The following is a 1,153,433-nucleotide window of genomic DNA, read 5'->3' as shown; positions in this document are numbered from 1 at the left end:
TTTTTCATGTAGCTAAAAGGAAGTCAATAAGCATTTCTCAGAAACTCTGCCCATAGTTTGCTATAGTCATTGAAATGCTTCTTTAGAGCCCATCTGCTTTGACACAGAGACCTTGTGGCATAGTAAATAGCTGGCCTTCAAGCTAGTAAGACTTAGATTCAAATCTCACCTCTGACATTCTGGTTTTGTGACACTGGGTAAATCATTTAACTTCTTATTGTTCAAGGCAAATTTCTAAGACTATACATTATAGACAAGGTACCAAAACATGATAAAGGAAGCTTCCTTAACTAAGAGGTCCCTATATCAATGAAATAACAGTCTTTGTGCCCAATTTTTGTCCCTGTTTTTACAAAAGAAAACAATCCTGAGACTTAAAATTTTTTTTGAACTAGTGTAATTCTTGTGTTTAAAGAAGGGCAGAGCCACCTCACTTGCTATATTTTATTTGTCATAGAATAATAAATTTATAGCTACACGGGGATCCTAGAAGTCATATATTCCAAACCTCATATTTACATTTGAGGAAACTCAGTTCTAGAATGGTCAAAGATGTACAGATAGTAAATAGTAATACAAGGATATTAACTCACATTGTGTGATTCAAACTCTCATCTTCTTTTCACTGCACTATGTCATCTCTAAAAATATGTTATATCATATCCAGGAAAAAAAAAAACCCTGTCTCTTTCGGTATCATACACACCAAAAATCACTTGCTATATACACTTGAATACTTGCATAGTGTTCCATACCTGAGTTGCTGCTGATTTGTGCAAAATTCCTTGACTCTCTGACCCATACAAGTTTGAGGGTGTGAAGATACTTCTCTTTGAGATTATTTGTGGATTTCAGATTCCAAGTTTTTGAAGCAGAGTTTTTAAAAAGAGTGAAATATTCACATTTCAGCTTTTACTTTACTAAATGGTTTGCAATAAGGCTCCTTTTGAATAGGACTCCTGGTGTGTTTGTAATGGGCTTCCATATAAAAATAAATTGATTAACACAGTGATTTTGGGAAAACAATTATTTGATAGAGAGAAATCTACCTTACTACATCTAAAAAAGAGGAGCCATAGATAGAGCATGGACTTCACAGACTTGACCTGCTAATTAAATATACTTTATGCAAAGGAAGAAAATCATCCCCTTCATAACTTACATCATAGAGCATGAATTCATGTTAACTTTCAATTTGGTTGACAACATTACATTGCATATAACCTTGTTAAAAATCAATCATGACTGTGATGAAGCAATTTAAATAAACAAGGCTATTATGGCTGTCACTTCTTGTTAAAGAGAGATAAAAACAGAAAACTAGGGAAGACCACTACATATGGTCAGGAGCTTTAAAAAGCAAGAAACAACTAGGGAAGGCAAAACAGCCTATGGTTTTATATTTCAACCATCTGCTTTTGAAAAATGATTCTCCATCTTCCAATGACTTCCAATCTTAAAAATTAACCATCCATCATCCCATCTTACTAAACTAATATGATGAGCTATGAGAACAGATCATAACTAGAAATTATAAATAAATATATGTATATATAACTTTAAATCCCCAGTTAGACTGATTATGTCTTAAATTTAATCAAGAGCCCTCAAATAGCTTAATATCATGTAATAAAAAAGAAAAAAATATGTTGTGTATATATATATGAATAATTTGTACATACATATAAACATCCATATTTTTCAATTGCTTCAGTCATATATGACTCTTAATAACTCCATCTATGGTTTTCTTGGTAAAGAAACTGTAATAATTTGCTATTTCCTTCTCCAGCTCATTTTTACAGATGAGATGTGTCCAGGTCATATAGCTAGTAAATTCCTGAGGCGAGATTTGAAGTCAAAAAGACTAGTATCGCTAACTCCAGACCTGGCTCTCTATCCACTATGCCACTTAGCTGTAATAAACATGCATACATACATAATTAGATGTGTCCATGTAATATGTATATACTATAAAATGAATTTCCTTTCAAATATTATTCATATTATGCATGTAGACATTATTCTGAAAAGTATTCATAGTCTTCACCAGACGTTTAAATGGTCCATGAAAAAAAAGGAACCACAGAAAGTTCATAAATACAGTGTTTCATTTCCTATATGCTTTTCAATTGAAACTAAGTATCATATTTATGGACAAAAGATCTATCAGTTAATTCAACTGAATTTGCCCAAAGAAAAAAACTTAGCATGAGTTGATTGGGTTTTAATGTTCCTACAGGTAAGTTTTCTTTCCAATGACAAATTTAGTAAGCTTCATATATGCCTTATTTGGGGAGGGGGTATTCTTTCTCTCTCCTATGTTGCTTTCTTCTCTTACATTTTTAATCTAATTGTATTGGGCTGCAAATTCAAGTCCTTTAGTCTTTTGACTTTTGATCAAGTCTTTTGATCCTGAAAAAAAGAAGAAAATGTGAAACATTTTTTATATTCATTTGTCACAGAGAGATTATTTTCACTGTTACAAATAAGCTTCCTAAAAAATAGAAGATTAAACATCTTCATCTAATTTAGGGATAATTATATATTTGACCACTCTCACCTTTAATTAATACCATTTGGGTGTGGAAGGAGATCTCTGGATATTTTTCAAGGGAGAGTTTCATTTCCACCTTTGCAAATAACAAATAAAATGTCAGGTAGGTTAGATACCTTAAGATGTCACACTATCTTATTAGAAATGCCCTGAGTTTCCTTAAAACTACTAATCATAATAATATATAATCTTTTGATTTTCCTTTTCAGTTTGGTCTATCCTGCTTATCATAGCTTCCAGCTGTTTAATTTTGGTCTCTTATTTATCATTTCATTTGATTTCTCAGCTTCTTTCTCCAATTTGGAATTCCTGTCTTTTAGACTATTATTTTATTTTTTTTAACTATTTCCCACTTTTCTTGCCAGATCTTTTCCACCTTTTTCAAAGTCTCAGATTTAAATTCTTCAAGAACTTGTGGCCAATTTCCATTTTTTGGAAGGTTTGGATGGATTAAGTTGTTTGACATCCTTTGCTGTTTCCTCTATAGTCTGGGATTTTTCTCCATAAAAATTATCCAGGGTCAGATTCTACTTCTTATTCTTCTTGGTGGTTGGAAGTTGTACATTCTGGGCATTGTTTGCCATCACTGTGCTGGTTTTTTCTTCTCTTTCTAGTCAGAAGTCTGACTTAGGAGGATAGGCTCACTGTGTATGGAGCTAAGGAATACTGTTTTTGCCTGAGGCCACCTTTCAAGTTTCCGCTGCATCTACGTTGTGCCACCCTCTCTACCTCTGCACTAACTTTGGACCCAAGGTACACATTCTTCAGTCTGCTGGGGTCTCAAGTCTCAAGTCTAGCTTCTCTCAGGGGTAGGTCCCTGGTGTCTTAGTCAGCTGCCAAGGACCTAGAAGTGCCTGTCTCTTGCTTGCTGGTTCTAGTGCTGGCTCTGACTCTGGCTCCATAGGTGGGGTGGAGGAGGGTTGATGAGCTTACGTTTTGGTGGGAGCTATTTCCCCCTTATATCATAGAAATGCCCAAATCTCATATATGTTCAATGCTGTTCCCTGCTATGGAGTCCTTTCATTCATCTGAACTTGATTTTTTGGGTATGTGAAGGTAGTCTATATCAGTAGGTGGTAAGGAGAGGAAGAGTCCTGCTTCTACACTGTAGTCATTTTAACCCAGAAATCCTCAGTATCATTTCTAAAACAAAAGGTAAAAGTTTAAAAATACTGTACATAGACAGCTAAGTAGCTGAATAAAGAGCCAGGCCTGGGTCCAAATCTGATCTGAGACACATTCTAGTAACCCTGTGGCATGTCACTTTAGTGCCTAGTCTTTATGGTCCTTCTGCCTTAGAATCAATAGTTAGTGTTGATTCTAAAACAGGTCAGGTTTTAAAAATATATACAGATATATTTTGTTAATATACATGGGAAATGTTCATATCATGATGTGAATGAGGAAGCATGCTTCTATATTAAAAATGCTATTAAATGCATTTAAATGAGATTTCTAAATATATTCTATTACTAATATCTCTTTAGTACTCCAATATATTGATCCCCACTCTATCTCAGAGAGTAACCCCACACTACAAATATAATTTTTTTCAAAAAGAAAAAGTCAGCAAAAATGGCTAATACATCCCAAAGGTTTGAAAATATGTGTAATATGTACCTCATCTCCAGGAAAGGTTAAGAAATGAGAACAGCTCTTCATTTGAGACTCACATGTTCTTTATGGTTTTGTTATACTTACTTTTGATTTGTGTGTGTGTCATTATTCTTTTCATCAGTTATTGCAATTACTCTTTATAGTGTTTTATTGGCTCTGCTTCCTTCACTATGCATCAGTTCACCTAGATCTCTTCGTGCTTTAGGTTCTTAGCTAGCATGAAAAATGTCGCTAAACCTCTCTCCTTCCCACCACTCTGCAGGGCATTGATGCATATGCCAAATGGAGAGTAACACATCTTTCTCAAGGTTACCTACAACTTGTCGATCTCTGTCTGCAAATGGCTACCTCCCTGTGGCTCATGCATAGAGAGGAAGGGAAATTAGATCTTGCCATTCTGGGTGTGTGAGCAGGTGCACAGAGACCTTACTTTAGTGAACAGAGTCCATGTTAATGGAACCCTCTCCATTCACTGCCCAGGACACTCTTAGGGGACACTATTTGGAGTCAAATTCTGGAGGAAAAGAAATGGAACTTGGTTGTCTTAGAGAAAAGTAGATTCCTGATATTTGGTGCTGGAAATTGTAGTGACAATGCTTATATCCATGACTCATGGTCACTGATCTCCATTTAGGAGTGGTGCTGGCCTGCCAAAGAGCCTCCCAATATGTGTTTGTATCCCCCTGTCACATGGTCACAATAACATTTCAACTGCTGTTTGTCCCACCTCAGTAGCAGTAATTCCAAAGCTTGATTCAGTTTTCCTTTCCATAGCCAGGAGGGGAATGACAAACTGTGAAAATGCCAGCGAGCTATGGCAGAAAGGGTCTAGAAGGATTCAGAAGAACTAAGCTTCAGACTGACTCTGACACTCACTAGCTATATGGTCTTGGACAATTAGTCCGTTCTGTAAAATGTGAATAATCAAAATTATACTACCTGTCTCCAGTGGTGCTTGTGAAGAAACCACTGTGTCAGCTATAAAATGCTACAATTACACAGATTGGCCTGAGCTCTTTAGCTCTTTAGTAGAAATTCTCTTAAATGGTTTCATTAAAATTATTTACCTCTTTGAAAATAAGACACCTTTTGTAAAAAAAAAAACACTTCATTTCTTAGTAATATTCTACAAGATTACCTTAAGCATAGACGTTTCCACGGTTAGCTGCGTGGCTCAAGCATTGAAGGGAAGCATCAGTATCCTGAGGAATACCTTGTCAGTAAAATTACATGAGACCAAGTGAGACCTGAGACACCAAGCTTTGGTTGCCACAAGCCACCAAATGTTAAAAAAATACCTAAGGTAAAGGATAATAACAATTTATTACTAAGAGATTCCCCTTAAGCTGATATTTTAAGTGAATCACTTTGTTGATGCCCTGACTGGCTTTCCCTCTGCATCTGCCTAGGATCAGTCATGTATGTGTCTCATGTGTGCCTAGATGTGTCCATTCTGTGTCCTCCATTAGAATCTAAGTTCCTTCCGGACAGGAACTGACTGGTTGTTGTATTTGTCCCTGGTGCTCAATGCATGGTGCACACAGGGTGTCTGGCAGGTGCCTGCTGACCACTTGTTAAGTGACTGGTATGGGGAAAGGGTAGTGGGAACTCCGAGGAATCAGATGGCATAAACTGGACTTCAGCTAGGTCACTTCTTAGTTGTGAGATCCTGGGCATAGAAATCTCTTAGGTTTTGTGTCCCTTAGGTAACAGAAGTTTGTGCCAACTTCCTCTGGGAATCTGGTCAGGATCAAATGAGAAAATTTGTGTCAAACACATTGTGATTTGGAAAACCAGAAAATGGCCTCATCCTAAGAATGACCTCAGGGTTTGGGGCTTCATCAACTTCTGGCTTGGTGGGAAGGAATATCTACCCCAGTGACATCAGAGGCTGTAAAATAATGAAGAGCATTAAGGCATTCAGTACTACTATCCTAAAGGGCCAGGAAGTGGTGAGTGGACAGCATTGGGCCTGATATCACAAAGACCCGAATTCAAATTTGACCTCAGACACTACCTAGCTGTGTGGCCCTGGGCAAGGCACCTAACCCTGTTTCCTCAGTTTATTCATCTATAAAATGAGCCGGAGAAAGAGATGGCAAACCACTTCAGTATCTCTGCCTAGAAAACTCCAACTGACAACTACAATCACTGCCATTCATGTAAGAGAAGTTTAGTACCTTCATTGCCCATTTTTGCCCAGTAGTGCATTGATTTGCATCCCTGAAATAGATAACAGAAGTATTATTACCACCTTTACTTAAAACAGACTAAGTAATGATTCAGAGAGGATAGTCTTCAGTAATTTATCTAATCACTACCACTATCTAATCACTATCACTATCTAATCTCTACTCAGGGGCCAAATTTTGCTATGTTTACTGTAATCTACCCCAAAAAGAATGGAGAAAGAGGATAGGCTTTGGAGAAAGGCATACAGAGAGAACAGTTTATCAAGGAGATTTCAGAAGGATGTTTAAAAAGCTAAGGAGAGAAGGAAGAGATGAAAAGAGTTCAGAGAGAAAGTTGAAGACCCAAGGTTGGTGGACTATTTCAGATTCATTCCTTTAATCTTAGTTCCAGCAGATAAAGTAGGAGTAGAAAGTTAATAGTAAGTGTGAAAAATGCTTAAACATCATATTACATAGCTTTGAACTGTGGTTTATATCTAGATATTTCTAAGTGACTAACAGTGATATTAGTTCCTTCTAGATAGCCTTGGTTTTAGAGGTAGGTTCAAGAAAGAGTTAATCTTTGCCAAAAAATAAAAAAAACAAAAAGGTAAAAAAATGCAGATATATATGTATATATATATATATATATATATATATATATTTTTTTTTTTTTTGGAGAATATGATTCTCCTTGGTACATTAGGTAGAAGTTTCTAACTGGCTTCTTTGCTGTTGGATTTGTTGCTGTTCTTGAAAGCTGCATTTTTTTAACTCCTAAATTTATATTATTTGAGGTGTTCAAGAAACAAATATTCTTTTTAGGTCTTGTTTTCTTTCTAAAAACATTTCAAACTTTTCCTTCTGATTGAACATATATTTTTGGTTTGGGTTCTGTTTGGTTAAGCTCACATTTGCAGGATAGGTCACCCTAGTCTAGATCCTGAATTTCAATTTGCTTGGAAACACATTATCCATTCCCTTTTCAATGGATACAAAATAGGCTTGCATTATTCAAATGTCCTTTCCTTTGTATTTGAATGTTTTTTTTTCCCCTGATGGCTTATAAAACTTGTTCCTGAATTGAATGAATAAATGTATCTTGGAATTGGGATTCCCTCTCTCTCCCAGGTGATAAGTGAATTCTGTCAATTAGGATTTTAGTTCCAATGTTCAGAAGTTCTATACACTTCTATTATTTCCTTCATTAAAATGCTTTCCCCCCGCCTCATGTTCTGTGAGATTTGGGGTCCTTAGGTTGTCTCTGCATGGTCTGTTTTTGAGGTTAGTATATTTTATTTGTCTAGTGACAACATTTTCTTTGCATGTTATTATGTTTTGATTTTGTTCTTACATTTGTCATTCAGTTCTGTCTGTTTGCATTCTCAGTCTCTTATTCTCTCTTTTGTTTTTTTGGTGAGGCTTGTATTTGCAGTTTTAAATTTTTCTATTCTCTTCATTATTTTTGCTGGGCAGGGAATACTGCTTTTGAAATTCTAATTTCTCTTTTAAATTATTCAAGAATAAAAATTCTGTGTTTCCAAGTTCTCTTCAAATTGAACAAGGTCTTCTCTCTCATCAAGTATTAGATCATATTCCTTAATATTCAAAGCTATTTTTTCTGTTGTTATTGTTGGAGGTGTTTTTTTTTTCCTTGTTGATTCATCTGGTTATGTTCAAGGTCTTTGTGATTTCATTTTTCTTAAATATTTGGTACTTTCATTCTTTTCCACCACCACCTCCTCCTCCTCCTCCTTGTAACTCATCCTTTGAGGGCCCTTTGATGGTGGTTTCTTTGTGGACTAGATCTCAAAGCATATCAGTTTCCTCCAACCCTGGGCAAGTCATGGTACACTAGTACTGATCTCTGCCACAAGTGACTTTTACGTGGTCAGAGCAAGCCCCAGTTAAATGCTATGCCCTTTCCCTCAAGTTTGGTGGAGTTCTTACTACCCAGCATCCCCAACACATGGTGCTCTGCCCTACTGACCTATTCCATTCTCTCTATTTCTCAGTTCTCTGGCCTGGCACAGTTGATTCAGAAACTTCTTTCTCTGTCAGAATTGGTTCTTCTCAACTGGAGCCCCTGGCTTTGCTCTTGAAGGACTGTGGCCAAACTAGCTGTTGAGTCAGGACAAACTTACACAGGCTGAATATAGAGTCTCCATGGTATTAAAAAGAGGGAGGTGGGACAGGGGTATAGGATTGGGTTTTGATGTAAACCTATATTGAGTTCTCAGGTCTACTAATGCAGGCTTGCTGTGAGTATTGTGTAAAGTGGAGGAGAGATGCTGAGTGAGGTCAGGGTCAGTGAGTGTCATGTTGTGTGTGTGTATGTGTGTGTGTGTGTGCGCGCACAGTAACCTTTTTTTCCAATCCTGAGTATCTTAGACAATGGAAACAGCTGAAATTGCTTAAACTCTTTTTTATATTTTCTTCTTTAGAGAGGTCTGAGGGGGTCATAGGGATCAAAGAAAATATCTAGTTTGCCTGCTAGTTGCTCACTTGACCGAAATCCTATACATTGCCTTTTTTTTTGTTTGTTTGTTTTTTTGTTTAGTTTTTAAACATTATTTTATTTAGTCATTTTCATACATTATTCATTGGAAACAGAGATAATTTTCTTTTCCTCCCCCCTTCCTGCCACTCCTGCCCAAGCCAACACGCAATTCCACCGGGTATCACATGTGTCCTTGTTCCAAACCCATTTCCTTGTTGTTGGTATTTGCATCAGGGTGCTCATTTAGCATCTCTCCTCAATCATATCCCCTCCACCCCAATAGTCAAGCAGTTGCCTTTCCTCCATGTTTTTACTCCCACAGTTTGCTTAAGGATAGTATTTTTTTCTCATAGATCCCTGGAGATTGTTCAGGGCCATTGCATTGTCATTAATTGAGAAGTCCATTACATTAGATTGTACTACAGTGTATCAGTCTCTATGTACAATGTTCTCCTGGCTCTGCTCCTTTCACTCTACATTACTTCCTGGAGGTCGTTCCAGTCTCCATGGAATTCCTCCACTTTATTATTCCTTTTAGCACAATAGTGTTCCATCACCAACATATACCACAGTTTGTTCAGCCATTTTCCAATTGAAGGACATCCCCTCATTTTCCAATATTTTGCTACCACAAAGAGCACAGCTATGAATATTCTTGAACAAGTCTATTTCCTTATTATCTCTTTGGGGTACAAACCCAGCAATGCTATGGCTGGATCAAAGGGGAGACAGTTTTTTATTGCCCTTTGGGCATAGTTCCAAATTGCCCTCCAGAATGGTTGGATCAATTCACAACTCCATCAACAATGAATTAGTGTTCCCACTTTGCCACATCCCCTCCAACATTTATTACTTTCCTTTGCTGTCATGTTGGCCAATCTGCTAGGTGTGAGGTGATACCTCAGAATTGTTTTGATTTGCATCTCTCTGACTATGAGAGATTTAGAACACTTTTTCATGTGCTTATTAATATTTTTGATTTCTTTGGCTGAAAACTGCCTATTAATGTTGCTTGCCCATTTTTCAATTGGAGAATGGCTTGATTTTTTTGAACAACTGGTTTAGCTCTTTATAAATTTGAATACTTAGATATTTGTTAGAGGTTTTTGTTATGAAGATTCTTTCCCAATTTGTTGCTTCCCTTCTAATTTTAGTTACATTGGTTTTGTTTCTACAAAAACTCTCCAATTTGATGTAGTCAAAATTATTTATTTTACATTTTGTGACTCTAAGTCTTGCTTTATTTTAAAATCTTTCCCTTCCAGGATGCCCATCAATTGGGGAATAGCTGAACAAATTGTGGTATATGTTGGTGATGGAATACTATTGTGCAAAAAGGAATAATAAAGTGGAGGAATTCCATGGAGACTGGAATGACCTCCAGGAGGTGATGCAGAGCGAGAGGAGCAGAACCAGGAGAACATTGTATACAGAGACTAATACACTGTGGTATAATCGAACGTAATGGACTTCTCCATTAGTGGCGGTGTAATGTCCCTGAACAATCTGCAGGGATCTAGGAGAAAAACACTATCCATAAGCAGAGGACAAACTGTGGGAGTAGAAACACCGAGAAAAAGCAACTGCTTGTGTAAAGAGGTTGAGGGGACATGTCAGAGGAGAGACTCTAAACGAAAACTCTAATGCAAATACTAACAACATGGCAATGGATTCAAATCAAGAACACATGTGATACCCAGTGGAATCACGCGTCGACCTTGGTGGGGAAGGGGAAGGAGGAAAAGAAAATGATCTTTGTCTCTAATGAATAATGCTTGGAAATGATGAAATAAATTTTATTAAAAAAAATCTTTCCCTTCCCAAACGTCTGACATGTATACTATTCTGTGTTCGCCTAATTTACTTATAGTTTCCTTCTTTATATTCAAGTCATTTACCCATTCTGAGGTTATCTTGGTGTAGGGTGTGAGCTGCTGATCCAAACCTACTCTCTCCCACACTGTCTTCCAATTTACCCAGCAGTTTTTATCAAATAGTGGATTTTTGTCCCAAAAGCTAGGTTCTTTGGGTTTGTCTTAGACTGTCTTGCTGAGGTCATTTACCCCAAGTCTATTCCACTGATCCTCCTTTCTGTCTCTTAGCCAGCACCAAATTGTTTTGATGACCACTGCTTTGTAATATAGTTTGAGATCTGGGACTGCAATTCCACCTTCCTTTGCATTTTTTTTTCATTATTTCCCTGGATATCCTTGATCCTTTGTTCTTCCAAATGAACTTTGATATGGTTTTCTCTAATTCAGAAAAAAGTTTTTTTGGTAGTTCAATGAGTATAGCATTAAATAAATAGATAAGTTTGGGTAGGAGGGTCATTTTTATTATGTTTGCTCATCCCACCCATGAGCAATCAATGTTTTAACAATTCTTTAGATCTAGTTTTAATTGTGTGGAGAGTGTTTTGTAGTTGTGTTCATATAGTGCCTGTGTTTGTCTCAGTAGATAGATTCCTGAGTATTTTATATTGTCTCAGGGGATTTTAAATGGAATTTCTCTTTCTAATTCTTGCTGCTCAAATGGGTTGGAGATATATAGGAATGCTGATGACTTATGTGGGTTTATCTTGTATTCTGAAACTTTACCAAAGTTGTTGATTATTTAGACTAACTCTTTGGTTGATTCGCTAGACTTCTTTAAGTAAATCATCATATCATCCTCAAAGAGGGACAGCTTGGTCTCCTCATTGCCAATTTTAATACCTTCAATTTCTTTTTCTTCTCTAATTGCTACTGCTAGTGTTTCTAGTACAATATTAAATAATACAGGTGATAATGGGCATCCTTGTTTTACTCCTGATCTTATTAGGAAGTCTTCGAGTTTATCCCCATTGCAGACGATGTTTGCTGATGGTTTCAGATATATACTGTTTATTATTTTTAGGAAAGGCCCTTCTATTCCTAAACTTTCTAGTGTTCAATAGGAATGAATATTGTATTTTATCAAAGGCTTTTTCTGCATCTATTGATATAATCATGTGTTTTTTGTAAATTTGCTTGATAATATGGTCACCTTTGTAGATGGTTTTCCTAATATTGAACCATCCTTGCATTCCTGGTATGAATCCTAACTGATCATAGTGGATAATCCTTGTGATGACTTGTTGGAGTCTTTTTGCTAGTATCCAATTTAAGATTTTTGCATCTATATTCTTTAGGGAGTTTGGCCTATAGTTTTCTTTCTCTGGTTTTAACCCGCCTGGCTTTGGGATCAGTACCATGTTTGTGTTGTGAAACGAATTTGGTAGAACACCTACTTGGATTATTCTGTCAAATAGTTTGTATAATATTGGGATTAGTTATTATTTGAATATTTGATAGAATTCATTTGTGAATCCATCTGGACCTGGGGATTTTTTCTTAGGGAGTTCTTTGATGGCTTGTTCAATTTCTTTTTCTGATATGGGTTTTTTTAGGTAATTTATTTCTTCCTTTGTTAGTATAGGCAATTCATATTTTTGTAAGTATTCATCCATATCACCTAGATTGCCATATTTGTTGCCATATAATTGAGCATAGTAGTTTTTAATGATTGCCTTAATTTCCTCTCCATTAGAGGTGAGGTCTCCTTTTTCATCTTGAATACAGTCAATTTGGTTTTTTCTTTCCTTTTTTAATTAGACTGACTAGTACTTTATCTATTTTATTTGTTTTTTTCAAAGTACCAGCTTCTAGTCTTATTTAATAAGTCAATAGTTCTTTGACTTTCAATTTTATTGATTTCTCCTTTGATTTTTAGAATCTCTAATTTAGTCTTCATCTTAGGATTTTTAATTTGTTCACTTTCTAGTTTTTTAATTTGTATGCCCAATTCATTGAACTCTGCCCTTCCCCCTGAGTACTGCTTTGGCTGCATCCCATAGGTTTTTAAGGATGTCTCATCATTGTTATTTTCTTCAATGAATTTATTAATTGTTTCTATGATTGTTTCTTTAACTAGCAGGTTTTGGAGAATCATATTGTTTAATTTTCAATTTATTTTTAATTTATCTCTCTATGTACTGTTACTAATTATTATTTTCATTGCATTGTGATCTAAGAAGGTTGTAGTTATTATTTCTGTCCTTTTGCACTTGTTTGCAATGTTTTTGTGCCCCAATAAATGGTCAATTTTTGTGAATGTACCATGCATGTGCTGCTGAAAAGAAAGTGTAATCCTTTTTGTCCCTATTTATTTTTCTCCACATACCTACTAACTCTAATTTTTCTAATATTTCAATCACTACTCTCACCTCTTTATTATTTATTTTTTGGATTGATCTATCTAGTTTGGATAGAGGAAGGTTCAGATCTCCCACTAGTATAGTTTTTCTATATATTTCATCCTTGAGCTCCTCTAGTTTCTCCTTTAGAAATTTCAATACTATGCCATTTGGTGCATACATATTGAGAAAGATATTTCCTTGTTGCCTATACTGCCTTTTATCAGGATGTAATTACCTTCCATATCTCTTTTAATTAGATTTATTTTTACTTTGGCTTTGTCAGATATCATGATTGCAACTCCTGCCTTCTTTTTATCAGTTGATGCCCAGTAGATTTGGCTCCATTCTCTTACTTTCATCCTATGTGTATCTACCTTCCTCACGCATGTTTCTTGCAGACAGCATATGATAGGGTTTTGGATTCTAATCCACTCTGGTATTTGCTTTTGTTTTATGGGTGAGTTCATTCCATTCACATTCAGAGTTATGATTACTAGCTATGTATTTCCCAGCATTTTGATTTCTACTCCTGGTCCTACCTTTTCTTCTTTCACTATTTCCTTCTACACCAATGTTTGTTTATAATCAGTCCCCCTAGTTCCCACCCTTATTTTACTTCCCCTTCTACCCCCTCCCTTCTTATTCCCCCCTTATTTTCCCCTGTAGTCTTTTTAAAATTGCCCCCACACCCTCTCCCTCCCTTATACTGCTTTCCTCCCCATCAGTCTGTTTTTTACCCTTCTACTCCCCTATAGGACACAAATCTATTCTCTGCCTCAATGGATTGGATTGTTCTTCCCTCTTTGGGTCAGTTTCAAAGCACGTAAGAGTTGAGTATATATACACACACTTATATGTATTAATGCATGCATATATCTATATACCTATTTATGTCTTATCCTTTCATCCTATACAGTTTGTCACTGTTCCCTCTAAGTGTAATTCTTCTAGCTGCCCAGGTAATAGAAAAAGTTTTTAAGAGTTACCAATGACCTCTTTTCTTATGGGGATACATATAATTTTATCTTATAGAGTCTCTTAAAATTTGTTGTTGTTGTTTTGTTTTTCTTTTCCCTCTCTTTTTTAATTACCGTTTGATGATTCTCTTGAGTTCTGTGCTTGGACATCAAATTTTCTGTTCAGGTCTGTTCTTTTCTTTATGAATACGTGGAATTCTTCTATTGTGTTGAATGACCATACTTCCCCCTGTAAGAAAATAGTGAGTTTTGATGGGTATTTGATTCCTGGTTGTAGACCTAGTTCCCTTGCTTTCCAAAATATTATATTCCATGCCTTTAAGTCCTTCAGTGTAGATGTAGGCAGATCCTGTGTTATCCTCATGGTTGTTCCTTGGTATCTGAATGACTTCTTGGTAATTTGGTAATTTGTAATATTTTTGTAATTGGTAATTTGTAATATTTTTTCCTTGGTCTGTGCATTCTTGAATTTGTCTATAACATTCCTGGGTGTTGTCAGTTGGAGATTAAGTACAGGAGGTGATCTGTGGATTCTTTCAATTTCTACTTTTCCCTCTTGTTCTACAATACAGGAGAAGTTTTCTTGAATAATTACCTGTAGTATTATGTGCAGGCTTTTTCTTTTGTCATGGTCTTCTGGTAGACCAATGATTCTTAAATTGTCTCTTCTCAAACGATTTTCTAAATCATCTGTTTTATGAATGAGATGCTTCATATTTTCCTCAATTGTTTCATACTTCTCATTTTGTTTTATAGTGTCCTGCTGCCTTGTGAGGTCACTTAATTCCAGTTGTTGTATTCTGGTTCTTAAAGACTGGATTTTCATCCTTTTCCTTCTGGTCTGATTTTCTTTGAAGCTCGTCTTTCATCCTCTTTACCTTGTCTTTCATCTCCTTTGCCTCATTTTCCAGATCCTTGAGCATTGCAAACTGATTTAGAAAATCACAAAATAACATTATTTATGTTGCATTATTCTTTTTTAGGATTTTTGTTAATATTTTTCTAATTACACTTTAATCAATTTGGGCTGCAATCTTGTGGTTACAGGCCTTGAAGTGAGGTGTATAGTTTCCTTTGGCTGGCTCTAATTTTTTAACCATTAATAGAGATGCTTTAAAAAATAGATTTAAAATACATGTTAGATATAGCCTCTTCTTTTTGATTCCTAAATTAATGGTTTTCAGTTATAAATGATGCTTTCTTTTAAGGCTGACACATGGTCTTATCTACCTCAGCATTCATCCTTTTGTAAATGAAGTTTGTGAAGCTATAATATTGTCAGTTTCAAAGAATTATCAGAGAACCAAACCATTCAAGATTTTGGGAAGTCAATACCTCAGGAGTCTAAAAACCTGTAAGTCATCCAGGATTTTTGGAGCTGATTCAGTATCAGCGTTCTGTGGATGGAGAAGTAACCTTTTGTTCTCAGATCAATATTAGCTCAGATGAGCCCTTATTTGCCAGTGATGCTATATTTAAACATGAACATGGTAGCATTGGTGCTATGAAGAAACTGTGTTGAGTATGAGCCCACTCTCACCAGGGCACAAGGTTGATATAAAAGAGTAAGGAAATTTATTCCTATTTTCTCAATAATTTTGTAGTAAAAACCTTTGTAATAATTACATTCATTGCTCAATTAATGTATTCATTGTTCAAATGGAATTGAATTTAAATACATCAGGAAGCTAACAGTTGGGGGAACTTTACCAGAATAGGAGCTTAAGTCAATAGCGATAAAGTAAACAATTTTACCTTTCAGGAATACTCCTAGAACTCTGAGTAGAGATGTTGAAGACTGAGTGTGGGAAAGTGAGTTGACTCATTACATTTTCTTTGTTTAAACTCTTTGCTTCTACTTATTTTAGTATGCATGTCTCCCTCCTCTATATTCTTCATTTATCATTTCATAACAATATATAACCTTCATTTACCCCAATTCTCTAGCCATTACTTAATTACTGGATTTCATTTAAGTGTTCTTTCCTACTACATAAAAGTGCTACTTTAAATATACCCAACTATATAGGAACTTTCTATCTCTGACATCTTATCAGTGAGGCTTTAGTGTCAAAGAATGTTTAGCAATTTAGTTGTTTTTTTAACATAACTCCAAAATGCTTTGCCTAATGGATGGATCAATGTTTCCATATTATACGATTGTATTAGGTTTTCTCTTCACTCCTCTCTCACATATTCATGTGTATAAAGATCTATAAGCATGTATAAACATATCTGTGCACACAAACATACAAATATATGCTTATAATTGTGTACATATATGTATATTTGCATTTATAAATTCATGTATTCACATGCATACATTTATGCCATCATTATGTATATATCTTTAGGATTAGAGTTTATACATTCATACCTATTTTATACACATATATGTAGTGGTAATCTCTCGGTGATTGAGAATGACTATTGTCTTTGTGCAGTTTCATCTACGGTGTACCCTCACATGGCTTTGGAGACCAAAGGCTGAGGCGCAGAGTGTGTGGCACATGGGGCCTGGGACTCCAGTTGTTACGGGAGGTGCGGTTGTGGCTTGGTGTCGGCATTCACACGCAGCAGCAAGACATCGACGTCGCTCATCCTCAAAGGTGGTGGCGGCATGGTGAATGTGAGTTCGCCAACTGCTTCTGTCAGAGGCAGCGAGTTCTAGTTGCTTTGGTGTAAGGCCAGCCCACTTCAAGTTGGACTTTAGCTGATCCTTGAATCTTTTCTTTGGTCAGCCTTTTTCCCTGAGTCCAGCTGACAGTTCACCATAGAATACCTGTCTTGGTATTCGCTGTGGGTCCATGAGGATGACGTGTCCAGACCATCATAGCTGGGTTTTGAGGACCATGACTTCGATGCTGGTGGAGTTGGCTCTGTCAAGGATTTCCTGATTGGTGATTCTGTCCTGCCATCAGATCCTCATGATTGACCGGAGGGAGCTTTGGTGGAATTGCTTCAGCTTGTTTCATGTGCTTCCAGTACAGTGTCCATGTTTCACAACCGTACAGGAGCAAGCTGAGGACTACTGCATTATACATTTTGAGCTTCATCACAGTGCTTACACCTCTGTGTTGGAGGACTTAGCAGCACAGCTGCCCAAGTGCCTGGCTGGCCTTTTGGATCCTGGCATTGATCTCATGGTCTAGGGACCCGTCATTGGCGATGCTGCTGCCCAGGTACTTGAAAGTGTTGACGTTAGAAAGCTGCATGCCATCGATTGTAATGCACGGCTGGTTCGTTGGCCTCCCTGGTGCAGGTTGGAACAGCACCTCTGTTTTGCTGAGGCTGATAGTCAGGCCAAACAGTTTTGTTGCGGTGGAGAACCTGTCCACAATGGTTTGGAGATGATTTTCTTGGTGGGTCCTGAGAGCACGGTCATCTGCAAAGAGAGCTTCCAGGATGAGTCTCTCTGTTGTCTTTGTTTTTGCAGTCAGGCGGCGAAGGTCGAATAGTGAGCCATCCAGTCGGTATTTGATGTAGACGCCTAGGTCTAGATCCATCACAGCATGTCGTAATACTTTGGTGAAAAATAGGTTGAATAGTACTGGAGCAAGGATACAGCCTTGTTTCACGCCATTGGAGATGTTGAAGCGATCGGAAGTCTCTCCACCAGATAGGACTTCCCCTGTCATGTCCACATGGAAGAGCTGGATCAGTTTGATGAATTTTGCTGGGCAACCGAGCTTGCTGAGGATCACCCACAATGCATCCCTGTTCACTGTGTCGAATGCCTTTGTCAGGTCTATGAAGACCATGTAGAGACTCAGGTTCTGCTCAAGGCATTTTTCCTGCATTTGCCTTACTGTGAAGACCATGTCGTTTGGTGCTGCAATCTGGCCGGAAGCCACATTGTGATTCAGGCAGGTTCTGCTCTGAAACAGATGACAGGAGGCTGTTGAGTATAACACGGGCGAGGATCTTTCCAGCAGTGGAGAGTAGTGAGATGCCTCTGTAGTTGTCACAGGCTGCTCGTGAGCCTTTGTTCTTGTATAGGGCTACGATGGAGGCATCTCTGAGTTCTGGGGGCATGTCTTCCTCTTCCCATATGCTGGTCAGCACTATGTGGAATGCCTGGAGCGCCTTTCCATTTAAGGCCTTGTACACCTCGGTTGGGATCCCGTCTTTACCAGGTGCCTTGCCTGCACTCATTTGTTTAATGGCTTTTTGGACTTGCTCTATTGAAGGAGGGATGTCAAGTTGTTCAATGGAGAGGTTTTGGGGGATCTGGTCAAGGGCACTTTGGTCGACTGAAGCGGGTCGGTTGAGAAGCTGATTGAAGTGTTCTTTCCACCTGTTGCTGATGCCTTTTTATCTTTTATGAGAGTGTCACCTTCAGAGGATAGCAATGGAGTGGTGGTGGGTTTTAATGGCCCATAGACAGTTTTGAGGGCACTGAAAAATTCTTTGTAGTTTTTCATATCAGCAAACCACTGGATTTCTTCTGCCTTTTTTTCCCACCATTGGTTTTGCATCTTCCTGATCTCACACTGTGCTGTGGCTTGGAGAGACTTGAATCTGTCCTTTTTAGGAGCAGAGTTTGGGTTATTTTGCCACTCCATAAAGGCTTTGTTCTTCTTGCTCAATAGGTCTTCAATAACCGTGTTGTTCTCGTTGAACCAGTCCTGGTGGTTGCTTTCTTTTGGGCCTAGGACTGCCTTTGATGTTTCCTTCACTGAGTCTCTGAACTGGTTCCATTTCTCGGTTGAGCTTCCAGTGAGTGGTCCCTTGGCAGATAGCTTGTTGTCCAGGCTGGACTGGAATGTTTGCAAATAAGATGTATCTCTAAGATGACTCACTCACGTTGTAAAATGTGTGAACTGTCTGGGCACGTTTTGGATGGCGAGGCGCAATGCACATTTGAAGAGTCGCTCTAACCAATCGGTGGTCTGTCCAGCATTCAGTTCCTCTCATGGCTCTGATGATCTTTACATCCTGGATGTCTCACCGGCATACAACGATGTAGTCAATGAGATGCCATTGTTTTGATCTTGGGTGCATCCATGTTGTTTTATATTTGTTCGCCATTCTGAACACAGTGTTCGTGATGGTGAGTTCAAACTCTGAGAATTTGCTGAGTAGCAGTAAGCCCACAGGGCCAAGCGACCACTGGTCCGTGGCCCTCCTACGTGCAGGATCGTGACTATAACTGCAGTGGTCACCTCCACCTGTTGCGTTGTCACTCCCCCATCGCCGCAGATCTTGAAGAGGTTGGACGGGGTTAGGATAGATGAGTGTACACAAAGATACTTGTGCGTGAAAGAGATTTAAGTGGAAAAGTCAGAGCACAGAGACAGTCCCACTCTCTTGGCGTTGGAAGCCTGGGTCCAGTGGCACGAAAAAAATCGTTAGACCTGGAGACTTCCTCAGCTGCATTGGATGGCTGTGTTGCCCTTTGTGCTCCACCACGCCCTAAGCACTCCACAGTGCTTCGCTGCGTTGCCCTCTCAGCCGTTGAACCTTCTTATTGGTTTCTTCCATCTGTTCAGCTGAAGCAGTCTTCACATGCTGGGTGAGCAAAAGCCCTGGTTCACCGTGGGTCGATGACCCTATGGCTACCCTCCCAAGTTTTAGCCGGCCTGTAGAAGCCGTTGCCTGGGGTGTGGCCTCTGCCTCATGCTAGCAGCTACTAGGAGCCACAAGTAAGAGCTGGGTGTCAGGTGGGGGTCAGAGGCTGGAGAGCTGCCCTAAGAGGGCACGACAAGACCTCCATACCAGTGATACTACCCCTCCCTGAGCACCCCATACACCCCACACATATATGATATATTTATTATATATGCTTATTGTACATTATATATTATATGTACCTGTGTTTATGTATTTCATTTTGTGCAAAGCAAATTTTGAACACAAAAAATACCTATTTGGATGGAAGAATTAGTGGTGGTGGGAAAAAATCCAAGGTGACACTCGCTATTCAGTATGTTGTTTGAGTGCCTCATCAGTAGGGCTACAATCTGTCTTCAGTTTGGTCAATGATGTCAATTGTTTTCACACCATTCTGACTCTACATGGTGGAAATGTCACTATCTGATTAGCTATCACCATTCTCTTGATTTATAATAGCCATTAGTTGGGGCTACTCACTTTTACAGTTTTTCATGTTCCAAAGGAGTGATTCGACCACGGTTGTGTATAATTACAGTCCAATTGGTTCAGGCAGGGGCCAACCAACTACACAAACATTTGCTTTATTATCAACCTTGACTCCAATTTTAATTAACTAATAATATATTCAATCTCAACTTCAAAGAAGCATGTTGCTATTAATACTCATTGATCACCTCAAGTATCTGTGCATATGTGGGTATTTAATAAAAGGGATTGACTGACTGCTTGCCTTAAAATGAAATCCAGTTAAGAAAGCAGAGCAAGAAACAAACATGCAAAGATAGGGACAGAACATTTATAATGGAATTGGTTGTTTTTTCCGTAGTTATTATAGGGACACAGGGAGTCAGTCCTATGACAGGCATCAGTTCAAGCTTTGCAATATATGAAACAGCAGCAACACCTTCAAATGCTTAGCCTTGTGGCTTATTTTCCTTGTCATTTGATCAGTCATGCTCTTTTCTCAAACATGCATGTGTATGAGATAGCATCATTCCTTGGGTGCTGGATGTGTGATGATGTCAGGCTCAAGCTTCACAGACCAGTTCAAGTGCTGAGTGTCTTTTAATTAGCACAGAACTCTGGGGAGGAAACTGGTAGGTGAGTACTGCTATCATTAATAGAATTCCTTTTTTACTTCTGTGGAAAGGAGCAGTGACACATCTGTAAGGAAATGATGTCTTGGGCTCTTAGAGTCCCATCTACACTCAGAAGATAAGAAGGCAAACCCTCAATTATAAATAAAATATACATAAAACAAGTGAAGGTATGTGAATTGACTGCTCATTCAAAAGTGCAAAGTCAAATAGGACTACCCCTTATAATTGAGAAGACCCAAATGCTAAGTAGTGAGTGATGGATGAATATGTATTTGTGGAACACATATAAATTTGATTCTGTCAAATGCTGTCATATTTATATTATAGAAATATAAAAAGATGGGATATCTCTTGAATTTAACCTCTCACTGCTTTCTAAAATGCAGATATCTAACTCGTATTAATGAATTGTGGGCCTTGTTAATGAATGAGTGGGCCTTTTATCTTAACAATGAGCAGTGAGATGCAATCTATAAAAAGAACAATTTTTATTTATTTAGTTGCTAATGACGTCAACAAAATTCTATTTCACTTTCCTCATCTTCCCACACTTTCCATTCCAAACTGGATTGCTAGCAGAACTTTGTATGTCACATTTAAGTTCTCTTCCTGAACCTTTTCAAGTGGCCCTCTTTATCTGGTAGAATGAATTTCATCAGTGCACAGGGATGAGGGTCTCTTTTAATTTAAAATTATTTTCATTTGATCCTCTAATCACTACCAACCACTCTTTTGAAATTATTTTTGCTACTGTGTATACATTTCAATTTAATTATTTTATATGAATCTGGTTCCCTCAGTAGAATATAAGCTCCACAAAGGCAGGAACTATTTTGGGTTGTTGTTACTGTTGCTATTCCTATTGCTATTGTTGCATGGTCATGATCTCCCTAGAGTCTAGTATAGTGTTTTGCACAAAGTAGGTAATGATAATAATAAGTATAATTATGGCAATAATTCTAATAAGGATAATGAGAATACTGATAACCTTAGCTGGTTTTATAAAATGTTTTAAGGTTTGGGAAGCATTTAACAATATACTTTTTTCCTAGCTACTTAATTACTGATTAATTCAATTGAGATTTGGAACCATAACTATTGAGTAGACATGGTGTATGCTGTAGTTTCCAAGAGGGGTCTGCTACTGAAGAAAAATTAGAATCTGCACACAAGAAAGTTTTATAACATTAAGAATGATCAGTTGGACATAGGGAAAGAACAATCTAGACACTTAAAAGTCAAGTTAAGTCATATCCATGAAAAGAAAAATCACTAATAGTTGCCCAAAACAGAGCTAAGGGAAATATAGCTCATAAATATGCTAAACATTTAAGTTCAGAGGATGACATAGATAGGCACTAGGGAATACAGGATTCTATGCTATCTACTCCTTCCCTCTCCATGTCCTTGATTTCCTTTACTTCTACTCCCGACATTTCCAAAACCACAATGATAAGTCCTAGTAGTAGTAGTAGTAGTCTCTCGGTAACCAAGGATGACGATTGTCTTTGTGTGTTTTCATCTATGGTGTATAGATGTGTGTGCACAAAGACACTTGTGGGTGAAGGAGATTTAAGTGGAAAAGTCGGTGCACAGAGACAGTCCCACTCTCTCGGCATTGGAAGCCTGGGTCCAGTGGCACGAAAAGTTGTTACACCTGTTACAAGCCCTCCAAACCAGAGATACTACCCCTCCCTGAGCACCCCATACATCCCAGTCCTAGAACAAATGAAAAGGACTACTAAGCTAAGGGAGTCAATGGCAAATCCATAGCCTCAGTATTATGCCAGTTTATGAAAACCATGTCATAAAGCTCAAATATATAGCAGAACTTTCTAGGAAGCTCCAAATCATGTTGAGCAATTGATAAGTTTCTGTAAAGAAAAATGACTCCCCCCTTTTTTTTTTTTACATTTTACTAAATTAGTCAATATAGAACATTATTCCTTGGTTACAAATATCATATTCTTTCCCTATTCTCCCGCCACCCCTTCACATAGCTGGCACGCAATTCCACTGGGTTTTACATGTGTCCTTGATCAGAAACCATTTTCATGTTTTTCATGTTTGTACTAGGATGATCATTCGGAGTGTACATCCCCCTTGACCCATGCAATTAAGCAGTTGTATTTCTTCTGCATTTCTATCCCGACAGTTTTTCCTCTGAATGTGGATAGTGTTCTTTCTCATAAATCCCTCAAAGTTATACAGTATCACTACATTGTCACTAATGGAGAAGTCCATTACATTTGATTGTACCACAGTGTATCAGTCTCTGTGTACAATGTTCTCCTAATTCTGCTTCTCTCGCTCTGCATCAATTCCTGGAGGTTGTTCCAGGTCACATGGAATTCCTCCAGTTCATTGTTCCTTTCAGCACAATAGTATTCCATCACCAACATATACCATAATTTCTTCAGCCATTCCCCAAATGAAGGGCATTCCCTCATTTTCCAATTTTTTGGCCACCATAAAGAGCGCAGCTATGAATATTCTTGAACAAGCCTTTTTCCTTATTATCTCTTTGGGGTACAAATCCAGCAGTGCAATGGATGGATCAAAGGGCAGACAGTTTTTTATCGCCCTTTGGGCATAGTTCCAAATTGCCCTCCAGAATGGTAAGATCAATTCACAACTCCACTGGCAATGAATTAATGTCCCCACTTTGCCACATCTCCTCCAGCATTCATTACTTTCCTTTGATGTCATGTTAGCCAGTTAGCTAGGTGTGAGGTGACACCTCAGAGTTATTTTGATTTGCATCTCTCTGAGCATAAGAGATTTAGAACACTTTTTCATGTGTTTAATTAATAATTCTGATTTCTTTATCTGAAAGTTACCTATCCATGTACCATGACCATTTATCAATTGGAGAATGGTTTGATTTTTTTTTTGTACAATTGATTTAGCTTTTTATAAATTTGAGTAATTAGACCTTTGTCAAAGGTTTTTGTTATGTAGATTTACCCCCAATTTGTTGTTTCCCTTCTAATTTTGGTTGTATTGGTTTTGTTTGTACAAAAACTTTTTAATTTAATATGATTGAAATTATTTATTTTATATTTTGTTATTTTTTCTAACTCTTGCATAGTCTTAAAATCTTTCCTTTCTCATAGATCTGACATGTATATTTTTCTGTGTTCATCTAATTTGATTAGAGTTTCCTTATTTATATTCAAGTCATTCACCCATTCTGAGTATATCTTGGTGTAGGGTGTGAGATGTTGATCCAAAACTAATCTCCCCCATATTGTCTTCCAATTTTCCCAACAGTTTTTAACAAATACTGGATTTTTGTCCCCAAAGCTGGGATCTTTGGGTTTATCATAGACTGTCTTGCTGAGGTCAGTTACCCTAAGTCTATTCCACTGATCCTCCCTTCTTTCTCTTACCATATTGTTTTGATGACCACTGTGTTATAGTATAGTATGAGATCTGGTATTGCAAGACCACCTTCCTTTGTATGTTTTTCATGATTTCCCTGTGCATCTTTGATCTTTTGTTCTTCCAAATGAACTTTGTTATGTTTTTTTCCTAATTCAGTAAAAAAAGTTTTTGGTAGTTCAATGGTTATAGTTATACATGGTTATGATTCTAAATAAATAAATAAGTTTGGGTAGGATGGTCATTTTTATGGCCTAATAAATAAGCACTAAATAAATAAATAAGTTTGGGTAGGATGGTCATTTTTATTATGTTAGCTCATCCTACTCATGAGCAGTTAATGTTTTTCCAATTGTTTAAATCTAGTTTTAATTGTGTAGAAAGAAGTGTTTTGTAATTGTGTTCATATAGTTACTTTGTCTTGGCAGAAAGACTCCTAAGTATTTTATATTGTCTAGGGTGATTTTAAATGGAATTTCTCTTTCTAATTCTTGCTGCTCAAATGGGTTGGAGATATATAGAAATGCTGATGACTTATGTGAGTTTATTTTGTATCCTGCAACTTTGCTAAAGTTGTTGATTATTTCCACTAGCTTTTTAGTTGATTCTCTAGGATTCTTTAAGTAGACCATCATATCATCTTCAAAGAGCGATAGCCTGGTCTCCTCATTGCCAATTTTAATACCTTCAATTTCTTTTTCTTCTCTAATTGCTACTGTTAGTGTTTATAGTACAATGTCAAATAATAGAGGTGATGATGGGCATCCTTGTTTCACTCCTGATCTTATTGGGAATGCATCTAGTTTATCCCCATTGCAGATGATGTTTGATGATGGTTTAAGATATACACTGCATATAATTTTTAGGAAAGGCCCTTCTATAACTATGCTTATTAGTGTTTTCAATAGAAATTAGTTTTGTATTTTGTCAAAGGCTTTTTCTGCATCTATTGAGTCATGTGATTTTTGTCGGATTGCTTGTTGATATGGTCAATTATGTGGATGCTTTTCCTAATAATGAACCATCCTTGCATTCCTAGTATAAATCCCACCTGATCATAATGAATAACCCTCATGATTTGCTAGAGTCTTTTTGCTAGTATTCTATTTAAGATTTTTGCATCTATATTCATTAAGGAGATTGGTCTACAGTTTTCTTTCTCTGTTTTTGACCTGCCTGGCTTTGGAATCAGTACCATATTTGTGTCATAGAAGGAATTTGGTAGAACTCCTTCTTTGCTTATTATGTCAAATAGTTTGTATAGTTGTTCTTTGAATGTTTGATAGAATTCACTTGTGAATCCATCAGGGCCTGGAGATTTTTTCTTAGGTGATGGCTTATTCAATTTCTTTTTCTGATATGGGATGTTTTAAGAATTCTCCTTCTTGCCTTCCGGTTAAGATGGCGGCTTAGAGAAAGCTAAAGCTCAGATCTCCGGAAAACCCTTCCCAACCGATCTCAAACTATAAGCTCCTAAGGCGCTGAAACTCAAAACGATCAACAGCACAGACCCTGGGAACCCTCCTCCTGGACCTGGACCCGGATCAAAAGGTACGGCTCCCCTCAAAAGCCAGAACCCGAGATCACTCGGACCTCAGGGGTAGGAGCGCAGAGTCCAAGGCTCCCGGAAGCCGCAGCCAGCCGGGCTCAGAGAGTAGGGTCCTCGGAACAACAACCCTCAGGGTCTGGGTGAAAGTTACTGCCTGGGGCTTCCGCTGCAGAGAGCTGGTCTAAACAACAGCAACCCTCAGGGCGGGCAAGACAGCCTCACGGGCTGGATCCTGCTATCCAAGTCTCAGTGAAAGTCCTTGCCCTCAGAGCTTGGGAAAGCTGCAGCCCATCCCCCCGCAGGCCCACGAAACAGCCTCACGGCCAGCGATTCTGAAGGCAACTTCCTGAAAGCGAGCCGGGGGGGAGAGTGTGGCCTCGTGGTCTGACCCTTCCATTCCAGTTCCAGTGAGGCATATTCAGTTTAACCCAGGGAAAGCTCATAGAACCAACATCTGCCCAGGACTAAAGCCTCTGATCACCAGACAGAGATAAGAAAAGCTAATCCTCCACATTCAGAGATGACAAACTCCACAGAAGCACAGAAGCCCCAAAATACCAAGAAAAATAAGAAGAAAGGGGCGACTTTGGACACATTCTATGGAGCCAAAATACAAAATACAGAGCAGATAGAAGAAGATATACAAGAAAATTCTCCAAAATCTTCCAAAGGAAATAGAAACTCTCCACAAACCCATGAAGAATTTGAATCAGAAATGACCAAAAAGATGGAAGCCCTTTGGGAGGAAAAGTGGGAAATAATGCAAAAGAAATTCATGCATCTACAAAACCAGTTTGACCAAACTGTAAAAGAAAACCAGGCTTTAAAGCAAGAACTAATAAAGCAAAGCCAAAACACCAAGAAATTAGAAGAGAACATAAAATATCTCACCGACAAGGTGATAGATCTGGAAAATAGAGGGAGAAGAGAAAATTTAAGAATAATTGGACTCCCAGAAAAGCCAGAAATAAACACCAAACTGGACATGGTGATACAAGATATAATCAAAGAAAATTGCCCAGAGATTCTAGAACAAGGGGGCAATACAGCCACTGACAGAGCTCACAGAACACCTTCTACACTAAACCCCCAAAAGACAACTCCCAGGAATGTAATTGCCAAATTCCAAAGCTATCAAACAAAAGAAAAAATCCTACAGGAAGCCAGAAAAAGACAATTTAGATATAAAGGAATACCAATCAGGGTCACACAAGACCTTGCAAGTTCTACTCTGAATGATCGTAAGGCATGGAACATGATCTTCAGAAAGGCAAGAGAGCTGGGTCTCCAACCAAGAATCAGCTACCCAGCAAAACTGACTATATACTTCCAAGGGAAAGTATGGGCATTCAACAAAATAGAAGACTTCCAACTTTTTGCAAAGAAAAGACCAGAGCTCTGTGGAAAGTTTGATACCGAAAATCAAAGAGCAAGGAATACCTGAAAAGGTAAATATTAAGGAAAGGGGAAAAATGTTATCTTCTTCTTTTACTCAAACTCTCTTCTATAAGGACTACATTTATATCAATCCATGTATACTAACATGTGGGGAAAATGTAATGTATAAATAGGGGGTAAAGAAAGACCAAATAGAATAATGGTTCTCACACAAAGATTCACATGGGAAGGGGAGGGGAAGAAAACTCCTATAAGAAGGAGAGGAAGAGAGGGGGGGGGTTTACTTAAACCTCAATCTCAGAGAAATCAACTCTGAGAGGTAAAAAACATCCAGATCCATTGGGATCTTGAATTCTATCTTACCCAACAAGGGTAAGGAGAAGGGAAAACCAAGGGGGGGAGGGGGAGAGGGAGAACAAAAAGGGAGGGAAAGAGAGGGGGTAGGGGGAGGGAAGAAAAAGGGAGGGACTAAAAAGGGAAACATCAAGGGAGGGGACAAAGGGCACTGATTCAAAGTAAATCACTGGACTAAAAGGTAGAGCCGAAGAAGAAAAGGTTAGAATTAGGGAAGGCAATCAAAATGCCAGGGAGTCCACAAATGACAATCATAACTTTGAACGTGAATGGGATGAACTCACCCATAAAACGTAGACGAATAGCAGAATGGATTAGAATCCAAAACCCTACCATATGTTGTCTTCAAGAAACACACATGAGGCGGGTTGACACCCACAAGGTCAGAATTAAAGGATGGAGTAAGACCTTCTGGGCCTCAAGTGATAGAAAGAAGGCAGGAGTGGTAATCATGATATCTGATAAAGCCAATGCAAAAATAGACCTGATCAAAAGGGATAGGGAAGGTAATTATATTTTGTTAAAAGGGACTCTAGACAACGAGGAAATATCATTAATCAACATGTATGCACCAAATAATATAGCTCCCAAATTTCTAATGGAGAAACTAGGCGAATTGAAGGAAGAAATAGACAATAAAACCATACTAGTGGGAGACTTAAACCAACCATTATCAAATTTAGATAAATCAAATCAAAAAATAAATAAGAAAGAGGTAAAAGAAGTGAATGAAATCTTAGAAAAATTAGAATTAATAGACATATGGAGAAAAATAAATAGGGATAAAAAGGAATACACCTTCTTCTCAGCACCACATGGCACATTCACAAAAATTGACCATACATTAGGTCACAGAAACATAGCACACAAATGCAAAAAAGCAGAAATAATGAATGCAGCCTTCTCAGATCACAAGGCAATAAAAATAATGATTAGTAATGGTACATGGAAAACCAAATCTAAAACCAATTGGAAATTAAACAATATGATACTCCAAAACCATTTAGTTAAAGAAGAAATCATAGAAACAATTAATAATTTCATCAAGAAAAATGACAATGGCGAAACATCCTTTCAAACCTTTTGGGATGCAGCCAAAGCGGTAATCAGAGGCAAATTCATATCCCTGAAAGCTTATATTAACAAACAAGGGAGAGCAGAGATCAATCAATTGGAAATGCAATTGAAAAAACTCGAAAGCGATCAAATTAAAAACCCCCAGCAGAAAACCAAATTAGAAATCCTAAAAATTAAGGGAGAAATTAATAAAATCGAAAGTGATAGAACTATTGATTTAATAAATAAGACAAGAAGCTGGTACTTTGAAAAAACAAACAAAATAGACAAAGTACTGGTCAATCTAATTAAAAAAAGGAAGGAAGAAAAGCAAATTCACAGCATTAAAGATGAAAAGGGGGACAGCACCTCCAATGAGGAGGAAATTAAGGCAATCATTAGGAATTACTTTGCCCAATTATATGGCAATAAATACACCAATTTAGGAGAAATGGATGAATATATACAAAAATACAAACTGCCTAGACTAACAGAAGAGGAAATAGAATTCTTAAATAATCCCATATCAGAAATTGAAATCCATCAAGCCATCAAAGAACTTCCTAAGAAAAAATCCCCAGGGCCTGATGGATTCACAAATGAATTCTATCAAATATTCAAATAATAACTAATCCCAATACTATACAAACTATTTGACATAATAAGCAAAGAGGGAGTTCTACCAAACTCCTTTTACGACACAAACATGGTACTGATTCCAAAACCAGGCAGGTCAAAAACAGAGAAAGAAAACTATAGGCCAATCTCCCTAATGAATATAGATGCAAAAATCTTAAATAGGATACTAGCAAAAAGACTCCAGCAAGTGATCAGAAGGATCATTCACCATGATCAAGTAGGATTCATACCAGGGATGCAGGGCTGGTTCAACATTAGGAAAACCATCCACATAATTGACCACATCAACAAGCAAACTAGCAAGAACCACATGATTATCTCAATAGATGCAGAAAAAGCCTTTGATAAAATACAACACCCATTCCTATTAAAAACACTAGAAAGCATAGGAATAGAAGGGTCATTCCTAAAAATAATAAACAGTATATATCTAAAACCAACAGCTAATATCATCTGCAATGGGGATAAACTAGATGCATTCCCAATAAGATCAGGAGTGAAACAAGGATGCCCATTATCACCACTATTTGACATTGTACTAGAAACACTAGCAGTAGCAATTAGAGAAGATAAAGGAATTGAAGGCATCAAAATAGGCAAGGAGGAGACCAAGTTATCACTCTTTGCGGATGACATGATGGTCTACTTAAAGAATCCTAGAGATTCAACCAAAAAGCTAATTGAAATAATCAACAACTTTAGCAAAGTTGCAGGATACAAAATAAACCCACATAAATCATCAGCTTTTCTATATATCTCCAACACAGCTCAGCAGCAAGAACTAGAAAGAGAAATCCCATTCAAAATCACCTTAGACAAAATAAAATACCTAGGAATCTATCTCCCAAGACAAACACAGGAACTATATGAACACAACTACAAAACACTCGCCACACAACTAAAACTAGACCTGAACAAATGGAAAAACATTAACTGCTCATGGAAAGGACGAGCCAATATAATAAAAATGACCATCCTACCCAAACTTATTTATCTATTTAGTGCCATACCCATTGAACTACCAAAATACTTCTTCACTGATTTAGAAAAAACCATAACAAAGTTCATTTGGAAGAACAAAAGATCAAGGATATCCAGGGAAATAATGAAAAAAAAACACATACGATGGGGGCCTTGCAGTCCCTGACCTAAAACTATATTACAAAGCAGCAGTCATCAAAACAATTTGGTACTGGCTAAGAAACAGAAAGGAAGATCAGTGGAATAGACTGGGGGAAAGCGACCTCAGCAAGACAGTATACGATAAACCCAAAGATCCCAGCTTTTGGGACAAAAATCCACTATTCGATAAAAATTGCTGGGAAAATTGGAAGACAGTGTGGGAGAGACTAGGAATAGATCAACACCTCACACCCTACACCAAGATAAATTCAAAATGGGTGAGTGACTTAAACATAAAGAAGGAAACCATAAGTAAATTGGGTAAACACAGAATAGTATACATGTCAGACCTTTGGGAGGGGAAAGGCTTTAAAACCAAGCAAGATATAGAAAGAATCACAAAATGTAAAATAAATAATTTTGACTACATCAAACTAAAAAGCTTTTGTACAAACAAAACCAATATAACTAAAATCAGAAGGGAAACAACAAATTGGGAAAAAATCTTCATAGAAACCTCTGACAAAGGTTTAATTACTCATATTTATAATGAGCTAAATCAATTGTACAAAAAACCAAGCCATTCTCCAATTGATAAATGGGCAAGGGAAATGGATAGGCAGTTCTCAGATAAAGAAATCAAAACTATTAACAAGCACATGAAGAAGTGCTCTACATCTCTTATAATCAGAGAGATGCAAATCAAAACAACTCTGAGGTATCACCTCACACCTAGCAGATTGGCTAACATTACAGCAAAGGAAAGTAATGAATGCTGGAGGGGATGTGGCAAAGTAGGGACATTAATTCATTGCTGGTGGAGTTGTGAATTGATCCAACCATTCTGGAGGGCAATTTGGAACTATGCCCAAAGGGCGACAAAAGAATATCTACCCTTTGACCCAGCCATAGCACTGCTGGGTCTGTACCCCAAAGAGATAATGGACACAAAGACTTGTACAAAAATATTCATAGCTGCGCTCTTTGTGGTGGCCCAAAACTGGAAAACGAGGGGATGCCCATCAATTGGGGAATGGCTGAACAAACTGTGGTATATGTTGGTGATGGAGTACTATTGTGCTAAAAGGAATAATCAAGTGGAGAAGTTCCATGGAGACTGGAACAACCTCCAGGAAGTGATGCAGAGCGAGAGGAGCAGAACCAGGAGAACATTGTACACAGAGACTAATACACTGTGGTATAATCGAACGTAATGGACTTCTCCATTAGTGGCGGTGTAATGTCCCTGAACAACTTGCAGGGATCCAGGAGAAAAAAACACCATTCATAAGCAAAGGATAAACTATGGGAGTGGAAACACCGAGAAAAAGCAACTGCCTGAATACAGAGGTTGAGGGGACATGACAGAGGATAGACTCTAAATGAACACTCTAATGCAAATACTATCAACAAAGCAATGGGTTCAAATCAAGAAAACATCTAATGCCCAGTGGACTTACGCGTCGACTATGGGGGGTGGGGGGGAGGAAAAGAAAATGATCTATGTCTTTAACGAATAATGCTTGGAAATGATCAAATAAAATATTAAAAAAAAAAAAAAGAATTCTCCTTCTTCTGTTAATCTCCCTTTCTGCCCCTCCCATTTTCCCTTCTTAATTTTTAGGGTCTGTTAAGTTCCCTCCCTGTCTCTTTCCCTCCCTTTTTATGTTCCCCCCTCACTCCCCTTAGTTTTCCCTTCTCACTTTCCGTGTAGGGTAAGATAGAATTTGATATGGATCTAGATGCTCTTCCCTCTCAGGATTCATTTCACTGAGAGTAAGGTTTAATATTACCTACTAGCACTCTCTTCCTCTCCTTCTTATAATAGTGTTCTTCCCCTCCCGTTCCCATGTTCCTCTTTGTGTGATATACATTATCCTATTTATCATATTTCTTCAAGTTTCTCTTTGTGTCATCTTCTATTCTCCCCTTCCTTTTTCTTTTTTTTTGCATATCATCTTATACCACTTATTATCCCAATCTCTTCCTATGAATTATTCTTCTAATTACTATAATAGTGAATTATAATTTTTGAGAGTTACAAATAACATTTTCCCCTATATATTGATATAAACAATTTGATCTTGTTGAAGCCTTTAATGAAGAAAGTTTGACTAAAAAATACCTTTTCCCCTTCCCCTCTCTTTCTTATATACTTTTTCATATTTCTCTTGATTTTTGTGTTTAGATATCAAATTTTCTACTTCATTCTGGACTTTTCTTGACAAATACTTGGAAATATTCTATTTTTTTGAATAATTTCCCTTGGAAGTATATAGTCATTTTTGATGGCTAGGTGATCCTTGGTTAAAGACCCAATTCTCTTGCCTTTCTGAATATCATATTTCAAGCCTTAAGGTCCTTTAGTGTGGAAGCTGCTAGGTCTTTTGTAATCTTGATTGGTGCTCCTTGATATCTGAATTGTCTCTTTTTGACTTATTGTAAAATTTTCTCCTTAGCTTGGAAGCTCTAGAATTTCACAATTATATTCCTGGGAGTTGTCTTTTAAGGATTTAGTGTACAGGGTATTCTATGTACTCTTTCAATGTCTACTTTGCCTCCTTGTTCAAGAACATCAGGGCAGTTTTCTTGGATAATTTCTTGTAATATGATATCAAAATGTCTGTTTATTTTTGGGTTTTCAGGTAGACCAATGATTCTCAGATTGTCTTTTCATGATTGTTTTTCCTGATCCATAATCTTGTTGGTGAGATATTTCATGTTTTCTTCTATTTTGTCAGTCTTTTGACTTTGCTTCATTAATTCTTGCTCTTTTGCAAAATCATTGGCTTACAACTGCCCAATTCTGGTCTTTAAGGCCTGATATTCTGTGATAATCTTTTGATTTTCTGCTATAATCTTTTGATTTTCCTTTTCAGTTTGGTCCATCCTGCTTTTGGGGGCTTCCAGCTGTTTCTCCAATTGAGTGTTCTTGTCCTTTAAACTGTTATTTTCTTTTTGAAATATCTCCCACTTTTCTTCCCAGAAGGCTTCCATTTTTTTATAATCTCCAATTTAAATTCTTCAAGAGTTTGTGGTCAATTTCCATTTTTTGGAGGTTTTGGTGCATTTATTTGTATTTCTGCTTCTATTTCCTCTGTTGTCTAGATTTTTTCCTCCATAAAATTTATCCAGCGTCAACCCCTTCTTCTTGTTTTTCTTGGTGTTGGGAAGTTGTTCCTGGGTACTGTTTGCCATCACTATGGTGTTTTTTCCCTTCCCTTTCAAGTCAGAAATTTGAGTGAGGAGGGCAGGCTTTCTGTGTATGGAGCTAAGGAGCAAAGATTTTGCCTGAAGCCAGGTCTCGAGTCTCTGCAGCTTCTGCTGTTTACTGCCCTTTTCTGTGCTATCTCCCCACAACTGCCCATGGTCTGAGCTCTTCAGCCTGCTGAGTTTTCAGGTTTATCTGCTCTCAGGGGTAGGTCTTTGGTGGTCTTAGTCAGATCCCAAGGACCTAGAGGTGCCCCTCACTCAGTCACTGATTCTAGCACACACTGCTTCTGACTCTGGCTCTGTTGGTGGGTTGGGGAAGGGCAGATCAGCTCACATTTTGGTGGAAACTTTTTCACCCTCTTATAGTGTGGAAGGTTCAAATCCCATGTACCTTAAATTCTGCACCCTACTGTAGAGTCCCTTCATTCATATGAATTTGGGATTTTGGGCCTATTGAGGTGCTGAGGAGAGGAAGACTCCTGCCTCTAGACTGCTGCCATGTTTACCTGGAAGTGAAAAACTTACCCTTTTAATAGTAATCTTAGCACTTTGCCTTTTCAACTTTTCAAATTTGGCCATGTGCTAATTTCAATACATTTGACTGCCCTAATATTTCTTTTGCTTTATTTTCTATGATTATTCCCCCTCATATATCTGTCTGCTCCAACAAGAATTCATTCAAGTCATTCACTATGCTTGTATTAAGCACTGGTTTTGTGATAAAATGTCTTGTGACACTCTGTTAGGATGAAGGAATAAAACAAAAAAAATAGTTCTTGTAATCAACAAGCTTCCATTCTCCTACTGATTGGGTCACATATTTAAAGCTGGAAGAGACTTAGAGGTCATTAACTTCAATTCTCATTTTACAGATAAACAGCTGATATTCAAAGAGGTAAAGTCACTTGCCCAAGGTCAAAAAGTTAATAGGCAGCAGAGTTAGTACGTGAACCCAATTCCTCTGATTGCAAATCCAATTTTTTTCCATTACCACATGGCTACAGGGGCTAGCAACTAATGACAAATGAATACAACATCTAACCACTGAACATCAGAGCCACCATTCAACATTAGGTCTGTTCTATGAGTGGGGAAAAGATGGGGGGAAATGAACAAATGAGTTTTCTACACTGACTTGTTGATTTTCTCCACAAGTTGGATGTGGAGGCCTTTAATAAATTTTATATATCAAGGTTTTAATTCTTCACAATTTTCCTTCTCCCCTGGTAAAATCCTTACTTCAGACTTACATTTTATATTTTTTTCACTCCCATATTCCTTCTCCACTTTTAGCTTTTCTGTAAACCAACTGTTTGATACATCCTCTATCATAATGCTCTTCTATGAAAACAAATTTTCAGAAGCTTTAAGACAGCTTCCCTATCTAGGTAGTATAGTAGATAGAATATTGGGCTTGGAGTCAGGAAGATCTGAATTCAAATCCGAATTCAAATCTGGCCTCAGACACTTATGAACTGTGTAACATTGAGCAAATCACTTTATCTTGTTTGCCTCAGTTTCCTAATCTTTAAAATGATCTAGAGAAGGAAAATTGGCATTTTTGCCAAGAAAAACCCAAAAGGGGTCATGAAGGTACAGAACAGAACTGAAACAACTGAACAACAAAAGATAACTTCTTTAGCTTGGCATCCTTTGAGATCTCAGTGTTCTTTAAGTCCCTCTTTTGGATAACTTTGTTATGTAAAGCTTTTTTTCTGATCACACTAATTCTAAATTACATCTCCATAAAGCATCCTATTTTTGATTATTTGTGTACATACTATAACTTCTTGAGGGCACACAATGTCTGTTTGTTAAATGTCTCTAGCATTTAAAATAATGAATTTTGCAAAGAATTTACTTAATAAAAGTGTATAGAATTAATTTTCTAAATCCAACTTTAATATGTTCTTGATTTCTTCTCAATGCATATAGATGCTGCCATATATTCTGTACCTTCACGATTTGCTGTTATTTTTCTGTACTACATTTGGGTTCTTTTCTAACTCTACTGTTCACTGCCAGTATCAAGATAATTCTCTTTTCAAATGAGATACCTTATGTACTTCTAGAACAAAATCCCCTTAAAAGGAGCCCTGCCTAAGTCTCTCCTACATTGTGTTATATGCTATTTCACTGCTTTTGTTGGTTTGTTTTTTCCAAAATTTACTACTAACAAGACATGGGTTGGAATAGCAGCTCTGTCATTTAATGACTTCTTGATCTTGGGCAAATAGTCTCTTCTTTCTGAATCTCAGTCACCTTGTGCAAAAATGACATTTTGGCCTCAATCATCTCTATGACCCACTGTAGTCTAAGAATAAAAAGTGAAGAAAGCTAACAATTCTGGAAAAAGTACAGGTAGAGACAGGAAATAAATAAATAAAAAGAAATGAAGAGATCCCTGGAAACATTAGGTAGTATAGTTGAAAGGGTATAGATTGCCAGTAAAAAAGACTAGAATAGTTATGTAATTTCAAGCATATTGCTTAGTCTCGGTTTCTTTGTCTATGAAAGTGGGGATAATATACTTACTTTCCATAGTTCTTTTGGGATTCAAATGACATAAAATATGTGAAGTGCTTTACAAATCTTAAAACTAATTAAATATTAGCTGCTATTATTATTCATTAGTAGTATTAATCTTATTGAAAATTTTCATTGATTGCATTTGATTAGGGACCTAGAAAATAAGAAAGGTGAACAAATTCATATTGTAATTAATGCAATGGATAGAATTGGTAGTGTTACCTGTTGACACATATTCCAATCCAATTCAAGCTTGAGGAAACTGCCATTTTTATTTGAAAGAGGGTGAAATGATAAAAAAATGTTTCTTCTAGATATATAATAATCACTAAAGAATTTTAACTGTGCTTAGTAAAAGCTAAAATTCTTGTGTCATTATTAAAAGTGTATTTTTTCTCCTCTGAATATGTTGTTGTAAGACTGAGTGGCAGAAGTTCCCTCAGGTACATTTATTGGATGGCGTAGATTCATTTTTTTTTGTCAGAGATGTCATAATTTTGAAGAATGGTAAGATATAATAAAATATAGATAGAACTAGTCTAATTCTGTCAATGCTGGAATGTTTTTCATGAGCTAAAGCTGTATCCTGGCACTGCTTTAGTTTGAGTTAGTATTGAGAAAACAATGAAATATAGATCTTCTAAGCCTAGGAAAATATTTATTTCAATTATTGATTAGTCAATTTGTAAACATTTATTAGAACCTAGTATGTACCAGGATAGCATCGTAGTGGATAGAGAGTGGCATGAAAGTGAAAGAAGTGAATTCAAGTCCTATCCATATCCATATAGCTATATGACCCTATGACAGTTATTTAATACCTCAATTCTTCAGGCAACTCTTTAACAGAGTAAGTTGCAAAGTAGGTGCTGATATACCTTATTTGTTATGAGATTTTTCCTTATTGGAGTTAATTTCTGTATACGTGTGAAATCAAAGGCCCTGTTCTATTCCTATTTTCCAAGTGCAAAACAATGTACTAAAGTTGGGGACACAAAGATAAAAATAAAGCTATCTCTGCCCACAACATGATTACTCTCTATTCAAGAGTGGGATGTGGGGATAGAGTGAACAAAAATACAAAATCAACACACAATACAATTACAAAATACTAAAGCATGCAATTTAAGGCCCTAGTAACTGGGTGAATTAGGGAAAAGCCTTTATGTACAACCTGATAATTGAGTTGAGCTTTGAGAAGTCCCATTTTTGAGTGGAGCAAGTGAAAATAGTCTGCATTTGAGAAATGGGGAACAACTTTAGCAAAGACACAGAGGTAGGAGAAGAAATACCACATGTGAAGAACAGTTTTTAGTTATATCCTTACTATAGACCAAGGACTATTACAAATGGTATGGATATAAATGTAAAAGTAAGATAGTATAAACCCAAAGGAGCTTAGATTCTAAAAGAGAAGACAGCAAATATAGGGGAGCAATAGATGGGAAAGAGATTTATGGTCTTGAAGATTACAAAGATGGTAAGTGGAGCAATAAACCTATCCTGTGCTTCTATGATTCCTTCTGGTCCTTGGTTTCTCTTTTTTTGCATTAAAAAAACTTATTTAAATGATCCTTTTTTCTTTTAATTTCCTTTATTCTCTTTTTGGCAAACATCCTTACATTTCATATTGAAGAGGATGGATACCTTTACACCTGGAGGGCAATCTAAGTCAGCTATAGAATCTTTGTGATTGCTCTAAATTGAGGAGCAGGGTGCTTACATAATATGCAATATTTCCTTTCCAAAAGCACACTTTCCAATTCCTTCCAGTTAATAGATTTCATCATTACTTCTGTACCCTATTACATAATCATAGCCAAGGCAAAGAAATTCCCACAATAAATGTGTCCAAATGTTTGTCCCTTCTTATAATTTGTGTCTATAAACTTTTTTTAAAGAAAATGAGTGGCATGTTTCATCCTCAATCCCCTGGAAAAATGGTTGGTCATTGCATTGATCAAAGTTGTTGTCTTTTAAAGGAGTTTGTCTTTATACATATAGCTTTGTGAGGAAAAAAAAGAAGAGCAGTTCTTGAGGCAGAGAGAGTCCTTCTAAGAAAATTATTCCAAGGGGCAAGTGATGGGGGATTGAACTGAAGTGCTCATACTCTGATAAGATTCTGATAGAAGAAATCATTTGAAGGTAGAATTGAAAAGATTTGTAGTTGATTACATAGTGTGGTGCTGGTGAAGTATGACAGGGTTATGTTGAAAGGAAGTAAACAGTTAAGAATTATTCTGATATTACAAATCATAGTGGAGGAAATGATGGTGGTGAATTCAGTAGAAGTTAGGATGATGGATGTGCTTTAGGAGAAAGTTAATGAGAATTAGAAAAAAATGACAAAATTCATCTAGAAGCACAAAAGATCAAGAATATCAAGACAAATAATGGAACAAAATGTGAAGGACGGGTGTCTATCAGTACCAGATCTTAAACTGTTCTAAAAAGGAATGGTTATCAAAACAATATGGTACTTGCTAAGAGACAGAATGGTGGATCAATAGAATAGACTAGGGTAAACGACCTCAGCAAGCTGGTGTTTGATAAACCCAAGGATCCCATCTCTTGGGACAAAAACTCACAATTTGACAAAACTTGCGGGAAAATTGGAAAACAGTATGGGAAAAAATCAGGGCTAGATCAACATCTCATACCCTATACCATGATAAATTCAAAATGGGTAAATGATTTAAATATGAAGAATGATATCACAAATAAATTAGATGAACATAGAATAATATATCTATCAGATATGTGGAAAAGGAAGGAATTTAAGACCAAGCAAGGGATGAAAAACATTACAAAATATAAAATGAATGATTTTGATTATGTCAAATTAATAAGATTCTGTATAAACAAAACCAATGCAACCAAAATTGGAAGGGAAGCAACAACCTGGGGAAAATGTTTATGACAAAATCCTCTGATAAAGTTCTAATTTCTCAAATGTATAAGGAGCTAAGTCAATTGTACAAAAATTCAAGCCATTCCTGAGTTGAAAAATGGTCAAAGGACATGAAAAGGCAGTTTTCAGATAAAGAAATCAAAACTATCAGTAAGCACATGAAAAAAAGTTCTAAATCTCTCATAATTTGAGAAATGCACATCAAACCAACTCTGAGGTACCACCTCACACCCAGCAAACAAAAGAAAGTAATAAATGTTGGAGGGGATGGGGCAAAGATACTAATACACTGTTGGGGGAGTAGTGAATTGATCCAACCATTCTGGATGGCAATTTGGAATTATGCTCAAAGGACTTTAAAAGACTGTCTGCTCTTTTATCCAGCCATACCACTGCTGGATTTGTTCCCCAAAGAGATAATAAGGAAAAAGACTTTTACACAAATATTTACAGATATTTTTTTAATAGTGGCAAAAAATTAAAAAATAGGGGTGTCCCTCAGTTTGGGAATGGCTGAACAAACTGTGGTGTCTGATGATGATGGAATACTATTGTGCTATAAGGAATGATGAATTGGGGAATTCCATGTGTACTGGAAAGTCATACAGGAATTGATACAGAGTGAAATGAGAAGAACCAGGTGAACATTGTACACAGAAACTGAAACATTGTGGCACCATTAAAGGTAATGGACTTCTTTATTAGCAGCAATGCAATGATCCAGGGCAACACTGAGGAACTTATGAGAAAGAATGCTATTCAAAACCAGAGAAAGAACTGTGAGAGTAGAAATGCAGAAAAAAAAAAAACTGCTTGATCACATGGCCTTGATGAGGATATGACAGGTTTTGGTGTTAAAAGATTACTTTATTGTCCCGGGAGCCATCAGACCATGACTCCTTGACAGAGTCATGCCTGGTAGCTGGGAAGACCACAGAGTGGTCCCTGACAAGATGGAATTGCCCACCCAATCCCCCTTTACATGGCCTCTTTCATCAATGCCCCTTACCTATAAATTGATATGATTATTATTCCCCCTAGTCTCAAAATAAATAATTCAAGAGCAAAACACCTGTACCCTAATTCTCTAAAACATCACCAAAAGATCAGACCCCTAAACACAATTCTAAAAAGACTATCATGGGTTAACTTTTATTTAGGTACATAATTTCCAGCAAAACCACAGCTACAGGTCAAGCTCCAAAACTTCCACACTCACAGAAACTTATTCTCATGAAGTCAGCACACAAATCAATCATAGAGGCCCAATCAATAAGTACAAGTACATCAAGCTTCAATATGCCTCAGTGACTCGATTACACAAATCAGTAACTCAGGAACTCCCTAGAAAGATTCCTGAGAAATGACAAGTCTAAATCAGAATTATGTTCCCAGTACCCCTCAACCTTAATGATATGGTTATTGAATTGTCTTGTTAAGAACTGCTGATTAATTATTCCATTTTATTAAAAGTAATAAGTAATTTTCCTTGATTGTCTGTAAACTCAAAACTTCTCACAGGGTAATCAATTACAATGCCAAAATATAGAATGTTAATCAAGTGATTTGTTAAAAGTTAATGTATCACTTTTCCAATCTCTTGAATATGTGCATCTGAGTGCCAAGAAAATGGGTATAAAAATAAATCCCAGGCCTCGGAATGGCAGAGCAGCCGTCCGATTCAAAACAGTCCCATGGCCATAATGATTAAGCTGTCTTCCATTTGTTATTTATTTTGACTGATTGTTTGCCATGGGTCGGGTACCCCTGGAGTTGTGAGTGAGGCTGGACCCTGACTGCAGCATTTTGGTGCCCAAACAGGAATATATAAATGTAAATAATATGGATTTAGGTTTTGAACAATGACACATGTATAATCCAGTGGAATTGCTTGTCAACTAGGGGGTGTGGGTGGGAAAAATCATGAATCATGTAACCATGGAGAAATATTCTAAATTAATTAATTAATTTTTAAAAAATAAAAAGAAAGTTAATGAGTCCTGCCATGGACATGGTGAGTATGAGATACATACAGGACATACAGTTGGAAACATCTAATAGGATGGAAATTGTATAGGATGGCTGTCTTGCCAAATAGGAGATATATAAAATGTAGAGGTTAGGAATCTAGGAAAATGATGATCCCAGGTAATCCTTGCTAATTTGATTCTATAAATAAAATCTGACTTAAGCCTGTAATTTCTACCAAAATTGAAAGCAAGAAGTTGTGCATTTGAAGTCAGGAAGGGATCAACATCCTGTCATTATTCCCCTCAGATAAGATTTTGAACCAAAAAATGCATATCTGTGCCCATGGAGAATACTTCACTAAAAATTCCTATACATTATTCCATTACTTTCACATCTGTGATTTCATTTTAATTCTGTGTGAAACCTGTAAAATAGTTCTTTTACCCAGTGGGGGAAATTTAAAAACAGAGAGATAAAGTGACTTGTTTTAACTCACAGAGAAATGAGAGTCAGGATCAGATTCAGATTTCCCAGTTCTCTATTTGCTTGGTACTTTATTTTGCCAGGGAAATTAATAAGAGATCTGAAGCTCTAATGAGTAACCAGGAAAGGATCGTGGAAATCTTACAAAATAATTGTACTGTGGCTACAAAATAGCCACAGAAGGTAGAGAATAAAAGGCAGACAGCTCATCTATTGTAGGGATTCTGTTTTGGATCACAAAATGGGTAGTAAGAATGTAGAAAGACTATGGTTACATTTTTGGGATAACATGTTTTCTTATGACTATCCTTGAGACTATAAATAGAGTTTAAATAGAATTTAATTTAAAAAATTAAAATTTGAGGTTTGCAAAGTACCTGACAATTTATTTGATCCTCATCAAAACCCTGTGATACTCGTTGTTATTCAGTGGCTTTAGTCATTCTGATTCTTCATGACTCATTTGAGATTTTCTTGCCAGTTGAGGAAATTGAGGCAGAAAGAAGATAAATAATTTAGTCTAAGTCACATAGCTATTAAATTGGCATGACAGGGACTGAAGAAAGTATTTTAAACTCCAATTCCCGTGCCTTTTTCACTGTGCCACCTAGATGCCTAAATATTCTTATTTATTGATTTTGGTCAAAGGAAGTCATTTTTTAGATATTAGTTCAGAAAAATCTGCCTAAAAATATGGATGCTATGGATATGGACTAGTGGTAAGAACAATTAAGGAAAGGTAGAGGGGATGATATAGATGGAGCAACATAGATAACAAATTCCAATGCAAATTATAGAATGTTATTCTGTGAAAATGTAGGAAATTTCTTCAGTGCAAACAACATCACAGTCAATGGCAATTCATAGATAAATCAATTCTGTTCTTGCAGTTCTTGAAGTAGGTAGAGTGTGGTATAGTAGATAGATCACTAGATTTGGAGTCAAGAAGACATATTTTAGGATGTGGTGGAGTCAAGGTGATGGAGGAGAGGCAGCAACCTAGCTGCACTCTCCCAATATTCATCTTTGAATTATTTTAAAATATTGCCAAATCACATTTTGTAACATCAAAGTCAACAAAATTTCAAGATGAGACATTTTTTAGCCTAACACAATTTAGGAGGTAACTCTGAGGTAGAGACTGGTTGAAGCACACTAAGCAGTAGCAGCCCCAGGAGCAGCTGCCAGCTTTGAAGTTGGCCACAAAGAGTGTCAGCAACAACTTTAATTCTCTGCTAAGAAATGGTAAGGTTGTCAGACAATTGAGCAGAAAGGGATTATAGGAGACCTTTGCTATCACTGCATGCAGCTGATGGTAACTGGCAACTCTGTTACCCATAAATAATTCGGGATCACAGTTCCAGGAAAAGAGGAGTACTAGTAATTGTGACTACAAAAGATCAGAGGACTTGGTCACAGGCTCAGGACCAAGAGGAGATTGAAGACATGGAGGAGGAGGGACTTCCTGAGTAAGCACCAAAGCAAAGACCAGGAGAGCAGGGATGATACCCCTTCCTGGATCACACCATTTGGAAGCATAGAGAAATTGCAGACCTCCAGCACTAGCTATAACAAGAGCAGTACAAATACGCTTGAAGCATGGAGCAATGTCTACCCACCCCCAGAAGATCAAAGTCCAAAAAAATAGGGTTCAAGTTTAAAAAATATGCTTTAAAATAAACAAGTTACTGGTTTTTCTCATCTCCTATTCCTTTCCCATGCACACTATATGCTTAATAAGCATGGGATATAATTAGATTGGGAATAATTCATATAGATAAGAGTTCATATAAGTATGTAAGTAAAGTAGACATAAGTATAAAGAATATACATATATTTATGTATGTATGTATATTTGCCTGAGATTGAGTAGGTTTAGCTAGAATTAAACCTTGATAACTTCACATGGAATGAAGATAAATTCAAGCTATCCAAGATTGATAATAGATTTGTAGGAATGCAAGATTAACCTCTAGAATAGGGCTGAGAATATTTTTCTTTAGGTAAATTGGGGTAGAAACCAGGCAATCCCAGTCAAGATTAGGTTAACAGAGGGGCTCAACCATATGGTAAGTTGATTTTGAGGCATTTTTCATTTCTACATTTCCCTCTACTCTGATCAGCATTAGCATCAATGATGTGACTGTCCTGTACAAATACTATAATAAGTATGGAGGGGAGGCAGCTCTCAGTGATTCATCACTGGTGTGGAAATAATTTGACTAAAAGATCAACATGCCATCCTTCAGGTTTTTTTGTTAGTATTTTTTTTTAGCTTCTGCCAACTTGGAGGTAGAGAGACACCCTTTTATGAGAAAGCTGACAGAAGGAGTTCATACCTATATCTAACATACTGTTAAAATTTATGGTTAGACTGAATTTTTAATTGGTGGTTACCAGGGATTTAATTTCTAAATCTCAAAATGAATTACTCATGTAAATGAAATTTATGGTAGTTTATTTTACAATAGTGGGAAGTTATTAAGGAATGAGAGAGAGGGGGGAAAAAAAAACAAAACAAAACAAAACTCCAGCTTCCTCTGAGCCAGGTAGAAATTCTAAGGCCCTAATCAGGGAAAAGGAGTCTCAAGATAATGGGCCTTTCTTGGAGGTTCACACCTCCAGAAAGGGCAAGGAACTAAGTCAGCCATTACACTCACCACAGTGACCATCTAAAAAGAAAGCAGTCTTAGATCTCCTGCACAAGCTCCTCTTGGAGTCCATTTCCACAGCCAAGTGTCTTCACTCCAAGTCTGAGCATCTGTCTTACAGTCTCTCCTCAAGTGTCTGTTTTCCCTCCAGCTCCGAGTGACTGTTCTCACTCCAAGTCTCAGTGACTATCTTCCAGTCCAACTCCGTGTGACTAATTGATGAATGATCCATGTGTGTCTCTGTTTTCACTATTTAAAGACATTTTTCTCTTGTGTCACCTCCCCTAAATTTTATGGCTGTATATACCCACCTCAAATTAAGTAAAATTTTAAAACATGTTCCTTTGTGACCAAAAATTACACAATTTCTCATAGTAATGACACTTAAAGTTTGCATATAACAAAGAAGTACACTGAGTAACCGTTTATTACTAGGCATACTAGGCATCTTCTGGTTTATAAGTAATGAGCCCTAAGTATAACCACACAGTTTGAGTTATTGTGTAATACTATTACCCATGTGTCTGATCTGAACTTCTGAGGAATAAAAGAAAGATTTCAGTAGAGTTAAGGAAAGTGTTATTCTTTTTTCCCCCTTATATTACCCAGAGCTAGGGGATTTTGAGTTATTTTAAAGCAGAAAGTCTATTATTTATTTTTGTATGAGCCATAGTAGCTAATATTAAAGTTGGCCATGGTAGCATTTAGCAAACATTTTTGATTGACCAAAAGACATTACATCTAGATCCATAGATCAGAGAGTTAAAAGGAACAGTTGTATCCAAAGCATCCATTTGAAGATTTCAGGTAACAAGAAACTCACTGCCTGTAGAAACAGCCCATTCTATTTCTGGTTACCTTTCAAGCTTAGGAAGTTTTCCCTTATTTCAATTTTGAGTCATTACAATTGATGTATTTATTTGTTAGTTTATTCAGAACTTAGATATTTCCACAATAGTGTCAAATTGATGAACACAGTTAAAAACAATAGACCTGAATTTGATGTGTTTTAGTTTGCACAATGGAAGGCACATAACTTGAGATATTCATGAGAAAAGGCACAAGGAAAGGAACTTGGGATCAAGAGGAAAGCTTTAGGAGCATAATAATTTGAGAAACAAGGATACAGTTGGATCTTTGAGGCAAAATACATCTGGAAACTAGTCACTAATGGAGGAGCACAGGCATGGATACCGAAAGTTGGTTTCTGCGGAAATAACTATTAGAACATACAATGAACAAAAAGGTGATGGATGCTCAGCCAAAGGCAATCCTATAAAGTTGATGCCTAAGAAACATTGTGAATTTTAAAAGTCTCCATCTTGGTCTAGCACCCAAAAATTGTGCACACCCACACTACACGGGCATGCGCTAGTCAATGACAAATCAGAAATAACTAACTGCCCACCTGGGCTGTCCTAAGCCAAGCTAGAGCCAATCATTGGATTTGTGAGACACAGGAAGTGAGGTAGGGAACAGCCTCTGGAATTCGCTGACTTCCTGTGGAGAGAGCTAGGGGAGTTGGTGTTAGGAGCTTGGAGAAGGAGGACGCCCGCAGACAGCTTTCCTTCAGAGCAGTCACGTGAGTTAAGGACTGATTCTTTCCACCTGGGCCCTTTGGGCCTAAAACTCCCCCTGCCTTGGTCAGAGGTTGAGTAGCCCCTTTCCCTTTTCTCCTCTCTCCTTCTCTCCCTCTCCTTTCCCTACTCCCAGTGTGATTAAACCTCCATAAACTCCATTCTGACTTGAGTGCTTCATTTTAGGAATTTCATAAGTAAATTCTTTGGCGGCCATTGTTCAGTATTACATAAATCCTGTAGCCACATTTGTAACCATTACAATATTATAATCTCTCCCAGAAGCCTAAAATTTCTACCATTATAACATAATTCTTCCAAATTTATGTGGGCATGTCTATGATCTATTCTAGAAGTAGGTTTATGCCTTCTTGTAAAAGAGGGCTAGGCATCATATAGGGAGGCATGAGATCTTGCTGTATTTGGTGTCACCTCTAGCACCTTTAACAACTCAGAAGTTGATAAAAGAACTTTACTATCATATAGTATAGTGAGCAGGTAAGCAAATACATATGTACTCACACATTATATAGCAATATATAGAGAAAGAAGTTTGTCCCCAAGGAAGGGTGTTACCCACAGGAAGGGTTGAAAATAAGGAGGTAATGTGGTCAGTTTGTGTGCTAATTAGCAAAATGAGGATGAACTCAATCTAGATCAAGTAAACAATTCCAGATATAGGAGAGGGAATTCCTAATCAGATCGAGATGTTGTAGGAAAGTTATCAGGTCCATTATTAACACCAGCCTTATGTGTAAACCAAAATACAACCATATACAAGAAACACACATGAGGTAGATAGACACACATTGAGTAAAGATAAAAGGCTGGAGAAAAATATATTGGGCCTCAACTGAGAAAATGAAGTCATTATTCTCAATCATGATATCTGACAAAGCCAAAGTAAAATTAGATCTGATCAAAAGAGATAGGGAAGGTAATTACATCCTGATAAATAGCAGTATAGATAATGAGAAAATATCAGTACTCAACACATATGCACCAAATGGTATAGCATTCAAATTTTGAAAGTAGAAACTACTGGAGCTTAAGGAGGAAATAGATAGTATAACTAAAGTATTAGAAGACCTGAAATTTCCTCTATCAAATCTAGATAAATCAAACAAAAAAATAAATAAGAAAGAGGTAAGAGTTGTGAATGAAATCTTAGAAAAAATTAAGAGATAATAGATATATGGAGAAAAATAAATAGGGAGAAAAAGGAATATACCTTCTTTTCAGTAGCACATGGTACATGCACAAGGACTAACCATGTACTAGGGCATAAAAAGTTGGCAAACAAATGCAAAAAAGCAGAAATAACAAATGCAAACTTTTAAAATCATAATATAATAGAACAATAATTAGCAAGTTACATAGAGAGGTAAAACAAAAATTAATTGGAAATTAAATACTATGATTCTCCAAAATCAAAGAACAAATCTTAGAACAAATAATAATTTTATTGAAGAGAATGACAAGTGATGAGACATCCTATCAAAATCTGTGGGATGCAGTCAAAGCAGTACTCCGGTTGGGGGGTAAATATATCCTTGAGTGCATTTATTAACAAATTAGGGAGAACAGAGGTCAATGAATTGGGAATGCAAATTAAAAAAAACTAGAAAGAGAACAAATTAAAAATCCCCTGATGAAAACTAAATTAAAGATCCTAAACATTAAAGGAGAAATTAATAAAATCAAAACTGAAAGAACTATTGAATTAATAAATAAGACTAGAAGCTGGTACTTTGAAATAAAAACAGACAAAATAGACAAAATACTGGTCAATCAAAATTACAAGTAATGAAGAAAACTAAATGAATTGTATGAAAGATGAAATGGGAGACCTCACCTCTATTGAAGAGGAAATCAAGGTAATCATTAAAAACTATTTTGCCCAATTATATGGCAATAAATATTGTAATTTATGTAATATGGATGAATATTTATGAAAATACAAATTGTCTAGATTAACAGATGAAGAAATAGAATATGTAAATAATCCCATATAAGAAAAATAATTTTAAAAAGCCATCAAAGAACTCCCTAAGAAAACATCCCCAGGGCCTGATGGATTCACAAGTGGATTCTATCAACCATTCAATGAACAAATATATCCAATACTATACAATCTATTTGAAATAATAAGGAAAGAAGGAGTTTTACCAAATTCCTTTTATGAAACAATTATGGTACTGATCCCAAATCCAGGCAGGTCAAAAACAGAGAAATTAGACTACAGACCAATCTCCTTAATGAACATAGATGTAAAAATCTTAAATAGAATACTAGCAAAAAGACTCCAACAACTGATCACAAGAGTTATTCATAATGATCAGGTGGGATTTATACCAAGAATGCAAGGATGGTTCAATATTAGGAAAACCATCCACATAATTGACCATATCAACAAGTAAACCAACAAAAATCACATGATTATCTCAATAGATGAAGAAAAATCTTTCACAAAATACAACACTCATTCCTATTGAAAACACTAGAAACTATAGCAATTGAAGGGCCTTTCCTAAAAAGATTAAACATTATATACTTAAAACCATCAGCAAATATCATCTGTAATGGGGATAAATTAGAAGGCTTCCCAATAAGAATAGAAGTGAAACAAGGATGCCCATTATCACCTCTATTATTTAACATGATACTAGAAACATTAGCAGTAGCAATTAGAGAAGAAAAAGAAATTGAACATATTAAAATAGGCAATGAGGAGACCAAGCTATCACTCTTTGCAGATCATATGATGGTCTATTTAGACAATCCTAGAGAATCAAGTAAAAAGCTATTGGAAATAATCAACAACTTTAGAAAAGTTGCTGGATATAAAATAAACACATATAAATCATCAGTACTTTTATATATATATATATATATACATAAATATATATGTATATATGTGTGTGTGTGTGTGTGTGTGTGTGTGTGTGTGTGTGTGTGTATTGTCAACATGGAATCTAGGAATCCCAAACTTGTTACCTAGTGGGATCTGATGAACCCAAATTTTAGATTTAGCTTGTAGATTGGAGACCCCAAAAGCTTGTCCTTGTTCCCTGTTCCCAGGAGAAATCTACCCTGAAGGGAAATGATGACCCTTGGTGAGATAAGCATATGCTAAGGACATTCTTTGTTTTAGGTAGCATCCCCTATTGTATTAGAACCTTTCTCAGGAAGGTCAGACCTGGGCATGAACCATCCTTTAGTATCTATTGTAAGCAGCCCCTTCTCTTACACCCTAGCCTCTAGCTATGAGTCTTTTCCCAAGCTTGATTGTATCCTTTCTGTATAGTTTGGGCACTCCCATTTTCCTTTTAACCATAGTAATGTCAATCATCTCTCCCTGCCCCTGGGTTTCCCAAAGGGTATATAGGTTCCCCAAGTTCTTTTGTTCCTTGGAGTCCATCCTGAGTCAGTGGAGCTCCCAGGGGCTGGTGACCAGGGTGTCTTGACTCTGTGCAGTCTTGGGAAGCAGCTCTGTTGTCGTATTAGTAGCACTAACCCCTTTTCCCTGGATTAAAGAGTGATTTTGACTATTTAGTAGTTCTGTGTTTTTTCTAGTTGACTCTCTCTCTCTCTCTCTCTCTCTCTCTCTCTCTCTCTCTCTCTCTCTATATATATATATATATATATATATATATGTCTATATATATATATTTCCAACACATCATTGCAGCAAGAGTTAGAAAGAGAAATTCCATTTAAAATTAACCCAGACAGGATAAAATACTAAGGAATCTATCTGCCAAGACAAACACAGGAATTATATGAACACAACTGTAAAACACTTTGCACACAATTAAAACTAAATCTAAAGAATTGGGAAAATATTAATTGCTCATATGTAGGATGAGCTAACATAATAAAAATAACATTCATAGCCAAATTAATTTACTTATTTAGTGCCATAGCTATGAAACTACCAAGAAACTTTTGTTACTAAATTAGAAAAAAAAAAAAAACTATAACAAAGTTCATTGGCAGGAACAAAAGATCTAGAATATCAAGGGAAATAATGAAAACAAAAATTTGAAGGAGTGAGGCCTAGCTGTACCAGATCTTAAACTATACGCTAAAACAGTAGTCAGGAAAACAATATGATACTGGTTAAGAAACAGAAGGGATGATCAGTGGAATATATTTGTGGTGAATGACCTCAGCAAGACAGTCTATGTTAAATTCAAAGAGCCTAGCTTTTGGGACAAAAATCCACTATTTAACAAAAACTGCTGGGAAAATTAGAAAAAAAGTAAGAGCATGATTAGGTTTAGATCAACATCTGACACTCTATACCAAGATAAATTCAAAATAGGTGAATGACTTCATTATAAATAAGGAAAGCATAAGTGAATTAGTTGAAATTAGAATATACCTGTCAGATTAATGAGAAAGGGAAAATTGTAAGACAATGCAAGACATAAAAAATATTACAGACTTCCGGTTAAGATGGCGGCTTAGAGAAAGCTAAAGCTCAGATCTCCAGGAAAACCCTTCCCGACCGATCTCAAAATATAAGCTCCTAAGGCGCCGAAATTCAAAACGATCAACAGCACAGACCCTGGGAACCCTCCTCCTGGACCTGGACCAGGTTCAAAAAGTACGGCTCCCCTCAAAAGCCAGAACCCGAGATCACTCGGACCTCAGGGGTAGGAGCACAGAGTCCAAGGCTCCCGGAAGCCGCAGCCCCGCCGGGCTCAGAGAGTAGGGTCCTCGGAACAACAACCCTCAGGGCCTTCTACCCGAGTCCCAGTGAAAGTTACTGCCTGGGGCTTCCGCTGCAGAGAGCTGGTCGAAACAACAGCAACCCTCAGGGCGGGCAAGACAGCCTCACGGGCTGGATCCTGCTATCCAAGTCTCAGTGAAAGTCCTTGCCCTCAAGCTTGGGAAAGCTGCAGCCCATCCCCCTGCAGGCCCACGAAACAGCCTCACGGCCAGCGATTCTGAAGGCAACTTCCTGAAAGCGAGCCGGGGGGGAGAGTGTGGCCTCGTGGTCTGACCCTTCCATTCCAGTTCCAGTGAGGCATATTCAGTTTAACCCAGGGAAAGCTCATAGAACCAACATCTGCCCAGGACTAAAGCCTCTGATCACCAGACAGAGATAAGAAAAGCTAATCCTCCACATTCAGAGATGACAAACTCCACAGAAGCACAGAAGCCCCAAAATACCAAGAAAAATAAGAAGAAAGGGGCGACTTTGGACACATTCTATGGAGCCAAAATACAAAATACAGAGCAGATAGAAGAAGATATACAAGAAAATTCTCCAAAATCTTCCAAAGGAAATAGAAACTCTCCACAAACCCATGAAGAATTTGAATCAGAAATGACCAAAAAGATGGAAGCCCTCTGGGAGGAAAAGTGGGAAATAATGCAAAAGAAATTCATGTATCTACAAAACCAGTTTGACCAAACTGTAAAAGAAAACCAGGCTTTAAAGCAAGAACTAAGAAAGCAAAGCCAAAACACCAAGAAATTAGAAGAGAACATAAAATATCTCACCGACAAGGTGATAGATCTGGAAAATAGAGGGAGAAGAGAAAATTTAAGAATAATTGGACTCCCAGAAAAGCCAGAAATAAACACCAAACTGGACATGGTGATACAAGATATAATCAAAGAAAATTGCCCAGAGATTCTAGAACAAGGGGGCAATACAGCCACTGACAGAGCTCACAGAACACCTTCTACACTAAACCCCCAAAAGACAACTCCCAGGAATGTAATTGCCAAATTCCAAAGCTAACAAACAAAAGAAAAAATCCTACAGGAAGCCAGAAAAAGACAATTTAGATATAAAAGAATACCAATCAGGGTCACACAAGACCTTGCAAGTTCTACTCTGAATGATCGTAAGGCATGGAACATGATCTTCAGAAAGGCAAGAGAGCTGGGTCTCCAACCAAGAATCAGCTACCCAGCAAAACTGACTATATACTTCCAAGGGAAAGTATGGGCATTCAACAAAATAGAAGACTTCCAACTTTTTGCAAAGAAAAGACCAGAGCTCTGTGGAAAGTTTGATACGAAAATCAAAGAGCAAGGAATACGTGAAAAGGTAAATATTAAGGAAAGGGGAAAAATGTTATCTTCTTCTTTTACTCAAACTCTCTTCTATAAGAACTATATTTATATCAATCTATGTATACTAACATGTGGGGAAAATGTAATGTATAAATAGGGGGTAAAGAAAGACCAAATAGAATAATGGTTCTCACACAAAGATTCACATGGGAAGGGGAGGGGAAGAAAACTCCTATAAGTAGGAGAGGAAGAGAGGGGGGGGGGTTACTTAAACCTCAATCTCAGAGAAATCAACTCTGAGAGGGAAAAACATCCAGATCCATTGGGATCTTGAATTCTATCTTACCCAACAAGGGTAAGGAGAAGGGAAAACCAAGGGGGGGAGGGGGAGAGGGAGAACAAAAAGGGAGGGAAAGAAAGGGGGGAGGGGGAGGGAAGAAAAAGGGAGGGACTAAAAAGGGAAACATCAAGGGAGGGGACAAGGGGCACAGATTCAAAGTAAATCACTGGACTAAAAGGTAGAGCCGAAGAAGAAAAGGTTAGAATTAGGGAAGGCAATCAAAATGCCAGGGAGTCCACAAATGACAATCATAACTTTGAACGTGAATGGGATGAACTCACCCATAAAACGTAGACGAATAGCAGAATGGATTAGAATCCAAAACCCTACCATATGTTGTCTTCAAGAAATACATGAGGCGGGTTGACACCCACAAGGTCAGAATTAAAGGATGGAGTAAGACCTTCTGGGCCTCAAGTGATAGAAAGAAGGCAGGAGTGGTAATCATGATATCTGATAAAGCCAATGCAAAAATAGACCTGATCAAAAGGGATAGGGAAGGTAATTATATTTTGTTAAAAGGGACTCTAGACAACGAGGAAATATCATTAATCAACATGTATGCACCAAATAATATAGCACCCAAATTTCTAATGGAGAAACTAGGCAAATTGAAGGAAGAAATAGACAATAAAACCATACTAGTGGGAGACTTAAACCAACCATTATCAAATTTAGATAAATCAAATCAAAAAATAAATAAGAAAGAGGTAAAAGAAGTGAATGAAATCTTAGAAAAATTAGAATTAATAGACATATGGAGAAAAATAAATAGGGATAAAAAGGAATACACCTTCTTCTCAGCACCACATGGCACATTCACAAAAATTGACCATACATTAGGTCACAGAAACATAGCACACAAATTCAAAAAAGCAGAAATAACGAATGCAGCCTTCTCAGATCACAAGGCAATAAAAATAATGATTAGTAATGGTACATGGAAAACCAAATCTAAAACCAATTGGAAATTAAACAATATGATACTCCAAAACCATTTAGTTAAAGAAGAAATCATAGAAACAATTAATAATTTCATCAAGGAAAATGACAATGGCGAAACATCCTTTCAAACCTTTTGGGATGCAGCCAAAGCAGTAATCAGAGGCAAATTCATATCCCTGAAAGCTTATATTAACAAACAAGGGAGAGCAGAGATCAATCAATTGGAAATGCAATTGAAAAAACTCGAAAGCGATCAAATTAAAACCCCCCAGCAGAAAACCAAATTAGAAATCCTAAAAATTAAGGGAGAAATTAATAAAATCGAAAGTGATAGAACTATTGATTTAATAAATAAGACAAGAAGCTGGTACTTTGAAAAAACAAACAAAATAGACAAAGTACTGGTCAATCTAATTAAAAAAAGGAAGGAAGAAAAGCAAATTCACAGCATTAAAGATGAAAAGGGGGACAGCACCTCCAATGAGGAAGAAATTAAGGCAATCATTAGAAATTACTTTGTCCAATTATATGGCAATAAATACACCAATTTAGGAGAAATGGATGAATATATACAAAAATACAAACTGCCTAGACTAACAGAAGAGGAAATAGAATTCTTAAATAATCCCATATCAGAAATTGAAATCCATCAAGCCATCAAAGAACTTCCTAAGAAAAAATCCCCAGGGCCTGATGGATTCACCTGTGAATTCTATCAAACATTCAGAGAACAGTTAATCCCAATACTATACAAACTATTTGACATAATAAGCAAAGAGGGAGTTCTACCAAACTCCTTTTACGACACAAACATGGTACTGATTCCAAAACCAGGCAGGTCAAAAACAGAGAAAGAAAACTATAGGCCAATCTCCCTAATGAATATAGATGCAAAAATCTTAAATAGGATACTAGCAAAAAGACTCCAGCAAGTGATCAGAAGGATCATTCACCATGATCAAGTAGGATTCATACCAGGGATGCAGGGCTGGTTCAACATTAGGAAAACCATCCACATAATTGACCACATCAACAAGCAAACTAGCAAGAACCACATGATTATCTCAATAGATGCAGAAAAAGCCTTTGATAAAATACAACACCCATTCCTATTAAAAACACTAGAAAGCATAGGAATAGAAGGGTCATTCCTAAAAAATAATAAACAGTATATATCTAAAACCATCAGCAAACATCATGTACAATGGGGATAAACTAGATGCATTCCCAATAAGATCAGGAGTGAAACAAGGATGCCCATTATCACCTCTACTATTTGACATTGTACTAGAAACACTAGCAGTAGCAATTAGAGAAGATAAAGGAATTGAAGGCATCAAAATAGGCAAGGAGGAGACCAAGTTATCACTCTTTGCGGATGACATGATGGTCTACTTAAAGAATCCTAGAGATTCAACCAAAAAGCTAATTGAAATAATCAACAACTTTAGCAAAGTTGCAGGATACAAAATAAACCCACATAAATCATCAGCTTTTCTATATATCTCCAACACAGCTCAGCAGCAAGAACTAGAAAGAGAAATCCCATTCAAAATCACCTTAGACAAAATAAAATACCTAGGAATCTATCTCCCAAGACAAACACAGGAACTATATGAACACAACTACAAAACACTCGCCACACAACTAAAACTAGACCTGAACAAATGGAAAAACATTAACTGCTCATGGAAAGGACGAGCCAATATAATAAAAATGACCATCCTACCCAAACTTATTTATCTATTTAGTGCCATACCCATTGAACTACCAAAATACTTCTTCACTGATTTAGAAAAAACCATAACAAAGTTCATTTGGAAGAACAAAAGATCAAGGATATCCAGGGAAATAATGAAAAAAAAACACATACGATGGGGGCCTTGCAGTCCCTGACCTAAAACTATATTACAAAGCAGCAGTCATCAAAACAATTTGGTACTGGCTAAGAAACAGAAAGGAAGATCAGTGGAATAGACTGGGGGAAAGCGACCTCAGCAAGACAGTATACGATAAACCCAAAGATCCCAGCTTTTGGGACAAAAATCCACTATTCGATAAAAACTGCTGGGAAAATTGGAAGACAGTGTGGGAGAGACTAGGAATAGATCAACACCTCACACCCTACACCAAGATAAATTCAAAATGGGTGAGTGACTTAAACATAAAGAAGGAAACCATAAGTAAATTGGGTAAACACAGAATAGTATACATGTCAGACCTTTGGGAGGGGAAAGGCTTTAAAACCAAGCAAGATATAGAAAGAATCACAAAATGTAAAATAAATAATTTTGACTACATCAAACTAAAAAGCTTTTGTACAAACAAAACCAATATAACTAAAATCAGAAGGGAAACAACAAATTGGGAAAAAATCTTCATAGAAACCTCTGACAAAGGTTTAATTACTCATATTTATAATGAGCTAAATCAATTGTACAAAAAACCAAGCCATTCTCCAATTGATAAATGGGCAAGGGAAATGGATAGGCAGTTCTCAGATAAAGAAATCAAAACTATTAACAAGCACATGAAGAAGTGCTCTACATCTCTTATAATCAGAGAGATGCAAATCAAAACAACTCTGAGGTATCACCTCACACCTAGCAGATTGGCTAACATTACAGCAAAGGAAAGTAATGAATGCTGGAGGGGATGTGGCAAAGTAGGGACATTAATTCATTGCTGGTGGAGTTGTGAATTGATCCAACCATTCTGGAGGGAAATTTGGAACTATGCCCAAAGGGCGACAAAAGAATATCTACCCTTTGACCCAGCCATAGCACTGCTGGGTCTGTACCCCAAAGAGATAATGGACACAAAGACTTGTACAAAAATATTCATAGCTGCGCTCTTTGTGGTGGCCCAAAACTGGAAAACGAGGGGATGCCCATCAATTGGGGAATGGCTGAACAAACTGTGGTATATGTTGGTGATGGAGTACTATTGTGCTAAAAGGAATAATCAAGTGGAGAAGTTCCATGGAGACTGGAACAACCTCCAGGAAGTGATGCAGAGCGAGAGGAGCAGAACCAGGAGAACATTGTACACAGAGACTGATACACTGTGGTATAATCGAACGTAATGGACTTCTCCATTAGTGGCGGTGTAATGTCCCTGAACAACTTGCAGGGACCCAGGAGAAAAAAAAACACCATTCATAAGCAAAGGATAAACTATGGGAGTGGAAACACGGAGAAAAAGCAACTGCCTGAATACAGAGGTTGAGGGGACATGACAGAGGATAGACTCTAAATGAACACTCTAATGCAAATACTATCAACAAAGCAATGGGTTCAAATCAAGAAAACATCTAATGCCCAGTGGACTTACGCGTCGACTATGGGGGTTGGGGGGGAGGAAAAGAAAATGATCTATGTCTTTAACGAATAATGCTTGGAAATGATCAAGTAAAATATATTAATAAAAAAAATATTACAAAATTTAATATAAATAATTTTGATTGCAATAAATTTAAATGTTTTGTACAAATAAAATCAATGCAACCAAAATTAGAAGGGAAGTAACAAAAAGGGAAAATCTTTATAACAAAAACCTTTGAAAAATGTTTTATTACTCAAATTTATAAGGAGCTAAAACAGTTGGACAAAAAGAGAAGACATTCCCCAATTGATAAGTGGTCAAGAGATACAAATAGGCAATTTTCAGATAAAGAAACCAAAACTCTCAATAAGCATATGAAAATGTGTTCTAAATCTCTTATAATTAGAGAAATGCAAATCAAAGCAACTCTGAGGTACTAATTCACACCTATCATATTGGCTAACATGAAAGCAAAGGTAAGCAATAAATATTGGAGGGAATGTGGCAAAATTGGGTCATAAATGCATTGCTGGTAGAGTCATGAATTGATCAAACCATTCTGGATGGCAATTTGGAACTATGCCCAAAGGGTTTTAAATATTGTCTGCCCTTTGATCCAGCCATACCACTGTTGGGTTTATACCCCAAATAAATAATAAGGAAAAAGACTTGTAAAAATATTTATAGTCACATTCTTTGTGGTGGCAAAAAATTAGAAAATGAGGGGTTGCCCTCCAATTGGGGAATGGCTGAACAAATTGTGGTATCTTTTGGTGATGGAATATTATTGTGCTAAAAGTAATAATAAACTGGAGGAATTCCACATGAACTGGAATGACCTCCAGGAATTGATGCAGAGTGAAAGGAGCAGAACCAGGAGAACCTCATACAGAGATGGATACACTGTGGGACAATCGATTGTAATGGACTTCTCTACTGCCACCAATGTAATAATCCAGGCCTATTTTGAGGGACCTATGAGAAAGACTGCCTTCCACATCCAGAGAAAGGTCTGTTGGAGTAGAAACACAGAAGAAACACAACTGCCTGATCACATGGGTCGATGGGGATATGATTGAGGATGTAAACTTTAGACTATCACTCTGGTGTAAATATAAATAATATGGAAATGGGTCTTCAATAATACATGTAAAACCTAGTGGAACTGCTTGTTGGCTATGGGATTGGGGTGGGAGGAGGGGAAGGAAAGAACTTGAATCCTGTAACCATGAAAAATATTCTAAATCAATTAATTAAATTAAAATTTTCAAAAAAAAATAAAAATAAATAAAAAGGAATATTTTGAAAAATTAAAAAAAAAAGTCATCCTGACTTTTGTCTTGCCACTACTCTTTGATAATCTCAGGAGACAGAGTGAGTCTGATGACTCTGTTTCACATAAATCTAGTTTGCCCAGAAGTAAGATATCGCTCTTTCAAGTGAACTCAAAGGGAGATGAGCCATTTATTGAGCAGATGGTTTTCACCATGTTATAGCCCATACATGCTTGGTGGGGTTTTTTTAATTTATGATTGTTATCTTTAATTTTCAGAGATTTAACAGTTTTTCATTTCCCTCCATGATTAACTAAGGGCAACTGAATCAGCAGACAGAAAATCAGCAGATATGGTTACCTTCCTGAATTATGATCTTATGATCCCTTTCTGCCCTCTGCTCATAGTTCCTTCCTCTGAGAACTAATGTAATTAATCTAATCCCTTTTCCCAAAATACTTCAGTTACTTAATTGTAGCATTCATATCACTTACCCTTACCCTAAGGAGTGCATACTTTTAACTTTTCTTTTCCGGATATGCTTTTATTTTCTGTGTTCTTTTCAAAAATGGTATCCAGAATTGAAAACAAGGCTGCAGATGTAATTTGATGAAAGAAGTTCAGAGCCAGACTACTACATTTATCATTCTGCTTACTCTTACCTCCTAGGTTATATATGTGCATTTATGAAAAACATATTTCAGTATTAATCATGCTATGGAAGAAAACACAGATAAAAAAGTAAAACAAATAATGAAGTAAAGATAGTATGCTTCCATTAGTGTTCACTAACAATTGATTCTTTCTTTGGAGGTAAATAGTATTTTTTTTCATTAATCCTTCAGAATTCTCCTGAATCTTTGTATTGCATGTAATAGCTGTAATTCACAGTTGATCATTATACAATATTGCTTTTGCTGTGTACACAGTGTTCTCCTGGTTTTGCTCACTTCACTTCACGTTAGCTATTTTGTCTTTATAAGATTTTCTGAAAGCATCTTAGTTATCATTTCTTATACACAGTAGTATTTCATCATAATCATAAACCATCATATATTTAGCTATTGCCCTATTAATTAGCATCTCCCTAATTTCCAGATGTTTGTTAACTTTTGAGTTATATTATTGTCTATAAATATGTTTTAACATATAGGTCCTTTCCCTTTTTAAAACAAATCTCTTTGGTAAAGAGAACTAGTAGTGCTATTGCTCAAAGAATGACTTATTACTGTTGATAAAAGCATCATTCATTCTGGTCACAATTTTCTTCATTTCTAAGTACAAATAAGTCATCACTTTAAAAATAGATTCTAGAATCTTTTCCCAAAGATAAAAGTCTACCTCACTCATTTAGAATTTCAAAATTTTGCTTTATTCTTCTTTATGAAAATTGGTACAACACTTGGAGGAAGAAAATGGAGCCCAAAACTCAGATTGTATACCTTAGGATCATTTTAAGGACGTTTCTCCTGTTAGTTGATTGATTGTTAAGACAATACAGACAGGGTTTAGTGTTTGATGAATATTTAATAAGAATTCAAAATAAGTTAAGAAAACTACTGTTAATAAATTCATAAAAGGGACTTGAAATAAATTCTATCAGAGAAACCATCATGGGAAAGTGCATAGCAAAAAAAGCTGTTGTATTATAATAGAATCAAAAAGAAAGTGAAGAAATAGAATGTTTCACACTTGTTTTGGTAGGTTGGAAAATCACTTTGTTTTATTTTACAGAGTATATTGCTGTGAAGCACAACTCAAGTTATTCCAAGTATATCTCCCCCAATGAGGAAATTGGAATTCAAAGAATGAGAGAATCTCAGTTTTTTAAGGGACCTCAGAATCTTTCTGGATCTGAGAAAAATAGTGTGAAGTAATCTCTAAATGAAGCCTTCTAGAGAGGGGAAGTGTGATCACTATCTATGAGGATAATTTCCATTAAAGTAGAAATATATGAATACTAGCAACTTCCCATGAAATTCCAGAATTCATTTTCTGCTATCTCCTCTTCTATCCCTCACCCTATTTTCTTTTCATTTCCTTTTAATAATTATAACTGGACACTTCCTGTGACAAGATGGTGGAGTCAGGGGAGAACTTACCTGATCTCTCCCAAATCCCCCTACAAAACACTTTGCAACAAAGCCTCTTACCAAATGTTGGAGCATTGAAGCAGTTTTCTAACACATAAAAGCTCAAGAATTAGCAGGAAAAGTTTTGTCTCCCTGAGTTGAAAGGCAAGTTCAGTTTGAAGTAGAAAGCCTGAATTAGAGAAGGCTACACCCCTGCAGGGAAGAGTCAAGGTCCCACTACAATAGTAATGATGCCTCAATATAAAATAGGCCAGCAACAGGTATAGCCCAAGGAAAGGTTAACAAGTGGGCCTTAACACACCTTAGTCTATAATGGGGCTCCCTAGACCCCAAGGCAGGCCATGAGCAAAACCTGTACTGTGCAAACCCCAGCAAAAGACCTCCAACAGTGAGGTCCCCTATATACAAACCAGCAGCTAAGGCCCCACCCCCAGGGCAAGCCAACAGAAAGGCCCTATGCCCATCCCAACAAGGCATCAACCTTGCATGAGCTACCAGTGAGGCTATATTTCCAGTGCAAGCCAGCATACTGTACAAGCAAACATTGTGGTTGCCATCTTTGCAAGTAAGCAGCTAAGACTCCCCAGTGTAGAAGTCAGCACCAAGGACCTCTAAATAGTACAAGGTAATAGTAAAGCCCACCCACCATTTTAAGCCAGTAAGTAAAATTCTAGGTTTACACAAGCTGGACATAAAGCCCTGAGATCAATGAGAAGAATATTGGGACAGTGACTTCTCCAACTAAGGAACAGAACCCAACTTTAATGATAGTAAAAACTTATATAACAAACTGGATAAATAGTCAAAAAGGAAAATAAACCTAGGAGAAGTTGTGGTGACAAAGAAGATGATGACAAAAACCTAGAAGGCAACAACATCAAAGTAGCTACAAGTGAAACCTTAAAGAAAAATGTGAATTTTACTCAGGCACACAAAGAATTTCTGGAAGTGGTTAAGAAAGGACTTTAAAAATGAAATAAGAGATTTAGAAGAAAATTAGGGGGGGATGTGAATAAAAGAAGAACTTCATGAAATAAGTCAACAACTTCAAAAAAGAAGCAAAAAATGAGAAAATGTATAGAAAAATTCACTGAAGAAAACAACTTCTCAAAGTAGAATTGACCAAATGGAAAAGGAGGTATCAAAATCCACTGATGAAATGACCTTCTTAAAAAGTAAAACTGGCCAAATTGAAGAAGTACAGAAGCTAATGGGAAAAGTTAGAATTGGACAAAAAGAAACTAATAACTCCATCAGCCATTAAGAAAAAAATAATTAAATAAAAAAGAAATTAAAAAACATCGACATTTCTCATTGGGAAAATCATCTAATCTGGAAAATAGAAGAGATAATTTAAGAACTATTGGACTATCTGAAAGGTATGATTCAAAACAAAATTAAACCTGGACATTGTATTTCAAGGAATTATCAAAGAAAGTTGCCCTGATAATTTGGAATCAAAGAGAAAAATGAAAATTGAAAGAATCAACCAATCACCTCTAGAAAGCAATCTCCAAATGAAAAAAGAAGGAATATTGTACCCAAATTCCCAAGTTTATAAGTTAAGGAGGAAATACTACAAGAAAGAAGAAACAATTCAAATATCATGCAGCCATAGTCAAGATAACAGAAGATTTAACCATTTCCATCTTAAAGGATCAGAAGGCCTAGAATATGATATTCTAGAGATCAAGGGAAAAGGATTACAGCCAAGAATTACCTACCCTGTGAAAATTAGTATAGTATTTCAGGGTAAAATAGATATTGAATGAACATTCCTAATACAAAGAACAGATTTACATAGACAAGTTAACATTCAAACTGTGAGAGGCTAAATTGGGGGGTGGACAGGAGTTTGATCAAAAGCCAGTATGTAGTTTATTAAATGCAAAGCACTTTGTTTATTATAATTGGGAAATGAGGATAGAAAATAGGAAGGAGGTAAGTGAAAGTAATCTTATAATAGATTATAACGATACTCAAGATCCCAATCCTAACTAAATTTATTCTAAAAAACCCTAAATCTATATGCCTCAGAGGGCAGCATCTTCTGCTAGGCTGAAGCCCTTGCCTATTCTTCTCTACTCTATCTATCTGATAATATATCCACTACCTAACTACCTAACTGCCCAAGTTTTCAATGATCAATAATCCTATTGAGGCATTAATTCAGTTCTCTGTATCCAACCAGAGAGATTGCAAGCAGTACACTCTCTCCCCAGAAGACCCAGAAACAAAAATCCCTTTCCAACTGTCTGCAACTTATAGACCACACTCTTTTAATTGTCACCAATGGACAGTTTTCACAACAGGGGGTCACCAACTGCTGACCTTCACAGCACCACTGACCTTATCTTTTGAGATATTACGCCCTCTTTTGTGCAGTTCCAAAAGAAGATATTTAGTGTCTTGCTGTAATGCTTCTGTGTCTTTTGAAGCCAAGAGTAGATCATCTACATATTTGATTGATTACTGTTTTAAGTTTTATATTATCTGTGTCTTGGCTCAAAATTTGTGTAAATAAAATCAGGCTTTCCATGAACCACTGGGGCAAAAAAGTCCATGTATATTCCAGATGAAAGCAAAGATATGCTTGGAATCCTCATGTATGGGTATGGAAAAGAAGGCTGAACACAAGTCCATGACTAGAAAGTATGTAGCTGTGCTAGGAATAGAAGAAATACTAGTATTCATGTTGGAAACTATGGAGTGTCTCTTTATAACATGATTGTTCACAGTTCTCAAATCCTGTACAAATCTATAGAAGTGCTTGCCATTGGGCCCCAATTTTGTTTTTTAATAGGTAGGATGGGTATATTGTATTCAGATTTACAGGGAATTATGATGCTCCGATTTATTAATGAGTTTATTACCAGGGTATTACCCTCAATTGCCTCTTTTGAGAGAGGGTACTGAGGAAAGGAAGGAGGTGGGCTAGATTTAGTCTTAATCTGCAAAGGACAGCTGACTTAAGTAAGTCTAGATCAGAAGATGTGACCCAAAGGGACTCTGGTATATCTGCAGATATTGCAAAGGTGGGAGGCTCTTTCACCTCCTGGCTCTCTTAGAGAAGTACAGGGAGTAAATTTAAATATTCCTCAGGTACTTCCAATGATAAGGAACCAATTTGGAGAGCAAGTTATTGTGGCTCTGAGTTTGCATAGAAGGTCTCTCCCCAGCAAATATAAAGGGGAGGCAGGCATCAAGAGGAAAGAATATTGTACTTCTAGGAGTCCTACAGACATTATCCTAGGGGAAAGCTTTTTAACTCTTTGGGGTATCCCTGACACCCTCCATTACATTCTCTTAGCCAATGGAATTACAATCTGAACCAAGTGTACTCTTTAATACATACCTGGAAACTCCAGTGTCCAAAAGACAATCATAATAGATGTTAACTACCTTTAAGGTAGCATGGGGCTCATCAGTATGGAGGGGGGGGTCAATAGGGACAACTGGTAATAAGACATCAGGGTATGTAAAATCAAAGGTTGTATCCTCTGATTCCTATACCCTATACCCCGCCCCCCTGGACACCTTCATAATATTTGGGAAGATCCTTGGGCACCCTCCTGCGGGGCATTATCACCCCGAGGACTTTTTGAATGAGCTCCACTTAAGATATACTGTTGTGGAGTCAGTTGGTTTGAGTTATCATTTTCCCAATTTCTATTTCTAGAATTTTCATTCCTAAAGTTGTGATTCTAATGATCATTATTATAGTCATTTCTATAGTTATTATTTCTGTAGATGTTATTAAACTGCATATTATTTCTGATTGCCTTGAATAAATTTCCACACTCCATTATTTTGTAGCCCTTCATCTCACAGAATTGGCAGGTAATGAATGAATAGTTAGATTCTTGGAGAGAGGCAAGTGTCATTGGTTGAGTATCATGACCTTTTTACTGTTTATCAATCTTATCTCTTAAATATTTCAGTTCTTTCTCAATTGTCTCCATGAAATCATTAGTCTCTTCCTCTTATTGTTCGTTTCCTTTTGAAACATATACAGCAGTTTTTTTTTCTCAAATCATAAAGATCCATTTCAGGCCACCTTGGGCAATGAGTTCTAAAATAATCCCTGATCACTTTGCAAATGTTATTGACAAAGTGTCTACTAATTTGTCTTGTGTAATTTTCTTTAGAAAGGTCAAAATCTAGGTATGGACCCCCAAACTCAATAAGCCTATCCATGAATCTGAAGGGTGTCTCATTATCATTTTGCTTAAGTTTTTCAAATTCTGTCCATTTATCTGTGCTTTCAGAGCACTCTCTCAAGGCAGTTAGAATGGGCTCCCTATGATATAGTTGTAAATAATCTTCAGAGTTGTTATAGTCTCATTCGGGATCTTTCAATGGCCAGTGTGCTGCATTGGGCCCCTAGACTTTATTGACATGAGAAATTATTATATTTTATTCCCATTCTGTTAAGAAAGCCTGTAGTAGATTTTGAACATATTTGTAAGATTGATTATACTGAAAAAAATATGTATGCCATTTTTTTTGTAACCGTAAAGGGATCTTGTTCATATGTGGGAACATTTTGTGTAAATTCATTTATTTCTTGGGGAGTAAACAGTATATGATGTGGTAGAGTCACCACACCCCCATTGCATCCTATTTCAGGTACTTCTCTTAGGGGAAAAAAAGTCCTCTAGTTGAATTAAATAAGGGTGAGTCAGTATGTCTAGAAACAGTTTTGTTAGAAGGAAGAGATTTCCTTGGGTCTGGAATTGGTTTTGGGGTGGGAGAAGGAACAGGAGAACCTGGGATTTCAGGATAAGAGTCTTTTAGGGGTAAATTTTTTTATTGAGACTGAATATAATTTTTAGTTGGTCACCAGGGATTTTAATTCTAAATGCCAATGAAATACTCAAGTCCAAATGGAATTTTATGGTGGCTTATTTACAATAGAGAGAAGATATTAAGGAAGAAAGAAAGAGAGAATGGGAGAGAGACAATAGGCAGGAGTTCAGAGGGCCCAGCCAAGGGGTGGGGAGGAGGGCAGAGGATTAAATATAGCTTGACTTCCAGCCAGGAGGCCTCCTCCAAGATGAGGGGCCTCCTTAGAGACGGGTGGCTCCAGAAAAGTCAAGGAAAGGGAAAAAGGCCTTGCACTCTCCATGTGACAGTCTTAGGGAAGCAGTCTGCAGTCTCACGCTCAAGCTCCTCCACAGTCCAGTTATACTGCCAAGACCCTCTCACAGGAAGTGACACAAAATATAAAGGCAGTTCTTTACATCACTTTCTGTGTCTTACATGTACCAATGGAGGCTTAAACTTGGCTTTGGACAGCCCAGGGGGTCAGTCAGTTGTTTCTGATTTGTCACTTGCTAGCAAACATTGGTCACAGACCTTCCTCCCCTACACTTACTTCTTAAGTGGGAGTGTATACATTCCTGGTTGCAAAAATTCTAAAGACTAAGCAGGGTGGAGTAAATCTAAAATTCATATGACTCACATGTGCTATAGTAAGTGACAAATCAGAATCAACCAACTGCTTCCTATGAAGTCCTAAGCAAAGCTATAGCTGAAATTGGTCGACATAAAGTGGAAGGAAGGCACAGGAAGAGATGAAAGGAACAGTCTTTAAAAGTGGCAAGAACTTCCTATGACCAGCTCTTTCTCTTTAGAACTAGACCTTAAAGGAGGTCCAGCTTGGGACTTCAGACTGCTCATGAATTTTCCCCTGAGAACTACCATGTGGGAGAATGAAAGAGGCTGACTACTTTTCCTGGCTTTCTGGAGGTACTAGCCTCCAGAGAGACTCCTCATCTTGGGAGAAGTGACGTGGCTAAAAGCCTTGTTTTATTTACCTCTGGGCCCTGTTTTCTGGGGCCTCTGAAGCCCTGACTAGTTTGGACTGAGCCAGAGTAATTAACTACTCTCTCTCTGATTTTCCTTACTTTCATTCTTTCCCTCTATTTTATAAACAAATTGCTATAAAGTCATTCTGACTTGAGTAATAATTTCTGGCAACCTAGTCTTTATCCTTTAATTTTTAACCCTTAGTTAGAATAGGTCTTCCTGGAAACCCAATTCCCATGCTTCTTATCCCAACTTGATAACCCACAAATGTAAAATAATGAAAGGGAAATGGCTGAATATTTACAAAAATATAAAGTGTCCAAATTAATAGAAGAAATAAAATATTTAAATATTCCCATCTTAAAAAACAAATTGAAAAGGCCATCCATGAACTTGCTCTAAAAATATACCCTGAGCCAAATAGATTAACATGTGAATTTGTCCAGACATTTAAGGAACAATTAATCCCAGGATTACATATACTATTGAGAAATAGAGGCAAAGAAATAATCCTACAAATTTATTTTATGTCACAATATTGTCCTAATACCTAAACCAGGATGGGTGAAAAAATGAAAAGAAGGCTATATCCTGATGTCCCTAATGAATATTGATGGAATTTTTTTTAGTAAAATACTAAGAGGATTACAGAAAAATATCATTTACAAGGCTTATTCACTATGATCAGGTATACCTAAAATCAGGGCTGGTTCAATATTAGGAAAACTATCTATATAATTGACTCCATCAATAACGAAATCAATAGAATTCATATAATTATCTCAATAGATCTAGAGATGGTTTTTGACAAAATATAACATTTCTATTAAAAACACTAGAAAGGTAGAGAAGATGACAGAGTAGGGCATGAAACTTCCTTTATCTCTGAAGTCCCCCACAATAAAAAATAATTTCACAAAATCATTCCTAAAAATGACAAAAACACATGAGTCAAAAGTGAAGCTGAGCAGCCAAGGACAACTAGGGAGGATAGTCAATTACTTCATCAGAGAGCGCAAATGCTTTGGAGCAAACAATCCAGAATCAAAAAGTGAGAAAACCTGGAGGTAGGACTCTCAGTTTCAATTTTTTTGCTAATCCAAAGTGCTAATATCCCAGTGTCATATATGTGTGGATTCAACAATCAACAAGCTCTGGAAGTGGCTTGTGGGCTAAAGATTTGGCCCTAGACATCCCCACACCCACAAAGAAAGGGGTTGACTGTGATCAGAGAAGGACATCAGGCTACCAATTTCACTGACCAGACACTTGCTGGATAACCAGGCTTTGACATTGGGAGAGGAAGAGTGAGGAGGGAATATACACAAGTATTTGTTAAGGGACTGGAGCCATATTAGCTGTGGTCACCAACAGGAGAGTTGAGCCAGTGATTCTTATAGGGGAAGAGAGAGCAGCTGTCTGTTTTCAGTGGCAGAACTTCTGGAGTTCTATTTGGAGGCCTGATGTCAATCATTGATTTGGCTTGAGCAGGGATACCAGAGATTACACCTGAGCTTGGATTGTAGAAATTGGAAGAACTTTATTGATAGGTATTACAGGGAAGGAGAAGATCTGGTTTCAATCTTAGAGGACATTAAAATTAAACACCAACTTCTAAAATAGCAAAGAAAAACACTAAATGGTCCCAAGCTCAAAAAGAACTTTTGGTAAAGCTTTAAAAAGATATCAAAAAAAAATGACTGAGAGATTGAGGAAAACATAGGAAAAAAGTGATGTAAGAAAACCAAGAAAATTATGAAAGATCATTCAAATGGAAAAAGAGATTCAGAATCTCATAGAAGAAATAATTAATTAATGATTTCTTAAAGTATCAAGAAATAGAAAAGCAATTAAAAATGAAATAATAGAAAAAATACAAAATATTTTATTACTAAAACAACTAATCTGGACAATAGATTAAGGAGAGAAAATGTAAAAATAGTTGGACTCCCAGAAAGTTAATATAAAACAAATAGAGTTAAAAGACAATACTTAAAGAAATCATTAAGGAAAATTGCCCAGAAATTCTGGAAATATTGGGGTAAATTAGAAATTCAAAGAGTTCATTGATCATCATTGCAAAATGACTTCAAGGTAAAACTGCACAGGAATATCACTGGTAAATTCGGTTGCTCCCAGGGTAAGGAGAAAATACTAAAAGCAATAAGAAAAACAAACCAGTTTAAATACTGTGGCGCTAGAGTCAGAATGACACAAGACTTGGCAGCTTCAACAATAAAAGAATGAAGGACATGGAACACAAGTTTCAAAGAGCAAAGAAATTGGGATTAAAGCCAAGACTAATATACTCAGCAAAGCTGACAATAATTGCACAAACTAAAAATGGATATTTAATAATCTAAAAGTTATAACCATTCTTAAGGAAAAAAAAAACAGAACTCAGTAAAAAATTTGACCTATAAGAATCATATTTTAAACTTGAAAGACCAATTTTAAGAGACCAAAAAGGTCAAATAGTTTACTTGTTTATGGGAAAAGGTCAACTGTATCCCTTAAGAATGGCATTACCTTGGTACTTTGAAAGAACACACACACATGCACACACACACATATATAGATATAATTTGAGGTTGAATTAAATGTAATGGAATGAACTAAATTAATGATAAAATAAAATAAAAAAGATATTAAACAGAATAACTATCTTATTATAAAAGTGGAATGAGTGGAAGAATTATCACAGAGATGGGGAGAGGGTGTAGAGGGCTAGTTGTGCCAGAAATCTATTCTCGTCAGATATGGGTTAAAGAGGGAAAAATACATACAATTAGAAGGATTAAAATCTGCTTAATATACAAAGAAATGGAAAGCCAAGGGGATAAAATAGGGGACCAAATGAGAACCCCCTTAAAGGAATAAGAGACTTAGAGAATGGAGAGAAGATTAAGAGAAAAGAGGGAACATTGATAAGACATGAAAGCGATACATAGATGAGAGTATATATCAAGAAATAAGAGAGCAGGGTTGGGGGATAAGAAAGAGAATTCTGGAAAGTTGGAAATAATAAGAACTAGAATGTAAGGTAAAGGAAAAAAGGAAGGACATCTAGAAGGGTTGGCTAATTTATAACTATTAGGAAAAAAGGAAAGGATAAGCAAGAATTTAAGAAGACGTGAGAATTAGAGGAATCAACAGAAGAAATTGAATGCCTAAGGTTAGATAGAGCAAAAAAGAGAGGAAGAGAAGAGCAAACTGAGGAAGAACAGAATGGAGGGACATATGTAACTCGTTATTATGATTTTAAATATGAATGGAATAAATTGATCCATTAAATTAAAATGGATAGCAGAATGAATTAAAACCAAAAACTCAACAATATATTGTTTACAAGAAACACACTTAAAACTAAGAGACATACAGAATTAAAATAAAGGGCTAGAGCAGAATATAACACGTCTCAACTGATACAAAAAAAGCAGTGAGTAGTGTTCATGATCAGGCTAAATATAATCAAAATAGATAAACAGGGAAACATCATGGGTAAAGCTATCATAGATAAAGAAGCCTTATAATATTAAGCTTATTTGGACCAAATCTTATAACATCCAAATTTTTTAAAGGAAAAGGTGAGTGAATTATAGTTAGAAATAAATAACAAAACAAATGTAGTCAGATATTTAAATTTTCCCCTCTTTGAACTTGATTAATATAATATCCCCCCAAATAGAAATGAAATTAAAGCAATGAAGAGAATATTTAAGTTAAATCTCATAGATAATAGGAGAAAATTGAACAGAAACATAAAGGGGCATGCCTTCTTCTCAGATGTACATGGCACCTTTGTAAAAATTGAACCACATATTAGTACACAAAAAAAAATTATAGTTAAATGTAGAAAAGCAGAAATATTAAATGTGTTCTTTTTAGACAATAATGTAATAAAATTGTACATAATAAAGAACTATGAAAGAACAAAGTAAAAATTAAATTGTAGACTAGATAACTTAATCCTAAAGAATAAGTGAATTAAAATACAAATCATAGAAACAATAATTTCATTAAAGATAATGAGACAATATAGCTAAACTTATGTGATTCAAAAATAGTAACTAGAGAAATTTTTACATCTCTGAATGCTTATTTTAATAAAATATAATGGAAAAGATCAATTAATTGAGAATATTTTTTTAAAAACTAGAAAAAGAACAGACTTACAATCCTCAACAAAACAACAAATTTAAAATCTGAGAAATTTAAGGTGAGATCAATGAAACTGAAGGTAATAAAAACTATTTAATTAATAAATAAGTCTAGTAGTTGGCTTTGTGAAAACATTAATAAAGTAGATAAGCCACTGATTAATATAATTTTAAAAAGAGAAAATAAATATGAAAACAAATTTAAAGGTATAAGTGAAATGGTTACCAAAAAAAATAATAAACAGCCTAGACTATTAGAGGAGCAAATAGAATACCTAAATAAATCTATTATAGAAAAAGAAATGGAACAGACCATAAATGAACTACATAAGCAAAGAGCATTAGGACAAAATTTATTTGCAAGTGAATTCTACAAAACATTCAAAGATCAATTAATTCAAATATTAAATAAATTATTTGAAATAATAGGTAAAAAAGGAGTTTTACAAAACTTATGTGAATTATACATAGTACTAATTCTTAAATCAGAAAAAAAACAGGGAAAGAAAATTATATAGACTAAATTCATCAATGAATATAGATGCAAATATCTTAAAGTACTAACTAGGACACTACAATAATTTTTATTTTTATTGCATTATTTGCAATTATATATTGCAAAGTTTATACATTGTGACCAAATAGGATTCATACAGGAATACAGATATTATTTAATATAAGAAAAACTATCCACATAATTGATCACAATAACAAAAATAAAAGCCTTACGATTATGCCAATAGATGCAGAAAAAGCCTTCAGCAAAATACAACATCCATTCATACTAAAAACACACACACAGAGACTTCCGGGTAAGCCTGGCTGCAGATTAGATGTGGCTTGCTTCCCCTCCTCAGATAAAATGATACAGACAACCTCAAAAGATGCCCAAAAAACACCCTCGTCAAAATAGAGGAACTCTAAAGTAGGGTGCAGCACTGAAGGTACATGGGATTTGGGTATTTACACACTATAAGGGAACAAAAAAAGCTCCCAACCAATCCTGAGCTAACCTACCCTCCCCCACCACACCTATGGAGCCAGAGTTAAAGTTAGCCTGTGCCAGAAACAAAGAGTGAGGAAAGGGTACCCCAGGACTGAGCAACAGGCAGTTCCAGGTCTGGGGAACTGACTAAGACCACCAAGGACTAACCCCAGAGAGCAGTAACACCAGAGACCCCGGCAGGCAGGCAAGGGGAGCTCACTTCTTGGGCTCTCAGAACTAGCATGCCATAATCAACGAGTGTGCAAAGGGTACCCCTGAAGTGAGCAAGGGGCACCAATAGGTCTTGGGAGTTAACTAAGACCACCATGGACTTATCCCTGAGAGCGGTAACATGTAAAACCCTGACAGGCAGGAGAGGGCAGATGTTGGGCTCCCCCAAGAAGATAGCGCAGCTGCAGAGAATTGAGGGTTTGCCCGAGGCAAAGGCCTTGATCATTAGATCCATACACAGAGAGTCAGCCCTTCTCACTCAGATTTCTGAATGGAAAGGGAAGAAAAAACCATAGAGATGGCAAACAGTGCCCAGGAACAACATCTCAACACCAAGAAAAGCAATAAGAAGGGATTGATTTTGGATAGTTTTTACGGAGGGAAAAATATAGAGTACAGAGGAAATAGCAGAAGAGGAAACACAAATAAATGCTCCAAAACCTTCCAAAAGAAAGGGAAATTGTCCACAAGCTCTTGAAGAATTTAAATTGGATATTATCAAAAAGATGGAAGCCTTCTGGCAAGAAAAATGGGAAATAATTCAAAGGGGATTCAACAATCTGAGGGACAAGAACTCCCAATTTGAGAAATAACTGAAAGCCTCAAAAAGCAGGACAGACCAAACTGAAAAGGAAAACCAGTCCTTAAAGATCAGAATCAGGCAACTGGAAGATAATGATCATGCAAAAAGAACAATAATTAATAAAGCAAAGTCAAAAGACTAAGAAATTAGAAGAAAACATAAAACATCTCACCTACAAGGTGACAGACCTGGAAAACAGAGGAAGGAGAGACAATCTGAGAATCATTGGTCTACCTGAAAAGCCAGAAATAAACAGAAATCTTGATATCATAATACAAGATAACATCCAAGAAAACTGCCCTGAGGTTCTAGAACAACAGGGTAAAATAGAAATTTAAAGAGATCATAGAAAAACCTCTACTCTAAATCCCCAAAAGACAACTCCCAGGAATGTAATTCCCAAATTCCAAAGCTTTTAAGCTAAAGAAAGAATCCTAAAAGAAGCCAAAAAGAGACAATTTAGATATAAAGGAGTACTAATCAGGATCACAGAAGACCTGGCAACTTCCTCACTGAATGAACACAAGGTGTGGAAAATGATATTCAGAAAGGCAAGAGAACTGGGTCTTCAACCAAGAATAACTTATCCATCAAAACTGACTATATTATTGCAGGGGAAAGGATGGGCATTCGACAAAATAGAAGATTAAAAGGTATTTGTAAAGAAAAGACCAGAACTCAGTGGAAAGTTTGACATCCAAACACAAAGAGCAAGAGAAACATGAAAAGGTAAATATGAAAGAAAGGAAAAAGGAGAAAAATGTTTTTTTTCTTTTATTCAAACTATCTTCAATAAGGACTACATTTATACCAAATTATACATATTAATATGTGGGGAAAATGTAATGTGTAACTCTCAAAAACTGTATGCATTATTAGAGTAATTAGAAGAATCACTCATAGGGAAAGATTGGGGCATTAAGACTATATGAAGAAAGGGGAAAAAAGAAAGAAAAATGGAGGGGGGATTGTTGATGGTACTAAGATATACTAGAAGAAATAGAAATAAATTAAATAGAATAATATATCTCACACAAAGATACACATGGGACGAGGAGGTGAAGAATTCTCTAATAAGAAAGAGAGGAAGAGAGTGATAATTGGTATTACTTAAACCTTTCTTTCAGTGAAATCAGCTCTGAGAGGGAAGAGCATCTAGATCCATTGGGATCTTGAATTCTATCTTATACAACAGGGTAAGCTAGAACAGAAAATTAAAGGGGGTAAAGGGAAAGAAGTATAAAAAAGTAGGGAAGGAGAGGGGGGAGGGAAAATAACAGACCCTAAAATTGGAAGGGAACAAAAAGGGAGGGGCAATAAAGGGAAGCATATCAAGGGAGGGGACTAGGGGGACTGATTTAAAGTAAATCACTGGTTTAAAAGTTTACAGCAAAAGAGGAATGGTCAGAATTAGGGTAGGAGATAAAAATGACATGGAATTCACAAGTGACAATCGTAACTTTGAATGTGAATGGGATGAACTCACCCATAAAATGTAGACGTATAGCAGAGTGGAATAGAATCCAAAACACTACCATATTTTGTCTTCAAGAAACACACATGAGGTGGGTAAATACTCACAAGGTCAGAATTAAAGGTTGGAATAAGGCCTATTGGACCTCAACTGATAGAAAGAAGGCAGTAGTTGAAATCATGATATCTGACAAAGCCAAAGCACAAATAGACCTGATTAAAAGGGATAGGGAAGGTAAATATATTCTGCTAAAAGGGAGTATAGACAATGAGCAAATATCAGTAATCATCATATATGCACCAAATGGTATAGCACTCAAATTTCTAATGGAGAAACTAGGAGAATTGAAGGAGGAAATAGATAGTAAAACCATATTAGTGGGAGAACTGAACCAACAACTATCAAATTTAGATAAATCAAATAAAAAATAAATAAGAAAGAGGTAAAAGACGTGAATGAAATCTTAGAAAAATTAGAGTTAATAGATAAATGGACGAAATAAATAGGGACAAAAAGGAATACACCTTCTTTTCAGCAGCACATGGCACATTCACAAAGATTGACCAAACACTAGGTCATAAAAACATGGCATACAAATAAAGAAAAGCAGAAATAAGAAATGCAACATTTTCAGATCATAAGGCAATAAAAAGAATGATCAGTAAGGGTACATGGAGAGCCAAATCAAAAATTAATTGGAAATTAAATAATATGATACTCCTAAATTAGTTAGTTAGAGAACAAATCATACAAACAATTAGTTCTTTCATTGAAGAAAATGACAATGGTGAGACATCCTTTCAAACTTTATGTGATACAGCCAGAACAGTACTCAGAGGAAAATTCATATCCTTGAGTGCATATACTAACAAATTAGGGAGGGCAGAGATCAATGAATTGGACATGCAAATCAAACAAACTTGAAAGTGACCAAATTAAAATCTCCCTGAAGAAAACCAAATTAATAAAATCAAAAGTGATAGAATGATCAAACTAATAAACAAAACTAGAAGCTGGTACTTTGAAAAACAAATAAAATAGACAAAGTACTGGTCAATCTAATTTTAAAAAAAGGAAAGAAGAAAAGCAAATTACAGCATTATAGATGAAAAGGGGGACCTCACCTCCAATGAAGAGGAAATTAAGGCAATCATTAAAAACTACTTTGCCCAATTATATGGCAATAAATATGCCAATCTAGGTGATATGGATGAATATTTACAAAAAAATATAAATTGCCTAGACTAACAGAAGAAGAAATAGAATTCTTAAATAATCCCATATCAGATAAAGAAATCCAACAAGCCATCAAAGAAATGTCTAAGAAAAAATCCGCAGGGCTTGATGGATTCACAAGTTAATTCTATCAAACATTCAAAGAATAGCTAATCCCAATACTATACAAACAATTTGAAATAATAAGCAAAGAGGGAGTTCTACCAAATTCCTTTTATGACACAAACATGGTACTGATTCCAAAGCCAGGCAGGCCAAAAACAGAGAAAGAAAACTACATACCAATCTCTTTAATGAACATAGATAAAAAAAATCTTAAAAAAGACTCTAGTAAAAAGATTACAACAAGTGATTAGGAGTGTCATTCACTTTGATCAAGTAGGATTCATACCAGGAATGCAGGGCTGGTGCAATATTGGGAAAACCATCCACATAATTGACCCCATCAACAAGCAAACCAAGAAGAACCACATAATTATCTCAATAGATGCAGAAAAGGCCTTTGATAAAATACAACATCCATTCCTACTAAGAACATTAAAAAGCATAGGAATAGAAGGGTCTTTCCTAAAAATAATAAACAGTATATATCTAAAACCATCAGCAAACATCATGTACAATGGGGATAAACTAGATGCATTTCCAATAAGATCAGGAGTGAAACAAGGATGCCCATTATCACCTCTACTATTTGACATTGTACTAGAAACACTAGCAGTAGCAATTAGAGAAGAAAAAGAAATTGAAGGTATTAAAATTGACAATGAGGAGACCAAGCTATCACTCTTTGCGGATGACATGATGGTCTACTTAAAGAATCCTAGAGAATCAACCAAAAAGCTAGTGGAAATAATCAGCAACTTTAGCAAAGTAGCAGGATACAAAATAAATCAATATGTCATCAGCATATATATATATACATATATATATGTATATATATATATATGTATATATCTCCAACACATCACAGAAGCAAGAAATTTTAAGAGAAATTATTTTCAAAATCACCTTAGACAATATAAAATACTTAGGAATTTATCTGCCGTGACAAGCACAGGAATTATATGAACACAACTACAAAACACTCTCCACACAAATAAAATTAGACCTCAGAAATTGGACAAACATTAACTGCTTATGGGTGGGATGAGCTAACATAATAAAAATGACCATCCTACCCAAACTTATCTATTTATTTAGTGCCATACCCATTGAACTAACAAAAAAACTTATTTGCGGAATTAGAAAAAAAAAAACATAACAAAGTTCCTTTGGAGGAACAAAAGATCAAGGATATCCAGGGAAATAATGAAAAAAAAATGAGAAGGAAGGTGGCCTTGCAATCCCAGATCTCAAACTATACTATAAAGCAGTGGTCATCAAAACAATTTGGTACTGGCTAAGAGACAGAAAGGAGGATCAGTAGAATAGACTTGGGGTAAGTGACATCAGCATAACAGTCTATGACATATTTAAAGACCCCAGCTTTGGGGACAAAAATCCACTATTTGATAAAAATTGCTGGGAAAATTGGAAGATAGTGTGGGAGAGATTAGGCTTGAACCAACACCTCATACCCTACACTAAGATAAACTCAGAATCGATGAATGACCTGAACATAAAGAAGGAAACTATAAGTAAATTGGGTGAACACAGAATAGTATATATGTCAGTATATATGTAATTAGTGAGGAAAGGAATAAATGGTGCTTTCCTTAAAGTGGTATGTAGTATCTATCTAAAACCATCAGCAAGAATTATCCCTAATGTAGTTGAATTAAAAACTTTCCAAAAAAGAGTGGAAGTGAAACAGGGATGCCCCTTACGAACACTATTATACAGTATTTTACTAGTAATTCTAGTCATAGCAATAAGAGAAAATTGAATGAAGTAATTAGAATAAGCAATGAAGAACCAAAGTATCACTATTTGCAGATGATATGATAGTATATGCAGAAAATCCTGGAAAATCAACTAGAATTAAGTTAAAATAATTAACTTTAGCAAAGTTGCAGGATACAAAATAAACCTACATAAATCATCAGTATTTCTACATGTTAGCAACAAAACTCATTAGCAAATGATAGAGAAAGAAAATCCATTTAAGGTAACACTGGATAATATTTCTTGGTAGACTAACTGCAAAGACAAATTCAGGAACTGTATAAACTCAGTTACAAAACAATTTTCACACCAAAATTCAGATCACAGTAACTGGAAAAATATTAGTGGTTAATGAGTAAGCTGAGCCAATATAATAAAAATGACAATTTAATCTATTCTACTTATTTAGTGCTCTGCCTCTCAAACTACTCAAAATTATGTTATAGAACTTGAAAAATAACAACAAAATTAACCTATAAGAGTTAAACATCAAAGATATCAAGAGAATCAATAAAAATAATGCAAAGGAAGGTGAATGAATAATTCTAGGTCTCAAACTACATTACAAAGCAATTATCATAAGCAATTATCATAAAAACAATCTGGTACTGGTTAAGAAATAGAGTGGTTATAATGATGAATCAGATAAGGTATACAATACCTAGTAATAAATAGTTATATTAATTTAATGTTAGATAAATCAAAAGATCCAAGATTTTGGCACAAGAACAAACTATTTGATGAAAATATTTTGGAAAGTTGAAAATGGTATGACAGATATTGGGGAAATATGAACATCTAACACTGTATACAAAGAAAAGTTCAACATGGGTATATGATTTAAATATAAAGGGTGATACTAGAAACAGATTAGGGCATTCATGGAATTAGTTTGCCTATCAGATCTATACATAAGGAAAAAATTTGGAACCAGACAAGATATATAGAGAATTATAGGATGTAAAAGGGATAATTTTAGTTAAATACAATTAAAAAAAAACTTATAGAAACCAAACCAATGCAAGTAAGATTAGAAGGAAAGCAGAAAACTTGGGTGGGGAATTAGAGCAAGTATCTCTGATAAATATTTCACTTCTCAAATATATAGAAAACTAAGTCAGCTGTATAAAAATGTTATTATCCAATTGTAAATAGTAAAAGGTTATTAACGAACAGATTTAGTTAAAATAAAAGCCATATATAGTCATAAGAAAAAATGGTCTAAATCACTCTCAATTAGAGAAATGCACATTAAAACTGCTCTGAGGTACTACTTATAATATTGGGCAACAGAAAATTGGGACACTAATGACCTGTTGATGGGAATTATGGTCTGATTCAACCTTTCTGGAGAGCAATTTGGACTATGACCAAAGGACTTCAATATGGTGCACATTCTTTGATCCAGTAATGCTACTACTAAGTCTGTATCACAAGAAGATAAAAAAAAAAGAAAAAGAACATATATCATGGCTCCTCTTGTGTTGACAAAGAAATGTAAATTAAGGAATTATCCACCAGTAGGGGAATGTCTGAATCGGTTTCAGTATATTATTTTGAGGGAATACTATTGTGCTATAATATGTGATGAGCAATATGATTTCAGAAAGATATAGAATGACGTACACAAACTGATGCAAAGTTAAGTGAGCAGAACCAGGAAAATATTATAGCCTGTGAAAGCAAGATTTTATTATGAATCACTGAATGACTGAGTTATTCTCTACAATGCAATGATCCAAGACAATACCAGAAACTAATGAAAAAAAATGCCACCTGTCTTCAGAGAAAGAACTGATGGAGTCTGAATGCAAATGGAACATTAAAATTTCACTTTCTTCTTTTTCTTTTTGGCTAATATCTGTTCCACAAAATGACTAATATGGGAAAATGTTTATATGATTGCACATATAAAATCTGTATCATATTGCCTACCATCTCAGGGAGGAGAGGAAATTAAAAAGGGGTAAGGAAAGGTGAGTGGGAAGGAAGGAGAGAATTTGGAACTCAAAATTTTAAAGAAAAGGAATGTTAATTTTCTTTACATATAATTGGGGAAAATAAAATACTATTTAAAATAATTTTACTTTTCTTTTAGCATTCATTTTAAATAATTGATTTCTCAGCTTTATTCCTTCCTCATCACCCACACACAACTATGATGAAGGCAAGTGAGAAGATATCAATTATACATGTGAAATTACATAAAACATTTTCCAAACTAGTCATCTGTCAAAAAAATGAGAAAAAATACAGTGAGATAATATGCTTTATCTACATTCAGAGTTCATTTCTCTCTGGAGGTGGATAGCATTTTTCGTGATGACTCCTTCCAAATTTCTTTGGATCATTGTGTGGGGTAGAGTAGCAAATTCTTTCACAGTTGATCATCCTTACAATATTGCTATTCTGTACAATGTTCTGCTGGTTCTGGTTACTTTACATTTTGTATCATTTGAAATGGTTTTCCAGGTTTTTCTCAAACTATCCTGTTGATTGCTTCTTATAGAACTATAGTATTTTATTATATTCATATATTACAACTCATATACCACAGCCATGAATCAACAATTCTTTGGTGTTCATATATTTTTAGATCCCTAATCAGTATAAGGTGGTATCTCAGATTTGTTTTATTTTCTATTTTAAAATATTTTTGTACAAATATTGATGATGTTAATTTCTTCTTCTGAAAACTGTATCTTTTGATAACACATAATGGGGAATATATGTTATACAAATCCATCACAGTTCTCTCTATATTTGAGAAATGAGACTTCTATCAGAGAAACTTCCTCTTTCTCTCCACTTTCCTGCTGTCTATCTAATTTTTCCAGCCTATATGTTATTTGTGGAGAAAAAAAACATTTTAATATGATGTGACAAAGTTATCCATTATAATTTCCATAATATTCTTTATATCCTATTTGCTCATAAATTTTATCTACAATTCCATAGATCCAATCCATAATTGTATTTAGATGCTACCTTTTTTCCCTTTATGTTTAAATATCACCATTTTTACTTTAAACAGTGTAAGATAGTGGTCTAATCCCAATTTATGCCAAATTGTTATCCAATTTTCTCACTTTACATTTAAAAATTATAATGAACTTTATTTTTTCCAGATGACACACCAATATAATTTTTCAATATTTATTTTCTGATATTTTGCAATCAATGTTATTATTCTATCTTGCACACTTCTCCTCTCCCCATAAAGGCAGGTAATATGATAGAAGTTCTATATATATTATCATATAATACATATTTCCATTTTCATCCTTTTGTTAAAGATGACATTGCTTTCATTTGAGAAAAATTAATAGAAGAAATAAAGTAAACAATGCTCTGTGTCCAATTTCATTCAGATCCTGTCTGTTCCTTCTATGGCAGTGGATATCCTTTTTGGGGAGTCATGAGTTGTCCTCACCCTACTTTTCACAAATATTGAGAAACCATAATCTGTTATTTTTCTTTTGATCCTCCTTCCTTCCCTTTTCCCTCCCTCCCTCCATATTTTCCTTTTCCTTTACCTTTCTCTTTCTTTCTTTCTTTCTTTCTTTCTTTCTTTCTTTCTTTCTTTCTTTCTTTCTTTCTTTCTTTCTTTCTTTCTTTCTTTCTTTCTTTCTTTCTTTCTTTCTTTCTTTCTTTCTTTCTTTCTTTCTTTCTTTCTTTCTTTCTTTCTTTCTTTCTTTCTTTCTTTCTTTCTTTCTTTCTTTCTTTCTTTCTTTCTTTCTTTCTTTCTTTCTTTCTTTCTTTCTTTCTTTCTTTCTTTCTTTCTTCCTACCTTCCTTCCTTCTTTCTTTCTTTCTTTCTTTCTTTCTTTCTTTCTTTCTTTCTTTCTTTCTTTCTTTCTTTCTTTCTTTCTTTCTTTCTTTCTTTCTTTCTTTCTTTCTTTCTTTCTTTCTTTCTTTCTTTCTTTCTTTCTTTCTTTCGTTCTTTCTATAATTAAAATATTTTGACTAAGCTATGTGAATTTCTAGTCAACTTCCTACCAGTAACGTTTGGCTTATAAGACATACCAAGATATATAGCAATGAAATATCACCCCCTTACTCTCAATACACCAGAATTTATTTTCCCTTTCAAATGAACAAATTTCAAACTATTAAATGCCATTTTTATTATTCATTAGCTGTTAATTGATTTGTCCATAATCACACAACTAGTAAATTTCAGATGTAGAATTAGGATCTGGTTCTTAGTGACTTCATTCTTTAGGGAAGGAAGAAAATGTTACCTCCTGCAGTTACATATTAATATTTTCGTGGATGGACACCTGAGAAGGAGATTGGAAACTGAGGGAAAATGGATAGACGAAAGAGAGAGAGAGAGAAAGGAATAAAGACTGAGAGACAAGGAGTTAAAAATATGGGCTCCATCATGCTTGCCCCTCTGATGGAATTGAGAGAGGTCTCTACATGTGTCCTCAAAGGACTTTTTTTTTGAGTGATCAATAACATACCCACAATTTATTCAATTTGAAAGATAGTAAGTAGCTAATAAGATTTTCTTAAAGTACATATATAATCATAAAATATACTGTTATCATTTATCTTTATACTTTTTTGGTAATTCTTTTACATAAATACTTTTAGACAACACAATGTTAGACTTGTTTCCTTTCAAGACCTTTTATTGAAGAATTTAGGAATGTGGATTGTGAGGTAGCTAACGAACATGTGACATGGCAGAGGTTTTAACATTGACTCGATTGACAACCATGTAATCAAAGAGGAGGATGTTAATCAAACACGTGATTAGAAAGGAATGTGGTCTAACAAGAGGGGAGCTAGGACCCTGTGGCAAATAATGTCCTGCTCTGGAATTATTTTGTCCTTTGGACTGATGGAAATACAATAATCAATAAGTAACATGACCATGAGTGTGGTATATGAGCGCATGAGATGCAATATCAATACACCAATCATACTTTCAAGATGCTAATATACCTGGCATGCTATAGAAATGAAGGAAGGGAGGGAGGTAGGGAGGGAGGAAGGAAGGAAGGAAGGAAGGAAGGAAGGAAGGAAAGAAGGAAGGAAGGAAGGAAGGAAGGAATCTTGAATTTTATCTTATCCAACAGGGTAAGGGAGAAGGGAAAACCAAAGGGGGCAGGGGGGGAGGGAACATAAAAAGGGTGGGAAGGAGAGGAGGGGTAGAAAACATAAAGGGAGGGGCTAGAAAGGGAAACATATCAAGGAAGGGGAGTAGGGGAACTGATTTAAAGTAAATCATTGGCTTAAAAGGTTATAACTAAAGAAGAAAGGTCAGAATTAGGGGAGGATTTCAAAATGCCAGGGAGTCCACAAGTGACAATCATAACTTTGAATGTGAATGGGATGAACTCACCCATAAAATGTAGACAAATAGCAGAATGGGTTAGAATCCAAAACCCTACCATATGTTGTCTTCAAGAAACACACATGAGGCGGGTAGACCATTCACAAGGTCAGAATTAAAGGATGGAGTAAGACCTTCTAGGCCTCAACTGATAGAAAGAAGGCAGGAGTTGCAATCATGATATCTGACAAAGCCAAAGCAAAAATAGACCTGATTAAAAGGGATAGGGAAGGTAAATATATTTTGTTAAAAGGGACTTTAGATAATGAGGAAATATCACTAATCAACATGTATGCACCAAATAGTGTAGCATCCAAATTTCTATTGGAGAAACAAGGAGAACTGAAGGAAGAAACAGGTAGTAAAGCCATATTAGTGGGAGATTTGAACCAACCACTATCAAATTTAGATAAATCAAATAAAAAAATAAATAAGAAAGATGTATAAGAAGTGAATGAAATCTTAGAAAAATTAGAATTAATAGACATATGGAGAAAAATAAATAGGGATAAAAAGGAATACACCTTCTTCTCAGCACCACATGGCACATTCAAAAAAATAGATTATACACTAGGTCACAGAAGCATGGCACACAAATGCAGAAAAGCAGAAATAATAAATGCAACCTTTTCAGATCATAAAGAAATAAAAATATTGATCAGTACAGGTACATAGAGAGCCAAATAAAAAATTAATTGGAAATTAAATAATATGATACTCCAAATCAGTTAGATAGATGAGAAATCATAGAAACAATTAATAATTTCATTGAGGAAAATTACAATGGTGAGACATCCTTTCAAACCTTATGGGATGCAGCCAAGGCAGTACTTAGAGGAAAATTCATATCACTGAGTGCATATATTAACAAATTAGGGAGGGCAGAGATCAATGAATTGGATATGCACATCAAAAAACTTGAAAACGAACAAATTAAAAACCCCCAGAAGAAAACCAAACTAGAGATCCTAAAAATTAAGGGAGAAATTAATAAAATTGAAAGTGATAAAACTATTGCACTAATAAACAAGAATAGAAGCTGGTACTTTGAAAAACAAATAAAATAGACAAAGAACTGGTCAATCTAATTTAAAAAAGGAAAGAAGAAAGGCAAATTAATAGCATCAAGGATGAAAAGGGGGACCTCACCTCCAATGAAGAGGAAATTAAAGCAATCATTAAAAACTACTTTGCCCAACTATATGGCAATAAATATACCAACCTAGGTGATATGGATGAATATTTACAAAAATATAAATTGCCTATACTAACAGAAGAAGAAATATATTTCTTAAATAATCCCATATCAGAAAAAGAAATCCAACAGGCTTTTAAAGAACTTCCTAAGAAAAAATCCCCAGGGCCTGATGGATTCACCAGTGAATTCTATTAAACATTCAAAGAACAGCTAACCCCAATACTATACAAACTATTGTGACATAATAAGCAAAGAGAGAGTTCTACCAAATTCCTTTTATGACACAAACATGGTTCTGATCCCAAAGCCAGGCAGGTCAAAAACAGAGAAAGAAAATTATAGACCAATCTCCCTAATGAATATAGATGCAAAAATCTTAAATGGGATACTAGCAAAAAGACTCCAGCAAGTGAACAGAAGGGTCATCCACCATGATCAAGTAGAATTTATACCAGGGATGCAGGGCTGGTTCAGTATTAGGAAAACTATCCACATAACTGACCACATCAACAAGCAAACCAACAAGAACCACAGGATTATTTCAATAGAAGCAGAAAAAGCCTTTGATAAAATAGAAAACCCATTCCTACTGAAAAACACTAGAAAGCATAGGAATAGAAGGATCGTTCCTAAAAATAATAAACAGTATATATCTAAAACCATCAGCTAATATCATCTGCAATGTGGGTAAACTAGATGAATTCCCAATAAGATCAGGAGTGAAACAAGGATGTCCATTATCACCTCTATTATTTGGCATTGTACTAGAAACTCTAGCAGTAGCAATTAGAGAAGAAAAAGAAATTGAAGGCATTAAAATAGGCAAGGAGAAGACCAAGTTATCTCTCTTTGTGGATGACATGATGGCCTACTTAAAGAATTCTAGAGATTCAACCAAAAAGTTAATTGAAATAATCAACAACTTCAGCAAAGTTGCAGGATATAAAATAAACCCGCATAAGTCATCAGCATTTCTATATAATTCCAACACAGCTCCACAGCAAGAACTAGAAAGAGAAATCCCATTCAAAATTACCTTAGACAAAATAAAATACTTAGGAATCTATCTCCCGAGACAAACACAGGAACTATATGAACAGAACTACAAAACACTTTCCACACAACTAAAACTATACTTGAACAATTGGAAAAACATTAACTGCTCATGGGTAGGACGAGCCAATATAATAAAAATGAATATCCTACCCATACTTATTTATCTATTTAGTGCCATACCCATTGAACTTCCAAAATTTTTTTTTACTGATTTAGAAAAAACCATAACAAAGTTCATTTGGAAGAACAAAGGATCAAGGATATCCAGGGAAATAATGAAAAAAAAAATACAAAGGAAGGAGGACTTGCAGTCCCAGATCTCAGACTTTATTATAAAGCAGTGGTCACCAAAACAATTTGGTACTGGCTAAGAGACAGAAAGGAGGATCAGTGAAATAGACTCGGAGTAAGTGAACTCAGCAGGACAGTATATGACAAACCCAAAGATCCCAGCTTTTGGGACAAAACCCCACTATTTCATAAAAACTGCTGGGAAAATTGGAGGACAGTATGGGAAATATTAGGTTTAGATCAACACCTCACACCCTACACCAAGATAAGGTCAAAATGGGTGAATGACTTGAACATAAAGAAGAAAACTATAAGAAAATAAGGCGAACACAGAATAGTATACATGACAGACCTATGGGAAGGGAATAATTTTAAAACCAAGCAAGGCTTAGAAAGAGTCATAAAATGCAAAACAATTAATTTGGACTACATCAAATTAAAAAGGTTTTGTACAAACAAAACCATTGAAACCAAAATGAGAAGGAAAACTACAAATTGGGAAACAATCCTCATAAAAACATCAGACAAAGGTTTAATTACTCAAATTTACAAAGAGCTAAATCAATTGTACAAAAAATCAAGCCATTCTCCATGAATAGGCAGTTTTTAGATAAAGAAATCAAAACTATTAATAGGTACATGAGAAAGTGTTCTCAATCTCTTATAATTAGAGAGATGCAAATTAAAACAACTCTGAGGTATCACCTCACACATAGCAGATTGGCTAACATAACAGCAAGGGAAGGCAATGAATGCTGGAGGGGATGTGGCAAAGTAGGGACACTAATTCACTGCTATTGGGGTTGTGAATTGATCTTACCATTCTGGAGGGCAATTTGGAACTATGCCCAAAGGGCAATAAAAGACTATCTGCCCTTTGATCCAGCCATAACATTGCTGGGCTTGTACCCCAAAGAGATAATAAGAAAAAAGACGTGTACAAGGATATTCATAGCTGTGCTCTTTGTGGTGGCCAAAAATTGGAAAATGAGGGGATGCCCTTCAGTTGGAGAATGGTTAAACAAATTGTGGTATATGTTGGTGATGGAATACTATTGTGCTAAAAGGAATAACAATGTGGAGGAATTCCATGGAGACTGGAACAACTTCCAGGAAGTGATGCAGAGCAAAAGGAGCAGAACCAGGAAAACATTGTACACAGAGACTGACACACTGTGGTACAACTGAACATAAAGGACTTCTCCATTAGTGGCAATGCAATGTCCCTGAACAATCTTCAGGGATCTAGGAGAAAAAACACTATCCACAAGCAGAGGACAAACTGTGGGAGTAAAAACACCAAGAATAACCAACTGCTAGACTACAGGGGTTGAGGGGAAATGACTGAGGAGAGACTGTAAAAGAACACTCTGGTGCAAATACCAACAACATGGAAATGGGTTTGAATCAAGAACACTTGTGATACCCAGTGGAATCGCGTGTCAGCTATGGGATAGGTGGGGGGGGGGGGGGCGGGAGGAGAAAAAGGATCTTTGTCTCCAATTGAATAATGCTTGGAAATGACCAAATAAAATAATGTTTAAAAAAAAAGGAGAAGCCATGTCCCATTATGCCATGATGCATGCTTAAAATATTTTGGGCAAGATGTTCACATCTTTTTTACTGGGAATGTCCTGATGTGAACCTAAATGCTTTATTCTATTATATATTCACTTATTTTAGCTTTATAGGGTTCATCATTCCTCATATTAAGGGGTTTTATATATTTATATTTAGGAACCCATAGCTTAGAGCAGAGAAATTAAATCAAAGTTAATTAAATTCATATGGGAAAAGAGCTAAATGATTACTTATTCATATTACCATCATTTAAGTATAAACATTTGATTTTAACTTCCTAACTGTGCTTATTAATAAGGAAAATTAAGGAACTTTATTGTTTCAAGAACTATAATGGCTAAATAATGTTTACTGCTGTAAGAATTGTAGCAAAAGACAATAATAATCCTTCCTCTTACCTGCTTCAACAAAAAAAAAACTGAAATCAATTTTTATAAGATTATTTGAACTGATTGCTAACCTTCAGATAATAGTTTTATATAACAGAATTTTTTTTTCCTCCACTCTGTTCCAGTAGAAATAAATGCATTTATTCCTAATGCTTCCTTTGGAGAATTTCATTTTTGTTTTACCTTTATTTATTTTTTTTCCCTTGGTCCCTCTTGCAAAGGTACTTCCTTCCTAAATCCCTGACTTCCAGTTTTCTAGGGAACACTTGTGCAACAGTCACTTAGGAAATCAGGCTCATGCCTGAGCACTAAGTAGGTGTATAATCTTTAGGACAGCATGAATAATTTCTTTGGAACCATGCAAAGCCTCTTTAAATAACATTTTTATCCACTTATTTGCTGTTATCCATTGCTAGGAATGTATTAAATGTATATATGTGTAATGAGGGTGGGAGGGACCTCAAATGGTCCTCTAATGAAAGTTGGACTCACACACAAACACAAAATGGTTATTACCAGGTTATATGCCTCGTTAATAACATTTGGAATATTTTGGCTATTATAAATATTATTCTTCCTATACATCCATCACCCTGTAGCAGAATGGACATCTCGGCAGCATGCTGTATTACAAACAGTATGAAAAGGCCCAAATAAACTTGAAGATGTACCAAGGTATATGGAAAACTGATCATCATGGTTTTATGCCAAAGTCATAAATTTCTGGGGGAAATGGAGTAAGAATAAGACATAGTACTGGTGTCCTTAACAGACATATTTATTACAACTTCTTAAGCCTGAAAAGTCATCCAAGAGGTCTTTTTCACAAATTTTTCTGCTTTGAGCTGGGCTACTCTAGCCCACACTATTTGCTAGTCATTTCTAAAAATGTTGAGGAAATCTATTCACTATTTCACTTCAAGTGTGTATATGTATATATGTGTATGCGTGCATGTGCATGCATGTGTGTCCTATCTGTTGAGAAGATTTAATTTGTTTATTTATCCTATTTACAACTAATTGTTTTTGTTCTAAAACTGTCATTTTTTTTCTCTTAACATATTTCACAATTCTGATGGTCCATAATTGATTGTTTAAAAATCCAGCTCTTCTCTTAATTTACACTGATCTATTCTTGTCTCAAGGAATTTTGGTCATGTAGGGAAATATGTGTATAAGTATGTCTAGCTTGCTATCCACAACTCTGGACTACTGTCCTTTATATGGACTCCAATATTTTAGTACTTCTTAGTCTCATAAGAGAAGAAGTATCATTGCTAGCCCCCATTGTCAAACTTGAACCAAACATGTTTTGTAAGCCTCAACTCTATAACGAATCATGATGCCCTAATCTCATGTTGTTATCTACTTTATTCTGTTCTTTATTCTATACTCCCCAAAAGTTATGAAAAGGAACTCTCCTTTTTCTTGGAGTCTTTGGCATACCTGGAGGCAAATTATTCACCCATTTATTGACAGAGACCAAGTACCTACTAACAAATGTTATCTTATTCAATGATCTCTTTCTGTTTACCCTTCTATTTAAATTAAAATACTACAATGTGTGAAACAATGAATAGCACTTCTATTTTTTTTTTACTTAAAGTTAATAAGTAACTTTAAACTACCCAAATACAAGATATTTAATGGTAGGAGAATCCTTTCATCACCATGATATACATGTAAATAGGATTAAATTATGTCATCAAAGAAATGCACAATTGTAAAAGATCACAGTTTGCTCATGTGATGAGAACATGGGACAACCAATATATACCAGATAGGCTCCACTTGTATAACACTTACACAATGTCAGAAGAACATGCATAATGTCCCAAGAATGTTAAACTGGCCTCTTTTGATAGGGATGTTATGGACATTAGTTGTACTGGGTGGACAGATATGGATGGATATGCCTCTTCAGTTAACTATTTCCAATAGACTCCTAATTGCTTTCACTGCCTTTAGATTCATATTTTTCCAAACCATCTTTCAAAGATCTTCCATATTTCTATTCTAAAAACACATGCCTGACCATGTCACTTCTGTTCTCAAGATATTTCAAAGGCTAAGTATTAAGGATGAAATGCAAACTTCTATTTTTGCCATATGAATCCCAGGATGATCTAGCACCAGTCTATGATGATTATACCTTCTTCCTCATTTAACACACTATATTCCTCTCAAACTGTTTTGTTCCTTATGCACAAGGCCTTTGCCCCAATGTCTCCGAATAAAGGCTTTCCCATGCAGGGAATGCCATCAGTGTTCACCTCCATTTTTTAATAACTGGCTTTTATATTATGCTTATTGGATGGTAGGACCTGTTCTAAGCACTTCACTAGTATCTCATTTGATCCTAAGGACAATCCTAGAAGATTGGTTTATTATCCTCCATTTTACAATTGAGAAAACTAAACAAATAAAAAGAAAGAAACTTAACCAAGGAAACACAGCTAGTGCCTGAGGCTACATGTTTTCCTCACCACAGGCTGAGTTCTGTATCCACTGCAGCAACTAGCCTCTTATAAGGTTTACATAGCACCTCCTAAAAGAATCTTTTTACTAATTCTTTCTATCCTCTTTGAATTTTCTTTGTATTATTTTACATCTTTCATTTATCTGTCTCTCTGTCCATCCATCTCTCCATCTATCTTTCTTTCTATCTATCTATCTATCTATCTATCTATCTATCTATCTATCTATCTATCCATCTATCTCTTTCTTTGCTCTTACTCCCTAAAAGTTTGTAAAGGTTTTCACCATATATTTTCCTGTTATCATAGCATTTCTAAGGATAATATAGTGTCTCATGAATAAAGGCACTTAGTGATTGGTGAATTGGAGTGGATTGTATTGAAATTAAATAAACATGAGTCAATAGTATGACAAGCAAGTCACCAAACAAGCTATGATCTTAGCCATACTGAAAAAGGTCTTTCCCCAAAGATATAAATAATATTTTCAATAACTACTTACCAGCTCAGACCAAATCTGTAATAATATATTCAGTACTGGACAAAACCATTTAGGAAAGATACAGTCAAAGTGGAGAACATAGCAAAAGCGTGAAAAGGCTAGTGAACTTAACCATCTAAAATTATATTAATTATTGATATTTTAGGCTGGAGATATGAAGACTAGGTTAGCTAGATTAAACCTATCGAAATAATTATAAAGAAGAAAATACTTAGACTAGATAGAATTCTCTACACAGTGGTTCTCCTCCTTAAATTTTTCAGGACTTCAAAAAGAGGCAGTAACATGGTTTATTTTTTTTTCTCTTTAAAAACTCTATTCAGGGAACCAATAGCATTTGAGTATTAAGGTAAAAATCTTCAACAGCTTTTTTCTTGCATTTGGAGGGACATAAAAGTAGAATTCTAAAACTATGGTTGTAAATACAGTTTGAAAACAATTGAATTTTTTTTTAAACCAATAGCAGAGGAACAAAGAGCTACCCTATCTTTGAAAAAGTCCCACATGGGTGTTTCAAGTAGAAATAGTAGCAACATAAGCAGAAAATAAACTCCTCAATGGAACTGAAAGAGATTTCTGAAGTCTCCTTGCTTTCATAATTCATACCATTCATCCTCCTTCCTTGCAAAATATAACATTTTTATTTCTTTGGTTGCCTTGAAGAGAACTGAATGGACTCAAGGGACATGGTTTAAAGATGAGCTCCTAAAATGACCCAGGGTTTTTTTTTTTTTTATTGCAGACTTTGTATGTAATTTACCAATTAACACAAATTCATAGTAAGCACAGAAAACCTGAAGACTTCCAATGAACATCTTTGAAGCTTTTCACTTCCCAAAGTTTCCCTCCACCCCTTCATAGAATTATCCTCCTTGAAACAAACAATGCAGTTGAGCAAAATTAAGCAACTTATTGGAAACATATCAGAAGATATGCATTGTTCTGCAAAGCTAGACCATCTCCTGTCTTTTAGGAGTAAGAAGATGTGTTTCATTGTTAGTTCTTCAAAATCATGTTTGGTCATTATTTTAAATAGAATTTTCAAAAATCTTTGGGGGTAGTTTCCTCCACCTTATTATATCCTGCTAGATGAACTATCATATATATGTGTTTAAAAATATTTTATTAAATATAGAAAACTCCACAGTATTCAGTTGATATAAAGCTTTTATACATAGAAATATATGTACATATATACACACATATATATGTATAACATGATGTATAATTTCTGTGAATATATAATATGTGGATATATATGTATAATTTCAATAACTAGAAAGAGTCTTGATGTAGTCATTATGGACATTCCCTTCTTAAGTCACCAGCCCTCCACAACTTAATAGATGATGTATATGAACTACTGTGGGAGGAAAAATCATTGACTGATGTCCACAATATGGTAGAGTCAGAAGTTAAATAGAATACTGTAACTTTGGTTTTTAATAACATTTCTCTTTCCTTTTCAGGTCCCTGTCCCAATCAGAGTCTATCTTAGTGCAATTTTCTCCCTATGGAAGAAAATACTTGAACAGTTTCTGATAAAGCCCATGATTTAACTTAGTAACACATGTGAAAATAATAGGTTAAGATGGCAATGTAAATGGAGATGAAGAGGATTCAATTCAGAAATTCTGCACTCAAATGAAAATATGAAAAGTCAATATTTTCACAATACCATTAAAAATGTAACATTAATGAAATACTACCACAGAACTCTACTTGACAGACAGTTAATGAACATTTATGATGCACTTCATATTCCAGGCACTGTGCTAAGTACTAGAGATAGGAAGAAAAAAGAAGAAAAAGCTCCTGTTCTCAAATTCAAAGACCAATAAGAAAAATAACTTGTGCTGTAACAATTAAGAATAGTTTGATAGAAAGCTGATACTTCAAGGTAGCCAGGAGGCAGAAATAAGGAAGGAGAATATTCTAGACAAGGGGAACAGTCATAAAAAATAGGAATCAAAAGATAGCGTGGTGTAATGTTGGAGGAATAGTAAGGAATGACTATGCCACTGGGTTATAGAATACGTATAGAGAATAGAACCTTTATAGAGGAGAGGAAATAGAGCATTCTGGTCATTAGGACAGCTAGGGAAAAATACTCAGACTTGACAAATGGAGTGTCTGTGCAAGGAACAGGAAGAAAGAGAGTGTCACAGTTCACAACTTAAGGCTGGTGGTACATGGAGGAAAATAAACTACAGAGATTGAAAAGGTAGAAAGAGCCAGATTTTAAAGGGTTTAGAGACAAGATCAACACCTTCATAAACCTTTTTTGATTCTATTGAAAATGGTAAACATAAACAAACAAGTTTAAAGTCAGGGAACCTAAGATTTATTCTTATTTTTTGTAACCAATTGATCCAAGTCTTTCTTAATCTTGGTTTCCTTATTTTCCAAATGAGGAATAATAGCTCATTTACTTCACAGTCTTCAGATAACTCAGGTATGCTAAAATTATGTGTGGGAAAATAATCATCATATTTAGAAGAGAACCAAGGATAATAATATTTTTCTCCTTTATACAATCAACAAAGAAATTTTTTCTAAAGTGTGGGTCTTGTCACTACACCCACACCCAATAAAATCTAGCTACTCCTTATTTACTTTAAGACAAGGTATAAACCATTTGATTTTTAAATCTCTTCATAACCTGGCATATGATGATTTATAAGTCCTTGTAGGTTGATCAATGAGATTAGAATGGACCGTGTCTAAAATGTACAACTCTCTCACTTCCACCTCTAAGAGTTTTAAGATTCCTTCAAGATTCAATTTAGGAACCACTTCCTTATTCTGTGTGTAAATACCCCTACCCCTTTCAGTAGAATGTAAGCTTCTTGAGGGCAGAGACTATTTTGTACTGATAGTATTTAATGCACTGTAGTGGTAGCATTTAATGTAATATCTTGCACATAGTAAGTAATAATGTTTGTTGAATTAAAATTAAGATGTGAATAATCACACTTAATCTTTTGATGTTTATAATGATTAGAAAAATCTTCGCTATATAGAACTAGAATCTTCCTGTAAAAACCCATGCAGTGTGTACTTAGTTCAAATAAATAAAGGGGGTGGGGGGTTAAACCTCAGGTACTCAAGTATATCCATTATTTGTTGAAGAAATAAAGAACTAGCAAAATTTTCTGAAAGTATTAATGCCTCACTTTCATTAATCACTCCAATTAAAACTAAATGAACAATAAAAATAGGTTAATGATGCTATTTTTATGACCTATAAGATTTTGCATTGCATAAGAATAACTCATAAAAAATTCTCTGTAAAACATTATCCAAAGATCTCAGGTGGCTTCATGATCATGAATTAATTAGACACTTTAATGTAAACATATAAGGTCTATTAAAATCAATCAAAGGAACTAATCTTAATAGAAGATTTTGGCTCTTAGTAGTTAATAACCACCTGTTTCACAAATACTGAATAAATCCTTAATGACAAGTTTTTTCACTAAGAATCTGAAATCTTGCCAGTTGTATACTGTTATACACCTAGTGAGTCATCATCAGCAAACATTTGTTAAAGGTTTAATATTTGCTAGATAATATGCTGTTCTAGAAATACAAATGCTAACCAAAAAAGACCATCCATGGCCTCAAAAAGCCTAAATTCTAATTTGAGAAGACCATATACAAAAGGAATCTGAAAGTTAAAAAGAGGAAAAAGAAGAAAGATAGAAAGAGCACGGTGGAGGAATGAGGAATCTTGGAGTAGTCATCTTCTGATCAGAAGCAGAGGTACTTATATTTTTTTTTCCATCCCAGGTGGGAAGTGATCTTACATGGTCAAGGTTTTCCTGGATCCTTAGTGGAAGAGTCTGGAATAAAGACTAGTGAGAAGTGAAGATAGATTTAATGTTAAAATAGAATTATTTTCTATTATTTAATTTGAGTTATATGTTTTGGGGCCACTCCTATGAATAAATATTTTCCAAGACATTTTATTAAATCTAGTTAAGTTCTATTCAAATTCCTCAGAATATCCTGAGAGTAATCTAGGTTTGTCCAAAGTTATCCCAAATTCGAAAGTTGAGGAATTTAGTCCTTGCAATAGACTATGATTGCTATCTCAGGATCCACATATCCAAATGCCAAGAAATAAATTAGCAGTAGGTTAACCAATAAATACTTATTTGCCTTCAATAAATATGAAAAAAGGTTCTTCCCACCACCACTCCAGGATTTAGAGACTTATTTCAAGCAATAGTAAAAGAGTAGCAAAAACAAAGGCAAAAAAAAAGAAACAGTTTTTAAAGGAAATAAACTAATTTAACTCATTTTTTACTCACAACATGACCTCTTTGTCCAACTGGTATTACCCTACTACAAGAGCTGAAAAGCACCAGTATTTATAGATTCATTATGAAAGAAAGCAAAAGACAGAAAAGATTAATCTTAGACAATTAAGAAAAAATAAATTGGCCAAATGGCTGTCAATTTTGACTTAAGGAAATAAAAAGTCATTATAAGTCATTTAATTTCCAGGAAATTTAGCTTTTCTCTCTGAGGCATGAAGAAAATTATATGCAATTTAAAATGAAGAAAAATAATTCATATTATAACATCTCAAAGTTTGTTTTGGAGCAGCACATATAATAACTTATATAAAGCAGTTTAACATCAAAGTGTCTCTCAATGCCAGTTTTTTTCCCAAGATTCCTGATGACCATGAGCCAAAATGCCATCATTTACCATATTTGTTTAAATTGATGAAATAGTAGAAAAATTATATGACAAATGAAACAGAAACTCTAAAACAAATCACCACAAACCATGATGCTTTGTTATCTTAATACAAATATTTATAAGAGGAAGCAGATAAAAATGATGGAAAATGCATTGTTTTAAATATGAAAGATACTGAAGAGTTACATATTATCCATACATCTATTGGTTGTATAAAATAAGTACTTCCTCAACAATAGAGTCAAGGGGTTCTGGATTTGAAATCATAGGAGAAAGGAGCCAAGATGATGTAGTAAAGAAAGGAACTTATCTGAACAGCAAATGCTCAGAGTTCGAACTCACCATCACAAACACTGTGTTCAGAATGGCGAACAAATATAAAACAACGTGGATGCACCGAAGATCAAAACAGTGGCATCTCATTAACTACATCATTGTAAGCCGGCGAGACATCCAGGATGTAAAGATCATCAGAGCCATGAGAGGAGCTGAATGCTGAAGGCTCTCTTGCCTTTCTGAAAATCATGTTCAATGCCTTAAAGTCATTCATAGTGGATCTTGCAAGGTCTTGTGTGACCCTGATTGGCATTCCTTTATATCTAAATTGTCTTTTTCTGTCTTCTTGTAAGATTTTTATTTTGCTTGAAAGCTTTGGAATTTGGCAATTACATTCCTGGGAGTTGTCTTTTGGGGATTTAGTGTAGAGGGTGTTCTGTGAGCTCTGTCAGTGGCTGTATTGCCCCCTTGTTCTAGAATCTCTGGGCAATTTTCTTTGATTATCTCTCGTATTACGATGTTGAGTTTGCTCTTTATTTCTGGCTTTTCTGGTAGTCCAATTATTCTTAAATTGTCTTTTCTCCCTCTCTTTTCCAAGTCTATGACCTTGTTGGTGAGATATTTTATGTTCTCTTCTAATTTCTTGGTATTTTGGCTTTGCTTTATTAATTCTTGCTTGTTTTCTTCCAGTAGGCTGATTCTGACTTTTAAAGCCTGGTTTTCCTTTTCAGTTTGGCCAAACTGGTTTCGTAGATGCGTGAATTTCTTTTGCATTATTTCCCACTTTTCCTCCCAGAAGGCTTCCATCTTTTTGATCCTTTCCGATTCAAATTCTTCGTGGGTTTGTGGAGAGTTTCCATTTCCTTTGGAAGGTTTCAGAGCATTTGCTTGTGTTTCCTCTTCTATCTCCTTTGTATTTTGTATTTTTGCTCCATAAAATGTGTCCAAAGTCTCCCCCTTCTTCTTCTTGTTTTTCTTGAAGTGTTGAGGCTTTTCTGTACTGCTTTCCATCTCTATCTGAGTGGGGATGTCTAGCTTTTCTTATCTCTGTCTGGTGTTCAGAGGTTTTATCCCCAGGCAAATTGTCCATTCCTGAGTGTTACTGCTCTCAATTTCCTTCCGATGCTTCTTTGTTGCCTTACTCCCATGCTCTGAGCCTGGCTTTGCACTGTCCCCAAGGTATCTCAGAGCCTTTGTGGTCCAGAGAGGCCTGACTTTGAGCGGGGAGGGGCCAAGGCTTCCAGGAGCTCTGAGGGCTCCTGATAGGATTAACTTCAGTTGGGTTGGATTGAGTGTTTCTTAAAGCAGGGACCTTCCCTGAGACTCTGACTGAAGTACCCAGCCAGGGGGCTACAGGCTCCCCTCTGTCTCTCTCTGTCTCCAGGCTCTCTGGGTGCCCCCGTGACTTGCTCAGGATGTTTTCAGGATGTAGCCTTCTGAATAGCAAGCCCTAAGGGTTACTGTTGTCTCAGAAGACCCTGCACTCTGGGGAGGGAGGGGCCATGACTTCCAGGGGCTCTGGCGGCTCCTGATAGGATTAACTTCCCCTGGGTTGGATTGAGTGTGTCTTAAAGCAGGGACCTTCCCTGAGACTCGGATGGAAGGAACCAGCCAGGGGCCTACAGGCTCCCCTCTGTCTCTCTCTGTTTCCCTGCTGTCTGGGTGCCCCGGCGACTGGCTCAGGTTGTTTTCAGGGTGCAGCCTTCAGAATAGCCGGCCCTGGGGTCCTTTTGCTGGCTCTTAGGTTCCCGCTGCTGTCTTGGACTCAGAGCTCTGGGTTGGGGGGGTATGGGTCTTGGGACCTTCCTTCTGCCTATCCCTTAGAGCCGAGTGATCTCGTTTCTGGCTTTTGGGGGCCTGTACCTTTTGATCCAGGTCCAGGTCCAGGAGGAGGGTTCCCTGGATCTATCCTGTTGTTTGTTTTGAATTTTGGTGTCCTTGGAGCATACAGTTTGAGATCGGTAGGGAAGAGGTTTCCGGAGATCTGAACCCTAGCTCTCTCTAAGCCGCCATCTTGACTGGAACCCCACTATCATTATTTTTAATATACTCTAGGATACTTTGCTCCCAGATGCATGAAATTCTTAACATTTCTTTAGGAGTGATTCAGAGCATCTTTTTAGATAGATGAGTCATATATTCTAGTATCAGAGGTAGGCAAATATGTGGCAGAACATTGAACATTCACCAAATTTCACAAAACCACAGAATATTACATATGGAACTTAGAATTCTTTTAGTTTAAATGTGAGAAAATAAAGATTAATTGACTTGTTTAAGATCATATAGGCATTTACTGCATAGAGTTTAACTGGACACAGTTTTTTGACCCTAAGAAGGCTTGTCTTTCTCCTCACATATATCATTAAACTTTTTGAAAGAATTATAGGAGAAAGGGACACCATCTATCTAATTTCATTTTCTACTATCAAAACATATGTAATATCTATTAAAGTAATTTTTCTCTACTCCCTGTTGCTAACTCTTCTCTATTTCCTTATTTTTGTTCATAATAATTTTGGGGTGTGGAATGTCTTGCTTTCTCCCCTGCTCTTATAATACTCATTTTTCAATGTTCAGTTTAATTACAATTTGCTCCAATAAAACTGCCTTGATTATTTGAGCTGTGGAAATATTCTTATTCTATCAAAGTTCTTTAGTAAGGACACAAATAATCCCATGCTATGGCAAAAATTACAGAATTTAGAATTAGAGACCCCAAAAGGTTACTTGTCTTGTCAAAAGTCACAAAGAGAGTAATTGTAGAGCTAGCATTCAAGCCCATAACTTTTGACTTCTAATAAAAAGGCTTGTGTGCTACATACAGCCTGTACCACTATCAAGTGTGGTGTAAACAAGATTTAAAAAGAATTGGGAAATTTTTAACAAAATAAACAAAATACAAAAATCCCTATATATTACTACATTTTAAAACTAAATAAGTATGTGGCTCATAGAGATCCTTATGAACTGTTTATTATCTCCATTTCTATTATAGTTTGACACCACTATTAAAAATCTAATTCTCCTTTGAATGAACTATTTGTTTTGTATCCATTACATATTCTTCCTTAAATAGAATGGGAATATTAGAAGTTGTAATTCATTGTACAGAAGGGCAATGATTTTATTTTATAATTCTTTTGCATTCTTTAAACATCTAGCTCCTCAAATGCCTATGATCCTTAATGAATAAGAAGGAAATACATAGAAAACAGAAATAATGTTATGGTACTGCCCAGTACCATATATGAAATTTTTAAATGTTACTTTGATTCTACCACTTTTTATTGAAAGTTCATTTAAGTTGGACAAATCTACAACAAGCTTGTTGTGAGACTTAGCTAGACCATAGCATCCTAAAAACATTTCTTTTAAAAAATTGACTATAATGACTAAATCAAAGTTTCAGAATATCTTAAGCCCTTTTCAATGTTATCTCCAGCCTCTCAGAAAAGATTGCTCTACCTACTTAGAAATAAATCTGAATAAATATGAATGCCTATCACACAATCTATGGCATGTAGTTGGATAGGCAGTTTATTGAGATATTTATTAATATTGTTCAGAAAAGAACTTCAGATGGATGAAGATTTGGACCATAATTAAATAGGAACTAAAAAATGATAGAGAGCATTTAGATTTCCAGTTTTTTAATGATAAAAATATACTTACCACTCATGTTTTATTATTCTTTGAATGGTGTTACATGGCAGTGAATGGTTTAATATAGCTAGATCTCCATTATTATGAATAAGGAAACAATTGAAGTGGTTTCTTGTATTCAGATTTGCACTATTTGAAGTCATAATTTTGAAAAAAAATGGCAATTGGATCCAGCCCAATGGAAATATTCACTGTAGAGTCAAAATAATGACACTTCTAGAGATCCATTATTCACATTAATTGGGATGTAGCTATATAGTGCTCTCTACATGTGAGACTCTAATGAGATAACTGATAGGAAGTACTGCATAAATCTTAAAAGTTTTATGTAAATGCCTGTTTGTACTATTGCTGATGATAAATTAGAGTTTTGTATAACCCATGGACATTTTTATGGGGGATTTAATGAACTTGTAGCTTATTATCAACAAGTATTTGTATCTAAGCAGCATAACACATATTATCTAAGAAAAATAGGATTAGAAGTAAAGTTGGGCAAATAATATGGCAATAGTGAAAGATAACAAATTGCCTAACAAAGTGTTGCACAATTGTTCATTTTTAATGATTGTAGCTAAGTTTAACTATGCATTAAATATAGAGGACCCAGAAAAATGCTACAAAATATTTGAATATATATAAGGAGACCTCCAGGTTGTAATTTATGAACTCTACAAGAGTTATAGGAGCATATAGTCAAGGAAAACAACATGAGAATATGTAGATATATTCTCTGCTATGCTATTAAAATGACTTCCCAAAATAATAGGATGAGATATCCAGCAAATTATTGAAGTATATATTCTTAGAATTTATAATTAGAAAACTTGTCAAGGATGTTTCTATATGTTATCCCATAAATAATAAAATCCTTCTGTCAGAGAGAAAAGTAAAAACCAATGTTGTAAAGATAGCAGTGTTCTTTACTTATAATGATGAGCTCTAAAATCCATGTACTCTATCACAATTTAACTTAAATAGGAACTATACCATTGTTAATTGCTGGTGATCCCATCTCCAAACAATTTGTCATTAATGGAGAAAATGTTATAAATTCCATGGAAATCATTAGCAAACCTGGATGAATTCCATATTTTGAAAGAAGCTCAAAGTTTTATCAAAATAAATAAGTTAATACATGATTCTGCTTTTTTCTGCCAAGTAGAATATTTAGACAGAAAAAATAAAGCAAATAAAAATAGCTAATATTTTATTAATACCCAGTGTAAACTGGGTGAAATGAAGGAAGCAGCCAGTTCTCTTGATGAAGAGGAAACATGATAAAGTAGAAAGGGTGCTAGATTTTGAATTGGAATACCTAGTTTCAAATTCTGATTAATTAATATAACCTGTGTGATGGGGTTTAGTCAGGGCCTCAATTTCCTCATTTGTAAAGCAAGAGGCTTGTAGCAAGCTTCCTTTCAACTGTAAATCCATCATTTGTTTTCTGTAAGTTGATCAGAAGTGGACTACTTCCTATGGTTTTGAAAAAGGGGTAGATATGATTACTGAACTATTTGCTCTCAGTGGCTGTTGAAAAAACATGGAAGTTAGAAAAGATATTATAAAATGGACAAAGGGATTATGTGTACGTGCACATACATACATACATAAAACAAAGAACTGAAAATAAAGTGCACTTTCATTAATTGTAAATTGCAAAGAAATTATAGTATAGAAATGGAATATAATATTTTGTCCTGTAAGTCAATGTAATAAGCAATTATGAAGTGTCTACTATGTTCTAGGCCCTGTGAAAAACACTAGGGATACAATTCATAAAAGAAAGACAGATGCTGTATTCAAGAGGGTTACAATCTAAAGTGGGGGAAGTATATAAAAGGGGACAGGATAACAGGGTGGAGTGTGGTAGGAATGGAATCCCAGTGAGTATCTCAAGTGGAGAAGAGTTTGTTCCATAGAGTTGGAACCAGGCAGACAGTTTCTTCTATCAAAGAAAATGTAAGGACTTCCAAACACAGGTGAGAGGAAATGTGGACAAGGCATCAGTTAGCAGGATCATAGTGAGTTTAGAAATGATGATGTTATCATCGGAAAAGCATCTTGTTCTGTGCAGTAGAAACCATGAACAGCAGAAGATGAAAAGTGTATTAAGCAATGATTAGTTAAATATAGAGAAACCTTTTAAAACTTGTATTTCTAATGGAGAATAAAGTGAGTAAAACCTAGAAAAATTACATAATAACTACAGTAATTTATAAGAAAAATATTACATTTTAGAAATCTCATCAAATAATGGCCAATTAGAATTCTAAAGGACTAATGCTGCCCACCTCATCAAAGACAGGCAATTGGTAAGAATTACAGAATGATACTTGCATTTTTAAATGTTGTCAATATGTGAATTTATTTAATTAGGCATTTTTTTTATTAATGTAGGACTTTCATTTGGGGAGGAATACCTGGTAGGGGGATGAGGTATTTAGTGATGTTACTCTTTAAAAAAAAGAATAGAAATGAATGAAAGCATCAATAGAAGATAAAAACACACAGAAGAAACAAGAAGAAAATTCAGAGGATTTTATGTAAAAACAAAGCACTTGGGGTATAATCATATTAACTTAAAGTTATACTTTTAAAAACCAGCTTTATATAAGGAAAGTTCATGGTTTTGCATAAAAAATCAAAATGAATATCAATTATGAAATCTTACCTGCGTTCAAACAATTAACTTCAAAAGTTCAAGATAGAGATGGCATAGCTTAGCCAATAATTCTTCTAAGAAACAGCTGGAGATTTTCATAGTGTACAAGTGCTTTATAAGGTGCTTTCCTTCCAATAGCCAAAAGAGATAAAGATTTGATTTCTATTTAACAGATGAAAAAAATGAGAGTAAGAGACATTATATGACTACTTTATCATATAAGAAGTGACAGAACTGAACCTGAATCTAGGCAATCTATTTTTTTTCTTTTTTTCTTTTCTGGATCATACATGTATTATCTTGGAAAACACATTTCCCTACTGTTCACTGTTGCAAAAATGTACTCATTAAAAAACAAAACCCCAAAATAAAACTGTACATAAACTAATATAAAAAATCCATCCAACTGCAATAGTTCTCTTTCGGGAGATGGGCAGCATTCCCTGACATAAGTCGTTCAGAATGGACCCAGAACATTGTATTACTGAGAATAGACAAGTTTACACTGCTGATCAATTAATATTTTGTTAATTTTGCTTTCTATGACTATTTTACTATTAAACTCAAATCAGAAATACATTTTATTGTTCTTCATTGTAATGTTACATTAATAAACAATCTATGCCTGTATATTTAATTTTCATTGCATATTTTGTTGTGCTGGAATCAATTAATATGTTTTACATGCTTATAATTATTTTAGAAGTTATCTGGAGCCTAGAGATCACAAGAGACTCAACATGTAACTGCTAATCAATTCATCTATACACTGGCAAGTTCCCATAAACACAATTACTGGTTTAGTTAGCTTGATTTAGACAAAGAATGCATGTAATCAATTTAGAAATCTTCATCTAATTCAGCTATACAAGGTTTGCAATTTTCTTAATTGCAATGCCTTTGTGATCAGTAAAGGATGGCCATCTGGTTATTGACTGCTCAATTTGCACCTTTTCATCTGTCCATCAACAGCAATCATATATAAGGGCACAGAACGAGAGTTCTGGGCTCTTGACTATGTTATACATATCACCAAATGCCTTAGCCACCACTTACACTTGCCTATGGGACTGTAGAGTTGAGGACCAGTGTGTTTGTATTTCTCTGATCAATGAAATGCCTGATTTATCTATTATCTTTCACCACTTATATTACTTTTCAGTATTTAACCTAAGTACTCATTTTGAATGGTGTGTATTTCAATAATATGAACACTTCCTGGAACTCATATTTTGTACAAATCAGAACCTAGCTGGTCTCTGTGTGTGTGTGTGTGTGTGTGTGTGTGTGTGTGTGTGTAGGTGAGTGTTTCCCCTATCCTAGACAAGTTTGAATGAAAGCAACATGCAAGTGATTCCTGCTTATAAACTTCTTTCATAGAGTCAATTCTCTCAAGTCATGCCCCTACGGACTATCATTAGCATTATAATAATTTACATAAACACAGGTGGCATGTTTCTCAAATTTGTAAATAGGAATAATTATACCAAATCACTAATCCATTGGTCTATTGCACAGATCCAAAAAAAAAAAATCCTTCAAAGGCTCTAATACTGGGTGAAATAAACATCTTGCAAACTGTAATCAATCAACAACCATTGGTTAGGCTCCTACAATTAAAACAATGTATTCACACTTTATTGAGAGCTGGAAATACATGAAATTAAGAAAAAATTAAAATTTATTTTATTAAAAATCATTTATTAAAAATTACATCTATTTGATAGAGAACATTTATATATATAAACATATATATGCACATGAATAAACTTATATATGTACATATTTTATACATATATTATATATAATGGCAATGCATATTCTATGAGGAGTGCAACAGTAGTTAGAAAAATTTGGAAAGATTTCATTTAGAAAATAGTATTTGGACTGAGTCTCTAAGTAAGAGATTCTGTGAATGAAAGCTCAGAAATTACTTAATTTGAGGCATCAAGGGAAGCCAATTCAAAATTATACTGATCAGAGATGTAGTGCTATATATGAGGCATAATTAGGTCAGTTTGTTTAGCTATAGAATGTAAGGAGAGGGCATTCTATATGTCAAAAAATAGTTTAAAATAGGTTAGGACTAGGCTGCTCATGACTTTAAAAACCAAACTGAAGAGGTCATATTTTAAACTAGAAGCAATATAGGACTAATGGTGTTTATTGAGTGGAAGTGTAACAGTCAAGTCTGTGCTTACTCTAGTAAGGGAATAAAGAATGAAACGGGTTTGGGAGAGACAAGAGGTAGATGAGATGGAATTGAAAATGATAAATGTGAAGTCTTTTATTTGAATTTCTAAATTATTTTCAAAAGTATATAATAAAAGATATCTAGATGACTACATATGGAAGATCTTATTTAAAAGATCCAGAGATTTTAGCATACTGAAAGCTTAATCTTTGTCATCTGTGTGAAATAGAAATCAAGAAAATTCATGGGATTCCAGGTTGCAGCAAAACATAGAAAGCTTTTCAGAATAAGAAAGCAATAGTCTTTTTGTACTCTATCCATGTCAGTCTGCAAGTGGAGTGGGGTGGTCAGTTTTAGTGACCCTAATTTATAAAGTGTATTGACAAACTAGAAGACAACCAGGACGGAAATGGACTTTGGGTTTGTTTCCTATGTGAATCCTTTCAAAGGACTGTCAAAGTTTAGCCTAGAAAAGAGAAGAGTTGGGGAGTAGATTAGGTTCATTATTGATTTGTTATGAAGAAGGGGTATTTGATTTCTTCTACTGGGTCCTAAAGGATAGGTCTGGGAAAAGTATGTAGAGATTTCAAAGAAGCAAATTTAGATTTGTGTAATCAAGTATTTCCTAACAGTTGAATGTATACAAAAGAGAAGTGGGCAGCTTCCAGTGCTGTTTTGTTCTTTCCTATCAGGTTTCTTATGGTAAAGGGTAGATGACCACTTGTGAGGAATATTTTAGAAGGATTCTTGATCTGATATAGTATATTATATTACCTCTGAAATTCCTTTAAACTCTGAAATTCTCTGGTTCTGTGAAGAGTGACTTGTGTAGTGGAAACTATGAAAAATAAATGGCAAAAACAAAGAGTAGGACAACAAAAAATATTTAGAATTTTATTATTCAGACTATGCAGTTAAAGTACTACTTCACCTCACCTATGCTCACCAGACACTATTTTTCACGACATAGAGGCATTTCTGTAGTAAACTGACTGTTTTTTAAATTCTCATTTAGAGAAGCACATGAAGACAATGTTTCTTTTAGAGTCTGGAACCCCAAAGTGATCCTATTTTCAAAGTGCTTGGCTGATACCACAACACTGTGTCTCATTACTGGCAATGCTGGAAGGAAACTTCATCTCTGAGAGATGAGGGAGTGTGATGGAGAGAGATAGAACAAGACAGCCATCCACAAAAGTTTTCTTTTTTTTTTCTTTTCATCTCTCTGCCAAGAATCAGGAAATCTGCATGTCTTTAGAGAAATTATTATACCGCTACACTAGAATAGAATATTATGTTTTGTATTTGGGTATTATCATTAGATTCATTATACAGGGATCATTTTTGAGAGATTTGTTTATTTGTATTGAATTCTGAATTGCTCCTTTTAGTCAATAGGCTTTATAAGTATTTGATCTATTAGGCTGATATGTACACTTTAAAACTAACCACTTATATTACAGTCCCTGTACTTTATAGGTATAGGACATGGCCTCTGAGTTCTTTGGTAAGTAGGACTATAAGGAAATTTTCTGCACCAATATAGAGTTTGCCTTCTCTGAAATATAAAGTTTAAGAGAATTGACTAACGCATTGAAAGAGTAAGTATGTTTTCCTGCATAACATGGACTAAATGTTTCAGAGGCAGTTCTTGTGCACAGGTTTTTCTGACAGCAAGTGCAGTTCTCTATCCACTATACCATACTGTTTAATAGTTCCTTTTAAATATCATTTTCTTTCTTTTGTTCTATTAGTCAATGTTTAAAGCATTCTTTGTATCAGATTAGGTAAGAAATGATTTAGTATATTATTAGATATCCTCTATTAGTCCTTATTCAATAACACTACACTTTAAAAGGAATACTTAATGATATGCTGTGTTGCATTTTCCTTCAATTGTTTCCATGTATTTATGTTTTGAAATCTCTACTTAAACAAATTAGGGATCCTTTACGAATAGGCCTTCTTTCTTCCACTTCTCTTTTATTTCATATCATAGTGCTAGAAGAAGAGTAGGTTTTCAGTAAATATTTTTGATGGACATATTAAAGAAAATGAAATTTTTGTAAATGACTCAACTAAAATAATTTAAGTGGTTTAGTGTATAGCAATAATGGCTAGTTTTTATTTAATGCTTTAAGAGTTATAAAGCACTATTGAGACACTGTTATCTCATTTGCCTTCACAAGAACCCTGGGAGATAAATGCTATTATTATTCCCATTTTACTGCTGTGAAAACTGTCACAAATTGAGATTAAGTGATTTTTCTATGGCCACATGGCTATTAAGGAAATGAAATCAAATATGAACTCAATTTTTCCTGATCCTATTCCTTCAATCCATCTATCATGCCACCTAGATGATTGCATAACTCTCTCCCTGACTCATTTTCATTTTAAGAATAACCTTACAGAGCGAGAGGAGCAGAACCAGGAGAACATTGTACACGGAGACTAATACACTGTGGTATAATCAAACGTAATGGACTTCTCCATTAGTAGCGGTGTAATGTCCCTGAACAATCTACAGGGATCTAGGAGAAAAAAACACTATTCACAAGCAGAGGATAAACTGTGGGAGTAGAAACACCAAGGAAAAGCAACTGCCAGACTACAGCGGTTGAGGGGACATGACAGAGAAGAGACTCTAAAGGAACACTCTAATGCAAATACTAACAGCATGGCAATGGGTTTGAATCAGGAACACATGTGATACCCAGTGGAATCACAAGTCGGCTATGGGGGTTGGGGGGGAGGAAAAGAAAATGATCTTTGTCTTTAATGACTAATGCTTGGAAATGATCAAATAAAATATTATACAATTAAAAAAAAGAAAACCTATTTATAGATGCACAAAAAAAAGAGTAATCTTAGATAGAATTTCAAAATAAGAGGAGTCTACTAAACACAGAAATTCCTAGCAACATTCTGTAGGGTGTTAAGTATACCTCAAGTCAGTCTAAAAGTACAGAGGCAGCACCATGAGGACTAAAATATAGTCTATCTGTTCTACTTCATGTCTTTCTCCATTAGTTGGTACAACAGGAAGCAAAGTATACTGAAGAACAAAGGAAAGAGAAGATAATAAACAACCTGAAACTGCTCTTTCCTAGCTATATGTCTGCATTCCAAGTCCTAAATACTTATATTACCATTACATTTTTTACAAAATTGTTCTGATTTAAAAAAAAAATCTCTTTATCTATATTTATAGATACAGATATAAATATGTATATATGTGTACACATATATGTCATATCATATGTATAGATGTATGACCTAGAAGAGACACACACCTACACACTTCCAAATAACCTTCCAAACAATTTGAAAAATAATGTCTCAAATCAAATTCTGAAATGGAAAAAGAAAGAAAAGTTTGATATAAAACAATTTTCAATCCAAAAACAATTCAGGGATTTGGCAGGAAAGGTCTGTTTCACTGTAGTAGTTTGACCTATAGTACAGAACAGCACTGGTTGAAGCTTGAAGGTAGGTGTGAAAGAGGAAGAAGTTTAGGGAACTATAAGGTCACAAAAGCTGAGGACATCAATCACTTGGTTAAAAGGAACTAATATGCAATAATTTCCTGGAAGTAGAAGCAGGACCTTATTGCATTGCCCATATGTGGTTCAGGATCACAGACCCAGTGTGAAAAGAAATATTGGCACACTTGAACTTGCAACCACAGAGAAACAGAGACACCATTTCAGGGCAGAGAAGAGTACTTGAGATTACACAAAGAAAAGTACAGGCCAAGAGTGCAGAGACCATACTTCTCCTTAGATCATGTTATCTTAGAAGTATTGAAAAACTAGTCTCTCAGAACTAGCTCTGGAAGTAGCAGCATAAAAAATTGAAAAGTTTGGACAGTAGTTTCTATGTCCTGGGAATAGAAAACTTTAACATAAAGTTAAAAGTGAAGATAGAGAATGAAAAAACGGGAAAGCAAAAATAAGTTACATTCATAGAAATTTATAGTCACATAGAAGAAAATCAAGATTCAGAAAAGTTAAATGATGTCAGAACAACTGCATGCAGAGCACTAAAGGGGAAAATGTGAAATAAACGGATGCCTAAAAACAATTCATAGAAGACCTAATTTTTTTTTAAATCGAGCAAGATATGTAGAGGAAAAACTGGGAAAGAAATGAGAGGGATGAAAGAAAATTATGAAAACAGAGTTAAGAGTTTGGTAAAAGAAGTATATATACCCAGAAACTAATGAAGAATTAAAAAAAAAAAACTTGAAGCAGAATTTAAAAACAGACCTGACCAAATGGTAAAACAAAAGGGGGGCACAAAAATACACTAAAAGAAAGTACATTTTAAAAAGTAGTACTGGCCAAATCCAGGAGGGTGGGTGAGGTAGCAGGGGGAGATAAAATAAAGCATAAAATAAAGAATAAAATAACTCCTTAAAAAAGTAGAATAAGCCAAAGAGAAAAAAAATGGAATAAAAACTCACTAAAGGAAATAATATCTTAAAAATTAGAATCTAGCAAATGAAAGCTAATGACTATCTGACATTAAGAAATAATAAAATAAAATCAAAAGAATGGAAAAAAGACCAAGAAAATATGTAATATCTCATTTGAAAAACAATTTACCTCGACAAAAGACCAAGGCTAGATGAATTAAGAATTATTGTATCATCTAAATGCCATGATCAAAAAATAGCCTAGGCTTCATATTACAAGAAGCTTTTTTTTTTTAAAGAAAACTGCCTTAATATCCTAGAACTAGAAGACAAAATAGAAATTTAAATAATCTACCAATAACCTCCTACAAAAGATCCCCAAATGAAAATGACAAATGTTGAAGGGGATGTGGAAAAAAATGAGACACTAATGCAAAATGAGACATTAATGTACGATTGAGAGAATTATAAACTGATCCAAGTGTTCTTGAGAGTAATTTGAAACTATGCCCAGACAGTTACAAAACCATATGTACTCTTTGACTCAGCAATATCACTACTAGGTATATACCCTGGAGAAATAAAAATAAAGAAAAATGATCTATTTATACCAAACACATAACTTTCTTTGTGTATGTTTTGACAAAGAATTAGAAAGTGAAGTTATTCCCAATAATTGGGGAATGACTGAACAAGTAGTGGTATATTATAGTAATAGAATATTATTGTGCTATAACAAATGATCTGCATTTTGATTTGTAATAATTAAAATGTTTGAGGGTCGTAAACTGTAGTGAGTAAAATCGTGGAAGATATAAATTGTGAAAGATATAACAGTGGGTGAGTAAATTGTGACCGCAGAAAATATGTTTTACTACAGTGTCTTGTTTAAAATCAAATATAAGGTGGTTGCCAGGGAAATATTCCCAATTATGAATATACCCAAGTCAACTGGGTTTTATAGAGACTTTAATTAATAATACAATGAGGAATTAAAGAAAGAGAGAAAGAGTAAGAAAGGAATAAGTATGAAGGGCCTTAAGCCAACATGGCCTAGACCTGAGTCTTAAGAGAGAGAGATAGTCGGTCTTTTATGACTCACCATAAGATCTGTTCAAGCGAGGATTCAGGGGGACAGAGTCTCCCCAGAGGGAGTTCCAGCCAGAGTCAGCCTCCCTTGAAAGACCTCCTTAGAGATTGTCTCTCAAGAGCCTGTATATCTTCAGAGCTTGTTCTCCATCTCAAGAGATCTCTCAACAATCTGTCCTTTTTCTTATATAGCGGGTTTTCTCCTGTGTTACCTCCCCTAAGTTCTTCCATCTATCAATCACAGTAGACGTTTTCCAAAGCACTGGCCATTCTTAATTCACATTTTGTTATCACCTTCTTAATTCACATCTTGCTCTCACCTTTTCTGGGTAGACTAAAACTTCTGAGTAATTCACATCAGGAAAGCTTTGATTAAGTTTTCACCTCTTTGCTCCTTGTAAGTTCACAAGTTGCCTGACCTTTATAGGTACTTAGCACCCCTTTCTAAAAATAGGCATGGCTTAAGTATGGGTTTAAGTATTTTCCATTGTTCAGCAAGGAGTTTTCTCCCCTAAAGCAGTCTTAAGTACTGGTGGAGTAGAGGTCCTCCCATTTCTGATCCAAGTAGAGTTCTCACATTTTAAATGGGGAATGTTCCCAGTAGGGAATTGTTCCAATGGAGAATTCCCCAATGGGGAAATTTTTAACATTCACAAGTCTGAGAAATTTCAAGATTTACAGATTTCAGAAAACCCCCAAAAGATTTATATGAAATGCTGCAGAGTTATATGAGCAGAAATTGGAGGACGTTATACATATTTTTTTTAAAACCTTTACCTTTCATCTTGGAATCAATACTGTGTATTGGTTCCAAGGCAGAAGAGTGGTAAGGGCTAGTCAATGGGGGTTAAGTGACTTGCCCAGGATCAAAGGCTTGGAAGTATCTGAGGCCAGATTTGAACCTAGGAACTCTCGTCTCTAGGCCTGGCTCTCAATCCACTGAGCTACCAGGCTTCCCCTGACATTTTACATAATTACAACAGTACTTTAACATGAATAATTGTAAATAACAGTTATTCTCAGCAATTCACTGATCTAAGACAATCCCAAAGAACTCATGATAAAAAAAATACCATCCACCCCAAGATAAAGGAGTCTGAATCCAAAACAAAGTTTATTTTACTATATTTCACTTTATTATTTTTTCTTTGTTTTTCTTATTAGTTTTCTTCCACAAATGGGCTAATGTGAAAAATATTTTGCATATTTGTGAATATTGAGAATCTATGTCATAATGCTTACCATTTTGGGGAGGGGGAGAATTTCAGACTGAAAATTATATTAATAGACTAGTAAAATGATTTTTATTTTATTTATTTATTTTTTTATTTTTATTTGGTCATTTTCAAACATTATTCATTGGAAACAAATATCATTTTCTTTTCTTCCTTCCCCCCCCCCCTCTACCTCTCCCACAGCAGACACACAATTCCACTGGGTATCACATGTGTTCTTGATTCAAACTCATTTCCATGTTGTTGGTATTTGCATTAGAGTGTTCATTTAGAGTCTCTCCTCAGTCATATCCCCTCCACCCCTGTAGTCAAACAGTTGCTTTTCGTCGGTGTTTTTACTCCCACAGTTTATCCTCTGCTTGTGGATAGTGTTTTTTAGATCCCTGCAGATTGTTCAGGGACATTGCATTGAGACTAATGGAGAAGTCCATTACCTTTGATTGTACCACAATGTATCAGTCTCTGTGTGCAAGGTTTTCCTGGTTCTGCTCCTTTCGCTCTGCATCACTTCCTGAAGGTTGTTCCAGTCACCATGGAATTCCTCCACTTTATTATTCCTTTGAGCACAATAGTATTCCATCACCAACATATACCACAATTTGTTAAGCAATTCCCCAAATGAAGGGCATCCCCTCATTTTCCAATTTTTGGCCACCACAAAGAGGGCTGCTCTGAATATCCTTGTACACGTCTTTTTTCTTATTATCTCTTTGGGGTACAAGCCCAGTAGTGCTATGGCTGGATCAAAGGGCAGACAGTCGTTTATCGCCCTTTGGGCATAGTTCCAAATTGCCCTCCAGAATGGTTGGATCAGTTCACAACTCCACCAGCAGTGAATTAATATCCCTACTTTGCCACATCCCCTCCAGCATTCACTACTTTCTGTAGCTGTTATGTTAGCCAATCTGCTAGGTGTGAGGTGATACCTCAGAGTTGTTTTGATTTGCATCTCTCTGATTATAAGAGATTTAGAACACTTTTTCATGTGCCTATTAATAGTTTTGTTTTCTTTGGCTGAGAACTGCCTGTTCATGTCCCTTGCCCATTTATCAATTGGAGAATGGCTTGCTTTTTGTACAATTGATTTAGCTCTTTGTAAATTTGAGTAATTATACCTTTGTCAGAGGTTTTTATGAAGATTGTTTCCCAATTTGTTGCTACCCTTCTGATTTTAGTTACATTGGTTTTGTTTGTACAAAAACTTTTTAATTTGATGTAGTCAAAATTATTTATTTTACATTTTGTGACTCTTTCTAAGTCTTGCTTGGTTTTAAAACCTTTCCCTTCCCGAAGGTCTAAGAGGTATGCTATTCTGTGTTCACCTAATTTATTTATAGTTTCCTTCTTTATGTTCAAGTCATTCACCCATTCTGAATTTATCTTGGTGTAGGGTGTGAGGTGTTGATCCAAACCTAGTCTCTCCCACACTGTCTTCCAATTTTCCCAGCAGATTTTTATCAAATAATGGATTTTTGTCCCAAAAGTTGGGATCTTTGGGTTTGTCATAAACTGTCTTGCTGAGATCATTTACACCAGGTCTATTACACTGATCCTCCTTTCTGTCTGTACCAAATTGTTTTGATAACCACTGCTTTATAGTATAGTTTGAGATCTGTGACTGCAAGTCTTCCTTCCTTTGCATTTTTTTTTCATGATTTCCCTGGATATCCTTGATCTTTTATTCTTCCAATAGAACTTAGTTATGTTTTTTTCTAATTCAGTAAAGAAGTTTTTTGGTAGTTCAATGGATATGGCATTAAATAGGTTAATTAATTTGGGTAGGATTGTCATTTTTATTATGTTAGCTCATCCTACCCATGAGCAATCACTCTTTTTCCAATTGTTTAGATCCAGTTTTAGCTGTTTGGAAAGTGTTTTATAGTTGTGTTCATATAGTTCCTCTGTTTGTCTTGGCAGATAGATTCCTAAGTATTTTATATTGTCTAGGGTGATTTTAAATGGTATTTCTCTCTCTATTTCTTGCTGCTGAGATGTGTTGGAAATATATAGAAATGCTGATGACTTATGCGGGTTTATTTTGTATCCTGCAACTTTGCTAAAGTCGTTGATTATTTCGAATAACTTTTTGGTTGATTCTCTAGGACTCCTTAAGTAAACCATCATATCATCTGCAAAGAGTTATAGCTTGGTATCCTCATTGCCAATTTTAATACCTTCAATTTCTTTTTCTTCTATAATTGCTACTGCTAGTGTTTCTAGTACAATATTAAAAAATAGAGGTGATAATGGGCATCCTTGTTTTATTCCTGATCTTATTGGAAAGGTTTCTAGTTTATACCCATTGCAGATGATGTTTGCTGATGGTTTTAGATATATACTGTTTATTATTTTTAGGAAAGGCCCTTCTATTCCTATACTTTCTAGTGTTTTCAATAGGAATGGGTGTTGTATTTTATCAAAGGCTTTTTCTGCATCTATTGAGATAATCATGTGATTTGTGTCAGTTTGCTTGTTAATATGGTCAATTATGTGGATGGTTTTCCTAATATTGAACCATCCTGGCATTCCTGGTATGAATCTTGCCTGGTCATAGTGGATGACCCTTCTAATCACTTGCTGGAGTCTTTTTGCTAGTATCCTATTTAAGATTTTTGCATCTATATTCATTAGAGAGATTGGTCTATAGTTTTCTTTCTCTGTTTTTGACCTGCCTGGCTTTGGGATCAGTACCATGTTTGTGTCGTAGAATGAATTTGGTAGAACTCCTTCTTGGACTATTCTGTCAAATAGTTTGTTTAATATTGGGATTAGTTGTTCTTTGAATGTTTGATAGAATTCATTTGTGAATCCATCTGGACCTGGGGATTTTTTCTTAGGGAGTTCTTTGATGGCTTGTTCAATTTCTTTTTCTGAAATGGGGTTGTTAAGGTAATGTATTTCTTCCTCTTCTAGTCTAGGCAATTTATATTTTTGTAAGTATTCATCCATATCACCTAGATTGCCATATTTGTTGCCATATAATTGGGCATAGTAGTTTTTAATGATTGCCTTAATTTCCTCTTCATTAGAGATGAGGTCTCCTTTTTCATCTTGGATACTGTCAATTTGGTTTATTTCTTTCCTTTTGTTAATTAGACTGACTAGTACTTTGTCTATTTTATTTGTTTTTTCCAAGTACCAGCCTCTAGTCTTATTTATTAAATCAATAGTTCTTTGACTTTTGATTTTATTAATTTCTCCTTTGAGTTTTAGGATCTCTAATTTAGTCTTCATCTGAGGATTTTTAATTTGTTCACTTTCTAGTTTTTTAATTTGCATGCCCAATTCATTGACCTCTGCCCTTCTTAATTTGTTTATATATGAACTCAAGGATATAAATTTCCCCCTGAGTACTGCTTTGGCTGCATCCCATAGGTTTTGAAAGGATGTCTCACCATTGTCATTTTCTTCAATGAAGTTATTAATTATTTCTATGACTTGTTCTTTAACTAACTGGTTTTGGAGAATCATATTATTTAATTTCCAATTAATTTTTGATTTACCTCTCCATGTTCCCTTACTAATTATTATTTTCATTGCATTGTGATCTAAGAACGTTGCATTTATTATTTCTGCTCTTTTGCACTTGTTTGCAATGTTTTTATGCCCTAATACATGGTCAATTTTTGTGAATGTACCATGTGCTGCAAAAAGAAGGTATATTCCTTTTTGTCCCTATTTATTTTTCTCCACATGTCTACTAACTCTAATTTTTCTAAGGTTTCATTCACTTCTCTTACCTCTTTCTTATTTATTATTTGGTTTGATTTATCTAGTTCGGATAGGGGAAGGTTCAGATCTCCCACTAGTATAGTTTTTCTATCTATTTCATCCTTGAGCTCCTCTAGTTTTTCCTTTAAAATTTGGATGCTCTGCCATTTGGTGCATATATATTGAGTACAGATATTTCCTCATTGTCTATACTGCCTTTTATCAGGATGTAATTACCTTCCCTATCTCTTTTAACTAGATTTATTTTTACTTTGGCTTTGTCAGATATCATGATTGCGACTCCTGCTTTCTTTTTGTCAGTTGATGACCAATAGATTTGGCTCCACTCTCTTACTTTCACCCTATGTGTGTCTACCTTTCTCATATGTGTTTCTTGTAGACAGCATATGGTAGGGTTTTGGATTCTAATCCACTCTGTTATTCGCTTGTGTTTTATGGGTGAGTTCATTCCATTCACATTCAGAGTTATGATTACTAGCTGTGTGTTTCCCAGCATTTTAATTTCTGCTCCTTTTCCTGCCTTTTCTTCTTTCCCTATTTCCTTCTACACCAATATTTCCTTTTAAACAGACCCCCTTATTCCCACCCTTATTTTACTTCCCTTTCTACCCCCCTCCCTATTTATCCCCCCCTTATTTTTCTTATAGTCTTTCTAAAATTAACCAACCACTCCCTCCCTCTCTTGTATAAAATGATTTTTAAATGAGAAAATATCATTAAAAAAAGAACGGAAAATTCTGGCTTCCCTCTGGGCCCACAAGGATCAGCCCACTTCATCCAAGATTGCCTTGGGCTAGAACTCCAGACTTCTTAATAGGTGATTCTGAGGATGATTCAGGGAAGGAACCACTGTTCCCCAAATATAGTAAGCCTTATTAAAGAGTACCAATCACAGGGGAAAAGTTTTGATTTATCTTACTGATTCAAACAAGTTAATGCAGGGCCATTTACATTGAAAATAGTACTCAGAAAAAGAGATCTAGTTTTGCAGAGCAAATAGGAGGTCAAAACCATTGTTTTAAAGGCATTAGTAAGGAAAAGTTATTGCGAACTGTGAGGAAAGAAAGAATCCAGATATCATCAAGCACCAATTAAGATTACTCAGGATCTGGCAGCATCCAAACTGAAGGACCAGAAGTCATGGAATAAGATATTCCCAAAGGCAAGGGAACTGGGTCTACAACTAGGAATTAACTATCCAACAAAACTGACTATATTCTTTCAGTGGAAAGTATGGTCATTTAATAAAATAGAAGATTTTCAAGCATTCCTGAAAAACAGACCAAACCTAAACAGAAAATTTGATGCCCAAAAACAGAATTTAAGAGAAATATAAAAAGGAATGATGAATTGGAGGATTTCTGTGTGAACTAGAAAAACCTCCAGGAATTGATGCAGAGCAAAATGAGCAAAACCAGAGAATACTGTATACAGAGAAGAATACACTGTGGCACAATCGAATGTAATGGACTTTTCTACTAGAGGTAATATGACGATCAAGGACAATTCTGAGGGACTTATGAGAAAGAATGCGATTCACATTCATAGAGAGTAGAAACACAGAAGAAAAACATATAATCGATCACATGGTTCAGTGAGGATATGATTGGGGTTTTGGGCTTCAAAAATCATTCTACTGTAGCAATGATTAATATGGAAATAGGTTTTGAACAATGATACATATATAACCCAGTGGAATTGCCTGTCAGCTCAAGGGAGGGAAGAGGGGTGGGAAAAATCATGAATCAAGTAAAAATGGAAAAAATATTCTAAATTAATTAATTAATTTAAAAAAGAAAGCAAATTTCATCAAAAGAATCTGATTCTGGACAAGAAATGTAATAGTACAGTGCTGAACTAGATAAGCTTCATAATACTGTTTTATAAATTCCAAAGTATAAACTTTTGGGCTAAGAAATAATAGTTTCATGAAAATTATTGGATAAACAAGAAAGTAGTTTGGCAGAAATCAAGCACAGCCTAACATCTCTTACCATGCAATAGGTAAAATCTGAAATAACTGAGGAAACCAAGTTTAGAGCTCACTCTTATTCCCTTCCACTTTGGAGAGTTCATTAGCTTGCCTCTAATAAGACATAAAACTATCTAACTTGATATTGGTTTATATTCTGTTAATTATTTTTTCTTGATGAATGGAAATCTGTCTCCCCCTATATATTTGTGATTCATTGTCAAGGTTGAGGGAGCCTGCAGTATGAAAAATCACTACTGGATCCATAATATCAAAGACATAAATAAAAGGTGGAAAGGATCTTTCCTTTCCACCCACAGAAATATGAGTGAGAAGTTGGAGTGGATGAGTGACATTTGAATTATTTCCTTTCTCATAATTAGGAGACACTGATTAATCATATAACCCTTTATCTTATAAAATGATAAATGACTTATACTAATTTCCCATGAATAATTTGCAAAAAAAAAAAACAAGAATGAGGATGATATATATGCCATCTCAAGATGGGGTCAGTGTTTATAAGATGGAATATGATTGGTATTCTCAATTCTCAAACCAAACAAATTCTTTTTTGCAAATGACCTTCAAAGTATTTAAATTTCAAGATTGAGTCAAAATGTATAAATGATTCAGATATAAATTAGAAGGAAAACATGCAAGAAAAAAATTACAAGTTTCTCTGAAAAAGTCCTACTTTCTCAGTAGGAAACTGAGTCAAATTTATTAAAATAAGAGCCATTCCTCAGTTCATAAATGATCAAATATATAAACAGGCAATTTTCAGAATAAGAAATCAAAACCAGTCATAGTAATTGCAAAAAAAATAATTACTGCTGATTAGAGCAATGCAAAATTAAAACATTTTTTTTAATTCTTTTAACATAGCAAAACTATTAGAATGGCTAACATGACAAAAAAAAAAGCATGATGGCAAATGCTGAAGAAGATGTGGAAAAAATGGAACACAATGACTGTTGGCAGAGTTGTGAACTAATCCAAATATTCTGAAGAGTTTGGAACTATACCCAAAGGGTTATAAAACTGATTAAATATCCTTTGTTCCAATAATGCTACTAAGTCTATGTCCCAAATAAAGAAAAGGAAAAGGAAAAGACCTGCGGGTACAAAATTCTGATAGCAGCTCTTTGTGTGTGTGTGTGTGTGTGTGTGACAAAGATTTAGAAATTTGTAAGATGTTCAATTGAGAAATGGCTCAACAAGTTGTGGTATATGATTTGATAGAATACTATTGTGATGTTAAAAATATGAGTAAGATGATTTCAGAAAAAACTGGAAAGATTTATATGAACTGATATAAAATGAGCTAACAGAGCCAGGAGAACATTGTACAAAGAAACAGAATATTGTAAGGAAGATCAACTGTTTAAAAAAATCCCAAACTTACCTATTGTGATCTAGACAATGATTCAAGACAATTCCAAAGAACATATGGTAAATATGCTATCCATCACCAGAGAGAGAAATGATTTAGTATGACTGGAGATGAAAACTTACTTTTTTGCTTCATTTTTCTAGTTCCTTTTTATGTCCATTTTCTTTTGGAACATGGCTAATATGAAAATAGGTTTTGTGTGATTTTACATCTATAATCTACAAAAAGTCACTTGCCTTTTCAAGCAAAGATGAGGAGGAGGGAGAATTGGGAGGGAATTTAGAAATAAAAAAAAAATTTAAGCTAAAAAAGTGTTTTTTCCTTTAGAGGAAAAAATAAATTATCCCCAGAGTCTGGACACATATGTGTCTACTGTTTGTTATAACCAACTGAAAATATTGAAATTTTATACCACAAAATAAATATGCTCCACAGAGAGCAGGATTTTACTGGAAGCCAAAATTAGTGAAATTTATTTTTAAAAGATCACATTAGAAAGTATGGCTAGGTAGCTTTCTACCTTACTTAGACTTTATTCCTGGACCTTTCTAGTACAACATACCTCTCTTATAGTTGGATAGACTGAGGCATTTACTCAACTGCTGAGCATAAGAACTAGGGCTGAAAAAGAGTATTCCAGACTTCAAGTCTAGCATTATTTACAAACTACTTCACAACACACAGAAACACACATATCTACTTTATAAAAGTAAGAAAGGAGGGAAAAGCTTTTTGGAGACCAAGCTAGATGCTTCAAATTATTATGCTGTATGGACATAATCCAATTAAATTGTAATTTCCTTGGTGGCAGGGGCCTTACCATATCTCTTTTATATCCTTTGCAGTACTTAAAGCAAGTTCTTTAACATAACAGTAAAATATTTATTGGTTGTTCATTGCCTGATATTCAATTAAGAAACAAACAGAATAAACTAAATTTTAATTCTTAAATCAATTACTATCTTTTCCATTATGAATATAGAAGAGCTTTTACATGTGTTTCCGTTTTTCCAGTGATACTGCTATCACAATTTCATCATCTCTTTCCAAGACTATTTCAACAGTCTTTTAATTGGTCTTCCTTTATTTTCTAACTTTTAAACATTATTTTATTTGGTCATTTTCAAACATTATTCATTGGAAACAAAGATCATTTTCTTTTCCTCCCCCCCTTCCACCACCACTCCCATAGCCGACGTGCAATTCCACTGGGTATCACATGTGTCCTTGATCTGAACCCATTTCCATGTAGTTGGTATCTGCATTTGGGTGCTTATTTAGAGTCTTTCCTCAGTCATATTCTCTCAACTCCTGTAGTCAAGCAGTTGCCTTTCCTCGCTGTTTTTACTCCCACAGTTTGTCCTCTGCTTGTGGATAGTGTTTTTTCTTATAGATTCCTGAAGATTGTTCAGGGACATTGCATTGAGACTAATGGAGAAGTCCATTATGTTTGATTGCACCACAGTGTATCAGTCTCTGTGTACAATGTTCTCCTGGTTCTGCTCCTTTCACTCTGCATCACTTCCTGGAATTTGTTCCAGTCTCCATGGAATTCCTCTACTTTATTATCTCTTTTAGCACAATAGTATTCCATCACCAACATATACCACAATTTGTTCAGCCATTCCCCAATTGAAGGGCATCCCCTCATTTTCCAATTTTTGACACCACAAAGAACGCAGCTATGAATATTCTTGTACAAGTCTTTTTCCTTAATATCTCTTTGGGGTACAAACCCAGCAGTGCTATGGCTGGATCAAAGGGCAGGCAGTCTTTTAGCGCCCTTTGGACATAGTTCCAAATTGCCCTCCAGAATGGTTGGATCAGTTCACAACTCCACCAGCAATGAATTAATGTCCTGACTTTGCCACATCCCTTCAACTTTCATTACTTTCCTTTGCTGTCATGTTAGCCAATCTACTAGGAGTGAGGTGATACCTCAGAGTTGTTTAGATTTTCATCTCTCTGTTTATAAAAGAGTTAGAACACTTTTTCATGCACCTATTAATAGTTTTGATTTCTTTATCTGAAAACTGCTGATTCATGTCCCTTGCCCATTTTTTTCAATTGGAGAATAGCTTTATTTTTTTGTACAATTGGTTAAGCTCTTTATAAATTTGAGTAATTAGACCTTTGTCAGAGGTTTTTGTTATGAAGATTGTTTTCCAATTCATTGCTTCCCTTCCAATTTTGGTTACATTGGTTTTGGTTGTACAAAAACTTTTTAATTTGATGTAGTCAAAATTATTTATTTTACATTTTGTGGCTCTTTCTATGTCTTGCTTGGTTTTAAAATCTTTCCCTTCCCAAAAATCTGACATGTATATTATTCTGTGTTCACCTAATTTACTTATAGTGTTCTTCTTTTTATTCAAGTCATTCACCCATTCTGAGTTTACCTTGGTGTAGGGTGTGAGGTGTTGATCCAAACCTAATCTCTCCCACACCTGTCTTCCAATTTACCCAGCAGTTTTTATCAAATAGTGGATTTTTGTCGCAAAAGCTGGGATCTTTGGGTTTGTCATAGACTTTTTACTGAGGTCACTTATTCCAAGTCAATTCCACTGATCCCCCTTTCTGTCTTTTAGCCAGTACCAAATTGCTTTGATGACGACTGCTTTATAAAATAGTTTGAGATCTGGGACTGAGAGGCCACCTTCCTTTGCATTTTTTTCCATTATTTTCCTGGATATCCTTGATCCTTTATTCTTCCACATGAAATTTGTTATGCTCTTTTCTAATTCAGTAAAAATGTTTTTGAAGTTCAATGGGTATGGCACTAAATATATAGATAAATTTGGGTAGGATGGTCATTTTTATTATGTTAGCTGGTCCTACCCATTAGGAATCAGTGTTTTTTCCAGTTGATTAGATCTAGTTTTAATTGTGTGGAGAGTGTTTTATAGTTGTTTTCATATAGGTCCTGTGTTTGTCTTGGCAGATAGATTCCTAAGAATTTTATATTGTCTTGAGAAATTTTAAATGGAATTGTTCTTTCTAATTCTTGCTGCTGCACTGTGTTGGAGATATATAGAAAAGCTAATGACGTGTGCGGGTTTATTTGTATCCTGCAACTTTGCTAAAGTTATTGATTGTTTTGACTAGCTTTTTGGTTGATTCTCTAGGACTCTTTAAGTAAATCATCATATCATCCTCAAAGAGTGTAACTTGGTCTCCTCATTGTTAATTTTAATACCTTAACTTCTTTTTCTTCTCTAATTGCTACTGCTAGTGTTTCTAGAACAATGTTAAATAAGAAAGGTGATAATGGGCATCCTTGTTTTACTCCTGATCTTATTGGAATGCATCTACTTTATCCCAATTACAGATGATATTTGCTGATGGTTTTAGATATACACTGTTTATTATTTTTAGGAATGGACCTTCTATTCCTATATTTTCTAGTGTTTTCAATAGGAATGAGTGATGTATTTTATCAAAGGCTTTTTATGCACCTATTGCAATAATCATGTGATTTTTGTCAGTTTGCTTATTAATATGGTCAATTATGTGCATGGTTTTCCTAATATTGAACCATACTTATTTTCTTGGTATAAATCCTACCTAGTCAAAGTAGATAACCCTTGTGATGACTTGCTGGAGTCTTTTTGCTAGTATCCTATTTAATATTTTTGCATCTTTATTCATTAGGGAGATTGGCCCATAGATTTCTTTCTATGTTTTTGACCTGCCTGGCTTTAGGAACAGTACCATGTTTGTGTCGTAAAAAGAACTTGGTAGAACCCCTTCTTGGCTCATACTGTCAAACAGTTTGTATAATATTGGGATTAGCTGTTCTTTGAATGTTTGATAGAATTCATTTGTGAAACCAATCTGCACCTGGGTATTTTTTCTTAGGGAGTTCTTTGATGGCTTGTTCAATTTCTTTTTCTGATATGCGGTTGTTTAGGTAATTTATTTCTTCCTCTTTTAGTCTAGGCATTTTATATTTTTGTAAGTATTCATCCATATCACCTAGATTATCATATTTGTTGCCATATAATTGGGCAAATTAGTTTTTAATGATTGCCTTAATTTTCTCTTCATTAGATGTGAGGTCTCCCTTTTCATCTTGGATACTGTCAATTTGGATTTTTTCTTTCCTTTTTTTTAATTAGACTGACTAGTACTTTGTCTATTTTATTTGTTTTTTCAAGTACCAGCTTCTCGTCTTATTTATTAAATCTATAGTTCTTTGCCTTTCAATTTTATTGATTTCTCCTTTGGTTTTTAGGATCTCTAATTTAGTCTTCATCTGAGGATTTTTAGTTTGTTCACTTTCTAGTTTTTTAATTTACATGCCCAATTCATTAACCTCTGCCCTTCTCAATTTGTTAATATATGAACTCAAGGATATAAATTTTCCCCTGAGTACTGCTTTGGCTGCATCCCATAGGTTTTGAAAGGATGTCTCACCATTGTCAATTTCTTCAATGAATTTATTGATTGTTTTTATGATTTGTTCTTTTACTTGCAGGTTTTGGAGAATTATATTGTTTAATTTCCAATTAATTTTTTATTTACCTCTCCATGTACCCTTATTCATTATTATTTTCATTGCATTGTGGTCTGAGAAGGTTGCATTTATTATTTCTGCTCTTTTGCACTTGTTTGCAATATTTTTATGTCCTAATACATGGTCAATTTTTGTGAATGCACCATGTGCTACTGAAAAAAAGGTGTATTCCTTTTTGTCCCTATTAATCTTTCTCCACATGTCTACTAACTCTAAGTTTTTTTAGATTTCATTCACTTCTCTTACCTCTTTCTTATTTATTTTTTGGTTTGATTTTTCTAGTTTGGATAGAAGAAGGTTCAGGTCTCCCACTAGTATAGTTTTTCTACCTATTTCATCCTTGAGCTCCACTAGTTTCACCTTTAGAAATTTGGATGCTATGCCATTTGGTGCATACATGCTGAGCACTAATATTTCCTCATTGTCTATACTTCCTTTTTATCAGTATGTAATTACCTTCCCTATCTCTTTTAATTAGATTTATTTTTACTTTGGCTTTGTCAGATATCATGATTGAGACTCCTGTGTTCTTTTTATCAGTTAATGTCCAATAGATTTGGCTCCATCCTCTTACTTTCACCCTGTGCGTATCTCCCTTTCTCATGTGTGTTTCTTACAGACAGCATATGGGAGGGTTTTGGATTCTATTCCACTCTGCTACTTGCTTGCATTTTATGGGTGAGTTCATTCTATTCACACTCAGAGTTATGATTATTAGGTGTGTATTTCCCAGCATTTTGATTTCTACTCCTGAGCCTGTCTTTTTTTCTTTCACTATTTCCTTCTACACCAATGTGTGTGTTTAATCAGTCCCCCTAGTTCCCACCCTTATTTTACTTCCCTTTCTACCCCTTCCCTTCTTATTCCCCCCTTATTTTTCCCTGTAGTCTTTCTAAAATTACCCCCCACCCTCTCTCTCCCTTGTACTGCTTCCCTCCCCACAAGACCGTTTGTTACCCTTCTCCTCCCCTATAGGGCACAAATCTATTCTCTGCCCCAATGGATTGAATTGTTCTTCCCTCTTTGGGTCAATTTCAAAGCATATAAGAGTTGAGCATTTCCTATCTTCAATCTCTTTATCCTTCCAGTGTATTGATGTTTGCCCCACTCCCACCATGCACTTCTTTGTGATGTATAAATTTACCCGATTTGTTTCTTTTCCCATTTCTTTTAGTATTAACATCTTTTTTTCTCTTGTATATATATATATATATATATATATATATATATATACACACACATTTTTGTATGCATATATCTATATACCTATTTCTGCCTTGTCCTTTCATCCTATACAGTTTGTCACTGTTCTCTCTAAGTGTAATTCTTCTAGCTACCCAGTTGTTAATGACAGTTTTTTAGAGTTACCAATGACTTTTTTTAAAGGGATACATATCATTTTATCTTATTGAGTCTCTTAAAATAATTTTTGTGTTGTTTCATTTTGTTTTTCTTTTTTTCCTCTTTTTTATTTACCTTTTGATGATTCTCTTGAGTTCTGTGCTTGGACATCAAAATTTCTGTTCAGGTCTGGTCTTCTCCTTACAAATTCTTGGAATTCTTCTATTTTGTTAAATGTTATTTTCTCGTGCATGAATATAGTCAGTTTTGCTGGGTAGTTGATTCTTGGTTGTAGACTTAGTTCCCTTGCTTACCATAATATCATAATCCATGCTGTTCGGTACTTCAGTGTGGATGCAGCTAGATCCTGTCTTATCCTCACTGTGATTCCGTGGTATCTGAATGACTTCTTCTTGGCAGCTTGTAATATCTTTTTTTTGGTCTGATAGTTCTTGAATTTGGCTATAACATTCCTGGGTATTGTCCATTGGGGATTAAGTACAGGAGGTGATCTGTGGATTCTTTCAATCTCCACTATTCCTTCTTGTTCTAGGATATCAGGGCAGTTTTCTGGAATAATTTCCTGTAGTATTATGTCCAGGTTTTTTCTTTTGTCATGGTCTTCTGGTAGACCAATGATTCTTAAATTGTCTCTCCTCGAATGATTTTCTAAGTCCTCTGTTTTGTGAATGAGCTTCATATTTTCCTCAATTTTTCCATTCTTTTGGTTCTGTTTTATAGTGTCCTGCTGCCTTGAGAGGTCACTTGATTCCAGTTGAAACTGGATTTCATCACTGGCTTTTTGGTCATCCTTTTCCTTCTGGTCTAATTTTCTTTGGGGGTCATTTTTCATCTTCTTTGCCTTATCTTTTGTCTCCCTTGCCTCATTTTCCAGCTGGTTGATTTTGGCTTTCACGACACTATCGTCTCATTTTAGTTCAATTGCCTCTGTTTCCAGATGAGTTATCTTAGTTTTTAAGTTCTTTTCCCAATTGTCTTCAGACTCTCTTAATTGTGTTTTGAATTCTTCCACAATCTGTATCCAATTCGATGGGATTTCTGATTTATCATTTGCTGATCTCTCCCTCTCTGTTCCATTCACTGTATAGAAGCTGTCTATTGTAATTTCTTTCTTCTTTTTTCTGTTTTTTGCTCATATTCACCTGTTCTTTGTTCCCCGTATTTGTCTGTGCTCTTGCTCCTCTCATTTTTTGATTTTGGGGGCTTCTGTCTATCTCCCCTCTTGGAGATTTGATAGAAGATCTCTTAGTGCTGTCTCTGGGGGAAGTTTGTTGGAACTTTGAGATTCCCTGCCCTCTGGAGGCTTTTGATTGAATTAAAGTCCAGTAGTCAATTAGGAGGGGTGTGGAGCCTGGGCTTCTCTGAGTTCTGGAGTGATTAAGTTCAGCTTGGTTGGGCTACATGTGGTCTGAGTCCAAAACCTCCTGGAAGGCTGGAGCAAATATGGAGGATCTACACAGCTCTGGCCAGGCTGCTAGCTCTGTGCTCCCTCTCTAGCTTCTTCCCTGCCTTTTGTGTTGGATGCTCTGAACTTGGCACAGCCTTACCTGCAAGGTACACCCTCCAGACCAGCACCTTTGCCTGCCCAGAAGTTCCCACTGCTGCTGGAGGCTCTGTGCTCTGGGTGGGGGGTTGGGGTCCAGGTTCCTTCTGCCTTTCCCCTAAACCCAAGTGTTCTCATATTATGGCTTTTTGGGGGGTGTACCTTTTGAGTTGAGTCCAGCAGGATGGTTCCTCAGCTCTGCCTTGTTGTTTGATTTGATTTTCAGTCCCCTAGGAGCATTCAGTTTGCAATTGGTAAGGAAGGGTATTCAGAGGTCTGAACTTCTGCTCCTTCTAGGTTGCCATCTTGACTTCACCCCCCTAATTAGTCTTCCTTCTGCCAGTCTTTTTCTTCTCCATTCTATACTATGACAAATTGGAATTCCTGAATCACATTTTTATGCCATCTCTCAATTAAAAATCTTAGGTAATGTCTTATTATGTTTAAAATAAAATGTAAACTCATTCCTTTAATATTAAAAGCCCTCTTGCCTTCATTTCTAGTCTTGCTAACGCTAATTCACCTATACAGTCTCCTTCTCACTGGCCTTCTAAAAGAACCCTTTCATATTCAGTCCCTCCCTTCCACCAGCAGCTACAATATTTTGCTCTTAGCTTATCTTTTTTTCTATTTTTTATACATTTGTATGCACTTGTATATTTGCAGATTTTTCTATAATACTAGAATGTAATTTTTTTAACCATTACCTTCTAAATTAGAGTCAAACTATTGGTTCCAACAAACAAGAGTGGTAAGAACTGGGCAACTCGAGTTAAGTGACTTACTCAGTGACACAGCTAGGAAGGATGTCCTGTTTCTAAACCTAGCATTCTATCTACTTAGCCTTCTTGCTTGCCTTAGAATATAAAATACTTGGGGGAAAGAATTGTTTTCACCTTTATTTTTCTCTCCAGTATAGTGATTGGCACATACCAAGTGTTTAATAAATGTTTGTTGATTTAGTTGAATGCCTTGACTACTTGTTCTCCATTTATGACATTCTCATTCCTATGTACTATTCAGGTTTTTCACTGGACCTAGAATTTTTTCCCCTAACCTAGTATCATAGTATACTTAATTCCTTTTATGAACCAGCTCAAGTGTTAACTCCAACAGAAGGCTTATTTCATTCTCTTTTTATTACTAGTATACTCCTGACCCCAATAAATTACTTGGCATGTATTATAATGTAAACTTCCTAACAGTTGGAATGTTTTGTTTTTGTCATTAATTCCAATACCTAGAATAGTGTCTTGCATTAAACAAATGGTTAATAAAAGATTATTGATCAACTGAATGAATGATATAACAAGAACATAAATTGGCTCAGTGGTAATATTTATACCAATGAAATTGAAAGTAGCATTAAAATAAATACTGAGACATGCCCCAGGCATTTTTTTCAAGTTTTAGGAAAATAGTCAAGCAGTTATAACCAATACCATAGTCTAGGTGTTCTTAGGCCTAGACAATCACTAAAACTCTAGTAGATGGTCTTATGCTAGCATTTCAACCAGTTCTGTCTTTCATAAATGCAACTGACTGAAGCATCCGTAAAATCAAAAGGATGCTGAGGGATAGAGAACCATCATGATTCTATAACTAAAAGTCACCTCAGAGTAAAAAATGCATACCTATCTACAATACAATATTGTTGTTTTTGAGTCATTCAGTTGTTTCTGATTCCTTTTTTTAAAACCTTTATCTTCTACTTCAGAATCAATATTATTTATTAGTTCCAACACAGAAGTGTCAAGGGCTAGGCAATTTGGGACTATTGTAACTTGCCCAGGGTCACAAAGCTAGTAACTGTTTGAAACCAGATTTAAACACAGGATCTCCCAATTTTTAGTCTTGGCTCTCAATACACTGACCCATCTTTGTCTGATTCTTTGTCATCTCATGAACCATAGTGCACGGATACTGTCCATGAGGTTTTCTTGGGAAAAAATGCTGGAGTAGTTTGACATTTCCTTTTCCAGTGTATTAAAATTAAAAAAAAAGAAGATAATTGGATTCCTTAGGGTCACCTAGTGAATGGCTGAGGCCAGATTTGAACTCAGATCTTCTTGAATCTATTCCTAGCACTTAATACACTGAGCTATCGAGCTGCCCTTACACAACTGTATTTATTTATATGTGGAGGGAGTAAGAACTGGATTTAAACTCAGATAGGTCATAACATTATATAATTTATTTAACTATTCTAGGTTTCCTCACATTAAATATCAGGGTATGGAACATCAGGTTAATTGTTATCCATTTCAATTCAAATTCTAAATTGTCTCAACTCCAAAAGGTGAGAATTATAATACTTAAACTATAATGTTTGAACTTCACAGAGTTACGTTACCAAAAAAGAAAGTGTTTGAAAGCTTGTAGAGATGTCATGATAATCTATAAAGAATGATAAATGGAAACAAAATAAAAATGTTTTGATTCCAATCTAGAAAACTTCTTCTGGGGCCTAGGACAAGTCACTTGACCTCACTGTGCTTCAACTTCCTCATTTTTCAAATGGGAACAAATGGCCTATCAATCCCCTTTCAACTCTATATCTTTGATTCTATGATTAAGTTTAAATGATAGTGATTAGCTGCTTACTTTATTCCTTTAAGTATTTTTATGATATAAATATTTGGGGAATTTTGTCTATCATAATAGTTCTTAATATGGTTTGATAAAACGTTGTCCAATTCATTAGCTCATTTCATAGGCATGATGATCTTTGAGGCAGACATTTTATTTTTTATTTAAAAATATTTAATTAAGATAATTTTCCCATGGTTACATGATTTATGTTCCTTCCTTCCCCTTCTTTCAACCCCTCCTATAGACAATGCACAATTCCACTGGGTTTTATATGTGTCATTGATCAAGAACTATTTCCATATTATTGATATTTGCACAGGGTGATCGTTTAGAGTCTACATCTACATATCCCCATCGATCCATGTGATCAATCATATGTTTTTCTTCTGAGTTTCTTGACCATGGCATTGCTGCTTTCATCTGAACCTGCTCCTCTTTTTGAACATCATCTATGTCTCATAGTAGCTCCTGACCATCTAACACTACTCCTTTGCAGAGTTGTCCTCCTCTGTTTAATACAATTGTGTCACCTGAAATCACATAAGGGAAGCCAGAGCTAACAGAATGGAATGGACTTGATCCTGTCTTGGTTTCCCCGTATGTATCTGGGACCTCCTTATGACCTTGTGTGCTGTAATGAAACACATCTGGGGTGCTTTAAGCCAGACCCTATTCTCAGTATACAGACCTCCCTGTCTGTTTCCCTGTGTTGACTTGGAATAGAAAAAATGACTCAATATTGCTTTATCTTGTATTTTCCCAACAGGGTTCAACAGTCTGGTTCATTTTCTAGATCTGCTAGAAGACGTTTTGGTGGGAGCTCATTATAATTCTTCCTGCTACTCTTCCATTTTGGTTCTACCCTGACACTCAATATTTTAATAGTAGTTTAAAGTAAACATCAATAGAAAATTAGGAATGTAAACAAAAAATCATAAAAATAATACTACATTAAGTTTAAAGAGTGTTCATGGAGAATGGAAAAAAATAAACAATTGCATTCCACTAATCTTCTTTGGTAATAATGAGAGTATTATTTAGTTATTATTAAAAATTCTTACTGCATATAGTGCTTTAAAGATAAAAACCTTAAATTAACTAGTTTTGCTATCCATAGGATGATTGTATATAGATAAATCTCAAAATCATCCTTAGTATAAACTGGTGACAAATTCTTCCTTTTCCTCCAAACTAATTCTTCTCTTCCCTAAGTCACTGCCCAGCATTTGATGTTCATCCTTAGACTAGTTTTTACAAAGAATGTATGGTGTTATGACAGCTTTATAGTAAATTCAAGGAAAGTAAAGGTTTAGGATAAGAACCATTGGAATAATTGCTTCATTTCTCATTCTGTCTCTCTGTTTCTCTGTCTCTGTCTCTGTCTCTCTATTTCACCTCTCTTTTACCCCTTTTGGACCTCTTGTGGTTGATTTTACTAAGGATTTTTTTTTTACTAAGGAAATTTTTTGATTTAAGAGTTTCAGCCAAGATATGAAACATGGAGAACACAATGGCTAATGGAGAAGCTCTACAAAGAATAACGAGCTATAAATATCAATCATTGTCAAGCTAATGCTACATTCTTATGCTAGGAACACTAATCAACTTGGAAGAATTCTGTTCCATTCTGTATTTTTTTCAGCAGTTACAAAATTAGTCACTTATAGACTACCAAAGCTCTTGCTCATTATACATGAAGAGTTTTACTTTATTTTGGGATAGAAGGTACTGAATTTAAAGCACAGTGACACACATAGAAACAAGTAGGTTTCCAGTTAATGGATGTTATTAGTTTTATTTTTTTCATTTCTTCATTTCAGTTCCCTTCACTTCCCTTGTATTCTTTACCTCCCTTTCCCAACAAAACCCTTCCAGCAAAATACATTTTGTAGCATAAAATTTTAATTTTCTCTTTGCATATGTTTTCATTCTTATATAGCTCTCTAGTCTTGGAATCATATTTTATTTCTCTGGGAAAATGATAAAACGAGAATCTGATAGCATAAAACTAATTTAATTCTGTACATGTGGTTTCCTCATCTCTGAAAATGAAAATTCCAATATATTCTGTCATTTTTATTTGTATGACTTTTTCCATGATAAATAATAAAAGTTTTTATAGGAGGTTCCAACTGACTCATTCTAAGCCTTCTTCTAACATGATCTTGATATAGCATGTACATATATGGGAGGCAGAATCTGTTCATAAGCTAGTTCTTGTCTCATGGCTAGCTTCTCTTTTTTTGGGTCATACATTTTTTTCAAAGTCTTACAAAAATCCATATTTTATCCTTGAAACAAGTGACCATGTGAATATTAATCAAAATGGAACCCATTCAATTGTTAAATTTCTATTACTGTTTGAGATGGAACTTGCTTTTCTTCTACCCATCAGTACGAATCCTCTCCTTGTGTCCAATTAAAAATAAATCCAATCCACATTCCTCAAAATGGACATTTGAAGATAATGGCCATGAACTCTAATCTTCATCTTCTCCAACATAGGTGGTAATTAATTAATTCAATCACTAGTATTTCATTTGCAAGGTATGACTATAAGGCTACTGAACTACTGAATATGTAGCCAGTTATTTGTTATATATATATATATATATATATATATATATATAAAGTTGTTCCTATCTATTATAAGTATGTAAGCTTCCAGTGTAAAATTGAGGCTCCATAGAGATAATACAGTTAGGGCTCAAGCATCTAATCCTATACATTCATCTTTGTCTAGACTTCTCTTAGAAGAATCAAATATTATATCTATTACATACTAATAAGCATCTATTTTCTTCCATTTTGTCATAAACCATTAAGTTTTCTCTTGAAAACTGGCAGGAACTGTAAAAATACATTGAATTGATATTAAAGGTAGAAGCAAATGAACTTCTAACAATAAAGGGGAGATTAAAGCCAAACATTCTACAAGTGATTTGAGAAAGCATTAGATTAAACAAACATTAGATTAAAAAAGTGTATATTAATTAAAAACAGTCATGTATTCTTCCTTTCCTTTGGCTAGATCAGGACAGAAGAAAGGGCATTCAGAAGATATCAATACATCTATGCAGTTTTTAGATTTTTGTGGAATTCCATTGCTATTTTTAATGTTTACTTGTCCTCTGAATTTGATTTACTAGTATGGGATGTTAGTTACATTTGAGAAAATATCCATTTTCATTTTTTATTTTTTTTATTTTTAAATTTATTTAATTTAGTTTTATTTTTTAAACATTATTTTATTTGGTCATTTCCAAACATTATTCATTGGAGACAAAGATCATTTTCTTTTCTTCCCCCTAACCCCCACCTATCCCATAGCCAATGCATTATTCCACTGGGTATCACATGTATTCTTGATTAGAACCCATTTCCATGTTGTTGGTATTTGCATTAGAATGTTCACTTACAGGCTCTCCTCAGACATGTCCCCTCAACCCCTTTAGTAAAGCAGTTGCTTTTCCTCCGTGGTTTTATTCAAATAGTTTGTATGGTATTGGGATTAGCTGCTCTTTGAACGTTTGATAGAATTCACTTGTGAATCCATCAGGACCTTGGGATTTTTTTCTTAGGAAGTTCTTTGATGGCCTGTTGGATTTTATTTTCTAATATGGAATCATTTAAGAATTCTATTTCTTCTTCTGTTAGTCTATGCAGTTTATATTTTTGTAAATATTCATCCATATTACCTAGATTGGTATAATTATTGCCATATAATTGGGCAAAGTAGTTTTTAATGATTACCTTAATTTCCTCCTCGTTGGAGGTGATGTCCCCCTTTTCATCTTTGATGCTGTTAATTTGCTTTTCTTCTTTCATTTTTTAAATTAGATTGACCAATACTTTGTGGATTTTGCTTGTTTTTTTTCAAAGGACCAGTTTCTAGTCTTATTTATTAGTTTAATAGTTCTATCACTTTCAATTTTATTACTGTCTCCCTTAATTTTTAGGGTCTCTAGTTTGGTTTTCTTCTGGGTGTTTTTAATTTATTTGCTTTCACATTTTTTTTAATTTGCATGCCCAATTCATTAACCTCTGCCCTTGTTAATTTGTTAATAAATGAGATGAAGGATACAAATTTTCCCCTGAATACTGCTTTGGCTACATCCCATAACATTTGAAAGAATATCTCACCATTGTCATTTTCCTTGATGAAATTATTAATTGTTTCTATGATTTGTTCTCTAACCGATTTTGGCGTATCATATTATTTAATTTCCAATTAATTTTTGATTTGGTTCTCCATGTATACTTACTGATCATTATTTTTATTGCCTTATGATCTAAAAAGGCTACATTTTTTATTTCTGGTTTTCTGCATTTGTATGCCATGTTTCTGTGACCTAATGTATGGTCAATCTTTGTGAATGTGCCATGTGGTGCTGAGAAGAAGGTGTATTCCTTTTTGTCCCTATTTATTTTCTCCATATGTATATTATCTCTAATTTTTCTAAGATTTCATTTGCTTCTTTTACCTCTTTCTTATTTATTTTTTTTATTTGATTCATCTAAATTTGATAGTGGTTGGTACAAATCTCCCACTAATATGGTTTTACTGTCTATTTCTTCCTTCAAATCTCCTAGTTTTTCCATTAGAAATTTGGGTGCTATATTATTTGGTGCATATATGTTGATTAGTGATATTTCCTCATTATCTATAGTCCCTTTAAACAAAATATAGTTACCTTCCCTATCCCTTTTAATCAGGTCTAGTTTTGCTTTGGTTTTGTCAGATATCATGATTGCAACTCCTGCCTTCTTTTTATCAGTTCAGGCCCAGAAGGTCTTACTCCATCCTTTAATTCTGACCTTGTGAGTGTCTACTCACCTCATGTGTGTTTCTTGAAGACAACATATGGTAGGGTTTTGGATTCTAATCCATTCTGCTCTTCATCTACGTTTTATGGGTGAATTCATCCCATTCAAGTTCAAAGTCATGATTGTCACTTGTAGACTCCCTGGCATTTTAATATCCTCCCCTTATTCTTACCTTTCTTCTTTAGCTATAACCTTTTAAGCCAGTGATTTACTTTAAATCAGTTCCCCTAGTCCCCTCCTTTGATATATTTCCCTTTCTAGCCCCTCCCTTTTTGTTCCCTTCCCCTCCCCCCTCTCCTTCCCTCCCTTTTTCTGTTCCCCCACACCCCTTCTTTTCCCCTTCTCCCTTATCTTGTTGGATAAGATAAAATTCAAGATACCAATGGATCTGGATGCTCTTCCCTCTCAGAGTTGATTTCACCGAGAGTAAGGTTTAAGTAAAAACTTCCTTCCTCTCCATCTTATAGGAGAATTCTTCCCCTCCCCTTCCTATGTGTATCTTTGTGTGAGAAAGATTATTCTATTTATTTTTTTCCTATTTCTTGGTGTATATCTTAGTACAATCAACGTTTCCCCCCTCCCTTTTTCTTTCTATCCCCACTTTCTCCATATCATCTTGATGCCCCAAACTTTCCCTATGTGTGATTTTTCTTACTACACTAATGATGCATACAAATTTTGAAAGTTACACATTACATTTTCCCCACATATTAATATAAATATACATATATATGTAATTTGATATAAATGTAGTCCTTATAGAAGAGAGTTTGAATAAAAAATAAGATAATATTTTTTTCCTTTTCCCTTTCCTTCATATTTCCCTTTTCATGTTTCTCTTGGTCTTTTTGTTTGGATATCAAACTTTCCACAGAGCTCTGGTCTTTTCTTTACAAAAACTTGGAAATCTAGTATTATGTTGAATGCCCATAGTTTCCCCTGGAAGTATATAGTTGGTTTTGATGGATAGCTGATTCTATGTTGAAGACCCAGCTCTCTTGCTTTTCTGAATATCATGTTCCATGCGTTATGGTCATTTAGAGTGGAAATTGATAGGTCCTATATGACCCTTATTGGTGTTCCTTTATATCTAAATTGTCTTTTTTTCTGGCTTCTTGTAACAATTTTCTTTTGCTTGGAAGCTTTGGAATTTGGCGATTACATTCCTGGGAGTTGTCTTTTAGGGATTTAGTGTAGAGGGTGTTCTGTGGACTCTTTCAATGCATATTTTTCCCTTTTTCTAGAATCTCTAGGCAGTTTTCTTTGATGATATTATGTATTATGATATCAAGATTACTGGTTATTTCTGGCTTTTCTGGTAGACCAATGATTCTCAGATAATCTCCCCTTCCTCCATTTTCCAGGTTTGTCACCTTGTCAGTGAGATAGTTTATGTTATCTTCTAATTCTTTAATCCTTTGACTGTGCTTTATTAATTCTTGGTCTTTTGCTTGATCATTTTCTTCCAGTTGCCTGCTTCTAACCTTTAAAGCCTGTTTTTCCTTTTCAGTTTGGTCTGACCTATTTTTTGAGGCTTTGAGCTATTTCTGCATTTGCATATTTTTGTCTCTCAGATTACTGAATTCCTTATGCATTGTTTCCCATTTTTCCTGCCAGAAGGCTTCCATCTTTTTGATAATTTCTGATTTGAATTCTTCAAGGGTTTGTGAAGAATTTCCATTTCCTTTGGAAGGTTTTGGAGCATTTGTGTGTGTTTCCTCTTCTATCTCCTCTGTATTTTGTATTTTTGTTCCATAAAATATGTCCAAAGTCACCCCCTTCTTCTTGCTTTTCTTGGTGTTTGGAGGCTTTTGCACTTCTGTACCATTTGCCATCTCTATGGTTTTTCTTCCCCTTTCCAGTCAGAAATCTGAGTGAGTGGACTGGTTCTTAGTGTATCTGTCTAATGGTCCAAGGCTTTAACCCTAGGCAAATTGTCTTTTCTCCTCAGCTGAGCTGTCTTCCTGGAGAAGCCCAGGGTCTGCCCTCCCCTGCCTGCTGGCACTTTGGGTGTTACTGCTCTCAGTTACCTCCTGTTGCTTCTCTGCTGCCTTACTTCCACACTCCAAGCCTGGCACAGCACTGTCTGCAAGGTATCTCAGTGTCTTTGCAGGCCCTGAGGTTCCTGTCCTTTCAGAAAGCCCTGCACTCTAAGGGTGTAGGGATGTTGGCCTCCCTGAGCTCTGAGGACTCCTTATGGGATTTGGTTCAGCAGGGTTGGTCTGGATGTGCATAGAGGCAAAAACTTCCAGTGAGACTCCAATGGAAGGACCCAGGCTCCCCCCATCTCTCTCAGGCTGCTTCCCACCATCTGTATTGGATGCCCTGAGACTGGCCCTGGTTGCTTTCAAGGTAGGCCCTTCAAAACAACACCTTTGCAGACCTTGAGATTCTTGCTGCTGCTGCGGGCTCAGCACTCTGGGTTGGGGGAAGGGGTCCTGCGACCTTCCTTCTGCCTTCCCCTTAGACCCGACTGTTCTAGGATTCTGGCTTTTGGGGGGCATAACTTTTGATTTGAGTCCAGAAGGAGGGTTCCCTGCCTCTGTCCTGTTGGTCAGTTTGAATTTCAGTCCCCTAGGAGCATTCAGTTTGTGATCGGTAAGGAAGGGTTTTCAGAGGTCTGAACTTTTTGCTGCTTCTAAGCCACCATCTTGACTGGAAGCTGCATTTGCATTTAAAGATCTTGATTTTGTAAAAATGGCACTGACATTATTTTGGTAATGCCATAGGAAGCAAAAATATGATTCCTAAAGTTCAGAAAATGCTTCAACCTTCTACTACCAACAGAAATAAATCTAAAGGAACAAAATAGAGACTGAATCAAGAAAGCACCATTAAATGAAAGTTATAATGTTCCTGAAAGGAATTTAAGAAACCACTTTCTCCATCTTGTGTAATAAACTCTGGTGAAATTATTTAATATAATACCCCCCTTTTTTTTTTACTTTCTGGTATCCTCTTCATTCTTCATTTCATTCCACCCTAGTCTCCTGTTTGCAACATCCATTTTATTTTTTTCCCTGTAAAAAACTTTTTTTAAAGAAAAATAGATGAAAAAATTAATAAATCTTGAAATATAAATTATTTTCAATACTTGGTGTACTAATTTGCCAGTTAAGTCTCCATACTTCTGCCAGACTGGACTCTATTAATGTATTTGCATTTTCAATGAGTCTAAAAAGAAAATTTGGGTGCTTATGCCAAAAAAATGAACATATGACATTAACATTTCATCTATTGTTAATGCTTGAACTCTTGAAAAAAAATTAGAGTCATAAAACTTTCTATAGTGCCAATGAAATATCAAGTAGGTGGGAGTCACTCTTTCTAGTGGCAAATTTGTTCTTGTGTGTATGTATGAGTGTGTGTGTGTGCGTAGTTACTATGTGGTGATGCAGTAAATTGACTTTGCTTTGTGTTGAGGGGAAACATAGGATGGTGAAGAAGAGGCAGGATGGAGGAAATATCTATATATGTTTATAGATATATCTATAGACATATAGATATAGATATAGATATATGAAACCATAAAAGAAGAAATCAAAAAGAGAAGACACAAAAATATCTGCCAGCAGAAGGGAATGAGGAAATATATGGGCAATAATGAAGATTAAAGCTCAGGCAATAATTGTGAGAGTGCTGAACTGGACAACACAGGAATAAAACAGATCATCAGCACAAGTTGGGGAGTGAGTCTTTGTGAGGAAGAGGGCCATTTTTAAAACTACAAATAGAATTAAGGAGAAACATGTAAGGAGGTGATTATGTTGTTTTTGAGCTGTAGATAAAATTTAAAAAAGTAGAACCCTTTTTCAACAAAACAGATAAAACATAAGAAATTTATTTGTCATTATTTCAATAAGTATCTTCAGGATACCCCATAAATCTTAGTGAGATTTTAAATTCAATACCTTTCAGTCATGCCCAACTCTTCTTGATCCATTTGGGGTTCTTGTGGAAAAGATACTGTAGTAGTTTGCTATTATTTTTCTCCAGTACATTTTACAAATGAAAAATCCAGGCAGCTTTATGTGCTTTATGCAGAGTCACACAGCTTAAGTACCTGAGGTTAGACTTGAACTTGAGAAGATGCCTTCTTGATTCCAGGCCCAGTTATCTAAATACTATGCAATCTAGCTGTCTTTGTAAAAGCTTAAAGCTTTTACATGGAAAAGCTTAGCATGGGAAACCCTGAATTTTGTCAAAATGGAAATACTAAATGTATATCCTAACTTTTACATACACTATAAGGAACTGAAATAATACAACGTAACCAAATTAGGATGAACAGAAAGATCTAATCATACACCAAGGGATATCTGTGATAAATAGCATAGTATTGATAGTAAACAGTTCCATTGGATATGTAAGAAAGGGAAAATATAAAGAAAATGAAATGGGTGCTATAAACTGGACTATACTATTGCCCAAAAAAAGACAATTAAAGAGATGGCTATTAAATATTTGTTGATAACTTTGCCTTTATCTCAGATTTTTGAGAATGCTCCATGCACTTATTGAAGTATAGTATCTGCTGCCTTAGGGATAGAGGAGGAGTGGAAGGGAAGGAGAGGACATAGACTACCAAATTTCAGAATATGATTATTAAAAATTGTATAGACATGCAATCTGGGGAAAAAACATTTAGAAAGCAGGCCATAGTCACTAGACTATCAAAATACCACTCATTCATTTAATGTTTTGATTCTACCAATTTCATCTGTGATTAGGAGGAAAGAACTGAATAGGGTAAAAATAATTCCGGTCTAACTTCATTAAAAATCAATAGTGAGGGAAGGGGATCATTCTTTCCTGATGAGTGAGAGATCATAAGCCATAAGCACCTGGTCTCTCTTCTCATTTTTTGTGAAGTGTATGTCAATAAGTGCAGAGCACATTCTCAGAAATGTGAGAAAAAGGCCAAAGTATCCACAAATAAATTTAATATCCATTTCCTTTATTGTCTTTTTTTTAGTAATAATATAGTCCAGCTTATAGTACCATGTTCATTTTATTTACATTAGCTATAAAGTATCTTATAGGTCAGCTTTCAACTCCTTCATTTTTTAGATGGGGAAACTAATGCCTAAAAATATGATTTTTCCTAGAATCCATTTTATTCAAATCCTTCCTTTTACTCCAAAACTCAAAATCTCCCTCTTCTCCTGTATTTCCTCAGGTTTACAGATTTAAAAAAAAAAAACATGAAAATAATCTATACAAATGAATACAAAATGACCTAGAAACCCACAATTTGAGCTCTAAATTCAGTCTGGAATTTCTAAATAACAAGTTGATGCTTGATTTAACTAATTTTGTAGAACTAGCAGATAATATAGAACTAGACACAGGCTAGAGATATGGCTTTGTAAAGTTGTCAAAATAAAAATGACAGCTGAGTCCAGGAGTTTGAAAAGTTGGGAGCTGGAGTGGAAAAAAATAAGGAATTAGACTTGGATGATTCAATTAAATTATTAAACTGTATCAACTCCTTGACCAACTAATGCCACTATTAGAGCGAAACCTCAATGGGATCAAATAAAGATGAAAATGACCCATTTGTACAAAGAAGTTACTTTTGCTATTGACAAAGAATTGGAAATTAGCAGGGTTCCAATCTGGGGGAGAAGAGGCTGAATAAATTATGGAATGTAATTGTAATTTTGTGGTATTTCATTTCATAAACTTATGAAGGGAACACTTCCAGAGAAAACTAGAAGAGAGTAAGAACCAATGCAGAGCAAAATGATCAGAAGCAGAGTAATAATTTGTATATCAACAGTATATTAAAGATAAATAACTCTTAATAACTTAAGAAATCTAAGTGGCAAGAAGACCCAAAACAAATCTTGAAGATTTATGAGGAAATATACCACCTGTATTCACAAAAAGAAATGATATCCCTTGGGTAAAAATTGAACATACAATTTTTTGATATGAACAATATTTTTGTTTGAAAATTTTTGTTTGAAACCAATTTTTGTTCATAAAAAATATTTGTGACCATTTAAATTTCCTTTCTTTTTAAAGAGAAGGTAGTTGGGAAGAAGAGAAGATATATTTTCCTTGAAAATATAAAAATTACAAACATAAAATATTAAAATAAAGTTATAAATTTAAAGACAAAATTCACACAGCTATTTTCAAATATTGTTTTGAAATAATATCCAAATTATATTTTCATCTGTACTTTTAGGACTAATGTACTTCTCTCCAATTTTCACCACTATGGAATTTGTCCTTCTTATTAATAAAAGTAAATATGTCATATATTTCCTCTTGAATATAAAACTTTGCTCCGAAATTATTGATCCATGTTTTGTTTTGTTTTGTTTTTAACTGAGGGGATGGGGTGATTTTAAAGGCTTTCTAGTTCAGTTCTCTAACTTCTACATTTTACAGATGAGCAAATTGATGTTTGAGGCAGTGAAATGGCTCGGATTAGAATACTGGGCTTGAGATCAGGAAGACGAATTCAAATATGATATCAGATAACTATGTGACTCTGTGCATGTCACTTAATCTTTGTTTGCCTTAATCCACTAGAGAAGGAAATGGCAAATCACTGCAACATCTTTACACAAAACAAACAAACAAATATGGACAAGATGATCCAAAGAGTCTTGAGGAGTAGGATCCAAGTGAATGACTAAAGATCAACAAACTGAAGTAGATAAGGGTTATTTGAGTTGATCAGCTTCATTCAGCCAATAAGTAGTATAGCTAAGGACCTGTTGCTTCATGAGTCCAGGCATTAATTTCTACCTGTACGAAGTAGGTACAATAGATTGCATTAACATTACCATATATATGTGTATATATACATATATACATGTATATATAGCCTTTTTAAGAGATTAAAATGCATAATTGTGGCATTCCAGCATCCCTTATTAACTTTGCATACTTTTTTATTAGCAGCCTTCTTTAATTAGCAGATGTACTGTTATTGGCACATATTGCACTTTCTTAGGTAAGAACATTTGCTTTCAGCATATTTGGCTGACATTCTCTGTTAATTCCTAGTTGAATCTGATTTTACATACTCTCCCTAGTGTAAAAAGCCCTCAAATGCACACTCACATTTATTCTTCATGCAGTAGATGTGATTTTTATTGTACAATTGTTGATTAAAAAACACACATCAAAATCATTAAATCATTTAATCAAAATAAGTTTGGTATAATTATCCTATTTTGATGAAACAAATTCACCTCTAAGTCTATGTTTTACCAGAGACAGAGGTAGGTAGAACAGTGTATAGAGCCTTAGAGCTGGAGTTAGGAGGTTGAGTTCAAATTCTATCTCAATTATTTACTAGTTGTGTAATCCAAGGCAAGTCACTTAAGCCCTGTAATTTAGTGATAATAATATCACCTACTTTGTAAGATTGGTGTAATGATAAATTGAGATACCCATTGGGAAGTGCTTTTGTAAATCTTAATATGCTATGAAAACACTAGCTATTATCTTAACGATTGAGGAAAATCAAAAGTATTAGCCTAAATAAAATGCACCACGTGCCCTGTGCTCACAGTATCCATTGCTCTTGATTTCACTGTATAAATGCAAGGTTGACATTCCTAAGACACTATTTCATCTTATATCCCATAACTCAAAAACCCTCTCCGGTTCCACACGGCTAACTATATTAATGCCCCAAACTAACCTCTAAACCTAATACCTAAGGTCCAAGCTTAGGCTTTTCCTGCTCTTAAGCCTGACACCTAATGCCCTAAGGAACCTCTCCTGTCTTATCTGCTACTCTAATGTAATCTGAACCCTTCACTTAAGCAGGAATATTCTACCTAATCTTCCCAGAACATTATTTACACATTAAAGGCTCATGTACATTTGTTATATCCTCTCCATTGCATGGAATGAGTCATCTCTTCCTCTCTATTAATCAAGACCTTAGTTATCCTGCAAGACAGAACTCTCCATATTCAGAAATACAATAATACTGATTATATTACCATTACCTTTCAAATAGGAGAAACACAAAGTGATAGACTAATTCATATTAACATTTGAATAAATAACTAATAATTTTGATAATGTTATGGCTATTTATCAGTTGAATTTACATGTGGATTTTGTTAATCCACAGTAATTTCTAAGTGATAAATTTTCAGTATAACAAAGGGCAGTGAAGAATTTCAGGCAGTGCCAAGGAGAGATTTTTGGCGGGAGATCTTATATCACCGCATGATTACCTCCTCTACCTATTGAGATACCTGGCCCTGAGTTTATATCATGAGGAAAGCATCTGCTCTGTGCTGAATACTTTTCTGAGCTTTGCAGTGCAAGACAAACAGATGAAATAACCCTTCATTTCCATTGATTTATACTTTACTGGGGTAGACATGGCAAATACATATATATACATATATAAACATATATGTATACATTTATAAGATATAAGGCTGAAAGAGAACACAAGTTCTATATTGATTCATGTGAGCAAGTATAAGAGACTAACTAATGATAATGAAGTGAGTTGCTGTGTGGTAAAGTTGTAACTAGGGTGGGTCGATTGAGATTTTGTGCCTAGGTACAATTTAGAGACATAATTACTCCCCACAGTGATCTAGAAATTATTATCTTTATCTCCTTCCATCCCCACAGTCCTCTGCTGTCCTGTGCCACTTAGTGTAATCTTACTTCTTCACTTGGGCACAGGGTGCTGCTTTGATGTGTTTTACCACTGCAGTACCCATGTTGAGATGTCTGTGTTCCTACTTTCAAACCATTCAGAAGTGATTAACTAGATAGCCAGTGTAGACAAATATTAGTTCCTAGTGAGTCAATTCTAGCTAAATCGACAGCTTGGTTTTTATGCATAATTCCAGACCGAATCTGATGTGCCTGTTTTTTAATGTGTCATGAAAGGAATTCCTGGCCAAGGCCACTTAATTTTAACTTTTATTTGTTTTAAAGTTTTTTTATTTGAACTGGAGGAATTGCATGTGAACTGGAAGGACCTCCAGGAATTGATGCAGAGCGAAAGGAGCAGAACCAGGAGAACATTGTACACAGAGACGGATACATTGTGGTACAATCGAATGTAATGGACTTCTCTACTAGCAGCAATGCAGTGATCCAGGGCAATTCTGAGGAACTTTGAGAAAGAACGCTATTCATATCTAGAGAAAGGACTGAGGGAACAGAAATGCAGAAAAAAAAATATGATCAATCACATAATTCAACATTGATATTATTAGGGTTTTGATGTTCAAATATCACTCTACTGCAAATATGAATAACATGGAAATGGGTTTTGAACAATGATACATGTATAAACCCAGTGGAATTGCTTGTCAGCATCAGGAGTGAGGAGGAAACAGTGAGGAGAAAATAATGAATCATGTAACCATGGAAAAATACGGAAAAAAATAAAGTTCTTCATTTGGAACATAGAGCATACACATGAGGCTTGGTAGTGTTATTTCCCTTTTAAGGTATAAATATCTTGCTTCCCCAGCTAATGTGTAAATTCTAGAAAACAGCACCACTCTTACATGATTGGTTTCAACTATAGTACATACCATAGCCGATGCTCTAGATAAATTTAGAATTTGTTTATCTTTTAAATAAAGTGGCAGTAGGATAGCAGGAAAAAAAATTGATTAGAGGGAATGTAGTCAACATAGGCACACCTAGACCTAAGAGATGGGTGTCCTTGTCAGGCAACAAAGGGACATTTATGAATCATTGGTCTGATATCTTAAGAAAGGCCTTCTTTTCACACATTAAGGTAAGGATCAATGTCTCTACTAGTAGGACACTATATGGGGATCTATACTTGTCAAATAAAGGATATAAGTTTATAGGAAAGAAATACTAGGGCTGTGATGGCAAACCTTTTGGAGGCTGGGTGCCATGCCCTTTCCCATCAATGGGTGCTAGATGTGCCCTGATCCCTCTCTTACACAAATAGGAAAGTGAAGAAACATTCCCATTGGTCTGCTCGGCAAAGGAGTGGGTGAAGTGAAAAATAATATCCTCAGTGCAGGTGAAGAATGGGAGAGGAGTGGACTAAGCACTGTGCTTTCCTCCAGTTTGGCCATCTGTGAGCTTCCTATGTTGACTACATTCTTGGTTTATAATGAAGACTTTGTGTATGATGATCATGTTTCCACTATTTGCTTCATTTGCCTCTAATCAATTAAGAGTGAAGGAGAAATGGAAACAGCAACTTTATGATCAGAAAGGTTTTCATTGTTGCTTTTTAATTTCTATTGCATTCCTTTTGCCGTTCTGAAGCATGACTAAGGAAGAAATGACTTAGGTTCAACGTAAGAGCTGAGTTTGAGAGAGCAGACTTTGGAAAGCACTCATAAGTTGTTGGTCAATTCCCAGATGAAAGATGTGGTAGTCTTGCAAAGCCTAATAACTACAGTTTCCAGGCTCCTTTCATCTCTGAAGCACCCCGACCAGGAATGATTTTTTTTTATTACTTTGGCCTCACTACAACTACAGAGGGAGGGTAGGCCAGAAAATGTAGGTTAGGGCCTGGATGGAAGGATAAATAAAAGGTGAGAAGGTGGGGAAAGGAGATGAAAAGAAAGTAGCAATTCAAAGGTTTCTCTTTAGAGAAAGAATCATGAGGCTCATTGGTTGCCAATGGGCACATTTTTTAATGCATTTGATGCCCTTTTATCTCTTTATTTTGAGAAAGTTGAAAGAGATTGGTTTTTGTTGTTGCTTTTTCCCCCTATTTGGGGAAGGAGAGAAATGCAGCTGCTGGCATGTAACTCTGTGCTCTGTTTATTTTAATAGAATTCAAAGGCTTTTGGCCAGAAGGAGTTAAGGTGAGCTATGTGGCCCACCAAGAGCAAAAGCAAAACCAATTCCCACTTCTTGGGTAATCATCAAATCACTTCCTTCTAATTACTGAAGAAAACAGGACACTTGTGATGAATTGCCAAACATAGTTGGCAATTAGAGAGGATGAGAGACAGAAAGAAGAAAAAAAATAATAGAGAATCATGCCAAAAATAGAGAAAATTGTATAAGGTTAGCTAATAAATTTGAGAAGGTGGAGGTTGGCTTGACATGATGTGTCTTAAAAGCATGCTAAGTAAAAGGGAAAGGGGAATAAGTCACGTCTAGAAAAATTAGCTGGTGCAGGGAATAGTAGGCAATTGCCAATCTTTATTATAGAATTTAAGATAATAGGTATTAGATACACGTGGTAGGAAATTGGACAACAGATAAGAATCCAGGATGGGGAAATTCTGTTTAAGAACATGTAAAAATCTAAGCAAATAACCTAGGTAATACATAAATTATATCAACAAAAAGATTCAACTTGATTTCAAGCCATAGAATCTAGGAGTTAGAACATTAGAGTTTAGTTCCATTGACCATATAAAATTAATCTCATCTATAGCATCCCTTTATAAATGGTCATACAGTCTCTATTTGAAAGCCTCCATTGAAGCCACTACTTTCCAAGATAGTCCATTCCATTTTGGATATTTTTAATTAGGAGTGTATTTTGTTTTTGTTTTCCTTTCTATCAAATAGAAATCTGTCTCTCAGTAACTCCGACTCTGATTCCAATTCTTTCTGATGTCACGTAATTTGAGTTAAATGTCTTTTCTACATTGAAGACTTCTAAAAGTTGAGAAGAGTTATATACTTCTAGTGTTCTGCTTCCACAAACTAAATAGCTTAGTTCCTTTTATTTCAAAACTCAAGGCTACTTATTATATCCTTTCCAAGAACAAAAGCATACTCAGGGTAGGGGTGTATTTGAATTCACCAATGATGGTATACACTCATATAAGCATTCCTGCCAAAAGGGAAAACGAAGAATTGGGGAGATGGGTGGGGAGATTTCTCACAAAGAGAAAGATTAAACAACAAGAATAATTTATTAACAGTTAGACATGATTTTACACCCAGAGCCACATGGACATCCAGATAAATAGATACATAAAGACAGAAACAGTGATTTTAAAAAAGACATGTAAATGTGCCAAAGATTGTGGGCTTCTTTTTATTCTAGCTTCAACTTCACAGCTATAAGAATGCAAATTTTGTGTCAAAGGGTAATTTATTCACTGTTACTGAAGCAGTTAATGATGTTGTAATTTTATTCTTGAATAAGATATACATTTATTATTTCAAATATTTAACAGGCCTTGAAATTAACACAATCTGTAGACCAAGATTCATCCTTGCTACCTTTAATACCCTAGAAGGAACTTCTTCTGACCCACAGTAAAATCATCAATTGCACTGCAGTATTTGCTGAAATTCACCTATTGATACTATCAAAGAATCTTCAAGATGCTAAAGTCATTTTTTAAAAAACAGTTACAATAGTAAGCATTTGCTTAATGGTAAATGGTAAAATGGGATGATTTATGAAATTAGTCTCTTTTGTGGTATTTTATTAGCTTGGATAAAGGCACTATGTCCAGATTACATGTATCTAAAGACTCTTTATCAATATAATCTCTCCATATATCTATAACAATCTATAATTTATCTTTGACTCTGTAATTAACAAATCATTTCCTTGAACTATAGCCATTCTCCCGATTCATGTGGGTCTGAGTCTTAGATCTGCCTCCCCACCCAGAAGGATAAAAGATGGCAGACGCACAAATAGTTGATTATCTAAATGAACTTCATCTATGTGTGATTGATTTACTAGTGTCATCCAACTGGATTTTAGATCTTTGATGGTCCTAAATCCTAAAATCTTATTTCCTCTTTCAATTTTGCTACTTCTCAACTCTTACTATGTAAATGTTATTGACTATTGAAAATCCTTGTCTTCTCATCTAAATTCCTTGTTCACAGATCATTATCTGCTTGTACCAATCCCTCACATCTGTTAAACTTCTCTGTCCTCCCCCAGACTTGGTATCCAACTTCATCAGCACAAACTTATTGTCAATATGGATACAGAACAGTTAAATATTTCCTAGAATGCATTGAGATGTGCAGATGAGATTATTCCTGTACAAACAAAATTTCCATATCTTCCATTGTTTACCTTTCACCCTGTTTCTCTTCATTTATGTAAATTTTTTCTTCTAAATCTTTTAATACTTTGATACTTTCAGATCTCCATCATGCCATTAGTCACTCCAGCAATAGATAATAACCCTCACATCTATGCTCCCATATCCTGCAAGTTGCCTCCTTGTCCTCTCCCATGTCACACATTCACCTGCAGAAAATTCACTGTTTTAACATCTAAGCAGTAGTCAACTTGCATTTACTCAAACCTTTCCAGGAAGGGTGAAATCTGACATCATCCCCACTGAATGTTGTCACCATCAAGCTAAATATCCCCAGTTCCTTTAGTGAACTTTTTTTGTGAAAGGAAGCCAAGACTCACTATCGTGTCTGAAATCCTCTGGATACATTCCCCAGCTTACTGATAGCATTAACCTTTAGTGTCCAAAAACAAAACCCAATACACTTTATGAGGTCCAATGAGGTCACAGTAGACTGGAACTATCATTTCTCTATTCCTGAAAGATAAGTAAATATTACATTTGCTTTTCTACTATCATATTTTACAACATACTTATATTGAGCTTGCATCACCAAAGATTCTTCCTCCTCCCCCCCACCCGGAAATATACTGTTTAATGATGCAACCCACACCTTTTACTCCTTTATTTGATTTTATTTTTTATTCACATTTTTGCAACCAAGTAGCAAAATGAAGAACTAGGTTTGGGTCAGGAAGACCTGAGTTCAAATATGTCCTCAAACTTTTATTAGCTGTAGAGTAAAGACATCAAAAATATAATATTACAAAGTAAATTAATGAAATATAGCTACCAAATATTTTTAAAAGGCCATTCCATAGCAAGACCCTCTGTTTGGGGGCATTGTTACCCAGGGCTTATCTCTTTGCAGTAGAAAGGAGAGAGACAGACCACTGGCTTTAACAGAAGGCTATAGTGGAGGACAAAGAATCATTGAACATTCATTAACTTGAACTTGAATCAGAATTTATGATAATTCCAACAGTCAGAGCTATACTTACCCTTTGCACTGTTAAAAAATGGTTTGCTAAGAAAATGACTAACATAAACCAGATCATAGGGAAGACTAGTCAAACTGCTAGATAGCATATACGTTCAAAGACTTTAGGGTGCTATTTATTTACATGCAAAAAAATGATACACTAATTGAATATCATTCTACCCTATTCAGGGTTAGATCTAGTTAGAGAACTAGTCAGAGACTTTTTTTTCCCCATTTGAATTAGTTTATTTAGTCAATTTAGAACATTATTCCTTGGTTACAATAATCACATTGTTTCACTCTCTCCCTTCCACCCACCCTTCCCACAGCCAATGCGCAATTTCATTGGGTATTACTTGTGTCCTTGTTCAGAACCTATTTCCATGTTATTGTTTGCATTAGGATGTTCATTTAGAGTCTACATCCTCAACCACATCCCTTTGACCCATGTATTTAAGCAGTTGTTTTTCTTTGGTGTTTTTACTCCCACAGTGTTTCCTCCAGATGTGGATAGTGGTTTTTCTTGTAGATTCCTCCAGATTGTTTGGAGTCATTGCATTGCCACTAATGAAGAAGTCCATTACATTTGATTGTACCACAGTGTAGTGGTTTCTGTGTACAATGTTCTCCTGGTTCTGCTCCTCTCACTCTGCATCACTTCCTGGAGGTTGTTCCAGTTCTCATGGAATTCCTCCAGTTCATTATTTCATTGAGTACAATAGTATTCCATCACCATCATATACCACAATTTGTTCATCCATTCCCCAATTGAAGGGCATCCCCTCATTTTCCAATTTTTTGCCACCACAAAGAGCGCAGCTATAAATATTTTTGTACCCAAAGAGATAATAGTCAGTCTTACAAGTTACGTTTTTTCTTTTTGCAATCCTTATTTGAGTTACTGTTGGTCCAATTAGTCACAATTAATTAAACATTACAAATATTCCTGTTAAATGCAGAATTCCATTCTGTTTTCCAGAAGCAAACAGTCCTAACTCAGATTTAAAGAAGTGAACAGTAGAATGATATTCTCAGGGATCCTTACCTATAATCTACAAACTACAGACTCACAGGCACCTTAAACAAAAATTAATGAGGTTTTGAGACCCTTATATGAAAGGTATTTTCTCGAAGAAAATTATTTTCTCTGCCAGGCATATTTTCAACTCAGAGAGCAATAGTTTTCTCATCTAAGTCCCCTTGTCAGGTGATATTTTGAGTGTGGTGATATTTTAATAACATATTTCATTCAAGGATCTCAAAGTGCTTTATAAATAATTACCTTATTAATGCATTGGTGACCCCTATAAGGTAGCTGGGTGGCATGTATTATTTATAGCCACATTACAGAAAGAAAGACCAAGATGAAAAGAAGCTGAAAGGCTTGGATGAGGTCATGAAACAAGTCAGTGATGTAGGTAGGTATTGAATTTTGAGCTCCAAACTTCAGGGTTACTACAGGTACTATAGGGAGCTCTAATTTTATTTGGGTCACCAAGGGGAAGAGGGAAAAATAGTCAAGAAATGAACTTGGTCTTGAGGTTATCAATAGGAAGGTGGGAAAAGAAAGGGTATCAAAATTTGTTTTTATTGTTTTCTTCCCACATCAAAGGGATTAGAGTAATTTATACTTAAAACAGTGCCTGGAATATAATAGGCACGTAATAAAAGTTGTTTAATTGATCTGGGCACTCCATTTTCACCCTATATTTACTATGTATATGACTCCATGGTCTAGAGGGAAGAGCTTTAAAAAAGAAGTTGGAAGATCTGATTTTTCTTTTTTTTTTATTAATTTCGTTTTTTATGACAATACAATTTTACACAGTTGTTTTCTGACATTTTGCAATCCATGTTCTCTCTTTCACTCCCACTCCTTCCCCTTTCCCAAGACGCAGGTAATATGATATAGGTTATACATGCATTATCCTACAATATATATTTCCATGCTCATCATATTACAAAAGAAGATCCATATCACTTACACTGGAGAAAAATTAATGGAAGAAAAAAGTGAAGAATGGTATGCTTCAACATGCATTCAGGTACTAGCAGTTTATTCAGTGGTAGTGAATAGCCATTTTTGTCATGAGTGAAAATTAACATAAGTGTTTTCTAGTGTCCCTTCCAACTCTTAAATTCTATGACATTTAGACTAGTATCTAAAAATAAACAAAACCAGGAAAAACAAAACCATTACAAATATTTTGTTATCGTTCAATCCTTATCAGTCATGTCCAAATCTTTGAGACCATATTTTGTATTTTCATGGAAAAGGTACTGGAATAGTTTACTGTTAACATCTCTAATTAATTTTATAGATAAGGAACCTAAAATAAACAGTGTTAAGTGACTTGTCCAGGATCATATAGCTAGTATCTTAGGTCAGATTTGAATTTGTTAAGGATAAAATTTAGGGTTGAGATTAAATATAATTTTAGTGGTTGCCAGGTATTTAAATTCTAAATCCCAATGAAATACTCCAGTCAGAGTGGAATTTGGTGGTGGTTAATTTATAATAGAAGAAAGAAATTAAGAATGAGGGAGAGAGAGAGAGAGAGAGAGAGAGAGAGAGAGAGAGAGAGAGAGAGAGAGAGAGAGAGAGAGAGAGAGAGAGAGAAGAAAATCTGTTCTAGCTTAGTCTGAGCCAGGGGGAGTTCAGAGGCCTCAGGCAAGGGTCCTTCCCAGAAGATTAAATTTAGCTTGGCTTCCAGCTATGAGGCCTCCTGCAAGATGAGGGGCCTCCTTGGAGGCTAGTGCCTCCAGAAAGAGCCAAGGATAAGGGGAATCAGCCTTATCACTCACCACATGTTCATCTCAGGGAAGCTGTCTGAGCTCCCATGTTCCACCTAATCAAATTCCACCTCAAAAGCCCCTCTCAACGGAAGTGATGCAAAATATAAAGGCAGTTCTTTAGGTCACTTACTGTGTCTTACATGTACCAATGGTAGTTTAAACTTGGCTTTGGACAGCCCAGGGGATCAGTCAGTTGTTTCTGATATGTCACTTGCTAGCACACGTGGATCATCCTCCTCCACACTTTATCCTTAAGGGGGGCGGGGAAGTATACATTCCTGGTTGCTAGAATTCTAAAGACTAAGCAGGGTGGAGTAAATCTAAAATTCACAAATTTCAAAATCCAGGTCTTTGTACTTAATCCTCTAATCCACTTAGTCACCCTATTTTACAAATATGACTAGTGATACAAAAGAAATTCCTGCAAAGTGAAAGGGAGAGAGATAAAGTGATAGATAGACAGAGACAGAGAAAGGGAGGGAGGGAGGGAGGAAGGAAATGTTCTTAATATGACTTTAATCTTTAATTTAAAAGAAACCTTTTTAGGAAGTTCAGTGGTTAAATATGGCTTTTATAATGAGTAGTCTTTGTGAAGATGATGCCACTGGCATAACCAGCCACAGGAGAAGTATACACTACCTTTCTTCCATTCTATTTTGTCCTTCTTTTCTAGGAATGGTGATGAATTGTGTTGATTTTGTTACACTTTGTAAGTAAGTCTCAAATAGCTTGTAAAACCAGTTAAAATTAAGGATCTAGCCTGTGGCTATAGGACATAAATTTACTCAGTGTAAAGCTAATTTTCCTGTAGGTGAAACTCACCTGTGCTAAAGTCTCAGAAAAAGGCACCTATTTCCTTTGCATGATTAAGATCTCACTTATAAATTCTATGGTAAAATAGAAAAGCTTCAGGGAAAAAGAGAGATTCAATTATTCATGTGAAAGTTCTATTCTTTGGTTAAGTAGCAACAGCAGCTAGAAACTAAAAAGGGAAAAACATTTTGATTAAACTGATCCCAAATGTTTTTTTCTTTATTTAATAATTTGGGAACCATATGCTTTTCCTATCAAATCATGGTTTTCTTTTATTTTATGTTTTATCATCAACCTACTAATTACTGCCTACTTTCAGTCATCAGAAGCACTTATCTGTTCTTTCTTAAAGTTATTCAAAATGAGGACAGGCCAAAAAGAATTATTTTTTTTTTCCTTTTCATACTTAAAAAAAAATACAGCCAACAATGAGATATCAAGCAATTGTGTAAATACTACTTACCAAGACTCAAAATAATAAGTTACTCTTAGAATTTAGACTAATCCAATCCTTTCCCAGTAATCACAATAGTGAAAAAATAATTTTCATCATTTCCTTCATTATTCTCTCCCTTAATTTGGTTTTGGAAGTTTCTTCTTCTAGAAAATGAATTGGACTATGCAGCCCCAAAATTCTTTTAGGTTCTTACCATCACTCATTTTTTTCTTATTCTACACTTCCACTTTCACCACCACTCCATTTCCAAGTAAAAAAGATGGATAAAGACAATACTTGATTTGGTCACATTAAATAAGAGTAAGTGTACTGTAATGACAAACCACAGTTTCAAAGGAATCATGGTGAAATACATTTCATCTTTCCTTCCTTCCTTCCTTCCTTCCTTCCTTCCTTCCTTCCTTCCTTCCTTCCTTCCTTCCTTCCTTCCTTCCTTCCTTCCTTCCTTCCTTCCTTCCTTCCTTCCTTCCTTCCTTCCTTCCTTCCTTCCTTCCTTCCTTCCTTCCTTCCTTCTTTCCTTCCTTCCTTCCTTCCTTCCTTCCTTCCTTCCTTCCTTCCTTCCTTCCTTCCTTCCTTCCTTCCTTCCTTCCTTCCTTCCTTTCTTCCTTCCTTCCTTCCTTCCTTCCTTCCTTCCTTCTTTTGTAAACATTCTACCATATATAGACAAAGAGACCTGTCCAGAAAATCTAAGTGCTGTCTGGGTGTGTCCTATCCTTGTGATGTTAAGGCAAAGGAACTTCCTTCTCTTCACTTCTTTTTTTTTAGATTACTAAATAATTTATTTGTTAACTTCTTGATAACTTGTGTGCCTCAGTTGATCCAAACATCAAAATTGAATGAAGAATGCTTGTAATATAGCCACATTCAACTTCTATACTTAGTTGAAGTTTACCTTTCCCCCCCCTTACAACTCACATCTTGGATGGGTTTCACTAGTAGCTATGCACAGTTCAGGATGGGCAGCTTCTTTCTTGAAGCCTATTTTTCTTAGCTATTCCCAAATACCACATGACATATTTTTTTTTAGCATTTCAGTTTCTATATATACTAGTCTTTTTGTTTTTTTTTTTTTTGTCAACTTTTATTGCTCGCCTTAAGGTAGAGTACTCTATCAGGTCATTTTCATAGCCAGAGTTAAAAAAAAAAACAACTGACATATAGTGTATTTAGTGAATGATTGTGCCTTACTCAGGTTAAGTTACAAACTCTACCCTCTTCCCTAAGATCTCTTGGATGACTCATTATTCACCTGCCTACTTTCTTCTTATCATTACTTTTAGGAAAATACTTTTCCAGAATTTGATTTGGTAGAGGCAACATGTCATAAGAGTTAACAGACAATTTCTACCAAAAGAAAGACAGTCATTCCCTAAGATTCTCATATGAAGAGTATGAAGAGCATAGCTTTCCTGCTCATTGATATAATCTTTGAGTGACAGTCAAATAACCAAAGATCCTAGAGAAATTTGAAGTACTACAGATAATTATTGATTTTAATGACTTCATTTAGAATATATATTTATAATTGCTACCTAATAAGATTAGTGCTCAGAAATTATTGAAATTTATAATTATGTATTAAATTATTGAAATCTATACTTATGTATTAAAAGATTTAATAATGTTGTTCATAAGCACCTCTGCCTATACAACAATAAATTTTATATATATATATATATATATATATATTTCCTTGGTTAATTTTATTCATAAGTAGTTTTCTTGAGAACCCTCAGAGATATTTTTTCCTACTATTTCTTCTTCGTGTTCCTTCGAGTTCCTTCTATATTTTGTGTTGTGAAAAGAACACAGGATGAGGCTTGAGAACTATGTTATTTTATGGGTTATATATCACAAAACATCTGTGTGAACTTGGGCACTTCACTTAACTGTTATGCCCTTCAGTTTACCCATCTTTAGAGTAAGAAAGTAATATTAGATGATCTTTTTGGTGTCTTTAAGCTTCTACTGCCCATGTCTTTGATATTGAACTTAGCTGTAGCCCAGATTAAAACCATTTGAGCTGCTGAAAGATAGCAGAATACACACCAACAAACCTCTAGGGAGCTCCATAAAATAGCTCTGCCCTAGTGAGTCACTAAGTAAAATAATTCTCAGATGGAAATTAGTTTACAACAGAGAAATAACTAGGGCAAAGTGTATAGAATTTCCCCCAAGTATTTAGAAATCTAAAGGACTTTGACAATCCTTTGAAGCTTTCCAAAGTCAAACCAACTAAGATTTGTATCTGGTTAGCAAGAATAACTTGTTGAAAGAGGAAGCTACCACATCTAAAACTTCCTTCTCCTAGTGGCTAGAATTCGGGCAAGCACTTCTTTGCCATTCCTAAAATCAGCCTCTCCTCCATCTTCCTAAAAGTATCTCTGCAATTTGGGGAGAACATTCCAGGGTGTCTGACTTAACACCCCAAATGTGTGGTGTCTCGGGTTTCTAAACTAATAGTACCTTGTTTTTCTAAGGTCTAAGGTCCTGTTCCCTCCAAATGAATTTGTCTTAAAAAATAATTTAAAGATACTTTTTGTGCTGCTAGTAGTGAGCAGCAAGATTACTAGTTTTAGTTCTTGTATTTAGGTCTTTTAAAAAAGGTTCCTATTCAGTTTTTAAACTATAGTAACTTTGATTGTAGATACAGAAACAATCTGGAAATAAGTTATAGGTTTTCTTCTCATAGCTCATGAAAGTTTACATTATGTTTGCCAAACATGGCTCGGCAAAGAATCTGAAATCAAAATTTCATTGTATACAAATGTATAATGAAGTTGCCCAACACTTAAATTCACTTGCCCTCAAATAGAAATTGCAGGTTAAAAATATACTTGAATACCTTTTAAAAGGCACAAACAATTTGTAAGACCTGGCACTGTTAATAGTTTCTAAAAGTCTTTCTCTTTAGCATGCATGTAGCCTCCTATCTATACTAAGAGAGTGGGAACCATTTTTATTAGTGATATCGGATCCATCTCTTCTATGTGGCTTTAAATGAATACTGGTAATTCTTTTTGAATGTCTTCTTTGTCTGTTACTGTTATGATTCATAATACTGTGTCTTCTTTGAATACATAAGATAATGGCATGTTAAAAAAAACTATTCTCTATCTAGGTTAGAGGCATCAAAACACTATAAATGGATTTATCTTTATGTGGGCAATTGCCACTGAGAGTAGCACTTCTTGGCTTGGAGTATTTGTGCAGGTGTGTGCATGCATAGATGTATATAGTGAGCATTTTGATGAAATGCATAATGACAACCTATTAAATGAAAAGGTTATTTCTAAATATTGCAAAATTCATGTTGGTTTATATTTTTTCTTTCTTTTGCTTTCTTTTTAAAGAGAGGTGAGAGGTTATATTAGAGTTGGAATTGTGTGTCCTTATAGATTGTCATTTTCACTTAGTTTTTTTAATAGTAAGAACAGAGGCAATTTACCATTTTGTATGTGTGTCATGATGCTTTTTGTCAGTCTAATGAAACCTATGGACTCCTTACTTAGAATAATATTTTAAGTTAATCCAATAAAATGCACAAGATTTCAAAGTAAACAAAGTATATTGTAATGTATTTTTCAAAAATTTACTAACTAGGTTAAGAATCCCTTCTTTAGGGGGCAGCTGGGTGACTCAGTGGATTGAGAGTCAGGCCTAAAGTCAGTAGGTCCTGGGTTCAAATCTGAACTCAGACACTTCCCAGCTGTGTCATACTGGGCAAGTCACTTGACCTCCATTGCCTAACCCTTAACACTGTTCTGCTCTGGAACCAATACAGAGCATTGACTCCAAGAAGGAAGGTAAGAGTTTCAAAAAAAAAAGCATCCCTCTTAATAGAGAAGAAATTGTTTCTCAGGTCCCTTGTAGCTTTGAGAACATATAAATCTGTGAATTTAAATATATTAAAGAAAATTAGCATGAAGGGACAGAATAAGAGAAATATTGATTTAAAAATGTTATTTAAAGTTAATATGATAGAAGTTCAGCCTTGGGAAGTAATCCAAAAGAAGTGTCCAAAAACAAGTGCTCAAGTTCTGTTCAAATATCATTTCTTCTAAAAGCTAGAAGAAACCTCAGAGGAGTGATTGTCTAGCTTCTAGTTGAAAGCCATGATCCCAAGGAGTTGAAACTCATCAGCCCTCTAGGGGTCACGAGCCTGGAGAATGCTGGTTTGGTGGGTAACTGCTATGAAGTTCAGCAGGCGGAAGGGTCCGATGACAGCATGCCTCTGGCCAGCAAAAGCAGTTAAAGCAAAAAATTTAGCAGTGAGAGTGTGTGTGTGGCAAGCTACTCTCTTAAAGAGGCAGAGACAGGAACAGGACGAGAACAGGGAGAGACAGAGAGATAGAGAGACACACAGAGATTATCAGGCAACTGAGTCAGAGATACGTGGGAGCCTAGGAAACTTGTGAATGGACCACAGAATCCAATTGATTGAGCATTAAGTCCAGTATATATACAGTTTTCATAGAATATGATCAAAGAATATAATATATCAATAAGAATGTTACATGTCACAAGCATACATTCTTAAGGGCCAATTAAAGAATGCGGACCAAAGAAAATATGCAGGTGTCCTACCTTAATGAGTGCATACATTCATCAAATACTAATCTTCAAAGTCTTCTTTTGGTCTGCTTATCATTAACATAGGAATTTCTTGGGAAGACAAGGGTACTTTACCATTTTGTGCATATGTGTCATGATCCCTATTGGCAGTATTTTGGCAGAAGAAGGTCATTCTGTCCCTGATAACTGTGATAACTAGTTAGGATGTTCTGAGCCAAATAAGAAAGTCAGTTAAGAAAGAAATGTTTTGTTAGACTTGCGAGTTCAAGACTAGTTCTTGCCAAGGGTCTGAGGCAGATATGCAAATATATCTTTTCTGGCTGCTTTTGCCTCAATTGGTTTAAGATGTCTTTAAGGACTTGTCATCTAGGAAACTTATTTCACTTTTGGATAACATTAATAATTAAGAATGTTTTCACTCGGGGGGGCATCTGGGTAGCTCAGTGGATTAAGAGCCAGGCCTAGAGACGGGAGGTCCTAGGTTCAAATCTGGCCTCAGACACTTCCTAGCTGTGTGACCCTGGGCAAGTCACTTGACCCCCATTGCCTACCCTTACCACTCTTCTGCCTTGGAGCCAATACACAGTATTGACTCCAAGATGGAAGGTAAGGGTTTAAAAAAAAAAGAATGTTTTCACTCATGTATTTTTCTCTGTTCTCACTAACCAGTAAATTCTCAATTTACTTTTTTTAGTATCATGGGCTTTCATATTCTAGTCTGCATTTCATTTATCCACAAACATGATTTATTCTCTTTTAATGAATTGTAAACTCCCTGAAGGGAAGGGTTATCTCTGTTTTTTTAACTTTTTAAAATATATTTAATTGATTAATTTAGAGCAATTTTCCAGGATTACAAAAATCATGTTCTTTCTCTACCTCCCCTAATCCCCCTCCCATATCTGATGCAAAATTCCACTGGGTTTTACATATGTCTTGGTCAAGACCTATTGCCATATTATTGATACTTGCACTAGGGTGATAATTTAGTGTTTATAACCCCAATCATCTGACCATGGACACATGTGATCAAGCAGTTCTTTTTCTTTTTCTTCTGTGTTTCTACTCCTACAGTTCTTTCTCTGGATGTATATACTATTCTTCATGGCTGCTAGGAGAGAAGTCCATTACATTTGATTATGCCACAGTGTATCAGTCTCTGTACAATGTTCTCCTGGTTCTGCTCCTTTCACTCTGCATCAAAACCAGGAGGTCTTTCCAGTCACATGGAATTCCTCCACTTTATTATTCCTTTTAGCACAATAGTATTCCATCACCAACATATACCACAATTTGTTCAGCCATTCCCCAACTGAAGGACATCCCCTCATTTTCCAATTTTTGCCAACACAAATAGTGCAGCTATGAATATTCTTGTACAGGTCTTTTTCTTTATTATCTCTTTGGGGTACAGACCCAGCATTGCTATGGCTGGATCAAAGGGCAGACAGTCTTTTAGTGTTCTTTGGGCATAGTTCCAAATTGCCCTCCAGAATGGTTGGATCAATTAAAAACTCTAACAGCAGTTCATTAATGCCCCAGCTTTGCTACATCCCCTCCAGCATTCATTACTTTCTGTTGCTGTCATGTAAGCCGATCTGCTAGGTGTGATGGTGATACCTCAGAGTTGTTTTGATTTGCATCTCTCTGATTATAAGAGATTTAGAACACTTTGTCATATGAAATGCTTATTATTAGTTTTGATTTCTTTAACTGAAAACTGCCTATTCATGTCCCTAGCCCATTTGTCAATTGAAAAATGGCTTGATTTTTTGTACAATTGATTTAGCTCTTTATAAATTTGAGTAATTAGATCTTTGTAAGAGTTGTTTGTTGAGATTTTTTCCCAATTTCTTGTTTCCATTCTAATTTTGGTTGCATTGGTTTTGTTTGTTCGAAAATGTTTTAATAGAATGTAATCAAAATTATTTATTTCATATTTTGTAATTGTTTTTTCTAACTCTTGCTTTGCCTTAAAATCTTTCCTTTCCCAAAAGGTCTGACAAGAATACTCTTTTGTGTTCACCTAATTTACTTCTAGTTTCATTCTTTATATTCAAATCATTCACCCATCCTGAGTTTATCTTGGTATAGGGTGTGAGTTGTTGATCCAGACCTAGTATCTCCCACACTGTCTTCCAGTTTTCCCAGCAGTTTTTGTCAAATAGTGGATTTTTGTCCCCAAAACTGGGATCTTTGGGTTTATCATAGACTGTCTTGATGAGGTCACTTACCCCAGTCAATTCCACTGATCCTCCCTTCTTTCTCTTAGCCAGTACCTTATTGTTTTGATGACCACTGTTTTATAGTATAGTTTGAAGTCTGGTATGGCTAAGCCATCTTCCTTCAAATTTTTAAACAATATTTCCCTTGATATTCTTGATGGTTTTTTTTTTTGTTGTTGTTGTTTTTCCAAATGAATTTTGCTATAGTTTTGTTTTTTTTTTTTTCTAATTCAGTAAAAGGTTTTTGGTAGTTCAATGGTTATGGCACTAAATAAGTAAATAACATTGGGTAGGATTGTCATTTTTATTATATTAGCTTGCCCTACCCGTGAGCAATTAATGTTTTTTCCAATTATTTAGACCTACTTTTAATTGTGTGGAGAGTGTTTTGTAGTTGTGTTCAAATAGTTCCTGTGTTTGTCTTGGCAGATAGATTCCTAAGTAGTTTATATTGTATAGAGTGATTTTAAATGGAATTTCTCTTTCTAACTGTTGCTGCTGAGGTGTGTTGGAAATATATAGAAATGCTGATGATTTATTTGGGTTTATTTTGTAACCCACAACTTTGCTAGTTGTTGATTGTTTCTAGCTTTTTGGTGGGTTCTCTAGGATTCTCTAAGTAGACCGTCATATCATCTGCAAGGAGTGATAACTGGGCCTCCTCATTACCTATTTTAATATGTTCAATTTCTTTTTCTTCTCTAATTGCTATTGCTAGTGTTTCTAGTACAATGTTAAATAATAGAGGTGATAATGGTCATTATTTCACTAGTGATCTTATTGGGAAGGCTTCTAATTTATCCCCATTGCAGATGAAATGTGCTGATGGTTTTGATATATACTGTTTATTATTCTTAGGAAAGGTGCTTCTATTAAAACTTTCTAGTGTTTTCAATAGGAATGAATGGTGTGTTTTTTCAAAGGCTTTTTCTGCATCTATTGAGATAATCATGTGATTTTTGCCAGTTGGCTTGTTGATATGGTCAATTATGTGGATGGTTTTCCTAATATTTAACCATCCTTGTGTTCCTGGTATATATCCCACCTGATCATAATGAATGACTCTCATGATCACTTGCTAGAGTCTTTTTGTTAATGTTCTATTTAAAATTTTGGCATCTATGTTCATTAAGGAGATTGGTCTATAGTTTCCTTTCTCTGTTTTTGACCTGCCGGGTTTTGGAATCAGTACTATATTTGTGTCATAAAAGGGATTTGGTAGAACTCCCTCTTTGCAAATTATGTCAAATAGTTTGTATACTATTGGTATTAGTTGTTCTTTGAATGTTTGGCAGAATTCACTTGTGAATCCATCAGGCTGTGGGGATTTTTTCTTAGGGAGTTTTTAATGGCTGGTTCAGTTTCTTTTTCTCATTTGGGGTTATTTAAGTATTCTATTTCTTCTTCTGTTAATCTAGGCTATTTATATTTTTGTAAATATTCATCCATATCACCTAGATTGACTTATTTATTGCCATATAATTGGGCAAAATAGTTTTTAATTATTGCCTTAATTTCCTCTTCATTAGATGTGAGGTCTCCATTTTCATCTTGGATACTGTTAATTTGGTTTTCTTCTTTCTTCTTTTTATTAGATTGACCAATGTTTTTTCTATTTTATTTGTTTTTTCTAAGTACCAGCTTCTAGTTTTATTTATTAATTCAATAGTTCTTTTACTTTCAATTTTATTATTTTCTCATTTAGTGTTTAGAATCTCTAAATTTGTTTTCATTTGGGGATTTTTAATTTTTTAAGTTAAAACTTTCAAGTTTTTTGACTTTCATGTCCAATTCATTGACCTCTGTTCTTCCTAATTTGTTAATATATGAACTCAAGGATATAAATTTCCCCCTGAGTACTGCTTTGGCTGCTTCCCATAGATTTTGAAAGGAAGTATCATCATTGTCATTTTTTTCAATGAAATTAGTAATTGTTTCTGTGATTTGTTCTTTAACTAACTGGTTTTGGAGAATCATATTTTGTTTCCAATTAAATTTTATTTCCCTCTCCATGTATCCTTGATGATTATTATTTTTATTACATTATGATCTGAAAAGGTTGCATTTATTATTTCTGTTTTTTTGCACTTGTTTGACATGTTTTATGCCCTAGTACATTTTCAATATTTGTGAATGTACTATGTGCTGCTGAAAAGAAGATATATTACTTTTTTAAATCTATTTATTTTTCTCCACATATCTATTAACTCTAATGTTTCTAAGATTGCATTCGCCTCTTTTATCTTTCTTGTTTAATTTTTGATTTGATTTATCTAAATTTGATAGTTGTAGGTTCAGGTGTCCCACTAGTATAGTTTTACTATCTATTTCCTCCTTCAAATCCACTCGTTTCTCCTTTAGAAATGTGGATGCTATACTATTTAGTGCATACATGTTGAGTACAGATATTTCCTCATTTTCTATACTGCCTTTTATCAGGATGTAATTACCTTCTCTATCTCCTTTACCTATATTTGTTTTTACTTTGGCTTTGTCAGATATCAGGATTGCGACTCCTACCTTCTTTTTCTCATTTGAGACCCAGTAGATCTTTCTCCAGGCTTTGATCTTTATTCTTCTGAGTGTCTACCTCACTCAGTTGTATTTCTTGTAGATACCATATGGCAGGATTTTAGTTTCTAATCCACTCTTTTATTTGCTTTTGTTTTATGGATGAGTTCATTCCATTCACATTCAGTATTATGATAACCACCTCTGTATTCCCAAATCTTTTGATAACCTTTCCTAGATCTGCCCTTTCTTCTTTTGCTATATATTATTTAAACCAGTTGTTTGCTTTTAATCAGTCCCTCTAATCCCCACACTTATTATACTTCCCTTTCTGCCACTTTCCTTTTTGTTACCTTCTTCTTGTTTTTTAGTGTCTATTAAGTTCCTCCCCCCTCTTTACCTCCTTTTTTATACCCCTCATCTGACTCCCCCCTTTAGTTTTTCCCTTCTCACTTTCCCTGTAGGGTAAGATAGAATTCTATGCCTCAATCTATCTAGATGCTCTTCCCTCTCAGAATTGATTTCACTGAGAGTAAGGTTTTTAAGTATTTCCTATTAAGACTCTCTTCCTTTCTTTCTTATAATAATATTCTTCTCCTCCCATTCCCATGTGCCACTTTGTGTGATATAAATTATCCTATTTATCTTATTCCTTCAAGTTTCTCTTGGTGCCATCTTCTTTTCCCCCTCTTTTTTTCTTTTTTCTTTTTGCATATCATCTTAGACCACTTATTACCCCAATCTTTATCTATGAATGATTCTTCTAATTAACATAATAGTGAAAATAATTTTGAGAGTTACAAATAACATTTCCATATATTAATATAAACAATTTGATCTTATTGAAGCCCTTAAAGAAGAAAATTTAAATAAACAAAAACATTTCCCTGATTTTCTCTCTCTTTCTTATTTACCTTTTCATGTTTCTCTTGATCTTCGTGTTTGGATATCCAACTTTCCACTTAGCTGTGGTCTTTTCTTTACAAATACTTGGAAATATTCTATTTTGTTGAATGCACAAACTTTCTCCTGAAAGTAAATAATCAGTTTAGATGGGTAGGTGATCCTTGGTTAAAGACCCAATTCTCTTGCCTTTCTGAATATCATATTCCAAGCCTTGTGGTTCTTTAGTGTGGAACCTGCCAGATCTTGTGTAATCCTGACTGGTGCTCCTTGATATCTGTAATGTCTCTCTTTTACTTCTTGTACAATTTTCTCCTTAGCTTGGATGCTCTTAAATTTGGCAGTTAGATTCCTGGGAGCTGTCTTTTGAGGATTTAATGTAGAGGGTGTTCCATGAACTCTTTCAAAGTCTATTTTGCCCTCTTGGTCAAGAACATCAGGGCAGTTTTCTTGGATAATTTCTTGTAGTATGATGTCAAGGGTTTTCAGGTAGTCCAATGATTCTCAAATTGCCTCTTCTTGACCGTTTTTCTTAGTCTGGTATCTTCTCAGTGAGATAGTTCATGTTTCCTTCTATTTTGTCAATCTTTTGATTTTGCTTTATTAATTCTTGCTATTTTGTGAGATCATTAGCTTCTAATTTCCCAGTTATAGTCTTTAAAGAATGGTTTTCTGCTAAAATCTTTTGATTTTCCATTTCAGTTTGGTCTATCCTACTTTTCATGGCTTCCAGCTGTTTAATTTTGGTCTCTAATTTAGAAATCATTTCATTTGATCTCTGAGCTGCTTTCTCCAATTGGGAGTTCCTGTCTTTTAAACTGTTATTTTCTTTTTGAACTATTTCCCACATTTCATGTCAATACTCTTCCATCTTTTTGATAACCTCTGATTTAAATTGTTCCAGAGCTTGTGGCCAATTTCCATTGTTTTTAGAAGGTTTGGACGCATTTATTTGAAGGTCCTCTTCTGCTCTTTCCTCCATAGTCTGGATTTTTCACAAAAATTTTTATCCATGGTCAAAGCCTTCTTGTTCTTCTTGGTATTGGGAAGTTGATTTTTTTCCCCCATCACTATGCTGGTTTTTCCTTCCCTTTCCAGTCAGAAGTCTGAGTGAGGAGGGAATGCTCTCTGTGTGTATGGAACTAAGGAGCCATTTTTTTGCCCTCAAGACCCGACCCTGCTACTTCTACTGTTTGAAGCCCTTCTCTGCACTCTTTCCACTCCCAAGGTCTGCGTTCTTCCACCTGTTGGGGTCACAAGTCTAGCTGGTCTCAGGGGTAGACCTTTAGTCAGCTGCCAAGGACCTAGAGGTGCCCCTGGCTTGCTCACTGATTCTAGTGTGAACTGACTCTGAATCTAGTGCACTGGCTCTGTAGGCAGAGTGGGGAAGGATAGATCAGCTCATGTTCTGGTGGAAGCTATTTCACCCCCTCTTAGTGTGAAAATGCCCAAATCCCACATACCTTCAATGCTGCACCCTACTGTGGAGTCCCTTCATTCATATGAATTTGATTTTTTTGTCCTTTTGATGTAGTCTATATTGGTAGGCTTTGAGGAGAGGTAGATTCCTGTGTCTAAGCTGCAGTCATGTTTACTCCGAACTCAAGGATTGTCTCATTCACATTTTCATTCTTAGTACCTAGTACAATGTTTTGAGGGTCACAACCAGAATCTTCTCAATTAATTATCAAATTGGTAAAAAAAAATAAACGAAAGCAAAAATTGAAAGCAGTGTTCAACAAGAGGAAATGGTCTTAAAAAATAAGTTGCAAATTCTTCTTACTTCCACATTTGTCATTGTTTAGGAATTCCTCAATTCACTCCCTACTTTTAAAAAGGAACTTCAAGTTCAAAAGTAAATATAACCTTTTTAACATAAAAGAACAAGGTATTTCTTTGACACTGTCCAGGTCAGGTTAGCAATTTGGTTCATCACTCACAGTTGACTCTTTTCAACTTTTCATGCCAATAAAAATAGCTGCATTAGGGGCTATATACTGTCTCCTCTCTTTCTGTCTCTCTTTTTTTCTTCCCTACTGAAAATGAAACTTCAAAGTAGACCAATCTTTCTGATGGAAGAGAAGGGCATGGTAGCAAGAATACCAAGAGCAGAGAGGAGGGAAAATAGGCTGATGTTAGGTGACATGGAAGTTGAACACATCTCAGATGAAGGGAAATATAATTATTCAAGGTTTGGCAAAATACAGAGAAAGTGAGTTCAGGTGACCATTTGTTTTACCCTGGGGAGTAGAAAGTTCTCTTCTCTATTTATGCAAACCTTTCTCATCCTTCATAAATCAGCTTGTGGCCCACCTTCTCTTGGAAGACTTTACTCACCACATTAGTTCATACTGATCTAATGCTTGCTACCTCCTTTCTATACCTGCAGCACTTCAATCTGGACTACTACCTTTTTACACTCAATCACATGTTGTCTTCAATTGTGAGTTAAGCCTTTTATGCCTATGTTTCATCTTCTTGTAAGTCTGGAAGGTCCTGGGTAACTGGCAATGCATCTCTTATGTCTTTTATATTTTCCACTGGAAAGAGCATGATACTGAGGGCATAGTAAGTGTTCACTGAAAATTTATTTTATAGAAAATGAACTAAATGTTTCCATTGATTTTGAATGGTTGAATGGTCCAGAGTAGAGTAAATACTAGTGATATAAAGACATATAAAGACTTTATATAAAGGCAGATTCAAAATGCTTATTCCATAATCACTATACCCAAAGTATTGTTCTAAACAGTGTAAATAAAAAAGCAAATTCAGAAAAGAAAAGTTTCTGCCTTCAAGTGGCTTACATTTTTATGGGCTGGAGGAAGGGAAAATAAGTATTCATAAATATTATCAATTGCAGGAGATCATGAAAAGTGAAATGTACCAACAGTTGGTACCAAAGGTGCCAACTGAGTTGAGCTATCATGGAAACTAATGATTCCAAGAGAAAGAAGAAAAAAAGGTTCTATACTTCTAAGCATGGTGGATAGCCTGTATAGACATACAGACAGCAGAGTGTAACATATCTAATCCATGAAAATTAATATAACAGTTTGACTTGAAAATAAAGTAAATTATGTGATAACCATTGTAGATGTAAGTGGAAGTCAGATTATATAAGAATTCACATGGTATAATAGTGTAATTTTAAGAAGTTTTTATTTTCTGTTAGGGGCAGGAGGGAGGCTATGAAGTCTTTTGAGCAGAAGAAAGAAACAGTGAGAATATTATTTTAGAAATATTCATCTGGCAGCTGTATGGAGTAGAGCCTGAGGGAGAAAATACTGAAAACATAAATGCTATAATACTGTAGAAATAATACTGGGAAATATTGAAATAATTGAAATGAAAGATGATGATGCCTGAACTAGTCTCTATATGAGTAAATAAAAAATAAACATTTTGAAAAATAAATTGAAGAGTAAATTTTTGAGATCCCTCTACTCTAACTACTCTAAATCTCTTTCTATAGGAGAATGAGTTGATATAGGATCATCAATATTTGATGACAATTGGATAAAAGAACTGTGATTTTTAAAAGGGAAGGTTCAAGGATGCCTCGGTTATTGTGACTATGGGTTACTGTGAGGATGGTTAGACTAAGCAAAATAAAGTCAGATATATGTATAATGAAAGCATCCACCACAATGTAGATAATAACACAACAAAGCTAAATTTAAAAAATAATATTGAACAAATTTGGTCCTAGAGAAAAGATGATCAAATGTACTTATCTTCTTTTACTGCAAATTTTGGGGAATTTGTGTGTGAAAAATTGAACTATCAGATCATATTCCATATGTTGATTATATGCAAACTATTTTATCTACTCTTTTTGTTCTTCATTACAAGGGAGGGCTTACTCTGTAGGACAGAAGTGATATATATTTAGAGATGAAGCTGATATGAAAAAAAGAAAAGACTAATAAAATTATAAACATTTTGAAAAATAAATGGAAGTGAAAAATTTAAAATTTTTTTAATCAAAGAATAGGTTAAGCAGGAAATAATTGTTTTTTCTTTGTATTGTTTTACTTGTTTTGAATTGCAACAGGCAGTAAATGGAACATCATTTATTTCACACAAAACTAAATTATTCAACCTCACATCTTAACAATACCTAATCACAATAAATTTGCTTATTTTATAGGGGAAGTAGCCCTGTGGGATATAAATAAGTGACAGATTATCATCAAACTTTGCCACTTACTTTTGCTGAAAAATTTATTCCTTTTCTAAGTCTCACTCTATGTAGAACACTGGATCAAAAGCAGATGGTAAGTCTAGAATCCAGTTCTCCTGACCATACTGCCCCTCCTCTCACAGACCAGACTTCTTTAACAAACACCTTTATATTTCATTTTCTCATTCTAATGTTTTAGCAACCATTGAACATTTGTTTTAAGTATTCTTTATGTTCTAGGCACTGAGTAGGCCCTGGGGATACAGAAATGAAAATGAAACCACCTTTACCCTCAAGGGTATCTGAGAGGAAACAGAACAGAAAAAACAATTTAGATTTGTTTTATTTTCTTGTTGTGAACATATTTTATTGACCTGATTTGTTTTCACTTCTCCATCTTTCCAAGAATAGCTACATCCCCAACCCAATATTGAGATATTCCTTATAAATATAAAATAAAAGGAAAGTAAATATTTAAGCAAAACCACCAGATAGTCGATAAATACTTATTAATTACCTACTATTGTAAATAAATAAATAAACCCACATATATATTTATATATTGTTAGTGATCCCCTCTATTTAACCTTCCTTAAAACCCTCCTTATTACACTATATACCATGTATTGTGCTCCAAAGCTGCCCTACCTTCAAGGAGTTCACAATTTAATGAGAAAGACAACAAGCAAACGGATATCTACAAACAAGCCATATATAGAATAACTAGAAGATAATTAATGAGAAAACATTGAAAATAATGAGTTAGAAAGACTTCCTGTACAAGGTGAATTTTTTTCTGGGACTTAAAGGAAGCCAGAAGTCAGATTGAGATGACTGGGAATAATATTGCAGATATGGGGGACAAGGAGAAAAAATGCCTGGAGTTGAGAGATGGAGAAACTAGTATTGGAAATAACAATGAGGTCAGTGTATTATAGAATCAGAGTATGGTACAGAAAGAAAAGGTCAGGGGAATAAAGACTAAGAAGGATGTGAATTCCAGAGGATTTTATATTTGATCCTGGAGATGAGCATGAGCCAGTTGAATTCATTAAGTTAGAGTGACCTGGTTAGATCTAAATTTTAGGAAAATCACTTTAATGACCAAATGTAAGAAGTAGTGGATGGGGAGAGACTTCCCTGAGGTAGATCCACCAGTAGGCTCTTGCAATAGTCTAGGAATGAGGTGATAAGGGTCTATGCCAGAATGATAACAGTATCAGAGAAGAGAGTGGAGCAAATTTGAGAGTTGTTTCCAAGATAAAATTGGCAGGTCTTGGCAATAGATTGGCTACAGATTGGAGTGAACTAAAGTGAGGAGTCAAGGATTACACCTAGGATTATACCTGGGAAGATAACAGTAATAGGGAATTTTGGAAAAAGATATGGTTTGGGGAAAGTTCAGTTTTGTATGTGTGGAGTTTATGATACCTACTTGATAGAGTGTCCATGCTGTGCATCATTTTGTTTCTATGTCTCTGGCCCCATCTTTTCTGTCAAAAAATGGATGGCATGTATAATTATCTTGAATATGCATTTTAAAACATTTTCTTTTCTGTGTCTTACAAATTGTTCTTATATATGATTAGGTTCTCATTAACATTCAATTCAAAAGTGAAAAATTCATTAAAACAAATAGTGACTGTAACAAATATAGATTTGTCCTTGAAACAAATGGTTTAAGGTGCTGATACTGCACAGAGATACTGGAGCCATAGAGATGATGACTTTCTTAGAGTAATTTCTCTCCCAGTAAGAAAGAGCATCTAAACATAAAAAAGTATTATCAAGAAATATATTGACAGGCACATTTGGAGTTCAGAATCTTCATTAGCTATGGCCCTCTACCATCTTTGTAACTTTGTTTGTTAACCTCAAATTGCACTGTAGCATATTGATAATGGTACAGGAATTTTTTTTCACATTTCTGAAAACCAGTTTTATTTAAATAAGAGCTTAAATACATTACATAACATTTAAACTAATAAAAAAAAACCAAAACCAAACCAGTCTGTTAACTTCACATGGCATTGGGCAGCTGTTGCTATTAAGAGGCAAGCTCCGCAGTTACTACACTGACTGTTTCGATACATTAGTTCAAAATTTGTTCCCTTGTCAAAAGTTTAATTCAGGTAAAGTTGGCCTCACAGTATGGTGTTCTCTCCACTTGTGCATCCCCCAGAGGCAGGGCACTACTACTAAAAGTCTGGTCAAACACTAGACCTTGGTGTGATGTAAGAAAGAAAATGTCCTGCCATTGCCCCCAAATGAAACCCTTCCCTGGATCAGGTGGTGCAAATCACCAGGGGAATCCCTGTTCTGCTACCAAAGGCTATCTTTATCTTGATGGTACAACTGGGTATTGGTGGCCTTACTCTTCTGAGCATCACTAAAAGTAGCTCAGAGGATCAGTTTTCTTAAATGGAAGACAGGGAGCTCTGCAGAGGGAGCACCCAAAGAACCTCTGGACAGACATGGTCTCAGATGCTACTAGGGTTTTGGACTTGGCTGAAACATCAGATTATTTGAGATTATTTCAGATTATTTCAGGCTGAGCACTGACAGGCTAATTTACCTCTTTTTAAATGAGGGACTGCAAGACTAGACGGCATGGCTCTTTTCAGTTTATTACATGAATGAGTTACACTAGTCCAAGTTAAACAGCGGACCCCAAATGGTTACATTATACAAGCTGTGAGGTTTTTAAACTTGTGACAAGGGACAGAAGGGAATTTTTCTACTCATTGCAAGGAAATCCTCACTTAAGCTTCAGTGAGCCACAAGCACTTAAAACCCATGAACCTTCAGCTGGTCGCCCTTAGCCAGTCCAATCTCGACGAGGAACTGGCATATGTTCTTGCGCTGGTCACCCTGTAGCTGAATTACTTCTCCATATTCTGGATGCTCAATTACAGTACCATTGCAGGCAAATTTCTTCTTGAATGCCTTCACTAGTTTCTTTTTATCGTAATCATCAGCGATCCCCTGGACAGTAGTGAGGGTCTTCCTCCCGTTTCTCTGTTGAATTCTTATATGGATATAATCCTCAGTCCCAGCAGGAAGCAGGTCATCACCCTTACTTGCATCAGCAAAGGGGTCGAAAGAGTGGAGGTTCTGGATAGCGGACATACGATATGATTCCTTTTCCTCGGTGGAAACGGCCTGCGGAAGGCGGTGGCGGGAGAAGGCGGGCGGGGGAAGGGGGGGGGGACGGAGCGTGGGGAAGCGAGGGGGCTCGAGGGGGAGGCTGCTGAGTCCTCGGCGGCGGCTCAGTGACTGGGGCCGGTACAGGAATTTTTAAAAATAAAAATGCCCTTATTTTCCAAAAACTCCTTCTCTATGTGCCTGTTATTTAAGGATGTTTATAAGTCATGCACACCTGGTTCTCTTACTTCTGTAGGTAGCATCAGATAGGAGGTAGAAAAATTCAATTCAGAAAAAAAAAAAAAAAACTTAGTTGAAATCACATCTCAAGCATGCATGTACTATGTGACCCCAGGCAAGTCACCTACCATCTCCTAGTTTCCATTTCATCATCTGAAGATAAGGAAAATGCTACATTGATAATTACTGCACAGAGTTGTAACAGTTAACCAACCAAGGGTCATTATTTTTAGGGTGCTCTTTAGTGATCCCTGGCCATCCCCAAGTCTTCCCAGAAAGCTGATTAATACTCTTTTCCCTTGTTGCAATGACATTTTCACCTCTGATATATCTTCCACCAAATGATTTCTTCTCAAAGTGGAACAAAAATCTAAATTATGACTGACATCAATAGCTTTAAAGAGCTAAAAGTTCTACATACATAATTGCATACATACATACATATGTTCATGCAATATTGAACAATATATATTTATGTATCTATAGTGCCTCTTAGGGTTTGCAAAATACTTTATAAGTGTATATTACATAAACATATATGATTGTATAAATGCATGCATATACATATATTGTGAATATATATTCATTACAAATATAATAACACCTATCTGTATAGTTCTGTAGAATTTAAATGTATTTTGGCCCTCAAAGCAATGCTATAAAGTAAGTCCTATATTTTGCATTTTATACAGTAAATATAAGCATATATAATGCATGTGTGTGTATTTATGTTTATATACATGTACCTACATATGTAGGCAGTTTTTTCATCATTCTATCTTATTATTTTACTTGTATTAATACTGGCAAGAAGATCACTAATGTTATGAGTTTCCTAAGTGACACAAGACATATTGTACAAGTGTTAGAGAATTACAGTGGATAGCAATGAGATCCATCATCACCATGGAGATGGAGAAAGATGTTGGACAGACCAAGTAATTGAGGACTAAGCATTGAAGTTGATTTGTAGCCACAGAATCTTGAGTGCCATCAATTGACACAATTCACAATCCTGCTTAATGTCTTGCTACTGTCCTAACTACTGATCGTGGACTACATGTTATCTCTCTTGGATTTTATTTATAACCAAAACTTGACTCTGCTTCTACTCCAGGAATAGTTTTTCTACCTCTAACCTATCTGTATTATTAGACTCAGGTGATACATTTTTTTATGTAAGTATATATTATGTATGAAGAAATTTCCTAAATGTGGAGAACGCATAAGCAGAAAACTTTTAATGTTACACTTAGATAAGTGACGAATTATTCATTATTCTGGCCCTGTGAATAGGAAAAATGAGCATAATATTAAGCAAAGATCACTTCTCCAAGCATCTGTTTCCCTCTTAAAATGAGATTTATCTAAGATCCCTTGTAGCATTATACCCCGTGATAATTTAATATTATACTTAACAGATTTGAATTCAAACTGAAATTCAATCAGTCATTAGCTATGTGACTTTAGATAAATTATAAAATGCATTGGCCTCAGTTTCTTTATTTGGAAGTTGTGAGGGTCTTGGACTCAAAAGTGATAGTTTTTTTCAGCTTCTGGAAATCTATGATTGATTGGATCCTGTCCAGATAGCAAGTTTGGATTAGGGTAGGTAACTAGAAGTACATTGAGGTGCTAAGGAAATTCAATTTGGTTCCAAGATTGAGGGAAAGTGTCTAAAAAGTTAATGCTAGAAATATAGAAAGGCAAACTTTGCTAAGGACCTATATGTTTGACAAATCAAATCAAATTGATTTAGATCCTTATATATGCATCATTCAGAGTTATTTAGGGAATAGAATGAAATAGAAGATATAGATTTTTCCTTCACAGAATTTAAAATTTTGTCATGGAGAGAAAACAAATCTTTATTAGTCCATCTGGGTTTGTTACACATTTAAAAGTAAAATATTAGTAAAATAATAAAATGTAAAACTCCTCTCCTTTCCAGGTCCATAGGTAGCATAGTAGAATGATAAGTGAATTTGCATTCAGAAGAAATGGGCTCATAATTCCTGTTTCAGTATTCATTCTCTGTATGTTATCATTCAACCCACTTTCTCTATTGAGGCCTCAGTTTCTTTGAGTGTCAGATGAAAGAATAAGACTAGATGACCTCTAAGTAAGGACTCTTGCAGAACTAAATGTATACTCTGTGATCTCAAATATTGCTTCCTTTTTAAGACCTTGATGATCTCAAAATGACATATTCTCTTCTTCCTTTGGAACCCTAACAATAACAGTATTTATATTTCTTTTCATACCTTTAAGTTTCTGCCTCACATTGTAGTTGTTTATGTATTTGTCTTGTCTTCACAACTATATCGCTTTGCTCCTTGGTTACATGTACCATGTTTCACTTGTATTTGTAGATCACCTATTATGAACTTGTGAACAGAATCTTGAAGGATGGGTACAGTAAAGGTGTTTAATAGAATTAGTACTCTGGTCTTTAGATTTTTATAAAGTTTATTAGAATTACTTGGCTGGGTAGAAGATGAGAGAGTGATAACTAACTTTGCAATGACTACTCCAGCAGACGCCAGAATGGAAGTTCCTTGGCAAAATGCTAGAGACAGAGACCGACCTTCCTGGTTAGCTCTTTTTATAACCCCGGGCTTCCTTTGTCCTGTCTTTCACCCCTGGGTCAAATTCAGACTCACATAGGCAGGTAGGCTATGTACACAGGTAGACATTATGTGCATGATCCCAGAAAGTGGGACAGGGTAAACTTCCCTCGCAGAAAAAGATAGAACAGTGGATTTGGAGTCAGAAGACCTGGGTTAAAATTCTATCTCTCTGACTGTAAGGATAATTTTAGGGTTGTGACCTAATCTAAATTAATTTTGGTCACCAGGGAATATCCCCCCAAAAAATACCCAAGTCATTTAGTAAATTTACGGTGATTTTATTAATATAGGGGAAAAGGATTAAGGAGAAGGGAGAGGGAAAGGGTGTAGGATTTCTCCTGCCTGGCCTGTCCCAGGGGAAGTTCAAAGTCCTCTGCCACAAGATCTCTGAAGATTAGTGACTTTCTAAGAGAGTAGTGTTTGGAAGGTAAAGGAAAAAGAATCAGCCTAAACTCCGATGGAGCTCAGTAAGATGTCTCACCTGAACTAGGCTACTAAGCTTCTTCCAGTATAGTATCAAGGAAAACTCACTACCAAACTGCACAATAGCTGCCTCCATGCCAAGATGCTGGAATGCTTAGCACTCTCAGCAAGCTGCCACCAGCCGCCTCTCTGCCTCAAAAGAGAGGTTGGAGAGAGGAAGTGATGCAAAATATAAAGACAGTTTTACATCACTTTCCTAAGTCTCACCTGTACCAATGGTAGCTTATGCTTGACTTAGGACAGCCCAGGGGTCTGTCAGCTGTTTCTGATTTGTCATTTGCTAGCTCATGTCTATCATAGGCCATCTTCTTAGATACTCAATCCTTAAGTATGGGTGTAGACATTCCAGATTTTGTTAGACTAAGTAGGGTGGAGTAATCTAAAGTTCATACTACTTATTATCCATGTGCTTATAAGAACTCACTTATCTGCAATTCTTAAATTCCTCATTTGTAAAATGAGGGCATTGGATTGAGGCAGCATGGAGTAGTAAATTAAAAGCTAAACTTGGCCTTCTATCTCAGTGGGAAAACAACAACAACAACAACAACAACAACAACAGCAGCAGCAGCAGCAGCAGCAACAAGAGATATCTCAAATACTTACTGTGTGAACTCCTTTGTGAGAATACTCATATGTGAAATGAGAGATTTAGAGTCACAGATTATTAAGGTTCTTACCAGTTCTAAATCTGATTCGAAGCTATCTAAGCTTCTTTCCAACTTTCTTCTGGAACCCATTCAGAGAATATTCAAATGACTTAAATGAGGCAGACAGGCAAAGAGTGATTCCTGAACAATGAAGAGTCAGCTCATTGACTCCCAACTTGGACATCTTTGACTTAAATGTGGGATTGATAAAGGGGCATGATGGGAAAATTACTTGTTAGATTGAGAGCTAATGTGAAGTTGGAGAACATATATTTCAAGGTCTTCATTGTGCACATTAGGAACCCAAGTTATAGAAATATGAAAATACTTGTTCAAGGTCATAGAGGTTATAATTCTAACAAAAAGTATTTGAACCATATCCTTGTTTTTAAAGGCTTTATGCAACTTATCCCACCATCTCCTGTATGTTCCTTAGAGCAAATTTGCTATAAGGTCTTTCAGTTAAATGATGAAATTTTAATTTTATCCTAAGCTACTGGGATCCCTTTAAGGTTTTGAATTAAAACAGAATTTTAGTAAGCTTACTTTGTCAACTGTCCAGTGTAGGCATTTCAGTTATTATAATTGATGTTATTCAATAAACACTAAGTGAAGAAAATGGCAATGCAATGAACACATATTGATAAAGAATAAGGTTTGGTTTGAGGTAGAACTTTCTGATTGACAAGCACTGAGAGATTCCAGGATTATTAAAAAGAGAGGATCTACTATTAGACTCTTTCCCATTGGGTCAAAAATGCCACTCATCCATCCAGAAAGATATTGGTATGGCCCTTTTTAGAAGAAGGGGGATGGACACTATGACCTTGTAAGTTAGCTCATAGATTTCTCATTCTACTATTGATTGTGAATGTGTAGAATGGCAGATTAGTTGTGAAGATGATATGGCTACCTGGCAGAGAAAACTACCCTGACATTTATCTGATTTGCTGACAAAATTCATTTAACTCCCAATGTTCAAATTAATCTGTTTACATCAATGGAACTGAAGCTCACTGTGGAAGGTGATGCAATTCTGAAGAGTTCCAATCAAAACACCAAGATAAAAAAAGCAAATGATAAAAACAACAAAAAGATATAATATTCTGATTAAATATTGATGTGGAGATTATGTTTACATTTCCTGGCTTCCCTTCATTTTAGCTGTTATTAGTGGTGTTTCTAAATCATCAAACATTAATATTCTATTTTCAGGGCTCAGTCGGTATTTTTCCTCTAGCTTTATGATTTATCAGGTGACTGTATAGCTTTGCATTTGAAGTTTTAACTCCTGAAGGGTAGTGACCAAACTTGATCTTAGTTTATCTTAAAGATGAGAAAACTACAAAGATGAAGTTGAGAAATCCATTTTTATTCTACCTCAGGGGAAAATAAAAGCTAATTGTCCATGTCAGCCAACTCATGCAAATTAGCAAGTAAGTCTCCTCCTGATGCTGCTGAAAGTGGAAACAAAGGATTAACTCCAGAAGTACCAGACCAGTATTAACCTGTATCTTTCTCAATTAGATTTGAAAGGATTTATGAAGAGGCAAATGATGAAAATACCAGGACACAGATATAGTGCTTTTGATTTACATAACAAGTAACTTCATCATTTCCCTGTCTTGCTTTCCTCATCTATAAAATGGGTACAATAACACCTACTTAAGGTTATCATATATATATATAGTTAGTTAGATTTAAATTAATATCCAATAACTTCAAGTAACTATATTTTATAAGATTTATTAGTAATCACTTCAAGTAGAAGAAATAAAAGAACAAAGTACAAAACTAAAGTATGACTACATGAGTAAACCTCTCCTGCCTGGTTCTCACCCAACATACACAACTGCTTTCCTGGGAGCAGAGAGCTAAAGGCATGACCACAAAAAATATATATCTTCCCTACATTAGTACGTAATGTAAATAGTCAGATGTGATGCTGGGAAAGAGAATCCTGGGGAGAAAATACTAATTACACAATCCCCCTGTGATTCCATTGGGAAATGAGCATATAGAAATATTCCAGATTTATGTGCTTAGATTTCCCAGTGAATCAGTAAATATAAACAACTTATATCTCTAAAGATCTTTAACTAGAGGTACATGCAATATTGCACTTTCTAAGGGGAAATTTCAATAATTTGGGCATGATGGAAACAAAAGAGAAAGAGAACAAAACCAATGTTAGGTGGGTGCATTGTCAAAAAGCCAATTAGAAGGTAATCCCCTTTGGCATAAAAGTTTACATTAACAATAAAGTTTCAACCCCCCACAGTTGAATTCACTACATCCCCAAAATTCATTCAGGATCTTGTGGCCCAGTGTGTGTTTTCTTCAGGGTTCTTTATGGTGCCTTCTCCAAACAGTTCACTTTCTTGATTTGGGGAGATAGCAAGTTTTTTATCCTAAAATTACTCTCAAACATGAATTTTTGTATAAATCTAGAATTTAATGCCAATAATGCAATGTTTATGTATATATATATATGTATATATATATATATAATTAGATGATATTTGTAAAAAGTGTTTTTGAAACCTCATCACTATATAAATATCAGTTATTATTATCACCTCTTTGAGTCAGAAAGTCCAAGTTTATTTTTTTTAGAAAGTTACCCCCTGTGTGACCATGGACAAATTAAATAATCTCTGAGACTCATTTTCCTCAGTTATAAAATGGAGAGAAAAAAACCTGTATCACCAACCTTACTATATTTTGGTAAACTCAAATACAATCAATCAACAATCAATGAATACCTGCTTTTCACCAGTTGCCAGTAGGTATTAAGGATAGACATATGAAGTGATTCATCTCTGCTCTCAAGTTATGTTTTACTCTCTTATGGAGAAAGTAGGCATGGTGATATAATGTGTACACAGAACAGTAAATTCAGAATATTTTACAGTTTTACAGTGAATAAAAGTGAGTTATTAGGGGGTGTTAGATTTAAATGAAAAAAAAAACTCTAGCTACTTATTTCCACAATTTATTAATAATCACTTGAAATAGAGAGTAGATACGTAGGGGTTTAAGCCTAATCTAACCTAACTCTGACCACGTGTTTCTGACTCAGCCATGATGCTCTACTGCCTCCTCCCAGGGAATAGAGAGCCTGGGCTTGTCTTGCCCCACTCTTTTATCCTTTCCCTTGAAATCAGACCTGCAGTCTTTAGTTCCAGGTCATGTCCCTAGGGCTTTTCACCTGTGACGTGTTTGGAGCATTCATGTAACATCCAGCCATGCAGCGAGGTGGCAATGAACTGGAGGGAGGGAAGAGAATTCTATCTACACAAGGGAGGGCACTAAAAATGGAGGAGTCCAGAAAGGTCTCTCCAAGAAAATGGTCTTGTGAAGGTAACTATGAGTTCCAAGAGGTTGAAGTGGGGAGGGAGATCGTTCCAGTCATGGCTGATAACCAGTGAAAAGGTGGGGACAATTGTGCTTACAGAACTGAGATAGATGGGTCTATTTGGTTACAACAAACAGTAGAAGGGAAGTCATGGGTAATCTACATGCAAAAGCTAAGTAAGAATCTGAAGATCTTTAAATAGCAGGAAGGGAATTTATGAGTCACTGAAAGCTTCTTGTCAGAGTGATTTTCTGAAAACATAGGCCTGATTTCTCTGTCCTCTTCTCAAACTACAGTGCTTTCCTGTTATTTCCAGGACCAAAATATATGGACATCTATTTGTCATTTAACACTCTGGCCCTATCCTGAGGTCATTTAGACTTTATAATCCTCTATGCATTCTATGATCTAGCTTCTTGGTGATATACTTGATGTTCCTGGCATAAAAGATTCCATGTCCCATCTTCATCTTTATTCTCCTACTTCCATGTTCCTTCAAGAATAACAAAACCTCATCTTCTATACAGAACCTTTAAAATCTACCCTTTCTTCACATATACTAATATCTCCACCTTGAAATTGATTTCTTTCTATTCTATATATGTTGTATAGCTACATAGAAACATGGTATGTTCTCCAGTAGAATGAGTTTCTTGAGAACTGGCATTGTAGTTGTCTTTCTTTGCATCCTCTGCTGTGAGCAGTGTCTAGACCATAGTAAATGCTTCATAAATACTTATTGACTGATTAATAGGGAAATGACAGTCAGACTTGTGCTTTAGAAGTATAAATTTGACTGTTCTGAAGGAGATGGATTTTAGAGGGGAGAAACTATGTTGAAAAAGGCCAATTAAATAACTATTTCAAAATTGAGAGAAGACTGAAATTAGTGATTTGAAGGTAAAAAAATGGAAGATTACACAACTGATTGTATGTCTAACTTTAAATTACTAAATAAATATTAATTATTTTAATTACTCAACCCAAATTTCTTCTGGGAAATAGCTGCCTGCCCCTCACATCTAGTGGATGTTTGCCTTTACAGCATCTTTTCAGTCATCTCTGAAGAGATTAAAAACAGTGGTGGTTTCAGTGTTCGTTTTTTTATTTTGTTTTCTATCTCTTTTAGGGTCCAGTACTTTCCACTGTACATATATAGTAGTAATTTTACACATTTAGTGAATTTGATTCATTGATTTGCAAAATTAGAAGAGGGGAAAGATTTTTTTTAATTGAGATAAATGCTGAGAGATAGCAATCTTTGATTTACTGAGCACAAAGAAACACAGGATAAAAAAGCTAAAAGAAGGGACAATCCAGAAAAGGATAAGGTAACAATTCAAGAGAAGGACTGGTTATAAAGAAATAAAAGTAAGAAAACAGAATCAGAAGAAAAAAGATAAAATTGAATGTACTCCCCTCATACACACACAATTTATACAAAGCATCCAAGTGCTAGAAAAGCTGCTATATAAGCAAATAATTAAATATTAGCAACTTTTCACTGTTGTTGCATTTTATTTGAACTAAATTATTCTGTATGTGGATTCTTACCCTTTTTTTCAATAAAGGGGAGCAGATGGGCTCGGGAAAGGGTGGAGTGGCAGGACAATGGAGATGGAGAAAGGACCAGAAAAGAATGAAAAAAATCTAAGATCATGAGAAGCACATATTCTTGACTTCCATATTTGGTCAACAACCTGTCCTTTTGTGGAGGCTAATTAAGATGCTATGTTGTTTCCAAAGGACTAAAAGTTTTTATTCTCTGTGTATCTTCAGTGAGTAGAAATACTTCAATACTGTCTTTGTTGTAGCAAAATAGAGCTGTGAACATTTTCAAGGCTTCACACAAAAATAATACGTATCATTTCTTTCATAACCCATTGTTCTATGAACAGAAATTAAATCAGCACGAACATTTTTGTAATGGAAAATTTAATCAACTGTCTTGTGGTTCCACTTATCACATCTGTAACTTCTTGGATCCCAACACTCCTTTCTTAAAAGGGTTCTTAAAAACACTTTACTCCTCTTGACTTCTTAGACTATAAGTTCCCTGAAGGCAGAAGTTATCTTAATTTTGCTGTTAGTATCCTCAGCACTTAGTACAGTGACTAGCAGATACTGACTACTTAATAAAGGTGTTTTTTTTTATTTTCATTAATTTGATGGAGGTAATCTTTTTACTATAAACTTAGCAGCCAAATAAATAATTGCTAATGCTAAACTCCCGGGGGAGTAGGAAGTTTGACTAGATAGTTCCTTTGCTTTCCCTTAGCAATTAGGATTATAATTACATAAAGGTACCTGGCAATGGGATGATTGAATATCAATAATGTGATTGCTGTGATGAAAATCTAATATTAATAATCACTTTCTGGCACTAAGGCTGTATAAGGAATGAAGCTCCCAAACAAATGGTTAAACAGGAAAACAAAATGGACTATTTACTAGAAAGGCTTAAAGATCACCAAGGAGCACTTTCATAGACATTTAATCATTAGGAGTCAAATCTATATTCTAGTGTTGATCCTATCCAAAAAGTAGCCTGGTAAACTGAGGCAAATCACTTTAACTCTCCCTGTGTCAGGTTATTTACTTGTCAGAGTAGATAAAAACCCTTACCCTATCAGGACTAGTATGAATATAAAATTAAATGACAAGTAAAAACTTTTTGATAGGAACAAAGTGTTCTAGAAAAGCAAGGCATTATTGGATTTGTATGTGATAAATGCAAAAGCAGTGATAATATCCATAATGTTATATTGTATGAATGGAATAGGCTTTTTTCATGACTCCTCTTATATTGAGATACTTGTTTATCTAAAGCCTGAATGGAAGAGGGGATTTGGAAGGGGAGGAGCTTGTTCTAGTTGAATGAGCACTGGATATTTAGAAAGAAGCAGGAGGATGGCTTTTAGTCCCAATTCTACCACTGATTCATTCTACATTGTTGGGTCGTAGAATATAATACTGTAGAATGATAGATTTGTGACTGAAAGAGATGGCTGAAATAATAAAATTCTGACCCTCATTTTATACATGAGGAAAATTATATCAGAAATATTAAGATCCCTGGCCAAGGAAGCATAGCTTGTGTCATATGTGCTATTCTAATTCAAGGGCTGCCTGTTTCTAAGTTCAATGTGCTCTCCAACATACCACGGACACTTTATCTTCCTTATCTAAAGAATGATACATGGATCTACATCATAGACTTAGAGCTGAAAGGGATCCTCAAAGTCTTAATTTCATTTCAATGATCTCATTTTACAGATGAAAAAAAGTGAGATTCAGCAAAGGTTAAATCAATTTCCCTGGGCCATATAGGTAGTAGAGAGCAAAACAAGGATTTGAATACAGTCACTGTATAAGTGAAAAATTTCTACCTTTGAAGCACGTTCCCCAGAATCCCTTTTGTATTTCCCAGCCTCACACAGAAGAAAAAAGTGCTAGAGAGAGGATCTACAAAATTATATAGACATACATAACAAACACAAATATGAACAGAAGGGAAAAGGATTCTTGGGATGAGAAAAGAATTCTGGGAAATGGAGTTCACATTTTTCGAATTATAGACCACAGAGTGAAAATTAAACTTTCTTTCTCCTAGGGGATACTTCTCCTGGTGGACTGTAAATTCACTGTCAACTCTGAAATTCTTTGGCTTTAAGATAAATCCATGCTGGATGGATATCTGACCTAATTACCCTTCCATTTCTTATTACCCATCTCCCATCTACACTTAACTTTAAAATATATGGAACCAACAATAAGTCCTAGAAATGAAATTTACCTCAAAGCACACATCAGCCATGGAATGCTATTGAGGAAAGTGTTTTTGAAATATTCATAAAAATATGTGTATATCACACAATATGCTGTGGCAAATGCTATTAATCCCATACTGTAGATGAGGAAGCTAAGGAAAGACTTTCCAGGTTCAGAGAGTTGCAACATGCTTAAGACAGGATTTGATTTCAGTTTTTTTTTCTTTGTGTTTTGGCTTAATTTTATTATTTTTGTTTTGTTTCATTTCATTTTGATTTCTGTCCTTTCTTTTTTTTCTTTTAAACATTATTTTATTTGGTCATTTTCAAACATTATTCATTGGAAACAAAGCTCATTTTCTTTTCCTCCCCCACCCCTCCTGCCACCCCTCACAAAGCAGACACCTGATTCCTCTGGGTATCACATGTGTCCTTGATACGAACCCATTTCGATGTTGTTGGTTTTTGCATTAGGGTTTCCATTTAGAGTCTCTCCTCAATCATATCCCCTCAACCCCTGTGGTCAAGCAGTTGTCTTTCCTCGGTGTTTTTACTCCTACCATGTGTCTTCTGCCTGTGGGTAGTGTTTTTTCTCCTAGATCCCTGCACATTGTTCAGGAACATTACATTGACACTAATGGAGAATTCCATTACATTCAATTGTACCACAGTGTATCAGTCTCTGTGTATAATGTTTTACTGGTTCTGCTCCTTTTGCTCTGCATCACTTCCTGGAGGTTGTTCCAGTCTCCATGGAATTTCCCCACTTTATTAATCCTTTGAGCACAATAGTATTCCATCACCAACATATACCACAATTTGTTCAGCCATTCCCCAATTGAAGAGCAGTCCTTCATTTTCCAATTTTTTGCCACAACAAAGAGCTCAGCTACGAATATTCTTGTACAAGCCTTTTTTCCCTTATTATCTCTTTGGGGTACAAACCCAGCAGTGCTAGGGCTGGATCAAAAGGCAGACATTCTTTTATCATCCTTTGGGCATAGTTCCAAATTGCCCTCCAGAATGATTCCTCTTCAATGGAGGTAAGGTCCCCCTTTTCATCTATGATACTATTAATTTGCTTTTTTTCTTTCCTTTTTTAATTAGATTGACTAGTACTTTGTCTATTTTATTTGTTTTTTTTTAAATACCAGCTTCTAGTCTTGTTTATTAGTTCAATAGGTCTATCACTATCAATTTTATTAATTTATCCCTTAATTTTTAGGATCTCTAATTTGGTTTTCTTCTGGGGGGTTTTAATTTGTTCGCTTTAAAGTATTTTTGATTTACATTCCAATTCATTGATCGCTAACCTCCCTAACTTGTTAATATATGCACTCAGGGATATGAATTTTCCTCTGAGTACTGCTGTGGCTGCATCCCATATGGTTTGAAAGGATGTCTCACCATTCTCATTTACTTCAATGAAATTATTAATTATTTCTCTGATTTGTTCTCTAACTAACTGATTTTGGAGTATCATATTATTTAATTTCCAATTGATTTTTAATTTTGCTCTCCATGTACTGTTACTGATCATCCTTTTTATTGCCTTATGATCTGAAAAGGTTGCATTTATTATTTCTGCTTTTCTACATTTGTATGCCATGTTTTTAATGACCTAGTGTATGGTCAGTCTTTGTGAATATGCCATGTGCTGCTGAAAAGAAGGTATATTCCTTTTTGTCCCTATTTTTCTCCTTGTATCTATTAACTCTAATTTTTCTAAGATTTCATTCACATCTTTTGCCTCTTTCTTATTTATTTTTTAATTTGATTTATCTAAATTTGGTGGTGGTTGGTTCATGTCTCCCACTAGTATAGTTTTCCTATTTATTTCCTCCTTCAATTCTCCTAGTTTCTCCATTAGAAATTTGGGTGTTATACCATTTGGTGCATACATGTTGATTAGTGATATTTCCTTGTTGTCGATACTCACTTTTATCAGGATGTATTTACCTTTCCTATCGCTTTTAATCAGGTCTATTTTTCTTTTGGCTTTGTCAGATATAATGATTGCAACTCCTGCCTTATTTCTGTGAGTTGAGGCCCAATAGGTCTTACTCCAACCTTTAATTCTGACCTTGTGAATATATACCTGCCTCATGTGTGTTTCTTGAAGACAAAATATTGTAGGATTTTGGATTCTAATCCAGTCTGCGATTTGTCTATGTTTTATTAGTGAGTTTATCCCATTCACATTCAATGTTATGATTGTCACTTGTGAATTCACCACCATTTTGATATCCTCCCCTAATTCTGACATTTCTTCTTTTGCTATAACCTTTTAAACCAGTAGTTTACTTTAAATCAGTCCCCCTAGTCTCCTCCCTTTCTATGCTTCCCTTTCTGGCCCCTCCCTTTTTGTCCCCTTCTTGTTTTTGGGGGGGTCTGTTAATTTCCATCCCCCCTCTCCTTCCTTCCCTTTTTGTATGCCCTCCCCCTTACTCTCTTATTTTTCCCTTCTCCCTTACTCTGTTGGATAAGATAGAATTCAAGATCCCAATGGATATAGATGTTCTTCCCTCTCAAAGTTGATTTTACTGAGAGCAAGTTTTAAGTAATACCAATTAGCACTCTCTTCCTCTCCTTATAAGGGAATTCTTTCCCTCCCCTTCTCATGTGTATCTTTGTGTGACAAAGATTATTCAATTGAATTTATTTCTATTTCTTCAAGTATATCTTGGTACCATCATAAATTCTCCCCATCCCTTTTTCTTACTTTTTTTTTCTACAAATCATATTAATGCCCCAATCTTTCCCTATGAGTGATTCTTCTTATTACTCTATTGATGAATATAATTTTTGAGAGTTATACATAACATTTTCTCTGTATATTAATATATATCATTTTATCTAATTGTAGCCCTTATAGAAGAGAGTTTGAATAAAAGGGGAAAAAACATTTTTCTCCTTTTCCCTTTCTTTCATATTTACCTTTTCATGTTTCTCTTGCTCTTTGTGTTTGGATGTCAAACTTTCCACTGAGTTCTGGTCTTTTCTTAAAAATACTTTGAAATCTTCTATTTTGTTGAATGCCCATACTTTTCCCTGGACATATATAGTCAGTTTTGATGGACAGATGATTCTTGATTCAAGACCCAGTTCTCTTGCCTTTCTGAATATCGTGTTTCAGGCCTTGAAGTCTTTTAGCATGGAAGTTGCCAAGTCTTGTGTGATCCTGATTGGTCCTCCTTTGGATCTGAATTGTCTCTTTTTGGCTTCTTGTAAGACTTTCTCCTTAGCTTGGAAGCTCTTGAATTTGGCAATTACATTCCTGGGAGTTGTCTTTTGGGGATTTAGTTTAAAGGGTATTCTATGAACCCTTTCAATTTCTATTTTGCCCCCTTCTTCAAGAGCTTCAGGGCAATTTTCTTCAATTATTTCTTGTAGCATGGCATCAAGATTTTTGTTTATCTCTGGTATTTCAGGTAGACCAGTGAGTCTCAAATTGTCTCTCCTTCCTCTGTTTTCCGGGTCTGTCACCTTGTCAGTGAGATATTTTATGTTTTCTTCTAATTCATTAGTTTAGTTTTTTTTTTTTACTTTGCTTAATTAATTCTTTTTGTTTTACAAGTTCATTGTCTTTTGTCTTCTAGTTGCTTAATCCTGGTCTTTAAAGACTGGATTTCATTTTCGGTTTGGTCTGCCCTGCTTTTTGGGGCTTCCAGATGTTTCTCCATTTGGGAGTTCTTGTCTTTCATACTGTTGTTCTCTCTTTGAATTTTCCCCCATTTTTCTTGCCAGAAGGCTGCCATCTTTTGCATAAGCTCCAATTTGAATTCTTTCAGAGCTTGTGGACAATTTCTATTTGTTTGGGAAGGTTTTGATTTTGTTTGAATTGCATCCTCTTTTTCCTCTGTAGCCTGAGTTTTCCCTCCATAAAAGTTTTCAAGAGTTACTTTTTTCCTGTTTTTCTTAGAGGGTTGGTCTTGGGCATGATAAGTCATCCTTTTGGTGGTTTTCCCTTTCCTTTTTAGTCAGAAATCTGAGTGAGATGGGCAGGCTGTCTGTGGAGTTGTGTGACATGGATTTTGCCTCAGGCAGGGTCTGGCCTTCTCCACAGCCCCCGTGGTTTGCAAGAGCACCCGCAGTCTGTACTCTCTAGTGCGCAGGTGTCTCCTGTGTAACCATTCTCAGGGGTAGATCCCTGTCAGTCCTAGTTAGATCCCAAGGAGCCTGGTGTGCCCCCAATTTTAATATATAAAGCAAGCTTCCCTCAAACATCTCATGCCTAAGTTTATCATGATCCTAAATTCTCATTGCCAATACATTCCTCTTTCCAATTCATCCTAGGCACACCTGCCAAAATAGTCATTCTTATACAAAGGTCTGAAGTTGTCATTCACTTGCACACAAATCATTAATGGTTGTTTATTTCCTCTAGGTATAAAATAACTTTCTCACCCTAAGGTTCTAAGGAACAACTTATATTAATATACTTATATTCTATTATTCCATTTCATGTATATAAAATAATTTTTTAATTAATTTGTCTGCTACATCCAAATCCCGAGGCCCTCCTACTCCCCACCCCATTTTAAATTCTATTGAAACTAATTTAATTTCTCTTGTCCATACTTTATTACAAGCTAAATAGATAGCACAGTTTTGGTCATGGTATCAGTAAGAATGGATTTTAAATCTTGCCTCAAACACTTAATAATCATGTCTTGGACAATTTATTTAACCACCCTCAACCTGAATTTTTTTTAAACTAGAAAATAAGGATAATAATGGTATTTACTTCATAAAGCTGTTGTGAACATCATATTATATAAAATATATAAAATGCTTAGCAACTTTAATATGAAAGCATATTGCTGGTTATTATTATTAAAATCTCCAAGTGTATCTTTGTACCAGCTGTGATGTATGAATGAAATACAACCTCTTCTTAAGTTTGCCTCTTGGAAATCCTTCTAAGGCTTAGCTTAGGTTCATATGAAGGAAGGCAGGAGGAAGGAAGGGAGGAAGGAAGGGAAGTAGGAAGAAAGGAGGGAGTGATGGAGGAATGAAGTAAGGAAGAAGGAAGGAAGGGAGGAAGGGAGGGAGGGAGGGAGGGAGGAAAGAAGCAAGGAAGGAAGGGAGGGAGGGAGGAAGGAAAAAAGAAAGGGAGGAGAAAAGGAGGGAAAAAATGATACAAATAAATATTAAGTAAAGAAGAGAGAATGACTGAGAAGAAAAAGAAGGAAGAAAGAAAAGAAATGGGGAGAAAGAGGAAGAGGGAGAGAGAGAGTGATGACAGCATGGGGAGAGAGGGAGGGATGGAGAAAACATTTAAAACTTTACTAAAAACTTCTTGGATAGTTAGTGTCTTCTCCCATTGTTGAAATCTGAGTCAATAGGTCATCTAGATATGCCAAGAAACTGAGATTCTCTTACAAAAGTATTTCAAAAATATAAAATACAGAAAAAGGAAGGAGATTAGAAACTGATTTTTTTCCTTTACAGAGAAAGGTGGAAAATATATGTTATAATCCTTCAACACTCAGTCACTGCAGCAATCTTCTAATTATTGATGGAATGTAAAAATTCCATATTTCACAATTTACATTTCTACAAATGTTGATATTCCCTTATAATAGATGATGTATGTTCTAAGAAATAGTAACTGGAGGTTCTGAGTAGTTGGTCATAGACAGACAGACCAGCAAATTGCCAAGTTATTGATAATTGAGACAGCCATATCTAATTTGTACATCTTTTTTTCACTGTTTTGAGGAAAGATAACATAAACACCAATCTAAAGTTATGTAACTTGTTCTTTCTTGACATTAATTCATTTGAATTTTACCAAGTAACTCAAGCTTATCCTTATTTTTGATTTCCGCAGTGCCTATTTAATGAATACCTGATACCCAATACATATTTAATGAATCTTTTGTTAAGTAAACATAGAACTCACTCCCAGGATGATAAGTATGATTGAACTGAAATTCTCCATGATCTAGAGTGTTTTTCTGAATTGATGCAAGACTGTACGTAACCTGTATACAATAATGATCAAATCTCATAGTTGCAAAGGACTTTAAGAATCTCCTAATTTATAGCCTCATCCAACAAGAAATCTCTTCTAAAGCATCCCTGACAAGTGGCTATCTAATATCTCATTAAATATTTTCAGTGATAAGATGTTCTCTATTGGATGAATAATTCCATTATGGAATAATTCTACATGGTTGGAAGTTCTTCCTGTAATGAAATGAAATCCTCTTCTTTGGAATAGTATAAATACTACTCATTTTTCTAATCAACATGGCTTCAAATAATTGGAAACAATAACAGTCTCTCTATAATTTTCTCTTTTCCCAAAGTAAATATCCCCAATATCTTTATATACCAGATTTTTCATGCTCATTCACTATTTCTTATCATAGCCAGTGGTTCATCTAGACCATATAAACTGTCATTGATGATTTTTTTCCTTCCTTTTCTAAACATCTCTTTCATTTCTCAATAACTCCCTTGAAGGATACATCCTAGAATTAAAATAAAAACTTTCAAGAAAAGAAATTTCTGCATTCCTCTGCACCAATAATCAATTAACTTTCAGCTAACATACAGGAAGCATGCTCCATTATTAGTTCTCCATAGTTATGGCTGGGTAGTGTATTGATCAGAGTTGTTACATGTTAAATATGCATATGCATATTATATATATATATATATATACATGCACATATACTTTTGATAAAAAACATAACAAAATTCAGATATCAAAAATTTTATATATGAAATATAACAGAAAATTGTATAAGAAACCAGAAATTCTAGTGAAGATAGTTTATTCTTCCTCTTAAGTATTTAACAACAATTATAAATTTTAAAATTCTCCTTAACTATGTTTCAATATGGCCTTCCTTCTATGTATTTTTAAACCCTTACTGCTATTTCAAGGCAGCAGAGCAGTAAGGGCTAGGCAATGCACAGCCGGGAAGTGTCTAAGGTCAAAATTGAACCCAGAAACTCTTGTCTTTAGTCCTGCCTCTCAATCTGCTGAGCCCCCTTGCTGCCTATTTTTAAAATGCTCTGACTGCCCTTTTTCTGTTTCTATTTTTTCCAACCCTTTCTCTCTGTTGGACTGTCATCCCTTCATACTCCTACTAAAACTTGGGGGAAAAGAATAAATTTTACATGGTTAAAAAATCAAATTCTCTGGGGCAGCTGGGTGGCTCAGTGGATTGAGAACCAGGCCTAGAGATGGGAGGTCCTAGGTTCAAATCTGGCCTCAGACACTTCCCAGCTGTGTGACCCTGGGCAAGTCACTTGACCCCCATTGCCTAGCCCTTAACACTCTTCTGCCTTGGAGCCAATACACAGATGGAAGGTAAGGCTTTTAAATTTAAAAAAAAAACAAAACTCAAATTCTCATATTACTTTGTTAGAAAATTAATAGCTTCTTCTCTTTCTTGAGCCTGCTGATGTCTCAGTTAGAAGGCAGGTAGAATTCTTCATTGCTGGTGCTCTGGAATTCAGTTATTTATGTTTTTAATCTGAATTCTTAAGACTCACAAAGGTGTTTTTATTTATAATCTGATGTGTCTCACTGCCTCCCTTTTTGGCATTGTGGTCATTTTGTGCATGAACTGTATGAGAAATGTGGCCCACAATATTCTTAAAGGTGATGGAACCAAATTAAAATATAATTGAGAAATATTTAACAAAATTAATAAAATTTAGTAAAAACAGATAATGTGTTCTTCTAAGTCAGCATTTGCTCCCTGGAGTCATTATTTATGGTTTAGTGGTTTTTGTTTCTCCTTAAGTTTGTCACCATTGGTATATACTATAATTCTGTTTCTTCTTACAAAATTTTTCATCATTTTACTTCTTCATTCCTTTTTGGGAAAATAACATCACATTACATTCATATGTCACATTTTGAAACTGATGGAAACCTTGTTAAATATTCTAACCTGACATGTTCATTTTGCTTATGAAGCGGTTTAGAGAAGAACATTCATGTCTCCTGGCTCATGATCCTTATATTTCTTACAGCTGCACTCACTGGTTACCTTCTGCTACAGCATTCCTAGTCATAGAGTTTATGTCTCTTTAATCTACATGTAGTCATCATGGTGACACTTTCTTTGATTAGGGAAGATAATAAAATTGTCAACTGAGGTATCCCCACCTACTACAAGCACTTTTTAACAAAGGAAAAAAAGAAACAATAGGAGGGCTAAAATAAGAAATCTTAGAAACTTGGGAAATATATAGTATTGACTATGAGAAAGGTAGTATCTAGATAAATGTTTAGAAGCATTTTTGACTTGTTCTACCTTACAGTAACAATAACTAGCATTTATATAGCATTTTAAGGCTGTCAAAAACACATTCAAGATATTAACTTTACAAGGGAGGGGTAATGTATCCATTTTACAAAAGAGGAAAATGAAGCAAATTGGGGGTGGGGGTGGTGTCTTGCCCACATTTACACAAGTTGTAAGTGTTTGAAATTACATATGAATTCAAGTCTTCCTGACTTGAGGTCCAAAACTCTACCATCTGCACCATAGCTGCTTCTGAACTTCCAGGCATGGGAGGGTGGAGGTAAGATGGTGGTGTAGCAGCAGGAGCCTTCTGAATCTCTTTCCAACCAATCATTACAAAGCTTCTCAAAGAACAGAAATAAAAATCAGAGCAGCAAAGGGGCTCTCCCATGGGACAAGCCTTAAATGTAGTCAGTGTTTGGGGATTCTCATGCTTTAAGAGGGCGAATTTGCACTTATCAAAGCACAAGTGAGGGTCAGTCAATCTAAATTCTCAGGGGCTGGCTGAAAGCACCACACACAGACATAGCCCTGAGGGCAGGGCAAGGCCTTGGCTGTAAGACTTGAGACCTGAGGATGAAGAGTGTGGAGCCTGGAGCTTAGGCAGAAACAAGGCTGGGCACAGCCTAGGCAGCAGGGGCTGGAAAGATTGCCTCAGGGCAAGATGCTTTAAGGTTCTACACAAAGAGCATCATATTATCTGCCCTCACTCAGGCTTCTGGCTAGGAAGGGAAGACACAACCAAGGCAAAGCCCTGTGAGACAGAAGCTAAGAAAACAATCAACATGCAGGAACTCCAAACAACTAGTGGGGAAAGGCATAAGCAGCAGCAAAAGACCTCTTATCAATGAATAATTTCTATGGAGAAAAAGAACAAAATACAGAAGCAATAGGAGAGAGTGACAAGCAAACACATCTAAACCTTCCCCTCAAAATGGAAACTGGTCACAAGCTCTTAAGGAACTGAATGAACTTCAAGGCATTTTGCTGGTTTGGAATCCATTCTCTTTCTAGCTTTCTCTCTGAACAACCATCACTAACATGATTTTGCATAGTGGTTATGTTTCTCATTTTAATTATCAATGTGACTTCTTGTAGAAATTAATCTTGGATCATTTTTAACAATGGAAACAAGATTTTTTTCCTTTCTTTCAGTGAACTGGTTTGACACTTATGAGAAAGCAGAAGAGATTGAGTGTATGGAGCCTAAACATTTGAGACTTTTTCCAATCTTCTGATAAAATCAAAGAATCACATCACTGGAATTGAGAACTAAAAGAATGAGTCAAAGGAGCATAAATTTGGAACTAAAAAGAATCACATTGCTTACCTACTCCAAATCTTTCATTTGTACAGGTGAGAAAACTGAGGTGAGGCCCAGAGAAGTTAAATGTCTTGTCACAGATAAAAAATAGGAAACCATTAATTTAAACCTATGTCCTTGGGCACTGAATTCAATACATTTATAACTGAACCATTAAAAAATCACCCAATCAGCCATATATTATCCTATGTTATATATAATGTCATTGAGGTTCAGAGAGGAAAATAGATGAGAGTCAGGGAGAATACCAGGTTACTTTACTCTCAGTTCAGAGCTACCTCCAAAGTATTGGTTCTCATTTTTTTTTTCATTTTTAAAACCTAAAACCATTACACCTGACCAGGAATTGGAAAAGAAAAGAATTCTAAAGGGATACATTTCATGAGATGGTTATGCCTGCCTTTCAGCCAATTTTAAAATAGTTTGGAGTCCATTTCATTTTGTAATTTGTAATGTTGAAAAGTGAATTATGGTGGTTCAAGAGGGAAAAAAGCAATCCATCATTAATGATTTTTTTTCAATAGAACTCACGACCACCTCTAATAGAATCTTGGGAAACTCTAGGAAGCATATGAAAAACTACTACACAAAATAAACATGGTAGAAGCACCATAAAGTGACTTTTTTCATCCAGAAAAGTAAAGAATTGCAGTAACATTGCTATAGATTTTTTAAAACGTATTAACTTTAAAGTTATAAACAAATTTACTGCTGTTTCCTTAAATATTTATATTAACATTCAAACTCTTTATCTTCATAAGCTTAAATACTGGAACTTAGAGATAATCTGATCTACTCATCTTTATTTTATAAAGGAAGAACCTTAGGCTTAAAACAGTTTAAGTGATTGCCTCAAGTTACTTAAACATTGCTATCAAGTAAACTAGATATTTTGAATCCAGATCTGCTATTAATTCCACACTGGTTCCCTTTTGTTGTTTTCATTTTAAGATTCTATAAACATCTTCCTAGAGATTCTGGGTCATCAGACTCATTTCATTGCTAAAAACAACTTGTACAAAAGAACTCCTCTCCTATCTCTGGTACTTTTACTTTTTAACTACCCTACTCTTTTGATTGTAATTCTATTACTATTTATCTCTCTAAACTCTTTTATTTTCTCTAACATTCTTATACTATCAAAGCTAGAACATAAAGCATAACTAGTCTAACTCCCCATCATATAAACAAGACAACTGAATTTCAGGGGGGAGAATCTGACTTGTTCAGATTCTAGAGCTGAATCCTGTCAAAATAGAATCACCAGCCCAGACTCCTGACACTCAGTCCTATGAACTTCCTGCTACATTTTGTACCATTCCTCTTTAGTTTCTACATTTCCTTAAAACTATGCCTCCAGAGACATGACCATACCTAGAAAAAAAGAAAGGGAGCTTCTTAATGATCCCAAGGTGTTCCTTTGTCTATTGTTCCTCATTGTTATGGCCTTAAATAGAAATTACAATGGGCCTGTTTTTCTTTTGTTTCCCTTTTCCAATTCTCCTTATATTGTGAACAAGCTTCTTTCCTCAGCATCAATTTCAAAAACAATCAGCCCCAATTGGACAGTTTAAGCAAAAGAAAAAAAAATACTGATGAGAAATAAAATCCTTCTATTTTGTTTCTCTTCAAAAGCCGGCATCTGATGGTGAATGTTGTATCATTCACTATATTCACAGCATACTTTCCCCCAAAAATGTTAACTCTAAAAAGAGCTGGAATAATGAGCATGCCCAGTGGCTTCATGCTTCATGTCTTTGTGCCACCTGGTGGATTGTGTCTACCACTACATTAAGAATCTTGAATAGCTACTTGTTTAAATAAAATAAAATCAATTCTACTCTGCTGGTAACTTGGACTTTTTTCCTTCCTTCCTTCCTTCCTTCCTTCCTTCCTTCCTTCCTTCCTTCCTTCCTTCCTTCCTTCCTTCCTTCCTTCCTTCCTTCCTTCCTTCCTTCCTTCCTTCCTTCCTTCCTTCCTTCCTTCCTTCCTTCCTTCCTTCCTTGTTTCTTTGTTTCTTTGTTTGTTTCTTTGTTTCTTTGTTTCTTTGTTTCTTTCTTTGTTTCTTTGTTTCTTTGTTTCTTTGTTTCTTTCTTTGTTTCTTTCTTTCTTTCTTTCTTTCTTTCTTTCTTTCTTTCTTTCTTTCTTTCTTTCTTTCTTTCTTTCTTTCTTTCTTTCTTTCTTTCTTTCTTTCTTTCTTTCTTTCTTTTTTCTCTCAGAAGAGTAAAGGTGTGATATGGAAAAGATTCAAAATGATGTGTCATTTTATTATTTATATATTGATGGGTGAGAAAATCTATATTCAATAACCAATTAGGTGCTTAGCAGTGACAACATATTAAGCCTCCTTGACAAGAATACCTAAATTGTAACCTATGAATCAATGTCAATAGAACCAGCATCCACTATCATTTTAAATACAATATGTTGGAAATATTACTGATTATGGCTTAATGCTCCAAGTATTATTTCCTGCTCAGTTACCATTCTTTCTCAGTGTCCTTTCAGAAAATATAGTAATTCTACAGGTAAATAGAGAGACATTTGCAAGTTCCCACAGCTCTAGATTTCCCTCACCACCCATAACTTTACTGTTTCTCAGAGTATTCATTTAGCTTTATTCATGGCTGTAAGGGACATTAAATGATGTCTTGGCTACTACCCTGATTTTTCTTATGGGACTTATTATTTGTATTTTTTTAGAGTTTAAATGAGAGGTTTGGATTCAATCCCATCTAAAGTCCCATCTATATCTAAATCTTTATGTCTAAGCATTGGAAGAATTCAGAAGAGAAGACCTCAGTATAGATTGGGCTGGCTAGAAATGGTTCCAAAGAAGTGGGACTTGGGCTGGTCTTTGATAGATCCAGATTGGTGAAAGAAAGTGCAAAGAGGTATAAGATACTAAATAATCCATAACACAGTGAGAAATGACTGCCTTACTCATGTCACCTTGTATAATTATATGTGTAATAGCAAATACCAGTTCCATTTAAAGGTTCAATGCATTAAGGATTATTTGATTGATCACCCAGAATCTGGCAAGAACCCTTGTCAGAATGGTCCAATTTAGGCACCAGGGCAGTTAAAAATATTTTCTTTAGACATCTGTTTCAGCTCTATCTCCAGGATCTGACCATAATCCTTCTCCTAACATCCAAAATATTTAGCAGCTGAAAGTTACTTTGGCTTCCAGCCTATATCTAGAATTTGTACCATAGAAATGGTACCCATAGCAGTAAGCATAATTCAAAAGGAAATAACAGCAAGGAAGTAGCAGGATGACATGGGAAGAAGTTCAACCAGGTGAATAAGTGATCCAACAGTTCATATCCTGTAAGTGAAAGAGGCATTGTAAAGCCTACACTAGACTGTTGTAGGATTTTTTTTTTCTTAGAAAAACCCTAGATAATTTCTAATCACTGGCAGAGAGATTCACATGAAAGAACTTCAACTAATATTGAAGTTCTTTCATGTGAATCTCTCTCTCTCTGTGTATTGCAACCCAATAAGTATTAAATACTTAATGTATGCAGGAATAACAGAAGGATATTATACATTTAACAAAAGAATCTTTTTAAAAATATCCTGGGTATTATGAACTCCTAGATGGGGAAACTTTATGTTAGTTAGCTCCTTTAAAATTAAAATTTTAAATATAAAAAATTTAAAAAATTAAAAAAAAAGAGTTTTAGAGTAACCTAGATGAGGAGACTCATCCAGGTTAATATATCCCCAATAAGGTAAAGACAAGATATTGAAGTAAGTTCTTTTGAGTTGTAAGAACAGATTTCTAACTACTATGCCAGCAATATTCATAATTGATTTTAGGATCCTTTTTTACTCTAAAAATTGTTGAGGACCACAGAAAGATTCTGTTTATGTGTGTTATATCTATTGATATTTTTCATATTAGAAAATTAAAAATATTATTTAAAATAGTTACTTTCCAATTAATTTTATAATAATATAACTAAATCTATACCCATCTTTCCTTTTCAAAAGGAAAGCCTTCAATATTCATTTCAGTATGTTGTTTCTCTTAAAACAAACAAAAGAAAAGATTTGAGAAGCATACTTAGTTTCCTTTTACATTCCATACAAATATTCCCTTTATGCCAATGACAGCCCTTTGATTTAAGTATCCTAATTAACATTTTCCTGGGGAGGGATGTGTTTAGTTTAACCCTTTGCGACCCTTGAGTTTTTTTCTTTTCTTTTCATTCATATGCTTGTGTTGAGGATCAAATTTGATTGTTGAATTTTCTTTTCAACTTTTCAACACTTTTATTAAGAATGCTGAGAAGTCATCCAGTTCATTAAATGTGTATTTCTTTCCTCTTGAATACTATGCTCAATTTCACTAGGTAGATGATTCTTGATTGTAGTCCTAGATCCTTTGCCTTTTGCTTTCAGTCCTTTGCAGGTCTCATATAATCCACACTGTGACTTCATAATATTTGATTTTTTTTCTGACTGCTTCCAGTATTTTTCTACTTAGCCTGGGAATTCTAGAATTTACCTAATATAGTCCTGAGATTCTTCAATTCTTTCATGAAGTGGTTGGTGGATTCTTTCAATTTTAATTTTCTCCTCTTGTTCAAGAACATTTGGACAGTTCTTCCTGATGATTTCTTAAAATATGATGCCCAGGCTCTTTTTTAATAATGGCTTTTAGGCAGTCCCATGATTCTTATGTTACCTCCTCTGGATAAATTTTCTAGGTCAGTTGTTTATCCATTGAGATATTTCAGGTATTATTCTATTTATTTTTCATTTTTTTAAATTCATTTTATTGTTTCCTGTCATCTTATGGATTTGTTCAATTCTAAATTTAGGTGGACATTTTCTTCATTGACACTTTGAACTTCCCTTTCTAGAGAGAGATTTTTCTGTTTGATTTTTTTATTTTCTTTTTCATGGATCTCTTTTCTTCAATGAGATTTTGCTCTATGTTCTTTACAGTTTTCTATCATTTTCTTTTCTATTTTTTATTATTAATTACTATTATTATTAATCTTCTTTTGGAGATCTTTCAGGAATTCATTTGGGGTCTAATATCCTTTCACATTTGCCTCTGAGAGTTCAACCATTCATTCCCCTTTGGGCATTGCTCTCCTCTTCTGGGTCTGCATTTTGGTCTTCCCTTTTGCTGAAATGGCTTTCCAGAGCATTTTCTTTATTTTTTGTTCACTTTTCCCCCATGATTTTGCCTATATATGAGGATAAGTCCCATTTCTGGGGTCCTCTGGATGCCATGTGCAGTGGATTTAAGTGGATTCCACTCTTCAGCTGCCAGCTCCTCCTGGTGTTTTGAATGCCAGGGTTGTTCCTTTTGCTGAGGGTCCTTTCAGGTATACTTATATTGGATTGATCCTCAAACTCCGTAGCATGGACTTGCCCCAGGTCACTTGTCATACTGCTAATTCCACTACTTTCACATCTTACCCCTGTCTTTGTACAATGGCATTCTTCATATTGATGATTCTACTGTTCTCATCTCTTACCACAGGAAAATAGGTCCTTCCTGCTGTCTCCCTTTGGCTGGTTTTCTTTGCCTGAAATTTTACTACTGTTGCTCTAAAATTTGTTCTGAGGCATTTCTTTTCATTTGCAGTTTTTTGGAGGTGGGTTTGGGGGAGGTCAGAACATTTTTGGCCAAATCAACATCTTGGCTCTATGTCATATTGGGGGAAAATTGAGAATAACTGATTTTTTTTTTAATTCTGTAAACTGTAGAGGTGAGGGAAGGTAGAGTAGATGGCTTAGAAGTTAATTTCCATTATTCTCTGATTTTAGGCTTTGATGTCACCATTATAATTTGTTCTAAGCTATCAAAATAAAATTCTAAATAAAAACCAGTATTATTCTGTTTTACTCTTTTAATATTCATCACAGTTGTAAATGAGAACCAGCATGGCATAGCAGAAAGACTCTTGGGCTTGGAATAAGGAAGATCCACATTTAAAGCCTGTCTCTGACACATACTAACTTTGTGATCATGGGGATATCCCTTAAAAACTCAGTACTCCAGGAAATTCTTTAAAACCATGTTAGAAGCCAAGAATTGGAAATTGAGGGGATGTGCGCCAATTGGGGACTGGTTGAATATAGTGTTGTATATGAAAGAAATGGAATACTATTTTGCTTTAATAAATTATGAGCAGTATGATTTCAGAAAGAGCTGCAAGAAAAACTTAGGTGGACTGTTGTAGAGTGAAATAAGCAGAAAGAGTAGGATGTTGTACACAATGACAGCAACTGTGAAAGACTTAGCTACTCTCAGGAATACAGAGATCCAGGACGATTCTGAAGAGCTTATGACAAAGCATGCTATTCATCTCCAGAGAAAGAACTGTAGGAGCCAGAATGTGGATGAAAGCATATGATTTTACTCTTAAGTTTGTGTTTTTTATTTGGGGGTTTTGGTTTATACGAATATTTTCTTACCACAGTGAACAATATGTAAATATATTTAGGAAAATAATGCATGTGTTACCCAGATCACATTGCTTATTATCTTCAGGAGTGGTAGGGAAGGGAGAAAGACAATTTTGATGTTATAACTTCAGAAAATTTAAATGTAAACCTGTTATATGTAATTGGGAAAATAGAAATTCTTAAGGAAAAAAAAAACTGATGTTAGAAAGGAGGTACTATTCTGGTTATTTGAAAAAAAAAAAAACTTCCACACAAGGTTTTCCAATAAGGGAATCACAGTTTAGTAACTGAAAAATTTCAAATATCATCATATTGTGCCCCACCCTGTCAAAAAAAGACCCAAAACAACAGGTTGGACTGGCATATTTCAGTTTTGAATGGATTTCATAAGTGTGGAGAAACTTGAAGAACTTCCTTGGAAGTTTTCTATCCATTTCAGCCACTCCTGTATCAGTAGTCCATAGTCTAGCATTTAATCAGGTACTCTGAGAATTCATGACAATCTGGGATTACCCTAAACTTCCTTCTATTCATGCTTGTCTCCCAATGCCATGCCTTCAGTCCTTTGTCTCCAAACCGCTTCCCTATTCACACCTGATTCCAAAACCGCCTGTCACATTAGAAAGTATTAGATAACCTAATTCACACATGAAGGTGAATGCATATTTTAGGATTTCTCACATATTTACTTTCCCAGGTATATTTATACTGTAATAGATACAGTGCTTTAACTGAAAAGGAATGTTTTTCACATGATCCTAAGATGTAATAGCAGAATTCTATTCTGCAAAGGCATCAGAAAGCTGACAGGGAAATTTTGTCAGGGAAGAAAGTCCCTGAAAAACTTCAAATATCATCATATTTTTCAAAATCACTTTTAATTCACTCCTAGCTACACTAGGGACTTTATCAAGCCTTCTTGCTGTGATTCTTTTTTCTTCTCCCTCTCACCCATTTTTAACTTCTTTTTTTGGGTGTTGTCTTCTCTCAATAAAATATAAGCTATTTGAGGATAGGACACTTTCATTCTACTTGAAATTGTATTCTCCGTGCTTAGCAAAATGTCTGGCACATTGTGACTTTTTTTTTTTTACTGTAACTTCTTAAATTATTGTTGACTAATACTTACACATAGAAGACTGGTGGTGAATATATATATATATATATATATATATATGTACATATATATATATCCATTAATGGAACTTTATTTTCAAAGACTTTGATGCTTTTAAAAGATTTACCTACTAGGCTAAAAATTTCTCTGCTTCATCCACATAAGGAATGGTTTTGAAAATTTAATCAAAAATCCATTTAGCTCCTTCTGATCTTAGAAACCAAGGTGTTTTTTTCACCAGTTATGAGTATTACTGAAGCTTTGCGTTACAGGCAGATCACTCAAAGAGGCTTTCTTGTGGAACTTAAAACTCAGAAAGAATTAGACCTTATTGAATATTAGCATCTGTGAGATGTTTGGTAGAGGAATGTCATTAAGAGTGTAAAAATTCCTGGGAATTATGTTTAGAAATAGCTGAATGCACTTTTTTTCCTGCCAAGTCAAGTGGACACACTTGATTTAATAAATGTTTACAACATTAAAACTAATACCTAAGACTTTGTCATTGAGCATACAGGTTTCTAGGTAAACAATAAGCAGTTCATATTACTTGAACAGAACTAACTTAAAAGAACAAAACATTTGCAGATATTATGAATATCCCAGACTACTTTGATTCATTCTCTCTTTCATTCATGATTTATTCCCTGCATAGTCACAAAGAGGATTTGGGACAGCTTCTGCATTTTTAGTTTATTACTTAAGGGAAGGGCAACACACACCACTGCATCCATGTTCTGCTCTAATCAGGCCTCCATGGAGCACACACTGTTCTTCATAAGATTAAGTTTATCCTGCTTCTATCTGAATGTTTTCCAAATTAAATTGAACATAGTTTTGATCATCCTGTTTTGTTATATCAAATGCCTTTCTATTTTTTTTTGCCTCTATCAATCCTAATCATTTTTCTTTTTCAACATGATTCATCATTATCATACATGTATCAAGTAACACCTATGTGCAAAGTACAATGCTAGGCAAATGGACTACAAAGAAATATAATGTATAGTCCTTGCTCATAAATGAACCTGGAGTCAGGAAGTTGAAGGCTGGTCTGAGTTTAAATGTCTCCTATGACAGTTACTAGCTATGTGACCCTGAGTCATTCATTTAAACTCACTAAATAGCATTTTCCTCAACTGAAAAATAGAAGATGACCAGGACCCTTCTTACTCTAAATCTAGAATATGATGATATTTTTCATCTCTTGTAAGATAATGTTTTGCTCATAATAAGTAAGCAATTAATATTTATTTGATGTACATATGTATATGTATACAAATATATATATGTATATATATATAATTAAGACTGTTAGTACCAGTTTTGCTGCTGGGTTCTTGAGTAATTTTTTACTGCTAGGGGTTGGGGGCAGGTTATGAACTAAATATTCTCCATATTCTTTTCAGGTTATAATTTAAATACATTTCCATAATACACTTAATTTTTCCACTAAAAGATAACCAGTCATTGGGGGAACTGGTGAAGTCACTGAAACCAAAGATCAGTGTGGTTGATGAGTGATTTTTATAACCATGCTACTCATTCTGAAACTTATTCATAAACCAGCAAAATTGGATTTCATAGAATTAGTTCCTCCTTTAGCTTATTTTGTCTCCTAATAAAGGATCCGACTCTAAGATTCTAACTCAATGTTATATACCTTTATATATATTATGTTATATATGTAGATATATATATATATATATATATATATATATATATATATATATAGACATACTCTTTCTTCCTAGTAGAACTGAAACCCTTTGAAGAAAGAGATTGTTTCACTTTTGGATATCATCAATAATTTAGTATACCATCTTGGATTTTTCTTTAAAGAACATGTCTCTGGAACTCCCAAGTCATTCCACCAAATCAGTTCAGTTCAGTGTCCAATCTGTGACTTCTAGCCTTAAAGAGGTGTCTAGGACACTGACAATGTAAGTGATTTCCCAGAGTCACATTTGCTGTTATGTGGCACAGATAAAGTTTCACCTCAGGTCCTTCTGATTCTGTAACCAGGTATCAATCCATTATGTTATGTTGTGTCGCATGTGGTATATTTACATTTTTAAATGCACATTGTCAGTTTCTTCAGTTGTTAAATGAGGGATTTGGGCTAAGTGAGACCTCTAAGAAGACTTCTTCCCCCACCAGATCTAAATCAAGAAAAATAAGGAAAATATGGAAAAAATAAGGAAAAAGGGAAAAAAAGAAGGAAAAATCCTTATTTTCCTATAATGTGAACCTAAGTAACTGAAGTAAAGATCTAAGCTTTATCTCTGATTTCCTAATGAAAGACTTCATCCCCAAATTAATGAAACTATGTTTCTAAGAGCAGTCATAGAAAGATTTTTGATGTCAATGTGGTTCTTCTATTTCTTCAAGATTGCCGTCCTGAGGATGTATGTCTTTGTGTACAAGGAACTCCAACACCTTTCTAGTTCAATTCCTTGATTTTACAAATGAGGAAACTGAAGATCAGAAAAAGAGAAATAACTAAAGTGAATTCACCATAGAATAAATGGGGGAAAAACAGCATTTAAGATCGGAAATTTTTATTTTTTTATTCCAAGGCTGTTCTCTTGAAGCTGTGTTGTACAAAGAAAGGAATATTGACTGCAGTCACATGACTTGGGTTCAAATCCTTTTATGCCTACTATTTACTTAGTCATGTTACTTAATTTTCCTTTGTCTCAGTTTATTCAGATTATCCCTAAAGTCAATCACAGTTTTTAATCTGTAACCTTAGACTGCTTCTTCACTGCATTTTAGCCTCCCTTTGAAAGCCACCAAATATAGGAGGTCTGAGTTTTTTACTGAAATGACTAGTTGCTGACTTCATGAACTCATCTGAGACACAGACCAGTAAAAGCATAGTGACTTAATTTTTGTTTATTACCATTTTCACATATCTATGACTTCAAGCTGTCAGTTAACTTCCACATCCATATCCACTAATAAAAATCAATTACCTCCAATTATGAGTTGTCTCAGGACTCTGGTAAATGTCTCAGTTTAATGTAAAATTGAAGAAAAGTTTGAGCCTTTCATCATTAACCCTGTAGACTGTAGCAAAGGAATGAATCAAAATTGGTAGAGGGGAATGTAATTTCATGAGATGATTGTAGCTCTTAATAAGAGCACCTCGTAACCTGAAATCCTAAATCAGCTCAAAGATAGAAAAAATCTCTTGTAAATTAAATCAAAGTTCTTAAAGATTTTAATTTTCTTTTGGGTAGAAATCCTTTATTAAGAGATTTTATCTTTTTATCTAGCCTACATTTAATCCAATTGTTCTGAACCTACTTTATTTTCTGTTAATAGCAGAACAAATATCAGCATTGAGATATGTACATGATACAAAGATGGAAAACTGCAATAATTAAAATCCTTCCTATGAAAAGCTTGATCAAGATTAAGTCAGATACATATTTTATTCATATACACCCCTTCCCCAGAATCTAATTGAATCCTATCCAATTCCATAAATCTCAAATTGCATGGTAGTAATTCATAGACTCATGCAGAATCTAGTTCTCATTTCCAGAGAATGAAAAATTGCTAGAAAACCAAGACATGGGTTTTGAAATACATTAATCAGGTTTTCTGTCAAACAAGAGGAAAATCAGAAATACTGTTTTATATGGAATTCCAGCTGCACAACAAGCTCATTACCAACAGAGAAACTGAATTCCCCCATCCACTGAGCTCCCATGAATATATCTTCCACAGATTGGGAGATTTGCTTTATCAACAGGACAAATAATTTCATAACAATTTGCTTTTTCAGAGAACTAAAACCTTAGGTCTCTATCAAAGGAGAGAAAAAGGAAGCAATAAGGGGAAGGAGGGAAGGAGGGGAAGAAAGAAGAAACAGAGGAAGGAATAATGAATGTAACAAAGGCATGAAGAAAGCCAGGAGGTCTTTTTACATATGAAAACTCAATGGAAGAATTTGGTGGAGAGAATAATAGAATGAGACAATAAAACTGCTTATAATCTGTAATAAATTTGGCAAGAATCATTAATAAATGAGCTAGAACTTTTGTCTTCCTTGGGTTCTGAAATGTAGTCCTTTGAAAAGTACTTGTTTTGTGTTCATCTATTTTGCTGAAACCTTTAATGTAGGATCATTCATGCCTCCAGCTTCAGGCTTTATTGAAAATTATCTCTTATTGAGGATGGGATACTGCCACTTAGTTTCTGAAACACATTAATGCGTCAGAAATAAGTGATTGCCCTGCCTAAACAAATTGGAAACAATTGTCAAAGGCTTAAAAATTCTGTACTGGCAACTTCCTAGGCCAGAATTGGTTTTCCCTTGGGCTATAATCATTATTTGCGAAAAGGGAAGGGCAGTAAATGTTACCCTCTTTCAACTGCTAAATAGAGGAGAAAGTTAGTGAGGGCTGTGCCCAGTTAAACCATGGAATTGGCTGGATGCTACATTTTAAGTAGGAGGTACACATAGTCCTAGAATCAAATAGTGAATGGTTGAAGATGAAGTTGAACATTAACTTTTCATTTTTCAAAGAAGGCTAGACAGTAGAAAATTTGACAATTGGTCAAATTTTCTTTAACAGTCTGTGATGGGTAAAGGATGAAATGACTGAGGATACAATGGCTTGAGCTTCCAAGCATATTGATTTATTAAACAATTCAATGCCAATTGACCAACAAGTAGCTTTCATCAGCATTGGCATTGGACCCTGAACACAGGAGGAGAAAGCATTTTATATATTAAAACCAATTAATCATTTTGACCAATTAATTAAAAGAAAAGTAACCAGGATACAACATTAAGGAACCTGATTCCTGATTGCAGGAATGATTAGTTTCTTTCTAATTTGGAAGGGTGAAGTAAACAAGTATAATTCCCTGAAATCAGAAAAAGAGCTATCCCACTCCCTGCCCCCTCCCAAATGTCTATATTTAAACAAAAGGCCATAGAAAAAATAATCAATTTAATAGTATGGGGCCAATTTTCTGATAAGACAAATGGATTGCTTGAGATGTACAATTGTGAGAAAAAACCCTTGCATGAGACTTTGGATTGGAATGGGTCTGGTTGATATAACCTAGGTCATTAGTTAAGGGTCATTGAGCAACAAGTAGAGGTGATCCAGCTTTCCAGCCATGCAAGGCTAGATTCAAACAATACAATAAAATTCTCTCCCAATTCCCACAAATAATGTTTTCTCATGAGATAGAAATTGAACTTGTAAGGATAGAGGAATAAGGGATAGGGGGAAATGCAAAGGTTGCCTCTAAAAGGGAGCGAGGAGAATTTAGTCATAAATCCTAGAAAAGATTCTAGAAGGGGAAGCTTTGCAGAGGTGATTGGAGTTAATTGAGAAAAATGGCCACTCCTGAACTGTCCTTTCTCTGAGCTGGAAGGGAGAACAATGGCTTCATCAACCCCTGGGAACTAACTAGTTTTGTGGAAAAAACTAGGTTCTTAGGTTTGGAAGAATTCCTAGGAGGAGATCTATGTTTCTCTGAAGTGCTATGAACAATTTGGCCATGAACGATTTGGCTGTGGCAATTTGGCTGATGTATACCAAAGGTTTTTATATCTGGGACTTTAGGTTTTACCTAAGAAGCCAACTCCAGGATTGGAGAAGGACTCAGTCCACCTGTAAGTCCAGTCTCCTCAGCCTTTTAGAGACAATGGGGGATATTTAGTTTAGCAAGGTAGTCAGATGGTTTTTGGTTTTAGGAAGAGCCGGAAGTGGCTAAGAAGGGTTTAAAGAAGATATGAAGGGCTCTCTCATGGAAGGCGCATAGAAAGTGGGAGGAGATCGAGCCATGTAGAGTTAATGGTAGAGGTATCTACCATTTCCCTAACCTCAATAAATAAAATAAACATGATTTCCTATAGTCTCAAGGGGTTTGTGCTTCACTGTCCCTGAGAAGGTCCCAAGATGGGTTTGTTCATCACCAAACCATCTAGGTCCTTCCCAATCAATACATCTCCTTTGGGAGTGTAACGGGAAGAAAAGAGGTTTTATATAAAAGGTTGGACTAGATTATTTAAGAATAGGGTGACCAGGAATTTAATTAATTCCAAAGAGCTTTATTTATCATTCATTTTGTTTACAAAACATAGAAAGAGTGAAGTAAGAAAACCAGGGAGAGGATAGGGTAAGATATCTAGTCTATTCACTAAGCATTTTGCTCAAATCCCTGGCTCAACCCAGGCAGGGGAGTTTAGTCCTTAACCAAAGAGGCCTCAGCTTTGAGCCAAGGACCTGGGGAGGTAAGAAGCCTCTCTCAAGAGGATAGGTCTTTCCTAAGGCTAGTATCTTCAGAAAATCCAGGAAAGGAGTCAGCTCTTTTCACTCATCACATATCAGTACAAAGGATGAGATTCAAGGACAGTCTCAGGAAGTACAGGGTCTCAGGTCCAGTCAGTAGATTCTTCAACAACCTCCAATTCAAACTCAGAACTCCAAAGAATGAGAGCAGTAAGAAGTCAAAAGCACAAAGAACTCAAGAACTCCCAAAGTAGAAGTAATTTTCATAGGAAGTTGTAACTCCCTTTTGAAGACACTTTCTTTTGCATCACTTCCTGTGTCTTCCTCCACTTTTATGTCTACCAATTACAGTTGAAACTTTGCTTAGGACTGCTTAGGGGACAGTCAGTTTGACTCTGATTTGTTACTCACTATTGCACACGTGGGTCACAGAACTCCCCCAATCAATGATTTAGTGGAATGTTTACACTTTTGGTGATTAAATCTAAAAATGGCAGGGGAGTTAAATTAATAACAATAAGGGTTGAATTAATTTAATCTTTACAGGAGGAACATTTCTTTTTCAGACTACACTCATAATTGAATGGAAAGTAAAGTAAGCTAGATCAAGAAATAAATAACAAAATGGAGTCAGTGTGGTACATTTAATTCCCACTATCATTTGGTATTATAATCTCCTCTGTTATCTCTACCCTACTTACCTTTTTATTTGCAAACTTTTGCAGTATTATACTGTCCACCATGATTTAAGATATACTTAATTTTTTTTGAGTATTGGCATTACTTACATTTATAGTTATGCTCTTTCCATACTTTCTCTTCTCCTTTCCTATTCACATTGAAATTCTAATTCCTGTACATAAGTCCAGTCCTCTTCCTGACAGTCATGGTCATTGAGGCTATAAAAGAATCTCACCTATATTCCTCAGCATGATGTAATAGAAAGAACAACCAAATTTCAGTCAGAAAACTTAAGTTTAAAGTCTGAATTTTACTGTTCATACTACTCACTAAGTGTCCTTAACCAAGAAATAACATATTTGAGCCTTAGATTCCTTTTCCATAAATGAGAGATAATAATTTTTACAATATCTATGTCACAAATTATCAAATGAAATAGTATTTCTAAATTTTTGTGAATATAAAGCATTATTATAAATGTGGTTTATGACTAGTGACATATAAATGTATATACACATTTCCTCTATAAGTATTTATGTATGTTTATGTAAGCATCTGCCTTTTTATGTGCAGATGGAGGTAATGATAGTTTATATTCAGATATATTTATCACTCCACTCTAACAATAACCCACATAATACATAGAAATAGATAGACACATAGGTAGATATATACATAGATACTGAGATGATAGAGATAGGCAGATTTATTGCCCAATTTTCTTCTTTCATTTTCCCACTCACCAGATCTGAATATCTGGGGATTAATTATGTATTTTAATAGGCTGATTATGGGGGACTTCTGGTCAAGATTGCGGCTTAGAGAAAGCTAAAGTCCAGATCTCCTGAAACCTTTCCTTACCGATCTCAAACTGAATGCTCCTAGGGCACTGAAATTCAAAATGTTCAACAGCATAGACCATGGGAGTCCTCCTCCTGGACCTGGACCTGGATCAAAAGGTATGCCCCCTCCCCCAAAAGCCAGAACCCGAGACCACTCGGACCTAAGGGGTAGGCAGAAGGCAGGTCCTAGGACCCATTGCCCCCCACCCAGAGCTCTGAGTCAGAGTCCGAGGCACCAGAGGCAACCTCAGAGCCCCACAGCCTGCTATTTTGAAGGCCGCTTCCTGAAAACAACCTGACCCAGTTGAGGGGGCACCCAGACAGCAGGGAAACAGAGAGGGACGGGGGAGCTCGTAACCCCCTTGGAGGAGCCCTCTTAGCTCCAGGAAGCCGTGGTCCCTCCTCCTCAGAGATCAGGGCCATCTGGAACAACAGCAACCCTCAGGGCTGGCAAAAGGGCCTCAGGAGCCGGCTATTCTGAAGGCCACATCCTGAAAACAACCTAACCCAGTCAAGGGGGCACCCAGACAGCAGGGAAACAGAGAGGGGGGGGGGGGAGCTTGTAACCCCCTGGCTGGATCCTTCCATCATATTCTCAAGAAAAAAGTCCCTGCCTCAAGGCATACTAAATTCAACCCAGGGAAAGCTAATCTCATTAGGAGCCCTCTGAGCTCCAGGAAGCCGTGGCCCCTCCCCCCACAGAATGCTGCCTCTGGACAGCTAAGGCACAGGAACAAGGGCCAAGCCAGGCTTAGAGCATGGAAGTAAGGCAACAAAGAAGCATTAGGAGGGTGCCGAGGAGAGGAGGGCAGTAACAGGGACACACCAGCAATTCCTGGCTTCCTGGGAAGACAGAACAACAACTGCATAGAATGGACAATCTGCCTAGGGCTAAAACCTCTGAACACCAGACAGAGATAAGAAAAGCTAGTCCCCCCCACTCAGATAGAGATGGCAAACTCCACTGAAGCACAAAAGCCCCAAAATTCCAAAAAAAAAAAAAGAAGGGGGCAACTTTGGACATATTTTATGGAGCAAAAATACAAAACACAGAGGAGGTAGAAGAGGAAACACAAGCAAATGCTCCGAAACCTTCCAAAGGAAACGGAAACTCTCCACAAACCCATGAAGAATTTGAATCTGAAATGATCAAAAAGATGGAAGCCTTCTGGGAGAAAAAGTGGGAAATAATGCAAAAGAAATTCACACATCTACAAAACCAGTTTGACCAAACTGTAAAAGAAAACCAGGCTTTAAAGCAAGAACTAATAAAGCAAAGCCAAAAGACGAAGAAATTAGAAGAGGACATAAAATATCTCACTGACAAAGTGACAGATTTGGAAAATAGAGGGAGAAGAGATAATTTAAGAATAATTGGACTTCCAGAAAAGCCAGAAATAAACACCAAACTCGACATCGTATTACAAGAGATAACCAAAGAAAATTGCCGAGAGATTCTAGAACAAGGGGTCAATACAGCCACTGACAGAGCTCACAGAAAACCCTCTACACTAAACCCCCAAAAGACAACTCCCAGGAATGTAATTGCCAAATTCCAAAACTCTCAAATAAAAGAAAAAATCCTACAAGAAGCCAGAAAAAGACAATTTAGATATAAAGGAATGCCAATCAGGGTCACACAAGAATTTACAAATTCTACTCTAAATGATCGTAAGGCATGGAATATTATCTTCAGAAAGGCAAGAGAGCTGGGTCTTCAACCAAGAATCAGCTATCCAGCAAAACTGACTATATACTTCCAAGGGAAAGTATGGGCATTCAACAAAATAGAAGATTTCCAACTTTTTGCAATGAAAAGACCAGAGCTCTGTGGAAAGTTCGATATCGAAAATCAAAGTGCATGGAATACCTGAAAAGGTAAATATGAAGGAAAGGGAAAAGGAGAAAAATGTTATCTTCTTCTTTTACTCAAACTCTCTTCTATAAGGACTATATTTATATCAATCTATGTATACTAACAGGTGGGGAAAATGTAATGTGTAAATAGGGGGAAAAGAAAGACCAAATAGAATAATCTTTCTCACACAAAGATTCACATGGGAAGGGGAGGGGAAGAAAACCCCTATAAGAAGGAGAGGAAGAGAATTTTTACTTAAACCTTACTCTCAGGGAAATCAACTCTGAGAGGGAAAAACATCCAGATCCATTGGGATCTTGAATTCTATCATACCAAACAAGGGTAGGGAGAAGGGAAAACCAAGGGGGGGGGGAAGGGGAAATGGAAAACAAAAGGGGAGGGAAAGAGAGGAGGGAAGGAGAGGGAACAAAAAGGGAGGGACTAAAAAGGGAAACATATCAAGGGAGGGGACAAGGGAGACCAATTTAAAGTAAATCACTGGACTAAAAGGTAGCGCTGAAGAAGAAAAGGTTAGAACCAGGGAAGGATATCAAAATGCCAGGGAGTCCACAAATGACAATCATAGCTTTGAATGTGAATGGGATGAACTCACCCATAAAACGTAGACTAATAGCAGAATGGATTAGAATCCAAAACCCTACCATATGTTGTCTTCAAGAAACACACATGAGGCGGGTTGACACCCACAAGGTCAGAATTAAAGGATGGAGTAAGGCCATCTGGGCCTCAACTGACAGAAAGAAGGCAGGAGTGGTAATCATGATATCTGATAAAGCCAAAGCAAAAATAGACCTGATCAAAAGGGATAGGGAAGGTAATTATATTTTGTTAAAAGGGACTTTAGATAATGAGGAAATATCACTAATCAACATGTATGCACCAAATAATATAGCACCCAAATATCTAATGGAGAAACTAGGAGAATTGAAGGAAGAAATAGACAATAAAACCATATTAGTGGGAGACTTAAACCAACCATTATCAAATTTAGATAAATCAAACCAAAAAGTAAATAAGAAGGAGGTGAAAGAAGTGAATGAAATCTTAGAAAAATTAGAATTAATAGACATATGGAGAAAAATAAATAGGGATAAAAAGGAATACACCTTCTTCTCAGCACCACATGGCACATTCACAAAAATTGACCATACATTAGGTCACAGAAACATAGCACACAAATGCAGAAAAGCAGAAATAATAAATGCATCCTTCTCAGATCACAAGGCAATAAAAATAATGATCAGTAAAGGTACATGGAAAACCAAATAGAAAAATAATTGGAAATTAAACAATATGATACTCCAAAATTATTTAGTTAGAGAAGAAATCATAGAAAGAATTAATAATTTTATTGAGGAAAATGACAATGGCGAGACATCCTTTCAAACCTTTTGGGATGCAGCCAAAGCAGTAATCAGAGGTAAATTCATATCCCTGAGTGCATATATCAACAATCTAGGGAGAGCAGAGATCAATCAATTGGAAATGCAAATAAAAAAACTCGAAAGCTATCAAATTAAAACCCCCCAGCAGAAAACCAAACTAGAAATCCTAAAAATTATGGGAGAAATTAATAATATTGAAAGTGATAGAACTATTGATTTAATAAATAAGACAAGAAGCTGGTACTTTGAAAAAAAAACAAAATAGACAAAGTACTGGTCAATCTAATTAAAAAAAGGAAGAAAGAAATGCAAATTAACAGCATCAAAGATGAAAATGGGGACAGCACCTCCGATGAAGAGGAAATTAAGGCAATCATTAGAAATTACTTTGCCCAATTATATGGCAATAAATACACCAATTTAGGTGATATGGATGAATATATACAAAAATACAAACTGCCTAGACTAACAGAAGAGGAAATAGAATTCTTAAATAATCCCATATCAGAAAATGAAATCCAACGAGCCATCAAGGAACTTCCTAAGAAAAAATCCCCAGGGTCTGATGGATTCACCAGTGAATTCTATCAAACATTCAGAGAACAGTTAATTCCAATACTATACAAACTATTTGACATAATAAGCAAAGAGGGAGTTCTACCAAACTCCTTTTATGACACAAACATGGTACTTATTCCAAAACCAGGCAGGTCAAAAACAGAGAAAGAAAACTATAGACCAATCTCCCTAATGAATATAGATGCAAAAATCTTAAATAGGATACTAGCAAAAAGACTCCAGCAAGTGATCAGAAGGGTCATCCACCATGATCAAGTAGGATTTATACCAGGGATGCAGGGCTGGTTTAATATTAGGAAAACCATCCACATAATTGACCACATCAACAAACAAACCAACAAGAATCACATGATTATCTCAATAGACATAGAAAAAGCCTTTGAATAAATATAACACCCATTCCTATTAAAAACACTAGAAAGCATAGGAATAGAAGGGCCTTTACTAAAAATAATAAACAGTATATATCTAAAACCATCAGCTAATATCATCTGCAATGGGGATAAACTAGATGCATTCCCAATAAGATCAGGAATGAAACAAGGATGCCCATTATCACCTCTACTATTTGACATTGTACTAGAAACACTAGCAGTAGCAATTAGAGAAGAAAAAGAAATTGAAGGCATCAAAATAGGCAAGGAGGAGACCAAGTTATCACTCTTTGCAGATGACATGATGGTCTACTTAAAGAATCCTAGAGATTCAACCAAAAAGCTAATTGAAATAATCAACAACTTTAGCAAAGTTGCAGGATACAAAATAAACCCACATAAGTCATCAGCTTTTCTATATATCTCCTACACAGCTCAGCAGCAAAAACTAGAAAGAGAAATCCCATTCAAAATCACTTTAGACAAAATAAAATACCTAGGAATCTATCTCCCAAGACAAACACAGGAACTATGTGAACACAATTACAAAACACTCTCCACACAACTAAAACTAGACTTGAACAATTGGAAAAACATTAACTGCTCATAGATAGGATGAGCCAATATAATAAAAATGACCATCCTACCCAAACTTATTTATCTATTTAGTGCCATACCGATTGAATTCCCAAAATATTTCTTTACTGATCTAGAAAAAAAACATAACAAAATTCATTTGGAATAACAAAAGATCAAGGATATCCAGGGAAATAATGAAAAATAAAACACACATGATTGGGGCCTTACAGTCCCAGACCTTAAACTATATTACAAAGCAGCAGTCATCAAAACAATTTGGTACTGGCTAAGAAACAGAAAGGAAGATCAGTGGAATAGACTGGGGGAAAGCAACCTCAGCAAGACAGTATAAGATAAACTCAAAGATCCCAGCTCTTGGGACAAAAATCCACTATTTGATAAAAACTGCTGGGAAAATTGGAAGACAGTGTGGAAGAGACTAGGAATAGATCAACACCTCACACCCTACACCAAGATAAATTCAAATGAGTGAATGACTTAAACATAAAGAAGGAAACCATAGGTAAATTGGGTAAACACAGAATAGTATACATGTCAGACCTTTGGGTGGGGAAAGACTTTAAAACCAAGCAAGACATAGAAAGAATCACAAAATGTAAAATAAATAATTTTGACTACATCAAATTAAAAAGCTTTTTTACAAACAAAACCAATGTAACTAAAATCAGAAGGGAAACAACAAATTGGGAAAATATCTCCATAGAAACCTCTAACAAAGGTTTAATTACTCAAATTTATAAAGAGCTAAATCAATTGTACAAAAAATCAAGCCATTCTCCAATTGATAAATGGGCAAGGGACATGGATAGGCAGTTCTCAGATAAAGAAATCAAAACTATTAATAAGCACATGAAGAAGTGTTCTAAATCTCTTATAATCAGAGAGATTCAAATCAAAACAACTCTGAGGTATCACCTCACACCAAGCAGACTGGCTAGCATGATAGCAAAGGAAAGTAATGAATGCTGGAGGGGATATGGAAAAGTAGGGACATTAATTCATTGCTGGTGGAGTTGTGAACTGATCCAACCATTCTGGAGGGCAATTTGGAACTGTGCCCAAAGGGCAACAAAAGAATGTCTACCCTTTGATCCAGCCATAGCACTGCTGGCTCTGTACCCCAAAGAGATAATGGACAAAAAGACTTGTACAAAAATATTCATAGCTGCGCTCTTTGTGGTGGCCAAAAACTGGAAAACGAGGGGATGCCCATCAATAGGGGAATGGCTGAGCAAATTGTGCTATATGTTGGTGATGGAATACTGTTGTGCTAACAGGAATAATAAAGTGGAGGAATTCCATGGAGACTGGAACAACCTCCAGGAAGTGATGCAGAGCGAGAGGAGCAGAAGCACAAGAACATTGTACACAGAGACTGATATACTGTGGTATAATTGAATGTAATGGACTTCTCCATTAGTAGTGGTGTAATATCCCTGAACAATCTGCAGGGATCTAGGAAAAAAAACACTATTCATAAGCAAAAGATAAACTATGGGAATAGAAACACCGAGGAAAAGCAACTGCCTGACTACAGTGGTTGAGGGTACATGACAGAGGAGAGTCTCTAAACGAAACTCTAATACAAATATTAACAACATGGCAATGGGTTCAGATCAAGAACACATGTGACACCCAGTGGAATCAAGCATCGAATATGGGGGTGGGGTGGGGGAGGAAAAGAAAATGATCTTTGTCTTTAATGAATAATGCTTGGAAATGATCAAATAAAATATTATTTAAAATGAAAAAATAGGCTGATTATAATAAACTACTCAAGATACTTCTGATAAAATAGAAATCCAATAAGAAAGGATTGTTTCCCCCTTCATTTTATGGGTCTGGCAAATAAGTCCTATTAATATTCTCAAAGGACAGGAGCTGAGGAGGGGAGAAATGAGGGAGGAAGGGAAAGGAAGGAAAGGGAAGAAAGAGGAACATGATAGAGTAAGAAACTTTGTAAGTTTGCCCAAAACCACTTTCTAGCAACCACAAAAGAAAACAAAAAATCTCAAGAAAGATTTTTGAGTGAGAGAACCAACAGAGTGAAGCAACATTTCCAATGAAAACAAAGAGGGGGCAACAGGAATGACCCTTCTTACTGTAGGAAGAGCTGAGACACGTGACATGCAGAGGAAATCAGGAGCAGCATTCCCTTCAGCCAGAAGTGAGGCTAAGCCTCACATATAGGAAAGATCATTAAAAAAGTCCCTCCAAAATAATAAAATACAAAGAAAATACTTGACTTTGGAAAAATATTTCAGTAAAATGGAAGACTAAAATGCAAACTCAGAAGAGGACAGCAATATCAAAAGGGGAATATTTCATCTCTCAAAAGAAAGTGTGAAAGAATATTAGGTCTAAAATGAATTCCTGGTAGACTTCCAAAACAGGATCAAAGTACAAATAAGAGATTTTGAAGGAAAATTATGAAAATAAAATGATAGAAAATGTCTATAGCTTTGGGTGAAAAATTATTGAAGAAAACAGATTCCTAAAAGGAAATATAAAATCTCAAACAGGATAAAAATTTTCTTAAAATGGAAAAGCCGCAATGAAGAAAATATCTACCTAAAATTAGAATCAGACAAATAGAAGCTAATGACTCCATCAAAATAGCCAGAAACGATAATACAAATTTAAAAAATGAACATCTGAAATACCTAACCAGAAAAGTATCTGACTCAGAAAATATATCCAGGAGAAATAGCCTAAACATCAACAGACTGCTTAAACGCCACTATTAAAAAATTAAAAGATCTTGAACACCATATTACAAGAAATTAAAATGAACAACTGCTCTGATAATCTTGAGCAAGAGGGGAAAATTGAAATGTAAAGAGTTCACCAATCATCTCCTGAAAGAAATCCCAAATTAAATAATCCTGGCACTATTAGAGCCCAATTCCATAATTTTCAGGCAAAGGAGAAGATACTGCAAGCAGCCAGAAAAAAAAAAGTGGAATCACAGCCAGCACCAAACAGCTTCTATAAGATCAAAAGTAGTGAAATATAAAATTATTAATGTTAAGGCATCTAGGACCATAACTGAGAATCATCTACAAAGTGAAATTGATCAAAATATACCAGGGGAAGAAATAACACATTTAATGAAATAGAAGACTTCTAGTTCTTTCTGATTAAATGACCAGAACTGAAAAAAAATTTCAGTAGTCAAATTTGACATCAATAGAAGTATAAAAAGGAAAAACAAAAAGAAAAAAAAAACTCAAAAGGCTCAATGGGGTTTATGGGATGGTTTTAGTTAGGATACTTAAGATATCTAAGAGAAAAGAAATACTTAATATACTTAAGGTAATTAAGGGAGGAAAATGTTCTCTGGACTTCAAATCATATACAGTGGGTCCAAAACACAAGAGAAAGTATGTAAAGAAGGTGACAGACACTTTGAAGAAGAAAGGGAGCCAGTTGATATAGGCAATCATTATGACACCTGGATCATAAAAGAGTCCAGCATTACTAGAGATTTTAGAACAGCTGCTGAAAACAACCTGAAGAGAACCCTGAGTGAAAGGGGAACCCTTTCTATAACAGAAGTAGAGAGCAGCTGACACATGAGCAGAAATCTGAACTTCCTGGAGTTAAACTTCCCAGGCTGTTTGCTTAATTTTTCCATTTGAATAGAATTTTCTTACACTGAAATATATATCTTTGAAGTTTTGTTTTGTATTTTTCCCTTCACTAATTACTTCAGAATGAATATAAATGATGTTAAATGTGTATTCATTATTCTTTTAATGTTATTTGTAAAGAATTAATATTTTAGTCAATTAAATACTTTACTTTTATATGTGCTTTAGTCTTTTAGCTTGGTACAGACTATTTTTGACTATTTCAATCATCCCCATTCAGTTTAGGATGAAGTCTCAAAATGGATGAGATGAAAATATTACCAAAATGTCCCACAATAAGTATAATAATAAAGGAAAATCTAAAAGGTTTTTTAATTCATGTTATCTACATATACCATATAAATAAACATTGAGAAATGATTCTGGAAAATTATCAGTATAATTTTGTCATACTTCTTGTTGCTACTGCTGTTGTTTTTATTGTTTTAATAACTTTAAAATATTTTCCTCAAGAATAACTTAATTGGACTGTTCTACTGTCTATTGGGAGCAGCAAAATGGTACAATGACCTGAAGTCAGGAAGAATCATATCACTGAATTCAAATCTTGATACAGACACTTACAATCTGTGTGATCCTGGGCAAGTCATTTAACTTTGTTTGCCTCTATTTCTCCTCTGTACTCATTACTTATTAGTTCTGAAAAAAAAATAACAAACCACTCCAGCATCTTTGACAAGAAATTCCCAAATGAGGGTCGCAAAGAATTGGACATGACTGAAGAATGACTGAACAATACAATCTAATGTGAAGTGAGCACTCTTAGGTGCTGAGGCTGAAATTTATTCATTCATTCAATGTCAAATAGCAAGGACTTTTTTACAAAGAAAGAAAGAAAAGAGAACAACCCATTAGTTACTGTTTCATGAGACAAAATAAAAAGATTTTTAAAAATAACATTTTTACTCAGTAGAGAAAAGCATAAAAACATATATTTGTTCAAATCAAACAAGTTTAATAACAAGCTGTGCTTTAAGAACTGAAATGTGTAAAAATAAAGTGAAAATTCCTTCAGTCAAGGAACTTATACTCTATTAGAAGAAGGGATAGTAGGTAGTATTATAGACTACTCAACTTGAAGTTTTTTGATTTTTAAAATGGAAAGGAAGTAATGCATATCATTCTGTCATGTTACATAGAATCATCCTGTTCTTATAATGATGCTTTGCTATAGATTCCTTTTTAAAATATTTTATTTGTTTTAATCAGTTAAGATCCTCCTTCACACCTTCCTACCTCAATCCTTTCCACCCCCTCCACCCTCAATTTAAATTAAAATGAAAATAATAATTATTAGAAACATGTTCAGTCAACCAACACAAATTACTATATTGACCATTTACAAAAAAATCTCATTCAACATTCTGAGTCATTTATCTTTTCATCAGGAGGTGAGGACCATATTTTATCATTAGTTCTCTGGAAACTTGGTTGGTTCAACCATAGTTGAGCCAAAAGTTCAACATAATAGTATTCCATTTTATACACACACACACACACACATAAACACGTGCAAATACATTAAATTATATTACATCACATAATTTATTCATTCATTCCCAAATTTAGGGGTACCTCTTCAGAGTACATCCTCTGACACTTCCAGTTGTACATCATGTCTGAATTCTTTCTCTAATTCCTCATTATATTATTAATTAAAAATCTCTATAAAACCCAGTTGACTTGGGTATTTGAATAATTGAGAATATTTCCCTGGCCACCACCTTATATTTGATTTAAAACCAAGACACTGTAGTGAAACATATTTTCTGTGGTCAAATTTACTCACCCTCTCTTATATCTATCACAATTTATATCTTCCACCATTTTAACTCACTACAGTTTAAGACCTCAACCATTTTAAATCTAACACTAGAAAGAAAAGAACATCAAGAGAAGAGCGTAATTAATATCAGTCTGTCAAAGCATTTGAGTAGTTTCATAGATTTTATTAACATATTACTTTTGAGAAAGAAACTTTGAGGGCAGGCAGGTGCCTCTGTGGATTGAAAGTCAGGCCTGGAGACAGGAGGTCATGGGTTTGAATCTGACCTCAGACACTTCCTAGCTGTGTGACCCTGGCCAAGTAATTTATTTCCTGTTGCCTAACTTTCTGTGTGATTCTATAAGCTGTTAGTGATGAAGATTCAGAAGTTCTCACTCCTTCCATTTGCTGTTTGACTTTTGGTTATTGCCATAACTATGCTACTAACAAGAACTGTGATTTTCTGCCAGTCAAACCACTCTCTGAACCTGAATGTTCTATCTTAAAAATGATGGGATGGAAATAGGTCTTTAATGTGTTTCTAATCCTAAGATTTCATGATTCATTCTTCATAATAGCCTGAATTTTTGCAGTTATGAAAACCAAGACTCAAAATATATAGCAGCATTATCTTTACACATCTTTTTAAGGTAAGTTCACAATTTTAGAGTATGAAGGAAACTTCCATATAGTTGAGCATTTTTTTTTGTAAATAGAGTGTTTCAATATTTCCATTTTTCTCCATTTCTGAACATTCAGTCCTCATTCCTTTAGGTCAGACAGCTTGTAATTAGAGCAATAAGTTAACTTAAAGGTTGAATGTCTTCTTCTTGTTGTGTTTTTCCTTCTTCCTAAGTGTGAAGAATTTGGTCAAAATATTCTGTTGCTATTGAAGTAGTTTGTTATATTACATAGATGCAGTTTTCCTTCTACACTTTAAGGTCCAAGCAATGAAATAAAAAGGACAATATTGTCTGTCCTGGAAACTTCTTCTCCAGGAACTTGGTCTCTCACACACACATTCTCTTCTAGTGCTCCCTGTGGATATCATGAATGCCCATGAATCAGAATAAAGGGAGTAAAGGAATAGCCTAAAGAAAATAATCTTTAAATAAAATTGTAGCAGAAATCCAGTTAAAAGGAAACACTAAATGAGATAAGGTTAGAGACTAGACCTGTGATTGAGTTGATATAAGGAATTCCCAAATAAGGAAACTCCCTCTATCAATGAAATGTGGAAATTTATAATCTTAAACCATTATGAGGAGCAATGAGATTTACAGAAGAATGTTTCAGATATGAGACTTGAATTTTTTTCATGCATCAAACTCAGATCCCAGATATCTATTCATTATAAATACCATATAAAAAAGAACGTCTTTTAGTGGAGAAGGAAAGGTATGGAAGACTTCCTTCAGGGGACAAGAAGTAGGAAAGAATTCTATAGTGGATTGAAGAGAACAGATAATAAAAAACATAGAAGGGGTAGGAGATATTTTAAGGTCTACAATTGTAGGAAGCTAAAACTTGTTTGTTTGGCTTGGGATAGGGGGGATGGATAGAGGCAACTATTGTGTATTACCATAGACACTGCAATAGTAAAGTTTCCATAGTCCATGTGAATTTAGAGCTCAAATTTTAAAATTGTATTTTTATTGATCCAATTCAAGTAGCTATAATGATCATAGAATCTAATATTTGAAGACAGCTATTTCTTAGATCATCTGAACTTGAGGACTTACACCATCCTGTTTGCTATCCTTACCCTAAAGTGCAGAAGAATGTGATACCCAGATCTACAGAGCACAGAAAGATAACTACTTCCTGATTCATGGATGCTCAGCTTTCTTAAGTCATCCTAAGCCTCACAACGAGATTGCAATACACTTGAATATGCTCTCTAGTCAAGCCTTCCTCATGTTGTATACTTGTAAAATACAATTTTGACATACATATACTACATATATTCAAATTAAATTTCATTATACTTGATTTGGCTTGTTATTCTGGACAGTGAAGATCATTAGAAATGATGAATCTGCTGTCTCCTCTGAGAACTCTCTCCTCACTTCTCCTTTGTTCACTTTTGAGTTGATATTTGTGGCAGGTTATGTTTACACTTAATAAGTGACCTATGTGATAAGTGGGATACTTTACTAGTCTAAGCAGCCCATAATGGATCATGCCCTTCCATTTGTGGACCTGAAGAGAGACTCATGTCTACTAGATGAAAATATACCTAAGTTACCAAATAGTTTTCATCAGAGTTTATAAAGACGCCTTGCCTCCTCTCTCCACTTTCTTCATGAGCCTATTTAAGGGCTCTAGCACCCCAACTGTACACCAAAGGATTATCAGCCTGCGAATTCTTAGACTATATCTCCATCTTCAGGGGTTCTCCCTGACTAGGTGAGCCATAGTCCTTGATTTCAGTATTTAAATTTGGTTATGAAAGTGAATTAGTATTACATATTATTAGAAACATAAAAGGAAATGTCTGGCTTTAGTTCCCTGTAAAAATATTCTAAATTAATCTATTAAATAAAAATGTTTAAAAAGAGGGTTAAGGATGATTCTGATGTTTCCTTAACACCTTCAATTGACTCTAATGGAGCAGATATAGCTACATTTTACATTCAGGCAAAAATGCATTCTGGGAATGGAGAAGTGAATAGGTTTTTACTTTCTCAGTGATGTTTATTTCACAAATAACAGAGGATAAATGGAACTCTCACTGAATATTTTGATCTGGAGACTGAGAATTTGATCCTATTTCTCTGCTCTTTTTCAAAATCAATTGAGGAAATCATGATAGTCAAAAGTACTTTGTTAGTTTTCTATGTTTCTTGCCTATCAGTTCCTTACCAATGATATTTGATAGACATTTTAATGTCCCCAATTAATAGCTTCCTCTTTTGTTCCAGCTGTATTGATTTCATTTGTGTAAAAGTTTTTGTTGTTTTTGTTTTTCCCATTGAACATAATCAGCATTATATAACTTTGTGATTATATATATCCTTTCTGCTTATATGTTGCACTTAAATCCCAGTATATCCTAATGACATTGCTCAGCAGTAAGGCCCTTTCAAACCATATGTAACATGTGGAAAGTGAAAATGGAATAATTATAGTTTACCTGACTATTTTCAAACCTTGATTTAAGTTTTTGGATACTAAGGCATCTATAAATTTCCTAAATCCTATTCTGTCCCCACCAGGGGGAGGTAGATTTAATTTTATATAGAAGACAGGATTCTGTATTCTATCAATAACTTCTTATAAGAACAGTTTCTGAATTTTAGTTTACTTTTCTTCTCTGCCAATGTTTCTCAAAGTTTTCTATAGTGGTAGAAGTTTTTAGTTACAATAAATCGTTGGATAAAGCCTGGTGGCAAAATGCTTTAAAATTATTATTTAAAGTATATGAATAAGATTAAAAACTTGATTTATTTCAGGGTTTCTTAGAACAGTTCAGAAATTTCATTTCATGAAATCAAAATATAAGAGGATAGACCTCTTAATAGTAAGGAGAATAAATTACAAATTATCCATCTTATTTTTAATCTCACACTTGGGAATGGACTTTGGTCTTTTAATGTTATTGAAGTATAGATTGATCTCTCTATATACAACTCCTACATCAATGATGATATGTATGCCAGAATAGATTATATTTAGTTGTACATCATGTCCTTATCTTATGCTATTTTTGCCTCTAATCAAAAATTGTTTTTCATATAGTAACAGCAAAATAATGAGAGCATGTAAAGGATTTTCAACAACTACCCATTAGTTGATTTGTCCCATTTAGATTATAAAAACTGTGGCCACAAATTATAGGACTTATGAAAAGGTTTTTATACCATTTATGCAACCTTCTTCATTGATGAGAAAACTGAATTCTAAAAAGAAGATGATTTACCTGAGGTCATACTACAGTAAGCATCAGAACTGGATTTTGACATTAGATCCTTTAATGACAAATCCAGTTTTCAGGTTAGTTGTTGTTAAATAAATTATTCTGAACAATTGGAGGGATAGTACAGATTCAAGCACCCCAATGAATGTTACACTGAACGTCTAAAGATGCTCCCTTAAACCATATAACTACCCTTATGCATTAGGGGCTCACAGTAGCAGAAAGTACCATTCAATCACCAAAGAAAATTAAATTATCAGGTTTGCATTTAAAATAAGTTTTAGAAGATCATATTCAAAATAGAGTAGTCTATTAATATCATTTTAGTGGCATATATGGGCTTTTGTAGCATTAAATATTTTAGATACACATGTCATAATGCATGAATGCAACCTTTTCCTATTAATAATTACTATGGGAATACAAGCTCATTGAGAGCAAGAAATCATTTTGTAACATTGGAGCCTTGGAGCCAAGCATAATGCTTATCACCTAGGAGAAATTTAAGTCATGTTTGTTGAAACAATGAGTAAAGGAGGGAGCTTCCTAAGAGCCCATACAGAAGGACAAAGAGCAGTAGCTTAGAGTTGCCCTTTAGCTTAGTTTTCATATTGTGCATGTATTTCTGTTTATGTATATATGCTAGTGCAGACATAGCAAAGAATACATCTATATCATTTTTCTTGATGTGAAATGAGGTAAATCACTGATTTCTACCTGACACCAAAATATGTTGTCAAGTTTAATGAGAAAAGTTAATCAGAGATTGTCTCTGGGCTACAGATAAAGTCACTGAATTAAACACAACATGGAAACAGAGGCAGAAAGTATAGTGAGATTATATAGTTTCCATTATAATCTTCCAAAGGTGAATTTATCAGGCTGAAAGTTTTATGAGATAATTTCTACAGATTAATATCAGTATAGATGAAAAGTTTTAAGAGTGATTTAAATTCCGTTGCTAGTTAAAATTAATTTGCCAGAAAGACACAAAAATATAGCATTAATTATACTATTGTATAAGAGAACAGTTGTTTATCCCTCCATTCCACTTGTAGCCTCAATAGTCTTATAAAAACGTTAATCCATTTTAGACAAATATCTGCTGTTGGTCTGAGGTGCTCTGAGAATAAGTGTTTTATTGAGAAAAAATGTCTAAAAAGACTTTAATATGAAGTTCAATTTCTTTTATGTACATGAATTTGTATATGCACATCTATATACAGTTTCCAAATATTTACCAACTACTTGAAGATCATCTATAATTCTGGGACTAAAAACAGATTTCCTTGATTGCCCCTTCATATTCAAGAGGGCACTTCATTGGTAGTGCTAGAAGTATTTTAAAGTATTCTCCTTGGAAATCAAGCTTATATTCACTATTAATATTATTTAAATTTTATTGGACTGCCACATTGCAAGCTAGCTTACTTTGGAGGATGCAGTGAGGTAGAAAGGAGAAAACAATGGGTGTCAGTTTAACACAACCAATAGTTTTCTCATAAGTAAAAGGCAGATTTAGGGGCTATATGATATCCAAATTCCCTCTAACTTTATTCTACAGTTTCTTCTGCCTGAATTTTACCATATTCTGATCTTGAAGCATCAACTAGATTAATTTTTATCTTTCCACAAAAGTGGCCTGAGCAGTATATTTTTATTTTAAAAATCTCATTTGTTGGTAAAGGATAGGCATTCTTTCATAACTAACAAGAATCTACCTAGTTCTCCCCTTCTGTGTGACTAAAGCTGGATCACTAATGAATTTCTAAACCTCAATATAGTACAGCCAGTTTGGAGTTAAAACATAGACAAACATCAAAGTTAAGCTTCATGAATTCTTCAATTGAAGATCCTACTTGAGGAATACATCACAGCCTACTAATAGCCACACAGTTGGTATTCATGTGCAACACAACCAGTATACACATCTTACAGAGTCTTCAATGGTAAATTTGACATTAAAATATTTTTCTCTGGAGGAGAGGGTTGGAAAAAAATCAATCCTAATTGTGACTCTAAGCCAGAATGGAAAAGTAAGCATAGTATTTTACTTGTTTAGGAATTGTCATAATTCCTTAAAATCAAAATAAGCTCAATCATGACAAAGCCAAAGACATTCTGTGTATAGACTAGAAACCCAAGACTGGACCACACTTTCAAATTTGGACATAAGTGAAAGGATTTTTCTCCTTTTTGTGCCCATGTGGTATAGCCCTCAGATCCTAGCTTTCCAGGCTGTATAATTCCTCTCTTCTAACAAATACTGATTTATACCCTGGGAACAAACTAGAGGCTGGTCTCTGAACCAGGCTACTAATGCATCACCCCTTATCAAGAAGATTAGCAGTGCTCAATTGCAAGTAATATCCGGGGCAACAAAGAAGAGACATAAATAGAAGAACAAATATAATAAAAGACAGGGAGAAAGGTCAATTGGGATGGGTTGGGGAAGTCGAAGTGTGAGTGAGAGAGAAGGGATGGAGGTTAGAAATAAAAAGGAGATAAAATATATATTTTTATTGCCAAATCAGTTTCCTTTGCCATAGGACAAAAATAAATGAAGCTGACAAAAATTGAAATTTTGCACCCACCCCAAGATGCCCCCCAAAGCCATTATCCATGGAAGTCTTTCCTTTACAGTTTCATCTCCCTCCTCCTTTTCTCCGCAAAAAACAAAAACAAAAACAAAAACCAAAAAACAAAAAACAAAAAAAAAACACCTTATCTGCCAAGCTTTGTTTTAAAATATCTTCTACTTCTATGTTTGTGTGTGTGTCTGTGTGTGAGAGAAAGAGAGGGGAGGGAGGAAGAGAAGGGGAAGGGGGAACAGGGTGGAGAGAGAGAGGGAGAGAGAGAGAGAGAGAGAGAGAGAGAGAGAGAGAGAGAGAGAGAGAGAGAGAGAGAGAGAATTCTTTTCTTTTTCTTTCTTTTTCTTCTCTGTCTTCCTAGGAAGCTTATGTACAGCACTGCAACTCCTCTGATGCTGCTGCTACTGCTGCTGTCTGGGCTTCCTCCACCTCCTCTGGTGCTGCCCCTGTCTCAGTCACTGCTGCTGCTGCTGCTGCCTCTTGCTTCTGCTACTGGAGTCACTGCCTCTGCTACTGCTGCTTATCAGGAAGGGCCTGCCTTGTGGGGCAAAGACCCGCCCAGTCAACCTTCTTATAGGCGATCTGGGGGCGGGTCTCCAGGACTAGGAGGCGGTGCAGCGCCACCCTACTTGCCTATAAGGAGCTGTCCACCGCCCGAGTGCTGATTCCAGCCCTCCTTGCAAGGAGGTGGATTCCGCTGCCAGTACATCTCGGCAGCGCTTGTTGCTGCAGTTCGGTTGGGTTTGCACCTTTAAGGAGTGGGGGAAGAGGAAGAAGAGGAAGAAGGACGAACAGCAGTTGCAGCAGAAGCAGCAGTAGCCCTAGGAGGAGGGCAAGGAGGAGGAGGAGAAGCAAGACCCCCAATGACCATTTTGGTCTTGAGTGGCTGGGCTCGGGATGGAGTGAACAAGCTAGTGACTGGAAGAGGGGGGGTGGGTCGGGGTGGGGTGGGGGGGACTGTGCAGAGGCTAGAAAGAGAAAAAGGAGGCTCGACTGGTCCCTGCGAAATTCGGGATTAAATTGGGAGAGATCGCTTGAGGGAAATGGATTCTGTACCCTCACTGGCCAGCGGTTTTACTTTACTATTCTCCGTCTTGTGGCATATAGGATCTACAGCTACAAACTGTAAGTAGCCAGGGTGGAGGGAAGGGTCTGGAAAATGGGGGGAACTTGGCGTTAGGTGGGATAGTAAAGCCACCTTCTGTATATATCTTATTTTTGCTGTTCTCACTCAGCTAGGAGAGAAGCTGTCAATAGGTGTGGATCTCTTACTCAAATCCTTCTAAAAGTTAGCTATGTTTAGAATCACCAGCTTTGTTAGGTCCCTAGTCTTTAATTTCTAAAATGCAAAGTTCTAAGGAAACTGAAGGTCTTTGCCTTTATCCTGAAGATAAAACTACCCTCCCAGTTACTTCCTTAGCTGGGAATCTTTCCTCTGACCGGGCTTCTCCAGAGAACAGCGCTTGGCTCAGACTGTATGACACTTGGGGTTGCTAGCATTAGAAACATTCTGAGGCACCTCTCGCAGTGACAGTGGCTGATTTCTGAATGCTGCTCAGATTTGCAGTATGCTCAAAGCCCTACAATATAAGGCTTTTCTTTTTTTCAAATTTCTGCCTCCTACTTTGGCTAACACTACAGCCAGACCTTTTGGGGGGTCTTTTATAAACATATTGTATCATTCTTTAACAGTGATTTGATTATATCCCTCTTAGGAGAAACATAGCAGCATACGTGAGCTGCACAATCAATGGCTAGCCCCATTTTGGAGGTAGAGACTTAACCCCCCCCCCAGTTGTGACAATACATTCACTATTAGCCAACAGACATATATGCAGGAAATCAAAGATTAACCTCATGAATGTAGAATGTTTTGTGTAATGACAGTGAGGGTTGGACCCCCAGAATTCCCACCACTTGCACTGTGCTTTCCATATATTAAAAAAAAAAAACAGTTCATCAAACTTGAATGAATTATAAATCCTCACCAGGCAGGGGAAGATAGAGTTCAAGTGATCTGGAATCCCTAGATGAAGCTGAACATAATTAAGTCATCTCTGAAGTTTCACAAGATGATCTTAGAATATTTTCCAAAGTTTTCTCACTCTCTCCCCCAATGTTTGGATAGGATTTATTATAATATCATGCATGTTTGTGATCATGCATGTTGAAATGGGTGGAGAGGAATTACTACCAAAGTTACTCCTTTTTTATACTGTCCTTGATGCAGTAGGGAACCAATTATAGGTATAGTCCTGACAGAACACAAACCTAGAAAAAATAGACAGGTATATTTCAAATAAGTGACATAACTCCAGATAGTATCATTACTTCTATTACTAAGTCAGAAGTTCAGAACACTGGAAATCTACAAAGCTTTATTCACAATCTCGTATAAAGAATTCATTGAAGTTTGCAAGCTAAGAAGGAATTGAGAGAGGTCAATTTCTGAAATAGGAAAACTCCAGATGCCCTAGCATAAAAATTAGGTCAGAAAATAGGTAGGGGCAGGATAGCATCTGCTTTGCTTTTTTTTTTTCTTTTCTTTTTGAATTAATCCCATGGTACCTTAGGGGAAAAAAGAATCTTTTGACTCAAACTGGTGTGAAGAAGTGAAGTACCAAGGTAGTTTTTTTTCTATCTTTTAGAACACTAGAGGTCAGTATTGTCTTAATGATGCAAAGGTGTGGTATTAAAGTAGCTGATTTTTCCATATTTCATGTTTTCCTATATGAAGTAACTGACTGCTTTGAATGCAGGATCAAAGTGTGAATAAGGGAGGAGAATGTTTTCAAGAAGTTACTCCAGTAGTAGCTTATTGTTCATATGGGAGAGGCTTTAATAGACAAAAAGAATGTAGATAAAAGCATTATGCTTAAATTATGTGAATTATGACTCATGTTTAATAATGTGCATATTAATACTAACTGGTATGGATTTAAGACTGAAACTTGTCATTACTAATGCATCAATAAAATTAATTTTAAACATTTAAGAGGAAACATTGCAGTAAATGAGTTTTACTATTTCTTCAGTGACAGTTTAATTTGTTTCCAATCAACGTTTCTGTTTAATACACACATCCAGATCCCTAAACATTTTTGAATGAGGATTAAGACATAATGATGAATCTTGCTATAATGTAGACCATTTATTTATATTTGTCTGTGGTTCTCAGTAGTTGTAATGTAGAGCCAATAAGATTGATGATCTACTGGCCCTAACTCCTCTATATTCTAGGATCCACACACTCTCTTCTTGAAATTTAAAGATCTGTGACTTATTATGTACTTATATTCATTTATCACTTTTGTGCCTTGTTATTTAGAAACACAGAGTGACAGGTATCATAGAATGTTAAAAATCCAGAGTTGGAAAAAAAAGTGAAAGGTTTTCTAGGCCAGTAATCTACCTCAAGCATGAAGTTTATCTATAATATTCCCAACAAAGTGATCACCCATATAGCTTCTGCTTGAATATTTCCAGTTATGGGGATATGAATATCTATCAAGGTAGCCCATTGCAATTTATAACAACCCGAATTATTTTAATGGTCTTCTCAAAAAGGAGGAAATCTGCTAAAATTGATTTTCTACTAGAATGAATCAGTATATGAAGCCTATTAAATATTTTGGAAGGGAATTTTTTGCTTCTCACATTTACTTTTTCTACATATCAAAATGATATTTCAAATATCTTTGATAAAATTCCTCATTATGAATTGTTTCACCAAAAGCCCTTAAATCTGATAACAAAGAAAGCCTTCATTTATATAGATGTTATCTTGTATTTGATACTGTCCATATATCTGTACATACATAAAACTCTATTTAAAACTCAAGTCAAAATTTAGTGACATATTCCTTTAAAAAATCTGGCCATTCTTTCCTAGTGAAGGCTTTTATAAGTTTATAAGTAAGAGGAGTTGAAATAAATCAAGCTGGATTTGAAAGCTATATTAAGGATATATTTGGAAACATTTAAAGACAGGTCATAATTAAAAGTCATTAAAACATTTCAAGATTTCAGGAAATTAAATAGTTATAAATCACATCTTTTTCTTTTTCCCTAAGGATATGAGTTAATTTCTTAAATGTATTGATAATTACCCAGGTCTAAATGGAAAATAATTTTATCTAAAATTCTGAGTCTGTGACACTGTGCAAAAAACAGCAACTCCAAAACACTGTGATTTGTTAGTATTCCAGAGCCAAAGAAAATACAGAGTGTAAAGAGTTAGAGTTGCAGTCACAGTTATACGAAAAGCTGTAAGAATGTGGTTTGGTTATGAAATAGCTTTGTGCTTTAATACATTCAGGTATAAAACAGAATTTCATAAGTTCTCAAAGAAGAAAAAAACCTACTGACCTTTAATTCTGAAAGAAAACATTAAATATAACTTTCTATACAAATACCATCTACTGTCACAATAATATCTAACAGGAAATACAAAATAAGGAAATAGTAATAAGAAAAATGGAATAATTGTGTTGATTTTAATCTCATGTATCAATAATTGAAGTCATTTACTGGTTTATTATCTTAAATTTTTCTTAGTCTTCCTAAAATCTCAAGACATTTTTGCTTTTCTTCATTGAAAAACACTTAATGGTAGAAGGAAAAGAGATGCTAAGAAGTCACCCAGCCTAGTCTTTTGGGGAGAAGGAAGGACTCCACTTATTTTGGAAGAACCAATGTAAAACATAATTTTAAATCTTAAAGTACAGAAATCTACAAGTCTTCTGAATATCAACAACCACTGGAAAACAAAATTCCTTGATAGCAAGGAAATGACCACTTTTTTACTCACTAAGTTCTTCATGAATCTTCTCATGACAGTTAAAGACTAAACCAAATGAAGGAAGCGAATATGTGAATGTTTAAGTGGATTTGAAACTTTTTTCCAACATGGCAAGATAAACTTAAATGGCTAAATTTGTATAATCTTCCATCTTAATAGAAAAACTCAACAAAATGAAAACAGTTTAGTATATAGTTAATAATTATGAGAACATTAATTTCCATGTATGTACATTTAAAGATTCAGTATTACTTTCCCTTTGAAGAATGATCACAAATATCACCTATCTTGTTATATTTGTATATGTGTTTATGCACATATGTGTATATATACATGTACAAATATTCTATCACTTTGGTTTTCCTTTGGCAATGCCCAATATCCAAACTCCTTTAAAAAATCAGTCTAACCAAAATGTGATCTCTAGTAATGTAGGTTTGGATCCATTTAAATCCTGTCTAAAAAGGGTCAGTTGCTGGAAAGACGTCAATATAACACAGTCATAATATTATTGCTCCTCGAGCCTGGAGTTGTCAGGATAATCCATTGTAGATATTTAAAATGAAGGATGACCTTCCATCTTGTAAAAAATACACTTTAAGAAAATTGGATTCTCATTTTGCAATTAACTTACTGTGGGATCTTGGACAAGTCATTTTTTCCTCTCTAAACATCATTTTCTTAGGCATAATATGAGGGTGGTTCCCTTAATGTAAAATGTCCTTCCAACTATGGACACATTAAATGTAGATTCTGTCCTTTGAACAAAGACTTCCATTTCACAAATGATCTGATGTAAAAGAGCCTTTCCATTCAAAATTTAAAAAAATATATATAAGTAAAAGTCCTTATAATCCTGCAGGTGGCAGAGTCTTATTTTATACAAAATGGTATTTATTACTTTTAGTGGCCCTAAAAGTACTGAGAGGGCAGCTATTGATGATATTTTATGTCTATAGAGCAGAAAGAGCAATTCATTTGGACTCAGGTATCTGAATTACCATTTATTAGCCATATGACCCTGTCATCTCTTATACTTAATTTCCCTATGTTGTAAAATGACCTCAAAAATCTTGCAAAAAGAGTCTGGTAGTTGTTGTTTACTATAAAGGGTCATGCAAACATGACCTCTTGTTATTTGTATTATCAGAGTTGCTATATTTGAAATACAAAGGGAACAGGATACAAATATTTTCACTTCTACTCTTAGATATTAAGGAATTGCCCATGAAATATTGGAATGTCCAAACTCTACATTCAAAAAACTTCACTTTGTGAGAGCATGCTTGGCTCCTTTCCTTCCAAAAGAGAAATCTTTTTCAACCAACAGATTTCAGTGCCAAGTTTGAGCTAATTTTATTAACTTGCTTTATGAAATTTTAATGAGCATTTACTATGTAGCCTGGAAAATACTGCAGAACTTTGCTGGCGACATAGTTTGTTATGCTGTCCTAGTCAGTGTGAGGTAGCTTTTAATTCCCACCCCATGGGGCATAGTTAGCAAGTACCCTAGGGACCTTGTTATGGAACTGTCCTAGGTCATAGACCCCAGAGATGATAGATCTTCAAAGTTCTATTTTCAAACATTTCTGAGATGTGATTCCATTACCAGTGCTGCATGTGTATGTATATGTATGTATGTGTGTGTATGTGTGAGTGTGTGTATATTACAACAGCAGCTAGATTCCTTGAGACAGTACGATACAAACTCCTGAACTCATTGAAGGCAACATTGTGTTTTTTCAAATTTTTATATGACTGCTTCTATTCATTTTGACAAATGAGGGCCATAGATATGAACAAAGATGCTCTCTTCTCTGAAATGAAGTTCTTCTCTAGGAATACCAAACTACGGTGTTCTCAGTACACTATATTTCACATCTGCATGACATTGTATAGCATATGCTGTCTAGATCCATCATTCTGATGGATCCTCCAGTCCCTAAATTATGCTGGGTTTTGTCAGCAAAGTGAAGACGAGTCATTAAGGACTATGTAATTAAGCCTGAATATTCCCAATCTTATCCCTCTGCTGGCAAGGTAAGTAAGCTTGAGCATCATTATCAGGATCAGAGGCATGCTTGGCAAAAATAGTAACACAAAAAACTGGGGGTACCATGTTGATTTTCTAACATTGATAACCGATTTATTGGCATCAGTTTGGTGTCTTTACCTTTCTAACTGCTTTTGTGCTTATTCTTGGGAGTTGATTAATGCCATCTGTTCACTGGATCATCTGAATTGATTGAGTTTTAAAGGATAACAACAGTAATACAGAAGCTAGAAAGAAAGTGGAAAGAAATTCCAAAAATTGTTCATAATGTACATTATTTTTAACTACCCACACTTGGAAGCAGTAAAATCCCTCAGAAGATACTTCAAGGGAGATACAAATTGAAGAAAATTTTTCTGATGGAAGATGTTAGGTAGATGTTAGTTCTAAGGCATTATTCTCTGAAATATAGATGTGTAGTTCTCTCTCTCTGTCTCTCTGTCTCTGTCTCTCCGTCTCTGTCTCTTTCTCTCTCTCTTTCTCTGCTACTTAATCACCTCTTTCTTTTTCTGTTCCTTCCCTCTTCTCTTTTCTTCTCCCTTTAATTATCTACCCACTCTCATGAAGTTAATAGGCATTTTGCTTGTGTTTGGCAAATAGTTTCTTTGTGAGCTACTAATTATGTTAATTGTATGAAAGCAAAAGAAGGTGACTGAAAAAAGTCTATTTGACTAAAATCCTTAGTTTATGTACACATATGGACAAATGCAATAAAAATGATTTTTCTGGGGCATTGGATTAACAGGCTTGCTTTATGCTTCAATAATGTGTTTTTTTTTGTTGTTGTTGTTGCTTGAGATCATTTACCTCTCCCTCAAAATTGTCTCCCACCAGTTTATATAATACCAGTCATAATGAATTTATATTCTACTCCATATTCACCATGATAACTTACCTTTAAACTAATATGACATATATATCATATTAGAAATATCAATCTTTTAGGGTTTGTTTGAGAAGGGACTCCTGGATTCCATAGATGTGGCAAAGATAACCTATGCTGCATTTTTTATGTAGAAATGTAATACCACCAAAGCATTTACTTCATAACAATCATTCAAGATAGGTAATATAGGATTGCTATCCCCCTTTTATTGTTAAAGAAACTGAGCCCCAGAGAAGTTAGATAATTTCCCTTTATTTGCATAGCTCAGAAATATTAGAAAAAAGGGCTTAAAACCAGGTTTCCCAAGTCTAGTGATCTTATACTACAACTTTCTTGGGAGGAAAAGGGCTAAGAAGAAGGAAAGCAATGGTGCCAAAGTTTGATATTTCCATGCTCTCAGTTTTGCCTATGTGTTATTGTTTAGTCATTTTCTACTATAGCTGATTCTCTGTGATCCCCTTTTTGTTTTTTGGGGGGGAATGATACTAGAATGGCTTGCTATTTTCTTCCCAGCTTACTAATTTATTTATTCATTCATTTATTCACTTAATATTTAAAGAATATTTATTTATTTATTATTTATTCATTATTTTTATATAGGAAGAAATTGAGGCAAATAGGGTGAAGTGACTTGACCAGAATCACACAGCTAGCATCTGAGACTGGATTTGAATTGAGGCCTTTCTTACTGAGGCCTGGCACTCTAATCAAGGAACCATCTAACTGTCCTTTGACTTTGTAGAGACTGGTATTTTACACAATTACAATAAGTTCAAATGGAATTGAGGTCTTCCATTATCAAAGGAATCAGTTACCCTCAGATCTCAAAAGGGTAAGGACCTTCAAAACAAATCATTCCTTAAATGGAGTCAGTGTGATTGCTTCTCTTTTGGAATTCAATTTTCTATTTTTGAAGGAAATAATGAAGAGACCACTATAGCACTTCCCTTTGTATAATTAGAAAGCTGACTAATGGCCAAGAAAAATGGAGGACCAACTTCATTCATTCCGAAAGGGAGAGTGATGAATGGTCTTCAAACCTCAACTCTAGGTAGAGCACCATTAATTGGATTCATTTGAACACATTTTAATTCTTCCTTTGTGCCTAGACTACAGATGAGTACAACACTAGTTGTAAGGTATCAAGAGCATATAATTTAAGATGATATCTAGTAGCAAACTATATCATAAATGATACAATTGTTGAGAAAATTTAAGAAAGCACCTTACTCAGAAAATGAACAATTGAAAAAATAAAAACCTGAAACCACTACTTAAATGAAGATGAAAGCATAATAAAACTGGTACAGAGAAATTAATTTTGAACTTCTTTCTGTTAATAACTGAAACAAATCAGGAGAATTAATGAAGACCTCTCACTGCTTTTAAGAAACTGAGTAATATGGGAGTAGAGAGAGTAGAAAACCAGAGAGGAGAGAGGAGGTGAGAAGACACAAGGAGAGAGAAAGAATATAATTACGTATACAAATACATGTACAAGCATATATATATATGTATATATATATAAATACATATACATATACATAAGTATATAATGAGAAGGCAAAGAGGATTAGGATGGGGAAGTTGAAAGTGTTGATGATGAGATGGGAAAACAGATTAAAAGAAGAGAGGTTAAGAATAAGAAAAATTATTTTGATAAGAATTTTGTTTATAAATGAGGCCATACCCCAAACCAAAGATAGATATAGATTTAAATATATCATACCTGAAAGGAAGAGAGCCTAATGGACACAGTGAAAAGTTATAAGAAGGGTCATTTTATTTGATTCACCTCATTTGATGCAGCCCATTAATATTTTCCTTTTGGAAAGGCAAGTCCAGGAGGTCATTATGAAGTTGACTAAAATTGTCTTTAGGTCTCCTAATTCATCTCTCTTTTCTTCCCTTACAAGATATAGAGTATTCTCTTTTGTATCAAAACATTAGCTGTTAAGGATCTTATAAATTAACTCCCACTTATCTCCCCTGGAGATAAGCATTTTAGCATAACATAATATGTTTATCTCAAACAATGATTTTCTAGTTCTAAATTTTAAGCCATCAAAGATATGAGGGATTGAGGTATAGAGCAGATACACTTGAAATAATACTGCATAAGTGACTACTTGTTCTAGCTATTTGTCAGGACATTTCTGTGTTTTAGCATTATATGTAAGCACTGAAAATAGTACTTTATTAAGTCTAGAATCTTTCCCCCTCATCCCCTTTCCCTCTGGGTCTCTCTCTTACTCCTACACACATACACATATGCACATATATCCTTTGTCACAAAATAATAGTAAAAATATAACAAGCCCACTACTTTCTTCAAGCTAACAGATCTAAATGCAATATTTCAAAATACATGCATAGTCCAGATAAACACACTAATGAAATTCTGAATATGTAAAAATCTGAACATAGCACATCATATCCTTTAAGCCATATCCCACTCTCCTTTTGTCCTCATTCCTTCCCAAATATCACTCAATCATCAGTCCTAGATGCCACTTGCTTCCTCCCTGCAAGGGGATGTCAGTGAACAAAAATTATCTTCAAGAAAGGCCTTAGTCATCCATAGGTTACATCTCAGTCCTGCTGACCTCTATTTCTTGGCAGTAACCATAATTCTTCTTCCAATTTTCTGTTCTCCTTTCCCCATTTCAACTAGTATACTTTAGTTTTCAGTTTATAAAAATGTAGCCATATCTCTCACTAAAGCAGGATTAAGGAATGAACCAAGTAATGACCTTCATAATTTCTCAAATCTTATATTATATATTCAGACTTTGTATCTTTATACATAAATCTGTAGTTGTTATGGAGGCCAACTAAATAAGCATGTGTCTAGGCTTAGACAAGAACTAATCCAGATTATTTTTCATTTGTATCTATCATGTCTTCACCAATTTTTATCTATAATTCCTTAAAAATTTCATGGCACACTATTCTAAGACTTAATAAAATAGTTCTGAGATACTCTTTTGAAATGACAGAAGCACAGGATCAGTCAAAGCAAGTAGAGTCCAGAAGGCAGTTAGCATTAAGCATTATAACACTTTTTTTCCCACTTTCCCTGTTATTAAAGTTGTTGTTATTGTTACTCAGAGAAGTAAAAGTCTCTCCCTTGATATTCTATCCATACTCTTCTATGAATGTCAATAGACCTATAGCCTAATTCAATGAAGAACCTTCACTATTTTCTGTGAGTTAATTGTAGTTGGTAGGAGAGGGAGAATGAGGCAGAGACAGAAATAGACAGAGACAGAGATATAAAGAATAAAGAGACAAAAATACAGGAAGAAAAAAACTTATCTTCTCTATAGAACACTTCCAGAGTCAATAATTTCAAGGTTTCTTCACTAATGCTTATTGAAACACTTATGACTTTCAAGATGAACTTTTATATTTTGTGGTAGGCTAATTCTTGTACACCAAACATATCACCCAATTCTGGGCCCCCATCCAAAGATTTTACAACTCAATATAGAACTTAGTCTTTGAGTCCTTCTGGCAATGACTTTAAGGACCATGGCTTACCTCCACATCACAACAAGCAAGTGGAGAGGGAGGAGTTAGAGTACCAATTCCCTGAGGATAAACTGTGATATGTACTATTATTTCAAAATTAATATTACTGATTGAATTGTGTGTATAGCCTTTGTGTGAAACTCTTATTCTATGGAATGTCAAGATTTATTATACCTCAAGGTCAATATTGACTTGGGTGTCACCTCAGTGAGTATTTATCTTTCAGGATAACAAATTGAAATAGACATTTGGATGGAAATTAATATCTATTCATTTACTGAAATGTAATGTTGTCTGCCAGTGGGATGGATTAATGTTGTCTGAGAGGGAAATAGGAATGTGGTTCTACTGTTTTTATCTCTCCACTGTTGAGCAGTATTAGCAAGAGTACCAGGTGGAAGGACTTATATTCTGATTTAACTCCGTCCCTTAGATTTTATAGCCTGCAAATGCACAACTCTCTCACATTTTTTCTTGTAACAATGGTCTAAAAGCTAAGCTTCAATATCGATAGTTTGACATTTCAGTAAGATAAGAATGTGTGTGTGTACATGTACAGGCATGCACACATTTTTGAATAGGATAGTGGTGGCATGAGCTTATGGATAATAAATTTGCTTTGAATTAATAGGCTTCTTGGTTTAAGGATCTATTTAGGATAGGATAGGTATTGTTACCCCAGAAACAGGGAGTAAATTTAGCAGTTATCTAATTAAAGGAAAATTCAAGAAGAAGCATACAATTATAAGGTGATTCTTTTTGAGAGTAGTTATTTCTGTTTTGAAAAAACTCTATCCAGTGTCAATTGTATGTCCATATTTGTGTGTTTGTGTGTGTACTTTAATAACTATGTCCACTTGTTATATAACAGTAGGCAGAAACAGATATTCATAATTCTTTCATAAATCAAACTAGATTTAAGTTGTTTCTAAAAATGTGATTCTGTAATAGAAATATTTGTTGATTTTCTCCACAGTACTGCAGTTATTTTGGTAATAGACTAGTAATTTATACATTGAAACAAGTTTCAGCATTAACAGAACAGCTAAGTCAATCATGTAATATAATAGTCAAAGTATTTAAATAAAGACACACACACACACACACACATATATATATATATATATATATAAATAATATATTTTTTTCAAAGTGATGTTTTTTGCTATGGAATACTCTCTATTTCTAATAGCAAAAACTTCCCAACACAGTGTGTTCTTGGATTTGTCCTTTACAGAAAAGATGGATTAGTTTTGTTGTCACCTTGGCAAATCCTTCCAAGTCTTTGAGTGTCTGATAAAAGGCCTTGACTTAGGACAGGAGACCATAATTAGGATCAATATGTGGCATCACATTCAGGGGAATAAACCCCTGTGAACATTTATTAGTAAAGTTAATTTAGGGAATAACTAAACAAGTGAAACAAAATCAATTCAGAGGGAAAATGTATAACTCCATTGATGTTTTCATTCTAATCAATATACTGTTTGGGGTAAAGGCTTCTATATTTCCTACATGAATATTAATTTTGGTTGGCAAATACAATTTGATTTATTGAGTGTTTTTATCTCAGTCCAATGCAGTTATGGCATGAAGGTGATGTCACTTCATTTGTGTGGAATGACACTTAATCTTCTGGACTGACTCCAGTTAAAACAATAAAAATCCTGCCTTATAGTTACTATATTCTAATTTACCTCAAAATAGAGAATGATAAGCCAGAAGATGGAAACCTTTCAAAAGTGTGATGCCTAGCAAGTAATCACTCCTCTTCTTCTCTCATGCCTAGGAAGTATGACTTCTAGACATGAGTAAGAACATTGAATAATGCCTACTATCATCATCATCTTCATCATATCAATCATGAAGTCTTTCCCACCAATTATAGCACTAGTCCAACTAACTCCACTTTAGGATCACATTATCTAGAGCTGAAAAAGCTACTATAGGCTATCAAATTTAAACCCCTTATTTTAAATCTGAGGAAACTGAGGCACAAATAAACTAAGTGAATTGTCCATAATTTTACAACCAAGATTCAAACTCAGATTATCTTGAGAACAAATGCTCAGGTCACTAACAAAATGCAAACACCATTGGTAATACTAAACCAAATTAATCTAGACAGAAAGCAAAAAAGGAGGATAAATGAATTAAAATTCAGTATGTCTCCTTTCCAGTTCAAATTTTACTATTAGTAGAATATTGTGACTTTAAATCCTTTCCCTGACCTTTACCATCTTATCCCTTTGGGCAATAGCTTAAACTTCCTTAAGTCAAGTTTCTTTATCTGTAATATTAGGATGCTATACTCAAAGGTCTGTCTTTCCACCCATCTATGAATCCATGTCTTCCTTGTTGCAAATATCATCATCCAAGCAAGTGTCAGCATATTACACTATGATGATTCAAATTAAAACAGATAATTGAAGTGTTTCTCTTCCCTGCCTTCCACCCCCCATTTATTTAACCCTCAAATAGTCTCTAACACTTTCTGGGCAAGAGGAGAGAAATAAAATTAATAAAATGTTGTCATTCCACTCAAGATTAAAATCAAATGTGAAGCAGTAGGTTGAGGGTGGAGTGAAGGGAAGGTAGAAGATATGGTGAAACATAACTAGAATACAATGAAGAGAGGGAAATTGCATGGCATGTATAATGTGCTAAGAGAGTTCCTCAGGCACTGAAAACTGAGGGAAGGAAGATCTGTGGTGTAGTTGAATAAAGATTAGATTTAGAGTCAAAATACTCAGGAAATAGCATTCTGATTCCCAAGTCTTCTACTTAAGGGGTTTGTGATTTGGCAAGTCCTTTCACATCTCTGTACCTCTTTATTCATCTGCAAAATAAGGGGCTTGCATAAGATGACTTTTAGTTTGCTCTAGCTCTAACATTCTGGGTTTTACATTTGTATTTCTCATAGGGAAAATGGCATGAGTTAGGGATCATGGAGTACTTCTTAGGAGGGCAGAGTGGAGTCAAGACACTTGTGTCTTGAAAGTGAAGATCTTTGGGCAGCCAGAGATTAGAAACCAGGAGCTCAATAACAAGTTGAGCTACCTTTGAATTTTTCCACAGAGCTTGATGGCAGAAACTGCCCATTTAGTGCTGTCAAGCAAGACATGTTTCTTTGGCATTCACTTTAAGACTCACAATATTGGAACTAAAGCAATAAATAAAGAATCACAGACATAAATATGTAAATAAATGATTGAAATTGCCAGGTTTTTATGTAGTTGCTTTTTTTCCTATTATTTTCCCTACAAAACTTCCACTATGAATACTAAAGTTGAAAAGCTTAATCTTGCAGGTGTTTTCATATCATGAAATATCTCTAGAAATGTCATGGAACTATCTATTCAGATGTCATTTTCTGATTAAAATAACTCAAAAATTAAAAAAAAAACAAACAAGTAAGACTTCAAGCTTAGTTGGCTATCTCCATTAACACTTTCATCTTTCTTTTTCCTTTTCCTTTTTACAGGAAGTGCTAATTCTTTTTACAGGAAATTTAGTTACTAATTTAATCTTATAGTAAGAAGAAGTCTTGATCTGACTTCTAGTAAATGATTGATAACAGCACTAAAGTATCACCAAATCTCAATCTTTGGAGCAGAAAAAGACTTCAGAGATTATTTAAACCACACTTCTACAAAGTAGAGAACTTGTTTATAATTTCTCTGAAAAAAAATGGTTGTCTACTAGCTTCTACTTCAGTATCTTCAGAGACAGGGAATGAAATACATTATAAATCATCCCTCAATTTTTGTAAAAGTCTAATTTTGTTGAGTTCTTTTGTTTTTTGACATATTATAACTTCAACACACCAATTTTTCTTCAGCTCTATAGAATACTATACAACACTCTTTACTTTCCTACATGGTAGATAATAAAATATTCAAAGAATGTTTTAATTTTCTCTTTTTTAAAAGACATAAGAATTAGAACTATACTTTCATTGGCATAATGAATAAACTCTCTATACCATCATAGGTTATATCTTCTCTGTAACTGATATTCTTATACAATTGACTCATACATTGGGAGACTAAGTGTTTTTTCCCCCAGGCCACACAGCAAATATTTGTCACAGCTGAAACTTGAAACCATGTTTTCTTCATTCTAAGCACATCTCTTATTCACTATACCATCTTAATTTTTCTAGTCTAAATATCTCTACTTTCTCTAACCATTTTTCAAATAACATTTTTCTCTATTCCACCCCCATTGCCCACTCTTGTGTGTATGTCTTCCTTTGTCAATACTTCAGTGTATTTTTCGTATCTTGATTTTGGAATTTTCTTCTATTGATGCAGCTCACAAACCACCCAAACTCTCCCATCTGTTTCATCTTATGATGATAAATAGTATCTTAGAGATCCATTAACCCTCATTTAACAGATAAGGGAAAGAAGGCTATGAGAGGCTGAATGGCATACATACTCAGCTTTACATAGCTAGGAAGTATCTAAGGGAAGGCTTTAACTCAGGTATTCTTGATTCCAAGCTCAGTGTTCTATATCCACTGTGTCACCTATCTATTCTATCCTCCCCAAACTCTCCTGAACAAGCTAGGGTCTTTCCTCTATTCTTTTAACTAGTTTTATGGGTTTTGTTTGTCAGCAACTCTCACAGCATGTTGTGCCCAGAAGAAAACATAACCCTCAGTTTCTTATATTAACACAATAATTCATTCATGAACTGATGATATTTAGATCACACAGAAGTGATGTAATATTTGATTTTTGCTTTATTAAAAATGTATGTATATAAAAATATTTAACATTGGGGTACCTAAGTGGCTTAGTGGACTGAGAGCCAAACCCAGAGACAGTAGGTCCTGACTTCAAATCCGGCTTCAGATATTTCCTGGCTGTGTGATCCTGGGCAAGTCATTTAACTCCCATTGGCTAAGCCTTTCTGCTTTTCTGCCTTGGAACCAGTACACAGTATTGATTCCAAGATAGAAGGTAAGGGTTTAAAAAAATATGTAACATTGCACATTAAAACTGAAACCCATATAAATAAACTTCAATGATACTTCTTGTTTTTCAGGTTCTCGATATTTTAATCCCTTCCTACTCATTAAGCTTTGCCTCTCAGAATTTCCTAATGAGGACTTTGGATCTATTAAACTTATATCCTCAATAACCTGAGCTAACATGCCTTGAATTTTCCTTTTTATGACTTCATTTTTCTCAAACAAAGCTTTTATCATTTTTATCATTTTCATTTTATTATTGATCATTCCTATGAAACCTTTCTCTTCCACTCTCTGACTTGTTCATCTTTTCATCCCCTAAAATACTAAAGTAAATATATACTATACAACATTGCACACTCTAAGATAAATAAGGGAAAATGACACATAGTATAAAATACTCTATAGATTTCAAAAAAAAATTCTGATAGACAGAAATTACATTATAGTGGATAGAAACATGGCATCAAAACCAGAAAAATATATTTTCAAGACAAAGCTCTAAAAATTACTGTTTGATCTTGGGAAAGACACTAAACTGATAATTAATCCTGGAATCTCTTTGAGACTTTAAGTGGGATAAAAGATGCTTACTTTAGTGGTTACAATTGTAAACAGCCACCATTGCCTTATAAATTTATTTATTTATGTACAGGCAAACATACACAAATATGTGCATACATGCCAGTGTTTACAAAATACCAAAAAATAAATAAAGACCTCCCTAAACCAAGGAAATTTGGATGTCAAGAAAATCACAGATCTAGTCCCTATTCTTGCCAGATAAATAGCTTAGGTATGATCACCTGATAAAGAATTTTAGAGGACAAATCAATCTTTGAAGATTGGGTTCTAGAAAGGGGAAAATTGTAAAATCAAAAATAGGAAGATATGATGAAGAAAAGAAAATATTGAGAAATATAAAAAATGACTGATGGAAGCACACAGTACTCACCCTGAATTTTAGATGCAAAGGAAATAGTAGAAAGGAGAAGTTCTTCTGAAAAATGCAAAAGAGCCTCAGAAATCCTTTAAATATATTGACAAGTTTGCTGAAATAAGGAATGGCCTGAGATTGTCAATGAATGTCAAGGGAAACACAAACCCTATCACTAACATGACATTATTTTTACTTGGTTAGGATGAAAAAGGAAAACCAAGGAGAAGATTAAATAATTATTCCCAGATACTGATAAAAGAATGAGAGTTGTTTTTCCTGAACCCTTATTTAGTTTTTGTGTTCAATTTAGTTTTGTGTTCAATACCCAAAAGGATACCATAAAGATGGGGAAAATTAGGATAAAGATGATTTGTAGGTAGGTTTTATTAAAATATATTAAGGTGTTGATGGTGAGAGAAGATATAGATTTAAGTGATAAAGACTAGATGCATTATGCAAGGTATTGATGATTTGCTCTGTAAATATACAATAATTCAGATATCTCATATATTGGATATAAACATTAATGTATTTTTTCTGTATGCATTTTGTATACACTCACATATATGCATATATTTGTGTGTTTGTTTATACATAAGAAAATACATATATGCATATACAAACATTCAAATATCTTACTATACAAGGGAAATAGGATAAATATATCCTTTCTAGAGGTAAGAAAGCATTTTTACATTTTTTGAGAAAATGAAATGAGTCATTTATTTGAACTATAGCTTACTGGGAAGTCTTGCTTTTATTTCTGGAAAATTTTGAAAAGTTTGTGACATCTAAAAAGGAAATACTATGAATAACAATTCAAGTGTCATGAATACTGATAATCAAGATGAATATATCAAGAGTAAGCCATCTTCAAAGTTCCTTATTTGTTTTTGTTTTTGTTTATTTATTTATTGGACACATTTGCCCTATATTACCAGAAAATGAGTAAAAAGTAAAAAGAAAAAGAAAGACATATTATGTGATGTCATTTTTAGTTAATAAGAAGGAATGGTGGCTATATGGCAGTAAAATTGGGTGAGTACAGAGCTAGTTGGATGGTCACATGGTTACTAATATTTTTATAAACACATATAATTGCTAGACTTGTTTCCCACTGAATGTAATCTTTTTTAAAAATAAAACCCTTACCTTCTGCCTTGGAACCAATACTACCTATTGGTTCCAAGGCAGAAGAGCAGTAAGGGCTAGGTAATTAGGGTTAAATGACTTGTCCAGGGTCACACTGCTGAGAAGAGTCTGAACTCATATTTGAATCCAGGACCTCCTGTCTCTAGATCTGACTCTCAATCCACTGAGCCACCCAGTTGCCCCCTGAATATAACTCTTAAGAATAGCAGAACATCTAGGGAGGGAAGAAGATAATAAATTTAGGAAAAACAAACAAGCAATTCCATTTTGGGCCAGTGAGGTGGCTTAGTGGATTTAGAGTGAGGTCTGCAATAGAAGGGATATGGATGGGTAATATGGAAATATAGTTTGCATGACTTCACATGTGTAATCAATATCAAATTTCTTGTATTCTCAAGGAGAGTGGCATGTTGAATTGAAACACAACTTTAAAAAGGATTGTTAAAAATTACATTTAATTGGGAAATATTTAATGAAGTATTTTTAAATCAAGGAAAGAGATATATGTGTGCATATAATGGGTATATGCATATAAAGGGTAGGTAACCTTAGGTTTTGAAGAGATATTTAGGTCCTGGTACATGCTTCAAAATATATCTTTGATATAACATTTGGAAATTTTAACACAAAAGCATGATATGTAACAGAGTAGCCTTCAAGTGTCTCTAGAAAAGATTCATTCAAAATCTATCTTCACCCTGTTATTGGTTTTACATATAGATTTTAGGGACAAAAATATCCTAAAAATGAGTTTTTTTCAGAAATATATATATATATATACATAAATGTATATATACACATGTGTGTATATATTTACAGAGATGACAAAGTACTATCTGCTCCTGTTATTTTTTTCCCTTCAATTTTTTTTGGTATGTGGAAAAGCATTTCTTATCCCAAATTTTGTGACTTCCATAATTGTCACAATTGGTGACTCACTGTGCAAAGGTTTGGGAAATTAGCAAAAAAAATGTTATAAAGTTTTACATGTATATAGGAAGTTATAAAACATTTTACATATATCACCTCAAAGTCATGTTGTCTATTTATGTAAGCCTTTCCACTTTTTCTCCAATTGACAATTTCCATATCCAAAACCTTTAAAAAACAGTTAATAGGGGGCACCTGGGTAGCTCAGTGGATTGAGTGTCAGTCCTAGAGATGGGAGGTCCTAGGTTCAAATCTGGCCTCAGACACTTCCCAGCTGTGTGACCCTGGGCAAGTCACTTGACCCCCATTGCCTAGCCCTTACCACTCTTCTGCCTTTGGCATTGGCACAATGCTGTGCCAATACATACAATACAACAGCATTGACTCCAAGACAGAAGGTAAGGGTTTAAAAAAAAAACAGTTAATATACTTCTTTTACCTAACTATTGTTTTAATTAAATGATAATATGGGAATCATATCCTAATATGTCAAAGGTGGAAGAAATATTACTGTGCACCTAGTCTAAAAATCTCACATTAAATATGAGAATATTGAGGCTACAGAAAGCAAATGATTTGTCCAAGGTCATATAAAGAGCTGGTAGTTGAGAAGGTGGTAGTATAAAAGCCTCTTGCTTTACAAGTGCAGTGTTCTTTTCACTGCACTCCATTTATCTGTCTCTACTTCAAGGTGTCCAATTAGTCTTTTCATATCTTTGGTCAAATTTAATCTTTTCCATACTGCATTTATTTTTTAAAAAAGAACTTTCCTTCCATAACTACTTCCCCATTTCTATTGTCATAGTAATTAAAACACACTCATTTCCAGGAATGATAATGGATACATTTACTTGAGGAAATGGTCAAGTTCCTCAATTTTTAAAGACCTTCAACTACACCCTAACAGAAAAAAACAAAATCCTTCCCAATTTAAGATTAGAATTTCATGCTGTTAGTCTAATGTTTTGATCTCTGTTCAGATGAAAATCTCCTGATAAAGGTCACTCTTTAGCCTATTATACATTTGTACGTAGATAAATGCCTGTTAGAGCCTTCTTTGAGAGTAAATTTGGTCAAAAGAGAGAGAAGGGGAATACTAGGCACTTCTCAAACAGAAGAAGTAGATACCACTGAAAGTAAAATGTTTAAAGACTTAGGAGACTGGAAGCACTGAAGAAAAATTTCAAAGACTATAGTATTGTCAAGAACCAAGTCTTCACATTACAAATAACATAGAATTAATGTGTGAGAAGTCAGTGATTTCTAAGATTAGTGATCCTTTATACCAAACTCTTCAAAGTGGTCAGGGGAATGGAAAGAGACAACTTAAAAATCTTGGTAAGGCTATGCTGGGGCATAGCATTTGAAAATAACCTGCTGTAGAGCTGCAAAGTATGACTCTATTCTTATCTATTTCACTTTAGAAAAATGGCTAAAGAGAGAAATGCCTCCTTTTCTTGAAATGTTTGACAGTAATTAACTAATCCTGACTGGGTAGTGGGATCAGATATATTATATTTAAAGAAATAACATAATTAGATAGAGATAAATGTCAAGGGGAAATTTCAAGAAAAGAAGGAGAGAAAGAAGCTAACAATGGATAAAGAATAGCCATTTGTGTCTTGTCATCTGCCAAGTCTTTCCTTTGAAAGCAATAGAAGCCATTTTTGGATTGGAAAAAAAAGTATTTATGACTTAGTCTAGGTTTTTATTTAAGTTAATGTTTGGCATATCATTTGGAACCTCTGACATGGGAACATTTTATACAACAGAAAGATCCTAAATCTGTCTATGAAAACCTTATCCTTCCTGGATGTTACAATTTTTCGTAGAATTATAATTCATCCCACTCTTCTTTCAACTTTCATGGACCAAGAAACAGAGGACATGGAGACTTATTTGTGCATAATGGAGAATGGTAATCTGACTCTAGAAACTAAACTGCCTCTCAAACTGGAATTTGAGCCATTTAAGAGGAAGGACAAGGGCAATTTGTCTTTTATATATTCTATATCCCCCATCTCCTTCTTGCATCACTTTTAATAGCTTCTAAATTGCAATTGGATATCCCATGATAGGAGTACTACCTCTGGCAATTAATAGTGCTAGCTGTTATCTTTCTGGTGATATTTTAAAGAGGTAATGTTAATATCTGTTTTTATAAATGTGGAAACTGAGGCATATAGAGTTCAAATGACTTAACTAATTTCTCATAGCTAGTGAGAAGCAGAACCAGGATTGGGACACACACCTACTAATTTCTAATCCTGTTTCATTTCACACCATAATGCTGTCCTCATTATGTATGAAGGCAACAATAAATGATGAAATAAAGGTTTGAGTGGTAAAGACAGGAAATAATTAACTCCATTCCCCATCCTACTCCTTGCACCAGAAGACAGAAGAGGAGATCAAAAGATAGAGTGAAAGTAGAGTGAATTTTAGGAAAACCAAATAAAAATGAGAGAAAGGAACTGTAGGAAAAATGCCCCCCACAATGGGGCCTTAAAATATGAGAAATTTAATTAAAACAGATTGTAGAGCTATTCTTTGTTATCCTTTTCCTTAATTTCTCCTTCTAATGACATTCATTTTGATAAATGAGTAAATCTTATATATATATATATATATATATATATATATATGAACTCCATTATATATATATATATGTGTGTGTGTGAACTCAAGATAGAATGCATGAAGTTCATTACCAGAGGCCCTACAATACTGGCTGAATAGTCATTAGTAAAGAAGGGAAGCTACCAGAAAGACAATTTTATCCAAGTGTTATTAATTTTTTAAAAATCATCCAGTCAAATTTATATACAAGCAGCCCTCTACTTTTTAGCCCAACATATTAGTAGCAGTAGCAAAAGGGTGAAAACCTCTTTAGGTCTAAGCAACTTGCCAGCTTGTGCCCTTTTAATCTGTGTATATTTCCAGGATATTTTAATTTGACTTAATGTTTCCTATATAAGGAGGACAATAAAAAGTAAGCATACCATACTTTCCCCTGCATTATCTTAGGGCTATCCTGAGTTCCAAACCACCAAGAGAGAGCTTTAGCTTCAGCCTGAACTCATATTTATTCTAAAAATATTGGTGCTGATTGCCAAAATTATTTTATTGGGCTCAAATTCTGCATCTCTGGGTTTACTAGACCCTTTATTCTTTCCTTTTGTATAATCTTTTAAACGAGGCATCTTTTAATATAGCATTTGTTCATTAGTCTTTGGAGGCTAATAGCAGAAATATTAAGGAATGTACATTATTCTTTGCCTATATCATTCTAGGAAAGCAATGGAGAGACAATTTCAAGTACGATTTTTAGACAATATTTCTTGTGATTTCTTTGGAGATCTTTCTTTTTTTTGACACAAAGGAAGAGGGGGAAGAGATTTTGGTCCTCACTAACTGGAAGCTAGATGTTTGGTGGAAAGTTGTATGTGCCTTTATCATTTGCCTATCTTTACTTGTCTGATGGCTGAACAGAGTCATCACCTACACTATAACACTTCATAATTTTAACGTGGAGACATGGCCATTTTTTCCTGCTCTAATCTGTCTCTCTAGAATCATTCTTCCCAAGGTGTCCTCACACTGGGAAGTCCAATTTCCCAAACAAAGACCACAAGTATGTTATTATATTCCAATTTTCTAATGACCTATGGCCAAGCATATGGTGAAGGAATATATTTCCTCCTGCTCACTAGTCTTGAGTTCCCATTAATTTAAACCAGCAATTAAGAATAAGGAGGTTTTTAGATTTTAAACATAACCACTTACTTAGAAATTAGGCAAAAATAATAACTATAAAAACAAAGGTAGCATATATTAAAGCATATATATATATATACACACACACATATATATATATATATCACAATAAATAAGTTTGGGTAACCTTTAGGAACGTGACATATAAATGAAGTATAAATTGTGCTTAGTATAAATTACAAATTTGGAAGTTTGATTGTGGTACACTTTGAATCTCAGAAATGAACTGTCAATAAAGGCTCCATACGTGATGTAGTAGTTTTTGTGTTGAAAAGATAATTCTACTGCTAAACTAAGTTGTTGAACTCCATGCTTTACTAACCTTTCACTGGCCATAACATTTCATTCTAACTAGCTGATACTCTGGAAGACTTCTGACTCTTTGCTTCTAAATTGTTTCTCTGATAAGCTAGACTTGTTATTCACCAACAACTTTTGGTGCCTTTCAAATATAAACTTAGCTGTTCCCAAATCTGTCATTTCATCACTTTTCTGTTTTTTTAATTCATAATCTTTGTCCTCTCTGTGAACAACACCGTCCTACATTTTCAGTTAATAAGTAAGGTATCATTTTCTGTTTTTAATAAGAGATGTGATATTGTATAAAAGGAAGAAATGAGTTTTGGTAGCTTGGTTCCTGAATATGTGTAGAAGAGTAAAGTATATAATAAGTAGAAAGGTAGGTAGGAGCCAGAATTTGATGAACTTTAAATGCCAGGAAGAGGACTTCATAGTTAATCCTAGAAAAAAACAGGATGCCACAAGAAACAGTTAGATAATACAGTGGATAGAGCAAAGGAAGTCTCAAGTTTAAGTTCAGCTCCAGATACTTCTTAGCTATATGACCTTGGGTAATTCACTTAACCACTATTTGCCTTAGTTTCCTTGATCACAAAATAGGGATAATAATAGTATCTATTGCCTTGGGCTATCTCTTTCAAGGTCTGAGGTCAGCTGACTTGTCTTTACTGAGCCTTAAAAATGAAACAGGATCTACTTTTAAATAACTTACAAACTATTGGAAAGAATTTAAAAAATAAGTATATATAAAAATATACAAAAATGATAAAATCTGGCAAAGAGAGGTCCTACCAGCTGATGGACATTTAGAAAAACAATTTAGAAATATATTTTATTCCATCAAAGATTTTACAATCTTATTAAAGTACTACTTAATCCTGAATAGGATTTAAGACAAACAAGAATTATATAGCATAGGAAATAATTAAGAGATAAAATGCTCTTTATTTATTATATAATATATATATACATATAATATCATATATATATAATTATATGACATGATGCTGTATTATTCCTGAAGAATGAAAGGACACAGAAATTGGGATATACTAGAATGAATTCATTAGAGAAGTGGGATTGGAACTTTCTTGAAGTATGTGTATGACTTTGGCAAGAGAAGAAGAGAAGACATTCTAATTAAGAGTCACATCGTGAGCAAATTTGTTGAAGTCAGAAAGAAAAATGTTACTGTAGCTCAATGTAGTTCCTGGCATGTAGTAAGGAAGACTTGAGGTTAAATTCTGCTTCAAACATTTATAGTTGTGTGACCTTGGGCAAGTGATTTAATCTCTGCTTTCCATTGTTTCCTTATTTATAAAATAGGGAAAATAATAGCATCTAAATGAAATGAAATATTACATGTAAAGTACTTAAAGTATTTAAACTTAAAGTACTATAGAAATGTTTTTCTCTTTACCCTTTTCCCAATTATGTTTTTAAATATGTTAACATGTTTTTAAAATTATTTTATTTATTTTTATATAAATAATAATTTAATAATTTTGATAACCATTTTTGACATTTTGGGTCCATATTTTCCCTTCTATTTTCTCCTTCCTTCCAGAGGCATCAGGTAATGTAATATATTATACATGTCCTGTCATACAGTGCATCCCTCCATGATCATCATGATCTGAAAGAACATATATATCATGTATGCAAGAAAAAAAAAAACTCCGGAAGAAAATAAAATTGAAAATATTTGTTTTATTCTACATTTCGACAGTGTCAGTTCCTTCTTTGACAGTCAATAGTCTTTTTCTTCATGAATTTCTTGGAGTTGCCTTGGACCCTTATATTGCTGATAATAGTTATGTCCTTCACAGTTGAACATTGTACATTATTGCTGTTAATGTATACATTATTTTCCTGGTTGTAATGATTAAAATTTTCTGGAGACTGTATATTTATTAGTAAAAGTTAGCAAGTGAGAGAGAGAGAGAGATCACCAAGCCACCCTAACAACAAAATAAATAAATATTTATACACTTTCTAGGCCAGATCTCAAATGGAGTGTTAAACATTCCAGAAAAAGGAGCAAGTTGAGTGTCCAGCCAGAGAGTCTCAAGCAAAAGAGCATGAGCTACTATTCCTTTCCTTTTTTTTTTAAGTCCAATGATTTCTCTCCTTATGCATCTTTGATTGGCCAGACTAAACTTCATTCTGGGCCAGAAGTCTTTACTTTCAAACATGTCACCCATTGTGAGGAAACTTCCACTAGCCTCCTTTGGATGTCAGGACCTCAGGTACCCATGTGGCACGTTAGGTGCATGACTGTAGTCCTTCTATTATACACCTGCATGAATAAGGGGTTTTCAAATGGAATACAGAAGTATATTTTATATTAAATTCACCCATGCTTCTGCTCAATTCATTTTGCAATACTTCATATAAGTATTTCCATGTTTGTTTGTTTTTTTAAGATCATCCTTTTCATTTCTATCTTATAGCATAATCATGCTCCATCACAACCATATACCAGAACCCATCAATTGAGGAATAGCTAAACTAGTTCTGGTATATGATTGTGATGGAGCACTATTGTGCTATAATAAAGAAATGAACAGAATGATCTTAAAAAAACAAACAAACGTGGAAATACTTATATGAAGTGATTATTCATGTATTTGTATATCCCAAAGAGATAATTAAAGGAAGGGGAAAGGACCTACTTGTACAAAAATATTTATAACTGCTCTTTTTGTAGAGACAAAGAATTGGAAAATGAGGGGGGTGTCCATTGGTTGGGGAATGGCTGAACAAATTGTGGTGCAAGTTGGTGATGGGATACTATTGTGTTATCAGAAATGATAAGCAAGATAATTCCAGAAAAAGCTGGTGAGAGAAATATAAGCTGATGCAGAGTCAAATAACCAGAAGTGAGAGAACATTGTACACAGTAACAGAAATATTCTATAATGATCAACTGTGAAAACTTGGCTACTCCCAGCAATGCAATCATCTGGGACATTTCTGAAAGACCTATGACTGAATGCTGTCCACCTCCACAGAAAGAACTGTTGGAGTTGGATGGATGTGGATCAAAGAATACTATCTTTCACATCATTGTATTTATGGTTTTATTTTGGGGTTTCACTTTTGTATGAGTGTCCTCTTACAAAAATGACCAATATTAAAGTTTATTTTGTGTGATAATACATGTAAGGCCCAGATCAAATTGCTTATCATCTCCATCTCTGAGTCAGGGGAGGGAAGGAAGTAAAGGAGATGGTTTGGATCTTATAATTCCCAAAAATGTATATTAAAATTATTATTATATGTAACTGGGAAAATAAAATATCTCTGAATTAAAAAATAGGGAACCACTGAGGTTTGGGAGGAGAAATTTTAAGTTAAATGTTTATTTTAAAGTTTTTACACAGTTTTCTTAGATCCACTCTCTTTAAAGTCAGGTTTTTGTAGCCATCTCACCATCACTCCTATAAAAGGACTACTGAAGAGAAGTAGTATTCCACTGCATACTAGATAGGACCATTACCCTTCCCAGATTTGCCGATTTGAAATTAATGATTCAACAGAACACAGACTGAAAGTCAAGGGTGAGAAGAGTCCATATCCACTCTTGCTGCTGCCCCAAATTCATCTACTATAAAGACATCTGACATGATTATTCAGTCTCAGCAGTTCTGAATGAGGGAAGCATGACTGAGTTGGTTTTTCTGTACAGGTCTGTCCCAATCCTATTAATTTGAATGGCAGCTGGAGGTGGGGACTTACCAACTGGAAAGAGATTGGAAAACAGATGAAATTATTCAGAGGCATATGGGCAGCTACTCCTGTAATCCCCAGAAAAACTCATGCTTACATCTAAGCTTCAGGGTTTTAGAAAGGGCCTGAACAAAAACTTTAAATGCAAGTAGCCAGAGGGAAGCATTGTTTCAGTTCTATACAGGAGTACATCTATGTGCCTTGCCTATTGTTATTAGTTCTCCAAAAGCATAAAGAGATTAGAATAGATAATATCAGAGCAACTCTTAACTCTCTAAACATGATTCCAGGAACCTTAAGAATAAGACAGGAGAAATTTCAATAGAAACAATTTATTTGAGCAGTGATATTTTCATTTTTTATCCAACAACTAGGTTATATAAGCATAAAATTGATATCATGTTGGGAAATTATATAATATCCATAAATGAGATGTAGAATGTCCTAGAGACTAAAACTCTGACCTCAGATTTCCCTTACCCAGTACCCAGAATGGGGTGTGTGTGAAAAGAAGCCATTTTCATGGTAGTCCTCATAAAGGCAAAGGTATTTAGGAAATTTTAATTATTTCCATGGGTTCTTACATCCTCAATGGAGTGCAAGATCCTTGAGGGCAGGACATGGTTTATGTTTACCATTGTATCTATAGTGTCTAGCAGAATCTCTTCCACTTGGCAGTTCCTTTATAAATGTTTATGAAATGGAATTGCATATTGAAGATAACTTTCAATAACTTTCATGGTAAGCAAAACCTATTATGAAAATTTAGATTTTAACAAGATAAAAATTGGATGGGGGTAATTAATCATTTGACAGAAATGATTCATCAGAGGATTTATTTAAATCGTGAATTTAAAGGAATTGGCGCACCCTTGGATCTCATCTTTAAGATTCTTTTTATTTTGCTCATATAGGCAGATCAGAGATGAATTTTTCCCTAGTGGTATTCTGGGCAAAATCAGCAAGAAGGAAGTTGACCCAGCAATTGATGGATTGCCTCCTTGGTATTTCTAGGAGTATAGAAGTGCCTTGGGTGAGGGATTTTAGTATGCTAACTCACTTCTTTTTGATCACTTTCAGGAGTCAAAGTGGTGAGGACTGAAAAGATTTCCTTTTCTGCTTTAAAAAAAAGAAATTCTGAATTCTTTCCAGTCAATGCATTTAGGAAACTCATGCCTTTCAAATACCAGGGAAGCCTGGATTAGTGTAATGTTGGTAGCGATTCATCCTGAAATCCTTTTTGACAGTGCTGGATGGAGCAAAGCTTTATTATTCACTCCATTACTACATTTTTTTTCTTTTCAAAGAGTAAAAACTATTTTCTAAGGCAGAAAAGCTTAAGTATTATGCTTAATCTGTCACATAATACAATTTTGACCCACATAAATCATTAAAAATTTGATTTCATCTTTAACTGAAGGGTTGTTAATCCTTTTAGAAGATATTCAATCTCTGACTATTTGTATTCATCATTTTACATTCAGTTAAAGGATATTCTTTGTCTTCATACCCTCAAGAAAGAAAATGAGGTGATGAGTAAAAATAAATTACATTTAATAAAGAACCTGTTAACCCCTTATCAATTAGTATATTGCTAGCTGTTTTTGGTTGGTGACAGGACCTCAGGCAAAATAAGTATAGAGATCATATAATGTTCAATATAGAAAGGACAAGATCAAAGGATTTAAGGGAAGAAAATTTCATCTAAACATAATATCATAGATTTAGAACTAGAAGAAATCTCAGAGGTTACTGAGTTTAATTCCCTCATTTCATATATGATGCCTAGAAGTAGTGGACTCTCCAATGAGGTAAGATTTGAACACAGGTTTTCTTGAGTCCAGGTCAAGAATTCTATCTTATATATTAAAATGTATCTCTAGAAAACTTCATTTTGCAGATGAGGAAACTGAGGCTTATTGAATAGAAATGACTTGTTCAAAATCATTCAAGTACTAAGTAGCTAATTTTGGATTTGAACCTAGGGCCTCTGATGATGAATCCATTTCTTTTACTATTAATCTCTGCACTGCTAGTTCTACTTTAAATATTGCCTAGTGGAAACTTTTCACTCATGGAAGATACCTTTAACTTCTGAAGCAGTCACATCTGAGGGAATAAGAAAGACTCAGAATGTGATGTCAATAAAACAATAGATACTTATTTGGAAATATGGAGGTCAAAATTAGGATTTGGACATTTATAATATTCTCTTGTATTCTTGACATCGTGAGCTGTTCATATCCCATCTTGGCCTGGCATGTAACACTACCAGGGGACATGGCACATGACAGGAAAAACCACTCAGGAATAAAAGGCTCCCCATGATGTTTGCACTGCTACACAGAGGTTTCATCTTACTCTCTTCTTTGGTCAGTAATAAGCTTCTCTTCCCCAGTGGCCTAGGAATGACATGAAAGTAGTTACATTTACCTATTCTTATACTCACAGCATTTAGGATAAAAAGATTAGTGCCCATTTTATGACTATTTTGAGCATTTTCTGTTTTCCTTCCCCATAGTCCAGTGATCCTGATTTACTAAGAATGGTATTGGGTCTATATCCAAAAGAGATCAAAGATAGGGGAAAAGAGCCAAGGTGTATGAAAGCATACATAGCAGCTCTTTTTGTGGTGGCAAAGAACTAGAAATTGAAGGGATATCCCTCAGTTGGAGAATGGCTGAACAACTTGTAGTATATGGTTTTGATGGAATATTATAGCCTATATTTGTAACAAATAGGATGATCAAAAAACAACTTGGAAAGGCTTTTATGAAGTGATGCAAAATGAAGTGAGCAGAAACAGGAAAATATTGTATGCAGTAACAATAAAAATATAATGACCAACTGTGAATGACAACTCAACAAGACAAGGATCCAGGGCAACTCCAAGGGATCATAACAAAAAAGAAGATCCACCACCATAGAAGGAAGAAAGTCTGAATGCAGATTGAAACATACCAATCTTCATTTTATTTCTTCCACAAATTTTTCTCTTGTGTAAGCAATATGTTTCTTGTTTCACAGCACAGCAAACATGGAAATATGTATTACATGATAATACATGTGCAATCATATTATATATGACATATTGCATTATCTGCCTTCTTGGAGTGAAGGGTGAGAGTGACAGAATGTGAACTTCAAATGTCAGAACACAGATATTAAAATTGTATCTGAATTGACAGCCAGGTATAGAGGTGGGAAGTCATGGGTTCAAATCTGGAAGATCTTAACCCCTATTGCCTAGGACTTACCATTCTCCTGCTTTGAAAGCAATACACAGTATTAATTCTAAAACAGATGGTAAGAGTCTTAAAAGACAACACCATTAAAAAATATAGCAACATGTAATCTGAGAAAAAATAATTTAAAAATAGAATAAAATTAATCCACATAAATTATCAACATTTCTTTATATTACCAATAAAGTCTAATTGCAAGAGAAAAAGAAAGAATGGCAACAGCAGGACACCTAACTAAGGACATGCTCAATTCTCCACCAGCCTTTTGAAAAGGTATTTTAGAAAGCTTTCTTGTTACCCTTCCTTCCATCTACTTGGTACAATGTAGGGATAGAATGTTATTTTCTCTTTTAGACAGTCAAATTTTCTTATCTTACACAACCAAATGTTTTAAGAAAATATTCAAAATTTACTGTCTCCACTTCCCCTCCTCCCACTAATGTTTTAACCATTTGAAAGTTGTTTTTTATTCCTACCACTCCAGTTAAACTCTCTTTTGTCAAGCCACTAGTTATCTCCTAAATACCAAACTGAAGGGCCATATGTTCTCCTCATTCTTCCTGATTCTTGAGCATTATGTAATAATTCTGAACACCCTTCCTCTTCTCCAGATTTTTGACTCTTGATTTCAAAGAATACTCACACTGCTCAATTATCCTGCCCATTCCTGAATGTGACAAGTTTGATAGAAGAAACACAGAGGTTCAAATCATTTTTTAAGTTTGAATTTTCAAGTTAGTGGTACATCTTCAAATAAAATCACCTGATATCATTGGCCAAAATTTGTTTCAAAATGTCATTTTTGAAATCAACAATGTTTATTCTCCAACTACATCACAAAATCAAATCTAAAGACATTTAAGCATAAATACCAAATCATTCAATCATTTGATAACTGTTCCTTAAGTATTTAGTATATGCTAAATACCAAGGAATTCTAAGAAAGGCAAATGATTGAGTCTCCTCTCAGGAAGCACACAGTCTAATGGAAGCAACAACATAAAAAACAACTTATTAATTAAATGTCAGTTAAGTGGTACAGTAGATAGAGCACCAGACCTGGAATCAGGATGATCTCTATTCAAAACTGGTCTCAGACACTTCCTAGCTGTGTGATCCTGGATTTACTCACTCTTCCCTGGTTATCTAGCCCTTGCTGCTCTTCTGTCTTAGAATTTATATTAAGACAGAAGGAAATAGTTTTTCAAAACAAACTATGTACAAACAAGACTGACATAGGAAAAATAGCCCACACAAGAAAAGGCTCTAGAATTAAGAGGCATTGGGAAAGAACTCTTGTAAAAGACAGGATTTCAGTTAGGAAGTGAAGAAAGACAAGTAAGCAAAGAGGTATAATATTCCAGACATGGCACATATCAAATGAAAACACCCTGGGTCAGATGGCCATTACTACTAATAGTAAGTACATCAGTGTCACTGGTCATAAAATTGATGGGGACATATATGACATAAGAAAAATTGAAAGATGGGGGTGTGTTCCAGAAGGTTATGTAGGGCTTAGAATGCCAAAGAACTTGATATTTGATCAACAAGATGATAATGTAGTAATAATAGCTAACATTTATATAACACTTACTATTTACAAGCCATTGTTCTAAACCCTTGACAATTATTATCTCATTTGATTTTTTTCTCAACAACCCTGTGAGGTTGGTATTTTATTAACTCCATTTTGCAGATGAAAAACTCAGGGCAATTTAGCTAGTAAGTATATGAGGTTGAATTTGAATTCAGGTCTTCTTCATTCCAAGTCTGCCACTTTATCAACTCTGCCACCAATTTGTCGATTTTGAGTGAAGATATGATCAATTTTAGGAAGATCAATTTGACAGCCTAATGGGTGAGGATGAACTAGAATGGGGAGATATTTCTGACTTATACAAATCAGGAGACTGCAGCAAATAGTGCAGGCATGAAATGATGATAGTCTGTACCAGGGTGGGACAAGACACAGGAAAGAAGAATCACATGAAAGAGATATTATGAAAATAAACAATGTCTAGACTGGGTAATGGATTGGATATGGTGTGGGCAAGAGGAAGATTGAGGAGTCCAATAGGATACTTAATTTGTAAGCCTGGGTCACTCAGCCAATGATTTGTACTTTCAATAGTAATCAGTAATTTAGGAAGAAATTAGCATTCTTGGGGGGAGATAATGAGCTAGTTTAGACACATTGAGTTTAAGATGTCTATAAGACAACCAGTCAAGATGGCAAGAGGCAGTTGGAGGTGGGAGATAAAAGGTCATGAATAATGTGGTGATTGCCAGTACCAAAGGCTTCAGAGAAGTCCAGGATGAAGATTGAGAAAAGGCCATTAAATGCAGCAATCAAGTGATTATTAGTAACATTGGAGAAAGCAGTGTTGGTTGAATCATGAAGTTAAAAGCCAGACTTTAGAAAGTTCAGAAGAGAGGAAGAGGAAAGAAAGTGGGGGGAATCTCTTATTAACAGCCTTCTTATGGAGTTTGAGCCAAAAAAATTGAGAAGAGATGAAATAATAATTAGCAGTGATGGATGTATTAAGAGCATGTTGTGTTTTTTTATTGTTTTTTTTAGGGGGAAACATGAGCATGTTTGAAAACAGTAGGAAGGTAGCTAGCTGTCAAAGAGAGACTGAAGATAAATAAGAAAGTGAGCATGATAGACCATCTGCCCATCATCCACATCTTCCCTTCCTGGTCAGCCCTCTATGAAAAAAAAGTTACCTTTCCTTTTATGTCCATTAAAACTTTAATTTCATCCATATCCTATACCAAAGTAGGGAAAAACTAATTCAAAATAATATTATAATAATGGCTAGCAAAAGATGAATGTACAACTTCTGTCTGGCATATTTTTAAGAGAAAATGAGATAGCAGTACCTAAACTGATAAAATTGATAGGAGCATATTTCAATTCATGGAATTTCAGATATTGTGGAAGGCCAGTGGAGGAAGAATTTTGAAGGAGGGTGATTTTTCTGACCATATATATTTCATAAAAATTGAATTATAACTTGTGTCATGTATAACTGTCCCTGTTTTTGGCCATCATCATTTGCTTAGTGAATTATAGCTTAACAAACAGTCTCAGAGATGTTTGTGTGACTTGTTCAAGGTCATAAAACTTTTTAGTGGACAAGTTTAGGATAGAATCCAAGTGTCTTGTTTGCTATACCAATACTCTTTCAGCCATACTTTGATGTTTCTCATGGCATGTGGCTTTTTCACAAGATGGAAACCACAGAATTGGAGCTGGCAAGTGAGAGAACTGGAGAGTAAATGTCTTCCATCAGTAGTGGAAACATGTCAAAATCAATCAGTTCCTGCTGTTTAACATGATACAGAGATGGAAGAGGAATATATAATGTAGAAAGTTTTGCCTTTTGTTCTTGTTGTTCTCAGGCAATTGAGTGTTACTGTCTTCTGCTGGTAAAAATCAGCCATTAGGATTGCCCCCTGTTACTCTTCTTTTTATGAGTGGAGAGTATTCTTAGAACACATTTTTAACAGTATTAACAAAACATTCAACAGTAATCATATTTTAAAATTGGCTTCTGAATCTATGACATGGTTCTATCATGTTCCTCCTTTATTCAAGACTATTTCATTTAGATGAATGTGTTGTTGGAAGAAATGCTCAACACATGCTGAAATCATGAGTCTTTCAATTTGCTAAAATAAATATCAATCTATGCATGAATAAATTAAATTTTATTGCATGAAATTCACTTTATTGTAGCAATGTCTGCATGTTCCATCTACTTTTAAGTCATCCTTTACCTTTTCTACCCATTTTATAGCACTCAACTCATATACTACTACCTCTGTAAATTCTTTCTTGACCTCATTATGATGAGTGATGTCTTCCCCAACAGGAGTACTATTAACCAAATTTTTCCATACAAATCACTAGTTTTGTATTCAGACGACTTGGGTTCAAAAACTACCTTTGACACTGTCTGTGTGACCTTGAGCAAATCACAAAATCTGTGGGCCTCAATTTCCTTATCTGTAAAATGAGGTAGTTGAACTAGATGGCATCTAAGGTCTCATCTAACTATATGTCTATTATGTCACTAGCAAGATGAACCTCTGGTGTGGATATTATTTCTGCTGAAACAAATTGCCCAAATCTCAGTAATTTATAATGTTAGAGATTTAAGACTCTGAGGCATTAAGGGATTTGTCCATGATGCTTACCTCCTCCTCTCCTCCCCCACTCTCTCTTCATCAGAATCAGAATATGTATATATATATAAAATATCAGGATATATAAATTGATATATATATATATATAAAAATTAGTATTATTTTTATCTTGGAATCAGGACTTGAATTCAAATCCTCTGGCTCCCAAAGTAAAATATTAGGTTCTCTCTACTCATGCAGTTATCACACAGTGTGTATTACAGCTATTTGTATTAATATTGCACATACCTACAAAACTAAGATGACAGGGCTAATATCTAGCACATCCCTTTGGAGATAGTTGGTGCTGAATAAAAGTTTGTTGGTTTTAATCAAATGCATTTTTGCCTGTATTCATATTCATAGAATCTTAAGCAGTTTTTAAAACTTTTTAGGATTAAAAATTTTTTGCAACATTAATAGCCACAAATAACACATTGAACAACATTTAAAAGCCAATATAGACTACCTGCCAAGTTTCATTTTCCAAGGAGTCTAAACCAATATTATATTATATAAAATTATGTAATATAGTTTTTCTGAACTGGAATTAATTCTCATTAAAGTGATATTTTTCCACTTGGTATCTGCTGCTCTATCTGGTATCAACTCCATAGTACAAGATGGCATTTCCAGAATAAGTTCATCACTTCTAAACTCACCACCATGCTGCTCACTCAAGCCTTGATTGATACCACCATTCTCCATATTCTTGCCTCCCTTATTAGAGTGCTGGAGGGTGGAGTACCAAACTTCTCCCAATGCCTTCCTATAAAGATGGTAGAAATTGAGCTCAGTTCCTTCTACTTTGCCTGAATGTATCCAAGCTAAGTTGGATTCCCTCTGGGGTGTCTCTCTCCTTTCTGTCTTTTTGATATGTTGTCTTTCTTCAATAGATTGCAATCTCCTTGAGTGAAGGGGCTATCTTTTTTTTTATCAGTTGTATCACCAGTGCCTAGCAGAGTACCTGTGAGATAGTGTGTATTTGATAAATGTTTATTGGGTTGGGTATTAGATTTCCTTTCATCCATTCTTTCAACTTCAGTTAATATTATTTAAAATTATACAACTAAATTATGTTCAATTTAACATATATATATGATAACTATATACTTTATTTAAAACAATGATCTCTAAAGTGTCCAGCATGATCCCAGCCTCATTATACATAGTGCCCATTCCAGGCCTTTGAATTTTTGGTTACTTCTTTTTGTCAGTTTTCTCTTGCTACCTTGAAGTTGCTCTTGGTTGTTCTGACAAGAGAAGAATGTTAAAGGGTATCAAGTTCATGGTGCTTTTTAACATCTAACTTTCTAAATTCTTGGTAAGGGACAACTTTGTCCTGTTTTTGTCCTGTTTTTCAAGGAGGGTCAGACTTAAGATAAGAGATACAAAGGGAATGATGTGGTCAAGCAATTATCCACAAATCTAAATAAAGGACCAGACCAAGTTCTGATGAATCCTTTGTCCAGCCTAGCTTGGAATAGGGAGACAGACAAGCATTTTGCTTGCGTTGAAGAGGAGACTGGAGCAAGAACACACTGACACTTTGCCCAGAGAAAGGTTTTGCAACTGTGGAAGAGAAGGTCTTAAGCTTATATGTGGATTATCACTAGACATAGACTGAAGCATGATGACGGGAACAGGTACCAATTGACAGCATTAGTGAGCACTAGCCAGTTTGTTTTTTTTTTTCACAAATCCAGTTCAGGGATCTGCACATGAGGAGGAAAGAGAATGGATAATTATTTTGCTTAGCATAGACTATCCTGGGAGGGGTCCTTGGTCTGAAAGTTGAATAGACTTTGGATTTTTTTTTATTTGACTTTCATTATCTGAATGCCTCGATTTCACTACCGTTAATTTCATGAACTTGTCTAACAAAAATCTATCCTGCACTTTCTCAGCATTGTTGTATCTAATGAAGGGGCATATAAAAGATTCAGGTCCTGTTTTCAAGGAGGTTACACTCTAGCTAGTAAGACAAAGTACATAGAAATATGCATACAACAAATAACACATTGCAGGAATCATATTGAAAAGGAGGAAGCAGAAATTTCTCCGTTTTTCCAGACTCTAGGGAAGACATCACAAGGAGGTAAATCTTAAACATGGCCTTGAACAAGGGAAAATTTTTAAAAGGAGGGAGGTGAGAGATACCGTTTGAGACAGGTAGAAATCACATGATTAAAGCTATGAAATCTGTCTTCTTTCTAATAAAGGTCATTTGATTTATCTGCTTACATAGTTTTGCAACCAACTTTTCAAAAATAGGGTCAATTAATATACTTCATTTTTCTTGTTATTATTCAATCATGCACAACTCCTTGTGATCCCATTTAGGGTCACAAAGATACTGGGGTGGTTTGCCATTTCCTTCTCCAGCTCATTTTACAGATGAGGGAAATGAGGTGAACAGGGTTTGGCAACTTGTCAAGGGTCTCACAGCTAGTAAGTGTTTGAGGCCAGTTTGAACTCGGGACTTCCTGAGTTCGGTCGTGGCACTCTATTTACTCTTCTACCTTTGCTGCTCATATACTTTGTATGCAACCCGTATTATGTTAAAGTGATGATTCATTGGCTATTTTAATGGTTAAACAAACAACAATCAAGGATTTCTTAAACACCTGTTATGTACAAATAAATCCAAGTAGTACAGTTGGTGATATGAAGGGGGAAAAATTAAGTCACTGCTCTCAAGGATCTTATTTTCTAGGGGAGGATATAATATGTCCATATAAATTGTGCTAACAATTCAAGAACGTCAGAAAAAAGCATCATTTATTAAAGTAGAAATTGAATGAAGTATAAAAAATAGATTCTATGAGTTATGGGTGACAGAGGTATATTTTGGAGGAATGGAAATGAGCCAATAAAGATACATATGGACCTGGGAGATGAAATAGTATATGTGAGTAAGAGTAAGAAGTCTAATCAGGATGCATCTGAGTTTGAAGAGGGGAGAAAGGTGTAGGAAAAGGAAGTTGAGGCCAAGTTGTAAAGTGCTTGAAAAACCATACAAAAGGTATTTATATTTGCTCTTAATGGTAAGAGGGAGTCAATAGAGTTTCTTGAGCATGGGAATAACTAGATATGTATTACTATGATATAGAATAAGATCACATTAAAAAATAAAAGCTTTTCTGGTGGAAAGACCGGGGTCAGTAGATAGATTCTAGACTCTGTCCTGTGGAATGATAATACCATTCTATAAATTACTTCTGCCTCTTCAATGTTTCAATTTCAGTGAAGCAGGAGTAAGGTCTTTCCCACTCCATTACTCCAGAGATGTTGAATAAAGTGTTTATGCAAGGCAAATATTTCTGAATGAAGTAAAGTATTTCATTCCGAATGTTTTATACATAGATGAGCTTAATTGTAATGAATTTTCAGTATATTCTTATTAATAACTAAGCACAAGGATAATTACAGCTTTTTCACCAATAATTTAATAATTAATAAAAGAAGTTTTATTTAGAAGTGACCATTTCCTAAGGTTCATTTAACAAAAATGTATTCTATCAGGAAAGGTGCTTATCCTATCTTAGACTCAGTTCCCATATCTACGGATAATTATAACTAGAATACTAACTTTATAGGGTTGCGCTGAGAATCAAAAATATCATGAATGTAAATAACTTTGAAAACAGAAAGTATCACCAAATATCTCAATCATTGCAAGGGAAGGATAAAACCAACAATGACAGAGATACCAAGATTACAGCAGGAAATAATGAGGAAATAATAATGATATTAGCAACTTTCATATTTAAATGATGTGCAATATTTAAGTGAGAGGCTTCTCCCTCTGATAAAGATCACAACTTAGAAGAAAGTTTTCTAAAACTTCTGTGGCAGAAAAGTTAATCACACTGTAACCTATTTAATGATGTGTTGAACTTCTTGGGATATAATTCAGACAATATTCTTTCTTGGTAGAGGAGATTGTCAGAGATTAAATTTCATAAGCAAAGCTTTCAACATTCCAGAATTATCTGCAGAGTGCATGAGAAGTCCTTAAAGGAATAATCCTAGTTTCCATTTATTTTGTGCTTAATGGTACCATTTTAATACTCAATCATCTTAACAATTTTGCGAGGTATGTAGGAGAGACATTATGATGCCTTGCTATGAATGAAGAAACAGTCTCATAAAGATCAAGTGACTAAAGGTCTAATGTCTACTAAATGACAAAGGTGAGACTAGAACTCAATTTTGGAGTTCACTCCATAATAATATGTTGTCTTGACGTGTAATCTGAGGGTAAAATGGGGAGAGGGTGAGGAAAAAAATGTTTGGAGCAAGCAAAACAGCATGTATAAAGAGTGGGGAATCCCAACCTGGGGCAGAAATACAAGATACAGGATTGAATTCTAAGAGATGAAGTCGTAGTGTCAAACAACTATTACCTGTGAAATTTCTAAATATCCCCCTACACTCTTAAATTGACTTTTAATTTAAAGGTCCCTTTGACTAGGCATGGACTCCAACCCTGTTCTCTCCCAAGTGTCCACTAAGAATAATTAAGGTAGGTTCCAATTAGTGTGAATAATAAATCTCTTGTACTGGTCATATATTTTTAAATTTGCATTATTCTGACATAATTTTGAAAAAAACAGGGTCTTTGGCTGCAGCTCAATGGAAATGTGCAGAGCATAACTGAATCTACTGCTTTAGTAGATTCATTATTTGTATTAGTCTGGACCTAGCACTATTCTCAGTTGCTATTTTAAAACTGTCACTTTCAGGGCTGGGTTCACTATGTTCATGTAATAAAATTTTCTTGAATGATAGGACTGCTGCTTAGTGAAGAAGTATATCTTTTGAGAATATGTATTCTCAAAAGTCAATGAACCAATCAACAAACATTTACTAAATGTTTTATGTCAGTCACAGTGTGATTTATTGAGAATAAAGACAGGATAGAAAGTGGAAGCAACTAATTATAGATGGCCCTTTCACGGACTTTAGCCACAAAAGGAAGGAGAAATATTAAACTATATAAGATTAATGGTGGATGGCTGGCTGGATGGATGGATGGATGGATCAAGTGAGAGATTTATGAAGATGAGGAAAACCTAGGTAAGATTATGGGAAATTTGCAAATAGAAAATAGAAAAAGAGATATTGAAAATAAGGGAAGATATGTTGACAATATGTGTGGAAAATGGAAGGGACTATCTGATGGAGAAGATGGGACAGAAAGGGATCACTTGTGCATATAGAGGCTTGTCCTGTCAAATAAGCCTACCTCTTCATATGAGAAAGTAATGCAAAAATCACCATTATTACACTTAAAAATAATTTCATTTCAATTTCTTCATTTGATATAAGAGAAAAAATAATGGGAAAGGTTAAGTGATTGGTCCAAAGAAACAAGATTTTTTAGAAACAGATCTGGAACTTGATACTGAACCTTACATTCCAATTTTCTTTCTGCACACTACTCACAGTCTTTTTCCAGGAGGAAAAAAAGACATTGGGGATACTGGCTTATTGCTTCCGCTTGAGGAGGGTTATGAAGATATTATATATTCAGGGTATTCAAAAGAAATATATTGATTAAAATTATATGTGACATCACAAAGGCTATTAACATGTATTTAGCACTATATTAGCTATTGGAGAGGTAAAGTGGTTTAGATAAGGCCAGAGTTCTTGCCCTTTCAGTGTTTATAGCCTAATAGATAGTTAAAACATATGCACAGATAAAGTAAATAAAATAATAAAAGGTAGAGAAATATAAAACATTTTTGAAGGCTGAAGGAAGTAAATAGTCCTTGCCAATGGTGGTAGGCAGGATTGGGAAAGGCTTTATGAAAGATGGTTGCATTTGGTTGTTTTTTAAAAGTTGGATAGTATTTTACAAGGAAACTGAAGGAGGAAAGATTTTCTAGCATCAAGAAAGTGTGCAGTATGGGCACAGAAATGAGACAAGAAAGGAAATGTGTGTGGGACAAAAAAGTGATCTATTTAGACTTGTCTATAATATATAGAAAGGAAAGTAACATGAGAGACCTAGAAAGATAGAACATCAAACCAGAGATAAGGACCTAAAATAACAGACTAATTGAATGCCAGTGATGGGGAGTGAGGCTGATGAAAACCCTTTTTAAATTCTGAAAAAGTATTTCATGGCATGATATACTCTATGAATTAAATCTAGTTATTTACAGGTATTGACTGTTGTTCTTTTCCTGCCATATATCCTGAAATACACAAAACAAACACTCCACATTAACAAGGAACAGATTTAAATTTCAAATTGAAAGCGGAATACTTGCCTTATTGTTTCTAAGTTTTCAATTAGAGAATTTTTGTGCCTCAACTGTACAACAGTGCTGGTGTTAAGTGAAATCGATACATATAAATTATAATTTTTTGCCTTCAAACACCTTAACTCTCCACTAAGAGACTTCTATCAGTTAATCTTCCCTACCAGCATTGTTCATATATATTTATCTACACAGACATACAGCCTCTAGATATAGATGGATCATCTAGGTATTTCTACAAATGTGTAAATCTATATCAACATAAGTTATAGATATACATAAAATAGATATGTGTGTTATTCTGTGTTCTCTTATCTAAAAATATCTTATTATTTTTAATGTCTATAAATATAAATATAATTATAGAAATATATAAAGTGTATATTATATATCTTAGCTATAAAGATCTACCTCTAGGAGAATGTAAGCTTCTTGAGGATTCTCTTGCTTTTGTACATGAATCTTCAACTCCCAAAAATGATATGCACTTAATTTGTGCTTTTTTGATTGATTTAGCAGACACAAATAACATATAACAGTTTAATAACATATTAGTATGTGGATAGATAGATATGTAAAGCTCTGTTTTACATAAGAATAACCCCACAAGGCTGCATGGAGGAGGCAGAAATCAAGCTAGACCTTGAAATCTAGACAGGGATTAAACAAAGAAATGAGCATTGGCTATTGGCTAACAGAATAAGAGTAATATAACAGAGGTGAGTAGGATTCAAAGTTATATGGGACAGTGGAGAAGTAGAGGTCTGATAAATGGCACATACTGAGATGTCACATTGGGTAATAAGGTTGAATAGGTAGACTAGGATGATATACAAAGCCTTGATAATTATAAACATGGGTTTTAAATTAATGTAATAGTAAATAAGGATGAAATGTAATTTTTTAAAATTTTATGGTAAAATTATTTTTCCCAGAGCTGCTTTTTCGCATTTGTTATTTTCATTTTTTGGCAGTGAGGTAGTTTTTAAGAATTGTTTTAATATCTATTGCTATAATTATTGGTGATTTAGAGATTTTTATCTTATTTTTTTTCACATGGCTATTATCCCTTAAATTCCATTACTTGAGAACGATGTGTATATCCTTTGATTTTAGAATAGGATTGAACAAAGATTCAGAAGATAAATTTAGTAAAGTTTGTATTAATATTACTTATATGATTAGGAGAACAGTGGCAGTGGAGAAGATGAGATAGATGAGAATGGCAATGATTAGTAACCGGGTAGAGAAGGAAGACAGTATTTTTCTTTTGTTTATTCACTTATTTTTCTAATATCATATTCATTTTAGCTATATTCTCTTCCTCTGCCTGTGTAAAAAGTAAAAAAAAATAATATTTAAGTAAAATAAATTTCCATTGACTATATCCAGGAACCTTTGAATCATTCCATATATGTTGGCCTCATCTTCCTATGGAAAGAAGAAAGATACATTTTAGTATATATTTTATTTATTTATTATTAACAGAGAAATTTGCTAGTAGCTCTAAGGTTTCAGCCTACAGAACAGTGTGAAGTAAATTCAGATTCAAAGTTGATAGAGAAAAAATTGTTTGAATGAGAAGAGTTATGTGATATAAAGCAAGTCAATTCTGTGACTATTTTTTTGTTATTTTAAAAAAGGAATTAGAAAAAAGCATTTACTATGTGCTTTCTGTCTATACCAAGTCTGTCTATACCAAGACAGAAGCTTTCTGTCTATACCAAGACAGAAGCTTCTGTCTATACCCAAAGTCATCTTCTTCAAAACTAAATTTGTTCCCATGCATGGAATTTATATTCTTCACACTGTATTTACCCAGAGTAGTTTGTAGTTTCCAAATTGTAATTTCTTGGGGAGCAGTGTTTATTTTATTCTTGTCTTTGTGGTCCTATCACTTATCAAAATGCCTAGTAGGTTCTTAATTAACATCCATTCATTGACTGATCAATTTAAATGTAATTAATGCAAACATTGCCCCTTTCTCCTTCTCCTTGGTATCCATTCTCACATTCCCAAGACTAAACACCCTATCTGGATTATTCCTTCATCTTGGAAAAAGCACTGATTCCAAAGACATAAGATTTGGGATTAGATTTTATCTCTAATGTTTATTATCTGGATTAACTTGGGCAGATTATTATCCCCCGAGCTCTAATTTATTTCTCTATAAAATCAGGTTAGATTGAGCAGTCTCTGAGGACCCTTTAAACTAAACCTATGATACTCTGTCTTCACATTTGTCAGCACTCATGACCAGACCTTCCTTTGAATTATTCCAACAGTCTTCTAGTTGGTTGTCCTGACTACACTGCCTTCTTTCTAATTCAGTCTTCCAATAACAGACTGATCAAAATTCCTTAACCCCATTTTCTTCATGTCAATTTCCTATTAAAAATAACTTTTCAATAGTGACACTGTGCCATTTTGTATTTTGTTAGATTTAATTGCTTCCAAGACAGTAAGACAGGGCTGTGCACAAAGTCAATATTCAATATTCCTTTTTTATGAATAAGATTAAATGTAGTCCTGACACAGTGCCCCCTGAAGAAAAGGAGGTAGATTGCATGATATGAGAACTTTTCATGTGGAAAACTTAGTGAACTTTTGAAACCCTAGCCAAATAGATAAAATAAGGATATATAATCACAACTTTCTCTTCCTGTGCCCAGCATTTTAAGTATACAATAGTTTTTTGGCCTCAGTCCCTATCTATTCTGCTTGCTATCATTCATTTCTACTTCATTGTGAATTTTAGTCATTATACTGTCATAACTCAGGAGTCTCAGGAGTATGTACATTCCAAGAATTATCTATACAACTAAAATAAAATAAAAGGTTTGGTCTTTGTCAAAAGAACTTTATGAATAGGTAAGAAAATGAGAGAAACTGTTATGGTACTACATGACCTTCAATAAGTGATTTTATCCTTCTAGAGTTCAGGTTTCTCATCTGTAAAAAGATCGTTCCTTCCCAGCTCTAAGGGTCTGACAGGTTTTTTCACTTCCACATAAAGTCAAAAGTGATTGCATTTAATGGATCAAATCTTATTGTTCAGTTTCACAATTGTTATTTGAAGTCAATTGATATTGGAGAGTATAAAGAAATGCCAAAAGTCAAAGCTTAAAAGGGGGAAAATAGGTGCATTGTTTCACTTATAAAAAACTTATTAAGTACAATGTAGGATTCTTAGTCTAAGTATTAGGGTAAATACAAAATGACACATACATTTACTTTGATCTCATGGAATTTATAATAGAATCAAGAGGAGAATACATTCACAACTAATTATTATGGAAATTGAATAAAATAAGGCACTTTTATGGGTCTCCTTAAATGTTAACACATATTATTTAAAGTAACATGAATTAAATTACTGCAATAATATAAATGGAACAACAAAACAATTTAAAATGAACATTGTAAAATTATAAAGAACAAACTTGGATTCAAATAAGAGATAGATATAAGTAGACATCTTCCCCAATCTTTGTCAGAGGTGAGGATTCAAAAGGTATGGGTCATTGTATAAGATGGCAGAGTTTTCATTTATTTTTCATTTCTGATGTAATTGTTTTTATTGTTTCTCTTTTTCTTTACAGAAATCTGGTATAAGTGATAGCTCTCTGAAAGAGGCCAAGGGAAGAGATATAATTGGGTAATCTAGTTGATATAAAAACAAAAGGCATCAATAAAACTAATCAAAATATGCTCTGGATTGGGGAGAATATTTTTTTTAGTTTTGAGGTTTATTAACTTTTAATTTAATCTTAGTAAAATATGAGATGTAATATTTTAGTGATTCTTTTTTAAAAAGAACCAAGGCAGTATAGAGAATTTATATTACAGATCTCTACTAAGAACTTGGTATCTTGTCATACTATTTTTAAATTCTTTAATCAGCCAGAAAATAGTTGAAAATATCTTATGTAATAGGACTCCAATAATAATAGCATCATATTTGCATGTCAGCTTGATAAGGGTGAAAATAGAGCTGCTTATTTTACTCATATTTCCCTGCCAGATTTGTATGACTGATATAAATGACTTCACTGTTCAAAGCCAGACTTGGAAATGTACAGATGTGACTATGTTATGGGGAACAACAAATAATGAGGCATAATGTGGACAGAGAGGGAAAATTGCCTTATTGAAAATCTTAAGACTAATAGATAGTTAATGGATGGTAAATACATTTGGGGACAGATAAATGTTGAATAATGAGTTTCAAAGCAAAAAAGTATAAAGAACAAAATGTTTGATGAATGGAAAATGTTTTACACAATGAGATAGAAGGGCTTGCCATGTTATTTAAAAAATACCTGCAAACTTCAATGTGCTTGTACCTTGGTGATAGCAAGAAGAAATAAATGAGATGATACACTATCAGCTCTTAGTTGTAATCCCTATGTAATAATCCCATTCTTAAAATGAATATTTCCCCTTTAAATATACAGGGTATTTAATCTAGTAATGATTCAAAAATGTGATTATTTCATTTTAGCACACTAAAAACATAGCCTTTTTCACAAGTGTGATCTATATTTTTATACACTTGAATTGAACAGCATCTCAAAACTAGTCAGAAGAAGACACTTGGTAATTGGTCTGGAGGAAATTGTTGCCCCACCATTAATAATACTTGTGCTTTTCATTGTTTTCCCCATAGTCAGGGAGGGAGCAGTAATTGGAATTCTGTGTAATCAGGAACATTTTCTAGACCATCTCCTTTTTATACAAAATGGTAGGTTTGGTCAGATGATGACTGTAGAACTAGGCTTTTGGAGGGCTCTGCACTAAATTTATCACAGTTAAGTCAATGTTCACCTTGAATTTCAGCTCTTACCATCTAAGACAGCACATCTTCCTTCATTTAATCATAGAACTGTGCACCAAAAAAAGCATCTGTTCCAACCTCCTCATTCTACTTATAAGCAACAAAGAACCAGAGTGGTTAAGTGGTTTACCTACAACTACACAAGTAGATAAAGGGGAGAAGTAACATTAGAACACAAGGCACTTGACCTTGTTCAGCATATTTTACCTGCATGATAATACAGGGCTCCTGATGCATTTTCTTCCTATTTGGTAATAGCAGTTTGGCTCCCAGCCCAGCACCAGTAAGCAAGGCCATTCATAGTTGCTCCTTCATTCTAGTTAAGGCATAATACATTGTGAATGGTACCCATAATGAGCACTGTTGTTCCAAGGATAGCCAATAGTAGTTAATGGTCACTACTTCTTGGTCTACTCTTCTCATCTTTAAAAATAGGTTTTGGGGTTTTTTTACGTTTCAAAATTTCATTTGTTGCTGCTCTAATTCCCTTAAAATTGTTCCTTATGAAGATAGATTTATTTTCCTTAGCAGTCGTTCTGTTTACCCATCGTGACAACAAATTAGAAACATTTAACATGGCCCTTCATCCATTGCAGAGTTTGAAACCTTTGCTCATTTGTCAGTGATTCCTCTATATGCTCAAATTTTTCAGCTGAAAGTCCTTGATTGAATAAAAGCAAGGTTCTCTGCCTAGGGGAGTATAGAACTTATATTGCTGTATGCTTGTTCAGGCCTGACCATCTCTTTATGACCCCAGATAGGACTTTCTTGGAAAAGATATTCGAGTGATGTGCTATTTCCTTCTCCACTGGATTAAGGCAAATGTGAGTTTATGTCTTGCCCAGGATCTCATAGGCAGTGAGTATTTAAAGGTATTTAAATTTAAATAAAAGTATTTAAAGTCAGTATTTAAATTTGAACCCAGGTCTTTTTGACTCCAGACAGAGCATGATGTCCAAGGCAAACAGAGGTTAGGTGACTTGCCTAGGATCACATAGCTGGTAAGTTTCTATGACTGGATTTGGCCTCAGGTTTTCCTGATTCCAGGCCCAGGGCTCTATCCATTGACCTATGTAGCTGCCTCTATATGTCACTGTTACTTCCTTCCAAACCCATCTTACATTTGACAGGAGTATTTCAGGAAGATTCATCTAACTTTTCTAACATGATGCCTAAGATACAATCATAATTTCTATCACTTTGCTACTTTAAAACCTTTAATGGTTTCATCTATTGAATAACCTCCAAACTCTAGCCTGGCAAGTCCTCTAACATCTGGTGATGAGCTACTTTAACTTTTCCTGATTCCTTACAGAAACCCTCAGAGAGAAAATGACTTTTAGGACTGACATTTATTAGCTGACCATCACTCTTCCCACATTTATACCATAGAAACCTAGATACCAGCTACTAGCATCTCAGGTCTCAATCAAGAAGGCAAAGAATATTTATAGGAAACTATTTCCGAGAGGCACACATACCTAAAAATACTAGTCTTTCAAATTTTGTCTTTAATTTTAAATGTGACTCTAAATCCTCTCTCAGTCATATTGTGTCAAGTATGTAGGACTTTTCAAACCTAGTATTCAATTTATACAGATTTTGGAAAATCTCTAACTTACTCCCTATTCCAATCCTCCCTAGTGTGGTGCAGGCACATTCCAATCCAACTCATACATTGCCCAGTCTATTCTGGTATCCTTTGGAAATATTGTACTATATTTGAGATATTCTGTATCTTTAAATATTTTCTTCTACATCCAAATTCTGAGTGTAATCTGCCTCTTTCAAGAAATACTACAGTAGTTGTTATGTACCATTGATGGCTATTCCTTTTGTTTTCTTTCACTCACAGGGTCTGTAATAAGAATGAACTTTCTTTTTTTTTTTTTGTTCCCCACTGCTGCCTAGAGACCATTTTTCTAATTATTTTTCTAATTTAAATTTTTTTATTTAAATAATTAATTGAGAATATTTTTCCATGGTTATATGATTCATATTCTTTCCCTCCCTAGCCCCCTCCCCCATAGCCAACAAACAATTCCTTTGAGTGGTTTTTTTTTAAACCCTCCTTACTTTCTGTCTTGAAATCAATACTGTGTATTGATTCCAAGGCAGAAGAGTAGAAGAGTTGTAAGGGTTAGGCAATGGGGGTCAAGTGACTTGCCCAGGGTCACACAGCTGGGAAGCATCTGAGGCCAGATTTGAACCTAGGATCTCCAGTTTCTAGTCCTGGCTCTCAATTCACTGATCTATCCAGCCTCCCCCTCCATTGGGTTTTACATGTGTCATTGATTAAGACCTATTTCCATATTATTAATATCGGCATTAGGGTGATTGCTTAGACATTGTTTTTTTTAACCCACTAGTCCTCAAAGACTTTCTTCCAGTGAGTTCCATATAATCTGCATATGCCACTCTCTTCCTATCACTGTAGCTATTTTAATTAACTTCACTGATGACTCATAATCTTTCTTTCTACTCTATTCCTAGTCATCTTACTTAGTGATTTCAATAGTTAGGCTAAAACCCTTCCATAACCTCATCACATAATTCTTACCCTGCTTAATCATAAATACCTTCCTCCAACCCCATAGTATAATGTATTAAACAGAAATTAATTAATCAGTCAAGAAATATTTATTAATCACTTATATGTAAGAAAATGTGGTAAACACTGAGGATTGGAGACACTAATTGGAGATAAAATTTAAATAACAATGGAAGTACAAAATACTCTATTGTTTTGTTATATTACATTTTACCAAAAAGCAACATAATATAAGATACATTTAGACTTACATGAAGAAAACATGAATTTACTGACAATAGACATGTAATGTTGAATAACTCTCCTCATCAATCAACCCATGGGTATTTTTTAAAACAAATTTTTAAATTTATTCATTATATTAATATACTCAGGTATCTACCCACTCTTTCTTATTCCCCCATTAGAGAAAATATGATTTGAAAAAAGAAATATATGTATAATAAAATCATTATCTTATGTATTTCTATTTATCAGTTCTTTCTATGGAAGTATATATATACAAGTCATCTTCAAAAAATATTTCTGTTACTATATATTCTTGTTTCTCCTTGTTTCACTGCATAATTTTGTGTTAAGTTTTTCTATATGTAAGTGTTTTTTTTTAATTAACCCATTTGCCATTTCAGAGTACAGTAGTGTTCCTTCACAATAACATACCATAACTTGGTTAACCATGACCCACTTGATTGGAATGCCTTTAATTTTCACTTCTTTGCCACCATAAAGGGAATACTATCAAAAATTAAATATTTAAATACATTTTAAACATTTAATTTTAGAATCAATATTGGTTGTAAGGCAGAAGAACAGTATGGGCCAGGCAGTGGGGGTTAAGTGATTTGCTCAGGGTGATTCAACTGGGAGGTATTTAAGACCACATTTGAACCTAGAACCTCCTGTCTCTAGGCCTGGCTCCCAAACCACTGAGCCACTTAACTGCCCTCCTTTTCATATATTTTGATCATTTGTTAGTATTTATTAAGTAGTATAAAAAGGAATTCTCTAATTTCTTTAATTTAATGGGGGACCTAGAGATTCTTTTACCATAGGGATATGTAGGGATTAACCAGCTCACAGTGACAAGTAGGAACTCACGAGCTCCCTGCTGGGCGAGCATCAGTTGCAGTCTGGGAGTTGATGATGGTTAGGAGGATCAGTTGCTGGATATCAGTTGGTCATTGGAGGTTGGTTGCTAGTAGAGTAGGTTGGTGTTTAGTTGCTGGTATATAAAGGCGGGCCTGAATTTACTGAGAGGGCTTTTGCCTTTAAAGGGCTTTATGCCTTTGAGATCTCTAGAGAGCAGGAGGTCTGTCTCTGAGCCAAGGATCTGTTGGCAGTTGGTTACTGATAGTTGGGCTGCTATAGAAAACTGATCAAAGGAGGGGGTGAATAGTGGCTATCCATTATTTTAGGGAGTTAGGGAGTTAGTGAATAATTTATAGATAGTGTAGGTTAGATAGATGTGGTGTTTGCCAGGCAAGATGAAGCTATTCTTGGAAGACAGAGATAGTTATTAGGAATTTGAGGTATAATTATAGGGCATAAGACTAGTAATCTCTTTTTCCTCTTTTCTATCTTTTCCTCCTTTACTATATTCTTTTACTATTTCTAGTTTAATTAAACTAAACTGCTAATTATTAAAAGTTTCTAAAAGTTTTCTTTTCTCTGGCTTAAGGGGTTAATATTAATTTACAACTCTACTATGTTCTCATTAAACTTAAATTATTAAAAGTTGCTCTCTTATCTTGTCAAAACTGCTATTTTAACCCTTACAGTAACTACTATGTTGCAGGCACTATGCTAGAGAATGGGATTAGAAGGAAAGAGATGAAATAATCCCTGTACTAAAGAAGTTTACATTTTACTAGGCAAATAGTATATTTATAAAACACACATATACACATCTTCAAAGAACTGGTGTCTTTGTGTCTTTGTGTATTATACACCCAAATACAATTATGAATTATGTGTCTTTGTGTATTATATACCCAAATACAATAAATACAAAGTAATGTAAGGTGTTGTTTAGGGGCAGTTTTACTGTGTAGGAGGACCAAGTAGGTAGTAGTTAAGTGGAACTTAAAAGAAACTCTGAGAAAATATATTCTAGGTATAGGAGACAGTTTGTTCAAAAAATGATAGGAGTGTCATATGTGACAGTTTGGGTGTGAAAACTAGTAATGTATAATGAAAAGATTTAAATAAATCTCAAATGTTAACTTGGAAGTGCTTATGAAGGGGTTTAAATGCAACACAGGAAGTTTTCTTTGATCCTGGAGGTAATAGGGAGCCTTTGGATTTTATTGAACACAAAAATGACCTTGACTTTAGGAAAATTTCTTGGCTATTAAACTCTCAAAACTCAGTTTGATCTTATACAAATTGACACTAATGGGATTTATTCTATTGACTTTTCAAAATTTTTATAAGAAAAACATTTAGAAAACCTTAAACTACTTTATAAATGTGAATTCTCATTTAATACATCTTATTCTATCACATGATTCAGTTAATAATAATAATAATGACAACTCATTTTTACAGTGCCTTATTTTTTATCAAGTATTTTTCCTTATGCTAATCCTCTAAGGCTCAGTTAATATTTTCATTGACTAAGATCTTATATATATATATATATATATATATATATATAAGATCTTAGTCATAGTAAGATCTTAGTCATATATATATATATATATATATTTATATATATATATATATATATCAGGCCCAGGAATCAAATCCAGATCTCCTGTTTCCAAGCCACACTTCATTTTATAATGTAAAGAATTTTCTTTGTAGTTTCTACCATTTCTTCATCTGAAATCTCCTCCTCCTCCTCCTCCTCCTCCTCACTTTCTAGGTATCCAAATCATACTTCTGCATGGTACTAAGAATTCAGAATTTTATTCTTATTTTTGTTTTGATTCCATTTCAGAATAAAACTGATTCATACACTACTTAGCAAAAGCTGTTTTATAAAATCTAAGAATATTTCATCCCATAATGAATACATTTTTAAAAGATTAAATACTTATATTTTCTAAATACTGTAGTAATAGCTAAAGAAAACAAAATTAAAAAGAAAATCTTTGACAGCTCTTTTCCTCAAGGAGATCATATTTTAATGGAGTAGCTAAAATATATAAGGGAATAGTGGACAGGGAGGAGAAAAGAGGAGGGAAGAAGAGCAGAGTGGGGAAAAGGGAAGGAAAGGGAAGGGAAGGAAAGAGAAGGGAAGGAAAGAGAAGGGAAGGGAAGGAAAAGGGAAGGGAACAGAAAAAGGGAAGGGAAGAAGGGAAGGGAAGGGAAGGGAAGAAGGGAAGGGAAGGGAAGGAAGGGTAGGGAAGGGAAGAAAAGGGAAGGGAAGGGAACAAATATCCATATAGTGACTACTTTGTGCCAAATACTGTGCTGTTCATTCTTTGTTAAACCTTTATTTTCCATCTTATATTCTATATTTCATTGGAGCCAGGGCAAAAGAGAAATAAGGGTCAGGCAAAGCATGTTCAATGATGTGCCTAGGTTCACACAGCTAGGAAGTGTCTGAGGTTGGATTTAAACTCAGGTCTTCCTGACCCCAGGCTTAGTATTCTACTGCTTTGCTATTAGCTACCAAAATCTCTTTTGCATAAAGAATAAGCAGGTTGGATACAACTTTTCCAATTGCATATAATGTATTAAATACTATGTCTCCTTTAATATTTAGGCATGTATATTTAGAAGGCATTATGTTTCATGTCAATATTTCAAAATTCTTATTTCATTGGCATAGCCACTCTCTCTGTGGTATATATTGTGATTCCTCTAGTCTTGTAGACTGCATGAATTTCTTTTATGGAAAAAAGTACTCTAATGGTCAACTTTCCAATGATATATATTCATAATCATAGCTGGTCTTTAATGGGCTAAAAGTCCATCACCAGCACTTACATGAAATGTCTCTAAATTCTCAAGATTTGTCAGAACTTTGCAAACCTTCCAAAATCAAGAGTTAGCTCTACCCCCTTGATAAATCAAGAGTAGGATTTTAATGAAAGAAAAGGGCCTTAACAAATAAATGTACATTGACTTGGAAATTTTTATCTCCAAACCCAAGAAACGGAATTAACAAATGCATTCTTTGAATGGAGGATTAGCAAGGAAAAGGGAAGGTATTAGACCTATGCTTTTATTACTATAGGACAGTGTTTCCTAACATTATTTATTTCATAAACCCCTTTCAACTACAGCAACCACAACAACAATAATGAAAACAACAAAAGGTATTTTCAAGATTAGAGTGATTTAAAGAATGAAGCAATTTTGTTATGAGAAAGATCATAACTCCTTGCTATGTTACCACAGAAGGGAGGGATGGGAGGGGGATAAAGAATTGTGTTATTTTTTTCTCTCGACTTTTTCACAACTACTAGAAATTTCTTAATAAAAAAAAAAGTTTCATCACATATTACACTTCTAATCTCTGGCTTTCCCTTAAAAGATTTGTAGATGAACTTGTAGACCATATCTATACTTTAGACCCTCATATTTCAGTTCTATGTCTATCAGGTTTAAGGGGAAGGATATTATATCCCTTTAAAGAGCAGAGAGGAAAGAAAAGAGAGAAACTGAAGAAATTCTGTCCTCCTTTAAATAAAGTTATTTTAATGCAATCATAGCACCAAGTATTCACTTCTTAAGCCTTTTTCTCCATGTGGGCCCCCAAGGGAACTCCACTAATCAGACAGAATTAGAAAAGGTAATAACTAGTTTACTCATTGCTACACTTGATTACCTTAGCAATCTGGCTGCCAACAAACCTGGAGTTGAAAAATTGAATGAGCTTTCCTAGAATGGCTTAGGTAGTCATTCTTCTTAGAGAAAGAAAAAAGACTTTAACTTTGAGAAGTAGCTTATAGGACTATGCACTTATGAACTAGATAGTCCAAAAGTATAAATCATATCAGTACACTACTACTAATAATAATAATTATTATTTTTATTATAGTTACAATTATATAGTGCATCAAGGTTTACTTGATAGATATTGACCTGAAAAAAATCTAGAATGTTAGTATGATTGCCCTTGGCCTAAAGTGATGCTTCTCAATACGTTCAAAGCAATCTTTGTCTTATTAATATACCAACTACATTCTTTACACATGAAATGTATGCACATATAGGTGTAAACTGTGTGGTGCATGAAATTTGCAATAAATGAGATAAGAAGGGTCCAATCTTCTAAACATTTTGATTCATTATCTAAGTGCACAGTTGCACCATAAATTGGGACCAAACACATCAACAGGAAATGGGCCCTGAATACAGATTTTGCACAAATTGTACATATCATAAAAAAATAAACAGGACATAAAATCAGGATGTTAGGATAGGTAATCTAATTTCTTATTGGAGGATGGATTAGATATATTGAAAGTTGGGAGGGAGAGAGTAAATTTTAGGATCTTCCCAGGTATAAAACAGAATGTCATTCAGGTCCCACACTTGGGATGAGGAAAGAAGAAATTTAAACCTAAATCTTAAAATCGAATCAGTTTTACAAGATGGAGTCAGATTGGCCCTCTTTGATACTTTAGAGGCCCTAGTCTACCCCCTTATGGATCACATATTTAGGCCATATTAATAAAGTTTTTCTTTTCATTCTTAATCAGAATTACTATGCCAAGAAAAGACTACTGATAATCAGCTTCTTAACACAACAGCTACAATAATTACCATCAGTATTGAATAACATTGTCTCTTTGTATCCTAGTAATCCTTTCACACTATCCATTTAATCTGCTTATTTCTTCTTTTTTTTTCATTTTTCTATTGTCATGAAAAATAAACTTCCATATTGGTCATTGTATGAGCACACTCATATATAACCAAAACTCTAAAATAAAACCAAAGATACACTGATATGAATGACGACTCCAACAATTCTTTCTCTGGAGGTGGATAGCATTCCCATCATAAGTCAAGGATTATCCCAGATCAGTGCATTACTGAGAGTAGCCAAGTTTTCATAGTTGATCATTATCCAATATTGCTGTTATTGTGTACAATGTTCTTCCAGTTCTGCTTATTTAACTGTACATCATTTCCCACAGATCTTTCCAGTCTTTTTTCTTAAATCAGCTTTCTTATCATTTTTTATGGCATTCCTTTACCAATATGTGCCACAATTTGTGAAGCCATTATCCAATTGATGGATATCCCTTCAATTTCCCATTCTTTGCCACCACAAAAAGAGCAGGAGTAAATATTTTTTTACAAAAATGTCCTTTCTCCTTTTTCATTATATCTAGGATACGGACTGAGTAGTGGTATTACCAGATCAAAGGATGTGCATAGTTTCGTAGGCCTTTGGGTATAGTTCCAAATTGCAGTCCATAATGATTGGATCAGTTCAAAACTCCACCAACAATGCACCAGTGTCCCAATTTTGCCACATCCCCTTCAACATTTACCACTTTACTTTATTTCCATATTGGCCAGTCTGATAAGAGTGTGAGATGGTACCTCAGCATCGTTTTAATTTGCATTTCTCTTATCAAAAGTTATTTAGAGCATTTTATATGATTTTTGACAGTTTTTATTTCTTCATCTGAAAATTTATTGTTCATATCCTTTGACCATTTTTCAATTGGGGAATGACATATATTCTTATAAATTTGACTTAGTTCTTTATAAATTAAAGAAAAATTTGACCTTTATCAAAGACATTTATTTTAAAATTTTTCCCAGCAGATTTCATCTTTAGTCCCCAGATGTCTCGTGTAATTGTCTGGTCCTTGGTAATACCTTCTTCTGGATATTCTGGAAGAGGCCTCAGGAAAGACTTGAAGGGGACTCTGATTCTCTGCTTCCAAGTCATTTGTAAAAATTCCTAGGTAATTATAATCAAGGAATAATGTTTGAAATTGACCAAATAAAATTAAATCACATAAAAAAATTCCTAGATAATTCAGCTAAAATCCGCTAGTTACAAGACTCAATACAATTTACTACAACATCCTAAATTTGGTAATAACTAACTCAAGATTTATGATCCTAAACATACAAAGCTAGAGGAACATAAAATTAGGAACCTACAAATCATCTGAAACTATAGAGAATTTAATGTTTTACATACCATTTGCTGGTTCAATCTTGACCTAAACCCAGTACCTAATATGGATAATGCTATCAATAAGCTGGAAAAGATTCTAATAAAAATTTCATGAGGGTCAGACTAGGAAAAAAATGCCCTTCTGTCTCTTAAAACTGATACTTCAAAATTGGAAATAATTTCACATTCTTTACAATTAGCAATGCAATTTTGTAAGTAAAATGCTAATCCAATTTTGAGAACTTATTTCTCAAACAGACTAAACACTTGAATTTCCTATTAATAACATTGGGAAACTAATAGTATACATATGCACATATTCTAGTTTTTGGAGAAAATAGTGTGATCTTTTCTTGAAATTTGTTCTTGCATTTAATTGGAAAATATTTACATTACATCTTTGTCATCACTTTATCTAATTCTCCCTTCTCATCTTGGATCTCCTCTCCTATTAGCGGTACAGTGGTAAAATGTCTAATCTGAAATCAAGATGTCTTACTGAGTTCAAATTTGCACTCAGACACTTATTATGTGTGTTATTGGCCCAGCTACTTAACTCTGTTTGCCTCAGTTTCCTTATCTATAAAAGGAACTGAAGAAAAGTCAAATATTCCAGTATCTTTGTCAAGAAAAATCCAAATGGGTTCACAGAGTTGGATATGACTTAAAAATGACTGAACAATTCTCCCCTTGGAGAATATCATTCTTTTATTATAATTTGAACTCAAATGTTGTAGTATTACTTTTTGTATCTAATAGAATCAGTACCATAACAACAATTTTCTCATGTTGCAATACTAAATCTATAACTCAACAAATTTTTGCATTTCATCTCAATTTTTCAGGGGATAGATATCCTTCTATAGCAGTTATCAAATTATAATAACATATTTTCTCCTTGGATGATGGACTTTTGGTTTAATGTTCATTTCAAACAATAATATCTGAAATCAAATTTAGAACAAAATTAAATTATAATCCCAAGAAATTGTAAGATTGAAAATTATGAGACTGGACAGGGCAACATCCAGGGTATAAATTCCCTCCACACAAGATTTTACCACCAACAACAGAATTTCAGTAATCACAACCTAATGCTGTATTATTATTTTTCTTAAATTCAAATAATAGTTACCAAGGAACAAAAATATAAAAATAGTTCATTTCTTTATTGAGAAAGTGAGAATAATCAATTCCTGAAGTTTCTCACTTACAGTAAATACATGATAGTTGACTCAAAATCTCTAAAAGATTGCTTGTATTACCCAATCATCCCTAAGGTAAGATCAAAATCTTTGAATTGTAAGTCTATTGTTAGTAAGTTGGCTCAAAAATGCAACTTCAACACATACCATTAATTAATGTATCAAATTTACATCTTTAAACCACTCCATATATTTGAATAGACTGGAAGAAATTACATTTTTAAAACACTATATATTTTCATAATTTTATAAGTAATAGCCAAATATTTCCAGATAAAAATGCATTCATTATTATAGTAAACTTGTAAATTCCCCCTTTTGAAAAGGAATGGGATAGGGGAGTCATTTTTTCTCAATTCTACTTTCTTAAACTTCAATAATTTAGAATTTTATGTATCAAGGCTGATAATATCATATGATTTTGCCTAAATACAAATTATTGAAGGACTTCATGAATAAGGATATCTTAAAAGTATTTATTCAACTTTTTCCTCAAAGTAAATTATCTTTTATTATTATAATTTGTATTATCAGAAAAAGCCCATTAAATATTGAGAGTTTTCAAATATCTATTTTTATCACATTCTTTTAACAGTAAAATTCCTAAATCAACAGAATCCAGACCAAATAGAAACTACATCTCTAATAGCACTTTTGATATAGTAAAGTGATAATATTTTAACAAATTTGACAAGGAACTTTAAAAACACAATAATAAAAAAAAAAACATGCTAAATGACATCAGTTCAGTGTAACACATTTCCAAATTATCTTACACAGAAAAACATGCATTTTACCACCATTAAAATTTTAATTTTAATACTGATTAAATGTAGAACCTGATATAAAACCTCCCTCCTGTCTCTCTTCACAAGGGATATTTTAACAGACTATATCCTTTGAGCACTAAAGTGGGCACAAGCTGAAGGGAAAGGTGTCTGCTTCCCTGACAGCTGTTTCAGAGCAGGGTTTGTAGCCAACCTTCATCTCTGGAGATTGTGACAGACTAGACTAGTCTAACCACAGACAGGCATCCTGTCCTCAATTGCCCAACAGCCCTTTTCTCATAAAGATAGGCCAAAACCCAGATCTGCCCTAAGGATTTTATTTGAAATGAAAGGGTAACTGTGTTGAAGGAAAATGGGTGCAGGATGCCCTGTCAAGCTGAAACCCCCAGCAGTCAGATCAAGAGGCAGGACTCAGCCCCCTTTTTTCCAGATGCCTGTGCTCTTTATCACTATGCTAATATATCTTGTCTCTAAGTCTAAGTCAATTTAAGGAAGGCAAGGAGAGACCCAGAAAGAAGTAAGAAGGCTGGCTCAGTTTTGAATGAGTCTAAGCAAAAAACTTCTGCATCAGTGGTTCTTGCTGGCAGATGGAGGAAAGCAGTTGAAGGTTTCCTTGATGAAAACAGCTTCAAGGATAGTGTATTGATTTAGAATCTTGTATATTTGTATATACCTCTAGTTCAAGTTATAAGTTAGTTATGTTTTCATGATCCATTGGGGCGACTGGTCTCCCAAAGGATCACAGGGGGTTTGTAATGATTTAGAATCTTGAACCCTAGAGACTACATTTCCCATAATCCCCTTTTCCTTTTCCTGTTTGTGCATCTCCTTACATAGATGGAGTTTTGAGTTTCCATTTCCACCCACTTGCTCTCCTTGGCAGATACAATTAGTAAAGAAGGAGCATTTAGGGTGCTTGCTGGAGTTTTTTTTTTTCCAATTCCTCTTTGCTCTAAGTCAATTTTAATAAATAGTATTAAAATAAAACTTGGAATATTGAATATTAATTTTAATATTTACATTTTGCAGGTAAATATGGGTCTTCTCTCTTGTGGCTTCTGGGTGTCCCTCAGCCACTCAGATAAAGAACTAGTTAGCTTCCAGTCCTGGGCTTGAAGACCTAGGGCTCCCCAGAATCCACAGCTAACAGTTCTCTTCCCATAATTCTTTGGTCTCCCAAACTGTCACCTCAGTTCCTGTTGGTCAAAATCCAGGGTTCTGCCAAGATCTCTTGTCATCCTTACAATATATAGTAATCACTTTCAACTAAAGAAATAATAATAACAATAGTCAATATTGACATAGTGTTTACTATATGACAGGCACCGTTTTAAATAAATTCATAAACATCATATTGTTTGCTCTTCCCAACATAAAACTCTGATTTATAAATTGCTGAATTCTGAGGTATAAATACTCAAACTAAAAAAAAATAATAATTCGTCTGGCAAGCTGGTTAGAGCCCCTACTGTGTAATCTTAACAAAATTTGGCAACATTTTGGATATATGGTAAGGTAGAAGTGTTAGAGTAGAAAGAAAAATGGATTTGGATTCAAAGGATTTTCTCTAACTCAGTCATCTGCTTTCTACCTGTATGACCTTAGATAAGACACTTCCCCTCTGAATTTCAGTTTCCTCATTTAAAAAATGAGAGGTGTAGTACTTATTGGACTCAAGTGTTTATCCCAGCTCCAAATCTATTATCCATTTTTAAAAAAGGAATATCTGTAAAATAAGGTAAAATTATTATACCATTTTACAGATGATGACATTCAAGCTTCATGAGCTTTTGTCAAGATCACACAGCTGGCAAGTGGGAAAGCTAGGGGGTAAATCCAATTATTGTCATTCCAAATTCAGTGAATGATCTTTGTATTTTACCACACAGACTCTTTATATACAGCCTTTCTTATTTACTATTTCATGTTTTTATGTTTATTCAATGCTTTTCATTTTCCAAATTACTTCCATATCAGTATCAGCATTTTCTGATTCTCACAACATCACTAAAAGTAGATACTATCCTAGTGGTTATTCTTAACAAAGTAGCTAAGCACCTATCTTCAGGGGCCAGAAAGTCCTAAGTTAATCATGCATCCCCATTTTTGGCTTCCATGATCTCCAGTGATCTTTACTTCTCCAGTAAATGAATGGACTGAAAAATGACTGTATAATCAAAGTGCGATTTGTCCAGGGTGATACTGCATGAATAATTTATGTAGCATAAATACTGCTGGATGGAGCACTTAACTAAACCCTTGATCAGATGCCTGTTATTATCTGGCTGGCAGACAATCAAAAAATGAAATGAAATTTGGGCAAGCTCCTACACACTTGGGAAAGGCCACAGAGAGCAAAGGAAAAACAAGAAAAAGAGAGGCAACTTTGGTGGACTTAGCTTGAATGTAGCTCTCTGCCTGCAAGGGGCCATTGAGGTAAAAAGGCTTGCATGTCCATGTTGAATCCTTGACTGAAATTATTTGACACTTTTGTGATCCCAATCACATTTAAGGCTATGTTGTGTGTGTGAAATGGGAAATCACTTGTTGCAAACCTTCTAAACTAGTATGAGCTGATTCTGACACTGTTTGATGGCATTTCTTTGGTATTAATAAATATGAGTTAGTTACAGTTCCTACTTGAAAATGCATGGCACATGGAATTACTGACCTCACCAAAAAAGGCAACTTATTATAGCCTGGCTTCAAGCTCCATTAGCAGTGTGGAAAATTGAAAATGGTTCCTGAGAAAGAACATGGAGAAGGTTGAAAAAATATGGGAGTAGATAAACAAAGTGGAAATACAAAGGATTCAGAAACCTAAAGGGATGTATGAATGAATGATATTTTGTGTATTTCTTAAAATTCTATGACATTGCAATAGTTTCACATGTACCTTGTTTATTGGATTAAAAAACAAAACAGACTTGTCCTTTGCTTCTCAAAATAATGTTTTGTTACTCTTGACTTCCCCTTCTTAGCAGTAATAGTCTCCCACACTCAAAACCTTTGAGAAGTTTTTGAGTCATCCCTTTTCCTGGAACCTGATAAGCCAATAATCCAAGAAACAATTATTTCTAATGTATCTTATCTCTCTCTCTCCTTGCTTTTGTCCTGAGAGCTGAAACCTCTGTTAACTTAGGACTCAAATTCCAACAGATCTCTGTTAACACTGAACCCATAAGGATTTCTCTTTTTCCTCAACTAGTTCACACTAGTTCATATTCTCTGCCTTATTAATTGAGTACTACCATGTTTTATTTTTCTGAACATTTTCCTTATCTGTAAAATTAGGATGTTGGATTTAATGACTCCTAAGCTTCTTTCCAATTCTAAAGCTATGATCCTATGAATTATTGTCTTATAATTTAAGTTTTTAAATTATTCAATATTGAATTCTAAATTCAATTAAATTACTCAATATTCCAATAATTCAACAATAATTGAAGAAACTTTAGAGATCACCTAAATCAACTCCCTTTTTTTTTTTAAAATAATCAACAGTCCTTATTAAGGACACATTATGTATCAGCCGTCACATTTTGGATTGGAAGAACATAAAGAAACAAAACAAGCACTATTTTTAAGGATAGTTAGATGATGTAGTTGATAAATTTCTGGACCTATAATCAAGAAGACCTATAATCAAGAGTTCAAATCCAATCTCAGATACTTACTTGTGTGACTCTAAAAAAGTCACTTAAACTTTAACTTCCTCTTAAACTGGGGGAAAAAAAAATAAGAGCACTTGCATCCTAGGGTTATTGTGAAGATGAACTAATATTTGTAAAGCACTTTGACAACATTAATTCCCTAGACAGACAAATAGAGATATATAAATGCTACTTCAAGGCTCTTATTCTCCATCATGAATGAAGAAACAATCTTAGAGAAGTTATTTACCCAAATTACCTCTTATAACAATAATAAATTACAGCACCAAAATAATATCAAAGTCCTCTCACTTCAAATTAAGTAAACTATTTACTCTAAGATTCTACTTCATTTTATTTCTGTTTTTCTTAGTTCTTCTTAACTAGGGGACTAGCTCTTTGAGCATATGGAAGCCTGAGCATTATTTTTGTCTCTATAAGCTAGAGTCAAGTAATTCTTAAACCCTCCAAATATGTTTGCAGCATATTTTCCCATTCATTTTCTTTAGCTATTGCTAGTTGCTGCTATTTACTAAGTCTTGGTGTCCTTGGAGGTCTGTAAGCCTCTTTACTACAAGGCATTTCTGGATGGGCCTCTTTAGTTTAGTTGTTAGCTATTTTGACTCTCTACCTTGCTTGGCAGAAGGAATTTGTGGCTGGGAGCATAGTAAATTTCCTGGGCAATCTGTTTTTAACAAATCTAGGCCAGATCAAATATCCCATGCCCAGCACAAATGAATCTCTAAAGACCATTTAAGCAATCTTCTTCTTTCTAGGCATGACTGCACCCAAAATAACTGAGAAATTTCATGTAAAATGTGGGCAGGAAAGGGCAAAAATTTTAGATTGAATATCTGTGATCTGAATATTTTCAAATCTGTTCCTCTAATGAAGACAGAATTCAGATCCCTTGCTTATCACATGACAACTATTCAGCATACAGCCAGTTCTTACTTTACAGAAGTGGACAGGAAGATTTTTACATAATGCAAATTTGCCCAAGGACTTGGGGAAGAGAGGGAAGGCAGAATGAGGGGAGCTTCTAGTCCATGGAGGGAGGGGATTGACACACAGTTCAAGGACACTGGGATGAAGATCAGATTAATGAGATCCAGAGGAGAATTTTGCATTGGACTGGTGCCAATCATGTTGGGGCTGCCTATTACCAAGAGGAAAAATGCTTTGGTGGGGGCAGGGTGGAGGGAGCTAGGATGGGACATGGTCTAAGGCTAAAATTTTTGCCTTCTCAGTTCTAGATTTTACATGAAATTTCTAGATTATTATCTAGATATAGATATAGATTATATAGATTATAATACAGTCGTGCCTAAAACACACACACACACACACACACACAGGGCGGATAGCATAAATGGCCAGGGACAGACAAGTAGTACCTTAGCACAGATTGGCTGCAAACAGAAATGCTGGCTGAAGAGTAAAAATTTCCTTTCTGGGTGCCAGAGGGTTCCAGTCAAATCCTCATCCAGTGGTGGCACGCCCCAAGCTTCTGTTCATCTGATTTCTATTGAAAGGTTTTATGTTTATTTGGTGGTGGGATGGTAGGCCACTGAGGACTTATTGGAGGGCAAGGAGCAGATATAGAGAATAGTTACTTTAAATAAACATAGATATTTTAAAAATATATATTTATTTCAGAATTATTTATATGAAGACTTTTTTAGGTAACATATTAACTTAAAGCATGATCTGTTTTTATTATATAACTCTAAAAATATAAAGGGACCTGACTAGAAGAATCACTTCCACTCAATTCAGCTTATAAATATGCAGTGATTATTTAGATGGTATGACCATGGACAAGTCAGTAGAAAGTGTAGGGCAGTGATGGCAAACATTTTGGAGACAGAGTAGGAGGCCTTGTCCCCATCCCCACCCCTCCCAGAGGGAGTGCTGTGTCCCCACCCAGAGAAGGAATGCCCTGCCCTGCCCCCCTCCTTACCCCACACAGGGAGGGAGGAAGAGCTCCCATTGGTCTGCTGGGCAGAGGGGCAGGTGAAGTGAGGAATGTCCTCAGCTAGTATAGAGAGGAGGAGCAGAGCACTCTGGTGACTCTCCTCCCCCTCTACTTGAAGTCCAGAGTGCTCTGCTCCTCTTCAGCTCTGCCACCTATGGGCCACACACCTTACCTCCCATGGGCTCTCATTGGACTGCTGGGCAAAGGGGAGGGGGATGCAAAACAATGTCCTCAGGCATGGTGGAGAGGGGAGGGGAGCAACTCTGCCCCACTCTCTCTGCCTTTCTAGCAAAGAACTGGGGGCAGGGTGCATGGCCTTGTGCCTGCAGAGAGCTCTCTGCATGCTATCTTTGGCACTTGTGCCAGAGGTTCATCATCACTGGTCTAGGCATTCAGGGGATGGTCTCTTCAATATGGACCCCTAGAGAGACCTTAGCCTGAGATAGATGAAGCTACTGCAGTAACTAATCCCAGGATCCTGCATCTTTCCATTATTATTAACTTCTACTATGATTTCCCTTTTCTCTCAGAAAGCCCAGAGGTTTCAACATTAAAAGGAAGAACTTAAATGTGTAGCTTACTGACACTACCTTTATAAGCTCAGGAGTCACTTAAATCTTTTGGTTTTAGTTGGACTAGATGACTTCTAAAACCCCTTCTAGTTCTAAATCTATATCTTTGTTAATTTAACTTTACTAATTTTTCCTTTTGTGATGAAGATTTCAAAGCTGTTGCTTTTTATCTTTGTCTTTTAACTTTAGTCTCAACCTTTCGACTATACCTCCATTTTCTTCACAACATGTTGATATATATATTTGTTATGGACTACTCCTTCAATCTATCATTATTTACAAAATCCAAAATGCTTTGAATTTAATAACAACCATGGGAAAATGTATCTGTCACTTTTTTCTTTTTTTTTTAATTTTATTTCATCAGAATTCCAAATCCTGATCTCCAGCTCATCTAATCAAAAGCTTTCTAATCCCTCTTAAAAGTTGTTCATGTCAGCACTTGTTCATTAGACCTGTTCACTATAGTCAGCTTCAGAGTTTTTATGTCTATTCATAGGTTCTTCTGATTTGCTTACACTCTACCATGATTAGAGGATTTGTATAATGTATTTTAATTAATCTCAGCTGAACTCGCCAAATCTTCTAAATTGATGTCATGTTTTTAGAGTAAAATGAAGATAGAAACAAAGCAAAATATAACAAAAGATGTAGCCATACTTCCATAATAAAACTTAACATTTAATGATTGAAAAATCCTTGACTCTAAATCCAAAGCAGTTGCAAAAGTTAATCAACAAAAAGTACAAGAGCTATAGATATACAGAATAAACTAACAGGATTTGAAATGTAGCCAATTTCATTTTGCAAGGAAAATAAAGATCTTAATCAGATTTTGTTTTCCTTATATTTGGTACAGGGAAGAGTTGGTAGCATATATTCAAGCTGTAATCAATGAGGCAGAAAAAGCTGATTGTGTCTATGCTCACCAGGAAATCAGACATATAAAAAGAGGGGAAAAAAAGCTTCAACCCACCTTCCTCCCCCAATTTTCAGAAAAATATTTGTTGTTATTTTGATCAATGTTAAGCCCTGAAAGCCATATTGAAGAAAATCTTGTGGAGAAGAGGTTTAAGATTCAAGGTTAATATCTGGTTCAACTTTTTTAAACTTTATTATTTCCTTAAGGAGAGGGTTTTTGGTGATTGAAATTTTCTCAGAAAAATGTTTATTTCTTTACCAATGAATTCACATTTGCTGCCTAGAAAATGCTGGATTTTTTGAATACTTCCATAATTCAAGCATTAGTTTTTTGACACTATGGATTTTCCTGAAAACAGTCAAACCAAATTCTTTCTCTTAATTCTGAAGGCCATTAGTACCTTTTTCTCTTTTCCTAGCATGTTATAACTTTTTTTGTTTATCTTTTTCTTTAGTTATGACCAAGCTGTAGGCAAAGAGCAAGGTTTTCAGGGTACTATTGCTTCTGTTTTATTACTCTGTTCTTGGCAAGTGTGAGAAGTGGATTAAACAAAATAAAACAAATAGTAATGCAAATTTCTTAATACCGAAGTTTCCCAATGCTTCTTTCTTCCTCAACCTAATTTATTATCAGTGGTCATTTGAATCCCAATTTACTAGAAATTTCATCTTTCACCTTCCTTTTGCCTAGAAATATATTAGTCTGGAGGCTTAAAATTTTCCTCATTAGCTTTATTTTTCAAATTCTTATTTTAAAGATTTTAGTGCCTAATAACTTTTCATTTATATATCAATCAATGGTAAAGCACTTATTGAGAGTTGTGTATTAGTTGCTATTGATATTCCAAAATCAACATCTTGGTCTTACAGAGCTTATCCTCTAGTTGTTGAGAAAAAGTGTAAGTCACTAAAGAATTAGGGAACTATTGCCAGCTAGAGATATGTTTTTTCCATTATTTCTGTTTTTTTTTCCTTTTTTCTTTCCTTTCTATATCCCTCCCTTCCTGACTTCCTATCTGACTTTCTTCTTTCATCCCTTTTCTTCTTCCCCTTCCTTTGCTGTCTCCTTTCCTTCCTTCTTTACTTCCCTCCCTCCTCTTCTTCAGTCCCTTCTTCCTCTCTTCTTTCTTTCTTTCCTTCTTTCCTTCCTTCCTTCTTTTCTTTTTATCTGCCTGCCTATTATTTCTTTTCTTCCTATCTGCCTATCTATTTGCCTGACTGAATCACTAAATGCTTACATAAAGAAAACCCTGAGGGGCATTGGTGAGGATATTAAGGCAGATAATAATTGATAACTTACCTTTAGCAGCATAATTCATAGAGATCTGAAAACAAACACCTAGAACTAGAGAATTATTGCTGAAATGAAAAGTATCAGAACTTTCTTGCTACTTCCTGTTACATGATATAATTTTTCTTTCATTCATCCCACATCTATTAAGCAAATAAAATATATGTGTAAAAGGAAGATAAGTTAACTCTTCTTAGCCTTTTTCCCTCATTCTATCAATCAATATTGAGAATTGTGGAAAATAATGACATTCAATTACATTCAATAGAACTGTATTAATGGATTGCCTTCTATATACATAGCATTATATTATATGTAAGAATAATATATTACTTTGTATTGCAGTGCTGAATTTAATATAATAGCCCTGGTTCATATCTATGGAGCACTTAACAGAATTCAAAGCACTTTCCTAATAAAAATAACCTTCTAAGCTAGGTAATATATACATTATTATTCCTATTTTTTCATGTAAATGAACTAAGTCTCAGAGAAGCAAATTTAGTTTTCCAGTTTTACAGCTAGTAAGTAAGAGAGAATGTATTCTAAGCCTGGGATTTTGCTTCCCAGCCCTGTGATCTTTCCTTTGTATCCCTTGGCCTTTTGTGACCATGTCTCCCAAATGTATTGCACAGATAACAAATAAAATGTTCAAGTATTAATATATGAAATTATTTTTGGATAGACTTATGCAGAGAATACTTTTGGAGATCAAGAATACTATGAAAAATGAATAGGATATAGGTGAGGTGGAAGAAATTTTACTCAAGACAGGGTAAATATCACCAAAAAGGCAAAAATGATCAATATATATATATAACTGACACAATAAGGAAACTGACCTGCATGTAACATAGATACATCATATGGAGGGGTTCGTGTGGGTGTGAGGCAAGGCGGAATATGGTGGAGATTCAAAGAAGCTGTCTAATTATATACTTGTCTATTTACAAGACATTTTCCCCTAGGAAAAATGTAAATACCTTGAAGGCAAGAACGGTTCCATTTTTGTGTACATAAAAACAATACCACAAATGACTCCTAACAGATAGTAGGCATGCCACATATGTCTATTAAATTAAATTCAAAGAGAATGTGGCACAGTTGGAAGGGCAATGGATCTAGATTCGAAAACAGGCTGGAATCCCACTTCACTATCTCACCAATAGCTTTGGACAAATTACTTCCTCTCTGGACTTTGGTTTCCACATTTGTATAATGAAGGGATTAGTTTGGATGCCCTGAAAATCCTATCCATTGCTAAAATCTATGATCCCATTATTTATGAATTAAAGATCCAAACTTGAAGCCTTTCATTTAAAAATCTTTATAAAACCAATGGATATGAATACAGATGGTAGAGTTGGCCAGTTATAACTGGATTCTTACTGTTCCCTCTTTGCGGTGGGATAGGAACAGGAATAAGTTATACTCATACTCTTCCTTTCCCATATACTCAGGGGATAGGGAAATGTTACGGTTTGACCTTTTATCCATTTACCATCCTTTCCTTTTCTAAATGAATATTTAATGAGGAACACCCTATTAAAACAATTAGCTCACTTTTTATCCCACATATAAAATAATACCCCTTAGTTCCATGTGGTCCCTTTCTCTTTTTTATGGAGTTTACAAAAATGAAAATCATAAATCCAAACACAGTAACTCACAGCCCCCAGTTAGAGAAAATTCTCAATACTCAGATATTAGGCTCTCTGCCCAAATTTTATATCTCTGCTAACCCTGTTCTCTTTATTTTTGAAGCCAAAAAAATCATAATGCAATAAGCATTTATTTTAGAAATATGGACATAATATATTATGGTGCCTTTTACTGAACAGGTATAGAAAGAAAAGTTGAAAAAAATAAGACTTCTTTTTTTTTTATCTTTTCAGTTCTTGAACTGCTTTTTTGAGTCTGACTTCTTTTCCCTGGGATGCCTGTGGGTACTTAATGACCTTCTTCAAATATTTTATTCTACTGATCAGTTCTTCTTTCCTTCTCATTTTTCAGTCTTTTTTGTTGTTGTTGTTGTTGTTGATGTTATTGCCCTTGCCTTGGTAATTCCTTTTAGCTCAATCAATTTGTAAAGAAACAGGAAAATCTAAGTCTTTTCCCTACTACTGATCAGTCCTCACATTCTCCACTTTTTTCCCTCTCTGTTTACTTTTTAGAACTCCCAGTAGTGACTTAAGTTCACTTTCAGTCTAAAAGATCACAAAAGTCCCAAGGTTTCAGTTAGAAGAGATAATACTTATTCCTTTGAACATCCAGGGTTCTAGTAAGTTCTAAAATTCCTGTTATATATTGTTGCAAAACATGATCTTTGTGAAAAAAGGCAAAAGAAGAAAAAATGTAAAGGTGTTGAGGTTACTCAATTATGAATTTGAGGCTTGACTCCTCACATTAACACCATGGAAAATATATCTGATCTGCCTTTGCATCATGGACCAGGCACAGTTTCCTAATGTCCATCTAACTTCTCATTTTTGAAATCTGAGCATAATTCTTAAAACTTAGAAAGCTATGCTCTCCTTTCTCAGAGTGCTGGCTTTTCTTGATGCACCAACCAGTCACAACTTTTACCCTTTGTGGTAAATGAAACTTTTTTCAAAAAGCTCTGTATGATTATTTTTTTACTGATTGTATGTGTGACTGTATACATCAAAAGACCATGGAAGTGTAACAACACCAAGAGAAATTCCTGTCAGAAAATAGCATCTGGTTCCTCCTCAACTGATCGCCTGTGCACATTTTTCACTGTTGTGCTTATTATCCTTCCTGAAATATTTCAGAGAAATGTTTCCTTTCACTTATTTTGGTTTCATTGAAGTAAGCATTGCCAAAGCAATCTAGTGGCAGAATGGAAAAGCTGTGTCTGATTTGGATTTCTCATGAACACAAAGTGTCAGTTATATTTGGCTTCCAAGATTTTTAACACTGGCAATGATAGATGCTGAGTGGGAAAAGCTTTACACTGGTTTCAGATACCAGCCTGGCCTTGTGGAGAAACCCACTAATTAGGCAAACTGTTTTGGCTTCTAAGATGAAATGCAGAGTAGAATAATACATATAGAATAGTGTCCTACCTCCTCACCTCTATTCATCAACAATTTTTTACTATGATTTAGATAGTATAGGATTGAAATTGGAATTGGAAGATGTTAGGTTACAGTGCTGATGGCCTTACCCTAGTGAGGTCACAAAGTTGTCTAAACTTCTATCTACCATCAATTTAGACATCTGCAAAACAGAAATAATAATTCTTACTCACCTCACCTCACCTCATAGGAATAGTTGGAAGAAGAGTGTCATTTTTATTGTCATCTTTCAAGACCTAACCAACTTGTTCTCTGTGAAACCTCCACTAGACTTCCATAGATTTCTTTTCTGAAATTTTGTTGTAATATGAATTATTAGTGTAAACTTTTTAGCACTTAATTGTTAATTAAAGTAATTGATTATTCTTAAAATGTATTATTAGTAACTTCTGTTTAATCTGGACAAGTCAGTTAACCTCTTTATTCCATAGGAATGTCCATGTTGTGTCTAAGGTGCAGCTTTTGACTATTTCAAAATGACCTTATCAGCCTCCGTAGTAGACTTCACTGCCTGAGTGAAGGTAGTTCATTCACTTGAAGATCTTTATGCTGATGAAATAAGAGATATGAATTCATGTAATGTTTTTTAATATTTTAATTCTATCTTTTCATATACACTATAAATACTATAACTATGATTCCTCAATATTTTCTACAGTGGTGAACACAATATTTTTTCCTAGGTAGGCTTTGAATCTGGAAACAGAGAAATTGTCACTTATGTAACTGAGGGAAAGTCATTTGACTTTCTTGGCTTCATTTTCCTGATTTATATATGAGGGATTTGAACATGTTTGCCTCTGAGGTCCTTTTTATCTCAAAACCTAAAATTTTACTCTTTTAGCATTGGAGATACAATTTTAGGATGTCTCTGAGTAATTTTTCTATCCTTTACCTGAAAACTATCTGTCATCCCTTATTCATGGGAATGATACTCTGTTGTAATCTCAGTAAGAAACATACAAAACGGATTAATTGGTGGATATATCTCCACCAGATAGTAACAAAAAGTTAAAGTGAAATATCTGTCTAGGACAATTCCCATGCTCAAATAATCCAGGTATTCCTTCTATAACCCCCAAAGACTTCTATGAGTCTGTAGATCTCTTAGAGGAAATCAAGTCAGCTGCTATTTAATAGCCATGTATACTCACAAATAATCCTTCTAACAATGGCTTGTCATTCTGGTAGTGGTAGAGCTAGGAAGTCTAGATATGACTGACTCATCTAATTTTATATTCTTTTTATTAAATTAAATTGTATTTTTAATTGAACAAAACTATTTTTCTTTCTCCCAGTCTACTATTAAAGAAAGAGAAAAGCTAGCATCAAAAATGTATGTTCCCACCAAACATCACCCCATAATTTGTGTCCAAAAAATACATATGCTTCATTCTGCTTATTGAATCCACCACCCTCTGTCAGGTGATATAAACATTCTTTATATTTAGTCCTCTAGAATTCTGGTTTGTCAACACATTGATTAAGAGTTTTGAAGATATCTTTTTATAGTTTTAGTATTATTTTTAAATGATCTTGTTATACTCACTTCACCCTGCATGAGTTCATACAAGTCTCTCTAGATTACACCAAAACCATCCTTCTTAATTTCTTTGAGCACAATTATGTCCTATTACATGTACATATCCTAATTTGTTTATACATTTCCCAATTGATAGATATTTCCTTCTTTTCAGTTCTTTTCTTGAAAAATATTTCCCTACCTTTAATGTCCTTAGAACTTAATAAATGAGCTGCTATAAGGTCCTGAAAATAGTCACTATATTGAAAGACAAGCTAAGTGCTCAAGAAATATTGGTTGAGAAAAAAAAAAGATTGCATAATTGTTTTTATGCCAGAAAATATGTTTTTGAGTAAGGTTGATCTGATAGTTTTGTGGTTAACATTTTTTCTTTCAATAGCCCCACTCATCACTGGAAGGGGAGCAATGCTGAAACCCCATCTGGCTATTTTTAGGATGGTAGAATGGAAAGTAACTGCAGTATGATTGATAAGCCAAAGCCCTGGGAAATGATATTACTAATTAAATCATGAAACATTAGGCAGGCTGTCAAGCACAGAAATATTTAATGTTGTAACAGCATTTGCTTATTCTTTAAATGTTTGCATATAGACATGTTCTTACAAAGTTATTCCCATCTATCAGTCTTTTTAGAAGGCACTTGTCATCATATAAAATCAGGAAATGTGTGTCTAATATGGACCACAGATGTCATCTAGTCTAACCCTATCATTTTACTGAAGCTACACAAATGATCTGCAGAATCTTCCTGATAATAAGACTTAGAGGAATGCAGTGCTTAGTGGGGAATGGTGGCTAGAGTGTCAGTCTCTTAATCAGAGGTTCAAGTCCAGCCCCTGATGCCTTCTAGCTATGTACACACATGCATACCACTCAATCTCTCACTTCCTAGTCATCTCCCTATGAAAATAAATTATATACAATATAACAATAATATACAGTATGTGCAATATTGTATATTATTGTAATACTATAATATATAATGTAATAACAATATATACAAAATAAGTTTTATACAAGTAGCCATGTGTCATATGGACGCAGTTTCCAAAGCAAACTGAAAGCCAGTAAGAATTAGACAATTGTATTGACTCCCAAATGAAGCCTTTTCATAAAATTAACTGGGATTATCCAGCCAAAGATGATTTTTTTTCCTTTTTGACTTGATTATAATGCATCAGTTTCACTGATGAAATCATGTGTCTTTTGTAAAGGAAAAAAGGAAAAATCAGAAGATGATGATGATGATGATGATGAAGATGATTATGATGATGATGATGATGATATATAGTAATTACTATGTTCCAGGCACTATTCTAAGTGCTTTGCAGATATCTTATTCAATTCTCACAAAAACCCTGTAATGTAGGTTCAAATATTATCCACATTTTAAAGAAGGGAAAACTGAAGCAGAGGTGAAATTACTTGTTCATAATCATACAGTTATATAAGGCTTGATTTGAACTAATTTCATCCTGACTCCAATCTAGCATTCTATGTTTTGGGCTAAGTCTTTTCTATATGAATGTATGAACAGGATTAGGTCTCGAAGTGAGATGAAGGAAGAAAAGAATGCAAGCTATGGCAATAAAAAATATATGAAGATGATGATACCAACATTAAACTTTTACATTGAGTTATTCCTCTAGAACAACTTCCCTCTCCCTAAAAGTAGACATGAGTTTGCAATAAATCATCCTTTATTTTGGCTTAATGATAATCCAGTGATTCTTCTCAAATTTTAAAATCAAAAGTCTGAAATAGGCAAACATTTATTCAATAGTACCATCCTCCAAATTCTATACTCACCTTATTAAGAGGTCCCTTGCCTATCACAAAGAAGTATAAGGCTTTAACTAGTTCAATTCATTTCTTTCTTTAGAAAAATGTCCTCAAGAACAGATATAGAATTTAATCTGAAAGAAATCTCAATGTATGATAATGTCATAAAATATAACCCTTCTCAAAGGATTTAAAGTGATGAAACTCTTAGGTGTACATAGATAAAACTGTCTCTGCTTGATAATGGAGGATAGGGAGGATGTTACCATATGTATATGCCCTGTCAATCTAGCATTTCCAAAATGTGATAGAAGATGATATTAAATAGTAAAACTACACATTTTAGGAAGCCTTATATACTATACATGTATATACACACATATGCACATGTAACATATATGTGAGCATATATAAATAATCCTAAAGACAAATTAGATCCACTGATGAAAAGCAGCCAAAAAGACATGCTTATAAGTTAGCCTGTGAATTCAAAATATCAACTCATAAAGTATTGTCTTGCTATAACCAAAATAAGACATCTCCTGAAAGCTTCCTTCATAATAATCCTTGAATTGATCATTATTTTGGTGACCAAAGAGGCTTCTATAGTGTCATGACCAAATGACTTAGACTCTCTTTTTACCTAGATTCCTTTAAATCACCATGTTATTGTCAATATTCCTCACTTTCTTGGGTTTGTGTAAAGGCCATAGAAATGTTTTGGTTAAAGTTTTTCATAAAAAATTTCATGTAAGAAAGTTACACCCTTGAGAATGATGTAATGCATTTGTTCTACTTTCTATAAAACCTTTTCTCTTTCTCATAATAAATGAAGATCATACCCATCAGTCTGGTGCTAAGTTTCTTCCACTTTGTCCTTCTCAAACATTCTGGCCTTTTTCTTTCCTGTCCTTCTTATCTCACATAAAAGACAATGAATAAACATAAATCCAGATAATTATTACTTTAAAATCTTTTTATTTTATTGGATTTTGGAATGAAGTTTGGGGCAATTGGCCTGCCATTCTTTATAAAGGCTTTCTGTCAGCATTTTAAAGGTGCAAAATGGTGCTACTTCTCAATCCCATGGCTCTCTAGGAATCCTAATATATTCCATTTTAAAATAAAAAATAAGTGTCATTCAACTTTAACTGAGACTTAGATATCATCTCCATTTCAGTTGTACACCAACCTTCCCAAATTCAAGACCACCAGATACCATTTAAATTATAATTGGGAAAAAATGGTACAGATTTGCTGCTCAAAACTGTAAATCACACAAACGTAGATAATATCTGTAGTGTAGTTTTTCCCTCCCACTGCATTTCAAGTTATTATCTGTGGATTCAGTTTTAAACTGGCTTTCCTTAAAGTACTAGTTCTGTGAAATTATTGAACATTGGGTTGGTAAGTCTTGTTGAAAAGGAGTCAGGAAATAAGGCCTCTCTAATTTCAGGATCATGGCCTTGAAAATTGTTATATGAAAATGATTCCTTAATTAATACTAAGGAATGTCATTAAGGAAGAAACTTGTCTCTTCAGCAACCCCTCTGGATCTGCATTGCTTATGAAATGAAGTCTAAATTCCTCAGCCTGTCATTCAAGTATTTCATAAATAGGCATTTTATTCAAATAATCATAATGCCCACAACTTCCCACTGGAACTTGCTATTATAGCTTGAGCAGTAACATAGGATCTCATTATTTCCACTATAACTTATATCATGCATCCCACTATCTGACCCCTATACTTCTCATCTATATTTTTCCCATCTTTGAAGGACCAGGTCACATACCATTGGTCCATGAACAGTGGCTTACTCAGTCTTCAACTTTACCACTTTACTTACTCTCCAACCCATCTTGATCATCTTATATCATGACCTTCTAAAATATTCCTTGTCTTATCATTAATATCATTTCATCAAAACCCATAATATGATTGATGTTTTAAACCAATAGATGTCTTTTATTTTTAAATTGTATAAGTTCCTTCAGCAAATAGACTTTGGCTTTTTTAAAACCTCTAAAATGCCTACTGAAGAAGTAAGAAAGTAGTTGTTACAATGCATACTTGTTGAATTAAAGAATGATTTATTTCAATCAATTAGTTCCTGCTCCATTTCCTTATATTACATTCTTCTGTCTTTTTCTCATAAATATATTATCACTTAACAAGTGGATAAAAAGACAGAATTGTGGTGATATTACTCTAATAACAATATTGTACCAACATTGGTTTAGGTAATATTATTGCTCAGAACATATTGTTCTAATAATTAGTAATAGTGGCATTGGCCTTCAAAATGGATCTTCTGAAGGCCTAATGTGAACATCTAAATAGGTTTGCAAATGAATGATAACAATCATTTATTAAGTGCTCATTATATGTCAAGCACTATGATAGGCCTTGGGAATACAAATAGAAAATCTACTGTGAGACAGCAGATAAAGTAGAGTACTAGTATAGTCTCAGAAGCCCTAAATCATAGAAGTTGGGTAAATGTCAAGGCTCTGAGGCCGTTAGAGATCATATGACAGTCCCCATAGTTCTGGGATGGGGAAGATGGCAAGGCGTTGAGAACTTTTGGATTCAGTTCTTTTCTGTTAAATATCAGTGTCAGTAGTGGCATAATGAAAAGACCAACATGTGATGAATTAAGAGACTTTTGAGATGTCACAAAAAAAAAACCAACCCTGTCAACTGAAATTAGTCATGGAGCCTCTAAAAATCTAATTTTTCTTACCTACATACAAGGAGATAATACTTCATCTTGGTGCTATTAGCCATGAAGTTTAGAGCTAAAAGAGAGGTTAAAAAACATCTAAATATATCACATTTTTCTCAGTGAGGATGCTGAGTCTCAGGAGAGGGAAATGGGTCACACTATGTACAGTAAGTAGTATCAAGGTTTAAATCTGATTCTAAAAAAAGAGCTTTTTCCATGACTCCATGCTAAATGAACACAAAGCAAGAAGGCTTGGAGAATTCTAGGAATCTTCATAATCATTTGACTAAAATGACTGAACAAAGACATAAACCTTACAAATATCTGGGGAAAATATATGTGTGTGGGGTGTCTTATTGTAAAGTAATTTCTATTTTCTTCTGAGAAATCTGTTCAAGTCATGCTTTTTTTTCTGTTTCCAAAGGTCATAGACTAAGAACTCATAGACAATTTGGAGATCATCTCATTCAACCTTCCTATTTTACAGATGAGAGAACAGAGGTCCAAAGGGTCAATGAGTCAAAAAGTATTGATTAAGCACCTATTATGTGTCAGCCATTGCACAAAAGAGCTGAGGATAAAAAGAAAGACAAAAGAAAGTTCCTGACATTGAAGAGTTCACAGTCTGATGGGGACACAATGTACAATGAACTATGGGGGGGGGGGGGAAACTACATGCAGAAGAAATTGAATATAATCAGTATAGGGATGGTGCCATAATTAAGGAAATCAAGAAAGGTTTTTTGTATAGAGGACAAGATTTTAAGTGAGACTTGAAAAGAGCCAAGGAAGTCAAAATGTGAAAATGAGGAGGGAGAACATTCAAGATATGGAGGATAATGGCAATACATTGAATAAGGTGATAGATAAATTTTGAGAGGAACAGGCAAGAGGCCATTATCACTGTATTGAATAATACAGGAATATAGGAATGGGTGAAGTACAAGAAGTTTGGAAACAGATGGAGCCAGGTTATGAATGCTAGAGGTTTTACAATTTCAACTTAAAGATGATAGGGAGCCATAATAATGTATTGAATGAGGGGGTGGGAGAGTGACATGGGCAGACTTATACTTTAGGGTGAAAAATTTGATAGCTGAGTAGAAGATGAACTGGAGTGAGCAGAGACTTAAGGAAGTCAAACAAATCCACAATCTACTTCAGTAGTCCAGGAGTGACATGATGAGAGGTCTTCAACAGGTTGGTGAGAATGTTAGAGATTTGGCAAAATATTAGATATGAAGGGGCTTGAGAATGAATGAAGACGGTATAACACCTATGTTTCGAACCTGGGTGAATTGAAGGAGGCAGATATCCTCAACAATAATAGAGTAGTTAGTCAGAAGCTTGTTAAAAAAAAAAAAGCAAATGAGTTCAGTTTTGGATATGCTGGGTTCAAGATATCTTTAGAACATCCAGTAGTTGGAGATTTGAGACAGGAAGTCAAGAGAAGTAAGTGCTAGATATCTAGCTTAGAGAATCAGTAATGATTGAATCTACAGTAGCTGAGCAAAATAAAATATGAGACAGAAGTGAAGAAGTATGAAATGATACTTAGGGGGACACTCATTATTAGAAATCATGATCAAGAAAATGATCTAGCAAAAGAAATTGTGGAGCAGTCAGATAGTAGGAGGCAAGTGTTTAAATAAAAAAAAAACCTAGCTAAAAGAAAGTATGAAGGGGTCAATGATGATTGACAGCATCAGTCATAAGAATGAACAAGAAAGGTGAGGTTTAAGAAAATGCCATTAATATGGGCAAATAAAAGACATTGATAACATTCATGGTAGCAATTTTGGTTGAATGATGAAGTCCCTAAGCAGGAGAGAGCATTAAGAAGCCAAGGAGGGAAGGAGAGGTGAAATTATTTGTCAAAGATTAGTTAACTAGTAAATGACAAAACCTGTTCAAAATAAGACTGGTTGAGTCCAAGACCAAAGCACTTTCTTTTACTCAACCCAGGCGAAACATAAATTGGGAACAGTTTGGTGACATTCTTGTAAGCCTCATATTCATTTAACTAGAATACTTGAACAAAGATGCAAACTTTCCAAATATCTGAGGGATATGTATAAAGACTTCTTATTGACAAATGTTGTTTTTTTCTTCATTTGAACTCAGGTCCTCTGACTTCAATTACTGTACTTTTAAAAAGAATCTTTCCAAAGTGAAAAGCCCGTCTGCTTAGAGCTAGACTAGAGGATGAGAGAAAATGGGTGCTTACACCTTGGGAAGGTAACATAATAATGTTAGCTTTTATTTGTAATGTTGAGGTTTGCAGTATGTGATAACATATCTCAGGAGAACCTCAGATATTGTTATATGTCCAGTAGTTTGTCTGTTGTCACATAACTAGTAAATATTAGAAATGGGATTCAAATGCAGGTATCTTCAGATGTCCAACTTTAATTCTCTTTTTACTATATCATGCTGCCTCACAATTTGAAGACAGACAAAATCACAGAGGTTTGAAATTCTTAGATTAGTTACCGCTCTGTCTGTGTGTATCTCTTTCTGTTTCTGTGTCTCTCTCTCTCTGAACATCCTTTACATGTGTAAGTCACATGGGCTTTAGTTCAAAAGGGTCATCTCATTTAGGGTAAAAATCTAGCCATTTTCTTCTCCACATGCTCTACTTCAATTTTCCAATAATATAAAACATATGAAATTATTATTATTCTCATTTTATTCTCCACATCAGTCCCATTCCAATCCTGTTTTTTTAACATGAAAATGACTAGAATTTCAAAGACTGTGCCACTGTAGCACCAGTTATGGAAGGCATTTTGGAAAGGTTTTGAATGTAGACACAGAAACGAGTTGTGACTGCTGCCTAAGGACCATCCCTACCTAAGGATGCAGAAGCACTTTCCCAGAAGGTTGGTCAGTAAGTCATGCTTCTTTTAGCTTGTTCAGCATCTTAAGAAAAGACAATTTATAAAAATGAATCCTATTGGTCTCCTTGGCTCCAGACTCATTGCTTTCCAATCCATCCTTTAGAAAGCCTTGATAGTCCTAAAATATAAGTCTGGCCATCCTACTCCTCTACTTAAAAGTTTTATTGGCCCTTCACTGCTTTTAAAATAAAATGCAAGTTCCTCTGTTTGGAATTTTCAAGACTTTCAAATGTGGCTCTAGATTATTTTTCCAAACTTATTTTATATTGCCCTTCTATGACTCTCTACATTTTATATTTTTTTAAAAAAATTATAAAGTTAAGATGGTGCTGAGAATATAATGTTGAACTTCATGTAAGGATGACCTGAATTCCAATCCTCTATATCCTTGGACAAGTCACTTAGATTCTCTCAGACTGTGTTCTTGTCAATGAAATAGGAAAAATAATAATCAGTGCTTTCCTCAGAGGGTGTGGATAAAATAAGACAACATATGCCAAGTGTTTTACAAATCCTAAAGTGCTTTATAAATTCTATTGTGATTATTGTTACTATTATATCATCAACTTATCATTGATTAAATTTCAACTAAAAACAAAATCTTATGACTCCCAGCTCTTTACTCTTTCCCTGTCACACTGCTACATAAAATACCAACATGACTCTTTCTTTTTAAAGAATTTTATTTTATGCCTGTACTAAAAGCTAAGTTTCTTGCAATTACACTACCAGAACACATTTCTCTTGAACTTCTAAGTTGTTGCCAAGTAAAAGTGAATCATAACATACAGTTGCAATCTATTGCTTCCCACTCATTTATGCATTAGTAAAACATTTGTTTGGTCCAAGCAAATAAACAATTCCAATTACAGTAACTACTAGTTACTCAATAATTAGGAGTTCCTTCTTTTAGTAGTGCTTTCAAAAATGTTCTTGTCAAATCCAATTCCAAGAATCTCAGATTTGGAAGCTTCCTTTGACCTTGAGCACACTTTCATCATTTAGCACCCATCCCTTAGATTTTTTCTCAACTGGCAGTCTTGAATAATTGCACTTTTTTCCCTTTAAAGTTGATGTAAACTTCCTCCTTAAGGGTCTTTGGGCTTTTAGCTTATCTATCCTTGGCATTTATTTCTTTCTGACAATGGAATGAAATATTCTTTCCCTTCTTGTGTGTTATAGCAAATAATGTGAGAGATGAGTACTTTCATCTCTGAGTAGCCCTTCATAAGTTAAAGATAAAGAGAGTTAATGTATCAGAGTTGGCTCCTGTTCCAGAGAACTCACAAAGAAATATCACCTAGGTATCTCTGTTGAATCATAAGAACTATAAGCTCCAAGAAGGCAACTATATCTTATATCTTGTCGAAACCCTGTATCTTTCCCCAATGCTTAATATTATGCTCTAAAGACAGTGTTTATTTAATAAAAATGTTTTTTAATGAATGAATGAATTGTAGCATTTACACATAAAACTTAAGTGTCTCTCTGTATAGCTATTACAGTGCTTCAAACTAACTCACTTATTGGCTGTTACTCAGCCACCTCCTTTGACTTTTCTCAGACATATTATTTCATTGATCTCTTTGCAGGCAAGTCTTACCCTCCCCACCCCTTAGAACCTACACACACACACACACACACACACACACACACACACACACACACACAAACTTCCCACCTCCCCATCATTAAGCTATTACTCTCATCTGCCTGAATTTGCTTCTTTCCTGTAGCTTAACAGGCAGCTTCTGAAATTTCATCTCCCACAAAACTTCCAGCAGTAATCAGAGAAGAACTGATGGATTCTTCCCAGTCACTGTGGATGGGTTACTCCCACAACTATTCTCCCTGATTTCCACTCAATTACACTTGCCTCCCACCCCAAAACACTGCATTTCTATATTTTCTTATCTTGGCTTGTTGTTTTAATTCAGCTCTGAAGAATGTCTATATCCTATCATCTGTACATTCCCATAAGGCAGCAACCATATTGGTTTGGTGCTCTTGCATAGTATTTTTAGAGTGTAAGCACATGCCAGGTAAATTATATTGGATGAGTATATAAGAGTCCCATGGGTGGTGAGAAGGAAGGGGATCAGGTGTTATTGGCTTTGTAATTTATTATCATGAATTTTTATTGCATATAAAATCTACTTCAATAACAATTTGTTAAGCACCCACTATCTGCAATCTAGTAGAAAAGAAAATCATTGTATGTAGTAAGAATACACAGGAAGTAAAGTCAGATTCTGGCTCTACTTCCTGTCTGAACTTGGACAAAGTATGTGGCCTCTCTCTCTAGGTTTCTGTTTCTTAATTTTGTATAATATTTGGACTAAATTTCCTCCATGATTCCCTTTTAGATCCAACTGAATGATCCCATGTGATATAGGGTGGGGAGAGGAATTGGGACAGAATGACATTTGTTGGCACCTTCTGGTGAAGAAATTCCTCTAACAGTGCAGATGAACTTCAACTAAGTAATGTCATTTTAGAGAGTTGCCTGCAGAAGTCAAGTTGTCCAAGTCACAATGGAAGTAGGAATTCAATCCTAGTCTTCTTGGCTCAATGAGTGGTGAGCTTTAAAAATGTGTCCAATTTTACACAGCTTGTATAAACATGAAGGATACAAATTCAAGATCTCATGATTCCATACTACCTCTAGGAACTTAAAAAGGGATTAAGATGTCTTTATTTTCAAGGGTCTCACAGTCTAGAGAGTAAATAGATTATATAAACATATGCAAAAGCTTCAACGATTACATACCTAGAAAGAATCTACTCATTCTTTTTCATTTCTTACCACATATTCATTTTACAACCCCTTAACATCTGACTTTGAAACCTACCAATCTATTGTAGCTCTTCTCTGACGTGTTAACAATCTTTTAATTGCTAAAACCCATGGCCTTTTTTCCTATCAGTCCTTTCTACCTTTCTGCAGTGTTTGTCATGTTTGGGTATGTCTCCTTCTGGAGACTTTCTTATCTTGTTTCCTGCCATACTATTCTTTCCAGGTTCTCCAAGCCAAGCAACTACTCTATCTCCATTTCATTTACTAGATCACATCTATCTCAAGGCTCCTATGCCTAAAGGATCCCTAACTAATTTGTGACCTGTTCCTCTTCTCTTTCTAATAGTTTTGTCTTAGGTTTCTTACTGGCTCCCATGAGTACAAACACCTCTAAATAAATGATTGCAATAACTATATCATGAATTAATTTTTGCACATCTCCACTTAATGTCTAATTGGCATCGCATTTGTAACAAAATTAAAAGTGTTCTAGGAAAAAAAAAACAACATCTAACCAAGCAAAGTTATTTTCCCTGGAAGAGTACTGAGGCAATTGCAGATAACCTGCCTTTAAATGAATATAATTCAAACAGACTGAAGAGGTCATTTAGTTTATCCTACTGTGTTCAGTTAGAGCTTTACATTGATATCTTTAGACATCTAAAAATCATGGTTTTTGGTGATCTTCAAAGGAGATTCTACAATTCTTCTTACTAATATATTCTAGCATTCAATAAGTCTGGCAAACTTTATTTTGTTGAGGGAGAATAAGTATTAGTCTATGGGTCAGAAGAGTGACCTAAACATAGGTATGTCATTACTATTCAGGTAAATTTAGATCATTCAAATTAGGCTCAAGTTTTTTTAGATGTAAAATGGAAATAATGATGTTTTGCAAATTCCCCTAATAAGACCACTGTGAGAGTTAAGTGAGGTACCAGAAATGTAGAAATCATTTGTATATTGTAAGGCATTATATACATGTAAGATGTTAGTACCATTACCATATATTTTTGCCCTTTGAATATTATATTTTCATTGCTATAATGAATTTCCAATGTAAAAAGCCCTTCCACAAGTACAAATAAGAAATTCTTCTGTAATTTATAGCCTTAAAATGTTGCTTGGGTGCCTTGACATGGTAAAAGTTGGTAAAAAGTGGTTAAATTTGATCTTAAATTGTTTTGACTCCAAAGCTAGCCTCATATTTTATAGGATCTGCTGCCACTTTGTACAATATTTAATATTTATAATATGTAATAAATCTAAATTGTAGGCTAATAAAACTATCAATAGTGGTCAATTTCCCAAAATTTATGGAATGACACCATAATTTTAGTCTTTGAACAGATTTTCTATTGGAGGCAGGAAAAGAGGTTGAAAATTAGGTTGTCTTAAATCTTGGCAAGACAAAATTTGCAATGTGTGTGCAAAGTATGCTTGCTTTTAAAAGGCCCCCTAAAAGATACTAAATAAAAATAGAAAGCTATGTTGATTTTTTAAAGAAACAAAGAAAAGAAAAGAAAAGAAAGGTAGGAAACTTTTTTATTTAGTCACATATTAGCTGGTCAGAATTCTTTGAATCCCAGAATATTGAGAGGACCTAAAGAAAACAAGAAGTACACTGTTCATGTGAACCCGTTAGTTTTACTTCAATGGAAGTTGAAATGCATGAAGCAGTGGTCTTTTCACATATATGAGATAATAATTGAGTTTCTTTGCTGAAACATTACCAATGTAATATATTATTTCCAATATATTCCCCAATCACATCTTATAAGTATATATGAATAAATTCATTTGTCAAGGCCAATTCTGAAGTTTTAGATATTTCTTACCGTGATGCATCAATAAATTTGTAAGGGGGTTCAATTGAAAGGTTCATTAGTTATTTAATCTATGTTTCATGTTCCTATTGCAGTCAGATGTAAAATTATAAGGGCAATGAGGTTTCCTCCATTTAAGGAAGGAAAAGTTAAACACAATTAAAAGGTGATCTCCAACCTAATTTGTTCCATCAAAAAATAGTTGGGGACTTTTCTATCACTTCAATTAATATACATGTGTTCTGGATAGAAATAATGATTGCATTAACAGAAATCACTTCTGAAGCTAATTTTAAATAGAGTGTATCATGTAATAATCCCTCTATAATTTATTTATTTATATGGCTCTTCTTTTTATAAAGTATTTCCTGTTAGAGAGAACAACTATACTTCTATTAATGAAGTACCCACTGTTTACTTCTAATTACAAAAATTGCACTAACACAACTCAGTTTTTCATAGTCCTTGGCAAAGGATATATAGCATGTATGATCAAAAGGCACATGGAAGACAACACCATCCCATTAGCCAATAATTAAAGCCTTATTAATGAAGGCATTGTCTTCCATGTGCCTTTCAGTAATACATACTATATTCTTTGCCAAGGACTATGCACAACTGAGTTGTGTTAGCACATTTTTTTTATAGTTAGATGTAGACAACAACACAGATACCACAATTTGTTCAGCCATTCCCCAATTGAAGGGCATACCCTCATTTTCTAGTTTTTTGCCACCACAAAGAATGCACCTATGAATATTCTTGTACAAGTCTTTTTCCTTATTATCTCTTTGGGAGATAAACTCAGCAGTGATATGGCTGGATCAAAGAGCAGAGAGTCTTTTAGCGCTCTTTGGGCATAGTTCCAAATTCCCCATTAGAATGGTTGGATCAATTCACAACTCCACCAGCAGTGCATTAATGTCCCAACTTTGGCACATCCCCTCCAACATTCATTACTTTCCTTTGCTGTCATGTTAGCCAATCTGCTAGGTGTGAGGTGATACCTCAGAGTTGTTTTGATTTGCTCTCTCTGATTATAAGAGATTTAGAACACTTTTTCATGAGATTATTTATAGTTTTAATTTCTTTATCTGAAAATTGCCTATTCATGTCCTTTGCCCATTTATCAATTGGAGAATGGCTTGATTATTTGTACAATTGATTTAGCTTTTTATAAATTTGAGTAATTAGACCTTTGTCAGAGGTTTTTGTTTTGAAGATTGTTTCCCAATTTGTTGCTTCCCTTCTAATTTTGGTTGCATTGTTTTTTATTTTTTTGGACAGAAACTTTTTAATTTAATGTAATAAAATTATTTATTACATAATTTGTGATTTTTTCTTACTCTTGCTTGATCTTAAAATCTTTTCCTTTCCCAAAGATCTAACAGGTATACTATTCTATGTTTACCTAATTTACTTATAGTTAGGGGATGGATATTTTTTATGTGAAAGTAATCTCTAGTTCCAGGTTTGGCATTAAGTAAGAGTCATTTTCAGCAACTAGTCAACTACCTGAGGAATTACTTTTCCTCAACTCTAAGAAGACATTCTATATTTCTTCTGGTTCTAAACATCTATAAAGATATTATTAACATATGTGTTGCTCTCAGAGGCAGAGTATATAGTGACCAATGTCAGCCTTGGAGTAAATAAGACTTAGTTTAGGTCAGTCAGTCAATGAACATGTATTAATTTCCAACTATGTACCAAATACAGTGCTAAGAGCTTGATATGGAAAAGTATTACTTTTGACTCATTACTTCTTAACATTCCCAGTAAATTCTTAGTTCTTAGGGGTTGTGTGCTTCACAGAGAAAAGCAAAGAAAATCAAGTTTAGAGAAAACCTAGATAGAAACAAAAAAAAGTATCAGTAAGTATATTGTAAAAATCTTAAAACAGAGTAAAATAGGTAATATATCTTTTTTCAGTGTTTTTTTTTTTCAGTAAAACAACTGGGTGGTACAAAGTGGATAGATTTGTTCCTGGAGTAAGATCTGAGTTCAAATCTAGCCTTGGACACTTAATAGTTATGTCACCATAGTCAAGTCTCTTAACTTCTAACTTTCTCTATTTCCTCAATGAAGATAATTGTAACACCTAATTCAAAGGATTGTTGTGAATTTCAAATGAGATAATACATGTGAAACACTTAATATAGTACTTGTCAAATAATAGGTGCTTATAAATGTTCATACTCTTCCCTCCCTCTCCCCCCTCCTTTAATATTTGACAGAAGAATACCCTATGAACATTAATTCCTACATGAAGTCTTAAAGTCAATCTTACAATTTAGCCAGGTTACTTTGTTGTTCTTTGTGCACAATATATTAATTCCTGCCTCTGTAACTTTGCTAGATATCTTCTTTTTCAGCTGAAATTCTGCCTTTTCTCTCCCAAGGCCTTTTTCTTAAATCTTTCTCAAACTAATTCATTTATTTATAAGACAAAAAAAAGACAGTTCTTGTGATGCAATTAGCACAAAAGAGGGGAAAACTCTCAATGACTACCTGTAAGAACAATTCAAACGAAAAATGAGCTGAAGTATTCTTCTCAATATGGGAGATCTTCAGACATAGCTTAGGTGACCACTGATGGGGGTGGTTGTGGAATGGGCCTTTCTTTGGTCTTTGTCTCTGAAGTTGCATTCAGCTCTTATATTCAGTGATTCTTGTGCTATTCCACATTCCATCAATCTTTTTAAATATCCTATATCTATAAACATAATGATTTTAATTTTAGTGAACATGATAGCTGACCTTTGCATTTTAATGTGCACAAAGTGCTTTGCATTCATTTTCTCACAAGCCTTTCATTAATGTTGCAAGGTATCTTTACTACACCTATTTCTGAAATGAGGAAACTGTGGCCTAGAAAGGTTAAGCTCACAGATCAATCAGAAAGCATTTATTAAGTACTTACTACAGAAAAGGAAACTGGGTTAATTCTTGGGTACAGAAAGAAAAGGTGAAAGAGAAAATAATACTGCCTTCAAGGATCGTGTTTTCAAAGTGTGTGGTTTGGGAATAATTCTAGTGGTCTTGCTTGAAGGCCTACTGATGGCACACTTTCCGATGATTTTTAATTTCTTAGTGCTCAGTATTCTTTAGAGAGTGGCAAAGAAGAAGACTGTCTATAATTATCTACTTCCTTGGGTCACTCATTAGTGAATTCTGTTGCTGAATAGAGATAAATCTATTTCAGAGAATTAGATACCCAATTATTATTATTAATTATGGGGGGAGATTAGATGTTTCAAAGTAATAGGTAATAGGATTCTGAGCTTTGGATTCTACTGTAAGTAGCTCAGATCATTAATTGTCAGTGTAAATAATGTGCAGCTGAAACATATCCAATTGCTTATGAATTGAGTTAATACTTTATATTTATACAGTGATTTTGATTTTCAAGTGATTTAATGTCTTTCTCTACGTATGCATATATATATATATACATATATTAATCTTCAAAATAAGTCAATTGCTTTGAGAAGGATCATGATCACAGTTAAAAGATAAAGAACCCAAAGCATAGAGAAGATAATACATTTCTTCAAAGCCACACAGCAAATCAGTAATAGACTTTTAGGTCTCTAGATCACTGATAATTTGCCAGCCAATCAAGCAATAAGCATTTATTAGTACACTTTGCTTAATGTTGTGGATACAAAGAAAGGCAAAGGAATTTATGGTGTAATAGAAGAGAAACTATGGTTTGCAGAATGACACAACAATTCAATAAGAACATTCCCTTCCTGTTTTCTTAATATGGGGAAATGATCTATCACACTGTGAGAACAGATTTTTAAAAAAAAAATTCTTTCCTTAGGTGTTTTTCTGGCAAGTGGAGGGATTTTTTCTTTGTATTTTTAAACTATTTTTGCTACTTTGGGGTCCAGAGCTTATTTGAATGTGGGTGGGTTCTCAAATGCTTATATCTAGATAGGAATATTGTTCCTGTATCTGAATGAATGAATGAAATTCTCCAACACCCATCAAGGTAGCAGGGATCCATATTTTTTCATCCTTGTATTTAAATAGATTGGAACTTCAACAATCTAGAAAAATGTAGTAGTTGGCTGCTATTATGCAAAGTCCTTTGTTGATTCATATAATATAAACTGTTTTTTAGTCATGCTATAAAATATGGTCTATGGTAAGGTGTTGTGGGAAATAAGTAAAACAAAATCTCTATTGCAAAACTCCTTCAATAAGAGGAAGACAGAGCTATGAAATAAGTTAGGGACAAAGGAAGGTTTCATAGATCAGTTGGTGTTTGAGCTAGATAGAAAAAAAAATCTTTCTTTCCTCCACTCAGAATTCAAATTGAGCAAATTAATAATGATAATGATGATGATGATGATGATGATGATGATTATATAAGGTGATTACAAATGTTAACTCATTCATTTGAATGATATTGCAATCCTTGGAGTTAGGTGTTATTATCACTGATTTTACATATGTGTAAACTGGACCAGGTAGAGGTTGAATAACTTGCCCAAGGTCACACTGCTACTTAAGTAACTGAGACAGGATCCATACGCAGTAATGGCAGTAAGGACTAAATTATGATTAATATAGGAGGTCCAGAAATGTGAGGAATCAATAAGAGCTTGTCTAGGAACAATTCATGCTTATTTATCCAAATTTCTTGAAGTATGGATTGATGCAGGGAAGTAAGAGAGAAGCATTCTGAGGAAGAAGACTACCATTATCAAGGGATCACATCTTGCCATGCAACAATAGTTATTTTGACTAGAACAACAGAGATGTACTGGGGGACATTTTTGGATGCCTCAGAAAATCTAGGATCTTCCTTTATACTACATAGTCAATATTCACAAACAAGATTTTTTGTCTTGCTTAACCAAAATTCTGTTAAATACAAATAAACAGTCTTTTTATTTTAATTTTGTAATTAATCTCTCACTTTTAGAAATGGAAGTTCAGGAAGATATGGTAAAATTTCCATATAAAGTTGCAAATTTCCTTTAATTGAAGATAATCAAAGAAAGAATACAAGAGCACCTACAGAGAAGTTTGTCAGGAAGATTCCTCTCTCGAGTGGGTGATACAAAGAGATGACCACCAATATCTCTTTAACCTCTGAGATTCTGTGATGCTCTGTATCACATTCTGAAGTATTTTAACATCTTTGGGTCCTAATTATGAATGTCAGATAGAACTAAATATTACTACAGCTGGATAGAATTTTCTCCAAATCTCTAATGATTTAAGCCTTTAATCTGGAAAAGTAAACTGAGCTTATTTACTTGGCATTTCTCCTGATCTCAAAAAAATCTCAAGGATATGAGATGTGCATTTCAAAAATAAAAAATAAAATAAAACAATGACAACAAAAAGAATCAAGATTTTTAAAATGATTTCTTATTGTTTGAATTCTATACAAATGGGAATGCTAATTGTTAGCATAAATTTAGCATTAGTTTTTCAAAAGTTTCTCTGATTCCAGACTAAACATAAATTCCATTTCCAAATTTCTCTCAGATTCTGTTTTTAATTCAACAAAATATTAGCTGGGTTCTATGGCTAAGGGAGAATGCTAGGTCTTCCTTTGCAGCACTTCAATTAATATTGATTCTATTTTTTTCTCTGGATATTCTAAGTTTTCTTTGGTTCTCTAAGTTTCGGGGTCTAAAACTTTATGTAAAAAGATTAAAGAGAAGAAGGTGGCAAGTTTTGACCCTGCCAGCGCCAGTGATAGTTATCATCATGAAAGGAACTTAGAAAAGGAACTTGAGGGTGACATGGACATTGGAAACTATTAGATTTCTCCGGAGGAAGCAAGAAAAGACTTATTTAATTTGTCCTGTTTTGTGGAAGCTTGCTCTCCTGTGCTCAAAATCACAGAGAGAATAAGAAAAATGGACTTGATTCTATATGTGGGTAGAAGAAGATAAAATAACAAAGGCAAGTTGGTCAGTCTCCCTGGGTAGTCCTGTTTCAGAAAGCTTGGAAAGATCAGTAATAAGTGTAAAAAGCATGCTTCCCTGCTCTGCTCATGTGTTGCTGGGAAACTTTCCAGCGAATGGAAAAACTTCTTAACTGCCTATTACTAGTCCTGAGTGCCAGCATGAAAGAAAAATGTGAATCCAAGGGAGAAATAACATCAGCCAGGCCTCTAGTGCTTCCTATTCCTCCTTCCCACTGTGCAGACTATAAAAATAAAATTCCTGGAGCTTTTATAGAGCCAGCAAACACTAAATAATGTGCAGCTGCCTAGGCCACCTGTGCATCTTCTGTTCCAGCCAAAACAATCTCTTTCTGATCATGGGCAGCTCACAGCTCACAATATGGCCGGGTCAGGTCCAGAGGGAAAGCCTGTCGTTCATATGCTGCTGTTTCCATGGACATCTCAGGGTAAGCCAGTGCATCTCCCTTCTTTACCCTCAACCCATTTTGTACCAACTCCCCCAGTGCTTTTATAAGGTTTGAGGTATCAGCCAACATTGTGATGCCATTTGTCTTGCTGAGAAATTTGAATCAATTCCTCCATGCTGTGGAAATGGGGGACTTGGGCAATAGGATGTGAATAGTGTTTGGAGCTTTTACCAGGAGACCCTAGTGAGAGAAGGGTTCAGGGATCAGCCCTTTACAAAAAAATATAAGGGGAGGGGAAATAACATTCACAGCCTGTGGGATTGTTTTGAATCATCCAACACATACTTTTCATTCATCAGAAGATAGTATCTACATTTGGCAATTACTATTATACAATAAAGAAAATCACAAATACCTATCAATACTCAGTATGTATAGGATTCAGATCTCCAAATTACCGATTACTGTTCATCTCTCCTTGCCTTTAGAATCAGAGAATCAGATGGCCTCAGAACTGGAGGGGCTTCAGTAGTCATCTGGTGCAAAATAATTGTGCTATACAGGAATTTCCCCTACGAGATCTGTAGGAAATGGCATAAAGCAAAACAAAACAGAACAAAAATACTCAACAAAGGGATTTGTCACAATTATGAAGGATAAACTTCCTATCTTTTACTCCACCTCTAATTCTTGTACTCATTAATGGCAAAAGGGAGGAATTCAATAAAGGTAGAAAAGACCCAATAGTAGACCTGACAAGAGTCAGGAAGACAAATTTAAATCTGTCCCACATACCTGTATGTTGTTGTTTTTTGTTTGTGTCATTAACATTCCCAGGTATGGCCCTCTTTCCTTTTAATAAAGAAGGCATCGTTTGATTAATATATGTGTTTATCTATCTATCTATCTATCTATCTGTACATATATATGTAAAACTATCTTGTTCATTACTACTTATCAATTCTTTCTCTGGAGAGAGATATCCACAAGCTATCCTACAAAAATATTTATATTTATGTTGCTGTAATATGATTTTCTCTTGCTTCTACTCATTTTGTTCTTAATTTCATGCAGGTCTTTCCATGTTTTTTAAAGTGTAGTCATATTAGTCCATCACAATCACATGCTATGGCTTGTTTGGCAGAACTATTATGAAGATCAAATGATATATACAGACATATGTGTGTATATATAGCCTATATATAATATATAACATTTGTAAACTTTAAAGAACTGCATAAATATCAGCCATATTTCAGAGGTAGAATTAATAGAATGTAAACATCTGAGATTATGGTGGCATCAACAGAAATAAAATAATAAAATTATAGCTGTCATTTGTATAGCACTATGCAAAATAGTTTACAAATATGACTTCATTTAATTTCTACAACTATCCTGGGAGGGAAGAAGATGATATTATCATCCTTATTTTATATATATGGAAGGAAGGGAACAGGCTTTTATCGAATTCTTACTATCTTTGAGACACTGTGTAAAGAACTTTATAAATATTATCTTATTTAATCCTCACAACTGTGAGAACTAGGCACTACCATTATCTCTATTTTATAGCTAAGGAAATTAAGGCAGGTAGAGGTTAACCAATATGACCAGGGTCACATAGGTATTGAATGTCTGGAGTTTAATTTGTACTCTGACCAGTTCCACCAGTATTGTGTCTAAAGGTAAATTTGAACTCAGGTCTTCCTGACCTGGATCTGGGCCCAATGATTTATCCCCTGTACCACCTAGCTGCCTGGGTAGGAAAAATCTTCAGAGGGAAAGATAACTTCAAATTTAAATATGTACACTGATTTTTGAAAAAGGGAATCTAGGAAGACATATGTTCAACAGATAGTTGGTACTAGAGTGGTAGGTCCTAAAGAAATCTGCTTTGGAATCATTCAAAGGGGCAAGAATATTAATTGAAGTAATAAGAGCTTGTTAACCAAAGGAGAAAATGTCCAGAGGGAAGAGAAATAGTAAAAGGAGATAACCTAGAAAGAGGAGTCAAAAAAGGGACAGAAAAAAATTAATTCTCCATTATAATATTTTAAAAATACCTACATTATTTCTAACTATATACAATCCAGCCATCAACAAGAAAGTTTCTGGGGCCCTGTTTTAAGGAATAGATAATATTTTTGTAATTAAGCACATGAAGAGAGAATATAAATGAATGCTTCTAATCTGTTTAAAAGCAATCTACTCTTTAAAGTTATGGGTGTCCCCTCCCAGCTACCCCCAAGAGTTTTTTGCATTATTCATTTGCATAGTGAATCTTCTCCTTATAGATAGTGATAAGTAACCAACCATCTACTTGAAAAAAATGTAAACCTCAGTGGAATTCTGTGAAATTTCTCATAAATTTAAAAATATTTGGGTCCAAATTAGGAAGTTTGACCATCAACCTTTTCATAGTCACATACCTTTCTGTTAAACCCCAAAACATGACATTGGTTCTTCTTTGATTGAATTTCTAAATAGGAAGAACAATTAGATTTCTTCTCTTTTTCAGTTATCTCATGCATTTCAATTAAATGTTTAAATTTACTACTCTTTATCCCTGAGGCAATTTGCCCAGAAAAATGCAACTGAGGTTTTATTTTATGGGAGATTTTTTGGTAAAAGAATTGTTTTAAGATCTGTTCCTCTGGAGATAATTTAGAAATTGGATCTTGCAGAGCATTCCCTGTATAATAGAGAAAAGGCCTGTATTCTTATCTCATCTTCCTGAAAGCTTTGTATAGTGAGTGGATAGAGAAACAACTAGCCTGGTAAGATCTGGTTCTAGTCTTCTGACTCTGTAACTCTGATCAAGGCAATTAACCTCTCTCTGCTCTAGGAAACTCTAAGACTAAAAGTTACTGAGAAAGAGCCAAGATGCATTGATACAGTGAAATGCCTCACCCAGAGTTCCCTGTACCAATAAAATCACAGATCTGTTCCTTATCCCGCTATCCTGGGTTGTGGGTACATTTTCAGGTTTTAAGTGCTTTTGGAGAATTCATACCATCTTTTCCAGGACATGTAGGAGATGCATGTTTATGTAAAATGTGCAAATTTGCTTCAGTGTATACATAGTTGTATTGTAAAGATCCATAATTTCATCAGTGTCAGTATTCCAGCCATGAGTGAAAAGTGTGATACATTCATGTTTTAGTAGTAAGTCTGCATGATTTGCCCTGACTGCAAAGGAAAACAACAACAAAAAATTCATTTGCTGGTCAGCATAGATCAACATGTAGGAGTTATGCTTAACATTGTTGAAAGGAATACCCACATTAATGAGATCATGGACCCATTGTAGTAAATGGAACATTTGGGGGATGATCAATGGTTAACTTGTGACATTATAGACTATAACTGTATCATTCAGAGAAGATCACATCAATGAAGGCTGAGGTGGCCAGGGAAGGATTTGTGTAGGATGTGGGGATACTTGGGCTTCTTGGAAGGATGGTTAGGAAGAGAGTCGGTGGATGGGAAATAGGAAGGCAATTTAAGCTGAGGAAAGAACATGAGGAAAGGAATATAGACCCCAAATCATACAGTATTCATAAGACAAGGAGGAGCCCAGCCTGATTTAAGCTTCAACAAGTCCCTCCTGATTAATTTAGAAATTGAAGAAATAGACCTTTGAGGTCCCTTCCAATTGTAAGATATTAAAATTAAATAATGTTGAAACTTTTTTAACAACCAAAATATAGGACAACCAACTGTGAATGACTTTATTATCAACAAGGCAAGGATTCAGGAGAACTCCAAAATACCCTTTAAAAAAAGACTATCTGCCATCACAAAAGAACAGTCTAAATGCAGAATGAAACAACCTTCTTCATTTACATTCCTTTATGAATTTATCTCTAGCATCAGAAGAGTGTCTTGTTACACATTGTGACAAACATGGAAAATTCTATTATATGATAATATATACATATGTGTATAAATATATATAAACTCTATCATCATATAATTTGCCTTCTTGAGGAGGGGGTAGGACTGAGAGACAGGAGAAAAAAGAATGAAATGGATTGTGGGGCATAGCTAAAATGAGAATTTGTTTCTCTTGGGAAAGCATATTATTCAAAATGCATTTCAATTTTATAACAAATCATAGGCATTATTGTTATGTTACATATTACATTGTTATATATATGTGGTATAAAAAAGTAAATTAAGAAAATAAATTGATACTTCTAAAGTAGGAATTCTTCCATTAAGTCCCTTATTCCTGGAGTCCCCTGAAAGAAATGTACACATCTAGTGAAAAAAGAAAAGTTCAATACCTCTCTCTTCCTTAAAAACAAATGACCATATGTTAGTCTGGAAAGTGAAGCACATGTACTAAAATGACAATTTAGAACTACCAACAGTAGAATCTCTTTATTACCTTCCTAATAGTTAGCCATGCAGGAATTCTTTTCATCAATGCTTCTAGGAATTCAAGTCCCTTTTTTGGCACAGGTGTGTGCACATATACATGCTCCTTTCAATGATTGGATTATCTAATTGTTGGAAAATACTTCTGCTTCCTTATAAGACCCATCCCCTGGTACTTGATCTATTTTCTGATAAATAAGTTAAATCTCTCTTCTACCCCTCAAATATTTAAAGATAAATATCATGTCTCCCACTAACATCAATTAATATTCTCTAGGAGATAAAGATTCTTAACTTGTTTCCTAATGTGACATGAGTTTAAGCCGTTTCCTCATTCTAGTTCTCCTCTTGTAGCAATATAATTCGACAAAATATCTCTTAAAATATGGCAGCCAAAACTCAATATAATACTCTATATTAGGGATTCCTCCTCTTTTTTTCGTGTCATGGTTAACCACTGATAGCCTGCTTGAATTTCTCAGAATAATGTTTTGAAACATATAAAATACAATATAAGATTATAAAGGAAACCAATGATATTTTAATACAGCTATCAAAATATTTTTTAAATGTTGAGTTAAGAACTCCTGCTCTAAAGACACCTAGTTTGACACATTTGAAAACCATGGTTAAATGAATGAATGAGTGTGATAAGTGTGTGGTTGTGTGTGTGTGTGTGTGTGATACAGAAATCAACCTATGACTAGGATAACTACAAATTCACCTATGTTATCAAGAAAAATGTTTTTCAAATTAGTTTTTAAAATTCTAAATGTTCCTGTTTTTAATCATATTTCTGTATTATTCTTATTTAGATGATTGGCACATCCTCAAGACCCAGTTTTCCCTGACAGGTTACTGAGCATCTTTAAAACTGATGTATGCTTAGAATTATTACTATTTAATTTACTTTAATTTTTAATTTTAATAATCTATAACCCTTTGATGTGCAAAGTACACTAAGAAATAAAAAACAGACTTTGAGGGAGCAAGTTGAATCACTGCATTATTCTAACAAAAGTGATTCTTATAACAACACTTGTGACACCTATTAACCTTTGAAAGAAAAGCAGAAGGAGTGCCTTTCATAAAGCTGGTTCATCCAAAGACTTTTTGACACATTTGAGATTGTAATCTTAAAAGATCATCCCAATATAAAAGAAGGGTGTTTATGGGTCTTTCATGCTTCAGCTTCTATTGTTAATTGAAAATAAGTTATTAAAGATAAGGCAGATTTGTGCAGAGTTAATTTGAGACCATCATGAAAATACTTGAGCAAATAAAAGTCACAAGTAAAATACAATCAGAAGCCTCAATTCTAAAAAGGGATAAATGTTTGAAAGGCCAAAGCTGAACGAATTTAGACCAGTAGAGATTTTCTTTGCAATGCAATAGCTGCTGTAAAATGGAACAAGTATCAGGCTATTTGAGCTAAGGAGTCAGGAGCATACAGGAAGAATGAATATCCCTTCATTGCTACATCTTCTTTCTGGACCTCAGAGTTTTCATTTATAAATTAGGAGGCTGGGTGGCTTCTAAAGTTTGTCCTAGCACTAAATTGGTGATTCTTTCTTGACTCACATTCAACAAAAGGCAGCAACCAGAGACAGAGACAGCATATATTGGTTATTTAAAGGATGAATGAAGCTAGACTGAACTTACATGGAAGGCACTTCCCATTTCTAGGGGAAGGGTAACAGAAAAAGAAATATTCCAATGACCCCCCAAGAGAAAGAAATTCCAGACAGCTGTACTTCATATATGATTACAATTCTCTTCCCCCACCCCAGTTCTAACTACTTTACTCACATCCATTTATTGCACTTTTTTCCCATTTTTTACTTTTTATTTTTTCAATCTGGGTTATACATGCATTTATCACACAAAGCATGTTTCCATATTATTCATTTTTGTAAGTAAATAATCTTAAAGAACCAAAACCGCAAAACACATAACCAAATAACAAGTGAAAAATCATATTTTCATCTGCATTTCTATTCCAACAGTTCTTTCTTTGGAGGTAGATAGAATCCTTTTTTATAAGTCCTCATAATTGTCCTAGATCTTAGTATCATTGTTAGTAGCAAAGTCTATCACATCTGATCATTCTATAACATTATAGCTACTATGTATAATGATCTCCTGTTTCTGTTTACTTTTCTGCATCAGCTCACATATATCTTTAGAGCTTTTTTGAAATTATCTTGTTCATCATTTCTTATAGCACAATAGAATTCCATCACCATCATATATTACAATCCATTCCACCATTCCCCCATTTATTGCATTATTATATCAATGGCTTTGCCTGTTTATGATGTGGTCAAACATGGATTCTCACTAGAATCTTGAAACATATTGAATATAAAAGAACACCGTATGAAAATTTTAATGAGTTGCACATGGAAAGAACACTTTTTCCTGCAGGAAAGCCAAGGGTTACACATGGGGAGAAAAGGAAAAGAAGAAGTACAATATGTGTCTCTAATCAACTAGAAACTAAAAGAGAAAAGTTGTATATTTCAAAATGTTTGGCAGAAATAGCTAGATATAGTTTAATTCCCTTGTAACTGTTTAGTTTTGCTTGACTACTTTTTTTATTTTTCTCCATACTCCCCTTCATTTGGTAGTTTGTACATCATAGATTTGCATGATGCACAATGGCAAGGGGACATATCACATTTAACTGCTTAATTCTTGCAGTTTCAGCCACTTAGTGTCCTTGCATAATACAGTTGACTTCTCTAAATCTCAGCTTTCTCTCTTGTAAAAATTGGAAAATATGTACTCTTTTTCTTCTGGTGAATCCCAAACTTGAACCACCATCTCTCCAGGTTCACAGGTGATACTTCACTCTTAGATCCAATCCTCTCCTCACTCTCCAGACTTCTGCAGCAAGGGAACTTGTCCCCTCTCCCTTTATATTTTGTCTCTCCCATTGGAATTTAAATTCCTTGAGAGAAGTATCTATCTTTTGTCCTTTTATTTCCATCTCAATAGTTATCAAAAAGGTTATCACATAGGAAATGATCAACTCTCTTTTTCTTTCTGACTCTGTCTCTGTCTCTGTCTTTTTCTGCTGTCATTTTTTATTTTTATCTATCTCAAATCTTTTTTATCATAAAGTTGAATCTCAAATGTCAATGTATATGAAAGTTCTTTCATAAAAGCCTGTAGAAATGTGAGGCGTGCATATCATTCTTAATAAAAAAGTGCTCTCTATAGGTTATTTGGATATTTTTCAGGTGAGAAGAATTGTAGTTAGTTTTTACAATGTTCAATACTGTCTCATCATCAAGGAAAGAGATATTCCACAGAGATGAATTAGATTATAAACTAAAGTTTGAGTAGCGACATGGTAATTATAGATTCACTTTGGAGTCAGGGAGACCTGAGTTTGAATGATAGCTCTTTTAGCTCTGTTATTAATTCTATGTCTTTTAATCTATCCATGCCGACAGGTAATTCTGTCAGGTTTTCTAATCACTCTCCATATACTGATAATGAAATATTTTGCTCCCTCCTCAAAATAATTTAAGTTGGCTTTCTTTGGATATTCATCTTTCCTTGAATTTCCTTCCTTCCTTTTATTTGGTTTTGATATCTGGGAATCATTTTTATTTTATCCTCCCTCCATCTTCTAGCCAAAGTATCTGTTTTTTCTCTCTGTTTTCTGGTTTTAGTGGAAGTTTAAAAATGAAAATTACAAGGGGGAAAAAAGGAACAAATGATTGCATAAAAATTCAAACTGATTCACTATCCCTTAGAAGAACAGTAGAGGGTAGGGCCATGGTTCTTAAATAAAGCAAAGTACTTGGAATTTTGGACAATTATTTTGTTGACTAGGAAGACTCTATACATATTACTGAGTTGATGGCACTTTGAAAGGTTAAGCTGTGTGACTTTGATTCCTTAAGTGGTAAAAGATGGGGGTGTAACTATATTTTGCCATGAGATCATAAGAGTTTATACATTCAGCATTTCCTCCTGTTATTAGGATGAAACTGGAATTTTATTTAATCACTATGGGATAGGTGATTTGGAGATGTGATATGTATATAAATATAGATATACACATGTGTGTATACATACACAGTTGAACATATATTACTCATATATGGGTGTATATATTAGTATATCTATGAGTAAATATACACACATATGCTTTTAATTATGCATATATATGTGTATATGCACCCACATATTTATATGCATATATAGAAATCTTACATGCAGACAATATATTATCTCCAAGAAGTTGAGATAGATAAAATTATAGAAATATATATAGCTATATCATATAGCTATCTAGATATTGTTATTGTTTTAAGGGAAAGAGACAAGAGGGAAACATCTAAATATTCTTAGTTTATTGATGGGAGAGGAAAGAGGGTAACAAAGATGAAGGAAAAATTCTTAATCTTATCCCCAAACCTAAATTCCTTAATACTATCCTAATGACTAGCTTATCTAGGCTAAATAAGTTATGTCCCCCCCAAACAAAACCTCACATAGAATAGTCCAGTAAACATGCCAAGACCCAAGAGGTAATGTCCAAGGTAAGTCCAGCAGAGAAGTGATGATTGGGTTCTTTGTCCAGCTGCCAGCAGCCAGTAAAAGCAGTTTTTCTCTTCTCAAGGTGCTATCTCATAAAGGACCAGAAATCTCATAGAAAGATGGATCACAGCTAACTCCCAAAGCTTCTCCCAGAAGTCTATTTTTTTCATTTGGGACCTTAGAATCTTGACCCAGGCTCCCATGTGAGTCTCTGTCAAATGTCCTTGTCAATCAAATGCAGTTCATTTTGCAGAATCATTTTGCAATTTTTCTTTGCTTTTTACAATATATAACTGTCTCTATCTATATATGTATTTCAACTCCTCAGAGATAATATATTTTGTCTGCATATAAGAACTAAGGAGAAAGCTGTCTCCACTATCAGAGATAATTCTATACTTAAGTTTCCAGTACTGTCCTATTAAAAGTTAATTCTTAGAGTAACCACACATACTGAGATGGGGGGCCAATATATCTCTTTGCAGATGTGGGAGATCCATAATTATAGGTTTTCTTGGAGTGGTTTTCCATTTCTATCTTCAGTAGATTAAAGCAAACAGAGACTTACAGCTAAAAACTGTCTAATTCAAACTCAGGTCTTCCAGAGTTCCAGAGCAACCCATTTGCTCCTTGGCTTTTGTTTACCCAACTGTGAAATGGAGATAATAAAAGATCCTCTCTCAGTAGAGCTCTTGTGAGGGTCAAATGAGAATATTTGCAAACACTGCTTTGTCTAGAATCTGGCACATTAACCCATTATATGAATGCTTATTCTCTTCCTTCTCCTAGTTTCTTCCAGACTTAGTTTTGAATGCTTTGGTGACCACCTATAGTACTCACTATCCAAATTCAGTAGTACTCTCATCTGCAAATCAATCTGTATATGGCTGATCCTTCCCAACCACCTCCTACTTTTTACCTTCTCTGTTGCCCTGATTTAATTTGTACCAAACACAGATGACTTGATCTCATAGTCCTTTGTATGGTAAAATAGCATCATGAATGACTGTGTGGGGTTTTTGGCCTTAGACATAAAAATAACTCTGTAAAGAGTTTAGCAGAGGCTGCCTTTTTGGTTTCCTTTGAAGCCATCTATCACATGATCAAAGGTCATTAGAATATTCTCTTTGTTGTGGATAATCACTGTGTTCTCTTAGTGGTCCCTGTTGTGCCTCATGCTCAAGTGAAAAAAGACCATCTCACTCCATCCCCAGCCCAAATTCTTGTTTTAATGACAAATTTTATCAAAATGCCATTAGGTAGGCTATTATCCTTATGGATGAATATCTGATGTAGTAGAGGGAAGGAGCTTTGGACTTATCAATTGAAGTGAATGGGGTTTGTGTCTGAGTACCATTACATCCAGGCATTCACAGCTGGTGAACTGAGCTTTGAGTTAGAGTCAGGAAGACTTTAGTTCAAATTTAAACTCAGATTCTTCCTACCTGTGTGTCCCTGATCAATTCACTTAACCTCATTATGCCTCAGTTTCCTTAGCTATAAAATAGCACTTATTTTTCAGAGTTGTGATGACACCTAACCTAACACCTAATAGCCATGGTCATGTGACTTTTCCTCTGCTTTATCCTCGGGAAAATAAAGATGATAATACTTGCCATATAATTTATCATTAAAAAAAATAAATATCGTAAACAATAAATCAATTGAAAAAAAACTTATTAAGTAACTGCTATTTGCCAGGTTCTGTTCCAAGGGTTGTAGACACAGAGTTAAAAGTGATACATATATTCCATACCCTTGAGGAACTTACTTTCTAATAAAAGTGATAGGAAGTTTATAAATGTGTCATGTATTTATAGTAGTAGTCTCGGTAATCGAGGATGACAATTGTCTTTGTGTGTTTTCATCTATGGTGTATAGATGAGTGTGCACAAAGACACTTGTGCGTGAAGGAGATTTAAGTGGAAAAGTTGCACAGAGACAGTTTATACTTTTCTTCTATCTACTATTCCCTCTTTTTTAAATTGTAAGTTATAGTAGAGGAGCACCAATTATGAAGACTGAACATGCCTGTATAGAGTTTACTGTTGTAATCAAATATAAGTTACAACAAAGTTAATCTGACATATATTTAATGATCCACAAACCCAAATTTGATGAATGGTAATTAAGCATGAATGGTAAACAGTTCACATAAATGACTGTAATCAGTTCTACTTTTACACAGTCAAAACAAATGTTTAGTTTTTCATTTCTCACTTTGTTGGTTCACTATTATCTATAAACAGCATCAATATTGGGTTTCCATAATCACCATCATCATCATCATGATCTACATATACAAACATCCATACACATTGAAAAACAAATATGCTCGTTCAGATTTCCTAAAAGCCAGGACACCTTTCTTTGGATTCTATTCTCATGTGGCCAAGTTGGCTTTCCTGGGTTCTACTCCTTCAATATCACTATAGCAGTGTTCTCCCTTTTCTTGAGCTTATCAATGCTATCTCCCACACACCTGCGGGGTTCATGAGCAGTATATCCATACAGTCCCTTCTCATTCATTTAATTCTGGTGAATCTTCTCTTTTCTGAAATTACTGTCTACTTATGTATATTTATTTATGTGTGTCTATACACACACAAACACACTAACATAGGTGCCTACATATAGATATGTATGTATGTAATAAGTAAATGGAGAAGTAGTATGCTTCAATGTATGTACATATACACAAACATGCCATAATTTCTTATGTGGGCCCATGTATCTTCCCAAGAAAGTACTTAAGAACATAGAGGGGCTATTTCATTTTTATCTTTGTATTTCAGTGGTTAGTTTAGCATCCAGAATGCAGATGGGACTAAAAATGTTAGGTGAATCAAATTCACGATATCAAAGGATCGTTCACTTGGAGCTGGAAGAGACATCAGAGAAAATCTAATCTAACTGTCCCATTTGACTGATGAGAAACTGAGACCTAATATGTTAAATGATTCAATGGGGTCACATTGGAAGCAGAACCAAGATCCAAACCCAGATACTCTCACTCCAAAGTCCTACAGTGCCTTTTCTTTTTTAAAATTTTTTTCTGTTACATGTAGATACACTTTTTGACAATTGTTATTGATGTGTTAAAATTCAGATTTTCTCCCTCCCTTCTACCTCTCCTCAGGCAACAAATAATCCTATATAGGTCATGCCTATACTTTCATGTCACACACATTTTCATATTGCTCACTGAAGTATCCTATATTTCCCTAAAAGTAATAATAAATCTAGTCTCGATTTAAAATATATTCTCATATGTATAAGATTTTTTCTTTTCATTTTGATTACATCTTGAACATTTTGAATATTGGTAAACATTTCTATTGTTATATGTTTGAGTTAAATAGCCACAAAGCACAAACTATTCACTGTACTATTTATTAGGAAAAACTCAAAAATAAATTAAAAAAATACTTTTCCCTTTAAAGTAGTGTAATAGAGAGTTAGTCTGGTGGTAAAAAGTGCAAGAAAGAACGAAGACCTCCCCTCTCAAGGCAGGGTCCAGGAGAGACAGCTGCTCTTTAACTTGGGCAAGGGAGAAAAGAGGGGAGTGAGTCTGTAGTTCCCCCCTTCAGCCTCCCCTCAGCTATGTCTGCTTACCCAAACTGCCTCTTGACTTCCCTCTAATACTATGATATATAGAACTTCTCTTCTCAGAGAGAGAGAGAGAAGTTACTCTCTCTTTCAAGTTGGAACTGTATCCCCACTCACACTAGAATCATTCGGGAAAGACAACAAGCTTTATTCTAATTAATCAATTGGGAATAACACAAGGAAATGGCTGCAGGAGAGGATTGTGAAGAAAGAGGGAAAAAGGTGTCCCTATTCTAGCAATCCCTTCCTCCTCCTCAAGTTGGAGAACCCAGACCTTGGCAGCCTTGGGCCCCTGAGAGATTCAGGCTTGGATGGCCCTGGTCTTGGCCCCACTGGGCACAGTTCAGACCCAGGGCACCAGGAACTATGAGATGATCTTGTCAGCTGCTTTGTATCTTCTCAAGCTGTCCACTTCAGTTGGGAATTGGTGGGATGGGGGGGGGGGAGATTGTCCAGTCACCAGGAGAGAGATGTAAGTCTTTTCTCAGGAGCAAGTCTTGACCAGACCTTTTCCTCAGGTTATCTCAGGATTGAGAGAGCTACCTGCCTCTCCCACAGAATTTCCTGTTCTCTTAAGATTCCAGAATCTCTCCTGGGGCCCCTCACCCATTGTGGCTGAGGCTCCAGCAATTTCCCAGACTGTAACTCCAGTTCTTGGGTTTGAAACCTCTATCACAGGAGTTCCTTCTCCTAGCCCTTAGCTTCTGATTTCCTGCATGCTAAAGTAGGGGCACAATTCTGAACAACAATCCTATGGAATGCCTGCTGCCGTGAAATGATGTGATCAATATATAAAGGAGACAGGAAGGAACTCTGGGAGAACTAAGACTCTGCATTCCTATTATCCATAGGATTTGGAAGAGGGATGGGAGGAAGGAGGCAGAGTACTGTATAGACCATGTATATAAAGAACCGTGTTTATAAAGAACTATGCCTTCATCTCCAGAATTTAACGCAATACTTTGCATGTAGTAAATACTTTATAAATATTGATTGATTGATTGATTGATTAGCTAACTAAAGATTCTAAGAGTATTGAATAGAAATACTCTGTGCATTTCTTTGAATTCAGGAATTTCTGGGCAACAGGAGAGAGAGCTGTTCTTGAAAGCAAAACAAATACCTAGGCTTGTTTTATGAGTGTTTTATGGGATATAGTAGTAAAGCAGTACTGGAAGGAGGTCAGATACCAATAGAGAATATCACAATTGTACTTTCTCCCTGACTCAATAAGGACTTGTTGGGAATTCTGAGTAAAAGTCAGAAGTCACTCAGAATTCAAACTAGAGTTTCTAGAAGAAAAAGTGGGATAGGATACTAAAAAGAGCTTGCCCTTCCTTGACACTGATGAGGAAAGGCAATGGAATTGATTGGACAACTGAAATGAGGGTATTATTTGTTTCCTAATAAAGAAAGAGGAATGAGAGTAGGGATCCAGGAAATTTAACGCTGTGCTACAGCAAGCATGCAGCTGTGAAATGGGGCAATGGCTGGTTTGGCAGTAGTATGCATTCATTATGGAGGTTGAGTTCCTATCAATCTAAATAATTTCCACATGCGTATAGAAATATTTATAATTGTAAGGGTGGTAGCAAACTAAAAAGAGAAACTTAGTGACAACAAAAATTATCATGTGAATAGATATTTAAGAACTATCTCCTGGAATTATGTGTATATAATATTCACATTTACTATTATTTTATTGCTACTTGGTAATGGTTTGAGAACCTACTATCTACATTTCAAAATAAAATATTAATAATCACAATAATAATAAAACTCATGATGATCATAGTAACAATAGTATTTACACAGCACTTTAGTTTGTAAGACATTTAAAAATATCTCACTTTATCTTCATAACCACTTTGTAAAACAGATATGATCATTATCCCCATTTTATAGATGAAGAAAATAAGGTAAGGAAGCTATGTGGCTTGACTAGGATTAATTAACCAAGTATCTGAGGTGGGATTTGAAATCAGGTCTTCCTAACTCCAGATACCACATGGTACTACATCTACTGTACTACTTTGCTATCACCTGAATGTAGGGAAAAAACTAGACATCTCTTCTCAGAAACTTCAAAATTAAGGGAAGAAATCCCAAAGCTCACTCTTTCATTTGGAATTGACAGAAGTATTCAAGGAAAACTTCATTTGGTTGAAGCTCACAAATTTAGTTGGTCCTTGTAGCATGTGTAGAACTGTCACATATGAGAACAGGGAAAAGGAAGACATTCCAAGTAAAGGATAAGATGAACAGACATAAGAATGAGAGGAAATTATAAGGATTATTCAAAACATAGTAGTTAAGACTGTCCGGAACATTAGAAATCTATTAGAAAGAAGTAGGAAATGCAACTACAAATACAAGTTGAAATCAGGCAATAGTGTTTTGAGCGCCTGTTTTCCATATACAAATTCAGTTTCCTTTCCTCTCCCTTTTATCTTGTGTCAAAACATTTTTGAAAGTCCGAACTTCTGATTTTGTTTAATCTTTAGTATCAATGGTAAATGGGCTAATAGTTTGGACAAGGCTTTAATTATGTAGAAAGGGAAGAGTCATGATGGTGAGGAAAGAAAATATGTGGGTAGTGAGTTTCACATCAAAGAGTTTGGAAGATGACATGGTCCTGTTGCAGATAGGATGCAGAGTCATCTTAGGTGTAGTAAATGGACTTTTAAGAATCTAGGTTCATCTACTGCTTGAGTCACATTCTAGTTTTGTGCACATAAACACTTAACCACTAATGGCCCAAGGTATCTAAGAATACAGATATGTTATACATATATATATGCATATATAATAGATTTATTTGCATTGTATGAGGAAATTTCTACACTGGAATAAAATGAAAAAAACAGGTAGGGGACAGAGAACAAGAGAGAGTGAGGTATTGGGGAAGGGAGACAGACAGACAGACAGAGACAGTAGGCAGGAGAGAGAATTCTAAATTTGGCATATTTTAATGAATTCCCAATCAATAATTATGCAAGAAATGTACAGAATGCCTAGAGTATTTTTTGCATATTTGCCTCCACTCACCACCAAAACTTATCTGAGGCTTCACAAACTTGTAAATCTCTCTAGAATTTTCCTGCCTTTAACCAGTTTCCAAGAAGTCAAACTATTACTCTAAGGTTGCACTTCTAAAGGATGTTTTCCATCTTAACTCATTCCTTTGCTCCTCCTATTTTTTTCCTTTGAAAAGTTAACATTTGCTTCAAATGTTTTAAGAGGACAAAGTATATAATGATATTGGTTTTAGAAAAAGTGGTTATCTAAGCCATGCATGAATCTGATTAATATTCACTTTTTCAAAATCAAAATCTGAAATCTGAAAATCTGAAAATACCCAAGAAGGAACCAACTTACTTATCTGCTGACAGAAGTTCTTTCATTTAGTGCAAATGTCAGCATGGGATTATCTAGCATGCCTTAAAAGTGGATGGCATGGAGATTTGAGTCTGATTTACATGAACCTACTCTTAAATAGTGAGAGAAATTTAGACTTTCAGGGTCTTGTCATTCTGCACCAAATCAAACAGGCAAAACTAAGCCTCCCTTCTTGCTTCCTTAAATGTCAATGATAACGGTATGCACTCTCTTTGAAACTCACAATTTGAATATCAACATGGGTCATTTCATCATAAACTTGCCCCTGTAAAAACTCCACAGGCACTCAAGTTTATCCTCTAATGTAACTGAAAATTCTGCACTTCTATTTCCTTTCACCTTGGTGTGTCCTCTCCACTTTTCAGACTTCTTTCTAACTGACAATAAAACTCATTTTATTTTCCCCCATTAAACACATTCATTTGCCTTTTCCTCCCTAATTTCAAAATATTGTCTTAGGTCAAAGAATCCAACTGTTTCTAGAACTAAATTTGAAACTTAATGATTTTCATTTTCAATGGAAGCCAATGTCCTTTCAATTTGCTTAACTAAATCTCGTCAAAATATTCCCTTTCCTGCCTTTCCATGTGTGAGACTGTCTTTGGTTCTCATTTCAAAACTGAATTTACAGCTTTACTGTTTTCTCAACTCTTAGGTTCTTGCATAGACTAAAATGAATTGGAATTTCAGAAAAGACCACATATAAATTCTTTTGAAATCAGCTGGTTCTAATTGGCTTGGGATTTTAAAGGGCCATGTTTTAAGCTTCTTACACATTCTTATGTCCCTTTTTTTACTTTTATTTTGTCAACTGAAGACAGAAATAAAGAGGTAGTGATATAGAGACATTACCTAAAATTTAACCATTTCATTACTCGAAATATTTCATAAAGGCATCCTCAGAAACAACAACAAATGAATACTTGTTCAGAGTTTCCTAGTGGTTTGAAGTATAATTGCAACAAATAGGCCAAACAACCTATTTCAGATGTAGAGAAAAGATTAAATAAATTGAATAAGTATATAAATGAATGAAAGGAAAATAATTTATTAAACCCTTATCATGTACAACAAGGGAAATACAAATGGAAAAGCATGACATCCTTTGCTCTCAAGGAGCTCACATTCAAAATGAGGGGGACAAAATATCTAGGGTTTTTTAACCTTACATCAGAAGGAAAAGTCTGTTGGGTCTTAGGAGTCAGAATGCAAGCAATTGAAAATGTTTCTTCTTTAATATCTTTCCACTGATTAAAACATCCATTTCTGATATTAAACAATGGAAAGATTTAAATGGTGTAAAAGTTCTTTTCCAGGTCTTTAGAAGTTGTGACTGTTAGGACTATCATTTATTAATATTTGTCTCCAAAAGACTTGATTCTCTGCTGTAGATTATGGCCATGGCAGGCAGAATTGAAACACCTGGTGTGCTATTAGGTATTTTTATTCTTGGGACTCTTTGGATCATGGTTCTAGGAGTGTCTCTATATATCAGGATATCAAGAGAAATCATAGTTCAGATAGTGATGTGGTTAGACTTTGCCTGGTACATGCTTTCTCATATCTCCAATGGGATTCTTTATCTTAGCTATAATAAATTGTCTTTTTGGTGGGTTTCATTTTATGTGGATATGTGACTCTAGTTATACCAGAACGGATCCACTGGATGATAACTCTGTGGGCTGGGCTGGAAGCAAAGCCAGGGGTTTAGAAATTGCTTTTATTACTGGGATTCTTGAATTTGCCTGCTCATCAATGGCATGTGTTATTATAGTGAGAATAGTGGAACCATTCCTAATGGATGTCAGGCTAGAAGCAGATTCAGAAGTCTGAAGAACATTGCTATTCCCCAGGATCTTGAGGTTAGTATTCTAGTGTAGAATTTAAATTAATGTCCAATACTTCAGGTATTATTTTTATAAAGTTTATTGTCTGACAAAATAGAACCACGTGACTAAGTTTTCTGCCTTTTCATTTAACCCTGCTCCACCAAAGCCAACACAGGAAGTAAAAAGAGGCCAAGAGAATGAACTCCATTGAATTTATTGCCTGTCTATGTCAGCACGTAAGGACAGAATGTGAGTATAGTGCTGAAAATCATGGCTTTGCTGGGGCTAGTAATTTTGCTGGGGATCATAGTTTTTAGGGTAACAGATTCAAATTATATACCAGGCTATTTCCACTGGGGTCTGAAGGAAGGGAGTAGCATGGTTTGACTTGCTTGGTACATGCTATTTTTTGCCTTTTTCTCTCTTATGGGTTAGTTGCTGCTTTACTAAGCTTCTCTTGCCAGTCCTATGGATATCTTAAGATAGTAAATACTATAATTCAATTAAGACTAGTAAGTCTGAGCAATACAAAGAAATTTAGAAAGATTTAGGAAATGAAAAACATTTTAATAAAAGGAATTAAACACATAGCATACAACATCCACATGAAAAGAAAAATAAGTGAAAATGAATATCCTAAAAGGGAGTGACTAAAAAAATGGTTGTACTTTATGCTTTAAAATGAATTAATTTAAATGTAAATAGTTACTAAGCATATTTAGTTATTTGTATTAGTTACCAGTGTTATTTTTTGTAATAAATATATTTTATTGGAGGAAAGGGAAAAAAAAAACGTCAATCTAAAAGTCAAGAGAAATGGGTTTTTAGCTTCCCTTTGTCTAACTGGATAACATGATCTTGGGCAAGTCTCTTTCTTCTCTTATTCAAATCATATCCATTTAAGCTTAAGCTTTGTCCAACACTTTGTTGTTATCTTTTGACTCTTCTCTGTCTAAGTTAGTGAGTTAAACAGCTCTTATAGGTTCAATTATTCAATTATTTCTACAGAGACAATTTCCAGACCTAGACATCCATCCCTGTCTATGGTCCTGAGTTCTGGTGTCATTTCTCACCAAATACCTTTGAATATCTCAAATTATATATATTACATAAACGTTTCAAACTTAACATGGTAAAAACAAAAATCATTTTCTTCCTGTACACTAATCCTTCACTCTTTCCTATTTCCTGATTGTTTTTAAGGGTGCCATCATCCTCCCAGTCATCTAGACTGGATACCTCAGTGTTATCCATAACTCCTCATTTTCACTCATTCTGTTGCCGACTCTTATCATTTTTATCTTCATAATAACTCTGTCATTTGACCCCTCCTCTCCACTCACAATGCTACCACTCTGGACTACTTCAATGAACTTTTAATTGGTCCTCTTCTGTTTTTTCCTCCATTTCATTCATCTACCATTGGACTGCCAAAGTAATTTTCCTAAAGAACCATTCTGACCATATCACCTGTACTCTGCAAATAAATTCCAGGGACTAAACTCCTTCACTGTCCATTTAAAATCCTTCACATCTTGGCAAAATTGGGACATTAATACATTACTGGTTCAGTTCTGAATTGATCCAACCATTCGGGATGACAATTTAGAACTATGCCCAAAGGGCATTAAAAGACTGCCTGCCCTTTGATCCAGCCATACCGCTGCTGGGTTTATACTCCAAAGAGATCATAAGGAAAAAGACTTGTACCATAATATTTATAGCCACACTCTTTGTGGTGGCAAATAATTGGAAAATGAGGAGATACCTTTCCATTGGGGAACGACTGAACAAATTGTAGTATACGCTGGTGATGGAATACTATTGTGCTCAAAGGAATAATGAACTGGAGGGATTCCATGTGAACTGGAGGGATTCCATGTGAACTGGAATGACCTCCAGGAATTGATGCAGAGTGAAAGGAGCAGAACCAGATTTTACACAGAGATTGATACACTGTGGTACAATTGAATGTAATAGACATCTCTAATAGCAGTAATGCAATGATACAGGACAATTCTGAGGGACTTATGAGAAAGAACACTATCTACATTCAGAAGAAGAACTGTGGGAATAGAAACACAGAAGAAAAACAACTGCTTGATCCCATGGGTTGATGGAATATGATTGGGGATGTAGACTAAATGATCACTATAGTGTAAATATTAATAGTATGGAAATAGGTCTTGATCAATACATGTAAAACCCATTGGAACTGCTCATCATCTACAGGAGGGAATGGAGAAAGCAGGGAAAGAACATGGATCTTGTAACCATAGAAAAATATTCTAAATTAGTTAATTCAATAAAATTCTCCAAATCAAATTAATTAATTAATTAATTGATGTGGTGGCAAAAAAAAAATCCTTCACATCTAAGATCCTTCCTCCTTTCCCTAGTCTTCTTTTGGTTTCCTACCCCATATCCCACCCCAATCTCATAGATATGTCCTACAGTCCAGCAACACTGCCTTACATGCTATTCATGACCTTGATCTCTGGAGTCTTACTAATTATCCTCTATAATGGGAAGGCCATCCTTCATCAAGCTGATTTCCTAGTTCATTTGACTTTTTTCAAGAAGTCTCTTTTCCAGTATCATCTATGATTGGGCCTTCCCACTGAGATTAACTCCCACTTATTTGCATGATGTTTACTCCATTGAAATGTGATCCATTTGTTGGGAGGGGCCAGGTTTTTGTCTTTCCTTGTCACCCCAGTACTTAGGAAGTATAAGCTTATAATAAATGAATATTAATGAGTTTGAGTCTTCTATTTTACAAAGTGAAGGTGTTGGATTAGATGATCTCTGAGGTCTTTAAATTTCCATAATTGATCTTTGGGGTTGGGACATATTCATATTAATAACTAACGAAAAAGCTGAAAGCAGCCAATTGTTTGGACTCACATTTGTCAGTATGTTGCATTACCATCCATCTTCCCCACAGCTTAACAGCTGCGCTTTTGTAAACAGGACATGGATTGAATTACACGGACTGTTGTTTTGTTTAAAACTGATGTGCTATAATCCTGATTAAAGTATCATGTGGGAGATTTCATAATGATGATTATATGCAGTTCTCATTAAATCCAGTAAGAGTCTAAATCACATTTAATAATCTAATACTTTTTACTAAATTCACATACTTAAATTAGGATTTAAATAGAGCAAGGTAATTCACTTTGACAAACAATTAAAGTGGCCATTATTAATTGTTCTAAATGCTAAGAATGCAAAGGCAAAACCAAAATAATTCCTGTCCTCAAGGAGCTTTTTTATATTCTACTGGAGCAATGTAAGTAAATATTTTTGTCTTTATATAAATATCTTTATATTTAATATTAACAATAATTTTCCTAGTATCTACCCTTTTCCCCCTCCAGAGTCATTACTCACATGTAAGATTTGTTAGAAATATGTAATAAAGCATAATAAATAGGGTTAACCAAGAGAAACAGATCCTCACATTAACTATGTAAATTATTCTCATTTTTTTCATTGCCTTCCTTATTTCTCCCCCCTCCCTAAGAAGACAGGCAATAGGATATGTATATGTATAATTATATAATACACATTTCCATGTTTGTCATTTTGTGAAACAAGATACATACTGCTTAAACTAGAGAAAAATTCATGGAGGAAATAAAGTGAAGAATGGTATGTTGTAATCTTCATTCCAACTCCATATATTCAATCATTTGAAATGAATAACCTTTTTGTGATGAGTCCCTTGGACTTGTCCTGGATTCTTCGCTTTGTTGAAAATAGATGACATTCACAGTTGATCATCATATTATTTGTTGTTACTGTGGACAAAGTTCCCATGGTTCTGCTAATTCACTTTCATCACTTAACACTAGTCATTCCAAGGATTTTTGTGGTTATCTTGTTTGTCATTTCTTATTGCACAATAATAATAGTTTATTATAATCACATATCACAACTTATTCAACCATTTCTTTGCCACCACAATAAGAACTCCTATAAATATTTTAGAAGATAGTTTTTTTTTTCCTTTTTCCTTGATCACCTTAGGAAATAAGCCTAATCATAGTATTGCAGAGTCAAAAGGTATATGCATTTTATGACTCTTTGAGTATAATTCCAGAATGCTCTCCAAAGTGACTAGAACAGTTTACAACAAAAATGTACTAGTGTCCCTATTTTTCTACATCCACTCCAACACATTTTTTATCTTTTTATAATTTTAAACAATATGATAGGTGTGAGATAATATCTCTCAGCTATATTGATTCACATTTTTTCTAATGAATTAGAACTATTTTTCAAACACTTCTACATAGCTTTGATTTCTTCCTCCAAAACCTATACATTCATATATTTTTACTATTCATCTCATGGGGAATGATTTGCTTATATATTTGAAAAATTTCTCTATATTAGATCTTAGACCACTACCTGAGAAATTGTCTGCAATTTTCCCAGCTTATTGCTTTCCTTCTAATTTTGGCTACATTCATTTTACTTTAACTAAAATTCTTCAATATAATAAGATTATATTTTAAATAAAAATCAGCAAAAATAATTAATACATTCAAAAAATCTGAAATATGTGGTATGTACTGTAAAGAGTAAAAAGTGAGATTACAAAGCATTCTGGGGAAGTGGAGCAAGGACTTCTGGGGATTGAAGACCTGGATTCAAGTCTATTTTTACAGTACCACACCTGTGAAATCCCCATCTATCCACCTTTGCAATGGGGTGAAGGAGGGGTGTCTTTTCAGAGTGCTTCTTTGGAACTTTGTTTATTCTTTTCAATTTTGCAACATACATTTTGGATTGTTTTGTGATTATTTCAGTTTTTATAGTCAAGACAGAGAGAAAGGGAAAGATAGGTAGATAGATAGATAGACAGGTAGAAATAGAAATATTTTTCTTGGTTCTGCTTAATTAATTCACTCTGCATATTATACTGCATGTATCTTTTCATGCTTCTCTGTATTTGGCATATTTGATATGGTTTATGGCACAGTAATATTCTGTGATATTTATGCACCATAATTTGTTTAATTTTTCCCCAGTGGAAGGCTACTTTGTTTCTAGTTCTTTGCTATTATAGAAAGTGGTGCTATAAATATGTGTGTATAGAAAGATTTTCTTCTTATCAATTACTTATTTGAAGGAATAAACATAGCATAAGAATCACTGATTCAAATAGTATGGATATTTTAATCCCTTTATTTGAATGATGCTATGATTGTACCAAAAATTCTTGAGCTGGTTTCTTTAAAACCCTCCAATTTTGACTATTTCTACATTTTTTATCCTTGCCAATTTACATGGCATTTCTCTTAGTAATAATAATTCATGTCATTCTTTTAAATAGTTATTAATAGTTTGTAGTTCTTTTACCTTTTATGAATGATTTTTGCATATGTTTATATCTACATGCTAATATCTATAAAGATGTAGGTATATATATTTACACACATCTATCTCCTTACTGTGATGGAATGCTATATTTATTATATCATATCATATCATATCATATCGTGTTATGTTATATTATATTATTTTGTTATGTTATATCATATACTGGTATAATCCAATATAATCATATAATATAATACTATGACATATTTAACATATATTTGATCATGTATTTTCTGTATCTAGTTATATATGTTGAAGCTTTTCATTTTCAGGAAATATAACTATAAGGTACATATAATAGAAAATCAAAATAATAAGAATGATAAGAAGAATTTATATGTGCCTTTTATAGTATTTTTGTTATATGTGCCTTTGTACAGTATTTTCATTTTTCAAAGTGCTTTACATCTCATTTGATCCTCATAAAAATTCTGGGAGGTGCATATTATTATTATTATTATTCCTATTTCCTAGGATCACATAACTGAGGTTGAAAGAGATTAAGTAATATAAATTAGTAGATCTTTCTAATTAACAGGCTAATTTGAGTATAATAGAAATTGTGTGAAAAGAAGTAATTTAATGAAGAAAATTTTGACTCTGCTTATCATTTCCCAAGGATTGTAAAAATACTTCTCTAAATCAGTTGCTAATACTATACAATCCTCTCTGCCACTTTCTTTATCCCTACCTACCCTCAATAATTACCCAGAATTCCAGATTGGGATGAATACTGTTGACAATGTAGTTATCTAGTCCTGATCCTCTAAAGTAAGTGTCAAACTCAAATAGAAATGAATCCATGTTTGTCCTAAATGAACATTATCTACATTACAATGATTTTTCAAATTTATATTATCAAACACAACCCAATTACATATTAATATGATTTTTCTATACTCCAGTGTTGCCAGTTTAGGTACAAAGAAATTTATTGTCATTGGAGTTTATTTCCACCCTAAGATGATCTCAAGATTTTAGGGAGAAAATAGGTTATACTCAGAAAAAAATTAGGGAATCCATCCTGAAACTTTCCATATTGTCAAGATCATTTTCTAAGGAAATTGATTTTTTAATTTAAATATCCTGTTGTTAAAATTGTTCTATTCAAATTGTTGAGTAATATTTCATAAATGAAAACCTGGGTAGTTTTCAGGAATATTCAGGAATGTCACCTGTAGAGTGAGCGTGTGTGTGCATATACACATATAAATATACAATAAATATATAAACAAATATTATATGAGACATGTGTATATCCATATACATAATAGGATATTATACAAATATATAATTTGTGCCCAGATATACACATAAACTCACGTACATACTATCTCATGTCCAGACCACTACCTTGCTTTGTAAAGTTCCCAAAGTATATTGTTTCTTCCCATATTTTAGAACAAATGGAAATAGTAGGTTTTGTTTAGAAATCTTATTTCTTTTTGCCTCATTTTACTAAAAATCTGATTAAAACAATTATGGATCAAAGAAAATAATTTTTTTGCTATTCAGTTGGGAGAAATGCTCTCTGTAGTTCCAAGGAGGCTATAAGGGCTACATAGAAGTTTGGAAAATAATTTTTATTAAAGGTTGACTATGCATAGGGTTTTTTGCTAAGTACTTGGAATTTATAAAAAAGGAAGAAACAATCCTTGCCCTAAAAATGAGTAGGCAGAAGATGGTATTTGAGAATATATTTTTAAAGGAATCTAGAAAAATTAAGAAGTAGAGAAAGGAGGGAGAACACCCCAAGTAAAGGGGATACCTAAAGTGAAGTAGGAAATCCCTTCAATGATATGATTATGGGAGCCCTGGGCAGAACCCCAGATTGCCCCCAAATATAGCCCCTGCCCCCTCTATGAGGCCTAAAATCTGTTTTTGTTTGATTCATTCAATTGATTCAATTTTATTCAATTCATTGATGAAGTTCTGATGATGTAGTAGCCCTGTTCCTCAAAAAGCTTATATTCTACCATAAGTTATAGCAGTGATGGCAAACCTTTTAGAGATAGAGTGCTGTGCCCTGCCCTACTCTTACCCCACAGAGGAGAGGGAGAAAGAGCTACCATTGTGATTTTGGGCAGAGGGTCAGAGGATGTAAAAAATGTCATCAGCACATGTGAAGAGGGGCAGGGAAGTGACCAGAGCACTCCCCTCCCTCAAGCTCTGCTACCTGTGAGCCTTTCATCTTACCCACTATAAGCTCCCAGTGGGCTGCTGGGCAGTCCAGTGGGAGATGTGAAAAAAGGCACAGTGAAGAGGGAGAGGGGAGCATCTCAGCCCAAGACCTTCCACCTTTCTAGTAATGAACTCTGGGGGAGGTGGGGAGGAAGGCAGCATGCCCACAGAGAGAGGTGTGCATGGCATCATTGGCACTCATGCCATAGGTTTGCCATCATTGGGATATAGAGTAACCACAACATACACACAAGATGAATGTATAAAAAAATAATGTAATCCATGACCCAGTGTTCTCTCTATCCTTGCCCCATTCCTAAATACTCTGAGTTCATACAAATTAGGAATGATCCAAACAACCTTTCATTTCACCCTCTATTTTTAGCTCATCATGCCTCTGACTAGAGTTATTCCAGGAAAAATTCCAAAAATAGACCAAGCCCTGCTTCTTTCTTATTTCCCTTAAAATGGATGGTCATGTATCTAGGTCCCACACAAGCTTTTAAGGCATCAACACATAAGCACAGGGCAGCCTTTATTTTGCCTCATATTATATAAAGAAGCAATGAAAGAATCCCAGGAGCACAAACATAGATAAAAATATATACAACACTCAAATTATTAATAATCTTTCCTTGAAAGGGAACTAAACTTTGGTTTTCCAAAGTGAGTCTTTTTTTATTACTGTATTCCACATTCACCCTCCTACTCGACTCCTAATTCATAACACTATCTAAAATTTTGACTCTCCTTAGAATCAGGGCTTAATTTGTGAGGCTACTAAATAAGTAATACATTTTCCATTGGAACTGCTCTCTTAAAATCATCCATTTTTATGAAATGGGGTATTTGTGACCACATCAAATCACAAATGACCTAAAAATTTTCCTTTAGCCCTTCTATCACTGTGTCCTGGTACCTAGACTTCTTTCTCCAAAGTTGAACATGCTTGGGAACTAAGCTGATATTAACTTAGAACAACTCAAATGATATTTTTGGATGCTTAAACAAAATCTCTCTCCTCTGGCTAGAAATCTGGATCCTAGAACCAAGCTTTATATTTAAGGAGCATTGTTCATAAACTTCTCTCTTGGACAAAGTGATCATACCTTTGAATATTTTTGCAGTGTCCTTCTGCTGGAAATCTTTGAGTAACTTGCCATCTGAAACCTCTTGAACTGGAGAAGTACCATTCATTTACTCTCTTTTCAGTTTAAGTAAACCATGGTCTACCTCTGACATACTTCCATAGCAAGCTGCCAACAACCACATGAAAGATACAAAACCTTTCATTTTTTCAATGAGAGATATGGCTTAGTATACCAATCTTTGTGGGAAAAGTGAAAAATTAACATAAATTAATTAAGAATGCCATACATTAACACTAAGGATTAAATGATTGAAAAAGAGAAATTTCTGTTGGGGGGTCAAAGTATAAAAAAGTAAGAAGACAAAGATATTGGAATCCTGAAGGAGGAAGCATGAGGAAATATAAGTGCTAAATAAAGAAGTGGATGATACAGAAAGGAAAAATGATCATAGCAGGGATTTAGGATTATAGACAGAGTTGGAAGGGGCCATGGAAGATATCTATGGGAAATGCCATGCATGGGTCACATAGCTAGTATCTCAGTGCAGATTTTTTAATGCTTATCTTCTGTCTTAGAATCAATACTAGGTATCAGTTTTAAGGCAGAAGAGTAGTAAGGGCTAAGTAATTGGGGTTAAGTGATTTTCCTAGTATCAATAGCTAAGAAGTGTCTGAGGTTAAATTTGAATCCAGGTCAGTGCCAGTGCCTTTGTCTACTAATCCACCTAGCTACTATGGAAGATATCTAGTTCAACTTCTTCATTACTCAAATGAGGAAGCTGAAGCTTCCTTGAAGGTAAATGATTTGTGTAAAGTCGCACATACAGTAAATGCCACAGCCATCATTCAGTGAGGGGTTTGTTTTGTTTTCTAAAACACCGTACTGTAGCATGTTATAGCTAGCTTTAGCATTACTCATAGACCTAACCACCAAGCCTTCTGCTAATAGAAATGAGGACTAAATAAACACTCTGCTTTGTGTCAGATTTAAATGAGAAAATCATTTGAAAAAAGAGAATTCTAAATTGTGTGTGGACAAACTGTGACACACTGGATAAGTTGTTTTTTAATCAGTCAGACAATATTTAACAAGTGCCTACTATGTGCATAGAGTATTGCAACCACCAGAGGAAGAATGAATAATATACATAGTGTGGGATCCCTAGCTTTAAAGAGTACAATTCAATAGACAAGATGAAATATTGGGTCTCACATATAATCCAAGGAAGAGTGTGATAATTTCCTGAAAGAAGCAGAGTTGAAGGTCTTATAATGGGTAACTAAGAAGTCTGAAATTTACTCCTTCAGCCACAAAAGCAATTATGTATTGCTGAGCTGAAGAAGAGTAAACATTACTTTGCTGACAAAGTGCAGAAGGGATTCAGAGTAGGAGAGTTGCCATTGCATAATAGTTGTAATGCTGGGCTCAAAATTAGGAGAACTTGGTTCATATCATGCCTCTGGAATTTAAGAACTGTGAAATCTTAGTTGAGTCATATTTCTGGTCAGTCTTCTATAAAGAGTATGTCATATATATGGAGAGGAAAGAGAGAGAGGAATAGGGAGAGAGAGAGATTTGATACTTTCTCTAGGTTTTCCAGGGGAAATGGACAAAATAAAACATTTAGTAAAATGGTGATTAAACAATATTCTCAGCAAGACACAGAAATCACACATCAAAATCTAAACAGGAGAAAATTTCATCTTCCTGACATGCAAGGAAGTGTGCTTGTCAAAATCACAATGTTGATTTTTTCCTTTGACAACAATGGCATAATTCATGCGGAATTTATACCATAAGATCAAAGAGACTTTAACAAGTTGCAATGGAAGTGAATTATGGCCTCATGCTTGACTTCATCATTAAAATACATGAGCTTATAGCTTGTGAACAACAGGAATACTCACTTTTATCGTCTAATTTATTCACCACATTGGTCCTGAGTGACTTTTTGGCTCAGTCACACAAAGTGACATTCTCTGATAATCAATACTTTACTGGTCTTGCACATTCAAGAAAAAACTTTTAAAAGGTTTTGAGAGCCACCTTAGAATAAATATACAATTGGATGTATATGACACCTAATATATTTGTTTAAAAATATCAATTGCATGATTTTATCATACTGGTTTTATGGAAAGGAGCCTCTGATAGATATCCAAAAGTTGAATTGTTGTGGTCTGCTTAGCATGGTTCCAAACTTTCTGAAGAAACACTGCATTCATAATTTATCTTATCTACCTTAACTATCCAACTTTAGGTCCCATTTCTTGCCCCACTTGTAGAAGAAAAAGCCTGAAGGCAGGAATATCAATTAGTCAAATATTGTAGTAATTTAATGAGAGAGGATAAGGATCTGAACATGGGGAGATACTAAATTCTAGAATCCTCCAATCTAAAATTACAGATTGAAAACTAAATGAGACCACAGAAATCATCTAGTTCCACTCCTTCCTTTTACAGATAAGGCACAAAGACATGAAAAGACTTGCCAAAGGTCACAAAGATAGTAAATCCTACAGGATTTGAGTTTGTTTTAAAAAGAATTAAGCTTGAGTTGCTAAATTTGGAATCAAGAGATCTGAGTAACAATCCTACTCTATCATTTAATTACTTGCCTAGTCTTGGGTGTGCTATTTAGTTTCCTCATCTGTAAAAAGAAGAAGTTGGACTAGATGTCTAAGATCCCTTCTAACCATAGATCTAACATCCCATACTTTCCACTAGATCATGTTCCAAAAGTAGTATCAACAAATGATTAGAATTGAAATGAAAAGAAAAGTGATGAGGATACTTATGACCTTCATTGACTAATGACTACAAGAACAAGAACAGTGTTAGGAGGAAAGGAAATATGGTTTGTTGGGTTACATTGATTTGAAATTGCCTATCTGATATACAAGAAAAGCTGTCCAATAAAGACATAGTGATAAAGAAGTCAAACTCAGAAGAGACATGTTGGCTAGTCATTGGGAATTCATCTGCATTAAGATGATATCTGAAACCATGAGAAAAGAAATCTCTCTCTCTCCCCCAACACTCTCCCAAACCATACTCATCATGACCTGTTGCATCATGCTGGCACAAAGTGGTTTTAGTCTTCTTTGTCTCAAATACATGGGAAAGGACACTGGATCCAGAGTGAGACCATCTAGGTTAAAATCTTACCCCAGACACTACAATTGTTGTGATGCTTGATTAATCATTTAATCTCTTTGGGGCTCAATTTCCTCACCTGTAAAATTGTATTAGTCCAGATAATAGAGGCCCCTCCTGCATGAATAAAAACCTGTGATTTCAAAGTGAAAAAATGGTGCCAAATAAAGAATTTCCCTTTTCACTGTTAATAACATGACATCTGATCTAGTGTTAATATATATTATAAAAAATATGACCTTCCATTTTAGAATCAATACTGTATTTTGGTTCTAAGTCAGAAGTGTGGTAAGAGCTAAGCAATTGGGGTTAAGTGACTTTCCCAGAGTCACAGAGCTAGGATATGTCTGAAGTCAGGATCTTAAGTTTCTACCTAGAATTCTCTATCCACTGAGGCATCTAGCTTCCCCCTTCATGTATATTCTTAATCTCAGATACCTCAATGGATCTGCTACTTTCTTCTCAACTCCTTTCATTTAGGTGTTCCAAAAATCCCTGAATTGGATCTGATCTTGCTTTTTGTGTTACATTTGCTTGGTTTACTATTCAGATTTTATCGATGTTCTCAAAACTGATTTTTCATTCATTATTTTCCTAACCAAAGACTACTCACAACTTGAAGATTCAACTTAAGTTCCATTTCCCATATGATGACTTTTCTAACTTTCTAACTTCTTTCCTTTTTTTCTGAATTCTAGAACTAATATGACACAGCTGAAAGGTTGTAAGTTCTCTTATTATTTCAATGCTTTACGTTGCTTTATTTTTTTAATTGTAAATCCATGGAGAATATTAACTTGGAAATAACACAGAACTATTAAAGTTGTCAGCAAAAACCAAATCTTTAATCAGGAAAGTGATATGTCCAAATCAGCCACTATCACAGAGCCAGGCACCAAGATATTTCACAGAGTTGGAACCCTGGGGCTCTGGGGACAGTATAACTGGCAGGATTTCCAATCCAGGTGATTCTCCAAAGATAACAGAACTTGGGAATCTTTTATACCCTGAAGGGAAGTGGGGGTTGCACTGTGTCCAAATGAACAGTTCCTGTAAAAACTGCAAGGCCACAGTTGAGACAGACTTAAGGCCACAGCAATTGAGATCCTCCCTTTAAGCTGCTCCCTATATATTCACTCCTGGTCTTGCCCCTGAGCCATTTCCCTTGGATGGCCACCCTAGCACCCTAGGAATAAACCTCTCCCTTTTGTCTTTACATTGTCTCTGCATGTTCCTTTGCGGGGTTCTTCCACTCGGGCCCTAACAACCCTTTGGGGAACTAAGTACAGCAAATATACATTGACAGGATGCAAGCAGGCTTGGGAAAGAGGTTGTAGCCAGCAGCTGGGGTATTAGGGAGGAGTCTACAACAATGAATCAAAAAGAATGGGTCAATCCAAGTGCTGGACTTCCTTCTGGTGAGAGGACTTTACTACCATGGGAGAAGCTACTAAGAGCGAAAAGGATATTTAACACTTGACTATGTCCACTAGTCCCACCCAAACTGGGGTCCCCAAACTCTTCAAGGTCTATTGTTCAGTCTGAAACAGGTCAGTCTGGGACTTCCCTCAGGGTGAGTTCTCAGGGGGGCAGGGGCAAACTTGAAACTTGCAAAAAAAAAAAAACAGTTGACAAGAGCAGGGACTGTTTCTTAAGATTCACTATGAGATATTTCTTATCATTCTTTGTATCTCTCTGCTGGGCACATAGTAAGGAATAATCAAAGAACTGATTCAGCATATAGTTTATTTTCCAACTAAAACTAAAGCACTCTAAACCCCGTGGTAAAGCAAATAGTATCAATTTGTTGCTATTGCTGTGTTTTTTTACAAACTGGATCTATATGTCAGGAGCAGTGGGGCATATAAACCAATGAGAGAGAACCCCAAAGAGGTAGATATTTATACTTTTGTGAAATCCTCCAACTGTATTGGTCTGAAAAAAAATTCTCACAGATGGAGAACCTTTTAGATCATTTATTTCAAATCCACTTCGCTACAGAGAAGGAACTGAGGGCCCAGAAATGTTATGGGACTTGCTTAAAGTCAAACAGGTTACAGTAATTAGAAGAGTTAGTTTTGAAAGAAGGTCCTCTGATTCTACCCCTTTACTCCTTCTCCTCCCCCTTCCCCAGCTCCTCCATTTCTCTTTCTGCTCTCTGGCTTTTTCCAATCTCTTCATGCTGACCATGTACTCCTGCTTTATTCTTTACATTTAAGGGGGCTTTGTAACATTTTGTTACTGTGTTGTTCTTGGAAGTCAATAAATACTTTGGCTAGAAATTGTCTTTGAAACACTTTATTCACCCAGTTTACCAGGAACTAAATACTTTGCCTTTGAAGAAACCAAAGGAGTCATCCAGCACTCTGCTTAAACACAAACACACACACAATTGACCAGAAATATACTCACCAATAAAATAAAAGCTAAAGACTTAGATTTTTAACAAAGAGTTAAAAGGCAATCTAGATGCTCAGATCTACTGAAGGTTATTTGACACCTGTAGATGCTCAGCAATCACTTTAAGGCTGCTACAGCTTTGAAGGTTGCAAATTCTCCAAATGCTCCTGCTGGGGTCCCTTTAGGAATGTAGTCATAATCCAATGTCCTGAAAGCACTAGCTGAGCCTACTGCCTTCCTTTCTCATTTTGTTTTATTCATAAACAGGAAAATGGGAAGGACATGCATAACTAAGACTGCTATGAGCTAAGCATTTTATGCCAATATGAATTGTTGCCAATACTACCATCATTATTAAATCCAAATAGATAAAATCAGGGATAAATTAATGCATTAAGTTTTAGCACTAGGGAAATGCGAAGGTGTTTGTGAAACATATTCTGAAATAAGATTTTAACTATACCCAGTGAATAGATTTTACAAAGATACTAATTTAGGTTTGAGAAAATGAAAGAAATAAAGAATTCCCTAATAATTACAGCTATTTAATCATGAAAAAGGTTGACCTAGGAGGTGGTAGGTTTCCTCTTATTTAGAGAAATTTAGCTCAAGTTCTGATGGTCATTTGTTTGTAATAGAGATTTTTTGCCAAGTATTTGTTGGCTGAGATGGTTTTCAACAGCCCTTTACCTCTAAAATTCTTTTGAGATGAGGGATCTCAAGCCTGAAGGAATGAAAGAAAGTAGGACGTTGTCAAAGGCTATTAGCTGAGTATTTTAGAATTATGCTCATTATCTAAGTCCTTCTTATAAGATTTGGGCAGATTTTAGTATGCCTATAGATGGCAAATTGGAAACTAGTGTCCTATAAACTTGGACCATTGGATGTGAAGGCTAACTGAAAGCAAAGAAATGCTATAGGGATTTTATGAAAAGGGACAGAAAGGGCTTTTCAGGCCAGGCCACTCTGTTTTAGTGTTTAGAAGGATATAAACCATCTTGTCAATCTAGAGTTAGATATGAAAAAGAAAAATGGAAGAATTCTCTTTGCATTTCCTTTAACAGTTGTTTTCTGTACCCCAAAGGGCATTGTGTTGACTTCTCCTTTAGCTACCAGAATAACCTTTAGATTTCTGTCTCAAAGAGTTACCTTGGGAGAAGCCTGATAAGAATTTTACTCATTTACTTGGCATGATTTAGTACCTGACTTAGCTTTTCAGAAATCTTGCCAATATTAGTATTGCATACAGACGCTTCTCAAATTAGCGGTGTCTTGGGATATCAGCAGAGACAGAGCTATTAAATCACAAGGCAGTTGTCCTCTGCCACTGTGTGAAAGGCACTGGATGGTTCTTTGGCATTCCTATGTCCTCTTCAGGGTGAATTATTAAACCACTACCTAGTATATGGTAGGTACCTGAATAAGTATTGATCTCTATTATTCAAGGGCTCACCAATGGGTAGTTTACTTTTTCCATTAACAATGGCAAGTCAGTTGACTATTTTAATTCCCTTACTATATGTTTTACCTTCATTCTTGCTTCCTGCTTTTCCTTATGCTGCTTCATGCCTACTGGAGAGTTCTTTGTCATTTTCTTCACTTTTCCTTGGAGGTCCACTGCAATGTATTCCATGAAGTCTCCTCATTCTGACCTCAAGCCATGATCATTTTTCTCCCACTGGATTCCAACAGCACTTCTCTATCTGTACTGCAAATCTGACAGTACTATTTTCTCACTGGATCATGTATGCTAATCCTTATTAGGCAACTAGACTTGTGATGAAATAGAAAGAACATTAGATTTGGAATCAATTGATATGGATTCAATACCTATCTTTACAAGGAATATCTTTGGTCAAATCATTGAACATTAATTCTTTCATATGTGAAATGAAGGGGTTAAATTAGATGATCTCTATGATTCTTTCTAGATCTAAAGCTCTCATCCTTTGATCCTTACATTGCTATAATAATGCATTTTGTTTTCATTGTATCCTGAATGCATTGCAGGAGCTGCTACCCTGTGTCTTAATATCAATATTGATCCTATGAATTATATGCCTTAATTCAGACATATCTGTTTGTATGCCTTTGCTTTTCTGGTTTCTTGACTTATTTAAGTAGGTGGAAAGGAATGTAGGAGAAACAGACCAGTGAGATTCAAAACTCATTGACTATTTCCTATCATCAGAAATATTTCACCTCATAGTAGATTCCAGAGGCAAGGCTAGAAGCCAGCTCTTGCTTATTCCAAGATTGAATTTCTATCCACTTCACCATATGGTCTTTAATAAGGAAGGACACAAGTCTAACAAAAACATAAATGATGATAAATAATAGATTGGTGTCCACCATCAATGACACAGGAAAATATTTCTGTCTTCTTTCTGTAACAATTTCACTAATTCCTTTAAAATGATAGGAAATAAAATATATCTTTTATACAGGTTTAGCAACTATTTTGTTTCAATTAGGTAAAATGCAAGTAAAAATCAAGATCTCTCAATATACTTGAAGAATAGCTAAATCTGGCAAAGTCATACAAACAAATAATGGTCAACTTGAATCAAAGAAGCACTTTTTAAAATTACTTTGTCACAAACAGAACTTGGGCAGGAGTTAGAAAGGGTAAAGATTCCCCCATTTTGACCAGGGACAGTTGGATGGCTCAGTGAATTGAGAGCCAGGTCTAGATATGGGAGGTCCTGAGTTCAAATTTGGCCTCAGATACTTCCTAGCTGTGTGACCTGGGCAAGTCACTTAAGCCCCATTGTATAGCCCTTACCACTCTTCTACATTAGAACCAATAAACAGTATTGATTCTAATATGGAAGGTAAGGGTTTAAAAAAAAGAATATAGGACTGATAGATCTGGGAATGGGCTATTATTGTAGATATAATGTACATTCAAGAGACCATTCATCCAAAGGGGGAATATGAATTAAAGAAGGAGATCTGAGGAGAGAATTATCTGTGCATAAAAGGCATGTTGAAAACAAGGATCAAAAAAGGAGAAACAGTATACAAACTCTAGAAGATAATCAGATTTTGGTGCTGTGATGGATTCATGATCTCATCAAAATGTGTATTCCCTGCATTTTATGTGTTTCATTTCTGTATCCTTCCACAAATAGTGCATAAGAAAATCTATTCAACATGTTGCAGTCTTTCTTCCAAGCCTGTTAAGATTTCATAGGTACCAGAGCATCCCTTGTTCTTACACATTACTAGCCCACTGACTTTTCTGACCATACATAGCCTTAATAATTAAGAAATATTGCTCTGACATTGGTGAAGCCAAGATAAAGTCACTCTGACAGAGCAGTCATGGAGTCTCAGAATACCTGTTCCCGCAGAGTGGATCTCTTAATGTTTGGTAAAAGCAATTGAAATTTGAACATAGAATATCAATTTTATCTACTTTCCTCAGTCCAAGTTAGACTATATACAGCTCACATCTCTTCAGTTGTTCTCATGAGTCTACAGAGGATCACGATTGCTACAGCTCAGGAAGAAGATACCTATGTACATACATGCATAGGTGCACACATACATGTATCTGTAATGCATGTACAAACATGTGCATACATATATATATATATATATATATATATATATATATATTGGTTCCCCTTATTTACTGTGGATTTGTTCCAAAACTTACACAGAGGGCTAAAACTGCAGGCATAAGCGAACACCTGCTAACATCATATATAGCATGATTTTCTTGTACATGCACATATGTATATGTTTTAACTCCTGTGTTAACTTTACTGTATCTAGTGCTCTCTCCCTCTCTCCTTCTTTCTTTCTCTGCTTGCTCCTGCCATTTGTCTCAGCACTCTGTGACCACTCTGCCCCCTGTCATGCCAAAATAAAAAATAAAAAAATCTCCAAGTGAAAGCAGAACTGCTATAGAGCCCTGTGTAGAAGGACCTTCAATGGGAAGAGAGGGTCATTTTACCCCACTTCTCCATTCAGTCCTCCTCTGGCCTTCCTTCCCATCTGTCTTTCTTCTGTCTGAACTCAGGTCCTGGCTCACTTGGTTCTTGAACCAAGTGCTTACCCCCTGCCCTTATCTAGGCTTCTTCCTACCTCCCTCCTTCCCCTGGAATTCATGGTTAATGACTGGTAACTGAAACTACTGAAAATGAAACAGAGAATAAGGAAAGGATTATTGTCCTGTTTATGTCTGTGCATATATTTGTGGGTATAATATATTTCTTCCAAAATTAGTTTTCAAAACTAGAGAAGTTGGTGATGCATTTAGAGGGGAATGTTAAAATTATGTTGTCATTTTATGAGGATGTCACTGTTAAATTTCTTGTTAAATAGTAAACTAATGAAGAAAAATATTTTTCTCCTAAATTTATTGAAAAACTCTTTAAAATAATGTGTATTTTTCCTATTCCAACTTCTCATTAATCCTTCTACTATGTTCATTTGTTGTCTATACATTCCTATGATTCTCCACATTTTTAGACTCAAAAAACAAATGTGTTTGATAAAAATACCTTCTCAGAACTTCCTTAGAACCACCTTTATCTGAAGACCCAATAGATGGGAAATGAAAGGATATTTAATAAATGTCATTAACAGGTATATTTGATTTAATGTCTACTTAACAAAATTTCTAAAAATTTCCAAAATAAATAAATATCTTGAGTAGACAGTTTGGTAGCTCAGTAGATTGAGAGTCAGACTTAGATACCTCCTAGCTGTGTGACGACCCTGGGCAAGTCACTTAATCTCCATTGTCTAACCAATACTCCTCTTCTTTCTTGGAATCAATGCACTGGGTTGATTCTATGACAGAAGGTAAATATTTTTTATGAGAGAGAGAGAGAGAGAGACAGAGTGATTTGAGGGCCTGATTTCAGTTCCATTCAACAAGTATTAATTAACCACTTATTAGGTATTTGTTACTGAAAATATGAATATTAAAACAGCAAATCGTCCTTGTCCTCAAGGAGTTTACATTCTATTAGGGTGATGTGTCATAAGCATGAATAATTCAAAGAGAGCAAAGTCAGAAGAGAGATTAAACCAAAATGCTCATTTCTTTTAGCAAATAAGAGAACATTCTCAGCTAGGTCAAAGAAGAAAGTGGCTCCTGACCTGAAAACTGAAGGAAGAGAGGAGACTTAAAAGAAAAGAAGAGAGGAAAAAGTATATTCTAGCCATAAGGCAAGGTCATCAGAAGAATATATAGATAAATATGGATTCTATAGCTAGAGTTCAAAATTGTCCAGAATGTTATACCTATAAATGGGGAGTGTAAAGGAATTAATCTGGAAGTTTAGGTTGAAATATGATTGTTGAGGATGATAAGTGTCTAGGAGAGAAGCTTATATTTTGGCCTCAGAGCAATATAGAATCATTACAGGTTTTTGGGCAATGGAATTACATGGTAAGGCCTATGTATCAGAAAGATGGTTTTATTTACTATATGAAGGATGATTGGGAGAAGGGAATGTCCTGAAGCCATCACAATGGTCAGAAGTGATGAGGCCCTGAATTGAGGCAGTGGTACTAAGTGAGTAGGGAGAAGGTGATAGATAAAATAAATTAAGTAGACATAAGGAAACTAGACTTTGCAAACTGATTGGATTTTTAGGGGATATGAATTAGGACAAAAAAAAACAGTAAAATATATCTCTGAGGCTTTGAACTTTCATGAGGAGGAAATGAATGTTGGCTCTGTAATCAACAGAAATAGGAAGTAGAGAGGAGAAGCTGGCTAAGCAGTATAGGAGAGAGATTCTATTTCAAATACTGTATTTGAATTAAAAGAGTACCAAATATAAACACTTTGTCCATTGTTGATTTGGAATAATATATAATTTAATTGGCATTTGTTATTGTTCAGTCTTTTCTGCTGGGTTCGACTCTTCATGATTCTCCTTGGGATTTTCTTGGCAAAATACTGGATCAATTTCCCATTTTTCAGGGTTAAAACTTGCCCTGGATCACACAGCTAGTGACTAAGGCCAGATTTGGACTCAGATCTTCCTGATTCCAGGGCCAACATTCCTATGCATTGCACCATCTAGAAGCCCTTGACTGGCAGAAGAAAGAGACTACTCCCTCTAAGGATATAGGTCAGTATTTGCACTGCAATTTATAGTTTTATAATTTTCTGAGGCACAGAGAGGTAAAAAGACAATTTTTCTCAGAAGCAGGACTTGAATCAAGGACTTCACTTCTGAGGCCAGTTATCTTTCCATTAAGAGATGCTACCACTTCTGCAGAGCCCCCTAAAAGGTTTCTTAATTAAAACATGAAGCATTAAACTCTCATAAGATTTTGTTCTCTTTCATCCTGGAAAGAAACACAAATGACATTTTTTTTTGTCGTACCTTGGGCAGCTTGCTTTTCAACATTTTGAGAATTGATTTCTAACTTACATCCTTCTTCTTAGCACTCAATCAATTCCCACATTGTTTTGCCTACTTCAGAAACTGAGAGGTCAGCTACTCCCTGCTAGCAGGATTACTGTAGTCAATTCAACTCCCTTTTACCATGCCTTTAGCACTGTGAAGGATATCTGATATGGTCTCTCTTGTCAAGCAGATTATAACATAGCCTATTATATACTTATGGATCATTAGTAAATATCTTCCCCCTCCAGTTATCTCTTTTCAAGGTTATAACCTCATTTTCAATATCTATTTATTTTAAAACGTCAACGGAGTTTTCACTTATATGTGTGATATTTAATGTGCAAAGAAAGCTGTCATTCAAATTGGTGGAAATGATACCTAAAGAGGTACGATCCCAATACTGTATCAGGTCACCAGTGAAAGAAAGGATGAAACGCCTATATTTGTCAGACCAGGCACCCTGGCTTCTCTGAAGCGTGTATGCTCCGCAATGTTTAGCAACTTGTTCTACCCATTGGAGGTGTTTAATAAATCTTTGTTGAAAGGATGAAGAAATAGAAGCACCAAGGAAGATATCATAGATGTGGCAGGTTCCCTCTAATTGATGAAGAGAATTTCAAAAGACTATGATAGTGTGTGTGTGTGTGTGTGTGTGTGTTTTTGTTTCTGTGTATGTGTGTGTTTCTATGTGTGTGTGTTGGGGGGAAAGAAGGAGGAAGGTCATTCAAAGCATTGGAAATAATGTGATGAAAGACAGGTTAATGAGAGAATAGGATATACATGAGGGCAGAGTTCAGTTGGGCTACATAACTAAAAAAGGGAGGTTTTTTTTTAATTGGAAAAGTAAAATTCTTTAATCTTTTCTTAGAGATCTGCTTTCCTAACCCTTTAACCATGTCAAATGTAAGGAACAAGGGAGTACAGGGATTTGTTGAATGAATAGAAATGTCATGTCTATAGATCATAATTCCCTGTAAAAAAACTGGGAGGTATTGACATGGTTAGCACCAAATAATATTCCAGCGTACTAAATAAATTGATTATGTTTTAGAAATAAATAACCAAAAAATACATTCTTGACATTGTAGTCATTATTGAATTATCTACCTCTGGAAAATCAGACCACCTACTTTTCAAGCAAAGATAAAACTTAGTAAAATTTTTTTCAATAATTAAAATGAGAAAAATGACATGACTTACAAGTGGAATGATTAAATTCAAAACTAATCTGTTAATCCATTGAGAATCAATCTTAGTAATAGAAGAGAATGGAGAAAAGAATGAATACAGGCACTCTAGCAATTTTATTCAGAAGTTTAATTGTAAATATATATTAATAGCTAATATTATACAGATAATATGGATTAATGTTTAGGTATAAAGGAGTTGTTATAAGGATAATTAAAAAGCCCCCCATAAAGCACTTGAATCAATAAAGACTTGAATTATGTACTGATCAGATGTGTCAGGAAAGGCAAGATTAGATTATAAATGTGTTTTTAAATATAATAGAGTTGGTGGCACCAAGATTGCTCAGTGGTTGAGATCCAGGCCTAGAGATGGGAGGTTGTAGGTTCAAATTTGGCCTCAGACTCTTTCTAGCTGTGTGACTCTGGGTAAGTCACTTAACCCCCAATGCCAAGTCCTTATCACTTTTATGCCTTAGAACCAATACACAGTTTTGATTCTAATATGGAAGGTAAGGGTTTTAAAAAAAAAAAGCTAAATTTAATGGAGCAGAACAAGGAGAGGCAATGAATAATACTACATGTAAATGCAGTAAGAAAATGTAAAGTCATTTTAAAGAAAACTTGACAGTAGGAAAAGTCATCCTGAGTTCATTCAGAGATCAACAAAATAGTACAATAAACAGAAGAAAAAAATTTAAATATCTGTAAAGTTTTTTTATATAAACATCATCATTAAAGATAATATGACTGTCATACTTAAACACTAATATCATAGTCTTCCTTCTACTTATTTAGGAATTTCTTAAAAAGGTCTTAAAAAGGATAAAGATGAAGAAAGCCTGATGAATTAGATAAAGATTACATAGAAGATTTTTGCTATGCTATATTTATGCTACATAGAAGATGGTTGCTCTGTTCTTTTTTGACAACAATGGCAAACTTATAAAGATGTACAAAATATAGACAATATGAAAAGGCATGAGTGACTTGTGCTCTGTATCATTGAAAGGAACATCTATTATTAGGTAATCATGACCATCATTTTCTATTTTCCTCTGACTAACTTATATCTTGATTCAGGTATAAGACATCCCATTGAAAAGAGGATTCTAATTATTTGTCCAATGGCAAACAATTTGGGAGTAAATTAATTTTTACATGATTTGTGGTAGATCCATATTCCAATAATGGATATGATTTTCTGGCTAATGTACTTTAATGATAAAAATCTTTGAGTCTATTTTTCCACCTCTACTCAGAGTCAGTTCTTCATATTGTGTTTGGAGAAATTATTTTCTCTTATACTATGAAGGTACAGCTCTGAACTTTTAATATTTTTCTCACAATGGTAAATTCAGGGATCTCCTTTATCAATTTTTGTCAAAATAATAATTACAATAGCAATCACAACAGTATTAGTAACTAGTATTTATTAAGGTTTAAGTTTTTGATTCTAGTATTTCATTGGACTTTCATAACAACCTCAAAAAGGAGTTTCTATTTTTACCATTTTACATATTGAGGAAACTGAGACACAAAAAGGTTAAGTTACTTGGTAAGGGACACCCAACTGAAAAATTCCAAGCTAAATGGAAACTCCCATCTTCCTGACTCCAACTTTCAATTCAATGTACAACATTAACATATTGGATCAATAGCTATTAAAGAAAATAGGTTAAATTGCTACAGGAAATTCTCTGAAATGCTGGTTGAATTTGAGAGCACTTTGGGGAAAGACCTCATCAAGATGATTAACAATAGATCTCATTTCAATGACAAAGGTGTTCCACACAGTGAACAGGGACTCATTGTGGGTGATCCTCAGCAAGCTTGGTTGCCCAGCAAAATTCGTCAAAATGATCCAGCTCTTTCATGTCGACATGACAGGGGAAGTCCTATCTGGTGGAGAGACTTCCGATCACTTTAACATCTCCAATGGCGTGACACAAGGCTGTGTCCTCGCTCCGGTACTATTCAACCTATTTTTCACGCAAGTATTACGACATGCTGTGATGGATCTAGACCTGGGCGTCTACATCAAATACCAACTGGATGGCTCACTATTCGACCTTCGCCGCCTGACTGCAAAAACAAAGACAACAGAGAGACTCATCCTGGAAGCTCTCTTTGAAGATGACTGTGCTCTCATGGCCCACCAAGAACATCATCTCCAAACCATTGTGGACAGGTTCTCCACCACGACAAAACTGTTTGGCCTGACTATCAGCCTCAGCAAAACAGAGGTGCTGTTCCAACCTGCACCAGGGAGGCTAAAGAACCAGCTGTGCATTACAATCGACGGCATGCAGCTTTCTAACGTCAACACTTTCAAGTACCTGGGCAGCACCATTGCCAACGACGGGTCCCTAGACCACGAGATTAATGCCAGGATCCAAAAGGCCAGCCAGGCACTCGGGCGGCTGCGCTGCAAAGTCCTCCAACACAGCGGTGTAAGCACTGCGACGAAGCTCAAAGTGTACAACACAGGGGTCCTCAGCTTGCTCCTGTACGGTTGTGAGACATGGACACTGTACCGGAAGCACATGAAACAGCTGGAGCAATTCCACCAACGCTCCCTCCGGTCAATCATGAGGATCCGATGGCAGGACCAAATCACCAACCAGGAAGTCCTCGACAGAGCCAACTCCACCAGCATCGAAGTCCTGGTCCTCAAAGCCCAGCTACGATGGTCTGGACACGTCATCCGCATGGACCCACAGCGAATACCAAGACAGGTATTCTATGGTGAACTGTCAGCTGGACTCAGGAAACAAGGCCGACCAAAGAAAAGATTCAAGGATCAGCTAAAGTCCAACGTGAAGTGGGCTGGCATTACACCAAAGCAACTAGAACTGGCTGCCTCTGACAGAAGCAGCTGGTGAACCCACCTTCACCATGACGCCATCACCTTTGAAGATGAGTGACGTCGACGTCTTGCCGCTGCGCGTGAACGCCGACACCAGGCCACACCCGCACCTCCTGTAACAACTGGCGTCCCAGGCCCCGTGTGCCACAGACTCTGCGCCTCAGCCTTTGGACTCCAAAGCCACGTGAGGGGACACCGGAGATGAAACTGCACAAAGACAATCGTCATTCTCGGTCACTGAGAGACTACCACTACTACTACTTTTCAATTGCCCTTCAATGTTTACAAGTCACTTTCTTCAAACAGTCCCTTGAGATTAGCCATTTAAGTAACATAAATTCTAATTTATAGATGAGTAATTTGAGACTCAGAAGTGAGGTGACTGGAGGTCACACACCAAGTTAAATGTCAGGCACAGGGTTAGAAACCATATTCATAGACACCTCACATAGATTTTTCCATTATACCATTCTAATCCCTTCTTTTATTAATATTACTTCAATTAGATGCTGCATCTTATAACCCCAAGGGGTCACCTAGTTAATGTTAAGAACACATAAATTTACAGTGTTTTGATAAGAAATGACAATGAATGGGGAATGGCTACTGTATTATGAAGTGCCTTACTCAAATCAGGAGTGATCAGCATTCCAAATGAAGATGCTATCTTTAATTAAACAAAATGCTGGAATATCAGTCATGGAGCAGAGGAGGAAGTGTGATTCCATTTTACTCAAAGACAAATAAACTTCCAAGTTCCCTAGATTAAAATCCAAACCCTTTGGCTTCTGCAGAATTAATAGGATTTCAATGTACCCATGATAGATTTGCCTTTTAGATTTCCAAAGTGGGCATAATGCCAGACTGTGCTCCACTGTTCCCTGAGGCCAAGTCCATTACAGAATATTCATTTTATATTTCCATTAAAACCAGGTAGGGAATGAATGAAAAATAAACTCATATTTGTGTTTCCTTCTCAATACAGTTTGGATGATTTCATAATGAATGGAAAAGATCATGAGGCATGATTTGGAGAATAGAAAATCTGAAAAAATGATGAAGTTTAACTTCACAGGCTTCTATCCAATAATTAATTATATAGATAGGAAAGTGTGCTGATAGCTTGCAAAAATGCATGAAAATTCACAATGGTATTTGACAGAACTTCAAAGCTCTTGCATGGTTGAGATAAACCACCTGACAAAAAATCAATTTCCAGCACATGTTGAAATAGCAACAATTTTAGGAGAATAAAATCTTGATTTTTGAGTTATTTTCTGCTTGTTTTAGCACAGATATCCTCCTGTTTAGTTCAACTTTTCAAAAGGGAGTGTTTGTAGGAAGTCATCAGATCACAGACTTAAAGATGGAAGTGGTCCTGGAGGACATTTTTTTCTGACTTCTTCATTTTGTGTATGAGGAAACTGATATTCACAGAAGGTTAAATAACTTGCCCAATGATAAATAGGTAGTAAGTATAAGGTTTGAATCTAGGTCTTCTGAACAGAACTCTTAATTGAACCGTACACTTTCAGTTCTCTGTTATAAAAATTATTGGACCTTTTCTATGTATTATAAGGATGATATTAGAAATTGGGTCTTGTTATATCAGTTTATTATTTTTACAGTATAAGACTGATAACAAAGTAGGACTTCTAACAAATTAAGAATTCTAACTAAAAAGGTGGAGAATTACATAATCATGACATATGATTATTTAACCCTAACCTAACCCTAACCCTTGTCCTAAAGCAAGGATTTTTAGCCTTAATGAATGTTTGTCACAGGCTGGTGATCTATTAATCCATTCTCAGAATAATATATTTAGATGTATAAAATAAAATACATAGCCATAGACTTAAAAAAAATAAATTAGATTTAAATAGTTATGGCAGAGCATAGTAGCCCATCCCTAAAATGAATTTTACTAAGATTTATTAAGCATCAAGGGCTTAATTGTCTCTATTAAATATAGCATTAATATGGGGAGTCATTAAGAGTAGGTTTCAGGAGGCTTAAAGGAAACTGCTTAAGAAAATGAAAACAAGTGAAAACATCAGAAAAAGAGCAGATCAATACTCTCATATCAATGATCAGCTGATGCATTTCTAGCTTGTGAGAGATAAGGAGACAGATAAGGAGTAAAAAAAAAAAAGGTACAAAAAATATTTTAAAAACAAGTGCATGAACCCAACTTTAAAATTCCCTGTCCTAATGCATACTACAAACTACAATTGAACACAATCTTCTTGGTTGTCTTTTTAGTACTATGTTAAATAACAATAGTAATAACAGTTAATATAATGCCATGTTATTAGCAAACATTATTGTCTATTATTGCAACTAGTGGTAGTCATATTTATAGAATATTGTATGCCTTACAAAGGTTATTCATTATAAGCATGAACTAATATTGTGTTCTGGGAAAAAAGAAAATCACCAGATTGAAAGTCATGAGACTTGAGTGCCTTCTACTAAACAACTAACAAGCTGTGAGTCACCCTTTGAAGATTGAATTTCCTCATATATAAAATGAATGGACTGGACTAAATTATGTCTAAGGTCAGTCAATAACCATTTTTTGAATGCTAAGTATAGTAGTAACTACTATGTTCAAGGTATTGTGCTAGATAATAAGATTCCTTCTGACTTCAAAACATTGAGTAATTTATTGAGTGAATATATTTTGAAATCAGTAAAGGAGACATACAATCAGAAGGCATTAATATTAACATTCATCATTATGAATAATCCCAATAAATAAAAGTCTACCTAGTAGAGTTTTTAATATATAAGTATTTTATTTAGCAATACATTTTATAAAAAACTTGTCTGTGAATATTCAAGGCTTCTTAGATAGGTGTTTGGGTCAATATAGTCCCCTTGAAAATTATTTCCTACTTTCTTGCAAGATCATTCCTTCTCTCTCTCTGACATTTTGAAGGCACTTCTTACACATGTTTCTTAGCTTATATAGGCACTATGACTAAGTGATTAAATTATTTCCCTAACATTATTCAGATAGGCAAGGAAATATGCAACATTAGACCCTTAAATTTCTTGAATCAATGTTCTTTCCATAAGATATGACACCCCAAACCCCAAAGAACCTCTAAGGAGAGTTGTTTTTTTTCTGTCTACTAGAGCCTTTTTATAAAACTTGTCTCCTCCAAAGCAGGAACAGGAATTATGAGATGAAAGGGGGAGGGATTTCTCAATCTAGAGTATTCTATTCAGTTAAAGTATTGTTATTCCATCAAACAAAAAAAGTCACTTTCTGCATTATTTTAAACCCCTTATTTCTTTTATGAATCCAGTAATACTTCTTTAAATGTGAGATTTATAATGTTTTCATACATTCCCAGCCATGATTTTATGTTCTACTCACCTTATGTAATCACATTCATAGGAAAATGGAATTCAAATTGTGTGATTAATTATTGGCATATTTTAGGACCATAACTCTAACATGTATAGAGGGTTATTTATTGGTATATCCTCTGTGGCTTAGTTTTGTAACAGAGACAGAAGCAACTTTGGATCATATACAAAAACTGAAGAAACGTTGTCTATAGAATATAGTTGGGTTAAATTGAAAGAATACTAGTTTAAGATTTCTTGTTTTTAGTCAGTGACTAGCTCTTTGACTGACTAGACAAGTCTTTAGTCACTGACTTGACAGTCCTTTTTAGTTCTTTCATATTATCATGTTAGATATGGAAGGAATCTTAGAGATTCCTTAATTCAATTTACTTTTGTTTTTCAGGAGAGATAACATATTTAGAAGGGTTAAGTACTTTGTTGAAAGTGGAACAGTTATACTTTGTAAAGCTTAAATGAGAAAAGAAAATATTTAAAAATACTTGGAATATTATAAAATGTGACAGTATGTGTTTGCAGAGCACTTTCTTCTCTTTGCAACCCTTTGAGGTAGATAGTTCAACTTCCACCAGCAGATGGCACTGCTAACCACTCACCTGATCCATTGAAGTAAATTATTTTGGTTTTCAGAAGTTTGATTGCATTCAGTCTTCCTGTGTTCAAGTGCTGGAAAAATACTAAGTTCTCTATTGTTGTCAGAGCTGGTAAATATCTATTATTCAGCTCCACTATTCTCTAAGGGATAACACTAATTTGTTATTTGGGTTGGATGAATTTTAGGTATATCCAATTAAATGAATCTAATTAAATTAAAATAGCCATCATATATTCTCCAAACACCATCCCTTGATCTGGATATTTTTTTAGAGAGTATTAGTTAGGTAATCTTTGTCAATGGAATGGAATTTAACACTTCAAAGAAGCATGGAAATGTATGATAAAGAATAATTCTTTTAGTTTTGGCACCAATATTATTAACAAATATATTAGCAAGTATATATATATGCATATATATATATATATAACAATGGGAAATAATGCATAAGACATCTATTGAGTGTCTGTGTGCATTTTTCAGGTCCTTGATAATCCTCGGTTACATAAGTTGTTCTGGATCCTTAAATGTATGATAATACCTAAGCCATTCCCAGTTAATCATCACACTTTCTTGCTGTTGCAGTATACAAAGTTCTCCTAGTTCTCTTTACTTCACTTTATATCTCTTCATATGTCTTTCCAGGTTTGTTTTTGGTTTTGTTTTATTGTGCTCATCTTAGTTGTCATTTCTCATGCCAAAATAGTATTCTTTTAAAATCATATACCACAATGAATTCAGCTATTCTCTAATAAAAAAAAATCCCTTCAGTTTCTAGTTCTTTGCTACCACAAAAGAGATAGTATAAGTACATTTTTTTTATCAGTAGGACCTCTTTCCCATATCTTTGATCTCTTTAGTTGGTCTTATTTTAAGGTGACACAGGCTAACAATTAAATCATACTGTCTTTACAATAGATATACATTTCCACTGAAAAATCTTAGGTACTGGTCCCCTATTCATATTTGTCCAAGATTATATTAGATATATTTGGGGGCTCTGTGAATTGGCCCCAGTTAAAATTACAATCATATAATCTCTGGTGTTTTTACCATAAATCTCTAATATTATTTTCATTGATATTAAACTCCTAGAGACCTGAGTCTTCTCTTATTCCCTGGATTCCATTTTCTCATTTACTACTAGTGTGCACCCTTACCTAGAACCATTACTAACTATTCTTTAACCTAGAGCAAGGAACCAGAAATATTTCTGAGACAATAAGAACAAAACATTTCTTCTAACATTTTTAGAGCTGGCTACATCAATGTGTTTTTTTAATGGCAAAAGAATAGATCATCCATTCTATAAACACCCAGTGTCATCTGGTAGCATTCTATTGCCTCTAAGCTAAAATATAGCTGCTCTGGACATTACTGTCTCTACTACACTGTAATAGTGTCAAACTATCTTTTTGTGTGTACTTCCTATGTAGCACTCTATCTTCCTTACCCAAGCCTTTGAAGTGTGGAGGGGGAAGCACTCCCTCCACTTTGTAATCCTTTCCCTCCTTTAAAATGTAACCTCAAGTAACAGGTTCATTTTAAACCTTTCTTAATTACCCCAAATGCTATTGTTCTTCCTGTAATGGAACTGAAGCCCTAAGAACCAGTATTCACCCAAGATTCTCAATCAGAGATAGTAATAGTCAAAAGAAGTCAGAGTGAAGCAAAGAGTTTTTATTCAGCCTAAAAGGTAGACACCAAGATAGAAGATACAGGGGTTCAGTTTTTATACATAATTTTCAGGCAGCTTTTTTGCACTTGCTCAATACAAACCAGTCCCTGGTTAGGTAAGCCATTGAAGGAGATTTGTTTTAGGGAAGCAGAGAAAAATGATACATTTTGATGAAATTTGCTTCTAAAAAAAAATAAAGAGGTTTTTGTAGCAGAGTGTGCTCAAGAATTTGAACAAGGAGGCAAGAGGGTAGAAGGTTCTTGATTCAGTTACTCTAGAGACTATCAGGCCTGGAGTAACGTTATATCACATAATCAGTGTCTCACTATTTAAAGCACAAGGTATTTCCTTGTTTTTTGTTTTTTTTTTACTTTATCTTCAAAATTTTCCTTATACATTCATTTATTACCTTTATGCTTATATTATACTATGCTATAATCACATGTATAAATATAAATATATGTGTGTATGTGTGTTTGAGTGTACTATATGTACTTGTTTCCACAATGTTGAATATAAGGTCATTTGAGAATTATTTCATTCTTGTACTGGTATCTCTGCTACCTTTCAAGGTGTTAGTCCATAGTAGGCATTTAATAAATGTGTGTAAATAAATGTTAAACTAATTATTCTTGCTTACTTCATACTAAGGCTAGTTGTTTCTATTTGTTTTAGTGTTTTAAGTGCTGTCAGGGTTCTCTATATTTTGGCTGCATGAAGGAAATCTTAAATCTGGTACCCAGATGGTGATTATTGCTCTTCCTATTCAGAATTCTGTGATGTGGTAAACCTGAGGAGGCAGGATTGTCATTTACAGTGTTTATTTTGGTTCTGTTGTGGTGTTGTTGTTAAATGTAAAGGCACCATCCGTATACATTTGGTTGGGCATGTAAAAGTTGGGTTAGAGTGCAATGTAATTAAATACAGAGTATGACCAATGCAACCAATATTAGAAATGAAATAACAAAATGGAAGTGGATTTTACATCAAGTTACTCTAATGAAAGACTCATTTCTCAAATATATAAAGAATTGAGTCAAATGTATAAGAATACAAGTCATTCCTCAATTCATAAATGGATACAAATAGGCAGTTTTCAGATGCAGAAATCAAAGCTATCTATAATTACATGAAAAATGTTCTAAATCACTATTAATTAGAGCAATGCAAATTAAAACATCTTTAAGGTACCAACTAATACATATCAGATTGGCAAGTATGACAGTAAAGGAAAATAATAAAAATGTTGGAGGGAATGTGGCAAATTGGGACACTTATGCATTGTTGATGGAGTTGTGAACTGATCCAACCATTCTGGAGAACAATTTCAAACTATGCCCAAAGGGCTATAAAACTATACATACTCTTAGATCCAGTAATACCACTTCTTGGTCTGTTTCCTGAAGAGATGAAAAAGGGGGAAATGATGTATTTGTACAAAAAATAGTAGTAATTTTTATGGTGGCAAACAATTTGAAATGGAGGGAATGCCCATTAATTGAGGAATGACTTAGCAAATGTGTGTGTGTGTGTGTGTGTGTATTATGCTATAAGACATTATGGACAGGATGATTTCAGAAATACCTGGAAAGACTTCCACAAACTGATGGAAAGTGAGCAGAACCAGAAGAATTCAGTACATAGTAATAGCAATATGATAGGGCGAACAACTGTGAAAGACAGCTAGCAATACAATGATTCAAGACAACTTTGAAGGAGACATGAGGAAAAATGCTATCACTGCAAGAAACAGAACTGTTGGAGTCTGAATTCAAATTAAAACATACTATTTTAATTTTTTTTACTTGTTTGTTTCTTTTGGAGGAGTTTTGATTCTATATGGGTATTCTTTCACAGCATGACCACTGTGGAAATATATATTTTGTGATCATACATGTATAGTCCAAAAGAGGTTGCCTGTCATCGTGTGGAGGGAGGAAGGAAAGGGAGGATAATTTGAATCTCAAAATTTGGAAAATGTATGTTGAAAATTGTTACTCATGTAACTGGGAAGGAAAAGAATTAAAACTAACAAATAAATGCAGAGATTGGGGACCCTATTTGTAAAAAATATACAGGTAGCAACTAATAAATTCATAGCACCTAGTTAGATTTTTCCTCTCACTACATAGAATCCTCAGGAAGTTGTTCTTTGGTATAACCTCTGGTGGATTCTAGCATCAAAAACTTTTCAAGAGATCTAAAATTAATTTGCCCAGCATATCATTCATGTATATAGCAGCTCTCAGTGGAGATGGCTCCAGGGATCCTGCTATAGACTTAATTTCTGATCTTTTGAAGTTTAGAAGGTCATTACTTGGTAAATGGGCAATGTGCAGGAGTTTAACACTGTTCTAACCTTAGTATATTTCCTCCCTTTACAACTGCAAAACTGAAACAATGAGCGGGATCAGCTTCATCTAGTGCTCTTGGGCCTGGAATTTATTGCAGCTTGATTGAGTTGAATATCTGATTCCAAAATGCCTTGCTTTGTTATATATTTGTCCCACTTGGGCACAACTGATTCTCCTATTACACAATATTTTTCCATATGATTTCATATACATTTAGCCAACAGTGAACATTTCCTCCCAGAGTAAGACTTTACTTACCTTTGATTGATATGATGGGATAAAGTATACCTGACGATTATACTAAAATTATATCTTTCTGCTTTCTACTGATAAAGTTATGTGACTTAAAGGATTTCCTCTATCATTTTCTGTGAAAAGAAGGACTTTGATAAAATATTTGTCTGTTATTTTGGCCTTAGTTAAATATAAATTCTTTTAAATATCTGTTTCATGACCTTGTGTTAGTCTAAAAAAAATTATATCAACTATATATCTAGGCGTATGGTATTGAATAAATTTATGTTTTTCATTCAAATAAATAGAAATTCTATAGAAAACACATAATACAATGTATATATATAGTTCATTGTACACCAGTAAAATCAATGGATATTGAACTCCATATTATGAAGATTGTACCCTGTTGAATACTTTTGTTTCATCAAATATCACTTAATATATAAATCAATTCAATTTAGTAGGAAGTTAACTTGTTTCTTTCTGGTTGAACAAACACATGAGAACATTGTTTAATTGCCAATTCAATAAAGATTCTGTGGTGTTCCCCATTTGGGTTTTACTGGTAGAGCTTGTAATGAATAGCAATAACAGAAATTCAGCACGGATATTGATGGCCAGCTCAGACGTCCAAATTATGACCAAGAAATTCCCTTTTTGACATGTTTGACAAATGATCATACAACTTTTGAAAAGCTTCTGATGTCAAACCTAAATTTGCTATAACATCTATCCTTGTTCCAACTCATTTTTTCCAACTAAAATATTAATTTTTCTTACTTCAACATTGCCTCTAATTGAATGATAGCAACAAAAAAGGGAAACTAAGCCCTCATGAAAAATATAGTCAAACAAAATGAATTCCTATATTGCCCATGTCCAAAGAAATTATGTCTCATTATACATTTTAAGGTCCTTACTCCTAGATTAGGAGGTCATCTTTGGCCCTCTAGAATTGTGGTTTGTCATTTTTCATTGCTTTGATTCTTTTTCATTCATTTCCTTATACGTATCTTCTTGCTGTTCAATGCTGCTCTCCTCCTTCTACCTGATTGATATCTTTAGACTAAGGCTTATTCTTCCTTTACTAAGCTCCTCATTCCTATTTCATCCAATTTTGCTTATTGTTATCTCCTTTAAAAAGTTCATGTTTATTTCATTATAAGTTCCCCATACTCTATTTATTGGTATATAAATAGTTGGAATCATAATGGAGACCTTGAAGACAAGCATTTATTTAGGGCCTAATATGTGTTTATCACTCTGCTAAATGCTTTGAAAAAAAATGCATTTGATCCTCAAAATAACCCTGAGACATAGGTGTTATGATTTTCCCCATTTTACACTCAAGGAAACTGAAAATGACAAAAATCAAGTGATTTGCTCAGGGTCACACAGTTAATAATATCTGAGGCTGGCTGACAGATTTAATGTAGATTTAATGTTAGATCCATACCATCACTTAGCTGTCACACGTAGATGTCACAGTGACTGTAAAGAACTCTGGATTTGAACCAGAAGACCTGAATTTGAATCTCAGATCTTCCGCTTCTTTTCCAGGCAAGCCATTTCTCCCTAGACTCTGTGACCACTAAGGACCCTTCCAGGGATAAAGGTCGTACAGAGGATAGAAAGCCAGGCCTGGAGTCAGCAAGAACTCAGTCTGAATTTACCCTCAGATACCTATTAGCTGTGTGACCCTGGGAAAGATACTTAGCCTGTTTGCCTCATCTATTAAATGATCTAGAGAAAGAAATGGCAAAACGCTCAAGTATCTTTGCTAAGAAAACTACAAATAAGATTTCATGACTAAAACTCAACAAGCACAATAATAAAAGTCCTCCTCCAACCTATATTCCCCCCACCCCCAGGCCTCTTTCCTGTCACTCTTGCCTATGGCTTTCTTTGCCATTCTAGCATTATTTTTCTTTCTATGTTATTCTAATGTTTTCCACAGTTGCCTGCGTTTTTCTATTTTTTTTTCTGAAAGTTCACTTTAAAATATTTATTTGATAGGTTAGGAAGTCATTTGCCAGGTGTATCTTTTCTCTTACTTGGGATCTGTAAAATGAAGGCGTTGTGCCCAGTGATCTCTCTGGCCCTTTATGATACTTCATGAGTTTATGATAGTGGCATCTTCAGATCTGACCCACAAGCCAAATCCTCTTTTTCTGTAATATGCATCTAACTGTCTTCCTATGATCTTCTGACTCGTCTAGACTACAATCATGAGTGCAAGAAGAGATGATGGCCCATAGCTGTTGCTTGTTTTTTTAGCAGGGCTTCAAAGGCAATAGAGATTTCTTCTGGTTAATATCCTTTGTTTCCACAGCAGAGTCAGTGAATCTGATGAGCCTTGGCAGGCTCTCTATCACGTCTCAAGAATACACTCCTGGTGCAAAGCATACTTCCCAATTAGCTATGTCAGGTCTATGTACAGCTCTCCCTACCACTCAGCAAGGTGTCATCCACTACCACTGTATATCTTCTCTTTTTTAAATTTCATCAGAATACCTCATACCTGCTAGTGCCTGTAAATACTCTATTTTCCAGTATTTGGTACAAAAGCTCACCTGGTGCTTCTTTGAGAGGTCCAAATTCTCATTGTATCTGGAAGAAGAAAGCAAAGCAAAAACAAAAGCATTAACAAGACAAAATCCTCATATCTGTTGCATAACTCCAGTGTCCAACTTCCTCTTCACATTGTTTCATTTGTCATTTATATTATCATTTATTTAAGTTCCCTCTCATCTTTTTCTGTGAGTTTATGAATATAATGAAATATTATTTTAGCAATAAGAGACAATATTGAGAGATGCCTGGAACAGTTTATATGAATTGATCAGAGTTAAGGAGAACAATATGCACAATGATATACAGAAGTATAAGTTGGAAAAAAAGAGTGAATTTAAACACTATATAATTATAATGTCTAAGAGGAGTTGTTTCCTAAGTTATAAAAGCAGTTTTAACTCTGGAGAGGAGTTTAAAATAATGAATGTCTTTCCCTTCATTGCAGAGGTGGGGAACTATTGATGTGAAATATTATACATATGGTCAGATATATTAAATGCTTTGGTTAGTTTTGCTCAAAAAGGTTTTTTTCTGCTTTCTTTTTGATATTTCCCCCCCTTTTAAAACCACTTTGTTACACAGGAAAAGATAAAGTAAATAAAACCAAAAAAATCTGAATAAGGTAAAACTTTTTTAAATGATAAAAAAAATTTTAAAAACCAAGTCTATTTTTAAATGAAAGTACTAGACTAGATGATCACTAAGTTTCTTTCCACTTTTAAGATTCTACAATAGTTAAAAATCCCCTGTTTAAAAAAAAAATGATTCAGGTATATCTCCTGACTTTGCTCCATGAGAAGCTTATAGTCCTTTAGAGTCCCCTTCCCACCACACAGCATCTAGATCTGATCTGGGGACATATTAAGCACCCCCAAATACCTGATGGTTGACTGATTAAATGATTTCTGGCTATAAAAGTACATCAAGAGCTAGTACAATCAAGAAAGCAAGATAATTGATCCATGGAACAGGAAGGCAGCTGCTGCCAAAAATGCTGATGAAGATACCGCCTTTTCCCCTTTTAAGACTTCCTGGGGCCAGTTTCTAAAGGAAGAACTACCCCAGTCTTCTGAATTGGATTTCTAAACTGGCTTTTGCCATCAACCACATTATCAGGAGGGAGACCCAACTGAAAATCTTTTGTGGCAATTGCATATTGGGGGTACCAGTCTTTGCATTCCTCTGTACAAAATGTGTCCCTAGATAGTAGTTTAATTAAGTGGACAAGACTGCAATCTAAAGGAGGTCTTGTGATTCAGAATATACTTGCCTCTGAGGCAGAGATTATTCTGTCACAAAGACAGTAGTCATTACAGCCCTGTAGACTGTCTGACTGACTTGATATAGAAGCAATATCTATTAAGATCCCTGCCACATAGGCTAATCTAGCTTTTCCTCTAAAAGGCAATGAAACTATCCTTGTGACTTGAGACAGAACACAAAAACTTGGACAGTTCTTGTAGCTACCTGGCTGCCTACCCTTTAAAGCAAAGCCTAAACTCCTTAAACTTGATAAATATTTTTGATCACATCCCTCACATGGCAAAAGAGAAGGGCCCTTTCTTCTTCTAAAAGTTTTTTTTTTTCTCTGCCACTTTCCTAAACAATTTTATCTTTATTCAGCCCAGGAACCCTGCTGCATCTCCAGTAATCTAGAAAAACAGAGAGATATTACCCAAATCCTTTTGCAACCAGGAAGACATTTATTGGTGGTGTGCTAGAGCTGGCTCAGACCAGATAATCAACTGTTAAATGTCATGTGAGCATTTACAACTCAGAAATCTGTAAATGCTATAAACCAGGTCGTAGTTTGTTGATTTTTTTTTTATGGTCAAGGCTTAAGAAAGTTTTAACAAAAGAAAATAAACTTAAATTTATATGGTACAGACATCCTCTCCACATCTCCCCCACAGAATGATTTCACTTACAGCATAAATGATGAATGCAGCAGACAAGAACATAAATGTTGCTCATATATTTTCAGTCACTAGAAAATGTTTCTTGATATCTAAATCTCCTCTCTTTTTTAATAGCAATAAGACCTTTGTGTTTTACCCTAGAGACATCCCCTGCAATATGGCAAGCTATTCTTGTTTCTCTCTGGACTTACTGATTTAGGGTGAGGTGGCTATTTAAAATATTGTTTCTAAATCAACTTTCCTCCCCTCATATTGTTCCCCAACATGCTCTCTTAATATAATAAGATGTTAAGACTTAATTAGTTCCCCCATTGGGATGCCAATTGGTGATCAATAAGTCTCCTTTCAGATCTGACATTCTATATATGACTCTAGACCTCAAAAAGTCTTAAGCAGTGGTCCAATGTATTTTTTGTTCTCTCAGAATAAACAGGGACCTTATGTCTTGAATCTTCCAAAATATCTCTCCTATTTCCTTCATATAGCTTTTTCCCAGAGAGAGAATCAATAGCTAAATTTCATAATTGAATAAAAAACTATTATATTTGAGTGTCACATATTTGGTTGACCTAAATCAAGAATATATTTAATGGGATTTCAGTACTTCATTGTTCAAGCAAATCATTTGTCAGGTCATAGTTTTTCTTCTTTATAGTTAATCCTCCAGAGTTAACTGGAATTATTGTTAGAACTTTTTTTCTCAATTGAATTATCGCAGGGAGGAGAAATTAGCCTGAGAATACTTAATATTTTATTTTTAATTATTGTCTTTGAAAAATCTTTAAAATATCAGAATTTGCTTTCTTCCTTTATTATATAGAGTTTAATGACCCTAATTAAACCTTTCTTTAATAAGAGATCTTGTCTTGCCCCCAAGGGTCACCATTCTGGACATCAGGTCTCACTGTACAAGCTTGAGGAGAAAAATATAGATTATAACACAGGAAAATATACTGAAGTTTATCTAGTTTCTCCCCTTCACCAGACCTTAACATCAAGATTAATAAAGACAATTAATTGATCATGAGAAATGATTTAATATTTTTGTTGTCCATTTGTTCAAATCATATCTGACTTTTTTTCTACTTGGGGGTTTTCTTGGCAAAGTTATTGGAATGGTTTGACATTTCCTTCTACAGATCATTTATAGATGAGGAAACTGAGGCAAACTATGTTAAATAACTTGCCCAGGGTCACAACTCTTAAGTGTCTGATACTAGATTTGAACTCAGATCTTTCTGACCACAGGCTTGGCACTTTATATAATATAATATAGATAGATAGGTAGAGAGAGAGAGAGAGAGAGAGAGAGAGAGAGAGAGAGAGAGAGAGAGAGAGAGAGAGAGAGAGAGTCCTGAACTAATGTACATCCTTTATTAATGTCATAGTTGGGATTTATGTAGTGCTTTACTTTTTGCTAAACACTTTGTAATAACCTTCTAGAGTAGGTATAAGAGTTCCTATTATCCTTCATATGCAAATGAGACTAAAGTTAAATATTTACCCATAGTTATGAAGCTAGAAAGTGCTAGGGGTAGGAGTCAAACTCAGATCTGCCAGTCTTAAAGTTGAGGACTCTCTCTACCAAGTCAAACTTGGCACCTCAGGCATGAATATTACAAGATTTGACTGTATTCAAAGTCTGACTTTGAATTTACTACTTGTACTTCCTACCTGTATGACTTTAGTTGTTGTATGAAATTAGTTTGGGCCATGGTTTCTTTTCTGTAAACTGAAGAGATATGATTAGATTATCTCTTTATGTCCCAGCCAGCTCTAAATCTATGGTACTATAATCAGTGTGTCATACTGCCATTCTGAAAAACCTCTGCCATAGGGCCCTTCTCACTTCACTGGTGACTCCCTTCTGAGGATTTCCATTTTAGTGTATCATATACTCTAAATAATAGTATAACATATCCATCTAATTGCCATGGGACTAAGCCTGTTACTTCTCTACCCTCCAGGGTTCTTAAGTACCCTGAGAGGTTTGGGAGAAGCAGTGGTATGGTATTTTTGCCTCAACTCAAGTCCTATTTTATGGAAATATCTTGGCACATGTTCCAGAACCCCATGTCTTTAGGAAGGACATCCATCCATACTATATATTCTAAATTGGACTCTAGAATTCATTCTCTTTCCTTCACCTTCTACATCATCCTGCTCTATCAAGTCAGTTTGCATCTCAAGTAAGAATGTAAGCTCTTGAGGGCAGACACTGCTTTCTTTAAATCACTTCCCACCTGACTGCTTCATTGGACTTCTCTATTATCTTCAGAAACTTAGAGGGTAAAATGGATTCAAACTTTAGCATTCTTTTCTTCTTGGACTTCTCTCTTTGGTTGGAGAGGTTAGAAGTTAGACTTTGGAGAGTTCCTACACCCAGATGGACAATTCATCCTTCTTTACCTGACTGCAAAATCATCCTTATGTAGAGGACTTTCTCTCTTTTCTCCCCTCTTTATACCTTCCTCCACTAGATTGTAAAGTCCTACAAGGTAGGGACTATCTTTTGCCTAATGAATATTTTTTTTGTATTTGTATTTTCAGAGATGAGTATTGTTCCTCATATATAGTAAGCTCCTAGTGCCTTATCTGTTTCTCTATTTATTGATTCTTTGACAGATGGTTACTGGAACCCCATTTCCCATCTCAATGCCACTATTTGAATTTCTTTCCTTTATTCTCTCTCTTTCACCACTTTCCAGTGTATGGATAGAGGTTTTGGTATAAAAGTCTATTTTTAATTACATTTTATTTTTTCATTAATGATGCAGTTATTTTCCTCACTCACTGTAACCTTTTCCCATCTAAGGCCCTACAGTTCAGAATCATAGAACTGTCTCAAATCAGAGAGCTATGTCTGGCCCTTTGAGCTAGGGTTGCTGTTGGAGCCCCCTGTTAAAGTCAAGGATTCTGGCTGAGTTCTGAGCAAGATACCTTTCTAAAGGTACATGTCTGTACCTGCATCATTCTTGACCATTGAAGTTGACTCTTTCCGACCCAGAACTATTTGAGGTAGGTTATACCTTCTCACCTCAAACCTTTACCTAATCAGAAGTCAAGCTTTACTTTTCAACCATTGCTTATATCTTCTGCTGATCTCTTATAAAGAGCAAGCCATTGCCTTCGTATTGATTTTCTTTGATATAAAGATGAATTTTAATTCTTTAGCATTAACACATGTGTGCGTATTCATCTTTTCATACAATGCTTGTGAATGAGTGAAGTAGGGAGGAGGAGGAAGATGGGAGGGTTAGCCTGAGAAATAAGAAACAATCTTTTTTTAAAAATATTCTATTTGTTTATCATTGTTATTAACCATAAACATCCTTAAAGAATCTCAGTAGTACCATGTGCTTGCTTCAAAGTCTAAAACATCAGAGAGAAGCTTTGAAGTAGCATTCTGGTCAATAATGATACATGCTGGAGAAATCTGTTGGAAGCTAGAGGCAAGATGACTGAAGAGATTGTATTTCCACTGCCTCTCTCCACAAGCTGACTGCAGGACTTCACCTTGCTCCAAAGTCATATATCCTTCCTCCCTTCCTTTGAATGCCCCACTTCCCCTATTTAAAATGTGAGCTCCTTGAGGGCAGGGTCATTTGACTTTCTTTGGATATCCAGTGCTTGGCTCATAATAAGCACTTAAAAAAATCTATACAGTGACTGACTGACTGATAAGATTTAGGAGTTTGTTCTGAGCAGGAGTAAGGTAGTGCCTACTCTGTATTTGGAGTCAGAAAACCTGAGTGAGAAGCCCAGAAAGGCAAACCTCTTTTTAGAGCCTAAAATCTAAGAAAAAAAGGAAAGTGAAAGTGATAGAGCCAGCAAAATTGGAAATATTCCTAGCAGTTTAGACCAACTGAAAGTCCTAAATAACTTCTATTTTCAGTTCCTAGTCTGACCTCTCCTAAATATCTAATTCTCAATTTCCCAATATAGCAGATATCTTTCAGTGATTTGATTTGATGAAGGCTTGAACATATCATTTTACCTCTTTGGTATTCAGTCTTTCATTGATAAAAAAAAAAAGGTATTATGTTACATTATGTCTTAGATTCCTTCTAAGTATAATTGTATTATATACTAAAATACTTGAAAAAAGTCATTCAAAACTCAGTATCCACTTAAGCTATTCCTGTGCAGAGGTGGTTAGTGGGTGGTAACATTAATACACAGGATGAAGGTCTAGAGCCTCTTAGGGTTTAAATATATAGAGAGTTTTGTTTTGTTTTTAAGAATGAGTAAGTATGATTCCAATGAGAGATTTCCCTGTAATCTTTAGGGCCATTAAAGTTATATTTGAATCTGCCAAATAAAGAGAACAGAGACATAAGGAACTTAACATTAATGGTATTATTTCAACAAGGAACTTAAAAGGGTCTATGCTCAATCTTTGGGTTTGTTACATTTGGCATATGTGTTTTCTGAGAGTATATGACCATATCTTTCAAACCAATTCTTGAAAGAATCACAAATCATAAATGTATGTGGTAGGATAGAAACTTTAAGGTCATCTCATTTAATCTCTTTGCTCTAAAGATGAATAAAATGAAGCCCAGATAACTTATTTCTCCAAGAAAGCATATGTAGTGGGAGAATTAAAATTAATATACAGTAACTCAAGAATTATATTTATAAGATTTATTAAAACAAAAAAACTAGAGTTAAAAGAAAACTAACTCACTTAAGCCATGAGAAAGAACAGAGGAAAAAGGGAGGAGTTCCAGCAAACTTATAACTGTTAATTTTATGGTTGTACTGATTATTTAATGGGTCACCAGGGATTTAATTTCTAAATCCCAAAATTCAATTACTAAAGTCAAATGGAAATTATGGTGGTTTATTTTACAAAAGAGGGAAGATATTAAAGAAGAGAGAAAAGAGGGGGAAGGGAGAGAGAGAGAGAGAGAGAAACAGAGAGACAGAGAGAGATAGAGAGAGACAGAGAGAGAGAGAGCGAGCTCCAGCTTCCTCTGACCCAGGTAGCAATTCTAAGGCCCCAGCCAGGGGAAAGGAGTGTCAAGACAATAGGACTTTCCTGGAGGCTCACACCTCCAGGAAGGGCAAGGAAGGAAGTCAGCCTTTACACTCACCACAGTGAGAGAATGTCTAAAAAGAAAGCAGTCTGAGATCTCCCGCACAAGCTCCTGCAGGATCCAGTTCTACAGCAAAGTCTGATTCTATGTGTCCAAGTGTCTCTGTTTCCACTTTTAAAGACGTTTTTCTCTTGTGTCACTTCCCCTAAATTTTACATCTACCAATACAGCTGATGCTCCACTCCAGGACTGCCCACTCTTTCACAGGTGGGTCACAGACTTCCAACTCAATGTATGAAATGGTTGGTGAAAATCCAAACTGGGGAGATCTTCATACTCAACTTTAAGCACTGTGTTTACCCTTTGGGGATTAAAATAAAAAAATAGAGGATTACAATTTAATCTTCACAATCAAGGAAGAGCTAAGTACCTTCATTGTTACAATCAGAAGAGAGTCAAATCCAGTCTTCACATAACCAATCACATAACATTGTAAATATGAGCATGCAGAGAAAGGGACGCTGGGAGATAAAATAGGAATTTTGGGAAAAGTAGTCCTGGGGTTCAAGATTTTCCAATGATACATCCCCTCTGTGATCCTATTAGTATATCACTCTCACCAAAAAGATCATGGAAATATAACTAACATAAACTTCAATATTTGTGAATAAAAGGAAAAAAAAGAACAAAGCCAATGATTGCCACATGAACAAAAGGCCAATTAGGGGGCAATCCTCTTTGACAGAAGAGTATACATTCAAAACAAATACATTCAACCCCCCAAAGTTCAAATTCACCATATCTCAAAGTTCAACTCTGTATACTCTGGTGCAGCATGTGGTCTCTGTAGGCATCTTTATGGTACCTTTTCCAAAAAGTTTGCCTTCTGCATTTGGGGAGGTCGTCTCTTGTTTCTTATCCTAAAATTACTCTCAAAAGAATTTAAACTTTGCATTATAGGATAATAATAAAGATCCCCCTGAGGAGGATGGTAACAAACAGTAATCACTCAGGAATGCATGACTGTTATGAGGTATATAAATCAATTGGCAAAAGAAATAAAAAACATCAAAAAATATAAATAAAAGAGAAAAAAATAACTTTCAGATGAAATATGAAATATCAAAGTCTTATGTCTAAAAATATAAGTAAAGGAAAAACAAATCTATAACAAGTCCTTGAATCAGGACCTGATTAAAATGATTTAGCAATTATGCACTTATCCAATTAGTAGCCAGGACTACATAAAGTTTGCCACACTATGAAAGACAGAAAAGAGACCAGATTATGGGAGCCAGGTAGGAGCCAAAGGGAGATGCTTGATATAATGTGGGGCTCAAGGAAAGGGATGCTGGTCTATACAATAGGAATTCTGGGAAATGTAGTCCTAGGGTTCAAGATTTTCTAGCTATACAGTACTAAAGGAAAGAATTAGGAATTGTGATTAACTGCCATGACTCTAATCCAGAATTCTTCCCACAAAGCCATGATAGGATTTATGTTCTCTAGATCTACTTCTCAACAGGATATTAAACTTCAAAGTACATTAGAAGTTAAAGTAGGCTTTTGTGGATATAGGAACCCATTGTTATTTAAAAATTGTTTCTCTGAGAAATGACAGCTATCCTATCTTTTCCTTAAGTGGTAGTGTTGTGGGATACAGAGGTACACCCATAGGGTCCAGGAAGGATACCTTTTGCAAGAATTCAAGACTCCAAAACTTAACTTAAAAGTAAAGAGAAATTTATTAGTAATGTTGAATTTTTGGCAAGCAAGACAGCATGAGTGGAGCTCATGAGGTTGCTCCAGGAATGCCTCAATTCTGGGGTTTTTATATTCAATGAGGACTTGACTCTGGGACAAGAGGTTGGGGAGGAGTTTTCCCTGAAGGCATGGGGGTGGTTCTCATGATTTGGAAGACAGAGGGATGAGGTGTGTCTCTTTGTCCATCTCAAATCAAATGGGACAATCAAAGTAGGATAATCCTCTAAGGGTCATATGTTTTGGGGTGGGAGTCAGAGGGTGTAAGGGAACAAAGGAATTTTCCTGATAATAGTTTGTATGAGTTTTTTGGGGGGTACAGTGCCCATGACAGTAGATTTAATAGCATCTCCATGAAAATTTTATATATATATATATATATATATTAAAAAAACAGTCTATGAAAATTATGTAAATTCTGTATCTGAAAGAATAATTTGGAATTAAGAAACTTTAATATACTCCAGTGGAAGAAGTACTAACTGTAGAATGAGAGGTTCTGGATTTTCATCCTACCTATGATTACTTAATATCTCTATAATCTTGGTCTAGTCACTTAACCTCATTGGGACTCAGGTTTTAGAACTATATGATAATAATAGCTAATAATACCTAACATCTACATAGCACCTACTATATGCCATGTTTCTTAACAAATAGTATCTCATTTGATCGTTAGGTACTATTATTATTCCCCACATTACAGATGAGGAAATTGACACAGAGATTTAAATGACTTGTCCATGGTCATGCAGCTAGTAAGTGTCTGAAACCAGATTTGAACTTGGGTTTCTTCCAACTCTAGATCCAGTATTCTAACCATTCTATGACCTAAGGGCCCCCAAAATGATGGGATAGACTACAACAGAACTGTCAGAATGCAATGTGCCTCAAGCAACCTCAACAAGGCTACTGAGTATGGCCCATACAGTTTGATATGTAATTGGGAAACATTTAATAAAATAAGTATAACTATAATAAAACATGGATAGCATTACATTTTTAAACACTAAGTCAATATACAGCCCATCAGGATCCTTATGATTATGATTATGATATGAAAATCCCCTGATTTTACTTGAATTTAACATCACTGGACACAAAGATTTCTGTCATTTCTTATTAATCTTTCAGTTTTCTAACCATGATTTGGTCCATTCCATGTTTTTAATTGCTCTTATGTTTTTTTCTTTCTATAATATTTCAAGTTTTATTTTCCTTGTTAAACAGATCTAATCCTAAAAACAGAAAAAATGATGAATAATTGGTGTATTTAGCCCAACTTTGATTAAAATATTATTATATTCATATTAAAAACATATTGAAACTATTCTTTTGAACAACCAATTTAACCTCTGTGCTATTGGTATGAGCAAGACTTTATGTCTATTCTAATATACTAGAGAACCTCTAGTGCCACAGATTTAAATGGGAACTAGCAACTGACTTACATTTAAATTTTATTATTTTTAAGTACCACATCAAACTAACTTGTCATTTCATTTTTTGTGTGGCATCAAAATTCAAAACCATTCACATCCAATAGGGACATTAAAAAGATCCTCTAATCAGATCACTCAATATTGTAGATGAAGAAATAGAGCACCAGAGAGGCTGATTAACTTGACCAAATTCAAAGAGTAATAGAACCAGGAATAAATTGGAATCCAAATTCCCCCCACCCCAACCAATGCTTTTCCCATTCACCAATTTCCTGTTACACACACACACACACACACACACACACACACATACACACACACACTCACACACACACACACACACACACACACACAACCCAACTAAAAGAGGTAGATTTTATCCAAGAGAATTTGTATTTAGGTGCTTCTTTCAAAAGCTATATTTCCCAAAAGTTGATGTATACTGAAATAGATAATTGGGGAAAACATGTTTTGATTTAATAATGTGAATAACATAATTACAGGAAAGATGGTTTTATGAATACTGAAGCACAGATGCTATCCCCTTGATAGTAAGTTTTTTTTTTGTTGATCAGTTGTGTCTGACTCTTCATGACCACATTTGGGATTTTCTTAGCAAAGATATCAGAGTGGTTTGCCATTTCCTTCTCCAGTTAATTTTACATATAAAGAAGTAAGGCAAACATGGTTAAGTGACTTGCAAGGGTCACACAGCTAGGATGAATCAGAAGCCAGATTTGAACTTGTCAATCTTGCTGAATTCAGACTCAGCACTGTGTCTACTCTGCCACTTAACTGCTGCATCTAGTTCTTTCATGTTTTTTAAACCAGGACTCAGGTATGGAGAAGCATACCATAATCTTCTCATTTATTCTGCTCACTTCGCTTTGCATTACTTCATATAGATCTTTCCAGATTGATTATTTTTGTGATACTCCTGTTTATCATTTCTTATGACACAAAGTATTCCATGTTATATACCACAACTTGTTCAGCCATACCCCAATTATTGAACATCTCTTCAATTTTCAATTATTTGCCACCTCAAAAAGATAAGCTATGAATATTTTTCCATAAGTATCTACTTTCTATATGCCTTCATTTTCTTTGGTATGCAGAACCAGTAGTAGTAGTAAGGGTCAATCAAAAAGTATGAACAGTTATATGGCCCTTTTGATATGATTCTAAAATATTTTTCCAGAATTGTTATATCATTTTACAGTTCCATCAATAGTATATTTGTGTCACAAATTTTCTACAACCTCTCGAACATGTATCATTTTCTTTTTGTGTCATATTAGCCAGTCTGATAGGTGTGAAGTGGTACCTCAGTTATTTTGATTTGCATTTCTCTAATTAATAATAGCAATTTGGAATATTTTTTCATAGGACTAAGGATAGTTTTGATTTCTTCATCTGAATACCCCCTATTCATATTTTTTTTACCTCTTTCCATTAGGAAATGTCTTATATTCTATGAAATTTGACTCAGTTCTACACATATTTGAGAAATAAGAGATATCAGAGATACTTGCTATAAATATATTCCCAGTTTATTGTTTCCTTTCTAATCTTGGTTGCATTGATTTTGTTTGTGCAAAGGCTTTTAAAAAAATTTAATGTAGTCAAAGTTATCTATTTTACATGTCATAATATTCCCTATACGTTGTTTGATGATCAATTCTTCTCTTATCTATAGATCTTACAGGAGAACAATTTTGTTCTCCCCCAATTTATCACCCTTTATTTCTAAATTATTTGTTCATTATTACTTTATCTTAGAATATGGTGTGATGTATTGTTCTACACTTAATTTCTATCACAATGCTTTCTGGTTTTCTCAGCAGTTTTTGTCCAACAATGAGTTCTTCCAAAAGGATGGATCTTCAGATTTGTCAATCATTAGGTTAATATGGTTATTTACTATGGAGTGTTGATTATCTAATCTTTCATTAATTCACTATTCTGTTTCTGACTCAGTACCAGATTATTTTGATTGCTCTTACTTTATAATACAGTTTTGAGATCTAATAGAGCTAGGTCATATTCCTTCATATTTTTTTCATGAATTGCTTTGACATTTTTGACCATTTTTTCTTCCAGATGAATTGTATTATTATTTTTTTAGCTCTATGAAATAATTTTGGGTAGTTTTTTTGGTATGGCACTAAATAGATAAATTAATGGGTAGAATTTTCATTTTTACTATATTAGTTTGGCCTACTCATGTGCATTTAGAGGCTTTCCAATTATTTAGACCTTATTTTATTTATTTGGAAAATGTCAATATAGTCGTTGGGTTTTTCTTGCCAGATAGATTCCCTGATATTTTATGTTGACTATAGTTATCTTGAATGAGATTTCTCTATCTCTTGCTGATGGACTTTTTTATAGTATAGACAAATGCTGGAATGAGTGGGTTTGTTTTATATCCTACAACTTTGCTAAAATTGTTAATTGTTTCAATTAATTTTTGGTTGATTCTCTAAGTATAGCATCATATCATCTGCAAAGAGTTATATATCTGTAGCATTTTATTAAATTTGGCATAAAAGTTTACTTTAAAGATCCAAACCAACAACATCATGAATAGAAAAATAAGCTCCTTTTTGAAGATAAAAAATTCAGAGTACCCCTAAACTTTTCATCAAAGAGCAATCTCTAAATGAAAATTTGGGGGATTTGCATTTAATCCCAATGATTTTTCCCTTATTCTGCAGTCTGCTCATGATTTAAAAAAAAGTTTATTTTTAAACTAATTCCAATTAAATCTTCCAAATTTCAGAGCTGAGGCTCTGGCTCTTTAGCAGATGGTTGATATGCACAGTGGGGAAGACAGGGATAGGAGTGGGGGTAGAGAAAGAAGTGAGGGCTGCCAAACCAGAGCCCTGAACAGACTTCAGAAAATAAACAGAAGTAAGACCCAGCAGGAAGGTTTTTGAAATTGGCTTTATTATTGTCCAGCCGCTTTGGGTCATGAGTGACCTAATCAACCTTAGCCTCACGCATCTCTCTCAATTAGCTTGAGCTTATTCCATTGTCTATGGACCCACCTCCACCTCAATCCTGTCCTTTCTTGACAAGCTCAGATCCCTTTACAGTCTCTAGGACACAGCTGTTGCAATCATTCCTCATCTCATTTTGCTTTCCAATTTCCCCCCCTTTATTCTCTCCTCTGGGCTACTGAACCATTCCAACTCTAGGTATGCTAGTAATCTCCATGCTCTGGCTTACAACCCAGTTTGCCTCTGAATAGGTAGTCCTTATTTTACATCAGGGAAGAAGAGTACTGAAGAAATGTATGTGAGGTATGAGAGAGCAACAAATGACTTCATTTTTTATAAAGCCAGGATTGTACATACTTAGAATAAAAATTCTGATCTGGGTAATACAGGATTGCCCCCCCCCCCCCAACAACTGTGAGAAAGTCTGATGAAGCCAAATCGCATTAATTAATATTCATTTATTTTGTAATACATTACAATTTACTTAGGGTAGAATTTAGACTGCCTTCCTTTTGTAAAAATGCAGTTAATGGTATAAACAGTATTGGAGAGGGATGAAGGAAGGCTCAAAATTTTTTTTAAATGTTTTTAAGAATGTTGAATGCATCATTTATCTACAAAAATAATGTACTAATTATAACTCATTCTCACTTTTTTTAAATAGATGCTATTATGACAGAGGAAGATCTATGGTACAACAATTAAAAGATACATATCTCATGGAACCCCAACCCCACCCAAAACCTCTATTTGTAGAATCTTTAGCCTACTTTAATTTATACACTAAGGTGATAAATGATCCCAAAACTTAAAATAAAAAACAAGAAATTTTTAAATGATCCCAAACTTAAAAGATTCATTAACTCAGGCTAGCCACTTAATTCCAATGCATACACATATATGTATATGTGTTTATATATATATATATATATAATTATCTTCTAACATAACCTGTTATGTGTGTATGTACATATATACAAAAATTATCCTGTACATAAAAAGTTAACACTTGAATGTGGTTTGATTTATGAAACCTAACTTTATATACACAACTTAAAAAAAAAAAGCTATTGGGATGGTGCCTCTCCTTAGAAGTTAAGATGACATTTTGCCCATGGCTTGATGGTGTATATGATTGTTTCTGAAGAATATGGTTCTTGTAAAAAGTCATTTTGCAGTCATCTTCCTTCGAGAAAAAGAACTATCAGTTAAAATTAGGATCATTTCTTCCTCACCAAAGAATAATGGTATAAAAATGCTTAAGCAAGAAATACCATACTACATGTACAGTTATTTGGGATCCCAGTTCAAATAATTTTTCCTTGGCACACAGAAGCAAAAAGAATTGAAAAATAGGTATCCTTCTCCTCTGGAAAGGAAAACCCATTTTAAGTCCAGGTTTAAACGGGAAGTGTGACCAAGAAAACCTTTCCAATAGTTCTCAGAAGGAGTTACAGTTATCCCTCACTGTATCACAGTTCACTTATTGCAGCTTCACTGTATTGCAAGTTTTTTTTTTTAATATATCTAATTCTGTATTGTGGAGTTTTTGCTATTTCATGGCATTTTGCAGATGAATATCATACTGTATACAATGGAAATGCAGTACGCCACTACTGCTTGTACAAGTTTGCCAACATGAGGTTGTACAAGCACACTATTGGCTGATAGAATGAAAGGTGATCCATCATAGTTCTGTGTTCTGTAGCCTTGGCACTGATTGGTCTATTTGCTCTCCCACCCTATGCCCATATACTTAGAAAGTGTTTAAGAGAGCATATGAAGTATTTATCAGAGGGTAGTAAAGGTTAATAAGAGTGTGGGAAAGGTTTATAGTAGAGTGGAAAGGATTATATAAAGTCTTTATATATATATATATTAATATTTATATATATACTTAGCTCCTACTCTTACTGCTCCTCATAGTTTAGACAAATGAAAAACACTCATATTCTTATAAGAAATGAGATTATAAGGGGAAAAAAGGAATCATATATAGTTTCTTTTTAGGCCTGGCCATAGGTATGTGAGCTAATTCTAATTTTCATGATTATGCTCTCATTCCTGTGCCTTCATGATTATTATTACAAAAAGTATTATATGAAGTAACCAGTGCTATATAGTGAAGAACAAAAAGTTTCTTCCCATGAAGAGGAGAAACTTTTTGGCTCTTTCTAAGTAGAGATAAAAGACTCATTTGTGAGAAATATGGAAAGCTACAACAGGTGTATTTTGTTGACATTAGTAGTCATCTTTGTTTCTCCCCTCTCCTTTTTGCCCTATAACAAACAAATCACCAAGAATTAAATCCTCTTGACTCTTCCTTTGGCATGTCAGTCAAATCACTACATTTTTAAAGCACTATCTATGTTCCAGGCACAGTATTAATTAAGTAAATAAAAATGAGTAGTTCAGTCCCTAACATCACAAACCTACATCTTAATTGCAAAAATAATATATAAAAAGAAATTGAAAAGAGGAGGAAGAACACAAAGATACTTGATTTAGGGGTATTGTGGGAAAAGTTAGGAGTAGAGCCTGGAGAAGAATGAAGGAATATCTCTCCTTTTGCCCCCTTCCTTCCCATCTCTATTGTCATTATCCTAATCTGTTGCTTTTCATCTGAAACTTTAATTATTGCAGTAAATTTTAAACTGCTCTCAATTACACTGGTTTCTCTACTCATCACATTATCTCATATACTGATGCTTGAATGATCTTACTAAGATCACCATATCGTGTCTTTTCTCCAAAAACCTCTAGTAGTAAAATTTTGCTTAGGGAGTGAAATCTGACCACCTAAGCCTAATAATATTCAAGGTCCTTTATAATTGAGTCCTGCTCCTTCCAACTAACTTATTTTGCAGTATTTCCCAACATGGAATCTCTGCTTTATCAAAAAAAAAATTCCCTAATTAGCACCAACTCTGCTCTAGAATGTTCTTCTCATCTCTGTCTTTCAGCAGTCTACCATTCTTCAATTCAATTTCATTCAAAGTCCCATCTATTCTTTGGGCCTTTCCTTACAGAATCTACATTTGTTTCCTCCTCAATGACTATTTCATTTCCTGCTGATATCATTTTAGAAGTTGGTGATATGCTGTTTTTTGGGACCTGCCTCAAATGTCCCTCCACCTAGATTATGAGCATAATTATAGTTCACATTTACATAGTACTTTATCTACAATATTTATATGGATTTTGATCACATGACTCTGAGGCATGCAAATCTATAGTATATGAAGAAATAAAAATGCTTAGCATCTGGCCAGTGATGGGAAAATATATAATGAATTTCCAATGCTACATATTATATTTTAAAAAGAAGACTAAATAATATCATCAAAAGAATTCATGAGAGAATAAGATGTTCTGTGTATGTAGTAAAAGCAAGAGAAATAACTGAATGACAATAGACCTATTGCATTGAAATCTTTACCACGTTAAGAAAAAATAAAGAAGGCCTACAAAGTGTTTGGACTCTGATATGGACAAGAGCCATCCCAAAGACTTTCAAAGAGAAACATGGATAGTTGGCCCATTAGTAGGAAGAGAGTTGGGGATATCTTGTTCAGTCATGTCCTATCCTTTGTGACCTCTTTGGGTTTTTTTGTTTTTTTTGACAAAGAAACTGCAATAGTTGGTCATTTCTTTCTGTAGCACAATTTATAGATAAGGCAAACTTGTCTAGAGTCACATAGCTAGTAAATATCTGAGGCTGGATTTGAACTCACAAAAATCAGTCTTTCTTACTCTGTATTTGGCACTCCATCCATTGGTTGCTAATGGATCTTGGGAATATGCCCATTTTAATTTTAAATATTTTAGTTTTATAAAACACTTTCCTACCAACCACTTTCAGAGGCAAGTAATAGAAGTATGATTATTTTTCCATTTTATAAATGGCAAAACAAATGTGTTGATAGTTAAGGCATGATTTTCTAAGGATTTCATAGCTCAATAGCATCTGAGCCAGAAATCAAAACTAGGAATCCTAAATACAGTTTCAATCCTCTTAAAGTATTATAAATCCTAGAATGTTGAGATTATATTCTTCCATCACTGGAAGCCTACTTAATAATGACATATTGAATAACTATTGAATGTATAAGTGAAAATGTTCCAATTTTACCCTTGACCAAAATTTAATGTGATAAATAAGCCCAAGCAGCTGTGGTATATATATATATATATATATATATATATATATATATATATATATGTGTGTGCTTTGTTTTCCCATCTCTAAAATGAAGGGGCATGACTAAGTGATCATCAAGATTCATTTTGAATTCTGTGATTTGGGGACCTTAAATCTATAATGGATAATGAGAATGCATATCAATCAATAGTAACTCAGTTTCTGACATGGATAAAATGATTCATAGAATCATACAATAATAAACATTTTTGAGCACTAGGTCACACATTTATTGAGGGAGCCAGGTAGTGAAGCACTTAGAATGCCAGTCTTGGAGTCAGGAAGATCTGAATTTAAACCTGGCCTCTAACACTTGGTAGTTGTGTGAATCTGAGCCATTCACCTGACTTATATTTTCCTCAATTTTTTACCTATAAAATGAGCATCATAGCAATTTCCCCATGGTTATTGTGAAGATAAAATGAGATTATAATTATACAGTGCTTAGCCTGGTGCCTGACATAGAGTAAGTGCTGTATAAATGTTACTTGATTGTTATTATTACTTAGCACTTATTTCCTCTAAAACATTTTGTTAGCTGTTATAAGAGAAATGTGACTTAACTATTACCAGCAATGCAAGGATCCATGACAACTCCAAAGAATCGTGATAAAAAAGGCTATCCACCACCATGGAAGGAACTGATGGAGTCTGAATGCAGATTGAAGCAAACCAATGTGCACTTTATTTCCTCCACTTTTTCCTAATGTAAATGATAGGTGTCTTCCTTCTTAACATTATAAACTTGGAATATTTGTTTTATGATAAAAACATATACATCCTATGTCATATTATCTGCTGTTTGGGGAGAGGAGAAGGATGGAATGGAGAGAAAGAACATGGTTTGAAAATGGTCAGAAAAGAATTATTAAAAAATTATCAAGAAATGTTAAATTTAAAAACTGGAAGAGGGGGAGAAATGAGATATAAACAGAAAAATACTTATATTATTCATAAACTAATTACAAAGTAATTAGGTGGCATCTGGGGGATTTACCACACAATCAAAAAGAGCATTTTATAGCATCATTATGTGCATGGGAATTAGGGATTACAAGAGATGTGGAAGGAACACCAACCATTTTTCAGCAACTGGGATGAAGAAACCCAGATTTTGGTCCCACTCTTGACATTAACTCACTAGATTGATAAGGTATTATGTCAGTTAGATCTGAGTTTTCTCATCTTTAAAGTGAGATAATTGATCTAGATGAAGGATAATTAATTTGGGGTCTGAGAATTTGTTCTTTGTGTATATTAGGAGAACTTTTTTTCTGGCAGTTTAATTGGGCAGAGTGAATACAACAGTGCCTGGAGTTGGAAACAAGAGGACTTATCTCCCTGAATTCAGATCTGGCTTAGGAAACTTCACTAGCTGTGTGATCCTGGTCAAGTCATTTAACCCAGTTTAGTTCCTCATCTGTAAAATGAATTGGAGAAAGAAATAGCAAATCTTTCCAGTATCTTTCTTTTGCAAGAAAACCCTAAAAATGGTATCATGAAGTGTTGAACATGACTAAAAGGACTGAACTACCACAACAAACCATATTTCTACATAATTGGTTTCCATTGTAATTCTATGTATTTTATTTTATGGACTTAAAATTATTATTTGGAGAAGGGCTCCATAGGTTTCACCAGAGTGCCAATATTATCCAGAACAGGGGAAAAAAAGAACATAAATGCTGATCACAATGATTTTAATACACCATTCAACTCTAAGATAGCATTTCTATTTTTAAAGAATTAGGACCTGGGGGGGGTAGATTTAGAAGAGTATGCATAATCCTTGCTTTTTTGTCTAGTCTAAGTTTCAGTTGTTGATTGCTTCTAATTATACTTTACTATTTATTTCATAAAAAGGAAGTGAAACAGAATTTAGAAAAATACATTTTAAGCAAACTGTTTTGTTTTGTGTTTTTTTTCCCCTTCATTCCTTTCTGGTGTTTAAAAGTAAAAGATGTACAGTTGATGTTATGATCAATAGAGAAATGTGTTCAACATATAACCTATGAGGTTGATTGACTCCTTTCTTTAATAATCATTAAGCGCTCATTCCAGCAAAACTACATCACAATCAAAATTCACTTGATTTTTTTCTTCAATGTTCTACTTTTTATCATGGACTCTTAAAAAGAAAATTTGGCTCAATTTCATGTGTTGGCTTCAGCAAAATAGGCCTCCGTTTTCTTCAATAGCAATATCCTCTTGGGTTCTTGTGAAATAGAAAAATGAAAGATTCCATTTCTGGGCAAATTGATTTTATCCAAAAGGAAGCAGGTCTTGTTATAAGTATTCTCTTCCTACTTGCCCCAGTTTTGTCTCAGAAACACAGGAAAACTTGAGAGGTCATTAAATTTACTTTATACATTTTAGAAGTTATCATTGTTATCATTGTTTGTAATTCAGTTCTTCCTGGCTGGCCTAGGGCTCACAGAGCTAGGAGAGTCTATGCATGTTGAACTTCTTTTCATAATATCAGAAGTCTAAAGCTGAAAGGGAATCTCATTTCCAATCTAGTTTAATCTTTTTTATTTTATAAATGAGAAAACTGATTCTCAAGGAGGTTACAGAAAAATTATTTAAGGTCACACAGATAGTGTACATCAGTTCTAGCTCATCTGATTCCAGTCAGGGACAGATCTGCAATATTCCAGAGCTTCCTCCCCTCTCCTCCAGTTTGAAACTCTGAATTCAAATTACACTTGTTTTTCTTTTCTTTCTTTTTTTTTTAACCAGAGGGTGTGCCTGGCCTTGGATCTTTGCCTTATTATTTAATCTTAGTGCTTCTTTGGAGAAGCTATTTGATCTCTTGATCTCAGTTTCTTCATTTATGAAATAAATATTAGAGAAGATCATCTCTGAGGCAGAGCCATGATTAATTTCAGCTCTCACAGAAATGCACCAAAAACACCTTGAAAAGCAGTTGGAACCATATTATTCTATCAAATTCTTTTAAGAAATTCAGCTGCTTTTTTTGTTCCTTTGTTTGTTTTTGGTGGTGGTGGGAGAATCCTAGGATGCAAAGCCCATTGGATATAGCCCTCAGGAGACCCTGGCTGAGGAAGCATTTCTATGCTGATGATGACCAAAAAGAACTCAGCACAGTGTCTGGCACATAGGCAGTGTGTGGTAAATGTTTATTAACTACCATCTCTATGAACTTGTGCAAGGCATACTAGATCCCTATGCTTTAGTTTCCTCATGTGTACAATGATGGGGATGTACAAGTTAATCTCTAAGGGCACATTCCAGCCCTAAATCCTATGATTTGGTGATTCCATGGAACCCTCAGCTGGACTGAGTTTAGAAAGGTTTATGAAATGTACATGACAACATGCACTTAGGCTTATCGAATAAATACAAATATATTCGATTTCAGGCATGGTATTCATTTTTTTTTCATTTCATAGTAACATAAGAATATATCAGATTCTAGATACAGTCACTCAGACAAAATATTAACATTTAATATCCCATTATCTATATATACCTTTACTCCTCAAATGATATCTCAATAGCTGAAATCTGTAACAATGTATATATAGAAAGCTCTGGGCTTTCCTTTTTATGAACAGAAATATATAGGAATTATTTAAAGCCTTAATATTGAAATAACCAGAAGCATATTAGACAGTAGTCTTTGACCTATATTTTCCTGTAGATTCTTTGTGAAGAATATAAGCAAGGTCATGCTGAGCTTTTTCTAAAGTCAAAGCAGAAGGGCTGAATTTTGCAATTTGGATATGTTTCCTGGGGTTCCAGCAACTCATCTCTTCCATACCTGTTCTGAATAGTTAGTTTCAATGATAATTCAGAACTGTTGCTATTGCTAGTAAGAAAAATGGCAGTCAGTTTAGAACATTTAGGATTGTACAGCTCAATTGGCATGGAAATAACCCAGTACCAGTATTGTCTGTTTTTTTATTTTTTTTGCTTCCATAATTTTTTCCCCTTTGATGTTGATATCTTCCATGAAGTTGTGTCAGTATGGGTAGTAAAGAAATCCTGCCCCCCCTAGGGCATGGAGAATTGGCACAATGGGGTGAATTGGACCGAAGCCAAGCTTGGGAGTCAGATGAGTGTTCAAGTCCAGGTCTAGCATGTGAGAAATCAGCAGTCTCACAGGTCCAGAGGCCACAAAACAAAAGAAGTTTAAAGCCAGGTGATTGATATAGAAGCCTGGACATTAGAATTAACCATGTTCCACTTCTCTGGGCAAGTCACTTAACCCCCACTGCCTAACCCTTACCACTCTTCTGCTTTGGAACCAATACACAATATTGATTCTAAGATGGAAGGTAAAGGTTTTAAAAATAAAATTTTAAAATAAAAAAAAGAATTAACCATGGTTGAGGGGAGAGGCAAACATCTAGGATATGGGATTTTGGGACGTATGAAGGGTAAGAAGTTCTTTAAAATCTGTGAAAGAAATAATCCAGAAATTAAAAAGTTTAAATAAACCACATACATTTGCAAACATAGGGATATGCATGGGACTTTGACCTGATAAAAGGACCTATATGTCCACTGGACCCTTTAATATATACTTCTGGGCGTTGAAATCTATGAATCTCTGTTGTTTATTCTAGAAGTAAATAAAATTTGGAAAACTTCACTTGACATGCTGGCATAGGAATTGATAAAATAACTGAGGTAACAAAGACATTCTCAAATACCTATATGTAAATTCTAAAGGCCCAGGGAAAGAGAACTCAGTTGAAATTTAAGGTAACAAGTAGTAGTATGAAATTTAATCACACTTTGCTGATGTTCCTCCAGTGTCAATTTTTTAAAAAGTCAGGTTTAATTGTTTTTTAAATTCTTAATAAATATTGGCACAATGATTATAACTTTCATTTCTCTTACCTCTGATCCTGGTGACCATTTCAAGTTACCTCAAGAAAAAGTTAATCACTACAAAGGATGAATAAAATAGGTATGAGATGACAAACTTTTCTGAATCAATTTCCCTAAACATTACCCACAGCCTCCAATATCTCAGGAATGTATAAAGAAAATACCTTTTTTGAAGAATATCCAGATTATATCAATATTATGTCAATACAGCTAATTAAAAAATCAGTAATAAAGGCCACAAAACTGATTGTTTGGTGCCACATAGACAAAAATATTTGTTGACTAACAGCCTTTTTGTGATTTTCAACCATCATATTGTATAGATGAAAACAACATATAGATGATGGAAAACATTAATTCAGTTGAGTGCTTTCTATGTACATTTTTCACAGGTCTTAGATTCACTCCTGTTGTAGGAGTTAGCAGCAGTTATGAGACTTAGAGGGAGTTTCACAAAAGAATCAGACCAAGAGCGCACAGAGCAATAGGTAGTTCTGATGGAGCCTTTTAACTCACCAAAGGGGAGACTCAAAGAGTGAAATAAATCATATGTGGAGAGTAGCCTGAAGTATCAGGAAAAACAAGGACATAAGAGCTTAAGGCACAGGATATCACTGGCCCTCAGTTGCCAGAGAGTAATGAATCTACAGTGAGAAAGTCTTCAGCTCATGACAGGAATATGAAGGGAAAACCTGATGGTTCTTTGAAGAAACTGAGCTCATAGTTTACATTATCACCTTCTTTGAGCTCTCCAGAGTTCTCCTACTTCAAGATAGGAAATAGCAAGTCTATATCAGAACAATGCAGCACTGGAACAGCTGAAGGTCTTGGTTTTACAGGAAAGGGAATGAATTCTCATTCCAGTGCATTTGGTTTCCTATCTTGTCTGTCAAACAGGTGATACTAGGTAGTGGCTAAGGAATCAAATAGGGAGTAATTGATTATGCAACTTTATGTAATAGGGAACAGATGTTATGCAAGTTAATGGAAGATGGAAGTGTAGGAGTACTTAGGAAGGGCCTGAGGCCATGCCTAGTCCACAGAGCAAAGGTAACATGCATAACAAATGAGATTTCTGAATTCGATAATCTTCAGGATTTTTTGGTACTATTTTAGTGTATATGTCTCTGATTCAGGGGCCATCTTTGACATACTCTGACACTGAATAACTTTGTGGCAGTCACTTAACCTTTCTTTGACTCACTTTCCTAAAAAATAAAGCAAGGGATTTGAACTTCGTAGCTTGTAAAGAGCTTTCCATCTCTAAATTCATTTTCCTATGATGGGTCAAATACACACAGACACGTGCAAATAAAAGTTGGGATTGGTTATAACTGAGTTTAGGCTCTGAACAACTAGCTCCTGTAACCAAATTTAAGAAAATGCACTTAAACATTTCTTTGGGGGATTTTGAAATCAGTGATACACATTATAGGTTTTATTTTCCTCATTCTGTCTTTCCTCTTCCAAGTCTTGACTCATATCCCCACTTGAGATGGCTCTAAAGCTGACAGAGACAGTGAAAATCCTCTGCCTTCTTGCCTGGAGGAAATTCTTGGCAGGCAGTTTTCATTTTTTATTGTCATCAAAGCCAAGTTAACCTTGTTCAGAAAAAGAACCTTTAACTTTTAAGCCTGCTTCTTGCTTGGACCTTTCCCATGTAAACGACAATGTTAAAAAAATGAGAAGAGAAAAATGGCAAGGGATGCATTTTTGTTTGAGGTTATTGAAACCTGAAATGATTACTTTCTCCTGCTTTGAAATGACATTAAATTTAAATGTCTTGGTTCATGGGTACTTACCACTCCCTTCATCTCCATTAATCCTTGCTCACAGTTTTGAAATATACCACTTTCTGTCTTCAGCATGAAAGGAAATTTTCCCTGGGTTATAATTGCTTTTCAGTGTGTCTATTCTCATGTTATTTGATTGCTAAAGATTTCCTTCAAAATGGAAGATATTTAGTGAACGTACTACAATGTATTTCCCTGCTATTTTTAATCTGTTCATGCATAATTTGAAGGGTTTGGTGAGGAAAAAAATGGAAATTGAACTCATCTGACCGTGACAGATTTGCAAACTCCCAACACAGCTCAAACTTTATTGATGCTTTTAAATTACAGCACCGATTACCTGGACATGTCCAGATAATATTTATGGCATTTTATATCTTCATAGTTATCACCAACATTTGCTTAAGAATCAGAATTATAATTTAGGAGGAGGAAGAAAAGCATTTCACAAGGAAACGTTGAACATGCTGAAGCATTTTGCCTAGAACTAGCATTTATTTTTAACCCGTCTCCCCCCCAAAATCATTATTTGGAACTCTGAAATGTTTTAGAAAAATCATTATATTTGCATCTCTGGAAGGTCATTTCATAAAGTATTATAGAATTCAGATTGAGATCAAATGCATAGTCAGCCTAGACTGGAGAACCAATGGATGATATAGCTCATTAGTTGATATTGTACTAAACCACCATGCAAGCATACTTCTAAAAAGGATGATATTTCTTTAACAGGTGAAATGTAAAAGTTATACTCATTATATAAGCCTGGGGACACTATTGGATCAGGTAGGGCTGGGATAAAGTACATAATTACTGAACCTAAAGGGTCCCTCTAACCTTTATCTATACATTCAACTTAGACTGGGTTCAGAGATGGACCAGGCTCCCTTTCCTCAGACCCTTGGGCACATTAAAGCCCCAACCCAGAGATGAGAGATCAAATTATTTAAAACTTAAATTGTGGTTCACATCTAGGGGTGTGGTTCATGACTTTGATTATGGTTATTGTTCAATTAACCTAAAAGCCGGGAAAGAGAGAGAAAAATATATTCAGTATATAATGTGAGCTGATGTCAGACAGGTACTTATTCTCTATACAAAAAAATAGAAAAGCTAACTACAGAATCCTCAACAATTTGAAGTTGACAGAGACAGCCTTAACAATGACAACATACCCTACTCATTCTTCAGCAGGGATTTCATACTTAAAACACTAAATATGAAAGTTTACAGGAATAATAACTGAACATTCTATATTTCAACTTGTTTCTGCATTGTTCAAACAATTTTTTGTCTATGTCTCTTGTAAAATAGCCTAGGCTTGGATCTAACCATATGTTAGTATCTTTTATAAGATTTCTCATGTAGTTGTCTGAGTTTTCCCCTGATGAAAAACCATCCTTGCAAAAGAATCAAGTGATTTTCTAAGGTCACCTCCAAGCCTGAATATGTCCATTTTGTGAAAAATAATCCTCCTACAATTAGCAAATATTGAACATGAGAGACAGTCCAAAAGCAAAGCTCAAGCTTGCCTGGGTAGGTCTTCTTATGGCTACAAGGATGCTACCTTCCCTGAACCCTCATGGGAAATAGCTCAAAGCACTCCTGACATAATGTATAGCAGAAGGGAAGAGACCCTTAACAGGGTTGTCACTCTCTTGTGTGTCACTCAATGATTCTTCCTGTTTGGTGATCAATAAGGAAATGTTTCATAATCTTGATAGACAAGAATCCTTCTGAGTCACCATTGACTAGAGGCACACTAGTGATGAAGGACTGAATCACAGGTATGGGTAAACATTCTTAATATGTTTAGTATAAAGAAAGACCTTATATACAGCTACAATTATGTGTGTCTATGATTCTTACTGTTTCCATGTTTAGCAAAGGTAGCATTTCCAAAATCACATTTTGAAATTGTGAAATTATGTTTTCCATTGACTTCCTCTAAATCAAAAGGACAAGACTTTTCTGGCATATTCATTTGGGGCTACTATTGAAGGTTATGGAGCACAGAAAAATCCTTAGAGCAGGAAGATTGGATTTGGCCTCAAGGCATCATGCTTGCTCTCTTCCAATGTGGAAAAATGATTTTTCAAATAAGAGAAACTGTTAAGTGGATTCATCCATCACTGGTACAAATCAACTATCTGATTTTGAGAGAATTTCTGCATTTGTTCTCTCACCATTCCAGTATAAATGACTTAATAGAGTACAAATACAGAAAAGGATGATTTTTAACTTACTTATTCTTTGGCCAATAGTAATCAGAAGTATATTAGAGGCATAATTTATAGGTTTTTTTAAACATACTCCCCAGTAATATGTGGAGGGCTGCAGGTGTAGAGTAGGTGGAATAATCTGAAAAGTCCAAATTCTCCCCTATATAAAGAAAGACATTTGGAGGACGTAGGTAGTTTCCCCTCCAGCCCTCCAATCAGAGGGGAAAGAAGAATAAAGGAGTTATTGTAATTCAAGGCTTGAGTTAGTGACATGGTAGTGAGATTAGAGGGAGCAGGGGAGTCTTGTTTACAGAATTGAAAAAAAATAGGCAATATTGCAGACTAAGTGGAAAATGGAAAGATATTTGATCTCCTTGACAGAGCTATTAGTATGTTATATCAGTTTATAGGACACTGTGCTTCAACATTTGGAAAATGCTTCTTAATCCTTCCATACACCCATCCATTCATCCATCCATCTATCTATCCATGCTTTACCAAAAGTCTAACCACTGCAAGTATGATGGCCTAGGAAAAATCTGTGGATTAGAGGAATGGAGGTCATGGTGAGTATAAAGAACAGAGCTAAGGGTTATAAGATATAGGGAGAGTTGGAAGGATAAAACATTTTGAACTTATAAAGGAATTTAAGAATTTATGAACATGAAAGTAAAATACTTATGAGTGATAGCAAGATCCTGAGTATATGTATCCCTATGTATACATGAGTAGAGCAAAGACCTAGTTCCTGTGAATTTAGTAGATTGAGAAATTGGAAAGATACATTATTTGAGAAAGCATCAATATATTTGTTGACGTGTTTTAGAAAGAAGGCAAGAGTTATGGAAAGACTGAACCAGACATTGAATGCTTTCAGAAAAGGAAATGATAATTATATCCTTGAAGTTGATATGTGGTATTTCCCAAATTTGTTAATGGTGGTATTTTAATTTAAAACTGAACATTTTAAAATTTAAAGCTAAAACAAAATAATATTAAATGTTTTGAGATATTATACTTAAGAAAAGTTATTAAATCTGAAAATAACTAAAGTAACTTCTGAAAAATAAAGCTGTTAAAATTTAAAACTACAATAAAAGTTTTAGAGGCACCCTGTATATTAGTCAAGAATCTGGATAGGGTGATGAATTTGAAAAGCATAACTCTGAAACTAGGGTTGGGAGAGGTAAAAGTGGAAGGAATATAACAATTTAGGAGTGAATTTTGACAGAGGATCAGTGGCTAGAGAGAAATGAATGAACAGTTGAAGATATTCCCTTAATAAACATATTCATGTCAGGTGGTGATATTATATACTATGAGACTAAAAATCCTTATATTCATTAGTGAAGAGGAGGAGGAAATGCATGAACATAGTCAGGAAGCATGCAAGTAGTGACAGAATTGGATAAGAACTTAAACATCAATAAAGCTGGTAATTTTGTGAGAATTTTGTGTCTAGATCTAATCTATGGCTGACTAATTAGATCCTTCATTAGAAAAGGTCCTAGAGGCAATGGGAGCTGGGAGGTGAATGCAAAGTCTTTTCTTGGTGGGCACCCTGGTCCTAGAGTTGGAAAAGTCCCCAAGGCAAAGCAAAAGGAGAATCATGAATGCTGAAAAAATTTGAACATAGGTTAGATGATTGGTACAATAGTAGATTTAAAGTATTACTTTGGGGGGAGGGGGAGGTAATAATTTCAGCTTTTACATAAGTCTGAGGTCTCAATAGTAAAGCAAGATTGAAGTTTTAAGTAGGCCACTAGAAATGTAGTTTAGCAACTCCAGAGATAATTTGAGATAGTAAATAGAAATTTTGGAATCATATTCACATAGGTCATAACTGAAGCTCTGGAAATGAAAAAGATCACCAAAGGATAATATTCAAAGACAAAAAAAGTTGTTGAAAACATATTCCTTAACTATGTCCATATCGAGGTTTCAGGAGCAAAATAAGTCTGAAAGTCAGAAATATGAAAGAAGAATAGGAGAAATCACTGTTACCACAGTCTAGAAACGGAGAATATGAAGGCAGGGGTGATCACTGTCAAGTACAGAACTGAAATTAAAAGCCCTAGCAAAATTATATAACACAATAATTATTTAAGCTCAGATTTGTGAGCAATAGGTACTATGAACTAGCATGTCCATATCAAAAAGAAATGACGTTGGTTGGTTGGTCAGGATAATATCATAGACATAGAAGAAGAAAAAATCCTGAATTTAAGCAAAGAATTGACAAGGTCCACAATGATATCTTTGATAACAAGATGGAGCCATGTGTCCTAGACTCTCCTGATTGAATTAGAAATAATCAAATAATATAACATTATGGGACACATCATTGCTGATTTCAATGAATGAATGCATGAAAAATTTGACTAGTTTTTCTCAGATGAAGAAGAAAAGACTATAAGTAGAGGAGATGACAGTGAGGGTGCATAAAAAAATAGGTTTGGGCTCTTGAATCATGGAATTGTAGAAAAATCATTGGACAAGGAATCGAAAATCTAGGGTTTACTATGGTGTTGCTGCTTACTACAAATTTAACCTTGTAGTCAGCTTTTCAACTCCTAATACTTAAAATGTGGACAGTAACATATATCTAGTGTTCTTTAGGGAGTTGTAAAGAAAAGTCTTTGTAAATCTTTCGCTCATTGTTCTTTACCATAACAAACACTACTATCATTGTAGCTCATGGTGTTACAATGATAGAAAGTTGTTTTTATTGATGGACATGTGAAGATTTTTGTAGTGAAAGAAGGAAAGAGACTCTCATTCTTTGAAATTATCAGAGATCTCTGCAATCAGTTTGTCAATCACACCTGTTTGGTGACTGACTGGCTGATAGACCTATCATTTTTTTAATGATATGGGAAACATTGCCTACTGGTTGACAGATAATATAGCTTAGTAACTTGAAGTTTTGAGGGCAAGTAGGCAATTTAAAAGGTCTATAAGGCTTTAACTCCTTGGTATTCTCTCCTGCCCAACAAAAAGATGATTTGGGTTTTAGGCACCTTGGAAATAATCTGTTGAAACCTCCTCATTTGATTGACAGATGGAGGTACAAAAATTAACAGCTCAGTAAATAACTTCAGATGATCTTTGGCAGGGAGTCATTCTGTCTGTATAAGGGAAACAATAGCCATTTTAGCCTTCTCAACCTCTTCAACTTTTATGCATATCCTGGGAAGAGCCAGTAGTGGATAGGTGTTATGAGTAAGGTTCTTTCTCTAGATACCCTGACCTGAACCAGAGTAGCACTTGCAGTGTCTAACATCCTTCACTTTTATTTATTATTTCTTAAAGTCACAAGACATAGTCTGTATACACCCATTTCTCCATTATCTTTTGGCTGAACTGGATTTGCTTCCACAGAGAAAAACTAGATAAAAAGAGTTGTTATTGATAACAAGTATTCAGACTTGAAAGTCAACTTGGAGAGAAGTCTTTAATGTAGTGTCTCAGACTAGAGTGTCTAGGATAAGGTTATAAGATGGGATATTTATAAAATGTATAGATGACATGAAGCTGAGGATAGATATCGTACTCCTTGACATAATAAGGATCCAAAATGATCTTGGCAGCATAGAAAGTTGGACGACATCAAATGTCATGAAATTTGACAGGAAAAAATGAAAAGTTTTACACAAATGTTCTAAAACTCTCTTTCACAAGAAGAAGATAAGAAAAATATAATTAGACAACATTTTGTCCAAACCATAATATCTAGGGATTCTGATGAACATCAAGCTCAATGTGAGTAGAATGTAATATGGCAACTAAAACAAATAAATATGTCTAAATTCCTAATATCATTTTGATCTAGATTATGAGAAACAGTTTTATAAGAAAGGTAAGCAATGACATTTAAAAACTAACACTCAAGAGGGAGATAATAAAAAAGGAAAGGGTGTCAAGAACCTGCCATAGAAAGACCATTTGGAGGACATGCATAATAGTTGAACAGGGTGAGAAAACTGAATGGACTGATTAGTGATTTCAGATTTCATTGATGGAACTAAAGAGGATGTTTTCAAGTTCAAGGGAAGAGCTAACAATCCCAAAAAGATTTAAAGTGAATAAGAAGTAGATGATGAAGAGAATTCTATTGATGGAAATCCTGGAGAGCTTTCTTATAAAAACAATGTCTAGAGGAAGAATATAGGAGAAGAAAATTATGTTCACTTTATATCTTTTTTTAATAAATTGAATACAAATTGAGAAGCCCTTTACTTGGAGTTAAAAGACTGAGAATAGGTCATGTAAATTACTGGGGATGTAAACTGTTTAAAGCCCACTTTATTTCCTTAAAATGAGAATAACATTTTTTTGTTGTTCTACATAGTTTAGGTTGATTTTCATTGTAAATGTGGTACAAATGGAGAGATAAAACATTTTATGCATGTTATTTTTCCATGAATTATTTAAAATTAGGATTGCCTTTCAAATTAATAATTTTTCAAGTAGAACTATTTTATCACTATCTAAATAGGAAGATACTTGTGGAGAGAAGCCATATTTTATTTCTATTTATATTCCTGTATTATCAAGTGTCTTCAATAAAGTAGGTACTAAATTTGTGCTAATTCTTTGCAATTGTTTCCCATATTAAAAGGTCACTGATGAATGTGGAAAATGTGTTGTTGTTCTTGCTATTATTGTTAAAACCCTAAATAGTTTTTGTATATTAATTTAGCATAAAATCTGTCTTCGGGTTTTTACTTATTTTTTGTAATAAATGTCTATATTTTTCTAGATTACGTCAATACCAATTTTTAATATTCACTTTCTGATATTTTACAATTCATTTTTCACTCTCTCTCTCTCCCTCTTCCTCCTCTCCCTTCCTCAATAGAAAAGATAACATGAGATAGGTTGAACATATATTCTCATAATACATATTTCCATTTTCATCAAGATGTGGAAGGTGACATATATTGCTTTAACTAGAGAAAAATCCATAGAGAAAATTTAAAATGGTATATTTTAATTTGCATCCAGACTCTGTTTTTTCCTCCTAAGGAGATGGAAATTCTTTTGTTTTCATGAGTCTCTTTGAGTTCTCCTGGATACTTGCCTTATTAATAATAGTTGAATTATTCACAGTTGATCATCACACAATATTATTGTTACTGCATATAATATTCCTCTGGTTTTGCTTACATCACTTGCATCACTTCATTTAACTCTTTCCATGTTTTTTTTTATCATTTTCTTTGTCATTATTATATTACAAGAATATACCACAACTTGTTCAGCTATTCCTCTGTTGATGAACATCCCTTGATTTTCCAGTTTTTTGCCACCACTAAAAGAGCTTTAATGCATATTTTTATACATTTGGATGCTTTTTCCCATTTGCTTTCTTTGGGATATGACCTTTATAGTAATATTAATAGTTCATAGTGTAGACATAGTTTTATAGCCCTTAGGCCATAGTTCCAAATCACTATCCAAAATCTATCAATTCATAGTTCCCCTAGCAGTGAATAAGTGTCACTGTTTAGCCTCATCTCCAACAGCACTGAACTAGTGTCCCTATTTTTCTTCCTCCTCTCCAACATTTATCATTTTCCTTACTTGAAGATTTTTATTAATGTTTTCATAATTTTTTGTTTTTTTACTGTAAGATAATATGTCTATCCTGTTCTCTGGGCAATTTTTACATATTCTTACATATCTTACATAATTCTTACATATCTGTGTGCCTTTCTGGATTTTCTTTTGTACTTCCATTGACAACAACCTAGTAGTAAAGTTAAGGCTAGCCCTGTGTTCTCCTGCTTTGCAATCTAAGGTCTTTCCAGGATTCTAAGCTTTTTAACATATATTTTTCTTTAGCCTAAACATGCAAGCTTTAGCTTTGGGTAAGAGCAAAAAAATGGAGTTATATTTTATGTCAAGGAGGCCCATATTGATTGTGTTAGGAACATTTCAGAACCAATATTGCTTTAATCCTTTACATCAAAGATAAGCATTATCTACCCAAAAGGTAGAATCCTGTATTTCTCTAGGAATGGCAGGTTGTTCTCCTCATTATGTCCCTCTTTACTTTTTTTTTCAATCACTCCTAATTCTTTTTTCATCTTTAACTACTAGTCTACCATACAAATTATCATACAAGACACCACTTTTAGTCTCTTTGAATAAGATTAAAGAAATAAAGTTCTATTATGTTCATACCTGTTCATCAACTTGTCTTTTAATGTAGATTTTCTAGTTTCATCTCCAGAAATTTAGACAAATTCTAAATTACAATAGGTTTGAAGGAAATGTTTACTTCTGTTAATGAATAATGGGCCATCAATCTGAAATTTAGAAATATATTCTTAGTCAGGCATTTTCCTCTATTCCAATGGTTTTGACTGATGACATATCAAGAATTGGTTATTTCCACTAAGAAATGATGGCTAGAAGCATGTGATATTAAGTGTGCTCTTGCAAAACTCATTGATTGAGCTACACTTCAGGATTATGGTTTCCAGAGTAACCAGGGCAGTCTGTATAATTTAGAATCACTCCAGGAAAGTTCATGATTAGCTATTGGAAGTCTAGTTCCACTGTATTAAGAAAATGTGAATATTATATTGATAGAGAGATACATAATAAAATATTTTCTTCATATGATTATATTGTATCATGAAAAGAATGGTAATGTGATAAGAATGAAATGGCCATAAAGAAAGATTCTGAGATGGGCACAGAATTGACATAATAGGCTCAGTGTACCCCCAAATTTTCCTATTTTTTACATTTTAATATATTTTGATAATTCCTTTGGACAACTTAAGAAGTGATGTATACTTTTTTAAAGCATCTGCATCCTAAAGATGTAAATTTTTTCCTTTTTCTCCTTATTACTATGTATTATTCTCTTTATCTTCATGGATCCTGTTATTTATATTTCATCTATAATTATTTTATACTTATTTTATATTTACAATTATTAACATTTATTCAGCTTCTCCTTCCAGATTTCTACAATGAAGACCTCTTGTTTGTAGTCTCACTTTCTTGTTTGTCTCATTTGTTTCCACCATTCAGATATCACCTCTCTGCAAATGCACTCCTTCATGTATACATATCTCCATCTATAATCTTTTTGCTTAACTCCAAACTCATGTATTTTTATTTTTTAAAATCACTTCCCCTCCCCCTTGGAATCAATAACTAATTATCAGTTTCAATGTAAAACAGTGGTAAAGTCTAGGCAATGGAGGTTCAGTGATTTGCCCAGTGTCAAAAATTTAGAAAGTCTCTGTGGCCAGATTTGAACACAGTATCTCCTGTCTCCAGGCCTGGGTCTCTATTCACTAAGTCACTTAGCTACCCCATAATTATACTGAAGATAGAAATAGAATTATAAAAGATTTAGAGGCAAGAATAAATATAAAGGGGATGGTAAATAAGTATAGTCTGATCAGAATGGAAGATATATTTGGGAAGTTGTAGGAAAAAGGCTTCAAAAATAAGATAGGAGGGATATATTACAATGAAACCTGAAAGCTATAGAAAGGAGTCTAAATTTGATACAATAGACAAAAGATAACTATTATAGTTTCTTGATTGGAACAATGTTTGAGGGTATAAATTAACATGGTAGAAATTAAATAATCTTTGTTTATCAAAGACCTTTTACATTCCAGACACTATGCTAGTACAAAATAATGGGAAAATGTAAAAGAAAGGGTAAAATGGCAGGAAATTTTAAAAGAAGAAATACCTAGAATGAGTAGTACATTAGATACCAATGATAAAAAGCAAGGAAAACTTCAGATCAGAACTTCTGGTCTGAGAGACAGTTAAATAGATGGCATGAAATTTGAATTGAATGAGAGATATCCATTGAGTGAGTATATTTCACTTTGGAGGAAGCTGAATTCTGGCCAAGGGAAATAATTAAGTATAGATAATGGTTAGAAACCTGTAAATGAGAGACTATAGTTTGGCTCAAAACCCCAATTCATACTAACTGGGCAAAGGAATAACAGATTCAGTCTATTTACATGTATGTGGTCATTTGAAACATCTCTGTCAGGGAAATTTGATAATTTTTGCTAGTTCAAGGTCTTTGGAAAGAAAGTTGAATGCAGTTTTGTGCCAAATTGTGACAAAGCATTTGCAAGAGAGTGTTTGAACTTCAAATTGAATCTTCCCTGTGATCCTTAATTAGAATCATATAATATTAATGGACCTTAGTGGTCATCTAGTCGAATCTTTCATATTATTGATGAGAACTAAATTCCAAAACAGTATAGAATTACTCAAGGTCAATTCAATTCAACAAATATCTATTAAACAACTATTGTAATCATGACACTGTTCAATCTAAAGGATACAATTATGAAACTAAGCTTAATCTGTATGGTTTATATACATATAAAGGAGCAATAATCAAAATCAAAATCATTATAATGAATAGGTTCATTTGAAATTTGATAAGAAATATAGGGAAGGAAAAGTTACATCTATATAGGAAGGCTTCATGTGGGGTGTAAGACCTGACTTATGCCTTTAAAGAAGGGGATAACTTCCAGAGAAAAAGGATTGTGATATGATAGTGAGGGATGGGGATAGAAGCCCATTCTGGGCATTGTTAATAACATGTGAAAAAGCATGGGCATACAGGAAAATAGTATAAGGAAGTAAGCCTCACCTCGTAAGTAGCCCAGTTTGACTAACCCATAGATGGAAGAATAAGAGTAGCATACAAAAAACTTTGGGAAAAGTCTGTCTTGAGCGTTGTTGGATGAAATTAAGGAGGTGATTGGATATTGATTGTCAACATAAAGTTACTCAATGAACAATGAGGAAGCTGTGAAGATTTCTGAACTGAGAAATGACATGATCATAGTAGCATATTAATGAGTCGGAAAATAATATAAAAAGTGGATTTAAGTCTTGCTTTAGGAAAGAAGAAAATTTCACAAGCTCTAGTTCTCAAAGGGACAGATATTTTAGGGTCTGATCTACTGGTCTAGTTTGTTTTCAGTAGAAACCAGGGTAGAGATTATGGGAGAAATGATTTGACGTAATAAAGTTAAGGTCAATAGACATGTATTACACATTAGTTATATTTAAAGCACTGTACTTGGCTATTGAGATACAAACATGAAATAAAATGTGGAAGATCTTCATTAAGATTGTAGGGTATTGATTGGACAAAATTATGTTAGGGGATCTACCTCCCTGAGACCAGTAATGAAAAAGCAGAAGGAAGGAAATTACTATACTAAAATGTAAAACAAATCCATTCCCATTGAAAATGAAACATAACACACCTTAAAAAAAAGGTCTTAGCCTTGAAGGCACTGTAAAAGGTCATCAATACAATGATTTTTCCCCAGGGCAGAAACTGATTAAGTACCTTTTATCTCCCCACATATCTATATAAGACCTCCAAAAAATCTTGGAAGTGTACTGGAGGGGTCATCATAAATAAGGCAACATCATTCATGGATGAGATTCATCTACAAACCAGGAAATATTGTCGAACAAAAGAAATTTCCAGATTAGATTTCTCTCTCCTCCTACATGACTGCAACAAACCTCAGAGTCATGTTTTGAGAGGAGTCAGAAAGGAGAGACTTTTTCCATTTTAGGCTACGTTATTGCTTTTGCTTTAAAGATCAATATAAGATTTATCTAAGATGGAGGGTAAAGAAGGTAAGGACTAGAGCTGCCCACTGAAGAGTTTGTCCTAGGATTCCACTGGATCAAACTTCTAGCAGAGATTTCATGTCATAATAAGAGATTACATATAACAACTGAGCCTAAGACAAAGCTAGTGTGTCAGCCAAACGGTGTGGCCAGGAAAAACTCTAGCTAAGAGTAGGGGCACCTCATCCATCACAGCTGCAACACTCCCCAATCTTAATGAAGACCTTCTCATAAAGAAAGGACATTGATGCTTCATTATTCTGGAGTTCCAGATTTCTCTGCTTACATGTGTCTCTTTCCCATTTGCTTCATTACTATCATAATTCAAATTCATGCCACTATTTTCCCAACAGTCTCTTTGTATGTTTGTCTGAATGTGAACCCCCACGTATTAGAGGGGAAAAGGCTTTGGGCTTTGAAACTAACACTCTCACTATACCATTTGAGTAAAAGCTTTTGCTAAAGGACAAATGTATTCCACTGGATGTTTGTTTAGAGAAAGAACACTCATGGGGGCTCGTAAGCTACAATATTATAGTCAGGCATGTGAGAAAAAATAATTCCACACCCCCCATGACACCCACAACAGCCTGGTGTCCCTGATGTCCTCCACATCACCCTGAACATCAGCATGCAATGTTGGAATGGAGGGAGGAACAAATTGAACTTAAAAAGGGAAGGGAAGCTCTCTCAAACTGAAAAGGGATGCACTCTGCTGGCAGCTTAACAGAGATGCTAGATCAGGGTAGTCTTTCTTAAAGAATGATATGTTTCTCTTCTCATTCATCACCCTTTCCTTTATATTAATAAATCATTAAAATCTTTGGCCAGACTCCCCATTTTTAATCTTAACTCAAGACACCCATAAAGGTACTCTTGTAACTCTGAGAAAGGCAGCTGGCACCCTTCTGGACTCAACATGCTATTATTGTTGAGATTTGAAGGAGTGATCTCTGAAGTGATATAACATATACAGGTAGTAGGGTGAGATGGAAGAATTTACAGGGAGGGAATGTGAACAGGGAGACAAGAGGGAAAGATGACACCAACCTTCTGAATCTTGATGGTTGAAAGGATGGTGGTATCATTAATAAATCATTAATATCAAAGCTAGGTTCATATCCAGGTATTCTGTGTCTCAGTACCGTGCTCTTTCTTTCTCCTTCCAAGCTGAATTCAGTATATGTGTCAACATTAGGGAAGAGTCACCATTTTCTAAACTAGACTTTATACTTCTTAACACTACAACCCATTTCTTCTTTTTTCATTTCTCATAGAGGGCTCAAAAAACCTCTCCGTCAAACTGAATTAAATGGGATGCCAATGGCATAATAGAAAGAGTCCTGGATCTGAAGTCAAATAATCTGGGCATCTCTGATGCTTATTGATTGTGTGACCCTGAGTAAACCATGCCTTCCCCCTAGACCTTAGTTTCCTTATCTTGTTGTGAACTAGTTGATCTCAGTGGATCCTTTCAGTACTAAAATTCATGATGTCTGGATTTAGAGGTGACAAAAGGGGGAAAGTTTGGAATTCTCTTTCTGTCTTGTGCTCAGAGAAGATGCCTCTTTGGTTTATACATTATGAAAACAGTTTTTCTTACTGTGTTTAACAGAGGGAAAGAGTAATATTATAAAATTTGTTTGTTGTTTACAATGTGGAATTATGGTTATCAGGAGAAAAATACAAATGAAGCTAAAAGCATGAGTTGTCACTTTTAAGTACCATTTTAGACACTGCACAAAATGCATGCTTTATGTCTTTTAAATAAAGTAGGCTATTAAGTGCAAGATGCTAAAAGGAATTTTTATCTCACATATAAATACAAGTGAATCTTTTAAATTTCAAATCCCTAAACACAGACAATTCTTGGCGGCAATCAAGGCAGTTGCACAAAATTTAACTTTTGCACCACCTGTATCTCTATTGGTATTTTAATAATAATGAATAGAAATATATGTTACAACAAACACGTTGTTCATAGTATAAACATCTTTAAAAGTTAATGTTAACTTCTAGGTGCTTTGAGGCAGAGTCTGATTTACTCAAATGTCTTTTTTACATTTTCATTTTTAATCAACATAAAAGAAGACCTCTAAACTTTACTTTAATGTGACTGCTGAAAAAAAATTCCCTTCTTGCACCAGATGGAATGCTTCAAAGAAAAATGCTTGACTGCAGATTAATAAAAATATTAATACATAATTTTGTCAAAGAAAGTAGATGCTATTTATTGGTTTTCTTGGAAGTTGGTAGTGATGGTAGTGGGATAGGAAGTATTCAAGTCATTTCTACATTTAGAAACTATTCTCTGAATATTTTTAATATATTCCTGTTCTTATTTTAAAAAATAACTCTTTTGTTAAAAATACGTATTTCAGAAACAAATTCTTTATGTTCAAGGCAATTCTCTAAAATTATATGACAAGTGCTTTTCTGAAGGGATTTTCACGCTGGCAATTCCTAAACTGATGAAATCATAGATCCTCACCAAAATAAAAAAAAAAAAGAAAGCTAAGAGATCTGGGGATTTTTACAAAACTGTACAGGAATATATTGTTACAGAAGGACAGAAGCAACAAATAATCTGTGCCTCATGGATGCAAATAAGATGTTTGGGGGCCTTAGGTTTTTTCAACTTCTAAATCTGATACTTTCTTATTGTATGAATTTGAGGGAGTCACTTCCTCTCCCTAAATCTGCCTGCATTTCCTTATCTATGAAATAATGGAGTTTGGACTAAATGATTGTTACATAAAAGAGGACTTGTGTTAGACTTGGAAGTCAGGAAAATCTGGATTCAAATATGGGCCTGAATTTTCTTATCCATAAAATAAAGGTATTAGACTTGACTTATAAGGTCCTTTTTATTTCTAAACCTTATGATCCTGTGATCTCTGAGAACTCTTCTTGTTCTTCTGTTCTGTGACTTGATAACGTAGATATCTCCTTGGCAGGAATCAGAAAAATAGTCTATTAAAGCAGATGCTCCAGGATTATTTTAGTTATATTTCTCAAACGTCAGTTTTTTAAAAAAAATGTTTCAGGCCCACATATAGAGTTGATTCCCATTAATGACATTATCTTTAAGATTTATGTCTGCCTAACTGTATTTCCCATTAGAAATATTTATGTTAAAAAAGTACTATTAATAAGACATTTCTATGCATTTTTGAAGTAGCCTTCATATATGTTTTCATCTTTGGGGAAGTAATTAAGGCTCATATCATTATCATTGTTTTATTGAACGACACCAGAAAGTACTAAAATGTATCACATAAAGTAATGGTATAGCAGTAAATATTCAACAACCAGATCTCTGTGAGGAAGCTTTACAAATGTCTTTTTTTTTGGGGGGGGTTAGTCTGCATTGTTGACATTTTCTCCATTATTTTCATAAGTCTAGATATCAGCATAATTAAACAAAAATCAAGCCCTGATTTGTCATATTTGCCAATTTTCAAAGTATAAATGATCATATGGAAAATGTAGCAATCAGCTTTTCTGAATCAGTTCAAGATAGCACCAGCACATCCTTTATGAGTGAATTGAATCAAATAACAAGACAAATTATGAGAAGGATCTGAGTTCACACTCAGATCTCCTGATTCTAGGGCCTGTGCTTTTGCCAATAAATCATGTTCAGCCAGCTTTTACTGGGTAACAAATGGATCATTTACTAAATCATTCCCAGATAGCACAAACAGAACATAAGATATCTGTGACATCTGTGGGTTTGAGGGTCTCAAGTGAGATCTGGCAATCACTCAGGGGGCACAGAGCTTTCCTCAGATTGGAGGACATTAGTGGCACTTGAGAGACTGATAAACCAAATAAAAATAGTATTTTTAAGATCATGCATAATTAAATCAAGTTAGCAGTTTATAGTAGAGATAAGGCCTAGGAATTAGGTGGGTGTAGGTTCCAGTTCAACTTCTAATACACAGAAATAAGTCATCTAATGTCTCAGTACCTCAGGCAACTTTCTAAAACTATAAATTGTTTGTGTTTCATAACTCCATAACATCTCTCTCATCTATTCCTTTCTCTCTGTATATAGTCTCACCATCCTACCTTCTCTCCACATTATTTCTTCTTTTGCTATGGAATTTCAATATGCATGTAGCATTCATCTTAATTCTCACTCAGGCAACCTAAATTCTTGGGTTCTCAGGATGCTAAATTATTTTAATTTTTGGTTTTAGAAAATTTTATTTAATTAATTTAGAATATTTTTCCATGGTTACAAGATTCATGTTCTTTCCCTACCCTTCTTCAATACTCCTCCCATAGCCAATGCACAATTCCACTGGTTTTACATGTGTCATTGATCAAGACCTATTTCCATATTATTGATATTTACACTAGGGTAATCATTTAGACACTATATCCCCAATCATACCCCCTTGATCCATGTGATCAAGCAGTTGTTTTTCTTCTGTGTTTCTACTCCCACAGTTCTTTCTCTGGATGCGGATAGTGTTCTTTCTCATAAGTACCTCAGGATTGTCCTGGGTCATTGTATTGCTACTAGTAGAGAAGTCCATTATATTTGATTGTGTCACAGTGTATCAGTGTATGGTATAATGTTCTCCTGGTTCTAGGATGCTAAATTTTCAAGACCTTTCAAACTCAACCTCAACTGAAGACAGAAATTCTTATACCCTTGATTTTGTCATTAACCACAAGTCTTCAACTTTCATGTTCACAAACTATGAAATTCCTTTATCTGATCATAGTTTCTTGTTTGCTTTTATCAATCAATCTATCCCTCTTCCTTATTACCCCTAACAGTTCTTCAACCTCACCATGAATTCAAATACTTCTACCCCTTAGTTCTTTCCCAGGACATCACACTCACACAGTCTACAGTACCCTTCCTTCCCTCCATCCACTCCTTGGTGAAATGATAACACTCTACATGCAGATGTACTTTACCTATCACCAGTTATGCTTGTCCAAATTCAAACTTGAATTTCCTCCTGCTTTTCAATTTTTCTCTCCTATTCAAGTAGTAGATAGAGAAAATAAACTAGAGATATAGAATCTCTGAAAAGAGATTTGGTCCACTCTAGGTGGACCAAAAATACAGTTATGGAATCTCAAAATGGACCCTTTCTGAAGCAAGGCAATCACTTTACATCTCCCTAATAAATTAAATATCTCACTCACCACAAGGTCTCTTCAAACTGTTTTTATACTCTCTCAACCCTCCTGGGATATCTATTCCCCAAACTTTTCAGCTGAAGATCTAGCTTCACAATTCACTGTAAAGCTTGAAGTCATTTGTCAAAAAATCCCTGTTATCTCCCCATGTATGTCTCTTCACTCAGAAATTTTCCCTAACTATCCCCTCCTTCACCTGGTTCCCTTTGAAGTGATGCTGCTGAAGTTACTCTGATTTTTATTTCTTTTAAAATCACTAGAGTACCAAAATCTACTTTCTAACCTTTTTGCAAACACACACACACACACACACACACACACACACACACACACACACACACACACAAGAAAACCCCAAACCAAATTATTTTCCCGCTAAATTTTTCATAGGAGTGACTCCCTATTTTGAATTATGAATATATAATATTAGCAGGCTGGCTCTAATTTAAGTAAATGTGAAAATAAAACAATAATAGGATTGTTTCAGTTTAGAGTCCCCAAAGAGATTTTCTCTATACATTTTTAAATACCACCATTCTCCTCTTCTCCCAACTTCTAATTCTCTTGCTCTATCTTGTTCTTTCCTTCTTTGGCGCAATCTCTCCATCTCCATTCTGATACTTAAGCTCTTCAAAAGATCCTGTCAATGGAAAAAAATCCTTCCATGTCTCTAGAATACAATTTACATAATTTCACCTTTCCCTCATTCCCTAGTTAAAAAATCAAACAAACAAACAAACAAACAAACAACCCTGTGTAGTCAGTTTCCTGGTGATGAGCCCCTCTTATCCTATAAAGGCTATTTCTCAGAAAATAGACACAAGGCCTATGACATTCTGTTAACTGGAGAACTTACACTTTGGTAGACTGTGCCGGTTGGGCTCTTCTAGCCTTAGTACTTAAAAACCTAGAGTCAACTCCACATGACTATGAGCTATCAAATTAAGATATTGTGGATGAGTTAATAAATCTCAAGTTTGACTATAAGTAATGGCAGGGTTTCTTGTTGCTCTTTTAGTGAGAGAAATGATTTAAAATACATAAGGCTATTAATCTTATTACTCTTAGAAAACTCAAGTAAAAATCACTTAAAATTTATTTTTTTAAATGATTCATAATTTCCAATGCACTTTCAATGTTTTCCTCATTTTATGTTCAGAGCAACCCTATAGTGAAAGTAGAGCAGACATTGTTTTTTTTAGCTTTGAAAATAAGGAAACTGACAGTCAGAAAGAATGACCAATTTTTCTAAAATAATGCAGCTAAACAATCATTCAGTGTCAGAGCTTGGGTATTCTGGCTTCTGGATCACTGATATTTCTTCATACAATTTGTTTAAAGTTAAAATAATATAATTGATAAGACAAGCTCATTAGTCTATTATACATATACATATATACATATGTATGTGCATAGATGTGTGCATACACACATAATGACTAATGTCAATTAGTCCATAAATAGTTAAGGCATCTACTATGTCCAGGTACTGTTCTAAGTTCAGGGAACATAAAGAGAAAAATGAAGCTCATGCTCAGAAACACCTCACAATTAAATGGTAGAAAATAACACTTACAAAGGAGTATAGTGGTATTTCCAAAGCAGTGCAGTCAGGTGAAAAAGGAGGAATTATTCTGAACTCTCTCCATAAATGGAGCTTTTTGGAGTTCATACTCCACCTTCTAATCAGAGGGACAGAGGAGATGATGATGTAGAATGCAAAGGTTGTTGGGATCTGGCAAAATGAGTTTCCCTAAAATGAGATTCCTATGACATTCATCTATATTAATGCTCAATGGAATTTTCCTCTTTTATTTTAATCAAGGGGAGATGTATTTTTTTATTTTTTAAATGAGTGGATAAATATTTATATTCTCAATTCCCATTATCTAGCAGCTGATAAGTTGAATACTCTATCTCCCTAGTGGGTGAACAGGAAGCTATTTGCCTATTGTGATTTGAAACAACAAAATAGTCATCTGCCTCAATTTATCTTTTCTTACTGACTAGTCATGGCTGTGAATAATTTTTCTTCTGTAGCTTGAAAATTCCCATTTTACTGTTAGGTCTTTGGGTTAAGCAAACAAAAAGGGGATACTATCCTCAAAAATGGTCTTGTTTCAAAGTCTTGTTCAACATACTTGTATGTTGCCCAGAAGGAAAGAGAGTTCAGGGCAGATCTAGTCTTTTGGAAGAAGATATTAATGATAGCAATAATTAATAATAATAATTTTATTATTATCATCTCCTATTAGGTAGTTGCCATCTTAGAAGTCTGGCCTTAAGGTAACAAAATATTGAATAGGGACATTTCAATGGTGGCAGAGAAATAAAAGTTAGGAAAATGGCAATCAGAAGCCCTGGAATATCATTAAGAACACTGAATCATGGGAATCATCCTGAAATATGGCAGCAATTCCTTGAGAAATGATCTGGGAAAGGAGATACCCATTAAAAAAGTTAACTTAGTTAACATTTTGTCTGGGCATCAGCCCTACATACCTGTATAATACATTTAACACTTTTTAAAAAGTATCTTGGAGGAGATGGGATCTGAGTTGAGCTTTAAATCGCTTTTCATATCATAAGTGATGATCCTACCATAAAAACTATCAGAAGGGATGTCCAGAAGCAAAAGCAAACAAACAAAAACATAATTTGCTATCATTTACTTCTCAAAGACCACTGTTATTGTGACTTTATTCACTTTCATTTGTAGTTTCAAGCTCCTTAGTAAGGACATGGTTGTTTTATATTTGTAGAATCCCTCATAATATTTTTCAAACATTTTGTTTGTAAAATCCCAAAATATACTTTGCCAAGCTGATTTTTATCACATTTCAACTAACAAGCATTTAATCCTTATGTCTCTCATTAATTTTCCTTGAAATGGACCAAAGTTCCTTTCAAAAGTTACCAGATAAGGAAGAATCACTATAACCATATTTTCTTTCTAAAAATTCTCCATGGTTTTTTTTCCAGTATATATAATTAATTTAATCTTTACTGTTTAATTCAGGGTTGAAAGTTAGTGTTGAACTAGGTTAAAATGGCTCAGACTTCCCTAGTTGCTATACAGAAATTATAAACTCTTATAGACAGCATGCATGTTATAGATGGTGGAATTTAGGCCCAGAGTGGGAAGTATGTACAACATCACATAAATAGTAGGAAATCATTTTTTTTAATTTTTATTGTCATGCAAAACACACTTTTATTGGTCATTGTAAGAGCAAAGTCATATAGAACCAATAACCCAATATAACACCATAAACATACTAATGTGAAAGATAACTTCAACAGTTCTTTCTCTGGAGGTGGATAGCATTCTCCATCATAAGTCTTTTAGGGATTATCCCAGATCATTTCATTGATGAGAATAGATAGGTTTTCACAGATGATCATCATCCAGTATTGCTAATGTTGTATACAATGTTCTTCCAGTTCTGCTTATTTCTCTCTGCAACAGTTTCCACAGATCTTTCCAGTCTTTTTTCTGAAATTATCTTGCTTATTATTTCTTATAGCACAATAGTATTCCACCACTAACATGTACTATAATTTGTTCAGCCATTTCCCCCATTGAGGACATCACCTCAATTTCCAATTCTTTAACATTACAAAAAGAACTGCTACAAATATTTTTGTACAAGTAGGTCTTTTCCCCTCTTTACTTATCTTTTGGGGATACAGATCAAGTAGTGGTATCAAAGGGTATGCACAGTTTTATAGCCCTTTGGGCATAGTTCCAAATTGCTCTCCAGAATGGTTAGATAAGTTCACAACTCTACCAAAAATGCATTAGTGTCCCAATTTTGCTACATTCCCTCCAACACTGACCACTTTCCATTACTACCACATTGACCAATCTGATAGGTGTGAGGTGGTACTTCAATGTTGTTTTAATTTGCATTTCTCTAACCAAGAGAGATTTAGAACATTTTTCCATATGATTATTTATGATTTTGATTTTTTTCCCTTGACCATTTGTTAACTGGGGAATGGCTTGTGAAATCCGTTTTTAAATGTGAAGATTTATGACTTCCATTTCTAGATGTTTGCTACTTCAACATACTGGTCATTAACTTCATAAGAAGTGAGTTTATGTGTTTCTATGACTCATAAAAAAATTCACTGTCTAGAACATAATGAAAAATTTAATCCATACTATAAATAGAATTATCCAGAATTCTAGTATCTACTCTCCACTTTCAGTCGAAAAATAAGGGAAAAAGCCATTCAAAAGGAAAAAAATAACAACTAAGTTGGACAATGTAAGACGAAAGATTCTTGAGAGTAAACATTAACTTTTCTTGTGATTTCAGGATCTAGTACATACCTGCCTCATATGCTGAAGCTCTTATTGAACCTTTTTGATTTTTTAAACAATAAATGAAATCTGAGAGTTGAATCCTCTAGAAAATATACATTCAGACCAATCTCTGAGTCTCAAGGTTTGTTCTTGTTATTTAACCAAGTTCAACTTCAAATGTATAATAAGTAAGATTGGGTTTATACGATCATTAAATTTATCCTTAAATCTATTTAATAATAATTTTTCTCCATTTCCAGTTCAGAAAAATGATAAATGATGCTTTATTATTGTGGCATCAGATCTGCACAAGAAGCCCAGTCCATAAATTGATTCAGTTGATTCAGTATTGATTCAGTACTACTCCTTTCATACTAGGACTAGAAAGTGAATTCTAATGGAATTTGAAAGATTTCCAAAAAGGTTCAATCAGAGCTAGGTTTAAGTCAGCCCTCCACAAAAACTGCACTGTAATATCAACTACATATAGTTCAATTATATTTGTCATTTATCTTTGGTTTTTTGTTTTCCTCAATTTAGCTTATTCACTAGAATGATGATAGGTCATTTATATATACCAATTCCTTTCCCTATCTTCAAAATTACTCTCAAAATTCTTAAGGTCTGGCCAACTAAAATATTTATCTAACACAATTATTGCTTTCTTTTTAGCAGTGATTCTAGAAGAAAATTATTTTAAATTCCTCCTTTGGGAAATATGAAAGTGAAAATAGAACTGGACATGATAAAAAAAAAGACCAAGGTTCAAATCTCAGAAATCTCACTAGCCATTTCACTGTTACTTAATATCTCTTGAACTTGATTTCCTCATGTGTAAAGTGAAGAAAATATTCTTTATACTTTCTCCCTCACAAATTTATTATTAAGAAAATGATGTGAAAACTTTAATGGCTAAATAAATGTAAGTTGCTATTAATAATGTCTGAGAGTATTTCAATTTGTTTATTGTAAGTGTAGAGAGTTTTGATGGACTTTCTGTATGTTTCTTCTCTTGCTTTTAGACAACTGTGATAATCCTTTATCAGCCCTGCTGCCTCAAACAGCCTTTTCCAGTTCATCAGAACTCTTTGGCTCGCCCAGCCCAGCCCAACTCAACAGAAGAATTGGTAAGTGAGGTGACTGAAGCAAGGATAAGTCTATAAAGAAAAGTGCCAATGAATAATGGATGAGGCTGCATGTTGGAAGAGAATTCACATTTTAGTGGATGTGAATCTTTCCTTCATGTACCAAACATAATATTCAGGCAGTTTATTTCTTGCTGATTATTATAAGAGCCTTTCATGAAAATAAAAAGGTTATATTTTATATTGCTTTTGGATTATAATATTAACCCCAAATATGTGTACAAACTTGTCATGTGGCTGAATAAATACTGTTGATTATATATATAAATATATATATATATTACAGTAGAAATGAGTGAGGAAAAATAATTGAGGAAAGATTTTTCAATTTTTTTTTCTAGTTAAGTAGGAAATGGGTTTATAGGAAAAGATATGTCAAAGACTATTGAACTGGAATTCAGGACACGTAGACTATTATTTCATTCCTTCTACTAACTGTTTCTTTTTTAAAAAACCCTTACCTTCTGTCTTAGAATCACTACTAGGTATTGGTTCCAAGGCAGAAGAGTGGTAAGGACTAGGCAAAGGAGGCTAAATGACTTGCCGAGGGTCACACAGCTAGGAAGTGTCTGAGGCCAGTTTTGAACACAGACCCTCCTGTCTCTGGACCTGGCTCTCAATCCACTGAGCTACCCAGCTGCCCCCTCACTACAAATTGTTTCTGAAACCATGAAGAAGTCATTTCACTCCTTTGGGATTTAGTGTTCTCATCCCAAAATCATCTTCCAACATACAAAGACTATCATTGTGGAAGGTATCCTCAATAGATCCCAGGAAAATATCTAACTTATTTCAATAAGATGAATATAAGGGGACCTATTTGTTAGTGAAGACTTCCATATGAATTCTAAAGTTGAAACACTTTTCCAGAAAATAAGTAGCTTCAGAGATATTAAATGTCAACAAGTAAAGGACACAAATCTGCTACTACCACTGATGATGTAACAAAGCAAAACGGGGGGAGGGTTATATAGAGACAACAAATTTTAAAAAATGATAAAATTTTATTGAGGTTGCCATTGACTTAGAATTTTTTTTTTGTGATTAACAAAAGATCTAGTGGATGGTCTTTTGTCCTTGAGGAATTTAAACTTTACCTTGGAAAGCATGTCCTTAAGTATATCAAATAAAAAGTAATAATACAATTATTAAGATATTTATCCCAGTTAACTATTCAAGTGACATATGCCAGAAAGCCTCACCCAATTCATTGGCAAATTCAATTAAACAAACATTGATTCAACACCTACTATGTGCAAAGTTCTGGGCTAGGTTCTGGAACTGCAAAGACACAAGTGTAACAATCAATCCCTTTTAGAATCTTACATTCTTTTGGTGAGATTATCATGAAGACAAGTCAATCGTTACTAAGTTTATGAAAAGGGATTTCATGAGAGAGAAAATACTAACAAATAGGAAGCTTAGGAATCTTCATTGTTTAGGAAGTGGCATCTGACTGCCTTTTGTGGTGTGGTAGGGATTCTGCAAGGTTGAGGTGAATATTGAATATGTTGTTCTAAGCATAGCATTTGGAAAACAGCAAGACAACCTGTTTAATTGGAATGGAGAGTATACTAAAAGGGGGAAAATAAATAAAGCTGGAGTGCTAAACAGAAGGTAGATTTAGAAGGGTTTTATTGGAGATATTGTATCTTACCATAGTGGCAACAGAAAGCTATTGAGGATGTTGTAAACATTGACAGAGGAAAGGGAGAGGAGAAAGCATTTACAACATGCATTGTGCTAAGTGCATTATTATCATTATCTTATTTGATCTCCACCACAATCTTTGAAGGTAGATGCTATTATCCACATCTTACAGTTTCATTTTATCCTTTATACCACTTAAGAGTTATGTTTTATGAATATCAATTTAACTGATTTATAGAGAATTGATTGGACAAGGGAGAGTCTATAAGCATGGAGACAATTGGAAGATTATTGGAATATCTGGGTCAGACATGATAATGAACTAAATTATGGTATGTATTTTGTGAGAAGAGAAGTGGATGATGAAACAAGAAATGTGAATGGAAAAGACATAGGCTAAGGTTCCTCATGGAAGCTGAGACAGAGAGAAGATGATTTCAAGGTTGCAAACTGAACTGATTAGGAATATGGAGATTCTTTCAACAAGAGTAGAGAAATTTTAACTTTGGAAAATGCAATGAGAGCTGTTTTGGACATATAAAATATGATTTGTATTATAGATTCAGAGGAAGAAAAAATAATTACATCTTGGTCCTATAAGGAATGCCTCTATTGAAATTAGATATAAGGAATAACTTCCTATTTTTGTTTTTCCCAAGAATTGTCAGTATAGTACATGCTGTTTAGTGATTTTCATTTCCTAGGCTATCTCTGTTCATGTTGTCCCTCATGCTTAAAGAGTTAACTTCCCCATATCCATGTGACCTCGTGAAGTCTTTCCCCTCTCCACATCCCAGGTCAGTTGCCAATTCTTTTCTGAAGTATCTCTGATGAAATTGATAGTTCTTCTTCCTCAAATTTCTCATGGTAATTTTTGGTTACATTTTTCCTTGACCTTTATTTATCACACTAAAACCCTTTATGAGTCTATATATCTTTTCTTCTTGTTAGCCTATAATCTACTTGAGACCAAGAGTTGTGTTCAATTTATCTTTGTATCTCTGGCACCATCCCACAGTGCCTTGCAATATTGTAATAGTTTCTTAATAAAAGTTTTCTCTGTTAAATTGGTGGAAACTAGTGCAATATTTTAAGGAAGAGGAATGACTTGTTCTGAAGCTTCAGCAGAGACAAACATGCCAGTTTGATTTCCTTAATTAAGAAAGAATAATCCTTGGGACTGAGATGAAGAGAACAGTGTAGAAAAGAAATTTTATAGCAAAATCTCAACCAGGATCCTATCAGAGCCAGTTCATCAATTTAAATCCAGTAAAAGTCAGTACTGACAGAAAGTCATTATTGAATGATGACACTCCAGCAATTTCTGAGGAAGCAACATGTATGATTTGAGTCCAGTTTCTTTCCTAATGGACAGATGTCGACATATCACAGATGGCATTGCCCCAATTTGTTCTAATTGCCAGGAATGTTTGGCAGCCTCAGAGATATAAAAGACTAGAGCAAATATGGAAAGCATATTGTCTTAACTTCATGATTCATACTTCATAGATTTAGAGATGGAAGGGTCTTAAGTAATTTGATCTAATCTCTACAATTTATTGATGAGGAAACTGAAGTCCAGACTTGCTTAGTCAAATCTGTAGTAAGTAGCAGAGCTATGATTCAAATCTCAGTCTCTGATTACACATCTAGCATCCCCTCCCTTTCAACAGGCTTCTCTACATTTATTTGGCCATTTTAGGAAAGTATAGCTAAGAGTTTATGAAAGAGGCAAAATAAATGGAGTTAGAAATTGGTTTGGTTCCTATTCTCTATCCCACCTCCATATTACTATTCAGGTTAATTTCTCCTTTTTCTTTCTTTTTTTTTCACAACACTTGAGTTGAAAATGTAATTAAGGTCATGAAGGTTTTAGATGAAGTATAAAAGTTTACAATTTAACATGAGTATTTACATTTCAAAAACATTGGCAAATCAGGATGTGATTTATTGTTTTGTTGATTGACTAGACTTAAGAATGTGACAGAAAAAGGTGAATGATATAGATCAAATTTAAAAGTGTATCACATATTTCTTTCTCCCACAGAGCTGGTTCTTTAGCAATTTCCAAAATATTTCTATATTAATCCATGACAGCAAAGATTGAGACATATTAAAACATATCTTCCTCCATAGACAACACAGAACTCCATACAAAGTAATCACTAAAGAAATATTTATTGAATAGAAGAAAAAATGAATGAATAACAAATGGGCAAGTGATCATCAAGGAGGGCAATTATGCCCTCACATAAATTGTTCCAGAGATATACTGTTTAGCTGAGAGATTATGGCTCTGATCCAGCATGTTATTTATCATTTTTAATGCATCCAGGGAGTATGTATTTTCCCTCCACTTAGCACCTTCATCTACCTGTCTGTTTTCTATTCTTTTTTAATCCACTTTCATTTTTGGCAAGCCTTTACTTCATCTAAGAATGGCTAGAGATTTTAAAGTACCAGTAGAAAGAATTCTTAAAGATCTTCTAACTCAGTGCCTTTATTTTGGACATAAGATCCAAAGATATTAAGGAACTCACCCAAGGTCAGGAGGGGGAGTAAGTGACAGAAGTAGGATTAAATCCAAGGTCTTATGAATTGAAATCCAATTCTCTTTCCATGTATACACATATTTATCCAAAAATAGAAGAAAAATTTAAGTGTATTTTGTGAGGAACCAATTGAACATCTGTGTTGCTTTTAGATTTGGCAGAATAAATGTCCAACAGCAGAGATAACTTTTATCTTATGTTTAATTCCTACTTCATGTCAACAACACTATGTCAGGTAAAAGTTTAATACTCATCCTAGTCATTACCAAGATCTGAAACATTCTCTAAATTGCATTTTAACCTTTAGTGAATAGATACAGTTATATTCACATGGATCCTTTATAAGCTTTGACTCTAATACTTACAGGACATACCCTAGAATGTGGCAGTTGTAATAGATAATATTGGAGGGGGTATATTTGATGGGTACTTGACAACTAATAGATCATTTAGCTATCTTCCTTTTGTCTTACCCTCCTCCGTCTAAACCTCCCTTCCTCCCTCTTCCAGTCTCCCTTCCTCCCCTCTGCTTCCACTCCCCCTTTCTTCTTCAGCCTCCTTCTAAGTCACTCAGGGTGAGTTATGATGTTTCAGAGGAAATACTCTTTTCTCTTCTTTATCTCAATTAAGGGTTTATTGGGGAAAACAGGAAAGATAGAGGTTAAGGTAAGAGGGTTGGAGGTTTCCCTGTTATCTATAGTGAGTCTTAGGTTGGAGGATATTGAGAAAAATGGCAATTCAGTCACTACCATGAAACAGAACCAGTCAGAGAAAGATATAAGGACTATTGTCCTTGTTCTTCTGCCTTCAAATCAGCAAGGCCACCTCTAGCTTCATTATCCCAAATTCCAGAGATAAATCCAGCTTCTTCCTTCAAAGTCACCACCATCAGCCAAGAAACCCAGAAATCAGTCAGCAGTTGGCTCTTGCCTTCAACTGTTTCTCCGTAACATTCCAAATGGAATCTTCCTTTGATTGACAGTTCATCAACCTCCAACCATTGCTACTTGTCTTGCTGCATGCCTTATAATTTCTCTCTTTTCCACACAATTCAGGATTGTTGGGCTGATTCTGCATTTTGCAAATCAGATAACCTGTGGCAGGGGAGGTAACACCAACTCCTGCAAAAAAAAAAAAGAAATAGAATTCATATATCTTCTATCAACACATGCATTTTCACCCCAAATCCTTGCACACCCTTGCCTCAACTAATGATTTCCTTCCCACAATTCCTTTAAGCTATATTTATTGCCGATTTTAACATGATAAAACTGATATGAACATGAAAGAGAAGAGGACATATCAGGAAATAGACCTCAAGCAAGGAGACTCTAAGGTAGATACAATCCCACCTGGAGTTTTCCTTATTTTATCTCTTCTTTCATTTGTTCCTTTATGCTATCTCTGTCTCTCTGTGTCTCTGTGTCAGTGTCTCCGTCTTTTCACAAGGACACATTTTTATTGGTCCCTCTTCCATTAGGAATTATGTTTATTCATAATGATGATGTGAATAGATTTAAAAATTTGAATTGATATTAAAATGTGAATTGATATTAAAACTAATTTAAAATAGAATCATTATGCATGAGTAATTAACAGAGACAATGTAATAATAGGTAGACAGTAGGTTTTTAACAAATGTGAATTCACTGCTTAATTGGTTAATGAACAAAATAGGAATAACTCAGTTTTAGGAAGCTGGCAAGTATAATAAAAGGGAAATTAAACACCTATTATATTCTAATTTGTCAAGAAAGGATTTATGGAACAAGTAGAATTTCAGAAACTTTTTGAAAAACAAAAGAAGAAGCATGGTAATGATACATGCTAGATTGGAAATTCCCCCAAAACAAATTATATCTCTGGCTCTTAATATTTAGCATAATTCTAGATCCTTACTAAGTACTTGATAGGAACTTAGTAAATGAATTCTAGGCACATCAAAAACAGTCAAAGGAAGTATAAATCACTTATCTATCATAAAATTAAGCGTTCTTTGATAATAGAGAATGGATACACTGACATTCTTACAACCCAACATTATTCCCTTTGTCAGGTGCATGTAGTTCTATACCAGTTTTCTAGTAAAATCTCCAAGAATTAAGTTCCTTGGCAACAGGATAAATTCAATTTCACATTTATCAAATGCTTACTCTTTGTACTATTTATCCTATGTACCATGGAAGGGACAAAATGACACAAATGCAAAATTCTCTTCCACAAGAAAAGTATATGAGAGGTACACAAATGAACATATTACAGCATTATTGGAGGAAGAATAGAACATGAATTGGGTGTAATCATAGAAACCTTCACAGAAGAGATGACACATCAGCTGAGTCTTTGAGTTGTGGAAATGAAAAACTGGTTCATAATAGTCACATGGTACAACTTGTATAAATGCATAGAATTGAGAGAGTGCCAAATAGGGAGACAGTTTGGCTTGAATATAAAAGTTGTAAGGAAGAGGGTACTCTGAAATAAAACTGGCAAAAGTAAATGGCCATAGAATGAGAGAGGAATTTAATAGTTAGATGAAGAAAATGGTCATTAATTCAATATGCAATGGGGAGCTTATGATTTTGTTTTTTGTTTTGTTTTTAATTTTGTTTTGAGTGGGATAGCAGACAATAAATGGGTATGTAGGGCATAGTCAATGCCACACTATAGGAAATATGTTTTGTTAGCTATATAGGAAATGGATTGGAAAGTAACAAAAATGGAATTAGAGAGATCAATGAAGAGATTTTTACAGTATTTCAGGCAAGAGGTGATGATGGACTGCAAAAACTTACAGGCTTTTTGAGTAGAAAAAAGGAGTTCTGTGATGACAGAGTATTATGTTGGCAGAATACTTCCTATAGAAGTTTTGGAGAAGTGAGGGACATGGCTATAGGGTGGGTCCTTCCTCAGAGAATGGAATGGTGTCACAAGTGTTACCAGATCATTGTCTGTAGTCCAAGATGGCAGAGGTGAGACATCCCTAGAAGATATCTCAGAGAGAGCATAAAAAGCCTGACATCCAAGGACCTGGTCCTTCTGGCATGGTCTGAAGAGCAAGTCAGGATGGAACTTGGTTTTTGCCCAAGTTCCCAGTCTTTTGGGATTTAAGTGTGGGGTCTGATCTCTGACTCCACATATTTTCTCATGGGTGACTATCATGTCATACTCTGCTTGGTCTCAATATTCAAAATAGTTGCCCCTGAAAATTCTGTCCAGGAAATAATACCACCACTGCTGCTGCACACCACCTTGTTAGAAACATTTTAATTTTGGCAGATTGGAGAGAGTTAGGGAAAATGGTTTTACTTGAGAAACCTTTGACCTAGAACTTTATAATAGAAGCAAGTGAGTCACTGACTTCATAAACCTTACTAGCAACAAATTAATGGCATCTTAGAAAAGATATGCCCTTGAACTCAGCTGTGGATACAGAGCTTAGCTGGGCATCCATAGGCAGGTGATGTGCAATGCAGCCTAGAGGAAGTGTGATAATGTGGTTGACTCCCAATAGCAGGAATCTTAATGCTGCTACCTCATGCCCTGAAGGGATTTACCAAATGGAATTTCTAACTCAACTCTTAAACAAATGCAAAAAAGAAAGAAAGAAAAGAAAACATACATGTATACTCACAGAGATAAAAGCAAACAGATGTAGTTACTTAAAAAAATAAAAGAATACAGAAATACAGAGAATGGAGGAGTTCACACTGTTATAAATGGCTGCCAAGTATATCTGAGACTACAAGTGTGTATAAAAACATATGTGTATATGTCTATACACATATACTTATATGCATAGGCTCAAATATACATATAAATTGATAGTTGGTTTAATGATGGTTTTATCTTTTCCAAGTCTACTTTTTTTTTTTAATTATTTGATCTAGACATCATGTAAGCTGGGCAGAAGGGAAGCATTTATTGTCATTAGGAGTAGTCTGGGCTGGGTACTTGGGATGTCACCGTGCTGTGAGTACTGCCAGCTTGAAAGTAAGGAGAAGGATTTATGTTCCTTTATCAGATAAAGGCATTAGAGAAACAGTTGCCTTTCTTCCCATGAGAGAAGGGAGTTATTCAGGCTTGTGCTTCCCTAAATACAGCTTGGAAAGCAATTACTTCAACCAAATTCCTTGAAATCTTAGTCTTCTGTCCCCACCCAACATATTTCTTAAATGCTTGTCTGGGTGTTTTGAGATTGTGTGCATCAAGCATGACAATTTGGTTGCCATGGTGAATTTGATTTCTTATGTCAAGGCATTTTCAGCTTCCGAAGATTCAGAGACACATTAAGAGAGTATCAAATCCAAGCTTCTCTTTTGCCCCAATAACAGACATTGATTGTTATTCCTAGGAATGATAAAGATATCCAGGAAATATCATGTTCTTTTGAAAATTTTATTTCAGAGTAATATATTGAAGGGAGATGGATTTGTAGTCATAGGACCTGGGTACAATTTTCAGATGTGAGAGAATCATAACGAAAAAGGGTAACCACCTTTGAAGAAGGAATTGATGAAGTCTGAATGCAGATTCAAGTATATTATTCTTTATTTAATTTCCTTTATGAATTTTTCACTAGTAGAAGCAATGTGTCTTGCTTCATAACATGGCAAACATAGAAATATGTATTGAATGATAACATTCATAGAATTTATATCATATTACCTGCCTTCTTGAGGATGGCAAGGGGTGGGAGGGAGAGAACAATGTTTACAGAAAGTCAGAAAATGATTACTAACAATTGTATTGACTGATAATCTGAAAAATTAATTAATATATTTCAGGCCATTCATTAATTCTATAACCTTAAGCAAGTCATTTAACCTTGGCCTAACAATTGTAGCCACTTAAGCACTTGTTAGATGATAGATTTAGCCTTTCTATGTTTAAGTTTTTCCATTTTTAAGGTTAAATGAAATTGGTTGACTACTAAAGTGACTTCTAACTTTAGAGTTATGATCACACAAGCCTTTGATCATCACTCTCTTGGACACTGGGGAATAGAACTTGGTATGATTAGAGTGAAACTTGATGCCTTGGAGAGTTAGCCTACTACAGTAGAAATATTAATAGATTTAGAATCCTGATTCAAATTTCAGCTCTGCCACTTAACTTTGTAACCTTGGGCAAATTACCTAACCTCTTGACTTCTCAGTTTCCTCATCTGAAAGACAAAAGACAAAAAAAAATATTATCAAACCACAAAGGTCCCTTTCAGTTCTCTATCAATGATACTAGTATCTTGTAATTAACATTCTGTTCTGTATGAATGCTGGGAACCAGATTTTGCAGAATATTTCCCAGAGCCTTTGCTCACTGTCATACAATATAATCTCTTATCTGGATTAACGAGGGCTAGTAAAGCTGTATAAAAAACCCAAAACAACAAAACCACAAGGTAGGCAAGATGAACTTCCTTTTAATAATATATTCCTCTTTCCTTCCTGCCATCAAAAAGGTTCATGCCTATCCAATATGACTGTTTCTCCATACCCACCTTCCTAACAGCTCCATATTTCAGGTCTTACACCATGGATCTCTTCCTCAGAAGTTTAACAATAGTTTCTGAGCATAGTGTAACAGTTATATTAGTGAGAACTCCAGAGGCTATTCTCTACCTCACTTCCTGCATCTCACATGTGCCAATGGTGGCTCAAGCTTGGCTTAAGACAGCCCAGGGGGGCAGTTAGTTGTTTCTGATTTGTCATTAGCTATAGCCCTGTAGTGTGGGTGTGTATATTCCTGGGTGCTAGACCAAGTAAGATGGAGAGAATTTAAAAATCACAATAGATATTAAAAAATGAAAGAGTCCTGATACTCAAGGAATATTCATACATTCTGTTGGGAAGAAAAAATATGTACATACTTTGGAAGAAAGACTGGACCCATGATTTTATTAATATAGGAAGTTCCTAGATGAAGGAACTACATTTACCAATGCTAGTTGACCTCTGAAAAATGTAGGCTTACAGCATCATATAGTGCACTGAGTAAGTAGGTGACTTGAATTTTGTCTAACAGTCACTCATACTACATAGGACTCAATTCTGCTTCTTCTTTCCTTCATGGTTGGGATCTCCATCAAGTATGCCATATTACTTCTCTATGTATATTTAAAAAATAAATACAGGGCAGCTGGGTGTCTCAGTGGATAGAGAGGAGGACTTGGAGATGAGAGGTCCTGGATTTAAATCTGGTCTCAAGACACGTCTTGGCTGTGCATCCTTGGCAAGTCCTTAAATCCAAATGCCTAGCCCTTACTGTTCTGCCTTAGGACTGATTCTAAGATAGAACATGAGTTAAAAAAAAAAAGTAAATACAAAGTAATATGGTTATAGTTGGGGCATGTTAACAATTCAGGAGATCAGTGAAGTCCTCCAATAGGAGGTGCAACATGATAGAAACTTTATAATAGGTCATCATAAGAGCAACATTAGCTAAATTGATCATAGCCTTGTGGATGTTTCACATCTACATCTAGTGTCCCATCAAAAGTGAGATTTTGTAAACAAGTTTGACTTAAGAAACACCCTATTGTTTTTTTTTTTGTTTGTTTTCTATGCATGAGAAGAGGAAAAGTGTGGCTTTTTCTTCTTAAGCCCTATAGCATCCAGGACAGAGTCTTTCACACAATAGGTTCTCAAATAAATAATGGCTCATTAATTAAAATGAGGTGACATCCCAGAACATGCATGTGTTTTCCTGAAGCCTGTTTCTAAAATAGCTTAGGCTTATACATTTGCATTTGATCTTTGCATAGAAATAGGCTGCCCATTAGAATGTGCTCTGATTATGACTATGAGGATTGTTATTGCTGTTTAAAATTGTACACATCTTTAAAATATTTATGGAATGTCTTCTTTCTCTTGTTCACATAACCTATACTATGCAGAATCTTCCCCTTAAAACCCCCGGTCTTTAGCATCACTGGTGCCCACAATTAATAATTGAAGATGCTGATGATAATATAAGAAAACTAATAAATGGTTGTTGAAGTGTTTGTGGCTTTATTGGGCTAGGCATTAGTACTACTGAGGAACATGCTCAGGAAACTTCTTCCCCCTGATGCTTATTTTAGCATTTTGGAAAGCATTCAGACTGGATACTCAGCTCAGGGAGGGTATTGAAAGTATTAGGGTTTTATTTGTGTGTATTTTGTTCCTCTTGTCATCAACTGGTCCTAATTTAATACTATTCTCTTTTTAAGGAGAGAATTTAAAAAGAAAGTCACAAAATATTTGCCCTTTATTCTGTTTTTAATCTGTTCTCTATTTTCCATAGTACATACTTCATACTGTATACTCAAACTTCATTTTCTAGAGTTTGGAGAACTTGCATATTCCTAAAAATCAAACCATTGTTGTTAGGTAAAAGTGGGTTTAAAAGTAAAATTCCAAGAAAAGTTAATTTTCCTTTCAAGGTAATATTCCAATGAAAGTTAATTTCCAAACTAAGATTCATGAAACCAAGTAGAGGTCTATCAAAATTGTGACTGAATAAATAGGTTTACATATGAGGGATAGGAATATTGATCTAATTGGTGTAATTTCAAGGGTTCCATTGGTATCCCAAAGTTCCCACAAAGGCTTTCTTCCCCTATGGCTAATATCTGAAATACTGTGGTAGATAAAATATTAAGTCACAGGCTTAGAGAATCACTAAATCTAAATCAGAAAGGATCTTGCTAATAAAATATGTGCCTGAATGAGAATAATAATAGTTATTGATGTTACCCAGCATTTATGTAGTACTTAGGTTTACAAAGCATTTCACTTTTTTAATATATATTTTATTCTCACAACCACTATGTGAGATATGTGATAGCATTATCCCATTTTAGAGTTGAGAAAAGTCAAGCCAAGAGAGATTAAGGTACACTCCTTGAGTTGCACAATAAATATCTGAGAGTATTTGAAATCAGCTCTTCTTGACTTCACATACAACTTTCTATCTACTGTATCACCAAAAATCCAAGCTTCAGAAGACCTGGCTAATTTGTCATACACACTTTATTTTAAAATCTCCAATGATGTAAAACCCACTACCTCCTGGGATAACAACTTCTACATTTTTAAATGAATTTTATTGATATAGAGATATAGATAAATAGATATCCCAGACCTCCCCTTCCTATAATCACTTTCATAACAGGCATATTTAAATGGGGAAAAAGAAAAGGAGAAAATCAGTAAATTTGATCAATACTTTAGAAAACATGTAACATTTTATTCAATATGATATCTCATGACCAGCCCATTTCAATATTGACTAGATTGAATTGTTAGGAAGTTTTTTCATAATCTTAAATCCAAAACTGTCTCTCAGAAACTCCTACTTAAATTCTTTCTACTTTCTACCATAGATCCATTCTTTATAAGAAATATTTTAAAAGAAAGAAGAGAAAATCCATAAAAATGAATCAATACAACAAAAATTTAAGATTATATTTAATTTTCATACTCATATTTTTACATCCTCTCCATTCTGAAACAGTAGAGCAAGGTGACCCCTCATATCTCTTCTTGGGGCCATATTTGTTCTACTAAACTTCCCAACATTTATTTTTTTAAATTGTTTTGTAGTTGATATTCTTTTCATTTATAATGCTTGAAGTCATTGTATATTTTTTTCGTTGCTGTGCTTACTAGATTTTACATCAGTTCACTTAAGTCTTTCAATGTTTCTTGGTAGTAATTTTCTTTGTTGTTATTTACATCACAGCAAAATTATATTCTGTTCATCTAGCATATTTGGCCATCTACAAACTAATGAGTGATCCACTTCATTTCACGAATTTATTTTTATTTTTTGTCTTTGGATATATGCCTAACAGTGAAATCTCTATGTCAATGGTCAGTGACATTATAAGTATTTTATTTTCATAATTCTAAATTGCTTTCCAAAAAAATTTTTGTTTTTACAATTCACAGCTCCACCAACAATTTGCCAGTGTTCCTGTCTTTCTACAATACCTACAACATTCCCACTCTTTGTCATCTTTGCAAATTGCTAGTAGGTGGGGTGAAATTTTAGGGTTATTTAATTTCTATTTTTCTTATTATTAGTAATGTGGAAAATTATTTCATATAGTTGTAATAGTTTTCAATTGCCTTTTAGTGAAGGTACTTCTGAGATTATCTATGCTTGCTCTGTCAGGTCCCTTTCTTGCTAAGTCATAGTAACTTTTGTTAAATCCAAAAGTTATAAAGACTCAACTTTTATAATGTTGAACATTTCTTTGGACTCTTTATTCTTCAATGTCATATCAAAAGATGAAGGAAATGAATATTAGAGTAGAATCAAGAAACCTGAAACCTATCACTCATTTTACTAGCTAACTTTGAGCTTCCATTTGGATATATTGGAAGAAAAACAATAACAACCTATATTTCAAATTGTTTCAGTTCTTATCTCTATTATTTATTATGCTGAATAAGCTTTGAAAATAATTTCACCTTAGAGATATCTGTCTCCTTATCTTTGGAATAAATATAGAAGTATAAAAAGTATATAAGCATTAAAAAATTGCAATACAATTATAAGATAGGATTTTTATTTGATGGACTTCATTTTTCATTGAAATCATGTGCTCCATAGAAATTAAGAGAGTCAATATATGATTAAAGAGAATATATGGAAGTTGTCAAAATATGGAAATGATTATTAGCTCTGCTATATTCTAACTATTTGACAATAAACAAGTCATTTCCCATTCACATATCTGTGGATCAGTTTCTTTATCTGTAAAATGAGGAAGTTTTATTAACTGATTTCTAAAACCAACTCTGTTTATAAATCCTATGGAGTTTCTTGAAATTTTATTATTGTTCATTTTCAGTGTAAGAAAGTATTTTGGATGACAAAATCTTAGTTAAAATCTTAGCTGTCTTTTGTGCTTATTTATGATACATTTTAAATATAATACTGAAATGGGAAGAAGATATATATCTGAAAAACAGATGCCAAATAATCTTATGACCATTCTCATCATTTGTGGAAAGACATTTACTGTTTGGTGAAGGAAGAAAATGCTTGCCATGGCAACTACAGATAGCAAAATAGTGTGGGCAACCTATTAACTGAAATGTGAGGAATGAACTTTTTTCTTCTACCACAGGGCAAGGCTCTCTGGCAATTATTAATCATATTTTGATTCCTCTTTTTGAGGGCTGTAGGCTGATGTTCTTGGACTCAGAGAATTCTCAACATGATTTGCTAATGGCTTCTATGCAGCTGCTAGTGGAATAAAGTAGTAGTCAATACATTTGGTTGGATTCAAAGGCATTAATAACCTTTATTTTAACGATTATGCACATTAATGTAATATTTTGAGCACTAATTCCTTTGACCTTTGTTGGTCTTTTGGAGGAATCTGATGTAAGTTCTTTGTTTACTTTGTCTTTTTCTTTCTCTTTCTCCCTACTTAATTAATTACTTCTTTATGTTAGAAAGAATGAATATGAGAGCAAAAGGTGACAAATTTTCTCAAGAATTGCTTCAAGTTATTCCTGACTTGTTGGAGACAATAAAATGTTATTAGATCCCTGAAGATTTTAACTTATGAAATGATATGCTTGTATAAAGTATTCTCTTAGTCTATCATCTAACAAAAGCTGATTTATCTAACACTTTTCCAATAAGTAATATAGCATTTTATTATTTTAAAAATTGACAAACCAATTCTCCAAAGCCTTTTTCAATGCAAGGATGAAGATACTTTTTTAATTGACATCCTGTTTATGATGCATTGGTAATAAAAATATTAGTAATAATATAGTTTCTACATTCCTCCCCTTCGCCTCAGAGCCAGAAATGACTTGTATGAATTCTAGTAAATCTTTGAATCAATCAATGTAATTTGTAATTGAAAAAAAAATAGAAATATACATAAACTGCTAAGTATTTATGGATATGCTATGCTTTTAAAAAATTCTAAGACTACATGGTATAATGAGAAGAACACTGAATTTTGAGTCAGAATTCACTGATATATCTACAAGTGTTTATTAAATATTTACTATGTGCTAGACACTATGCTAAGCACAAATGATACCAAGAAAAAGTCAATTAAAAAAAGTTCCTGCCCTGAAGGAGTTTATTTACATTTTTTATTAGAAAATTATCCTCAGAGGAGCAACCCTTAAGCTAATTTTCTTTTCTTTTATTAAATCCTTGCCTTCTATCATAGAATCAATGCTAAGTATCAGTTCCAAGGCAGATGAGCAGTACAACCTAAGCAATTGGGGTTGTGACTTGTCCAGGGTCACACAGCCAGGATGTGTCTGAGGCCAGATTTAAACACATGACATCCCTTCTCTAGGCCTGGTCCTTTATAGAGCTGAGTCTTCAAGGAATCTAGAGATTCTAAGAAGCTCAGGTAAATAGAAATAGTATTCCAATCATGAAGTACAGACAGTGCAAAGGTATAGAGATGGGAGATAATGTCCTATGTGAGAAACAGAAAGTAGGAAATGTGGCAAGATGTGAGATTGTGTTTTATAGATTAATTTGTTAAAAAACAAAACAAAGAACAGTAAGAAAGGATGAAATTTGAACCTGAGAGTTTAAATCTTATCCTAACTCTGTCTAATGACCATTGGCATTATTTGAGTGTGTATGTGGGGGGGTATGATCAAACCTATACTTTAGGCAAAGTCTCTTTGGCAGGTGTGTCAATGCTGGATTGCAGACTAGAAAGATACAAGGAAGAGATTCCAATTAAAAGAGTATTGAAATAGTACAGGAGAGAAGTGATAAAGGTGACTGTGAACTGAGCAAAGGGGTCATATAGAAAAAAGAAATTATAAAATTGGCAACTGATGTAATATTCGGTTCACAAGTATAACAACAGTTAAGAGAATTTATTGACATAGACGTTTGGAAAAGTTTTTTGTTGTTGTTGGAAAGATGACTTCTTTTTTTACTTTGCTGAATTTTAAATGTGTACATATAACACATTTCAAATTTGCCAACATATTTCTGGTGATAAGGGATTATACCTCAGGAGAGGAATGTAAGATGGATTTCATGGACTCATCTGATTGGGGATGATTATTGCACCCATTGGATCTGAGGAACTTACCTTGAGAAAAGGGGATCCATGACAGATCCTTGAAAGGCATCCATATTTTATGTACATGACATGTCTTGAGGACCCACAAAATAACTAAGAATAAGCAGTTTTATGTGTAAGAGGAAAACAATAAGAGAAAAGAGTTGGAACCACAGAGAAGAGAAAATATACAGGAGAAGGTGGTCATCAGTGCCAAATACTGAAGAGACATCATAAAAAGATGAAATAAATAAGAAACCATTAATATTTAGAAATGAAGAAATCATTAGTAACACTGAGGGGACAAGTTGCACTTGAATGGTAAAGTCTGAAACTGACAGCAGAAGGCTTATTAGAGAATGTAAATGAAATAGAAACAGTCATAAAGATTTGTTTTTCAAAGAGATTCACTGGAATTGAGAAGTGAAATGTGCAGCAATAGCTGAAGATCAAGGTAGACAGGATCTAGTGACTTAAAAAAATGATGGTAGATTTAGTTTATATGTTTTTATTATGAGATTTTGGTTTTATGTGAGTATTCTCTCACAAAAATGATGAACTTGGAAGTAAATTTTGGATGATAATACATGTATAACACATATCAAATTGCTTACCATTACTTGGAGAGGGGAAGGAATAGAGGGAGGGAAGATAATTTGGATGATATAATTTCAGAAAATGTCTGTTGAAAATTGTTATACATGTAATAGGGAAAATAAAATAAAATAAATGATGTGGTTATTTGAGTATATTTATAGACAGAAAAGAAAAAAAACACTAGATAAAAAGATACTGAATATTACAAAAAGAGTAGATGTGATGATAGGGGAAATCTGCTGGAGAGGGAGGATAAGAGGTTCATGTGAAGGGCCAGCTCTGACAAGAAGACTAAATTCATCTTGGATGTGCTAATTACTAACCTTGTGATATTGGATAAATTATTTAATCTTTCTAAATCTTAATTTCTTATTTAAAATGCAACCTGTAGTCTAATCAGAGATGCCTGCAAAACTTCCCAGTCCAACCTGATTAAAACATATTTAGGCAATGTTTAACAAAATGTATAAGAATACAATACATCATGAACAATATTAATTTATAGTTTTCTAAATCAATATACAGCAAACAGGGATCAGTTTCTATTTGAGTTTGACACCAGTAGCCTAGATAACCTTTAAAATCTCTTAGCTCCATATCGTATTGCACAATATTTGATATCATTTTAGGAGAGTAGCCTTCATTCAGGGCCAAAATGTGAGAAAGGTTAATTTCACTGTAGGGAATGAGTTCTGAAGCTCCAGTTTTTCTTGTTCTTGTTGTTCCTTTGTTTTTGTTTATTTTTCTTTCCTTCTTTACCACATGTGAGACATAATTCTTTCTCACTTTTGTCCTTTATCAGGACCTGGTGGTTGGTCCCCAGTGAATTCTAATGCTCAACAATGGCTCCAGATTGATCTAGGAAATAGAGTGGAGATTACTGCAGTGGCTACCCAAGGAAGATATGGAAGCTCTGACTGGGTAACAAGTTATATACTGATGTTTAGTGATACCGGACGTAACTGGAAGCAATATAAGCAAGAAGACAATATCTGGGTAGGTCATTTCATTACTTTTCCTCAGATAAATAAATAAATGTGGATGGTAATCACATAAGAATCCCTCTTGGTGCCATGTGTCTTAATTTTTTTGTGGGATTATGTCTATTCAGATCTGCATATATATTTCTAAACTGAATTATATGATTACAAAATATGATCCTATTGAGATAGACACTGTGTTAAAAGTAAATATTTTACACCTTGTGAATTGTAGCTGGTTCTTGATTAAATATAATAATAAATGGGACTTGTGTGATAGGAATAATCCAAATTAGTATAAGTACATATACTATATATGTATATTTATGGCATGGATGAAGAACCAACAAAGAGACTGAGAATGAGCCGAAAGTGAGATTATATATACATATTATATTTATATAACACTATGTAATATACTATTTATTCACTTTCAGTAGAATACTATTTATTCACTATCAGTAGAAAGCTTTCCCAGTCTCTGATACTTATCAAAATCTGAGTCTTTCTCCAATGTTGGCTTTTAATAAGTAAACTATTAATGCCAGTATTTGTTTTTTCTTCTGTAAAATAGAGTTTAGATCCTTATTCTAATTTCCAAACAGGTTTATTTTGAAAGTTAAATAAATTTCAGAACTCTAACTAGTGTGGGACAATCAGCACTTTAAACTAGGACATAAACTTCTGAAGATACCAAGAGAAGTATCTCAATTTTGCTCAACCTTCTTTTGGTCCATTGGAGTACCAGGATGGACATTATCACAGGACTCCCCTGGGTTTTCATAACTATGCTATGGAAACTTAATGGCTAAGAAGACTTTCTGCTCCTTCATCAGCTTATTATCCTTTGCCGAACCTCATTAGTGTAACAATCCACTCTAGTTGGTCCAGGATCAAAAGTTGCTATTTAGACATAGAAATAACTTATACAGTTTGAAAGAAATAGAAGTTAATACTACTTAACCATTGAAAAAGGATCCAAATTATTACTTGAACATATGCTGACTTGGATTATAGGAAGATATAGGAAATATAGGCATGGAGAATAGTGATATATTGGGTGATAAAATTATTTACTTGGGAAGAAACATGTGAAAAGTAATCTGAAGAATGGATAATATTCCTATAGATATTCATGAATTAAAATGTATTTATTAATTATTTCTCCAAATATCTTTCAAAAAGTTTGGATACCATTTTTCCAGATCTGTCTCACCCACACTGATATGAAAGATAAGGTTTTACCAATGAGCTCTCCATCTATCTCTGAATTTAAAGGGAAAAAAGCATTATCAGTTAAGATTCTGAATTGTCATGAACCACAGATGTGTTGTTCAAGAGCTGTCATGAATTGCTGTGGAAATTTACTTCTACTTTGTATTTATTAGTATTTGGTAATTATCCATATGTCACAGTAGTGCAGCAAATACAAAAATTCTGGAAATTATGACAATTTTCCAATAGAAAATAACAAAATTGGTTATATTTTTGAATCTGAAGTGCCAGATGATTGTGTTTATATTTTCTGACCATTACAAAAAGTATTGTTAAATCCTTATAAAGATTTTGAGAGTTTTGGTGTTCTTTTGTTAATTTGAAAGTTGGTTCATGAGAGTAAAATAGAAAAATTGTTTTTAGATTTCCTTTTATTGATTTTTAATCCTTACTAATATCTGATGTTTTTAAGAATTTTAAAATGGAAATATACTTTCTGGTTTTTAATAACCATATTAACAGTTATATTTTGCCTGGAGGAGCAAAAATCCAGTGTTTGTTCATTAATATTGTGTCTCAGGTTCCATTTAGATGAATTGTTGTTTAGATTGAATGTTAAATTTAGGGCATTATGTGTAGAATATATTGAGCCCTCAAGTAACATTTTATTTAGCTCCAAATATATGAATTCAATGAATTTATAGTTTTTTACATACCTTTCTAGTGGGTGATATTTCTCATTGGTACAACTAAATAAATAGCATATTTGTGTGTATATGTATATATCGTACATATACAAGATTTAAAAATGTTTATATATGCAAACATTTTAATATTTTGATTTTTTAAATTTTCCTTCCCTCTCACAATTATTTTTAAAAGGCAAACAATATATCAATTATATTTATGAAGTTATAGAAAAGTTCTATATTAGCCATGTAACAAAAAAAAAAAAGAAAAATCAAGAAACATAAGAAAGGATGCTTCAATCTATACTGAGTTCATCAGATCATTCTCTGTAGGCAGATGCCATTTTTCATCATGGTTCTTTTAAAAAAAATTGTGTTGGGTCATTTTATTGAGCAGAGCAGCTAAGTTTTTCACAGTTGATCATTCTTACGATATTGCTGTTACCATGTACCATATTTTCTCAGCTTTACTCATTTCACTTTGCATCATCAGAATCATATACTACAAGTTGTTTAGCCATTCCCCAATTGAGTGTGATCCCCTTAATTTCCAGTTCTTTGCATCTACAAAAATTCATGAGATATTCTTTAGAACATGTCTCCAACTATCTGAAATGAAAAACTACTTTTAAATGCTGTGTGTGTGTGTGTGTGTGTGTGTGTGTGTGTGTGTGTGTGTGTGTGTGTGTGTTGTATTTGTAGTGGGGAGGGCAGAAGGGAATGCTAATATCTTGGCAAATTCTGTGGAGTAGATAGCATTCACTACATTGCCTTTCACAACTAGAAATTTCTTTAAGCCTCAGGAAGGAAGGTATGGTAACAGATTTCTGGGATTCACCATCTTGTGTCTAATTAGCCGATAAAGAGACTCCTTCATTCTTCTCTATATATAGATAGGAACCAGCAAGGGTTAGTAGGGGAAAAAATTAATATATCACCTTTAGGCACCAGGTTCATATCTAGGTAAAAGATGCAGCCTACAGTTAAGTGAGTACAGATTCATGCAATTATATTAGATTATGGAATAATAGCTGATAGATATTTAATATCTATATTTTTAAATGGACTCTACCCAGAGGTCCAAGATCAAATCTCCATACTATTATTATTCCTATTATATTTATGCTATATACATTTTATGTTGTATTTTTTCATTTTATATTAATGATGCTTATATTTTTATATGTACTTGGTAAGAAAGGGTCATTTCATTTTTTTTTTACTTGGATCCAAAGTGGCTGGCTGTGGCATGATTACCAAAAAAATAAATAAATATATAAATAATTACTTTTTGATTGATAAGCATAAATATGTTAAAATGTAAAACTATACAAGTTTCATTATTTTCTTATCCTTATTAAAAAAGAATATCAGTTTATATACACCAATTTGCAAGTGCTTCCATCAAGCATGAACTTAGGTGAGGTTAACTGAATCCTTTACTTGAATTTATAAAACAAGTCTCAGGGTTTTATTTGTTTGTTCATTTGGTATGTCTGTATTTTGCTGATTCTTGGATGATGGCAAATGAAATAATTACATACTTGGGGATCTTTTCACATTATTCACATCTTATTTAAACTTTCAATTCTACATAAGATGTAAGTAAAATTAGTTCAGTGCCTTACAGAGCAAGTTGAGAGAAACAGGTGAAAAAAGTGTGTGTGTGTGTGTTTTTATGATTCCTCTAATTGTTCTAATGTTGGTTTTCTGAAATAAAGTCACAACCTAAAAATGATGACTTGAATATTAACTAAATGGGGTCAGTGTTAAAAAAAATAAGATAAGTTTTACAAAGGAAAATTCCATGTGGCCTCATCCAAGTCTTCAAGTGTTCTTTTTGAAGATGAAGTATTTTAATGCAAGAAGCAAAGGGGAGGAAATACCAGTTGATTGAGTTGTTGGGATTTCAATGCCCTTCCTTGAAGGGATTTATTTTTCTTTTTTTAAAGTTTATTTCAGATTAAGAATCCAGAAAGGATGCTTTTCAAATGTACAGTAGCAAATCTTCATGTGCTGAGGATCCAATTTGGAGAATTTCTGATCTACATAGCCCAGAATGTTCAACAAAAAGAATGTGCCCATCAGGGTTTTAGTTGTGGATCATGAGTGATGAAGAAGTCAGAGCCTCCTGCTGTACTGAATGATGAGGCACAGAAAGTATTTCAGGGAAGGTCGTCATAGATATCTTTAGGAGCCTCAATAGGTCCAAACTATCTATACCAGAATAGCAGCCTTTTAAGTATGGTGTTTAAGTATTCAGGTAACAAAGAATGGGATTTGATTTCCATTATTCATTGATATAAATGAGTACACTCATTATGAAAACAGAAATTCTCCTTCTGTCTCAGACTTTTAGCTGGCCCAGCAAAAGATTCTTTTGCCGACAAAGCTTCAAGTGACATGACCTGGTATTGCATAACTTAGCATAGATGATAGAAAACTGGACTAAATGATAGGAAGACATGTTAACATTCTGCCTCAAAATGACACTGAGTTGTATCTACAAATCTAATTTACCTGACAGGCAATTGGAGAGAAAAGGAATAAGAGAAATAGGACAGTGATAGGTAGAGTGTACTGGGGGAAGGAGGGATAATCAGAAGTCAATCACTTTTGAGGAGAGACAGAGTGAAAAGACAGAGGAGAAAAGGGAGTGGGGGCAGCATAAAAGCAGGGTGGAATGGAATGCATTATAATCAAAACTGTGAACAAATGTTAAAGCAAATTTCTCTGATGAATGCCATATTTCATAAATACATAGAGAACTGAGTAAAAGTTACACAAATACAGGTCATCCTCCCAATTCATAAATCATCAAAGGATATTAACTGACACTTTTTAGAAGAAGAAATTAAAGCTATCTAGTGCCATATAAAAAGTGTTCTAAATCACTATTGATTAGATAAATGTAAATTAAAACAACTGAGGTACCACCTTGTACTGATCAGACTGACATGACAGATATGATCAGATTAATGTGACAGAAGAAAAATGACAAATATTGGCAGGGACATGGGAAAATTAGATGATGAGAGCATTGTTATAGAAGTTGGGAATTGATCTAGCCATTCTAGAAAGCAATGTGGAACTATACTTAAAGGGCTATGAAATCATGCGTGCTGTTTGACCTAATGATACTACTATTAGTTCTATATCACAAAGAAATAAAAGAAAATTGAAAAGAACCTAAATATTCAAAAATATTTATAGCAGGTCTTGGCAAAAACTAAAAAATTGAGGGGATGTTCATCAATTTTGCAATGGCTGAATTAAGTTGTGGTATATGATTGTGATGGAATACTATGTACTAAAAGAAATAATCATCACAGTGCTTTCAAAAAAAACAAAAACCTGGAAAGACACAAATGAATTGATACAAAGTGAAGCGAGTAGAACTAGGAGAATATTGTACACAGTAACAGCAATATTGTATCATGATCAATGTGAATGACTTAGTTATTCTCAGTAATGCAGTCATCCATAACAATTCCAAAGGACTTATGATGAAAAATGCTGGCTACCTGCAAAGAAAAGTGATGGGGTCTGAATACAGACCAAAGCATACTGTTTTGTTTAACTTTTCTTGTGATGCATTTTACAACATAAGTAATATAGAAATATGCTTTGAAATGACTGCATATATATGATCTATATCAAATTATTTATTTAATGGAGAAAGGGAAGGAAAGAGAATTTGAAACAAAAATTAAAACAAAATTTTAAAAAGAATTTAAAAATTATTTTACATGTAATTGGAGAAAATAAAATATTTATAATGTAAAATAAAATAAATTCTGTCTCAAAGCTTTATGAATTGGCCTCAGAGAAAAATCAAACCTTTATCTCTCTCAGCCTCATTTTCTCATTTGTAAAAAGGTAATAATAGTAAGTACTCAATGAGACTATTTTGAAGATCAAAAGAGAATGGAGAGATACAAAATGATTCACCAAAAATAAATCAGTATGTAAATGTTGAATAATAATAGCAGTAGTAACACTAGTAGCAAGAAGAATACTGGTAGCACCAGTAGTAATATTTCAATAGGAGCCATAATAGTAGTCGCAGTAACAGCAACAGTAATGGTCATAGTTGTAGTAGTAGTAGTAGTAGTAGTAGTAGTAGTAGTAGTAGTAGTAGTAGTAGTAGTAGTGGTAGTAGCAGCAGCAGCAGCAGTAGTAGCAGGAATCATAACAAAGGAGGATCCATAAAGAATCAAAAGGATTGTAGAGGCTAATCCCCTTTATTTTAGAAATGAGGAATCTTAGAATATAGATCTTCTTGACTTCTAGTCCAGTGCCTAATTCACTATAACCACATCTGACTTTTCTAAATATTTTTTTATTATTTTGTCATTCATAAAAACACTCCTCCTGGCTCCAGGAATTCTTTCACTCTTTAAATCTATCTACCTTTTGAGTTCCCTAGCTTCTTTCAAGGATCAGCTAAAATCCAACCCTTTATAATCACTCTTTCCCTATCTTCCTTAAATCTTATCTGTTGATTATCTCCAACCATCCTATAAATAGATTTTCTTCATACAAAGTTATTTACCTGTTTTCCCTGTCTAGGAAAAGGGGTTATCAGTGAAACATTAGTAGATTGGTAAACTTGTACAACTACTCTGGAGAATAATTTGGAACTAGACCTGAAGGACTATAAAACTGTGCATACCCTTTGATCCAGCAATACTACTACTAGGTCTGTCTCATAAAGGGATTTAAAAAAAGAAAAAGAACTTATAAATATAAAATATTTATAGAAGCTCTTTTTGTGCTGGCAAAGCCTTGGAAATTCCAGGGATGCTCATCAGTTGGGAAATGGTTGAACAAATTATGCCATATGAGTCTGATGGAGTATTTTTATGAAGTAGAAAATGACAAGAGAGGTGATTTCTGAAAAAAAAAAACAAAAAAACCTGGCAACCTCCATAAACTGATAAATGAGTTAAATGAGAAGAATCAGGAGATCCCCAATCACATTAACAACAATGTTATATTGATGATCAACTATGAAAGAATCGACTACTCTAATCCAACAACGATCTAAGGCAATTCCAAAGGACTCATGATGAAAAAATGCTATTTCCCTCCAGAGGGAGGACTGATTAATTCTGAGTGCAACTTAAAGTATTATTTTCTCACTTTATTTTCTTGCCTTTTAAAACTATATAGCTAATATGGAAAAAATTACATAATCTCACATGTATAATTGATATTGAGTGGGATGGGGTGTGAAGGAGAGGGAGTATTGGGAATTCAAAAATTTTAAATGAAAAGAATGTTTAAAAACAAATTAATAAAAAAGTAAAATTTTGAAAGAAAAAAGGATATCTTTCCTCTTTCATTGTATCCACAGTACTTAGCACAATGGTGAGCACTAAGTAAATAAGTGCATAATAACTGGTTGTTGACTACTTTTCTAGCCTGAATTCCTGGTTTAGAGGCACAAAAATTATCCACTGTGTGACTTTTATATGCTTAAATTGACTTCATGTCCTTGTATTTGTGGTTTGAGTGAACAACTTTATGTACCCTAAATTCACTATGTTCATAGATTTCAATTACATCCTCCCCCTTAGCTTGTACTCCACATCATGGTTTATACCAAACTGACCTATTTATTGTTTTCTCTAAATTAATTTCTCCTCCTACCACTGAACCTTTGTTTATGATGTCCCCTTGGCTTTCCTTCTCTCATATGCTTCTTAGAAGTCCCCTAAACTTCTGGACAGAGAAATGGGCCAATTAGGAAACTCTGAGTTCATATTTGGCATCAAACACTTAATGGCTGCATGATCCTGAGCAAAGCTGCTTCATTCAGTTCAATCAACTGTAAAATTCAGTAATAATAGCACTTCCTTCAAGGGTAACTGTGAGGGTTGAATGAGCACTTAGCACAGTGCATGTAATTTAATTAAGTAATTTAAACATGATTATTTCCAGCCCTGGAGATGACAGGTCCCAGGTTCAAATTGGACCTAAGATTCTCTAGCGGTTTGAGTCTGGGCCAGTCACTTAACTCCAATTGCCTAGCCCTTACTGCTTTTCTGCCTTTATAACTGGTATCAATGCTAATAAAGAAGGTAAAGTCTTGTTTCACAAAATGATGAACATGGAAATATGTATTACATGATAATATACAACAACTTATGTCATATTTCCTGCTTTCTTGGGGAGAAGAGGGAGTGGAAAGGAGGGAGAACATGGACTGCAAAGTGTCAGAAAATATTAAAAATTGTATTGACATGTAATCTGGAAAAGAATAAATATTATAATTTTTAAAAGACAGAAGGGAAGGGGTTTAAAAATGATAAATTCCCTCCTTTCCTTCCTTTTTTTTTTAATTCCTTCCTTCCTTCCTTTAATGGTTAACTCATCCCCTCCAAAATACTCTTGATTCTTCCAGGTGTTGGTATTCATCCTGGATCATCACCCTTTTCCTATTATTATTACCTTGTGTGCATTTTATATTTATTTTTCTCTCTTCTTTCTAAGCAGTAGAATTTATAGTCAATGAGAACAGAGACTACCATTTTATCCTCATTGTTTACCTCAGTGCCTCTTCCATAATAGGTATTTAATACATGCTTGATGAATTGAATTCAATTCTATGCATTTCTGATCATTTTTACTATCTTTCTCTGGAACTTCTCTAATTGTATCTGTCAGATTAAAATTAATATCTAATAGCTCCAAATATTGTATTTTATAAGATTTAATAATCACTTGAAGTAGAGGAAAAGTAAAGAACCTGAGAAAAGAGCAGTTTCCCAGACTGCAAAAGTGGGAGAAGAAAAGAGAGGGTAGGGTTACACAAAACTTTATCTAAAAAATGTAAGGACATAATGTGAAGATGAAAGTAGGAGTCTGGGGAATAAAATGCAGGGGTACAAAATTCTAATTACATAATCCCTGGTGATCCTTTGGGAGATAAGTAACCCTAATGGATCATTTAAACATAACCAGCTTAAAACTAAAGATTTTTAACTAAAAGTGTATGCAATAATGCAGTTTCTAAATGGAAATTACAATAACTTGGAGATAAGTGGGAAATAAAAGAGAAAAAGAGCAAAGCCAATTATTGCTACATTGACAAAAACCCAATTTGGGGGAAGTCCCCTTTTGCATAAGAGTGTACATTCAAAATAAATATGTTCAACCTCCCACAGTTCAAATCACCACATCCCAAAGTTCACTCTGGATCTTTTGATGCAGTGTTTGATCTCTGCAGGCATCTTCATGGCACCTTCTCCAAACAGTTCACTTTCTGGATTCAGGGAGGTAGCAAGATTCTTATTCTAAAATTACTCTCAAAAGAATTTAAACTTTGCATTATAGGATAATAATATAACCCCCCCTGAGGAGGGTGTTGAAAAGCACATGGATCACCCAGGGATACATGGCTGAGTTATGAGGTATATGAATCAATTGACAAAAGAAAATTTAAAAAAAATCAAAAATCTAAATAAAAGATAAAAAATAACTTCTGAATGAAATATGAAATATCAAAGTCTCATGGGTAAAAATTCTAAGGAAGGAAAAAGAAACCTATAATAGGTCTTTAAATTAGGGCCCAATTAAAGTGATTTGTGTACCACAAGCCTGTAGTAGCAATTACACACTTACTCAATCAGCAACCAGGACTACAGAAAATTTGCGACACTATGAAAGAAATAAAAGAGACTAGATTTCATCAGCAAATGGGAAATAACATTCTCTGGTCTGATTTTACCTTTTCTCTCAAGGATAGGAGAGTAAGGATGGTAGCCAAACTTTGGTACTTGGTAGAATGTGGCATGGGGAAGACCTGCACCTGACATATCAAACAGCAGCAAACTCAAACCTCAAACAAGTTCAAGTCCCCTGTCTTGCTGCAGAATCTCATCAATCTCACTAGGATTAGTTGGTCTCTTTGACCTTGCGCTCATTGACACTATGAAGGTTAACTTTTTGATTCTTTGGCACTGTGCATTCGCTCTATTTGTGGTTCCATGCCCTGGAATCAGATACAATCATTTAAAAAAGTCTCATAATTTTTAAACAATGAATGGAAGATTTCCATAGTCTAAAGCTTTTAGGTATACATTGACATTAGGACTAATGGACATTTTAAACTTACCTTAGTGCAAAATAAAAAAAACTATTAATACTGGAGTGCTTCAGGTACAAAAATGAGAGAAAAAAGAAAATTCAAATACTGTATTACACATACAAGGGAAACAATAATAGTAAAGATATTTTAGAAATAAAAAAAAATATATGGCTCACAATCAGTGACACACTGTGTCAGCCAAGGAGAGGTAGAATACAAAGGTTTCTCACCAAAAAATGAGATCCATTTCCTTTTTAACTTGGCCATGGACCACAGTGTAAATGAAAATTATTTTCACCAAGTAACAGGTTTATAAAACAGTAATACAAAAGGTAATGCACATTCAAAGAAATACAAAAATTCCCCAAAATCATAATATCCCATTTAATGACAATAGCAAACAAACCCACTATTATTAGTATTCACATGAGTTGGTGTGACATTAAAAAAAAAAAAACTTTGATGCTTATGGATACTTGTCATAAGTTCTCCAGATCTAGCCAATCTTTCAACCTTGGCTGAGATATTTTTAACAAAGTGTATTACTGCCATCATTCCAAAAATTTGGCAGGAGAGTCCATAAAAACACAAACAAACAAACAAAATTATGTACTGCTGATGAAAACCTTTTGGGTCTAAAATATCACCAAGAATCTAGATCATTCTGGTGGAAGGGTAGAGTAAGCTGAAGAGTTACAAATATTTTTTTTTTAAAAAGCATTCAGGAGCCACTAAACCCCCTAGGAAAATCCCTTCTACCTTCCCGGTGAGATTATAACCTATCACAGAATAACCAAGCCCCTTTTGGGGAATCTTCCTCCCTCTATTAAGAGACTGTAACAGTATAAAAGATCTGTTTCCAATATGTCCCGTCCTTTTCAATGTGGAGCCAAGGACTACAACAGTGAAAATCACTTCAGATGTCTCATCTATTACATTTTTAATAAATGCAGAGGTGAAAAGCACAATAGTGCTATTGCACTTCACTTCAGCTACTAAATGGACCCTTAACTCTTGTTACAAGCAACTCAAAGGCAGGCAAATTATCATTCAGAGGTACTAGTGTTATTAGATATCTGAAAGTCACTTCTATAGACCCCTTAAAATCAATTTAAAATTTTAGGTCATTAAATTCTCTAAAGGTGGTACATAGTCCAGTCATCATCATCTATGTGACAATTAACAAAGGCAAAAAGGAACAAAATGCCATTTGGCAACATGTGATTTCAATGGATATGGTAAGAAAATCAGAATCCATAAAAACCTTTGGTTTTGCCATGGAAAAGGGTCTGAACTTGTAAGCTTTTCCAAAAATTGTTCCTTCAGAGTTTCAACCATGCTTTGTAACAGCATTAATCAAAAACTCCTCAAATAAAGTTCAATGGGTTTTGATTACAGGGAAAACAAGACAATTACATGAAGGTTTAATTAAAAAAAAACTACCAGGAGTAGTTTGCTAAGAGTCTTGGAAAAATATAAGTATTGTTCCTTCCCCTCCTCCCTAGGGGCAGAAACACCAGGGAGAACAATATAGGGTATTTGAATATGGGATATTGGCTACCTGTGATGTTTTGGGTAAGGAGACCAGAGCCTAATTTAAAAAAAAAATCCTGGCTTGAAATCCAGTGACTTGCTACATCCCCCCACCCACCTGCGTTATGCTGGGTTCTTAGGATGGAGAGCAGGGGTCCCCAAACTACATCTTGCGGTTCATATTAGACCCCCCCAGGCCATGTATCTGGCCCCCACCACACTTCCAGAAAGAGCATATTTTTCATTGGTGGTCAGTGAGAGGAGCAATATATGTGGCAGCACCACAAAGTGCAGTGATGCTTACTTAGAGTACTACTTCCAGTGACATAATACTTTGCATGGCACCTTAGAATGAGACGCCTCCCAAAGGATTATGTGGCTGCAACAATGGAAGACTTCAGCATGGTGAGTGGTGATCTGGGGAAGGGGATTCTGCACTGTATATACTGCTGCCTGGTTAGGGTTAGGGTTAAGGTTAGGTTTTTATAGTTTGGCCCTCCCGTGGTCTGAGGGACAGTGAACTGGCCCCCTGTGTAACAAGTTAGGGGATACCCTGTAGAGGGTGGCAGAGGAGACCCCACTCAGGTTAGCCAAACTGGGGTTTAGTTGGATAGCATAGATTTGCTGCTCCATGCTGTGTTCCCCTGCTGAATAATGGTTAGCATAGGCTTGAAAACCTATGTGGGTTATGGCGGGGTAGGCCAATGGGATTGGGATATCACCCTTCCAGCAGGAAAAAGAAGGGGCTTCCAAAAAGCTCTCAGACCTTCAGGCAAACAAGCAGTGGTAGGGAGGCTGCTGCGGGAGCAAGGGAAGCGATGGCACAAACTGCAGTTGCTTTTGAACAACAGAAAAGGCAAGGACCCAGCACAGTATCCAGTCAAACCTGGGAGGCAGAGGCAGGAGAATCAGCAATAGCAGCTGGAGAAGTGGAAGCAACAGTGGTGGGAGGCAGCATGGGAGCCAGGAGAGGTCAAGGTATACAGAGAGATGCCGCTACCTGGCTTTTGTGGTGGGAGGAGCCCCACTACTGGGAAAACTCCTTATCTTTACTCAAAAGCCTATCTTAAAAAAAATGAGAATTCTTTCTCTAACCTCCCAGGTTGCCATAAATGTAAGATTAAAATGAATAACTCCAATAACTCCCAAGTAGTATATTTTATAGGATTTATTAATAATCATTTGAAGCAAAGGAAAAGTAAAGAACTTGAGTAAAGAGCAGCTTCCTGTACCATGAAAGAGGGAGAAGAGAAAAGAGGGCGGGGTTACACAAAACTTTATGTACAAAACATAAGGACATGACATGAGGATGAAAGCAGGATTCTGGGAAATGAAGTCAAAGGGTACAAAATTCTAATTACCCATATCATATTCCTCCTTGGATGAGGGGAATAGAGATGCACTCAGTGCCTTAGAATTAATCATAGGGTCAAAGAATTAGAAGGTACCTTCAATATAACCTAATTCGACTCTCTCATTTTAGAGGAAACTGAGGCTTTCAGGGTTCAAATGATTTTTCCAGGGACACACAGGTGACAGTATAAGGGATCAATCATAACTTTCTTTCTGTATTATAACATATGTCTATATTATAGATCTATATTTATACGTGTATATCTATCTATTCAAACATATAGACATAAATGTATGTCTATAAATACACATAAATATAGACAGACACACTTACATATATTAATATATTTTATACACACAAGTTTTACAGCTCTCTTATTATACCTTCATATGAATTAAAATGATTTATTTGCATTATCTTCCTTCCAAATTATAGTTTTTTGCTTTTATTGTTGTTGACTTTTCATGACCCTGTGGACCAAAAATATTGTCCATGGGGTTTTCTTGGCAGAGATAAAGAAGTGGTTTGTCATTTCCTTCTTCAGTAAATTAGGACAAACAGAGGTTAAGTGACTTGTGCAGGGTCACACATCTAACAGGGTTCTGAGACTGAATTTGAACTCTGGTCTTCCTGATTCAAGTCTCTGCTTTATTTACTGAGCAAACTAGCTGTCTCAAATATAGTTTATATGAGGGTAAAAGAAAAATTAAAACTTTGTCCATCTTCTAGCACCTTGCTATCTGCTACTTGCCAGCCAGATGTCATTTAACATTCAGTATGACAATAATGTATTCTTTTGCCTACTTTGGAAAATTCTTTCTATAATATTCCCCATAAGTTTGGTTTTTCAAAATGTTGACTATGGAACAGTTATTTCATAAATGTGTCAATTGATTCTAATGCTTACCTCTCATTGTCAATACACTTATTTTAAGCTTGGAGACAACCTATTCTGTAACGTGAAAAACAAACAAACTCTCTAAACAAAGTTAGAGAAATTAGGGTGAAATTGGAGCTTTTGTTCTTTCCTAGCTGCATGACAGCAAATCACTAAACCTTTTAGAACTTTAGTCTCCTTATTTTCAGAATGAGAGGTTTTGACCAGCTTAACTCTAAGGTCTGTCCTCTCAGCTCTAAGCGCAATGATTCTTTGCTTCTTTCCAATCAGAACTGGTAGTATATTTTACCCCCTGCAGGAACTTCAGTGTCAGCTATTGTCTTAATCTCTTAGGAGCTCAAGACTTTGTTAGCAGAATGTGATCTGTAGTGGCTTCTAGGTCTCTTTCCTATATTATGATTTTTTTTTTCAGAATTCTACATGTTTACAAGGGGAGTGGAAAAAGGGAGAAATATACAGAGAGATACAGAAATACAAAAACAGGGATTAGGTATTTTATCAGCAAATGTATTAATTTGTCTTTATGTTTTTTGAAGACTTATTTGTTGGGGCAATGACATAACTCATTGGATAGAGAACCAGACATGGAAATGGGAGGTCCTAGGTTTAAATCTTGCCCCATATGCTTCCTAGTTGTGTGACCTTAGGCAAGTCACTATTAACCCCAATTACCCTAGTCCAGTGATGGGGAACCTTTTAGAGACTGAGTGCCCAAACTACAACCTTCACTCTACATGTGAGTCCTCCTCTTCTGCCTTAGCCCAGACAGGGAAGGGAGGAAGCCTCCCATTGGGCTGCTGGGCAGAGGGGTGGGGCATATGAGAAATGTCCTCAGGCTCAGTGAAAAGGGGGAGAGAAGCAGCCCCCTCTGACATGCATGCCATAAGTTTGCCAATATGGCCCTAGCAATTACCATTCTTCTGCTCTGGAACCAATAGTTAGTATTGATTCTAATACAGAAGATAAGGGTTAAAAAAAAAAGACATTTGTTACCTTGAGGTCCATTTATACTGCTTTTAATTTAATTAGATTCAATAAATAGTGAGTATTATATAGGTATTTAAGAGATTGATTTTCCCCTTTAATCTATCCCTATTATTTTTACTTTTCTCTATCAAGAAAACAATAATTCATGGTGTTTCAAGATTGCCTGGACCAGGAAGATCTGTATTCAAATGTCTTCTCTGACACATACTTACTGAGTATTGGTATGAGGATAGATCCTAAATGCACAACAAGGAACTTATCTGCATTATTAACATGGTTCTATCATCTTCTTGTCTAAAAAGATCAATAAAACAGCAAATCTTGATTTCATATTTCTGATGTAAATGATCATTATAAAAATGTTATAATCAGCTAACATAAGACATTTGTATCTGACTCAACCACACCCTTATGTGTAATCTTGGCCAAGTCATTTAACTTTCCCAAGTTTTAGGAAATTCTCTAATGCTACGTGGTTACAAGTAAAGTGCTTACCAGCATTAGGAGAAGTTTCCTCATTCAAGAAATCTCTCTTTTACTGACATCACAGGTCTAATCTCCATATTATCCAAAAGACTTTATTATCATCTCTAAAGTGTAAGAAGTCACTATTCAGTTCTTCTTTTTGATTATTTACAAAGGTTAAAAATAAAACCATCAGGTATTCTGAAACCTGAGGAGCCATACTCAATTTTTTTTTCATTCGACAGTACTGTCCATTTATTCTTGCCATTTGCTTTTTCCTTAACAAGCTCCCAGTGGCAAAATCTGCATTCTATTTAATGAGAATTAAAAAAAATTAATAGCATTTAACATGGACCTTTAACAAAGAATGTGAAAAGTCTTAATTGGTGACAATCTACATTGTTATATTTTGAATACAAAATGTTCTCTTCAGTTAAAATTATTACAAAGAATTCATTTAGTCTTTTAGTCATTTTATGTGAACATTATTTTAAAGTAATATATACTCCATGTATTGAGCATTTTCCAAATAGATATGCTCTATTTTATCTCTTTTTATGCTCATGCTTTATACATTGTTATATAGTTATATATATAAATATATATACATTGTTATAGTTATACATATATTAATACATAAGGTTTTATTTCTAGAAATATGTCCTATACCTAAACTAGAATTGCAATACAAAAATAGATTATTTCAAAATCCTTAATTAACAGGACTGGCTTAATAATAGATTCAAATGAGCTACAAATGATAAGGATGATGACAACAATACAATAAACTATGTTAATAATGATTCCATCATAAAGAAAAGGGGTCAAGCATCTGTTGCAGACAACACTTGATTTATTTCAATGTTCCAATGTAAGTGTTGATATTTAAGAAAAAAGGAAAAGCACTCTATTGGCTTTGAATAACAGTAACTCATATTAATATTTGATATTTTTTAGAAACATGGTTTAAAAGTTTTCTGTTTTTTTTTTAATAACATTGAGTTATCTAGCACATGGATCATTATCTTCATTTTGCAGATGAGGAAAATGATGGTCATTAAAGTGAAATGATAGACATAGTCCAGAAGTTTGGAAACTTAGTCATAAAAATAGGTTTCATGATTCCTTTCCATCTTTCCATTATTCCACCCTTGCTGAAATAGGGTCACTCCCTTTTCTGAACCTCATTTTCCCCAATTGATAGAAGGGGTTAAAAAAAAGCTATAACTTTTGGGTTGCATTCTCCTGAATTCTCTGAAGGCACTCTTAAATGATAAAGCCCACATAAGATATTGTACCAACTTCAGGAACAGATTAGTGGGGCCTAAGAGGCTTGCCAGGACTCTTTTCAACTTCAGGAACTTTGCTAGAGTTAACTATGCCATAAGACTTCCCTGGCCATGATTCTGATTCTCCTTGATTGCATTTTCCTGGTTCTTGTTTGACTGTCACTCAGCTGATGCCTTGACCCTTGGTTTTATCATCTTTTACCTCTTCCAGTTTGATTTCTCAATACCATAGAATGCTCTGGTTTTTCTTACTTGTTCCCTACATGATTCAGATGATGAGTTTCCTTTCTACTTTCTCTATTATAGCCTGCATTATTTTCCCATACCACCATAGAGCAAATAGTTGTCAGCCTCCAAGCAGTTGTCTACTTGCATAGAACGTCCCAAAATCCAGTGGGGTGTTGTGACATTAAGAAAGGATTTTCTGAGGAAGTAAGTATTTTAAAAGATCTCAAAGATTGTAGCAGATTTGAATCATCAGAAAAACTTAAGGAGCCCATTAGAAGGACTTGAAATAAGAGGATTAACGGAATGAAGATGGCCATTAGCAAGCTATGTGTGGGAGTGGTGGATCATCTCCTAATTAATCCTAATTGGTTGGACCAGAAGTGCCATTTAAATCACAGTTTCCTCTTTTATAAAGTGAGAGGGTGGACTGGATGGTCTTTGAGGTCTCTTCCATTTATAGATCTTTGATCCTAGGATCAATGATAAATGTTCCAATTTAAGTACAAAGTAACAACACATATTTGTGAGCTGTGTGATTGTCTGGCTATTTATTCTTTTCATGAATTCCACTGGTTCAGAACTTAGTCAGCTACCCTTAGAGCACTCTGCAACAGAGCTTGGCACTAGAGAAAAAGCACCAGGCTGAGGAGTATGTGGAATTGATCTCCTCGACGGGGGAGGGGTCCCGGAGTTGGGAATCTTGAGGAGGAAAAGTCTCTGGCTGGGGGGTTTTTGGTCTTGAGAAGTCAAAGATAGAAGGTGGGAAAATAATTTCTCCTGAGGGTTACCTACTTTCCCTGCTGGTGACTGGAAATCCTTCCCCTCCCCCACCCCCACACTTCCCAATTGAAGGGACTTTCTGAAGAGAAACCAGAGCAGACTTTACCTCAGCTCCTGTTGACCAGGGGTGAGTCAACTTGACTTTCTCTCAGGGGGCTCAGGGTGCCAAGGCCCAAGTTCCCCCCAAACTCGAGGAGGGAAGGGAAAGGATTTAGATAGAGACGGGGGCCCCTTTCCCCACCTTTCTTTTCCCATTCTTCCCTACCTGTTATTCCTTTTGTATTATCTGATTGAGTTAACATTAAAAGTTATCTGTTCCCCAAGCTGAGTGTGAGTGAACAGATCAAGGGGAGACCTTTTGGTCTCGAGTAGTGGAGGGGGACAAGAGGGACCAGAGTGATTTGGGGAGAGCAGCTTTAGCAAAGGAGGCAAGGCAGAAGGGGGAAAATCTTCAAACCCACTCTCCTCTCTCTGAGCCAAACCTAAACATCAGTTGTCTCCTCTGTACCCCACTTTGTGGAAGGGTGTTCTCCTCTCTTTCCCCCTCTCTATACTGAAAGTCTTAATTTTTTTTTTAATACAACTCTGAGGTAAGCTAAACAATTGTCACCTTCTTGCCTCAATCTCCCATTTGCTTTTAATCTTTTTAATCCTTTTAAACTGAGAACTGATAGATCTACTGCTCACATTTTGCCTGGTGCATCTCCCTATGCTGTTTAATGTCTTTAATGAGCAAGTGCTAATCTGTACGTGCTCATATGGCAATTTAGCAGGTAGAACAAACAGGGAGGAGGCAAAGACTCTTGAAGATTAATATTCACATGGAAGCCTTCTAGGAGAGAACAGATGTGTTCAATCTACCCGACAAACTGGTCATATTTATAACAGGATGGAATTCAGCACCTGGCACTGAAGACAGAAAAAAAGACTGTGTTCAAAGCCAATTCTCCCAAATCTATTTGTATTTAAATGATCTTATTGTGAATTACTTAGTGATGCACAGGAAACTGGGCTTATCATTGTATTTTCAATATGAATAAATATACCCAGAGTGTTACATGCACTGGCTATTGATTAGAAAGCATGCAAATTAAACAAAACCATTTTCACCTGCAGCCACACTTAAGTTTCTAAAGGGCCTTGTAACAATAGCTGCATTAATAATTAGTTTCAAATACCACACAGATCTGACCACTGTAGAGGTCAACTGTTCAATTTCCTCAGAAGAAAGAGGGAAGCAGGGGGGTGGCAAGGCTCCAATAAGTGGCTCTATTATGATTTATCTTGAACCTTTAGATACTCTTTAATTTCTGTTACTTCACTTCTCCTTTACGGTTGTCTTTTCATCTGCTAACCTCTCATCTGTCTCTGATCATCTCCCTCTCTCCTCCATATTCACTGGTTTTCCACTTAACTTTTTTCCTTTTCCATCTTTTTCAACCTTGCCTCTTTCCTTTCTCCTTACTCTTTCAATTCCCATACCTCTTCTATCCCTCTCTCTTTCCCCTTTCACTCAGTCTCTACTTAACTTCTCTTCCTCCACAACCTACCTCCTTCCTTCTTACCACTCTCAATCTCCCTTCTTGTTTTCTCTTTTAAATGCAAAATAGTAAGGAGAGAGATATGAAGATAAGAAGGGCTCATTCTGATTACATATTGTTATTACTATTCTAAACTTAAAAACAAAATTAGTTCTTATATTTAGGTATATTTAACTAAAGACTAGAAAAATTAGGGGGGTAGTTCTGTTTCCCTTGAGATCCTTGGAATAGATCCATCCCTCCATCCAGAAACAACCACCACCACCACCAAACCAATTAGTTTTGAATCTCTAGTTATAAAATGTCCTTGCATTTTCTAGGTTATTAGTAGCTACACTTGTGAAATGGGCAAGCAAAAATAACCATGAGGGGAACAAGATAGGAAAGTAGATATAGATCTACCTAAAAGTTAAGGATCCTGGGATTGGAGGAAGAGACAGTTTAGTGAAGTTAGTAGCAAGCTGATTTCTTGCTTCTTCCATTTAGATCCATATGGGAAAGTAAGCCCCAAAAGAAAAGCAGCACTATTTAAAACCATGAAGCCTCAAAGGAGAAAATGCTAACATCCCCTTACAAATGCTGGCCAAGAAAGTTAGACAATTAAACTAATTAAAAGCAGTTATCAGCTGGGACTAGCAGTAGACAAAGTGGCTAGAGGATGAGCCTGGGGATTTTCTGACTTGGAAAGTGGTAGCTTTTATGCCAGACTTCAATGTTCCAATCTCTAAAGGTCTAGTAATCAGAAAGGAAGAGAAGAGAGATATTGCCAGGAACTTCTGTCAGGTTAAAAGCTCTCAGGCATTTCAAGATAAGTTTAGGGGAATATATATATTTACAGAAATTTACATTTACAGTATGTTTTTATTTACATTTATTTACAGAAACACATTTCTATTTACAGAATTTATTTACAGAAACACATTTCTACATGTTAAATTCAGAAACATAGTAAATATATGGAAATATAGTAAACGTATATGTACCTATATATGTATATATATATACATATATACATAACATATACATCGTTATAAGCTCAGAGGACACCAGGCTTGATTACATTAATTAGTATAAAAGTGAATCAAGAGATTGCAGGAATCATTAGTAGACTGAGAGCTGACCTCATAGTCTTGCAAGAAGACAAAGTCCCACTCAGAGGTATACTGATTATGTGATTTTGAGCAAGTCCCTTACCCTCTCTTTCAGTGACATCTATGCAACTCTAAATGTATAAATTGCAGAGCAAATTTCAATCTGCATTGATAGAGGAAATTCCTTACTGTCAAATTCATACACCATGAAATCCCAAATCTATTTAAAAATATCAAAACCTTTCATCATAGAAAATCATTGGTGGGTACCTCTATTGTCCTTTTTCTTTGAGACTTTAAATTCTATGGGCTTTCAATTTCCCTAATGAATATTTAATCAATTTTAAAGTAGAATGTTTTAAATTTGAGTAATATACAAGTGGCAAATATGTGGGTTAAATCTCTGACCAATTTTATTGGTCTACTCTCAGGAAAGAAGATCACCTCCTAGATACATAACTTTAACAATGTCATTGCCAACCTAATAGGGTCTACCTTTATAAGACTGTGGTCCTTTGAACAAAGAGGGGTGGAGTTATCTTCATCCCTCCAATTCATCTGAACTCTAGCTACACAAAATTATCAACAACTACAATTCCTAGGAACGTTTCTCTATCAGTTGTTGACTCCATCTCTTCCTTACAATAAAGTCATTGTTAGAGTCAGTAAACATTTTTTTAAGTACCTACTAGGAGCAAACAGCAGAACTAAGTGCTGAGAATGCAAAGAAAGGCATAAAGACCATTCCTCCTCTCAAGGAACTTATAACTTAATAGAGGAATAAAATTATGCAGTGATATATAACTGTTAAGTATCATCAGAATAACCATTTATAACACTCTCCTAGATGATGAGCGCAATGGAAAAGCCTTCTAAGACAATTGGTGGGATCAAAGGATTTCTATGTTTTAAAGTTAATTGGCAGAGATAAGACTTACAGCCATTGAACATTTGGAGAACCACTGTGAAGGCAGATAGGTGGCACAGTAGATAGAATACTGGGTCTTGAGTCAGGAACATCTGAGTTCAAATCCAGCCCCTGACCCTTATTAGCTGTGTGACACTGGGTAAGCCATTTCACCCTATTTGCTTTAGTTTACTTATTTATAAAGGATCTGGAGAAGGAAATGACAGAACTACTCCAGTATTTTTGCCAAGGAAACCACAGATGTATCAAGAAAAGTCTGAAAACTCTGAACAACCATATGAATACAGCATATAATAAAATATCCTTGGTCATCTGTAATTTACCTACTAAGTTGCTAGGTAATATTTTCTATTCATCATTAATAGAATATGTGCTGAATTAGTTTTAAAATGATGAGAAGACACTTGTGTGTATTCATTTTTTTTCTTGCCTGAATTCCTAGGTGTGGTTTATGGTATATAACAACAACAACAAAATGCTAATAGATAACTAACATTTCTATAGTGCTTTAAAGGTTTTCACAGTGTTTTACAAATATTAATACATTTTATCCTCACAGAAAGTCTGGGGGTGGGGTTATTGGTCATATTATTATCCCCATTTTAAAGATGAGAAAACAGAAGCAGAGAGAGACTAAATAACTATGTCCAGCCTCATTCAAATAGTAAGTGACTGAGGAAAAATTTGATTCTAGGACTAGTGTTCAATCTGCTTCTTCACCTGGCTTCCTATAGCATATTTGTACAAGAGAGATGGCCAGGGATAATCTTTGATATGAAAAACAGAGAAGCTGGTCTGCATGGTAAGTAGTAACCCTATAACTATTTTTGATAATGGCAACAATAAATCTCATTACCTTCACACTAAGCAATATACAATGCCCCTAGGTTTATATTTGTTTCTTATATACATAATGATGCTACGCATGAATACTTGTGTAGCATTTTGAGCCTTTACAAAAATGATGTTGCATGTTTGTTGCATGTAACAAATTGTGTTTTTGTCTTTATTCTCTGTATTGATGAAATTGTTAGAGAGATGGTCTTAAATTCAGGGTGACCTGGGTTCAAGTCTTACCTTTGACAAATATTTGTTGTGCAAGGAATATAAGTAATTTTTTTCAAATTTCAAGATGCAGAAATTGTACTGACCAAATTGTAAAAGGTACTTTCCTCACTAGAAATTTCCTTATACAAGTAAAATCACAGGTCATTTCTTGTTCCCATTTACATGTCTGTCGATTGGAATCAGCTTTAACATAATGATATGCTAACCAGAAATACACACATATGTTTGTATGTATGTGTATATTATGTATATATTATATACATATATTATATGTTACATGTTATGTGGATATAAAACATATACATATACTGTTAGTGTCTATTTCTGGATAATATTCTAGAATCTATTCCTATATTTCAATTTTAATTAGTAAGTTCAAGAGAATATGCAGAACATACAGGTGTCTATATCAATAAGCCTACATGACTTTTATAAAATTGTTTTTTCAAAGAGGAGACATCAGTATGCCTTCATCCTTTCTACTTTTCTTTAAGAATTGCCTTCAGTCTTTGGCATTATCAATGTGTAAAAGTAGGAGATACTTTAAAAAAAATCCATTTCTCACTTTTTCAGAGAGGAGATAAAGACTATCACTTTTATAGTAGGACTGTTTCATCCTTGTTAGTTATTCTCTTCTTTTCCAAAATTTTCCTCAGATTTCAGTTATAATTGGTGGAGGTATAGTCTCTGAGACTATGAACTACCAGATCAATAATTCTCTTTTTTATTTTTTTAAAAATCTTTACCTTCAGTTTTAGTATAAGTTCCAAGAGAGAAGAGTGGCAAGGGACAAGCAATGGGAATTAAATAACTTTCACAGGTCACAGGTGTAGGAAATGTCTGAGACCATATTTGAACCCAGGTCCTCCCAACTCCAACTCCAACTCTGGTGTTCTACTGACTGTGCTATGTAACTACTCCCAGATTAATAAGGCTTGAAATAATATAAATACAATGTATGTCATAGACAGAAAAAATTATTAAACATGAATTATTTCATTTTATTAGAACAGTAGAATACTGTTTAAATGTTTATGGTCGTATGGACCTTGAAGAATCTGAGCTTGTAAATATGTTGGAACTTGTAAAATTTTTACTAGGAAACATGGAACTAGGAAACTAGGAACTTGGCAGAACTCCCACTTCTAATTCAGTGTTTTTAATGTAGAAGCATTTTTACTGTTTTTATTTTCTAGCTTGTCCTTCCTTTATATAAGCTGGAGCTGAAATTTTAGCTTAACCTGCTTACCAAAAAATCACAGTTCCCTAATTCCTTACCAATTCCATCTCTTGTCCTCTCCACATTCTCAGGATGTTTCTCAAATCATCCACATGACCCATAGCATTTTGCGTGATATCTAAGTCAATGGAAGATCACAATCCTGATATGAGTCATATCAGGTAGTAACTTTCTAAATTATCTTAGATTCTCCTTTCTCCAGGCTCAGTCCTATCCACTTTGTCACCTAAGATACCCAAATAAATTATTTACAAGCAATAAAATAAAGTAAGTAATATTTTCTGTGCTTTGGCCACAATGTGCTATACTTTGAGTTGTGTAGATTTTGACTAGATATTAGGATGGGTGAATTAACTGATTTCTCATTCAGAGCCACATTATATACTATAACCCTATAATAAATGTTATTGCTATTAGCAGAATGAGGGATATGCACATCAGGATGTATTTGATATTGGAAAACTATTTGAGATGGATAATGTGATAGAAATTGAATGAATAATAGGTAGATATTTTTAGATAGATAGATTTTGGTTCTTTAAAGATTCAAAACACAATAAAAACTTGTTGAAAAGAAATTCACTAGAAAAATGCATTTGGTTACATCACTTTAAATGGTGTTGCCTGTGTATATGGATTAATAGAAGGAGATCTCTGTCATTAAAAATATGGATTGAATCTTTGCCAATTAGGATCAGCATCAACATAGTGACTTTCTACCACATATAATCACTAGTTATTTCCTCTCTTATTGATGCTGCTACATTAGTAAAAGTTTTGATCACCTCTTACTTAGCTCCCTTATATAGCTTTCTAGCTGGTCTCCCTGTTTATCATTTTTCTCTTACACAATCTATATTGAATTTGGTTGACAGATGAATCTTTCTTATGTACTAATTTCTTCTCATCACTTTTGCTCAAAATCTTCCAATAGCTCCTTATTGCCTAAAGTCTAAACTTGTTTTCTCAACTTCAAGGCCCTACCTAATTTTATTTCCTGATATTCCCCAACATATGTTCTTTTCTCTAATTATGCTTGAATCTGGCATAGTCTGCTATGCTCACTCCTTACATTTATTCTTATTTCATTTAATTATATTAGATTCAGACTATCGTTTTAGTCTTTTGAGGTTTTATTGTATCATATTTCTGTCATCTAAACTCTAAACTTTCTTACCTTAATGTCATTTGCAAGTATAATTATACTAATCCAAACCAATTCAATAAACATTTATTAAGCAGCAGTACTTAAGACCGATCTGGGTCTCTACAGGCTAACTGTTGTAACCCATCATGACTACATTATATCCTTGAAATTAAGAACATGAGTAATCTCAAGAGACCTTCTCACTCAGGTCTACAGCACATTCAGTTTGCAATGAGACAGTAGCATTCTAAAATCAGTGAAGTGGTCGTGTAAAATTCCAAATGTCTGTGAGGATAAGTAGGGGGAAAAGGTTGTAAAGGCTGAGCACTCTACTGAGTCCATTGCCAGTAGTGACATTGCCTGAAATTGTTCCTAGGATGAATAAAGGTGTCCCCTATTTTTCTGGGGTAGACATGGGTCATTTAGCAACACAATGGGAAATGTAAGCATGACTGGGAACAAGATAAACAAACAAGAGGACCAAGAACTTAAAATCTGTAGGTCTTAAGCTGTTGGCATTTTGTATAGATAAGCACTTGGCAAAATCATTTGGGCATAGTCTCATAACAAAAGCAGAAGTGCTTGGTTAGAGAACAAGATGCTCTTTATCTCACATCTTACTAGAGGCAGAGAATATCAGAAAGCATTCAAGAGAGTGTATCTTTGCAAGCTTAGGTGATGCCTCTGAGCAATGGCAAGTGCTGTTCTGAGCTCACTTTAAGAAAGATAAAATAGCTAGTCAAAATCATTCTGCCAAAATACTGACTTTTGTCTAAATTACGGGAACCAGAGAAAATCATGTGACCTCCCCCACTCAGATCCATTGAAATATATTGATATTCCCATTGCTTTGTAAAAAAAAAAAGTTGTTGTAGTGGTATATCCAATCTGAGGAATATCACAGAATCTCTGGATACAGGGGGTCACATTCTATTGATACAAGGTGAGAAGTCAGGGTCTAGAGTTGAAAGAAGCTGCACCATGGAGTATGAAATGATTAAAGCAGGCCAGGCATAGAAAAGGGTCCAAAAGTAGACAGTCAAAGTGGAACCAGGAGTTTAGAGGTACCTGAAAATATTCATTTGATTTTTATACCTCCTTTTCCATATGGGTTATTTTGTCTTTTAAGCTGTTATTTTCTTTTTTTATTACTTTCATTTCTTTTTCCCACTTTTCTGCCCATTTTCCCTCTATCTTTGTTACCTGGTTCTTGAACTCCTTTTTGAGTTCCTCAAGATCTTGTGACCAATTTCTATTTTTTTTTGAAAGTCTGGATGTGCTTGCTTGTTTGTCACTCTCTGCTGTTGCTTCTGTATTTTGGTCTTTTTTGCCATAGAAATTATTCAGGATCAGAGCTTATTTTGCAGATACTTATTCCTTTTGCCACTAGTGGGCTGGGGTTCCTGCATGTTGGTGGACATTGCTTTCTTACTGTTTCACAGGGTTTTGCCTTGGCAGTATCTTCCCTTCCCAGTCAGAAGCCTTAGTGAGGGCAGGTAGAGCTGAGATGTTCTTTGTGTAGTGGACTTTAAAGTGTTTTGCCCTGAGGCTCTCTTTCCAACCCCTGCTGCTACAGCTATGGTCAGCCTTGTTTCTGCCCAAGCTCTGCACTCTGCTGCCCAGGCTCTGCCCTCTTCAGCCTTGAGTCTCAAGGCTCATTGCCAAGGCCTTGCATTACCCTCAGGGCTAAGTCTGTGGTGCTTTCAGGCAGTTCCCAAGAGTTTAGAGATTGCCTGGCCCTTGCTCTGACTCTGGTGCAGTAGGTGGTGTTGAGAGGGGTGATCAGCTTGCACTTTGATTAGTGCAGTTTCACCCCCTTAAGCCTCCATCCACTGGAAGAGCCCTTTACTAGTCTGGTTTTGACCTCTGTCCTTTTGAGACACTATGTAATGACTGGTTGGAAGGAAATTCGGAAAGCTCCTGCTACCATGCCACCATCTTGGCTCCCTCTAAAACTAATTAAATAATAGAAATTGGGCACATATATTCATAATAAAAGTTAGAGAAGTCAGCAAGTCATGGGTTTAGGATATATACAAATTTTGAAGAACCAAGCAGGAACAGTCTGTGTAGGTAGAATTCACTCCCCAAGGCTCATCCAACCTATCTCATCTTACCCAGCATCCCATTTATCCAGCGTTCACACAACATAAGCATGCAAATGGAATGCTGGGTGACACAAGCTAGGTCGGACAAGCCCTGAGGAGTGAATTCTATCAATAACTCCAGGTTCTTATTTTTCCATAGAGTTTTATTAATAATCACTAAAGATAGAGAGAGCAGATTAAAGCCTATTCTAACCTAAGTGACCACAAGCCACATTCAAGGAAGAAGAGAGTGAGGATGGTGCCACACCTAAACAATTATCCTCCATCCCCCCACACACATGCCTTGATGTCCATTTATGTAGTGTTCACACAGTATAAGCACACAAATGGGATGCTGGGTATCTACACAATCCCCTCCCCTTTGATTCATTCTAAATGTGTAGATAGAATTCACTCTCCAAGGCTTGTCCAACCCAGCTTTTCTTACTCAGCATCTTACTCATCCTTATACACCGATAACATGTCATAATGTATAAATGTACAGTATTTATATTTTTTGTATTACATGATAAAATATGCATTGTTTTCCATATCATGCTGACTTTATAAAATGAGCTATAAAATACACTTTGCTAAAAACTCAGTAAGTCCTCTGATAAAGACATTCAAGTATTTTGACATCTTTCAAAGATATGATGACAACATGAAATGTGCAACTTCCACAAAGGATTTGTTTGTAATATAGAAAGGAACAGAATATTTTACAAATTGGTTTTATATTCTGAATTATCTCTGCAACTTATTTGTTCTGCACTTAAAATGAGAAAATTCAGCTATATTTCTGTCATTATATCCAAACTCGGTGTCCTAAAATTCAGTAGCTAGAAAAGCAAAACAATGTATTTTTTAAAAGTTCAAAATGAAAAAAATGTTCCTATAGAAATGCTTTTTTTTTGATAAATTTTAAAATGATGGCTTTACCACATGGGAGAATGAAATACAAAGTCAATGAGCTCTTTTCCATCTTTTATCCAGTTCAAGGCATCCTTGGTGGGAAAGCTTCCCTTACCTCTTCAGTCCACACTGATTTTTGCATATTCTGAATTCCTTCAGCACTGATTCCCTGGTCAGACATAATTTAACATTTAATTATGTAGTCTTGTAGTCTTCCCTGCTGTTTCATGAATATTATTCTTGTCTTTCCAAATAGAGCATATCCTCCTGAAGGCAAGGACCATGTCCTGTATTTCTTTGTAAACATCTCCCAAGATGACCAAAACAGTGTCAGATCCATAGTAGTAATTCAATGAATATTTATTATTTTTTACTAAAATCATTGTTAGTCATAATGACACTTAATGATAAGAATTGGGTTATTTTCTAAAGTTATTTTTCCATAATAAAATTTACTTCAAATCCAAACTATTGATACATTTCCAAGGGATTACCTTTTATGCGTGGTTTGGTTAATGTTCTCATACACAACACATGCTCATGGGAGTAGTTAAATGTTGAATATGTCCAATGAGCAAATGACTCTATGCAATTGGATGGAAATGAGAAAAGTATACACAGTGATAAAGATTGTAAAAAGTATTTTTTCTATGAGTGGAGAATAGATGATAGGTTAGGGAGAGTATAAAGAAGGGGAGTGAGATGGATTATTTCCTTTATTGGTTCCCAGGAAATGATATGAATTTACTATGTACCAAATGTGTACTTTAAATTTGCACTTTGTAAATTACTAAATTTGATTTGAACACAGCTGATAGGCATATGAAACATGTACTTTTGGACTAAAAAACGCTGTCATATTGCTACCTTATTGGGTAGTTCACTATATTTTCTTTTTTTAGAGTTGCCTCATTGGGAAAGGAGAATCTATAAAATACTCACAGATTACTTTCTATTAGTTCTTTTAGACATATACATAGAGCACTTTTTCTAACATTCAAGTCTATGAATATGGCATGCTCCTTCAAAAGTACTGAGTCAAATTTGGGGCAGCTTCATACTACTGTAAATTTAAAAAAAATTAATATCCAATACTCCAAGTATTATGTTTAATAATGCTTATTAAATATTTTACTTGAAGCAAAGGGAAAGTAAAAAGGCTAGAGCACCTGAGAGAGCTCCCCCAGCCTCCACATGGAACAGAGAGATAGGAGGGGCTGAGAAAAAGGAAACTAAAAAACAATAAACAATTTAATGACACATGTTCATGAAAGGGAAAAGGGAATTGTGGGAAATGTAGTCCTGGCCATAACATTCTAATTAATACCTTACATTAGAATATAAATAATGTGAAAAATCTATGATTATGCCCCAAATTAGGAAAGGAGAAAGGGAAAGAGAAAAGCATTTATTAAGCTCTTACTATTCATTAAATATTATGTTAAGCACTTTATAATTATTATCTCATTTGATCTGCCAGATTAAAAGCATAGAACTTGAATTTGCCATTGGCCAGCAGAGAAGAAACCAAAAAGATTAATAGCAAGTTTGTAAAAATAATTACTTAAGACAGGAAACCATCAAGAGATCTCTTTTCCTTCCTTGCTCTGGCATACCCCATACTTCATTTGAAAGTGTTCTGCCCCAAACACAAAATCCTAGAGGCAATTTTATGTGTTTTGGAATATGACATCTAGATGGTACAATGGAATGATCAGTAAGCCAGAATCACAGCATCTACTTCAATTTTTTTCTTATCACTTAATATAAAGTCATATGACCTTTGCTAAGGCACTTAAACTTTCTGGAAGGATTGTAATAGATGACTTCTGCTCTTTCTTCTAATTCTAAATATTTGATCCTACCTGCTTTCTTGAATACACAATGTACATGTGCATGACTTAAGAGTGAAACCAGTATTTAGAAAGCTATCCTTAAGAAAAAAATGACAATTAACTGTTACAAGTGTCTTTTTAAGAACAGCTGATGCCTGATACCCTACTGCTACAAACCAAATCAGTTTTCACTTTAAATATATCCCAAAGTATGAAAAATAAATACATGGATGGGTGTTAACTGTTCTCAATTTAACTTATAAAAATATTCCCTAAGGGAAAATTCTTCAAATAAGACATGGTCAAAGTACATATTTATCTTGGCTTAGCAAAAGAAACACAGAGAAAGATTTAAAGACCAGACTAGAATATTGAGGAAATCAAAAGATTTGAACTTTGAATCTGATTTGCCCAATTTTGTGATCTTGGACAAATCATTTAATCATTATGGGATTGTTTTCTTTTTTATAGAATTAAGAACTTAGATTGTTGTTGTCGTTGCTTTTTCACACTTGTGTTAATTTAAAATTGTACCCACTTACTGTAATTAAAAATTGTACCCACCCATTTGAAAGGTCCAGTCCCACCCTTTGACTGGCCTCCATATAGCTATGTGGCATTGTTGTGGGAGAGCTTTGAGGTAAAACCCTGGATCTTGACAGGTTGCCCTTGTCAAGAATGACAGACTCTGATAGCTAGCTTAAAAATAAAAGAGATGTATTAATTTGAATGTAAGCCAAATGGGATGGCTGAGGGAGGCAGAACAGGTGGAATGTTGCCTCCTAGAGGAAATGTATTTTGGGCTCTTTATACCCTTTCAGCTACAGGGCCTACATGACTAGAGACAGGATGATGAAGGCATGTTACTGGGTCTCTGGAACCCGACATCGGTTGTGTGGTTATGCCGTATGCCTCAAAGTCAAAAGAGGGTGAACTGTTCAGTTTAGAGTATAAGATATCTGGGATATAAAATTGATGCTTATCAGGAGTAAAATAGGAGGAGCCTATCTGTGCTCATTAAAAATGAGAGGAGAGTCTGGATGGGATCTACTTATTAGCTCAAAGCCACCTTCTCTTAGAATTGTAGAAATGCAAGGAAAAATGAGGACACAATCTGGGGTTTGAGGCATCTAGGGGAAGTCTGTGCTCCCATGTCTGCTTGAGACTGGTACAAAGTCCCCATGCAAGAGGTGGTGTGTCCAGAAGTTAGAACTTGGGACCCAGACTGAGATTTTGGCCTGTCTAATCAGAAGGTTCCAGTGGGATTGGAGAAAATGTACTATATAAGTGAATGGAGGAAAATCACTGCTTTCTCTCTCTCTCTCTCTCTCTCTCTCTCTCTCTCTCTCTCTCTCTCTCTCTCTCTCTCTCTCTCTCTCTCTCTCTTTCTCATTCTCTCTCTCTCTCTTGTTCTCTCTCTCTATCTCTCTGTCTTTTTGTCTCTCTGTCTCTGTCTCTCTCTTTGTGGGTGTGTCTCTCTCCCCCTTTCTCCCTTTCTCTCTCTCTCCCCCTTTCTCTTTCTCTCTCTCTCTCTTCCTCTCTCTCTCTCTCTCCCTCCCTCCATCCCTCCCTCCTTCCCTCCTTCCCTCTCTCTCTGTCTCTCTCTCTCTCTCTCTCTTCTTGGACACTAGTGAGCTCTCTCTCCTTGTTCTGCATCATTTAATGCTTGGTAGGCACCGTCTTTCTCAAGTTGAGGAAGAGAAGAGTGGTTTTTAGTTTAGGGTGGTCAGGTGATCATGTGGTCTTTTCTCTTTGTTTCTCTCTTTTACTAATAAATAATTATAAATTAATATACAATCTCCTGAGAATTTTAGTCATTACACTTGAAGAGGACCAGTGATATGATGTTGGGATCATGATATGTGTTTGGCTGTGGTTGACTAGATTATGTTGCTCTTTTCCAGTTATAAATCTTATTACATATCAATTGACTATCTTTGATCCTTAATTCAATAGCTGAAACACAAGTCATTTGATATACTATGATGAAGTTATACTAGAGGACCTCTATAATTCCTTCCTACTTTCAATCTCTGATCCTGAGTTGCAGTTTAGACACAAGGAAAGCCTCAAAAAATAAAGTAAAGGATGAGTAAGTCTTGGTAAATAAATAATTGGAGACAATGGCATGATATCCATAGGAAATCCCTCTAAAATAAGTACCCCCATAGCTAAGGGAATTTAAATTTAGTTTTCAGGTCAAAGTGTGCTTTTAAGTATATTGGACAGACCTCTTCCTACATTCTTCTTCCTGAATGATCACTTAGTATTCATTCAATAAACTTTTATTTGGTAACTATTATCTATAAAACTGGATTGGTGGTGAGAAAAAATACTCTTCAGTCTTGTTCTTCCAACTGTGCTCTGACTCTTTCAACCTTTGTCATCATGCCACACAATAGCTACTGTCCTCCACACTCTCCTTTTAAACTTCCTTTAATTCATTATCTTACCCTCTTACCCAACAGAATTTCTTCGAGGGCACATATTCTTTCTTTTTTTGCCTGTAATTATATCCCCAGTGCTTAGTTAGCATCATACCTGGGACATATTAAACACTTAATAAATGTTTGTCTTTTTAACTTCCAGCCACTTTGTGTCAATGCTACAAAGACCAACTATTACCCAGTCTTCAGGTTTATGGTGCCTAGAAACTAGTAAATGTGGAGGGATTAGATAAATACAAAAATAACCAACGGGATCCCCAACACATATAGGACAAACGTATATAAATAAATAAGCAAGAAAACAAAATAAAGAAATAAAAATAAGTGAGTGTATAAATAAGTAAAAGAATGAAAAAGTAATCAAATAATTAAATATGAATTATATAGGATTCTAGAAGGAATCCAGCTCATTCCCAGTTGACCCTACTAGAAAAGATTCCATAGAATGATCCTTGAAACAAACTTATCACTCAGTTCAAATGGATATTCTTTCTTTTCCCTTCATCTAATTACATAAAAGATCACTAATAGGCATTTCAAAGACATCTTTTCATCTACATTTTTTTCTAAAGGAAGAAAGCATATTTCTAGAGGACAAGATATCATTGTGTAATTAGACTGGTTTTTCTCTAAACTCAGAGGTGTTGATCTTCCATGTCCATTTAGCTCTGTATGGATCAGAGGGTCCCTCAAAACAATTGTTTTCTACTGATAGCTATTCTGCTATTATAATAGGTTCATTAACCCTTTGTGCTAGTCACTGGGTACAAACTGCCACTTTATTATCCATTGCTTCTATACTAATCAGTCACTGCTTTTTATAATAGCAAAGCTTAAGGTTGAAGGCGTTTCATTAAAAATCTAGGAGATCTCATGTCCCTATTTCATTGAAAGCCCTCACAGAAAAAAAAAAGTGAAACATTCTCATAGATGGGAGAAGTTAAAATAAATTATAAAGAATAACTGGCTCTCAAACAGATTTTCAAATATAGAGAATGAATGAAACTAATTTCATCATAAAAGCTTCTGATGAGAAATTGGAACTGGTATTATAGTCTAGATTATTTGAATAACTAAGGATAGATCTAGGCATTTGGGACTTGTCTTCTGATCCAGGAACTCTGGCTGACCTATGCAAAATTAATGTACCTTCACTTTCCAAATTTTAGGAGAATTTTTTAAGCACTATGCAGAATCTCTTTACCTGATTAAGACTGTGTCCACATGGGAATTGAGTAGTTAACAGATGTTGTGTCCTTGGCAAATACCAGCACCACCAAAATAGTGGGTTTCATTGGCTAAGGACTTTTCACAAGAGCTATATAAGAAAATCTAATGGGATGCTTTGATACCTGGGATGAGACTATAATAAATATAATAAATGGTAACATCATTCATGAAGTCTAAAATTACTGATTTAGATGTTTTACTATTCCCAGATTCAATTCCTGTCCCTCTCTCTGCACATGCAAGGTATCTTGTAGCCACTTGAAAAGATATAGAAGTGACTAATTGACTGCCTTCAAAGGACTTATGCATGCCCACCGAATTGTCATTGAATTTCCTAATTTCAAAGACCTTTGTTTCCAAATAATTCATAGCCACAAAAGAATTAATTTGCTCTTACTTAAGTACAAATATTTTTTTCAGTCACCTGCAACTTGATCACATGTTTCTAGAAGGTAAAAAATAGATAATTATAACATGGTCTTAGCTACATTATCTCACCAGGGTAGTTTAGAATTTGCCTTCATCTATTTGAAATCAGTGTAAGTTCTAGATTTATGAAAATTCATTTTCATTTTTTTCAACAATGCATTTAACTCTTTCTCTTTTTTCTTGTAATATTTATTCTTAATGGATGATCTGATGACCCCAAGTAACTTTTTTTTTCCATTTGTAATGAAGTCAATAGTCTAAAGCACAACTTCATACAATCAACAGAATATGAAATATTTTTTAAAATTCCTGGGTTTCAATGTCCTTGTTGACAAAATAAAGAGGTTATATTAGATGACCTCTGAGGTCTTCTTTAAATCTAAATCTAAGAACATATAAAGTCTTCAACAAGTCCTGAAAGGAGTTAAGCAACCAATGCTTTTTGAGGACATCTTGTCAAATTACAGTTTTGACAACTTAAAAATAAAATCAAATCGACAAGTTAATAGAATTTAATGAGTAAACCAAACAATTGTCAGTGGGTAGATAAAATACCCATCTTGCAGGTTTAAGAAACCATCTTAGCTCTGGTTTAGATTTTGAAGAGAGTTAGACTTGTGGAAAAAATTTTAGGCAGCCCTCAGCATGATTTATGAATAGGTCCCTGATGCATAAAATCTCATTTTCTTTAGTGCATTTGTCAAAAGATTGCTCACTGTGTTTCCTGTGTACTACCTGGTCCGTATTACACACTGAGTCTCCTGTGAGGGCAGGGGATTTTTTCTAAAACTTCTGACAGGCCTTGGGATGAGCATATTTGACTGATGCATTTGCTTGTTCTTCTCTTAACTCTTGCACTATGAACTTTATGGCCTGATTTCCTTCTCTGGGTAGTAATGCTTGGGTCTTCGTGTGGAGTTAGAAAGTGGAGTTATAAAACTCAACCCGTCATCCAATTAGGATTCATATGACAGGCGATACTTTGTCTTTTTTTTTGTGCTAACCCAGGAACAGTGAAGAGACAGCATCTTGTTTGCCATTCCAAAAATACGCCTTCATAGAATAAAAATTACATAGACTTTTTGCTGGGTTCAGCATAATATTAATTTAGTATGCAGAAGATAGATGAGTATTTTTCCCCTACCTGGCCAAAAAAACCTTTAAAATTATTTACTATACTTATTATCATTAGGAATCAAACATTATCTGAACTATCTCTTTGCTTTTTTACAGCTAAAAGTCTATTTTAAGATTCACAATTCTTAAACATCATTTATTCTTATGCAAAATATGCATATCATATGAAAAGAAATTTCCAACTGTCTATTGCCTTAGCTAAGAATTGCTAAGAATTGAAAACATGTTTTCTCCTCCAACAGGATACTCATATGGACATTCTGGTAATATTTGAAATCAATCCAGTTCTCAAAATATGTTTCATGAAAGTGCTCCTGAATTTATGTCACATAAGTAGTTAAGTTAAAAATACAATTGCTTACCTTTAGAGTCATTGCTATAATTGACTTTAATCTTAATTTAACATTCTTGTAGATAAGAAATCAAATGAAGATTTCCTGGAACCAACAGCTTTGAGATGTTGGCAGAATTAATAAACCTGTCAACAATGTTACATATTGCCTGGCATATCACTTAATTGTAAAGTTTGAATATGCATTAGAAACATCAGAAAGATGAAATCCGTTAGTCTTGTGAGCTTCATCCCCTGTTTCTTAAACTCATTTTTCAATTTTGAGCAAATTAGGAGAAAAAAAATTCGTTGTACAAATATATATTTATATAGTACTTCTGGAGTAATTTCTTGCATTGTTTATACAATATAAATATCTAGGGGAAATATGTATAAATGTGTACATATATAATTTCTAACATGTAGCTTTGGATTTTATAAAATGTTCTATATATAAGATTATATTCACAACTTGTGAGAGTTTGGGGAAAACTCACCTGGAATGCAAGCTGTTTTGAAGAAGAAAAGCTAGAGGAACTTATGAGCCAGGGGAAAAAAAATAATCCAACTTAGTTCACTGTCACTTTAAAATATATAGCTTCCAATTGATTGCAAATCCTAGAGAGATATTCTTGAAAGAATATTTTCACCTGACACCCCAGAGAGTAATTCTTGATACAGAGAAGTCAATGGAGAAACAAAATTTGAAAGTATATGTAAATTTCAACATTAAGCTCATTTCTCCAAAGTAAAATTTTTTATCATGAGAACAACTTACTTGGAAATTTCTGAAACATGCTTTATGACTGCTATCTGAATCTGGGTTGCCATACACAGAGTGGTGAACTGTATTGTGTAGGCCATTTGAACAGCATATTTTGTGTTCACAGATCTAGTGAAGAAAGGAATCTCAGAAAACATTGTAAACCTGCTAGTTTTTCACATAAGAAAACTGAGTGTTATGAATTTGTGAAAGTTCAAAAAGGGGACCACAAGAGACAGAATTTGAACACAGGTCCTCTGACTCCATAGCAGGTACTTTTCCAACTATACAATACTGATTCATTTCTTATAAAACCAATAACCAATAACCATTTATTAAAATATCAATGTTAAAATTTATTATGCTGGCATTGTTTGGGATCATGACTATTTTTAATGCCCTTCACAACTTCCAGCCAAACTATCTCAAATGATATATGTCAGTGTTGGCAAAGGTTTTCAAGTCCACGTGCCCAAACTGCAACTTCAACCTGCTTGTGAGCCTCTCAAGCATTACTCCAGAGAGTTGTGGGAGGAAATGCTTGCTTTGGGCAGCTAGACAGAGGGGTGGGATGTGTAAAAAATGTCCTTGGGGGGCTTAGAAGAGGGGGAACAGAGTAGCTCCCCTAGTAGGCTCAGCACCAGTGATAATACTTTGCCAATGATGATATATACATATATATGTATATAGATGATAAACTATCAAAATGCTTTTCTAATAAAATAAAAATTTCATAAATGATAGTGGTTGTTAATAATTTTATTTTCATTGACCATTGCCCCACACTGAGATCAAATCAAACTTGGCTTTCTCTTCCTCATACATACAATTTCATCTTCCATTTCCACTTTCTTTCTCTGATTATCACATATGCCTAGCTTTCACTCCCTACTTATCTCTGCCTCAAGCTAAAGGTCTTTCATGTGGAATCTTTCCTAATTTCCTCAAGAACCAATGTCCTTTCTCTCAAACTACATTGAATTTAACTATTATTTATTTATATTTATTCTCCTTATGTACTTATATATATGTACTGTCTTCCAAGTTAGAATATAAGCTTTTTGAAAATGGGGGTTATTTCATTCTTTGTATTTTTCTCTCTAGAACTTAACATAGTTTCTAGAATAAGGCAGATCACTAAACATTGAATGTTTTTTTTTTCTTCCCTCATCCATTGTGTTACGTCAGGGATATGTATGGATTGCATAGCTTAGTATAAATTACTTCTCATAATCAGGAAGTCTCAAGTCCTTGGTGCTTGGAGATTTCACAAGGACTTTTTATAGGGAAGTACTTCCTATCTTTGAATCATACTAAAATTTTAGGTCAGGAGTAGGTTATTTTGTCTCCCTGAGCCTTAGTTTTTTAATCTGTAAAATGAATTTCAATTTCAAATTCAAGGATTCATTAGTTCTAATTTTTCTAATTCTATTTGTTATTTCTTTAGAGATCAATGGTGAACCCCAACAAGGCACTTTTTCTGTTTTAATCACAGATTTCTAGTCAGTTAAACTCTAAAGCTGAGTTGTCTCTATTTCAGGTTTTGAGGGATTTGACTCTGATAACATTCTAGGAGCTCTTATTGATATGAAAAAAAAAATGAGACCAAGGGCTCTGCAGATTTTTCAGCAAGTAGGTAGAGAGAGAAAGCAAGAGAGATAGACAGAAAAAGACATAGACAGACAGAGAGATATACACAGAGATGATCTCTTAGTTTTTGCTTGCAACCAGTTCAAAGTAGGAGAAAAAAAAAGACTTGAAGAAACAACAAAAATCTTATAGGTTAGTGGCTGCTTTTTGTTTACAGCCAATCCAAAGACCAAAATAGGTAAGAAATTATGTGTTCTGACTCAAAGAAAATCCAAAGAAAAAGAAACATTGAATAAAATGATCATTTTCTGAAGATAGCTGTTGTGGGATATCTCCCAAACAGCAGGAATCACACACAGCATTACACAAAAGAGATAAATTCTTCTCCTTTCATGTATCACCAAAAGTCACATGGTATTAGGTCTTTCAATACATGGAAACTAACACGTTCAAAATTTTTGTAAAGTCATACCTTGAATAACTTACAATTTAATTAAAGTCACCCAGTTCTTACTAAATTCTAATTGTACATAAATCTTTGAGAATAAAAAGATGAGAAATTATATTCCCTATTCACGAGTTTAAATTTTACTAATGGAGAAAATGATAGATTTAGTCATATATATATGGTAGAGGGAACTTGAAACAAAGGAGAGATCTATACAGACTTTCCTAGGAAAGTTGCAGGATTAGAGAGATTAAATTCAGGTGGAAGGAGAGGGGACAGTTTTACAGAAGAGGTAGCACCTGAGTAAAATATTTAAGAAAGATGATTCTCAAAGACAGAGTTTAAATGGTCATAATATAGAAAAATTTGCCCAAAGCTTAAACCAACTCTCTAAAGATAGAAACTGTGCTACAGGTGCCATGCAGGATTCAAGCAGAGGTCTTTCTATAAATTTTTGGTCTTATATATAAAAAACATGCATATATACATATGTGTGTATGTGTATATATACTTGTGTATACATGTATACCTAGATATGTATAAACATAGAAAGTTATTAAATACATGTGAGATTTATTAATAGAGGATTTTAAGAATACAGTCCACAGAGAAAAGAGATACTAGGACACCTTCATTGAACAAAGTTCTCCAGAAATCATCTTGGCCCATTTCTTTTTTGCCAAAGAAAGGTACAGAGAAAAGTAAAGTGCTTTTAAAGAATTATTCTCATTTAGACCTTAAAGAAACCACTGTTGATATAGTCTAATGTAATACCTTAATTTTACAAATGGAGAAACTAATGTTCCAATGTGAATGTCTTCCCATGGCCAGGTCCTAGAACATTAACTTTTTTGTTCTCATTTTACTGCACTGTCTTAAAATTATCTCATAACTTTAGATCAATCTGAATGAATGTCTACCTTACCATGCTTGAGGATACAATGGTATATAAGGTTATTGAGCATAAGTACATTGAAGAAATTATATTTTGATGTTCCTTTCTCTTAGTCTTTGTTTTAATTCAAAACTCTTCCAGCAAATTTCTTTAAGACTTTAGACACAATAAATTAGTTCTTTTAAAGGCACTTCTAGGAATGAAAAGAGAAATGTTATCCTGACCCAGTGTTGGCAAACCTCTTAGAGACCACATGCTATGTCCCCCGAAGTACTGGGTGTGCTCCACCTCCCATACTCCACACAGAGGAGGGAGGAAGCTCTCTCACTAAGCTTCTGGGTGAAAGTGCAGGGGATGGGAAAATATGTCCTCAGGCATGTTGGAGAGTGGTAAGGAGCAGCTCCTCCCCAGTCCCTCTCCCTTTCTGATAACAAACTCTTGGGGGAATCATGGGGGAGGGCAGTTTGTATGCCCACAGAGAGTGGTCTGCGTACCACCTTTGGCACACATGCCACACATTCACCATCACTATCCTAATCTATGTAGAATTTAGAATCATAATGTTTTAAAGTCAGATAGGACCTACATTTCAATTTAAGAATAGCTAGCATATTTTAGCACTTTAAGCTTTGCAAAGTGCTTTACAAATAATCTCATTTGAGCCTCACAACAATTGTGAGAAAGTAGCTGTTATTTTTCCCTATTTATAGTTGAGGAAACCGAGGTTAGATAGAAGTTAAGTGATTTGTTTAGGGTTAACCATCTCCTATTATTAAGGGTGAACTTGGATTCAAGTCTTTTTGACTCCAAGCCTACTAATTCACATGTTTACTACATTTTCTTAAGTATTTACTCAGTTTTATTTATCTTTTTATCTCCCTCACTTTCAAATACTGAATAAATCAATGGATAGAGTCCCTTAGTTTTAAGTTGGGAAATTTAGGCCCCTGAATGTTGAAGCAATTTCTCAAGATCATACAAGTAGTGGATACCAGAATAGAATTGGAATCTAGTCCTCCTACCTTCTTGGTAAATGCTTTTTTTTTTCTCTGCCATATTTCTTTTGGCATGACATTTTTCAGGAAGCTATTCTAAATATAAATAATTCACCAGACTTCAGAAGGAACTAGGTCAGCAATGGTGAACCAATGGCACAGGTACCAAAGATGGCATACAGAGAACTCTCTGTGGTCATTGGGTCACCCTCCTTCTCCACTCTACACTGCCAGAGCTTATTACTAGAAAGGCAGGAGACTCTGGCAAAGCTGCACCTCTCCCCCTACCCACCATGCCTGATGGCATTTCTTTTTACATTCAGGCCCCTCTGGGAACTCACAGTGGGTAAGGTGGATGGCTCATAGGCAGAAGAGCTTGAGGGGAGCAGAGTGCTCAGGTCACTCCCCTCCCCCTCTCTACACTCAGTAAGGATATTCCTCATTTCACCTGTCCCTCCACCTAGTAGCCCAATGGGAGTTCTTCTTCCCTCCCCTGTATGGGATAAGAGGGAGCAGGGCATAGGCAGAATGTGAGGATGGGGCAGGCAGGGCTCTTAGTCTCTGGAGCGGAGTGGTGATGGAGCCCGGCACTCTGGCTAAAAGGTTTGCCATAGAATGCTAGGCATAGTGTCAGGACTGTAGTTTAAATCCACCCTCATACATTTATTACCAAAACACATTACTTTACCTTTGTATGCCTCAGTTTCCTCAATTTTAAGATGGTTATAATACTAGTATCTACCATACAGTATTGTTTTGAAGTTCAAATGAGATATTTTTAAAATACTTGGACAGTGACCAACTCATTTTAGGCACTATATAAATGCTCATTAAAATAGTTCATAAACTGCGTGCATTCATTCATCCAGTGTTTTGTTGTCCTGCTGATGTTTTATGTTTAAAGAAAGCAAATGAAAGAAAAAGTTCCTAAAGTAGCCTGTGGATAAGAAAACATGCTTATTTATACACATATACACATATAAGTTTGTGCATCACTCTATTCAGCTTGGGAAAAGTCTTATTTTTATTTGCTAATTAAACAGCAACAAATGAAAAATAATTCCAAGGCAAAAATATTTGAGGGAGTATTTGACTATAAGTAGGAGCTAAGAGAATGAAAGAGAAGACCAGTATCACAATGGGGTGAAACTATTCCCCTTCAATTATAATCAAGACGTATTTATTGAGTATCAAGTATAAAATAAGGAATAATGCTTGTTCCCTGGCCTAATTTCCACGTGTAATTCCACCCTACTCCAGAAATGTATGACCTTGACGATGATATAAAATCATAGACTCATAGATTTAACTGGAAAGGACCTTAGAAGTTGTTAAGTTCATCTCTCTTAATTCATATACTAGGCAGGCAGCTGAGGCCCAGCAAGGCAGACTTGCCAAGATCCCATAGATAAGAGTATGAGGCAGCATTTGAATCTCAATCTTCCTGTCTCCAAGACTAGAACTCAATTTACTTCATCATATTGCCTTTCTTATACATATTCAGTAAGGAATTTGAGAATGATAAAAAAGATAATATTTTTTAAATTGATGAACTAAAAATTAGCAATTGTGCAATGTTACATATAGTAGTCAGGAAACGAATGAGAATGTTGTTGGATAGAGTTAACAGAGAAATCTTCAGGAAGAAGGTGGAATTTTAATTCTGCCTCAAAGAACATAAATAGTATCTAGACAGGCAGAAAGGAATATGAGAAACTAGTTATAGGATATACCAGAGCAAGAAACTGAAAGTGAGCCTAGCATGATTGGCAGAAATACTTTAAAAAAAGTACATAAAACAGAGCATTTATTCCTGGGATCAAGAAACTTATTGTTTCTGGAAATACATAATCTATGTTTTCTCTTTTGACTTTTGCATTCCTTTTAAAAGCACATTATTAACTAACATAGTAACACATAGACTAAAACTTCCCAAAAGCAGTCTCCTCTCTCACCCTCAATCAGGTTTTGGACAGCAGCAAGAATTTGCATGGATATTGCTCCTTCCCCTCACAGATATTTGCTTTGACCAATAGGTGTTATAATTTTACTTATATAGAAAATGCAAGTGTTGGAGAAGAATATGCTTTGCCAAAGTTACAGCATAAAATAATCTAAAAGTCTGACCTATTTCTCAAGAAGTTTGCGTTCCAGCTTCCTCTTACATAGAATCCACATGACAGAAAGAATTTTTAGAAAGCTCTTGGTTCTGACACATTTTCTACGTAACCTTAGTTAAGAAGCAACCCCTCTGAAACTCAGTTCATTTGTTTTTAAAATGGAACTCATTCCTTCCCTGCCTGATATGCAGAGGTAGGAGCAGGTATATAAAAACTTTGTAAACTTTACAGTTTTTTTGCATATTTAATTGATTATTATTAAATTTGTGAGTAATAACACATGCATATATCCTTATGTGAAGTTCTTTTTCACTATGATAATTTTGCATTTCATATCAATGATGTTTTCTGATTAACTAAAGAATTCCATACCCCATTTCTTCACCACTCCCTCAAAAAAAGTGACAGATATAGAAAGTAGAAGTAAGCAAAATAAAGGATATGGGTCAAGACAAGCATTAAATAAACACTCAAATACTTTTCCTTTTACTATGAATGATTCTTAACCTGGAAACAGACTAGCAAGACTACTAAGTTGTCAAAACTGATGTATTAATTAGTCAGTATTTATCTATCCATGTTTGGATTTTTAGAGGTTACTAAAATAATAAGTAAGTAAATGACACTTCTCTACCCTCAAGAAATGTATGTTTTTCACTGGAGAATCATGATTAATGCAAGTGAAACAATCAGGAATGCTAAAACAATATATGTGCAAAATTGTATAAATGCTGTAAAAATGTAGAGAAAAAAGATCAATGAGGGTTAGAGTAGAACTGTTAGAGGTATTTGGTATTTATCTCAGCACATACATGTTTAGATTCCTTCTAGCTCTAAAGTTATAATCCTATTAATAATTGACTCACACTAATGGATTAGTAGAGTTTGTGTAGATAGAAGGACAAAGAAAGCATTCTGAGTAAGGGGGAAACAACATGGTTAAAAGCAAAACGATTGAGACATTTTTAGGACAAGGCAAAGTTGTCTGCATAGAAGATCCACAAAATTACAAAATCTGACTGTAAGAAGGAGGCACAGAGGTCAATCAATTCTGAATAAAAATCTGTTACATTATCCCTAAGAAGTAGCCTATTAGCCTCATCACAAAGACATTTCTTTTATAGGAATTAATCTTATTTCCAAGTGTGCCTATTCTAATTTTATACAGTTGTAAGGTAGAACCTTTTTGAGAACTTTTCTAAGTTATCAGAATTGATCAAAGGAAAGAAAAAATATAACAATGTAATGTGGATGAGAAGTGTTTTTCTTTTTAAACTATTTGGCTCCTGAAGGTAGGTTTTGCAGAGCATAAATTAATGGTTATTGCCAAAAAATGCTATGAGCAGTAACCATAGCTTAAAAATAACATGATCATAGATATTAAGGTACTTAAACTTTGGGTGGACTATTCTTTGACCATCACATGCTTCAAGTTAGCTATATACAGTTTGAATCATGTGTTACAGATATTTCTATCCATCAACAAGCATTTATTAATGCCTACAATAAGCCAGGAACTGGGCTAAGTGCTGGGCATACAAAACCAAAAACAAAACAGTAGCTATCTTCAAGGAGCTTACATTCAAAATGGGAAGACAATACATGTGCATATCCTGAAAGACTATATAGAATCTATGCAAAATAAATGCAAACTATTTTGGGAGGGAGTTCAGTAACTGCTGATGGCTTCAGGAATTAAACAGCATGTATGCCTTATGTAGAAGGACTATTTGCTAGATTGCATGAGAGCAATGTGGAAGATTGGAAAGATGGGGGAAAAACAGATTTGGAAGAGCTGTATAAGACAGAGAGGAGAGTGTTCTACACAGTGGAGTAGTTTTTCTAAAAATAGATTGAGAAAGTTTTCATTCGTCTCTCTTTGCAGTATAGCATACCTGGAATGAGGTAGAATAATGGATAGAGCTTCAGGCATGGAGTCAGGAAGAATTGAAGTCACTTCTCCCATTTGCCATAGTTTCCTTAGCTGTAAAATTAGTTGGAAAAGGACATGACAAACCACATCTTTCCCAGGAAAAGCCCTAAGTCATGAAGAATTAGATACCGCTGAAAAGCAACATCAAATAGATGTAACTAATACAATGTAGGAAAAAAGCTCTGTCTGAAAGTGATGCAGATTCTAGTTCCAAATACTAGTTCACTAAATAGTATTTCCTTCAACAAATCATTATTCTTTTTAAGGATATTTCTCTGTCTCTAAAATTAGGAAGCAGAATGATCTCTAATGTTCCTTCCAAATCTAATATTTTTTCTCATTCTTTGGAGAAAGAAGAATGCCAATGTAATCAGACATTAACAATTAAACATTGTCTTGATTAATGAAGAAAAATATATCTCAACATGAATTTGACTCCTTGGTCAATGAATGAGAATGAGGTGACTATGCTTCCAGATTATCATGTACCTGATAAAACTCTTTTTTTTAATTATTTTTCCTTATTCAAACTGTCAGTGATTCATATTTAATATGACTTAAATACTTTTTTGAAACTGCTATGACTGTTTTTTATCTGGACTATAGAAATTTCTGATCAGGGAAACACCATGATTTCTTTCTTTCTTCAGGGGTCATGCATGGTAACCACAAACTGTTGTTTCTAATTCTGTTCTCACAACCCCCTAGAGTCATTAATTGTGAGGACCCTTGAGTTGTACTTCCCACCTTCATAGCTCTAAGACTGAAATAATCAAGGGAATTCAACATTAGTTGATAGTTTAGGAAGAAGAAATAACATTACTTTTTTTCTCTCTACAAACTAAAGTGAACTCACTAAGACCCTTCTGTCACAATTAAGCTTTACAGATCCATGAATATTTATTCATGTATATTTATATTCATGTATATTTAGTTTATGTTCATGTATATTTAGTTTATGTTCATGTATATTTAGTTTCCTTTGTTAGAATGTGAACTCCTTGAGGACAGGGACAGGTAGCAGAGTTCCTGGTACATATGTTGTGGGAGAACCAGAGATGAAAACCCCAGGCTCAGGAAGGTTGTTCTCTTCCAGAATGACAGGCTCCAATGATACCTAAAAACAGAGAATTATTAAGTTGAATGCAAGTTGAATGACCAGGAGGCAAATGCAGGGGAGACATGGGTTTGGATTCTTCCATTCCTATGACAACAGGGACTTCTTGACTATAGCTGGGTTCATGGCGTAATGCTACTATGTGACCAGGGATGGGTTGATGGGGGAATATGTGTGCCTCAAAGACAGAAGGGGTGACCTATAAAGTTCAGGGGATATTACATATCTTAGATGCTTATCAGAATAGAACTAGGAGGTGTCTATCTGTGCTCATCAAAAAGCTAGGGGAGAGGCCAAAGGGAGGTCTCTCTTAACTCAGTCACCTTCCTTCCATACTTCAGGAATGCAAGGGGAAAATCCCTGGGATACTTCTGGGGTTTGGGGTGTCTAGGAAAAATCCTGACTCCTACACCATCTCCCAGATTTGGGGGTGTCCAGAGGATGTCCTAAATCCCAGGACACATAGACATAATAAATGCTGATTGACTGAATGCTCTGGGTCTTGGTGGGGTTTAACAAAGAACTGGTTGTATATGACTATACATAAAACTTCCCCCTTTCCCCTGTAGGATAGACACCTTTCTTTTTATGCATGGAGAATGTGTGAATATGATCACTTTTAAAATTGATTTTCCTTGATATAATCCTCTTTCGGCTCTCGATCCTTTTATGTTGTATCTTAAGGATTTGCCTTTAAGTACCTTTTCTTCCCTCCTATTTTCAAATTGGATGCAATTAGCTACCTGTTATAACCTGGAGACTATGAACTCCTACACACTACTTTTACATCTTTCTGTAAAAAGCTCACTTAGTAGAAAGCATAAAGGATTTAGACTTGGCAAATGCTCTGCTATTTAACATACTAGTGGCATGGAAAACCAATCCTCTTCTTCAGCATTTAGTTTCTACATCAATAAAATGATGGAGTGGGCTGAGACTCTGAGGACCATTATGGAGGTTAAACAGGCAGTAAATTGGGTGATTTCTTAATTCCGTTCCATCTAAAAACCCTATGATCGGTCATTCAATTCTATCTCTAATCTATTTCTATTATATATTTATACATCTATGTATACATCTATATATCTACACACACACACACACACACACACACACATACAAAAAGGTACATCTATATGGGAAATTTAGACATTTGGGATGGACAAGAGCTTTCCATCAATGTTATCCCACTAACTCCTCCTTAGCGATTACTTGTATTGATATTTACCTATCTTAGACCATATTCTTGACCTTCAACTTTAACCTCTTGGAGCTGTGAGGTTTTTAAGTGTTTTTTTCATTCGTTTAAGCTACTTATAACCAAATTGATACCCCCTCCTCAAGTGAATCCTTCTAGCTTTAAGCATTTTGGCTCCTGCCCACACACACTCATATATGAGATCCACCTTTGTCTTGGTCTCTCTATTGTCAGTATGTTGTAGGATCCTTGCCTGCTCCCCAGGACATGGGCTTTATCATTCCCAACAATCTACCCAACAATGCTGTGGGTGACTCCTAGCCCTTCTATCCTTAGTTTCTAACATTTTCAGATCTATCACCAGTCCTGGAAGTGTGTGAAGATCCTTTGATGTCCAAAACAGGCAATCTGTATTTCTTAATTGGAAAGCACTGCAGAGAAGCTCCTCAGAAATAATTTGAGCTTTAAATCGATCAAGTTTCATGGGTAGGTTATTTAATTATATAAGGAATAACTACAAAATTCTGGAAACGTTCTTAATAATGGAAAATTCCAGAGTTCTAACAGACACACCCTGAACATATCATTTTCCTCAAATGAAATTTTCTTAAAATAAAAAAAAACTTTAAAAAGTCATACTTGAAATATATTGAATAGCTTTATAGCATTTTTAAAATTTCAATTCTAACAAAAATGTTTTATTCATTTGTATTGTCACTACTCTTTTTAGCCTAATCATTTTACTAGTTCCTCATGATCTTCTGTTAAAGTTGTTTTGGCTACCATTCACTGGCATAAGAAGAATGAGTATGTTCTATCCTTCTGGTTTTATACAGAACAAATTTGGGCAGATAGTCATTCCAATGTAAAGTCTAATTAAAATGGAAATTTTCAGTGGTAGAGCTCCATTAATTCAGACTCTGATTATGACAGTCTCAAGTAGGAAAGAATTTGAGAATGAAAGAAAGTGAATATCCCTAATTCTTTCAGTGCCTTGGGCAATGTCAAGTCTGTTTCTGGTTGTATGGAAAACTTTATCAGTAAAAAAGCAATACCCAAAGGGTATGAATTTATCTGAGATTTTGACCTTGTCTATCTAATGATTTCTCTTACACACATGTAATTAGGAGACATGCTTAGATATTACCAGGGTGAAATAGATCTTTTTCTGGATAATTATTAACTTCAGACTGAAAAATAAATGTTAGCAAATGGAAAACCTTCATTAAAAATAAAGAATGAAAAAATTTAACCTGGAGCTTATTTTTCCATAAATAAAAGATAATACATATCTCTTTGCAAAAGCGGGTTGCCCCTTGGTGCCACCTTCTAACCCACATTCTTATCTTTCAAGAGTGGAGAAACTGGGCCCTCTTCTGCCTCAGGCAAACCAACCTTATCGATTGCAACTTGTCAAGTATAATCTCAGGCTAAAGGAGAGAAACCCATAGGAGTCCTATAAAACAACTGTGGCATGGTCCTGCATTCACCACATTTTCAAAATGGATACGACATGAAGAAACTATGCAGACTCATAAACAGCCAATATGTCTACTTCTGGCTTACCACAAACCCTTGTGTTATTTCAAAAATAAAAGATTGGAAAAAAAATCAATTCTCATTAACTTTAATTCATGTAGAGATCTATGAAGAGAGGATTTCCCCCCCTATCTTTTTCTCTTCATGCATCATTTTCAACTTCTAAAGGGTTATGCTATCATTGCATGTGAATACTTCCAAAAAGCTGGAGTAATTATTTTTATTAATTGGGTCCTACTCTTTATGAACCCATAAGTGACTTGCCTAGGGTCACACAACCAGTAAGTGTCTGAGAGCACATTTGAACTTGGGTCTTCTTCACTCCACTCTGCCTCTTAGCTGCCCTGCCACCTGATATTTCACCACAATTTAATAAACATTTATTAAGCTCGAGGTTGTGTTAGGTGTTGAGGAGACAAAGACCAAAAAAAAAATAGTTTCTGCCCTCAAGAATTCACCTTCAATTAATTGGTTGAAGGTGGCTGACAAGAAGTAAAAATAACATTTATACAAAGAAATTTATTATGGACATTATAGCAAGTATGAAAGCACTATTAAATGAGTTGGACAAGATTGGGCCCAATCCATCCCCTGGTCACATACCCCATGGTGACCTGCACTTAGCACAGTGTCTGGCTAGAATCAGTGACTCATAAATGTTTATTACTGATTGTTTGGTTCCACCTCTAAAATCTTATATCATCTTTCTCTACCATTCATTTAGCAATTAACCTAGCACTGTCATGTGAACATTGCTTGCATTGTTTAGAAGTCTTATGTTTAACTTTGGTTCAAAATAATAATTATTAATAATTATGATAATTATTTTGGACTTGGTCTGTGGTTTCAGTGGATTAGTAAATTCCCAATGAGAAAACTTCATCTACCAATGGAAATTAGCAACTTAAAGTCTTAGAACAGGAATCCTCAACCTCTGTGAGTGCGTATGTATTCTTGTGTCATGGAATCTGGTAATCTGATGAGGCTTTTGCAGAATAACATTTTCAAATGAATAAAATGAAATTTATAGGCATACAAAGAAAGGAAATTTAATTGGAATAAGTTAGTTAAAATTTTTAAGAAATAAAACAAATTTGCACATCTAAGTGTAAAAAATCTTCTTAGAGAGTTCTGTGGGACACTGAGAAGTTAATTGATTTGCTCAAGGATACATATTCAATACGTGTCAGACATTTGAACTTGAGTCTTCCTCACTTTGAAAATGGCACACTACAGGATCTACGCCTTATTAAAGTTCTGTTTAAATCAGTGAACCCTTTCAAGTACCCTAATATGGGCCTTAATCACTAGATTAGGCGTCATGCCTGCTTGAACTAAACAGAAGACTAGAAGTCTCTTTAGGTCAGGATGCTTCCTAGTATTCCCCAAAGTACTTAGAAGAATGTTCTTTGCCTGGGGAGTCTCATTTGAAGAATAAATATTTGACTAAAGTTTCTGCTTAAACTGAAAAAGGAGGTCTTTCCAAAGGGATCACTCATGACAAGCAGGTTGTCTCATATTGGCCCCTGTTAGTACAAAGAACGTCTTTACTCAGAGCAGATGTTAGCACATACCCAAGGGACTCTTTCTCATTTACTCTGAGCTTGTTAATGATACCAGTTCAGCCCCTAATGGATTTCAACAATAGTTTAACCGAGAACATTGGCAATGAGGGCTGCGGTTAGAAATAAGAGAGCTAAAAGGGTTTTTAGGCCTGAGGTGGCATATTTTACAAATATAGATGAAGTAACTCCCTGGAGTGATACTGAGGAGTTAATTGTCATTTCTGATTAGGAAAGTTAATCCTTTACAAAAAGTTAGAACTAAGGGATTTTTCTCCATTCCATACCTGCTAGATTCCCCAGATTGTAGTTGTTGTCATGGTTATTGTTTTAAATAATTTGGGCCTTCCACACACTTAATCTCAAACCAATATAGCTCAAAGTTTTCATTGTTGTTGTTTTTAATGGATACTCTGCTATAGGGATATTTACATTTTATTCTAGATTTAAACTATATAATCAGAGGTAGTTTCCTGCTTGGAAAGGATGGGATGGGTTCAATCAACTTGATTAGGGTGGTCTTCAGACATTTTCTGGCAAAATAGGGGTGACATCAGAAATTCTTTGTTGTTATCTCCAAAAAAGCATCAGTCAGGATTCAGGTTTTTTGACTGAATAATTAGAACGGAATCAGGCAGATGTTTGATTAGTGAAATTATGTCAGATAGGTCAGGATGAGGATGAGTCTGGGTCAAGGTGGACAGAAATAGACTACAGATCCCCTATTGGAACAGGAAAACCAGATTTCTCTAGATGATGATAACTATAAGCAAGTATGTGTCCAATAGACAAAGTCAGAAATGGAAAAGCAGAGTAGGAAATAAAGAGCAGCCCTATCAAAAATTTTTTAAAAAAGGAGCCATCCGGTAACTTTAAGGAAGATTAAATGCTGCTTAACAAAAGCTTTTACTGAAAGACTATGTTTCAATAGGAGACTTGGACTTATTGGAATGTCCTTTTCTGGTAGGTTTAGTTTGACCAAATATTAAACAGGTCCAACCATTCAATTCTTCCATTTCCGGAGTGATTTTCTTTGTTATCCATATCTCTTCACTCCAGTTCTTTCTTAAATTCAGTTCTAGTTTCTATTCTCCATACTATTCTCTTTAAGTTGTATGACTTGAAAAAAATAGAGAAAATATTATTGGGAAATACTAGTTTAATATAATTGCATTTTGTGGGATTTTTTCTGGGTCTGACCTTAAAGATGTGACTGACTGGGAAGCTTTAAGCAACATGGCAAAGAAATTAGGAAAGATATTTGTGTGAGAAAGGTCCTGCCCATCATCTTTCAAATGTTATCAACTGCATTCAGAAAAATCTGTATAGAAAACTCCTTGTAGATATGTGTACTTATCATGCAAAAATAACTCAAAATATGATTCCACAATCTTTACTAATAAAACATTGTGGTCCTTTTCTCCTGAATTTCAGTCAACAATATTTTTGTTTCTGATTTTATGATACTAATTTTTCTTGTAACAAATAAAGGAGAAAATAGATGATATAGTGTGACAGAATGCCAAGGTTGGGAAAGAACTTAAGAAGCTACCCAGTAAAATCTCCCACTTAATAATAAAATCTCCTTTATAGTCTCTCTGACTGGAGATAGAATTCCAATTTGAATATACGCATACTATTTCAGTTAAGCCTATTCCATTATTGGTTTGAGGAAATTTGCTTAAAAATTTCTTTTGTAAGTTGAGCTAAATTTACCTTTTTTTCTAATTTCTGCCCATTCTCATTTCTGGATGTTGAAAAAAACATAGAACAGACATTTTTCATCTTCTCGCCCATTACTCTAAACTTTAGAGTCTGAAGTGATCTTCTACTAGAGAGTAAAATAATATTTCAAGTTTCACTATATCCTTGGAGAAAGTGATCCAGAAAGTGTAAAAACCATGAGGTTTTTACAGTCTAAAGTCCTAATAGAGGGAAGAGCCTGTGAGCAGCAGTATTGAGCCATGCATGGTGGCACCCACCTGTAATCCCTGTAATAGCGAAGAAGAGAGTAAGACTGAGGCATCTTCCCTCTTGATTTACAATTTGCCCTCTATTTAACCTGCTTGTTTGCATATCGTCTCTCCCATTTTATTTAGAGCAATCTGAAAGGTGGAGCTGCCTTTTACTTGTCTTTACATCTTCAATATTTAGCACAGAGTCTGGCTGGTAGCAAACACTTGGTAAGTGTTTATTGATGGACCAACTGAATGAGTTGCTCGATTTTGAGGACCATGAGCATTATTTGGGCTAAAGCTGATTTGGTGTCTACACTAAATGGAAAGGGTATACTGATATGAGGACCCCTCATGCTGCCTAAATAGAAGTGCTCCAGACCAGGGGGGAAACAGAACAGGTCAAATGTTTCATAGCAGTCCCTAGTGGGATGAAGTTCATGAGGGTTCACTATACTTCTAGCTTGGGTGAGAGAGGAAAAAAATAAACATGAAACAGAAATAAATAAGAAAAAGCACTTTACAAACCTTCTACTGGTATATAAATATGAGCTGTAATTATTGTGCAAATGAAGACACTGATTCCCAGAGTTTTCATCATTTGCCCAGCATGGTGAGGCTAGTTAGCAGGGGAACTAGTGTTAAAAACATAGGACTCCAGATCAGTTCTGTGCTGTTTTGAGCATATCAGGTTATCTATTGTGAAAGTTTCACTCATGTGGATTTAAAAAAAAAAAAGAAAGAAAATTCAAGCTTATTAGATTTCCTCCATACTGTCTGCTGACTTTTTGGTTGGCCCTGAGCATGAGCTGATTTTCAGGGTTACAAAACTCACCAAGGGTAGTTTAGGTGGTGTATGTTGGGATTCACCATTGTCAGTTCTCTTCTTCCTATGGTTTGGTGTCTTGTTGGACTGGGATGAGGAGTGCTCGCTCTAGCTGCCATCCAATTCACTTTTCTAGTTTTCTATCGCGGAGTCCTTTCACTGAATGCTTTGGTTACCACGCCGTGCTTTTCTTTCTTTTTTTTTCCCTAACCTTTCTCTCTCTTTTTTTTTATGCGGAACTATAGCTCATAAGTGATCACACTGGGGCAGCGGGAGGTGTTGATTGTCAAGAGGTTAAGTAAAAGAGGCTGCAAACATTGCCAGCTCAGAGGAGAGAGAGGTGAACTATCTGACCGTGGTGACTACCCAGGCATCTCGATGTTTTCCGCAGCTGAGAAGAGCTTGGCTCCTTTGGATGTCAGCTGCTCAGCATTCTGAATCATGTGCTCCTGGAAGCACAGCAGGGATTCAGGCCCCAGGCAGGTACTGTAGGTGTAACTTTTATAGTCTGCCAAATGAGAGAAATTCAGGAAAGTGCACTAAGGGATGCCCTGGCTGGCTGTGAAGTATCCGGAGAGTCAGGACAGGATCGTGGAAAGAGTAATGAATTGGGGGGTGAGGGGGTAGCTCAATTTGATTCCAAATTCTCTTTTTTACTATCTGATGATCCCTGGATGAATGTAACCGGTCTGTGTCTCAAGATGCTCATCTGTAAAAGGAGCAGGACAGAGTAATTTACCTCTAAGGTCTCTTTTCTCTTTAAATATTGATTCACTTTTTAATGTGGGATTTTGGATGGTATGAATGTTGGCATTTGTTGATGGTAAATGAAACTGTTTTCTCTGGGTACTTTTGCTAGTTTTACTATTACTAGTACTGATAATAATAATGACAGCATACAAATAGCAGTTTATGGTTAACAAAATACTTTATATATATATATATCATATATATATTCTTCTTAGTCTTCAATACAACTCTGTAAGGGAGGTGATAATATGTGAATGGTATAAATCTTTGTTTCTCTTGTTATTCACCTCTATTTTATTTCTTTTAAACCCTTACCTTCTTTCTTAGAATTGATACTTAGTATTGATTTTGATTCCAAGGCAGAAAAGCAGTAAGGGATAGGCAGTTGGGGTTAAGTGACTTGCCCAGTGTCACACAGCTAGAAAGTATCTGAGGTCAGTCTCCCTATCTACTGAACCACCTACCTGTCCCTCTTCACATATAATTTTGAATCTTTCATTACACAGTCTCAGAATTTTCTGGGATGCTACCAGAAATGAGATGACCTCAATGCCTTCTATCAAAACATCGTCAGTCAACTTTTAAGTCAACTCGTAAGATGACCTAGTTCCTCTAGTGCATTAGTTTTCTTCTTTTTTATGTACATATCTTCCTTTTCTATTTATTGCATAAGCTTTCTGCCCTTTTAACTGCTCACTGGCACAACAGCCAGTCAGACATCCAGAAAGAACTAAACAAAAGACACTGGCAGTATTACATTGTGGTGAGCCACACATATATTCCCAGCACTTCTAAAAATAACATTTGCTTGATCCCTTACCTGTCAATATAGTATGAATCAGGCCTACATTATATTAAAAATTATAACCAGTTATAAAGATGTAGCACAAAAAATATCCACAGATTTAAGTTATAGCCTGAATTTCAATTTAAAGCAACACTGATTAATTAGGGCAGGGAATGGAACAAGCATGTATATAATAGTGATTATGTGCCATGAACTATACTGACCATTTTACCAATATTTTAAATAATTATCTGCAAAATGCAAGACACCTTGATGGATACAGAACATGCATTCAAAGACACAAAATGAAATAATCTATGCCTTCAGGGAACTAAAAATTTCTGGGAAGTAGTGGGCTTACAAAATCTACACTGATAAATACAGGCAAACTGCAAAAGAGAAAGTATATTAAAACTTAGAGACATCAGAAAAGATATCCTTTGGGGGCAAGCTGTTCTTTGAATGTAGATGAGTTGAATACAGCATGGAAATTAGTAGATAGTACATTCCAGAAGGGTGTATTTGGGAGAATCATGTGTGCAAAGTACAGAGGAAGGAGATGGAATGTCACCATAGCTGAAATAGCAAGGGCCTATTGGTCTAGACCAGAGAACACTTGAAGGAGAATCATAATATAAGATTAGCCTAGTAGCTCTTGCAAAAGTGAAACAACAAAACAGAATGACAATTAGTGTTTTATTAACATTGTAAGTAGGAGTTATCATTCTTTATAATCATTTCAGAAAATATTACTTTCAAACTCTTACTGTAGATTTAGGGGACATAGCTTGAACACAGTGGATTGGATTATACATACTTAATTACTAAATCATTTTACTGAGGAGATCAAAATAAAGTCAGTCTGTGCCCCTAAAATTAGATTTCTTTAAGAGGAAATATATATGTATACACACATATATGTGCATATATATACACACAAATGTATATATATATATATATATATATTTTGCCTCTACCCTATATTGATATTTAACCTATATCAATCACATTCATCTAACTTCCCAAGTATGTGGATATGTACATTGTGAAGAGTGAATCAAACTTTTTTTGTCTATCAATCAGCAATTTTAAAATTAATCAGCCCACAATTTATAAACCCCTATTTAATACTAAATAAGGGAGTTCCCAAGTCACTTACTAAAGTGAGTGATGACACCAGAGGCCAAGGACCTTCCCCTGGGCAGAGCTAAGCAAATTGAAAGACTGAAATTGGTTCCTGTAAAGTAAAGGAAGAGAGAGGAAGTTACATGTCAAAAAGAACTATATAAAGTCCTAAATTCCCTGTTGAGGGACTTTGGTAACTTGGCTTTTGAAAGTAGTTTTGGAATGGACATGGATCTTTTCCTTTGGATTTCCTCTTGGGTAAGTAGTAGATGGCCTTCCTTTCCTGGTTTCTGGAGAGATTAGTTCCAGAGAGGCATTCCTTTCCTGGAGGAGGTTGCATAAGTGGAACCCTTTCAAAAGATACCACTGAGTCCTCTAGCTGAGGGTTAATGAGCCCTCCTGGGGCAGAGCTGGACATTGGAACAACACTTAGTGTGATAGGCTATACATTTTCTCTAACCTGCTCTTACATTTCTCTACTTTCACTCTTTCTACCTCTTTGTAAATAAACACTACTAAAAGTCATTTTGATTTGAGTTATAATATTTTAAATTGGTGACCACAATGTTATCTTAGAATTCTCATATTTAGTCAAACCCTAAATTTAATTTCTAACAAAACATACAAAAATATACACATATGTATATATCAATGTATATGTATGTATACATACTTGAAATATGTTTTATATACCTATATGCAGATATACATATGGATGCATGGTTGCCAAATAATGAAATGAATTATCAACTGTATTAAGACTCTATACAAATAAAATTCATATATTTCTGTGTGTGAATATTTATATATATATACATACATGTAAAATTACATATATACATACATTTTAGTACTTTAAGCACTTATAGAAATGCATAGATGGGAGGTAAAGATTTTCAACTTTTGAGGTCAATAGAATGAGGAGAATCTCGTCTCACACAAAACACCACTTTGTGTGACCATCAGGGACAGAATATTCTAGATGGACATTTGTCTGACCCAATGTGGCATTTCTTATATTCTTAAAAGTGAATTGTACAGGTCAAATCTAATGCTGCCTCCATTTTTGTGGCAGTCATTTTTGTGGCAGTCACTGAAATTCAATAGCTAATAAAATGCCATATTTAAATGGCATTGAACTATTTAATGTGTTACCCCCCACCCCCAGTGCTTGGAGTTTGAAAATCATCATATAAGTTATTACTATAATTATTTTCCCTCTCCATCTGCCAAAAAGAAGGGAAATCAATTCAATCCACATTTTGACTGCAAGGCTATTCTGAAAGATCTATGGTCCTGACCAACACTATACATAGAACTTTCAAATTAGAACCAGTGATGCAACGTAATCTTTTTAAAAAATTATATCCTGGAACAAGTTAGGAACTCTGTTTCAACCATGCTATGGGAGAGGTCAATCTCAATTGCAATTACCTGTGACTACTAAATATAATTGTATAGACATAACTAGGTTCTCAGCCTGACTTAAGTACTAGTTGATTATCTTAAGGCAAGAGATCTCACCTTTCATATAAATTGAATTTATTATTTCTATTGAAATTCCAGATGAATGTTTTTAATTGAAGAATTTAATTAATTAATTAGAATATTTTCCCAAGGTTACATTATTCATGTTCTTTCTCTGACCTCCCCCAAATCCCTCCTGTATCCAACACACAATTAAACTGGGTTTTACATGTGTCCTTGGTCAAGAACCATTTCTATACCATTGATATTTGCTACTAGGGTGATTATTTAGAGTCTACATCCCAAATCATATCCCCATCAACCCATGTGATCAAGCAGTTGTTTTCATTCTGTGTTTCTACTTTCACAGTTCCTTCTCATAAATCCCTCATAATTGTCCTGGATCATTGCATTGCTACTTGTAGAGAAGTCCATTATGTTCAGTGTATTAGTCTCTGTGTATAAGGTTCTCCTGGTTCTGTTCCTCTTATACTGCATCAATTCCTGGAGGTCATTCCAGTTCACATGGAGTTCTTCTAGTTCATTATTCCTTTGAACACAATAGTATTCCATTACCAACAGATACCACAATTTGTTCGACCATTTCCCAATTGAAGGGCATCCCCTCATTTTCCAAATTTTTACCACCACAAAGAGCCTGGCTATAAATGCTTTTGTACAAGTCATTTTCCTTATGCTCTCTTTGGGTATAAACCCAGAAATGGTATGGATGGATCAAAAGGCAGATAATCTTTTAAAGCCCTTTGGGCATAGTTCCAAATTGCCATCTAAATCAATTCACAACTCCATCAGCAATGCATTAATGTCCCAATTTTGCCACATCCCTACCAACATTCATTACTTTCCTTTGCTGTCATGTTAGCCAATCTGCTAGGTGTGAGGTGGTACCTCAGAGTTGTTTTGATTTGCATTTCTCTAATTATAAGAGATTTAGAACACTTTTTATGTGCTTATTAATAGTTTTTATTTCTTTAACTGAAAATTGCCTATTCATGTCCCTTGCCCATTGATCAATTGGGGAATGGCTTGATTTTTTATACATTTGATTCAGCTCCTTATACATTTGAGAAATTAGACCTTTGACAGAGTTTTTGTTATGAAGATTTTTTCCCAATTTGTTGCTTCCCTTCTAATTTTGATTGCATTGATTTTGTTTGTACAAAAACTTTTTAATTTAATATAATCAAATTATTTGTTTTATATTTGGTAATTTTTTCTAGCTCTTGCTTGGTCTTAAAATCTTTCATTTCCTATAGGTCTGAAAGGTAAACTCTTCTATGTTCACCTAATTTACTTATAGTTTCCTTCTTTATATTCAAGTCATTCAAACATTCAGAATTTATCTTAGTGTAGGGTGTGAGATGTTGACCTAAAACTAATCTCTCCCATACTGTTTTCCAATTTTCTTAGGAGTTTTTCTTAAGTAGTGGATTTTTGTCCCAAAATGGGCTCTTTGAGTTTATCATATACTGTCTTGCTGAGGTCATTTATTCCAAGTCTATTCCAGTGATCCTATCTTCTGTCTCTTAGCCAGTACCTTATTGTTTTGATGATCACTGCTTTATACTACAGTTTAAGATCTGGTATTGCTAGACCACCTTCCTTCACATTTGTTTTTCATTATGTCCCTTGATATTTTTTATCTTTTTTTCTTCCAAATGAACTTTATTATAGTTTTTTCTTATTCAGTAAAAAAGTTTCTTGGTAGTTTAATAGTTATGGCACTAAATAAGCAAATTAATTTGGGTAGGATTGTCATTTTTACTATGTTAGCTTGTCCTACTCATGAGCAATTAATATTTTTCCAATTGTTTAGATCTAGTTATAATTGTGTGGAAAGTATGTTTTTAAATGTGTTCATGTAATTCTTGGTTTGTCTTGGCAGATAGATTCCTAAGTATTTTATATTGTCTAGGGTTATTTGAAATGGAATTTATCTATCTAACTCCTACTGTCAGGATGTGTTGGGAATATATAGAAATGCTGATGATTTATTTGGGTTTATTTTGTATCCTGCAACTTTGCTAAAGTTGTTGATTATTTCCACTAGCTTTTTAGTTGATTCAATAGGATTCTTTAAGTAGACCATCATATCATATGCAAAGAATGATAGGTTGATCTCCTCACTGCCTATTTTGATACATTAAATTTCTTTTTCTTCTCTGATTGCTACTCCTAGTGATTCTAGTACAATATTAAATGATAGAGGTGATAATGGGCATCCTTGTTTCACTACTGATCTTATTGGGAAGGCTTCTAATTTATCCCTATTGCACATGATGCTTGCTGATGGTTTTAGATATATACTTTTTATTATTTTTAATGAAGGTCCATCTATTCCTATACCTTCTAGTGCTTTCAATAGGAATGAGTGTTGTATTTTGTCAAAGACTTTTTCTGCATCTGTTGAGATAATCATGTCGTTTTCATTGGTTTGCTTGTCGATATGTTCAATTATGTGAATGATTTTCCTAATATTGAACCATCCATGCATTCCTGGTATAAATCCCACCTGATCATCCACATGAAAGTTTTAAATGAGCAGATGGAACATAGTACAAAGAGAAACTCATGTGAATGTAAAGAGAAATAAAATCTATTGATTATGTTTCCAGAAATATTTTATTATATTTTCCCAATTACATGTAGATACAATTTTTAATAATTGTTTGCTGATATTTTATAAATTATATTTTCTTCCTCCCTTCCATTCTCCATGAGATGGGGGGGCATCAAATAAATTATGTATGTGCTATCATGAAATACACATAATTGGGAAAATATAATATAATAGAAATAAAAATTTCAATTTAGACGAAAGGTGAGGGGTCTTGTTTTCAGTTATTTGACTAATAGGTAAGTCAAGCCTATAGCCTAGTGTTTCTTTTATTATAGCTGCCAAAATACATATTTCCAAATATGTATTTCCATGTGTGTCATGTTGTGAAAGAAGATACAGATTACTTATATGAGAAAAAAATAATAAAGGAAATAAAATTCAGAATGGTTTGTATCTATCTGCATTGAAATTCAATCCTATGGTGGTAGAGAGATAGCCTTGTTCATCATGAGTTCCTTGGAATTATATTGGATCCTTGCATACTTGATAATAGATGTCATTCACAGCTGATCTCTGCACATTATTGCTGTTAACATTTACAACATTCTCTTGGTTCCTCTTGCTTCACTTTGTATCACTTCATAAAAATCTTTCTATGTATTTCTGTGATCATCATGTTTGTTATTTTTATGACACAATATGATATAACATGGCAGTCATATATTACAAAGTGTTCAGTCATTACCTGTTTGATTGACATTCCTTCAGTTTCCAGTTCTTTGCCAGCACAAAAAAAGTGGTTAAAATACTTTTTTACAAGTGATTCTTCTTCCCCCTCTTTGATTTCTTTGAGGTACAGAAATAGTATTGGTATTGCTGTGTTAAAGGATATAGACAGTTTAACAGCCCTTTCAGGATGGTTTCAAAATGCTCTTCAGAATAATTATCAATGTATTAGTGTCCCAGTTTTACCATATTCCCTCCAAAATTTATCTTTTTCCCTTTTTGTCATATTAGACAGTCTGATAAATTTGAGGTGGTTTCTCTGTTCAATGATGATTTGGAACATTTTTTCATATGACTAAATTAAGTCTCAATTTTTTCATCTGAAAACTTCCTGTTTATATAAGTTGACCATTTCCAACTGGGGAATGCTTATATTCTAAATTTGATTCAGTTCTCTATATACTTGTGAAATGAGGTGGTTGTCAGATACACCTTGCAATGAATTTTTTCAAAGTTTTTTTTTTAATTTCCCTTTTAATCTTTGTTGCACTGGGTTTATTTGTGCAAAACCTTTTTAACTGAACATAGTCAAAGTTATCTACTTAATATCTCATGATGTTTTCTATAGTTTATTTAGACATAAATTCTTCCTCTATCCATAGGTCTGCAACATAAACTATTTTATATTCACCTAATTTGTTTATGGTATCACCCTTTATTTCTAAATTATTTAACCATTTGGATTTCATTTTGTTATATCATGTGATGTTGATCTTTGCCTCATTTCTGCCATACAGCAGTTTCTGTCAAATAGTAAGTTCTTATTCCAAAAGCTTGGATCTTAGAGTTTGTCAAATGCTAGGTATCTATGGTCATTTACTACTGTGTTGATTGCCTAATCTATCCCATTCATCTATTGTTCTATTTCTTATCCAATATCAGATTGCTTTGAAAGGTGCCTCTTTATAATTTGAGATCTAGTACAGCAGAGTCACCTTCCTTTATGTTTGTTTACTTTTTCATTAATTTCCATTTTATTTTTGGTCTTTAGTTCTTTCAGATGAATTTTATTGTTTTTTTTTCCTAGCTCAGTGAGATAATTTTTGGTTAGTTTGTCATGATCCTGAATGTGCAAATTAACTTAAACAGAATTCTCATTATTATTATATTAGCTCAACCAACCATACATATTTTAAAGAATAATTTATTTCTGCAACAGATGAAGTAATATTTATTCATTCATAGATTTAGAACTGAAAAGAGACCTCAGATAGCATCTAGTTCAACTTCCTTCTTTTTCTATTTGAAGAAACTGAAGCCCAGGGAAGTTAATCCACTTCCAAGTTCACACCAATAAATATCAAAGGAGGGATTCAAATCCAATTCTCAAAATCTAGATCTAGTGCCCTTATTAGCACTTTGGGAGAATACATTTTATGGCTCCAAATACATTTTATGACAGGTTAAATTTATGATACCTTCTGAAGAATAATAAATGTAAGACACAAACTGGGAAGACAGAGAAATACCTAGAACCAAACTTTTTTTCAGAGCATGGAAGTCTGAATTGGGGGTGAGGAGGATTAATCCTGATGTCAGAGAAGCTTGTCATTCAAATTTGCTTCCTGTAGCAGGAGGGAGAAACCTAAAGTTGAGGGAAAGTAAGGAACTGAAATAGCTGTTGCCTCTTTCTTTAATTTTTAAATTGAAACCCTTACTGTCTATCTTAGAATTGATACTAAACATCACTTCCAAGGCAGAAGAATGATAAGGGCTAAGCTCTTGGGGTTAAGTGACTTGCCCAAGGTCACACAGCAAGACATGTATGAGGCCAGATTTATGTGAGGCAAGGCCATCTCCAGACCTGGCTCTCTAAAACTGCTCCCTTGTAAGTATAAAATTGTTATATTTAGAGGTGTGCCACAGAGTTAATATGATTAGACAATCTATAAAATCCATCCCACCTATTCTAATAATGTTATCTCAAAGGTTCTTTACAGTTTTAACATTCCATAGTATATGATCCAAGGGCTCGAAAAGGGGGAAGATAGGAAGGCTAGGAGAAGACAATAAGGATAAACTGTTTTGTATATTTATTGGGTAGATCCAAGCTATTACCTTCTCTTTTATAAAAAAATCTTTTTTTTTTACTTTCACCTAACTCAATAAATGACTTTCTCCTTTTGTTAATGAAGATTTCAAGGGTATTTCTGAATAGCATTGCAGAAACAGGTTGGACCACCAGATGTGTCTTTTGAATGATACTCATCTTTGTAACAGGAGTTCTTTTCTGAGATTTCACAGATCACTTTTCTCTCATAATCCCTATGCTGCAGATGAATTGCAAATCTCCTCTTAATGGGTGGCCTGAATTCTTTCCCTGGCATCATAGATATTTTACATGAGTGTCTTTCCCTATTTATTAGGTTAGCTCCTTGACAACAGGCTCTATACCATATTTCTCTTTATATGTTCAAGGTTCACCAGTTTTGTTTGTTTATAAGTGTATTTATTTGGTATATGTGCTTCCAAAGTGAGTACAACTGTATTTATTTGGAAGAGAGATCTCCTTGTGAGTTCACTGTGTGGGCAACTCACAATATGGAAACTTTTTCCTTTTATTAAGTAACTCATCTGTAACTTTTATTGTTAGAATCCTTCCTAAAACAATGAAACAATGAAAGACGGTTATTTGTCCATGGTCGCATAAATAGTACTGTCAGTGATGGGCTTTGAAGTCAAGTCTTCCTGCCTCCAGTAATTTACCTCTACCTATTATATTAGAATGTACAATGTAAATACTAGATTAGTAATACATATTCTGTTAGTTGTTATACTGTATTAATTGTTCATTAGTTTCCTGGGGAGGGTGGGGATCTTATTATGATAAATGCTTTTAAGTAAATACAAATTGACATTCCTTTTTTCCCAGAGAGAGAGGCTTGGTTTATTTCAATCAAATTTCTGACAGATTCAGTAAATATAAATGAAAACATTTTTATTAAATGTAAATATTTTGTCCACAGTATTCCAAGGTAAGTCATGAGCAAAGGGAAGAGTATGTACACAGAATCAGGATGCCAGGTCAGTTGTGACATGTTGCAGGCAGTTTTGGGCTAAGACAGACAAGTTAGGACTAAAATTTAATGGTGAATTGCCTTGTGACTCTGCATGGCTAAAACTGTTAACATGTAAAGATCATGACCAAAGAAACCAATTAGGAATTTGAATAAGATGGCCTCTGACCCTGGACATGAGATCCAGACCAGAGAAAAAGGAAAGTAGAGAAAGTATTACAAGGGCTAGAATATGGGTTTCTGGTTAGACATTGTTTGAGATGAGACTTGAAAATTGCATCCAAGGATCTGGATAGGTCAAAGGGATCCATATTATATAGTTAAACAAGATCATTTGACCAGTTTTTCAGCAATTTCCACATTTAGTAAGTACAGGTTGTTTCTGCTGAGAAAGGTTATATCCTCTCCTGAGCTAGGATCTTTTAGGAAGCCCACAAAGCATAAACACTGTCAAAAATATAGACATGGTACTAGAAATGTTGTTAGTATTTAGAGAAAGCATAAATATCACAGTGGAATCAGGCACAGAAAGGCTGAATTAGGATGGGCAAGGTCAGAACAGAGTCAAGAGGTTTCAGAACAACACTCAATAGTGTCTGAGAAATTCCTGTGATTGAATGAGCCTCAAGCTGTGACCTAATACAACTGGCTCACATGGTATCTTTTCTCTTGGGTGTCTATCATTCCAAGAGAATCGCTATTTATTTCTGAGGTATTTCATTTAAGAGAACTTAGAATTAAAGCTGGATAGGACCTTAGAGGTCACTAGATCCAACCCCCTCCTTTTACAGAAGAATTACCTAGAGCAAAAAAGTCTAACTGACTTTCAGTCATACAGTTAATAAGTGTGAAAGAGAATGTAAGCTCTGAGTCTTTTTAGCTCCAAGTTCACTGTGAGAACTTACCCAATCTCAAAGATTGATTGTCATTCCTATATCTTTGCTATTGATGTACTTTGACTCCTGTTCCAGGGAAGTATAAAAGTTAAAGCATACCTGTGGCAAATACAAGAATCATTTCCATAGGAAATAAGACCTCATAATTCATATGGTTGGTAAAGTCACATGGTCAGAAAAAAATTTGTTCAGGTCTTTTATATTTTAGAAGCCATTGCCCTCTATTAAATTAAGGGGAGAAAGGCAGCTGGTATTATTCTCATCTTAAAAGTGAGGAAACTTAAACAAACATGGGCAAAGCTCTAAATGGGTCAGAGATATCGAATATCTCTGGTTAAATGGGTCACCTAAGTATTGATTTCCAAAATGTAGTGCTCCGTGTGTATGCAATATACCATAAATGTGTAAGATCAACCAACTGATGACAAGCAAATCTTATCCTCATTGTGTCTCACACAATACTTGAATTATAACCATACCAATTCTTTAATCCATCTTTACCCAACATTCTCTCACTCTTCCACCTTCTATCACTAACATGAAGTACTGACCTGTTATCCAATTCTTTTTTTTTTGTACCAAATATCAGACAACTGTGCTATTAAAACCAAGATCAGTGCACTCAGCAGCTTCACAAACTCTATTAGGAAAAATACCCCTACTTCTACTCCACTTCCTAATATTAAATATTTATATACTCTTTCCTTTAGATTACCTCATGGTACAGAGTTAAAAAGGCAGCCATTTAGCAGCTAAAAAGCTAAAATTTAGCTATCTTAACTCTAAGGTGGATGAGTTGGTTGCATGTGGGCTGATGCACTAGCAAGAGGCAGTCAGAGGTCTGAATTTGGAGTCTTCCAGGAGTTTTCTAAGGTTAAGAACCAGACACTGAATCTGTCTCATTCATGATATCTTTTAGTTTCAGTGATTAATGGATATCCCCCTTTGCTTGTGTGCCTTACATCAAAATAGCCCAAGACTGTCCTCTCAAATTAAATTTGCACTGGCAAAAATAACAAATTTGTAAAAAATAACTAGTATTTTGTAAATTTTCAAGAGACCCTTTACAAGAACATTTGTCTATAATTACTAGAACTATTCCTTCTAGAAATCTCAAAGAAATAAATTTGCATCCAATAGTGGAAAGCAGACAAGTCTTCACAGGTTCTGAAGACCTCAATTTCTTTCTCAGGGCTTATAATAGCTGTATGGCTGTGGAAAAGTCATTTTTTCTTCTCTGCATCTTTTTTTTTGTTACAAACTGCAAAAAATAACTATTTACCTCAATAAGTTAGTGTGAGGATGATGCTTCATAAACCTTAATACAATATATAAATACATACTTCTAGGACTTTGCTTGGGGACTTATCCTACATATAGCTGGACTATGCTAGCAAACAAAGTATATTATTATTTAACATCTATTTTATGCACTTAAAATATAGTAGTATGAGGAATACATAGACTTCAGCAGAAGAGGTCCATGTCAAAGAAAACATTAAATATTCCTTACCCTATACTGTCTCTCCTGATGATATCATCAGTGGAAGCAATTATCATCTCTATTCTCTGTCTCTTTGTCTCTGTCTCTTTGTGTCTCTCATTCTTTGGTGAAAGGCATAGCTCGAATGGTAGTAAAGGTGAATAAAGGATACAATTCAGAAATGTAAGTAAATTCAGAAATAAAAAGAAAGATATCAAAGAAAAATTTAATTAAACTCATATATTAGAAATGATATGAATCTTAGGCCCTCCCTCTCTTAAAGCTCCACAATAACATAATAATGATATAATCATAAAACAATTCTATCATTACTTAAACTGTGAATTACTTCAATACCATACATTCAAGTGTAATATAGAAAGAATTTTTTTTCCTAAAAATAAGCAGTAATGTCTTTTTTTAGATTACTTGCAGTTCTCAATTATCAATGTCACTTTCCCCATTCCAAAGTTAAATCAAGTGTTGATTGATTATGTTTGCTCGTTAAACCTTACTGAATAATACTAATCTTTCATAGTATGATTTCTCAAGTGATAATACTGTCATTTGGGAAGTTATTGGCTTATATGAATATTTGCCATTAATATTAAGATGTTAAATGTTTCTTCTTTTTTCTTCTTTCTTTCTTTCTTTCTTTCTTTCTTTCTTTCTTTCTTTCTTTCTTTCTTTCTTTCTTTCTTTTTTTCTTTCAATAGATCAGTGATTTAGTTGTTTTAGGGAGTTCTCCTTGCAGAAATACTCATTTGCAATGCAAATCTATACCTGATCTCTAACTAATATACTTCTCAGACTTGTTCTGAGTACATAGGGATTGTTCTAGAATTGTTCTGAGTACATAGGGATTAAATGACTAGTAGTCTTAGAGTTGTCTTGAGAATTTACAAGTTCAATGACTTGCTCTAGGACACCTACCTAATATATGCTGAGGCTGGCCTTAAACCTAAACATTCCTAATATCAAGGCTCTATCTCCATCTATTATGCTATGTTGAGGATCCCATTTTACAGATAGAGTTTTGTGGCAATCATAATTGCTATCTTATGATATCCTAGAATAGATAGACTAGAAAGTCTATAGGCTTGGCATTTAACCAGGGGAATAGGAAAGAAATTGTTACTATGGAGGAACTGATATAATTCTATAATTCTTCTATTGATCTACATGTCTCTCTACTGTTTCTTTATGTATCTCTCCTTCTATCCATATATCTGTGTCTTTTGGTCCGTCTGTCTGCCTTTCTACCTCTCTTTGTCTATTTTCCTAATTCTTTCCATGTTATTATATGAACATATGCCCATGAAGCATCAGAACCTGAACAAGAATCCTTGCAAATTTTTTAACATATGATTTTAAGGACATTGAGACAGATGAACTGAATTGAAAAATTCTAGAACATCTAAAAATGCAAGGCAATGTGGGGGAAATTGGAATATTAATGAGAGTTGATGTTCTAAAAGTGTTCATGATCCATTAGTAGAAAGTGATAAACATACACAAAACCAAAACTAAATAAATGAAACAATATATATGCTAAGTACCAAATAAGCAATATAGAAATTGTTATACAACAGGATCTCAAACCTCAAGCTCAAGGCTCCTTGAAGGTTAATGTGACTTTAAAGTAATTTTTAAGGAATGGTGAATTTGTAGTCAGAGGCCTGGGTTTGAATCTCATATCTGCTACTTATAAGATAGGAAACCTTGGGCAAGGCACTTTGTGACTAAGCCTCAGTTATTCATTAATAAAATGAGGGTCTTGGAGTGTATTCCATCTAGGGTTCCATCAAACTGTCATTCTAGGATAATGTGTGTAAGTTTGTGTATTATGTTGAGGATGGGAGAAAAGGAATGGATTTTTGTTAATATAGATTGTTTATTTTAAAATATTTTGATTGTATGATGGGAAAATATATTTCTATTTTCATTAATTTCTAAATCAAATTTAACATTTTCTTCTATTATTTTTTAAAAATCAGCATTTCTATAAAGCTTTAAAGAGTATATGTAATGCATATATTTAAAATATTTTATTTTACATGTAATAACAATTTTCAACACGTTTCCCGAAATTAAAAGATCCAGATTATGTCCCTACCATCCTTCCTTTCCCCATACAGGAGATGGTAAACAAATTGATCTAAGTTATCCATGTTCCAATGCATATCCTAATTGCTTATTTTAACAACTCCAGGAGTTATTGTGTTAAACACCATTTTTAGACCCATTTTAAAGTCAAAGAAAATAGTTCTTAGAGAGGTTAAATGGCTTGCTCCTGGGTTTTTAATGTCTGAATCTAGATCTGAACTTGGGTATTCTTGATCAAATTCAGCTCTGTATATATATTAAATCCCTTAGCTGCCTCATTTAGTGTTTCAAATTTTAATTATAAAAATATTTATACCAAGAAACGGTCCATAAATTTCCAATGATGTCTATATCAAAAAGCAGGTTAAGAATTCTAAATTCAGAAAGATATTCACTTCAGAAATTTTTATTCACTCTTTGAATTGCTAGCATTTCTATATCAGAGTTTCTAAGAAATACTAACAAATGTAAGTAGATTGTACATTCTAAGTATGAATCATCTGAGACTAAAAAAATACTTAAGGCAGTCCAGTGTTCAGAGTAGATCTTTATTCATTGAGAAGTACAATCTTACCTCTCTGAAATGTGATAACATTATTCTATGACTGAAAATGTGGGTTTTTACTCTATATCTCTGTTTTTTAACATATTTTGATGTCAGAAGGGAAGAGAAAGGAAGGAAATAACTTTTTATATAGGTCTTACTAAATTCCAGGCACTGTGTTAAGCATTTAAACTAATATTTTCTCATTTGATCTATCCAACAATCTTGTGAAGTATATTATCCCCATTTTACAGTTGAGGAAACAGACTGGCAATGTTTAAATGATTTGCCTGGTGTCACATAGCTAGTAAGTTTCTGAGGCTGGATTTTATGATGAAAGAAGACTTAACTCTAGGCTCAGGTGTGCCACCACATTATCAGAGTACATATTAAAACTGGGCAATTGTCATCTTGCTTACTTTTGGCATTTTCAAGAATACAGCTTAGTTCAACAAATAATGAAATTTCATGGTCCCCAAGTAAATTAACCTACTAGCTATCCACAGGATATAATATTCCATCTCTCAGGCTCTGCTTTTTTACAATTTATCTGTCAAGAAATAACAAGATACTTCCTTTTCAACTCTACCTACTGAAAACTGCCAAACTTTTCAAACTTCAAATCAGAGGCCATTACATCCTGGGGTCTCTTATTCTTATTTTATACTGCATCAAGGTCAAATGCTTCTTTTAATTTAAGATCACTTTACCAATCCAATCTTACTAGGTATTATTATCCAATGAAAGAATATCCTCAAATCAAGTTAGTTATTTCCTTTCTGGGCCATTGTAAAACTTTATCATCAAAGAATCTGATGACAAGTTGCATTGTTTTTTCACACAATGTACCCTTTGTAAGCTGCCATCCACCTCCCTTCCACTACTCCCAACAACAACAACAAAACATTGAAATGAGGGAATGTAGGAGAGCCTGCAATTTTGGAGCTCTCATATCTGAGAATCTGGCTCATGTAGTTTTTTTCTTGATGAATTCATTCATTTACCAAGAAGGCAGATAACTAGGGGCCAGAGAAATACTATTATTTTAACATAAGGGCCCTGAATAATACTGCCAATTCCAAGTACTGGTTTCCTTCTCTTTGCTTTTGAATTTCTCCTTGAGTATTTTCTACCACCAGCCTTTTGTCTTTCATTTTTTGCTTCCTTATTCTTTTGTTTACATTAAAATGATGGTGTGGTTCCTGAGCTAGAACCAGGCATCCTTGAAAATTAAATCAAGTAGGCCTTAGGAGACATTGTTAACAATAAAGCTAGTTGAGATGACAGAATTCCAGTTATGCTATTTAGAATTCTAAGGATGATATTGTTAAAATACTGCACTCAATATGCTAGCAATTTTGCAAAATTCAACAGTGACCATTGGATCAGAATGGATCAGTTTATTTATTCATTCTAAAGAAGAGTAATACCAAAGGTTGTTCAAACTACCAAACAATTGCACATATTTTACCCAGCAGGGTTTTGCTTACGATTCTGGAAGTTTGGATTAAGTGAACTGAGAATTATCAGAGGAGTAGGATATTTTTCAAAGAGGTAGAAAAATTAGACCCCAGATTTCTAACATATGAAGGATTCTGGAGAAAATAAGGCATTCAAAAAAAAACACTCTACTTCTGTTTCATTGACTAAATTAAAGCCTTTTTGTGGATCACGACAAAACGTGACAAGTCATCAAAGAGATGGGAGTAACATATCATCTTACTTGTCTCTTGAGGAACCTGTATAAAACTCTAGGACCAACAATTAGTACCAATCAGTTAGAACTGATTGGCTTAAGATTGGAGGAGCAGTTTCCTAAACTTAGATACAGAGTATATCATGTGAAATGTCAGGCTGGATGAATTGAAAGCTGGAGTTAAGGTTGCCAACAGAAATATCAACAGTCTCACATATATGGATGACACCATTCTGTTGGAAAAAAGTGAAGAATCAAAAAGCCTTTTGATGAAGGTGAAAAAAGAGAATAAAAACTGGCTTGAAGTTTTATTTAAAAAAATTAACTTCCTGGAATCTGGACTTATCACTTCCTGGCAATTAGAGGGAATAGAAATGGAAGCAGTATCAGATTTTATATTCTCAGGTCAAAGATCACTGCAGATGGTGCTGAAGCCATGAAAATAAAAGACACTTTTTACCTGGAAGGAAATCTTTGGCAGATCTGGACAGTGCACTGAAAAGCAGAGGCATCCCCTTGCTAACAAGGGTCTGTAAAGTAAAAATTACAACTGGAAACTGAAGTGATGCCTATTAAGCAGGGAATAGCTAAACAGGTTTGATATATGTGAAGATAAGATTAACTCTCCCCTTGCCTATTTTTAAATTAATCAACAAAAGCTGAAAACACTAAGTAGGGGAGGTCCACGAGCCACTTACTAAACTGGGTGACCCTTTAGTCAGAAATGACTGACCACCCCCTAGGCAGTGCTAAGCAAATTTAAAGAATGTAATTGGCTCCTGTAAAGTGGAAGAAGGGACAAGAAGGGACTTGGAAAAAGGACTATAAATGTCCTGAACTTCATGTCCAAGGAAGTCTTCAGTCTGAATCTTGGGCTTGGAGTATCTTGGACTGGGACTGTGGCTTGGAGTTACAACTTGGGACTTTGACCTGGTACTCTGGCTCTTGGACTGCTTCTGGATCTTCTCCTTTGGAGCTTCAGTTTGGGTGAGTGAGAAGCTGACCCTCCTTTCCTGGCTTCTGGAGAGATTACTTCCGGAGAGGCCTTCCCCTCTTGGAGGAGGCCACGTGGATGGAACCCCTATTTAATTCACCACCTGATCTTCTGGCTAAAGATTAACAAGCCCTCCTGGGCTGATCTAGGAATGAGAACAACATTTACCATGATAGGCTAGACATCTCCTCTAACCTCTTTTATATTTCTCTACTTTCACTCCTTCTACCTTTTTGTATATAAAACTGCTAAAAGTCATTTTGACTTGAGCTATAATATTTTTAAATTGGTGACCACAGTATTATCTTAAAATTCTCATATTTTTAGTCAAACCCTTAAGTTAATTCCTTACATATATAATTGTAATCGAATACTGTTGTGCCACAAGAAATTACAAACAAGACAAGCACAGAAAATAAAACCCCAACAAAGCAACAACCTGGAAAGAAATAAAATGCAAAGTGAACTCATTAGAAGAACCAGGAAAATGTTGTACACAGTAACAACAATAATCAATTGTGAATGATTTTGCAATTATCAGCAATACAAGAATCTAGGACACACTCAAGGGATTCATGATGAAAAAGATAATCCACTGACATCACAGGACCGGAGGAACTCTGAGTACTGATTGAAGCCTATCATTTTGCATTTTATTTCTTCCATGAATTTTTCTCAAGTAAGTTATATGTGTCTTCTTTGACAATATGATGAATGTGGAAGAATATATTGTATGATAACATATTGCATGATTTCTTGTGGAGAGGGGATAGAGAGAAGGAAGGGAAAGAACATGGATCACAAAATGTCAGGAAATGATTGTGTTTTTAAAAAATGATGAGGACATGTGTTAAAAAAAACATGGGGTTTCTAGTAGTAATGTGTGGCTATGAAAATTACAACGAGCTCGGCATTGAAGAATTGTTGCTTTTAAATTGTGATGCTAGAGATTTTTGAGTCTTGGATAGCAAAGACATCAAATCAATCAGTTCTTAAAGGAATTAATTTAGAGTATTCACTAGAAGGTCAAATACTGAAACTAATGTTTAAATACCTTGGCCATATAATGAAAAAATAGGACTAGTTGGACAAGACCCTGATACTGGGAAAGATTGAAGGCAAGATTAAAAAAGGGAAAGTAGAAGATGGATAGATATTGTCATGGAAACAATAAACATGAACTTGGGCATACTTCAAAAAGATAGTAGGGTATAGAAAGGCCCAGTCCACTATCATCCATGGAGGCAGGAAGAGTTTAATAAAATTGTACAAGTGGACAATGGCAATTGAGAGGAGGGGAAACAAATATTCATGTTCAAGCTAAACAAATTCCTTCACTGGCCATGTGAAAAACTGTATATTTATCTTTCTATCTTCTGAGTTCATAATTTCTCTATCAGCTAGTTAGTTAATAGTTTCTATATAGATCCTTGATGCTGATAACCTTGATTGTCTTAACTCTGTTTGACCTTGTTTATATCTTAGATCAGTTATTTTCTATAACTTCTTTGAACCTCTAGGTCAATATTCACAAAAATTTTGATCAGACATCCTTATTAGTAAAAAAATATTGAACATACTCTTCAAATATATGGACATGTAGATAATTTTACCATTATTCACATGTATTAGTCACCAATTTTATATATAAAAACTTACACAAAATTTAAAAAAGATGAGATTTAACAATTTAAAAAATGTATAGTAATTATAAATTACACAAAAAACTTTTGATTCATACACAAATATATAGAGATATATATGGAGTTCTATCTGTCTTATATGCATATCTATGAATCAAACTCTAGCTCTCTACCGAATGCAAATAAGTTATTAACAAATCTGCCCTAGTCTTCAAAGTTAAAAAAGGAGTCAATTGCACACATATATGTACATGCAGTTAAGAGATTAAATCTACTTGATAACATACATATATAGGTAATACACATATATTCATGTATATATCCATTTATGTCACTCACTAATATATACACAGCATGATATAATACACATGTGTACATATACATGTTGATGCACATGTATGTCTTTAATATCTAACTGTATAAACATAGTTATATATTATACATATATATTTCTGTGCATATATATGGCTAGATAAACTATATACTGATACAAAAACATGTGTACATATGTATATATATATATACATATATATATGTATATATATATACTATATGTTTAATGCAATGGAATCTACCTTTTAATCCACCGATATGTCTTAGAAAATAAGGCAGTTTTTGTAAATAATAATTATTTGTCAGTACTTGATTATTCAGCTAGTGTAATTAAAGTATCTAAACAAGCAGATGGATTTCAATACTGAAAAATAACTTCCTTCCACTGAAAACAAAGCCCAAGTGGGTGAGTCAGCTGCCAAGAAAAGCTAAGACAGATAAAAGGTCCCCCTCTATCTTCCTATGAGGAAGTAATATAAAGAGAACAATAAACAAATATTGAAAACTAGAAGATGGAGTAGAAATGGGGGTATTTTTCCTAATAGAATCACTGAAACTGCTGTGGGGGCACAGATCATGGTTTCAGTAGCTCAGCAGTCTGATGTTTGGTACAATGAAAGGACAGATTGTGAGTTCAGTGCTTCATGCTATTATTGGAAGGAGGTAAAGTAAGAGAATCTTGAGTGATAAGTGATTAATGAATTAGTATGGTTATAACTGAAGTCTGCTGGAAGACAGTGAGGAAGAGATTTGTCTTGTCATTTGACTGGTTGGTCTTACACATTTATGGTATATTGCATACACAGGGGACACTCCACTTTGGAAATCAATGCTTAGGTGACTGCTTTCACCAGAGATATTCTTTATCTCTGACCCTGACTCCTATATTTTCCCTTTGGCTCTTGAGAGATTGCTATATTCCACTCTTATTGAAATTGACATTACATCTTCAGTTTCCATTTTCTTTGAAACTAGGTAGAAATGATTCATGATATTGAGGTCCATATTTGAGCCCCTAGAATGTTCTTTTATAAAATAAGTCAAATCAGTTATGCCTTATATCCAGGTTAGTGGATAATAATAATGAAAAATAAGACTTAAGCCAGACACCATTTATAATGGCTTAAAGTAATGAGAAGAGGAGATTGATAGATTTCTCATTGTGTCTTTAAACAGCAGAAAAATAAAAATGAACTGGAAGGGACAGGAAAAATTTGAAGCCTCGCCAAGGAATTATTGTGGCTTCGGTGTTCTAGAAATCTAAGGTACATCAAATAATATCTCTTTATGGATATATTAAAGTGATGTGTCTCTCAAGAATCTAGTATTTCTGCTTATGTTGGAGGTATTTGCTAGCATAAATTATTTTTAAGGTAATTTTGACAAAATTTTAACCCTTACCTTCCATCTTAGAATCAATACTGTGTATTGGTTCTAAGACAGAAGAGCAGTAAGGGCTAGGCAATGGGGGTTAAATGACTTGACCAGGGTGATACAGCTGGGAAGTATCTGAGGTCAGATTTGAACCAGGACTTCCCATCTCTAGGCCTAGCTCTCAATTCACTGATTCACCTAGCTTCCCCCTTGACTACTATTTCATTATTTCATTATTTTTATAACATTCCTTTAGGAGCATAAAATAAAGTTATTATTAGGCATAATTGACTGATGAGGAAATGAAGACTGAGAGGAATAGTTATAATCATATAAATGGCATTTCAATAGTAAAACAAATGTTAGAACCCAGTTCTAAATCTCATATCCCTAAAATTAAGCTAGATAACAGTTGCCTATCTATGCTGGTAGAGGGAATTTCTTACTGTAGACTGCTCACATAACCACATAATATTAGCATTCAAACACCTGCATATATATATAACTATACTTTATGGATGTTGTTTAAATATTGCTTCTATTTCCTTGCTTCCTAGTGACCTATACCCAGCATTGTTCATTTTTGTAATGAATGTCTAATTAATCAAGCAAATCAGTGAGTTGTCCTGTCTAACAGTACGTGTTTCATTTCATGCCTATAGTCTACCCCATCTCTCTTAGACAAAGGAGGTATTTTGCCATTATTAACAGCAAATTTGACAATGATTTTCTTAACGTGTCTTCCTATTACCTTCCGGAACAAATATAAACTGTTTTGTTTGGAATTCAAAGCCCTTCATAATCTAGCTCTGTTCAACCTTTGCAGCCTTCTTACATCTCACTCCCTCCATCTATTCTTTCTTCTAGGAACAAGACACTCCATATCTTGATTCTAGGCATTTTCTCTACCTGACATGCATGCCTGGAATGCTCTCCCTCCTCTGCTCTGAATATGGATCTCATTGTCTTTCATTAAATCCAAAATAAATCGCACCTTTTACTCGAAGCGCTTTCCAATATCTTTTAATTCTAGTACCTTCCCTCTGTTAAGTACTTCCCATTAGTCCTATATATATATATATAAATATATTGGCATGTATTTATTTGGATGTTGTCTCCCTCATTAAACTCCTTGAGTGCAGAGACTATCTTTTGCCTCATTTTCTATTCCCAGGAATTAGCATTGTGACTAAAATATAGCAAGTACTTAAATATTGAGTAATTTATTATGTCCAGGACTCAGGAGTTAATGCCCCTCCACAGTTAAAAGTTTCTGCCAAGGCAGGACCAAAAGGAAAATAAGAAACAGATGATTTTCACGAAGAAGTAGAAGGTAGGCATCTTAGAGTTACTTTAATTCAGCCAATGATGTGAATTTCATGACTACTAAATGCATCTCATTTCCAGGAGGAGAGGAAAGAAACAGAAGAGAGAGTTTCCTGCTTGGTGATTTTGTAAGCTTTTACAACTCTATTAATAATAACCTTTATCTTTACCTCCCAGAAAGAAAGGTCAAGATTGGCAAGAATCATAATTTTACATTATAGAATTAATTCTCCCTCTCTACTCCCCCCATCCTCTCATAATGAGCCCTCAGAGATAGTGAGGAAAGAAAACAGGCCTCATCAATTTCTCTAATGACTCGTTTTGAAGATTCTTTTTTTAAAAAAATTATTTTTAGATCTTTTGAACAACTTTCCTATTACTGGATTATCAAAAGTCCCATGTAGGGGATTTATGAGATATTATAGTAATAAAAATTAGCTATGATTCAAGGGCAGTGTCTCATATCATATATTAAAGTGATTTTTAAAAATTTGATAAAGGGAAGACATTTCCGTGTATGTGTGTGTGCGTGCATGTGTAGTGGGTTAAATAGTTTAATCAACTCAGCTTTAAAGTTTGAAATTGAATCCTCCTGAACCACATATGCTGATGTTGCCACTCTACCAATTGCTCTTTGTTTCTCTTTCAAGTTTCTGTTGAATAATAATGTTCATGGATGCTTATTTGGCTTTCCTTCAAAAGAATAGGTCATACATAGGTATTGAAATGTATTCTTCCCAATGTACTATGTTCACTTTTCTTTTTTAAAAAGAGGCCTCTATGTAGGGATCATAGACTTCTTAGTGTAGAAATGGACTTTGAGAAGAAAAGTAAGGGCTCATAGATTAATGAATAGGGGAAATAAGTGTAGTACTGGAAAATATGGAAAATAATTATAATAAAGGAAAAATAATGAAATATTATTATACTTTAAGAGACTACAAATGTGAAGATTTCATAGAAATCAGGCAAGATTTATATAACTTAATGTAGAACATGGTCAACCAAAACTGAACAAAGTGAACCCACAGTATACTCATTTTGGTTTTTCTGTTTTCAAATTAATAGCTGATTTTTTAACTAGTATTTAGATTTTACTCATTACACACACATATCTACATATCAACAGATACATACACCAAAAATGATAACTCCTTATTAAGTGCCAAACCAATAAAATGACTCAAAATTTATTTCTTAGAGCTAGAAAAATAATAAAAATCATCTCAATGAACAAAAAAAAAAACATGCCAAATCAAAGGAATTAGTTTTAAAAGTTTCATCAGTTCTCAAATAATAATAGCAATATATAACAGTATACAATATATAACAATATATATAATATATAATAATAGCAAATAATAACAGCAATCATCAAAACAATCTAGTACTGGCTTAGAAATAGAGAGCATTTAATCAAATAGGTTAGGGAATAAAACACAATGGTAAATGGACAGTGTAATTTAGTGTTCAACAAATCTAAAGATCCAAGCTTTTGGAAGAACTCGGTATTTGATAAAAATGACTAAGAAAATTTTAAAAAATTGTAGAAATTAGGCATAGACCAACACCTCATGGCTTAAACCAAAATAAAGCCAAGAGGGCAGCTAAGTGATGCAGTAGATTGAGAGCTAGGACTAGAGATGGGAGGTCTTGGGTTCAAATCTAGTCCTTCATAGCTGTGTGACATTGGCCAAGTCACTTAGCACTCATTGTCTAGCCTTTACCACTCCTCTGCCTTGGAACAAATACATAGAATTGATTCTAAGACAGAAGATAAGGTTGTTTGTTTGTTTGTTTTTAAAGTAAAGTCAAAGTGGATACATAATTTAAGACATAGACAACTACCACTTCATTAAAATAAAAAGTTTCTGCACAAACAAAATTAGGGCAACCAATATCAAAGGGGAACACCAAGTTGGGAAAAATTTTTTATAGCAAGTCTCTCTGATAAAGGTATTATTTTTCAAATGTATAGTGAACTGAATTAAATTTACAAAAAAATCCCCTAATTGTCAAATGGACAAAGGATATGACAGACAGTTCTTACATGAAAAAATTAAAACTATAATTATTCTTATAAAATGCTCGAAATCACTATTAATTAAGAGAAATGCAAATTAAGAAATTCTCAAGAACCACCTAACATCCACCAAACTGGCTTACATTACAAAAAAAAACGAAAGAAAGAAAAGTATTAGTTTTGGAGAGGATATGGAAAAAATGGGAAACTAGTACACTGTTGGTGGAGCTCTGAACTAACATTACGATCTGCAGAGCAGTCTGGCCACAAAACTGAGCTACCCTTTAGCCCAGCAATACTAATACTAGGTCCCAAAGTATATTTCCCAAAGAGATTACATATAGGGGAAAAGAAAATGCCTATTAAAATAACATTTATACAACTGTTTTTATGGTGGCAAAAACTGGAAACTGTTGCAATATCCATCAATTTGGGAATGGCTGAACAAGCTACAGTATATGCTTATAATGCATTGCAATTGTGCCATAAGAAATGACAAACATTATAATCACACCAAAAAAACCTGGAAAGACATATGAAATGATGCAAATTGAAATGAGAAGAACCATGAAAACAGTATTTATATGATGATCAACTATGAATGACTTAAACGCTATTAACAAAGCAAGAATCCAAGACAACTCATAGGGATTCATCATGAAAAAGAATATTCAGCTCCATAGAAGGAATAGACACAATCCAAATCTAGATTGTAAAATAACATTCTTTATTTTATTGTCTCCATGAATTTTTTTTTTGTGTAAGCAATGTGTCTTTTTTCACAACATGATGAACATGGAAATATGCATTATGTGATAATATATATAAGCAAACTCATATTACATGCCTTTTTTGTGGGATGGATGAAGAGAATGTGGATTGCAAAATAATATAAAAATTATTAAAATTGTATCAACATGTAATCTGGAGAAAAAGAAAAAAATTAAAAATAAAAATTTCTAATTTCCCTACTTCTGTGAATATTAGCTTTCTTTTCAGTTGCTTAGATAGAAAATCATGGATCAAACATTGTTATCCCTCCTTTATGATTAGTTCCCAAGAATCCTTTCTCAGTATCTCTCATATTGTTTTCCTAATCCTCCTAATGTTACAGTGGGAAAATAAACACAATACCTGGATTAAAATCCCAGCTTTAATATTTACTACCTGTTGTGGAAGAGGCATGCATGCAAAGGACAAGAAGCTGGAGATTGATCAGCTGTCAATCAAAGGAAAATTCCATTTAGAATGTGATGGAAACTGTTGAAGGCAAAAGCCAACAGTGACTGTTTTTCTGAGACTTGACTGAAGGCTCTTTTGTCTGATGGTGGTGACTCTGAAGGAAGAAGCTGGGCTTATCTCTGGGACTTGTGATAATCAAGTTGGAGGTGGCCTGGCTGGTTTGATGGTAGAAGAACAAGGACAGTAGTCTGTATCTCTCTCTCTGACTTGCTCTGTTTCATGCTAGTAACTGAATTGCCATTTCTTCTCAATATCCTCCAACCTAAGACTCATTTTAGATAATAGGGATATCCCACCCTACTTACCTCCACCCTCCATCTTGCTCTGTTTTCCCCAATAAACCCTTACTTGAGATAAAGAAGAGAAAAGAGTATTTCTTCTGAAACATCATAGCTCACCCTGAGTGACTTAGGAGACTGAAGAAGAAGGGGGAAGGGAAAACTGAAGGGAAGAAGAGGGGAGAAAGAGAGGTATAAAAGGGAGGAGGGTAGGCAAAAGAAGATAACTACCTGATCCATTAGTTATCTAGTACCCATCAAATGTACCCTCTAAGATTGTCTATTACACTGTGTGACTTTGGAATAGAAATTTACTAGTTTTGAGTCTTATTTTTTTCACTTATAAAATGAAGGGCTTGGCTGACCACTGGTCTCTTTTACCTCTAGACTTTAACTTTTGACCTTTCTTTGTATTTCTGCTGTTAAATGCAAAATTGAGGCCGTTTTACTTTTTATTGTACTAGACTTAATGTAGTGGAATCAAACCATATGAATTTTTAATTTAAGGAATTTCGATGGATTAGAATGAAACAGAATCAATGAAATAGTACCAGTTACTCTGGATTCTGCCTGATCTTCTGCTCAATAAGCCTATGCCCTATTAGTATCTCATCTTTTGAGTATAAATCTAGAATGTGTTCTCCTCTACTCTCATAGCACATTAATTAACTTCAAATATAGTTAATGTGGATATTAAGATTTAGCTATATCAGTATTCCTGTTCAAATAATGTATATGTGTTATGCTCCTTTTGACTTCCTTTGGTACTCTTTTTGCCTTCAAGCCAAAATGTGAACAAGAAATATTGGCTAGATATTACAATCACATCTAGGGTTCCCAAAGTCCTTTTTGAGGGTCAGTGAGGCTAAAATACTTCAATAATTATGCTAAAAATTTAAATTTCTAATATGGTAAATAATAGATATAACACACATAAGCAAAATTTCTTTGTGGGAAGGAATTAGCACGAATCATGAATAATTTTTAAGAGCTCATAGGTGTTTTAAGAACAAAAAGTTTAAAAATCACTGCTCTAAAATTATCTTACTTATATGTAAAGCTTTTTGTTACTACATTTCCCAGTAATAAACAATTTTAACACCATCTAAATCTTATTCTTGCTTTTGAAAAATTCAAATAAATGTTATTTCATCTAAATTGAACTCTTCACTTTTCCCTATTTGTTTTCTTCCTTCTCTGATCTGGCTGAATTTATTTATAATATGAGTAACTGGAGTGCTTTAGAAGAAGAAATGAAATGAGAGAGATTTGCCCTTGGACAAATTATATAATCCTTCTGAGCTTCAGTTTCCCCATGTTTAAATTGGAGCAAAAACAAACAAACAAACAAAAAAACAAAACCTGTATTATCCTGCACTCCTCACCCAAAGTTATGCAGTGCTACATGGTATTGTAATTATAATCATCTCCTGTTCCCTTTTTATCTCTTCCTGTGAGAATCCTTTCATTTTTGAGGTCCTATTCTTTTGTGAGCCATCTCTTTTTCCTTTATTAGAAATCATTTCCCCTCATTTTTATAATACTTTCAAAATTGATTTTACATTGTACTTACTGTCTAATCTGTATTAGATACTTAAGTAACTTTATTAATCTTAAGGAAGCCTGATGTAGTGAATGGAATGTTGTCATTATAGTCTTGATGACTAGGATACACATTCTACCTAAGATATTTACTACTTGAATGATTATGAGCAAGGTATTTAATCTCTTCAAATCTTGGTTTCTTCATCTCTAAAATGGGAATCCCCTCTTATAGTACTTGTCAGAGGAGTATGCAGGGCATCAAATGAATTAATATATGTAAAGTGCTTTGTAAAATCATAGAGGAAAAGAGAATATTCATTTAAAGAGTGCCTATATGTTTCAGGTACTATAATAGGCATTTTATTTTAATAAATTGTATCTCATTTAATCCTCATAACCACTCTGTATGGTAGGTACTATTACTGTTCACATTACACAGTCAGGGAAATTAAGGCAAACAAATACTGACTTGCCCAGGTTCACATAATAAGTGCTTGAGATACTGCTTATAATTTTTATTTTCTAATAATTGTAATCATAATATCATCATATCATCTTTCTAAATAGAATTATACCACTTCTTCCCACTCATTTTACTTGTGTGGGAAACTACCACTGCTGTAGTCATAGAGAGTTGGCTAGCCTATTAGAAGTTTAAATAATTTTCCAAGAGTCAGAGGAAGGACTTGAACTTATGTCTTCTTAACTTTGTAGTTGTTCCGCATTCTGCTATATTATTCTGCCTTTTAACATCTTTCCTGAAGTCTGTGAAGGGAAGGATATTGTCAGTTTTCATCACTGTACACCAACACTAAACACAGTTGCCTTCTCAGGAAGTCAGATTAATAAAAATGTAAGCACAAGAAGATTGATATACAATGTACTTAGACGTTATCTACTCCCAAAGAGATAGCCACTTTTGCTTAAGTAAATGTGCTTTGAAGATAGATTATGTCCATAGCAAAATGTATTTATTTGAGAATTATGCTATAAGAATGCCATTATATAAATCACAAATATTCAGTGTATCCCTACTATTTGTAAAAGACTATGCTAGGCATTAGAGGGAAGTGGGTGATTAGTAGGAGAGGCATATTATATAAATAGAGATTGTGAGCCCTTGGACTTCATCCCCCAGAAGTCTTTTAGTATTTCCCAAAATTCCCTTTTCTTGCATACCATGTTTTCTATGATTGTATTTAAGTGGCTGTAACTCCTCTCTCTTCCTCTTTTTTTTTTTGACTTATGTCCAGGCTGAATTCAGACAGTTCTTTTGCTTAGTAGTTATTAATAATAAAACTCCATAAAATATAATATTTAGTTATTGTATATTTATTTTAATCTTTATATACTGTAAAGTTATTCTAAATATGGAATTAATCTGTCATATGGTATAGATACAGAATGCAGTCTTGTCTTTAGGAAATAATAAACTAATTAATTACATCATTTTATTCTCCACAGTCAGATTTTTATATTTTTAAGAATATAAAAGATTTTATTAGATTTAATTATTGAAGCTATTACTAAACCAAGGGGGGAAATAAACTTTAAAATCTAATTTCCTTTTTTTTCCTCTTTAATGGTTCATTTCCTGGCAGATATTTTAAAAAAGACTTTGAATTTTTTATTTTGCAATGGATATGTCTAATCCAGTGTATATAAATACTTTTGAGATGCACATTAAGTATCTCTTTGTTGATCAATTTTGTTCTTTCTTTCCTAGACTTGGTAATTAATAGGTTATTATACTCATTAATGCATGAATTCAGCCTATTTTTACTCATTATTTTAAAAAACTGCTTATTTTATATGTTAGATGGCAACAATGTAAGTATATATATATATTATGTGTGTATATGTATATATGTACACATACAAAAACAAGGTATGTATGCATACATGTATACTTGTATCTATGTGTATCTACCAATCTATGGTAGGTCTAGCCAGATGCATACATATACACACACATCTAAGAAGCAGCACCCAGCAAAAAGGTGAAGCATTTTTTTCTGCATATTCTGTAAATTAAAGCAAAGACTTCATTTTCTTTTTTAACATACAGATTATAATCTTTCTTTCTGAGTTTTGTATTATATGCATGCAAACACATATACACATATAAGCTCAGTTTAGTGTTTATCTACCCTATCCCTATGTTTAATCTCTGGCTTCTACTTCATTCTTTATTCATAATATAAATAAAAAGGGGTAAATAAAACAAAAGAGGAATATGTAATTATAATGGGAGAAAATAAGTGCCTTATTTACTAATGAACCCTAGATACTTAAAATGAGTTAGTTCTATTCTCAATTCATATTTAAATTCTAAAGAAGAAATAGAACCTCTGATAACAAAAAACAAACAAACAAACAAAAAAAACATTCTTCCTGAGAGTTGTTGAAGGAAGGATATTATTGTTATTGTTTTTAAGGAGGTTTTAGTATCATCTAGTGAGATACTTTCTGATCTGGATTCTAAACTAGTGTCTACCACTAACTAATTTGCAGAGACTTGGAAAATTGTTTATTTCTCTGAATCTTTAAAATTGAGGGAAATTTGATTTCATAATTCCTTAAAATTTCTTCATGATCTATCATTCTTTGTTTTAATGATCTCTATTCTATCATTCATCTTCTAGATGCTCTTTATGTTCTTTTCTGTATACTAAGTCCTTTCCAGTACTAACATATCCTTTCTATTACTAGCAGTTTATATTGAAGAAATGTTCTTTATGCCAGAGCTCACCTCAAGAGTAAATTGGTTAGGCAAACAGGATTGAAAATCAACTTTTGAGAAATTTAGGAAAATGTATTTCCATATGGAGTATTGAAGAAACTGCATGGAAATGGTACATAGAGTGCTGATAGTGTCTAGAAGATAAGGGTTCAAATCCTGACTTAAATTAAGCATAATCACTAAGAAAGGTCAAATTTTAAATAGTTTAAATTATTCAAAGTCTAATTCTGAATACTAATAATAGTAATGATTATTATTACCTATCAGAATCAGGATTTGAATAATTTTATTATTACTATGACACATTTATATTTTACATGTGATATTCTATCACCTTCACAAGATTGATATGAATTTTGAATGAGATAATTAAGTAATTCACTCCTTAAACATTAAGGTACTAAGCAAGTGTAAGATATTATTAAGAAAGCTAATAGTGCTATTTGAAGATTTTCTAATTTATCTGTAATGCTTCTGACTTCTAGTTTAGCAATTTCTTTTTTCTTGAACCAAGTTTTATAATTTTGCCACATTAATTCACTGCCTGTTTTTATTGGTTAAAACAGTAATTTCTAAACTTGTTTGTGTATAAGTATTAATTGTAAAAAAATATTTTAGTAGCTTGTGTTGGTTTGTAAATAAAAAGATATTATCATAATTATGTGTGTTATAACAAAAATAGACATTTTAGATGATGAAATATTATTTGATCTTAGAATAGTAGGGAGCCACTGAATTTTGAGTACAAGAATGAAATGGTTAAATCAATTTCACTCCTATGTGAAGGTTGGACTAGAATGAAAAGACAGTTGAGGACAATAATCCCAGAGAATGGTGATAAATTTCTGAACATGTGGGATAGTTCTAGGTAAAGAGGAGGGGATGGATCCAGGATATGTTACTGAGGGAGGTAACTGACCAGATTTAACAATTGATTTGATGTATGGGGTGAAGGAAAAAGAACAGTTAAAATAGGCACCAAAGTTTTGAACCTGAGTTACTAGCAGGATAGGGCTGACCTAGAACAGAGGAATCAAAGATGACAGAGAAAATGCCCAGGACAAGAGATATGTAGTATCTCTTTTGAGGAACAACAAGTAAACCAGAGTCATTAGATCAAAGAACACATAGTAGGGAGAAAAGTGTATGAAGGGAAATGTAGGAAGGATTTTTAGATTAGGAAGGGCTTTGAATTTAAAACAAAGGATTTTGTATTTGATTTTAGAGAAGATGAAGAATCACTGGAGTTTTTTGTTTGTTTGTTTGTTTGAGTTGTGGCAGGGAGTGATAAGGTCAGATCATTGCTTTAGGAAAATCACTTTGGTAACTGAGTCCAGAATATATTGGAATCGGGAGAGACTAGAGACAGACAAATCAATCAGCAGGTTATTGCACAGTTCTAAGCATGAGATGATGAGTATCTAGCAGAGTGAAGGCAGTGTCAATAGAAAGAAAGGGGGTGAATTTGAAAGATGTTGGAGAGTTGAAATCAACAAAACTTGGCAAAAGGTTAGGTATGGAGGATTACAGACAGTGAGGAGGATGACTCCTAGGCTGTGAGTCTGAGTGTCTGGGAGGAAGATATTGCCCTCTATAGAAATAGGGAAGGTAGGATTAGGGTAGGGGAAGGTTTTAGAGGGAAAGACAATGAGATCAGTTTTAGAAATGTTAAGTTTAAGATGTCTACTAGACATCCAGTTCAAGATGTCTGAAAGGCAGTTGGAGATGCAAGATTAGAGCTCAGTCAGTGTAGAGAGAATGGTCATTTCACCATCCCCAGGATATATCTTCTCTGAATATTTATGTAAATTTATAAACAGGAGAGGATTACTCTGTTTCTTTTGATTTCTCCCTGGAGTGAAGCTTATCACAGCAAAATCATTCTATAAAACTACATTTGTAAAACACTTTGCATACACATGGTGTTTCCCTTCTCTTTCCTTCCATGAGATTATTTTCTGCTTTCATTTCCTTGAGTTACAGGAGTAGAGAGAACAAAGGAATCTACCTCTTTGAGCCTCTGAAATATTATATTTTAGAAGAGGTCAGCTATACAATGGCAAAAATCTGTACCTTAGGCTTTTTTGTTCTATTTCTTGCAGACCATGTGTACTTACCTCTTCAATAAAAACATCAATTTCACAAATAACACAAATAGAAACAACTATCCAGTCTTGCCTTGTCAAGGATAATACCCATTTAATGTAATTTTTCATGTTTCAGAGAAGATGAATTATTAGTGGAGAAAGCAGTTCTCTGAGAGTTGGTACCTGTCTTTGAATCCTTGCTATGCACAGACTAGCTGTGTGCTTTCTGTGTTCAGCTTGGGTGTATTCATTTGCCCAAGTTTTCTCCTCTAATGGAGTATAAGATACTCAAAGACAGGGATATCTTTGCTTTTTCTTTGTATATTCAGCATTTAGTATGGTGCATGTCACATATTAATCAATGCTTACAAGCTGACTGATTGTAGACAAATCAACCCATACCCTCAGTTTCATAGGTGACAACATAAAGGAAATTAAATTGTCCCCAAGTTTCATTTTATTGGAAAATCTATATGGAATAGCAACTGAATCTGTAATTTTATTGGCATAAGACATGCCTACTGAGGACTTTCCTCAGTAGTGTGATACTTTCTGTCACCAACAGTCATAGAGGGCTACCTGGAGCATGAAGAGAATAGACAGCATGCCTATGGTCATATGGCCAGCATGCATGTCTTTCGTGGAGACCTTGAATACAGATCTTCTAACCTCTAAGGTCAGTACTCTCTCCATTGTTCCATGGTACTTCTCAAAATTAAACGCTAATGTTTAATGCCTTGGAATGAGCCACAACCATAGCAATAAGCTAACTAGAAGTAGAACTAATGGAAAAGAACTACACAGGATAATAAAAAGTGAAATGAGTAGAAACAAGAGGACACCATACACAACTACAGATTTAATACTTGAAGAATAGATTGTGAATGTGAATATATATATATGTATATCCCACATGATGTCTTCTGTGATGTGGGGATGGAGAGGAAAGACTAACACTTGTAAATAAATTCTGTTAATAAAAAAGGGAAAAAATGAAATAAAAATATTTCTTTACTCCAAGTGAGAGGCAGGTAAAGGTTTTAATTGTTCATTGTAGTTTACTGATCATTGCAGCCATTTGATTGGAAATTCATGAACTAATTGACAAGCTTGGGGGGGGGTTGTAATATTTAATGTCACCTTAAAGATAACTAAGCCAAATGAAACTTTTTTATAATTGCAATAGTTCTTCTTTTGAAGGGATAAACATGGAGAAGAACAAATTAAATCAACCCTTTTGACCCAGTAAAACCTGATACTATTTCTGTGTGCAGGTTTTGAGAACTATTTTATGAAAATGATGTATGACTTGGATAATATAGTGGCTTAAAAAGCTTAACCCCCTTTTTTCTAGTCCTACCCTTCTCTTTCCCTATGGTCATGGATTATAGAAGGATTACAATATTTTACTAGATGTCTTTCAAAACAAGAAGAAAAAATATCTTGTACATAATTTTCTTGTTTCCCACAGTGTTTTTCTCACATTTTATGTTATTTTGTGTATGTTTTTCCAAACAGAAGTTTGGTGATATTATGCAGTGATGGAACATGTATTTCTTATGCTGAATTAAGAATTAACAGTTTTTAGAGATGTGTCACAATTTAAAATTAGTTAGTAGATTTAGTTTATTTCAACAATACCATGACTTGCCATTAAAGATGTTATGTCCAGTGATCAAGAAGAGGGTGCATTTGTAAAGCACCTTTGTAAAGTCTTTAATAGCTACCAAAATACATCTCCAGAGAATATAAAGTGAGAGAGGATGGGTATACATTGCAACAAGAGGAGTCAAGGTGTGATAGGTAGTATTTATTTACATAATCCACTAAGGTTTGCAAAGCAACTTGCATATGTAAATTAATTTGTTCTAATTTAAACTGTTTGTTGTATAATAGGCAGTAGAAGGTATACTGGATAATAAGCTTGATTTAGGGTCAATACAATTTGTCGTCAAATCCCTCTCTTCCTTATAAAAGATCCCAGAGAAGTCACCTACCTTTTTTTTAAAACCCTTACTTTGTCTTAGAATCAATACTGCGTATTGGTTCTAAGGTAGAAGAGCAGTAATGGCTAGGCAAAGGGAGTTAAGTGATTTGTTCAGTCACACAGCTAGGAAGTGTGTGAGGCCACATTTGAACCTAGGAGCTCCCATCTATAGGCCTGGCTCTCTACCCACTGAGTCTCCCAGCTGCTCCCTACCTATCTTCTTTTAGTCTTAGTTTCCTTATCTTTAAAACATGAAAAATAAGAGCACCTAAGTCACAAGGGTTTTCTCTGACAAAAGGACTACACTGTATGCAAAGTATTTTTTCAGACTTTAAAAGCAACATCTAAATGTCTTATTTACTCTTATTTTTGTTATATAAATTTCTGCTAATCTGATTTCATGCTTTTGGATTATGGCCATATTTGAAGAGATATAACAATTATCTTCTAGAAAGAAGGTTGTGCTGATATGATTGTGCATGAGGAGCATTGCTAATTCTAGACTAACTGGGGAGAGATTGCTTTCATGTTCATTTGCTTTCCCATCTATATCTACTATATTTATGAAGATTTTATAGGTTTTCCTTATGGACCTCCAAACTTAGTAACAGTGTATTTTTCCCTTTGTTTGCTAATATTTCCAGACAGGAAGGGAAGACCTCCAAAAGTGGTTGTTCTATGCTACATTCTAGCCTATAAATGAACTCATGTTCAGGGTCTCTGGAGAGATTTGTCAAAATTCTGGCATGGTTTGTAAATATCAGTAAATCAGCAGGTTATAAAATAATGTTTGCTTTACAGGTAATATTACTTGAAGATGATCTTCTGCATCAGTTAAATTTTCTAGAGGAGGTCAAGTGAAGTAAATAGGACTATGATCTGATTGCCACTTCTGCCCTGAACCCATATGGGGAAGATGTCCCACACCACAATTAGCAGATGAGAATCCATACAACTCTCAGATAAAGACTAAGTCCTTTAGTAAAGGTGCATTCATCCCCCATCTAGCCCTGCTAAATTATGCCTGCCAACTTCCTTTCTTCTGGGGATACATTGAGAATTAATGAGACAATGTTTGCCAAGGGCTTTGATATCTTTGGAAGGAAATCATTACCTTGTACTTGGTGCTGGATCATGAGCTCCCTACCTTTCATTATTCAACAGAAGTTTGGAAGAAAAGGAGGATGTAAAATGATAAATATTTCCTTTGGTCAGTGTGCATTTACAGGGAATTATGGAGAAAGAAATAGGTATAAAATTTGAGGAAATGTAACAAAAATCCTTAACCTGGACATTCAAAGGGAATATTAACATTTTTAAATTGATAAGTCTATTTCAATATAATTGATTTTCTCTGTAATCATATGCATCTTTTTTTATGCACTTAAAACATCACTCTGAAAAGCTGCCTAGAAACTGTATCCCAGAGTGCCAAAAGGATCACAATCACAAGAGGTTGAGAATCCTGTTTGTTAGATCATACTAAAACTATATATAGTTCAACACATCCAGAATAGTTTAAGGGAATCGATAACCATAGTTGAATCCTCTCCTTTTACAAATATAGAAACTGCAATCTAAGGAAGTTAAGTTACTCACCCACATCACACAGATAGTAACCATCAGAGGAAGTAATTGAATTGAGGTCTTCTTATATCAGAGTTAGTGAAAAGTTGGGGAGACCAGGGAGAGATCCTGAAGTGAGACCTTTTGGGAGAAGCTTATCAAATGAGATGCAAATTTTCCTGGTAACTAAAATTAACCTAGTTTTAGATTGTGATTCAATAAATACATATAACTCATGAACAAGAGGAGAAAAAGAGTATGAGAATATTTTATGATTACACACTGTTTCTCAAATAAAGAATTATAATGCTGAATTTGGTGGACACAAGAGAAATAGTAGAAATGGAAGATATTCAACAGCTTCAATGGCCAGAGGTGCCAAGATCTGACTGGAGTACTGAATTATAACTAAAGTTTTGGGTTTAGTGTGCCTCCCCAAGGTTATTGTAGAGAATTAAGATCTGGGAATGATAATCATTGATAGATAAAAATCATCTTTAATTGCTTATGATCCTTGCTCAAAATAGAATAGCAGGTGCCAGTCCCAAAGAGTTGAGAGCACCTATTAGTCGTTAAATGCACTTATAGCTCATTGAAAATCATTTAGACTATTTAGGCATTATATATCAAGAATTATGTATGAATTTATATATGGATGAAGATGGAAAAGATCTACAAAATGTGATACATGCTCAATGAACTGAGTATATACACACTAAAATTTGGTTTATTTTTTACTAAATCACTTAAATGACCTTATTTTTTTTTCTTGTGTTTTGCCATTTTTCTTAATAATGAGAACTAGATGAATTCAAGTCTTTGATTTATTATCAATTATGGCATTACTCTATTAAAATGTTGCAATATTTCATAAAATCTAATTTTGTAAGAACACACACACATACACACATGATCAACATAGAAACCTAAAGCATTCTCAGATTTTGACATTGTGGATTTCTTATCCATTGGAGAAGGAATGAATTCATCACTTGTGGGGACATGGGTAGACTGAGTAATTTATGAGTTTTCATCCAACTGGGAATCTGTAATAAAATTAATATAATTAAATTATTCAAAAATGAGAAATGAATTTCTAAAAACTAGAGAGATGCTTAAAAAGCAACTATTCTGAATTGGTTTGCTTGTTGAATTGGGCAATTATATGGATGGTTTTCCTAATATTGAACCATCCTTGCATTCCTGGTATAAATCCTACCTGATCATAATGAATAACCCTTATGATGACTTGCTGTAGTCTTTTTGCTAGTATTCTATTTAAGATTTTTGCATCTATGTTCATTAAGGAGATTGGTCCATAGTTTTCTTTCTCTGTTTTTGACCTGCCTGGCTTTGGAATCAGTACCATATTTGGGTCATAAAAGGAATTTGGTAGAACTCCATCTTTGCTTATTATGTCAAATAATTTGAATAATATTGGTATCAGTTGTTCTTTGAATGTTTGATAGAATTAACTTGTGAATCCACAGTCCCTGGAAATTTTTCTTAGGGAGTTCTTTGATGGCTCGTTCAATTTCATTTTCTGATATGGGATTATTTAAGAATTCTATTTCTTCTTCTGTTAATCTAGGCAATTTATATTTTTGTAAACATTCATCCATAAAACCTAGATTGCCATATTTGTTGCCATATAATTGGGCAAAATAGTTTTTAATGATTGCCTTAATTTCCTCTTCATTTTCATTTTCATCTATGATACTGTTAATTTGGTTTTCTTCTTTCCATTTTTTTATTAGATTGACCAGTACTTTGTCTATTTTGTTTGTTTTTTTCAAAATACCAGCTTCTACTCTTATTTATTAGTTCAATAGTTCTATCACTTTCAATTTTATTAATTTCTCCCTTAATTTTTTGGATTTCTAAATTAGTTTTCATCTGGGGATTTTTGATGTTTGCTTTCAAGTTTTTTGATTTGCATATCCAATTCATTGACCTCTGCCCTCCCTAATTTGTTAATATATGAGCACGAGGATATAAATTTCCTACTGTATTGCAAGAGATCATTGGGAAAGCAGATAAAGTGATGGCCATAGAATCAAGAAAATCTGAGTTCAGGTCCTGATTCATGCACAAAATTGCTCTGCAAGTAGCACACTCTCAGTGACATAAACAGCTTTTAAATTTCAAAAGAGCAATTTATGACAAGTATTAATGGAAGGTATTTCCACATTGAGTGATTCCTATTCTAAAGAATTTACAAACTGATTATTATCTGCCCTACAAAAAATAAACAGAATAATATGTCGTATAATAAAGAGATGGCTTTAAAGACTTTATAGGAAAAGAAGAAACTATACTATTCTATATAGGTTTGAAATCAGAAATTCTATATTCATGATTCAGTGCATCTGAGATTAATATATATTTCCTTTTAGTGAAAATACATACTTTTTGCTGTACTGGTATGTGAATAAAAATTAATATTGAAAATTGGCAAATTGATCAAGAATCTAGTTTGTATTGAGCATAGTTAATTTTCCTAGGCATTATATAGAGATAGAATAGAATTATATAGAGATTTGATTTAGAATATAAATTACAATAAAGATAATCAAGAATACAGAGATTTGAATGCATGCCATATCTGTCCCCTTAATTTGATATGTATATAATTTTAGTGAGACCAAAAAAATGACAGATTTTTCAACATGTATATGTATACCTAAATATATATGTATATAACATATATATGTGTTTGTGTGTGTGTATATATATATATATGTATACATATATATGTATATACACAACCACAGGGTATCAAAATACTTTTTAAAACTACACTAAGATGTTTAGATTTTGGAGATATGATAACTGGTTTGGAAATATTTGCATGTGTACACATATATGTTATTTGTGAATATACACAAACATTGATATAGGGTGTTCTAAAAGTCTTATAGAAGTTTTCAGTAACTAAAACTTTGGGGATTACATACACAAATACACATAAACAAGAGTCTATATATAGATGTAGATAGATAGATAGATAGATAGATAGACAGACAGACAGACAGACAGACAGACAGATAGATAGATAGATAGATAGATAGATAGATAGATAGATATGTACAAAATCACTCAAAGAAAGCTCATTTGTAGACTTTGGCCTAAATTTCCATCAGCACATAGTCAGCATTAAATATTTGCTAAATGTTCAAGCTTGAAATGTAGTCAGAAGAAAGGGAAAAGAGTTTAAGTATAATAGAGTTTCTTTGTTGACAGTTCATGATGAGGCCCTTGTCCCTGGGATATTTTTTTCACAGCACTTAAAAGTCTCTTAGATCTGTTGTATGTATACATACATAAAATAGCAAACTAAAAATGTTCCAATCTTAGTATACTTTCTCAAGGAAAAAATATACATGCATATACACATATGTTATATATATTAAAGCATCATGTCTATTTAGTTAAATCTTGCCCATGGGTAGCTGAGGTTTAAGAGAATGAATGCTACAGATATAATGTCAAATTGATGTTAAAGGGCTCCTAAGCATATAGAGCAAAATACCAATCTGAGATCAGAGAAAGAAATGTGAATCTATATGAAATGTTATAATATAACAAATGAAATGCTATTATTTTCCCCAAAGTAAAAAGGAATTAAGAATTATATGTATGGTTTCTCAATTTCATAGAATTTTATTTGCTCCAAGTGACATATAATATCTCTTATAATTGCAGACCCACATATGCAACTCATTTTACTTGCAAGATATAATTCCACAGGAAAGTTTAGAACAGTTCCCTCCTGAACACAGAAATTCCTTGGAGCAAAAATTGCTTCTTTAAATATTGCTTAGAACTGAAGACTTTTAGTAAATACAGAGATGTTTGATAGTCTTAGAAGTGTAACAGGTACATGGCTAAATAACTTTGACCCCATGATTCTCCAATCCTCATGTAGAATAGTGAATAACAGAGATTATCTTGTTTATAATTGCATGTATTATAATTAAATCCATATAGTATGAGTATTGGTTGAAGGAACAGGGATGTCTAGGGATATTAAGCCTAGAAAAGACAGAGCAATTATACTTGTTTTTTTTTGTCACAAAAGGCAGAACTGGAAGTATTGAAGAAAAGTTGCAAAGGGGAAAACTTATGCTTGAAACAAAGTAAAAACTTTCTTAACAATAAGAGCTGGATTTATTCTCAATAGATGTCTTCCAGAAAAAGACTGGGGGAAGCTGGGTAGCTCAGCGAATTGAGAGCCAGGCCTAGAGATGGGAGGTCCTGGGTTCAAATTTGACCTGTCACACTTACCAGCTGTGTGACCCTGGGCAAGTCACTTAACCCCCATTGTCTAGCCCTTACTGCTCTTCTAACTTGGAACCAATACACAGTATTAATTCTAAGATGGAATATAAGTGCTGAAAAGAAAAGAAAAAGACTGGATAATGACTTGTGAGGTATGTTTTAAGGGGGTTTCCTTTCAGATATAGTTTCATTTAGAGAGTCTCTGTCATCCCTTCTACCTTTGAAATTCTATGATTTAAATATTATTTTAATGTTCTTTTGCAATTATCTAGGCTGAACTGCATTGCCTCTAAAAGTCCAAGGATTTTATGATATTATTAGATGTTTATCCTAAAAATTACTCTAGTCATAAAGATAGGTTTTCTTCTCACATGTCATGGGTCAACTTCTTTTCTCTGTTCTAAACTCTAGAAAATATTAGCACTTCTCTAATTTGTAAAGTGATTAAAGACATTTGTCAAATAAATTTCCTTTATATTCAAATGTTATTATATTTATATATAACATATATGAATATGTTATATTCAAAGGTATATTATAACATTTATAGATTTTCTACTTTTAAAACATCATATCTGGCAATAACTATACCTAAATAAAATGATTGCTTACTTATTGTAGGTATTAGAGTAAATTTGTGTTGTTACTATTTTTTTAAATGCTTGTTATCTGCAAAAAGATTTTCCTTGTCAGAAATACATTATTGTTATAAAATGCACAGTGAAATTGGAAGAGTCAGGCCAATCTCAGGAGAAGCAACTCTCTCCCCTTTTCTTTCATTTTCACATTTTCTTCTATTATTCTGACCCAGATAAAAACTAAGCAGAAGTTAGAGCATTATATTTGTATGCTCATCCCTAGTTGCTTTGGAATGGCAAGGCCTTCTGTCATTAGAATAGGAAAGCACAGATGCTGAATATTCCCTTCTCTGTTCAATTGGATGACAATATTAGTCAAGAGACATATCTAGAATTGATTAGAAAGGGTAAGTAAGCAAAGAAATGAACACAAGTGTGTTTAATATTGGAAACATGAAGCATTAGAGTTGGAAGATCTAGTTGCAATTAGCTCTATCTTGTGTGACGTTAGGCAGATTCATTAACCTCTCAAAACCTCAGTTTCCTTGTTTATAAATGAGATCTTAATTAGATGACCAAATTTATTTTCTAGTGTTAAAGCTATGATCTTATAATTGTAGGGATTTATAAATAAAAAATTAAATTCATTTTATTATTAGCATATATTAATTAAAATGGGATAATACTACATTAGAAACAGATGAATATGATAGCACCATTTTCCATAATATACAGCATTTACTTAAAAATCGCCTTCTACTAATTTTTGGACATTCATTCTTCACAATGACTCTGAGATTAAGAGTCACGATAATATGAAACCGAGACAAAGAAATTAGGTATTAATTCTAGGATTTAATAATAATAGATTCTGGGTTTCCCAATTGTCAGGTATGGAACTCTCTTTTTGTCCACTAATATGTGTTTTGAAATTATGTAAGATTAAAGAAATATACTTTCCTTAATGATTTTATGATAATAATAAAATATTTCATGAGGAATATTATTCTTTTTAATGGAATTATGATTCAGGAAATATATTTTTGAAGAAATAGAAAATACCTACTCTGTTACCTCACTATGCACACTTTTAATCAGAGCAAATTTTTATTGAATACTTACTATATGCAAGATAACTGAGATTCCAGACACAAAGGATTAAAGTGAAGACCAATTCTTAAATTGCAAATCCAAGGAAAACTGTACAATTAAGCCTAGTTAGCTAGAGTGGCCAACTTAATTCTCATTTACAACATGTATTTCATTGCTTTGTGGTTTCAAGATCTAGACATTAGATTTTTTCTTCAATTCCCAGAAGTGGCCAGCACATCACTAGGAATGTTTTTCATAAATACTCCATTTTCCCCAAGCACTTGCAACTCATATGAGTTCCCCTTTTGGCTGTTGTATCTGATGTCTCCTTTAATCCTCTGTACAATGAATAGTCCCTTTGATATTTACATTTTCATTTGGGGGTTAGAGAGAGGCTCTCAGGACATGACAAGCTAAGAAATAGGTTATTTTGGGTGTGGAAAGAAAACAACTTTTTGCCAAAGAGTAAGAGAAGGGGCTCACTAAAGCATCCAACCTAGTCTGCCCTTTTATCTAGCCTTTCAGTACTCTGAGAAATGCCCACAGATAGACTGTATAAAAAATGACAACACAAGCAATCTCAGTTCTACGCCTCTACCAATCCTGAAACAGAGCAATAACTCAAGTGTTAAAACAAGTATCTTAGACATGAATTAATATTTTTAAAAGAAATTCCATTGGTATGCAAACATGAGGTATGCTATTTAAAAAAATTTCCCCAACACTATAACATTTTACTTTAATATTAAAGGGAAACTTTCAACAGTGTTGTAATATATTATTACTCTCTTTGATTTTATACAAAGCTGACTCAAATAAGTAATTTTAAGGAACCAGGAGTGACTTATTGACTAATATCCTTACCTTCTTATCTCATTTCTCCATATCTGTCCAAATACTTGAGCCTACTTTGGTTATTTATATTATAAGAGGAATTTATCATTTCCTTAAAATTTTTTATTATCTTTTGTTTTTATAGCCTAGATTTCCCTTACTTTCAGATAACCATCCTTAATAACATTGTAAGGGGGAAAAAAGGGTTTTTTATTAAAAAAAGTTGGACTGTATTATATTTAAAATAGGGCCACCAGGATTTTAATTTATTCCCAAAAGATTTATTTACAATTTATTTACAATATATAGAAAGAATGGAGTAAGAAAATTAGAGAGAGGATAGGGGAAGATATCTAGCCTAAGCAATAAGTAATTTACTCCCAAACCCTGGTTCAACCCAGGCAAGGAGAGTTAGTCCTTAGCCAGAGAGGCCTCAGCAAAGCCTAGGACCTGGGGAAATCTCTCTCAAGAGGTACGTCCCTCCTGAGGCTAGTCTCTTCAGAAAATCCAGGAAAGGCACCAGCTTTTTACACTCACTATATGTTAGTTCAAAGGAAGAGATTTAAAGACATTCTCACCAGGAACAGGGTCTCAGGTCCAGTCAGCAGATTCTTCTTCAATCTCCACTCCAAAGAATGAAGAACTCCCTCTCACAGGAGATTCAACTCCAAGAAGAACTCCATTCAGGAAGACACTTTCTTTTGCATCTCTTCCTCTGTCTTCCCTTAATTTTACATCTACCAATCACAGCTGAAGCTTTGCTTTAGGACTGCTCAGGGGCAGTCAGTTTAATTCTGATTTGTCACCCACTATTGCACACATGGGTCACAGACCTTAATGATTAAGTGGGATGTTTACATGTTTGGTGATTAAATCTAAAAATGGGCAGGGGAGTTACTTTAATTTTCACAATCAGGGAAGAGTTAAATTTAATCCTCACAACATATTTTAAAAAGAAAAATAAATATAGCCAATTATTACATGAAAACACATGACTTCATATGCATATTTGATACTTATAGACTTCTATGTCCTCCTGCTGAAATCTTTGCAAAGGAAGTGGGCAGGATAATTCTCATCTCTCTTCTTTGGAGCCATGCTTGTTTTCCATAGTTTCACAACATTTAAATTTGATTATTTTGTTATGGCTGGTTATTCCATTTAAGGTATAGATTGGCTGGTTGAAAGATGTTACTTTTTTAAATATAGAAGATGCTACCTATACTATTATACATAATACCAAGAGATAATAATAACCCACATATGCAATATGCCTTACACTTTATTTTGTTCTTTCTGTCTATTGTCATTATAGAATACCATCTCCAGCTTATAGAGGAGGAAAACTGAAGCTCAGAGTGGTTAAGAGAATTACAAATTCAAATTCAAATTCAAAAAAAAAATTCAATTCACATAAAATGACCATAGAATAAAGTAAGGAACCATAGATTCATGTCCATTAATATTTAGAGAATTCAATTATTTTAACTAAATATCCTAAATATCCTAGTTGATTTACCTAGACAATCATTCATTTTTCCTAACATAGATGAACATTGAAATGAAGTAGGTGAGTCTAATTTCTACAGTAATAGTATGGATTTCATAATCATTTTCTATATCAACCTGATCTGTATTATATACTCCTTCCTGACAAAGAAAAGTTACTGAATAAGTAAATTTAATACAAAAAATTTATCTGGTAGTGATTATATTTTTTCCCAATAGTCCCTCACTTCTTTTTTTTAGGACCTTCCATTTTTTTCTTCCTTTTCCATTATTTAAAATTAAACTTCCTTTTAGTGTACATATTCTTATAGTCATTATGCTTATTATTCTCTTTTTCTGCTTATGTTACTTTCCCAAATTAAATAGAAAAAATCCCATATTTTCTCTGAATTATTACTGTTTGTCATTTCTTATTGTACAACAATATCCCATTATATTGGCTTTTTTTTCCAGCCATACTTCAGTCAAAAGAATCCTACCCAGTGTCCTGGACTTTGCTATTTCTCAGAATGTAGCTATGAATATTTGGTACATTTTGAACTTATGTTTCTATCTATGACATCTTTGAGAAATAATCTCGGTAGTACAATTGCTGATGAAAGATAAAGAATACATTACTCATTTTTGCTATAATAGTTAGTGTAACCCCAAACAGTTAGATTACTTTTCAACTCCAACAGTGAAATATTGAGTCTGAATTTTCATGGTCCCTTCAATATTGATTATGTCCCCTTTCCAATTTTTTCTTCTTTTGTAATTTTTATTGTGTGAAGTAAAATCTTAGTGTTGACTTAATTAGCATTTTTCTAAAATTTGAGAAATGTTTTCCTGTTATTTTAAATGTGCAAATCATACTTCAGAAATATTAAGATTTTAATTTTCAATGGAATAATGCTTTATGAGGGATTTGGGATGGTAAGATGGAAGAATGATAATAGGAAAGTTTCCATCCAGTATAAAATTTTTAGTTATTTGGAAGACATTTCATTAAGACTGGAATTTGATTTCTTCTATTGTTATTCCCCCAGAAGGAATGGAGAAAATAAAAATTGAAGGATAAGGCCTGGACAACCATGGAAAAGATCATCTTTCTCCTTAGGCCTCAGTTTCCTTGAATGTAAATTAAGAGTTAGTGACCAAGATGATTTTGAAAGTGTTTTTCTGTTCCAAATCCTGTGAAATACTGAAGAGGAATTCATTCATAATTTAAAGTAAATGTCCCTGAAAGTTAGGCCCACCCTTGTCTTAGCTTCCTATATTATCTGTATCCCATAATCTCATAAATTAAGACTTATAGGTATTCTAGCAATATATTCCAAATACCATTGCTACTGCCAAAGAGAATTCTATTATCCCTATTATCTCAAATTTATTTGTAGTGACATGACATTTGAACAGTAAGGTGATGTCCACTCAGACGGGGAGGACATTTTCAGTATTTGACTTTAATGATACCATTTTTCTATGCACAATTGCTTCTGTTCCAGTCAACATTCCATTCTCCAATTTGAAGAAGGAAAAAAAAAAGATACTTCTAATTATGATTTGCAGCACAATAACAAAGACTACAGGTTCAAGGGGGAAATGAACACTTGACCCTATCTGTTTTTATTATCATTTGGAACATCAACCTTGACAAAGTAAAAAAATGTATATTTTTGGAATAACAATTGACCAGAGAAGGCAAGAACGCTTATTTTCTTCCGATCACAAGGGCTATAAATTTTTTCTACATTTTTTTCTCCTGGGTTTTGAGTGAGAGAACAAATAAATAAGTAATATTCATAGTTGAGATATAGCTAAAGAAATTTCATTTTGTCTAGTCCCTAGCAACAGGATAAATATAATACTGCCATCAGAAACATAGGAGATTATTTCATGCACTGCAATGATATCTTCAGTTTAGCACATCTGCTCTCTGTTTGCATACACATATATACAGACTCTAAACATAACAATTTCTTTAAATGATATAAAAATAAAAGATGGTGTTTGTCTTTTATTAAAATATGTACAAACCTAACAGTTTTAGCACTTTATGTGAAATGTGCTTTGACAGGACTTGGTATGTATAATTCTAACACCTTAAAGATAATTAAGAAGAAAGAATTGAGTTACACTGTAAGAGACAAACCTGATGTGTCTATAAAGCATGGTTAGACTTCAGGATATTAACTTAGTGTTTAGTGCCTTGTCATAATTTTTTCAAATAGCTTTATTCATTTTTCTATAATTTATTACTTATTCCTATGAATAGGTAGGTCCACACTGTGATTCTTCAACCACTGACTAGCTCAGTGGTTTTGAATGAATGCCTCAGCCTTTTTATTTCTTTGCTTGTTTACCATAGGTTGTCCATCTTTTATATAGGATAAGGAATAAAGAATTGCCTTCCACCAGACTGGGATGGTGACAAGTGAATTGCACTAACTGGAGTGTTTTTCCTTTTCTCTATGGATGTAATTTTATCCAGTCCTTCAAAGCCCAGCAGGTCCTGTGGTCCTCTTACACAGGCCTTTGGATTTACAGATAGGCTCCCCACATATTTTATCTCTGGACTACAGTGTCATTTATACTTTGTGCAACAGAATTTGGTACTTTGGGTAGAGAAGAATGAACATTGACAAGGGAGTTGGATGACCTAGTTTTGAATCCTGACTCTGATGTTTACTATCCATGTGACTTTTCACAAATCATTGGCTTTCCCCCCCTCTTTTGTAAAATAAAAGGATTGAACTAGATGAATTCTACATTTTCTTTCTACTCTAGACCTATGATTTCATTGGATTATGTGACCTTAAATTGTCCAAACTGTTAATCTTGCCTTCCAAGTTAATGACTATTTTAAGGTCCTTTGAGTCAGAGTTCATGTGAATCATCTATTATATATTCTATGACAAATTGATACAGAGCAAAACATATGTTAGATATTCATTTAATATCTAATTATCTGTAGATCTCTATAAGCACATACCTCATAAATAATTGTATAGAATCTTCCTCTAGTAACTACTTGGCCTGTTTCACATTTTTTTTCAGAACCACAAAAGGAACAAACTTTGTCCTTATATGCATTAATGATCTTTTCATTGATATAGATGCAAGCCCTAGTTCTAACCCTAGGGAGATCTTTTCTTAATCCTTTCTCAGAAGTTTGGAAAATTGGAATTCATAAGTTTATTAGGAGACATAGAAATTGCAGCCCTGCCTGATGTCTGGTTTTTTTTTTTTTGGTCTCAAGTCTGCATCCCATTTTCTAACCTTGTCCCAAGCTTACCAGTGATTCCTTAGGATTCCTAGTTACTAATGTTAATAACCAATTGCATCAAATTATGCACCATAGTTTCTCCAGAAGGAGACTTTCTAATTTTCAGAAAATTTTGTCATGCCCTGCAGTTTGGAATGGAACAACTGGTAAAGACAGTATTGAAATTCTAAACTTCCCTAAATATGGATTATAATAGATACAATGAAATAATGTGTATTGATATGAGTTGTGGGGCCTAAATCTTCTAACATCTAAATTTTATGGATTTATATGTCTAAATTCTGACAGATTTAAGAAACTATAACTGAAAGGTACAGACTCCTAGTATAAACCAAGAGCAGGAATGGAGACAAGTTCTATGAGTGCCTAAGAAAACTAAGAAAGAAAAAGGAATTTGCTCAGATATTTCTTCTTGTTCAGAGGTAATGAAGACTTGTACATGATAGAAAATGACTATAATGTACAAGTCTTCATTACCTCATTTCTACTTTTCTTGGCAAAGGTAGGGGAATGGTTTGCCATGTCCTTTTCTAGGTCCTTTTTAAAGATGAGAAAATTGAGGCAAATAGGGTTGTGATTTAACCAGTCACATAGATAATAAGTCTGTGATCTCATTCATTTTATAATAGTCTATATAATGTAGAAAACCTTTTCCAAAGAAATATTTATATGCAGGGTAATATGGAACAGAAAAAAGTTTTAGAGTAACAAGTTACCCCACAGTGATGCCTCAAATACAAAAACTGTCATTTTGCATTCTAGTTCTCCTTCCTTCTAAAAAGGGTATACAAAAAGGAGCATTTATTTTTTTTTTACTTTTTAAACATTATTTTATTTGGTTATTTACAAACATTATTCATTGGAAAGAATGATCATTATCTTTTCCTCCCCCCGCTACCCTCCCACCACTTCACCCATAGCAATTCAAGTGGGTTTCACATGTGTTCTTGGTTCGAACCCATTTCCATGTTGTTGGTATTTGCACTAGAGTGTTCATTTAGAGTCTCTCCTCAGTCATTTCCTCTCAGCCCCTGTAGTCAAGCAGTTGCTTTTCATTGGTGTTTTTACTCCCACAGTTTATCCTCTGCTTGTGGATAGTGTTTTTTGGATCCCTGTAGATTGTTCAGAGACTTTGCATTGTCCCTAGTGGAGGAGTCCATTACCTTCGATTGTAACACAGTGTATCAGTCTCTGTGTACAATGTTTTCCTGGTTCTTCTCTTTTTGCTCTGCATCACTTCCTGGAGGTTGTTCCAGTCTCCTTGGAATTCCTCCACTTTATTATTCCTTTTAGCACAATAGTATTCCATCACCAATATATACCACAATTTGTTCAGCCATTCCCCAATTGACGGACATCCCCTCATTTTCCAATTTTTGGCCACCACAAAGAGCGCAGCTATGAATATTCTTGTACAAGTCTTTTTCCTTATTATCACTTTGGGGTACAAACCCAGTAGTGCTATGGCTGGATCAAAGGGCAGAGAGTCTTTTATCGCCCTTTAGGCATAGTTCCAAATTGCCCTCCAGAATGGTTGGATCAGTTCACAACTCCACCAGCAATTAATTAATGTCCCTACTTTGCCACATTCTTCCTCTATTTCCCAAGTCTGTCACCTTGTCAGTGAGATATTTTATGTTCTCTTCTAATTTCTTGATCTTTTGGCTTTGCTTTATTGATTCTTTCTCTTTTACCTGCTCGTCTTCCAGTTGCCTAATTCTGACCTTTAAAGCCTGGTTTTCCTTTTCAGTTTGGTCAAACCAGTTTTGTAGTTGCGTGAAATGCTTTTCCATTAATTCCCACTTTTCCTGCCAGAATGCTTCCATCTTTTTGATCATTTTCTATTCAAATTCTTCAAAAGTTTGTGGAGAGTTTCCTTTTCCTTTGGAAGGTTTCAGCTCATTTGCTTGTGTTTCCTCTTTTATCTCCTCTGTATTTTGTATTTTTGCTCCATAAAATGTGTCCAAAGTTGCCCCTTCTTGTTTTTATTGTTGTTTTGAGGCTTTTTTGCTTCTGTGCTGTTTGACATCTCTATCTGTGTGAGGGGTCTGGCTCTTCTGTTATCTGTCTGGTGTTCAGTGGCTTTAGCCCCAGGCAAATTGTCTGTCTTCTGCAGAAAGCCCGGAATTGCTGGTGTTTTGGTGTTTCAGTGTTATTACCCTCCTCAGTTCCCTCCTGATGCTTCTCTTTTGCCTTACTTCTATGCTCTGTGCCTGGCTTGACACTCTCAGATGTATTTCAATGCCTTTGCTGGCCAGAGGAGCCTTCACTCTGAGGGGGGCGGGGGGGCGTGGCTTCCAGGAGCTCCAAGGGCTGGTGATAGGATTAACCTTAGACTGAGTATGCCCTGAGGCAGGGACCTTTGGTGAGACTCAGATGGAAAGATCTGGTCAGGGGGCTACAGGCTCCCCCTGTCGCTCTCTGTTTCCCTGCTGCCTGGGTGCCCCTGCTACTGGCTCAGGTTGTTTATAGGGTGAGACCTTCAGAATAGCCAGCTCCCCAGGCCCTTTTGCCTGCCCTGAGGTTCCTGCTGCTGCCTGGGATTCAGTGCTCTGGGTTGGGGGGGATGGGTTCTGGGACCTTCCTTTTGCCTACCCCTTAGATCTGAGTGATCTCGGGTTCTGACTTTTGGGGGGCCATACCTTTTGATCCAGGTCCAGGAGGAGTGTTCCCGGGGTCTATTCTGTAGTTTGTTTTGAATTTCGGTGCCCTAGGAGCATTCAGTTTGAGATCAGTAAGGAAGGGTTTCTGGAGCTCTGAACTTTAGCTTTCTCTAAGCTGCCATCTTAACTGGAAGTCTCCATTACATGTTAATGGAATGGAATGATAATTTGTTAGTCATTACCAATTAATGATTCATTATATTCATATTGCTGTATATGAAAGGTTTTTACTAAATGTTGAGGGCAAAAGAAAGAATCAGTTTATGCCCTCTGTAACCATGAAAATGTGAGTTTCAAGACTGAATTGCCAAACTGTAAAGATAACTTTAGTGTCTTGATTTAAAATAAAAAATAAGTGGTTGCCATGGGAAAAATTCCCAAATATGAAAATACCCGTCAGCTGGGTTTTATGGAGATTTTAATTAATACAAATGAAGGAATTAAGGAAAGGGGGAGAGATAGAATAAGAGAAAATAGTATAAAGGGCCTAGGCCAAATGTCCTAGGCCTGAGCCTTATGAGAGACTAGTCAGTCTTTAATCACTCACCACAAGATCGTCTTAAAGCAAAACTCCAGTCCTTCACTGAAATCCTCAACTCCTGAACTGAGTTCAGAGACCCAACTCCTCCAAATAACTCCAAACTCCAACTAAATTCAGAGAGCCAGCTCCTCCAAACTAACTCCAAACTCCCCTCTAAGTTCAGAGAGCTCCTTTTAAAGAGAAATTTATCTTATGTCACCTCCCCTAAATTTTCACATCTACCAATCACAGTAGATGGTTTTTCCCTAGGACTGACCATTCTTAGTTCACATCTTCTTTTGTTATCACCTTCTCTGATTAGATTATATCTTCTGGGTATTTCACATCTCTTTGCTAAGCTTGTCTTTTGTAAGTTGCTTGACCTTTTAGTGATTAATTTAATCTTTTTAGGTACTTAATACCCTTTTGTATTAGATCTAAAAATAGACCTGGCTTAGGGTTTTTGCTTCACTATAAGTATGAGTTGGAGACTTTTTCATTGTTCCACCAGGAGTTTACAACTTTATCTTCCCCTAAAGTATGCCTAAGTATGGGTAGAGTAATGTTAAAATTCCCAATACATTCCTGATCATGTACCTCCATTTGTTACAATAAGGGAATAGCTTAACAAAATCTTCTAAGGTAGAGTCTAAGCAGTTTTAAGTTTCACACCTCAAGGAACTTACATTCTATTGGTGAACTACAGCATAGATCTACGAATGAAATATCATAGGAACATTGTCCTTTACAGTTGGAAAAGTCAGAGGTCAACATCTGGTGCAGTCTTCTTATTTTACAATTCAAGACATTGAAACCCAGAAAAACAGAGGTGACTTGTTGTCCAGTGTTAACACGTGTGGAAAGGAAACAAGACTGACAGTTGGTGGGGGAAGGGGCAACCAGGAGTGGCAGTTGGGTCTTGTGACTAGCACTTCCTTCCTACCTGGAGTGGCAGTTGGATCTTGTGACTAGCACTTCCTTCCTTCAGGCTTTACTTCCTTCCTGGTGTTGGAGGAGGGAGGAGCTATTTCAGCTATTCTGGAGTGGAGTACCTCTACTTTGTTCAGCCTGAAGACACAAGCGTCTGAAGGTTAGAACTGTAATTGTCTGCTTTCTGTCTACTGCTAATATTCTGAAATTGACCAAACTGGCCAGAAGATAGGAGTGGGAGAAAAGCTCCGCCAGCCTGTGGGGCCTGGCCTCAGCTTGAAAAGTTGAAGAAGACTCCAACCTTATTTAGGGACTTCCCTTGCCCCACCTTCCTGATATCTTTCCAATCCCTACGGGTTATTAAACTTTATATTATTTGAATTTGCAGTCAGATAAGTGGACTATCTTTTCTGGCCATAGAGGGAGCTGAACATTAGTTCAGTCATTCCAGGACAAACAGTCCTTATTGGACCCCTGCTGCTTCCTCTCGGCAGGGGGCATCTCTCTCCTTTGCTTCACCAAGCAATATTCCCTCTCTCCCCTCAACTCCTCCATACCCTACTACAGACCTTCCCTTTATCTCCCATTTTTCCTCCCCATCCTTTCCCAATTAATTACAGTTGGGCTTTTTTTTTCAAATAATATAAAGTTTAATAACTCATAGGGATTGGAGAGATATCAGGAAGGTGGGACAAGGGAGGTCCCTAAATAAGGTTGGAGTCTTCTTCCACTTTTCGAGCTGAGGCCAGGTCCCACAGGCTGGTGGAGAGTTTCTCCCACTCCTGTCTTCTGGCCAGTTTTGTCAATTTTAGAATATTAGCAGTAGACAGAAAGCAAACATGACAATTCTAACCTTCAGAAGCCTGTGTCTTCGGGCTGAACAAATTAGAGGTACTCCACTCCAGACTGGCTGAAATAGTTCCTACCTCCTCCAACACCAAGAAGGAACTAAAACCCAGCAGGAAGGAAGTGCTAGTCACAAGACTCAACTGCCACTCCTGGTTGCCCCTTCCCCCACCAACTGTCAGTGTTGTTTCCTTTCCACACAGGTCATAAGTGACACAGCTGAAATAGAATGTCATATTTGGGGAATAGTGGCTATTCTAGTTCAACAGATATGTAAAATATATGAAGTAGAAAATACAAAATTACAGTGGATACCTAGTCTAAGGTCTGCTGGTGAAAGCCTTTAAAGGTTAAACTAAGTAATTTATGTTTTATCCTAGAAGCAATAAGGAACTTAATCAGAAGAGTGACATGGTCAGACCTGGAACCTAAAAATGGTGATTTTAGAGATCTGTTCAAAGATAGATCTGGTAAAAAGCACACCACCTTCTCGTTCTACTTCATAGAGCTTTTATGAAATTAAGCAACATAATGGATATGACTTAACTTGGACAATTTAAATGACATCAGACAAGAAATAGTATTCCTTTATTATTAATTCTTTATTTTTTAATGCCTTTAGCACAGTGAAGTATTGATTAAGTACACATTGGAATATGGCACAGTGTTAATCCATATCATCATTTAAGACAGACAGAAATAAACAAAAAATCCCTCAGAGTGTCAGGAGGTAGAACATTTTCCTAACAACATGAAAACTAAAAAAAAAAAAAATAAGAACCTGACACTTTCATGGAAATCACTTATTTCTCTCACTTTGCACAAGATAATGACTCTGTTGTAGACTCCTTTGATGGGTCTGGATGGTCTGACATTTTTTACACCTAAGCTTAAAAAAGTAATGAGAAATGAATTAGAGTACAGTGAGGGATATTTCTTGCCTCCAGAAAAGTGTTAGGTAAAGAATTATTGATTTATTTTCTTTAGCTCATTTCCTGTATTTAAATGGAAAAGTATTGATAGATGGCGAATAGGTTTCTCAATAGGCTTGCTAAGAAGGAAGTATAGGCTTTTTTTGTATGTCTGACTTTGACTTTTGGGACAGAAGTAAAGAGCTTTGTGAGATTAAAAATAAAAGTTCCTAGAAGGGAAGCAATTTGAGACGTTTTTTGCTAATAACTTCAAAGTACTCTCATAGCAGTGGCTACTTTAAAATGTAATGTGATTTGGGAAAATAAAATTCAAAGCATTCAAACAAAGGTTATTTACATTACAAAAGCATTCTTTTAAAAGATTCTTTTGCCTTTGTTTAAGAGTTTCTCCTAGAGTTCCTTCAAATTTATTTATCCTAGAATATTTAAGCTTTTGTTTATAGATCACTTAATATTTGACTGAAAGAATGAAAGATGTAGAAGGAAGAGGAATTAAGTGCTACAAATGAGGTAGGGCCACTACAAATGTCAGCTCAATTGGCAATGAAAATAATTCATCTGTGGAATAATATGTCATTTGGAGGAAAGGATTTGATTTGGGATGTTTTCATTATTAGTTGAGTTTGAATTGCCTATTTTTTTTTTTAATTTGGGTATCTTTGGCAGTTTTTAATTTACAAAAAGGATTATTTCATTGACAGCAAAGATCCTCTCTTATTTATCTTTGTACTCCTTTCCCCTCCCCATCTTTCTGTAACTTATATAGAAAAGACACAATTACTGTTTGCTGATTGACTTAATAAGAAATTTTATGAAGTCTGGAACTTTCTAAGCAGAGTAAGTACATTGAGAGAGAAAAAGAAATCAGATATTTAGATTTTGCTTAAATCCTTAGCATCATGAATTGATTCCTCCAAAGAAGAAATGTTAAAACTTTTGCTGGAATCAGGTACATAGCACAGTGGCTAGAGTGCCAGGTCTAGAGTCAGGAGGATCTGGGTTCAAATCTGTGCTCAGACACTTTATACCTATGTGACCCTGGGCAACTCATCTAACACTCCTTGCCTAGGGAGGAAAAAACATTTTTTCTTGGATAGATCACTGGACTTAATACAAGGAAGAACTTTGTTTAAATCCCACACTGAACACATTATCTATGTGGCCCTGGGGAAAGTACCTAATATCTCTAGCTTTCAGTTTCTTCTGTAAAATAAGTAATTTGGACTAAATGACATTTAAAGTTCTTTAAATCTTTAAATATGAATTTAAAGATCTTTAAGGGAAGGCTGCTTCATCTTGTACCAGGTATGTTTTGAAGGAAACTGTGGCTTGAACTTGATGACTACAGGATTGATAAAGTAAAATCACAGAATTTCAGAGTTAAAAGAGACCTCAGACATAAACTCAGGTCAAAGAAAAAATTTCTTTGTCAGATTTTACTTTATTACTCTCCTTATCACTACAAGATGATCCAGGCTAATTCTATTTAAGGAGGCTTCCACTAACTTTTCACTCTAAAGCTTTCATATTTCCTTCTTCATTTATTTTATACCCCCAAATGCAACTGATTGGCTTCTTATAATATTTGGATATAAATAAACTCTCCCTCCAAATCTGTGCCCTAAAAAGCTAAGGTAACTAACAGGAATCAGTCAGTCTTAATGAACTAGTAGAATTTATTTTCCTTTCAGCTTGACTACTTATTTTTGAAATCTCAGCCTTCCTGAGCTGGTAGAGGATAAGATTCTTCTAGGGCTCTGAAAGAATCCAGGTTGGGAAACTCTTACTCCACACACCATCCATTTGAAAACATATATGGGAAAAAATCACTTTTGAAATATATATGATTTTCTTCTAACTTTGAAATTCTGTGAATCTACACATATTTAATTTTAGTAAACATCAGAGAAAGTACTGGAGAAAAATCTTAAAAATGTAATGAATATGGCAAGGCCTTCAACTAGAATTTTTCTTTTTGAATATCAAAAATTCTTTTGGAGATAAAAGCAAATGAACTCAATGGTTAGATTGCCCAACTGTGAACTAGAAAAATCAATGCATCAGAATATTCATATTGTAAAGAAACATTTAGAATGTAATGAATGTAACAAAGTTTCCAAAATTCAGTGAACTGATTAAACATCAAGGAATGTATACTTTTAACCAATAATGCAATGTCTATCTTATATTTTTCATAACCCCTCTTCAGTCTTACCTCTCCTATTTCTTCATTCATATATAAGAAATAAAGGAATTTTAGCTCAGATGCTATCAACCTACCGTAAGATCCACTTACCACTGAGTTCTTTATCCCTTTATTGTTAGTATATGTGGATCAGATGAATTGGGTGTTCAGAAGAGGAACAAGAGCATAAAACCTTGCCTATAACGAGATCAGCTGTCATTTTAGTGCTTTGTAAGAGTTTTAGTTGCTTCTTGGAAGGTGACAGACCCAGCTTAGAAGGAACACCTAAGAAGGTCATGGCTCATTGTCTCAAGATCCCATGGAGACTCCTCTGACATAGGCATGACACTCTGAAGTCTCTTCAATGATACTGACTTCTAGGAAAGAATCCAGGAAAGTTCGTTGTGTTCCAGAATTAGGAAATCTATGATAATACCTTTTAAAATGAGTGCATTTCTGACATGGAAACTTCTGCCATATGAAACTATTTCTTGAACTATATGGGAGCAACCGATATACAATACGGAAAAATTTAGCTCTTATTCAAAGATTTTTGTGGAGGATTTATGCTTTGATTGAACTTTCTATTATACTATCATTTGGAACTTTCACAAATATTTTGACTATAGGAGTTGTTTTTTTTTTTTTGTTTGTTTGTTTGTTTTTGTAAGGCATTATAGATAAACCAGAGATAGAGTGGTTCCTTTTTAAAAATTTTTGTTAATATAAATAGAATTACATGCCATACAATTCCCATCATTCATTTATATAATTGAAGCTTCTGTTCCTTTTGCCCTTCATTCCTCAGAATCTGCTCCAATTTTCATAGATTCCTTTGTTACAATGAGGACTTGTTTATTCTGGGATAGATTCATTATTTTCCAAATGTATTGCTTTTCTCAATTTCTTCATGAGATTAAAAGACTTGACAATCCCCCTATAGTTACATATATATGTTAAAGAAATATGGAATATAAAAGGTTCTTGGAAGGTACCTTAGCAATTATTTATTCTAACCTTCAAAGCACATCATGAAGAAATTCACACCTGTAATCTGCAGTGATCACTGAGAAGCTGCTTGGAATTTTTTAGTTATTAGGGCTGACTATCCCTTGAAATAGCATATTTCATTGTTGAGTGATTTCAGATATTTTTTGAGCCCCAAATGGACACGTAATGCCATACTAACTATGATTAGAAGCTTGTCCTGACTGTATGCCATTAACTATTTTATGACTGGGTACGTAAGAAAGTATAGTATAAAATTTCCAAATATTATATACCATTCTAAGCAATCTTTCAACAGCCTCCAACAGCAAGTAAAATTTCTGTCTATTTAATAGTATCACAAATTGATAATAAAATCTTATTATTAAATCATTAGAAGAAAAAAAAACTTTTCACAAAATACAACACACATTTACCATTAAAAATATTGCAAAGGAGGCAGCTAGGTTGTACAATGGATGGAACAGCAGGCCTGGAGATGAGAAGACCCGGATTCCAATCTCGCCTCAGATAATTCCTAGTTATGTGGCCCTGGTCAAGTCACTTAACAGCAATTGCCTATCCCTTCTCACTCTTTTATCTTAAAATTGTTAGATAGACAGAGGATAAGGGATTAGAAAAAAAGACATTAAAATAACAGGAATAAACAAAACTTCCTTTAGTACAATTAGAATTGGCCTGTCTAATAAGAGTAAGGGGAATACAAAGGTCTCTATTATTAACATTAATATTGAACATAGTGCTGACATTAAGACAAGGAAAAATAAATTGAAGAAGTAAGTTTAGGCAAAGAGGAAACAAAATTATCACTTCTTCCAAATGGTAATTTACTTGGAGAATCAACTGAAAGACTTATTGAATCATGAAAGAAATGAAAAGAACTGGGGTAATATTTGAAGTCAAAGATATGATGTTATTTTGTAAGCATATTATATACAAGGTAGAGGACTACAAGCCATACTCAGTTTGAATGGTCTAAGTCATCCAGTTTCCAGATTGCATAGCTATTATAAGCTTAAGCATTGCCTCCACAGAGGTTATGAACAGCGTCAAGCATTCAGAACATATATTTTTAGTGTGCTTAGAACAGAGGTAGAACAGATTGATAAAGCTCTTCCATCATAATAGACTCCAGGAATAAGGGTTTGACCAGGGTATCCTCTTAATTATACACCAAAAGAATAGAATTGGAGTTCAGTTTCCTCATATAACCTCTAGCGTGGGTGGAAACAAGAGGAAGTATATGGGTACTTTCATCATTGAAGAGACTGTTAATACTATAACTGTTTTATCTTATTGAGATTACACAATTATAGTTTATCAAAGTATTAAAAAAGAATTCTTGTAAGTGATTAAAAGCTACTTAATGGAATTTCTTTTCATAATGAATAAACTCAAAAAAATTTAGGATATAAATTAAGTTCACATAAATCATTAGCATTTCACTGTTTTACCAACAAAATCCAGCAGGAAAAGATAGAAAGAAACATTAAATTTAAAATAACCATTGATGGTAAAAAATACCTGCAAGCTATACATTGGATCTATCTAAACACAATAAGAAAACAGTCTTTGCAAAATTAAGGAAGATCTAAATTTTTGGAGGAATAATTATTGTCTCCAAGTAGTAGGAAATATAATTAAAGTGACAATAATACCCAGGCTAACTCATTTACTCAGTGCCATACTAATCAAGCTGCCAAAGATTTATTTTATAGAATTAGGGAAAATAATAATATAATTTATCTGGAGGAACAAAATTCAAGGATATCAACAGCTTTAGTGATAGAAAGTGAGAAGGCAGTGGTATAGTACTAACAAATCTCAAATTATATTGCAATGTCATAATCATCAAACCAATTTTGTACAGAGTAATAAAGAGAATTGGATGAATGGAATACCTTAAATATGCAATAGGTTGCATCAAATAAGTAACCCAGTGGTGGATAAAACCTCAAATCTCAACTATTAGGTCAATAGCTCAATATTTAACAAAAACTCTTGGGAAAACAGAAGGAAAAAAAAAACAGTCTGGCAGAAAATAGATATAGATAAAAATCTTCTACCATATACTAACACAAGTTCAAAATGGGTACATAATTTAGACATAAAGGGAAACATCAGAAATAAATAAGAAGAGCATGGAAAAGATGATACACCTGACTTATAGATAAAAGTTGATGAGAAAACAAGAAGCAGAGAGTTTCATGACAGGTAAATGAAGGAATTTAGATAAAAGTGTAAAAAAGGTAGAAAATTGGTTAAAGTCTTTCATTCAAGTGATCTATTAAAGGTTTCATTTCTAAGACATATTGAGAATCATTGAAAACATATGATATATTCTGCAATTTATATCATCAAAAATATGAATAGTTTTCAAAGGAATAAATTCAAGTTATTAAGAGTCATATAAAAATGATCCAAAACACTAATTATTAGAGAATTCAAATTAGATCAGATCTGAGATACAATCTTAAACCTAAAAGTTTGACAAAGATGAACAAGAAAAAAAAAGACAAATGCTGGAAGGATTCTAAGAAAAGAGGTATATTAATGTACTATTGGGAGAACATTAAAATTGGTTTTTGGAAAGAAAATTGGAAGTGAGTCAAAAATGCTATTAGACAGTGAATACATTTTGATCCAAGCAATCTTACTTCTAGGTCTACATTCCAAAGAGATAAAAAAGAGAAAAATGAACTGTATGTACAAAAATAGGATTCCTATGTACAAAAAATATTTATGGCAGTTTTTTTTAGCATGTGTTTGCAAAGAATTAAAAATTAAAAGAGTATCCATTATTTCAGACATGGCTGAAGAAGTTGTGATATCTGAATGTGATGGAATACTACTGTTCTGTAAAAAATTATAGAGATGGTTTTAGTGACATCTAAGAAGAGTTATATATATATATATATGCAAAGTGATATGAAATGCATTAAGAGAACAATTTTTATACAACAACAAAAATATCAAAAAGCCTAATGACTTCAAAAGAATTAGAAAAATCCCATCACCAAAATGACCACCAATTCCAGAGGGCTTATACTGAAATAAATTGCTCACCTTCAGATGGAGAGATAATGGACTTAGAAGGCAAATTGAGGTTTATAATTCATTCTTCTTATTTATGATCAATATGAAAATTTGCTTTGCTGGAATTTATAGGTTTTAATATAAATGAATGCATATTACATATACACACAGACATCCACATGCACACACACAAACACACATACACACACACACACACACACACACATATATATATATTTACTTTTTCAGTGTGGGGGTATGAAAATCAAATTAACATGCATTTTTAAAACAGAGTTCATTCAATCTAGAACTCTTATTCTTTAAGAGATAGAGGAAATATCTATAAAGATCTATTTAGATTAAAAATAAAGGGGCTCAGGCAGCTAGATTACACAGTTGTTATAGTACCAGACCTGGAATTAGGAGAACCTGGGTTCACATCTGACCTCAGTCACTTCCTAGCTTTGTTACCCTGGGAAAGTGCCTTAATAAGGCATATAACCCCAATTACCTAGCCTTTGCTGTTCTCTGTCTCCCTTAGAAGTAATAGTAAGAGAGAAGGTTAAAAAATAATAATAATTAAGAAAAATAAAGGGATACCTGTTTTGGCTTGTTCCTGCCTTTGATTTCCCTGGTAATAGAATAAATACATAATATCTGATAATTATCTGAATGGCTGGTTGGTGAAAGAAATATCTGTTTCCACATGTAGCTGCTAGAAGAAATGTTCTCCAATGAGTCATGAAATAAATGGGGGGAGCTTCAGTTATCCAATGGGTTTGGATACCATTGGGCCAGAAATGTGTTTTGTGAGATTCAATTTTTCACTCCATGTACTTATTATCAGCATGGTCCTGAGTAAATGATTTAATCTCTGTTTGCCTCAGTTTCTTTAAGCATAAAATAGGAACAGTAACAGCACAAATCTCAGTGTGTTGCTTTGAAGATAAAAAGAAATAACACATGGAGAGTTTTGCCTTCCTTATCATGAGAATTTTCAATATTATTACTTATATGATAATGATGATGATGATGGTAGTATTATGTACTTGGCCCATCATAGGCATTAAAAAGGACAGTGTATGACTAGCCTATGAAATGCCCTTTGATTTATTCTTTTTTGCCAATTTTTAGAAACTAAGTTAAGTTTATCTCTATCACAAAAAAAAGATTCATTAACAGAGATTTAGTGTTCTCCCCATAACTTTTATCTATTTTTCTTTTTTGCCTTTCCTTGTTTCTTTTTTATAACAGCATTTTAAATTTTTTCCAAATTACATATAAGTATATATTTTTAATATTTGGTTTTTTATATTTAGAAAGTCCTATTCTCTCTCTCCCTCTTACTTCTCCCTCTTCCCCAAGAAGGCAGGTAATATGATATAGATTGTACATATGTTATCGTATAATACATATTTCTATGGTTATTGTGTTGTGAAAAAAGACACAGATTCCTTACACTAGAGATAAATTCATGGAGGGAATAAAGTAAATGAAGTAAAAGAATGATGTGTTTCAATTTGCATTTGGACTCCTTTCTGTTCCTTCTATGGTAGTTAATATCATTTTTTTTAGTCATGAGTATTACTTTATTTTTCAAAGTTTTCCTTACCTTGCTCAGATTCTGCGGTTCCTTAAAATGAGATTATATTATGTATTTTGAAATGAAAAATCTTAAAATTATAACATGTTCTTGCAGACAAGCTGCAGATATATGCAGATTTATTTAAAAGTTCTCATCTATGTATTTCTTTTTAAACTACAGGTACTCCATCTCATATCCCACACATTAATTTCTATGAAATCTTCACAATTACTCAAGTAATCATGCTGACACTATATATTCTGTGTTGGCATTTTTCAAATAGTTTTAGTCTTATACAATCATCTCCTGATTAATAATAATGCTTCAAAAACAACCTAACCAAGAACTTTAAGCCTTGAATTCATATTGCTTGTTTATGTTGCTATCTGCCTAGGCAAGCATTACTTTTGAATTTTTACAGACTGAAACTTGGAATTTTTAAAACCAAATACACAATTTTTGTTTCCTTAAACTAGATTGCCTTCTTCCTACCTGCTTATCTAAATTCTTCTTCCTTTCAATTCAATCAGAATTTATTAAGAAACTAAAATGTGTCAGGCAGGCAAGGTCATATTGGAGACAGAGCCAACATCCCTCTGGGAAATACTGACTATCATTTAAACTCTTAAGTGTTCAAGATACATCTTAAAAACCATGACGTGCAAACAGTTTCATCAAATGTAGATTGATAGATAAAGTTTCTTATACCAATGAAATAAGAAGTATGTTTTCTAAGTAAATAAACATTTAATTACTCAGTGCATACCAACCACTATACTATGATTGAAACTACAATAAACTGTAAAATACATAGGGTTTTTGCCCATTAAGGACCTCATATTTCAATGGGGGAGGCAAGTAAACAACCAGGCAAATACATGGTATATAGAGACTAGATGGAAGGTAAAGAGTGTGATAGTGAAATCACTTTTAAAGACTGGTATATATATTAATTTAAGGTTGCCAAGTAATTCAGCTATGTAATTCCTAAATGAAACACTCAAGTCAGCTGCCAACTTTTTATGATGTTTTAATTACAAACAGGAGGAAGAACGTATTAGAGGGAGAGAGAAGGAAACGGGAGAGAAGGAAAGAGGTTTAAATACCCACTCTGCTCAGGCTGAGCCAAAGCTGGCTTTAAGGCCTTGGATAGACAAGGCAAGGAAAAAAATCAGTCCTTATCACTCACATGACCAATCAGGAGAAAAACAGTCTGCGGGGTTCCTCCAACTCCAAGCACCAGCCTTGAACTGACTCTAGCCCTCCTCACAGGAAGTCACGAGAACCCCAGAGGCTGTTCTCTACCTCACTTCCTGTGTCTCACATGTGCCAATGGTGACTCTAGCTTGACCTAGGACCACCCAGAGGTCTGCCCTTTTTGTACATGTCTAATCTTGTTACCCTGAGTAGGGTGGAGATTGTAGTTTCTAAGACCTGATTCTGTTATTCCAAGTATCTCTGTTGTTATTGATCAGGAAATAGCTAAATCCGATCTTCTAAAGAATGGTCTGAATAGGGTGGAGTAGTTTTTGAAATTCACATGAGATGTGAAGACATTAGCAGTTAGAGTGAGCTGAAATGGCATCCTACAGAAGGTAGTGTGTGAGTTGAAATTTGAAGCATGTTAGTAAAAGTAAAAGGTACAAATGAAGAGGTAAAATATATTCCAGGTGTATGGGGCAAAGAAGAAGAACTGCAGTTAGGCTAGAATCACTGAAATATAAAATGCATAGAGAAAAGTATAAGAAGCCTGAAAAAAGGAGGTCATCTTATAAAGTGGTTTAAATACTAAACAAAAAAGCTTATATTTTATCATGAATCAAATCAAAGAGGTTTGAATAATAGAGAACTAATGGAATACACTGAACATTAAAAGTTGGAGTATGTATGTATGTATGTATGTATTTAAGAGTGATTGTATAGGAGAATAGAGATAAAATGAAGAGGACTGTGCTTTAGGAAAATTACTGACCTTGACAAATTTGTAAAGGATATATCAAAGTTTGGAAACCCAAGTTATCAAAATGAGTTTTAAGGCAACTATAAGAATTTTATAGGTAGGACTCAATTAGCATTGTGATATGTAAGTGACAAGAAGCAGATACATATGAAAAATTCTGTATCTGTATGAATGATCATATTTGACAATGAATTAGATTAGTGAAGTGAATAAGATGTCAAAGATGTCAAAGATGACACCAAGATTATTAGTTTGGTTAAGTAGGAGGATACTGGTGCCCTCAAAAAGGACTTTATATTTTTTTCTTGGTTTTCCTCTATCCCCTTTACTTCCTCCCTCAAAGGGGACAGACAGTAGGGGAGGAGTCACTGATGGAAACTAAAGGGTTGAAATTGATGGCAGTCCAATCATGGATAACAGAAAAACTTTGAGGAGTTCAGTTATTTTTTTTAATTCCTCCAGTTACATTCAATTCCCACTGATGTATGACAACATCTCTACCTAGTAAAGATTACTAAGATGAAATGGAGGAACATGAACTTGGATTTGATTGACCTTAATTTGACTACCTGCTTCTCCATTTACAAATATATGTATGACCTAGGTCAAATAACTTAATTGCTACAGGATTTAATTAACTCATGAAAATAGGAAAGATGAATTGTACTATTTTCTTCTCTACCATGCTTGTGAGGCTTTTATAAGCTTCAATCAATCAAGCAGTAAGCATTTATTACATAGTCTGCTTTGGTCTAGTGATATAAAAACATCCCCCTGATCTTAGTGATTACACAATATGAGACAACATGAAGTTATATGGAGGATCCATGGTGGGATGGGGGAAAAGACATTGACACTGGATTTAAAACACCGTCTTTGAAAATCCTAATTTTCTCTCTTAGTAGTTGTGTGATTTTGGACAAGTCTGTGTCTCAATTTCTTGTATATAAAATTATTACTGAATAAATGATGCCTTGGGTCTTTTCCAGATAAAAATTGTATCTTATAATTCTATAACCATAGCTAAATATATATTAACTGCATACAAAATGCATAGTTATGTAGCTACATAGATTTTCATATTGCAAATATATTGTCACAAATGTGTATATGCATATGTTTATGTGTGTATACACAATAAACTTAATGTAATTTAGGCATGGATAGGACATGACTCCATTAGGATGAGATGTGAGTTGAGCCATTAAGAGGCACATGGATTCTAAAAACAGTATATTCAAGTTATAAGAGATAATCCTAAATTCCAGAGACTTGAAATGAAGTACCATATATGATGTAAAGTGAGAAAACCAAATTGATTTGTCTGTGTGGAGGCATATAATATAAATAAGACTTGAAAGTTGGGGTCAGTTGAGAAACTACTGAAATGTTAAACAAGGGAGTTATGTTTGCTTCTAGAAGTAATAGGTAGCTAATAAAATTTATTGATTTTGGGGTTGATATAATCTTGCACTTAAGGAAAATAACTTTGGCAGTTGTGTGGAGGGAGGGTTGGAAAGAAACAAACATTGAGGCAATTGTAATATTTTGAGTGTTATACAGGTGAGGGATGATGAAGGCATGAACTAGGACTGTAGCAGGTGAGCAGAGAGAAGGAAAATAGGATGTCTGTACCAGGAGGTCATTAATTAAATATCAAATGAAAACTGCATGGTAGCAAATTGTAATTTCTTAAGGAAGAACAAAAAAATCTAATAATTTATTTTTTTGTTTGTTTACTGGGGATGTTCTCATTTGGGGATGTGCTCATATAAAGAAGTTACTTCTTATGTTGATGATCAGGTCCATGAACTGTTCTTTCTTTCTCTTCTATGACTCTATCATCTACTGCTTGTGTAATTGTGAACATTTTGTTCACCCAGTTTCCTCTTTTGTAAAATTAGGAGAATAGATCTGGTAGTGCCAACCTCATGAGGTTTGAGGAAGCTAAAATGAGATTATAAATGTAAATCACTTCATAAGCATTAAAATGGATTATATAAATATCGGATATTATGGTGTTATTAATTTGAATTATATTTTGCATTGAGAATGCTTCTAGTTCAAGAATAATTCTTTTTAAACATATTTTATTAAAGTCTTTTATTTTGCATTATAGTAATTTTTAGATGTAGGATGCACATCAAACTGCCTTTCTAACAAAGAAAAGCAATTGAGCAAAATCAACTTGCCCTGTATTCAACGGGTATCTAGAGCATGCTCCTCTTCTTCCTCTCCTTTCAGTAAGAGAAGTGAAGTCTATTTTAACAGTGTCACAGACTAACATTTCTCAGGATAACTACTCAGAACCTCATTTTCTTTTAGTGTTTTCATTTACATTATCAAGGTCATTGTGTAAATTGTTTTCTGCATTCTGCCTATTTTACTCTGCATAAGTTCATGATTCTCCATTTTTTTCTGAATTTTTCATATTCTTCATTCCTTCTTACATGAAAATATTCCTTTATTCTGCATTCCTTCTATGAACACTCACTTTATTCTCAGTTCTTTGTTATCCCTCCTCTAAAATGATGCTAGAAATATTTTTGGCATATTTTGGGCTTTTATTTCTATCTTTGTCCTCACAGGAGACTGTTCCAAAGGGTGGGCAAAAGATATAATTTCATAATTTTTCTCACATAATTTAGTAATTTTTCAAAATAATTGGAGCAATTCAAATTTCCACCAACTGCACAAAAGTGCATAAAGAATTACTTAAAAACCATATCCAGAATGTGCTTGCTGGAGAAGAGCACCCCAAGTTTAGAAATAGTAGTTCTTATGTCAGAATTCCCTCCTTCCTCTTTGCCTCACCCTTCCTCAGTTAACTGTTTTTTTCAGAAAGATTTTACTTTTTCCTTTCAGGGGCCTTCAATAATGAGATTGCAACTATTGAAAATGCTATTTATGTGGAATGCACAATGATGAGTCTTCTTATACAAAGATGACCTTATAGGTCTGACATTACCAGCAGAATTTGTGCTTGAGTTTAATTCTAAAGATGGAATGAAATGCACTAGCTCATCCACACTCTCACTTGCTCTTCCTGTAGATCAATGACGCATGTCCTTGATGGCTGACTAGAGTTTGGATTTATAGCTTGAACCTAAGAAACAAAGAACTTTTCTTTTTTGCAACATGTTATTTTTGGTCAATATGACTTTCAAATTCTAGCATATTTCAATGTACATATCACTTAATGACAAGGTAACTTCTCTTTACTACATCTCTAAAATTCTTTTTTCCTTGCTATTCTATTTCTAAACTGAAAAATTACTGCTATTTACTATCAACTATTCATGCTTCATATTCTTTGATAAAGGTCTCTCCTATTTTATAGATAAGGATACTAATATTTTTATAGATAAGGAATTAAGTAACTTAATTAGAACTTGCTAAAGGCATGATTAAGACCCCATTTTCTTTATACTTGGTTGAATAGGCTTTACACCATATTGTTTCTCAAGTCTGCCAGAAGTCTGTCTTTCTGCATTTCTTCATTAAAGGCAAAGACAGTAGAACCCAACAAATTTAGAAGTTCAGATTTTCTCTTTCCTAACCTCATTAGTATATGGACTTTCTTCAAAATAAAAACAAGGTTAGTAACAAGACTTGCCAAATCTATTCTTTTTTCTTACCCTGTAATATATAATCAAATGACAAGAAGACATTCAGTGTTATATGTTCCTGGAATGAGTTGCAATTTCCAGACAGGAGTCATGTCTTGCATCAAATGCAAAGTGGTGATTAAGGGAAGTAAAGCCAATGTAGTAATTTTATACATCGAAATGGAAAACAAAACAAGATAGAATTAAGTTCTAAAAAGAATCTGGGGAACAAAATCAACTGCTTTTGACATTGTTTCAGTAAAGAAACTTTTCCAAAAGTCTCAGGAGAAAAGTTGTCTGGTAAATATCACTATTTTCTCTGCTTCCCAGGGAAGAGATCTTTAAAATCTATCTTAATTTTATATTTTTTCCATAATACATATCAGTACAATTTTAATAATTTTTCTGACATTTTGTCATCCTTGTTCTCTCAATCTCTCCTTCCCTCTCACCTTTTCCTCCTCCCCAAGATGTCTTGTAATATGGTATGTGTTGTACATGTCCTATCGTTCAATACATATTTCCATGAATATCATGTTATAAAAGAAGACACATGTCATTCATAAAAGAGAAAAGACAAGGAAGGATATAAAGTGAAGAATGGTATGCCTCAATCTGCTTTCAGACACTATCACTTCCTTTGTTAGTGATGGATACACTTTTTCATCTTGTGTCCCTTGGAGTTGTCTTGGATCCTTGTATTCCTGGTAATAGTTAATCCAATCACAGTTGGTCATCTTGCATTATTGCTACCAGAGGAGGGATCTTTTGAATTCCAAGGAGATTGGTTTTTCTTTAAGTATGGTTCCTATGTAAATTTGCTTTTTAAAAATATTTTTGTTAATAGTCAAGTATCTGATGGCTTGAGTTCCATGATCTAGCCAAAACATTCCTTTCACAACATTTGTAAATTGCTTGAAGCCATCATACATATACCTAACCATTTGACAAAGTCATGGCCTGAGGAAGGAAGGTCAGCAAAGCAGACCCCAGAATGAGAGCCCTCTGTTGATTCCCCTTTCTGAATTCTTTCCTCAAATTTTTTCCCACTAGTGGACTTGTTATTATTATTATTCTCTCCCCAATATAGGAGAAATAACATGAGAGCAAATACTTATAGGATCAATAAATATATATCCTACTTTAAGCCCCTTAGGTTATTACCCCCAAAAGATTGCAATTACATAATAAAGGCCCAAAGACTACCACCCATGACCCCTCCTTTCTCAAGCACAAGATACACTCCAAGGCCCTACAACATAATGAATCTTGTCCTACAGTTACCACACTCGAATTAATCTGTTGGAGCAAAAGCCAAGCTGTATGGCTAGGCATCTCAAAGTAACCCAAGAAAAACAGAACTTGTAAATTGAGGAAAAACCCAAAATTGTTCTGCCTAAAGTACTCACACCGAGATACAAATATGTTTTGTTGTTCATCTCCCAAGCAATTATGATGGATAATGAACGCTGACTAAAAGCACAATGATCCTCTCAGTAGGTCAAGGGGTACTAACCTACAAATGGCTTTATTCACATTAATCATATCTATTACATAGTGTTGTAGAAACCTAGTAAATTATCACAGAATTCTTTGTTGAAGCAACATCACAAGAGTGATTTTTAGGTGATTTGATAATATCCAATCAAATTATATGTCACATAGGTAGAGAATTGATTATGTGTGTGTCTACCAAAAACCTATATAATAAACATACCATAATACCATGGCAGAGCACTGTGTGTGATGCCTGGGTATGTGGGCTGAATGCACAATGTGTCTCATCTTATTTATATGACCATGATGTCACACCTGGGCAGGCAACCCTGGTCCTCAGAGAGGCTGCTGGATGGACCACAAGAGTAAATTTTTCATGAAATTACAGAACTGAAAAACTGAAATCAAACTTTGAGATGCCACTTTCTACAGGACCTTATGCTGTCAGAATCCCTCTTTCCTTTCTCTTTATTTTTTTTTCTTCACTAGTATTTTTCTCTCCTTTCCTTGGATAAAAAAAAAAGAACTCAAAAGAAGAATTATGAATAAACAGGAGGGGTAAAATTGACAATTTTTACTGAAGAAATTTTGTACAAATAAAACTAATGGATCCAATATTGGAAGGAAATCAGTAAGTTAGAAAAATCATAGACAATTTCTCAGAAAGGTGTCTCATATCTAAAATATATAGAGAACTTCATCACCTATGTAAGCACAAAAGCTGTGCCTCAGTTGATAAATGATCAAAAGATATTAACATACAATTTTTGGATGAAGAAACCAAAGATATGTGTATATATATATATATATATATATGTATATATATATATATACTTATATAAAAATACTCTTAATCCTTAATAATTAATGAAATTTAAATAGAAACAACTCTGAGATATTTCACATCTATCAGATAGAGTCAAATGATAAAGGGTAAAATGACAAATATTGCAGGTAATGTGGAAAATGGGGACTTTAATACACTGTTGGTAGAACTGTGAACTGATTCAACCATTTTGGAGCCTAATTTGGAATTGTATTCAAAGAGTTATTAAATTGTATGTATCTTTTGATCTAATAATACCACTAAGAAGATTATTTCCTAATGTGGTCAGGGAAAAAAACCTATATGTTCTAAAATGTGTATAGCACTTTGCTTTCTGGTGGCAAAGAACGCAAAATTGAAGGGGTGTCTATCAATTGAGGAATAACTGAACAAGTAACGCAATATGATTATGATGGAATACTATAGTGCCATAAGAAATGGTGAGCAGGTTTTATTATGGAGAGACTTAAATGAAATTATAAAGAGTGAAATATGTAGAACAAAGAGAACATATAGCAACAGATATATTGTTTCAAGAATGACTTATTTATGTCTACTTCCAGAGGAAGAATTGATAAATAGAAATAAGACATAGTTTATATATCTATATCTATAGATATTCAAATTAAGCCTTCTGTACAGAGGAAAGAGTAGAGAGTGATGTATTTCAATATAACAAATAAATAAATGAATTGAAATTTTAAGTAAAAACCCAAAAAACTTAGTACTTCCTCTTAACACCTAGTTACCCCATTATGCCTTATAACTGCTTCTCATTTTGTTAATCACTGAATCTAACAACACTCTCATAAGATGTGAACTCAGGTCTTTTTGATAACAAATTGCTCTTTCTTGCCACTGTCCCAACTAGATACTCATCTCTGATAATCATTGTTTTCACCTTTCTTTCTCTATCTCTCTTCATCTTTCCTTCTCATTTACCTTCATTTCCTTCTTTGCTTTCTTTCCCTTCTTGGCCTCATTTTTTGTTTCTCTTCCTTCTAATTCTCCACTCTCTTATTCATGCTATTTACTAGAAATAGTATATAAAATACAAGAGGTAAGTAAGCCTAAGGAGTTTAAATTCCATCTTAAATAGTATAGTTGATACCTCAGAGTTGTCTATCTGGGTAATCCAAAGTAATATTTTACTACTTCTTTTTTCTCTTCTGTGAATTTTAAAACTGCTCCACCCTACTCAGACCATACTTTAGAAGATCTGATTCAGCTATTTCTTGATTAGTAACAATGGAGATACTTGGTCTAACAGAATCAAGTCTTGGGAACTCTACATTACTCCACCCTACTTAGTTTAACCAGGTCAGCAATGTCTGCACCCTACTCAGGGATTAAGTATCTGAGAAAATGTCTTTCAACATACATGTACAGAAACAGTGGACAGACACCTGGACTGTCCTAAGTCAAGCTAAGCTATCATTGGTACAGATGAGATGCAGGAAAGTGGCGTAAAACCATTTATATAAGGCACATCACTTCCTCTTTTCACCCTCTTTCCCAGGAGAGGCGACTCTGGCTAGCAGCCTGATAAGTGTTTCCGACATATTGGCGGGGTGGCAGCTATTTGCCTGGGATATGGCAGTGAGTTTGCCCTTGAGCTAATTCAGGTTCAGGCATCTTGGCTGAGTGCTCTTGGAGTTCAGGCTGATTCCTTCCTCTTTTACTCTCCAAAACTTTACCTTGTGGAGTCTCTAATCTTTCTGCCCAGCACAAGCCAGGCAGGAGAAATCCTACACCCCTTCCTTCTCCCTTCTTCTTAAATTTCTTTCCACTATATTAATTAAATCACCATATATTTCCAGACTGACTTGGGTGATTTTTTTTTTATTATTTGGGATATCCATGGCGACCAATAATTAATATAGTTTAGGTCACAATGCTAAAATTATACTTTACACATCTATAAAAGATGAGTAGCAGTATGTCTCACAAAGTTGTGGGATAGTACTTTGCAAACTGTAAAGTAAGACATTAGTGAGTTATTATAATATATTTTGTTTTCTTAGTGATACTATAATCTTCTCAAAGTCAATGATCATATTTCTTTGTTTCCACTCATCTGATACAATGAAAGACACATGAGGGAAACTCAAAGTATATTTAGTAACTATTTATACAACTCAATATATGGGTTTTTTGGAACATTTGCTTGCATGCCTTTCAAATATTGAGAGTTAAAGTAAGTAATGTAAAGTCTTGCTAGTTTGTCAAATCATGAGTGTTACATACAGTATTCAAACTAATAAAGTAATAATAATTGTTTATACAAAAAGGATACTATATATGTGTATTTGTGCATATGGATGTGTTTTTCATTCTTTTCTTATTACACCAATTTTATGCAAATCCTATTTCCATATTAGGCTTAGTGTCAAAAAATTAAAAAAAAAACAAGAAATATATGCTTAAATCTACACTCAGAGTTGATCAGTAGTCTCTGCAAGTAGGTAGCATGTTCATTATAGTCCTTTTGTAAATGTATTGAGTTATTGTATTGATCAGAGTAAGCAGTCTTCCACAATTAATCATCTTTGTTACCAAGTTTAATGTTCTTGTGATTCTGCACACTTCACTTTGCATCAGTTTATGTCTTCCCAGGTTTTTCTTAGAGCACAATAGTACTACCATCACAATCATAGAGTGAAATTTATTCAGACATTTCCCAATTTATGAACATCTCAATTTCTAATTCTTTGCTGATACAAAAATAGCTCCAATAAATATTTTTATACAAATAGTCCTTTTTTCCTTTTATTTAAATTCTTTTAGATTCAGAACTAGTCGTGATATCGCTGAGTCAAAGAGCATGCACAGTTTTACAATTCTTTGTGTATATACCTAAATTATTCTCAAGGATTAGTGAACTGATTTATTATACCACAAACAGTATATTAGTGTATCTATTTTTTCACAACCTTTCTGATACTTATTTTACTTTTTTGTCATGTCAGTCACTCTGATAAGTATAGTTGATACCTCAGAGTTGTCATAATTTGCTTTTCCCTAATAGTGTTCTAGAGTATTTTTATATGACTATTGATAATATATTTTTTAAAAAGATACAATATAAATTCAGTCTTTACTTCATTACCATTCTGGGCCCCAACTTTGATCTACTTAAAGGAAATGGATCCATATATGTGAGTACCCACATCACAGGCAGTCAGCTCTTTCTAGGCAACTGGTTTATTCTAGATTGCCTACAAATATTGGGAGAATAGTCATGGGAATCAATGGTTAAATGTAAGGTAAAAATACCCCAGTTCTTATGGAATACTGAAGTCATTAATGGGTCAGGTAACCTTAAAGACAACAATTGATATATTTTCTTAAAATCAGATCTGCAATCATGGATCTTCATTAGTCATTCTACTTTTTTACATATTTGTCTCTATTCATTGAGATAAATAACATGAGCTAACTGACCTTCAATTGAAAGATTATTGTTATTTAGTTGTTTCAGTCCTAACTCCTTTAGGCACCTTTGGGGGTTTTCTTGGCTGGATATAGGAGTGTTTTGCCACTTCCTTCTCCAACTCATTTTACAGAAGAGGCAAACAGGGTTAAGTGACTTTTCTAGGGTCACACAGTTAATGAAGCCAGATTCGTATTCAGTAAGATGATGTTCCCTGCTTCCAGGCCTGGGACTCTATCTACTTTGCCACCTAGTGGCCCTCAAAAGAGATACCTTAATGTAATTTGCATGTTTGAATTTGATTTACCCACCAAGAATTTATTCATTTTTGCCAAATCATTACCTCCATTTGGAGTGGAAAGGGTATGCACAGATGGTTTCTGTAAGCTAATTGTATCATCTCCATTTTACAAACTGATTTGCTAGATTCATTAGGATCCCTTGTTTATATTTCTCACATTTTGCCATTTCTATCAAAGTTTCATTCAGTCCAAAAATATTCCAGGTTCCTAGTTTATCTTCCTTTGTTCCAGTTGAAATTAAAAAAAAAAACTGTCAGTCAATGAGTAAGGACTTTTAAGGACAATGATTTGTTCTTCTATGCTTAGTACTATAGCAGAATCCAAGTATTATAAAACACATTTCCCATCCTCACAGAATGCTCCTTTCAATTGTTTATGTTGTGTTAACTACAATATCTCATTTGTGTTTTCTATATATTATTGACATTACTTTCCCCTGCTACATTTCCTCCAAATTGATGCTTAACCTTATTTAAGGATTTACTACTACTTACACCTAGAATCTTTGTTTGACAACTTTCTTATTTTATACCATCTGCCATATAGCAAAAATTTGTGTTAGGGTTAGCTTCCCTACATATGATCCATTCTAAATATTGGCACTGGAAATGTAATAATTATCAAATTACTACCCAACATATATTTCAAAGTCCCCTATTTAAACTAGTTCCCAGATGTTTTAACATGGAAATTTTGTATCTAATCATATAGTTATACCTAAATGGGAATGATTGGCAACTTATCAATACTACTGATATTTATCATGGAGTTCTATGATTTTGTTACTATCCTAGCAAATTATTTTATAATTCAGTTCAATTACAGGAATGTATTATGCACATTCTAAAGCAAAGCAAAAAGTCAGACCATTTCTTGATCATTAAAAGTGGGAAAATAAGATGATAAAATGGAAATGAAATCATGATGGGAGAGATTTAGGCTTGACTCATAGAAAAACTTCTAAGAGTGACCTTGTAAAAATCATTTGATTTCTTTGGGCCTCAGTTCCCTCTTTTGAAAAACTGTGGATGAGAAGTTCTTGCTGATCCAACACTGTAATGAAGTAAGACATGAGATTTCATTCACTCAAAGGTTAAGTACAAATTTTTAAAGGGACTTTTTTTCTCTTCCCTATTTCAAAAAACATGGAACAACTTACAGATTAAAACAGTATAAGATAAAAAATTTTGGAGGAGAAAACTGAATAGAGTCCATCTGTAAGAAAGATCAGCAGTGGTTGTTTTAAAGCACTTTAGTTAAGAAGATTACAACATTTGGGCAATAAATTTGAGGTTGAGCTTTCTGGCAGCTAAAGCAAAAAAAAGTCCAACATATTGGGCTACATAGTGTTTAGTTTCTGCCAATCGAAAGCAATTCATTTGCACAGACAAAATTTTTCCTGGAATAAATTCCTGGAGTCAATCAGAAATTTATTTCCTGGATTCATATATAAGGAACATAATTTGACAAGGGAAAGTCACTTAGCCTATGTTTGCCTCAGTTTCCTGAACAATAGAATGGGGATAATAATATTTGACTGAGTTGTGAATATCAAAAGAATGAACTCTTTAGCATGGTGTCTGGCACATAGAACTACTTGAGAAATGCTTGTTTTTTTTTTTTAATTTTCCCTCCACTCTCTGTCATAACACCTCTCTAACCTTTAATTCCATTTTGAATGCTTAAAGTATGCCTTTGTCATCCTTAAATAAATCTCAGTATATTCTAATATTCCTTTTAGCTAACATTTTAAACTTCCCCTTTCTACAGCCAAACTCCTGAAAAAGCAGTCCATAATTGATGCCTTCCTTCCTCTCTCCTCATTTGATTCTTGTATATACCCTACAATATAACCCCAATATTGTCACTTAACTCCAAATTTAACCATGATCTGTTAATTCCCAACTTAATTTTTCTTCATTCTCATTCTTCTTGACTCCTCTTTCTAGTTTCTCTATATTCTTTTCCTCCATAAGCTTCCTTTAATACTCCTTCTTTTCTTCTCCTGGATAATCATCCATGCTAACCCAGGAGCTGTAGGTATGTCTTAAGACTCTCTTCCCTCTTCTGTATACTATCTCTTTGTAAACTAGCAGATTAAATGGGTTGAATTTTCTTTATGCTGATTCCTTTGGGTCTATATATCTAGCCCTAGTCTCTCATATTCCTGAATTTCAGTCCTATGTCACCAAATGCTTATTTTATATTTAAATGCCATTTCCTGGAGGTATCCAAAATAGCCTATTCAAACAGAATTCATATTTCTATCCAAAGTCATTCACTCTTCTTTTCAACTTTGTTATTACTTTTGAGGCCATTAATACCTTTGTAATAACTCAGGCTCACAACTTCAGTCACATTGTTACTTCATCTCTCCTGCTCACTCCATTAAGTCTATCAGTAGTTATATCTTGCCATTTCTAGTTCTGCAACATCTTTCATGTGCATCTTTTCTCCCATTATTCAGTCATCACTAGTTAAGTATCTTATCACATCTCACCTAGACTATTGTAATAGTTACCTTTTTGGTTTTCCTAACTTAGATCTTTCCCTAATCCAGTCCATCCTTCATATAGTCCCTCAGTGATTTTCCTAAAGTACAGATTTAACAATGTGATCATGTCTATCCATTAAATTCTATTATCTCCAGAATTTCTAGATTTTTCCCTATAGAATCAATCATAGACTCCTCTGTGGCATCAAAACCTATTTCCTTCTTAACTTTCCAACCTACTCATATTGTTCTACTCATGTTGTAGTCTGTACAACATATTCTACAATCTAATGACACTGGCAGTTTTTTCTTCAAACAAGACAATCTATCAACTGTCTTTGTATATTTTTCAGAAGACTGTCTCTCACCTTCACCACTTGAATTTGTGGATATCTCTAACACATATCTCAAGTGCTATTCTCACTTTCCTAAAGGTCTTGTCTCCCAAACAACATATAATTATATATTTATGTCTTTGTCTACATCTATATATATATATATGTGTATGTACACATATGTACTTATACATATATATATGTGTGTGTGTGTGAGAGAGAGAGAGAAAGAGAGAGAGAGAGAGAGAGAGAGAGAGAGAGAGAGAGAGAGAGAGAGAGAGAGAGAGAGAGAGAGAGAGAGAGAGAGAGAGGACTTTCTGAGTCAGAGCTCAAGTACCTTTGTGGAGACAAAGTATATTACTTTTATCTCTTTATCCCTAGCTAACAGCCTAATGGTTGACATGCAGTGGTTCATAATAAATTAGAGTGTACTTATTATTTGATAAACTCTTGTACTTCTAATATCTAGAGAATAGAACATTTAAAAGAGTGAGCAAAAATTAAATAATGAAGATTGCAGCCATGGTAAAATCAGTGTAAAGTCATAATATTTATTTTTTTTATTTGTTTATTTGGTCAATTTCAAACATTATTCCTTGGTTAAACAAATCATATTCTTTTCCTCCCTCCCCTCTTACCACCATCCCATAGTCGATGCACAATTCCACTGGGTGTGACATGTGTCCTTGATCAGAACCCATTTCCATCCTATTTGCACTAGGATGTTCCTTTAATGTCTATATTCCTAATCTTATCCCCTTGACCCATTTAATAAAGCAGTTGTTTTTTCTTCTGTGTTTCTACTCCCACAGTTTCCCCTCTGAATGTGGATAGTGTTCTTTCCCCTAGATCCCTTCGGGTTGTTCAGGAACACTGCATTGCCACTAATGGAGAAGTCCATTACATTTTATTATACTACATGTATCCTTCTTTGTGTACAATGCTCTACTGGTTCTGTTCCTTTCACTCTGCATCAATACCTGGAGATGGTTCCAGGTCCCTTGGAATTCCTCCACTTTATTATTCCTTTTAGCACAATAGTATTCCATAACCAACATATACCACAATTTGTTCAGCCATTCCTCAATTGAAGGGCAGCCCCTCATTTTCCAATTTTTTTTTTTTTTGCCAGCGCAGCTATGAATATTTTTGTACATTTTTTTTTCCTTATTATCTCTTTGGGGTACAAACCAAGCAGTGCTACTGGCTCAAAGGGCAGACAGTCTTTTAGTGCCCTTTGGGTATAGTTCCAAATTGCCCTCCAGAATGGTTGGGTCAATTCCCAACTCCACCAGCAATGCATTAATGTCCATACTTTGCCACATTCCCTCCAGCATTCATTAGTTTCCTTGGCTGTCATGTTATCCAATCTGCTAGGTGTGAGGTGATACCTCAGAGTTGTTTTGATTTGCATTTCTCTGATTATAAGAGATGTAGAGCACATTTTGTGTGCTTATTAATAGTTTTGATTTCTATGACTGAAAATTGCCGATTCATGTCCCTTGCCCATTTATCAATTGGAGAATGGCTTGATTTTTGTACAATTGATTTAGCTCTTTGTAATTTTGAGTAATTAGACCTTTGTTAGAGGTTTTTATTATGAAGATTGTTTCCCAGTTTGATATTTCCCTTCTAATTTTGGTTACATTGGTTTTGTTTTAACAAAAACTTTTTAATTTAATGTAATAAAAATTATTTATTTTACATTTTATGACTCTTTCAAAGTCTTGCTTGGTTTTAAAATCTTTCCCTTCCCAAAGGTCTGACATGTATACTATTCTCTGTTTACCTAATTTACTTATAGTTTCCTTATTTATGTTCAATTCATTCACCCATTCTGAGTTTATTTTGGTGTAGGGTGTGAGGTGTTGATCCAAACCTAATATTTCCCACATAGTCTTTCAATTTTCCCAGCAGTTTTTATGAAATAGTGGATTTTTGTCCCAAAAGCTGGGAACTTTGGGCTTGCCATAGACTGTCTTGCTAAGGTCACTTACCCCAAGTCCAAATTGCTTTGATGACCACTGCTTTATAGTATAGTTTGAGATCTGGTACTGCAAGGCCACCTTCATTTGCATATTTTCATTATTTCCCTGGATATCCTTGATCTTTTGTTCTTCCAAATGAACTTTGTTATGGTTTTTTCTAAATCAGTGAAGAAGTATTTTGGTAGTTCAATGGGTATGGCACTAAATAGATAAATAAGTTTGGGTAGGATGGTCATTTTTATTATATTGGCTCGTCCTATCCATGAGCAGTTAATGTTTTTCCAATTGCTCAAGTCTAGTTTTAGTTGTGTGGAGAGTGTTTTGTAGTTGTGTTCATATAATTCCTGTGTTTGTCTCGGGAGGTAGATTCCTAGGTAAATCAAAAATTAATTAGAAATTAAATAATACAATTCTCCAAAATCAGTTAGAGCTCTCCATGTACCTTTTCAGATCATTATTTTTATTACATTATAATCTGAAAAGGTTGTGTTTATTATTTCTGCTTTTCTGAATTTGTTTGCCATGTTTTTATGCCCTAGTACATGGTCAATTTTTGTGAATGCACCATGTGCTGCTGAAAAGAAGGTGTGTTCCTTTTTATCTTTATTTATTTTTTCCATATATCTATTAACTCTAATTTTTCTAAGAATTAATTGACATCTTTTATCTCTTTCTTATTTATTTTTTTGATTTGATTTATCTAAATTTTCTAGTGGTAGGTTCAGTTCTCCCACCAAAATAGTTTTACTATATATTTCTTCTTTCAATTCTACTAGTTTCTCCTTTAGATATTCGGATTCTATACCATTTGGTTCATACATGTTGATTAGTGATATTTCCTCATTGTCTATACTCCCTTTTATCAGGATATGTTTACCTTCCCTTTCCTTTTTAATCAGAACTATTTTTATTTTGGCTTTGTCAGATATCATGATTGGAATTCTTGCCTTCTTTCTATCAATTGAGGCCCAATAGGTCTTGTTCCAACCTTCAATTCTGACCTTATGAGTATCTATCCCACTCAGTTGTGTTTCTTGTAATCAACATATGGTAGGATTTGGGATTCTAATCCACTCTCCTATTCTTTTACTTTTATGGGTGAGCTCATCCCATTCACATTCAAAGTTATGATTGTCACTTGTGAATTCCCTATCATTTTGATATCCTCTCCTAGTTCGGTCATTTCTCCTTTCACTATATCCTTTTAAACCAGTAGTTTCCTTTTAGTTAATCCTCATAATCCCCTCCCTTAATATGCTTCCCTTTCTGGTCCCTTGCTTTTTGTTCCCTTCTTGCTTTTTGGGGGTCTACTTAGTTCTGTCCCTCCTCTCCTTCCCTCCTTTTTTGTACCCCTCCCCCAACCCCCTTAGTTTTCCCTTCTTACTTACCCTGTAGGATAAGATAGAATTCATGATCCCAATGGATTTAGATGCTCTTCCTTCTCAGAATTGATTTCACTGAGAGTAAGGTTTAAATATTACCTATTAGTACTCACTTCCTCTCCTTCTTATAAGAGTATTCTTCCCCTCCCCTTCCCATGTGTATTATTTGTGTGATAAAGATTATCCTATTCATTTTATTCCTTCAAATATCTTTAGGTGCCATCTTTGATGCCCCCCTCCCTTTAATTTTCATATTATATTATAGCCTTTAATGCTCCAATCTCTTCCTGTCTATGATTCTTCTAATTACAATAATAATGAATATAATTTTTGAGAGTTACAAATAGCATTTCCCCATATATATATGGGGAATATATATAATTTGATCTAATTTTAGCCCTTAATGAAGAGAGTTTGAATAAAGAAAAACATTTTTCTCCTTTTTCTTTCTCTAATTTACCTTTTCATGTTTCTCCTGATTTTTGTATTTGGATATCAAACTTTCCAATTAGTTTTGGTCTTTTCTTTACAAATAGTTGCAAATCTTCTATTTTTTTTTGAATGCCCATACTTTCCCCTGGAGGCATGTAATCAATTGTGATGGATAGGAGATTCTTGGTTGAAGTCCCAATTCTCTTGCATTTCTGAATATCATGTCCCAGAACTTGTGGTCCTTTAGTGTGGAAGCTGCCAGCTCTTTTCTGATCCTAATTGGTGCTCCTTGGTATCTGATTTGTCTCTTTTAGGCTTATTGTAGAATTTTTTCTTTAGCTTGAAAGCTTTGGAATTGGGCAATTTCATTCTTGGGAGTTGTCTTTTGAGGATTTAGTGTAGAGAATGTTCTATGAACTCATTCAATGTCTATTTTGCCCCTTTGTTCAAGTACATTAGGGCAGTTTTCTTGGATGATTTCTTGTAGTATGATGTCAAGATTTCTGTTTAGTTCTGGTTTTTCAGGTAGAACAATGATTCTCAAATTGTCTCATTGTAATCTGTTTTCCTGATCTTTCAGCTTGTCAGTGAGATATTTTATGTTTTCTTCTATTTTGTCAGTCTGTTGAATTTGTGTTATTAATTCTTGTTGTTTTGCAATATCATTGGTTTCCAGTTGCCCAATTCTGGTTCTTAAGTCCTGGTTTTCTGTTTTAATCTTTTGGTTTTCTGCTTTAATCTTTTTGATTTTCTTTTTCAATTTGGTGTCTCCTGCTTTTGGTGGCTTCCAGTTGTTTCTCCAATTGGGAGTTATTGTCCTTCAGACTATTATTTTCTCTTTGAACCATTTCCCACTTCTCTTGCCAGAAGGTTTCCATCTTTTTGATAAGCTCAAATTTGAATTCTTCAAGAGCTTATGACCAATTTCCATGTTTTTGGGAAGATTTTGGCTTCATTTGAATTTCCTCCTGTATTACCTCTGTAGCCTGAGTTTTTCCTCCATAAACATTTTCCAAGTCAATGCCTTTTTCTTGTTTTTTCTGGTGGAGAGATTTTGAGGATCCTGGGCAAAATTTGCCATCTGCGTGGAGGTTTTTCCTTCCCTTTTTAGTCAGAATTCTGAGTGAGATCAGCAGGCTCTCTGTGTATGGAGTTAAGGAACAAGTATTTTGCCTGAAGCAAGCTCTCGAATCTCAGTAGCTTCAGCTATTAGCTGCATTTCCCTGCACCACCTGACTTCTCGGGAGCACCCACAGTCTGCGCTCCCCAGTCTTCTGGGATTTTAAGTTTAGCTGCTCTCAGGGATAGGTCCTTGGTGTTCTTTGTCAGCTCCCAAGACCTAGAGGTGCCCCTTGTTCACTCTAGATGTGCCCCTCGCTCACTCATTGATTCTAGTGTGTGCTGCCTCTGACTCTGTTTCCATAGGTAGGGTGGGGGGGAGTAGATCAGCTCATGTTTTGGTAGGAGCTTTTTCACCCCCTTTTAGTCTGCAAATGTCCAAATCCCATGTACCTTCAATGCTGTGCCCTACAGTAGAATCATTTCGTTCTTATGAAAATGTTTTTTTGGTATCTGTTGAGGTAGTCTAAATCAGTGGGTATTGGGGAGAGGAAGTATCCCACGTCTAGACTTCCACCATGCTTACCTTGCCAAAGTCAAAATATTTAATTGATCATATAAAATTTCACCAGATGAGAGAGACTTTGGTAATAAGATAAGGAGAACTGTATTTCTTCAGTCCTTTTCTTGAGCCAATACTTCTTTGTAATTTGAAAAATGATAGTGCAAGTTCACTTCTGTCTTTTTTTTTTCAGTCTCTATGGTCTTGCAAATGGGTGACCCAAATGCGACAGGTGACAGTGTTACCATGGTAGTGTATCTAAAAGACATCCTTTGCTTCTAAAAAAAATTAGGTATGACTGGAATGGACCAGGGATGATAGGTGAAAAAGGGAAAAGTTGTAAACATGTAATCAAATGATGATTGGAGATGATTTATGGAACAGGATGAAAGATATGAGGGCAAAATAAATTCTCCCTTTCCAACTTCATGGCCAGAAAATTTAACTTGGGAAATAAATATATTTATCATGGGGACCTTTTAAAGGGCCAATTAGCATTTATTATACATCAAGATTGCTTAATATGAAAAAAAAATGTGAGGAGATAGAAAAATCATAAAGCTGACAAGGAAAAGGTCAAATAATCTAAATACCATAAAATGGTATGTATTCAACAATTACCCTGATGCATGAAAGAAATGCCTATGATTGCTTTTATTTCTTTAGTTATTTCTTTATTTGTTCATTTTAGAACTCTTGCCTTCTGTCTTAGAATCAACACTGTGTATGAGTTCCAAGGCAGAAGAGTAGTAAAAGCTAAGCAATGGGGGTTAAATGACTTACCCAAGGTCACACAACTTCGCATTTGAACCTAGGCACTCCCATCTCTAGTCCTGGCTCTCAATCCACTGAACTACCCAGCCACACACCATTTGGTTGCTTTTAAAAGGAAGACAACTAAAAGAATACTAATCATTTGAGCTAGTTGTCTTCAAAATTCTCCAGAAAAAAATGACTGGACATATCTTGGAGAACTGTAGGTAGAAATCTCAAGGGCTTCACTGGTATCCTCACAATGTCAGGGGCAAGTAATAAAGAACTCTAATAATTTTTTTTTTTATTTCCTATCCCCAAATTATGGAAAGACATGGATGATAGTTGCACAATATAGCCAGTAATTGATAAGTTGGAATCTGCATTATCAAAGGGAATATAAGATTTAATTCATCTCAGATTAAATTGACTGCCTACATATTTTTCATCAATACTGTGAGGTAGATTCTATGATTATGACTAGCACTACTTTATGTCTGAGGAAACTAAATATTAGAAAGATTAAGTGACTTTTTCAAAGTTAGCCCTAGGAAATGTGGGGTGGGAAGGAATGAAAAACACAGGAGAATGGAAGATGAAATGGAGATAGATATAGGTGGAAATATATATAATTCCTGCTTTTTTTCCCCTTTTGAAATAGTACCCATATGGTTAAAGAAAGATATTCCTATCTAGCTAAGTCTTATTTTAAAGGGGACCTATATTGAATTTTGTCATTTGAAGACAAGTGATTAAGGACAGTAATAAATTCTAGAGCATCACACTAGGTGTAGGACAGAAGTTTTGTTTTGTTTTTCATCTTTTAAGATGAATTTTTGTTTTTTAATTATTATATAATTGCCTTCATTACTACAAACTGCTTTTCTCATATGTTGGATGGTACTTTGGAGTGATGCCACAATTAAGTTTATCTCTCTCATTGAAAACTGATCAGATTATTTTCAGCCTTATATTCCCAAAACTTTAGGGCTATTTGCTTTTTGGGCCTAATTTCTTTTTATTTTTTTAGGGATATAAGAAATTAATATTTAATTATTTATGTAGTTTATATAGAGTGTATTATATATCATATATGATCAATAATTGAATTAACATTTAATTATTTAATCAATTAATAACTATTTGTTGATGGATTAATTGATCTTCCAAAATCCATAGTTTCCAGCAAGGAGTAAATTCATTTCTTCAACATTTTTAATGGCTAAACTTGGGCATCATAATTAAAGATGCATTAATTAATTAATTGCATTAATTTCATGCATTTAGTTTTTTCCTTTCCATTTACAGTGCTGCTATGGTGGAACTAGCCTTCCTGCTTCTTCTCTTCACTTAATTCTGTATCAGTTATTTATTAAATTTTTCTCATGCTTCTCTGAATTCCTCCTAGTTCTCAATTCTTCCAGCATAGCAACTATCCATTACATTTGGGTACCATGCTTGGTTTAGCCATTTCCGATGTGATATACTCTGTTTCTTTTTCTTTTTCCATTTGAATTGGTTTGTTTAGTCAATTTGGAACATTATTCCTTGGTTACAATAATCACATTATTTCCCTCCCTCCCCTCCACCCACCCTTCCCACAGCCCACATGGAATTTCATTGGGTTTTACTTGTGTCCTTGATCGGAACCTATTTCTATGTTGTTGATGTTTGCACTAGGATGCTCATTTAGTCTACATCCCCAACCATATCCCTTCAATCCATGTATTCAAGCAGTTGCTTTTCTTCAGTGTTTTTACTCCCATAGTGTTTTCTCTGAATGTGGATAGTGGTTTTTCTCATAAATTCCTCCTAGTTGTTCAAGATCACTACATTGCCACTAATGGAGAAGTCCATTACTGTATCAGTCTTTGCGTACAGTGTTTTCCTGGTTCTACTCCTCTCACTCTGCATCAATTCCTGGAGGTTGTTCCAGTTCCCATGTAATTCCTCCACTTTATTATTCCTTTGAGTGAAATAATATTCCACAACCAACATATACCACAATTTGTTCAGCCATTCCCCAATTGAAGGACATCCCCTCATTTTCCAATTTTTTGCTACCACAAAGAGTGAAGCTATGAATATTTTTGTACATGTCTTTTTCCTTAGAAGCTCTTTGTGGTATAAACCCAGCAGTGCTATGGCTGGATCAAAGGGCAGACAGTCTTTTATTGCCCTTTGGGCACAGTTCCAAATTGCCCTTAAGAATGTTTGGAACAATTCACAACTCCACCAGCAATGAATTAATGTCCCAACTTTGCCACATCCTCCCCAACATTCATTACTTTCCTTTGCTGTCATGTTATCCAATCTGCTAGGTGTGAGGTGATACCTCAGAGTTGTTTTGATTTGCATTTCTCTGATTATAAGATATCTAGAAAACTTTTTCATGTGCTTTTTAATACGTTTGATTTCTTTAACTGAAAATTGCCTTTTCATATCCCTTGCCCATTTATCAATTGAAAAATGGCTTGATATTTTGTACAATTGGTTTAGCTCTTTATAAATTTGAGTATTTAGACCTTTGTCAGAGGTTTTTGTAATGAAGATTGTTTCCCAATTTGTTGCTTCCCTTCTAATTTTGGATACGTTAGTTTTGTTTGTACAAAAAAACTTTTAATTTGATTTAATTAAAATTATTGATTTTACATTTTGTGATTTTTTTCTAGCTCTTGTTTGGTTTTAAAGTCTTTCCTTTCCCATAGATCTAACAAGTATACTATTCTGTGTTCACCTAATTTGCTTATAGTTTCCTTATTTATATTCAGGTCATTCACCCATTCTGAGTTTATCTTGGTGTAAGGTGTGATATATTGATCCAAACCTAATCTCTCCCATACTGTCTTCCAATTTTATCAGCAGTTTTTATCAAATAGTGGGTTTTTGTCCCCAAAACTGAGATCTTTGGGTTTATCATAGACTATCTTGCTGAGGTCATTTACCCCAAATCTCTTCCACTGATCCTCCTTTCTGTCTCTTAGCCAGTACCAAATTGTTTTGATGACCACTGCTTTATAGTATAGTTTGAGATTTGGGACTGCAAGTCCTCCTTCCTTTGCATTTTTTCATAATTTCCTTGGATATCCTTTATCTTTTGTTCTTCCTAATGAACTTAATGTTTTTTTTTTCTAATTCAATAAAAATGCTCTTTTGGTAGTTCAATGGATATGGCACTAAATAGGTAAATTAATTTGGGTAGGATTGTCATTTTTATTATGTTAGCTCATCCCACCCATGAGCAATGAATGTTTTCCCAATTGTTTAAATCTAGTTTTCATTGTGTGGACAGTGTCTTGTAGTTGTGTTAATATAGTTCCTGTGTTTGTCTTGGCAGATATGTGTATCTACCTTCCTCATGTGTCTTTCTTGTAGAAAGCACATGGTAGGGTTTTGGATTCTAATCCACTCTGTTATTCACTTGTGTTTTATGAGTGAGTTCATTCCATTCACATTCAGAGTTATGATTACTAGCTGTGCATTTTCTAGCATTTTGATTTCTACTCCTGGTCCTGCCTTTTCTTCCTTCACTATTTCCTCCTACACCAATGGTTGTTTTTAGTCAACCTCCCTAGTTCTCATCCTTATTTTACTTCCCTTTCTACCCCTCTCCCTCCTCATTCTCCCCTTATTTGCCTTTCAGTCTTTCTAAAACTACCCCCACCCTATCCCTCCTTTGTACTGCTTCCCTCACCACCAGTCTATTTGTTACCCTTCTACTCTCCTATGAGGTGCAAATCTATTCTCTGCCCCAATGGATTGCATTGTTCTTCCCTCTTTGGGTCAGTTTCAGTGCACATAAGAGTTGAGGATTTCCTATCTCCAACCTCTTTACCCTTCCAGCGTATTGATGTTCTCCTCCCTCCTGTCATAAGCTTCTTTGTGACATATAAATTTACACCCTTTTGTTTCTTTTCCCATTTCTTTTAGTATTAACCTCTTTTTTAGCTTTAGGTGTATATATATACATGTATATGTATTTATGCATACATATATCTATATACCTATTTATGTCTTGTCATTTAATCCTATACAGTTTGTCATTGTTTCCTCTAAGTGTAATTGCTGCCCAGTTGAAAATAACAATTTTTAAGTGTTACCAATGGTCTCTTTTCTTATAGGGATACATATCATTTTAACTTATTGTGTCTCTTTAAAAAAGTGTTTTTTTGTGTTGTTTTGTTTTGTTTTTCTTTTTTTCCCTCTTTTTTAATGACCTTTTGATTCTCTTGAGTTCTGTTCTTGGGCATCACACTTTCTGTTCCGATCTGGTCTTTTCTTTACATATTCTTATTATTCTTATATTTTGTTGAATGACCATACTTTCCCCTGTAAGAATATAGTCAGTTTTTCTGGGTAGTTGATTCTTGGTTGTAGACCTAGCTTTCTGGAATATAATATTCCATGCCTTTCAGTCCTTCAGTGTGGAAACAGCCAGTTCCTGCATTATCCTCACTGTGGTTCCATGGTATCTGAATGACTTCTTCTTGGCAGCTTGTAATATCTTTTCTTTGGTCTGATAGTTCTTGAATTTGGCTATAATATTCCTGGGTGTTGTAAGTTGGGGATTAAGTACAGGAGGTGATCTGTGGATTCTTTCAATCTCCATTTTTCCCTCTTGTTCTAGAATATCAGGGCAGTTTTCTTGAATAATTTCCTGTAGTATTATGTCCAGGCTTTTTCTTTTGTTGTCGTCTTCTGGTAGACCAATGATTCTTAAAGTGTCTCTCCTTGAAAGATTTTCTAAATCCATTGTTTTGTGAATACTTCATATTTTCCTCAATTTTTTCATTATTTTGATTTTGTTTTATAGTGTGTTGCTGCCTTGTGAGGCCACTTAATTCTAGTTGTTGTATTCTGGTGCTTAAAGACTTGATTTCATCCCTACCTTTTTGGTCATCCTTCTCCTTCTGGTCTGATTTCCTTTGGAGGTCATCTTTCATTCTCTTTACTTCATCTCTCATCTCCTTTGCCTCATCTTTCATCTCCTTTGCCTCATTTTCAAGCTGGTTTATTTTGGCTTTCAACACACTATTTTCTGTTTCCAGATTACTTATCTCAGGTTTTAAATTCTTTTCCCCATTGTCTTCAACCTCTCTTAATTGTATTTTGAATTGCATTTTGAGTTCTTCCAAAGCCTGTATCCAATTTGCTGGGATTTATGTTTTATTACTTGCCTCTTCCTGTGTATTGTTTGTTCATGGTTCCTTGCCTGTGCAGAAGCTGTCAATTGTAATTTCTTTCTTCTTTTTCTGTTGTTTGCTCATATTTACCCTTTCTTTGCTCCCCATATTTGTCTTGCTCTTGTTCCTCTCATTTTTTTTTTTTTGGTTTGGGGGCTTTCTCTCAGTCTCCCCTCTTGGAGGTTTGTCTGATCTCTCAGTGTAGTCTCTAGGGTAGGAGTGTTGGAATTTGAGCTTCCTTTTCCTGTGGAGGATTTTGATTGGATTAAAGTTCAGCAGTCAGTGAGATAGGGGTGTTGGGACTTGGGCTTCCCTGAGCTCTGAAGACTTTTGATGGGATTCAGTTCGAGGCCAAACCTTCCTGGAATACTGGAACAATATGGAGGGTGTCAGCTATTCTTACCAGGCTGCCAACTCTTTTCTCCCTCTCCAGTTGCTTCCCCACTGTCTGTGTTCAATGCTCTGAGCCTGGCACTGCCCTGACTGCAAGGTATACCCTCTAGACCAGAATCTTTGCCTGTCTGGAAGTACATGCTGCTGCTAGAGGAGGCACTCTGGTTGGGGGTGGGGGAGTCCTGGCTTCCCTTAGCTCTGAAGACTTTTGATGGGATTAAATTCAGGTGGGTTGGGCTGGATGTGCTCTTAGGCCAAATCCTCCTGGAAGGTTAGAACAATATGGAGGGTGTCACTCCCTCTCAAGCTCCTTCCCCGCTGCCTGTGTTCTATGCTCTGAGCCTGGCACAGCCCTTCCCACAAGGTACACCCTCCAGATCAGCGCCTTTACCCACCCAGAGGTTCCCTCTGCTGCTGGGGGCTTAGCATTATAGTGTGTGTGGGGGGAATGGGTCCTTGGACCTTCCCTCTGACTTTCCCCTGAGCCTGAGTATTCTTGAGTTCGAGCTTTTTTTGGGGGGGGGGCTTACCTTTTGAATTGAGTCCAGCAGGAGGGTTCCTTGGCTCTAACTTGTTGTTAGGTTTGATTTTCAGTCCCCTAGGAGCATTTAGTTTGGGATCGGTAAGGAAGAATTTTCAGAGGTCTGAACTATTGCTGCTCCTAAGCCGCCATTTAGACTCCACCTCTTGGGCCTTATTTCTTAATTCTCTACCCAAAGCAAATCAAACATTTCCCAATAAAAATACCTAATATTTGTATGGCATATTAAGGTTTTCAGAGAAGTTTCCAAGTATTATTTATTTTTATCCTAACAACAACCTAAGAGGTAGATGTTATTATCCTGATTTTAGAGAATGAAGAAACAAACACAAACAGAGGTCAAGTGAATCACACAGGTGCATCACTGTACTACTAAGCATAGCTAAGGCAAGATTTGAACTCAGATGTTCAGGACTTGATGTCTTACAGGTTAGCCACTTAACTTTCAGATTTTTTTCAATTCTCATGTTTAAATGATTCCATGGGAAATTTAACATTTCAGAAGGACAGATTAAAAAACATAAACTTTTTTTTATCCCTAATGCCTAGCACAATGGCCTGGCATATATTAGAGCCTTACTAAATGTTCATTCAGTTGAATGTAAAGCTTAGTGGTGAAAGGGGCTATACAAGATAGTTTCTAAATTCTTCCCAGCTATAAATTATGAGGAGTCCAGTCTTAAATTCATGTTTTTTTTTTTAAACTTAATCTAATATTCTCTCTACCTAAAGGAAATTTGGATTGGGTTGAGATAATATTTATAAAACACTTCCACATAGTGCTTGACAGGCACTTAATAAATACTTATTCCTTTCCTTATTCCCCTTCTCCATTCTTATCCACAGGATAATGCCTAACAAGATTTATAATTATTGTTATTGTTGTCGTTTTAAAAATGCTTTATTTCTTCTTATTTGTGTGTATTCTTCCACTTTCTTCTAAATTTTGTGGTGCAAAATTGGGTAAATCTGAATAAGTCACAATGTTCTCTTCAGTTGGATTCTCATTAATTATGTTTTATTGTAGTGATTTTAAGATAAACAATTGTGGATATTCTGAATGGCACATGAGCAACAGGCTTGGTATTTTCAAAATTCCTCTTAGCCCATTCTCTTCAATTATTTCATTCAAACATTTATAAACTATTGTCATATCTTTCATGTGTTTTTGTTATTAACTGTAAAGGAATAGAGAAAAAAAAACTATAGGAAAACAGAGGCACATAGAGCTCTTGTGAATTCTCCAGAATCAAGCAGTCTCTGACAGAGCTCTGATTAGAACCCTCTGATGTCTCTTCAGTAGTTTTAACATTTCCTCTTAAATGCCTTAAGGCTTCTTCAGAGTTAGCTTCAGATAGAAATATTGTCAAATTCAAAACCCTGGCCAAATACACTTTATTAATAGTGTCAGATCCTCACATGAAACTGGCCCTAAATAAAATCACTGAGACATCTCTGATGGCATGCTACTTAGTCTAGCAAATTGTCAAAAAGGAGCTTGTCAAGGTTAGAGCAATCCATCCGGAGAGAATCATACATTCCAGGGCTAGAAATGAGCTTACATATATTCTGGTTATAACCTCCTTATTTTACACTTGAGGAAATGAACAGTTAGGGAAGAAAAAGTTGAGATAGTGTGGCGTAGTGGAAAGAGCACAAGAGTTGAATCCTTGAGTGCTGATTTATTCCTGACAGAAGGTTCCTGGTTGCAGGACACCTGAATACTGTTTCACTGTTTTTCTTCTCTCTGTTTGTCTTTGCCTTGCTTTTGAATGTCTGTGTCTCTTACCTGTCTGTCTGTCTCTCAATCTCCCTTGTATATATGCACAAATGGATACATGTATAAAGGCTAATAATGACCTACAGAAATCCAGCTTCACAGTCAGTAATGCATGGCTTAAGATCCATCTCTCAGATACACTTGATCTCCTAGGCAACTCTTTCAGACTCCTAGTTATGGGAAAGCAACCTGTCTCCATCATGTGGAGGGGGTTATCTCCAAATTTATTTTCATCATCATCATCTTCATTGTCATCATCATCATCCTCCATCATCCTTAACAGTTGTCTTCCTTCTCATCACCATCATCCTCTTACCCAACATTACAGAGTCAATTAATGCTGGCTTGTGAACTCGGGTCACCTACTGCCTAGATAGTGTTTTACTACATCAAATCACTATTTGAACTCTTTGAAGTGAAACTAAGTCTGAAAAAGGGCTGAGTGTTCTCTACACAGCTAGGTATAAACACATTCATTGTATCATTAATCCTCTGTATTCAATAGAAGGAATGCAAACCTCCATGATATTTATGCACATGAGCAGCTGGAAGTATGATTAATGTTAGCAGTGGAAGCCATTGTTGCAAACTATTGGACAAGGATTAATCAATTTATAGTTTCAGGGGATTTTTTTTGCTGAGAAAAAAGCATTAATAAATACATTTTTAAAGAGCTGGGCTAGAATGCAGACTAGTAACAATGACTCTTTCTTTTTTTTTAAAAAACAATTTGCCTTTCCAAAACCAATTCACTATTCAGAAAAATAATAAACTGATTTCTGTTTTCAACTTAATCTTTACCTTAATGAATAGGTATAGAGGATATAGGCAATCAGTTGTGAAATGCCATGAAAATGAACTACAAATCAAGAAACTTCCCTACTGGGTAAAATCTACTGAGAATATTTAATTTCCTTCTATCTTAATGTAGAATAGACATCTTTAATTAAAAATTCCAGAGAACTGTATGGAACAGGATTCATTTATTATGTACTTTTCATATAAAAATAATAGTAGAACATAAGAAGGCGGTATTGGTATTTTGTTTGCTATCTAAATATGAAGATTTTTCAGAAAAGGAGACTTATTTAAGGTATACATGGCCAGTGACATCAGGGATCCTGTTTTTCTTCTCTACTTTCTAAGTTTATGCAAGAATGATGATAAGACATGTCTTTTTAAAACTAGGAAATTAGTGATTTTTCAGGTGGAAAGTAATCCAAAAGGTCTGAGATGGCAAATATAGAAAATCCTCCTGGAGGATTGATTGTCTAAGGAAACTTTTTACTTAGATGACAAATAATCATTGCGTTTCAAGTGTGACCAGAATATTTTCTTCCTTCCCACCACCTGCAGAAGTGGTTATAAATTTTAAGGACTATTCTGGACAGGTGAATAGGCCCAAATCAAAGGGACTATGTTATTATGCATGCTGTGATTTGACTGGCTAACAAGAACTGGGTGAATAGGTAGACATCTCTTTTTACACACAAATATATCTATTCTAGAATACAAAATTCTTTCCAGTCCCCAGAAATCCCTTGGATTTGGTAGAGTTATACAGATAGCCTTAGCCTTAGAGAGTCACAATATGACAGTTAGAAACAGTACAGTTCTCACATCCTGATTAAATAAAAAAAGACAAAATTATCTAGCTTTCAATCTTTTATTTTTAATTTTTATTGTAACAAATTCCCATGTCAACAACAAATACAAACATTTTAATATACAAACATTTGAAATGTTTTTAACAATATTAGTTTGTATCTCTACAAACTTTTAAAATTTACAACTTTTCTCACTTCAAAACTGAGAAGTAGATATTTCCAAATAGTTTACCTTCATCCCTCCATTGAAGGAACTGAAACAAAGTTAAAGGAAGTATCTTGTACCAGGTTCACATAAAATTCTAGCTTTGATAATGGTATCCAAATCTACATGTTCTTTTATTTACATCATGCTACCTCTTTCAGTTAGAGACAAATCTAGTTTAGTTGGTTCACAATGACACAAGGCAGATAGGCAGCACACTGGACCTGAAGTAAGGAACACAAATTCAAATTTGGCTTAAGGTACTTCCTACCTGTTAGACCCTGGATTAGTGACTTAACATATCTGTCTCAGTTCCCTCATCCATAAATTGGGGATAATAATAGCACTTATCTCCCAAGGCTGTTGTGAGGATAAATTTAAATTATATTTTTAAGCATGGTGTATACCTTGAAGCATTATATAAATGCTTGTTATAAGTATAACTGTTGTTATCTTCATTATTATAGTTGTTATTATAATTCACCCTTCATCCTGACCAAGCAGTAAGAGAAAGTATGATAGGATCCTAATATCTAGAATTCTGGGATTATAGTTTAAAGTTTGGGATTGTCATAAACATAAAAATAAATATAATTTCAAAATTTCTTTTTTATTTTCCTTCTTCCTTCTTTTTTTTATTTTTAAAACAAGCAAACTGGCATTCTGAAGACATGTTTGTTCTTTTGAAGGGAGGTACAGCCATTATATTTCTTTATGCTTTTATAAAGTGTGAAAAGTTTTAGTTTGCAAAATGTGCATTTCAATCTTTGTCAGGTTTACACCATATGGTCTAACTGCTATCCGGTGTCCATGTTGCAGTTCTCAGCTAAAAGAACGAAATATACAAATGTGACAATGGTGCTAAACAGCAGGAATTACAAGGAAATGAGAACTTAAAAACAAATAAGATAGCCTCAGTAAATTATTTTCAGTGGCATGTGTGTGTATTTAAATCTTGAGCCATCATGGCAAATGGAGAATAGTGGTCAAATGTATAATACAAAATATTAAATAATACAAAAGGCACATCTTCCTGGGTTTGGGATATATTACATGATCTCCACAATATGGAAGATTTAATTGTCAATAATATATATTTTTTCTTATCCAAGTTTAAAAGGATTTATGTGGAGATATATCCAGGCAGAGCCAGGAAGTTTTTGATATTAAACAATTATTGTACCTAAAATATTATGATCTAATTTTTAAAAAATTAATTAATTTTCATTTGAATGGTGAGGATTTCTTTTGATCTAGGAATGGCTTCCAAATTCATCAGACATTATTCTAAGCTGATTATATTTCTACCATGATGAGTAGGAAGACACCTTTATTTTGATTTGAGGTCCCCTCTATCTTGACACAAAAATATTTTCCCTGTCTTTCTGTAAGAGGGACCCCGTTGAAATTATTTGGGATTGTAGTAGGACATGGTTTAAGACACAATCTGCCCAGCATCTCTTAAAATACAATTACTTTGGAGAAGTATTGCAAAGACATAAGAGGTAGGATCAGTATAGCCAATTTCCCTGGGAAACTTCTCTAACATCATTCAAAGAAGAATGTTGGAATGAACAATGAATGAGCAATCAGAAGAAAGAATATAGTGGATCATCTTTCCAGCTTGAAATGAGAAAATTTAACCTATATTCAATTGACCAGGCAGAAAAACTGTGGAGCAGAGATAATGTGATCATTGACCCAGTGTCTGGTATTAAAAAATGGGTAAAAAATGAAAAGAATCACAAAGCTAATCCAGATGTTTCATCAAGAAGGCTAGCAACTTAGGCCAGGAGGAGGAACATAATTGACACTCAGTACTCAGAGCCCCAACCAAAGGATTGCTCAGCACAGATCTTATACTTGGTTTATCACCCACAAAAGCAGTTCAGTTGGATTTCAAAATGTGATGAGAACAGTGATGGAGAACATTTTAGAGATGATGTAGTACTAGGTCCTGCTCCCACCCCCACCAAACCAAATGCTGTGCACAACCCCCAAGAGACTACATGCTGCACACCTCCCCCCTATGCTGGGTATGACCCCCACACACACAGGGGAAGGAAAATCCATTCCCAATGGGCTGCTGGAAAGAGGGGTGAGTGAAGTGAGGAATGTCCTGAGTGAGTGTAGAGAATGGGAAGGGAGTAGACCAAGTAATCTGCTCCCCTCCAGTTCTGCTGCCTATGAGCTCACCACCTTCCCCACTATGAGCTCCCATTGGCCTGCTGGACTCAGGGGTGGGCGATGTGAAAAAATGTCATCAGTTGTGTGGAGAGGGGGAGGGGGGCAGATCCACCCAAGTCATAAACTCTGGGGGTAAGAGTGGGGAGAGTGGCTGAGTGCCCACAAAGAGTGCTCTGTATGCCATCTTTGGCACTTATGCTGTAAATTCACCATCACTGGATAATAATATAGACTAAAATGCACATATGCCAGTAATTGTGGGTTGCCCTGACCAGATTACCAGAACAATGACTTTAAAATCACGGGTAGAGTTATAAGGTCAAGTATGTTCCAGACTCATATGTAGGAACCACTATAAGTAAAACATCTAAAACATGTATAAATAAAGCCTTAAAAAACACAGATTGAACAGAAAATCAGTTAGAATTACTAAAAGGAAATATGGTAAAAGTTTTTCATATGAGCAAAAATTTGTATTTGTATCTGTTATTACAAATTAAATGAGATTAACATAGCTGACTATATTAATAATAGAAGTAATAAAAGCCATATGATTATATCAATAGATGCATAAAAAAACTTTGAAAAATATAACATTCATAAAACTCTTGAAAGCATTAGGTATAAATGTATTTTTTTCTTAAAATGAAATGAAGCATCTACCTAAAACCATCAGAAAATATTCTTTATAATTGGAATAAGCTAAAATCCATTCTCAAAAGATCAGGAGTGAAAGAAGGATGCTCATTGCCACCTATATTATATTAAAATTTTAAAAATGCTAGCAATAGCAATAAAAAGATAAATAAATTGAAGGAATCAGAAAAGACAAAGATATAAGAAAACAATCTCTGCAGATGGCAAGATGGTATATGTGAAAAAGCCTAGAGATTCAATTAAAATTTTAGTTGAAACTATCAATAATTTAGCAAAGTAGCAGGATATAACTTTAACCCACACAAATCATCAGTATTTTCGTATATTACTAACAAAGTCCTGAAAGAAAAGTTAGAAAGATATGCTTCATTTAAAATAACCACAGATAGAATAAAATATCTGAGAGTATATATGCTAAAACAAACTCAAGAATGAGATAAACATAATCATACAATAATTTTTTTACAAGTAAAGTCAAATCTAAATAATTAGAGAAATAGTGGATAGGCAGATCCAATGTAATTAAAATTATGATCCTACCTAAACCCTTCTTATTTAATGTCATCTCAACTAAATTACCCCAAAAATATTGAGATAGAAAAAAATAACAAAAAGATTTCTTTTGAAGAACAAAAGATCAGGAATATAAAAAGAATTAATGAAAAACATAAAGGAAGGAGTTCCAGTAGCACTAGATTTTAAATTTTATTTTAAAGATATAATTATCAAAACTATATGGTACTGACTAAGACAATGGAATAGAACAGACATATCAAATAATAGTAAAATATAATAAAATTGTATTTGAAAAAGGTACAATTTGGGGGATATAAAAATCCCTAGTAGGTAAAAATTGTTGGAACTAGAAAGTAGTTTGGCAGAAACTAAGTATAAACTAAAATCTTACACCTTCACTAAGATAAGATTAAAATGGATAAATGATCTAGACATAAAAATTGAAATAATAAATTAATTAGAACACATTGTTAGGGAATATACTTTGAGAAGTAAGTGAAGTTTATTAATTGATGGCTTGTATTTGCAGCCTTAAGTGAAGTTTGGATCTTGAGCTTGGAATAAGCTCAAGGCTCTCCTGAATTTTCCCCAGAATCTGGGGTAAAGAAATTCAACTGTAAAATATTGTTACTCAAGTGTTTATAGATGTTATAGTTAACATTTACTTTGCAAAAGGATATTCTTTAACAGAAACATCACATACTAACTCTGCAAACAACTCAGGAATCCGATTTCCTAAAGGGATCTATTCCTGTCAGAAGATGATTTCTGAAGAAGTCTGTTGGCTAAGATACCCAAATGCAAATGTGTAATGCCAAATGTTATTGTAGTAATTTTCTTTGTTTCTATCCCTCTAGTCCTGGTTTTCTGCACTTCTATCTTAGGGGCTGACTCTCCCCTTGTGAACTGCCTGCCCCCATCAGGGAAAGTAGTCGCTAGACACATCCTTCACATTCCAAGCAGGTTTCCAGCTACCTAGGACCCAGGCACTCACTGAGGACATGTCCCTAAGACCCTGTGCCCACAGCCTTTCCATACCTGCTATCTTCAATCCCTTTTACTTTAGCCTTTAACTACCTTTAACTATCTATCGGATTTATAGATATGAGAAGAATTTGTGATTCAACAAAAGGTAGACATATTGTGAAATATAAAATCAGTAATTTTGAGTACATTATCTTGAAGAAAATGTTTTGTACAATAAAACAAAGTTTGCCAAGATTAGACAAAAAGTATAAATTTGGGAAAATAATTTATATACAGCCTCTTGGACAGAGGTCTTATATCTAAAATATGTAGAGAATTTTGTCAAATTTATAAGAATAGGAGCCATTCCCTAACTGATAAATTACAAAAGACATTAATAATTTTTAAATAAGAAATCCGGGCCGTATACAATCGTCCCTCACTATAGCACAATTTGCTTATTGTGACTTCACTATATCGCGACTTTTTAAGAAATATAAATCTAGGGGCAGCTGAGTAGCTCAGTGGATAGATAGCCAGGTCTAGAGATGGCAGGTCCTAGGTTCAAATCTTGCCTCAGACACTACCCAGCTGTATGACCTTGAGCAAGCCACTTAACCCCCATTGTCTAGCCCTTACCACTCTTCTGCCTTGGAACCAATACACAGTACTGATTCCAAGATGGAACATAAGGGCTTAAAAAAATAAATAAATAAATAAATATCTAATTCTGTATCATTGGGTTTTTGCTATATCATGGGTTTTTGAAGATGAATACCATATTGTAATTAATGGAAATGTACTACACCACTACCACTTGTGCAAATTTGCCCATGTGAGATTATACATGGCACACTATTGGCTTATGGAATGAAAGGCAACCAACCCTAATGCTGTTCTGTATCCTGGGCGCTGTTTGACTCAGTGACTGTAGCATCAGTCTGTTTTCTTTATGGCTACTTCTTGGATTTTCACCTATCATAGGGGTCTCTGGAATGTAACTCCCACAATAGGTGAGGGATCACTATATAGGTATATGAAAAACATGATCTAAATCCCTATTAATTAAAGAAATGCAAACCAAATCTCACACCCATCAGATTGACTAAAATGACAAAAGGGCAAAATTATAAATGTTGAAGGGTATGTGGAAAAACAAGGACACTAATATGCTGTTGGTGGAGCTATGAACTGATACAACCATTTTGAAGAGCAGTTTGAAATTACATACAGATAATTATAAAATTTTGTATATCCTTAGACCCAGAAATACCACAGATGGATATGTTTCTTAAGGATATCAGAAAGAAAGGAAAAGACCTTTTAAGTTACAATATACAAAGAGAGCTGATATATATCAGCTATATATGATATATATATCATATATATATGATATATCTATATATATCAGCTCTCTTTGTGGTGCTAAAGAACTGAAAATTGAGGGAATGACTATCAAGTGGAGAATGGCTAAACAAATTGTGTTTTATGATTGTGGTAAAGTACTACTATACCATAAGGAATGATGAGCAGACTATCTGAAATTTAGACAAAGCAAAATTGAAATATCCAATAAAGCAATAAGAAATATTAAACAAAGTCAAAGATTTTTTTAAAAATAGGAAAAAAAAACCCTGTAAAGTATCAGAAAAACATGTTGACCTGAAAAACAGATTAGGAGAGCTAACTTAAAAACATTACTGCACTCCCTAGAAGCCATTACTGAAAAAAAGCTTAGAGATCATATTTCAAGATAACATAAAAGAACATAGTCCACTTATATAATACTAAGATGGTAAAGTAGAACTAGAGAATCTACCAGTCACTTACCCAAGAAAGCTCAAAATACCAACTTCCATGAATGGTGCAGTCTAAATCCAACACTTTAAAGAAAAAAAAAACTATAAGTGAACAGAAAGAAAGGAATTATGTACATAAAAAACCAGTCAGGAGTAGATTTAGCATTTACCACAATAAAGCAAAGTATGGAATGAAATATTACAAAAGACAAAAAACTTAGGTCGCAACCCACAACCCAAAAAACTTGGCCAACAGTAGTGTAAAAAGTTAATTTCTTTAATTTAACGGGGGGTCTGGAGGTCCCCTTACCATAGAGATGTGGAGGGATTAACTAATCCACAGTGACAGGAAGTAGGAACTTGGGATCCCCTTGCTGACCTAGCATCAGTTGCAGGTTGTCAGTTGCTGGCCATTAGGAGAGTCAGTTGCTGACAATTGGTCAGTTAGTTATTGACAGGGCTGGCAGTGATGGGGGAAGTTGGCTGCTGGGTGTGAATTGATCATTGGGGATTGGTTGCTGGGAGTATGGGTTGGCATTTAGTTGTGGGAATATAAAGGCAGGCCTGAGCTTACTGAGAAGGCTTTTGGCTTTAACCTTTAAAGGGATTTTTGCCTCTGGAATCTCTAGAGAGCAGGGGGTCTGTCTCTGAGGCAAGGATCTGCTGAGAGTTGGCTACTGACAGTTTGGGCTGCTATAGAAAATTGATTGAGGGAGTCAGTGAGTGGTAACTGTCTATTATTTTAGGGATTTAGGTAGTTAGTGAATATATGCCTTTGCTGGCATACCAGGAAAAAAAATGTTGTGGAGGGAAGTTGTTTTGTTTTAGGAAGAAGTTTGAAGTCAGGAAAATCACCATACAATTTCCAAAAAATAATTCAGTATACTCCTCTTCTCCTTTCCATGTCTGGATCTCACTCTCATTTTCCAGTAGCAATAAAATAAAAGCCCTAGCAATAAAACTAGGGTTAGCTCCATTTCACTTTTGAGTACCAGAAGTTACACAAGGAATTCCACTCCTATCTGGTATAATACTCCTACTCTGGTATACTCTGGTATAATACTCCAAATATTTGAAAAATGGATAGAGATAGATAGATGATAGAACAGCAGAACAGTTCTTTGAATCTTTTACTGCCTGTTCAAGGTTTTACCTAGCTCAATTTATATGTTTACTTTCTGTCAAATGCATGTGCAAAGATAAACCAATTTTATAGATTCCTAGTGCTTTACTCTGTCAAGTTCATCTTGACAGAATTATCTCTCTAAACTTTTAAAGTTTCTGAGAATTAAGCATAAGCTTGGGTAGGTTTGCCATAATATATGCTGTGTGAATAAAGCTCTAACATAGGCTATCTGTTTTCTGAGTATTGAGCTTAGTATGAAACTCAAGCATAGAGGCTCATGGCAAGTAGACTGGTTTTATGAAGATATGTTCTTTGGTCATGGAAATTTGATTCTCATTTGGGATAATTTAATTCACTTGAATAAAACTTTATTATGTATTGCTATATTCTAGGTATCAGAAAATTATGGGAGGGGTAGCTAGGTGGGTAAGTGGATAGTGAACCAGATCTATAGCCAGGAGTTACTAGGTTCAAATCTGGACTCAGATGATTCTCAACTGTGTAACACTGGGCAAGTCACTTAATCCCCAATGTCTAGCACTTGCCTAAATTGATACTAAGTATTGATTCAAGATAGAAGGTAAGATTTTTTTTTAATTAAGATAAACCTGGACTCTACCCTCAAAGGACTTATAATCTAATAGAAAAAGGGCAGGAAAACAAAAAAGAATATCTTCATTAGTTGTATATGTATAAAGGACCTATCTAGCCAAAATGATATGTAAAATTTGAGGATAGGAAAATGATCCTACCAGAGGGCCATAGGGCAGGGGTTGGGAAATATCTGGAAAGGTGTCATATAAAAGTTGCATTTAAGAGGGACCTTGAATGAAGAAAAAAATACTTCAAGAGAGAAAGATAATTGTGAATTGTGTACAGGTTTGTGTATGTTTGGAGGAAGGATATCTAAATTTTAAAGCATGGGAAAATTTGAACAAAGGCATAGAGAAGACTAGGAAGGCAGTTGAATAAAAAGCAACAGAGAATAATCTAGGTTGTTTGGACTATAAGATATTTGAAGGAGAGTAGTATGAGGTAAATTTGGACTAGAAGATTAGAGCCAGATTCTCCAAAGGCTATAAATAGTGGAGTAAACCCACCCATACCTTTATGTTGGAAATACACTGTACATAAAATGATAGACCGACAACTGAATATGAAGGATAAGTCACAGAGAATACACCCACCATTATTTATCCAAAAATACATTGTTTTCAAGGCAATGGAGAGTTACTGAAAGTTTGTTAGTAAAGAAGTGACATGACCATAGCAATATATGAAGAAAGGTTTTTGTTGTTGTTGTTCAACAGTCGAGAAGAGGTGTTAGAGAGGAGAAAACTAGATATGAAGTGAGACTACCTATAAGAAGAGTCTATATGATAATTTGAACTCAAAGGTTGAAATTTCTATTGAGGAGGAGAAAAAGGAGAAAGGGAGGAAAGGGGTAGAGCAGAGAAAGAAAGAGACAACAGAAAGAGAGACAGAGAAGAAACAGAAACATAGAAACAGAAATGTTGGGATTTGCATCCTGGCTCATTGCCAGTAGACCCAAATTTTGTATTTCACTGGACATTGTAGCCTAGAAGTCATTGTGAGGCTAATAACACTGCAATTCTTCCTCACTTAAATCCAATTATGGCAAGAGTCAAGATGTCATTGGGCACCTCTTTGAAATTAAAGACAAGCAATGAATGAGATATATGGCAGGCACTGCATTATATGCTTTACAATTATTATCTCATTTGACATTTACAAACCAATGTTGTAGATGCTATTATTATCCTCATTTTAGAGTTTATAAAACTGAAGCAGGAAAAGATTAACTAGTCCATGGTCACAAAACTAGTAAGTGCCTAAAGCTTGATTTGAAGTCAAATACTCCTAACTCCAGACATGGTTCTCTATCCATGGATAATATCTATCCATGGATCTAGCTATCTTCCAATATAATGAAACCATAGATAAGATACAGTTATTTCATTATGTCTAAATTAGGCTGTTGTGTCAAGGTAAAATTCCATTTAAAACAGGAGTTTGCATATGTTGAAACAGAATTAGTCATATTATTTAATAATAACCACTCAACAGATCTGTTCCTGTAAATTCTATACGAACCCTCAATCCTCTGCTTAACCTTGTATAGAATCATTGAACTGAAAAGAAAATATGGTCACTTAGTCCAACTTTGTCTCCCTTTCCCCTCCTTTTTACAGATAAGGAAACTGGGACCTTTACAGAGAGTATGCTTTGTCCAAAGTCATATGGTACAGGAGTAGCAGGGTAAAGACTAGACTTGCTTTACTTCTAAGCCAGTGTCCTTTCAAATATGTCTTTACCAAACTGTGACCTGCTGCTATCTTTCTGGGGAGTTGCTAGCACTGAACCTGCACTCCACCTTCATAATGGTGACACAGACCATTCTTCTAAACATTTTAGTTGCCCTAGGGTAGGAAATTGTTTCTTCTATGGGTTCCGCTGCCATAATTCATTTTGAATCATTATTTTAAAATTGTGTGGAGTAATATTTGGGAGAACTTAGTTTAGACCATGCCTTTTCTCACCATTTTTGCCTTCCAGAATAATGTATTTAAATTCAAAGGGATTACAAAAGAAACCAGTTTTACAGAGGGAGTTCAGAATTCCTGCTTTAATCTAATTGAACTAGTTTCCCATTCTCAGACATATCCTGTGGCTTACTTTCTCTGAACCTTTTTTCAGACCTCTCCCTATGTTTAGAATTCCTCTACTATAACACCAGCAATACAAATGGTTGAATCTGTGCTCATCTTTTAAAAGGCCACTCCATTATGAATTATTCGGTCTTCCTTGATCCTCCCTACAAGTTTTCCTCCAGTTAGTAATGATCCTCTACCATTGCTATTTTGCTATTTCCCCTAAATCCCATTATTATACTCATGTATTTTGTATTATAATAATTTGTGTATTTGCTATAACTTTTTAATAATATTTCTCTCAACTTAAGAAGAAGAGGTTTAATGTTTTATCTAAACTCTGTGCATCTATTTTATGGTTAGCCATGAGATTCCATCACATTAGTCATAGGAATTTGAACCTGAGGGGAAATTAGAATCTTTTAAGGACAACCTCATCATTTTGCAGATAAAAAAAAATCTAAGATCAAGAAAAGCCAAGTGATTTGCCTAGAATTGCACCATCATTAAAGAATCTGAGGTAGAATCTGAAACCAAGGTTTCCTTATTACAAGTCCTGCCTTCTATATATTATATCATGCTGAGAAAGACCTCCACTCTTATATCATAGGGACTGATCAAAAGTTCTTCATCAATTTTATGAGATCTTCCAATCAACTTATTAAAATTAGAACATATTAAGTTCTTAAGAAATACTTATTTCTTGACTTAGTGATTACAGATGATGCATCTTTTTTTGCAAGCTGATACTCCCTTCCAGTATTCCCCAAATCAAAGATTCATAAGGGCTGAGCTTCATTCTAGAGAGCTGAATGCAAAATGGTGACATCCTCTCTTTTGTTTTTGTCTAACCTCAAGAAAATTATGTATAAATCATTGAGTCCAAGTTTAGGTATGTCCTCTAGATAGATACTTCTAAGTAAGTGATAAGTTTGTTCATTCCAACAAAGGTACTCAATGATTACCATGAGTATCAGGTTTATTTTAGATTCCACACTGAGGAAAATAGCTGGAAATATCATAAAAATATGTTGGGGGCTTAGACTCAAACACTACAAGAGTTATCACTGTCCAAGGTATCTCCAAGGGGCAGAATCCATCCTCAGATAGGAAGGGATCTCAGTGATGAAGGCTGAAGTGGAGTCAAGTGCAAATGGAAAGGCTTGTGAGGTCTTGGAAATCTCCAGTCTCACAAAGTTTATTGAAGCATCCATCATATTGACAGGGGCTCTCTTCATTAAGTTCTGCTACCCTTGCCTTTCCTTCACATCCAGCAGCAATTAGGTAAATTAGAAGCATTCCACAGAGGAAGAAGGCAGTTTTTTCTTTTTTTTAATCTCTTACTCATTTGGATTTCTCACTGTGATTCTGTTGCCACACCATGCTATGTAATAATGATTGACATTCATATAATACCTAAACATTTGCAAAGGTTTTTCTTTATATATATTTGTTCATTCTAGCCTCATAATGACCCAATGAGATAACTGCTGCAGTGTCCCTAATTTTAGAAAGGAAAAAAAAATCAGATGGGATTTATCCATTTTCTTTTATTTAGTGTAAGAGAAAAAATATGAACTTTGTTCTTTTGGGCTCCAAATTCAACATTTTATCCATTATATCAAGATAACTGTAAGCACTTATCATTACTGTTATTTATGACATAAATAATTTTACTTTCTTATTTAGTATATTTAACATTGGCTTAATCTCTCCACTTACAACTGGTGGTGTTGGCACTCTTTACAGTCAGGGTTCATTCTTATCCTATTACCTGCTTAACAAAGTGGGAAGGAAGATATGCATTAGCTCCATTATGATCTCTGGTTCTTTCACTCAGGAAACAAGATATTATATATTTTCATAGAAAAATGCCAAAGGGCAAAAAAGCTTAGTGCTTACTGATGGTCCCTTTCTATTTATTCCCTAAACTCTCTTTTATGCATAAAATCCCTACATGATCTTAGATTGCTTTTCTTCATACAGGTGTAAATATTATTTCTATTCTACTTAGTCAATCTAGAATGGGGAAAGCATTCATTTAAAAGTCAGAAGGCTACTAAGGTCTTGCCCAGGACTAGTCTGAGTAACTATGTTACCTGGGGAAAACACTTAACCTTTCTAGGTTTTGTGGTTCTTTTTCTATAAACAGAAGAAAAGCATTGTCTACTCTGCCTCCATTGTTACTGATACCATGAGAATAAAAATTATTTACATATGTGACAATACATTGACAGTATAAATATTTTTCAAATGTTTTTTTCTAAATATTTGAACTAAACATTTTTTTTTCAAAGTAAGAGTCCTATTAGCAAGTATTTAATTTACAGGAATGAGAGACAGAAGATTCAAATTTCAGAATAATTTGGACAAAAGCTAAGCACCCTATTTTGGACATGTCATTTAACTTTATTAGTTCCTAGACTTCTAAGATAGCTAGATCATCTCTATTAGCAATAAGTTTTTAAAGTAATTTAAGGCATGAAAAAACCCTTTCCTTTGAGCAAATTTGTGAGGTAGATGGTACAGTTTTTATTACCCTAGTTTTACAAGTAAGGAAACTGAGGCAAAGATATTTATGTGTCGTCATATAACTACTGCATGTCAGAGCCAGATTTTGAAACCAGATCAATAAATAAGCCTTTATCAAATGCTTATTATGTGCTTGGTACTGTAAAGGATAATTTTAGCATTGGTACCTAAACTATATTAATTATTGGTTGCCACAAATAACCCAAATAATAAAAAAATTTACCCAAGTCAGTCTGGAAATTTATGGTGATTTAATTAATATAGTGGAAAGAAATTTAAGAAGGGAGATGGAAAGGGCATAGGAAAGGATAGGTATAAGATTAGAGGCTCTACAAGGTAAGGTTTTGAATAGTAAAAGAGGAAGGAATCAGCCTGAACTCCAAGAGGGCTCAGCCAAGATGCCTGAATCTGAATTAGCTCAAGGGCAAACTCACTGCCAAAACCCAGACAAATAGCTGCCACCATGTTAAGATGTCAGAACACTTAGCACGCTGACAGCCAGAGACTCCTCTCTGGGAAAAGAGCCCGAAAAGAGGAAGTGATGTGTCCTATATAGATGGTTTTACATCATTTTCCTGCATCTCATCTGTACCAATATTAGTTTAGCTTGACTTAGGACAGCCCAGGGGTCTGTCCACTGTTTCTGCATATGTCTGTTGAAGGCCATTTTCTCAGATACTTAAGATCCTTGAGTATGATACAGACATTCCTGACCTTGTTAAACTAAGTAAGGTGGAGAAATGTAGATTTCCCAAGACTTGATTCTGTTAGACCAAGTATTTCCATTGTTTCTAATCAGGAAATAGCTGAATCAGATCTTCTAAAGTAAGGTCTGAGTAGGGTGGAGTAGTTTAAAAATTCACAGTACTCTGTTAGATACTGAGAGAAGCCAAGAGTGAAAATATCCCCTGGTTTCAAGCATTTGAAAGTAGACAACATGGTCATATTTAGGTATATTCAAAATATTAACATGATATTATATATATATGTATATATATATACATATATATACATATATATACATATATATATACACATATATATGTAAAAGTGGAGAGGAAAGGCATCATGAGTTATAGGGGATCAAAACTGGCTTCATGTAGAATAAAGGTTCTTAAATTAGGGCCTACAGACTTCTGAGGAATCCATGTATAAAAATTCCAAAGCATGTTTAAAGTAGGATGGGAAAAATGTTTTAATGTTCATGAGCTCCTACCTGAAACTAATTTTTTTTAATTAAAAATAAAAAATAAAATCCAAACTTATTCTGATAGTCAATAGGATTCCCAGAAAAACAAAAAGTTAAGAATATTTGGTGTAAAAGGCATTCCTGATTCTTTTTTCCCCAGATTATCTATCAGAACAATTTTAATAACCAATTTCTCACATTTTTTATCCACATTCTCTCATCCCCTCTAAAACTTCCCCCTCCTCCAAGATGGCAGGCAATGTGAGACAGGTTGTACAAGTTATTATACCATATTTATTATGCTATGTATTATGAAGTTATACTATTTATACATAATTCCATATTCATCATTTTGTGAAAGAAGGCACATTACTTACATTAGAGAAAAATTCATGGAGAATAGTCTCCTAATTCTCTTCCAGTGATCCCATATACCATCCTCTGATTCTAATGCACTAGAATATATAACAACAATTAATTTGAACTTGAAAGCTCTTAAAATAAGACATTTGTTTTATTTCAATTAATTCGTAAGTAACACTCACCCCCCACTTTGTGTTTCAATGTATATAGAGAGAATTTTCTTCTCTACAATCTGTAATTCTGAAAAAAGTTTTTCAATTCAATTCTCATCTTTATTTTCTTTTTTTTTTTCATTCTCACTTTAACCTTGCCTTACCCAGATATCTTGTCTTCTCATATTTGATTTCCCTTAACAAACTATTTACACATATGAAAATAGAGAACTGGAAAGGACCTTAGAAATAACTTAGCCTATTCCCCTCCTTTTGTGGATGAGGGATCTAAAGCTCTTAAAGGATAAATAATTTGCCCAAAGTCCAATAGAAAGTAAACAGTAGAATTCAAATTCCAATCCAAGTTTTCTAGTCCTAAATCTAGTCCTTTTTACTGTATGTAATATAGAGTCATTGACTTTAAAGTATAACTTTCCACTCCAGTTTCCTGTAGCTTTCTTGTGCAAAGATTTTTGAATAGAAGAAGAGGACAAAAACTAAGCCAAATATGTGTCCCTGAAACTTTGGAATTTTAGATAACAAGGAGCAGATGATTTAAAGAAATAATGAAAAATAATTGGACCTTACCAGTGGCAATAAACTCCTGCCATACAAGTGGCTATTTGCTTTACCTATGGGAAAGAATGTCACTGATGGAAAAAAAAATGTTTGAATGTCACTGAGTGTCCTAACTACCAAAACAAGAAGAATTCATTTTCCTCCTCCCTTTAATTTGCTCTTATCCTAAATGTGTTTCTCAGAGCCAAGATCTTAATGATACAGGTGATGGCCTATTAGAACAAGTGACTGGGAATCCACAGCCTGAAATCAAATATTAAAAATAGTGGTATGATTTTCTGAACACATGTTTATTTAATATTGTCTTCTCATCCCATATAATCTCAAATTTGGTAACTGGAGACTATGATGACTATGAATAGTAACTTTAAGTAGAGTTGTAGCTGCTGGAGAAATAGGTCAATATGGAAAGGCTAAATATTTGGAAGTGACAAAATGATTTTCTTAAACTTAGATCTGACCATGTTGCACTTTTGTATAATGCATTACTATTTTCTCTACAACAAAGTATAAACGCCTTGTTTGGATTTTAAAGTCTTTTACAACTTGCTCCTATGTAAATTCCCTCTCCCTCACCTCCAATGAAGAGGGAATTAAGGCAATCATTAAAAACTGTTTTATCCAATTATATGGCAATAAATATGCCAATCTAGGTGATATAGATAAATATTTACAAAAACATAAATTGCCTAGATTAACAGAAGAAGAAATAGAATTCTTAAATAATCCCATATCAGAAAAAGAAATTGAACAAGCCATCAAAGAATTCCCTAAGAAAAATTCCCCAGTTACTGATGGATTCACAAGTGAATTCTATCAAACATTCAAAGAACAGCTAATCCCAATACTATGCAAACTATTTGACATAATAAGCAAAGAAAGAGTTCTACCAAATTCCTTTTATGACACAAATATGGTACTGATCCCAAAGTCAGGCAGGTCAAAAATGGAGAAAGAAAACTATGGACCAATCTCCTTAATGAAAATAGATGCAAATATCATGAATAGAATACTAGCAAAAAGGCACCAGCAAGTCATCATGAGGGTTATTCACTATGATCAGGTGGGATTTATAACAGGAATGCAAGGATGGTTCAATATTAGGAAAACCATCCACATAATTGACCATATCAAAGAGCCAACCAACAAAAGTCACATGATTATCTCAATAGATGGAGAAAAAAACCTTTGACAAAGACACCACGCATTCCTATTGAAAACACTAGAAAGTAAAGGAATAGAAAGGCCTTTCTCAAAAAGAATAAACAGTATATATCTAAAGCCATCATCAAACATCATCTTCAATGGGGATGAACTAGATGCATTCCCAATAAGATCAGGAGTGAAACAAGGATGCCCATTACCACCTCTATTATTTAACATTGTACTAGAAACACTAGCAGTAGCAATTAGAGAAGAAAAGGAAATTGAAGGTATTAAAATTGGCAATGAAGAGACCAAGCTATCACTGTTTGCAGATGATATGATGGTCTACTTAAAGAATCCTAGAGAATCAACTAGTCGAAATAATCAACAACTTTAGCAAAGTTGCAGGATACAAAATAAACCCACATAAGTCATCAATATTTTTATATATGTCTAACACATCTCAGAAGCAGGAATTAGAAAGAGAAATTCCATTCAAAAATCACCTTAGACAATATAAAATACTTAGGAATCTATCTGCTGAACAAAGACAGGAAATATATGAACACAAATACAAAACACTTTCCACACTGAGCAATTGGAAAAAAAAACATTAACTGCTCATGGATAGGATGAGCTAACATAATAAAAATGACCATCCTACCCAAACTTATCTATTTATTTAGTGCCATACCCATTGAACTTACAAACAACTTTTTTACTGAATTAGAAAAAACCATAACAAAGTTCATTTGGAAAAACAAAAGATCAAGGATATCCAGGGAAATAATGAAAAAAAAAAACAATTTTTTTTATCAGCACCACCACTTATAAGGGGAGAGAAGGTTAAGCCAATGTTAAATATACTAAATAAGAAAGTAAAATTATTTACTTTATACATAACAGTAATAATAAGTGCTTATAGTTAGCTTGGTATAATAGATAAAATGTTGAATTTGGAGTCCAAAATATTTAGAAAAAGCTTTTGAAAAAAATACAAAGGAAGTCCAAGATCTCAAACTATTTTATAAAGTAGTTGTCATCAAAACAATTTAGTACTGGCTAAGAGAGAGAAAGGAGAATCAGTGGAATAGACTTGGGGCAAGTGACCTCAGCAAGACAATCTATGACAAGCCCCAAAATCCCAGCTATTGGGACAAACATCCACTATTTAATTAAAAATGCTGGCAAAATTAGAAGACAGTGTGGGAGAGATTAGGTTTGGATCAACACCTCACATGCTATACCAAGATAAACTTAGAATGGGTGAATGACTTGAGCATAAAGAAGGAAACCACAAGTAAATTAGGTGAACACAGAATAGTATACGTCAGACCTTTGGGAAAGGAAAGATTTTAAAACCAAGCAAGACTTAGAAAAAGTCACAAAATGTAAAATAAATAATTTTGATTACATCATATTAAAAAAGTTTTTGTACAAACAAAACCAATATAACCAAAATTATAAGGGAAGTAACAAATTGGGAAACCATCTTTATAACAAAAACCTTTGACAAAGGTCTAATTACTCAAATTTACAAAGAGCTAAATCAATTGTACAAAAAATCAAGCCATTTTCCAATTCATAAATGGGCAAGGGACCTGAATCAACAATTTTCAGTCAAAGAAATGAAAACTATTAATAAGCACATGAAAAGGTGTTCTAAATCTCTTATAATCAGAGAAATGCAAATCAAAACAACTGAGGTATCACCTCACACCTAGCAGATTGGCTAACATGACAGCAAAGGAAAGTAATGAATGCTGGAGGGGGTGTGGCAAAATTGAGACACTAAAACATTGCTGGTGGAGTTGTGAATTGACCCAACCATTCTGGAGGGCAATTTGTAACTATGCCCAAAGGGCGCTAAAAGACTGTCTGCCCCTTTATCCAGCCTTAGCACTGCTGGGTTTGTACCCCAAAGAGATAATAAGGAAAAAGGCATGGACAAGATATTAAGAGCTCTGGTCTTTGTGGTGGCAAAACATTGGAAAACAATGGGATTCCCTTCAATTTGGGGAATCGATGAACAAATTGTGGTGTATGTTGGTGATGGAATACTGTTGTGCTCAAAGGAATAATAAAGTGGAGGAATTCCATGGGAACTGGAACAACCTCCAGGAAGTGATGCAGAGCGAAAGGAGCAGAACCAGGAAAAGCATTGTACCCGGAGACTGATACAATGTGTTCAATCAAATGTAATAGAATTCTCCATTAGTGGCAATGCAGTGATTCTGAACAACCTGAATGGATCTATGAGAAAGAACACTATCCAGATTCAGAGGAAATTCTGTTGGAGTAGAAACACTGAGGAAAAAGCAACTGCTGGATTACATGGGTTGAGGGGGATATGACTGGGGATAAAGATCCTAACTGAACATTCTAGTGCAAACATCAACAGCATTGAAATAGGTTCTGATCAATTGTGTGTCAGCAATGGGAAGGGCAGTGGGAGGGGAGGGAGGAATAGAACATGATTTTTATAATCAAGGAATAATGTTTGAAATTGACCAAATAAAATTTAAAAAAATTAAAAATTAATTCTTTCTCCCTCCCTCTCTCTCTCTCTCTCTCTCTCTCTCTCTCTCTCTCTCTCTCTCTCTCTCTCTCTCTCACTCTCTCTCATCTTTCTCTGTGCCTTACTCCCTCCCTCTCTCTCTTACATATATAAATGCATATACACATATGTATATATGTGTACATGTAATATATCATATAGATATATTTCTCACTTTTTTATACTCTTTGATATAACCTAAGTCACTTTTTTGTCTGTTCCTTATAGTCTCCTCTTCATTCCTTTATACTGTATGTTACCATTCATGAAAGCATTGGAATGACTCTTTCTTCAATACCTTGAAGATACCTTTAGTTTGGGATAGGTTGGGATGAAGGGGAGTAAAGACAGAAAACAAGTAGGAGGGAGATGTGGAGCAGGATAAAATGAGAAAATGGAGTGAGGAAATTTCTTATTGCATCCTGTATTTGTTTTTTCCACTTTTCCCTGACTCATTCTATTGTCCCTACCCCCAACCATCCCATGTGCTCGGAACACAGGTGATGGTAAGCAGATTGTTCAGTGGACCAGAAGGACAAAAGCAGGTGGGGATGGGGGTCTTAAATATAAACACTGATATTTGAGGGTGCAACTAATGCTGATTCCCCCAGCCTATACTTCAGACTGATGGAGATCCTCTGAGGTCACTGATTTAATACAGTAGACACTATTTAAGATATTTTTTCTACTAATAATAAACCAAACAAAAGAGGGAAAATGCAGTTATTTTGTATTTATTCTGTATCAACACAAACATTGTGTAAATGTGTATATATGTATATACATATATCAATATAAATATACATATGTATAGATATTTTGCATATAAATATCCATGTACACATATATAATGTTGCAGAATCTTTCTTCGAAGAACATTAACTCCTTAATATAAAGGATTATTTCATTTTTTGTTTTTATCTTCATTGTCTAACATATAATAAATGCTTAAAGAGTACTTGCTAATGGATTGATCACCCACCCACATTTTTGTTCTCTAATTATCTCTCTTCTGTTGGTTCTCTCTCAACACCAAAGATGTCCTATTCAACACCCCCATTCTACTATTATATTTTATTTGGTGGAATCTTAATATCATAGACTTTGATTTGAAAGAGATCTTAAAGACTTCTAACTACAATTTCCTTACTTTACAAATGAAGAAATTGAGGCACATAGCAATAACTTCATTAGCATCATATAGCTAACAAGTGTGATCTGCATGATTTGAATATAGGAAGTCAATTTGCAATTTTTGCAAATAGCAATGTTTCTCTAATTTCAGGGTTTTGTGGAATAAATGCAGAATTTAAGTAGGACAGATTTCAGGATTTGTGAATTGCTCTCTAGAGTAAGAACATATTGAGTGGGAACTGTTGAGGTAGTGTTGAGAAGTATTATTTCATATATTTAAGGAACTTTGGCCTTGATGTCGGAGGAATTTAACCCTATTTATGGCTCTACTAATTATTAACTTTATTTTCTTTACCAAGTCAATTAATCACTTTGAGTCTCAGTCTCCTTATTTGGAAAATGAGATATCAAGCTCATACTACACAATTCTTGGTTATTCGTCAGTGAATAAAACCAGATGATACATATAAAAGCACTTTTCAAGGAGAAAACACTCGAAATTCAAATTTGTTTTAGAGTTTGAATGGTTTCATGTAGATTTCATGAATTATTTTGGGTTCTCTAAGATAGAATTCTTTTGTCCATTCTGGGAGCATACTACCATTCCATTAGTGGGAAGGTTTTGATTGCTCATTAGTGAACAAATGTTGCATATGAAGAAAAAAATAGTCTGGAAGGAAGGAAAGTTGTGAATAAAATATGAAGCAAAAGAATTAGTCTTCCAGTTGATTAGTGTCCTTGAAGATGACATTTGTGCCTTTGGAATCCATATGTTGATGATGATTTCTTCCCTAGAAATCATTCAAATAAGGTGGTGTGTATTTCTAAAACTCTCAGTGGACCAAATAACAGATCACAGAAATATGTTTCATACTTGATTTTTTCTTTACACAATTCTTTTTATCTTCAGAAACACATTATAGAAATGTTTCCCCCTTGTTCTTTGAGAGTGGAATTGGTAATAAACTGTTAAGAAGTTAATCATCTCATGAAGTGAGGTAGATTTTTTATCTTAAACTGGACCATTGAATATCTGGATAGTTTCCCTCATTTTTCAGATAAGACATTTCCAGGCAACTATGTGACATAGAGGATAGAGCACTAGGTTTGGAATCAGAATCAAGAAGACTTGAGTCAAATGTAGCCTCAGACATTTACTAGCCATATGACCCTGGGCAACATTGCATTTACCATCTGTTTCTTCAGGTCCCTTAAATATCAAAAGAGGATCTGAAGAAAACCTGTCTCACAAGATTGTTGAGGATCAATTGAGATAATGTTTGTAGACTGTTTAGCACAGTACATAGTAGGTGCTTAATAAATGCCTGTTTCCTTCCATTCCCCTCAAATGACACTGGCCCTAACCATGTGTCATGACATAGTGGTTCCTGTTATTGTCATATTTCTTAAAACATTATGGCAGTATTATGGAAACATGATGGATTTTATAACTTATTTGGCTTTCATTTGTGAACCTAGTTCTTTGTGTGACATATGTTTCCCTGTTCACAGTTAAGATTGCTTTATTTACTGAATGCCTTTTCTGCTATTATTCATCATATAATACAAAGAGCATTAATCCAGAAAGCTCAACCTACAGCATAGTGTGCTCTTATTTCCCTTGACTCCATAAACCATAATCAAAGTGCCTTAACTGAATCTGAAATATCTGCTGAATTCTGTCTCTTCTGTGTGGGCCTTAATTGAGTTGCATGACTAGATTGAAGTTATCTGTGCATTTCCATATGTGGAAGATGCTCTTTTCTCTGTCAATAGCTAAATCGTGTAATTTTTTTGATAAGTACATTTTTGAGTGCAATTTTTATGTATTTTTAATGTAAAATTGGTGAGACCCAACTTTAAATGACATAAAAAACAGACTTGGAATCTCAGTAAAATCTCACTCATTAGTGTTAATTGGGAGATGGTGAAGAAAAAGGGTGGCATGAGGCCTGTTAAAATTGTAGACAAATTTTATTATGTGCTTCTCAATTTGAAGTTTTTCCCCAATAAAAATGCACTAACTTACCAAAGTTTTCCTATATCATTCTAGCTATCTTTGGTTCCCCTTTTCTGTGAACTCTTACAGAATTTTATAGTCACATAGCAGAGCACTTAGTTAGCAAAAATGTGTTCATTTTTGCCCTTGTGAAATTATACTCTCCATCAGTATGATCATATAGATAATATGTCCTTCAATAGCACCCCACATAAAGTAGCAGACAATGTCTAGCACTGTTGATACATGTGCTTTTTGACTGAGTGATTTTAAAATAAAATAATTTCTATGCAATTGTAAAATAAATGCAATTTTTGCTTTTGTGACTACAATACTTCAAAGAATTATTCTTTATGATACTTTTTACACACATATATTTGTAATAAGCATAAAGGAAGTACTATGAAGACCTTTGATTTAGTAAGACCTGGATCCAAGTCCCATTTTTGACATATGTTGTCTATATGAATAAAGTCACTTAACACCAAGTGCCTCAGAGCAAAACTCTAAAAGATTATAAATTTCACAGGAGGCACAGATCTGTAATGATATAAAGCATTCACACCCTGAGATTTCTCTATTCCACTGAAATCACAATTCTAGTCTGAGAGATAGATAGATAGATAGATAGATAGATAGATAGATAGATAGATAGATAGATAGATAAAATTGTTTTCATGTAAATGATGTTTTTCAAATGTCAAATAAGAATTTGTTAGAAAGGAAGCAGTGATCAATTTGGAATCAGAAGATTTAAATTCAGATTTTGGCTTTGCCACTTACAATATTGTGTTATCTTGTATAAATACTTAACATTTTGGGGCCTAAATTTCCTAAATGAAACAAAAAGACTAGTCATCTGCTGGTGTTCCTCCTATTTCTAAATTTAGAATATCTGTAAATGATAGAAGGATAAGAATTTCTGATCATTAGACATGAAAACAGACTTTGAGTCCCAACTCTACAACTTGTTACTAACTAGCTCTATAATATTGGGCAAGTTCCTTTTCCTCTATCTAATAAATAATAAATAAACTCAACAAAGCAAATACCTCAAAAGTTTATTGTGAGGAAAGCACTTGGCAAACTATAAAACATAAAATAAATATCACCAATTCTTATTGAGGGATAAATACACTCTACAAAGTTTCATATTCTTTTAGTAAACTATCTAATGAGTTAAAAAACAAATCATGGTCACTGCTAAAGAGTTACAAATTCTAAATTACTATAACCTAATATATTCAACAAATACATATTAAATGCTTATTATGTACACACATTCTATTGGAAGTTGGGAATCTGAGGACAGAAACAAATTCTTATTTTTCTGGAGCCTACGTTCTACAAAGAGAAACCATGAATAAATAATGTTAAAATCTAGCTATAGTATAGTTACAGATACAAAAAGGCAATACAGACATGCTACATGCCTATTTGGACAATAGACCAAAGTAGAGATGTCTCCAACAATTCTGTTAGCTGCCCAAGAATATAGACTATTTCTCATATGATCATATCATTCTTTCCACCTTCTCAGGACCAAGGTTTAGCCTGGTACTGATCTCTTAATATATGTGTTAAATGCTTAATGAATTCAATTAAATTTATTATTTCTAGACCACTTTTTTCTAAACACATTGGTAAGAATCTGAATTACTTAGGCTTCATTCTAGGACAATACAACAGTTCCTTGAGAATTAGAGCTGTTTCCTATATATCTTTAGGTAACCAGATGCTCAATAAATGTATACTGAGTTGAATTAAATCCATTGTTCTCAATAAATATGTTTGTTTAATCCATATGGGAACTATTAACTATTTAATGAAGAAAGGAAAGAAGAGATGGGAGGTCAAATTTATGTGGATTGTGTAAGGAACACTACTTTCATTTTATGCATCTCTCTATAAGTAACAGATGGCAAAGTATAACTAAGCTAATTTGGATTGTTTTTCCTTTTAGACTTTTTCAGGAAATACCAATGCTGACAGTATCGTGCACCACAAATTCTTACACTCAGTGAAAGCCCGGTTCATCCGATTTGTCCCAATGGAATGGAATCCAAATGGAAAGATAGGCATGAGGGTCGAAGTCTATGGATGCTCATATAGTAAGTATCTATTTATAAAATTGTGACATATAATTACAAATGAAAGCTGACTAAATGGTCTGCCTCCATGTAAGCCATGGAATTAGTACTTCTGAAATACACTATGTTTAATAAGATTTTAGTCACTCAGTATTACAATCTTATTTTTTTCTTCTTACATTCATTTAGTTATCAAGTCCTACTGATTCTATCCACAAAATATTTTTCATTTCTATGCTCTTCTTTCTACTTTTGCAAGTATCTACTTCATTCCAGCTCTTATTACCTCTGAACTAGACTATTACAGTAATTTTTACATTGTCCTCCTTATATCTAATCGCTGCCTTACATCCCAAAACCTCATAATTCCAGAAACATATTGTCTTTATTGAATTTAATTAACTCTGTAAAGTTGATTCTCTCTCTCTCTTTTTCTCTGTCTCTGTGTGTGTGTGCACGCACTCATGAATATATGTATGTCTTTATCTCTCTGTCTCACTCTCTGACATTCTTGGATTACCTAAATAATATCATGATTAAAAAGCTGGAGAAAACAAGTTGGGGAAAATTTTACAGAAGAAATCAATGTAAGGAGATAAGAAGTTCTCTAACTAAATCCTGAAGATGGAAAAAAAATAATTTCAGTGAGACTGAAAGTGAGAGACTTTAAAGAAACCTTTGGAAGCACAACAATATCATTGACAAACAGTAGTTTAAAGGACACGGAACAGAAAAGCAAAAGTGGATAATAAGAAAAGAATAAAAGAACATGACAGTATCTTGTGAAAATTGTGTCAGGAGTACTAATGCCTAAATAGGACTAAGGTGGATAATCAGTACTATGGATAAAAAAGCACAATGTAGAGTATGTAACTTTTAAGCTATAATGAAGGAAAGAGAAGATTGAAGAAATGATGGGCAGTCAACTAAAGGTAGATTGAAAGGAAGACTGATGATATAGACATGGTAAAAGTAACTCATTTTGTTTTCTTTTCCAATAAGAATGATTTTTTATGATGGAGAGCACTAAAAATTCTTAGGAGGGAGTTTAGATCTATGATGAAAATGGGAATAATTGGATAGCTCCTCAATAATTACAAGTCAGATGACAATCACAAGGTTCATCACAGTATTAAAAGATGTGGCAATGGAGTAGACATTGCTGGAACAATATAAATGAGATCTAGAAAAAGAAGACAAGAGAGAAAATATTACCTCCCCTTGGGTTTTGTTTAAATGGCAAATGAGTCTGTAGATAATGAGTTAACAAGCTTGACTATAATTTCTAACAAAAATGTAAAATGTTTGTAAAATCTGGAAATTGAGTCAGTGATTGATTACAGAGTAAGAATAGTTTCATCAAGACCATATGAGGCCCTCTTAAACATATTTACTTTTGTGAAAGAATTACTAGCCTAAAAAGTATAATTTATATATATTTTAAGACATTTCACAAAGTCACTTGACAATTCTTGAGAGTAAGAGAAAATGAAGTGGGCTAAACAATAATTCATGTAGATAAGATTCAAAACTATTTGAATGAATAGATCTAAGGAATAATTATTAATGAATTAGCATGAAATTAGAAAAAAAATTAAGTAGAATCCTTCAGAAATCTCTCCTACTCCTTTGCTGTTTAAAATCTTTACTAGAAACTTGGATGAAGGTATAAATGGCTGGCTGTCTTAATGTGGTTGAAGAACTAGCAAGTTTGCTTCCAACTGTTTTATTCTGTGATGTCAAAGTTTTTAAATTGTATTGCTTTGAGCACATGTGTTGCCTTCAGCACAACTCTGTGAGGAGATGATCTGGTCTTTCCATGATTCCCAAGTTCATGTTACTGAGTTCATTTTCACTTCTTCATGTAGCACATCCTGTATTAAGCTATTAGAGTTAAAATGTATCTTATCCACTGTCATTGATGCTGAGAACATATTGTTGGAATATTTGAGTATTCATTCCATTTTAGTAGTCTATTTGTTCTTTTTCCAATTTCATCATAAATTCTCTTACAGAGAGTGACAGTTTAATCTTACAGTAAACTTTCTACAGTATAATTTTCCCTTTCATACTTTTTTCCTAATTTGGTGGTCGGTATTGCTCATAACCTTCCTCACACATTATTTTATAAATCTATGTTGTGCATAATCTTTCATTATCATCTATTACATTTTCTACACGAATTTATAATACAAACCCATTTGGCTGCCATTTCATTCCATTTTGTAAGAACCTCAGCTATTTGTCAGATGACAGAGACTCTTGACCCTTTGGGACTGTGGCCTTTGCTTTACATAGGTTAAACTTCTGTAGGAAATGATGCATTTTTATGTCTTTCCATTTTGATTTTTCATAACTACTACTAATAATTTCTAAAATGTACATAGCACTCTGTACCAGTCACTGTGCTAAGCACTTCACAATTATATTCTCATTTGATCCTCAAAACCAACCCTGGGAGGCAGTTGCTATTATTCCCATTTTATAGATAACAAAACAGAGGCAGAGGTTAAGTGACTTGTCCAGGATCATGCAGTTGGTAAATGTCTAAGACTTGATTTAAAATTGTGTCTTCCTTACATCAGGCCTATCACCAATAGCTGTTTCATAAGCTAGGTGCACCTGGCAGATTATTGGTATAGATGGTGTTGTAACTAAATGTAAATGACTTCTTTTCACCTATATCCTTTCTTCTCCTTTAGTGCTAATTTTCACCTTTAAATTTTAAGTGGTCTGAGCAGAAAGAGAGTTTATTCAGGAATTACTCATCTGTCAGAAATCATACATTTCATATCATTTAAGATATTTTATATGTGTATAGTATATACTTACTATAATTTCATTTTGGTATTGTTGTTCAGTATTCACTACATATAATGTTCTTTGATTCTCTTCTTGAAATTTTCATGTAATATAGGGAGAAGTTATTGGCTTTGGCCTCTATAGATTCTTAAACTGGAACCATATTTTCCAACATAGTTTTCACCACTATCCTTTATCTCCTTGCCTGACTCTTCATATTAGAGTTATAGAAGCCAAGAGGGGTAGTAAATGTTGGAACTGAGATTTTATCCTGGGTCTTCTGATTCTTATTCCAATTCCTTTCTTTATTAAATAGGAGCTGATATCCCAACCTTGATTTTGTTAACTGCATGACCTTGGACAAATTATTTAAACTCTTTGTACCTCAGTTTCTTCGTCTGTAAAATGAGGAGGTTGTACCAGATGATTTCTAAGGTCTTTTTTCATTTTTAAATCCTCTGATCCTACCAATCCCATATAGGATTTCTTCATTTGAATTTACTTATACTTGAAGAGCTAATTAATTTTAAAAAGCATTATAAATTCTGATATGCTATAATGATCTGTCATGCTTCCCAATCTCATTAAGAGTTACAGGCTTCATTTTATACCTCAGGTTACCTCTTCCCACACAGGCCTAGTAATCCTATATGGTGAATTATTAACAAGTCATGTCATTCGGAATTCATCAGCAGTGTTGTTAAAAATCTCGTTTTGGTCTTCCACATAAATCTCCTGTCATTTCATGCTTCTTACTGTCCCTTTTTGTTGTTGTTCTCCTCATCTAGGGTCATTTGTCAAACATTGTTGAGGCCATAGTATCATAAATTCCATCCCTGGTGTGCTGAGGACCATCTGGTCCTGTCATGGAGAACCCAAGAAAGTAGTTTATAGATATGCAAAAACTTGGAGAACTGAGAAACCATGTTGGGCATTTTAAAAGGATGTGAAGATTTCTGAAAAGAACCTGACCTCAGAAAATCATGCTGTAGAATCTGAAAGAAATTAGGCAATAGAGCTGACTACTACTCTCTTGTTTTACAAGTGAGATAAATGAAGCCAAGCAGTTTAAATGATTCACACTATGATTTAATAACAAAATAGGAGTTAAAATGAAAGTATCCATAGTACTTAAATAAAGACTCATTATACTTATTTAACTTCATCACTTTGGTATTAATGTGGTAAATAAATTTCCTAATTCCTTTCAATTTATTTTTATACACAATAGTATAATTACAATCAATATCAAACATTTTAATTTTCTTTTGAATGAGTGAAATAATGAATTCCTTTTCACCTGAACAGCTAATGCTCTTAAGAACCAGGTTAGATTGTAGTAGTAAATGTAAATGAAGAAATTCTACCATTAAATATTATATATGATGAGTTTTTTTTCCATTGGTATCCTTACAATTCCCCGCCATGTCCCTAAGTAAAGAAAATAATGTAGCCCCTACTTTTTTTCTCCACACCATGTAAGCAAACTGTTGTGATTTAACAAAAACTATAACTGATGAAAAATACACCCTAAAGCTAAACATTGTAATGTAGTTGGTCCACACAGATATCAGAGTGTTAAAGACTAGAAGGGGAAAAGGACCTCAAAAGTTACCTAACCCAAAGCCTTTCTTTTTCAAATATTGAATCTGAGCTTAGAGGTGTGTTCAGTGACTTGTCCCAGGTGATATGATTAATAAGGGGCAGAAGGATGCAAACTCATGTTGTGTGTTTCCAAGTTCAGGATTCTTTCCATGGCTTCCTTTGTGTCTTAGAATCTGCATTTTGTTTCAAATTCATTCCTTTTGTAAGAGAGAAGTTGCAAAAGAAGAAAAAAACAGATCCAGCAAGGAAAAGGAACAGCCCAAGAAGGCAAAGGGCAAGGAAAACTCAAGATTCCAAGAAGGAATAGAGGAGCTGAGAGGATTCAAAACTGTCAGTTCACTTCTGATCAGCTCTCTTCTGGAGTGGAGGGTATGAGAGGAGGACCTCTGAGATGGAGGATCCCTCTGGACATTGACTATCTTCCAGCTAATCCCTAAATCTCTCTGGTTCCAGCTAAAGACCAAAGTAGACTGGGACTTTATAGAAAGCCCTCTACTGAGAAGATTTCTCTTTTCCCAAATTGTCCTGAACTTCAACTCATAACCAGATTAGCTTAGGAGGAAGCACAAACCCAACAACTGACCAAAAGGAGAGTCAGGCAGGAAGCCTAACCCCCTCAGGACTTGGGGGGGAGGTCAGTTGCTAATCTATAGGGATTCCTATATCCCATTTTCCTCAACCAAACACCCTCATCCTCCCTTCCCTGTGTGTTCTCAAGAATAAAGTGTTACCCTTTAGATCAGGTCTGCCTGATTTCTGATATCAAAGGAGACTGAAGATTTGGGGGAATCATAATGTTCCCCAAAAGGGAGAATAGTTCAAGCCCAGGGTTCAGGAGTGAACTAAGTTTAAAGGGTAAGGTGGCAGTTGGGATATTGGGAGTGTAATATAACTGTAATATAAGGGCAGAGAGAGGATGGAGTCTTCCCTCCCTGCTGGGTTAGGATCAGAGTGAGGTAAAGATGGAGTAGAGTCAAGGAGAGAGAGGATGGATTGTCTTCCCTCTCCCTGACAAACCCTACTCTGGTTGCCTTTCAAGACTTTAACTTCTGTTCCCTCAGAGACCTTGGCTAAACAGGCTTGATACAGTTAGCTTCTTTCTCCCTGGGGAGAGGAATGTCACACTTCCCTCCCCCCAACTTCAAGTCTCTCTCTAGATGTGTTAGAGTCAGTTACTTGTTCTCATTCAAACTGTTTTACTCTAAAGGAATAAGGCAAGGGATAGGGCACGTGAGTTTAGGAATGAGGCAGAAAGTAAGAGGGAGCATGAGGTCTCTAGAATAACTGAAACCCTTCCTAAAAGTCTGACAGATCAGGCTTTTTTGATCTGACCCCCTGGGGTCAATTAGTGAAGAAGCCCTGGCTCTCTAGCTGCCTTGGCAACTGTAACCAGTTCAGGACTTTAGGAGATCTGGGGGAAATATTTCTTCTAGTGATCACCTTCCAGTTGAAGTCCTATTCACTTAGTTGTCTTCTTAGGGTATTGTGTCAAGCTTTCACAGGAGGAGATGAGTGCTGGTTCAGAGATCTACCCTGTCCACCTTCCTGGTAGCTTCTCAGAGAGAAGAATCTTTCCAACTGTTCAGAACAGCTCACTTCCTCTCCTTTTCTCAGAATTCTATCTCTTTCCTGCCCTTCCCCTGTTCCTACAGAATTCTCCAGCTTACCAGATCTGCTTCTCTGTATTCTGCTGGCAAATTAAGTCCAGTTACTCTCTTACAAGAGGATCCAGAGGCAGGAAGTTTACCCTTTCTCTCAGCAACAGCTAAGATCAAGAAGGGAGGTAGTGGGTCATTTCTCTAAGACCTTCTCCTTCAGTCCTTAACCTCCTAAACCCAATCTCTGAGGAGACATATTCTGTCCCTCATGAAGACAAATAATGCTATATTCCCCAAGGGGAAAAGAGGGGAGGATCAATATTTTCCCTCTCTCCATTTCTTCATGTCGCTCATCCTCCCTCTCCAGTTCCCCAGTGTGTGTTACCTCCTTCTGGTCATATATTACACTTTTCCAAATTTTTACTTTATTGTTCTTACCCTATCACCATCCCAAACAAAGTTCCAATGTAGATTTAGCAAAAAATAATGCACAATTTCCACAAAAGCAATATTTTTATATATGGATTTATTGTTAGTATCTATCTATCTATCTATCTATCTATCTATCTATCTATCTATCTGCAGATTAAAACTAGTTAAAGGAAAAAAATTGGAACTACCAGTTCTAATTTAGTTATTGAAACATTGGTAATAGTGTCAATTAATAAATCATTGAGTTATAAATATAAATAATTAAGCAAACCCTTTACTGATTGATTTGTGATCAACTAGATGAATATCATAATTTTCATTTGGGAATATTGAACACTTTACAGTAATGGTGAAAAAAGGATGGATTTGAGGTGGAGTTAAGGAGTGGATCATAAGGTATAAGCAGACTGAGTAATTAGGAGGTTACAGAATGAGGGAGCATCAAAATAAATGTGGAATTGCCCTAGTTTAGTCATAAGATTTGGAAAGGAATGGAAAATGGTGATACAGGTTTGGAATTATCTTGAGGAATGAAGGAGGATGAGCTAGATATAAATACACGTCAGGCAGTATGAATTGTATGGAATGGAAGATCTGAAATGGATAACTTCAAAGAAGATGTTTCAAAGAGACAGTCGTAAAAGGAGATTCAGGACATGATTGTCTGGAACAAAGAATACCCAAACTCCTTTCCAGAGTCAGTCTCTCTGGGAAATTAATTGAAGGTCTCAATAAAGACAAGTAGATAGAAGTGTAAGGGAAATACCTCTAAATTAATGCCATCTTTAAGAGAAAAATGAATATGTCTGAACTATATCAACAAGTTACTTTCTGAAGAGGGAAAATGCAATTAGCAAATTCAGTCATTATTCTTAGATTTATAGAACTATTTTTAAGGCAACTAATTGGTTATTTAAGAAAAGTCTTAAAAAAAAAGAAAAGTCTTTGACTTCTATGATTATTTTTTGTGTCATTTAAAGTTAACTAAATACTTCCCTTCTCTTAAAAATAACTTATAAATTCAAATTTACTTGTAGAAATGCAGAGGAAATCTTACATTAATTGAAGCAAGAGAAAGCTGTGACAGAATTAAAACACACACATATGATATCATTAAGGAATCTGGATCTAGAACTCATAAGGTTTTTTTTTTTCCCCTATGTCATTTTCTCAGCATTCTCACACCCACCCATCCCCAGTTCCCTTTTCTTCTGGTTATCATCCCATGTCAGAAATAGAAATTGTGAATTTTTAAAAAATGAATGTTCTTAGAAGATTTCCAGGATATCTTTAAAGATATAAGAACTTTGGGCAATTAGTTCATATGCAGACACAGTGAGTTTGTGATCAGATATGGCTGAACATGGACAAATGAATGCGGACAAATGACTGAACTTGTTGAACTCTATCCATATCTAAATTGTACTTGGAAATCTTTGAGGTTTGGCTATTGCTGATTAAAACATAGAAATCTTCTCTAAAAAGTATGGCATAAATAATAATTTTACTTTTTTTCTGCAGTGGAGTAGTTTCCACATGTAATCTTATGGGACAATCTTGCTTCCAATGAATGGGCAAACTGTCGAACTGGGACTAATTGTCTCAGAGCAAGTCAGTCCCTTCTCTTGTCAACTCTGAACACTGGATGCCTACCCTGTAAGAAAACAGACTTGGTGTCATCTGGTGCCCAAACATGAGATTTTCTCAGTTCACTTGGGGATTTCAGCTTTGCATCTTTTATTCAGTGAGGCCCGTTTTTAGCTGGCTTGTTGACAAGCTACCAACATCCATCAAACTTGCCTGAATGTGCCTCCAGAACTCTGTCTTGCTCAAAAAACAAGCAGTGACAGCCAGGTCAGCAATTACAGGGCCCAATGGGAAACAGACAATTTCTAGCAATTTTTAGTCCCTCTCAAATAGAAGGAAAGCTACTTCATTGCTCTTGCTATTCCAGTAGGAGAAGCTGTTTATACTACCTCTATGGATCATGTTGTCTGGAACTATTCAGGAGGGATCTAGGCAAGGAATCAGTCTCATTGTCTCACTTACTTTCTAGGACAAATCAACATAAATATCATAAATTTACAAACTGCCCTGGTAATAAAATGCCCAGAATTAACTTAGAAGGAAGGACAGAAAGAAAGCAAAAAAGAGAGAACTGGAGAGAAGGGAAAGGAAGGAAGGAAAGGGAAATGAGAGACAGAGGGAGGAGGATGAAGATAAACAAGCAGATAATAGAGAGAGAGAAAGAGACTAAAGAAATGACAAAATAAGGATTCAGAGAAATCCATATTCTTCCATTTAAGACATAATTTCAGGAAATTATTTTATATTCTTTGGAATTAGAGGCTACCAACTGACATAGTAAATAACATGCTATACATCTAATAAAAAATATGGCTTCAAGCAAACACAACCTTAAACATTGTTTAATCCTGGGCAAGTCACTTCACCCTTAGACTTGATTTCGTTCTCTGTAAAATGGAGATAATAATAGTACCTTGTTCACAGAGTGGTGAGGATCAAATAGAGAAAAATAAAATCACTTTATCATCTTTAAGGTATTATATAATTATGTGTTGTTGTAGTTTACATACTTTCTTCCTCTATAAAACAATTGAGTTGTTTATTATTTTTTCAGTACCTTCTGGATGTAAGTCTTAAGTGTAAGTGTAAGCAAACTGAGAAATTAGGAGGCTACAGAATGAGGGAGCATCAATATGAATGTTGAATTGTCCTAGTTCAATGGTAAGATTTGGATAGTAATGGAAAATAGTGGTTCAGGTTCCCTTGAGAAGTGAGAGAAAATAAGCAAGATGCTTCTAGATCAGATGATTGCGAAGGACCCTCCTTGCTTGAAATCAATGATCTTTTAATCCTATAAATTGTCCATTTCATGAAGTCTATATCATTAGCTGTGTTATAATATGCCCCATGATATGTGAAATAAGTATGCTTTATAAATTGAATATCATGATGATAAAAGTAAGGTATATTATAGTAGGCATAGATGGCTCAGAAACTACGACCAAGATTAAGGCAAATAAATCATATCATACAAACAGGAGATTAGATTTAAGGTATACATCTAATACTGGTATTGCTGAGGCATATGTTTAAATCTGTTAAGGATTCTGGATCCAAGAGGTCAAGGGACATAAGAAAATGACATTTGCAACAACTGACACTAAAATTGTGCATTGATGAGATATTGTTGGTTGTTTACCTTTTTTATTTTAAATGTCACTTGCTTAATTTATATATCACCTATTGCACAGAGGAAATTGGAAAAGACCTGAAAATAAAACTTGTCTATGATTAGAAAGGAATTATCATTCTGGAATTATTGGGATATCCCTATGTATTTTAATGAAGATATTTTATTTCCCATTTAACATATCCCCTGTTGTGCTTTCACGAGATCTGTTTTTCCAAAAAATTTCTCTATCACCCCATTACCACACTTTATCTCCCTATATATAATATTAGTTATTTCTTCTTTTTTTAATAGTAGGCAGGATATTAACATGATAGAAGCATCACCTTCAGGTTATATTGGGAAATACTGTTTTTAAAGGTTTATCTTAGTAAACAGTGGGATTTTGTCAAGAGAATGATGGAAAAATCAACCCTTCTCACCTAGAAACCCCAAACAGACACTTTAAGGACTTGGGAATGCTACTTTTTCTCAGAAAGGGCAAAGTTCAGTGAAAATTATTATTATCTATTACAGAATGAAAACCAAAGGTTTAAAAAAATCATAGAAACTATTAGTGAGAAGCTAGATTTCAACTGAGATTTTAATGCCTCCAGGCTCAGCCTTCTACTCCTTGCATCATCTATCTGTTTCTCTCATAGCCCCTCACTGAAGAATTGATACACATGGCCAGTCACAGGAGCCCGCCCTCCCCCCAAAAAAACTTCCCTATAATAATTGTCTGAAACCAGGAATGGGAACTCTGCATATACCCCATGGTCCATGCTATACATATAACATGGAACTAAATGCATGTTTTGCCTAATCTGCCATCCCTGAATTACCTTAGTCCATGCTCTAATCTACTCTCATGACTATTACAATAGAATAAGCCCCTCCCTTCTCCAATCCACTCTCCATTCATTTTCCAGAGTGGCATTCCTAAAGCACCTTCTGTCCATTTCACTCCCTTACACAAGAAGTTTCTCTGACTCTATATTGCCTCTACAATGATGTACAAACTCTGTTTGGCACTGAAAGCCCATCAAAATCTGGCTCCAGAACACATTGGAGGCTAATTACCCATTACTCCTAGCATCTTCTCTCTGTCCCAGCCAAGTTAGACTGCCTGGAATTCTCTCCTTTGATGAAGTCTTTCCAAACCTCTAGATCCCTTCAGGGATCACTTAAAATATCCTTTCCTACAAGAGAGAGCCTGATTTCACCAGCTGTTAGCACCCCTTTTGCCATAATGATTCTTGTATTTATTTTGTATTGGATATTCTGTGCCAATGTCATTTCCTACCAGTAGAGGACAAGCAACTTGAGGGGAGGGACTATTGCATATTTTAGTTTTGTATTCTTAGCAATAACTCTGGAACACAGCAGATACTAAGTATTGGTGGTCACTGAAAAAAAAAAGAAATCTTAGAAACTAAATAAAGATTTCATATATGGAAAGGATAATTTAACCTAAACTCTTGGTTTATTGATAATATTGACCAAGAGAAAATGTTAGTGGCAAATTCACAGAATTAGTTGAGATACAATATTAAAATCCTCATTTCATATCTTGATTATAATACTCTACTACATTTTCCTTTAAGATACAACAGCAAAGTATAAAATTAGAAGGAAAAAAGTAGAGAGAAGTGAATGTGTATATGTGTATTTGTGCGACACAGTGAATAAATAACTGGCCTCTTTCAGTATGACGGGTTCAAGTTCTACCTCTCCTTTACCCTTGAAACTAGGCAAAAAATCATAATCTTCTGAAATAGGACTCATTAATCTCCACTACATACTTTCTAATAGTGCCTTCCCTCTATAAGCTTAACTACTTTTTATAATACATATACTTGTATATACATATTTGTTTGCAAAAGAATGTGAACTCCTCTATAGCAGGGATTCTACTTTTGTTTTTATGGATATCTTTATCATGCAATACAATGCCTGGCACAAAGTAGGCCCAAATGAATGGTTATAGATGACGCTAATACTGTGCATCACACATACCTAAGCAACGTTTTAGGAGTGTAGCTTGCAAAACAATTTGTGATCAGATTGTTAATTAAGGAAATTTCAAACACTGATTTAATTGAATGAATTAAAATTATGTTACACAAATACACATAGATAAACAAGTATAAGTTATAAAATTATGTAGATATAATACTAAATAATGGCACTATGCTAAGCACTTTAAATTATGATCTTATGTAGGTACTATAAATATCCCTTTTTTACAGAAAAGATGGTACCATATACAGAGTGCTACACTTAGAGTCAGGAAGAACTGTGTTCACATTTGGCTTCAGTCATTTATTAGCTTTATGGCCTTAAGCAAATCATTTAACAAGATTTGGTGTGTGTATATATTAACATATATACACATAAACACATACATTTTACATATATATCTCATGTAGATATGAATTATAGTGACACCATTCTTAGCATATTATTATTTCCTCTGTCCTTTGGTTTCCTACACATTTTTTTTTCCAAAAGAGAAGCTTCTTTCCAAATCACCACCCCAATCTCTACAAAACATAATTTTGAGTTCTACATCTGGTTCCTTTAAAATAAATGTCCTTCATGACCTCAAATCAAAACTCAATTTCAACAGAATTTTTTTAATAGCAAATGATAAAAAAAAATGTAAGTTCTCCCTCCCTACACAGAGCATGGGCATTTAAAAATATTGTCTATTATTTTTTATCAGATGATATTCAATCAAAACTTGTTTGAATTTAGTGTCTTTCTTTAAATATTTCACTTATCATCAAGTCTGTTTCCAGTTAGCAGCGAAAGTTTTCATTTATTTGTCTATGTCTCTTCCTTTCCTTTTCTGTCTCTGTCTCTGATTGTCCCTCTGTCTTTGTTTCTGTCTCTTCATCCATCCCACTCTCTTTCCCTCTTTTTTCTCTCACTATTTGTCTCCCCCAACCCTCTTTTTCATCTGTAAAATGTCTAATGAATTAGTTGTGTGACTTAATTAATATTATGAAGGTCCTATGATGCCTGGCTGAGTTCTCCTCATCAGCAAAGTGTTACCATCACTAGATCTTGATAGGCTTGGAAGGAATACATTAACTTCTTCTACAGGCTAATTTCCTACTCATCAAAAGGGGATGTGTTAATCTCTGCATTAATGAGCACATATGGATGATATAAGAATTAAGTTTCAAATCTTCCTGAAAATGTTTTTGATTCTCTCTAAGCTACAAATGAATATCTCAACTTATTCCCATCTACGATGGAATTTCAAACCTGCATTACAGACTTATTATTAAAGTCTCATTAAGCATGGAGGTGGCCCTTAGTTCTCAAAGTCTTTTACAGCAGGTGGAAGCTTTAGAAAACTATTTTAAACCAGAAAGATCTGGAGAATGTACCTGGCAATTTTCATGTCCCTTCCCCTCTGAAGTTGCCTTCTAATTCTGCAAATATCTTGAAATACTTTAGCCAGAGACCTTCTTATCATTATTCTCTTTTGCTTATATGAGACAGCATGGTCATGTAGTTATACATTTGGTCACAGAGGCCTAAAATTAAACCCTAACTATGACACATACTAGCTATATGACCTGAGACGAATTATTTAATTTCATGGTTTAAATATTCCATTAGTACCTTGTTATAGAACTTCAAAGTCTTATCATTTTAGTGATTCCTTTAGTGTAGACCATATAAGGCCCCTATTAACATGACAATAAAGGGCAAGTAGGGGAGACAGTAGATAGAGCTCTTTGTCTTGGTCAGAAGGACTGGGGTTCAAATCTGGCTCAAATACTTACTAGCTATGTGACCCTGGGCAAATCACTTAAACCCAATTGTTTAGTCTTTACTACTCTTCTACTTAGAAGTGGATCCTTAGTAAAGGTGAGGTTTTTTAATGTTAGCCAAATTGACCAGCTCTTTACTTTTAGAGTAATAAGGAAGGGAAATAAAAATCAAATCAGTTTTGATAACAGAAGGAGTGTTGTGCATGTATTGAAGAAGTGACTGAGGTAAGATCTTAACACATATCTTCTTGTCTAAATCCAGAAATCTATACAATACGTGGAAGCTCTCCATTTATATATTTCACTCAAACAGATTTTCTTGCCTTTCCTTATATATTGTATTGTTTTTCATATCTGTGCACCTTTGCAGGGAAAATCCTTATTACTTGGAATTCACTTTCTCTTCTACTCTGACTTTTGGGATTTCTAGTTTCCTTCAAAGATCTTCTACAAGAATCCTTTGCTGATCCCCTTCAGATCATTTCCCTGCATTTCATTTCTTTTGCCTGAATGTTTCACATGTCCTACATGTACTTTGTTCAAGGAGGTACCATATGCAAAGAAGAAATTACAAACTGGAGTCAAAGAACCTGGGTTTCAATCTTGCCTTTGTGTTCACTAACCATGAGACCCCTGGGCAAGTCTGTTAATCTCTATATGCCTCCAGAAACTCCTAAGAACAAGTCAACTCAGTCATAAATTGGGATCATAATTGGTTGGTAATTTCCCATACTGGGAATTTCTCCAAGCTGCCTGAAATCAGACAAACATTATGGTGTCTAAATAAACCATTAAGTTCATCTTTCAGAATAAAAATAAAGGATTTATCAAGACAGAAGAGATGGGCCTTTCTGCTAAAAAAAAACACTCCTATTTTTTCTAATTTTGGGCAGTCTTGCTTGTGAGCATAGAATCTTAGAATTGGAAGTCACCTCCAAATTATGTAGACCAACGAGTAGTTGGGAGTTGGAATTTCTCTTTTTTAATGTTAGCACCTTATGGTCATGCTGCTTTGGTAAGAAGCTCTTTAGGGAGATTTGTAGTGTAATTAAAGAGTAAATAGAAAAAGGGAGGAAATGGTCATTTGGGGGAAAGGATTCTTTCCAACAAATGGCTCTGATATGGATTTGCTATGCAAGATATATAGGGAATTAAGCAATACATAAGACTCAAAGCCATTCCTTCTTTGCAATAATAGGAGTCTGGGGGGATGGAACACTGAATATAAAGTTGGACATGATTGATGTGTTGCTTACTTTTATAGATCATTTCCCCCTCCTTTTATTAAGCATTCTTTGTTAAAATGGATTTAAAAGATGTAAGGGGAAGGAACAAAGTGAGAAATAAACACAATATTAAATAAATAATATCAAATTAAAAAATCTCAATCATATTTTATAAGTAAATAATGGTCTAAAAGTCTTTATTATTAGTTCATTTGATAGAATTTCTGATAGGAAATTCTGGGAGAGATTATTGGAAATGGAAAGAAACATTTATCTCTCTAGACATTATAGCTATTTTCATTCAGGGTTTGGAGGTATCCTTTCTCATCTCCTATGGAAGACCTTCAGGAGAGTAATGTATGATATTTTGTTTTCTAAATGAAATGATATGGGAAGTAATTTTTAAAAATTTTAGAATCCTGGTCTCATAAAGACTATTTTATAATCTCTGTACACTTTAATAGTGTGTAGTACACAGACCAAACATTTTAAATTGTCCTGTGAATAAATAAATGTAAGACTGAAGTTTCCAATATATTCACTTACATATAGCTCCCCTCAAGATAGCATAAAAACATTATTTAAAGCCAAATACAAAAAAAATTGATGTTTCTTCTTGCTCATATATCTGCTCCTATAATTCAATAATCTTAAAAGACCATAGAAATAAATATTATATTTTTGTTAGTTAATAGATCAGATCATACCCAGCTTGATATGTAAGGACAGTTTCCTTAATTCATAAATATATGTTTGAGGGATTTTACAAATGCTGCCAATTGATACTTGAATGAATAAAGAATTGTTTATTTAATTCTTGTTATTTGTTCAGCACTATTTTAAGAAATAGGGAATCTTAAAAAGGAGAGTTTGGACTCTCAAGGGCTTACAGTCTATTATGAAATAATGAATCCTACAGTGGAGTGATGGCCAGGGTGAGGTGTTTAGAGATTTCTATACAGTGTCTTTGAATTTAGTGCCAATTAAAAGAAAGTTGCTATTTTTGATTTTTCTTCTTTGCTTTCTCTCCTTCCTCCCATAGAATCAGATGTTGCTGACTTTGATGGCAGAAGCTCCCTTCTGTACAGATTTAATCAGAAGTTAATGAGCACTTTTAAAGATGTGATCTCCCTGAAGTTCAAGAGTATGCAAGGAGATGGAGTCTTGTTCCATGGAGAGGGCCAACATGGAGATTACATAACACTGGAGCTACAGAAGGGGAAACTCTCCTTACATATCAACTTGGGTATGATCTGTCATTTTTTTCCTCCTTCAAAAAGGATTATATTGAAAACAAGCATATTCAACTGTGGTCCTTTAATACTTCCTTGATATAAACAATTGAAGTACAGTATAAACTATTCCCTGTCCTCTACACAACCTAGTAGGGATATAAAATTTCATTTTTAATTTTTAAATTTATTTAGAATATTTTCCCATGGTTACAAGATTGATGTTCTTTCCAAACCCTCTTCCCTCCACCCTCCCAGAGCTGACAGGAAATTCAACTGTGTTATACATATGCCATTGTTCAAAACCTATTTCCATATTATTTATATTTGTAAACATGTTCTTCTAAAGCCATAACCCCAGTCATAGATGCATCAAACCATGTAATCAATCATGTATTTTTCTTTTGTGTTTCTCCTCCCACAGTTTTTTCTCTAGATGCAGTTCTTTCTCATAAGTCCCTCACTGTTGTCCTGGATCATTGCATTGCTGCTAGTAGAGAAGTCATTGCATTCAATTGTGCCACAGTGTATCCATCTCTGTTTTTTAATGTTTTCCTGGTTCTGCTCCTTTCACTCTGAATCAATTCCTGGAGGTCTTTACATTTCATATAGAAATCCTCCAGTTCAGTTATAACATTTCATGAAATTTGAAATCCATTTGGAGAAGGAACTTAACAAGTAGAAATGTGGAAATTTGCAAATTACTCAAAATATACACACCATTCCCACCTCTACTTCCCTTGATGTGTCAAAAGTCATATTAAGAATATAAAAATGTATCATCTATATCTTCATAAAATATCATATTGTATATATTTGGAAATGAATGCCTAGGGAAACTGAGCAGGGTTATGATGAAAATGACTTCTTCAAATTAAAATATATATATATACATATATATATGTGGTGGGGTAGTGGTGAGCAAGGGTCTGGTGTTTGTTCAGGTGACTCAAGTATATAGTGACCATTTACTTTAATTTTTCCTTTCATTTTTTCCAAGATTTTAGTCACTAAAATATATATGTATATATCTACAATTACAAATATGTGTATACATGTACAAGCTCAAGTATCTACAGATATGCAAATATATATGTAAATATATGTTTTTGCATGTGCTTATGGTTTTTATTAAAAATATTGTAGCTGGACTGAAGCAAGATCATCATGACCGATATTAAATGTGGTTACTTGGAGTTCAGCTATAGATTATAGGGCTGTTCTCTCTCAGTTCCTCTGCATTCACTGTATGTCTTCACTTGCCTCTAATTGATCCCCCAAGTTGGGTGACATGGCTGCATGGCACAGACTTCTCCACAGGATCAAAGATCCTTTTGATGGAAAGGAAAACTGAACATTCCCTTTGTAGCACACAGAGAGCAGAGTTCACTGGAATAGAGAAAAATAGCTGATCTGTGGAGGAAGAAACCTGAAAAATAGCCAGGCTGTAGAGGAAAAATAAATCACAATTTGTCATAAGCATGACACCGGCTCCCATTTAGTATTTCATTAAAAATGAGTAGGATGGAAATTTTATTTTAAAAATAGATATTTTGAAGATAGTGAAGTGGAAAAGAGAGAAATTTTCATTTTCTAGCAAATGTTATATGAAAGACAAAGAACTCTAGACAATGTTCTATATCCAATAAGGTAGACATTAGCTTGTGGCTTAATACCAACTAACTCTAAAGTCAGACAACATCAATTTGTCTTGAGACATTTCTATGAACCATTCTTAAGGCAGGACAATCAAAGGAGTGGCAAACTTTGGGAGCATTAACAAATTTTCTCTGTAGATTGAAAAAACTGCTCAGATCATCACTTGTTAGATTAAAAATTTCACAAATTAATAATGCAGTGGATTATTTCCTCCTCATTTGAGTACTTCCCAGATCAACCCCACTCTGCATTCTCTTTAAGTCACAAGCTCCCTTGTACTGAATCCATAAAGATTCATATGTTAGTTTCTGGCTATACAAAGGCAAAAGTGAAAATAGCTCCTGCGTTCAAGAAGCTTATTGTCTAGTCTGAAAATAAAGAATTGTTGGAAAATAAATGCAGAGTGATTTTGTGGGAAAGAAATATAGCCTTTGGGGAAATCTGCCAAAGGCTTCATTTAGAAGGTGACTGCTTGAGCCCCAGACTTTAAGGACAGTCAGTACAAAGGCACAATCTCATAGAAAATCACACTCTCCTAGAAACTCACAATTTTACAGAGAACACTTTCTGGCTTTGGATACAATCAAAGTCTAATCCTTCTCACATAGACCTGACCATCTTTGAAATTTGCAATCATTTCCTTTTGAGCCTTTTCTTTCTAGGGTGAACTTCCACATTATCTTGAAGCAAATCCTCCCCACAGCATGTACTTTACGTTCTTCACTGTTCTCCTTGCCTTCCTCTGAATACTCTCTGAATTATACATATTCCACTTTTTAAAAAGTTTATTTAATTAATTAATTTAGAACATTTTCCATGGTTACCTGATTTATGTTCTTTATTTCCCCTCTTTCCTCCCCCCTCCCATGGCCAAAGAGCAATTCCACTGGGTTTTACAAGAGCTATTTCCATATTATTAATATTTGCATTAGGGGGATTGTTTAGAGTTTACATCCCCAATCATATCCCCATTGAACCATGTGATCAAGCAGTTGTTTTTCTTCTCCGTTTCTACTCCCACAGTATTTTCTCTGGATGTGGATAGTGTTCTTTCCCATAAGTCCCTCAGAATTGTCCTGGATCATTGCATTGTTGCTAGTAGAGAAGTCCATTATATTCAATTGTGCTACAGTGCATCTGTCTCTCTGAACATTGTTCTCCTGGTTCTGCTCCTTTAACTCTGCATTAATTCCTGGAGATCATTCCAGTTCACATGGAATTCCTCTAGTTCATTATTCCTTTTAGCACCAACAGTATTCCATCACCAACGGATACCATAATTTGTTCAGTCATTCCCCAATTGAAGGGCATCCCATCATTATCCAATTTTGGCACCACAAAGAGAACAGCTATAAATTTCTGGAAAAGTCATTTTCCTTATAATCTCTTTGGGGTATAAACCCAGCAGTGGTATGGCTGGATCCAAGGGCAAGAAGTCTTTTAAAGCTCTTTGAGTATAGTTCCAAATTGCCTTCCAGAATGGTTGAATCAATTCACAACTCCACCAGCAATGCATTAGTGTCTCAATTTTGCCATATTCCCTCCAATATTTATTATTTTCCTTTTGCTTTCATATTAGCCAATCTACTAGGTGTGAGGTGGTACCTCAGAGTTGTTTTGATTTGCAATTCTCTAATTATAAGAGATTTTAGAATACTTTTTCATGTGTTTATTAATAGTTTTGATTTCTTTATCTGAAAATTGCCTATTCATGTCCCTTGCACATTTATCAATTGAGCAGTGGCTTGAATTTTTTGTACAATTTATTTAGCTCCTTATAAATTTGAATAATTAGACATTTGTCTGAGGTTTTTGTTATAAAGATGTTTTCCTAATTTATTGCTTCCCTTCTAATTCTGGTTGGATTGGTTTTCTTAAAAACTTCTTAATTTAATGTAATCAAAATTATTCATTTTACATTTTGTAATATACTTTATCTTTTGCTTGGTCTTAACATCTTTCCTTTCCCATGGTTTTGACAGGTATGCTATTCCATGTTCACCTAATTTACTTATAGTTTTCTTCTTTATATTTAAGTCATTCACCTATTCTGAATTTCTCTCCCATACTGACTTCCAATTTTTCCATCACTTTTTCACAAATAGTGGGTTTTTGTACCTAAAGCTGGGATCTTTGGGTTTATTGGACACTATTTTGCTGAGGTCATTTACCCCATTTACCTGATCCTCTTTTCTGTCTCTTAACCAGTACCATATTGTTTTGCTAGGCCCTCATCCTTCACAATTTTTCATTATTTCCTTTCATATTTTTTATTGTTTGTTCTTCCAAATGAACTTTGTCATATTTTTTTCTAATTCGGTGAAAAAAGGTTCTTGGTAGTTTGATAGATATGGTACTGAATAAGTAAATTAATCTGGGTGAGATTGTCATTTTTATTATGTTATCTCATCCTACCCATGAGCAATCATTATTTTTCCAATTGTTTAGATCTAGTTTTAATTGTGTGCAAAGTTTTTTTTAGTTGTGTTCATATAATTCCTTTGTTTGTCTTGGCAGATAGAGTCCCAAGCATTTTATATTGTCTAGAGTGATTTTAAATGGACTTTCTCTTTCTAATTCTTGCTGCTGAGATGTGTTGGAAATATATAGAAATGCTGATGATTTATGTGAGTTTATTTTGTATCCTGAAACTTTATTAAAGTTGTTGGTTATTTCCACTAGCTTTTTAGTTGATTCTTTAGGATTCTTTAAGTAAATCATCATATCATCTTCAAAGAGTAATAGCTTGGTCTCTTTATTTCCCATATTAATACATTCCATTTCTTTTTCTTCTCTAATGGCTACTGATAGTGTTTCTAGTACAATGTTAAATAATAAACGTGATAATGGGTATCCTTGTTTCACTCCTGATCTTATTGAGCTTACTTTCTCATGTTTTTCAATAGGAATGAGTGGTTGTATTTTGTCAAAGGCTTTTTCTGCATATATTGAGATAATCATGTGTATTCTGTTGGTTTGGTTGTTCATATACACAATTATATGGATGTTTTTCCTAATATTGAATCATCCTTGCATTCCTGGTATAAATCCCACCTGATCATAGTGGATAACCCTCGTGATGACTTGCTGGATTCTTTTTGCTAGTATCCTATTTAAGATTTTTGAATCTATGTACAATAAGGAAATTGGTCTATGGTTTTCTTTATGCATTTTTGGTCTGCCTGGCTTTCGAATGAGTATCATATTTGTATCATAAAAGGAATTTGGTAGAACTTCTTGGCTTATTTTGTCAAATAGTTTGCATAGTATAGGGATTAGTTGTTCTTTAAATGTCTTATAGAATTCACTTGTGAATCCATTTGGCCCTGGGGATCTTTGATGGCTTGTTCTATTTATTTCTGACATGGGATTATTTAAGCATTCTATTTCCTCTTCTGTTAATCTAGGCAGTTTATATTTTTTTGTAAATATTCATCCATATCACCTATATTGCCGTTATTTGTTGCCATGTAATTGGACAAAATAGTTCTTAATAATTTCCTTAATTTCCTCTTTGTTAGAGGTGTTATTGCCCTTTTCATCTTTGATACTGTTAATTTGGTTTTATTCTTTCCTTTTTAAAATTATATTAATAAGTACTTGATCTATTTTGTTTTTTCAAAGTACCAGTTCCTAGTCTTATTAATTAATCCAATGGTTCTTTCATTTTCAATTTTATTAATTTCGCCTTTAATTTTTAGGATTTCCAATTTCGTTTTTATCTGGGGATTTTTAATTTGTTCTCTTTGTAGTTTTTTTTTAATTTGCATGCCCAATTCATTGACCTCTTTGCTCTCTGATTTGTTGATATATTCACTCAGAGATATAAATTTTCCCATCAATACTGCTTTGGCTAAATCCCTTAGACTTTGATATGATGTCTCATCATTTTCATTCTCTTCAGTAAAATTACTAATTGTTTTTATGATTTGTTCTTTAACCAACCACTTTTAGAGAATCCATGTACTCTTAATAATTTTATTTTTATTATATTATAATCTTAAAAGGTTGCATTTATTATTTCTGTTTTTTTGCATTTGTTTGCCATGTTTTTATGCCCTAGTACATGGTCAATCTTTGTAATTGTACCATTTGCTACTGAAAAGAAGGTGTATTCCTTTTTGTCCCTTTTTATTTTTCTCCGTATATCTATTAACTCTAATTTTTTCTAAGATTTCATTCCCATCTCTTACCTCTTTCATATTTATTTTTTTGGTTTGATTTATCTAGATCTGATTGAGGCAGGTTCATGTCTCCCAATAATATAGTTTTACTATCTATTTCCTCCTTAAGCTCCAATAGTTTCTCCTTTAAAAATGTGTACATTTTCTACTTTAACTGTCAAGTCCAGAACTGAACAGTCCCCCAGAGATGATTTTATGTGTTCATTCGTTTATGAATCTTTGCCACCCATTTCATCCTAAGATGAACATAAGTATTTTGTGGCTGTCATGTCCCACTAGTGTCTCATATTGAATCTGAATGTCATTATGATTCTTAGTTTTTTTTTTGCATTCAAATTGCCAATTTACCATAATTCTCTTAACTTATACTGTTGAAGTTTGTTCTTTGAATCCAAGTATAAGATTTTAATTAAGATCTTATAAACTTTATCTCATTAGATTCAACCTATAAATCTCAAGATTATTTTAAAAATTTGGATTTTGACACAATCATATCATTTTATATGCCAGGTTTCTTTCACTTGCATATTTGATAACCATACTATCTCTCTTTTTATCCAAATCATTGATAAAAATATCACACACACACACACACACACACACACACCAGACCTCATGGCAATTCACTGGCTACATTCTGCCAATTAATATTGAACTATATAAAAAATCAACACAAAACTACTTTTTGAGTTTTGCCATCCCAACAATTCTGAATATATTTACATTATCTACTAGTCTACATATCTCCATTATTTTTGCTAGTACAGTATCTGAGAAATTCTTGTGTTATATGTGTTGAAAAATTTCTAGTTAATTTATATCAACATTGTCTTATTTTCTGCCAGATTGTTTCCTTTAAAATGTGAAATACATTTAGTGTGTGATGACTTGTTCTTGAAGTTATGCTATCTTCCCATATGCATCGTTTCCTTTTCTAGCCATTGAAATCATGCTCTTTGATTTAGAATTTGCAGATACTATCACATTACTTGTCTTTTTTTAGTCAGAATAATTATTAATATATATGTGTTCTTGTATCTTTGTGTTTATGTATATGCACATACAAATATACTTATCCAAACATATATACTACTTATCCCTATATATATTATATATATATATATCATGTATGCCAATGTACACACACTCTCTTTAAGTATATGATATTAAAGTGAGGAGTTTAATATTTTCATCTATAATTACTGAAAAACAGCACAATGAAAAGGTTATCAAAGATTTTCCAGAATATTTTAGTTATTTCCTGTGAATTATAAGATTTTTAATGGTTTTGGTTGTAGTAGTAGTAAATATATCATTTTAAATTAAATATAATTTGTATCTTGAGAACAAATTTTAAATAAGATAGAGGTTATGATTTAAAATTTAAAAATTTGAACTCTAACATTAGCTTTTAAATACATATATAAGTATGTCTCTCTTCCCCCTTTCCCCAATGGTAAATACATTGTGGGTTTTTTTGGGGGGGGGGGATTGTATTTTGTTTTACCTTGAAAAGTAAAACCAGTGGCTCTACTTCAGTAACAACTATTAATAGTCATGTGCCATTTTTCCAGTTGTGTATTTATAAGCAATTTGGTCTGATATGCTCCCCAGGTCTAAACATTCAGTTTAATTTATGAAAATAAAAATTTCAATGTGGTGGAAAAAGATTATATTTTTTCTATTCTATAACAAATGTCAAGAAGCACACTAAATATCTAACCTGAGATGAAACTAAAATTCCTAGTCTGTCAAATTATCTTACCAACTTAATTTCCCTAAAACTTATTAAAAACAAGACTTCAAACAGAGTTGATGAAATTCTATGACAAATGGAAAGAAACTGTTAATGTTTATTGTTCTGGCAGGTAAAAAGAATAACAAATTAAACAAAACTTCATTCATTTTACTCCACTGATTTTTGATAATTTATATTGACAATAATTTTTGTTCATTTAAATTCATCACTAATGCCTCTACTTACATATCTCTAATGCTTCATTGAAAAAATATAAAATCTATTTGATATGGTTATGACAATAGTGCAAAATTAAACCTACTTCTGCCCAGGGCTTTCTGAATCACTTTTATTTTCATTTAATCTTAGTAGATACAATATCACAAAGAATAAAATTCATATTAAAGTATATAGTCTGTTGTTAAAATTTCTCCTGCCCATAAATAATCTTTGGGATATATTTAAATCAGTGAAGGCCTTCCTCTAGGTTATTTGACATTACAAGAGTACCAGTGCTCTACTCAGGTCATCCATCTCTTATCCTTTGCTTCTACTATATGATTAGCCACCTCTGTTTGCAGGCACACATTTCTTGGATGACATCCCTTAACTGATTCTTGTGTGGAAGCTATAAGTGATTATCAACCATAAGCTATTTATGCCCACTCTGCATCTCATGTTTCCCTTTCAATTCTTGCAATATTAATTTAGAAGGTGCTTAATAATTTCTGGCCAATTGATTCTTCAGAAATTCTAGTAGCCCATGATTCAAAGCAGTATTAGCATCACATCTTGGTAAAAAGTCAGGTTTTTAACTCAGAAAGTTACTTTTCATTATCCAAAACTCTCAAAATTTTAAAATGTATTCCAAATAAATCTCTTTTTTTCTGATTCCCCTCCCCATTTAGAATAGGAACTTCTTGAGAATAAGGACTATTTTTGACTCTGTATTCCCAGCACTTAGCACAGTAACTGTCACAGTAATCACTTAATAAATTCCTTTTTATTGATTGATTGCTTTATTCATTGGAATAAAATATTGATGTGATCCCAATGCAGGGAGGCTTTTCCTTTGATAAATTGTGATTTTTAACGATTATTTTTCCTTTTTAAATTTATTTCTTTCAATTAGCAAATAGTTCTCTTTTCCCCATGTCATTCCTATTAAAAAACTATCTTGAAAACATTTATATAAATATACACAGCCATATATAATAAACTCCCACATTTGCCATGCCTGAAAGCAACATATGTTGCAGTTTTTACTCTAATTCTCTCATCTTTCTATCCTGAGGTAGAGGCATATTTTAAGTCCTCTGATTTGATTAGAGTTCTTAAACATTAAGAGATATTTTTTTGTAAAACTAGAGACTTTTCTTTCCTTAAGAGAGAAAATGTTACAGCTGGGATACAGAGAAGTGAAGCCAAAGACTCTAATCTGAAATGGAAGATAATAAGTCATGACCAATGTATCTGACTTCCTAATCTGGTCTTCTATTCTGATAAATGATCTGGTCACAATATTCCCATTGTCAACCCTTTCTGGAAAAATCTTTCCCTTTTTCTTACTAGGTAAAAATCTACCTAATTTTCAAGGGGTCTTAGAAGTTTTACCTTTGATATGAATAATTTTAGACCATGGAGTCCTGAAGACAAGTCAAAAAGCTAATAGTGAAGTGCCTTCTATATGCTAAGCATTAGACCCCCCCCACACGCAAATTTATCCTTCTTTAAACAATGAAAGTAATTTACACTATCAATTTGAATGTATTGAATACTTTGTTACTTATATGTATGTGTGTATATATATATGTATATATATATACATATATATTGCATGTATATAGGTTTCTTCCATCCAATGGAAATGACTTGGAAAGCATAGGGAGTATCTAATAGTTCTGTTTATTCATCTCAGTATCTTGCATAATAATATTTTCATGATAGGCACCTGATAAATATTTATTTACTAAATATATCTTTGCACCCCTGAATTCCCTGGTATGTTAGCATTGCATTCGGTCTCATTATAAATAATTTTAATTATCTTTTCTATTTTTCACCCTTTCAGGTGACAGTAAACTTCGTTTCAGTAACAGTCAGCCCTCAGTTATTCTAGGCAGTCTTCTGGATGACCAGCACTGGCACTCAGTTCTCATTGAGCGGTTCAATAAACAAGTAAACTTCACGGTGGACAAGCACACTCAACATTTCCGGGCTAAAGGAGATGGTGATTATTTGGACATTGATTATGAGGTGGGTTGGGATTCAAGAATCATTTACTTTAAGTTTGCATGAGGTTTGATGAACTGGAACTCAGCAACACATATAAAGACACTAGCCAACAAGGGTCATGCGTAGGCTTTCTTTCACACAGGGGTGGAAGAAGGAGGAATGAATGAAAAGGGAAGGACAGAGAGAAAAAGATGGACAGACAGACAGAGAGGAAGGGAGGGAGGGAGAGACAGGGAGAGAGGAATTACTAAGAGTTGACAATAGGAAAGGAAAAGGTAATAGGATCCCACACCTGCTTTGTCTTAATAATTTGGTCATTGAATTACTGTTTTCTAATGAATAAAATTAAAGGGTTGAACTAGATATATTCCAATGTGCCTTTCTGTGATTGATGAGTATATATATATATATATATATATATATATATACTCCTCATTTGCATGTGAACATTCAGATATACACAATCATGTGTGTATATAAACATACATACATGCATAATACATCATTTAATTACTTTTTTTGTTTTTTAAAGCACTAGCCTCTGAATTTAATTCTCTCCTGCTGTACCTCCCTGAATTACTGCCAGCCACACAGGACCCTAGAAAGTCAAGAGCTTTTTAGAATTTCCTTATTTTTCATATCCTTAGTGATAATTGCTAGTTATGGTCCTCCTAGCCCTGGAATGAAAAACTGATATAATGGAGACAATATTCATCAAAAATTAAAGTGTTCATTCAAGCAATAGAAATTGTTTTACTATATATTCTCTACACACATATAGATGTAAAAGCATACAAAAATGGACTTTATACATCAGGATATGTAGGTACATATGTGTGTATTATTGTCATTGTGTATATATATGTAGCTATGGCAAAATTGTGAAGGATTCATTAGGAACTTAAATCAACAAAGTATGAGGAATAATCTTAATTTATACATTAATAGATATGTAGATAGCCATATATATATATATAAATATGTATATTACTACATATTATAAGGGAGTATATATATATATATCCACACATAAATAAATATATCTATATGATAAATAAATATAAATTTATATATACATATAAATTGGGTGATATAAATATATACAGGAACTCCCGGGTTAGTATATGAACAAAACTACTAACAAAACATATAAATTTGAATTTTTTCAACTTTTTTTTCATTTGTTTTATTCACCTCTTAGATAAGGGTGCTAATAAGAAGTAAAGATGAAAATGCCTAGGCCTGCCTATTTGATAAGCTTGCCAATCCAGCTCTGACAAATCAAGCATTGATTTTATTTTACAATAGACTTTTTTTTTCCATCACTATGACCAACCTCAAGGTTTGGTCTTTCTACCTTAAGTCTATTTTAACAGAGTATTGACAAGATATGCCATTTGCTATGCTCATGAGAGACCTTGCCAATTTTTGACTGAAAAAATTCAGAACACAGCTAGAATTGCTTAAGTTGTTAGTAATTGGAAGTTTAAAGAAATTGATTACTCTCTAGTGGATATAGTTGAATGATGACATAAAAAAGCTAGTCATATTGTGATTAATGTAAAACTGTGAGGAATCTACTAGAAAAAATAGGGCAATATAGTTTAAGGAATTACATCTTAAATTCAGCAATTTGTCCTAAGCCTTGTTCCTCAAATCAACAATAAAAATATCAACTCTTACTGTATGCAAACTTATGTCCTCAGGAGTTTAGAAATCTTGCTGATTTACCATTTAGTGAAATTTAATGGTCAGGGAAACGAAGAAACATGATGTCATCCATGTGTCTGCACCTGGATTTGAACTTGGGAAGCTAATGTTCCTGAGCCTGGCCTGATACTCTCTCCACACTACCTAGATGCCCCTACCTTTCAGGACCATAATCAAGATGTATTCAGATTGATAGGACATGTGTGAATATATAGATTTACTAATATAGATTTTAATAACACCAAGTCACTGACAGGTTATGATGAGGTGATATGATGGATGGGGTCTTTAAGTATAATGTATCTATTAAATTAGGGCAACTATGTGACACACTGGATAGATTATCATACCTAGAGTCAGGAAAACCCAAGTTCAAATCCAACCTCAAGCATTTAATAGTTCTGTGACCCTGGGCAAGTCACTTAGCCCTCCTTGCCTCAGTTTCCTCATCTGCGAAATTAGCAAAAGAAAGAAATGGCAAATCACTCCAGTATCTTTTCCAAGAAAACGTAAAATGAGGTCACAAAGAGTCAGACATGACAAAAAATGACTGAACAACAACTTATTGAATGGGAATAATGATAGGTTATCTTAATGGAGCCAGATATTTGGATTAGATAAACACTTAAACTCCTTTCTAGTGTTAATAACTATGATATTAGGATCTCTACTATGAATCAAGGAGTATCACTATTAATAAAAGTATTTACATTTCATCTAGTAACTGTGTGAGTAACTCTCTCCTTGATGCTGGTAGAAATAACCATCAGAGATAGGATGTGATCTCAACAATTGCAGGCTGTTAAATTCAGGTCACAGATGTTCTAATGGCACAGTTTCTGAATGGGTCCTAAATACATTTTGCATGTAGATTAATTGAATTCTGATGACCTACATTCCATATTAAAACTCCAGCTGTCTATAAAATATTTTGTAAAGAAAATGAAGGCATCAGTTCTTCCATCTGAGAGTGCTTTATGTTGTATGGTAAGATAGGAAAACATTGGAAAAGAATAAAAGACCTGGATTCAAGTTCTGACTAATTCTCTTAATCCCCATATGTCTACATTTCCACATCTGTTAAATAAATAGAAGAGACTAGGTGTTTCTTGTAGCATCAACATTTTATTATTCTATATGGAAATAAATTGGATGTGTTATAAAATTGCCAATAGATCAGAATCCATCATTACTTAATAGAAAAAGAGACAGAGAGATGAAGAGACAAAGAGAAGAGGCAGGGAGGGAGGAAGGGAAGGAAGGGAAGGAAGGGAAGGAAGGAAGGAAGGAAGGAAGGAAGGAAGGAAGGAAGGAAGGAACGAAGGAACGAAGGAACGAAGGAACGAAGGAACGAAGGAAAACAGAATACATTCCTCCCATCATAATTATTTCTGTTAATAATATCTCTATCCTCCATGATACCAAGGCACAAAAAGTTAGGTTTTTTTTTTTTATTTTTTCTCCTCTCCTTACTCTCTTCCATTTTAACCAATTGACAAGTCTTGTCACCTCTTTGCAACAGTAAGTCTGGTATCCACGTTCTCTTCTACACCACCACAGTTATCTTCTGAACCACTTTTGTTCAGGGCTTTGTTCCCTCTTACCTAGATAGATGTGATGATCACTAGAATGTCATTTGGGTCTATGACAAAAAAAGAAAAAAATATTATGAACTGGAAGAAATCCCCAGAATTGTTGATTTGACCTCCTATAATAGATTTACAGGTGAACACATTGATAAGTGAAGTACATGTTGGGTAGACATGAAGAAGCTATCATCTGAACCCTTAAAAAGAATGCCTATATTGATTACATCACAGATCTTATCACTCTAAGAGTCAACATACTTTCCATATAAAAGATCCTTAATAAATGTTGAATTGAATGTGGTGATGGTGTAATGAGAATGGTTAGAAATCTTGTTTGGCAAGGCTATTATATAATCCAAGTAAAATTGTTATAAACTCTTGTGAGATAATAGAATAGGATATGATTTACTTCCTTTCTCTGAATTTTATGTCTCACTGAGTCTCCTATGAACAGTACCTAATCTTCCACTCCAATAAGACCTTTTTACCTTATGTGCTTTAAAGAGCCTTTTTTTTTCATAGTATATTTAAGGGATTAAAAGAAAATAGGCATAAGACCATTTATTTGGTGATTAAAATAACTACAGATTGCTAAGGAAATTGTTTGCTAGATAATGCAATACTATAATTGATATTGATTCTCCATCTTTTAGACATTCAGTAGCAAAGCTCTAAGTAGAACTCTGAAAAATGAAGGGGAAGGGGTGGAGTAAGGAGTCCCTCTGTGAAAGGAAATCTAGTCAAAGATAAGATTATGAACCTTTGTCATAATCATGGGTCCCATTACTGCTTCTGTTACTGATTTTTGCTTAAATTTGTTACTTCATTGAAAATTATAATTCCTAGAGATCATTAGGTCATATTTTATTCAAAGGCACAGTGCAAAGAACACTAGCTTTTTGCCAAAGAATCTGATTTCAAATTCTAAGTCTTCTCCATACTGTCTGTCTGGTCCTAAACAAGTCTGTTTTCATGTTTCCTTATAAGTAAAATGAAAAGATTAGATGAGATTTCATCTAAAGTCCTATCTACTTCCAAATCTGATATTCTGATCTAGTACAGCTCTCTTATTTTGATGTCAGCAGAGAAATAGTACAATTGATCAGTAGAACAGATTATGTACACAACAAAAGAAAATGTATCTTATACCCTATTATTTGAAAGATCTCAAGTACTGGGGTAAGGACACTTTAAATGGATGAAACTATTGGGAAAATTTTAATAACAATAAGGAAGAAATTAGATTTAGACCAATACTTCACATCTTATACAAAGAAAAGCTCCACATGGACACATGTGACTTTCAAAGGTCACAGAGCTAGCAAGTGTCTGAAGATGGACCTGAACTCAAATCTTCTCACTTCATAATCCAGCATTCTATCCACATATCACTTAGACCAAAAATTCCATGTTTAGCATTGTGCTAGGTACTGTGGCTTCTTGGGTGACAAGAGGATTTAAAAGAAGCATATAACTATATCCTAACTCATAAAGCTCCTATATCCTTTATGACTGTTACTGATGAACCCCTACAAATACTTAACACTGGTTTCATCAGTGGATTAGAGTACATGCTCTATATCTGAACAATTAAAAATATCCTCATCCAATGATTATATCTTAATCTTACTCCATGACAGATCTACTTACTTTTCAAGATAAATGTTTCTCTAATGACATCTAATGACGTTGCTTTTTGACACAGCATATCATTGCTAATGTGTTGTAGGATTCAAATAACCCATATATTAGTTCTTTGAGGATATGTAGCATGAATGAATAAATATTTACTTTAAGATAAGACTTACATACCTTAAATATCTAGTGGATGCAACTATAGATAATGAGATGCCAACTGAATGATATAGAGAGTAAGCTCAAAACATTTTAAAAAGAGAAAGCTCTAAATGGATGATTATTAGGAAAGGCTTCACGGTGTGCATCATGTTGGTCATCAAAAGATGCACAAGATAGATGTCGATGAGGATGGGGAGAACTTATTAGAGGAGGAGAGAATTAAGGATTAGGAATATCCTATTATCTTTGTTTCATAAAGTTTAGCGCTATGTTAGTTATATTATCAATTGACCTGTCACTTAGCTGGAGCTGATAAAACTATTGTTTTTTTTTTTTTTAATACTGAATGTCCCTACTGATACTTGCATGTGAAATAAATGTAAGGACTTGGAGTTTTCTTATTTGTACCTTCTTTCTACCAAATTATTGTTTTATTTACTTTTAACGGGTTCAGAAAGGATGAGAAAAAAGGTTTTGTAAAATCAGCCCCTAAAAAGCCAGCAATTACAGTTATTTTTAAGTGGGCTAATCAGTATCTTTTTCAATGTGTAATCAAGAGGCAGTCTATAATTATTTGAGCCACTTGGCTCACTTATACAATTGGATAAAGCAAAATGTTTTTTTTTTCATTTCCTGCTCCTTTGCAGTTTATAACTGAGGGTTGATTTGTTTTTCCCAAAGCTCAGTTTTGGAGGGATTCCAGTCCCAGGCAAACCAGGAACATTCCTAAAGAAAAACTTTCATGGATGCATTGAAAACCTTTATTATAATGGAGTCAACATAATTGATTTGGCCAAAAGACGAAAACATCAGATCTATACTGTGGTAAGTTAAAAACCACTTCTTTGCACCTGCTTCTTTTTAGCTACTTTTTGGTAAGCATGCCTGATTTTCTCTACTATATACAGTCTGCCAACTAAGATGACACCACTCTGTCAGTGGATATTCACAAGCATAATTGGGTCATTGGAAGAATGTAGAGACTTGTAACATCAATAGAGCTATTGAGGGAAACAAATACATTAGCAGGAATTCAAAGATTTCCATTTCCCTAGTGGAATTGAGTCAGATGTAGTTAGTGGTGCAATCAGGAATTTGTTAACCTGAATCGTTTGCTAATGCCAGCAAGGCAATTGATGGAATCACAAATGTCTTTATCACTACAGACATGTATATTTTGACCCTTGAACTTAATTTATATTGAAATTGATATTTTACTTAAAGAAATTCAATCAATATCTAGTGCTTTTAAAAGAGAATATGTTGTACTCTCAAGATAAGTGTGGGAAATAATATCTATTTTATTTGTGAAAGAGAAATAATAGCCATTTTCTTTGTGAAAGAGTTATCAAAATTTTGAATGAGCAAGTCAAAAAATACAAGACCTTGCCCTAGAGGAAGACATTATTATGATTTCAAGGCATATGGAGAGACTACATGTTTTTAATTTTTTTTTCTCTTCCTGAAAAAAAGTTTAAAAGCCAATGCCAGGAACAGCTAGGAGGCTCAATGGATAGAGAGCCTGCCCTAGAGATGGGAGATCATAAGTACAAATTTGGCTTCAGACATTGCCTAGCTTTGTGATCCTGGGTAGGTCAATTAACCATAGTTATCTGGCTCTTATCTCTCTTCTGCCTTGGAAATGACCAATTCTAAGACAAAAGGCAAAGGTGTTTTTCTTTCTTTTTTTTCTTTTCTTTTTTTTGGGGGGGGTGTTTGTTTTTCTTTAAATGCCAATATGGTGAATAAAAATTTTGGGAAACTGACTTCTGGGTAAGAAATCAATTCATTGATTAGGATAGCAATTACCAAGAAATTAATTGGCCCATTATCTCTCTCACTGATTAAAGACAATTCATTCAGTGTCTTGAGTTCAGTTCAATTAAATTTTAAAAGCTCATTATTCAGTTCTCCTCCAGACAAACCAAGATATCTCTAATAAGTGGATACTTAATCAGGAGGTAGTCTAATATTTTCTAGTCCCTCCCTGATTTCTCCATGATAAATGGGGAAAGTCGCATGTCTGATCACAGATTTCCAATTTCTTTGCTGATCTAGATGGGAAAATAAATTTAAGTATGATTAGGATTGACATCCATTGTTCATCCCAACAGATAAATCAAGAAATCAAGCAATGCTGCCTTCTTAGACAATGTCATATATTGGTTCTAAGGCAGAAGAGCAGTAAGGGCTAGGCACTGGGGGTTTAATACTTTATTATGGTGTAACTAGGTGGCTCAGTGGATTGAGAGCCATGCCTAGAGCCAGGAGTTCCTAGGCAAATCAAACCAACTCCATAACAAAACAGTTTAACTCTCTTCCTATGACTACAGTTTGCAATGTATTAAATGTTTTCAGGGCAGTGAATAATTGTTTTCTTATGTCTCTATCATTGGAGACCATGTATATTCACATTCCGTTGCTCAGGCAATGAAAATGTCATTGCACATGTTGGGAAGATTTTTTTAATAAGAAATATCATAATCAACACCATCCAGTCAATCTACTATTATTTCTGACAGTGGCATGAAGGGAATTTATTATATTATGACATACACATAATGTTAGGGATGTATACTTTAGTATCCATATCTCTCTTAAAATCCATTATCTCTACAGCTACCTTCTTTAATTTGACTCCAACTTATCTATCAGGTCTTATCTTCCACATTGCCACCACACACACACACACTTTCCATGACAGGAATATTGGTCTGCTTATAGTTGACCAAACATACTTCTGCTGTCTGGTGTGTTCTTTCCTTTCTAATAATTCAGTACTACTCTTTTGAATGGAGTCCATAGTAATCCTCCCCTCCTCAGAACTCAGAGTAACTACTGTCTAAACCATTCAGATTAATTTAATCCTATGATGGCTTGTGATTTTATTTTATTTTTTAAAATCCTTATCTCAGAGGGGGCAGCTGGGTGACTCAGTGGATTGAGAGATGCCAAATTTGAATCTAGCCAATACATAGTATTGACTCCAAGACGGAAGGTAAGGGTTTTAAAAAATGAAATAAAATAAAATAAAATAAAATAAAGAGTGATACAAGGGGGTAGCTGGGTATTCCAGTGGATTGAGAGCCAGGCCTAGAGATGGGAGGTCCTGGGTTCAAATCTGGACTCAGACACTTCCCAGCTGTGTGACCCTGGGCAAGTCACTTAACCCTCATTCTCTAGCCCTTATCACTCTTCTGCCTCGGAGGCAATACACAGTATTGACTCCAAGATGGTAGGCAAGGGTTTAAAAAAACAACAACAACAACCCTTACCTTGGTCTTAGAATTAAAAATACTGTTTCTAAGGTTTCTTGAAGAGTGGTAAGGGCTAGGCAGTTTGGGTTAAGTGACTTACCCAGGGTCACACAGCTAAAAAAAGGATCTGATGCCAAATTTGAATCTAGGACCCCTGATCTCTGGGGCTGTCTATCCACTGAGCCACCTAGCTGCCCTGTGATTTTATTTTGTAACATAATCTTGTACTTTTATTTAACTTGTTTTCTTTACCTTTCATGAATTTATTCATAGTCTCTTTAAATAGGTTGTAATCAGGGACAGAAAGGGTAATATACAGTTATTATGTAATTGTATTTGCATGTAATATGTAATATGTATGTATGTAATATGTAAAATGTAACTGTATATTATGTAATATACAGATATTATGCTATAAACTATATATACACTGTAGTACTGTTGTTTAGTTGTAGAATACTCTTCATGACTCCATTTGGGTTATTCTTGGCAAAGATACTGGAGTGGTTTCCATTTATTTCTCTAGCTCATTTTTCAGATGAGGAAATGGAGATGAACAAAGTTAAGTGACTTGACTGTCATTTCATTGTCATATTGATAGTAAGTATCAGAGACTGGATTTTAACTCAAGACTTCCAGACTCTAGGTCCAGCAGTCTATCCACTGCACCACCCACCTATCCCAGGTAGCAGAATATATCAGTACTATACTAAATGTATTACATACATACACATATTTGCATACCATATATTATTTATGATATATTGATTTATCTCAAAATATAGGAACATTAGTGGCATCTAGAACTATACTGTTCACCTAAGAAGTTAAGGGTTAAGTACATAATGTTTATTTTAATTAATCAGATTTCCATGTATTTATTTTCTTGAATCTGTACACGATTCAGTAAGTGCAATGTTTACAAAAAATAATTTCATAATTTAACTTCTTCATATGCTAAACAAGACTTCTATTTGATCTTCCTGGAATAACATTTGAAAAACTAAAAACTCCTTGGAAAGAATTCTGTTCTTTAAAAAATAGTAAATCATGTCCTGTTCCCTTATCAATAATTATTATGACTTTATAAACATTTATGGTTATTGTTTAGTCATTTCAATTATGTCTGACATTTTGTGACACTGTTTTTTTTTTTCCTGACCAAGATCCTAGAGAGGGTTTCCATTTCATTCTTTAATTCATTTTTCATATGAAGAAACTGAGCCTTATAGAATTAAGTGACTTGCCGAGGGTCACGCAGCAAGCAGGTGTGTAAGGCCAGATTTGAACTCAGTTTTTCTGAACTCCAAACCTGGCACTCTATCCACTATGATACCTGACTACCTATTTATGGAGATTATCTTTATTTTAATCTCTTTTATTTCCTCATAAAAATGTCTGGTTTTTATAGGAGTTTCATAATTAATTTATTTTTCTCATGTCTGATATGTTCTGACTTGACATGTCTTTCATATATCAGATATACATTCTCTACTTTGCCTGTATGGTGCCTGAAAGAGATGTCATCTTTTTTATTTGTATATTGAACGGTCACTCATGAAAGTGACTTATTAAAGATCATGTTCACTCATTGGTGCCCCGTACATGATTGCTTGATTAAGAAGTTTATTGAATGAATAGTAATGTTTAAAATGATTGAAAATATGAGCATTCTTTGCTCCTGTAAGGAAAGGTAGTTTGCGAATGATTCTGTAAAAAAGAAAAATAGTCAGGGGAAGAGAAGATCACAATAAAAGTTTGTCATGATTCAAGAACTAAATAGGTGTATTGGGTATGTCTGCATATATATGCATACATATATACATACAAATATTATACATATACATGGAAATGGATGAATTTTTTCCTTTTAATTTGAATATAGAACTTGGAAAAAGGTGTCTCCTTTCTCTTTATAGGAATAGGATATTTTTCCTTTTTATCCATGCATTTTACATTGTACCTGGATATATATTATCATTCCCAATTATTCTCCATGCTTTTCTCTTCCTTATATCAAATGAGTCAGGTAATGTTGTCAATTCTATTTCCACAGTAAATTTCATATCCTCATTATCACTGCTCACACAATTATAACACATTTTAAGGTCTTTGTCAGTTTTTATCTGGAATATTATAATGATATTTCACCCCCTTTGACTCCAGTGTATTTGCTTTCTAGTCTATCCTCCACAGAAGTGACAAATTGATATTCTTAAAGTACAGGTTAGAAAATTATACCCTCTGCTCAAGACATTCTAGAGTGTTTCTATTTTTTCTAGAAGAAAATAAAAATTTATCTGGTTGACTTTTAAAGAATTTCTTTGACAATCTGGCTGTAGTTTTCTTTTCCAGGATTATGGTACATTATTCTTTTTTCATGACATGTACACTCAAGTTCAGTTGCCCAGGTTGTAATATCAGGTTCAATTTCCCATCTCTGTGCCTTTGTACAAGATCTCTCCTTTGTCTGGAATGTACTCCCACTTTACCTTTGCCCTAAAATTTTGTAAAATTTAGCTCATTAGTTACCTCCTGCAAGAAGCTTACCTTGATATCCCCATTTGCTCATATTCTTCTCTCCTTAAATTACATTGTTAGTCAACATGTATTTACTAAGCATATACAATATGTCAGACGCTGTGCTAAGCACTGGAATTCCAAAGAAAGGTAGAAGAGTGGTCCATGTCCTCATGGACCTAAAATTCTAATGGGAGAAAAAAATGCTGTAACCTACAAGCACACACACACATAATCATAAACACTCATTCATATACACATACACATACACATACATAAGTGATATAGTATAAAAGGGAGATCATCTCGGGAGGGAATCATTAGCATTGAGGAGAAATGGGAAAGGAATCTTCCAAAAACTGTGATTTGAGCTAAATCTTGATGATGCCCAAGGAAGCCAAGAAACAGAAGTGAAGATTCCAGGCATGAAGCAAAGCCATTGAAAAGGGAAAGAGTTGAGAGATGAAGCTTTATGTGAAAAAACAACAGCAACCAAATACTTCAGGATATATCTATCTACTTTTCTATGTATATATTGTCACCCCATCTCTTCCTAGACCCCAGTCCAATTTAATTTCCTAAAAGTTGGGGACTACTTTTTAAAAATTTTCATCTACCGTGCCTGGAACATAACAGCTACTTAACAAATGCTTGTAAAATGAATAACATTTTCATTTCATGTCCATTACCCAATTTCAGTCTCTTTATTTTTCTGTAATATTATATTGTTACCATCAGTGCTATAATTATTTAATTATTTAATCATTTAATCATGATTTAAATAAGGGTTCTTAACTTGGCATCCTCAAGGTCTCCAACATGTTGATGGACCAATTTTAAGTTGTCCATCAGCTTGGATGGAAAAAAAATTATTTTTCACTCCCATTTAGTTGCTATTATGATAATATGCCTTCTGTTTTATACATATGAAATATTTTTTTCTGAGAAAAGGGTCATTGACTTCGCCAGACTTCCAAAGAAGTCCATGACACATAAAAGTTAATTATGATTATTTTATAGTAATTAATAATCATGGTCTCCTACATTGTTAAAATCATGGTGTTCATTATTTTTGATATCATAAATACATTTAACAAACTTACTATGACTACTTATAAAAAGTGATGGACAAGATAACACCGGATGGTTAGACATGGATGGATCATTATATGTATTATGTATGCATATGGAGGCAATCAGAGTGATCACAGATACATTACCATATTTGAGAAATATCACTCATATTAATCAGGATCCAATCATATCCAGATTATACTATATAATGAAGATACAATATCTTAACAAGATATAAGCATATTAAAATTGACATTACATAAAGTAATTCCTAAAATAGATATTAAGTATTATATCATAGTTTACAGATATTTCCACATCTGTAGTTTCATTTGGTTCTCACAACACTTTGAGCCTGAAAATAGATATTGTCTACATTTCACAGAGGTCGAATGTGACTCAAGCATACAAGCATGAAATATTCATTAGATGCTACTATGTATCAAGGTTCTAAACCCGAAGAAGACAAATGTAAACAAAAAGAAAAATAGACCTCGCCCTCAAAATGGTTAAATTCTAATGGGATGAAGACAATATATAGTCACTGCAATAAGCAGTACCCACACAGATGCATAGGGCAAAATATAGTGAGACAGAAGCAGAGATAGAAATAGAAGGAACAATGTTGGGTTTGGATCTGTTTCCAAAATTGAGGCTCCAGCTGCAAGTGACCATTAAGAAAAAGGAGAATGGCTTAGGGGAAGGATATTTCAAAGTGAGAAGGCAATAGGCACTGGGAAAGTTACTGAATGGAAAGGCTGCTGAGTAATAGTCATAAAGTCTAAAGTTCCCAAAGCACCATTGGAAGGGAAATATGCCAAACCTTTATTCATATAGTTTGGACATTTTTGAGAAAAGCCAAATAGAATGTGGTATTTGTCTCTTAAAACTACTAAAAATATTCCACCTTTGATCTTCATGATATGATTTTCTCATTAATATCCAGATTAGGATTTTGTTCAGCTCCATGTGAGGAAGATTTGGGATACAGTATGTAATACTGAGCTGATAGGTAGCTTGCTTAAATTATTAAGGTGAAGATTTAAATGATTCCCAAGAAATTATAGGTAAGTTTCAATGCCCCTGAGCTCAAACTAGGGAAATAGTAATTCCTATGATGAAAATATTACCAATGGAATCCATTTATAGCATATGTTACTATAATCAACGTATAACATTTTAAAGCACAATCCTTGGTCTAATATTATCATAATAGTTGACAAAGCACTTTAGAACACATAAAAAAATTTGAGAACAAGCATTTCACTTATTCTGTGTACACTTTTAAATCTCTATGTGTGTTTGTGAAATATATATAAGATTCCTATGGCAACATTTGTACCACAAGGAACTAACTGCATTTTGATATTATGAAATATATTTAACACAAAGATATATTTAAATATGTACAATGAAGTAGAGGAGAGGAAAGAAGATGATGAAAAAAGAAAGTAGGAAAGTCTGCATACTAGTAACCTTCTTTTTCATCTCTTCCCAGTGACACCAAGACCAATAACTTAAAGCACAGTTTTGGTCCCTTCCAAGTTCTAAAGTATTTATCATTTTTATCAATTTGTTTAAAGCTCTTTTGGAATACTTTAACCCTCAGAACTTAATGGACTATATTCTTAATATGAAGCACACTGAATCCATTTAGTGTTAATGTACTTGAAAAGAGAAATCTATGAAGATTACGTTACTATGGTGGTAAAAGACTTTATATCTCAACTTTCATAACTTAAATTGTCATGATTCTTTTTCCAAATGGCCCTCATCATGTTGCTTATGTGAAGAGTCAAGGTATTAAAATATTGTCACCTTTTGGAATGCTATGTCTAACAAAAATGTTTTCGTTGTAAATTGTTGAAGTTAGAAAGCCTTTCTTCCCCCACCCTCCACTCTTTCCTAGGTAATTTTAGTTTTCTCCAAAGGTGTCTTGTCAGCTTCAAACAGTTTTGCTTGAAAATAGTAAGATGAAAACTAAGCCATCTTAAAGGAAATGATAGTTCTGTCATTTGCAAGTGTTTTATATGTGCATCAAAGTTATCATGGATGGGCTCAGCAGGTCCAGGTGGTTTGGGTGGATTTTAGAAGTTATTTATTCAGTCACCAAGGGTGCATCAAATGCTCACCATTTATAAAGAACTATATAAACCTTAAAAGAGATCACATCATCAAACACAGGTGTCGTTTTGCATCCTGACATCAATAGGCATTCCTTTTGTTATTTGTCATTCCCTTCTTGTAGGATCTGCCCATCTCCTTTGAGACTCAACAGCTGTTCCACAGGGATAATTCAATTTAGTCTTTATGGCTCTATTTGACTATAAGACAGTCCTCCACATCCTTAAGTGTAGTAAAGCTAACAGCTTAAACCAGACATTAAAAAAATCTTACTATTTCTTCTCAAATACTCAATCCTTTGCCAATATAGCTTTATATAATAAACAATTGGAAAATAAATTACTTGAGGTATGCATTATTATATCATTAATTCAAGATGTTTATTGCTTGCTTTTGTTTTCCAAAATGATTGATTCCAAGTATTCCAGAGGATTCCTATACAAATTGATAGATTCTGTTAAACTCTTAATGTAGCCTCCGAGCCCACCCAATTTTGGAAATCTGTCCCTAGGTTAAGTTACAGAACACCATAAATATCTGGATGTTGGTTCATGCCTCACTGTTTTATAGGTCTTTTAACAAAGAGTTATACTTAGAGAAATAATAGATAATTTTAAAGATAGATACAGATATTTAGATGTTCATATATATATATATATATATATATAGGTATATAGAAATATATAGAGATAAATATCTGGCTATATGCCTTTATATCAATAATCTATTATATATGATTCTGAATAAACATATACATATATATGACCTGCAATTTGTATTTCCACTTAAATTTTTTAAAAATAGCTCAGGTGGTGTATATTTTCTTATGGCTTTAATTAGAAAAACACTGAGAGAGTGAGGGGTTTTATTTTAATCCCCCCTATTCACTAATATTAAAAAAGGTTTTATTGCTAATTGTGTATCTTTGTACATATTCTTTAGGATTAATTTGTTTCATAAAATGATGCTTTGGTAAATATTATTTCTAAAAAATCTATATTTCTAATAAATCCACTTTCAAAAACTACTTAGTGGATTAAGATCTGAGTCTGGATTGCAAAAGTGGCTCATTCGAGTTAATTGAAAGAAAATGTATTTTTAGACAATGCAGAAATTTCATGAAGTCCCTTATCTTAATTTCTGGAGAGGAGAATTTCAACAACTGGCTCCTACCTATAAGGGGATGACTGATTTATAAAGTAAGCCTTTTGGAATGTAATCCCTTTTAGGGTAAGAAATGCAGTGTTGTTTTTTCTCATCAGACCCATTACTAAATATTCTGTCTCATAGTGAGTACCTAAAACTACTTTTTGAATATATTTTAATTATTTAATTAAGCTGATTCTTAAATATGGAATATTTAAGATAATTCTTACATCCTTAAGTAAATTTAACTCTACTAACATGGTGAAGAGGGAAATGATGTTCCTAGCTTTTTACCATACAATTGCAATTTAAACTGCCACCTTCTATTTACAGTAGTCTAAAGTCCAGAAAACATATAGTGACATGCACAAGTATCATCTTTGTACGTTGTCTTGGCCCATGACCTAGAGATTCATTTGGATTTGTTACAGAAAACCTTTCATTTTGATATAAAATGCTAAATCTCTAAAACTTTTATAAGGGATCATGTGTTATCCTACTGAACATTTTCTTTGATAGCTGATTTTTGTCTTTGTTGAAATACTTTAAAAAATAAAATCACACAACATTCTCTTCCTTTCCCCCAAAGCTTATTTTAGGGAACTTCCACCTAACCCATCTTGTCCATTTTGCTAAATTGCATTCTGTGCTATATAAATATTCTGGAAAATATACTTCTAAATCTCTTGCTTTGTTCCAGTAGCTTTCTTACTCAAATTCCACCAAATAAATGTCAATCAAGGAATTTTATATCTTAGGGTCAGTATTTCATAAACACAGTATAAGACTTTTACTTTCTCTTTTTTGTCCAAGATAGAAACACATCAACATTCAATTATTGATTTAATTTTCTAAAGTAACCAGCTATCAAATAGTTATTTAAGTCATTAAGGGAAAAATAAGCATCAAAAATTTAAAAAGAAGAGAAGAAACAAAATCCAAAAATTTGAGTCTCTCTCTCTCTCTCTCTCTCTCTCTCTCTCTCTCTCTCTCTCTCTCTCTCTCTCTCTCTCTCTCTCTCTCTCTCTCTTTCTTTCTCTCTCTCTCTCTCTCTCTCTCTCTCTCTCTCTCTCTCTCTCTATATATATATATATATATATATATATATATATATATGCTCTGCTTTGGTACAGGACTTTTTTTCTCAAATAAATAGTCAGGCCATTTCACAAGTCATTGTTTTAATGTTATGAAGGGCAGTAAGTAGAGGGATGACATATGGAGTAGTGGTCTTATTAACTGATCCATCCCTGAAACATCTGTGTGAGGCATGCAGGAGGCAGATGTTATAACCCTCATTTTATTCTGAAGGACACTGAGGACCAGAGAAATGAAATGATGTATAGGTAACTATTACATTTACAGTAATGCCTCCATACCCTCTTTTCTTCCTAAATAAAGCACCCCACTGAGATTTTTCTAAGGTTTGGAATGACTTTCACGTGAAAATAGAGAGACATAGGGCTGAACCACATCCCTGAGAAGCAAAGGTACATCTCAAAATAAATGGTCCCAAGTCAGTATTTCAGAAAGAGGCTTCATATTACATGTTAATTGCAAAATAAAAGTATTTCCAGCTCTCTCTAGAGGCAGGTATTATATATAGTCAAAATATATGTTAATGGGAAGAGAAAGTAAAATGCACTTAATAGGGATTGTACCTCTAATCCATTTTCTCACTATCATGCCTGAATTAAGGTCATATGACAAATTCCTTCTTATGCTTCCTGCCTTCAGAATTTTTTATTTCCTAATTCATCCTGCTGATGTCCCCTAAATATGACTATTTTCTCCTCTTGCCAGTTCTAAGAAACCTTTAGTTTCCTAAAGATGTCAATTTGAGGACACTACTAAAGATCTGAGTTTGAGTCCTCTATCATGTTCAACTTTCTTCACATTTGGAAATCACCCCAAGTCTTAGTTTCTTCATACTTACATACTTTCATGAGAAAAGTATTTTTATAAATTTTTACTATATCACTATGTACCTCTACTTTGTTTTAAAGACCCTTACAACTTAGCACCCCTTATTCAGTAATAATAATAAAAATAATAGGTAATTTTATATAGTGTTTTAAATTTGGTAAAACATTGAACTATATTTTACATCATATTATTCTCTTGATAATTACAGAAGGTAAGTACTTTTATTATGTCTAGATTAAACTGAGAGTGAGAGAGATCATCACTTGGTAAGTGTTACATAGATCTTAAATTCCTGAGACAAGATACAAAATTCTTTTTTCCTAATTCTGAGTCCAGTGATCTAGGCACTTTCAACCAATCAGTCAACATTTTAAAGCATCTACTATATCCCAATCACTGTAGTAAATGCTTTGGGTTATTAAGAGGGAAAAGATGGTCCCTATCCTCAAAGACGTTTTCATCTAATGAGGGAGACAGCATGCAAAAAAAAATTAAAGTAAGGTATTTACAGGACAAATACAAAATAGTATAGAGAAGGCACTAGAATTAAGATGGGCTGGCCAAGGCTTCCTACAGAAGATAACATTGTTGCTGGCTATTAAATGAAGCCAGGGAAGTGTAATAATGGGGGGTGGTGAGTTGAGAGGGGGGGAGAGAATGGAGTATTCCTTACCTCAAGGCAAGGACAAAGGAAGAAGAGATGATGTTATAGTTAAGTCAAGAGATAGAAGGAGGGTGAGTCTGTTTTTCCTCCTTCAGTCCTCTCTGGTTATGGCCCCTCACTGTCTGCCTTTTTTCTTTCTATTACCAGGCTCTTCCTAAATGATAAGCTTCTTCCTTCTAGGGAGAGAGAGATCACTTCTCTCCCCCCCACCCCCACCCCCTCAGCTGTGACTGCCCTTCACTTAGGCTTGAGTCAGTTAAAGGGTTCGTTAACAGGTTTCTTCTATGAAACCAAAGATGAAGTACAAAGTTGAAATGGATGGTGGACTGGGGTTAAAAGGAATAGAGAAAGGATGGGGTCCCTATCTAGATACCCTTCTCCCCAAAGTTAGGCAACTCAAGTTTAGTGACCTGAGGCACTGAGGGGTTCAGAGAAGTGAACCCTGGCTTTTGGCAAAGCACAGCAGGTGTCAAGTTCAGGGTAAAGGGAGATTGTGGCAGGTCTTCTTGTGGACTACTTCAGGTCTTTGTCCACTTGTTGATCTGGGAGGATGGAGGTCAGGTTTCAGGGAGAGAAAGATTTCTGGGATCAGAATCTAGTCAAGCAAAGGACCTTCTTAGCAGGTCTCAGTCAAGAGAGCAGAGCCAACTGATTCTCTCAGGGTTTTTTTTTCCTTTCAGAGTTCCAAACCTTCTCTTTTTGCCCAACCCCTGCTGCTGATGGAATCCTTGCAGCTCCACCAGGCTTTCCTTCCAAAAGTCTCTGGATTTTCTCGATCTCACAGAAGCCAGTAGTCAGTGGAGAGGAGGGAAAGCATTCAGGCCATGGAGGATACCACAAAAAAAAGTCCAAAGCCAAGAGTTGCAGTGTCCTGATCATTACACCTCTAGTAGGGTAGTGACACTGGATAAAAGAATATGTGTCAAGGAGTCAGGAGTAAGAAGATTGGAAAGGTAGGAGGGGTCTGGTATGAAAGGTTTTGAATCTATGAGCATTTTAGTTGACCTAGGGGAAATAGGAAGCCAATAGAGTTTATTGAGTGGGGGGTGAGGGTGATATTATCAGAGCTGTGTTTTTGAAAATTCACTTTAGAGGCTGAGTAGAGGATTACTTGGAGTAGGGAAACACTTGAAGCAAGCTAACCCACTAACAGGCTATAGCAGTAATCCAACTGAGAGGTAATGAAAGCTTTCTATGGAATAGCAGTGGTGTCAGAGGAGAGAATGGGGAATATTCAAGAGACATTGCAAAGGTGAGGAGGTAGGAGCAGGATATTAGTTACAGGTGGGGGGAGGTAAGAGCTAGTTAATTTATAATGGGAAGGGATGCTAGAGGTTATCTCCTCTAACCATTTCATGTTTTAATTGGGGAAGCTGAGGCTTAGAAAGATTAAATGATCTGTATCTCTGAATAACCTCCTATAAATATGTTGTTAGAAGATGAACGAAACAAAATATCGAATATTTGAGCTGATAAGAAACTTAGAATTCCTATCTAAAACCCTCATAGATCCTACTTGAGCCATAGAATAAATAAATCTGCTATTAGCTAAATTAACTTTTTGGTTCAAAGAACAAAATTGCATATCTGAAATGGTTAACCCAATGAGCAATGCAACTTGATCCTATTACATGGAAGGAGCATAATCATTACATGAAGATAATCAGTCTTAAAATAAACATATCCAGGATTCTAACTCTTCAACTCATGTTTTTATACAAGACAATGCCAAGTGACTAGGCACATTATTATCCTGTAACATAAAAAGAAGAAATTTTTCTCATAAAGAGTTTCAGTCTTTACTTGAAATGCATTTTTTTATTTCTTGGTTATGAAATTGGAAAAGGGTCTTAGTCATCTCACTTTCAAGTGGCAGAGCCAGGACTACAATCCAGATCATCTGTCTCATTTCACAATCTTTCCATGTTTCTATATTATATCTGGATAGGGATTGGCAATTGAATTTCCATATGGGATTTTCTGCTTCAGTTTCTTTCTTTATATTTTTGAAATTTTTATTTAATAAGTTCATTTAGAACATTTTTCCTTGGTTACAAGAATCATATTATTTCCCTCCTCTCCCTCCAACCCTTCCCGTACCCATTGTGCTATTCCACTGGGTTTTCCCTGAGTCCTTGATCAAAACCTATTTCCATGTTATTTATGTCTGCACTAGGATGATCATTTAGTCTATATCCTCAATCATATCGCTACTAACCCATGTGATCAAGCAGTGTTTCTTCTATGTTTCTGCTCCCACAGTTTTTCCTCTGAATGTGAATAGTGTTCTTGCTCATAAATCCCTCCGAATTGTTCTGGATCATTGCATTGCTAATAATGGAGAAGCCCATTACATTTAATTGTGTCACAGTGTATCAGTCTCTGCATATAATGTTCTGGGTTCTGCTCCTTTTACTCTGCATCAATTCTTAGAGATCTTTCCCTACAGTTCATTATTCCTTTGACCACAATAGTATTCTATCACCAATATATACCATAATTTGTTCAGTCATTCCCCAACTGGAGTAAGTCCTCTCATTTTTAAATTTTTTTGCCACCACAAAGAGCACAGCTATGAATATTCTTGTATAAGTCTTTTTCTTTATTATCCCTTTGGGGTACAAAACCAGCAGTGCTATGGCTGGATCAAAGGGCAGACAGCCTTTTAGCACCCTGTGGGCATAGTTCCAAATTGCTCTCCAGATTGGTTAGATCAATTCACAACTCCACCAGCAATGCATTAATGTCCCTATTTTGCAACATCCCCTCCAACATTCATTTCTTTTCTTTGCTGTCATGATAGCCAATCTGCTAGGTGTGAGGTGATACCTCAGAGTTGTTTTGATTTGCATTTCTCTGATTATAAGAGACTTAGAACACTTTTTCATGTGCTTATTAATAGTTTTGATTTCTTTATCTTCAAATTGCCTATTTATGTCCCTTGCCCATTTTTCAATTGAGGAATGGCTTGATTTTTTTTTTGTACAATTGATTTAGCCCTTTATCAATTTGAGTAATTAGACCTTTGTCAAATGTTTCTGTTATGAAGATTTTTTCCAGATTTGTTGTTTCCTTTCTAATTTTGGTTGTACAGGTTTTGTATGTACAACCCCTTTTTAATTTAATGTAATCATAATTATTTATTTTACATTTTGTAATTTTTTCTGACTCTTATTGGTCTTAAAATCTTTCCTTTCCTAAAGATATGACATGTATACTATTCTGGGTTCACCTAATTTACTTATAGTTTCCTTCTTTATATTCAAGTTATACACCCATTCTGAGTTTATCTTGGTGTAGGGTGTGAGATGGTGAGCCAAACTCTCTCTCCCATACAGTCTTCTGATTTTCCTAGCAGCTTTTATCAAATAGTGGATTTTTGTCCCCAAAGCTGGGATCTTTGGGTTGTTGATGGTGAAAAGGAGGGAAAGGTAGGGAAAGGAAATTAGCGAAAGGTCCCCCACCCCAGGGAAATTGACCAAGCTTTTGTTTTTAGACTATAATTATGCTAGGGATTTAAATTAAATCAAGCCAGACTCTAAGGATAGCTAGATAGGTTTATTTAGGCCAGAAAAAAAAAAGATTTGGGAAAGGCTAAAGAAAATGTGATCTCTAGAGGCTATGCAGAGATCAAAGGCTCTCTCCAAAGAAAAGACTTCTCCATGAAAGGCACTTCTACAAAAAAGGCAAAAAATCCCAGCTTCTCTCTTCTTTTATACTTTCTCAGACACCTCCCACAAAATAAGTGGGAAGTGTCTGAGGAAGTTGGGGTAGAGAACGGGAGATGTGTTTTGCAGGGTTTAGAGCCATTTTAAAACCCACAGGGTTTATCATAGACTGTCTTGCTGAGGTCACTTACCCCAACTCTAGTCATCTGATCCTCCTTTCTGTCTCTTAGCCAGTACCATATTGTTTTGCTGACCACTGCTTTATAGTATAGTTTGAGATCTAGTACTGCTAGGCCCCTTCCTTCACATTTTTTTCATTATTTCCCTGGATATCCTTGATCTATTGATCTAAATGACTTTTTATGACTTTTTCTAAGTCGGTGAAAAAGTTTTTTGGTAGATCCATGGGTATGGCACTAAATTAGTAAACAAGTTTGTGTAGGATTGTCATTTTTATTATGTTAGCTCATCCTACCCATGAGCAATTGCTGTTTTTTAAACTGTTTAGATCCAGTTTTAACTGTGTGGAATGTGTTTTGTAGTTGTGTTCATATAGTTCCTTTGTTTACCTTGGCAGATAGATTCCTAATATTTTATATTGTCTAGGGTGGTTTTAAATGCAATTTCTCTAATTCTTGTTGCTGAGATGTGGTGGAAATATGTAGAAATGCTATTGACTTATGAGGGTTTATTTTGCATCCTGAAGCTTTGCTAAAGTTGTTGATTATTTTGACTAGCTTTTTGGTTGATTCTCTAGAATTCTTTACATAGACAATCATATCATCGGCAAAGAGTGATAGCTTGGTCTCCTCATTGCCTATTTTAATACCTTCAATTTCTTTTTCTTCTCTAATTGCTACTACAATTATTTCTAGTACAATGTTAAATAATAGAGGTAATAATGGGCATCCTTGTTTCAAACCCCAATCTTACTGGGAAAGCTTCTAGTTTATCCCCATTGCAGATAATGTTTGCTGATGGTTTTAGATATCAGTACTTTTTATTAGTCTTAGGAAAGGCCCTTCTATTCCTTTACTTTCTAGTGTTTTTCAATAGGAATGAGTGTTGTATTTTGTCAAAGGCTTTTTCTGCATCTATTGAGATAATAATGTGGTTTTTGTTGGTTTGCTTGTTGATATGGTCTATTATGTGGATGGTTTTCCTAATATTGAACCATCCTTGCATTCCTGGTATTCCTGACCTACCTGGACATAATGAATAACCCTTGTGCTCACTTGCTGGAGTCTTTTTGCTAGTATTCTATTTAAGATTTTTGCATTTATGTTCATTAAGGAGATTGGTCTATAGTTTTCTTTCTCTGTTTTTTACCTGCCTGGCTTTGGAATGAAAAACATATTTGTGTCATAAAAGGAATCTGGTAGAACTCCTTCTTTGCTTTTTCTGTCAAATAGTTTGTATAATATTGGGATTAGATGTTCTTTGAATGTTTGATAGAATTCACTTGTGAATCCATCAGGTCCTGGGGACTTTTTCTTAGGGATATCTTTGATGGATTGTTCAAATTCTTTTTCTGATATGGAGTTATTTAGGTATTCTATTTCTTCATCTCTTAATCTAGACAATTTATAATTTTGTAAATTTTCATCCATATCACCTAGATTGCCATATTTATTGCCATATAATTGGACAAATTAGTTTTTAATAATTGCCTTAATTTCCTCTTCTTAAGAGGTAAGGTCTCCCTTTTCATTTTGGATACTGTTAATTGGAATTTCTTCTTTCCTTTTTTTATTAGGTTGACCAATACTTTGTCTATTTTATTTGTTTGTACTCTGGTACCAACTTCCAGTCTTATTTATTAATTCAATAATTATTTTACTGTCTAATTTATTAATTTCTCCTTTGATGTTTAGGATATCTAATTTAATTTTCATATGGGAATTTAAATTTGTTCACTTTCTAGATTTTTTTTAATTTGCATGTCAAATTCATTGACCTCTGCCCTCCCTAATTTGTTAACATATGAACTCAAGGATATTTCCCAGAGCACTGCTTTGGCTGCATCCCATAGATTTCAAAAAGATGTCTCATCATTGTCATTTTCTTCAATTAAATTATTAATTTTTTCGATGATTTGTTCCTTAACTAACTGGTTTTGGAGAATTATATTATTTAATTTCCAATTAATTTTTGATTTGTCTCTCCATGTACCCTTATTAATTATTGTTTTATTGCATTGTGATCTGACAAAGTAGCATTTACTATGTCTGCTCTTTTGCAGTTGTTTGCCATGTTTTTATGCCCTAGTACATGGTCATTCTTTGTGAATGAACCATGTGCTACTGAAAAGAAGGTGTCTTCCTTTTTGTCCCTATTCGTTTTTCTCCACATATCTATTAGTTCTATTTTTTCTAAGATTATATTCACATCTCTTACCTCTTACTTATTTATTTTTTTGGTTTTAATTATCTAGATCTGATAGAGGATGGTTCAGATCTCCTACTAGTATAGTTTTACTATTAATTTCATCCTTGAGTTCCACTAGTTTCTCATTTAGAAATTTGTATGCTATGCCATTTGGTGCATAAATGTTGAGTACTGATATTTCCTTATTGTCTATATAGATTTTGCTCCAGCCTTTGACCCTCATTTTGATTGTGTCTACCTACCTGTTTCTTGTAGACAACATATGGTAGGTTTTTGGTTTCTAATCCACTCTGCTATTTGCTTTTGTTTTATGGATGCATTCATCCCATTCACATTCAGAGTTATGTTTGCAACCACTATATTCCCCAACATTTTGATATCCTTTCCTAGTTCTGCTCTTTCTACTTTCACTATTTCCTTTTAAACCATTTGTTTGCTTTTAATCTATCCCCCAAATCCCTACCCTTATCATATTTCCCTTTCCATCCCTCCCTTTTTGTTCCCTTCTTCTTATTTTTTTAATGCCTATTAAATTACTCCTCCCCTTTCCCTTTTTTTTTTTTGGAATCCCTGACCCACTTCCCTCCTTAGTTTTTTTTTCCTTCTCACTTTCCCTATTGGGTAAGAGAGAATTTGATATCCCAAGGGATCTATATGCTCTTCCCTCTCAGAATTGATTCCACTGAGAGTAAGGTTTAAGTATTATCTATTAACCTTCTCTTCCTTTTCTTCTAATAATAGTATTCTCCCCCCCCCCCTTTCGATGCTCCTCTCTGTGTGATATACATTGGTCCTATTTATCTCATTCCTTCACGTTTCTCTTGGTGCTATCTTCTTTTCTCCTCCTCCCCTTTTTCTTTTATTTTACCTATCATCTTAGACCACTTATTACCCCTAACTCTACCTATTAATGATTCTTCTAATTAGTATAATAGTGAATATAATTTTGAGAGTTACAAATAACATTTTCCCTATACTAATATAAACAATTTCATCTTATTGAAGCCCTTAAAAAAGAAATTTTAAATAAAAACATTTTTCTTTCCCCTCTCTTTGTTATTTATGTATTTATGTTTCTCTTGATTTTTGTGTTTGGATATCAAATTTTCTGCTTACTTCTGGTCTTTTCTTTACAAATACTTGGAAATCTTCTATTTTGTTGAATGCCTATACTTCCCCATGGAAGTATATAGTCAGTTTTGATGGATCGTAATTCTTGGTTGAAGACAGAATTCTCTTGCTTTTCTGAATCTCATATTCTAAACCTTGCTGTCCTTCAGTGTGGAAGCTGCCAGATATTGGGGCAATCCTGATTGGTGCTCCTTGATATCTGAATTGTCTCTTTCTGGCTTCTTGTAAAAATTTCCCCTTAGCTTGGAAGCTCTTGAATTTTGCAATTACATTCCTGGGGGTTGTCTTTTGAGGATTTAGTGTAGAGGGTGTTCTATAAACACTTTTAGTGTCTATTTTGCCCTCTTGTTCAAGAATATCAGGGCAATTTTCTTGGATAATTTCTTATAGTATGATGTCAAGATTTCTGTTCATTCTGGGTTTTCAGGTAGATCAATGATTCTCAAATTGTCTCTACTAGTCTGGTTTTTATGATCAGTTATCTTCTCATTGAGATATTTCATGCTTCCTTCTATTTTGTCAGGCTTTTGCCTTTGCTTTATTAAATTTTGCTACTTTATGAGATCATTGGTTTTAGCTGCCCAATTCTTGTCTTTAAAGACTGGTTTTCCACTATAATCTTTTGATTTTCTTTTTTTGGTTTGTTCTATCCTGCTTTTCATGGCTTCCAATTGTCTAATCATGTTCTCCAATTTATTTATCATTTCATTTGATTTCTGGGCTTCTTTCTCCAATTGGCAGTTCCTGTCTTTTAGACTGTTATTTTCTTTTTTAACTATTTCCAACTCCTCCATTTTTTTCTCAAAATCTCAGATTTAAATTCTGCAAGAGTTTATAGCCTATTGATGTTTTTTTGTTGTTGTTGTTGAAGGTTTGGATGGATGCATTTCATTGTTTGTTGTCCTCTGCTATTTCCTCTGTAGTCTGGATGTTTTTCTCCATAAAATTTATCCAGGGTTAAAGCCTTCTTTTTGATATTCTCGTTGGTTGGAAGTTGTAATTTCTGGGCATTGTTTGCCATAGCTAAGCTGGTTTTTCCTACCCTTTCCAGTCAGAAGTCTGAGTGAGGGTGGCAGGCTCTCTGTGTATGGAGCTAAGGAGCACAGCTTTTGCCTGAGGCCAATTCTCCAGTCTCTACATCTTCTACTGTTTGCAGCCCTTTTCTACGCTATCTCCTTGTCCAACGTCTTCACTCTTCTTATTGGGGTCTCAAGTCTAGCAGCTCTCAGAGGTAGGTCTTTGGTGGTCTTAGTCTGCTGCCAAGGACCTAGAGGTGTCTCTTGCTTGCTCACTGATTCTATTACATGCTGGCTCTGAGTCTAGCACAATGACTCCATAGATGGGATGGGGGAGTGTAGATCAACTTGCATTTTGGTGGAAGATATTTCACCCCCTTATAGTGTGGAAATGCCCAAACCCCACATACCTTCAATGCTATATCATACTGTGGAGTCCCTTTGTTCATATGAATTTGGTTTTTTGGGCCTTTTGAAATAATCTATATTGGTAAGTGAATAGGAGAGGTAGATTCATGCATCTAAACTGCAACCATGTTTACTTGGAAGTCTGCTTCAGTTTCGTATTGATGTATTTAATCGGGCATTGATTTACAGCTGTAATAATCTTTGTCTCCATGATATCGCTAGCTTCTAGGTCAATCAAATAGCAAGAAATTCTTATTGGGAAAAGTCCCATGCCCTCCAGCCAATTTTGTAAGTCAAACACTTACTAATGATATGATTGCACAAACCTTGAAGAAGGTTCTTGTCTTCCTAATGACATAGCTGAGCTGTAGGCCTCCTGTTCCTAAGATCAATCCACTAAGATATCTCATCTTTCAGGCCTGACACATGCTTCACTTTTCTACCTTCCTAGTACATTAATTATTCTTTAACTGGAAACAAAATTAGCTAATAAGAAAAACATTCAACAGAAATGCAGAATGACAGAGTTTTAGAAGGACATATTTATTTTTTTCCCAAATGCTATTGTATAGATCAAAACCAAACCCACTATAATGAAAATTAGTTTCTCCAAAAAGAAAACCTAGATGGCTATTCAAGCACTATCATAATATTTATCTTCAGTTTTACTTATTTTTAATGGTTCATAAAAATCTCACACCATATTTTGAATGCAAAAGGAACTCTTCCATGTTTGTGCTTCAATTCAATATTGCATCCTTGAAAGCTCTGAGCTTAACATGTTTTTTTCTGGATGTACATTTAAAAAATTGACCCACTACCATCCACATAATTGACCATATCAACAAACAAACCAACAAAAATCACATGATTATTTCAATAGATGAAGAAAAAGCCTTTGATAAAATAAAACACCCATTCCTATTAAAAACACTAGAAAGCATAGGAATAGAAGGGTCGTTCCTAAAAAATAAACAGTATATATCTAAAACCATCAGCTAATATCATCTACAATGCGGATAAACTAGATGCATTCCCATTAAGATCAGGAGTGAAAGAAGGATGCCCATTATCACCTCTACTATTTGACATTGTACTAGAAACACTAGCAGTAGCTATTAGAGAAGAAAAAGAAATTGAAGGCATTAAAATTAGCAATGAGGAGACCAAGTTATCACTCTTTACGGATGACATGATGGTCTACTTAAAGAATCCTAGAGATTCAACCAAAAAGCTAATTGAAATAATCAACAACTTTAGCAAAGTTACAGGATACAAAATAAACCCGCATAAGTCATCAGTATTTCTATATATTTATTTCCAACACAGCTCAGCAGAAAAACCTAGAAAGAGAAATTCCATTCAAAATCACCTTAGACAAAATAAAATACCTAGGAATCTATCTCCTGAAACAAACACAGGAACTATATGAACACAATTACAAAACACTCTCCACACAACTAAAACTAGAATTGAGCATTTGGAAAAACATTAACTGCTCATGGATAGGATGAGCCAATATAATAAAAAATGACCATCCTACCCAAACTTATTTATCTATTTAGTGCCATACCCATTCAACTTCCAAAAAATTTCTTTACTAATTTAGAAAAAAAACATAACAAAGTTCATTTGGAAGAACAAAGGATCAAGGATATCCAGGGAAATAATGAAAAAAAATACAAAGGAAGGTGGCCTTGCAGTCCCAGATCTCAGACTATATTTTAAATCAGCGGTCATCAAAACAATTTGGTACTGGCTAAGAGACAGAAAGGAGGATCAGTGGAATAGACTTAGGGCAAGTGACCTCAGCAAGACAGTATATGATAAACCCAAAAATCCCAGCTTTTGGGACGAAAATCCACTATTTGATAAAAACTGTTGGGAAAATTGGAAGACAGTATGGGAGAAATTAGGTTTTTATCCACATCTCACACCCTACACCAAGATAAACTCAGAAGGGGTGAATGACCTGAATATAAAGAAGGAAACTATAAGCAAATTAGGTGAACACAGAATAGTATTCTTGTCAGATCTTTGTGAAAGGAAAGCCTTTAAAATCAAGCAAGACATATAAAGAGTCACAAAATGTAAAATAAATAATTTTGACTACATCAAATTAAAAAGGTTTTGTATAAACAAAGCCAATGTAACTAAAATCAGAAGGGAAGCAACAAATTGGGAAACAATCTTCATAAAAATCTCTGACAAAGGTTTAATTACTCAAATTTACAAAGAACTAAATCAATTGTACAAAAATCAAGCCATTCTCCAATTGATAAATGGGCAAGGGACATGAATAGTCAGTTCTCAGATAAAGAAATCAAAACTATTAATAAGCACATGAAGAAGTGTTCTAAATCTCTTATAATCAGAGAGATTCAAATCAAAACAACTCTGAGGTATCACCTCACACCAAGCAGATTGGCTAACATGACAGCAGAGGAAAGTAGTGAATGCTGGAGGGGATGTGGCAAAGTAGGGACATTAATTCCAGTGGAGTTGTGAATTGATCCAACCATTCTGGAGGGCAATTTGGAACTATGCCCAAAGGGCGATAAAAGACTGTTTGCCCTTTGATCCAGCCATAGCACTGCTGGGTTTGTCCCCCAAAGAGATAATAAGGAAAAAGACTTGTACAAGAATATTCATAGTTGTGCTCTTTGTGATGGCCAAAAATTGGAAAATGAGGGAATGCCTATCAATTGGGGAATGTCTGAACAAATTGTGGTATATGTTGGTGATGGAATACTATTGTGCTAAAAGGAATAATAAAGTGGAGGAATTCCATGGAGACTGGAACAACCTCCAGGAAGTGATGCAGAGCGAGAGGAGTAGAACCAAGAAAACATTGTACACAGAGACTGATACACTGTAGTACAATTGAATGTAATGGACTTCTCCATTAGTGGCAATGCAATGTCCTTGAACAATCTGCAGGGATCTAGGAGAAAAAACACTATCCACAAGTATAGGACAAACTGTGGGAGTAAAAACACCGAGGAAAAGCAACTGCTTGACTACAGGGGTTGAGGGGACATGTCTGAGGAGAAACTCTAAATGAACACTTTGATGCAAATACCAACAACATGGAAATGGGTTTGAATCAAGAACACATGTGATACCCAGTGGAATTGTGCATCAGCTATGGGAGAGGTGGGGAGTGGGAGGAAAAGAAAATGATCTTTGTCTCCAATGAATAATGTTTGGAAATGATCAAATAAAATATTGTTTAAAAAAATTGACCCACTAAATGGTTTGAAGTGGTTTCCCAAGGTAGGCTGGAAATGAAGCAAATTCAAAAGATGCTCCTCATGTTTAAATAGACCTTGGTTATTGTCATCTAATCACTGTTTTTACATGATCATAAACTTAATACACTCTTGACAGATGAGAAGCTGAATGAATTTAACAGACTATTAATTATGACTGCTCACAGAATATAACATAAAACAATAAGGATTTCATATCTACTTCTCCCCCTTTCCTTGCAAAAGCTTAAATGTATATAGGTACCTGTATTTATCCACTACACTGTAATCTATTTGAATGCAAGAAATGTACCACATCCTATGTTTGTATCCCTAGAACTTAGCACAGTGACTTATATATACTACACATTCAATAAATGTTTGCTGACAAAGTAAATTATAGTGTAATAATCCTTAACTTTTTGTAATAATCCTTAACTATTTGCCTCTCTAAAGAACATCTATGGGCAATCTTTCTATATAACTTCAGCTTCATTACATCTTTTGATTTCATTTTTACAAAGAATAGCAAAATTGATATTATTAAATTCCTCCAGAAGGACATCAATATTCTAGTCCTTAGATAAGGATTTAACATAAGGGAATTATCATAGCTGGTTGTATGATGTGTCCAAAGGCAATGTGAATAATTCATTTTCATGAGTAATTGGTCATATCTCCTAGGCAGTGTTCATGGTGGCCATAAGCAAAAATATCACTGTCAAGGTACCTGTGTCCACATCTGTTGTAAAAGGTTAATATATAAGGAAACTCTATGAAGAACTTTCTGAGCTTCTTTAAAACAAGTTAACATGTACAATAATCCTAGATAAATTCAAAATTACTTGGTCACATGGCTAGTAAGGGTGGGAAGGAAAATAGAAAAACAAATTTCTTGAATATTAAATGAGTTTTCTTTCTAAATATCATGTTGCCTCCCTTTCCACCAGCTTGCAAACTTAACTCAGGAATAAGAATTCATTTGACAAAAGGGACACTATTTACAGTCTTTTCCAATAATAGATTAGATGGAATATCTATATGTTCTTCATTCTCAAAAAAGAGATCTAAGTCAAGAGGCAATAGATTGGATTAGGTAATAAAGTTAGCCATAAGCCATATCAGCATAGTAGACTGCAACATCCTTGGAGACAGGACAGCGTCGTCTATGTCTATACTACTTTCTTGGGCTAATACAATCCTCAAACATAGAAAACATTAAATCAATCATCTGCAACTCTGAATATTTAGTAGAGATGCCCTGTTTCCTAACTTAGAGTACTAGCTCTAAGAATGAGTGATGAAAAAGTCTTTATATTCCAACTCATTAGCATCATATCTTAGACAGTAGCCAGTCTATATGTTCTTCCACTGATTGTTATAATGATTAAGTGAAGGGAAAGACTTCATATAATTAGTTTGATATAAGAAAGACTTTCTTCTTACTAGATTTTGGAACAGGTTGCCTAGTGAGGTTAAAAAATTTCCATAAATATTTTCACTCCTTCAAATGAAATAATATTTATAAAGCATCTAGCACAGTGGCTGGCACAGAGTAGGTGTTATGTAAATCCTTAATCTTTTTCTTTCCCTTCTCTGCTTTCACTTGCCTCAGATATATGCTCCCTTATGTAGGATCACATTAGGGTCATGTAGTGAAACTGAAATAAGCTAACAACAACAAATTTAAACTAACATTTTTTTCTATTTAAAAATATTTACAACTCTGACCTAGATAAAATAATGATGTGACTAACTTATTCTTGATAAATGTACTAATCATATGACTTAGAATTACAATAGAGTGATCAATCTTAAAATTAATACATCTGGGATATCATTCCTGAAAATATGGTCTACACTGTGAGACAAAATCAGTCAATTATTTTAATTTAATTTTTTTTTATATTTGCATTAAATATCCCCCAGTCACTTAGTTGGTGCAGTGGATACTATACTTGGCTTGGAGTCAGGAAGACCCACCTTCAAATATGGCCCCAGATACCCTGGGCACATCATTTAGTCCTGTTTGCCTCGGTTTCTTAATCTATAAAATGACCTGGAGAAGGAAATGGCAAACCACTCCAATTTCCTTATCAAGAAATCACCAAAAATTAAAAAAAGAAGAAAAATAAAACACCAAAAGGGGTCACAAATAATCAGGCATGTGAAGACTGTTTCAGTAGAACAGGCGGAAGAAGCCAATAAGAAGGTTCAACGGCTGAGAGGGCGACACAGCAAAGCACTGTGGAGTGCTTAGGGCGTGATGGAGCACAAAAGACAACACGGCCATCCAATGCAGCTGAGGAAGTCTCCAGGTGTAATGACTTTTCGTGCCACTGGACTCAGGCTTCCAACGCCAAGAGAGTGGGACTGTCTCTGTGCATTGACTTTTCCACTTAAATCTCTTTCACGCACAAGTATCTTTGTGCACACTCATCTATCCTAACCCCGTCCACCCTCTTCAAGACCTGCGGCGATGGGGGAGTGGCGACATAACAGGTGGAGGTGACCACTGGCAGTTGTAGTCATGATCCTGCACTTAGGCAGCCCATGGACCAGTGGTCGCTCGGCCCTGTGGGCAGCAGGGACGTTTGGCAGCATCCTGGGAGACTGAGCAGCCCTCTCTAGGACAGCACTGCTCACCCTAATCAAGGGAGGGGACTAGAAAAGATGTCCCAAACATTGCCTGCCCTACAGAAACTCGATAAGCACTGGCAGGTCATCCCTTTAAGCGGTTGAAACCAAAGAAAACATAATACAAAGAAACTCCTACTAGGAGCATGGAACATCAGGACATTGCTTGATAGAGAGAATACCCCAAGACCTGAGAGAAGAACAGTTCTAATCGGTAAAGAACTGGTGTGATATAACATCGACATCGCAGCCTTAAGGGAAACACGCTTACCAGAAGAGGGATCACTCAGCAAACCCACCACTGGATACACCTTCTTCTGGAAAGGTAGAGCCTCAAATGAAGACAGAATCCAGGGCATTGGCCTGGCTATCAAGACCAGTTTGCTCAAACAGCTGCCAGACTTGCCTGTGGGCATCAGCGAGAGACTCATGAAGATCCGTTTACCTCTCAGCAAAGACTGGTATGCCACAATCATCAGCTCATATGCCCCAACACTGACCAGCACAGAGGAGACCATTGAGCAGTTCTACTATGGCCTGAGTGCCATCCTGAACTCAGTGCCCACAAATGACAAGCTGATACTACTGGGAGACTTCAATGCCTGCGCTGGCCAGGACCATGAAAGATGGAAAGGAGTGCTCGGCAAATGTGGCATGGGCAAAATGAACAACAACGGCCTACTGCTACTCAGCAAATGCTCAGAGTTCAAACTCACCATCACAAACATTGTGTTCAGAATGGCAAACAAATATAAAATAACATGGATGCACCCATGATCAAAACAGTGGCATCTCATTGACTACATCATTGTACGCTGGCGAGACATCCAGGATGTAAAGATCACCAGAGCCATGAGAGGAGCTGAATGCTGGACAGACCACTGATTGGTTAGAGCGACTCTTCAACTGCGCATTGCGCCTCGACATCCAAAATGCGCCCAGACATTTCTTACATTTTACAACGTGAGTCGTCTTAGATATCCATCTTATTTGTAAACATTCCAGTCCTGCCTGGAAGACAAGCTGTCTGCCAAGGGACCACTCACTGGAAGCTCAACCGAGAAATGGAACCAGTTCAGAGACACAGTGAAGGAAACATCAAAGGCAGTCCTAGGCCCAAAACAACGCAACCACCAGGATTGGTTTGACGAGAACAACACTGCTATTGAAGACCTATTGAGCAAAAAGAACAAAGCCTTTATGGAGTGGCAAAATAACCCAAACTCTGCTCCTAAAAATGACAGATTCAAGTATTTCCAAGCCACGGCACAGTGTGAGATCAGGAAGATGCAAGACCAATGGTGGGAAAAAAAGGCAGAAGAAATCCAGACCTTTGCTGATACAAAAAACTACAAACAATTTTTCAGTGGCCTCAAGACTGTCTATGGGCCATTAAAACCCACCACCACTCCCTTGCTATCCTCTGTCAGTGACACATAAAAGATAAAAGATAAAAAAGGCATCAGCAACAGGTGGAAAGAACACTTCAGTCAGCTTCTCAACTGACCCTCTTCAGTAGACCAAAGCTCCCTTGACCAGATCCCCCAAAACCTCACCATTGAACAACTTGATGTCCCTCCTTCAATAAAGGAAGTCCAGAAAGCCATTAAACAAATGAGTGCATGCAAGACACCCGGTAAAGACAAGATTCCAACAGAGGTGTACAAGGCCTTAAAAGGAAAGGCACTCCAGGCATTCCACATAGTGCTGACCATCAAAGCAACTAGAACTGGCTGCTTCTGACAGAAGCAGCTGGCGAACCCACATTAACCATGCCGCCACCACCTTTGAAGATGAGCGACGTCGATGTCTTGCCGCTGCGTGTGAATGCCGACATCAAGCCACAACCTCACCTCCCATAACAACTGGCTTCCCATGCCCCATGTGCCACAAACTCTGCGGCTCAGCCTTTGGACTCCAAAGCCACATGAGGGTACACCGTAGATGAAACTGCACAAAGACAATCGTCATTCTCGGTCACCGAGACTACCACTATACTGGGAAAGGAAATGGCTAAACACTCCAATATCTTTACTAAGAAAATTCTATGAACACTATGGTCCTTTGGGATCACAAAGAGTTGGATACAAGCAAACAACTGAAAAACAGCAATATTTTGCAAAATAAATCTCTGAAAGATGAATATCCAGAATGTAAACTCACAAGTTTCTGGGAAGACTATTATACACTAAAACTAAGAAAAGCCCAGATACATCAATCATTGATACCATAATTAAACTTTTAAAATGTACTAGTTAAAAAAAATTAGAACAATCATCTGCAGACATCTCCACTTGAACCAATGATGCAGGGAAGATACACAGTAATCTTTTTTTTTAAATATTTTATTTGATCATTTCCAAGCATTACTCATTAAAGACATAGATCATTTTCTTTTCCTCCCCCTCACCTCCCCCATAGCCGACGCATAAATCCACTGGGCATTACATATTTTCTTGATTTGAACCCATTGCTATGTTGATAATATTTGCATTAGAGTGTTCATTTAGAGTCTCTCCTCTGTCATGTCTCTTCAACCGCTTTATTCAGGCAGTTGCTTTTCCTCAGTGTTTCTATTCCCACAGTTTATCCTCTGCTTATGAATGGTGTTTTTTTCTCCTAGATCCCTGCAGATTGTTCAGGGACATTACACTGCCACTAATGGAGAAGTCCATTACATTCGATTATACCACAGTGTATTAGTCTCTGTGTACAATGTTCTCCTGGTTCTGCTCCTCTTGCTCTGCATCACTTCCTGGAGGTTATTCCAGTCTCCATGGAATTCCTCCACTTTATTATTCCTTTTAGCACAATAGTATTCCATCACCAACATATACCACAATTTGCTCACCCATTCCCCAATTGATAGGCATCCCCTCGTTTTCCAGTTTTTGGCCACCACAAAGAGCGCAGCTATGAATATTTTTTTACAAGTCTGTTTGTCCATTATCTCTTTGGGGTACAGACCCAGCAGTGCTATGGCTGGATCAAAGGGTAGATATTCTTTTGTCACCCTTTGGGCATAGTTCCAAATTGCCCTCCAGAATGGTTGGATCAGTTCACAACTCCACCAGCAATGAATTAATACCCCTACTTCTCCACATCCCCTCCAGCATTCATTACTTTCCATAACTGTCATGTTAGCCAATCTGCTTGGTGTGAGGTGATACCTCAGAGTTGTTTTGATTTGTATTCTTCTGATTATAAGAGATTTAGAACACTTCTTCATGTGCTTATTAATAGTTTTAATTTCTTTATCTGAGAACTGCCTATCCATGTCCCTTGCCCATTTATCAATGGGAGAATGGCTTGATTTTTTGTACAGTTGATTTAGCTCTTTATAAATTTGGATAATTAAACCTTTGTCAGAGGTTTCTCTGAAGATTTTTTTCCCAGTTTGTTGTTTCCCTTCTGATTTTAGTTATATTGGTTTTGTTTGTGCAAAAGCTTTTTAATTTCATGTAGTCAAAATTATTTATATTACATTTTGTGATTCTTTCTATGTTTACTTGGTTTTAAAGTCTTTCCCCTCCCAAAGGTCTGACAGGTATACTATTCTGTGTTTACCCAATTTACTTATGGTTTCCTTCTTTATGTTTAAGTCACTCACCCATTTTGAATTTATCTTGGTGTAGGGTGTGAGGTATTGATCTATTCCTAGTCTCTCCCACACTGTCTTCCAATTTTCCCAGCAGTTTTTTTTCGAATAGTGGATTTTTGTCCCAAAAGATGGGATCTTTGGGTTTATCGTAAACTGTCTTGCTGAGGTCGCTTTCCCCCAGTCTATTCCACTGATCTTCCTTCTGTTTCTTAGCCAGTACCAAATTGTTTTGATGACTGCTGCTTTGTAATATAGTTTAAGGTCAGGGACTGCAAGGCCCCCATCATATGTGTTTTTTTTTTCATTATTTCCCTGGATATCCTTGATCCTTTGTTCTTCCAAATGAATTTTGTTATGGTTTTTTCTAAATCAGTGAAGAAGTATTTTGGTAGTTCAATGGGTATGGCACTAAATAGATAAATAAATTTGGGTAGGATGGTCATTTTTCTTATATTGGCTCGTCCTATCCATGAGCAGTTAATGTTTTTCCAATTGCTCAAGTCTAGTTTTAGTTGTGTGGCGTGTGTTTTGTAGTTGTGTTCATATAGTTCCTGTGTTTGTCTCGGGAGGTAGATTCCTAGGTATTTTATTTTGTCTAAGGTGATTTTGAATGGGATTTCTCTTTCTAGTTTTTGCTGCTGAGCTTTGTTGGAGATATATAGAAAAGCTGATATTTTATGTGGGTTTATTTTGTATCCTGTAACTTTGCTAAAGTTTTTGATTATTTCAATTAGCTTTTTGGTTGAATCTCTAGGATTCTTTAAGTAGACCATCATGTCATCTGCAAAGAGTGATAACTTGGTCTCCTCCTTGCCTATTTTGATGCCTTCAATTTCTTTTTCTTCTCTAATTGCTACTGCTAGTGTTTCTAGTACAATGTCAAATAGTAGAGGTGATAATGGGCATCCTGGTTTCACTCCTGATCTTATTGGGAATGCGTTTAGTTTATCCCCATTGCAGATGATATTAGCTGATGGTTTTAGATATATGCTGTTTATTATTTTTAGGAATGACCCTTCTATTCCTATGCTTTATAGTGTTTTTAATAGGAATGGGTGTTGTATTTTATCAAATGCTTTTCCTGCGTTTATTGAGATAATCATGTGACTCTTGTTGGTTTGCTTGTTGATGTGGTCAATTATGTGGATGGTTTTCCTAATATTGAACCAGCCCTGCATCCCTGGTATAAATCTTACTTGATCATGGTGGATGATCCTTCTGATCACTTGCTGGAGTCTTTTTGCTAGTATCCTATTTAAGATTTTTGCATCTATATTCATTAGGGAGATTGGTCTATAGTTTTCTTTCTCTGTTTTTGACCTGCCTGGTTTTGGAATCAGTACCATGTTTGTGTGGTAAAAGGAGTTTGGTAGAACTCCCTCTTTGCTTATTATGTCAAATAGTTTGTATAGCATTGGAGTTAGCTGTTCTCTGAATGTTTGGTAGAATTCACTGGTGAATCTATCAGGCCCTGGGGATTTTTTCTTAGGGAGTTCTTTGATGGCTTGTTGGATTTCATTTTCTGATATGGGATTATTTAAGAATTCTATTTCTTCTTCTGTTAGTCTAGGCAGTTTGTATTTTTGTATATATTCATCCATATCACCTAAATTGATGTATTTATTGCCATTTAGTTGGACAAAGTAGTTTTTAATGATTGCCTTAATTTCCTCTTCATCGAAGCTGCTGTCCCCCTTTACACCTTTGATGCTATTCATTTGCTTTTCTTCCTTCCTTTTTTAAATTAGATTGACCAGTACTTTGTATATTTTGTATATTTGATGCTCAAATAGTTTGGGTATATATGGGAGGAGGGATTGTTGACCCTTAAAACAGTAGCAGGAGAAGGGTCTTGTTAAAAATTGACCCTGAGAGTGCCAAAACTCAGTGGTAGGAGCCCTGTCTATGTGTGATGGAAATGAAGGGGAAGAGGGTAGTTGATTGGGGACTGATCCTGAGCTCAGAAGCAGATTGAAAGGGGGCAGCTAGGTGACTCAGTGGATTGAGAGTCAGGCCCAGAGACAAGAAGTTCTGGGTTTGCATCTTGCCTCAGACATTTCCTAGCTATGTGACCTGGGCAAGTCACTTAACCCCCATTGCCTATAGTCTAGGTCCTAGATCTTACAGATCTTCTGCCTTGGAATCAATACATAATATTGATTCAAAGAGAGAAGATAAGGGTTTAAAAAAAGAAGCAGATTGAAAGTTCATCATGGAAAGCAACTTTAGGAAGAGGGTATTAGGAAAACTGGATGAAAGAGAAATCCATACTAAATCCCAGAGTTGAAGCAGTCTCAGAGACCCTCAAAAGTATGAGCTAACTTGTTCCAGCTAGAATCTGCTTGATTTGGTCTATTATTAAATTTTCAGTGTAAGATCTTACACCTAGGTGATTGGCAAATAATATATATCAGATCTTGATTTATCATATTGTTAATCACTTAGGTTTAAGAAAATAATAGAGAAAATATTCATAATGCAGATTAAAATTAAAAGTGCATTGTGAATACATTTTTCACTGGAGACATGCTTTTTTAAATTATTCAGTAGCACATCATATCTTGAATAATGGGTCTTGTTTTGGTGGACAAATTCAGGACCAAACCATTCATGTGTCTAAGGGCACACTTGACTCAATCACAGGCTTTTCAACCTAGACCTTGAGATTTTTTTAGATGAGTAAATCAAGGAATACTTAACAAAATGATGAAATAACCTGAATTGAGAGAAACTTCTGGAATAAATTCTGAGGAAATTAATAGTCAATGGAAAAAAGATTCCTAGGCAGAAGGATTTGTTCTTGGACAAGATAAAAATATGACATAAAATGAAGTAATCAGGAAAGCAAGAATGATAAGGAGAATTGATACCTTAAAACTTTAGGCGAAAATTCCTTGAACATTAGACTATATCCAAAAAAGTGACAATCCAATTAAACAATTTTAATCAAGTTGAAAAAAAGGAAAAGCCAAATATGATATCTTGATATTAATTTCACAAAATCAAATACAATTGACCTGAAAAATGATTAAGGAAAAATAATCTAAGAATGATCAAAAGACCTGAAAATATCAACCTCCCCTCAAAAAATCCCTGTATGTTTCCATAAATTCTAATTTAAAAGTACTTATAATTCTTGGATCTATAGGGTGAAGTTAAAAAAAAAAAAAGAAAGAATTCATTACAACTTTCCTTTTAATATTCTAGCCCAAACACAGAGATTCTGGGTCAAATAAAATATTCAATAAGCACCCAAAAAGAAGGATAAAAATAGTAAGAATCACACAATAATTGCCAACTGACACAATTAAGGGGGTGGGGAATTGGATATAATACACTATTCAAAAGGTTAAGACTTCCCTTACCCCTTTTTTTCTCCTTTCTCTTCCCTCTTCCCTTATTTACTCTTCTATGATTTTCCCTAGAAAAAAGGAATATCTAACACAATAATATCCCTCACCATTTCTGCACCCCTATAAAGATTTTGATAAAGAAACATATTAAACTTAAAAAGGGAATTAGGTAGGATAAAAATAATGGAAGGGAAGAGGTTTAAAAGGGAAGGCAAAATAGGTAAGGAAATAGTCAGGAGCAAAATAAACTTGAATTATGGAAAAAAATGATGGGAAGGTATATGAAAAAAAGAATAAATAAATAAAACCTGGGATAAAGAGTAAGTAAATTTCAATTTGTGTGATGTGAATTTGCATAAAGTGAGAACTGTCAATGCTTGATTTTTTTTAAATTTTTTTGCCATATTCAACAAGGCTTTTGGTTTGATGGCAGAAAATTTTGCATACGTTATGAAGAAAATATATTAATAAGGAAGTAAACTTTCTTCTACTTCTAACAATGAGTTTTCTTTTAAGGCGATATATAACAGAGTATGGTAGATTTAAGATGATAGAGAAATATAGAGATGGAAAAAGCTTCAGAGGCCAGTAAGTTTAGAGGAGGAAACACTGGCTAGCAGTTTAAGTATATTGCCCAAGACCACACAAATTTAACTAAGCTTTAAAGGTAGGATTCAAATCTAGCTTCTCTATCTTTCTACATAGTGTAGCTAAATGTAAACTGATAAAGGCATTATTTAATCACCTAAAAGTAAATCAAAACTACAATTAATTTGAGTTTTGACATTTAGTACCACTTACTATTTACTCAGTACTTAACTTGCTATATTATTTTTAAAAATATCTTTAATAGTAAGTAACCCTACTTATTTAGCCCTTTTAAAATAAAGTCACCATTCCTTAGGAAAGTTCTTAGAATTTATAAGGATGCCAAGTGGTATTAAGTAAAAAAAGAGCATTGGTTCCAAGTCTTTAAATCCCATCTTTAAATCCCATCACTAGTAGTACCTGTGCGATTATTTGGGCAAGTCTTAATGTCCCTAATTCAAGATATTCTTATTTATAAAGGATGCACCTTAGATTCATTAGTATCTGAGAACCTTCTAGCTCAACATTTATAATTGGTACATCCTGGAAGATGGGGCAGTAAATAGATTACTGGGAGATGGGTAGCACAATAGATAGAGTACTGGGTCTAAAGTTATTAAGGTCTGAGTTAAAATCTTTAAATAGCTATGTGAACCTAAGTCAGATAAATGTCTGTCTCAGTTTCCTCAACTCGAAAATGAGAGTTATAATAGCATCTACCCCCTAAGATTATGAAAAAGATCAAAAGAAATGTTTATAAAGCACTTAACCCAAGGCCTCACAAATAGTTGGCACTTAAAAAATGGTATCTCCTCCCTTCTTCACTCCTACCCTTCCATATAAGTTGTCTCCAAGTCCTGTAGATTTCTTCTTCATAACAACTCTTCAATATTTCTCTAGCTTTCCTCTTTGTACCCTCAGCACTTCACTTCTATCTAGAGTAGCTGGTTTCCCTGCTTCATGTCTCTGCACTCATCTATCCTCTATTCAACTGTAATTGATCTTACTAAAGTATAGTTCTTATTACATCAGCCTCTAACCCTTTCATCCCCCATTCAACAAAGCATAGGGGCTCCATTGTTGCCAAAATCAAATGAAAATATTCTCAGTTTGGTGCCCTACTATCTTTTTATTCTTCTTAGAATTTATCCCACTTTCCCTCTCCATATATTCTATGATTCTAAATCTCTGTCCTCTGCTGTTTTTACTTGTTATTGCCCATGCCTGTAATTTTCTTCCTATTCATTTATATCTCTTAGTGTCTTTTACTTCTTCTAAGTGCCGGATAAAACTCTACCTTCTACAAGAGAATGTTTAAACACATACTTTAATATTAGGGATTGCTTCCCCATTATCTTCATTTTAACCTGTTTATTTCTTTTCTATAACTAGGTATTGTAATGGATGGGGTAGAAATGGAATCATCCACTACTTAATGTAGGACTAGAGTGTGGTAGAGATGGAATGGAGCTAAAAGTTGAAGAGGGAGGATAGAATGTTTCTCCTCTCTTTCCCTAGTAAAACCCACATTCGGTGTCCTCAGAGTCACAGACTATTTCTTCAGAGACTGGGTTACGCCCCCCCCCCCCCCCGCCAAGTGTGTGTGTGTGTGTGGGGAACCTGATTTTTGTATTTTTTAGTTTTCCTTTTTCTTTATTTTCAACATTTAGCAGGGTACTTGGGTACTTGTAATATATTTAAGTTTTTAACAAATACTAGTTCACTGACCAAGCTATAATAAGTTTTAACACTTGATATAGGGTATTCTTTCACTGTGTGACTTGCACTAATATATCCACAGTCTTCTGCCCAGACACTACATAACTGGAATACTTGTTTTGAGTCAATCGACCAAGGCATATAGGGTTTAGTATCCAGATGGAGATTCAACAAAAACTGATTGTTTCACATGGGGTGAAGCAGAAGATCTTGGCCTCATTAACACTGTTCTCCAACAATTTTAAATATAAGTCATGTTGAATATTTTAGGGGCTGTAACTGTGAATTCATTTCTATAGGGAAGTCTCAGTAAGGAAACTACTTTTCCAAAATAAGATCTGCAACTAAGAATCTTAGATAGAAATAGGGAGATGTTGAGTTGTCTTGGGGTGGGCAGCTGAGAAGCTCAGTGAATTGAGAGCCAGGCCTAGAAATGTGAGGTCCTAGGTTTAAATCTGGCCTCAAACACTTCCTAGATGTGTGACCTTGGGCAAGTCATTTAACCCCATTTATTAGCCCTTACCACTCTTCTGCCTTGGAACCAATGTGTAGTATTGATTCTAAGGCAGAAGATAAGGGTTTTAAAAAAAATAAAAGGAAGTTGTGTGACTCACCTAAGTAATATAGACAGGACTCAGAACTAAGTCTTTTTGACTCTGAAGCTACTGCTTTATCAAATGTGTGATGTCATCCCTAGATTATAAAGAATTTTTATTTTGGCGAATTATTTTAAAATAGCAAGCAGACCCATAAAATTCTATTTTACATCGAGAAATCACCCCACCTCTGACAAAATCCTCATTTATTTTACAACCTTCATTCTTTCCTCATTTTAAATGCTAATTGGCTACAAATGCATTTCACTCAATTAACAGGTTGGGTTTTTTTGAGAATCTTCTGACAATAAGTAAATATGCTATGAAAGAAATAAATTAGAATGGTGTCTTCCCACATGGAGAAAACAAACCATTTCAAGACATGAAGCATATAGATATGATCTATTAACTAATAATACACAACAGTAAATAATATGATACAAAATAATTTACTGACCAAAATTCAGTAATACTCTTTTGAGGGATAGATGTATATTTAATAAAATTGAGAATTTTCCAGAATTCCAAATGAAAAGACCAAAGCTACTTCTAAAATTTGACATTCCAACATTAAAACTCAAGCGAAACATACAAAGGTAAATAGGAAAGAGAAAATATAAGAGATTCAATAAAGTTAAACTATTTAACTATATATATTCCTATTTGAGAAAGTAATACTTATCACTTACAAACTTTATCAACATGAGGGTAATTAAAAGGAATATATATAGATAAAGGGTGTGGGTTAATTTACCAAAATAAAATAATATTAAAAAAAAACAAAATTAAGAGAGAAGAAAGAGGACTTCACTGAGAAAAAGAATGGAGAGATAGAATGAAGTGAATTTTCTTACATAAAGAAGGCATGAAAGAGCTATTATCATAGAAATTAGTATAGAAGGAGGCAGGCAACACTTGATCCCCACTCTTATCAGATTTGACTCAAAAAGGGAGGCATGTTCACATTGAAGTAGATATAGAAAACTATATTACCCTAAAGAGAAACAAAAAGGAAAAGAGATATGGGAAGGGGCAGGGGAAGGTTATAGTAGAATAGTGGGAGACAGTAGTAAAAAACAAAACAAAACACTTGTAATAAGAGACAGAATGAAAGGAGAGAGGAAAATAAAGAGAGGGAAAGTAGAATGGAATTTATTATCAAAATGGTAAATGTGAATAGAATGTACTCACCCATAAAATGTAAGCATACAGCAAAATATATTAAAAACAGGAAATGTAGAGATACTTACAGAGTTAAAGGTAAAGGGCTAGAGCAGAATTCATTATGCTTCAGCTGAAAAAACAAAAAACAGAAATATCAATCACTATCAGACAAAGCTAAAGTGAAAAATAGATCTAATTTTTAAAAAGATAAAGAAGACAATTTTATCCTACTAAAAGGTACCATAAACAATGGAATAATTTCAGTACTAAAACATATATAAACCAAATAGCAAAGTATGTAAAGATTTAAAGGAGAAGTTAAATGAGTTATAGGAGAAAATAGTAAAACTATACTATTGGGGGACTTCAGCTTTCCCCTCTCTGTACCAGATACATCTAACCAAAAAATAAACAAGAAGGAAGTTTAGGAGCTGAAAAGAATTCTATAAAAATTAAATATAGGGGCAGCTAGGTGTCTCGGTATATTGAGAATCAAGCCTAGAGACAGGGGGTCCTAGGTTCAAATCTGGCCTCAGATACTTCCCAGCTGTGTGACTCTGGGCAAGTCACTTGATCCCCATTGCCTAGCCCTTACCACTCTTCTGCCTTGGAACTAATACACAGTATTGATTCGAAGACAGAAGATAAGGGTTAAAAAAAAGTTATGATAGACTTCTAGAAAAAATCAAATGGGAATAAAAAAGAATATACCTTTTTTCTCAGCAAAGAATGACAGAAATGAACAACATATGCCTATGGATTGTTTTTGTTCCAAGGGAGAAACATATGTATCTGCTTACCTCAGCTGAAGAAGTTTCTTTTTGACCAAATTAATATGATTCCTGGTCCTGGTCATGGTATACATTGAGTCTAACCTCAATATACATATTATTTTTCCTAACTTTTTTATGTAATACTTTTTTTTTCCATTTAGTCTTATACATTAGAGTTCATAAGAGAGAGAAAAAATGGAAATGGGATAAGATACTGTTTTGAAACATTTAAAATGAGTTTGAAGCTTTTCCAAATTTAAAAACATAGACATGCTTCAATGCTGATTTCATTGTAAAGTCTTTGAATCTGCCAGTTTTTGATTATGAAACAGAAATGATACATTGATGTAGGCCCAATATTGAGCAGTACTTATTTGCCAATGTCTGTGTATTATTCCCTTGAGGGATTTCAAAGAAACTTATCATAGTAGCAGAATGCAGAAAAGGAAAGGGCATCATTATGACTCAGCTCTCTTCTAGTTTTAAAGCTTCTTTTATCCCTGAGGAAGAGCTTTTGCTCCTGGACTCTCTTCAAGAAGCCTTTGTAATTGTTACTCATATTTTTACTCTTCTGTACTGTTTACCTTCCTGCCTTGCTCCTGTTTACCTCCATTAAATGTTAAATGAGTTCAAAAATTTTGAGCCAGGCTCTCAAGCCTTTTGCCAGGTGTTTCTGAGTCTGTCCAAAAATGGAGAATGAAATCAGTTCTCTCCAGGTTCTCTGTTCCCTCTGGGAGCCAAATAGTTCCATGTCTGTATGTCAAATGGAAATGCTTAAGATTAGGAGATATCTTTAACTCAAATGAACTTTTGAGTTTACAATCCATGGGAATAGAATTTTTTTTTTCCTTTCTACATTTTCTTTGTTTACTTTTCATCTCCATTATTAAATCCTCTGTCTCCAATCCCCTCTCCCCAATACTCACACTAATTCACATTCATACTATATCTTTCTCTACAAACTCAGATTTTGGTTAGCTTTTTCTGTTTTTCCTAATGTATAGGTAGATGATGTATGTTCCTTTCTATGGAATAAAGAAAAACCATATCATGCCCTACAATACAATATCATTGACAGGCATACTTCTTTTAAATTCACACCTTAGCATACCCATTTCTGGACTTCTATCTCTCTGAATTCTTTATTTTTAAATCCTTATTTATATCTTAGAATAATATACACTGATTCGAAGAGAGAAGAGTGGTAAGGGGTAGGCAATGGGGATTAAGTTACTTTACCAAGATCACACAGTTAGGCAGTGTTTGAGGTAGATCTGAGCCCAATACCTCTAATCTCTGGACCTGGCTCTTAATCCACTGAGCCACCTAGTTGCACCTATCTCACAATTCTTAATTTTCTTTAAAACATTAAGGTGGTAAGTAAGAATGTTTCAAAACAAGAAAAAAAAAAGAAATGTGAAAGAAAGAAAGAAAATATTCCTGAATCCCTTTTTGTATCTTTTATAAAGACCAATTAAATAAAATAGTCCATCTCCAGAGTTGGGAAGACCTCTTTCACATAACTGTGGGAACCTGAGGTAGTCATCTATCATTAGAAATGCCCCAGTGTTTCCTACCCTGAAAATTTCATTTCCTTTTATTATTTACAGTCTTTACCTCTTTTCTCAGCTTTCTTCTGTTTATTCCCATTTACTACCCCTTCTCTTTTTCCCTTCTCAGGAAAATTAGTACAAGTCAAAAAATTCAGTATAATTCATTCAGAACAACATATTGTATTTGTGGCCTTATGAGGACATTAGACTCCATAGTGTAGGGGAAATGAGTCAAAAACCAAAGACATCTTTTCTTCTCTTGAAGAACTTACAAATAAGGATCTTAAGCTCAAAGAAAACCATAAGTATTGAGTGTTATGTTTTCCCCTCTCCATTGTTTTCCTCTTTGGGTTAAATTTAAACTTACATAAGAAAGTTCACTACTACAGACACTTAAAGAACACTAGAGACAAAAACTTCTAGACAGTGTGATAATAAGAACATCAGAAAGAAGGTAGAGTATTTGTGTTCAGGAATCTAAGGAGATGGAATTTGTTAATATGTAGTAGAAGCAATGCATATTTTTTTCAAAGATAAGTTTTATTGACTGTAGCTGTAAAGCTGATTTTGAAAGATGAAAAGCATTTTTTTTTAAAAAGTGTTCTAACCATTTTTAGGTTCTGAGAGCTCAACTAACCTCTTATTCTACAATTCAGTCAGACCTTTGGGGAAAATTAAATTTTAGCAAAATTCATTTTCCTTATCTGTCATTTCAGGCCTAGGAGCTTTTACATGGTATATCACTTTGTTTTTCTTTGCATAACCACTCTTTGATTCCTGGACTGCCTAGGGATATTTGCCCCATTGTTTTCTCCCAAGGGCTATCTTTCTGTATTGGTTAAAAGGTACACTGTATTGCCTATGGGATGGCTTTGTGTATTTTTCAGAGAGAATAGTGAGTTAAATTTACTTGAATAAACATACAGTATTGTTGTGGTGATTAGCATTTAGTATCTAATGGAAATGGAAAATAGGATGTGTGAATACTTATGGCATTTATTTGAAGTTGGAATATTTGCTTATCCAAATTTATTGCTTTTATAGAACAATGAAATCTGTATAATGCATCTGTTTACCTAATTTCATAAGGTTTTCCTGTAGATAATCCCTTAGGAGTGGATTCATTTTGATAGCTTACATTTTTGAGAACTTTTTATGTTAATTACATTTTATCCAGGGTGGTTCACTGGATCAGATTTTCAGCTGGCAACAACATTAGAGGACACTGATTCCAACCCCTTCATTTACATATGAGGAAATTGAAGCAGGAAGAGCAAGTTGGTTTCTGAATCTGAATTTGAACTCAGGTCTTCCAAAATAGAGGTCTAGCTTTCTATCTGATGGACTACTTAGCCTATGTCCATTATGTGTGAGCCTACCCTAATTATCTGTTTTTTAACTGTCAATTCTCAGAGGATTAAGGAGGCTATTAATTATTCCTATATAGCTCTTATTGAAGTAAAATTCATAGTCACTTCATATATGTAAAAATATTCAAGTCATTGGTGACATGTTTTACCTTTAATTATGTAGCAGATAATATTCACAATAATAACTGATATTTTATCACAATTTCATATTTGCAATATATTTTATTGGCATTTTCTCATTTGAAATTCACCACAATCCTGAAGGAGGTAACATGAATTTTATCATCACCATTTTACAGATAAGAAATTGAGACTCTTAGAAGTTTTGACTTGCCTGTGGTTCCACAGCTAAAATCAGAAGTAGGATTTGAAACCAGGCCTTCTTGACTTTAAGTTTTGCAATTTATCCACCAAGTCAAGAGAGCTAATAATGTTTTTGTTTGCTTTGACTTGGTATTTCTGGCCTTAAGTGGCATAATAATGAATATACTGATGATTTTGCAAAGGCAGTGTTGATCCTGTATCTACAACTGTTCCTCTGCCTATAGATTTATTAAGTTCCTCTTTTTGTCATAATGGTTATTTTCTGCTATTCTTATCACAACTGAGTGCTTGTAAAGTAGAATATGTAATTATCCACCTAGTTGTTTTGTCTAAATGATACTTGTTCTGTCTGCTTCTGGTTCAGATTCCAAGGAGGAGACACACATGGTAATGCAATACACAAGAGGTACTTTATTCAAGCTATAGCCTGGGTCCCCATAAGAAGTGAAAGACCTCAAGCATTGTGTGAGCCTGGTTTATATAGAGGGGATAGAGGAAGTGGGTGGGTTGTCCTGACACCCAGGCACCGAAAGGGAAGACACATCATTCTTAGCCTTTGCTACCCAGATGTTTAACATATGGTCATGGTGACCTAGGTTAGGTCAGTGAACCCAGAGATCCTCGTGAGACCTGAAGTTCTGAGATAACATATCCTTGTGAACCTACATAAATAAGGACATGTCACCCTTAGTTCATGGGACAAGGGGCCCATTAGGGGGTCATCTGGAGGGCAAGTTCCCATGACATCAGTCTGTTTCTTCATTCCCCACTTCATTTTAGGGAAATGAGGAATCCTACTCATGGGAATGGAGTCCTCTTGGGGCATTGATGTCCTTTAAGAGAAGATATTGCTGTCTTAGGACCATGAGTTTGACTGTGTTAATCTGGTCTTTCACAAAATGGACCAAGCGATTGGGCATTGTAAAGGCCAAAAGCCAGAAGGAGGATGAGAATGGCAAAGGGTCCTATAAGGGTGGAGATCAGGGTGATGAGCCAGGGGGATCGATTAAGGATTTTCTGGTACCAGGGCTCAGCCTCAATTCATGCCCTCTGGCATTGCTCAAGGCTTTTCTTAAGTTCTGCTAGAGATTCCCTAGCAATCGCTGTGTGGTCTGGTAGAAGAAGCATTCTTCCTTAAGCAAGACACACAGGCCTCCTTCTTGGAGGAATAGAAGATCCAGCCCCCACTGATTCTGAAGCACTACTTCTGTGAGGGAAGTGATGGATTTCCAAGGACTATTCAATGCAGCGGAGGTCAGTATCAACCACAAAATGTAGGGAGCTTAGGTCTGCTTTAAAGGAGAGAATAGAGGCTATCCCCATTCCAAACCCTGCCAAGCCAAAAATAGATGCGAGGGTCACAGCTAGGACTGGTTGATGGTGTCCTTGAAGGTGTGGAGGTTGCCACCAAGCGATTAGGCAGGAGTTCATCATTACTGTGATAGAGGATTCAGGGTAGGACTATAACTAGCATACAGTATTCCTGGGACAAGGAAGCTATTGAAATACAGGCGTAAGGTCCATTCTCGAGTAAGCCCATTGGGTTCCATGGGGTGGAATGAGATACTTAGCTGAGGGCTTAGGTGTATCAGGGATGCAAGTAGAAGGGGCAAGGGTAAGATTCCCAACACAGATGCCAGAACCCGTGATAGACTAGAGGGTAAGGCCAACCTTCCAGTCTCCCCCCAGTCACACTCGGGAGGAGAATCGTTCTGGGAGGAGTTGTAGCTGGCATTTAGGGCCATGGGGTCACAATAGTGGGGGAGGGCTGCTCTCAGGCAAAGCCAGCAATGAGAAGTAAGGTTGGGGAAGGTTCTATTTAGGGAATGATAAGATTCTTCAACTATGGGCCACAGGGGGCTAAGAATAACAGGGGAATACATAGGAAGGTTGGGGGGCTGGGGGTCACATGGTAGGATTTGGTCCAGCAGTGGCTGAGGTCAGATTTGGTCCAGCAGTGGCTGAGGACTGATTTGGTCCAGCAGTATTTGGGGCTCTGGGTATGACCGGGGGCCGCAAGGCAGGGTTCGGTCCAACAGCGGCTGGGGCTCTGGGTATGGGTGATTTTTTGATGAGTAAAAGACCACCTGGGTCAAATCCATCCAAATAGTAACAGAATCCTCAAGTTTTTCCCGTCAACCAGCTATCATGGGTGGGTTGGATTATAGTGAGGTTGAGATACTGGCAGTTCCCCCTGTTGAATGGTCAGGTGTGTCCTGTCGAATCAACCTCACATGTGGTACAGCCATAAGAGTCCCATCTGAGTGTGAGCCATGGGTCAGAAACCCCAGGAACCCAGTTGGTGGCAAGGGTCTCAAAGTCCCAGTAAGCACAATAATAGTGATGGGGTTGGTTTCAATAAGATCTATCGGTATTTGAAGTGGGGCAGAGATAGTATCCACGCTGGTTCAGGCAAGGTTTTATGGGGGCCAAATCACAAGGGTAAGTTGTGAAGGAAGGGGCTCCTGATGTAGTGACGGACTTGATGTCACCCTGGTCTTCCCATCTCTGCAGAGTCCATTGCCAGGGTTGATGGGGATTAGGAGATTCTTGTGCTGAATTATGGGGTTGGCAGAGCAGGAAGTACAGAAACAGCAGGAGCCACATTTCTACAGGTCACTTGGAGCTTGAGTGGATTGGATGGGTGTTTATGGATAGTCTAGGAGTCAGTGTGTGGCAAGTCAGCAGGTGTTGCTTTCCGGATATGGGAATGGTGTATCCAGGGTCCAATCCTGTCCACTTTGAGTCCTGAGGAACAAAGAGAGTTACAAAAGGGTCCATCCACTGGGGCTGTCAGGAGCCTTTCTGATATCTTTTAACTCACACCCAGTTGCCAGGTTGTAAGGATGAGGGTCATAAGGGGCAGGATGAAAGAGGTCCTTGACTCAAGGCCAAAGGTCCTTCTGAAAATGTGCTAGACTCAGCACCATAGGCCGTAGTTCAGGAGGTATGTTTCTTCCTCTTAGGTTTGGGAGTGTGGGAAGAATGGGGGGGTAGGGAATCATAAAGGATTTCATAAGCAAGGTTAAGAATGAGGGTCCCAACAGGAACTATATGAACACAACTACAAAACACTCGCCACACAACTAAAACTAGACTTGAGCAATTGGAAAAACATTAACTGCTCATGGGTAGGACGAGCCAATATAATAAAAATGACCATCCTGCCCAAACTTATTTATCTATTTAGTGCCATACCCATGGAACTCCCAAAAAATTTCTTTACTGATTTGGAAAAAAACCATAACAAAGTTCATTTGGAATAACAAAAGATCAAGGATATCCAGGGAAATAATGAAAAAAAAAAACACTAATGAGGGGGGCCTAGCAGTCCCAGACCTCAAACTATATTACAAAGCAGCAGTCATCAAAACAATTTGGTACTGGCTAAGAGACAGAAAGGAGGATCAGTGGAATAGACTGGGGCAAGTGACCTCAGCCAGATAGTATACGATAAACCCAAAGATCCCAGGTCTTGGGACAAAAATTCACTATTTGATAAGAACTGCTGGGAAAATTGGAAGACAGTGTGGGAGAGATTAGGAATTGATCAACACCTGACACCCTACACCAAGATAAATTCAAAATGGGTGAAAGACTTAAACATAAAGAAGGAAACCATAAGTAAATTGGGTAAACACAGAATAGTATACATGTCAGACCTTTGGGAAGGGAAAGACTTTAAAACCAAGCAAGACATAGAAAGAATCACAAAATGTAAAATAAATAATTTCGACTACATCAAATTAAAAGGCTTTTGTACAAACAAAACCAATGTAACTAAAATCAGAAGGAAACAACAAATTGGGAAAAAATCTTCATAAAAACCTCTGACAAAGGTTTAATTACTCAAATTTATAAAGAGCTAAATCAATTGTACAAAAAATCAAGCCATTCCCCAATTGACAAATGGGCAAGGGACATGGATAGGCAGTTTTCAGATAAAGAAATCAAAACTATTAATAAGCACATGAAGAAGTGCTCCACATCTCTTATAATCAGAGAGATGCAAATCAAAACAACTCTGAGGTATCACCTCACACCTAGCAAATTGGCTAACATGACAGTTATGGAAAGTAATGAATGCTGGAGGGGATGTGGCAAAGTAGGGACATTTATTCATTGCTGGTGGAGTTGTGAATTGATCCAGCCATTCTGGAGGGCAATTTGGAACTATGCCCAAAGGGCGATAAAAGAATGTCTACCCTTTGATCCAGCCATAGCACTGCTGGGTCTGTACCCCAAAGAGATAAGGGACAAAAAGACTTGTACAAAAATATTCATAGCTGCGCTCTTTGTGATGGTCAAAAATTGGAAAATGAGGGGATGCCCATCAATTGCGGAATGGCTGAACAAATTGTGGTATATGTTGGTGATGGAATATTATTTTGCAAAAAGGAATAATAAAGTGGAGGAATTCCATGGAGACTGGAACGACCTCCAGGAAGTGATGCAGAGTGAGAGGAGCAGAACCAGGAGAACATTGTACACAGAGACCGATACACTGTGGTACAATCAAATATAATGAACTTCTCCATTAGTGGCAGTGTAATGTCCCTGCACAATCTGCAGGGATCAAGGAGAAAAAAACACTATCCATAAGCAGAGGACAAACTGAGGGAGTAGAAACACCGAGGAAAAGCAACTGCCTGACTACAATGGCTGAGGGGACATGACAGAGGAGAGACTGTGAGCGAACACTCTGATGCAAATACTAACAACATGGCAATGGGTTCAAGTCAAGAACACATGTGATACCAGTGGAATCACGTGTCAGCCACAGGGTGGGGGTGGGAGGGAGGAAAAGAAAATGATCTTTGTCTTTAATGAAAAATGCATGGAAATGATCAAATAAAATACTATTAAAAAAAAAAAAGAATGAGGGTCCCGGGGTATTCTGGGCTCGGAACAAGGCCAAGGGAAAGAGGGTCACCCAGTTTACACCAGTCTCAAGGACCAATTTGTTTAAAGTCTCCTTAATTGTTCTATTCATCCTCTCTACCTGACCTGAACTCTGGGGATTATATTCACAATGCAACTTCCAATTTGTCCCCAGAGCTGTGACCACCCCTTGTGTAATTTTATTCATGAAAGCCAGACCATTGTCTGAGGCAATGGTCTCAGGTAACCCATACTGAGTGATGATTTCTTTAAGAAGCTTCTTTGTAATTATTAATGCAGTTTCAGTCTTAGTTGGAAACACCTCTGGCCATCCTGAGAAGGTGTCAACTAGAACAAGGAGATAATTAAACCTAAACTTTCCTGGTTTTATTTCAGTAAAGTCAACTTCCCAATGTTGTCAAGGCCTTTGTACCCTTATTCTCTGAGCATTGTGTTTATCAGGTTTGGTTGCATGGAGGAGTTGGCATGCTGTGCAAGAGTCAACCAGCCAGTGAAGGAATTGGCTTCTCTCTCTATAATTGAGTTTGCCTTTGTCCAAGAGTTGGGCGAGTTTTTGGTCTCCTAGGTGGGAGAGGTGGTGCAAATGGGTAGTAAGGAGCTGCCGTAATGCCTCTGGAAGGAGCAGATTCCCTTTGGGGTAACAGTACCAAGCCCCCTCTGCTTGTCCTAGGCAGCTCTTAATCCAAGTAAGGTCTTCCTCAGTATATTGGGGTTTTCCATCCAGTGGTGGTGGGATGGTAGTTGCAGTGATGATCATGACTTGTTCCCGAGCTGCCTGTTTGGCCGCCCAATCTGCCAATCTGTTCCCTTGGGCCTCCAAGGAGTCTCCCTTTTGATGCCCAGGAATATGTGCCACAGACACTGCTTTTGGATCCCAAACTGCCAATAGGAGATCCTGGATTTCAGGAAGATTATGGACTGGGGCTCCACCAGAGGTAACAACCCCCTTTCCCAATATATTGGGGCATGCACATGTAGGGTGACAAAGGCATAGGTGCTGTTGATATATACTGTGGGTCTTTTCCACTCTGCCTTCCTAAGGGCTTGCATTAGGGCAAGCAACTCAGCTTTTTAGGCTGAGGTCCCTTTGGGTAAGGCTGCTGCCCACACAGTCTGCTGCATTCACGATGGCTGCTCCAGTCAAGCAATGCCATTTTCAAGAAAGCTGCTGCCGTCTGTGAATAGGATTAGGTCATTGTTTGGAAGGGGTTTGTCTTGTAACCCAGGTCGAGCAGTGATTGCTTCCGCTAAAACCTCTCCATAATCATGTATAGGGGCCAGACTGATAGGAGATAGTTTGGGCAGTAGGGTAGCTGGGTTGAGTGAAGAGATGATCCTGAACGAGATGCGTGAAGTATCTTTTAACAGTGACTGGTAATGTGCCAGTCTGGTGTGTGAAAACCAGTGGCTCAGTGGCTGTTTCAATACCCCTTCAATAGCATGGGTGGTAGAGAGAATTAGAGATTGTCCATAAGTCAGTTTGTCAGCATCCTTAGTTAACAAGGCAGCTGCGGCTACAGGGCGAAGACAAGGGGGACACCCAGCAGCTACGGGGTCAAGGTGTTTTGAAAGACATGCCACTGGTCTATTCCAGGGCCCTAACCTTTGGGTTAACACCCCTTTTGCAACCCCATGTTTCTCCTAGATAGAGTTAGAAGGGTTTTTTGGGATTTGGAAGTGTTAGAGCTGGAGCCTCAAGCATGGCCCTACAGAGGTGTTGGAAGGCCTTTTCGGCCTGTGAGGTCCATTCCCAGTCTGGCGATTCTCTGGTCAGATTGTATAAAGGCTGCGCAATTTCAGCAAAGATGGGTATCCACAATCTGCAATGCCCCACAGAGCCAAGGAACTCACAGAGCTGCCAAGCTGTGGAGGGACATGGAATGTGCAGAATTGTATCTTTCATGGCTTGAGTTAGACATCTATGGCCACGTTTTAGTTTATACCCAAAGAACTTGACATTCTCACTGGACCAGGGATGCCTTTTTGGCACTCACATGGTAGCCTAAGTTGTCCAAGGTCTTTAAAAGAGATAGGGTGGCTTGCTCGCAATCATCTGAGGTGTGGGCAGCCAAAAGAAGATCGTCCACATATTGGAGGAGGGTGACCTCAGGGTGGGTAGTTCAAAAATCTTGAAAGTCCTGAGCCAGGGCTTCACTGAACAGGGTGGGGCTACTTTTGAATCCCTGGGGTATTCTAATCCAGATGATTTGTCCAGAGATCTGGGTACTCTCATTAAACCATTCAAATGCAAAAATTGGCTGACTGGAGGGTGCCGGGGTAAGGTGAAGGTGATCTAGAGCAGTATACCAGGTCAAGGTGGGAGAGAGGGAGCCGAGTAAGGTGTAGGGGTTAGGCACAGTTGGGTGTTTGTCCTCAACTCTAGCATTCATTTCCCTTAGGTCCTGGACTGGGTGGTATTCTATCCCTCCTGGCTTCCAGATCGGTAGTAAGGGAGTATTCCAGGGGGAGTGAGAAGGTACCAGGATACCCAAGTTTAGGAATCTGTTGATCTGAGGGGTAACACCTCTTTCGGCCTCCTGAGTCATAGGGTATTGTTTAATCTGAATAGGCGTTGCATCTGGTTTTAAGGTGACAATGATGGGGGGTCTGTTTTTGGCTAGACCTACCCCAGAGAGCTCCACCCATACCCCAGGGACCCAATCCACCCATAATATATAGATGGAAGCTGGTGGTTACGAGTAGAGGGGCTCATAAAGGCGGTATTCTTCTGGGAGGGTTAAAGTCAAGATCTCTAAGGGGGTTCCAATATTTTCCATGACAGAAACTGCCGAGTCTGTAAAATGAATGTGGGCCACAATTTTGTGCAAGAGATCCCAGCCCAATAAGGGAGCAGGACTCTCTGGAATAATGAGAAAAGAATGGGATACCAGATAAGATCCTAGATTAATGGAGCGTTTTGTAGTCTAATTATAGCAGTGGTTTCCAGTGGCCCCTTGGACCCAACTAGCCTGTGAAGAAACATGCCCAAGGGGGTTCATAAGGACAGATTTTTCAGCTCCAGTGTCTACAAAAAATTTAACCAGTTTTCCCTCCACTTTAGCAGTTACCTAGGACTCGGGGAGGGATGACAAGTCCTGTCCTCTTCAATCCTCCTCTCCTTGAAGGGCGAGGATATTTTGCTTTCTCTCTTGCCCTCCCCCCCACTCATGACCCCCCGAGGAGTTGAGGGCAATTTTGTGCCCAGTGGCCCTCTTCACCACAGTTAAAGCACCCTTTCCTCTGCCCTGGTAGCCTTTGAGGGACAAGTCTATAGGTTATCCCCTGAGGTTTCAGATTACCCATTAGAGGAGTCTGAGGAGTCTGAACCAGGCTGGTTGCCAGGATGTGGGCCACCTCTCTTTGGCATCTACAGTCTTTCTGCCTCTCTTCCTGCCTGCATTTCTCTTCCCTTTCTTCTCTCCTTTTTTTCTCCTCTTTTTCTTCTAGATTCTTCCTTTTGGCCCTACCCTCCAGAGTTTCTCAGGTATTAAAAACCTTCTCTGCAATTCGTAAGAGGTCAGATATATTCTGTTTCCCTAAACCCTCTGTCTTCTGGAGCTTGCAGTGAATATCTGGTGCCGCTTGGTTAGCAAAGGCTAAAAGGATGGCAGCCTGACTAGTTTTTGCTTGGGGGTCCATGGGGGTATATAGCCAGAATGCCTCTTGCAGATGTTCTAAAAAGGCTGCCAGACTTTCATCCATCCCTTACCTAACTAAATTAGCCTTGGCCAAATTAGTGGGTTTACGGTCCGCCGCTGGGAAACCAGTCATGAGAATCTGGCAATAGACACGGAGATGCTCCCTACCTTCAGGTTGCTCAAAATCCCAATTGGGATGAGTGAGAGGGAAGGCTTCTTCAATGAGGTGTTGCTGGGTCTTGCGATGGCCTTCAACCTCATTAGGCACATTTCTGTGGGCCTCCACAGATGCGTTCATGCTCTTTAAGGATGAAAAGGACCTGTAAAAGCTGCTGACAATCATTCCAAGTGGGACTGTGGGTAGACATAATAGATTCATATAGATCGATAAGTTTGTGAGGCTCCTGGGAAAAAGGAGGGTTTGGGGTCTTCCAATTATAGAGGTCACTAGAGGAAAATGGCCAATATTGGTAAAGACAGGGGGCCTCTGGAACTGAAGGGCCCATGACCTGCACAGGTACGATGACACTAGTAGAAGAAGGTTTCTCAGCCTCGGGGTCTGGGGTTGATGCCCTCCCTCTTCCCCTTGTGTGACTTTTTGGGAGACTAGAGTAGGGGCTAGTAGCTGTGACTGACTTCCCTGGAAGATGATTTAGATCAGGATACAAGGGGGTATAAGGAGGCAGGGAAGGATTGGGGGGAGGGGGGAGTATTGTCTGAATCCTGTAAAACTGGTTTCTTGGGTGAGGAATGGGGAGAAGTGGTTGCCTGTAGTTGTAGGACCAGAACTCGGGGAGAGTCCTGCCTTGTGGGAGGGGTAGGCAAGGGGAAGGTTGCTAAGTTTATAGGAAAGGCTGTAACCACAATGGTGAGTTCAGAGCCAGATCCAGCTAGGTGATTATATATGGGGCCTGATCTGGGTGACTGGAGGGTCCAGGGTCCAGGATACAGGAAGTGAGGCAGAAGATGACCCCCAAGTTAAAGGTGCCTCCCTTTGGCCATCCAAGCTCAAGGGTAGACCAATTCAAATCACAATAGGTGACAAGGTGTCCCTTCTTAACAGTGAGGGAGAGATTCTGGGCTTGCTCCTTAAAGATGGAGAAGTGAGCCAGGACCATATCTAAGGGGGTTGATGTCTATTGTCCCATGAGGACTATTAAAGGCCCAAATATAGAAAGCCACACGAGACAAACAATAAAGGCCAGACAACAAATAGATGTGGAAAACAAACAACAGAGATACAGACTTTCACTAGGTTTCGGGGCAGGCAAAAGTACACTCCCCTGACCCCAGGGGCTTATCTTAAAGATCCTATTCCTCAGCACCTCTGCCAGAATGGAAATTTTTCACACTCACTGTCTAACAGTGCTCCTTAGGACTCATTGGATCCTCAGAGGACTCGAACCTCTGTTGCAGGGACCCAGTCCCTGTCCCAAGTACAACTTGGGCAGGGGGCCTCTAACCACCCCTAAGTTTCTGTCCCAAGACCACCTTGGGTGGGGGGCCTCTAACTACCCCAAAGTTCCTACTGAGCTATCTTAACAAATCCTCTAGAAGAGAAACCTCTCAGTCTCTCTAAACAACACTTCCGCTTCCTGGCCTTTCTGACCCGGCCCCTCGTGGGACTCAGGAACAGCGTACTTGGCAGGTCCTCACTCAGAAACAGATGAAAGGGGGCCTTTATAGATCTGACTTGGCAATAGGCTGTCTCCTTATAATCAGAGGAGCACGGAATCTGTCAGCCATTTAGCCATATGCCACAATCCAGACTCTCCCTTCCCCATACACATTTACACAGATAGACACACTCAGATTTCCCTTCAAGGATACAAATACCTTTTCCACTGTGTGGTCCAAACCTTTGGAATCCCTGAAAAGCCCCCAAATGTTCTGTCTGGTTCTGGTTCAAATTCCAAGGAGGAGACACACACGGTAATGCAATACAAAAGAAGTACTTTATTCAAGCTATAGCCTGGGCCTCCACAAGAAGTGAAAGACCTCGAGCATTGTGTGAGCCTGGTTTATATAGAGGGGATATATAGAAGTGGGGGGGGTTGTCCTGATACCCAGGTGCCAAAAGGGAAGACACATCGATCTTAGCCTTTGCTACCCAGATGTTTAACATATGATCATGGTGACCTAGGTCAGGTCAGTGACCCCAGAGAACCTTGTGAAACCTGAAGTTCTGAGATAACATATCCTTGTGAACCTACATAAATTAGGACATGTCACCCTTAGTTCTTGGGACAAGAGGCCAATTAGGGGGTCATCTGGAGAGCAAGTTCTCATGATATCAGTCTGTTCCTTCACACTGAGCAGATAAGAAGTTACTTTTGGAGTCAGAGGACCTGAGTTCAATTCTGTTCCTGCCCCTTCTTATGGGTTCTCAATCAAAATACTTAAACTTTCTAGTTCTTAACCTTACTAATTCTAATCAAAGAAACCTGTGATCTCTGAACAAATTCCCACCTGACTGCATTCCTTTGGATTTTTCTATCATGCCCTTAAGAACCCCATCCACTTGCAAGATCACATCAGTCTTGGTTCACATACCTCATCAGTACCCTCTGATCCTGTGACCTCTCTGATTGGAGAGTAAAGTAGAGGGAGTTCTTAGAAGCTCCATTAAAGGAGGGTACTTATGTTGTGGGAGGCTTTAGGTGAGCCCCTGGAGTTCAGGACGGGTACCCTTTGCAAGAATGCAAGAATCCAAAACTTAGCTTAAAAATAAAAAAAGAGTTATTAATTTAGAGAGTAACGTTGAAAAGTCAGGAAACAGGCTCAAGTGTGGACTCTGCCTCCCCAAAGGGATGGATTCTGGGTCTTTTTATACCCCATTGGCAATATATGCTATAGAACCAGAGTAGGGTATGAATTCAGGCAGAAGTTGGGTGTTGGTCTCCTGATCAGGTTAAGAGCAGTTTTATGTACTGAAGACATAGGGTTTTGTGAGAATTAAAATTAACATACAATAACAAGTATTATATTTATAATATTTAATAAAATAAAAACTAGAGTTAAAAGAGAGCTAACTAACGCAAGCCACAAGAAAGAAAAGAGGAAGAGAGGGTGGAGACACCAAACCATATACAAATGTGACCCTGTACATTGGTGGAGAGAGGAGAGGAATTCTGGGAAATATTGAAGGACTTCTGGGAGATTAAATCTAAATTATTAAATTAAGTCAAAATTATAATTTACAGTTTGTCCGGGAATAGCTTAGGGGACAAGTCAGTATCCTATATTACAACCTGATGGTTTGGGACATAACCAGAGTATGTAGAGCTGTGTCCATCTCAAAATCTATGGGAAAATTTAAGGGGAATATTTCTCTTAGGGGAATTTTTAATTGTGAGTCTTTGATGTTCAGGGTCACTTTTCCCTCAGCATTAACAAGAATGTAAGGAAGAAGAGGGATTTTCCTATGTACAGTTTGACCTGAAGCACTTCTATAATTTGGTGTGTATAAAGGGAAACCCAGAGTCCCATGTCATTTAGACCAGGTATCTCTTCATTTTCCATCCAGCTGTTTTCCTTTTGACTTGTCTGCCCCACACCCTTAGTAGTACCTTTCTCCTTTCCAGCTTCATTTTGTGGGTTGCCTTCTCAATTAAGCTCCTTAAGGTCATAGACTTTATTTCTTATTCTATTCTCAATACTTAGCACAGTGCCTGGCACATAACAGGTATTTAATAAATGTTTATTGATTGACTATTTATTGATTAAATTTGGCTTTAAATGTACATGGTACTATATACTATATATGTAGACACATGTACATAATATTTACAATTAAAAACATTGGGCTTATCTGTCATTTAGTCATCATGTAGACATAATAATAGTCTTTTAGTGTATGATCTGCCAATTTCTGTTTGAGATGTTTTTATCTACCAAGTATCTTCTTTATTCAGTTCCTTAGAAAAAAATGATAAAGCTCTCTCAAGCTCCCCAGTCGAGCTATCCCAGGATGTCAAATGGCATTGTGACCCTCCAAATAAGAACCTACAACCACCTAGCTTGTGCCTATGAGCCTACTTGACATATTTTCTTTTAATAACTCAAAGCTGAATGTTGAGTGATCCTGAAATTAAGGTCAGCTTCTGGTGGTTGTTTATATCAGCTGTCAGAATGTAGAATAAAAAATGGCTTTTATGGGTTTGCTTTTTATTGTTTTCCAGGGCAATGTCACTTTTTCCTGCTCAGAACCACAAATCGTTCCCATCACGTTTGTCAACTCCAGCAGCAGTTATTTGTTACTGCCCGGCACCCCCCAAATTGATGGGCTCTCGGTGAGTTTCCAGTTTCGAACTTGGAACAGAGATGGTCTGCTCCTGTCAACAGCACTGTCAGAGGATTCTGGAATCCTGCTGCTCTATCTAGAAGATGGCTTGCTGAGGCTTGTTATCCAGAAAATGACAGAACGCTCCATGGAAATCCCCACAGGTATCTTATCCTTCTCATATCCTAGTTAAATGTGTTTTTTAGTCATCAAACTAATCTTACCAAAAAGTTTTGATATGAATTCAAAAGGAGAGCCACCCATCACAGAGACAAATGATTGCTGTCTCTTTTTCAGGCCTTTTTAAATCTGAATTTTAGCCTTTAGGAATGGCAGCCAATCAATCATTCATACATTATTCAGGTACTTTACTACTCTATTTTTAATTAATTCTTTTAGTAATTGCTGGGTGTTTAATATGTCCAGACTCATACTGTATGACATGGCAGTACATTATGGTACAAATTAAAAAAAATAAAAGAAGGAAACTGTAGAATTAAAGGTGAAGCAAATTATAAGGATATTGATAAACAGCTAGTAAGTGAACTATAAATTTGAACAAATCAATAGAAAAGATTTTATCATGACTTGTTATCATAGATCCATAAATCCATGGTCCAAAAACACTATTTTAAAATATTATTTTTATTGTCTTTAGCAGCCTTTCTCTTTGTCCTTTGGGCATGATGAGTTATTTTTTAATTACTTCCTTTCAATTAGCATTTACTTTTTCTCTTTCTCATCATCCCTTACATGTATATTCAGAGACATTTTAGGAATTGTTCATTAGAAACAGAGATGGACAATAACCTACTCAGGGTCATTATAGGATTGTCCTAAGAAATGTGACTTTAACCTTAGTTCCTCTTTTTAATAGCTACATAAACAGCATTGCATCTTTTACTCATGTTTGTACAGTTTACTGGTAGTTAGTGATGGCTCAGAGTGGGGAGGGATTCATCTTTTCTGATATATAGATTTCACCTTGAATTGTGCTTCCTTTAAATAAAGTTTATGATGTTCTCTTAAATTATGGAGGAGGAGGGTAAATTTACTGAAACAGTATCTCTCTGCATGAAGAACAGCAAGTAAAGAGATCTGTTTTTTAATTTAAGTTTCATCTCTGACCATGTGACCTTGGTTATTGTACCTCAGCATTTCCAGAAGAAGAATGTAAATAATAGCTACTTCTATCCAGCAGTAATAAATTGAGAAACAAAGTCAAATAATGCTGAGGGCTAACTAACCAAAGAGACCTTAATAAAGTGAGATTTCCTTTTATTCAACACATTTTAATTGAATGACTCATAATGTTCATCCACTCAAGTTCCCCTTTGATACTTCATTCTAATGTAAAGGTGAAAAAGGATCCTAGAAGTCAATGCTAACTATGGTCTAGCAGGTCATACCAAGGGTAGATAGGCTTTGAATATTTGACCACTGATGGACTGTATTTTTATTTTCTATGAACAAGATTAAAAAAAGGAGTAATTTTTCCCATTTCACAATAGGATGATGAATTTTTCAGCCACAATAATTTTTGATGATGTTTTATTTTTTCCTTATTACATATAAAAGCATTTTTACATGTTTTCTAAAATGTTGAGTTTCAAATTCTCTCCCTACCTCCCTCCCTCTCCCCAGGTGATAACCAATTTTAGGTAGATTTTACACGTTTGAAGCCATGAAAATATATTTCCATATTAATCATATTGAACCAAAATAATTCTTTTTTTAAACCCTTACCTTCTGTCTTAGAATCAATACTATATATGGGTTCCAAGGCAAAAGAGTGCTAAGGGTTAGGCAATGGGGGTTAAGTGACTTGAACATGGTCACAGTCTGAGGACAGATTTAAACCTAGGACCTCCTGTCTCTAGACCACCAAATAATTCTTAAATATAATCTACTAAAAAATACAGATTGTCAAATGCATTGATGAAACGAATGCTGATAAAGGTGAAATTGTGAATCCCTAAAAGTTTTAAAATATTGACATAGCTATTTTTCAAGAGAGATACGAGCAAAATATAAGATATGCCTCCTTTTTTTCTAGAAGCTTCCTGTTGTAGATTGTCTCAAAAAGAGTCATGGGGGCACACAAAATTCAGAAGAAATGAAAATCAATGTAGTGGTGCCCTAAAAAGACCACATAGAGGAGAATAATTCTTGAGACAAAGATAAGATTTAGATTTGTAAAAATAAAGTAGGACATCCTACATGATGGGAAAAGCAAGGCCAAAGCTGGGAGTCTGGAGAGAATTTGGTAGATTTGGGTGAATAGTGGAAGAATTGTCTTATTGAAGGAAAAACTTTGACGTTAGAAAGCAAAAGACCAGATTTTTATCCATTTGGGTGTGACATATAGCCTTGAGCTAAACTATGAAAGTATTTTAAGCTTTACCTAAAAAACCTGAATTTGAATGGGTCTTCCTGTGAGGATTGCTAAGATATAAGAATAATTTCCATGACCCAGAAGAGTATTATGATAAGTTTTCATGTTTTTAATTAGGTTCAGAAATCATTGAGTATTGCAAAAGTTTCCCCTAATAAACCAATCAAACATTTAAGTTCTTTTAGTGTAGCACATGAGTCATTTATCCAGGCACTGCAGATACAGTTATGAACACAAAACTGTATTTGCCAGTAAGGAGCTTGCAATATAGCAGGGAAGGGAACATCAACATATGTGGCTGCATATAAAATGCAGACGAAGCAGATTTAAGCTTTTGGAGTGGAAAAGGATCAGAAAAGGCCTACGGCAAAAGGCAATACTTCAGAGCTTCTTAAAGCATGTTTTTGAAGAGGTAGGGACAGGAAGAGAAACATCACAGTCAATGAAAATTCAGGAAACCAATTTCAGAGTTATACAAGTCTGAGCTCATACTCCCTGGATTAGCAAAGAAAAGTAAAAAAAAAAAGTCTCCAAATTGTTTCTTTCTACTTGGTGAGATTCTTGAACATGGAATCTTGTAGGCCCCAGGTAAAAAATGCACTTTTAATATTATGTGGGACTTAGTGGCACTTTGCTCCAAAACATCCAGGTGCTAGTTGTATTATTAAATGAACCTCTGTCCATTAAAGCAGTTTTATGACTTGGAGAAAAAAACTTGTAAAAGCTGTCATATTCCCCCAGTGTCTGACAAAAAGAAAAAAAAAAGCCATTCACCCCTTCTTATTTGCCTCATGAAAAGTGCTCAAGGAAAAATGATTTTTTTTCCTAATTAGCAATACACTTCAGCTAACATCTGGCAAGGAATATAGCTGAATACTCTTTCCATTGTACCTTTCCTCCATTTGGGAGATGATGAACTTTCTGGTCATTTCTTCTAAATTGCTGAAGGTTTTTTCTTTTACTTCCCATAGCCTAGATTATTGTCAGAGCGATTTACTTGTCAAGAGGGACAGATTCTTCTGTCCAGATTTAAAGAGCCAGTGTATCCTTACTTTCAAGAGATAACTTGAATATAGAAAGCTTGGTAAGCTCTATTTCCATCACTATAAAATGGAAATAATAAGTAACACCTACTTTCCAGAGCTGATGTAAGAATAAAATGATAGGTACAATTTGTATAGCACTTACTGGTCCCTGATATACATTACAGGTACTTATTGCTTATTTCTTTCCTTTCTTCCTTCCATCTATTGATAGAGACTTTGAGGAAGTACCTGAGCAACAATTCTGGATATAGTTTATACTTGAAAAAATTAAAAAAGGAAACCAACTAAGTGGTCTCCTTTATGTGCAGAATATCAGAGAAGGGAGTCCTATGTCTCAATAGGCAATTGGTTGTCCCACTAATTTATGAACCTCACAAGAAGTAAAAATAATTATCAAAATAGAAATGTGGTTGGAATAGGAATCAAGATGCAAAGGACATCTGAGACTTTCCCTGATTTTCACAAAAAAAGAAGAAAGAAATGATAACTAAGAAAATCTTCAATTGCACATTTGTGAGCACTTGATTCCTATTTCCAGCCTTTCAAATATTGTACATGATTTTCCTTATACTGTTTTAGGCTCTTTGCATTAGAAATAAAAAGATAGGCTCAAAGTAAATTCATTCTTAAAATAGTTGCTATCTGAATTTAGTTGTTACAGTGGATGAAGTAAGAACATGATCAAAAGTCCCCTCCCTGCTTTTTCTGTTCAACATTGCAGTTATTCTTCTTTTTCTCTTTTCATCTGTCCCCTTCTTCTAGTACTTATTTATATGTATTTGTATGAGGGTCAGGACATCAACAACATGTATTCCTAGAATCTTATATGTTGTTATTTTTTAAAAATTCATATCTGAGGGAAATCTGCTATATACTTATATCTGGAGGGCTTTATTTACTTATAATTGCATCAAAACATCATAGGCTTAGAGAAGGAAGGGAACTTAGATTTATCTATTTAATCCAGGCCTTCATTTTTTAAATAAGGAAAATGACACACAATATACAACATCAAACAGGCCACAAATGATAGTACTAGAACCCCTAATGTGTTAAGGGAAACTAAGATTTGAAGATGGGTATAATCTTTGAAGCTAACATCAAGCTGCATGTGGGAAATTTGTCACCCTTCACCCCATCCATTAGTAAAAAAATACACTTTGTTGTGATATTATGGGCTCACACTTAAAGATATCAAGTAGCATTTAAATAAGTAGTCCTCACAGCAATATCTGAAAAGTTGCTTCAATGGAGAGGAAATTGAACAAAACACCTTCAAATTCTAAGATTCTGCTGTTCATTGAAATCTAGGACAGAGACCCAATCAGAGCTAAATGAAACCATAAATAAGAGATGAGACAATTTCAGGAAAGAATAGATTAAAAAAGGTTGACATATTCAGATTTTATATTGTAGATAATGAGGAGCCACTGCATCCTTGTCAAAAGGGCAGCCATATTCCAGTATGTCACTTGACAAAATAGGCAAACCTGTTATTTAGTAGGTCACAATACTTGAGGATTTAGAGCTAGAAAGGATTTAAAAAATTATTTATTCCATACTCCTTTTGCTGATGAGTAAACTAAGACTCAGAATGATAAATAATTTGGTCAATGTCACATAGATAAAAAAATAAGGAAACCCAGTTTTCATAACTCCAAAATCTTAAGTATTTTCCTTACTAATATTTACCTTTATAAGGACGGGGAATTAACAATTATAAAAACAGAACTTTATAAAACATGAAGAATAATGGTAAACATCACATGTATACTTTTCCCCCAATATGTTTTTGTTTAATTATTTCTCAATTACATGTAATTTATTATTATTATTAATTTAAATTTTGAATTCCAAATTCTCTCCCCTCCATCTCTTTCACCAATCGATATTATACATGTAAAGAAATACAAAATGTTTTTCTATATTAGTCATGTTGCAAAAAAAAAAAACAGCCAAAAAAAACATAATGCAAAAACTATACTTTGATCTGCATTCAGGACCCATCAGTTCTTTTTCCTTGAGTTAGATGACCTTTTTCATCATAAGACTTTTGTAATCCATAGTTGATCGCTGTAGAATAATGTCATTAGAGTGTACAGTATTCTTCTGGCTGTGCTTATTTAACATTATATAATTTTATTTGAGTCTTCCCAAATTTTTCTGAAACTATCCTGTTCATTATTATTTTTTTCTTTTTTGTTTCTTTTAATTTAATCTGGACACTCATCTATTCTTTTTTTTTAACATCTAAACATAATTTTAATGATTTTTTCTGATATTACGTGATCTATTTTCTCTACCTTCCTCATATCATTCCCTGTTCTCCAAATACAGCAGATGATATGATATAGGCTATGTATGTATTATTATATAATACATAATTCCATGTTTGTCATGTGATGAAAGAAGACACAACGCTTAGAATAGAGAGAGGAAATAAAGTGAAAAATATGATTCTTCAGTCTTCATTCAGTCTCTATCAGTTCCTTCTAATGGCAGTAGAGAGTCTTTTTGATCATGAGTCCCTTGGAGTTTTTCTAGACCTTGTATCATTATTGATAATAGTTCAATAATTCACTATTGATCATTGTATGCTATTGTTTTTATCATGTATAACTAACTTTCTTTTGGCTCTGCTCATGTAAGTCTGTCTAGGATTTTGGTGATTGTCTTGTTCAGCATCTTTGGGTTAACAGTAGTATTCTATTAAAATCATATACCACAACTTATTCAGCCATTCCCCAGTAGAGAGGTATACCATCAATTTTCAAATCTTTGCTAACAAAAAGCTGGTATAAATATAAAAGAGGTCCCAATAATTACTTTCATTTCATCCTCATTGGTGGTGAATTACTCCTTTACATTTTTCCTAGTAATTTGGTTTTCTTCTTTCTTTTGTAAAATCAAATTAATCAAAGGTTTGCTGTTTTATGTTTTTTCCCATAAAACAAGCTCCTATTTTTTATTCATTGGTTCAGTGGTTTTCTTATATGAAATTTTTATTAATTTTCTTTTGATTTTCAGAACTTCATTTTTGATTAATGCTTAATAGAGGCTTTTTGTTTTTTGTTTTTTGTTTTTTTAATTGTATGCACCATTCATTCATTTTTTTCAGAAATCTATCATATCTGCACATTCTAAAATTCTATTCTCCTTGACTTCTGTATTAGTTTTTTATGGATAGATTTATCTGTCTGATAGAGGAAAGCTAAAGTCCCATGCTAGTATTGTTTTATTCTCAGTTTTCTCCTATAACTATTTAATATTTCTTTTAAGAATCTAGATGCTATGCCATTTAGTGCATATATATTTAGTATTTATATTATTTCATTGGTAATAACTTTTAGTAAAATCCCATTTCCCTGATTAAGTCTTTTAAATATGTTTATTTCTGCTTTGCCTTGTCTGTGATCATGAATGCTACCCCTGGTTGTTTATTCTCTCAGCTGCTGATAATAGATTCAGTATATTTCTTAGAAACAATATATTGTAATTTTTTGGTTTTAATACATTCTGTTATTTGTTTCAATTTTATCGGTGAGTTCATCCCATTTACGTTCACAATTATGATGACATTCTCTATTCCCTTCCATCTTGCTTTCCCCTTCTTTTTATCCTTTCCTCTCTTTCTCTGGTCATCCTATGCCTTCTCAAATATTTTTTTTGCTTCTGATCACTTCCTCCCCCAATTTGCTTTCCCTTCTATAAGACCCCCTTGCTCTAATACCCTTTTCTTCCTACTTTCCTTTATGGTAAGATAGATTTATATACCCAAATAAATATCTATGTAATTACATCTTTGAACCAATAGTAGTAATATGCTCTAGCTCCCCATGTTTCCCTCACTGTAATAAACTTTCTTTTATACACTTTATATTATATGAATTTTTTGTTGTTTCTCTTCATCTCCCTTACCCCTGTGCATCACTCTTTCTCATTCCTTAATTTAATTTTTTAATTTAATTTAATTTTTTCCAGTTACATCTAAGAACAGTTTCCAACATTTTTCAAAGAATTTTGATTCTCGAAATCTCTCCCTTCTTCCCTTATCACCTTAAATATCTCCAGTCCACACTGAGATGTTAAGCAATCTCAAAAAATTTTACATGTACAATCATGTAAACCTTTTCCCCATATTAACCATTTTTGTGGAAGAAAGCTCAACCAAAAAAAAAAACAAAAAACAAAAAACAAACAACAGTGAAAAAAGATTGTTTTCATTTAGATTCAGATTCCACCAGCTTTTCTTTTTAAGCAGATTTTTTATTTATTCTGAGCCCTTTGGGATTACTTTGAATCTTTCTATTGCTAAGAATAGCTAAGTTATTCACAGTTGTTCTTGTGCAGTATTCCTATCCTTGTATATATTGTTCTTCTGGTTCTGTATATTTCACTCTGCTTCACTTCATGTAAGACTTTCTGGGTTTTTCTGAGTTTCTCTTGTTTGTCATTTCTTATAATGAAATGATATTCCATTATAATCATATACTATAAATTACTCAACCTTTTCCTAATTGATGGGTATTCCCTCACTTTCCAATTTTTGACCCCACAAAAAGCTACTTTAAATATTTTTGTACATATAGGTTCCCTCCTTTAAAAAGAAAAAAAAAATATATATATATATATAAATATATATATATATTTATATATTTGGGATACAAACCTGGTAATGCTATTGCTGGGCCAAAGTGTATGTACTGTTTAATTGTTCTTAGTGCATAGGTTCAAATTGCTCTCCAGAAAGATTGAATCAGTTCATAAATCCCCAAACATAGCATTAATATCTCAATTTTACCACATCCCCTTCAATTTTTTTCATTTTCCTTTTCTGTCATAATAGTCAATCTGATAGCTGTGGGGTCGTACCTCAGAGTTGTTTTAATTCTATTTCTCTAATTAATAGTGATTTAAAGCTTTTTTTGCATGAGTATCAGGAGCTTTAATTACTTTGTCTGAGAACTGCCTGTTCTTATCCTTTGATAATTTATCATTTAGTGAATGATTTGTATTCTTATACATTTGATTCATTTCTCTAAGTATTTGAGAAATGAGGCCTTTATTAGAGACTTGTAAAAATTATGTGCCATTATAATTATTTTATTTCCTGTTTTATCTCTGATCACCACCTCCCACAATTTGCTCTCTTTTCTAACAGCCCCTTCTCCCTTTTATTCCCTTTCCCTCCCATTTTCCTTTAGGGTAAGATATTTCTATACCCAGATGCTTGTATATATTCTTTCCATATTGAGTCAATTCTAATGAGAATAAGGATCACATGTTCACTTCCCCACCTCTCCTACATTCCCCACTACTATTTTAGCTCTTTCATACCTCTTTTGTTCATTCATTTACTCCATTCTCTTTTTCCCCCTATTTCTCCACCCAATGTTTTGTTTTTTCATGCCTCAATTTTAATTTTTTGTATTATTCAATCGCATTCAACTTACACCCTTGACTTTTGTTTATATGTATTCTTTCTAACTGCCCTAATGATAAAATTCTTAGAATTTAGAAGAATCATATTACCATGAAAACTGTTTATTAACTATTGATGTCTTGATTCTTCTTTCCTGCTCACCTTTTTATGCTTATGCTTCTCTTTAGTCTTGTATTAAAGAGTCATTTTTTTTTTCATTTAGCTTTGGTCTTTTTATCAGGAATATTTGAGAGTCCTTTAGTTCATTGAATAACAATATTTCCACAGAAGTATTATCCTCAGTTTTGCTGGGTAAATGACTCTTATTTTAAGTCCTAACTCCTTTGCTCTCCGGAATATCATATTCTAGGTTCTTCAATCCTTTGATGTAGAATCTGCTGAAACTTTTTTTAGTATTTCTGTGGCTCCATGATATTTGAATTATTTATTTTTTTAGTTGTTTGCAAAACTTTCTCTTTGATTTGAGAGATCTAGAATTTGACTATAATATTCCTAGGAGTCTTTTGGGGGGGGGGATCTCTTTCAGGAGGTGATCAGTGGATTCTTTCAATTTCTATTTTTCTTTCCAGTTCTAGAATATCATGGAACTTTTCTGTAATATTTTCTTGAAGATGATGTCTAAGCTCTTTTTTTGACCAAGACTTTCACTTTTAGGTTGTCCAATAATTCTTAGATTCCCTCTCTTGGATTTGTTTTTCATGTATATATATATATATATATATATATATATATATATATATATATATATATATATATATATATATATATATATATAAATGAATAGTTATTTCTTTAAATATAAGCCTCTACAAATGTAATGCTAAAGGCACTGTTTGGATACATTTTCACAATGCTCCATTAAAATTTTATTGATGAAAATAAAACTTGTAAACATGTTAAAGGTATTAATGGCATGTTTAGCAATTACTGTGAAGTCTGTAATGAGTTTTTTGTAGTTACTATATTATTCAGGTACATAGCAAAAAAAGGGTTATTAGAAAACATTTGGTTTTAAAAGTCTTACAGAGCTTTAAACTTTACTCATATATATTTATTGCAAGAAAAGTTAAAACAGGCCTTTTTTTAGCCATAGTTTACTCAAAGTTCAGTTATGTACTTTCCTACTTTAAACAAAATGGAAAATATTTTGAGTATCAAACAGTATAATATCTACCCTGTAGATGGCATTTTCATCTAACACTAGTGTGTAAGCAACATGAAAATTATTTTTAAACAATATGTAAAGTCAAAGCTGGTTCTAAATAGCCTCTGCTATTGAAGTCTTAACACATTATATAATAAAAATCATGAGATTTGGCACTAGATTGTATCTAGAACCTGAAGCTATGCTAAAATATGAAGATTTGTCTTTCACTTCATACAGCAATCAAAGTAAAACTTGTCATTGGAAACATATATATATGTGTATATATATATATATACACACATATATATATATATATATTCTTTTTTTTTGCTTCCTTTGACTGTTTCTTGATATCTCGTGGAGACATTAGCTTCCACTTTCTCAATTAAAATTTTAATACGTGATTTTCTTGAATGAGCTTTTGTATCTCCTTTTCCATTTGGCCAATTCTACTTTCTAAAGAGTTTTTTTTTCCTCATTGGAATATTTGTACCTCTTTTTCCATTTAGCCAATTCAGCTTTTTAAAGAATTCTTCTCTTCATAGGATGTTTGTTCCTCTTGCAAATTGGTCTATTTTAGTTTTTAAGATTTTAATTTCTTCAGTATGTTTTATGCTTCCTTTACCAAGACATTGGCCTTTTTTAAAAATAATTTTCTTGTATCACTTTCATTTATTATCCCAATTATTTTCTGCATTTCTTATTTGATTTTAAAAATACTTTTAACCTCCTCCATTAATTCTTTTTGGGCTTACTAGAAATTCACATTTTTTTTTGAGGATTTGGATACAACAGTATTGACTTTCCCTGTTGGGTTTCTTTTCTTATTTGCTCCTATTCAAGGCTTCTTCTTTTCTTTTAATTAAACAAACAAACAAACAACTGTTAGAGTTCTATAACTGTGGTGAAGAGAGAATTTTTCTAAGATTTAGGTCTTTGTGTAGCTGCCTTCCATCTGGTTGTGGGAATCACTTTGCTCTCAGTTCTTCCAAGTTGGTACTATATAAGGAAAGGTGTGTTTAATACTCTCTTGCCTTTAGTCTATGAGTAACCAAAAGCAATTTTTTATGCCTTGGAAATGTGACCAGGGTCCTGTGAAGACTAGATTTAGCTATTTCCTGATTTTAACAATAAAGATACTTAGTCTAACAAAATCAGTGGGGATTTTGAATGTTAAATTACTCTACTCTACTTAGACCATATTTTAGGGGAAGATAAAGTTGTAATCTCCTGATTGAATAATGAAGGTACTTAACTCTTACCTTATAGTGAAACTAGAACTTTAAGTTGTCTATTTTAAGATCTTAATACAAAAAAGTAACTCACAAAAGGTGAACTTAACAAAGAAGTGTTAGGTAACTCAAAGATATAATCTAATCAAAGAAGATGAGAACTCTAAAAGAATGGGCATTTAGAGGAGGGGACACCAGGGTGAAAAGTCTATATATTGGCTCATTTCCTCTCTCCAGTACCTTTTGAGGCGGAGAGTTGGCTGATAACAGCGTGCTGGGCCTTTTTGGCATCATAGCATGGCTACAAACTATCATCTGGTTTGGTGGTGAGTTTCTGACTGAGTTTCCCTCCTTTACTTTTCCAACTTTATCCTCTTAGAAGCCTCTAATCTTCTTCAGAGATCTAGAGGTGGGAATTTGAAACTCCCCCTGGCACAGGCCAGGAAGAAGAAATCGTATCTTCACCCCTTCTCCTTAAATTCCTTCCCTCTATATTAATTAAATTACTGTAAATTTCCAGACTGATGTGGGTATTTTATTTGGGATTTCCTCTGGCAGCCAATTAAATCTAGATTTTAAGTCACAACCCTAAAATTATCTTCACAGTCCCCTGCTGTGGTCCAAAGTGATGACATGTACTAATGTTCTTCCTCACCCTGAGACATACCTCAGGACCACATATGGATCTGCATTTTGGGCAATGCACAAATAGCCTTCACCAAGAACCAGTAAAGGGACCCTTGTAAACTCCTTCTGAGCAGTTATTCAAAAAACCCCTTTTACAATTGAGAGCCCCCAAAATCTTTGCTGCTGAGTCAGGTGCTTCTAAGGCATGTTGCCATGGTGGAGCTTGCCTTAGCTTGCTAATTTATGCTCCATTCCCACTCCAGTGTACTAGCTCTTCTGTGTCAGCCTTCTAAGTCATTTTGGATGAAAAAATTACTTTTTTTAGTATTATGTGGCTCCAAAAGTCAGTTTGAGGTGTTCTTTCCTAGGTTTTGTGTAAGGTAACTTAGTAGAAATCAGATGAGTCTGTGTACCTTTCTGGCCATCTTGGATGCACTCCCAATTTATTTTTTAAAAATTATTCTCTCATAATCAACTGACATCCATAGTAGAGCCCTTCTAACTGTCCTCATAATGATAAAGTGCTTAGGAGTTAAAAAGCATTATCTTTCCACATAGGAATATATCCTGTACAATTTCTCTTCCATGTATATCTTTCTATTCAATTCTGTTCTTTTCATTATAAATTTTTATAAGTTCTCTTTTTTATTAAATTTCTATTTTTCCCCTTTAAGGTCTAAAACTTGGCATTTCTGGAAAAGTCATTCTTGATGAAAATCTGACCTTTATTTCTTTACAATACATTATATTCCAGGACTTCCAGTCTTTTAATATTTTAATATGGAAGCCATTGAAACTTGTCATGGCTCCATGATATTGAATTGTTTCTTTCTGGCTGTTTACAATATGGATAAAATATATTATAGTTCCTAAATACTTTTTAATTGACTCAGATTAAACAGTTCATATATTAAAACTAAAGTAAGACTAAAAAATGAGTTTTCTACATTATAAACTCCAAGCTGAAGAGTCTATTAACATAGTATCAATTCCAGGAACCATGTAAGGCATTTAGTTGCAACAGACAATGACATATTTTTAAATGAAACATTTCCAATTTTGTTGGACTCAAAGTCAGCTTAGAGGCTATGCAAAGCAACCTCAGACAAAGTTCTGAAGGACAGAGATCTGATGATGAAGAAAAGTTGTTACTGATTTTTTCACAAATACTTATTAAACACACATGGTTAGCTAGGATTTGGTTCAGGTCATAGAATGAAACATGTATGAGAGAAAGCACTAATTAGAGAAAGGTCAACAGAGATCCCAGTAGTAGTAGTAGTAGATATGGTTGAGCAAGACCCATCGCTATGATGGAAGTACTCACCCTGATTAATACTGGCAGCCAGATGGTTACAGGCTACAACTCTGTAATTAACTTAGCTGCTCCCAAAATGTTACCCTTTTTCATATAAGCCATTTGTATTTAGCTACCATCTGCACATCAAGTAAACATGACTAGTCTATGAACTCTCTCCTCTCCTACAATTAAATTGTCACTAACTAAATGCCTTCTTGTTTTAGCTAAGATAACGTTGATGAGACAATCCCATTAGTGAGGGTAAATAGAGAAGTTCAGGGCTACAACTGTCACAACAGGCTGTTTGACTATATTCAGAGTTGAAAGTTCCAACCTGTATTATTTTATTAAAAGCCTCAAATGTTGTTTCCAACCCCCACCCAAACACAAATTCAATTAGATCCTCAGACTGCAGACTTCAATCCCAAACCAAGTTAAAGCTTTCTAGACATGTAAAGCAATAATAATAAAGGCACTGACAATATTATTATTATTTCATTCACCAAACATGTATTATTTATTTTTCTGGGTACAGAGCATTGTGCTAAGCACTCTGAAAAAAATGTAGATGTTCATGGTGTTTATTCTCCAAGCCTTTAAAGTCTAATAGTGGGATAAGGCAACCACAGATAAGTATAAGAAACAATAATAGACAATAATTAAAGTGATACAACTGGTGATTTCATCAATATAGTGATTTCTCATATAAGGAAATTCCCTCTAAAAGAGAAAACCAGCTCCTTTTGTGAAGTTTATCGTATGACAGAACTGCCTTGAGTACTGAGTAGTTAAGTGACTAGCTGAAGATATGTCATAGAAAAGTCTTGACACCATTTATTTCTGGTTACTTGTCTGGTCTTCTACCCAATAAAGTATGCTGTCATTAAAAACTCACAATTAACAAAATTAAGAAAAATGGCACACGTGAGGAAGTGCCTTGTCAGATGTGACAGGAGAAGATCTTTATCAAACAAGAAAATCAGCAAAGACTCCTTAGGAGAATATTTGATTTGATCTTTAAGGGATGTCTAGGTGAAGAAAGGCCAAAAGGACATTCCAACAACAACATCACTAGAGGCAAGGTTATTAGAAAGCACAGGTTGTGTTCAGGGACAGAATACTGTATTTTAGGAACATAAAAAGAGTGGAAGGTAAAAAAATGATTAAAAAAATTAGAAAAGTGATCAGTGTCTTGAATATCATATCAGAAATGAAAGTTTGATCCTTATTCAGCCAAAGAGAACCACTGATTGACTGATTGATAGAGAGTGATTGATTATATTGTTAAGGACTTCACTAGGAGCACAATTACATATGGTTCAATTTGGTCTTTATATGAAAATGTTCCTATTCCTCACATTTTCAAAAGATTTTTACATAATTATGTCATATGCTGACTTTGTTACACTTTAATTTTTGCTGTGCTGATGATCCATATTCACATTAGAAAAAAAATTGTAGCAATGTCTACTTTTAGTCCCAAACAATAACTTGATATTTGAAACTGTTTGTTAGCATTCCTTCTATAAGCATAAATTGAAATATTCCTCCCAAATAGGTCATATTTCAATTAATTAAGAGGACTTATTATAGTAATTGTTCTTCCTGATTACCTATCACAAACTTGGTTTCATAATTAGGAAGGAAAGTTATCATTTGGTTCTGTGGTTCTGTTTGACCAAAATATTCAGGAAAATTATAAATGATAGTTCAAAAGTCATCATGTTGTTTTATAATATTAAATCTTAAGACTTTTAGAAAACCCTGCATACTTGAGCCAATAAAACAAGCATTTAATGAGTTTCAAGTATAAGCAAAAGTACTGTTAGGTACAGAGGGAATGTAAACTCTAGCTTTTAAGAAATAGAAAAAGGGGGTGACAATATGTTTGTGTGTATGTGTGTGTGTGTGTGTGTGTATGTAAAATGGTTGTGTGATGTCCTTAAAGGCATATTCTCATTGATAACAGAGGAAGCTGTGGAGAATTCTGATCCTGTTTATTATGACTACAGTGACTCCTGGTTATTATTTTTTGTTTTGCTTAACTTAAATGTTTCTTTTGCTATAATTTCATAGTTTCATTTTTTTCCTGATAGGACTTACAAAAACTATATTGGAGTGTCAAAGGAGCCAAAGAGTATCATTTGTGAGAAACTCCTTAGGAGTATACCTGGTTAGGGCAGCCAGGTGGCTTAGTGGATTGAGAGCCATGCCTAGAGATGGGAAATCTTGGATTTATATGTGGCCTTAGACACTTCATAGCTGTGTGCCCTGGGCAAGTCATTTAACACTGATTTCTTAGTCTTTGTCATTCTTCTGTCTTATAACTAATATTAGACAAGAGTATATAAAAAAAAAAGTATTTGACCAGGTCAGGGTAAAATAAGAAGAGATGTTGAACATGAGAGACTTTACTATATGTGCAAACTTATACATAAATTATGTATGCACATAGGTATGAATATATATATGTATACATACACACACAACAGTATCTTTTTCCATATCTTAACCTTCCCTATTGCAATTTCAATAAATCTCAGGATGGCAGAAGGAATTATACAAGAATGTCGGGAGAGTTTTTTGGAAGCTTCCAGTGACACGTGAAGGCTGGCAGACAACAAAGAACAAGTTGAGAAACTCAGAAAAAAATAAAATGTTTATACAGTATTATATGATATCAATATAGTTTATCTTTTAATCCAATAAATATATAAAATTTCTTTTTTAAAGTTAAAGTAAGCAATAAGTTAGTTTCTAAAAAGAACCTGAAAGCCAGCAGGCATTGCACAAAGTCTGCAAATATAGAGATATCTTAACTTTGACCTATATATAGACTATGATCAAATATTAAACCTAAATTTTACAATAATGTACTATAAGCACACCATGAAAGAAAAAGAAAAAAATTCAGATTTTTGTTCTATGAAAGGAGGGCCAAAAATGTTTACAGGGTTTTTCTAGTTTGTGGGGGCATCATACCCCTAGTCCCTGCAGTGTGGCAGAGATACATGTATGTATATTTATACAATCATATGTGTGAATGTATATGTTTATGCTTATGTATACACATATACATAAATTCATGTATGCACATATATACATATAGAGCTAGAAAGGTATATGGTGGTTTCTAGCATATATTTACAAATATATAGAGAGACAACTTAATATACTTGCCTATAGATATAGATGTTTATTATTAAAATGTATAAATATTGTTCTGCAATCTCTTGATCTTTTTAATTTTTGAAATTTATGGAAATTTTCATTATCTGCTGCTCATAGACTAAAAGGAATATACTGTAATCCTAGTCTTCTGATCATCCCAAGAATGAGATTGTGATATACAAATTAAAATTTTGATGTGACTGTTAAAAGAAAAACTCTATTAGGAAAAAGAAATCAGATGACTGAGATAGTTAGCAAAGCAAGAGGACCTCCTCTATTGAATCAATTTCCTCAACTAATAAACAGTAATAATGAGCTCACCCTTTTCACAGGATTGTTGTGAACTCAAATAAGGTGTTTGTGTAGCCTTTAGTACAGTGACTACAACAGAGAAGATGCTTAATAAATGCCTTGCAGCCTTCTGCCTGTCTAAGAAAATGTCATCCAGTAGCTATTGAAAGTATAATGCATAATGATGGGATTGTCCATCTTGTTAAAATTGAAATAGTTATTCAAATTTGACACAACTAAATATCTAAGAAATATATAAAAAAACAAACTTAAAAAAAATACCCTTATTTTCTGCATTAGAATCAGTACTATGTATTGATTCCACATGAGAAGAGCAGTAAGGTCTAGGAAATGGGGATTATGTGACTTATCCAGGGGCACAAAACTAGGAAATATATGCGATCACATTGGAACCCTCCTGGGTTCCAGTTCCTCCTGTTCCAGGTTCCAGGGAATCCTCCTGTTTCTAGGCCTGATTCTCTATCCAGAATTATCTTGCTGCCCCTAAATAAACTTTTACATTATTTTTAAAATGAAACTTTAAAGTTGTATACTTATGAAGTCTCACAAGTTTAACTGCTCTAAGACTCTTGGGGTAATATTTATCATTTTAAATTCAATATATGTTTATTAAGCACCTGCTGTGTGACAGGCACTAGGCTAAGCATTGAGAGCTTGCTATCTAATAGTTAAACGACATTAAAATCTACATACATACATATATACATACATACATAAATACATATATGTGTATGTATGTAATATAAGCTATTAATAGGTAGGAAATAATTAACATAGAGGAGGCATTTTAATTAAGAGTGGTTGGTCAAGGCTTCATGTTGAAAATGGGATTTTAGTTGTGACAAAGGAAACCAAAGAGGCCAGTATTCCGAGTAAAGGAGGGATAGTGTTTCAGTCATGGTGGAGAGTCTGAGAAAATGCATAGAGAAATGAAATGAAATGTCTTGTTCATGTAGTAACTGTGAGGCCATTGTCACTAGTATAGGACAAGGATTAACTTATAAGTATAATGGAAATATAGGAGATGACTAGGTTATGAGTGGCAATATAAATCTATATCTGTTCTTTTATCTATATTTCTCTATCTCCCAATCTATCATCTCTCTAACACATCTTTCTGTCTTCCTATCTGTCTGTATATCTACCTGTCTTATCTATCTTTTTATGTCTGTATATCTATCTGTTTATCTATCTATCATCTCCTTACTAATGTAAAACACATTTCCTGAACTTATGAACCTTACAATTTAATGGGGAGACAACAAGCAAACACATATGTATGATAAAGCTATATACAGGATAAATAGGAAATAATTGAGATAGAAGGTACTAGAATTAGAGGAGTTGGGAAAGCCAACATTTAGAAGACAGGAGTTTATCCTAGACACTTTAAGGAAGCCAGAGAATCTGAGGGGCAGATGTGAAGAGGAAGAGCATGGCAGGCTTGGGGGAGAGTCAGAAAAAAATGCCTGGAGCTACTAGAACCATGTCATGGAAGCAGCAAAAACAATGTCACTTTAGACTTCATTGAGAGAGACAGGCAAGCAGGAGAAGGGTAGTGATAGTGACTTCCAATTTTTTTCTGTCGAAACCACATTTTGATTATTTTTTAAAACTCTGGATTCTTAGTTCAGATACTAACCAACTGTTCCATGTCTATGAGAAACTATATTTCACAGCATACCATCTTCAGTTAAAGATTCTGAAAAAAAATTATTTTGATGATATGAAGACTCAGGAGTACTTCACTGATATCTAGATATTCAAGTATCATAATCTGTCTTCCAAAGGACATCCCATCAACATATTTTTACATAATCCTTAAGGAATTAGAACAATAATCAGAAGCTGCAAAGGAAAATATATAAGTTGAATGTAAAGGGAGGGGGGGAACATCTAGAAATTAGAATTGCACAAATGTGTCAGAGGTTGCCTTTTAAGGTGGTGGATATGATTATTTCCCCTAAAGATTCTCAAACACAGACTGAGTAAGCACTTAACAATATTTTTGGGAAAAAGATAATAGTAGGTATTTTACATTATAACAAAATTGCCTTTCAGTACTTTGAGATTCTATGATTCTGTCTTCTGTACCATCAGTACTCTATTAGAACAAAGACATAGTTCTGGCTGACAGTGGAAAGGAATGGGACATATCATTGCCCTAGAAGGTCATAGGAATCAAATGCTGAATATGACATTAGGAGCTTCTTTAGTTGGAGAGAATGTAAAGACATAGGGAATAATTTTCTGAGAGTTCATTAAAGGGAAAGAAAAATGTGATCAGGCTAACAGATAGTCACAGAACCTTGAGGAGGTAGATGTTCTGCTGGGTTTTAAGAGTTTTACATGGATATGTGTTGGTAGAGAGGAGAAAGGAACTCATTTTCATATGGAGGAATAATATCAACAAATATATCAAGGCAGGATCTAGCAAACGATGGGTAGATGGAAAAGATTATTGATTTTATCCCTAATATGCTTTTTCCATTTTAGCTTAAGCAATGCTATTTTTCCAGGCAATTCCTATAGCCATTTTCTATTATACAAAGAGCTAGTAATATTTTCTAAATTTAATAATAGTTAGTATTAAAAGTAAACAAGAAGGGGCATGTAGGTTGCTCAGGGAGACAGGTGTTTCTGGTTCAAATCTGGCCTCAGACACTTCCTAGCTTTGTGACCTTGGGCAAGTCAGTTAGCCTCACTTGAGCCTTAGTGCTCTTCTGCTTTGGAACTAATACTTAGTATCAACTCTAATACGGAAGGTAAGGGTTTATAAAACAAACAAACAAACAAACAAAAACAACAGGAAATCAACATGATCCGGCAAGTCTTGTAAACAGAATAGTAGTTCAGCAATCTATTGTACTATGTGAATCTTCACATTCTATTTTCAAATTATCAAAAAAACTTGCCACTTGCACCCCAAAATTAAGAAAAAATGTAGTTAACTGATTTGAAGAATGCAAACTTGCATTAAAATTCACTGGGGATGTTCTGTACAACCTGGAAATGAATGAAGAGAGAGCTATCGCAACTTGGTCATTATAGACCCAGTATCACTGTCCCCACCCCTAAATGATATACATTTTTAACTGTTAATGATTTAAGTTTAAAAATTAAGGGAAATTAGGCAGCTTGAAAACAGAGCTATTCCATGCTCCAGATAGGTTTTCAATGAAAACAGAATTGGTTACATTAAAATACCAACATTGTCTTCATCTATCTATGTAGGTTTTAAGTTAATCAGCATACTACAGTATTCTCAGTATTCAAAATAAAAGCATACATATACAGTAGAAAGAATAAAACATGGAATCATAATATTGAAATGCACCCTAAAGATTAGTTAAGTCTCTACTTGAAGCATAAATTCTCTTTTTAGCATCCTTGACAAAATGACATCTAGTTTTCATCAAACTGTAGTTGAGGTTACTCACTTTTTGAAGAGATGATAATGGACATTTTTAATTGTTAGGAAGTTTTTTTTTTCCAATAATAGTCTAGAATCCACAGCCCTTCAATTTCTATTCCTTGGTATAAGGAGAGAATCTAACTTTTCCATGTAAAAACCCTTCATATGGGTTAAGATAATGATCAGGTGTCCCCAAATTTTCTCTTCTCCATTATAAATCTTCCCAGTCACCTTTTGCCATTTAATATGATATGGGATAATTTTCTTCATTATATTAGTAACCCTTCTGAAATGTAATATCCAGAATGAAGTACAACATTCTAAAAATGTTCTGATCAGAATTTATCACCCTTTTTATTCATATGTTACATTGTGTGACCAAAGTTGGCATTTTTCTGGGAAGACATAGGAGACAAATAACACCCAGAATTTGTTGCAACACTGTTGTTGTGAGTGGAGAATTAAAATCTGGCAGCTGTGCAAGTCTTTTGATCATTCCTTAAATTATCATCTGCCTGCCAAATTTGACAACTTGGTTTATCTCTATGACATGGTTTCAATACTTGGAAAATGATGCTTCTTATAGCACTTTTCATCTACTGGACAGTAAGCCAAAATCTTTTAAAGTGACTTTTCACATACCTCTAGTAGCATCACCTTTTCTTCCAATTTTGCCTTAAAGAAAAAAAAATCAGTGAGAGATTAAATTAACAGAATATAAAATAGTTTTTTTCTACTGCAGTTGGCTTGAGATTATAAAGAGATAGAAGATGCCACTTCTTATTTTAAACATTTTAATAATTTTATGGGTTTGGATTTACAGGAGCAGTAATCAAAGAGCTGAATTTTTTCTTTTCTTTTCTACTTTTTGTACAGTTAAGGTTGCATTGGGCCATGAGGTGGATTATGATACCTTAAAGCCATTTGATTTGCATGGCTACACTTTCTTTAGATATGAATGACTAAAAGAAAAACTTAATTTCCTAACAATTAGACTTTTAAGTCAACAAATACAGAACTCTTCAATACAAAAATTAAACATATTAACTAATAAATGATGTATTCAGTTTAATTTAGCAGACAATTGAATATGGTACATATTGTATATAAGATACTGTAATTAGGTGTTAGTGACACAAAGATAAGAAAGAATCAAATGAGTACAATCTCATGCTTTTCTCACTGATTGATAATCTTTATTCAGTTATTCTAACAAGTAAGAAGGTTATGACAGGGATACCAAGAGGTGGGCCATAGGAGACTTTAAAGTCATCTCTGGATTTCTTATTTTCTTGCCAAAAAAATCAAGTGAACAAATATGAAAAGGAGGAATTCTGTTTAGTTGCTAGTAAGAACAAGATAGTCATGCCGAGATTGAATAGACAACCTGAGCTTTCCAGATTCATTGGTACCAGTAGTGTTTGTGCCCATGTCAACTTAATGACTTCTGTGGACCTCTCTTCTTGATTACTATCAAAGACTCCAGAGATTTCTGAAATTTTAATTCATAATACTTCCTTACCTTTTCAGATTGTACCTCTATATCTTATCTCCATGACATTTATTTGCCTCAATATCTGTTTCTTGTTTTTTTGCCCATGAAAACTCTCCATCCCTTTCATCCTCAAGTCATTCCTTTGTGCTTAATCTCTCATGACCAAAATGATTGAATCTAGCCTATTAACTCAGATCAGAAGTAGATTAAACTTGTTAAAATTAAACACAAGACACATTGAGGAGATACATGGTTGAAAGATCTGTTCTGCTTTCCTATTTGATTTCATTGCCAGAATGATTTGACAGCTTGGTATGTTATGAAGGTAATTTTGCTGGATCATGGGATTCTGTTTACTTACTTACCTTTGACTTTTTCCTTCTAATTGGAAGAGGAAACAGTTATCATGTTAGTAAAAAGAGGAATTGTGTGTTATATATATGATGTTTTAATGAAATTATATAAAGTCTTACAAATATATGTTTACATATAAGACTGATCTCTTCAGTAAGTACTTATTAGGCATCTATTTTTTATATAGAATCATTCATGATATTTGTACATTTATTTTTCCATTCAGATATATTCAAATTATTATGCATTTAAGAGTTAGACATGAAAACATGTACTTGGTTGAGTATCAAAATTGTCTGGCATTTATTCTGAATGTCACTGCCTCATTTCTACATCTCTGTAATGAGGTCAGATGCCCTGCCCTTGACTAATGATAGATATTATGTGGCTCATTTATGAAGTACCTTAAGTGGTACCTTTAAAGATGAAGAAACTGAGATTCAGAATATTTCAGTAGTATATACAAGACTATCCAACTAATGAGTGGCAGAAATTAGATTTAGTCTTGGGCTTCTAATTCCTTGTTCAGAGTTCTTTTCAGAGATAGGAGAAAGTTACAGTTATTTATGTCACAAACTGGGGGAAATGATGTGATCTCCTGCTTTACACCCCTCCCAGTATCAATCACAACCTCTTTGTCTCCTGTCTTATTTCTTTTCCAGGAAGCAACCTAAATGATGGCCTGTGGCATTCAGTTAGCATCAATGCCAGAAGGAACCGCATTACTTTGACATTGGATAATGATGCAGCATCCGCTGCTCATGAAACCACTAGGCTCCAGATTTACTCTGGGAATAGCTACTACTTTGGAGGTATGTTGCTGAACTTTCCAGAAGGAACCCAAAGGTGGGAAGCTAGCATTGGGGATTTATTTCACTATTATAACTGTCATTCTTACATTTTCATATGTCCTACTTCCATTCAAAAAATAAACAAGCAATTTCTCACTGGAGAAAATCATCTGAGATCAGAGCAATGTGGAAAGTAGAGTTAGCAATAGCTGTTGTTGTTATCTAATGTTAATAATCACTAAAGTTTTTATAGTGTTTTAAGTTTTGGAAATCACTTCATAAGGGCCAAATAGATGGCTCAGTAGATGGAGAGGCAGGCATAGACATGGGAGGCCCTGAGTTCAAATTTTGTCTCAGGTATTTCCTAGCTATGTAACCCTTGGCAAGACATTTAACTCCCATTGCCTATCCACTACCATTCTTCTGCCTTTGATCAAATACACAGTATTGATTCTAGGATGGAAAGAAAGGGGTTAAAAAAGAAAAGAAAAGCATGTTATATATGTTTTCTAAAATGTGATCCTTACAACCCTAGGAGGTGGTTGCTATTGCCATCTGCATTTTACAGATGAGGAAACTAATACTAAGAAAGGTTAATGGAATAACCAAGAATTTCAAAGCTAGTAAATGTCTGAAGCAGAATTTTAATTCATATCTTTGTCTCCTAGTCTAGTACTCTATCTATTATACCACCTCTATGGGCAAAGCTCATAAAATATTCAGAAGAAGAAACACAGCTTAAAAAATTTAATAAAGTTGACCATGATTCAAGAGGTCATAATATTGATGATACCTTATGCAATATAATCCTCTTAAAGGCATTATCATCTCTACCAACCCATTGTGGTATAAGGGTTTAAATGATAATTATCATCTTATGGGTATATTTGTGATGAGATAAAAAACCTAAACATTCCATAGGGGAAGTAAAATTCTCCCCACACACACTTTCACATCCTTCAGTTACACAGCATTTCTAATCATTTTTCTATTTCACCCAAATCTACAAGTTCATTTCACAAGAAATTTTACAGTTTTAAAATGGACTATTCAAGTTTAATATTGGGTTCCATTCCCAAATTAAGTGATAAATCTGGACCAACCATAATAAAACAAAATCTTTAGCCTATTTCTAAATGATATTTGAAGACAAGATTCCTTTTCATCCCATGGCTAATAGGAAATTTTATTTTAGTTATCTTTTTGACAATTTGTCTACTAATCTGAAGAAGCTATTTTTTGTTTCTTTCTTACCCTGCCCAAAGTAAAACAAGACTATGTACAGTGTTAAATCAAAATTCAGGTAGTGGTGGAGGAAAGAATAGAAAGGTTTTAAATATCATTTATATGTTGTTCTAATGCCTGAAATGTAGATTATTTAAGTTTCAAAGTTGGCAAGGACTTAATGAAAGAATAATCTTAAACATAATCAAAGTAGGCACACTGACCTCGTGTTGCAATTTCAGAGGTAATAAAGATGGTTACCCTATATTCCTATCCCTAATTGAACTTCTGTTAACTATATCCTGAGGAATCTTCATTCCATATTTAGGAATAAGATAATATTTTTATTCTAGAGAAGATTATAATCCAGGTTAAGGTTGATTGAATGTGTATTCCATCCTGACAGTGGGGAGACTGAACAGAAAAGTAGAGAAAAAATGCTTTTACCCTATCGGGCTAGAAAGCAGATCTAGAGAGAAGCTGTAATCCCCCAAAACAGTTTCACAATTTTACTCTACATATAAACATAGATAGAATAAGGTATCTTAGAAGATATTTCAGAGGGAACTGGATTGTTTCTAATTAATTTACATTGTGAAATAACTAATAGGCATCAGCAAAGCCTTGCAGGCAAAATACTTATCCTCCCCTTAGTTTGAATAGGTGCTATTTTTGGTAGGTCTTAATGGCAAAAGGACCTGCACTGGCTCAGATTCATCTCAGAATTGCAGAGTTTGGACAATTATTCCTCATGTATTCTGCAACTCTGAGAAAGGTGAAAAATGAGCTGAGGTACTAATAGTCAACTTACATAAATTCTCTCTGCAGCTGCAATTAGAAACTGTAGCATCCTCCTCCATTTTATAGTATGGCTATGAGCTATTAACCAGCTGTTGGGTTTCAGGCAAGCAGAGCCTATCTATTAGAGGTGGTTGAAATAATTCCCCATTATTTATGGCTTGTTGCTGCCATTTTCAAGGCTGCTCTGCCATATGCTCTGAACTGATTAAAATGATGGAGCCTGGGGTCTGTGACTAACACATGCACTCAAATACCTATGCTATTGTTTACCTGCACTAAGGAGGAAGGTAGTAATATGTCAGTAGGCAGCCTTGCCATGTGAATCAAATGGAAGCTTACATGATTGTGTAGAGGACAGAGTTGGTAGAGAGACACATAAGAATAGGCAAAACTACTTTAAAAGATACATTCAACCTTCCACATGGGCTATAATAACACCACAATTGCATTCATTTACAGTCCTAGTTCTTTTGAAAGTTGTCTTGCATTTTAATATCACTTCATCATTTTAGTAAAATTTCAATGCATACATTCCTTAAGAATGAAGACTGTTAATGTTCACAATTACTCTGCTTCTCTCCTTATCTAAAGCACACTTTCCATGGAAAGTCTATTTCAAAATTAAAACATACATTTAGACTTTTTCAAGGCAGAATTCAAATTTCTATGTAACTTTAATGTAAAACTCTCTCTGGATGAAATACACCATGCATTTGAATCATAATGTTTACCAAATGAACATAAATTGAAATGAGAAATATGTTGCAGTGATGTGAGATTATTTAACACTTTTTTTTCTGTTTGAAATGATTGAATGTGCCCCATTTAGTACTGTTTTTGTCCCATTCCTTGAAAATGTAAGATTTACAACAAAAGCATGCATACTGCCGTGAATGAAAAGTACCAAAGATAATTAGACATCAAGGTCCTCCATCAATAGGTCACCAAAGAAATGACTGATCATTTCAGTATTCTTCTTCATCTTTTTCTCTCTCCCACAGGGTGCCCTGACAATTTCACCGAATCTCAATGTTTAAATCCCATTAAGGCTTTCCAAGGCTGCATGAGGCTCATCTTTATTGATAACCAGCCCAAGGACCTCATTTCAGTTCAGCAAGGTTCCCTGGGGAATTTTAGTGATTTACACATTGATCTGTGTAGCATCAAAGACAGGTAATTATTGTCTCTTCTCCTCCTCCCCCTTCCCATTCTTACTATTCAAAGTCTGAGTTTCTTTAAATACAATTTTAATCCACCAGTGTTATCCATATTAGATATAATCGAGTCACCAAATGGAAAATATTTCTGAAAGGATTCCAAGCCTAAAGAAAAATGCTCTAAATTAGTTGAATCTCTCTTCATGTTGACTTGAAGTAAATATAGTATGCAGATTAAATCACAATATGAATTTATGAGAGGATTAAGATTTTATGCAAAAACAACATTTGATTATGTTGAAGTTAAGAGTGGAGGGGGAAAGGGAGGAGGGGAAATTACTTTTCCCAACAAAACATTTTATTCCTTCTTAAAGGGTATATTTTTGGTAATGGAGAATGGTCATCATTGTCTGTTCGATAATAGATCTGTCTGAAAGCAACATTGCTTTGGTAAAGTGTGGATAAAAAGAATGCCTCCACATGTGTCACTAACTCTAGTTTGCACCTATTGAACCACATAATTACTTTAGAACAAACATTCCTGGGTTCTGGTTAAAGAGACAAGGCATTAATTATTTCACTCTGGACTTAGAAATACCAAACATCAAGAAACACTAATAAGATTTTTAAAAAAATTCAGTTGACCCTTCTTTTTCAATTAAAGTTGGCCTTCTTTTGAAAGAAAAAAAATCTCTAAATTCCAAGTAATGTAACTATAAAGTAAAATCAATTCCTTATCCTCATAGAAATCATCCAAGTTGCTGTTTCTCAAACATCAGTTCCCCAAACCATCCTTCTTGCTGCTCTGAACCCAGGAAATAACACTAATACTTTGAAAATGCAAACTATTTAACCGTGGGAATTTGAAGTATGATTGATATGATTTGGGAGAGTTTTACTTGAATATTTCCTTTTTATGCTGTTTGGCATGTAATTCCAAGCAAATCATACCCTCTTCTTCCTTTTAATCCATTCTTTTCCTTTTCTAAACATTGGAGGAAGAAGGTAATAAATATGTGTGATTGATTGGAATTCATTAATTTTTAGACCACAAGATAAGAAAGAAGTATTGAAATGAATTATTACTACACTGACAGTTCTTATTAATGATAAGAATAGAGAGGTGCATTTCATTAACTACTTGCTTTCTCTAGTAAAGGTGCTAAGTGATATTTATCAATGGGGGTTCTTTCTGATACCTTTATAGCTCCAAGGGACATACACATTATTTCTCATTATACAAAATTCAGTTCCAAGCATGCTCTATTTTTTATAGTTGTGTTTTGCATAATTGTATTATATTTAATTATATTTTCTTTAATTGTATTAAAGAGGGATTACATTTAATGATGTGAACAAAGTAACATTTTTCTTAATTTGACAGAAAATGCACTTCACAGAAAAAGATAGCTGTATATTGAAAGACTTTGTTTAGATAATTCTTTCTGGATACGTATTTAATATCAGTAGGTTTTTTTTTGCTTATTTTTTATCAACTTAATCCACTCAGATTTTGGAAGACAAAAGACATTGAGCAGTAACTATTAAAATAAGCCACCATTATCATGAACTGACTTCTCTATGGCATTATCAATGATGCCTATGATAAGTTTTATCAACTGAATTCAACAAATACTTAACTAGAGCAATAATAAAAAACCCCAGTGGTTTAGTGGGAAAAAAATGTTGGTTTTTAAAGTTAAAAGTTCTGGATTCCAATCCTGTCTGATGTTTACTCATTGTTTGGTTGTAGTCAATTCATTTAATATCCATGAACCTCATTTCCTTATTTATCAAATCTAATGGTGATCTTAGATCATGTGACCTTAGTGAGTCCTCTTCAGTCTAAATCTATGATCCTATTAACCTTTGATTAGGATAGATACCATAAGGAGATAAAAGGAGCATTCAAGATCTTGCCTGTTGTGGCGATAATTTTAGGGTTGTGACTTAAAAATCTAGATTTATTTGGCTGCCAGGGGAAATCCCAGATAAAATACCCAAGTCAGTCTGGAAATTTGCAGTAATTTAATTAATATAGAGGGAAGGAATTTAAGGAGAAGGAGCGAAGAGAATATAGGATTTCTTCTGCCTGGCCTATGCCAAAGGGAGTTTAAAATTCCCTCCTCTGGGTCTCTGAAGAAGACTAGAGGCTTCTAAGAGGATGAAGTTGGAAAAGTAAAGGAGGGAAACTCAGTCAGAAACTCACCACCAAACCAGATGATAGTTTGTAGCCATGCTATGATGCCTAAAAGGCCCAGCACACTGTTATCAGCCAACTCTCCACCTCAAAAGGTACTGGAGAGAGGAAATGAGCCAATATATAGATCTTTCACCCTGGTGTCCCCTCCTCTAAATGCCCATTCTTTTAGAGTTCTCATCTTCTTTGATTAGATCATATCTTTAGAATTACTTAACACTTCTTTGTTAAGTTCACCTTTTGTGAGTTACTTAACCTTTTTGTGATTGATTTAACCTTTATAGTTACTTAACACCTTTTTGTATTAAGATCTTAAAATAGACTTAAATTAAAGTTCTAGCTTCACTATAAAGTAAGAGTTAAGTACCTTCATTGTTCAATCAGGAGATTACAACTTTATCTTTCCCTAAAGTACTGTCTAAGTAGGGTAAAGTAATTTAAGGTTCACAACCCCCCCTGATTTTGTTAGACTAAGTATCTTCATTGTTAAAATCAGGAAATAGCTAAATCCAATCTTCACACTGTCCTCCATTGACCATTTTAGGCAAAGAAAAAACAAACTTTTAATCTATTTAGAAGAGAACCCTGTTTTGAATTCAAAGTTTAATCTGCATTTATTCAAAAATATATAGGCATGTCAACACATATAATATTTATGTTCATGAACTGCCAAGTCAGTTACATCCAACATACAACACTCACAGAAGTTTCTAGGCATTATATTAGAGGATGGGAAAATGAAGACAAAAAATGTAAAAAATCCTTATCCACAATGGAGTAAATAGGTCACTTTTGTTGGAATATAGAATGTTTGAGGAGAAATAATAACAAAACAAGTCTGGGAAATTAGTGATTTTATTGCAAAAGGCTTTAAAAGCCAAAAAAGAAAAGATTATATTTCATTCAGAGGATATGAGGAAAAACTAGAGCTTTTTAGGTAGGCTTAACAACATGGTAAGAGTTATTTTAGCATAATGATTTTAGTAGTGATTACTACTTAATAACATCAACTTTTTCCTATTTTCATTAATTCAACAGATATTTTTGAGTGCTTACTGGTTTTGGATTGGATGCTTTGGAGGATAGGAGAAAAAGGAGACATGGTTGTCATCCTCTAGACACAGATTTTTAACAGAAATGGAATTTAGAATATGGTCGATTGGATCAGTCGTGCACCGAATTAATACATGAATATATGGTATATGGATATTATGTGCATGACGTTCTTAGGCCTTTACATTTAGAGATAATACTAGGATATGTCAGATAACTTTACATTAGATTCTAAGCATTGAGGAGGGAAGTCACTATACTTTGAGAAGCACATGTTTTGGTTAGAAGCATAGAGTTGGAATTGCTCTGACAATCTCAACAGATGAAAGGGAAAATAAGAGAGGCTTTATTTACTAAAATGAAATAATTGTTGTGGACTTTACTATTCCTCAGCCACCTCTAATTTAATTCAATTCAGTTATTCCACAGCCTATATCCTTATCATCATTGCCATTGATGTTCATCTTAACCATATTTCACCTAAATCAAAATGATCTGAAGAAGGGTATGATTTTCCCAATCATGTATTCTCTTAGAAGGAGCCTTGTGTATAATTTGCCATCTTATATTATCTTTCCTTTCCCATGTAACATATCATAAAAATTGGATATTCATTAAACCCCACTAGTGTTTTTTCTGCTTCCTGTCTTAAGAAATCAAGCTAATCTTCCCATATTTTTAATTCTCAGTAACTTTCTCTTCCTATGCTTATACTTAATGCACATTTGAATTCAAAACTTATCCTTCCAAAAATCCAATGGAAATGCCACCCTCCATAGTAGATATGTAGGTTTTGACTGAAGGCACTGATTATTAATTGCCACAAGTTAGTAATTACTTATGGCTGCCAAAATTCACCATATAACCTGTCCTTTTAAATTTGTGCCTATATATTAGGAAAGAGCATATAAACAGGGTATAATAGATAGCTAGATAGACAAATATATAGATAGGTAGGTAGGTAGATGGATGGATGGATGGATAGATGGATGAATGGGTAGACAGACAGACAGACAGACAGATAGATAGATAGATATATGGATGGATAGATAGATAGATAGATAGATAGATAGATACATACATACATACATACATACATACATACATACATACGTGGATGGAGAGATACATGGTTGGATAGATAGATAGATAGATAGATAGATAGATAGATAGATAGATAGACAGACAGATAAAAAATTGTGTTTTAAAATCAGCTTTTGTGAAATGTGGATCCCTGGAATGTGAACCAATAGATTCATTTCAAGCTTTATTTCTAGCACTGATAACTTCCTTATTTCTCTCTCAGTAGCACAATCCTATGTCAATTGGAGCCAACTCCTATATACATTCTTCATGAACCTTATCTCCATAAATTGAAGTGTTCTCTCTTTCCTTTAAATTCCTGTGCCACTTATTATCTGTGTTATAACATAACAAATGGCATTATTAAACACATCACTTATACTGCCTTTAATTGTTATTTGCTTCACCAGGTGTGTATGTCTTACCTTAGCAAGTAGACTATAGGACTCTTTGAAATTAGGGAGTTCCCAAATCTTCTTTAATATATCCTATAGAAATTAGCACAGTGCTTTACAATTAATTATTAGATGTTTTATAAATATGGCAATAATTGAACACTGTTTTTGATGATTCCATAGAGAAATACAAAGTACTTTTTGTGACAGTAATACAGTAGTGAATACATTTAGTATTGAATAATCATCATCAAAAAATACCTTTATTAAGCATAGGGCAATACCTAACTTTGCATTAGGAAACTCCAATAGGACCTCATTTTATGCCATCAATACATTCCAAAACCCATTGTGTGGTTGAAAACTGTGTATAATAGTGAATCCTATTATTCAATAAGTATCTTTAAATCCTTATCTTCTGTCTTAGAATCAATACTGTCTATTGATTGCAAGGCAGAAGAGTGGTAAGGACTAGGCAATGGGGGTTAAGTGACTTGCCCAGGGTCACACAGCTAGTATAAAATTTAAATTAATATCAATAATGATAACTCCAGGTTCTTATTTTTCCATAGTTTTATTAACAATCACTAAAAGTAGAGAAAGAGATTTAAGCCTAATTTAGCCTAACTCTGGCCATGTGGTTCTCCACATGGCTGGTTGACTCAGCCATGGTGCGCCATTGCTGCCTCCATGGGAATAGAGAGACCCTGTGCATCTCTCACCATACCTTTATCCTTTCTCTTGAACCCAGACCCATAACTTTTAGTTTTGGGTCATGTTCCTAGGGCTCTTTACCTGGGACCTCTGTTTGGAGTATTCAGAGGTACACAGTGAGGTGGGACAAGCTGGGGGGGGGGGCAGGGTAGTAGATTCTATCTACACACTAAGAAGTGATTGAGGCAATATTTGAACCCAAGACCTTCCCTCTCTAGGCCTGGCTCTCCATCCACTGAGCTACCTAGCTGTCTCCTCAATAAGTATTTCTCGTACAAATATACCTCGGTTCTTTCGTGGGCTTATCAGAGGTACCCATGTTACTGTTTTTGTACTTTGGGGCCATTACTAATAACTAACTAGACTTAATAAGGCAAAGAGAAGTACTTCTCTGCTGTGGGCATGATGTTACAAAGCAAGCACTCTAGACAAAGACTGATGCCAGTTAATATTTGGCACAAAGCTATGTAATGACACACTGATGCTTCTCAGCCCAAGAATGAGTATGAATGGGCAAATTGTTGTGAGACTTTATACCGCTTCAGAAAATGGTGTGGATTGAATGTATGTTTTTAAATTTCATGCATTTTCTCTACATTTTAAAATTTTCCATTTGCATATATAACTATGTGTTGAGTTTCTGTAAGGCAGAGTTCTGCTGTAGTCTAGAAAATATCTGCTAGCTCATTAATTTGTCATGCAACAACCTTTTAGGCTAATCAAATATTTTAAGCTAAAAGGGCCTAGAAGTTTATTCAATTCAAATTAATAGTGGAACATATTAAAATACTAAGTCCTAAAGAGGAGTGACTTGGCTGTGGTAATAGGATCCTAGGGTTAATGTTAGGAAGGGATTTTTAATGCATTTAGTCTGATATCAATATTTCACAGATGGGGAAACTGAGCTCTAGCAAAAGATAAGGAATTTTTCTCAGATCATCTCATATTTCATATATATTGGAGTTCAGACTTGATCTTCTACCTTAAAATTCTATATTCTTTTTACTAACCAATATATTAGATAATTCAGTTATTTACAAACCTAGCCAACTAGGACCCAAGGGTCTTTTTAGGCAAGTTCTCTTTCCATTATACCTTTTAAAAAGTAATCCTATTAAAAGGTTAACTGAATCATATAAATAATTATCTGGATATAATTCAGAGCAATTTCATTTTACTTTGTGGCAACCAAAGAAGTCAGGAAATGGAATTTCTCCCTAATCACCCCCTTCCCTTTTATTTTACATTGTTTCATAAGAAAGCATCTGGTAAGCACTCTATGGTCAAGCTTCTTTCTTACTTTGTTCAAAGTACTAAGTGTTTTGGGGACTCTGTGTGTGGTAGTGGTGGTGGAGGGGGAGGTGGATATCATCTTGGATAGCCTCCTGTTAAGAAACTAACTAAATTCCACATTGGGTGTAGGAGTATGTTCTCAATAGAGAATATTATTTTAAAAGGTTATAGTAGTAATCCATATGTCTCCTTCATGTTTGCCCAAAGTTGGAAGTTTCTATAGTGTGTTAAAAGAAAGATTTCATCAAGGGCAGATTTTTCTTAATTACAGGATTTCTCCAAAAAGTGAAGAAAGAATTTCCAAAGCATCTGTTAGAGTAGTTGTGGAAAGGAAACTAGAAATAATATATATGTACATATACATATATATATGAATTAGGGAAAACTGTTTTAGTTAACTTAGCAAAAGTAGTATTAGCATTAAGATTCAAATTTCTTGTGATAGTTTTGTTCAAACATTTATTGTACTGAATTTATTGTAAAACCCCAAACTACCCTTACCCAAACTTTCCTACATAGAATTCCTTAGATTAGATTTAGTAAATCGGTAACTATAATATAAATAAGTGACCTTGGGAAGGTCACAACAAGAAAAGGGGACAATCGTGGAAAGGAAACTGGAAATAAGTTCTGAACTTTCTGCCACTGTGTTGGAACAAGCAGCAGTGGGAATATCAAGAGAGAAGAAATTTTCAAGACTGACAATTGGTAGGGGAAGGGGAAACTGGGAGTTGAAGTTTGGTCTTGTGATTAGCACTTCTTTCCTGCCGGTTGTTCTTCCTTCCTGGTTTTGGAAGTGAGAGGAGTGTTGGATTCCTTGTGTCTCTTCTCAGTTCAGCCCAAAGACACAGGCCCAATCAGCTCTTAAAGTTAGAACTTTCTTTGGTTGCTTGCTGTCTACTTCTAAGTTTCTAAATTTGACAAAACTAACACAGATATAGATTAGATGGGCTGGAAGAAATCCTCCACCAGCCTGTAAGTCCGGGCCTCAGCTCCAAGCTGAGGAAGGCTCCAACCTTATTTAGGGACATCCCTCATCCCTCTTTCCTTATACCTCTCCAATCCAAACTGGTCATTAAACTTTATCTTATTTGAATTCGCAGTCATATAAGTGGACTATCTTTTCTGGGGCATAGAGGGAGCTGAACATCAGTTCAGTCATTCAACGGCAAACAGTCCTTATCGGACCCCTGCTGTTGCCTCTTGGCAGGGGGCATCTCTCTCCTTTGCCTCACCAAGCAATATTCCCTCTCTCGCCTCAATTCCTCCATAACCTGCTACAAATCTTTTCTTATTCCCCATTTTTCCAATCCCCCATATTTCCCAATAAATATTACATAGTCAGCCATTTTAGTTTACTTCATAGAATAAAGAAAAATTTAATAAGAGAGATCTCATTGGATAATAACATTAAAAAGTAGAAAAGACCTCAAAAGTCATTAAATCAAACCCCCTAATTTTACACATCAGGAAACTGAGTTTTTCTGATTTAGAGTTGTCTTAGTAACAGAGTAAAGATGAAACTTGACCTTAGTTTTTTTTATTCAAAATTCAGCACTATTTCCATTATATCACACTGATAGCAATTCATTTTTGTCATTCTTTGTATTACATCTATTCTTTAGAAATACTAGAAGCTGTCCAGTTTACAAATCCTCAAAAATATATTTGGAAGATTGAAATGAGAATTAAATAGGTGCTGATATAGCTCTAGTTTCCTATGATTCACGCTTAGATCTAAGAAGGGAGAATTTCCCTCTTGTTAAAACTTTGTAACACTTCACAAAATGCTTTTGATGAATCAAAGAATATTTATTAAGCATATTCTATACAGTTTATGTTTACTCAACATTTTAGAGCTTATAAATGATTTTATTTGTCTTATTCAATTTGTTCCTAACCTGTGATAGATATTATTTTCTGAAAAAAAAAAGATATATTAGCATTCTTATCCTCTGGGAGCTTATAATCTATTTGAGGAAACAAAAAAAAGTGAAAAATTATATAATAACAAAGTTTCTGTGATAAGTGCAAAATGGGTGTCATAAACATTAAGTGATGTAGTTTCAGAAGATACAAGAACTAGATTGGACTGGAGTACCTAATGAAGATTAAGGACTATTTCATAGAAAAAAGTAGACAGAAAGACTTCAAGCCAAAATTAGGCTAAGAGAATTTTATACTAGCAATAGTCCATCTCAAATCTCAGCAACAGTTATTTAGGTGAGTGACTTTTGTTGAATACAAATCTAGAGATTATTTGAATGTCTGACCTTGAGAGAATGTGTGATGCAGTAACAAATCAAATCTGCCCAATGGATTGTTTTCATAAGAAAAGTGGAACATTATCTTACTAAGCTAGTACTCATTTACCTGTGCATGAAGATGGGCAAGCAGAAGCTTCCTCTTTGGTTCATAGATTGCAAGTGAAAACACAAAGTCAACACAAATTAAAATGTTTTGATTCTATAATTTTAGAAGGTCATGACATTCCTCTTTTATACACTTGTTCACCCACCCAGATTAAAGTAATATATTGATACTGGATAGGAAGCCAGGACAATGATCCAGGATAAGCTCACAAAAACATCTGCAAAACTTTGAAATTCACTTTAAGAGAAATGCTGATGATATTGAGGCTAGTAGTGCAGATAGAGAACATTGTATGGAAAAAAGGTGATCAGCATCAGAATGGACTTGAATTTTCTTTTCCTGGTTCCAGTTGATGGAAATGCCTTAAAGATTTGTGGCTAAATTAGACAAGCATCTGGTCTTAGGATCTCTGGGCTTTATGAGGCATTCATACATTGTCTCAATTGGCAGGGTTTTTTTTTCCTACTTAACTCTGATTATACATTGTTAGACACTTAAAATCATAGGAATAATAACTCCAATAGAAATAATTAGAGTGCCTGCTCTGTGGAAGGATGAAAATTGTAAGAGGAATCTAGTAGGTAGTTGGTGCTGTAGGAGTGGAATGTGATGTGAAATTAGTATGGATATATAGATTTGAGAGTAATAGATACAGAACAAATGCTTTAGAGGCAGCATATTATAGTGAACGAATTTTGGATTTAAAGTCAGAGAATCAAAGTTTCAATCAAAAGTCTTGTCATGCTGTACTTTGTGACATTGGACATTTCACTTAACTACAATGGACATTGGTTCTTCATCTGTAAGCTAAGTGATATCTAAGGTTCAATTAAACTTCTTATAATTTTAGGTAAGAATTAAAGAATCATGAAATCCACTAATTTTCTTAAAGGGGTTCACAAATTATTGTCTATGAGGGGGAGGAAATGAGAAGATCATGTGAGATATGAACATAAAGGGTTAAGTAGCAATAGAAAAGCTAAATAACAACTCTAAATAATTATTTAGAGCCAGAAGATGCTCATGTATCATCTATTTCAACTACCTTGTTAACATTGCACAATATCATTTATGATCCAGTTCTGAATGAGTATTATAAATTTTAATATTTTGAGTTCACAAGTCAGAGAACAACTAGGGGTAGTACTCTAGGAGAACTCCTCAGATTGTGTGCGCTTTTACCTGGAACTTTATTAATAAATAAGATATAGATAAATACATTGGAATAATCATTTTAATCCAAGTAGAGGTGGCAACATGTGGTGAGATATACAGATAATATCTGAGAGAAAATGCAGAATTAGGGATCAGGAGTAGTGGAAAATAAGGCTATGATGAAGTAGAGTGGCTCTAGTTGGGTGTTCTTGAATAATAGGTAATAAATTCAAGTTTGTGCTATTAGAAAATGGGAAACTATTGAAGAATTTTTTTTAATCCTTACCTTCTACCTTAAAATTAATACTACATAATGGTTTCAAGGTAGAAGAGTGGTAAGGGATAGACAAGGGGGAAGGGGAGTTTAAGTGACTTGCCCAGGATCAGACAGCTAGGAAGTGTCTGAGGTAAGATTTGAACCCAGGACCTCCTACCTCTAGACCTGGCTCTCAATCCACTGAGCTACCAAGATGCCCCCCTTGAAGATTTTTGAGGAAGGAATGATAATTAGGATAGAGGGCCTACATAGCCTTTTAATATTGAAAAATACATTGTATATCTTAGCTTATGTGATTTCACAATGATTTTATGAGGTAGGTCCTTTAGTATTATTTTCCCCATCATATAACTAAGGAAACTAAACCTCAATTTTTTTAACTGATTTGTCTATAAGTCATGAACTAATAAATAACTGAAGTAAAATTTGAACCAAGGTCTTTCCTAATTATTAGGCTAGTGCTCTTTCTACAATTCACATAATCTGCTACTAGCAATATTTTAGAACTCTAAACCATGTATTTGTAGGGGAAAATATATATATATATATATTTATCTCTGTCTCCAAATAAAAAAACAAAAAAAAATCCTATAAACTCTATATCTTCCCCACCTCCAAATTGAACATAAACCAATGTTAAACTTTTTCATTACTTAGTATTCATTCATGGAATGGTCTTTGCAGTATCTCAGTTTTCCCTTTATGTCTTTTTATGTATTTTCAATTGTTCCTATTTTAAAACCTTTTCTCCTTTCATCTAGAATCTAGTGTAGGTAAGTATTGACATCATTATTCATTCCTATATATGTATATTTTCCTTTCTTTTCTCTCTCTTTTCCCAGGTCTCATGCTTCAATAATTTTTTCTCTTCTACCTCTGCTTTCTTTCTTTTTCTTTTACTCTACTTTTACCATAGTTCCATAGGCAAGGAACCACTGTTTACTTGGTAGTAAAAATGATTCCTTACTTAATAGCTTAAGATCTTCCTGTTCTGGGATTCCCCTTGTTAAATTGACTACAGTGGTAAAAGTAAAAGCTCTCACATCATGATATGGGGCTAGTAGTACTATTAGTTATAGGATTTTCAGGAGTAACTAAATCATAAAGGACCATAACAGAAAATCAATTGCAGGAAATTCAACCTGAAATAACAGCCTGACTACTGGAGAACAAAGTCAGAATGATAGTAGTAGCAAAAGCAATTTGACTACCAGTCACCAAAGTTAGGAATGTATAGATTTATATAACAAAAGAAATGAAGTGTGATAGAAAGAACATGGAGGAGAAAAAAAAAACAAAAAACAAAAAACAAAGTTTGAGTCTTGTTTCTACCACTTTTCTATTTTTTTGACCTTGGACAAGTCCTTTCACCTCCCTATCAGTATTCTCATTTGTGAAATGATGCTATTGAACATAATGACATCTTAGTTCTCTTTCCAATTCAATATGATTATATAGAATTAAATAATGATTCAAGAAAGGTAAAACCTATTTCTGCCTCTGAAATTAGTGGTTGATGTGTCATAGGCATACTTTACATGGCCTCATTCCATTCGTGGCCTCAGTTGCTTCATTAGTAGAAGTAGAGGTTTGAGATATGTAATTTTAAATGTCCGTTTTAGAGAGTAAATGTTATGATCTTGTAATTTATTGCATCTCAGAAAAGCTCCAATCAAGTGTGGGTTCAGAATAACTGCATGAAGGATCAAAGCTGTTTATGAATCAAGAAAATTTAACAAAAATATTGCAATTAATGTGGTGCTCTAGCTAGATGGCTGGCCCTGAAAACATGAAACATGAAAACATAGTCCTGCCATTGACATGTCCTAGTTGTGTCCTAAACCAATAATCTCTTACTGCTCCTAGGAAGCTTTTGACACTATAAGTCACAAAGCAGTTTCTTGATATGAGGGAAGTGTTTCCCTATGAGTGCTCCCTGTTACAATCATAGGTTTGATTTGAATAGACAACTAGATCGATAGATAGATGGATGGATTGATAGACAGACAGATAGAAAGAGAGAAAGAGCAAGAGAGAGAGGGAGAGAAAGAGAGAGAGGGAGAGAGAAAGAGAGGGAGGATAGAGAGAGATTGATGATGTATCTATTTATGTAATATGGGTTATAGTAAAATGTATTGAAGTCCTTAATGGTCTAGGAAAAAGGAAATTTCTGGAGAAATGACTTCTAGTTTCATGATTTTTTCTAAGTAACAAAAAGTAGTTTAATATCTCTGAGCTTCAATTTTCTTAATATATGATGTTAATATTCATAGAGATATAATAATAGGAAAAACACATGTAAAAGATCTTTTAGAAAAGAATGTTATTAAATATGTTGTTATACATATCAAGGCAACAAATAAAGAACTTAAGAGTCAGAAATTCTGCATGTCAAGTCACATTGAAACAATCCCATGAAAGCTAATTGATTGGTTGTTGGCAAAGTTATTCATATTTCACTGAATCACAATCATAATTTGACATCTAAATTGTTAATTTGCCTTAGGCTAAAAGAGTTAATTTAGATGTTCTTTTCCATGTAACTCCATAGACCTTGATTTGCAAATTATAGAATATGCTTACAATAGGACATTGTGATGATTAAAAATGCTACAATGAAGTAATTCTTAGTATGACACTAATTTATTAATTGACTGGTCAATATAAATTAATTTGGTCAAATGATTTTTCCATAATCAAGAGGTATAGGTGTTCTCACCATAGATCTGTAAATAAAATTGACAATATAAATAGGTAGATAATTTAATTTGGAAACTCATTATTCATCTCCTCCCTTGGAGATCCCAAGACATCTCTAATTGGTAAATAGCCAATGAGGAGGTGGTCCATCTGAACTCTCAACACTTCCCTTTTCCCTGGATGATGGTGGACAGTCACATACTGGTCTCATGACCCCCAAATACTAGAGGAGGAATCAGGTCAAGTAAATGAGTTAAGATTGATCTTCTGTAATCTTCTGCATTGTTTTTTAATAAGAAATTGAAAGACTCAATTTTGCTAATATGGAATGCAAGCACATCTGGCATGAGTTTGTTCTCGTTTATGGAGTAGGGCAGATTTCACAATCTTCCTTTCTATCTACAATGATCTAGGATGGGTCATTCCTTCAAGTTCCTAGGAATGAAGGAATGAGTTTAGAGCTTAGGGAAATGCATTGAGCCTACAATTCAAAACTCAGGTCAATATATTAAATGTAAATGCTCCCAATATTGCCTAGTGTATGTCTATTAACCTGTCTAATGATAAGTAAACCACATATGTTATATAGAAGGGAGGATGATATGATGGCAAGATCACTGAAGTTGAAGACACAGGCTCTGCCTTCAAGTTATAGCTCTGTGACTAACTGTTCATACAGATCTCAGAGGTTACCTTACCTCTCTAGGCCTCAGTTCATTCATCAGATAGTTCATTGGCATTTATTAAGCATCTTCTATGAAACAGGCACTATGCTAAGTTTGCTTATATGTAAAACGAGGGGAGTATTTTAGTTGACCTGCAAGGTAATTCTCAACTCCAGTTCAATGGAACTAAGATTCTTGAACTGGCCAATACAAAGAAAAGAAACAGAAAATATGTGTTCATATCATTGATGCAATTCCCTGAATTAGAGAAAGTGTCTCAGCTTACCAATTTTTAGCAATCTACATTTTGTGTTAATCTTCACATAAGGAATGCAGAATAATTATAGGTATGTTCCTTCCCCTTGTTAAATAAACAGAGCACCAAAGGTTAAGAATTACATTGGGGATGACAGTGCAGTCAAGCAAGAGAATCTGGAGGTGACAAGGAAAATATGCATTTTAAAGGTCAGTCCTATTATTAAGGGAAGTAGGACGTTAAGCTCTTTCTCTGGTGCTTATTTGGGAAAATCTACACCCTGGTGAAAAATGAGAGAACATATGACTGACAGGAACATGAGCACATGGCAAAGAGAGTAATACAAATTTAGTCATTTTCAATTACTGCACATGGAAACTTTGACAACCAAGAAGCAGCAGAAACCCAAGAGCTGATTCAGATTTGCACTTATATCAACCTATGTACAAAACATGTTTTCCCTTTCCTTGGCTGTTCTGTGCTGCATGGAGCATAATGTGAATTCCTGCATACAATTGGCTTTTTGGAAGTGCTCACATCTGGTTTAAAGATCTAAGTTTACTTGTCCATTCCCAATCTCTTTGTGTATATATTCTAGTAAATTGTAAGTAGTACCCTCTTCACATTCCCTGTCACACACACACACACACACACACACACACACACACACACACACACATATATCTCCATACATCAATGAAATCACAGGTCCATTCCTTGTCCTTTATTATAAAACTGGACAAACAGATCATACCAAGGAATTTAAGAAATGAAATCTATAAATGATACTCTAAAAGGAATAATGGGGTGTATATTATGTTCATAATCTTATATTTGAAAAGAGGTAGAGGTGCTCTCAGCCTAGTAGAAGGGAATTCTAATAAACTCTTCTGCCAGAGAGGAACTTATAAATTGATGGCAGTGGTGGTTGCAGGATGTCAGGAGTGTCCTGGTAATAAGATCTGGGTAACAAATGCTCCTCTCTGCTTTCAGATATTGTCTGCATAGCACCAGGGGGGTTCAGTTAGAAAAGCTTATGAAGTTGATATTGTTTACTTGTTTGGAGCAGGACACGACAGCACAGGCTGCTGAAGGCTGCCAGTGTGTCTATAATCATTTCAACTGTTTATCGTAAGGAAAACGATAGTGAAGGAAAATAAAGTGTGTTTCATGAGCTTGAGAGACAGACATTAGTATCATATATAACACAAACTCTGTTACTGTCTCATTTTATTTTTTCTTTTCTCTTATTTTGATTAAACTGTGACTTGCAGGGATTTGCATGGTATTGTTCTTATTGAATTGACACTGTGGAGCTTTCTGCTGTCTGCTTTAGTAGAGTACTTTCCAGCTTTTACCATATGCCATTATTAGCTTCCTGGAGAGGAAAGGGATAGTCAGTATTTTGACCTCTTTTTAATTCCAAACAATTTTCTGCTAGATTGAATATATAAGAAAACTCAGTACAATGGAAAAGGAGCACTGACTTTGGAATATAAGTCCCTGTGTTCAATTCCTTCCTCTGGTGCTTACTTTCTGCATGAACTTTGGCAGACTGTATAGTTTCCAAAGGCCTATTTCCTCATCTGCAAAATGACAAAGTTGGACTAGATGTATTCTGAGTTTTCTTCTAGCTTTTAATCTATAATCTGATCATAGTGAAATTTACCAAGTTTAGGATTCAATTCAAGCCAACAAAATTTTATAAAGAATCTTCTAATCTAGGCACCCAGAAGCTAGGTCTCTTAAACTGAACCTTGAATTATTCCTAACTTATAAACTTAGGAATATAATTTATAAATTAGGAATATAAAAATATAAAATCTATATCTGCTAGGTCAAAACTTTACCTTAGGTATAAGTGTCTAATGATATGAAAACAAAAGGATTTCAGAATATCTCCCTTTGACACTGCTATAATTCATCTAGTTTCTGGTATTCTAGGTGTTATATATGTCAAAAGATATAAGAATACAGTTGATTTGTGTAATATTGACCTTAAAGAGTTAGGATATCTATCCTGAAAAAAGTCCCTATTTCTTCTTTGACATTCTATTAAGAATCCTGAAATAACATAATATATTCGACAGGGTCATTCTATTAATCAAATAAAATTCAGATCTTTGGTCCTAAGACCCAAGAATAGAAAGGTACCATATTTTGGTGTTCTCTTGCTTGTGGATAATGAAAACTGACATTTCTAGTACTTTAAGTTTTAGAAATTTTCATAGAAACATTACCTCATTTGATCTTCACACCCCAAAGAATTAAGTGCAAGAGATCTTGTGATCTCCATTATAGAGATAGAAAAAAAAAATCAAAGAAACTAAGTCACTTTCTTAATGTCATAAAACTGAATCTTCCTGATCCTAAACTGAACTCTATCTAATATTCAACAATCTATGGAAATTCTGACAAAATCCAATAAAATAGGCCTTATCTTTAAACAAAGCACAATGGAGAGGAAAAAATAAAAGTTATCTGTTCAGTTGCCACAGGGCAATCTAGCTGCCAAGGCAAGGCCACCACTCAATTTCAGTTCTCATTCTAATCAATGTCCATCAGCAAAATGTGTGGTTTGCTTCTACTTGGATCATCATTCAACACTAGACCATGAAGACAACTAGATTGATTAGAAGTATTTTCTTCTATGCTGACCAAACGTATTCAATATACTGTTTAACAGCAAATACAAGGATGGATGGTTTTTCCTTTGAATCTCCTCATCTTTCCGTATGTTTGCGTGTTTCAGTGATGCATCCCTCTAAGAATATATATGATCTTATTTCCAGTCTTGCTTTATTTTTCATGTAAACAAAAAAAATATTGTCCCAATTTATTTCTCCCTTAATCTTGGTTTCACTTATTATCTTTTGATTCAATATGAATATATTTCACTTGTTCCAAACTTGTAGGATAGCAGGTTAAAGATAAAGTTGAATCAATTCTGCTCTAAAGGTATCATCAAATGCCCTGAGAAGAGGCACAAAATGATACTTTTGTTTGTCTAATGCCATTTGAGAAGAGGCCTATATTAAATAATAGGAGACAGTTGACCATTTATATCATGCGTTAAGCTAAATTGGCCACTTTCCTTTAATCTCTTAAAATCCATCAACCTCTTACACTACAGATAGAGTTAATATTTCCTCAAAAATATGCAAAATCGTTACCTTACTGTGAACTTGTTCTACAAAAATTTAAGGAAATAACTTCTAGTGTTTGTCACTTGAATATTTTAATTCTTTAATGTCAGCTACTTCCATAATTGCAACAAATTGAAAATGTAATGACCAAACAACTGGGGGGGGGTCAAAATGGGATTATGATAATTGTTAAAATGGAGGTACACAGAAATATGTTTCAAAAGCTTTTAGAATGATTATCTGACCAAAGCAAGACAAAACCAACAAGTTGTTAATTAAAGTAAAAATTATTGGTTGAGGACAGAAGGATCAAAATTAGTGTGATTTTTGAAAGTTTGGGCATCATCACACCACTTAAATTAGGTTCTTTGTATTTTGGATATAATTGAAATGTTTTACCTACAAGTATATGTATATATAAATAGAATTAGGTTTGTATGGGGTGATATTATTCAATGTAAATGCATTTAAATCCATTTACCTAAAGCACTAACTGAATAGTATTTTTATATCCAGACTATATACATGTTATTTATTTCAGTGCTTTTGAAAAAATAGATAAAGGAAAAGCTTAACAGTGAATAAGGACTTTCTCAGCACTTTACATCCAAGGAGGAGTTATTTTCTGTAAGAAATTCCTGTGATTGCTGCCAACCATTTTTTAAATTGCTTTTCTATACATTAACACGTAATTGTTTTATTTTATTTTGTTTTTATTCATATGTCTAAACACTGCATTGCAAAAACAGGAATGTCTATATCGATATAGGCTGTTAACTATTGTATTCAATTACATAGACAAAGGATTCTGTTTATTTTTTTACAAGTAACTTTTAAAATTTATTGGATCAATAGACGGTCATAATAAAAAACTGACATTATTGGGTGTTTTTAAGTTGTATTTGATAATAAGGAGTTGCCAAGCTTACTTATTGAGCCTTATTCAGGTATCAGTACCTTTCCTTTTTTTGTTAAGTTTTGAATGTAAAAAACAACCTCAGACACATTACTACAAAAGAAAAAGGATTGTATATTGAACTGTGAATTTTATATGTATTTTGGGTTTATTTAACTATACATTAAATTTAACAAGTTAGTAATAAAATTGCCACTTTTGATTGCCAATGCTTTTGAATTTTTGTTTTGTTCTTTTTAATATTTAATGATTCTCTCCTTCCCTCCTTCCATCCTTCCTTCTTTCCTTCATTTTCCCTTCCTCGTTCCCTCCTTCTTTCCTTTGTTCATTCTTTTATTCATTTGCTCCTTCCTTCCTTCCTTCCTTCCTTCCTTCCTTCCTTCCTTCCTTCCTTCCTTCCTTCCTTCCTTCCTTCCTTCCTTCTTTCTTTCCTTCCTTCCTACTTTCTTTTTCCATGCCCCCTCTCCATTGGCACTTTCTGTCTTTTGATCCCTTTAAGGATATATATCTAATTCTGGTATCATATATCAAAGGGTATGTAGAGTTCATTGACAAAAGGTATAATTCCAAATTGGCCCATTTTTGGCACCTTTTGGGATTATTAGTGTGATAGAGGCTGGCACTAAAGAAAAAGTGCCAGACTGAAGAGTATATGAAATTGATCACCTCCATGGGAGAGGGGCCCCAGTAGTGAATTTCCTGGGGAGAGAGGACTCTGGCTGGGAGAGCTGTGAGGGTCTCTCCATCTTGAGACCTCAAAGAGATAAGGGAAGGGAATGTACCCCGAGGGGAAGTATGGAGAGAGAGGGAAAGAGAGGAGAACCTCCTTTCCACAAAGCGGGGTTCAGGGGAGATAGCAGCTGTAATGGGTTGCCTCAGAAAGGAGAAAGGGGGTTCAAAGATTTTCCCCCTTCTGCCTTCCCTCCTTAGCTAAAGCTGCTCTCCCCAATTTGCTCTTGTCCCTCTTGTCCCCCCTCCACTACTGGAGACCCAAAGGTCTCCCCTAGATCTGTTCACTGACACTCAGCTTGGGGAACAGATAACTTTTAATGTTAACTCAAATCAGGTACTACAAAAGGAAATAACAGGCAGGGAAGAATAGGAAAAGGAATGTGTGAAAAGGGGGTCCTTGTCTCTAAACCCTTTTCCTCCCTCCTCAAGTTTGGGGGGGAACTCAGGCCTTGACCACCTGAGCCCCCTGAGAGAAAGTCAGGTTGACTCACCCCTGGGCAACAGGAGCTGAGGTAAAATCTGCTCAGGTTTCTCTTCAGAAGTCCCTTCAATTGGGAAGTGTTGGGGGGAAAGATTTCCAGTCACCAGCAGGAAAAGTGGGTAACCTTCAGGAGAAAGTCTTTTTCCCACCTTCTCTGGTCGATGTCTCAAGATGGAGAGACCCTCACAGCTCTCCCAGCCAGAGTCCTCTCTCCTAAGGAAATTCACTCCTGGGGCCCCTCCAATTTCATATACTCTTCAGTCTGGCTCTTTTTCTTTACTGCCAACCTCTATCACAAATCCTTCATTTCTTATTTTTGGCACTTTTTGGGATTATTAGTGAACTGCTAAATTTATATTACAGAGATAGAATCATTGAAATTCTATAGTTCCAATTCTAAGTTCTATGGTCTCATAATTTATTTCTAGTGAATAAGTGTTTTTAACATTAAAAAATTCAATTTTAATTGCATATATTTGGGAAAATAATTTCTAATGATTTCTTTATTTTCTTCATTTTTTTTAATTTTCCTTTTTAATTTTTAATTTTGGTGTCCTTTTTCAGATCAAATTTACTAAGATTTTGTTATTTTTCTAGTCTTTCCTAAAATATAGTTCCTAATTTTAATAACACTATTAAAACTATTTTCTCTCTTCTTTGATTTTTAAAATATCTTTTTTGAGGTTTAAAATATTACATTTCTCACTACCTTTTAAAAACGTTGCATGCCTAATTTATAAAATTTATAAAAATCAGTGCCTTATAGAATCATAGATTTTGATATTTTGTGTGTGGAGTACTGCCTTGGCCAGAACTTTTCAGGTAAATACCTTTGAAGCATATCATAACAGAAGCATAGCCTCTGTTTCAACCCAATATCTCATTACTCATATATAATAATTTTCCAGAAACACAAAGTAGTCTACTCATTTTGTCCCTAAACCACACCTGAATGCTATATATTTTTTCTTTTCTCTTCTGTTTTTAAAAACCCTTACCTTCTGTATTAGAATCAATATTGTGCATCAGTTTCAAGGCAGAAGAGCAGTAAAGGCTACACAGTTTGCAATAAATTACTTTCCCAGATTCATACAGCTAGGAAGTATCTAAAGCCAGATATGAACCCAGGACCTTCTGTCATTAGGCCTGGCTCTCCAGCCACTGAACCATATAGCTGCCCCCCATCTCACATTACAAGCTGGTGTTTTTTTATACCTTTTGAGTTAGGGTTCCAATTCCTACTCTTCCCACTATATTTCCAACATCCCCTCTTTCTTTTTCTTTAAACCAAATGTCTTTTAAGGACAGATCAAATATCCTCTTCAATGAAGCCTTCTGATTTAGCTTAACCCCAAGTAAATTTGGCTGTTACTTTACCTTGTGCAGCATTCATTTGTCGATAGCATTGCTTCAGTACTATTTCGTTGCCCTTTTTCCTAGACTAATCAATAACCTTCTTGAGATCAAGACTCATTTCTTTGATTTCTTCGTGTGCATCTCAATAACTGGTGTAATAATTTTTACCCTAAGACAATGTAAACATTTTCAAGTGCTATTATTTGGAGAATCAATATGGTATTGTGCAAAAAAAAAAAAGAATTTGCATTTGAGTCAGAAGACCTTTTTTAAAAATTTTTAGTCTTTACTGTGACTCTTAATTAGCTGAGCCTTTCTTCCTTCATTTAAAAAAAGAGAGATACAATTCAAGGAACACTAAGTGCTTCCATTGTGTCAGCACTATACTGGATACTAGACATACTAATGGGAATATGGGAATAATTCATACCCTCAAAAAGCGTTCATTCTACTTTGGGAAGAGGTTGGCACCAAAATACAAAATATATATGGTTAATTAAATACAATATAGTAGTAGTCTCTCAGTGTCTGAGAATGACAATATAAATACAATATACATAGAGAGTAAATACAAGAGATAATGATACTTGTTCTATCATATATTACATGGATTATAGTGAAGAAAGTGTTTCATAAAGCACAATATACAAAATGAAGCATTAAAAGCACTATATACAACGTAAAGCATTAAATACTATCATCATCAACATTGTCATAATTATTATGAAGATTACTCTTATTGTGAAAGATACTGATCACTTAACAGTAATACCTTCTGGACATTAATATTGGCGCAAGTTCTGACATTTCATGTACCCCCAATGGTGTCAAACGGGGCTATTCTTTCAAAACCCAACTAATTTAATTTAGATATTACAGGCAGCTGATGGTGGAATGGATTGAGAGTTGCACCTTGAGGCAGGAAGATTTGGGTTCATATCAAGACAGATGTTTACTTGATATGTGACCCTGGGCATTTCACTTAACATCTGATTGACTCAGTTTTTTTAACTCTAAAATAGGGATAATAACCAAAAAGGTAGTCGAAACAATCAACAATTGTAGCAAAGTTGCAGGATACAAAATAAACCTGCATAAGTCATCAGCATTTCTATATATCTCCAACCCATTTCAGCAGCAAGAATTAGAAAGAGAAATTCCATTTAAAATCAACCTAGTCAAAATAAAATACTTGGGAATCTATCTGCCGAGACAAACACAGCAACTATATGAACACAACTACAAAATACTCTCCACACAGTTAAAACTAGATCTAAACAACTGGAAAAACATGGATTGCTCATGGGTGGGACAAGCTAACATAATAAAAATGACAATCCTACCCATATTAATTTACTTATTTAGTGCCATACCCATTGAACTACCAAAAACCTTTTTTACTGAATTAGAAAAAAACAACAAATTTCATTTGGAAGAACAAAAGATCAAGGATATCCAGGGAAATCATGAAAAAAAATGCAAAGGAAGGAGGACTTGCAGTCCCAGATCTCAAACTATACTAAAAAGCAATGGTTATCAAAACAATTTGATACTGGCTAAGAGACAGAAAAGAGGATCAGTGGAATACACTTGGGGTAAATGACCTCAGCAAGTCAGTCTATGATAAACCCAAAGATTCCAGCTTTGGGTACCAAAACCCAATTTTTGATAAAAACTGCTGGGAAAATTGGAAGACAGCATGGGAGAGATTAGGTTTGGAGCAACATCTCACACCCTACACCAAGATAAAGTAAGAATGGTTGAATGAGCTGAATATAAAGAAGAAAACTATAAGCAAATTAGGTGAACACAGAATAGTATACTTGTCAGATCTTTGGGAAAGGAAAGACTTTAAAACCAAGCAAGAGCTAGAAAAAACCCAAAAAATCAATAATTTTTATTACATCAAATTAAAAAGGTTTTGTAAAAACAAAACTAATACATCCAAAAATAGAAGGGAAGCAACAAATTGGGAAACAATCTTCATTACAAAAACGTCTGACAAAGGTCTAATTACTCAAATTTATAAAGAACTAAACCAGTTGTACAAAAAATCAAGCCATTCTCCAACTGAAAAATGGGTAAGGGACATAAATAGGCAATTTTCAGTTAAAGAAATAAAAACTATTAATAAGCACATAAAAAAGTGTTGTAAATCTCTTATAATCAGAGAAATGCAAATCAAAACCACTCTGAGGTATCACCTCAAACCTAGCAGATTGGCTAACATGACAGCAAAGGAAAGTAATGAATGATGGAGGGGATGTGGCAAAGTTGGGACATTAATTCATTGCTGGTGGAGTTGTGAATTGATCCAACCATTTTGTAGGGCAATTTGGAACTATGCCCAAAGGGCGATAAAAGGCTGCCCTTTGATCCAGGCATAACACTGCTGGGTTTGTACCCCAAAAAGATAATAAGGAAAAAGACTTGTACAAGAATATTCATAGCTATGTTCTTTGTGGTGGCAAAAAATTAGAAAATGAGGGGATGCCCTTCAATTGGAGAATGGCTGAAAAAATTGTGGTATATGTTGATGATGTAATACTATTGTGCTCAAAGGAATAATGAAGTGTAGGAATTTCATGGGAATTGGAACAACCTCTAGGAACTGATGCAGAGTGAGAGAAGCAGAACCAGGAAAACACTGTACACAGAGACTGATACACTGTGGTGCAATCGAATGTAATGGACTTCTCCATTAGTGGCAATGCAATGACCCTGAACACCTTGGAGCAACCTAAAAGCAAAACCACTATCCACATCCAGATGAAACACTGTGGGAGTAGAAACACCGAAGAAAAACAACTGCTTGATCACATGGGTCGAAGGGATATAGTTGGGGATGTAGACTCTAAATGAACATCCTAGTGCAAACAACAACATGGAAATAGGTCCTGATCAAGAACAGGAGTAATATCCAATGAAATTGCCCATTGACTGAGGGAAGAGTGGGTGGAAGGGAAGGAGGGAAATAATGTGATTATTGTAACCAAGGAATAATGTTCTAAATTGACTAAATAAATATATTCAAATGGATAAAAAAAAAAGAAGGAAAAAAAACACCCTCTAAATGTAACATTCTAGTTGACCAAAACCCACACCTTTATATCTATGATTTACTGTTGAGTCAAATGAGACCTCGCAACACAACTCAGAGCTGTTCATGACTGGGCTTTGTTCATATGTTTATTGGTATCCTGGATTTTTCCCTTAATACCTGCATTTTCATATCATTTAACTATTAATTACTAATCTGTTATGTTCTTATTTTGATTTTTTTAAAAATTGTTTCCTTCATGAATGTTTTTTAACTTCATGCATTCCAAACTGTTAGTATTTCCTGATAACATGCAATCATGTTATCATTTCCTACTTTGTCAAGAACTCTTCCCTTGTCACCTCTTGCAAAAGTATGTCCTTCTTTTCTTTTATATCTAGGTCCTATAGTCATGTCTTATTGTGGTCTTATATATGGTGTGACATGTTGATCTAAATATCATTTCTGCCAGACTGTTTTGCTGTTTTTTAAAAGTTTTTGTTGAATAGTGAGTCCTTTCTCTAGCATTTGAAATCATTAGATTTAAAAAACACTATGATAATATATGTTTTATTCTGTAAAAGAAAATAATAAAATAAAATAGGGATAATAACAGAACCTACCTCACAATCTTTTTGTGTGGGTCAAGTGACATAATCATTGTAAAAGCATTTTGCCTACTGCTATAGTAATGCTTATTCCCTTTTCTCCTTTTCTCCCTTCCATAGATAATTATCTATTTTGAATTAAAAGTATGAGATCATATTCCTGCCAGAGAAGACTTCTTTCTGTTGTCAGTGTGAGAGTAGAAATTCAAATTCATTTTTCACCCTTTTCTCTTTCTTTGCCTCTTCAATTATTACTCTTTGTTCCTTTCCCCATGCAAACAGGGGTTAAACACAGAAGTAAGAGGAATGATCAAGGTTTATATCTATGAACAACTGACCGTTGTTTTGGGCATTCCATTTCTTGAGCCTCTTCAAGCCAATATGTATTGATGGTTGAAGGAGACCTAAAAGGGATGCTTGAAAGGAGATAGTTGATATAATCATGAGTACAGAAATCCAGTTGAATTGAGACATTTTTCTACATTTTTTTGCTGCAAGATTTTAAATGACCAATCCTTTTTTTTTTCCGTTACAGGCTAGAATATGCAACAATGAGTATTTCAGAGACATATATGTAGAATGATGTGATTTACCAACCTCTGGTTTTCAAACAGCACTGGTCCCCCAGACTGTGAAAGCTTTCTGAATCAGATGGGGTGATATTTTCTCCCTTTCTAGTTTTTCTGAAAAGTTTTTACTCCAAAAGACCTTACTGCTTCAGACAAAAACAAACAAACAAAAAATCTTTGGCTCTTGCTCTTGTTTTACTTTTATTATCCCAGACATCCTGTTTGTCCCTATTCCATAATTTGGTAGTCTTCTCTTTACCTAGGTGCACTTAATAAATGAATATCTACTGTAAAATTATGTAAAATTGCTTCCTGACCTCATTTTCTGAACTATCAAGAGCCAAGGCTTTGAGGATTCAAAGGATGAAATGATATGCAACAGAAAATCCAGTCATTTTTACTGATTTTCATTACAGATTGGTTGGAAAAATGAATTAATTGCATTGTACCACAAATAGATGTCCTCTGTTATTCAGTTGATCATTTCTTTCAAGTAGCTATATACTCTCTTCTTTTTCTGTGTGAATATTAGTTCATATTCTCTAGCTGGGGTGAGGGTGGGGGAAGAACTCCAGTTGTAATGGACTGAGTAATGAATATTAAATTAATAATTACAAAATTACCCTATTTGATCAAACACATTAGGGTTATACATTTTTTATTCTGGGTGGCTACAGTACAGATGAATTTTAATAATAACAATATGCTCTGAACTAAAATGAACTAAGCTTTTAGAACAGGGAACTACAAGTTTGATATATTAGAGATTCTCCTTTCCAAATGCTATTTAAAAAAAAAAACACAATAACAACAAAAACATGTCATTGATTTTCTCAGCAATCATAGACAAAGAAATTATCCTGCTTCTATTTCTAGTGTTGATGTTTTATATTAAGTCCTACATAAAAGGAGTTTTTATAGAGATTGATGGAAGATTTTTTTTCAATGTGATTTAAAGTGTATCAATATTTCTTGACCTTCACTCCTGTTAGAGTGATTTGGATATAGTTGAATTGTACAAACACTATTGCATATATTTGTTGAATGTGGCAATTTCATGGGCCCAGAGAGTCAGACAGACCTAGGATCATGTCTTGCTTTAGACATGCCCAGTCTGGGATCCCCTGGTCATATACTTACCTAAGTAAATGCTGCTATGCAACTTTGCAAGACAAGTTGTAGAACAGTTTTTGATCTTCCTTGGTAGACTTTCCTTTGTAAAAGAGGATAAATGAAGGAGAATCTCTCTGATCTCCTATCTTACTAATGGAGAGGGAGGAACAGGGTTTGACCCTCTGTATGGATGTATTTCTCCAGTGAGAGGTTAAAGGGGAATATGAAGAAAAGGGTTGAGGCAAGATGGCATTATCTCTCCCTTCCTCAAGGTTAGCTGACCTCAGAGATTACTTTACTTTACTATAGATTACTTTAAAGAGAGATAGAAGGAATCTGTCTACCTCTCTTCCCAAGGATACTCCACAAAGTATATGATTGAATCTTGAATGTGGACTCAACTGCTAGGAAAGAAATTTTATCCCAGACAGTCCTTTCAAGAGTAAGAATTTTGTTGCTAAACTCTTCCCTATGAAGCTCAGCGACGAGCTGGATCTTTTGTCTGTCACAGATGAAACAAGATTCACTTTTGGTCTTGTTCACAATTCACCCAATCTCTATCTTCTCATGAAAACTCCAACCAATCTCAAAATTGACATAAAATGAAATTTATTTGAAGAGTTGGGGAATAAAAGGGTTGGAGGATTAAGGCAGCAGGATGGAGGGATAAGAATGCCCTGATAACTATATTCTATAGTATGTGGTATCCAAAGGTCCTTGGCCAGAGGCTTTGTGCCTCCAGTCTTTTCCCAACACCCTTTTTCTTATATCTCTACACCACACTAACTTAAACTAATATGTCTATAATCTATCCAAGGAAAGGAAAAAAGGGGGAGACCCAAAAAGGACAGGACAGATTGGCTCTATCCAGAGAGTCCAACTGAACTCCCTCTCAGTCTTGCATAGCTGTAGTCAAGTCAACAGGGGTTGTGCAGGATTTTTGGCTGGAGATAGGTCCTCAGCAAGTAGGAAATTGTGTTCTTTCTACCTCCTATGGTTTCAGATATCCTCTGACCCTCAGGAAAAAGCTCCTTTCAGTTTCCTTCCAAAGCTGGAAGTGAATCTGTTGGTCAGAATCCTCTCAGCTCTCAGTTCCTTTCCCAGAATCCTCAGCTGACTCTTCACTGCCCCCTGGCCTAGTCTGTCTATAAGATGGCAGGATCCTATTAGGGTCTCTTCTCAATCCTTAGACCTTCCTTGTTGCTTCTCTGCATAGGTGACTTCTCAGGACTGATAAAATGCTTTAAAAAGTATTTGTTACAACAAAGAACTATACACTTGGCTTCTTTTTAACTCTTTCATGGTATTCAGATTTAGGCTCTCTAGATTCCAGTATGTGGGAACTCTATTAGTGATACAGCCTCTTTTCTCCTCTTTGTCAATTTATTTCTCATTAAAATGGTAAGCTCTTTGTGACTCCCGCCCCCTCTCTCTCTCTGTCTCTGTCTGTCTGTCTCTCTCTGTCTCTGTCTCTCTCTCTGTCTCTGTCTCTGTCTGTCTGTCTGTCTCTCTCCCAATGTTACTATTATGGTTAAAGGAAACTGGAAACCATTAGACATATCTGAACAGTGTCATATAATTAATATCAGGTCAGAGGAGTAAAATATATTTCTTCATTAGTAATGGAGATGAAAGAAGCTGAAACACTTCCTTATGCAAGTTCCCTTTACAAAATTTCTGTGTTTTCTATAAGGAAGGCAGATAGTACCTGGAAGTTTAAACACTTACTACAGAAAACTGAGCTCCTTCTTGAGGGCAATGGTGTATAACACTGTATTAATTTACTGATGTTGCCTGGACCAGATGAGGCCATAGTGACAAGAGTCCCTAGATCAGATAGTGGCACATATGAGAGACAAGGAATAGAGGAACAATCTAAAGAAATTTGAAGGCCATTAAATTATTATTAATTAGAGAAATGCAGATTAAAACAACTCTGATAGACTACCTCACGCATATCAGTCTGGTTAATAAAACCAAAAAAAGGGAAAAAAAGAAAATGATAAGTATTGGAGGAGACTGCGGAAATCAGGATACGAATACATTGTAGAGCTTTAAACTTATATAACCATTCAGGAGAACCATTGGAACCATGGCCAAAGGACCAAAAATTGTGCATAGCCTTTCATCCATCAATACCTTTACTACATCCGTATCCCAGAAAATGAAAGATAGAGGGAAAGGATCTACTTGTATCAAAATATTTATAACTGCCCTTTTTGTGTTAGCAAACTATTAGAAACTGAAAGGATGTTATTCAATTGAGGAATGGATCAACAAGTTATGGCAAATAATTGTAATTAAAAGGTATTATGCCATAAGAAATGATTAAATAGGGCAATTACACACACATATATAGACAAAACCTGGAAAGACATATGAAATGATACAAAGTGAAGTGAGCAGAAAGAGAACATAGTATACAAAAAAGAGCAATGATTTATGATGAAGTGTGAATTAATTAATATTATCAGCAAGGCAAGGATCTAAGACATGTCCAAAAGATGCAGAATGAAAAAGACTACCCACAGCCATGGAAAGAATTGGTGGAGTCTGAATTCAGATTAAAGCATGTCATTCTTCATTTAATTTACTTCATGAATTTCTCTCTTATACAAGTGATATGCATCTTCTTTTATAATGGGATGAATATATATTATAGTGGGGGGCTGGCCCACAGTCCTCCCACAAAAGGGAAGATAGAAGGTTGACCTTGGGGAAGGACTGAAGCCAAGGAGATGGATAAGAAGCAGGCAGACGCACACGTAATATTTAACAAATGAGCTCCACAGAACAAGCCTCACTACAGAACCCTCACGAGGACCTGAGACCCTTAAGTAGCTATAAATTAACAACACATGGTTACAGGAGTATAGAGATTAGCTGACAGGAAAACCTGGTCCTTTAGAGTAAATACTCCAAATCGAGACCCCTCAGGCTTGAGGTTAGGATGATAATAAGAAAAGGTCTTTAGAGAAAGAAAAAGAGATAGGGAGAGGAAGTTAAAGATAAGCTTGGCCAGAGGCTAAGCTCCAAGAAAGACAGAGACAGGTGAGAGGTGATGCAGTAAGAGGGCTGGGTCTCTGTGGAGCTCCTATTTATTATTATTGAGATGCAAATGTACACAATAAATATTGATGATTGCCATTGGTCAAATGTAAATTACTACAAGGTATAGGTGTGGTTTGTCTCAGCCAGGTGAGCACAAAGAAACCTGATTTCGTGCCTAATCCTGGGGGACCCTGGGAACAAGGGTCAAAGGCTTTACTTGCCATGCACAGGACTGAGCATGCATTCTCCTAAGACAATCTTTACATTTTAACTATTTCCCTTGACCATTGATAGGTGTGGACTGCTACATATATATACAGATATATTGCATAATAGCATATATAAAACCAATATCATATGTCTTACCCTCTCAGGAAATGTGAAAGATAAAAGGAAGAGAGAAAACATGGATCACAGATAACAGAAAATTATTATTAAAAATTTATCTACATGTAATCTGGAAAATACAAAATTTATTTTTTAAAATTTCAATTATTTATTCAAATTAGAATATTTTCCCATGATTACAAAAATAATATTCTTTCCCTCCCCTCCCCCATACCCTCCCATAGCCAACACAAAATTCCACTAGGTTTTACACATGTCCTAGATCAAAATCTACTTCCATATTATTGATGTTTGCACTAGGGTGATCATTTAGAGTCTACATCCTCAATCATATCCCCATCAACCCATGTGATCAAGCAGTTGTTTTTTCTTCGGTGTTTCTACTCCCAGTTTTTCCTCTGAATGTAGATCATGTTCTTTCTCATAAATCCCTCTGAATTGTTCTGGATCATTGCATTTCTGCTAGTAAAGAAGTCCATTACATTCAATTGTGCGACAGTGTATCATTCTCTGTGTACAATATTTTCCTGGTTCTGTTCCTTTCACTCTGCAACAGTTCCTGGAGGTTATTCCCCTTCACATGAAATTCTTCCAGTTCATTATTCCTTTGGGCTAAATAGTATTCCATCATCAACACATGGCACGATTTGTTCAGACATTCCCCAACTAAGGGACATCCCTTCATTTTCAATTTTTTTTTTTGCTACCACAAAGAGCGCAGTTATGAATATTCTTATACAAGTCTTTATCCTTATTATCTCTTTGGGTTACAAACTGAGCAGTGCTATGGCTGGATTAAAGGGCAGGTAGTCTTTTAGCACATTTTGGTCATAGTTCCAAATTGCACTCCAGAATGGTTGGATCAATTCACAACTCCACCAGCAATATATTAATGTCCCAACTTTGCCACATCCCCTCCAACATTCACTACTTTCCTTTGCCCTCATATTAGACAATTTTCTAGGTGCGAGGTGATACCTCAGAGTTATTTGGATTTGCATTTCTCTGAGTATGGGATTTAGAACTTTTTTTCATGTGCTTTTTAATAGTTTTGATTTCTTTATCTGAAAATTTTCTATTCATGTCCCTTGCCCATTTATAAATTGGGGAATGGTTTGATGTTTTGTACAATTGATTTAGCTCTTTATCAATTTGAGTAATTAGACCTTTATCAGGGGTTTTTGTTATAAAGATTTTTTCCCAATTTTTCCCTCCCTTCTAATTTTGGTTCCATTGGTTCAGTTTGTACAAAATCTTTTTAACTTAATGTAATCAAAATTATTTATTTTGCATTTTGTAATTTTTTTCTAAGCTTGCTTGGTCTTAAAATTTTTCCTTTACAAAAAAATATGACAGGTACACTATTCTGAAGTATTTACCTAATTTACTTATTTCTTCATATTCAAGTCATCCACTCATACTAAATTTATCTTGGCATAGTGTGTGAGATATTGATCCAAACACAATCTCTCCCATACCATCTTCTAATTTTCCCAGCAGTTTTTGTCAAATAATGGATTTTTGTCCCAAAAGGTGGGATCTTTGGGTTTATTATAGACTGTCTTTCTGAGGCCACTTACCCTAGGTCTATTCCCCTGATCCTCCTTTCTGTCTCTTAGCCAGTACCATATTGTTTTGATGACCACTGCTTTATAGTATAGTTTCAGGTCTGGTACTGCTAGGCTACCTATCTTCATATTTTTTTCATTATTTCCTTTGAAATCCTTGATCTCTTAATCATCCAAATGAATTGTGTTATGCTTTCTTTTTCTAATTCAGGAAAAAATGTTTCTTGGTAGTTCAATGGGTATGGTACTAAATAAGTAAATACTTTTGGGTAGGATTGTCATTTTTATTATGTTAGCTCATCCTATTCATGAGCAATTAATGTTTTTCCAATTATGTAAATCTAGTTTTAATTGTGTGGATAGTGTTTTGTAGTTGTGTTCAAATAGTTCCACTGTTTGCCTTGGCAGATAGACTCCTAAGTGTTTTATTTTGTCTAGGGTGATTTTAAATGGAATTTCTCTTTCTAATTCTTGCTGCTGAGATGTGTTGGAAATATATAGAAATGCTGATGACTTATGTGTCTTTATTGTGTATCCTGCAATTTTGCTAAAGTTGGTGATTATTTTGACTAGCTTTTTAGTTCATTCTCTAGGATTCTTTAAGTAGACTTATATCATCTTCAAAGAGTGATAGCTTTGTCTCTTCATTGCCAATTTTAATACCTTCAATTTCTTTTTCTACTCTAATTGCTACAGCTAATGTTTCTAGTTTAATGTTAAATAATAGAGGTGATAACGGACATTCTTGTTTCACTCCTGATCTTATTGGAATGCTTCTAGTTTATCCCTTGTGATGGTTTTAGATATTTTTTGTTTATTATTTTTAGGAAAGGCCTTTCTATTCCTCTACTTTCTGGTGTTTTTAATAGGAATGAGTGTTGTATTTTTTTCAAAGGATTTTTCTGCATCTGTTGAGATAATGTGTTTTTTTTTTTGGTTTGCTTGTTGATATGGTCTATTATGTGGATGGTTTTCCTAATATTGAACCATCCTTGCATTCCTGATATAAATTCTACTGGATCATAATAAAAAACCTTCATGATCACTTGCTGGAATCTTTTTGCTCATATTCTATTTAAGATTTTTGCATCTGTGTTCATTAGGGAGATTGGAGTTTTCTTTTTCCGTTTTTGACATGCCTGACTTAGGAATCAGTACCATATTTGTGTTATAGAAGGAATTTGGTATAATTCCTTCTTTACTTATTCTGTCAAATAGTTTGTATTGTATTGGAATTAGTTGTTTTATGGGTAAATTCATCCCATTCACATTCAGAGTTATAATTACCAGCTGTGTAATTCCCAATGTTTTTATTTCTACTCCTAGTCCTACCCTTTTTTCTTTCACTATTTCCTTCTGTACCAGTGTTTTGTTTTTAAACAGACCTCCTAATTCCTACCCTTGTTTTGCTTCCTTTCCCCCACTTCTTATTCCCCTCTTATTTTTCTTTAGGGTCTTTTAAAGATATCCCCCACCCTCTCCCTCCTTTGTATTAATTGCCTCCCCACCAGTCCGTTTGTTGCTCTTCTACTTCTCTAAAGGTAACGAATCAGTTCTCTGCCCCAATGGATATGATTGTTCTTTCCTCTTCGAGTCAATTTCAATGCACGTAAGAATTAAATATTTCCTATCTCCAGTCTCTTTACCCTTGCAGTTTATTGATTTTCCCCCACTCCCACCATGTGCTTATTTATAAAATATAAATTTATCCCATTTTGTTTCTTTTCCCGTTTCTCTTAGTATTAACTCTTTTAAACCTCTGTGTGTGTATATGTGTGTGTGTGCGTATATATATATATATATATATATATATATATATACATATACATATACATATACATATTTGTTTGTTTGTTTATTTATTTATTTATCCTGGCATTTTGACCTATACAACTTGTCATTTTTCCCTCTAAGTGTAATTATTCTAGCTACCCAATTGATAATAACAGTTTTAAGAGTTACCAATATCCTCTTTCCTTATAGGGATACAAATAATTTTAACTTATTGGGTCCCTTAAAAAAGTTTTTTCTCCCCTTTCTTAATAATCTTTTTGTGATTCTGTTGATTTCTGTGTTTGGGCATCAAATTTTCTGTTTAAGTCTGGTCTTTTCTTTATGAATGCTTAGAGGTCTTCTATTTTACTAAATCCTTCCCCTGGAAGAATATAGTCAATTTTGCTGGGTAGTTGATTCCTGGCTATAAACCTAGTTGCCTTGCTTTCCAGAATATCATATTCCATGCCTTTTGGTCCTTCAATGTACATGCAAGCAGATCTTTTGTTATCCTAACTGTGGTTCCATGGCATCTGAATGACTTCTTCTTAGCAGCTTGTAATATTTTTTCATTGGTCTGGTAGTTCTTGAATTTGGCTATAACATTCCTGGGTATTATCAATTCAGAATTAAATATAGGAGATGATCTGTGGATTCTTTCAATCTTCACATTCCTTCTTGCTCTAGAATGTTGGGGCATTATTCTTGGATAATTTCCTCTAGAATGATGTCCAAGGTTTTCTTTTCGTCATGCTCTTCCTGTAGGCCAATAATTCTTAAATTATCTCTCCTACTTCTGTTTTCTAGTTCTGTTGTTTTGTGAATGAGGTGTTTTACATTTTCCTCAAGTTTTTCATTCTTTTGATTTTGTTTTATAGATCCTTGCTGCTTTCTGAAGTCATTTGCTTCTAGTTGTTAGATTCTAGTTTTAAAAGACTGAATTTCTTACCTGCCTTTTTTGTTATCCTTCTCCTTCTGATCTTTCATCTCTCTTGCCTCATTTTAAATCTGGTTAATTTTGGCCTTCAAGACACTATTGTCTCACTTTACTTCAAGTGCCTCTGTTCCCAGATGACTTATCTTGCTTTTTAAGCTCTTTTCCCAGTTGTCTTCAGCCTCTCTTCATTGTTTTTTGAATTGCATTTTGAGTTCTTCCAAAGCTTGTATCCATTTTTCTGGAGTTTCTGTGTTTTTGCATATACCTGCTATTTATTGTTAAAGAAAGCCTTTTTGTTTCTTAAATGTTTATTGAATTATGACTACTTCATTTTTCATAATATCACATCAGAACTTGAGAGAGCTGACTTTAGAGCCATGCTTACAACAACTACTCTCCTTTTTCCTCATTTTGATTTATCTAACATGTACCTCTTTATAGGTAACTACTGCAGGGGTAAACTCTATATTGTAGTATCAATCCTATAATAGTTTTACCTCTTCTGAAGCTAAGAAAAAAATATAATTCTCAAAGTCTTAAAAACTTTAGCCTCTTTTTACAAGTCAATCAGTGATTTCTTTGAGGGCTGCCTTTTGCTGTTGTTGCTATCACCTTGTCTATATTCCTAACACTTAATACAGTGCCTTATATATTGAAGGTAATAGCATTTTTTCACTTGGTTTATTTGTAAAATAGTTGTCTTTTATTAACAAAACATGTGATCACAAATTAAATTTCTCAATACTACCTATTAAGAGGAGGCAGAGTCAACATACTATAATATAGGCAACAACACAACTAACCTCTCCGATCACTTTCCTCTCAACAATTTTGAAAGTTTCTCAAATAAAATTTTGTAGCAGCAGTATCAACAAAATATCTGAGACATTTTTTTTCAGCCAAAGTAACTTAGGATGTCAGTAGCATATGTCTGTGACACCAAAAGGAATGGAGGCTATAGAATCATCAGGAGCTATTAGCCCAGAAACAGTAAGGTCAGTAAAAGATTATTTGATGTATTGGATTTAGCTGATGCCAATTGGAAACTCTGTTGTCCATAAGTAATTGTAGGTAACAGTTTGAAAGCATATAAGAACACTTAATAGAGTAGAAACCCTGCTCAGAGTTCCAATGCAAAGACAAGGACTGTAGCCTGTGGTCAAGAGGAGTGCTAGTGCTTCTGGATGCAGGGGAACAAGGGTCCTTCCTGGGTAAAGGGTTACCGGGTAAAGTAACAACTTAGAAATATGGAAAATTTTCAAATCCTGAGAATTAGTTCTGAAAATAGCAATAAGGAATAGCCTTAGGAATGGAATACCATCCCCACACCCTCAGGAAAGACAAGGCCAAGTTTACTACAAAGTCCGAAGTCAAGAAATTGGCTGGGAAAAAAAGGAGGAAACAAAAAGAATAGAACCTGATGATGAAATCTCTAGTGCTGGGAGGAGGAGAAAATAATATGAAAAATTTAGTACAACAATCAAACAAATCAGTTAATAAATTTACAATGAGAAATAAACTCCTGAAAAAGCTGAATAGACAAAATAGACCAAAAGACAAAAATTCCTTTAAGAAAAACTTATTTAAAAGCAGAATGGGGAAAAACAGAAAAGGTACAGTTACTAAAGAAAATAATTTTCTTTAAAAATTAGAATTGGGTAACAAAGCTAATGGTTCTATCAGATATCAAGACATTTTTTAAAAGGTCAAAATTTTAATAGAAGAAAATTTGAAATATCTCATTGGAAAACCAATTGCCTTAGAAAATAGATCAAGGAAAGATCATTTAAGAATAATTAGAACATCTAAAGCCATGATAAAAAAATAAAGAAATAAAGCTCCAAAGTATTGTACTTCAAGCAATTATCAAAAACATTTCCTTGAAATCTTAGTTCCAGTGGAAAAAATACAAAGAATCCATACTTTTTGAAAGAGATATCAAAGTGCAAGTTCTCATGTTAAAGCAGAAGAGAACTTGGTTCTATGGTAGGAGGTAAAGGAGCTAGGATTATAACCAAGAATATCCTCCCAGGAAAATTGACTATAATCCTTCAGATGAAAACAGATATTTACTGAAATAGAGAACTTTCAAACATTCTTGATGAATATACCAGAGCTGCACAGCAAACCGGAATTCAAACAAAAAATTCAAGAGAAGCATAAAAAGGTAAACATGAAAAAGAAATGATACAGGAATTAACATATTTAAACTGCTTATATATGGGAAGATGACAGTTGTTATTCCTAAGAACTTTGTCATTGGTTAAAATCAATTATGTTGAAATTACAAAAATATGAAAAATTGAGAAAAAGGGGGAAAGGTGTTATTGGGCAATATTTAAATTTCACTTGGAACTGGTTTAAAGAGGGAAGAATATATATATATGTATATATATATATATGATATGTATATACACACATTCATATACTTACTTGGATAAAGAAATATAGAACTCTAGATAACAACATGGAAAAAGGAGGGGAATAAGAGATATGGTGGAGTATAAAATGGAGAAGGTTAAGAGACGCAATGATCAGCAGCAAAAGAAATTTGTGGGGAGGGAGAGGATAAAAAGAGAGAGATGGATAAACTTAAGAAAATAGGATAGAGGCAAATACAGAGTTAGTATTCATAACTGTAAATGTGAATGGAATAAGCTAAGCTATGGAAGTAGATAGCAAAATAGTTTAGAAATCAGAATCCTTTTTTATGTTTACAAGAGACATACTTGATACAGAAAGATATACACAATTAAAATAAAGGGCTAGGACAGAATATATATATGTGTGTGTGTGTGTGTGATATATATATATATATATATATATATATATATATATATATATATATATATATATATCCTTCAATTTAAGTATATCTGTATATGAAGCAGGGGTAGTTAGTAATCATGATCTCGTACAAAACACAAGTAAAAAGAGGCCTAATGAACAAAAGACAATTAGGGAAACTACATTTTGCTGAAAGGTACAATAAATAAGGAAGTATTATTAATAAATTTACAGCAACTCTGGACTACTATCCTATATGCATCAGAAATGACAAATGTTGGAGGTGTTGAGGAAAAATAAGTACCTTAATAAACTGTGGGTGAAATTGTGAACTAATTTAATCATTCTGGATAACAATTTTGAATTCTGCCCAAAGGGCAATAAAACTGTACATACATGATTGCAATGGAGTGTTCTTGTCCTTTAAGAAATTACAAGGTAGGGTGTTCAGAAAAACAAAGGAAGATCTCAATGAACTTATACAAAGTGAAAAAAAAATAAATGAGAATGACCAGGATATCATTGTACACGTTAACATTAATATTGTCATGATCATCAATTGTGAAGGACTTGTCTATTCTGATCAATATAGGAATCTAAGTCAATTTCAACCAAAAATACTACCTCAAGAAAGTGAACTGAGGAAATCTGAGTACAAATTAAAGTATGACTTTCCTGTGCTTTCTTTGGTAATATGGCCAATATGAAAATATATTTTACATGATTTCAATGTATAACTGACAACATTTTCCTTTCCTGCTCAGTGGGTGTGTGGAGGGGGTTTAAGGAAGGAGAGAATTATAATTTCTCAACACTTTAGGAAAGATACTTTAAACAGGCATATTACATTGGATTTATACTCATCAAAACTGCAATCAGTCTAATTATTATTTTACAAAGTAAGAAGTCTACCCTTCTTCATATTTTCCTTTGAAAAGAAGAGGAGAGAAGTAAATTGAATCAATATTTTAGTTGGATTTCTATAATTCAATATAAAATTTAATTCATGTATTCAAAAAATGTTGAACATATCTTAAAGTTGAACTATTGATAATGAAAGAAGCCTCAGGTATCTTAGGCAAGTAATTAGATCTAGGAAGATAAGCTCACGTTCTTAAACAACAGGAAACGGGAAACAAAAATAAGAAAATTGGACATAAGAAGCCAAAAGAGACTGATTGTATTGATTGAATTGTCTAAGTAGGTAGGCTTCAAAAGACGTCAATGGAAAGAAATTATTGAACTTTTTTCCACTAACTTGATCAAAGAGATAGACAAAAACTGAGACAAAGTTAGAGATAGAGATAGAGACATAAAGAGAGGGTTGGTATGGCTGGCATTGCACAATGGAGTCAGTCTTGTACAATGAGAATTGCAATGCTTTAGAAGTCAGAGGATCTGAGTTCACAACCTTGCTCATCTAATCTGTGTAATCCTGGGAACATCACTTAATATTTCTGACCCTGAGCTTTTTCTTCTAAAATACAAGGGAATTACATTATAGACCCATTGAAGTTCCTTCCTGTTCTAAACCATATCCCATCCAGTAAACTTAGTTCTCTTTTATTTCTTTTTGGGACATTTATTTGACACCACTTTGCTGTGGATATATTCATTCCAGAACAATAGCTCACTCAGCACAACTACAGATTTGCTGTGCTGAGCAGAAGCTTTCTAATAATACATCTGAACACATGCAGGGATATTAGTTTCTGTTTTTTAAAACAATCATTGCTGAAAAGTTTTATACATCAATATGCAGGACTCTTAGGGGATAAATTCTGTTCTTACTTCCATTTGCCGTACTCATAACTGACATCACAATGTATACTTTAGCTCTTTCCTACTGATCAACCTTTGACATTTGTTTGGCTTAAAAAAATATTTCGTTTCCAAAACTTTCACAATAGACATGAGTCAAAATCTGTTGAGTTTAAAATGTTTTCCTTTTGTTTTCTTTTCCTTCAGTGTTCATTTAAAATGAGCTTTTGTATAACCCCCCAAAATGGAGGTGGGGGTATAAATTAACTGACTTATCTGTCATTTTCCTGTAGCCCTCCAGAAGTGCCAAAACCTGTTTTAAATTCTACAGAATGTCTTCATTTGTGAACACTAAACCTACTCTATCCTGGCGACCTCATATTAAATTTGATGGAATTGTTCAATACTTTTTTTTTAACAAAATCAGCAATAAGACATCAAGAGTAACTCCACAAGACGTCTACCCACTGTTTGTGTGGACTGTTATGATACTGAACTGAGATCAGCCTTCTCAGGGTTTACTGAGTGACAGACGCCCTTGTGTGGCTAATGGGTTCTGGGAAGATTTCTTTTCTCTTGACACGTATTGCATATCAACTAATATCCTATACAATTAATAGTACTTTTTTCTGTTTGTATTTTTTCTTTGATTAGATGTCTACCGAACTACTGTGAACATGGAGGAACATGTGCTCAGTCCTGGGCAACCTTTTACTGTAACTGCAGTGACACAGGTTATACTGGAGCCACGTGTCATAACTGTAAGTAGACCTGAAAGACATTTAGAACTAAAATTTTGTAAATTTTAGTAGGCGGACATGATGGAAGAAATTTGAAATACACACATTAATAGTATTTATTTAGTTATGGTTTCAATCACAGAGTGTGCATTAAGGACCTGCTATGTGCCCAGCACTGCCACCTTAGCAACTTGGGAAATATTTTTTAGTTCAAAATGTAGTCTTTGCAATCAAAGAAACTACACCATAATGGAAGAGACAAAATTATTGTGTACATAAAACTAGGAGTTTAATTAAGTGCTAAATTACATGATATTCTATTAGCTTTCAGCACAATGAAAGTTCAAAGAAGAGAATAGTCAGGAAAAATGAATCAACCTTCATTAATTAAACACCTGCTATCTCTCAAACACTATATTCAATTAACATTATAAATATAAATAACAGAGTTGGCATTTGAGATGGGTGCTAAAGGGTATATATGATTTGTAAACTTAAAGAAGAGAAAAGATATGACATTGAATGTGGTATGGTGACACTTGTGTTTGAGTCTCTAAATAACTTTCAGTTATGGTGCTAGAAGCTAGTACCTAACACCTAGGTGAAATGGAAAGAGAATAGTTTCAGTTGGATTTTAGAAATAATAAAGTAGAATAATTATATCCTTTCTTTTGGGGGGCAGTATAAAACATCCCACTACCATTTAGAGGACTTGAAATTAGTATATTACTTTTTAATAAAGTGTTGCCTTTGACGAATCATGAAGCATTAATGAAGAAAAATGACTAATAATCAATGTGAGATACTTTAGAAAATTCATATTCAGCACTATTTTGTTAATGTGAGCAGCCACTGCTTTGTCAGCTAAATCTTATGGAATCATAGAATATCAGATCTTGAAGAAATCTTGGAATCCAACCCTTACATTTAAATGAAACCTCTTTTCCACTTGTTTATTTCTCTGATTATATTCACATCCTTTCCTTTCGTGTCCTCAAAATATCCATGGGGCATATAAATATATTGTTTTATTATTTTGAACCTGGTTATTTCTGTAGCATGTAATGTCAGTGATGAAAGATGTGTTTTGTTCGTAGAGTTTGTGTCATACTCTATAACAGAGAGAAATGAAGTTAGCATAGAAAAATAATTCCTTTTAGAGAGTCTTTTACTTGATAGTGTAGAAATGAATGCGCTTTAGTGGAAATGAGTATACTTGGGATCCTGTCTAAGCTCTTTTCATAACTTGCTTTCTGGCTGACCTTGGAAAATTCACTTTCCTTTTCTAGTTCACAGTTTACTTCTCTATAAAATTAAGGAGCTCAACTATATCTTTTCTAAAGTGTTTCTTGCTCTAACATTCTATAATAATTTCTTAGGCCCAGAAAGATTCTTCTAGATCCTGATCTAAAGATTAGGCAGAGATGGTAGCTAAAAATTATAAAAATGAATGTGACCTTATTCAGAAGAGTTTCAGGGCATTTACTAGCATGTATACCCAAAATGCTTTGCTTTTAGCAAACACTATGTATCCTTTTACAGCGGGGATGGGAAGCTTATGGTTTACTATATCTCAAAAATGCCCATGCCCATAAATAAAATATATTTATATTACATTTACTTGCCCCCAAAATAACCCAGCTCGTTTGTCAAGGGTTTGTTCTAATAATGCCATATTCTTTGAATTTTAATCTTTCTAGCAAGCTAAAATGTATCTTCTTCCTGAAACTAAACAACGATCTTCCCTTGCCCTAAGTTGTAAAGTTGAGAATTAAGTGCTGTGAGGTGCTGATTATTTTTAAGTAAAAGACAGTGGATGAAAGGTGAGAAAGTACCTTAAATATTATTTTTTTTAAACTGTCCATTTACTTCCAGGAAAGTTAACAATGCCTAAAAATGTGGGCTACAATAGTATTTAAAATCCAACCCTTGTGATTCACTTGGGATAACAACCTGAAACAAATCCAAAGTATTGTTTTGCTTTGAGGCTTTGTATCAATATCCTTGACTCTCTTGCAAGACATAGATATTCCCTGCTTTTCTTTTTCATTTCCTCACCTCATTTTCTGTGAGAAACTGTTCAAAGGTGCCATGTAAAGTATTTTGTCAAGGATATTTGGTATATCGGCAGATTCCCTGAAGCATAGCTAATTTTTTAACCCTTACTTTCTTTCCTAGTAACAATTATAAAATGGAAGGGCAAAGGCTAGGCAATTGGGGTTAAATGACTTGGCCAGGATCACACAGCTGGGAAGTATTCAAAATCAGATTATGAACCCAGGTACTCTTGCCTAGTGTTTTATCAACTGAACCACCTAGCTGTCCCTTGTAAAATTTATTGGGAAAGGAAATGGTGGGATTGAAAAAATGGGAAATAATGGGAGGTTTGTAGCAGGGTATGGAGGAGTTGAGGGAAGAGAGGGAATATTGCTCCTGATGAAGCAAGAGAGAGAGATGCCCCCTGTCGAGAGGAAGCAGCAGGGGTCCAATAAGGACTGTTTGTTGTTGAATGACTGAACTGATGTTCAGCTCCCTCTATGCCTCAAAATATAGTCCACTTATCTGACTGTGAGTTCAAATAATATAAAGTTTAATAACCAGTTGGGATTGGAGAGATATCGGAAGGAGGGGCAAGGGAGGTCCCTAAATAAGGTTGGAGTCTTCCTCAGCTTTTGGAGCTGAGGCCAGGCCCCACCAGCCGGTGGATGGTTTCTCCCACTCCCTTCATTGGTGCTAGTTTTGTCAATTTCAGAATCTTAGCAGTAGACAGAAAGCAAACAAGAACAGTTCTAACCTTCAGAAATGAATGGGTCCGAATTTTCAGGCTAAACCAAGAAGAGGCACACCACTCTAGACTAGGCTGAACAAGCTCCTCCCTCCTCCAACCCCAGGAAGGAAGAAAAACCCAGCAGGAAAGAAGTGCTAGTCACAAGACCCAACTGCCACACCAGGCAGAAAAGAAGTGCTAGTAACAACATCCAACTGCCACTCCTAGTTGCCCCTTCTCCCACCAACTGTCAGTCTTGTTTCCTTTCCATACCCTGGAGCACAATTATTCAATAGGTATTTGTTGAGTAGGTACTATATACACATTCCATTGTTGGATGCTAAGTGGGATATAGAAGTCAAGTGTAAGATAAGATCCCTTGCCTTCAGAATGGTTCAGAAAGCTTCACTGAAGAGATCAAATACAAGGTTAGCCAAAAAGAAATGGGAAGGATTTGGAAAGGAAGGAAAAAAAATGAGGGAGTTTATTCCATTTTATAGACAGAATCAGTCATCTGGATCATAAGATCATATATAGAAATTGTTTTAGGCATCATCTAGCCTAGCCCTATCATTTAACAGATGAGGAAACTGAGGCTCAAAAAGAATCATTGACTTGCATTGTGTAAAAGGTAGTACTGAGATTTGAGCCCAGGTGCACCACTGGAGAAATGTGACCCACTGGAATGTGTGCTGTATTTTTTGTTTTGTTTTTTTTTTTCCTGTCAGAAGAGCTAGTTCTGAAATCCAGCTCTGCCACTAGCAGATGCTATGATCTTTGGCAAGACACTTAAGCCCCTTGGGCTTCAGTTTCCTAAAGTATAATACTGTGACCTGAAAAGAGGGCTGGTAACTAATGAGATGTTGGAAAGGGTAGGGAGCATCCAGTAGCCAGAAGACTTCTTGAAAGCTTTGCTTATATTGCTTAGCTCAGACAAGTTAATATCCTGAGGTTACAAGATTTTTATCCTTGTGGATACCATGGTTCCCTTTTTTTCAACTAAAGGGAGCTTTGCAACAACCTCTTTAGGAAACAGTTTTGGTTATGGCCTTTTCAATGTGACCTTCAAGATGAGTTTCAGATGAAGAAAATAAGAGTTAATTAGATGACACTCTCCAGAAGAGCGGTGTCTCTTCCTTTTGAATATTCTCTTTTGATCATGTACCTTCTCTCTGCTTAGCACTAAATGTGGCACCTAGCATTTAATGAATGCTTACGCACCAAATGGACCCAATTTGTCAGAGTAAATATGTGCTAATGAACGATTCATTATCATCTTATATTTCCCCGAACATGTGTGAAGTTCCTTGACCTCAATTTTATTCCATTTTAGGATTTTCCAGCTGCCCCTTCTGCAAATGTCTCCATCTTGTTGCCTGTCCTTGTTAATCTCTTTTCATAGTCTAGCTCTTCTGACATGTTAACAGCCTCTTAGCTCACTTTTCAGTAGGGAAAGAGGATGTCAGCTTTCATCCTCTCCTTCCATCATACACAGCCAGATACAGAGCTCCTCCTGTCAGGCGGTCAATAGCTGACTATTGATTGGAAGTCCTATCAGTTGTCTGGCTATGAAACACTATAGTAACTGTCAAAACAGCAAATCATAGTATTTTAACAATGCACGTGTGCTGTCCTAACAGTGTTGCCTTTGGTGTAGGCAGAAATACTGTGACCTGAAAAGAGGGCTGGTAACTAATGAGATGTTGGAGAGGGTAGGGAACATCCAGTAGCCAGAAGACTTCTTGAAAGCTTTGCTTATATTGTTTAGCTCAGACAAGTTAATATCCTGAGGTTACAAGATTTTTATCCTTGTGGATACCATGGTTCCCTTTTTTTTCAACTAAAGGGAGCTTTGCAACAACCTCTTTGGTTCCAAGTTCTACCAACAGAGAATCTCAATTTGCTTAGCATCTAATGTCCCACATAAAGTATTGGCAAGAAGAGAGAGAAAGGGAAAAGAGAATATGATTGAATTAATTGATGAAAAAGAAAATGGAAAATGATGAAACGGGAAAAAATAAAAGATTTTTGCTTGGTACACAGAGGTATTGAACAAAAATTATATTACTTACATATACCTATATCTAGGGTTTACCTAATTTAGACTCTCTAATTCATCCTCCATATAATTACCAGGTAACCTCCTTAAACAAAGTTTATAGATGTCTTTCCTGTGCTTTCAGCCAGTCTAGTGGCTCACTTTTGCATGTAGGATAAAATGCAAACTTCTTTCCTATTTCAAATCCTATATAATTTGTCAGGCCTGGACTCAGGAAAGACTGAGTTCAAATCTAGCTTCAGACACTTAGTAGTTGTGGGACCCTGGACAAATCACCAATTCTGTATTCCTCAGTTTCCCCTTCTGTAAAATGGCTTTGAGATGGAAACGACAAACTCCAGTGTCTTTGCCAAAGAAAACTTCAGATGGGGTCACAGAGAGTCAGATATGACTGCAAACTATTGAAGACTAATGATAACAGCCAGCAATCTTGTTCTAGTTTATTTTTTCAGGTTTACATCGAATTATTCCCCCAAGTTTAATCAGTACTCTCTATGAACTGGTCCCTTATTTCTCTATATATGGCATTCTACCCCAAACCTACATAGTTTGGCATAAGCTGTTCCCTGTTTCTACTGTAATTGCTTGCCTTCCCTCACTCTCTTAAAAACACTGATCCTATCAGCATTTTATCATTCCATTCCAAAATTACTTAGTAATTTACTTTGAAAACACTGTACACATCATTCTGTGATTTTGTAGTATTCCCACAATAAAATAGAAATTCCTTAAAGATGAGAGTCATTTTGCATCTGTCTTATTTTTATAGAGCCTAATTCAGTGATTTTTGCATGAAAGTCTTTCATATATTCTTGTAATTGAACTAAGTTGAATGATTTAATATCAAGTGCACTAAATTTTTGAAGTCAATCAGTCAACAAGTATTTATTGCATAGATTCTATGCATCTGGTACTATGTGAGGTACTGAAATAGTTGAAAAAAAAAAAGCTCTCTGCCCTTGAGGAACTCATAATCAGATTCAAGAGAAAACAGTACAAGCCAACATGTACTCAGTCACTGACCTGTGTGATGTAGAGTATAAATGGTTTTGTCACTAAGGAAAGGAAGAAAACCTTGTGGGTTAGACAAATCAAGCAAACCCTCATGGAAAAGGTGAGCTAGGAGCTTGGCCCGGAAGGATAGTTAAGATTTCACTGAGACATAATTGGCAGGGGAAAGACATTTAACATGTAAGACAAAATAAAAGCCTGGATGCAGTGAGGGGAATGTTATATGAGGGAGACACTATAGATGAGCATGACAGGGTTGGAGAGATCATATCAGAGCATAGGAGAAGCGGGGGCTATACTCTCACCTTCAAGCTACTTTCTATCAAAAGCATTTAGAGAATTTTATATTATCCATTCTCATCTACTTATCTTTTTCTATCAACTAAGATCGCAAAAATCAAATTTAAAATGCTTATATAGTGTTGGAAAACTCTAAGAAATGATAAATGCTGGCTATGTTTCAAGTATCCTAGAAACAACAATGGGTCCCAAATCATGAGATAATAATTAACTGAACATAATTTAATTCTTGATATTGATTTGCTTTGGAGGTCTACTGATATCCTGAGCAGAAACAATAAATATTTTTGTGTACCTCAATCAAGAGAAGGCTAATTGCCATCAAATACAATACCCCAGTATTTCTGAATGTTATATTGATAAAAAATATTCCATATGCCATGGAGGAAAGAGATTGAATATATGAAGACATATTTCCCATCCTTGAAAGCTAAGGCATGACTTGCATTAATAATAATAGATCATTTTTATATAAGGCTTTAGAATTTACAGCATGCTTTCCAATAACAACTCTGTGAAGTGGGACATATGATTATTATATTACTTTGAGTACAGGACCCACAAGAAAACCTTTCAATCAGAAGTGCAAAAAACTGAATGTGCCTTATAATCAATGCTATTTTTCACTGTTCCCAAGTGATCTCATTTTTCAGATGTGGCCTATATTTAGGTATAGGCACTGATCTGTATACAGATCAGTAAAATATTATTCCCAATTTTTTATATAAGGATACAGGTTAAGCATCAAGTTACAAAATGTCAGAGCAAAGACATGAACCCAAGCATTCTGATTTCAAACACATCCTTTAAGTTATACCACACTGTTTCAGAAAAGGCAAGAGATTTATACTTCCTTATTTATATAGTGATAAAATTGAATGACACCCTCATATTTTTTAGAAAGAAAATTATCTGATTCTCTATGTCATAGGAATTCCATAGAGCAACATCATGCAAAATTAGAACTACTAACAATGACCCAGAAGAACACATTAGAAAACTTGATCAATTTTTGTACCAGTGCCCATGATCCAGAGTCCATCCTTAGTAAATAATTTTCACAAAATAATCTTCCTTATTGAAGGAAATTCCTGAAAATATTGACCTGTTCTTTATGGATCATTGAGCTATTGATCCATAAGGCAGCACGAGAATCCTTCTTCATGTTTTCATAATCTGTGTGCTATGGAATTTTAAGTAAAGTATTTTTTCATAACTGTATTTTGCAAATAGGCTTCCCTTATAATACTTTGTATTTTGTTTTATGCATTTAAAAATATTCCAGAAAGGGATCAGTCAGCACTGCTAGAGAAGTTTACAGCACAGAAAAATATTAAGAATCCCCATTATAGCCAAACACCTTTATCTTGTACATGAGAAAATTGAGGAATATTGATTGATATTAAATCCTTTAGTCAAATTCATATAGTTTAAAGCAATAAATTAAAAACTAACACTAAAGCATATTAATTCTAGTTAGATCACTTTCTTATTTCCCCTTGATTTCAAGATAAAAAAAAATGAAGTGAACTGAATAAAATCCCTAGGAAAGAATTGAAGCCCAGTATATATGGGTAGTCAATAAGAATAGAGTTGCTCTTAAAAAAACAAAAAATAAGTTTGTCACCTTTCCCTAAAGTACTAAATTCCAAGATCTAAATAAATAGATGAAAATTTACAGTTGTGATTATTCAGTTCAGCTTTGATTTACTTTGGAGGAAGAAGGGCAATTGGAGGCATGTTGTATGACTAGAGAAAGATAAAGTTCTTCTACTTTTCAGGAAGAGATTCCATAGGTTATGAACTCATGAGTTTGATATGGATTCTTGCAAAATTATATAACATATTATTAAACTGTTTTATGAAAGGACTTATTATTAGAGCTTTATTAAAATAGAAAGTAGTAGTCACTATGGGTATGTATTGATGAGGAGCCCATTATGCCACAATAACCTTATTTCCTTCCTTCTTGTGTTACTAGATGGGTAGATGAGGAAAGGAAACTTCATAAATATGAGATAGTTATATTTCAATGAAGGATTTAGCACAATGTCACTTTTATATCAGAGCAGGCTTAAAATTGATTTTAGTGTTTGAGATCATCCTGCATGCAGGTCGCTAGAAACTTACTTTAGAGCTCTGACTTCATGATCTTTTTAACATTGTTAGCAGTGACTTGGAGAAAAGAATAAATGGTGCACTTATTGATTTTTCAGCTGATATAAACCTGGAAAGTACAGCTAAATTGTGAGATGGTGGAATTGGGATCCAAAAAAGATCTTGACAGGCAGGATATGGCCAAGGGATCAATTAAAATGAAATTTAACATGCACTTCACTTGTTGTTGTTTATTGTATTATTGGGTGGCATGCTCCAAGTACTTCATCCTCCATCATGTTAATGACCAGAAGCAGTATTTTTTAATATGTGTGTGCACACACACAGATAGATAGACAGATAGATAGATAGATAGATAGATAGATAGATAGATAGATAGATAGATAGATAAGGATAGGGTAGAAGAGATATGATTAATTTGCAATTTATATGAAAATGGCCTAGATTGTTATTGGAGAATAATCTAGCCATAAGTCTACTACAATATGGACAACAAAAATAAATTTCTTCTTATGTTGCATTAGTAGCAGTATAGCATACCATGCAATAATGGGAATAGTTCTGTTGGCCTGGTCCTAGTCAGACCACACCTGGATTGCTATGCATCAGGTTCTTAGAGTTATGTTTTTAAGAAGAACTTTGGCAAGTTGGGACTTATCTAAAATATGTGTCAAACTAAAATCAAAATAGGGTCACTTTCATGAACTATATATTGACATTATTTTTGTTCTACTGTATTTTTACATTTTAATTTTTTTTTAATTTTTAATTTAATTTTAATTTAAGTTACATTTTAATCTGATTCCCTCTGTACTGTGGAGTGTTGTGGGGAGCAATTTGACAACTTTGATTTAAAGGAATATTACCAGAATATTCAAGGAATTGGAAACCAAACCCTATTAGGATGCATTCTATGGAACTAAAGGTGATTTGAGACAGAGGATGATTAGAAAGACAGAATGAGAAGAAGTATTAAGTTTCAGGGACTGTTTTTTTTGTCTTAAAATATTATTTCATTCTCTCCTCACAATAACCCTGTGAGGTAGGTGTCATTATCTGAATTTTAGAGTTTTAAAAACTGAACCTGATAGAGATTATATGATTTGTCTAGGATTACATAGTAAGTAGCTGAGGCTGGATTTGAACTCACATATTCCTGATTCTATCCACTAGTTGCCACTGCAGAAAGGATAATATTATGAAGTCTTCTTGTTTGAAGAGAACAGAGGAAGATGACTGTAATAAGAAATTTATTTAGGTGGACTAGGCTACCTTGGGATATTTAGTAAGTTTTCTGTTTCTAGAGATGTTTAAGAATAGAACAGATTACTTACTTGTAAAGGAAATTTGGAAAGCTTTTTTTTCTTTCTATTGCCTCATTAAAGCATTGGACTCGGTGGCCTGTAATAAGGTCCCTTATGACTTCTCAGATTCTATATTTCTGTACCTAATTGAATCTGTGGTCCTCTCTCTGAACCAGTTCATATAGGAATTGATCTTCATCAACTTTCCAGATCAAAAAATTTAATGACTGTGACTCATGTATTAGTTATGAGTCTTTTCAAACTAAAAAAAATCAGATCAATTCCATACTTTGACAGATGTTGAAATCCTAAGTTCATTAACATTAGTAATAACAGTGACATTCTCAAAGTTGATGATAATTTATTATTTTATTATTATTTTAAGATTGCGTCTCCTTTTGTTACTTAAGCTTAAAAAGTAATACTACCTGAAAGGCTCCATTTCCCCGCTAATTGGCACAGAAGTTTTGACCTGTTTTGTTTCAGATCTATAAGGCTCCACTACCACTACCTACTCCAGAAGGTGAACCATAATGGTGCCAGTTTAAATGAATATACTTGGATCAGATTTAATTCAACTGTAGCTCAGAACACTTCAGCTGAAGTGTTCCATTAGTTTCTCCCACAGCAGGAATCATATGGATGTTAAATGGGTGGCATTATTATTTTTAATCATGGAAGGCCATGTGGTATATTTGAAAGAACAATGGGCCAGGAAGCAAGTCTTGCCTAGTCCTGGTTCTGCTCCTAGCTACTTATATGACTGTGGGCAAAGGTTTAACTGTCCAGGGTCTCAGTTTCCTCATCTTTAAAAATTAGTAGTAATGCAAACTGATCTCTGAAGTCCTTTCCAACTCTATTTCTATGAATAGGTATTTGAAAGAATGACTCATAGGATATTGTTATAAATGTCTGACATCTTATCAACTCATCCACACAGAATATTATTGTATATGTCTCAGAGACCATTGCTCAAAGCAGAATTCAGTACTTTCCTGTGCCACACGTCATTTATTCAAGTAACCTTAAAAGTGAGGTAAAAATGTTAAATATGACTAGCATATTGTGGTTGTAGGTAATTAAAGCCCAGGAGGCCTCTCCTTGAAACGCTTTTAGCATTTTATTCCGAATCAGGCAATGTGGGACTCTTTAAGATACATGGTGTTTTCATTCAGAGCATAAAACTGGGTCAGGGACCCTTTGAAGTTCATCATTAAAGCAATGTCTTGTTGTCTTCTTGCTACTCTCTCTGCTTTCTTTATTTCAAGCATAGTTATGAATGAGGGCATAAGGCATATGATGTTATTTTAGCTGGTCATGATGTAAAAATTCATTACCATTCTCAACTTGCTTAGTTTGCAGTCTTTCAAGGTCAGGAATTTTGATACTGTGGTTGAAAGAGAATACAATCAACATTCCTGAATTATTTCTTGCATACAGTGATCTTTACTTTATCAGAAAGACTTTTTCTCAGGATAAGTAAAACTTACTTACTAACCCCAAAAACAATTTACATGATTGATGGTGACCAATTTTTCATCGGGTAGAGAACAATTGATCCCTCCCAAGATCCCCCAATATTCTTTTTAAAAAATTATTTACAATACTTTTCCATAACTACATGATTCATGATCCCCTACCCCTTCCATTTCCCCTCCTGGAGTTGACAAGTAATTCTACTGGTTTATACATGTATCATTATCCAAAAACTATTTCCATCTTATTCATATTTGCAATAGAGCGATCCTGTAACATCAAAACCCTAGTCATATGCCTATCGAATCAGGTGATCAATCATATGTTTTTTTTTTCTGCATGTCTGCTCCCACAGTTCTTTCTCTGCATGTGGATAGTGTTCTTTCTCCTAAGTTCCTCTGGATTGTCCTGGGATCATTCCATTGCTGCTTGTAGAGAAGTTCATTACATTCTATTATGCTACAGTATATCCATCTCTGTGTATAATGTTCTCCTGGTTCTGCTCCTTTCACTCTGCATCAATTCCCAGAGGTTTTTCCAGTTCACATGGAATTCCTCCAGTTTATCATTCCTTTCAGCACAATGGTATTCCATCACCAATAGATACCACAGTTTATTCAGCCATTCCCCAATCATTTTCCAATTTTTTGCCACCACAAAGTGCATGGCAATAAATATTTTTCTTTAACCCAGGAGGGGGAGGGGGTGGGGATAAGATCCCCTTGGCACTGCTTTATAGTAAGGTTTAAGATCTTATATTAAAAATTTTTTTTACCTTGATATTCTTGATCTTTTGTGCTTCCAGATGAGCATTATTATAATTTTCCCTAATTCTATAAAAGCATTTTTTGGTAGTTTGAAAGGTAGGGTACTGAATAAGTAGATTAATTTGGGTATGATTGTTATTTTTATTATATTAGCTCTTCTTACCAAGGAGCAATTAATTTTTTTTCTAATTGTTGAGATCAAGTTTTAACTGTCAAAAGTGTTTTGTAGTTGTGTTCATACGGTTCCTGTCTTTGTCTCAGTAGATAGATTCCTAAATATTTTAGATTATCTAGAATGATTTTAAATGGAGTTTCTCTTTCTAACTCTTGCTACTGAGTTTGCTGGAAATATATAGAAATGCTGATGATTTATGTGGGTTTATCTTGTACCCTGCAACTTTGCTAAAATTGTTAATTAATAGGCTAGCCTTTTAGTTGATCTTCTGAGATTCTTTAAGTATACCATCATATCATAGGCAAAGAGTGATAGTTTAGTATACTCATTGTCTACTTTAATCCCTCCAATTTCTTTTTCTTCTCTAATTGCTAATAGCATTTCTAGTACAATATTAAATAATAGATGTTATAATGGGAATCATTGCCTCGCTCCTGATCTTTTTGGGAAGGCTTCTAACTTGTCTCCATTGCAAATAATACTTACTAATGGTCTTAAATATATACTATTTATTATTTTGAGGAATGGCCCTTATCTTCCTATACTTTCTAGTGTTTTCAATAGGAATCATTTATATATCATCATAATCAGCTTACTTTTCCACCCTCTTTCTGAGTAAATTCCTTCTATTTTCTCTACTATTGAGTAAATTTTGAGAATTAAAGAAATCCTCTTTCCATGTAGACATATAAACATTTTGACCTTAATAAGTCCCTAGGTCCTGTGTAATCCTGATTGTAGCTCCATGATATTTGAATGGTTTCTTTATGAACATTTGAAGTATTTTTTTCTTGGATTGGTGGCTTTCCAATTTTAGCTACAGGTAGTCCAATAATTCTCAAATTGTCTCTCCTATATCTGTTTTTAAGATCAGTTGTTTTTTCAAAATATATTTCATGTTTTCCTCTGTTTTTTTTTCATTCATTTGATTCTTCTTCATTATTTCTTGATTTGTCACAAAATCATTAGTTTCTAGATGGTCAATTTTAAGTTTTAAGACCTGGTTTTCCTATGTCACTTTTTGATTCTCCTCTTTCAGTTGGCCCATTTCTTCTTGTATCACTTTCCTTTCTCCTTGCATCACTTTCATTTCTTCTTTCATCTCTTTAATTTCCTTTCCCAACTTTTCCTCTCCCTTTCTTAATTGGTTTTTGAAGTCTCTTTTTTTTGAGCTCTTCCAGACTTTGTGTCTAATCCATATTTTCTTTTGGACTTTGTGTGTGTCTCCTTTGCTTTCACTGTCTGCTTCTGTATCTGTACCTTTTTCTTTGTCTTCATAAAAAAGCAATGTACAGAGAGCAATTTTCTCAGTCTTACTAGGTTTAAAAATGACATCTATTATAGTGCTGTGGCCAACAAAAGAAGGCTATTCCTAACCACATGGAAAGGGAACAATATTGCCTCAATATTAGGAGATCTAGGTATGTCAAGGTAAGCTCCCTTAGGGATACCTTCAGTTAGGTTTACTTTTCTAAAGGCTCCATGACAGGCATGTAACCAAATTGGAAGGCTATATCTATTTTCATAGATGATATTTAAACTCAGCTTCTAGAGAGTTAGATTTAATGAATTAGAAATTATAATGAACTAGTGCTCAGGAGACCTAGGTTCTAATTCTGGCCCTGCCAGGAACTTCCTTAATATTATTAGACATATTACTTTACCTCTTTGGACCTCATTTTCCTAATTTATCCACTGAGAACAATAATATATGCTTCATCTGCCTCATAATGTTTTTGTGAGTACAACATGAAATAGCCCACACAAAAGCAGTTTGAAAAAATATAAATAATTAAACAGGAACAAAATAGTACAATTCTTATTATATCACACTGATCAATGTCAGTTATAATATTAATATAATTTATATTATTAGTTATTTTTACTAGGTTCTATCCTTGATTTCTACTTGTAGAGTATGCGAACTGGTGGAATCCCAAAAACACAGGGGCCTCAATGATGAATCTCAATGAAGAAAAGAAGGATTTTATTAACTTGGCAATTCTTTTACTTTTCAGTTTTCCACCACTAAAGTAACTTCAACTTCTCATTTCACTGGAACAACAGAAGATTTTAATATACTAAATATTGCACCCCACTACTCAAACACATTCCTCTACTTCCCACTCTCTCTGAATAATGTCCAATGTAACATTCAAGGTACTCCCTGATCTGACCCCAAACAACCTCTCAGACTTAACCTCCTCCTACCTCCCTTCAAACTTATCCTCCTACCTTCTTTGACTAAAACTGTATGTTCTAGCCAAGCTTCATTACTCATCCTCTCTGAGCATGCAATGTTGCCTTTGTTCACAATATTCCATCTGCCTAGAATGCTCCATAGTCAAGCATCCAAATACCTTCCATTCTCTAAGGCCCAGATGAAAGTATACTTCCTCTGTGAAGATTTCTCTTCCCTCCCACCACTTTCAGCACTCTTATTTTTGTAGCATATTCATAATACCTGCCTTATGACACTTTGACCTTGCATTATAGTTCCATAAGTGAGTATTTTATTTAACAACAAAAATAAATACTGTTAACATTTACATAGCATTTCAGAGTTTAGAAAGTGCTTGATATATATATATATATGTATATATATATATATATATATATATTATCATTCATTCATTAAATCATACCCTGTGTGATCCTTACAACAACCGTTTAAGGGCAAGAACTGTATCTTCATTTTCTATTACTTTGTTGCCTATTCCTTCAGCAAGACTTTGCTTTTAGGGTCACATTATTTCTTCATCAACTGAATGAATGGATGAATAGATGGATGCGTGAATGAATAATTGATTTCTAGTGACAATTTATATCCTTTCATGCAAAAGCTATCATTAGTTCCTAATTCAATCTTTCAACTATCCCTTCAGATAGCATTTCTATGCTGTATATATGTTTAAAAAATAACATAGAATTCTTCATATAAGTACATATATGTACATATGAAATATAAAATATATAGCATCATAATGTATGGCATGAAAAGGAAATAATCCTGTCAACAAAGCAGCCCACAGAACTGAGCTTATTAGTCTGTCAGCAGAAGAGTTGTCAAAGTCCATTGTAAGTAGCAAAGATTTCACACTGACAGTTAATGTGATGATGGTAGACCCTGGCAATCATTCCTGCAGTTTATTGTCTCCCATAATCTTGCTGTCTTGCCAGCCTGAAGAGGAGGTGATTATTTCTATCTCCTAACACTTGATTTTTATTGTTGCTGTTGTTTAAACAGATGCTTAATGAAAGAGCCAGTATTTGCTCACATAGAAAAGTGTTTCCTATTGCTTTCAGTCATCCAGCAGATTAAACTGGAACTTTAGATTCTGATAGTATTAGAATCTATATTTCTATGATCTAAATTTATTTGTAAGGCAATGTTACTCCACAGTATAAGATGTCCTGATGGCTAACAGTCTTATAAAAATAGCTTCAGTGAAAATAAACAAATAAACTAAAAAATAACAACCAAGAAAATTATATTCAGAAGACACATAAAAGATAATTCAAAACAATTTAATATATTGAGTAAAATTATTTTCTTGGGCTTCTTGGACCTTTATTTGAACACTTCTATAAGAAATCCCATTTAATCATTGGCCAAATCCAGTAGTTTAGAATTTTTTTTCTTTCAGTGATACATGTCTCTTGGTAATATCCACTCCCTTTGCTCTAATGCATGTATATGAGATACCTAACTACTGTATACTAGTTCTAATCTCACTGACTCATATAAGACTTTAGGGATCTCTCAAAAAAACAAATCCCATTGCACCCCTCATTTTGTATGGTGAATCTTGATAAGAGATGAGTGGGTATTCCATGGAGGCTTTGGTAAAATAATACTGAAAGGCCCATAAATTAATTTTAGGCCACTGTAGCACACCATTTATTTCCATTAATGTCATAAATGTGACTAATAGCACTGAGCATGTTTCAACCCACATTGTATTTTTATTAAGATTTTTAACTTTTGTTCATTTTAAATTCTTTTAAACTATAACCAGACTTTTTGGTTTAGAACACCCAAGTGTTTAAGGAATATTTTTATATTTCTGTCTTTGTTCCTAGTTTAGTAAGGAAATAGAAGAAAAAAATAAGACCTTATTCCTTTCTACAAGATCCTGGAATCCAAATTTTGGGACAAGTCTAATACACATTTTAAATATTAATGAAATTAACACTGAATACAAGATAATCTCTAATAAAGCAAATAAAAACACAGAGACAAAATGTCCATCAGGCAGTAAAGAAAGGGAGAATACTATTTGCTGTGATAGCCAATGAAAACATTATGGAAGAAATGAAATTTACGTTGTGAAATCATAAATGTGAAATTTCCCTCTACAGGTTAAGGCACTGTGTATGTGTGTGTGTGTGTGTGTGTGTGTGTGTGTGTAAGTGTGTGTTTGTGTAGCAAAGAATTTTTACATTTAAGAAAACATTCAGTGGCCTAGAAGGAAGAGCAGGGTGGCTATAAAGAATAATTGGGAAACATGTAGACCAAAGAATATGTATGTAGAGGAAAAGTAGATTAAATACAGCACCTTCCAATCAAATATACTCCATGGTCATTTGTATGTCTAGAACTTTAGGATTCAAAGGTTCTGAGAATACCTGATTTTTATCTTTGAGTTATTTTCTGTTCTGTTCTACCATTCATGACTCCATTTGGAGTCTTGGGAAAGATTATGACTCGCCTGGGACACACAGCTAGTAAATGTCTGGGGCTGGATTTGAACTCATGAGGATGAATTTTACTGATTCCAAACCTAGCCCTTGATCAAATATACCACCTAGCTGTTCCTGATTACAGTCAGTACTCCCCTTAGAAAAATAAGAATTTTATTGACTATTTTAAAATATTATCTCATTAATCTTAACAAAAACCCTGCAAAGTAATTTGTATTTTTCTCTTACAAATAAAAGAGCTGAGAGTTGAAGAAGGACATATGTAAGATAATATAGTAATTCAGGTGTAAATTTTCAAATTTTTATTTTTTTATTTTAATTTTTTTTAGTTTTAAAGTTATTTTTTGTTGTTGCTAACAAAATGAAGTCTCTAATACTTCTTGGATAATATTGCATTTGTTTTTCTATTTTGTATGGATGTAAGATGGAAAAAGTGTGTGAAACCAAATTAATGTCTCTATATTCTATCAACCATAGAGAGTTTACGAAGAAAGTATAAATTTAAGTGATTTGACTACTGTCCCACAGCAAGTATGTGGAAGGACTTAATCACAGATAAGATTGAATTCCAACATTTCCCATAGGCAAGGTTACCTGTCTATCCATTATGCCAAACTATTTATCTGTGTATTTGTCTCTACATATGTATATGCATATACAGACACAAAGGTATAATATATACAGGTAAAATACATTGTATATGAACATGTATACACATCTACATGTACACAATACATACATGTGTAATACAGGGTCTGGACCTATGATTTTATTAACCTAGGAAGCTCCAGAATGAGGAAATTTCCTCTACTAATACATGTCTCCATTTTCCTGCAATTTAGAAGTTACTTAGAACACTAGAAGAGTAAGTGACATTCCTGGAAACAAATAAGTCAGTATGTATCAACAGCATGCCTAGACTCAGGATATTTTCAATGTGAAGTCACTTTCCAGTCTACAATACTGTGTTTCCCTTCATGTATATACAGGTATACATACATAGTGCAGACATGCATAATTTGTAATTATATATAAATAAGCAAGCATATTAAACTATCCTGAATCTAAAATAAAATATATCTTTATCATAATTTTAATAATATCTAACATGAACATGGCACATTATTTTGCAAAAGCACTTTTATTATCTCATTTGTTCCTTAAAACATTCCTTTGAGATAGGTATTAGTAATATTATTGTTCCCATTTTGCAGATGAAGTAACTGAAGTTGAGAAACATTAAGTGGCTTTTCCAGTATGTAAATAGCTAAAAAGGGATTTCAATTCAGGCCTTCCTGACTTCAGTTCAGCTTCTTAATTCTCTCTGCATACTCCTTCAATTTAAACTAAGAGGTTAGCATAAATACCCTAAATTTCTCCCCAAATCTATTTCAGGTGACTGAGAATCTAGTTTAAAGAAAGTTTACTAAAATTTCCTTTTTTTTTTAAATATTTTTTCTATCAGTTTTTCTTCTTAAAGGAAAGAAATATTATTAAAGCTGGAACAAAATTGATCTAAAAGTCAGCCTCACAACCTCATGGCATCCCTTTTTCTGCTTCTCTATGCTAGGGGTCCTAATGATTTGCCCAAGGTACACATGTAATTTATGGTCAAGTTGAAACTTGAACCCAGGTATTTTGAATGCTTGCTGAAAGTTCCTTTTACTAAATGAAGCAGCTTCTGAAGGAAATATAAGACCTATTACTCAGAGAACAAGTTAGACCAGATGATTAGAGCATAGTGTTTTGAAGTCTTTAGGGGATAGAATAGTGAAGTTTGTAAAAATGGAGACTTGAATCCAGGACTTCAATCCCCAGAAGTCCTTGCTCCACTTCCCCAGAATGTTTTGTAATATCACGGAATTCTCACCTGGGCTGAGATCAAGATGGGGTATTTAACCTGATTGGAAAGGCTTTTGGGCTCTCTTTGCTTTTTCCCCTTTGCTGCTTCCATCTCTTTTCATAATGTAGGTGAGGTTGTCTAGGCCCCTGGGCCTAGACATGTGCTTTCTTATTCTGTATTTTCTTTAATCCTTAACCTTTAATAAACCTCTAAAAATATAATATTCCTTGCAGAGAGAAACTAATTTCTACCCTGACTCAATGTTCCTAAATTTTAATCTTTACAGGTTCAAACTATGTTAGAGTGCATATTTATTGCATGTCAAGCTCAGGAATTTTAATTTTATTTTCATCTTGTACCTTATTGTCCTTTAAGTCTCCCATGTGGACAAAGCAACCTCAATCAATATTTTCCCCCTTCTGATAAAAGTGACCATTCTGTATTATCTTAACTACAAATTAAAATAATGTGAGGTGGGAGGAAATGTGGGTGCAAGAAGAAAATAATAGTTGAAATACTGTCCTTGGGATATTCTTCTGTAGTCATATTTCTTATTTTTTTTTTTGGGAAAGAAAGAAGGAATGGAAGAAATCTACTAATTAAAAGATAAATGGAAAGAATTTCATTCAAAGTTTCCTTACAAGATTGTTCTACTCAGAAATCAAATCTCAGTGTCAACTTCGTAACAGAGACATAAAACAATCTCATTAAGAACTTGGTGAATATTGGTAAAAGGTCAGACATAGTTGAAGCAGTACCAACTCTGAGAAGTTTGAAAGTTTATGAGAAAATTGGACAGCTTTAGATTTAAACATTCAAGAACCTCCAACTTAGGAAAGGTTGAAATGTAATGATCAGTCAATGGAATTTTGCCCAAATCAAGGAGAAAACTAGCTGTAAAAATTTGAACTAATACCCTGAAGCCTGAGTTTAATGGGAGAAATGTGATGTTTGATACATGGTAGCTTTCTAGTTATCACATACATCCAAAGACATTTCTACTATATATACATATAATGGGTATAATAGGTCTTGGGAAAGAGAATGAAGTGATTTCATTTCACCTAAACTCTCTTTCCCTTATAGATATGTCAAATATGATATTCTAGAAAAAAGAATAGTGGTTTTAAGCAGTGACTCAGCAGTGAGGGTTGGGAATTGGGTAGGATTTTAAAGAACTTATTGAAACAGAGAGTGAATTCTGCCTAACAGAAAGACATTTTAAACTGGCTTTAACAGGAATCTAAAATGATTGAGATTCCAACAGAATGTGAAAGAATTAGAGATTGAAACAGTTTCTTTCATTTAGTCAGGCGTTGAATATTTCAGTCTTGTGACATGTTTCAGGAGGGCCTAAAAGCTTAAATTAAGTACTTATTGTCAGTGCTTTCACATATGTATATACATATGTATACACAGGCCCACACTCAGTTTGCCATTGAAAAATATCTTTGTATTTACTTTCATAGAGACCTAGTAGATTATTTGCCTACTCTTTTAACTATCACAGCTTAAATGTGTGTGTGTGTACATTTGTGTTTCTCCATTCTTTCAGGAAGGCTCTGTGTTTGAATAGGAAAATGTTTGTTCACAGTTGAAAAGCACGTTAGTTAGGAAGTCTTGCATTCTAATTCAGCTGTTAATACATTCATTATATGATCTTAGGCAAATAACTTAGCCTTAATTAACTGTTATTTTGTTTGACTTTTTATCTGTAGAATGTATTGCCTATTTCAAGGAGTTGATGCGAATCTCAGAAAAAGTTCATTTTTATGAAGCAATTTGCAGAACATAAACATGCTATCTAAAATATTGGTTATTATTTATTTTTTATTAATTTATTATTATTGCCACTCCTAATATGTAATTGAATATTTCAAATATTCCATCTTATTAATCTTCTTAGAACATATTCATCATTTTTAATAAAAAAAAACTATTTTCTGAAGGCCAATCCTCTAAAAAACAGCTTTACCAAAAGTAGGCTGGATTTTAAATGACAAACAATACCATCCATTAGTCTATTGCTGGGTCCGTATCCAAAACCTTTACAGTTTCACACACCAATTACGACTTTGTATTCTCTACATTGTCAAGCAATAGTGCACAAAATGGGTTCATAGATTATAAAACAAATGTCAAGGAGGGGAGGAGAATTATCAAGTTTGCACAAAAAGAATGGAAATTTTTGAGGAGATAGTAGCTTATATGTATGCCAATGGCTGGTTCTTTTTTTTTTCTTCTTCTTATTCGAATCTCTCATTACTATTAGTCCATACCATTACAGTTGCAAACCTGCCATTCTGGAGTTATTTAATGTTCTCTTCCACGAATTTTATTTTTAAACCAAATTGGACTAATCTCCAAACTTTGAATCTTTTATACCTTCCCTCCTTCTTCTTTTTATCTTTTCATTCTCAATTTTTAAAACATCTTTGGTCTCCTCTTCATCATTTAAATTCTGACTAATCTTTGTGATAGTTGGAAAGACTATGGATAAGTTCAATGAATGTTAAATTCAAATCTTCCTTATTTTCTTTCATACTAGTGATGCTATAATTAAAATTAATCTGGGAAACTTTACATTAAATTGAAGGAGAAAGAGAAAGAGAAGAGAGAGAGAGAGAGAGAGAGAGAGAGAGAGAGAGAGAGAGAGAGAGAGAGAGAGAGAGAGAGAGAGAGAGAAAGAATAAACAATATTAAAGTCTCCCAGCTGTGTTGCACTTCATCAGTTTTCAGATTTCCCAACTGGTTCTGGCCCATTTAAAAGCTGCCCCAAGGGGGCTTTGCAAGTCAAATCATCAGGTAATATGTATTAAGGCAAGAAAGGCCAGCCAAAGAGAGAACTTAAATTCAAGAAGGCACAGGAGCCAAAACAAAAAAGAATGAGCTCCTGTTCTGGCAGTCTCTTACATCATCAATGATGTCATTCTACTTAACTTTCTGATTGGGCAATCTGGGTCATGAATCCTGACCCCCAGGCAAGTAGTCAAGCCTTGAAGGTGCTTCTGCTAACCATTCAGGAACTCAGGGCTTCAGCTGGCCATGAAGTCTTCCCTGTCAGGTGACTTGTCATTCTTTCTTAATGTGCATGTGCCCAGTAAGGGATTATGTTTTTATTTTAATTTCACACAGTTGTGTGACTTTAAGAAAACCGCTTAAGATTTCTGGGCTTCAGTTTGCTCATCAGTAAAATGGTCAATTAGGATGAACTCTAATATCTTTTTCACCTTTAAAGCCATTACCCCATTTTAATACTTTAAGGTCTAAATCAAATGCATATTCTTCTGTAATGTCTTTTGTTCTTCACCTTTACCTGCCAATCAGGAAAGAATTCCTGCCTTAGAGCACACATAGAACCCTGCTTTACATTTCCTTTATAAATACCTATTATATAAGTTATCTGTGTATGTAATCGTACCCTCCTTCTAGATTTCTCCCTTTCTACTCTCCAAAGGGAAAGAATCACTTTTTTAATATTTAAGTGAATTTACATTTTTAAGAACCTATTATGTTCCAGGTACTGTATGAAGTACTGGGAAATACAAATAAAGGGAAAAAAAGCAGGTACTACCTTCAAGGAGCTTAAAATCTAATGTGAGAAGACAGTGTACCAAAGGAAGCTGAAAAGGGGAGGGCACCAGGGAGGACTTGTTCTTTGGAATGCTTGTTCTTTGGAATTCAAATCAAGCAGAGCTGCTAAAGGAATATGGAGAATAAGCAGTAAAATTCTGAAAGTTCAGAGCCTTCTATAAAAGAAGGCTTGAGGAAGAATTTGGTTCTTGACCCTTTAGCCCTCAAATTAGGGGGAAAGGCCACTAAGGAGTTAAGGGTCCAAAACTGTGTCAGTCAGCTTGATGATGGTATTTCAAATGATTAGCTGTTCTTGAGTGGTCCAAGATAAATTCTAAACCAAGCAAAACTCCTGATAGAAAGTGGACAGTAATAAAAATTTGGATTCCTTCTTTTCTCTTAACTCCATACACAGTAGGAACTTAATAAATATTCCCTTAATTAAAATGAGTTGAATAATCCAAATGACATGTGTTAGTATATTCAGTTAACTAATGGTATATATCATTTCCTCTTTTCTCTTCAATTAGTACTGTAAGCCTTTTGATTGAAGCTTTCTTTTACTAGATAAATTTTCTCATTAACACTGTGACATTATCTAAGAAGGCCCTCTAAGCTTGCTGGACTTTTGTCTATCAAAGGGGATATGAGAATTACAGCAATAAATACATTTATATCCTTAATCTTATTGCTGAGTTGAATTCATTTTAAATGTTTTCTCCTGCTTGAGCTGAAAACTTCCACTGGCTTTTCTAACATTGTTGTGTGATTAATCGCTTTCAATCTAGGTATTTGTAGTCTTTTGAATTGTTCCAAAATATCAAAGGTTATAATTATTGAAATTATTGTAGATGATGAATTAATTCAGCATGACTGTCTCCTGCTTTATTGGGAAGGAATATTTTCCAGTTCCATGGCAGAGAGCCCTTCCTCCACATTAGTCCCATAATCTATTTTTAACTCACACTTACTCCTTTTATCAATTGTCTTATTATAAGAGAATCACTCATCTTACCCATAGACACATCCATGACAAGTTAGCAATATTGTGGGACAATTCCTATGGGCACATCAAGTTCTTATCTTAAGAATGGCAGCATCTTGAAAAGCTACACAGACTTACATTATTCTTGAGAAGTGGGGGTGAGAGTAGAAAGAAAAAGACTGATAAAACTGTCCAAACATCCCCAGAATTTACAGTTTATATTGTTAAACTGGTTTCAAAACCTAGCTGTAACACTAGCTGGACTATAATAATAAAGTTATTTGCCTTCTCTGAAGCTTGGTCACCTCATCTGTAAAGGGGGACAATAATACAAATAGTACCTTCAATGTCAAATTAAAAACATTTCTGAGACCCTTTGCAAATTTTAAAGTGCTAGTTCATATTACTGATCTTTAGGCAAAGGCAAAAGAAGACATATAAAAGAGTTGCCTGTGAAAGTAAGAGAAGTTCGCATTGCATCTGACTTTATAATCATTGTTATTAAATGTGCTATTTTATTTGCTACTAGACACCAGTGAATGTTATTATACCGATTTTAAAGATGAAAGAAGTATAGTTGAGAAATGATAAGTGAAATAAATGTCCAAAGTCATGTAGATATTAAATGACAGATTCAGATATGAAACAAAATTATTAAAATAATAATTATATTAAATAATGAAATCTGATAGAGATAGGGATAGATATGCAATGTATATATGTTCTGTCAGTATACAGCAGCCTTTATACACATGTATATATGCAGGTATATCATGTAAAATTTATAAAACCTTGAACTATTATAGAAAATGATATTATTGTGAAATTTGAAGGATATATATGAGTTAGATCTAATTGCTGAGCCTGAAAGGCTGTAGGACTTGCCCTTTACTCTCAGTCCCTTTTTTAGGATAGAAATGTCAAAGAAGCTATTTCTATTTTGAGAACTACCTGAGACACCAAGAGACATCCTAGCCTGGCACAGTTTCCAAAGTAATTTCAGGAAAAGTCCCCCTCCTCCTTTTTTAACTTACCTCTTTTTTTACATACATCATACAAAATGTATGCAACTTGCTACACCTCTTCCTCACTAGGGGGTTGTTAAGCTTAATTAAATAACTGTCTATAAAAGCAAAATGCTTTCAAAAGGTTTTACAAGCATTTATTTAATTAATGGAATTAATTTAGTCTTATTTATGTCTGGGATAAGAGAGAGAAACAGAGAGAGACACACACATACAGAGAAAGAGAGACAGAGACAGTGAGACAGAGAGAGACAGAGGGGGGAGGGAAGTAAAGGGAAGGGGAGACAGAGACAGTGAGACAGAGAGAGAGAGAGAGAGAGAGAGAGAGAGAGAGAGAGAGATAAACATAGCATATTCAAGAGTAGTGAAATATTATTTTCTTTTGGCTTAGAAACTGAAACTTGTGAAGCAAGATAGGAAAGAGGATAGAACAGTTTCACTCAGTGATACTTAGATGTTTGTATAGTTTTCTAATAGGAGTACAAATGAATAGACATGGGGAGAAATAAAGTAAAAACAAAAACAAACTCTAAATGTAACCCCGATTCTTAAAAATATGTGGCCTACATGCCACTGAATTGCTGTCTATATACAACCACTGGGGCAACTGAATGGCATAATGGGTAGAGTGCCAGACCTAAAGTCAGCAGTTCAAATCAGGCTTGAGACATTTGTTTGTTGTATTACTTTGAACAAGTCATTTAACCCTGATTGCCTCAGTTCTTTATAAAATGAGCTGGAAAAAAAAATAGCAAACTACCAAGTCACAAAGAGGCAGACTCAACTGAAATGAATGAATAATACTAATCTTATGCCTAAATAGAACCGTAAAGAATCACAACTGAAATGACTAAACAACAACAATGCTATCAATATCCTTAACGGTAATAGACATTGCAAGGGCATTTCAAATTGCAACTTAGGTAATAAATTAGCTGTTGGGTCCAGAATTAGGTGGTTTTCTTCATAAATGAAGACAATAGTTCATTTGCTCTTTTCAGCCAAGATATATACCTGTTTCTATCAAGATAAAATCCTATTCTAAAAATTCTTTCCATAACTGTCATTGTTCTTTACATAGCTAACCTTGAATCTTACATATATTTCTGTACTTATAAAGACACATGTATAACTTTAAAAAGGACTAAATTCCAAACAAGGTTTTATGATAATATCATTATTTTTCAATTCTATATTATACAGTGCAAAAGGCTAACCCCCTGATATTGGCAACCAGAATCTTTATCATTTTAGACTGACTTGAACATTAATGCTACTTATATCTGTCACCTACATATTATCCCTAAATGTTAGCAATGATGTTAATAGATGTAAAACTGTGAAAAATAAGAATATTGTTTCTTAGGTAATATTTCATCTCTCTCAACCTTATTTTCCCAACTGCAAAGTGACCATAGCATTTATATAATACATTTGGTTTCACAAAACATTTTAAATATGCTATCTCATTGGAACCTCAGTACAATCTTATGAGATAGCTGCTAATATTATTGCCATTTTTACAGATAACAAAACAAAAAAAATATATAGTCATCTTGCCTAGAGTTAAATAGCAGATCTGTGAGGCAAGATTTAAACTCAGGTTTTCCTGACAACATCAGTTTACTCATATCAACAACCAACTGCCACAATGATTGTTGAATTGAATGACCTCCACATTTCTTATGTTTCTAACACTGTTTATATTGTTCTCTTCATCCTTTTCTACTTCTACCTTCCTCTTATCTCAACTAAAGGCATGGTGGTTACTCCAGTAGTCCAGGAAAATTTTTGATTTATATTTTATGTGTACAAAGGTTTTAAGCATTTTAATAGGATAATAAATCTTGAGCTGAAAGATATATGAAAAGTCATATAGTCCACTTTCCTTTAAAGTGCAATAGTTAGTCATTTAAATATGAGTTCAAATTGAGCCTCAGATATTTACAAGTCATATGAACCTGGGTAAGTCACTTAACCTTGTTTGCCTCAGTTTCTTCATCTGTAAAATGTGCTGGAGAAGGTAATGGCAAACTACTCTAGTATCTGACAAAAGATCACATATGGGGTCAAAAAGAGTTGCACATTACTGAAGTGTCCAAATAACAACCAGCACACTATAGATGAAGAAACCAAGTGTATGAGACCTGAAGTGACTAAAGTCAAGTAGATAGAAAGGGTAACAAACAGAATTTAAACTCATGCCCCATGATTCTGATTCAGTGGTTTTCCTTCAAAAACATGTTGCTTGTTTGAGTTAATAAATATCTATTGAATGTATTACTATTGAAAGCACTACAGGGAAATGTAAATAATGATGAAGATACTGTGTATATCATTGATGCTAGCTCAATTCAATAAACTATTATTAAGTACTTACTTGATATAGATCACTATACTAAGTACCATGATAGGTATGAAATGGCCAAGAGGTATTGTGGACTGACTGCTGGACTTAGAGCTAGGGAAAACCTGAGTTTAACTGCAGCCTAAGATAATTAGTAGCTGTGTGCCTCTGGGCAACTCACTTAAACTCTCTCATATTCAGTTGCTTCATCTAAAAAATTAATAACAACTACTTCTCAGGCTTATTGTCATGATCAATTGAGATAACACATGTAAAAGTATTTTGCAAAACTTGAGGTACTTTATGAGTTAATTATCATTATGTGAATTACTATTACTAATGTTACTAGGGAAAAATTCCTCAGATATGATAGGGTCATTATCCTTCATGTAGTTCATAACCTGGTAAAGCAGTCACAGAGATAAATATAAGATATAAGGCAATAATTCAGATAGATATAACGGACAGTTTTACATGATAAATTCAGTAAAGAGATAGAAAACAACCACCAAAAAGTAGGTCAGAATGAAGAGATCATTACTAGCAAAGGCTTCATGGAGAAGGTGGTATTTAGTTTGGGCTTTAAAGTATTTATAGAAATCCAGTAAATGAAAAGGGAGAGAAAAATATATTCCAGAGTAAATAGTATGAACAAAGTCATAGAGATAGAAGAGGGCCACCACAGACATTTTCTAATGCTAAGACAATATTTGTTTGAGGTACACCACATACATATCAGAGAGTTATAAGGAGTTCATGTGTTTTTAAGGTATTAATTCAATTTGACTGGAACTTTGGCTCCATTTCCAATTTTCTCTTACCTGTGAAATTTCCCTGAACTACTTTAGCCCATGGCAAGCTCTGTAGTTCTTTAACAATAACAGATATAGTGCATATGTATTAGTTTCACCTTCCCAACATATGTCAGGTTCCTTGAAGGACCATGCTTTATACTGCTTTCTTTTACTTTTAATTGACTAGTATAGTGATATTCCTGGAATTTGTGCTCAGAGAATAGTTAATGGTCAATTTAAAGAGGTCAAAGTCATGAGTTCACTCTCCTGTGGACTAATTATTTCAAGTATCATTAATGTTACCATTTGATTGTTCTAATTTCAGTCATCATGATCTCCTGATGCTTGTGGGTAGCTATTTATATGCCACGTGGCCATTAAAAGTTTCTTGATACAGGAATACTATTGATAGAAGAAGTTTATCATTATACAAAAGCTAAAGAGTTATCTTTGCATAAGAACAGATAACCTTCATGTAAGCTGTTGTTTTTTCACATGTGCCTAGGGGATACTACATTATTATGGTTGTAGTCCATCAGCCAATTTGGGTTTAGGACTGATGGAACAGGATTATTCAGTTAAAAGGGTAAAGATTAAATGCAAATGAGGTTATTGATGTCATAGAAAGTGACTGATCATGTTATAGTCAAGAAAACTACAAGAAAAAAATATACTATTCTCTTCTACTTTCTATGTTTCCCTCTTAGCTATCTATGAGCAGTCGTGTGAAGCCTATCGACACAAGGGAAATACCTCCGGCTTCTTCCACATTGATCCAGATGGCAGTGGGCCACTTGACCCTCTTTATGTTTACTGCAACATAACAGGTAAGAGTTCATTTGTATTTAACAGATTCTTTAAATAATATTCATTAGATAACATCTCATTTTAAAGCACAAAATTTTGGGAAAAACATGAATCTTAAGAGTATTTCTAGAGTAAAAACCTAAACAATTAGGTTATTATCAAGGAGGGATAAAATGAATGGGGAAATCTTGACATTTTTTGTCCAGTACTGTCCCTAAAACTTTTTGCCCTGATTACTTAAATGTTTTATACCCTAGAATTAAAAAAAAAAATTTCTATCATGCCAATGACTGAAATCAGTATAACTTAACTCTTATTTTACAATAACCCATAATCAAATTTAATTACACAATTATCCATCATGATATCAATAGTAAAACAGTTAACATTGTCACTATTCTGGTCACTTTTATCTGTATTGTGGAATTAGCTCTGTATAGCAAAAAGAATAGTTTGGCAACAAATAAATCATGTATATGATCATGACATCATAGGAGTTTTCACTCTATACACTTCATATTTAGCCAGTCCTCCCATACCCATATTACCTCCCCACACACACAGACAGATATACACACGTATATAGACACCCCACTACCAACCACCACCGCCGCCAACAAAAACAAGATGGACAAGGTAACCATATTTTCTATCAATAACAATGGAATATAGGCATTTTGATAATCTTAATAGAGTGCTGGACTTGGAATCAAGATTTGTTTTCAGATACTACACCTGAACCTAATCATATGAATTTGGTCAAGTCTTTTAATTTTTACATAACTCATACAACTCCCGGGGACTTCTCTACTAATCAAACAAATGTATTCATTAAGCATCTTCTATGTACTAAGTGATAGATTGATGGAGATGATCCATACTACAATAAAACTGTAAATGCTTTCATAATTCTGCTATTCCAATTCCAAAACAATTCAATGAATATAATATAAATAATATAAAATAAAAAAATCAATGTAATTTAGCTTCTCAGTAATGAAACAAATATATTAGGTTAAAAGTATGTTTTAAATTAGTATATAAGAACTTAATAATATGTATTAAAACATAAGAATTTTAACTTTTCAATGTTACTATTTATTTAAATCATGATAAACTACATTTTGAATATAACATGGATAAATGAGGTGATGAGAGGAATTATTTTTGACTATGCTTATAATAATAGTGATTAAGATATCTCTTGCTTAGGTGACTTCAAATAGGTTAAATTTATTAAATGGATGGAGGATCCAATGTATATTGTCCATAAAATATGGCATAAATATTCTGGAGTTTCCACAAGTATAACTTTTCCCTGAAAAATTATCATTCGCATTCATAAATATTTATTTTATTCTATATAATACAGAAGTCCAAAACATTCCTTCTCATAGAAACCTTAAAGCACTAGCTAAATATGAGTTTTTATTATCATAATTGCTGTTCTTATTGTTTATTGTCATTCTCAGGTCATGAAATTTGCTAAATTCATCCATAATATGAAATATATCAGATAAAACATTCAATTCCCAGAACAGGGTCTTGTCAGCAGTCAATGCTGGTTGACATGAAGAATGATAGCATTTAATTATTCTATTATGTATTAGTGTCAATTAAGCTTTAAACCAGTCTCACCATGTAACTTGAAGACCTATTTTTATCCTCAAGTTGGGGATAGTGAAAATCTAGATTATATCAAAAACTTGCCCAAAATCAGAGAGATCATTAATAATGGTGTTAAAGGATAGGATGCAAGTTATTTCTTTCTCAGGGAAACAGGGATTAGTGTATGATAATTGGATTAATAGAAAATAAGGAACAGAGAGATTAATAACTGAGGATAACTGAACATGTTTAATGTGGTGAACTTGTGGAACTGTATTTCATGAGACTTGGCCACAAATGGGATAAATGCCAGGAGAAGTCTCCAAATATAATACAATGCAGATCATACTTATATTTCAGAGAGAAAACTAATAAAAGAAACATGAAAAAATAGTTTAGTCCTCTACAAATAGTTGGCCTCGTCAGCAACCCAGTTAGCACTTGTAATAAGCTAATCAGATAGGACATGTCAAGGGCAGCCACCTTAAAACCTTGAATAAAGTGAGCATGTGCCATAAATCATGTGAAACTCTTGGACCTAGAAAAGTATGAACACTAGAACTAGTGAAGAGATAACACTAAAGTTTAGTTCTCTTCCTAGGAGAGAGGCTGTATGAACTCTGCACTATTTTATAGTGATTCTTGTAAAGTCTTGTAAAGGAAGCATAAATGACATTTGTAAACAAATGGCTATAGAAAAATGATGTCGTCATCATCATCATTATTATCATCATCATTAGTAATAGTATAAAATAATTAAAATGTTGTAGTAGAAGTAATTGCTATTGTTGGAGCAGTATTTGCCAATACTTTATATAATGATATAGACAGAGGGAGGCAAGTTATTTGTAGGTAAATCTTATCCCTGACTAGAGCTGGGGCAAAGACTTCACTGGGAGGTCTTTGTAGTCTTTCTATGTATATTAACAGACAAATACATTAGAGAGTTGTCAGACCATTGTTTAACTATATATGGGCAGCTAGGTGGCACAATTGATAGACTGCCAGGCTTAAGTCAGGAAGACTCATCTTTCTGAGTTCAAATTTGGCCTTAGATTTTTACTAGCTTTGGCCAAGTCAATAAACCTTATTTGACTCAGTTTTTTCTCATCTATAAAATGATTTGGAGAAAGAAATGGCAGTGCACTCCAGTATCTTTGCCAAAGAACAAAACAAAACAAACAAACAAACAACAAATGGTATGAGGAAGTGTCAGACAAAACTGAAAATTGACTATGTTCCTTCCACTATCCTCATAATGAAAACCAAAAGATTTTAAATATCATTAATATAATAGTGAATTATATTTATTTATACTTTTGTAGAAAATATTTCATATATTTGTTAAGGTGTACCAAATAATATTTTTGAAAATATACATTAAGATCATAAATATTGAATTATTATATCTGGAAAGAATTTTTAATCTATTCAATTCTGTCATTTTATACATAAAGGAATTGAGACCCAACTTAGTAAAAAAGAAACCTCACATAGTGCCTAAAGTCCTGAATTTGGAATCATATTGCCTGGATTCAAATACAAATTTTTCCATTTACTACTCATATGATCGTACACAAGTTAATACTCTTTTTTGGAGCTCAATTTACTTGGCGATTGATAGAAATAGGCAACAAATAATCACTTTGGTCTCTTCTAACTCTAAATCTGATGGGCTTATTGCATGCTTTAAGTCTTCCCTCTGCTGTTCAGTACATGATGACTTTTAACACTATACATACCTCAGTTTCCCTATATATAAAATATTAAGCAAAACAATATATTAGGCACTGTGCTAAGGGCAAAAGTAAAAATCCTTTGACCTAAAGGTACTTATCATCTAGCCATATATATATATGTATATATATATATACATATATATATATATAGTATGTATGCAAGTATATATATGTATATATGTATGTACAAATAGATTTGAAGTAGATCCTTACTATTCTTATTATCAGCAGCATTTTTTGTGGAAGAAGAACTAGCAGCTTTGAGTTTCTGGAAAGACTTTAAATTAACATTTAAGTCAAGCTTTAAAGGAAATTAAGGATTCTAACAAAAAAAAAAAGTAAAAAGATTTGTTTAGAACCATTGGGGAGAATCATTACAAAGACACAGAAATAATGTAATAAGTCCAGTTTTCATGAATTGTAGTCCTACGAGGCAGTAGAATATAATAATGATAGAAAGGTAGATTGTAGTTTGGTTGTGAAAGTCCTTAAATAGTAAACGGAGAAGTTTAAATAGGAGGCGACTAGAATTTATTGAGTTGGAGTAGTAATGTGATCAAATTCCTGCTTTAGAAAAAAAATGCTGCATGGAGGAAAAATTGGAGTAGAAACTTGGAGCTAAGAGACCAATTAGAAAGCTATTTCAGTATTGTCCAGCCCAGAGATAATGAGGCCTGGCCTAGTGTGGTAGTTGTATGAGTTAAAAGCAAGGGGTAACATATGAAGAGAAGTAATGTTAAAAAGTAGACTGGAGTTTAAACGTGGAGGGATTTGAAATGAGATAAAGGAATGTCATATAGGAAGAATCTGGCCATCATAGAAGATTGCTCAGCACATGAATGGCATTGGCACTGGCAATTGGTGGAGGAGTTGGGAAAGGGAGAGACTGAACAAAAAATAGTATGGAAAATATTTGAATGACCTAAGTGAAAAGTGATACAATTCTTATCTATGATAGGACTATTTACTCAGACATTTTTATAAAGTACTTTCTATAGAGATGAAGACATTTTAGAGAGATATTGTGGCAGGAGAATAGGCATGATTTAATAATAAATTGAATTTAAGGAATTAGGAAGAAGTAAGAGTCAAGCATCACTTCAGGGTTAGAGATTTTATACTGAAGACTAATATATTCTGATATAAAAAAGAGAAGAGGAAGAGTAAATTTGGGGAAGAAGAAAAGAATTTCTACTTAAAATACATTGAATAGAATGGTAAATTATTTTCTTTGGGTCTTTCTCAGTGATTTTAAGATTATTTTATTACTTTAAAATAATAATTATTTTTACTCAGATAGCAATTTGAAGGGATTACATACACATTAGAAGTTTTATCAACAAAGTTTAATAATCTTAAGTATGATTGGGAATTTATTTCTTGTTTCTAATGTGTGTGTGTGTGTGTGTGTGTGTTGAGTAAGTATATATTGTATAAAACCGTTTCTTTCCAACTATCTTGAGGGATAAAAAGTACAATTGAAATCAGAGTCCAATGAACTTAATTCTGAACTGATAGATGGCTTATTAGTAAACATAATATAGAAATCCCTCATTTTACTGTAATTTATTGTGCTTCATAGCTATTGCATTTTTACAAACTGAAAGTTTGTGGCAACCTTGCTTAAAGAAAGTCTAATGGCACCATTTCCCCAACAGCAAGTACACACTTATTGTCTTTGTGTCACAGTAATTTTTTGATAACTCTTACAATACTTTAAACATTTTCATTCTATGTAATTATGGCAATCTGTGATCAGTGATCTCTGATTTTATTTTAAATTTAAGAAGCATTTATTAAGTGTCTGCTATGGGCCAGGTATTGTGCTGAATGGTGGGGATAAAAAGAAAGGCCAAAAAAAAAAATAGAATCCTGATCCCATATACCTATATACAAAACAAGATTATATAGATCTTAAATTATATGTAGTCTCAGAAGGAAGACATTAAGGTTATGGGAAACCAGGAAAAGCATCATACTGAAGGATGGCTATTAGCAGAGACTTGAAGGAAGCCAAGGAAGTCAGGAGGCAGAAATGAGGAGAGTGAGAGCTCTAGGCACAATATAAATTGTTGTGTTCCAGGAATAGTAAAGATGCCATTGTATAGATCAAAAAGTATATTGAAGTGCAGAAGATATAAGAAGATTGGAAAAATGCTTCATAACATGATGAACACTGAAACATGTATTTTATGATAATATATGTTCAACCTATATCATAGAATCTGTCTTCTTGGGGAGGGCCAGGGATGGGTGGGAGGGAAAGGATATGGATTGCAAAATGTCAGAAAATGAATATTTAAAATTCTATTGACTTGTAATCTGGAAAAAAATTAAAATGAGAAAAGATTGGAAAATAAGGAGGAACCATGTTATGAAAAACTTTAAAAGCCAAACAGCAGATTTTATATTTGGGAGTAATTTGAGTTTACTGATTAGAGGAGGAAAATGACATGAGAAGACCTACATTTTTAAGATAATTAATTTGACTCTGAGAAGAGGATAGGCTGAAGTAGAGATTATTATTGTTTTGGGGTGCCACATACATGCCTATAAAAAACTATGAACATAATCAATAATTGTTTTATGTATTCTGAGTGTTCCATTGACCAGCCATTCTCCTTTCTTTCTCTCTCTCCTTGGGTTTCCTTTTGCCGTGACATACAACAATATTGAAATTAGGTCAATTAATAACCCTAAAATGGGTTCCAAGTGTTCAAGTGAAAGGAAAAGTCAACAAATAGGACAAACTTCACTTTATCTTATTTTAAGAAATTAAGATAGCCTACCATAGCCTTCAACAACCACCACCCTGATCAGTCAGTCACCAGCCATCAACATGGAGGCAAGATCCTACACCATCAAAAAAGAATTATGACTGACTGAAATCCCAGATAATGGTTAGGGTTTTTAGTAATAATCATTTTAAAATTAAGGTATGTGCATCTTTTTTAGGCATAACTATTGCATACTTGATTGACTATGGAATATGGTAAATATAACTTTTATATTTGGAAAACCAAAAAACTTCACGTAATTCACTTTATTGTGGTAGTCTAGAATTGAACTTAAAATATCTCAGATGTATGCCTGCACTTAATGCATAAAGAGATATATACATTTTAGGTATTATTAATATTGTTGTTATTATTGTACTTAATGATAGTCAACATGCACACACACACACACACATTCACACACATATATATACCTACATATGCAGTTTTAAAATACTGAAGACATTTAATGTTAATGAGTCAGTGAAACTATTAACAATATGTACATTTAAAGATGGAACATTTTGCTGCTGTCTTTGCCTGAGGAATTTTCCCCCGATAATTATTTTCATTATGTGTAAATCTAAAAATATTCATCACAGTTGCTAGCATAAAAGCAGCTCATGCTTTAATTAGAACTATGAACTAGAGAAATTAAAAAGTGCCTGTGTTGGGTAGAGAAGGTGTATACAGTGAGACAAAGAAATTATAACTAGCATATAGAAATAGAGGAAATAAATTTGACCGGGGTGTCAATGTGATCTATAATCTATAGTTTGTCTCCTATATTCTCACCATGTCTTCCAGGGGAAGGAGTGTGATGGCATATACATCAGTTGGGTGTGCTGCTTTGTACTTCTCCTTTCATAAAACATTAAGCAACTCAATCTACACCCTGAAAAGATAGGGGAATCATAGAATCACCTGAAATTTTCAAGCTGGAATGAACATTAGATCATTCCTCTTATTTGACAACTGAAAAAAAAATTTGGTCTAGAAATGGGCAAGGATTTGTTCAAGTTTACACATAAAGCTATGACAGTGCTGAACTCAAAATCAGGAAGACCTGTTTTTGAATGTTGCCATTAGATACTATCTCTGTGAACTTGGGGAAATCAAATAGACTGTTTCAGCTTTCTCATCTCTAAAATGAGGTTATGAATAATTTTCACCCTCACACCCATGGTTATAAGTGATATTTGTAAAGTGATCTATAAACGTTGAAGTTTTATGTAAATGTTTAAATAATTGTTATCTTATATCTATCTAGTAAGTGGGATAGCTGAGACTAGGACCCAGGTGCCTGGAATCCCAGGCCAAAGCTGTTTCCCTGTCTTGTGTTGCTTTTCTATGTGGGTCTGTGACCATAAAAGGGCCTCCAACAACATCCAGATTAACCCTCTTATTTTAGAGGGTTAGGAAATTAAGTCATTTACCCATTATCATACTTTTTTTTTTTTCCAGAGGTAGGATTTAAATCAAAGTCCTTTGACTCTGGACTGTTATTTCTACTATCTAACATTGTCCATGCTCCTGTATATACTTATGATAATTTTCATTTAGTTACTTATTTGGAATTAATTTTATCTGATTATGGTCACATAGTTAATGATTATGTTGGGATAGTATTCCTCTGTTTAGTTTCTAGAACTATAACAAAAATCTCTGGATATGAGGACTGATGAATGCTTAAGTATATGGCAACATATGAGAGTCAACATATTATTCTGGCAAATCCAGTGAAACAAACCTCAAGATCCTTTATTCTAGTCTTAACTCTGTTACTAAATAGGGTCTAACCTAGATAAATCAATGAAAATCTATGCACTCTATTTTTTTTTCTTTATAAAATAAGCTAGATAATCCCTAAAGTCCTTTCCAACTCTAAGATTTAATCAAGGATAATTTTAAGTAGTGAAAGTGAGGTAAAGGGAAGATTTGAAAAATGTGATGACTTGTTGAAGAATATTATCATTATGGTCCACTTCATTAAAAAGAGTTTCTGAAGGGACTCAGCTTGTTAGATCTGTAAGTCTTGATTTCATATCCTGGGAAGGGGAAAGCTTTCATTATTAAAGAATCACTAAAAACTTAAAAAGGATAGCAAAAAAGAGAAAAATAGAGACTACAAGGCAACATTTTTCTGCAAGTAGAAGTCATCCTTAAAATGACATGTTGAAGTTCATTGACAGACATGTAGATGAATGAATAAAGAGATAAAATTTAGCTTTTCTAAAAATCTTTGCCAGTATTCTATAAGAATATAGTTATTCTAGAAGGTGGTTGGAGGATGGCAGTTAGAGGCACAATTTAATTCTGTTCTCAATTAGAGATAAGAAACAGTTGAAGTAAAAGGGGTAGGTAGCTATGGAACTGTAAGATGGAAAGATAAGGATTTTCTGGGAATCACTAATACTAGGACCATTCTTATTTCATAAGTGGAGGAAGAAGTACATAATGTACATAGAGTACATGAAGTATATAACTTTGGGAAAACATCAACCTCAAGAACCTTAAAAAGATTGACATAAATGGCTTTAGAAGCCATCATGCCTTAATTTTTTAGCTGAAGAAGGAAATCTTGAATATTTAAAAATTTTAACTCAAACTCACAGAGATAGTAAGTTCTAAAGATGAAATTTGAGCCCAGGCATTTTTGACTAAAATTCAAAAATCATATTCTATTAATTACTATATCTTCTTCCTTGGTGTTATCAATTGGGCAGGAGAGGAAATCCTGTTACACCAAAGCAGTTGACAAAAAAAATGTTAAAAAAGAAGGAAAACAAACAAATTTTCCTACTTTTGTAAGAATTGATTTGAATTATTTTAAGTGATTTCCTTATTAATTTTAATTTGTCTTAGAGCTTTTACTGAGTATCTGTAGCAAGTCAGAAAAATGGTAAGTTCTTGGCCATTGAGGTTACCTAATTTTCCCAGGGATACAGAGATAGGAAGTATCTGAGGTTACATATTAAACCAGGACCTTTCATCCTCAAACCCGCTTTTTTTTTAAATGTTATTTAATTAGTCAATTACAAGAATCAAATTCTTTCCTCTCCTCCCTTATCCCTTCCCATAGCCAATGCACAATTCCACTGGGTTTTACATGTCCTTGATCAGAACCTATTTCCATGTTGTTGATGTTTGCACAAGGATGATCATTTATAGTCTACATCCCTCATCATATCCCCCTTGACCCATGTAATCAAGCAGTTGTTTTTCTTCTGTGTTTCTACTCCCCCAGGTTTTCCTCTGAATATGGATAGTGTTCTTTCTTGTAGATCATTCCAAGTTGTTCAGGATTACTTCATTGCCACTAATGGAAAATTCCATTACATTCGATTGTACCACAGTGTATCAGTTTCTGTACAATGTTCTCTTGGTTCTGCTCCTCTCACTCTGCATCAATTCCTGGAGGTCATTCCAGTTCCCATGGAATTCCTCCACTTTATTATACCTTTGAGCACAATAGTATTCCATCACCAACATAGACCACAATTTGTTCAGCCATTCCCAATTGATGGGCATCCCCTCATTTTCCATTTTTTTTTTGCCTCCACAAAGAGCACAGCTATGAATATTCTTGTACGAGTCTTTTTCCTTATTATCTCTTTGGGGTATAAACCCAGTCAAAGTGCAAACATTCTTTTAGCGTTCTTTGGGCATAGTTCCAAATTGCCCTCCAGAATGGCCCAACCCTGGCTTTCTACCCAGTGAGTCACCTATTTGCTTCAAAAATGATGTTATAACAAGATGTCTATAGAAAAAGGTATTTGTATTGTATTATGGCTATAGAAGTGGATAATGATGTGGGTCTGAATAAAGATAGACAAAGGGATAGAAAGAGGGATATGAAGAGGGATCGGGATAAGACTTGTGATTTCACCGATAACATAGAACACCAAAGGAAGAGACTTCCTCTACCAATGCAGGTCAATACCTTCACTGAATTTTATAATCTCCAGGAATTGTCTAGCATTGGGAGATGGGTTACTCAGTCAATACATTTTAATAAGCAATTATTCTATTTTAGGCACTGTATTAAATGATGGAAATAAAAAGAGAAAAGACAGTCTATGCTTTCAAAGAGCTCACATTCTAATGACTTGGTCAGTGTCACGTAATTAATATGTCAGAGGATATATACTTTCATTTACAATGCTACAACCTGACAAAGATATCATGAAATTCAGGGTCTACTCAAGCTTTGTCATATCTTAATAACCAAATAGTCTTTAAATATAAATGCTGATTTGGCATTCAACTTCCTGCTTAGATACATTTATAAAAGCTTATCACTAGTTTGGCCATGGAGTGAAGATGATTTTCATTTTTTTTTTTACTTTTCATAACAATGCATTGTACTATCTACTAAGATGCAAAGGAAGTAGAATTCAAGCCCTTCTGTTGAACACTTAGAATACTTTGGCCAATACAATTGGCATTCAGTCATTCAGTTGTGTCCAATTCTTTGTGGCCTCATAGAACACAGCCATACTCTACTATTTCCTGAAGACTCTTGGTCTTTTTCATAGGGCTTTCTTGACAAGGATACTAGAATAGTTTTCCATTTCCTTTTCCAACAGATTGAATTTTATCAGAACTCTCCATCAAAACTGTCCATTTTGAATAATCTTGCATGGCATAACTCATAGTTTCATTGAGCTACACAAGCCTCTCCACCACCACAAGGCAGGGATCCAGGAGGGGAGACGGTGATCTATGATGGGTCTAACTCATGATCTATCTCCAGCCTATCTTTCCAGGCTGATTTTACAGTGCTTTTCCTTATATACTATGTTATAGTCAAACTGATCTGACTAATAATCTCTCCAGCTGTTAGTATCTTATTCATTGAAAATACTTTACATTTATTTTATTTCTCTTTTTCCATGAGTAGGAACTGGACTCTGTACCTATGACTTCATCAATGTTAAGTACTCCCTATCAGGAAATTCCCTCTGCCAAAGTAGATCAGAAACCATTATGAATTTTATTTTCTGAAAGTTTTGTTTTGCTTTGTTTTAATGAGGGAGAGCATGTTAAGCAATTTATTCAGGGATCCAGAGCTAGTGTGTGTCACAGATGATACTTAATCTCAGTTTCAAATATTGTTATATTTATCTTTTTATTTCTATATATAGATATAAGGTGTCTGTGTAATACATATATACGTATACGTGTGTGTAAAACTATTTGACTATGTCCATCTCTTAATCATCTATATTCATTGTTTCCCTTAAGAAACTATTTTTTTTAATCTCTGTAAAACATTGCCTAGTACAGTGTAAGAAAGTTTAATGAAAACTTAAGAAAAGTTTTCTGAACAGAATGTCTATGAAATATAATATTTGAGTCCAAGGAGTTTTAAATTAATGAGACATTAAAATAAGAAAAGATCTAGAGAACTAAACTAAATTGATTTTTAAAAAAGGAGAGAGTGGTACATTCATTATTAGGGCAGTTTAAAAAAACATAAAGAAAGAAACAAAAGATTCTTTTTTCCTAAAATGTTCAAACTTTAAAAAGGAATAAGTGGGTTAAAATAGAATTGTTGGTAAAGTACTAAAATCCTAACAAAGGGGTTTTTTGGGTTGTTTTTTTCTTTTCTTATTGTTTTTTAAGTTGAATGAATTAGTTTTAGGACAATAGGCTGCACAACTTTTGAAACTAATTCCAATTGGCCAATAGCATATAGTAACTAAAAATGTCAGATGATTGATATGTGACAAAACATATGAGATCACTTAGTTAAACTAGGCTATGGCTAACATTAAAATTTTCATCAGATAAGTAAATGGGTTAGTGGTCTATGAGCTTACTGAGACAGCCTTGTCATATGAGGAAAAAAGCTAGGTGCCCAGGGTTGCATGAAAAAAGGCACAGCTTCTACGAATAAAGATGTTATAGTCTCACTCTATTGTGACCTGGTTAGATTACTTTGGAATATGGTATTCAGTTTTGGGTACTTGGTTTAGGAAGAACATTTATAAAATAGGCCACATCCAGGGAAGGGTTGGTGAATTGAATTCATGTCATATGAGAAGTGGCTAAGGGAACTGATGGGGACAGGAAGGATTAATAAGACTTAGGGGAGATATAGCAGTCTTGAGGGATTTGAACTTCTATCATAAGGAGAAGGAATTAAACTTGTCCTGACTAGCCCACAACAGAGGAAAACATTGAGTACAATGGGTGGACATTTCAAAGATGCCACTTTAGGTTTTAATATAAGGAAAGTCTCCCTTTATAATGATTTCAGTTCAGTGACTTTTCAGTTGTGGCCAACTCTTTGTGACCTCATTTGGAATTTTCTTGGCAAAGATACTGCAGTGTTTTGCCATTTCCTTTTCCAGTTTATATTATAGAGGAAGAAACTGGCAAACAGGGTTGAGTGACATGCCCAGGGTCACATAGCTAGTAAATATCCAAGGTCATATTTGAACTCCAGTCCTCCTGACTCTAAGCCCAGAATTCTATTCACTGTACCATATAAGCATGCTCTTCCCCTTGCTCCAACCCTCACAATTAGAGCCAATAAAGTATGGAATGGTTTCCCCTTAAAGAAAAAAATTTAAGCAGAAATTATGTGACCACATATCAGGTTTGTTTCTGAATTCATTACCCTCTGCCATCCCTTGTCCCTTCCTACTTTGGAATGCTATGATTCTATAACATGTTTCCTATCCTATGGGATATTCATTGTAAAAGTAGTGTATATGTATACATACATATATATATACACATACATACTCCCTATGGTGGAATAGGGATTTCTATAGAAATGATTATCCCTGGGTAGGTCTTTTAAATTAGGGATTTTTTTGCTATTCATTTGTTTTTGTCATGTCTGACCTCTTTTGATCTCATTTGTGTAATTCTTGGTCAAGACACTGGAGTGGTTTCCCATTTCCTTCTCTTTAAGTTAAGGGAAAGGAAGAATAAAAAGGGATGGTAAAGGGGATACTATAATGTAGTAAATTGAGAGCTGGTATACATATGAGGAGAACCTGTGTTTAAATCCTGCCTTTGCCATCTGTTGGATGTGACCCTAGGCAAATTATTTAAGCTTTCAGGGTTCTAGATCAGAGGTATTACACTCAAATAGAAGTAGAGGGGAGAGGGAGGTCAGGATTTGTTAAATCATACATATGTATATGGGCCACAAGTTGCCTAAGAAAATCAGAAAAAAATATTAACAATATCTAAGTCTTACTGTATTTTTCATTATTTTGCTATTTTCCAATTACATTTTGATCTGCTTCCCATGGCACTCAGGAGTGTTGTTGGCCACATACTACCCCAGAACCGTGTGTTTAGTAGTTCTGCTTTAGACAGTTTCTCAATCACTAGGAATTCTCTCTGAATAAAAACAAACAAAAAGGAAATATATAAATATAGAAGAGATAAAAAGTACATTGTAAGGAGATAAACCTTGTAAATGATTGGGATTTTTCTTAAAATAGACTTTCTCCTACTTTTTCTTATCTTTCATTTCTCCCTTCCTGCTCCCATATTTAATATATGCTCAATATAGTACAATTTACAATAATACAATATAGTACAACAGGGCCTACATGACTTACAGATGGGATGATGGGGTGACATGATAGCCCATGACCAGAGATAAGGTCATGGGGATTGCACTATGCCCCAAAGACAGGAGAGGTTGACCTGTGTGGTTCAGGGAGTGATTATATCTGAAGTACAAACAGAAGCAAACTGGGAGATGCCTATCTGTGTTCATCAAAAAGTTGGGAGAGGGGACCACTGGGTGGTTCAGAAGATTCTCAGACACTTCTCATACACTTCTCAACTGTTTTACCCTGGGCAAGTCACTTAACCCCCATTGCCTAGCCCTTACTGCTCTTCTGCCATGGAACCAATATGCAGTATTGATTCTAAGAAAGAAGGTAAGGGTTTAAATTAAAAAAAAAATGTTGGGAGAGGGCTGAGTACCTCTCTCAGCAACCCTTCTTATCATATTCACTTCTGTTGCTTAGGGTCAACTTCCCTCAGCATTGTAGGAATGCAAAGGAAAAAGGAATTCCTTGTGCTTTTTGACCTGGGATACCTTTGGGGTTTGGAGGTGTCTAAGGGAGGTCCATACCCCCATTTCAAAGTCAACTTTAAATTGAAGTCTGAAAGATCCTTTTATAACACAGACTTATTGTCATGGCTCTCTTTTTCTCATCCCATGCAACAATAATGTATTTTCCTTGCACATAGGCACTGTTCCATCAAATCAATAACACTTAGAAGTTTGTGTTACAAGATCAATGTTTAATTTTCACTGGCTTTTGGATTTGTCCATCATTTATTATTTTTTTTTGGCTGGGTGGGGAAATGGGAGGGAGGGAAATTAGCACTTGTCTCTGCCTGATGAACTATTTGTTCCACTCCTCCTTTCTTATCTTGCATGAAATTTTTCTACCTTCCAATCTCAGATTTTCTTCTCATTAATTATGGGTTCCCTGCTGCCACTCTGGAAACTCCTAGAGGGTTTATGTCCTGGGGGAAGGGTGAGGGTTGGGTTCCTGTAGTGGAGATCCTTTGCCTTGTTTTCTTTTAGCTATTGACATTTAAGTTCCTACTTCTTTGATTATGTCTGACCTTTGCAATGCTAACAAAAGAACTTGTCAACAAACTAAAGAAATCCTTCTTAGACAGGCTGTGTTTCTTTTCCTACACATTACAATTAGATATTGAAATGCAAATATTATTTGTCTAAAACCACTGACAAAAAAAAAAAGCTAACTTATGTTTTCAAACACCACACACATTTCTGTGTGTATATGCATGTGGTTATCATACATTTAGAGGGAAGCTGCAGTGAGTGATTTGTCAGACATCTAAAATGAAGCTTGTTATCCATGTGAAAAAGGCCCATAATCCATTTCTAAACCCACTTACAATTTTCCATCTCTTATCATCCTCACTATTGTGTTACTTTTGCTCTCTCTTTTGGCAGTATGCTCTGTTTTCATTAAAACTCATCAAAGCATACATAATGGAGTAGGTAGGGAAGCTGAAATTGAGCTCTTTCCAATATTGCAGTTAGAAGATTCCTAATGTATAATTGTCTGGTATGATTGAAGGTAATAGATTATCCTCTAACTATGAAGTCGATGTGACACGGCCTCTTATGAGTTGGCAGAGAAATATATGTCTATCTAGTTAGCTTTAACACCTGGGGGTCTAGTTTGTGAATATTGAAATAATGTTGTCAACCCCATCTAATGCTTTCAGACTTTTGGTCCAAGAAGTAGAAATACAAAAAAGATGCTATCAAATGGTTGGGGCATCCAAGGAACATATTAGCACATTTTGATTCGCTAGATAACCACTGAGTAAATCAGCACTTTGCTTCATGCCTTAGACAGAACTTCAGAGCTACATGTCTTACTTGCTAAATTGACTTTATACAAACTTAATAGAAGTGCCAGGAAATTGAGCTATTGGTTTTTTAAAAGTTCCCTTAGAATTTGAAAATCAGTTAATCAAATATCTCAATTTTTCCAAATTAGGTGAGAAAGTACTGTGGGAGGCACTCAAAAGGATCCAAATAATTTTGGTAATTTGAAACAACAACCAAAAAAAAGTTCTTTCAAAACAAGACAAAACTCCATTGAGACAAATGCAAAGTAGCACAGGGAGAATGTTTTCTCCTCTTTAGTTCCTGAAATTACCTTGTCACAGACTGCCAAACTGTGAAAGAAGAATTGCTTTCAGTGTGTCCTATCATTTTCCTTATCCCATGTCACTAAATGAATCAATACAACAGGAGGATTACAAAGTGAGTACAGAATCCAAAGAAAAGGAGTTTGTGATCTTTTTGACTCAAGTTGAATCAATTATTACTAAAATGCTATTATAGGGTGAGGAGGGAAGCCTTCATGATACTGGATTGCATTCAAAGGAATGTAAAATCAAGACTGAGATAAACAAATCTTTCTCTATATTCTACATTGTTCAGACCTTTATGATAATAATAGTATATCTAGTTATAGTTGCTGAATTTTCAAGTGAACATGTAAAAAGACTTTTCTAGATATATGATCTGACTAGAAGAAAGATATCTTAAATCTTCCTTCAAAGACATTAAATCATGAGAGTTAAAATCCCAGCTCTGCTACTTATGATATATATTACCTTGGGTAAGTCACTTAATTCTCTAGTGAATTTTCTACATCTGTAAAGTAAAAGGATTGGAATAGATAATGTCTATGTTCCCTATTACCTTGAAAGCAACAGTCTTATCATCTATTCAACTAAGAAGCTACTACTTCGGCTGTGGCTACTACTACTACCTCAAGGTAACATTTATAAAGTCTTTACTATGTTCCCGGTACTGAGCTTAGGAATTTGAAATTATTTTCTCATTAGAGTTCCACCACAAGCCTGTGAAGTAAAATGTTGTTATGATTTCTATTTTACAGAGGAGGAAAATGAGGCAAATAAAGGATTTATATGTAGGATCACACAGCTAATAAGTGTCCGAGACCAAATTTGAATTTAGGAATTCCTAAATCCAAACTGCACCACCTATGTAAATGTCTTAAAAGGAGTTCAATATTAAAACTCAACATCAGCAAAAGGGTTAAATAAGAATTTTAATATAACACTTAAAATATAGTTAGATATAAAACACTAAGAAAATACATTATACTTCCAAAAATAGTTTTTCTATCAACCATGATTATTTCTCAAAACAGAGATGTGAAGTTCATGATGTCCAAAAAATTCTCAGAGGGACCTTTACCAGATTACAATGTAATTGGGAAATGTTTACTAAAAAAAATAAAAAATACAATACAACATATATAATATAAATTTGTAGTTTTGTAAGTCAATTTGTGCCCTTTGGGATTCATTTCTATTTGTGTTTGACAATACTGCTCTAAAGTACTTAATTTTCAAAAACTATCTTAAAGGGTGGGATTGGCCTACAATAAAATAATATCTTATAATATACTTTATGCTTTTCCAAGACTTTTTATAACTATTCCTATTTCACCTTAAAATACACATACATTCAAAAATGTATAAGTATATGTATACAGAAATGTACATATGTATATATATATACCTATATATATACAGAAATGTACATATGTATATATATACCTATATATGTATACAGAAATGTACATATGTATATAAATACCTATATATATATATATATACCTATATATACATATGTATAATATGTATATATAAAAACTCAGAGCAGAATATGTTCATGTCTATAATCTCCATCTTCATCTATATCAAAGCAGAAAGGCCATATACTTACAAAAATATTGACATAATTTTTCTTTTTTATTTTTGTTGGTTTCTTTTAGTTCCTTTGTCTTTCTTTTTTCTTTTTCTTTTTTGTTCCTTCCTTCCTTCCTTCCTTCCTTCCTTCCTTCCTTCCTTCCTTCCTTCCTTCCTTCCTTCCTTCCTTCCTTCCTTCCTTCCTTCCTTCCTTCATCTCTCTCTCTCTCTCTCTCTTTCTTTCTTCCTTTCCTCCTTTTATAATTCTGCAATTATAAAATGTGGATAATATTATCATTCAGTAGTATATGCCCTGGAGACAGCTAGGTGATGAATTGAATAGAGGACTTAGTCTGGAGACAGGAAAGCTCACCTTTTTGAGTTCAAATCTAGCCTCAGATATTTACTAGCTATATGACCCTGGGCAAGTCATTTAACCCTGTTTGCCTCTATAAAATGAACTGGAGAAAGAAATGGCAAACCACTCCAGTATCTTTGCCAAGAGAACCCAAATGAGGTCACAAAAATCCAGGAGTGATTGAAATGACTGAAAAACAACAACAAAAAGTATATACCCTCATGGATGTCAATTGTCAATTGTCAATAAACTTTTATTAATTGTCTATTATATGCCAGACTGTACTAAACTCTGAAGATACAAATTTGAAAAAAGAACATCTCTTCCCTCAAGGACTTTACATTGTAATGTGAGAAAACAACACACTAAAGGAAGCTGAGAAGCAACATGGAGGGATTAAGTTATACAGACACATGTGAAGAAGTTAGAAAAACCTCAAAGTAGTACAGGAAAGTGGGAAATGAAGTGATGAATGCCATGAGCTCCACCCCTTAGAGGGTTTTGCAGTTCATGGCTCTGCCAGGAAATGGATAGTAAAAAAGAGAGACTAGTCACACGAGGAGAGGAAGGATGACCAGTAGATAGCCTTTGTGGTCCAATACCAGTTTCAAAATGTTAAGAGAAAGTGAACAAGTTTCCTCAGTACACTGGGTGATGCCCTTGTAGTGAACCCATGGGAGCACATGAGCCCAAGTTGCTTTGCATTTTAGCAAGAACATCAATTCATAAGCTCACAGATCCATTTGAATACTAAATATTTCATTTAATTCTGAAATAAATCCATGATAAAATAAAAGGGAAAGGAAAGGAGAAAGAGATAAGCATTTCTATAGCTTCCACTATGTGTCAGGCTCTGTGCCAAGACCTTTTTATATTTGTCTCAATTGATCCTTACAACAATGCTTCAAGGTAGGTATTACAATTATTTCCATTTTATAGTTGAAGAAACTGAGGCAAACAGAGTCACACAACTAGTACCTGAGATCAAATCTGAACTCAGGCCTTACTGTTCCTAGGACCAACACTCTATCCATTATGCCACCAGAATAGTGGGTAGGCATTTTTATTCCCATTTCACAGAGGAGGAAATGGGGACCTAGAGAGTTTAACTGACTTTTGAAGCATCACACATCTGGTTAGTAGAAGATTTGAGACAAAAAACTTCTTGGACATTCAAAAGAATGCCATTATCTTCAGCAGAAAGAGCTTAGGCAGATCTAGGGTGGAAACAATTCATTTCCCTTTGGAGCAAATGTATTATGTCCTGACTTGCATGCATTCATGTGTAGCATATATGTTTTGGCTCACTGGCAGTTTAATCAGATGGAATAATACTCTTGTCCTAGGACCAACTGCTTATATTTCAGAGGGCCAATTTGCTTTCTGCAGGTGAAGTGTTTTCCTGAGGTGTATTTCAGACTGAAGAATAAGGAAGAAAATTAGACAGTACAGAACAAGGGGGAAGTTTTCAGCATCTTTCTCCCTGGGCTTAATTTGTTGCACTGTCAAGGGTGCCATGGCCTTGACAAAGGACTTCCGAATAAAAGAGGGAGGTATAAGCCAAGGCAGGGAGGGGAATTTGAATTGAGCTACAGCTGGGAAGTCTTACATAGTTCAGGTCTCTCTGGACTAACTGTAGACAGCATAATCTCATGCTAAATTGGTCCATTAAATAAAACTACTAAGTCATAAAGCTGTAGCATTACCCTGAAATTAGAGCATTGTCACCTTTGCATGGCCAAGTAGTTTAAGAGGTACTTAGGGATGTTCCTTTCACATCTATACAGTGCCAGTTGACTGTAGTCCTGTGGTATGTAGGCTGGTATTGTACCTCTACAGAGGGGAAGAAAGTCTTTGCTTTTTGAGGGTGATTTTTTTTTTGAAGATGTAACAAGAGGCTTATATGCTGCAAATGTGCCTCCCATTTGAACTATACAATAAGCTTACAAATGAGTGTAGTAAAGTGCCTTGGGTCAGGAGTCCTAGAGATCGTGCTACACTTAAGCATTATCTCTTATATGGAAGTATCAGTAAGAGGGTACATAATAAGGTCCAGTGACCTAGAGCAGTGGAGTACAGTTTTCAAGGACATGGCAAGAGGTATAAAAGATATGGTCCTCATTATAATAACCAAAGTAATAAAAAAAAACACATTTAAAAAGATGAATCCAGTGCCACAGTATAAGCCAAACTCAATCTTATAATTAGTCCTTCCTTCTCTCCCCCCAAGCAGATGTCTGTTGATAAAAACAGCAAAAAACAATTGATGAGTACTAGGAATCCTGGCGAAAGTCACATATCCCTTGGCGTATTGGTTATTTTAACCTTGAAGCAAACACAGAGTGTGAAATGAGAAGCAATGCCTGTCTCAACAAGCTCAGGCATGCTGTCTCCTTCTATTGACCTCATTACCAAATATGTACCTCTCCTTCTCCCCCCCACCCCCATCACCCATTTGGTTCAGCAAACAGGGTTATAGTTTTCATCTTTCTAAGTTCCATCTTATCTTATACAGTACACATTTGAAGTTTAGTATTATATCCTTAATTTAAAAATTATTACATTTTAGAATTTTCTGATTCTTCTTCAATATACTGATGACTGAATTTAATGGAAGAGAGAAATAGAAGTCAGTATTCACCATTATGCAAATTAAAGACAAATCATATTCTATAGGAATTATATTCTATAGTAATTCTATAGAATTTTCTATAGGAGAACAGAGGACAAGAAGCCCTTCTTTGGGCTGGGAATAAAGGAAGTATCATATGGAGCAGCTAATGTTAAAAGATCATATATAATTAATTGCTCTATTTTGTAGTTTAAGCTCTAGGTGTTATGGGCTTTGACTTTAGGTCTTAGTATTTTTATATTATCTTTGTTTAACTTATTTTTGTAGATGAATTTTGTATTATATTGCCTTCTTTTTTCAGTTGTCTCTCAACTATTTCCTCTATACAATTAACCACATCTTTTAACAGAGAGGTAGAGAGAGAGAGAGAGAGAGAGAGAGGGAGAAGAAAAAATATAAAACAGATCAGTAAAACCAATCTGTATGGGGCTATAAGATTTAAGAGAATGAGGAAGTCATTGTGGTAAATAAAGGGTTTCTTGGAGGAGGTGTTCTTGACCAGGCCTTGTAGGACACATAGAATTTGTATAGTAAGAAAGGAGAACAAATGAAGGGAATAACATAAGCAAAGATATAGAAGTGGTAATAAAAATGATTCAGTCTGTACTGTTTGTGGGACTGCAAGAAAATTAGTATTAGTATGGAAATAGTTACCAAAGCCTGCACTTGGTATGGTTCAGACTTATACCTAAGAGCCAAACCATGCTGAAATCTTGTCCCGTAGAGCTGTTGCATGTTTACACTTGCCCTCTTATCTTGGTGCCCAGGATTCTCTGGAGAGTTGATGAATGGAAATCAGGATCGAAACTTCCAGATTGTACAAGCAATTTGTGATTCCTATTCTCTCAGAAGGAGAGAAGGGCAGAGAAATCATTCATCCAGGGATCCTTTTTCTCCATTATTATTCTGCTTATTTGTACTCCTGTCACAGGAGCACCAATCAATCTGTTCTCTTCTCTCAGGTCTTTGAATATGTTATATTTATGTCTGTTTTTTTAAAATAAGCTAGAAGATGCTAGGCAGGCAATCATCTGAGATAACTGATTCCAGGCACGCTACATTTCAGTCAAGGTCCATGCAGGTTTCAACATTCTTTGTTCAGTTGGTTAGAGCTCTGTGCTGTTCCCTAGGCCAGGGCCTTCACTTAATTCCCTCAGGAGCCAATTATCTTTGCTCAATGTCAAGATCATAGTCTGCACCCTGCCCACCATTTTGCCAATGAGAGCTTTTGGTCATTGGGAGCATGGGACAACAGAGTAGGGAGTGAATCTGCACCAGCCCATCCCTCCTGCTGGAAGTACAACTCAAAGATTCACTCTACAGATGACGAGTAGGCAGTACTGTCTCTACATAGAAGCTTCCTTCTGTTACTGTGACCTTTGGTCCTGGCAATATGCACTGATTAACTATTAAAAAAGCATTTGTGGTAGATAGAGGGGCAGCCTTTCTCCCCAGAAAACTTTTGTTCCATTTCTGATCCACTCTGACATAAGTGAACTGTATGCCCACAATCAAGATCCTTAAATCTCTGTGTCACCTAGAAACTTTCTTACATTCTGTTACACATGCATTGCTGGTTTGCCTTAGAGGAGGGGATTTCCTTAGTGTAATTGCCTCATTCTGATTCAATCACATTTGTGAAGCACAACAAATACAAATATAAAGTAGCCTCAGATGAAGAAAATTATCCAAAGACAGATTGATAGGTCTATAGTTTGATAAATGACTATATTATTTTTAAACCTAACTATATGAGATACTTATCTATTGACATATCAGTCTTTCTATAGAAAGCTATCTAGAGATATTAATATATCTATCAATATCTATCTATAGATAGCTTACTATTTCTTATGGCAGATATTTTTCTTTAGATTTATTTTTCTGTCTTTTCTGTTTCTTTCTGTTTCTCCGTCTTTGCCTTTGTCTCTCTGTCTCATTCTCTCTGCCTGTCTGTCTGTCTCCTCTCCTAACTGAAATCCCATGGATTTCATCATCCCATCAGCAACCTCATCATTCTGCAACATTGCATCAGACTTTGTACTGAAGATTTCTCAGTACTTTGAATATTCTTTCCCTCCTTAGTTGGAAGGAAGAATTCCTCCCAAAGGAGTCCCTTGCCTTCATTTAAGAAGAGTTTGCAGGTTACCCATCTCTTCATTTACCATCCATCCAACTTCTTTTGGGTATCTCCATCACACCCCTTTCTGAAATAACTTCTCACTATCTCCAAATTTTCAGCTTCTTCTTCTGTATTGTCTTCTCCATTAGATTGTAAGCTTCTTAATGTCAAAGACAATGTCTTCTTTTTATATTTGCATATAATATTTAGCATATCAGGACATAGTAGAGACTTAATAAATGTTTGTTGATTGTTTATGTATTCTTCAGCATTTCAAAATTTATCATTTTATCATTGTTAGTAAGGCCTGCATGGCCTAAATCCCAACTCTTCTATGCTTACCTTAATAGAAAATCTTTGCAATTTGCTCTTTTGGGGAAAATAAGTTTACCCAGTAGTCAACCCTATGAAAATATCCCTTCCAAAACTGGCTCTTGGGTGATAAACACTTAATCTTTTACTAGTTGCATTCCCAGAACTGACATTAGGAATTCTGATCTATGAGACTAATTTAATTGAACACAAAAGGATGGAGGAGAGAACCATTCCTCAGAGTCTGACAAAGAAATGTGAACCTAGGAGAAAAAAATATATAAATATAGATGCTGTTTAGGTTAGGGAAGAGGAAGCCTCAGTTTTCTCCTTTTTTTTTTCTCCTAGCATCTACTATTTATCGAGTGAAATAGAAAAGTAAACTGAGGGAAACTTTTTTTTGCAATGACTGCTGTCCTCTGGCTTTGACTAGAGAGAGCTGCTATAGGAACCTGGAACTGCTTACTTGAAATGGAAGTAGGAATGAGAAATGCTGGGGCATGCTGATACAGGAATGCTGCCACACAAGGATGCTGGTACACAGGGGAACTGCTACACAAGGGAACTGTTCTAGGGTTTACTCTGGGGCTTGCCTACTGATCCCTACTGATGGCTGAGGGATCAGTATATCTTTCTAATCTCCTCCCCCATTTACTCCCTCCCTTCTCAAACCCTCTCCTCCCAGTTCTTTGTGAAGCCTTTGGCTTCTTCCCTCCCCCCTGAGAAAACTATAAAGATATTATTTTCTTTTCCTTTTCCAGTCAGGGAATTTATTGGGATAATAGGATGGGAAACTGTGGTTAGAGGGATGAGGATTTCCCTAAACTACAAGGATAATTTTAGGAGGGTTTGAGTAAGTAGTCTAGTCATAAACTGTGACTCTAAGACAGTTAGGGAGATGGAGGACAACAACTTTTTAAAATCTTCTTTCTTCTTCTTCACAAAGTCAGAAAGGTCTCTCAGTTTCAACCCCAGAGAAAAACAAAGTTCAAAGTCTCTCAGTTTCTCCTGGCCAGCTCAACTCTCAAATAGACCACCAACTCAAAAGCCAAGTTTCTCCTTCTTGTCAACTTCAACTGTCCAAAGCCAGAGAACCCCCAAAACCAAGTCAGACCACCAGGGTCTTTCAGCCAGGTTTCAACCTCCAGAGAGAGTGACTCAAAGTCCAGTCCCCTCCCCCTGGTCAGTTCAACTGCCAACTCCTGGGAACATTCCATTTGGAACCCTGGTTCTTGATTGGCAGGCACTCTACCACACTAGCTTGCACCTCCTTTATTACCTAAGCCCACATTCCTCTACAACCTTGAATGGCTTGTGGTCTTGTAGAGTTGTAGCAGGAATTGGATCAGTTTGATTCCTTTCTTGCCTTTTTGACTTCTGTCACCAATTACTTCACTCCTTCACACTTTTTTGAGTCATCTTACTCAGTCCCCAGGAAGTTACAGGCTGTCAGAGAACTCAGGGATGAGATATAGGGATAGGATTTATCCCATTAAAAAGGAAGCCTTTCCTTCCAGGTGTGGCAAAGTATTAGATCTGCTCCCCCATTTACAGACTGGCTTATATTTGAAACCCTTTTAGCTTCTTAAGACCTGCCAAAACTTAGGTTCTATTGGCATAATTTTTAAGTATTTGAGCCACTTTTACACCATCATCTAGACTTCAAAATAATGCTTAGAGAGACATATTCACTTTGTCTCTTCAATAATTCTTTAAGATCCTTTTGGGTGCTGATCCCACCATATAAATCTTCATATCTTAAATTTCATCCTTCTATACCACCAAATATCGTATACCTACTCAATATGCCTGTGGATGTTATCATCATTAAGGAGTATAGAGAAAGATCTGGGTGAGTGGGAGGGGAGGGAAATAGATTTAGTACATTTCATTTCACTTGTAAGAATATTAAGTATCATGAAATCAACCCCCAAACCACTATGTGGCAACCCAGCCTTATCCAGACAAATCAGGAGGCTTCCCACTTTGTTATTCTGCTGCCTATTTTAAAATAAGGAACAAACCACCTACACCAACACTGTAGGTATATTAAAAAAAAAAGACTCAGCTGAAACACAGCAATAAATCATAGTCAAGCATGTTGTCAGGAAGTCATAAAGTGTAGACCAGGTGGGCAGGTGGAATAGCTGGAATTGATGGGTGAGATGTTCTGTGATAGTTTTTCCCTTGTACACATTTGTCCTGTGGTATGTGAGTGTGTGTTTCTCTGAGTGAGTGAGTGTGTGTATGTGTTTTGTAGCTAATGCAAGTAGATGGTGGTCATAGAAGGAGCTTTAAACCTTAAGCTCTCTGTCTTGAAGTGCAGAAAGAGAGAAATAAAATAAGCAATTTGGACAGCAGTTTTTAACCTGTTTTGGACACTAAGTGGAAGGTCAAATGAACCATCCTGAGTGGATTTGTGGACCAAAGGGAACATAGCCCTTTGGTTAATGTGTTAGTTTAAAGCATAACTCACTAGCAATATATGTACTTTGGAATGGGAAACATGGGAAAGAAGTGGAAAGGGAGATTAGAGAGCTTAGGGTTGCAACTGTATGATATAAACATGAAGCCTCTGAAACTGCTACCATGTATGGAAGATAGTACCCTTTTAATTTCCTGCCCTTGTGCAAAGTCCTGGTTACCTACCTTAGTTATGGCTCTTATTCAAAGCAATTTAAACAAAATCAGTGAGACACTATTGACCCCCTATACCAATGTATAGAAGAGGGTTGCAGGAAGGAAGGAAGTAGATCTGAATCCACAAGATAGCATATGTAGTACATTTAAAGGACCATTTGAAACATTATCTACACAATGTGTGCTATCTTCTTTCCTTATTTTATCTTGCTTTACCTATTTACTTATTTGAATCAAAAAGAATAATGCAAACTCTTTGACAGAAGGGACTGTTTTTAATTTCTCTATGGCCTTTGCCATTTTCACCTAATAGTCATTCATTCAACACTCAATTATAAATATTTACTTTGTACCAGGCACTATACTAAGCATTAAGAATACAAAGAAAAGGAAGGAAGGAAGGAAGGAAAGGAAGGAAGGAAGGAAGGAAGGAAGGAAGGAAGGAAGGAAGGAAGGAAGGAAGGGAGGGAGGAAGGAAGGAAGGAAGGAAGGAAGGGAGGGAGGGAGGAAAGAAGGGAGGGAGGAAGGGAAGGAGAGAGGGAGGAAGGGAAGGAGGAAGGGAACGAGGAAGTGAGGGAGGGAAAAACACAGCCTTTGATCCAAAGGACCATATATTCTAAGGGAGAAGAAATATAAATCTTTATGTCCATAAAATATATATCCAATGTATGCACGTAATGTTGACATAGATGGCCATGAGTAGATAGAGAAATGGAACAGAATAGGAGTGATAGTTTAAAATAATAAGATTGAAATTTGTGTACTAATGTTATTAATAAGTCATAGGAGTGATATTATGGAACAAGTAAACAGAAAAGACAAAGTGTTATGGTAGATAATCCTTGGATGTTCTCTAGTTTCACAATCAATGCAGAGTAGACAGATAAAGTGGAGGGATTTTAAGTCTAGATATCTGCCAGGTTCTTATTAGCAGGTCCTATACATCATTTCAATTCCCTATTGTGCCAATTCAACTCAATTTGCCAAACATATATCAAGCATCCAGTACATGTAGGTTATTGTTTTAGAAGGCCTTTCCTAACTCTTCCATTTGTTAATATTTCCCCCTTTCAAATTAGGATTATCTACCATTGCACTTAGTACCTCTCTGGAATCTTTCAGTATTCTTCATTGGCCTAATAAAGCATATACACTACAAACTTCTTTCTATTTTATCTCATTGTGTTTATGAGTTAATATTTCTATTCCCCTTTAATCAGTTCCTTTTCATATCCTTATGGTATTCAGTGATGATTCTCTTATTTTACCAAAATGAATCCATTTGTATATTTTCCCTAAATTCCCTTCCTCTTATTCTCAAATCTTCTCTTCATTTCCCCCTCCTTCCTTCTCTTATATCACAGAAATATGTGACATTTCTTACTGAAAAACAGATGCTCTTTTGCCTTTGAAACTATCTTTTGCTCTTGATCCTAAGATTTTCTCCAATTATCATCCCTTCTTTCATGCATCTTCAGTCTCTCCTTCTGCATTGGTTCTTTTTCTGGCATAATGTTTGAAAGCTTGACTTGGAATTGGGAAGGTTAATGTTCAATTTCCATTTGTTATATTCACCTTAAGCCAATCACATAAAGTTTCTGAACTCCAATTTCTTTATTGTCAAAATGAGCATAATAAAACCTACAGTATTCCTTGATTTACCAAACCTTTTCAGTTTCACCTCAGCAAAGTTTTTTTCTATCCTTTCCATTCTTATAGCCCCCACTTCAAATAGTTATCAATTCTCACATGCTGTAATAACTTCAGTTATCATTTATATAACAGCTAGGTGGCACTGTGGATAGACTATCTGAAGGGGTCCCATCTAACTGCTCTATTGTAATCTCTTCCTAACTAGTCAGCTTTCTTCATATCCTTTCTAAATACCATTGCCAGAGTAATCTTCTTAAGGAATAGTTTTATTTTTATCATTTCTTGGCTCTAAAATTTTTTGTTGCATCTCACTGTCTGGCTAATAAAAGCCCAAACTCTTAGCCTTGCTTGCATTCATGGCCTTTCATAATTTGATTCTATCTCATTTTTATTCTTTACTTTTCTCCACCAAACTGACCTATACTGTGTCCCTGGAATTTAACCTGTCCTTCTCTACCTCTTGGCATTTCCCTATGCCATACTTCATACCTGAAATGTAACCCTAGTTGAAACTCTTCTAATTTTTCAGGGGTTGCTTCTTGCAAGAAACACCTTATGATTCTGTTATAGTTTCCACAAAAATAAGTACAATCCCCTGCTTTTAAACTGGCATAATCCACTGTTTGTATGAATTTTTTTATGAAAATAATTTGGAGTGTGTGTGTGTGTGTTATGTCAGCTAGTAGCCTATAAAACTCCTATGCACCAATCCATTCCTGTAATAATTGAGAGAGCCTTTTCCATAGGAGGCATTGAATTAATGTTTGTCAAATAGATTTTTAGACATGGTTATACCTTCAGAGAGCTTATAATCTAGATGGAGTGGCAGAGCACAAAAAAGAGTAGTTAAATAATGTAAGAGATAAAATGCAACAAATAAAATAATACAGCAATATTATAAGGCATTTTATGATTAATGCCCAAATGAGTGGCATAGACAGCTAGTGCTATGAGTGCTGGGCTCCTATCACCCCTGGTATAGAAAATTCACAGTTGTCTGCTTAGGTAACTGGATCTGAAAATTACCTCCGGGACCTTGATGTAGACTTGTTTTATTACAATAGGAATATAAGTGGTTTGGCACACTTTTGAAAGGACTCTAAGTGGCTCCCCATGGTGATTTAAGTTCAATTAAACTGGATATTGACAATCTGTAGACTTCCCTTCCATCTAAGCAATGTGATAGAAAAATTGCAGTTTTCAGGCCAGGCAAAGAGACAGATACGTGTGTAGAGTGGAAGTCTTATTCATCAAGCTTTTTTTCTTACATTTTTTTCTCTTCTTTTTTTATTTTCTTCCATTCTTCCTCCCAATTACATATTCTCATGGAAATGGATGGAACAGCTTACAATAGTTGTAATTATAATTATTAATAATAATAATTACCACAATAATAATACCAATCAGAAATGAGGAGGGGAAAGCATGAGGGAAAATTAAATCAGGGTTCTTTATATATAAATAATTACACATTTAGTGCAATTATAGATAGAAAAAGTTGTTAGATCCTCTGGATAGTTCAAGCAAATGTTCCTTTAAAAATATATTTCAAGTTATGCATAGTATGGATTTTGACCTCATAATCCACTTAATAGGATGCTCTTCCATTAAAAGATGTTGCTGACTTTTAGCCTAAACTTCTTATTTTGCCATTTGAATCCAAGGCTATTAAATCTATGTAGTTTGATAATATGGATATAGATCAATGGCTTTGAAAGTGCTGGCACAGAATCTGACAGAACCCAAGTATTCAGAGTTTATTGACCTGTCTTTAGAATAATAAATTGAGTACTTACAATCAGTGTCCTTGAAATCCAAGGTCTGGAAGCACCTAATTAGCATCTACCTTGCAAGGTTGTTGTGAGGATCAAATGTGATATTTTTAACAAGTTTACTACAGTGCTTGGCATAATAGGCACTATATAAATGATTGTCCCTTTTCCCTTTCTTGTGAGACTTTCTTATAACTATATATGTATATAAATAATTGTTGTTATTATTTTTATTATAGCTACAGTAGCTAAACACAGATGTGGTCTGGGTTCCATTCTTGTGTTACAGAAAATTTCCTATTTTTTACTTCAGTTTCTAAGTGTAGATTTCTAGTTTCATAGACTATGTAGTTTGGAAGCTGCAGCACATAACAAAAAATCATTAAAATTTTACTTATAGGAAAACTGAGGACCAGGGAAATAAAACTAATGATTGAAAAGTCATATAAGAAATTGATGACAGAATTGAAAGTCTGACTTTTCTTCTGTTTTACAGGCCTGTGCTTCTTCTGTGACATGATATAATTCACTTGAATAAATATTTATTTAGAAACTATGATGTACTAAAAGCTAGGATAATATTCTCAATTTCATTCATACAATAGACAAGCTAGGAGTAGCTGTTAGCAGAATATAATTAATATCCTTCTCTACAGTCCTTTTCTCTTTCTTGTTTCCTTCCCCCCTCCCCATAACCACATGTCATTCAGGGCACTTCCAGTGTGTTGTTGTTGTTGTTCAGTCATATTGACTTTTATGTGACTCAGTGGACCATAGCATACTACTGCTGTGTCTGGAGTTTTCTTGGCAAAGATACTGGAGAGCTTTGTCATTTCCTTATCCAATGGAATAAGGGAAACAGGAATTATGTGACTTGCCTAGGGTCACACAGCTAGTAAGTGTCCAAGGCCAGATTTGAATTCAGGTCTTCCTGACTTTAGGCTCTGTATTCTATCCACTGAGTCACAAAGTTTCCCCACTCTTTTTAAACAGAGAGCATCATCTCATGCCCTGAACCTCCTCTAAGACTAATCCTCTTCCAAACACTTCTTTCCCAAATCATACTCCCTTTTAGTCTAATATTTGAAATCACTGTGCTAAAAAAGCCTGTAATGGGTTGGTGACTATGATATCATATATTAAGCTTTATATTAGGATTCTAAGGGTTATTGAACCTAATTTCAAAGGAATGAATCCTCATCTGTACATTTCATGTAGTTCCTGGCAAGCCAGTAGATAGAGTTTTTCATTGGAATTGGAGACACAAGATTTCTAAATCATAGTTCATGCTGCTTGAATGAATTTGTACATCATTTATACAGACCCTTTGGCCTATATGGATTTTTTTGGAAACTGCATGGAATGGTGCATAGCATAATAAATAACCTGAAATTATTGGGAAAAGATGGTTGCAGGTTGATATGTAAAGGAGTTGGGTTACCCGACAACCACCCAAATGAAGCTTTAAACATGCATAAGGAAACAATGTTAAAGAAAAAAATGAGAATAATTTATTCATTAAATAAAATGTTATTATACAACTACTATGTGCACTGTGCTAAATACTAGGGATAAACAGAAAAGCATAAAATAATCACTGCCCTCAAGGAGCTAATAATCTAATAACAACACAAAGAAAGAAGCTGAAAAATGGAGAGATAGTTCCACAAGAGGGTTAAGGAGGAAAGGGATCATGTTGACATCTTATAGCCAGTATGGGAAGTGACTCTAGCTGTTGAGAGTTTAAAGGTTAGTTTAATTTTTTAGACTGTTAATTTTTTATATATGATGAAGTTCAGGAAAGCAGCTAGTTAGGAAATGATAAGAATTCCCTAGGAACTCTCCTGAAATGACAAAGGATCAGGAAGGACTTCCCAAATGTCTATTCTTACACTCTCTAGCCAGAGGATGGGAGGGAATCAAGGGGCAAGGGTGTAGAAGAGGAGTGAGAATCAACTCTGAATTCCTTTATTCTCCCGCAGAATTAGTATATGCACACACCCACATATATACAGACATACATGCAGACCTTCTTGCAAAATCTGTCAACAGAGATAAATTAAAGTGACCAAGTACCAAAACAGGATACAGACTCCGAGGCAGCTCAGGGTCTTTGGCCCCATGACCCAAAGCAGTAAACATAGGGAATTTCCACAGCCTTAGCAAGAGACAAGAATGAGTAGCACCAGAGAGCAACCAAGAGCCCAAGTCATAGCAGGAGTTAGACCAGAAACAGCATTCCAGTCTGCCCAGGCTTAGTCCAGCTTCTTGACAACTGTAGAAGGAACTATAGAAGGAAATAGTGACCATTCTTTCAGAAGGTTGAACCTAATTTTAAAGACCAGGAAAATTCTGGTCATACTACCCAGGAATATGGAAATGTAATTTAAGCTAAGCACAAGGTACACAAAGAACATGAAGCTAGAGATAGGAGAAAACAAAACAGTATGCCAAACACACAAGAGATGTCCAAGGAGCAAAGTCAGAAGAAAACAACTATATAAGTCCAAGTGGGGCCTGTAGGGAAAAAAAAAATGCCATAGCCATAAGGAGTGTATAAATACTTGGAATAAATGAAGCAAAAGTTCTGTGATGGAAGACCATCTTTTTCCAAGAAAATTAGACTGAAAAATACTTCAATGGGATAAAAAGAAATATTAAAACAAAATAAAAAGATGAATATATCTTTTAAGTTTATTTTCATAAAACTAATCCGGAAAACATATTCAGAAGAGTTAATTTAAGAATCAGTGAACCATCTGAAAAATCAGATAATATATATAAGGTACCATATTAGATAGGATACTTGTTTTGGAATCAGGAAGACCCAGGTTTACATCCCACCTCTGACACTTACTAATTGTATGGCAATGGGTAAATATCTCATTGATAAAATGAGGCTAATCCAGATAGTATAATGTTTAAAGGACTTTCCAAACTTTTAGACACTATATATAGATAATGTATGTATTGTAAAGAAGGGATTGACTCACCCCTTGCCCATTTTTTAATTAATCAACCAAAGCTTGAACACCCCTATTTGGGGGAGTTCATAAGCCACTTAGAGAACTCCACCCTTTCAATTCAATCAGTCAGAAACTTGTGAATCCTTTGATAAGAGTTTACATACTCATAGGATGAAATATGGAATTGAATCTACAAAATAGCCTCCCTGGGCAATGCTAAGCAAATTTAAAGACTGCAATTGTTCCTTGTAAAGTGGAGAAAGGAACATGAAGAGATGTAAAAAAATGGGCTATAAAAGATGAACTCTATCTATCTATCTATCTATCTATCTATCTATCTATCTATCAATCAAATCTGTCTGCCTGTTTCTCTGATCCAGAAGAATGCTCATTATCACTTGGAGATATAGTATCACTACTTAGAATGATATAGTACATATCTTGGAGATGTAGCAATGAATTCTTCTAATATTGTATATTTGTTTAAAGTCATGAAGCATTGCCATTTGACCACTGAGTAATGTTGGACATCCTCCTATTCCATCATACTTATTTTACATGATTCATTTTTAAGCAAAACATGGGTTGGAGTGGATAATGCAATTCACCATTACTCCTGATTCAGCTATCCTGAATCATAGAGTTCATCACAATAGCTATATGAAGCATGGTTCAAGAAGGAGGATGCAAGATTCAATCAGAGAACTGTCAGTCAGGAAGAGATAGATTGAGGTGATCAAATTATTTTGTTTTGTTAAAATTTTTTTGTGGTTGAGACTGAAATATATTATTAGGTGGTTTTATTAGGTAGTCACCAGGATTTTAATTTCTAAAACCCAAAATGAATTACTAAAGTAAATAAAATTTATAGTAGTTTATTTACAATATTCACAATAGAAGGAAGATATTAAGGAAAGAGAGAGATAGAAAACTCTGGCTTCTTCTGATACCAGTTAGAATCTCTAAGTCCTAGGCAGGGGAAGAGAGTCTCAAGAAAATGGGCCTTATCAGGAGGCTTCACGCCTCCAGAAAGGCAGGGTCACTAAGTCAGCTTTTCACTCACCAAGGGTGACAGTTGAAAAGAAGTTTGGGTATCTGCCTTCTGGTCGCTCCTCCGATTCAGTACCTTAATGTCCGCATGCCCAAATGTCCGAATCTCCAAATGTCCATCTTCCCTTCAGCTCCGAGTGACTGATTCTTCACTCCAAGCCTGGGTGACTGACTGTCCTCTTCAGTCTTTTATTTCCTCTATTTAAAGACTTTTTTCTCTTGTATCACCTCCTCTAAATTTTCATGTCTACCAATCACAGCAGATGCTTTTCTCCAGGACTGCCCATTCTTGAGTTCTCACCTTCTGTTGTTAGATTTTATCTTTTTGGGTTACTTAACATCTCTTTTGTTAAGTTTACCTTTTGTAGTTACTTAACAGCTTTTTGTAGTTAAATCTAAAAATAGATTTTAGCTTACAATTCTAGCTTCACTATAAAAGAAGAGCTAAGTACCTTCATTGATAAAATCAGGAGATTACAATTTTATCTTCACAATAAAGGAAGAGCTAACTATCTTCATTGTTACAATCAGGAGATCTTCACAGTTTCTCTACCTTCTAACAGACTGTCTCCAGAAGACCTAGCAACCAATGTTCTATCAGAATCCATGCTTTTAGGAGAAGGGACATGGAGACCAGGGAAGCAATGTGGGGAAATAAATTAAAAGCATCAATATATGCCCAAGAAAGTTGAGCTCTGTTACTACATTTCTAAAAAGGTACATATGTTTCTAATTTTCTTGACTGTATAAGATCTGACAATTTTCTTTACTAATATCACTACTGTTTTCTGAAAGTTAACTTTTATGTCAAAAGTCAATTCAGAAGTTTACAGGAAATCAAAAGTAAGAGGACCAGTGTCCAAATGAAAATTTATTCATTCACCCAACTTCTTTGATTAATGATTTTCCAGTATCCTTCCAAGATTCTCCCACTGAATCAGATTAAGTAATAAATCAGTTCTACCCAGTATATCTTCACTTCTGGGCAAGAACTGAATGGGCCCTTTGGGTGAATTGAACCTTGAGGATGGTAGATCCATAAACAAGAAATGTTTCCTGATCTACCATAGAAAGTTTCCCAGATTCCCACTGCCAAAAGGCTACTTTCTAGTCCTTCTATATTTAATCCCCAAAAAGATACTCAAAGTTTAAAAAAAATGAATAAACAATGACCATTTATAGATTATGGAGAGCTAATCTGATTTGAACAAGGATCCTCCACATTATGACATATACATTTCCACTTAGACCTTATTCATTAAAGCTCACTCTTCCTATTGAAGACGAAGAGCTAGGGGATACCAGGCAATGTGCCATTGGATGGGGCTTCATTCACATCCATGGAGCACGTTTTTATGCATGCCATAGTTAGCATACTCTACAGTCATCATGGGCTGTATAGAAAGGAGGTCAGAAGAAAATACTATCCAGTTACCTGCTTAGTTTTTTTTTTTTAATCTTTGCACTGGAAGTTTCCATGAGAAAAATAACAGACGATAAGGGATAACTTTGAAAGAGACATCTGTTAAGAGAACTTTGAGATTAAGTCAGTCTTCCCTTGACCCATCTATTGCCTGATGTTTTTGAAAAGAGTTACTTGTGTCTGTAAGGTGAAGTGGAGGGCACTTTATAATATTTAATTGTTGCTTTATATCTTTATATTGCATATATCAAAAAACTTCCAATATTTATAATATTAAAACTCTAATTCATCTTTGGGGTATAGAAGGTATCACTGGCCAACTATCATTAGTTATAAAATGAATGGTGGTTTCTCAGACAAATTTCCCCGTCTCTGTCATTCTAGAAACTCAATGTAATTTCAGCATAATGAACACAAGCATCTTTTTATGCATGAATGATGGATGAAGGAATGGATGAATAATCTACCAGCAAAATCTAGAATCCCTGAAGTTTCTTTCATTTCTAGCAGTTGAAAATGAGGTTAAGAAGTTATCTTTTGGGGTACTAGGTGATGAAATGGTTAGAGAGCTGGACCCGGAGATAGGAGATCTTGGCTTCAAATTTGACCTCAGACCCTTCCTAGCTATGTGACCCTGGGCAAATAACTTAACCCCTTTGCCTAGTTCTTATTCTTCTGCCTTGGCAGTGATACTAAGTGGGTAGGTGTTAAAAAGAAAAAATAATTTTGACTACTCTTTCCTTCATCCCTCATATCCAAATAATTGTCAATTCTCATAAAAATACTTTTTTAGAATCTTTGATATCTGTCTCCTCTCCACTTGTAAGCCTTCACTCTTTTTTATTTGAAAAAAAATTAATTAACTTAGAATGTTTTTTCCTTGGTTACATGATTCATGCTCTTTTCCTCCTCTCACCCCTCCCATAGCCAATAACCAATTCCACTGGGTTTTACACGTGTCATTGATTAAAACCTATTTCCATATTATTAATATTTGTAGTAAAGAGATCATTTAGAGTCTACATCCTCAATCATATCCCCATCAAACCATGTGATCAATCATATGTTTTAATTCTGAGTTTCTATTCCCACAGTTCTTTTGATGAATGTGAATAGCATTTCTCATAAGTCCCTCAGAATTCTGCTAGTAGAGATGTTACTTTACTTTCATTAATGTAATGAAGTTTTCATTATTTTCAATTGTGCCACAGTGTATCCTGTGTATAATGTTCTCCTGGTTCTGCTATTTTCACTCTGCATCAATTCCTAGAGGTCGTTCTAGTTCACATGGAATTCCTCCAGCTAATTATTCCTTTGAGCATAATAGTATTCCATCACTAATATATACCACAATTTGTTCAGTCATTCCCCAATTGAAGGGCATCCCCTCATTTTTCAATTTTTTTACCACCAATAAGCCTATACTCTAAAGCAGGCTGTTCATTACCACTTGGACTGTCAAAAATTCCATCCAAACTGTTTTCCTTACCTCATTTTTCCATGCTGTCCAACTGCACATATTTAAGAAACCTATAACCCTAAAACTGCCATGGTGAGGTTGTTCCCTTATCCCCCTTACTTCAAGGATAAAATTCAAATGCTTCTGCCATCTAAAGCACTTTCCAATTTGAACCCTGGCTACCTTCCAGACATATTGAAAATCTCTTTCCTTCGTAGAATGGCACTGTGGAAATAGTAATTATTTTGGAGTCATGGGACTTCATTTTCTACATAGTTTTAAATGATTATTACCTTCGTGACTTTGGATAAATCACCTAATCTACCTGAGATCAAGTTTTTTATTTAAGATCAATAAGAGAGTTGGGCTAGTTGACCTCTGAAATCCTTTCTAGTTCTAGCTTCATGATTCCAAATCTATGACAAATTAGTTGACACAGCATGCTGAGCCTGGAGTCAAGAAGACTCATCTTCCTGAGTTTAAATCTAGCCTCAAACACTTAGTAGCTATATGTGCCTGATGGTCTTAGGTTCCTTATGTGTAAAATGAGCTGGAAAAGAAATTGGAAAACCAATCCAGTTTCTTTGCCAAGAAAACCCCAAATGGTGTCACAAAGAGTTGGATGCAACTGAAAAATGACTAAACAACAACAGAAATACATGGTTTAGATGAATATTAGGTGCTTAATTAGATGGGACATTTGTAGTTAGTGTAATCAGGTGTTTGAGGTGTGTTTTGAAATATGTAAAGGATTTTATGAGACTGAGTTGAGGAAGTATTTCATTTTAGGCATAAGTAATAATCAGTGAAGAATAGAGAGAAGTCCAATTTGGTTGGATTTTAAGAAGTAGGAAGCAAAGTAATTTATAATGAACTTGGAAAGACAGATTGGGATCAGATTTTGAAGGGATTAAAGTACCATGAAAAAAGGATTTGTGATACAATTGGGAGAAACTGGAATTTTCTAAGTTGGAAAATGACATTGAATAACTAACTTGAAAGAAAATCACTTTGATAGCTATTTGGAGAATGCATTAGAGAAGAAAGAAAATTAAGTTATAGATGCTAAATAGAAGACCATATATGCTTTATTACAAGTATATAACTAATACTTTATATTACACTAATATACACTATATACACTAATATATCTTTAATACAGGTATATCAATGTCCTTCACATTGAGTAGTTGGAACTCATGGTTATGAGCAAGATACAAGAGAACTCTGAATTATACCAGAATATTTCAATTGACCCTTACTGATCTCTTTTCTCTTAAATCTATTCTCTATAAAGCTGGCAAGTGGTAACACCTAAAGTACAGATCTGACCATATTTCTCCTTTGTTCAGAAAATACCAGTAACTTTCTATAATTCATAGCATTTAATATCCTTCCTAGTCTGATTCTAATTTACCTTTAAAGATTCATAATGCATTATTCTCTCTTCAACAGTAAATCTGTTTTCCCTTTTCTTTCAAGAATAACCTCAAATCCAACTATTTGTAAGAAGTCTTTTCTGTTCCATTTTACTTGCCCTGCACCCCTACCCCAGAGGAGGTAGAAATGATTAAGGATTTTTCTTCTACTCTAAATGAATCTTATATCCATCCAATTATTTACCTGTTTCTTCTTATATTATACTTTAAAATCCTTGAGGGCAGAGGCTAACTTTTTTTACTCTAATTTAAGCAATTTGATGGCAGACCTTAGAAAAGTGTATGATATCTATTAAGACTTTCTACCTCTGTTAATTTGTTCCTATAATTCTGTTTTTTTCTTTGGTCTCCAGTTAGGTTCATTTGTGCTATAATTGTATTAGAGTGGATGAACTCTGTAGCCACTTCTATCACTAAAGATCTATCAAGAGTAATGATTAGCATTACTTGGGAATTTCTTTTTACTTGGAAAGTTGGATAAGAAACATAATATTCTTACTAATAGTATCTCCTCTTTATATCTATATTGACTTTTGTTAGAGATTTTTCTGAGAGAAGCAGACCATTTTTTGTTATATGTTTTATTTTGGTGCCCCATAGCAACTGAAGGTCTCCTCTGTCTGTGAGAAAACAGGCAGATTTTCTGAAACAAATAACTAGTCTGTTTGTGGAATTATTTGTGTTGGACTTGATGGATTTTAAGGTTCCTAAGGTATCCAGATCTACATCAGTGATCCTATGACTATTTGTAATAAGGGATTATTTAAATGATAATTGACAACTAAAGATCAGGGCTTCTCCCTTCCTCCCTTCCTCCCTTTCCTCCCTTTCCTCCCTTCCTCCTCCCTTCTTCCCTCCTATTTCCCGTTGATTCTTCAGTTGGTCTCTCTCAATCAACTCAGAGTGATGTATCAAATAAATCACTCTTTTTTTCTTCTTTAAGATTAAGTAAGGGTTAATTGGGGAAGAAGGAAAAAGATAAGGAAATGGAAGGAAAGAGGGTTTGGGGTTTCCATAATGCTAGGATAGTTCCTATGTAGGAGGATGGTGGAATATAGTTCAAATTGGGAAAATGAATTAGCAGGTCTGGAAGTTCAATTGCTATATCACAACAGAGGAATCAGAGAGAGCTGGACTTTTGTCCTTCTTTCTTTCTGTCCCCAAGCCAAGAGACTCCTTCTCTTTTCTGTCTTCAAGGCTAAAGAGACACCTTCCTCCTGTCTCAAAGCCAGAGACACCTTCTCCTTTGTATCTCAAAAGCAAAGAGACCTCCCAGGCTTCAGTTAGTCAGATCTTTTTTCCAACAGTCTTTCCTGGTCACATTCCAGTCAGAATGTTCATCTTTTGAATGACAGCTTAACAGTTCTAGCTATTCCAGCTCCACTGCAAACCATTTCAAATTTATCAACCTCACAAATCACAATATCACATATTCTAAACTAATTCCATTCAGCTAACTGAATGCTTCCCTAATGGAATTGTGTTCCTCAGTCTCTTTCTGAATAGGAAAGAAATTCAGAAATAGGCCATCAGAGAATGACAGTCCAAGAGGTATAAGTAAATGTCAAAAGTCATTTATTAAGAGTTGACAACATTGTGTTCTATGTAGGGGAACTTGCTAGGGAAATAAAGGAAAATAACAGACAATTCCAAATCAATCTCAAATTATTTACAGGCCAAAGGAGAAGGCACCATGCAGATAACTATGTATAAATGTGATAGAAAGGATGAATTGGAAATAATTAACAAAAGACAATAAAATTAAGAGTGATTAGAAAAGACTTCCTAAAGAAGAGAGAATTTTAGATAGTACTTGCAGGAAGCCAGGAAAATCAAGAGATGATAGAGATGAAGAGGGAAACATTCTGTGAATAAAGGAAAATCTTAAAAATACCAAGAGTTGGGAAGTATAATATGTTGCTTGGGACATATGTGAGAGCTTTCAAGAAAGAAAAATCAGCATGCCTTGGCAACAAATTGGATATGAGAGGATGATAGATTGTGAGGAGTTGAGAATGATGCCTGCATTTGGAGCTTGGACTAAGAGCATGATGATGCCTTCCCCCTCCTCCCCATACTCTTACCCTCTGGCTAATTAGGGAGGTTAAAACTTGTTAAGTAGATCTGAGAATCATCAACTTAGAGATGATAATTAAATTCAATTGACAAAAACACGAGGTAAAATAGTAGAGGAAAAAGAGAAGAGGGCACAACACAAAACTCTAGAGGGCTCTCATCATGAGTGGCTAAGATAGGGGTATAGCAAAGGCAATTAAAGAGAAGTCAGAGATGTAGGAGAACCAGGAAAGAGCTGAATCAGAAGTGTCCTCTTGTGGTTCAATTCCTCTTTTCTGCCCTTCATATTTCCCTCTTATTTCACATGTATGAATTTATCCCAAATCCTCAATTTCTTTCCCCTGAAGTATATTCTAACTTGATATTCCCTCTCAACTGAAAGTTGCCAGTATTTTGAATAGCAAAACATGAAAAAAGCATATTTTCAAAATTAAAATGAAAACATGAGAAATAATTTCTAACAAAGTAGATTGCATATCTATCCTGGAGAATGTAAGTGATAAACATTTTACAACACTTGTTTTGAGAGGGGAAATTCATTGCATTTTGTCTTATTTTTTTCTAATTTATCTAGACCCATTATTTCATAATAAATGTTCCACAAATTTGTGTTAAATTATTAAATATACTAGTTCTGAAGGGAAAATGGAGATGTCCATTGCAGATTGCTATAAAGATAGTATTTTCCCCAAGCTCATATGCCAAAAGGTCCCTGAAAAACAATTAAGGCATATGAGCAAATTTAGGAATTCTTATTTCCCAGCTTATAGTTTGACCTTTAGGATAAGACTGAATACAAAATATGAGGAATATAGAGGATACTGAAATTCCTTTGACCTTATTAACAAAATGTCTATCTGACACTAATTTCATTCAACATTGAACCAACTCAAATAAATATTGTCAATTCCAGGCCAGTAATATAAGGATTCATTTTGTGTTGTACACAAAAAATTTTAGTTTGGTAAATATTTTGTCCAAGTTTATTCAACTAAATATGATGAGCTATGAAGTACTACATTTCCCTCATCCTCCTGGTCCTGAGATACTTTAAAAGAAATTATAATATTTTTTCCACAAAACATATATTTTTTTTCCATTAGAATATTGAAAAAACATGTTTTCCATGAAGGGAAGTTAGAAGGCAGTGCAGAAACCACTAGTTTTGAGAAGTTAAAATTCCAGGGTACACATATTGGAATATTAACTATTATAAATTCCATTCATACAGTTTCCCAACTTTAAATAAAAAGAAATTCCAGGCAAAAAATAGCTTGTTTCATGTGTTCTCTATTCTTTGAATGTTGATGGCATAGAATTTATAGTACAGAATGTTGAACTCAAAGTTAAATTGTCTAGTATTTTCTGTGTTAAGAATAAATCTTGCCAATCTCAGAGCACAGTAAGCCTCTGGATGTTTGTATTGTGGAGGGGTGGGGCAGTGGAGACATGTCTTCCTCTTCATATATCCCCACATCCTGGAGCAAAGAGTTAGAGTTAGGAGACAACACAGGCGATTCATGAATAAACACTTATTGAATGCATGATTGATTGCTATTGCTTGGGGCTCTGTGCTGGCTTGCTGTTTTGTTTTGTAACATCCCCTTCTGTTGTGTTGCATTGAACAGAGGATAAGATCTGGACTGCCGTGCAGCACAACAACACAGAGCTCATTCGAGTGAGAGGGGCACATCCCAAGAGGCCCTATGTCATGTACTTTAACTACAGCAGTAGCATGGAGCAGCTAGAGGCGATGATCAACGGGGCAGAGTACTGTGAGCAGGAGACCATTTACCACTGCAAGAAATCTCGACTGCTGAACACCCCCAGTAAGTTCCTTTAACTAAGCTCTATCTTTGGCTGGCCATTGCTGTTTTCCACTGAGATTTTTAGGCCAAGAAGGAGAAATGTTAAACTCAGGAATTACTTTCTTTGTAACCCAAGTCACAGTCATAAAGATAAACAGGAGAATCTGCCATATTAGATATAGGTACCCAGTGTGAAAAGAAGGACCCTGGATTAGGTCAGGAAACCTCCTGGTATTCTTCATATTTCCTGTCACCTTTATGCTATGTTCTTAGAAACAGCAAACTGACTCTGAAGTCAGAGACCCTGGGTTTAAATCTGGACCTCCCTGATTTTGGATAAGACATTTATTGCCTTTGGGCCCAAGTTTCCTCATCCAAAAAATGAAGAGGTCAGTCAAGAGAGCCTCTAAAGTTGTTTTCAGCTTTAAATCTATGACCTTCTGACTTGGGGCACATCATTTACTTTGGTTCGTCATGTTGCTCATTTATTGGATAGAAACAATTATGAGTAGATAATGCCCCTTCAGGCTTTAAATATTTGGGCATCATATTGGATCACATATGATAAGTTCTGTCAAATGTGCTTTGAAGAATATAAAGTTTTCCATAAACAGAAAACGATTGTTGTTTTTCTCATTACAGCTACTCCAAAAGGTTGACAAGCATACACTTAAAGCTTTTAATGTCTCTCTTTCCAAATCAATGCAGGTTTATTTCACTGCTTTTCAATATAGTAATTTCAGAAACCTAAATCTGGGATTCATGACAATGGAATGTGGCATATTTATTTTACCTTAGAAGATTCACTAAAATATTGAGTTACAATGCCTTGATGCTCCTATTAAAATAGTTCTGTATCTCAGTATCCCAATAATGAAATGCATTTCTCTGGCCAAATGAAAATCCAGGAGGGAATGTCAGCATTCCCCACCATGATCTATCCAGCTTACAATTCTATTTCTTCTGGGTTTACTAAAGAATTTATTGTAGATCAGTGGAATAGGACAGATGTATAACAAACAGAACTAAAAGAGTACAATATCCTTATATTTGACAAAAGCATAGATACAGATTTTTTGGATATGAAATAACTATGTGTTAAAATTTTTTTGGGCAACTGGAAAGCAATTTGGTAGAAAATAAGTATAGACCAATATCTTACACCATTCAATAAGAGATTATCAAAATGGATACATGATCGATGCATAAAATACAAGCTTTTTTTTTTTTTACACAAAAGACACATATAAATTAGAACAGGGAATATATTACCAAACAGATTTATGGATAGGAGAGGAATTTTTAAGTTAACATGAGAGGAAAAGCATTGTGAGATGTAAAATGAATAATTTTGAGTACATAAAACTGAAAAGTTTTACACAAATAAAATAAATATTGCCAACATTAGAAGGAAAGCAGAAAACTGGGTTTGGGAGTATTTTATAGACAGCCTCTTGGATAGAGGTCTTATATCTAAACTATATAGATAACTTTCTCAAATTCATAAGAATAAGAGCCATCACCCAAGTAATAAGTGGGAAAAAGAGATGAAGAGACAATTTTTGAACAAAGGAATCAGACATATTTTGATTACTGTATATGCTCTAAATATGCTTTAAATCACTACTGATTAGAGAAATGAAAACCAAAATAATTTTGAGACAGAATCTCATAGTTACCAAATTGGTTAAAATGATAAAAGGGCAAAATGACAAAAGTTGGAGGAAATGTAGAAAAAATGGGGACATTAATACACCATTGGTGGAGCTGTGAAATGATCCAGGCATTTTGGACAGCAATTCAGAATTGTAACCAGAATTCTTAAACGGTATATATCTTTCCATTCAGCAATACTATTGCTGGGTCTGGGTCTATGTCCCAAGGAGATGAGGGAAAAAGAAAAAACCTATGCGCTCCAAAATTTTTATAACAACTCTCTTTATGGAGTCAAAGAAATGGAAACTGAGGGGATGCCTTTGAAATGAGGAATGGCTGAACAAATTGTGGTATATGATTGTGATGGAGTATTACTGTGCCATAAGAAACAAGGAGCAGGCTAATTAAAAAAAAAACCAAAAAAAAAAACTTGGGCAGAACCACATGAGATAATGAAGAACAAAATGAATAGAGCCAAGAAAACATCATACACAGCTACCAATTTACTACTTGAAGAATAATTTGTTTCTGTTATGTCCAAGGAATGATCTGAAAAATGGAAACATGAAAGACATAATTTATATATAAATATCTGTCTTCTGCATGATGCCTTCTATGATGTGGGGAGTTTAGGGATGGGATGAGACACTTGTACATTAATTATATAAATAAATGAATAAAGATGTTTTAAAAAGAGAGTAAAATAGAAAAGAATATATGGGAGATCACAACTATCAATTCTATTGTGTTTAAAGTACACTAGCATTTTTAAGGCATTGTTTGTTGTTTTTTTTAAGGATTCTGGGTTTGCCCAACCCAGTGATAAAAAGGTTCATAAGGATATAATCTCTTCTTTGATGAAATTTACAATACAAAAGGCAGATATGATACAGAGATAAGTATGTAATTACAAAACCTACACTACATGGTAATATATAAAAGGTGCCTAAGGGCAATGCAAATGAATTGCTATTGAGTTCAGAAGAAGAGGAAGATTAATTGCTTATTAAAGTGGATTGTTAAGGCAAAGAAGGAGATTGTTAAGGCAAAGAAGGTTTCTGGAGAAAGTAACATTCCAGTCAAACTTTAAAGATTGAATAGGAATTCAATACATGTTGATGGGTTAAGGAGGAAGAAGTAGAAATAGGAATCAGTGCAAAAAAACAGCAAAGAGGAATGAAAGCACCTGGTTTATATGGAGGGTAGTAGACCAGTTTGTCAAGATTATGCATGGCTATGAGGAGTAGAAGATGAAACTGGAAACATAAACTGATATATAGTTGTAGAGGACCTGAAATGGAAAAGAGAAATGAAAGAAATATTTATTGTTTACTATGTGCTAGTCATTATGGTAAGTACTTTGCAAATATTAATACATTGGATCCTCACAACAACCTTGGGAACCATGTGCTATTATTTGCTTTTTACAATTGAGGAAACTGAGAAAAACAGGACTTAAATGAATTTTCCAGAGTCACACAGCTAGTAAATACCTGAAAAGAAATATATATATATGTATATATATATATATATATATAAATAAATAGAAATTTGACACACCTGAACTACATTTACCCAGCATACTTTTAAGTTATGTACTCAATTTATGGGATGTTTGGGAGATAAATTTTGCTGAAACTCATGCTGCTAGGCTTTTTTGGGGCTTTTGCTCTGGTAAGGCATTGCAGGTGTAGTTATTTGGCTCTGTGCTCTGCTCACATAGCTGAATTAACCCCTTTCTCTCTCACTTTGTTATTATTAAAATCCTATAAATTTAAATACTCTGAGTATTAGTTCATTTTTACTCTCACAAGCTCTTCATGCCTCCAGGTCCAGCATTCTATCCATTATCTTCCATTGTAAAGAACACGAACTTTCTCACACATTTAATAGGGAAACAATGAAGTCTTTTGTGCAAAGGAGAAATATGTTCACATCTATGAATAAGGAAATTTAATCTATTATGATTGAGTGATTAAGTTGAGAGAATAGAAACAAGAGATTCATCAATGTCAGAAGCATTTATTAATTATTTATTATTTATACTTATTATTATTTATTATTATTAATTTATTAATTATTTTTGTTCTAGGAATTACAAAGGCCAAAGTGAATTTATTCCTTGCTTTCATGGAGATTATATTCTATTGGAATATAGCATATACACACATAAGTATATTTAAAATATATCCAAGTAAATACAAGAAAGTTTTTAGTCCTAGCAACTAGGAAAGACTAGGAAACATTCATTTAGAACGTAATACTTGAATGGAATTTTGAGGGAAACCAGAGATTCAAAGAAATAAAAATAATGTGAATATCAAGAATGGGATGGGGCAGGTAATATAAGGTCATAAAGAACATATACGGAATTCTGCAGTGGCAACAGTGAGGTCAGAAATGCTGTATCAGAATTTACAATGGAGCTAAGTAGTAGAAGATTGGAAGGGTATAAAAGGAACAAGGTACAAATAGATTTAAATTTCAAATAGAGGAATTGATCATTGATTCTGAAGGCAACATGGAGTGACTAGAATTTATTGAATAATAAGGTAGTCTCATAATCTGACTTGTTCATGTTTTTAATCCTTACCATCTTGTCAAGACCCAGTTCAGTTATGTAGCATAAATGTATAGTGGATTCAGTCAAAACAGTTGTGTGATTTTTTTTCCACCTTAATTCAATAGCATGTATATAGGAGTGGAATCAATAAATGATGAGAGAGATCCAAAACTGATGCTTGCCAAAATATAATTAGAAATATGATTTAAGGGAATAGAGATTCAGGAGAGGAGGAAAGTGTAGAATTGAATTTGTTCAGCAATGAGTGAAAATGGAAAGAAGAGAAAAAAGCTAGGGTAGGGGAAATTCTCTATGAGAGAAGTAAGGGGCCAAGGGATTGTAGGCTATATAAAATAAGACATCAAGAGATTTGAAAAGTCATTAGCATAAGGTTAGATAAGGAGATTTCACAATTCTTCAACAGGGAGGAAGTACAGGTATGGATGATGTCAAAATGAGAAGTATGACTATCTTTGTGTATGGAACTAAGATGGTGATTGTGTAAATAGTGAAGAGGGGATAAATAGAAAAATACACAAAGCAAAAGAGCAAAAGAAATGATAACATTTGGTAGTTGAAAATATGAGATAAATAAGTGTGAAGGGTTGACTGATAACAGTAAAGTTGTGAATCTATAATGTTTGTGCCCTGAGACACAGGAAAGATTGAGAAATTTCAATGTGCAACTGGAATACAGTGAAAAATTCTATTATATATTATATCTATGTCTATATCTATATCTATATCTATATGATTCCTGCAGGACATCTGGTTAAATAATAGGAAAATATGTAATTTAATATAGTGATATGAGACCAAATTTTAAAGATATTATGAAATACAGATTTAGTAATCATAAACATAGAATTTGAAAATTTAAACCATGGTTGCTTAGAGGTCACCAATATATTAAATAAAGCAAAAGCAAAAAGAGCTCAGGATAGACTCTTGGAGTACACCCATAATTACGAGAAATGACATGGGTTCATTCTTCAAGGTAGACAGACATGAGGAAGGAAAACCAAGAGAAAACAGTGCCATGGAAACTTAGGAGAAAGTATTCAGAAGGACAGAGTAGTCAGTTTTGTTAAATGTAATAAAAGGTCAAAGGATATAAGATCATTTGAGTTGATGATTAAAGAATACTGTTGACTTTTGAAAAAACTCTTTCAATTGAGTGATGAGGTCAGCAGTCTACCTTTAGTAGATTAGAAAGGGAATGAGAGAGGAAAAATTCCATGATGTGATATATATATATATACATATATATATATATGTATGTATGTATATGTTTGTGTACATATTTATAGTCAAGAATATATATAAAGTCAAGAATAACATTAAGTTGAATGTAAGGTAAATGAATTAGGAAGATGAGTTTAAATCAAGCTTCAGACACTTAGTAAGTGTATGACCTTGGGAAACCTCTGTTTGCCTGTTTTCTCAACTTTAAAATGACGATAATAATATCACCTATCTGCCAGGATTATTGCGAAGATTAAATGTTATAATATTCGTAAAATACTTAATACAGACCCTGCCAAGTAAGTGCTATATGAAAAGTAAGTGTTATATGTAAGTGCTAGATGAAAGCTCATTCTCTTTATTACTGATAGAACTAGAGTAAGTTCTTGTTAAATATTATCCATAAGATGTGGAGAAGAGGATGAATAAGTAGTAAGAAAAGGAAGACCAGTAAACTGGAGGCTGTCAAGAGAGTGACAAACAAAAGAGTGAAAGTTCTTGAGTTCATACTTGAGGAGGAAGGATCTAGAAATATTAATCCTAGAGAAGATGGATCAAAGGTGAATGATAACTGTAATAAAGTATATGAAGGACTATCATGTTCAGTGGGAGGAGATGAGAGGCTAGACTAGACTATGAAGCAACAGGTATGCACCACAATCAATGGATGGAAGCTGATGTGAAGAAAATTTTGACGATGTAAGGGAAACAAAAAAATTCAAAACAAAACAAAAATTACTATCAATTAAATTATCAATTTGAAGGAATTGATTTAAAGGTGATATTATTTGAGATAATACTTTTATTGAAGTTGTAGTGTTGGAAATGAGACTACAAGGGAATGAGGAAAAAATAGTAGTAATAAATGGAGATGTCAGATAGAAATATCTCTTTTTTGTATAGCCTGCTTTTAAAATAATTAAAATGTATTTATTTGTTACATTAAAAGACCCTAATTCCTCCCTTCATATATATATATACATACATGTATATGGATATATATTTATATATGTGTGTGTGTGTATACACATACACACACTCACTATTTCTTACTTATTTCTATGAGTTCTTTCTCTGGAGAAGGACATATACAACTCATTGTTCTAAGTATATTTCTGTGGCTGTATGTAAAGTTCTTTTTACACTTCACGATTTCATGTAAGTCTTTCCATGTTTTTTCCCCAAAATTAACTTGTTCATTATTAAAGCACAATATTATTCAATCACAATCATATGGTACAACTTATTTAGTCATTTCCCAGTTGATGGTCATCCCTTTAAATTCTCATTCTTTGTCACCATAGAGAGAACTGCTATAAACTTTTTAGAACACATATTTTTCCCCTTTTTCCCTGATCACCTTACAAAATAAACCTAATACTGGTATTTCTGGGTCAAAAGGTATACACTGATTTATACCGTGTTAAGCATGATTCTAGATTGCTCTTCAAAATGGTTGGATCAATTCACAGTTCCATCAAGAGTACATTAGTGTAACAATTTTTCCTCATTTCCAGCCTTTTTCTTTTTTGCCTTTTATTATTTTAGCCAATCTGAAAGGTGTGAAGTGATATCATAGAATTGTTTTGATTTACATTTCTCTAATTAATAGTGATTTAGAACATTTTTCTCATATTATATATAGTTTTGATTTCTTCATCCACAAATTGTGTTCATATCTTTTACCATTTTATCAATTAGGGAATGGCTCATATTTTTGTATATTTGACAGAGTTCTCTCTATATTTTAGATATGGGACCTCTATCTGAGAAAATGTCTATGCATTTTTCCTAACTTACTTTTTTCCTTCTAATTTTGGCTACATTACATTTATTTGTATAAATCCTTTTAAATTTAATGTACTCATAATCCATTTTATATCTCATAGTGCCTTCTAGTTCTTGATTATTCATAAATTCTTCTCCTATTAATAACTTATAAGCAATGGGTTTTCTATTCTAATTATCTTAATGTAACTCCCTTTATGTCTAGATCATATATTCCATTTGGTCTTTTTCTGCCAAACTGCTCTTCAGTTTACTGAACAATTTTCACAAAATGATGAATTCTTATCTTAAAAACTGGATTCTTTGTTTTTGTCAAAAACAAGGTTACTATAATCTTTAACAACATTTTTTTTGTATATCTGTTCTTATCCACTAATCTGCTTTTCTATTTCTTAGCCAGTACCAGATAGTTTTGATAATTACTGTTTCATAATGAAGTTCAAAATCTGGTATTGACAAACTTTCTTCCTTTATACCTTTTTAATGAATTCCTTTGACATTCTTGGTCTTCTTTTTTCTTTCCAATGAACATTGCTATTATTTTTTCTAGTTCAATAAAATATATATTTTAGTATTTTAAATTGGGATGGCATTGAATAAGTAGATTAGTATAACTTTGACTGACATTTTAAGTATATTGGCTCTGCCTATGTATGAACAATTGATATTTCTTCCATTTTCAAGAAATTTGGTGACAAATGGAAAATGGACCAGTGGCTGAATTAGTTAAATGACTGTTAAAGGATTGAGGAAACTGTACAGTTTTGCAATCAAAAGAGAAGCCAATAGAGAAGTTGAAAATGCAAGAGAGAATGAAAATGTATCTGTGTATCAAGCCTCCAGAAGTCTGATTGTGATTGTGATTGTGTGTGTGTGCACGTACATGCAAAAAGAAGGAAAAGTGGTTGTTATCAAGGCTAGGGTTTTTTCTTCCTTTATTTAAAAATGATACTTATTTTTTCTAATTTTACATAGGAACAATTTTTTAACATCCATTTGAATTTTTTTTGGTTTCACATATTCTTCATCTCTCTTCCTGTCTCCTTGAGAATATAATTTGATATAGATTAATCATGTATAGTAATGCAAACATATTTCCATATAGTCATGATGCAAAAGAAAACAGATTGGAAAGATTAAAATAAAAACAAATAATATAAAATAAAATAATATGCTTTGATTTACATTCAGATTCCACTAATTCTTTTTTTTCTGGAAGATAATAGCATTTTTCATTTTAATTTAATTGAAATTGTATTGGATCTTTGTGTTTCTGAGAATAAGTCATTTACAGTTGATTATCACAAAATATTGCTATTACCATGTTCCATATTGTTGTGGTTCTGCTTACTTTGCTTTCCATCAGTTCATAGAAGTCTTTCAGGATTGTTCTAAAACAACAGGATTCTATCAGAATCATATATAATCTATTTAGCCATTCTCCAATTGATGGGCATACCTCAATTTCTAATTTGCCACCACAAAAGAGCTGCTATGAACATTTCTGTATGAATAAGTCATTTTACTTTTTTCTTTTTATCTCTAGAATAGAGACCCTGTAATTAAATCAACAAAGACCTTAAGTAACTCCTCCCCCTACTCTCCAATCTCAGTTTCTTTTAAACTATTATCAAAATGTCAGGCATGATTTGATTTATTGCCTTTATTTAACTTGTTTGTACAGTCAGCTTGGTTGTGGTGGATAAAATGCTAAGATTCAAGTCAAGAATATCTGAGTTTAAATCTCATTTCAAATATTTACTACCTATTACTACGGCCACCTCCCCCACACACTACTTCTATTATTGAGCCTTTTAAGTTTAACAAAACAAAAAAAAAATTATGTTTTCTCATTTGATCCTCATAGAATTCCTAGGAGATAGTTATTATTATTATCTTTATTTTACAGATGAGGAAATTGAAGTGGAGAGGTATAAAGGCTTGTTCAGGGTCCCATATCTATTAAGTTTCAGGGGCAAGATTTGAACTCAGGTCTTTCTGATTTGAGGCTTAGTCTATAATAAAATGCTACTTACTACATAACAAAATGCTGTAGACCTCAACTGAAAAAAGTTGAATGACTTCTATTTACCTCAAAGAAAATCCGTAGGGATTTATCTACTTAGTCATTGTTTATTTAAGGAAAATTGCCAACATTGGGAATTCTCAAGGTATAGAATTCAGATGCTATTGCTATTTGGGTATAGAATCTATTTAAATTTTCAGCTAGTCCTACCTATTAAGGGTAATCTGCTCTATAAATGTACTACTCCCTGACATTTTACTTATAATTTAATTTGTCCTAAAAATACTCTTCTTCAAGTTTAAGATAATTTCTAACATTCTGATGTTCTTGAATCCTTATTCACCATCTGTTCATCCTTGGTAATTTTGTCAACTTCCATCATATTCTCTTTTAGTCTTCATTTCACGTGAGCATCTTCAGGCATTTGTTTTTGCAAAGAAAATATTTAATTTTATTGTATTGTCTATGATGGACAGTTTAGTCCAGTTGCTCATGTTATTCAGGTTATGATGTGATTGGTGTATTCTAGGAGAATAACATCATTCATGTGATATTCTGGGACAAGATCGTATCACAACTTTTCATTTGGAGATGGAAATTTAGATGGCCCTACTCTGTATTTTCATTCACTTGGGACACTGGAAAATGTTTTTTAAAGACATTTTTCTTTGGACTCTACTTGGCCATGGTTGCTCAATGGTTAGAATGCAGACACCTGAATCAGGAAAACCTGAGTTAAAAATCTACCTTAGATACTTACTAGCTGCATGATAACCCTAGATAAGTCATTTCATCTCTCTGTGACTTAATTGCCTAATTTGTGTAACAGATATAATAGAATTTAGTGTTCTCTCCTCCTTTCTGCTGAGGCTCTCATTGGAGCTAGGGTCATACTACAGTCATTGCCATCCACTGCCCCATAGCCATGGATTCTAAACAAGGTTTACAAAGTCATCAAAAAGGATTCAAAATCACAATATTGACACCACTGTAGGCATATAACCAAGCACACAGAGTTTGTGAGAAATATGATCTCAGAGATGTGTGGGTTTGATTTTTATGAGAGGGGGCCATGGAATTTTAAAAAATCTCTAGGAATGATGGAGCTCTAAAGTTTATCAGAAAAGGATTGGAACTGATGTGATGGCCAAGAGAAACAGAGAGGAACTCAGCAATATTCTAGCTGCCATAAGGAAGTCTGCTTGCTTAAATTGGACCCTACCTCTTCCCCACTTACTCAATAAAGATTTGATCAATAATAATAATAATAATCTCAATTAGCTCATAGTTTTGTTTTGAAAATAAAATGAGTTAAAGTGTAAAAACATTTTAGAAACCTTAAAATGAAAATAAGTTGTAGCTATTATTATTTGGAAGGCAATCAATACCAGTCAAAAAGCATTGAACATATTACTAGGTGAAATGAGTATGGTGAATTTTAAAAGGGAGGTCTGGGGGAACCATGATCTTTGCAGTTAAGAATAATATATTCTAGCTTAATCTATAAAATAGAACATCAGAATGATTTGAACACCACTTAGAAGAAGCCATATCAATATTACCTGAATTTAATCTTTATATCTCTTCATTTATTTAATGTCATGTGGAAAGAAATCTTAATATATGAAATTTTGACCTAACAAGTTTCTTTGAGCACCAAAATTGAGGGGTTGAGGAATGCTTTAAATTTTGTTTTATAAAATAATAGTTTTTTTTTCTTGTTCTGTGGATTACCCATTTCTTAGATATAATCTCTCTCTGTCTCTGTCTCCCTTGCTCTCTGTGTCTGTCTCTGTCTCTCATTAGTGATAGGTCTAGGCTATCATTTTGGACCTCACAAATCAGATATAGCAATAGAGCATAATGGTAAGAGTGCTGAGTCCTGACTCTGACTTTAACCTAAAGTGTACCAGTTAGGTGGGGGGGGGGAAGGGGAGGAGAGACAGACAGACAGACAGAGACATAGAGACAGAGGGAGAAACAGAGAGAGAGATAGACAGAGACAGAGACAGAGTCAGAGAAATGAGATCAAGGCTTCAACTTTAGAGAGGTGAGGAAAGCAAGCAATTTAATGGTTGAGGTAACTTTTTTTAAAACATTATTTTATTTGGTCATTTTCATACATTGTTCATTGGAAACAGATCATTTTCTTTTCCTCCCCCCCAAACCACCACCACCCCTTCCCTAGACGACACGCAATTCGTCTGGGTATCACATGTGTCCTTGCTCTGAACCCATTTCCTAGTTGTTGGTATTTGCATTAGGGCTCTCATTTAATGTCTCTCCCTGATCATGTCCCCTCAACCTCTGTAGTCAAGCAGTTGCTTTTCCTCAGTGTTTTTACTTCCTCAATTTGTCCTCTGCTTGAGGATAGTTTAGTTGTTGTTGTTTTTTTTGTTCTCCTAGATCTCTGCAGGTTGTTCAGGGACATTGTAAAGCCATTACTGGAGAAATCTATTACCTTCTCTTGTACCACAATGTGTCAGTCTCTGTGTACAACATTCTCCTGGTTCTGCTCCTCTCACTCTGCATCACTTCCTGGAGGTTGTTCCAGTCTCCATGGAATTCCTCCACTTTATTATTCCTTTTAGCACAATAGTACTCCATCACCAACATATACCAAAATTTGTTCAGCCATTCTCCAATTGAAGGGCATGCCCTCATTTTCCAATTTTTGGCTACCACAAAGAGTGCAGCTATGAATATTCTTGCACAAGTTTTTTCCTTATTATCTCTTTGGGGTACAAACCCAGCAGTGCTATGGCTGAATCAAAGGGCAGACAGTCTTTTATCACCCTTTGGGCATAGTTCCAAATTGCCCTCCAGAATGGTTGGATCAATTTACAACTCCACCAGCAATGCATTAATGTCCCTACTTTGCCACATCCCCTCCAGCATTCATTACTTTCCTTTGCTGTCATGTTGAACAATCTGCTAGGTGTGAGGTGATACCTCAAAGTTGTTTTGGTTTGCATCTCTCTGATTATAAGAGATCTAGAATAATTTTTCATGTGCTTATTAATAGTCTTGATTTCTTTAACTGAAAATTGCCTATTCATGTCCCTTGCCCATTTTTCAATTGGAGAATGGCTTGATTTTTTGTACAACTGGTTTAGCTCTTTATAAATTTGAGTAATTAGATCTTTGTCAGAGGTTTTTCTTATGAGGATTGTTTCCCAATTTCTTGCTTTCCTTCTAATTTTAGTTACATTGGTTTTGTTTGTACAAAAACTTTTTAATTTGATGAAGTCAAAATTATTTATTTTGCATTTTGTGACTCTTTCTAAGTCTTGCTTGGTTTTAAAATCTTTCCCTTCCCAAAGTTCTGACATGTATACTATTCTGTGTTCACCTAATTTACTTATAGTTTCCTTCTTTATATTCAAGTCATTCGTCCATTCTGAGTTTATCTTGGTGTAGGGTGTGAGGTGTTGATCCAAACCTAATCTCTCCCACACTGTCTTCCAATTTTCCCAGCAGTTTTTATCAAATACTGGATTTTTGTCCCAAAATCTGGGGTCTTTGGGTTTGTCAAAGACTGTCTTACTGAGGTCATTTACCCCAAATCTATTCCACTGATCCTCCTTTCTGTCTCTTAGCCAGTACCAAATTATTTTGATGAACACTGCTTTGTAATATAGTTTGAGATCTGGGACTGCAAGGCCACCTTCCTTTTTTTTTTCATTATTTCCCTGGATATCCTTGATCCTTTGTTCTTCCAAATGAACTTTCTTATGCTTTTCTCTAATTCAGTAAAATAGTTTTTTGGTAGTACAATGGGTATGGCACTAAATAGATAGACAAGTTTGGGTAGAATGGTCATTTTTGTTATGTTAGCTTGTCCCACCCATGAGCAATCAATTTTTTTCCAATTGTTTAGATCTAGTTTTAATTGTGTGAAGATTGTTTTGTAGTTGTGTTCATATAGTTCCTGTGTTTGTCTCGGCAGATAGATTCCTAAGTTTTTATATTGTCTCGGGTGACTTTAAATGGAATTTCTCTTTCTAATTCTTGCTGCTGAACTGGGTTGGAGATATATAGAAATGCTGATGACTTATGTGGGTTTATTTTGTATCCTGCAACATTGCTAAAGTTGTTGATTATTTCTATTAGCTTTTTGGTTGATTCCCTGGGATTCTTTAAGTAAATCATCATATCATCCTCAAAGAGTGACAGCTTGGTCTCCTCATTGCCATTTTTAATACCTTCAATTTCTTTTTCTTCTCTAATTGCTACTGCTAGTGTTTCTAGTACACTATTAAATAATAAAGGTGATAATGGGAATACTTGTTTGACTCCTGATTATACTGGAAGGCTTTGAGTTTTTCCCCATTGCAGATGATGTTAGCTGATGGTTTTAGATATATACTGTTTATTATTTTTAGGAAAGGCCCTTCTATTCCTATACTTTCTAGTGTTTTCAATAGGTATGGGTGTTGTATTTTGTCAAAGGCTTTTTCTGCATCTATTGAAATAATCATGTGATTTTGTCGGTTTGCTTGTTTATATGGTCAATTATGTGGATGGTTTTCCTAATAATGAAGCATCCTTGCATTCCTGGTATGAATCCTACCTGATCGTAGTGTATAACCCTTGTGATGACTTGCTGGATTCTTTTTGCTAGTATCCTATTTAAGATTTTTGCATCTGTATTCATTAGGGAGATTGGCATATAGTTTTCTTTCTCTGTTTTTAACCTGCCTGGCTTTGGGATCAGTACCATGTTTGTGTTGTAAAAAGAATTTGGTAGAACCCCTTCTTGGCTTATTCTGTCAAATAGTTTGTATAATATTGGGGTTAGCTGTTCTTTGAATGTTTGATAGAATTCATTTGTGAATCCATCTGGACCTGGGGATTTTTTCTTAGGAAGTTCTTTGATGGCTTGTTCAATTTCTTTTTTCTGATATGGGGTGGTTTAGGTAATTTATTTCTTCTTCTTTTAGTCTAGGAAATTTATATTATCGTAAGTATTCATCCATATCACTTAGATTGCCATATTTGTTGCCTTATAATTGGGCATAGTAGTTTTTAATGATTGCCTTGATTTCCTCTTCATTAGAGGTGAGGTCTCCCTTTTCAACTTGGATACTGTCAATTTGGTTTTTTTCTTTCCTTTTTTTAATTAGACTGACTAGTACTTTGTCAATTTTATTTGTGTTTTCAAAGTACCAACTTCTAGTCTTATTTATTAAATCAATAGTTCTTTGACTTTCAATTTTATTAATTTCTCCTTTGATTTTTAGGATCTCTAATTTAGTCTTCATCTGAGGATTTTTAATTTGTTCACTTTCTAGTTTTTTAATTTGCATGCCCAATTAATTGACCTCTGCCCTTCTTAATTTGTTTATATATGAACTCAAGGATACAAATTTCCCCCTGAGTACTGCTTTAGCTGCATCCCATAGGTTTTGAAAGGATGTCTCACCATTGTCATTTTCTTCAATGAAGTTATTAATTGTTTCTAAGATTTGTTCTTTAGCTGGTTTTGGAGAATCATATTGTTTAATTTCCAATTAATTTTTGATTTATCTATCCATCTACCCTTACTAATTATTATTTTTATTGCACTGTGGTCTGAGAAGGTTGCATTTATTATTTCTGCCCTTTTGCACTTGTTTGCAATGATTTTGTGCCCTAGTACATGGTTAATCTTTGTGAATGTGCCATGTGGTGCTGAGAAGAAGGTGTGTTCCTTTTTGTCCCTATTTATTTTTCTCCATATGTCTACTAAATCTAATTTTTCTAAGATTTCATTTGCTTCTCTCACCTCTTTCTTATTTATTTTTTGATTTGATTTATCTAGTTCAAATAGGGGAAGGTTCAGATCTCCCACTAGTATAGTTTTTCTATATATTTCATCCTTGAGCTCCTCTAGTTTCTCCTTTAAAAAAATTTGAATGCTCTGCCATTTGGTGCATACATATTGAGTACAGATATTTCCTCGTTGTCTATACTGCCTTTTATCAGGATGTAATTACCTTCCCTATCTCTTTTAACTAGATTTATTTTTACTTTGGCTTTGTCCAATATCATGATTGCTACTCCTGCCTTCTTTTTATCATTTGATGCCCAATAGGTTTGGCTCTATCCTCTTACTTTCACCCTATGCGTATCTACCTTCCTCATGTGTGTTTCTTGCAGACAGCATATGGTAGGGTTTTGGTTTCTAATCCACTCTCCTATTCACTTGCATTTTATGGCTGAGTTCATTCCATTCACATTCAGAGTTGTGATTACTAGCTGTGTATTTCCCAGCATTTTGATTTCTACTCCTGGTCCTACCTTTTCTTTTTTCACTATTTCTTTATATACCAATGTTTGTTCATAGTCAGCCCCCCCCCCCACCATTCCCTCCCTTATTTTACTTCCCTTTCTACCCCCCTCCTTTCTTATTCCCTCCCTTATTTTCCCCTGTAGTCTTTTAAAAATTTCCCCCCACCCTCTCCCTCCCTTGTACTGCTTCCCTCCCCACCAGTCCATTTTTTACCCTTCTACTTACCTATAGGGCGCAGATCTATTCTCTTCCTCAACGGATTGGGTTGTTCTTCCCTCTTTGGGTCAGTTTCAAAGTACATAAGATTTGAGTATTTCCTGTCCCAACCTCTTTACCCTTCCGTGTATCGATCTTCTCCCCCCTCCCGCCATGAGATTTTTTGTGACATATAAATTTACCCCCATTTGTTTCTTTTCCCATTTCTTTTAGTCATAACCGCTTTTCTTTTTTAGCTCTAGTCATGTATATACACATGTATATTTATTTATGTATGCATATATCTATATACCTATTTATGTCTTGTCCTTTCATCCTATACAGTTTGTCACTGTTCCCTCTGAGTGTAATTCTTCTAGCTGCTCAGGTGATAGCAACAATTTTTAAGAGTTATCAATGACCTCTTTTCTTATAGGGATACATATCATTTTAACTTATTGAGTCTCTTATAAAATTTTTGTTGTTGTTGTGTTTGTTTTTTTCCCCTCTTTTTTAATTACCTTTTGATGATTCTCTTGAGTTCTGTGGTTGGACATCAAATTTTCTGTTCAGGTCTGGTCTTTTATTTATCAATGCTTGGAACTCTTCTGTTGTGTTGAATGACTATACTTTCCCCTGTAAGAATATAGTCAGTTTTGATGGGTATTTTATTCTAGGTTGTAGACCTAGTTCCCTTGCTTTCTGGAATATCGTATTCCACGCCTTTCAGTCCTTCAGTGTGGATGCAGCTAGATCCTGTGTTAACCTCACCATGTTTCCATGGTATCTGAATGGCTTCTCCTTGGCAGCTTGTAATATCTTTTCTTTCATCTGATTGTTTTCGAATTTGGCTATAACATTTCTTGGTGTTGTTAGTTGGGGATTAAATACAGGTCTTAATCTGTGGATTCTTTCAATCTCCACTTTCCCCTCTTGTTCTAGGATCTTGGGACAGTTTTCTGGGATAATTTCCTCTAGTATTATATCTAGGCTTTTTCTTTTGTCATGGTCTTCTGGTAGTTCAATTATTCTTAAATTGTCTCTTTTTGAATGATTTTCTCAATCGTCTGTTTTGTGAATGAGATGCTTCACATTTTCCTCAATTTTTTCATTCTTTTTGTTTTGTTTTATAGTGTCCTGCTACCTTGTGAGGTCACTTGATTCTAGTTGTTATATTCTGGTTCTTAAAGATTGGATTTCATCTCTGGCTTTTTGGTCAACTTTTTCCTTCTGGTCTGATTTTCTTTGAAGATCATCTTTCATCCTCTTTACCTCATCTTTCATCTCCTTTGCCTCATATTTCATCTCCTTTGCCTCATTTTCCAGCTGGATGATTTTGGCTTTCAAGACACTATTTTCTTGTTTTAGTTCAAGTGCCTCTGTTTCCAGATGACTTATCTTAATTTTTAAGTTCTTTTCCCAATTGTCTTCAGCCTCTCTTAGTTGTGTTTTGAGTTCTTCCACAGCCTGTATCCAATTTGCTGGGATTTCTGGTTTATCGTTTGCTGATCTCTCCCCCTCTGTTCCTTTGCTGAGTAGTAGCTGTCTATTATAGTTTCTTTCTTCTTTTTCTGTTGTTTGCTCAAATTCACCCCTTCTTTACTCCCCGTATTTGTCTGTGCTCTTGTTCCTCTCATTTTTTGGGGGGTGACTTCTATCAGTCTCCCCTCTTGGAGCTTTAACAGAAGATCTCTTGGTGTAGTCTCTGGTGGAGGGTTGTTGGGGGTTTGAGCTATCCTGTCCTCTGGAGGCTTTTAATTGGCTTAAACTCCAGCAGTCAATGAGGATGGGTGGGGAGCCTGGGCTTCCCTGCGTTCTGGAGACTTTTGATGGGATTAGGTTCAGCTGGTTCTTTCAGAAGACTCTGCTCTCTAAAGGGGGAGGGGTCGTGGCCTCCCTGGGCTCTGAGGGTTTCTGATGGTATTAGGTTCAGCTTGTTTGTACTGAATGAGCCCTAAAACAAAAAAAACCTCCTCCTCCACAATCTGTGTTGAATGCCTGGAGACTGGCCCAGGTTACTTTCAAGGTAAACTCTTTGGAGCAACCCCTTTGTGGGCCGTAAGATTTCTCTCCTTTCAGTAGCTCTGAGGGCTCCTGATGGGATTGGGTTCAGCTGGTGCCCTAAAGCTGGGATCTCCCTTGAGACTCAGTTGGAAGGACCCAGCCAGGGGTCTACAGGCTTCCCCCTTCTCTCTATGTTTCCCTGCCATCTGTGTTGGGCATCCCGGAGACTGGCTCAGGTTGCTTTCAAGGTGAGTCCTTCAGAATAGCCAGCCCGGGGCCCTTTTGCCAACCCTGAAGTTCCCGCTGCTGCCTTGGGCTGAGCCCTCTGGGTTGGGGGGGATGGGTCCTGGGACCTTCCTTCTGCCTGCCCCTTAGATCCGAGTGATCTAGGGTTTTGGCTTTTGGGGGGCTGTACCTTTTGATACAGGTCCGGGAGGAGGGTTCCCCGGGTCTGTCCTGTTGTTCAGCTTGAATTTCAGTGTCCTAGGAGCTCTCAGTTTGTGATCTGTAAGGAAGGGTTTCTGAGGTCTGAACTTTCATAGCTTCTAAGCTGCCATCTTGACCAGAAGTCTGAGGTAACTTTTTATTTAAATTTTTTGTTTTTTAAATATTTTTCCACATTTATATGATTAATTTTCTCTCCCTTCCTTCTTCCCTCCCCACTCCCAGAACTGACAAGCAATTCCACTGGGTTGTATAAATGTTATCATTTGATACCTATTACTACATTATTCATTTTTGTCATAGAACAGTCTTTTAAAGCCAAAACCCCAAATCATATACCCATATAAACAAACGAAAAGTCATGTCATAAGTTTTTCTTTGGTATTTCTACTCCAATAGTTCTTTCCCTCAATGTTGGTAGCATTCTTTCTCATAAATCCCTCAGGAATATGCTGGATTGTTATTGTATTACCACTAGTAGTTCCACAATGTTTCACTTTCAATGTACAATGTTTCTTAGTTCTGCTCATTTCATTTTGCATCAGTTCCTGGAGGTCTTTACAGTTCATCTGGAAATCATGAGGTAAATCTTAATTTTATGAGTTGCATCATCCAAGATGATGACTTCCATTGTAAAAAGAGCTCATTCAGATGAATGAGGGTGTGGAAATCACATGTTTGGTCCCTATTTCTCATAGTAGAAAGAGAATTGAATTTGGAAACAGAAGACCTGATTGTAAATCTATATTCCACTGTTTACTTGCTGTGTAAACTTTTGGCAAATAGTATAGCTTCTCAGGATCTGAATTTACTGATTTGTAAAAGGAGAGTTCATGCCTTCAGTGAAATACCAAGGTAGTGTGGTTTCTTCTTGCATTCCATGGACCTATTATGCTTAAAAAGAAACAAATTCTCCCTTTCTCCCTCTCTCTCTCTCTCTCTCTCTCTCTCTCTCTCTCTCTCTCTCTCTCTCTCTCTCTCTGAGGGAGGGAGGGAGGGAGAGAGAGCAAGAGGAAAGATCTTTAAAAAATATATATGTGTATATATATATATATATATATATATATATATATATATATATTGAAAAATCTTTAAAAATATATATATATTTTTAAAGATCTTTCCCTTTGCTTTTCCCTTACTGTTCCCTGTGTACTATGTATTGTCTAATAACTTCTGTTCCATTTTTATTCCACCTCTCCATCCCTTAAAAAGAAAGAGTTTCACACATTAAAGAATTGTGTGTAACTCGTGACTAAATAGACTCTGAATCTCTTTAGGGATTTAGATGATTTTCTACGTATGAACTTCACTTCATGGATTCTTTCCCCATCAGAAGCCTTTTTCAACCTACATTTGGCCTCTGAACTTTTGTGTCAGACAATTAAAGTTCCTGATTCCTGTATAAAAAGAAAAATCTCTAAATGAGTAAGGAATCCTTTTCTATGCTCTAGGAATATAGCTGATACATGAGTAATCTTTGAATTTTTCAGGTTTGACTTATCATCTTTAAGGTTCCTCCTTATCACAGTTCTTGAAGTATTGTCATCTTTTCACTTGGTTTTCTACTTCTTTAACCTTATACTTTTGCTCAAATCTTACTGTCATTTTGGTGGAAATCAAGATCCTGGGCCAAATGATTCAGTCTGTCAAAGGAATGTAAAACATGACATCTTCACATGAAAAATACAGATCCAAGTATTTTCTTTCTATCTATCTATCTATCTATCTATCTATCTATCTATCTATCTATCTATCTATCTATCTATCTATCTGTCTATCTATCCATATGTGTATCTTGAGATATTCTAGCAAGACATTTTTTGCTTAGTGATTTCAAGATTCGGAGCAGTATAATTTCATGAACTGGAAGGGGTTACCAATCTTTTTTTTTTTTTTAATCTAGTGCCAAAAACCATAGAAAAATAAAAAACAGAAGATAAAAGATGAGAAAGAATTAGAAGGGGAGTCAACATAAAAATGGAAATATTTGTTCATTATTGTTTTAGAAGTCTTATGGATTTCTCTCTCTCTCTCTCTCTCTCTCTCTCTCTCTCTCTCTCTCTTTCTGTCTATCTATACATCTCAAATACTTATATTCATCCCTGCTTTAAAAACTACCTATTGGTCATTTCTACCTGCCTTCCATAAGCATACCAAACTCAATATAGTAAATCCAGAGCAGAACTTAGGATCATTTAAAAATAAAATCTCTTTTGAACTGATTCCATTTGTGAGTACCACCACACATTGATTTCATAACTTTGAAATCATCCACTCACTCTCCATTTCCAATGAGTTGCCATGTCTTATTGATTCTGCCTCCAAAGCATCTAACACATCTATACCATTTTGTCTAGTCACAGAAACACCATCCTAAAGTATGCCCTCATAATCTCTTGCCTAGATTATTGCAATAGCCTGCTAATTGGTCTTCCTGAGTCAATTTTTTTTTTTGCTTTTTGCCAATCTGTTTTCTACACAGCTGACAAAAGAGATCATAGTGACTCTATATTTGAGATAACATCAAAAACATAGTCTTGTTTGTTATCTAAAGACTCTCTTGACGTCATTCAAATCTATCTTTCTAGTCTTAATATACATTACTCACTTTTATATATGTAATAGTCCACCTAAATTGGCCTTCTTGATGTTACTCATATGTATTCCCTTTCTCATCTCTTTTCTTTTGCATAGACTGCCTCCATGCCTTCATCTCCTCATCTCATTTCCATAAAAGCTTACTTTAAATAGAAATTCCTATGTGAAACTTTTCCTGATTCCATCAGTTGTACTGTCATCTCCCTAAAATCAATGTATACATACATGCATATTACACATATGTATGTAAATCACACACACATATATAAATATTTTGTGTGTTTAGATGAATGGCTATATGTATATTACATATGTGTATGGATGCATGGATGCATACTCAAAAATATAGAGATATTTTCACCCCAATAGAATGTAAGTTTCTTGATGGTAAGGAATGTTTTATTTTTGTCTTTTTATTCCCTGTGCCTAATATAGTGCCTGATGCATATTAGATATATAATAAATGCTTAATTAGCTGTTGATTGATTGATTGAACAAGTACAAATATTGGCCCTAATTTTGTCAAGTATTAAAGGGTATAACTGTACCAGAGTTAACGCCATCTTCTATTAGAAATTCAGTAACTAGCCTTCACTTCATTGTACTAATTTGTATTAAGTAACAAAGGATTATTTTGGCCTCTGTTTCTAATTTGGTTCTTCACTTGTAAAGCATTCCCATCGTGATTCCCCATAGAGATACCATGTCTAAGCCCCAGGTGATTACTCTGCAGGGTGTTCTACTCTGGTTTTGATTCTATTCATTTAGCAAGTCTAGAAAAGAAAGAAGAGGAAAGTCAGAAAAGATAAGGTCTTGTATATTGTACAATTCAGTGCTCTGTGTATATATGTGTGTGAATGTGTATTTTATTCAGTTAGGGAAAAGACACTGTCATTTTCTGATAGTTTCCTTTGATATTCTACCCCAGAGCCAATAAGTGCCAGTTCAGCAAAATGTGTCTTTTGTCCCTTTGAGGTTTTCTCTGTGATTCTCAAAGAATGAATAGAGTTCAGGACTGTTGGGTCCATAGGAAAGGATAGACCTTGTGTTATTCCCAACCCATCCCTAGCTTCCTATTCTTATTAATTATATTTGCCACATTTTATCCAGAGCTCTACTCATAGCCTAAGGCAACAGTCTTCCCTGAAATACTCAACTCACACAAAAGACATGACAGATGAATAATCAAAATAGCAGAACTCTATAATATCTTATCACCTTGTCTAGCAGAAAGCATCTGCTGATCCATACCAAGCAATTACCTCACATGGCAGCATAGGAATGAGAACTGTGCCTGAGCCTATGGTCCTGTGGATGACTTCTGTTGAGTCCATGAATGGAAATCAAATTAAATTTGTGCCACACCTAAATTGGTACAGATTTAGAGAATTAAAAAAATCAAAATAGGATCCGGAAGGCATTCATCCAGAAAACCTCTAAGCACTTATATATTAATAGTATTTATATCTGAAAGGGAACTCAGAGATCATCTATTCCAAATTCCTCATTTTATAGAGAAAGTAATTAAGGCCCAGAGTGTTGGAAGAGCCTTGCCCAAAGTTTTCCAGGTAATAATAAGAATAATCATGTCCTCTGAGTACAAATCTAAGATTCTTTTTTACTGTTATTTAGAGTGCTTTTATTTGAACCTTTTTCTTAGTAAGTAGAGAAGCATAAGAAATTAGCCCTATTTGTAGGTAGAGTAGGCTGCCACCTACTGATGGTATTTGTTTTTGTATTTCTAGAAGAATAAAAATAATTAAATGAATATTTGTTTGTTGTTTACACAAAAATTCCCAGATATCTTCCTTTAAATGTCTTAGAGAAGGCATCACTTGACAGTATGTGTATATCTCTCAATATATCTGTATATTTACATAGAACATGATAAATGTTTCCTTTTATCAATTCTTTCTCTAGAAATGGACATTCATAAGTTATTCTTCAAATATTAATTCTTTATCTGTATATATTGTTCTCTTGGTTTTCCTCATTTTTTTGTAATTCAATGTAAATCTTTATATGTTTTTATTTCTGTTTGTTAATTAAGCTGATGATAGTTTCTTATGGTTGTATAATATTCCATCACAATCACAAACCACAATTTGTTCAGCCATTACCCAATTGATGGACATCCTCTCAATTTTCAAATCTTTGCCACGACAAAGTGAATTTCTATAAATATTTTCAAATATATAGGTTCTCCTCCTTTTCCCCTGTACATCTTAGGAAACAGACCTAACAGTACTGGGTCTACAAATATGCACAGTTTTTAATTCTTTGAGTATAATTCAAAATTGCTCTCTAAATTGGTAGGATCAGTTCACATTTCTACCAACAATGTAATAGGGTTCCCATTTTCCCAAAACATCAACAGCATTTGTCATTTTGTCTTTTTATTGTTTTAGCAAATCTGATAGGTGTAAGCTTATATCTCAGAATTATTTTGATTTACATTTCTCTAATCAGTGATGATTTATAACATTTTTATATGACTATCAACTGATGTTGTTTGAAGAAGTATTAAAACATTGCCTGAAAAACATTTCCAAAATCTTTGCCTGCTCTAATAGTCAATAGTCAATAAACATTTATTTAAGCATGTATCATGTTCCAGGCAGTATGCTAAATGTCTAGAATTTCTATCCTCCAGCTCACTCTATTGGGATAAGACATGAAATGTTTTATACACAAATATTTTACTTTGAAATGGTGAAAAAAAATATCTATTATAATTCCATGAAGTCAAAACACAAATTTACTAATTAGATTAGTTTTAGTCAAGATTCATTGCTGTAAAGAAATGGGGAGGAACAAAAAGATATGCTCCATTTAATAGAGAGAAGGGAGTGAAATGACCTAAATATTGACTTTAAGAAGCTAGACCCAGGTAGCTACACAATGAGAGAATAAATCTGCAAGTGATCAGCATAAGACACTGAGGTGGAATAAATATTATCTAGTGATGTGGCATGTGTGGATGTGGATGTTAATCTATTTATCATTTTACTTAGGACTAACACTTTAGATATTTTTTCAATTATATGTCAGGCTTTCAACAAACATTCATTAAGCACATACTAACCACCAGAAACACTGTGCTAAGTCCTTAGGATGCAAAGGTAAAAACAAAATAAAATAAAATAAAACAAAACTGTGTTAATTATCAAGGATCTCACAGATGAAAAGGGGAGGAGAAACTATGGAAACAACCATGTACAAAGAAGACATAGGATGTACATTTTTCTATTTAAAACAATCTCTTTTGTATGGACACAGCTATATAAGCCTCTACATATATATATATATATATATATATATATATATATATATATATTCTACCTATGCACCACTGTATACAAAAACTTAGTAACTGAGGTTCTTTTGCTTTATCTTTTCTGACCTTTCATTCCATTTCTAATGCAAGTATTTGCTGAATGATCAAACCACCAAAAGTGAAAGATGGCATGGCAATGTGGGTAGGCCATTGGCTTCAAAGTCAGGAAGGCCTGGTTTCAAGTCCTACTTTACAAACAGTTTGGCTAATGTAATCCTGGGAATGTCAACTAAGGGTATGGAAGTTTGAGTGACTGTTCATATCCTCCTTGGTAGACAGAATTTACTCACATGGGGGAATTCCCCATGATAGAGAACTCAGAAATATGACCCCAATTCTCCTTATTTACCTACTTGCTGAAGAAATTACCAATATACATATCATTTCCAGAAATATTTAAACTTCTTTAAAATTTTTTTGGAGTTTCTGTAAGCACTTTCAATGTTCCCATTTAGTTGCAAACATTTGCTAAAATATTTTTTTTAATTCTCATTTTTTAACCAAAGCAAATTTTCTAAGGATGTCTACTCAGTAATTTTTCATTCTTTCTAATTATTATACAGCACTTGAAATTGATAAAATTATTTTTTCTTATATATAAATTAAAATTGCTTTTTCTCCAAAGTAGATCTAAATTGGCAATACTCTGGGGACTGTATTTTTTCTCAAAGCAGAGCGAGATAAAAACCAAGTCCCTCCACAATTAAAATAATACAATTACTTTCAACTGCTAATGGCATCCAGGAAGATTTGAATTGTATCAACATCAATGGAGATGACTGGAACAGACTGATTTCATGGATATTTGAAACAGGGGTGGCTGTGTATGGTATAGAGAAATAGTTAAAAGTGTTAGATCCAGTTCTCTCAGTCTTAAATGGGCTATGTAACTGAGCAACTTGCTTAATTTACATGTACCTCAACTTTGTCATCTGTAAAGAGAGTTGGACCAGATAACCATCTTGATGATTCCTTTTAGCTCTAAATAAATTATATCTAAAAACTAATAAGTGTATGTGATCCGTAAGTAGTAATCAGAGTTGTAGTTATACTAATATTGAGATTAATGAAAAACATTAATACTCTTCTTTCTGCTCCTCTAGAATGTAAGTGACCTATGAGCTGAATCTGTTTCATGGCTTTTTGTCTTTGTAGACCACTACCTGCAAATATTTCATAAATGCATGTTGGTTTATTGATTTTACTAGGATCAAAAAAACAAGAGAGAAGAGACCTTAAAGACAATCTAATAAAAAATCCCTAATTTTGCAGATGAGAAAATAAAGAACCAAGACAGGATAAGTGAATGCTTGAACCAAAATTTAAAGCCAAGTTAAATCAGCTCAACACCACTCCATGGACTTTCCCTTCTACCCCACAATATTCATCCTGCTTCTATTTGTTGTATCTTAGTGGGGAGGGAAAAAATGGAAATGTAGTGCTAGGGATAAAATTGTTGAAAAAAATGATGAAAATATGAGTTTGTAAGAAAAAGGTGCATATATATGTATATAATCATGCATATGTTTCTAAATATGCATATGCAGATACATATATCTATTTTTTACTGTGAAAATGTATATCTATGTATATATGTATGTAATGTGTATATGCATATAAATGTATGTCTCTATATATTTAATGCATGTGTATATCCCAGATTCATTGCTGAAAAATGTGTATGTGTGTGCTTGGGTGTAACATTTTCTTCAATTAATCTGGGTTCTTATCAAAATGAATGTGACTACTTCTATTGAGGGAGACCACATTTCCTCTTGCTCTTCTCATTCTGTCTGATTTGTCCATGTTCTCTTGGAAATCTTCTCCAGGGATTCTAGCCAATATGCAGGAGAGGTCTTCCTTTCAGTCTTTAAAATATGATCATTTTTTAATTGATTTGATTATCTAATGATCATTAAAATGATCATTTTCTAATTACTTGAATTTGTATTATCCTTTATAATAATGAGACACTTAATACAACAATAGGATAGATAAATCCCACTCACCCCTGGGACTGTACCACAGTGAAAACACTGTTCTATGTTCAGCATGAAAACAACAGCAGATGAATTCTGCTGAGTGACATGTGGCTGTCTTTTTTCCTCTTCTTTTTCATATCCAGTTTTTTTTTTTTCATCTAGTTCCACCACGGTAAAATTCTTTCAGATCCATGGGGTCCTTGGCAACAGAAAGTATGAAGTATGAGTGGACAGAGTAATGTCAAGAACAGATTAGCTTTAGTGCCTCTATATTTGAAGAGACATTACTTCTGAGGTATTGCCTTCATACTTTTCCCATCCTCCCAACCTAAGCACAATACTCAATGCCTGATGGGAACCAAACATGGCTGAAAGAGTCAAAGATAGGTCAGATTTGTAGCTTTTCATATTCAGCATGAGCACACATGATGCAACTATACATATTTTATCAGACTCTCTTAAATATGTAGGTTTGTAGTATGGGCACTTTGTATAGGGAGGTCTTTTGCAAAGTTTAAGAATATAAGAATTAGCAAAAATGTCAAGATATATTTGGTTTAAAATGTGCAAATAATTACTTCTTTATTTAATATATGCTATACAGGAATGTATCTTACAGGTATATTTCATCCATGAACAGAATTCAAAGCTGATTTGAGTTATTCATTTTAGAAAAAAGTCTTTTCATTACACAATTAGGTATGAAGCCTGTAAGGTACAATGAATAGAATGCTTCTTTAAGAAGAAGGAAGATATGAGTAAAAGTCCCATTTCTGATATGTACTATGTATGTGACCCTTAGTAGCTCACTTAATTTCCCAGCATTCCAGCTACCTCTCTAAGACTAATCTTTGTATGTATTTATGAATGTATCATGTATGTATGGTTATGTATAAATATTCTATTTATGGCCCAAACTAAAAATTTTGTTTGTGTTTATATATATATGTATATATATATATATATAGTATCATGTTAAAGAGAAAACTAAAGTTCAGAGTACATATTATATGTCCAAAACTATACAAAAAATTAGTAACAATGAAAGGATTGAAACTGCAATCTTCTCACTTAGGTTGTTGCTTTTTAAAAATCTTCCCTGTCAAATATATATCTATCTAGTGGAAAGTGGGAAGATAATGATGGATACAGAAGAGACAAAATCAACTTATGTGGCATCTCCCAGTTTGGAAAAAATATTGATACAATAATAATTGATAATGATATGATTATTTTCTCCCTCCATATCAATACCTTTGACAACTGCAGTTTGGAGGATTCTGTAGAAGTATAAACTCCTTAAAGACAGATAATCCATCTTTGCATCTCTTTCATTATTAAGAACCATGATTTATACATAAAAGACACAGTGAATCTTTTTTTTTAATATTACCTAAGAACTTTCTTTTTTCTACATGTTATCATGATAATCATTATAACAAAAACATTTACATATTACCAACTTAGCAACTGTGCTAAATGTTCTACAAATATTACCTCATTTGATCCTCACAAAAATCCTAGGAAGTAGTTTCTATCATTTTCCCCATTTTACAGTTGAGGAAACTGAGGTTAAGGAGTTAATCAACTTGCCCAATGTCAAATTATTTTGTGTCTGAGGATGGATTTGAGCTCAGGTTTTCTCTACTTTAAGCATAGCATTCTATGCAAAACACCTTGGTTTTATTCTCTTATTCATTCATCAGTCATATATAGAAATAAAGAATTAAGCTCAATGGAGAAGGTAATTTATTTTGTATTGTTATTTCTTTGGGGACTGTGGGACAAATTTCTTTCTCTTTCCCTAAAAGACTTCATCTAATGTTGATTGAGTGATTTGGAATCTCTAAATATCAGCTCTAGGTTTGCTAATGGACATTATTTGTGCTTTTGTTTCTGTTTGCTTTGCTTTCTAATCTTTCCTCAGAGTTGGTGGTTTTGTTGGGATAAAGAATTCCAATGGAAGAAAGTACCTCTACCAGTGTAGCTATGCAACTGTTTTGCAAACTTAATTTTAGAGAGAGCTGGAGGAGAAACTTCAGCTGGGTGACAAGCAGTATATGGCAGAAGAAGGACTTTAAGTGGAGTGTTTTCTCACTTAAAAGTCCGCTTTCGGTCCACTACAAAATATTGCTTCTCCTTATGTTATTCCAAATATATTCCTAGTACAGTGTTTCTAAGTTTCTAGGTTTTATACATTTTGCAAATAACTCTCATGTACTATTATATGAATCATTTTACCACCACAATATCATTGGTTATGGTGATTATCTTTTCACGGTATTTCTGTATCTTTTACAACTATACAGTTGGGAAATTTCATAGAAGTATAAACTCCTTAAGGACAAAGATTTCATCTCTGCATCTTTTATTATAAGAATTGTGATTTGCATGTAGAAGGCAGTTAGTGATTTTAAAGAAATCTTACTTGAGAAACTTTCTTTTCTGTAGAATGTCTTTTCAGAGATCAAATAAACAGTTTTCCAATTGGCACACTCAACCTAATCTATAATAAGATCTAATAAATGTTTAAAAAGTATACCTTTTGGACTTTTCTCCACAGACTTACTTGCACTGTAGTCTATTGACAAGCATGATCTCACCCTACTTGGATCTTCTACTTATTTGTCATCTGGACTTACCTATAATTTAGCATCTGAAAGTCATGGGTATGCATATTAGGCATGAAGGAAACCTCTGATGCCCATGCAAGACACAACAGTTTCTTACCCCCTAAACGTCCCCCCCCCAAAATTAACTCGTTTTCTCTCTTTTAAAATCTGATCAATACAATTTGATTGTATACAGTATCACCCTGGAAAGTACTCTTTTGGAACACCAATTATATCATTGTATCTATATGTTGCAGTTGGAATCTCACTGCAGTGATATGTTGAAGCCAGTTTGAACTGATTTGCCAAATCAGATTGTTCAATTTTATATGAAGAATTTATACTTCAGACTATGACAAATTCTACAAATATGAGATTGACTTTTTGTTTGGTTGGTTTGCTAGATGTTAAAAATAGATGGAAAATGTTAATGCAGATTAAACTTAAATGTGTATGGCATATTTTCTCTCTTTGGAAATCTGATTATTAAAAACTGAACAACATATTACTGGATCTCAAAGTTTCTGTTATCTTGTTTCTCCCCTTCATGTTCATCCCATGTAAACTTCTTATTTATAGGACAGATGAAAAATGATCAAATAGTTCTCAAATTTTGAAAAGGAAAAGATCTGAAATATGACTTTCATTGAATCTGGCTCAAGCAATTCTTGCTTTTCTTACCTGATTTAAAATAACAAAAATGATGGCAATAATATAACAAGATGAATGAGATAAAAAAGTAATAGTAATAATAATATTTGTGATGATATTTGCATTTTTATACTGCTTTAAAACTTTCAAAGAACTTGTACATATATACTCTCATTTGATATCTATCTCCCCCAAACAAACAAACAAAAACCCACTAAACTTCATGGGAGAGAAGCTGGCAGATATACTATTCCATTTTTCAGATTAGTAAATTGATAGCAAAAGGATTAACAGGGCTTTCTTAAGGTCTTGTAACAAAGGAATGGACTAGACTCTAGTCCTCAGACTTTTTACACAGGGGACCAGTTCACTGTCCCCCAGGCCGCTGGAGTGCCGAACTGTTATAAAAAACAAAACAAAAACAAAACCAAAAACTATGAACAAATCTACATACCTCTGTCTGGGATAGCAGAGGCTGAAGCACTGGCTGTGATGGGCCTGTCACACCTTGTACAGGCCCATCACGCCACCACTATACTGGGCAGCAGTATACACAGTAAGGAATTCCCTCCCCCAGATTGCTGCTCACCATGCTGACATCTTCCATTGTGCAGCCACATAGTCATATTTGTGGGCACCTTGTTCTCATTCAGTTACTCTCAGAACAAGGCACCATGCAAAGGGTTATGTCACCTGAAGTAGTACTGTACATGAACGCCACCACACTTTGCGGCATTGCCACATATAGTGCTCCTCTCATTGACCACCAATGAAAGAGGTGCCTCTTCCGGAAATGCGGTGGGGGCCAGATAAATGGCCTCAGAGGCTGCATGTGGCCCATAGGCCATAGTTTGGGGACCCCTGGTCTAGAGAAGTGAACCTTGGTCTTTCCCTTCTAAATCTATCTCATTACGATGATTCAAAATAGTTCCATATTGCTTGATTGAAGTCAATGAAACAGGAAGACATTGATTAAATTTGTAATTGGAATGGAATTCACTTAGTGATATACTTGACAACTGAGTTCTGTGAAATGTCAAATGGATACAAAGACCAATGAATGAGTACATTTTATGAAGTCAGAACTATTTCTTAAATAATGACATTAATTTCTAATTATACTTTAGAAGTAGCATATATGTGGCGAAGATGGGAATGCTTTTGTATTGTATGTATAATCTATAAATTTTTCATTTCCTTTGGCAGTTTTAAATAGGAAAAAGGTATCAGATTAGGAAGCTTTAATTATAGCTTATTTCCTTTTAAATGAACCTTATGTGATACACATGTATATTCATTTACTCTGTTCATCAGTCATGCATTAGTACATAGGAAGTATGACATGTTGGAACAACTAGATTCTAGAATATACATGCACATGCATCTATGCAAACATATATGAATACATACCTACATGGTATCCTAAAACTCTTACTGCCACTTTGATTTTAATAGTTTAAGGGTGAAGTATTTTGGGATAGTCTGTAAAGGGGACTCATGCTGAATGTGCTGTGCTGGCTAGAATAGGCATAAAGTTCCCAACCACACTTCCCCTCCCTTCTCTCCATTCTTTTACCTATAGAATCCCTTGATTGTGTATGTACCATGTAACCTATGGAAACCCCCCATCCTTGCCAAATCTACCCTGTAACTTGGCTAGAGAGGTGTATAAGGCGATTGTGTTGAGGGGTATCCACAAGTACAGAAGAGAGAGTCAGTAGGAGATTTAGTAAAATGATCACCAGCATGGAGGAGGGGAGGATTAGTTGATTGGTTGTTAGATTGTGAGCTCCTCCAGTGCACAAGGAAACACCCCATTCCCCTTGAAACTATACTGAAACATGGGCCTTAAAGTCAGCAGGTGCCTTTCAAGTGAGTTTATATCTCAGTTGAAGATGCCCACTTACCATAAGAGTAATAAATTGTCTTGTTGCTTTGTGATGTCAGAATCTCATTTTGTTTTAGTTTGATTCACGTCCCACACATCTATGTATGAATAAATCAAAGTCCCTCCCTTCAAACAGCATCAAATTTTATTGGGAAGATAAAATATATACAGAAAAGTAAGTGCTAGATAATGTATAATAAGATTAATAAGAAAGGTACCTAAAAATGAGGTCCATGGAAATTAGAAGGATCATTGCTATGTGTGGTAATCAGCAAAGGCTTAAAGACAGGATTTCAATTATAATTGAACCATAGAGGAAAACTTAAATTAAAACATTTGGAAAAACAGGGAATAACATTCCAGGCAAAGGAAATGATATGAAGAAAGATCTCAGAGAGGGAAACCACAGGAAGTGTTTGAGGAAAAATAATGTTAATTGTAGTATTCATTCAAGTATAGGAATAATGGCATGTGTGTCTTAATAGGCACATTAAAACTTGATTATGGAGGTCTTGAATTCAAGGTGAAGCAGTTTAACTGTGGACAATGAAAATTCATTAATCATTTTTTAAACATTATTTTATTTGGTCATTTCCAAACATTATTCATTGGAAACAAAAATCATTTTCTCCCCCCCCCCCGCCACCACCTCTCCCATAGCCGGCACATGATTCCACTGGGTATCACATGTGTTCTTGACTTGAACCCATTTCCATGTTGTTGGTATTTGCTCTAGAGTGTTCATTTAGAGTCTCTCCTCAGTCATATCCCCTCCACCCCTGTTGTCAAACATTTTTCTTTTCTTCGGTGTTTTTACTCTCACATTTTATCTTCTGCTTGTGGATAGTGTTTTTTAGATCCCTGCAGATTGTTCAGGGACATTGCATTGTCCCTAATGGAGAAATCCATTACCTTTGATTGTACCACAGTGTATCAGTCTCTGTGTATAATGATTTCCTGGTTCTGCTCTTTTCGCTCTGCATCACTTCCTGGAGGTTGTTCCAGACTTCATGGAATTCCTCCACTTTATTATTCCTTTTAGCACAATAGTATTCCATCACCAACATATACCACAATTTGTTCAGCCATTCCCCAATTGAAGGGCATCCCCTCATTTTCCAATTTTTGGCCACCACAAAGAGCGCAGCTATGAATATTCTTGTACAAGTCTTTTTCCTTATTATCTCTTTGGGGTACAAACCCAGCAGTGCTATGGCTAGATCAAAGGGCAGAGAGTCTCTTATCGCCCTTTGGGCATAATTCCAAATTGCCCTCCGGAATGGTTGGATCAATTCACAACTCCACCAACAATGGATTAGTGTCCCTACCTTGCCACATCCAATCCAGCATTCATTACTTTCCATAACTGTCATTTTAGCCAATCTGCTAGGTGTGAGGTGATACCTCAGAGTTGTTTTGATTTTCATCTCTCTGATTATAAGAGAGGTAGAGCACTTCTTCATGTGCTTATTAATAGTTTTGATTTCTTTGGCTGAGAACTGCCTGTTCATGTCCCTTGCCCATTTATCAATTGGAGAATGGCTTGATTATTTGTACAATTGATTTAGCTCTTTGTAAATTTGAGTAATTAAACCTTTGTCAGAAGTTTTTATGAATATTGCTTCCCAATTTGTTGCTTCCCTTCTGATTTTAGTTATATTGGTTTTGTTTGTACAAAAACTTTTTAATTTGATATATTCCAAATGATTTATTTTGCATTTTGTGACTCTTTTTAAGTCTTGCTTGGTTTTAAAATCTTTCCCTTCCCAAATGTCTGACATGTATGCTATTCTGTGTTCACCTAATTTTCTTATAGTTTCCTTCTTTATGTTCAAGTCAATCACTCATTTTGAATTTATCTTGGTTTGGGTGTGAAGTGTTGATCTAAACCTAATCTTTCCCACACTGTCCTCCGATTTTCCCAGCAGTTTTTTACGAAATAGTGTATTTTTATCCCAAAATCTGGGTTTTCTGGGTTTGTCGTATACTGTCCTACTGAGGTCACTTACCCTGAGTCTATTCCACTGATCCTCCTTTCTGTCTCTTAGCCAGTACCAAATTGTTTTGATGACTGCTGCTTTATAATATAGTCTGAGATCCATTAATCATTTTTAAGGAACTTATGCTTTAGGAAGATTCATCTAGGGAGGGGACATTCAATTCAGTTAATATTGATTAAGTGTGCTTTATCAAGTACAAGAGACTGGGATAGGTAATAGATATAAAAGGAAAACACAAAGATAAAATATCTTGGCCTTCAAGGTGCTAAAATTCCATTGGCTACAAAGAGGGGATAAAACACAAACAAAGAAGTTATTGTGTAATAATGTATATGTTTGTGTGTGGTGAAAGAGAAGAAGAGAGAGACAAAGAGAAAGACAGAGAGATTAGAAGAGATTTAGGTGGATTTAGGGTATTATGGAGACCTTGAAGAAACCTAGAGATTCTTCATGGAAATGAGGAGGAAATGCATGGAAGATAGTAAGGATGCTGGTGGAAGAAAGAAGGCAATTGTACCAGAAGCCCATCATTGGAAGTTGTAGTTTAGGCAAGAGATATCAAAAATACTAGGCTTTTGGCAGTGATAATGATGAGGAGAAAGATGAAATAAATATTTAAGAAGTAATATAGACAACACTTAACTGTTTGGATATATAATTGGAAGAAAAGTTGAGAATTCTTTAACTTTAATCACTTTAACTTTAACTTTTAAAAGATTGTATATTGGATGCTAGGTTGGAGGTTATTGAGGCCTGCTTCTTTATTTTTACAAATGAGAAAACTGATGATGATCAGAGAGGTTAAGTGTTCTACATATAGTCACAAAGTAGGATATTTCTGTGGTACAATTTTAACCCATTTTTTTTCCTGACTCCAAGTCTAATACAATCTTTTGAACTACATTGACTCATTTTAAGCCAATCATGTTATCCTTGTACCTGGATTGGTTTCCTGCCCATATATCTGCCTTTAGACTCAATTTAAGTAACACCTTGGGATATACATGCCATTATTATTCTCATTTTTTCAGTTGGGGAATTTGAGGCAGCTAGTGTCAGAGGCTGGATTTGAGTTCAAGTCTTCCTGATTACAGGCAAAGTATTCTATCCACTGTGACACCTAGCTGCTTTTTAAGTGCATATAAACTAGCTTCATATAATTTAGGTAGTTGTTACATGTGAATGCTTAGTATTAGAGAACATTTTAATACCCTTATCTTTAAAGTGAGGGGCTTTGACTTAATCTCTAAAGTCCAACTGTCATATTTAATTATTCTATGATTCTATGACTTTGTGACTAAGGCAGAAATTAAATACTTTAAAACACTATAGAGAAATCAGTGTTTTTATTTTTTATTTTTTATTTTTTATGAGATTGTTTTGGGGAGGAAGAGGTATAAAAATGAAGGTGAGATGATATGATGGGTTTTATTTTAGTGCTATTATGACTTTAATAGTGTGAATAAATCAGTAGTGGCTAAATGAAGATGGTACACGTCTGCCAACATACAGCTCCACTTTGATGCTATTATATCTCAGATACTCTAGGATTCTTATATGTGGTCATTACCTCGTTTGTCTCTGAGTAAGAGAATGTCATGCAAAATGTTAATATAGTTTCAAAGTCTAAGGAGCTTACTTGTAGTCTGTGTGAACTATGGGGAAAAATGTGGGACTCAAGATGCCTTATTATCATTTGATTCAGTGGTCCATAATGAGCAAATTCACCAAATCCTCACCTAACTTGATAGAGTGTAGACAATGTCAGATACTCATTCCAGATCTATCTTAGTAAGCATTTCAATAAATGTCACATTGAAATGAAAATTAATTTGTACTGTGGAGATGTCACTAAGAGGGAAGGGAGTATAGATAAGGAGAGAACCAGAAATAAAGTCACTGACACTCCTGGGATTTCTCTGTATGCTCAGCAGAATTTCTGGATTAGAAATCAGTAAGAATAGAATATAAGACCAGTTGAAGTAGCAGCAGTAGCCACCTCAGCAAAAAAGAGTAAAAGGCCTTAGGGACACTGTCTCTGCATTAGGCCACTATGTTCAGCCCTGTATGTGTCTTAAGTGAACTCTGAGGGATACTACACCTTGATTTATAAATTTAGGCATGTGTCTATGTATAAACTCTCTGTGGGAATTGCTATCTGATAAAGAAAGACAAGGATAGGTATTGGAGACTACAGTTATGCAAATATGCCCTGGGAAACAAGCAGAACACTTTTAAGGAGAATAGCCTAGCTTAATGGCACAGAAAGAAGAGCCCTAAATTTGCAGATAGACAACTGGGTTCTTATTCTGGTTTTGCTCAGAAAGTCAATTTAGATATGACTCTTTAGAAGCTGATGCCTAAAGATTCTCATACAATGGATAAAGAATTTCAATATCATATAAAGCCATAATCATGTGGAGAGATCATTGCAAATCAGGAGACCTGATTTTGTGTCTTAGTGCCACCATTTACTTATCTTATGTGATCTTGGACAAAGTCAAAACTTTGGATTCATCCTATGGCCAGTGAGGATTTAATGATAGTGATCATTAAATGACTAACTAAGAATTAATGACTAACATATAGGAAAGCATTTTGACAAACGTAAAATAGACTGTATAAATTAATGGTATTACTATCCTTATTATATGTATTCACAAATTTGCATATTCATATAGCTTTGTATATGTAAATATAGTATACATATATGTAGGTAAATAAAATAAAATTTTATGTTGTTCATTTTGTAAAGTCTTCACAAATATCCACCTATTGTCTATAAGACACCGAACTAGGAACAGAAGGAGATAAAAGAGAAAGAAAATGAGAAATACTTCCTACTCTTAAGGTACTTACAATCTATTTGGAAAGTAAGGTATATGCAAAATAATTGTTAAGTAGGCTTGGCTTTCTGGGATGGCTCTCAATCCACTGAGGCACACAGCCACCTCCTCATAAATTTTCAAAGAGAAGGCTCTCCTGGGGAATTCAGAGTATCAGAGAGGGCAAAAAGGCATAGAAGAGGAGCTGACATTCAATTATTATAGTGATAGCTGACATTAATATAGTGTTTTAGGGTTTACAAAACATATTACAGATATCTCCCTTTACTCTCATGACAGCACTTAAAGGTAAGTAGTGGTTATTAATCTTATTTTATAGCTTAGGGAACTGAGGCATGCAGAAATTAAGTGACTTATCCAGGGTCATTTAGCTAGAAAGTATCTGAAGCCATATTTGAGCTCATGTCTTTTTTACTTGAGTTCCTGCCTTTGATTCACTGATCCATCTAATTTCTTTGATGAATAAATACTTACTAAGCACCTACTGTATAACAGGAACTCTGTTAGGCATAGGAAATATAAGCAAAAATGAAACAAGGCCTTGCCTATGAGTATGTTACTATCTAGCCATGGGAGACAACATGATTATAGAGTAGTATATATGTAAACTTGATTCCAAGTAAATACAAGATAATTTTTTTAGGGGAGAAAGCACTACCACCATCTGGGTAGGGGAATCAGGAAAGGCTTTATGTGAAGTATGAAACTGAACCATTGAGATATGGATACCTCTTACACTCATTTCTATTTTTTAATTTTAATTAATTAATTTAGAATATTTTCCCATGGTTACATGATTCATGTTCTTTCCCTCCCCTACTCTTACCCCCTCCCATAGCTGACATGCAATTCCACTGGATTTTACATGTGTCATTGATCAAAAACTATTTCCAGATTATTCATATTTGCACTAGAGTGATCATTTAGAGTCTACATCCACAATCATATCTTCATCAACCCATGTGATCGAGCAGTTCTTTTTCTTCTGTGTTTCTGCTCCCACAGTTCTTCCTCTGGATGTGGGTAGCATTCTTTCTCATAAATTCCTCTGGATTGTCCTAGATCATTGCATTGCTGCTAGTAGAGAAGTCCATTACATTGGATTGTGCCACAGTGTATCCATCTCTGTGTACAATGTTCTCCTGGTTCTGTTCCTTTCACTCTGCATCAATTCCTGGAGTTTGTTCCAGTTCACATGGGATTCTTCCGGTTCAATATTCCTTTCAGAACAACAGTATTCAATCACCAACAAATATCACAATTTGTTTTCAACTATTCCCCAATTGAAGGCCATCCCCTCATTTTCCAATGTTTTTGCCACTACATAGAGCACAGCTATGAATATTTTTATACACGTCTTTTCCCTCATTATCTCTTTGGGGTTTAACCTGGGCCACCCATCTCTATTTGTGAAAGTGTGAAAAATTTTTGTCCATACCACTCAGACCCTTTGGCATACTTGCCCCTTCCGAAATATGGTGAAGTCCTCCTTTGGGGTGATTACTCCAGTGCATACTAAGGAATATCCATTTTTTATCCTTTTTAATGTCCCTTCTCTTAGCCAGAATGAAGCCCTTAAGAATTTTAGACATTTCCATCTATACTGTAGCTTCACTCTCCTTCTATTAGTATAGTGTAAGTTCCATAAATGCAAAAATTGTCTTTTCCCCCATATTGGTACCTCAATTACTTAGCGTAGTGCATAGAAATCCCTTAATAAACACTTATTCAATCATTGATTCACTAATATACTCATTCATTTTTTATTGTTAGTATCCGTACTATTTCAAATTTAGACTTTGAAAATTCAGTATGAGAAATATTAAACATAGAGAGGAGACATATACAATGACTAGCCCCTCCCTGACAACCAACTCATACCCAAAGTAGGTGGAGCAAGGAAGTATGAAGTTGCCCAAATAAACACAAATACAATAGAAGGGAATAATAGTGTATTCATTATTTTTTTAAGGAAACATCTGATGAATGCTTAAAGTGAACCATTAACAAGAAGAATGAGACCACTCTCCTACAAATTATCTTTTATAACACTGACTGTGCAAGTTCTCCTATGGTACATTGGGTGGCAAGTTCATTAATCAGCCACAGTTATAATTATCTCCCTGCCCATATTGTACATAATTTTGGTGGTTTATTAAAGCTTCCATGGAGGTCAGAGGTCTCTTACCTTATAAAATTCAACATATATATTAATGTAGTGAAACATAATTTATTTGGAATTTTTGCTAGGTCACATATAGATTATACCTCTAAACTATTCATAAAATAACATATAAGAATTATAAAAAAATTACTAAAATTGCTAACCAAATTATATATAGAATTTTAAAAGATATTTATGATGAAATTTTATTTTAAAACTTTAGAATTGGGTTTTAATATGAACAATTACTCTGATAATTATAGTCATCATGAGCTATCAAACATGGTATTGAAAAAGTTTTACGAGGCAATACTTTTTTAGTGTAATCACTGACATGAACTTCATTTGTATTCCTCATAATACAGTGATTTAGAGCTTGAAGGAACTTTGTGGATCATCTAGACCACCTCCTCTAAATAAGATATCTTAAAGTCAAAATAAGTTAAGTGATGTACTACAGGTCACATAGGTAATAAATTAGAAAAGCCATAATTTGCTTGCAAGTCCTCTGGCTTCCATCAGGTCTGAGATAAATTCTAATTTTCTATAGAAAGCTATTCCATATCCATCAATTCTAATGCCTTTCTTCTGTTGATTTTTCCAGTTCTTCTTGTATATAACTTATTTATATATACTTGTTACATATGATCTCCTCAACTAGATGGTGAGATTCTCAAAAGCAAAGACTGTTTTTGTTTTGTTTTTCTTTTCTCTGTATTCCCAGAACTTAGCACTGCCCCAGTACATACTAAATATTTATTATCTTACTACATTTGAATACAATACCCCTTCCACTGCTATGCTACCACAATGGCTTTTAAAAGTTATTTTTCATACTTTTCATTAATTCAAAATTGACTTTTAACAATAATATGCAATAAAATGGTTTGTCTTTAAGTAAATAATGACCATTATATGAACCTCATTTGTTTTTCATTCTTGGATATAGTGTCTTCACTTAATATGTAGTATATTCTGAAAGTCTCAGTATGAGTTTGGAACTTTAATAGCTTAAAATTATCCTATATATTTGAGACACTCTGCATAAAGTCCATGTGATTATTTTAGATAACAATAAATATATACCTGGTTCAGCTCTAGCTTCCTGATTAATTAACCTATGTATGTCTTTACTGAAGTTTATTTTTGTTTTCTAAACTGTAATGACAAGAGAATATTGGTGGTTTTGTCCTTGTAAGATGGTATCACAATGATATTACCTAGGTGCGATACTAAATTCTAAAGAAGTAAAGAGTTATACTACAGAGAAGTATAGCTTACTGTATAATTATAGGGGAATACTGAGCTGTATAGAGTAAATAATGATATTTAGAACAGTAAAATATAGTCCATAGCTTTACAGAATAATGAGAAATATAGAAGAAACAGTTATACTAGAGAATTCTATGGTATAGTAAAGTCTATATATAGATATAATAAAGTAGTGAGCTTTAGTAAAGCCTAGTTGTGCTCTGGTCATTACTAGTACATTTAAAAGGTGGGGAAAGAGGTTAGAATATACAGTTAAGCCTCTGAAATGTTTAAAGTTGACACTAAATGGAAGAGGGTTTTACTGCATCAATGAAAGTCTTTTAAAACTAATTAATTAGGTAAGGACTCATGCCTCTGGAGAAGGGAGCAGAATGTGAAATGATATCTTGGACAGTTCGTTTTCCATCTCTGAACAAGATCCTGGAAACTCTTTACTCATATAACACTGAAGAATGTCATATTTTCAAAAGATAAAATTTATCTTCCATGAAACGGACCATTTACAAAATTAATAGATGAATTAGCTAAGTGAAACAGCCCATTAGATTCACTGTCATATTTTAGAAACCAGGTTGTAGAAAGGAAACAGAAGCTAATGTGTAAACATAACCACATTGAGATGACAGGAACTATCAGTCTGTATTGGGCAGTTGTGGTCACTCAAATGAAGCCAGCAAACTGCTATTAGCTCATAGTTCTCCTAGTGTTGTAGCACACATTAAACCAATAGCAAATATCACACACACACACACACACACACACACAAACACACACTAAGGGAGAGAAAGAGAGAAAGGAAAAGGATAATGAAGAGTGGTGTGGGGGGCTTGAGCTGAACCTCCATGGTTCTGGAAGGGTACCTTTTATAAGGATGAGAGACTCTGAAACTTAGCTTAAAAATAAACAAGAGAAATTTATTAATTTACAAGGTAATATTAAATCTGGTCAGGAAGACTGCCTCCTAAGGGGAACAGCATAGATGGAAAGCTGTTCCCAGATGGCATGATTTCTGGGGTCTTTATGCTCTTTACAACAGTGAAGTTGTGACTTTGTGCCACAGTGAAGACATAATTCTAGAGTGGTGTGCACTGAGGCATGAGCAAGGGAAGTTTGGTCATCTGACCAGAGTCTGCTTGAAGACATAATGGGGTGACTCTCATAGTTTAGGGAACATGACAGGTAGAAATCTTAGATACAATCTGATAGCCTCAAGGCATAGCCTGGAGGTCTATCTCTCTGTCCATCTCAGATATAAAGGACTATCCAAGGAGGATAATTCTCTCAGGATTTTATAGGAGTTATCAGATGTTTGGGGTTAGAAGTCACAAGAATGTAAGGGAGCAAAGGATTTCCCTGCTTACAGTTTGCCTGAAACACTTCTATAATTTTGGGAGCACAATGCCCATGTCAGAAAGGAAGGGAAGTGAAGAGAAGTGATATAGGGAAATATCAATAATAAAAAGTCATGTAAAACAAAATTTTAGTACATGAATTTTACTAAATATATTCTATATCTATTATATTGAAAAGAAGGTGATAGATTATATAATTTTGGACATTATGTCCTCAAGAATCACCATTCTCACCCTCTTGTGGAGTTGGCTCATTTGAACAGAATAGAAATTTTGCCCTCCTAATTGGTGGTCAAAGATTTAACACACCCTTCCTATATAGTGGTTACCATTTCCCCTTCCAATAAATGTTCCATTTGTATATCTTCATAGCTGAGCAATAAAATTAATATTTTTATAAATTTTACATTTCATCTTATCTACTGGAATTTATACCCCAAAGTAGATTATCTGGGGAATATAGTGCTTTCAGATGAAAATTCTCCTAGATGCCTCATTTAATTCTTACTGAGGAAATGGATTGATTTTTTCCCACTACACCCATACTGCACATCATCCATAAATTAAAGAAGACACATTATTTTCATTTTCCTATCTCAGATCTTACCTTTGCCACTCTTTTGGAGGCAGTGCAGAATAAATACTGTAAAATGGTTCATTTCTGCTTATACTCTCTTTCTTAGTACCCACATATATCATCTCAATCACCTATAGAAATGTTTGTGTCAAAGGCTAAGGCAGCTGATAAAATTTTTTTCCTTGTAGTTTATGAATGTGAGTATCCCAGCATCTCTGCATTGAAAGAAAAATAGGTACATTTGGTGTTTGTGATGACTCAAAGTAGTGAAAATATTTTTACTGCCAACAGAAGCAGTTTTACGGTTTTCGGTCCTGAATCTCTAAAATCTGGATTTTTAGTACAGAAAATTACCATGCTTACCACTAAAGTTTTCAAAATAGGTGCAATCTATTATGTAGACAGTCTTCATTGGCAAGTTTGACTATATGGCTAATTCCTTAAAATAGCAAAGGAAAGCTAAGGAAAAGAATTTTTTTCCTATGAGAAAGTGAAATGCCTTATAAATTAAAAATTGAACTCTGAACCTCCAGATAAAAAGCCAAGGGACTCAAGTTATGAGACAAAAAAAATGTTCCTTGCCAAATGAAAAAAAATCATTATCCTTAATAACAATAACAAAACCTACTTGTGCATTTACATGAAGGTACATCTCCTCCATTGTTGTTTATGATGTAAGTCCTACATTGTTAACTTTTTAATATATATATATATATATATATATATATATTTCAATTAGGATATGATCTCATAGTTTTAGGATATGGTAACTCTCTTCATCAGTGCTTATTCTCAACTTTTCTCTAAGTTATAGCCCTAACATGCTTCCCAAAACACCAAAAAGGTTTTTTACCCATGATCATATAGTATAAGGCAGAAGAGGACGTGAATGCATGTCTTCTTGATGCTGAATTTTGCTCTCTATGGATGCTGTCACCCCACCCCACACCTCTTCATTAAGATTATATATATTTTTAGAACAGTGCCAGTCTCCTTTGTATTTTAGCTCAAAGCCCTAAGGGCTTATATACTCTTTTTTTAAGTCAAAATATTTCCAAATTTGGCAGAGGCTCTACCCTCCTTTGAAACTCAGAGGTAACCATTCCAATATTTGGCTCAAATACATTTGTTGGCATTCATCTAAATGTCAATGTTCCTTCATCCTTCATTCCCCTCACATACAAATAGGTGGAAAAACCTTTAGGGAGAATAGACACTTTGATGCCTTTGCTTACTATTTATACCTTTACTTCTTGTTTTTTTGTTTTGTTTTGTTTTTGCAGCTGGCAGAACTCAGATTGATGTGATTTTTTTAGCTAGAAGGGACTTCAGTGATGGTTTAGCCCAACACTCACATTTTCCAGATGAAGAAATGAATATCTACAATGGAATAGAATTCTAAGTTATTAGACCGTATCTCATTTAGTACTTCTAAATTATATTTAGTATCATTTAAATGAATAGTATATCCACATTTGAATGGAAGTATTCTGAATATTTTGTCATTTTCTCTGTACCTTCTTTTCAATATTGATTTGAATTTTTCTTAAATATCTTTTTAGATGTTTATAAAATATTTCTGTCAAAAAAAGAAGACAATGACCTGAAGCTATTTCAAGATTAGAAAAGTGATAGTTTTTCTTTCATAAGGAAATAGTAAAAGCTCTTTAATTGATCAATAAAGATTTATTAATTTTTTTTCTATGTACCAGGTATGACTATGAGTGGACAGTGAGAAGGGTTGACAGGCAGGTCAGTGTGAAATTCAGTTTTTATTTTTTTTTGTTGTTACTGTTTCTTTTAGGACTAGGATTTTACATAGGATTTTACTAGGTTATTTGGTAAAATCACTTTGCTTTTTTATTCCTCAATTTACACATTGGTCCTGAGGCTATTAGACTAAATATTCTCCAAGAAGCTTTCTGACTTTAAATTATGATTCTATGATACTACAACTCTACTCTGATTTCTCTTTGTCTCCCAGAGAAAACCCTGAGCTTTAACAATTAACAACAGTCAACCCCAAGCTCTGAAAGATTCTCGCCCCCCATACCAGGGTTAATTGACTTCAAGTATGGTCTTGACAAAGGATTGCTTAAGTTGGGAAAGATCAATGTCTATGTAGGCCGCAAGATTGTGCATTTTATTTTTGGATAACCACATTCGTCAATTCTGTCTTCTAAGATTTAGAGGGGTTGTGAATTGTTTGTTAAAAGAATATATATTCTGATAAAATTACACTTCCAATATAAGTACTGAGGCACAAGTTGTATGACTTAGGGTACTTACCTTAACTAGGAAGTTACTTTTTACTTATTTGGTCAGTAGATTAGTTCTTTTTCTCCCTTCTTACCTATGTATAACTAGTGCCTCCAAGTCAATGAATGTGTAGGTAAATATTTAACAACTGGTTTAAAAAAAGAAAAGAAAAGAAAAAAGAAAAGTTAAGTCTAGGCAATCAGTAAAAAAAAAAAAGCCTTAATTTTTAGTATTTGCCAATTTTTCAAGTTTAATGCTCACATTGAAAATTTGACATTTAAATTTTAAGAGCTGGTCCTTCCTTCAACATGCCCCTTTAAAAACCTTCTAAAACTATGCTTGCTGAATTTAACAATACTTTGAAGAACTAAGCAAAGTTTTGGTCAGTTGATGAACCTGGGCCAAATAAATTTTAAAAAACTGTTTATAAAGTGTTTAAAAAACATGTAAAACACTGTCCTCAGCATCTATTTGTTTTTATTTCTATTGACTTTAGGAAAACATTCTCAAAGGGAATTCAGTCCAACATGTTCCTTTCTATTCTGAATTGTGAATCATAAGCAGTGTTCAAATGAAGTCTATTTATCTATATGGGGCAGTTAGATACCTCCATGAATAGAGTTCTGGGCCTAGAGTCAGGAAGACCCATCTTTCTGAGTTCAGATTTGGCCACAGATACTGACTGTGTGACCCTGGCCAAATCATTTAATCCTATCTGCCTCAGGTTCCTCATTATAAAAAATGACCTGGAGAAGGAAAAGGCAAACCTCTCTAGTATTTTTGCCAACAAAACTCCAAATGTGGTCACAAAGAGTTAGATACAGCAAAAAATGACTGAATAATTGATCTATATTGATGCATAGATAAACAATGAGTTTCATACTAGCATTTATTTAGTTTTATTGTGGTTGCTAAGAAGATAATGACAATCTTGAAATTGAAACTTTCTTAGATATTTTCAGTGGCAAGATCCTTCATTTCTCTGAGTCCATTTTTTCCTCTTTCATAAATAGAAGAGACTGGATTATTAAAGTCTAATTGTATATAATCCCCTGTGTGTGTTTCTCGACCAAAGTATTTACTAGTTCTTTTAGTCTCTGTCCATTCTGTTTTTTGTTTGTTTGTTTGTTTTTGTTTTTTTTAGGGCACTGGACCTTTAAATGTCTCAACCTGCTGGAAATACTAGAAGCAGAGTTTTTCTTTCAAAAAGAAAACACTTCTACTATCTTACTTTTTGATTTATTCTGAGTCTTTATTAAAATTCTTTTTATGTCCTGTTTTTATGCTTAATTAATTATGTCCATATTTCCTTTTTTATACTAATCTTTTTTGGACATGAAATATATTGTGCTGTCTCTTTAAAAAACAAATTTACAAACTCTGGAATTTGGTACATTGCTTGCCAGGACTATGATCCCTTGGCTCCTTGTCCTGTGGCAAGAGACATTTTCCATGTTTCATGTTCTCAATTGTTTAAGCATGGTTGTGTCTTTTACCTCCCTAAAGAATTGCTCCTAGTTAGGAGTCTTGTGAATGAGGCAGATATGCTGGTGCGGGATCCCTGCTGCTTGAGGAGAACCGGGTTTGATCATGACTGTTTTCTGGCTTACTGTCCCTGTTTGGGCACCATATGCTGGAGTTACTATGAGACAAATGCCAGGGTTCTGTCCTTGAGAGAGAAAGGGAGAAAGAGAGAGAGGGGGGAGAGAGAGAGGGTGGGAGAGACAGAGAGAGATAGAGAGAGGGTTTGGAGAAAGAGAGACAGAGAGAGAGAGAGACAGAGAGAGAGTGAAAGGGAAAGAGAGAGAAAGAGAGACAGAGACAGAGACAGAGAGAGAGAGAGAGAGAGAAATAGAGGGAGAAAGACAGAGGTGGAGAGAGAGAGGGTGGGAGAGATAGAGAGAGAGAGAGAGAGAGAGAGAGAGAGAGAGAGAGAGAGAGAGAGAGAGAGAGAGTGAAAGGGAAAGAGAGAGAGAGAGAGAGAGAGAGAGAGAGAGAGAGAGAGAGAGAGAGAGAGAGAGAGAGAGAGAGAGAGAGAGGTGGGCAGACAGACATAGATGAGAGAGAGAGAGAGACGGAGAAATAACAAAATAAGGGCCATATGAGGAGGCATGGTGTTAATGAATTTTGTTTATTATGACAAAAAGAAAGACTTTTCTATAGGGTAAAATACTAAGCACTGCATCATTCTTGGGGGGAGGGATTACTTTCTCACACAATATTATATATGGAATAACTTCAAACAAACAAAAAAATGTTACCAGGCTGGCTATAGAAACATAAGCAAATTGAGAAACAGTGACAGCTAATCTATTCTGTATAACTTATGGAAAGGAAAGTTTGATACTCTCAGTCAGGATAGTACAAAGACTTCTTTGCTCCTCAGAAGAAGGAAAGACCCAACGTTTGATGATGACCATACCTTGGGAATAATTCTTTCTTATCTAAGTTATAACCCAGAGAACAGCTGTAGCTGTGAGACTGGCCTTGCCAAGAATCTTAAATTTAAAGGCATGTCTTTTCTGGTGGCTTTTCCTCAGTGAGGCTGATTTGTCCTAAGTGTCTCTATAAATGGCATTATGATTTTACACGACCCTTTGTCAAATAAATTGATAAATTTTTACATATAAAGCTATATAAGATAGGTGTGTATATATGTATATATATATGGACATATGTATATATGTTTAAACATATACACCTTTACATACATATTCACAAAAATATATGTACCTGACATGATGATATTTTCTGAATAGAAAGATTTCCAAAGTATACTAAATAAAAGAAAAAAAAAACTTAACAAAGCAAGAGTCACATTAAGAATTAATATTCCTATCATTCAGATCCTCTCTTTGGTATTCTCAGTCAGGATATTACAAAGACAGAATTTCAAATCATCTATGATGCCTTCAGAATCACCCCCCCCCCCCCCAAGGATATTGTAGAAAAGATAACTATTAAGGCCTAGATTTTACTTTGTGGCCTCTAATATGCCTACCAAATCTGATATTCTAACACTTTGCTCAATCTTTTAACCAAGAGTTATCATCATCTAATCTTTGGATATGTCTAGGCAAATTCAGACAGTTATAGTAATACATAGCATTTCATTAGGGAAGTTTCCTTAGATACAGATTTGAAAATATCCCTCTTCTTCAGTGACTCCTTATTATCTTTCAAATAGAGTTCAAACTCCTTGGCTTGGTTTTGTGTCCTTCTAGATGGACTTTCTCCTATCTTTCCTGCATGTTTGGTACTGACTTCCACCTCAGATTCTATGCTCCATTTGAACTGAACTACTTTCTATTCTTTTAATAACATCTTCACTTTCCCACTCTATCTTTTCTCACACATTGAGAAACTTGTCAAATGAAATGGAAAGAGCACTGACTTTGGATCAGAGTACTTGAAATGACCACTACCTCTGTGACTGGGCAAAGAATGTGACCTCCCTATAGTTCGTTTTTCAGAAAAATGAGGGGGTTGGACAAAATGGCCACTAAAGTCCCTCCTAATACAATTCTATGTTCCTATTTGCATGGGCCTTGTATCCCCAAATTATAGAAGCATTTCTGGTAAATTATAAGCAGGGAAATTCCTTTGCTCCCTTACATCCTTGTGATTCCTAACCCAAACATCTGAAAACTCCTATAACACCCTGAGAGGATTATCCTCCTTTGATTGTCTTTTAGATTTGAGATGAGCAGAGAGATACACCTCCAGGCCATGCCTTGATATGATGAGGTTGTATCTAAGACATCTATCTATCATGTCCTCTTTTCTGTTGTAGAGTATAAAGACCCCAGAACTGATATCATCTAGGAGGCAGCAGCTTTTCATCTATGCTCTCCCCTCTAGGAAGCAGTTTTCCACCTATGTTGTCCTCCTGGACAGATTCAATATTACCTTCCAAATTAATAAATTTCTCTTTTTTATTTTTAAGCTCTTTCTGAATCATACATCTTTGCAATGGGTGCCCTTCTGGAACCCTGGGGGTTCACCTCAAGCTCCCCACAACTACCAAACAACATGTTTACCATCAGCCTCTTTAAATTCAATCATCCAAAAATATTTTCCAGAAATATCATTGTAATCAACTGCTCATGAATTAGCTAATATCCTCAAGAAGGGATACTAGTAGAGAAAAACTCTCCACAAAGAAGGTACAAGGTACAAGATTTCCTGAAAATAAAGTATAAGTTCTGTGAGGGTAAGTGGCATACCTATATAAATATTCTATCTTCCTTAATACTTAATTAGCATTATGTTCTCATTCCCTGGGCTCAATGAATACTTAATAAATATTCATTTAAATGAATGTTAAAAGATCCACATTTAAAATCCAATTATATGAAATAGAAACTAAAGTAAGTAATGAGGACTTGTCCCTTGATGTTGGGTTGGCTCATTACTTCAGATGACATTTATTGACCTTGATAAGCAACCACAAAAGCATTTTCAGTTTTATACACTTCATCAGATATTTATTAGGCCAACAAGTACTAAATTCATAGGAAAAAATCACAGACCAAATATTCTAAATGTATCATCAGGTGGACTTGTTAAGCAATAAAATATTGGCAACCTAATGTAAAGTCATTACCCTTAAATAATGGACCACATCAGAGAGTTAATTATCTCAGGCAAAACTATGGGTGCTTCATGTAGACAAGGTCAATTATTTTATGCCTAGTAGCCCTGTGTAAAAATGTATTATGAATAATTCACATATAAAAATTAGCTATAAAACACGTTAAAAATAAAAGGTGGTGAAAACATTGAATTCAGTGGTAATGTATTTAAGATAATAGCAAGAGAATAATTACAGTTGGATAATGTTCACACATAGGTTATGAGAAATTATAATTCGTGTGATAGAATTCACATTAAGAAGTCTTTTTAAAATGACCTGCCAACATTTGTCCACTTCCACACCATGAGACATTGAGAGGAATATTTTCCCTTTAATTTCCATTGTGCATTTTAATACTCATACACATTCCCTTTCCTCATATCTAACCCCAGTGGACTTTTCATGCTTTATCCAATTGAATTATTTTGATATATACATGAGAATCTTGCAATGATAGAAGTGTACTATAGTTCAATGAACATATCTGTGGGTTTGTGTGTGTGTGTGTGTGTGTGTGTGTGTGTGTGTGTGTGTGTATCTTTTGTTTTAGCTGGCTTTCTTCCATGTCAGAAAATGTAGCATGACTCATTGTAGGCAGAAATAAGTGAAATCCATTTCCTTTGGCATTTTCCTGTTTTCTTCAAACTTTTCTGCCTCTGGCTCATGAGACCATAAAACTCATATGTAGCACCAAAATGAAATAATTCTTAAGTGGGAAAGGGACCAAAAATGCTTAGAACTCAAAGCTCTTTTGCTAAAAAAAATGCTACATTTATTTTCATAGGCCATTATTGGAAATATAAGCTGTTCACTTTTTTGAAGATCAAGTCTTTATTTTCATTCAAAAGGGTTCATTTAAATACACCCATACAGCAAGACAGTAAGCTTTATGTCAATTATTGTGCTAAGTATACTGTTTCCAAGTATACTGTGTTTTAAACTAAATCAAAGTTTTCTCATCTTTTTTATTCTTTTTCTCTACCTTTTAAAAATGTTGGGGAACCAGCTTTTGGGACAAAAATCCACTATTCGATAAAAACTGCTGGGAAAATTGGAAGACAGTGTGGGAGAGACTAGGAATAGATCAACACCTCACACCCTACACCAAGATAAATTCAAAATGGGTGAGTGACTTAAACATAAAGAAGGAAACCATAAGTAAATTGGGTAAACACAGAATAGTATACATGTCAGACCTTTGGGAGGGGAAAGGCTTTAAAACCAAGCAAGATATAGAAAGAATCACAAAATGTAAAATAAATAATTTTGACTACATCAAACTAAAAAGCTTTTGTACAAACAAAACCAATATAACTAAAATCAGAAGGGAAACAACAAATTGGGAAAAAATCTTCATAGAAACCTCTGACAAAGGTTTAATTACTCATATTTATAATGAGCTAAATCAATTGTACAAAAAATCAAGCCATTCTCCAATTGATAAATGGGCAAGGGAAATGGATAGGCAGTTCTCAGATAAAGAAATCAAAACTATTAACAAGCACATGAAGAAGTGTTCTACATCTCTTATAATCAGAGAGATGCAAATCAAAACAACTCTGAGGTATCACCTCACACCTAGCAGATTGGCTAACATAACAGCAAAGGAAAGTAATGAATGCTGGAGGGGGTGTGGCAAAATAGGGACATTAATTCATTGCTGGTGGAGCTGTGAACTGATCCAACCATTCTGGAGGGCAATTTGGAGCTATGCCCAAAGGGTGCTAAAAGAATATCTACCCTTTGACCCAGCCATAGCACTGCTGGGTCTGTACCCCAAAGAGATAATGGACACAAAGACTTGTACAAAAATATTCATAGCTGCGCTCTTTGTGGTGGCCCAAAACTGGAAAATGAGGGGATGCCCATCAATTGGGGAATGGCTGAACAAACTGTGGTATATGTTGGTGATGGAGTACTATTGTGCTAAAAGGAATAATAAAGTGGAGAAGTTCCATGGAGACTGGAACAACCTCCAGGAAGTGATGCAGAGCGAGAGGAGCAGAACCAGGAGAACATTGTACACAGAGACTAATACACTGTGGTATAATCGAACGTAATGGACTTCTCCATTAGTGGCGGTGTAATGTCCCTGAACAACTTACAGGGATCCAGGAGAAAAAAACACCATTCATAAGCAAAGGATAAACTATGGGAGTGGAAACACCGAGAAAAAGCAACTGCCTGAATACAGAGGTGGAGGGGACATGACAGAGGATAGACTCTAAATGAACACTCTAATGCAAATACTATCAACAAAGCAATGGGTTCAAATCAAGAAAACATCTAATGCCCAGTGGACTTACGCGTCGGCTATGGGGGGTGGGGGGGGGGAGGAAAAGAAAATGATCTATGTCTTTAACGAATAATGCTTGGAAATGATCAAATAAAATATATTTAAAAAAAAATGTTGGGGAACAGCAGTTATAAACAGAAGGCAATGATGGAATGTACTTTTTGACATTGACCTCAGGATTGGTTTTCCAGAATCACCAAACAGTCTCTGAATTTCTCCAGATTTTAAGACCAAATTTTTCTTAACTGGGAGATGGGTAGAGGGGAAGTGAGGAAGTGAGGAAAATCATTCAAATCTATGGGGAAAAAAAGATCAATTTGCTATGTAGGATTTTTGTGCAAAGAAAGCAACTACTTGATCAATGCCATTCCAACCTAATTGTCAAAGAATGTATAGAAGAATCTCAGTTTCTTGATAATGAAATGGAAGATATGGGGTTGGAGAGTTGCATATACTGTGAGATATTAGTTGGTTAGTTTATTAGGTTTGTTAAATTGCTTTTCTTTGTTAAAAAAAGGAAGTTCAAAAGGAAGGAAGGGAAGTTAATGAAATCTGACTTTATTATAAAAGGAAAAAAACATACATAAAAAGTATTTTTGCAGGGTTAAATATAAAGGTAAACTAATAATCCCCAAAATATTAATTTTCAACATCTGCCAAGGAAGGAAACTTTTGTGGTGTTTTCAAGCTGAATAGAGAAATATTTACTTCCTACAAAATGAACTTTCAGAAACCTGTCTGTAATTTTGATTTTTTTCCTGCTATTTTGGACCCAGAACTCTCTACAATAAAATGAAGTAGATAAAAAAAAGAAAATCATAATAATAAACTCTCTCTAACATATTTTCAGTGGTAATATTTTGGTTAAGGAATTCATTCATTATGAAGTATAATATTGTAATGAACTGTTAAGATACTTTGGCAGTGAAAATTCTTCTGGTTACTAGGGATGAGGAAGAATGATGAATCGGTTTTCTGTACTTAGCTTCTTTAGTTTTTCTATACCTCATGTAGAGAATTTCTACTGGATATTTTTGAAAACTAATGGGTGAATTGTCTGTCTTTTATGAAGTTCATTTGAATCCTTTGTGAATATTCAAAAATTTCTCATAGATACATGCATTCTTTTCCTAGCCATATTTTTGAAAGTTAATGATTAAAAGTAATCTTTGGTTGAGATTCTTATTTCTGAAAAGTATTCAGAGATAAACATAATGCTAAATTTAGTGTTGAAATGAAAATTTTAGGAATTTATTATTATTTATTGTCATTAAGAATTGGTATAGGGACTTCCGGGTAAGCATGGTGGCAATCTAGACACGAGTCACTTCTTCTCCCCATCATGCAATGAAATAGACTACCTCAGAAGAACATAAAAAAACATCTTCAGAAGAATGGAGGGACTCTACAGTAGGGCTCAGCATTGAAGGTATGTGGGATTTGAGCATTTCCACCCTATAAGAAGGCAAAAAGCTCACACCCAAAGTGAGCCGATCTTCCCTCCCCCACCTCACCAAGTCAGAACCATTATGCACCAGAAACAATGATTGATCAAAAGACACCTCTAGATTGAGCAAGGGGCACCCCTAGGACTGCTGGGGATATACCCCTGAGAGCAGTTACACAAAAAATCTCTGCACACTGTGGAAAGTGCAGACTGGAGGGAGTGCAGATGGCAGGCACTCTAGTGAACAGTGGAGGCAGCAGAGATTAGAGAGCTTGCCTCAGGCAAAAGTTTTGCTCAACTCCACAAACAGAGAAACTGCCCATCTCATTCAAATTTCTGACTAAAAAATAAAGAGAAAACCACCTAAGGGATGACTCATTGTGCCCAAGACCAGCCCTCCAAGAAAATAAGGAAGAAGACAGAAGAGACTCTTAAAAATATTTACAGAGGGGAAAACCCAGGCTACAGAGGAAAAAGGGGATGAAATTCAAACAAAATCAAAACCTTCACAAAAAAATGGAAATTGTCCACAAACTCTGGAAGAATTCAAATTGGAGCTTATCCAAAAGATGGAAATCTTCTGGCAAGAAAAATGGGAATTAATTCAAAGAGAGATCAACAGTCTGAGAGACAAGAACTCCCCATTGGAGAAACAACTGGAAGACACAAAAAGCAGGGCAAACTGAAAAGAAAAACTAGTCTTTAAAGACCAGAATTAGGCAACTGGAAGAGAATGATCTTGCAAAACAGCAAGAATTAATAAAGCAAAGTCAAAAGACTGACAGATTAGAAGAAAACATAAAATGTCTCACTGACAAGGTGACAGATCAGGAAAACAGAGGAAGGAGAGACAATTTGAGAATCATTGGTCAACCTGAAAAGCCAGAAATAAACAAAGTCCTTGACACCATACTATAAGAGATCATACAAGAAAACTGCCCTGAAGTTCTTGAACAAGGAGGAAAAATAGACATTGAAAGAGTTCATAGAACACCATCTATACTAAATACCCAAAAGACAACTCCCAGGAATGTAATTCCCAAATTCAAGAGCTTCCAAGCTAAGGAGAAAGTTTTAAAAAAAAGCCAAAAAAAGAAAATACAGATATCAAGGAGCACCAATCAGGATCACACAAGACCTGGCAGCTTTCAAACTCAAGGACCACAAGGCCTGTAACACAATATTCAGAAAGACAAGAGAACTGGGACTTCAACCAAGAAATGCCTATCCATCAAAACTGACTATATACTTCCATGGGAAAGTATGGGCATTCAACAAAATAGATTTCCAAGTATTTGTAAAGAAAAGACGAGAACTCAGTGGAAAGTTTGATACCCAAACACAAAGAGCAAGAGAAACATGAAAAGGTAAATATAAAAGAAAGCAAAAAAGAGAAAAATGTTTTTTTTTTATATCCAGGAAAATAATAAAAAAAAAATTCAAAGGAAAGGGGCCTTGCAGTCCCAGATCTCAAACTATACTATAAAGCAGTGGTCATCAAAACAATTTGGTACTGGATAAGAGACAGAAAGGAGGATCAGTTGTATAGACTAGGGGTAAGGGGCCTCAGCAAGACAGTCTATGGCAAATCCAAAAGTCTTAGCTTTTGGGACAAAAATCCACTATTCAATAAAATCTGCTGGGAAAATTGGAAGACAGTGTGAGAAAGATTAGGGTTTGACCAACATCTCACACCCTACACTGAGATAAACTCAGAATGGGTGAATGACCTGAACATAAAGAAGGAAACTATAAATAAATTAGGTGAACACAGAATAGTATACATGTCAGATCTTTGGGAAGGGAAAGATTTTTAAAACCAAGCAGGACTTGGAAAGAGCCACACAATGTAAAATAAATAATTTTGACTACATCAAATTATAAAATTTTTGTGCAAAAAATACCAATGTAACCAAGATCAGAAGGGAAACAATCTTAATAACAAAAGCCTCTGACAAAGTTGTAATTACTCAATTTACAAAGAGCTAAATCAATTGTAAAAAAAAAAAATCAAGTCATTCTCCAATTAATAAATGGGCAAGGGACATGAATAGGCAATTTTCAGTCAAAGAAATCAAAACTATTAATAAGCACATGAAAAAGTGCTCTAAATCTCTTATAATAGGTGAGATGCAAATCAAAACAACCTTGAGGTACCACCTCACACCTAGCAGATTGGCTAACATGACAGCAGAGGAAAGTAATGAATGCTGGAGGGGATGTGGCAAAATTGGGACATTAATGCATTGCTGGTGGAGGTGTGAACTGATCCAACCATACTGGAGGGCAATTTGGAACTATGCCTAATGGGTGATAAAAGACTGTCTGCCCTTTGATCCAAACATAGCAGTGCTGGGTTTGTACCCCAAAGAAGTAATAAGGAAAAAGGCATGTACAAAATATTCATAGCTGTGCTCTTTGTAGTGGCAAAAAATTAGAAAATGAGGGGATGCTCTTCAATTGGGGAATGACTGAACAAATTGTCATATATGTTGCTGATGGAATACTATTGTGCTCAAAGGAATAATAAAGTGGAGGAATTCCATGGGCACTAGAACAACCTCCAGGAAGTGATGCAGAGGGAAAGGAGCAGAACCAGGAGAACAATGTACACAGAGACTGATACACTGTGGTACAATTCAATGTAATGGACTCCCCCATTGGTGGCAATGCAGTGATCCTGAACAACTTGGAGGGATCTATGAGAAAGAATACTATCTACATTCAGAGGAAAAACTGTGGGAGAAAAAATATTGAAGAAAAACAACTGCTTAATGACATCGGTAGAAGTGTATATGATTGGGGACATAGACTCTAAATGGACATCCTAGTGCAAATACCAACAACATGGAAAGGGGTTCTGATCAAGAACACATATGAAACTGTGCGTTGGCTATGGGAGGGGTGGGGAGAGGGGAAGGAGGAACAGAAAATGATTTCTGTAACTAAGGAACAATGTTTGAAATTGAAAAAGAAAAGAATTGGTATAAAGTTATTTAAGGAGAGAAAATATAGATATGAGACAATGACTTATACCCATTTTAACTCTTTATTAAATGTTTTTATAGGTTTTTTTTTCATTTTTTAACATTTCTATCATATCCTAATGACTGTTCACTACCATTGCAATAGGACTCTCCTTTTTAACAAGTAATTGTAGTCAACCAATTCAAATAAACACAATGGCCATATCTGAAAATATATAATTCATTTCAGATTTAGATTAGAACTCTCTTCTGAAGAGAAATAATTCACCAACAGTACTCTTAAGTTATGATGTTGAGTTTTTAATATTATTTTGCCATATATGTGTGTATATATGTAGTAGTAGTAGTAGTAGTAGTAGTAGTAGTAGTAGTAGTAATAGTAGTCTCTCAGTAACCGAGGATTAAGATTGTCTTTGTGCATTTTCATCTATGATAGATGAGTGTACACAAAGACACTTGTGTGTGAAGGAGATTTAAGTAGAAAAGTCAATGCACAGAGACAGTCCCACTATCTCGGCGTTGAAAGCCTAGGTCCAGTGGCACGAATTATTATATATTATACATATATATATATATGTATATATATATATAATTTGATTCTTGCTTATTTCACTTTAAGTTGGTTCATTGAGATCTTCCATAATTTCTCTGAAATATTTCTCTTTCCTAATGGAACACAATTTTTCCATTTATATATATGCACACATACACAGTGTAACCTTTTTTCCCTTTCAGAGATACCAAGTAATGAGCATTTTTTTTTTCCTGGCTCTGTAGGTATTACCTTCTCAGGGTACTGTCAAATTTATTTTCCTAATCTTAATTAGAACTTCCTCTTCTCCCAAAAGAATTATTTGTTTGAGTTACTCTTAGCTTTTAAAAGAAGTGATTTCAACTTATCTCACTGATCTGAATATGTTAACAGACAATAGATATGACTAGAAATTTCCAGGTAATAGGCAGAAATTTGTATATGAAGACACAGATTCTAATCTAGTCTAGATTTCATATAAAATTGATGAAATAGATGTTATTAAAACTTAGTATTTTCAGACTTCCCTCCCTGTACCTCTAACTTCAAAGAACACAGTTGGGTTTTTGTTTTATTAATTTTTAATGGAAAAGAGACAATATAGGTACTTCTGAACTACAAAACACCTGGAATTTGGAACTAAAGAATCATTCTTGAGCCTATTTGCAACCATTACTTTTTCACTTTTGTAAAAGTCATCCCAGACTAAAAAGTCCCTTAATCTTTCTCCTTACTTTCTTCTGTACTCTACAGGCTAAAGGTAATTCCTCGGGATTGAAAGCTTTGGGGTTTTGTTTTGTTTTGTTTTGTTTTGCTTTCTTTCTTTCTTCTTTTCTTTCTCCTCAATGACACAATGAATAGAGTTTGACATTAGTCAGAAAGACTTGAGTTCAAATTCAGCCTCAGATACTCATTAACTATGTGACCCTAGAAAAGTCACTTAACTTCAGTTTATCTCAGTTACCCCAATGTAAAATGAAGATAACAACAGTGTCTCCCTCCCAGCCTTTTGAGGATCAAATGAGATAATTGTTATAGTGTGCACTAAGTCTATGTTAGCTATCCATTCCTATAAACATTTATTAAGCATCTGTTATGTGCCAGCATTTTGCTAAGTAGGACAGAAACAATAACAAGAAAGATAGGTCTTGCCCTCAAAGATCTTTCAATTTAAAAAGTGAGAAAACAAAGAAAAAGATGATACCATAGTGAATTTTTATTGTTGTTGTTCCCTGAAGTTGAAACCAGGTAGAGGAGCAGATGCAAAATAGTGTGAGCTGAGACTCCAGTTTCTGTTCTTTATAAAAGAAGGCACTGGGGGGTAGTATGGTACTCCATCTACCCTCCAGCTTTCTCCAGTCATAGGAGAGAGAAGACAGTGAGATGTCAGGAAAGACTTGAGCAAGTAGCATAGTAGTGAGTTTAGAAGTGATTAGTTTATTTTGGGAGGAGAACTCTCTTCTGTGGAGTTTGAAACAGGAAGGACAGCAGATGTGAAGTGGACAATAATTACCATTATGCATTTTTTCTTTCTTTATTCCATTTGTTTATTCTCCCTCCCTCCCTCCATCACTCTCTCCCTTCCCCCTCTCCCTCCCCTTCCTTCTTTCCTTCCTCCCTTCCTTCTTTCCTTCCTCCCTTCCTCCCTCCCTTCCTCCCTTCCTCCCTCCCTTCCTCCCTGCTTCCCTCCCTTCCTCCCTTCCTTCCTTCCTTCCTTCCTTCCTTCCTTCCTTCCTTCCTTCCTTCCTTCCTTCCTTCCTTCCTTCCTTCCTTCCTTCCTTCCTTCCTTCCTTCCTTCCTTCCTTCCTTCCTTCCTTCCTTCCTTCCTTCCTTCCTTCCTTCCTTCCTTCCTTCCTTCCTTCCTTCCTTCCTTCCTTCCTTCCTTCCTTCCTTCCACCATTGAGGAATAAACTACTGCTTCATTTTATTCCAGGCCCTTTGACTTAACTTACTTTTTCTTCTGTAAAGAGAAAGTTCAGCAGAATTTCTGAAGGAGACAAAGAATTGCATGCCATGTGCTGTTTGCTCTATACCAATTCTGTGCAACAGTGAAGGAAATGAATTAAAATTAATTTTCCAAGATGTAACAGTTGTTTTAAGAGATATAACTGATTCTCCAATGATTGGCTAAGGATTGCAAAGCATTTTCAAGCACTATTAGACAGATCTTCTCAATCCTGTCTTATCATTGGTCTTCACCTCAAAGGCTATCAAAGGAGACTATTGTAAGACTTATATGAGTTTATTGCAACACATCTATGTGAGCAGCTGTTTAAACTATAACATTAAAAGGGACAGCTGTTCTTATATCATAATACACATCTAGATATTTTATTTAGAAGGAAAAGTGTGTTCTTATAGCCTCTTAGCTCACTACTTTAAATAAAAATGTTCAAGACACTCTGTCTCTCCTCAACCACATAGTTAGAATACAGAGATCCCTCTCTGCACTGTATCATGATTTTCTTCTTAATAGCCTTAGGTTTATAAGGTCACTAATGAAATCATTATTGACTTTGATGAAATGAGCGCTTTTTGAGAGAAGGGGCCAAGACAGCATGATATACTTTATTATCATTTCTGTCACTAGTTTTCAGATTGTAGCAAGTAATTTAATACTACATCGCCATTTTACCAACTAAAACATTTTCTGTTACATAATAGAATTCTTTTGAAAAAAAATATATAAAGGTTGATTTTTCTCCTTTTAGCTTCAGTGTTTTCAGTTTGTAGAACAAGTCATTATTTCCCCTTAGAATAAGAATGTTTAAAAATGTAGATTTATATATATATATATATATATATAAATATATATATGGATAGATAGAATCTATATCACAGAAAGTAGGAAATGAAGTCAACATTTACTGACACAATGATTGATAAAACTGTTGAAATTTAGAGTTACCAATCAACAGATTGATACTTAAATTTCTTTATATCTTATTCCAAATTATATATCACTGTCTCAGATATAATTTTAACTTAACATATACATTATATTAATGCATTAAATATATACTATAAAATATATAAATAATAATATAATTTAATTTAATAATTTTAAGGAAATTATTTATTTGTGAATAATAGATTATACCAAAACTTTATAAAATTTACAATTGAGTATTTTCTGAATTTAAAATTCTTAGAACTACTACTTAATTCATTGTATGTAATTTTGTCTGCCTTTTGGATCTGTGCTCATTTTTTGTTTCTGAAAAAGAAACGGAAAATATATAAGAAAGAATAAAATGAGAGAAAGTAAGAAAGGAAGGAATTTGTGTAGGTCTTTAACATTTACAAAATGATTTTTTCCTAACCCTATAAGATAGTCTTCCCACACCCATTTTATATAGATTAGAAAATTGATCCTAGACAGAGTTTGTCATAGAGTTTCTAAAAATGATAAACAGGAATAGGATCCAGAGGAGAGAAAGGGAAGAGAAGGGAAAGGAAACAAAGAAAAAGAAGGGGAAGACAGGAGAAGACAGAGGAAAAAAATAGGAAAGGGATGAAGAGAGGAAAAGGGAAAGAAAGAAGAAAATAAGGAAGCTCATATAAAATTTTAAAGTTTTACAAAATGTAACTAATTTCATATTTTTGTCAGTTTTACATTCAATGAAAATGAATAATTATATATAATTTTATTTTTGAACAATCATATTCTTTTTGAATATATTAAATCAATTCACACATTCATATATGGGTATATATACTGTGAATTTCAAAACTATTTCACCCTAATCAGACCATTCTTTAGAAGATCTGGTTTAGCTATTTCCTGATCAATAACAATTGAGATACTTGGAATAATAAAAGCAGGTCTTGGAAACCCACATTCTCCAACCTACTCAGTGTAATAATATTAGGAAGGGCTGAATCAAACTCAAGATTTAATTATTTGAGAAAATGGCCTTCAACAGACATGTGCAAAAAAAAAAAAAAAAGGACTGGCCTCTGGGCAGTCCTAAGTCAAGCTTGAGCCACCATTGGACATGTGAGATGGAGGAAGTGAGGTAGAGAACAGCCTCTGGAGTTCTCAGGACTGACTGTGAGGAGGGTTAGAGTTCAGTTCAATCCTGGAGCTCGAGCTTGGAGGAGCCCCACAGACAGCTTTCCTTCAGACTGGCCATGTGAGTGATAAGGATTGACTCCTTTTCCCTGCCTTGGCTCTCCAAGGCCTGATTGCCCACGTTGGTTCAGCCTTAGCCAGAGTGGTTCTGAGTTAAACTCCTTTCCTTCTCTCCCTCTTTCTACTTCCTTCTAATATTTTCTTCCTACTGTTGTAATTAAATCACCATAAAAATTTGGCAGCTGACTTGGGTATTTTATTACTTGGGATTTCCCTTGGTGACCATTTAAATTTAGATTTTTTTCAGTCTCAACTATAATTTTAACTGTTACAATACATATGCATATGTACATATGTACCTATATATACACATACATTTTCCCAAAATATTTTATGTTTCCTATCATTCAATAATCCTCAAAATATTTGAGTTAAATGTTAATGCATAAAAATTAAATTATAGATGACATAAAGCAGAAAATCTGATATTCTTTGTATATTGAATTGGAAATTAAATTTAAATTATTTTATTTAGAATATAGATATATAGTCTTAAGAGCTTCTAGTTTTGCCCTGTATGGTAGAGGTAGGCATATATGGAGGTAGGTCAGATATGTTGCCATTCCAAGAAAGAACATTAACACTTTCTTTGCCCTCAAGACCAAAGTCAAAAAGGAAAGTTCCTTTGTGAAAAAGAACATGATGCAAGACATCATGAAAGCTGGTTTCTAAGTTCCAGTCTTCTTTCTGGATCTCAGTAGACCTTAGGCAATTCTCATTACTTCCCTATAATTTAATGGCCTTAAATGTAAAATGAAGAATTCATGAGACAATAGTGAGGATAAAATGAAATATTATATATGAGAGCAGGGTTTTAGGAGGTAAACTACTCAACAAGCATGCTAAGGATATCACCAAGAGCTCCCAACACTGAAAGAGCCCAAAGTCTCCATGAGAGAGCCCGGAGAGATGAAGTTAAGCGAAATATATAGACTGTTCTTTACATCACTTCCTGCATCTCACATATACCAATGGTAGGTTAAGCTTGACTTAGGTTAGCCCAGGGGGTCTATCAATTGTTTCTTATTTGTCACTTGCTAGCACATGTCTGTCATAGGCCATCCTCCTCAACATTTAATCCTTAAGTAGGGATATATATATTCCTGGTTGTTAGGATTTTAAAGACTAATCTGGATGGAGAAAATCTAAAATTCACAGTAGGGGACATACATTTAAGTTTAACTAGGATTAGTTTTTATTACTTTTTAATATGATGACTTTTAGATAGATTTTATGGCAATTATGCTTTTTTGTTGAAGATTTATTTTATAAAATGATTCTTTGTCATCCATTAAAATAAAATAGGAAGTCTTTCATAGTGACAAAGTAAGGGCAGTCTATGATGTTAGTCACAACCTTACTAGTTATAGTAATAGATTCCTGATACAACCTCTGATAGATTATCAATTATTGTGAGGTTCTCTGTGCCAGAATTGTTTCATAATCAACAACCGTGTTAAAATAGGAATTACACTTGTATTGTTTATATTTTTAATTTTTAACTTGGTTAAGTAAAGACTTAATAAAGGATATTATTTCTTTAATGTGTTTCCTCTCATAAAAATTAGATCTAATTTTGAATACACAGTTATAGATTTTCATTTCCATCAACAATGTATAGTATTAATCTTGTCTTGTTTGGAGATTAATAAGTGAGTGAGGGTCACAGCTAACATTTTACAGGACTCTAAAGTATGTAAAACTTGTCTTTATATTTTTCCCATTATTCACAGCCTCTTCTACTCATCCCATCCCATTTATGTCATATTAAAACTATAGCCTACTTATTTCTACTGATCAGTTCTTTCTCTAGAGAAAGACATACACAACTTGTTTTTCAAAGAAAGGAGTACATTCATTCTAATAAAGTTCAAATTCTTTTTTTTTTTAAATATATTTTATTTGATCATTTCCAAGCATTATTCGTTAAAGACATAGATCATTTTCTTTTCCTCCCCCCCACCCCCCATAGCCGACGCGTAAGTCCACTGGGCATTAGATGTTTTCTTGATTTGAACCCATTGCTTTGTTGATAGTATTTGCATTAGAGTGTTCATTTAAAGTCTATCCTCTGTCATGTCCCCTCAACCTCTGTATTCAGGCAGTTGCTTTTTCTCGGTGTTTCCACTCCCATAGTTTATCCTTTGCTTATGAATGGTGTTTTTTTTCTCCTGGATCCCTTAAAGTTGTTCAGGGACATTACACCGCCACTAATGGAGAAGTCCATTACGTTCGATGATACCACAGTGTATTAGTCTCTGTGTACAATGTTCTCCTGGTTCTGCTCCTCTCGCTCTGCATCACTTCCTGGAGGTTGTTCCAGTCTCCATGGAACTTCTCCACTTTATTATTCCTTTGAGCACAATAGTATTCCATCACCAACATATACCACAGTTTGTTCAGCCATTCCCCAATTGATGGGCATCCCCTCGTTTTCCAGTTTTGGGCCACCACAAAGAGCGCAGCTATGAATATTTTTGTACAAGTCTTTGTGTCCATTATCTCTTTGGGGTACAGACCCAGCAGTGCTATGGCTGGGTCAAAGGGTAGATATTCTTTTGTCGCCCTTTGGGCATAGTTCCAAATTGCCCTCCAGAATGGTTGGATCAGTTCACAACTCCACCAGCAATGAATTAATGTCCCTACTTTGCCACATCCCCTCCAGCATTCATTACTTTCCTTTGCTGTTATGTTAGCCAATCTGCTAGGTGTGAGGTGATACCTCAGAGTTGTTTTGATTTGCATCTCTCTGATTATAAGAGATGTAGAACACTTCTTCATGTGCTTGTTAATAGTTTTGATTTCTTTATCTGAGAACTGCCTATCCATTTCCCTTGCCCATTTATCAATTGGAGAATGGCTTGATTTTTTGTACAATTGATTTAGCTCATTATAAATATGAGTAATTAAACCTTTGTCAGAGGTTTCTATGAAGATTTTTTCCCAATTTGTTGTTTCCCTTCTGATTTTAGTTATATTGGTTTTGTTTGTACAAAAGCTTTTTAGTTTGATGTAGTCAAAATTATTTATTTTACATTTTGTGATTCTTTCTATATCTTGCTTGGTTTTAAAGCCTTTCCCCTCCCAAAGGTCTGACATGTATACTATTCTGTGTTTACCCAATTTACTTATGGTTTCCTTCTTTATGTTTAAGTCACTCACCCATTTTGAATTTATCTTGGTGTAGGGTGTGAGGTGTTGATCTATTCCTAGTCTCTCCCACACTGTCTTCCAATTTTCCCAGCAGTTTTTATCGAATAGTGGATTTTTGTCCCAAAAGCTGGGATCTTTGGGTTTATCGTATACTGTCTTGCTGAGGTCGTTTTCCCCCAGTCTATTCCACTGATCTTCCTTTCTGTTTCTTAGCCAGTACCAAATTGTTTTGATGACTGCTGCTTTGTAATATAGTTTGAGGTCTGGGACTGCAAGGCCCCCATCATATGTGTTTTTTTTCATTATTTCCCTGGATATCCTTGATCTTTTGTTCTTCCAAATGAACTTTGTTATGGTTTTTTCTAAATCAGTGAAGAAGTATTTTGGTAGTTCAATGGGTATGGCACTAAATAGATAAATAAGTTTGGGTAGGATGGTCATTTTTATTATATTGGCTCGTCCTATCCATGAGCAGTTAATGTTTTTCCAATTGTTCAAGTCTAGTTTTAGTTGTGTGGCGAGTGTTTTGTAGTTGTGTTCATATAGTTCCTGTGTTTGTCTTGGGAGATAGATTCCTAGGTATTTTATTTTGTCTAAGGTGATTTTGAATGGGATTTCTCTTTCTAGTTCTTGCTGCTGAGCTGTGTTGGAGATATATAGAAAAGCTGATGATTTATGTGGGTTTATTTTGTATCCTGCAACTTTGCTAACGTTGTTGATTATTTCAATTAGCTTTTTGGTTGAATCTCTAGGATTCTTTAAGTAGACCATCATGTCATCCGCAAAGAGTGATAACTTGGTCTCCTCCTTGCCTATTCGGATGCCTTCAATTTCTTTATCTTCTCTAATTGCTACTGCTAGTGTTTCTAGTACAATGTCAAATAGTAGAGGTGATAATGGGCATCCTTGTTTCACTCCTGATCTTATTGGGAATGCATCTAGTTTATCCCCATTGCAGATGATATTAGCTGTTGGTTTTAGATATATACTGTTTATTATTTTTAGGAATGACCCTTCTATTCCTATGCTTTCTAGTGTTTTTAATAGGAATGGGTGTTGTATTTTATCAAAGGCTTTTTCTGCATCTATTGAGATAATCATGTGGTTCTTGCTAGTTTGCTTGTTGATGTGGTCAATTATGTGGATGGTTTTCCTAATGTTGAACCAGCCCTGCATCCCTGGTATGAATCCTACTTGATCATGGTGAATGATCCTTCTGATCACTTGCTGGAGTCTTTTTGCTAGTATCCTATTTAAAATTTTTGCATCTATATTCATTAGGGAGATTGGTCTATAGTTTTCTTTCTCTGTTTTTGACCTGCCTGGTTTTGGAATCAGTACCATGTTTGTGTCGTAAAAGGAGTTTGGTAGAACTCCCTCTTTGCTTATTATGTCAAATAGTTTGTATAGTATTGGGGTTAACTGTTCTCTGAATGTTTGATAGAATTCACAGGTGAATCCATCAGGCCCTGGGGATTTTTTCTTAGGAAGTTCTTTGATGGCTTGATGGATTTCAATTTCTGATATGGGATTATTTAAGAATTCTATTTCCTCTTCTGTTAGTCTAGGCAGTTTGTATTTTTGTATATATTCATCCATTTCTCCTAAATTGGTGTATTTATTGCCATATAATTGGGCAAAGTAATTTCTAATGATTGCCTTAATTTCCTCCTCATTGGAGGTGCTGTCCCCCTTTTCATCTTTAATGCTGTGAATTTGCTTTTCTTCCTTCCTTTTTTTAATTAGATTGACCAGTACTTTGTCTATTTTGTTTGTTTTTTCAAAGTACCAGCTTCTTGTCTTATTTATTAAATCAATAGTTCTATCACTTTTGATTTTATTAATTTCTCCCTTAATTTTTAGGATTTCTAATTTGGTTTTCTGCTGGGGGTTTTTAATTTGATCGCTTTCGAGTTTTTTCAATTGCATTTCCAATTGATTGATCTCTGCTCTCCCTTGTTTGTTAATATAAGCATTCAGGGATATGAATTTACCTCTGATTACCGCTTTGGCTGCATCCCAAAAGGTTTGAAAGGATGTTTCGCCATTGTCATTTTCCTTGATGAAATTATTAATTGTTTCTATGATTTCTTCTTTAGCTAAACAGTTTTGGAGTATCATATTGTTTAATTTCCAATTGGTTTTAGATTTGGTTTTCCATGTACCATTACTAATCATTATTTTTATTGCCTTGTGATCTGAGAAGGCTGCATTCATTATTTCTGCTTTTTTGCATTTGTGTGCTATGTTTCTGTGACCTAATGTATGGTCAATTTTTGTGAATGTGCCATGTGGTGCTGAGAAGAAGGTGTATTCCTTTTTATCCCTATTTATTTTTCTCCATATGTCTATTAATTCTAATTTTTCTAAGATTTCATTCACTTCTTTTACCTCTTTCTTATTTATTTTTTGATTTGATTTATCTAAATTTGATAATGGTTGGTTTAAGTCTCCCACTAGTATGGTTTTATTGTCTATTTCTTCCTTCAATTCTCCTAGTTTCTCCATTAGAAATTTGGGTGCTATATTATTTGGTGCATACATGTTGATTAATGATATTTCCTCATTGTCTAGAGTCCCTTTTAACAAAATATAATTACCTTCCCTATCCCTTTTGATCAGGTCTATTTTTGCATTGGCTTTATCAGATATCATGATTACCACTCCTGCCTTCTTTCTATCAGTTGAGGCCCAGAAGGTCTTACTCCATCCTTTAATTCTGACCTTGTGGGTGTCAACCCGCCTCATGTGTGTTTCTTGAAGACAACATATGGTAGGGTTTTGGATTCTAATCCATTCTGCTATTCGTCTACGTTTTATGGGTGAGTTCATCCCATTCACGTTCAAAGTTATGATTGTCATTTGTGGACTCCCTGGCATTTTGATTGCCTTCCCTAATTCTAACCTTTTCTTCTTCAGCTCTACCTTTTAGTCCAGTGATTTACTTTGAATCAGTCCCCCTTGTCCCCTCCCTTGATGTTTCCCTTTTTAGTCCCTCCCTTTTTGTTCCCTCCCCCTCCCCCCTCTCTTTCCCTCCCTTTTTGTTCTCCCTCTCCCCCTCCCCCCCTTGGTTTTCCCTTCTCCTTACCCTTGTTGGGTAAGATAGAATTCAAGATCCCAATGGATCTGGATGTTTTTCCCTCTCAGAGTTGATTTCCCTGAGATTGAGGTTTAAGTAACCCCCCCCCTCTCTTCCTCTCCTTCTTATAGGAGTTTTCTTCCCCTCCCCTTCCCCTGTGAATCTTTGTGTGAGAACAATTATTCTATTTGGTCTTTCTTTACCCACTATTTATACATTACATTTTCCCCACATATTAGTATACATAGGTTGATATAAATGTAGTCCTTATAGAAGAGAGTTTGAGTAAAAGAAGATAACATTTTTCCCCTTTCCTTAATATTTACCTTTTCAGGTATTCCTTGCTCTTTGATTTTCGGTATCAAACTTTCCACAGAGCTCTGGTCTTTTCTTTGCAAAAAGTTGGAAGTCTTCTATTTTGTTGAATGCCCATACTTTCCCTTGGAAGTATATAGTCAGTTTTGCTGGGTAGCTGATTCTTGGTTGGAGACCCAGCTCTCTTGCCTTTCTGAAGATCATGTTCCATGCCTTACGATCATTCAGCGTAGAACTTGCAAGGTCTTGTGCGACCCTGATTGGCATTCCTTTATATCTAAATTGTCTTTTTCTGGCTTCCTGTAGGATTTTTTCTTTTGTTTGATAGCTTTGGAATTTGGCAATTACATTCCTGGGAGTTGTCTTTTGGGGGTTTAGTGTAGAAGGTGTTCTGTGAGCTCTGTCAGTGGATGCATTGCCCCCTTGTTCTAGAATCTCTGGGCAATTTTCTTTGATTATATCTTGTATCACCATGTCCAGTTTGGTGTTTATTTCTGGCTTTTCTGGGAGTCCAATTATTCTTAAATTTTCTCTTCTCCCCCTGTTTTCCAGATCTATCACCTTGTCGGTGAGATATTTTATGTTCTCTTCTAATTTCTTGGTGTTTTGGCTTTGCTTTATTAGTTCTTGCTTTAAAGCCTGGTTTTCTTTTACAGTTTGGTCAAACTGGTTTTGTAGATGCGTGAATTTCTTTTGCATCATTTCCCACTTTTCCTCCCAGAGGGCTTCCATCTTTTTGGTCCTTTCTGATTCAAATTCTTCATGGGTTTGTGGAGAGTTTCTATTTCCTTTGGAAGATTTTGGAGAATTTTCTTGTATATCTTCTTCTATCTGCTCTGTATTTTGTATTTTGGCTCCATAGAATGTGTCCAGAGTCGCCCCTTTCTTCTTATTTTTCTTGGTATTTTGGGGCTTCTGTGCTTCTGTGGAGTTTGTCATCTCTGAACGTGGAGGATTGGCTTTTCTTGTCTTTGTCTGGTGATCAGAGGCTTTAGTCCTGGGCAGATGTTGGTTCTATGAGCGTTCCCTGGGTTAAACTGAATATGCCTCACTGGAACTGGAATGGAAGGGTCGGACCACGAGGCCACACTCTCCCCCTGGCTCGATTTCCGGAAGTTGCCTTCAGAATCCCTGGCCGTGAGGCTGTTTCGTCGGCCTGCGGGGGGATGGGCTGCCGCTTCCCCAAGCTCCGAGAGCACAGACTTTCACTGAGACTTGGATAGCAGGATCCAGCCCGTGAGGCTGTCTTGCCCGCCCTGAGGGTTGCTGTTGTTTTGACCAGCTCTCTGCAGCGGAGGCCCCAGGCAGTAACTTTCACCCTGACCGACCAGCTCTTTGCAGCGGAAGCCCCAGGCAGTAACTTTCACCCGGACTGGGACTTGGGTAGAAGACCCTGAGGGTTGTTGTTCCTCAGACCCTGCTCTCTGAGCCCGGCGCGGCTGCCGCTTCCGGGAGCCTTGGACTCTGCGCTCCTACCCCTGAGGTCCGAGGGATCTCGGGTTCTGGCTTTTAAGGGGAGCCGTACCTTTTGAACCGGGTCCAGGTCCAGGAGGAGGGTTCCCAGGGTCTGTGCTGTTGATCGTTTTGAATTTCGGCGCCTTAGGAGCTTCTAGTTTGAGATCGGTTGGGAAGGGTTTTCCGGAGATCTGAACTTCAGCTTTCTCTAAGCCGCCATCTTAACCGGAATAAAGTTCAAATTCTTGAATGAATAAAATGAATCTTTCATTAGGGATTTCAAACACAAGTCAGGAAGCAGAATCTGACATGGGTTAGTTTTCCTAAAAGTTGCATCACAGATTTAGAATTGAAAGTGCCTAGAAATCTACTAAGCAAGTTGTCTTAAATTGGTATTTGAATGTCATGTACCCCACTGATGGATTGATAAAGTTAGAATTTTTTTTAAAATATGAAATAAAACACACATAAAAAAGGAAATGAATTATATTTAAAAAGGTTGTCTTTTTTAAAAGCTAAGTTCATGAATTGAGGGTTGCTTCCGGGTAAAACATGGCGACAGTCTAGACATAAAACTCTTCCTCTCCTCAGCACCAACCTATATAGACTAACTCAAAAGACAAAAAAACCCAAAATCATAACAACAAAGGGACTCTACAGTAGGGCATAGCATTGAAGGTATATGGGATTTGGGCATTTCCACACTATAAGGGGGTGAAAAAACTCCCACCAAAATTGAGCTGATCTACCCTCCCGCATCCCACCTATAGAACCAAAGTCAGAGCCAGTGTGCACCAGAATCAGTGAGCGAGGGGCACCTCTAGAGTGAGTAAGGGGCACCTCTAGGTTTTGGGGATCTGATTAAGACCACCAAAGGCCTACCCCTGAGAGCACCTACACCTGAAATCCTAGTAGGCTAAAGAGCTCAGACCATGGGCAGTCATGGGAAAATAGAACAGAGAAAGGCAGTAAAGAGCAGAAGCTGTGGAGATTTGAGATTTTGCCTCAGGCAAAATCCTTGCACCTTAGCTACATAAACAGAGAGCCTGCCAATCTCATTCAGATTTCTGACTAAAAAGGGAAGGAGAAACCTTCACAGTGGTGGCAAATTCTGCCTAGGAGCAATTCTGCCTTCCTCCAAGAAAAACAGGAAGAAGGGGTTGACCCTAGAAAATTTTACAGAGGAAAAACCCAGGCTACAGAGGAAATACAGGAAGAAATTCAAATAAACCCCAAACCTTCCAAAAAATGGAAATTGTCCATAAGCTATTTAAGAATTTAAATTGGAGCTTATCAAAAAGATGGAAGCCTTCTGGCAAGTAAAGAAGTAATTCAAAGAGGAAATAACAGTTTAAAGGACTAGAAATCCCAATTGGAGAAACAGCTGGAAGACACAAAAAGCAGGATAGCCAAAGTGAAAAGGAAAATCAAAAGATTAAAGTGGAAAACCAGTCCTTAAAGACCAGAATTAGGCAACTGGAAGAGAATGATTTTGCAAAACAGCAAGAATTAATAAAGCAAAGTCAAAAGACTGACAAAATAAAAGAAAACATAAAATATCTCACTGACAAGATGACAGATGAGGAAAACAGAGCACAAAGAGTCAATTTAAGAATCGTTGGTCCACTTGAAAAGCCAGAAATAAAGAGAAATCTTGACATCATACTGCAAAAAATCATCGAAGAAAACTACCCTGATGTTCTTGAAGAAGGGGGGAAAATAGACATTGAAAGATTTCATAGAACATCCTCTACACTAAATGCTCAAAAGACAACTCCCAGGAATGTAATTGCCAAATTCCAGAGCTTTCAAGCCAAGGAGAATATTCTACAAGAAGCCAAAAAGAGACAATTCAGATACTAAGAAGCACCAATCAGGATCAGTAAAGGACCTCAAGGCCTGAAACATGATATTTAAAAAGGCAAGAGAATTGGGTCTTCAACCAAGCATCACCTATCAATTAAAACTGACTATATACTTCTAGGGGAAAGTATGGGAATTCAACAAAATAGAAGTTTTCCAAGTATTTGTAAAGAAAAGTCCAGAACTAAGTGGAAAGTTTGATATCCAAAAACAAAGATCAAGAGAAAAATGAAAAATTTAAAAAGAAAGAGAGGGAAAAGAGGAAAAATGTTCTCTTATTTAAATTCTCTTCTTTAAGGGTTACAATTAGATCAAATTATATATATTAACATATGGCAAACATGTTATTTGTAACTCCCAAAGTTATATTCACTATTATAGTAATTAGAAAAATCATCCACAGGAAGAGATTGAGGCATTTAGGGTATAAGATGATATGCAAAAAATAGAAAAAGGGAAGGGGGAATCAAAGATCACATCAAGAGATACATGAAGAAATAAAATAATAGGATAATCTTTATCACACAAAGATACACCTGGGAAGGGGAGGGGAAAATACTCTTATAAGAAGGAGAAGAAGAGAGTGCTAATACTTAAGACTTAAACCTTACTCTCAGTGAAATCAATTCTGAGAGGGAAGAGCATCTAGATCCACTGGGGTCTTGAATTCTATCTTATCCTACAGGGTAAGTGAGAAGGGAAAACTAAGCGTGTTGGGGGGAAAGAAAAAAAAAAGTATGGAAAGAGAGGGGGGAGGGAACTTAATAGACCCTAAAAAAACAAGAAGGGGACAAAAAGGGTGGCTCCAGAAAGGGAAGCATATTAAGGGAGGGGATTAGGGAGTTGGATTAAAAGAAAACCACTGCTTTAAAAGGATATAGCAAAAGTAGAAAGGACAGAACTAGGAGAGGGTATCAAAATGCTGGGGAATGCACAAATGACAATCATAACTTTGAACATGAAAGAGATGAACTCACCCATAAAATGAAAACAAATAAGAGAGTTGATTAGGATCCAAAATCCTACCATATGTTTTCGACAAGAAACACAACTAAGAGGGATAGATGCTCATGAGGTTAGAATTAAAGGTTGGAGCAAAACCTATTGGGCCTCAACTGATAGAAAGAAGCAGGAGTTGCAATCATGATAGCTGACAAAGCTAAAGTAAAAAGAGATCTAATTAAAAGGGATGGTGAAGCTAAATACATCCTGATAAAAGGAAATATCAGTAATCAACATCTATGCACCAAATGGTATAGCATCCAAATTTCTAAAGGAGAAAGAAGTGGAATTGAAGGAGGAAATAGAGAGTAAAACTATACTAGTGTGAGACCTGAACCTACTAATATCAAATTTCTATAAATCAAATAAAAAAATAAATAAGAGGTAAAGGATGTGAATGAAATCTTAGAAAAATTAGAGTTAGTAGATATATGGAGAAAAATGAATACAGACAAAAGGAATACACCTTTTTAGCAGCAAATGGTACATTCACAAAGATTGATTATGTACTAGATAATAAAATCATGGCAAACAAATGCAGAAAAGCAGAAATAATAAATGCAACCTTTTAAGATCATAAGGCAATAAAAATAATTGTTAGTAAGGGTACATGGAGAGCCAAATCAAAAATTAATTGGAAATGAAATAATGATTCTCCAAAATCGGTTAGTTAGAGAACAAATCATAGAAACAATTAATAATTTATTGAAGAAAATGACAATAATGAGGCATCCTTTCAAACCTTATGGGATGCAGCCAAAGCAGTACTCAGGGGAAAATTTATATCCTTGAGTTCATATATTAACAAATTAGGGAGGGCAGAGATCAATGAATTGGACATGCAAATCAAAAAACTTGAAAGCTAACAAATTAAAAATCCCCAGAAGAAAACTAAATTAGAGATCCTAAAAATTAAGGGAGAAATTAATAAAATAAAAAATGAAAGGACTATTGAACTCATAAATAAGACTAGAAGCTGGTATTATGAAAAAATAAACAAAACAAAGTACTGTTCAATTTAATAATAAAAAGGAAAGAAGAAAACCAAATTAACAGTATCATAGATGAAAAGGAAGACCTCACTTCAAATGAGGAGGGAATTAAGGCAATCATTAAAAACTATTTTGTCCAATTATATGACAATAAATATGCCAATCTAGGTGATATGCATGAATATTTACAAAAATATAAATTGCCTACATTAACAGAAGAAAAAATAGAATTCTTAAATAATCCCATATAAGAAAAAGAAATTGAATAAGAACTCCCTAAGAAAAAAAATCCCCCATCTTGATGCATTCACAAGTGAACTCTATCAAACATTCAAAGAACAGCTAATCCTAATACTATACAAACTATTTGACATAATAAGCAAAGAGGGAGTTCTACCAAATTTCTTTTATGACACAAATATAGTAATGATTCCAAAGTCAGGCAGATAAAAAATGGAGAAAGAAAACTACCAACCAATCTCCTTAATATACATAGATGCAAAAACCTTAAATAGGATACTAGCAAAAAGGCACCAGCAAGTCATCACGAGGGTTATTCAATATGATCAGGTGGGATTTATACCAGGAATGGAAGGATGGTTCAATATTAGAAAAACCTTTCACATAATTCATCATGTCAATGAGCAAACCAACAAAAATCACATGATTATCTCAATAGACTCAGAAAAATCCTTTTACAAAATATAATACTCATTCCTATTGAAAACACTAGAAAGTATAGAAATAGCAGAGTCTTTCCTAAAAATAGTAAACAGTAGTAGTAGTAGTAGTAGTAGTCTCTCAGTAACTGAGGATGAAGATTTTCTTTGTGCATTTTCATCTATGGTGTATAGATGTGTGCATAAAGACACTTGTGCATGAAGGAGATTTAAGTGGAAAAGTCGATGCACAGAGACAGTCCCACTCTCTTGGCGTTGGAAGCCTGGGTCCAATGGCATGAAAAATCGTTACACCTGGAGGCTTCCTCAGCTGCATTGGATGGCCGTGTTGTCCTTTGTGCTCCAACACACCCTAAGCACTCCACAGTGCTTTGCTGCGTTGCCATCTCAGCCATTGAACCTTCTTATTGGTTTCTTCAGTCTGTTCAGCCGAAGCAGTCTTCACATGCTGGGTGAGCTAGGCCCTGGTTCACCAGGGGTCTACGACCCTATGGTAAAATAAAATAGTAAATAGTATATATCTAAAACCATCAGCCAATATCATTTGCAATGGGGATAAATTAGATGCATTCCCAATAAAATCAGGAGTGAAACAAGGATGCCCATTATTACCTCTACTATTTAACATTGTACTATAAACTCTAGGAGAAGCAATTAGAAAAGAAAAAGAAATTGAAGGTATGAAAATCGGCAATGAAGAGATCAAGCTATCACTCTTTGCAGATGATATGATGGTCTACTTAAAGAATCCTAGAGAATCAACTAAAAAGCTAGTGGAAATTATCAATTACTTTTAGCAAAGTTGCAGGTTACAAAATAAACCCATGTAAGTCATTAGCATATCTATGTATCTCCAATACATCTCAGCAGCAAGAATTAGAAAGAGAAATTCCATTCCAAATCACCCTAGACAAGATAAAATACTTGGGAATCTATCTGCTGAGACAAACACAGGAAGTATATTAGCACGACTACAAAACACTTTCCACAAAATTAAAACTAGATCTAAACAATTAGAAAAACACTGATTTCTCATGGGTAGCACGAGCTGACATAATAAAAATGAGTATCCTACCCAAACTTATTTACTTATTTAGTGCCATTTCCATCAAACTACCAAAAAACTTTTTTACTGAATTAGGAAAAAAAAAACATGACAAAGTTCATTTGGAAGAACAAAAGATCAGGGATATCCAGGGAAATAATGAAAAAAAAAATGTGAAGGAAGGTGGCTTTGCAGTCCCAGATCTCAAACTATACTATAAAGCAGTGGTCATCAAAAAATTTTGGTACTTGCTAAGAGACAGAAAGGAGGATCAGTAGAATAGACTGAGTAAGTGAACTCAGCAAGACAGTCTATGGCAAACCCAAAGATCCCAGCTTTTGCGATAAAAATCCACTATTTGATAAAAACTGCTGGGAAAATTGGAATACAGTGTGGGAGAGAATAGATTTGGATCAACACCTCACACCCTACACCAAGATAAACTCAGAATGGGTGGTGAATGACTTGAACATAAAGAAGGAAACTATAAATAAATTAGGTGAACACAGAATAGTATAATTATGAGACCTTTGCGAAAGGAAATATTTTAAAAGCATGCAAGACTTAGAGTCACAAAATGTAAAATAAATAATTTTGACTACATCAAATTAAAAAGGTTTTGTTCAAACAAAACCAATGTAACCAAGATCAGAAGGGAAACAATCTTCATAACACAAACCTCTGACAAAGGTCTAATTAGTCAAATTTACAAAGAGATAAATCAATTGTACCAAAAATCCAGCCATTCTCCAATTGATAAATGGGCAAGGGAAATGAATAGGCAATTTTCAGTCAAAGAAATCAAAACTATTAATAAGCACATGAAAAAAATGTTCTAAATCTTATAGTCAGCGAAATGCAAATCAAAATATATCTGAGGTATCATGTTACACCTAGCAGTTTGGCTAACATGACAGCAATGGAAAGTAATGAATGCTGGAGGGGACGTGGCAAAGTAGGAACATTAGTGCACTGTTGGTGGAGTCATGAATTGATCCAACCATTCTGGAAGGCAATTTGGAACTATGCCCAAAGGACACTAAAAGACTGTCTGCCCTTTGATTCAGCCACAGTACTGCTGGCTTTGTACTCCAAAGAGATAATAAGGAAAAATTACATGTACAAGAATATTCATAGCTGGCCTCTTTATGGTGGCAAAACTTGGAAAATGAGGGGATGCCCTTCAATTGGGGAATGTCTGAACAAATTGTGGTATATGTTGGTGATGGAATACTATTGTGCTCAAAGGAATAATAAAGTGGAGGGATTCCATGTCAACTGGAACAACCTCCAGGAAGTGATACAGAGCAAGAGGAGCAAAATCAGGAGAACATTGTGCACAGAGACTGATACACTGTGGTACAATCGATTGTAATGGGCTTCTCCATTAGTGGCAATGTAGTGATCCTGAACCACCCGGAGGGATCTATGAGAAAGACTACTATCCACATTCAGAGGAAAACTGTGGGAGTAGAAACACAGTAGAAAAACAACTGCTTGATTACATGGTTCGAGGGGACAATTTTTGGGGATGCAGACTATAAATGAACATCCTAGTACAAACATCAACAGCATAGAAATAGGTTCTGATCAAGGGCACATGTAATACCCAGTTGAATTGTGCATCGGCTATGGGAGGGGAGGGGTGGATGAGAGGGAGGAAAAAAATGATTTTTGTAACCAAGGAATAATGTATGAAATTGACCAAATTAAAAAAATAAATAAAAATTAAAAAAAAATCTAAATTCACAAACCCTAGGCTCTGTACTCTTGAACTAATCATTTCATAAAAGAAGTAATCTTGACCACTATTCACAAAGCTAGCAATTATTGGGCCAGGATCAGAACCAAATGATGAAAAAATCAGGGCAACAAATGACTAGTCCATTGAAACCAACTCCCACATTTTATAAATGAAGAAAAAGAGAGACAAGTTATTACAGGTTATTACCACACAGCTAGTAAGATTCTGAAGGCATCTTCTTTCTCCAAGTCCTGAGTTCTTTCCATATTAAAGTTTCCCTGTAACAATCAAAGTCTTATTAATCTGAAGATAGTATAGCTTTAACCCATCTTCATACAAGTGGGACTTTTAAATAGACTGACTTATACCAGTCATAAATAGTTTTATCAATAGTTTATTTCTTAGAACTCAAATGTGATATTTTTTTTTGTACTTGCTGAGTTTTCACATGGTACAAAGATATTCCAAGGGCCACTTATAAACTAAAAATAAAATATTTGTATCTCTCCTTCCTCCATTATGCACGTTCCCAATATGTACTTTTAAAGTTTCCTTCCTTTAATATCAGTCCTCTTCTAATTACTTTTAAACATTACATACCTGAGAATTTTATGTGTCTTTTGGATAATCTGATTCTAAATAATTATAGAAAAAAATCCTTCTTCCCTATGCCCAGGTAGGGTCATGCCTAATACATGATATCCATTCATTTCTGCATGCTTTCTATTGGATACTTTTCTAAAACATCTTCCTATTACTAATAAGAATTGTGATATTTGAGGCTTGAGCCATAAGAGTTCTGTGTCCAGCATAAGTTGTAAGGACCATAACATCTTAATAAGTAGACACTTGGCTTTCTTTGGATACATGTAAATGGATTATTTAATTTACAGGATTATTAATAGGAGCTACAAAGTACCTGAGGAACTAGGGAGTCCTATTCCTTTCTTTTACCAAGGAGGAACTTTTGTACAGAGGTGTTAAATGACTTTTTCTTGGTAATTTTGCAATATTTGAGTTAGCCCTTGTACTCTGGTCTTCCATATTCCAAGTCCAACACTCCATCCATCATTCCATGCTAGCTTTTTTGTGGACATCAAATGATTAAATATATGGAAATTATGTTGTAAAACTCTAAATATTTTAGATGTGTGTGTTAGGACAAAGATGATGATTGATATGAGGCCAGTTCTTATATAAAGAATATTTCCTGGGAAAAGATGAAGTACTTTTCATTAGGGTGGGAGGGGTCCATACATTTTTTCAAGGTACAAGGTTTTTGGCATGGCCAGTTAGTCACAAAAACTCCATAGCCCCTCAGTAAATTACTCTTTATCCCAACGAAATGGAAATTTAAAGTATAACTTTACATATAGGTCTATCTAATATAATATGTGATATACTCAAACAAAATATCTCATATCTATGTATCTGTCTGCATTTGTTTCTATCTATCGTCCATGTATATATCTATCTTTCTGTTCTTAGCATACTGGATTTCAAATCATCAAGAAATATTGCTTTCCAAGTTCACCAGGATATGAGTTATAAGCATTAGTCTTTTAGTAACTCTAAATTAACCTCTGAATAATATATATTAAAACCTTTACTAAGGTTCAGAGTTCCCTGTTTAATGTTATATCAAGTTCAGATTTCAGTCAAAGTGTTATTATTTTAAAGGCTAGTGCCTTACATTTCAGGCTCTATAATATCCAACATTTTTGAAAGCTCAGGTTCTTCACAGTAACCCATAATGGCCACTGTTTTCAGTAGGCTATGTGTGGCTCATTATTCCAGTGTCTAAGGAATGTAATTCCAGACCACTGCTGGTACAGAGATGACTCACTTACTCTGAGGTTATTTGCTTAGCCACCTTAAGTTTTCAAAAGAAAACTGAAAACCCAAAAGGAAGCACAGAAAGGCTGCCTGCCAGCAACCAAAACAGAATCTCCGAAGTACATGCACAAAACTCCATACAGTTTTTATTATCTGAGAAGGGGATATTTCATGCCTGTAATGTGAGATTCCAAGATTCTGCTTATTCTCTCTGTCTCTCTTTCTCCATCTCTCTGTCTCTGTCTTTCTTTGTCTCTCTGTCTCAATTTTTATTGATATATTTTGTTTCCTTTTCCTGACACTTCTTAGAGTAATCCTTTATATATATTCTAATATTGCTACTTTGGATCTGTTTATTTAATATAAGTTCAAAGCTCCAATTTCATGTATTTTGTTTCTCCTATTTATACTCTATATTAATTATGTCCATTGTTTTATTGGCTCTGTTTTCTTCACTCTATATCAGTTCCTGCAAGTATTCCTGTATGTCTCTTTGCTTTTATTTTCATTGTTTCTTTTTTAATTAATAATTTTTTATAATATTTAAAATATTAAGGGATTTATTTAATTCCTCTCTTTTCTTCCTCCTCTCCACTCATTAGAAAAGATATCATTTGTCAAAAATATGTATATATATAATGTAATTATGTCTTACTTACTTCTAATTATCAGTTCTTTCTTTGAATGTTGCTATACACAAGTCACTATTCAAATAACATTTCTCTTGTTGTATATAATCTCTTAGCTCTGCTTCTTAATATCATGTAGATGTTTTTATGTTTTTAGAAAATTAACTTGTTTGTCATTTTTTGTGGCAAGTAATATTTCATCACCATCATATACTACAACTAATTTAGACATTGCCCAATTGATGAGCATTCCTTCAATTTTTAATTCATATAGTGAACTTCTATAAATATATAGAATATATAGTTTCTAATAAAACTATTTCTTTTATAGATGACATGATGGTTCAAGTGGAAAAAATACAAGAGATTCAACAAAAATGCTAGTTGAAACTATTACAGTTTTAGTAAGATAGTGGGATATATTTATATACCCACTTAAATTATTAAACTTTTTATATATTACTAACAAAATCCTACAAGAGATAAAAGGAGATATTCCGTTTAAAATAATCATAGATATAAAAATCTGGGGACATACCTATCAAAACTAAACCAGGAACTACATGAACATAATTGTAAAATGCTTTTTACACTAGTAAAGTCAGATTTAAATAATTTTAAATTAATAATGTCATAAGTGAGCAAAGGCAATAAAATTAAAACAATAGTCGTACATTAACTAACCTACTTATTCAATGCCATCTCAATCAAATTACCAAAAGAAAACCTTATTGAATTAGAAAAAAAAATAAAAATTCAATTGGAAGAAAAGATATCAAGAAAGTCAAAATAATTAATGAACAAAAGAATCTAAGCAAAAGATCTAGCAGTAGCAGATTTTAAACTATATTATAAAGCAATTATTATCAAAATTATCTGGTACTGACTAAGAAATACAAAGATAAGTGGAATAGAAAAGATTTACAACAAACTGTAGCAAAAGATTATAGTAATATTGTATTTGACAATAGTATAGATCTATCCTATTGAGATAAGAAATCACTATTTTGTAAAAATTGCCAAAGTAGTTTGTCAATAACTAGATATAGACCAATATCTTATACCATTAAATAAGATAAGATGAAAATGAATATATCATCAAGACATAAAATGAGATATTACAAGCAAATTAGAACAAAGAACATATTGTTAATCAGATATATGGATAGGAGAGATATTTTATGAATCAATAAAAGAGAACATTGTGAAATTAAAATGAATAATTTTGAGTACATCAAATTGAAACTTCTTTTACAAATAAAACAATTTTTTTCCAAGATTAGATGAAAAAAATTGGGAAAATTATAAATGGCCTTTCATATATAGAGGCTTCATATCTAAACTAGACATAAAATTTTGAGAAATTTATAAGTTAAGAGCCATCTCCCAATTGATAAATGAGCAAAAGTCATGAAGAGGCAATTTTCAAATTAAGAAATCAGAGTGATATATAGTTATATGAAAAATGCTATAAATTATTATTGATTAGAGAAATATAAACCAAAATGATTCCAAGGTATCATCTCACATCTATTAATTTGCCTAAAATTACAAAAGGGCAAAATGACAAATGTTGGAATGTGGAAACACACTGACACACTGTTGGAACTGTGAATTTGTCCAATAATTTTGAAGAGCATTTTAAAATTATGTCCAGAGAGTTATAAAATTATGTATACCCCTAGACACAGCTATGATATTGATAGGTCTATTTCCCAAGGAGATCTAAAAAAAAGGAAAATAATCCGTATATTGCAAAATATTTATAGGACCTCTTTATGTGGTGGTAAAGAAATATAAAGCAAGGAGGGTTCATCAATTGGGGAATGCCTAAGCAAATTGTGGTATATAATTGTGATGTAATACTACTGCACTTTAAAAAAACAATAAGCAGATTAATTTTAAAATAAACTTAGAAATAACAAAATAATAAATAGTGAAATGTATATTAGTAAGATAACATTATATATATAGCTACAGTTTTACTATTTAATGAATGACTTGTGCATTGTGCATCAGAGAATAAACTGAAAAATGGAAACACAAAAGACACTACATATTTATCTCTAACTTTATCTATCTATCTGTATTATTTTAGTGGATGATGCCTTCCTGTGTTGTGGGAAGGGTATGGACAGCCTAAGATACATGGAATGAAGCTATATTCATAACATTAAAATTAAAAAATATATATTTTCTTTTCTTTTTTCTTTTATCACTTAGGAAATAAACCTAATAGTGCTAGTGATGCATCAGAAGGTTTACAAAGTTTTATAACTCAGAGTATAATTCAAGATTCCTGTCCAAAACAATTGGATAGGTTCACAATTCTACCAACAGTGTTTTAGTGTCCCTATTTTTCCACCATCCCTTCCATATTTGTCATTTCCCCCTTTTGTCATTTTAGCCTATCTGATCGGTATGAGATATCTCAGTTTTTAAATTTTTATTTCTCTAAGCACTATTGATTTAAAGCATTTAAAATATTTTATATAGTTTTGACTTCTTCATCCCAAAACTAACTGTTCATATATTTTGATAATTTATCAATTGGGGAATTGCTCATGTTCTTATATATTGGACAAAGTTTTCTCTATATGTAAATATGACACTGCTATCTAGAAAATGTTTATAAAAATTTTCCCCAACTTAATGCTTTCCTTCATATCTTGGCTGCATTTAGTTTGAGTTGTACAAAATGGACATTCATTTAAGTTAACATAATTAGTTTATCTATTCTTCAATCATTGTATTTATTTTTAATTATATCCCCCAAAATCAATGTATTAATTTCTAATTATATACCAAAATTATATCCCAAAAAAGATGCTATAAATATTTTATTAAGTGTAGAGCTTTTCATTTTTATCATAAACATCTTAAAATTTATGTATAGTTGTAAACTTTATGGGTGAAATAGTATGACCATTTTAGTTAATTTCTTAGGTATGATAAAAATTGATTTCATGAATGATTAGACTAATTCACAGTTCTGTAAACAGTACTTTTCTTTCTATAGTTAGAACACTGACTATTCCCATTTTTAAAAAAATAGCCTATTTCTTGCATATATAGGAGAAAAAATTATTTTTTTCCATTTTCTGGTGGCTTATTATTCCTGATGCTGCATTATTCCATATAACCTAGTATTTGTTTTTAATAAGCTTACTTTTAAATAATCTCATTGAAATATTTTTATCAAATCTACCACCATATCTCAACCCAACCTATCTCAGAGAGTCATCATTTATTATGAAGAATAAAAAGAAAAAAAGTTTGATAAATCTAAGCAATATGTGAAAAAAAACACAATAGTTTATATAATATTTTCCATGAGAGTTCTCCCACCTCTACAGAGAACTAAGGAATTAACTTCTTACATTTCTTTGTTGGGGTCAAACCTGGTCATTATGGATTAAATCACTTATTTTTAACTGCCTTATTAGTCGTCTTCCATTTGCAATGTTATATTCATCATGTATAATTTTACCATTTCTGTTTATTTTAGTTTTATCAGCTAATATAATGATTCCACTGCTTCCCCATAATAATCATTAGAATAATTTCTTACATCATGGTAATACTCCCTTATTTTCATTTACTGATAAGTGATTAGTCATTCCTCTTTTAATCAAATATGCTTTCTTTCAAATTTATTGCTTCCACAAAATGTGCTTTTATAAAATTTTTGTCCTAGATATATAAATATAGAGGGAATTTATTTTTTCATTAGAAATTTTGGGGGATTTATTCTGTGATGGAATCACTGCTTCAGAAGAAAAAGACATTTCATTCTTCTCATATTTCCAAATTATTTTCCAAAACTGCTTCTGCACCAGTAATGTTTTGACATTCCCAATTTTCCACACTACCACCAACATTGAGAATTCTCATCTTTTGTCATATTTGGAAATTTACTCTCTTGTCATTGCGGGAAAGTTGCTTCACCATTTGAAATTTCATTTTCCCTGCCAATAATATGAAGAAGATAATGCTTTACCCTACCTACTTGACAAGCTTATTGCATAGCAAGTGCTTTGTAGGGAAGGAGGAAGGAAACAATCATTTATTAGGTACATACTATGTACCAGGCACTATGCTAAGTTTTTACAAATATTACCTCATTTCATTCTTTGTAAACTATTAAGCACTCAATACAGTTAAACTATTGTGCTTCCTTTCATCACTTCAAACAACCTGTATTTGAATTGCTTTCTCACTTGGGAAATCATTCTACATTGAAATCAGGCTATATTGGCAATATTTTCCTGGTAGATGATATAAATGTTTTTCTGCCTAATTTTGTCCCATTACTCATAATTGCCCTCTGCCTAAATATGCTGGGTGTTTATACCCTTCAAAACAATTGAAAATTTCTACATGATTATCCTCCTCACTTCATCTGCATTTGGCCAAGCTCCCAATATATAATTATTTTAATCAGAAGTACCATCTACTTTAACCATGATAGTAAATGATGCCATTTCCTGAGTAGGTTGGAAAATTAAAATGGTAAGAGTCCAATTTGATTTGTTGGAGGAAAATAGTTATTCCATAGAGATAGTGAGGTGTCTGGGAGGCCCATGTTGCAGCTTTGTAAAATAATAAGTATGAAATAATTCATCTTGTCAAATTGGTATAATTTCTACCCTGTGTAGAAGTTTAATTTTACGACTGGATCATTCAATTTGCATCAGTTAATTATTTGAAGGGGGATTTAGGAATGTGAAGAAATTAATTGATTTTATATCTCATAAGCTGTAAGCAAACCTTTTGATCATACACAGAGATTACTAATTAAAGGGCAACTGGGTCTCTCAGTTGATTGAGAATGAGACCAAAAGATGGGAGGTCCTGGGTTTAAATCTGCCCTTAGATACTTCCTAGCTGTGTGACCCTGGGCAAGTCACTTAACTGCCATTGTCTAGCCCTTACCACTCTTCTGCCTTGGAACTATTCCAGAGTTGATTCTAAGGCAGAAGGTAAGTGTTTAACAAAAGTAAGTAAAGACATCTTTCTTAGCTAAAACATGCTTTGATATTGAAATCTAAAGATTATATATATGTATGTGTGTCACATATATACTCTATATGTATATATGTATGTATATATACATGCATACATTTATGTAAATATACCTATCTATGGAAAGAGGAACAGTGTAGTGAGTAGCAGATGAATTTGGGGATCAAGAAGCCCAGTATTCATTTTCTGCCTTGGAAACATAACAGTTCTGAGATTCGCAGCAAATTACTCAAATGCTTATTGCTCTAGGGTCTGTCTAAACTATAAGCTTCATGTAATAATGAAATAACAGACTGATTCTCTATTCCTTAATGAGTGTGCTTATGCACACACAGTACAAATATATATGAACATGTATATATCTATTATGTATGTGTATGTGCATAGGCATTATATATATCTTAATTAATATTCCAACAAATACACTCATATATGTCTACACACATAAGCACAAACCTACCTTCCATAAGATCATAGATTTAGAGCTAGAAGACAAGTAGAGGGGTCTTAGAGGACATCTAGTTCAACTTCTTCATTTAAAAATAATTAACCTGAAGCTAGAAATAGATGCTAAATGTCTTACCCAGTTCCAGATTAACATTAAGGGGAGGAGCCAGATTAGGAATTCAGCTTCTCTTATTCCAACATTCCAAGACCAATAGTTCTTTCCACTGTATCATATCTGTAACAATTCTTGAAAGCATCTCAAAACATGTAATTTAAAATAAATTCTGTTTCATATTTTTTCATTAAAATATCATCCTGGGAATTCAAAGACACTCCAAATGATATTTATTCTCTACAAAAATATTCTCCCAAAATGTAAAGGCTTTGGACATAGGACAACAAATTATTTGGTTTATTATTTTATTTTATTTCTACATTATTATACAGGTATCCCTTCCACATGATGAGGGTTTAGTTAGTTGTCAGGCACCCATGCAATCTGGAAAATTCATGTAAAATGTTTTGATTCTCCCTTCATACCAGAAAAAGTTTGAATTTTTTCTTTTTCTCTTATGGGGTATTTACTGAGCCTTATATGCATATATGTGTTACCAAGCTCTTTAAGATAGCTCTACTTTTCTAGCCTTTAGTTGTAGCCTACTGGTTTTCTGGTGTTTTTTCCACAAATTCTAATTTAGTACTTATTCTATTTTTTAAATTGCCTATGTTTTTGGTATTAAGTGATAAAATATACTCATATACAATATTATTACATATACATTTCTTCATTAATACATTTCTAACTTTTTTGTGTCATCTACTGGCTTTTGCATATTTTCTTCAGCTTCTACAGAACTCCCCCAAAATTCCCATTTAAGTTCTTGTGCCAACCAGCAACATACTGAAACTGAGGTGGTGAAGATCATAATGTACAAAGATTACCTATATCTTTATTTCAATATAAAATTATATTTTATTTTAAATATTTATTATTTAATATTTATCATTATTTTTTTATTATCATAGTTCTCATTTGTGGATTTGTATTTTAAACATTCCCTGTAACCACCAGGAAGTTATTTACTATGGTGATGATTTTCATGCCTCATTTTATTACAGAGTAGATCACTTTGAATGGATTTTATTGTGTATGAAGGAAGGATCACGCAACACATCTGGAAAATGATTTTGTGCTAGATTGTAAAGGATAGCAAGTATTAATTGTAAAATAATCTTCCAATTGATTGATGCAAACACTGTATTAGTGGCCTCTGCTTTTATGTTCAACCCAAGTGATTCACCAAGGAAAGCCATTCTCATTTTCCCAACCTAGGTCCCTTGAGAATTCAGGGAGAATTCTCACTAAAATGAGTAGCCCAACTGAAAGAAAAAGTATATTTCTTAATATCCTAAGGAATACTGTTCAAATTGGTTGATGCTTCATTATCCTAGAGTAAAAATTGGATTTTATTGGTTCACTATAATGTATTGGGCCTATCAGCTGGTATTCTGTGGCAAGAAGAAAATTAAGAGGAAGTCTAAATGCTTCTATGTCACATGAATGAATAAAGATCAGGTTTGTTCATGGTCAAAAATGTGTTTCTCTGTGATGAATAATAGAATCAATTTTGTTGTTCCTATTGATGCTAGTAAGGAGATGGATTAAAATATAGCCTGAGAGGAAGTCTCTATTAGGTCAATGCCAAAGTCCTGTTTTTTTGGTGTCAGAAGTTTTTTTGATATGCAGAAAAGTTATTTTCCCCAAAACTCATTGGAATCATGTACCTTTTCCATATTCCATATAGTCAAGAAGAATAAGATCTGGGATAGTCCATGCAATAAAGGCCTTGTCCTGATTCTACCACTCTCTGGGCATGGTCAAGTCATTTTGCCTTAATGATCCTCAGTTTCTCCATGTGTAATTTAAAGATATCAGGTGATGGTTTCCAATATTCCTCCTTTTTCAAAATTTCCAAGATCTGACAATTCTGTGTCTGAGGATACTCTACTAAATATGGGAGAGAGATGATAACATTGAATTTAGAAAAAGTTTTTCACAATGGGTACTTTCTAAACCTGCTTCTCATTCTAAATTCCTAAGGTCTCACAATTCTTAGAATATGAAGGTACTCTGACATTTTTAAATTTAAAATTGGGGACCAGATTAGCTCTGAGCTACCTAAATTCTGGTCCTTAGAAACATAGACCTGGCAATATAGGCCCCTAACTCTGCTTAGGGCTATGAAATAGTCTTATATTTTCAAACTTTCTCTTCAGAATAATCCTATGTGGTAGACATTAGCTATAACACAATTTTACAGATAAGAAAAATAAAGACCAAAGATATGAAAAAAAAAAACATGCCCACTTGGAGAGATTAGGCTATAATTTGGGAAAACATCAAAATAAAAACAAAACAAAGAAAGAAAAATAGTGTACTCCATTCCTGAAAATCACTCCTCCTTATCCCACTCTGCTCTCATTTCCCTCTTACCTAGTTCCAATAAGGCAAAGAATGTCTTCTGGATATTGATATTCGTGTCTCCTTATCTACTAGAGGTATAACAGAACCACACTCCCATTTCACTCTTGAAACCACTCTTCTTTTGGTCTAAGATCACTTTGCCTTCAATTGCTCCCAGAAGACAACAGGGCCATCCTATATTCTTTCATTCTTGCCCTGCCTTAGTCGAAGTATTATGTAGCCTTCTTTCTGCTGTGTAGTCTACAGGAAAATAATGTGTTTTATCTCCAATGAAAATATTACCTCTTTGAGAGCAGGGACGGTCTGGATTTTCTATATGTATCCCTTTTGCTATGTTTCTATGATGCTAGTCAATAATAAAACATTTAAAATAATTTTTAATTCCACTTCCACTTCATTGCCATCCCTCAGAAGCCTAGTTTGCCTTGGTACTCAGGTACCATGGTCTCTTTGAAGCATTCTCTGATCCCTTCTTCCCCAGTTTCCTTATTTGCTGCACTTATTGTGCACATAGTATTTCTTCTTGTATTATCTCAGGGGATGAATTATTTCATGTTTATCTTTTATTTAGAGCATCTCATCTAATTAGAGTATAGTAGGTTACTTATATTTAAAAAAATTCTATTTACGGCTTGCTTGTGATTTTTCTATTTCATCATTTGTCGTATCATATTGTAGTGCTTGAAAAATGTTTTTTTAATGGAAATGTATCATTACCTTTGAAGTATAACTCATTAATATATATAGTAGCCAAAATTATATTGTGAAATTAATCCATTACCATTTATTATATATAGAATAGTCATTTCCATTTATACATACAGACCTGCACTCTCTTTTGTGAAGCCTCCTTGGAGGCATTTGATAAGTATTTTCAAGATAGTTGATCATGGTTCATCACAGAATAAAAGAAAACTTACTTACCAATTACAAGATTGAACTTATTCCCATAGCTATTCATCCTGATATTTATTTAGGACCCACTATTTAGCATTAGTTACCTAAAATCATCATGAAAAGCTGAAAAGTCTATGGAGATCACATATTCCATCTTCAGTTTCACAGATGAAGATACTGAGATGGGGATGAGTTATCAATTAACTAGAAATCATTGGTGTCTACTATGGCAGTCTCTTTGTTATTTTATGGATACAAAGAATGTTCAAAAATAGTTTCTGCTCTCAAGGAGTTATCATCTCATAGGAGAGACAGGATGCCAAAAGCTATGTGCAAATAGAGTCAGACTCAGGGATAAAGGACTTCTTAAAGGAGGTAATACTTTTGCTAAGATTTAAAGGAAGCTAGAAGATAGAAATGAGGAGGAAGAGTATTCCAGGCATGGGGGATAGCCAGTGAAAATATGTAGAACTGGGAAATGGAATATATGTGAGGAAGAGTAAAGAGGCCAGTATCACTAAATCCCAGAATTTGTGGAGGAAAATATGGTTTAGAAGATTTGAAAAAGTGAAAGAAACATATTCAGATTTACACTTTAGGAAAATCACATTGTTAAATGAGTGGAAGATGGAAGGGAATAAGGAGAGTTATTTGGTGGCAACCAATTTAGAAAGCTATGTCTACAGTCTACTTAAAAAGAGATGAGGGCTGGTTTATAGGCTAGTAGAGAGAGGAGGATTATGAAAGAGGTAATATGAAGGCAGAAAGAATACAATTTTATGACAGTTTGTATATAATATACATATATAATTATAATGTGTAATTCAGCTGAGGAGTTCAGAATGACACAGCATCTGTAAGCCTAGTACCTGGGAGGATGTTAATGTCCTCAAGAAAAAAGTTGAGAAGAACAGAAATTTTGGGTGAAAAGATAAGTTTCTCCAGTATAAAAACCAAACTCTAGGTTCTTTATTTTTAAACATATTTACCTAAAAGAATAAAGCAAAAATAATAACAGCAGGATCCTCCTCTTCTTTTACTTGTTTATATATCTATTCCACCTATGTCTCCATAATTCTTTCTGGGTTTCAATGCCTTCTTGGTCAGTTCAAAACCTAGAAATGAGCTTGTAGGGTGACAGAATAATTTTCAGAAGAATATTTAGATATTTGTTTGATCTATATTATAATTTCAGTTGTAAGACATTCCTCTGAGAGACTTGGCTCATAGGTCAGAGTAGTTTTTAGCATCCATGTAGGGTGAATTTTGAGAGAGAAAGATTCACTAAAATTAGGTGGTAAGGTTATCTCTCCAGTTCAAATGATTCATGTTGGCACCACTTTCCATTATCATAGCGAATCAAAAGTGGTCCATATATTAACACTGACTCTCCCACTTCACATCTCTCAATATCCTTAATTCCAATTACTTCCGCTGTGAGATGAAGCTATATACCACCTTGTGGGTGTTCTGATGATTAATTTATTAGTTGTTTGTAGTGAATATTTTTGAAGTTTTTTAACTGTTAAATATTATTACTGAAACTGTTAAGAAACCCAGTGGTTTTTTCCTTCCAATATTTTCAAAAAAATGTGTTCCCATTGCAAAAGCTAAGCCTGGACTCACATCTGGCCATTTCTCTTCTCACAGCACATTCTGTTCTGATTATCATAGTTGTACAATTGGTGAAACCAGAAATAACTCCTCAGCTGATGATATTTGGGGATGAATCTTAAAATACATACATACAGAAAAAATCCAACACACTGAAAAAATGACTCATGAAAAATACTTTTCAGTTTCAGACTATTTCATTCCCTTTAAATTTATAGCTTGGGATAAAAGAGAAAATAATTTTCTAGATCCCTTGAGGTTTTCTTAGTAGAAGGTCTAAGAACTCCATCTAGAGCTCATCAAAACACTGTTAAGGATTTCCCCGTGGAAATTAAGAGCCTGCCATTAGCTTTTTCTGTCATATAACTAAAATTTCTACTATGTTATATTGTAGTTTTTCTACATACTTTCCATATGAAAGTCCACTTTCATTCAATCAGAATATTAATTTTTATCAGGGTTTAATATTTTACTAAATCATTCATACAGAGGATAGTATTATAAAATTAATCTCTAATAATTATACAGTATCCTTGACATGCAACCTCTTCTATTTTTTTGCTTATAATTCTGTAATGAATGGCATAATAAAATAAATAAACAAGCAATCAAACAAATCAATAAATGACTGAATTAGAGGATATTGTTTCCTAACCTCTTCCTTATATTGTATGCATAGACAAAGAACTACCATCATCAATAAGATTAAGTTCTTCTGGGAAATATCTGATTCCAGTGTTATCTTGCTTTCTAAGACCTTCCTTCTGTTTTCCTGGTTCTTTCCAGAGAATTTGGAACAGTGATACACACATGAATTTAACCAAAGAAAGAGAATATTTTCCAACACAAAACTCTTTCCACCCACCTAACTCTCCATATTTTACAGAATGCAAATTGTTTTGCAAAGAGAATTGCTGGACAGCCTCCTACTCAGTTTACTTATATGAACAGAATGCTATGATGATGGGAAAACAGAAATATAGCTGTGACAAAAACCAATGGTTTGTAAAAAAATCATATATATTTCTATATACACACATGTATATATCAGGAGTATATAAGGAAGTTGTTTTAGAACTATGGTTAGAGAGATAATTTAGAATGAAACAAAGTATATAAGAAATCAGAAACGACAAAATAACTTTGATTTTTTAAAATTTTGATTTTTTTTTTTGTGAATAAAAGCCAAACAACTAGAAGGAAAACTGTAAAGTTGAACCAAATCTTTATGCATGCCAATAATCAAGATATGTAGGAAATCATTACAAAGTCATTGTTAAAGTATGGTCAAGGCATATGAAGAGTTTTTAAAAGCATAATTGTTAAACATCATCAACCATGTAAAAGTTTTAAATCATTAATAAATAAATAAAAATGAAAAGATATGTTTTCAACTCATATCTTGCAAATTTGAAAAGATAAAAGAGAAATGGTCAATATTAGTGGTTGTATGAGAAAACTAATACATTGTTGAAAGGAATAATTTGGTCAAACTATTCTGGACAACAATTTGAAATTATATTAAAAAAGCCTTTTCTCCAATTATTGTACAATTAAGATAACATCTAATAAAGGTAAAAAAAAAGAAAGGCAAAAAACAAAAGACCTGTTTGCCCATATTATTTCCTATTACTTCCGCATCCTTTCTGGCTATGCAGAATTCTTTGACTGCAACCAAGAAAACATTTAAGCAAAGGCAATCAACATTGCAACTAAGTCTGTCAATTTATATATTATTTATCATTTTAAATCTCCCCCCCCCAGAGGAGAGCTTATATGAATGAGAAAATCTATCTATTCATGGCTGTTAAAAGAAAACAGAATAAATAAATATGCCTGTACTGAGTTGGTAGGTGGAGTAGTATTTGCATGCCAATTAAGAAAGACTAATATTTTTAAAAAGTAAAAATTCAAATAATTTCGTGGTTGTAGCTAGGTACTGCCTTTCAATTTTCTATATGATCATAGGTTCATAGGATTTAGAAGTGGAAGAGATCTTAAAAAGCATTTGGTCAAATACCTTAACTTCACACATCAGAAAAGTGGTTGTTCCAGGATTATTATTCTCATTAATAGACCAGGAAATGCAGGCCCAGAAAGAATAAGTAAGTGACTTCCTCAATGTTATGTAGATAACAAGTAACAGAACCAAATTTTGAACTTAGATATTCTGATTCCAAAATTTTTTCTATTTAATCAAAATGACAGTATTATTGAATTACCACCTATGTGTATTTTTTATATAAAGATATACACTTAAATATTAGGGCACACTAATAGGCACAAAAAAGTCATAAAGTCTACCTGAAGCTAACCAATAACTATCCTTTACAATAAAAGTATAAATAGTGTAACTTGATTGATGAAGCTAATCAATAAGTATCCTTTACAACAAAAGTATAAAAGGTGTAATTTGATTGATGGATTTTCTAATCATTCATTCCTGCTGCACAGAAGTCTCCCTTGCATTGATATAGGTACAATTTGAAACTCCTCATTCCCTCAGGTATCAAGCAGATGAAGTAGGTAACTAGAAGTTTTACGTCCTCATGGTAAAACTTTGGGTAACATAATGTCCTCTGTTTTGAGTGATTTGCCATTTGTCATCTCCCCAAAGTTTTAAAGTGAGTTTGAATTGTATTTCAAGAAAAAGCTGTTAACACCCAGATATTTTCTAAGTGCTCATTTATCTAATTTGATTCTAGAATTCTGAGAGACATCCAACAATACATTAGCTGCCTGCGTCAACTGGAAAGACCTTTAATTTACTTGTTCCTATTGACTGAGATCCTAGAAGGCTGTTGCTGTTAATGGTGTCTAATTATGGAAGATAAGCAATATGTTTGCCAGTTTAGGAGTTCAGTGTTGGATACAGTATATCATGTTATATGCCCATCATCTAGCTTTTATTCTGGAAGAACAACACATAATCTACTTGAAGACTGTTACAAACCATGTTAGCAAAAAAAAAAATTGTGATGGCCATGAATAATTATGGCCATAAACTCTTAGCAGTCATAGAGTTTCCAAATTTGATATCAAGCAATTTATCTATGGTAGGAAACTTAATGGAATTATTCTATTACCACATTCCAGTACCCTGAAATATTCTCTTTACCTAAATAAACCTTATTAGTGCCTCAAGAACTTGTCTAAATTTAACCTTAGCCATAGATAATAAAAGACATTCTACATTATTTCATCTTTTGCCTGACCTTGGGCTAATATTTCCAGTTTTATTATTACTTAGTTTTTTATGTTTTAATGTCATCCCCCTTACCCCCCTTCAATGTCAATTAGATTATGATCCCCCCTGAGGGCAGAAACTAATACCAATACCAATTGCAATTGACATTTATATAGCTACTTCAAGTTTCCAATGAGCTTTATAAACATTATTTCATTTGTATTACATGCATTTTGCAAATTAGGAAGCTAAGACTCTGAGGACTTAAGGACTTTATCTAATGTCCAAAAATGAGATATATATATATATATATATATATTATAGATCTTTGAATTTTGAGCACTATACAGAATAAAGTCTCACACATAGGCACTTATTTAAAATTTATTGATTTTATTTGATTTTGCTTTCTCTCTTGGGACCCCCATTTATATAGTAAATGAAGATATTTGTGTAATAATTTTCATATTTAGAACAATATAAATAACTTTATATACCATTTAGTAGAACTTATTCAAAACAAAAAAAGATCCTTCCTCCCTTTACCCTCCCCCCAACCTTGCCACCATTATTATAATCCTAAACTCTTAAAGTATATCAAAGGTTCAAGGAATGCTACACTTACCATTCATTAAAAACTATAATTCATAAACCTCTATTAATATTTCTTTTGCTAGTCCAACCACAAGCAGGGAATTCAAAGAAACACCATAGAAAAATCAATGGCAAGAAACACAACCCTCCATTTACAAATTGAGCACACTTTTTAAAATTTCCCATACCATTGGTAACTGCAGAAACCTGCAAGACAGGGTACATGTAAAGGGAACACCACAGAGAAAATCATATCAAGGAATGGGCACAGCTAGAATCCTGCCATTTTTATTACTGTCCTGAAATGACTTTGGTGTCTTCTGATGGTTTCATGACATAATTGAGTTGAGAAATATCATTCTGCAAACTCCTTACTGAGCTATTCTCTCTGGTGTACTGCCTCTCTATATACATACTACTCTATCCCCACAGGACAGCTATTTTCAACTCTGCTTCTCTCTCTTGCCTCTACTTATCTTGTGCTGGTTTTCAGACATGTCCTTGAGAAAATAATTTTATTTTCTTATTTGTATATTATTGGTGGATATTTTTAGGTAATTTTGTGAATCATATCCATAGTTATTATTCTTTCTGGCAGATGGGAGTTGGTCTCTGGCAGTTGGCAGAGATACACTCTCAGAGACTCTCTCTCAGGGCTGGAGTAGGTAACATCTTTGCCTCTCTCTCTGTCCAAGGGAAAGATCTGAAGGAACTCAGTGTTTTCCTTTCCCAACTTGGGAAACACTATTGAATATCTATTGTGGTTTTTATAGATTGTTTAACTCTGAGAAGAACAAAGAAAAACCTGGTCTTTGGTTTGGACTCTGAGTCTGTTAAGACTGGATTCATGGTGAGACTCAATCAGCTAGCCTTTGCTATTTTATAATTTGAAGGTGAAGTTAGGAATTATAAGGATCATAGCAATAGTTTTTATTTAGATAGTATAAATTTTGGGTTAGTTAAATCAGGGAGGATTAGTGTAGCCTGTGAAACACAGAAGAAACAGTTCCTTGCAGAACCTGGGAGTTTTTTTGGGTGGATTTAGAATCCCTTAAAAATAAAAATCCTTTATTTATCCTCATATTTCAATAAACATTTTATGTTAATAATAAGAATCTCTTTAATATCCTTGCACCTGGCCCTGAAGGGAAGTTCACATTTGAGCTTCACTTCATCACAAATGATACTTTTGATTGCCTCTATCAAAAATATCTGAACAATTCGAACCTGATTGGTGAGTTAAACAGTTTTTGAACAGTTTTGAATAGTTTTTTTCATCTAAATATTTTATTTTTATTACTCACCAAATTTTATTTTTACACTATATACCTGGGCTTTAGCCTAATTTTAATTTATTTATTTTTCCATTCATTCATTCATTCATTTATTTGTTTATTTATTTGTTTGTTTATTAAAACCCAATACTAAGTATTGGTTCAAATATAGAAGAATGGTAAGGGCTAGGCAATGGAGGTCAAGTGACTTGCACAGGGTCACACAGCTGGGAAGTGTCTGAGGCCAGAATTGAACTTAGGACATCCCGTCTCTAGACTTGGCTCTCAATCCACTGAGTTACCCAGATACCCCCTCAACCTAACTTTTAAAATGAGTTATTTATGCATACAATTGAAGTTAGAAAAGTGTAATTTAAATTAATTTATTTAATTAAATTTTATTTTCTTAATAAATATAATTTAATTTTCTAAAGAAATTTAGCCAAAGTTGAATAATCAACACTATATGATTAAAAATGAAACAGAAACTATTTTACCAGTACAAATTTGATCCCTTTGCCTAGTGGAGAGATAGAAAAGTTAATAATATTAATTTGAAATATAAACTTGTAAAAATCTTTTTTTAATTAATTAATTTAGAATATTTTTCCATGGTTACATGATTCATGTTTTTCCCTTCCCTTTTCCTTCCCCCTCCCTGAACTGATGAGCAAATTTACTGCATTATACATGTATCATTGTTCAAAACCTATTTTCATATTATTAATATTTACAATATACTGATCACTTAAAGCCAAAATCCACAATCATATACCCATTGAACCATATGATCAATCATACAGTTTTCTTCTGTGTTTCTACTCCCACATTTTTTTTCTGTGGATGTGGATAGCATTCTTTTTTCATAAAAAACTTGTAAAATCTCACAATGGAGAATGATGGTACATTATGAGAATTAACACATCAAAAAATGACAGATATTGTACAGTAAAAATATGTTTATAGAAAACTTAGTGAGAGCCAAGATATCTCAAGAACATTTAAGAATAAAACTAGAAAGCCAAGAAATAAACTAAAAGTAGAAAAGCTCTGTTAAGATTCACAGAATGAACTCTTAGCCATCAGTGATTATGGAACCATTATTATTAAAGTCTTAAATAATGGAAGCTAACATGTGTAATTATATATACAAAGGGTAAATTGGTGATGGAAGCTACATAAGCATTGCAAGCATTTAGAGATAGACATTCAAATGAGCTGAAATATAGTTTTATTATTATTAATAATAACTAACATAATATTGTCAGATTTACAAGTGCTTTTTTTATAGATGTTATCATTGTTAATCCTTTGAACCTCCTTGGTGAATAAGGGAGGTCTAATTTCTTTTCACATATTTTCAGAGACAAATAAACCGATACTGAATGTGTTTAAGTGACTTGTCCAGGACCACACAGTTAATATATATATCTGTTAGAAGTCAAACTTAGATCTTCCTAAGTCCAAGTATAGCATTAGTATGTGCTTCTAGCCATACTGCCATCAATTTAAGAAAATCTTTGATAAATCAATAGAGGTTACCTTTCCTGTTTGTAGGCAAATTGATCCTATGAAATCTTAATGGACAAGGGAATCCATTAATATCGATCTTAACTTTTTTCAGTGTGAAAAAGGAAGAACTGGATTAGTAGACATTGGATTTGACAAGATTCATTTGGAAGTACCTGAACTTTGTATGTAGCCAGACTAGACTCCATCTCTTAATTAGAAATAAATAAAATAGTAGATACATACTACAAAATCCTCATCCCACTTATTTTTAACAGCTCTGTTATCCATGAACTTTTGATAGAAAGCATTATCTCAAGACATAATTGAAGTTATACTAAACCTTACAGAGTGCATCTAGGTACCTAAATGATTTCTTGAGTTAAAGCTAATTCTTATTATCTTCTTTCCCCTTTAAAATACAAATTTCTTTTCTTTCTGTATTGTTTCTTCTTTTAAGGACCTTTAGAAAAACGTAGTGATTCAAGTCTGGGGGCAATCTAAACTAACCACTCTCCCCTTATGTATTATAAGGTATTGATCATTTTGCAACTGAAAATATAATCTAAGTGTTTTAAAGGAAATATTGGTTTTCTTATCTATCTGTAGGATTTAATCAATTTCTCATGATATTTTCATACCTTTTCTCTCATTTGAAAAAAAATTAGGCTACATCTACATGCATAATAACCTCTTTGAGTATTTTAGATGATTACTAGATTTCAAATTGTCTATATATAGTCATAATATTTTATTAATTTATTATTCATCATGTGTTCATTCATTTTTATTTGTCCTTTGGTTCATTTACTTGTTTTAACTGTAGAAGTGACTCTTCAATAACACATTTCTGTATGAGAAACTATGTTCTTTGATCTCTTTTCTGATTGTTGAGATTATTTTTGAATGACAGTAAATACACTGTTGAATATCCTAGAATAAATTAATCTCAAAGTCCAATTATATAGTGTTGTTTCTGCTGGTATTATTAAGGAAACTTGAGGAGTTGCCTGTAGCTGGGCTATGTTTTATAACCATAATTTACATCTCTAAACTAGTATAATTAAGGAGAAGAAATGGTGTATGCCATTATTAACAAGCAAAGGGGGTTTGCTTGTAGATTAAATCGAAAGGAAACTGGCAAACTTTGGTGAACTTTGTTTAACACAAAGTTAAAGGCAAATCCATGTAAGACTTTTTTGTAATATGAAAGTCCAAAATGTATTTTCATGGTTTATATGAAAACTTTCACTGATGCTAGGAATTGGGATTGTCCTGCTGTCAGTACCTTGTTACTTCAGAGGAAATAAACACTCAGTAGTCATTGAACAGTTAGGAAAAGGAAGATAATTTTGCCCAGCACAGAAAGGATTTGCAACAGTAATACATTATCTTATAGTTTTTATATACACAGCACCTCTTATGTTCATCTGAACATGTGTCTGGTCAGCAGAACAAGGTATATGACTTGAGAAATTTTCCAGTATTCATCAAGGGAGAGAGACTTCTCCATGGGAATGGTGCTTTTATTATGTCCTTTGATGAACAGGAAACTAAGCCAAGGGAGATAGTGGCAAATAACAGGGAAATCTGTCTTTTTTTAAGGAAAATTTATCCCTGTTGCAAAAGAGGTGGAGGGACCCTGATACTTACTGGTATTACCACAATGAGTGAGTCTGTATCTTTTCCCTCCTATGGTAACTCAAGAAGAGGCACTCAGGGAGCAGTTAGTGGTGTTGATGTGTGTCTTTCTTAGGTGTCTTTTTTTCTTATGGCAATACTTTGTAATCTACCTGTGATGGTGGTTTGAGTGGCAGGGAAGGTGCAGTTTTCTTGGGAGGCATGAAACTCTAATGAAATTATTCTGATATAGCTTAGGCTGCATATCTGATAAAATACATTATGAATTTTACCATCCTAAATATATAATTGAGAATCCTAAACTCACCATTTGATCTGGAATCCATCACTTTTTTCCTATTCTCTTATGGATCTAGTTAAATGTTTTAAAACACTCTAGGAGCAAATTCAGAAATTTCCAATTTTGAGATTCAAGATCACATTTTAATAAGAGGTGGCAAAGAATTACTGTTTAAGCCCGAGTGACCAAATTTTCCATGTAGCAAGGTGCAAAGTCATTGGTAGAATGAATGGATACTAGAATCTAGAGCCAGGAAGACCTAGTTTTATATCTCCCTTTAGACATTCTCTGTGTGATCTTGCCAAGTCACTTAACTTCTTTCGTCCTCAGTTTCCTAATATGTAAAATTTGGGATTTGGACCATGTAAGTTCTAAGGACCCTTCCAGCTCTAAACCCTGTGATTATATAATCCTTAAAATTCTGTAAGTCAGACATTGGCCTCTCTTGGCCAATATAAAGGAACATTTAAAATGGAACATTTGTGTGCCAAATCTAAACTTTTGCAAGTTTGATGATAATTGGAAAACTAGGAAGGAAGAAAGGTAAACTTCCCATTCTAATGGGAAGTTACTTTGATAGAAAAGGAGGACCTTCTGTTGTGGATTTATAAGAAGTTTACTTCAGTATTTGAACCATTTAGGAGTAAACCTATTTCTGGACTCTGTCTGGGTAGATAATTGTTATTAACCTGTATCAGAGTTCTGCCAAGCAGTAGCCATTTTGACTTGGCATAAGGTATTCTAATGGAAGATTTTTTTTAAACCCTTACTTTCCCTCTTACAGTCAATACAGTGTATTGGTTCCAAAGCAGAAGAGTGGTAAGGGCTAGGCAATGGAGGTTAGTTAAGTGACTTGCCCAGGGTCACAGAGCTGAGAAGTGTCTGAGCCCAGATTTGAACCTAGGACCTCCTGTCTCTAGGCCTGGCTCTCAATCCACTGAGCCACCCAGGTGCCCCCCAATGGAAGTTTTTATTAAGGCCTAAATAAACAATTGCTTTACCAGGTATCAAGTTTTTAGAGATTTTATTTACTTGAATCAAAAGAACTATTTGTATAATAACAATAGTATTATGAAGAAAATTAATATTGAAAAGATTAAAAAATCTAAACAATGCAAGCATTGACTATGATAGTATGCTAACCAGTTCCTGATAGAGTAGCTGCATCTTGCATCTTATATATATATATATATATATATATATATATATATATATATATATATATATATATACAGATATGGTCAATATAGAAATGTGTTTTGCTTGAATAAAGGTATTGTGTTTTACAAGTGCATAAGTTTTCTTTTTATTTTCCAATGAAGGTGGAAGAGAGTGAAAATACATTTTTGTTAAGTAGAAAAAACCTAAATGGAAAACAGTAATAATAAAAATAAAATAACAATATTATTGGTGGACTCAAAAATAAAACTCTTATACCTCCCCCTACATGCCATGTTATCTCCCACACATCTCCCATCCTTAAAAATAGAGACCCTTATTTTTCCTCTTTTTCATCTCCACTACTTAGCATAATGCCTTGCACATGCTAAATGCTTTATAAGTGTTTCTTGACTGATGGAGAGACTAAGTGACATAGTGAGAGACAGAGAGAAAGACAGACAGAGAGAGAAAGACAGACAGACAGACACACACACACACACACACACAGAGAGAGAGAGAGAGAGAGAGAGAGAGAGAGAGAGAGAGAGAGAGAGAGAGAGATTTAAGAGACAGAGACAGAGAGAAAAGGAACAGGCATTTGAATGTATATATAGAAAGAAGACAATGTGGACTAAAATAATTCAGGGATTGATTTCATAAATACTGTCTCTGAGTTATGACTTTATCCAACACTAATAAAATTTTATTTATGCTATAAACAAAATCAGTTTCTCTCACTTATTTGTTCTTTTTAAAACACACACACACAGAAGCACACATCCCCTCCCCTAATATAAATCAAGCAGTAGCCTGTTAGGGCTCAGTGCAATGGTCATTCTTGAGTGCTTCAATAGAAAGGTAATGTTTTTTTTATTTCTAGTGAATGAGGTTAAACAGAAAAGGTTTATTCATATCTTGGCAAAATGTGAGGAGAAAATTAAATCTCTGTCGCTCATCTATCTCATTTTTTTCCCTCACTTGCTGGATCTCCTTAGTAACTCTCTTTTCCCCTTAGAGCACAACATAGGTTAACAAATATATATATATTTTTAAAAAACCCTCCCAACTGTCCATTATAAGCCAATTTTCTGTCTATTTTCACAGTAAGAAATATGTACTGAATCGAATATCTTTGTTTCGAGAGAATGTGTTCATTTTTCTACTCATTGCAATTTTTAGTGAACAGATAACATTTAAGACTTAATAGACACATAGACCTTTATACAGATTTTCCCATTTTGTTCTTATAACAACTCTTAATGGTAGGTAATAATAATAATAAAAATCACCAAAAACATTTAATATTTTTATATAGTTTGTTAAGATTCACAAAGTACTTTGCTCGTAGTGCTCCTGTGTGTTAGAATTTTTTCATAACAAATAAAACAATTAGGAGTAGTTGTCATTACAAGGAAATATTCTGAGAGGAGTGGGTAGAGTGGTTCCTCAGGAGCAATGAAGAGGAGAATTCAGCAATGAATGTCATCTCATAGGCAGAAAGAGTAGACTATCCCACAGACTATCCAGTCTTAATCCTATCTGAGTTAGGAGGAAGGCTTACTTGGGAGAGAGATGCCCTAATTGTGTGACCCTGGGGATTATTTCTGAAGCTAGCACATAGACATAAAGGAGTGAGTATTTCTCTTTAGGGAGAAGTACTCCATTCCATGAAGAATTGTACTATAATCCATTCCTTGCTTTAACCTGCAGCAAAGCTCAACTTATCCATTTTAGCTCTAGGGGTAAGGACTATACGTAGCATTAGCCTCATATTGAATGTGTAGTAACTGAAATGCAGTAAACTTTATTTGTTCATCCACAAAGCTAGTGGAGAGCCAGCATTGGGTTATGCAATGAGACAAAATAATCACCAATTAGAAAATTTTGCTCTGGGGGGACTTTGAACTTGTCCAGGAAGAGAGTTTGGTAGTCTTTGAGAAGTTCTTCTCACAAAGGCATGAGAGACAGAGAAGGCAATGAGTAGCAATGGGTATCATAGAATATATAGATAATGAACTAAAAGCATCAATGAGCAAAATTAATAGTGATCAGTAGAGGGAGTTACCAAAAATACCATATCACAGGCCAGATAAGCAACTCAGATAAGCACAAATACAAGTCTATCTAAATTAAGCATTGTGTATCATTCACCAGCTCAGGGCACAAATTCCCATATTTATGGGTCAATTTTTCCTTTCCCCACTGTTGTCATGGTATTGATACATAAATGCACCCTCAACTCTTGGACTGCTTTTTATCAACAAACAGATGTTTCTGCAGCTATTATATGCCTAAAAATGTGGAAAAGTTTGGTAACTTAAATGATGAATGAGGCAAGTTAGGTACTTAAAACAGGTATTTATCTAAATAGTTATAGCATTGCACATAATACTTTGATAAATGCTAGCATCAACTAAAAGATGTTTTATAAAATTACATATATTCAATGAAGCACTTATTCACTCTACTAAAAATTATTGAATGCCCATGATAGATACTGAAGAATACAAATAGTCTAATTGATGAGAGTTTCAATCCTTAAGAAGAGTCCTTGTATTTATCCTCTACTTTTGTTGCTTTATGGCTTTGGTTTTATTGCTAATCATGATGATGATGATGATGGTGTAATCAATGTTCTGATTTTTTCCTTAAAGAATGTATAGCTTTGTGAAAGTGTTGATAAATTTGTTTTAACAACAGGTATTTCTTAGCCACCATCCAAAGAAACAACTTTAAAACATACCTTCTTTCAAAAAACAGATGGCTAATTATTAATATACTGCCATAGGATATATCTTTAATTTTAGCTGTATTGTAGTAACATTGGCCATTATGTCATGGGTTTTTTATTAATGTATAGGGCATACCTACACAAATTTGTTTATATGTATTTGTCTATATATTTGTGTGCTTGCATGCATGTGTGTGCATATATGTGCACGTGTGTGTGTGTTCTTGGATGGTTTGAACTCCAAAAGAAAATATTTTAAAAAATTAAAAAATAAACACCATCATATAATATTCTCTATTCATATCATATAATCATATCATATAATAATTCTCTAGGGAGAAATATAGATTTTGGGGAAAGAATCACAGAGCATGAGTAAGGATGGGTGAACTATAATCTGCACCAGGATTCAATTACTTATAAAAATGAAATAAAAAAATCCACATAAATACTAAAATATATGAAGTTCTTGTTTTGTGTGTGTGTGTATATGTATGTATGCCTGAAAATATATATAACTTGGAAATAGTGGACCAGGATGCATATGTTAGAAGGAAATAAGTATATGTATATAGATATTAATTGTTAAATATGTTATATGAAATATTTTCATTAATATATAATATTTTCATATATCACATGCTCATATGTTATTATAATGATAAAAATTCTTGAGGAAATATTTCTTAATTTAAGTTACTTTATTAATTGACTACTCAAGACAATCTAAGCTATCCAGTTGAGTTCTTCCATTATCTGAATGGGTACCCAAGTGAATGAGAGCAGGCAAAAGAGAAACTCTTCTCACATAAACCAATTTATACCCCTTATGTTCTCACCACTCTGTCACTCCTCTGGATATCCCAAGACCTCTTTTACTGGTAAACAACCACAGCTTAAATGAGCCACTTATTACTTCAACTCAGAAAAATGTGGGTCTTTGTTCATATGAGACAGATTGCCTTAGGACACCCTTTTCCTTTTTGCCACACGGCTGGGTCACCTCAGTCTATCTTCATGGCTGGAACTTGCTAATTTTTGTTACCTAAGAAAGTTTTTGTTTAGACATATACAGGGAATAATTTTTACCCTGTCTCTAACAAAATCCAGCCCCATGAGATTCCCGGAGGCCTGGAAGTAAATTACTTTAGCTTGGGAGCTGGTTGACCATAACCAGAAGTTTAAGAAAGGTTTCATATAAATTATTACAATTCAGTATTAATTTCCCACATTATACAATATTATATTAAGAGATGAGTGCTCATCTAATTCTTCACAGCCTGAATTTCAGATAGAAACTTTATTTTGCTGGGTATTTTAAAATAATCAATTTTAAGCATTTGTAATGCAAAATTTAAAACCATTTAATAAGAATTCAAGGAAGTGCTTACCTTTTTTTAACTGCCAGACTTAGAATGGTTGATTCAAACTAATAACATTTAGGTATTGGTGTTTGTATTCCCTTAATATGTTTCTAACACTCACACCTTTTCAAAGAGGGTATTTGATTCCCAGGGAAGATAAGTGTTTTGAAATTGAATGGAAATGAAATGTACTGCTGTGGCTCTCAAGAGTCTTGAGACTAATACCCAGATCTGTTACTGGTTTCTGTATAACCTTGAAAAAGTCATTTAACCTTGCTATAGGCCTTAATTACTCCTCTTCAGATAAAAGATGCTATCAAAATGCAAAGTGTTATTATTATCTTTTCCTACAAAACTTAAACAATGCAAATAGAATCATGAAAATTAATCATTTCATCTATTGCTTTTCCTAAGCACAATTGGTCCTTATAGTACATTTGGAGAACTTTGTCTAGGCCAGTTTTAAATGACCCCATCAAAACAACTTTTATTATTTGTTTTTAGTAATGAATTCATTAATTTTCACTCTCTTTGTCTCATTTAGACATAGTTCAAGGAAATAGGCAGGGGAAATTGAATATTAACAACATTATAAAAATGTTGATTCTTAGTGCTACTGCAAAGCTTTTAATCACATTATTAGACATATGCTCTGATTTAATAGTCCTAACCATCAAGCAATAAGCTTGATGACTCTCTGCCTTTATTTCCTAATAAAGAATTTGTTCCTTTCTGAATCAGCAAACTTCCACAAATAATGTTCTTTGAAAATTAATATTAGTAAGAAATAATTTACTCTTCAGAATAGTTTTATATAATTTTTATACAATTATACAATTAATTTTGATATCACATTTTTATTCTTTAGAGAATATGCAGTTAGCTGGATATTTTGAAAATTAAATTTTCTAAGGTCATTTAATTCTTAAATACAGTAAATGAAATTATATATGCCATAATAATATTTATATGTATAAAGACTTATTCATATAAGTGTAGCTATATTTCTGTAGAAATATAGATAGCATAATGTATATATAGACATATGTATTTATATGTGGACAAAGATAGCTATCATAAATAGATATGGAGTAAAAAAAAGCATTATGTTAAGCATAAAAGATAAGTTTTGGAAACTAGGAGACAAAGATTCAAATTTTGTAGCTGATACATACTTGCTTTGTTACACTGAGAATGTCAATGATCTATGCAACTCAGAGAAATAATTGATATGCTTTGATGGTGTTTTTTTTTACTAGTAGATTCCTTTATCAGTGAAGTTACAGATGAAGACAATATAGAAAAAATTATTAAAGGCAGCATCATTTTGGGGAAATTTTTCTGTTCTTGAAATTGAAGGGCCTGGTTTCATATTTTGATTCTTCCATTTACCTCCCTCTGAACCCAGTCAAATTAATCAATTTCTCTGAGACTTGGTTTTAAGATCTTTAATGTAAAAAGTTTGATTATATTATTCTTAAGTCCATTTTTTTCACTAAATTCATGATCCATTTTACGTACCGAAATACCTGAATATGAAAAATAGATGTCTCTAAACAAAGCAAAATTGTTTGGCATTCACTGTATTGAATTCTTTTTACAAGTTGATTTCCATCACAAAATTAGGCCTACTCCAATTTAATGACTTTTCTTTGGCACCTCAATCTTTGTTTTGACATATATGGGATTAATATTCTTCTAGTGAGGTATAACGAACTAGGCAAACCACCACCAGAACTATATGTGAACACCAAAACCCTTCAGTTCTCAATTAACATATTCCACGGCACTCAAACCAGGAGTTTGGGGAATATTTCTAGACCAGTGTCCTTAGTCATCATCCTGGAAAGCAACACTTATGAGTATGCAGTCTAGAATCCACAACTAATGAAGTTCTAAAAGGGGAACTTCTAGTCTTCAAAGTGTTTGACATTTGAGATAGTTCAACATAAAATCCTGATGATTTTTATCAGTAGAATTAATATTGAAGAAGAGTCATTGTATGTGCTTTGCCCCTGTACCTTAATGACTGAGCATTTTTCCCACAGACTTACAGGCAAAACCTTCCCTCTTTCTTGTTTTTTTCTTCAGCTTATATTTCCTGTCTTCCTACTTCTACCTTCCTATGCAGTTCAATCCTCAGATGAAGATGTGACATTGTTCCTGCATTGCCTGGCTCTGACCTATTCTTAGATAATGTGACAACCTCCCTCAAAACTTTTAGAAAATATAAAAGAATACATGTGTTTGGAGACATCTGGCCTGGAGATAAGAAGACAGAGTTCAAATCTGGCTTTAGATACTTATTATCTATTTTATCCATAGGATTATTCACAAGATGTGTTAGAATATCCCCATCTAACCTTTCTTCCTACTTAAGTTATTTGTGATTGGTCACTTGTTTCATCCATGGCTAGCAATTGTTGACTTTATTTGTGATTTACTTGGCAAAGATAATAGAGTGACTTGCCATTTCCTTCTCTAATCCATTTTAAAGATGAAGAAACTGAAGTAAACAGGTTAAGTTACTTGCACTGGGTCACACAACTAGTAAATATCTGCGGCTGGATTTGAATTCGGGTATTCCTGACTCTACACTTGACCACCAGTATATTCTACTTTTTAATTTAGACCCAATACAAATATCTTCTTTTATATGAAGTTTTCCCTAATTTATTCCCACTCCAAATATTTTCTTCTTTGAATAAATATCCATAAAGCATTGCTTATTCCATTTATTTGGAAGTAGATTTTAGGGACAGCTAGGTAATTCAATGGATAAAGAGCCAGGCCTGGGAATGAGAGGTTCTCAGTTTATATTTGACTTCAGACATTTCCTAGCTGCATGATCCTAGGGAAGACGAAGTGTAGATGCAGCCAGATGCTATGTTATCCTAACTGTGGTTCTATGGTATCTGAATGACTTCTTAGCAGCTTGTAATATTTTTTCCTTGGTCTGGTAGTTCTTGAATTTGGTTATAACATTCCTGGGTATTGTCAACTGAGGATTAAGTACAGGAGATGATCTGTGGATTCTTCCAATCTTCTCTTTTTCCCTCTAGCTGAAGAATGTCAGGGCAGTTTTCTTGAGTAATTTCCTATAGGATGATATCCAGGCTTTTTCTTTTGTCATGATCTTCCAGTAGTCCAATGATTCTTAAGTTGTCTCTTCTTGACCTATTATCTAGATCTTCCATTTTTGGTTGAGGTGTTTCATATTTTCCTCAATTTTTATTGTTTTGATTTTGTTTTATAGTTTCCTGCTGCCTTGTGAAGTCGTTTGCTGCTAGTTGTTGGATTCTAGTTTTTAAAGACTGAATTTCATCTCTGGCTTTTTGGTCATCCTTCTCCTTCTGGTCTGATTTTCTTTAGAGGCCATCTTTCATCTCCTTTGCCTCATTTTCAACTCTGTTTTCTGTTTCCAGATAATATATTTTGCTTTTTAAGTTCTTTTCCCAGTTGCCTTGAGCATCTCTTAATTGTTTTTTGAATTGTATTTTGAATTCTTCCAACGCCTGTGTCCAATTTGCTAGAGTTACTTTTTTTTGCTTGGTGTTCCTTGATCCTTCTCTCTTCCATATGCTCTTTGTTCATTGCCTGGATAGAAGTGGTCGATTGTAATTTCTTTTTCTATTGTTTACTCATATTTTCCCCTTCTTTCCCCCCTATGATTGCCTGTAGTCCTGCTCCTCTCATTATGTGCTGGTTCTGTGGGTTTGGGCTGTTCTGTCCTGAAGGGGATTCTTCTCTGTTCTGTTGATTGATTTGATTAGTCAGGTAGTTCCCAGCTGACAGAAGAAGCTGAAAAGGAGCTGGGTTTCCCACCCTGTTATCAAGGTTGTTGCCTGTAGTTTGTTGCAGTCTTTGTCCTAGGAGCTTAGTCAGCAAGGCTCTCAGATCAGTCTATGTGGGAGAGGTGTTGGAACTTGAGCTTCCCTTCCCTCTGAAGGCTTCTTATCTGCCCTATTGATAAAATTAAGCCAGGGCAGAGTTGATCCAAAAGGCTGGCTATGCCCTGAAGCCAAAACCTTCATAAGAGGGGTGGGGCAAGATGGAGCATCTTGGTTGCATCTAGGCTGCCTGCTCTGCACTTCTCCTCCAGCTGTCTCTACTCTGCCTGTGTTCAATGCCCTGAGCTTGGCACAGCTGTGCCAGCAAGTTACTCTCTCCAGAATAGTGTCCTTGTGTGCCTAGAAATTCCAGCCACCACTGGAAGCTCAGCACTGTATGTGGGGAAAAGGTCCTGGGACCTTCTTTTTTCCTTTCCCTTAAACCCACATGTTCTAGAATTCAGGCTTTTTGGTGGGTATACCTTTTAATTTGAGTCCAGCAGGAGGGTTCCCTAGCTCTGTCCTGTTGTTATATTTGGTTTTCAGTCCCCTCAAAGCATTGTGTTTTTGATTCTATGAGGAAGTGTTTGCGGAAGTCTGAACTGTTGCTGTCTCTAAGCTACCATCTTGACTCCACCCTTTAAAGAGATTTTAAACATTCATAGAAAGAATTTTAGGGAACAGCTAGGCAGTGTGATTGAATAATTGACCTGGAAAAAGGAAAATTTGAGTTCTAATCCAGCTTCAGACACTTATTTGCTGTGTAACTTTGGACAAAACATTTAATTTCTGCCTACCTTCATCTATAAAATAGCGTAGTAGTAGTAGTAGTAGCAGCATCAGCAACAATAATAGCAGCAGCAGCAGCAGTAGTAATAATAGTAATGAATAACCCCATTCCTAAAGTTATTAGGATAAAATGAGATAGTAGTTGTAAAAAGTTTTGCCAAAACAAATGCAAGCTAGTACTACTATTATTGTTGTCTCAATTATTTGAAATTCTTTTTTGAATATTTGTATATAACTATTATATATATATATATATATTTAAAGAATATTGAGGAAGAAATAAGATATCATGAATTCAAATTGATCATCATCATTTCACAAGCATGTAATAATCACTTGGAACCTCACAGTTACCACTGGCAAAGTAGAACTAATTATAACAATCTACAGTATTGTAAATAAATCATTTTTAATATGTGAAGCTATCATTATTGCTTGAAAATTTTTATTCTCTTTTCTTCCAAAAGTAAAATCTAACAGTTGGAAATGGCTTTGCAAGTTATTTAGCAAAACCACCCACTCAATTAGGGAATTCCTTCTGCATCAACCCCATCACATGGCCATGTACTACATGAATAACTTAAATTGTCTGCAGCAAATCACTATATTATTTGGAAATAAGAATAAGTATATTGAATGCATTATATCTCGTTAATCTATCTACATTTTTAATTATACTTCCCTTTTTTCATATGAGGTTCTTTAAAACAATACTGAAACTTCACCTCACTGAAAATTCAAGTTGTAAATTGTTCTCCAGTGTCTCCATAGCTTATCATTACTCCTAAAAGTAGAACAAGTTTGTGTATATTTCTTTTTCCAACCCAATGTCTAGCACACTAACTGACCAATTTAGTCTTTTGTAGCTACAAAATTAAAAAGAATACATAATTTACTTTGCTAATCCCTCTATGAGATCATAAATTTAGAGCAAAAAAGCTATGCGGAGTGAATGGAACAGTTTATAGATGAGAAACTGATGTTTTGAACAAATCATGACTTATTTAAACATGAGAGTACTCTCTTCAGCACTGCAGATTATAACTCTTTTATGTCCTTCTTATGGGAGGGAATAATTTCTTCATGTTTTTATCACACATCTTTAAAGGTGGAACTGCCCCCCTTTTTTATTTTGATAACTTAATCCTACCAAGTTAGCCATGAGGGTATAAATCTAGTCATCAACCTTCCATGCTATGAAATTGACTGATATCCTTTTCTAATAAAAAATAACCAAAAATAATCCAGTTTGTATATGTCACTGATGACAATATGTTGTATTTTGCTTATTCTGACTACATGCTTTTCCATTTTTCTTTGGATTATTTGCAACTTCAGCTGTCTATTTGGGACTTTATCATAGCCTACAAAAACTTTAAGCTTTTCATCCTAGATTTTCCCTATCCAACAAGTTAACTATATCCTAGTTGTAGCTTCTTTTTTTGCTTAGTTCCTTCTAATCATGCTTATTTTATGGAATCTCCCATATCTGGAATAATATATACTTGAAATTTTTCAAACTTGAGGTTTCACATTGCTCTTAAAAAGAAAAAAAATAAATTTATCATCAACTGCACTTACGTGTCAATTTAGTATGAACTGACCCTAAAAATCCAATAAGAGTGGGAAAATAATGTTCCTGAACATGAATTTCTATATGACTATCTATATGGCTTATCCTTCCATAGCTTAAGGAAGATAATGTACAAGATGCTATGGTAATAGCCCAGGTTGTATCTATTTTTTGCCTTTCCTCATTCTGCTTTTGAACTCTCACTCCTTTGTAACATTGCTCTAGTTTTGGATATGCTAGGTGACATTCTAGTTTAGGGAAAGAGATAGATGTTGCCCTAGACCCCATCTTTTGTTGTACTTATCTCTCTTGTCATGCTTTGTTTAATGTTTCCTCCTAAACCACCTGACCTTCACTTAAATGCTTGAAATATTAGGCTAAAGATTTGTTATTTATTTAATGTAGGACCACTTTTATTTCACTCCACAAAAAATATACCAAGTGCTCTCAGAAGACAAAAATAGATACAGAAATCATATGAGAGGCCAAAGGACTTACAGAAGCACTTAAGTGATGAAGAAAATACAAAACACTCAATTTTACCTGGAAAAGGAACTAAATTTACATTGTCAGCCTGGAAAATCCATTCTGCTGAATCCCAATTTCCCACAGGATATTTTTACCTCATCCTTTCAAGACTTGTATTTTACCTATGGTTTATATTTCTCATGGTACATGATTGAGAAAATAGCAAGAACAAAAGCATTCTTATAATATGTTAAATGACAGCCAATGAATCCTTATTAATTCGAGTAAATAGGCAACTTCTTTTCATTTTAGAAGAACCTTATCTGAAATATTGATGCTAATAGCAGGAAGCTAAGAGCTAGTCTTTTTTCCTATCTCATGGTATGAAAGCTCTCTTGTTATAGGAGGTACTAGGAGATGTCCTTTTTCTCCTGAGAGGAATGATAGAATGCTATGTCTCTTTTTGTCTGTCTGTCTGTCTCTGCCAGGTTCTATGTACTCTCAAACTTGAAGGCTGCTCTTTAGGCAAGCATCAAACATGACAGAAACAGTAAGTGAGAGAGAGAGAGAGAGAGAGACAGACAGACAGACAGACAAACAGAGACAGACAGACAGACAGAAAGACAGACAGACTGAGGACAGAGAAATGGACAGAGGCAGAGAGACAGAAACAGAAGCAGAGGCAGAGACAGAGACACAGAAAGAGAGAGAATATTAATAGTTAATATGGTACTCTGCTAAGCCCTAAGGATAGGTACAAACATGGTTGTCCCTATACTGAAGGATCTTTTGTTATATTGGAGGAAGATCACACATAAAGAGAAGTTGGAATGGAGGAGGGACATCAGTTTGACAGAAGGAGGTTACTCATGTTGGGCAGGCTACTCATGAGATGCTGGATTATTCTGTAAAGTAAATAGAACCAAGTCTTAGCTGTGGTCTCCCAGCCAGAAACATGGACTACAGGATGGTGAAATACTGGGAAATCAAGATCCTTTTTATAGAGGAGTTTGGGGTTCAGTATTATGTCTATCTCCCTCTAGGCAGAGATTGTCAAATATGTGGCCAAATGCAGTCAGTTGTACCCCCAAATGAAGGCTGAACAGGATAAAATTGTAATTGGATATTTAACAAAATAAAAATACAATAGAATCTAAATTATGATAACACATGTTTTCCTAAGTTAATATTAAGTCCACAAGAACCTTTATATTGGATTTGTTTCATTTTAACACTGCTGCTCTATGGCTATGTGGTAGAACACATAACTTCAAAAGGTTACTTGTGCACAGTTTACCATTGTCCCAGTTGTCTCTTAGGATAAGAATTTACACTGTCATGAACAATTTTTTCAGACAAACACATGGATACATCTGCCATGTGTTTCTGCAGGAAATCAGATCTCTGGTCTAATAACTATCCTCAGAATGCAATGGAGGAGCACATGTGACTACACTGTCCTATCCAAAACGAGTTATTTATGGTTCTTTGGAGGAAAGACTTTGAATACGAACAAAATTTCTTTCATTTAGAACCAGGCACTTTCTGCTATACTCTGGTCTACTTTATGGACAAGGGAAAAGGCAAAAAGAGACAAAAATTGATTTTTGCATTGAATAACTCTACAATTGCCAATACTAGAGCCTAAAGATACAGGTATATTCATCTTCCATGATATTCAAGTCTATAGCATGACAAGGATAAATTGGTGTTAATGAGATTTCTCCCTTCCCTCCAGGATTTTGAAGTTTAAAATATTTGAAAACACTGTAATTTCTCAAAAGCAAACTAGTCTTATTTTTTCCTTATACTCAGATTAGTAGTTTAAGTTAAATTAAAACTAGAAACTCTCCACCTCACTTAGCAATGATGGGAATTTTAAAATCTTTGAAAACATTGTAATATCTGCAATCTAGCTTGATTTTCTCTTTCTACACAATTTGATAGTTTGGGTTTATTTTAAAATAGTATTCTTAGGCATATTTAAGATATGATACCACTTCCATTTTTATTATCCTTAATTATTATTATTTTCCCATCAGTGCTACCTGTGGGAATTGGTTAAGGTGTGTTGGCTGTAATTGAAGGCAATATGAGAATTCTGTTACTCTTGCTATTTTCCTGATTGTCAAGATTTTAATTTAAACAATTGTAAGGTTAGAGATAGAGAGCAGATTTGAATTCTGCTCAACAGCTCACAGTGATTAAGCCTTAAAATGATGCAATTAACCTGCTTCATGAATTCTCCAAAATGACAGCTCTTACTGTAGAAAAATAATGATAGCTCTTGCAAAGTAGCTACTTGATGATCCAATGGTTAATTCTTCTGTAGATTGTACTGTGATTTGTTCCCTTTTTAACAGTTTTCCATGTCTATCATGTGAATATCGAACAAAGATCTTAGGCCCAATTCCATCTGACATATTATCTCATTTTCATCTCTCCTTGGTTTGACTTTCTGCATTGTCTCAAACTCTACCTTAAAAGATTTAATGGATTCATCTTTAGATAATTCATAATTTATATGATCTCAGGTGAAATGAATGGGGAGCATGACATGGTTAGCCAATGTCCTGATCTAGGTCATTTGACTATCCATTTGACCCTATACAATTCATTTTACTTCTTAAGTTCTCAACTGTAAAATTGAGGTAGTTGGGCTAGCTAATCTCTCAGGTGATTTTTATCTCTGTTTAGGATGCTGTGGTTCTAACTTAGTAAGAGCTAACATTAATATAATGCCTACTACATGTGAAGTGCTTGTGCTTTAATGTTTGCTGAGTGCTTTACAAATATTATGTCATTTGGTCCTGACAGCAACTTTGGAAGGTAAGTTCTAATCTCATCTCCATATCCAGCAAAGATTAATAAACTGAGGCTAACAACTTTTAACTTTTCCCAGATCATTCAATTAGTAAGTGGCTAAGACTATATTGAACTTAGGTCTTCCTGACCCTATCCCCTATTACATACCTACTGAATAATAATTTCCCATCATTCACCTTTGTTCCATTTATATTTCCTCCTGTAATTCCTCTCACTTTGCAACAAAGTCTCTCAATAAAGTAGGCAAAGCACATACAGAGGATAGAAATTTTTTTTTGAAGAAAGAATGATCCAAAACTGCCTGTTTTTCAGTCTTTCAACAAATGTTTCCTAAATACTTAAATATTTTATACTAGAGATTATTATCACATTTGGCTAGAGATTATCACTAAATAAACCCCCTTATTGAATGAGTAGAACAATATTATAGAATCAGTATATGTTGTATACCTCCAGGGAGATTTAAGAAAAAAGATGGTCAGGAATCTCAACATATGAGCTAGCATGGATGGACTGTTATTTGTATAATGACTAGTTGGGTTCTCACACCAGTGAGATCACAGATCCATTTTAAGCAAGGAAGTAATAAAATTCAAGTAACAGAAACTGTGCCAAGTTCTAGGGATACAAATAGCAAGGATGAAATTATTCTTGTCTTAAAGGATATAAACATATTAGAGGCTGGGAAGTATCATATCCTAATTTTCTTATTAAACTAAAGTCTAAATATTTGGGAAATGTATTTCTTCTAATGCAGTAATAATATTTTGTGTTGGTGTGATGTTTTATAATTTGTGATGTACCTTCACATAACTAATCTCATTTGATTGTTAAAACAACTCTGAGTTAATTGGCATAGATATTATTTTTCTTATTTAACATATTAACATTGAAAGAGAGTTAAAGTGAGTTGCTTGTGGTTGCACTACTAATAAATATTTGGGTGGGATGTAAAGGAGGAATCAAATATATTTCTCTTAACTTACAATGTTGCCCATGAAAGAAAACCAATAAGGTATCATCCCAGCATGGTGGTATAGTGATGAAAGTTCTTGGCCTGGAATTATCTCTCTGAATTCACTGGCTTCAGACACTTATCTGTGTAATCCTGAATAAGTCACTTAATTTGGTTTGCTTCAGTTCCTCATTTGTAAAATGAGCTGGAAAAGGAAATGGCAAATCACACTAGTATCTCTGCCAAGATCTCTCTAAATGGGTTCATGAAAAGTCTGATACTACTGAAAAGACCGAACAACAAAATCATTATTCCCCACAGTTACAAGAATGAGTAGCAAATCTCCTTAACACCTAAGACTTTTGAAATCTACCCAGCCATATATACTTGATACTACATCACACTATAACTCTGGTCAGAAGTTATATTACATAGGAAACATCAGTGACCTCTGGCTCTTTCCTTGGTTCTAATTTTCATGTATTGTACATTCATTTTTCCTTTTTTCTATTCAGACAAAATTCTGAGTAGTAATAAATACTCAATAAGGGCAAGTCATTAAATGACCCTCAGCATCTTTTAAGCAGCATGGTGGTTGAATGCATCCTCCAGAAAATGAAAAAAAAAAAGGAAAAGACAAATAAAATTCTCATTGAAACACCATTTTCATCTTCTCCCTTTATCTTCATGTCAATTGCCTCTAGGCCATTATTGTATATTACAAATAATAACTGTTTCTTCATTTGTTTTTATCCACATCTTTGATTTCATTCTTGTAGGGAAGTGATGGTGAACCTTTTAGAAATAGAGTGCCAGGCCCTTCTCCTGCCTCACCACCCAGACCAAGTGCCATGCCTAACACTCCCCATAGGAGAGGGAAGAAGCATTTCCATTGGGCTGCTGGGTGGGTGAAGTGAGGAATGTCCTCAGTGAGTGTAGAGAAGGAGAGAAGAGTTGCCTGAGGGTTTTTCTACCTTTCAGGTCTGCCACCTGCTAGGCAGAGAGGCAGATGATGTGAAAAAATGTCCTCAGGCACAGTGGAGATGGGACAGGGAGCAACTCTGCCTGAGTTCCTCTGCTTTTCTAGAAATGAACTCTGGAGGTAAGGGGTGGGAGGCTGTAGTATTCTCCTAGAGAGCAGTCTGCATGCCTTCTTTGGCACCTTTCCCATAGGTTCACCATCACTGCTCTAGGGAATAGCTGGTGTGGGAATTCCCCCCAAATGATGCAGATCAAAAATTATTCTGAAACTTACAGAAAAAGTATTGAGAATTGAACCAACTTGTCATGCTGACAGTTAATATGTGTCATAGTCAGTATTTGAATCTAGATCTCTGTAACACCTAAACTAAGTTTTATTCAGTAGACCAGGTTACTGCTCAAGTCACAATTCTAGGATCATGTATTTAGTAGCTAAATTATTTACCCTTGGTCTCAAGGTAGTGAATAGCAGAATAAGATTTAAACCTAGGCTTCTTCCAGGTGAATCTGCATGCTGCTGTATGTTCTCTCTGAAGGCTCCTGTTCTGGGGCCCAGGTGATTGGCGATAGCTCATTATACCTCACAAGTTCAATCCTCCCCACCATGATATCTTTCTAGCATTACTCCATTCTTGCACAAAGTAACCACTTAAATTTGTTTTCATTCATTCTTCATTCATTCACAGTTTTTCTACAAAATCACTTGGGGAAAAAATGTGAATGACCTGTTTTTTAGCTTCTTGGACTTCTCTTTTCCCCTAAAATTTCTAGTAAATTAAGATCTATCTGGAATTGCTTAGAAGAGAAACAATCCAGCAGCTCTAGATTAAATTTCTACCCAGTCCTATTGCGCAGTTATAAATATGAAGAGTGTTTAGAGAATAACATATTTTCATACCTAAAACTAAAGAAACTTGGTCCTATTCATGCTTCCTAGTAGATTTTTCTCATTGATAAAATGAAGGGGTTCATCTCATTCTTTCTAGTTGATCCCCCCCAAAAGGAAATTGATGATAGAGATGATAAATTGAAAGACAAAAAGACAGAGACAGAGATAACAATGGAGACAGAGACAAAGATATATGCAAGCAGTATCTAACCCCTCTTTAGGTACTTTTCCAATAAGGAAATTCCAATAAATGAAGACCAGAAGATATTCTGAAACTTTTCTTACAAGAGCAGTCTTCAAAACTAAGTAATTTGCACAGGGTCACATAGCAAGTATGTGCAGAAAAAATGACCAGAAACCAGAAACCAGGAACCAGGTCTTCTGAATATAAGGCCAGCTGCCTCTCCACATCTAACACTAACTATGATAAACATATATATACATGCATACATATGCATACTAATATACATGCAGTGATGCATACATACATACCTCTAGTACCTAGTGATTTTTAGGGACAAAGGTATTTCAGAGTTATTTGTGACACTTGCAGGAATCAGAAAAGACTACATTAAGAAAGTAGCACTTTTGTTGAACTTAGAATAAGCCTGGGAGTTCTAAAAGGCAGAGAGGAAGAAGTGTGCTACAGGTAAGAAAGATAACCTGTTCAAAAGAATAGATATGGGAGATGGATTATGATGCTTGAAAAATGCTTCATATGAGGAACAGTTGTATATATGGGGTCAGTTTGGCTCTACAATAGAGTGCATAAAATGGATTAACATACTTCTATCTTTGAAAAGAAGCAGGGGCTAGAATGTGAAGAACTTTAACAGTTAAATAGCAAAGTTTGTATTTTATGGGAAAGTTCTGGAAGTTTTGAACGTGAGTGAAATGACCTAAAATAGGCTTTAGATAGAGATGATAAATAGCATATAGAAGTGAAGATCAAATGAGATATTATTCTAATTCTGCCTCTACTACTTACTGGAGAGGCATAAAAGTTTGGTGGAATATCCACTGATTTTTTAGGTGAGTAAGTGAAGAAATGGCTATAATATTCAGAGAAGCTTTCTAATTATAGTGGCTATGTAGTATGAGTGATTGAATGTTCATCCTGATAAGTTAGACTTAGACTAAGCTTCAAATACTTTCCAGCTATGTGACTCTGGGCAAGTTATAAGAAGCTCTCATTCTCAGCTTCCTTGAGTATAGATAATAATGGATATTACATAGGTACTATAAAATAACGAATGTAAACTGTATTGTAAAGTTTTCTTAAGGTGCTAGGTAAATCTGAGCTATTATAATTTTTCTTCTTTATCCTGTGCTTTCTGTAGTTTATATTATAATTAGCTTTTGTCATTTAAAATATATTTCTTCATATTTTTAAAAGTAGCCAATTTCTTATAAATAAAATATTATTTGTTATTTTGTATTTAGGAGAATTTGAAGAGATATGGCAAATTGGGTGATATGTTCTAATTAAGGGAGAAAAACACAACAATTGCTGGCTAGAAATCAGGAGAACTGTGTCCTAGTCTGAACCACTAACTGTATGATTTGGAACAAATCTTTGAACCTCAGTTTCCATCTCTGTTAAATACTGTTAATAGTGCCACAGTACATGCTTTATGAAAATAACCCAATTAGATTAAATAAATCTTTATTAAATACCTTCTGGATATTTAAAGTAATTAAAGTAATATCCATATGTTGGAATTTATATATTTATAAGATACATTAAGTGTTATTGTAATGACAGAAAAGGAGAAAGGCTAAAAATGGAATTTCCAAATAGATTACTTTGTGCCTTCTCTCTTCTTTTTTCTATCATTTGTTTTAGAGGACTGAAAGTTCTGTTGACAATCAATCTATTGACACACATTTAAAACCATTACTAGGTCATTAGAGGAAAAACATCTTATCCCCCAGGGTGTCACAAAGAATGATGACTTTGAAATAAAATTAAGCCCTAGTTTATTTATTTGATTTCTATCAGGTTGAAACAAAAAGTAAAGTTTGGAAAAAATCATGAAAAGAAAGCAACTTGTGTTCTAGATGTACATTTGTAAATAAACCATTTTTTTTCCTATGGAAAATTTGATCCGATTTCCAATGATTTCAATATGGTTAACTTCCCAGATGAATCTAATTGAACTCGGGAGTCTTTCCCAGTCTACCTAAACCAGATTCTACTGTGTCTCAGAGAACAGTATGGCTAAAGACATTCTCTGTCCAGACCCCATAAAATGTCTCATTTGAACAAAAGCCCTCTTCACTTTTTTCCTTTTTATTCTCAACTGGACACCATCTGCAGCCCTCCCCCATCTCTATCTACATCTCTATCTAAAATATTTTTTTTACTCTTAAACCTCTGGGCTATTGTTTTTTTTTTTCCCTTAGAATCATAGGTCTAAGACTCTCTAGTCTCTGGTTATGGGGTTGACTTGACCACTATATCACAACAGTAAGAGGAAGGATCACTGGGATTACGAGCTGCCCTGTCAATTCTCCCTAAGAACCACTGGAGCTTCCCTTTTTAACAGCTACCCTTTTGAACCCACAAGACCTTTTTCCCTTTGCTGTTCTGAGAACCATTAGATCTTTCCATTCTCCCTGAGGATGGAAATTTAACGGCAGCTAAATCCTCCCATATATGTTATTATTACCTTCAAACTGAATGGGAATTCCTTGAAAATAAGTGCTGTCTTACTTTCCTACTTGTTTCCCCTAGCATTAGCACAGTATTTTGCACATAGTAAGTGCTTTATTTTTTCTCATTCATTGATTAATTAGTTAATGTTTTTCATAATGTGGCTGAAGAATACTAAGCTTAACTATTATGAGGTAGGATATGGCTTGGTCATAAAGGAGAAATGGTGAGGAAAATTTTCCACCCATTTACCTTAGTTTGATATTTGATTCTAAGCAGAATTTAGAAAGGCTTTACATATAATTGTCATACTCTTCTCATAATTTCTAACCCTACCCACATCAAGTGCATCTCTTCTAGAACTCTTGTTACTCCATGTCCTTTACCTCCTCTTCCATCTAAAGTATACCACACCCAAAGTTACTGGCTTCTGCCCTTCCAATCAGAACTCCTATTTCCTCAATAAGGATGATCAAATGTTTGTATTAGGTAGAAACTAACACGATTTAATGGATTCATGTTTAAAAGTGTAAATTTCTGGAAGTACTTTCTATTTAAAGCAGAAGAACCAAACCGTAGAACTTCAGATAGTATAATAAAAATAAATGGAAAAAAATCACGTAGTATCCTTGGAGATACTTTAGGAATAAGGTAGCTATCCTAAAAGCAAGCCAATCCTTTCTGTGTGTCTGCTCTAATGTCATATGATATGCCAATTTCTTTATAAATTCCTTGGCTCTATGTCTAAACTTTTGATCCTCTAAAAGACTGATATTAGCATGTTTGTTTATTTTTTTCCTAAAATGATTCTTCTATCATCCCAGAGAAATGCATATACCCTGATAGTGGTAGTAAAATTGGAACAGGACACATTGGCATTTATTTTATGAAAAGGATTTTCAAAAGTTTCTTATTTATTAGTCAGAAGCTGTTTTCTCCATAAAACCCTGATTATTCAGAAGCCAATGGACCATGATACTTAACCAAATTTCAATTTTCTCTTCCACTTTAGAAAAAAAAGTAAGGCAACTAAGGATTTTTTGAATGATGTTAATACTATTTTTGAAAAGGATAGGGATATATTCAGAAATGAAAGTGAAGATAAAACAAATGTTAACAAAAATATCAAGTGAGGCAAATTTTAAGGAAATATAATCATATTTATGATGTATTATAATCACTTTCTAGAGGAAATCCTATTGTTATTATTCCCACTACCCACTATTCTGTTGTGCTCCTTATCTTAATTTGGAATGTTAGAGAGTACTTAGTAGTCCTCAGAATGATAATAACAAGGTCTTAAAGGATCCTTAAACATACAGAAAAAAAAAAAAACAACTCCGTTGTATTCATTTAATTACTTTTAGTAAGACAAGAAAATGGATTAATGAAATTTTGGAAAAAAATTTAAAAAAGTTTAAATAAGCAAAAGTGTTAAGGCCAAATGTTTTCAGGCTAACCTTGCTTCATTTTGAAATGTAAATTATACACTCTCTGGTCATCCTGATTTTCTAATTATTCTGATATACATGTACCCAAATTCAAAACTGAGATTATAAATTGTAATCTCCTATACTATCTCAACTAGTTTAGGAAAAGAAAATTCTCATTTCAGTTTGTGTGTGTGTGAGAGACAGACAGACAGACATTGGTTCTTCAATCTCTGATCTGTGATCTTCTTTGTCTTCTAGATGGTATGCCATTTACTTGGTGGATTGGAAGAGCCAATGAAAAACACCCTTACTGGGGAGGTTCCCTTCCTGGAGTTCAGCAATGTGCATGTGGGCTGGAAGAGAGTTGCTTGGACATGAGGCACTTTTGCAATTGTGATGCAGACAAAGAAGAATGGTAAGGGGGTTATTTGCTTTTAATTCTAATTTTGGAAGGAGTCATGGTTAGGAAACTTAATATGAGATATTTCTTAGCACTGCTAAAATTTATATTCTGCAACCTAAGTACTCTTTAAAATTTCTGAGAGAATTGCCCGCTCTTTTGCTGGTTCACAATTATTAATGAAGTTTACAACAAAAAGAAAATACATTATAAAAATTAAATATCTTTTCTTGGTATTCTGATGCTTCCCTGTTGTGCAGCATAATATTTGAGCATGGTTCAAAGTAGTTCAAAATGCTATTTATCTCTTTGTGAATTATATCAGCTTTCTTTAGTGTGTTGAGTTTTTGTTTGTTTTTAATTTTTAAAGTAATTGGTATATTTTTCTTTCCAGTCTTCCTCCACCAATGACACAATCATCAGTCAATTCTCCCAAAGTGAGCTATCTATGCTAACAAAAAGAAATGCTAGCCAGTTTTTTATAATGTAGGAATTATGAGTTTTATTTCAGGAGATCTAGTTTTCAATCTGAGCTCTCAAACTAGTTGTAAGACTATGCTTTAGTTACTTTATTGCTCCAATCAAAATGCCATAATCTATAAAATGCAGACTGTAGGTATAATACCTATCTCTAAAGTTTGCTCTGATGAAAGAAATTTGTAAATCTTATTGAATTATGTAATTGCATGTAGTTAATATTATATACATTAGAGATAATTCTTCAAAGGACAAAAGCAAAGCAACCAAAATGGATTTGTTTTGTAATTCCTGGTAAAAACAATGTTGAAATTTTGTAGATCATATTTTAGGAATTGTATTTTAATATTAATAATTTGTGATGAAAATATTTATATGCTATGTCTATAATAAATGTGACAATGTAGTATAAATAGAGTTGTTCTTCATATTAGAAAAAAATTAAGCATGAATTCAGTTTTTCCCCTTCAGTCATCCTAGTTGTGTGATTCCTTGGAAAGTTAAATTTACTCCTGGAGTTCTGGGAAGATTTTTATATTCATTAATTATAGAAACTTGAGGTTCATTAGTATAGACTTTATACAATGTGCTTGCCCTTCACTCATTAAATCACAAGTATTAACCTATTCACATGATCACTCTTCAAAAAATAAACAAAAAAATACCATATTGATAGGGAGGTGAACATTAGTGAAATGAGGTCCTTTATATAATAGCCAACCTCTTAAACACTGCTCAAGCTTCAAAATATTTCTTTAGGGATTGATGTAGTTGTCTTCCCTTTAACATTTTCCCTAGTTCTATTGTTTTGCCCTAAGTCAAATAATTCTAACCCTTGCTCAACACTAAAACTCTAATGATTTAAAGACACATAATATTTCTCTCCATTTCTTCCACGGACTAAATTATACCATTTCTTCAACCAATATTCACAAAATTGTTTCAGTTATTTTCAACATTCTGGATACTCGCCAGTGTTGTTTAGAGTTCCATACAGTATTCTAGATGCACTTTGACCAGGACAAATATCACTGATGCAGACCTGAAAAAAAGTATTAAATGGCTAACCTTGTTTTTTAGAGATGAGGAAGCTGAGGCCTAGAGAGGTTCAGTGACTTGCCCAATGACCCACAGGTCCAACAACTCCAAATTTAATGCTCTTTCCACATGTTATGTTTACTGCCCTTGTGGTCTAGATCCATGTTGGTAAAAATGTGTCACTCTTGCACTGGTACTCTGGAGGAAGCTGCTCAGTTTCTCCTCTCCACTGCACTTAAGGACTGTTCTTGCATGCCTTTCCCTCTGTCCAGCAGACCAAGGTGAGCATTTCTTCCCTCTATTCCCTGGGGTAATCTGGGAGAGGGGGAGAGCTCACAAGCAGCTTAAATGTACAGTTTGGGCAGAAAATCTCTAAAAGTTTTGCCAATGCTGATCTAGATCATATACTTCTCTCAAATAAGCCGAAGATCACATTAAGTTTGTTTGTTTCTTACTGTGATGTCATGATAGTGACTCAAATTAAGGGTTTTTTATTATTATTATTTTTGGTAGTACTGGTTGTGGTGATGATCTAGACCTATAATTTCATTGGTCTAGGGCAGCATTGGTGAACCTTTTAGAGATCATGTGCCCAAACTGTACCTTCAAACTGCCTCTAAGCCCCCCCTGTATTACCTCAGACAGTAGAGGGAGGAAGTGCTCAGATTGGGCTGCTGGGCAGAACAGAGGGGCATGTGAATATTATTCCCAGGTAAGATGGAGAGGGGGAAGAGAGCAGCCCCCTCCGCCATGCTGGGGCATATGTGCCATATGGTCACCAACATGTCCATTTGCTAATGTATGTTGGTACCTAATTTATAATTTATAGTCGTTTTTGACTGAGGACTTCAGAGTTTGAATGTCTTGCCCAAACTCACAAAGTTTATATGTTTAGTTCAGACTAGATTTCAGATCTTCCTATATCTATAGAGAATTCTCTATTGATGACTCCCACCTGTTCCTTATATTAAGTTTATAGTTAACTAGATCCCTTGGTGACATGAATAATTGTCTAGCTATTTCCAACATCCTGTATTTGTACAATTGGTTTTCTGAGATAATCTAAGTATAGAATTTTGTACCTTACCCTATTAAATTTACAATTATACGTATTAAATGTCATTTGTATTAGGTTCAGTCCTTAGTTCTGACCTATCAAAATCTATTTGTATCCAAAGAGTTAGATATTCAGCACAGCATTGTGTCATCTACAAATATGCTGAGCATGCTATCTCAGTCTTCATTCAAAATACTGATAAAAATGTCAAATTGAACAGTACCAGAAGAATAAGGCTTTCTCTGTAACTTGAAGACATTGCTCCATCCTGAAATTCTACATTCCAGCTACCTTAGCAGTCAGTGGCATTGTTTCCAAAATAATATAGGATACTCATCCGTGTGCTCAGAAAAGAAACTAGAGGCATCCTTTCTTGTTATCTGTAATGAGGAAAGGACAACAGATTACTGAGTGATCATATCAATGATATCCATATTTTTCCTTCAAATTCAAGTTGACTTTCTTTCTCGCTTTACTCTGTTTCTCTTTTCTCTCTTTCATTCTAACTCATTTTTCTCTGTCTCTCATTCTTATCTCTGAAAAGATAGAAGAAAAGTGATATTAACATATTATTTTTTCTAAAGGGAGTGTTGTTATTCTCTTATAGAAACATAATTACTAGAGTAATTGTTCTGATATTTTCTAGTACAAAATTTTGGAAATAGAAATCTTTGTGCTGGTTCTTGACTAAGAAAAAATTGCCATGTGTGTATGAGTATATATGGGATGTATTCATGTATATGTGTGTGGAGACAGAGACAGACAAACAGAGAGAGAGAGAGAGAGAGAGAGAGAGAGAGAGAGAGAGAGAGAGAGAGAGAGAGAGACAGAAACAGAGAATTTCTCTGACAATACCCCTCCCCATGGTAGAAGAATAGAAATTAAGAGGCCCTGAATTGACAGCAACAGGAATATAGATTTAATTATAATAATAATAATAGCTATTAATAGCTAAAATGTATATAGCAGTTTAAGAATTCTAAAGTTATCCCTATTTTACAGATAATATAACTGAGGCAGACAAAGGTAAGAGATTTATCCAGGACTATAAACCTATGAAATATTCCTGACTAGATTTGAACCTAGGTCTTCCTGACTCCAGGTCCAGTTCTCTATGCATTATCCCACTATAAGGAGTTCTTGTATACAGGATAACTGGGTATATATTTATTACACATTTTACTCAAGGGTCAAGATGACTATCTAGTTCACTTGGGAAGGTCTGCTCACTCACCAGTTAATGAACTAAATCTAATTTTCAGTATTGCCATTATTTAGGAGACTGACAGTCTGATATATGTGATGACGTGTTGATGATGTATAGGTCTATGCTCTTAGTCACTAAGATCAACAAGGAAGCCCAACAAAGACAAAGGACCATAGAAAAGTATGACAAATCACTTAGGACAAAGGTTCTGTTTATTATCACTTTTTTTCTTTCCTTTTCTTCATTCAAAGAGAAAAATAATAGTTTGCAGATAAATGGGGAAACTGAGGGAAGTTACAATGGCATAATATTATGGAGGACCTTGGATGTCACCCAGGTAAAGGGGTTTATAGTTTATTGTGTAAATAGAAAAGAATCATTGAAGAACTTTGAGCATTGGAGTGACAAGAACAGAGTTGTTTATAAAAAGTTTTTTTAATTGTTTTATGATTAGTGGAATAGTGAACAAAGAGAAGGAAGAATAGATAAGAGGCATTAGAAATACTCCAGTAATTTTATAATGAGCTTTTAACAGAAGACAATTGACTCAGCAAACTGTAAAAAATGACCGCAAATTTAGTAATAGATTCAGAACTAGAACTATGGTCTTATTACTGGTTGTTCTTCCATCATTTATCCTTTTTGTAGGTGTCATTTTTCTAGATATTAACCAAATCCCTATAAAACTGAACATCAGTGATATGAGGGTTTAAAAACCATATCTTATATAATTCATTGTCTTCATTAGCACTCATTCAAATAATCTTTCTAGAAAAATACACAAGATATCTGCATCTCCCTATAATAATGTCTCTTAATCTATAGAACTGTGGAGAGGATGAAGTTATATTTTGAGGTTATATTTTACCAAGTTAGCCACCAATCACTCAACCAGCTATAGAAATTTCCCTTTTCCTCCTTTATTTTCTTGTAGTCTACCGAAATTCTCCATTCACACAAATGTTCTCTGGGATACAGCTAAACCTAGCAGAATAACCTGTTCTAGGTGATAAAGGCAGCCATAGATTTCTGTTTGTCAGTCTCATTAGGGCATTAAGGCTAAACTCCTGTTTTTACTATTCTGTTTTACTTTTCTAAGAGCAAGAAATCATCTCCTGATCTCTGATCTTATGAAAAACAATACTTGACAGAAGCAGGTTATGTATTATATAGGTTGACATTCAGTGAAATGGCTTGGTCCATTCTAGGATTTAAATCCATGATATCAAGAAAGCATTCAGACTATAAACCTGATGGAAATGAATTAAATTTGAAATGTTTGTGGGGTTTTTTTTTGAGAAAATTGTTTGAATGGAAAAGGATTTCACTACAACTTTATTATTGTCTAGGTGTTTTAAGGATTCTTAAAAGCAGGAATACTTCAGTAGTAATCAGATATTTTTTCTTTAGTTCCTATCCACTTTCCGCTCAAAGCCCTTTCCTTAATCTATATATACAAGTACTGTCATGTCAACCCTTGACATCTGCAGTCAAAATCATCATTTCAGCAGCTTTTCAAAATTCTCATTAAATACACATATATCCAGAGTCAACACTTAAACCAATTCTTTAAACTTGTGATAAGCAGGCTTATTTAGACTAATACCTTGTTAATTTATCTTTACTCCCTCTGAAATATTGTCTCTTAAAATGTTAAGCTATTTACAGTCTCTCTAAAGTCTACTTTTCCAGGCTTATTATACATCACCCCCCTTTGCATAAAGTATATTTCATTCACTCTTGCTTTCTAAACCTTCTTCACAAACTTTACTTGGTAATCCAAATTCTGCACAATGGTCAACAATAGCCAGTGCATGCTGAATATAACTTTTTTTTTAACTCTGTCTAGCAGATTTTGGGGACTTGTTCTCTCCGTTCCACTAAGATTCTTAACATATCATCAGATGGATTCATGTTAAATGATGCTGTAGTATTATATCTAGTCATATGATTGCCTCATGCTCCATATTAAGTGAGTCATGATGAGATCTCATCCCAATTAATACTTGTGTTGGATGTAATGCTTATGACTTTTTAAAGCCAGTTCTTTGTAGGTTTAGGCTTGGTGATAAAATTAAATAGACACATATAGGTCCTTAAGTAGTAACAGTTATTTAGCCTCAACATAGAAAAAATATTAAACAAGGAACTACGGCTTTTAGTTTGACCATATCTGACTATCCTTATGTCCATGGGAAAACAAATTTATTCAGCAAGCTAAGTGTGGTAAGTTGTGAAGTCTTGAGATATCCAACTAGAGTTGTAGCTCCCTAGGCTTGCTCAAAGTGAAAAAAAAAATTGAAAATATCAGTGGCAGTATTTGAAACTTTGTTTTCCTAACTTCAAATCTAAAACTCATCCACTATACCATACTTCCTCTTGGCACTTAGAGCTGTGAATGTGGCCTACTTTTCCAGGTTTATCATATAGTAATTTACTCCATAAACTCTTTAAAAATATTTTGCTTGTTATATTTAAATACTCAACTTCACTTCTTCCTCTCTTCCCCCCCCCATTAAATTAAACTTCATTTGACAAAAAGAAAACTATAAACTATTTATTATTGTTGTTTGTTAGTTCTTTATCTGGAGGTATACCTATACTAATAATTCTTCAAATAATATTTCTGTTAATGTACATAATGTTCTCTGCATTTTGCTCATTTCACTCTTTATAATGTCATGTAGGTCTCTCCATATTTTCCCCAAAATAACTAGTTCTTTATTTCTTAGGGCATTTTAATATTCTAATACAATCATATGTCACAACTTGTTTAACCTTTCCCCAACTGATGTGCATCCCTTCAGTTTCTAATTCTTTGTCACTACAAAGAGAGATCCCATAAATATTTTAGGAAGTATTTTTTTCCTATTTTCCCTAATCACCTTAGAATATAAACCTAATTGTGCTATTGCTAGGTCAAAAGGTATATACAGCTTAAAAATTCTGAGTATAATTCTAGATTACTCTCCAAAATGGTTGGATCATTTCACAGTTTCACCAACAATGCATTAGTTTCTGCATTTTTCCACATGCCCTCCAACATTTGTCATATTGCCCTTTTATGATTTCCGCCAATCCGATAGTTGTGAGATATCTTAATATAATTTTTCATCTGTTAAACTGATCTTATTATTCCTCAAACACTATATTTCCCATCTCAGTGTCTTGCTTGTAAAGATAATTTTAGCTTTGTGACTTGAAATCTAAATAATTGCTTGCCAGGGATGATTCCCAAATAATAAAATATACAAGTCAGCTGGCAATTATGCAGATTTTAATTAATATAGAGAGAGGGAATTAAGAAAAGAGAGCGAGAAAAAAATTAATTTAAACTGCTCTGGCTCAGGCTGAGCCAGGCAGTAGTTAAAGACCTTGGCCAAAGTGGCCTTCCTAAGTCTAAAGGAAAGGGAGTCAGCCTTATCACTCACCATGAGACCATATCCAAGGAAGCTCTAGTCCTCCACTGAACTCAATCTCCTGAACTGAGTTCCAAACTGAATTCCCCTCCAAACTGAATTTTAGCCTCCTTTTTTTTTGACTTTTTAAACATTAATTTATTTGGTTATTTACAAACATTTTTCATTGGAAACAATGATCATTATCTTTTCCTCCCCCAGGCCCCCTCCCACCACTTCTCCCATAGCCAGCACATAATTCCAATGGCTTTCAAATGTGTTCTTGGTTCGAAACCATTTCGATGTTGTTTGTATTTGCACTAGAGTGTTCATTTAGTGTCTCTCCTCAGTCATTTCCTCTCAGAGCCTGTAGTCAAGCAGTTGCTTTTCATCAGTGTTTTTATTCCCACAGTTTATCCTCTGCTTGTGGATAGTGTTTTTTAAATCCCTGCAGATTGTTCAGAGACATTGCATTGTCCCTAGTGGAGGAGTCCATTACCTTCGATTTACCACGGTGTATCAGTCTCTGTGTACAATGTTTTTCTGGTTCTGCTCCTTTCGCTCTGCATCACTTCCTGGAGGTTGTTCCAGTTACCATGGAATTACTCCATTTTATTATTCCTTTTAGCACAATAGTATTCCATCACCAACATATACCACAATTTGTTCAGCCATTCCCCAATTGAAGGCCATCCCCTCATTTTCAAATTTTTTGGCCACCACAAAGGGCGCAGCTATGAATATTCTTGTACAAGTCTTTTTCCTTATTATCTCTTTGGGGTACAAGCCCAGTAGTGCTATGGCTGGATCAAAGGGCAGAGAGTCTTTTATCACCCTTTGGGCATAGTTCCAAATTGCCCTCCAGAATGGTTGGATCAGTTCACAACTCCACCAGCAATGAATTAATGTCCCTACCTTGCCACATCCCCTCCAGCATTTATTACTTTCCATAGCTGTCATGTTAGCCAATCTGCTAGGTGTGCTCAGAGTTGTTTTGATTTGCATCTCTTGATTATAAGAGATGTAGAGCAATTTTTTATTGTGCTTTTTAATAGTTTTGATTTCTTTGGCTGAGAACTGCCTGTTCATGTCCCTTGCCCATTTATCAATTGGAAAATTGCTTGATTTTTTGTACACTTGATTTAGCTCTTTGTAAATTTGAGTAACTAAACCTTTGTCAGAGGTTTTTATGAAGATTGCTTCCCAATTTGTTGCTTTTCTTCTGATTTTAGTTATATTGGTTTTGTTTGTACAAAAGCTTTTAATTTGGTGTAGTCAAAATTATTTATTTTACATTTTGTGACTCTTTCTATGTCTTGCTTGGTTTTAAAGTCTTTCCCTTCCCAAAGGTCTGACATGTATACTATTCTGTGTTTACCTAATTTACTTATAGTTTCCTTCCTTATGTTCATGTCAGTCACCCATTTTGAATTTATCTAGTGTAGGGTTTGAGGTGTTGATCTAATCCAAATCTATCCCACACTGTCTTCCAGTTTTCTGAGCAGTTTTTATGGAATAGTGGATTTTTGACCCAAAAGCTGGGATCTTTGTGTTTATCATGTATTGTCTTGCTGAGTTCACTTGCCCCAAGTCTATTCCACTGATCCTCTTTTCTGTCTCTTACCCAGTACCAAATTGTTTTAATGACTGCTGCTGTGTAATATAGTTTGAGATCTGGGACTGCAAGGCCCCCTTCCTTTGTATTTTTTTTCCCATTATTTCCCTGGATATCCTTGATACTTTGTTATTCCAAATGAACTTTGTTATGTTTTATTCTAAATCAGTAAAGAAATTTTTTGGAAGTTCTATGAGTATGGCACTAAATAGATAGATAAGTTTGGACAGGGTGGTCATTTTTAATATATTGGCTCGTCCTACCTATGAGCAGTTAATGTTTTTCCAATTGCTCAAGTCTAGTTTTATTTGTGTGGAGAGTGTTTTGTAGTTGTGTTCATATAGTTCCTGTGTTTGTCTCGGGAGATAGATTCTTAGGTATTTTATTTTGTCTAAGGTGATTTTGAATGGAATTTCTCTTTCTTGTTTTTGCTGCTGAACTATGTTGGAGATGTATAGAAATCCTGATGACTTATACGGGTTTATTTTGTATCCTGCAACTTTGCTAAAGTTGTTGATTATTTCAATTAGTTTTTTGGTTGAATCTCTAGGATTCTTTAAGTAGACCATCATGTCATCTGCAAAGAGCAATAGCTTAGTCTCCTCCTTGCCTATTTTGATGCCTTCAATTTCTTTTTCTTCTCTAATTGCTACTGCTATGTTTCTAGTACAATATCAAATAGTAGAGGTGATAATGAGCATCATTGTTTCACTCCTGATCTTATTGGGAATGCATTTAGTTTATCCCCATTGCAGATGATATTAGCTGATGGTTTTAGATATATACAGTTTATTATTTTTAGGAATGACCCTCTTATTCCTATGCTTTCTAGTGTTTTCAATGGGACTGGATGTTGTATTTTATCAAAGTCTTTTTCTGTGTCTATTGAAATAATCATGTGATTTTTGTTGGTTTGCTTGTTGATATGGTCGATTATGTGAATGGTTTTCCTAAAATTGAACCAGCCCTGCATCACTTGTATAAATCCTACTTGGTCATGGTGGATGGCCCTTCGGATCACTTGCTGGAGTCTTTTTGCCAGTATCCTATTTAAGATTTTTGCATCTATATTCATTAGGGAGATTGGTCTTTAATTTTTTTCTCTGTTTTTGATCTGCCTGGTTTTGGAATCAGTACCATGTTTGTGTCATAAAAGGAGTTTGGTAGAATTTCATCTTTGCTTATTATGTCAAATAGTTTGTATAGTATTGGGATTAACTGTTCCTATGAATGTTTGATAGAATTCACTTGTGAATCCATCAGGCCCTGGGGATTTTTTCTTAGGGAGTTCTTTGATGACCATTTGCATTTCATTTTCTGATATGGGATTATTTAAGAATTCTATTTCTTCTTCTGTTAGTCTACGCAGTTTGTATTTTTGTATATATTCATCCATATCGCCTAGATTGCTGTATTTATTGCCATATATTTGGGCAAAGTAATTTTTAATGATTGCCTTGATTTCCTCTTCATTGGAGGTGATGTCCTCCTTTTATCTCTGATGCTCTTAATTTGCTTTTCTTCTTTCCTTTTTTTAATTAAATTGAACTGTATTTTGTCTATTTTGTTTGTTTTTTCAAATTACCAGCTTCTAGTCTTATTTATTAAATCAATAGTTCTATCACTTTCTATTTTATTAATTTCTCCCTTAATTTTTAGGATTTCTAGTTTGGTTTTGTGCTGGGGGGGTTTTAATTTGATCGCTTTCGAGTTTTTTATTTGCATTTCCTATTGATTGATTTCTGCTCACCTTAGTTTGTTAATATATGCACTCAGGGATATGAATTTACCTCTGATTACTGCTTTGGCTGCATCCCAAAAGGTTTGAAAGGATGTCTCACCATTGTCATTTTCCTTGATGAAATTATTAATTTTTTCTGTGATTTCTTCTCTAACTAAACGATTTTGGAGTATCATATTGTTTAATTTCCAATTAATTTTTGATTTGGTTTTCCATGTACTGTTACTGATCATTATTTTTATTGCCTTGTGATCTAAAAAGGCTGCATTTATTATTTCTGCTTTTCTGCATTTGTATGCCATGTTTCTGTGACCTAGTATATGGTCAATCTTTGTGAATGTGCCATGTGGTGCTGAGAAGAAGGTGTATTCCTTTTTATCCCTATTTATTTTTCTCCATATGTCTATTAACTCTAATTTTTCTAAGATTTCATTCACTTCTTTTATCACTTTCTTATTTATTTTTTGATTTGATTTATCTAAATTTGATAATGGTTGGTTCAAATCTCCCACTAATATGGTTTTACTGTCTATTTCTTCCTTCAATTCTTCTAGTTTCTCCATTAGAAATTTGGGTGCTATATTATTTGGTGCATACATGTTGATTAGTGATATTTCCTCATTATCTAAAGTCCCTTTTAACAAAATATAATTACCTTCCCTATCCCTTTTAATCAGGTCTATTTTTGCTTTGGCTTTATCAGATATCATGATTGCAACTCCTGCATTCTTTCTATCAGTTGAGGCCCAGAAGGTCTTAGTCCATCCTTTAATTCTGATCTTATGGGTGTCTACCCACCTCATGTGTGTTTCTTGAAGACAACATATTTTTAGGGCTTTGGATTCTAACCCATTCTGCGATTCATCTATGTTTTATGGGTGAGTTCATCCCATTCACTTTCAAAGTTATGATTGTGACTTGTGAATTCTCTGGCATTTTGATATCCTTCCCTAATTCTAACCTTTCTTCTTTAGCTCTAACCTTTTAATCCAGTGATTTACTTTAAATCAGTCCCCTTGTCCCCTCCCTTGATATGTTTCCCTTTCTACCTCCTCCCTTTTTGTTCCTTCCCCCTCCCCCCTCTTCTTCCCTCCCCTTTTGTTTTCCCTCCCCCCCACCCCCCTTGGTTTTTCCTTCTCCCTTCCCTTGTTCTGTAAGATAGAATTCAAGACCCCAATGGATCTGGATGTTCTTCCCTCTCAGAGTTAATTTCCCTGAGAGTAAGGTTTAAGTTAAAACTCTCTTCCTCTCCTTCCTATAGGAGTTTTCTTCCCCTCCCCTTCCCGAGTGAATCTTTGTGTGAGAAAGATTATTCTATTTGGTCTTTCTTTTCCCCCTATTTACACATTACATTTTCCCCACATGTTAGTATACATAGGTTGATATAAATGTAGTCCTTATAGAAGAGAGTTTGAGTAAATGAAAAAGATAATATTTTTCTCCTTTTCCCTTTCCTTCATATTTACCTTTTCAGCTATTCCATGCTCTTTGTTTTTCGATATTGAAGTTTCCACAGAGCTCTGGTCTTTTCTTTGCAAAAACTTGGAAATCTTCTATTTTGTTGAATGCCCATACTTTCCCTTGGAAGTATATAGTCAGTTTTGATGGATAGCTGATTCTTGCTTGAAGATCCGGCTCTCTTGCCTTTCTGAAAATCATGTTCCATGCCTTACAGTCATTCAGAGTGGAACTTGCAAGGTCTTGTGTGACCTTGATTGGCATTCCTTTCTATCTAAATTGTCTTTTTCTGGCTTCTTGTAGGATTTTTTCTTTTGTTGAAAGCTTTGGAATTTGGCAATTACATTCCTGGGTGTTGTCTTTTGGCGATTTAGTGTAGAGGGTGTTCTGTGAGCTCTGTCAGTGGCTGTATTGCCCCCTTATTCTAGAATCTCTGGGCAATTTTCTTTGATTATATCTTGCATTACGATATCGAGTTTGTTGTTTATTTATGGCTTTTCTGGAAGTCCAATTATTCTTAAGTTATCTCTTCTTCCTCTATTTTCCGTGTCTGTCACCTTGTCAGTGAGATATTTTATGTTCTCTTCTAATATCTTGATCTTTTGGCTTTGCTTTTTTAATGCTTGCTCATTGTCTTCAAGTTGCCTGATTCTGACTTTTAAAGCCTGGTTTTCCTTTTTATTTTGGTCAAACTGGTTTTGTAGATGAGTGAATTTCTTTTGCATTATTTCCCACTTTTCCTCCCAGAGGGCTTCCATCTTTTTGATCCTTTCCAATTCAAATTCTTCATGGGTTTGTGGAGAGTTTCCATTTCCTTTGGAAGGTTTTGGAGCATTTGCTTGTATTTCCTCTTCTATCTCCTCTGTATTTTGTATTTTTGCTCCATAAAATGTGTCCAAAGTCACCCCCTTCTTCTTGTTTTTCTTGGAATTTTGGGGCTTTTGTGCTTCTGTGGAGTTTGTCATCTCTATCTGAGTGGGGAGGACTAGCTTTTCTTATCTCTGTCTGGTGTTCAGAGGTTTTAGCCCTAGGCAGATTATCCATTCTATGCAGTTGTTTTTCTGTCTTCCAGGGGAAGCCAGGAATTGCTGGTGTTTCCATGTTACTGCCCTCTTCAGTTCCCTCCTGATGCTTCTCTGTTGCCTTAATTCCACGCTCTGAGTCTGGCTCGGCACTCTCTGTGAGGTGTTTGTGGAGGAGGGACCTAGGCTTCCTGGAGCTCTGAGGGCTCCTGATAGGATTAGCTTTCCCTGGGTTGAACTGAGTATGCCCTGAGGCAGGGACCTTCCATGAGACTCAGATGGAAGGATCCAGCCAGGGGGTTACAAGCTCCCCCCGTCTCTCTCTGTTTCCCTGCTGTATGTGTTGGGTGCCCCCTCGACAGGCTCAGGTTGTTTTCAGGAAGCGGTCTTCAGAAAAGCTGGCCCTGAGGCTCTGAGGTTCCCTCTGCTGCCTTGGACTTGGCTCTCTGTGTTGGGGGGGATGGGTCCTGGGACTTTCCTTCTGCCTACCCCTTAGGTCCGAGTGATCTCGGGTTCTGGCTTTTGGGGGGGGGGCGTACCTTTTGATCCAGGTCCAGGAGGAGGATTCCCGGGGTCTATGCTATTGATCATTTTGAATTTTGGTGCCCTAGGAGCATATAGTTGGAGTTCTATAGGGAAGGGTTTCTGGAGATCTAAACTTTAGCTTTCTCTAAGTTGCCATCTTGACTGGAAGTCCTGAGTAGTTTTTAAGATTCACATGCTATAGCTTGTACCCACACCCAGAAAGCACTCTATCCAAAACCTTTTTCTCTTTAGAACTATCAATGTCCTTCATAGCTCTGTTTAAAAGTCACATTCTTTATGAAGTGTTATCTTAAACCTTCCATCTGCTTGTATGGGATGTTCATGGAGGACTAGTCCTTCTGGTGTGAGGACTTCCTGTTTCTTTCTCAAAGTTTGATGTCCACCTCTCACCTAGTTCTTACCTGTGGCTCCAAGTAGCTGTAATATGCCCAGCTTTCATACCCCAGTAAAACCATGTTAATAGATGAGCTAAACTAAGCTGAGAAAAACCAGCAAGCCTCAAAACTATCAGTGAGATAAGTAGAGGTATCTACCCCAAGAATAGGAAGACCTGCTGTCATGGAAGGGGTGGACGAAAACAATTTGTTCCTATGGCCATGGAGGCATCTGAAGCACATGCTGCTTAGAGCTTTGAAGGTACACATAAATGACAAGATTGACACACACACTGATAGAGCTCAGTTTTGGGAGACTCTGGATGTAGTATTAGGGAGAAGAGTTATTAGGCTGCCTATCAAACTGAGGAGCTACACAGCCATTTTGCTGACCTCCTTGTTTTAGGCTTCTGAAACCTGGACAGTATACTGGCACTATGCTGGAAATATAATTGCTTCCATTTGAATTGCCTTAGGAAGATTCTGAAGATCTCCTAGCAAATAAGGTCCTGGATGCTACGGTCCTTTCTCAAAATGAACTGGCCAAACATTCAGACTTTAGGAAGAAATCACAGCTCTGATATGCTGGCCATGTTATTTGAATTCCAGTAAAATACAATTTTATGGAGAGCTTACATAAGGCAGATGCTCACATGGAGGGAGGAAGGAGCCATACAAAGACTTTTTGATGATTTCTCTGAAGAACTTTGGTCTCTATTGTAAGACATGAGACACGGGCACAACAAACCTGGCCCATATGGTGTGGCTGCATCAAAGAAAGTATGGCATTCTATAAACAAAACAGGATTGCATTAGCTCGAAAAACTTACAAGCACATGAGATCCACAAATTTAGGCATCTCCATCCCAAATGTTAACATGGGCTATTTATGCTGGGCCTGAAGTAGAGCCTTTATTTTAATCCACCACAATTATGAAGGACAATAGTGAACCATCCAGAGCTTGGTCAGACACTGAAAATGCTAAGGTTCTCCAGTACCATTGTCAGTCATCTTGACTTTTCCTCTTAGAATGTATTTTGAAAACTCTGGAAAAAGAGCAAGGTGGAAATCTTTGCAAAATTCTGCCTCATTTAAACCCAGTTCTTGAACAACTCAAGACATCAATCTGTGATGTTATTGGTCTTCTTCAAAAATAAATGATGAACAACAGCATATCCTCCTCCATGGAAATGACCATGTATTTTTAACATGTTCTATTTGTGGGAGGTGTGAGTGTGTGTACTTAAATATGTGTACTTTTTGTCATTGGGAGACTATAAGTCCTCAGTGGGGGCAGGACCATTTGTTTCTTTGTTCCAAGTGTTTGCTACTTAGTAATTGTTTATTAAATATGTATGGATTTATTGTTTTATTGATTGGTGAGGAAAGTGAGGCTCAGAGAGTTTAAATGACTTGCTAATGATTTGTACTCTGCCTAGATTCCAGATCTTTTTTTTTTTTTTTAATCTGCTATGCCCCAGAGAAGTGAGTTTGAGAAAATGCAGGAAGGAAAAATAAAAGGAATAACAACTCCAGTCACATCAGAAGCAAATTCACTTCTTCTTGAGCTCTAGTGATTACAAGTAATGCCTAACTCAGCACCTGAGCCAGCTGCTAACTCTGATCTCCTGTTTAGTAGTCTTCTGAGTGGCTGCCATTCCAGCAGAGAGGAAAGGCAAATAGCTACAAAGTTAAGGCTGCATTGAAAACTTCGCCTTTTCCTTTTAATGACTCAGCCTGTCAGCAGCTTTGGAACTGGGTGTTTTCTGACACTACTCTTTTAGACTGATAGGCTGTTGAGTGTGGAAAAAGCCGTGGTGACAACCCTGTTCCATATTCACTGAAAATAGCAAACAAGTGAACTGTTTGTGTGGGAGATGGGCTAAATAGTCATCTCATCACAGCAGAGAGATGCAGGGGGTAGAACAGTGAAAGAAGGAAAGAAAATTCTGTGGCAATAGACAAAGTGAGCCTCCTATTAATGTACCAGAGCTTAAATAAGATGCTCCTAATGCAATCACATTAAAAACCCTTTCCCCTGATAAAAAGTATTATAATAGGGTTTTTTGGCATGGTTTTTCTGTGTTTGGGGGGGGTAGCTGTGGTGGGAGTGAAAGGTATATTAGAAATCAATGCTAATACATTCTGCTCCTGTTACAGATGAGGAAATAGAAGTCCATAGAGGGAATGTTTTGTCCAAGGTCAATAACACATGTTTGTAGATATGTTTGGAGTTGGAATTTGTTCCCAGTCTGGTACATCTTCCCCTAACCCCCTATTTCCTCAGTAATTATGCTGCTACAGAAATAGATATACATTCATTTCATCTTTGATAATGATATTGTCTTCCATTTCTTTTCCATGTACTATCTTATAAAAGTATAGTATATGTATATACAAACATATATACTCATAATCATAAATATATAAATCAATATGTAAATACAGATATATGTACATATAATTTGTATGTATTCACAAAATGAAATTTTACATGTACCCATGCATATAATACATGTAGTATATGATGTGTTTGAATATGAAATTAAAATAACCTATATACCACATACATTTGACATATAATTACATCTCTATATATACCACCATATATATATATATATAAACATACATATGTGTATCTATGTATAATTTCAATGCTCATACTTATGTGATATGAATACATAATAAATATGAAATGAAGTTTGGAACATTTTTAGATAACAGAAAAATATTTTTCCTTAAAGAATTTTTTAAAAGTCACAGCCATTTCTTAGTATTTAGAATCCAAATATTTAATGAAACTTCCACTGACCATAAACAGTCCTCCACCTTTGGGTAGAACTGGCCTGTTTTCATTGTTTGGTGTTACTAGAGGTATGATTTGATTGGTCTAAGAAAGAGAAGAGATAATTCTCTCCAGCAAACCAGTGCCCAGTAACTTGTTTGGATGGTGGTGGCTTTTTTTTTTAACAGAAGTGATTTGATTATTTGGATTGATGTTGGTTAATTAGATAAGTATAAAGAGCTATATCTGCTCCATAATTTATAGTCTAAAAGATACAGCTTGGACACTAAAAGACTGAATGATTTGTCAGGTCACAAAACCATTTTGTGCCAGAAGTAGAATTTTAACCGAGGTCTTCCTGAAACCCAAATCAAGTCTCTATTCACTATTCCAAACAGACTTTCATATCTACATAAATGATAAGTAATGTTTATCCCATTCCATAAATTATCTTTTAACATAGCTAAAGAGATGAACCTTTAGAAAAAAAAATAATTGACCTTTTGGAGAGCACCTAGATAAATATACTAGAATATAATACAGAAGATCTCAACTGAAATCTTAGTTCTTAAGATAATTAGCATTAGGGTCAAGAATAAGTAGCATAATCTCTCAAAGCTTTCTTTTCTCATCTGTAAAATGTGAATAATACTGACAATGCCTATTTAAGAGGATTTTTGTGATACTTAAGTGAGATCACATATATAAAAACTTAAAAGACTGAATAAATGTCAACTGCTACTGGTAGCAAGAATTTAGGTATACTTTGCCCCTCACTTAATATTCACAAGAATAGCGTAGTTGATACAATGGTAGAAACACTTTAATTCCTTGGCAGGAAGGTGCTATATAAATCCTGAGTGGTTTGGGTTTTAGCATTTCCTTACGGATGCCGTTTTTAGGCCTGTTAGCCATCTGGTGTTGTTCTTCCTTCAAACCCTTTCCCATATTCCCTATGTTTTGCTGAAGCTATGAACACTCAAACTGTATATATTTCTATGAAAAAAGCCTGATACAGAACCTTCAAAGTAGAAGGCCAATCACAATTTGTTGGCAAGTCATTCCTCCTCTTTTTAAAGTCAATCAGTTTAAATAATGATAAAAAAAATTCCTTACTAATTACCATTTCATGTCCATATTACCTCAGTTTGCTATATTGATTCTTCCAAAAGAGAGAGGACTGAGAAGTTATTATCACCTAGTGTTATTGGCTCCTCTACTGCTTGTTAAATACAGAGAGCTCCTTGTGATTTATAATGGTCTTTCTTCTAACTCCCTTTTGATCCTAAATAAAATCATTTGAATGACAATAACTCTGATAGTTAATAGATCAAAGAAAATTTTGAAAGAATAGGACTTTTCCCAAAATGTCTAATTAAGAAGAGTATGAACATAAGAAAAATCCTCTTAAATGAAGAAATTAAAAAAATAAAAACGTTACCTGATAAATAAAAGTAGAAAATACCAGCCAAAAAAAAAAAGGAAAAAAAGGTGGTGGGAGAAATGGACGAGGATCAGAAAAAAAGCACTAAATCATATCACTTGGAAGCAAAATAAAATGTCTAGAAGGGAAATGGAACACTGTGTTTAAAAAGTAGGGACACTAAACAAATAGAATGTAGCAAAACAAACTATATAACTTTTAAAAGTAAACAGGAATTATTAGAATAATAGAGAAAGCCTGAAAAATTAGAATATATGATATTAAATTTAAAAAATAATTTGCCTGGAAAACAGGATGAGGAGTAATAATTTAAAAAAATAGATTAACTCTGAAAATCAAGACAAAAAGGAAATGTATGTAATATATCTCGATAAATATTGAAATATAATATTCTAGAACCATTAGAGTAAGAGGTCAACATCACATAATAATTTATGTCACTGACCCCCCCCCAAAATCTAATTGAACAAAAAAAATTTGAATGAACTGATACAAAGTGAAGTGAATTCAACCAGGAGAATCATTTGCACAATAACATTTTAGAAATTGACAGTTTTGAAAGGCTTAAGGAATCTGATCATTATAATAGCCAATTATGATTGAAGAGGACTGCAGATGAAATATATTACTTACATTGTGATATAGAGTGTAGATTGACACACTCTACAAGTATTTCCTTCTCCCTCCTTTTTTTTCTCTTTGAGATACAATCTTAATAGCGATATTATAGAATCAAAGGGTATACAAAGTTTTATTACCATTTGGGCATAGTGATAGGTTTCCTTCCAGAATGCTTGGATTAGTTCATAAATCCAACACAATCCATTGATGATTCAATTTTGCCACATCCTCTCCAATATCCACTTTCCTTTATTAAGATTTTGGCTTATCTAATAGGTATGGGGTTGTACTTCAAAGTGGTTTTAATTTGTATTTTTCTAATGAAGAGTGATTTAAAACATGTTTCTGCATGATTATCAATAGTTTTAATTTCCCAAAACAATGAACATGGAAATATGTATGGCATGATAACATGTTTATAACCTATATCATTATACCTGCCATTACAGAGAGAGGGAAGAGGATGGAGTGAAAGAACATGAATTGAAAAAAAATTGTTATCAAGGAGGAGAATTAAAAATTTTAATGATTGATTCCTGAAACTTATAACTCCCTGCTATCATACTTTTGAGTATTTCCTTCAAAATATTTATATGTTCCAGTTTTGAAAGGCAACCATTCTTTCCTTCTGTAATTTGGTAGGGCCTGGAAGCTCAAATATTTAAAATTAGAAGGTACAAATTTAAATGAGGCTCTGTCAGTCATATACTCATTACTTGGTGTAGAGAACCAGTATTTTATATGAGCAAAATGACAAAGAAGCAATGATGAGGTATAATTCTCTTCTTGAAATCAGGAAGAACTAGGTTCAAACCCCATTTCATATACTTACAAGCTCTAAGTCAATGAATTATCTTTTCCACAGGAAATTCCATAAGACATATATTGAGTTACTGATGATTGTTATATTTGTTGGGAAATAGAATTTCCAGGCATATTTAATCATAGATCCATAAAGCACGTTGGCATAGTAAAAGCTTTAGTTCCCTCTTCACTAATTCTTATCCAAATTAAGTCCAATAGAGTACTTGAGTAACTCTTAGAATTGTGGGGAAAATCTACATGCCTATGGTGCTTTAAAAAAATGTTAAGGTGAATAATAGTCTTTCCCTATATTCTATACTATTAGTATTTTCCCTTAAAAGAAAGGAAAGGTACAATTTTTAAACAATGTCATAGTATAGTAGTAGATTATTCAACAAAGAAAATAAAAATATCCTAAAAATCATTATAGATGATGGAAGTGTTGAGACACCTGCATTACTTTTTTTTTTTTTTTAATATTCATTCAAAGGCAAAAGTGATGTCGCACATTGTCTGAATTCTTTGCTCAATTCTCTCAGATTGGCTATTCTGTTTGTTAAACACGTCCAGTGGATAGATTTGAGAATATAGAGGAAGGGAGGAAAACAAAAGAGGGGACTATCAAATGAAATATAAGACCACAGAATGTAATAAAATAACACTAAATGCAAGAAAATTATTTTATATCTTGTACAGCAGTTCAAGAAATGCTTATTGAGCACTTCCATTGTCAAGGGCAGTGATGTGCTTACAGTTCCTGCCCTCAAGTACAAGGGGGAAAATAGTTACATATATAGTTATTTTATAAGGCAGATTATAATTCTCATAAAGAAATGAAAATATGTAATTGTGGAGACTCAGGCAAAAATAGCATCATGACCACCTGGGAAGATCCCAAAACACTTCATGGAAAAGGTGACATACAAATTGATACTTGAAGAATGGGTGGAGATATGAGAAGAAAATGGGCATTCCAAAATGAAAGAAAAAAATGAGCAAAAAATGAAGCATATTCAGAAAGTGAAAAGCAAAGAGTATTCTCCTAGAAAAGCAAAGTGATTAAGAATGAGAAAGAATAAAGAACCAGAAAGGTAGAAGAATCAGGCCCTTAGAAATAAAGAAAGGGCAGAGTCTGAAATAGGAGACTTTTAGGCATTACTGATCAAAAGATCAGTTAAATAGAAAATATGACTTTCAAATAAAATATTAGAGAGTAGCATATAAAAGGAAACTTTATATTTATATATGGGAAATGATATATTTTCTAATATAAGCATTATTAGGGCAAATAAGGATTCTATATAGAAAGCATTAGTGGGTCTATTACTTGGGATGATATAAAAAAAAAAACAAAAAAAAAACAAAGCATAGATGGGAAAAAAAAAACAGGTATGTCCAAGGAGGAAAATGGGATGTCCAGAGAGAAAGGGGAAGGGGAAGGTAAAAAAATGGTAGAATTTATCTCACATAAAAGGAATAGCTTTTATAGTGGGGTGATAATGGGAGGTGAGCAATGCTTGAATCTCACTTTTGTAAAATCTAAAATTATATCTCAATAATAAAAATATTTTATTTAAATATATTTCTATTTATATTTTATGAGGTTTATTAAATGATCATTAGAAATCAAGGAATAAAGAGGATACAAAATAAAAACCACGTGCTCATGGCTAGTTAGCTATTTTCAGCCATTTCCATTCACCACCATCACTGTTGATTGTTGTATCATGCCTAAAAGAGAGAATGTGGAAAGAGTTATGGCCAGCTAAATACCAATAACTTGATCTCGCCAATGCAGAGACTTATGAGGGATTATAGGGAATTTGGGGAAATACTAAGGACTTCTGGGGAATGAAGTCAAAGGTTCAAAATCTCCATTTATACATTTTATCTAATTTGCTTCAAAGAAGGACATATATGGTGCATGTGTGTGTGTGTGTGTGTGTGTGTGTGTATCAGGAAGTAGTAGGGAAAGGGGTAAGAAAAATATGTGATAAAGGGAAGATGGATAAAGGAAGGTAGTGATCAGAAGTAAAACACGCATTAGGGTAGAATCAAGATAAGACTGAGAAAAGAATTTTAAAAAAAGGATGAAGAGAAATGAACATTTAACAATCATAAATGTAAATGGCAATAACATGCATTCACCCATAAATGGAAGCAGCATGGATATGAAACCAGAATTCAACTATATATTGTTAACAAGAAATGCACTTGAAACATAGAGACATAAAAAGAGAAATAAGGGGCTTGAGCAGATTCTCTTATGCTACAACTGAAGTAAAAGAGGCACAGGTAGCAATCAATAAAGCAAGAGCAAAATGGACCTAATTAAAAGAGATAAGCATGATAACAATATCTTGCTAAAAGACTCCACACCCAATGAGGCAATATTAGAATTAAACACATGTGTACCAAATGGCAGGCATCTGCATTTTCAATAGAAAAGTTAAAAGAATTATAGAAGGAAATAGACAATAAAACTATACTGAAGGGGACCTCAGCTTTCCCCTCTCAGAGCTTGATAAATCTAACCATAGCATAAATAAGAAAGAAGTTAGAGAAATAAATAGAATATTAGAAAATTTAGATGAATAGAATCTTTACGAAGTTAGATGTGATACATCACTGGAGATAATTGAATGATAATAAATTTTTTCTTTACTATGAATGGTACCTTCACAAAAGCTGAACATCAATTAGAGCCTAAAAACCTCACAACAAAATGTAGAGAAGTAAATATATTAAATGCATTTTTTCTCAGACTATAAGGTGATAAAAATTATATTCAATATAGGGCTATTGAAACTTAGATTAAATTTATTGGAAACTCAATAATCTAATCTTAATGAATCAAAAAACAAATCACAGAAACAAACAATAATTTCATTAAAGATACTTATAACTTTTGTACTAGCAGTCATGCAATGGCCCAGGACAATCCAAAGGAACTTATGAGAAAGAATGCAATCCACATCCAGAGAAAGAACTATGGGAACAGAAATGCAGAAGAAAATATATGATCAATCACATAGTTCAATATGGATAAGATTAGAGTTTTGATGTTAAAAGATCACCCTACTGCAAATATGAATAACATGGAAATAGGTTTTGAACAATGATACATGCATAACCAAGTAGAACTGCTTCTCAGCTCCAGGAAGGGGAAGGAAAGATCGGGGTGGGGATCATGAATCATGTAACCATGGAAAATCTTCTAAAATTAAAAAAAAATTTTAAAGATACAACTATGATATAATATACCAAAATTTGTGGGATGCAACCAAAGCAGTACTTATAGAAATATTTATATGTTCAAATGTGTGCATCAATAATAGAGAGAGAGTATATCAATGAATTGGTCAAACTAAAATTCCAAAATAAGGGACAATTTTTAAATTCCCAATTAGTCACTCAAATGGAAAACCTAAAAGTCAAAGGACAGATTAATAACATTTTAAAATAAACAAATAAATTAGAAGCTACTTTTATGGGGGGAAACAATGAGTGCTATCCATTTGTTGATATGGTTTAAAAAACAAGAAAACCCAATTATCAGTATCAAAAAAGAATATAAAACCAATGAAGATGAAATTAAAACAACTATTAAGACCTTGTTTGTCTAATTATGTGCCAGTAAAACTGACAATCTAAATGAAATATATGAATATTTATAAAAATATAAACTGGCCAATTTTAACTGAAGAAGAAATAGAATAAATAATTCTATCTTAGAAAAAATGAACTTGCCATAATTGAGCTAATTAAGAAAAAATGCCCAGGACTACATGTATTTATAAGTGAATTCTACCAAACATTTAAGGAACATTTAATTCTAATAATATATAAAGTATTTTGAAATTTTTAAAGGTAAAAGTATACTATTAAATTGCTCTAGTGGCACAAATATGGTTTTCATACCTAAGCCAGAGGGGGGAAAGTAAGAGAAAAAAATCTATAGACTAATTTCTGAATTGAAGCCAGGGAAACCAAGAGGTAGATGTGATGAGCAAGAGAATATCAGACATGAGGTGTCCATGGTGAAAATGCCACAGCTAGAAGATAGATTGTTTTGACTAAGGAATAACAGTGAGGCTAAGGAAAATCATTTTGGTAGAATTATGAGATCAGAAGTCAGAATCTAGAAAGTTTAGAAGAGAGAGAAAAGGAAATAAAAGAATCAATTGTATATGACATTATCAAGAAGTTTAGTCATAAAACAGAGGGGAGACAGGCTATAACAAGTAGGAATCAATAGACTAAGTGAGAATTTTTTTTAAAGGAGAGAAAATCTGGCACATTCATAGGGAAAAGGCAATAATAAATGGTAGTCAATAAAGTTACTACTTCTAATTAGCCAATGAGACTAATTCATTAGTTCAATTTTTGAACCTTATTCAAAAGAGAGTATCACTTATTTGGCCAACTAACAACTTTTTCAGAATAGACTGAGAACAAATAGTGTGTTTGGTGCATTGGTGATATCAGGTTACATTCAGCATATTAAATTTAGGTACTAACTATATGATCTCTGTCCAATGTCCAGCATTTAACTTGTACAACTTTAATAACCATTTAAAAATACTTGAGGATTGTTCTTACTACTCTCAAGTTAAATTAAATTCATCCATTTCTTGATGTGGCACCTCAGGAGTTTATAAATATTCCTGATAAAGCAGTTGTCCTAATAAAGCAACTGCAAAAATGACTGATTTTCATTTTCAAATGTGTGTTGAATTCACATTAATGAATCTTAGTACAAGGAAATGAAATTGAAGCATATTTTTCTGTCATTTGATAGAGATTCTGATTCTGAGAGCACTTGAGGGTCATCAAATATTTTGACTTAAAAACATCAAATTCATACCAACTAATTAACAAAACATATGAGAAAATAGTTACTATGGATGGAAAAATTCTAGAATACTTGATTTTTTCCTTTTAAATAAGGTCTGAATATTAAAAAATCTGCAGGACTTACAGTTTTCATTCTGACCCTTTGAATTGTGACATTTACTTTTCATGAACATGTTCTCTTGGTGTTCTGCTTGAAAGTTTGAAATTGAATGAATTATCATCAATGGCTACACCTTATTTTTTAAATTATAAAATGAATACAATCTAATATAACAATGGCAGCAATAGTTTATATTTCTTTTGCCTTAAGGTTTACATATTCTTTATATACATTATTATCTCATTTGATCTTCACAATAATACTGTCAGGTAGGTATTATTATTATCTGGCTTTTACAGATGAAAAGGACATTGAGTCTGAGAAAAAAGGAACATTTTCCCCAGGGAAAAGAAACTAGTAGGTACATAGAAATGAGATTCGAGTCCATGTATTCCAGACACTAAGGCCAGCCCCCTATCAACCACCCTGGTTGCCTTTCATATGATGACATGCATTCTTATATTGTTGTTCAGTCATTTTTAGCTGTGTCTGGAACTCTTCATGACACTATTTGGGATTATCTTGGCAATGATACTGGAGTAGTTTGTCATTTCCTTTTCCAGCTCATTTTGAAGATGAGGAAACTGTGTCAAACAGTTTTCAATAATTTGTCCAAGGTAATACATATTTGAGTCCAGGTTGAACTCAACTCTTTAGACCTGGAAATCTATGATTTGTACCACCTAGTCACCCATCATTATATATATAATATATATACAAGCTTGCCATGTGCACACAAACACACATATTTATCTATGCCCTCAGGTTTTTGGGAGAGTTACAAACAGGAATCTTTAAAATTAGTCTGCCTCATTGTTAGATGCAGTGTGAGGAAGTTTGTGTGAATTGCTGTGTGATTGGATGGTTCTTATAGCTTTTGCAGGACAAAAAACTATCACATTTTGTGTTCTCTTCCCCCATGGACTAACTTTTTAAAAAACATGTTTTGGAGGCAAAGGGAGGGACATTTACTGTGGCAATAGAAAATTGCCCTGGTCATTAAAAAAAAAAAAAAACTTCCTTAAAAGCTTATTTTCTACCATCAAGTTTCAAGGTACTTTCTAGCTTTCTACTGAAAAGGGGCAATCCACTCTCAATATCTGTGCCAGCCTTTTCCAAGCTCACTTGAGCTGGCCTCAAGTCCCATGGTGAGCTGAAAGCAATGATTCTGATTATGCCCATTCAGGAAGGCATTTAAATGGAAGTGGAATGAGTCAATATGATAAAGCCGAAGGAGAGCTGCTTTTGGAGTCAGAGTAGTTGGACTGAAATCTCTACTCTGCCCTTCTGGCACTGTGTGCCATCTGGGTTACGGTGAGTGAGTCAATTCATGTCTCTAGGACTCAATGTTGTGGTGATGGTAGCAGTGATTGTGGATGTTGTTGTTGGTCAGTCATTCCAGTCATGTTTAGTTATTCCCCATTTGGGCTTTTCTGGGCAGATATAGGGAAGTGTTTTATTATTCTCTAGTTCATTTTGCAGAAGAGGAAACTGAAGCAAAGAGGATTAAGTGACATGCCCAAGGTCATACAACTTAGTGTCTGAGGCCATTTCAACTCAGGAAGATGAGTCATTCTGACATCAGACCCAGCATACTATTCCCCGGAACCCTGACACAACTCTAAGAAGAGATCTACCCTCTGCTGCACTTTTTTGTAGCCTCCACTCAACCCTATTTTTTTTTTTGCTTAATTGCTAACTCTAGCATATAAAACCAAATAGATCCACCTGAACCCTGCTTTATTATGAACAACTAAGTTTCTTAAAGAAATTAAATATTTTTATAAATGCTATTGCTAACAGTGATCAAATAGAAATTATTTACTTCAGTCAGCATAAACTTGGTGATCAAAGAACTGTGTGAGCTTGGGCAAATCAGAGATACATCATTTTGAAAATGGAAGGAAGCTTAATCTGCTCCAACTCTGATATATAGTTGAAGAGGGCCATACTCATCGAGCTGGTTTCTACCAGAAGCTAGAATTATATCAAAGGTCTTGTAATCCCCTGTCCAGTATGACTTCTACTTCTTCCCACTCAGGTTCTCTATCTACAAACAGAGAAGACTGTATTAGATTTACTCTCATATTATAATTTTAAAATTACATATTTTGAAATCTTGGCATTAGTATTCACTGTCCCCACTTTAATTATTGAAATCTCTCAGGGAGGCAGAATGGATCAGTATATTGGAACTGATTTTTTAGTTTAAGTTCTGCTGAATGATTTCAGATATGTTTCCTAATTTATATATATATACACATATACATATATATATGTATATATATATATATATATATATATATAGAGAGAGAGAGAGAGAGAGAGAATGAGTGAGTACAGTGGCAGAGAGAGAGTGAGTGAGTACAGTGTTCTTATGTCTTAGGTGTAGTTAAGTCATAATCCCTGAAACTTCTCTCTTTCAGAAAATACATTTAGCAAAATTGAAAGGCTCTTTGTATTAGGAAACTAGTCATAAATTTTAAGATTTTAGTTTTTAGTTTTTCTCTTAGGTTGTTAATGAAATGAGGAAGGATTGCTCTTTGTTTCTGCCTTTCCCTTTCTCCTTCTTGTGCTCAGATTCAGAAAACATATTGGAAAAGCAGAATACTGAAAAGTTTCTAGTGTTACCCTTGAAAAGGATTAAAATAAAAGACATGTTCTGTATTTATATTTTTTAGGACAAATGACACTGGCCTTCTTTCCTTCAAAGACCACTTGCCTGTCACCCAGATAGTTATCACTGATACCAACAGATCAAACTCAGAAGCTGCCTGGAGAATTGGTCCATTACGTTGCTATGGCGACCGTGAGTAATAAACCAAACACTTTTGGTCCATGTAGTATGAGAATGAGATGCTTCACAACCTTGGTATAGTCACTCTCCCCTCCTGTCCTATGCTTTCCATAGAACTGAAATATTACTTGTGTTTTTTACTTTCTTGGTTTCCCTCAATCCCCACTTCCATTATAGAGAATCCTGGTGAAGGATATTCTAATTCATTTCATGTAATCACTGCCTTCCATACCAATGAAGGATGTTTGTGTTTTCCCCCCAGGGCATTTTTGGAATGCGGCCTCATTTAATACAGAAGCCTCTTACCTTCACTTCCCCACCTTTCATGCTGAGTTCAGTGCTGATATTTCATTTTTTTTCAAAACCACGGCTTTGTCTGGCATCTTCTTGGAAAATCTGGGCATTAAAGACTTCATTCGACTGGAAATAAGCTGTAAGTGGTTATGTTTAGGAATTTGAAATATGTGACATTCCTGAAGGGAATGGATGACATCCAGACTTGGCTAACTACATCAATGACTTTAGTTAGAAAGCTTAACTCTCTGGACTTTCAATTCTTCATCTGTAGTACAAGAGGGTGGAACTAAAGTACTTCTAAGATCTCCTCTGGTTCTAAAATTCTACAAGTCTATGTTAAACATCTGTAATGAATCACTTTCCATCTAATGATGTTCCACTAGATTATTTCATTCTATGAGATCTCTTGGGAAGTCATTCCAATGTTTAATATTCATTGTCATAGGTGTTGCTTACTTTTTCAAAATGATCTTATAAAGCTATGCTTCATGATGGTACTCCTACTCACACACCTTAATATAGGATGCAGGTAACAGAATTCTTGGAAACTGTCACAGAAGAATGATAGCCTTCAACAATGGCAGTTCCTGCTGAAGAAGAAAAATATATTGAGTACATGCTTGACATCTGACTTTCTGTCTCTTAACTGAGAATCAGGCATAATGACTTCTGAAAGAATATTTTTAAGCCAAAATTACTTGGAGGTTCCCATGAAGTCTTATAGGTGGTGAAATCATCCACTATCACAGAAATATCTCAAATCTTTGTATTAGATATAAAGACTGAGTTTCACTTTTGGGCTTGTGGTCTGATATTTGTCTCAAAAGGAGACTACTTAATATATTTTCCACCACCATGGACATACTACTGCAGGATCAGGGTTGCAGCTTGTGGTCATCACTCCATTAGCTTTGCCTGTTTAGTTGCAGCCTTATCTGCAGGGAGCTTTTGCTGCTTCACCTTTGTACTCTCCTGCTTGTAAATAGATATTCCTTCTATTTCTAGTACCCAGTTTGATACCCTTGTGCAGCCAGATTGAATTAATTGACTGTATTGCATCAATGACCTAATTGCATAAAATACCCTTGACAGTGTAAATAGTGCTTAAGCAACATGCACTTGGAAATTTGAGAGGGCTATCATTCGCCACCAAGAACAGATGGCTAAGGAGACTACTTCCAATGATTCCATAGGTCTCTTTTTAATCACAGAGCTCCTAAGTGGTTCTATTGCAATTCCAATACAATGCAAATAAGGAAAGAGATCTTTTAATTGGTAGCTTTAGACTCCTTTATTCCAGTGATTCCAGGTATTAAGCAAAGGAAACAATTGTGGCTTTGGAAGAGAAATAGGGAACCTTCATTCTCAACTCTGCCAGACATTGAAAATGTGGAATTGATTACCAACCATTTTGTAATATGGTTATAATAACCTTAACATAAAACTTAATAAAATCATGCCCCACAGCCTTTTGATTCATTAACACAGTGGTAAATGTCATGGTGAATTATCACAAGGTAATGAGGTATGATTTAGTGTTAATTGCACATCTAAGTTCAATTTGTTTGTACTTTGTGATGCCATACTTCATTCTTAGTATGATTAACAAAATGCAGGTTAACATTAAATGTGGCAGAATGCTGAAGTCCACTGAGATAATTGTTTAGTGGAAACATTTTAGCAAACCATAGAAAAATACTTTAAAAATAAATATATATGAAAATATTGGGAATTTTCAAGCACCTCTGCTTTCTACTCCATTTCCCCAAAATCTTGGGTTCTTCTTTAATATATCATATTGCATCTTGCAGCCAGATGGAATTTTCTGCCTAAAGAGTTCAGAGCAAAGATGCTCAAAAGACCAGCTGCTTGGGAAGGAAATGGCTTTTGAACAGATGCAAAGACTCAGAATAAATTTTCCCCTTGCCCCTATGGAGTGTTCCCCCCTTAACAATCGCAGCAACACCTTCCCAACTTGATACGTCCAATTTGTTGGACAAGAAACAACAGGTTGATATGAATTTTTCAATCCATTGACTTCTGGATCACTTCCAAGTAGCACATTTAGATTTAACAGTCTTGGGATCATTGAGTATTTTATGAAAAATGAAACACTTCCATACGTCCTCAAGCCTTAATGGATGTTTTTGGAGTAGCAAAGAGAATCTAATTATTTGTAAAAAAAACCAAAAATCTTACCTATTTTGGCAATTTGCTTACTATATTTGTGAATGTAGCAAAGTACTTTCTATTTGACAAGTAAAAAGAATTTGGGACTTTTTAAAAGCAATTGATAAAGTTGTAATTCTGCTTTTGGATGTCCTTGAACTCTCAGAGGATAGATTTAAGTACGAACTATTCCCTTCTTTCTAAGATGCTCTTCAGCATGATGAATGATTTTACCTAAATCTCTCATGTGATATGGGGATATATACATAGAGAATATAAGTAAAGTAAAAAAGGACACACCCACCCAACATCCTATATATCAGTTTATAGATATAGACAGTGACTCATTCAATGAACATTTCTTAAATGAAAGGCACTGTTCTAGGCACCTGAGATAGAACAACAAAAAAAGAAACAGTCCCTGCCCATACTCTATCTGTGGTGGTGGTGGGAGATTGATGTACTTAAACTTCTAGATGTCACAAACAGTGATCTAAGCTAACTCTACTGTATTTGAAGTCAGCCAAGAGATACAATGTCCTACTATAGTCACAGGATAAAGTTTTAGAGCCAGAAGGAGACTTAGATATTATCTAATATAGTATTTTCATTTTCTAGTTCATGAAATCTGAGAATTATTAAATTATAGGACTTTCTTAATCCAAATTTCTAGCTTACAAGTAGATACTTCTTCCACGTTTTACCACAGTGCCTCTTTAAAAACTGGTAGCTATTTTTTTTTTACCATCTCCAAAAAAAATAGAAAATAAAATCCTCCTATTCTTAGATTCAAAGAATATTAATTCTTGAAGAGACTGTAGAGAAGTTTAACCCATCCTAAGATAGAGAACTAGATAGGACTTTAGTGAAAGGGCTTAACCAGGAAGTGCAACTGGATGTTGCTTGAATGGCCATATAGCATTCAGTTGATACACTTATTAAATATCACAATATATAGTTATCTATCTATTTCTATCTATGAATTTATCTATCTAGAGAATTTGAGGTGGTTCTGGGTGGTACAAGTATGTAGGTGGGGATTGTTGAAAAAATAAAACTACTTACATGACAACTATCTTATAAACCTTATCTTAACTACCCCCAAGCCTATAAGTTTCTTAAATTTATGGTTATATCTTATAATCTTACATATTTTTTTCCATTCTCCTCAATACCAACCACAGGAAAATGGATATTAAGGTCATTTAATATAAGATGAGATTTTTATGCTGGGGAATCTTATGTGCTAGTTTCAGAGATAATGGATTCATTATGAATATTTTCATGCTAATAAAGGATAAAGAAAATGCAGAGGATTTGTTGTAAATGTTTGGAGAGGAGAAGGGATGGTGCAGAAGAGAAAACCTACTACTATCAAAACTACCTCTGTAAAGATGTGTTTCGAAAAATCTTGAGCAGCCATCCCACATTTTTCCCATTTGATCCCATATAGAAGTTTCACAGTTAGGAACCACTAGTCCTGTGAACATTCATTACTAATTTTCTAATTGAAGCCTTGAAGTTCAGCATAAGAACCAGCCTTGTGAAAAGCAAAGAGAACCCTCTGGGACACTTGCAGTTTTAGTAAGATCCACACTTGCAAATCATTCATTTTCATTTTCTTTCATTCATTTAATTTCTTACATGCTTGTGTATTTGAGTGTATGATGATTTGCCGGAGTCAATAAGACCATAAGTAGAATTAAAGACATAGTTCACATTTGACAGAAAATTATAACATGTTAATCTCCTGGATAGTAAATACCTGTTGTCCCTGTCACTGTGGACATTAAGAAGTAATCAAGAAATTACAAAATGGTAAGGTTTGGCACCTTTGAAAAGAAGTATACTGAACAATTTTTGCTCCAAGAGTTAGGGAAGGAGAGAGGATGTTGAAATAAGTTTTAGTTTTCCTCCTGATTTAGATACAGGAAATGATATTACCACCAGAACACAAATTTATCTCTGAAGTAATGATGTCTAGGCAGGGACAGGGAAAGAGACCATAGGAAAGGGGAAAGGGCTAACTCAGCACATCTATCTCTTTATTTCTGTCCCTTCTTTCATTCCTTCCTCCCTTCTTTCCTTCTTTTATTTTTCTCTTCCTTCCTCCTTCCCTTGCTCCCTCCCTCCCTCCCTCCCTCCCTTCCTTCCTTCCTTCCTTCCTTCCTTCCTTCCTTCCTTCCTTCCTTCCTTCCTTCCTTCCTTCCTTCCTTCCTTCCTTCCTTCCTTCCTTCCTTCCTTCCTTCCTCCCTTCCTCCCTTCCTTCCTTCCTCCCTCCCTCCCTCCCTCCCTCCCTCCCTTCCTTCCTTCCTCCCTCCCTCCCTCCCTCCCTCCCTCCCTCCCTTCCTTCTTTCCTTCCTTCCTTCCTTCCTACCTTCCTCCCTTCCTCCCACCCTCCCTCCCTCCCTTCCTCCCCCTCTCTCTCTTTGTTTCTTTTTTGTTTGTTTGTTTGTTTGTTTCTTCCTTCCTTTCTTCCTTCCTTCCTTCCTTCCTTCCTTCCTTCCTTCCTTCCTTCCTTCCTTCCTTCCTTCCTTCCTTCCTTCCTTCCTTCCTTCCTTCCTTCCTTCCTTCCTTCCTTCCTTCCTCCCTTCCTCCCACCCTCCCTTCCTCCCCCTCTCTCTCTTTGTTTCTTTTTTGTTTGTTTGTTTGTTTGTTTGTTTCTTCCTTCCTTCCTTCCTTCCTTCCTTCCTTCCTTCCTTCCTTCCTTCCTTCCTTCCTTCCTTCCTTCCTTCCTTCCTTCCTTCCTTCCTTCCTTCCTTCCTTCCTTCCTCTGCCTCTGTCTCTATTTCTCTGCCTCTGTCTCTTTGTCTTTCTCTGTCTCTGTCTGTCTCTGTCTGTCTCTGTCTGTCTCTCTATCTCTGTCTCTCTTTCCTTATTCATTTCACTTCTTTTTAGGCAACCTGATGCTCTCTTTTCCCTGGAATCCTACCATAGAGCTGTTGTATTTACTAGGGACACAATATTTGTTCTAGACCTACACATTCTGAACTCCTGAACTCAAATGATCAACCATTCTTAACCTCCACAGTAGCAGGCACAATAAGCATTCGCTATCTGACTCTACTTAATTTAATTATGATGGGAGTGCTGGGAGATAATCTAACTAATACTATACATAGAAAATTTAGCCTAGAACACACATATACAACCAGATTTTCCTCTTTGTAGCTGATTTTTACTGTAGAAATTATAAATATTTCAGATATTGTAGAAAAAGCAATCAACCTGGACTCAAAAATGCCCACTTTGATTTCCATCTCACCTACTTCCATTTTATCCTTGCATAAGTCCCTTTACCCTCTCCAAATCTCAGGACAGTTATTTCTACAATATTGGTATTGAGCCTCTTGATCACTAAGGTCTCTTCCAATTGTAAGATTCAGTGAGTTTTGTGGGAAAAAAAGCTATAGAAACCTAGAGTATATTCTTTATTATCCAACATCCTTCTTTCCTTTTCTCTTTTCTCTTCTGATTTAGACATAAAGGCCAATTCAATAAAATATTAACCTTGATATATTTGGCTTTTCTTTTCTCTGCAATGAACAATGATATTTTTTCTTTTCTTTTTCTTTTTGGCTTAAAAGGACAGAAAACATTGTTATATAGAAGTTGACATACAAGAAATAGAAGGTCAAAATAAGCTTGCCTATCTCAGGTACTATTCCAGCATCCAAAAGCACAGTAAAAATTGGCAGATGAGATTGCTAATTGATGATATAATTTTTTAAGGTTCAGAATGACAAGAGAGGGATTACAGGATTGAAAAAAGGGGTGCATATCATAATTTGTAATGTTAAAAATTTGAACACATAAAGTGACCCTAGAAAGCCAAAAATCTAATCTCATTTTACAGATAAGAAAACAGATGTCCAAAAAGTTAAGTATTTGACCATGGTCACAATAGTAATAAATGACAGAGGTGGATTTTAATACAACTCTTCTTCAAAACCAGTATATTCCTTTACTATACCATTTTCTCCCTGTGAAGGAAGAGGACAAGATCTAAGAATTATTGAACAATGAGCTTGGCTTCAATTTCTGGTAAAATTCTACAACGTATTACAAGAGGAATGATTGGTGAACATCTAGAAAAGAAAATGGTGACCATAAAAACAAACAAAGCTTCAACAAGAAGACTTTATTTCAAATTAACTTTGCTTTCCTTATGACAGTGTTCTTAAATTGCTAGGTATAGTATACTAAGATTTGACCAAAGCATTTGGTAAAAACTCCCATGCTCTTCTTATGGAAAGTATAATATAAGCACTTTTGAAATGGGTTGAATTTCTGACCATTTTTATCCAATGTTAACATTGAATCAGCTATCCAAATAGAATTCTCTGATGATCTGTCCTTATGCCTATTCTGTTAAACAATTTCTTCAGTGCCTTGGATAAAGGAATAAATTATATCCTTCAAAATTTCAGATTTAAGAAAACCAGGAGGGATAAGCAACATATTGGATGACAGAATCAGAATTCTTTTTAAAACTGCATGTTGATGGATTATAGCACTGAACAAAATGTATGAAGACAAAATTTAATGGGAATGATTATAAAATGTTATATTTGTTTGAAATTTAAAACAAAAACTTTCAAAGATATTAGATAGATGGGTAAAATATGAATAGCCAGCAGTTCAGGTTAAAAGATCTGTGATCCTTAGTGGATAAGAAGCTTACTGTGAGTCACAAATACAAAGTGACCACCACAAAGCTAAAAAGATCTTCAATAAAATAGAGAGGCATGATGATAATCCTACTATATCCTGCCATGGTAAGCCCATATATGAAGCTTGTATTCATCCATAAATCTTGGAAATAACATTATATTCCAGACAGTGTCCAGAGATGAGTGACCAGGATTTTGAACAAATTCCATTTTAAATTGTATAATGATTGGTTGAAAGAACTTAGGAAGTTTAACCTTAGGGCACACAGAGGAGGAGGGATCAGATTTTCCATGCAAAACAATCTCAAGATATACAACAAGAAACAATGGATAAAAGATACAAAAAGGGAAAGTAAGGGAACATATGCTAACCAGTAGTGGTATTCAAAACATAATGAGCTGCCTATGGAAATAGTGGCTTATATGTCACTAGATTTCTTTCAACCAAAGGGTAGATAACATATGTCAAGGACATTGTAAAGGAGCTTTTTCATCCAGTATGAGTATGACTAAATGATCTATGAACTTTCCAGCTCACAGATTTTGTTATTCTGCTGCACAGAGTCTTAAAAGAGACATCACAGTTTTCTTCAATTATTTAAAGGACTACCATGTAGAAAGATTAGACATTCTGCTTAACCCCAGAGAGCAGATCTAAAAGCAGTGGATAGAAGCTACAGAGGTGTATTTCAAAATAATGCAAGGGGAAAAATAACAAAAATAACAACTTTTTTGGGACAAAAAAATTTGACAATCTATGCTAGAGAGTGAAAGGGACTGTTTCTAGAAATAATGGATTCTTCTTCTTTAATGATCTTCAAAGAGATACTATCTGTATGACCACAGAAAAGCCATTAAACTTCTATCAGTCTCAGTTTTTTCTCCAAGAAAATGGAAAAAAAATAATAGCACCTAACTTTCACAGTATTGTTTTAAGGGTCAAATGAGAAACCATCTGCTTAGTACTTCATAAAATCTTAAAAATGCTATATACATGTTGGCAATTAATTATTTGATTCTGGATAACCACTTATTGTTAATACTGTTTATGGAATTTATGTTTAGGAATTGCTTTGAAAAGTTGACATTGAAGTAAGTCTTCATATTATAAAATTCTGATTGTCCCATATTCTTCTTTTCTATTTGATAAACTGATTATTCATTTTCCTATTCATGTATTGATTATTAATATACTCCATTTCCCTCTCTAATGTTTTCCATTTTATTCCAGCCCCCTCAGAAGTCACTTTTGCCCTTGATGTTGGGAATGGTCCAATGGAGCTCACAGTTCTCTCTCCAACTCCCCTGAATGACAACCAGTGGCATTATGTCCAGGCTGAGAGAAACCTCAAGCAGACTTTGCTCCAGGTGGATGACCTTCCAGCAAAGATACTGGAGACACAAGAGGATGGGCATTTTCGATTGCAGTTAAATAGTCAATTATTTGTAGGTAGGGTATTTATTTCAATAAGTCTTAAAATATCATATACATAAAATGTTTGACTTCCCAACTTCATAATTGTAACCATTGAGAATTAATGTCCAAATCAGCAGAACAAGAGTCTGCTACTATATGCAACCAAACTTTTTTTTTTAATTTTATAGTATTTTATTTGATCATTTCCATGCATTTTTCATTAAAGACAAAGATCATTTTCTTTTCCTCCCTCCCACCCCCCATGGCCGACGCGCGATTCCACCGGTATCACATGTGTTCTTGACTTGAACCCATTGCCATGTTGTCAGTATCTGCATCAGAGCGTTCGCTCCGAGTCCTTCTTCTGTCATGTCCCCTCAGCCATTGTAGTCAGGCAGTTGCTTTTCCTTGGTGTTTCTACTCCCTCAGTTTGTCCTCTGCTTTTGGATAGTGTTTTTTTCTCCTTGATCCCTGCAGATTGTGCAGGGACATTACACCACCACTAATGGAGAAGTCCATTACGTTCGATGATACCACAGTGTGTTTGTCTCTGTGTACAATGTTCTCCTGGTTCTGCTCCTCTCGCTCTGCATCACTTCCTGGAGGTTGTTCCAGTTCACATGGAAATCCTCCACTTTGTTATTCCTTTGAGCACAATAGTATTCCATCACCAACATATACCACAATTTGTTCAGCCATTCCCCAATTGATGGGCATCCCCTCATTTTCCAATTTTTGGCCACCACAAAGAGCGCAGCTATGAATATTTTTGTACAAGTCTTTTTGTCCATTATCTCTTTGGGGTACAAACCCAGCAGTGCTATGGCTGGATCAAAGGGTAGACATTCTTTTATCGCCCTTTGTGCATAGTTCCAAATTGCCCTCCAGAATGGCTGGATCAGTTCACAACTCCACCAGCAATGAATTAATGTCCCTACTTTGCCACATCCCCTCCAGCATTCATTACTTTCCATAACTGTCATGTTAGCCAATCTGCTAGGTGTGAGGTGATACCTCAGAGTTGTTTTGATTTGCATCTCTCTGATTATAAGAGATGTGGAGCACTTCTTCATGTGCTTATTAATAGTTTTGATTTCTTTATCTGAAAACTGTCTATCCATGTCCCTTGCCCATTTATCAATTGGGGGATGGCTTGATTTTTTGTACAATTGATTTAGCTCTTTATAAATTTGAGTAATTAAACCTTTGTCAGAGGTTTTTATGAAGATTTTTTCCCAACTTGTTGTTTTCCTTCTGATTTTAGTTACATTGCTTTTGTTTGTACAAAAGCCTTTTAATTTGATGTAGTCGAAATTATTTATTTTACATTTTGTGATTCTCTCTATGTCTTGCTTGGTTTTAAAGTCTTTCCCTTCCCAAAGGTCTGACATGTATACTATTCTGTGTTTACCCAATTTACTTATGGTTTCCTTCTTTATGTTTAAGTCTTTCACCCATTTTGAATTTATCTTGGTGTAGGGTGTGAGATGTTGATCAATTCCTAATCTCTCCCACACTGTCTTCCAATTTTCCCAGCAGTTCTTATCAAATAGTGAATTTTTGTCCCAAGACCTGGGATCTTTGGGTTTATCGTATACTATCTGGCTGAGGTCGCTTTCCCCCAGTCTATTCCACTGATCCTCCTTTCTGTCTCTTAGCCAGTACCAAATTGTTTTGATGACTGCTACTTTGTAATATAGTTTGAGGTCTGGGACTGCTAGGCCCCCCTCATTAGTGTTTTTTTTCATTATTTCCCTGGATATCCTTGATCTTTTGTTATTCCAAATGAACTTTGTTATGCTTTTTTCCAAATCAGTAAAGAAATTTTTTGGGAGTTCCATGGGTATGGCACTAAATAGATAAATAAGTTTGGGCAGGATAGTCATTTTTATTATGTTGGCTCGTCCTACCCATGAGCAGTTAATGTTTTTCCAATTGCTCAAGTCTAGTTTTAGTTGTGTGGTGAGTGTTTTGTAGTTGTGTTCATATAGTTCCTGTGTTTGTCTTGGGAGGTAGATTCCTAGGTATTTTATTTTGTCTATGGTGATTTTGAATGGGATTTCTCTTTCTAGTTTTTGCTGCTGAGCTGTGTTGGAGATATATAGAAAAGCTGATGACTTATGTGGGTTTATTTTGTATCCTGCAACTTTGCTAAAGTTGTTGATTATTTCAATTAGCCTTTTGGTTGAGTCTCTAGGATTCTTTAAGTAGACCATCATGTCATCTGCAAAAAGTGATAACTTGGTCTCCTCCTTGCCTATTTTGATGCCTTCAATTTCTTTTTCTTCTCTAATTGCTACTGCTAGTGTTTCTAGTACGATGTCAAATAATAGAGGTGATAATGGGCATCCTTGTTTCACTCCTGATCTTATTGGGAATGCATCTAGTTTATCCCCATTGCAAATGATATTAGCTGATGGTTTTAGATATATACTGTTTATTATTTTTAGGAATGACCCTTCTATTCCTATGCTTTCTAGTGTTTTTAATAGGAATGGGTGTTGTATTTTATCAAAGGCTTTTTCTGCATCTATTGAGATAATCATGTGGTTCTTGTTGGTTTGCTTGTTAATGTGGTCAATTATGTGGATGGTTTTCCTAATATTGAACCAGCTCTGCATCCCTGGTATAAATCCTACTTGATCATGGTGGATGACCCTTCTGATAACTTGCTGAAGTCTTTTTGCTAGTATCCTATTTAAGATTTTTGCATCTATATTCATTAGGGAGATTGGTCTATAGTTTTCTTTCTCTGTTTTTGACCTGCCTGGTTTTGGAATTAGTACCATGTTTGTGTCATAAAAGGAGTTTGGTAGAACTCCCTCTTTGCTTATTATGTCAAATAGTTTGTATAGTATTGGGATTAACTGTTCTCTGAATGTTTGATAGAATTCACTGGTGAATCCATCAGGCCCTGGGGATTTTTTCTTAGGAAGTTCTTTGATGGCTTGGTGGATTTCATTTTCTGATATGGGATTATTTAAGAATTCTATTTCCTCTTCTGTTAGTCTAGGCAGTTTGTATTTTTGTATATATTCATCCATATCACTTAAATTGGTATATTTATTGCCATATAATTGGGCAAAGTAATTTCTAATGATTGCCTTAATTTCCTCTTCCTCAGAGGTGATGTCCCCCTTTTCATCTTTGATGCTGTTAATTTGCTTTTCTTCCTTCCTTTTTTTAATTAGATTGACCAGTACTTTGTCTATTTTGTTTGTTTTTTCAAAGTACCAGCTTCTTGTCTTATTTATTAAATCAATAGTTCTATCACTTTCAATTTTATTAATTTCTCCCTTAATTTTTAGGATTTCTAGTTTGGTTTTCTGCTGGGGGGTTTTAATTTGGTCACTTTCGAGTTTTTTTAATTGCATTTCCAATTGATTGATCTCTGCTCTCCCTAGTTTGTTAATATATGCACTCAGGGATATGAATTTACCTCTGATTACTGCTTTGGCTGCATCCCAAAAGGTTTGAAAGGATGTCTCGCCATTGTCATTTTCCTCGATGAAATTATTAATTGTTTCTATGATTTCTTCTCTAACTAAACGATTTTGGAGTATCATATTGTTTAGTTTCCAATTAGTTTTTGATTTGGTTTTCCATGTACCATTACTGATCGTTATTTTTATTGCCTTGTGGTCTGAAAAGGCTGCATTTATTATTTCTGCTTTTCTGCATTTGTGTGCCATGTTTCTGTGACCTAATGTATGGTCAATCTTTGTGAATGTGCCATGTGGTGCTGAGAAGAAGGTGTATTCCTTTTTATCCCTATTTATTTTTCTCCATATGTCTATTAATTCTAATTTTTCTAAGATTTCGTTCACTTCTTTTACCTCTTTCTTATTTATTTTTTGATTTGATTTATCTAAATTTGATAATGGTTGGTTTAAGTCTCCCACTAATATGGTTTTACTGTCTATTTCTTCCTTCAATTCTCCTAGTTTCTCCATTAGAAATTTGGGTGCTATATTATTTGGTGCATATATGTTGATTAGTGATATTTCCTCATTATCTAAAGTCCCTTTTAACAAAATATAATAACCTTCCCTATCCCTTTTGATCAGGTCTATTTTTGCTTTGGCTTTATCAGATATCATGATTGTCACTCCTGCCTTCTTTCTGTCACTTGAGGCCCAGAAGGTCTTACTCCATCCTTTAATTCTGACTTTGTGGGTGTCTACCCCCCTCATGTGTGTTTCTTGGAGACAACATATGGTAGGGTTTTGGATTCTAATCCATTCTTCTATTTGTTTACATTTTATGGGTGAGTTCATCCCATTCACGTTCAATGTTATGACTGTCACTTGTGGACTCCCTGGCATTTTGATATCCTTCCCTAATTCTAACCTTTCTTCTTCAGCTCTACCTTTTAGTCCAGTGATTTACTTTAAATCAGTCCCCCTTGTATTTCCCTTTCTACCCCCTCCCTTCTAATTCCCTCCCTTATTTTCCCCTGTAGTCTTTTTAAAAATTCCCCCCCCCACCCTCTCCCTCCCTTGTACTGCTTCCCTCCCCACCAGTCTGTTTTTTACCCTTCTACTCCTCTATAGGGCGCAAATCTATTCTCTTCCCCAATGGATTGGATTGTTCTTCCCTCTTTGGGTCAGTTTCAAAGTACATAAGAGTTGAATATTTCCTATCTCCGACCTCTTTACCCTTCCAGTGTATCGATGTTCTCCCCCCTCCCGCCATGAGCTTCTTTGTGACATATAAATTTACCCCCATTTGTTTCTTTTCCCATTTCTTTTAGTCATAACCTCTTTTCTTTTTTAGCTTTAGTCATGTATATATATATATATATATATATATATATACATACACATGTATATGTATTTATGCATGCATATCTCTATATACCTATTTATGTCTTGTCCTTTCATCCTATACAGTTTGTCCCTTCCCTCTGAGTGTAGTTCTTCTAGCTGCTTAGGTGATAGCAACAGTTTTTAAGAGTTGCCAATGACCTCTTTTCTTATAGGGATACACATCATTTTAACTTATTGAGTTTCTTAAAAAAAACCTTTGTTGTTGTTGTTGTTTTTCCCCTCTTTTTTAATTACCTTTTGATGATTCTCTTGAATTCTGTGGTTGGACTTCACATTTTCTGTTCAGGTCTGGTCTTTTATTTATGAATGCTTGGAATTCCTCTGTTGTGTTAAATGACCATACATTCCCCTGTAAGAATATAGTCAGTTTTGATGGGTATTTTATTCTTGGCTGTAGGCCTAGTTCCCTTGCTTTCCGGAATATCATATTCCATGCCTTTCGGTCCTTCAGTGTGGATGCAGACAGATCCTGTGTTATCCTCACCATGTTTCCATGGTATCTGAATGGTTTCTTTTTGGCAGCTTGTAATACCTGTTCTTTTATCTGATTGTTTTTGAATTTGGCTATAACATTTCTTGGTGTTGTCAGTTGGGGATTAAAAACAGGGGGTGATCTGTGGATTCTTTCAATCTCCACTTTCCCCTCTTGTTCTAGGATTTCGGGACAGTTTTCCTGGATAATTTCCTCTAGTATTATGTCCAGGCTTTTTCTTTTGTCGTGGTCTTCTGGTAGTCCAATTATTCTTAAATTGTCTCTTCTTGAACGATTTTCTAAATCGTCTGTTTTGTGAATGAGATGCTTCACATTTTCCTCAATTTTTTCATTCTTTTTGTTTTGTCTTATAGTGTCCTGCTGCCTTGTGAGGTCACTTGATTCTAGTTGTTTTACTCGGGTTCTTAAGGATTGGATTTCATCTTTGGCTTTTTGGTCGTCTTTTTCCTTCTGGTCTGAGTTTCTTTGAAGATTGTCTTTCATCCTCTTTATCTCGTCTTTCATCTCCTTTGCTTCATCTTTCATCTCCTTTGCCTCATTTTCCAGCTGGATGATATTGGCTTTCAGGACACTATTTTCTTGTTTTAGTTCAAGTGCCTCTGTTTCCAGATGACTTATCTTAATTTTTAAGTTCTTTTCCCAATTGTCTTCAGCCTCTCTTAGCTGTGTTTTGAGTTCTTCCACAGCCTGTATCCAATTCGCTGGGATTTCTGGTTTATCGTTTGCTGATCTCTCCCCCTCTGTTCCATTTGGTGAGTAGTAGCTGTCTATTGTAGTTTCTTTCTTCTGTTTCTGTTGTTTGTTCAAATTCACCCCTTCTTTCCTCCCTGTATTTGTCTGTGCTCTTGTTCCTCTCATTTTTTTGTTTTTTAGGGACTTCTATCAGTCTCCCCTCTTGGAGCTTTAACAGAGGATCTCTTGGTGTAATCTCTGAGGGAGGGTTGTTGGGGGTTTGAGCTTTCCTGTCCTCTGGAGGCTTTTGATTGGCTTAAAGTTCAGCAGTCAGTGAGGATGGATGGGGAGCCTGGGCTTCCCTGTGTTCTGGAGACTTTTGATGGGATTGAGTTCAGCTTATTTGGGATGGGTTTATTCTGAGTTTTAAACTTCCTGGACGGCTGGAGCAGATGTGGAGGATCTCTAAAGCTCCAGCCAGGCTGCCAGGTCTATGCTCCTTCTAGGCTGCCATCTTGACTTCGCCTCTAGGTTTCTGTTTTTTCAGAAGACCCAGCTCTCTAAGGGGGGAGGGGTTGTGGCTTGCCTGGACTCTGAGGGCTCCTGATGAGATTAGGTTCAGGTGGTGTGGGCCGAAAGATCCCAGAGCCAAAAAAGGGAAGGGAAAAAAAAAAAAGCAGCCACCTCCTCTTCCACTGCCTGTGTTGAGTGCCCAGAGACTGGCCGAGTTACTTTCAAGGAAAGCTCTTTGGAGCAACCCCTTTGCCAGCCCTGAGTTTTCTGTCCTTTCAGTAGCTCTGAGGGCTCCTGATGGGATTAGGTTCAGCTGGTTCTTTCAGAAGACCCTGCTCTCTAAGGGGGGAGGGGTCGTGGCTTGCCTGGACTCTAATGGCTCCTGATGGGATTAGGTTCAGGTAGTGTGGGCCAAATGATCCCGGAGCCAAAAAAAAAGAAGAAAGAGAAAAGCAGCAACCTCCTCTTCCACAGTCTGTGTTGAATGCCCGGAAACTGGCCCGGGTTACTTTCAAGGCAAGCTCCCCGGAGCACCCCCCTTGCCAGCCCTGAGTTCTCCGTCCTCTCAGCAGCTCTAAGGGCTCCTGATGGGATTAGGTTCAACTGGTTCTTTCAGAAGACCCTGCTCTCTAAGGGGGGAGGGGTCCTGGCTTGCCTGGACTCTGATGGCTCCTGATGGGATTAGGTTCAGGTAGTGTGGGCTGAATGATCCCGGAGCCAAAAAAAAGAAGAAAGAGAAAAGCAGCAACCTCCTCTTCCTCAGTCTGTGTTGAGTGCCCAGAAACTGGCCCGGGTTACTTTCAAGGTAGGCTCTTCGGAGCACCCCCCTTTGCCAGCCCTGAGCCCTCTGTCCTTTCAGTAGCTCTGAGGGCTCCCAATGGGATTGGGCTCAGCTGGTGCCCCGAAGCTGGGACCTCCCCCGAGACCCAGAGGGAAGAACCCAGCCAGGGGGCCACAGGCTTCCCCCTTCTCTCTATGCTTCCCTGCCGTCTGTGTTGGGCGCTCTGGAGACTGGCTCGGGTTGCTTTCAAGGTGAGTCCTCAGAGCCCTGAGGTTCCCGCTGCTGCCTTGGGCTCAGCACTCTGGGTTGGGGGGGATGGGTCCTGGGACCTTCTTTCTGTCTACCCCTTAGATCTGAGTGATCTAGGGTTCTGGCTTTTGGGGTGCGGTACCTTTTGATCCAGGTCCAGGAGGAGGTTTCCCCAGGTCTATCCTGTTGTTCAGCTTGAATTTCGGTGGCCTAGGAGCACTTTGTTTGCAATCGGTAGGGAAGAGTTTCGGAGGTCTGAACTTTCGCTGCTTCTACACCGCCATCTTGACCGGAAATCGAAAAAATATGCAACCAAACTTCAAAGCATTTAAAAAAATAAATTATGAAATAATCCAGTTCACTTTCCCTATCTTTCACTTCCCCTATCCAAGTATCTTAGTGCATTATCTAATTCTGACCCAAACTCAGGAAGCATTTAACAATATTGTGAAGTTAGTAAAGTGTACGTTCAGAATCCTAAGGCTTTTCTTATACTCATCCTGAGTCTTTTTCATCATTCTTTGCTACCTAAACTTCCCTGCAGGAAAGGATATAGTTATTTATTTATTCTCATCTCTATATAACTAACTTAAGTGAATGTGTTACTTCTACCTAAGGTATCTGTCTTTTTAATTTTTCTTCTTTAATTATGGGGATATGGTAGATAAAGCTTCTTGTATGAAGGTTCAATGGTCCAGTAAAGGAGCAAAATTTTGGCTTCCTTGCCACCAGATGTCTAAAAGTCAGCTTCTGTGAGAGTTAGTAACTGAATATTTTCCCCCAGTATTCCCACTGCCCTATGGGAATGCATTTCTACTCTTACTTATTGCTGTGCTTTTTGAAGTGGTAGAGAGGAACATTGTTTACTTTGGATTGTGTTCTTTTTTAAATTTAGGAATTGTATCATTTTATTTTTTAAAAACCCTTACCTTCTGTCTTGGAATCAATACTGTGTATTGGTTCCCAGGCAGAAGAGTGGTAAGGGCTGTTACAAGGGAATCACTTTAAAAGACTGATATATATTAATTTAAGGTCGCCAAGGAATCAGCTATGTAATTCCTAAATGAAAAACTCAAGTCAGCCGTCAGCCTTTTTTGGAGTTTAATTACAATAGGAGCAAGAAAGGAATTAGAGATATAGAGAGAGAGAGAAAGGGGAGAGAAGGGAATAGGGCTTAAATACCCCTTCTGTTTAGGCTGGGCCAAAAGGCCCAAGCCCTTAGATAGCTGGGGCAAAGAAAAGAGATCAGTCCCTTTCACTCACGTGTCCAAAATGGAGAAACAGTCTCAGAGGCCCCCACCTTCAGCTTCCTTCAGAGCAAGCTTCCTCAGAGCCCAGGAACCACACCGACCAAAAACTCAATCCTCTCTCCTTCAGTCTCAGACCCTCCTATCTTTAAGGACACCATCCAAGTTGCCTCCCCTCAGTCCTCACATCTACCAATCACTCTTCATCAATTTCCCTGTCAATGGAGGCTCTCGCTTAACCCAGGACCGCCCAGAGGTTTCTGGCTTTTGCACATGTCTGTTGAAGGTCATATTTTCAAATGATTAAATCTATACTCCTTTGCTACAGCCCTTTCTAAATCCTGTTAACTTGAGTATGGTAGAGATTGGAATAATTAAATTTTGATCTAGGCTGCAGCCCTTACTCAATCCTATTAGGACTGAATAGGGTGGAGTATCTCCATTGTATCAATTCTAAAATCAATCAAGACTCAAAGAAATTCCTGTTCTATGCTCAAGCATAGGTCAAAGTCCTTTCCATTGTTCAGCAAAGGGTTTCTGTCCTAAAGTAATCTTAAGAAGGGAAGAGAAGGAACCTCCCATGCCAATGGAGTTCCCATTCCAATAGACTATCAGTAAGAAATTTTCCAAGTATGAAATATCCCAATGGTGAAATTTTCAACAATTATAAGTCTAAGGAAATTTGAGGTTTACAATCCCCCCTGATGATCATTGGGAGACTAGTCTCCCCATTGATCATTTAACATAATCATTTTGTAGTTCTAAATTCACTTCTAACTAAAGATATACACAATATTCAATTTTCTAAGAGAAATTAGAATAGTGAGAGAGGAAATAGAAAAGAAAAGAAAGCAAAACCAATGTTTGCTAGGCGCATTGACAGAAAGCCAAATTAGGGGCAGTCCCTTTTGGCATAAATGTTACAATAAATGTTCAATCAAAAGTTCAGTCCAATCAATCACATCCAAAGTTCATTCTTGATCTTCTTGATGAAGTGTAGGTTTTTGGCATCTTTCTGCAACAGTTCATTCTCTGGATATAAAAGTTTCAAGCTTCTTTCTTGAAGATCTTTTCTTGAACAAAATCAAAATCTTTGAAATTTTTATAAAAGTAAAATCTTAAACAAAAGTCTTGGATTTTTATAAAAATAAAATCTCAAACAAAAAAAATTCAAAAATTCTTAGATTTTAAATTAAAATACAATCCCCTCTGAAGTAAGTATTAAAAAAAAATATCAAGTTAAGCTCAGAATGCAATGTTCAGGTATGGGGTTGTATGTGTCAATTATCAAAAAAATAGAAAAATAATCAAAAACATAAGAAAATTTCAAAATAGACCTTGTATAGGTCCAGTTTAAAGTAATTTCTATCCCACAAGTATGTAGGACAGAATGCAGTAATATTTCACTTAGCCATTTGTAGCCAAGACTACAGGAAGTTGCCATAATATAAGAAGAAAAGAATTAGAATTCTATTTTGATGGGGAAATGTCATTCCCTTGTCTGATTTTTTTTTCCTTCAGAGATATAGGGAGCCAGCATGATAGTCAAGCTTTGTACTTGTTTGAGTACTTCGAAAGGAGTGTAGATACAAGGAAGTCCTACGACTTAAACATAAGTTAAGCGTCGCAACCTTGAGTCTCACTTTAATATTTCATGTGTGCTCTATTGGCACTATTCAGGTTTAGTCTGTGCTCCTTGTTTTTATCCCTTTTCCTGGAATCAGACACAAACATTAATCACAGTCCTATAATATTTTATCAATAAATGGCAGGTTCCCATAGTTTAAAGCTTTTAGGCATATATTGATATTATAGCAAGAGTATATATATTAACTTGTATTACTGCAGGGAAAAAAATAATATTAATATTAATTATGTGTACCTTCAGTACAAAAAAATGAGAAAAAAATCAAATATTCTGATCAAAAAATAAAAAGAAATAAGAAAAAATAAGGAAAAAAAATCAGTAATTCAATATATTCTTGAAAAAAAAACATCCATTTGTCTATGGATTATTATCTCCAATTCATATGATAAGATAGAGTCACAATTCATATGATAGGATAGAGTCAATCAGTCTCAGCAGAAGATGCTTTCTTCACATGTGAGCAGTGAATCCAAGAGTCTCTTTCTCCAATCTTTATAGATGTTGGAGTAGTTAATAATATTTGGAATGGTCCTTCCCATGAAGGTTGAGTTGCTCCAGTTCGCTTGAAATTCTTGATATAAACTTTATCTCCTGGGTTCAGGTCATGCAGAGAAAAGTCTAATGGTCCAGCTTGTACTGCAGCTCCGGATTCATGAAGTTCACGTAGTTTGTGCTGTAACTCCTGTATATAGGAAGCAATAGTAATATCTCCCCCTAATAGCGATGTATAAGCCGGGGAGAAAGGCTTAGCCTGTATAGGCGGATGTCCAAAAAGCATCTCAAATGGTGAAATATGTAAGTCTCCTCTAGGCCTGCTTCTAAGATAAAATAGGGCCAGAGGGAGAATTTCAGGCCATTTTAAATGGGTCTCAGTGCATAATTTGCCAATCATAGTCTTAAGTTCTTTATTCATCCTTCCTACTATTTGGAGAGGAGAGAAAAAAAAACTGAAAAAGGTTAATTAATATCAACAAAATCAATACAATCTAAGAAGAATCATCTTTATTATACTGGGAAGTTCCCTGGGCACCCTCCTGAAGGGCACCTCTCTGAGGATCATTAGCACCTCGAGTAATTTTTGGACGAGCGCCATTTCTCATATATTGTTGAGTATTATCATTAAAATTTTCTTCAATTTGAGCATTGTCATTAAATTCCCAATTCCTATTTCTATAATTCTGGTTTCTAAAGTTCTTATTTCTATATTCATTATAGTTATTTCCATAGTCATTATTATAATTTCTAGAATTCTGGTTTCTATAACCATTATCATAATTTCTATAGTTATTATTTCTAAAACCATTATTAAACTGTGTATTCCTTCCAAACATCTTAAGAAAGGTTCTACATTCCATCATTTTGTGGCCCTTCTTCTCACAGAAGTGGCAAGTAATGGATTGATAATTGGATTTCTGGAGAGGGGCAATTGTCGTTGGTTCATTATCATGCCCACTTTCTAATTTAGTTATCCTATCTATTACACATCTCATTTTTTTCTTCATTTCCTCCATGTCATCATTATTCTCTTTCTCCTTTTCTTCGTTTCCCTTAAAAACATATATAGCTGTTTTTCGCAATTCTTCAAGGTCCATATCTGACCATCTTGGGCATTGTGTTTTAAAATAATTTTTAATTACTTTGCAAGAATTGTTTACAAAGATTCTTCTAACTTGTCTTAAACTATTCTCTTTATTTAAGTCCCAATCTAAGTATCTGTCCCCAAACTCGATAATTCTGTCCATAAATCTGGAGGGTGTTTCGTTTTCCTTTTGCTTAATTTTTTCCAGTTCCATCCACTTATCTGTACTGTCCGCACATTCCTTCATGGCCGTGAGGATGGCCTCTCTACAACGGTATAGTTGTAGATAGTCCTCAGGATTATTATAGTCCCATTCGGGATCCTGAGATGGCCAATGTGCTGCATTACGCCCCCGGGTTTTGTTGACATGAGCAATTATTTTATTTTTTTCACGTTCACTTAAAAAAGCCTGTAGTAAGCTCTCAACGTCCTTGTAAGACGGGTTATACTGAAAAAATATGTCTCCCATCTTTTTTGTTACTAGAAAAGGATCTTGTTCATATGTGGGGATATTTCGTGTAAATTCATTTATTTCTTGGGGAGTAAACGGTATCCTATGTCTTAAAGTCACCACATCCCCATTTCGTCCTATTTCAGGTACTTCTCTTAGAGGAAACAGGCCTCTAGTTGAATTTTGCACCTGTGGGTCAGTTTGACAAGGACAGGTTTCTCTAGGAGGACAAGATCTCCCTTGCATTGGAATTTGGTTTTCTGTAGGAGAAGGAACATGAGAAGCTGGGATTGCAGGGGAAGGGTTTTGGGGATTAAATTCAGACAAGATTTGCACTGCACGAGAGAAGCAGTCTGTTAACTGGGCTATAGGGAAGGTGTTTTCCATCTCTATTTCAGGGAAGGAAATTTCCTCATTCAAAGGTTCAGAAACAGGTCTGTTTCTGGTAGAGTGGGTGTTTGCCCATTGATCCTGTAAGAAACATTTTAGATCTTCTAATTGGGCTTGCATTTTTTCCTCAATTTTTCCTATTTTATCTTCCATATCTCCCATTTTATCCTCAATATTTCCTATTTTATTCTCAATATTTCCTATTTTATCCTCAAGTTTTTCTATTTTATTCTCAATATTTCCTATTTTATCCTCAATTTTTTCTATTGTATCCTCAATTTTTTCTATTGTATCCTCAATTTTTTCTATTTTATCCTCAATATTTTCTATTTTATCCTCAATATTTTCTATTTTATCCTCATTTTTTTCTATTTTATCCTCAACATTTTCTATTTTATCCTCAATATTTTCTATTTTATCCTCATTTTGTTTTATTTTATCCTCATTTTGTTTTATTTTATCCTCATTTTGTTTTATTTTATCCTCAATATTTTTTATTTTTTCATCTCTAAATATAGTATTGAGGAGTACAAAAATGACAGTACCTATTAATATAAAAATTTGGAGGTATCCTTCATTCCTCAATGCCCCTACTTCTTCAGCTGCCATATAATTGTCAAAGAATGTAGTACTCATTTTTATATGTATATTTTGTAATTTCACAAAACACGTGGGGAGCAGGGCAAAGCAACAAACTTTCCACAGGGTTTTTTTTTTTCCAGGAAGTTGTTCCTTAAGGGAAAGGATATTTAGAAACAGTTCTTCCAGCCAGGACTTTAGAGTCCTGTTGCTGAGATTTAAAAACAGCTGTTTTCTGTCTATCAGAGTCACACAGCTGGGAAGTATCTGAGGTCCGATTTGAACCCAGGACCTTCTGCCTCTAGGGCTGGCTCTCAATCCGCTGAGCTACCCAGCTGTCCCTTAAGATTAAAGGGAAGAATCCTTTCTAAATCCTGTTAACTTGAGTATGGTAGAGATTGGAATAATTAAATTTTGATCTAGGCTGCAGCCCTTACTCAATCCTATTAGGACTGAATAGGGTGGAGTATCTCCATTGTATCAATTCTAAAATCAATCAAGACTCAAAGAAATTCCTGTTCTATGCTCAAGCATAGGTCAAAGTCCTTTCCATTGTTCAGCAAAGGGTTTCTGTCCTAAAGTAATCTTAAGAAGGGAAGAGAAGGAACCTCCCATGCCAATGGAGTTCCCATTCCAATAGACTATCAGTAAGAAATTTTCCAAGTATGAAATATCCCAATGGTGAAATTTTCAACAATTATAAGTCTAAGGAAATTTGAGGTTTACAGGGCTAGGCAATGGTCATTAAGTTACTTGCCCAGGGTCACACAGCTAGGAAGTGTCTGAAGTCAAATATGAACCCAGGACCTCCCATCTCTAAACCTGGTTCTCAATTCACTGAGCTACCCAGTTGTCCCCAGGAATTGTATCCTTTTTAAATGTTATGCTATACTTTATGGGCCACACCTATGGGTCTCATCTGACTTAAAATCTGATCTTGAATCCCTAGACTAATTTGATCAAATCTTGGCCCAGATTACACAGTGAAATGCTGTGTACCCAATCAACCTTTTATCTATAGTTCTATATTTCTCCTACCTTTTTTAGCTAAACTTCTTAAAAAGACTATTTACAAAAAAGGTCAAAACTTTCCTTTCACTCTCTTTTTAACCCCTTACATTCCAGATTTCAATCTCATGATTCCACTGAAACTCTTATCTCCCAAGTTATCAGTGATCCATTAGAGGCTAAATTGAATGTCTTTTTTTCCCAGTCCTCCCTCTCTTTGGCCTCTCTGCAGCCCTTGACACCATCCTTCTCCCTCTCTTTCTTTGTACTCTTTTCTCTCTAGGTTTTTTAGGATATAATTCTATCCTGATTTTCCTCCTATTCTAACTACTCTTATTCAGTTTCTCTTGTTAGATCTTCATCCAGATCATATCTTTTAACTGTAGGTATTTCACAGGATTCTGTCTTAGGGTCTCTCCTTTCTTCCCTTCTCTTTCACTGAATGTTCAGCGCCCCTAGATTTAATTACCAGTGATATCTTCATGATTCTCAGACCTATCCTGCCTTAGCCTCCCTGCTGACCTGAAATCTCACAACTCCACTGCCTTTCAGACATCTCTAATTGGATACCTCATAGACACTTTAAACTCAATATGTCCAAAATTAAACTCATTTTCTTTTCAACTAAATCCTCTCCCCTCTTCCTAAATTCCCTCTTACTGTCGAGGGCAATGTCGTCGTCCCCATCACCTAGACTCATGTGTCAGCTCATCACTCATTCTCACTTTCTCAGGATCTCATGCCCCACCTCCCCCATCGCCAATCTATTGACAGGGCTTGTCAGTTTCACCGTGTTGATATCTCCTGAATATCTTTTCTGGCATTGTCAGTGCTCAAGTCAGTGCCTGAACTATGGCAAGAGCCAGCGGGCACTTCTGGCTGCCTCAAGTCTCTACCCATTCCAATCTATCCCCATTCAGTCACTAAAGTGATTGAGCTAAAGCACAGGTATGAGCCTGTCACAGCCCCTACTTGAAAAGCTCCAGAGGCTCTTAATTATATCCAGAATTAAGTATAAAATTCTGTTTCCCACATTCAAGGCTCTCCATAACCTAGGCCTTTCCTAGCATATTCTTCCTATGCTCATACCCCACCACACACTCTAATCCAATGACACTGACCTCCTTGCTATTACATGAATTTTATATATGTATTTATATATATGTATATATACATATATATAGCGTGTGAATATATGTATGCATATGTGTGTATATATATACTTACACACATATAAATGTTTGTATGTAACAATGTTTCTACATAATTTATCATATATAATACATATATGTGTATATGTATAAACATATCTATACCTTTATGACTTGTTTGTACATATTTGCTATCTTTTTGTCTCCATTTTGGTTTCTAACTTTTTAAGGGCAGGGACGATTTTTCCATCTTTTAAAAAATAAAACCTTAACCTTCAGCCTTAGGATCAATACTGTGAATTGGATCCAAAAAGCCACGACCTCCCATCTCTAGGCCTGGCTAGCAATCCAGTGAGCCACTTAGCTCCCTCCTTTTTGCATCTTTTTCAGTCTCCATTGCATAGTACAGTTTGTGGTATATAGGAAAGCCTTAATAAATATTTATCAATAGCCTTACAGTCAAGGAAATTTCTGATAACAGTGAGAATGTAGGGGATCTATTGTTTGAAACAATGTACAAATAGGCAACCACTGGTCTTACTGGTAATAATATTACAATGCAAAAAAAAAAAAACAAAAAACTCTCCACTGCCTTGTTTTGATAAGGAGGATGTCATTTTCCCAACTCTGTATTAACCTTTCAAAGCCTTACCTAACTTGTTCTGCCTCTCTGTATTACTATTTATTTTAAGTTTTTACCATGAAGTTTTTAATTTTTTGCTAGTTTTAGTGGTGGTGGTGGTAATGAGGGAAAATAGTCAGATTTTAGAAGGTGCTGATTCTTTATTGACCATATTTTGACTGCTAAGTTAATATATTTATTTGACTGTTTTTCAGATAGTAATAAAATATCCTAAATAGAAAACTAGGCTAGGCAAATCATACTGCATCTTGAATGAAAGTATTTGGAAGTTCTTTAAGCAGCTTCTTTCTAAATGTTTTAATAAAATTCTTAAGTGTAAGGTGAAAATTTAAGCCTTGGAGATAAGGTAAACATTATCACAATCAAAAGATAGACTTTAGAGAAAATCTGAATTTCTAATGCTTAATAAAGACTAGAAAATAAAGACAAGCATTTACCAGCCTACTCAGATAAAAAAAAACAAAAACACACAGACTTCTGCCCCCACACGAACTTATACTAGTAATGATTAAATGCAATCCCTTAGGAATCAATGTTCTCTCATGCCTTCTGGACCTTTCACTCCTCAAGACTGCTTCAGTGCTGTATTTTATATCTAAATTAAATCATTTGTAAAGAACATACCAGCTGAAAGAAAAGGAGTAATAAAATATGAGAATGTCATATTTTCCCAAAGTTAAACCATATTTATCTCTTCATCTGTTACATTTTGCATATCTAACATAAGCTCAGATGAAAGTGATTAAAAGGCCGTTATGATTACAAGGTATTTTCTTAATTAATAACTCATATAAGTAACAGATCTTGCTGTTAAAAATGCATTTTTAAAAATTATGTGGCTATTTTATTCTATTTAAGCAGAGTACTTCATTTCTCTCAAGAAGCATACTAGTCATCAAGATTTAATATCTTTTTCAGTAGAATCAATTCAAGTATTTTGCAATTTTCATAAATTATATTTTATGTCAAAACTTAATTTACCTTCAACCAGTATGTATGGATCCTTCTACCTGAATGGAAGTATATAAATGCAATCAAACTTTCTAAAAATATCATTTCATACAAATTCTGTAGAACTGTGAAATTATCATATGTCCTGGATCTCTGTTAAACTTTTTTTTTCCCTTCTAGTCAGAAGGGGAAAAGAGAAAGCTATGTTTCATGGTGTTTCTCTGCAGAAATTTTAGGTGAAATAGAACAAAAATTCAAGGAAATTTTAGTGTAGTTAATGGCCTTAGAATATATCTTGTTGGAATCACAGTCAAGGTCACATGGTGCCTGCTGTTCTTATAATTAGGAACATGTCATCTTAGCTGTTTCTCAGATTGATATATACACACCTCTCACAGAAATCAGTCTAGTCTATAAAATAATTTTAATTTGATGGCAGTCATTGTAATCTTTAGTAAATGAAAGGTTGCTCCATATAACTTCTAGGAATCTGACAGCAAGTTTAATTCCTAAACATAAGTAAACTGGATTTTATTTACAATTCTCAAGGTTTCTTCTTAGAGAGGAAAACAAAATGAGGTAGTATTGTGCTTTCCCTTTGTAGACAATAGGTTGGAAAACTTGAAGACACTAGTCTTTTATGTCCTCGATTCAGGAAACCTACTATCTTCACAAAGTTGTGCTACAAAATGGGAAGAAAAGCTAAATATAGCATTATACAATCCTGCAAAGAATGCAGAGTGGAACTATTTAGCTATGGTTTTTGTTGTTATATGTTGATGGTGGTGGTAGTACTGTTGGATGTGAAAGTGCTGAGGGCAATGGGCATGGTGGTGATAATACTAGTGTTTTGATCTTGATAGTACTGATGATGATAATGATGATTTTGATGATGAGGATGGTCATGATTATGATAATGATTCAACATCTTAATCTAAGCCTCATGTCTACAGTAATTCAACTAACATACTTTATTTGATGTTCTCCATGAATGATGTTGTCTCCTCTTTTCATGACTTTGTGGAGACTATCTCTCATTCCTGACTCTTTCCATTCTTTCCTCTACCTCTTAAAAGCCTAAGTTTTCCTCAGTGGGAGAAACTTAATGAAGGTAATCATGACACTCCCAGAACCTTTTTATGCAAAGTTTCTCAGAGTTCATGACTAGCAATCCTATTGGTAGTTTCTAGGGATTTAAAAATTATTATTATCACATCATAAAACTTGAGAGGAGGTAGAAATCCCTGAATTAACCAGATGCCTATTAATAACATAGCAAAGCATGAAAAACATCACTGTTTTGTTCCTATTCCCAATTGAATATAACCTACCATTGTGGGAGTAATATTGGCATGCTTCCTTACCTCTCAATATAGATAGGTCTCCCTCAAATCATATGTTAGCTCTTCTAACATATTTGCATATTTAGAAAACAGATGAATTGAGAGATATTTGCAAAGTATCGCAATAATGTTGTGAGTTTTGCTTCCACCTAATTTAGTTTCCCTATTTCCTTCTCTGTTTCAGTGAGTTATTTATTTTAGTCTCAGATTATCTGGTTTGTCTACTATATTCAAAGTAAATTTTGTTTTATTATCAATAACTTTCAGTTACATAAGAGTTCAAAATATAGCATCATTAATAATAAAATTTGGAAGTTAATAATAAAATTTGTAGATCATCTGGTTTAATCTCCTACTTTCAGGTAGGTATGGCCTTATAGTCATATAAATGAGGCAACTCAGAGAGATTTTCATTTGCCCAAAGTTCTTACAGTTAAAACAGTTCAAAGGGAGGAATGGAAAGTATTATCTCCTTTTATCACAATATTTTTTTCACTATACTATGCTGCTATTGAATTTTTCCAACAATCAAAACAAACCCCAAAAATACAAAGTATAATCAATCTGGCTCAGAACCTACTCTTTGCTTGTGAAAATATTTAAAACACTTAGAAATTTTATTCGTTTTAATTTTTTCAAGAGTATCCTCCCTTTGTAACCTATTATAGTAGTTCATTATTCCCCTCTGATGGTCCACCAACTCTATTTCTTTTCAAATTGACTTCTTTCTAACTTTAAGTTCCTTCTTCTTTTGTGCTTCCTCAAAATATCAGCTCATAACCAAGATTAGGGAAATTATAGATCTAGAAGTAGCTGAGTATTCAAAAGACCATCTACTCTTTCCCCATCATTCTATAACTAACAAAACAGTGATTCAGAATGGTTAAGCTATTTAGCATAGTCACACAGACAGGAAGTAGAATTCAGATCCAGAGGCAATATTTGAATCCGTGCCATCTTCCTCCAAAGTCCAGGCTCTTTCCACTGAATCTTAATGTCTTTGAATAGTGAATTTTCTTTTTTGCCTTTGTCAAAATCTACCTTTAGTCAGTCTGCCTTTCAGAATGGAAATTACAAGATGACATTATTTTCTTTTTTAGGCCAGGTCAAGTGTTCCTGAGAGTTTGTCCTCCCTCATAAACTCAGCATAATCAATCAAGTAACATTAATTTTCTCCTTACTGTCAATGTGGAAGCTCCCTGAGTTTTTTTGGGGGATCTATTTTGTGGCACTTTAGGCCTTTCTTTTTATCCTCAGGACTTTAAAATGACAGATACTTATTGCCTGTAAAATATCTGCTGGCTGTCTAACTGGCATATGTCATGATGCTATATACTTCCATGGAGAAGACACTAAAAAATGAGGAAGGGACCCACTATGTCTTGCCTCAAATGCCTATCAAAGGAAGCCAGGAATATAGGAAGATAGAGTATGGGGGCTGAGGGGAAATCAAAGAAACCCTGAATGCTGTAATTTAGAAGCTGCATTGAGAAGCACCAATATGCTATTTTCCTTTCCTAAAGACAGGATGCCATTAAATTAATTTGATCTTGAAATCCATCATGGATACTCAGGCAGCAAAGAAGTCCCAAAATGAAAAATAGGACAATGGGGAGAGACCCATTGATTTTGAAATTTTGCTTCCAGTTCAATGGAATTATTGTGATGTCAACCTGGAGTCTATGGGGCTTGTATAAGAAGCTGATGTTTATATGTGAAGGGTGTGAAAATTCTTGAGAACAGAAACAGATGAGGAAAATGTAATCTGACTATTCAACCAAGTGTTATTGGCAATTTTTTGCAATGTTCTCATTTTGTTAGCACATTTAAAATTGGCACAGGAGTAAAAGACATTAACTTTATTTATTTATTTATTTATTTGTTTGTTTTGCTTAAAACCTTACCTTCTATCTTGGATTGGCTCTAAGGCAAAAGAGTGGTAAGGGCTAGGCAATGGAGGTTAAGTGACTTGCCCAGGGTCACAAAGCTAAAAAGTGTCTCAGGTCACATTTGAACCCAGGACCTCCTATCTCTACGTCTGACTCTCAATCCACTGAGCCAACCAGCTGCCCCCAAAGAGGGTAACTTTAAAGATACTTAGTTGATGTGATTTAACACAAAGGGATGTCAGATTAGGTGATACCCACTTTAAAACTCAGTGTACCCCATTTCCTAATACAAAGAGGCAGCCAGTCCCTCCTGATATTGTAGTGAGCTCCTAATAGTAGTAACTGAACACAAACTACATATTGCAGGCCATTTACAATGGGAAATTATGTGTACTTAACCTGTCCTGTGGGATTATAGCAAGCTTCTTTGTCTGGCTGGGATCAAATGTGCTATTTAAAAGATGCTATAGATCCATGCAACAATCCCACTAGTCTGAAGCCTGAAACACTCATGGTTAAAGATCCCATTCCACAAATATAAGAGAAAACTACGCAGACTAGTAGCAGGGCTGGAGGAAGGAGAAGGGGAGAGTGTCGTCTTTATCATTAGCCTGGGTACAGCATTATTCTAGACATGACCTTAAGACATAAATGATTTCTGATGCTGCGTATCCTAATTACTGAATTCTATGAAATTGCAGCCATTTAACTTTATTGTTATTTTACTACCTCAGATAGCTTAAAATATCGCCTTCCTGACCTGTGCCATGACAGCTCCAGCAACAGAAGTGATAAGACAAAATGGCAAAAAGGGCGGCTCTTTATTATTTTATTGATGTTTATTTTTTTCTATCACAATACTTTCATGATATAGACCCCACAGCAGGCACAGTTAAACGTGCCCTCCTAACATACCAAACCACCACCACATCCCCCTAAAAAAGGAAAATGAAGCAAAACTAACCAGTATAATAACCTCATCTGGCACTGTCCCCTTGAAACTGAGATTATGGATGTATAACTCATCTGTTCTTTGGGTACAAGACTGATTAGTGCTTTCTTCATCAGCAGCTTTTTGGGAAATTTTTGTTTTATTTTTTCCCCTCTTGTGATGCATTTTATCCAGTGTGCATGTGTGCAGGTATGTATGTGTGTGTTTATACACAGAAATAAATACACATACATATATTTTAAGAGAATTTTTTTTTTACCTTTTCTCACTCTTTAAAACATATACAAAATGAACCCACTTTGAATCAAAAGTCTTAGTGTCTTGCTAAGGGTAACTGATTTACATAGAAAAGCTTTGTTATTCATTTGCAATTAAATGGCATAGCCAGTTTCAAGAACCAGGATAAAAGCAGACTGTGGCAATTATTCATATTTTTAAAAAAAAGCCCAACTAGGACTTACCCCTTTCTCTAATGATGGCCGTCATGGAATTCCACTAGTGTGAGCATCCAAAATGCCACATCAGGACAATAATGAGCAATCAGGAAACATTTAAAAAAGTATTACTGAGTTCAATAGTTAGATTTAACCCTAGACATTCACAGGAATTCTATTACAAATAATGTTTTGTCTTTAATCTTCCTGTTACTGAAGAAGTCTTTCAGGGATACTTTGAATCATCCAAATTCTGTCCCACCACTTTATATTGCTTCATATTGGAAATTCAACTCATTGCTACTATGGCCTTATATGGACTTCTTCCACACTTCTGCCTGTGCTCTGACCATCATAACCATTCTACCTCCACCAGAACTTTGAATTCTGATCTTGGGGTACCAAGGTATGACAGTTGAGTCATGCCTTATTTTGCCTAGAGCTGGACCTCCACATCATTTCCCATTCATCTCAACTCACTTTTCTAGGGCACTTTTATATGTTTCTTTTATTAGAAACTAAAGGGAAGATCTTCCTTACTTATATTTATATTCCAAGTGTTTAATACAGTGACTAGCAAACAGCAAATACTTAATATTTTGTTTCTATTACATGTGTTTACAGGATTCCTCAATATATTTTGGGAAAAGATAAAAACAAAACAACTTAAAATTAAAATCAAGAGAATCCTTTATGCGTAATAAATGTCACAAAATGATACAGATAATAAAAGGAGAATTTGGATAGTATTGCATGTCAAAGAACAGAGATAGCATTCCCTTGGTTATGGTGTGAGGTTTACTGGAAATATTGTATATATCTGAAGCTCTGAGATTTTAAATATTCCAATTTGAAAAATCATTTTCATTCTTGTCCAGAATTTTAACTAGGGAGGAACTATTGGGACTTTGTATCAGATTTAAAAATATGAAGGTTTATATCAGCTTTGATGCAGGGCATATTTTCTTCCCTGTCCTCTTGGTACCAATAAAAGCAATAACATCATGAGATACTTTTTTTTTTCCTTCTACTAGTCTAGGGATCTGATTCCTTGAGGCAGTGATGGTGAACCTTTTAGAGACCAAGTGCCCAAGCCACAGCCCTCACAACATATGTGTGCCTCTTCTGCTTACCCCAGGCAGGGGAGGGAGAAAACACTCCCATTGGGCTGCTGGGCAGAGGGGCAGATGATGTGAGAAATGTCTTCAAGTGCAATGGAGAGGAGAAAGGGAGCAGCCCCACTCTGGCACAGGTGCCATAGGGTCACCAATAGCCTTAAGGAATGTATTCTTCACTTGGTCATTGTATGGCTGTACCAGACCCCTACCCATCAACCAATACCACACTCAGTGGTCATTTCTTTAGCAATATATAAATCTCATTAAACTTCTTTCTCCTGAATCACAATCTAGAAGACACAAATACTCTCTTACTCCTACTCAAAAATTCCACTTACTCCTTCCCCTAAGTACAAAAATCATCAATGACGACCCTACTTTGAGATACCTCTACAGTTTATAGACATTCAGGATTTCATAAATGAGTTATTTCCCATAATTTTCCAGCCCTACTGGTTTCTTTTCCAATGCTCAGAATCACTTAATTCTTTTACTTTCATTGCTTTCTCTTTTTCTCTTTGCTGTATGCATTGTTCAACATCTACTTCACTTGTTTCTGTCTTATGTAATTATTTTTCTCTTAACTTGTAATCATGAATTTCAATGTAAAATATAGGAGTTGTAAAATGAAGGAGCTGAATCAGATTATTTCTGATATTGCTTTCATTTCTAATATTTTAGATGAAATAGCATATATGAAATTGCTTTTAAGAAAGACAAAAAATCACTAAAGAATATAAAGTAGAATGTTTCGTTTAATTCTACTCTATCAAAGAAGGACTTGGAAGTGAGAAATCCCTGCTTTGAAAGGGTTTTATTTTTTAAGATTTAGAAACTATAAACAAATAAATGGATAAAACTAGCATTTATATATTCTAGCCAGATCTTGTACCATTGTTAATTTTCATTAAAAATTTAGTTATTGTCACTAATCTCATTTTCCATTATGATGAAACTTGAGTAGCACAAAGCACAAATGTGAAAACAATGAGATAATATCTTCTAATTTAAAAAAAAGATAATTCAAATTAAATGGTAGTAAAAACTAATATGCCTTGGGATATACTAGATAATCTCTAATGTTCCTTCCAAATCCAGAGTATCAATTTCCTTCTTTTTTTTCAATATTGGACACATTAATAAGCCTGAAATTTAAGAATGCCCTTAGCAATCAAACTTGGTGAATTTAGACATTTTATTTTTAAATATGTAAGCCAAAATAGTGATAGGAAGATGAAACAAAAAAAAACTTTGTAACAAAATTAAAAGATTATCTTTGATTTTCAATGCATAATAATATGTTTCTACATATAGAAGGAAATGAAAGGAAATATGTATTTAAATATATTGTCTTGTCAATTGACAAGATTTTTGTCAAGTGAATCTTGCTATGTCTTTTTTGTTATTGTTATTCTGCTTCTTTTAATAAACTAAGCTACTAAGTGGATAGAATACTGGACTTAGGAGCTGGGAAAATCTGAACTAAAATATAGACTCCTTCATTTATTAGTTGTGTGACCATGTATATATCACTTAACCTGTCTTAGACAGATTTTTCTCATCTGTAGAATTGGGTTAATAATAAATGTTACCTCACAGAGAGTTTTTTTAAAAAATGACAAAAGCACTTTGTACACCTTAAAGTCTTCCATTAATGTTACATATTCTTATTTTATTGTTTTTGAATGCATTTTCATTATTATCCGTGAACTTATGAGTTCTAGATCTTAGTTTCTTCTGAATACCTGACTCTGAATTTAACCTTGGGCTAGTGTGGAAGAGTCATGAAGAGAGAAAGGTTTTGAAGGATAAGACAAGATGCGAGAGACTAAACTGGGGACATGTTTTGTCAATCAAGATGAAGATTCTAACATGGAATGTTCCCAGGAGGAGTGGCAGTTGAGCTGACAAAGGGGGAGGGGCTGAGAGTGTGACTCTCTCTGGCAGTTGAGGCTGGCTAAAGACCCTCATTTAAGTTTTAGCTTCTGGTTTCAAATCAGATGATTTTTCTAAGGGTACCTCTGCCATAAAGCTATTTTCAGAAACAACTGAGTTTGGTGGGAGTTCATCTGTGAATGTTTTTAAAGCATTGTCATCTTTAGCAACAGTAACCTTTAGGGAATTGAAATTATGTGTCTCTGTATCGATCACAGACTTTCGTTTGAGTTCTTGTGACTTTTTCTTTCTTTTTCTCTTGCATAATTCAATCCCATTATCCACTCTACACTGGAAAAAATTCTCTAGGAATGATTTGATTTCCTTTACAGACTTTTCCTGTTTAGGTACTGTACAACTCATTTCAAAGGCTTTCATCTCATTTACTATTTGAGATGTCATTTCCTTAATTTCTGCCTCATATTCTTTAATCTTTTTCTGCCTTTTTCTTGATTATTGCAATGGCTATCATTCACAGATTCACATCTTTGTGAATTTTCACTATTTCCCAAGTTTTCACTATTAATTTCAACTGTAGCCTCATAGTCATTATTCCTACTATTTGTCACACTGAATAACTTATGGGCTTGGCATCATAACTTTCTTCTAACAATATCTGAATACTTTGGTTTTGCTTCAATCTCTGAATACCTGAGTAGAGCTTTGCTATATGCACAAAACATCTCATATTTTCCTCCTTTGGCTGTGGTGATTTCCAAGGTTTGGGGGATAAAGGAATCAGTATGGTATTTTGGAAAATGTTCTGGTTTTTAGATACCAAACCTAGATTTACATCCTGTTGTTGTTCAGTCATTTCAATCATGTCCAACTCTTCATGATGCCATTCATGATTTTCCTTGCAAAGGTACTGGAGTGATTATCATTTCCTCCACAGTTAATTTTACAGTTGAGAAAACTGAGGCAAAGAGGGTTTAATAACTTGCCCAGGGTCACACAGTTGATAATTTCCTGACACTGAATTTGAAGTCAAGTATTCCTGACTATAAGCCAAGCATTCTATCCATTGTACCACCTAGATGTTCATTTGAATTCTTTATCTTCTACTTACAAACATTGTGACCACTGATAGATCATTCTTTATCTGTAGTCCTTATATTACTCACTTCTAAAATGGGAAGAATTTGAACTCGGTCATGTCTAAATTCCCTTAAAACTTTCAATCCAAGATGCAATAATTCTGCATATAAAAGTCACAAGATCTAAAGAGAATGATGTTACTCTTTTTATTGTTCTATCATCTGTCCCACATTGATAAAACTGTTAAAAATCTGACTCAATGACCTTCCAGGTAATGCAGTAGAAAACAAGCAGTTAATAAAAGTTCATATTTTCTGACTGTCATTCTCATGGCAGTCCCTTAATCCTTATCTTTTTGTGTTTGTGATAAAAGGTAATTATTCTGCCAAGTAAACATCTGTCATGTGCAGAACCATCCCTAGAGTCCAAATAATCTGTTCTAATGCCCTGGGCCTTGAGCTTTGGGAGGTTCTCACATTGCTAACAGCTGGACAGCAGCTCAGGGAGGCAGCTGGTAAGGGAGAAGGAGACCATTCAACCAGCTGGTTCCAGAAAAGACCTGAAACTGATGTTAATTTCATCAACCCAGGAATATTAGATAGCACTGCCCCCTCTAATCTCACCAAGGTATCAGGTATTTGCCCTCTTCTAAAAAATCTCTTGTCATTTCTTCCACCGAAGGATTTCTTGTAAGTTCGTTTTAAACCAATTGCCTTCTATATTTTGATGACTGTGGGTATAGAGTTGATCAACCAAGTCTGAATGGCTAAACATAGGTGTACTAGACCCCAATGGATACCTGATGGTAAGAAAAACAAAGAGGGAGATCCAGGATGAGTTTATGAATGTTTGTACATGTGTGTATATGTACATATATGCATGCATGCCTTTTTTTGAGCTGTAAATAAAAACAAATTGGATTTTACTTTGGGATAAAAGAAGTACTCAATTTGGGCAAAATGTTCCAGACAGCCAGTCCTCTGCTTAATTGGAGCCTCATATTTGATCTCTGCCTGAAGGCACATGTAGACTGAAAGTAAATCCCTTTATAAGGAAAGAAAATGGCAAATATGGATAATCTGTCAGAAAACTGGGGAAGACAAAATAAGCAAACAGCTAGAGTTACTATTATCATAGCCTAATGCTCTCAACATGATAAAAATGAATGAATGAGTGAGTGAATCATCAGAACAAATTGATTCTTTAAAAACAAAATGCAGAAAATCTCATTTAACTGTAACCTTTTTTTATTTACTACACTGATTAGCAAAATAAAGATGGATATACTAGTTTAACATAATTGATTGTTTTTATACAACATTTATACTTTTTGGTCTATAAGTAAATTATTAACTAATAGAAAAAATTCAAAGAATTATTTCTACAAAGAAAATATCTTTTTTTTCTAGTTTTAGGTATGTTTTTGTCTTATTTTTAACATGTAATATAACATACAAAATAAATAATAGAGTATATATAATTCCTTCTAAATATATATTAAATTATGATAGAAAAACTTTTCCAAGAAAAACAAATTGTCATATTAGCTATAGCTGAAAATCTATGTTTCATTCTTTGTCCCCCCCCCTTTCCAGTCCTCTTCCTTCCCTAAGAAGGCATGTAATATGATATAGATTGCACATATAATAATATTTCCCTGTTTGCCATTTTTCAAAACAAGACATGTGTTGCTTATACTAAAGAAAAATTAATGGAGGAAACAAATAATAGCATTGTTTAATCTGCATTTGTACTCCATCTGTTCTTTCTATGGTAGGGGATATATTTTTTTCCTCATGCGACCCCTGGAGTTGTCCTGGATCCTCGCTATGCTTATATTACTTGTCATTCACATGTGATCATCATATATTATTGTTATTATTGTGTACCACATTCTACTAGTAATACTCATTTCACTTTGGGTTACTTCATATAAGTTTTTTCAGTTATTTTTGTGATCTTGTTTGTCATTTCTTATGGAATAATAGTATTCCATTATAATCATATGCCACATCTTGTTCAGTAATTTCCCAATCGATTCACAACCAAGAAATAACTTTCTAATGAGGAAAGTTTTTTTTTTTTAATATTCCCACTATCTTTAGTACCCAATCCCAATATAATTTAACTCTAAAGGAGAAAGTCAATAGCTCTTTCCCCATAAGAGTTCACAATTAAAGCCCTTTTCCTATCAAAAGTCTGTATTTATGAGTGCCAAGGCAAGATTTAATATTCCCAAAGTTAGAAGCACAATGCACTTTGTGAATCTACTATTCAACAGCAAGCACTGAATTTAAAAAAAAATTTTGTCCTAGAGACTAAATAAAATCAACCACATTCATCAACACTTCCATTGTAGCATGTAGAGACTCTATTGAGTCTTGATTTCACAAAGAATTCTCTTGTCTTCTTCAGGAACAAAGTCTGTAGCTCTACCTTTCTTTCCAAAAGGACCAATTCTACCAATTCGTTGAGTCTAATTTTCAGAATTGGTAGATAGAATGTAATTTACAATCAAAGATACTTGCTGCACATCAATCCTATGAGCCAACAAGTCTGTTGTAGTCAGAACCTGGCTACTGAACTGAAATTTTTTTCCTATCTTACCTTCTGAAATTTAAGGATGAGGAGGAGGCAAATCACAATTAAATGACAAGCTCAATTCAAGTTTTAGAAAAGAGAGGGCATTCTTGAATGGTTATGAGTCTCATTCAGTTTACCTAGCCAATCCTCAATCTTTTCCATCTATAAAATCCTATAGAAAGAAAAGAGATGTTCAAAATGCTGATACTGAAGCCCTAAAAGCAGGTTTACAAAATAAAATAAAAGAATAATTTAGAGTTGAAGTGTACTTAAAAGATCACCTTGTACAACTATGTAAAATAAAAAATAATTTCTAGAACTAGCTCTTTTTTTTCTTTTTAAAAAATATCATATTAAGTACAAAAGCACCATTTCTTTTTTTTTTATTTGAATTAGTTTATTTAGTCAATATAGAACATTATTCCTTGGTTACAATAATCACTTTATTTCCCTCCCTCCCCCCCTTCCCAAAGCCAAAGCCAATTTCATTGGTATTACTTGTGTCCTTGATCAGAACCTATTTCCATGTTGTTGTTTGCACTAGGATGTTCATTTAGAGCAGGGGTTCTCAACCTTTCTAATGCTGTGACCCCGCAATACAGTTTCTCATGTTGCAGTGACCCCAAACCAAAAAATTATTTTGATTGCTACTTCAAAACTGTAATTTTGCTACAGTTATGATTTGGAATGTAAATACCTGATATGCATTATATATTCTCATTGCTATAAATTGAGAAGTTGAGAAATGCTGATTTAGAGTCTGCATGCCCAAACATATCCCTAAGATCAATGTATTCAAGCAGTTGTTTTTCTTTGGTGTTTTTACTCCCACCGTGTTTCCTCTGGATGTAGATAGTGGTTTTTCTCATAAATTCCTCCAAGATGTTCAGGGTCATTGCATTGCCACTAATGGAGAAGACCATAACATTTGATTGTAACAAAGTGTATCAGTCTCTGTACAATGTTTTCCTGGCTCTGATCCTTTTGCTCTGCATCACTTCCTGGAGGTTGCTCCAGTCTCCATGGAATTCCTCCACTTTATTATTCCTTTTAGCACCATAGTATTCCATCACCAACATATAACACAATTTGTTCTGCCATTCCCCAATTGAAGGGCATCCCCTCATTTTCCAAATTTTTGCCACCACAAAGAGCTCAGCTATGAATATTCTTGTACATGTCTTTTTCCTTATTATCTCTTTGGGGTACAAGCCCAGCAGTGTTATGGCTGGGTCAAAATGTAGACAGTCTTTTAGCGCCCTTTGGGCATAGTTCCAAATTGCCCTCCAGAATGTTTGGATCAATTCACAACTCCACCAGCAATGAATTAATGTACCAACATTACCACACCCCCTCCAACATTCATTACTTTCCTTTGTTGTTATGTTAGCCAATCTGCTAGGTGTGAGGTGATACCTCAGAGTTGTTTTGATTTGCATCTCTGATTATAAGAGATTTAGAACACTTTTACATATGCTTATTAATAGTTTTGATTTCTTTAACTGAAAATTGCCTATTCATGTCCCTTGCCCATTTATCAACTGGCAAATGGCATGATTTTTTGTACAACTGGTTTAGCTATTTATAAATTTTAGTAATTAGACCTTTGTCAGAGGTTTTTGTAAAGAAGATTGTTTCCCAATTTGTTGCTTCCCTTCCAATTTTGGATGCATTAGTTTTGTTTGTACAAATCTTTTTAATTTGATGGAATCAAAATTATTGATTTTACATTTTATGATTCTTTCTATGTCTTGCTTGGTTTTAAAATCTTTCTGTTCCCAAAGATCTGACAAGTATACTATCCTGTGTTCGCCTAATGTGCTTATAGTTTCCTTCTTTGTATTCAGGTCATTCACCCATTCTGAGTTTATCTTGGTGTAGGGTGTGAGATGTTGATCCAAACCTAATATCTCCCATTCTGTCTTGAATTTTTCCAGAAGTTTTTTTTTTTAATCAAATAATGGGTTTTGGTTCCAAAAACTGGGATCTTTGGGTTTCTCATAGACTCTCTTGCTGAGGTCATTTACCCTAAGTCTATTCTACTGATCTTCCTTTCTGTCTCTTAGCCAGTACCAAATTGTTTTGATAACCACTGATTTATAGTATAGTTTGAGGTCTGGGACTGCAAGTCCTCCTTCCTTTGCATTTTTTTCATGATTTCCCTGGACATCCTTGATCTTTTGTTCTTCCAAATGAACTTTGTTATGTTTTTTTTTCTGATTCAGTAAAAAAGGTTTTTGGTAGATCAATGGGTATGGCACTATATAAGTAAATTAATTTGGGTAGGATGGTCATTTTTATTATATTAGCTCATCCCACCCATGAGCAATCAATGTTTTTTCAATTGTTTAGAACTAGTTTTAATTGTGTGGAGAGTGTTTTGTAGTTGTGTTCATATAGTTCCTGTGTTTGTCTCAGCAGATAGATTCCTAAGTATTTTATACTGTCTAAGGTGATTTTGAATGGAATTTCTCTTTCTAATTCATGCTGCTGAAATGGGTTGGAGATATATAGAAATGATGATGACTAATGCGGGCTTATTTTGTATCCTGCAATTTTGCTAAAATTGTTGATTCTCTAAGATTCTTCATGTAAACCATATCATCCACAAAAAGTGATAGATAGCTTGGTTTCCTCATTGCCAATTTTAATACCTTCAATTTCTTTTTCTTCTCTAATTGCTTTTGCTAGTGTTTCTAGTACAATGTTAAATAATAGACGTGATAATGGGCATCCTTATTTCACTCCTGATCTTATTGGGAAGACTTCTAGTTTATCCCCATGATAGATGATGTTTGCTGATGGTTTTAGATATATACTGTTTAATATTTTTAGGAAAGGCCCTTCTATTCCTATAATTTCTAGTGTTTTCAATAGGAATGGGTGTTGTATTTTATCAAAGGCTTTTTCTGCATCTATAGTACCAGTTCTTAAATGACATGACAACCAATTATTATATTTAGTAGTTATAGTATGTGAAGAGAAATTTAGGTTTGACATAAGGAAAATTTTCAAAACATTTAAACTTTCAAATACTGCAATGGATGTATCAGGATAAAATTGTTGATCATACATTGGAAGTCTTCAGAAAAGACTTCTAGAATACTTGTAAAATACCCTTTTGGATGGACACATGATAATGTTTGTATTGTTTAGACCAGATTTTCTCTAAGGTAATTTCCAAATGTGAGATACTGTGATTCTAGACTAAAATGTCATAAAAATATTGTCAATATAATTGACTAAAAAGGAACATCTTTGGGCCTTTTAGTTCACAAATGCAAAAGCACTTAGAAGCCCTCATTCCCAGAAGATTCTGATTGGCACAGGATTTTATGTATGATTGTTCTTGTTAAGAATAAGAATCTGTATTTCTCCCCAATACCAATAAGTTTTTTAAAGGAATTTTCTCCATAGTCATTGCCTAGCTCAATATAAAAATCCAGATAATCATTGTCAGTCAATTAATTATTCCCCAATTGATAAATGGTCAAAAGATATGAACAAGCAGTTCTCAGATGATGAATTTAAAACTATCTGTAGCCTCATAAAAAATTCCAAATCACTATTAATTAGAGAAATGCAAATTAAAATAACTCTGAGGTACCACTTCACAACTATAAAACTGGATAATATGACAGAAAAGGAAAATAAAAAAATTTGGAGGCAATGAGGGAAAATTGGTACACTAATATACTGTTAGTGGAGCTGTGAAATGATACAGCTATCTGGAGAGCAATTTCGAACCATGCCCAAAGTCCCATCAAACTATGCATATCCTTTGACCCAGCAATAAGTTGAACAAGTTGTGGTTAATGATTATAATGGAATACTATTATGTCATATGAAATTAAAAAGACTATCACAAAACAACAACAACAAAAACCCACAATGACAGCAATAATCTATGATGCTGAACTGTTAATATTCAAGTATTATCAACAATGCAAGGATCCAGGACAATCATGATGAAAAAGGCTATTCACAACCAGAGAAGGAACTGATGGTGTCATTGTAGATTGAAGCATTACATTCTTTTTATTTGCTCCATTACTTTTTCTCTAATATTAGTCCTATGTGTCTTCTTTTACTACATGACAAACATGGAAATATGTATTACATGATAGCACCTGTACTGTGCTATTTCATATTATCTACCATCTTAGGGAGCAAGTAGGGTTACGAGTGCTGGGGAGAACAATTATCACAAAATGATTATTAACTATGGACATGCAAACTGAAAAAAATATATAAAAAATATAAAATATCAATTAAATAAGTAGTTGTGAAGCACCTGCCAATCCAATTCAAAAAAGTTTAAGTTCTCTTAACAAGCTTATAAAATGCTTCAGAAAATAAATCTTACATTCATGAACTGTGTATTCTTTTACTATCTCTTTAGCTTTGTGGAAAAAAAAAAACATTTAATGTCCTTTTTCCTCACCCATGTAATGAAGAAATTTTATTATATGGGACTATCTCTAGATATTTTGACCCCATGATTCCCTAGCCTGTTGCTAAATCTTACTGTAAACTAGAATAGTCAGAGAAGACTTGATGGAAGGAATGAGATTTTATCCAGTGTTTGATTAATTGCTAAATCTTAGGCTTGATAAGAAGAAGAAAAATAACTGGAAAAATTCATGAGCATAAAAATGTAAGTGAGTCTGAGTTTGGTGAGAGAAGCGAGTAGTATAGAACTTGGAGAGGCATCTTCTCTTATCTTTTCTTTAGAGCCTAGACCAGGTTTTTGAGTTCACATGCCCAGAGAGCAACTTCACACTATCTGTGAGAACTCCATCCACCCACCCATTATCAGATAGTGGAGGAAGGAAGCATTTGCCATTTGCTTTGGGTGGCTGGACAGAGAGGTGTGTGGGGCATGCAAAAAATGTCCTTGTGCCCTGGGAAGAGGGAGAACTAAGCAGCTCCCCATACTGGGACTTGCACACTGCCAATACTTTGCCAGAGCTGGCCTATGCCCTAGGGAATTCCTTGGGGGTTTGTCCTCTTTTTTAAATCTATTTTTGGCAGCAGAATGTAAGGAAAGCAGATGGCTTAGGCTTTGCTTGAGAATAGGAAATCATTTGAAGATTAGACATTTAATCCAATATAAGATATTTAAAGGCCTGGTTTAAAAGCATTTGTGTTAATACAAGGAAAAAGACAGTGTCAAGACTTTGAGAAGGTATGATGAAAATTAAAGAGAAAACAGGCTTCCACTAGGGGGGAACAGTTTGATTGTCATGATATGCACAAATGAGGGTCTCTGGAAGATTAGAATCAAGCTCTGAGATAGCCTGGGGATCAGGAAAGATACCTGAATCTAGCTCAGCAACTGAAAACAAACAAATCTGTGTGTTCTCTTCAAAGTACATCTTGTCATAGAAGGTGAAGGGATGGAGAGGGTGACTGTCCATTACCAATTAAGAATGATTTGGTCCAAGATTGCTTAGGGTTAAACTATATCAGATCAGAGACATGACTTGAACCCAATTTTCCCTGATTCTAAAGCTTCTTCTACTTATATCGCATTGTCTTTCTAGGACATGGTTACCAGAAAAAAAATAATTTACTTAGGAAACAAATTAATAGTCCATTTACATTGAAAGAGTGGCAAACCTGACATCAATTTGGAAATTTGTGTTCCTTACATGATGGAACCACCTTCCCAACACCAAAAAGAAAATTTCTTTATTGTTATTTTCATGTGCCAAGATTTTCAGGGCTTGCTTTGGGTTAAAAAAAATCCTTGTAAGAGCTCAGCATTACAAAAGTACTATTATGAAAAATATCAAATCATAAACATGGGTAGTTAAGAGATCATCGGTATCTCAAAAGAGCTTCCTCTACATAGTTTCAACTTATATAGTACATTACATTTAACAAAGAACTTTGCTAAAAACAATAAAATAAAGTAGATAAAATAAGAATTATTCTGGTTTAACATTCAGAAATAAGCTTATAGAAGATATGTGATCACACTGCCTGGGAATGGTGGAACCTTCTAACTTCAGTGATCATAGTGTCTATACTTTTTCTTATACCATCATCAGTGTCTCTATGTTTTAATTATTAGCAATATTTGTTGAGTTTTATAAAGTGGACAAAAAGCCTTTAGATAGACTTATGGAGAAAAAGAACCTAAAAATATCTCTTTTTACAAAAACAATTTAGGGGTGATTGGGTACTTTGGAGAATGAGCTCTTGCAGTTGTGTGTATTTGTGTTGACCTATATAAACAATATGTATGTGTTTATATGTACATATATATATGTATACATATATATTTATATATATCTGCAAACATCACAGTGCTTTACACAGAGTAGGCATTCAATAAATTTTTATTGAATAAATACATGAATGATTCCTTTAAAAATATTGCTACCTTAGTGCATATAAAGTATTATTTAACTTACAGAAAAATCAATTTATGTCTAACTTTCTACAATAAATTTATTGTGTTAAGTAAAAGATACTTTACAGAAGACATCCACAGTGCTTGTCATTAAGGAAACTGAAAATTAAATTCAGCTTTAGGAGTTTCATGATTGTAGTATTACATATATTTCTTCTGGCCACAATTCAAGAGAAGTCCTTAAAAAAGGGTATATATATATATATATATATATATATATACACATATATATATATGTATATATATATATTATATACATATATATGCATCTCTCTTTCCCTCTATCTATCTATCATCTGTCTATCTATCTCTATCTGTATGCATATATATATGTATTAGGGGGGTTTTATTAAAGGAAAGTTAAAAAAGTCTATTCAACATAGAAAAACTGTCTGAGAAAACAAATGTTTTAAATCTATAAAATCAGAACTGTTGACATGTAAGCTATATTTGAATGTGTTCATCAAATAATGGTATTCTAGATCTAAGGGAACCTTTTTAAATGAATGGGCTAGTTTTAGAAAAAATATTCTCTCTCTCTCATTCTCTCTCTCTCTCTCTCTCTCTCTCTCTCTCTCTCTCTCTCTCTCTCTCTCTCGGCCTAATAATTTCCTACTTGTGGCATAATAGTCTTAGGTTTGATATTGGGGGACATTTTAAGGTGAGAAAAGTAGGATCTAAGGTCTAGAGAATAAACTGTTTATCTGTGAATAAATAGTCAGCAATCATCTGAGGAGGAATTTGAATGCATGGTTTCCTGATTTGGAATTTCACGTTTTGTCCATTTTCTGTATAACTGTCAGTCTCCCAGGTTTAATTTCAAGTTAAATCATTAATTACTTCAAAGTGCCTTCTCTATCTCATTTACCTTTGTCCATAATAGGTGATTGACATATGTTTGTTGGTTTTAATTGAGTATCTTGTAACTATGTCTCTAACTAATATGGAGGAGAACAACTGTGCCTTTCTACAATCCATTCCGTAGTACCAATTATAAAACCCAGCCTATTATGACAAGCCATTGTTTTGATTCAAGGCACTTAAAACATGAGATTCTAGCCCTAATTTTCACATTGCCAACCAAAAAGGAGAAGTTTTTATCTTTAAAAAAAGAATAAAAAATAATCACTGGAAAATGTATCATTCAGTCCATGTTGCTGCTATGTTTAAAAAGTATTTTGTCAGCCTTTAGGTCATTGAAACAATGTGCTTACTTTAGATACTTTCCATCACTTCCTAGTCTGCCTCAGACCACAGAAAATGTATTTCTGTCAGAGACCACCTCAGTGACCTTCTTCCCCATTTATAAAAGTTTCAAACAAGTCACATGCAAGCTGATTTGCAATATATCTTGCCTTCTCCACCCCTGTGAGTGATTTAGCTACTAATGATGTACATACAAAGGTTATCTGAATTCAAAATAGCAAGAGTTTCCAAAGTACTAAATCAACTGACACCCAGACAAGGGCACGCGTTTGTTTAAGGTGAGAAAAGTAGATGTCATAGATATGGATCCTCTACTGCCTACTCAAACGCTTCAGGAATGAAACAATAAACTTCACAATATGCTCTGCTTGGGTTTAACATTGATTTGTTGTGGCTAAAATTTTCTCTCTCCAAATATTAAGATAGACAGGAGAATACAGCTTAGGCTTGACACTGTGCCCTGTGGAAGCTCCACTTAGTGAAAACCTTCAATAGAGTCTCTTAAAGCACTGCCAAGTATCGAATGAGGTCTGGTCCTGCTGGAGTCTTCCCACTTCTATTTCTTTTTGGATATGGCTGAGGTCAGCTATACATGAACATGATAAATAGGCAAGGTATAATAGAAGGAACACTAGACTTGGAGGCTTACATTTATTCCCTGTGTGACTATGAACAGATTCCATTACCTCTCTGTCTCAGTTTCCTCATTTGCAAAATGGCTTTGATGATACCAGGTAACTGCCAGATTCCACAGGTTTTGCTGGTAATTGAAATGATACAGCAGAACTCATAAGCTGATTCTTGCTGGGATATCTTATCAAAGAATCTTGTAGCACTGTAGTCTATAATATAAGTGGTCACTGATGTTGGGGTCCAATTCTACGAAATATGTGTAAGTTATCAATCTCCCCACTCTGATATGGTCATCACCATTTTAAGGAAGGTATAATTTAACAATTACTTGGGCACCTGCAGCAGCTGCTTGGGAGAAGCCATTGGGGATATTTTCTCCCTCCAGGACATTTATCTTCTACCTCCCAGATCACTTCCTGTCTATAACAGGCATCCTATCTGCATCTGGCTTCTTTGCTTTGTAAGAGTAACATTTGAGTAAAGTTCATCTTCCCCTTTTTTATTTTGAGGAGTACTGGATAAATTTATGCTCTTCTTCATATACTCCATTATACTTTCTTCCTGTCAGATGCCTTCTTGCAGAGTTCTCTATTACTGTGGAATGCCATATCATCTTTTCAGGCACTTAAGTTCAAAGCTTCTGTGTCATCTTGAACTCCTCACTCACAATTAGCTCATATAAAGAATCTGTTGTCAAAGCTTTTTTTTATTTCTATCTCCACATCTTTCATATGCATGCTTTTCGTTTTATTTACATAGCCACCACAGGTTTTCTCTTTTAGATCTTTATCCTTTGTCACACTATATTTCTGAATTCTGATTACCACTGCTACAATGATAATGTAGTTATGACATACATTGGAGATACTTCTAGGATTACTGAGGAAGGTCTATCTATGTTCTCTGAACACTCACTCTCCTCCAGATCCATGGATAGTTCCTGAAATTCTTCACTTAGAAATTCATTACTTTGACAATATATGATGTTTAAAATTAAAATCTCACCCAAAGAATGGTCACAGTTAATCCATATCAGCCAGACAAACTGTATTCTCAAAAGAGTATGTTATTAGGAAAATATGACATTGTAAAGTCACTAAATTCCCAAGTGGTGATAAACTATGGGAGATAGAAGACCAAGAGAGTACCACCAAGAATGGAACATTATACAGAAATAGAAACATTATGTGCTCATGATAAACTTTGAAAACTTCTCTCCATTTTATAACTTTCCCCCCACATCTCAGCCTTCTTTCCTTGTTACTTTCTCATATTGAGAAACAACATAAAATAGTGGATAGAGAGCTGGTCTTGAAGCCCAAAAGATCTAAATTCAAATGGTACTTCTGACACATATAAGATGTAACAACTGTAGAAGTCACAATTTAGCCATTCTCTAGGCAGTGCTTTAAGACTATAAATTTCAGAAAAGGTGCTGACCTACACTGACAGAGGGAATTTCCTCCCCAGGGAATTCTCTATGCTAGCAGTTCTCAAGTTTTTGTTTTTGTGTTTATTTGGTTTTATTTCCCCTCAGGATACATTTCAATTATTATTTTCACTATATTTTCACATTCATTTATTTATTTTGAGCTCCAAAATCTCCCCCTCTTTCCTTGTAGCCACCCTACCCATTGAGAAGGCAAGTAATAAAATACCCATTAAATACATGAAGTCATGAAAACATATTTACTAATTAACAATATTGCCTACCAAAAAGAAAGAAAAATAAAATGAAAAAACAAAATTTAATCTGCATTCAGAGTTTTACCAGTTCTCTCTCTGGTGTGCATAGGATTTTTCATCAGATTTTTTTTTTAGAATTGCCATGGATCAATGTATTGATCAGTATAATTAAGTATTTCATAGTTTATTATTATGATAACATTTCTGTTAGTATGTATTATGTTCTCCTGGTTATGCTCATTTCATTTTGCATCATTTCATCCATTTCATCTAAGTGTTCATAGTTTTTTTTTCCCCCTGAATCCATTCTGCTCACCAATCCTCAAGGTGCAGCCATATTCTATCATAATTATATATTATACTTGCTCAGTTAATCCCCCATTAATAGACATCTTCCATTTTTTCCCACCACAAAAAGAACTTTTATAAATATTTTGGTACAGATAGGTCCTTTACCTTTTGTTGACCCCTTTAGGACTATGCCCAAAAAAGATTTGTCTATATGTGGTACATATATTGATATGAACCATTTTGGAAATTAAAATATCTTAGTATTATTATGAAAATTTTACTGAACTTGAGGTAAATCTAAAAGTATTTCAGGGGCTCCCAAAGTTTTCAGGACCATACTTTAAAATTCGTTGCCTATTACCAATGAAATCACAGATCTACTACCTATCCCTAATCTTCTAACCAGGACCTAATCATCTTGTATAACTGACAGTTTGTTTTTTTCTCATTTATTTATTAAGTTAGATTTTCAAGTCAAACTACCAGCTTAAAGTCTAAGATTCTCAAAGGCAATGAGAGTCCTTCAAGTTGTTTGCCATTTCTCTGCATTCAAGAATAAGTTTTACCACATAGCATCATAAATATCTGACCAGGTTTAGTAATAGGTCAGGGAGGGGAACCATGAATTAGGCAAATCAGACTGCCTCCATGAAGTGTTTGAAAGATGCTTAAGGTTTTTTAAACGTTATTATTTATTTAATTTGGTCAATTTCAAACATTATTCCTTGGATACAAAAATCATTTTCTTTTCCTCCCTCCCCTCCTGTCACTCCTCCCATAGCCGATGCGCAATTCCACAGGGTATTACATGTGTCCTTGATCTGAACCCATTTCCAGGTGGTTGTTATTTGCACTAGGATGTTCATTTAGAGTCTATATTCCCAATCATATCCCCGCGACCCCTGTAGTCAAGCAGTTGCTTTTCTTCAGTTCTTTTATTCCCACAGATTTTTCTCTGAATGTGGATAGTGGTTTTTCTCATAGATTCCTCCGGGTTGTTCAGGATCACTCCATTGCCACTAATGAAGAAGTCCATAAAGTTCATTTGTACCACAGTGTATCAGTCTCTGTATACAATGTTCTCCTGGCTCTGCTCCTTTTGCTCTGCATCACTTCCTGGAGGTTGTTCCAGTCTCCATGGAATTCCTCCACTTTATTATTCCTTTGAGCACAATAGTATTCCATCACTAACATATAAGATAATTTGTTCAGCCATTCCCCAATTGAAGGGCATCCCCTCATTTTCCAATTTTTTGCCACCACAAAGAGCTCAGCTATGAATGTTCTTGTACATGTCTTTTTCCTTATTATCTCTTTGGGGTACAAGCCCAGCAGTGTTATGGCTGGGTCAAAATGTAGACAGTCTTTTAGCGCCCTTTGGGCATAGTTCCAAATTGCCCTCCAGAATGTTTGGATGAATTCACAACTCCACCAGCAATGAATTAATGTCCCAACATTACCACATCCCCTCCAGAATTCATTACTTTCCTTTGCTGTCATGTTAGCCAATCTGCTAGGTGTGAGGTGATGTTTCAGAGTTCTTTTGATTTGCATCTCTCTGATTATAAGAGATAATGAACACCTTTTCATGTGCTTATTAATAGTCTTGATTTCTTTGACTAAGAATTGCCTATTCATGTCCCTTGCCCATTTATCAATTGGGGATTGGCTTGATTTTCTGTACAATTGATTAAGATTTGTAAATTTGAGTAATTAGACCTTTGTCAGAGGTTTTTGTTATGAATATTGATTCCCAGTTTGTTATTTATCTTCAGATTTTGGTTACATTGATTTGGCTTGTACAAAACAATTTTAATTTGATATAGTCAAAATTATTTATTTTACATTTTGTGACTTTTTAAATCTTTCTTTGTTTTAAAATCTTTCCCTTCCCAAAGGTCTGTCATGTATACTATTCTGTGTTCAAATAATTTATTTATTGTTTCCTTCTTTACATTCAAGTCATTCACCCATTCTGACTTTATTTTGGTATAGGGTGTGACATGTTGATCCAAACCTAATCTCTCCCATACTGTCTTCCAATTTTCCCAGCAGTTTTTATCAAATAGTGGATTTTTGTCCCCAAAGCTGGGATCTTTGGGTTTGTCAAAGACTGTCTTGCTGAATTCATTTACCTCAAGTCCATTCCACTGATCCTCCTTTCTGTCTCTTAGCCAGTACCAAATTATTTTGATGACCACTGCTTTATAATATATTTTGAGATCTGGTACTGTAAGGCCACATTCCTTTGTATTGTTTTTCATGATTTCCCTGGATATCCTTGATCTTTTGTTCTTCCAAATGGGCTTTCTCATGTTTTTTTTTTTCTAATTCAGTAAAAAAGTATTTTGGAAGTTCAGTGGGTATGGCACTAAATAAGTAAATTACTTTGGGTAGGATGGTTATTTTTATTATGTTAGCTCATCCTACCCATGAGCAGTTAATATTTTTCCAATTGCTCAGATCTAGTTTTAGTTGTGTGGAAAGTATTTTGTAGTCATGTCCTTATAGTTCCTGTATTTGTCTCGGCAGATAGATTCCTAAGTATTTTATATTGTCTATGGTGCTTTTGAATGGAATTTCTCTTTCTAATTCATGTTGCTGAGATGTGTTGGAGATATATGGAAATGTTGATGACTTATGTGAGTTTATTTTGTATCCTGTAACTTTGCTAAAGTTGTTGATTATTTCCACTAGCTTTTTAGTTTATTCTCTAAGATTCTTTACTTAGACCATCATATCATCTGCAAAAAGTGATACCTTGGTCCCTTCATTGCCAATTTTAATACCTTTGATTTCTTTTTCTTCTCTAATTGCTAGTGCTAGTGTTTCTAGTACAATGTTAAATAATAGAGGTGATAATGGGCATCCTTGTTTCACTCCTGATCTCATTCGAATGCATCTAGTTTATCCCCATTGCAGATGATGTTGGCTGATGGTTTTAGAGATACTGTTTATTATTTTAGGAAAGATCCTTCTATTACTATACTTTCTAGTGTTTTCAATAGGAATGAAATGAGCATTGTATTTTGTCAGTCTATTTTCATTAAGAAGATTGGTCTATACTTTTCTTTCTCTATTTTTGGCCTGCCTGGCTTTGGAATCAGTACTGTATTTATGTCATAAAAGGAATTTGGTAGAACTCCCTCTTTGCTTATTATATCAAATAGTTTGTATAGTATTGGGATTAGATGTTCTTTGAATGTTTGATAGAATTCACTTGTGAATCAATCTGGCCCTGGGCACTTTTTCTTAGGGAATTCTTTGATGGCCTGTTCAATTTCTTTTCTAATATGGGATCATTTAAGAATTCTATTTCTTCTTCTGTTAATCTAGGCAATGTATATTTTTGTAAGTATTCATCCATATCACATAGATTGCCATATTTATTGCCATGTAATTGGGGAAAATAGTTTTTAATCATTACCTTAATTACTTCTTCATTGGAGGTGAGTTCTCACTTTCCATCCATAATACTGTTAATTTGGTTTTCTTCTTTCACTTTTTTATTAGATTGACCAATACTTTGTCTATTTTGTTTGTTTTTTTCAAAATACCAGCTTCTAGTCTTATTTATTAGTTCAATAGTTCTATCACTTTAGATTTTATTAATTTCTCCCTTAATTTTTAGGATCTCTAATTTGGTTTTCTTTTGGGGGTTTTTAATTTGTTCTCTTTCAAGTTTTTTTATTTGCATTTCCAATTCATTGATCTCTGCCCTCCCTAATTTGTTAATATATGAACTCAAGTATATAAATTTTCTCCTGAGTACTGCTTTGGCTGCATCCCATAAGGTTTGAATGGATGTCTCACCATTGTCATTTTCTTCAATGAAATTATTAATTGTTTCTATGATTTGTTCTTTAACTAACCGATTTTGGATTATCATATTGTTTAATTTCCAATTAGTTTTTGATTTGGTTTTCCATGTACCCTTATTGATCATTATTTTTATTGTCTTATGTTCTGAAAAGGTTGAATTTATTATTTCTGCTTTTCTGCATTTGTTTGCCATGTTTTTATAACCTAGTATATGGTCAATCTTTGTGAATGTACTATGTGCTGCTGAAAAGTATTCCTTTTTGTCCCTATTTATTTTTCTTCATATATCTATTAACTCTAATTTTTCTAAGATTTCATTCACCTCTTTTACCTCTTTCTTATTTTTATTTATTTATTTAAATTTGATAGTGGTTGGTTCAGGTCTCCTACTACTCCAGTTTTACTATCTATATCCTCCTTCAGTTCTACTAGTTTCTCCATTAGAAATTTGGGTTCTATACCATTTGGTGCATACATGCTGATTACTGATATTTCCTCATTATCTGTATTTTATCAGGTTGTATTTACATTCCCTATCCCTTTTACTGAGGTTTATTTTTACGTTGGCTTTGTCAGATATTGTGATTACAACTCCTGCCTTCTTTCTCTCAGTTGAGGCCCAATAGGTCTTACTCCAACCTTTAATTCTGAACTTGTCAGTATCTATCCACCTCAGGTGTGTTTCTTATAGACAACATATGGTAGGATTCTTGTTTCTAATCCACTCTCCTATTCATCTACTTTTTATGGGTGAGTTCATCCCATTCACGTTCAAAGTTATGATTGTCACTTTTGAATTCCATAGCATTTTAATATCCTCTACTAGTTATGTCCCTTCTTCTTTTGCTACATCTTTTTAAACCAGTGGTTTATTTTAATCAACCCCCCTCATCCCCTCCCTTGATATGCTTCCCTTTCTAGTCTGTCCCTTTTTGTTCCCTTCTTGTTTTTTTAGGGTTTATTAAGTTCCTTTCCCACTCTCCTTCCCTCCTTGTTTTGTACTCCCCCCCCTTACCTCCCGTCCTTAGTTTTCTGTTCTTCCTTACCCTGTTGGATAAGTTAGACTTCAAGATCCAAATGGATCTAGATGCTCTTCCCTCTCAGAATTGATTTCACTGAAAGTAATGTTTGAGTATTACCTATTCGCACTCTCTATACCTCTTATGAGAGTGTTCTTCCCTCTCCCCTTCCCATATGTATCTTTGTGTGAAAAAGATTATTCTATTTTATTTCTTCAAGTATCTCTTGGTACCATCATTAATTCCTCTCCACCTTTTTTCTTTTTTTTGCATATCATTTTAAAATCCTTAATGTTCCAATCTTCTCCTATAAATGATTCTTTTAATTATTATAATAATGAAAACAATTCTTGAGAGTTACAAATAACATTTTCCCCACATAATTATATATATATATATATATATATATATAATTTGATCTAATTATAGCCCTTAAAAAAGAGAGTTTAAATTAAAAACAAAACATTTTTCTCCTTTTCCCTCTCTTTCATATTTTCCTTTTCATATTTCTCTTGATCTTTGTGTTTGGATATCAAACTTTCCACTTAGGTCTGGCCTTTTCTTTAGAAATACTTGGAAATCTTCTATTTTGTTGAATGCCCATCATTTCCACTGGAAGTATACAGTCAGTTTTGATGGATAGGTGATGCTTGGTTGAAGTTCCATTTCTCTTGTCTTTCTGAATATCATGTTCCAGGCCTTGCAGTCCTTTAGTGTGGAAGCTTCCAGGTCTTGTGTGATCCTGATTGGTGCTCCTTGGTATCTGAATTGTCTCTTTTTGGCTTCCTGTAGAATTTTCTCCTTAGCTTGAAAGCACTGGAACTTGGCAATTACATTCCTGAGAGTTGTGTTTGGGGGATTTAATGTAGAGGATGTTCTGTGAACTCTTTCAATTTCTATTTTTCCCCCTTGTTCAAGAACTTCAGGGAAGTTTTCTTGGATGATTTCTTTTAGAATGGTGTCATGGCTTCTGTTTATTTCTGACTTTTCAGGTAGACCAATGATTCTCAAATTGTCTCTCCTTCCTCCATTTTCCCGATCCGTTGCCTTGTCAGTGAGATATATATTTTTTTTGTTTTCTTCTATTTTGTCAGTCTTTTAAATTTGCTTTATTAATTCTTGGTATTTTGCAAAATCATTGGATTCCAGTTGCTCAATTCTGGTCCTGAAGACTTCATTTTCTGCTTTAAACTTTTGGTATTCAGCTATGATTTCTTCATTTTTTTAAATCCATTTCCCACTTCTTTTTCCATAAGGCTTCCATCTTTTTGATAAGCTCCAATTTAAATTCTTCCAGGGCTTGTGGGCAATTTCCATTTTTTTTTTAAAGAAGGTTTTGCCTTTGTTTGATTTTTGTCCTGAATTTCTTCTGTAGCCTGGGTTTTTCTTCCATAAAAATTCTCAAGGGTCACTGTATTTTTTTTTTTTAACAATTTTGAGACTCCTGTGCACAATTAGCCTTCTCCATGGATACTTTCCTTCCCTTTTCAGTCAGAAATCTGAGTGTGCTGGGCAGATTCTCTGTGTATGGAGTTAAAGAGCAAGGATTTTGCCTGAGGCAAGCTCTCAAATCTCCACAGTCCTTTGCAGCTCTTCTCTGTGCTACCTTCCCAGGGGCTCCTAAGGTCTGCGCTCCCCTGCCCATCTGGGTTTCTGGTCTAGCTGCTTTCAGGGGTAGGTCCCTGGACATTCTAGTCAGCTCCCAAGGACCTAGAAATGCCTCCTTGCTCTCTCTAGACGTGCTCCTCACTCACTGGCTGGTTCTGGTGCATACATCCTGGCTCTGAGCACATAAGGTCTGTGCTCCCTCTCGCACACTGGGATTTCCTGTCTAGCTACTTTCAGGGGTAGGTCCCCGGCAGTCCTAGTCAGCTCCCAATGACCTAGAGGTGCCCCTTGCTGACTCTAGAGGTACCCCTCACTCTCTTGCTGGTTCTAGTCTGGTCTGGCTCTGGCTCAGGCTCTGTAGGTGGGGTGAGGAAGAGTAGTTCAGCTTGCATTTGGGTGGAAGCTTTTTCACCCTCTTATAGTGCGGAAATGCCCAAATCCCACGTACCTTCAATGCTGCTCCCTACTGTACAGTTCCTCCATTCTTCTGAAAATAATTTCTAACATCTTTTGAAGTAGTCTTTGTCAGTGTGTGTTGGATAGAGGAAGTGCCCTGCGTCTAGACTGCCGCCATGCTTACCCAGAAGTCAGATGCTTAAGATTTAGATGAACTAAAAAGACATTTTTTCCAGTAGTGGGAGTGAAAACAGAATGTAGGAGAAGCAGAGGCACTAAATGACTAAATTAGAAACCTGTCTTAATAAGACAAAAGATTTTTGTCTATGAATTGTGAGAAACAACATCAACTCTCTGATGGGACAAGATTGTAGAGAGTAGACTATTTTATTTGTTTTACTTTCAATAGAGGGAAATGAGAAATACTCTTCCTTCACTCTGTAAGTCAATGGGAGTAATGGTTTAATTTCAAGTTTTCTGGAGCACATAGGCAACCTAAAAGGATCTTTGGACTTTCATCCAAGAGCTATACCCAGAACATAAAACAAAACAAAACAAAACAAAACAAAACAAAAGAAAAAAAAGAACAACCTTTCTTTTTGAATGATCGAAATGGTACAATTTTGATGAACCTAGTTCCTAGCACCTTTCCCATATTGTCTTTGATCAGTATCTATCTGATTCTTTATTGCTAATTATAAACCTGTACTTTTCATGTAAACTCATTTCAGAAACACAATTTAATTTCTCCACCCTTTCCTTTCTTCTCTATGATCTCTTCCTCTACCCTTCCCTCCCCTCTCCTCTTCTATTTTCCTCTCATTTCTTCTCTCTCTTTTTCAGGTGGCACAGCATCAAGACAGAAAGGATTCCTAGGATGTATTCGCTCCTTACATTTAAATGGGCAGAAACTTGATCTTGAAGAGAAGGCCTTGGTCACACCTGGAGTCAAGCCTGGATGCCCTGGACACTGCAGCAGTTATGGAAACTTTTGTCACAATGGAGGGAAGTGTGTCGAGAAGTATAATGGATACCTCTGTGACTGTACCAACTCCCCATATGAAGGACCCTTTTGTAAAAAAGGTAGGCTTCATTTTTATAATTGATAGGGAATGAGCACGCAGAAGTATAGAACTCATTGGGCCAACATCACAACACATATTCTATAATCCTACCAAATTAGTTGTGTGGCTATAGGCAGCTCACTTATTCTTTCAGTACATTAATAAACATAAATTAATTGAATAAAATATTTTATGAGTAAATAGATAATCAAATTCAGGATATTAACATCTGCCTGTAATTTCGCATACTTTTGACATAATGCAATTTTATAAGGTGAGATCAATATATATAAGTAATAAGAATACTATTGTTACTATTTCTTTTGTTTGTTTGTTTGTTTTTTAGTTTCTGAGTCACCCAGAGCATCTTATTGAATTTCATTTTTATGGCCTATTATTTTCATTTGTTAAACATCTAAAATGACACTTTCGAGACAACAAAATCTAGCAAATCTAGCTTACATAACTAAACTGTGTGATTTTTAGTACCAATTTCTAGAATCATAAATATGCAGTTAGTTGTATAGAAGGAGAGTTGTTTGTTTTTTTTTTAAGAGGTAAATGGTAACTTGGAGAAAAATGAGCCTAAATTTAGTATTTTACAGAATAGGGAAAACCAGAGAAGTTGTGATTACTTTAGTCACATAGATGAACCAATATCAGAAGCCTACCCTGAACTCTGATGCTGTGCTCTGATGCTCTGTCCATCACTCTCAATAATTAAGAGAGTATTGGGGGAAGTATTGGGGTAAAGGAGAACTGTCTTATAGAACCTCCTAAATTTAAACCCCAAGAATTCATGATTTCTCATTACTTGTTGCACAAAGACTGACTTACAATTTATCTTTGTATTTTCATTAAGATAATTGCATTGACAGAAAAAAAGAGAGCTTTATGGATAAAGGATAAACCAGAATTCAAGGGTATTGATTAAGTGAAATAAAGAGCAACTATTTTAATCACTTGAAAGCACCATTTATATATAAACATTTCATATGCTAATTATAACTCTCAGTTCCTCAAAGAAGAACCTCCAAGGTCTCTACTAAACAAATACTTTATTAACCTAACTCCTGTAACTCTTTGAAATTGAAAGTAATAAAACTGCTCCTATTTAACAATACTTTATAATTTATTCCACTGCTGAGAGGCAGCAAGAAGAGAGAATAGGCCTAGAAGTCAGGAAACATGGGCTAAAAATCTAGTCTTGGATACATATAAGCTGTGTCACCCTAGGCAAGTCTCGTAACTACTTGCTCAATAGCCTAGCTTAAGGGTATGAAACATTAAGAGGAAATTTTCTTATCAGAAAATTTTCAATATCAGTGAAATAATTCATTCAGTTTTCCCATCCTATGAAAATGAAATAGAAAGGATAGGAACTAAATTGTACATAAGGAGCACAGGGAAATCTCCATGTCAATCAAAAAATCACATGTTGACATTGCTTATTGCTATATTATTTTGCTTATTTTTTTACTTTGTAAACTATTTCCCAATCATATTTATATTAATTAATTTTAAAACTCTTACTTATTTCCCAATGTAGAAGAGCATTAAGTGGGAAGGCAATTGATGTTAAGTAACTTGCCAAGGATCAAACAACTAAGAAATAACTGAGGCCATATTTGAACCCAGATCCTCCTGTTTCTAGGTATGATTCTCAGTCCACTCAGCCACCTAGCTGCCTCCCCAACCTCAATCACATTTTAACTGGTTCTGTCTCTAGGGATTCTTGGGAACATAAATGCTGAGGTTTTGAAAACTCCCTTCTAGGCAACTGTAAGATTCTGAAATGTAGAGAATTTGCAAGCCTGCCATTTATAGAGGGAATGTTCTGATCAGGAAATTTTCAATATCGTTGAATTCGTTCAGTTCCCATCCTATGTTTTAGAATTTACCTTAATTCTGATTGAATTCTAACTCCTCACTTTGTGAGGAAAAACACCTCCATCCCACAGGGGCTCCCTGACAGTAGATATAACATCATATCTAATGGCCTAGATGGACTGGCATCTCCTGGTGTCCCCTGGTATCAGCCTAGGCATCAAAGTGCAACATTGCCACAGAGGAAGGAGCTAGGGAGATCTATAAAGCCAGCAGAAGAAGCACAAGGTCTCTTTACTTCCACTCTTGAACAGAACGGCTCCCTACATTTCTACAGAAAGAATATGTAGGCCTTAGTCAGCTAAATAGATAATCATAAGTAGGTTAATCTTTCTTTAAGAGAAATGTATCTTTATCTCTTCTCTCTCTCACCTGCTCATTTTATTAATCAATACTTAAAACTGGCAAAACTCAATTTTACTCATAACATCACTCAATCCCCATATAATTTGACTTTGGATGGTATATTAATTTCTGGGAAATATGTAGTAATCCTTAGCAATAATGTAGCAATGTAAGAAAACAATGTATTGGCCATCACATGAAGAAGTCAAATCTTGACACTTCAGACTTATAATCTGAGCTTTGACAGTAAAAACACTGATGCTTGTCCCCTGAAACTTGCCTGTGTATTACTCTCCAAGAAAAATATAGTTTCTGCTCATAGAATGCTCGGATTTTCTACAAATTTGTTTCACACACTGAAGAAATGTTCCACTAAAGTCCTCTCCCCAAGACATACTCTAGCATCATTTCAAATGATATATGCTTAGGTCCATTGCCCAAATAAATAGTACTGTGGACCTTTCTGCATTTCTCTAGCTCCAGTGTTCAACCATCTCATAGATCTTATTGTTCTAAATTTAGATTAATTTTTCTCTGGTTCCCTTCTTCCAGACAAATGCTATTAATATTTTTCTCTTCAGGAAATCATATCTTTCACAAGGACAGGTTTGTATATCCTTTCTACTCTCTCTTGTGTCCCTTTTATCATTTTTTTAAGTTAAATGAAGCTATATGCTGAGTAATTTTCATCTTGCCACATCATTCACTCTTTCTGGATGTTTAATCATACACAAATAACCTCGTACCATTCAGAAACTGATGCTTTCAGGAATTGGACTTCTATGCAATGGAATAGTGGCAGAACTATCCTAGAAATATATAGTCTTAGAGCCTTTCCAGTCTAAACCTACTGCCCAATTTATAAAATCCCTATTGCTACATTTAGGATAAGTGGTAATTCAGTTTTTCCTTGTAAATCTCATCAGAAAATCTCCTACTTAATATAACAACATTTTCTATTTTCAGCCAAATTTAATTGTTCCTTATATTAAGTCAAAATTCCATGTATGAATACACCAGATTTGAAATGACCTCCTTAAAATTTGACACTATGGTTGTTTTCTGACCTGAATAAAGTATAGTAGGGCTATTAATTCCCACCATATTGTATTTTTTAAAATGCTTTTCTTTTGATGGAGGTTGATCATAACTTAGAATCATGTGTCTATAAAAATGGAGAACTGGGATTTTTCAAACCACAATGTCAGGCACTTCCAGAAGCAGGCCTCTTTCTCCTCTATGCCTTTTATTTTTATATTGTTCAGCCTTCAGTTTTTTTTCAAGACTTCAAACATTAGCCCCCACACCATCTGCAGGTCCTTCACCTGAATAGATGTCCTCTATTCTATAATTATATATTTTGGGTATTATTATGATTCTATAGTTAATTGTAAAAGTTTACTTTTATTCATTATTGTTAGCTTGGATTCATGATTCTTGTTAAGATTTATGGAAAATTTCCTTTTATCCAATAGGTTAGCAATTCTTCCTAGCTATATCATCTGACATTTTGATAAGCTGCCATATATGATTTCAATCATTCTAAGAATATTAACAGAATGGAGTTAAGGACAAAGCTTTGCAGCATACCACCAGAGATCTTCCTCTATATTGAAATCAATTGATTACCAATTTTCTTGGAAAGTAATTTCTTGAAATGCTACATAAACTATCTAATTCTATTATTTTTCTATTTTATCCACAAAAATATCACTCAAAATCACCAAGTTGCTTAAATATAAATATATTATATTAGTATTATCTAATTTAACTCTGAAAGTCCTCCAAATTAAAAAAGTTAATAAGTTTTTAAAAAAGCAAGTTTAGTATCACAGAAATATGATGTAGGAAATAAAGAACTTGATTTGAAGTCAGCAAGACAAAAATGACTTCAAATATGTTCTAATCCTTTAACCCAGGGATTTTCTAGTCCTCTGCATCTCAATTTCACCTATAAAATGAGGAAGTTGCACTCTGAAGTACCTCCCAACTATGAATCTGAGATCTTCTAATTCATTAATTTTTGACTTTCCAGTTACTCAATTCTGGTCCTTAAGGCCTGGTTTTCTGTTTTAATCTTTTGGCATTTAGCTGTAATTTTTTGGTTCTGTAATATAATTTGTTGATTTTCCCACTTCTCTTTCCAGAGGGCTTCCATCTTTCTGATAATAAGCTCCATTTGAGACTCTTCCAGGGCTTGTGGACAATTTTCATTTTTTTTTTCGGTTTTGCCTTTGTTTGAGTTTCATCCAGTATTTCCTCTGTAGCCTGGTTTTTTTCCTCCATAAACATTTTCGAGGGTGACAGCTTTCTTTTTTGATTTCCTGGTGGGATTTTGAGGCTCCTATGCACAGTTAGCCTTTTTTTCTGGATGTTTTCAGTTCCCTCTTTAGTCAGAAATAAGAGTCTGCTGAGCAGGTTTTTTTGTGTATGGACTTATTGAGCAGACTCGATTTTCCTCAGTCCTTTGTGGCTTTTCTTGGTACCTTCCTCCAGGGGGCTCTCAGTGTCTGCTCTCCCTTGCCCACCTGGTTTTACAGTTTAGCTACTTTCGGGGTGGGCCCCCTGCAGACCTAGTCAATTCCCAAGGACCCAAACAAGGCTCCCTGTTCATTCCAGAGGCACTCCTGTCTCATTCACTGGCTCTGGTAGGTGTGCTGGCTCTGTGCACCTGAAATCTGCACTCTCACATCTTGAGTTTTTCTGCCTAGCTGCCTTCGGGATAAGGGGGGGGGTCCCCTTCTGTCCTATTCAGCTCCCAAGGGCACAGAAGTGCCCTCTCCTCTCTTCAGAGGCACCCCTTGCACTTTCGTCTCCTCTTGCACTGGCCCTGGCCCTATAAGTGGAAGTGGGGGAGGGTGGATCCACTCATGGTTGGGTGGAAGCCATTTCCCCCTCTTATAGGCTGGTAAAGCCCCCATCCCACGCACCTTCACTTCTGTGCCCCGCTCTACAGCTCCTCTGCTCTTCTGATAAAGATTCTTAAGGTCTTTTGGGGGTGATCCTTGTCGGTGTATGTCGGTGTGTCAGGGAGAGTGAGTAAGCCACATTTAGCTGGCCGCCATGCTTACCCGGAAGTTGAGATCTTATAATCTCAAATAATCAACATTTCCCTTTTTAACTAATCAAACCTTCTTTAGAGTATACTGACTATTAGTAATATACCCTCTTAAGAATATAGTTTAGGAAATAATCTGAATTGGAAACAGACAAAATATTTATGCATGCTCTAAAGACTGGACATTAATTGGCCAGTCTCCCCTCATTGCATAATAAAATGTTTAAATAATAATTTTGAATGTTATGCCTTGAGATTCTATAATATGCCATGAAAAATCAGATGTTATATTACTGATCAGTTGAAACATATAAATAATTTTGTTTAATGTTTATTTTGCCTACTAACATATATATATATATATACAGTAGTGTATGAATGTATTCATAAAATACATATTGCGACACCTCAAACAATATCATGCCTTGAAATCACGTTTTAGAGTCATATCATCTTCCTTTATAAATAAAAGTGTTAGACTACAAAAAAACTCTATGTTCCAATTTATATGTGCATTCTACATTAAATCCCCCTGAACTATCTCCTTTTAGACTCTCAGACTATTAGAGCACTTAGAAAATAAATGTGACTTCCTGATATTCCCCAAATATTTTAGCCAACTTAAACTTTAAGATAAGAAGATAAGACATATATGTCCTCTTAAGGTTTTTCATCCTTCCATTTAATGAACTAAATCCCTCTAAAATTTAGATTCTCCTTGTTCTTCATTCTATCATGTGAAAAGTTTTTTAAAACTCTGTAAAATAATTCACTTTTTCAAAAGTTCTTTTTTTCAATGGTTTAAGTTTTTAGCTAATATCAAGATAGTTGGAATCTGTGACTATCAGAACTTTCCTTTCAGCTAGTTTATTTTTATTTCATTTTTTAAATCGATAACCTTTCATCCATCTTTTTCATTAAGTTTAAGTATTTGCAGGATCCATCCAAGCTGATACTGTTTCTACTTTTCTAAACCTTTATTTTCATCTAGTCAGTTAGTTCATCATGTGTTTATTAAACACTATTTTTCAGACACTGTGCAAAATACTAAGGCTACAGAGACAAACACATTTCCTCACCCTCAAGGAACTCATTCTAATAGGGAAGATGACATGCAAACAACCATGAGCACACAAGATAATCATTTCAATAAAATGAAAGGTATTATAACAATGAAGGCATTGCGGAAGGGAGAGAGAGCCTCTGAAGAACTTTTTTTTTTTTTTGGAAAAAGATCAAATTTGAACTGAGTCTTAAAAATTACAAGGAAGATGTGGTATAGATACATATGCATAAATATAAGATATTAATGTATTCCTGACCAGCATCACAAGTTCTTTCCTTTTCTGTCAGATCTATTTCTTTTTAATGAGGAATGACTTCTTTTCCATATTTTAGATCTGATTCCTATCCTAGTTGGTGTTGGTAATATATAAGAAGTAATTGTATGTGAAAATCATAATTTAACTTTTTTAAACTTTTAAACATTATTTAATTTGTTCATTTTCAAACATTATTTCTTGGAAACAAAGATCATTTTCTTTTCCTCCCCCACCCTGCCACCCCTCCCATAGCCGATGCATGATTCCACTGGTTATCACATGTGTCCTTGATTTGAACCCATTTCCATGTTGTTGGTCTTTCCATTAGGGTGTTCATTTAGCGTCTCTCCTCAGTCATGTGCCCTTAACCCCTGTAGTCCAACAGTTGTTTTCCTCAGTATTTTTACTCCTACAATTTGTCCTCTGCTTGTGGATGGTGTTTTTTCTCCTAGGTCCCTGCAGATTGTTCAGGGACATTGCATTGCCACTAATGGAGGAGTCCATTACATTCGATTGTACCACAGTGTATCAGTCTCTGTGTACAATGTTTTCCTGGTTCTGCTCCTTTCGCTCTGCATCACTTCCTAGAGGTTGTTCCAGTTCCCATGGAATTCCTCCACTTTATTATTCCTTTTAGCACAATAGTATTCCATCACCAACATATACCATAATTTGTTCAGCCATTCCCCATCCAAGGGCATCCAAGGGCATCCTCTCATTTTCCAATGTTTTGCCACCACAAAGAGTAAAGCTATAAATATTCTTGTATAGGTCTTTTTCCTTATTATCTCTTGGGGGTACAAACCCAGCAGTGCTATGTTGTTGATTATTCGACTAGCTTTTTGGTTGATTCTCTACGATTTTTTAAGCATCTAGTTTATCCCCATCGCAGATGATGTTAGCTAATGGTTTTAGATATATACTGTTTGTTATTTTTAGGAATGACCCTTCTATTCCTATACTTTCTAGTGTTTTTAATAGGAATGGGTGTTGTATTTTATCAAAGGCTTTTTCTGCATCTATTGAGGTAATCATATGATTTTTGCTGATTAGCTTGTTGATATTTTCAATTATGAGGATGGTTTTCCCAATATTGAACCAGCTCTGCATTGCTGGTATAAATCCTACTTGATCATAGTGAATGACCCTCCTGATCACTTGCTGGAGTCTTTTTTGCTAGTATCCTATTTAAGATTTTTGCATCTATATTCATTAGAGAGATTGGTCTATAGTTTTCTTTCTCCATTTTTGCACTTCCTGGCTTTGTTATCAGTACCATGTTTGTGTCATAAAAGGAGTTTCGTAGAACTCCCTCTTTGCTTATTATGTCAAATAGTTTGTATAGTATTGGTATTAACTGTTCTTTGAATGTTTGATAGAATTCACTTGTGAATCCATCAGGCCCTGGGGATTTTATCTTAGGGAGTTCTTTGATGGCCTGTTGGATTTCGTTTTCTAATATGGGATTATTTAAGAATTCTATTTTTTCTTCTGTTAGTCTAGGCAGTTTATATTTTTGTAAATATTTATCCATATTGACTAGATTGGTATATTTATTGCCATATAATTGGGCAAAGTTGTTTTTAATGATTTTCTTAATTTCCTCTTCCTTGGAGGTGAGGCCCCCATTTTCATCTTTGATGCTGTTAATTTGATTTTCTTCTTTCCTTTTTTAAATTAGATTGACTAGTACTGTGTCTATTTTGTTTGTTTTTTCAAAGTACCAGCTTCTAGACTTATTTATTAGTTCAAAAGTTGTATCACTTTCAATTTTATTATTTTCTCCCTTAGTTTTTAGGATCTCTAGTTTTGTTTTTTCTGGGGATTTTTAATTTGTTCTCTTTCAAGTTTTTTTATTTGCATTTCCAATTCATTGATCTCTGCCCTCCCTAATTTGTTAATATATGCATTCAGGGATATGAATTTTCCTATGAGTACTGCTTTGGCATAAGGTTTGAAGGATGTCTCACCATTATCATTTTCTTCAATGAAATTATTAATTGTTTCTATGATTTTTTCTCTAAATAACTGATTTTGGAGTATCATATTATTTAATTTCCAATTAATTTTTTATTTGGCTCTCCATGTACCCTTACTGATTACTATTTTTATTGCCTTATGATCTTAAAAGTTTCCAGTTATTATTTTTGCTTTTCTGCATTTGTATTCCATGTTTCTGTGATCTAGTGTATGGTCAATTTTTGTGAATGTGTCATGTGGTGCTGAGAAGAAGGTGTATTCCTTTTTGTCCCTATTTATTTTTCTCCATATGTCTATTAACTCTAATTTTTCTAAGATTTCATTTACGTCTTTTACCTCTTTCTTATTTATTTTTTTATTTGATTTATCTAAATTTGATAGTGGTTGGTTTAGGTCTCCCACTGATATGGTTTTACTGTCTATTTCTTTGTTCAATTCTTCTAGTTTCTCCATTAGAAATTTGGATGCTATACCATTTGGTGCATACGTGTTGATTAGTGATATTTCCTCGTTGTCTATATTCCCTTTTAACAGAATATATTTACCTTCCCTATCCCTTTTAACCAGGTCTATTTTTGCTTTGGCCTTGTCAGATATCATGATTGCAACTCCTGCCTTATTTCTATCTTTTGAGGCCCAAAAAGTCTTATTCCATCCTTTAATTCTCACCTTGTGAGTATCTATCTGCCTTATGTGTGTTTCTTGGAGACAACATATTGGAGGGTTTTGCATTCTAATCTATTCTGCTATTCATCTACTTTTTATGGATGAGTTCATCCCATTCACGTTCAAAGTTATCATTGTCACTTGTTGATTCCCTGGCATTTTGATATCTTCCCCCAAATCTGACCTTTCTTCTTTAGCTATAACCTTTTATAGTAGTGATTTACTTTAGATCAGTCCCCCTAATCCCCTCCCTTGTTATGCTTCCCTTTCTAGCCCCTCCTTTTTTGTTCCCTTCCCCTCCCCCCTCTCCTCTCGCTTTTTTATATTCTTTCCAGCTCCTTAATTTCCCCTTCTCTCTTATCCTGTTGGATAAGATTAAATTCAAGATCCTCCCTCTCACAGTTGATTTCACTGAGAGTAAGGTTTAAGTAATACCAATTTGCACTTTCTTCTTCTCCTTCTTATAGAATTCTTCCCCTCCCCTTCCCATGTGTATCTTTGTGTGACAAAGATTATTCTATTTAGTTTTTACTATTTCTTGAAGTATATCTTAGTACTATCAATGATACCCCCCTCCCTTTTTTTCTTCCCCCCCTTTCTCCATATCATATTGATGCCCCAATCTTTCCCTATGACTGATTCTTCTAACTACTCTAATGATGCATACAATTTTTGGGAGTTTCACATTACATTTTCTCCACCTATAAATATATATAATCTTATATAAATGTAGTCCTTATAGAAGAGAGTTTGAATAAAAGAAAAAAGATAACATTTTTCTCCTTTTCCCTTTCCTTCATATTTACCTTTTCTTGTTTCTCTCACTCTTTGTGTTTGGATGTCAAACTTTCCACAGTGCTCTACTCTTTTCTTTATAAATACTTTGAAATCTTCTATTTTGTTGAATGCCTATACTTTCCCCTGGAAGTGTATAATCAGTTTTGATGGATAGCTGATTCTTGGTTGAAGACCCAGCTCTCTTGCCTTTCTGAATGTCATGTTCCATGCCTTAAGGTTGTTCAGAGTGGAAATTGCAAGGTCTTGTGTCACCCTGATTGCCATTCCTTTATATCTAAATTATCTTTTTCTGGCTTCTTGTAAGATTTTTTCTTTTGCTTGAAAGTTTTGGAATTTGGCAATTATATTCCTTGGAGTTGTCTTTTGGGGGTTTAGTGTAGAGGGTGTTCTGTGAACTCTTTCAATGCCTATATATCCCCTTGTTCTATAATCGCTGAGCAGTTTTCTTGAATGATATCTTGTATTATGATATCAAGATGACTGTTTATTTCTGGCTTTTCTGGTAGACCAATGATTCTCAGATTGTCTCTCCTTCCTCTGTTTTCCAGGTCTGTCACCTTGTCATTGAGATATTTTATGTTTTCTTCTAATTCATTAATTTTTTAACTTTGCTTTATTGATTCTTGCTGTTTTACAAGATCATTGGTTTCTAGTTGCTCAATTCTGGTCCTTAAGGCTTGCTTTTCTGCTTTGATCTTTTGGCATTCAGTTATAAATTTTTGGTTCTCTAATATAATTTGTTGGTTTTCTTTTTGAACCATTTCCCACTTCTCTTTCCAGAGGGCTTCCATCTTTCTAATGATAGGCTCCATTTGAGACTCTTCCAGGATTTGTGGACAATTTTCTTTTCTTTTTTTCCCTTTGTTTGAGTTTTGTCCAGTATTTCTTCTATAGCCTGGGTTTTTCTTCCATAGAAACTTTTGAGTGTGACAGCTTTCTTTTTTGATTTCCTGGTGGGATTTTGAGGCTTTTGTGCACAGTTAGCCATTTTCTCTGGATGTTTTCAGTTCCCTCTTTAGTCAGAAAACAGAGCCTGCTGAGCAGTGTTGGTTTTGTGTCTGTGGTGTGTGTGTGTGTGTGTGTGTGTGTGTGTGTGTGTGTGTATGTGTGTGTGTGTGTGTGTGTGTAATTAATGAGCAGGGTCTCAGTTTTCCTCAGTCCATTGCAGCTTTTCTTGGTGCCTTCCTCTAGGGGGTGCTCAGTGTCTGCTCTGTTTTACCCGCCTGGTTTTTTGGTTTAGTTAATTTTGGGGGTGGGTCCCTAGAAGACCTTGTTAATTCCCAAGGACCCTAAAAATGCTCCTTGTTCATTCCAGAGGGATTCCTGTCTCACTCCCTGACTCTGGCAGGTGCGCTGGCTCTGGGCACCTGAAGTCTGCTCTCTCTCATGTCTTGAGTTTTTCTTCCTAGCTGCCTTCAGGGTGGGGTCCCCCTGCTGTCCTAGTCAACTCACAAGGGCACAGAAGTGCCTTCTCATTGCTTCAGAGGTGCCCCTTGCTCCTTTGTCTTGGCGTGCGCTGGTCCTGGCTCTGGCCCTATAGGTGGGGGTGGGACAGGCTGGGTCTACTCCCATTTGTGTTTGGTTGGAAGCCCTTTCCCATTCTTATAGGCTGGTAAAGCTTCACTCCCATGCACCTTCACTGCTGGTCCCCTTTCTACACCTCCAACGCTCCTCTGAGATACATTCTTTTTTTTTTTTAAACCCTTACCTTCCATCTTGGAGTCAATACTGTGTATTGGCTCCAAGGCAGAAGAGTGGTAAGGGTTAGGCAATGGGGGTCAAGTGACTTGCCCAGGGTCACACAGCTAGGAAGTGGCCGAGGCCAGATTTTAACCTAGGACCTCCCATCTCTAGGCCTGGTTCTCAATCCACTGAGCTACCCAGATGCCCCCCTGATATACATTCTTAAGGTCTTTTGGGGTGCTCCTTATAGGTGTATGTCGGTGTGTATCAGGGAGAGTGAGTAAGCCACGTTTAGCTGGCCGCCATGTTTACCCGGAAGCTCGATTTCAGTTTTTTCTCATAATCTGTATTAGAATATAAATACTTGACAATTCATGTAATATTCTTTCTTTTTTTTTCTCCTAAGTACTTTTTCCAATGAATAACTATATAACTGAATCCTAGTGCTATTCTTTGTAGCTGATAAACTAAAAAGTATCCAAATATAATGCTTTATCTGGGCAGTTTTCTCTGTCTCACTGAGGAAATTTCCATTCTCAATTTAAAGAATGGTATGTCTCCAGGGGTCATAGTCTTCTTACTCTTGAAGAAAAAAAAAAACACCTTCCATCCTTGACTCTTGAGTCTATCATTCTGCTCTCTTAAACAATAACCTTGACTTGATTTGACTGTCCCGTAATACATATTGTATTCTTCTGTCAAACTTCAATAGAAAGTTACACAGTTACCATATCTTCTTTTTCTCACAAAACTTCAAACTTAAATGGAAGAAATAATGTAAATATATGACCTATACTTTAAGGTGCTTTACTTTCCTTCTCAAAATATCATAATTCCAAGGAATATTTAACTTTAGTATTATTTTAATATGTTTCATGTATTCCTTTGTCCAATGGAAACTCTTGTTCCCTTCTCAGAATAATGTTTTTTTTAAATACAAAAAATAAAATATATATGATTATTAAGGAAACTAATTATAGTCAAACATAGTTATCAAGATATATGCATTCTTAAAGTTCACAGACTCTAGATTAAGAAATACTTTCCTAGAGATTCTGATGTCTCTGAGAATATGATTTTGATAAGAGCAATTGCAAAGTACTCAGCTGTTATGAATGAACATTACACTGACCCAGGGTGATGTGCAATATTGTTTTCCAGTGGGCTTCTGGGAACTGGAAAAGCAGTGAAATTGAACAAGATTCAAAAACTGGTTGAGGTTAAATCCAATTTTACTGAATAGTATAGAAATCTAGTCAAGTATGAGACTGTCTTTAGATAATGTCCCCAACAATCATTTTTTTTTCAAAATACCCAGACAGTTCCATTATTTCATGTCCCTGAAACTTTCTAATGGCATAGGGACATCAAATATCTCCTCCTGAGCCAGATTTCTATACAGAGAATTCATCAAACCCTTTTTTTTTTTGGTCTCTGACAGTGGTGATAAGAGCTATTCTATGGCAAGGATAGGTGATTTGCTAATTGGCCCTCTTGATTCTGAGGAAGGCTTTTTAATTTTCTTTCATTTTTATGTTGTTTTATCATATGGAATATTTAAATCTGATTGTCAGCATACTGTCATTTTTTTTAAACCCTTACTTTCTGTCTTAGAATCAATACAGTGTATTGGTTCCAAGACAGAAGAGTGGTAAGGGTGTAAATCTTGAAATCTCTCAGACTTGTGAATGTTAAAAATTTCCCCATCAGGGAATTCTTAATTGGAACAAATTCCCTACTGAGAAACATTCCCCATTTTGATGTGAGAACTCACCAGGATCAGAAATGGGAGGACCTCTACTCCACCCGTACTTAAGACTGCTTTAGGGGAGAAAACTCCTTGCTAAACAAAAGAAAGTACTTGGACCCATGCTTATAATAAGGCAAGGAGTTCTTTGAGCCAGGCCTGTTTTTAGAATTGATACAATGGGATGCTAGGTACCTAAAAGGGACAGGCAAGTTTTCTCTTGATGAGATTAGTTGACTCAGCTGTGTTTTCTCTCCTTCAGATTTACTGAGGATCGACACAGCAGCATTTTTTCTGATTCAGACTTACTGAGGAGATTTGTCAATTTAGCAGGAATTTAGATGGGCAGTCCTTTGGAAAGCGTCTACAGTGATTGGTAGATGCAGGGACTTAGGGGAGGTGACAAGGGAGAAAAATCCCTATTTAAGAAAAAGCAGAATCTCTTGAGGAGAATCCTTTTGGAGATATGCTCTTGGAGAAGGAATTCCTTTTGGAGGATCTCTGATGAGGACCGCTTGGGAAGAATCTCTTGAGAGAGGTTCTGGAGAAGGGAAGCTCTTGGAGGACAATCTCTAAGGAGGTCTTGCTGGAGCTCCTCTAAGGGGACTCTGTCCCTCTGGAGGCTCTGGAGAGAGGCCCTTTGGAACAGTCTCTGGCTGTAAGGCTCCCTGGTGAAGTCAGCTGAGATGGAGCTGGACTGGTGTCACTAGAATCCTTGTTTAGGCAGACCTTGTGGTGAGTGTTAAAAGACTGACTGACTGATTCTCTCCCTTCAGACTCAGGTCTAGGCTATATTGGCTTGAGACCCTTCATACTTATTTCCTTTTTCTCTCTTTCTTTCTTTAATTCCACATTTGTATTAATTAAAAATCTCTATAAAACCCAGTTGACTTGGGTATTTGAATAATTGGGAATATTTCCCTGGAGACCACCTTATATTTGATTTAAAAACCAAGACACTGTAGTGAAATATATTTTCTGGGGTCAAATTTACTCACCATCTCTTATAACTATCACAATTTATATCTTCCACCATTTTAATCACTACAGTTTAATACCTTAACCATTTTAAATCTCACAAGGGTTAGGCAATAGGGGTTTAGTGACTTGTCCAGGGTCACATAACTAAGAAGTGTCTGAGGCCAGATTTGAACCAAGGACCTCCTGTCTCTAGGCCTGGCTCTCAAACTACTGAACTACCCAACTGCCTCCTAATGTCATTCAAAACTCTTTTAACTTGACTGATTTTTAGGTATTAATGGTCCATTGCCAAGGCAAAATTAATGTTTAACTTTCACTCAAGCCATTACCTCAAGGCAAAGGTGATCTTATTACCTAATCTCCACTCATTTCAATGGCACATACTGGTCCAGCCCAAGTTATATCTCTTTCCTGAGACATTCCCCAATTGCTTCAGTACTTCTGAGAAATGTATTGTCAGTTCTACCTACTGGACATGACATATAGTATATTTAAATTATTTTTCTTTTTAAATGTATATCCTTCCTCCTTAACTATACCATTGAAAGCAAATCCTGTTTTTTTTTCCTTTTTTATTTTTAAACTTAGTAGATACTCAGTGTCTTTTTGCCAGTGAAAATTACTTTGCTTTGGATAACATTACAATCAGTTATAAGAGTCTTAAAGTTAGTTTTACTCATTTACCAGCCCATATGTTTTATTTTTTCCTCCCTTCTCCTTTATTCTTTAGACTACTATTGGAGATGTGAGTGCTCATAAAACTCAATTTTATTCATCGAGAAGTCTCAAACTCTTGGTTTATAGAAATTCAAGAAATTAATAACTTTCACTCATAAAAACCCAAGAAGAATTGGGTATCAGATTGACTAGTCACTTTCAGATTGTTAAAACCAAACCAAACCAAACCAAACAAAAATATCTAGGAAACATAAAACTGAAAAATATAGATTTGTCTTGTCTTTACCCTCTGGCTAAAAAATACATGTTTGAAGTATTGACTGTTGTAAGTATAAAAAAATAAAGAAAACATTTATGGTCTTGTAGTATCTATGCCTATATCTAGTTTGCTATTGTTAGTAGATTGCCCTGAAGTAGCCTAAGGTTTTAATAAAAGAAAAGAAAAATAAATTAAAAACAAAACATTATTCTGCTAATTAAGAGATGTTAGCCTAGAATGTAGGCAGAGATTCCCTGAGGAAATGTACTCAGAAAACTTCTGGAATCTAGTTAATGATTAGCCAAAAACTTCTCCTGTCAGAGATCCCCAATGTATATCCTCATAATCATGAGTAGACATACTTTATATGAACCACTTTCTCTGAATCTTAGTAAAATGAGGTAACATCTCTAATTTTCTGGGGATAAATATTCAACTTTTTTGTTTCAGATACAATAATTATTTCATGATTTTTGTTTGTTCTTCTTTTTTGTTTTATTTTAATTTCTAATGAGGGAACAACTGTGCCACAGGAATATGAGGTAAAAGTCATGTTTAAGCACACCGAAAGGGCCACATAGACATATATGGCACATGACACATAGAGAACTCCAGGGGAGAAGTACAAAAATGAGTGTGTTGTGACTAAAAATGTGAAGTTAACAAAAAAAAATTAATGAAAATTCCATAAGTGGTTATGCCCAGGTATGTGTGTGTCATGGGGCAAATCTTCCATGATCCTCAGTCTAAGTATTTCACCCAAGGGAGAAGAGTAGTAAAGACTAGGCAAATAGGGTTAAATGTCCACTCCAAGCTCAGATTGCTAGGAAGTTGCTAAGGCTAGATTTGAAACCTAATGACCTCCTGGCTTCATTACAATACATTGAGCCTCCTAGTTATCCCTAGGTCCTTAAATTTTATGGCTCTGCCAATAATAGACATTTCTCATTGTTGCATCTAATTCATATACTTCTGTTTGCTCACAGACAACTCTCTCCCATGTCAGGAAAACAATAATAATAATAACAATTCACATTTATCAAGCACTTTAAGAAGTACTAAGTTCATCATCAACATTAAACATGGGAGTTTGACATAGTGAATATTATTCTCATTTTACAGTAAAAGAAAATGAAATTCATAGTAATTCAAAATCATTCATTTTAAGTGTCAAAACTGGCCAATGTCTCCTGTTGAGAAGTCCAAGTCTCTTTTCATCACAGCAGACTATTTTTCAGTACTTTGGTGTCTTATTTTTAAAGGATTTATAATCAATTCAGTAACAATTCATAGAACATTTCTTCTATGTAAAACACTGAACTCTCTCAATATGTAATGCCCCTGTTTTGTCTTCCAGAGGTTTCTGCAATTTTTGAAGCCGGTACTTCTGTTACCTATGTTTTCCAAGAGCCTTATCCAGTGACCAAGAATACAAGTCTTTCTTCCTCAGCCATTTATGTGGATTCTGTGCCATCATCTAAAGAGAATATTGCATTTAATTTCTTGACAGGCCAAACACCCTGCCTTCTACTGTACATTGACTCTTACTTTCAGGACTACTTGGCTGTTCTTCTTAGTAAGAATGGTAAGTGTTAATAAAATACTGAGCTGAAATGTCAGTGGGTATTCTCTGGAATTCTGGTCAGTCCCTTGTGGATTCAGTTCCCTTGATGGTGCCTAATCTCAGTCAAAAGCAACCAGGAGACATTAAGCTTTACTGTTCAAGATTGGTATTCAGATCAACTACTTCAGTGTTAAAGTCTTAAGTGCTTCAACTTTAATTTTACTCAACTGTAGAGCAGTAATTCTTTATTATTTATCCCATGTGGAGCCCATTAAGTATAAGGGAAAAATTCATAATAACTACAGTCTTGCAAAAAAGTTTGACCACATACATCTTGTCATCTTTATTGAAATTACTTTCACTGGGGCTTGTTTAAGGGGAAAAAAGATAATATATACTTAAGCGACATTTATAGACATATAGTCCCCATCATGGAAAGTAATGAATACATATGCAATCTCAATTGTTTTATATGATATCTGAAATACTATTTTCATTCCTGTGAGCCATATGTTGGCAGAAACTTTGACATCATAACCTATCTAGAAAAAGTCAACCAAGCAAAAAATGTGAAGGACATAAACTATTTGATACAGAGAATACTGTTGTAATTATTTCAGCATATGTAGAATTTTTCTTCTTATCTTGGTACTCAATGGTATATATACCTAGTAATGGAATCACTGGGTCAATGGGAATGGATATTTCTTTGCATAATTCTAAATTATTTTTCAGAAAGGTCAGACCAATTCAAAACTTTGGGTGACTAAGATGATGAAGAGCTACATAAAATATATCATATAAAGAATTCTTAAAGGAACTATAGGATGTATACTCATTTCATTCCATCCTTTCATTTATTCAAAAATAGCTTTAACAATTATTAACTAAGCATAAGAAATAGTGCTAAACCTATAGGAATAGAAAGAAGAGAGTATTTGCCAAGAGAATTAAGTTGATGAAACAGTTATTAAGTGCCCACTATGTGCTAGGCACCATTTTTGTTACAAAGAAAGCCAGAACATATTCCCTGTTCCCAAGGTTGTAGGAGTCGAATGGAGGGAAAAACATAAAAAAAATTCTGAACAAATTATGTACAAGAAATTGACTCACAAAGGGAAGGAAATAGAAGGTGACATTTAGTGATTCACATAAGAAATATCAGGGGGCAGCTAGGAATCTCATTGCATTGAGACCCATTCACCTAAGATATTTGCTAGCTATGTGACCCCCAGCAAGTCACTTCACTCCCATTGTCTAGCCCTTACCTCTCTTCTGCCTTGGAATCAATAGCACCCACATCACAATGGTGTTGTTTGAATAAAAAAATGATAATACTTTTAAGGTGTTTGCACTGTCTCTCATATAGCATTTAATAAACGTCTGTTCCCTTTCCCAAACTAAAAAAAAAAAAAAAAACCAACAACTTCATATTGATACACGAATTCAAATAAGCAGAAATTATCTTTTAAAGTGTAGACATTTGGTTTTGCTTTCTTTCCTTCTTCTTGAAATGAACTAAGCTAAGGGAAAGGACATTTTGATGAGGCAGGAGGAAAGAAGGAATTGGTCTTAAAGCATAATGAATTTAAATAACACTAGTAGTAGCAGTAATACTTATTTAACACTTAGTGCCTGACAAATTGCTTTTTTCATCACATACTTATCAGATTGGCAGTATAAGTATTATTAGTCCCATTTTATAAAAAAAAGGAAACTGAGACTGAAATAGGTGAAATTATTTGTCCAATTTCAAAAAATTGTTAAAAGCATAATCCATGACCTTAATTCTGGGGTTCTGACCCTAAGTGTGACTGAAGTGTTATACTACAAGACTTTGGTGGGATGAGGGCCTTTCTTAGCCTGGTTGAGTAAGAACTGAGAAGAGAACAAAAATTGGGAAGGATACATTAAAGACAAAATTTACTTCATGGTTTTGACTGAACTGTTTCTGTTATCCTCAAAGTCCCTAGGTATTTGTGAATACAAGAAAAGTGTTTCATTGATTGTATATGATTTTTGTTTCTATTTGCTTCACATAATCTTTTGCTGAAATCAGTTCCATTTTCTTCTCTTTCATCATCTGTTCCTCTTGTTCATTTGATAGTGAAGAGACTAAATTAGTCCATATGTTCTAAGAACAGTATTTAACAATGTTTCATCTTAGCATAGAAAGACCAGAATTGTAGTTTGCTTTTATCATAGAGATTACTCAGACGTCATCTAGCCTCTCACTTTATTTCAGCTTTTTATTTATATCAATAGTATTAACACATGCATTTACAAGACACCCTGTCTACCTTTGCAATCATGAGCATATTGGGGAAAATAATGATGAATGAAGACGCTTTACATTTTTAACACACCTGGCACTGGCAAGATAGCACCCAGCATTGGAGCGTCTTCAAATCTACGGCTCAACATCTGTTTGCCAATGCTGGGTCTGACCTAAAAATACCTCAATCTGAAGCTCTTCAAAATTTAATATCTCCCCTCTCCTACTCTGAAACAAACAGGTACCCCAGCAATGCAAAAATAAAAACCAAAAAACAAAACAATGCCCCTTATAAACAATGGAGACAGACTATTCAGGAAACATCAACATCTTAGTTCTCTAAAATAACAGTCCCAATCACCTCTGCCTGGATGGTATACATTTTTCCAAAGTGACATTTTCTGAAATTATATATATATATATATATATATATATATATATATATATATATATATATATTTAATCTTGAAATGCATTAAGCATTTGTTAAACATAATGTGTTAGACACTCTGCTAAGTACCAGGGACAAAAAAAATACAATAATACTATCCTGCTCTCAGAAAGATCACATCCTTTAAATATAAATATAAATATATATATATATATATTTAAATATATATATATGTGTGTGTGTGTGTGTATAAGTTATTGATGACTCCTGACTCCCTTACCCCACCAATCCTCATTCCTATAAGAGCGTATCACCTCACCACCACCTAGTAAAATCAAATGCTCCTTTGTGGTCTAGCTCATGTGTCATCTCCTTTAATTGATCTTTTCTGATTCCTCCAGATCTTAAGGCTTTACCAGTTATTGTGTATTTATTTTATATCTCTAATTCCCACAATGACTTTATTTTGAACAGGCAGATAGAACACTCTACTTGGAATAAAAAAGACACAAGATCAAATCTAGCCTCAGATACATAGCAGCTACGTAATTCTTGGAAAACCAATTAACATCTGTCTCTTTCAGTTTCCTCATCTATAAAATGGGAATAATAACAGCACCTACTTCACAGGGTTATTGTGGAGATCAAATGAGATCATAGTTCTAAATTGTTTCTCAATTAACTGATCTATTAAGGATCTCATTAATGAGCTTATATTTATAAAGGTCTTAGAGGATCTCAGATAAAAGTTGGAAAATAAATGCAAAGAGATATTATTATAATACAAATTTTTGTATATATTATATATATGGGGGATTGTATTTATTGATTTGGGGTTAAAATTCTAATTAGAGCCCACTGAATTAGGGAAACAGTTGAAATATTTATAAAAAAAATCAATTCTTTCCTATCAAAGAATATTATCATCCTCTTTCAAGGATCACTTGACCTGCAAACACCTGCATCTTGAGATGTGTAACATATTCCTCATAAGGCCATGATTTGGATGGTTTGGATGATTGCTGTTAAGTTAATTGCTTTGGACAGTTACACAGAGACAGTATAAAAGCATTATTCCTCTTTTTCTTCAAAGAATCTGGAATAATAGCTGCCACCCACACTAACCTACTCTTGAAGTTCAGAGATGGGGACTGGGTAATCATAATAATCAACATAAAAGTTGATATGAATGCTGGTAGTGACTTGTTGAAAGGAGAGAATAAAAACCAAAAGTAAATTCTCAATAATCAAATAGCACAAAGAACTTTCTGCATTATATTATCTATGCACTTAAGAAATCCTTTTTACCAATCAGAAGACCCAGGAAGTAAGATCTTTAACTGAAAGGAATATTTTTAATACTTCCTAATTTTATAGATGTGCACACCCCTTCCTCTGATGAAAACCATTAATTCACTATACCTGAAAGTTATTGTGATGATCAAATAAGGCAAAATTTCTAAAGCATTGTGTCAAATTTAAAGTTTTTTTCAAATACTATTAGTAGTAGTAGTAGTAATAGTAATATTGATGGAATTTATTAGAGCTTGGGCTTAACTACCCAACCTTTGGAGAAAATATAATTTAAAAAATTGCGTTCTAAAGCATAGAAAGGCATCAGAGTAAGAAATTAGTGGGTTACTTTTTTTTCAGTAGTATCAATAGAATTATTCATTCTATATTTCATCCAAGGAACAATTTCAGGTCTTCCTTGATTTTCTGCTTCTACACTCTATACTTTGCTGAAGGTCAGGATTGAGTCTCTCTTTCTTCTCCATTCTCTACGTACCTCACATGTACCTCAACTATTCTTCATCTTGAAATGCATGTTATCTCAGGTCCATGCCATTGAACTTTCTTGTGTCTAAGTAAGAACAATAGATTTGGAGTTAGGACGCTTTGCATACATCTAGATTACTTGTTAATATATTGCAACCTGCACACCATGCACTTTTCCATTTTCTGCTGGGTGGAATTTAATTTTAAGTTTCCAGAGCTTCTAATATTATACTAATTAGTTATACAACACTATTGAAATATAAAAATCAGATAGTCATCATAATATAATGGAGAGAGAGTTGGCCTGAAGAGAAGTAGATCTCACCACTGAGATAAACTAACTATATGATCCTAGGTAAATCTCTTCACTTCTCAGTGTTCTAAGTTGCAGCAAAGTTGGCAAATTTCATTTTCACCTCAGCTAGTACTTCCTTGTATGGATTAAATCAAAGATTCAATCATTATACTTTTCTCTATTAATATGCTAAATTTTGATATTCCCCCTACATTCCTCCTCCAAAAAGAATCTATATGCAGTATTTGATGTCAAATAAAAAATAAATTCCAATATTTTCTGTCACTCTTTGAGGCTTTCACTATGTTTTTAACCATTTTAAAACCCCTTTCCTTATCCTTTGATAGGATCTCAAACTATAGGAATAAGCCCAAAGTCAAAAACATAAGACACTGGAAATGAAAAGCACAACAATAGAAATAAAAGAAACAGTGTGAGTAATTCTCCTTGATTTCAAACTCAAGGTAGCAATAACTAAGTAAGCCCCAGTGTCCCTTAACAAAGGGCAATGGCATTTGTCAGGCTTTTCAATAAATTGGCAGTGAAAGAGAAAATCCATGGAAAGTGTGAGATAAATTAGTACATGGCTAAATGCAGTGGGAAAATAAACATTCCTTTTGTAGCTGAAATATTTTTTGATGAAGTAATAATCCACTGTAATCTCCCTCAAGCTTTAAATAACAGCTGGTCTTTGTGCCAGCACGTTAATATTGTCGCCTACCCTTGTCTTACAAATATATTTACTGGAGTCTGGAATATCATTTTGTACTGAAACCCGAAGCTTTTGTCATGCTAAAGTCAAGACTGGCAGTAAATCAAAGGGAAAGGGAAAACGAATAGAAATGGCCAATTGGGAAACTTATTTCCCCAGAGCTAGGAAACATTCTTCTCATACAAGCAGGTGAATTGCATCAGTCATGTCTTCCTGTTAAGTGCCCATGTCGTAATGATATTGACTTATGGCTTCAGAGTACCCTTGTTGGCACTGTTCCAACCTGCTTAAGAAGCATCTATGAGAAATATGTACTGAGAATGGCATCATGAAAATATAAAACCACAGTGCTTTTCCCTCAAAGATCATTATTCTAACGAAACTATCCTGAGAATCTTACCCTGAACTTCTAATCTTTGTCCCATTTGTGACCGGCTGATTTTTGAGTGACTTTTATGATAGCTTATGACAACAATAATTAAAGATGAATAGTTAAATGACTAATTGTTGTTTCTGGGAGAAGATTATGAGAAGTTCTTATTGAAGTAGAAATTCAGTTTTCATCTTTTGGCCTAGATAGCTGTACAAGGTTCTTTCCCTATAGAGTTGGAGTTTTCTTAATGAATAGTTAGAAGAAAGAGACAGAATGGGTATTTGTGTAGCAGACTATGTACCTTCAGCAGGTACATAACTTCCATTACAGTTCAGTAACTTAGTGAGGAAAATTAGAGATCTGTCTAAAAGAGTGAAAAGTAAAAATAGAAGAGTCCTCAAAAGGAAAAAAATAGCAATAAAAGAAGCAAAGATCCTAAGGAAAAGACATTATCAATAGTTCTCATTTTTCTAGTAGTTTGTTTGCAAAGCATTTCTTTGTGTTTTGAATTTTGAAAGTACCACCATAATAATTTTGGAGATGAAATAGCTAACTGAAATTAGAGAGATTAAGTAAAACATCCACATTTTATAAATATCAGAACCATACCTGGAACCCAGTTATCCTAATTTCCAAGTACAATACCTCATCTATGAAATGAGGGAATTGCATTATTTGAGCTTGGATGCTTTTTTGGATCTAAATTTTGTGATTCTTCATTTCTGGTAACTTTAATATAAATACTGTTAAGCCTGAAGATTTCTTCATATTACATTACTTTTCCCTTTCTAACTTCAGTGAGAATCTCTTTTCTGCTCATTACTCAAATCCTCAGACCATGATTTTGTTGATGTAAGCCCTTCCTCTACCTATGTATATGGCAACCTCTTAATGGCCATGACTAAACTATTTATCATTTGTAGGTAAAACTTTTAAAAGAAAAGTTGAGTGGGCAGCTGGGTGGCTCAGTGAATTGAGAGCCAGGTCTAAAGATGGGTGGTCCTAGGTTCAAATCTGTCCTCAAACACTTCCCAGCTGTGTGACCCTGAGCAAGTCACTTAACCCCCATTGCCTAGCACTTACCACTCTTCTGCCTTGGAGCCAATACACAGGATTGACTCCAAGATGGAAGGTAAGGGTTTAAAAAAAAAAAGAAAAGTTGAATGTTATCAAGTTTGAAAGCTTTTATGTGTAGAAAATAATGAAATAGGTGTCAGTTCTGGTGTTTTCATAAGAAGCTTCAAGAAATCTTTGATTTCATTAAATATCTATATTTTACATTGTAGGATTATATTTGGATAATCTGCATAGGTTTCTCTTGGTTGGAATTCTAGCTCCTTTGTATTCTGAAATATCATATACCAAGACCTCCATTCCTTTATAATAGGAGCTGTGAAATCTTATGTGCTTCTGAATATGGCTGCATGATATTTGATATATGATACGTTTCTTTCAGTATTTTCTCTTTGCATTGGAGTTTTAATTTGGGGACCTCATTCTGGAGGAGATTGATATATTCTTTTGATATCTATTTTACCCCCCCGATCTATGATATTGGAGCAGTTTTCTCTCATAATTGCTTGAAATGTATTTAGTTCATTTTTTCATAGTTTTTAGGCAGTAATATAATTATCAAATTATCTCTTATCATTCTATTTTCCAGGACAATTTAAGATATTTCACATTTTCGTTTAATTTTTTTCTTTTGACTTTTATTTATTTATTTTTAATGTCTTTTTTAGTCATTAGTATCTGCTTGCCCAAATCTAAACCTTGAGGAATTATTTCATAAAATGAGGTTTCCCAATTGATGTACATCCTCTGAATTTACAATTCTTTACGAGCACAAAAAGAACTGCTATGAGTATTTTTTCTACAAATAAGTCCTTTCCTTTGATCTTTTTTGGAATAGAAACCCAGTAATAGGGTTGCTTGGGTCAAAGAGTATGCACAGTTTTATAACCATTTGAACATAATTTCAAATTGTTTTCAAAAATGGTTGGACTAGTTCACAACTTTACCAATGGTGCATTAGTGTCTCAATTTTTCTACATTTCCTGCAGTATTCGTCACTTTATTTTTCTGTCATGATAGTCAAATAGATAGAAATGAGGCAATGTCTCAGAATTGTTTAAATTTCTATTTCTGTAAGGTATTGTTGCATGTGATTATTGATAGACAACATTCCTTTTGGGACCACTGTCTGCTCATATACTTTAACCATTTATCTGAGAGAGAATGGTTCTATTATGTAAATTCATTTCAGTTCTCTATATTTTTAAGAAATAAGACCTTTATCAGAGAAATTGGCTATAATTTCCCCCCACTTCCATTTTCATGATTTTCTTATAATGTTGACTGCAGTATTTTTGTTTATGCAACAACTTTTTTAATCTAATGGAAAATATCCATTTTATATCCTATAATACAAACTATTGCTTGTTTTATCATAAACATTTCACTTACTCACAGATGGGACAAGTATACTTTTCTATGCTCTCCTTATTTACTTATTATATCGCCACTTTTTCTAAATAATTTATAAATTTCTCTTTATTTTTGCATACAATGAAAGGTGTTAGTAGAAGAGTAATTTTGCCACACTGCTTTCCAGTTTTCCTAGCATTTTATTTTCACTTATTCTCAGAACTAAGATCTTTGGGTTTATCAAACAATAGATTACTATAGTCATTCATTATTCTGTATTTTGTACCTAATCTATTCCTCTGAGCCACTACTTCATTTTTTAGCTGGTGCCAAATGTTTTCATTATTGCTCCTATGTAATATAATTTGATATCTATTACTGCTAGGCTACCTTCCTTCACATTTATTATTATTATTGATCCCCTTGAAACTCTTGACCTTTTGCTGTTCTTGATGAATTTTAGTATTTTTCTACCTCTATAAAAATAATAAATTGGAATTTTGATCAATGTGATTTTGAATAGGTAAATTAACTAAGTTAGAATTTGTCATTTTTAGTATTTTGACTTGCTCTTCCAATTAACACATTTTCACAATTATTCATAACTCTCTTTATTTGTGTGAAAAATATTTTGTAGGTAGACTCCCAAAATTTTTATATTGTTTTCATTTATTTGAAATGGAATTTTTTCTATGTCTTCCTGCCAAGTTTTACTGGTAGTACATAGGCATGTGGATGATTTATACGGGTTTATTTTATATCCTGCTACTTTGTTAAAGATGTTAATTGTTTAACTTGTTATTTTAGTTGAGTATATTGAATATATATTCCAAAGTATACCATCATATTATCTGCAAAGAATGATAGTTTTGTTTTTTTCCTAGCCTATTTTTATTCATTGAGTGGCTTTTTCCTTGTCTTGGTGTAATAGCTAGCATTTCTAATATGATACTGAATAATAGTGTGGGCAATGTTCTTCCTTGCTTCACCTTTAATTTTATTCAGAAGGCTTCTAATTTGTTTCCATTACAGATAATGCTTGCTCTTGATTTTAGGTAGATACTACTTTTCTTTTTAAGAAAGACTCCATTTATTCCTATGATTTCTGGTGTTTTAAATAGGATTTGGTGTTGTATTTAAAGACATACCTTTTACAATTATAGATTTATGATCATGAGGCTCAATAGACAGAATTTCATATCTGAAACAAAATTTTAGATTTTGAGTACAGGAAAAATGAAAGCTTTTGCAAAAATGAAATGTAAATAAAATTAGAAAGGATATGGTTTACCAGAAAATTATCTTTACAACAAGATTCTCTGATAAAGGTCTTTTATGTAACATGTATTAAGAACATTAATAATCCAATTCATATTTATAAGAATCAAAGCCATTACTCAATATGTAAATGTTTAAAGCATATAAAATTGCAATTCTCACTTGAAGAAATTCAATTTTCCTATAGTTTCATGAAAAAATGCACCAAATTTTTTTATAATTAGGTAAATGCAAATATAAGGAAATCTGCCATTCTACCTCATATTAATCACATTGACAGATGTTAAAAAGAAAAATGACAATTGTTACAGATTTGATTAAAAAAAGGACAATAAATGAATGGTTGGTAGAGCTGTCACTTGCTCTAATCGTTGGGAAAGGTGATCTAAGAGTATGCAACAAAATTCACTAACCTTTGGAAACCCTTTGATGTAATGATACCACTATTAGATATATACTCCAAAGATGTCAAAGAAAAAGGTAATGGGACCAAAAGTCCACAATATTGATATAAGGTATTGTTATTATTACTAGGACCTTGAAACAAAAAGTTCATACATTAATTGGGGAAATAATTAAAAATAGTATGGTATATAAATAATGCTAGTCTTTTTTTGTGAGGGTTAAGTTTTGCTGATTTCCATCCTCTCCCCCACATATGCATTTTTCCATGCCTCATTATAATGGATATTTCTTTGGGCAGGAGAAAGAAGGAGAAAAGTTAAATGAGAAATACAGAAAATGTAAAATGAAATACATCAATAAATTATTTTAAAAGATTAATATATTTCTTTTTTTTAAACCTTTACCTTCCATCTTGGAGTCAATACTGTGTACTAGCTCCAAGGCAAAAGAGTGGTAAGGGCTAGGCAATGGTGGTCAAGTGACTTGCCCAGGGTCACACAGCTGGGAAGTGTCTTAGGCCAGATTTGAACCTAGGATGTCCCATCTCTAGGCCTGACTCTTAATCCATTGAGCCACCCACCTGCCCCCTAATATAGTTCTTTAAAGCTTATAAAGTCTTTTCAGTAACCTTGTGAGATAGATTTTATCTTAGTTCTATGTTGGAAATAATCTGAACATAAAAGAAAAGTGGAAAACATGTCCACTGAACTTTAAGAATTATGAAGTAGCTAGAGAAATTAGATTAAGTTTATAAAATTATTATATTGTAAATCAATTGCAAATAATTATAACTAATAATACATCATTCTCTATTGAAACATGTCTCCCAGATAAATTTTTCTTGACTATACTTTGCTAGATTTTTTACTAAATATTTGAAAGACATAATTTGAATACAATATTTGATTCAAATATTCTATTACTAATAACCTCTGTTGGTTCAAATTAGGCATGCTTAATTTTGTATAAAGATTAAAGTCTTCATTTGGACCTAATTTTGTAGGGGATAATATATGCAAATATTCTCATAAAAATAATGGAATAGTTGCTCCATCAACTAAAAGGCAGAGGATTAATTATCACATTCATGGACCCCTTGGCAGATAAATGTGTCTAGATTGCCCTAAACTGACCATTTATATATACATCCTACATCTGTTCCCATCACATGCTAGAGTTAAAGGTCACCCCTATTCCTGTCCATATCATAGAAGATTTTCAATCTGAACTCACTCAAAATGTTCTGAATTATGCTGAATCATAATGACTTCAAAAGATGTTCATGTATGTGTATATTTAGTATTACTAGGAAATAAAGTTCTCTACATCAATGAAATTTCCATTTAATTGAACCTTAATCCTCAGGGTCATTTTTAATTTTGATAACTGTCCATGAGAATTCTTTTAAATATAGTGCATAATTCACTTTCTTGGGTAAAGAGAGTACACTGAGCATAATTTCATATTTTAATAACTTGGAGTCATCATTATGAACAACATTTTTATGCTATGTTCTAATACAACATTGCTTTCAAGGGATCTTTAAAATTGTATAAAACTGTTTCCTCCTATAGTTAGTGACCTCAGACTAGTTCTATGCTTTTTGAAATGTTAGTTTTGTTTTTAGTTACCACAATGAATCTAAGATGTTACTTCTCTTTGATGTTGGTGTGCCCTCACCTAGCAGTCATCTAGCTCTCTAATTCAACTTGATATGCCAATTCTAGATAATCAATGTCATTAGAATTGTGCTTAAAACATGAATAATTAGGTTCTGAAAAATGATATGAAACATTCTCCTTAAGTAAATCACAGGAACTAACATTTAGGTCATCAAACTAATCTTCTCAAAGTCTCCCTGACCATTCTATTTGGCCATCCTGCTTATTTCTCAGATGTATTGCAGGTTTCTGAGGTTGGTATATGAATAACCTAATAATAAGTAGTATATTTCTATATACATTGATCCATATATGTGGATAAATAAATGTTTTCTTCTTTAAAACAAAAGTTCTTTAGATGATAGGTCCAGTTGTTTCATATCACCAGCTGTACTTTCTCTGAAGAGTGAATTTATTGAGAAAAAATCTCCAGGGAGAGACTGCTAATTAAGGAACAGGCTTCCTAGCCAGCTGTTACAAGCAGAGAGAGGTAGTTCATGTTTAAATATCCAGGCTATAAAGGGGAAAGTATGGCAACACGAGGACTCTGCAAGCTGCCAGAAGATATTTCTTATTGAATGGCACTGGAAACGGGTGTCTGGCACCGTGTGATCAGTAAGTAACGGGACAACGTGTTCACCTAAATCACAGCAGAGTGCTCTCTGTGCAAAATTGTAATAACAGATTTCAAGTGCTGCGTGGCATTAATGGCCTCCCTTATATTCTGCTGCCATTGTTTAATCAACAGCTTCTCTTATTGTACTTGATTTTTATGCACTTACTCAATGTGTGTCTGGCATGGCTATTTTAGAACTGGATCAGTCACAGTATTTGTCTAATTTCCTAACATAGTGCCATCTTGGCATAGCCATCGCCTTTCCAAGAAACCTGTTAAAGAGCACATCTTCTGTTAAGCTTAACTAAACTGGTCTACTGAATTTGATACATTAGCTAATGCTTAGGACTAATAAGGTTACAATTTCAGTCCCATATGGGCCCATTATCAGTCTTCTATGCTTCCATCTCTCATCAACATCAATACACAAAACATGAAGTAGGTGAAAAAAATAATGTCCTAAGAGTTTGGAAATGTGGATTCACCTTTCAGTTCCAAATGGTGTGAGTATCTGTATGGTTTTGGACAAGTAATGGGACATCTCTGACTTTTTGCTTCCTCTATTATGAAAATGAGAATAATTATACTTCCTGTAGCTTGTTTGAGGGGTTATCGTGAGTGAATCATTTTATGAACTCTAGTGTATTTCATTGAAAGGGAAACACTGGTTGTGAGGTCAAAGATTATTCCTTACAAAACTTTTATTACAATGAGTTGACAATATCATCATTATGTATGTATACAGATTAAACACCTATAACAAATATTTTATATTTCTGGATCCACTCATATTTTGAAAGTCTGCTAGACTATATTTGCATGGATCTATCTATAATATTAATAGTACTAGTAGTCATTGTTCCTATTGTAGTAGTAAGTGGAAGAGGAGGAGGGGAGGTAATGAATGATAATGATTGCAATGGCATTAATGCTTTGACCTTAGCTTTTTTTTTTTATCCTTCAGTCTTTTGCAATTCATCTTAATCTAAAGAAATTCAATTAAAATGCATTCATCAAGAAGTCATTTAATGCAGATAAGTGTAATGCAAAAGTGTCATGTCCTTTCTCTCAAACTTCTGTATTCCATTACAGAGTGGTGGGATACATTATGTATAAAACAAACAACTCTAATACAAAGTAGAATTTAGTACTTACAGAATTTTCTAGGGAGTTTTTGAAGAAGAATTGATTATGCCTGTTGAATCAATAAGAAAATGCTTCTTGTTGGTTGGACATTCCAAACTTGGACAAAAAGCTTGAAGAGATTAAAAAAAGATATAGATGCCAAAAAGAAACCTCCTAATCCTTTCATCAAGTTATGTCATTGGATGCTTTCCTATTCTCTCTTCCAGGACATGATTACATTCTTCACCCTGAGATACACTGAGTGATTTCTGAGCTAAAATATACCCATCATATCAGAAACTACCCTTGCACTACTCTTCTTGGACTCCTTTGACCTCTTGTGTGGAAGATTCTGATACTTGAATTACAATTGCTTGTCTAGGAAATGCTAGTTTGATTAGTGGTCTCTCCCCTTACCTTTTAAATTGTGGATTTCTAGAAATTTTGCTTCAGGTTGGACTTCTAAATGAGTCTTGAAAGAGAAAAATTTCAACAATCTAGATGGTGGATTGCCTTCTGAGAATAGAGAATGGCATGTATAAATGTATGGAGGTAGGAGAGATCACATTTAAATATTCAGAAAGGATACATTAATCCATTATTGCTTGAACATAGGACGTATAAAGCAGAGCAGTATAACATAAAAATGGGAAGTTAAATTGGAGCCAAATTGGTTGGGGTAACAACTCTCAGACAAGGAATTTTTATGTTATCCTAAAAGCAAGGGGTAATTACTGAAAATTTTGAACTGTAGAGTGACATAGTAAAACTTGTGCATTAAAAGATTACTATGGCAGTTTTTTGAAGAACAGATTAGAGAGGAGAAAAGGAGGGAACAAGTTAAAAGGATATTAAAGCATTATATAAAATACAGTTGCCTTTACAATTTTCTAGGCAAAAGGTGAGGAGATCTAATCTAAAGTACCTGTATTGTGAAAGAACAGAAAGGAGCCAATTTTGTGGAGGTAAAATAGATTAAAAAGGCAGCTAGGTCATACAGTATATAAAGCTCTGGCCCTGCAGTCATTTGCTGTTATTTGCTCTTTGTGTGTGTGTGTGTGTGTGTGTGTGTGTGTGTTCATGTCATGTTTTGTTTGTGTATATATGTGCATTGTGTATGATTTCATGGGCTGGGGTATAATTCTACATCGAACTTCCTGTGCTTTACACCTTCACCCCCAAATTCTAATTCTGGTTGCATTACTGGATAATTCTGACTTGGCCCTAGATCACCATTCTCACCTACATTTCTGCTTATGGCTCTGGCCTCCATGTCTCTGAATAAAACAGCTAAGTGTAAAAGTTAAAATTAAATTTCAATAATAATATTATATTTTAAGAGATTTATTAATAATTAGAAATCAAGGAATAAAGAATATACAAAATAAAGACCACATGCCCATGACTGGTTAGCCAATTTTTTTAGTCAACCTAACTCACCACCATCAATGCTGATTCTACATTAGAGAGATGGAGCCTCCAAAGCCCATGACCTTTGTCCTCTGTCTATAGGAAGTATGTAATGACAGGAACTCAGTGAGCTCTTGGGATATGTAGTTCTTTTTTAGGGTAACAGATTTTCAATCATATTTCCCCCCACCCTAAGACACAGGAAGACTAATCTCTCCAGTGGGTCTTGTAAACATATCAACTTTGAAATTACAATAATTTGAGGATAAGAGGAAAAGAGAACAAAATCAATAATTGCTAGGTGTATTGACAAAAAGTCAGTTAGGGGGCAGTCACCTTTTGGCATAAGAGTATACATTCAAATTAAATGTTCAATCAACCTTCACTTCAATCAACCACACCCAAAGTTCATTCTGGATCTTCTTGATGTAGCTTGTTGTCTGTGGAGGCATCTTCATGGTGCCTTCTAAGAAAAGTTAATTTTCTGGATTTGGAGACGTAGCATGTTTCTTAACCTAAAATTACTCTCAAAGAGAATTAAAAATTTGCAATTTAAAATAATAATAATTCATCCCCCCCCCAAAGAGGGTGTTGAAAAAGACAGGGATCATGTAGGAATACATGAGTGAGTTATGAGGTATAGGAATCAATTGGCAAGAGAAATAAAAAATATTTTTAAAAATCCAAATAAAAATATGTTCTGGATGAAATATAGACTATCAAAGTCTTATGTGTAAAAATTCTATGTAAAGGAAAAATAAATCCATAACAGGTCCTTGAATCAGGACCCAATTAAAATGATTTAAACAATTATGCATTTACCCAATCAGTATCCAGGACTATAGAAAGTTTGCCACATCATGAAAGATAGAAAAGGGACTAGATTATAGGAGCCAGGTAGGAGACAAATTTGAGATACTTGGTAGAATGTGGGACAAGGAAGACCTGCCTTTAATACATGTTAAACAGCCTCAACCTTGAACCCCAAACAAGTTCAAGTCCTCTTGTATTGGCTCAAAATTTTCATGAATCCCATTGGGATTGGTTCATCTCTTTGACATTGTGCTCAATAGGCACTATGCAGTTTAGCTTTGGGCTTCTTTGGCACTGTGCAATGGCTCTTTTTGTATTCTCTTGTCCTAGAATCAAATAGAATCATTAAACAAAGTCCCATCATTTTTTAAACAATCAGTGGCATCATTTTTATGCTCTCAAGCTTTTGGGCCCTGCATTGACATTATGGCAAATATATTTTAAACTTCTATTACTGTAAAATCAAAAAAATTAAAGAAAATCTTCTCAATGCTGGTGACATGTGCTTCAAATACAAAACAGAAAAAATAAAACTGAAATAGTATATTGCACATGCAAGCAAAAACAATGATAAAAGACTTTTATAAACCAAAAACATATAGCTTAAAATCATTTACACTCTGTCAGCTAAGGAAATATAGAATACAAAGGTTTCTCACCAAAAATGAGATTCATTTCCTCTTCAAACCTGACCATGATCCACTGTGAGTACAAGCAAATGATTTTCACAAATAGTTTTTTTATAAACAATAGTACAACATGTAATGCAATTCAATAAGTATCAAAATCCCCAAAATTAACTAGCCCATTTAATGACAATAGCAAACAAACCCACTATCATATTTCATATAAATTGCTATATGACAAAAACAAAACAAACAAAATAAAACCCTATGAACTTATGGATATTTGTCAATTTTTACAGACATAGCAAATCTTTCAACATTGGCAAGTGTATTTTTTAAACAAAGTATAATTTATTTGGGTCTAGAACATCACCAAAAAGTCTAGATTGTTCTGGTGGAAGTAAATTAAACTGAAGAATTTTGAAGGAGCTTTTTGGCTTCCTGCTTCATATAAATATCTTGGTAGGAACATTTCTTTGTTTCTCTACCTTTAATACAACATTCTTTAAATTATAAATATAAAAAATCTCATCCATTCAAAAACCACTAGTTAATTATTAAAATTATTTCTGAAGACCTCTTAAATATTACAACTAATTTCTTAGCTTATTAAATTCTCTAAAGGTTGTTAGCCAGGTTGAGTTCATCCATCGTCTATGTGACAATTAACAAATGCAAAATGGGAAAAAAATGGCTATTTATGGGCTTTCACAATATTTTGTTCAGTAGTCCTAAGGGAAAGGTAACAGAATATATCTAATAGTTAAAACACAGTAAATTAAAATAATTCAGTGTAACAGAACAGTAACAAATACATTTACTATATGAACTTAAAATAACAAAATTAAAACAAACAAACCAATCAGAAAATACAATAATATACAGAGGCTTTCATTAAAAAAAAATGGAGTCTGAAAAGGCTTAAAATTTCACCTCCAGATCCTTTCAAGTTCCTTTTTCTAAAATTCATATCCCTATTGTCAGCATTGTGGAATCTCCCATAGTGAGGGAGAACATGGATTTTAGGAATTTCAAACTGGACAGACCCAAATGACTAAAGGTTGTAGGGTGATGAATTTCTCCCCTGAGTCTCAGGAAAGATAATTGAAAGGATCAGTGGTAGAAAGAAAAAACATCCTAAAGCTGGAAGCTGTTTGAAATAGGTAATGCAGTGCTCTTTCATAGAACATGCCATGATTTTTATCAATTTCCTTTTTGGAAAAGTCTCTTTCTTCTCTTCTTCCCTGTGAGGTAAAATGCTAGTTTCCCCAGAGGGAGTTGGAAGGCTAATTGTTGTCTAAGGAAAAAAAAAACCAGGGAAAAAACACCCTGTTTTTTTTTTTTTTATCATCTGCCCTGAGGAGCAACTCCAAGGACTCCTAGCTTCTTAGTGGCAATAATTAGCCCAGAAGGGGCAGAAACAAGCCATCAAAGTTGGGGATGATTTAGGATACGAGCTGGAGATCAGGAGGAGGATTTCTGAAGACCAGGGGGCTATGGCCTGGTGAACAATCTGGGTCCAGAAGATCAGGAAGAAGCAGTATCAGCAACACCAGAGTCAGCAGTAAGGAGAAATGGAGGAGGAATGAGGAATGAAGGACTCAAGCAGTTGGATGAGGGAAGTGGTTTATTTCTTCTTCACCAAGAGTCCTTCTAATAAAAATCGCGCAGCCAGTAGGGAGAGCAAGCAACCAGCCAAAAAGTAGGAAAAAAAAAAACCACAGCAGCACCAAAGACAGTTGGAGTTTGCGAGGGTGGATGGGGTGGGCAAAAATCCTTGGCAGGAGAAATGTGGCTTAAAATTTTTTTTATCTAGGCTATCTTAAAATTTTGAGAGGTTCTTCTCCAAATAGTGGTTGCCATCAATGTAAAAGCTAAAATTAAATCTCCATAATAATATTATATTTTAAGAGATTTATTAATGATCAATCAAGAAATGAAGTAGATACAAAATAAAGACCACATGCCCATGACTGGTTAGTCATTTTTTAAATCAACTCCACTCACCATCATCAATACTAATTCTACATCAGAGCGAGCAAGCCTCCAAAGCCCACACCCTTTATCCTCTGTCTACAGGAAGTATGTAATGACAGGAAGCCAGTGGGCTCTTGGGATATGTAGTTCTTTTTTAGGGTAACATATTTTCAATCATACACAAGCCAAGCCAATTTTCTGCAATGGAGCCAGAGGGCTGATAGCAGTTATGTTTGGAAAGATCTCTATACTGATGGCAAGAGTTTAATGTGGTCTTTGGGTGAACTCTTTGTCTACCAACTTTCTCCAACAGCAACAGCAACTGCTAACATCCTGATACTTGGGGGTGGGCTGATGGAGGAGGGCAATAGCCACTAGGGGACCTTTTAGCATTTTATCTTTTTGTTTACACATTTCTGTGATTAAAAGTCTTTAGTCTTCCTATACAGTCTTAGTTATTAATGTGACAATTCATGTGACTATTCCTACCTTTAAAAAATGGCTCTGTGACCCTAGGCAAACCATATACCTGATTTGCCTCAGTTTCCTTATCAGGGCTAGAAAAGGAATGGCAAACCATTCCAAGTATCATTGTCAAGAAAACCCAAAATGGGGTCAAGAAGAGTCTGATGTTAGTGAAATGACTGAACAACATAACAGCAAGAATTGAGGAAATTAATGAATATTAACATTTAGGATAAAAAGATTTAAGGAGAACTCCAAACTATTTGGCTTTCAATGACAAGAAAGATTGTGCCCTTATAAAAATAGAAAAGTTGGGTACAGAGACAAATTTAGGGGAGAAGAAGATGAGTTCTGTTTTAAACATCAATTTAAGTACCTGTAGGATACTTAGGTATAGATGTTCAGTAAACTGTAAAGATGCCAGGAAGATAATGAAAAATGTGATACTAATACTGAGGGCTAAGATTAATTCTATAGATATAGATTTGAGTAGTACATGAATGATCATAATAATAATTGAAGGCATGGGAATGAATAATATCACTAGAGGACAAATGAAAAGAGAGAAGAAAGGACCAAGGAAGAGTCCAAGTTTATAACTAAACATAAGAACAAGGCAAAGAGAATGGTTTTCCTAATCCCACTGGATACTAATGCTTTCTCACTCCTCAAATTACCTTGTACTTATAAATCTGCATACATATTATATCTCTCCAATAGAATGCAAGCCCCCTGAAGACAGAGGGTTGTTTTTGTTTTTGTTTTTTTGTTTATGTGTGTGTGTGTGTGTTTTGTAGGGGAAATGGTATGGTATACCAAGACCTAGGATGAGTCACTGGATACTTAAATATCTAATGAAATATAGAACTAAGAGGACATGTTATCACTTAATTTGTAACTTTCAAAATCAGGTATTCATGTTGTACAAATTCCTTATTGTACTTGATATATAGGAAGTACCATTGAGTATGATGGGGTGGAGGACCATGATGGCTTTGATTTTTATATCAAATCATCTCACTTAGAGAAACAAATTTGCGTGCAAGTGTTGAAATAAATTTTGCCAATAGTATATTTAGCAACAGCAACAACAACAAAAAATAACTCCATACTAGTTAAAAAGAAGTTAAAGCACTATATAAAATAGAGCTTCCTTTATAATTATCTAGGCAAAAGGTGAGAGATCTAATCTAGAGTAATTATAGTGTGAAATGACAGGAGACAATTTTATAGAGGTAGAAGAGATAAAAAGGCAGCCAGGTGGTGCAGTGTACAGAGCAGTGATGGCAAACCTCTTTGAGAACACATGTCATGTCCTGCCCCACAGAAACCATATGATGTGACCCCCAATGAGTGCCAGACTTGCCCTGCCCCCCCTTACTCTACACAGGAGAAGAAAAAGCCCTTCCATTGGGCTGTTGTGTGAAGGGGTGGGTAAAGTGATGAATGTCCTCAGCAAGTGTAGAGAGGGTAGTGGGCGTGGCCCAATTACTCCACTCCCCTCCAGCTCTGCCACCTGTGAGCCACCCACCTTACCCCAGAAAAGGAGGGAGGAAGTACTCCTATTGGGCTGCTCACAGGAGCAGTGAGAGAAGTGAAAAAAATTTCCTCAGTTCACGTGAGGACGGGTAGGTGAGTGACTCAAGCCCTCTGTTCCCCTCCAGCTCTGCCACCTGTGAGATGTCCACCTTACCCACAGTGTGCTCCCATTGGCCTGCTGAGCAGAGGGCAGGTAATGTGAACAATGTTCTGAAGCATTGTGGAAAAGGGAAAGGGAGCATCTGCGTTTCCTTCTCTCTGCCATTTTAGTAAGAAACTCTGTAGGGGGTGGTGGGCAGTGGTGTAGTACACATGCCCATAGAGAGCATTCTTCATACCATCTTTGGCACATGATGGTTTGCCATCACTGGCATAGCAGAAGGGACCTGGAATAATTTGCTGTTATTTGATCTGTTGCAGAAAATGGACGGAGCTTATCTACTTTGTTCAGGGAGACCAAGAGGCCAGTGACATAAGCAACAATGAAGATCCAGGGCCAAGTCAAAATTTTTCAAGAATGGAGACATAATTTGATAGTGGGGGTGAAGGGTCAAGGCATAGCTCAAGAAGTCTAGTCCATTATCTTTTTGCGAGTGTCAGAATCATAGAATTTCAATGTCGAAATTCCTTTTAGTTAATCTCATATATATTTTTTAAAGATATAGTTAATAGCATACTTGTCAAGTGATCACCCAGCTTTTCATTAAAAATTAAAAAAAAAAAACCACTTCATTTATCTCCAAAAAGAAATCCATTCTAAAACTACCATTTTGGTAGTTTTAATTGTTCCTAAGCTAAAAATCCCCAGTTTCTGTAACTGGTTCGCACATGACATAAACTTTCTTTTGAAAAAGTCTCTTCAATCTCTTAATTTTTTTTTCCTCACTGGATAATCTCCAGATTTTCAAATCCTTCATATAATGTGGTTCCCGTAACTAAACCTAATATTTTAGGTGTTGACTGACCAGCAGTTGTACAGTGAGAATATAGCATTGCCTTTCCCAGACACTGGACCTCTATTAATATAACCTGACAGGCTTAACATTCTTGACTAGTGCTGTGTATGTGTGTGTGTGTGTGTGTGTGTTGGGGATGGGGAGTTTCCTGCCTATAAGAATGTAAGGTTGAGTTGTCAGACCTTACTTTCTATTTGCAATTTCTTAGCAGGTTGCTCCTCCATAGCAGTAAGAAGCTGCCAGTTGTTTAAACCTATCCCTGCTATCTGGCTTATGCCTAAAGAAGGGAATTGGTTGGGTCAAGTGGAACAATCCCAGTTCTTTGAATACTTACTGGGAATTATCTTACTTATAGCAAGTGAGGAAAAAGGCATCCATCATATTTAAATAAGGCAAAAGGAATATAGAGGCAGATGGCAAAGGGAATGGGAAAGAGGAAAGGGGGAGAAAGCAAAACTCACTTACATAATGGCATATTGGAGTAAGGAGGACTTGTGAAGCATGGGTCCATAGCAGATGGAGGAGTGCTATAGAGTCAGGGTTTGGGGGCACTGTACTTTAAAGGGTTCTAGTACCAGGAATAGAGAAAGTGCTAAGGTTGCCTCATTAGCATGTCAGTGTCACCTTAAAAGGACTATTAAAGGATACAATTTCAACACAATGAAGCTATACTATTGCCTCATATTAAAATTTTAGTTCATTAGAATTGTGCAGTGGACAGATGTATTTTCATATGAATTGTAATATAGACACACCTTCCCCATATTGTACTAGCCATGTGGATTTTAAAAAAATCAGGCATTTGTACTGTCATTAAATTTCATCTTGTTATAATTTAATCCAATTTTCTATCTTGCATATATACTAAATATAATATGTATAATATATGCTAGAAATACTTTGTAAGATAAATATAGATGTATATTCAAACTCTTTTACTCAATCTTATAACTTCCCAAACTCTTTCTCATTTTGAATTCTCTTCAAATTAGATAAATATCCCTACTATCCTTCTATCAGCTTTGTTAGGTAAATATTACAATGCGATTTTACAAATTAGGAAATTGAGGCACAACAAGGATAACTACTTGCCCAAAGTCAAACATAGCTATTTTAGAGACAAAATAAAATTAGAAATCACTGATTACATTACACTTCTCCAGGAAAAGATGTTGACAAACAATATTATTTTCTTCCCTATTAAGTATCCTGTGACTTCCTCATTCAATCATTATAAATATTTATTTTGCACATATAATGATTAGACCCTAAATTATTTACTGTGAAATTATGAGTAATAATGCATAGCCTCTACCTTCAAATAGCTTATATTCTTCTAGGAGAAGTAAGCAAAAAAATTAAGAAATGAGCAAATAAATTTAATGTTTCTTTTTGTGACAAGGTATAACATGAAAATCTGATAAAACATAAAAAGGGGTACAAAGGAAGAAAGTCTGTATTTGGAATCAGAGGATCTTGGTTCAAAACCAGACTACTATTTACTTAAGGTACTGACTTAACCTGTTTGATCTTGGACAGTCAACTTGATCTCTCTGAACCTCAGACTCTTCATCTATAAAATGAGAAGAGCTGAGATAATCCTCAAGGTCCTCTCTAACTTTAAATTGACATACTTATATTTCTTAGTGCTATATTTGACCAGGGGAAGGAAGGACCTTTATGGGGAAAAGGAACCAGTCACCAATGTGTTTCCCATGTAAATTAAAATATTAAGAAAGGACCATTTATTTTCTACCCACTGACAAATGTCTCTTAGATTAAAGTCAATTTTTCTTAGATTTTCTGTCTTCATTTTAACCCAATTACTTAATTTGATATAAGTAGCTGGCCAGCCTGTTTCTTATCATTTGCTACAGTTTCTAAAGTAAATGATAATCATCATGCCTTTGAAAGAAAGACTAACAAAATAAGTAACTATATTTTTCAAATGAGGGGTGACCTCTGATGAACTCTACTATGGTACACCATATATGAGAAAATGAATCACCTCTCTTTTGATGTAAAATGAGAATAGATGCATGAGTCCTTTGAAAAGTATTTCGGCTACTTCACAATTTAGACCATGTGACATTGTGAATATAGCTGCTGTTGTTACTTAATTATTGCTTAGACAGAATATAATGCATATATATATATGTATTGCTGAAATGATCATTCCATTTTATAAAAATAACCTAGAATAGGTGTACTTGATAATAGAATCTCCTGCTAGTGGTTCTTTTCTCAGGGTTCATCATTTTATAACCATCATTAGGCAGGTAGGTGGCAAAAAGGGAAAACTTAGAATCTAGAGTCAGGAAGATCTGAGATCAAATCCTGTCTCAAACACTTACTGGTCATTTAATCTGTCTTCTTCAGTTTCCCATTCTGTAAAATAGAGATAATAATAACATCTACCTCTCAGGGAGAGGGCAAAAATAAAATGAAATTATATTTACAAAGCCCTTTGTAAATTATAAAATTCTCCTCTTTCTCTGTCTTTATCTCAGTCTCTTTCTACACACACACACACACACACATATAGTTTTATATATTCATTGACATAACATCATACACACATATAAATGACAGGGTTTTTTGGGGGGAGGGGAAGGAGATTAGTACTCTTTGTTTATCCACATTTGGAATTCTCATAGGAAGAACCTTCCTTATTTCTGTCGATCTGATAAACACTGCTTCTCATGTATGTCTACATCTAAATGAAGGGTAGACAAAGTGATTCTTTTCCCTATTCATTGTTTTCATGTGCTGGGATCCTCTGGGATGAAGGTGGAATGAAAATATGCCATGATTATAATGGTTCCCATCCGTATTCATGAGATGCCTAACAATGAATCCTGCTGACTGTCCAAGGGGAATAAGCCCTGGGGTGTTTTGAAATTGTTCCACTGTCTCATGTGAGTGTCAATGTGTAAATAGGCACTTATCACAAGAGGCCATAATCTCTACTGAAGAGAGTTATTAATTATATCAGTATCTTGTATTTATATTCCTGTTATTCCCTTGAAATCATCAAACATTTTACAAATATGAATTCTAAACATTGAAGAATGCCTTTGATTTATAAGACCTTTTCAAAGGATGTAAGAATCACTAGTATTACTCTAAATAGGAAAAAAAAAATCCTAACCTCAAAACAAAATAATCTTCATACTAAGCCTCTATAAGTTTCATTAAAAGTTATTATCATTTACATTTTCTAGATAAGAGGATTGAAAATGTGAGAGAAATACCACAAGGCTATGTTTAAAAGATACAGAAAAAGAATTAAATGTCTTTCAAGTGATCACTTAGGATTCTCACTGCACAGTGTGTGAAATTTTTGTTGTTTAAAAATACAGGTAATAGTAATAAAAATAATTTCATGTATCTTAGTTAGTAACAGATTTGTGTCATTCTACAAATAGAAATATCAGTTATGAACAAGTAATCATGCTTTTATAAACTATTTTCAGAAATCATTACAAAATAATCAAAAACACACAAGAAGAAAAACAGAGGTACAATCTCATGACTAGACATGATCTGATTTTACCATACAAAATCATTTGGAGACATCAAAAGTTAAGATAATTTTATCAATGGATTTTGTGTCAGAGGATCTGGGTTCAAATACCTACTCTATCATTTATTAGCTGTGTAAGCCTAGAAGAATCATGCAATCTTAGAGGAACATCTTTTTCTCAGCTTTAAATGTTAGGACTGGACCCATAATATCCTTTCCAGCTCTAGATTTATGAACCATATGTAATCTAGCACATAGACAAATTGATGTATATTTATCCTGACAGGATGAAATTATAGCAATTTTGATGGCACTCTGAATTAAGCACATAGTTTGTACACCTGTACAAATGTACACTGTCATTCTGACTCACTTTTCCCTCCATTTTGGGCACCTGGACTATTCTCACATCTTTCTGGGTAGGGAACAAATACCTTGAATTGGAAATAGGATTTCTTTGACAGATGAAGAAAAATCTACTTAGGAAACTATAGTATTAAAGGAAAGATTGTGGGAAAGGGTATCTTAAAATTCTCCTCCTGCTTAAAATCCTTCCTGACTACACTGGAAATAGAATATTGGGAAGAAAGCGAAATCACTGGAAAAATTACAGATGTCCCTTTTTTCATACCCAGCCAAGAAACATTTCATACAATATACATGAGCAAAAGAAAAGATGAATTGGACATTTTGTATCTAGAAAGGACATAGAAAATAGACTATAGTTTGCTTTTAAGAAATGATAATCCAAGAAGATATTTCTATCTCTGAAATCCTATGCATTTTTAGTGTGCATACTACCTTATCACTTTACTCTTTTGTATTGGGATATAATTGCTTCTCCTATGCTAATTTTAATTCTGTGATTGAGAAATTGACCCTGATATATAGCAGTAAAAAACATGTCCTTTATCATTTCATCCTTAGGTTATTATGTCAATAATGGAGCACTTGGTTATAGAGACTGTGGGCATTGTATAGTGATGCAATGCACAAGTTATTAGGAAAAGTGAAATAATATTTTCAAGAATGGACCTTCACAACTTGGCTCTGAACTAACTAATCTATTACATATGACTCATCGTCTACATTCCAATCAAGCTGATGTGCTTATTACCACTCACATATAGAGCTCTATTTCCCCTTCTTTTTATTAGCTCTTCCCCATACACACTACATTCCTCTCACCTTTGGCTCTTATAGTGCTTATTTTCTTTCAAAGCTCAGCTCAAGTATTCACCTCTAGATGAGGCTTTTTAAAAAAAATTTTCTCTAGCTGCTAGAACTATCCAGCACCATAGTTAGATTTTCTTCTAATTACTTTGTATTTATTGCACACACATATATTGTTTATACACATTTCTATATAATATATGCATGTGTTTGTGTTGTTTCTTAAATAGAAGTTAAGATCATTTATTTTAGCTTTTATCTTTATATCACTGGCACCCTGAGAGGAAGGGTTTCATATCAGGTAAAGATTAGGTCTTGTTTTCAAGATGACTCGGGTCAAAAAGAGAACAATAAGGAAATAATTCTAATGTGTATTGATGATGGTGATGGTGAAAATAACACAAGATTCCTTTAAATCTCAGAATTATATAAACCAGACTACCATTCATAAATTCCCAAGCAAATAAATTTACGTGCATTTCTAATAAAATATAGAATAGTAGATAGAAGAAGGGGCAGGCTCAGTGGATTGAGATCAAGGTCTAAAGACAGGAAGTCCTAGGATTAAATCTGGCCTCAGACACTTGCTAGCTGTGTGACCCTGAACAAGTCACTTAACTCCCACTGCAGAGCTCTTACTGCTTTTCTGCCTTGGAACCGATAAAGAGTATTAATTCTAAGATGGAAGGTAATAGTTTAAAAAAATAAGTAGAAAATCAGTACAACCTAAAAGAGGTATCTAAACCTAAATGTTAGCATTGCAGATCATTTAGGAAGTTAAATATTTTCTTGAGTTGTGTTATTTCAGTTGATGAATGTAGCTCATTCTTAGTTATAAAATACGTAATATCTTCCTTTTTCTGAGTGAATGGGTAACAATTGTTGTCATTTATTGAATGCTATGCACCTTTTTGGGTAGGCACAAAAATTTTTAATATATTATTTCAGATTTCACACCCAGTCACTATAAACAAATATTTCAAAACCCAGGGAACAAAAATGTATTCTACATAGGATCATGAAATTCTGTTAAATAAAAGTTTTTTTAGTGCATGTTAAATTTAGCAAGATAGTAACAAAATCGCCCCATTTAAATCCTCTTCTGAAGCTCTTTTTGCTTGCTTGTTTGTTTTCTACTGTGTGCTGTATGCCTTTGGGTTTATTTATATACAAATTAGCCTGTTTAATACTGACCCTTATCAGGTTGATAGGCTAGGTATAATTGCAACCAATTTGTTTATGAGGAAACAGACAAAGGAAATACTGTGAACACTTTTATATCTGGTTAATGGAAGAAATACAATTATAATAGAGGTCTTCTGATCCCTAATTTGATGTTCTTATGGCTATCATGCCCTAAAATTGTTAGTCATCTTCCTGTCAGCCAGAAAACCATTTTTCCTGCGTAAATATACCTTTGAACCTACTTATATTTCTATTATTATTACCAATTGGGAATTGGAGCTAACTTTAATAGAAAAAGAACACAGAACTTACTTTACTTCCAAAAACTGTTGGGTTTTACATTGCCCTGATCAAAAGTATCAACATTCTAAAGCAATTGGATCATAAAAAGTAGACATAAAATTTTCAGAGCTAGTTCTTTCTGAATACTTTATGAACTAATTACTATGTTGAATCACAATGACAACTTCCATCAAATCATATAAATCACATCTAAATTAGGGTACAGAATAAAATAATAAAAAAGTGAATTCAAATTCAAACTATGAAGAAAAGGATATATGCACGGTACTTAAGTGAATGAAATTTTAAACACATTAAGGATTTCAGCAGTTTTTCTCATAGAATATGTATTTGAGATACAATTACTGTAAAAATCACTGTGATGGATTTTTTTTTTACTTCCCAGACCATGGATTGTGTCTTAATATTCTTTGAAACTTCCCTAGAGTCTTTTCAATGAAGTGTACATAACCATTAGTCTAGTCTGGGATTAGAAAGCCCAGAGATAATGTAATTAATATTCAGTAGATCTAAGATTGGCTGTATCAATGGTATATGACTCAATCTAGCTGACAAATGATAGTTACCAAACATGTGGCCCTGACCAGTCTTTATTTAATCCAAATCTCACAATATTTGCTGATTATGAAAGATAAAGGAGAATCCTTTGCTGATAATGAGCACTGTCCAGAACATTTCAGGCTGATTTTTAGTGAGAATAGAGGATTGAGGTATGTTAAATTTTATAATAATTTCATAATAAGATGATATAATGTTTAACCTAAAAGTATTTTTTGCTTAGAAATATTATGATTGACTCCACCATATGTGATTTGAAAGAAAAGTCCAGTGCCAATTATCACAGGGATTTGAATCATGTACTAGTGAATATTAGGTGAGGTGATGGAGGGTATGGCCCTGCTCCTTCTCCTTCTATAATTACACTATTAAATTCTCTTCTAATATCATTTGTGCTACAAACCTCCCCCCATCCCCAAAACAAACTGAATTTACCCATCTATAAATACATAATTATAACTCTATCCTCTTTCTTGGAATTGGAGCAGAGTAAGATAGTAGTTTACCAAGAATGAGTCAGCATAGTATGTGTTTAATAAGTGATTGTTGGATGAATAAAGGAATACATTCTTAACTTGTTTTGGTTTCATTTATGTAATTTAACTAAAAGTGAAGGTATTTAAAGCATAGTCACTTTCAGTCTCCAATCCTTATTGCAAATTTGCAAATGTTTTGTTAAGGAGAAAAGAAAAAGGTAATTGAAAAACCCCCTTATTATAAATTGATATTTTTTCCTCAGTCAAAGGAACCTTTTCAGTGTATAGCTTTTTGAGATAAAGATAAGAATAAGACAGGTACTGGAATATTTTGTGCAAACGTAAACAGAAGCACTGGGAGAGAAGAACATAATTGTTGCTTATTAAAGTGCTTAGAATAGGGTTGAACAAAGTAAACCAGAGCCTGCTCCTGAATAGACTGGAGGATTTGCTACCTGTTTATTGCTTCCTCTGAGAGTTTTCAAGGTTATTTTTTGAATATGAAATGAATCAAGCCCTAGAAAACCATCATAGCTCACTGGATCTGAAAACACTCAGCACATTTCAGTTACTGACTCATGAGAAAGTCTGAAATAGCTGAGAATATTTTCTTTTCGATAGCTGATTCTTTTTTAGTTCCAATCTGGGCTTACCTCGCCAAAGATAGAAAATATGGAGAAATACTTTAGTATTTACCTTTAACATTGAACATGACTTGTCATCCCCAAGTCCTAAGAAAATACTGTATCTTTCTCTAAGCAATGTAATGAACTTTATGTTCTTCATTTTTAATTTTAGTTCAGATACACTTACTAAAAATATTAGAATAAAGGAGAATGGCATGAAAATGGACTTTGAGTCCCTGGGCTTTTGTACATAATTTTCAGAGAAATAGGGATAGGAGTGATTTTAACTTTATTCATTAATATTTTTAATGCATGTTATTAATGTTTTTTTCATTCCACATCCATTTCCACATGTTCTTCTCAATAACTTTTCCTATTTAAAAAGAAAGGAATTAAAGAAATGCAACTATTATAGTTACAGAATGTGATAGTATATATATATATATATATATATATATATATATATATATATATATATATATATATATATATATATATATATATATATATATAAAATGCCTTAACTTCTTCCTAAACAAGAAAAGTTCAATTAATTATCTATTCTTGGGGACCAATATCACATATTAAAAATTCTCAAATTTGAGCTTTCTTTGAATACTTTTTCAGTTAAATTGGCTTTGTTATGTGTATTGGTCTTCAGGTTTAATTTATTTATCTTTGAGTCTGTTCCTACCAGTTGTCAAATATCTCATGTATGTTATTTCTTTTAGCTCAAAAATATTCAGTTGTATTCACATCACACGATTTCTTCAGATATTCACTAGTTGATGGACACCTCTTGATTCCAGTGTTTTATTTGTTTTGTTTCTTTGCTACCAAGATTACTGATTATATGATTATTTTGTTACTTAATGACTTTTTTTTTACACTATAAAGTATTTGCTAAATAGGGAGGTACTGGGTCATTTCACAGAAAGCACTTAATGATTTTTCTCACATAATTTAAAACTGTTTCCCAAAATTGTTGGAACAATACTCAATAATATAACAGTGTCTACCTTTTCTACATTCTCAGCAACATGAACATATTTTTCTTGAGATGTCTTTATCAATTTGATGAGTCTGAGGTTTTCCCTCAAAATTGTTAAAATGCTCATTTCACCTTAGAGTGATATGGGAAATGAAATTAAAGAGGACAATGTTGAAATTTATTTTTCTAGCTGAGTCTAAGGAAGAGACATTTTCATTCACTACTATTCAATTATATACCTAATTATGTTAATGAAATTCTATGTATTAACTTGAAGGAGACATGAGATAAATATGTCTTTCTCAATGAAAATATTACCCCCACCCTCAGGTCTTAGTGTCTTCTCCGAGTTTACCTGCCATGTGCTTTTTATATATATTCTACAAACCTAGTTATTTATGTGTTGTCTGCTAAATTAGAATATAAGCTTTTTGAAAATAGTTCTTTTGCCTTTTTAAAATTCCCTATATTAGCATTATGTTTAACACATATTAAATATTTAATATATTCTTGTTGACTGAGTGATTTTGAAGTATTTTGCAAAGGGGAAATTAATAAGGGATAGGGAACTCACGGAAAGCTTCATGGTTGAGGTAGTACTTAAATTGAGTTTTTAAAATATGAATAGGATTTGGATAGAGGAAAAAGAGGAAGACAGTTATTTAGGCTTGGGGGATAAGATAAGTAGTGCCTAGGAGGTAGAAATAAACATACTGTATTTGAGCAACAAACTTGGTACTGGCAAGGTTTAATGGCAATTTCATGCAAGTAAGTAAATGGAGAGAAGATAGGATTGATGAGATGTAGGTAGAAAAATGAAATTTTTATGGCTGGTTGAGGTATTTGGATATTTATTATTCTTTGAGAAACAGGGAGCAATGTGAAGGTGAAAGTAGGGAGATGAGGATGCCATCTTTCATAAATTGATATTTTAAGATCACTGGATCTTCTGGGGAAAAAAAAAACAAACAAAAAACCACTCCAGTATCTTTGCCAAGAAAACCCCAAGGATAGCTATATGGTCTATGGAGTCCTAAAAAGTTAAACATGACTGAACAACTGAACAAAATTTACTCATGCTTTGTTGAAAGGATTAGACAAATAATGGATCCTGAGAATCTAATTAGTCAGTCTGCTTTTAGGGTGAAAGCAATGTGATCACCAAAACATGATGCACTATTGCAGTGGACTTCTAATTGGTCTCCCATCCTCGGGTCTCTCACTATTTCGTGGATCTTCTGCTCTGTGACCAAGATTATTTATCTAAACAGAGGTTTAACTATGTCACAATCCAACCCCACCCCAACTCCATTGAACTCCTGTTGGTCCCTTATATTAACTTGAAGATCAAATATAAATTCTTCCTTTTTTTGACATTTAAAGTTATTTATAACGTGGCCCCTTTCTACCTTCACAGTCTTCTTACTTCCTTTATTCTCCTCAAAGTAGGTAAGGTAGAAGCAACAACATTCTACATACAGTTCTCCTGCCATGACATAAGATCTCTCTGCTCCTATGCATTTTTACTACCTGAAATGCTCTGTCCCCTCACTCCTGCATCTTAGGATCTCTGATTTTCTTTAAGACTCACTCAAATCTTACTTACTCCAGGAGGCCCTCTCCACACTCTAGATGCTAATGCTGTCCCCTTTCAGAGTGCATTCCATCTACTCTCTAGAGATCTTTCATCTACCTCATTTGCATGCCATCTCCCTCATTAGAATCTGAGTTCCTTGAAGGCATGAACTGTCTGTTTTGCTTTTCTTTTTATTTCCAGTGCTTAACACAGTACCTGGTATATAGAAAGTAATTAACAATTGCTTGTTAACTTGCCTTTAGGAATGAGGAGAAGGGATGGAATTTTTAAAAATAGTGCAATAGGAAGCTGAAAGTATTATTGTTTTTTTGTCATATTAGTAGTTGTTCTTGTTATTAAGTCAAGAACAAAAGCATTAGGCTTATTGCAGTCATGCCTCTCTAGCATTCTAACTATTATATTATTTAGGAGACATTATTTTAAATGTTCTAATATCTCCTTACTCCATCCATTCCTCATTCCAAAGCCCAATTAATTTTTATTTATTTTTATTAATTTTTAATTTTCCCAAAATGCCACCCAATATGAACTGCCACCTTTATATATAATTCAGAAATCTTCAGTCCCTCTATTGCCTACAAGATGAAGTATGAATTCCTTAGCCTGTCACTCAAAATCCTTCACAATATGTCCCTATCAACATCATCAATCCTAATTTCTATTCTTCTCTCTGGGCCCATGTTACCTTATCTCATAATTACAGAGAGAGTCAAATGAAATATCAAAAGTCTTTTCAAGATCATAAATTTCATTATCTGACTGCCTTGCATAAAACCTAAATTTCCAGTCTATTTGTTTTTCTGTTCCTGAATACATCATGCACATCTTCACTTTAATACATTTGTCTTTTCATGATAGGGCCTCCTAGAATGACTTCCTTTCTCCTTTCTCCATGGTTAAATATTCATTCCTCTTCTCAGGATCATCTCAAATGTACTTGCTCCACAAACCTTTTCAAGTCAATCCAACTTAGTGTGTGAGAAAAAACAACTCCACTTGTCTTCCTAAAATCTACCACAGCCTGGTATTCCCTGACTACAGCCTAAATGGCTGTTGTCAAAGTAGGCTAGACATCTGGCATCATCCTAAACATCTACAAGCTTCCTGACTTCGTTTTATACCAGTACAGAGGGTGGAACCAGGAGGGTATATCAATGGTGAACCAGGGAACATGTGGCCTGTTCTCTCCCATGTTTAGTGCCGGCTGGACTTCTCTGTGAGTATGTCTAGGTGGACTAAATGGAGGCCACAGAATAGCAAGCTAAATGAAGTAGGAACGAAAACTCTCTCTCTCTCTCTCTCTCTCTCTCTCTCTCTCTCTCTCTCTCTCTCTCTCTCTCTCTCTCTCTCTCTCTTTCTCTCTGTGTGTGTGTCTCTCTCTCTGTCTCTCTCTGTCTCTCTCTGTCTCTCTCTCTCTCTCTCTCTCTGTCTGTCTCTCTCTCTCTCTGTCTCTCTCTCTCTCTGTCTGTCTGTCTCTCTCTGTCTGTCTGTCTGTCTGTCTCTCTCTCTCTCTCTCTCTGTCTCTCTCTCTCTGTCTCTCTCTCTCTGTCTGTCTGTCTGTCTGTCTCTCTCTCTGTCTCTCTCTCTCATTTTCCCTATTTGCTTCAGATTAAATAAAAATCATTTAATCTATAGCCAGTTTTATAATTTTCCCTCTTACATTAGTATCACTCTTTCCTCTGAAATACTATATCCCTCATCTTCCTTAGTGATCTTTTTACTATTCCAGATAGTGTGGTAACTTATACATGCCTTTTTTTGGGTTGTTTGTTTTATGTACATGACCTATCATCTCCCCTAGAGTGAAAATTTCTCCAGGTCAGTAATTCTATTGTAACACTCCCTGCCCTGAATTCCACTGCCTGGCAGGCCAGTGTGGGTTAGATTTCATTCCTTCCCTGTTTCCCCAGGATGTTTAAAGGCATTGGGCAGTGGGATAAGGAGGTGTTCTACCTCACTTCAGATGTCTAGAACACATAATTATAGTTTTCACTGAATTAGAGAGAGCTCTCCTGCACACCAGTTTCAATTAAAAATGGTTATGACCATTAGTTTTGGCAAAGAAATATTTACTTCAATCGGTTTAATCACAAATAAATAAACTTAATCCCCCAACACATGAGAAGTCTAATCCTCTTCCTTTCCCTATCACAATCTCTGGGGAGGGGAAAGCGATTTGGTTCATACCTTCCCTTAATTCCTAGAGAACATATTTCCAGGTTCAAGTGAAAATCTCACTTTGGGTTGGAGTCCAAAGCACCTAGGTTTCTCAGGGCTTTCATGTGAGGCTCTGGGTACACAGTCATGCCCCATAAGCCTGGCTCCAATTCATTGGTTCTAACTCTTTGGACAAATGAGACAGGACAGATACAAGCACCCTCAGCCCCATGTCTTCTCCCTGGAGTAAAAACAGAAGAGCAGGAGAAGGAAGTCTTTCCCCTCTTACTGGTTCAATGCATGGCACTTCCCTATGTACATTATTTGGAATCTTCACCCTCTGTAGACAGCAAGACGGAGAGGCAGAGAAGAGAATGACTAGTTCAATTTTGACAATTTAAAGACTCCAATATTCAAGCAAATGAGGTTACACTCACCCCATTGTGGTAGGAGACTCAAATGCCTTCATCAGACAGTCTGGATAGGTTCCAAAGGCCTTTAACAGTGCCTCCTCCTTAGGCAAAGTAGGCATGTAGACATGCCTAAGACAAACCTAAGCTATACTAACACCTATTTATTCACCAAGATGATACAACATTGTCCTCTAGGGTTCTTAGCAAATGTCTTAAACTGATTTTAGTAATGATAATGAAGGGAACTGCAGAAGTTTAGAGATCTCTCTTTATGCATTGTCAACTTGATCTTGGAAATCCCTTAGGAATGGAAAGAGGTATGAAATGGGGAACAAAAAATGTTTTGTGTTATATGGTAAGTTGCCATCAAAACAAAATATGAATTCCTAAATTAAAAATTTCTAATTCACAATCTACTGCAATGAACCAAGGCTTTCCTCATCCTTCTATGTAGATGATCAGTTGCTTAACAATTATTAATAGTGAAATGTCTTGCAATGGGACATTGGAATATATTTTGCTAAACTTCATAGCACCTTTGAAAATAGTTTCCAAAAATTTCCCATGTGAGAATTATTTCTTCAAATTTGTACTCTATTTACTAGTCCTGGCTTCACTTATTTGGAACAGTGCTAGAAATCGAGCATCAAAAATGAAAGCTCATAAAATATAAGTTTAGTATTCTATTCCTCAGTTAAAATTTAGCATGTTAGAAACTAAGGAAGAGATGAGTGTCGGATATTCTCTTCCTTAGAAAATGAGAAATTTCTAATTCTTCCATTGACATTTCAACCCTTTACCCCAAGTACAGAGCACATAGAATCAAATGGCTCATAATATTAATGGTTCTTTGAACACCATGATAAAATGAAAATTTTCAGAAGTGGATGCTTCGGTTATGGAAGTGAAAAATTCTAAGATTTCACTAGCATTTTCCCTCTAATGTTGCTTACTAGGTTTATAGATAATTTTTCATTTTGAGGTTTGAATCTATTATGTTAAAGCCCTCCTTTCCCTGCCCCAATTGTTTTTTTGAATATCTGCTAATTTCTAAAAAAATGTTCTTAATTAATTAATTAATTTAAAAAATTAAATTAAAAATGCCTGGTGTTTAATTCTAAAAATGATTAAATATATTTTGTCAGGAGGCTTAAAATATAATAAGGGTAATGCAAATTTCTTTAAATCTTCTTATAGGAAGCCCACTAGTGACCAAAGGTCATTGAATTTAAACTACTTCTTTTTAAAAGCATCATTTCCCCCAAAAAAGATAATTAAAGATGATTAAACTTGAGAGTCCAACACATTGATGATTCTAATTTCTGAGCAGTGTGAATGTTATTTTTGTATATATTTACACATGACCTCCTTTCATGTATCAATGTTAATATTTACTTCAGAAATAATTCATTCCAAATGGAAGATTAATTGATAACAAAACCATAAGGAAGTGCAATGCATTTCCAGCTATGACAGTCCATTTCTTGGTGCATAAGATTTATAGCCAGTACCTTCCCTCAGAGTCAATTCACTGTAGATGGAATGATAAAATCACAACATTTGCCATTATGTAGTTGAAAACCGAGGAAGTCAGAAAGGGGAAAGAAGAGGACAAATGGAGCAGAAGTAAGAGTATATATGGAGTCAGACTGCTATGAGTTCAAGGTGCTCTGTGCCAGGGAAGAGGCAGCATCTCCCAGCAGGAAGCTGACAGTAATCAGCTGAATCAATGAGGTGAAAAACAAATAAGGTAAAAGGCACTCCCCTCTCCAACTGAGGAGCTGAAGACCATGCAGGAGGAAGTAAAAGTTAATGAGCCCCAAGCCCTTGACCCTTGTGAGATTCTTCTTCTTCAACCTCAACATCCTGAAAACACTGTCAGAAATAATCTTTCGCAGATGTTCCTAAGTGTATGACAAAATGTAAAGGGATTCATTTTCCCATGAACTGCCTGCAGGGCAGAGGACAACCAGATTGGATTGCAGTGGGGCAGAAGGAGCATAATGGTCTCTGGGCCATTGGGAGAAGTGATGAGCCAGGTATAGTATGGCCTCCTTTGGGGGAATTCTGTAAGGAAGATGAAGAACAGAGGTTTTCAGAAGAAATGGAATGCTAGGCAAATGTCAATAGATATAAAGCAGCTACTATAAAAATACATGTATATTTTTAAAGAATTCTTTAATTTTCCACCAATGAAACAACAATGTAACGAGCAGTTGCCATGCACGAAATCCTTTGCTAGCACTGTGACAGATGCAAGAAAGGCAGAATATCAATTTGCAAGCAAGGAGGTTATGTTTAATGGGAACAGGACTTTTCACTTTTAAAATAATTATTATTTTTTTCTATTTGTTTTCATTTTTGTTCTGGGCTTTCCTATCTCATCTAGACCAAAAATGCTGCATCCATTCACAATTGCACTGGGCTTGCCATGGAAGTTTTGATCCTCTTTTTCTAAGCTGGGATTTTCCTTGTTTAGGAAATCTGATACCTCTGACTCCCAGGGTTTTACCATATTGAGACCTAAATGTGGAGTTGATTAGTTGTAACCCTAAAGTAGTTCACAATTCCTGAGTTTAAGCCACCCAACTTCCTCTGAAGTAGGGATTAAAATGTATGCTACCACTCTTGCCAATAAAAAATTTAAAAAGGAGAGAGACAAAGAGAGATAGAGAGATAGGGATACAGAGATACAGAAAGAGAGACAGGAGTATAAATCCATGGATCTATTTATCTTTAGATGTCGATAGATATGTTCATATTTACCCCCTCTTTCTCTGTCTCTATCTCTGTCTCCATGTCCATCTCTTCCTCCATTTGTGTCTATCTCTGCACCTGTCTCTCTGTCTCTGTCTCAGTCTCATTCTCTCTTTCTGTCTCAGTATCAGTCTCTGCCTCTGACTCTCTTTCTTTCTCATAGATATAAATTGGACCTTGCTGATACCCAGGAATACAGAACAAAATGGGAACTATTTTAATGAGGAAAAATGGAACTTGTAGCGAACCTATAGGTTCAAAGGAAGAGAAAAAGCTGTCAAGCAACTAAATTATTTAGAAGAGTAAATCATACAGGCTGAATGCCTGATCATGATTTACTTCCTAGGTGATATCTAGGAAACAAAAAATCTCCCCTAGAACTATCTGACATTAAAAAAAAATTCATTTCACTATACTAATTGTGATTCCATTAATTAATGCTTAATTAGGGTTTAAAGGCTGAATCTTTTAAGAATGCAAATAGTAATATTGTGGAAATAGTTTTGAAGGGTTCTTTATAAAAATACTTTTAGCAGGGATAGTTTAAGCCACAGATGAGTAATGAAGTGAAAGACTTAGGATAGTATTGGAGTCTGGGAAAGGGTCTAAGAGGTAGAGGCAGAAGAGGTTAAAGAAAACTAGTTAGGAATATTGCAAATAAAGCTTTGCAGATTTAAACACTATAAGGCAGATTTTTCAGTCAGTTAAAGAAAAAAAAGAGGATTTTTTTTCTCTTCCTTCCCTTATACCTAAGATTTGGAATTCAGATTATCATGATAGTTCTTTGTTATACTAGCCTAAAATTACAGTCAAATGCATGAATTTCAACCCTCCTGTAATAGGATGCCATATTATATGTTTCAAGACTGAGTACAATAATAATATATCTTCAAATCATTATTTTGGAATTATATGGAAGTAGAAAGATTACCATATTTCTTTTTTTTTTTAAATAAACCCTTACCTTCCGTCTTGGAGTCAATACTGTGCATTGGCTCCAAGGCAGAAGAGTGGTAAGGGTTAGGCAATGGGGGTCAAGTGACTTGCCCAGGGTCACACAGCTAGGAAGTGGCTGAGGCCAGATTTGAACCTAGGACCTCCCATCTCTAGGCCTGGTTCTCAATCAACTGAGCTACCCAGCTGCCCCCTACCATATTTCTTAAGGTTTTCAGGGAGCTAAAAGGTGGTTGATGCAGTCTGATGCCATTTTTAGCTCATTGTTCTCTAAGCCACTCTTAACTGTCAAGGCCATTCTTAACTTTAACTTTAACATGAGTCATTAATCCTTAACCATCCTCCTCATTGTTAGTCATCTATAGTGATAGAAACATGGATGGGAAAAGATAATTAGAGGTTTTACCCTATGGCTGAACTTCCAAGCAAATAAAAAATAAGTAGATAAATGATATCTGGTTATATCTTCTTGAATCATCCTTAGATGAAAATCTAGAATATCACTGATGGAACAAGTAGAACTTTCATATTTATATCTCCAACATTAAGGCACAAAGAGTTAAAATGAAAGACATCCAAATATAGTACATGAAAATTTCTCTAGTTGCAAAAAAGGTTAATTCAGAATGTAACATTTTTGTTTCCAAAGACGTTGAATACTGTTTCTGATGGCATATGAATATATTGCATTTAATTTGTACCTATAGTAACATTATTCCTTACATTTGCTTACAGCTATATAACTAAACATATTTAGTGACTTTTAAAAATTAAGTTATAAATGGATTTAAGAAATAGGTCCCTATAGATCAATTATGACTTAAAATCAGTGTGATGTGTGAATAATATTTGTGCATTCTGTGGGCCACATTTCTAAATGGAAATATATTCTGCTTTTAAGGAAATTTACAGGTTCGATATCAGCTCAGTAAGGAGAGAGTTCATGTATGCACCTTCGATGCGGAAAACTTTGCCAACCGACGAATGCACCATGTGAAGATTAACAGAGACGGGAAAGAGCTCACTATTCAGGTACTACATCTACCTTTCACATAGTTGAAAATAATATATTTTCTCATAGCTAATTACCAATTGTGGGTAGTGTGGTGATTGGTGAAGTGAAGGGGAGTGGGGAGTTTGTGTAAAATCAAACACTATGATTCTCCCCCTTCCACATATTTTCTGCGCATGTTTTAATAATTTTGGGGGCCATGGAGTATGTCACAATTTTGTTGAATGAAAGTATTAATGAATGAATGGAAAAGCATAAAAAAGTCATCAGACATCTAAAGAAAAAGAATCATAAAAATAGAGCCAGAAAGATAGAAAAGGATTTTGTTATTTTCTCTATTTATATGTAGCACACTCCCTAATAATAAAAAAATGCCTTTAATTTCACAAACCAGTTACATACTATCATTTTCTTTGATCCTTATTGCAACCACAGATAATATATTATTTATACCATTTTATACATAAGTAAATGATGACTCCCTGAGTTAAATGACTTGCTCAGAGTCACACATTATGATGGGGAAATCGAATTAGAGTCTAATAATTATGATATCTAATTTGATATCCTTTTCAACATACAAAGAACTGGTCAGATTAATCAAGTAATTTTATTTGAGCATTAGATTCTATATTCTCAATATAATTAATGGGAGACTCCTTACTATATATAAGACATAGTGGGACATTTGAAGAAATAGAATCAAAGAATTTGAGAAATAAAGAGACCTTAGACAATAGCTAGTATATGGCTCCCTCATTTTTCTTGTGGGGAAACTAAGTTTATAGAATTTGTGATTTGCACAAAGATATACAATAAATTAGTGAAAACACTGAGGTTAAATTTAGGTCTCTCAATATTCAATCTAGTATTCTTTTTAATAATCAAGAGAGGGCCAAATCCAGCAACAATTCCCATCCTCCATTTGAATAATTTTTTTTTTTTACTTCAGAATCTCTACCATAACTTTATAAAAATTTCCAACATGTAACATATGACTTATTTCAGTTCCAACTGATTTTATATATACTAAATATGTATTATATTTCTGATAAAAAATGCTCAGGAGAAAATAAGCAGTCAAAATGCAGAGCAAAAGGAATTTCAAGAGACAAGGATGAATTACAAACCGGCTAATCAGTCCTTAAATGAACACAGAAAAACGAACATAATCTACAGTCAGAAGGGATATCAAAGGCCTTCTCAGATCAGAGGGTCATAAAAGAATTGTTCTAAAGCTGGAAGACACCACAGAACCTTCTTGGGCCACATTGTCATTTTGCATATAACAACTCTGAGGTAAAAGAAAAAAAAAGCAAAATGACATGTCCAATATCACAGAGGTATAAATAGAAGTAGAATACTATGAAAAATTAGTAATTATTCAGGATAAATAGCAATTTTTTATTAGTAGAGAAGATACTTTTGGTAGGAGGAGGGGATAGTAATACTTCTTTACTTCCATATCCAGGCCTAGATATATTGTCTTCACTACTCATCAAGAACTTAAAAGGCTTGTGACAAGGAAATCACTTTTAAAAGACTGATATATATTAATTTAAGGTCGCCAAGGAATTCAGCTATGTAATTCCTAAATGAAAACTCAAGTCAGCCTTTTATAGAGTTTAATTACAGACAGGAGGAAGAAAATAATTAGAGATAGAAAGAGAGAGGGAGAGAGAAAGGGGAGAGAAGGGAATAGGGCTTAAATACCCCTTCTGTTTAGGCTGGGCCAAAAGGCCCAAGCCCTTAGATAGCTGGGGCAAAGAAAGAGATCAGTCCCTATTACTCACGTGACCAAAATGGAGAAACAGTCTCAGAGGCCCCACCTTCAGCTTCCTTCAGAGCAAGCTTCTCAGAGCACCTCTCCAAACACTCAGCACCAAAACTCTCCAACCAACCCACCCCTCAGTCCTCAGACCCCTCTATCTTTAAGGAAACCATCCAAGTTCCCTCCCCTCAGTTCTCACATCTACCAATCACTGTCCCTGACTTCCCTGTGCCAATGGTGGCTCTAGCTTAACCCAGGACTGCCCAGAGGTCTGTGGCTTTGCACATGTCTGTTGAAGGTCATATTCTCAAATACTTAAATCTTGATCCTTTGCTACAGCCCTTCCTAAATCCTGTTACCCTGAGTAGGGTAGAGATTGGAATAATTAAATTTTGATCTATGCTGCAGCCCTTCCTAAATCCTGTTAGGACTGAGTGGGGTGGAAATTGTATTTTCCAAGACCTGATTCTGTCATTCCAAGTATCTCTATTGTATCAATTCTAAAATCAATCATGACTCAAAGAAATTCCTGTTCTATGCTTAAGCATAAGTCAAAGTCCTTTCCATTGTTCAGCAAAAGGTTTCTGTCCTAAAGTAATCTTAAGAAGGGAGGAGGAGGAACCTCCCATGCCAATGGGGTTCACATTCCAATAGACTATCAGTAAGAAATTTTCCAAGTATGATATTTCCCAATGGTGAAATTTCCAACATTTATAAGTCTAAGAAATTTTAAGGTTTACAGGCTCCACAGCCCCTTTTTTCCCCCATATAAAATGTACAAGTATGGTGTGTGTGCTTGTGTGTGCACATTTATGTTTCAGAGTATATAGATACTAAGTCTGTTAGAGAAGAGGACAGAGGAATGAGAAGGATCAGAGGAGAAAAGCTCTAAATGAGTAGGAAGCAGGCAATGAGAGAGGAGGAAAAAGTTTTTCTTCTAGGAAAGGGTCAGAAGGTATAAGGTACAAGGAAACAGAAGAACATAAATGGGTAAGTCACTTAAGCGTTCTGAGTCTTAGTTTCTACATCTTTAAAAATTAAATTTAAAAATTAAAAAAAATATTCCCCCTACCTATATATATATATATATATATATATATATATATATATATATATATATATATATATAACAGGTATGTTGTGAGGATCAAATAAGTCCATTCAGATGAAGCATTTTGTTTTTGTCTCTTTTTTTAAACTTTTACCTTCTGTCTTTGAATCAATACTAAATATTCCATAGATTCCAATACGTCTCAAGGCAGAGAAGGGATAAGGACTAGGCAATTGGAATTAAGTGACTTGCTTATTAGTGGATTAAGTGATTACTCCAATTAGTGGATTAAAGATGACTCCAATTAAATAACATACAACTAAGAAGAGTCTGGGACCAAATTTGAACCCAGGATCTTCCATCTCCCAGCCTGGCTCTCTACCCATTTAGCCACTAGCTTCTGCCAGATAAAGTATCTTCCAACCATAAAGAAAAGTAAAAATATGCTATAAATATCAAAGTTGAAATATCTTTGAAATAATGATGGAGTTCATGCTAATTGGGTCACATTCAAAGAATTGGTTGATGCCTTACAGTGACTCCATTCTGAGGAAACAAGCTTTAGTATTAGAGAATATAGTAACACACTAGCTAGTATAGTAAGTAATTAAGGCAAGGTAAGGAGGTGTGGTAAGTCAAGGTAGAGACTGAGAGAGAATAAAGGAAGAGGTAAGAGAGTAAAAGGTAAGAGTAAGAGCGACTAGAGGTTTTCAGGAATGCTTTTGATCTTGCTTAGTTACTAAGAATGGAGTCATTAGTTTGGACCCTTGTTGCCCCTTGTCTCCAGGGACCTGATGTCACTTTATCCATGGTCCACTTTAGTCTGTGGCTTTATCCAGGGTTCACTGTGCCCACTGCAGGGAGCAAACAGAAATATAAATGAGATGCTGAAAGCCATGTTAAACACCCAATGGAAGCCTGAGATCAGATTTTATTCTTTTCTGTACAGACTCTAGAAAGGCAGTGAGTATGGAAACTGAGCATGGTTTGAACCTAGTTCTGTGCGCCTAAGAAACCGAACCACCTATATTTATTGTTCAGAGACCCAAACCAAAGACGAAGGTTATATCTAAATATCAATGTGAGGAATTTTCTTATAAAAAGCAACTCATATATATTATATGAAAGGTTGCCCCATTCTAATCAACTAGTTATTGTGCACAGTTACTTGCGTCAATTGGACATAGGATATTTGGGTCCTTGTTTTGGCTCTGCCACTGACTAGTTGTTTAACCTCAGGGAAATACTTAACCTCTCTATGCTTCAAATGCTTCATCAGAAAAAGACTGATGGTCTCCAAGGTCATTTTAGCTCACAGATTCTGTGTTTCTTGGACAGGATGAACAATTGTAATTTCTATGCTTTAAGTAGGTGCAAGCAAAGAGAGGAAATAGGGATTGGAAAGACACAGACAAAGGAATCCTGGTCATTCTTGACAGTTCTTAATGAAAAGGTTTTAAAAAATGAATTGGGAAAACAATGTAAGGCAACACAGATTATTCGACAAATTAGTTACATAGCCCACTAATTGTCTATATTAATGTGGTGGTTTTTAGAGTTTACCAATATTTTTTTTTCCATAATGATTCTGTAACCTAGTTGGTTCTGGTATATTCTCCATTTGGCACAGAGAACTGAGTCTCAGAGATGTTAAGTGATTTTTTTTTCCCTCGACCATCTTATTAATGGGCATTGGTCAATGATGCAAACAAGAAGATCTCTTTAGGAAGTCATTGTTCACAGTTTGGCAGAGTAAAAGAGCACTGGAGTTAGAAATAGGATAACGTCTGAGTTCTTATATTGTCTTTGCAAATAGCTAGATATATATGATCTGAGGAGGTAGGAAGGGAAAACAGGACTCTAAAGGCCTCATTTTTAATGCATAAAATGAAACAGTTAGGCTAAGGTTGTAATCACTCTCATATAGTGGAAAGGATCCTGGATTTAGACAGACGATTCTGATTTGTGACCTCAGGTTTCTATTCTTCACTTTCTTCATCTCTCAAGTGAATTAACTATTCTTCAGTAAATTGGCTTCTATGTTTCCTTCTAACTTTAAATCTATGATTTTGTAAAACTACAATTATACAATCCCTAAATTTATTGGATTTAGAGTTGGAAGAGAACTAATAGATCTAATCCAATTCTCCTACTTAAAAAATGAAAAAAAAAATTACTTAGGCCCAGAACTCTGAAGCAATTTGTAAGTCACCTACATTGCAAATAACAAAGGCAGAATTAAAATTTGTCTTTTTAAACTTTTTTTCTTTTAATCTATAGTTTATATTTATTGACAAAATACAAGTTCAATACCCACCGCTCAACTTTAAATTAATTTTGTGTCCAAAATACCATACTAATCCTGAAGCTCAATTCAATAGACATTTAATTATCAACAATGTGCAGTATATTAGCGCATCTCCTCAGAGTTTCTTCAAGCCCAACCTTGATGATTTTAAGAGGAAGAGATAGCTGTGTGCCGAAAACTATTAATGGGGAGAGGACTAATATGAACTGAGACTTATAGATTACTTGATTTTATGTATTTTTGTAGCATGGGAAAGTATGCATTCTGAGAAGAATGTTAAAGATTCTGAGGGGGGAAAGAGAGATCTAGGTGTAGTTAGAGGATAAAAATAAACCATTCTAGTTATTTTTTTTTGGAAAAATTTATTTAATTAGTCAATTTAGAACATTATTCCTTAGTTAAAAAAATCATATTCTTTTCCCCCCTCCCACACCCTTTCCTGTAGCTGAGGGGAATTCCACTGAGTTTTACATGTGTCCTTGATCAGAACCTATTTCCATGTTGTTGGTGTTTGCATTAGGATGATCATTTAGAGTCTATATTCCCAATCATATCCCCTCAACCCATGTATTCAAGCAGTTGTTTTTCTTCGGTGTTTCTACTCACCCAGTTCTTCCTCTGAATGTGGATAATGTTTTTTTCTCGTAGATTCCTCCTAGTTGTTCAGGATCACTGCATTCCCACTAATGGAGAAGTCCATTACATTCGATTGTACCACAGTGTATCAGTCTCTGTGTACAATGTTCTCCTGGTTCTGCTCCTCTCGCTCTGCATCACTTCCTGGAGGTCGTTCCAGTCTCCATGGAATTCCTCCACTTTATTATTCCTTTGAGCACAATAGTATTCTATCACCAACATGTACCACAGTTTGTTCAGCCATTCTCCAATTGATGGGCATCCCCTCGTTTTCCAATTTTTGGCCATCACAAAGAGCGCAGCTATGAATATTCTTGTAGAGGTCTTTTTCCTTATTACCTCTTTGGGGTACAAACCCAGCAGTACTATGGCTGGATCAAAGGGCATTCTTTTAGCGCCCTTTGGGCATAGTTCCAAATTGCCCTCCAGAATGGTTGGATCACTTCACAACTGGACCAGCAATGAATTCATGTCCCAACTTTGCCACATCCCCTCCAGCATTCATTACTTTCCTTTGCTGTCATGTTAGCCAATCTGATGGGTGTGAGGTGATACCTCAGAGTTGTTTTGATTAAACCATTCTAGTTATGGTGGATGGCCCACATAAGGAAATAATCTATGTTAAAGCAAGAAAAGTCATTGAAAATATTATGGAGAACCTTTAGTGTCAGGCTAAAAGGTATGTGTTTTATCATATAGTCCTGAGAGCTTTTAAGGCTTTTAGAAGGAGAGCTGGCATAATAAAAACAAAGAAAAAAATCTCTAAGCCATCTAAATTCACCCACATGCCAAAAGTATTATTTTAAACCAATCAGTCCATAGTATTTATTGAATACTGCTGTGAACCCAGATATATGCTTAATGCTCTGATGAATAATAATGATTTTCAACTCTTTATATTTAGGGAACATATTATATTTTACAAAGAAGTTTTGTCACATCTCTGAAACATAAGTAGTGTAAATATTAATCTCCCCATTTTCCAGCTGAGTATATTGAAACTCAGGGAGATTATTGTCTTGCCTTAGGCATGCAACTGTTAAATGGCAGAGTTAGGGTTTCTACCAACATTTTTTGACTACAAATATTATACTTTTATTTTCACTACAAATCACACGTGGCCTCCACCTTTTAAGAGATTTTTGTCTAGATATAGCTAAGGAAACAAGAACATAAGATATGGAAAAAATTGAAGTTGAAGATAATAATAATGAACATGATATTCAAATGGTATAATAACTCCAAGACCAATGAAATGAAAGTACTATTGTGTTTCCTAGCAAAGCAACAGGAGATATCTAATTGGCTACAGTGGAATAATCTCTGTTTTAGAATTCAGAAGATATAGTATGAAGGTCCTACTTTGCCTTTTAACTACATCTGACCTATTCAAGTCACTTCATATATATATATATATGTATATATATATATATATACATGTTTTTACTTCATTTGATAAGGAAAAATTAGCATGATGATCTCTGGTGACCTAGAATTCAGAAAAAAATATTATTTAAGAGAACTAAACATTGAAAGATGAGCAGAATTTGACTAGGATAAGATAGGGAAGAAAATCAGTTGAGAAAGGAACATGCATATATGTGTACAAATGGGGATGGCTTTCTCAAAAGAAATAAAACTTGCCTAAATAAGCAAGACCACAGGTTTTTATGCCCCTGGGATATCATATTTTTTTGTCAAAAAGCACAGCCACCAAAACCAGTGGAATATTATACACATTAAGAGCAATAATGTATGATAATCAACTGTGAATGACTTAAGTATTATTATCAATGCAAGAATCCAAGACAACTCCAAGGGAAAAAGGCTATATATTGCCTTAGTAGGAACCAATGGAGTCTGAATACAATATGAGGCATACCATTGTTCTATCTCCTTCATGAATGTTTCTAGAGTCTAAGTGATAGTGTCTTCTCTAACAATATGGAAATCATAGAAACACATATTGCATGATAGCAGATATACAACCTATATCATGTTACCTGTCATTTTGGGGAACAGAGAGAGTTAGGAGGAAGAAAACATGGATCATGAAATCTCAGAAAAAGATTATTAAAAGTATAATCTGGAAAAAGAAAAGAAAAGAAGAGGGGAAAATGGCATAGCCTCTATTAAGTAAGCCTCCTTCAAATCCTTAGCTGGAAATGATTCTCATTGTGCTGCACATTAATTATAAAGTGAGCAGGTCTAGAAGGACAGAGAGAGAGGAAGGGAGAAATGAGAAGCAAGGGAAAATTTTGTTCTGCTCTCTCTTTAATGCTAATCCTGTACAGCATCTTCCTGAGAAAACTTCATTTGTGTGCTTGTTTCTAGCATTCATAGCAATAAATGTGGTGAGAAAATCTCTGTGGGGAAATAAATACCTATCAAATATTTTATAGAATTTACCAGGGAAAAAGGCTGCCTAGAAACACTCTTGTTTATATACAGGAAAGAAAGGGGATATTTTATCTATACTTGGGCAAAATTAGCTAGATCTTTCTATTAAATTTCCTCTGACAAAGAATCCCAGAGGGGTCTGGGAACTCTTTTTTTTTTTCCTAAGGCATTTTTAGCCTGAGGTCTTCAATACCCTTTATCTATTAATTTACTCATTAAATTTTGCTTTCTATACTACTACAGGTGGACCAGCATCCTATATACAGATATAACTTCTCCTCAGAAGTTGACTTCCGGGCTGTAAGGTCCCTCACATTGGGTAAGGTCACAGGTAGGTGACTATTGTGCTGGTCCATTTTTAAATGGCATGGTTCCATAATCTTTGAGGTATATTGTTGGTTACTTGGTTTAATTTCTGAAACTTTTTGTTTCTATGAAAGTTGACTATTAATGTGCAGAAAATATTGTTTTCTCTAATTGAACCATTCTTATACAAAAGATATAGAAGATACAGCCGCCTAAGTGATTTGATTTAAGGAGAATCGAAGGACCTTCCCTTTCTTCAAAATTATGTTCCTTCTAGGACTCCTTAAGACTCATATCATTCCCCCTTCACCCTTTTAGGTTAAGTGATTCAAATAAAAATGAAGATGTTCTATGAGAAGTCTGGATACTATTATATTTCTCCAGATTTTTTGGAAAGAATGTCTGCTTTTCATTTCCTTGGGGTCTTGAAATGACTTGGTGGAGAGAGTGGAATTATTTACAGTGGGGATCCTTAAGTCAAATAGGGAAAGAGATACCACTTTCTTTCACAATGAAAATCGAGTCAATTAATTACAAAAATAAGAAGTAACATTCATTACGTTAGTAACTGATTTCATAATGACCCATTTCTGGATTTAGGTCCTACTGGTATTACCAGTATGAAGCTAGGTGACATAGTTGATAGAGAAGTAGACCTGCAACAAAGAAGATCTGAATTTTACTCCTTCCTCAGACATTTACTAGCTCTATAACTTTGGGAAAGTTAATCTCTTTGGACCTCAGGTTCCTTATCTGAAAAGACAGAAAGATAAAGTGAGGAAGATGTGGTTGGACTAATTCTAGTTTACTTGTGGGGAGCCCTAAATAAATCTGTTACTAACCATTAACACCATCATTGCACCTTAATTTATCAGATTTTGTCAGAATATGCTGATGAAAATAAAGCCTAAGGAGATAAGAGTTGAGAAAAGTAAGTTTTGATTGAGTAGGCAGTGTTGAAAGAGAAAAAAAGAGAAGAAATGGGTAGGAATTTGGAATTTGGCAAATGTCAACAGAATCCTAATGTGAGGAACTTTGGATAGAAAAGGGAATAGAATGGAAGTAAGGGGACATTAAGAAGGGGACTTCAGGAAAGAGGAACAGGCTATTAAATAAGGAAATAAAAATCTCTGGAGGTTTTTAATGGACCAAATTTATTATAATTTCTACACAAGGAAAATATTCTCAGGAGGTAAGAGAGAGAAAAACGAAGTGCAAGATCTAAAAATGTTACTATCACAGAGAAGAGCTTTTAAAAGTAGACATTTTCTGAAATAATTGCAAATTTTAAAATCTCCTACAATATAGGAGGTATACATAACAGCTATCTGGTTTCTGAAGCAGAAATGAAATTGTATTTCATTTGGTGTAATATCCACCCCAAATATTTATTGAACCCCTTTCTACTGTCCATTTTGTTGGGCCAAAGATCATACCTATAATTAATACCATTTTTACATCATACCTATAATTAATACTATTTTTATATTTGGTTGGCTATTGGCCCAGGCAGCAGGAAACATTTACTTGGCCCAGAAAACTCACAAATGTAATTGGCAGATTTGGCTCTTAAGCTTGCACAAAATCTAATCAATCTAATTATTACAGTATAACTTGCGAATAAGTTTGACCTTTTGGAATGAAGTGTTTCTACTTGTAGGAATAGGGGTTATATAGATTTCCTTTTCTTATTTTTTGTGTAATATCATTAGTACTTTTTCTTTTGTGTTTTTTTTACCGTTGCTCTTTCATTATAATCTCACAATAGATGCCTCTCTCAGAACAAAAACAAACAACCAAAAAAACCAAAACATTACACAAAGCAAACTATCTCAGTGAACAATGAATGCAGCATTATGTACATATAGTCTACCACCTGGCTTCCTCCCCACCTCTTGCCTATGATTATTATATCATTGTTACCTTTTCAAACATCATGAAAATCAGTAAAGCTTATTTTACAGACTACATTAAAATAACTCCATATAGTCTTAGATCAGATGCCAGCTGACAACTTCAAATAGAGCAAAACAAAATGGTGTATATGCCCTTTAAAGCAGTCATTTTACTGACTACTAGCGGTTTATATGCTTTAGATTTTACTCAAAATATTCTTAAACTTCAGTTTTATAATGGTTTTCATAGCCTATAAATATAGGAAACCATCTTATGAGGGTGATTTTTAAATAATGTCCGAAAGACACAATGAATGAAGAGTGTAATCCTAATGATTCTCTTTCCATCCTCTTCTCGCAAGGTCTTGATGACTTTCACACACACACACACACACACACACACACACACACACACACACATATACACAATAGTCCTTCCCCAACAAATATATGGTAATGCATAAAATTAAATATATGCAGTATCATGTACAATAAAAACTAAATGGATACTGAATCAGAGTCTCAAAAATGTTTTTTAATCTCAGAGGCTATCTGGTATAACCTATGTCTGATTTCCTTCTATAATCCACCCCAAATTGGATATTTGTGAGGTAGGAACCTATTGCCTTCCAAGGAGGATAGCACAGTTTAAAAAAAAAAAAAAACATCTATTTCCCCTTACATCCAAGATAAAACTTTGCATGGCCTCTAGTTAACCTTTGTCCACTTGCCCACTCTTCAAAGTATGGAAACAAATTTAGTTGTGTAATGCTGAATACATCTTTGAAAGCAAAATTCCCAAAATGTTTGATCTGTGGAATATGAATGAATTAGTTGTACTACCCCAAGGTATTGACTTTGAAGGAAAGCAATCATGCTTGTTAAAAATATTAAAGAAAAAACAATCCAATTGTATACTAATGAATAAGATCACAAAACTACCATCTTCTTCCTCCTCAAATGATTTCTACTTCCAGCATATAATTGTTTCATTCTGAATCTAAAAGGCTCTTAATTATCATTTGTTTGTATGAGTAACACATTCTGTTTCAAATTCATTAACCACATCTGACCTCCATCATCATGAAATGAATGTTATATTTTGAAATAGTCTTAACTAGATGACTTCAATAATATTCCCCATTTCCCAAAGATACACATCTCACTGTTGCCACTTTGGAACTCTCCAGAAATGAATACCAACTAGATTATATAGTATGTTGTGGTTGCCACTTTTTCTCCTAATCAATACAATGAATTGTCTTTTTTTCCCCATTGGAAAGTTCAATAGTTTCTTCTTATACAATATGATGTGTTCTACCTCCTGATTGATAAGGTGATTTCATTAAAGTTTAAATGAATCATTTTTATGATGGAGATAGATGATTGTGAAATATTATTTGTGAGTTAGCAAAGTTCAAGGTTTTTTGTTAGAAAGGGAAAGCAACCAACTGTCCAAAAGTTATTCATTTTGAGGAATGGATAGAGTAATGAACCTGGAGAGAGGAAGACTCATCTTTCTGAGATCAAACATGGACTAAGAAACATATTAGTGGTCCTAGGAAATATGTGTGGTCCTGGGAAAGTCATTTAACCCTGTTCACCTCAGTGTCCTCTTCTGTATAATGAGCTCAAGAAGGTAATAGTTTTCTTTACTTGGAACTGTGACTAGGGCCCCTGCTCACATTTTTAAAAATTTGCATTTGTTTTTTTCCTACACTTACATATAAAAACAATTCCTAGCATTTTAAAAAGAATTCTGAATCTCTAATTCACTCTTTCTTACCATCTATCCCCTAAGCTGGTAAGCAGTCTCATATAGGTTTTACATGGGCAATCATATAAAACATTTTTCCACATTAACAATTTTTGTAGAAGGAAACTAACAAAAAAATTAAGAAAGAATTGAAAAAGTTTGTTTTGGTCTGGATTCAGACTCAATAAATTCCTTCTCTGGAAGCAGATAGGATTTTTTTTATCATGAGTCCTTTGGGATTATTTTGGATATTGCTAAATTGTTGTTCCTACTTTAGTATAACTGCCTCAGTCTATTACTTTCTCCTGGCTCTGCTTGCTTTCTCTCTTTCAATTAGTGTAAGTCTTTCATTTTTTTCTGAGCTCCTCCAACTTGTATTTCCTTACAACACTGTAGTAATCCTATTAAAATCATACACTAATGCTTATATTGCCATTTCAAAATGGATGGGTATTCCATCACTTTATAATTTTTGCCCTTTCAAAAAAAGAGCTACTTTAAATATTTCTGTACATGTAAGTCTTTCCCCTTTTTATTTTTCATCACTTTTAGTATTTTGGGGTCCTTTGGGCAGAGGTTCTGGTGTCTCTTCAGAATGGTTGAATCACTTTACAACTCAATTTTCCCATATCACCTCCAAGTTTTGTTACTTTCTTTTTCTGTCATAATAAGAAATCTGATAGATATTGGGTAGGCCATCAGAGTTGTTTTTATTTGTATTTCTCTAATTGATAATAATATAGATTTTTTTTTGCATGACTACACAAACCTTTAATTACTTTGAGAACTGCCTGTCATTTCCTGTGATTACTTATAAATTAGTCAATGACATATTCTTATACACTCATTTCTTGATGTATTTATTCTTTATTATTCTTTATGAAAGAGACTTGTAAAAAATTTGCACAAGTATGATTGCTGTATATTACTTTCCATCCTATTTTCCTCTATTTAGTTTCTGATCATCTCCAATTTGCTCTTTTTTCTAAAAGCCTTAGTCCCTTTCTCTTATCCCCTTCCCTTCCTACTTTCCTGTTGGGTAAGATATATTTCTACACCCAATTGATTGTGTATGTTCTCTCAATTCTGATGAGAATAAAGTAAAATGCACCCCTTCTCATCTATCCCATTGTCCTCATCCATACCACTATTATCTGAGATCATTTACCCTGTTCTTTTTTCCCCTTCTATCTCTTCCCAAAGCATTCCTCTTTTTAATCCTTTAATTATATGTTAGATCTCATCCCATCATATTTTACTCATACTCTTGTCCTTTTTCTGTTTTTTAAATGATTTCTGACTACCCTAATAATGTTAAAATTCTTAACAGTTACAAGAATCATCTTCCCATGTAGGTAGGTAAAAGTTTAATTTTATTGAGTGTCTTTTAATTTCCCTTTCTTGTTTACATTTTAATGCTTCTCTTGAGCCTTGTATTTTAAAGTCATATTTTTCTATTAGTTCAGATATTTTCATTAGGACTGTTTGAAAATCCTCTATTTCATTGAATACACATTTTCCCCTAAAGAGTTATGTTCGGTATTGTTGGATAAGTGATTCTTGGTTAAAGTCCTAGGTCCTTTGCCCTCTGGAATATTGATATTTTAGGCTCCCTGATCCTTTAATGTAGAAGCTTTTAAATCTTATCTTATCCTGATTCAAGTTCCATTATTTTTTTTGGCTTCTTGTAGTATTTTCCCCTTGACCTTGTAGTTCTGGAATTTGGCTATAATATTCCTGGGAGTTCAACTTTTGGAATCTCTTTCAGAGGTGATTGGCTGATTTTTTTTTATTTTATCATCTGGTTATAAAATGCCATGGCTGTTTTCCCTGTTAATTTCTTAAAATATGATATCTAAATTCTTTTTGTTGATCATAGTAGTCTGACAATTCATACATCATCTTTCTTGGGTTTCTTGTCTAGGTCAGTCATATTTCCAAAATTGTATGTCACAGTTTCTTCTATTTTTTTTTTTATTCTTTTGGCTTTGACTGTTTTTTTGATGTCTCATGGAGTTAACTCCCACCTGCCAAGTTCTAATTCTTATGGCATGATTTTCTTGAGTGAGCTTTTGTACCTCCTTTTCCATTTGACCAATTCTACTTTTTAAGAAGTCTTTTCCTTAGTGAATTGCTATACTTCTTTTCCCATATAACCAATTCTGCCCTTTAAGAGTTTTTTCTCTTAAATGCATTTTTATATATCTTTTTCCACTTGACAAATTCTGCTTTTTGAGTTCTTCTCTTCAGTATTTGTTGTGCCTCTTTACTGAGCTGGTCTCTTTATTCATGATTTTCCTGTATTAATCTTGTTTTTTTTCCCAATTTTCTTCTAACTTTATTGCTTGATTTTTTAAAATTCTTTTTGATCACATCCATTAATTCTTTTTGCATTTTACATCAATTCACATTTTTCTTGGAGACTTTGGATTCATCAGTATTGACATTTTTGTCTTCTGAGTTTGTGTTTTGATATTCCCTGTCACTAAAATAACTTTCTTTATTGAGTTTCCTTTTTTGTTGTTTGCTCATATTTTAGCTTTTCTTTTCTTTTAATTAAATAAAAAAAACCCTGTTAATGTTGAGTTCTGTACTTGACATGAAAGGAACACTTCCAAACTTCAGGTTTCTTGAATAGCTGCCTTCTTAGCTAGTTCTAAGGATCTGTAAGTTTTTAATTCTTCCAAGGTGGTATGATATATGGAGATGTGTTTAATATTTTCTCACCCTATGTTCTGGTCTGTGAATAACTACAAACATTCTTTTCTGCCTTCGAACTATGACCTGTCCCTTAGTCCCCTGTGTCCACAAGCAATGATATGTATTAGTGCTCTTCCTCACCCAAGACTGCACCCTCACACTGCAATCTGGTTCCATGTATGAGAAATGCACAATAGTCTTGTACCCAAAGCCAGCAAGGGAAAATGGTAATCTTCTGAGCAATTGTCCAACCTCCTTCTCCTCTTACCATATGTAGCTAAGAGCTCCAGAAGCCTTTGCTGCTGATTCAGCTATGCCAAAGGCCTTTTGCCATACTCAGGCCTGCCTTGGCATGCTGCTTTGTGTTCAACTTCAACCCTGGAGCTCTCGATCTTTTTTTCTGGTCTTCTAAGTTGTCTTGGGCTGAAAACATATTGCTTCCCATCCTTTGTGGTTATCCTGTTTCAGAATTCAATTTAAGGCATTATATCATACTTTTAAGAGGGTAATTTGGTAGAAATTGGAATCTGTGTATCTTCTCTGCTATCTTGGCTCCATCCAGCCCTTGCTCAGTTGTGACTGACATCTGGACCTCCTCTGGTTCCTGGTACTGTGTAAGGACATAGAATTGCCAATAAGCACCAGCTGTACACTGTGAAAGCAAAGGGTTCCCTCTTTCTGACCAGTTGTCTGACCAGCTTAATATCTCTTGTTTGAGAGCTCCTGAAGTTGTTACTGCTATTGCCACCATTCTTGCCACACAGTCCTACTTTGTAGGTGAACTTTGGCGAAACCTATATTTCAGTGTCACAGACTTCTATCAACCTCTTCAATTTTCTTAGGCTGGAAAAATGTCTCAGCTTGACTTTTTCATATCTCTGTCATTTAAGAATTTGAGCTGAGGTGTTATTTAAAGTTGTTTGGGTGGGAATTTTAGGAGAGTTTAGCCGAGGGACTGCCCCCTAATCCATAATATTCATGTTGTCCCCCTAAGAATTTACATTGTAAAAAAAAAATTAAACTCCTTGGGGCCAGAAGCTGTTTTTTGTTTATTTTTGTTTTTTTACTTTGAAACCCCAGACTTTAGCACATAGCATATGCTATATATGCTCACCTATAAAATGATGATGTTGGACTAAATGGTCTCTAACATACCCTCTAACTTCAAATCTATGATATTTTGATCATAGGAGTGGAGGGACTCTTTTTGTTTGTTTCTATGGTTTTTGTATCTTTTCATTTTCAGAATGTTCCAATATTGTCTGCATAATCCACCCTTCCTCACCATGTCCTAGATTGTTTGGTCTGACACTCCCTTTTCTTTAATAACATCAGCACTTTGAAATTTTTTTCTCTCTCCAATGTTACTGAGTCTCTTAATTACTATATTTGATGGCATTTTTTTCTTTTCTTATTCTACTTCTCATTGCTGCAGCATTTGACCCCCTTCTACTTATATCTCCCTCATAGACTCATTCCTCATGGTTTCTAGTGCCTTCTGAAGGGTAATAAATGGATCCATTTTAGAAAAAAAAATCCTTATATCCTAGGCTTCTAAGAGATAGCATACGGGAGCTGATAGAGACGTGGTCTCATAGTAAGAAGACATAAACTTAAATTGGGCCTCTGAATCATGCCATTTGTCGGACATTGGGCAAATGGCTGTATTCTACAGCAAATCTCAAAGAATGTAACTTATAGATATAACTCTTGAGATGTGAGTTACAGATAAATTTCTAATCTTCCTAAATAAAGGAAGAACTCTATACCAGTAATATCAAAGTTATGTTCTTCTTCCTTACCCTGCCTCCTGTAAAACAAAGCAGAACAAAACAAAAAACTCATATAATGGCTTAAATGTAGTATTTATTTCTCAGTGTATGTTGAATTAAGGAGACTATTAAAACAGCATATACTGACAGTGAAGGGGTTCTAAATTAAGATATTGCTGGCTTTGGGAATGATTTTTGGAAGGGCTTTGGAAATGAAGAATGAATCAGACTTTGACTGGATTTTAGTGATTTAAGAGAACTGGAAACCTCCATTACTCTTTTGCTCTTGGGCTTCCATTCTCTCTCTTTTTTAAATCTCCTGTTTTATTATTAAAAAATTCCCAAATTACATATAGATACTATTTTAACAATTGTTTTCTAATATTTGCCAATGCATGTTCTTTTCCTCCCTTTAAACCCTCTCCTCCCTGATATATGTTATAGTTTATACATGTGTTATCATGCAATACATAATTCTCTGTGTCATGTTGTAAAAGAAGATACATAACACTTAGACTAGAAAAAAATTCATGGAGTAAATAAAAGTGAAGAATGTTATGCTTCGATTTGTGTTAGATTCTTATCAGTTCTTTTTATAGTGGTCGATAGTCTTTTTCCTCAGGAGACCCTTGGAGTAGCCTTGGAGCCTTCCATTGCTGATAAGTTAAGTTATTCATAGGTCTTGGTACATTATTGCTGTTTGTGTCCCATTTTTTCCCTGGTTCTGCTTCCTTCATATTGTTTCACATCATATCAGCCTTTCCAGTTTTTTTTTTTTTTTGTGATAATATTGTTCATCATCTCCTATGGCAAAATAGTAATCTATTAAAACCACATAAAACTTTTTTTTATACATTCTCTTGTTTCCAGTTCTTTCCCACCAAAAAAAGAGCTACTTTGAATATTTTGTGTATAAGTAGATTCTTTCTCTATATCTTTGATCTTTTGGGAAAGACCTAGAAGTGGATCAAAGATGGGTCAAAGGCCATACACAATTGGATAACCTTTGGTCATAGTTACAGATTGCTTTCCAAATGGTTATATCAGGTCTCAGTTCATCAACAGTGAATTAGTGTCCAAATTTTCCCGTATCTCCTCTGACTTTTATCATTTTTCTTTTGTTGTCATATTAGCCAATCTGACAGGTATAAGGTAGTATCTTAAATTATTTTTAATTTGCATTTCTCTAATTAATAGTGATTTGGACTATTTTATATGACTAAAAAAGTTTAATGTATTAAAATGTGAATTGCCCACACATATCATTTGACCATTAGGGAATGTTTTGTATTTTTATGAATTTGATGCAATTCTCTTATATATTTGAGAAATAAAGCCTTTGTTAGAAATATCTGCTTTAAAATTTTCCTCCAGTTTGACGTTTCTCTACTAATATTAGTTTCATTGCTTTTGTTTGTGCAAAAACTTTAATCTAATAAAATAATCTACCATACATCTCATAATGTTCTCTGTAGAGTATGGATTTTAACCAGTAACTAAAACTATTAAAGGAAATTGGACTTAAATGAAACATAAAGATGATCTAGACTTGGGTTTATTATTTTTTTCTCATGACAAAATATTATTCTTTTCCCTCTTAAATCATGACTCACTAAATAAAGTCCAGTCAAGAGATTTACCCATGAAAATGTTACTGCAAGTATAAAGTCAATACAATTTATGGGAAACTCATCCATGTGAATGCAAGTCTAAGTTCCACCCAATTCATGGCACATTTAATAAAATTATGCTAGAATACAGTGAGAAAATAAGCAATGCAGATAGACCTTTATGTTTTAGAAATGAGGAAACTGAGGTTTAAAGAAGTTAAAGCAGTTATTGAAAGTCCCTCAGATTTCTGTTTTCTTTAGCAGCTATCAAAGTGTCTTCTCTCTATAATCTCATATGCTTGATTCAAAGTATTAAGAGATTATTTCATGTCATAAAACAAAAGCAAAATAAATAAAACACCATAGTGGAGCACTATTTTTTTCTGGGTATACACATAAAAAAATTTACTGGCATCACATTCAATACATTTATCTTTGTTTAAATGATATTAGTGAACTTGGGAAAGAACAACTAAAAATATATATTACATATAATCTCTTTCTCTCGCTCTCTTTCTCTCTCTCTCTCTCTCTATATATATATATATTATATATATATATATATATTATATATATATATATATATATATATATATACATATGTTACTTCAGTGTGATATACTCTTTATAGTTGTCACCATCCTTGAAGAATCAAGTCATCCTCTACATAGGGGTTTTTTAGTCAGAACAACTGACTAATCAGAACTTTATTAGGTATGTGCTGGTTGTCACATAATTCTAAGCATAGAATTTTGGATGTACTTATCTCCCAACCAGTATTTGGGGGGTTTCTAATCTGTAGTAAATACTTTGGCATATTCTATACTGTATCTAAAAGCAATATAAATAACAGTTTTTGCCTATAAGAGACCTAACTTTCTATTTGGGAAGATAACAGTGTAAAGGATAATTTTATTGTTGTGACCTAAATTATATTAATTATTGGTTGCAATGGATATCCCAAATAAAAAATTTAAAATACCCAAGTCAGTCTGAAATTTTATGGTGATGTAATTAATATAGTGGAAAGAAATTAAAAAGAAAGGAGAAGGAAAGGGTGTAGGATTTTTCTCCTGCCTGGCCTGTACCGGGCGGGAAGATTAGGGGATCTAGAAAGTAAGGGTTTGGAGTGTGAAAGAGGAAGGAATCAGCCTGAACTCCAAGAGAGCTCAACCAAGATGCCTGAACCTGAATTAGTTCAAAGGTAAACTCACTGCCAATACCCAGAAAAATAGCTGCCACCCCACCAAGATGTCGGAAAGCTTAGCACGCTGCCAGCCAGAGATGCCTCTCCAGAAAAAGGGGGAGTAGAGAGGAAGTGAAATGCCTTATATAGACAGTTTTAGGTCACTTTCCTGCATCTCATCTGTACCAATGATAGCTTAGCTTGGCTTATGACAGCCCAGGAGTCTGTCCGCTGTTTCTGCACATGTCTGTTGAAGGCCATTTCCTCAGATACTTAATCCTTGAGTATGGTGCAGACATTCTTGACTTTGTTAAACTGAGTAGGGTGGAGAAATGTAGAGTTTCCAAGACTTGATTGATTCTGTTCAACCAAGTATCTCCATTGTTACCAATCAGGAATTAGCTAAATCAGATCTTCTAAAGTACAGTCTGAGTAGGGTGGAGTAATTTTAAAATTCACAACAGGCAACACCAGACAAAAATATACAGAATAATTAAATATGAGGGTATTTGGCCTTGATTTTAAGCACTGTGAGGATTTCAAGATGAAATGGATTACTACAAATCCATCCTCAATGTTGGATGTATATCACCTCCTAATGATCATTTAGAAATGAAGGTATCAAATAATTTTAAATTATTTCTAGTCCATAAAGGAATCTGTTGTCCTTTTATTTGAAAGGTGCTAATCAAACAAATAGAATTATATCAGATTACATTATATGATTTCAATCTCTAAGCAAGAATTTCTTGTGCTTTTAGTGTATCAAGGCTGAACTTGGATTCTAGGATCTGAATGATTCCCTTGGAATGGCACATTATCTATGCACATTGTGTTGAATTGGAGGATCCTTGGTAAAAACAAATAAATCAATAATGAAAAGATTTACGTCTAAGGACAAGTTGAAAGGAAGTTCTTAGATTCAAAGCCAAATCTATTTGTGATGATTGAGATAGTTAATGGTAATATAGAAGAAGACAGAAGACTCTAACATCCGCATCCCTATCTCTTGTGCATAGTTAGCTAGACTTAAGAAAGTCTATAGCAATGATGGTGAACATTTTAGAGATGGAGTGCTGGACCCTGTTCCCACCCACCTCCCCAGATCAAGTGCTGTGTTCCCTCCCCCTTACCCTATATAGGGGAGTGAGAAAGTATTCCCATTTGGCTGCTGGGTAGAGGTGTGGATGGAGTGAGAAATGTCCTTAAAGAGTATAGAGAGGAGGGGAGTGACCTGAGCACTTTGCTTCCCTCCAGCTCTTCTACCTGTGAGCTGACCATTTTATCCCCTGTGTGTTCCCATTAGGCTTCTGGGCAGAAGGGCATGTGATGTGAAAAACGGTCTTCAGGCATTTTGGAAAGGAGGTTATGGAGCAGCTCCACCTGAGTCCCTCTGCCTTTCTAGTAAAGCACTCTGGGGGTGGAGGTTGGGGGAGGACTAGTATGTGTGGCCACAGAAAGAGCTCTGCATGCCATCTTTGGAACCCATACCAAAGATTCACCATCACTGGCCTCTAGCCATAGATAAGATTTTACATACAAAAAATACATTTTAACCAGTGGTCGGTAATTTTGTTTTATTCCCTCCCAACTAGTGTGCAAATATCTTCTCTCTCTCCTTCAAATTCTGTTTTCAACATAATTCCTCTAAGAAGAGTTCATTAACTGACCATATATTGTAGCATCTTAGTTTGTCTGTGAAAAACCATTAATGAATATGGCCTATAGTACATTACTCTGCACTCTGTCTTCCTTTGGATTATCTTTCAACCTTATCTTCATTTGTTCACACATCGTTTTTCAAATTAGAAATTTCAATCAGGTCAAAATGCATGTATAAAGAGCCTACTATGTGTTATGAAGGTGCTAATCAATTGTGAAAACAGTACCTTTCCTCAAGGCATAATGAGATAGACAACATGTAAACAATATTTCTACAGGATGAATTGGAGATAATTTCTGAGGAAAGGAATCAATATTTGGGGGGACTGGAAAAGACTTCCTATAGATTTTATATTATACTTAACATATGGTTGTATCTTCTCACCCCTTCAATTTTTTTCATCTGCAAACTCCATGAGACCTGAGGTATAGGTCTTATACAAGTTTTTGCATTTTTTAAAATACTGAGAACAATTCTTTTTTATTATTATTTCTTAATAAATATTTTATCATCCAATAAATTATCAAAAGAATCTAGAGAGCTCTAGTCAGGGTTTTCAATCCCTCTATCATCTACTTGCAATACCTAATATTAGTGCTTTCATTCAGAAAGACATTAAAAAACATTGCAATACAATAGACTTCATGTTGTCCTTATCTGTTTGCCTTACTGGGGTAAAAATATCAAATGGTGTTTAATATTCAGTCATTTTTCCTTACTCTAATTTTGTTTTCCTACCATATTTAAAAATAGTAGGGGATTGAATCCAAAAGGTTTTCTTCATTTCAAAAACCTTTCCCCTAACCTTATCAGTTATAACATATATGGATTACAGACTCACTCTGGTAAGTGATCCTGATTGAGGTCATTTGATTATAATCAATTTTAATAAGTACAATGCATCTTATGTTTTTTTTCTTCTAAATTCTAGTATGTGAACTTTCTCTTTAAACTCAGTGTACTGTGAAGTTCACTCTAAAGTACTTATCCCCACTCTATATAATTTTGTCCTGATTTTTTGGGCATATTGCAATATTATTGGACTCTAACAACATCCAAATAAATCATTCAGTGCCGTGTGGCTATTGTACTTAAGGGGCTACAGTAATCCATAGCTCAAAGGAAAATTTTGTCGTAAGCAGAATGAGTGAAAAAAATACTGGACTGGGCACCTGGAGATCTCATTTTGCTCCTAATGTTCTGTTTGATCTTGGACACATCATTTTATCTCCTTAGGACACAATTGCTTTATTTGTAAAATGACAGCATTGGACTAAAGGATGTCTAAGCTCTCCTCTGACTCTCTCTCTCTCTCTCTCTCTCTCTCTCTCTCTCTCTCTCTCTCTCTCTCTCTCTCTCTCTCTCTCTCTCTTTCTCTCTCTCTCTCTATATATATATATATGTATATATATGATATAATATTCTATAAATATGATATAAGGATGTATTTTATTTTTAAAAACCCTCAACTCTAGTCTTGAAAAATACCAACTCAGGAGTCTATCATTGGTCACAAACAGGTATATTTTAAAACCAAAGAAAGCTGAAACTTAAGTTTCAGTGACCCAAATTGACAGAATGCTGAATTGCAAACAAACCTACTTTAACCTAATGAGAAGGAAATTGAGTTTGAAATTTAACCCAGTTTAAATATTCTCATGCAATTTGTAATTTAGATTATGGTGGTTTGCTTATTTAAAGGTATTTGTCTTATTCTTATTCATATACCTATTACCAAAATTTTAGCTAGATAGATCATTAGACTTTTTTTTCTTTTTCCCCTCTCTCTCTCTCTCTCTCTCTCTCTCTCTCTCTCTCTCTCTCTCTCTCTCTCTCTCTCTCTCTCTCTCTCTCTCTCTCTCTCTCTCTCTCTTTCTGTAGGTGTGTCTTGGTCTGTCATCTTCCCTTTCTCTCTTTTTGTCCCACAACCTTTTGTTCTACCCACATTTTTATGAAAAGTGTTATAATCTAGCATTCTTCCACTCTTTTCTGAAGGCAGGGAAAGAGATGGGATAACTATCTTTTCAATAATGTATTAATGACTTAGTATTTCATCCTTCTTTTTATTATTTAGTCATTCAGCCATGTCTGACTCTTTGTGACCCCATAGATATCAATGGAATTTTCTCTCAAGGATACTGTAGTGGTTTGCCATTTCCTTCTCCAGTAGATTCTTTTGTCAGGAAATCAGAGGTTAAATAATTTGACCAGGGTAACACAGCTAGTAAATGTCTGAGGCTGGATTTGAAGTTAGATCTTCCTGACTGCAAGCCCAGTGTTTTTAACCACTGCTACAGCTGTTTCATCTTTCCTGGTATCAGTCAAAAAGAGATATTGGGTAGAGTTTAGTTCTTATTGAAAAAGCAAATCAAACAACAGAAACAATATTGTATGTTAGAAAGATTACTGAACTGGGAGAAACAAGTTCTGTAGAATAATACAGACTCTGCTACAAATTCACAACGTGACCTTGGATAAATCATTTCATCACTCTGCCCCTCATTTTCCATCTGAAAAATGAGGGGACTGGATTAGTTGAACTCTAAGGTTTTCAGCAGTGATGTTTTATGGACACGGTGGGTGTCTAGAATATCAATAATGTTATAAACAGTTTCCATTTTAGAGTAACTCTGTTCCAACTCAAATATAATGCTTTAATCTTCTGGCTGCTTTATTTCTTCTCTAGAGAAAATCCCTTTAAGGGACTGCAGGCAATTATGAATTGTTTATGCCTATTCTTCTTACACTCATCTAGTATATGACTGGATTGACTTGCCTCCCTATCACAGCAAGCACACTCAGCTCCTATTCATTGCTCAGCAGCTAATCTGACCACCTTTCTCAAGAGAGTCTGCTGTTCTTTTGCAGACCATCTATAGGGATACACCTGACAAGTAGTGATAGGCTTTGCTCTGCCCCAGACCTGAGGACAAAAGTTTAGCCATAGAAGAAACGTCTGCAATTTAAAATGGAAGACAATTCTCCTGTGATATTTCGGGCTAAAGTAAATTTGGCTGAAGGAATGCTATACATAGAGTTCCTGCTTTTTAGCTTTTAAAATCCTTCTGTTGATAGAAAAAAACCTCAACAAGTTTCTTAACTAGGTATCTACTGTTGGATGCATTTAAGCGCCCTACTAAACTCCACATGGGCTCAATTGGGCTCTGAATCAAAAGCTTCCTTAGCTCTGAAAAATGAAGTGTTAAACTTCACTGGAAATTTGAAGTAAAAGTCACAGAACTGCTTTGGGGCAATTATAACCCCATCTTACAAATCCAAATGAATGCATGCTAATTCTTACTGAAGACTTTCTATTTTACAGATTTGCCTATGCCTAAATTTACTTTGCCTCTTAGAGTAACTTCTCCCTTCAAAACTCATTTTTAAAGCTATCGCCTACATGAGATGTTTTGTAGTTTCCCAGCTTCTCCCATTCTTTCTGGCCCCAACAAGTATTTATTTATATATACATGCTTATAAAGCTACATATATGCATGCACATTTACATATAGTGTACATATAGTGTGGATTTACATATAGTATGTGAGCATACATGTATACAAGAACATATTTGTGTGTAACTATGTGTATGTTGTCAGTCTATCTCTCTTCTCTCTCAGTAGAATGTAAACTTTGCAAGCAAAGGGATTTCTTTTCTTTCTTTGTGTCCCAAATTTAGAGCTGACTAACTGGCACCAAATTGCACTAAATAAATACTTATTGATAGATTCAAAGATCTCTTCTTGGGGAGCTATGCACTTATTGGAATTATTCTTTTCTTTCACCCAGCTCCTCATAATATTTATGATATTCTTTAAAGTTTCCCTTTAAAATACTTATTTCTTTTAAAATAGCCATGTGTAGCAGATCATACAAGTATTATTATCCTCATTTTTAGGTGAAAAAACTGACACTCTGAGAGGCTGAGCTGCCAATGTACATATAACTCATAGGAATGTGAGGCAGCATGCCAACTGGGTCTCGTAAATCCCTGGTGAGCATTCTGTCCACTATACCAGATGTAGAATATATGAAACTTTTGTTTTAAAATGCTCTTCAAATTCAGTTTATGAACAAAGCAAGGAATAAGCAAAACAACATAACAGAGACCAGAGCTAAAAGGGACCTTGAAGATCATCAATACTTGAAGGATATTGTCTCTCACATTATAAGAAAAGGCAACTAACAAGCATTTATTAATCACTGGTAGAAACTGGACTAAGCGTTTTATAAATATTATCTCATTGGATCCTCACAAAAATCCCGTGAGGTAGTATCTGGTATTATCACCATTTTGAAGCTGAAGAAAGTGAGGCAAATACAGGTAAAGTGATTTACCCAGCGTCACACAGCCAGTAAGTTCCTGAGGCTAGATTTAAGACCTAGCACTCAACCCATCATGCCACCTAGCTGACTCTTTATCTCATTCTTTTACATTCACAAATAATTTTATCTACTATTATGAAGAACCTCAATTCACTAGATTTACTTGTAGGTAACCTCAGGTCTTATCCCCAAATAAAATTAAACTCTCAAAGTATAAAACCGAAGGGATCTGCACAACTGCATCAAACAAATTATTCACTGCTGGAATAGATATCACCTCCCACTGCTTTGGAGGTTGAAGAAATTTTCAACTTCACCAACAATGCATTCATGTATCACTTTTCCCACATTGCCTCCAACACTTGTCATTTTCCTTTTCTGCCCTATTGGAGGATCTGATAGGTATGGGGTGATACCTTAGAATGATTTTAAATTGCATTTTTCAAGTCAATAGTGATTCAAAGTGTTTTATATAGCTTTAAATAGGTTTATTACTTTATCTGATAACTACCTGTTCATATCCTTTGACTATTTATCACCTGGGGAATGACTTTTCTTATACACTTGACTTATTTCTCTATATATTTTAAAAGTAAAACCTTCATCAAAGAAACTTGATGTAGAAATTTTTCACAGATATGATTACTGTTCAATTCCCTTCATCAAATTTTCTCCCTTTTTTCCTATTCTCTCTCTCATTTCACTCTGTCCATTTTCATAAGTGTTTTGCTTCTGACTATTACTTTCCCCCAGTCTGTATTCCCTTCTTTCAGCTTGCTACATTTCTCTTTTCTTTTCCCTTCCTATTTTTCTCTAGGCTAAGATATATTTCTACATCCAACTTAGTGCGTATGTTATTCATCAGTTATTTTGAATAAAAGTAAGGGCAAGCACTTCTGTATACCTCTCTCATTTTCTCCTCAACTATAAAAGCTCTTTTGTGCCTCTTTTATTTAAAACAATTTACCCCATTCTACCTCTCCATTCCCCTTTCTCCAGTACATTCTTCTTTCTCATCCTTCAATTTAGTGTTTGAAAAATCATCCAAATATTCACACCCCTGTCCTCTGTCTAACTGCCCTAATAATGGCAAAGTACTTAGGAGTTACAGGTATCATCTTTCCATCTAAGAATATAAATAGTTCATCATCATTTAATCCCTTATTATTTTTCTTTTATGCTTACCTTTTTATGCTTCTTTTGAATCTTAAATTGGACTGTTAGATTTTTCTCTTCAGTTTTTATCTCTTTCATCAGGAATTCTTGAAAGTCCTCTAATTCATTAAACATTCATTCTCCCCTCCCAAAAAAATAATTATGCCTAGTTTTTCTAGTTAGATGATTCTTGGTTATAATCCTAGCTCCTTTGTTCTCCTTCTCCATAAAATCATATTCCAAGCCTTGTGATCCTTTAATGCAGAAACTGCTAAATTGTGATTTATCCTGTGACTTGGTGGTTCTCTACTCTGCCATCTTGGTTCCCCTCTATCTATCTTCTTATCTGTAACAATTTTTATAATGATATATTTCTATTTATTTAGTCATCTTTGTAGCTTTAATTACTAAATTGGAATTTTGTTTCAGGACCAAGTGATGACCAACATGCTCAATTCCCCTATCCATGTGCTTGCACATATGTGCATGTGCACACACACAATGCTTTTAAGTGGGATAATATCCTCTGCTTGCTCACTCCCCATCTTCCTGTGTACACAGATTTAGGATAGCTGTTGGGTTCAGGTTCAAAGTGTTGGATCTTTCCTATACTATAAGAAGACTCATGGTATACACACACAAAAATCTAAAGTCCCAGAAACTGGGCTGTCATTGAGTACAATTGTAACACTGTGATTGCTGACACATCCACACTGGTTAATGCTGAGCCCCAAGGGTCCCACTGTAGGGTTATATGCACACTGGAGTATTTTTGAAGGACTCACTGCTCTTGCTTCCTCTTGAAAGAGTTCTGCTACTAATATGTACCTCAGGCCCTTTTTTGGTGAGGCTGAAGGTGATGGGTTTATTTGTATGGCTTTACTGGTGCCTGCATTACCTAGTGCCTGCATGCTGTGAGATTATTTTTTATATTATTATGGAGTATGATCAAAATCACTATTAGACTCCCATTAAATTTCCTAATTATTATTTGATTTTTTTACTGGAGTAGATTTTGATATGGTAAACATGTCATCAATAGGTATTTGTGAGACTAGATAGTCTCTAAGGTACAAATTGGATCTAATTGTCTATGTATCAATGACTTGGGAATTCAATGTGTAATCTAATGTGTCCTCAAAATCATGTAAAACAAGATGCAAATCAAAATACTCATTCACTGAAGGAACACCACCACATCATGCCAAGATTGGTCCTTCAAGAGAACACTGAACTAATCTCCTCTAATGGCATTTAATAATGCTAATATTAATAGTTAGCATAGAATGTTGGGAAAGGGTCAGGACTGCTAATGAAGAGACTTCAGGTCTATTTCTAGCTCTGAAAAATGGCTGTTTGCAGTCTTTGATAATCTTTACTTACTGTGGCTCTTCTGCAAAGGGGGATATCTATCAAATATTAGTATAACCTAATAATAATAGTGAATACATAAACACAAATATATTTCTGTAACATCATAAAATGTATGCATATATCTATCTATCTATCTATCTATCTATCTATGTCTATGTATATATGCATACATATTATCATGTTTGTATGGATATGTATGTATTCTTATACATTGTTTTAAGGTTTGCAAAGTGTTTCACATATCTCATTTGCTTCCTGCAGCAACTCTCTGATGTGGGTGCTCTTATTATAACCCCTATTTCAAAGAAAACTAAACTTCTTCAATAGAGGTTGAGAGAGATTAATTACTTCATTCAGTGTCACCTAGCTAGTAAATTGTAGATAGAAATATGTCTTGGGAGTCAGGGAGAACAAGAGCAAATTCTATCTCTGAAAGCTAATGGTGTATGATTTTAGGCATGTCACAGCTTCTCAAGGCCACAGGCATTTCTTTAAGTCTATATATGCCATAGAAGGGACCAATCTAAATTGAGGGAAGGACTTGCTGATTAGGAGGCTTTCAACAATGAGATTATAGTTTAATTTAAAAACAAACAAAAAAAGCATACTTTGATCAATATCAGAATATTCAAGGTAATGTTGTTATTATACAGACATCACTTTGCCTACATATGTGCCAAGAGGACTGCTTTGTCTTCTTGGGTGCCATTAACAATGGTTAGATGCCAAGGTCATCCACTACATCTTGGATCATCCTAACTTGTCTTGCTACAGGACCTTGATGACTGGATGACTTTACCCAATACTCTCTCACTTAAATTCAGTTCATCCACAAGTCAAGGCATCTCCCTGTTATGTTATGGGCCTTCTTTGAAAATGAAGGATGAACAGCATAACAGGGCTAGTAGAAGTCTTTTAATGTGCACAGTGGTGATATTTTGGTGATCCTTGGAAGAAGTTATATTTTTAGCTTCCTTTCTTGACTGCCCCCTCCACCCAGAAAAGAAGCATATTGTTCTTGCAGCTTGGTGTCCGTATTTCCTGAATGTGTGTCTTTTGTATTTGTACAACATTTTATTTACTGTTCACCTTGGTAGAATGAGGCTAGAATTATAGAGTTGTGACACCCTGGGTTTCAAATATCATGAATAGCTTTTACATATAACAAATGTCATATTACAGCATAAATAGATGTCTGTTTTTAGTAGGTAGTTGATTTTTTATTTCAAGAAAGTTATAAACCTCATGGGTAAATTTAGCCTGCAATGACTGAGTCACTCTCCTCATGTCTGGGGCTTGTCACTGTGTGAAGTGCTCCATGTTCTATGGGTAAAATTGTCTGTGCTCCTTCCCTTGACTTTGGAGAGTTGCTTTTCTTTGGTACTGTACCTCTGCTTTGAATACTGTCTTCAAAAGATGCAGGTTAATTTGAAGGGAACAGAAATAAGAACTGTAGAGATGGAGAGCTTAGAAAGAGTAAAAACAACAACAACAATAAAACATTACATTATTTATCTCTAACACACTACCCTCCTTTCAAGCTAAAATAATAGGAGAGAATATTTATTTATTATACATTCTCTGTGAGTTTGAAATGTCCCATTTAAAGTAACACATCTGGCTTAGATGCATTGTTTGAGAGGTCGATGCTGCCTATGTGAAAGTCAAATGTTATCGTTCCTAGGTTCCATCTCTGGACCTTTTTCCTTCTGCCTGCATCTCTTCCCCCAGAAGCTCACAAATATCCACTATTTAAAGCTCTTATCACATACACAGTGAGATAGTACAAAGTGAAAGTAATTTCAGCATTGTTTCCATTCTTATTACAATGATAAACTTTCAATAAGAGAATTAGATGTTGAAAGAGGGAGAACATCTGTCTGGTGGCTCTGTTAAATCATGGCTGTTTTCCCACTCCAAATTTAATGTGAACAACAAACATGGAGTTGGAGGAAGAGAAAAAATGTGGGACATTTGTGTAATATTTAGCATGTACAAACAAATTTAAGAGTAAAAACACCTTAGAGACCTCTTTACCAATTATTTCTCAAATTAATTTGGCTATAATATATTTAAAGTTTAACATATTGACTGAACATATAAATACATAAATATTTGTTCAAGACCACAACTAATTGGAATTGAGGGCCCAGTTCTATTTTTAGTACAGTTATGACACAAAAAGAAAATAGACATAGTAGATCTGAATTCAATTTGGGCCTTAAATATGTGATAACAGCTTGACCCTGGTAATTTAGCTAGTGCCTGTTTTTTTGCATGATACTGTTTTTGGTCTTGAAGACAAAGACTAGATGAAAAATCATATTGCCTTCCATGAGATTACATTCAACTGACTGTCACAATCTGAACAGATGATATAAAACTTTCTGAAATGTTAACTATTTGGATGTTAACTATGGGATTCATAATTCTAAAGACCAAGAAAAATGCACAAAACTGAACAAATAAGTGTGATTCCTCTAACAGAAACTCATGAGGACATATAGTGATAAATAAAAATCCTTTTAAAAAGTCTATCTTTTCTTTGAATTGAATCCTAACCAGTTGTGTTTCTAAATGACTTTCCTGTAAGTCAGTCATTCTTTTAAGATCACAGGATTATGGAAATGAACTCAATGAAAAGAAACCTTGATGTCATATAGCTGTGTGGGATGAAATTTGTACATTATTCCCCAATATATATTGATTAGTATGAGTAATTATAGATTGGCAACTTCCTAAAAAAATAGTGAAGTTAGGTGCCCTCCACCTGGAAATATCAATCTCTCCTTTTGTAGAGTAGAAGAAACACCCTCCCCAAGCAGATTTATATATATATATATATATATATATATATATATATATATATATTAATATAGGCCTTTAATGTACTCTTTTTCAAATATGGCTAAGAAACTAGCTCCTACCTTTTCTTATATTCCCATGAGAAGAAGTTTAGGGGTGACCTAATTCCTATGAGAGAAATCTGAAAACTTACAAGTTATAATCTTGACTCTATGTTCCAAATAACGTATCAGAGTGTTTTCAGCTTGAATTGTTGTAATCTGATAAATCTGTGGTCAGGCTTAAAACGCTGACTCAATTAAAAACTGCAGACCTAAGGAATATTCCTGTAGGCTTGAAATGTCAGAAGCACTGGGAAATGATTGAGGAGGATAGAAAGGGGCAGGTAGAAGAAGATACAGATGATGAGAAAGTAGAGATAGAATTGTGTTGGATCCCTATAAAATCTGAGTGAACCCATGTATCAATGCCCACTGTTTTCTGGGACCTCAGACTGTGGAGCCACCTTATCTATCTCTCTTTCCCCCACACACCCCTTGTGAGGAATACTGACTATGCTCCATCAACTATTCCCTCCTTAGTCCCCCTTTTTGTGAGAATACCGACCCTTGCCCCTTTCCCATCCCCCATTCTGAGGATGCTCTCTAGACCCAGGTAGGGTTCTTCACTCTATGCCCCCCCACCTCTGAATAAAGTCACACGAACTCTGCCAGCATCAAGTCTCCTGTCTGTTCATTAGAATAATTATGGGGGTATGAGCCCCCCAAATTTCACTCCACATATAGCCCAAACTGCTGATTTTTCACAAGAGGAAATTGACATCCAGAGGCATGAAATAACTTGGCCAAAATTTCATGGGTCATAAGAATTAACATTCAAAATCTTATCCAAGTACTCTCATTCCAAATGGAGCAGTCTCTTCAGTGTGTAGTAGAACATGTAGTTAATTTCAAGGTTCCCCAATTATATCTAATTTTCATGGAGTTCAGCCCTCTTTTCCGAGACCTAGATGGAGTGGTCAATAGAAAAGTAGAAAAGATAATTGACACTTTTGAATTTCAAGACACAAGCAACTCAGTTAAGATTCTTCTCTGGCCTGGCTGAGGTTCATTTGGTTTCAGTAAGGAATCTCACATTCTAATTCTGACTCTGGCACTAACTGCTCTTTGGCCTTGGGTAAAAGACTGTGCTTTTGAAAGCTATAATTTTGCTTTATATTTTTGTAACTAGTTCAGGTCACATAACCTCTCTTTACTTCTCTTTTCTTATCTGTAAAATGTGAAATAAGGGGATAGCCTTTAACAGATGAGGTCCTTTCCAACTATGATCCTATGAACTTAATATTGATAGCCTTAGAATGAGTGATCTCTAAATTTCTTCAAGGTCTTCCAGTCTAGGATTTTATGATTACATGATTAAAATCTGATTTTTCTTACTTAAAACTAGTCTCTTTATCTATTAAGCCACTACTTTCAAAGAGTCAAATAATATATTGGGTTAAAGGGTATCTCAAATTAGGGAACAGAATCATATCTTTACCAGGGGAAAAAACAAAATAAAACAAAACAAAACCCCCTAAAATAATTATTTGGAAATGATCATCAGAGGGAATGTTTTAAAATTAAGGAAGATCCAGAAATATTTCTTATGGAAGACAACTTCAACTAAGACTTGAAAGAAACCAGTGAAATTAGAAGACAGAAATGAAAAAAAGGAGAGATATCTAGGCATGGGAGCATCCTATAAAAGCACTCTGAGTTGGGAGAAAGAGTGTTGTGTGTATGAAGAACATTAAGGATACCTGTGTTACTTTATCACAATGTATGTACATGTTGCAAGGTATAGGAGACTAAAAAGTCAAGAAGGAATCAGATTTGAGAGTGTTTTAAGTTAAAGAGAAGATTTTATATTTGATCATAAAGGTAATAAAGGACCACTGAATTTTAATGAACGTAAGGAGGAGTGAAGGTCTCAAACTTATGCTTAAGGACAATCATTTTGACTGCTACGGTTAGGGCAGACTGGAATGGAGAAATATTTGAGGCAGGAAAACTAATCAGCAGGATATTGTGATAATTCAGATATAAAGTAGAGGAACTGAAGGGTGAGAGATGAGAATCAGTTGATGGATAGACAGATATACAGAGATATACTTACACTTTATACACACAAGATATAAACAAGTATATATAAGAAATCATACCAAAGTAGAATAAAGAAGCCTTGAAAACTGATTTGATATGTTGGGGAGATTGGGAAAAGGGGTAAGAGGGAAGATGACATTTAGGTTTTGACTGTGGATTCTAGAAAGGATAGTATTAGACCAAACACTAGTACAATTGTTTAGAATGAAAGATTTGGTGTGGGGGAAAGATACTTAGTTCAGTTTTGAACATGTTGAGATTTCTAAAAGGCAGTATAAGTTCTCTGTGATAAACATGTAAGGCTTGATATTTTTACCCTAAAATGCTTATGCAATTCATTCTTAAGCTGTGGAAAGACATGATGAAGGTGCTATTTCAGAAGATTAGTCTAGTGCTATATTTGTGATTTAAATGTTCAAAGAAGAATTTATAATGAAGATCTGGGAAATGGACAAAATAAATATTTTCAAATGGGCCCCGGCTTAAAACAATCATCTGTAATATATTTATAATAATTCTTTGCAGAAGCCAGATCACACGGTTAAACTATTAGGAACATTTAAAAATATTAAAATTTAAATTTAAAAATAAAAGACTATAATAATAATAATTAAATAGATATTTGTTGAGTTTCCAAGGTGACTCAAAATACTATCTATAAGTGGTATTGGGGATATTCATTAAGTCGAGATCTTGGTTACAGACTTGAAATTTGGAAATGCTGAAGTAAAAAAGAAAAGAAAACCTGGGAGAAAATGTTTCTCAATTGACTGTCTTTAAACAAAAACTGGATGATCATTCCTTGGATATATTGTAAAATCAATTCTTTCAGACATATGTTGGGTTAGTTGCAATTTGAATTATCTTCTATTTCAAACACTCTGGAACTGTAGACCAGTAGATGTAAGAAAAGTTAGAATTATTTTTTGATAGCTATATGGGGTTTCTCATGGTGATATACATAAATTGAATAGGAAGTTTTGTCAGCATTTCCTCTGGAGAAGAGAAATAAAGACAGACAGTCCTTGGAAAAGCTTGATTGGGTTTGTGTTCTCACAATGACAAGCACCATATGAATAGCTAGCTTCACAGTCAAGCATATCAATGATGTTCATTCATAAGCTCAATGTATAGAACAAGAAAAGAAATTCTCTTTTTCCAACTTCTTATGGATATAAACCATTTTTAACTTTAGAATTTGAATAAAGAAATTAGGAAATCCCTTGTGATTGAGTGGAACTAGTAACTGAATGAATAATGGGAAGCATTTATTTTTAACATTCTTTCATCTCCTTAATATTCCACAAACAATCTTTTTTTTTTCAGTTGTAGATAAAAGGATGCTATTCTCCACTGAGATTTTCTTTGGGCCCTCCATTTTTCTACTGCCTTGCCTACCCCTTCAACGTAACAGAAATCAAAACCACAGAAATCTCATGTGGGCTTGTCCTTCTTCCATCTAAGAATTTATTACACTATAGTCTCACATGGAGAGTATTTCTACAACCCAGGGGTTCTCTTGTTTTCTTAGTTTCTTTTCAATAACTCCTGGAGATTTCAATCAGCATTATACATCTAGGATAAACATACTTCCCAGGAGATATGATTCTATTCAAAACATCTCTCTCTTGAAAAATAAAATGTCATTTTTGGCACTTCCCCAATTTATCTATGTGCCTATTCTTGGTTTGTGAAGCTTGGCTTTGTGACAATTACAATAACAATGCCCTCTAAAGACCCCAAACCATCACAGACTTCCTTCTAACAGCATTCTGGGAATGAGATCTTGTGTTATGGAGCCATAACCTTAAGGCATAGATAATCTTAAATATCATTTATTGGTACTCTCAAATTTAAAATTTTAAAAATCATACCTTTTTACTTCTCTTCTATCTATCCAATAAATAAATAATCAAATACCTTACCCCTTAGTGTTTTTTTAAACATCCAAAAGAGAAACAATAACAACAATAACAAAAACTTTGTGAAATGTGGCATGCTGTGTGGATCTACTTAGTTAAAAGGCAATAAACAATAAATGGTCCTCTCTTCTGAAATCTAGAACAAAATACAAGCTTATCGAGTCCAGACCATCTTTCTAGGATTATTGGACTTTCGTTCATATATCTACTCCTTTTTCTGGACAATCTGTTTACTATTTTATATACTGTGAATTCCATCCCTTATGTCCCATTTCCCATCTCTGGGCTTTTGAAGAAGGTAGTTTACCCATACCCCTGTAAACCTCTCCTGATATGTACTAGTTGCTAGTAATCTTTTCTCACTTTGTATTTACTTTATATTTAATTTTTAATATACTTTAACCCTAAATTTCTTTTGGGATGTTATGATCTGGTTTCTATATTTTTAAAAGAGTTAATGATAGCAGCTTTAACAAATCCATTAATTTATTCAACAAACATTTGTTTATTAAGCACATACTAATTGCTAGGCTCTGTACTAGGCAAGAGGCTCAAACTGCCTTCTTAAAAAGCACAGAAATTATGTTATAATTTTCCTAAGAGATATAGTTCTTTGGGATTAGAAAAAGAAAGAGAAGAATGAAATATTTAGAATAGATGGTAGGGTACATGCCCAAGATAAACCAAGCATTTACTAGTTGTTTACTATATTCCTAACACTGAGGATTTTTCATTCTAATGGGATGCAGAAAAATGGCTGATAAGGGATTTTCTCCAAAATGATCGATTTAATAGAAACTCATCAGTGTACAAAACCATGCACAGAGATAAAATGAGAAGACAGCTCTATCCTGGTGAAGGACTTCATAGAAAAGAAGAATGCCTGGTCTGGGTGCTTCTTCTTTAATGTACAAGCTGTTAGATCCTATGTAATTCTGATTGTGGTTCCACAATTTTTTGAACTTCTTTTCCCTGTCTGCTTGAGGCATATTCTCCTTGTCTTGTGGCCTGATCTCTTCAATATTCCCTAACTCAGTTATGCAGTCTAAGAACTCTCTGCACCCTTACTCAAAATGATTTGGAGAGGAATTCAATACAGGGGTAAGGGAATGGAGTGCCAAGCCTCCAGTTTTGAGGGAAGATGCATTTCACTGAAATTTAGTGTTTTTTGGTACTGCTAATTCCTTTTCCACTTAATTTACTTTCACAATGAAAGGATTTCTCAGTATAGCATTTGATTTTAAAAATTAACTCTAAATGAGATTCCTTGGGGATCTAACATTGACTCCCTTACTATCCAGAAAAGAGATTAATGTTTAGTTAGTGACTTTGTATCAAGGGATAAAATCAGAAGGTAGAAATATAACCAGTAAACAGTCTTTATGTCTGTTTCTTTTTTCGTTTATTCCTAACCAACATTTTCATTTATTTTTTATATGACTAGCAAAAGTTAACAAGATGCATCATAATAGGATTATCTGGCCCTAATCTATTGGGGAAGGGAAGCAAAAGGAAAGGGAAGGAAGGAGAAAGGAATGTGTTTACAGTGCACTTACTGCATGCCAGGCACTATAATACCTACTTTAAAATATTATCTCATTTGATCTTCACAAAAACCCTGGAAGGTAGATAATATTATCTTCCTCATTTTATAGCTGAGAGCTGAGTTTAAGTGACTTGCCCAGGTTCACAAAATTAATGTGTCTGTAACCAGATTTGAACTCTGCTCTCCCTGACTCCAGATGTCAAGATTCAATACAGGGAACTTTTAGGGGAAGAAATTCCCTCTACCACAACTAATTGGCTCATTTTAGACAATTTATAATTGTAGAGAGATGCCTAAAATATCGATAGTTGTATGACTTTCCTGAATCAAGTAATCAAAATGTCTCGAGAGTAGAACTTGAATTCAGATCTTTTTGACCTTGAAACAAGTTTGTTTTCCACTACTACATGCTTTCTTTATTAATAATAAGAAATAACATTTTTAAATCTGTATTCTATAGTGTCCACCTTGCTTTATGTATTTGTTTCAAAAACTCATCCAATTGTCCATAATTAAAAACAATGCATTTTTGAGGGAAGCTAATAGTCTATATCAATGGATCTGATGAAAATCCTGAATGGATTCAATCTTGTTCTCATATTTCCAAAAATCCAAAGATATACTGATTTGATCAGCAAGAATTGGAGAGTCATTAGCTCATTAGCATTCAGTTCCTCAGACAGATGCAAACAAAATTAATAGAATAATAGTAAATAAAAAAGTAAAAAATTGAGTAGGAAAAATCATAAAAAGCTTTTAGGGGGCTGCTATATCACATATTCTCCTAAGGTTCATGTAAGTCTATCTCTTTTTAAATGTCAATGACTTATTAAAGTATAGTGATGTGTATGATAGAATTTTGTATATGACTTCCAGACAGCATAGCTGAATTATTTTAAGCAATATAGAAGCCGAGAGTTAAGATATAGTTTTACTACTAATCAAAACTTAAACCAGAAAAACTTCCTTTGAATCAAGTGACAAGAATATGAAATCTGTATCTTTTAATGCAAAGAAGCAGAAGGCAATTTTAGGCAAGAAGTGTTAATGCATATGGAAGAATATGGAAGTGTATTTTCATCAGTAAGATGAAAAATGTTCTTCTCTACTAGATAAGCTAAAGTGATTTTGTAATCCAATATTTTGCCCAAAGACATAGAAGAAGAAGGGGAAAGAAAACATCTTTCTGATTGTGCTTCATGTTGCAGATAGCCTGGGACTAGATGTTGAAGTCTCCAAAGTGAACACCGTTGGGTTTGTTGGATGCCTGTCATCAGTCCAGTATAACCACATAGCACCACTGAAGGCAGCCTTGCGCCATCCCAGCATTGCCCCTGTCTCTGTGAAAGGTATTTTGGTGGAGGCTAACTGCAGGTCTGTAATGGAAGCAGACATAAACACAGTGACAACAGTGTACTCTTCATCAGGTATGTCAAAGCAATGAAAAATAGATCTACAAATAGATCTAAAATTCAGGCTTTTTAATTTATTTTCTTGCATAGTATTTGTATTCTCTACATTCCCTAAATCAGAAAATCACAGCTGTAAGACAGGATGAAACTGTATAGGTCATTTAGCCCCATAACACCATTGAACATATTAAGAAACTGAGGTATAAGGCTTTGGCATGGCTTGTCTAACATCACATAAACAAGAATTAACTAAGGCAAAATATCAATCCAGGTCCTTTGATTCTAAATCTAGAGCACTCTTTTGACTATAATAAACTCTTTCAACACACTACTGAGTGATCATTGATACTCCTCATGGTAACACAAAACTAAGATAAAGGTTAGATCGTATTCAATATATTGTTTCTAGATGAAACACAGCACAATTGATAGAAAGCTGATCTCAGTCAGGAAGACTTGAAGTTCAATTTCCACTTCTGACATATAGTAGTTATGTCATTCTGGGCTAGTCATTTAACCTCACAATTCCTAGGCAACTCTCTAAGACTAAGTTTCTGAGAAGGTACCAGTCTAAATCAATAGAGGTTTCTCAACAGGATCTCCTTATGCCAGTTCAATCATAAACCTGGTTTAAGAAAATATTATATATATGTATATAATATATATTTCAATAGATATAAATGTGTATAGTTCAAAACAAAGCAAAACAAAAACAAATACATTTATGTTTAAGAAATAAACTTTTTCTTTGGCAGAAAAAATAATCTGCCCCAAATAATTCATTTCCAAAGAGTTTCAGACAATTAAAGGTACTTTGTATTCATGTTAGCATATATCTGTGTACCTTTCATTACACATGTTACATGTATAGACATACATATATCCCTAATAATGCAGTTGGGATGAAGTCTAAAGATAAATATTAAATACTACATAGCAAATAGTGGTTTCCAGACACTTACTTTTCACAGAATGAAAATAATGGCAATTAATATAGATAGATAGATGGACAGAGAGAGAGAGAGAGATAGATATGGATGGATGGGTGGACAGATGGATGGGTGGATGGATGGAGGGACAGAGGAATGGATGGATGGGTGGATAAATATTTAGATAGATGGATGGATTGACAGATGGATGAATAGATGGATGGATGCATGGATGGGTGGATGGATGGATGCATGGATGGGTAGATGGATGAATGGATAGATAGATAGATAGATAGATAGATAGATAGATAGATAGATAGATAAGAAGTATCTTCTTCTATCTGTCTGCCTCCAGATGTGTCACAACTAACCCTGGTGAATCTTCAATATTTTTTAAACTCTCAGACTTACAAACTCCACATTTTACTCATAGTAGACCCTCAGAGATAACTAGAAAAAAATTTTTTTTTTATTTTTGGGAAATATTTGTTTTATTCTAACTATTCCACTTATCAAGAAATAACAAGTTTTATTGGGTCTTAATTTCAAGATATACTGAAGTTAAATACTGTCTCTGCCACCTACTAGCCTTTTTACAGTAAAGTAGTCATTTAGTGTCTCAGTATCCCTAGTCAATTCTTTGAGAATTGAAAGTTGTTGAAAAGTTACTGACTTGCCTTGATCTATAAGAATATACTCATCAAAAGTTCAGTCCACTGATGCAATCACCTATCTAGGAAGGTGTAGGGGGAAATCCATTTTCAATGTGAAATGAATAGCAGTGTGATGTAATAGAACAGCCATTGTAACAAGAGTGAAAATTCAACACTTAGGTACTTACTCTGTGCCTGACTATGCTAGATGTCTGAGATACAGTCAAAGGAGCCCTGAATTGGAACCCTGGCTCTCTCATTATAATTCTTCATGACCTTGGGCAAGTAACTGCAACCTTCTAGACCTCATTCCTGGTTAGGTACATAAGGATAATCCTACATGCCCCACCTACCTCAATATTGTGAGATTTACTCTCATTTCTGCACTCTCCCTCATTCCCTCCCCAATAAACCAGTCAGTTGACAAATCGTGTTAGTTTCTATCCACACAGTATCTCATGCATCTATAACCACTTCATTCACACAGCTAGCATACTATTTCCTTCTTTTTTAAAACAAATAAAACCCTTACCTTCCATCTTAGAATCAATACTGTGTATTGGTTCCAAGGCAGAAGAGTGGTAAGGGCTAGGCAATGGGGGTCAAGTGACTTGCCCAGGGTCACACAGCTGGGAAGTGTCTGAGGCCAGATTTGAACCTAGGAACTCCCATATCTAGTCCTGGCTCTCAATCCACTGAGCTACCCAGCTGCCCCTCATCCTATTTCCTTCTATCCACCAAAGCATACTATTCTTTCACAAATGGAGTAGTTTGACCAAAACCAATAACTCCCCAGGAAAAAAAATGTTTTAAAGTTATTTTTTCCTGTTTTTTTTTTTTTTTCCTGAGGGAGCTTGGATAACTACAAACTTAGAGTTGATAAGTTTGAAAGTTTCCAAAATAGGACAGATTTGCAGGGTTAATTATGATATGACTAATGGCAGAAGATAGGTGGAGGAAGACATTTCTATATATCTATTAGGACATTAATGTTAACCACTATTATTTTCATTATCTCTTACTTAGACTATTATAACAGCCCCCAGTTGGTCCCTTTGCCTCTAGTAACATCATTCTTCCATTTATCTCCTACATAGCTTTCAAAATAATTTTTATATATCACAACAATAATAGGATGATCAAGTGTGAATGACTTAACTAATACCAACAAGACAAGCATCCAGGACAGCTCCAAGAGACATAACAAAAAAGGATATCCACTGCCACAGAAAGAACAGTCCCAATGCAAATTGAAACGTACCATTATTTTATTTCCTTTATGAAGTTTTCTTTAGTGAAAGCAATATGTCTTCTTTCACATGATGAACATATAAATATGTATTATATGCTAATATGTGTACAACCTATATCATATCACATGCTTTCTTGGGGAGGGGGAGAAGTGTGAAAGAGAAAGAGAAAAGACAGATTGCAAAATACCATAAATCATTTTGAAAAATTGTATTGATGTGTAATCTGGAAAAATATATTAGAAAAAATAATCTTTATAATCTGCAAGTCTAATCATGTCCCTCACTTACTTAATATTCTTTTCCCACCCCTGAACCATATTGCCTACAGGAAGCAAAATGTAGTGCTTACCCTAGTATTTAGAACCCTCCACAGAGAGTCTCTCATTTGCCTTTCCAGATTCATTACACACTATACCCCCTTAATTTATTAAATTATAGTGTACTAGCCATTTCCCAAGCTCAATGATGAAAACCTGATTGGCTTTAGACAACTTTCCCTATTCCCATTGATCATAGTTTCTTCATCTCTAAAATGGAAGTGCAGGGGCAGCTAAGTGTCTCAGTAGATTGAGAGCCAGGCTTAGAGATAGGAGGTCCTGGGTTCAAATGTGACCTCAGGCACTTTCTAGCAGTGTGATCCTGAGTCACTTAACCCCCATTGTCTGGTCCTTGTGTCCAGAAATCTATTTTACATGAATTATTGCATATTATTATTCATATTGGGTATGAATTTTGTATGAAAATTATTCATATAAAAATAAACACTATTTCATATACTTATTAACTATATGTATCTCCAATTATAAAATGGGGGCAATAATACAGTCTACTTCACAGGATTGGATTGCGGAACAAATGAGATAACATTAGTATAATATTTAGCATGGTTCCTGGCACACAGAAAACATTATAAAAATTCTAGTTATTTATAATATAACCACAATGATGATGACCTCAATGATTATAATGATAATCTTAATGCTGATTAGTGCCATTCCCTATGGATATTATCATTATTCATATAAAAAAAATTCACACAAGAGCTATTTTCAGGCAGAAAAAATATGGAGGCAATCACATCTTATTCTGTACTCATTCATTTATTCTAAAATAAATATTTCTAATTGGTATTATTTTTTCTTAGAAGTGAAGAAAGGGAGTACAGGACTTCATTCCATTTTCAGCATATGGAACTCCCAGGATAGAAGTGTTACATATAGTTGCATAGATTTTCAGGTTTTAAAAAATTTGGATTCAGGAAAGTTTCCTGGAGCTCAGAGAGGGCAAGGACCTTGCCTTTGGTGAAATAGAAATTACCTGTAACAGCTGGGCCTTGAACTTAGATCTTCCTAACCCAAGGCCAGGTCAAGGTCAAGTGGAGCATGCTGTCTTTTAGTCATTTAGTCAATCATTCCTAGTTAAAACTTGAACATTGTTAGCATTGAAATGATATAACTTGTAAAAATATTTTACCCTACAGAGGCTTAAGTAAATAATGACATGTTAATAATGTATGCCTCTTGCCTATATCATGCCTGATGTATTGCATTCATGTGTAATATGTAGCATTAGGCATCTTTTCTTCTTCTTTAGTTCCATATGACTATTGTCAATCAACAACCATTTATTAATTGCATGTTATGTACCAGGAAGTATAGTAGGTATTAGCAAAATAAGTACGTAACCACTTCTCACAAGGTACTTACATTCTGTTGTGAGAGACAAGGACATAATTACTTAGAGCACAATTCCTAAATGAATAAATGTAAGGTAATTAAAAACAAGGTAGATTCTGAAAGAAGACACTAATAATTGGGAGAACCAAGAAAGGTCTCATACAGAAGACACACACGATCCATGTTTTATAGTCATGGATTCAATGAAGTAATGGGGGCTAATTAGGAACCTAACAATGCTGAGGTTCTGGAACCAGGGAGGCAGGAAAGATGGAAGTGACTTCAACAGAGCTAAGGAAGATTTAAAGAGATGACGATGACAGTCTTGAATATTGAATTTGATGGTTTGAGGATTTTACATACATATATATTACGGTTATCATTATTCTTCTTTACAAGTAGGAAAATAGAACTCAAAGAGGTTAAATAACATATCATCAACTCATTTTATACATATGCTGACAGTTTCTAATCTTTAAAAATTTACATTCTAATGGAATAAAGCCCAGCAGGCAGGGATTAGAGAGAGTATTATTGCTCTTGCAACAATGAGGAAACTGAAGATGATTATGGTTAAGACAATGTTCTTATTAACGGAATGTAGGTTCCATTTAGTATAATATGATAAAAACTTGATTAAGATGTCCGTATCTTCTAAAGTGAACTTATGGTAGCATATGAAAAAGAATTGAATAGGATAGTGAAGAATAGATGGGTCATCATCTGTTTATATTGTTAAAGGGAATACTTGTATAAAATAAAAAATCACTTGGTTTATGGGAGGTTTCATATCTATTTGTGTATTAGTGTGGAGCACAGTAGCCGCCAAATAATAAATGCTTGTTTATTGATTAGAGTATTTAAGTAAAATCTCTAAGTGCAATATATTAACTGCATAGGAATAGAGAGAGGACCTGGGACTGTGATTTTATTGATAGAGGCATAACTTAGGCTACAAAACCATTACCTCCTCTGGAACTTATAGTCTAAAGAAGTTGTCTAGAATTTAGATAGTTAATCAATTTGCCAAGAATCACATAACTACTAAATGTCAGAGGCAAGACTTAAATCCAAGTCGTCTGGCTTTAAGACCTATTCTCTTTTTACTCTATCATCCTATCTCTTATTCCATAGTCTATGCAACAAAATTGCTCATTCCCTTTAAAATGAGAGAGAATGACCAATTTATTTCAAGCTAGACTCAACGTAGCAAAGCCCCAATATGGCAAAAGCATACAGTCAGTCCCTTAGATTCCATTTTAACCAAATTTAAAACACATCCTTACCTACATACATTTATATATGAAGACAAATGTGTGTAAATACATATAACATAAAATTGTGATTTACAGTTTAGGTAAAATCTCTGGGTCTTACCTGTGTACAAGGGAATGACCAGAAGCAATGAAAAATTGAATTTTGAAGAAATGCCTCAGAAGATGAGCTTTTTCAGATTAGGTGAACTTTGGGTTCCTCCTCTTCAAAGTCCCCCTTGCTAATACATACCCCATGAACTTATGGACCCTAATAGCATTGGCATTTATCTAATTGGTTTGAGAGCCACTGAGGATCATGTCTTTGGATAACTAAGGAAAAGGGTCACTTGGAGGCTAGTTAGTCTTCAGTTCCTGGTTGTGATGAGAATGGAGGGGTTTCATGAAATGAGGTGGTTTACTCCAAACAGACATAGGACATGGGGATGGACCTCAGTGTCATAACTCCTCATTAAACTATAGTCACTATCTAATAACATCCCTGCCTTGGCTATCCAAGTATTATGGAAGCCACTGACCTTGCATTTATTGACTAGATGAATGTCACATCAAATTAAAACCTACTATTACTACCTTGACAAGAATGAAAGATAAAATCTGATGGCTAACTTCAGGGACTGGCAGGTTACTAGGATTCATAACATTTAGAAAAATATGTAGACTCAAGACAGCTGGCCAGAATTCTTATTTCATCTTCAGCACTGCCAACTTTTTGATGTTCTTACTTCACAGAATTAATAAAAAATAAAATAAATTTAAAAAATGGAAAGAATGTAAGTATGGCATGATATACACCTTAACTTTCTATCATGAGGTCTTTTCTTCATATGGCAATGAAGATATAGATGTCTTTGTCTCTCCTGCAGTCCCAAAGATTTAAAAAAAGTCAGAATTATCTTTATTGCAACTGACGTATATTGATAAGATGAAATAATTAGATCTTGTGTTTTGATGACGAGTTTTCCAACTATTTTCTGGATGAAAATGATTCATTTTTGATGAATTTGTGCTTCCTTTGGCATAGAAATTCTGCCTGAAGGCTACATCTGCCTCATTTTCTCTGCCTGGTGCTTTTGCCAATTGCTCCATAGCAGGTTCTGGAAACTTTCTGTGTCCAACAGCCAGGGACTGGACACTGTGGTCCTCCTGGCTAAGGAAAAGTTAATCAGGGTTCATTATTAGTCAGCAGGAAATCATCAGGTCTCTCATTAAAGCAGAAATTCCTTTAACACTAAGATATTCTATTACTTCTACCATTCTCCAAATTTCACACAGTTATCTCAAAATGAGCAGCCTGGAATAAGGCATAATTCATGTTTTTCCTAGACTGAGCTACCCATTAGTCCTGAGCATAGGATGTGGGAGAACTGAGGATTATTGGAAGAGAAGAAAAAACTTTGGTTCTTTTTTCTGTGAGAAAGTTGAGCAGAACTAGCTTACATGTACAAATCTAGACAAGTTGGAATTTGTATGTTGGCCAGAATCATAGCATTAATGCTCAGAGACCATTTTTTTTTGGCTGAGACTCACTAAGTTTATATTATTATATGTCATTTGGTAACAGTCCTATAATAAATTACTCATAGAGCCAGAAACAGAAAAATGCCCAGTACTCTATCCGTTGTGGTACAACTTTACATTGTTATTTTATTTTCTTCCTAGAAATTCCTTTTAAGCTAAAGCAATTAATTGATTGACTCCTCTTTTTATTTATCCAAATTGTATGTATTTACTTTTATAAAATTATTTATTCATATATCCCTCCATTCATTCACTCATTCATTCATTTATCTGTTTATTTATGGATTTATTAGGGAAATAGGAGGTGATAGTGGTGGTGAAATCAGTGCCAGTCAAAGGACCTCAGTTCTATCTCCTTTCTTTCCTCTTTCCAACAAGTCACTATGTCACCTTAAGCATATCATTTAACATTTCTAGGGACTAGTTATAGTTTAACTTCATGAAAAGGAATGGGAACTGTTAACTAGTTTCATATGATTTCTGGAGTTGTTGTCTATCTAAAAGATCTCAGATTCTATAATATTATATTTATTCTATTGAATTTCTTCTCAATGAACAGAGAGGAGGATGTAGTAAAGATCAAGTGGAAGCTCAGGATAAGTGATTTTTTGATAGTTTTATAAAGTTGAATTTGAATCATTGAAACAGCTGAGGAGGGCTCAGATAAGCAGAATAAACTGAAGTATGTGGCAAATAATTTGCTTTAAAATGTCTGTTTTTGAACATTTATGTGAATAAAATATTAAATGAATGAAATTCTTTGCAACACAAGTCCTTCATCAGATAGTTAATATATATGAGCATAGTCCCGCTTTTATACTACATTGCGTTCCATCTTTTGCCCTTTACCCCACTATTTATGCCATTACAATACAGAGGGAAGAGGATCTGAGGGAAGGATGATGAATGGGGCAATAAACTATTGCCATGTATTCTATCAACTGTGGAATATAGATTGAGCACCTGTGTTTGCAAAGCAATATGTTAGAAGTTGCAAAGAACTGAAAATAATAAAGTAACTTCCCTGGTCTCAAATAAACAAATACATGAAAAGTTAAATAATAATATTAAATACATAATACATAAATAACTGTTAAGGAATGGTTAAATAAAGAATTATACAAGAAATGCAAAAGAATCATTCATGATTAATTATTAGAATTTAAGACATCTGAAATCTGAAAAAGGATGGATCACTAAGCATCTGAATCTTTAGGAAAGCCTTCAATAAAAATATTTTAAAGAATATCATGTTAGGGCAGCTGGGTGATTAAGCGGATTGAAAAACAGGCCTACAGATAGGAGGTCTTAGGTTCAAATCTGGTCACAGATATTTCCTAGCTGTGTGGCCCTTGGTAAGTCACTTAACCCCCAATCCCTAGTCCTTACCATTCTTTTGCCTTAGAACAAGTACACAGTATTAATTCTAAGATGGACGGTAAGGGTTGTTTTATTTTGTTTTTTTTTAAAGAATATCATGTAAAGTTAATCCTATATCCTTCTTGGATAGGTATTAAAAACATAGTTCAAGGAAATATTCTAGAATTTACTTAGATTTCATCAAAATATTTAACAAACTCTCTCCTATTTCTTGTTAATAGAATTAAAATATAGATTTGACTGTAGAATGGTTAGTTATATAGAAAATCAATTGAATGGCTAAATCCACTCAAAAAGAGGCTTCATTTGTCATATCTCTTGTATTTGTGCCTGGTTCTGTTTTATTTGATATGTTTTATTAATGACTTAGATAAAAGCATAAATGACCTATCTAACCACATTTCAGATCATATAAAGTTAGGAAAGATAGTTAATACACTGACATGGTCAGGATTGAATGTAATCAAATTAATTAAATTTAATTTGGGTAAATATTATTTTAATTCATAGATTTTAAAAATTATTTTTATAATTATGATAGGAATATGTGACTACATAGCAATTCACTTATAACAATGACATTTAAAATAACTCATTTGAATGGGGGACAACATTAAGGTAAATATCATGTCCAGGACTAGAGAAGTAATCATGTGACTCTATGTTCATTAGATTAACCTAACCCCTACTGTATATTTTAATGTCTGGATTCTCTATTTTAAAAATTCTTTAATAAGCTGAAAATTATAATTTATTTTCCAGAGACACATAACTAGAATAATATAGAATCTCATATTCATGGCATATGGAGATTAGTTGACAGAATTGGAGTTGGACCTGGAGGGAAAAAAAGGATTCATGACAAATAAAAAAAAAAAGTTGTCTTCATGCATTGGAAGGACTGTCATAGCCTATTTGTTTTACCAACATTGAAAAAGCAAAACTATAACAATGGAAGGAACTTACAGAGAGGCAAACACAAATAAAAATTATTAATGTAAAAGATGCATGATATTAAAAAAAATCTTCCTAAAATTTAGAACTATTAAAAAGTGGAAGAGGTGTCTTTGACATAAAGGTGGGAATGTCTATTCATTAGATACATTCTAGAGGGAATCAATATTCAAACATCTTTTAACTACATGATCTCTGACATTCCATCCAAATGTGAAATTTCATAATATGGTGACATTACTTCTTGATATAATAGTTCTGCTTTTGGTCTTTTGAGAATCACTAGAAAGGAACTCACAACAATTTAGATATTTTAGATTTCGCTTTCATTGTTCCAGTTTTCTGTTTGTTTTTGTCAGGGGTTGTACAATTTTTTGAACATTCCTGTTAAAATTGAGTGATAATATCATGAAAAGAGCACATTAATTAATGTCATATTTACCTAAACAGACAGTATTTGTTTAATTGTCCTATCCCTTTGCTGAGCCAGACACACATTAGAGAAAAACAGCACTAAATGCACATGGAAATCATTCCCAGTGTTTTGAGAAGCTTTAGTTATTCAAAAAAAGGGATTTGAACTGAACTGTTTGTGTTTTTTGTTTTTGTTTTGTTTTTGTTTTGTTTTTGGATGCATTGCAGATCCTTTTGGGAAGACAGATGAACGGGAACCTCTCACCAATGCAGTTAGGAGTGATTCGGCTGTCATTGGAGGTAATCCATTTCTCATCACTGGAAGCAACAAACAAGAAAATCAGGCAGATGGACTCTTGAAAATTGGGAAAATGTTTCACTTAACATTCTTCTTTTTGAGTACTCTTTCAAGTACACTTACATTTGCAAAGGCAGGGGTTATAACATCTTAGGCTGCACAGACAGAATCCCATGTGCACTATGAAGAATGAGCAAAGGAACCCATCTCCCCTACTATTGACAGATCTACCAGATCACCCCCATGCTTCATCCATCCAGCAGATGGGCACAGAGACAACAGCTGGAGAGTTTAATCTAGAGAGGCAGCCTATAACCTGTTCTTCTCATCCAGTTGTCAGTTTTCCTAAAGCAAAAACAAAGCAGACTCATAAAGCTACACACAGGGAAGGATCCATGTTGAAGCAGACAGATGGGTGAAACTACATTTCTCTTGGTTTTTTCCAACCAAGTGCTTTTGGTTGGATCTAATGAGGAAGATGAAGCCCACAGGACTTCAGTTTCAAATCTATCAGAACATATATCTATAGAGCTAAAAATGCACATCTGCTCTATTCAAACATTTGTATTTATACTTTTCTTTATTTTTTCTTTCTCTTTCATTCTCACTTTCTTTGTTTCTCTTCCTCTCTCAATTTTTTCTTTCCTTCTCTTCTTTACCCTTGTCTCTCCAGTTATGTTTTTCTCTTATCTCTTCTGTCTATTCTTTTTATCCTACCTTGTCTTTTCTGTTGCCTGGAGTGCTTCAATTTTTCCATGTAAATCTTAATAGCATAAAATGACCCTATTATTTTTGTTTCCATGAGAGATCTTGGAAATTAAATTCTTTAACACCAAAGAATCTTAATCTTAAAAATGGTCCCCTACTTTTGACTGGATTAGAATACCTGCCCTATGCTAAATTGTTTCTCTCATTCTTAAAAGGCTATCAGAGAATGATCCACAGGATATTTCAGGGGGAATTCTTCTCCTTAACTGCAGTATGAATGACACTTTTTTTTAGTTATTTTTCTACACACTGTGAAAAATCCATTTCCCAGTGGTGGAATGGGGAACATCCTGTCTCAAGTAAGATACTCTGCTTGACTCAAGTTGTATAGTAAATCTAGGAATGGAAACAAAACAGCACTCTATGTTAAATGTAGCTTTTCACTAACCACATTTATCCATGTGATATGTACTCAAATATGCTGATGCTGGTATTCCAAACTGAAGACTATAGTTCAATCCCTTAAACTAAGCTGCAGACTTATATTTAGATCTCAATAATCCATATACTACAGGCAGATGATTGGCATACAAAAATCCAGTGGCTCTTATTTATTTATTCAGCTCCATTCCCTAGTGCCTAATCACCTAAAAAGCCTACTCACTCTTATCTCTGTCTCTTTCAACACTTCTCTTTTTTATCATTCACCTCATCTCTCAAATTTCTTTACTAGGTTTATTGAAAGAACCTAATCTGATTTAGTAAATGCAAAGAGTCTATACCTGGAAGTCATATATTAATTGCATTACATACTACTCTTTAAGACTCTTCCTACCATAGATGTTTGGGCCTCTAGAAGATATTTTTTTATTGAAAAGAATAAAATTTTAATGGATCCGAATATGAGTTTTTTGGCTGAGTTATAGTCAAGCCCTAATAATTCAGAAATAATTTTGTTATTGTCATGGAGTTTTTCTTATCAGAGGTATAGAATTTAATGAGTTAATTGATCTAACATGATTTAGAATGAAGACCCACTCTATCTGGGCTAACCATTACATTGGAATTAGATGGCAGTCTCCAAAATGTGCCTTATTAGTTCTTAAGTAAAAATTCTGGATGGTCCTAAAAGGCTATACTTTTTAAAACTTTGGCTCATGAACTCCCATCCTTTTATCCCCCAATTCTGATTAATTAATTTAAATTAATTAGCTTTTCAAAGGGATATTTACTGAAAAAATGTAGGAAGGGCATAACTAACAAAATCTCTCACACTAGCCATTCCCTCTGCATGCATGTGGTTCCTGGGAACAATGGGTTCTCTCCTTTTAGAATGAAATTAGTCATGTAAAGATGTAGATGAGTGTCATGTGATAGACCACCACTGCTCCTCTCAACCTTGGAACCATAATCCAGATATCTCTGGACAATTAGATTGGAAGGAAGAGCCAAATGTACCCATTTCCAATAAGGCATTCCCCATAATCTCTCTCTGAACAGATTTCCAACCCCCTTACTATTCCTGGGCTGAGTGCTCCTGAAGCTGCTGCTATAGCTGCTACCGCTGCTACAACTTGGCTCCTGACAGACCTTGACCCTTGTTACAGAGACCTCAACTTTTCTCAAGCCAAAAATAATCCCACTCTGACCTACTGTTGACTCTGCCACTCCAAAGTTTGATTTGAGGTGTTATTTTTTAAGTTTTTTGGACAAAAATATTGGGAGAGTTCAGCAAGATAGTTGCCCCTAATCTACAATCATAATATCCAGCAATGTCTTCTTTTTGCCCACTAAATTAAGTTAAAATATCTGATCCTGCTATCCAAGACATTTTATGCTCTCGCCTTATCAAATTTTTCCTAGCCTTTCCCCCATAACTCCCTTGTAGATAAAGAGGAAATTGGCTTACCATTGATTTTCTAAAGACTCTCTTCAATTTCCCACCTCTTTGAATTTATTTAACTTTAATAATTTCATCTCCCATCCCCATGTCCATTGCCTAATGTCCTATCTACTCTAGAGGCTATGCCAAATGCATATTTCTTTATGAAACTGTCCCTGATCTCCAGCTGGATTATCTTCTGATGAGGAGCCAGGAAGGAGCTAAGATATGATTGAATTATATTTTCAGAGCCAGAAGTGTCTGCAGAGGGCCTCTAATACAAGTTATTTTTTAGACAGGCAAACTAAAGCCCAGAAGGATTTAAGTGATGTGCCTATGGTCATAAAGGTACAAAGTAGCAAAGTTCCTCCTAGGATCGAAGAGCTTTAAAGGCAAATTCTTTTTCTATTGCCCTGTGACCCTTTAGATTCTCTACTTTACGGATTAAGTGTGGTTCTTCTTTTGCTCATGTTTTTTCTCTTCTGCTTCTTCCTAGGTGTAATAGCCGTGGTTATATTCATCATCTTCTGCATCATTGGTATCATGACTCGATTCCTTTACCAACATAAACACTCACATCGAACTAACCAGATGAAGGAGAAAGAATACCCAGAAAATTTGGAAAATTCCTTTAGGAATGATATTGACTTGCAAAACACAGTAAGCGAGTGTAAAAGGGAGTATTTCATCTAATGGACTAAATGGTACCCACACATTATTTTTCCCGTTTCTGTTTTCTATATCCTCCTTCTTGATTTTCCTCCATATTTTGGGAAGACCCTACAGTAACCCTCACCCCAATCCCAAGAGACTCCCAACAACTATTATACCACCTCCTCCGCACAAGCCTGTCCTGGTGACAACGACCACTCAAGAGACCTGCTATACTACTTTAGACCGAATAAGAGCCACATATGAGCATGATTACCTATTGATTTTTTTTCTATTCCCACAGTTTTTAAAGTACTTTGTTATGTTCCACAGTTACTCAGTCTCACTGATCTGCATTTACACTTTGTGGTAAGCAATGCTGGGGTACATTTATAAACCTCTTCCTGACCCCCATGCTTCCATTTGTGAAATACAGAGGAGAGAAAAATCCTGGATTCCTGATTCATTTCAGTGGCATGTCAAAAGGTTCAAGAGAGATATTTGTTGTTGTCATAGTTAATTTATCATAGTCAGCTCCTTCGTCAATCCTCTCCACTTTTTACTATAACTTTTAGGCTCTGAGATTTTGCAAATATAGGATTACTGATAGTAGCAACAGGTACAAGTAAATTAATGTACACCTCACTCAACACCGCCTTATGGGGTCAATCATTTAGAACAGCATACAATAGCATAATCTAGGTGAAGCATGAAGAAAATAGTAGTCTGAAATTAAAGGAGAAAAAGTAAAAGGAAGCTGCTAAAATTAGATTTCTTTTTGGTATCTTTATTGATGCCTCTTTCATTTTTATATGATATGTTAGCTAGGCTACTGCCTACTGGTGTCAGAGGTCCAATATGTGATGGAATAAGAAAATCCAGGTAAATTTTCTTAAACACTCAGCATCATGAAACCTTAATTGCATAACATGAAGAACTGCATGAAAGAAAATAAATACTAGGGACTGGAATATAGCAAGGGTTAAATTGCATTAACCACTTTGAGTAGATAGAATCAATCCCATTCAAAATGTCCACTTATTCTGACCACTTTCAAAATGCTGTTTATAATTAGATGAGTTGCTTATGCTGACCTCCTGGGGGAAGTACATTCTGGAAATTGTGCTAATTTAGTGGTTTTCATTGGAATACAAAACTACATATCCCTTAAAAATATGTTGCACTTTCTTTGTCCCAAAGATAGATCTGTATGTAATCCAGGGGTTTGCGCTCTCCTTGATATCTCTTCTGATTTCTTTTGGTTTTGTATTAAGCACATTAAAGGAACACAAATAAACTTTTGTCCTTTGACCACCCTGGAGAAAAGGAAAGCAGGGAATGGGAGGGTGGGGTGGGGGGGCTCACTACCAAATACCAATGGAGTGATTCACAGATGTGAACGCCACTTGCTGATTCTGTTTACAAGACAAACTCGATTTTGAAAACAATTACCGCTTTGCTGCTTCTAGGCCCTGACAGTTAGCAGACGCTCCATCTTGTTCTCAGTGTTTATATTGCATTTGATTATTTAACGCTCCCTTTGCGTGACATGACTCCCAATGTTGAGCTCATTAGTTCCATTCATTTCGGGTTTCTCTTTGCTTTTGGTGGCTAAAATGATAGGAAAATGATCTGTCTTACATTTGGGTTTCTCTGCTTTGGGACCTTACACTAAAGACCATGATTGTTCCTCATTTTCTAATGCCTGCAGACTCCTCTGTCACCTCATTGTTTTCACTTGTCTTTGTCCTAGTAAATTTCTTTTAAGTGATTCTAATAAGGATGCAATGTTTCTTTCCCCTCATGAACTTAATTGACTTTAATAAACATAAAGTTATTTCAATTTCACTTCTCCCAATCCCACGACCCCCACAGATTGTCAGAGTTGAATTTTCTAATTCTAAAAAGGTAGCATAAATCAGCCTTGTGCTATGTTACATGCTCCTCCTGAAATAAAAGTCACAATAAAGAGGAAGAAGTCTAGCCTGAAGCCTCTCTAATAATGAAATGGAAAGAAAAGGGAGTGTGTGAGTAATAAAGCTGAATGCCTTCATTATTCAAGCTTCTAGAAGAGGAGGCTGTTGTGTTTGTTGTTTTTTTTTTTAATTTTTGCTGACAAGGCTCAGATGAAATTATATACATATATGAAAGTCTCACAAAGGCCAGAGTGGAACAATTTGGTTTTCTCACCTACTTCTGTATGCATTTAGGGAGCTATAGAGGCTTCATGGCTGTATCACTAGCACAAATATCCTTGCGCATATGCATACATACTGCTGCACCTGCATTCACTTACCATATTTATTCCATATATGCTCTGGTTTAAAAAGAGGTTTGTGCATATGGTGCTCTCACTATGTCACTTATTTGAAATGAGACTCAGAAGGAAATCAGGTTTGGTAGGAGAGTAATTGAAAGATCATTGACATGATTTTGTCATCTAAGAGAATGGTTTGTCCCTCCGTGGATCTAAATGAATAGCAAATAAGCAAGCTGTGCCCTTTAAAGTCAAATGGGATTTACAGTGGTGAAAAGAGAGCACTGACCCACACCTGTCCTTTCTCTTTGGAAGGATGGATCCCTGCTGTTTCATGCAGTTGTTAAAGTTCAAGACTGTTACATCCCTGGGGTAATTAAACACATTCTCTAGAAACACATGTACAGTTTGTACAATCCCATATAATCCACATTTATCCCACTTTTCCCTCTAGCCCAATAGATGGGTTTCCTAAATGCATAATGATGTTCTGTGTGTCACCTCAGCCCACAGTTCAGACCCTCAGTACTTAATGACCATTTTTTACAAAAGATTTTATGAAATACTGTCACTTTACAGCAAAACCAAAAAAGACAAAACAATGGAATTTAAAAAAAAACCTGTATAATTTCACATTTAAAAGGAGCTCTATCACTGATATTATTTCCACCAAATAAATCTCCTATTTTCTTAGTTCACATCAATTTATAGTAGGTTTACTTAACTGGGGGGTATTTTTAATACTCACTCTACCATGCATTGTTTACTCAGGTTATACTTCCAGGTTTACTAAGAGAATTTCATTAAGAATAAAGAAAAAAAAAAGGCCTTTTGTTCAAAAGCCTATCATAGAGATATTTTGGATGCCTGAATTCTTTATCACATGCATTTTGGGCATTTGCATTAGGGGAAACTGTGTTGTGAATTATATCCTCATCTGTGTCTTAGAGGCAAAAAGGAGGTAACCGAGTAATCCCTTCCCTTCTCTAATATCAGATCTACTACTCCATACTTAAAATTATAATAAGGGCTGAAAATAAAATAAATAGTTAAATATCAGATCTGAGGCCCATTTCATTTTTAATACTCTTACCTTACCTTTTAGAACTTATAGTAAATATCAGTTCCCTTGCAAAAGAATGGTAGGGGCTAGACAATTAGGGTAAAGTGACTTGTCCAGGGTCATACAGCTAGGAAGCATTTTGAGGCCAGATATGAATGCAGGACCTCCCATCTCCAGGCCTTGGCTATCTATCTACTGAGCTACCTAGCTTCCCTGGCCAATTTGTTTTTACAAAATTCTTAATGAAGATTTAGGACAATATTTTTCCCATTGATATAAATTTGCTACCTTTTGTTCCAGCTAACCCACTTCTCATCTTATAATCATCTGTTCTAGGCAATTGACAACTTACAAAGTTCTTGAGAGCCATGGACAAATCACATGACAGATCAAATCATTATGAGTAGTTAGTCTGGCTGCTCTGTAAATCTGTAGCATACATTGGGGTCTGAATTATTTTGAGTCTTTTACCTTTTGTCTGCTTTATTTAGCTAGACAGATGCAAATTGTTGAAGTTATTATATGATGCTCCAAAAAGCTTCTACTTTTAATACTGAACTCATATAAATGAATATAAAATTGAAATCCTGGGAACAACATTTTGGATAGTACATCTTTCTCTCTGACCCGCTTTCCTCCAACTTGCATGAATTTAAATCAATGAATAATACTTTTTGGAACTTATATACTCTTTTTTTTCCTCTCTTCAGTTTGGAGTTGTCTTTTCTGCTCTTGTGGCATCCTTGCTATTTTTGTTTCTTTCCTGGCTTTTTAACAATGTTTTGGCAATAACAATGCAGGCCAGAGACATATATTATTCTTTCATCATAACCCCCACTCTTTAATAAAGGACTAATTTAAGGGAGCTCTTGAATATCATATGGAAAATATTTTAGGAAGAGGGAGATAATAAATTTTCTAGCAGTAATGGTTTTTCCAAGAGAAATTTCACAAAGCAAGGGTTCTAGAATGAGTCCCATTTCATACATTGGGCAACTGATGTCCTGTCTTGATAGCAGGATATTTTTTAATGAAGATGACAGACATGAGACCACACAGATTCATGCTCAGTCTTTCCTCAAAAAATTTCTGTTAGCCCTTATTTTTATTTTATGTCCCTTTACAAGTGAAAATCACAACCCTGGCTAACTAAGGGACATGTGGACAGTGCAGTTTTCTGTAACTTTTTCTCATTATCTAAAAGTATGGGATTTTATTCCTCTCTCTTGTTTCCCATAGGTGATAATTAGATTCTCCTCCACCTCCCCACCAGAAAGGGTTTTTTTAGATAATAAGTAGAGGCCAATAAAAGGAATCAATATTAGGTTTCAATATCTAAAAAAGCAACTGAGTGCTATATCATGTTCTTCATGCAATTTAACAATATTTTATTTTGAAATAAGTGGCATAATTGAATACTTTCCAAGTGCTGCTTTAGTGCCCCTCCCTTTCCAAAAGCACAGTTATCAAGCTTAAAGTGTTTGTTTTTTGTTTTCTTCGGCTCTCTGGCTTTGATTTTACTAATTCAAAGTAGTTGAATGCATGGTAGAGAAGAAAAAAAAATCACATTGTCAAAAAAGAGGTCTGTTATATGTTTTCTCCAAGAAATACTTTACATTTTTTTTCTATTGGGTACAAGACCACCATAAACAATTTTTTTTTCAAATGTTTAGGACTGGTCTTAAAGTTGTTAGGCTTCTGAGCAAAATTTGGCATTGTTCTTTTAAGACATACCATTTTTTTAAGATTTAAAATTTCCCCCCCTCCTGGTGTTGTGAACTATGACTCAATTTGCCAGGATATTGGGCTAGCCATGCATGCAAATAAAGTTTGAAATCAGACTTTTTTTGGCCTTCTTTTTTCTTCTTGCTTCATTTCTTCCTTTTTTTTTCTTCCTTCCCCTACTTTTTTCCCCCAATAAGCTACTCTGAGGAGGAATAAAAGCACACTTTCCAGTGAAATATTGTACTTTGTAACCTAATTGTTTGTCTTTTGTAATGTTTAGAGTCTACAAATGGCTGAACAGATTAAGTAAGGATTAAGGCAACTATTTAGACACATCAGACATATTTCTTAAAGCACTTGGGCTAGTTTTGGAAGGATCAGACATGGACAGGGCTATCCTTCTATCATGCCAGTTGTAGCTATCCCTATTGCGTAATGCCCCATGCATTTTAGACTATGTGTAGCCCTTTAGAATAATCATATTATATCTTAGTAAACACCAAGGGCTTTGCATGGGGAATTTATTTATTCACCCTCAACTCTGCATGACATTCTTAGAATCCAACTCCAACCATCCTCCAGATATTTGTCAGCTACGTACTTTATTTAGTCAAGTTATCTGCTATTACATAAAAACATTGTCATGTAAAATACTTAAATTGAAGTCCATCTTTACCAAAGTTACCTGTAAATGAAACTTTATTGCTTTGTGTTTACAAAACTGAACAGCCTTCACAGTTTATTCCCTGGATTTATTGTACTAAGTCAGAATAATCTTGCCATATCCGGTGGCTTTTCAGGGACAGTTCAGTGTCAGTTTTCTTTTGTTTTTCCCCTTCTATGGTGCTGCTGTCTTCAGCAGCATTAAGATGATGATAGATTGGCTTTTTTCTTTAAAGATGACCCTTCCTGCTATAATTCAGGTAGGGGGGAAGGTTGGGAGGACATTCTTTGCACTGGTTTTCTTACAGCAGTGGTGGATTTGCATTCATCTCTTCATACTCTATCACCCACATCTTTTAGGGATCCAGGGCACACAGAAGCCCAATGGCCAGATAGAGTTAGGGTACAGTCTATGTATACAGAATAAAGTGAAGCAAACTGGCTGATAGGGGAGCTTAGCCCATGACCTTGTCCTCCTCATTGCAATGCTCTAACAAGTCCTAGACTCTAATAGTATTATCAGAGAAGGAGAGTTGGGGAGAAAAAGAAAGATATGCAATATGTAACCTAAGCATCACATTATATTTGCTGGCACCTCACTTGAATGTGATCCTTTCCAATGTATCTTTAAGGGATAATAAGGCTAAGTGAGCTTGCTTTGCCATACATGCTGAGAGTAAAAATCTCCTTTGAAAGTTTTAAATGAAATATTAACACAATCACTTCCCTCTGAATGACAGCAGAGTCTCAACTTTTGTAACCTCATTCTGCCTCAAATCTGCCTTCAGGGAAACAGTAAACCTCACTCTCAGTGACTTAACAAGGGTTCAGGGATGGTTTCCATTTACTAAGGTATCAGAATGAGGAACATTTTTGTTATGAATCTGGGGACACTTTCCCAATGATTCCTCTGCCTGCTTACATCTCACTGCTGTACCTGGCTGAAGTCTTTTTGTTGTCAGCCCCTAGATTGGTGACCCATGTTATTAGCAGGAGCAAGTGTTGAGAGCCTCCAAAGAAATGTTGCCTTATCAGATGAGGTGGGAAGAAGAGGTGCTCACTATGTAACAGACAATTCAGTCAGGGAGTTCATCACTACCATCACGCAGGGTCCTTTGACTTCTAGGAACTAGAGAAAACAAGTCACTTTCAATTTGTGAGGAAGAAAAAGAAAATGACCACAAATTTATTTTTTAAAGGCTCAGTAAAAGTAAAAGAAATGAGTAAACAAATATAAATGAATTGATGAATAAAAATAAAAAAGCTTCACCTCTATTTGTACCCTCGCCCAAGTCCTTGTGAAGGTCTAGATTTTATTTCAATTGTATGAATTTTTTTTAACAGTCCCAAGGGATGTTGCCTCAATCCAAGTCAGTTTTGTAGACAATGTAACATGTCTTAATACACTGTATGGGGAAAAAGGTTAGCCTTAGCTTCTTTTGTTTTCTATGGTTATTGTTGTACAGGAGAAAGACTTAAACTGTAAATAATGTATATTTAATAAAGAGAGAATTTTGTATGATTTTGTGTGGAAGACAACTGTGTCCTGCTGTGTTTTCTTAGGTTAATGAGCAGTCCTGCTATTAATCCCACAACTCTCATTTTCATTCCTTTAGACCATTAACTCCCAGGCAACATGACCTGTGGGGCTGCTGGTAAAATATGGAACTCCCACTCCTTCAATTTATTGATTTCCAAACATGGCTAAAAATGCTATCACAGTATCTCTCATCACTTGGTTGATTAATCTTAGTCTGGAGCATCTGCCTCCCAACGTGTTGGTCTGACTAAAAAACAAAAAAAAAAGTCTACTTCTGCTCTCAGGTGTTGTCCTGAGTATAGAACCTCTCTCATAACTCCAATTACTTTTCTGAATTATTTCCTGGACTCAAATATATATAAATATATTTGAGTCCAAGAATATATATATATATAGGTAAGCTTTCAGCCTCTATCTTTCCTGTTCTTCTTTAACTAATGACCTAGTTTTCAATATGATTGTTGGATTGAAAGAAAACATAAGTTCAAATGATTTAAATAGTAAACAATTCAACCTTTTTTTGTGTTAGATACCTACTGGGGACCTATAAGCATCTCAGACACCTCAGAGAATAAATCATAATATTGCAGGAAAAGTTCTTGATTTGAGTTCAATTTCCAGCTTTCACTGGGCCCATCACTTTGGTCTAACATCTTTAGGCCTCAGTTGTTTCATTTTAAAATGAGTTTGTCTGTACTAGAGGTATTTCCTTTCCACTCTAAATCCATAGCCACTTGACCCTCTGGAATAGGAGAAATAACATTAGACTTAAAGTGGAATTATATGAATTCTAGTTCTAGTTCTATTACTAACTAGTCATGTAACCTTCGATGAATTCAGTGACTTTCCCTTTCCAGGTATTGTTTTCCTCATTTATAAAACAGACAGACATGAATTATCTGATCTCTAGGAGTCCTTACAACATAATTCATTCCGTGATCCTAAACAAAAGATTCTGCCCTTGGAGGTGCTTAAAATCATTTGGAAGGATATGAAAGATACAAGAGAATCCAAGAAAGGGTATAGTTACATGCTAAGGTGAAGATAACCAACTTTTCATATAAGTTAACATTTTTTTCTTTTCACATTTGTGTTTTGCATGAGGCAGGAGGAAGTTAGAAGAAATTATTACCTTTGATTTGTATAGATATGTAGCATAACAATTAGAAACTTGTGATGCTAGATTTTTTTAATGCATGATTTTTTATTATTTTTGTTTTAGCTCAAAGAGAAAAAATGTCAACTGATATGCTTTCATTGAATCCAGTAAGGGATTATTTGGGCTTCCATAAATCTGGTTCAGACTGAATTGAAAAGAATGTTGAATGAATGAATCAAAGTTGTGGATAAGTATAGTTCTGACTCCACCCTACTGTGGCTGCTAACTGCCACACTAGAGGTCTATGGATGCAAAATCCATCTGTAGCAGACAGAAAGGGAGGGGATGTGGAGAAGGGAATGGGGAAGTTAATGACAGCTCTGACTAGAAGAAACAGCAGCTCTGACTTAGTCATCACTCTCTGAGGAGTTGAAAGCCTATGTTGAAAAGAACTGGGAGAATTAGGACTTGTCTTTGAGAATGGCTTTTTCTGGGTTGTGTGAGAATTGCCATCCAGTTACATGATCACTAGGATACTTGCATTCAAAAGATTCAAACAAACAGCTTTCATTTAGCTGACCTCTCTCCTACATTATTCTCCACCTCTTGGGAAATAAAGTAGCTTTCTTTTGTCTACTAGGGCACCTGGAAATATTCAAAAGGGATAATGGCCTTATGTTAGCATCTCAAAGATTATAGATACAGAGAAAACTCATAATCCTGAATTCAGGATATTCGGTGTAAGAGACATTCAAGGACTCTTATTTATTCCTCCCTATTGCCCGTTACTGCATGAACCAGAGGCAGAGCCTCTTTATAAATAGGAGATGAAAAAAATGTGTAAAGAATAATAATACCTTTTCCTAAGACAATCATACCAGGTTAAAATTAGAGAATGGAGAACATTGGACTAGAAGTCAAGAAGACCTGGGTTCATATAGAATTTCAGGCATTTATTAACTAAGAAACTAGGAGAACCATTTAACACTTTTGAATCTCATTCTCATTTATAATATAAGGATGATAATTGCAAGGGTCATGATGAAGATCGTGTGAAATATTAATTGAACAGTTATCTGTAAACCTTCAGATGCTATACAAATGTGACATACATAAGTCAACCAATATATGAGTAGCACAGCAATTCAGATGTATGAAATTGCTTTGAAGTTTTGAAGAAGACTATGATCAAATACTGAACCATCTTGTTTCTGTATTCAAAGGGCATCTAAGTGACATGTATTGCTTCAGGTGCAATTTGCAACTATTCCACTAATAATCCAGGATTTCATCATGTATATAGAGGTACAAGAGAAGACCTAGAAATGATGTTTATTTTGCCTCAAAGCTCTGCTTTTAAATTCAAGATGTGGGTTGATGAATTAATAGATAATTGGTACTCAGCTGGTATAAAGAAGAACTTCATTAATATGTGGCACAACAGATAGGTATAAGAAACGCGCATGTGTGTGTGTGTGTGTGTGTGTGTGTGTGTGTGTGTACATCCACAGGGTATCATCCATGGGGTCACAAAGAGTCAGACATGAATGAATGACTGAAAGGCAACAGTACACACACACACGCAAACACACACACACATACACACAAACACACAGAGAATATGGCAATATAAACAGAGATTTATCCCCAAGTATAAAAGAAAACTTACCAAGAACAAAGCAATGGGAATGGCAACAGGGAAAGTATACACTTAAAGTTGTAGTTCAGGTAGGAAAGTTATATACACTCTAATGTAATTGATGGAAAACAGGTAAATAATATTATAAGTGTGAGAGGACATACTTAGATCCAAATGAGAAATATTTCTATGGATCACTTATTACTATCAAACTTTCGTAAGGCTTAGATAGGGTCAATTTATTTATAGGAACAAGAAATCAGTAGATGGTTTGAGATAACTATGGAGAGCCTAAGTGGTATGGTGGTTACAGTACTATGCCTAAAGTCATAAAATTAATCTCCCTTAGTTAAAATCTAGCCTCAGAAATTTACTATCTGAGTGACTCTGGGAAAGTCACTTAACCTGTTAGTCTCAGTTTCCTCATCTGTAATGTGAGCTGGAGAAACATTATGTGGCAAACCATTCAAAAATCTTTGACAAGAAAACCCCAAATGGGATCATAAAGAGTCAGGACTGGAAAATGAATGAACAATAAAAACTTGAGTTGGGAGCAATTCAGATAACATTGCAGTTGATCAGGCATTAAAATCGCATTAAAAAAGTTCAAAACACAGGAAATGTATTACACTCTTCTTGCCTATTTGCTTTATGGGTATGAAGATCATTTAGGATAAATAATTCCATACTAGAAGACAATGGAATAAGATACACTGAGCACCAGTCAACCTCCCTCTAAATCACTCCAGAATGTCTCAAAATAAAACCAAAAGAGCAAAACCAACAGAAATGGAACTAAACCTTAGCATATGGATAAAATCAAGGGAGAAAATAATCCCTAAATGAGCAAAAGAGAGAGAAAAAGCCTGACACTAAAAAAAAATCCCAATAAAGATGGAGGACCAAAATGTGAGTTCAAAAGAGGGAAACAATAGAAAAATGAAAACATGTGAAATCTCAAAGGAAAATGTGAAAGTATGTTAAACTGAAAAGGAACTCCTGGAAGAACTCCAAAAAAGTATGAAATATAAGTAGTTGAGAAGGAAACTTAGGAAAGAAAATATTTTTTAAAAAGCTTATAACAAAACCTCACTAAAAAAACCAATACCTTAATTGGGAAAACAACTACAAAAGAAAGGAAGTAAAAATTTTCAAGGAAGAAAATACCTTTATACAGTTTAGAATTGGACAAATGATAGCTAATGATTTCATGAGACATCAAATTAAAAAAAAATTCAAAAATGAAAGAAAGGAAAATTTGAAATCTCTCAGTGGAAAAATAGCTGAAGAAATAATATAAGAATCAATCAAGCTCCTTGAAGTCATGAGGTAAAAAAATAACCCAGACACCTTATTAAGAGAAATTGCCAGAGAAAATTTCCCTAATGTTTTTTATAGGAAAATTGAGCAAACAACAAAAAAGGCACCTAAATCTAAAGAATTTTTATGGAGACAAAGAGCAAGGTATGTATAGACTCAGAAGGGGACAATAAAAGCAAAGGAAACACATGCAGAGTACAAAAGAAAAATATGGATTGTACACAGTCTGAAAGGACCCAAAAAGACTTCAAAAATGAATTAAGAAAGGCAGAGACAGGACAAGAACTCACTATTTGGCAAGAACTTCTGGGAAAATTTGAAAACAGAATGGGAAAAATCACATCTAGATCAGTATCTCACACCCTATACCACAAAAAATCCAAAATGGGTAAATGACTTAAATATAAAGAATGCAATTATAAATAAATTATATGAACATAGAATAGTATAACTGTCAGATATTTGGGAAAAGAAGGAATTTAAGACCAAGAAAGAGATAACAAACATTACAAAATGTAAAGTGAATGATTTTGATTACATCAAATTAAAAAGGTCCAACCATTCTGAAGTGTACTTTGGAATTATGTCCATGGGCTTTAAAAGACTTTCTGCCCTTTGATCCAGTCATACCACTGTTGGGTTTGTACCCCAAAGAGATAATAATGAAAAATACTTGCACAAAAATATTTATAGCTGTGTTTTTAATTTTTTTGTTGTTTTTGAAAATTTTATTGAATTAATTTAGATTATTTTTCCTTGGTTACAAGAATCATGTTCTTTCCCTCTTCTCTACCCACCCCCTCTCTTAGCTATGTGCAATTCCACTGGGTTTTACATGTGTCCTTGATCAAAGCCAATTTCCATATTATTGATATTTGCACTACAGTGATCATTTAGAGTTTCTTAGCTGTGCTTTTTATAGTGGCAAAAAATTGGAAAAATGAGGGGGTTGTTCATCAGTTGGGGAATGGGAAATTGGGGGAAATTGTTCTATCTGATAGTGATGGAATACTGTTGTGCTGAAAGGAATGATCAACTGGATGATTTTTATGTGAGCTGGAAAGGCCTCTAGGAATTGATGCAGAGAAAAATGAGCAGAACCAGTGAACGCTGTAAACAGAAACTGAAACACTGTAGCACAATCAAATGTAACAGAATTTTCAACTAGCAGCAACCCAATGATGCAGGATGATCTAGACTAATTTATGAGAAAGAAATCTATCCACATCTAGAGAAAGAATTGTGGGAGTAGAAAAGGAGGAGAAAGCATATAATTGATCACATAGTTTGATGGGGATATGATTGGGGTTGTGGCATTAAATGATCACTGTACTGTAAATATGAATAATATTTAAATAGGTTTTGAACAATTATATATATGCCAGTGGAATTGCTTGTCAGCTATGGAAGGAGGGTGAGAAGAGGGGAGGGAAAGAATATGAATCATGTAACCATGGGAAAATATTCTAAATAAATTAATAAATTTTAAAAAATAAATAAATTTAGCTGAGTTACGAGATATAAAATAATTATACAAAATTCATTAACATCCTCTATACTAGAAATAAAATTTTTCTGCAATTGGTTGTGATTTATATCTGTAGACAATATAACATATCTAGGAGTCCACTTGTCAAGATGAATTCAGAAATTATAAAATCACAACTACAAAACATTTCATATGAATAACATCACGTCTAAACAACTGGGGGGAATTTAAGTGCTCATTGGTAAGCCAAGCCAATATAATAAAATGGCAATTCTTAAATTAATTCTCTTATCAAAAACCATAATAATCAACCTATCTAAAATTAATTGAGCTAGAAAAATGATCACAAAATTCATCTAGAAAAATAAAAGTTCTAGAATATCAAAGGAATTTCTTTAATGAAGGAAAGTGGTTTAATTTTACCAGATCTCAAACTACATTATAAATACACAACTATCAAAGACATCTACTGTCTAAGAAACAAGGTGGAGGAACAGTGGAATGGAACAGATACACAACACACAATGGTAAGTGACCATAGTAACCTAGTATTTGACAATCTTGAAGATTTTGGAAGAAGAACTCAGTATTTCAGAAAAGCTACCATTTAAACTGAAAACAACATGGGAGAAATTAGGTTTTGTCCAAAACTTCATTCATTATAATAAGATAAAATTAAAATGGATCTGTGATTGGGAAATAAAGGTCAATAATATTAGAGGAGCACTTAATAGTTTACCTGTCAGACCTATGGAGAAGGGAATTTTTTTTTCTTTTCCTTTCCATTTACTTGTTTTAAAATTGTATTTTATTGCCATGCAAATCACATCTCCATGTTTGCCATTGTTGTAATACCACACTCATACATAACCAAAACCCCAAAATAAAACCATTAAGACACTGAAAAAAAATTACTCCAGACTTTTGAGTTAAGATGTCCCCAGAAAGAGGCAGGGCTCCTCCTCTCCTCTCCATTGATTGAGATAAGGTGACTTACAAGGACAAAACCAAAATCAGATGATTGAAGGAGCTCCACAGTAAGGTACAAAGGGAAAGTAGGCAAAGTTTAAGCATTTCGATACTAAAAGGGAGCAAAATTACTCCCACCAAGAGGTGAGCTCATCACCCCCTCCACTCATTTTACAGTGCCAGAGTCACAGCCAGTGCAAGGCAACCTATAGGTTGTTGGAATAGGGAGCCTAGCTGAGGTGACCGCAGGCTTATCCTTAAGAGCAGTGAGACTAAGGACCCCAGGAGGCTGAGGAACATGGATCTTGGGCACAGAGACAATGCAGTACTACACAGAGCAGACTGTGCTGTGTGGAGACTTGAAAAATAGCCTTAGGGCAAAAACCTCTCTGGAGCTCATCACAGAGACTTGCTTACCCTCTATACTTGGGCCTCTTCAGGGCAGATTTTAGGTTCTCAGGGGCTGGCTGAGGTCACCACAAACTTGGCCCTAAGAGCAAGGAGACTTGAGTACCCAGGAGCCTGAGAAATACTGAGCTTGGGTGAAGAGACCTGACAGGGCAGCACACAACAGACACAACTTTAGAGACTTGAAAAATAGTCTCAGAGCAAAAACATTTCTAAAACTAAATACAAAGATTTCCCCCTTCTTCACTCAGACTTCTAACAAGGAAGGAACAAAGCAATGGCCACAAACTCCTAAGAACTACAACCCATAACCACAAAAAAATCAAGAAGAAAATCTTAACCCTTGATAATTTTTATGTAGAAAAACTTCAGACTAAAGAGAAGACAGCACAAGACAACAAATAAGTAAACATATCAAAACCTTCCAAAAAAAATGGGTATTGGTCACAACTCTTGAGGGCCTTAAAGCTGAGATTATAAGAAAGATAGAAGAGACATGACAAGAAAAATGGGAAATAGTTCAAAAAGAAAATAATAGTTTAAAAGACAGAATTTCTCACTTGGAAAAAGATGCCCAGAAATCAAATGAAATGGTAGGCAAAATGAATACCAGAAATGACCTACAGGAAGCAATGAAAAGCAGGATAGATCAAAACAAAAAGTAAAATCAAAAGATCTTAGCTGAAAATCAGTCAATAAAAACTCGAATTGGCCAAGTAGAAGCCAATGATCTCACAAGACTTAAGACCCAAACAGGTGGAAGAATGCATAACTTGAGCTTGGAGATAGCACAAAAAAGGGATGCAAACAGTAGAAGCTCCAGAAACTCAAGAGGTGGCCTCAGGCAAAAACTTTGTTCCTTAGTTCCATATACAGGAAGCCTGCCCTCCTCACTCAGACTTCTTACTAGAAAGGGATGGAAAAACCAGCATAGTAATGATGGCAAAAAATACCCAGGAAAAACAACTTCCCAACACCAAGAAGAACAAGAAGAAGGCTTTGGCCCTAGATAATTTTTATGGAGGAAAAATACAGAATACAGGGGAAATAGCAAAAGAGGACAAACAAATAAATGCACCCAAACCTTCCAAAAAAAATGGAAATTGGTCACAAGCTCTTGAAGAATTTAAATCAGTGCTTATGAAAAAAATGGGATAACATTGGTAAGAAAAGTTGGAAATAGTTTAAAAAATAACAGTTTAAAAGATAGGAAATCTGAATTGGAGAAAGAAGGTCAGAAATCAAATGAAATGATAAATAAATTAGAGACCAAAATTAAATAGCTAGAAACCATGAAAAGCAGGATAGACCAAACCAAAAAGGAAAATCAAAAGACTATGGTGGAAAATCAGTCCTTAAAGACCAGAATTGGGCAATTAGAAGCCAATGATCTCACAAAACAGCGAGAATTAATAGAGCAAAATCAAAAGATTGACAAAAATAGAAGGAAACATGAAATATCTCACTGAGAAGATGACTGACCAAGAAAACAGGTCTAGAAGAGACAATTTGAAAATCACTGGTCTACCTGAAAACCCAGAAGTAAATAGAAACCTTGACATGATACTACAAGCAATTATAAAAGAAAACTGCCCTGATGTTATTGAACAAGAGGGCAAAAGAGGCATTGAAAGAGTTCATAGAGTACCCTGTACACTAAATCCTCAAAGACCACTCCCAAGAATGTAATTGCCAAATTTAAGAGCTTCCAAGCCAAGGAAAAAAATTTTCAAGGAGCCAAAAAGAGAGAATTCAGATGTCAAGGAGCATCAATCAGGATCATACGAGGTCTGGCAGCTTCCACATTAAAGGACCACAAGGCTTGGAATATTATATTCAGAAAGGCAAGAGAATTGGGTCTTCAACTAAGGATCACCTACTCATCAAAACTGACTATATACTTCTAGGGGAAAATGTGGGAATTCAACAAAACAGAAGATTTCCAAGTATTTGTGAAGAAAAGACCAGAACTAAGGGAAAAGATTGATATTCAAACACAAAGATGAAAAGAAACATTAAAAGGTTAATAAGAAAGGAGGAAAATGTTTTTTAATTGAAAATTTCTTCTTTTAAGGGCTTCAATAAGAGAAAATTGTTTATATTAATATAAGGATATTGTTATTTGTAACTCTCAAAAATATATTCACTATTATAGTAATTAGAAGAATCATTTATAGGTAAAGTTTGGAGTAATAAGTGGTCTAAGATGATACGCAAAAAAAAGAAAAAATGGAGGGAGAGAATAGAAGATGGCACCAAGAGAAACTTGAAGGAATAAGATAAATAGGATAATCGATATCACACAAAGAGGCACATGGGAAGGGGAGGGGAAGAATATTGTTGTGGAGAGACATCAAGCCTGTCTGACATGGTTGTGCATGTGTGCCAAAACTGCAAGATCATCTTGAAAAATGAGGCATCCACTGAACCCCATCTATGTGACTTCTCCACTAACTTCCCTTACTACTGTCTAGGATTTTTGTTCTTACCCAAGTCACAGAAGAAGTAATATGAGAGCAAATATTCACAGGATTTATACATATGCCCATTTATCCCCCTAGAATAGTACCCCAAAAATTATATTCACAGAATTAAAACCTAAAGATCATTACCCACTACTCCCCCTTTCTCTCTCAGCAGAGGTGCACTTAGATGTCCCACACCCATTGCTAGTCAAAAACATAAGCACCATATAAATCACTCCTCTGACACACAAACTATGACACACTTCACTGAATTCATTTGTGTATGATAACCAAAGCAATGTCACCATGTACCTGAGCGAAACATAAAGAAAAATGCAACTTAGAAATTAGAAAGATACCTGATTCTTGTCTGTTTTAAATTACCCTTTAACCCTCCACCTAGCTGTGAAATGTTTTGTTATAGTTCTCTGGGCCTTCCCTTAGGCTAGCACCAAGACAATTAGAAATTGCCTTGCTTTGGGGTTACTCTGTTGCTTTGGGTCTTCACTGCTGACTTGGTCAGAAGCTTTACTCTGAATTGTCACCAATCTGGTGCCTTTTGAAAGGCCCTGTGATAGAGTTTGGAGCCTTACTGCAGACATGAACAGACCAGGCAGCCTTACTGAAGACTTGTGCCAGGTATTAGGCATCAAGGAGTGGTCACAACATGCTCTGCTGTTGGTTTGGCAGGGTCCTGTATTCTTGAATTTGGCTTGTTCCCAAGTTTAGAACCTTGTACAGTTGTGAGTATTGAGCTGATGACTTGCTGTCCTCTGTGCATGATTTTACTTCTAGTTCCCCTCTCACCTTAGAGAAATGGAGCTTCTCTGCCTATTTTTCAGGTTGTTTTATTAAGGACAGTTACTTCACTCTGCCCCTTTGTTGACTCTGTAATTCCTGTATTTGTTTTGAGGCACTATTTTAAATTTTGTTTGAGGGGATTTTCAGAGAGCTGCCAACTTTCCATGCTGCTACTCTACCATCTTGGATCTGCTTCTTTGATGCAACATTTTAATGTAAATCTTCTTTATTCTAGACTCCAATGCTCTATTCACTTCTCTAGTGTTCTTGCTCAAATAATTTCTTCTTTGCCTTTTCCTTAGTAATATGTATATTGTGATTTTATTGCCTCCCAGCCTTTAATTTTTTAAATTAAAATTTTTCTTATATTTTTGAGAGAGACAGTACAGCATAATTGACATAGCTCCAAGTTTAGAGTCAGAATATCATGATTCAAGCTCTAGCTTTGAGATTTATTTACTGTGTAAACTTGGGCAAGTCATTTGCCCTTTTTGAATATTTTGAATATTTCCCTTATTTTTCTACTTGGGTTTATAATAATAATTTCCCTACTTACATCAAAAGCATGCTTTGAAAATTAAACAAAATAATAAATATTATAGTTCTGATTCTTCATGAGTAATGATTTTTTGAATCATTCAGGCCTTTGAATAATTCAGCCCAGGGGAAATGAGTATGACCCTGTCAGAGTCTTTTTTGATACTCAAAGTTTTGAATACATTGCTGTACCCAGTTTTAGTCCAAGCTCTGGCACTTTATTGCCATTAAAAATTGAAAATATCACTTGATTGTTATGAGTCTATGTTTAAATTTTAAAATAAAGATAATCGTACTTGTATTAGTTTCCTCATGGGGTTATTTTAATATCAATGGTATTTTAATGTTATCCTTTAGATAATCAAAATATCTACCTATCTATCTATCTATCTATCTATCTATCTATCTATCTATCTATCTGTCTGTCTATCTATCTGTCTATCTATTTTTCTATCAATCAATCACTAAATCATTAGATTGAGACGAAGGAAAACTAATTCAAATTTGAAGTACAATAATGAGCAGATCAAAATATTGATAAGATGAAAGGGCAAACACCTAATTTCTGGTAACCAGAAAGGGATCAGACATTCCCTAAGAAATAATGAAATGTTGTACAAATAAAAACAATAATGTACAATGATCAATTGTGAATGTCTTAACTATTACCAGTGATGCAAAGTTCCAAAATATCTCCAAGGAACTAATGACAAAAAAGACCATGCACTACCAAAAAAGGAACTGATGGAGTCCAAATTCAAAGTGAGACTTGCCATTCTTCCCTTTATTTCCTCTATGAATTATTTTTCGGTATAATCAATATGTGACTCCTTTAAAATCTGATTAACATATAAATATGTATTGTATAACAAAATTGTAACTGATATCATATTACCTGCTACTTTGGTGAGAACGGAATTGTGGGAGGCACAGGGAGAATATGGATCATAGAATGTCAGAAAATTATTATTAAAAAAATAATTGACCTGTAATTAAAAAAATAATGAAATGAGGGTTTAGCAAAATGTCATTGCTTAATGATCTTGGAAAGCTGAGAAAATGCTCATATATACGCAACCTTTTTGTTGATGAAGTTTATAATACCCTCTTCTGTGATGAAAACTTACAAAATTACTAATATTAATAGATCTGTGCATTAGTTTACAATTTTTACACATGCTTTTCACTTAATTATCTTTTTTGAAAAGAAAGGAAGTTACCTGTCCCATATATTGTCTGAAAACTGACATAGGAGTACAAATTCAAGCCAAATTCAGTGTAAAAGGGAAAATTACGAATCTTTGAAGCTCTCTACTATCAATAATAGCTGATGACATTGAATTTTCTTTGTTTTCTGTTTTTATTTTTTTTTACTTTTGTGTTCTACATCAAGATGTAGGAAAACATTTTGTTTATGTTAAAATGATGTCATGTTTATTTTAATATTTTATCTAAAGAATTTGCCAGTTAATGACATTGGGGAATTCAATATACATGACAATAAATAAAAACAATCTTATCCTCTCCCACAAAAATCTGGTTATTTGACACTGTTCACAAATCAGTGATTTAAAGGATTGATTTTATTCACTTTCAAAAATTATCTAGATATATGCCACAGGGTGTGGAATAAGTGATTTATTTGATTTTTAATGATACAGTCATGAATCCTTTGATCAAGAATGACATCAAGCTTTTTTAATCCAGTGACTGAACTCCAAATTCACTCACTCAAAATCCTCATGTTAAAAGCTTTGAATTTGAAAATTCTTGGAGTGGAATAGCAATTTCATTTCTATTTCAGAGTCCTATTTCTGGAAACAATTGAAAAATCAAGTTATTCTATCAACTCCTCAGAAAATCTTTCAGGTTTCTAGGCAAAGATGGCAAATAAAGTTGCTGAAATTTGCCTTGTAATGATTCGTGTGCAAAGGCAGCAATAAAATATGCCTCTCCCATAATGACTGACTCTGAAGAGATTATTTCACAACTCTTGTTTATGGACAGACTTTCACAGTAATAGGATAAAATAAAAGTACAGTAATAGAAAGGGGAAAAGAGGTCCCTCTGTGTTATTGTTAGAAGTAGTACAGTGTTGTTTAGGCCATCAATGTTTACATGAATAGATTTTGGGACCAAGGGCATTCAGTAAACAAAATGGAAAAAAATAACCTTCCAAGAAGAACCATACATACAGAAAATAATAATAATAATATAAGTAAAAGAGAATTCATAACAGAAAGGATTTCCAGGGTTGTATATTTCAACTTTAATAGATTTTCAACATAAAATAGCTATGTGAAGGGGCTCTAGATCAATTAACAAATCAAAATTGATCTTACCATTTACAGAGGACATCATTGGATGTTGATGCACAAAGAAAATCCTCAAGTAATATACTATATGTTTGGAAAGAAAAATAATTATTAATAAGAAATTATATATGTATATATATAAATTTCAAATATATACATGTATTTGAATATGTATATAGACACAAAGTTATGTTATATATATATATATATATATATATATATATGAATTACATATGGATAGAAGGGTAGAAGAGTTTGGAAAATAGAAAGTTTAAAAATCAAAATGGTTATTGAAGATTCTATAAAAAAGATGAATAGACTCATGAAGAGTAGATTCAGATCCAGAGAGAGGGGTTGAGGGTTACATAAATGGCCAAAGAAATGCTTTGTTAAAAAATGGAAGTTTCTAAGATTTGACTTAAAACTAATTTCATATAACCAGGTACAATGGATAAATGTTCTGTTTTAAGTTACTACAACAAATATTTATTAAATGCCTACTATTTTCAGGGAACTGTGCTAGGAGATGGGATTCAAAAGTAAAAGTGAAATATACTCTAACCTAAAGAAGCTCATGTTCTTCTTGGTTGGAGGTGGTAGAGTTACTCAGTAAGCATTTATTAAATTCTTAATATGTGGTAGGCATTGCATATAACATTATGCATATAAGAAAGTTCAAAGAAACACTATTTCTTTCATTAAGGAGAAATGCAACATCCCTAATGCATCATTATCTAGTCTCTGAGCATCTCTAGTCTTGAACATTTCTCTACATTTTATAATAATTGAATTATTATTAGATAGCTATAATTATTAGAAAATTAATCCACCCAAGAAATATAAACTAATTTAAATAAAAAATGTCATATTTTTTGTTCTGGCATCTTCAGAGGCTGCCAGGCATTTAAAATGTTTATTGAATCAAATTAAATTCCTTTTATTAAGGACAAACCTGGCTTTTCTGTATTTTTTTTTTTATTTCGGTCCTAGTTCTGCCTTTCAGCTACATATATTTTAAGATATATTTCTTCTACATTATTAAAAAATAATTGAAGATGCATAAAATATCTCCTTTAAATGAAGACTCTATATCTCCAGTTGTCTCAACTATTACCCATGTCACATAGATTAACATCTTACTCTTATGGAGACTGTCCTCAGGCTATCTTCTAGTTTGTCAACATACTTGTTAAATTGAACCCATATCGAAATGAAATACGTCAAATGGTTTTAGACCAGGTACAATTTCTAACATGCTTCATGTAAAAATTTGTACAATTTAATTAATTAAAATGTGATTAAAGATTTTTGCTAAATTCCTTTTATGACACAAATATGGTACTGATTCCCAAACCAGGCTGACCAAAAACAGAGAAAGAAAACTACAGGCCAATCTCCTTAATGAATATGGATGCAAAAATCTTAAATAGAGTTCTAGCAAAAAGATTTCAGCAAGTGATCAGGAGGATTATTCACTATGATCAGGTGGGATTTATACCAGGAATGTAAGGATGGTTCAATATTAGGAAAATCACCCACATAATTGACCATATCAAAAACCAAATCAATAGAAATCATGATTATCTCAATAGATGCAGAAAAAGCCTTGGACTAAATACAACACTCATTCCTATTGAAAACAGTAGAAAATATAAGCAGGAATAAAAGGACCTTTCCTAAAAATAATGAACAGTATATATTCAAAACCATCAGCAAGCATCATCTTCAATGGGGATAAATTAGAAGCCTTCCCAATAAGATCAGGAGTGAAACAAGGATGCCCATTATCACCTCTATAATTTAACATTGTACTAGAAATACTAGTACTACCAGAGAAGAAAAATAAATTGAAGGTATTAAAATAGGTAATGAGGAGACCAAGCTATCACTCTTTGGAGATGAAATGATAGTCTTCTTTAATAATCCTAGAGATTCAACTAAAAAGCTAATGGAAATAATTAACAACTTTAGCAAAGCTAGAGAATACAAAATAAACCCACATAAATCATTAGCATTTCTATATATTTCCAAAACATCCAGGCAGCAGGAGTTAGAAAGATAAATTCCATTTAAAATCACCCTAGAAAATATAAAATACTTAGGAATCTATCTGCAAAGACATAGGAACTATATGAATACAACTACAAAACACTCTTGACACAATTAAAACTAGATCTAAACAATTGGAAAAAGTGTAATTCCTCATGGGTAGAGTAAGCTAACATAATGAAAATGACCATCTTACCCAAATTAATTAAATTATTTAGTGCCATTTCTATCAAGATATCAAGAAACTTTTTTACCAAAATGGTAAAAATTATGACAAAGTTTATTTGGAAGAACAAAAAAATCAAGAATATCAAAGCACATAATGACAAAAAATGTGAAGGATGGGGGGCCTAGAGGTACCAGATCTTAAACTACTATAAAGCAGCGTTCATCAAAACAATATTGTACTAGCTAAAAGACAGAAGGGAAGATCAATGGAATAGACTTGGGGTAAATGGCCACAGAAAGATAGTGTACAATAAACCCAAAGATCCCAGTTTTGGGAACAAAAATCCACTAGTTGACAAAAACTGCTGAGAAAATTGAAAAACACAATTGGAAAGATTAAGTTTAGATCAACATCCCACACCCTACACCAAGATAAATTCAGAATGGATGAATGACTTGAATATAAATAAGGAAACTATAAGTCAATTAGGTGAACATAGAATAGTTTACCTGTTATATCTATGGAAAGGAACGATTTCAAGACCAAGTAAGAGATAGAGTATTACAAAATGTAAAATAAATAATTTCTATTACTTTATATTAAAAATGTTTTATACAAAGAAAACCAATACAACCAAAATTAGAAGTGAAGCAACAAATTGGGAAAAATCTTAACAACAAAAATAACTGACAAAAATCTAATTACTCAGATTTATAAGGAGCTAAATCGATTGTACAGAAAATCAAGCTATTCCCCAATTGATGAATGGGTAAGGGAAACAATTAGATAATTTTCAGCTAAAGAAATCAAAACTATCTATAAGTACATGAAAAAGTGTTCTAAATCTATTTTGGTTAGAGAAATGCACAGAAAGACTACTCTGATGTACCACCTCACCCCTAGCAGATTGGTTAATATGACAACAAAGGAAAGTAAAATATGTTGGAGGGGATGTGGCAAAATTTGGACATTAATGTATTGCTGGTATAGTTGTGAATTGATACAACCATCCTGGAAGGCAATTTGCAACTATACCCAAAGGGTTTTAAAAGACTAGCTGCTCTTTGATCCAACCATACCACTGCTGGGTTCACACCCCAATGAGATAATAAGAAAAAAAAATTGTACAAGAATATTCATAGCTGTGCTCTTTGTGGTGGCAAAAAAAAAAAGGAAAATTAAGGGATGCCTTTTGACTGGGGTATGGCTGAATAAATTGTGGCAGCTGTTAGTGATGGGAACTATTATGCTCAAAGGAATAATGAACTGGAAGAATTCCATGTGGACTGGAATGACCTCCAGGAATTGATGCAGAGGGAGAGTTGCAGAACTAGGAGAACATTTTACACAGAGACTGATACACTGTGGCATAATGGAATATAATGGATTTCCCTACTAGCAGCAATGCAATGAGCCAGAAAAATTCTGAGGGACTTATGAGAAAGAATGCTATCCACATCCAGAGAAAGAACTGTGGAAGTAGAAACACAAAAGAAAAACAACTGGATAATCACATGGGTTGATATGGATATGATTGGAGATATAGACTCTAAATAATCACCCTAGTGCAAATATTAATAATATGGAAATAGGTTTTGATCAATGACACATGTAAAACCTAGTGGAATTGTTCTTTGGCTACAGGAGGAGGGTAGAAGATGGGGAGGGAAAGAGAACATGAATCATGTAACCATGGGAAAATATTCTAAATTAATTAACTAAATAAATTAACTTAATTAAAAAAAATGTTTCCTGGGGAATGCTAAGAGGATATAGCTTGTCTAAGGTCACATATGCATATGTGTACAATATGCATAACAATATACATAACAAAGAGGATTTGAACCCAGTTTTCTTTATGTGCCCAAACTATTAACAACTCTCCTGAGCTGCCTTTCAATAAGTTATTATGTTTATGTTAATATATGTTAATAGTATATTTTTTATCTCTCTCTCTATTTTTCTGATTTTTGATTTTTTGTCTTAAATAGTCCATAGGAAGTTATCAATGCTGATGCTGAATTTCAGTATAGATTGTCTTCAACTATTGTTCTATGCTAGCATGTGAATCAAAGGTATTCATCAAGGTAGAAAACTTGTATAAAGAATGCTGAGCACAAGGTCTGGAGAAGCAACACCATTTGACCTTATTTTGAAGAGAAAAAGAACTGTTGGTCTTGACCACACCCCTTCAGACATGCCATTACAATTTTGCACACCTGACTCACAATCTATGCATACATACCTATGATCTGGAAATAATCTCTCAAGTAGACTCATGTAATTTCAATGTCATGTACAACAGATGGACAGAAGTGGTCATGGTAGTTGTAGTTGTGTTTACTATTATTTTTGTTGACAATATATATTTGTTGAACAAATGAATCCTTGGTGGTCTTACAACCTATATACCAGTATAATGTAAGGGTCCAAAGAAGATTGCTGGTGTCTTCTTCCTTTTTTTTTTTTTAATACTGAAGACTCCTACTGAACTTTCAAGTTTCTGACTGTAGCCAATGTTAGTGCTCAACTCATGTACAGAACAAAAATGACTAGTAGCTAGGTTTGCTACTAGATTTAGCATTGCAAAGGATCTTAAAAGTCATATGTTTATCCTTAGGGGTCATCACTATTCTTTTACTTTACAAGTGAGGAAACCGTGGCCTGGGAAGTTAAGTGAAACATCTATAATCACAAAGGATTTAAGTAGCAGACTCATGTCTTTTCTACCTGAATTCTAGACACCTCTCTAGGCTTTTTCTGATGATATACCTCAGCTGTCTCCCAATTCTTTGTTTCCCTTCTGACCTCTTCTCCTCCTTATATTCTACTCTTCTGTGCCTTTCCTCCAACAGCTCCCATTCTGCAGCAATGGCTTTCTACAATTCTGTCACTGGAGTTTTACAATAGAAAAACACATTACACATATAGTAACTAGAACAGATCATTTCTTTCCAAAGAGGGAGTGTACTTCTCTCTTATGAGATCAAGATATTGATTTAACCATAGGAAGCACCATATATCAAAGCAATTTCACTAGACAAACATTCAGTCAGACTTATGTTGGGTCAAAGGCTTTTGTTTTCCTATCTAGGAATAAAATCTATCATGTTAGAATTTTAATGGAATTTTTCTGTAAACTGTACATTAATTTTAATTTAATAAATAACTATTAAGGGCCTGCTCTGCACAAAGCCCTTTTCTCCACAATAGTTAAGGGTAGAAAGGCAAAACAAAAACCAATCTTTTTCAAAAACAAAGGGAAGAACAAACTATTCAACTAGTTATTCCCTAAATATCTCAGAAACTATGGAAAGTAATAGGAGAGTAAGTAACGTTAATTTTGTTAAAGTATCAAGTGTCATCCAACAAACCCCCAGCATCATTTTACTTATAAGATTTTAACTTAGACAGTAAGAAATGTTTAATTGGATGTATCTCACTTTACCATAGCTTTAAGGAAATTGAAAGCTAAATTTGCCATCTATTTACAGTTGTTGCAACTCAGATACCTACTAACATCTCTTCCTACATTCTTTTTACTTTTTTGCTTTATAACTACTTTTTTGAAGAAGCTAACTTAAAAATATTACATAAATAAAAGTAATAAAAATGTAAGAAAGAGATTTTATGATGGAGCCAGAGAAAATATTCTTATTAATGGAATAAATATATTTATAAAGAGAAACTGCCTTTTTGGAGATAGCCATGCCTGTTAGCAAATGGTCAGTTTTACTCTTAAAGACAGCAAAAATATGCCTAAGTAAGCCCAGAAAAGTGAAAAAAAATTCAGTTTCCAAGTGAAAACTACTAACAAATTAGTTAACAGTGCAATGGGAGATTTTTGAAATCTCTGTGTTAACAGATTTCTCTTCTTCTTATTATTATTTGAGTTTATGATAATGGACAAAACTTCATCATCTACATTATATTCACAAAATTCACCAGGCTGAAGTTTGAAGGTAACATCCCCTTAGCTGTAGGCAATTTTCAAATAGGATCCTCATTTTGGTAAACTCTGAGCAAAAAAAGAAATTGATAAGATCCGGGCTACAAAGAGATTTTGTGATCATATATCTTCAGGTGGATACTGAGGAGAGGGTTACAGAATATTAATCTATACATGGATAAAGGTGGTAGAGATATTAATCTAAGTGGAATGGAAGTAAACCAGAGTTAACTCAAAGGATTCTCATTGTTTTCCCTGACTACAGGCACATTGTACAAGTGAAATGTACTATATTTAGAGAGTATTCATAGTTAATCAAATTCTTTTTTCAAAATCATCTTGCCACATAACCAAAGAGATTTGGACTCCTTAAGTAAAGCTTCCAATGACTGACATTCTCCCCATCCTCCCCCTTGCCACCCCAAGGTTTCAATTTTTTTATTGTTATCATGGGAACCAGAAAGCAAAACTTTTGGGCTAAAGATATAAGTACAAGAAAAAATCAAAGACATGAAGATAGACCAACAATCTCTCTTTTTCTCCATTATCTCTACTATTCTCCTTTCTTCAGGAACTCATGGAGATGAAGGGGATGAACTGTTTCTGAGCCCTAGAAGAAGGGAAAGCTATACAGATTTTCTTTTGTTTTCTTTCAAATCCTTCATAGGAAATTAGCTTCAAGGAAAAACCACACTTCAGAAAGGGAACCTAGAAGGCCACAGGGTATAAACCATGGATAAGGAGTACAGTGGGCCATTTTACAAGTTTAAGTCAGAATCACCCATTTTTGTGAAGCAGCATCAACGGGATCACAGAATGATAGTCAGAGACTTCAATGAAAATTGAGGGCATAAGAAATGTTAATGAAAGCCTGTTTTTTTGTTTGTCTATTATTTACTTGATAATATTATTTTATTCCTCCAATTAAATGTAAAAACAATTTTAAAATTTTTGGAGAAATTTTGAATATCAAGTTTTCTCCCTCCCCCTCACTGAGATAGTAAACAATCTGATATAGATTTTACATGCACAATCAGGCAAAACACTTCCCCATATTGTTTTTCTGGAAGGAAACTTTTAAAAAATGGAGAAAGAAGGTGAAATATATTATTATGTGATATGGATTCTGATTTCATGAGTTCTTTCTCTGGAAGCATATGGTATTTGTCATCATGAGATGATTTTTGATCATAATATTGATATGAATAGCTAATTTATTCACAGTTATTCATTATACAATTTTGTTGTTACTGTGTACAATGTTCTCCCACTTTTGCTTACTTCACTCTTCATGTTCAGCTTCAGCAGTTGATTTAAGTTTTTCTGTGTTTTTCTAACACAATCCTATTTATCATTTCTTATAACACAATAATATTGCATTAAAATCATATACTACAGCTTACTCGGTTATTCCCCAATTGATGGGTATCCCCCAACTTTACAATCCTTTATTATTCCCAAAAGACCTGCTTTAAACATTTTTATACATGAGTGTACTTTTCAAATAAAAAAATCTCTTTGGCATAAAGATCTAGTAATGATATTGGTGTATCAAAGGTTATCTACTGTTTTATAGCTCTTTGGACCTAGATTTAAATTGTTTTCCAGAATACTTAAATTAGCTCATAACCATCTCAATAGTGCATTAGGGTCTCAATTTTCCTTCATACCTTCCTAGTTTCATCATTTTCCTTTTCTTTCATAAGAGCCAACATGATAGGTACAAGGTTGTACCTCAAAATTATTTTAGTTTGCATTTCTCTAATTAACAGCAATTTAGATCATTTTTCAGACGACTATAGATAATTTAAATTACTTTGTCTGAGAGCTGCCTATTCATATCCTTTGACTATTTATCAACTGGGGAATATCTTGTATTCTTATACATTTGATTCATTTTTCTATATATTTGAGTATTACCCTTTATCCTATCCTCCCTTAATTCTACTCTTTCCTTTCATTTTGTTCATCCTTAAAAGTATTTTGCTTCTGACACATCTCCAAATTTACCCTCTGTTCTATTGCCCTACCCCACTCTCTCTTATCCCCTTAGTAGGGGAAGAAATATTTCTATACCTAATTAAGTATGTATATTTTTCCCTTTTTGAGCCAATTGTAATGAGAGGAAGGCTCAAACTCTCCTCTCCCCACATCCTTTTTCTTCCCCTCTATTGTAAAAGTTCTTTCATACTGTATAATTTTTTTTAAACCCTTACCTTCTGTCTTGGAGTCAATACTGTGTATTGGCTCCAAGGCAGAAGAGTGGTAAGAGCTAGGCAATGGGGATCAAGTGACTTGCCCAGGGTCACACAGCTGGGAAGTGTCTGAGGCCAGATTTGAATCTAGGACCTCCCGTCTCTAGGCCTGGCTCTCAATCCACTGAGCCATCCAGCTGCCCCCTTGCTGTATAATTTTTGCAAAATTCAAGATTGAATATTTTTTTATTTTTTAAGAGTAATTTCAAGAAAATAGATTTGCTAACTCCCTGAATATAGAAAGTGAACTATTTGGAGAAGATGCCATAAAGATGCTTAAACCACACACTGCATCAAAAGATCTAGAATGAACTTTGGGGTGTAGTGAATTGAACTAAGGGGGGTTGAACACATTTACTCTGAATATAAACTCATATGGCAAAGGGGACTGCCCCCAGTTAGCTTTTTGTCAATGTACCTAGCAATCATTGGTTTTGCTATCTTTTTTCTTTTATTTCCTCCTCTTTGCTGAATTATTGTAATTTCCCCTTAGAAAGTGCATATTGTATTTACCTCTAGTAAGAGATCTTTAGAGATATAAGCTGGTTATGTGAAATGATTCACTGGGGAGAGTAGGCATGTAAATCTGGAAGATTTCAACATGCTCATCTCCCAAATAAACACAGAAGGAATTGTTTACATAGAAGTCTCTCCCCAAGGGTCACCCAACCCAGTTCATCTTACCCAGCATCCCATTTGTATACTTACCCTGCACGAATGTTGCATGAATGGATGGATGAGAACACATGTGTGTGGGACGGATGGAGGATAAAAGTTCGTTGTGGCTCCAACCCCTCCCTTTTCTTCCCAGAAAGCAGTTGAAGAGGTTGGCTGGGAGCTAGGCAAGAAAATGCACACATGTGGTCAGTTAGGTTAGGAAGTTAAGCTTTATACTTCTATCCTTTTTTATTTTTCCTACTTTAAGTGATTATTAATAAAATTCATGGAAAAATAAGAATCTATTAATTTAAATTTTATATTTTCTCTTTTTTGTGAGATAATTTACTTCATTCTATTTCTCCCTTCCCCCCTTTTTCAATGCACTCTTTTGTCTTATCCTTTGATTTAATTTAAATTTTTATGTATCATCCTATTATATTCAACTGACACCCTTGCCCTCTGATTATTTATACTACTAACTGCTCTAATGATGATAAAAGCCTGAGATGTTACAAATATCATCTTCCCATGTAAGAGATGTAAACCATTTAACCTTATTGAATCTCTTAAGATATCTATTTACTATCTACCTTGTTATGCTTCTCTTGAATTTTGTATAGGAGAGTCAAATTTTCTATTCAGGTCTGGTATTTTTTTGAAAGTCATCCATTTTGTTGAATACATACCACCCCCCCCTCCCAAGGATTATTCCCAGTTTTGCTGAGTAGGTGATTCTTGATTGTAGTCCTACCTTATTTGCCCTCTGGAATATCATGCTCTGGGGATTTTAATCCTATAACATAGAAGCTACTAAATCTAGTGATATCCTGACTCCATGATATTTAAATTGTATCTTTTTGGCTGCTTTAAATGTTTTCTCTTTGATCCAATTCTGAAATTTGACTATTATATTTCTAACAATTTTCATTTTGGAATTTCTTATAAGATGTGATTAATGGATATTTTCAATTTCAAGTTTTCTCTCTTGTTCTAGAGTTTCAGGGTAGTTTTGCTGGAATTTTTTAAAATATTTTATCCAAGCTATCTATTTTTTAACATGGTCTTCAGTCTGTCTAATAATTCTAAGATTAACTTTATTGTATCTATTTTCTGAATGAGATGTTTTTCCAATGAGATGTTTCATGTTTTCTTCCATTTCTTTTTTCTTTTGACTTTGATTATTTCTTAATGTCTCATCAAGTCATTAGCTTCCATTTTTTTCAATTCAATTGTTAAGGAATTTTTTTGTTGTGAGCCTTTTCCATTTGGTCAATTCTGTCTTTTAAGTAGTTAGTTGCCAGTAGATTTTTGTGCCTCTTTTACGAATTAGGATATTCTGTTTTTTTAAGATATTATTTTCTTCAGTATTTTTTTTGCCTCTTTTACTAAGCTGTCAACACTTCCCTTGGTGGTTTTCTGCATCTCTCTCACTTATTTTCTCAGTCTTTTTTATCCTTTTATTTGATTATTAAATCCCTTTTGAGCTCCTCCAGTTGTTCCTTTTGTTCCTAAGATCAATTTACATTTTTTTCTTGTAGACTTTGAATGCAGCAATATTGACTCTGTTGTCTCCTTCTGAGTTTGTGTTCTGGCTTTTCCTGTTAACAAAAAAACTTTTCAAGTTGAACCTCTTTCTGTTTATTAATTTTCTAGCCAGTTTTGTCTTTTAACTTAAAAAAAAAACACTATTACAGTTGGTTTCCATTCCCATCATGAAGGGGGTACCATTCCAAGTTTCAGGATTTTTGTATAAAATTTTCTTCAATTCTTCCATTCCATGGTGGATTGATATAAGGACAGTTTTGTCTAATACTCTCCTGGCCTGTACTCTGGTCTGTGAGAAACAATAAGTATTCTTTCCTACCACTGAAGTGTGACCAGAATCCCCTGCTACCTTGCAATACAAACAAAGGTGCATGTCACTGCTTCTCCTCACTACCCATACTGAAAACTGAATCTGTGTATGGATGATAAAACAGAGTCCTTAACTCAGATATGCAAAGGGATCCCTGAAATATTCTTCTGACCTGTTGTCTAACCTACTGTCTGTGGCCAAGAGCTTCAGAAGTTTTTCAGAACTGATGTTTTAACCTAATATGAAGCAATTGGAAATATGTTGTCACATCTAACCCACTGTATCAAAATCCAGATTGATCTAGAAGTCTTATTTTTTTTCTTTTATTTCTTTCTTTTGGGAACTTTCTCCTAAATGAAAATCTGACTTTGGAAATATACGATATTTAATCAATCCCAAGACTTCAGAAAATAAGTAGTCTGCATTGTATATTTGGGGAAAAACTCTAATATTTTGAGTCAGAAGACATGAGTTCCCATCTTAGCTCTGGCAATTATTAACTATCTAACTGAGAAAGTTGTGTTGCCTCATTGATCCTCAATGTCCTCATTTGGGGGTTAGATAAGTATATATTTAAGTTTCCATTCAAGTGTAAATTTGTTTGAGTAGCAG

At 34.6% G+C, this 1,153,433-nt stretch overlaps 2 protein-coding genes across 3 annotated transcripts; one reads left to right on the top strand and one right to left on the bottom strand.

Moving 5' to 3' along the window:
• Positions 1–165,399: 165,399 nt before the first annotated feature.
• LOC130453677 (eukaryotic translation initiation factor 1-like) lies at positions 165,400–166,753 on the bottom strand. Its single transcript, XM_056793730.1, has one exon. It carries the CDS (start codon positions 166,602–166,604, stop codon positions 166,263–166,265), a length of 342 nt encoding a protein of 113 aa, XP_056649708.1. The 5' UTR covers positions 166,605–166,753; the 3' UTR covers positions 165,400–166,262.
• A 53,349-nt stretch (positions 166,754–220,102) lies between these two features.
• CNTNAP5 (contactin associated protein family member 5) lies at positions 220,103–1,128,838 on the top strand. Of its 2 annotated transcripts, none has more exons than XM_056793728.1 (24): positions 220,103–220,564; positions 407,829–407,933; positions 425,608–425,801; positions 593,209–593,356; positions 609,028–609,231; positions 618,870–619,054; positions 624,811–624,954; positions 679,102–679,366; positions 701,802–701,951; positions 704,957–705,128; positions 744,117–744,223; positions 772,158–772,277; positions 813,174–813,374; positions 931,783–931,939; positions 959,151–959,278; positions 959,529–959,699; positions 967,637–967,855; positions 1,014,224–1,014,463; positions 1,031,206–1,031,433; positions 1,070,153–1,070,283; positions 1,078,673–1,078,760; positions 1,107,798–1,108,016; positions 1,118,284–1,118,355; positions 1,121,440–1,128,838. In XM_056793728.1, the coding sequence occupies exons 1-24, from the start codon at positions 220,483–220,485 to the stop codon at positions 1,121,634–1,121,636; spliced, it is 3,927 nt and encodes a 1,308-aa protein (XP_056649706.1). In that variant the 5' UTR covers positions 220,103–220,482; the 3' UTR covers positions 1,121,637–1,128,838. The 2 variants fall into 2 exon arrangements, with proteins under 2 accessions (XP_056649706.1, XP_056649707.1); XM_056793729.1 differs by having other exon boundaries at positions 220,402–220,564; positions 624,811–624,951.
• Positions 1,128,839–1,153,433: the final 24,595 nt, after the last annotated feature.

The sequence above is a fragment of the Monodelphis domestica genome, chromosome 4 (genome assembly GCF_027887165.1).
Source record: "Monodelphis domestica isolate mMonDom1 chromosome 4, mMonDom1.pri, whole genome shotgun sequence".
Classification (NCBI taxonomy): Eukaryota; Metazoa; Chordata; class Mammalia; order Didelphimorphia; family Didelphidae; genus Monodelphis; species Monodelphis domestica.
This window is presented reverse-complemented; position numbering and strand designations above follow the sequence as displayed.

What these genes read in the sequence shown, in the direction of transcription:
- CNTNAP5 (XM_056793728.1), top strand. Translation starts at nt 220,483, where the DNA reads ATGGATTCTGTACCCTCACTGGCCAGCGGTTTTACTTTACTATTCTCC. An exon ending in TGTTTACTGCAACATAACAG is followed by an intron (nt 772,278 to 813,173) that starts GTAAGAGTTCAT and finishes TGCATTGAACAG; the next exon opens with AGGATAAGATCTGGACTGCC. An exon ending in GGAAAGAGCTCACTATTCAG is followed by an intron (nt 1,070,284 to 1,078,672) that starts GTACTACATCTA and finishes ATACTACTACAG; the next exon opens with GTGGACCAGCATCCTATATA.
- LOC130453677 (XM_056793730.1), bottom strand. Translation starts at nt 166,604, where the DNA reads ATGTCCGCTATCCAGAACCTCCACTCTTTCGACCCCTTTGCTGATGCA.